This window comes from Alternaria conjuncta (assembly GCF_024043145.1).
Source record: "Alternaria conjuncta strain BMP 0040 chromosome Unknown scaffold_8, whole genome shotgun sequence".
NCBI classification, from domain to species: Eukaryota; Fungi; Ascomycota; class Dothideomycetes; order Pleosporales; family Pleosporaceae; genus Alternaria; species Alternaria conjuncta.
In genome coordinates, this window is record NW_026250097.1 from 112760 (window position 1) to 1184322 (window position 1071563).

Sequence of the window (1071563 nt, forward strand, 5' to 3'; positions counted from 1 at the left end):
AGCCTTCTTTACTACGCTCTTACTTATCTATTATATTATCTTACTAGTAGTTAGCTATAATATAATATTATCTTAACACCTTAATTTATAACTTTAAATAACTAGTAGTCTAGGTATTATTATAGCTATACTCTACTATTCTTAGTATCTATCTAAGCTAATAGTAGTATTACTCTTACTAATTAAGTTATTAGAAGAATTTAGATAACTAATAGATTAGGTAAAAGTCTTTATTAAGAAGCTTTTATAGATACACTTTAATCTATTATTATAATAAAAGCTATATACTAACACTAGGCGTTAGCTTCTTAAGAACCTACTTTTTAAAATAGAAGACTTATAGACTCTTATATAAGTATATACTTTACTTAAGAAAACTTATACTATAAGAGAAAGAGGTAGAAAGAAACGTATATAGAATAAGTTAGAAGAAAGTAAAGTTAATAATAGTAATAAAGAAGAGAAGAAATAGGTAATTACTTAAAGTAAAGGTTAATAGAAATATATTATTACTCTTTAGAATCTCTTAGCGCAAGCTATCTTAGTAACTAGTATTACTAGTAAGTTTAGTAATAATGCTGTAATGTTCTTTAATTTAAGAGGTTATACTTATTACTTTCTAGAGTTTTTCTATAAATAGATAGATAATATTCTTATAACTTAATATAACTAGATAGTATAGAAAGTTAATTAGCATAAAGCTAGCTATATATTTACTCTCTTTAGTTATTTCTTCTAGTTTAACTTTATCTAAATTCTTTACTCTAAGAGTAGTAGTTATATAGAGACTAAAATAGTAAAGAAAATTACTAATATTATTAATAGAATTACACTAGAATCTAATCTAGTACTATCTAAGGTTACTTATAGAGTAAAAGTATAAAGTATATAGAGAAGAAAAGTTAATTAGATATATAAGTGTTATAGAAATAGTATAGTCTTATTTTTCTACTAAGAGCTCTTAGATAACTTATAAGTTATTTATAACTATAACTATAATATAAATACTAACGTAGACCTCTTATAGCTTAGATAATAAATATACTATAAGTAGAAAGAGATATACTACTACTATAGTAAGGCTAGATAAACTTAGACTTAGAGAGACTATTAGAGTAAGTAGAACTAGTAAGCTAGTAGAGTAAGTATATATATATATAATAGAACCTTTTATTAGAGTATAAAGAGTTTAGCGTATAAAGTAGTTTAATTTTATAGAAAATTAGTAATAAATAATAATAGACTTATTTAAAGTTTATATAAACTCTAAACTAGCAAAACTTCTTATATAAGCCTTCTACCTATCTATTACTTAGATTACTACTTTTATTTTCTAGAAGTCTATAGATAATTTAAACTAACTATTTATATAAATAAGCTTATATATAAAGTAAAGAATAAGCTAGATAAAGATAAGTAGTAGTGTATAGATAGAGATATATACTAGAAAGAAGCGTATATTAGCTATATAACTATAGGCCTTAAGATTATAGATATAGAAGTAACTAATAAACTACTAAGAATAGAGAGTAGTAATAGCTAAAGCTAGAATAAGAATAAGCGTAGTCTTTATAGCTTAAACTACTAATTTAATAGCTATATAAGCGTAGACTAAAGCTCTAGTTAATAAGTAGCGTAGAGCTATCTAATAAAGGTATTACTAATATATTTTAGCTATTATAGATTAATTAATATCTAGAGTATAGATACTTACCTTAATGTATAGCACTAAGTCTAGAATATTCTTATATCTTACTATAGTCTATATAATAGTTACCTAATAGATATTTACGCTATACTAGGTATAAAAAGTAGAACTATAGCTAAAATCTATAGCTAATATATCTATAACTATATCTACTAGAAATAAGAAATTCTTATATATAGTCTAATAAGGTTACCTAAGTACTAGCTTAACCTTACTAGAATAAGTAGCTATTATAGCTACTAATATAGTTATAATTAATATAAGAATAATATAGGCCTTTTTTATTAGATTCTAGCTCTAAAAGATTTAGGCTAACTTAGCATTAGCTATAAATACCTTAGAATTACTATTATAGCTTAGTAGTAATTTATCTCTAGTCTTTTTAAAATAATATACTTAATTATAGTCTAATATTATATATTTAGTATTTAACTAACTCTATTATTTAATATTTAAATTACTCTACTTTATAATACTCTTATATATACTATTTAGATATAATAAGCTCTAATATAGATTTCTTTAGCGTAATATAATATAGTAGTAAGTAAGCTATACTATTATTACGCGTAATAGATAATAATTAGAGAGAATTAGCTTTTATATTTTTAAGAGTAGTAATACTATCTACTAAAAAACTTATAGACCTATTAGAAGCTTTCTTAGATATTACTAATCTAGCCTTAATTATTAGAGATAGTAACGCGCTATTAGAGCTTATTCTAGAGCTAACTAAGCTTTTATAGGCTACTACTACTAAAAATAAAAATAAATAGGCTATTTTAATCTATAAACTTAAGAAGTTACGTAAGTAAGAATAATTAGAGCGTACTTATTAAGATATAGTTTATCTTAGAGAATTAAAGCGTAAAATACTTATAAGTAACTACTTAGCTCTTAAAGTAGATATTACTTACTATACTTTAACTATAAGAAGTAAGCTCTAGTTAAATTTAGAAGCTCTACGCTTTAAGAACTTAGAAATATTTACTACATATAACTACTTATAGTATAACTACTAAGTACGTAATTATAAGGCTATTTTTAGAGAAGTACTCTCTACTTTTCTAATAAGTATCTAAAAGATAGACTTTACTATAAAGTTTCTTAATAAAACTACTTACTCTACTTAGAATATCTACTTCTAGAACTATATAAGGCTTAAGGCGTTTTAGATACTTATTTAAAAGAAACTTAAAGTAGTTATACTTAATATACTTAGTTCTAAGTTATTATAGCGTCTTATAGCTTATAATAAACTTAAGTAAACTAAATAGAGGCTAGATTAGAATTTTAACTTTTTTTTAGCCTACTTTAATATACTTTAGAGTAAACTAAGTAACTACTTAGAAGAGTAGCGCTATATAAACTTTATAAGTACTCTTTTTTCTAATATTTAGAAAGAACTTCTACTTTAAGACTAAGAGAACTATAATATAGTCTTTAAGCTTAATACCTTAGCTTACTACTATTAGAGTAAAATAAAGCGTACTACTACGCTTTCTAAGTATCTAGCTTATAAAGAGAAGTCTTATAGCTATTAGACCTAGAACTTTTTTTTAGAGTCTTTATAGACTTAGAAAAAAACTAAGAAGTTTAGTTTAATAAAATCTAACTTATAACTAGCTAAATTAGACTAAAATAGTCTAAAAAACTCTAGTATAGTCTATTAAAGGTATAATAAGACTAGATACTTTTAAAAAAACTATCTAAAGTCTAAAAAAAACTCTAAAAGCTTATTTAGTTAAAGATTAGAAAAAGATAGTAAATAGAGAAGCTAGAGTTCTTCTTAGCTATCTATATTACTTTAGATTTATTATTTTAGAACTTAGAACTTCTTTATAATACGCTTTACTCTAAGCTAGTAAAGCTACTAATAGTAAAAGTATTACTTAGCTAATTAGAGTCTATTAAGGCTTTAGTAGATAAAGATTTTTAGTTAAACCTTCTTTTAGCGTTACTTACTATAAAGTAAAGCTTACTAGTTTACTTTTTACCTAAGCTATTAGTAGATAAAGTAAATAGTAAAGAATTAAAAATTTATAGTACTACTATAGTAACTATAAAAGTAGTAGATTCTTATAGAAAATAAGAGACTTAGAATATTTTATATATTATTATAGAAGTTTATAAGTATTAGATATACTTAGGTCTACTCTAGATAAACGCGTATTATCTAAAGATTAGTTACTCTATATAAAGACTACTCTTTTAGAGTACTAAGTCTAAAAATAAAACTATTTATAAAAAGATTATACTAGAAAAAGCTAAGAAGTTTAAAAAGACTATACGTAATTCTATAGTAGATATATATAGCTATCTTATTACTTTAATACTTTAGTCTAGCCTAGAAGAGGCTAAAGAGAGTAGTTTACCTTTATAATATACTAAGTTTATATACCTTAGATTAGAAGATAACTTAAAAGTTCTTACTAACTATAGTTTATAAAACTTAGCTATTAACTTACTATTTAAAACTATAGCGCTCTATTAGCTATTATATAATTTCTTTAAGATAGAGTTAAAGCTCTTATATAAGTATTTAGATAAGTACTTAGTATAAAAGTAGATTAAGTATAGTAAGTCTCTAGTAAAGGCGCTTATACTCTTTACTAAGAAGAAAGATAGTAGTATATACTTATATATTAACTATAAAGGCCTTAATAAAGTTACTATTAAGAATTAGTACTTTTTACTACTTATTATAAAGTTTCTAGAAAGATTAGCTAGCGCTAAATTCTATACTAAACTTAATATAAAAGAGGCTTACTATAGAGTATATATTAAGAAAAGTAATAAGTAGAAAACTACTTTCTATATAAGATATAGTAGTTTTAAGTATACTATAATATCTTTTAGCTTTATAAACGCTTTTATATAGTTCTAGGCTTATATCTATTAAGTTCTTATAAAATTAATTAATATAACCTATATTATATACTTAGATAATATTCTTATTTTCTTTAATACTAAAGAAAAGTATAAAAGCTATATTAAGAAAGTCTTACGTAAATTATATAATATAAAGCTATTTTTAAAGCTTCTAAAGTGTAAGTAGTATATCTAGTATACTAAGTACTTTAGATACGTAGTTTTTTTTAAAAGAATATAAATTAATAAGAATAGAATTAAGATAATCTAAAAATAGCCTAAACTACGTATAGTGCGTAAGATTTAGGTATTTATTAGCTTTATAAACTACTATAGGTAGTTTATTACTAGATTCTTTTAGCTTACTTTACTATTAACTAAACTAATCTAAAAGAAGCTAAAAGTAGCTAAAAGTAGCTATACCTAGTAGAGAGAGAAAAGTTAGGCTCTTAACCTTAATAAGAAAGCTAAAAAAGCCTTTTAGAAGCTAAAAGACTCTTTTTTAAGTATTCTTATCTTAACTTACTTTAAGTAAGATAGAAAGACTAAGACTAAAGTAAACGCTTTAAGTAGTGTAATTATAGATATATTAAGCTAATATATACTAAATAGAGCTAGAGAGTACTAATAGTGTCTAGTTAACTTCTTTTTATATAAGCTTATTATAGTAGAGTATAATTATAATATATATAACTAAAAGCTACTTATAATAGTTAAGAGCCTAAAGTATTAGCGCTAATATCTAGAAAGTGTATACTTTAACCTTTAGACTAACTATTAGAATCTAAAATAGTTTATAGAGACTAAGACTCTTAACTATTAATAGATTAGATTTTATATTATACTATCTAGGTTTAATTTTAATATCTACTATAAGGTAGAGTCTACTAACTCTATAGATAGACCTTCTTACTACTTTAACTATATAGTAGAAGCTTAGAAATCTACTTAGAAGTATAATAAAGCTTTTATTTAGTTTATAAAAGATCTTATAACTAATAGTAATAAAACCTTTCTTTTAGTAGCTATAGTATAGATATACTCTACTAAGCGTACTAAAAAATAATAAGACTTTACTAAGAGTCTAAAGAGCTTTAATTAGGCTAGTAGATATACTATACTAGAGCTTTAGACTCTAAAGAAGTGTAATAAAATAAATTATACCTTTTTAGGTACTTTAGATAAGTCTAAGTTTAAAGCTAACTAGTCTAGTCTAAATAGAGCTAAAACGCGCTATTACGTAGTAAGAATACTAGTAACTACTAAAGAGAAGTTATAAGCTCTCTAAGAATATTATAATAACTCTTTAGTAAGCTATTTTAAAGTAAAATATACTCTAGAAAAGTTATAGAGGCGCTACTTTTAAAAAGATATATATAAGAATATAAAGTAATACTATAAGAATTACCTTATATATAGAAAGTCTACTTTTATAAAGTATAGGCTTTATAGCCTACTATAGCCTCTTCTAATACTTAACTACTTTTAGAAGAAAGTAATAATAGACTTTATTATAGAACTACTACCTAGTATAGTTTTTAGTATAAAGTATAATACTATATTAGTTATTATAGATAGATTAACTAAAATAGCTTATTATATACTAGTATAGGCTAACTAGAATAGTACTAACTTAGTATAGGCCTAGATACGTAAAGTTATTTAACTTTACAGCGTACTAAAGCGTATTATCTTAGATTAAAGCTCTTTAATAAACTCTAAGTATTAGAATACTTTTTTTTACTACTTTAATACTAGAAAAGTTTTTACTTTAGCTTTTTATTCTTAGACTAATAGCTAAACTAAAAAGTAAAACTAAACTTTAAAGTAGTACTTTTACTACTATTACTCTCTAGAATAAAATAATTAGGCGTACTAGATATTTATTAGAGAGTTTGCGTATAATAATAGTATATACTCTACTACTAGAATTACTCTCTTTTAGGTCTACTATAGAAAGTACTTTTATAAAGTAGATTAGTCTAATTTAGCTCTTAGTAAGAGAAAAAGCTTTATAAAAGCTAGCTTTACTAAATAAGTAATTAAACTATAGTAAGAGTACTATAGAAAGATTAAAGTAGTAAATACTTACTAGAAAAAGTATACTAATAAGTACTACGCGCTAATACTCTTTAAGGTAGAAAACTAAGTTTTAGTCTCTAACTAATATATTAGAAGTACTTACTTAAAGAAAAAGCTAGATTAGAAGTTTTTTAGACTTAAGAAGATTATAGACTAGATTAGCTTCTTAGTCTTTTAGGTTAACTTTCTAAAACTTAATAGTATTTATTTAGTATTTTATATATTACTTTTAAAGCTTTTTAACTTAAAAGATACTATTTTATACTCTAAAGTACTTAAGTAGAATACTTTAAGAGAATTTAGTAATAATATATATAAAGTAGAATGTATTATTAAAAGATAGCGTAATAAGAATAACTAATAAAAGTATCTAATTAAATAGGTTAAGTACCTAGAGAAAGAAAACTTATAGAAACTAAACTTAAATATCTTAGCTAATACGCTATAGAAGTTCTAGAATAAGAAAAGAATATAATAGTGTAGAAAATCTTTAAAAGTTTAGCCTAAGAAGTAATACTATAAATAGCTTTATAAAAAGAAAAGATAAGTTAAGTTAAGCTATAATAGGCTATTCTAGTGCAAACTAGAGTATATTTTTACCTTTTTTCTTTATATAGAGTTTTTTAGAGTATTTAATAGTATCTTAGACTAGAATAGCCTCTAATAGTCTAAAAGAGTCTAGTATAAACTATTTTACTCTAACTTTTCTTAGCGTAGAGTTATTAGTTTTTTAGGCCTTATAATTAGTTTTAAAGAATAAAATATTATACTTTAAGTAAATTTATATAGATAAATAACTTTAACTACTATAAAAAACTTTTATATTTATAGAGAAATTCTAATCTAAGTATTACTTAAGAGCTTCTAACTATACTATAATAGCTTATAATAGTCTAAAGTAGGCTAGTACTACTTAGTCTAAACTAATTCTATGTAAACTCTATTAAACTCTACTTAAATATACTAGAAAAGCTTATATTACTCTAAGATAGGCTAAAATAAGCTATAAGAAACTATTAGAGGTTATCTAAAAGTAACTTAGAGAATACTAGCTCTAAAGCGCTTAATCTTATTTTTTTTAGCTTTAATCTACTTCTTAAGCTAGCTCTTCTTAGTAGTAGCTTTATTACTTTTTAGCTAGAAAGTAAGCTTTATCTAAAGTTTTTAAATAGTATTTTATAAATTTTTAACTATAAAAATAATAGTTTACTTAGTAGACTTTAAGATAGAATACTATAAAAAAAGTTAGTATAGGCTAAAATAAACTATAAAAAGCTAAAAAAAAGTAAATAGAAGTAAAGTAGCTACTAGTAATCTATAAAGAGCTAATTAGAGCTATAAGAGTCTAAAAAAGAGTATTTTAGAACTTACTAATTACTTAAATAGTAATCTAGCGTTAAGCGCACTAGTAACTTTATTAGCTCTCTTTTTAGATATATAGAAAGTACTATTAGTAAAGCTAGTAACTATAGCTTTAGCTTTAGTTTTATTATTAAGGCGCGCACTAAACTTAGTAGTAGTATAGCTATAGAGTGCGCTAGAATAAAATTATAAGTACTTCTAATTAGAGAAGTAGTTACTACTAAAGTTAGTTAAAATAGTCTAAAATAAGCTATTATAAGCTAATCTAGCTCTTTTAGACTCTATAAAGACCTTACTAACTCTAAAGAAAATAGAAAAACTTATAAAATACTAGATTAGGCTAAAATAGGCTAATATAGATTAAAACTTACTTAATAATATTATTATAGATACTTTTATACTTTTCTACTAAGTCTATCTTTAGATAGCGTAAGTTACTACGCTTAAAGTTCTTTATAGCTAGTAGAGTAGGCGCTAAGATATTATTAGAGGCTTAAAGACGTAGAATAATAGGCTTCTTACTAGAGAGCTTCTAGTTAGTAGATAATTAGTAGATAATCTTATATATAGTTTCTAAGTTAATAAGATTTTCTAGAAGCTATATTAGTTAGTATTAGTGTAAAAAGGCCTAAAATAGGCTAAAATAAACTAAAACTACCTATTCTAGAGCTATTTACTATATATTAGCCTTATAGAAGCTAATAGAGAGTAATAGTAGCTAGAAGAGAGTAAAATAGATACTTATAGTAAAGCACTACTTATTTATAGTCTAATACTAGCTATATAAAATAGTTTAGATAATAGTATCTCTAGATAGTACGCTAGTAATCTTTTTAATTATACTAGTAAAGATAGTACACTCTTTCTTAGTCTTAAGAACTAAAAAAGTATAGCTATAGTAGTTAAATATATAAGACTTATTAAGCTTTTATAACTATAGATAACTAGTATATAGTGTATAACTAATCTTAAGAAGTCTAAGTATATAGAAGTAGCTTATAGTAATTTAATTATTACTAACTATAGTTAAGTTAAAGTAGAAAAAGCTATTAAAGCTTAAAATAAAGTAATATAAAGTATAAAAGATAGATATAAGTAGAAAAAGAGTAAATTAGTATAAAGTACGTGTTAATAGTCTTAGTTAGAGTACTAGAGACTAGTTAGTAGTAATTTAGTATAATTTGTGCTAGAAATCTCTAATTTAGACTAAACTACTTTATTATACTCTAAAATAGGCTATAATAGGTTACTTTAGACCTTTTTAGAATTCTAGAAATAATAAGTAAAAAGAGCTAATACTTACTATTATAGAGTAATTAAAGAGTAAGAAAAAAAAAAAAAATCTAACTAGCTAGAAATACCTAAAGCGCATAGGCCTACGCTAGCTCTACTAGTATAGGTAGTAGCTTTACGTACATATTTATACGTAATTTTCTAGAACTACTACTTTTTATAATAGATTTCTACCTTTCTATAGATATAATATATCTACGCTAGCTTAGAATAGGCTATTATAAACTAAAATAGCCTATTATAGGCTATAGTTACCTTATCTAGTCTATTAAATAACTTTAAAAGTAGATTAAGAGTAATCTACTCTAAAAGAGAGAATAATATTAGGTTTTAGCTCTAAAGAGTCTAGGCTAACTTAGTATTAGCTATAAATACCTTAGAATTACTATTATAGCTTAGTAGTAATTTATCTCTAGTCTTTTTAGAATAATATATCTAATTATAGTTTAATATTATATATCTAGTATTTAATTAACTCTATTATTTAATATTTTTACTTAGAGCTAATATAGCGTAAAAGGTAACTAAGAAAGTAAAGTATTAGATAAAATAAAAACACGTACTAATATATAGTCTAATTAAGAGAAAAGAAAGTAAGGCTAAGTAGTTATATATAGTTATTTTACTACTATATATAGATATTAGCCTACTTTCTACTCTCTATAGCACGCTTAGCCTTTTTATTTACTTCTTCTTAGCTTAGAGCTTTTAGTTATAGCTTACTTTTAAACCTTTCTTTCTAATAAGTAATAAATTCTATTAAATTAGTATTTAGCGTAGTAGAGCTCTATTACGTTAGCTTCTACACTTAGATAATATATTATTATATAGTGTTGCTTAAATAAAAAGCTAGCGCGTAAAGTCTTTATTTATCTATATTAGAATTCTTAAATATCTATCTTAACTAGTTATATTTTATAGAAGCTAGTTTGTATAGTTTCTATAGTAGTATAGTAGTAGTATAGTAATTAATCTAGGTAGTAAGGTATAAAAGAGAATACCTATTTACCTAAAAGAGAGTAGAGATAGTAGTAAGTAGAAAATAAGAGATATTAAAAAAACTATATAAAGTTAAAGATTTAAATAAGTTAGTGTATAAGCCTCTCTAGAAGCTACGCTAATTCTATACTATATTATAAGTACTTAGAAACTATCTACTACTAGGCTATAAGCTTATTAATAGTATTCTATATAAGAACTAATTTAGACTATAACTATCTAAAATTAGGTAATAATAACTATATCTCTAGTTATCTACGCTTTAGGTAGATTAACTAGCTGTAGCTACGTTACAAGAGCTACTAACCTCTCTATTCTCTACTAAGTAGATTACTATACTCTATAAACTACTATAACTATAGGTATTTATAACGCTATTTTATTATAGCTAGAAACTCTAGGTAGTGTTAATAGTATTTACTATAGTCTATAGACTTATCTTTTATTACTATAGTATACTATCTAGTCTAAGTACTCTAACTATTAGCTTTAGCTAACTAGAGACTATAATAGAGTATATACGCGCTACTAAATTCTATATTTAAAGCGTTTATAACGTACTTCTTACTATAGTTATATATACTTTTCTAGATAAAGCTATTATCTATATTATAGATATAAAGCTATATATAGCTATTCTTTTACAGAAATTAAGTAACCTTACACCTTAGCTTAACTAGTTAGCTAAAGGCTATAAAACTCTACTATACTTAATAATATATCTAATTTATTAATATCTATTCTAAGTATTAGATATATATATTACTATCTTGCGTATAATAGGCTATAGCCTTACTTCTACTAAAGTAGCTAGATTTAATCTCTATATAGTAGTAAAGGTCTATAATTAGCAAAGAAGTAACCTACTTATAGAAATATTATAGAGTATTATTATATAATAGCTACTAAGTTCTATAATAAAAGATAATTAAGGCTTAACTAAGGCTCTTACTACTATATAATAATTACTTATTACTATAGAAATATCTACTAATAATACTATAGGCTTTCTTAGGTCTAAGCTATAAAAGTAGAATAGAACCTATAAGAGACTTAATTTACTTTTAAGTAATATAGGTAAATAGTTAAATCTATTAGATATATATACCTAGGCTTATCTAGATACTCTAATACTTATAGCTATATAAGACTAAGTTACTAGTATTTAAATAAAAGTAATAAAAGATAAATAATTAAGTCTTATAAGAATTACGAAAGGCTATCTAGGTTTACTTTTACTAGATACTATAAATTAAACTCTACTACTATTATATTACCTCTTATTAAACTACCTCTTCTAGTTTATTATAGTTATAACAATTACTTACTACTATATTATTACTACTTCTTTACTTCTTTTTTTTAGAAATAATATTATTAATCTACTTATAGTAAGATATAGGTCTATAGATACTATTATCTACTTTATAGAGCTTTTAAACTAAGTAGATTACTATATTAGTATAGCTTTCTATATAGTTAAGTTAGTATTTATAGAAGAGTATAAAGCTACACTAATATATAATATTATTTTCTAGTTTAGACTTTCTATACGTATTCTAATAATTCTCTTTCTTCTAAGTATTACTAATATAATATAGTAACTTACATAATATACTAAGTAATCTATAGCCTCTTAGATTAGAGATTCTACTACTAGCAGCGTTACTTTATTCTTTAAGAATACTAAAGACTTTTTACATAAAGCTTATAGAGTTACTCTAGTACTTTACTATATTAGTAATTATCTATACTCTATCTTAGCTATTTCTCTTAGTTTTATATAATATAAAGCTAGTATATAAGTAATTCTTCTAAGTAAAGAAATCTATATACTTACTATAGTTATTATTATAACTAACTTTATTACTATTATTAGTTATTACCTAGCTTAGGTTTAGTACTTTATAGATAGATCTTTACGTTAGCTTATTTATAAAGCATTAGTAAGTCTATAGTATAGCTATATTATTAAGTATAAGCTAACTTTAGATATTATAGTCTTTTTTTATATAGTATATAGATATAATATAGAAAACAAAGCTAGAGAGATATATGCGTAGTGTTATTATAATAATATATTAATAGTACGTTCTTAAGCTAATTAAAAGTTCTAAACTAGCTTATAATATATTTTAGTATTTAGCTATATTACTCTAGTGCTTTATATTACGTACGTCTTTAGTATAAGTATAATTTAATACTAAGATATATAGTAATTATAAGAGACTATAAGATTCTATATTAGTACTTAACGTATCTTACTACTTCTAAGCTTTAACGTTACTTCTTTATTTTAGCTATAATATACTAAGTATTCTAAGAATTTTCTTCTTGTTTTTTTCTTTACTCTACTTACTTAATCTCTATTATTTCTATAGCTTAACCTTTTACTATATCTAATATAAATTCTATATATCTAAGAACTCTAGAAGTTATATAAGACCTATATTATATCTAACACCTTAGGTATCTACATTAGCTACCTATTCTATAGATATTAGCTCTACTTAGGTTATTAATTATAGCTAGAGTATAATAATACTAAGATAGTATATAATATAGTTACGCTTTATCTAGAAAGATAGATATTCTAACTATAAGAACGCTAGTATCTAACGCAATATACTATAATTTTAATATTTAGTTACCTTTATAGCCTCTTATAAGTAGTCTTCTAGATAAAGTTTCTTAAGTAAGTGCACGTAGCTAACATAGATTACTAGAATATACTAACTATTAACTAGATATTATACTAGCTATTCTTACTCTAATTGTTATACTACTACTACTTTACCTATTACTCTACTAATACCTATTATAACTTCTTAGTTAATGTTAAAAAGCTTATATATAAGCTAGAAAACTACTTTACTTAGAACTTTTCTATAGATTTAGCTCTACGTTATAGGTTATAGCTTTAAGTAATATTAGAATTTATTAACTCTAGTAGTAACTCTAAAACTAAGTACCTTATAAGTAAGATTACTATAGTTTTTACTTACTATATACTAGAGAAGTGTTACGCCTTACTTAATATACTTCTTAATATATTATATAATAATACGTATAAGACTAACTATATACTCTTTTATCTTTAAAATACTTAGTATAAGATTACTAAATAGTAGTAGTTAGTATCTACCTCTAATAATTAGCTATAGAAAGAGATATCTATACTAAGTCTAAAGCTTATTAGTATTACTATAATAAGAATAGTTATATAAGACCTACTTAATAACGTTAAGTTAAACACTTTTAGAGTCTATGTAGCTCTAAGTAGATAGCTACTATCTATAGATTAGGTTAAGTTAAATAGTATCTAGTAAAGAAAGTATAGAGAATTTAAAAGAATTATAGGTAATATATAATAGTAGACTAGAGTAATAACTAGAAGATTAGTTATAGGCGTAGAATAGAGATATAGGTAGTTTAAAGAAAGTAATAGCTAACCTTAGAAAAATCTTAGAACGTTTAGAGAGACTATTATATATAATAGTACACTACTAATCTAATATACTCTTTTTTATACTATTTTAATTACTACTTACCTAAGAGAGAAAAGTATAGTTTATAGTATCTAGGTACTAAATTAATAGCTTTACTTATATTTTATTATTATATAAATATATAGAGAGTCTTACACTTATTCTAAACTACTCTACTTTCTCTTTCTAGTTATCTTAACTTTAACTAGCTATTCTAATTCTATAACCTACGCTCTTAACTACTACACTTCTACTTTTAGGTAGTAAATTTTTACTATTAATAATTAAGTATTATTAATGCAATTACTATTATATTTAAATACCTATATCTCTCTAGCTTTACTTAAGATTCTTAGAACTTAAGCTTCTATTTTCTCTATATCTACTATGCTAGCATTAGAATATATAGTAAAGACTTAGAGGTATTAAGTAGTTATATTACTCTTATCTAACTCTTTCTGCGTATACTATTCTTTCTATATTAATACTATATATACGTAATAACTATTAGTATTATATATTAGAGATAATTAAGAATATACCTTAGAGCTATATCTAGTGTTAACTAATACTAAAGCGTAAACGTAGTTATTTATTAGATCTAGCTAGAGTCTAAATATATAGAACTAATTAGTTATCTTAATCTTTTTCTATATATACTCTTTTCTAGTGTCTATCTTATTTAGTGTAAAACTATAAGCTTTAGTTATATAGCTAGGTACTTATATAAGTAATATATAAGCTAATTATATTATAAAAATAAAAGTAAAGCGTATAAGATAAATCTAGTAGTTCTATAGATATATTTAAACTAGCTTGCTTATACTACTTACGTAATCTATCTACCTAAGAAATTATCTATAGTACCTAGGTATACTAGACTTTAACCTTAGCGTATAACTTTTTATTATTCTTAGTTTACTCTACTATCTATTCTAAAGTAATTTTTTAATTTATAAGAAACTTTACTATAGCTATATATATCTTCTTAGGTTATAGCTATATTAATTTAGTCTCTATCTTTATAGGTAGTATAAAGCCTAGATTTAAGAAGTACTTTATTAAAGAAGTAAAATAACTACCTAGATAGTATATTACGTTATATAAGGTATCTAGATTAGTAGTCTACTTATAGAGCTATTCTATATTATACTAACTTTTATATACTATAGCGTATAGCTATTTTCTAGAAGTTAGAAAGCTCTATCTAGTATACTACCTAACAGCTTCTTAAAGATAATATAAAAGCTTACTATACTTAGAATAGATATTTTTATAAGTATTTGTATTATAAGTATTACTTTTTCTTACGTAAGATACACCTAATATAGTCTTAAGTAGAAGGTATAATAATAGATACTAAGGTTTATAGAGGTAGCGCGTAGAATAAGTAGTTAGTATAAAAGTTCTAAGGTTAACTATCTAGATACCTTTACTATCTAGGTAGTATGCGTATAAATATATAGAGTTTATTCTTAGCTATATTAAAGTTACTTATATAAAAGAGAGTAATAGTTAACTATAGAGTAGTAAAAGCTATAAGATTATATTATCTATCTAGGTATATATAGATATAATCTTATAAACTAGAATCTTCTATATAAGATTATATAGTATAAGTACTAAGAATTCTTAACCTATATATATAGCTGCGTCTATTTAGTTCTTTAAAAAATACCTTAACTTTACTAATTTACTATAATAGCTAAAATATATTTACGTATATAAGAGATTCTCTAGATATTAGTATTTATAAGAGCACTATTAACACTACTATAATTTACCTAATATCTTTAGGTTTCTATTAATATTATTATAGCTATTCTATAGTAGTTATTACTATTAGTTATTACTTTAAAAATTACTAACTTTCTTACTATAGTATTCTATAGCTTATATAGTCTAGAATAGTATCTTACTTTTAATTACTTAAAGTAGACGTTATTTAGATATATAGAGATCTATAATATAGTATAGGTTTTATTTTATATTTTAGTAGTAAGGCCTATAATAGTTTATCTACTAACCTTAGAAGCTAGGCGTAATAAATCTATAATAACGTTATCTTCTATTTAGATTTTATATATTTAATTTTATAGATTTAGTGTTGTAAGTAATAGTATATATATATATATATATATAGAATAAGTACCTAGGTATAAGATATAAGGCTCTTACAGCCTACTTATAATTATCTAAGTAGATTATAAATAGTAAGAGGCTTAGAGCTAAGCTACTAAGCTTATATTTTCTATTCTTATTTTATATAATAAAATTTAGTAAGTATTTTATAAATGTCTAGTTTCTAGTGTAAGTAATAGTTATAGTTAAAGAGCCTATCTATAATAGGTCTTAGCTTACTCTATCTATTACACTACTATCTACTAATAGTAGCTTACTAATATCTAAGCTAGACTAGCGCTTCTATAACTCTGTATTTATCTCTTAGGTCTATCTTATTATTCTTTCTATTTATCTTACTTACTACACTTCTACTATTTAATGCTATATTATCTATCTTATTAATATCTATAGCTATATTAACACTACGCGCTTAACTAGCACTAACTCTTACTTTACCTAATATAAAAGCGTTACTATTTTCTAATTATAGCCTTATACTCTAATCTACCTTATTAATATTCTTTTTTCTATTACTATTATTCTCTTTTATATAACCTAAACTAGTTTCTCTACTACTTATTACGCTATTTAAATCTACCTTAATATATTTAGATCTTTTGTCTAGAGATAGCTTATTAATACACTTTTATTATATCTTAATCTTAAGGCTTTTAGCTAGTCTATAAGCGCTCTATAGTTATAAAATTACTTCTAAATACGTTAGGTTTTCTATATTATTCTTTACTATAACTAGAGGTACTTTAGTACTCTAGTAATAGACTATATCTAGGCTAAGAACTAAGAATAGAAGCTTATTACTTATTAGCTATAGATATTCTATTAGATTTATAAATACTATTAAAGCAGCGTTAATAATAGAGAGACTAAGTTTATTCTTAACTACTATATAGCTATTTTAGATAGATTAATATATTAGTTATAAGATAGTATACGTAACTCTATTACTTACTAGTTTATATATTATATCTATTAGTAAGTTATATACCTTACGCGAAAGTACCTATACTACCTAAAATATATTCTTTATAATAATAATTACGTAGATAGTGTCTATAAAATTACTAAGTATAAGAAGAATAGTTTAGTTATAAGAAATTATATTATAAGCGTATAGAATAAGTGCGTTTATTAGTAAGTTAGTTATAGAGTTAAAAGTATTATAATATAAAGTAATGCGTTAGAGTTAGAGTTAGTAGCTATCTAGGTATAGATACTTACTATATAATGTAATAAGCTATAGCGTGTTTTAGTAGTAACCTACTAATTATATATAAACGTTCTAGTTATAACTAGAACTACTTATTTAAGAAAAGTAAATCTATTAAGAAGCTTTCTAAGTATTATTTATAGATTACTTTAATCTACTTTTAGTAATAACTCTATAATTATAGAGGTCTATACACTATAATATATTTACTAGCTTAAACTAAGTAAAAGAGAAAATAGAGTATATATTATAAATAGTTTATTTTACTAAGCTAGAAACTTTAAAGCATTACTTATATAGTACCTAGGTAGAGAATAGACTTAGTATAGACTCTCTAGAGCTATAATAGAAATAACTAGTAGTTTCTTCTACTCTTTATATTAAATAGCCTATAGCTACACTCTTTCTATTAACTCTAATAAAGCTCTACTTATATATCTAACCTACCTATAGCTATAATAGATAATAACTCTACTTCTATACTCTAAAACTAAGGCGCTAAAGTTAAAAGCGCTCTATTTACAAAGCTTAAGTATATTCTCTAGATTATTTATTCTATAGAGTTTACGCGCGCTAATAGCGCACTATTAGTAGATAAGTTTCTATATACTTATAGGTATACTAATAGATTCTAGAAGTTAGAGAAGTAGGTAAGGTATAATATATCTAATAACTACCTATAGCTTATTCTTTTTAATATAAAGAGTAGAGATTTAAAAGAGGCTAATAAGTAGATCTATATAACTACATTAAAATAGAAAGTATAGGTTTCTTTGTTTATCTGCGTACGCGCTAGTAATATAAGTTTTATTAACTTAATCTCTAATCTATATATTAGATTACTATATAATAAAAAGAATAAAAACTATCTTATAGCTATAAATATCTTACGTAAGTTACTTATTTTAAGTTTAGTATATAGTAATCTAAGCCTATATAACACTCTCTATATAATATCTATTACTTACCTTCTAGATACGTTAACTTGTATTTAGCTATATACTTATAATAGAACTAATTATATTAATCTCTAGTTAGGTATTTACTTTAGTAGTTAGAGACTATAGATAATTTAGAATAACTATAATTTAAAGCTATTAGAAACTATATCTTACTTTATAGTATATAAATATACTATAGAGATATTCTAATATATGCGCAACACTAGAAGATAGAATTATTCTCTACTTATAAACTTTAACTTTATCTACTACTAACCTTAGCTAGCTAACTTTAAGCTTATTCTTAGAACTAAGTAAAAGAAGCTAAAGTGTTAAGTATTTATATAATATAAATATAATAGTTAGAATTACGCCTATAGAAGTAAGCTAACAAAAGTTAGTATTACTAGAACTAGAGATAATAGTAGAATTTAATCTCTTTAAGTAGTATATTATTTGTATATATAAAACTCTTCTATATTAATTACTTTTAAGTTTAACTTTCTCTTTTACTAGTTTACCTACTAGAATTATAGTACTAGAATTTCTTTGTCTAAGTTCTTTTTTATACTAGAAAAGAATATATCTATATACTTCTATACTATAATAAGTAAATATAATACTTTTAAAAATATTAATCTAAAATACTATTTTATAATAGATCTCTTTAGTTATTAGGTTAAAGAGGTCTTTAATATTATTACACAGAACTATTCTACTTAGAAGCTAGATTATTACTCTCTATAAGATAATTTATATTACTATAACTTACTAGTTATACTACCTAACTAAGTCTAGCTATTATACTAAAGGTAGACTTAGCTATAAGTATAAGAGTAGATATATAGCAAATTCTTTAGAGCTATCTTATTATAGTATACTTATACTATATCTAAACTTATTATTATACTATCTTAGAATTATTCTATAGGTAACTTTAGGTTCTATTAGTATTATTAGACTAAAGATAAATAAGATACGTTTTGTGCGTATAGATACGCGCTATACTTTCTATATAATCTACTATAAAATACACTATTAGTACTACTCTATTTTTTTATATAAAACTAAAAAGGTATATTCTATAGTCTAAGTCTTACTTTACCTAAATTCTAGCGCTTAAATACTTATTCTATTTAAAAGCTTTTTTTATTTAATATATTAGAAGATAAAGGCTATAACTTATATAGTTCTCTACTAGTAGTTCTATCTAATAATATTAGTCTAACGTATTATTAACGCAAATAGCACTAAAAGAACTTAGTAATTAATAAGAAAAAGGCGTATACTAGTAGAGTTAGCTTACTTACTAAATAACTCTATACTAGCTTTATTGCGCTAAATTATACTATTTTAAGTAGTAGTTCTTCTATCTATAAGATAGGTAGTAGCTAAAATATAATATAGAAACTTCTTACTAATTTTATAAGTATAGAAGAGTTTACGTATCTACTTAATTAAAAGTGTTAACTAGAGTATTATTAGACTATAGTATAAAAAGTATACTAAGTACTTACTAATAAGTACGTATATATAAACGCTAAAAAATAATATATAAATAATAATAAACCTTAATCTTTACTCTTCTATATTTTACGCTTATAAATAGACGTTACATAGATAAACTATAGTACTAAAGTAATTCTTAGCTAAATATTATTATAACTTTTATTAGTAGTTACCTAAGTACTCTTATAAATGTTGCGTAGTACTTACTATTAAAACTATACTACTATCTTAGTATTAATAGTAGAAAAGCACGTAAAATAGAATACATATCTTACACTATATGTGTTAAGATAAGAGGCACTTTATACTACTACCTTAATAACTAATTACAGAACGAGTGGAAGGTATAGAAGGATGCTACTTGAAGGCACCAGTGAATCGCAGACGCTCGACATCCAGCGCGCACATTGCGCAAATATTGTCAGCGAATGTATTCGCCGAGCGAACTTCGCCAGCTCTTTTCTCGCCAGATCCTCAAACAGCCTCTTCACACAACGATGCTACGCAGCCCTCGCTTCAATCTGAACGACGACACAGCACTGCTTCATCGTCAAGCATGCCTGTCGTCCCATCTGTGGGTCCACCACGCAAGTCAGCTCTGAAAACCCCATTCGCTGCCACTATGCCAATGAGCTGTTCCATCACCCGCAATGCGCCGTTCAGCACAGCTTGGCCAACATCTCGAACAGGTATCGGCGGAACTATGGCATCGACACCGATGACATCACCAGTCCCAGACATCGCTTCCACGTATTTGATCCCAGCTCGCACGCGTAGCCTCGCAGCTACGAGGCAGCAAGACCAGGCCACAAGTTCGCTCAGAACGCCTTCACACTCGCGCAACGTGAGTGGAAGCAGTATCCGTACCGTGATCCGTTCCTGAAAACCTGGCGAGGGGTAAGGGTAGATAGCTAGGTATGGATAACGTTTGGAGGGTGGGAGGTATTAGTATATGCAGAGCTAAAACATCGATATCTGGTCCTGGTGGTTACGCATGGTCTTGTTATGGCCCCTCAGTCTAGAGTTCATGGAGCCATCAGCTTCAAACTAGGTACTGCTGAAAAATTATGGTAATTACGTTAAGAACGTGGATCTCGTTGCACATCACACACTGTATCGTGTATTCTCCATTGCCGGCGTGATGGCTGCTTCATTCGCCGCGCCGAGTGGAGCCATGTCGAATGAGGAAATGATCCGCGTGTCTCACGCGTTGCGCCTCAACGCGCTTGCGCTGCACATCTGCGCAACTGCATTCTCGAGTAAAGTCCATTCATATCCTCTTGCTCTTATTGAAATCACACGTCCGATGACGTTTTGCAGATGGAGGTACTACCTTGCCCCATGAGGAACAGCAAGGCCGATGAGCTTCACATGGGGTCGAGAGCCATGTGGAGTGTCACTAGTCATTGTGCAGAGCACCCATGGTGAACTATACATTTCTACTCAGGATCGTTGAGCTAATATAGATCAGATGATATTCTTAGGTTCTTCTCGGCTATATCACTCGTCAACGCTACCAGAGGATGTGGCCACCGGTTTTCCCTTCAACCCGACTTCAGCGATCGACCGGACACATCCAGGACGATAGGGGATACGTTCATGTCATGAAAAGTAGCGCAGTCCGCGCAGCAAGATGTGGAAATTGTTCTTGCTAAGAGCCCAGTTTGAGGGTGCTTTCCCCGACCACCGCGTCGTGCATGTAACGGGCGCCACGTTCCCAACTCACCACGGACTCAACAAATATTTTAAAGACTGACCATATGCACTTCCCGTTTCCATTACTTGGGTAAATTCTCCGCATTGTCGCACCGTGCGTCACCCTCGTTTCCTTATCCCGAGTCTGCTCAATATGACTTTGGTACCAAACGGCTGCGCCAACTTCCACGTTCACTTTCACTTTGACTACAACGCTCAATCTAGGACGTCTTAGCTCAGCTAGCGTGACGTGAAATTAATTGTGTATCCGCTCGCTAGGCTGCTCTACCTTTCGTTCCCTTCTGTGCTCCTACTCCACTGTTGCGACAATACCCAGCAACGCACGTCAGCACATCAGCTTCCCACTTTACCTAAACATCTCGGCATCTTTCAACATGGCTCGTGTCAAAGTAGCACCAAAGAAGGCGTATGAAGAGCCTCGTATCGACTCAGGCGCAGCGCTCTCAGACCCTGCCGTACCCTCCGATGGACCCGCGCCGAATGGGTAAGCGTGTGTTCACAAGATACCAGACAGACCAAGCTAAGAATATCAATAGCACTCTCGTAATGCCCATCCTCCTAAAGACGGATTGGGACCTCGGTACTCCCAAGGCTCGCCTCCGTAGAAATGATCTCCAGCTGCGCCAACCGAAGGGCTTTCCCATTAAACCACTCAAGATCACACTCGACCGCGCTCGCAAAGAGGCAGCAATGAAGGCTCTAGCTAAGGATTGTGTCGATTCAGACTTTGAAGCCTACGAGGAGTTTGAAAAGGTTGGCGAGGTCAAGAAACAAATCGAGGTTGAAGGGAAAGATGATGATGAGGAAGCGGAAGATACAGCAGATGAAGAATTAGAGGGTTCCGTGTACGACAGTGCGGACGGCAGCGCGAATGACAGCGACGATTCCTACGAGCTTCCAGCTACCAGAGTTGTCACCGAGAAGTCTGCTGCGCTTGTCGACAGTCGCGGACGGACTCGAGCAGCTACAAATCGACGCAAGGCTCAAGAGGTATCTGATGCCACCTGTCAGACGAGCGTCTAAAATGAGATGGGGAGAACGCGACAGTGGACGAGAAGGAGCGCATACGAAATGATAAGCGGGCGATGAAGAAGTCAATTTGAGGCTCGAAGTCGCGTCTTGGGAAGTTCGCTGCATTGCGCGGCAGAACACGCATGTAGGCGATGTGGCTCGGATGTATCTCGGCATGTAAGCACTGGCGGACATCTTGGATGGGCTCGGCATCTTAGTAACCAATGATGTTACAGCAGGAGCAATTACCATGTCAATGTGTCTTTAGTATTGTGCGATCTGTCAAAGCATTCACTGGAATGCAATGATGAGTGTGCCTTGCAAACGCCCTGCTTGGCGCGAATAGGCCGAAATCCGGCATCAAACGCTAACCGAATGCGGATCTCAAGCTTCGCAACCACGTGTGAGCGCGTATGCGAAACCCTGGGAGAGTCCGCTGCAGCCCCTCCATTACCCACACAGCTGCCTCCCCCAACTACTTGACGAGTGCTTCGCACCCCTTCCCGCTGTTGTCTCTTACTCACTTTTAAGCCCAACCCCACCATTCCGCCAACAACCCGTGGACACTTCAAGACCATTGCGATAGGAGCGGACGGTAGCTGTATCAGCGCGCTATCTTCTGCTTCTGTCAAAATGACCGCCGAAGCCCAGAAACTGCTTCTAAAAGAATGGGCCAAGGACACCGATCATCTCGTTGATGACAACAATTCACCCAAAGCCGAGTTCGCGCGCCTGGCAAAGGCAAAGGGATGGACCGGCGGGGATACCGAATGGTGTTATCACTGGAAAGCGTGTTTTGATGAGACATACACATGGGGAGTTCGTCGTAAGTTCAGCTCGCTCCGCTTGATGCGTCTTTGATGATGCGAGGAAGTTGGAAAGGCGGTGTCGAGGAAACCATTACTAATGCATGGCATCAGATAAGTCAACAACAGCCGATACGACTGTTCACAAGAACGTGACTGCTCAAGCTGGTGGAATCGATCTCACGGACCGCATGCGAAGTCTCTCTATTGGTTCCGATACCTCGTCTTTCTCGGTCATCTCACGTACGTCGGCGAATTCTTTCGAAAGTGTGAGGTCGATCAACAGCGACCAGTCACACGAAGCTGAAGGATTTTCCACCAGTCCAAAACATCCACCGAACACAGAAGTCTCGGATAGCACCGACTTACAAAACAGTGTACTATCTCTTGATACGGTCAAGTCCCTGGAGGAGATCTCTGGGGGCGTTGAGATCCCGGACACGGCTTCAGAACACAGCGATGCTGAGTCAGAGGCTTCATCGCTAGAGTTGGACGAAAACCCAGCGTGGAGTGAATACACCAACTTCGTGCACCGCCCAGATGCGTCCTTTCAGTCAGAGTTCGAACGTCTAGCTCGCACCAAAGGTTGGGTGGGACGTATCAAACGCCAGCACCTAGTCGAGCTGCTCACTAGCGAGGTTGAGTTCTACTGGGGTGCGGACGACGTTGACAAGCTTGAATACTACCAGTTCCTATGTCAGGAGATGGGCGTCAAGCAGATCCCTTTGACTATTACCCAGGCGAAGAACGTAAGCACATCATCTATGAGCCCACACAAAAGTACGCCGCTGACAATATATAGGCGCTTCGGCCTCTCAAAGTCAACCTTTACAGCGTTATCGACCACATGCGCAATCCCGAGATCAAGGTCATCACATACAAGACTATCCGCGAGCTTCGCCAAAGCGTCCGCAAGAAGGGCACCTTTCCGAGGCAATGTGCTAAGGCTGGTGAAGGCTGCATGGCCGCTTTGCTGTCCAAGTTGTAGTTGCATTGATCTATCTGGATTTCCAAGGGTAATCAGACATGCGTGTGGCTTCTCACATCTAGGCATTTCATGGTACATCTGATTCTGGGAACAAGATGGTGCTCGCGATGGTATGCAGCCTCTCGTTGGAGTGACGACCAAACGTCATAAACTCTGCACATGGCTACCGTTCTCGTCCAATCAATCGGAATAATTTTGAAAATTCATCTCGTTCTGCAGTGACAAAACGTTGTGTGTAGAAGCTTCTCGCATTTCTATCATGCCAATCACGTGCCTTCACCGTTCACCGATCTTGAGGTGTCGCTCAATCTTCACCGCTCACGCACTCTGTTAGTACGCTTTTGGTAGATATCTTGCCCTTCTTTTTGGTCCACCTCTTTGACTTCCTCTAAGTCACGACACACCCCGCAGCCGCCAGCGCAAGTGACTACGACAGCAACTCACCATGGCTTCGAAAGTAATCGCTTCAGATGCCCAGAAGTCGCTGTTTCGCAACTGGGCGCAGGACAGCGTCTTCATACTCGATACCCACGATTCTACCAAGCGCCAATTCTGTCTTCTAGCCAAGATGATGGGTTGGGTCGGCGGAGAAGAGACGTGGAATGACCACTGGCATGAGTGCTTCGGCGAGGTCTACATCTGGCGCGCTTTCGGTGAGTAGACAGTGTTTGACTTTACAACAAAACTGACAGATCCCAGATTCTCTGTCAACTTCCCATGAGGCAGATGCCAATGCTGTCCCCGATGATGCTACTGGTACTTCGGTGTCAAATGCTACGCCCACTCCAAGCGACAGTGGCGGCGTTCGTGCGAGCGACATCTGGTATCAGTTTGAGGGCTTCTTCCCCGACCATACGGCAAGTTTCAACAATGAGTTCTGGAGATTGTGCAAACACATGCGCTGGAGTCGTGAAGAGCGCCGCGAGGCCAGGATTGAGATCTTCGATGCCGATTGGGAAGCCCACATGGGCAGCGACCTGGGTAGCCTGGCTCGTTGGCAAGACTTCTGTCGCCTTTGCAGCCTCGATATAATCCCAGATAGTATTCCTGGCTGCATGGAAGTATGTTACTCTCCTCTTTGTCATGACACTCAGTTACTGACACGTATTCAGGTACTTGCGGAGGTTTTGGTCAACATCTACGATCTCCTTGACTCGCAGCGAACAGGCTCTGACGTGTTTGTCTTCCAAGATTTCAAGGAGTTCAGGAAATACACCTTAAATGGTCGCAGATATCCCCTTGACGAAGCGAAGGGAGACACATTCTTGCCCATCTTTCTCAAGGAAGTACTCTGAAGGCACAGGCATCAAGATGATTCGCTGCGGCCAGGCGAGAGTACCTAGCTCGTCACGCTGAAGTCTTATCATGGTTTGATCTACCCTTGACTTCGTACAAGAGAGATCGGAGGCTTTGTTACTTCAAGCGGTATTCTGAAGGGTCTCATCTACCTATGGAAGATTGTGCTATGCCGGATAATGTTCAGGGATCTTTCTTCCTAGGTAGAATTCAGTAGCTCTTCACGTTAACCCAGGGCTTCTATTTACTCTCTCTCCCTGCTATGCATATGCATACATGCGGCACAGTTGCTCCACCGTGCAGCAGGCACTCAATGCGATCGAGGCTCATTCGATGTTCAAACCCCAAAGCCACCACCCACATCATTGGAGCCTATGCAACTATGCCTGTAGAGAATACTGGCAGAATGTTCCAGCTCGTTGCCGACGTGGCGCCAGGGATCTCGGGTCTTCCACGTCCTCAATGGTCCGATTGTCTGCTCATCTCGGTTTGCTGCAGCTTCCCATATGCACCCACGTATCGATTTAAGGAGTCCTGGGTTATTTCCACCACCCTAGAACCTCACTTACCTTCCTAGACTATCCGCCATGTCCGGTCATCATACCGGCCGCGCCCGTGAGTAAAGTTTGTCGAAATCTTATGCTACACACTCTAACTGACCTGTTTAGACACCGCAGCCTCTGCTGCGAACCCAAACAGTTCAACTGCCCAGGATACAAGTCAGGCTGCCGTGTGGTTCCTGAAGTTTGCACTCTTCGCATGCGACACAAGCGCCAGCACCAGGAGTAACTTCGATCGTCTCGCCTCAAAGCGCAACTGGGGTGATAAACTCCGAAGAAAGCAGTGGACCAGTTTGCAGGCAGTCTTAGCGGCGTCAAACCATGCTGACGCGGACGATAATGTTGATACCGACACCCCAAACCAGGGCGGCGCATGGTTCCAGCAGTTCGACAATTTCGTACGCGATCCAACGGTCGGAATCAGGAGCAATTTCGAGCGTCTAGCAGCACAACGCAGCTGGGGCAACAGACTGAAACAGAGGCGTTGGGCTGAATGCCAGGAGGAGGAATTCGGCTATGCATATGGAACGAATACAACAAAGCTAGAGATCTGGCAGAGGCTATGTCGTGAGGTGCACATCAGCGATCCACCAGACAGTATAACACAGTGTAGACAGGTAAGGAGAGTTGCAAGCGATGCAAAGTCTGCTGCTAACCGTGATGAGGTGCTTGGCAGCCGGAACGTCCTGGTGAATTTGATCAACCTTATTGACCATCGTAACATCGGTGTGGAGGTGATCCGATTCAAAAGCTACTCCAAGTTCCGAGCGTACACCACATTGCCGGGCAATATGTTTCCGCTGAAGAAGGCCAAGGAAGATGGCTTCATCAGGGCGTTGTTAAGGAAGTTGTGATCGAGGCCGGAGGAATCCGCGTGGGCCGTAATTGCACTTGCAAACAGAAGCAATATCAGGGGTTACAACACCAGATCCGTGCAACGGGAAAATAGGACTAAAAGATAGTTGCTTATTTGTATGAGTCAGCCGCCGCTTGGCGACACGTAAACATTGTATTTACACTTTCCAGCCGTTTCTTTTCTTGGTGTGCACAACAGTCCCAACGTCGCTCTTGGTTAGTGTAGCGCGTACTCCGGAAACCACCTGGGCACTATTGGCGACTGCCGCAGTTCCGCGCACTACTGACCCTGCAAGATGGTTCGCGGAAGTCGCGCTAGTGAGTAGCGTACATAAACAAGCAATAGCGATATGCTCACATTGAACAGAGGGAGGCGTCTCTATTGTATCTGAAGCTGTAGCAACTGCCTCTGCTTCCTCGAGCGACCGTAGCACTCCTCCTCCAAGCGACGACGGTTCCTCTGATGAAGTTCGTGACTACTTCTCGCAAGAGAAGTTTAATGGATTTGTCCCAGATCCCGAGGACGATCTCATAGCGAAACTCAGCAAGCTTTCGATCCACCAAGGTTGGTCCAAGAACGAAGCGAAGCGTCGTCGCGCGGAGGTTGTTGAGTTCGAGGTGTCTCGACACTACGGCCGTGACAAGTCGAAACTGGAAAACTGGCAGAAGCTGTGTCGTGATGTCAAGATCGAGCCTACGCCGCCTTCTATAACACAGTGCAAAAAGGTTACACTTTTTTTCCCGGTCGCATAGCTCTGCTGACGTATCCTCGTAGGCTCTTTCACGCGTCTATGTCAACATCTTCAACATCCTGGACCATCTAGACAACCCCGAGCGCTACGATGTCATTGTCTTCAAGAACTACAAGCTCTTCCGTGCATATACGCTGAAGAGCCGCATCTTCCCTCTGGATCTGGCTAAGGAGGACGGCTTTGTCAAGGCTCTGCTTCGCCCCCTCTACATGAAGAGGAAGTAGTAGCAGCATTGGCGCTTCAGGAAACTGGGATGCAATGGGTATTTGGATTGTTGGATGGAGTTCTTGGTGGCCTTGTAATGCTTCTTTCTTGACTCGTTTTCGTCTGGGTGGCGTGAGTGGGGATGTAAGCAAAGGCGCGGCTATCCGGCTGCGAGGGCGCAGGTGACCTGGACACCATCCTTGATGGGATTGCACGTCCACGCAGTAGTTAGAGTCGCTGATCTAAACGATGTTGGTGTAATATGTTTGGAGACGCATGTGAAGTCAGGACTAGTAGGCGAGATGTTCGGAGGCCTTGCCCGTCACAGCCGTAGTGCAGCTTAGCGAGGCCTAAACAAAGCTCACCCCGTGGTATCCCCCGCTCTGCACAACTCACCCGTATCGTCGATCTGCTGGTATATCCCTCAAGGCAAACAACCTTCACCATGCGCTGCCGGTCGCGCTTACCCCAGGCGGCGAAGGCAATGTGGCCTTGCGCGCCCCTCCATCCCCCGTAGAAGCTGCAACGAACAACTCAGCAACCCTCGCGACCAAACACGAATCCCAACGCATACGATGCAGCAGGAGAATGAGCGCATGAAGCTCAAAGATGGCCGCACCCTCTCCTACGCCATCTACGGCAGCCCGATGCCACAGAAGACGATAGTCTTCATGCATGGCTGCCAATCCTCGCGCTACGAAGGCAAGCTATGGCACTCGGCCTGCGCCCTACACAACGTCCGCATCATCGCGCCCGACCGTCCTGGCAGCGGCCAGTCGACCTTCCAGATCAATCGTCGCATCCTCGACTGGCCTACCGACGTGCTCGCCCTGGCAGATCACCTCAAGATCCACAACTTCTACGTACTGGGCGTATCGGGAGGCGCGCCCTATGCACTGGCTTGCGTCAAGGAGGTGTCGAGGGACCGTCTGCTGGGAGCCAGCATCGTCAGCGGTCTCTATCCAGTCAAGTTCGGCACAGCTGGCATGTTGCTGCCTTCGCGCATCGTCCTCTGGGCAGCGCCGTGGGTCAACGGGCTGACCACCACGCTGTTCGAGAGCACCATCGGTAAGCCAAGTCGCGATGACGACCCGAAAGTCCTCGAGGACATCATTGCCAAGGAGATCCGGAGCCGTCACCCCGCCGACCAAGAAGCTATCCACGACACCACCAACTGGCCCATCTACGTAGCCATGACTAGAGAATCGTTCCACCAGGGAAGCGAAGGCGCAAGCTGGGAAGCCAAATTGAGCGGCAGCGACTGGGGCTTTGAGCTTGGACATCTATACGTTGGAGAGAATGGAGTACCGCTTACCTTGTGGCATGGTCAGGACGACCAGAACTGTCCCGTCGCCATGGCTCACAAGGCCAGAGACCTGTTGTCCGGAAGCGTATTGCACTTGAAGGGTGGTGAAGGTCCCATGAGCTATATACACCGGAATGCTGACAACATCCTGGACGATCTCATGGACGAGGCGGAGAGCGAGGAGTACATGATGGTCGGTGCTGCCTAACTGCGCTGGTAGATACGATGCTGGCTCTGGACTTGGTTTCTTCTTAAGTTCGCCCAACCAGGCTTTGGTCCACATGTCGGAACCACCATCAAACCCATAGTCAACAGATCACCACTTCACATTTGATTTTCGATGACCAGCTCAAGTAATTGAGATTGCGTGATAATCGTGCGTTTGAAATTAAGGTACTATGCGCCACGCGTGCAGCGCGGTCTAGATGGTATCCAGCGAATGTAGTAAGAATGGTATCATGCAGTAAGAAAAAGATCCAAAACCCATCAGTCGTAAGAAATAGCCCGTCCATCTGCTGACGCCTTATAGTTTGCTGAAATTCCTCGTGATCATGACGACGACACCCGCGACAATCTTGAACGCTATCTTTAGTATGAACACCACGGCCTTGAATGCAAACGTCAACACCGTTATGACTGTGCGTGCGACGAGCGGTAGTTTGCTTTCGTCATCAGCACTGGCTTTCTTCGCCTTCTTCTCCGATTTTGTGGCTTTCGCTTTCGTGTGTTTGTCCTGTCCGTACCACTCGCCCAACTCAATGTCCTTGTCGAAACTTCCCATCGCACTATCGCTACGAGTTGTTGTACTCTTCAGGCTAGAAGCAAACTTCTTCAGTCCTTTACCCGAGAGTGGCGGGCGCGACTTCCCACCGATGCCCTGGAAGCCCTCGACAAAAGAGTCTTTGAAGGCTTTTGCTGTGTCTTCCTTCTGGTGGTTCAGGGTGAAGCTTGGTGGTGGTGGCTCGAAGTTTTCTTGGCTTCGATTGCGTGTTTTGCGGCCGCGTGTAGCTTCCGCTACTGCGACTGCCAGAAGCGTTGATGTAAGAACATCAACCAAGAAGGGATTGCCAAAACGTGTCAGGGCACCAAGGTTGAGAATGAGAGCGTCGTTTGCGAAGTCAAGACGTGCGAGCGTGGCATCATCGGCAGTAGCGTCGGTGGTCGTAGGAAGTTGGCCGACAGACATCTCAGAAGGTGTCATAGATACTGGTCTCGTGCCATCGAATCGCGGAGGTGGTGGTAGCGGAGAGAACGCATTTGTCCGAGGGGTCGTTGGAGAGAGAACGTATGGATTCAGCACAGTAATGCAGGCTGGCTTGCGTCCGGTGCTTTGTGGTGTCATGGGCATGTTATGCCCGTAAAACGCCGTGATGGGTCTCGTCGACGGTGCGTTGATGACGGAACAGTCACCTTCCAGGGATATGGGGAAGGTGCCCAATGTTGGATGATGGAGCTGATATGAACCCTCCGATGGCATATGTTGCGCCCAAGGATTTGCTTGTTGTTGAGGGTTGTCCCTCGTCCAGGCAAGAGCGCAGCACTCACGTTGCGCAGTACCAGCTAGAACATCTTCAGCCAGACGCTGTGCGGCGGGCGACTGAGCGCCCGGGTCTGAAAGCGCAATACGCGAGGCAGCAGGAGAGTTAGCAGCAGCATCAAGCGCCTGAAGAGCGGCCAGCTTTGGGTATATGCTAGTAAGAAGGGTGGTATCCTCTTGCTGTTGTGGGCTAAACGCTCCATTGTCTAGTGACGGAGGCGCGATAAGATCGAGATGAGCAATAGGTAAGACTCGCGGCTGGGTGGGGTGATGTCGTTGAATGAGCAGCTCGTTCATGATGCTGGGTACTTCGTGGTTACCTGCAAGGTTTGACTGTGCTACAGAGTAGAACGGCAAGGATGGCGTTGTACCAAAGGTGACCGTCGGGTTTGAGGCTGTTGCTCGATGCATTCGTAGGGTATACATCTGCACACTGGGCTGTTCTTGTCCATTAGTGGCTAGCCAGAGATTGTCAAGAAGGTTGGATGGTGTGAAGAAGGGCTTTGGTGGTGGAGGAGCTGTCGAGCCGCTCGAGCGAACGTTGTTGTGAGGAATATACGACTCGGAAGAGTAGGGTGAACGACTGATCTGGGTTCGAGGTATCTGTGTGGGCGACGCTTGGGTTGGCTGATATGGTTGACGTCCAAGAGGGACTGTGGGATCATAAACTGGGAACATTGACCGCATCGGAATCTCTTCTTGCGGTGACATGCATCTTGTAGCAGAGCTATTTGCTCGGACCAGAGTCTGAGCCTCGGAGAAAGCTGGTGAAATCGCGCGAGCAGGATCTGGGCTGGCGGTGCGTTGCTGGTCGTCGATTTGATCATGGCCATGACGTTCTTGTACACGGTAAAAGCTTTCTTGCCGTCCAAGTTGTGGGGACGCAGTTTGCTGAGGCGGTGGTTCAAAGTATGGCCGACTCGTTGTATTTGACATTGGCGTTGTCGTAGCCTGTGGACTGGGGATATGTGCTCTTGGCGGGGCCGCGATGGCCGGCGGGGGCGCCATTGGGTTGGAAGGTGATACTGGCACAGAGTTGACTTGGATGAGAAGTCCGTGGAGATCAACAGGTGTTTTGGCGCTTACGGCACTCTCTGTTGCTAATGGTTCTTGACTGGCTGGCTTTGGGTGAGGAGATGGTCGCGGACTGGGACTCGTCTGTCTTGGAGCACGAGGAGGAGGAAATAATTGGAATGCTGGTCCAGCCATAATGAGTGCTTGCTATCCTACTCTTTTGATAAATGGTACCCCGAAATAACTGGCGGGACCAAACAACAGATACCGGCTGTGTAGAGAAGAGAACAAAGACTGAGAACAGCAACACCGGGAGTACGACGTCTCGGGTAATCTGGGGATAACGACTATAAGACGAGCATTCTGCGAGGCACTCCGAGCCATCGGAAGAGCCGTGGCATGCAGCCAGGGCAATAGCGGTACAAAGACGACTTCCCATGCAGGAAAACCCTCTTCTCAGCCAGGTGGTGGTCAGATGGGCCCAATCAAGATGTGTGTAAGGCTCGGCGCTACTCAGAATTGATGAGCGGCGGTTATATTTTGGGTGGTTGGCTGCTGGTTGCTGTAAGCGCCAACGCTGTTCACTCGCTACACTCCCCGCCGCACTAGCTTGAGATGAGAGAATGCCTGCATCTGGCGATGATTGGTAGACGGTATGTGCCTGCCCTGCGTCGGGGTAGCATATGCATGTGACAAGTGGCCAGTCCGGCGGCCCGCTGCGAGTCGTCGATCTATTTCGAGCGCTCAAAACCTTTGCCAACATGCCACTTTCGGTGTGCATCATGAATGCTGTGGGAGGGATGTCTGTTGTCGTACCTGCCCTTTGACAGCACGAAAGTCAGGGCGTGATTCTTCATTATTCTTGTAGCCGGGATTGAACTCATGAATATATTTTCATAGTTTCGCGGGCTTTGATCATGCAGCGCTGGCGGATGAAGGTCTGTTCTGGCGTAACAGCGTTTGGTGGGGATGGGGCTTGAAGCCACCAAGCTTTCGGCGGTAAGAGGGCTCGCACGCTGCAGAGTCGCGGTGCACGCAGCCGCCCTAGCACCAAGACAACTCTGGCTCAGACATCGCACTGGCAGCTTATCGCACAATTTACCAGGACGCAAACTGTGCAAGATGGCCTGATTACAAGACTTGGTCGCTGGGTAATGTGCTGAGTTACCCGAACTAAGGCCGAGCTTCCAACGGAGCTGTGGCTGCCCAGCTGTGGTGGTAAGCGTCCAAGGGCTTGGTGGTGGAAAGACGATGACGGGGTCAGGTCATTCTTGTTAAGAATAGGCAGGGCAATATGCATTAGATGAAGCAATCAGCGGGTATCACGTCGCTGCAGTGGCCGGGCATGCAGCTCGCGACAACGCGCAGCGAAGATGCGGGATGCGCGCTAGGCTTATCGATAAGCGAGATGTGCAGCCGAGAAAAAGTTGGGCCTTCGTCATGGCGCACGACAGTCACGCGAAGCCAGCCATAGCCACGATGCCGTCAGAATTAGAAGAGGTAAGAAGCCAAGTACTCGAGACTTTGGGGTTCATCATCAGCTAATACTCCGCTTCCAGCTTGTGGAATTCCTGCACCACGGCAACACGCAGATCAGGCAGACTGGTCAGACGAACCCCTCCACCCCACCACCGAACACAGCTCACACTATGCAGCGGCCGACCACCTTGTCGGATACTCACAGGCGAACGTCTCCCTATGGAAGCGCAACCAACTAGAGCCTATTAGGGACCTGAAGCTACTCGTCAAGGACTATGCGCCCATAGCGAAGAACGCCCTGACCATCCTCATCAATGTCTCCGCCGACGCCGAGGTCCAGAAGGCGCTGGCAAAGGACGACGACTTCCTCGAAACGCTCTTATCGCGGATAACCGTATGTCAGTTCCCCCTGTATACATCCAAGGACTGTCAAGGGCTGACTTGCTGCAGAACTCAAAAGAGCCCAACGCCAACGAGATCGCAATGCTCCTCGCCAACATGGCAAAGGACGACTCGCTACAGCGCGTTTTAGAGTTGAAGCGCGACATACCAAAAGAACTGTCCAAGTCAACGTGGGCTATGGATCAGCTCATGGACTGCTTCGTCAAGGGCGCAGAGGGCGCGTATAACAAGAACGCAGATTTCGACTACCTTTCGTACTTTTTCGCCGATCTAGCCAAGTTTCCCAAGGGTCGCGAATACCTCACCACACCGCAAGAGCACGACGATAACGTAATCCCCATCACCAAGATCCAGGTCTTCACCGACCATGCCTCGCACATCCGCCGCCTTGGCGTAGCTTCGGCGATTAAGAACGTCGCTTTCCACGTCCCTTCGCATCCCGTGCTACTATCGAATCTATCGCCCGACCCGAATCTCCCACCTCCATCTATCGGTGCAAACCTACTTCCATACATCCTTCTACCCCTCATGGGCCCAGAAGAGTACGCAGATGACGACACAGAGGGCATGCTGGATGAGCTACAACTCCTTGAGCCGGACAAGGAGCGCGAGAAGGATCACGAGATCATCAAGACTCATCTTGAGACGCTACTTTTACTGAGTACAACGCAAGAAAGCAGAGAGGTGCTGAGGCGCGTCAAAGTCTACCCGATTGTCAGAGAGTGCCACATGCATGTCGATGACGAATCAGTCCAAGAAGCATGTGACCGTGTGGTCCAGGTCATCATGCGCAAAGAAGAAGGCGAAGAGGAGGATATACCAGACATGGCTAGTGCAGGTGGTAGCGGGAAGCTGATGGAATTGGAAAATGCCGAAGACGATGAAGACGAGAAGATTGTTGACATTGTCTAGACGGGAGATGCATATGCGACGCAATACCAACAATATTCTCAAGTCGCAAAACCGTAGTCATGCCCTACATCCAGATAGCGTGGTAGATCTGATTGGCGGTGATACCGGGGATAACAGCCTCGCTCAAAACTGTTCTCGGCTCCTCAATTATGGATCTTTGCCAAACTTGGTCGAAATAGGAAGGATCCCGTCATCGATTCTCAGTACCTCGATTCTTCTGCATCTCATCTGCTTTACTTCTACATTCTTATTTCTGTACCACGCTTCGCGCCGCTACTGTTTGTACCGTCATTCCTTGTTGGATAGCTTATTTGAAGTACATTATGTGTGTGACGTAAGTCGAATTATGTCAACGGTCGACTTAAAAGATGGCGGGGGCCGAGGTATGGTACCAGCCACCGACGAAAGTGCAGTGCAGACAACAGCCTCATCACCAACGGGTCGTCCACCAAGAAAAGGAATAGAGCGGAATACAGGCATAATAGAGCAGGAAGAAGAGAAGCAGTCAATATGGAGAAGAATTTACACAATCTTGACGTGGACGCCGCCGAACTGTCGCTGGGATCCGGATAAACCACCGCAATTCTCTATGAGCAGTACGTCTTTATGCGAAATTTCATGTCATAGTTCGGTTTGAACAAAGCCTACCTCACGATGCAGCTCCTCAGAGCTCTCCTCGATGAACACCATGCAGGATTCCAGCTGATTACCATCATCCCAGTGAACGTTCTCTTCGCCTTTGCCGCGGGCTTTACAGTCGCAAACCTTTACTACAACCACCCCATCCTCAATCTACTAGCTGCAGACTTCGGCGTGCGCTATGAGCAAGTCGCACAGATTCCTACTGTGATGCAAGCTGGCTATGCCGCTGGACTTCTCTTTCTGTGTCCGTTGGGAGACTTGTTGCCTCGACGACCTTTCGTATGTGGTTTAGTAGGATTCACTGCGACATTGTGGTATGTCACGTTGAAATCCGAGGCATGCTGAAAGAAGATTGCTGACAATGGAACAGGCTAGGACTATGTCTGACATCCGACCTCGGCACGTTCACGGCCATATCCTTCATCGTGGCGGTAACAACAGTGACGCCACAACTCATGCTCCCGCTCGTGGGCGACCTAGCTCCTCCATCACGCCGCGCAGCAGCCCTGTCCATCGTCGTCTCCGGCCTCATGCTCGGCGTGCTCGTTGCCCGCGTCCTCTCTGGAACAATCTCAAACTTTGTTACCTGGCGCGCAGTATACTGGATGGCGTTTGCCCTCCAGTACATCATTTTCGTCCTGCTCTGGCTCTTCATGCCAGATTACCCAGCGACCAACCCGGGCATGAATTACTTCAGAATCCTACTCGACATTGTCAAAATGCTGTTCCGCCACCCCGTTCTCGTCCAGGCATGTCTAGCAGGTCTCTTCTGCTCAGCTCCATTTACATCGTTTTGGACAACGCTGACATTCCTCCTCGCCGGCGACCCATACAACTACTCATCCCTGACAATCGGTCTGTTCGGTCTGATAGGTATAGCAGGCATGCTCATCTCCCCCATCTACGCGCGTACAGTTACCGACCGCTTCGTACCACATTTCTCCGTGCTTTTTGGCCTCACATGCTCTCTCATTGGTATATGTCTCGGCACCTATACTGGAACCTTTACGGTCGCAGGTCCCGTCCTTCAAGCCCTATTGATGGATTTCGGCAACCAGACTGCGCAGATCGCGAATCGTTCTAGCATCTACTCCGTCGAGCCTAAGCGGCGCAACGGAGTGAACACTGCTTTCATGGTTGCTACGTTTTGCGGTCAACTCATCGGTACGGCGGCCGGGAACCACATTTATGCTGCTGCGGGTTGGATTGGGAGCGGGAGTGCTAGCGTAGGTTTTATCTCCGCAGCGCTTCTTGTCATCATTGCTAGGGGTCCATGGGAAGAGAGGTGGGTTGGGTGGAGGGGTGGCTGGAGCATGATCAAGAAGGACAAGGATAGTGCTGATGGCAAGACGGCGGATAAAGAAATGCATGGGAGAAATGTGGCGAAAGACGAAGAAGTGGGCGTTGATGCTAATGAGAAGGTATTAGCGGAAGTTGCTGCAGAAGAGGGGCACGAGAGTCCGTTGAGAGACGGCGATGGCAGTGAGAAGTGTATTGAAGAAGGTGGGGTTAGAGAGTCAAAAGCATGAGTTTTGGTAGAGGGTTTGAGTTTATGCATAATGATAGTATAGCCTCAACGGCGTATCACAGAACGCTACATGCATAGAGTAATCCATGTTCTGCGATTCATGTATTATGTACTGATAAACCCGAGCAAGTAGTGCCCGAGTATCTCCTCATTACTGGCCTTTGCCCTCGTCCCCTACGCTGATGCAATTTACCAAGGGACCGGCTGGATATCGCATTCGCTCTCGTGTTGACCACATGCGGTCTCAGACTACGCAGGTTTCGGTGCGTTTGACGCATTCATGAATGCGTTAATGTGCTCCTCGGAGGGCATCTTCTCCAGAGGGGTAAGCCAGCTCTTGGCCTTGTCGAAGCTAGACACCGCCTTGACGAGCTTGATGAAGACCTGTGTGTTGGTCTTGTCAACACGACCCTTGAACTTGACAATGAGATTCTGAATGTTCATGCCTTGGGGTGGCAACGATTCGTAAATCTCCTTGGCAGATGGTAGGGAAGGCCGTGATGAGGCTGCAGAGGGACTACCTGCGCGGCTGCCACTGGCTGTAGGACTGCCTGCACGGCTAGCACCAGGAGTGCCGCTCGGAGAAGCGCCAATCATGATGCGGTTTTTGTCCTTCTTGTCCTTCTTCCGCTTCTTGCCGGCGTCAGTCATCTCGCTGTCGCTACCAGACCCTGCGCCCTTGAGATTAGCAAGGGACGACTTCCGGGATCCATCAGCCAGCTTGTCATGCTTCTTCTTGTGCTTCTTGCGCGAGGACTCGTTGCCGCTAGCTTCTGAGAGGTTGGGTGAGCCTGGCCTCTTCTTGCTCTTGCTCTCGCCAGACTTGTGGTTCCCCGAGGGGGTGTTGGTGCCCTTGGTAGATGCACCAGAGGGGACGTTACCAGCTTCCGGTGCCTTGCCATTCTGCTCGGCTGCCTTCTTCTCTGCCTCTTCCTTGGCCTGTTGACGCTCCGTCTCGGAGTCGGTGTCGGACTCACTTTCGGTGATGTACGGGTTCTCTGGATCGCTGTCGAGGTAGTCATATTGTTTTTCGCGTTTGACTAGGGCTTTTCGGGTGCCCTTTTCCTGGATCCTCCTCTCCTCAGCCTCCTTCCGCTCTTGTTCTTCCTTGATCGCAATGGCAAGTTCATCGGGGCGATCCCATAGAGCAGCCTGCAGTTGGTCTCGCTTGAGCTTTTCTGCGGCTTCTTTGACGTCCTGCTCTTCACCTTCAAAGAGACCATTCAGACCCTCTTCGTCGTCGGCAAAGTCTTCCTCAAGGTTAAAGTCGATATCGTCCGCGTCAGCTTCGCGCTTTACAAATCCGGTTGCGTCGTCGTCGGGGCGCTCGCGCTTGATCCTGCCTTCGTCGTCTGCGCCGCCGCCGACACGGGTACGGACTCCGCTCCACATCTTCGCATTGTTCTCTGCGTTGACACGCTGCTTCTGACGCTCTTCGAGTTCGGCGAAAAACTTGGGTCCGCCGCCTCTCTCAACCTTGGCCAGGATCTTATCGAGATCATCGCCGCCAGTCTTGACCTTGCCCTTGACGTTGAACCGATACCAGCGCTCCATAGGGGCCATCTGGATTGCTGTACTGGGGTCGCCGGGGCGGGTGGTCGACAGCATGACATGTGTTTCTGACAGCTCCGACTCGTAGGTGCCGACCCACGTCTGTTTGTTCTCGAAGTCCTCCAAGTGCCATGGCAGTGTCTCCTCGTAGCGCAGAAGTTGTCGCTTCTTTGCCTCTGGAGTATCATCGGGCCGGTACTTCTGCTCCGTCTTCTTGTGGAAGGCAGGTGGCTTCTTCATGCCAGTAGGGGCGATCTTGGCTTGGTTCTCCTCGCGAACCTTGCGACGCTCCTCCTTCTGCAGCTCGATGCGCTCCCGCTCCTTCATTTCTTCCATGTCCTCCTTCGTGTCTTCTTCTTCGTAGGTGGAGCCCATACCGCTTGGAGGCGCGCGGGGATCTCGGCGGTGGAGCTTGATGGGCGTCTTGAACTGGTTGTCGTCGGTGATGTCGACGTGCGTCTTGCTCTGCAGACGCATGACATGGTGTCGCAGCTCTTTCAAGTCCTTGCGGCTTACGATAAGTGGGAAGCTGCTGGCGCCTTGGGCAATGAACTCATGTCGCAACGCGTCTTTAGACTGCGTGCCATCGCTTGCGGGCCCGGCGACGGGCTTCTTGGCCTCGTTCATTTGCGACAACGAGACCATGGGCCTTGTGATGTTCTGTAGTGGGCGACGGGGCTTGCGCAGGACATCGGCCTGCGGACGTGGGCGACGGCGACGAACAGGCGGCTGCTGGCCATTGGCGGCGACGGGCGCAGCGGGCGCGCTGGCGGGCGGCGGGTTCCCGTTCGAGTTGCCGTTCATGTCGGAGGCAGCGGTGGAATGGGGGCACGAGCGAGAGGCGATGGGCAGAGGATAGTGAGGGTGGGGAGACGCAGTCACCTTTGTCCCAGGGAGTTCCTTCAACTTCGGCCTGTGTCGCGCGCGAACGTCACAGCTCCACGCTAGTGTCTTAGCGCGCCAAGCCCGTTTCCAGCGAAGGCCGTCTCCGCCTTCCCAAACAGTGCCACCACTCAGCGACTGCCCGATCCAGTTCGTCATCGCTTCCACGGTTGCTGCGCCAGGAATGAGCCACCATAGGAATTGCGCATTTCCAGCAACCCGTTGCGCAAGAGCCACCGTGGTCGTTTAATCCAAACCCTTCCGAGGCCTGATCGCTTTGGCTAGACGAGACATTCACCCATGGTTGCCTGGTGTGAATAGTCTGCCTAAAAGATCCACCAACTGGGACCCTCCAATCGCTTTACTCCCATAGTCGTCGCCAGAACTGCCACGCGCCACACCAACCAAAGTCATAGGAAACATCCACAACTGAAGACGCCAGAATCACTTCCTCTGAATACAAGTTTGGCCTCAATAAGATCTCTTCCATACTGCCCCTCTTTCACTGCCGGACTTCGTCAATTCGGATACACACCCCACTACTTGCTTACATCGCCAACGAGTTCAGACTAATCCGACATCATGGAACAGGAGAATGCATCACAGCCCACTGGGCTCGAGAATCAATTGCGCAACATGATTCTCGGCAACGTTAGCATAGCCGGTGGTCAGTCTGGCCAAGACGCCCCGTCACCACACCGTGGACGCGGACGAGGCCAAGGAAGAGGACGTGGCCGCGGTCGTGGAGGTTTCCACGATACCGTCAACGATTTCAACAGCAACGGTCAGAGCCACACAACTCCAGGTCCTACTCCAGATCAAGCTCAAGGATGGCGCGCCCACGCCTCCGCCAACACGGCGTCAGTCCGAGGGGGTGGAAGAGGGTTTGCTTCCAACCAGCGATATCAACAACCTCCGCGAAACTTCCCAGACCAGCAAGGCCCAAATGTCTCTCAAAACGGCCCACAGGTAGACAATCGACAGTATCACTCACGGGGGCGAGGGCGGCCCCATCAACAACAAAATCTGAACGCTGATGGTACACCACGCACACAGCCCCCTAGAATCATGCAACGGCCTCATGATCATTTCGCACTGTCAGGCCAAATCCCGGTAGGTCCAGCATCGACACAGCGTCCCCGTCCACAAGGTCAATATCCTCCTCGACCACCGATGAATCAACCACGAGAGAACTCCATGGCCCAAGTCAAACACTTGGACGCAATTGCAGCAGCCGAGGTTCCGAAGGCGGAGATGTCCAGATCCGAGTCGGAGGCCAAAGAAGACTTCCGAAAGCACCTGGAAACCATCATGCAAGAAGCTTTTGCCAGCGGCTACTCTGGTGATATCTCGACTATCTCCTTGGTAGGCTTTGGCAGCTTAGCTTCCGGCTTTGGTATGCCCGGCTCAGACATGGATCTGGCAGTAGTGCCAACGTGGAAAGATCCAGCGAGGGCTAGTGATATTGCCATTGATCGTGGCATCCCGCGTTTGCTGGAACGGGCAGTTCTCGACGCCAAGCTGGGTGGCCGTCTACTCACAAGGACAAGAGTACCAATTCTGAAGATATGCCAGACGCCAACCGAGACCTTGTATAATGCTCTCGCCGAGGAACGCCAGAAGTGGGAAGAGCTTCCGGAAGAGGAGATGTACCCTTCAGACAAGCCACAAGAGGCTACCCCACCGCCAAAGCCGCTGGTAGATGTTGATGGAGCAAAAGCTTCAGAGCTTACTGCGCAGTCAGACAGCCCTAACTTTGGTGACGACTTCCCTACACTAGGTGCTGCGGCAACTACCAAGAAACGGCAAAAAGCTCCTGCAAAAGTTGAGACCGCCCAGGAAACCTCCATTACGTCGGCCACCAAGTCAGAAGACAGTGTCAGCAACGGAACCGATGAAAAGGCTAAGAAAGATCAGCATCACCGCCCTGAGAAACAGTGGATGCGAGAGAAGGTAGTCGGTCCCCTCGACTTTCCAAAGACGGGCTGCGGTATTCAGTGTGACATCAACTTCGAAAACCCACTCGGTATCCATAACACTCATATGCTTCGATGCTACTCCCTAACTGACCCTCGTGTACGGCCAATGGTTCTCTTCGTTAAGTCATGGGCCAAGCGACGAAAAGTCAACAGCGCATACTCTGGCACTCTCTCTTCATACGGATGGGTACTTATGGTACTGCATTATCTGGTCAATGTCGCCCAACCACCGGTGTGTCCAAATCTCCAACTCGCCGTCCCGCTCCCGAGCGACACAGTAGCTCTAGAGCAGTTCTTCAAGAACACGACTATAGCAGGTTATCAGGTCCGCTTTTGGCGCAACGAGCCGGAGATCATCCAGGCCGCGCAAGCCGGTCGCCTTTCACAGAACACACAGTCTGTCGGTGAATTGCTACGCGGATTCTTCCAGTACTACGCTTCTCTATCCGGGTACGGCTATGGACCCAAGCCCCCGCAATTCTACTGGACCAACGAAGTCCTGTCCCTTCGGACGCCTGGCGGAATCTTGTCGAAGCAAAGCAAGGGCTGGGTGAGCGCGACAACCAAAATCACGGCGGAAAAAAAGGTTACGAATCGGTATCTGTTCGCAATCGAAGATCCGTTCGAGACCGATCACAATGTCGCAAGGACCGTCACTCACCGTGGTATCGTTGCTATCAGAGACGAGTTCAGGAGGGCATGGAGAATACTAAAGGCCATTGGCCAAGGCACAGAGCCCGAAGGTGGAATCTTTGACGAAGTTGTAGAGCAGCCGCCCGCCCAGTCTGAGCCAAAACCTGAAGACGCTCCAAAAGGCACAATGGAAAGTCTTGGCGTTGACGAAGAACCGAAGGACGGACAAGGCAGCCAAGCGATTGCAGTGTAAGATTAGGTGTACATCGATTCGACAGATATGATGTAGGGCTCTCGAAGAGCTGGGAAAGACTATACTACATTACCGAAGTTATGAGATAGACGATGACCGACTTTGTACTGTATCAACCTCATCTCAAACCTGAAGCCATCCGTCTAATTCTTGATCCATCACCAAGAATTCGTCAAAAGCTGTGCCAGAAAGTTCATCCGGTATGTTGTGAGAAAGCTGCGTTTGCGAGGCATCCTCAAATGCCAGCGGATTAGGGCCAGAAGTGATGTCTGCCGAGAATGAAGAGAAAGACTCTCCATGTTCTCCACCTGCCAGATTACCTTCTTGGCTGTCTGTTTTCGGATCCCTCCCCATTTTACCCAGAACAGCATTCACCGCTCTCACGGCCGTTTGCGCTTCTTTCGAGAACCCCTGTTGCTGCTCCCACACACTCCTCGAAGTCTTGAGTGCTTCCATGCTTTTCTGCGCGACTTCTTCCCCGATGAGCCCTCTTTTCATGTCGTCATTCAGATTGAGACACAAGACTGTTGTGGCGAGCAGGAACTCGGATTGGATCAAGGAAAGGATCTTCCATCGATCAGTATGAAGCATGCGGCTTGGCTGGCACTGCTCGAATAAGTCTGCTTGCAGCCGCAACATTGTCAATGCTGCGCTTATACATGTCGAATGGGACAGCTGGTATTTGCTATTTGTCTTTGCAAGGATGATGAACTTGCGGTGAAGGGTAATCTGCGCGTGATGGTACGACATCGCTATATATAGACGACGGGTGATGAGTTCTGCGCCGTCTAAAATCGATTGCTGCATGGGTTTCAACTGGAGTATGGGAGGCTTCTGGATGTACGCTGTGTTGAGTAGCGCATCTAAGCGCATTGCTTCGTCGTAATCTCGCTGCTTAGATGATGTCGTGAAGTCGCAGATCATTCCGTAGACGGAGATTATCCTGCTCTTGTATACTAGGAATTGGGACAACGTGTGGTCGCTCTGTGGCCTTGCAGGCGGTAAGACGGTTGACGTATCGTCAAAGTCATCATCCAGGAGGTTGCGCGGCTCAGCGGTGTCGCATTGAGTTTCTTTAATGATTCGCGGAAGACCGACCTCAGAAGCTGAAGCGATGTCAAATTGCGTGAGGATGTACCAGGTACGCCTGCGCATTTCGGCCTCGTAGACACTCATCTGTGGGAAATGCGAGCCATCGCGGTGGTAACCCATCTTGAGCGCTACGCGTATTATAACGCCCGTCAATTGCCAACAGCCCTGTTGTGTGTCTTCACCTTGAACGTATTCGGTCTGAAGGAAAGCCAGTAAGGCCTCGATGGTATGCGGTACGCCCTTCATGTAGTTACCCAGCCTAAGACATTGTATCATCTTCTCTCGTGAGATGATGATCAGGCTGTGATATTCGGCTGCTGTCGTCTCGTCCAATGAGGCCGCACCGCCGTTCATGAATAGCGTACAATAGGCTACTGTATACATCATGCCGTATAATATAGTCAGCCACATGGTTGACGTCGAAAGCGGATCTTCCCAAAACGCTTCGTATTGTTTGATAAAGACCTTGCGGTGAACGACAAGTGAGACGGGCATGTCCGCCCATTTGAAGTATTTCGAGATCATGCTATCGACAATTATGCGGGGCGGAATCGCAGCGACGATATCCATTTTTGTAACTGGGTATGTTTGGAGAAGAAACAGGTCGTTTCCAGGGAGTGTTGGCTCAGTATGTTGTGGTTCTTCAACTTGTTCCTGTACCATGTCTTTCAGGTCACTAATCTCATCCAGGATGGCTTTCCAGTGGTCACTCTCGACGTATGAAGACTGATGGTCGTTCAGGTTTATCCGTCCAGCTTCATATACGAGAGGATCCACCGCGGCGACGGTTTCTGTAGTCTCTTGGGTCGCCAGATTCCCCGGCATCCGAGCATCAGGGGGTTTTTCTTGTTTGTCAAGCAAAGACCGGACGAGCGACTCCAGCTGATCAATTCGTTCCTCGAACGCCTTTCGCGTGGCGCTCTCTATCGGTCTGTCTTTTTGTGGAGCTCGCGGAAGTTGGGGTAGAGGGAAGCTGCACCCTGCCACTTGCCCTAGTCGAATGCAGCTCCCGCAAGGCTTGTTTCGATCACATCGAAGTCTAGACATTTCCTGTTAGGTGTCTTGGTAATAAGGTAAATCACTTCCTTACTTTCTCTTCCTGCAGAAATCACAGGATAGCTGGGCCTTCTCCCGACCTCTCATTCTCTCTAGCAGTCGTTCCGAGGAAATAGGCGAGTTTGTCATCTCTCTGGTTTGCTTCAGGCGTACTTAGGAGATGTTGAAGTGTTTAGGACCTGCTGACCATAGGTAGTGATCTTGGTGGCAACATAAGCACGATACGCACGGAGGAACTTAGGTCGGCGGCTATATACATGGGCCGTATCTTACCAGAGCTTTTACACTAAATCGCACATTCTTCCTATTGGGGTCGTGTGCGTCAGAGTAATCGAAGTAAGCCTACGGACGGCAGGTGGCTTAAATGTGGGCCCAAACGGACGTCCGCTGGCCTCTGATTGGTGCAATGCTCCGCGTCCACGAGATTGCATTGCAAGCAGGCATCAAGTCCAGGAGCTGGTAGAAGTATAAGATGGAAAGGAATCTAGATGTTGAGAATGCTGCAAGGAAAGATACTTCAAACTTTATCATCATTCAATATCTTGAGAACGCACATCTAATCACTTCTCCGAGTCCTCATCTTCTACACGATGCCTACCAATCTCGCAGCATGGATGCCAGCACCGAAGCAACGCATGGAAGTCTCGGAAGCGCCATTTCCTACTCCTGGGCCCGATGAAGTTATCGTCAAGAATCGTGCAGTGGCGATCAATCCCGTGGATTGGGTTTTGCAAGACCAGGGCACCAGTATGGCGTTCGGTTGGATCAAATATCCTTTTGTTTTCGGCTTTGATGTCGCTGGCGAAGTGGTTCAGATCGGCAGCAAAGTGGTACGGTTCAAAGTAGGAGACCGTGTTCTAGGTCAGGCGCACAGTACAGACAAGAAGATCAACAGCGCGGCATACGGAGCATTCCAGCTGTTTCCCGTTCTCCTGGAAAGGAACACATCGTCTATTCCAGACAGCTTATCATTTGAATCTGCTGCAGTGATACCTCTGGCTTTCACTACCGCTGCAGCAGGGCTGTTCGAGAAGGATCAGCTCGGTCTGCAATATCCTCAACTTCACCCGAAACCGACCAGAAAGACGGTCCTTGTCTGGGGAGGCTCGACTAGCGTAGGCTGCAACGCTATCCAACTCGCTGTTTCCGCTGGATACGAAGTCATAACAACATCTTCGCCAAAGAACTTCGATCTCATGAGATCCCTCGGTGCTAGCAAAGTCTTCGACTACAACGACCCCTCTACAGTCGACAAGATCGTCGGGGCCATGGAAGGGAAAGAATGCGCGGGAGCCATGTCTATTGGAGAGAACGCAGTTTTCCATTGTCTAGACGTCATGGGTAAATGTAAAGGCAATAAGCGTATTGCGATGGCGACCTATCCAATCCCGGCTCAACCGAAGCGATTTGTCGCACTGCAGATTGTCTGGAGCTTCACCACTTCGATGATCTCTATCATCATCAAGTCACAGTTGCGAGGTATCAAGACAAGTTTCGTGTACGGATCGGTGGCGCATTCCCCTGTCGGCGAAGCCGTGTACGCTGACTTCCTGCCTGAGGCACTCGCGACTGGCCGATTCAGAGCAGCTCCCGAACCGAGCATTGCTGGAGAGGGTCTAGAAGCCATCCAAGGAGCTTTGGAGATACAGAAGAAGGGTGTTTCGGCAAGGAAGGTGGTTGTAAGCCTGAAGTGATCCTGAGATTTGGCACATGGTCTTGAAGGTTTGCTGTCCTGGTACTTTCTCAGTAGAGAAGCACGGAGTTTACTACAATTTTCGATCAATAAGAAGTTTCCAATGTGTGCACTTTCTCTCGACGGAAACAATTTTTCCACTTTTCCATCCACGTGGCTACCCTTTTCAATATACTGACCGGCCCGTCTTCACTCTGATCGGCAAATTTCTGGCTTCCAAGCCTTTCTGCACTAATCGGGCCAGGACGAGATCGGTTCCTTGCAGAGTCAGAGACCGGGCATGCGGACAATTTGGTGCTCTATCGATAGCTTACCTGGAGCTCCTATGATCGATGCCGCCACCGGCATAGGCTCTTCACGTTGAGTAACGGTCGAATGATACGTGATCTCGCCCACTGCAGTAGTATCAGTACATGTAACACACGTGCTCGGCGACGCATTACCTATTGCAGTGAGTTCCGGAGCGCGTAGCATAGGAGATATGTTCAACGACGAATACCCGCTGAGAATGGCGTAAGGTCTATTTGTACGTAAGTGAGTGGAGTCCTGGCAGCATATCTGTCTTACTTACGGCAGCACCGCGTCGCGATAGTTGGGTCTTCCCTCTTCGATCGGAAATACCATGATGGTGATGCAGTCTTTGTTATCTGTATCAAAGACCCTGTCTAGAAGCCACTTTCGGTAAAGCTCAGAGCGTCGCCAGTAGAAGTCTCGCTCTTCTACTGTAATCTTCTTCGACACATCCCTGTCAGTCGACGGTTAGTGTGAAGCAAAGCTATGTGTCGAATGAGATATCACCTACCATTGCCAATGCATCGCTCTGTGTACGAAAGGCGGCTTTCCGTGTTTTTCCTCGTATAGCTTACGGAAATCGTGTAGATTGTGATACGAATCATGGTAGTACGGGTAACTTCCGGTCTGCTAATGATTTAGTAAAGCTAGTTTTGGTGTTGAGGTACGAAGAGTACGTACAAGTCGAAGATATTCCGCTAGATCGGCATTATCGTTTCCATCTGGGCACTCTAGCCTCCACTGATCTGCTAAGGAGATGATGGTCCTTGTAGTTCCCAAAGCGTACTCTAAGCCCGTGACGAAATTGTCGATAAGCGAAGATTGCGCCATGTTGGAAGTGGGAAGGTAGTCTTGGGAATACAGAATCCTGAACCTCGTCTAGCCTTGCATCAGCAAAGTATGTTTGAGTAGAAGATATGTAACTAGGACTGACATTTGAAGGTTGTCGAAGCACGGGTGAACTCCCATACCATACTGATATGAAGTCTGCGAACTTTGATACATCTCGACCAAAGAATACGGGCATATCGAACTTGCTAAAAGACAAGGACGTCTGTCAGTCGGTGCAAGCAGTCATTAGTCTTGCTAACTTACTTGAACTGTCCGATGACTCCGTTGGTACTTAGAATGCCTGTGGAGGGTCGGATCGAGAAGCATCCATTGTATGACGCTGGCTTCCGTCCACTTCCGTTTGCTACATCAATGTCAGTTTACCGATAGGGTGATAGCAGCCATATATTATAGCGGCGCGAGAAGATGTAGCGACTGCGAACCACTTACTGTCCGAACCAAGCGAAAAGTCCAGCCAGTCATATGATGCTATGCCTGCAGCGCTCCCATGACTGCTTCCGGAAGGGACTTGGTAGCCGTCGCCCCGAGGATTAAACGGTGCTGCGAACTCCACACACTCTAGTGGCTCCTCCCGCATGATCATTGCTTGCAGCTTGGTTTTCCCAACGATGATAGCCCCAGCGTCCACCAGAGTCTGGACGCAATCTGCGTGTTTGGATCTGGGTGGGTATAAATCTTCCCAGGCACGATTGCATAGGGTGGTCTTGTGGCCAGCGATATCAATGTTGTCCTTGACGCTGATTCTTGCACCATCAAGAGGGCGGGCACTGCTCGGATTGAAGTAGCATCGTGATGGTACCAGGACTCTTCCATTGAGTCCAGCCTTTGGTTCGTCGACTTTGACTAGAGTAAGCGCAGTTAGTTTTTGATGATAGAAGATGTGAGAAGCGCTTATCTTCCAGTACTCTCAGACCCTGGCTTGAATGTACACATGAATGTACCGTTAAATTCGCTGTATACTCTCCAAGGCTGCCATGTTCGCCCATGAACGTATACGTACGGGCCGGTCCGCACAAGCCCATGGTTTGTTCCTGGAACGAAGCTCCACGTTTTGGTACCCCATGTAGCTAGTGCCTCCAAAGCATCTTCCTTAAACTCTACCTCATCCTGATTCGCGCCATAGAAGACAACAGTGTTGGTAAAAACCGGCTGAAAGACATCGTCTTTTTGGAGCCTTTCGGTTCGCAGCCTCTCGAGAGTGGATTTCGATATAACATGTCCTGGTTCGACGACACAAACGAGAACCAACGTTAGAGTGTTGTGATCGAAACTAAGGAAGTTCTGTGATGTTTAGCGCGCGATTGCGGCAAGGAAGAGAATGCTGTGATTACTTGACAATGCTCAATCAAGACGAAATCAACGTCATTGACACGAATCGCTATCTCTTCTTCGAGCCGAATGTCGGAGGTGTCGAAATGATCAAGCTCCAGCAAAGGCAGTGCTGACTGTATTGACATCGTCGTCTTGAGAGGGGCGGGGTCTCGCATAATGTAATTCCACAGAGAACGCACGTGGAGGACGGAGCAAGAAGACGGAGGAGAAAGGTTTCGAGTAAAGGAAGTCGCGAGGTCTGCCCAACGCGTTTGGTATTCGTGCCCCATGCAAACACCACCAACCACATTGCCGCTGGACCAACAAACGCACGGGCGAAACCACCGCGCCCGCAGCCTATCACGTACGTGACTTTGAATCTGACCCTGCGAGCGACCACTTCGAACGACCGAAAGAAACGCGGGGCGTTTTGACTCCGCAATTTGTGTGAAGGACGATCGCTGCATGGGGAGCGTGCAGAAGGTAGTCAAGATAGGTTACCTACGGAGAAACCGGGTTACTCCATGCATATTACGAGACCAGTTCCATGTAAAACACTGACCAGTGTAAATCTAACTGCCTGGGTATAATCTACATCTTGATATCAAAGCTCGTCCCGCACCCACAACTACTCGTCGCCCCTGGTATGCCAGTGATCTTGAACTGGCTCCCGATCAACTCCATGGTATAGTCCACCGTGCTTCCATTCAACAGCTCCAAACTCGATTCATCGATAACGATCTTCTCTCCCTTCTCTCCCTCGAATATGGTATCTTCCTCGGTCGCCGGGTTCTTGGACAGGTCGGTCAAGTCCATGAGGTACTGGAAGCCGTGGCATCCGCCGCTCTCGATGCTTACGCGCAATGCGAGGTTCGGATTGTTATCGCCCGAGGAGATCTTCTGAAGCCGGTTCGATGCACGGGGTGCTATCGAGATCAGCATGGGGTTGCCGGAATCGTCGGTGCGTGGGTTTTGGATCGCGCGGGCGGGCTTTGCGGTGGAGGCGTCGGATGATGTGGCGAGGGCTCGTCGTGGTATGTGTTGTGGTTGTGAGAATGCTAAACCTTGTACTGGGACAAGTCTTGAAGTCCCTCGTGGAGATGATGGCGCAAGAAAGTCGAGGAATAGCGATGGCGAAGTGGCGTGCGGTGCTGCTCTGCTGTACGCTCGCATTGATTGAGCTGCGGCGGCGATAGGTTGGGCCGGCCGCCGTGTCGTTGTTTGTCTTGCTATCCGCAGGCACGACGCGCACATGGTTGAAGGGGAGGCCATTATCGCGATATCGAGCATGTGGATGGCGCTGTCGCGATGAAGGACCGCGAGTCTGAGGTCATAGCTAGGAATGTCACGCCCGACGGGATCCAATCAGACGTGCCCTCACACTCGGGGTTCTAGACCCGCTGAGTCAGGCACAAACCCCACCTTGTGCCGCCGCCACCATCCATCGTACGAGCACCAGACTGTTCCAGCCTTACCCGCTCAAGCTATCTACTTATCGTCCCTGAAGCCTCAATGATAGTGCTACAGCATCTCTGCACAAGCTTTGTCTTGTCCGAATCCCGCTAACTCTTCTTTCATCACCAGCTGCCATGCCCAAACACCACAACCCTTATCTCGCTATTCCACAGGCGGAACTGTGCACCGACGACTTTGCGAAAAAGGAAGATAAGAAAGATGACCTGAGCAAGTTGAGGGACGAATTCGTGATTCCGACAAAGGGCGACCTAAGGAACAGGAAGTTCGGGTTTCAGCAGAACGGAAAACCTGCGAACACGCGCGAAGACGACGGTGAAGAGTCCATATACTTCTGCGGCAACTCCTTGGGACTGCAGCCTCGGAGGACCAAGGAATATGTGAATCGCTACCTTGATACTTGGGCATCTAAGGGCGTATTTGGTCACTTTACCGATTACGAAGGAGGCCTGCCGCCATGGCTACACATTGATGATGCGATAAAACAAGAAACCGCGAAAATAGTCGGTGCACTGCCTACCGAAGTCGTCGTAATGGAGACATTGACTGCAAACCTGCATTTGCTTATGGCAAGTTTCTATCGACCGACCAAGGACAGATACAAGATCATCATCGAGGGCAAGGCGTTTCCCAGCGATCATGTAGGTTGATGCATACATGCTATCAGCGCTTGGTAATTAATGACTTCTTGTAGTACGCAGCTCTTTCTCAGATCGCCCACCACAACCTCGATCCATCTGCGCTTGTTACCATCGACCCGCCCTCGGCCTCCTCACCCTACCTCTCCAACGAACACATCCTCTCCGTCATATCACACCACGCACCTACAACCGCACTAGTGTTGTTACCTGGTATTCAGTTCTACTCGGGCCAGTTCTTCGATATAGAACTCATAACGCGTCACTGCCGATCACTGGGTATTACAGTGGGCTGGGATCTAGCGCATGCAGCTGGAAACGTCCCGCTGAAGCTACACGACTGGAACGTAGACTTCGCAGCGTGGTGTAACTACAAATACATGAATGGTGGTCCAGGAGTCATCGGTGGACTCTTCGTACACGAGAGGCACGGAAGGGTGGAGCAAGTGTCTACATCTCGAACAGACGGCACAAACGGCGTAGTCAGTAACGATACCGAGCTCGCCTATCGACCACGGCTGAGCGGCTGGTGGGGAAGCGATAAGAGCAGTCGATTTCGAATGGAAAACAAATTTGTTCCCATTGCTGGTGCAAGCGGATTTCAACTCAGCAATCCCAGCGCACTGGATATGACTTCCGTCATGGCATCGACAGACGTCTTTGCGTTGACAAACATGGACGCGCTACGTCAACGTAGCCTAAAACTGACCGCATACCTCGAGGCGCGGCTCCTGAAGTACGATGGAGGAGAGCCACCATATAAGATAATCACACCCGCAAACCCGGCTGAGCGGGGCGCGCAGCTCAGTTTACTTCTAAACCCGGGGTTACTGGATAAAGTCCAGCACTACATTGAAGAGCGTGGTGTCGTCGTTGACGAAAGAAAGCCCGACGTTCTGCGCGTTGCGCCTGCGCCACTATACAACTCCTTCCACGACATCCATCGATTCATTACGGTCTTCCACGAAGCTTGTCGCGAGGCCCTGAAGGGCAATGTGCAGAAGGGCGCGCATAACGACAACGTACCCCAAGGAATTGCTACTGTATGATCACGGTCTTTCAGTGCGATGGTTCAAGCGACGTCTGATCGTGAGCGAAAAGCGATGTAATTTATAATACAAGTAATACATATACCCAAGCAATACAGCATTTTCCAGATATCATGGTCAAAAGCTACATTCAAGCACGTCAACACTATATGCAAAACACCGTCATGATCCAGAACCAGATGAACCCCACGGCGCGCCCGGACGATTATGTATCGCCTATGCTGCGCCTTTGTGAAACCAAACCACCTATGCCTTGAGCGCAAAAGAAAACAGGCTATCCATCTGCACCCACTGCCTTCCATTCCTCTCCAGCCACCGCTCCACCACACCTTTCAGCGTACCGAATCTCTCCCTGTTGACCTCCGCCAGTACCTTAATCTTTTCCTTCCTCTCCATGTCTTCCGCCTTGACACCGCCGTCCATCTTACTGACACGATCAACGTCGAACAGGGACTGGTAGTATAATAGCTGGTTCCAGACGTCGCGCTCCTTGATCTCGTAGGTCATTTTGCCCAAGCAATCTCGAGCGAGTCCCTTTGGACCAAGGCACCGGTGACCATAGACGGATATACTACGCGTTCGGTTTGAGCACTGGGGATCGTCGCATACAACGTGGCCTGCGTAGTATGAAGCGAGAATTTGGCGGATGGAGGATTCGAGCTGAGCCACTACACTGATGTTCTGTAGTATTTTGCCACAGCCTTCAGCAGGACATTGTATACCACTGTGCGAGATGGTCTGCAACGATGCCGATGTTGGTGATGTCGAAGAGAGGCCTTGGAATGGGAATACTGTCGTACATCCTCGACAGCGCAGCCAAAGCGGCGAACATGATTGGAAGCGCACAGAGTCGGGTATCTGCGACTCCAGAGGGTGGATTTCGGTGTCTTGTTGTGCGCCTCCTGAAACGGTACTCACACGGTATTTGGAGGTGTCAAGGCCAAGACACGCTGCGAGGAGAGTGATGTTTGTTCCGCTGATGGGCGCGCAGAGACGCTCCACTGGTGGCAGAATTTGCTTGTGGAGGTAGTAGTCAATGTCGGGCTTCAGCTCACTGTCGGCTTTCAAAACTTCGTCAACGGGATAGGCGTTCTTTGCTGCGTTCTCGGCCGAGCCAGATGATTCACCTGTGATGATGAAGCTCATGACATCTTTGGCCTTGACGTGTTTACCCTTGGCCTGAAGGCGAAGTGCGACCTGGACAGAGGGCATCGAGTTACCGTTGGGGTATTCCTTGGGATTCTTTCCGAGCTGTGTGTAGATAGTGTACTTGCGAGCTGGAACGGCATACTCGCGCATCTGTTTGCTCAGCTCGCGAAGGTGGTTGTGGATCTTCTCAACGACTACTTCAGGATCTTCACCACTAAGTAGGAAGTTGAGCAATTCCCTATAGCATTGTTAGTACGCCGTTGTATCTACCTCCGTAGGCTGGAGAACTTACGTTGATGTCTCCTTGGACAGAGCACAGTACTCCCTGCGCCTCATGTCGAGACCTTTGACTTCGAGTTTCTCGATGTACTTTCCATCGACAGGGACCATATTAATGGCAGCATACTTCTTCTTGGCATGCAGTAGGATACGGCGGAAGACGTTGTCGATGTCGATCTCCAAAAGCTTGTAGCTGTCGTTGACCTCTTTCTTGAACTCGTTACCCAACTTCAGCGCATCCTGAATGTTATCGACGTTTGTGTTAATCATGACGGAATCAGTGTCACCATAGATGACGCGCAATGCCTTCTCCTCGGCCATGTCCTTGGTTTTGCGGAGAATCTCACGACCCTTGTATGTCGTGAGCATAGCGAGTGGTCGAGCGTAGAATCGAGACTTGGTGTATCCCAAACATCCGTACATAGAGTTGGCAGTGAGCTTCAGAGCCATTTGCTTGATGTCCCAAGTTGCCAACTCATCCGGAGTGGCATCCTTGGCCTTCATAAGCTTCTTCACCTCGCGACGTCGTGAGACGAGTGTAGCAATAAGGCGCGGTAGGATACCTTGGTCTTGGTTTGTGGGGACTTCGGGCACCTTGTCGTCATCTTCCGAGAGATCGGATCGTTCGACGGTGGTGAAGCAAATGTTGAACTCCTGGATGATACTGGGGTAAAGGGAGTTGAAGTCCATGACCAGAATAAACTTGTCGTAGAGACCCTTCTCGGGCTCGAAGACAAGACCACCTTTAAACTTGTCCTTCTTTTTGGCATCCGCACCTTCTTCGCCCTCGGCTGCTTCTTCCTCGGCCTTTACTTTGCTCTTGCCCCACTGTTTATCCGGGCAAATGTACTTGTTCTTGTGGAACTCGTGGAGCAAAATGTACTCGTTACGTTCGGCACGAGTTCCACTCAGTGTTCGGGCCCAGGAGTTACCCGCCAAGTTGGTGAGAACCTTGGTGAGTGGAAGCATTTGCACCTTTATCGAGATCGCAGCGATGAAGTAGGCGTCGGCTTGGCAGTGCTTGATGTAGTTGAGGAGACCCTCCTTCGTCGTCGCCCAAGTCTTGAGCGCGGCCTCGTTGTCGAGCTCTTCACGTCGCTTGTTGAGCCCAAGCTGGACCATCTCCTCAAGACTCCACGATTGACACTTGGGCATCAGAGACTTTCCGAGATCATTAGCCAGGTCACACAGCAAGCGGCCAGAAGCTAGTTGCTTCTCAGCGAAGAAACTTCCGCCGCCCTTGCCCATGCTCTTGGGCCAGTCGCTTCTCTTGAGTCGCCCAATGCGGTGCCATCCCGGTGTCTTCTTTTCACGCAGACGGCTTAGCAAAACGCTGTAATCCACGTCGTCCAAGCGATGTCCGACGAGGACGTCCGGGTCGTGCCGCTGGAACATCGCCATCAGCAGGCTCAGAAGTTCCTGCTCAGTCTTCTTCATGTACATGTTGCCCTTAACCTTCTCCACTTCTTTGTCAAAGCCTACTGGGAAAGCTGCGCCGTTCGGCCGCATAATGGTGAAGCTCTTGCACTGCATCTGGTCCACGGGTGTCGTGTCGGTCAAGGAGAAGTTGTCGTAGATCATAGCACTGGCGACCAAGATCTCTTGCTTGTTGTCCTTCGCGTTGAAAGTAGTCCGTAGGGAGAGACTCATGAGTGTCATTGGGGGTGCGTCAAGATTGTCCGACGCACTGACGACTGTTATGTTGTTGGGCTTGCTGACTGCAACTTCAAGCTTACACCAAGAAGCGTTTGCAACAGAACCAAAGTCGGGAGCATCAATCTTGAGCCAGCACGGTCCCATGACGTTCTTCCAGAGCACGAACTGCTCGAAAAGGGATGTGTTGGTTCCGAAGACGTGAGAAAATGTTTCACCCTTTAGATCAGAGGATAGTGGCATTTTGTCGTATCCATAAAGGAGCTTCAGGTAGTCGGCTTCCTTGGGTATGTCGGGCAACTCGAAGGCGTACTTCCTAGTACACGGCTTAATCTTGTGTAGATTTACGCGGTGCTTGCTCATAATAGAGTCAACCTCGTCTGATACATCGCTCAGGCCAACCTCTTCGTCGGTGGTTACCCCTCTGATGTGACGGTATTCACGGGGTAGGAAATATAGCTTTCGGAGGATGTTATCGACCTTCACAAAGCAACTGACGTAGTTGCCCGACTTCTTGTCCTTGACCTTGCCGAATAGACACAAGCTACCGTTGATTTCGGTGTAGTCAATCCAGAACATGCGTAAGCTACCATCCTCTTCCACCGCGTCCTGTGGTTGTATCTTGCCCATGCCAGTGGTCGCTGGAGCGGGGCTGCTCATAACGTTGAGCTTGCTTGTAACGTCGTTCCAGGAAGAAGCATCGACAGGTGCTGAAGAAGGTGCAACGGGCGACGAGCTGACGGGTGTGGGATAGTCTTCTTTCTTGAGCTTTGCTATCGGTCGCCTACCCGCCATGTTGACACTGGTGATTGGCACACCAAGATGTGTCGTGGGTTGAGCAACCTCCATGAGGTCATCTTCGTCTTCTTCTTGTTTGATCGCAGGCTGTGCTCTTCGTTCTACGGCTTTGGCGACAGGTGACGATTGTAGTGGGAGGTCGCTCATAGGCTGATCATCGTCGAGTACGGGGAGGTCGTCATCGTCGACGTATGCATTCGTTGCCGGTGGTGTATCTGGCATGTGTGCGTCTGAATCATTGCTTCGCCTTGTAGTCGGAGCCGGTCGGTTCTCCGAGATAGGAGGTGAAAGTACGCGTGTTTTTCGGCGTGCCTCTGTTTTGACGGGTCGCATTCGGTTCGTGGATAAGCGGACGGGGTTTGTGTTCATCTCGCCTAACAGGTCCTCCATGAAGTCCTTGTCGGCGGCGGTGGCAACAGGCTGGGTGCATTAGCATTAGGATTGGGTGGAATGATGCATTCCAGTAGTATACCTTTGCTTTGGGTGCCTTTGCAGCGTTCTTCGCACTGAAGTACTTGCTGATGCCATTGTCGATCTTTTTTCGCTTCTCCTCGTCTTCTTCGCGTTTCCGCTTGGCTATCACGCGTTAGCTGTAAGTCGTGCGTACGCTTGATGATTGACACCATACCAGCCTTGCCCTTGGCGGGCCGCTCGTCGTCTTCTTCGCTATCCGTGGCAGCATAGTGGTATTGACCCTGTCCGTCATCCCACTCTTCTCTGCCGTCATCAACGTATCCCTCGCCCTCGTCGCCGACGACGAAGTCATCTTTATCCAGTCTTCCCCGCACAATCTTCTTGTACCCCTCTTCGTCGACCTCGTCGTACAATTGCTCCTCTTCGGCGACTTCGTATGTGGACAAACGCGTCTTGCCCGCCGCGCGGTTCGCTCGCAATTCGGCTAGTAGGGCAGCGCCAGTCTTCTTCCCTACACGCGACATGATGAATTATAACGTATAGGGTATGCGAGCAAAAGGCGAAGTGAAGAAATTGGGGTATCGGGTGCTCTCGTGGGCGTGTTTGGAGGGCTGGCGGGACGACAGGTTAAAGTGCAGGAGCGACGCGCTAGTACCGTGCACGCGACGCGACGGACAGTCAATTAAGCGCGCCAAGCCACTACCCGAATTCGTACAATCTATTACTTGCCCGCTACAATGCCCCTTCAACACCCCACCATCATCATGGCGACAGTCTCTAAAGCCCCTCTGGTCTGGATAGACTGTGAGGTAGGCTTGATCGAGATTTTTTGCAGTATTTCGTTGACCCTGTTAGATGACCGGCCTAAACACTGACAATGACACCATCATGTCTCTCGCCGCATTCGTCACTGATGCAGACCTCAACATCCTCGACGAAATTGGCTATGAGGCCATAATACACCACGAAAAAGAGCAGCTTGATCTTATGGGCGAATGGTGTACTAGCCATCATGGTCAGTCGGGTCTGACCCAAGCCTGCATCGATTCCACCACCACCGCCGAAGAAGCAGCAGAAGGGCTACTTGCCTACATCAAGAAATTCGTACCTGAACGCCGCACTGCTTTGCTTTCTGGGAGCTCTGTACACGCCGACAAGTCTTTCCTCGTCAAGCAGCCCTACAAGGTTGTCACCGACTACCTTCATTACCGGATCATGGACGTCAGCAGCATCAAGGAGGCTGCTCGTAGATGGGCACCCAAAGCTACTTTGAAGAAGATACCACGAAAGAAGATGTTGCATGAAGCACGTGCAGACATTCTGGAGAGCATTGAGGAGGCGAGGTACTATCGTGAAGCGTTCTTTCTGCCACCAGTGAGCACAAAAGAATCGCCACAAGAATGAAAGGGGTTCTAGTAATAGCTTCATAAGACATGTTATTAAAAACACTTCGTTGTAATAAACACTCCGTCATGGGTTTAAACGACTCGTAACCGTAGATCTTTGGCTTCATTACTGCACATCACCTTGAGAACCTTGAGTTGATGTACCCGTCTTCTCGCTTCAGCCAAAACAGGATCAGCTTCCGTGGTCAAGGACCAGATGTAAAGGTTGCGATTTTTCATCGCAGGGTATCATGTATTTATTGTTGTTCTATCGACACACCCTCAGTGCCATCATGTGCCTGCCAAAAGCACCCTGGATATCTGCCTCTCCACGATGATCAGCTCACTTCTTCCCAATGCTGAACCCCCTCGTCATATAATCCGCACTATTTCCTGCCGATGCCTTGTGCTCCTTCTTGTTGAACAGACTGTTCACGTTGTCATTCTGAGCCATCTTCCTCCTTTTGTTACGCTCTTCCTGCTCTTCAAGGACTTTTCGCGTCAATGAGGCTGTGGCAGAGTTCTTGATGCCGTCATTCGCCGCTGTTGTAGATTTTGCTGCAGCCTCCTTCTTTGCCTTTTTATCTTCGTCTGATAATGTTGGTTTCGCAGTGCCGTTCTCGGCGGCAGATGCATCGCCGTGTTTCCGCTTCTTCTTGCTGCCGGGTGCTTTCTTGAGCGCATGTGTCAGGCTTTTCTCCTTCAAGGTCTTCATACGCAGGTTCAATCGTGCGATATCGGTCGCCGCGGTAGGTAGGATAGGTATGATGTCGTTCTCTGCGTACGGTTCGTTACACTGGAAGTAGGTCAGTCATCGCGCCTCAGGTTCAAAAGTCCAATTGGTACGTACTGTCAAACACGCCCTCTCAGCAACTTCCTTGACGACACTTCCCGCAAATGCATGTCCGCAAGGAACAACATAGACGGCTTTGCTCCCCGGTCCTAGCCTCTCGCCTGTGATCGGGCACTTCCACTTCTCTCCTAAAGTCTTCTGCACCTCACCACCGTCTTTCTCCTCGATTTCAAACTTCACCTCCACGACATCTTTCAGCCCCTTAACTCTATCCCCGAACGTGCCCAGTTCTGAATCTTTCACACCCCCAACCTTCTTCATCTCCGCCTTCTCTGCATCCTCGTCGTCCTTCAGAAGGAACTCAATAATGGAGTCCTTGTTGTACAAAACGCCAGCTGCATCCGAGACCACAGGACGAGCGAGATGTTTGCGCGTAAGAGGATCGGTGGACCAGGCGTATTCTTGTTGTTCGGTTTGCGCCTCCTTGATTTGAGCGGTTGTGAGCGCTTTGGCGGCTTCTTTAACGAGTTCGCTGCGCTTGGGAATCGAGCCACCGTCGTTACCCATTTTGTAGGGCTTGGCTTCAAAAGTAGGTGATCGGGTGTGTGAGCGATGGTGATGAGAAGCCGAGGGCGTGCGGCGAAGCGCGGAGGTTCGAGTAGTTTTGGGACGTGCACGTGCCAGCTCGACCATACCTAGCCCTGGATGTAATGTACCTATGTAGGAGAGACCGAGACGAATTGGAGTAACTGCACATGTTTTGAAGCTTGTATCACTTCCAAAAGAATCCATTTCACGAGAAGAGAGACCGAGATCTTGAAGGAAATGATTGTCTAATGCAAGAGGGTTGCGCTGTAGTGGTTAAGAAGCAGCATCGTCTTAAAAGCTATGTGTTTCGACTAGAGGATACAATGGTACTATACAAAAAAACTGTAGAATGCTCTTGCTAAGAGGAAACACCTCATTACTGTCGGAGCCTAGAGATTGCGTAGCTCTCCCGTTTCATCAACCTTAAATGACCGGGGTCTCCTCTTTCGCTCGAATGGCTTTGCTGGCATGGCTGGCCGCGAAGGTCTCTCTAGTGGCCTTGTCCATTCCTTCTTCCACGACGGTCGTTCATCGCCTTGCTCGCTTTGCCCGTCTTCATTTTGCAGATATCCGTGTGGATCGGCCTCTTCAGGTGGCTCTCCACGCACTGCATTCGCCTGCCCACCCTTGAACATAACCCTCTGGATGAACGCGGAGAGCCTGGCTCTCTCTTTTTCAAACGGACTCTTTGACTCCTCAGCAATAAGTTTCGAAAACAGTAGCTTATCGTATACGCCCTGTATTTTCTTCAGCGCATCAATGGCGTCTTGTCTCGCTTCGCCCTTCAAGTATTGCGGGCCGCGACGCCCATAGTTCGTCTGTCCAGCACCAATGGTCAGTTGAAGACGGATGTTCTTCACGAGGGGGTCAAGTAGAGTGAGTGCATCGATAAAATCCGCGCCTGTAGCCAATGGAAATGAGACTGCAAGTCCAGCATACATGGTGACGGTCTTGGGATCTGCGTCTTCCAAGATCTTGGACATCATCTGCAAGATCTGACCTCCATTTTTGAGCGAGTTGTGGTTGTTCTTATCGCGAACGCATGTACTCATTGCGATTCTGAATGTACCAGGCGGGGGCGTGATACCCTTGTCCATCATGTCTTGTTGCAAGAGCTGCACTGCAGCACTAGAGGCACGATTCTGACGGAGATTGCGCAGACGCATGTTGAGGTTGTTCACATCAGCAGTGATCTTGTACGTTGTTGGGTCGGTCAAGAGGTCCCAGTATTCCTGCGCGGCCTTGTTCGCCACAATCTTTTGGCATGCTTCTTGGACCAAGGAAAGCGTGTTGTTGCCCGGTCGAACGTAGATGAGAGGATTTGATACTGCACTGCCGACGCCTTGAGGCGTCAGAGCAAGGAACTCGTCACCACGCGTTGGGGCGTTATCTGGAGAGAGATGGTCGTCATCGATACGGTATTGTTTCGGTACGTTTGGTGCTCGCACGCGTGGAAGGCCAGCAGTTTGTCGCTCGACTGAGCCTAATCGAGGAACAAGTCGAGGTATGTCCATTGTCTGCTCCACTAAGGAGAGCACGTCGTCCCAGTCTCGCGGTCGACTGCCGATCAATAGCAATCTTCCCATCGCACAGACGAGCTCTTCGTCAATAGCCAGATCTGCACGTCGCCATCTCCCAACGATATCTTCCCACATGCGCCGCCCCTCCATGATGCCGCGCTCTTTCCTTGCCGCCGTCTCCTCCTCGCTCTCTCCTTTGGGCGCATCTATCAGCAGATTTTGCCGTATAGCGTTGAGTATGGTGATGTATGTGATGGCATTGGCTGCTGCTGGCCCGTTCTCTGGTATCTTCCCAGCCACACCCCACAAGGCATCCATATCTCCTGCTCTTGCACACACTCTCAGCGCAGCATTCGTGTGCATGATCGATGGCTCGACTCGGGAATTCGGTGCGGAGAGCGAGTGGTAGATGGAGAGGGCTTTGCTAAGAACACCGGATGTATGCGCATTCCACGAGAGGCCTCTGAGAAGAATCGTGTACGTGTAGGAGTCTGGGAATTGCGCGCGCTTCTTCATCTGTGGCAAGTCAGCATTACCCCTCATGTCTTCGCGCAGGCTATGCGTACATCGTTGTAGACCTTGATCGCATCATTGACCCTCTCTTTGGCCAGGTAGTGGTCAATGATGTGGTTCCAGCTGACAATGCACTGCATGGAGTGGCTCGCCATGCGCACCAACTGCAGCATCTCTTCCACTCTGTCTTTCTTCAATTCGTTCCTCACAAACGTCGCCAGCTCCAGCGGATCCTGCAAGTGACGCAGCTCTCTTTTCCTCCTGTTCCAGTCGCTATCAGACATGGACGGGTCTCGCCGGCCGAGCCTCGCTAGATTGGGTGTCTCGTCGTCTGGCTGGCGTGCCGACGACTGTCGCAGCGCTGTAGTTTCCCTCCTCTTCCGGTTCGCCGCGAAGGCCGACTTCTTGAAGTGGTCCTCTCCATCCCGGTTGAATCCCCCTGTTTCGCGCGAAACGGTCAACCCCTCACTCTCCGCGTTGGTGGCACCGTGGGAGGATAGCAGCCGTTGCTGGTTCGGGTGGAGGAGTAAATTTCCGCTACGACGGAGGCGGTGCGCATTGGTGGTCGGGACATCGAGCGCCTGTATGCATCGCCAAAGACAGGCACGGCAGTTCAGCATCAGGTCGAGAGAGCGGTTCGTTATGGACAAATGGCGTGGGATGTTCTAGTCTGGAAAAGTTGCCCACTCGGTAGCGCACCATGTCCGGGCCGAACACGCCAGCACGTGATGACCCGAGACCGGATCGCCCGTACCGAAGAGGAGCCTCATCTGTGTACTCGCGTGCTACTCAAGACGGCGTTAGCACATTAGCACGTCTGGTATGCCGCTATGAACCGCGCCGCCTCCAGCACGTCCACTCCGCACGCGAAGAAGCAACCCAGCCTAGGTCAGACCTCCCGCGCCCCTCTAGCAGCAAACCATGCCTACCGCCAACAAGGCTGAACCTACACTACGCGCCTCCGAGCCTCTGGAGCCGAATCAACGCTATATCGCGGGAGCCAGAGCCAGCCAGGCGCACCACCATCATAGGGCTTACTTTGATCCTTCCCTTCTAACCCCAGCGACCTAGCAAGCAAGCAAACTAACACTGTCGCATAATGTCTGGCGTACGGCAGGGTCTGGTGCTAGCGCAATACCGCCCATTGAGTACACATGCGTCTCGGCCGATGTTTTCGCTTTGTTTACTAACACTGCTGAAATCTGGCAACATCAGACGTTCGTCGATATCATACACAAGTAATGCTCGTCCAGCATCATCATCATCGGTGAGACGAACATGCACACCGAGCACCAGATAATTTGCCCTTTCACAGCAGAGCCCGACGTGGCGGGATCAGGGTTCAAAAGGGCCATCATGTAGGTAAGCCTGGTAGTCGGCTGTTTAGGTGCTACAGGACCCGTACGTCTGGCATCTGTTGCAGGGAGGATTGCGTGATTAGTTTCGTGTGAGGCGACGCTGGCATTGTATGGACGGGAATCTGCGCCGCTGTTGCTTGTGTCCTGTACGAGGCGAGACTGCTGTGCCTGTGCTGCGTGTGAGGTGGTTGCTGTTGTTGTGGGTGCTTGGAAGCGGTGCACAAGACAGATCCGTCTGCGGCCACCGTTTATGACCTGAACGGTCTATCGTGTGCATCTGCAACCTCACGATTGGTAGACCGGCATGCTCATTTGCCTTGACGCGTTGTCTGACGAACAAAGATCCAACGGTGGCACAGCGCCAGTAGATGCACGCCCACATCCAGGACCCTCGTCCCCTCGTGGCATCGGGACCGAATCCTTCAGCCCAGGCTACTGCTGTGTAACATGTGCTACCCAGCCCTTGACACGTCCATGCCTTAACCAGCGATAGTAGCACAGCGAGCGCATGCACACCATCCTGCTAGTTTCCGCCGTCAGTCATGGACTGGCGGCGCCGTTTATGTCTGCCACGCCAGCCAGCGCCTGCCACTCCCCTGGCTAGCTTGCAAGCCCGCTACCCCAGTGCCCTTTGCAACGGCGCGCCCAGAAAGCAACCCAAGGGCCAGCGCTCGGAGCATCAGCGTAGTTTGATCGGACAACGGTCTGATGTGCCACTAGACGGCGATCGTGCAGATGTGCCTTTGCAAGATGCTAGCGTGTCGATGGTAATTCCTAGTCGGCTTCGCGTTCAATGTACGCATCTCGATGTGCATCGTCTGCGGAAGTCGCTGCGATAATCATCGACGTCGCCTATGCCCAGCTTCTTTGTTGAGTCGCTCATCCTGGCAATTTGCTGCAGAATTTTCTTTCCTTTGGCGCGGCGGTTTGCCGGTGAGGGACCCAGAAAGAGGCGTCATCACTCATGCGCATTCGGATGACATTGCCCAACACGATCACCATCGGAATCTTTGACCCAGCGTGCCGCGGCAGGAAACAGTCCATGCGCCACCGTTCTCCAAGATAGAGCTTGCTTTTTTCGTGAGTGGAGAAGAGTGTGTGGGAAACTTCGCCAGCCATTCATCGAATGCATCTCTCCTGCCCCCAGCGGACCGTTCGTCAGGGCGCGAACGCTCGCATGACCAAGCAAAAGTGATCCGAGGATTGCTTCGTGCAATCGTAATCGATGACACGGAGTAACAGGCCATACGCCCCTCCCCTCTTATTCTCGGTAATATTGAACAGCGAATATGCACTCTCGCCGTCCTATCAGCGCTCACGTCGGCTGTCTCTCGTTACACAAAATCACCCACAGGCACACTTACTGCACGCGAGACGACCACACGCATACACTTCCCATCGACACACCGAGCTTCCGCTTGTGTCGCTATTCTCGCATGCAAATGTCGAGTGCCATATCGGCATGCAATTAATATATTTTGACTATACAACCATCATGCAGCCATAATTCCTTGTGCCATTCCCACCCACATTCCGCTCCTTCCCTATTCGATACGAAGAGTGTGCCTCAGAACTCAGTCGAACCCAGGCGGTACTTTCCATTGACCCTGAATACGAGCCTGCCCTCCTCATTGTGGTATGTGTGCTATGCGTCATCACCGGCGTAATACAACCTGCCTCCAACTATGTTGCGACATGGCCATGTGCAATCGATTGGCTGCTCGCGTTCAGATTATTCTACATGACACCCCTGCCCCGGGCGAATCAGCACGCAGGTCGGAGCCAGCAGAATAAGTCGTGTACTCGAGTGAGGTGACACTTGAGAAATTCGCGGTCAGTTTTTGAGCATTTGTGGTCTGATGCCTCGATGCGATCTGAATCCGAGACGGGGGGATGCTCGGGCAGTTCAGTGGTCTTGCAGTGTGTGTGCGTACGTGGCGGCAGGCATGCGAGTGATAGAGTGAGGAGCTGATCACCGCTGCGAGGGCATGGACATGCATGTGGTGCTAGAGCCTTGGAGTGTAGAGAAGCGAGGCACGTCCTGTAAGTCCCATCTATCTATGCTGAGGCTTGAAACACGCACAGACGCTGAGATGTCTTGAATACGTCCAAAACAATCTGGTCTGGCCATGGAGCGCCTTCGCATCAATCATGAACTAAACGAGACATGCAGACAGTCGGGCAAGTACGGCGACAGTGCAGTACAAGGCACGACGTGATATAGACGTACACGGCAATGTCTTGGTTGGGGAACGGTACGCTTCAGTCACAGCGTCATCTTTCCGCACCCTTTGATTAGCTTCAAGCGGAACCGTCTGATCATGCGACTATACATCGTGTGAAGTACACGATACCGGAGTTGGAGGCAAAAGCCGACGGGTAGTATCATGGTGACCCAGAGTCAACTTCACATTGGTTTGTTCCACGTTGCCTGTGCGAGGACACAAAAGCGGAAACAGAGGCTCCAATGATGCCCAGCGATGTTCCCAAGAAGATCACACGATAAGCGAAACATGAGAGCAAATGAGCGATCAGATGAAGAGTAATAGGTAGATTGTTTCTTGTTTCAAACGCCTTTTTGCATGCAATGGTTCTAGCCCCCAATATGAACAGGTCTGTCTTCGGGATTTTGGAAAGCCTCTTGAAGTGATGGAAGATGAGAGGAAAACCGATAACGCAACCTGCATAACGTATGTTCGAACAGCTATCCTCGCCCTCACTTTCATGGTATCTCTCGAGACATTGTAGCAACTCCCCGACATCGATCGTTAGACCATTTTCAGACCGAGCATCGGTGCTGAAGTAACCTCCGTTGTGAACACAACCAATTAGAAACATACAGCCGCCACCAAATGGAAATGCAAGCACCGCCCCATAGGAAAGATGCTGAAACTGTTGCATAGGCTCGCAACATATAGGCAAAGAACCACCGTAAGGAGAGTCGTCAAGACTCGCTTGCTCTATGCGACGGAGCAAGCGAGTGCGCTTTTGGTATACCTGAATCTTGACCATCTTAATCGTCTTTAAACAGGTCATCGAAGGGGTCGGCTTCTGGACTGGCAGGACGTTCCTAGTGGTTCTGCTGGTACATTTGCGGGTTTTGTCCGTAGGGCGACTGGGGGTAACTGCTGTTGTTACTATTTGGACTGTTGTACGCATTGCTGTTGGGGGTGGCATACTGAGCCATGCCCTCGGGGAGACCTGGACTCTGCGTGCCGTACTGAGGAGCAGTGCTGTTGCCAGAGGCTGCAGGTTGGTACCCGATGGGAGGAAGTTGGGGATGTTGAGGAGGTTGACCAGGGACGCCGACCGCCTGTCGCATCTGTCCATAGACAGGCGCTTCAGGAGCGCCTCCTTCGTGAGCGCGCTGCTGCACGTCGGCGCGGTGTCGCTCTTCGTCGGCTTTGCGTGCAGCCTCTTCCTCCTTCTTCTTTGCTTTCCATTCTTTTCGGATTTCTTTGAACTCTGTAAGGTGAAGTTAGCATCGTATATCAGGAGTGTTAAGACGCCAAGAGAATTAGGCATGGGTCGACAGCTATTAGCTTCCGTCATGAGAAGCTACCCAGTGCAGCGGGGACACGACCATTATGGCGCTGCGCCAGCACGATCCCAAGGGCCAACCTAGCGCACTAGTTTTGCAAGGGCCACGACTACAACAGCAATTGATGTCCCATGAAATGGAAAGAACATACCTTCAGGAGTGCGCTTTGCGCCGTGCGATTGCATTGTGACGTGCGCATTCAAATGATTCAGAGTACCATATGCTTTCTCGCAACCATTCCAACCGCATTTGTACATGCGTTCAATTTCTTCATAGCGCCGACGTGGTCGCTTATGTTGTTGTGCGCCAGGAATGGGTACAAATGAGTATACTGTGGATAGCGGATGTCCGCCCTAATTGTGATGGTCAGTTTAAGGGTTCGACCACGTTGTGACAAACGAGTAGCGCGACAACACGCGCATGCAACGCGTGCCGGCTAGCTGGTTGAAATGCGAAGCTAGATTTACTTACAGTGGGTGGTCGCTGAACTGGAGAGACCATTGCAGGCGCAGGTGGCCCAGAAGTCGCAGGATGCCCGTAGTGCATACCTGGCTGAGGGTAGTGGCCTGCCCATTCAGGTCGCGAAGGGTACCCCATGGGAGTTTGGGGCTGCCCTGGGTAATGCTGCATGTCGTGGTGAGGTGTGTAAGGCGAGTACTGCTGCTGGTGGCTTGCATATGTTGGGCTCGTCTGCGCGGCGATTGATGGATCTATAGGAACATCCGAGTCAGACTTGAGTTGTTGTGGTGATTGATGGCCATTTGCTTGACCATCTGGGAGAGGCATTGACGGACTCTGTTGTTGCGCCATACCACCGGGTGCTTGCCCTTGAGCGCCGGGTTGATACGAACGTTGAATGTAATCCGGAAACGACCCTGATCGAGCCGACGAAGGATTCAGACTGTAGTCTGAATTGGGGGTGAGGTTGGAGGAGCGAGGATCTGGTCCCGGGGGAGGGTATTGCGCAGCAGATGCTTGATCTGCAGAGGTTCCCTCAGAAGCTGATTCAGGAAAGGTTGGGTAGGGCGAGCTCAAACCTGACTGCGGGTAGTCTGCTTGCCGTGCGTCCATAGACTGTGTAGATTGGCGAGGTGTCGAGGGTAGCTAGGCTCTAAGCTGAGGTTGGATGGTTGGATGCGTGCGCCCACGAGGAGGGATGGCTGCAGAGATATGTCCGTCGCAAACCGTCTTCGGATGATTTGCCGCGGTCTGTGGAAGACAGGCAGCTAGGGCGTATAAAGACGTAGCCTCAGTCGAGCCAAGAGAAGCACAGCCAGAAAACCGGAGAAGCAATGTGGTCAGGCCGTGGGTAGCGTGGAAGTTAAACGCGGATGATTTGCAGACGGTGTGGTTTCCACGACGCCCAGATGGAGGACAAGCAGTTCGGCAAATATGCACCGTCGAAAAGATAACGCACGGAAGGCGCAAGCTCGAGGACACCGGGGCAGGGGAGCAGGTTAGCGGGCAGAGATCTCTCGAATCGCGGAGCAGTTGGCGCGGTGCAGAGTGAAGTGCAACGCAAAGGTTACACAATCGGTGCTAGTGGTTGACGAGCTTGCGCTGCGGGTCTGCTGGGGCGAGAGTGAATTTGGAACACAGCTAGTGACAGCGCGACCTAAAGGCCTTTTAGACTGGGTGGCGCGCGACGTGGATTGGCCACCAATGGATCGGCCTGGAGGGACTGACGGCTTACCCAGCAGGCCTTAGCACACCAGATGAGGTAACGGACGGCCGTAGCGGCGAATACAGGGGGGCCAGTCTAGTCGGTAAAGCCGAGCCGTGACAATGGGAATGGTTACTGTTCTGGGTTGAGTGGCTAGGACAAGGTTGGGATGGCGCTCGCAGCAGAGTGTGGGACGCTGGGCGCTCGAGGGTGGGCAGGAGGGGCGTGCGGGTCCGTGTAGAAGTGGCGCTAGTGACGAAGAAACCGGGTTGGGGTGAGCTTGTTCGCCGAGGGTGAAAGGGTGCGTAGGCGGCCACAGAAAGGGCTGCGGTGGATGCGCGTCGCTGACTGGCTCCGCAGCCACTGATGGGGCAAGAAACACAGTCGGCCCGTTGGGAAATCGATGACTGAAGGTTTCGCTCAGACTCTGGTTCTCGCAGCACTCTCGATTCCCAGAAAGCTCAACTAGGCCGAGCGAGCCGAGCGATCACCTCCTGGCCGGACAGCGGGCTTCCGTGCAAGTCTACAGTCGAGGCAGCGCAGTCCCGGCACGAGAGCAGAGGATGTTGTCGGAAGCGCGCGCACCTGCTCCACGGAAGTGGACCGTCAAGGGTGGGCGATCTGGTGCCGTCTCTTACGGGCCCAAGTGACTCGCGGCGTGGCAGGACAGGCAGGACAGCTGGTGCGTATGGGCAGCGCTGTGGGGTGCCTTAGTGACGAACGCGCCGGGAGAGCGGCGATCGTCTTGCTGGTGGCAGTTGCACGTGTAGCAGCGCTGAGGCGTGCGACTTGGTGTGCCTGGGGTCGCGAGCTATCGCCGGTGACGGCAGCGTTAGAGCCAGGTACCGGTCGCGCTGGTGATGATGGATGAGCTGGGTGAGATTCGCGATGTAGGCTAGAGTGAGGGCTAACGCAGAAGCTGGTTAGACACCAGAGTGGCAGCCACTAGTGAGAAAAATAGTCCGACAGCATGGGCACGGGCCCTCCTCCGCTGACTAACCTGACGTACTGACCGCCCTTTGCACCTGTTTGCGCGCTGCAGGCCTCAGCAGCCCCGGCAGCCAGCCTCGGCTTCTGCCCATGTCGTCGCCGCCGCGCGCGTCCTCGTGGTGCTGTCGCGAGACGTGCAAAGAAGAGGCGGCCATGTCTTGAGGCTGAAAGCTAGCCCGCCGCGCTAATGGCGGCATGGTACAGTCGCGCAAGGCCTAGTACCCAAACCACGTTAGGGGAGCCTCGAGCTATACACGACACTTCACATAACACCTGCGCAGCTGCTCTCTCCAGCATCGCCGCCGCCGCCCAAAAGTTCTGCCCACGACACCCTCACCACACGGCCGGGCAATTGCGGGCCTCGGCAAGAGCGGCCTGCAAAACGTCTGTCTGCATGCGAATATTGGACACGGCACAGACCTCGAGGAGCGGCAATAATGCCCAATGCGTCAACGAGAGCGAACCCCCAACCGACGTCTCCAGTGCGGTGTGTGAGGGTGAAAAGCAACTTGCCACGATTACCCGCCGCCGACTCTTCGGTCCGTGGCCGTCATCGCTGTCTCTCGTATGGCCTGCTGCGAAAACGAGAGCTCTGCCATGCCTCTCGCAATCTTGACGAGCATCGCATCGCGGGTCCAGCAATACACGCAGCCAATCCCTGGCTTCCGTCCATCCCGCCTTTTCGCTGACGGCGAGCTGACTTGTCCGTCACGGATAGTCGTCATCAACTGACACGATTGCCCACACCAGCGGTATCAGCCCGAGAGTTTATCCTCGCGCCGCGGCTGCCATGATAGGCACGACGCTGCAGCTGTTTGAAATGCCCCCCCTCTGCTCTCGCTCTTATTTCCGCTTTCGCAGCATCAAATCTCAGCACATCAGTGCATCTGGGAGCGTGACTTTTTCCATGATGATGTTTGACCCTTGCACGTCCGTCAGCAGACCCAAGATTGCTGCGTCTACCCACGTTATCGGGCGTATATTCCGACCTTACTATTTTCTTGCGTCTGCTTGGCCTCGAGCGCACGAAAACGTCGGCTAGCACTGTATCTCGCTGCTGTCAGCTTGCGAAAAGTGGGCCCTGGCTCTTCGTGTATCTTTGCTTCTGCACGCTGCAGTGTGCGAGTCTCGGCAGCCGTGCAGCACTGTCGACTGCCGCCGTCCTCGTCATGTCCATCACATCGCATTGCATCAGCGACGTGGCCTACCGCATCTCCACTACTCATCAAAAACAGTCGTGCGCCCCGTGAACAACAATGAACATGTCCAAGACATGTCCTATTCAATCTTGAACGCTGTATGCCTGATCCGGTTGTCCGCATCCGATGGGCCCTGGCCCCAGCCACTTCTCGCATGCCCACGGCCCTCCCTGCAATCGCCCGCTCCGTGTGCTCGTCATCGATGTTTTCAACATGATTGTTGTGGAAATGGCGGTTACAATGCGGATTGTTTTGTGCCCCCAATAGAATATGCGCTGCTCGTCCACATTTGACGTGATTGGACATGCACAACCAAGAGTGATCGGACCCAGGATCATACGAGCAGAAGCCGCTAACTATCGCACACACGCCGTCGAACGGGAGCGGGAGGTAATCTCGATCACAGCGCGAACACCACGCCGCGAGTAGACTATGTCAACTTCAGACTCTTGGTGCTTCTACCTCCATACACAATGTTCTAGCGTGATAACTGCAGCATTAAGGCGTTTCTCGAGTCCATCCCAGCACCACCGTCAATGTGCCCCAGCCGATGCCCTTGAAACAGAACCAGGATTCGCCGTGTCAAAAGATGACGGTGAGGACACTACATGCCGCGCAGTACTCAGCCGCTTGCAAGTGTGATAGAGGACGTATTCTTAGCGACGGCTAATGTCTGGCACTCCTCGTATCCAGGAACGCTCTCATCTGCTGGTGGAAGTTGGGCGAGCGGGTGACACTACAAGGGCGCCCCTGCCCACAACACGAAGTGGGTCTGTGGCTGTTCCACGTCTTCGGTTGAATAGATCCGCCGCACTGCTCTCACGTGGCTGGAACAGTACGGAGATGTTCAAGCCAGGTGAGCGATATTTTTTCAGTCATGGCGGAGGAGGTTGGCGAAAGCACAGAGTCTACCCAAACCACAGGTCACAGTATGCGGGCGGGTACCATACTGGCCGACTTCAAGGCCGGCCAGGAATCTTGGTAACTGTCAAACCAATGTCACTGCTGCATCTTGATGCACACACATACACACATACACACACGCATCAGCTGCCCGTGTCCGAAAATCTTCGCATCTCTCGTTAACTGACACGCGGCATTGCGCGCAGCCCAGCGGGATACCTTCCGTCCATAAATTGAGGTAGCGGAGGCGACTTCCACATGCCACCTGCAGCGCTGTAGTCATGGGCCTGGATGCATGATACCCTTGTTACAGAAACCTTGGACCTCTGCAATTCTGCACAGTCTCTCCCCACTGCAACCCACCAGCAGTCTAGGGGTCGGCTTCCATGAGCTTGCACTAGCCTGATCATCAGGTGATCTCAGTCTGCCAGGTGCTAAGGTACTATGGCGAAGTAGACGTGCGTGGCCATGGTGGTGGTGGTGAAATGCACACATGCACGTCAATAGCTAGGCGTGTGTATGATGCTGTGTGCGACGTCGGTGCGAACTCCGGATCACGCTGCTCCCGGGGTCGCACAACGCCCTGTAGCGCCTTCCTTCTTCAGTAACCCGCGCTTTTGCAACTTCCTCTCATCACAACTGTAAACATGTCCCCTAATCTCCCCGATTCGCCTTGGCCTGCTCTGGACCACGTCCACTGTTCTTCGCGATGCTCCTCGTCTGCAACATCGAAACCTTGGTCATGACATAGTTCTGCATTTCCCAACCCACTTTTGTTTGGAAGGCCCATACTAAACCATTGGCCGTATTACCCGACACACCATCTACGGCATTGACAACGGCCATGCGCATGCCAGCACTCCGGTTTCTGCGGAATCATGGCCCACCCCGTTTGGTAATGTAGGTGCACCCGAATCACGATCTTCCTTGACAAATAATGCTTCTTCAACAACCCTACTTAGTTGCCCGCGGGAGCTGCACCCAGAGCCACCGAAGAATGGCCGACGTTGGAGCCCGCAGATCGTCTCTGCCTCCTTGTCTCGATGCGACATGGCGTGAGCTTGGCCTGCACGCTGTGCCTCATCCCAGTCGTCACCTGCATTTGCTCCAGGTCTCTCTTGCTCGTCTGTTCTTTCCCTACCTCCTCCGCCCATGACTACGATGCGTTAGCGGATCTGAGCGCTGCTTCGAACGGACATCTTCACTGTTCGACTGTTCCGACTTTCTCCACATTCCGCTCTCTGCAAATCTTCCCGACCCCGAGTCAAGAAAGGCATCCGACACACTTTGTGGGAGCACTGTATCCGATGGCCAGGCCACAGGGTCGGTCCTTTCCAACCCATGAAAACGCAGTCATGAGATGCATGTCTGTCGGCATCTACCCGCTACAAGTTGGCGCGAAGGTTTCTGACGACTGTCCCCAGCCCCCCGTACTTGGAACACGTCGAGTCCCCGTCGAAAATCGATAAAGCTTGTTGTGTGTTAGTTTACAAATGTGCACGATGAAACGGAGTCTAAAGCTGGGCCGCCAATTCGCCGGGCAATAGCGCGATCTAGTTCCAAGATGCGATTTTCTGGTTCAGCACAAGGCTCATGCGTTCCAGTACGTAGTTAGTGGCCGGCGACCTGTCACCCACTGCCCGAACTACAGTTCGTGCAAATGCCTTTTGCATGAAAGAACACGAAAGCGAGCTGCGTCATGGGTCTTTGGCTTTGTTGAGCCACATCTTCCCTGCTGTTGGTGTTGCCATCGTAGCAGCAGCCGTCTCTTGCGGCGCTTGAGTCTTGGTCTCGGTGGCAGGGATGCCCAACCTTTACTCCCTATGGCCTTGCTGATCTTCATGGGCCTCGATTGTGCGGAGTTCAAACGAAAAGATCAGCCATAAGACACATTCCAGATCTGGTGAACCTCGGGACAGTCCTACCTTGCGGTAATTATTGCAGGGCACATCCACAGCAATCTCGAACAATCCAACGAAACCCTCAATGGACATCGCCGTGCTCGCCTCGTGACGGTCATCTGCAGTCGGGCTACCTTCCGTGGGTAGCTGTTTCCGCGGAAAACCTGGAAGTCTTGTCACCAATACGACGACGATGATGATGTCCATACCCGGCTGCACCGGGAGACACCTGCTGGGCGAAGGCGTGTTAGTCAGATTGCTTTCTTGGCGTTGTAACATCTGGTGCGTGACGCCCCAGTGTCAGACAGCGAGTAATTTACTGCACTCTGACGTTGCAATCGATCCCGCTACTGCACGACACCGAACTTAGACCGCGACTCACAGTCAGATGTGGGGTATGGGCAACCGCTTCTCAAGATTTGCTTTCGCTTCCATGGATCATATCGATCACCTAGAAAGACGTCTACACTTGTAGTCCGTCCGTCGCGTTCCTCCCGCATGAGCGGATCATCCGCTCCTTGAAAATGATCGCGTCTTGCGCCATCGCAGCGATCACTGTCCGGTCAGCGGCTGCTCCCTGCCATCATCTTCATGCGCAATCTGCCTCGTCGCGATCTTGGCTTCTACTCTGTCTCGGCTCTATTCTTTACGACATCTCTCACTTGGGGTATCATCAGGTACGGTGCTATGGACCAGTCCATAGAGGTCGAAACCACTCAAGTGTCCTGATTATTCTTTCCTCACCTAGCCCAAGGTACAAGTTGAATTAGATGTATCGTCATATCATGTATCGACACGGTTGCCTAGATAGTGCGGATCCAGTCTTTAGGTAGTCGTCATTCGGGACGCCCCGGGAAGGCGTCTATCCTACAGCGAGGAAGCACCGAGCGTTCCGTCTTTCTTTCATCCACCTGAGCGTTTCCATATTAGCTCTATATTATCTCTCGATAGTACTACCGTGGTCTCTCTTACCAAGCGACTAGTTCGGTCGATATGATTGTTGGGCAGCTCGAACCGACAGTTATGTTATGTACGTACACGCGTACTCATCATTATCTGTCCCACCGTGTTCACTCTTCCCAGAAACTTTCGTCATGTATACGTTTCAAATCTCACAACTATACTTACTATACGATCGATTGTTTTTACTGGAAAATGCGTGCGGCTCGGATCAAAGATCGCATGCGTCGCTTGAAGGCCCAGGAATGTCTATCATCAACGCCTTCCTATGGGCAATTCAGGGGGTTAAGTCTGCCCACGGGCATCCAAAATGTTGTACTTCCAGGGATTTGGTGTGATCGTCAGCGTGAGTGAGTGAGCGGTTCTGCCTTAGACCCTGCATACATATGAGTTTATGATGCAGACAGTGGCACCTCCCAGCCTCCTCAAGCTTCGTTGTCTATCGTGGCTATTCTTTCCATTCGCAATATTCATTCCGGTCTTCACGAGCGCTCAAGCAAGAGATGTGGTTCTAGCCTTCACCCTCTGGCCACAAGGTGGTGTGTTGGGTGAACGATGTTCTGGTACGTCAGTCATGTTTTCTCGCTACCACTTTATTGTGTCTTGCTCATCAAACGACCAGAAGTCCTTACTTCTACATCCTGAAGCACGACACATCAGTCCAGAAACTTCTTTGTAGCTCCACAATAAAGTGATGCGTACCAGACACCGACGACTAATGAGTAGAGGTATCAGGCAGTCGCAGTGGGGCTATGGCCACGTTGAGGCTGTGCATCGCTGTTCACGACCCCGTATCCGAAGGCAACCCCGAGCCGAAGATAATGACCAGTGTCCCAAGGGAATAGTGAGGAGTGCGCATGGATTTCACCATGAACCTCATTCCCGCAGCCATTGCCGCGTCATGAACCGTAGACGCATTTCCAAATCTTTTCGAGCGCAGTCGAAGGGTTCACGGTGATGGCTTAAAGAGGGCAACGGGTCTGCTCATGTTCCGGGTAGACACTGCTCATCGGCATAAAGAGCCGGTGAGAATGCAGTCCCCAGGCGGAAGATCGCACCGTGGAAAAGGACATATATAACATGAAGAACGCCTTAAGAATACTGCGACCAAACATTGTTTTGATAGAATCTGAAGCAGTTGATGATGCGAACATTTGATTTCATACAATCAAGCCTCGATATCATGTCAAGGTGACAGACATATATCGACTCTCTAGGTGAAGAATGCATGTTCTTTCTTTATGAAGGATGATACATAATCAGATTTGGCTGCGTACATACCCGTCTTCTTGGGTGCTCTCAAGCATATGTATGCCTGTGAGGCACACGCTTATGTATACAAGCACAATAGCAACATCTATAAGTCCTTGTCTACAATAATAGGTCGACGATGTCTCCAGTGTATCTCTGATTCAATGTTCCGTCTCGATCTGTTTTATGTTATACGACAAAGTCATACAAACAAACAAGACATTGTGCTCCACCGTATCGTTATACCAGCTATCTGGATCTGCATATTTCGATAGCACCACATTGATATGTACCCCTACGATACCAGCCTGCAATGACATCGAATGGCAAAAACGAACACACAGGATGGCGCGAAGGCAGACACCCCCGAGTTGCGCTATCCACCCTTCTGTGTAGCTAACATATCTAGTCGGAATACATAGTCGTTCTCTATGTGCATGTTGCGCTCTTGACAATCGTGCCCCATCCATTTCCCTTTCTTCCGATGATATGTAGTCCTTCTCTTCCTCTACAAGAACTTGAATTCGGTGTTGCTATAGAACCATACCTTACCTCCTCTCTCACGAGATCGACATGAGACATCTGATGGATCGGCCTGTATTCACCTCTTCGCAGAGGTTCCACCAGACATTGGATGTGACCGACAGATCCTGCGTCCAGATCACATGAGGCCACTTTGACAGACAGGATGTTGCAGCCGCCATCATACTGATGAAGACGAAGAGCCTCGATTAGGTGGCGGACTTATTCAAAGGGTGTCGGTAATGTTCAGCGTTTGCGCGTCGATAGCGAGAGGTCTAAGCGACGTGTCGAGTCGTCTGGCCGTAACAGCTCATCAGTCAACTATAGGATTACATTATGGATCCAGCACAAGGCAAGGCAAGACAATCATATCAAGCGGAAGTCATAGTAAGAAACGCAGTACGTGTATTCTATATCGCTATTACAGTTACAGAAACTTTTTCTGGACATAAACGCCACCAGCGCCATCATGCAAGGGATTGCTGAATAGGCGCAACCTCGATAGAGGAAAACAAAACAATGCCAGTCTAATGTAGAGGAACCATGCTACCATACTGAAATCGTGTCCATGCATGAAGATCAAAGCTCTGTCCATGGGGTATCAGGGTACGACAGAACCTGAGCAGGTACACCGGCTTTCCGTCGCACGAGGAAATGGGATGAAAGATGAAGCAAGTCCGAAACGATTGCCTCCAACGCCGATAGCAGGTTGGAGAAAGGGTGCTCATCGTTCTGACAATGTGAATAAGCAAGTGTGATGGATAAAGTGATCACCAGCGGCTGTTGCGGATGGGATCGCTGTTACCTCCGGTCCAGCCTGAGATGGGCGTTAGATCTCGCTCGGTGTCGAAGGGACTTCTACCACCTACCACCACGGCCTCCGCCACGGCCTCCACCACGGCCGCGGCCACCTCCCCAGCGACCACCACCACCGCCGCCGCCACCGTAGCGGGCCATCTCGTGCAGACGAGGATCAATCTGCTGCTTGGACTCTGTGAGAATCTGGACGAGATCACGAGCTTGCTTGGAGTCTGATGAATCTGTTAGTGAATGGTTTGCAGAGTACGGTCGAAGATACATACTGTCTGTGGTGAAGAGGGTGATGGCAGTACCGTTAGCGCCAGCACGACCAGTACGACCAATGCGGTGGACATAGTCCTCCGAGTTGTTCGGGTAGTCATAGTTGAACACGTGAGTAATGTTGCGGACATCTTGAAGAGCAAAGGTTAGTGACTGATGAAAGGAACGAGCAAACGACGATCATGATTGGATCGCGTGAAGCTGCAGTATGTTGCATGCAACCGTCTCTGTGCGCTACAACGAATGTCACGGCATCAAGTCCAGTGGGAAGGCTGTGGATGTCTCCTGGTCCAGAAACCCTTGGAAGAGAGTGCGACTTGTGTAAGTCAGATATCTCAAGCAGCTTGCTTCAGTAGTACCTTGGTAATACCAGAAACAGAAGATAGCGAAGACTGAAAGCTTCGCCAGCGTAACCAAGGATCCCTGGGGATCAGATTCGAGAGAGGCAAGCCCTGGACGATGTCATGGGAGCGAGTGTAACGAGCGCACAAGACGACCTAAGCAGAGCACAATGGCAGTTCACGCATAATAATAGTTGGGGAGGTGAGGAGGGGGGAGTGTTGGGGTTTGCAATCATACCGATACCACGGGAAGCCACGTCGGTGGCAACCATGATGGGGCTCTTGCCCGTCTTGAATTCGTTCAAGACCCAATCACGCTCGTTCTGCTGCTTGTCGCCGTGAATAGCTGGAGATGAGTTAGCGGTGATCAGTTCATGACATGCGATTTAACTTACAAAGCGCCGGCCAGCCGTCCTGACGAAGGAATCGGGTGATCTCGTCAGCAACGCGCTTGGTACCTGTGAAGATGAGGATCTTGTTGTCCTTGTCGCTCATGATGGTCTCGAGGTGCTTGGCCATGCGGTCACGCTTCTCGAACTCTGTGCAGACCTCGACGATCTGTTGAATGCGGTGGTTGGCAGAGAGATCCATGGAACCAATGTTGACCTGGATCCAGTCCTTCTGGTAGTCGGCAGCAAGCTGGCGAACTTCCTTGGGCCATGTAGCGGACCACATGCAGGTTTGACGGTCAGGGCGAATCTGTCCGATGATCTTGCGGATTTGAGGCTCGAAACCCATGTCAAGCATGCGGTCGGCCTCGTCGAGAACCAGGTAGGTAACACGGCGAAGGTTGGTCTTTCCAGCCTCCAACATATCGATGAGACGTCCAGGGGTGGCAATGCACACCTCAACACCGCGCGCAAGGTCACGGATCTGGGGACCCTTTGGAACACCTCCGTAGACGCAGGTGTTTCGGATGCGCGAGGACTTTCCGAACTTGCTGATCTCTTGCTGAATCTGGACAGCAAGCTCACGAGTGGGCGCGAGAATGAGGACGATGGGGCCATCGCCGGGGGCGAGGAGAGGCTGAGCGTTGATGTGAACGATGGCAGGAAGACAGTAGGTCAACGTCTTTCCGGAACCGGTCTCGGCAACACCAACAACGTCGCGACCAGAGAGAGCCATGGGCCAACCCTGAGCCTGGATAGCGGTGGGCTTGGCGAAACCCTGGGCCTTGACCTCGTTCATCACGTATGATGGGAAGCCAGCCTCGTCGAAGGTTGTGACGGGCTTGGGAATGTTCTCGCCCTTGACGGTCATCTGGTGCTCCTTGCGGTATTCGGCAACCTCGGCTGCTGAGCGAGCAGTAACAGCGGGATCCTCCTTGTAGAAGGACTTCTCGAACTTGGGCATCGTGTCGAGATCTGGAAAGTGTTAGTGTTGCGCGGAGCCTATACGAGACAATGGAACATACCCCATGATTGCTGCTTCAGGCCCTGGCCGAGTTGCGACATGCGGTCGCCGCCGTCGCGACCGCCGCCAAAGCCGCCGCCGCCACCGCCATAACCACCACCTCCTCCACCGTAGCCACCACCGCCGCCGGAGTAGCCACCACCACCGCCGCCGTAGCCGCCGCCACTAGATAGATGTTAGCAGATGTCGCTGAGATGAGATGAGTGACAGAAGGGGGCTTCTACGTTGTCGCATCGAGTAAGCGACCGCCCGCTTCGACTGTGAGACAGCCTGACAGGACGATCGAACTCAGACTGCGCGCAGAATGGAGAGAAAGAATGGTAGCAGATGGAGGGCTGTCCAAGAACCACGACTGTGATGCCGTTCCCGTGTGAAGGGGGTGTATCGTCCTACCCGTACGATGCATAATGGCTTGTCGAGTTGTTGTAAGACCCATATCCAGCGTTGCTGTTTTCGTACCCGTTCGAGTAGCCACGGTCACCACCGCGACCGCCGCCGCCGTATCCACCGCCGCCGCCGCCGTAACCGCCTCCGTAGGAAGACATGATGTGAGAGTGTGTTGTAGAGACTGGCGTCAAGGGGGAACCGATCGAGTAAGGGAGCGTGTGTCGAAGTCTGGAGACTACGAGAAGATATTAGTTGCAGTAGAGCGACTGTAAAAGTGTCGCGTGTTGTGCGATAAAAGAAGCACAAATTGTAGAGTTGCGAGTTGGGGTGAGAGGAAGTCAGAGGGCAGAGCGCGACAGGAAAAGTTGCCTTGCCTCTGTTGCGCTTGCACATTTTTTGAGACGCTAGCGCCGCTAGCACCAGGGTCTCGCCCAGTTGGGTAAGGGCGGAGCTTGCCGTTATCAGCCCGGGGAAGCCACCAAGAAAACCGAAGACCATGTCGCCACTGTGGGCCTTGCATCTGAGTGATTGCGAAGCATTTTCCATTGCGACCCGCATATTGCACGCCTAGTGCCTACTTCTCGAAGCAATGCGACAATGTGAAAGTATACCGATGACGAGACAACCCGATGCTTTTCCATCAGATAGGATACAGTCCTGTGCCCTGGTTCTCACCTTAGCCCATCACCAGCTCTGAGGCCCATGTCCCAGAACCCCTTCTCCATCTACACAGCATTAGCATATTGACCGGATGTCATCTCCAGCCTAGCACTTACATTTGTAGCGTGTATGAAGATTTTGGCCAGCTCTTCCACCCGACTCGGACTCAGTCCCTCGGCGTGCTTCTCTACCAGCTCACTGCCCCTCATCATCGCTTCCCTGTACTCTTCTGCCACATACTGCTCAATCCACTTCCAGTACTTGCTTCCCACCCTCACGGTGCTGGGATCTTCGTAGAGACGTTTGGCAATAATGCCGTAACCGATGAGACACGGCAAAAGCGCAATCTGCAGAGCAAGATAGTCTTGCGACATGCCGATGTCGAGCACATAACGGGTGTATGCCGTGGTGGCTTGATCTTCTTCTTCTTCGATGATATCGGCTTCCGATAGTCCGTACTCTTTACAGAAGTCAATGTGCAGCTTGATCTCTTCCTGGAGGGTGACGACTTGTTGCACGGAGTACCCAATGTCTCTCAGATTGCTAGATTTGTATGCAGACAGCGCGTTCGCTCTTGCAAATTGGACCTTCTCACTAGTCAGTTACTTTCTTCTATACGGGAAGTGAACATGTTTCGGCATATACTTACTAAGAAGAGGTAGTCCTGCACAAGGTAGTACATGAACTTCTTCACTGGCAATGTCCCAGCGCCCATACTCTGCACGAACTCGTGTTGGGTATATTCCTTCCACGGCTTCTGCACGTCTTCTCGGTCGAGCAGATAGCTAATAAAGTTGCCTGGCGTGAAAGGCAGCATGTACATCGAGTGGAAATGGTTGATGGGGCCGCTGCCCCCTCCCATATCGACAGCTGTCTTGATGCCTGCTTCAACGTACAGATTGGCCTTCTTGACCGCCTTGGCCATCGACATTCCCTCCGCCAGATTACACGCAATAGCCGATGCTAATGAACACCCTGTCCCATGCGTGTTCCTCGACTGCAGATACGGGCTTTCTAACATTGTGACTCCAGTCTCACCCACGAGGATGTTCAAGACGACTTCCCTCTCGCTGTCGTGCGTGCTGACTACCCGTCCGTGGGTCAATGGTAAATGGCCCCCTTTCAGTAACACCCATTTGGGTCCTAGTGACCGGACATCCTGCGCCATCGAGACGATGTCATCAACATTCTTCGGATCAGGAATATCGTACCCGGCCGTTTGGAGAAGCAAGCGAGCCTCAGGAAGGTTTGGTGTGAGAAGCGTTGTGTGAGGCAGAAGGTGTTGGATCAGGGTTTCGATGGCTGATTCGGGAAGGAGCTGTGAGCCAGATGTTGACACCATTACCTGTTCAAGTAGTAAGCACAGCACGGAGCTCGTTTTGGTTCATATAAAGCGATCTAGAATGAAATCTTAGACGTACAGGATCAACGATACTGGTATTGATCTCATGTCTCTTCAAAGCATCCGCAGCGACCATAATGGTCTCGGCAGATGCAAGCATGCCTGTATCTTATCAGCGCGTTCACAAAAACATGGTGTCTCTCTGAATGTCATCATACCTGTCTTGACCACATCCACGCCCACATCTTCACAAACAGCATCTATCTGCTTCCGCACAAAGTCCGGCGGGGTATGGTGTATGTCCTGGACGCCTAGAGTATTCTGGGCTGTCAAAGCAGTCGTAGCCGTCATAGCATAGCAGCTATGCGCTGCAATGACCTTCTGATCTGCTTCTAGTCCGCTGTTGGCGCGGCAGCATGGTTAGTGGTGTGTGGCTGATGAAGGGCGGATGCATGCACGCGTACGTACGCCCCACCCGAACTGTCCGAGCCAGCGATTACTAGAATGCGTCTGGGTGCCATTGTCGATCGAGAAGAGTATGCAGGCGTTGTTTCACTATCGTCTGGATATAACATGTAGTAAGATCCCCTACATCGTTTTCTCTAGACAACCCTGGAGCCCCACCATCCGCGAATACGCGTACGCGAGATCCACGTCATCGACTCGCACCTTTGATGCTGTCGCAGGCCGTGGAAGCTGCGCAGCCGACGCTGTGGAAGGTTGCACAAATTCGTACACCTGTGCGCGTGCTGCCTTTGACATCCTGGATGATATCCAGTGTTCTATCAATTATACCTAGGTCAGCTTTGAAGGAATCCATTTCCTAATATTGACAATTCGGTAGATCAGCGTAAGCAGAAGAAGCCTTGCCAGGCATCTTCAGTAACGTAAAAGTCTGAGCACATTGAGTCGCTTCTGTAAACAAGCAAGCATCTCATGGACCGGCCACGCTGACCTGCAGGTATCAAGCCACCATCGCCATCACGAACCCCAAGAGTACCATGTGCCTCATCGCGCAACAGAGGAAACCATTTCGATGCATCTTTCTTCTTTGCCTCTTCTAAAGCGTACTACACATCTGTGTATGATGCAGTTGGATAGCTGTAGTTCATGCACGTGTTCTTCAGGATGTTCAGCGTCCCGTTCAATCGACCAGTCTAGTGAACTAGTACATTATACTTGCGACTTCTCTCATTTGTGACACTATGTGCGAAACAGCAATAATGCTGCGATGTGTGCGCGAAGGTTTAACAAACATTTCCTCCCTCGGAGTACCACACTTCCGGCAGTTTAATCTTAACGGCTCCATTGCAACCTTGCCACAAGTCTCAGAGTTGATAGCCTCCATGATCTTGCGGAAAGACAGGAGATACACTAGTTGAGACGGTGCATAAGATCTGATAAGCCGCTGGCATTGGAGATGCGAATGTATACCCATTGCGACAGCTGGAACTTGCTTTGGGCCTTGAACAGCCACTTCGTGCAATATGCGGTCGTCAGTGTCAGGCGACTACCACAGTCCTTTGATCTGCGATACACGTTGCGTAGGCTCAAACACTTCATTGCTGTCCGCCGTGTTCGGTTTCGACACACCAACACTGTCCGTGAATGTTGGAAAAGCTGCAGCATCGTTGTTGGCATTCGCGTCCCATCCCAGAGTCTCTTCCTTATCATAGTCTACCGGCGCCCAGGCTGCGTCCTCATCCTCCGGTACGAAGAGGCTTTCCGAATCGTCACGGACAGGTTGTGCTTGCAGTGCCGAGACTTGACGAGATCCTGGATTCCGCACTCGGCCAGAGGCATCGCGTCGCGATGCTGGTTGCACAGGCGGTGGCATATTAGATCGGAAGCTGCGACTATGTCCACGCTCCGCAGTTGTGGTTGAGGTCGTGCGAGAGGTTTGTCTGCTGCTCATTGCGTGCGTCGCAGGTGTTGGCGCAGATGGAGCGGCGGTGTGGTTGCCAGAAGTCATTAGCGTAAACTCGCAGAGCAGCCCATCGCTTCCATAGCTGAACTGGAGTGGTCGCGCTGGCTGGGAGTAAAAGGCCTTTAAGCTTGTCTTCATTGTGTCTGCATGGACGACTATTGCCTTGAAATCCTTGACGTTGATGATGATGTGCATACCCGCCTGCACAGTAAATTCCTCGAAGTCAGACGTATTGACCGCGACGGCCGTGACAAGTGGATGCTTCAGGATTTCCTTTCCGTTCGAGATCTTTTCTGTGTAGCTCTTAAATACGCAGCGTCCGTCTTCACTCGCAAAGATATCGAGCATTTCGGTCTTGGTACCGAAGTATTCAGCGTACTCCTTCACAGCCCCGGAGTGCATGCTCCACCTGTTTTTCGCCGCGTTGCGATCGAACAGTGCATGCATGACGTCCACGGCTTCATATGTGAGCTTGTAGGTCTTGATGACGCCCTGGTTGCAGATCATCTTGACGATGAATCGACATTGCGCCTCAGTTTCTCGCTCTTGCACGCTGACTTCACAGCGATCGATCGCACCATCACGCCCTAGCGGGTCGTACAAACGACTTTTGAAGACCGACAAGAGCGCTTTGGTGTACATACTGCACGTGAAGCGGCCGTCAGGACCGCCATAAGTCGGCACACATTCATAGCTGGCGAAAAATTGTCGACCGTCTAATGTTATGGCGGCGTATGCGGATTTGGAAGAGTTGAGAGCGGTAAACGTGAACTGACGCAGGAGGTATGAGATGCCGGACTGACTAGAAGGAAGAGCGGCAAACCTACCTTTTCGCGACGCGCTTCAATGGCTACAGTCTCGCTGAACTTTCCGAGGCAAACAAGCAGATCGTGAACCTTAGACGCTGCCTCGGGCGTCAGGGTGAAGTTGAGGACAACCATTTTGTCTTCGTGCGACTGCTCGCATTGTCGCAGGATGTTTGTGTGGAATCGCGACGAGCCCCGGCGACCGAAAGCGGGAAGAGCGCGTCAAACACGCGCTAGCGCATTGACATCATCGCGCCTACTCTCATGGGCGCCCATCTATTCACCTTTCTTAGGAGCACGATATCAGCCCTCGTTAGTGCAAACAAAATGACTCAGTCAGCGCTGCCTGATGATATTCTGCATCTCCTATGCGAAGAGCTTGCGAATCAAGAACAGTTCGACACACTCTTCAACTGTGCTTGCGCCAGCCGTGCTCTCGCCGTACCTGCATTAACTCATCTGTACAAGTATGTCGCAGTGGCCTCGCTACTTTATCGTCAACTAACTGACACAATCGTTAGATCTCATCATCTCGCTCCTGTTCGAGGTGGAGGAGAAGATCTCTATGGCTTACCAGCTGCCACCAAGCTTCTCACGATCCAAAAATGGTACGCAACCTTTATCGTGCGAACTGTATGAGGCAAACATTGACTCCGTACACCCATATTTAGGTCCATTCTTTGGCGATCAATTGTCGCATCTGCACTCGATGTCACACTGTTCCCATACTGCCGTTATATCAAATCGCTAGACTTTCGGGATCTGGGATATCTCCTCGATGACGACCAATTCCGTGCGAAAGTTTCCAAGTCAGTACAGCTTCGATGTCAGACACCACCAACTCTGATTGTAATATAGGCAGTTCTTCTCCGGACCGTTGAAGCAGTTCGAGAAGACTGAGACAGGGACGAACATCAAAGGCAGAAAGTATACTCGGATAAAGACAGCGGATATCATCGACGCGATTGGTGAAGGTTTGATAAATGCGCGAAGCTGTTCAGTACGATACTAACGTGGTGCAGTGGTCACACAGCATACCCCAACCCTGGAGATCATCAGCGGTGAACGTAAGTACATCCTTCCTCTCAACATTCGGATATGAGCTAACTATACTAGTCCAGCCTGGTGCTCTGGTACGATGGACGCCCCGGCTTCCTCGACTACAGAGCCTTGAGCTGTGGGACGGAAAGCCGCTAGAAGACGAACTGGTTCATGCATCTATCTACGACCACTGTCCGCAGTTCAAATCTCTTATGATCTATACCTGGGTCTCAGAAGACAATGATCACAAGTTCGCCAAATTCCTCTCCTCTATGCGACCGAACACGCTCCAAACACTCCAAACCATCAGCGACGTCAAGGCCGGTGCCGAGACACTACTAGCTCTCAATCACCATGGAAACTCATTAGAAGATCTGAGACTGTGCGTTTCGAACGAGTCAATACCGCACCTCTCGCTACTACAAGGATGTACGGCTTTAAGAACGCTACGCATTGAGGACATACATGGTACTGTAGACTTAGAAGCGACAGAACATGACGTCTTCCTCGAGACGACTGCCTGGTTACGCAAATGTTCAGATCTACAACGCCTCAGCTTCTCGAAAATGCAATCCGGAGCCGCACTCATCACGCCCGTACTGCTCGAAGAGAAGATACAACTCAGCAGTCTAGAGATAGACTCGTACACGCTAAAAGATCACAAGACGTTCCATCAGGCTCTCGTACACCAGCAGTCTTCTTTGAAGGTGCTCTTCCTGAGTGGCGATACCGATGGCATGTTTCGAGATGATCTGGATACTCTCGTGGACTCTTTGAAGCAATTGACAGAGCTGCGAGATCTGCACCTTATCCTTCCGGAGGTGTTGCGGGATGAACATCTCGTCACCATTCTCGCTGAGCTCACACTACTGGAGGATTTGTACGTAAGCGGCCTGGAGCTCAACGACATTGTGCTTCCTCACCTCGCCAGCTTGCCCAATCTACGTACCGTTACCATCTCCGGTATATCCAAATTCACCATGGATGGTCTCCTGGATTTTGTATCGAGACTCGGCCCGGGTAATCAGGCCATTCGTCTCTCGATAGATATGGCAGACACAGATACGCTGCTCTCGGAAGAGGAGTTGACGCTGGTGAGGGACAACCTTGCGGAGAAGGCTGGTGGTACGTTGGAGTACATGGCGCTTCGAGGTATGTATCTATCTGCGCGATGAGCAGACGACAAACAAGATGGCATACTGACCACATTCGCCTAGATCCGAATGTTCCGGAGTTCGAAAGCGACTCCGACTGAGGCTTGTTCTTTGCACTGTTCAAGATACTGCAATTGAAGCTGGGCAATCATTCGGCTTGTCTGTTGGATAAAGGATGTGAAAGAGGTATCTGGCGAGACATGCTCAGGACTGGAATAGCTTCGCCAAGTACAATGATGAAGACAATAAGGGACTTGTTCCTCGTCCTCTCTCAACCTAGAAGAAAAACATAACTGAACTTTTTGAAAGCAAAACAAGTGAACCAGAAGAACAACCCGATGAGCCATGACATACTCAGTCCATGTCAGTATCGCTATCTTCTTGACTCTGATCAATGCATTTCTTCAGCGCCAGAATCCTCCGCTCGTAAACGTCTCGCTGCAAGTCTGGGAAGTGTTGCAGCAGCTCAATGAAGCTCGACCTCAAGTGGTCATCCCTGAGGTATGGCCACCAGTTTTCCGCAATGTATACGGCCAAATGTTCCTTGAGATATTCATGGGAGATTGATGTTGTATCCTGTGCGAAAACATGTCGACAGAACACCAATATCTCCAATTTCCCCGGCTTTATACCCTTCAGCTTCTCAGCGACATGTTCCAGCATGTCCCACATACCCAGAATCTCCGCGGTGATCCACGCCGCAACACATTGTGCAAAGGCTTCGTTCGCTTCCTCACCCTCTTGCGGGTTCCGATGACCAAATCCATCACTTTCTAGGTATTCTGCGATAAATGTGAAGTCTTCGGGGTTAATGTCGACAAGAGCAGGGTGTTTGAGCTCCCACATCCCGGCGTCATTGTGGTCGATCAGGAGGAGGCCCTGCTTGGAGTCTCTGAAGTATGGACGGTCCCACAGACACGATATTTGCAGGTTATAGACTTCTTGGTCAGGCCCGACCAATACTTGTACGAATTCCTTGCTTTCTGAGCTAGATTCTGTTAGCTGAGAGGGTATGAGAGATTGATAGGAAACTCACAGCTCGCCCTCGATGGTATCGCTGATTGGTTCTTTCCGACCACGTCCCACGCCACCGAGCTGATGGTCGAGGAAGCCTACCTGTTGAAAGTGTCTCTGTCTCGATTCGGCCGTTCTTACCTCAGTCGAGTTATGGGCGCTGCTGTCGTCCGTTAGGTCTATTGGTGTGTCTCTGCGTATATTCAACCGATCTTGTGGGGATGGTACGGCTTGAAGTTGTCCATGGTCTCTTGAGGGCTGCGATGAGCTGGCGGCAGGTCTCGACGGTGCTTCCCATGCATTCAAGATCGTATCTGGAGCTCTGCTGGAGCCGGGGATGACAGAAACGCGACGATTGGCTGGGAACCGCGCAGGTTTTGATGGCGACTGTGATGAAGTCGGTGGATGTGAGAAGCTGTTCGCAATTCGCCCTTTCGACCGATTACCATAGAATTCTTTGCGGCTCTGCCGGAGAGCCTGTCTCATTTCTGGATCTGAGTCTGAATCATCGCCCGAGTCGTTCATGTTAGTGTCCGAGCCTGAAGCCTCGTTGGCTCGATTCATCAGTTGCTTTCGCCATTGATCAATGCCCATATGCTCATCAAGTGCTTTGCTCGCCATCTCATATGCATCACCAAGTCCTGGCGTGATTTCGATAACCTCTTCGTGCGTGTAGGGCGTGAAAGGGTCGTACTCCCTCATGTCTGTGGCATGCGCCCAGCGACTTGTCGAGTTAGCAGGGTCAAGACATTGTTCAAGCTTCAAGTTTCTTACAAGACCAGATCCTCGCCCATCAGTAAGACCAGAGTTGATTTCCCATGTGGACGAGTTCCCAACACGTCCCCCGGTGCCATATTGTCGTCGCAAATGACCGCCGGCCATAGCGGGAAGAATGAACCAGGAGTCCTATACTGCACCATATCGCCTGGCGATAGCCGCATCGTGATGGCCTTGATTATGTGATGTGGGGTCGTTTGTTTGGGGAGTGACAGATAGGAATGAGAGCTGGTGAGCGACAGTTGTGTGACAGCTGTAGATCGAATTTCAACCTATTGGGAGGAGGAAGAATTGAGCAGTGTTGTATGTGAGCGTCAAAACGAAGCCTGACATAACTAGACATCGTGTGGATACGTTCCCAGGGTAAAGGTGGGCTTCGGTGAGGGCCATCATGCCAGGTAAAAGACGAAAACAGACCCCCACGCGCGAAAAGTCACTTTCAACCGATTTCAGACCGACACATGATGAGGCTGAGACTTATGAGTCGTGTGCAACTATTTGGAAGTCGTGGATATTGTTTTGGTCAAGTAGTAGAAAGGGATGCGGAGTTCATAGCTCACACCTCGGAGGTTGACTAAGCTGCCCGCAACAGCGCCCGGGCGAAGCCAAGGACATCTGGCTTCAACATCTGGACCACGAATTCCCCGACGCGCAAGTCGCCGCGCCGCCCACCTCTACACATACCCCCCGAATACGTCTGCGGTGAATTCATACTCTCTGGACGCGAGTTTACGACCCGGTCGCGCGCCCCACGTCCCACTTTACAATCAACGAGCGCACCTCTACCTCCGACCTTCGCATCAGCATACCCAATCCGCAGCCATGTTGGGCCTTGCGAATATGCAGCCGCGGCAACTCGCCGCACAAGTCCTGAACTTCGCGCTCGTCCTGTCAACCGCCTTCATGATGTGGAAAGGACTGTCCGTGGTCTCCGACTCGCCCTCGCCCATTGTCGTCGTTCTGTCAGGATCCATGGAGCCTGCATTCCAACGAGGAGATCTGCTGTTCCTGTGGAACCGGGGGGCAGATACACAAGTGGGCGAGATTGTTGTGTACAACGTCAAGGGCAAAGACATCCCGATCGTGCATCGCGTTGTAAGGAGATATGGAGGAGGGTGAGTTGCGCTCCTTCCCTTTCGCTGTGACTGAGGCTCTCAATGAGGGTTGGAGGAGTCAAGATCAGCTCGCAGGTTTTCAGACGTTACTACAAAGCTCATGCTGACCCAACTACTAGCAAAACACCCCTCCGCCTCCTGACCAAGGGCGACAACAACCTCGCGGACGACACCGAACTCTACGCCGCCGGCCAATCTTTCCTGAATCGCAAAGAAGATGTCATCGGAAGCGTCGTCGGCTTCATACCATTCGTTGGATACGTTACCATCCTGTTGAGCGAGCATCCATGGCTGAAGCAGGTCATGTTAGGCATGATGGGTGTGATGGTGGTTTTACAAAGAGAGTAGTCCTTGCGCATTCGCATAGGGTGCTTTTCACGTCAATGGATATCTTTCCAAAAGGTGGGAGAAAGAGATGGGTGGTAACGATGTGGTTGGACTGCTCCGTACCTACCCCGATCTATGTGTTTCTGCTGTCAGGAGGCGGCAAAGCTAGGCGTTCAAATCATACCCAGACAATGTTCAATATTTACTAAAGTCGAAGAGTTATACCAGCCATCCAGCGTTCATCCAGCTACGTTCTCTAGACCGTAGACCAGCGCCTCACGCGCATCTTGCATTCATCAGTGAGCATACCTAAGCACACTCCAGGGCTTTATTTCCCAACAAGAGAGTAATCGCCTGCACCTTCCCAATGCCTGCCAAAATGACATCACCTACCTTCCTTCTACATCACTAAGACTTCACTCCCACGCGACACCCCCGGCAAAAAACACACCCCACCTTTCGTGGAAGAGCGGCAAAAAGGAAGCAATGCGCCGTACGGGGTTTGACTAATTGATTGTTAGCTCTACGATTCGAATTGAGGCATTGTTGGTATTTCATACACCCGTGATCCCCGCCTTGTTTGTCGTCCGATGTACGATGGGAAGGCGATAGCATACCACTAGCCCAACGGCGCTTTGATGCACTGATTGATTGATGAATTAGGAACGAATTAGAGACATTATATAGGCGGCTTGAGATAGAGTGAGTGGATTGAGGGGGTGGGGTTCGTGAAAGTGTGGTTGTGAAGCCAGGGAAACAACCCCTACCGTGAATGCGGGCACCCGGTTCGGCGGTGTGAGGAAACGTCAAAGACCTGTCGCTAGAGGGCCAACTTCCGGTTGCTACGAACGGAAGGGTCTATCACGCCGTCATGGCCTACTTTTGACAGCAGGCAAGACACAAACTTCAACGTCAGGGACTGAGCTGGGACCTGAGCTACCATCAGCATGCGTAGTGCTACGCCCAAGCCTGATCGCATCAACATCACGGTCACACAGCAGAGGAAACATTGTAGAAGCAGCAAAGACTTTCCATACCGCAATTGCTAGTGTACATAGACTTGGTCATGAGCTTCGTGATGTTCCTTTCACGACGTCGAGGGGAAGACGCCCAAACATCATGACCGCCCGCCATCAGCGTGGTTTGCACTGACCGCCAGCGTCCTTTTCGAAATGAACCACAGATTGGCTAGCCGAAGACCTTCCTCCGCGAGAGATAACGAACCCATTAAGAAGTAGGAAGATCACAAATGAAATCGAGACAGGCTTGGTAGCCTAGCCGCCCATGACAAGACATCTTCAACGCTGTTGATGGAAGCACGAATGAGGCGATAGCCTCTACTCGGACTCCTCTTCTTCTTCCTCGGCGTTCTGGTGGTGGTTAGTCAAGTCATCATCAATTTGAAGTGCATACATCAACATACCTGGTAGGCGGCCTTCTCCTCCTCATAGCGCTTCTTGTCGGCAGCAGCCTTAGCCTCGTAAGGAGTGCGCTGCTTTTCGTTCAGGGCCTTCCACTTCTCGCCAAGAACCTTGCCGACCTCGCCTGTTGAATGTTAGAGGGGAGTCAAAGATGGAGAAAGAGCGCAAACGTACCGAACTTGATACCGGGGTTGTCCTCACGGACCTTCTCGCGCTGCTCGTTGGCGAAGAACATGTATGCGGAAAGACCACGCTTGGGCGCGTTGGGGTCTGCTGGAGTCAGTACCCGAGTCTGCAGATGCACGTGAGCTGCTTACCCTTCTTCTTCTTGCCGCCGTCAGCCTTGGACTTAGGCGCGGCCTTGCGGGTGGTCTTCTCCTTGGGCATAGTGGTGGTTGAGTGGTGTATATGGCTGTGGTTCCTTGTTAGCTGCTGTTGGGGTTGCAAGCAGCGAGTAGGTAAGAGTAGCGTGACAGGAAGGCACAATGGCTGCTGGTGAGATTGAGAATGCGAGTATAGGCCACAGCTAGTGTCTTCGCCTGCAAACGGAGTAGTGTTGTGGTGAGTGGGTAATGGTGGTGCAGCGCTGCTATGCGCGTGAGGTGACGCGGTCGCAAAACACCACAACACAACGCGATGATGCGCGATTTTCGGGTAAGAGAAGGTGTGGGTACTTACAGAAGCAGCTAGATGGGAGTAAATTGGAAGTGTTGACTGAGGTCTGTTTTGCGGTCAGTATGCGCGTGGCAGTGGGTGCTGGCGACGGCGATGAAGAATCGACTGAAGGCAATGACGTTCAGAAGACGGAAGAAAGAAGGCTGGGAGAGTCCTGGTTGGGCCAATTGGACCGGGGAAACGCGTGGAAAAAGGGTGTGGTTGCGAAAAGTGGTGCTGGTGATGTTGCGACTTCGTCAAAATGCAGGCGGACTCACCAAACGTCTTTGCGGGCGAAAGTTGTATGGGCGGCGGATTTGTTAGGGGAGGAATTGGGTGAGGGCTCAGCAGCACATTTTGTGAGAGGGAAGGCGCGCCCTCCCCCAACAAACAAGGCCCGCTTACCTAAGGTGCGAACGAGGCAGGCACGCTTGTTTTGCTACTGCCATAGCACACGCACCCGGACCACGACCCCTCCTCCACCCAGCCGATGCTGCGCTCCCTCACCGCATGCGCCCGATGCAGATGCCAGCGATTGTGGACAGCTCCATTGTCGCTTTTTTGCTACTCGCACTGCCGTCCAGTCTCTAGCAGACGTGTCGGTGTCGCCCAGGTATGCTCCGAGGTGCTCGCACTGCTGCGGGCTACACGGCGCATCCCTGGGCGCGGAGGCGCTGCCCTTCGTTCTTTCCTGGCGAGTTTCAAGTTTGGTTAGATTGCACGCAGAAGCACACGGTCTACCATTCGTTGGACGCATCCATCAGAAGCGGCCCTTGACGTTATCATTCATAGCGCGGCTGGCTGATGTTCTTCCCCGAGCACCAGAGCACCCAGCATCCAGTCCCCGTCGCCCAACCTGCCCACCCCTCAGAGCATCCGCCTGCAGCCCGTTTGGTGTTCTGAGCAAGCCCAGTGCAGCAGAGTTACATGTCAGCCTACGTCTGGTCGCAGACTCTGCCGCACAAGCCGTGACTCTGGCCTTCTGTCATAGCTGGGCACGCTATGGTGATGGGCGGCGGCCTCTGCACCCGCTTCCGGCCACAGCGGTCTGGCTCTGCACTTTCGCCCGTCCGAGCACGGAAGCGGTCGCTAGGCTAATGCGAGACACTGCTCCAATACTGCTCGTCCACTTGCCTCAAGAAACACTCTTTGTTCCTCCTGGCTGCTTATCACGTTGGAATCGTGGCGGACGTGTTCGGCCATCGGCCTCTCAAGCCCCTAACAGCGGAGCAGACGCTCAGACTCGCCCTTTCAAAAGCCACCGAGGGCTACAGACTTTCGCGTACCCTCCCGACGTGACCCATAGCTGCCAGGCCCTCATCTTACTTGAGAAGTTACGTTTGCATCTATGTAGATAGGACGCACGACGTTGGGCATCACCGCTCTCGCATCAGCCATGACGTTTATCATCAACAAACATCACGAAGCGCAAGATCGTGCAGCAGCATGCGACCACCTCAACAAGTCATTAAATGTGTACATACGGCTGCTCTCAGATACACCTCGCATCCATCCATAGTCGCAGCAGCAGACGAAAAGGTGGATGGTACTCAATCGTCCTCATCCTCCATGACGAGCTCCGTCAGACCCTCGTCCGCAGCCCAGTTGATCCCGCTACCCACGATCATGGCTGATAATATACCTTTCAACGTCCTCACCCTCCGTCGCGAGTCTTTGAGCTCCTTATCGACCGCATCGACACGTTGACGTAATTGCGGATCTTCAATGTCCTGCACCGACTGCGCCTTCATTTCTTCGGCCAGAGCAAGCATGGTTTGCGCCAGCTCTCGGTTCTTTTGATTTGCAACAATGTTGTTCTGTTCGGCCACACTCAGAGATTTATTCGTAGAAGCAAGCTTCGACGTCAGTGAGCCATGGATCATGGAAACAGCATCGTTCTCGGTCACCAGCGGCAGTATGCGCCTACACAACATCAGACCATGATTCAGAGCGATCTGCCCAGGAACTCACTTCTCGGCGAATGGAGTCTGTTCGCCGCCATGAACGGCTTTCAGAACGGGATCCATTACTAGAACATTGTGTGTGATTTTGTTCCTTATCTCGTACTCTGCCCTCGCTTCCATAGCCTCGCGCTGCGCAATAGTCAGGCGCTCCTCCAGCAGGTCATCTGGAAGTGATGCAAAGTCATGCGCGTGTACTACAGAAGGCGATTAATATACGAAGATGCTGTGCCATACCATGTGCGAGACGTGCCTGATTGTTGTGCTTGTAGCAGGCTTTGCTGCAGCTCAAGTTCCTTGAGCTGATCGTAGAGCTGTAGGGCTAGCTCCTCGGTATCTGAAAACGCGAACGCGTCGCTATGGTTTGTTTGCAGCAAGTCCGCGTAGTCGTTTGGATCTTGTGTTTTGGCCGTCGCGTCTGCCATGTCAACATCGCCTTTGGCCGCCATAATGCTTGCAGACGGTGTTGACGTAGATTCAAGTTTGCGACCGAGACCGTGTTCACCTGACGGCACGCGATGGTTCCTCTAGGTGACTGCTATGATGCAGCCTCGCGGGGCCCATGCGCCGATCCCTGCATTAACCCTCCTTGGCGGTATCTGGTACGCATGTGCTCACGCCTCAACTTTCCAAGCCTCGAATCCGCTCTCGCACGGTTTCGACACAACTCCACCAAGCGGAGGGCAAGGCCGAATGTCGCTACAGATCGCTGTAGCTCATACGGGCCAGCGCCTCGACGCTGATCCCGTCGCCTTTACTACAGTCGATGCGCTCAAGCACTGGATCTCGAAGGCAACGGAGATAGCGCCCGAGCAACAGGTCTTACTCACAACACAGGGCAAACACGTCAAGCTCCAAGCGCTCTTAACTGAGGTACGCGTCTACTGTGGGATTTGTAGGACACACACTAATACCTGTGCCACAGAAAGAGATATTCGTCTTCAGTCGCGAACTCTCCAACAACCCGCAGGCTGCCATATCCTCCACACCACTGCCCGATGCCTTCCAACCCGACGATGCCCCGAACCACCTTGCGAAGAACACCGACCTCGGAGCATGGCAGGCCCTCTTCCAGGCCCGCCGCGACTGGGCCTTTGGCCTGCTCGAAAGGTCGCTCGCCATGTCCCAGATCGCCTCGAAGCACTTTGCCGAACAAGCCACCATCGAGAGAGCAACCCAGGTCGCCGTCGGGAATCACGATGCGCACATCAAGGGCTTGGACCAGAAGTACAAGGCAGCGAGGGAATGGTACGATGGGGTCGAGAAGGAAGCCGGGGACAACATCCGGCGGCTTGACGCCGACTTTGAGCAGCTGGGAACGGTGCCTGCTACCTTGAACTTCGCGCGCTTCTTGGCCAAGGAGATGAGATCTCCCCAGAGCATTCCCAGTAGTACTCTTGTCCGCAAGACCCTCCAAGAGTTCCTCGACGTCGAAGCGATCAAAAAGGCTACATCAACAAGCAAGCGCGTTCGGGAGGCTTTTGGCAAACACATGGACAAGATGCGCATGCAGCTAGAGAATATCGAGACAGATTACAACCAACTCCTGAGCGCCGTCGGCCAAAGCCAGAGCCGTTCCATGGCTGATGATTCCGAAGAGCCCACGCGCCTGTACAACGAGATCGATGCCGTCGTTAAGAAGGTCGAGTCGGACTTTGAACACGTCATGGGGCTAGAAGCAAACCCGAAGTCGGTCGCGCAGGTGTCCAAAATGGCCTTGCTTCATACGCGAAACTTTCTACCGGCCATACAAGAATACAGCGTGGAGATGAGCGATCTCGTGCGACGGGCGGTGGAGCAGAAGAACGCTGCCATCAGGAACTCGGTCGAGAGCATGCAGGGTATCGCAAATATCGAATCGGTCATTGCGAGCGTCGGTGCGCAACTTGAGCAGATCAGTATCCCAGACGATGGTGTCGCTGCCTTTGAGCTCATTTCCCTCGTCGGTCGGCTGCCTTATGTATACGGTACACTGCTAGTCGAAGCCGTCCGAAGACGGGAGTGGACAGAAAGGATGGAGAAGGATACATCCTCGCTTGCTGAGGAAATGGCAACTTTTCAGGAAGAGGAAGAGCGTCGGCGCAAGCGATGGCTGAAGCCAATATCAGATGTTGTAAACCTCGAAGCCTTGCAAGGTGGCTCATTAGGATTCGAGCTGAATGTGCAACCTGAAAAGACCGTCTGGCCGATGGTCACTCGAGAAGAGCTCCAAGATTACCTCCAGGACTTGCAGAGACTGGATGGACAGCAATCGGAAGCCGAATTATTTGCCCAAGCTATTAAGGATCTTGACCGACCTACAAAGCAGCAGATCAAACGCGCGAAGAACTTCAAGATGGGTAGTGTTCATGAGCCAGCTTTCGGCAGAGGCTCTCAGCTCATGATGCGAGGCGATGATGAGTTACGTGTACTCAAAGAGGGCAATGCAAAGCTCGAGGAGGAGCTGAAAGGCTACAGGAGCCGGGTGCGACGATTGGAGGATCTGGTACATCGCCAGAGTACGGCCAACAGACTCTCAATAGGTGGCGCGCCTCCCTCATTCGGTATACCTGACCCAACCGACCCCGCGACGCCAACAGCAGAAGTCGCTTCACCGAGGCCACAAGAAGAGCTATCCCGTCGCTCTTCGATCTCTTCCAGGCGCTACTCGGCGAATACAGGACAAGAAGACAAGCGTCGTATTCTTCGCCTTGAACAACAGCTCGCGGCGGAGAAAGAGGCTCGTGCCAAACTTGAGAGCGATGCGCAAGCACGGAGAGACGATGATGCAGATCAGCAACGCCAGTTTGAGGAGGCCATGTCAACCAAGAACAACATCATGGAAAACATGCGAGCGCAACAAAAAGAATTTGCCGACGAACGCAAATCGCTCGAAGACGAGATCCGCGCATGCAAGGCCAAGATCGAAGAAGCCGAAGATGAACTTGATCGCGTCCTAGGCAGTCGGGATAATGAGCGAACAGGTGTAGATGCTAGAGTCCAGGAGCTGGTTTCGCAACTCGAAACAACCCGCAAAGATGCTGCCGAACAGAGTAAACAAGCAGATAAGCGCATCGAAGCTCTTCAAGCGGAGCTCCGTGAGCGCTCAGCAGTCAAGACGCAGGAGTTTGACTCGCTGACAGCAACCTTCAACCACCTGTCGCCAGGTACCAACGTACCGGACGATCACGCTATGCTTGTCGCACAACTTGAAGATCTTGCAGCGCGATCACTCAACCACCAAAAAGAGCTAGAACAGGCTGTGGCGATGGCAAAGTCAGACAACGAAAATGCCCATGCTAGGATCGAAGAGCAAGAACAAGACTTCAACACCAAGCTTGCCGAACACGAGAAGGAAGTTGCAGCTGTCCGCGAAGAGCTTGACGTGGAGAAGGCCCGTGTCACTTCTATCACTGCAGAACTTGAGGAGGAACGAGAGCATCTACATAGCCTCCGCGCCAAGTTCGCTGAAGGCGAGACCGGCTCCGAAGCTCTCAGGAAGCGCGTTGAGGAGGAAGAGGCCAAGGTTGGTCGTCTTCAAACCGAGCTCGCAGAAAAGAGCTCGCACGCCAACAGCCTCGATGTCGAGCTTATGCGCGTAGAGAAGAAACTCCGCAAGCTTGAGGAAGCGGACTCGTCCCGTACCCACCAACGTATGCATCGGGCGAAGGACCTTAGTGAACGGCTATACACGCAGCATGAGCGTCTGATCCGTCTAGTCGAGACACTTGGATTCGTCATCACTCATGAGAACGGTGAAATGATCCTCCAGCGAGCGTCTAGACTTGGGAATAGCACCATTATGACAGACACTAGTGCAGGACTTAGTCGAAGTACAACAACGCCCTCGCCCACTCCACTCAAGCGTTTCTTGGAAGACGTCGGAGATCTTCACTTCCTTCAATGGACCGAATCTACAAGCCCAGATGAAGAAGATCAGCGGTATCAGGAACTTATTCAGAAGCTCGAGCTCTTCAACACCGAAACCTTTAGCGACGCTGTTGCGAAGCGGATGCGTGACATGGAGCACACAGCACGAAAGTGGCAGAAAGAAGCCCGAGCATATCGCGACAAGGCCCATCGCTTCCAGGCTGACTCGCACGACAAGATCGCCTATCGCTCCTTCAAGGAAGGCGACCTTGCACTCTTCTTGCCGACCCGCAACAATGCGCATCGCCCTTGGGCTGCCTTCAACGTTGGTGCACCACATTTCTTCCTTCGTGAGCAAGACACCCATAGATTGGGTGGGAAAGAGTGGCTTGTGGCGCGCATTTCAAAGGTGGAGGAGCGCGTCGTCGACCTTTCCAAGACGATGGATGGTGCAACTCGAGCATCATTAGATGGTCGATCTGTCGCCTCTAGCAATGCCATTTCATTCGAAGACGACAATCCTTTCGATCTATCTGATGGGCTAAGATGGTACTTACTGGAGGCGACTGAAGAGAAGGCGATGGCTCCGGGCACCCCAGGTATCAAAGGTGCAGTCACAGTGAAGAGCAGCCTAGAAACCGGATTGGGCGAGATGCAGAAAGCGAAGAAGAAGTCCTCCATGGACCCGGCAACTCAACTTGGGAAGTCACTCGACAGTCGCCGCAGCAGCGGAACAAGCAAGAAGAGTGCGCCCCTAGTCGGCCGTCATAATTCGGCTGAAGCGCTGTCGCCAGCTGAACGGCCTGACTCGAATCCAAATTCTGCGACAGCAACACGGGGCGCGAGTCCAGCTGGCACACATGGTCCTAGCCATCTCAGGGAGTCATCAACGAATGGCGTAGACAAGTCTGCGGACGATGGGAATGGAGGCAATGTGCGCGACCTACTATGGGGACCTTAGGTTTTCGCTTTCTGTAAATCTAAGCTCCCCGAACCATGACCTTTGCTTACATCGCTAACACTACGCAGTCATCCATCGCCCAGCTCCATTCCCTCCGCAAGACCTCCATATCAGGCCCATCGAATACACGATCGGATACATCTCCCGTCAAAAGCAGACTAGGAAGTCAAGGCGATCTGAGAAGTCCTCTTAGTGACTCTCGAAAGTCGCCGCTCGCAAGGAAGGGAAGCATATGGGATTCGTTCTTTCAGTACGACATCGAATATCAGGGCAAAGCATCGAAGAAATAGACTTTTTTTGGAAGCGGTCGGAGAAACGCTTGTCTATACCATCCTGAGTGCGAGTATAATCGCATTCGCTGAACATATCGGCTAGTTCATTGTACATTATATAGGATCGCATGCATGATTACAGAAGGAGCAGACTTGCTGAGGTATATGCTCTGATACCACACCATATGATAGATATATAACTACTATTCAGTTCGCACCTTGACACTCCATTAGGAAGGCTGAGGAATATTACACGCTATAGCACCTCCAGGTCTTTCCCCGTCTTTCGTGGTGGTTGTTGATCACACGCCCGGGTGCCGCATGTTTTCGGATCTCGGCTCAGGCGTTCTTTTGTAGTGTATTTTAAGCAGGAACACTAATGCAGTATCCTGCCTATATTGGCTTCGGAAGGAGGCATCGCATGCTCTGTATGGCTGACTCGTGTATTACATTTTACAAACGATGCCGAATTCGCGGATCAATGTGTATGTCTGGTGTTGTGGTTTCATTTGCCAAGGACTTTGTCGTCGGTATGTAGGATGCCTAACCGCCACCACGGCAAATCGGATGTGATGTCATGGTTCTATACTGTGAGTTGGCTGAATGTAGCAGGGTGATGATGACTGGAGCGGTATAAAGAAAGAGGCGGTCACCCCGACTGCTGTGGTTCTACAGTCCGAAGAAAAAAACACCAAAGAGTTCTCAACGACGTTCATCCAACATGCTTTCTCCTATTAAACACCTAGTCCTAGCTTCTGTGCTAGGCATGACAACGTACGCACAATCGTCTTCTGATTCTGACCCCGAGTCCTTGACATGCGATGATCTCTCCGATGGCCTCGCATACAATGCCTCCGTCACCCACAACACAACTGCTCTAAGCATGTCCTGGCTCGGAAGCGAATTAGTGCCGTTGTTCTCCGAAGACAACGGGATCAATTGGCAGATCTCATCTTATATCGGGCCTTACATCTGGCCTGGAGGTGGAATCAGCGAGAACGACACTCAATCCGTTCTATGGTTCGACGTTGGTGAATCGGATACAGAACGTTTGGGCAATCGGATGGGTTTCTGCCACAACGTTGTCCCGTTGCAGGACTTCACCAGCTCGAATCTGACGTTTAGCAGACAAGTTTTGGAGAGGGCGCAAGATGACAATGGGGATTGTAAGACGATGCTTGGAGAAGAATGTGTGCAAGCTCTCCAGGCTTGGTACTCAAGTACAGGGATGGTGTGGGGATCTCAGGATTGCAACACTATCACCCACAAAATACCTTCCGAATGTGAAGGCATGTTGGCCGAAGCTGTGACAGTTGGTAAGTCCTGAATTCGTGGCAACAAAGAGGGCAGAGATCTAACTAATGGCGCTTATAGACACTGCACCATTCAACGCCTCTGACCACGTCCGCATACGGGAATGGGCCAAGTATGACAACGAAACCTACACTGAGGATTTTATCGTACCTACCTGCGACGACCGCAATCTGAGCAGTGGTTGGGGTAATAGGTTCCCTATTCACACTGACTACGACGTGGCACTGAACTTTCCTATTGTGGACATCCTACACTTCTATCCCACCACTCCCGTCACCAACCGTATGACCGGTCGCAGCGTTCATGCAAAAGTCGTATGTTTGAAACCTGGGAAGGTGCAGGACGGAAGTCGGGCTCCGAGAAGTGCGAAAGCGGTGCTTGACGAGAAATTCGGTCCACAGGATGGAGAAGACTCTCAGGATGGGGATGATGCTCAGGATGACGAGTCTAGTGCCGAGAGAGCCATTGGATGGAGTGGCAGGGCTGTGTTCGCATCAATGGTTGGCACGATTGTTGGAGTCTGGCTCGGTCTGTAGAGTACCCAAACGCTTTAGTTGATGCAGCGTATGCTCGAGAAAGAAGCATGTCCAGTTTCGACCGTCATCGATCGGTGTGCAACAATACCGGAAGGATCGGGAATGATGATCATATAGAACTGTGGCCCACTGCGCAAGCAAAACTCCACTCTTGGACTAAGCCCCTCACTGCTTCTCCACAGACACCGGACGAAGCAACCACACCACAGCTGGAGAGTGGCGCTAAAGCACAGCCAAGCAATGAGCTTACTCTTTACGGATCTGAACCGGCATGTGATTGTGGCTTGACAGCCACGTTATTGCCGAATGCCCTTGTTTATAGTGAAAGAATAAACCGTAAGAATAGAGAGCACGGCTTCCCAGTTACGTGACGAGACTTCATCAATGTAGTGGCATCGTAGTCTGGTGTGCTAGCGCTCTCTATGTGCGTCATTGGAGATACGTCACACTGGAGGCCGCTAGGAAGTGTGAGTAGGTACTCAGTGTGAAAGGGTTCGCGAGACTTGCCGGAGCGAAAGTACCCTGTACTCACAATTGATGATTTTTCCAGGACACAGGGTTCAGTAAGGCGAGCAGAGCACGCAGGAGGGGTGTGCCTAGCATTAGTGGATCTGCCGCATTTTGTGGGTATGGGGAATATTCAGTCATTGAGCTTGTCATTGACCACTTCAAAGAATTGTGAATACATGCGGAAATAGACTTGAATCTCATGGTGTTCCTTTTGTTACTTACAATGATTGCTAACCTGACGCGCTTCCGGATCGCTCCGTAGAGCGGGTCAGAGGAGAAGGGAACACTGCCGGTCTCAGTCATGCTTAGAATGCATGGGACGTTGTCAACCCTAGGAATCGTCATTCAAAGTCAAACTGGCACTGCGACAGCGCCGAGCAGAGGCGCATCGGACTCCATCACGATCAGACTCAAGCCATACTATCTGTGTCGCGTGGCTTGTGTATCTGTGCTGGCACCAGTGCCATGCGCTGGAACCGCCAACAGGATCGCCGGCACCATGGAGTCGTGCTGAAAGCTTGGAAAGGTGTCATAACCACGGGGTTGGAACCATTGTTGTCTTGCTGGGCCTGTGAGAGTTACACGATAGCCTGGGCAGACGCTTGTCAAGCATTTGCGATAGGTCAAGAAATGCCTCGCAGTTGCGGAAGCACTATTTGGCTAAGCAGAACGTGTGGCGCAATTTTGGTAGCTTGTGTATGGGCCTGCGATTATACCAGACCGCGTGATACTAGGCGGATGTTGGAGTTGGTCATGAAGCGGGGTCGTGTGTGGACGAAGATCGAACCTGAGCCAAGCCGGGGCCAAGAGGACTAGTTGGTGCCAAGGAGCGTGAGAGACGCGTGAGAGGAGCGGAGCGAATCGCGAGGCGAGGTGATGCATAAAGGCGTTGAGGCTGTGCTGGTGGGCCGATTCGATTAGGGCGCTCCTGTCATGGGTTCTGACACACTGACAATTTAGCTCTGATCTGGCGTTCCTGTGAATTCCCACCCCCTTGGGCGGCATGTAATATGAGTGCCTGAATTGATTTGGGGTAGCAGAAGTTTTCGCAGGCCCGTGGGCGGGAGGATAGATGAAGGGATGAAGATCAACCGACAGGGCTGATGTGCTAGCGCGCTGCGCTGCGTAACGGGTATCCTGCTGCATACGGGACTTGTCTGATTGATGGCACTATCGGAGGCTTGCTACTATGCACCCACGGCCAGGGTACTGCTGTGCAGCCATGTCTTACCGGAGAGGTGCATGTGTAGCCGCCTTTCTAGTCAATCACGATGCACGCGAGCGGCATCCCAGCATGGGGCCACTGTTGACGTCTGTGTTACACACCGTGGTAAGAGTCCGAGATAAGTGCCGTGTACTTTTTGGTTGCTTCTTCGCATAAACAGCTGATTTCGGGCTGCAGGGCGGGAGAAAGCGGCACCTGCTCAAGCGAAGCGAGGGGACTTTTGCTTCGCAAAGCACCGTGTTGAGTTGACGATTTTGATTGCGATCTGGTGATGACGGGTGAAAAATGGCAGCGGAAAGTGGAGTACATGAGAGACCACGAGGCATGACTTCATCTGAAGCGCATTTCGGCCATGCCTGTACGGGCGATGCGCATGCTCACCCGCTGGCGCTGACCTGGGATTCAATATGTTCCGCTCGCTACCGGTCCGATAGCCTTGGAAGTCTCCATAGTGTAGCACAGTGCAGCGAAAGTTTGGGCATGGAGGGCAGGAGATGGCTTTTGGCAAAATAGCAACCCCCTTGTCGCGGCGCTGATTAGCAGAGCGTCTGAGCGCAGTCGTGTCAGGGCAGATTTCTATGATTGTCATTGTCGCACAGGGTGGCACAGGGGTCCAGCGCCAATGGGTTCCGACACGCTGCGTGGTGAAGGCACTGGAAGGGCTCTCATGGCGGACGGCGCACCTCGTTATCTGAGAGCGGTGAGAGTCGATAGCACACGGATCCAGCAGGCTGGCACGGATCTGCTTGCAAACTCTCTTGGTCCGCCGTTAGTGCCAGAGCCCGCGTTTGTGTCCCGGTGCCGCGACGGACATGAAGGAGTCGCCTTGTTTGGCATCACGGGCGTTGCTGGGCTTGGGCACACCTGGTCAATCCTCTGCGCGCTAGAAGCTGGAACCCTCGACCCCTGCCGCCTCCGCCGCCCAGCAGAGTGGTCCGTTGTGTTAAATACTATGGCGTCTCCCTAGCAGTCCACGTCGTCGTACCATTCCAAGATTTACTCAGAAACACCAGTGCCAGCTACCAGCTAGATCAGCCTGACCTGATCACCACCCTGCCGCAGCTGTCCTGACTCATCGCCCGGCTGCCTTGCTCGTCCGTCTCCTCGCTGCAGTAAGCAACCTTACCAAGCCGCCGGCACCGACCCCATCGTCATTCCACCAAGTTCCGGCCTGGGCTGAGTCTACATAACACCGTTGCTTTTCGCCGCACCTGTCGTCCCCCATCGCGCTTGCCCGCTCTAAACTCCGCCGCACTTGTCGTTCCCCGCCCGCCATTCCCTAAACAAGTAGGTAAGGGGTGATCGACCACGCGCGTCCCAATCAGCCATCAAACCTTGGCGCACGGCATCCTACACTGTCAATCTCCACTCCACGGCCCTCCTGCCCTTATAATCGGACCCGCCGCTTCTCTGGACATCACCGCAGACTCCATCTACGCCAGCACTCTACCACTACCGCTTCACTACCACCTATTCACTAGTGGCCACTAGCGTCTACCCCAGATTGCCACCCGTTTTGACCTCGTGACTGCATCCCGCCCGTCACCTCCAAGACCGACACCACGTCTCCCACCACGACGTCGCCATCACCCGCAACGTTTCCCGGAACCACACCCCGAAAACGAATCTATCTCGACATCACTTGAAAACACTACAATGTGCGTCGCCGAACTCTGCGTCACGGTCCTTCCGTGCCAGCACCGCTGGTACCACCTGGTGCGCCCATGCAGCCCCTCCAGCAACCTCTCCACATGCGGCAAGAAGTTGGGAATCTCCGGCTGGGAAGTCAAGTGCGACCACTGCCCCTACTGCCACGGCCACGTCTCCGAGTTTGAGTACAAGCTCATCGGCGACGGACCAGCACCACCTGTCGGATCCCTCTCAGGCCTCGCACGCGCACACTCGACGTCTCTGAACGCAGCCCGCCGGGACATCCGCCTCGACAACATCACCCGAACCGACAGTGCGACCAGCGTAGGCAGCAAGAGCAGCTTGGTCACAGCCGCCTCTGAGAAGAACCGCGCAATGAACTCCCGACTCGACGCCTACTTCTTCCCCTCGGCTGACCAGCCCTACCCCGCTGTACGAGAAGACGACGCCGAGAGCAGCAGCGCGACCAGCCCAAGCGACACATCAAGCAACGACCGCGCAAGCATGCGACACTCGTCCATCTCCATGTCGGCTGAGCCCTACAAAGCCAACATGCTCTCGCGTGTCCGGCAACGCACCAAGCGCATCTCCACCATCTTCAGATGAACGGACCGTCAATATTGCGCTTTCCTTAGCCACGTCAGTACCTACACAACCCACCTCAGCTCTTGGTAGTCCGCATCGCGTCCGAGTCTAGGCTGTGGCTGAAGTGAGGAGTCGCTTCCCCATTGATCCACTTAGCCACGTTTTCCTCGGCCCGAACGGCAATCACATGCCATGATCATGCACTCCGCGGACCGTGCAGGCCATCAGCCACACCTGTCTGGTCTCTGGAGCCGAACTTCTCAGCTCCTCACGACGACTGCCGAAACTCCACTCTTCACTTCATGTATCTGTTTTCTTCAACCTCGCCTAGCGCGCTTTGGCCTGTTTCTCTCATCTCTCTCTTACTTCGGATACCCACTCTGCTCTTGCATTCTGCGCACGCGAACGTGCCCCGGCGACGGGTACTCTTGCGCACTCATTTCGGCCGCGGCGTTCTCACGTAAAAACGACAGGGAGTACTTCAGGCGAACACGAAGAGGGCAAGGGCAACCTGCGTTTGCTTCCATTTTGGTTTGGAATTACCGGGGTTGTTTGGCGTTGGGCAGCAAAACGTTTGTGCGTCATAAGCGGCAGGCGCTTCGTCGCTTTCTTTCTCGCTTGCTGTTGCTATGACTTACGAATGACTCAAGAGTGTTCTAGAAGCTAGTTTGTTACAAAATTCACATATGTTTGCAAACAATTACGTGCATCGCGCATTTACCCATCTCTCGAGTGTTGCAAGTGTTTCAAGCACCTTTACTGACGGATGTTACCAGATTGCCTGCCACACCCATGCATGGTTACGAATCTGTGCCACACCTGCGTGCCACACTTCCGCTCCCATGCAGGTGCTTCGCAAAGCAATCTAGACCTTGCGCTCTGGCACGTACAGACGCGTCACCGCTGCTTGGAGCTACGCGATATCGATACCCACCAGCGCATGCAGGCATGTACACTAAGTGCACCATGACACCCTTTCCACCTCGCCAAGCCATGCAGGCATATACTATTACACCGTATATTCCGCTCTGTCCGCCAAGCTAGCCATATTCTCCCCACCAAGATGGAGAAAAAGTGAGCTTTTCGTTGTCGTGGCCAAAATCTCAGTTTGCCGTCGGTGAAGGATCCCTTTCTCGCCGAATGTCGTGTCCAAGCTCTAGTGACAAGTGCATGGACAATGTCACAAAGTTTGTTGCTTACTCGAAATCTGGTTTGCGCCATGAGTAACGTCTGCAGATCGTCAGCTGCCGGAGAAGTCCATGAACTCTATGAGTGTGAAAGGGAAATAAACCTGCCCCAAGAGGAACAAGCACACCAAGCCTGAGATCAGCGTGCTTGATCTTCTCGTGCTGCAGGGCATCGATGGTTTGCGTGATAAATATCATCATCGCGCTTGAAGATCTGCTGCTGCTCACAGCTGTACCTTACTTCACAGACCAAGTCATATGTCTCTTTCTGAGGGGTTGCGTCTCGACACTGTGGTACACTTGCGATCATCTGACTACAGTTCTAATCAAGGACTATAGTGAGTGGAGAGTATCAGGCGTGGAGATCAGCAGAGCCCCCATAACGACAAAGCCAAAGAAATGTCGCATCACACCTGATCAATTTCGACAGCTTTGCCTCACGCGCAAGAAGAGATAGCAGGACCTATAGTCGACGCACGACACGCAGGGACATCGTGCACAGCCAACGTCACACATTGACAAGCCTTCAATATCACCACATAAGCTTCGCACCAGTGTCGCGAAACAAGCAATTTGGCAGATCAAGCAATTGAAGCCCAGAGATCAACCTGCCAGCTGGAAGGTTCCATCACTGCACATCACTCTCGCCGAGTGAGGGGTTCGCATCAAGGGATTTTATCGGTTGGGTTTTGATCGGCAGAGAAATAAAGTTCGGCATCAACGGGGAGCGACGATCATGACGCTCGGTGCAACGCAAAAGCATATGAAACCAAAGACTGTGATTTTAACGTACAACCGGCAAGACGATTGCTAGTGTACGATGTTACTGTAGCCGCTCTGGATAGACAAGCTTTGTGGTAGTAACGGATCATTGTATTCGTTTTTTAGTTTATGTGAAGACTACTCAGTGTAGTAACCGAAGTACCTTGACCAGGTCCGCTGTTACACCCATGGCAGTGACCTCGCCGCCAGCACCGGCACCCTGGATGATGAGCGGGTTGTCGCCATATCGCTTTGTGTAGAATGCGATGATGTTGTCGCTTCCCTTGAGTGCCGCAATAGGGTGGCTTGTGTCGAACTTCTCCAATCCGACCTTGACCTTGTTGTTTGGTACGTCGACGCTTCCTACAAATCGGATGACCTTGCCTTCCTTCTCTGCCTCTGCCTTAAGCTTCTCCATTTGGTCGTCGTATTGTGGGAGTTTCTCGAGGAACTCGTCGCCGGATGAGCAGGACTCGAGCTCCTTGGGGATAAGAGACTGAACGGGGAATGATGTTGGCGATTCGACCTTTAGGCCAGCGAGACGGGCGAGGATGGTAAGCTTTCGAGCGACGTCTAGTCCGTTCAAATCGTCGCGAGCGTCGGGCTCAGTGTAACCCTTCTCTTTGGCGGATGTTACCTCAGCTGAGAACTTTCCACCTCCACCGCCGAGAGGCTGGAAAGAGTTGAAGAGGAAACTCATGGTTCCGCTGAAAACGCCCTCAATCTTTGTGACTTCGTCTCCGGTCTCGACCAGATCCTTCAGTGTGGAGATAACAGGCAGTCCCGCGCCGACGGACGACTCGTGGAAGACGTAGCCACCAGCACCATTTCCGTTGCTCGCGGCATCAAAGATCTGTGTCCACAGGCCATAGCTTCCTGAGAAAGCTTTCTTGTTTGGCGTAACAATGCTGATTCCCTTCTTCAAGAAAGCAGGGTAGCTATCTGCAACGTCCTGGTTGCTGGTGTTGTCGACCAAAACCACCTTGCCAGGCGCTTTCTGTAGATACTCGCAGAGTTGTGGGAGCGGCAATGTGGGGTTGGAAGTGTTTTGGAGCTCGGATTCCCAGTTGGAGAGGGATTTGTAGTCGGCGTGGTAGACAGCCTTCTTTGAGGTGCTGAGCCAGATGAGGGAGAGGTAGTACGGCGACGAGGGCGATTGAGAGAGACGTTTGGAGAGGGCAGATAGTTGGGAGAGGAAGGCTTTGCCGACGCCGCCAGCACCTGCAGTCGTTAGCATCAAGTATGTATTTGGGAAGATTATTGCGCGTACCGATAACGGCGATGAATACTTGACGAGGTAGAGGCATGTTTGTTTGTTGTAGTCAATTGATTGTGCGAATCTTGATGCTGAGGACGTGACGTTTGTGTCAGCTCTCAGGACACAATGGGAGGATATCCAGACTTGAACAGAGAAAGATTGCGGCTCGCGGAAAGCACGGTGCGGCTCTCAAAGGTACTGCGATGTGGGGTTGGTGAATCAAATGTTAGCCAGGTGGGGTAGCTCCTGAGGTTAGTGACGCAACAAGCCCAGAGCTCCGAACATCGCCGCCGCGCCTACGCGCTCAGCACGCGACTGCCACCACCCAAACCGACTTTCATCACCAACCCCACCATGTCCTCCAAAGACGCCCATCTCTACGGCGTGCGGCCCAAGGGACGCGCAAAGGCGAAAGAAATCTCCAGCTCGAGCAGCCTCGCCTTCTCCTCGACTCTCTCCAACCTCATCAAGAACTCTTCGACGGAACCGAACAAGCCCACCGCGGGCCGCGCACGACCACAGAAGGAAGACATCTTCAAGACACACAACAAGAACGTCAAGAAGCGCGCACTGAAGGACCTGGAAGACACCGACTTCACACAGAAGCACCGCGGGCGCACAACCGAGGAGAAGGGCGAAGATGAAGTCGCATGGAAGCGCACGAAGCGGCGCATGGAAGAGAAGGCGCGCCTGTATGATGCCCTGAAGCGCGGCGATGTGGAAGATCTCGACGACAAATACGGCGTCGACTTTGACCGCAAATGGGCTGAGCAACAGGAAAAGGGCGAGGCGGAACACGCCAGCTCATCCGAGTCGGAAGAGGACGAAGAGGAGGAACTTGTAGAATATACGGACGAGTTTGGGCGAACGCGAAAGGGCACACGTGCAGAAGCTGCCCGCGAAGAGCGTCGAAAGCGCACCCTCGCCGCCGACGAACCCGACCGCTTCACCGCGCGGCCCAGCATGCCCACCAACATCATCTTCGGCGACACCGTACAAACACACGCCTTCAACCCCGACGAGACCATCGCCCAGCAAATGGCTGACCTAGCCGCCAAGCGCGACAAAGAACTTACGCCGCCACCCGAGGTACACTTTGACGGCAGAGCCGAGGCCAGGCAGCGCGGCATGGGCTTCTTCAACTTTTCCAAGGACGAGGAGGAACGGCAAGAACAGATGAGACGGATTGAGAAGGACAGGGAAGATACTGAGCGCGTAAGGCAGGAGCGCAAAGAGGCCGTGGAGAAGAGAAAAGCCATGGTCAGAGAAAAGAAGAGGGCCATACAGGAGAAGAGGAGCAAAGGGCAGGCGGAGAAGTTTCTGGAAGAGCTGGGCCAGGAGCTGTTCAAGGACGGAGAGACTGAAGTGGAGGACAAGTCGACCGTCGCAGATGAGGGCAAAGAAGCTGCGTGAGCCGCAGTCTTCCCATTTCCCATTCTACTATGATACCCCAATACGAAGCACCTCTTCTCGTTCAAATGGGCGCTTGTGGTCCACGAAAACCCCACAACAAATAAGGGAAAAACGAAACACCTTGCAGTCTACATCAATTTGAAAATGAAAGTTGACAAAATATTGACTTGATGTAGGCTCCTAGGTTCACAAGTTTTGAGATTTCATATAGGTAGGTGGTCAATCTTTCCTTGCACGAACGGTCTGAATCAAACACGCCTTGGTGCCCCCCAGCTGGGGGTCCAAACTCGTTATCCAAAGCTTTCTTAGACTCTCTCGTTCATATTCACTCTTGTGCCTGCCTTGGATCCTCTCTACCTGCTTCAGACCCCGCCTTACTCTCATATCCTCTGTCTGTATTACAGACGCCTTGTAGGTTGCGACGTAGGGCCCATAGATGGCTTGGAGTTCTGGGCGGTCGAGCCAATCGAGTGCCTTATCGGCATCCATGGCGAGCACACTTATCCTCGCAATGGCGTCTTTGAACAATGGCATCTTAGTCGTCTTCATGGCGGTACGGAATGTGTCCAGCGGATCCTTAAGCGTTAGAGGTAGCTTGAGATATGAGGACAGAGCGCTCCCTCCTTTGGCGATGATGTCCTTCCGTACGAGCGCTCCTGAACGGAGGTTGAAGTGGTATGCGCATGTGGAGAGCAAGCCCTGGACGTTGGGCTGCCCGTATAGAATGATTAGGGCATAATCAATTAGGCGTTCGCGGATCGCCATGTCGTCGTCTCGGCTTGACTTTGTATTACTCTTTTCTCTTGCGAAGCGCTCGGGGTGGAACGTGATGATGGCGATACGACGAACTGTAGTTGGGCTGTTGTCGTAGTACTCTAGCATTGCTGCCGGGATTTCTGCTTTGTAGCGTTGGGTGCCGGACAAATATAGGACCTTTGCTGTCCTGCCTCGCTCTTTTAGATACTGGCAGTAGTCCCGGAACGCCGTCCCTCCTGCTAACAAGAGAACTGGAGCGGTGGACTTGTCGAGACAGATAAACGCGAAAGTCTGCCAATAAAGGCGAAGCTGGCTGGGTACGCTGTCTAGGACCTTTTCAGAGAGACCAATCATCCGCTTTCTGTCGAGGCGTCGGGAGAAGACGTCCACCATGAACACGCCGGTTGTGCGAACATTGGCGACGTTGTATCCGAGTTTGATCAATAGCACAGCGATGGACTTGTTAGACATGTCGTTCAGTGTCCCATACGACATGTGAAGTGAACTTGTCGGGTCGCTTGTCGGGTAAGAGCTCATGACCATCAGCGGATCTTCCGGCGACCCGAACGGCTTCACCAGGTAATCCGGGCGCACATCTAGTCCTACTGTAGGGGTCGACGGTAAGGTGATTCTGCATTCATCATGTGACGCCTCTGCCCACAGGGCGTCGACGATGGCATTCGTAGCCGGCCATGTTGATGGCGACTCCAATATCCCAGGGATGTAGAGAGGTGGCGCATTCCGCGTATGTGTCTTGATAGCCCTGGTGAGCGCTGCGATCTCTGGTGGCGATGGCAAATCGGCACTTACGGTTGATCGCCTGCCCTCTCCTGCGTCTATAAGCCAACCATCATATTCGCCTACTCATCTTATACAATGGAAAAGTTGAACAGGTACGCTGAAGTCTACATTACTACAACAACACAAGTTTGAGAGAGTTTAAAGACAATGTAGTCTTATCAGCTTTTTTTGCATGTATTTCGTGGAGGTGGCAGTCCACTTTCCCCGTAGATGAGGAGTCCTCAAATTCTTAGCAATTTCATCGCAGCCTCCAAGCTTCTGACCTCAGACTCTAGCATCGATCGCCGTTCCCTCGTACCCGCATCTTCCCCAGCTATCAACTCCAGCTGCTCGACTCCCAAACCAAACACCATCTCAGGAGAGAAGACCCTGAGGGGGCTCTCTTCACCCTCAAGAAGAAAGTGACCGATAGCTTGCCGACAAATCACGTCAACAAAGCGCTTTCGTGAGACCTTGTAGTAGCTAGTAAGGACGTCAAGAATGTCTTCGCGCACTTGCTGCACGTTGTCTTTGTCTATGACCAGATTTCGCAGGTTAGTGGTCGATACGAGCTGAGGTTCGGCGCCATCCTCGTGAGGGAACTTCTCTTCGATATCAGCGTCTAAACGAGCTAACCGCTTCTTTTGCACCTCTGAGCTAAAGTAATGGTTGTACGTTGATGGCTTCCCTTCTCGCTCGATTCGCAGCAGAAATTGAGCCTGCTTCATAGCTCGTACATATGCTTTGCGTACTGCATCCATGATGAGATGATCCCATAGCAGGTCACAGATCTCCTTGTCGGGACAGACGTGGGCAAGGAGCTTGGCTATGTAGTCGTGCACCAGAATGATGGATTTGCTGACATGAGCCTGGACGAGTTGCGGCCACTTCTCCGACTGTTCCTTGAAGATCATAGCCAGTATGGTACCTGAGAACGTGCCCAGCTCTGGTCCTCGGTTCTCTTGATAGACGCGCTCAATATGCTTGGCAATGGGGTCTTCGTCAGAAGCGATCGGCTCTGGGCACTCGTAATCCTCCATCTCAACTATGTCGCATAGCTCAGGATAGTCTTCAAGTGTAGCTTGCACTAGCGCGGCGTCTTCCTCTCTCTTTCCAAGCTCGTAAGCCTTCTCTTCCTCATTTACACCAGATGTGGAGGATGTCGTTCGTTTGTGACCCTTATGCCAGAATTCGTTGGAGAAGGCCTCATTCATCTTTGTCACGGCAGTTATGAGCTTCAGACTTGGCTGTGCTGTGAAGACATGGTTGCCGTCGTAGGAGCCATTCAGGGCATTTTGAGTGATGGTTTGGAATTTCGTCGAGAGATTTCCTAGGTACGTACGCTGAGATGTCTCGTCAGTACGTGCAGGCCCTAACCCATCCAGTTGCTCTCGGAAGGCTGCCAGTTGGCCGAGAACATCAGATCTGACGTTTGGTAGTTCTCGTTTTGTGATGTTTGTTAGTAGGTTGCTAAGACGGGTCTTGAGCGAGCCCACGCCACACCTTTCTGTAGTCAACAAAGACCTCCACTCCGGCTTGGAGAAGAAGCGCTTCTCTTGCTCCAGTCGATCTGTGAGGGTAGATGCGCGATCGTCGGCGCCGCGATTCTTGACCATGCAGTAGCCCAGACGCAGCCTGTTCCGCCCACCCAAAACAAGTTCTTTGATGGTATCGCGAGTTGCGGTCTCCAGCACTAGATCAAGCTTAGTGAGCACACCCATTGTTCGAACACCTTCTGGATCTGCAACTTCGGCCATCTTGAGGATCTCTTGGGTTGAGATGTCGACATTGCATGGCAAGACCGCTAGGATGATAGTCCGGCTATTTCGCATATACGACTCAACCATGTTGCGGACCAAGGTAACGTCACTGTCGGTGGTCAGTGGAGGATTGGGGACGCGGAAGATACCAGGCACATCAATCACAGTAAAGTGCTCTTGGTCCGGGCCGTTGATCTCGATCTTGAGAATGTCTTCGCTGAACGCTTGTAGTTGAGAGTCGCCGGCATCAGAAGACATCCTGATCCCCATATGTCGGTTAGCCTCTGAGAAGCATTCTTCGAGTACATCGGCGGTAACCGTATCTCCTTCAACGTGGAACTTCAGTAGTCGCTCGACGAGTTCCGGATCTGCGTTTGGTCGGGGGATGATTGATACCGAAACGCTCTGCTCAGGCCGACGGCGACAAGAGATCTGCGTCGCATATCGTGTGCAAAGTCCGGCACCTTGCGGGAATGCGAAACCTGTAAGACTCTCTAGAACTGAGCTTTTACCGGAAGATTGGTCTCCGACTACTACAAGCTGGGGTAACTCAAGATCTCGGACATTGAGTTCTCGGAGCTTGTCTATCTTGTCGAGAAGGGCTTGGTTTGTAAGATTAGGTCTACTAGTATTCGTCATGTTGAGATGCTGTTGTATGGTGGAAGCAAGTGCAGCAGCTTGAATGCCCGATGTGTCAATGATATATGAGCTGCTTCTGTGTTTGTTCAAGATACCAAACAAACATAGCAATCCTGATGTTTCAATCGGTGATAAACCAGATGCTTCCAGTAGTTCTCTTAGCTGAAGATCGTTTGAACAAGAGGGCTGGCGGGCCATGGAGATTGTCAGTGCACAAGGCCATCATCCATCAAGCCCATTGCTGGTATAGCCCAATTTTGCACCCAGTGAGACTCAAGAACCTGTTGCGCTGAAGGTCGTTCGTCTGGTCGAAATGCCAACATCAATCTCATGAGCTTGACAAATGACTGCTTCTCCTCCTCGTCCATCACGTCCACCTTATTTTTGTTTCTTGGTTCTTGTATTGACTTCTCCAGAAGATCTTCCAACGACTGATAATCCAATCCTCTAAGGCTTCGCAGTTGATCGTCAAAATACTGGCTGCGATTCGCCCATCTCAGCCACAAGTCTTGAGGTAACTGTCCCAAAGCAGCGACTTGATACTCTAAGACTTGGTCGTTACTCGGGAACCATTCATAAAACAAGAGACGTTGACCCATGATACTGAACACTGCGCATCCGAGACTCCATAATTCCGCAGGGAACGAGAATTGCGAGACTGGGTCCAACAGTATCTCTGGAGGCCTTAGCATCAAGGGCGTGTGGGAAGATTTTCGCACATGAGATCCTGGCTGGAAGGATTCGCCAAAGTCGTTTAAAAAGATCTGGGAGTCGGCGAGTGAGAGCTTGTCACCGCGGCCCCCAAGCCAGATTGGTACGACACCATTGTCGGGCACCCAATGATCCAGAGAGCGTCCATCTACCCTTTCTACCTCTTCGAGCGTGGGTTGTCCATACCTTTCGTATAGTTGGTCTGAGGGAAGATCATCGATGGTATTGGGAAGGCGCAGAAGGATATTTGCTTCATGTAGATCTAGATTCACTGTCAGCGAATTGATAATCTACCCACATTAACTATTCCATCACACACCTCCATGAACTATCCCACGAGAGTGCATGAATGCGACTGCCTGAATAATCTGAGCAGCTATCGCTCGAGCTACTGGGAGCTGAAAATAACGGTAAGGGGACGCGTCTCGCGCTTCGGCAATGCTCATCATTGCAGGTGTCGTGACGAGACAGCGGTGCTTTCTCTTCGTACCACGTATCTCTGGACCTTCCACTTCGAATTCATCCAAAAGTTCAGGAAACAGCGTAGTACCGATATGTTCTTCGCCACCGCGTCTTCCCTCGTCCCACAAAGCCTTCAAGATGGTACTTTCGGACGGACGGTCTAGCCCTGATACACAGAATTTGATAGCAACATACTTTGCTAGGATCTCGTCACGCGCTAGCCATATAGTTGAATAAGAACCATGACCCAGTTTATGTACAATGTGATAGCGAGCCGAGCAGAAGCGCTCGCCGATTCGTACCGGATAGTAGTCTCCAACAGTGTAACGCTCGAAGGGTTCGATATCTTCCATCGGCTTGTACATCGGGAAGGAAGACTCTGGGTTCTCAGGCTTGCAATCTGACATCGGTTTTGTATAACTGCCAGATGATGTGTACTCTCTTACTGGGTTGCGAGACGTGGTGTGTGAATTAGCAGATATGTTGCAGGCGAAGCGATGAGTCGAGCGGAACCGTCGATGAAGAGTTGATCGAGACAACAAATCCATCCGCATTGCGAAGTCTTTCATCACTAACCGCAACTGCAGAGAAAGTAACAAGAGTAGGCGCTTTCATAGGTGCAATGTTCTCGCAAACGCGATTGTCAGGAGCTAATGACTGGGTCTGTTGAGGCCTGCCTGCTGGAGGTGGCGGGGAAATCAACTAGCGTCAGGACCCACCGCCACCCGCAGACCCGCCGACAGCATTCCTATATCACCTCAAGTCAGTGCAAATTCGGTATGCTAGGTACTGATTGCATCGGGCATGAACAAGCAGGTGTTGTCGTGGAACGTTGAGGTCCTTTTTTGGCGGGAGAGCTAAATGCATCTGTGGTATCTTTTAAGCACGCGCGTGGTCTCATCACATTCTTTACATTACGTCTCTACCGATAAGAAAATATATACCAGCCTCCAACATTACTATCGCACCGCACCGCGACTCGATGCATCATCCTGCTTCTACCATCGGGCACGTAGGCATCAGTGGACCCTTCCTGGAAGCTCGGCAGGCTCCATGTTTACATGATGACCTCCAGACATCTCAACCGGTCCACGGCTGCTATCCCATTGATATGCCTTCCGCGTGTGTCGCATGTTTCCCATGCTCAATTCAGATTCCTGTGCGAATTCATCCCGGCGACCGTAGCTGTATCCAGATGGCTGTACTTTCTCTTTTGAAGCGCCACGCTTTCGTCGAATGAAGAAGACGCCAAGAATGGTCAAGCAGATCACTGTAAGCCCTCCTAAAACTCCTCCCACGATAGGCCCAATGTTATTTGGTTTGTGTTCGGAAGAATCGGGCGTCGGATTTGACGTTGACGGCGGCAACGAAGCCCCGGACAGGACATTGGCGCTTGAAGGTGCAGTAGTAGTAGAAGATGGAGGTATCGAAGTCTGTGTATCTGGGGTCGAACTGTCCAAAGGTCCGCTGCGTTCAGTGGATGTCGTTGTTGCGACCGCGTCGTTCGGTGTCACGAAGATGCTTTCGGTTTTCGGCTCCCTTCCGCAGGCAATGTATGACAATGACTGATCCGACTGAATTAAGAGCGCAGTGGAACAGAACTGGTCGGATGCACTGGAAACTTTAATTAGAAGAGCCCCTCAGTATGTCTGAAGCTATAGAGAGACCGACCATGAAATACGGCGAACCGTTTGATCAGACAGTTGGCCGCATCCAGACGCACAAGAGCCTTGATCAGCGCATATACCGACTAAAAGACAAAGTTCGGCTGAATCGCCAGGGTGACAAAAGCCCCATAAGCCGTTGGCGGAATCCGCCAGGCAGACGAAACCAGGGCCAGCCCCTCGAGGTTTACTGGGATTGCCATCGGTGTATCCACAGATAGAAGCAGATGCATCGTCTTGTCGTCTGAAAATCTGTTCCTGGGCGTGAGATGCTTGCTGTGTTGCACGTGGTCCTAGGGGTGCAAAACGGCCACGAACAGGTTCCACGGAGCTCAAGGCGACAAGATACACGAGGAACCTCAACATCTCCCAAAGGCAATGTTGATGGTGACGACGGCGCGTTGATTGGTACAGTACTAGAAGCGAAAGAACAGATGCGACGATGGGTGTGACACGTAGGGGGCATAGATGCGACTTAAAGGCTACTGCTGACCCTACCGCAGGTCTGCGGTCAGCAGGGGCAATAATACAGCCATTTCTTAGATTGCGCTTATGCAGTCAATGGGGCGAAGATGTCGTGTTAGCCTTGAGGGAAACGGCCCCCATCTGCCACAATGTCAGCACGTAGCGTCCATGTTGAGTTGTCTTAAGCCTGATTATCGCCATCGAACCACAATGCCCATTCGCCTTTGATCTCCTAGGTCGATACACTCGCACCTCTGGTATCGTCGCGGATTCAGTATCGCCATAGACCTCATCGTTTGACACCAACGACATGCTCTCGGCGACCAGGGCAAAACCGGCAAGGATGGCAACGAGCGACGCATCCCGAGCACAACAAGCATTTAGATGCACTGGAATATGCATTTTTCCCTTCGCGCGTGGATCTGTCCTGGAATCCCGAGGTCCTGGCAACGCCTGGGCAGAGATAGCAACAACCGCGCGCGCCACCAACACCCAACTTTCGCTGCTAGAATCCATATCCCGGAGCTCACTAAGTTAGCGAAAGCGCGCATACGTGAGCGGTTCTCTCGGTACTGGTAGACGCTGCGTGACGCTGTTGAACTTTTTCTTGTTGTGGGAGAAAGGCAGAAGGGATATGTTGACTGGTTTCACTGGTAACAGACGCTCCGGAGGCACGCACGGGCCACTTGTTCACCCAAACAGTGTTGCTAGTGGGATAACTGTCTGCGTCATTTGCCGCCGTGCCGCAACCCGTGGGCCTATTCTGAGCGCTTCCTCCACGCGAAACGGCGCGAATCCGACTTGCCACTCTCAGTCACGCAGCTACATTCTTTGAAAGAGACTTCATCGGCTTTATTGCTTCTCAGTTGCACCCTGTTCTTTCTTCTTCGTCGCTCCTTTCTAATGACAACGAGGGGCTTGCGATCGGTCTTCAAGGCGACCGCGTTGCTTGCTGTTGTCTTCCTCCTGATAGCCGGCTTTGGGTTTTTCGACTATGGCGATTCCCTTTCGCGAATAAAACCTATCGTCACTGGTATTGTCAAACCAACCCCGGCAGGTGTGTAGCCTCTGCTTCCCGATAATGTGAGTCGGATCTAACATTTGGGACTAGAAACGAAGCCGAGCAACCTAGATGACTCGCCAACAACATCACAAACCCCCGAGCCTCCCAATGCCAGCGGCGGTTCTGAACTTTCGGAAAGTAACAATGCCACCGTCATTGATATACCAGCATATCTGCACGCCATCATGAATCCTGCGTCTACGACTTTCCCACGACTTGAGTGCCCGCAGCCAAACCTTGAAAGGTATGCGTATCTCGGTGGATCATCTGGATCACTCCAACATGGGCAACTTCCTCGATACTTCTTTGCCCTCGATCTACATCAATGTGTTGACCTTCTTCCGCGATTGATTGGCTCCATAGTAGAAACTATGTACTTCCTTGGGCCACAAAACTGCGTGCTATCTATAGTCGAAGGAAGATCCGACGATGGCACCTTTGATATACTCAATCAACTTCACTCTAGCATGCAACTTTTAGGTACCCAAGGCAGCTTACATTCAGAGATAAAAAAGCTAAGCACTCCTAGGTATTCGATACTACTTCAAATCGAGCGATATCAACCCTCTAGCCAAAGGAGAAAATCGCATCGAGAACCTTGCAAAGCTCCGCAATCTAGCTCTGAGAGACCTTATCGCACATCCGGAGCATTACGACGAGGATACTACGGTCATCTTCTCCAACGACGTGGCTTTGTGTATGGAAGATATTCTAGAAATAATCCATCAGCGGAAGTTCCAGGGAGCAGATCAAACGTGTGCCATGGATTGGACATACGTTGGCGACAACCCGACTTACTATGATGTTTGGATCGGTCGCGGTGAGTTTTGACTGTGCGAAGCGCATGTGAGACATATACTGACTGAGTATACCTATTTCTTAGGAATGACTGGGGACCTATTCTTCAATATCCCGGAAGACGGATCATGGGATAACGCTTGGAATCTCTTCTATAATGACCCTAAATCACAAGCGCGCTGGTCGACCTCAAAACCATTCCAGGTGTTTTCATGCTGGAACGGCATAACGGCCTTCACCGCGAAACCGCTCATGGAGAAAAAGATCAAGTTTCGAACGCATAAGGAAGGCGAGTGTTTTCAAGGCGAGCCGAAGCTGTTCGCCAAGGACATGTGGTTTAACGGTTATGGCAAGATTGCTGTGGTACCGAGCGTTAACGTGGAATACTCGGACGAAGGAACAAAGAAGCTCAGGGCTTTGAAAGGATCCACATCCAAGGTAAGTTCTGACTGTGCGAAGTGCATGTGATACACATACTGACTTGTCTGCAGCATGTTGCGGACGAAGGAGATGATATCAAAATCGAGTGGGAGGTTTCTCCGCCGGAGAAAGTGAAGTGTATGCCAGACTATCGACACCAAACGTTTGTTGCTTGGGACGAGGGACTGAGGCGTTAATGTAATCGGAAATAAAATTCGAATGTTTGCAACGATTGCGATACTTGGTGAGAGCTGTATGCTACATGCATACTACGCTAACTATGTCGTATACTAAATCCGTCTTGTAATCACCACACGTATATCGTTGGTCGGCTTTCTCACTCCGGTTCCCGGAACCTTGCCCGGAAGCTTCCATGCCCCGTCCGCTGGGCCAACGTCCCACATTGTAATGATAGCAACAGCTAATGTCACAATTTCCTTCTCAGCAAATATCCTGCCTTTACACATTGCAGAGCCAGATCCCCATGGCTTCAGTCGTCCATATCGAGCAGTAAGCTTCCCAGATGACGGGTCCAGCTCCAGAAATCGTCCAGGGTCAAACTTATCGGGATCGCTGTAGATCGAAGCATCGCGGTTTACCAAAGAATAAGGTACCGACACGAATGTACCCGGCTTGAGTTCATGTCTCAAATCCCCGTCCGTAACGTGAACTGTGTTTGAACCAACAGATCTAATGGACCTAAGATGTGGGTGCACGAGGTCAGTAAATGTCCTACATAAAGTTCGAACGGGGATACAAACGTTGGTTCGTTTACAAGACGGTAGGTCTCGTAAATACACGCCTTCAGCAACGGACAATTCCTTGACAAGCCTTGCATATCCATCGATGTCAATTCTCTGGGGATGGACGTAGACATCGTAATATATTGGGTCAGTTCCTCGCGGAGTTGCTCCAAGATATCGGGTGTGGAATATAAGTAGGTTAACAGCCAGAAGAGGAGTGGTTGCGTGTTCGCATTCTGGCCCCAAAGGAGTCCAAGGTCTCCAGCACCACGCTCAGGGAAGGACCAACCTTCCCTCCTGTAGACGTTGTTCCTTCCCAATGCTGTTTCACCAACGTCGCGCATATCAGCGTCAAAATCGACAGGATCTCCCTGCTGGTACTGGTCGATTCGGCGATACAAAGCCTCGAGTTCAGTGATGAGACGGGTCCGCGCAGCGAGACCCTCTTTCATCACTTTCAAAGGAGCCCACAGAGGCAGGCCAATCATTAAAAGGGGGAAGAGATCGTTATCAAACTTCCACAGATCCTCTAGTGCCTGTGGATATCGATCGAGGAAATCGCGACCGTATAGCTGTGGGATAGCGATGCAGGCGCCAAAGTCTCGAATCAAGCTTTGGAAGTTTGCCTCCACTTTCTCAACACCACCGGATTCAGGGTTGATCACCCGAATTTGTGCCGAATGCTCCCACAACTCCATGTCGCGAGGATTAGACTGGAAGGTCACGAAGGACTTCACTTTTTCGGGTATGCAGGCTCTCTCCAAAGCAGCAGTGGCAGCGTTCTCGTTCATGAAGACTTTCTCGACAGGTGCTCGTAGATCCCTGTTTGAAGCGTCCATCTTTTCTTTGAATTGCAGTGAGTCTACGCCGCCGAATACACGGACGAGAAGGGTGTACTGAGACGGCAAAGGATCTAAGATGGATTTTGCCATCAACCGTGTGATGTGCGGCGAATCGATGAGTATTTGGTGTTTTGATGAGAGCCCAACAAGAGATCCACTGTTTCGCCGCAGCAACATCCTACAAAAGCGGACATGAGTATTATTTCTATATGGTTAAAGCTTCATGGTACTCACAGAATACGGCGACCCAGTCCATTCTCGGAGAGAAGATGCGAAGTTAACCCAATCTCAAGTGTTGCCCAGACGGGAAACAGCTGGTACGGTTTCGGTTTCGACGCCACTCGAACGATAAAGATGACGAGGAGGACGATGATGGCCACAGCAATGACACCAGTGTTCGCTGCCGCTTTCCAGCTCGCTAGCTGGGAGGCATCGGCATGCGATGAGTGCATTGTGTTTCCCATAGCCGCACGACTGACGAGCGTTTCCTATATGGTCGCCTTTATAGCGTTGGATGTGCGTGGCCTGGTGTTACGATCGTATGGTACTGAAGGAGAAGCTGTGACTAGATTTGGGGGCCGGGTGTGCAGGCTTGATAAACCGGCCTCGGAAAACGTTTCAGCCGTATCAGCCGTATCCGCCGTATTACCCCAGGGTTGTACCTATTGCTGATGGCCTTGGCGTCTCGTAAGGTTCAAATATTCACGGCGCGGCAACAGGAGGCTCCGAGTGCCGGCGGTTGTAGCGGCGCGTGGTGGTGCTGCTTTGCTCGATGTTGATGTTGTCTCCCGTTGGTTACGTCTGTGACTGTACAACTGGTTCCTGCATACGTGGAAAGCTAGCTCTACGTGCCTGTCGCGCCTTGAATACGCCCGAGACGGTATGATTTGATGAGACAAATGGCACGAGATCGAATAACCTGTCAGCAGCCACGGGGTCCGCGTCGCAAGCGGGCAACTTAGGGGAATTAGGCAACCACGGCAGAACGCGAAATTTCGCAGGGCGTAAGTATTCGCAACACGATGTATTGGGCGAATGCGGTCTTTCGCCCAAAGAGGTTAGACCGTCTATGCGCGCGAAGAGTGGACCCGCGGCAACAACCCCATGAATAGTTGGAAGGAACAAACGACTGCCACGCCCTCGTAGAAGCCAGGATGAGTGATCTGGGCATCTTCTTATGTCCAACCTCGCCTGAGCGTACCTGCACTCACAGCTACGCCGCGCCTGCCTGCGTTCATCGTGCATCGACACCGCCTCACGCCAAGGGTCTTTACCAACATCGTCGGAGCAGACCTGCGCTAGGAATTTAGAATCGTCCTTCGTTCCTTCCGCTACCATGACAGCACAGAGAGTACAATGTCCTATAAGTCTAAGGACTACAAGAATGAAGCAAGCTTGAGGACGCACATGTTTCTACACAACGATGAAGCGAAGAAAGCAAACTTTGCATCAAAGAAGCGATGCCGTGAGGCAGCGATATTGGCAGAGACATGGAAGTGCGCAAAATGCAGCAAAATATATACCACTAAGAACAACCTGGATCAACATCTGCGCACACACCACCGAGAACTATCCAACTCTTCATTCGACCGCTCTGTCTGCCCGGAGACCTTCAACAACAAAGTGACTCTGGAGGAACACCACCGAACCGTACACGCAATGGACACCGCCCGATAGACCACGGTAGATGAGAGTCTTGGGTCTACTCTCGGCTTCGAATGCATTTACTGCGGCAGGAAGTTTCGGCCCCAGAAGAAGATGAATACTCATATCGACTTCAGATGCCCTGCAAGAGAACGTGAACCCTACCCTGCGCGCAACGGTAACACTAAGATACTCCGAGAGATTGAACAGATTGAAGAAGCTATGCCAACCATCGATCGTATTGACAAGCCCGTCCACCAGAACATGTTGACGATGCTGTACCAGCGGCTGTCGGGATGGCAGCAGCAGGATGACGATGGGAATTCGTGCCACGTGTCTCTCCGCACAACAAGCCTTAGACTCCATCACCTCGGAAAAGGAAAGAAACTGAACAGTTCTGCAGACTACGCTATGACAAAACAAGCAAATCGGAAGATCTATCGTCATTGTAGGCTCCAGAGTGGTCTCTTGAAGGCCATCAAGGTACACATAAGAGCATGAAAACAACACTCACAGTCAACTGCCTAATCTGTGAACGGGTCTACCCTAGCGACAGCAAGATGTTGCAGCATTGTCAGAACGCCGATGTGCCAAACCCCGACCCAGCGGCCGAAACCGGATACAGAAGATCCAAGTAGAAGCATACTATCGCCTTCTCGAAACTCAATGCTTTTTATGCGGATTGGCACGTGCCTACTTGAATGGGGCATATCATCCTTGGATCTGCACTTCTGCGATCAGACATTTTAACTACGAGGAAATGTGAAGTCATCATCAGCGACCGTGTTATAGAGTACGGCAATGCACAGAACATAGATCAGAGATGGACATATCTCATTCGCAAATACTCTAGTATCTACAAAGCCATCTTCCCCTCATCTCTAGCAAAAGCAGCCCCGCTAAAATCGACACGATAGAAACAACGCCTGCCAAATGCAAAGTTTACTCCTCACCCTTCGTTACAGCATGCCGTTTTTTCGAAAACTGTCCTGAAAAAAAGTTTTCCCACGAAGGCCAGGCTGGCACCTGGGTCTAAAAAAGCCATTTGAACATGGACCGCGGCAAGCTCCGGGTCCTTCCTGAAAGGGGGTAATCGTTGAAGAAGCGAAAGAACATATCATAGCAAACGAGATCTTCGTGACGTAAAATAGTGCAATACACGTAAAGGAAATAGTGCCTCGTGATGCCGAAGGGCATGTAGACGTGAGGACTGGTATCAAATTCTGGCCATGAGCGAAGGGTATCTGGTGGTATTGGAAAGTCGTGAGCTTAATGTGATGTAAGCGTCTCGTCCTCCTAGTGGGAGTTGGTGGCAGGCTGAGGTGGAGGCGTAGACAGGATCGAGATGCCCATGGTAATTATAGCAATCAAGAGTCATAGGATACTGCATGCGCTGCCCGAAGACCTATCGATACGTTGTCAGCTACTGCACCGGATATATCTTTGCGTCGAAAGTATCCAAAGCCAATGGCATGGACGGGAATGTGTCACTGGACACTCGTACGGTATCTCTATCGTCATAGTGATCAGCGCACAAGCAATGATCCACGTCTCTCCGCGGAAGCCATGCTGCACGACGGCGGGACGATCACCGTTTGTGATTGTGTCACCCAAGACTTAATGCATGTGCCGGGTTCCTGGTGCCGAGAGCCGAGGGATTGGGGAGATGATTAGATAGGAAAAGGTAGATGCTTACCATCTTTGCCCGCGGATCCTGCCAATCCACGAGTAAACAATCTTCAGACGCTCGCGAACCCTTTCTGTTTGTAATAAAACATATTTCTCTTCTTCCACGATTGGGACGACAGAGGCAAACCAGTATGGAAATATCGCGGGGTCCTCAGGTGGTTCACCGTAGACTTGGATGATGCGCTCACGAAGCCAAGGCGCGCTAGCCTCTCTCATTTCCCGCACAAACGCTGTGCAGCTGTCGAGTAGTTGTTGCGTAGAAAGAGTCTCAATCGCCACTTCCGCAGGGAGCTGGTTCTGCGGGTGGTCGCGGAAAAATGCTTCCGCATAGTCCCGTGCCATAGTGGTTTCGCGCTGCTCTAATATGGCTTCTTCGGCAAGAGAGACATCTTCAACGCGCTCGATGCGGCTGACGTTGTACCCATCAAGCAAGCCATGAGCCCTCACCTTGAAACGACCGATACCACGTGTCTCGATAAAGCTACGCCCATCACGGAGTAGCTCGTAGTTGACGATCTCGAGTAGCGTTCCGTATTCCAGAAACGGGGTCGGACCAAGATCGCCTTGTGGGGCGTGAGTGCGATTGTACATGACCATGCCGAATTGTCTGCTGCCTTCAATGACACGTCGCATCATGAGCCGATAGCGGGGCTCAAACACATGAAGGAAAGTCGGCATTGCAGGTAATGACAGAGTGCAAATGAAGAGCGGAACGTTCAAGACGTTGTCCCCGGCCTGTTCTTCCGCTTTGAGAGCATCGGCACGAGCACTGACCATATCTGGACAAAGCCCATTCAACAAGGAGTTGAGTATGACGTTGCTAGATTGATTCTGCAAGGACGCAGGCACATGCAGTCCTCTGCGACAGAAGGGGCAAATGCTACTGTGGTCCATGACACGACCGAGGCAGCGGCGGCAGAATGTATGACCGCACGAAGTCGTGGTCGGGTCGAGCATCAAGTTGTAACAGACAAGACAGTCTAACTCCTTGTGGGTTACGTCGCGCAAGCGTTCCAGCAGCGTGATGTCAAGATGGTCGTAGTTGTCCCCGCTTGCCGATAACGACTGGTAGTGGACTTCGGAAGTGTACCGAAGTTTGCCGATCTCAGCCATGGTGAACGTAGACACGAGACGTCCGCCATGCAGTTCCTCCTGGTGCCCAGGGTGACTAGGCTTTTCCTTCTCTTTCTCGTCCATGGGTGAATCTTCATGCTGGGGTATCTCGATCAGAAGCATCGGAGTATTTTCCGCAGATGGTCTATGCGCGACTATCTCGGCTTTTATCAAGTCCATCAACTTGGTCAACGTCACGTCGACAGAGCACTCAGCAGAAGCGTGTTCGGCCCCGCAGCCCATTAGCGGACACGCGATGCCCATGAGGCGATCCGGCGTGTTCGGGTAGGATATGTTGGTGCGAGGTTGCGGGGCAGGCAGGCAGCCGCGACAGACGGTGTGGCCGCAGGGCAGTGTGACGGGGACACTCAGAGGTTTCGAGCATCGCGGGCACTGGACCAGGCGGACCATCTGTCGGGCGTCGCGGTGGGCGTCGAGGGCGACCGCCTCCGAAGCCTCTGCCGAGCGCTCATTGTCGCACATGAAGGCCTGTGCAGATAATTGAGGCTCAAAGGAATGCTCAACGCTTTCGACGATAGAGCACCCTTTTGTCCGTTGGTGATTCATGTAGATTCGCTATGTTGTGCAATGACTGCGGCAGCCATGTACAGTCGCAGGCCCGTCGGTGGGTCAGGTCGCGGTTTTGGTTGGTTCCGAGGTGGTCAAGCGGATGCGCACTGCAGGTGTGCAGGGAGGGAGGGCGGTTATGTAGTCGATAGCGAGGCTGCGTACTTCAAAGATAGTCAAACCTTCGAAATAGGCAAGAGAGGGTTGAAACGTCTTTCACGGAACGGTCGATGCTTTCGGACGCTGGGTCGAGGCGGATCAGCAACGCGCGTGCTGATGCAGGGACGGATGACGACAGAGGCTGCCGAGGGTGCTGATATTATCGGGGGCAGACAGCGTCGAGGTTTATAGGAGCACGCGGGGTGGCAACACGAGAGCTCGCGAGTGGGAGGAGGTGGTGCAGTCTAGCAGTAGAGCGCAGAGCGGACGAGGGCCATGTTCAAGAGAGAACAACTTGAAGTGGTCATCCATGCTGGACGGATAGTTAAAGATCGGCGATGTTGCTCTGCGCCCCGTATCAGTCATGGAAGGCTGCCACCCGATGTCTGTGTTCAACGCTGGGATGCTCGGATCGAGGCTAAGCCTATCCTGGCCCCATGAGAGAACGGCACGGTCCATGCGCAGACAAATGTCCACGCAGCCAGAGACAACGCAAAGCCTTGCTTGTTCCCACACCAGACGCGCCTCGAACCGGTATCCCGAGCACTGGGATGACTGCCGCGGCCCATTGATTGCGCCGCGTATCCGGAGTGGACACGGCAAAGGCGGTGATCATGTAATTCCAGCCATTTCAATGCCTTTCGAGCGGCATGTCTTCGCCAGGCCCATCTTCGTTACCGGCAGCGTAGCCGCGCGAGCCCAGCACAATTGCAGGTACGTCTATCTGCAAGAATTCGTGTCTTTCTATCCTTGCTCGGCGGTAATACATGTAAGAAGCGAAAGTCGTCGTCGTCATGGATCACGTCTACGCAGCCAATCAACGGCGGGTCCGCTCGCTGTCATTTTCCCATGTGTCTCGCTCGGAAAAGACTAGCCGCCACAGAAGACCCTGTAAATCTGGCAAAGGACACCATGAGGGTCCGATTGTGGTGACGACTTGCATTTCACCATTGAGGGCAAACAATGCTTGTGCCTCGTGTCTCACCCACACTGCAAGCTACAACGTCTGTTAGTCGCGGCTACACAGACCGTGGATATCCAGGCCACCCATCAAGTCTGGACCTTTTTGTTGTTCAATTCAATATCGCTCGACGCTCTTGTCCCTGGCTGCGGTTCCACCAGCTTCGCCAGACACCTGGGCATAACCGAATGAAGCGCTAGACTAGTGGACAATCTTCGGCAAGCCTCCCAAAACGTACCAGGGAAACTCCATATGCAAAAGAAACCTCTCCACGCACGCTTTGGCTCGGCTCCACCAACACAGAACATGACTATTGTACATTGACATCCCTGTACATAACGCTCCTCAACGCCCGTTTCCGAAATCTCGGATTCGTACTCGCGAACACCAGTTCACGGTGCCCTGGGCCCACCGTTTGTCCCTGGCTGTTCCGCCTCTGAGTTGATGTCTGATTCAATGCTCGACTCATCTTCCTCGTCGTCGTCTTCTTCCTCCAGCACAATTTGCTCGAGAACCCGTTTGTCGAACAAGTCTAGCATGAACCGGCACGCTGGGAGACGGAAGTGATGTGCTTCCAGAATCTGCATCACCTTGTGGAAGATCGCAGGCTTGCTGAAACCGGGTGCCTTTCTAGCTTTGATTCTAAGCCGCATACATTAGCTCGTAACTTTCAGCCCTCGAACAAGGGACTACTTACGCCTGCAAGTCGTTTGCTGCCTTTTTGGCAAGCACGGTATTGCCCAAGTCAGTCGCGAGCTTTAAGATGCGCGCGTTTATTGGATCCCTGTCGGTGACCGCAACCTTAATCTCTGCATTGGGGTTCCAGCTCATGTCTTCCGCCTGGGCAACCCAGGGTCTCATCTATAATGCATTAGATCATTGTCCGAAGCGAAAAAGAAATCAAGTACTGACCGCAAAGAGCTTGTTGAAGTTTAACGGCAGGCAAAACCCTAGTGCCTCGCCAGAGTCATTGACGACGCCGTCCCATCCATATTCCAGCAGGATTTCCTGGCCATGGAGACTTCGGGAGATCAGGCCCAGTACGTAGAAGGCTGTGCCTCTAAGTGACATGACTTCTGACTGCTCGGCAATCTGCACGACCCACTTGACCACATCTGAGCTCTCAAGGAATGGCGCCCCCAATTCCATCGAGCCCACGTTGCCAACCGCCCATAAGCAGCCCTTGACCTTGAGAATTATCTCAGGGTCGTCATTCTCCGACGCAAAGTCTCGAATGGTCGCAGCGAACTCGTCAAAATGACCTTTCTGCTTCAGTAGCTTGCATCCTTCCTTGGTTCTGGTCAGTTCCCGATAGAAGTGCGGTGGCACGAGGCCGTAGTCCGTTGGTTCAGGCGTGTCGTCGTACGTCAATTGAGTCGACGGCTTTTCGGGTATGTCCGCGAGTGCGCGAGCCATGGAGGCTTCGATCAAAGCCACGTAAGTATCGTTTCTTCCCAGGAACCAGTCGTCCATCTCTCTCGTGATGTAATCCAACCCATCCAGATAGTGGTAGCCTACCGAAGTTGAGAGGAACCGGAGCAAAAGTGGAGCACCAATCTCGCCCAGATGATCCAATGCCGGGCGGCATTTCACGACAAATTCCAACGACTCTTTCTGGTTGCAAGCCTCTTCCAATATCTTGATTGCCACTTCACAGACTTCCACATCCGGGTCGTACAGCTGCGTCACAAGGAGCCTGATAGCCCACTCCGCTACACTGGTAGAGCTGCTCACTCCCATAGGCTTTGTCGCATACTTGCGCAACAATCTGGTTGCAAAAATACGAATCTCTTTGGAGCATGATGTCATGGCTTTGGAGATGATGATGCGTAGATGACCGTCCAAAGTGTAGTCCATATTGCTCAACAGAGTTCGGATCAGGTCGTCGCGGTCATTGAGCTCGATGATGTGGTAGAACATATTGATCACTCTCCATCTTTCTAGAATGTGGATTCCTCGAGAGTCCTTAGTCAAAGCACCGAGAAGCGCAAAGTAGCCGCCAGTGAGCGTTTCGTTCATCCGATCCGTCTGAAAGATAGGCGACTCAGATGTTAGCCCGCTCATCCGGTCGAAATGCGACAGACACTCGGCAAGCTGTCGGATAAATTTGCTCTCTGCCAGATACTTGACGCCTTCTGGGTTTTGCAGGAGACTTTGCATCAGGGCGCATCCGGCTCGCACGTATCGCTGGTTCGGTTTGGTATTTTTGATCTCAGAGAAACGGTACTTGAATGGACGATAGAACCCCAAGACACGATGGATGAACTTGGTTACTTTGATAGCCTCGTCCAGGCGTTTGGGATTGAGTAGAGGGCCTTCGATGATGTTCAGAATCAAATCCCACTTCCATTTCGTGAACGTGACCGTGTTCAATACTTGGGTCTCGACCATGAGGTTGCGAAAGTGGGCCTCGTCCACCTGCATGGCGGCTTGTAGCTTGGCCGCATGGTCAGATTGTCTGTTTGTCGATGTGCTATCGGAGAGCGCAGTGCTCTTAGTGGTATACAGAGACGTAGGTCCGGACCGATAAAGAGTCCTGTTGATGCTGTCCACTTGATATATGGTACCAATAGCGACAAAGCGGTCTTCTGAGTCGAACCGCGCCGCTGAGTGCAAAAGTTGTGGGAGTACTTGGATCTGCGCGCTCCACGAGGGGGGTAGCAATTCATTGGCCATTTTCAAAACTTCCCCAATTAGAAGGGTTGTCTTGCGCTTCAACGGCAATGTCAGAGACTCCTCTTCAGCCTGTAGCAGTGCTGGCATCAAACCTGCATGTAGAAATGCAGCCAGAACTACAGAGACATAATGGTCTAGTAAGCTCCACTTGGTGGTGTCGTCCTCGGTGCTACTGGAGGTTGAAGTCTCTTTGATCTGCTGGTTTTTTAGATTCGTGACGCGGCCATAGGTAGTCAAACGCCGACCAGCAAGGAAAGAGGATGACCAGGAGGGAGGCTTGATCCTGAGAAGATCGAATAAAAGTTCCAAAATGATGTTCCGAACATGAGGAGTAGGAATCTGTAAGGACCAAAGTAAGGATCGAAGGGGCAGAAAATTGTTCATGGAAAGGGTAAGTAGTCCAGGCCAACTTCGGAGTAAGGATGCTATGACCTTGGCATTGACCTTCAGTTTCTCTTCGTGCAAATGTCCATGAGTGGTATTTGCGTCCGTGAACATGGCGAAGGGAGCTTCCAGCTCGCGCCCGGAGCGCAAAAAGCGGCGTCGCCTGGGAGTATCCAGTAGATAGAGGAACGAAGTGCCAACACTTTCGGCCGCGTGATAGCTTCCTTCCCCAAGAGCATCAGCCAAAGCGCCCATACCTCCGGCTGCAACCAGAAGAGATGGCTTCCGGACAAGAATCTCGGCCAAAGTCAGGGTCGCAATATTCCTCAGTCGGTCTTCTGCGTGCTCGGCCACTGCAACGATGATACGAACTACGGCGCGGGCGATTTCCTCAACGCCTCCCTTGACGTCGAGGAACGCTCGGACAAACTTTAGTGCTTGTTCACGTTCCACACTGGCTTTGGACTCTTTTACTAATGACAAGATGACAAGATGGTCTGTATGAAGAGCCCGTATGATCCGGAGAGATTTGCGATCAGTGAAGGAATAGCGCATGACTCGATATGCTGCTGCAACAACTTCGCGGCTGTCGCTCAGGAGCATGGTTTGCATTCGTAGTCCGAAAATGGACCAGGCTAGGTCGTACTTCAGCGTAGGGTGTCGCTTGAAGAGAAGGACCAGAGAGTTGGCTCTCTCTACATAGTATTCCGGTTGCAAGCCCTGAACTTCCAGGGCCTGCAATATCTCTGCCAGAACGAAGGTCGGCGATTCAGTTTCCTCCTCCTCTCCCACTTCTTTCTCAACGATATGCCGCGACGGTGAACGTGAGAGATTCCGTCGGAAGAGATATGAAAGCCTGCTCTGTGGGTCCGCTGGTGGTGACTTGACTTCCTTTGCTCTCTGTTTCTCTGCAGCCAGTCCCGACTGCAACTGGGCCAATTTCCTGTTCGAAATATTGAGCTGTTCCTCGACCTGTAGCCTCTGGTTCTTGCTGTCTTTTGCGTTCTTAGCGTTCAATGCCTCCAGCAGGTTCTCCGAGCCAATCTTGATTTTAGTTTCCTTCTCAATCTGATCCTGCAGCTCTGCCTGCCTCTGCTCAGTAGTTGTGTTGTCATTGTCCCCCACGGTAATTGCGTGCATGTCGAAATCGGGACGTATCCGACCGTCTTGCGCCGTCGAGGGCCGTACCAAAGCGGTGTTGAAGCTGCCAGGGCCTGTGTTGGCGGTTGCATACGAGGCATACGAGGCCTGGCCTCCCCGCGAGCTGGCCATGCCGACCGACGACGCAGAGCGCCCATCTCTACTCGTCGTAGGTGCAAGGAGAGACGTCTGGTCGGCGGCATCGGCCTGTGTGTTTACGGAGCGAGCTGATGGCGTCATGAGCGCGCCTTAACCGTGTTCCCGCCAACCGCATCGCATATCTGTCTTTCGGCGGTGCCCTCCTCTTGCCTCATGAGCATTCGCGGGCCCAGGTGAAGTCGCTGTCGCTGCGGTGCCTAGCCAAAAACGGAAATGTGGCGGAGGTTCGGGGAAGGAGCGGCTGGGGCAGAGGCTAGGGAGTGTGGAGCTGGTGTAATGACAGTGTGAGTGAATGGTGCATGGCGCGCAGCATCGCCATCTCGACGTGTTGCGGGCAGCAGCCGCTGAGCGTGGGGACGTGCACATTTCCCTACCCACCTACCCTTGCAACGCTGAGCTCGCGTCCATCAGATCCACCGCCCTGCACCTCACCATCATGGCCTGACATGCCGCAGAAATCCATGTGCCGACAATTCAGGCCCCGTAGTCCCATGGCGCCTGCTGCATCTCCGGGCGAGGAGCGGTTCTGACGCCGTCACGTGCGCGCCTTGCGCCGCTATCCAGGGCCTCTTCCCTCGATCGGAGCTCGCCGATGGCCATCTCAACGAATGGAAACGCGTTCTGGCCGCCTCTTTGCCGACGCTCCATAGCTTGCTCGTGCCTCAATCGCAAACCGCTCCTGTACAGTTCGGTATCCTCCGTGTGCCGTCCATCAGATAAGGTGCCGTTTCATAAGTATATCTAGCTTGATCGCCCTTCTTGATAACTCTATCCACTCACCTTCAGCTTCCAACTGACCCTCGCCTAATCACATACACCTCGCGCCCTTATCTGAAGCACTCCAGGCTATTATCCTAATCTGCACAGCTTCGCTCGCAATGTCTCAGCTTACTCACGCCCGCTACGGCAAGGACAACGTCCGTCTCTACAAGGTCGACAAGGACCCCAACACCGGTGTCCACACCGTCGTTGAACAAACAGTCTGTGTCCTACTTGAGGGAGACATTGAGACTTCGTACGCTTCTCCACCGAGACTCTAGCATACCCTGTATTAACGACCTCCAGCTACACCAAAGCAGACAACTCTGTCATAGTCGCGACCGACACGCAAAAGCAAACAACCTACATACTCGCAAAACAAAACCCTATCGACCCGCCCGAGCAATTCGCTGCCATCATTGGCGACCACTTCGTTAAGACCTACCCTCACATTCACGCCGCGCACGTTAAGATTATCCAGCACCGATGGACGCGCATGACTATCGACGGAAAAGCACACCCACACTCGTTCTTCCGCGACGGCGAAGAGACTCGCGTGGTCGAATCCGTGACACGCGAGAACGAGGGTGTCTCTATTCGCTCCAAGATTGAGAAGCTCCTTGTTCTGAAGAGCACAGGGTCAGCATTCCATGGCTTCCACCGTGACGAATACACGCGTCTGCCCGAAACATGGGACCGCATTCTGAGTACAGAGGTTGAAGCTGGCTGGCAATGGAAGCTGTTCAAGAACTTGGATGAGGCCAAGGCCGTAGACTTCAACAGTGCCTGGACCGCGGCAAGGGATATCACTATGAAGGTCTTCGCCGAGGATGATAGCGCCAGTGTACAAGCAACTATGTACAAGATGTGCGACCTGATCTTGGCCGCTGTTCCTCAGGTGGATGCTGTCGACTATGCGCTGCCCAACAAGCACTACTTTGAAGTCGGTACGTGGGACCAATTGTCTCCTCTTGCGTTCATTCGCTAACTTGGCACTAGACCTCTCGTGGCACAAGGGCATCAAGAACACAGGCAAAGACGCCACTGTCTTTGCTCCTCAATCTGACCCCAACGGTCTGATTTTCTGCACTGTTACTCGCAAGGGTACCAAGTCGAAGTTGTAGATGCAGTAGCATCATGCCGTCGCACATTGGTTTCTTGTACATTTCTTTGGGTCATCGAGCGAGTTTTGGAGAGATTGTCAAAGGAGAGTAGAATATTATACCACCATTTCTTTTTGTTCGTTGGGGACGAGTGAGAGTAGTATACCATCTTACGAGTAGAGCGAATGCAACCGTTTTACTCACTCTCGCGGCATATGATGTGACAAATCAGAGATCGCCTGAGATTATCGAATCGACGTCAAACCCAGTAACCAAGTCCATGTGGCCGTAGAATATGAAACCCGGCTCAAGGACAATTATGTAGATTTACATGTCTTATACACGCACCCTGATGCTATGGTATATCTTCTCTTGACCCCTTTGACCACCTCTCGTCATGATACTGGTGCCTCCGCATTCTGTGCCTTGACCTCTGCAAACGTCTTCTTGACCTCATCGTGCTCCACTATACTCTGTCCACCACCGTTTCCCACCTTTAGGATATTCTCCTTGTAAGGGTGTGCTCTCCCCTCGAACGTCTTTAACCTCGCCAGCCTGTCCTTCCGTAACCTGTTCTTGGGCAACATGCCGCTGACCGCCTTCCTCAAAACCTCTCCTCCTCCCCATTTGGCGATCATCCTGTCCATGGAGAGTTCTTTGAGGGAGCCCGGACGAGTCGTGTGTGTGCGGTAAAGTTTCTGGAAGCGCTTCTTGCCGGTGGTGTGCAATTGTGAGCAGTTTGTGGCTACAACGTAGTCGCCGCAATCAGTCGAAGGGTCGAAGATGGGCTTGTGTTTTCCCATGAGGGTCAGGGCTATAGCGGAGGCGACGCGGCCGAGCGCGCGTGGGTCAGAGCCGATGTCGAGATGGTGCCATGAGCGGGCGTAGGCCAGACGCGTCTAGATAACATATTAGCCCTAGAAATAGCACGTCTCGCGATGGTGACTTTGGCTGCGATCATGGAGTTCTGAGATGCGGAGGTCCGACAGAATACACACCTTTCCTATGACTTGCGACATGGCGGCTGCGAAGTCAATGACCTAATAGGCCAAGTATAGTCGGGCGTTGGTATTGACCTGGAGTCCGGGGTTCTCGCTCGGGAGATACTGGCGAAGCTACGAGCGGCGTTGGCTTGTCGGCGTGGATGGAAGTCGATGCCAAGCCTAGGATCCAACGTGGATTGGCGATAAAATATGGCCCGGGGACGCCCGCCCTGCGCCACACCATGGTTAGGTGGGGCCTCGATTTCAAAGCGTCCCAAAGGCGAAGTGGCATGCTCACAACTTGACCATTCTACCAATAGCACAGGGTTTCAAACAACATTACACTCGAATTCACAATTTTCAACATGACTGTTCCGTCGTTTGAAACCATCTTCGCGGTGCCTATGACCTGCCAGTCGTGCATCAACGACATCGAAGGCTCTCTCCAGCAATTGGGTGGTACGACTGATCCCGATGCACGTCATCCGGCTTCTAACAGCATGTAGGTGTCAACAAAATCACTGCCAACCTTGAAGATCAACTGGTATCTGTCGAGGGCACAGCAGCGCCGTCGACCATTGTTGAAGCTATTCAAGCAACTGGCCGCGATGCAATTCTAAGAGGATCTGGAAGATCAGACAGTATGCTCCATCTTGAAGAGTCGGCATGTGCGTCGATTCTAACGTCCGAACAGGCGCCGCAGTATGCATCTTAGAATCGCACGCACCTAATGTAGAGAACAAAGTTCGAGGATTAGTGCGCATGGTTGAAGTAGCTCCGAGTATGACTATCATCGATCTGAGCATAAGAGGATTGTCGCCTGGAACGTACCAGGCCACAGTTCGCGAATCTGGCGACATATCCGACGGACCAGAATCTACCGGCGCCATCTGGGAGTATCTCAAGGCCAAAAAGGAAGACAAGCCGTGTCGGGGCATCTTTGGAACCGTCCAGGTAGGAAAGGGTGGAGTCGGATCTGTGTTCCTGGACAAGCCCATCCACATCTGGGAGATGATCGGACGTAGCATCGTGGTTGCGCGAGAGCAAGACGGCAAGGTATGCGAAACCGCTAGTTGATCTGAGATCTACTCTGACCTTGCACAGTTTGACAAGAACGATCCGGATACGCTAGTGGGTGTCATCGCACGTAGCGCTGGTGTTTGGGACAGTGAGTGCTCTTGGTACCCCACGTGTTCTGCGCATGGCGTGTGGTACTCTTCGCGTGCGTATGTGCTAACGGTTGTGCAGACGACAAGACGGTATGTTCATGTTCGGGCAAGACGGTCTGGCAGGAGAGGGAAGAGCAGCGCGATCGCGGTATGCTATGAGTTCAAGAGACACCAAGATAGACCAAGTAATAAAGTGCCGTCGAAATGCCGTGTTGGTTTGGTGACGAGAGATAGGGCTTGCACCTTGAAATCTAGGCCGAAACTAAGACTGCGCGAACACGGACTTTGCGAGGCCTGGAATCGTCATGCGTTCATGCCTGAAAACGCCAGGCGACGGGATGAGTGGCTGCGGAGAGGCTGCGTCACGTGGCTGTCTCAGTCGGCGGATTTGCACGTTACAGACCTCAAACGCCATCACTCGATGATCGCAGGGGGCCAGCAGTCCGATGTGCGCCGCGGTGGGTTGCTGGCAGTGAGCCTCACGAAGCGAGGCTATGGGGACTGCAGAGGCGCTTGGGAGAATCGCTAGGCTCTCGGAGCATCGCAGGACGGTGGTGTCATGCTCGAGTCGGCCGGGTTGAGGCGTCTTGGACAGGCGCGTAGCGCTGTGGCTCTCGGGCTTCACGGTGCAGGGATCCAATCACGGTGCCGGGTACCGTGTCGGCCAAGGCTTGTCTCTCAAACGCGCTGGACCTCAGAATTGGTCTCCCCACCGGTAGCCCTCCTGCAACCGCCCGCCAAATTCCCACCGTGTCCCTGTCTCTTCCGAGCATTGCCCTCGAAACCTCCTCCTCTCTCTCCCGGTTTCCCAACTGTGCCTTAATTCCCACACCTGTACGATCGTTAACTCCCCCGCGCAACCCACCGCATCTTGGTGTACCTCGACGACTTAATAGCGACACACACCTACTGGACACTAATTCACCACGTCGCGCACACCCACAAGCCCCGGCGGCTACTCTGTAATCTGGTGGACTTGAGACGAACACATCCGGAAGTTTGCGCGTGAGAAGGAACACGACCCCTCGTCCAACGGTGGAGTGCTAGGAAAGGCACTACCTTGAGGCTTGACGACACCATACTGCCGGGTAACAAGTGAAGATCACTCGTCATGTCTCTGAAGCAGGTGCGCTCCTTCTTCCCGCGCGTCGCCGCTCCTGCCGAGTTCAATTACTGATAGGTGGGGTAGGAAATCGAAACCTGGGTGGCAGCCCTCGCCAGCTACGACAACAATGAGTTCGACGTCGCATTGAAGGTCTTTGACACAATCTCCGATACGTCCAAGATTCTGTTCAACTGCGGCGTAATCCATGCCACACTCGGCGAGCATGAGAAGGCGGTAAGTTGGGCAATGGCTCCAGTAGTAGGAGCACGTGCTGATGGCTACACAGGTCGACTGCTACCAGCGCGCTGTGCGTCTGGACCAGTACCTCGCCGTGGCATACTTCCAGCAGGGTGTGTCAAACTTCCTCATGGGCGACTTCGAGGAAGCCCTCGCCAACTTCAACGACACACTCCTCTACCTACGTGGAAACAACAACATCGATTACGAACAATTGGGTCTCAAGTTCAAGCTATACTCCTGCGAGGTGCTGTTCAACCGCGGTCTTTGCTACATCTACCTCCAGCAAAGAGACGCCGGTCTACAGGATCTGTCTTTCGCAGCCAAGGAGAAAGTGGTGCCCGACCATGATGTGATCGACGAGGCTATTCGGGAGGAAGCAGAAGGCTACACCGTCTTCTCCATTCCCGTCGGCATTGTCTACCGTCCCAACGAAGCCAAGGTCAAGAACCTGAAGACAAAGGACTATCTTGGAAAAGCCCGCCTGGTCGCTGCTTCAGACCGGGCCAATGCCTTCACTGGCTTCGCTGGCGCCGAAATCAAGAAGGGAGGCCAGGCCGCAAAAGATGACAGAACTGAGGATAAGATCTCGTACGCGGCGACCAACCTTGTCAAGCCAGAACTTCAGAGCAGAGCACGCCAGCAGTCAGAACCACCAATGAACCGTAACATGTTCCCACCCACACCGCCACCGGAGGCAGACAGGAGATCTGGTGACAGGAGATCTGGTGGAGAGCGGAGACCTGCCGCTGATGCTCCCATGAGCCGCGCGCAATCCGTACGAGGCGGTGGCCCCAAGCCTCAGCCTCTCAACCTTGGACGAGCTGCCTTTGATCAGCAAAGCAACAACGAGCCGCCTCGTCGCCAGCCAACACAGCGCTCCGCCTCTGAACGTCCACCACCAAGTCGTTCAGAGTCAATGCGAGACCGAGGGCAACGGGATCAGCGGGATCAGCGAGACCAGCGAGACCAGCGAGACCGTGACTATAGGCCACGTCGCCGTGGGTCTGACGATGATATCATTGACGACTACTACGACAATGACCCCTACCCGCCTTCCCGTGGAAGCCGCGGGGCATACGCTCGCTCAAAACAGAGCAGGCGACCGGCTTACATTGAAGAAGAAGACGAAGACGACTACGATGGTAGTGATCTTGATGACGCCGAATTCGAGATGATGTCTCGCACAAAATCCAGGAGACGATCCCCCGCCCGCTCCGCCAGATCTGGTGGTAGCACCCGCGGTGCAGGCAGCAAAGTCAGAGTGAAGGTTCACTCTAGCGACACACGTTACGTCTTTATCAGTTCGGATCAGTTAATCACTGAATTCTGGCAACAGATTCGGGAGAAGTTCGGTGTACGAAATAAGTTCAAGGTGGAGTTCAAAGACGATGGCGACATGATCACCATGGCCGACCAGGACGATCTTGACATGGCCATTCAGACGGCGAAGAGTGTTGCAAGGAAGGAAGGCAGCGATATGGCCAAGATGGAGGTAAGTTCTTCGTTCAATTTCACCTTGAAGACTACGTACTAACTACTTCATCAGGTTTGGGTTAGAGAAGTATAGACTAGAGATACCCCAGCATCACGCATTATTACGATCCACATTACATTTCCTTTCATCCTCGCGAACGCATATTGATTGCTTCGGCGTACTTGCTTTGACAGCGCTCCATCTTGCTGTATTTGTAGCGAGCATAATTGCTGGTTTTTGCTGGCATGCAGAAACACCTGTACACTCTTTTTTCACAGCCGGACTGTTGATCCGCTATTAGAGTCGGCTTTGCATGTATGAAAGGCGTAATCGAACCTTACGAATGAAGAACTACCACCAACAATTGTTTCCGCCGCAATGTGACATCGTGTAAACACGTGCATTGGTACGCGGAGTATCTGTAGTGGATAGCTACCACGCAGTAAGGCCTTCTGCATGCGCCACCAGCGCGTGGAAGTACCAACAACCAGGTTTTCAAACTACCATTCAAGTTACCTTCGCTGCGCCGCAGACCAACTAGTCCTTGACGCCACCGTGCCGTATGAAAGTAATCTACCGAGTACGAATCACCATCGTTGTTGCAACTTGCCAATAAACCCAAAGCCTGTCTCGGCGAAATGACTGGCGCGTGCAATGACAACAGACAGCTCATGAGCGCCAAGGCACACTTCACGATAGCCAAACGATACCGTCCACCAACTTGTTCACCACGACGTATGTGCGTACGCCACGCGTGTGCTTCCGATACGTCCGATTACGCGCCCCAAACAGCTCGTGACAAACCCGCGGGAAGTCCGGACGGCAAATGGCAAAGCCGCGTCTCCGATCTCGCCATCGTGCAAAAGAAAGGACGTCACACACCGTTATGTCAAACTCAACAGCCGACGCGCGTATTCTCGCCAATAACGTTAGTACTCGTAAAGGAAGTTGAGGAAAAGCTCAATAAGGCGAAGTGAAACTCGAGCCAAGCTGAGACTGCGTCTCGGGAGACGTGAAAAGGAAGAAAGAAGAAAAGACGAACACGATGCGGTTCAATCCGAAAAGTCTATTTTGCTAAGCATTTCTGTGACAGCAAGACAGTGCTTGGTATGTTCCAGTTGTGTGGGTTACAGAACCTTCATACGCGTCGGTGCGGGTGACGCGCATGGTGTTTCGGATCTTTGTGTGGAGAGAGCAGTGACGTACTGCGATGACTGATGGCGAAAGATATGAGGTGGTGAGACGAACTGTCAAAAGCCTAATTGAAGACACTGCAATGACAAACAGGAAGGACAGCGTTTGTGGGCGTGTTCTCGTCATTGTTATACATAATGTTACAAGATCGTTATAGGACCGTTTTTAGAGAAGACTTTGGGGATATTGGTTTCACACTACCAGTAGGTGTGCTTTCGTGTCTGACCGCCTTCCTTTTCAATGCTCTTCCTCAAAGCAGAGTTTGCTTCTTTGTACATGGCGTCGAGGATCGTTTGTTGCCCTGCGCTGGCTACTCGCATTTCCGCCTAACTCGTTCTCTGACGCGGGCGCATTATCTACTCGTATGAGACCGATTCGGGTTTACGCGGGAAGTAGGATCTCGGCCCAGCTGCTGTGCAAGAACGTTACGCCAATCTACACGCGGTCATTAGCATTTGCCCTTGCCTCTGTTTTCCTTCTGTATCGTGTTCTATCCTTCGTCTGATATTTTCGACAACCCAGGGTGGCTTACAGCGAACATTCCCGCGGCAGTAACAATACTCCTGTTATCCTTGCTCGTAAAAGCTGAGATGGTGCTGGACGCGAAGCTGGGCTCGTTGAGGGTACGGCCCTTGCCTGTCATCTGCTTGGGTGGCATCGTTGCTGAGGCGGGTGAGATGCTGCGCAATCCGTCAATCTCGAAGGGTTTGGGTATTTGTATGCAGAGGGCGTACGAAGAAGCTTGCGATCGTGGGAGTGGGCTGTTGCGGGGTTATTATCGATGCGCTTTGGACACTGGTGATGATGTTTTTTGGCTAAGAAGGGTCGAGCGTCATCGGTTGCTTATGTAAGGGTCTGTCTTTCACCGGTCTATCATGAGCCTTCCCTACGTCTTTCATCTCATGGCACAACATGTCTGCGCAAAGTTTCTGAGATACGAAAAATCACCGCGTGTATGTACAGGAAGTCATCTTTAAAGATAGCATGGCATCGTACTATTACAAGTTATTCACAAGCACGGCTGAGCCTCCCTCCCAATCTACGCCTTCTACTATAGCCATGTCGTTTTCCAAGGCCTAACCCTCAGCCGCGCAATGAATACGTTGGATAACCCCGTGTGCAGAATCAGATATTCGCCACACCAAAACGACCCGTGAAAGACTAGAACGCCGTGAATGCTGGTCTGAATGTCCCAAAGGTGAAACACAACAACTAAATGTGAAAAAATGGAGAGCATCCTGATGAAGAGTTGCCACCATCAATGTTCCCAGCGTCAAGCTGAGATGCAGGCTGGACAGCCTACTCCTTCTTGCTTGCCAGGATACTGTATTGACCACCGCAACCAGCCCATGTAAGCTTCGTCTCACGTACAGCGGTGTTATCGATCAAGGTAGGGACCTCAATGTCGTCGTCGGTACCCTGACCCGTTTGGAAGTTGACCGAGAAACCCCATGAGTAAGCCTTGCCGTCCTTGTCAACGACGATGGAGTGATCAGGACCGCATGCACCAGCGACAATGTTCTTGAGGTCGGGAAGTGGTGTCGGCTGCACGACGATCTTGGCCTTGCCGTTGTTCTTGAGAACCTTGCTCTCATCTGTCTCTGCATCAAGCTGGGACGGAGGAAGACCAGTCTGTGAGCCGTCGCAGCGACCCCAGACTAGCACCTGTCCGTCCTTGGTGATGGCCAAGTTGTGATGCGAGCCTCCTGCTAATGACTGGACGCCCTTGCCTTCCAAACTGTGTATGATCTTGGGTTGGAGAACGCTTGCGTCATCTGCACCAGCATTCTTGGTGTAGCCAGTCTCGCAGTAGTTGTTCGCACCCCAGCCCCAGACGTGCCCATCTTCTGCGATGGCAAGACCGTGGTAGTCGCCGGATGCGATGTGTGTTATGCGTTGGCTGTGCTTCTTGATGGAAGAGTCGTGGAAACCAATCTTGTTGGGCTGCAAACCTTGGATGAGATTGCGCTCAGTGACACGGCGTCCAAGCTGGTTTTGCTGGCCGTTACCCCAAGCATATACGTGGTGGTCCTTGTCCAGGGCGTAGACGTGGTTGGTACCACACACGAGCTGAATGACCTTCTTTATACTGTCGATGTAGACGGGTCGAGGCGCTGTATGATTGTCGCGTTCGAAACCCATGATACCTTCGTTCTTTCGGAATGTGCCCCATCCATAGACCGCGCCCTCAGTAGTGAGTGCGAAAGAGCAGCTATCGCCGGCAGCGACGTCGACAAAGGTGGTGTCTTCAGGGAAGAACTCCGATGGTACGGGCGTTGGTGTGGCCTCAGCGTCGTTCAAGCCGCCGGTCTCATCCTCAGAGTCGGAATCAGAATCGTCCGCGTCTAGATCACGCATCTTGACGGGTGCGTTCGACGTGTCGCGTCCAAGGGCATTGTTGTCGTTGACACCCCATGTCAGGATTTTGTTGTCTTTTGTGAGTGCGACAACGTGCATGCCGCCAGTAGCAATCTTGACAACGTTCAAGTTGGACAGGGGCTCATTGTAGCGCGGCCGCTTCACGTCGATGGCCTTGCTTGTGGCGCCGAAGCCGAGTTCGCCAGAAGAGCCTTCACCAAAGACAAATACCTTCAGAGGTTCCGTGTAGCGGATCTCGTTGATCTCAGTCTTCTTGCCCTTGTTGCGACGCGGGCCCTTGGGGTTCGGGATCAGAGCCGGATCGACCTTCGCGGCTTCGGGCTCTGGCGTTGCGGTCTTTGACGCGGCTTTCGGGGCGGCTTTCGCTGCTGCTTTCGGGGCAGCCTTGGGGGCAGCTTTCGCTACCTTGGGCTTCTTCACGGCGGGCGCAGGCGCGTCTTCGACCTCCGGTTCGCTTTCATCGTCCTTCTTGCGCTTGGTCGTCTTCTTAGGCGCGGCCGCGGGTTCAGGTGCAGGAGTCTCTGTCTTCTTTGCGCGACTGCGTCCAGCAGCTGCTGTCTTCTTAGCGGTTGACCTTGTTTCGGACGCGTTGAGCTTACGCTTTGGTGGAGCTGCCTCGACTTCGTTGGTGTCTTCGTCGGCCATCTCGACGTCCTCAGTTTCCTCGGCTTCCTCAGCTATGCCGTTGGCGACAGGCGCGTCTTCGGCTTTCTTCGCGCCTCTTCGTGGGACTGCGAGGTTTGTCAGCGATAGCATGGTTACTGTGGGTGGACGTGACGTACGGGTGCCGTTCACCTTGACATCTTTGGCGTCTTTCTTCTCAGCGGGCTTTGCGCTCGCAGAACGGGAAGCTCTAGCCATTGCGCGCGACACAAACGAGAGCTGGCGACACGAACGAAGGTTGATGCGCGTAAAAGTGTTTGGGCTGGAAGTTGTTGTGAGGTGGCTGGTGTTGTCGTGTACGTAGAAAAATGTTGAACTGCATTTAGCAAGGCTGGCGCTAGACTTCACATGGACCAGCTCGCTGCAGCCACGGCCCGTCAACCATTCACCGCGTACGTCACTGCCTGATTGGCTACCTAGGCAGCCTGGCTACCATCGACTGACTGACCGTCCGACACTCGTTCGTAACATTTGATATCACATGTCTCGTTACCACTGCAAGCCTTTTGCTGCTTTGTCTCCTGTTTTCGGCACGTCACTGTGTCGATCCTCGGTGTCGGCGACCTTCACTCGTGGCCGTCTTATGAACCACGGCTGACCAAGAAGCTGTACCGCTCACACGTACGTTGTTCTTATGTAATCTACACAGTGTGGATATTCAGAATGGGTCTGGTTCATGCTATACGGAAATGGTTGCTGAGCTTACACACTTCAAGACAAGGGGATGTCGGCCACCCCACAGCATGCAGCTAGAGCTCAAAGAAGATTCTGCGATATATAATGTCTATGTTGAAAATTTGTCATCGAATCAGTCAGCGTGGCCGAGGTAAGCATTTCTCCCAGCTCCTGACATCTTCCCATCTAACATCTGATAGTGGTTATGGCGTGTGACTCAAGCGAAAGCTTGTCTTCTCCGGAAGACGCACTCTCAAGAGGTTTCTCATAGGGCAACCTGCGTGGGTTCGAATCCCACCGCTGACATTATCTTTTTGCACTTTTTTGCAGCTTGATGGCGTCGTCGCGGGCGGCGGATGCATCATGCCTTACCTTTTGGTGCTACTACTAGGCTAAAAGCGGGCTCGGGTGGCTGGCTATCGACCTACTGACCGCAACATCCAACATCACCTGTTCATCACCGCTGCAACCACTTTGCTGCTTTCGCTTCCTGCTCCTGCGCGTTCCATCTCGACCTTTGTCTTTCCCAAGGTTGTCATCAGACTACGTTCCAGCATCGCCAGTACCTTGATGGTTGCTTGGGACAACCTCATTTGCGACGGGGACGGGTAGTACAGCGCCATGTCTTTCACCATGTTTCACAAATCCCTTGTTGTTTTTGCCCTTCTCAAAGTGGCATCCTGTGTGCAACCTGAAGCGCCGCGTCCTAAAGCGGCTCCTCTGCGCGACCTACCGTGGGCACAGCTCAACTTCCTGCATACTACCGATGTGCATGGGTGGTGGGGCGGCCATCTCCAAGAGGCGTCTTTCTCTTCTGATTGGGGCGACTATGTCTCTTTTGCAAAACACATGCGTGAGAAAGCAGATGCGGATGGCTCAGACTTGCTGCTCATCGATACTGGAGACCGTGTTGGTGAGTTGGGTGTAAAGATGCGTATGATATGTATACTAACTTCATGTTTCCCCCTGCAGAAGGAAACGCCATCTACGACTCCTCAAAGCCTCGTGGAAAGTTAGTACTCCCTTCAAAATGCAGGTGAGATGAGTACTGACTTCCCACACCAACATCTAGGTTTACCTACGAGATCGCCAAAGAACAGAACATCGATCTGATATGCTCAGGCAATCATGAGTTGTACAAAGCAAACACTGCCGAGGGCGAATACTTCCACACGGTTCCCGACTTCAAAGGAAACTACTTGGCCTCCAATCTAGACATCTACAACCCCGAGACTGGGAAGCGGGAGCCACTCGCACCCCGCTTCAAAAGATTCACTACTAAAAACCAAGGTATACGCATCTTGGCCTTCGGATTCCTATTCGATTTCACGGGCAACGCAAACAACACTGTCGTTCAGAGGGTTGAGGACACAGTGCACGAGGAGTGGTTCACAGAAGCCCTTAAAAGCCAGGACATCGACTTGATCATCGTCTTTGGCCATGTTGACATCCGTTCCGAAGAATATGCGCTTTTGTTCTCTACTATACGGTCGATGCATTGGGATACGCCCATCCAGTTCTTCGGAGGTCATAGCCACATCCGCGACTACAAGATCTTTGATAACAAAGCTGTCGCTCTTGAAAGTGGGCGATATATGGAGACGCTCGGCTTCATGTCTATTGACGGTCTCAGTACTGGCGGTACCAAAGACGCAACGCCTCTAGCTCAGAGTCCAAAGCTCACCTTCTCCCGTCGATACATTGACAACAATCTTTATTCGCTGCGTCACCACAGCGGAAAAGACGCCAAAGAGTTCGCGACCGATCACGGTAAGAAGGTCTCCAAGGCGATTGGTGATGCCAGAGCGTCTCTTGGGCTGGGCAAAGTATACGGCTGTGCTCCACAAGATCTTTGGATCAGCCGTCGCCCATACCCGCACAACGAGAGTATCTTTACCTGGATCGAGGAGCAACTGCTGCCGCAGACTATTGAAAAGTCTGATGGCATCCAGGGTGGAAAGAAGGCATTTGTGATTACCAACACTGGCGCTATCCGCTTTGACATCTTCAAGGGAGCTTTCACCAAGGACACAAAGTTCCTGGTCTCTCCGTTCACCAGTGGGATCCGATACATCAAGGATGTACCTTACAAGGCCGCTAGTCAGGTGCTCAAATTACTAAACAATGAGGGTCCCATTATGTTGGCCATGATGGAGAGCAATGCATTCCTGCAGCCACCAGAGGTTTCGGCAGCGCGGTCTCGACCACATCTGCTTACATCTGACTTCGCCTTCGCTAAACTCCCCGAAGGCCAGGCACCTCTCCATGGCATCGATGGGCCACAACCGTTCCCAGGTTACACCACCAAGGACGATGCTGGGGCAGACGGCGATGATACGATCCACGAGCCCATCGCTTTCTACAATGTTCCGAACTGTATTCAGTCAGCTGTCGGTTTCGACCAATCAGAGACAGACGTGGAGCCAGAGACCATTGATCTCATGTATAATCAGTTTATTGAGAAATGGATATTGCTGGCGCTCGAGTACCTGGGGGCAAAAAGAGGGCTGGAGGATACTGAGGCGTTTGACAACGAGAAGAGCTTTACAGATATTATGACCGAGTGGGTGGAGGAGCACTGGGGCAGTGAGGGTAAGAAGTGTGAGGAATGATCAGAAGTGAGGCTCTGTTATCGGTCCAAGTGGTAGATGTTGAGACTGCGCGTTTTGTACATATGCCCTACGCGTCGACCAAATTCCAAGACGGGCCCGCGGCTCTCACTATACTCAAGCACTGCCTGATCTCACAAACCTCCAGATTGTGGGTGAAATGAGATCTAGTGCAACCCAATATGCTTTCGCCCGAATAACGCCTTGCCATGATAAAGTATGCCTTCCCAAACTCCAGATTCTCTGTTCGTATCGTCCTTTGACTATCGTCCGCCGCGAGCGGCGCGGGCTTGTTCTCGTTCGCTGGCGTTGTACCTGTGATAAGTGTCAGCCCCTGTCCGGGACGTAATCACCGCAATCGCCTCTTCTCCTCTTCCTTCTGGCGACGCAACACCTTGTCGGCATCGGCAGCGGGCACGTACTTGAGGAGCTTTTCGATCAGATCGACGTGGGTGAGAATCATGCGGCGGCAGCAGTAGCGTTGAAGACCGATCTCGTCGAGGGCCTCACTAGATGGAAGACGTATTAGTGAGGGTCTTGCTGCTATATAAGACTTGGAGTAGCAAAAGGTGGTCGGCTTTGGTTAGAGGGCAGGCGCGCGCGCGAATACAATCCCGAAAAGGCTTCTTACGCTTCTTCCTTTCCTTCGCTAAGGATGGTCATGTACTTCTCCCATAGGTCGCCGGTGACCTGAGCATTGTGAGTGGGTGCGCGCATGAGCTGGAGAGTATGCCTATTACCTTTCCGCAAGAAAAGCAACGGATAGGAACAATCATCTTGGGGTTTCCGGAGTTTCGGTGTGATGTGAGAGATTATGCGACGACAGCCCAGTAGCTATGAGAGCGCGTAAAGTTAAGGTGAGGTTCTCGCGGTGTTGGACGTGGTGGACGCCAAAGAAAGTTGCGGGCGCGCTAGCGACGCGGGCGGTGAAAAGCTTGGGCCAAGGTCCATCAAAAAAGTTCGAAGCCTTCGACATGTCGGCTCCAGACACTCTACGACAGTCGCCCACATTCGTGGTTTCTCACGCCAACACCACCAAGAATCAGCCAGTATGGCGGATGCGACTCCACAACTGAAGAGGAAGGCCGAGGAAGCTGCGGCGCAGAAGAAGGCCAAGAAGCAGAGAAAGAGCGATGCCGCCGCGCAACTTGACGGTCGCAACGGCGAACCTGTAAACGGCGCGACCAATGCAGTACCCAAATCCACGAGCACGCCTACGCCAAAGAAGCAATCGGCTGCAACCCCGATAACGAACGGCGCGATCCAAGATGCGACGACCGACACCCCAACGAAGCCGGCTGAAGTCAATGGCAAGCTCGCCAAGTCAGGACTATCCAAGTCTGCGCTGAAAAAGAAGGACAAGAAGGAGCGAAAGGAAAAGAACAGACAAGACCGCGATGGAATTACGGAGGCTGAAGTGACAGGCACCGCGACAGAAGCCATAGTAAAGAAGAGAAAGAACAAGAAGACAGAGAGATGGATTTCCTCACGAGTTCAAGGTGGATGGTTCATACCAGCCGATCCTGTCTTCTCTCCCGACGAAAAGTATCTGATAATAGCCGACTCCAATTCGCTACGCGTATATGCCACCGAAACCTCGTTGCTTGTCAACACGCTCTCCCAAGACGACACAGGAAACCTCACAACGTATGCCCTATCACCCGCGAACCCTCACCTCGTGTACGCCGCGTACTCGAACGGGCATATAATACTGTGGAACTGGGTGGCTGGCAAGACGGCTGGCCGTTGGAACATTGGTGCTACAGTCCAGCACATGACGGTCATTTCCCCACCTGGGTCTGATTCCAAGGCCAAGGCCGACGATGACCTCGTATACTGTCATGATGTTGATGAAGGCCGCCATACCATCAGTGTGCGCGTCCTTCGTACTCGGCGCCAAGAATCCCGGGAACTGAAGGAAGTCAAGCAAGTGCTGGGTGCAAGCTCTGCGATCCGCGGTCTCCAGGTGCTTTTACAAGGCAAATATGTTGTAGCTGCTACAACTGACTCTATCGTCGTTGGAAAGCGCGCAAAGGCCAGCAAGACGGCTCTTGAGGACTTTGAGTATGTTTGGCGCGAGTTTAAGTTCTCGAAGCAGATCACCACGTTCAGCGTTTACCACCGCGAGCAACAAGACAACGGTAACCAAAGAGATGTACTGGACATTGCTGTTGGTGAGGAGACTGGCGTGATTCTTCTCTTTGAAGACATTCTGGCCTCATTTGCTGCGATTGAGAAGAGCAACAAGGAAGGAGCGGACAACGCCGCGAGCTTCAGGCCCAAGAGACTCCATTGGCACAGGGACGCGGTAGGGTCTGTCAAGTGGTCTTTGGACGGCAACTACATCATCTCAGGTGGCGACGAGACTGTCCTTACGATATGGCAGCTTGCCACAGGACAACCTCAACACCTACCTCATCTTTCTGCAGCTATTGAGAATGTTGTAGTATCTCCTACTGGTTCAGCCTATGCATTGACACTGGCCAACAACTCCGTCATCGTTCTTTCTACCACCGAGCTCGAGGCCCGCACGAACATCATCGGCATCCAATCGCGTCGAATCGACTTCGAACAACAGCCCAAGGACACCAAGTCTGGCAAGTATCATGGCCTCTTTGATGCGGTACCCATGGCTGTAAATCCAGCCAATCCAGCCGAAGTCTTCTTTTCCGTACCTTCATCACAACCTCGTCGGAAGGAAGGTCTTAAGCCTGAGCCATACTTACAGACTTATGATATCGCGAACGAACGTGCTATAGGGCGCCAGGCACTCACTCGCAACAACGCGACTGAACCAAATGTCGCGCCAGATGGAGGTCAGATCAAAGAACCCACAGTCATGCACATTCAAGTCAGCCACGATGGAGACTGGCTTGCCACAATCGATGAGGTAAGTTCTAACTGCACAAGACGCATTTGACACACACACTGACTTTTACTCCTTTCGCAGTGGGTTCCGCCACAATCAGATGCTCGCTATCTGAATGAAGGCATTCCAGAATTCAACGAGCAAGAACGTCTAAATCGTCGTGAAGTCTACCTCAAGATCTGGCGACGCGACAAGACCAGTGCGCAATGGAAGCTGGAAACTCGCATCGACGCTCCACACTTCTTCGAGGACGTATGCGGCAACGGACGAGTTTTCCATCTTGTCGCTGATCCTGCTGCTCCGGGCTTCGCGACTGTTGGTGAAGACCATGTCGTACGGATCTGGAGGCCCAAGACACGATCACGCGACGGAGTCATCGTTCGTGGGGCTCAACAGGAAGGTCTAGTCACCTGGTCACTCGATCGGGCAGTTGAGATCAATGACAAGCTCGACATTACCGAAGGCTCGCAACAATCTTTACCACCGCGCACTTCCCGACTAGCCTTCTCATCGGATGGCTCCGTCCTTGCTGTCTCAATCTCTTGGGATTTGGATGAAGATGCTGGTGTCACGCACCTGATCGACACTCACTCTGCAACCATTCGACGATCACTTACAGAGATCGATGTCACAGCTCTTTCTGGCCTTGGATTTGTTGGACAACATCTGGTAGTGGTTGCTGATGCGATCACTGTCTGGGACATGGTTTCGGACGCACTCGCGTACAGCGCCCCGATAGAAACCCCTGGCATCGGACGGCTGGAGCGCGTACCGCTCGTTCGACTAGCTTGCAACGAAGTCGATGGTACATTCGCCGTCTCACTTCCTCAATTCGAGAAGAGGACTTCGTCGAGGATCTCCATCCACAGTCCAGAGCACCAGAAGGCAATTTGGAAAGATACATGTTTCAGCATCACGCTCGGACTCGCGTCCCGAACAAGCGGGGGCTACGTTGTTCTTGACTCTAGATCGTACTTCAGGACAATCACTCCTAGCGCTGGATCGTTACAGCTGCCGACTCCCCCGCCAGAGGAACACGTCGGCAGGCGGTCCATCGCCTACCCAGTAGACGAAGAAGAAGAGGCCGGTAGACCTTTGGCGAACCTCTTGGTTTCTGGAGATCTTACTCAAGACATTGAGCGCGACGAGCATGTTTTCAATATGCAGGATCTGCAGAATGTGCTGCATGACGGCTCAGTCCCTCCGCCACCGCAGGGTCTGTTCGACAACATTTTGGCGCTGATTGGCGGGAAGCCGCAAAAGGCAGCAGCATAGGAGCTGTATTGCTGTACTATAGTCTTGATAAAATACCACGACATTGAGATGCGTTTGTTCATGCCGAGTGTACTGATGCGTTCGGTGCAGCTAGCACATAATCATGAGGACGAGGCCCGTCGGATAGGTGCACGAAGAGTCGTGACACTGCATGAGAAAGCAGAATGACTTTGGTAGCAAACTTTGACTACACATTTTCTCTTCTTTTCCCAAAAGCTGTACCTAAATACGCATGCCTCTTCCACCTTCGACTAGCCAGCGCCCCTGAGCGTGGCCGCAGCCGCGCTCGCCTCACCGCCACACCTCCATGCTTCCGACTGCCGCTTTCATCCTTTCCCTCTGCGTAGCACACCATTCTTGAGTCCAGTTGTTTCGACGGTATTGCCGAGCACCATGGAGCCTACGCGAACCTGTTTTGTCTAAAAAAAAAATCGATTGCTGACTACTCTAGGGGTACGCAAAAACAAATCGGAGGATGCATCACGATGTACCAGGCATTGCAAACCTCAAAAACAATGAGGGTTGCCCGTTCACGGAATCGAACCGTGGATCTTCGCATATCGAACATATGCTGCGTTACGAGTGCGACGCAGTACCACTGTGCTAAACGGGCGGATGTGGTTGACGAAATTGAAAATTACAAAAAATATAACCATACGTTTATGAGTTTAGAGGATGTGCCAGGTGGCTGAATGCATCAGCTGCGAACGATTTGATGGTGGGGCAATGCCGCAGCGGGGTTACGTATCTTTCAAGCAAGCTCGGTTGGGGGTTCCGCTGCTAATGCTGGTCTGGGTATGGCGTCTCGAGCATTGCAACACGACCTCGGAAATCAACCATTGAATCAATCGAAACCTTCATGCCACTAAACAAACTCGTATTATGCTCACATCCAAGCTCTTCGTTGGAAACGAAGTCGTGTTTACGCGTCTTTCTTCTCATATGTGTGCTCGATAAGGCAGACTTACGAAGATGGAGCAATGGAAGGTGGGGTGACCACGCCGCAAACCTGCAGTTTCCTCTTCTACGAGATATAGGCAACTACAGAAGCGCTACAAGCACCGTTTTCAGACCCCCAGTGAACTCGCAATGTTCTGTGAGCTCTGTAGAAAGTCGTTATCGCAGTATCGCATACTATGGTGGTTTTCAAAGAACGCCGAGTCAAAGCATGACCCAGAGGTCGAATATGATTTCAGCGTGGGCCTGAGAAGCTTCAGCGTAAGTCTGACAAGCAATATACATTATGAGTCTTGAAAAGAAGCAACACTAATGTCTTCGTTATCAGGAACTTCATCATCGTACACGAGACTCACTTTTCAGGTCGGTAGCCAATGGATGCTATATATGTGTGTTGGTCTGGAGTCGGTTATCGAAGGCTGAACAGGAATACTTTCATGCCACGCAACCACGAACTCATGATGGAGTCTTAGTGGACGATACCGGCGCCGAGTCTTCGTGGGTCACTAAGATAGTTATGACTCCGCAATACCGAACCAACGGAGTTAGCTTCTGTGTAAGGTACGACTTGCCAAACTTTCCAAGGTTGTATCCAAAACATAGCCCTTTTTCGCTACAAAGAAAGATCGGTACGTTGATTAGCCGTTTACAATCCGGCAGAAACTAAGTTACCACAGATTACATACGCAGCCCGGAATTACCACCACTGGGCCGTGTCACCACTGACAATACAGGCTCAGATGCGTCCTTCCAGGTGGCTGCCAAATGGCTGCAAGATTGTAGTCAAAACCACAGAGACTGCAACGCAAGTAACGACAGGAACTCCTGGTATCCGACGCGACTGTTAGATCTAGGACACTGCAACAGTGAGATCAGCTGTGTATGGCTCATACATACAGCAGAAACGCCGCCGTCGGGCCCCTACGCCACCCTCAGTCATTGCTGGGGAAGCGCAAAGCTGATACAGCTGACCACTGCAATGGCGAAAAGCCATTGTCCAGTATACCAAATCGATGATCTACCAAGAACATTCCGAGAAGCAGTAGAAGCAGCCAAAAGACTTGGAATTCGGTATCTATGGGTGGACAGCCTTTGCATTATCCAGGGTGAAACTGAACACCAGGACTGGTACCGTGAAGCTAGCCTGATGGACAAAGTCTATTTCAATTCCTATTGTAATCTGTCTGCAGCGGATGCCAGCGACAGCACTGAAGGCCTTTTTCGGTTCCGTCAGCCTCAGTTCTGCGGGACCGTCAGCTTTAAGGCTGAAACTAGCCGTGCGGACCCGGATACCCAACCCGCGGATTATGTCTTGCACGAAGATATTTTGTGGAAACGTCACGTACTGGATGCAAAGCTTAATAGCAGAGGATGGGTTTTCCAGGAGAGGCTTCTCGCGCCACGGGTCCTTCACTTTTGTCGCTATCAGCTATTCTGGGAGTGTCGGGAACTTGGCGCTTGTGAAACGTCCCCAGAGGGGATTTCATCACGTGTAAGCCAAGGTCATGACATGAAGAAGCTCTGGCAAATAAAGGCCTCAAACGCCGCGGACTTCTATCTAAGTTTCTGGTATCGGCAGGTCCTTGGTCACTATACAAATATGGATTTGTCAGTACCAAGCGATAAGCTAATAGCGCTTTCCGGTATCGCCAAACATATAATGCCTCACACTGGGGACACTTACGTCGCTGGCATGTGGCGCAAGAGTCTCGGAACGCATCTATTTTGGATAACCCTGACTGATCCACGTACCTCCCGACCTCAGGTATACAGAGCACCTACATGGAGCTGGGCTTCTCTTGATGGACGTATAGGGTTTAGGGATTGCTCAGAAGAAGAGTGTTTAGTGCAAGTCAAGGATGTTTCTCTCCAGTACGCGACGGAAGATATAACCGGTGCAGTGACGAGTGGATGGTTGGACTTGCGTGGCTCACTAAAGCCCATGAAACTGTGCCCAAAGGTCCATGTGTATAGGGCAGGTGAACAATTCGATTGTCCACCCGTAAATATGGCCGTGGTAGTCGACGGAGCATTGGTTTGTTCAAACGAGGTGAACGGTCAGGAGACTTGGCGAGATTTTCCTTCGCTACACTTTGACACTCCCCTGGTCACCGAGACTGCATTCAGCGATGACAGCGCGAGCGGCAATCTCTTCTTCATGCCATATCAATTACAGCGAGACGTGCCTGGTAAACCGAAAGAAAGGGATCCGGTCTCTTGCTTAATGGTAAGGCTTGTTAATGAGGAAAGAAAGTTGTTTGAGAGGATAGGGTTTGTCGAGGCTAGCTCGCATCAAGGCAGAGACCAGTTGCTGGTGGAGTTGGACGAAGAAACAAAAGCTCGTCTGCCTTGTCTCCGCTACGAGAACGGGCTCCATACGATCCGGATCATCTAGAACGCCGTCTAGCCCTAGCCAAGGCTATCAAATAATCCTTCCAGACATCCTCCTCTTTCCGCATAAAGAAATCCAGATCCCGAGGTCCCTTTCTAGATCTCGATAGCCCGCCTCTGACGAGCACTTGGCCCAAACCGTGCTGATGTTCAGGGTTCAGTCAGGGTCTGGAGCGCTAGAAGGCGGGATAAGTGGGGCGGCTGCGCCTCGGCCACTCCCAATCATCTGGGCACGCGACAGCCACGGCACGCACTGTCAGCCGGTGACGTAGCGCGAGCTTGTTGTATATCACGATGCCAGCCTCCCCGCGGATGCAAGTCCGATGCGCCAAAACATCACTCGAATTTCATAGTTTGTCGATCAAATTCTACCTAACCAATCACATCAACCATGGCTACTAGCAACCAGTCGGCACAATTCCAGGGTGTGTTTATCCAGTCTTGCGCTATTCTTCAACGGTCTCGTTGCTATTAGTTTGGCGATGAACAAGCGCGTATACCTATGTATGCTAACAACTTGTAGAGCCTCCTACGGATGGGCTTCCAGGGGCTACCAGCACCACCTCCCCTTCTGTCGACAGCACCGCACCCTCGCATGACAACATCGACCTTCAATTCCAAGGTTCGTGTCTCTCTACTCCATCATCCTGTTCGATTATATGGCCTACTAGGCCCACTCGTGTAGACACTCAACACACAAGCTAACACGTTCCTACAGAGCCAATTGCTCCAGAGACATCGACGTCCACCTCTACATCCACTGACGACAATGATAACTCGCTCCACAAGACCACGACCGACAAACTCAAAGACGCAGTGAAGAAGCCGTTTGGCAGTTCAGACGAATCCTCCGACCCGCACACGCTAGGCAAGAAGGAGATTACCAGTCCCGAGATGGCAGCTGCGAATGAGGTGCTTGCAGCCAAGGATCTCAAGTCGCCGTAAGGATGTAATGGCGGAGGCAAATGGAAAGAAACTAAGTCGGGCAAGTCAAATTGGCACCTGAAGATTATGAACGCCTTTGCAGAAGAAGTGATGGTGCTGCAGGGGCAGTAGACATCCTGTGTCCACGAGATGAATGCGCAACGGAGTTAAGGTATTTCATGACCTGGTTGGCAATAACCACTTAATAGCAAACTTCTATTACGTCAAATTTCCCCAGCACCCTTTAATGACATATATAAAGGTCTCATAGACCACATCTCGCATTTCATAACGCGAAGCAGTTGCACATGCGGACACGGGTACGTAGAATAACGACGTGTATTCGAAGTCAAAGTGGGTATGTACGAAGACGCAAACGTGTCTCGACCCTTCATCTTCCTCTTCACCAAAAACTTTCTACCCATCTTCTGAAATCCCTACCCATAGAACGAAGAACGAAAAATTGAACACCATCCTGATGCTAAAAAGAAGGACGCCCCACCTCTCAGACAGCGGGATTTTCGTGCAATACGGTCTGATCGAGATTCAGGTCACACTCATGTGGATGCTGAAGACAGTACTTGGGCATCAGCGGACTAGCCTGTACACCGGTCGCAACAAGATACTCCCTGAAGTTGAGAATACGCTGCGTCAGTTCTGTGGTCCTCTTGTTGCCATTGTCATCCCTGTTTCCACTCCAGACAAGTTCGGCAAGCGCAGCAGCGCGCGGCCACATCTTCTGAGAAATGACGACTGAGTCGACTTGCTCGGACCAGAGAGGCGCGATGGCGCCTTGTACAAGCGCCTTTTGGGTGTCTGTGAGGTTGAGAGTGAAGTCATAGTCGTAGATGCGCTGCCATGTCTTGTATGGTGCGCACCAGGAGCCACCGCCGCCGCCCCAGTTGAAGTTCGCTGAACCGTCTGTCGCATTGGGGTTGACCATGACATTGTACCTCTGGTCGTTGCCGACCCAGCCTCCGTATCCACAGTCCAGGTACATGAAATCGGAGCTGGAAACAATGACGCGGTAGCCCTGTCCGGTAAGATTGCTGATGTGGTCGAGACCGTTGTTCCAAGCTTGTAGGACGACGTCTTTGGGTACGACACCTGTAGCGGCCACGTCAGCGGAAAGCTTGACGTCTTCCCACATGACGAAAGTCTTGTTGGCTTGTGCACGAAAGTTGGGGATTGCGCGATCAACCCAGACTTGGTAGAGGTCGCCCATTGATTTGCCGCTGTTGAAGAATGCGAGGGCTGCAGTGGAGAAGTTGTTGCAGTTTGCAAAGAGCTCGTCACCACCAATGTGGAACCAGTTGTCTGGGAAGACCTGTGTCATTTCCTTGTACACTTTGGCTGTAACCTCGTAGGTCTTGTTGTTAAGAATATCAAGTTGACCTGGGTTGGGCTCTACGCCTGTGTGCAGTGCGTAGTTGTCGTTTGACCACCAGCTGTGTTGGCATGTAAGTAGGGACTCGTCGATTTGCGCCCAGCCGGAGCTGGCGTGTCCTGGCATATCAATTTCCGGAATGATGCGTACGCCGCGTGCGGAGGCGTAGGCGATGACTTCCTTCAGCATGTCTTGCGTGAAAATTTCGTTGGCTGAGTAGGCGTCCTCAGTCATCTCGGGATACGCATTGATTTCTACGGCCCAGGACTGCGAATCGATGAGATGCCAGTGTAGAACATTGAGCTTCGAAAGAGCCATTCCGTCGATTTGTTCAAAGATTTTGGCCTTGGTAATGAAGTTGCGGCCTGTATCGATCATGATACCGCGCACCGGATAGAGTGGCGCATCCTTGACAGCGACGGGTTGTTCGATGATCATCTTACCTGAGCCATCGTTGATCACAATCTGCTGGAGCGTGGTGAGAGCGTGGAGGGCGCCGTAGACAGTTCCAGCAGTGATATCGACAGTATCCGAGCCAGCTGCGACGTCGAGCGTGTAGGATTCATCTACACCATGTTGAAGCTCAGCGTGGGCATTCGAGACGTCAATTTTGACCTTGGTGATTGTGCTTGTGCAATTTCCGGGTGGTGCACTGTACTGCCTCTTGCGCTTTCTTGAAGCAGCGGTTGGGGTTGGAAAAGGCTGAAACAATGTGACCGAGGCTTCGGTGGCTTGCGGAATCCACTTCAGCTCCGCGATGGTCTTAGTAACGCGGTCGAACGCAGCGGAGAGCACCTCATGGTCCGGCGCATCGAGAGCGACAGATCCGAAAGAGAAGCAGCCAGAGTCGCCCCAGGTAATGTTTGTGGGTTTCGGGAGAGGGTTTGCGGCGACAGCTTCAGCTTGTCTGGCGAACAAGGCTGAGGCTGTGACCACGGAGGCCAAGATGAAATCGCGCATGGTTATTCAGCTGTCAGGATGCTACTTTGTAATGAGAGTGGGAGCAACGACTGCGGGAAGTGAGTGGGTTCTTATGTTGTTGTTATAAATGGCCAACAACCATGAGTGGTGACGACGAACAGCGTTGACGGTGTACTCCGAAGTAAATTCACAACGTGAGGGAGGGAAGGAGGATGTCTATCAATTTCGCATTGAGTAATTCAGCTTTGCCATCCTGGTTAGGCTATTCGCATCCCAAGCTCACAGATCAGCGACTGGGCGGTGCACTAACCGGGAAGTGCCCCTTAGCTGATATATCAGGGCCAGTTAGTTGCTCAGCCTTGCTGCATATGCGAGCTCTCGACAGCCTCTGCTGCAACCCATTCCCGCTCTCACCAGACCGCGCCGCCCCCGCGCTCGCATCCGTACCGCATTTCTCTTGTGGCTGCTGCCGTGTTGCAACGTACCCCACCTGCTTTGCTCATCCTTGGGAGCATATACGAAGTGTGCGCCCCCAGGTTCGATACTACGTTCTGTGTCCACGCCTTGGAATATAGCCATGGTAACCCTGCACGCTGACAACCTGCACCGAGTGCTGGGGTTGGCGTGACGGCCCCCGAGCAGGAGGCTAGAGTAAAAGTGGGTTCCCCACCACCCGACCGCGAATGGAGCTCTCGGAATCCGCGCTAAAACAAACGGCTGGTACCCCAACATGCTTGCCTCGTGTTACCATGACCTGCTCTTTCTGTTGCGACAAATTTGGCTTGACATTCCGGGGTGAGTGTGCATGTGGGAAGTCTGGTGTAACAGTCTCATATACGAGTGCAGTGGTGGTCATGGTTGTCGTGAGGAATGCAGCGACGACTTGGAAGGGTGGCGCTTCGGAGGTTTTGGTGGATCCGCGAACGCGTGGCGCCGTCCTTCTTCCTTCGGAGCTGCGAGCCTGTGCGGGCTGATGCATGAGGCACAGCAATCGGCTGTCGACATGTCTTATCACTCAATCTGCGTTGTTGGTGCGTGGAGACAATGTGGTCACTTGTCTAAGCCTGTAGTCATGGGCTGTTTCAGTGTACCAATCATGACGCTTTTATTTCTAGCAATCAAATAAGCTTCAGCTTGCGCCCTGATGCGACAGCCACGGCTGGCGGCACTGCTACCGTCTCCTCCAAGATGACGCTACCATACCTATCCGCCATACCATTGCATAACTGTGCACCGTTTGCTCACCAGTTTCAGATTTTCCTCGGCATAGGCTGGCGAACACTACAATCGGGCCGTACGCGAGAGCCAAATGTAAGACAACATGCAGGTACACGGGTTTGCTGATGTTGATGGCTGGCTATTTCTCATGTGAAGGTGCACCAGGAGCAGGAGTAGAACCAGAACCAGACGCAGGCGCAGACGCAGCCTCACCTACCGGCGCAACACTACCAGACCCAGTCACAACCTCGTGATGAAGCTCGCTTTTGATCTTAGTCCAGTCCGGTGCTGCCACACTGAGCAACTTGCAAACGTCCTTCCGCCTCTTTCTGAAATCCTCATATAAGCCCTTCCATATCCGTCTCTCAGCGCAGGTTCCCTCGGGGCTGCCCCCACAATCGGGCTGCATCTCCTCTAACGCCTGTTCTGACCACATGACTGATGGGGGAGGCAGCGGCAGGTCGCTGAACTGGATGATCTTCCCCTCCTTGTAGACCTTCTCAGCGTCCCATGGCTCATCAGCGCTGCCCAGATACTCGGAATGATTGTGGCGCCTGAACTCTGCCGTACGAAGGGCGTAAGGTCGATGTGGAAGTACTAGCGCGCTCTCCTCAAAGCGTTCGTTGAGGATCTCCATGTCATATCTGTGCATTTCGACCAACATGCTATCACCACCCCCTTCCATGCGGTTCTTGAACTTCGCAAGCTCGTCGAGGCTAGGCTTGACTACCATGAGCGTCGTCGACAATGGCCACGGTTTGCTATCCGTCCAGTATGCCCGTGCCATCGCTATCGGCGTCTGAGGGAGGAGGAAGAGCTCATCGAGAGCGTCGAGGAGCGTGATCTGCGACTCCAAAGCGATTACGCGGTCGTAGTACTCTAGGCCAAAGGCCATGAGCTTCGTGACGGTCTTGTCCCATACCCAGTCACCTGAGAACAGTCAGCCATGTGCTTGTAGAGTCTCGCTTCATGTGCCGGGCGAATGGGCACTTGCGCAACGCATACCTTCTGTACGGCCTGCTACCTCAAGCAGCCTGATAGGATGAAGCTTTGCCTTGTATACATCGCGCGCTAAGTTGAGTAGTTGACTGTCTCGGTCCTGAGCGCTGTCTACTTTTGTGTCCCAAAACTCCGGGTAGAAGAGGACGCGGTCTGCCTTGCTACCGAATCGAGCGAGCGCGTCCAGGACCATCACGGCGTGGCATAGTTGGGTGCTGTCGGTCGCGTACACGCTGTACGCATAATTCGACCAATTGACCCTGATAGTATCTCCAGTATGAGGTGTCGTCTTGCGCGATGGATAGAGGATCCAGCAGATAAGGAAGAAGCCGAGGAAGTAGTACGCGTGGCGGCGTCGCAGGCGGAACGAGGGAGATTTAGCTTCGTCTACGAACCGCGGCAGCTCATCTGATCGTCGCCGACGCATTGTACGGTTGGCGTTGACGTTCGACCGACATGTTCGAGCGATTGTGTTGGTTGTTCAGGTGTCAGGAAGCGACTGGTGACGCGGAATCGCGGAAGTGTAGTGCGGAACTCCGAACTTCCAGGCTGCGACGCATTACGGCCTTGCATTGACAACTTTATATACTAGAGTGCGCACTATGTCCCTCTAGGTGTAGAAATTAACGACGGGTATCTTTCAGAAAGGGAGGAACATGGCATATGTGTAAGATCTGTCAAAGGATTATCACAACACGCATGAGACCGTTTTGATTCGACAAGATGCATTGTATCATTGCCGTATGCCAGGGTCACTTTTTGTAGTATGGTATCAAACATCCCAAACGCCGCGGCTGTGCAAACTCCACCGGTCCCGGGACGGGTAACTCTGGGTGGGAGACGTTGTCCTCATTCAGCTATGTAGCACCCTCTATGGCATATATCGTTCCATCGTGATCGTGAACACTTCTTGGTGCAAACGCTTACTCCTCAGGAACTGCGCTCTGTTAGTGATTGATTTTCGCAAATTGCCAAGTATAACATACTCTCAATCTCGCCAGCCTTGATGTCATCAGAGACATCCTTGGGGCTGCGACCGTCAACCTTGCAGCCGGTGCTGAAGGCAGTTCCGAGGATCTCAAGAACGGTACCCTGGAGGGACTTGGCCATCGACTTGAAGCGCATGGTGCGGGCAATGCTGATGATCTCATCGAGGGGGACGCTCTTGGTGTGCTTGATGTTCTTCTCCTTCTTGCGGTCCCGGGGAGGCTCCTTGAGGGCCTTGATGACGAGGGAGGAAGCGGAGGGAACGACGGAAACGGCGGCTTGACGGTTTTGGATGGTCAACTTGACGGTGACACGGAGACCCTTCCAGTCACCTGTGGCCTTGGCGATATCTTCACCGACCTCTGCAGAACGAATTAGTATTTCCATCCATGTGCGCTGGTCGATGGGTTCGTGGCGTACTCTTAGGCGAGAGACCGAGGGGACCGATCTTGGGGGCGAGCGCGGATGAGGCACCGACTTCACCACCGGTCGCACGGAGGTGAATGACCTTCACCTCGGAGGGATCGAACTTGGGAGCTTTGAGGATGTAAGCGCATGGCGATTTCTAGGAAAGCCTGGCTGTTGAAGATGATTGAATTCTCTGAGTGTCAAGAAACACCCTCCATTGGGTGTCCTAGCCACTCAGAAACTTCGCGCATCTTCGTAAGAGCCGACCAGAAGGATGATACTCACGCATGGCTAGTGCTTGAGGTAGTCAATCGGTTCTGGTTGTAAAGAGAGACTGCCGTTAATTTTGTCGGTTCGAAAGTTCGTGAGAAACGGATTCTCGGTGGGGAGCAATATTGGTCGACCTGTGAGAGAAGCGAGCCTTGGCAGCACCTTCCCCAATGGGCGATAGCATCTTTGCGTGCATCTCGGGCATCTCGGGCAACGCCGCATTGCTTCACATCATATTCCACCACTACGTGAGTTGGTCTTCCAAATGCATGGAGAGAAAATCCCTATGTCAATATATGATCGCTCTCTTGCTTCAACATCACACGTCCAAAATAGTGACCAACACGCTTCACACAACGCCATCCACGATGCCAGAACAATGTGACAATGTGAAGATGCCCTCATCATGATTATATTCTGCAGTGACAAGACCTTCTTCTGATACAGGTCGTTCATGTTCCTCAACCCCTTCATATACCAAACGTCCACCAGCCAGCAGCACGAGCACAGCCGACAGCAGCACGACAGCACAAACACCATGTACTTCACCTGATTGGCAATCAGTATGCACGAATACAAGACCTGGTATCATATTTCCTTTCAAATAACAATAGTCTTCTTACTTCCTCGCAACTGTATCTATATCTAATTTCCACGGGAACGATAGCACAACACAGCAAACCATGGTCATACAACCTCCCTACAGAAACATACACAGACGCTGCGAGAAAGCAATTCGAATGACGGATCAGGTCGACTTCCTTGTATGTGTGATTCAAAATGACTTTATACCTCGTGGAAACATTCTAAACACCGTGGAATAGAATCGAGCCGAAAACGACAAGGGCACTTCGAAGAAGAAGGATGACGAAACACCAGCGCCTGAATGTATTCAGGGAGAGTCAAAACCCGACGCTACCAAGTCTTCGCCTGATGTCGATACCATAACCCTTAAATGGCCTCTACCCCCGTCCGCCATACACGACGGTCTCTTATTCAGGAAAGTTGGATAACACAATGGGACATGCTGAGTTGCCTTGATACACTGTTTTTATTTCGTTTCTCGCACGCGCAAGCATGCGACTTCTATAAGCCTATGAGGGTCCCGATTGAGGGAAATGTGTGCCATAAGAAAGGCTGGCGATATTGACTCTATGACCACCTGAAATGACAACTCGCTGGTAACGCCCATCAATATCACAGAGCCAATAGTTATGTCCGAAATACCTCGGTAGTGATTTTCTCCAGAGCGTAATTCTTTCTCCAACAAAACATCACGCACCTCGTCCTCTGGAGATGCCCAGTCCCTGAGCTGCGGGAGCATTCTTTTCCCTCTCACTCACGCTGCTCCTTCTCCCAGCGATAGCCGACACACTTTCGCTCCTTGAACTATCCATGCTCTGCCTCATGCTACTGGAGCTAGACCTGCGCCTAGCACGTCTCGCCTCGTCGGGATCATGGGGATTCAGCCCGCTTGCTCTTGCGAACAAATTCAGGATATCCGTGAGACTGATGACGCCACTTAGTCTGCCAGATAAGCTAGCCCCTGGCATAGCAGAGATTGCTGATGCAGAGATAGCTGGGGCAACCGCTCCGGTACTAGCGAGGTGGGTCGGCGCAGTGGAATTGACGGGTGTTGGGCCTGCCATCCCTGGTAGTGGTGTGATTGGCGAAGGAGGAACAACAATCGCAGGTGTTATCGCTGGAGTCGATGGCCCTGATGAGGCCGGAGACGGCGCATCCACGACCCACATGCGATGCGAGCGGGTTGCGACTAGCTTGGCCACAGTGTGTGCGAGGGTACTGAATGGGTTGACGTGGAACACGGGGAAGGAGTCCTTGCCGTCATTCACTCCCCGTTCGGACAAGATGACAGATATGAAGTGAATACAGGATGAGCGAAGCAGTGGGAGCGATGTGGATTTGGTCAAGAGCTATGAGCCAGCCGTTAGTCGCGTAATATGAAACTGACCAGAGGAGACTTACCCGAACATCCACATGGGATATGTTGCCGATAACGTTGTTTTGCGCGTCCAAGACTGGGAGTGACGACACGCCTTCGTTGTTCATGAGCTCCAGAGCCGCTGCAAGAGGCTTATCTCCACTAACATCCAGTCAGCTGTGTGATTTCTGCGAACCCGCGCTGTACTCACTTGATGGCTAGAACGGTCTTGGATCCAAGATTCAGGTCTTTGATCAGCTGTGGGTACAGCTGGTTTACGCCTGGGAAGCTCGATCGGTTCTCCCAGAAGAATTGCACCAGTCTTAGCTGGGTAAGTATGCCCTTGACGTTCGATGTGCCTTCTTCTGCGACCAACACTCTATGTACGCCGCTTCCGAAGACTTCTATGGCCTTGGACAGATCCGTTGTCTCGTCGAGAGTAATCAACGGCTCCTTCCTGCCACCAACCTCTTTTACGTCTTTGAGCGGTATGGGTTTTCCTTCTCTTCCTTTCTGCGCAAGCTCGTCGAACGAGGCGATGTCGCCTTCTTCGGGGTGCGCGAGGCCGACTACGAGGAGGAGGTACGCGTTCAGGTCGCTGTAATCGAAGGTCCCGGTCGCATGCCGTGTGTTGGCGTCTTCGCGCAGGAGGACGACATTAGGGGCGCCATGTTTGACTAGTATCTATGCAAATCAGCCCATGCGCATGAAGATAGCTGTATATAACCCACGCTCGTCGCATCCTCAACGCTGGTATCGTACTCGACGAACCTCACCAGGTCAGGATCGACAATCTCTCCCAGTCTGACAGTCTTCCAATCGCGTCCCTGGAACTTTGGATCACCACCCTTGGTTGGTGGGTTGTTGAGGAGGTCCTGTAGCGCTTGCTGTGTCAGTGAAGGCTGCCGTGACGCGCGTGGTGATGTGGGCGTTCCTCGCATGTGCTCCGCGAAGCTCGAACGGTGGGACGATGCCGGGCTGGGGCTGGAGCCCAATTTGAGCGCAGTCGGAGGTGTGCGGCCGATGGAAGATACCGAGCTATTGAGGGACGTGTCCTTGACGTCAATAGCCTCCGTGGTGTCGTGGTCTGCCATGGTGACGGCGGCTATGTTTTGGGGTATGCGGGGCTCCACACAAAGTGTTTATCGGAACGCGCGGGTGCGGAGGTACTTGTATGCGCTTGGTGGCTAGATGCTCTGAATGGTCCTGTCGCAAGGAGACGAGCAGTCGCGCGTCTTGCAGCTTCAAGTTGGGCTGAGTGGTGTTTGCGGCATGTGAAGTGCAACGAGGTGGGGAGGGCTTGCCTGCAGATGCAGAGCCCAGAAGATCGTCTCCTGCCTGGCCAGGGCACTTGGGCCGCAAGCTGCAGCCAAAATGCGGGGTGTGATTCGCTGCATACCATTACTATCAACCGTGTCGCCCAAGATTGCGCATCGACTGACACAGCCTTGCGGGGTTACAGACGCGTCCGCGAGTGACGGCGGCGGACGGGCGCTCCAAGCCATTCAATCGCGTGTGCGACGTCATACTGAAGTATAGAGAAACCGGGGAAGCACGCCAATCGCGCAAGGGGTCCAAGACTCTAAGCGTGGTCAATCATAATAGCATTGCATTCATAAAAAAAAACTCTTGTTCGCAGCCCTCGGGCTGGTTGATTTCCGCCCATACTAACATCCTGAACAATTGTCAAGGAATAGCCTTCCGTGATTTATCAGGTTTTGCCCAACGCCCGCCTCAAAGCATGACTCGAGTGAAACAAGAAACATTTCCCTAAGCGTCCTTCTGCTGCTCATGGTCCATGCCAGCATCTTTGTCAGCTTGACGCTGCGCCATGCGCTCGCGAATGGCGTCTCCAGACGTAGAGTCTCCATCACGACCACTGGCGGGGGGCGCATGGCTCGCTGTGTCGACGACGTTGTCATCGTAGGTCATGCCGTTCATCATGCGTGCTTCCTTCTTCTGTTGCTCCGTGCTGGACATGGTCTGCGTCGAACCAGAACTGACAGGCACGCTGACGCCGGACATTGGACTGGTCGGCGTCTGTTCTCGCAAGTAGCCCGGCAGAGCGCTTGCCTTTCCAACAGCAGGGCTGCCGAGTTGACTATGCTGCCGAGCTGGTGTGCGCGCACCCTCGCCGAAGCCAACAAGAGAGGCGGCTTCGTCACTGAAGCCTCCGATGCTTGATGTGTCCATGTCCTGGTCCTCGCTCATGCGGTCCGGCTCGTAGACATCGCTGCCACTTGCCCACGTCGTGCGACCGCCAACGGATCCGGTTGCGCTGGCACTGCCAACCGTGCTGCGCTCACGGAAGAGCTGCGGCTGGTTGTTTGCGTCAAAGTAGCCTGGCGGAGGATTGGCTGCGCTGCCTGGGTTGAGTCCTTGGGGAGTGCGGCCCGAGACTGCAACGCGCTCCAGACCGGCCAGGCGCGAGATGCGGTCGGCACGCTCAGCTTCAGCAGGGTTCCGGTGGTGGGGGAAGTGGCCGCGATGTCCGTCTTTGATGGCGACAGTCGAGAGCTCAGACATAGTCGTGGTGACCGAGTTCGGGGTACCTCTGTGTATACAGCGTCAGTCCGACTATTTCAATGAACCCCACCAAGCGCATGTGCCTTACGGAGCATCACCAGGCGTCTCGTCGCCAGACGGCGGAGGCGGCAGGTTGATCAAGGTGGGCGCGTTGGTTGCCATTGTAGATGTGTGGTCTGGATTGGTTCTTGCTATGTGCTGTGAGTGGTGGATGGCTCAGGAGAAGTACAGTAATGTTTTAGGAAGTCTGGTAACAAGGAGCCCGGACCCCGTGACGAATGACGTAGCCGACGGACTGGTAGCGCTTCGAGCAAAGCAAGGGCAAAGGGGCTGATCACGCCTTCTTGTAACAGATTGAATGTCTTTACGCGATCGACACTCAGCTTAGATATGTAGTTTAGACCGACTTGAGTCAACTTGAGAGATAGTCTCGCCGCCTCACTCTTGGGCCCCTTTGGCCGTTGGCTAGGCGTTTCTTGACGCAGGGTCTTCTTGCCCTAAAATTTACCGAGCCGCTGATTCGCTACCAGGGCAGCGGTTGCTTCACTATCGCCTCTTCACCTCGCTATCCAGCGAACTATCTAAGAAACGTGCTTCAATTCCGCTACCACGTTATGCATGCCCAGGTAATGAAACAGCTGCAATATCCTATATACACAGAGCCCCACCGCATTATGTCATACACTTTAACAACCCAACAATCTACATAACCGTACAATTGGTCGCGGGCTTGTCTGTATACTTGTACTTGTAATGGCTCTTGTGCCTCCTTCTCTTTCGCCTGCCATCGCAGTATCCATTGTAGTCGCTGGCATAGCCATCGTCGTAGGCACCAAATCCGTCGTCGTACATCATCGGTTCATGCATAACCATCCCTGAGCCGCCCATCATCGGTCCGTTCGTGATCATCGGAGCATGCGACATCATGCTTTGAGGGCCATAAGGGCCAGTGAGGCGGTGGTCATAGGTAAAGCCCTGATTCATGGGAATCATAGCACCAGACATGGGTCCAGAAGTGATCGCTGGGCCTCCCCACCCACCAGACATGAACGGCGCGCTGCCCCACTGACCCGGGATCGCGTAGTTGCCACCAACGTGGTTTCGAAGCATCTGGTTACAACCCCAAGGTCCTTGAACCATTTCAATCGTCTCTCGATCTGCAAATCCGCCGTTACAAATAGGACAGGTGTATGGCGGTGCAATTAGTGTCTGATAGGTTTGGCGGTTGGGGCAATTGAGGAGATCAGAAAGAAAGCCGCAAGGTTGGCTCATGGAGATCCAAGAATGACCGCATGTTGGCGAGTCGTATAGAGTGCAGCCGCACATGTCGGACGGACAGAGAAGTTGCACAAGGTGTAGGTCTCGGGTAGTCAGACGACACAGGTCGAGTGTCGATAGTCCACCACTCTCAGCAGGATACGATTAGGCCAAGAAGGGGTGTTGGTAGTTGCGATGGGCTGAAGAGGGCTTCAAATCGTGAAGCGAAGAGTCTTTGATGGAGTGCGATCATGGAGCGACAGACGTGGGCGTAGGGGATACTGGAGACTGATCTGATATTGCTGATATATATAGTACACCCTGGAGTGCGATGTGAAGTATGGAGGCTTTTCGTGTTTACGCATTCATCGTTGGGAGTGAAGTCTGCCACGTTTGCCCCTTGATCGTTGTTGGATTCCAGGTTGTGATTCACGCGTGGCGCGATCACTATTCTTTGGGATCCTTCTTGTCAAGCAAGTCAACCACACGCTTTTCTTCGGCATCGGCGTCCTCCTGAGCCTGGTTCTTGATTTGTTGCATGAGCTCGTACAGCTGACCAATTTGTTGATCTATGATCCAGTCAGTAGGCAACGTTTACACATGTTGGTAAACCTACCGCTCATCTTGTCAATCTTTGCTTTGTCCATCTTGGCTTCCTTCCATGAATCTCCTTCGAGCATTTGACAATATGTTTGCCATTCCGATAAAAATCCGATCTGTCCATGTCAGAAACTGTGATGCATAGCCACCACCCTGAATTGATCGCAACTCACTATTTGCACGGGGTTGTCGATGTCCCTGTGCGCTCTGAACTCGGCCTTGACGTACATGTCACCAAGTAGTCGCTCTTCCACGCCCAGCCTTTTCCTATGTGAGCGTAGCAGGCGACGGTAAAGCGGTATTGGCGGCAACAAGGCAGCAGGTGCTGGCCTAAAGGGTCTAGATGCTCCTGCATCTGTTGCTGTAGCTAGTAACCGCGTGTAGGCTCTCATACTGGCACAAAAATCCGATGAAGCTTCAAAATATTGCGACAGAGGAACTGTGGTGCATTCAAGAAGTGATGACCTCAGCCTCGGCTCTACTCTAGACTAGGGTGCTCCTTCCACTCCAATTGGCCCACACCGACACCTCCGATCTTGAACAAAATCGCAACCATGCTGCCAACACCATCAACAGCCCACGTCTGTTTTGATCGCGTGTACGAACCAGCCGAAGACTCATATCTGTTACTCGATACGCTCTCTTCTGCGTCGGAAACCGCATACCTGAAAGAGCGATTTGGCGATGCTTCAACGACCCCGCCATTGGTGCTTGAAGTGGGCGTAGGATCAGGCGTCGTATTAGCTTTCGTCGCTGCGAATGCAAGCACCATATTCAGTCGCCACGATGTGCTGACACTCGGGGTTGATATAAACAGCTTCGCCTGCAAAGCTGCTTCTCAAACAGTCCGCGATGCCATCAGAGAGCGGGAGAATGGACGCTCGGTCTTCATCGATGTCGTGAACGGCGACTTAGCAAGTGCTATCCGACCGCACTCTGTCGATGTCTTCATATTCAATCCACCATATGTCCCAGCTGAGTTGCCCGATCTGACGAGCCACGACAAGTACAACACTGTGCCGGAAGGAAAGACAGCGACGTCATTCGAACAGGATTCGTACCTTCTAGAGCTGTCGTACGCCGGAGGCGAGGATGGCATGGTGGTAACCGATAGAATGTTGGAGCAGCTACCGGAACTATTGAACTCGGATCGAGGTGTCGCATATGTGCTATTGTGCGCGCAGAACAAGCCGGAATCTGTCAAACAGCGGATAAGAGATTGGGGTCCGGGCTGGATGGCGGAGACGGTAGGATCGAGCGGAAAGAAGGCGGGTTGGGAAAAGTTGGTGATCGTAAGAATCTGGCGAGACACAGAGTGAGGAGGAAGCTGTGCCTGGCACCAAGAACGCGAGTGGACTTGGTTCAACTGAGGGTTGAAGCGTGGGCAGCGAACCTTGCGTCCCATCTTGACCAGAGTTGACCTTCGATCAGGATAGTGATTGTGGTGGGCCGACTTGACCACTCGATTTTGGTAGGGCAGGAGAGCGAGCGTCAGCCTTCGTTATTTTGGCGTCTTCTTGTCGTCCAGGTCAAGAGCCTTCGCGACGAGCAGCGATAGTTCGGTAGTGGTAACACGCTTAATCTCCCAGACGTTTGGCTTCCAGAAGAAGGCTTCGGTTTCGGTGCGTTCAACACAGTGATCAGCCTCAGCAGCTGTTGTTACTTTGCGCGTGGCCGTTGTTGTGATGGATGAGATACAGTGGAGATAATCCTGGCCAGCTGGAGGAAGAGTGGAGTAGGGTTGGGAGTTGACACAGGAGTGTATGGGTAGATAAAGAAACCGAGCTCCCGGAGGAGGTGTTGTTGCGCGATATGTTGTCAAGATCAACAAAGCCAAATAGTAGCACATACATCGTTTCATACGATTTCGTGTCACATCAGGACATATCATACATATTCTTATACACAACTATACGTGAGATTGCCCGTTCCCCAGCGCCCTGACTGCGAAACACTACCAGAACTTGACGTTCTTCTGGTACCAATAACTCCAGCTCTTTCTCCTCTCCTCTTCTGCCTTGCGCTCCATTTCCAGTCGATCTTGCTCTTCCCTCGCCCTCCGCCGAGCCTCCTTCTTTGCCTCAATACTCGCACGCTTCTTCTCCATGAGCTCTTGTGCTTGTTTTATGCCGGCCTTTTCCTTGGATCGGTAGTACTGGCATACTTGGTAGGACACGACGGAGACGCCACACCAGGTTGCTACGGCCCAGTTGGAGGATGTGATGACGGGCTCTATGGTGCTGTCAGTACATTGCCCTAGAGTGCAATCTAGGGGTTTCTTGTCACGTACTCCCTATTATAGCGGCCAAACTTCCTCCTGCAAAGCCAGCTGCTAGTCCTTGCAATTGACTGTCTCGTACGCAAGGGCGTTTGTGAAAGTTCAAGTAGTACTCTGGCCCAAGACTTCGTACTGCGTCGATATATGTAGGGCCGCCATCTGATGTCTTTTCTCCGCCTGCTGTATGCGCTGTGCCTCCGGGCATAGTGTTTGCCGGCGCGCGGGGCTTTGGCGGCAGCGCATTCAAATCGACGGTATTCCGCGTATCGTCGGCCATGATGGTGTGATGGGTGGGTTAGTGGAGGACGGCGGGGAGGCAAAATTCGCGCGCGTTGTCTCTACTGGAGATTCGAGGAGAGTTTTCGTAGTCGTGGTTGCTGGTTGCTGGTATTCCGACTGTGGTAGGGTGAGTCGCAGTTGGTTCACTTTCTCAGGATGCGGAATAGGCCCGAAAATATCCAGCATGTATGATCCCACGAGATCGGGGACAGGGTGTGGCTGTGCGCAGCCACACCAAGATCAATTTGCCCAGACGGGGAAAGCGCAAAACACGCTCGCGCGCGTCGCGTCCAGCATTTGCCGATCCACCCTTTAGGACTGCGAGACCCTCGACAAGACACTCCCACCGCCAATTGTCGATACCCCGTCTTTTCGCTCTTTCACTGTCCCAATGATACCCTGACCTGCATACTTAGCATTTAATACTCTTTTACCTTCTGCCACCACACACCATGGCGCCACGACGCGCAGGCCAGCCCTTCCGCCGGGTGGGCAAGCTGGGCAACACATCCTACGGCCCACGGAAACCCAAGACGGTCGATGCCTCGTCACTCCGCAGTGGCGAGGGCACCTCGCAAAACGAGAAACTCGAATCTACGCGCCTCGCCCACCGCATCGATGAGACTATGGGCTTCGCACGCTTCGACTCGGGCAAGAAGAAAGTGGGATGGCTCGTCAACATGCATTCGACAACAATAGAGGACGAGGATGTACCGGGTGGCAGAGCCGGCGTAGACTTTTACTTCATTGGCGACGAAGGCGACACATTCAAAGCGACACTCGAATACGACCCATACTTTCTGCTGGCGATCAAGAAGGGCAGGGAACAAGACGTGGAAGAGTACTGCAAGAAATCATACGAGGGCTTGATCAAGTCGATCAAGACGGTCGAGAAGGAGGATCTAAGCATGCCAAATCATCTGACAGGATACCGGAGAAAGTTCTTGCAACTCACATTCGCCAACGTGAACGACCTCTTGGCTGTCAGGAAAGCGGTCGCACCAGTGGTAGAGAAGAACAAGAAGAACGTCAATGCGATGGATACATATGCCGAGGTTGCAAAGTGAGTCCAGCTCGTCCCCTCTGCGTATACGATGGCTAACACGCACACAGTGGCAACGGCGCATTTGACTTTTTTGATAACGACGAGTACGAATACGAGAAACGATTTACGACCACCGTTGACGCGAGCGATTTCATTTTAGACATTCGGGAATACGATGTTCCCTACCACGTGCGAGTGGCTATCGACAAGGACGTTCGGATCGGAAACTGGTACACTGTCGAGGCCAAGCATGGCGTAATAAGCATCAAGTGCATAGAGGATCGCCTTACACCAGCGGATCCCGTCGTCATGGCCTACGATATCGAAACAACGAAGCTCCCGCTGAAATTTCCCGACGCAGCTATCGATCAGATCATGATGATATCGTACATGATCGACGGTCAGGGATTTCTCATCACCAACCGCGAAATCGTATCAGAAGACATTTCGGACTTTGAGTACACGCCAAAACCAGAATATCAGGGTCCATTCATGATCTTCAACGAGCCGGACGAGAAGGGGGTGCTGGAACGTTTCTTCGAACACATCAAGGAAGCTAAGCCAACAGTCATGGTCACCTACAACGGAGACTTCTTCGATTGGCCGTTCGTCGAAGCAAGAGCTAGCGTACAGGGTATCGACATGTATCAAGAGATTGGGTTCAGAAAGAATAACGAGGACATCTATCAGTCAGACTATTGTGCTCATATGGATGCCTTCTCTTGGGTCAGTCGAGACAGTTACCTACCTCAAGGAAGTCGTGGTCTGAAGGCTGTTACTATGGCTAAGCTTGGATACGACCCCGACGAGCTCGATCCGGAACTCATGACACCTTATGCAGCTGAACGACCGCAAACACTTGCAGAGTACTCTGTCTCCGACGCTGTCGCGACCTACTACTTATACATGAAGTATGTGCACCCGTTCATCTTCGCTTTGTGCAAGATCCTACCACTCGGACCAGACGACGCGCTGCGCAAGGGTACAGGTACCCTTTGCGAGATGCTTTTGATGGTGCAGGCATACCAGAAAGGCATCGTCCTACCGAACAAGCATCAGGCGCCGAAGGAAGCTTTCTGGGAAGGCCATCTTCTGGAGTCCGAGACCTATGTTGGTGGTCACGTCGAAGCGCTGGAAGCTGGCGTGTTCCGAAGCGACATCGCATATAATTTCGCTGTCGATCCTACGGCTATTGATGAGTTGCTCCACGATCTCGATGCAGCGCTGAAGTTCAGCATCGAGGTTGAAGAGAAGAAGAAGATGGAGGACGTCGTCAACTACGATGAGATCAAGGCCGAGATCGTTGAGAAGCTCATGCAGCTCAAAACTACACCGAATCGTAACGAGCGACCCCTCATCTACCATTTGGACGTTGCATCTATGTATCCGAACATCATGACTACTAATCGTTTACAACCCGATTCCATGATTGACGAGTCAAATTGCGCGGCTTGCGACTTCAACCGCCCAGGAAAAACGTGCGATCGCCGAATGCCATGGGCTTGGAGAGGTGAGTACCTCCCAGCTAAACGCGACGAATACAACATGGTCCGAAATGCTTTGGAAAACGAGCAATTCCCTGGAAGATTTCCCAATTCGCCAAAGAGAACATTCCAAGAACTGTCGGAAGACGAACAGGCTACTCTGATTAGGAAGCGTCTGACCGACTACTCCAAGAAGATCTACCACAAGGTCCACGATGCTACGACAATCGAGCGAGAGGCCATCATCTGTCAGCGTGAGAATCCATTCTACGTCGACACCGTCAGTGGCTTCCGTGACCGACGTTACGATTTCAAGGGCAAACAGAAGGTCTGGAAGGGCAAGACGGAGGCACTCAAGGCAGCCGGCGCTCCTGCTACCGAAGTTGAGGATGCAAAGAAGATGATTGTTCTGTTTGACTCTATGCAGTTGGCTCACAAGGTCATTCTCAACTCCTTTTACGGATACGTCATGCGAAAAGGATCCCGTTGGTACTCCCTCGAGATGGCCGGTGTCACTTGCTTGACTGGTGCCCGCATCATCCAATTGGCCCGCTCTCTAGTCGAGCGCATTGGACGACCCCTGGAGCTTGACACCGACGGTATCTGGGCTATTCTACCAGCGACCTTTCCGGAAAACTTTGCTTTCAAACTCAGCAACGGCAAGAAGCTGACGATCTCGTATCCTTGCACGATGTTGAACCACTTGGTCCACGCGCAGTACACCAACCACCAGTACGAGACACTGGTAGACCCAGAAACCTTCCGGTACGAGAAGCATAGCGACAACTCCATCTTCTTCGAAGTCGATGGGCCGTACAAGGCCATGATCTTGCCGACATCGAAGGAAGAGGATAAGAACTTAAAGAAGCGTTATGCTGTGTTCAACCACGACGGTAGCTTGGCGGAACTGAAGGGTTTTGAGGTGAAGCGTCGTGGTGAGCTAAAGCTCATCAAGAATTTCCAGGCTCAGATCTTCAAGTTCTTCTTGGAAGGTACAACACTGGAAGAAACGTATGGAGCCGTCGCGACGGTCGCCAACCGATGGCTCGATATTCTCGACACTCGTGGAGCGACACTGGCAGATGAAGAGCTCATCGATCTCATTGTGGAGAACAAGAGTATGACGAAGACGTTGGAGGAGTATGGAGCGCAAAAGTCTACTGCTATCACAACTGCCAAACGTCTCGCTGAGTTTTTGGGCGAACAGATGGTGAAAGACAAGGGTCTAAACTGCAAGTACATCATCTCCAAGACGCCCAGGAACGCTCCCGTCACTGAACGTGCCGTACCTTTGGCGATCTTTTCGGCAGAGGAAACTGTCAAAAGGTACTTCTTGAGGAAATGGTTGCGAGACGATCCTGGAGAGATGGACCTTCGTTCTATCCTTGACTGGGATTATTACCGCGAACGTCTGGCATCTGTCATCCAAAAGCTCATTACCATCCCTGCAGCATACCAGAAAGTCCGAAACCCCGTTCCCAGGGTGCCGCATCCTGACTGGCTTGACCGCAGGATCCGTCAGAAGGAGGACAAGCTCCAACAGACAAAGATGACGGATATGTTCAGCAAAAAGGTGTTAACCAACGGCGACGCCAACGTTGCGAACAACAAGCTGTCTGGGGATTTCGAAGACTTCGGCTCTGCAAAGCTAACGCAGAATCAATCCCAGATGAAGAAGGGCATAGTCACTAAGATGGTGGCGAAGCGCAAGGAGCCCGAGCCTGCAGTACCTATTGTCGACCCATACGCCGCACTTCCCAAAGTCATGCCACGCATCGATAAGGACTATTCCGGATGGTTGATGTACCAGAAACAGAAGTGGAAGATTCAGCGAGAAGCACGGAAGCGCAGACGACAACTGTTCGGAGAGAAGGCTGTTGATGCGTCCGATGCGATCGGTAGCTTTTTCAGGAACCAGGCTCAATCTTTGTACATCAGTACATGGCAGCTTGTTCAGCTGCGACCGACCGAGACGCCAGGCGAGGTCAGAGCTTTCGTTCTGATCGACAAGAAGATACACGCCCTCAAGATCATCGTGCCTCGACAATTGTATCTGAACCTGAGGAGTGAAGATCTTCCAGATGTCTCGATTAGTGGGTGCTCTGTGGAGAAGGTCGTCAACCATTCTCTGCCGAACGGGCATCCATCGATCCATCTGTTCAAGCTCCAGATGTCGGAAGAGACATACGTCCAGGAAGCAAACAGTATTTCAGCATTGTTCAACCATTCCAGTGTCGAAGGCGTATACGAGAAGCATGTGCCACTCAATATACGAGCCATACTTGAGCTGGGTAGTACCTGCACATTCGACGAGTCGCAGAAGGGTGTGCTCGGAAAGGGTCTTGAACAAGGTTTCGATCTGTCGGCACTGCGAAAGGTGCCGACAAAAGAGCCATACCTGGCTGAGGCACCGTTCAACTATCTATACCTCTATCACGTCAGCAGCGGAGACCGCAACATCTACGGTATCTTCTCAACATCAAAGAATGAGGCGCACATTGTCATCCAGAACAAGTCCAAGGATTCTCAGGGTATGCCTAACGTCGACCGCATCTACCGGGATGCACTGCAACGACGGATGGAAGACAGCAATGGCGAACCGTGGCAGACTATGATCGAGTACCAGGATGACATTCATTTCAAGACAATGATGGTGACTACAAAGCGGAAGGCCCTTCTTGAGGTCGGGGACATTGTCAAAAAGATGAAGGCAGACGAAAGCGGGCCCATGATTGTGGTCATGCAGTCGCCAAACCAGGCTCTTCTCTCCCACGACATTCCTATCCTTAAGGAACTACCCATCTTACCGCTTCACCCTGATGAGACTGATAAGCAACTACCACCACTCGGCTGGCAGGCGTTCATTGCCAGGCGACTAGTAGGCCACTATCTTGATCTTGGGTCCTGGGTTGCCCATCTGCTGGAGCTTGCTCGCTATGGAGACGTCCCGCTCTGCAACCTGGAGAGCAACGACCCACGCTTCCTGATCGATATCGCATATGCACGACGCTTGCAGAAGGAACGAGTGATACTCTGGTGGTCTGGTCAGGCGAAGCCAGATCACGCTGGGTACGAGAAGGATGACATTCTTGGGCCCCTGGAGACGGTGGACATGCCGTCGGTAAACAACCCAGGTACATACTCGTCAGTATGCATCGACATCAACCTTCGTAACCTCGCTATCAACACCATCCTGTCGTCGTCTCTGGTCAACGAGCTTGAGGGTGCAGACTCTGTTTCCTTCAACCCATCTTATGATTCTACGGGTGACGGCTCCCACGTCATCGTGTCAGACAACGCTTTTGCAGGCGCCGGTATCACCGTCCTCCGAGAGATGGTAAAAGCATGGTGGGTTGAAGCTGTTCAAGCCGGGCACGGCTTTAGTATGGCCGATGTCATGGTCCAACATCTCGTCCGCTGGGTCAGCAGTCCGGGATCGTTCCTCTACGACCGCGCACTACACTACTATGTCCAGATGATGTCGAAGAAGACGCTACAGCAACTCATGACGGATTTCAAGCGTGTCGGTTCGCACATCGTATTTGCTAGTCCGAACCGCCTGCTTCTCCAGACGACTAAAGCTGAAGTGGGTAACGCTTATGCGTACAGTCAGTACATCATCAAGACGATCAAGTCGAAACCGCTCTTCCAGTTCATGGAGCTTGAGATCAAAGAATACTGGGACTACCTGGTCTGGTATGACGAGTTCAACTACGGAGGCAAAGGATGCAATGAAGTCACCGAGGACGAGACACAGCCGGTTGAGAACATCATGTGTTGGCAGCTTGCACAGTTCCTGCCGCCGAAGTTCCAGCCGACCTTCAACGATTGGGTCGTGGAGTTCATGGAACTCATGCACGCACGAAAACGCCCTGGGATTATGGAAGACGGCTCGACACCCAGAGTCACCCAGATCCCGCTCCGACCACTTACTGTCGATCCGAACGAGCAAACGCAGATCCTGCCGAAGCAGTTCACTAGACCTCTGTCGAAGCAGATGAACGTTTTCGCCAAGAAGCAACACGCAGAGGTCTTAGATCCCCTCTTCGCTTCCGACTATGTCTTCCCCGAGCTTCCAGGCTCGCATCTCAAGCTCACGAATCCGGTCTTGCAACTCGTCAAGAGCATCATGCAAGTGCTAAGTCTGGATCGTGCCATCTCGCTCGAAGCGCGTGCGCTGCGAAAGGAGTTACTGAACCTCTTCGACATTCGCGAGTTCAGCGCAGAAGCTAGCTTTACCAACCCTAGTGCCGCCCTCGTCGTCCGGGGCGTCATCTGTGATGATTGCACATCTTCGCGCGACCTGGATCTCTGCCGCGACTCCTCTCTCCTTCCAGTCGTCCTTCCCGACAGCGACGCCGCCCCCGTCCTTCCCAAATGGAAGTGCGACAACTGCGAGTCAACCTACGACAAGCGACGCATCGAAGAGCAACTCGTCGGCGAAGTGCAGAAGATGGTACTCGAATGGTGTACGCAAGATCTGAAGTGCGGCAAGTGCAAGAGGCTACGCAGCAATGAGTTTATGGAACACTGTGCTTGCGCAGGCGAATGGGTAGCTACGAAGAACAAGCAGGAGATCAAGAGGAAGATGAATGTGTACGGCAATGTTGCAAGATTCTATACGCTGGGTATGTTGGAAGCTGTTGTTGAGGAATGTTTGGAGAGTTTCTGAGGGGCATGGAAATTTGTGGTATGATGGCGATCGATCGGTACGGCGTTCTTGTCTTGGGCATGTGTGCGGAATCGGGGCGCGCGGCGTCCTCGGTCTTACTCCGCATGGGTTTTGATATCGATTTCCCGGGCTTTTCTGCCCTGTAGCATTTAGAGGCGTTTGGAGCGACTAAGTGGGGTAAAGGTCCTCCATTCGTCCACTTCGCGTCTTGTTTATCCCGACGTACATATATCAACCAACCCTTGTAACAATCTTATCAGCTCATAAAATCACGACCCTTGCTCACTGCCGATTTCTGATCAACAGTGATGAGCAGCGATCCGAATGCAAAAAGCCAAGAAAGGATTACGTTTGAGACATGGGAGGTAGGAGCGGGGCTTGCGTCAACTTGGTCCTGGGATGCCGTGCGAGCACGCCATTTGGGGCTAAATGATCGCAAACAACAACATGGATTCAGATATGATGCGATAACATCAGAATGAGGGGATGAGGGGGAGACGAGGCTTAGGAAGGCAGGGATCGATGGAAGTAAAAGTATATATAGACAAATTAATCCTGCTTTTACGTGTTTTCAACGGCTTTTGTGTAACACTCTTGATCACATCCATTCGAGGAATTGAAGAGACACACATACCCAGCTCTTCATAATCCCACTTGTCCATTTCGAGACCGAGCTCCTGCCGTCCAATTGGCTCGAGAACCTTCACCAGAATGGCGCCAGCACTCACTTCTCCCTCGCCTAGTGCATCACACACACTCCCCGACCCAACCACTACAGCCACAAAGAAAGCACCCAAATCCATCTTCCCAGATGGAATACGCACATCAGGCCAACACGAGCCCATCTACTCCCTCTTACAACCCTACTCTGCCTTCCCCAAAGAAATAACCGGCCCAACAGCATGGAGCAAAACAGACTACGCATCCAACCCCGAACGCTGGACGCACATCTTCTCCGCCGACGAAGTGCGCGAGATGAGCGAAGCAGCAGATGCCTTCATCGCCTCTGGAACACCCTTGACAGGCATCACTAAAGATCTATTCCCACTTCCCAACTTCTCAAAGTTTCTTGAGCCGTTGCGGAAAGAATTGATCGATGGAAAGGGATTCATTCTCTTTAAAGGTATGCCTGTTGAGCAGTGGGAAAACCAGAAATCTGCTGTTGCGTACATGGGTCTCGGAACGTATCTGGGTTACTTTGTGAGTCAGAATAGTCGGGGTCATGTGCTTGGACATGTGAAGGATCTGGGTGAAGATGCCACGGCGATCGATAAAGTACGGATTTATCGGACAAATGCCCGGCAGTTCTTCCATGCCGATGATTCAGATCTGGTGGGGCTGTTGTGCGTGGCTAAGGCGTTGGAGGGTGGAGAGTCTGATCTTGTAAGTCATGTTGCGATTTCCCGAGTTCGCAAGACATCTCCAGAAGTATGCGGTTTTGCTAACTGGTTGCGTGTACAGGTCAGTAGCCATGAAGTGTGGAATGATCTTCAGAAATACCACCCTGATGTTGCCGAATTGCTCACCCAACCTATCTGGTACTTTGACCGCAAAGGCGAGACAAGCGTGGGACAGAAGGAATGGATCAAAACCGCCGTTTTCTACCTCGAGACGGGAGAGAATCCAAGGGTCTACAGCAAGTAAGCAAGCGCCCGAAGAACCACAAAGTCCTCAGAATTTCAGACTGACAGAACCGTCAACAGATTCGACCCCTACTTTGTCCGTTCCTTGACCCGTTTCTCGGACGCAGGTCTCATCCCCGCTCTTTCCGACGCCCAAGAGCGCGCCATTACCATTCTCGAGGAGACATGCCAAAAGCATTCGCTGCACATGATTCTGGACGTGGGCGATATCCAGTTCCTGTCCAACAACCATATATTCCACGCCAGAACAGCGTACAAAGACTATGCGCCACCGGCACCAAGGAGGCACTTGATGAGGTTGTGGTTGAGTACGCCGGAGGGAGAGGGTGGATGGAAATTGCCGTTCCATGACAGTAACGAGAAGAAGAGGGGTGGGATTCAGGTCAATGATACGGCACCTGTTGCACCGTATGATGCGGAGTAGTCGGTTATCGCGGGCGATTCGTATCTAGCTTTGTAAGTAGCCTGGGAACGTTTGTATAGCAAAGAAAATCGGAGATTCGCAAAAGACCGTAAAGTGTTGCGATTCAATGTGGTATCATTCTTCTCTCGAGGCGCGACCTTTGCACCAACCCTTGTGTTTGACCGCCACACATGTTGGACTGTTCCTGTACGTGCAGCTGATCCAACAATGATCCTACTGCGCGTCAAACTTTGGTGTCGTGTGCAGTAATCCATAATCTCAATCTTCCAAATTTCATAGCGCAATTCCCTGCCCTCTTGCGACGCCGTGATGCGCATCTGCGGGTGATCTTCTTGGCCTTCAATCTCTGTTGTCTTTTTCTGCACCTAGAAACCCCGTCCGCGTCCCCTGCCACCGCCGCCTCTTCCGCGACCACCTCCACCACGTCCACGGCCTCCTCCGCGGCCACCGCCCCTTGCACCACGGTCACCACCGCCGACCTCTTTCCTTGCCTTGTTCTTGGGCTTGGGCGCGTCGTCGATGAGAAGTGTGTCGAGCGGTAATGAATCGGGGAGGATGATGTAACGGATTGTGGAACCGCGGACGGTCATTGTGTCGAGGGCTACGGTGTCGCGAGACTTGGGCGTGTACTTGACGGCTCTGAGCGCGACATTCATGAGCGGTGAGACGGAGGTGATTGTGCCGTTTACGATAGTGCCTGCGCTCCTGTCAGATCATGTTTCCAGGAAGTAGCTGAAGGTTTCGATGTAAAAGCGTGCTTGCGCAACCATAAGAAGACGCGCTCGCAACAGAGCTGCTGTCGCCAGACAACAACGCGATGAGAGTAGAAAACAGAAGGAAGCATGGGCTTTACTGACCATTCTTGAGCTCGACTGTGACCGTCTCATTCTGGCACTTCATAAGAAACCTGCGCGAAGCCGTTAGTTGCAAGTCTCGCAGAAGTTGAGGGCTAGCCTACCTGACGAGCTTCATGACTGCTGCTTTTCGACCTGGGCAGTAGTATAACTCGGAGTAGTTGTATGGGTATTATGCTATCGGCGATTGGATATGGTATAGCTGCTGCGGCGCGAAGATACTCGCGGGGAAGCTCCGACTAGGAAATTGCGATCGAGCTTCAGGCTGCACGGACCAAGGTTAATCCGTGACCGAAGTCACGTGCTCTGAAATTCACGCCCTCAAGATCAACATCAACATCACGACCTTGTACTACACAAGCAATAGGATGAAATTCGGCCTGAAGCATATGAATTCCTCGTCTCCTCTGAATTATGTACGATAATTCTAGTATACATACCGAACATACAATGACACGTTACTCATTCCTTCCTTCGATAAAAGAGTAAGTGCCCCAACGTCCCTCAGCCGACCCTTGGCCACCCTTGCGCTGCTTGCCTTTACCTTCGTGCTTGGTACGAGGTTCTGAAGTAGGCCGTGTAATCTTCAACGACCGATCTGCTTTTATCTGCCGAACTTTTGGCGACCCGCCTGCCCTGCGAGAAGAGCTTATGCTGTCTGGTGTATAGAAGATCTGCTCAGATTGTGCCTCTTCTCGAGCAGTAACCGGAGCTGCGTTCAAAGCTTGTTGCATCTCATCACTCGAGGATTGATATGTAGGCGCTGCGGGTTCGTACTGTATCGGTCTGTGTGTGATGTCGAAGCTGTACGTCTCCTTCAAGTACTTGGCGATGGCATGGTTCTCTTCCTCAGTGCCACTGCCGTAGTAACTCTTCAGCTCCTTTGCTACGAGCGTGTCCAGAATAACGCCTCGGTTCAGCGGTTTCTCACCCGCCTGCTTAGAAGGATTGTTGCTCGGTAGCGCAACTGTGGCATCCCAGCGCAGGCCCATAGCGGCAAGTCTGTCTCTGCCTGACCATCCTGTAGCGCGCAGTGGGGTCTCCTGAACAAAGCTTCTGACGCGCTCCTCAAGGTCTTCCCAGCTAACTTGCTGAACAAACCAAGGTCGCAGCATCTCTTCAACGGCGCCAGAAAACCCACTGAACGATTTGTTCGAATAGTACAGATGTTGGATCTTGCCCATAAGAAAGCCCACATCCACTCCCGTGATGGTAGGATTTACGCCGACTCGGCGCAAAAGCTCATGCCAGTCTTGGAAGATGTGCTTTCGAAGGCCCACTTCAGAGTCGACCTGTAGGGCTTTAATAAAGCGGCATAGAACTACACGAGCTTCTACTTGTGTCACCTCGCCAGCGATGTCGATGACTGAAGTATCGAATAGTTGAGGATGGGTCTGGGTGAGTAAGCGCGCTCGTGCTTTTTTGAAATATACAGCCGCTAATTTGCGTTCACTGATGGCTTCCATGGCCGCGTCTAGGGGCATTTTCAACGCAGCCTCGTATTTCATGTTCCGAAGATAACCTCGTAGGTGGAACTCAAGCTGTTCCACTTTTATGATATCCTCGATACCGCCATTGACATGTCCTCGGCGGGGGTCGAAAGGTGGTGCTAAGTTTGCTGCTCGTAGAGGCTCCATGATGTCGCTTGGTAGGAGATCTCTGCTACTAGGGTTGACGCCCAAGCTGTATAGGAGAGTGCGGTAATGTTGAGACAGAAAGCGCGCATCCAACGCAACGAGCCTTTTCGCTCGATCGACAATCTGTGTCCTCATTGCCGGCGTCAATGGCCCGTAGAAGTCACTCAAGACTTGTCGTCCTTCCGCTTCGGCACGCAAGCGCGCAGGGAGACCCATTTCTTTTCGGCACTCCGCGACAAGAATCTCTAGATCAATTCCGAAATTCCCTGTAGCGTACGGTAAACTCGATTCGATGTTCCTAAAGGTCTCGGCAGATGGCTTTTCGTAAAAGGCAGGGGTGTCTTTGATGAGGGTCTTGATTTTCCCCATGTAGTCCTGTCTTTCTCTTTCTCCGGGAAACAAAGGATAATCCCATACCGAGAAAACGCCTTCACCGGCTGCGGATTGTGTGGATCTTGTAGGAGTGTAGAGCTTTTCGCCCGCAGGATTACGGTATCCACCATTGATATACATGATGCTTGGATCCTTGGAAGCCCTTTCCTCTATGCTGTTGATTCTGGCGACAAGGATAACATGATCTGCGATGGGGAATTCATGGGTGACCTTGCACTCCATCGCAGCCAACACTTGTTCCCCCAATACCTGCGGCGCAAGAGAAGGCATATTACTAAGATCATAATGATGCCTAGGCTTATCGAGCTTAGGCTGATAGAGTCTAAGCTCTTTTGATCGCAGATTGTAGGCATCCGGATGGTTCCCTCTACAAAATAGATCGACGACTTTCGCACCGCCTCTGTCAGCGGAGGGGTAATGAACGCGAAAAAGGCCATTGGCTGCCCGGATAGCGTCCAAGGTCTTGGACGGTTGTTTGATGTTGAAGGAAATTGTAGGCGGATCGAGTGTAACGGTGCTAAGTGAAGAAACGGCGACGCCCATGGGAACGTGTTTTTGAGTATCGGGGTCGATACTTTTGACCGTGAGGACTGCGACCGAGCTCGGAACGTTACGCATCACTCTGCGTACCGAGTTCTTGAGTCGCTCTTCCCCCAGCTCCGCCTCAGAGAGCTCAAAGGCAGCATCTTGCTCTTCCACGGGCTCCTGCGTGTTTGCTATATCCTCCGATACACTTTCTGCCGGTCGTAATATGTGTACCCCTCCTCTTCCTGTTATCTTTGAATTCTCCTCCCCAGCTCCTATCGCTTCTTCCTCATGCGATTGCGACGGGGAGTGACTTTGTTGTTGCAGCAGACGAGTCGTGTTATAGTAGCGTGGGGCGCAGATGCCGTTGCGGGGATTTGTATCGCGACGAGGGTATTGAGAGGCAATTGCACATGGTCTTGACCGTTCTAAGAGGATATTCAGTATATATGTACCAATGCGCACTGAGGTACTAACGAGTATGTTGATTCCATCTGTAGAAGGCTGCGAAAAAGCGCGAAGCCGGGCGCTGCGAGAGCGCCATGTTCAGAGTAAAATCTTCCGGCTTGACCTCATGCGCCGAGGGGCAGGAGCGCGCTATGTTTCGAGAAGATGCGACTGTTGGAGGGCAATTGGGTGCGAATGACGAAGTGCGCGGGTTGAAGATGGAAATGTTAGATCGGCCAAGGCTGACCTCCGCCTCTTCGCCGCAACTTTCCTCGCGAACTTCAACACTCGACCCCAGCACAAGTCACTATGGCGTCTCCAATACCCTCAATGGGCGCACTGCGCGTCCTCCGACAATCGATACAGCCTCAAGTACGCCAGACGAATCAAGTACGACACGCGACGCTTCTCCGCCGACCCAAGCGACCCTACACCTTCACCCAACTCGTAACCCTCTCTGACGGCAGCTCCTTCACCCTGCGAACCACAAACCCACAGCCCGTATACAAGAGCGCAAAGGACCAACGGAACTCGCCGCTATGGAACCCGAGTTCACACAAACTACTCAATGTCGAGGAGGATGAGGCCGGAAAATTGGCGGCTTTCAGAACAAAGTTCGGACGAGGATGGGATGCGGAGACTGATGCCGAGAAGGTATGTCAACGAGAAGGAGGCTGAGAGAGTATACTGCGAGTGTTTTGGCTAACTCCTGGACAGGGCAAGCAGACGGAAGACCATCTTCTAGATCTTATCAGCAGCCAGGGCAAGCCGCCAGGAAAGCCGACCGATGCCACCAAGACACCACCTGCGAAAGCGCCTGCATCGACGCCTACGAAACCAGCCGCGAAGAAATAAGGAGTTTGTACACAAGACAACGAATGTCACATTACCATGGCACCGTTGTGCAGTACGGTGCAAATGTGGATGGGGCTTCACTGCAGGGTTCGACAGACGCACGCTATTACAGTCATGCAGTCATTTCTGTTCCGCTAGTAAACAGTCAGAGTGCGTCGTGAGTTGTGTTGGTGTCACACTATGGAAAGACTCGTGCCCAGATGCGCCCATGTACCGCTCCACACTCCTCGCTCGACTCATACAGTCAACTATCTTCAAAACCCATCCACCAGCGAATAATGACTTACGCACAAAACCTTCTTTCTTAACTCTCTCAATTGAAGTTCATATCTCAGTGATCGATTCTATTGCATACCGCACATCATCATGGCAAAGTCCAGCCACAGCAAGATAGTCTGTGCTACGCCTCGCAATGACACCCAGCGCAAGGTCACGAAGCCTACAACAAAGGGTACGGCGGCCTCGAAACCAGAAAGCTATCGGCCCACCAAGGGCTGGGTACACTGTAATCATCCTCCTGACCAGTCTAAAAACATCAAGTGCGACCCCAAGGACCCCAAAAACATCATCCATGGCAAAAGAACACGGAATGGCTCTCGGGTGAATGAGTCACAGCTAGGCAAAGCTACGCACTCTATCATTCTGCCAGACGACGACAACATATCAATTCAGAGAGCAAATGCCGAAGCAGCGTCTCCCCCTGCGCCTCACAAACACACACAAAGAGCGTCTGAAAAATCCGTCGAAGAGCCAGCGCCCGACACGTACAGCGATGGCGAAACAAAAATACACACCGAAGAGGATAACACAGGAAATGAAATATCACCCAGAGCACTCCGCCGTGGGATTATCGCTCTCGTCAATCATTCTTTGCAGATCGCCGACGATGTGGCAGGATATATGCAATTTTTTGGAGGTAACGAGGAACAAGCAGAGGAGCTGGACTGCGGTGTGAACGAAGTATTGATTAGGCGGGTGAAGAAATGGAGGGCAGAAGAGAAGGCCCAGAAAGGGAAGGGCAGTAAGAATGTCAGGTTTGCGGCCTGAGCTGAGGCTGTGGCAGTTCTATTGGGTGTTCATGCTTGGTGGACGATGATGAAGCTGCATATTTTGATGAAGGTCTCTACATGTTATGGAGTTAATTGTTTTATCTTCTTATTGCTGTTTCACTAGTTAGTAATACAAATCTCGGGTCTTTGCGCCACCAGTCTTGTAATCCATGATGTATCATTTTTGAATCCCAAGAGCCCGATGACATTCCTAGTGCATCAAATGCGACTATATACACGTGCCGTTCCAAACCCCGCCCACAACATCCAAACAAGAGGTATAAAACACGCATAAAACCAAACGGCCATGACATCCAAAGCATCCAGGCAAGCTTGCCACTGGCGACATCCATTGAAGATCAAACTACACCGTCCCCAATGACCCTCCGCTCATGACCAACCCACTCATCTCCCTCACTCCTCACACTGCCCGTCCGCTCCCTCCCCTCCTCATCAATCTCCACCTCCCTCGTATGGATAGTCTGCACCCTGATATTGTTCAACTCGACCTCATCCCCGAACTCCTCTCGTGTGGGTGTGCGATACATGCCGCGACTTGGGGCGCGGAATTTGCTGGGCGGGGACGAGGATTTGCATTCCGTTGTGACGCTCGAAAGCACTAAACGTGGTGAAGTCTGCGGACGGTTGTTGTGATGTGGATTGTGTGTGTTGATTGAGCAAGGGAAAACGTTGAGGCTGGGTCTTCGGGAGTTTGCGCCGCTGTTGGTTCTGCTGCTGCTGATGCTGATGCTGTTGCCGCCGGTCGGCGACACGTCGGCCATGCCCTTGATGGTGATGATTTCACTGCGCAGCTTTTCTTCTGTGTTGTCTCCGTATATCAACTTGCTTTGCCGCCTTTGGTGTGATGTTGTGCCGTGTCTTGAACCAATGTTTTCGCCTCCCGTACCGCTCGTTGCGTCGGTAGTCATCATCGTCTTGTCTTTGGATGTGACCCAATGTAGGACCAGCGAACAGAATAGAATGTCGGCGTTGCAGCAGATGAAGCAGATCCAGGCTGGTTCACCTTGCAGTATCATGAGGACGGTCAAGTTGACGACGGAGGTGGTGAGGGTGGCGAGGGAGCCCATGAGCGAGCGCTTGGCTATCCGACGGAGTGTAGGGTTTGTGTTGTTTTGATACGAGTAGAGACTGCGGAGGGGGACGACGAAGAGAGCAGTCAGGCAAATCTGGAGTTCGGTCAGTTTCATTTGTGTCGGAAGGAACCAGAGTAGGAAAATGGGAGACGTACGTTCACAACGACCTCGAAAACGATCAAGGGTAGCATGGCGATCCTCTGCATGCCAATAATGCACACGCCCTCGTCATCGATGTAGCTTATCCGACTACGGTGCGTCAGTATTCGATCTTCTTTCTCGATGCAAAAGTGGGGTTTGCGGCTTACTAGACGAAATTCAAAACGACCAAGACGGTATACGGCACTTTAGCATCATCAGCGCGGGTTCTCTGGACCTGTTGGTCGCAACGTACGTAGCATGAATAGGCAGTTGAAAAGCCACAGCTTAGTCTTCAAGCGAGGCTTTTGACTCCCCCGAACGACATACTAAATCCGATCAGTGACTGCTCGAACAAGAGAAAAAGGAGGAGCCTTGTACTCACAGCTTTCTCAACAAGGAAATAGTATGTCAGGATCTTCGTCGTCATGTAACATAGCAAACCTGTGCAAGAATTAGTCTCCGGTTCACGCAATCCGGTATCGTAGACTTACACAAGAAGACCCCGCTTTCACAGGCCTGCTGTGAAGAATTGATGCCAACCCCGTGAAGCATAATTGCTGTGGCAAAAACGAACAACGCTGAGTCGCAATATATGATGATGATTACTGATTCATTCCGTTAGGACTATGCGCATCAAATGCCCCGAGAGCGTGCGTTGCGCTGCACATACATATCGTGGCCAAAGGCAGCGCCATCCATTTCGTGATGGACTGAGTTCGTCGCACTGTCATATCTTGTTAGCATTCTCACTCTTTTGAAGAAGTACTAGAAGTTGAAAACATACTTATACAAACAGTGAGTGCACCAAAAGTAATGATCTCCAGCATGACACTGATTATCTGTCCCACTCGCGGCACCAGCGCGTTGGCAAGAGCATGACCTGCCATGGTCTCGGTGTCGTGTCGTATCTTTGGCCTCGCCAGAAAAGGTTGTCGCACGTCCAAGTGACGAGGTATGAGGAAAGAGAGAAAGAAGGGAAGGTAGAATATTACAGATGATGAAATCAGAAAGAATGGCCACGATCAACCTCACGAATCCAGCTCTGGGTACTACAGCGAGAAGTAGGAAATCCCATGTGCAATTGACCCTTTACCGCAGAATCCGCACCCAAGTGCGTCGGGGCTGGAAAGTGCGCCATCGAACCTTGTACCCATAGTCATGGCTAGCCAGGCCTCTGATCCTGTTGGGGCCAAGAGACTGTCGTACTTCGTATGCACAACGGTCAGTGCTGGGTTCGGAAGTTTGATGACTGCGACGGAAGCACGTCCGGGGGATCGCCGTTCGCTTCCTAGGGGTAGAACAGAAGGCCTGACGCCAACGCCACTCGTAGGCCAGAAAGTCAGACTGCGGGTGAAGTCTTAGCTTCCTTGACTCATTTACATCCGAGCACAATATAAGTCTGATAGGATGGCTCGCTGTTAGCCTAGTGGGCTCATGAACATAATGAAGGGGAAGAGTGCATTAACGTGAATTGCATCTAATACTTCGCGAGATATTGATGTGATCAAGCAAGACGTGCATGTCAAGGGAGGAATTCTCGAAAACCATTTATCCAGGGCCAGTACTCCACGCCGGGCTAAACAAGACGGCGGGTCCTCGCTAATCTCACGTGGTTGACGTAGCTTCGAGATCTCGAATTCCTTAGCGTCCCAGATGTTCCACAACGGTATCCAAGCCGATTGGACTGGAATGATCGTGCCATCTCAAATCAGTGTCAAAGAATCCCCCGAAGGATGTCAAACGTGGCTAGACTGAAGAGTAGCTTCGCCAAATTCAGAGCAAGCGACTAATGTCGCTCTTCCGAATACCAACAAGCCTGAGGCGTAGCGTCTGTGCTGCTACCTCGCCGAAGTGACCGCTTAATCAGTAATGGGGGCAGACTCGCGTAGCAATGTTCATGCAAGTCTTTTAAAGTTCAAACAACGTGGCTTGCCATAGTGTTCGGAAGACGCAATCCTCATAGCTCCTGTTGATACAGCTCTTCGTCGGTGCCATCTTTCCGAGCGTTCGCATAACTGTCATCAACGCCCTGGGCAACCCATTCATCCCTGATCAGTCTAGCAACGTTTTTCCCACTCAATGCACTCGTCTCCATGGTGCTGATAAAGCTCTCGATTCCGCTGGTATACCACAGTCCGTCGTCTAGCTTGATCTCCTCAAATGTTATGCGTGGGTATTCCCGTGGGTATGAGTACCATAGTTTGTGGTGTATCCAGCTCACCGTGCCATTCACGTCCCCGTGTTCGGCTTCCTCGTTCGAGACATGTTGGCCAAGGACGCGCGAGAGGAAGGTGGCGTTCACACGGGCGGGTGAGAAGATCTTGTAGATGTATTCCAACCGAAGCGGGGAAGATCCCGGGTTAATACCAGCATCGGATATGGATATGCTGAAGAAATTGGGCGACCCGACACCATCCACCGGGACCTCAGACGGGGGTAGCGTGGTAAGAACGTATTGCGGTACGGGTGTCTCAGGCCCAAGGTTGAAAGCTTCTTGGTCCAATCGGAAAGGCGACGCGAATAGTGTAGTGTACAGTTTCGCATAGGGGATCTCATCGGGAATGTGCTGTGGCGCAGGTTGGATAACAAGATCCGAATACTGAAGAGGGGATGCGAGGATGACATCGTCGAAGACCGATGTGTGGCCGGTACTTGTGGTAACTTCATAGCTGCCATCGTGCTGCTTCGAGATCTGGGCGATAGAAGTGTTGAGGTGGACATTGGCGCGAGAGGTTTTCAGCATGTGCGCAAAGATCTGCCAGTTGCCTCCTTCAATCTGCATTGCTCCATTTGTTGCCATGCAAACCATTGTCTCCAATCCGTGAATATAAGGCAAGTTCGAGGCGTAGTTGACCCGAGTGCTGGCCTGGATAATCTCTCTGGAGAACGCTTCCCCGATTCCATTCGTCCTGAGGTACTGTTCCCCTGTCACTCCAGTGGCTTCCAATAAGCCCACATGCTCGACGGCGTCACTCAGGCTCTTCCACGGAAACACCGGTTCATCATACATCTCGAAGAATTTGCCCACGGCACTCTTCATCAGCCTGTTGGTCCAAAGCGGCGCAGCGCCATATCTCCACAGCAGCTTCGCCTTGTCCCACCAAGTATCACCTGCTTTCGTCACTACAACGAATTCTTGTCCATTCCAAATGCCCAGATCAGGCATTTCCATTTGCGCTGCGAGATCTCGTGCTCCAGCAGTAGATAAGTTGAATTCCTCCTTGGCTTTCACCATTATTCGATTGCTCTGCACAAAGATGCTGCCGCCCAGCTCTACGGATATCGCCGGATCGTTCCATGGGTTCACAGTCGTTGTGCGGCCGCCGACGTAGTCGTTGCGTTCGAAGACGGTGATGTTTGTGGGGATGCCTGCTTCGGCGGCATATTGCGCGAGATGGTACGCAGCGGATGAGCCACCTGCACCTGCACCTTCTTGGAGTCAGCATTTGTGATAGATCTTCTGGGGATATGGGCTCACCTATGATTGCTACCTGCTTTACGTGGTGAGCCGGATCATTGGGTGTGAGAGCAAGTGCAGAAGGTAGCGCCGAGGCAAGGCGCAACCACCGCGTCATCATGTTTACTCCTTCAAAAAGGCCGTGCCGCTTATATATATGTTCAGGATGAAATGTGAGGAATGAAGAAGCGTCGTCAGGTTCAAGTGATGTCGCAGGTCACAGTGGTGCGAAGGCAAAGGTTGGTATGGAAGGGCGCGGCAACGGTGATGATGGTGACGCGGCATGGATCAGCCAGCGGCAGCTACGAATAAGCATCTGAATGGAACATCGTACTTGTGCAACAGGACGATGTGGGTAAGGGAACGTTCACAAGTGATTATCCGTCGCGAATTCGTGTATTCAGTCTTATTCAGTAAATGCGACAGATGAGGACCGGACGACGCGCAGGGGTTCGCGTTGACACGTGCTTGAGCTCGATAGGCACACTCCCGAGGTCGATCTTTAAGGCCGCGCTGTGCCCGATAGTCATGTTGCGGCCAATTCACTCAGCAAAACGTTAAGAGGTAATCGAGAGTGGATTTCTTAACGCTATAGGTGAACAAAACGCCCGAAAAATGATGCTAAACGTATACTAAACCGAAAGGATTCCTTGTTACACCGTACTCCAAACGTGCCGCTAATCCAACGTGTACTTGCCCATGGCTCGTATCATAAGTATCGTGAGATGGTCATTATCCATGTTTGGGCTTACCCACCTTATTACACTTCTCCGGAATTACGATTACTTCCCCTCGACAGTTCATACAGCAAACTTGACCGTCCGCTTCGTGGTCTCGATCTTGTTGACAGGCATGACTTCCCGTTCAACTGTCACTTCCCGCGAAGGCGTGTCTCGCACACCCCTTCGCCGTCTCTCACTACGTTTCGCTCTCGCCTCGCGAGTCTCACGTAGTTTCCACTCGGTCAACTGTTGTCGCCGCTTCTGCGACCTCGCATATGCTAATGCTGGTGTAGGCTTGAAGCCAATCCCGTTGAGTCCAGTACCGTCATCATCTGGGTCAGTCGAAGGATCGACCAAGTGTCCCGTGATCTCGCTATCTCGCCACGTGAGAGCCGACATTGAGGGCGACGGCGATCTAGCCCGAGGGCGGGGTTGCGAAGAAGAGGGGTTTTGCGCGCGCGACCTCTGCTTTGCAGCTGCATGCGACTGCAGGGTCGTGGGTATAGGTGATGAGACGAAGCTGGTGTGTTGGGCAAAAGAAGCGATATCTGGCAACAAGCGGGGTTGCGACGCCTGAGGGGTCTCTGGTATCACCCGAGAGAGGTCCAGCTCAGTCGTCACAGCGACAGTATCCAAGTCTTCCCCGTCTGTATAGCGGCTGAATTTCTCGCGTATGGTATATGTATCTGATGCAGTTCCACTGTCTACCCTCATGGCATCGAGCTTCGGCTTCTTGCGTATCACATCGTCGGTTGGCGTGAGCGGGGACATGGGTATTGCCGCGAGTGCAGCGAGGTTCATACCTCGCAGCTGATCTGCGACTACATTTCGTGGGCTATCAGGACCTGATGAGGGCGCGGGGCTGCTTCGTGGCGGTGCTGATGCGGGACGCAGGGCGAGGGCCGTGTTGAGCAGAGGGACAGGCGGGTGTTGATCGCGCTTTCGCTTCGGGGATGGGTGCGCCAGTTGCGTAGGCATGTCGCCGATGATCAGGGTGCCAGAATTACATCGGGGACTGCAGGTAAAGGATGTTGGTGGAGTCTACAACGGTATTGTTGTTGTGTGGAAGAGCAACAGCAAGCAAATCGCACATGATCGCCGGTTACGCGAATGTGGGGCAGATGCACTGGCCCGCTGTAGGGCTGAAAGACAGCCTGGCCCGCACCACTGCACGCAGATGTGCGTTGCGGTCCGACTCCTGCTGTCATTGCCATGGTCGTATGCAGGTGCACCTCTATCGCGGTATTTGGTTTGTTCGTTTCGTGGTCGTCATCTCCCATGTTGATTTACACTCCCAAATAGGCCTAGCCAGTTTACGCTTCCCTTGCCTGCTGCTGCCTGATCCAGTTGCTTGCGCTGTCCGTTGTTAACATCCCTCTTACTCGGTCCAAGTTCTGGTGTATATCTAGCCCTTGCCTTCACGGTGCTAATGTGAGAGCCTCTAATCATTCAAAGCGTCAACTATCCGGTTCTCAGCATTCCACGCCAAAGGAGTAGTGGCGCAAACGACATTCACCTGGAAGTACATTGGGATAGCGGCAGCTTTCTGCTTAGACAACACTGGTGGTAGTGCTTGCCCTCATCTTTCACCTTCCAAAAATCATGGAACAAAGCTCCATCCTCGGCTTCCTCAAGAAGCCGGGGTCATCACGACCGGGTCCCTCTCGAACAGAAAACACTCGTCCCGGTGAACCTTACCAGCGTCACAACACCAATCGTCCAAAGCACAACATATCTAACCACAACCGCGCACCTAACCGCCGACGCAATATGGCTCTCAAACAAGTTGCCGACGAGACCAAGTCGGTTCTCCCAGGTATCCTATCGAAAGTCCCGTCCAAGTTCAAGGCCGAGTGGGCTACTCTCGAGACGATAAACCATCAAGATGGATCTACTCTCCCTAAAGAACGGTGCCCGGGCATCAAGAAACCATGCATCATCGAAGTACTCAACATGGACTCGTTTGATGCAGCAATACAGCTTGAGCCCAACCATACTGTCCGTCAGCATTGTAGCATGAAGAAAACGGACGTGGATGTGGAGGACGACAAGCCTGCGATCGCTCCCAAGTCCGACATCGATGCACCAATGCAGGACGCCACCACAGAGAACGCTCCTGGAAAACTTCAAGACCCCGAAGTCGAGAAGCAAGCCGGAGAAGTCACTGAGCCCATGCGAGCCCGTCCAGTTGCCGTCCTCAACCTCGCTTCTGAGCGATCACCCGGCGGTGGCTGGCAGAAAGGGGCTCTCGCCCAAGAAGAATGCCTCTGCTACCGCTCGTCGCTCTACCTCACGCTAGATAGAGAGCAATACTACCCAATCCCCGCTCTCGCCGCTATATACTCACCCAACGTTGTCATCATCCGTAACGCCATGTCCGACGGCCATGAACTGCTCGAGTCCACGCATCCCATGGATCTCCATGCGCTTTCCGTCATCAGCGTTGCAGCCCTCCGTCAACCACCTCTGTCAGAAGATGGTATGACATTCAAGCACCTCGGCGCGAGGGCTCATACCAAGAACAACGTCCGCCTCATATTGCGCGTTGCCGCTCGACATGGACACACAAAGCTTGTGCTGGGCGCGTTGGGCTGTGGCGTGTATTCCAACCCACCAGGGGAGGTTGCCCTCTGCTTCCTTGAGGTCCTACGCGAACCGGAGTTTCAGGGAGGATGGTTCGAGAAGATTGTGTTTGCCGTTCTGGACAATGTACGGGGACCGGATGGTGGCAAGGATGGAACCGGTAACTTCGGTGTTTTCTATCGGACTTTGCATGGACAGGTTGTGTGATCAGTGATGGAGGAGGATAGCTTTGGATCATCAGCAACTTAAGTGCGGTTTCGTTACAGGCGCATGAGTCGGAAGCAACACGCAAAGGTTATCGCTAGACCTGATGTGGACAGTTGACGGGAACGTATTCATAGAGGGCGCTACGTGGCAACAACACGGATAACGGCAGAGCATTCACAGCGATTACAGTGTCAACGTAGCATTATTCAAGTAGCAATGCATTGGCCCCATAGGGCAGATCTCTTTGAATTCTGATGACACCGGGAGAAATAGGTTGGTATCATGATGCAGGTATATGTACAAGAACGCAAAGATGCAAAGCACTCCATTACCCTTCGACTGTTCAAGCTTCCACGTCTATGACTTGAAGGTTTTGCTACGTCCTGCGACTTCTTTCTGCGCCCTCGGCAGTCCCTTTGGTGCATCCGTCATACCTGAGAAGGGTGCAAAGCTCGAGTTCTTCTTTTTCTTGTCCTTTTTCTTCTTCTTCCCATCTCCGTCTTCGGCATGCAGTACTGATTTCGCGTTCGCGTAGTCAAAGGCAGGCTCGTCGCTGTGGTTAAGACCTGCGGCATGGGCAGCAGCATCGTCCTTCTTCTTTTGTTTGCGTGCCGCTTTCCTAGCGGCTTTCTCACGTACGCGGATGGCTTCCGGTGTCTCTTCAGGTGCGTCTAGCATGATCTCGTCGTTGGTCATGGGATCAAGCGCCGGGGCAGTGGTCGACTGGTCTTCTACCGCGTCTCCTCGCTTTCGTTTGCGACCACCAAGATGCTTGACAACGAATGTGTCGGTTCGTTGGTCTTCGGCTGGTCTCTCTTCTTTCGGCACAAAGGTGTGCTGTGGCTTCTCTGCTTTTGATGTAGCTTGGGCTGTTCCATTTGAATCAGCAAATACTTGGGCGGTGAGAGGTGGTAATGGTAGAGCAAGGCCGATGTCGATGGCTGGTATTTCCGGCTGTTGTTGCGCCTGGTTTGCTTTCCAAAGTTCGCCCCAAAATTCTGAAGACGAAGCTCGGGTAGCTGGAACTGCTACAGTGCTTTGAGGCACAGAGGTCTCAACAGCTGGTGCTGCAGTCACATCCGCTACCTTGATCGCAGCGTCTGACTCGGCCCTTTCCGCCCTCTGCATGTCGGCAATCGTCTGGAGCACGTTGTGCAGCTCCGGTCCATTGACACCCTCCTCTTTAGCCTTGGCAATGACAGCTACAAGCTCATCTGCATGCGCTCGAATGATATGCGATACGTGTTGGATTGCGTTGAAGAGCGCAACCTTGTCCGCAGGTATCATACGAGCTATGGTGAATACGGCGTGGTTGGGCATAATGAAGAGCGGGCTTTCATCTTCTTTCCGGCTGAGGTCGTCTCTCCATCTATGAACGGCGCGGAAGACAGAGAACTGTTGGGGGGTAAACTGCACGGGCGTGCGTGAGACGAGCTTATACCAACCAGCAGTTCCAAGGCCCATCTCGGTATCGTATACAGGGTGTTCGTAGCGCTGCAAGGCCGTCTCTTTCGACTTTTGAAGTACATCTTGGACCTTGTTCTTCTCTGGGTTAGAGAAGTCAGACTTCTCGACCAGCTCGTTGCGCATGTTGTCGTATATGTATAGGAGGAAGTGGGTATCAGCGCGTGCGTATTCGAAGAGTTCCTTGCTGAGCGGTCTCACACGCCAATCTGCGAGCTGGTACTGTTTCTGGGCCGTGAACTGGACATGCCTTTCGAGTAGATATGCCAGACTGGCACCAGGGTAACCAAGGGCCCGAGCAGCATGGTACGTGTCAAAAAGACCAACGACATATAGTCCCAGGTCTCGCTGAAGCCAGACAATGTCCATGTATGCACCGTGCAGAACCTTCAGGATGCTGGGATCGGCCAACACCTCGTTCAGGCATTCGAGCTTCCGCCGCCAGGGCTTCAAAGTGTCGACTATCCAGTCCTTATCGCGTGTGCTTATCTGCATTAGTGAGACCATGCCGATGTATGAGCGGTTGTCGTGGTGTTCCAGATCGATGGCGATTTCCTTTGCAGTCTTTAGCTCGGAGAGCATCGTAGCTAACGCTTCAGGAGTATCGACCAAGGTTGCGGTGGTAGTTTCGAAGGGAGGGTATTGCTGCGGCTCGGAGTGCTCGTATACGGTCGAAGGATACTTGTAGGTTTCGATCTCGGTCTGGTATGGGTGGGGGTATTGTTCCCGTCCGCGCCTGTCCTTGAATGTCTGCAAGCATTCTTCTAGCGGGATCTTCGCATGCGGCTTGGACGTGACCAGCGGGCGGAAGCCGCCGGTTTCGCTGTTGCTAGGCGCATGCTCGAATTTGAGCTGCGGCTTCGCGATGATCTTCTTGTCGGCAATGTTGGGGCGTGGTTTCACAGGGGCCTGCGGACGCGTTAGATGATGCGCCTCACTTTCCGTATGCGCGCTCCTTACCTGCTCCGTCGCGGGACTCAAGCGCTTCACAACGCCCGTGTACTCATCGAGACTGGTGTCGGCCTTCTCAAGCAAGCTGTCGATGACATCAACAACTCCCCTCCAATTGGCGTCTATGGCTTCGACGTCGGGCAGCTTGGGACCTACAGCGTCCGAGCTCGCAGCAGCATTCTCGAGAAGCCGCTGCGCGAGATGAAGGAGGCGCGCATTCTGGGCGTCCAGCTGCGTGCCAGCGTCCGGGTTCAGCGATCGTTGAAAGGGAATGTCCGCGCCGCCTACGAGAGAGGCAGACTTGGTGGTCGACTTCAGGGCGGCCGCGATTTCTGTCTGGAGCGTCTTGAAGGAATCCATGGCGAGTTTAGTGTGCGCTCATCCTCCGAGGGGTGTTCGATGACGCGGTCTACGGTGGCGTCTCGCTTGGATGTCGTAGGTAGGGTTGGTGTGGAGAGGAAGCGCGTGTCGCAAGTGTTTAGAGAAAGAAACCTTCAATGATCTTCGCTAGCGCGCTTTCCCTATCGATAGCCGCGCGACCTTCACCAGACCCTCGGCCTCCGTCATGCGGATCAGCGCCATTGCTCAACCACAAACTGTATTTTCACCAACATGTCCGCCTCCTTAGCACCGGAATGCAACGAAGTCAAAGAGTGAGCGTGCGCGTTGTTGGTGTTGTTTCTGCAACCCGCTGACACAGACCAGACGCTACGATAACTGCTTCCTCAAGTGGTACAGTGAAAGTACGCAGAGCGTCAACTAGGCACCAAGTACCTACGGATTCTGACAACGTGCAGAATTTTTGCGAGGCACTGCTACAACCGATGAATGTAAACCGATATTCGAGCAGTATGAGAAGTGTCTTTCAGTCAGTCACGCAGCCGACTCGATGCTTGGCCTTGCACCTAGCTTACTTGTTACATAGCGAGCTTTGAACGAGCGAGGCATCGACAAAATGCTGAAGGAAGTGCGAGACGACAACAGGGAAAATGATGCTGAGCACATGAAGCCAGTACGGACGTTCTTCCCCGTGGCATAGACGTGAAGCTAACAACATCCAGAACCGATGATCCCTCAAACATGCTCTATCGTATTTCGTAGAACTATAGACATATTCAGGCGCATCCACCTCATCAAGTGAGGTTGGAATCTTCGATCCCAATGCAGTGGGTATTCTATATAAAATCGAGGAAGAAAAGCTCATGGGCATGCAGAATTTCGCATTAGCGTCTCCATACCATGCTGGAACAACCAATTGTCTTCACCTTTATGTACTTTCATCATGTATAAATATTCCCGAATGTTCTCGAGGTTTACCGCATCAACGATGCACCAACATTGCTGGTCGGCCCGCTTCGTACATGTGCGCTAGGTCCCCAAATGACGACATAGTGCGAGATCCATGTATCTCGAGAATGCATCTCATCCGCTCTCCCAGCTCCACTGAGTCCACCCCGTGGTCCCACAACTTTATAAAGTCCTCTCCTTCGCTGGCTCAATTCGATGGTCAACTACCTCTCTGTCCCTGAATCAAGCATGGCTACCAAAGTTGGTCTCGGCGTCCCAATGCCGCTCCTCGCTCCTGCGACTGCTACATGGGCTTTCCCATTCGCGGCTTACTACCTTTTCCTCCAAAATCGCATTGTCTACCACCGTATCACCTCGAAAACGTAGGATAAGCTGCTCATTCGTAACAAACCTTCACTAACGTTGACGACAGCTTCATGGGTGACAAATCGGACGAGTCGAAAGGCACCACTGATCCACTCTACGTTGCCTCGCGCGCGCAGCTAAACTTCACTGAGAACGTGCCCCTCGTCCTTGGTATCGCACTTCTCGCTGAGCTCAATGGAGCCAACAGGTAATCTCACCAGACCAGGACCACAGAACCCACCTAATTCGTTCATCAGGTCCTACATAAACTACGCACTTGGAGCTCTGTTCGCATTCCGTGTCAGTCACGCTGAGCTTGGCTTGATGATCAACGAAGCCAAGGGGCCCGGAAGAATTGTTGGTTTCTACGGCACCCAGGCTGTACTGGCAGGTATTGCTGGATACGCGACGTATCTGATCACGGATTACTGGATGATTTGAGCAAAAAGACGTGCATGTAGCGGAATAGTCGTCCTTCAGGGTTGGCAAAAACAGACGATGGAAATAGACACTACAAATGAAGTTTTGTTTCTAGTGAAAACCACTGACCATGCATGTGCGTACATAGGTCGACATAGAGACTCGAGGAAACATGTGAAATGAGGCGCATTACGTAGCAGCTGCGGTGGCGCCAAGGCATGCGAAGTAGGCGGACAGCTGCCGCGATCCCAATCCCCACCAATTCTTAAGAACATAGGTTACAGATACAACCAGCCTCGACGGACGCGTCCCTACCCTCTCGAACCTCGGAATCGTCCTCCTCTCCTAGCCTAGAGCCTCAGCAACCAAATCCTCCGGCGGCGCAATGGAGGCAGCGTCTGCGCGCATGGCCGCCCGGGATCGTTACGGCGCATTCGGAGAGGCACCCAGTTCACCACTGCAGCGCTACATACGTATGCACAACGTAGCCACGCCCGTGCAAGGCAGAACTGACCTGGCAAAAAATAGTACAAGCTTGCGATCCGCAAAACTTTGAGCCTAATCTGGCCCTGAACCTCGAGATCTCCGACCTGATCAACAGCAAGAAAGGCTCCGCGTAAGATCAGGCCACGCTACCACTACCAGCAGCAGGCTAACTACGTCCCAGGCCCCGGGAAGCAGCTGTTACCATCGTACACTATGTCAATCACCGCAACCAAAACGTGGCACTCCTCGCGCTCAATGTACGCCTACGCTGCCCCGCCTCAGACACCGTATAGCTCACCACAAGATAGCTCCTAGATATCTGCGTCAAGAACTGCGGCTACCCATTCCACCTTCAGATCAGCACAAAGGAATTCCTCAATGAGCTCGTCCGCCGATTCCCCGAACGTCCACCTGTGCACTCGACGCGTGTGCAGAACAAGATCCTCGAGCTGATAGAAGAATGGCGGCAGACGATATGTCAGACATCGCGGTACAAGGACGACCTAGGCTTCATAAGGGATATGCACAGACTGCTGAGTTACAAGGGCTACATCTTTCCCGAAGTGCGCAAGGAAGATGCCGCCGTCTTAAACCCTAGCGATGTACGTACCCGCAATCCTGCCGGTCGAAGCATATGGCTGACAAAGCGCAGAATCTCCGATCAGCAGAAGAAATGGCCGAAGAAGAGCGAGAGGCACAGTCCGCGAAGCTTCAGGAGTTAATTCGTCGTGGTGGACCCGCGGATCTGCAAGAAGCGAACAAGCTCATGAAAGTCATGGCCGGATACGATACCAGGAACAAAACGGATTGGCGCGCAAAGGCTGCCGAAGAAGTCGGAAGAATACAGCAAAAGGCAAAGATACTCGAGGAGATGTTACAGGGCTACAAGCCCGGCGATCAGATCAAAGAGGGCGATGTCTTTGAGGTATGCCAAGTGAGGTAGTGGGCAGGCGACATTGGCTGACTAGATGACAGGAACTTGCCAACGCTCTCCAAAACGCGCAGCCGAAGATCCAGAAGATGTGTGAAGAGGACTCCGAAGACCACGAAGCCGTAGCGAAGCTCTTCGAAATCAACGATAGCATACACCGGACAATAGAGAGATACAAGCTTTTCAAGAAAGGCGACATCGAGGCGGCGAATAACATTCCTCAAGGTACACTTGGTCGCAGTGGTGCTGGTGTATCACAGGGTCCCAACAACACGTTGAACCTGATTGATTTCGGCGACCCAGAGCCCGCGCCTCAGACAGCAGGATCGTCGCAGACTTCCCAACAGCCAGCTGCGGCAGGCAATGCTCTCGAGGACGATTTGCTGGGCTTGTCTCTAAGCGGAGATACATATGGACAATCAGGCAGCATATCTTTGGGAGGCTCAAACGGCTCAGGTCAGTTATATTATCACAATGAGTATCCGTCTACTAACGCTCACTAGTTTTGGGCATGTCTGGTATGGCTGTGCCACAATCGCAAAAGGCATCCAACCAAGCTATCACCGATCTCTTCACAGCAGCGCCAAAGCCTACGCAATCCCCAATCACGTCCCCTCCTCAATCTGCGTTCTCTCCTCCCCCAGTGCAACCAGCTAGGACACCTGATCCTTTTGCGGCCCTAACTTCTACACCACGGCAAGGATCGCCTTTCCAATACCAACAATCCATCAAACCACCACAACCTGCATCCGGTGCTGTCGACCTGTTAGGAGGCGGGGTGTCTGCACCGACGACTAATCTGGCACAAACCAGTGCTGCAAACGATGACGATGAGTGGGACTTTGCCTCATCTGTACCTGATACGTCCAAGGAGATCTCCGTTACCAACACGAGTATCAATGTCCTCTTCAACGTTTCGAGAGAATCGGACACCACGCTGCTGATTCAATCGCGGGTGTCGAATAATACACCACTTCCAATCTCCGGTTTGACCTTTCTGTTGGCGGCGTCTAAGGTAAGTTTCATAGCTACGAATGCAGGGTTATGGGTTAACAATCGCTAGGGCGCGCAACTACAGCTGGAGCCGCAATCTGGTGTCAACCTTGGACCGAACCAAAAGTTTGGAATTACTCAGAACATCCGAGTAACCAACGTGCAAAGAGGGTCAGGGACCAGTGTCAAGATGAGGTGGAAGGCTGCGTATTCTCTTGGTGGACAGCAGAAGAATGAGATGGGGGAGATTTCCAGTCTTGGTGTTTCATAGCGTTCGCGACACAGCAGCCAGAGCCACGAACTCGTAAAGCACAAATGGAGTACTTTCCGCGATCTGCACAATGAGTTCCATGCAGCGATACTTTATGGGCTAAGTGACGCGATCCACCTTTGGCGCGTAAATGATCAAACAACGTCATTGCACTAGCGCGCCTTATCGATTACGATGTTCAAATGTTATTCCACTCACTCTTGCCCCGCCACTCTGCAACTCACTCAGCCCCAAACCGCAAAACACCTTTATTTCAAGACCTACCAGCAAGTCACCATGGTCCGCCACAAGAAAGACTTCAAGGGCAACAACAAATTTCGAAACCCGGCGAAAGCACGCGCGCCTCCTCGCCCCCGCCGCGCATCAGATGCAGAAGAAGATGAGAACGACGGCGCCAACCCAAGACCTGCGAAGCCCGAGTTCAAAGCCGCATGCTGGGACCTCGGACACTGCGATGCGAAACGCTGCTCTGGCAAGAGGCTCATGCGCCTGGGCATGATGCGCGAGCTTCACGTAGGACAGAAGTTTGCTGGTGTAGTGGTCAGTCCGAAGGCAAAGAAGATACTGAGTCGCGAAGACAAGGATCTGATGGAGCAATACGGCGCTGCGGTCGTAGAAGCCAGTTGGAAGAGGATAGACGAAGTCCCATTTGGCAGGATAGGTGGCAAATGCGAACGCCTACTTCCGTACCTCGTCGCCGCGAATCCAACAAACTACGGTCGTCCTTGGCGATTGAACTGTGTCGAAGCTCTGGCGGCTTGTTACTATATCACTGGACACCCTGAATGGGCCGAGTCGATCCTCTCGACTTTCTCCTATGGTCAAGCGTTCTTGGACATCAATGCCGCACTGCTCAAGCGTTACATGGCGTGTGAAAACGAAGAACAAATCAAGAAGGCTGAGGAAGTCTGGCTAGAGAAAATAGAGCGCGAATACAACACGAGTCGCACAGAGAAAGAGGATGGCGTGGAAGAGGATGTCTGGGCGGGTGGAAACATGAATCGGCGGGTTATCGACGAATCAGATGAGGATGAGGATGAGGACGAAGATGATGATGGAGAGGAAGAAGACGAGGTTGACCCGCGAAACCCGTATAACATTCCAGAATCTTCAGACGATGAAGAGGAGATGGCTGAGCTAAGGCGCCGTGTCTTGGCATCGAAGCCCTTTACCAACCCTGCACCAAAGGATGATGAAGATGAAGGCGAGGGCGACAAGAAGGTACCCGAACGCATACCTCAAACGGAACCTGCACCGGAGAATGCCAAAGCCGAAGTGGAGGACGACAGCGAGCCCGCCGAAGGCGATGCAGATGATGATGAATTCGATAGCTTCATGGCAGCGCAACCTACCACGGACCGGACAGGCATAAGCAGCAAGCAGAGATCAAAGGCCATGGATGGCAAGTACAAGGCCACCTTCTCGAGTGGCAGTGTAAAGGCACCCAGTGGACGCGGCTACCAATAGTTCTCAGCCTGGTAGCTTCTACTATAGTAAGAAATGTGAACAATTCTGTCGGATTGGGAAACTGCTGCAAACGTTTACCTAACCGGTTATCGTTAGGTTATCGTTCTGGGACTAGTTCGAGCCTAGGCAGCCGAGGGCGATCGTTTCGTGCGACAAATTGCATTCGCGAAACACCACTCCAAACATCGTCGTTTGACGATGCGATGCGCGAGCGATAAACTTTGGACGTAATTACTCATAGTATTCTTCATGCCTCACGAACGGTCGTTTGCGACTAGCCCCCGCGGTTTGAAGCTGCATCGATAACACTATGGCGGCACTTGCACCGGCTGCTGCAGGCAGCGCATCGAAAGAGACGAAAACCAACAGTTCTCTCGACGCCAGTGATTTTACTCCGACTTGTGAGCATCGCATTGATTCTTCTCGTTATTGTCACATGAATACAAATGTCCATATTAGTCTCACTACCCGAGCACCGTATCGCCACTAGTCGAGTTATCTCGCAAGCCACTAGGGCTAAGCTTTCCGGCAAATCCGTCCCAGATGCGCAAACTAAACGTCCTGCCTGACGTTTGAAACCAGATTCGAAAAGAAGCATTGCCGTCAGTCGAGCAATCTCTTGGCCGACACCATACCTGTAAGGACACAGGTCTCGTCGAGTGACACGGGCGTATCAAGAAGCCATAGCAAGTTTTGTGTGGGCCTCCTCAGTCCGAAGGGGTTGAAAATGCCTGAAGGCTATGTAACTCCACACTCCGGAACATCTTGCCATCAATTCTTGGTGCACGACACGAAACCCCATTGACCGGATCGGGATACGCCGGACCAAAAGCCGAAGTCATGGTACGAGACGCGAAGTTCATAATAAGCTGCTGTGCCATAACTGACTGTTCGAGTACCTTTCTGCTGCAGCAAGTCTGGTCAGTTGCTCCGCCATTCTCTCGCTCTTCTTTTAGTAATCTTTCTTTCCCTCTTATTACTTAATACTTTCCAAGCCCAGGTGGCTTTTTTTTACTACCAACATGACGTCCGGTACTGTCTCTTCCCTCGTTCTCATCCTCTTGAGCTGTACACAGGTGTTCGCTCAAACAGGACAAACGCAACAAGTGTCTTACAACCAAGTTCTTAATCTCAATGGCGATGTAAGTAATTCATGTTTGCGAATAGCCGCAATGGCATCGGACTAATGGATGTAGATGAAACTCAACTCATTCCAATTCCCCGACCGCTCTAGGGTCGAGACATTCTCCCAGAAACAGCAGCAGATAATCGTTAATCAACAAACGCCTGCCATCCCCGCCAACCAGGTCACAGGAACGACTGGTCAGTCTTTCGTCGCTGTCTCGCCGCAATCCATGATCATCAGCACAAATGGCGCTACCGATCTAGTTGGTGGCCAGATCGAGATGGCCATGACCATGCAGAACTTGCAGGGCGCTGCGGTGCAGCCGGACAACACCTATGTGGCTATGCTGTCACCCGACCGTCAGTCCTGGATGATCCAGGAGACTATGAGGAGTGTCAACACCACTGATATGACGGTCCGCATGGTCAAGCGTACTCAGATGGACGGTGAATACATGGTTGTTGGCCGCCAGACTGTTGAAACCAACACTCTGGTCACTCCTTTCGGTAGTGATGGCAGCACCTCAGTGGCAATTCAGGGTACCGGTCTGCAAGAGAACGAGTTCCAGGATGGCTTCAGGATGTCTACCCGTGCTACTCAGCCCATGACCATGAACGTCGATGTCAAAGATGGTGTTGACTCTGGTATGCTTGCTGCTCTTCAGGGCCAGGCCCCGGTCAACGACTACCGTTACTCGGTCACAACCAACCTGGCTGCCGTCACTCCGGATCTGAACCAGCAAGTCACCGTCATTCAGATGCCCCGTAAGTCATTGTTCCTTTCATTCGCATCTGAGGCTAACAGAGATATAGTCAACCCTGTCCGTATCCAGAAGATGATGCAAGCCATGGGAGTCCCCCCTACTGGCCAGGTCGCTGTCGCAGTCGCCCAGCGCGGTGTTCTCCAGAACCCCGGAGGTGCAACAGGGAACCTCGGTGGAGCCGCTGGTGTAGCCGCTACCCAGCGCCGTAGTCTCAACCGCGACGAGTTCAGACAGGAGGTCGCCCGCCAGATCCAACAAGGCACACCGCAGACCGTACCGCAGGGCACACAACAGGGTACACCTACCAACGGCAACAACCCTGTCGCAGCTCAGCTTCTTCTTGCGCCTACCTTCACCCCAATCCAGGCCAATGCCGTTCTCGACCAGACCAACATGCGCATTGCCGTTCCCGTCCGCCAAGTTGATGGAGAGTATATCCTTACGATGCAGATGATGGGCGGTGCGCAAGCCGCTCAGCCCGCCCAAGCCCCTCAAGCTGCCGCGCCTCAGCCTGCCGCTGCAGAGGGACAGACGCCCACTGCTGCTGAGCCTGCTACATCTTCTAGTCTGACGCCTGCCGGTGAGGCCCCCGCAGCCGCTGCTAGCCCAACCGAGCTTAAGCCAACTCCTGAGGCCGAGAAGCCAACAGCCGAAGGCGCAAAGCCAGCTGCTGAAGGAGCAAAGCCGTCCACTGAGGGTGAGAAGAAGCCATCGACCGAAGGTGAGAAGCCAGCCCTTGAAGGCTCCGCCTCAAACAGCACCTTGGCCGCCAAACCGGAGCGCCGCGCGGAGACCAAAGCCTCCAGCACTGACAAATACGGTGATGTCAAGGCCCCCAAGGGTATGATCATTATGACCATGAAGGAGGTTGACAGCATGGTTGCCGCCGTTACTTGGGGTGGCCAGGTCGCCATTACCAAGATGATGAACGAGTACGTCAAGGAGCAGACTGGCAAAGGCATGGCACCTATGAATGCTACTGAGACTGCGGCGGGTGGTGTCAAGATTACCCTCTGAGCTGGATCGATGTATGGATACGCGGTAATGCATGGGTAATGGTGGCTGTGTTCCCATGTCGAAGAGGGAAGATGGTTGTTAATAGTATCGTTAGTTGGGGCTTGATGTCCTTTCTTCCGCATGGTCGGAAGGTTTATTAGTTGTACATAAAATTGACGAACAAAAAGCGTGCTTTCACGTTCTGCACGCATCTGGCTCGAAGCTGTTCATGAAGATTCTCATTGTCGCCATGGCCTTGTGTTACTGGCTTCTACATTTCGTCGCATGCGCCGCTCGGCTACATGAGCTCCCTTTCTGTGGAGTGAGAGAAGAGAGACTCTAACCCTCACTCTTTCGACGATGCACCCTTCTTCTCTTCTGTCGACTCGCCTCCCTCCCTCTCTTTCCTCCGTTGTGCAACATCCCAGTTGTAAACCCGCGCGAAGGCGACCTCGAGTGTCTGTAATTGTGTCAGCTGCATACTCTCCAGACCACTTGGAGAATACGTACTGTGATCTGTTCACGTAGAAAGTCCAAGTCCTCCTCACAAGTGCCCAGACTCTGTTTCGCGGTCGACAGTTTCGATTGCAACAGCTCTTCGGCTTCGGGTATGGAGTATGAGAGCATAACGTTGGCGCCGAGCCACAGGTAAACTTCGTCGGTAGGGGGAACTTCAGCTTTGGCGTAGAGTGTGTCGTTGAGTTCGAAGGTGGTCTCGAGAGGCTCTGCGTCGTCTTTCCGCGACTTCAGGAAGCGCACTGTCTCGAGTGTCTTTTGGATGTCGGGGATCTTGTCCTTGAGACCTGCGGCTCGCCGTTGGGTGTTTTGCTGCATAAATTGGTACTTTCTGGGGCGGCGTATTAGGTATCGCTATCTATAAGGAGGTGTCTGGTTGGGTTGGGCGTACGAGATCATCTCTTTGAAGTTGTTGATGGTCTTCTCCACATCTGCGCGGTCGGTGACATAGTCCTCAACCTGCTGATGTTAGATCCACGCATTCCAAAGGCGGAGGGACTTCAAACCCGGTCTATGAAGGGCGCAACGGGTATACCGCGAGGGTTCGCTGGGAGGCTGTCAGAGATGTGTGAGCGTATCGGCGAAGTTGGGAGGCATACTTTCGGGACCACTACCAGATGATTAGCTATAGTTTGAAGAGTTGCTGCAGTACTCACCTCCCACCTTTGGCTACATCAGCCATTGCGAATTGAAATTATCTGCGTCAGCGTCGTTCGCGTTGCTCGCGTTCAAGGTTTCGCGTCTCGGAGAAAATGCCCCGCTATGCCCGCGTTCCTTGGCGGGACAGCTGCCCCCTCCGCCCCTCCGCCCCTTGAGACCCCAAATCCCTCCGCCCCGCCCCAGCGTTCTTCACATCTCGCCCGTCGCCCGACCTGGCTAGCCGGCTTATGCAAGCATACCGGCCGATCTGGCTAATAATATATGATCTCACCACCTAGCATCGCTTGCATGCCACGCCCCTGCCGTACGCCTGGTACACTACTGAACGCTACACGGGTAGCACCTCGTTATCATCAGCATCAGGATTACGAAAAGACTCCATTCTCCTGGGATTCGATGGGAGAGCACGGATCCCCCTATCCGCAGCTAGCCGCCACGATAATGAGGTCGTTGTACATACAGCACGGCAGCTCGACGGCCTCGGGTTCGGTCATAATCAAGCCAACTGCCACATCTGTGGCTGGAGCTCATGCAGTACGTACCTCATCCACTGGTATCCCATGCCTCTATCGCATACACGGATAGCAAAAGGTCTAGCGCAACGGGCGGCCATACTTTCTGCCCTATGGAGACAGCAATCCGCAGCCCTGGTCGTCTCATCGAGGACTATCGAAAACTACTGCAAGGCTAACATCATGTAAGATGCGACCATCGATGCCTGTGAACTACTCAGCCAGGCAAAACCGAACCAATCGCTCCCCGTCCCGCCAACTCCTCGTCGCGCCATAAGGCTGTCGTATCGTTACAAGCCACAAACTTAATCATCGTAAAGAAAATATGGGCTGTATTACGCTCAAGGCTGCGACCAGCGGTTGCAGCCGCCACTGTTGAGTGCGCTTCAGGAATAGCTGCTTACGGCCTTGCAGATGCGCGTTCGGACCTCCTCACTATTCTCCGAGCATATCATTCTGGCGTATCCTCGCCGACCAAGCGTTTCTGCCAGCGCATTGGACCATTGCCCGTATCCTCGATGCATGCCTCCGAGTCGAATCCATTGGTCAGCGAATACTGCTACACTGTACACTGGCTAACCATTGCTTTCTTTCGTCCCGAGCTGAATACGGATTGAACAACGCAAATCCGTTCAGGACACACGGCCTAGTAGCGTTCGGGTCTTCGCAGCATGAGATCTAGTCCTGTCTCGTTAAGGCCAAGGATAGCACTTATGCTTCATGCATCAGGGTCACATCCTAGAAGTGATTATAGATCGGCAGATATGTTTCGATCGTCCGCTTCTGGAAAGCTACTCTGCATCAGAGAAGGAATTCGATATTGATCATCGTGGTGATCATCATCATTCAGCCCGCGGCGCATGCGGCGATGCAGCTGTCAGACCGGTTCTCGGGACTGCAGGTCGGATTGGCTCTGATCGACATTCCTGCTCTGGGCGTGTCTTGACTTCATGTACCCACGTCACTCTTGGTACCGTTGCAAAAGAACATCTGCAGTGAGATGGCTGAGTAGCTGGTCAGCGAGGCGCCCTGCACATTACTGTGATGGCATGACGTGGCGGGCGCTCGCTTGCCAGCTGAGGAACACGGGAGCGATGTGACAACCAACTTTCCACGTGAAGCTTGACTCAGTGGCAGGGCTCAGGTAGCCCCGTAATGAATAACGTACGGTGAGATGCGGAAATCCTGCTGCCCCGCGATAGCGAACTTGAGCGCTTCCGGGGTTTTACCCAGCCTGCTTGCGGAGTTTGGAGAGTGGCAGGCGCCCGGCAACTTCGCTCCAGATACCATGTTTCCGGAAATGCACCTTGGACGCTGTGCGACGCGTGAGATCAGGGTTTATGACTGCATACATTTACTTGTGATAACAGTGTTGCAGTCACGTGAACCGGAACAGCTGAGTAGATGCTTGGCTATTTGCGGGCAACGGGAATCGGAAGAAGGGACCACTGAAATGTTCCCAATCCGTCGCACAGCACGGTTCAGTATGCCGAGAATTAACCTGTTCTGCTCAGCTTGAAGTACATCCCCACCACAAACCTCCAAGCGAAGACGGAGGGGTGCGCCGCATCCATTGAGAACAATGCGTAGGTCACCATGTGCGAAGCACGCATTTATCGGACGTCATCCACTTTGCACCGCGGCGATGCACGAAGGGTTAGCAACTCGCTAGCTTCTCGATCCGAGATGTGTAATGCGGTACCCTATAGTGGTCAAAGTATGGAACTGCAGTTCGCGACTTTCCCGTTTCGGTACCGGGCCGAAAGAACGCTGAACAACAACATAGGCATCATCAAGCTCAGTATCTTTTGCGAACCCATATTGCATCTCAATTTATGCAGGGCGCCACGAACCAGGCCCCTGATGCAGAGTCGCCAACCAAACCACCGGCCAGTCATTCAAAGCCTCGCACGTCGGTCCCGAACTTCTTCATATCCAAAAACCATGTGCAGTAGTACTATAGGAACGCCCGCTATACGATGGCTGATCGTCCGGAGATGCAAAGATATGTTTGCAACCGCCCAACGGCGTTCCCGTCGGACCGCTGTTGCATTGCGCATGGGAAGAGACCCTTCACTGCGGACTGGGGCCATCTGGATCGTGCTAGACAAAGCTTAATCTATCTCGCATGATCGTTTGTGTGGTTGACGGGATAACGGGTAGGTTATCGACGTGTGCGATTTGAGGATCGAACATGCACGGGTTTATCCGCGAGTCGGGTGGTTCGTTGTACCTGCAGCCACCTGGGTAAATAGATCAGAACACCCTTGGTTCCGGCGGAGAGAACTGTCAAAGGCGTGGCAAGACATGGATGTGGGTTGTTGGTGGGACCTGGGGTGGTTTCACGTCTACGCGGGTCTACGATCATGTACAGGGTTGATTCGGAGATGGCGCTGTCATGCAAGCAAGTAACTGGAGGTATTACATGTCGATTACATATAGGGTCGTGGGGGTGATATTTGGAATCCCAACAAATGCAGAGATCATGAGCCTGGGCTTGAGGCTCTTCATGAGACCATGGTTGTCGGACTGTGGAGCCGGAGGCAGTTCTCAGGGGTCAATGTCTTGACTGGGTGGCCGAATCTTGGGGCTATAATCAAGTCACCTATGCGAGAGCAAAGAAGGCAGAGTGTGGAAGTAGCACTGAGGAAGTAGGACAAGGCGAGCAAAGCAGCACTGCCATGGGGGTGAGGCGAGGCTGAGGGTCATGAAGGGCAGACGAGGCAATATCACGATGCAATGAAGACCAGATGTTATGAACAAACCCTTGCCATTATGGGTAAACCAAGCATTAAGTACAGTGTAAAATCATAACGTGCGTGAACATGAGAAAAAGCGCAGCGTGTGCGTAAAGTAAAAGACAAATGAAGCCACAAGAAGGTAAAATCCCAACGCCATCAAGTCATGACAGCTTCGCCAGCGCCATGCCAAAGACAAGTAACCGAGAGCCCAACGCCAACATCTCGATATTCAACACTTGAACAAAGGAGATGCATGCAATTTGCGATATACACAAAGTCTATGAGGGAATGAATGCGAGTCAAAGCTTATAGCTTGAGACCTTGCTGGATGAGCTTGCCTAGTGTGACACCCTGATATGCTGTTAGTATGTCGTTGAGGAGATGGTAGGAGTGGAGTAACTTACGTGCTCACCCTTCATCATAGTGAAGTGGTTACCGCCCATGACGGCGTATTGGAAGTTCTCCTTGGGGAGGAGCTGTGCCCAACCGTTGTCGGAGAAATCGGTACGGTTGTTGAGCAGCCACTTCATGGGCGCTGGGTCCTCTCCCTCACCTGGGGGAGGGCGGGGGTCCTCAGGGTTGGGGCAGACACCGTCGGTGCACCAGATGGCGAGGACAGGAGGGGCGATTCTGGGGTTCATGGGCTTCGGGTCGTAGTCCTTGAGGTTCTGGATAGCGGACGCGAAGTGAGGAAGAAGCCAAGAGGGAGTACCGCCGGGCTTGCCAGTACCGAGAAGGCCTATCTGATCGAAGAAGATGTGGAGACGAGCGGGGAGAGGGTCAAGAGCGACAGGGCATGGGGCATCGATGAGAACGAGGTTCTCAACTTGCTCTCCGGAGTTGACGAGTTGCTGAGCAACCTCGTAGGCCATGACACCACCAGCGGACCATCCACCGACGATGTACGGGCCCTGAGGCTGACGACGCTTGATCTCAGAGAGATACAGGCGAGAGACACCTTCAACACCACAGCTCCACTTCTCGGGGCACTTCATGAACGGGCAGTTAAGTCCGTACACAGCCATGTCGGTAGAGATGTTGGGGATGGAGATGTAACTGGTTGCGCTGCCGGAGCCATCAGGGACCAAGAAGAACTTCTTGGTGGCGATCTTGGGGTTACCCTGAAGGAGGACAGAGGTGGCCGGGGGAAGGTGGGAGACATCAGGAAGGGAAGCGAGCTTCTTGTTCACCTCAGCGAGTTGAGGGGGTTGGGCCGAAACCTTAGCAGCGGGTTTGGCAACCTTCGCCTGCTGCTGCGGCTTGGGGCGCATATCAAGAGCAGTCTCGATGTCTTTGATGGTGACATTGACAGTGAGAAAGTCAGCAGGAAGATCACGACCGGTAGCCTCGCGCATGGAGCCGAGAATGGTGAGACTCATGAGGGAGTCCATGCCAATGTCAGTGAGGTCGAGGTCATCGGTGATCTCAGAGACATCAACACCCATCTCTTCGGCGACAAGCTTGCGCGCGAGACTGGCGCCAGCCTCGGTGGAGGTCTTGACTTCTTCCTCGCCATCCTCGCTACCTGCTGAGCTGGCGGGTGTGTCGTCATTCTCTTCGGCAGCCTCGAATGGGGTGGAGTCGGAAGGCTCATCGGAGGTATCGGAGGAGTCGTCCTCAACAACGACAGCGCCATCGTATTGAGAGAAGTGCTTCTTCAATTCTCCGACCGTGGAGCAGTCAGTGAAGAGAGTAGAAGGAATGTCCATGTCAAGGTCCTCGCGGAACCTGGCGGAGATGGTCAGAGACAGGAGGGAATCGACACCGAGGTTCTCGAATGCAGCCTCGTCGACCAGCTCAGACATGTCGACATCGATCTCTTCAGCCACGATCTTCATGACCTTGGAGGTGACACCAGCGGGGGCGGCAGTCTTGACAGCCTTCGCGGCCTTAGCAGGCTTAGCGGCGGCTTTAGCGACAGGCTTGGCTGCCTTGGTGGCCTTGACTGGTGCAGCAGCGGGAAGCGCCTTGGGGGCAGGCTTAGCGGCAGCCTTACCGGCGGGGGCAGCAGCGGCCTTGCCAGAAGGTGGCATCATGATGTTGAGAGCGCGACGGGGGATGTTCTGGAACTTGAGGCCCATGACCATACCGATGATCTCAGCGCCGTCCATGATGTAGACATCACCGACGGAGATGTTGCCAGGAGCAGGCTGCATGCGGACGTAGGAGCGGTACTTCTTCTGGGGCGAAAGCTTTCCTGCAATCTTGATCGAACCCCATCCGTGCGAGATGTAGACGGAGTTCTCAGAGTCAAGATGGTCGGAGGCATTGACAATGAATCCCGAAAGATGTGCCAGAGAGTCGATCCAGTATGGTGAGCACAAGAACTCTCCGTCGGCCGCAGTGGTCTGGAATTGGACCTGAGCGGTGGCTTCGGTCTCCTTACCGTCAAGGATGACTTCTTCCATGCCGCGGTAGTTGTCGGCGTAAGTTACAAGGGCCTTGAAGAGCTTGTAAGCCATGCCACGGAGAACCTTGTGGGCGGCACCAGTCTGGAGCTTCTGCTCGAGGCTGTTGATCTGAGCTTGCACCATGTACTGAATGCGACCCCACTCTTCCTTCCAGGCGTCGATGGACTCGTACTTGACGATACCGACAGCATGCTCAGCAAGGACCTTGGAGCCATCGGCAGAGACAGTGCGGAAGGTAATCTGGACTTGATCAGTCTCTAGATCTGCGTTACCCTCAATCTGCAAGTGCTGGCCACTGGCTGGAGGAGGGTACTGAGGAATAAGGGTCTTGGTGACCTCCATGGAGCAGACGTTGAGGCCAGGAGTGGCGGTGCCAGGACGAAGCTGCTGGTAGAGATAGTCCGCGACAGTCATGGCCTGGTCAGCGTAGAGAGAAGAAGGCGTAAGAGGTGTACCATTGACCTGATGACCAGTGATGGTGGCCTTCAGCTTGGGGTCAGAAAGATCTGACTGTACGACGACAGTACCAGAGTTGGCGTGGAGCTCTTCCCGAACGATCTTGTGGCAGGAGGTAGTGGACAACTTGGATGGAGCATCCATAGCTGGCGCAGCCTCAATGGCCTTGACGGCGGTGGGAGCTTCAAGGACCTCGCCCTTGGTAAGGGTCCAGTTGTTGTGGTAGTCGAGCCAGTACTTCTTGGAGTCGAAAGCGTATGTGGGAAGAGTGTACATCTCATGTGCATCATTGAACTTCCTGTGGTACTCGTTGAAGTCGACGTAGACACCAGCAAGGTAGAGGGTAGTGATGCTGTTGGAGAGAGTCTTCCACGGGTCCTCGTTGCGGCGGAGAGATCCAGCTGCGACAGGTGCTCCACCAAGGGAAGACTTCACCATGCCACTGCAGACAGGATGAGCACCGACTTCGAGCCAGGCAGTCTTAGCATCGAAGAGCTTGTCATTCTGACCAGTCGTGAGAGCGGTCCAGAAGTTGACAGTCTCACGGGCGTGGCGGGCCAGGTAATCCGGACCAATTATGCCAGCCTCGCGGATGATCTCGCCAGTGAGAGGCGACATGACCGGAACGACGGGGGCGTTGAAGGTGACAGATGCAGCTGCGGCCTTGAACTTCTCGAGGATGGGCTCGACCTGGGCTGAGTGGAACGCGAAAGGAACGTTCAGCTTCGTGGCCTTGAAGCCCTTGGATGCGAGCGCCTCGTTAGTGGAGTCTACCAGATCAACGGTGCCACAGAGAACAGTCTCTTCGGGACCGTTCATGCAGGCGATCTCAGTCATCTTATCTCCGAGAGCGGCGGTGATAGCTTCAACGCTGCCCTTGACGGCAAGCATGCCGTGAGTGTTGGCAGTGCACTCCTGTTCGAGGAGTTGAGCACGACGACCGACGAGGAGAACCATGTCGCTGGCAGAGATGACGCCGGCAACGTGAAGAGCAGCGTATTCACCGAGACTGTGACCAATGACAGCTACTGGCTTGACGCCCCAAGAGGCCCACATGCGAGCGAGGGCAACCTGAATGCAAGCCATACCAAGCTGGACGACGACCGGAGAAAGAGTCGCGACGTCCGTACCTGTCAAGAGAGGAAGGATGGATGGAAGGTCATGCATGCGGGCAACCTTGTCGAGCTGATCGATGTCGATCCTGAAGGTCTCGAGATCTTCGTAAAGCTTTTGACCGAGACCTGTGTACTGGGATCCTTGACCAGTGAAGGTGAAGGCAGTCTTGGTGGGAACCATGGGAAGGGGGCTGTAGGTGTCCTTAATCTGAGCCTGGAGACCGTCCTTGACCTTGGAAATGTCGGACACACAGAATGCGACGCGGTAGTTGTGCTGAATGCGGCGAGCAGTGGTGGTGTATGCCAGGCTGGGGAGAGTGACAGAGGGAGTCTCATCGAGGAATTGCATCAGGTTGTTGATGTTCTTCTTGAGCGAGGAGATGGACCTGGCGCTGACAGTCACCATGTGCATGGTGCGGGGGTCAACACCCTTGGGGGCCTCAGGAAGAGGCGCATCCTCAAGGATGACGGCAGTGTTACCACCGGCAGCGGAGAAGTTGTTCAAGAAGATCTTGCGCTTCTCAGCACCGTTGCGGGGCCATGGAACTTGGGTGGTCGAGATGTGGACATTGCGCTGGCCGAGATCCTTGGGGAAAGTCTTGTTCATGACACCCTTGATACCAACATTGGCAGGAATGGCGTTCTTCTTCATCATCATCAAGACCTTGACCAAGGAGTTGATACCAGAGGCAGCTTCTCCGTGACCAATGTTAGCCTTGATCGCACCCAAATGGAGGGTTTGTTCAGGGCGACGCTGGCGGTGGCGGGGTGCAAAGGCGTTGGTGACGGAAGTCATCTCGATACCGTCACCGGCCTGAGTACCAGTTCCGTGCATCTCAACGTAGCTGATGTCATGAGCATCGACACCGGCGTTGGAGAGGACCTTGTTGTAAAGGTACTCCTGCGCTCCGGCGTGGGGATGGGTGATGGACACAGCCTCAGCGCTGTGGTTGGTAGCGGCGCCAAGAATACATCCGAGGATGTTGTCCTTGTCGGCAATGGCGTCTTCGTAGCGCTTGAGCACCACTGAACCACAACCATCACCACGGCAGTAACCATCGGCGTCGTTGTCATAAGTCTTGCAGCTGCCAGTCTTCGACAAGAACTGGCCCTTGCTGAGACCGGAGAAAATGTCGGGGTTGGTAAGGACGTTCAGACCTCCAGCACAAGCGGTGTCGCAGTCACCAGCCCAAAGCGAAGTGCAGGCAAGCTGGATGGCAGCGAGCGAAGACGAACAGGCAGTGTCAACGCTGTAGGATGGGCCGGAGAACTTGAAGTAGTAGTTGATGCGACCGGGCGCGAAGGCGCGCACACCACCAGTGATGAAGTAGGTGTCAATGTTCTCAGCTGCGTTGATCTCACGCCAATCGTCGGAAGTCTGACCGTAGAAGGTACCGATGCGCTCGAGCTTCGTCGACGGGGTGCGGTTGGGAACGTATCCAGACATCTCGAGAGCCTCGTATGCGGTGGTAAGGGCAAGACGGCCCATAGGGTCAGTCTGGGCAGCCTCACGAGGAGACATGTTGAAGAAGCGGGGGTCGAATAGACCAGGCTCATCGATGAAGCAACCGAAGGGCGTGTGGCTCTTGTTCTTGCCCTTGCCAGTAGGATCGCAGTGAGCCTTTGCGTCGAAACGATCCGAAGGCACCTCGCGATGGACGTCGAGACCCTTCTCGAGGAGGTCCCAGAGTGCATCAGGGTTGGCAGCACCGGGGAAACGACCCGACATGCCGACGATGGCGATCTTGTCATTTTGGGTGCGACCGCGGCTGTCATGCTCAGCGGCCACCCAGGAAGTGTGATCGCGGGCTGTGACCGATGACTGTCCACCACTCTTCAGCGCGGAAACAAGGCTGTTCGTGATGGAAGTGACACCGATAGCGGATACGGAGCAGTCTTGGCTAGATGTAGCAGTGACCTGAGACACAACCTCAGAGAGCAAGTTGTCCCATCGAACTGACTCAACAAGGATCTCGCTGAGCGCAGTTCGGATGAGGTCCAATGTGCTGGTGGCAGTGTGGCACTCTCCGGTAGAAGCGGAGTGCACCAGAGAAAGCGGACGGAATTGCTGCAAATGCCTGGTAGCATCCTTGTCGAGAATCTGGTCGATATCGGCCTCAGTGTAAAGGTGGGCAGCATGGTAGGGAGCGTAAACCGGGATGGATACCCGAGTGCAGCCCTTGAAGGCGTCACTCTGGAGCAGGCGCTTGGTGGTGGAGGGCGGGCCGCTGATGGTCAGAGCCATGGTGCTAACGGCGCTAATGTAGGCTTGCGCCAAGGTCGGTATCCGCTGCTCCTGGTGGAACGCAGTAATTGCGTCTTTGGCGGCCTTCTCGGAAATGCTAGTCACGATGGTGGACCATGTCTCCTTGGGAACAGGAGTCTGCTCTAGCGCCTCCTTTGCGGCACCAACGACGGTGCCGGTGCGGAAAGCGATGCGGACGGCCTCAATGGCGAGGGGAAGAAGCTCGCTCAGGGATCGCGCGGAGGCAACAACAGATCCTGCGAGCAGACCAGTGCAAAGACCGACTACTCGTGTGTTTGCCGGGTTCTTCAGGTCTGAGGGATTCTCGGCATAGTATCTAGACAGTTAGCATAGTTGGCTATGATGCGCAGGTAGGTACTGACCCAATGTAGTGCGACAGCTGCGCAATGGTGACCATGCAGCTCTCTAGCTGAGGAACCTTCAGTCCCTTAGCATAGTATGCTTCGATAAGATCCCATGTTGTCAGAAAGTTGGGAATTTGGTCTCGCTGTGTTCGTGGCAGCTTCTGCACCTCTTCGCGGACTACTTGACTGATTCTGTCGAGAAAGCTCGTCAGGGTCGAGTTGTTCTTCCAGGTGCAGGCCTTCCGCAGGAGCGGGTACTGGTCGGCGGTTTGGTCTCCGAAGATGAGGACGTTCATGATGGCAAGGGTATAAAAGAATTAATAAAAAGTTGGAAAAATAGTAGAAGTTAGTGCCGTATAAGGCAAAAGATCCTCACTGAAGGAGGATGTGGTAGTCGATGGATGGACTTCAAGGTTGAAGTATGGCAAGGGTATTCGATGGAGAATGGAACTCTGATCCAGTAGAGAAGTATGGTACTTGGTGTCTGGGTAGTGGCCCAAGAAACTGGATGAGAATGGATGGGATTGAAAGTCTCTTGGGTCTCGAGGTGCTCCTATATGTATAGGACTAGGAGGGGATGATAGGCGTAAGATGTCAAGAAGGTGGTCAGGGCGTGAATCGCGCGATGACAAGCACAGTGGATGCCGGATCTGTAACATCCATGTATTGCGGAACGAAGTACTGCAGAAACATATTGACGTGAGAGCGAGAGTGGACCGCGGACCACTTCCTGTCTTGGATAGTCCAGCCATGCTCCGAGGGTTAATGGCGTGCAGGTGCCGGGTATGTCGCCGAGTGCCTCCATACCTATTGATAGATGGCGCATGCTAAGTGTGGAGACCAGCGGCTGAGGTATTGAGCCAATGCGTCGCGGATGATAGCAAACATGAGACGTGGGGACCTGGATAGTAGGGGCGCTGTCTCAAATTCGGGGTTAGTGTGTCGGATCCCCTCCCATAAGCCGGGGTCGATAGACATGGCGTCCGTGGGTTCTACTATCAATTACAGCATCTTCCAAGCGAGTTCAGGCTTAGGTGTATGCAGTCAGGATGAATTGATGATGGTAAAGTCGACATGTCGAAGCTGTTCGCAGCAAACCCTGTCGATGTCCATGCTTAGTACTACAGGCACCAAGCAACTGTTGGGTCTGTAAGTCTACCAGGTTCCTCGTGGTGTATCCGTGTCATGCCCTCGTGGCTAATTGTGTTGTTCGGGTCGTCGACACGTTGAACCGAAGTATACCAAGCGATGCTAGGCCAAACCATGGTGTTGATAAGCCAGGAGGCAATATGATACGGCTGCGGATACCAGAAGCTACCGAATCTCAGTCAGCGTCTCGTCAAGCATGCGCCAAATAGAGTGGTTCCACAGCGTTGCAGACGTCAATCAAGCTTCTGGAGTCCCCGCTCGGACTCGTACCTAGGTGGAGGTGCTTGCTGGTAAGGGCTAGCAGGAGGCAAGGCCCACGTCTCGGAAACTGGAAGTCGCATACTCGCACAGAGATCGTCGGAGCGCCAGCTCATCGGGCTGGCCTATTCGGGTTGGTCTGCGAATAAACACATAGGGCAAAACCATTCTTTGGGAGAAAAGTGGATGTTTGACCATGGTGGGGTCTAGGCGTCCAAGCCATCAGCCACACAGTGAGCGCCGTTGACGAACTGCTCGGTGTATCTGCATGGCGCTCTCCCAGTGCGGAATCAGATCGCTGTAGGCTGAGGGATCTTCTTCCTGCGTGTACTACAGTCAGCTCAACTCAGATTCCGGTGTCCCTGTTATCGGCGCCACAGGCGGTAGTCCGGGCGTATAAGGTAGAGCACCCAGTCTAGAGATTACTAGGGTATCTCTGAGCACATCACGGCAGATCCGGGCGGTCCTCGCTTGTTTCCGTGCGTCTCCTGGCGTTGGGTCGTGGTCGAAACGAACGGACTGCAAGCTCGGACGGACGTCGTGAGAACGCGGTCGCGAGGCGTGACGTCCCCTGTAGCATCAATGGGGACTGGCTGGAGGCTGTTGATGAGCTTCGTGGCGCGGCTGGGCCACCCGCGACAGCGTTATCGAGCGTGCTAGAGATGAGCGTGTTCGTGATTACGAGGTGACGTTCATCACGGAGAGCGGAGAACCGAATAAGCAAATCCGCCAACGATCGACGGTGCGTTTTCTGCCGCCCCTCACCGCCGCCCACACGTGTCGCCCGCTACCCAGCCACACCTGGCCAACCGTCTGCCACGCCTGTCCCTGACAGCAGCCAGATGCATACCGTCGTGCGAGACTTCATGTTTGACGCTGAGAATAGAACCTCACTTTGTGGATCTCGTTTTGCTACTCTGCGAAACGCGACGGTATGTGGAGTTCGTTCGCGTCGCGAATCGCGTAGCCAATCGCATGTATTGCGAGGCGCAAAGTTAAATCGCCCTGGGTGCTTCGAGAAGCCCTGAAATGGTTCCTCTCGACTCACGTTTCACACTCTCTTCGACGCCCCAAAAGGACCATCGACTCTGTTTGGCACCATGTCGCAGATTATATCGAGTGGTGCTAGGCGCTCAGGTCACTTTTCCTTTTCTACACGACGCTTTTTCCCCTTTCAGCACATACCCACCGCATCTCTTTCTCTTTTCTTCATTGGAGTTACTTTTCCCCCGCTGCATTGATAGCAGCACTCAGGAACGGCACGTACCCGCGTATAAACACCAACAGCATGAAAAAAGGGGTACAGTGCATGTGATGCAGTTCCACTTCCAATGGTACCTATACTATCATGTGTCAAACCCAGCTACATACTCTTGATGCGCGCTACTAGTCCGAGAACATTCCCTTCTGCTAGCGACCGAAGAGTCGCCAGGTGTATCCTGCAGAGCATGGACTTGGTCAACAGCTCTCTCAACAACTACAGGCGCGCATGTGATAGATGCCCGTGTGCTCGCAGGCTATCAGCCAGCTGTTCTACACATTAGCACAGTCGACAGATGCACCACGCACGCTGCAGCTGTAGCGCCGGCCCCACGTCGACCAAAGTTCTTGTCCGGATACATGCAGCGGTACATTGTTGAGAAGAAGGTCCCAACTTTACACGTATCTCTCCACCGTAGAACTAGTCTTGACTCTTAATTTCCCTACCGCCACTACTTCAAGATGCATGATGCTCACAGCAGCAGCCGGATGCTGCACCGATTATGCGTAGCGGGATCAGTATCCACCACAGCCCTTGTCGTGAAAGCAGACTACGGACTGCCATCAACCGATCCTGCAATGCAGCTTGTGGGTATATGCTTGACAGACTTTGCTTACAGCTGGCATCGACTCAATGCCGCAACAGTGATCAACGCGCTCGCCAAATCGTGGCCTCATACAATCATCATCTCGAAGATCGCGACCAGCTTAGACATCTCATATGGACAATTGGTGGGACAGTCCGGAACGTTTGTGTTAGCGTAACGGGAAACGTACAGGGCTCCGTCTGGCCTCATGTCAAGCTCAGCAAATCCCGAAGCAATATTGATGCACACGGGAAGTAAAGGCGGAAGTTAGGAAGAAGCTCGGAAAAGGGCAGTACATTGCGGTATTTGTCCATGTGCCAGTAAGCAAAACTCATCGCTTCGAGGTTAGAAAGTCTCGTGCTCAAAGATATCTTCATCTCGTGACCAGCCGTGCCGGAACCGACTCACTCTTCAAGCCCGTTCGACGACGACTCCAGATAGGCGTTAGATCCTTGCCGTAGCTGGCTAACCCCGCCACCACTGGGAGCATCATCGAAGACTTAGTGCTTCCTCGCTATCTCAACGCAACAAGTTCCCCAAGCGAGGCAATATTCGTCTAGTTCGACGACTAACGGGCCGTAGAGGTGACAAGGGCGGGCCGAAGGCAACGGCAAGATCGATGATGCGAGCATTTTGTGTGCAACCCATACAGTCGACACACGCATCTATCAGCCTGGCTGTTTTGGAGCCAGAAACCAGTCCAAATCAACGAAGCGTAAGCATCTGACGACAACAGGCATCATCAATGTCGAAGGATTCCATAATCCAGGTCTCGAAGGTCAGATCTGGCACAACGACACTCCGTAGTTTGTTCTAGCGCGCGGAGCTTTCTTCCGCGATCAGCGAACACCCCACGAGAAGACATGGGAACGAGCTGCAGCATCGTTAGCGCCCCTTTTATCCAAGTGCAGCAAGTGCCAGCAGCTAAAGCGATCGCTTAGGATCCGCTTGATCTTGGTTGGATCTTGAAACAATAGCGTGGCGGCGAATGACGACGAGGCTTAGCGCACCTTCGCGCCGGACCGTTGCTTCAATAGCAAGATCCAGAATCACCGATATCAGTAATTTTGCCTCAAACGCAGGGACGGTGTTAGGGCATGGTTTCCAAGGTTTGCTGTAGATTATTTTACTGCTGCGAGGCTGATCGTGTCTGCGACCATCGCTAACGACCTCGGGTAGCTCTGGATAACGTATCCCACAAGCACTTAATGCACTAAACGTCCAAAGGAGGGACTGCCTGCAATTGCATGGATAATGGGAATGAATGATGTTTTCGATGCCCACACAAAGTCATTCTGCAAGTCACTGAGACTTACTCGTTGACTGTCCAACAATTAAATCCACTTCGTCACGTCATGACAGCCTATAACCATAGTCTTGCACAGTGCCAAAGATCGCCAGGATATGAGTCGCATCCATGTGAAGAGACAATTGTTACGTGCTATCTTGCATTAGTTCAAAGCAAAACCTCTCGAAATCAGACACCGAATTTCCTCCACGGAGACCGAGAATCCCATGATGAAAGCTCTTCTCCATCCACAGCGGCTTTGATAGCCGTCTATCACATCCCGAACCGATCCCAGCATAGGGTGGGGCCGCTGTACAAGTAGGCATACGCCCGACCCCTTCCATTGAGTTACTATCGGTCATGATAATAACAAGATTGGGCAAAGTCACATGGGTAATGGTGGAGAGCTTTAATGGAGAAGCGTTGCGTTCGGAGTGGGTCATTATGTTCTGAAGGCTATGTGCTAGAATCCGAGGCTGCAAGTAGTTGTAATTGCATATTCAGTGACGATATAGACCATCAAGCCGGTGCACAGTGAAGTTGTGAGTTCCTTCCGGGTTTCATCGGCGACCGAAAGATTTCCCGCACCTAGATGCCAACAAAGGTGTAGAATTTCGGTGTTACAATGGGACGAAGAATCCAACTACAAACTTTTTGTAAGACCTTTTCCAGGGTTAGCAGTACTTTTGCTCTCCGTATGTCAATATTCGACGCCATAATGCGAAGGATGATTGCCAGTTCCACATGCTTGAATATTTTTAGGCGCTGCAACGTGGCTAGGTATCCAGGTGGCTATCTGGTTGTTCAAGAGCAACGGGAACAGCACGTTTAGATCACGGTGTAACATATACACGACGCCGTCATAGACCTACTGTAGTTCAGTCAGCAGCTCCTAGAGTATTGATGCGGACTGAATCGAGCCTTTCCAAGCATCACTACTTCCTTGTTGTGTCCAAAAGGAGGCTTGTCACGAAAAGCGCATGTACACAGCATTTTCGTCAGGCCGTACATCGTGAGAACGCATGAGCCATCTCACCGCTGTATCGTGAGGCAAATCGAATAGTGAGTGATCACCGTGCTTGTAGCACTGTAGGTATTATTCATTTCTGGTGTAAATCGTCTTCATGAGTCTTCAGACATTATCGTGCCGTAGCGACGCTGCATGCAACGCTTTCAAGGTCCGATGCTTGTACTACCCGATCTGGTATCACGGTACGGCATCCATCGACTGCATCATGACGCCTTCGACCCCTCGGGCGGACCTTCTGTGCCATGGACTTCTGAGACCCGTGGACAGTTCGTAGCACCGTGTGCTCAAGGGAAGCCACGCGCGTGAGCACTGAGCCACGTTGAAGCTATGCATCAAATCTCGTGGTGCATAATCTAGCTCGTTACACGACTTGAAGTCATGGTCGTGCGAGCGCAAGTAGCGGCGTTTGACAGCGGCTCGTCATCTCCGCCAGACTGCGGAACAAGCGATGGTTTTGATACCTATAGGTACGATGCAGGGTCTGCTCTGGCTTCACAAATCTGTGTAATGGTTTCAATACCGCGTAACTTTCGGTGCCTCGGTATGCTTGGAATGTGAACGCGGACACGATCATCCTACAATCAACCATCCGGAGCGCTGCTCCGTTGCATGCGAAGCCACATCAGATGTCGTGGTACTGCCTGTCGCCAGCAATATGACCCCGGGCTCTGGACTCGATGGACAATGGAGCATGCTACCGCAGCACTTCGCGTGTTCTTCTTGATTCTGGGATAGGCAAGTTTGGCTTCGGCATGATGTTCGTGTTACTATAGTGATGAGTACACTCCTGATATAGCAAACGGGGCAAGGATGTAGGCGACTCGGTAAACCCGTTCGCAGCCCTGATTTAGTACATTGCACATTCGCCTCGCAGGCCGCTTGCGAGATTGTGACTGCCTGGGGATCCGGATTTTTCATGCGCGCACATTACGGGATAAATGCAATGAAAGGGAGAACGCAAGTAAGACAATATACGTACTGGAGCCGCAGTCGGCAAAGTTGGCTCGTCGACAAATCATGGATAGAAATTGAGAATTTAGATTGCGCGACCATCAGAGACAAGTACCGACCCGGCGAGGCCCTCTCGGTCCGCTTTCCAGGAGCCGCGTTTGAGGGTAAAAGCGTGATACGAGGATTTCGCTTCCGCTGCACTGGTGCAGTCCCTGCTGATAAAGAAGTATAGCAGACAAGAACAGCCACAATCATGTAAACCGCTTACTGCACCTGAATACCATATCTTCAAGCGATTAAGATAGCGACTGCATGACAGCGTAAGAACCGCGAGTTGAGGATAATGCGTCGTCCGAGATAAGGCATGTACTTAATCTAGCATAAAACCGTGGCGTGATACCGTGAGGCTGTACTGTAATCTTGCTCCCTTGAGAATCACGGCCAGCTCACTTACCATCGTCTACGACCATGCGTTTAAGTAGGCATGATCTACCCACGATAGGCCGCAGCTTGTATACTAATCTTCCCTTTGAACACAGATCTAGACTCGCTCTTTCCAACGGATATGGCAAGAAGATTTTTCGTCTGCGCTAGAGAGCGCTCGCGACTAGAAGATCAACCTCAGTTGTGCCAGATCCAGCTCGCAGCTGACCTGCTTCGCTGAGATGGCAACCATATGGGTGGGATGGATTGTCGCGTTTGTTGTGTGCACGCCGAGTCTTCACATCCATCTTCCATTTAACATGTGAACATGAAGACTGAGATCATGTCGTCGTCTACACACACACTGGTGGGTTAGGGCAAGCCTAGAACACGCTCTGAACGCCACAAAGAACACAAGCATCCGCTGTCAAGAGCACTAGTGAGCGCCTAGCAGCGGGAGCTTCCTTGCGAAGTTTGGGTGTGCTAAGCAAGAAGCTGAGCCGTGGTGACATTATGAAATCGCAATCATGAGCCAGAAGCTGAGCGCAAAGCTGATGGCCATCGTATGTTGCCTTGCAATGCCATCGGAGAGATTGTGGAGACTAGTGAGATTTGGTGATGCTTAGAGCCCGATAGCGAAGGAACACATTACAACTAGATGTGCATCCGTATAGTAGTGCAAACTCGCGGAAGTAACGCAAGCGCGAGGCCATTTCCTAGACAGGCATAGCAGATCGTACTAACAGATTCGATAGGGCTTCCGCACAGTGTGCAAGGTTGTTTGGTTGGGAATAATGCCGAAGAGCGTTGCGGTATTCCGTGACCCACGGAGCTCCTCCAGCTGCAGGTAATCCTCTAGAAATTCCTTGCCAAACAAGACGTGGCGAGATGCGCGAGTCTCGTACGAAGGCGGACCTACCGGAGTCAATTTGAATGTCGCATTGCATACATCCAAAGCATTCCTCGATTACAGCTGACAGATGCGCAGCAAGTGGTGTGATTCCCGACAGCCTGTTGCTGTTGCCCCAATGGGAGCAGTCTGACCGAACGCGTCTTGTACCCGCAGGCTAAAGGTTTAAGCCACCTCGACTTCCTTGGTAAACGTTCTGGCGCTGCTTTCTTGGTATTCATTGTCGCCCTTCTGCGGCTTGCGGCTTGCCGTTTGAGATTGCTGGTGAGTAGATCCCCAGAATCTTGGAATGAGCCCGAGGGGAGTTTGCAGTCTGTTAGCGCAACCGCTGAGAACGCTAGCATCTATTGGGAGCTTCTGCTGGGCCACCAATATTTCTGTACATAAGCCCTGCATGATCGTCATCGATGATCAGTGCGAATGGTTTGCTGGAAATGCTGTCATCTTTTGTGTGAAACTGCCGCGGTGGTCGCGTTGCTCTTATCGTCAAGAGTCGCAAACGGTGAACGAGTGAGCAGTCTTCAGACGGGCTGTAGTAAGCACCGTGTGCCGGACGGGGAACCGGAACCTGAAAATACTACCCATCCACGTTGCTATAGTGTCTCAGTGTCTGACAGGCGCGCGATCTCTTCATAGCGGGATCTCTCGGCAGACAGCCCATCGCAGCTCCGCTCCCGCATTGCAGTTCCGTCCAATGGGCGATCACGGAGATTTCATGACGATCATGAGCTGTTCGTTCTCGTTCAAACTTCAGAGATGTCGCATGCGAGTGCGAAACTCAATTGAGAAAGCTGACACGACCTAACAATGCTTTGATGCTATCAATTTCCGACAGGCGTCCAGCATCACTGTGAAGAGCTTTGCGCGGCCTTATCCATAACCTTTTCGCGGACCGCATCGTATGCTACCCTATCGCAGTCGCCCATGACTCGAACGTGAATTGTCCCGCTGAGAATTCAAAGCCACGGTGGATCGAAAGCAGCGCTGTTAAAACGTTCTTGATATGACGTTGCCGCACTGCACGGTACGTCAGGTTCTGGCTGCTGGAGGACGAGCTGGCTGTCGGGGCGCCGCCCGCTCTCGGTGTTGCCGCTGGCGAACCTCCACACATCGTCAGAATACGGACAGACACTCAAGCCATCAAGCCACTCCAGCGTGCTTGACGTCTCAGCCTACGTCATTGTGGAGTTTCAGAGGCAGGTCTCACCTCAAGTGCCGCGATTCAACCGGCAACGAGCTCGAAGGTGACCGTGGGAGACTTTCGAATGAGTCTTTGGACGCGCTTGTATGGCGGGCTGCACGCAATTTGGTACAGTCCAGCCAGCCATAGACGCAGACTCCTCTTGGTACATCGTGCCAGGGAAACACGTTCGCCTCTGCATATGTTCACTGTTGCGGCCCAAAACAAGCCTCGTGTTCTTGATTGGGGTTGATTGAATCTTACCCACCGCGGTCCGCCATGCCCAGACTTCTGGTTGAGGGGATGGAGATAAGGCGGGTCGAACGCGTTCTAAGAAAGGAGTTTACAGTCTGCAATATGGCCAGGTGGATATTTCGCTTGCGTGCGTAGTAGTGAGGCAGCGGTTGACACGAAACAATAGTTTGGAAATGAGGTCGGCCGTGCGTAAAACATCAGTGGCGTTGGAGAACGCACGACGCGACTGCAAGAGCGTTAGAGGCCAAGCTTGTTTCAGTTATCGAGTGCCCTAGGTTTTGCGAATACCATTCTTAGCAATCGTTGTCACATTGGTCTGAGAGTCTGAGTCGTATCGCGAAATCGTCGGTCGTGGCTATTTTTGCTCGTGTCTTCACGAACCCGTCAGTGATGTGGCGTGGGACATGGCACCGAAGCGGAAGCGAATCGTAGGACCGACCTCGTTGGGCCGATCGTTTGGCTCGAGCACCCTGTTTCCGTCAAGATCGGCCTTAGGGCTGGCGTGGGGTTCCCGCATCTGGTAGGATGCTTTGAGAAGAAGCGATACCTGCTGGCTTCTAGTTGGAGGTCTCAGGCTGAGATGATGATCTTTGCCATTTGCAAAGTCGACTGCGGCTTTCAGGTAGCCTCTGTCGTGCTACGAGCGCATGTCTACATACATGGCGTGTCAGGCGTTGCGGAACGCTTCCAACACCGTCTGCATCATGGAAAAATGAGGTAACAGGCGTGTATATTACACCCTGAATGGATGGTGCAATCGCGACATTAGCCTCAGCGGCATACCGCAAGCTTCTGGGTACATACAGCCGGGTTCACCGACTGATTCGTGCGGTACACCGTGTACAGTGACCGCCCTCAAACTTTGGTAACCTCTGCGACCAAGGGAAAAAGCAGAAGTGAGAGCTGTCAGAGTAGACCGCAACTGATCGCCAAATAAAGCAATTCACTGTTGAATTGCAACAAACTTTTGACGGTGAGCAAGCAGCTTGTGGCTACAGGCGGGATACTGCATCCAGACGTGTCAAGCGCAACGCTTGGCCATCTAAAACCGCCCTGCGTTGACTAAACATGGAGCTGTAATAGAACCACTTTTGTGTTCCGGGGTCACGTGCAGTTTTGGTACGCGCGAGGCAACACGCTACTCGAACCTGCCATCCATGGATGGCGCCCGCGATAATCATAGCCCCGCCAGAGCCAGTGCCACATTCGGCTCACCGTTCGAAACAGTTGACGACCCACCGAAGTACGGGGACAGAGCAGGAGTATCCAAGTGAGCCGTGCAAGCGTCGAATCGAAGTGGGGTTCTCGGTTGGCGTAGTGAGCCACTGTCGCAGTGGCCTTGCAAAGCGCGAACCTTGCCGAAAATCGATATATTTTCGACGACATCAATCTGGGATGAGGGTACAGAGGACTTTTATCCTCCCTCGTTTAGTGGCCGCGGGACGAGAGAGAGCTTCGTGTTACGTTCCGAGACGGGTGGACAGACTCGAGAGATCTCCAGTGAGTCGGCACCTGTCAACCACGACTCAGCCGCGTGATGCTGACATACCTGAGTTGTTATCTCGTATGTCGCGCCCATCACTACCTGCGGGAGTAGGAAGACGCGAAAGGCTTCGTATAGCTCGCAACGAGAGCTGAGGTGGACTCACCGCTGCCAGCAATCTTAGTGGTTTCCTCGAAGGCGTCTATATAGAGACATTGGTGTATCTTACAGGCATGCCCAAGGCCCCCGCCGGTGCTGATTTGACGCATGTGCGGGTGCCGATCGTGGCAGTAATTTTGCCGTATTGCAGAATACATTACGGGTGTACGGGTGTCTTGCTGTTCTTTTCCCAGGGAGCCATGCGCCAGCTCGGTTCGCGGACTTGTGGCTGACGCGGGCTCGGCGCTCGTCCCCCGTCACTCTCAGCACGAACCTCCACCCTGCCCTCCACCAATCTAGTCCGCGGTGCAGATCTCCAAGATGCATCCCTGTTGTCGCTGAGTCTTATCATCAACGCCGTGCAGATGCCCCTGGTCGCTCGAACAAACATCGGGCTAACCGGGTCAGGCTCGACCCACCCAAGAGCCTGGCGCGCTGCATGTAACTGCGAGGCACTAGCTCATCCTCTCGTGCAGCAGGATCCCTCCTCAATTGATGAATTCATCGTCGCTCAGATGCATAATCAACACTCCCTGTTGGGAAAGCCCGCTAGTCAAACCCGCTCTTACATTTCCTACCTCTATACGCTTGAGAAATATCTCTCCCCACGCCAACGTTCTCCCCGTGATAATCTTCTATCTTTACCCATCTCTCGTCACCCACTCCAACGTGCTCAGCCTACTTGACAGCCGCTGTACCACGGGGCCTGATCTTGACCTCGTCCTTCTCAGACCACTGCTAGACGACTCGTTCTGCAGTCAGCGCCACAGCACTCTTAACACACGGCTTCCGTCTGACGTCCCAACGGAAAACGTCTAGCTGTCGACTTGACGTCTGCTATTTCTCTTAGCTCCAGACTGGTTTCCATGCCCGCCCCGTTTTAGAGCTCTCTCAGGACTACCGGACTTCGGACCCATTACTCCATCCTCGTCCCACTCGTTTGAGCCTCGCCAACCTCACTTTCGCCTCGATATCCCCGCCTTGGAGTTTATGGCATTGATCTCTTTCTGAACCTTGGTACACAATATCATCCTCAGACCCCTCCTACCACCCATCAGCCGGCCATCGCCGTGTCGACCAACATATCAAGTCTACTTCCACCAGGATCACACGCTTAATTCCTCCTTCAACATGGTCTTTTGCACATACTGTGGACAGTCGTTCACCAGAGACGAGCATCTCGAACGACATATCTTGACTCGTATGTTGACCCCGCGTCTTTCGCTCTTTCAATCTTCCTCACACCAGCTACCATCCAATCTTTCTTCTGGGATATCTGCTAATCACTGTGGATGAGCAGACACCAACGTCAAGCCTTTCAAATGCTTCACATGTCATATGAGCTTTGCTCGACGGTATGTGGCACCCTTCCTTGCTCTTTCTCATCCTGTGGCATCGACCGTTCGGAACAAAGTACTGACAGCCTCTTCAGAGATCTTTTGCAAAGACACTACACCGTACACGGCCGCAACCAGAACAACGAAGAGGGACTCCCCCCACAAGGCATAATACCAAAGTCCGCCGGCCGCACACCCATCGCCTGCAGTAATTGTGCCAAGACAAAGACCAAGTGTGACAAGAAGTTTCCGTGCACCAGGTGCGCTCAGAGGAATCTGAAATGCACATTGCGTCCTACAAGGCGGGCATCGAAAGGTGTCCAGCGGGTTGGCGGTCCTCCTGAGGCTGGGAGCGGGGACTCGAGCGAGAGTGGCAGCATTGCGGATAACCACAATACATCCGGCAATGTCTCTCCAAACCACGATAGCCAACCGAAACAAGCGATGTCGAAGTCCTCTCCTGCTCAGATCAACCAGACTGCCCATATTCCGGACAGCCAACCACCGTCGCAAAGACAATCGCAGTCGCCCTCGGCCCCTCATTCACGAAACCCTTCCATCTCACAACCGGTACAGCCACCGACACACATAAATCCCGAGGAGAAGTCGTTGCATCTTCATATGCCGATCTCCGATACGCCGCCCTTTTTCGACCAGTCCCCTTCCAACGGACTTGCTCAATCATCGTCGCTTCTTTCGCCACTCCCCACCCCGGTGAACGGCATGAATGGATTCGTCACCTCCACACCTATGTCAGGATATGACGACTTCGTCAGAACGGTACGGGACCAATCCGATAATGAGAGCCCTCAATTCATGATGGACCCTTGGAACGGCATGCCCATGGATACAACCTTTGATCCCATGCGGATAGACCCCGCGTTGATGATGAGCATGAGTATGGACATGAGCATGGGACCACCTCAGGATGGCATCCTTGGCATGATACCAGAAATGTCGCCTGCTCAAACATTTGGACAGCCTGTCCAGACACCTCGCATGGACGAGTCCTTTTCGGACCTGCAAATTGGTAGTTCGGCTTCGATGTTCTACCCCTCCAACAGGCACTCTTCGATAGCAGATGCCGGCATACCTGATCTTGGTGCCATCATCGCGGCTCAAGATGGCTGGACTGTTTTCCGTTGCACTCCTTCTATTGCTTCAAGCTCGTGTCCACGCACAGCGAGACTCAACCTCGAGCGGTTAGAGCTGAGCCTCAAGAATCACGAGGGCTGGGCTAACTGGTCCCCATCGTGGGATGAATCCGACTTTCAACAAGGCGGGCAAATCGCGGTATCGAAGTTGCAGGAAGCCACGCGAGACAAACTTCTCGCCATCACCCAAAGTTTCCTCCACAAGGCTTTGGACATCCACAAAGACGGAAGCAGCTCGTCCAGCAGTGGCGAGTCTCCAGGATCCACGGCCTCTCACTCCAACTTCGTTCTTCTTCCACCTGCTCGCGTCCTGGAGTACTTTCTCAAGTCATACGCCAACTCTTTCGAACGCTATTATCCCACCTCCGCCAGAGGTGTGCTCGATACGAATGAACTAATGCAAAACTACAACGACAAAGCGTCGAGCTTGCTCATTCTCATGATGATCGCGCAGGGCGCCATGACCATTCCATCCATAGAGGCCAGGTGGCTAACTGGTGGCTTCACCGAAGCCTGCCGGATATCGCTCTTCGACCTTATTGAGAAGAACATCATCATGGCTGGTGATCCTATCGTTCTGCGTGCAGCCCTCCTCTTCACTGTCCAGGCGGCGTGGAGTGGCGACAAATGGCAGATGGACATCGCTATGGGCCAGCGTGGCATGTATTTCTCCATGTTGCGACATTCCGGTATTCTCGATGTGCGACCGCCGGCAACGCCTCATATCAACGGAAATATTTCGACGGATGCGTTGTGGAAGGACTGGCTTCAGCAAGAAAGCCGCAGTCGGTAAGTGTTGAAAACTTCGGTACCGTCACGTGAACGCACTTACTAATATTGGCGCAGCCTCATCTACTCCTGGGTCATGGTAGACCAAGACTTATCGCTCTTCCACGATACCGCTCCACTGTTCTCAGTAACAGAGTTTGGCGCGCCGATGCCTGATTCGGATCGACTTTGGCAAGCGCAGACCGCCTCAGAGTGGTCTGAGATGTTCAACCAAGTCCATGAGTTCTCGAACGGGTACTCTTCAGTAGGCTCTGGGGCCAGACCACCCAGTCTCAGAGACCTGTTCCGTTACTTCCTAGATGACGAAATCGTCGTACAGGATGTACAGGAGATTCATCTGACACCTATGCACCTGCGTCTGCTCCTCCACCCCCTGCAGACTCTGGTCTGCCAGTACTGCCAGCTTCTCAGCTGCTTTTCCGATAGCGTCGCTTCACGATCGCGGAATCGCGCACTGACAGCAGCGTCGACCCGCGTGCGTCTCGAGGAGGTGCAGGCGTTGCTAGGGCGTTGGTTCGATTTGGCGCAACGGTACATGAAGTCCAACCCAGTGTGTCCGATGATGCAGGCGAACCTTGTCATGTTCCATCTTATCAGCTTGAATGCTGTGTCCAACTTTCCAGAGATAGAGCGCCTTGCGCGTCGAGAGGGTGTGGACGGCTCATACCAGCAGATGCTGTGGATGCACAAGAAGTGTCTGTCCGATGTGCAGGAGGCCATCACCCACGCCGGTCAGGTCCTTCGACTCATCCGTGAGATGCCAAGAGGTATCCGGCCGCCATGGTGGGCTGGCGCCGTCTACCGTGCGGGTTTGGTCTTCTGGACTGATTCGCTGGCACATGGCGAGTCCTTGAGTCCCAACCACCAAGGATCGTATCAGCCATCGAACTCCGCGTTCTCTGTGGATCGCCTTCCAGCTGACCACCCTACCATACTGAGGTACATGTCTCGTAGGGAGGGCATACCCACTCTGACCAAGCGCGACGGTGCACACGTCCCCTTGGATAACGGCTTCGCGATCCTGTCGCATTGTATCGACGTCCTTGATGAGGGTGTTGCCACCAGGTTCTCCGATGGCATTCGTAGTAAACTCGAGAAACTCGCACGAGGATAACCTCCCACCTCCATCTCTTCTCTTCTCTCTGTCTTCCACCGTACCACCACGAGCTCATGATGTATTAGCGGGTGTTTAGGTGTTTCCCGTCTTATCGTTTCTTATCTCGTTCCATCTCTTTCGGGTGTTTTCCATCAGCATCGACATCTTAGGATGCTTGGGAAGGATATGCGCGAGGTTCCAAGCGTTGATTGGCGTTCAAGGGCATAGACACAGCATCGGCGTCGAGTGATGTCCGTCTCGGTCGCCGAGGTGCTTCGTGCCTGGAATGAGGTCATCAGAACCGACTGCAAGGCAGTCCATAATGTATAGTACATAGACATGATGATCAAATAGCACCAACCGACTTTGGAATAGCAAACCTATACACTTCAGCGGACTGTTGTTGACGATGAGTGTGAAGCGCTTCGAGCTGATCCTCGGCCAGCTGGTCGCAAGCAACGGTGGGTGTCTCCTCGACCAGCCTGCCAGTGAAAGTATACTGACCATCTTCATTCGCAGGAGGCTCTCAGCTTCGGATGAAATCTCTTCATGTCGTGATGGTGGATGCGGGGCTCTTCCGTGGCACGATGGTCGAAGGTGTCATGAGTGTATGCGTAACGGCTGATGTGCAACACCTATGTCCCTTACCACCGTGTAGCCCCTCCGTCATCACTATCTGCGGGTTCTTGATTGCTTCGTTTTTCTCCTAACCCGCGCATGTGTTTCAAGCGTAAGCAGGGCATGGGTCGGATTGCGTAGATAATTGGTGTCTTCGAGATTGGAGGCTTGATGGCGGGGTCGGCTAAGAGTGCGAATGGTGTGTGTGTAAGGGCGGCACTACGGCGGCGGGGTTTCTTCGAACCGTGTGGGATGTAACAGAGTGTCCCTACGAGGATGTGGACTCGTCAGATGCGAACGATGCAAGGGTAGTAGAGGGTTTGAGTTCAAAGTGAACAATGGCCGAGGGAAGTGAAATGAGCCAGGATGGCATGTTTGGACTTCTGAAGTTGATTGGAGTAGTACTGTGTCTGCAATATGCTTCCAACAGTATTGGTAACACCGTGGAGAATGCAAGCATGTGTATTGAGGCACGTACCTCAACCTCTCCCACATAGTCCCCTCGCCTCTCCTCTTTCCGCGGACGTTATGCAAGGACTTCGTCGCACTATGATGGTGCCGCTTTATCCAGATCGTACTATGTCTCATTCACCCCCAGTAACCGTGCTGATGCATCGAAACCCGTCATCGCTTCCGAACAAACGGCAACGCAGTCTTACGATCGCCGCCTTATTTGGACTTCTCCAGCCCTCAATGTGGCCGGAGAATGGAGACCACTACCCGATGGAGTTACTAACCAGATTCCTTCTGGCCGTTAAGTCGAAGGATGGGTATATGCAGTATGCTTCCGTATCACAGTGACAGAAAGCCGGTACCAAGACGTCTTCCTGCAGGCTCATTGCTTGACAAGCTTACGCGTTCAGCGTGGCTACTTGCGTATGGAGGTAGCATATGCAGCCCTAATCAAGATGACTGGCTGTTCGAGCACACAGGAGCGGCTAGAATCCTTCGGTTCCAAGCGGCCATTGTTACACATCACAATAACCTACGACATGAAGGACCACTTTCCAACATTGAAGTACCCAGAGCAGTGGCTCTTGCTCTAATCCGCATGGCTGATACGAAGATCGTGCCAAGCCTACGGATGCCCGCACGACAGCCGTAGCTGTCAGGATGTAGCTGGCCCGTGCCATCGGGCTTTGATGTATATCACTCACCAGAGGGTGGTGAACATGCGAGTGACCCCTCGTGAGTTCCATCCAACGGTCGGTATGTCGGAGATTTTCGTCGCCGTTGCGGCTTTCACCCTATCAAGAGGTGGAGATGGATGTGGTGGTCTGGACGCGCTATCCTGACCAAAGACACGCCCAGTGCCGATCAATGCACTTCCGTATGCCAGCCGAGCTTGAGTTAAGCATCGGGGACTTACCGGGTAGTATCCGAACGGTTTGTGTCAGCGGAGGCTTCGTTGTGTCACTACTGCTGTACAAGTACCTCCATATATGTCTATCATCCATATTGTGCATCACTAGATGTTTTCGGTTAGTTGCAACATTGTTGTATTAGTAGGCACAAAAATGAGCATCGTTAGAAGACATATAAAAGCGAATGCGAGGTTCGATAATGGAAACCATGGCTGTCCCGTGAAAGAATGCATTAGCATAGGGCGATCTGGCAGAAGGTCGCGTGAAGCGCCCAACAACAGCCCCTTTCACCGCTATGTGTTTGACGGGAAACGGAATGAGGGGGAAATGAATCGATTCAGGTATAGCTCTGACAACTCCACAAAAGAGCTCCTTGAGACGACTACACCACCCCGTACTCAGACCGGGAAGGTATGTGATTCGTGCGGTATTGATAGTTTCAATATCTCTGAGCAATCAGGGTGCAAGTCTTCTAGTTGGTGAGTAGGTAGCTCCCACGATTGCATAGCCCTTGACGGATGATGCATTTCTGACATAGGGTTATCCGCTACGCTCTGCCACGCTGATGCCATGACGCGAAAGCATCCACCCTGGGCGTCTATACGCGTGGCCTTCCCAACAAGAGAACTCTTCTAAGCCCCTTGCATCCCCAGTCGTCTTCTAGAGAGTGACATTCCACCTCGTGTGGCTTTATCGGGTCACCCCTGCGGCTAGTACTGCGAGAACAGAAGCGCCACACGAAGAGCATCCGAAATATTCGTCAGCGCTGGATGTATAGGCACCGCGATCGGATACTATCGCTTGAAAGCAAGCCGTTCTGGGGACGAAAGGGCCGATGCGTGGTGGTGGAGACGCATATTAGTTTGCAACTTTGGGTCAACGGACGCCGTCGATAAGACACAGCATGGCCGGTGAAGACGACTCCCTGTTTCCAGAACAGGGGATTCAGAGGATTGAAAACCTCGCGCGCGGACGCGCAGTTATTTTGTGCTCTTGGTACAGGTATGTAATCTGGATAAAGACTGGCATGCATCGTCGGTGTACGTGCTCGGTTATGGTCGCTCGTATATGGACTCTTTATTAATCTGTGCGCAGGTCCCTTATCTTCAACAGCTCGTACTCGAGATGAGAACGCTCACAGCTCGTTGCCCACCGTTTGGAACACTCCATCCATCCCGACGGTACAGCAGTTGGAAGATGAAGTGAAGTGAAAAACGCACGGACGTTTTGTCGACGGATCCCCGCTGTGGAAGCCGGCAGCACCCATTTCTGATTGCGACACCTAGCCACGCTTGGCCGACTTGTAACACACTTCCATTTACCGGGTCGAGTCCGGACTCTACGGCACTCAGGGAGTCATGATGACCGTTGGTGTATGGGGAGCCATTGAGGTTCCAGTACACGGGTGTGCTGAGAAGCGTCGGAGTCCTGCCGAACCCTGAGCGAGTTCAGGCTAAACCGTTCCAAGGGGTCCGAAGTTTGTCCCAGAACGTCACATGACCGTGTCGGATCTTCAGAACCCTACGGCCCTGGGCTTACCCACGACGGACCGAGTCGTCGCAGCGACGTTCGAATCTGTTCGCGTCACATCACGAAGCAACGAGCTCCCAGCAAAGACTCTCGGCTGATGGTGGACATTGCGAGGATGCGAAAATAGATGTTTCGATGCCGCCGGTGTCGCATCAGCCTCGCGATTCGTTGTCACTGTCAAACGCGAGTCTTCGCAGCGTCATACCTGGTGCTTCACCAGCAGAACTCAATGAGATGCCAGCATTACTCGCGGTGGACAAAAAAAGATGTTTCGATCTCGTGAAACGGGTGCGTGCTGCACGAGAGGCGCTGGAAGTTTGGTGTTGCTCGGTCGGCCCTCGCAGCTCGTGGGAATTGTCCAATCGCAAGCGCTCCTGCCCCCTTCGGCCCCTCTGTCCGACGGTCTGTCCCTGAGGCTCAGGCTCTCCTACGGGGACAGGGACCACGCTACGGGACAGATGCGGCGCAGGTACACAGTTTCAGCCCTAGGACTCACGACTCCTGGGGGCGATGCTGAGTGCCGAACCGGACGCTTCGAGTTGGGGGAGTGGTATGGATGTTGGGATACCGGTGGTGGAGCAGATGGAAAAGAGCTACTCACTGAACGCGGTCTCCGCTGGCGTTCCGAATAGCGAAAGGGTATATATGTACTCGTCTTGACCGTGGAAGGGAATTATCATCATCACAACCACTCTCATCACTACTACAAACACCTTCACACTCCTCAACTCAAAATCTCAACACCTCAACACATCAAAATGGCATCAATTGAGCAGACATGGAGCCTTGCTGGCAAGGTCGCCGTTGTTACCGGCTCAGGTAAGCTTCATCATACCCAAGCTTCACCTCCCATACTAACAAACATGTAGGCCGTGGTATCGGAAAGGCGATGGCTATTGAGCTCGCCAAGCGTGGCGCAAAGGTCGCCGTCAACTACGCCAACGCCGTCGAGGGTGCTGAGGCAGTCGTCAAGGAGATCAAGGCACTCGGCAATGGCTCAGACGCCGCTGCCTTCAAGGCCAACGTTGGCAACGTCGAGGAGTCTGAGAAGCTGATGGACGACGTTGTTGCCCACTTCGGCAAGCTCGACATCTGCTGCTCCAACTCCGGTGTTGTCTCTTTCGGTCACTTCAAGGACGTCACACCCGAGGAGTTCGACCGTGTCTTCACCATCAACACCCGTGGCCAGTTCTTCGTCGCTAAGGCGGCTTACAAGAGGATGGAGATGGGTGGTCGCATCATCCTTATGGGATCCATCACCGGTCAGGCTAAGGGCGTACCCAAGCACGCTGTCTACTCCGGCTCAAAGGGAGCCATTGAGACATTCACCAGGTGCATGGCTATCGGTATGTCACATCATGCTCACTTCCACTTCATCTACTGACCCAACCCAGATGCCGGCGAGAAGAGGATCACCGTCAACTGTGTTGCACCCGGTGGTATCAAGACCGACATGTACCACGCCGTCTGCCGCGAGTACATTCCCGATGGTGACAAGCTCAGCGACGACCAAGTCGACGAGTACGCATGCACATGGTCCCCTCACAACCGTGTTGGTCAGCCAGTAGACATTGCCCGCGTTGTCTGCTTCCTTGCTTCCCAAGACGGTGACTGGGTCAACGGAAAGGTCATTGGCATTGACGGCGCTGCTTGCATGTAAGCGTGTTGTCTTCGATAGAGCATGTTTTCTTTGGATGTTTTCCGCAGTCACGAGCTAGCATGTATTGGCGTTCTTCTTGAAAGAAGAAAATAATGAAATTTTACACCACCTCCATTTTCGCTTGACACTTTCATTACCCCTGCAATGCAGGACCTGGCAAAGCAATTCTCTATGTGCACACCACTACAGTGTTGTGGTGGTGTGGAACCTCGCAGCGCGGCTTTTCTGCTTTTTCGGTCCAGGTCACCCCAAGGATGTATTAACAAGACTCTTGACCGCCAGATCTGCTACTTCACCGCTGTCTTCATATCCTTTTTCGCGCCCGAGGAAAAGATATACCACCATTCATCACCGTCTTGACGAAACATGCCCCGCCTTCACGAGTTCGACTAAGACTTCACCGTGTTTGTTAACGGCAGCTCGCTAGCGGCCTCCACAGATCGTCTATGGACGCACGATCAGCGCGTCTACTAGACAATCGCTCTAGGATCCTACAAGTGTCTTACGCGAGTTTGGACAAGACCGATGACTAAGAAACAAAAGATTGAAGCTATACAGATACATCAGTACTGATGGTGGTATTTACGAGCCTCGTGCACGGACGTTACCCAGGTAGGCAGAGCCAGATCGCTCCCAGAAGGTCCACTTTCGCGTGCGCGCCGCGTGGCCGATTCCACCACGACCCGGACTTCCGTCGTAACATCACCAGCCCCGAACCTTGGGGCATCGCGTAATACGCGCTGGAATTAATAACGCGCAAGCGACACTGTTTCAGGTCCTGGAATGAGGTCTTGAGCGGCGAAGAGGCGTCTCGGCATGTACCTACTTGGTTTTCGAAAGGGCAGCCCCTCCCAGATCTATAAGCGCTCACTTAGAACCGAAAATAGCCAACAATTACAAACAAGACCAAGACCATCTAGCGGACGGGAGGAATGTCATACTGTGGCACAGTACTCAGCTGTTGGACCTGTGTGGTGTTTCCATCGTCCATTCCTGCTAGGCGTCGACACGTGGGTCACCATCGCAAAGGCGCATGCGGAACATGTTCAATGAGCATCAACCAACACTACGAGCTGCAGCGAATGTTGTGATTACGCCCGGAATACCCTCTACAGTGGACTTAGTCGAGACCTAGTAGTAAAATGCTGACGATTGCGCTGTTCGTTGTTTCTCGTGGTGGGGCTAAGCCACGCCCTGGGTCAGCTATTTCAGCCGCAGTGGCAGGGTTGCTGGACGCTTATTGGAGCTGTGTTTAGCAAACGCTGGAACGTTTTCTATCCGAGATGGCCTTTCGAGTTGTGATCTGTCTATCTTAGGCATCCTGTCATACTATTCTCCGCATTCTGGTCGTGTGAAGGGCCTGATGCGACACTGCACTGACGAAGGATACAGCTTACCATCAAACGGCAACTTCACCAACCGAGGGCTATGTGTAGAACATCAGCAACCTCTGATTTGTGATCACTCTCGCCAGACGAGTATATATCTAGAGAATATCTTGTCTGTCAAGTTCATTTTCATCTTCAATACATCACCTTCTTCACAGCATCTTCATCACTACATCTGCATCACATCTTCCACACCAAACTACTCTCTTCACAGCATCCACAGTCCTATTATCGTCGATAGCACTTCATAGCTCGTCTCTGCTTCCTAGTCATCATCGCTTTAGTCGCTTCCTTGCCAGATCACCACTCCTACGACATCAACAGATAAACTCATCAGACAACATGGTTGCCTTCACATCTCTCGCCTTGACAGCCGCTGCCCTCGTTGGCCTCACCGTCGCCGTGCCAGCACAGCCAGTCCGGCCTACCGGAGTAGTCCACCGCGTCTTCGCTGGCTCCACCACCGCCAACGGCGGCCTACATTTCGAGCCCGAGAACGTAGTCGCAGAACCGGGAGATCTCATGGAGTTCCATTTCCTCCCCAAGGCGCACACTTTCGTGCAGTCCTCGTTCGACAAGCCATGCGAGCCTCTCGGCGGCGACAACTCCATCTTCTCTGGCTTCAACTTCAACACCACCGCGGGTGAAGCGCCCAACGTCTTCACTTTTACGGTGCAGGACACGAACCCCATCTGGTACTACTGCTCTCAGACAAACGGCAATCACTGCCAGAAAGGCATGAGCGGTGTTATCAACCAGAACTTCAACTCCGACAAGACGCTTGCAAAGTACAAAGAGAATGCAGTCAACACCGTCACCAAACAACCTTCTGTTGACCCGCTTGCTTCTCAGGGTGGCTCGATTGTGCCTTTGTGAGCACTTGGTGGAACCCGCTGCACGTGGCATGGGCGGCATGGCGATTGCATTTCATGCTAAAGACGGTCTCTTTCTGCACGGTTGATGTTTTCGCATTACATACTTGACTTACTTTTCTGCATGGCATTGGTGTTCTGGTTTCAGTCTTTTATACTTGCCCTACGCATTCCACACTACTACAGTAATGATATTTCTATCGCATTACAATTCATTACTCCTCCGTGTCGGATCAATGACCGTGCATTCTTACAGAACCTTTTACCTAGGCATGACGTCTGAGACCAAAAGTTTGCTGGGAATGAATGTTGCTTCAGATTGTCCCTGTCAATTCTTTAACGTTCTTTCTGTGTTGCACATCTGCAACATAGACAAACAATTGCTTTGCAGCTGATCTTCAGGACTCATTACCTCATTGAGTCGGTGTCATCTTTTCAGTTATGATACGATAACCAAAACAAGTGTCTACTTATCCGCAATCCCCCCCGGAGTCTTCTCGATACATCACTTGAAGTCCCATCATGGCACGAACCCGAGTCTGCAAAGCGCGTTCTAGACCTCCCTCTCGCAGCACCATCACCAGAGTGACTTCGGGACATGGATCTACAGTGGAGTCACTCCGTGCATCGACAGTATCCGTCGAAGATAACAAGGATAAGAGAAGTTACTTGCGCGGCATCGACGGAGAAGACAGCACCGTCAAGATCAAGCAAGAAGACAAAGACGAAGATGTGACAGCAGTAAACGAGACAAGAAAATCGCCAAAGAGACGAGCTCAAGAAACGAAGGCAAAAGCTCCGGTGGCGAAGAAACACAAATCCTCCCCGCCTGCTGTCGCCGCTCGTCTCACGCGCTCCAAGACTTTGCCGCACAGGAGAGAAGCGAGTAGTACCCGGTCTGATAGTGAGTCAGAGAGTGATATCGAGACCGACGCACGCACCAAGACGCGCTCCATCAACTCGCCTCTTCACCTACTACGCCCATACATGGCCTTCCAACTCTCCATCTCCGGTCTTTCGGGCAAAGCATACAACGCCGCACAAGCATCGATGAAGTCCGTCCTCGACGTCGCAGAGAACTTTGAGAAGCAGTGTGGTGGAACGCTTGCAAGGGCACACGACAGCCTCAGCAGTAGCAACAGTGAGGATTCCGAGAAGCGAGAGTCACCAAACAGACAAAAGCGGGGAGAAGAAAGACAAACATACAAAGTCGCGAAGCTAGGAGCAAAGAGAGACGACGACGTGTTACCGAGAAAACAGCAGGAACTGAATGAACAGACGATGAAGAGACTCGCGCAAGAGCGAAAGGGAAGAGGAAGGGCAAGACGAGATCCGAGCGAAGACGAAGACTCATCCGCCCATTCCTCTTCGAGTTCAACTCCCACCACGACCTCCGATATGGCAACAGAAATAGCCAGTGACACCGAGGACGAAGCCAAATACCCACCAATCAAGCTGCTCTCCGTATCGAGTACGACCTCGATCTACGACTCGCTCCGCGCATCGACGACGGATTCTGGCGAAACTAGCTCGGTAAGTTCTGACGTTTGGGGTTGAAGAAGGTGACGATGGTGGTGATAATGCTGATCAATTATAGTAGGAAGGCGAAGAAAGCGATGTGATTGAACGCCGCGAGAAGAACGCACTGCGCCGGCAGAAAGCGAGGCAGAAGAAGCGGAATGCGTGGAAGAGGGAAGAACTTGAATCAGAGAGTGAAGCTGAAACGGAGGTGGATATGAGGGAGGAAAGGAGGGAGAATACAACACCCGTGTTGACGGAAAGTGACTGTGGAAGGGAAGTCACGGTAGATTTCTGTCCGATAGCATGGTGATGGTGCTTCGACTATAGACCAGTATGATAAATATTTCCATATTTTATCCGGCTTACAGGGAGCTATCACATCTTGATCCTCAGACCCGTGTTTCCTGTCCTTTCTGTGCCTGATCTCCCACTGGTAGCACCCATGCTGTCTGCATCGCTATCGTCATCTTGATAATCCTCTTGTTCATCATCCATGCTGCCCAGTCCTAACGTGCCAACTTTGAACGTGTTGCCGCACCACTCACTAAACACGTCCGGATCCCAGACTCCATCTTCCCTTCCCTTACCCTTCGTGCTTCTGTTCGCCCCGTTTTGGTTGGTAAGAGATGGCGAATATGACGAGTCGTACCAGTCTTCGTATGCTTGAGTGACAGATTCCATGACGGCTGCTACAAGCATTTCGCGTGTACGAGCGTCGGTGATATACTCTTCCAGCTTCGATCTCAAGAACGGCGTCTCATGCTCGATGTTCTGCCGGATCTTGCTCGTGCGCGCAGGAGCTTCACTTAGAGGCACCTTTTTGTTGCCTTTCATATCGATCGGTGCCGTCATTCTAGCGACGAATTGACCAGTAAAGTCATTGATCGCTTGGCGCAGGCGTGCATCCACTTCAGCTTTGGCATCCAACATGTTTTCTACGACCTTGGGTATCAAAAGACCGACGAGATTCCGCGGGTTGAAGAGGCCGCCCCGAGCACGCAGCTCCCAGAAAGTATTCGTGAGGCTTGCGAAATTGTACTGGACTTCAGTCTCAGGCGTGACGAACTCAATGTCGAAAGCTACGATTTGTTGTTTGAGGAGAAGGAGGTGCGATACGAGGAAGAGGGCGGCATCGGTGGGTGAGGCGGATTTAGCAAGCAACGTGCTAGCTTGCGCGAGAGAAAGCGTGGTGCTGTGGACGATGTGATGAGCCAGATCATCGAATACAGAAGACTAGGAGCACGTTAGCATGATGAAGGGTATGCGAGCGTTCAAGGACTCACATGAACGAGCCTGTAGATCTTGCTGAGCAACCAAATCGCTTTGCGCAATGTAGGGTACCAGTCTTTGAAGGCCGCTTCGGTATTGAAGTTCCACCGGGCATCTTGGTCGTCGTCTTCGACTATTGTGGGCGTCTTTGGCATCAAAGGGGTGGGCGGGACCTCGGACTTGGGCTGCTTCTTGCCAGACAGAACGGGTTGGTTCGACTTTGTCCCAGAAGTGGCGTGCTTCTTGTTCTTTGCTGGATAATCGAGATCTTCTGGTTTAGGCTTGTATCTCTCAATGTCGTCTCGCAGGATCGCAAGCGATAGGAAAACCAATCGGTTTTGTGCATCTTGCAGTGCGGGATGTACAATGACAGAAAAGTCCAGCTTGTTCGCCTCAACCGGCGACTCCTCCTCTTCTTCCTCCATGTATCGTGTCTGTATCAGCGTGCAGAGTTCGCATAGCTTGAGTATCTGTGTCTCGTGGATGGTGCGCGGTCGCAAGTAGTCGTATAGAGGCTCGCATACAGCTTCGAGGAAGTCGTACAATCCGCCGTCGCCCTCAAACCACTCTCGCCACAAGTCGCACTCGTCGAAACATATGCCACGTATGTAGCTTATGCTGCTCCGCGCAAAGGCTACGAGATCCGTCGATGTGCTTGGAGCTTGTGCGATCTCGCCAATCTTCTTCGTAACGATGGGAAGTATGAGTCGGCCACGAGTGGCTGAGTAACTCTGGTACAGCTCGTTCATCAAGCTTTGGTATTCGGCTTCTCCGCCCGGCGCTGCTCCAGCCGGCAGTACTGCCCGCTTTTGTATCTCGATGCCTATACTCTTCAGCTCCGGCGCGCCGACACGGAATTTGGCATACAACAGCGCAGACATGGTGGTGTCGTTCAGTTGTCTATCCGCTATCCGCTTCGACACATCGGCTGCGATTTCTCGAAGCGCTTCGGTGAAGTGGACGCGGATGAGGGTGAGGGCACGGGTAAGGAGCAGTCGGTATCTGGATCGGTACGTTTCGGCTTCGCGATGCTTGGAATGCGCCTGCATGTATTCGAGGCAGCTGTCCAGGTTGGCCAGCATCTCGACGAATTCTTTACCCCGCACAATCTTGCCTGCTCCCGGAGCATTGAGCCGTTTGGTGGTAGGTTCGAGGTAGAGATAGTACCGTAGATTCTGCTCCATATCGTCTGCGAGCTTCGTAATGCGCTTCTGGTCGTCGATGAGGCCCTCGCATTGTGTGCGGAAGGCGTTCGTCTGGGCTTCTACGATCTTGAAGGATTCGGAGAGAGAGGAGAGAATGTCGAGGGTCGATGTTGTGTCGGAGATGATGTTCTCGAGGTGGTTTCGCGTTATGTGTAGTTGGTTCTGGTAGAGCCTGTACTCCTCGTGGCTGGCTTCGAGCAGCTCATCGCTGACACCGCCATACCAGTCGGCAAACTCCAGCTCGGTGCTGATGTCCTCACGTGACTTCTTCTTCTCGAGTGCCCTTTCCTTCTTCAGATGTGCCCGCACGACGGTGTAGAAGTCGCTGTACGACTTGGCGCGTCTGGCCACGGTGGCCGGTGGAGGGCCATTGAGCTTGCCGGGTCGATCGTCCTCAGCTGTTTCCGCGATGGCCTCTGCGCGCTCGAAGTCAGCCTGACTCTCCTGCAAGTACAATCATCAGAAGTGCTCAAACGTACCCAGGCAGCGGATGGTGGGCTTACGTTCTCCTGTTTAAGCAGGCTCTCTCTGCGGCGGTGCTTGCCCTTCTCCTGGGGCTTGGCGGTGCGCGGCACAAAGGCAGTGTACCACGAGTCTGCCTCGTACATTCTGGCGCAGTTCGGGGGTTGGTGGGTTTGTTGTGTGTAGACAGCAAACACGACGCAGCTTCCACATGTCGGAGCTCGGTGATGCTCGTGGGGGTCCAGCAGGTGGTGCTAGGCCCAATTAGCGCTAGCACCATCTGTCAGTGTGGAGCAAGTCTAGAGCGTCATTGATCACGCAGCTACGATCTAGAGAAACTATCCAAACTGTCCAATTACCAATGCTCCAACCGTAATCGGACCTTCGATCGTGCTGCAAATGTTGCTCTCTTGATCCATCCAGACGCCCACGGGACGACACCTGCTACTTCGAGCCCACCACCCCATCTACCACACTATGCTCAGCACAAAGTGTGTAGCACGCGCGACCCTCCGAACGCCGCATACCCCGCGAGTATGTAGGAACATAGCGACCAGACCCCCGCAATCACACGTCCGAACCGCATCCCATCCCTATGCACAACGACGACAGCAACACTTCGTCCGGTCCATAGCCACCGTCGGCGCGCTCTGGGCTACCGCCACGGCATATCAATGGTGCAACGGAGACTCGATCATACGAGATGCGCACGCTGAGGAACAAGAGGAACCGGAGCTGAAGTTTGAAGCGCCACGGCGGCAGGCAAAATCGGTCGACGACAACAGAAATATCATCAGCTCGCAGCATCTCCAAGTCATCAAGAGTTGGGAGAACCCTGGAGTCTACACATGGGGTTCCAACTCAGGCAAGGTCGTGGCACCCGACTCTGACGAAAAGTACATCAAGACACCAAGACGCTTGACCTTCTTCGATGGAAAGCTGTTGCGGGACATCAAGCTCGACAGAAACTTCGGCGCGGCTATTGACGAGAAGGGCGATCTTCTACAGTGGGGCACCGCCTTCGCAAACGACATCAAGGAGCCTACCAAGACTCTGACGGGCCATAACCTGACCTCCCTCGCCATCTCCCGCGATCGCATCATTGGCCTTTCCAAGAGCGGCTCCGTATACTCGATACCCGTTTCACAGGCGGAGCAGAAGGAAGGCCCAAAGCCGCCATCTACATCCTGGATCCCTTTTTGGGGTGGCTCCAACAACATCTCATATCGCAACCGTACACCTGAGAACCTCGGATGGAGCGAGCGCGTCACGGACATCTCATCCGGGCTAGAGCACGCGCTCATGCTCACCTCCTCTGGCCGCGTCTTCTCTTTCGCATCAGGCTCACAAGACTTCCCTAGCAAAGGTCAGCTAGGTATACCGGGTCTATCATTCGAGAGCCGTCCCACTGGCGCGTTCGACATTCCCCACGAGGTCACTACCCTCAAAGGATTCCCCGTCAAGAGGATCGCTACTGGTGACTACCATAGCTTAGTTTGCGATTCCGAAGGACGAGCTTTTACTTTTGGCGACAACACTTCCGGTCAGCTTGGTTTCCCGTACAACGCTGAAGCGCAAAGCGTAGATGCGCCATCTCTACTCCCAACACAAAAGCTATACTCTGGCTCGCTAGGCAAGGTGACAAATGTATTCGCTGGCGGCAACACCTCTTTCCTCGCCGTTGAAGCGACCAAAGGCAACAAGACTACTGCAGACACATGGGCCTTTGGATTCGGTCTTACTGGTCAACTCGGTGTTGGTCGGTGGGTGCACACGCAGGCCGACCCCGTCAAGGTCCCCGCGTTCTCTGGCCTCTTCGAGTGGGACGAAGCCAAGAACACAGCAATTCCAATACGTCTATTGAACATCTCAGTCGGATCAACCCATGCTGCCGCCATCCTCGACAACGTTGCCAGCGTCGCTGTGACCGGCCGATCGAAGAAGCTCACAGACAACGACACAAACTGGGGTCGCGACATCTTATTCTGGGGTAACAACGAATACTACCAGATTGGCAGTGGAAAGCGGAGCAATCTAGCCACACCAACATATATCCAACCACTTGACCAGGCTGCTGAGCAAGAACGAGCTGCGTCTGCAGGCGGCTTCGGAAAACAACTAAGAGAAAAAGAGATGCACCGTTTCCAAATCACACCAAGAAACAAGGTCAAGGTCAACGGCCGCACAGTCGAGTTTGAGCAAAAGGTGGAGTGTGGACGGGGATGCACTGCCGTTTACTCTGCTGTCTGATGTCCCAGGTACTATTTGTGTTTTTCTTGTACATATACCTCCGCCTTTTAGGGCGGGCACCGCTACGTTTGATGACATGTAAGAGTAGGTTGAAGGATAGGCTGTTTCTCTCCCAAATCAAATCAAGAGTGTTTGATCTTCAGAATCACACCATCACAATGATAACAAAATTTCCACATCTGTTAGCGTGTCTGTGTGACTAGTGTCGGGTATAAGCGTCGCCCGGACGGCTGCTGGCGTGCGCATGTCGTGGGTCCGTATACTCCACTATTCAATCAATTTGAGATTCGTAGGGAGATGCGATACGCGCTGATGCGATTGGTGGCATTATTCTCATACCGGAGAGTAAAGATGACGTCTGTGTTGTAAGAGGTAGAGAAAGGACTACAAGATGGTCCACGACACTTACCTACAGAATGTGGCCATGACAAGACGTGTTCGGAGCGATGGATTGAGGAGGGACACTAGGGATGTGGCAGTGGATTCGAAGAGGAGTTTTTATGGGGAGTAGCGGGAGAAAAGAGTAGTCATCGAGATGTTGAAATATGTGTGATTGCACCGACTACAAGCCTGTGTCGGCGACCTAACTAGCTGATGTGGGTATATGGTACAAGACGCGCGAAGCTACATGACTTTTGGTACAGATGATAACAATAATAAAAAAGAATAGCTCGCAAACTGGAGAAAAAACGTATAAACAAGAACGGCCTACGCTAGTACAAAAAGACAAGATTAGACAACCGAAGAACACGTACTCAGGCCGCCGAAGAAACTCCTCCGAGCTCGCCCGAGATTAAAGAAATTGGGGACGCAGAGTCGATCAAAGCCCCATTCGCTGGATCATTGCTCGTGATTCGGCTTCAGATAGTTCGTTGCCGTCGATATTGATGCGACCTTCTTCGACTTGCGCGAGATCTGGCTTGACGAGGCCTTCGTGGAGATATTTGAGAAAAGATAGTAGCTTCTCTTCGAACTCGGCGTACGGATATCGTTCCTGGGCTGCTTCTATCGCCTGTAGACTTGACTGCGCCCGACCATTTGGTATTAGTTCGTTGATGTATTGGCGCTTGATCCTGGTCCACTCGCAGTTCTCTTCGCGAAGATTGCCTTCAGCACAGAAGAGTCGCCTCATTGCTGCCACGTCCGCTGGTTCTTCGGCCCATCGTTCGACGCCCGGGCAGCCATAGGCGAAGATGGTGTTGAAAGCTTCGTCACCGTAGGCACCATTACGAAGATATTCGCCGATGATAGCCTGTAGCATGAATTGTGCTGCCAAGTCGAACCACTCAGCCGTTGGCAGCCAGTCGTCATCCAGATTGACACGTGCGGCGGTAAGCTCGATGAAGACAGGGAGTAAACAGTGGAGCGAGGGCGTGCCTGCTACATCGGTCACCCACCTCCGCTGATCGACAGGCATTCTCAGTGCGGAGGCAAGAGCAGAGCGGTTTTCGTAAAGAGCGCCATCGGACAGAGGAAAGTCTTTCTGCTGGTCGAAAGGTTCCTGGAGCGCGGAAGGATGCTGAGTTCGTTGCCGCCAGTACTCGCCACGGGATTTGTTCTGCTCGCGCAGACTGTTCAATGACTCTTCGGTTGTCCAGGTCTCGTCGTGATGCAGCCGATGTGTGAAGATCAGGGCAAACTGCAACAAACGCGATCGAAATGACGCCTTGGCATCTAGGCGTCGGCCATGGTGTCTGTGCCCGAGGAATGTCCTCCAATCTGATAGTCGTGAGCACGTGATGCATTGCCGTAACAGGCGCAAGTCATACCAGCAGTCATGTTGACGAGTGCATTGGGCAGATCTGAATGGTATGGATCACTGCTCGATTTCCACTCAAAGACCAAGTCAATGGCCTTGTAGACAAGGAAATCCAAGATGGTGAGATCGACGTCAAATTGGTCTTCCTCTTCAGTCTCCATGCGCCGGGTCAGGTTCAGGTAGCCTTCCCTGGGGTGTCCGTTGCTGTCGTGTGTGTTTGCCATGGCTTGATGCAGGGCGCTGTAAGTTGGGGGAAGGGGGCGGGAGGCGGTCAACATGGAAGGTAGGGCGATATATAGGCAAGTGAATGACGGAAAGGACTGTACTGTGCAAAGGCTGGAGGGAGCTGAGGGAGGAAGAGCACGAGAGGCGTGATAGCAAACGGGTTATAGCAGAAGGATGCCCCCTCTAGACCCCACAGTTAGCCCACCCTGGAGGACAAAGACATTGGGCGGCTGGCTGGATGCAGGGTCGACTTCATGCGTCGTGACCCGAGAGTTTGTGTCGCTGCAGGGGGAGGTTCGCACGGCATGCGCAAGCGAGGCGAAGGAGTTCACGTCAAACAGACAGGCTGAGTCGCGGCGCAAAGGGCTCCACCAGCATCGGGTCTGAGCAACTGGAGGGGAGCGGAAGAGACCGCACCTGCATGGTGGCTGCCTGGCTGAGACGCCGGCGCCGTCGCAGTCGCGTCGGGCACGACTGGAGGGCGCGCGAGGCCGTGGAAAAATTATCAACCACGGCCAACTCCTGTTCGCATCCAGAGTGTCGCATGCAGCACGCAAGCGGCCTAGCGTGAGGTACCGATGAGTGAGCGATGGCGCCGGCCGCGTCTATCTCGCCCGCGGGCTGCTGCGATCGCCCATGCGCCGACGCCACCAGCAGCCAGCACCCCACACGCAGCACGCCGTCTCCCACACTGACACCTGCCTGGAGCTGGGAGATGCGCGCCCGTCCACGCCTGCCAGTGCGCGACAATGCTGCCCAAGAAGTGCTCCATCCTCCTGCCCTCGTACACTAACCTCAGTCCCCTCTACTACTCCCACGCTGGGAGCTGCGCAGGTCCCCAGCCGGGCAAGTCATGCCGTCATAGATTCGCACGTCCTGAGGCCGCAACACAGCGCCGCTCCTACGCCCAACACCAGGACGCGCCCGCCTACCGCGATGACGCAGAGCTGCTCAGGTGGCCAGACGCCGTGAAGCCGCACAAGACACCCACGCCCTACCAGATCCTGAAGTGCCGCAAGGGCGACGCCTACACCAAGCACCGCTTCTACGCCCTCGTCAAGCTCTACCACCCCGACCGCTGCCATGCCGAGTCGGCCATCGCACAGCTGCCCCTCCACGTGCGTCTCGAGCGCTATCGAATGCTAGTCGCCGCCCACGATATCCTCTCCGATGTCCAGAAACGCAAAGCGTATGATGCCTGGGGCCACGGCTGGGCCGGTCACCACCAGATGCCCATGGGCCCCCGTCATAACGACTGGCACTATGATCCACATCGCTGGAATACGGATCCGCGTACCAATGCGACCTGGGAGGACTGGGAGCGCTGGCACTACGAGAACGGCGGCGGCGCCAAGGACTCGGACGCCCGCACGATTCAGATGTCCAACTTTACCTTCATGGCCCTCATCTTTGCCTTCGTCAGCATAGGCGGCGTCGTGCAGGGCACTAGATTCAACACCTTCAACAACTCGGTCATAGAGCGGCGCGACCAGATCCACCGCGAGGCGAGTATGGAGTACAGCCGGAGCAGGAATGCCACTCTGAGCTCAAGTGGAGATCGCGACGAGCGCATACGCACCTTCCTTAATCATAGGGAGTCGACTATAGTCGGCGAGCAATCCTACCAGCGCTTACTCCCGCCCGCCGACACCTGCTCGCCTGATGAGATCAGGAGGCAGTAAAATGAGCACATTGTGGTGCCTGATAGATTTGCTATACCCTCCAGCACATTTTGGTGCTATATCGTACGACTGTTATTACTTCGCGGCATGAATGGAGCTAGGGCGTTCGGTTCTGTATGTATCATTCGGCAGGCGGCACATATGCGCGCGGCGGGCATATCCTAGCCCTCATGCGCTCAGACACCACGCAAATTCAACGACAATCACCAACAGCACCCCCGCCGTGCCTGTGATCGTGTACTCGTTTTTCTTCTTCCAGCACCCTGGCCGTCGATCGTAGTATGACGGCGGCGTAGAATATCGACACTGGCAATATATCGAAGATGATCTACGCCAGAAGCAGCATGGCTTCCGCGCTACCGCCTACACCTAGGGTAGCAGAGCCTCAAACACTGCTGCAACTGTGTCACGCGGGTCCAGTCCCCTAGATGATGTTCCAGCTTGGCAATAAGCGAGATATCTCAAGGGTAGGGTATATGACAAGTTTTATTACTACATGTATGCGAACGCATGAATGCTCGCGCCACCAATGCTCCATCTCAACGTTTACCGATGGCGATCAGTAATAACTTACGCGATTCTAGGTTTGCACCACCACCTGACATGCTCGCCAACAGCTGCACCTGCATCCACGACTCACCCCCTGCGCAATCGCCCCGCGACCTATGGTGTCGTTGACGCGCCATTCCTCAAGTTGTCGAACTTGGAGTCGGGATACAGTAGCCAATTGGGCGATGACTCGATGCCTGCACCACTCCCGCCGCCCATCTTCTCGACAACCTTTATACGTTAGCAAACTCGTCTCCACTCTCAGACGCCCACGACTCACGTTTGTCACGATGCTCCCGCTGTCATCTGTCCTGTCACCGCTGATCTCCCACCACATTGCGCCACCCAACCCTTGTTCTGCAATGTAGTCGACCTTCTTCAGCGCCATGGCCACAGTATCATAGCTGACGAACTCGCCACTCGCTTCGTCGTAGCTGTACGTTGCGCCAGCCTCTTCATCGTAGTACTCCTGTGCACCTGCAAGGGGCAAGTCCTTGAAGTCGTAGACGCCTCGCTCGAATGATCCGGTGCCGATGCCACTAAACGACGTTCCTAGACCCTGAGTGTTGGTGAAGGAGCGACCGTAAAGCGGCATGCCAAGATTGAGCTTGGAGGAAGGAACGCCCGCGGCGCTGTAGGCGGCCAGAACGGAAGCTGTATTGAAGGGCGTGCTCAGGGGAGTCGAGGTCGAAGGGTAAAGGTTCGATTGATGGCCAGTCTGGTTATCCCAAGAGCCGGCGTAGTCGTATGCCTATTTTCGCGTTAGTTTATTTGTTACTGCATTTGGAGAGGCCAATACTTACCATCAGATTGATAAAGTCTGTGACTGCACTGATCTCTTTCAAGGGCAGATGCTTGTAGTTCTTCTCTCCTGCCGGTGAAGCAATAGTCAAGAGGAACTTGGGCTTCAGCTCGCGTCCAGACTCATCTTCGTACACAAGCGTATCAGCATACTCGTTCATCTGACTTCTGACCTCGTTCAACAGTGCGAGCAACTGCCCGCCTTGCTCCTTGTCTGTAGGATACTCCCAATCCACATCAATGCCATCGAAGCCATAGTCGCGAATCAACTCCACACACGAAGACGCAAAGCGTTGCCTACCCGCAGCCGTAGCCATGGGTCCATCCATGTGCTTGGCAACGTTTGTATACGTCCAACCACCTACACTGAGCAACACCTTCAAGTTCCTGTTCTTGGCCTTGAGGATCTGAAGTTGCTTCATCGACCCGTAAAGATTGTTGCCCACGTCGTTCCAGGAATCAGTCGGATAGTGCTTTTCCGCGTCGGCATATGTGTCGGTGAGGAAGACGGTGCCGTCGGGCTTGTTGTCGGCGAAGGAGTAGAGGAGGTGGGTGAGTCGCTCGGCGGGTATTTGCTGGGGTTGGAAGTTGCGTGCGTAGATGTCCCAGTTCCCGTAGTAGGCTACTGAGCGGTAGCCGGGGTGGGTGGGGATGTTGGTGTAGGTGGGTTGCGGTGGTGTGTCGCTTGATGTGGGCTCTGATGGGGGAACGGCGTATGATGGTGTGGCTGACACTGAAGGTTGCGTGGTCACATAGCTGGTGACCAGAGATGAGGAGGGAACGACAAAGGTAGAGGCTAAACTTTGGGGTGGAGTTGTTGCGTATGAAGGCGTAGCTGAGACTGAAGGTTGCGTGGTCACATAGCTGGTGACTATGGACGAGGAGGACACAACCCAGGTGGAGGCAGAGCTTTGAGGAAAGCCGGATGTGCTAAAGCTCGCATAGTATTCGCTTGATGAGCTCGGCACTGTGGTGGGGACGGCAGACGTTAGGATGGATGATGAGGAATCGATGAAGCTGTAGGCTGAACTTTGAGGCAGACCGGATGTGCCAAAGGTGGTGTAGTATTGGCTCAATGAACTCGGCGTTGCGGTGGAGACGATAGATGTTAAAGCGGATGTTGAGGAAACAACGAAGCTGTAGGGCAGACCAGATGTGCCAAAGGTGGTGTAGGATTTGCTTGATGAGCTTGGAGTTGCGGTGTAGGCAGCAGGTGTTGGAGAGTACGACTGAGCTGCATACGAAGAATAAGCGTCGCCACCGAGAAACTATTTCGTGGTCAGCATGATCGATACCGCAGAAGGAGATTGGCCTTGACTTACCAGAGCTTGCTCTATCTTCGCATACTCTCGTTCAAGCGTCTCAACCCTGAGAAGCAAGCATTCTCGATCACACTCGTCTTGCGTTTCCTGGGAAGAAGCGACAGCAGTAAGGAGAAAGATGGTGGCGCATAGCCAGGTTGGCAACGACCGAGTGCACTGGTCATTTCGTCAGTCTTTGGTGAATGTCTTCCCTACGCCTCTTCGGTTCTTCTCGAACATACCAGCATGTTTCGCATCACTGCACTTCAGTAACAGTCGTAGTAAACAAATGTATTATGTACTTTGTTTCTGGATACCAGTTACAGCGGCTTTCCATCCGCTCTTAAAACATGCCCTCTCGCGCGTCGTTGCCCCATGCCCCCATCCTCCTCCTTTCTTACCCAACCTTTCCTTGTGGGATCTGCGATACTTGCATGCATCTCAAGCGTTATTTACGACCTGTCTTAGTACCTTTTGGGCTCTTCATTCCTTGGGCGGTAACCGTTGCGCATGCATGTTGTTGTCCGTTCTTGGAAAAGGGTCCCGCTTGTTTTGGTAAGCAAGGACTTCAGGGAGTGGTTTGCGAGGTCGGTGCATGCAGGTACGCTATCTGAACGTGATAGAGACTAGCGCGGACTGTAGAAGATGTGGATAAGGTGGGTATGAATACACCATGAGTGCGCAGAACTTAGGAGACGGGTTTGGGGCCGAGGATGGCTGGGTGCGGTTGTTTGGGGCGACGGGATCACATCCTAGACTCTTCTAGGGGGTATCGAATGGTATGCAAGGCTGGTACCTGGCGATAGGCTGGTTGTTGTTATGTGTTCGCCTCCTGTGCGGCGGAGGTCCTTCCGATCAACATCTACTCGGCTCGAGGCCATGCATTTTCAGCCTCTGCTCCACCGCCTTCTTCGTCTTCCTCCTCCTGAAAACCAGCACAAAGATTACCACGGTCAGTAATGCAGCACACGCCTGCACAATACCAACATACCAGCTCGCACTCTGCATACTGCATTAGCAAGCCCTCTTTTCAAATCCCTCCAGATCATCCACTTACCTGCACATTACAATAACTGCCAAAGTCAATGTCACCAACAAACTCTTTTTGAATTGCCCTCGCACCAGAACTACACGTCCAGCCCCAAAGATCATCGCTCTTTCCATTTCTGTCCTTCTCGGTGCGATACACAGTAGCGGCTACACACCACACAATGAAATTCCCCAGCATATTGACCCAGCTAAAGGTACTCGTGACAACAGCGGCTACATTAGCCTGTTCGATACCACACTTGTACGAAAAGATCGTTGCGAAGTTGAGTAGTACGGAGACGGCCGCGACGCCAAAGTACATGTACGTTGGCCACGCCCGTGTATTCTTCGCCCAGGGCGTGCGTAGGATATTCTCGCCGTTGGGAAGTCGGACAATGCGGTGGATGCTGCGTGTGGTGAGAAACTTGTGCAGGGTAAGAGCCGTGAGGACGAGAACTGCGATAGAGATGAAGAGGGCGAGGGTTCGCGATACAACGCGTAACTTCCGGATACGTATTTTGAGGTCCTGGTGTATATGTTAGTACCACTGATGCTCGCTTATGGCACTTCTTTGTTGAGGGCGTACCCTGTCTTCGTTTGCCGCTTCTTTGAGCTCCTCGAAATCGCCATGAGGTAGCGGTTGACTGTACTGTGCGCTCTGATCGTCGGTAGCCAATTGGAGAGTGATCGCAGGTATTGGTCTGTTAGATGAGAACTTGGAAGTAGTCATGGTCGATGGTAGCAAGTGCTGTAGGTCTTGCTCCTGCGAGGGGCGTTGAGGCATAGTATGTACGCGGAGTCATTGGATATTGGTTGAACGCAACAAAGAATTTCGTGTGTCCCTTTTACAACATGTCGGAAGTCATGTAGATAGTTGGGGTGGCTTTCAAGTTGGACATGGGGGTTTCCCAATTTGTACCGAGATCTTCGTGGTGATCTCCGTGTTGTTACATCAGCAGCCTCAGCTCCTCCAGCTCCAAACATTAGTCGATTGATAGTTCCGCCGATCGCGCCGTAATGTATCAGCACAGCTGAACTGCAGTGCTGATGACGTGCCGCTTGTGGCTGCGGTTGACCGTAAGCGGTATCGTGGTCGTGGCTGAGCTGATCCTGATTCGCCGAGTTGCCCACATACTGTGCTTAATGATCATGTCGCTATTCTGGGAACTGATTGTCATCGGCATGTTTACGTTGCAGATAGCTGTTCATTTGAGGATTTCATGCTCGAGCTGGGCTGTCCATCGGTAAGGTGGCTTTACGCCCCCTCCGGCAGGTGCACAGCACAAGATCGGAAAGAGCATCAGCCCATCAGTCGCTGCATTCCCTCGGATCCGCTTTATTCTTATGTGAGGACTAGTGGGTCGCTGCACCTCGTACACGGAGGTGATTGAACAGGTGCGCTACAGTCTACATTAGCAGGGAAAATGAAGTTGGCAGAATTCTAAGATAATGTCGACCTGACGTGATTTCTGCTGTCCAGGGTGGGAGGTAATTATTGAGATTCTCTGTTTCAAACAGGATGGCTGTTCCAGTCGCTCCAGCGACCTGTTCATGAGCGCATGGTATAGCTATTCCCCAGCGTCATGATGAGATGATTGCTGATTGCAATACTGACTAGCACTGGTGTTCCCCCGCATAACCCCGTCAGAGTTGCAGCTATCGCTGGAGGACGGACTGCTGCGTGAGCCATTCCTCAAGTTTCTTCTGTGCGTCTTTGTCCACCAGACAAAACTTGATAGTACCCATCTCACTCATTCCCTCTTGCTCGACGGGTACACGGTCCAGGCCGGCAACCTCTTTCACTTTCTCTGCAGTGTTCAACAGTCCCCCCAATCTGAAAAGAAGCATCATTTCCCCATCAGCACCAGAGGTTGGTATGAAGGCGCTCTGGCTCTTGAAGACTTTGAGGAGGGAAAGATTATGCTCATAAGCCTCGCGATCGTAGCCTATAGCTTCTTTTTCGGTCCGGACAAGTTCCCAATGATCGTCGGCAATTCGCTCCCGGGTGACTGTAGAGATGCATCAGTACATGACAGTTCCACATTTGATAACCAGGACGAAGCGGTGTCACTAACCATCACCGCGTTGATCACTGATCAGACGGACAGCTTCGATTCGGGAATATCCAAAGAGTCGCATCCAGCGCTCGATAGTTTCCGGTGTCGGGTATTGGGAAGCAATCTGCGCGTCAGAGGCTGATGCTGCATGCGCCATGCGCTCCAACTCGTCCCAACCAGCGTCCATAGTCGTGTAGCTGAAGTAGATTCTTCAAAGGTTGACTTGCGTAGTGCGATGCGCAATGATGCCGGGCGCGTGCGCGAGGTGGTGCTGTGGCCACCAAAGTCGGCTATTTATGGGTTTCAAGCTGCTTTCACATCGCGCCTGATGATCTTGGTGTGACGCGCAGCTTCAGTCTCAACTGGTAGAGTGGTCGTTCTTTCCATGGTTTGAGTGAGGGAGTCACGACTGGAGCGACTCACCATCACGGAACTATTCCGGGCTCACTAGGCCGTGTTTGGGACTTTGCGCGAACGTACCAGACTGTAAGAAAGTATGACTCAGCTGCCCGCGACATTGTTGCGGTCTTCTACTTCGCTAACAGAACATGTTTTCGCGGCATGTGGGCGCGACCGAGAACAGTGGAGAGCCTGCACCGCCAATTTGGCGCTCATCAAAGCGGACGAGGCTATAGGGTACGAACAGATAAGGGGAGTCAACGACTGAACTGCTGAAACAAGGTCAAGTGGGTAAAGGCTGTATATCGAAGATTCCTGCGATGGCTGCCTAGGTGTTATCGGAAGCAAATATCTCCCCCATCGGGAACAAGCGACCACGCTCGTCGGGAGCGGCCTGTCTTCTTGGTGGCATCTCGCAAGTTTCACCAGCTTCGGACTCCTTGGCAGCCAGATGCGCGCAGTACTCGCACGTTTGCAGGCTGCAACCTCATCCTTCTGCACAATTGCACGCGCTGCTGCTGCGAGTTCCTACGAGACAGGCGTCTAGACACACGGCTTATCGAGTAATCAAGAAGCATTGCAAGTGGATCCATTCTATTGTAAAAGATGGCACTTGACTCCTAAGCGACCTTTCATGCGCCTGAGCTCTTTAGCCTCCGACGCAACGGTCGCACAACCATAATTACCGAGGCGTATTGCACGCGAGAAATGGACAGAATTCGTCCGAGTAGAAAGTACGACTTCGCCAGAGCCAAGATGTCCGATGCAAAATGCGGGGAACGCGTGGCATCTCCATGGACAGCAGACCCAGTGGACTGGAAGCAGAATACCCGTAGTCAAAAACGAACTCGGAGGTCATAACTATCCGCTCCCGTGTGCGAACAGGGCGCAATACGGCTCCGAGGAACTAACGCCTGTGAACATGTGTACGCCTCGTGGGTCTGGCTCCTCTTTATCCTTGCGGCAGTTTACGTGAATGGCTGTTGCAGCGGAAGCGCCACAGGGACCCTGGCGCGTTGGTAGTGCGATTGAGTTCTATAACTAGATACTTAAACGGGGTCAATTCTTCTCGAGAAGTTGCTTCTCTCCAACAGACGAAAGCTGCCACAGCTGCGTGTTCACTTCAAATTCTTCTGTTACTAACATGCACAACTCTATCCTCTTAGCCGCTTGGGCTGGCGTTTCTTTTGTCCTCTACAAGATCATCTCCTCAATCATCATCTCGCGCCGCCATGCTGCTAGAGCACGCCAATTGGGCTGTTTGCCTGCCCCTGAGACTCAGCAGTCTCCATTCGATCCCCTTGGACTGCAGAATGTTGCCAAAATAATGAAAGCGGACAAACAATCCCGTATACCGCAATATTTGAAAGGTCGCGTTGATGATGCGTGCGCGAGGGAAGGCAAGATCGTCAACACGTTCCATCAAAAGATCATGGGCGCAGAGGGATACTTCACAGTGGAACCAAGGAACATTCAGGCTATACTGGCCACGCAATTTAAGGACTACGGACTAGGAGAAAGGCGAAACGGGAACTTTGCTCCACTACTCGGTCATGGCATTGTAAGTACTGATGTCAGAAATGCGACAAGAACGTTAGACGCTGACATGAAGCAGTTTTCCAGCGACGGCGAGCAATGGGCGCATGCGAGGTCACTACTTCGGCCACAGTTCGCTCGCGACCAAGTCAGCGACTTGGACCTTGAGGAAGAACATATGAAGAACATGATGCGCGTACTGCCTACCAACTCAGACGGCTGGACAGATGTCACGGACCTGAAGCCGCTTTTCTTCCGCCTGACGCTCGATAGCGCCACTGAGTTCCTCTTTGGCGAGAGCGTTGACTCTCAGCTCGCATCCCTACCCGACTACAAGTCTAGTAAGCCCCCAATGGCTGTCAACGAACAAGACTTTGCCACGTCCTTCGACCAGGCGCAGAACACCATTGCCCAAGCTAGCCGTCTCGGAGAGGCCTACTGGCTCGTATACGACAAGGCGTTCAAAGACCACTGCAAACGCTGCCACGACTTCATTGATCACTACGTCCAACTGGCATTATCAAAGGAGAAGGGTACTACCCAGGAGAAGTCACATGGCAAGCAAAAATACGTCTTCCTTGATGGACTTGCAGAGTCGACCCGCAACCCCATCGAGCTTCGCGAACACCTGATATCGATTCTACTAGCCGGTCGCGACACCACGGCATCGCTACTGTCGTACGTCTTCATGCTCCTTTCAGAGCACCCGGAAGTCTACAACGCCCTACGCAGTGTCGTGTTGGAGACTTTCGGCACCTATTCGAACCCCAAGAACATAACATTTGAGTCGCTGAAGTCATGCAACTATTTGCAGTGGGTTTTGAACGAGACTCTGCGTCTGTACCCTGTCGTCCCTGTCGATGGTCGCCGTGCCCTCAAGGATTCTACCCTGCCCATGGGCGGCGGTCCAGATGGCACAGCACCTCTCTACGTCAAGAAGGGCATGCAAATAGACTACAGCGTATACATCATGCACCGTCGAGCTGATCTCTGGGGTCCCGACGCTGAGGAATTCCGACCCGAGCGCTGGAATGGAAGGAAGAGTGGATGGGAGTATCTTCCTTTCAACGGCGGCCCAAGAATCTGCATCGGGCAGCAGTTTGCTCTGACAGAGGCTGGGTATGTTGTTGTAAGGTTAATGCAGAGGTTTGAGGCGATTGAGGGTGTTGGTAATACTTGGGAGCCGAAGGAGAAGGGTGGCATGGGTTATGTCAGGAACGGGCTGAGCTTGACGACATGCCCCGCGGATGGTGTTAAGTTAAGGTTGAAGGAAGCCAAGGAGTAAGCTGGTTGTAGATAGATTGGTGGATTATGATTAGAAAATGTTACCCTTCCATACCTCCTCTATTGAATGATGCGACGAGATTGTACCAAGCATCTCGACAATACTGCAGTTGAACATGTGTATTGCTCGTTCGGCTGAACGCTGTGTCCACCCTCATCATTTTATCCTCCGATGTTAAAAGCAGCGCGTCCGTGATACTAATTCTAAGTCGAGGCGTGCAACTGAAGAGCGTGGCCAATCCCCCAGACTGTGGCGCGGCGCTAGGACCGACGGGCGAGGCAAGGATCCGTCGGCGGGACATTTCCAAACTTTTGATGCACTCCAACATCTTCGAACCCAACACGCACCACATCGCCCAATATGCGGAGAGCGCGTGGACTTCGGGTGAGGAAAAGCAAAGCCAATTATCAACAAACACATTCTGACTAACAATGGCAGGCTTCTTCAACCCGCGACGTTTGCATCTTCTGCGCCACTCGTCAATTGGCCATCTCGAATACGCTCGCTACATCATCATCGGACGCTACACAACGACGGCAACTCAACTCATCTAGTAGAGCCCCGCAATCGGCGGAGGCCATCCTATACAAAGATGCCAACGAGCGCAAGGAGCCAATGTCGCAGGCACAGCGCATGCGGCAGGCGCTGGCCGCCAGCGCCCCTCAGCCGCAATCACAAGGAGGCTTCATGTCGCCGGCAGAGAGGATGAGAGCATCATTAGCACAAGCACCTCCGCAGCATCAATCCCAAGCGTCACGGCAATTCCCACCAGAGCGACGCGCAATGAACAGAGGCGGTCCTTTCGATGGGCCGGGGCGGAACCAGAGCAGAGACCGATTTGCACCTGGTGTACGGAGGACGACCGGCAACGAGCGTGGCAATGACTATCGACCTCCGCCCCAGAATCGCTATACCGTCAATATGGACTCGAGACCACAGGTCAACACCCCGGCATTTGGCTCCGGTCACCTTAGACGACGAAACGACCCACAGCCCGAACGCTCCCCGTTCGGATTAGACGACCGAAGATCACCACAGGCTCCTAGACCTGCACCACAAAGAAAGATGCTGGATCAAGATGAGATATCAAAGTTGTTGGGGAATGCGGCGTCGAACTCAACCCCGAAACCCTACACACCACTTGCAAGGGACATAAATGCACAGAGGACATGTTTCCACTGTGGATCGAAGGAGCACGCGAGCAATATGTGCCCATCAAAGCCGGTGCTCCGCGAGCCTCAACGGCAGGAACAACCAGCACAGAAAACGGCCATGTATACACCACCACAACGTTACAAGGAATCGATATCGGATGCTGCAGAAGCCTGGGCGCAGAAATCGAAGGGCAATTTGGACATTGAACAGTCGGCAAGATGGCAGATAGAAGAGGATAACAGGCGACGCAACGACGTGGACAGCGAGAGAAGGCGAAGTCGCTTTGCCTTTGACGAGCCGGATGAGTCCAAGAACCGATACGAAGAGCCCGCGCGAAGGCAGGGCGGAAACAAGGGCAGGAGCCGACGCATACAACGGGACGAGGAGGACGATGAAGACCGGCCACACGTCAGCAAGCAAGAACGCAAGCGGTTACGGGCTGAGGCGAAGAAGGCAGCGCAGTCGGCAAAGGCCGGTCCTACACCGATCTCATTACCAGAGTACATCAGCGTGGCCAACCTTGCGGGTGCCCTTAGGTTGAGAGTAGAGGACTTTGTGCGAAAGTTGGAAGAGCTAGGGTTTGAGGATGTGCAGAATGATCACATTCTGAACTCGGAGCATGCTGGCCTTATTGCACAGGAGTATAACTTTGAACCGATCTTCCAGGCACAGGAAGATGATGGCGACCTCTATCCCGCAGCACCTCTTGAGCCTGAGGCCTACGCCGAGCTTCCTGCACGACCACCTGTTGTCACGATCATGGGTCACGTTGATCATGGCAAGACGACTATCCTCGACTATATGCGTTCGACTAGTGTGGCGGCTACCGAGTTTGGCGGCATCACACAGCACATTGGTGCGTTCAGTGTGCCACTGGCAAACGGAAAGAAGATCACGTTCCTTGACACGCCCGGTCATTCTGCATTCGAGACGATGCGCGCTCGTGGAGCCAACGTTACCGACATTGTCGTCTTGGTCGTTGCTGCGGATGACTCTGTCATGCCCCAAACTGTGGAGGCGATCAAGCACGCGCAAGCGGCGAATGTCCCTATGATTGTCGCCATCAACAAAATTGACAAGGCGCAAGCTGACCCTGATGCCGTCAAGCTTGATCTCGGCCGTCACGGTATTGAGATTGAGGACTTTGGAGGCGACATCCAGGCTGTTTGCGTCAGTGGAAAGACAGGACAGGGCATTCCCGACCTGGAAGAAGCCATTTCAACGTTGTCGGAGATGTTGGACCACCGCGCTGATCCTGCGACCTCCGTCGAAGGATGGGTTCTTGAGGGTACCACCAAGAAATCTGGACGCGTGGCTACCGTCCTGGTCCGCAGTGGTACCCTTCGTCAAGGAACAACGCTTGTCGCAGGAACTACCTGGACACGCGTGCGTACTCTGCGCAACGAGGCTGGCGCTGTGGTCAAGGAAGTCGGGCCTGGTATGGCTGTCGAGATCGACGGCTGGCGTGATCAACCCATCGCTGGCGACGAAGTGCTACAAGCAGAAGATGAACAGCATGCGAGCTCGGTGACCGATCTCCGCAGCGAGAAGGTCGACAGAGAGCAAATGGCGCGTGACATGGAAGCCATCAACGAGTCTCGCCGCCTAGAAGCCGAGCGTCGTGCGGCCGAAGAAGCAGCTGCCAAGGCTCTCGAGAATGGCGAGGAAGCTGAAGTCGCTGAGGAGAAAGAGGCTGGTCCGGAGGTCGTCTCCTTCATTATCAAGGGAGACGTATCTGGCTCTGTTGAAGCAGTCATTGACTCTGTCTCAGCACTCGGAAACGCAGAGGTATCTACGCGCATCCTCCGCCACGGTGTTGGCGCACCCTCCGAATTCGACATCTCGCACGCCGCCGACGCAAAGGGACATGTTATCAACTTCAACACCACAATTCCTGGACACGTTGCCAAACTAGCAGAAGAGAAGGGCGTCAGGATTCTTGACAGTAACATCATCTACCGCGTAGTCGAAAACGTCAAGGATTTGCTATCCGAGAAGCTTGCACCAAAAGTCATCCAGAAGGTCACGGGTGAGGTGGAAATCGCAGCCGTTTTTGAGATTGGCCTTGGTGGCAGGAAGAAGATGAAGGTCGCGGGAAGTAAAGTCAGGAACGGTGTTGTCGATAGGGGTTCCAAGGCTAGAGTACTCCGTGGCGACAAGATTGTCCATGATGGTAAGTCATTCCCCACGTTGTTGTGTAAATGAAGCATATGCTAACGAAGATTGTTAGGCGTGATCGAGTCGCTCAAAAACCAGAAGAAAGACGTCGAGCAAATGCGCAAGGATACCGAGTGCGGTATTTCGTTTGAAGGCTGGGAAGACTTCAAGGTGGGTGATCGCATCCAATGTTATGAAGAAAAGTTTGAGAAGAGGAACTTGTAAGATAGTGTATACTATGTACATAGAGTAGCGTGGGGCGGTTTGGGTTGAGGGTTTGATAACTACCCTTCTTCGTGTATATATGTAGATGTATGGATATGTAACTATCAATTATCCCAATCACGCAAGATATGATCATGGTGCAGGAATCGGTCTGCCGCCACCCGCGCTTGTGATTTGGATATCATCACTGAAACCGTATTCAAGGTACTCTAATGCGTTCGTCATTATCCTATGCCTTATTGTACTATGACACCCTGCCACTTCCTGTTGCAGACATGCAACCTTTTATATTCTGCCCTCTTAATGCTCGCCAACGTGTTTCCGTAGCTTGGCCCCCGTCCATAATACCGGCGCAAAGTGTGTCGACATATTAAAGCTGAACAGCGACACAAACCACAGTATGGCCATAACGGCGACTGGGACGAGGAGGAGCTCAGTGTGGTGGAGGAAGGGCAGTTCCTTGTAGCCCAAGAAGGTGATGATGAAGTAGTAGTTCAATGCGGCGAGGTAAAGTGTGTTCGAAAGGAGTAGCGAAAACCTAGACATGTCAGCGCATATTCTGATACTGTAAGTTAAGAACATACCAATGGTGTGTGCCTATGAGTGGCATGCACAGGAACTGCACAACGTAGAGGAACACCCAAACCGGCACAAAGGCCCGGATGGCAACATCCCAGCAGTACCCAAACTCGAGTTCTTCTTTACCCGAGTCTTCTCCTAGGTTGTACAGTCCCCTCCTTCGTCCTGGTAGCAGTGTGTTGTCCGGGCCTAATAATCGGCCGACCAGGAAGAAGAACAGCGTCGCTATCAATAGCGAAAGCAGCAAGAAGTGCCCGAAAATGAAGACCATGGTTATATGTAGGGTCTGTGTAAAGCCATCGGCGTATGCGAAGCCCCATGCAAGTGATGTGAGGGTCAGGAAGAAGGAAAGCAGGTATGTGAACGACGGATCGGGGCGGTGGTATGTCTTGGTAGTTTGTTTCTACACGCTGTTAATCACATATCTTCACACAGAGACCAGGAATACATACATGGTAGTATATCTGTCGAAACACCTTCTTGGGTGCTATTATCAGGCTCATGATCTCCCATATGGCCATTTCAAAGTCCATCTGGGGGAATTTGAACATGCGCTTGAAGAAGCGCGGCATCTTGATCTCATTCCGCCGTGTCGATGGGGTCGAGCCAAAGTTTGAAGGTCCGCCCGTCGGCCTTGGGAGTGATATGTGCGGGTTCATGTTGGGCGTGCTTTGTGAGCTGGTGGCCGTCTATAGGCAGCTGTCGAGTGAAGGCGCGACGCCGGGGACAGAGAGATTCGAATGCGCGTCAAGTATTGGTGTCACCGCGAGTCCCAGACTTCCATTGTTGGAGGGGCGCGTCAATCGTCCGGTGGTTCGGTGAATGGTGGCTATGTGTTCGGTACCTGAGCGATGACGCCGCCGCCTGAGCTAGCGCCAAGAACGAGGCTGACAGGCTCCGCCGAGAGCAAGCCCGCAACGCCGACTCGCAACCTTTGCTCCTCTCACGACAACGCGCCCACCCACCTCAACCACGGCGAACGGCGCATCATCTCCACCCCCGCGCGCATCTTGGAAGATATCCGCGCGACCTTTGCACCTGCCAGACGCACCGTGGAGACCTGCATCGCGCCTCCCGCTTTCGCGCGCACCTCTCGACGCTCCTTCTAGACACTAACCACGCGACAAAGACATCCATTGTCCACGACACTCCCGCGCCTGAGCATATCGTAATACAACGCCCAAAATTACTTCGTGATCAGTTCTGACAGCCCACCACAGCCCTCACGCACCCACAGCCATGGCGGACGACGCTGAGCTCGCCTTCCTCGAGGCGCAAAAGGACGAATACGACCCTTCAGCCGGTTACACGATGCCCGACGCTGCTGCTGGACAGGACGAGTACGACCCCGCCGCCACATACTCGCCGCAGTCCTACCAGTCGGCATCGATGCAGCCAGAATCTGGCGCAAACTCACCACCGGCCGCCGACGCCGAGGGCGAGAATGGGGTGCAGCCTCAGCCTACTCAGACCTCCACAGAAGGCTCCGCAGCGCCGCCGTCCAAGCGACCGCGCACTGTGGGTGGTTTTGTCGACGAGAGTGAGGACGAGGAAGAGGAGCCCGCTGTGCAGCCGCAAGAGGCGAATGCTACACTGAGTGCTACTGGAGCTTCAGAGACTCCCCAGCCATCTTTTACAAACTCTCCAAACAATACACTCCCAAACCCAGATGTACAGTTACATAGTGCACAAGATCAGGCTCCCGCTTCCATCTCTGCTTCTGTCGCTGTCAATGAGCCTGCTCCCTCTGTTGCTTCTCTTCCTAACGGCAGTACGCCTGTTGCAGACGCTACTAAGCCAGGTGCTCCCGACGTCATGACTGCTGCTTCGGCACGCCCGTCTGTAGCCCCAGCTACTCCAGCTCCTATGTCTGCTTCTCTACCAAAGGCTCGTCTTCCTCAGGACCGAGTGGGTATTCTCGAAGATCGCATTGCTGAAGATCCGCGTGGTGACATCGAAGCGTGGTTGAGTCTAATTGAGGAGCACCGTAGGCGACACAAGCATGACGACGCACGAGCTGTCTTTGAGCGCTTCTTCAAGATCTTCCCTTCATCAGTAAGCAGGACTGTCGATATCTCATGTGATGTACTAACATGTCTAGGGCGAGCAATGGGTCGAGTACATTGCCTTTGAGACGGAGCTTGACGAGCTGCCAAGGGTCGAACACCTCTTCGGTCGCTCTATTCCTTCAGCCCAATGGCTCGGCATCTACTCTGCTTACATCGACTTCATCCGTCGCCGCTTCAACCTTACCACTGACCAAAATGGACAGAACCGCCAGACCGTCACACAAGCTTACGAGTTCGTCCTTACTTCAGTCGGTCTGGATGTTCATGCTGGAAAGCTTTGGCTTGACTACATCGAGATGCTCAAATCTGGGCCTGGTGTTCTCGGTGGCAGCAGCTGGCAGGACATGCAGAAGATGGATACTCTGCGCAAGGTATACCAACGCGCTGTTTCAGTACCACACAACGCGACTCTAGAGATCTGGAGAGACTACGACAGGTTCGAGACAAGTCTGAACAAGGTCACGGTAAGCCTCATTGCATTCAGTCCCTTGTATTTACGAGGCTAACATCGATGACAGGGCCGCAAGCAACTGCAAGAAACCTCGCCTGCCTACATGACTGCACGCAGCGCCATCAACGTCCTCGACAACAACATCACAAGGGGCGTCAACCGAACCACACTACCCAAGCTGCCGCCCGCCGCCGGCTTCGATGGCTACGAGGAGTACATGAACCAAGTGAAGCTATGGAAGAACTGGATCCAGTGGGAGAAGAGCGATCCGCTCGAGTGCGCTACAGACAACCGGGAGTTGTACAATAAGCGTGTACTCCACCTGTACAAGAATGCGCTCATGGCCCTCCGCTTCTGGCCAGAACTGTGGTACGAAGCAGCTGAGTGGTGCTACGAGAACAATATCCAGGCTGAGGGCGACAAATTCCTCAACGACGGCATCGATGCGAACCCTGAGAGCTGTCTCCTCGCTTTTAAGAAGGCCAACCAGGTCGAGCAACGCACCGACTTTGAAGATGGTCAAGCGGGTATCGTTGCTAAGGGCAAGGCTGTACGAGAGCCATACCAAAGGCTTCTCGATACCATCTACGATCTCACAGCACAAGTCAAGAAGCGAGAGGAACACTCAATTTCCCGTGCGAAAGAGCAATTCGAGGCACAGAAGGCTGCCGACGAAGCTGCCCGCGCAATCGCACAACAGAACGAGGATGCTGACGACGAGGACGAAGTTGTTGCTGCGCGTCGCTTGAAGGAGAAGGAGGACGCTTTCGCCCTTCAACTCCAGGCCATGTCCGCCGGGTACAATGCGCAAACACAGAACCTTAAGAAGACACTCACGTACACATGGATAGCTCTCATGCGGGCTATGCGCCGTGTTCAGGGCAAAGGAGATCCCAGGGGCGAGATTGGTGGCTTCCGTGGCATTTTCACCGAGGCTCGCAAGAAGGGCAAGCTGTTGAGTGAAGCCTACGTCGCTAGTGCGCTCATTGAGCATCACTGCTACCAGGAACCAGCCGCACAGAAGATTTTTGAGCGCGGTATGAAGCTGTTCCCTGAGGATGAGCAGTTTGCGTTGGAATACATTAAACATCTCATCAAGCTCAATGACTCTACCAGTAAGTGACAAGGTCTTTGCATGAAGATTTTCAGCTAATTCTTCAGATGCTCGTGCCGTCTTCGAGACAGTCGTCGGAAAGCTCACGGCTAAGCCTGAGACCGTTCACAGGGCCAAATCGCTTTTCGCCTTCTTCCATGATTACGAAGCCCAGTTCGGCGAGCTGGCCCAGATCACAAAGCTTGAGCAGCGCATGGCAACTCTCTTCCCTGAAGATCCCCAGCTGCACCGCTTCTCGCAGCGCTTCGCGACCCAGACCTTTGACCCGATCTCCGTCCGTCACATCATCTCGCCTCGCACACAGATGAAGCCCGTCATGCCAGCGACCATGCCATCGGTTATGCCCTCCATCGAAGAGCAGCAGCAACAGCAGCAGCAACCGATGCCTGCGCTACCACCCCAAATCGTAGCCGAACAACAGCGCCTCGCGTCTCCCGGCATTGCGAACTCCCCACACCTCGGAAACCTCATGCCTGTCACGAACTCACCAAAGCGCCCTCTCGATGACGCGGACGACGGTGGACAGCCTCGCAAGCTTGTTAGGGGCGAGTCACCGCTCAAGGGTGCGGCAGGTCGCCGTCTCGATGCTGCACGCCGCAACCTAGCCACCACCGGTGCGACACCCGTTGGCCAGGCTCCCGGCCCGCCACCTCTGCCTCGTGGCGTTAACTTCCTCCTCGGCATCATTCCTCCTGCAAGCACATACAAGGAGACGCGCTTCAAGGCTGATGGGTTGGTGGCTCTGCTGCGAAGCGTTGATGCCATTCCAGTTCCACCAGGCCAGGGTCCTCCGCAGCCACAGCGCTGGGGCACCACCCCGACAACAGCGCAGCAGCTGCAGAGCATACAAGAGAAATACGGCAATGGTGGACACATGCCCATGCACCCAGCTATGGCGGGCGCAAACGCTTGGGGGCCTTAGGAAAGGTATCCAACGTTCATCTTACTGGAGCTTGTGCGCCGGCATTACCGCGTTTGAGCAAGAAAGAGTCGGATTATCTTCACTCGAAAAATGGTTGTCTAGACCAAGAACATTGCATGGATTGGCGTTTATTCTTCTCTACTCATTTGTACGGACTCGATCACCAAAACACCCGGATACTGAGAGCGTAGGGAAGGGGGACCGCCTGGGGTATCATTAATGGAATAATGGAGGTTTGGCTTGGCTTTTGCCAGCCTATATGTGTGAGCGAGGCGTTGGGTTCTTGATTGCGCCTTTGGGCGGCATTTTCATCGAAGTCTTGGTGGAAGGACTTGTAGTCTCTCTCTTAGATGTCCTTAATGGAAAAGATGGTTCATCTATCCTCCTTTGGTCGTGTCGTGATGCTATTCGAGTGACGACGGTTCATGAGCTAGCTCTTCCTGGATAGAAAGGAGGAAGATCATCTGAATTGATGTCTTGTTCATGCGTCACACATGTTATCTATCTACTAGTACATGAATCTCTTTCCCAGTTCTATGTTGCTGACCATGTCCCTTCGCAGCTCGCATACAATACACGGCACGGCATCGTGTATCCATCAATGTCATGACTCACTGCCCCACTCGGGGTCATTGGGCTAGCGATCGAACTAGCAACGTCGCGCCTTCCTGACCGACATGCTTCCTTCCTCCTATGCTACACACATCGCTATACGGAGACCACCACACTCAGTCGATCAGATCATCGCCTCCTAAACATGCACAGGGCACCTTGCTTTGTCGCCGTCACATGGCAGCACTTCGCCGAGCAGTCTTCGAAGTTTCCCCGACGTGATCTCCGACTTAGGGGTGTATAAGAGCACGGAAGGAACGCAGCATCTACGAGAACACAATGCCTTGGGGGTGTAGACTGGACTCCTCGATCTCGTCGCGCACAAAGCCTATTTGCTTCGTACTAGGGGCTGGAGAATCGCTTCTCCAGAATCGCTGACAGAGTTCCGACCATGTGAAATGTAAAATGGAACTCACGTTGAATAACGTGCTCGAGAAAGTGCACCCGACACGTCAATGTGACCAAGCAGATGCTTGCATCAGTCGGCGAGTGTTGGAAGCTCGTCGGTCTAGTCTGGGGTTATGACAGGGTTGATATCCATCAGTGTTCTCTGGTCAATCTGGAAATGCTTCACGGTTCTTCAAAGGGTCCACTATCCGAATGTAGTCATTGGATTCTCGTTGTCATTATTAAATTCAGGGGGCTCACTTTCCAAGCAAAGGTGGTCTTGGTCTCTGGCCGTAGCACTCCGGGACAGATTCTGCATGTGTCCTTCTTATACCAAGGTATCATCAAAGTCACACTTCGGCATTTCTTCAACAACTCCGGCCTTGGGGCTCTCGTTGCTCCCGTGATCTGCTCAGATTACGCCACCGTCTCGTTCCCGACGACGCTTGGTCAGTCTCTCACCAGGCCTCGAAGGCGGTTATCACGTATCCTGCGCCACCCGTCGGCAGTCACAACACCACAATATCTCACCTCGTCTACAAATCCCAGCCCCACTTAAACCTCATCTTTTACCTGTATACACCTCCGGTACGTGTCCGAGATCTCAGATGCCAGCAATTAGCGTATTCTGTCTGTCCATATAAGCTTGCCCACCCACGGCCTCAAACCCTCTTTCCTTCCTCACACTACAACGACAACTACTCTCCCCTCCCTTCCTGACTTGATAATTCTCACAAGGGACAAGTCTTCTATTCTCTACAAGCCGCAGCTACTTCACCAACATCAAGCCTACCTTCCTCAACCGCAACAAGAGCCGGTCTCACAATCGTCACTGCAGGCAGTTCAGTCAACACCACTGCAGGCAGTCTTCCGCGCTCAGCACCTTCCAGTAAGTTCCCAGTTAAGCATTCCTCTTTCAGTCACCATGACGACGATGATGGTGATCATCATCGCACTGCTGCCGCTGCGTACTCTGTGTCACGTCGAGGTCTTGGTACCTGCCGCGCAGTCACCGCCCTTATCGGCACGGTCACCACAGCAATCTCATCGTTCTTGCCCTCTTTGTTTTGACGCTACCACATGACCCCGACTTGGCATAGCTTTGGAGCTCATAACTTCAACGGTCTCACCTTTTGTTTCCCACCCCAACACATCATATCCAACAACACTCCTTTTGTATGCCGCTCCCCTCCCATGCTTTATCGCGCATAGCCTTTTGTTCTATCTCCCTGTCGCGAGCACATCAGTTCGCAGCTTCTACTTTTGAACTTTGCTGACTTGCCTCAGACCCGATCAGCGATCCGGTTCAAACGCTCACGTCCTCAACGCCAGTCCCGCACGCGACTCAGATCTGAGATCAAGGTACGTGTCCTCCGCTGTCGCCTCTAATCGCGCAAGCTCTATGCCGTCGTTGACACCGCCGGCAAACGCGTCCTCGCTCTCGATCACCGCTAATATGACTTCTAGAGTACGCAATGGCCGGTCCAGCAAAGAAGCGCGCGCAGGCCGAGAAGCAGTCCAACGGCTCGTCCAATGGCTCCTCATCTGAGTCTCGCGACCCTACTCAGCGCTCCGCTCCGAAGTCCATTCCCCGTGTCGACGGCAACCGCGATCCCAACGTTCGGGCTTGCGTTGACTACACCGACCCCCGAGACCTCAAGAACATCTCCGATTTCCTTGGTATTGCCGGTTGGTACCAGGCTCGTGGTGTAAGTACAAACACTCCTCTGTCTCAGGCCGCATGAACATCTTGCATGTATCCTTCGTGCAAACACACCTCCCCGCACTGCCCAAATGCAAACAGCTTCGGGCTCGCATCCTACCGAAATTGGTATGGCTACGCTTTCTAGGCTGTGAGCATAAGAGCTACATCTCCGTGTGGCTTCCCTTCTCTCATCTTTACCCTCATTCTTATTCAAAACACCATTTGGATTCTGTTATCTTCCACTCCCACAATCCATTCACATTATCTTCATACTCCCAATTTCCCTCATTTCCCATCTTCATCATGGTTGACCAGGACGTCGCTCCCCGTCGCTTCTACCAGGACACCAGCCTCTACACTCCGAGGCACAACAATATTCTCTTTGCTAACGACCATCAGCTCACCATTCCGGGCTCTCTTCCTCAACGTCCCAAGAACTTCAACCAGTTCGGCAAGGCCGCCAACATCGTGCTCAACACCTTCAACGTCGTCAAGGCCCCCGACACCGTCGTCCATCAGTATGATGTAAGTTTTCCTGTCCCCAAGTTTGACTTAATGCTAACTTCTACAAGCTCAACTACAGCGGCGACGCCCTCGACTACACCAAGCGTGTCCTACTGAAGAAGATCTGGAACTCCCCTACTATCAAGGCCGAGCTTGGTGAGCCCGCCAACCTCTGGGTCTGGGACACCAACAAGCTGGCTTGGTCCGGTAAGCGTCTGCCCCGTGACGATACCCGCATCACTGTCGACCTCGATGAGGAGGAGGGCCGTCCTACCAAGCCGGGAGCGCGTGGCAACAAGCACACCATCCACGTCCGCTGGACTCGTAAGGTCGACTTCATCAACTTGAACGCTTTCCTCGATGGCCAAGCTTCTTGGTCTAACGAGTGTATCGACACGATCAACTTCCTTGACCATGTCATGCGCGAGTGGCCTTCTCAGCAGTACACTCAAATCAAGAAGTCTTTCTTCCAGCGCGGAGAAATCCGCTTCGACCTTGGCGGTGGTGTTGAAGCCTTCAAGGGTGTCTTCGCGTCCCTTCGCCCCGTTTTGGACGACAAGTTCAAGAAGTCACTGTCGGTCAACGTCGATGTCGCCAACGGCACCTTCTGGCGTGCTCAAGAGCTCACCCGCGCCATTGGCCAAGTCTTCAACTGTAACCCGCCTCAGTTCGCCACCATGTACAAGAACGCCACTCGTGACTGGAAGGGCTCCATGCTCAAGAGGGACCTCCGCAAGTTCAAGAAAGTAGGTGTATCTACGACACATACTAAGGAGCCTACGCAATGGTAAGTTGTTCTTTTCGGTTTGCCGACTACATACGCGTGGTGTACTAACTTTTGATCTCAGGACGATCGATGAATTCGTCAACTTGGACGCTTCCCAGGCGACTTTCCCGGATCCCGATGACCGCTCCAAGAAGATCTCGGTTGCTCAGTACTTTAAGAAGAAGTATGGCGTCACTGTCATGGCTGGTCTGCCGGTAGTCAAGATGACCAAGAAGATCCGCAAGGAGCCTGTCTATATGCCTGTCGACGTCCTGAAGATCGACGGCAACCAGCGCTACACCACCAAGCTCAGCGATACCCAGACGTCACAAATGATCAAGTTCGCCGTCACCCTTCCCAAGGAGCGTTGGGCCGCTGTTCAGCAGGGAGTAAAGTTGCTCAACTGGCAGAATGACCCCTACCTCCGCCACTACGGCCTGAAGGTTAGCTCCGCGCCTGCCAAGGTGACAGCTCGTATTCTCCCTTCGCCCACCGTTCACTTCGGCGCCGGTTCCAAGGAAGCCACCATCAAGCCTGCGGACATGATCGCCGGTCGCTGGAGGCTGGACGGTCGCAAGTTCGCCATGAACAACAAGGAGCGTCCTATCAAGGCGTGGGGTGTCTGCTGTGTCCAAGGTCGTGGCAGCCCTCCCCCTCAAGCCATTGAAGCCTTCTTCCAGAAGTTCGTCCAGATCTACGAAGCCCACGGTGGACTTGTAGCCGCGCACCCTCAGCATGGCAAGAAGCCATGGATGGGTCCCGGTAACCTTGCTGATGGTGGTGAGATGATCCAGAAGGTCTGGAACCAGACTGGCAACAAGTACGCCATGCCACCTAATCTGCTCTTCTTCGTCGTCAACGACCGCAATGTCGACGTCTACCGTCGCATCAAGAAGTCTTGCGACATTCGATTCGGTGTGGCTTCGCAGGTTCTCCAGGCCAAGCATGTCATGTCTGCTTCGCCCCAGTATATCTCCAACGTCTGCATGAAGGTCAACGCTAAGCTTGGCGGAGCTACTTCGGTTGCGAAGTCTCAACTCATTCCCAAGGTTGCCCCGAAGTCAGCATCTATTCCCACCATGGTTGTTGGCGCCGACGTCTCTCACCCTGCTCCCGGAGCCGCTTCAGGTGAGGCTGCATCCTTCGCTGCCATTACGGTATCCGCCGACGTCCACTTCGCCAAGTACTGGGCTGAGGTTCAGACCAACGGTAACCGCGTGGAAATGGTCACAACCTCCAACATCAACGACCACTTCGGGTTCATGGCCAAGAACTGGATGCAGAAGATCGGCCAGGGCAAGCCTCCTCAGCGTGTACTCTATATTAGAGATGGCGTGAGCGAGGGACAGTACGCCGCTGTCCTTGAGGAAGAAGTCCATGACATGAAAGAATGCTTCAAGAAGCTGGGCTGCAAGGAGATCCCCAAATTCACCGTCGTCATTGCTGGTAAGCGCCACCATATCCGCTTCTTCCCTGAGGCTGGCAAAGGCGACCGCAACGGCAACCCTCTTCCCGGTACTTTGGTAGAGACTGGCTGCACCCATCCGTTCGAGTTCGACTTCTATCTCTGCGCCCACGTTGCCATCAAGGGTACAGCTCGCCCCATCCACTACCAGTGCATCCTCAACGAGGGTGAGTGGCTGTCGGCCGAGCTCCAGCAGTTTATCTTCGAGCACTCATACCACTATGTCCGCTCTACTACTCCGGTGTCCCTGCACCCTGCGGTCTACTACGCCCACTTGGCTGCCGACCGTTCCCGTGCTCATCTCAACGACAACCCGGTCTCGTCTGGCAAGAAGGAGTCCAAGGCCGACCAGCAGTCTTCCACTGGTTCATCCAAGCAGAACGTCGAGATCGCTCCGTTGATGCCGATGCAGAACGCACGCGGCCTCAGGGATGTTATGTGGTACATCTAAGGAACGAAGAGAGGTCAAGCCGGTTGGTAGTGCTGGATAGGATGGCTTCACTGGTTCGAAACACGATGGAGGACTCGGTTGCGACGATGGCGTGAATCTGTTCACGGCGCATCAAAAGTCGGTGATTCGGTGTTCTCTTCAGTCTTTCCTTGCGATATCCATATTTCATGGTCCTAGCGAGGACATCTCATGATCTCAGGTAGTATGCCTCGCCCGTCAGCGGCCTCGCAGAATCAATATGGTATGAAATAACTCCTGCTGCTTTGCGACGTTGTGATGTTGCGCATACGTGCTCAGCTTCTCGCATTTGTTAACATGCCCACGAACTATCGGCCAGATCAGTTTGATACAGTGTCCATCGCCGGAACCGAGTTGAGTGTCTAAGAGGAGACCGTCCATAGGCTCAGCCTAGATTTTACCTTGCTCTTCACGATCCGAAGGCTAAACTACCGCAGGCTCAGACTGCCGGGTGCTTAGCAGAAGTATAACCACGGCCTTGACGATCCAAAAACGGTGCCTGACCCTGAGGCGAGCTTCCAATCAGCCTAAATAGCTGTTGTATCGATCAAGTGGCCACGAGCCCCGGAGAGTCGATGCGCATGGAGATTTTCGTTTCCTCTCGTTGCGGTCGGGTACAAGCTGTTAATTTCACGAGGAAACGCGGCCACGAAGTCGAAGATCGCAGAGCTTGCAACTTTGCGCCGAAGAATGGAAGTCGTACTCGTCGGGCTAATGGAGAGGACTCGCGTATTGTATGGAATAGTAGAACAATGAGAGCCGGAGTAGGAGTACAAGGAAGCCTGTAGTATGAGTATCCGGGCTTCGAAACGATTGCAGATGCCTGGATGACACTGGGTAGATCGACACAGACAGATTGCTGCCTGTTCTTATTGCGAAATCGTGTGCGAAGGTTAAGAAGCACTTTGAAGGCAGGCAGGAAACGACAGAGGCACTTCTGGCTTGCTGGACGCGCCGCGCATCACAAAGCGCGATACCAGAGGACTTTGCGCTCGCGGCGACGACAGCAGCACTAAGAGCCTCCTATCACAGCTTCACCGAATGCGAAACGACGATGTCAGGGTATTTACATACTCGATCGAGTTCCGAGCGCAACATCACATACAGGCAGAGAGGTATGTACCGTCCAATATATTTACCTTCGCTCCACCAGCGCAAAGCGCAGAAGAGAAGGGGGTAAGCGAACGCATAATCATTCTAACCTCCATTTTCCCCTCCAAATCTTCATTGAGTGGAAGACACAGAGTGAATAATGGGGTGTTCAGTTTTAATGAACAGAAGAGGATCGCGCGACGCGTTGATTTTGATGGCTGCGAATATTTCGGATGACTAAGGGACGCTTGCATGGTTGGGGTTAGCAGCGAAGCAGGGGTCATGTGAGCGAATCAAGGCTGGCGCGTTGGGTGTGACGAGTATGGTGGGGCAGGGGATTTTGGGCGGCGGCGCGGGGTTTTGTTGTAGGCCTGTGGGAGTGACTCTTTCGCAATATTGAGGACCAAATCGAAGTTTCGGGCGCACTAGGTGAATAAAGACTCTGTGGGCGTCGAACAACGTGGGGTGGGAAGCTAACAACCTGTAGTTTGATAGACCTGCACTCTCACACCCGCCCTTGTGAACGGAGATCCTTACACAGACGCACCTTACCCACTCTCCACTAAAGCTTCCCACGGTTCGGACTACTGCGAGAAGAACTACAGACTCAACCGCAACCCCAAACCCCTCGATACCAACAAAGTCCCTCGATTAGCATACGGACTCGACCTGCAAGCAGTCACCGAACACTTTCCACCTCTCCACAAACAACTCAGACACACAACATGTCTTCAGCAGGACGTGGCCGCGGCGGCAAGTTCAACAAGGTCAAGCGCGGAGGCGGCAAGAAGTTCTCACGGGACCTACAACCGCTGAACGCAGATGGCGAGGTCGTTGGCATGTGGGGTGTAAGTACCTGATTAACTAAAGTCGCAGAGACTTTCTAACAAATAACCGCAGGAACAACCCGACAAGGTTGACGAAGAGTCCTCTGAAGAGGAAGAATCCTCCGAGGAAGAGTCTGGCGACGAGGACGGCAAGCCCGCACAAGAAGAACTGACGCGCGAGCAGCGTCGCGAACTCGCAAAGAAGCGCAAGGCGGCCGCGATCGCGAAGAAGTCACAGAAGACCCCTGAGGCAGGCGATATGCCCACCGACTCCTCCGAAGAGGAAGACGACGATATGCCCGCGAACCCAAACCACACTGCGAAAGCCCGTACACAAGCCGCAAAGGCACCTGTCGACCCAGACGCGGAGCCCGCTGCTGCCGCTGCTAAGGGCAAAGGCAAGCAGCAAGACCTGTCTCAGCTCTCCCGCCGCGAGCGTGAGGCTCTCCAGGCACAAGCCAGCAAGGACCGATACGATAAACTACACGCTGAGGGCAAGACCGAGCAGGCTCGTGCCGATCTGGAACGCTTAAAGCTGGTCCGCGAGCGTAGGGATGCCGAGGCAGCGCGGAAGAAGGCTGAGGCTGAGGAGCGTGCTGAGCTGGAGAAGGAGAAGAAGGAGCTCATGGACCGTGAGAACAGGCGGCGGGAGCAGGCCAAGGGCAAGGCGGACCGTCTTGCTAAGGGCGGCAAGAAGAAGGCCTAAGTCTGACAGTCATTGTTAGGCTTGGAGCTTTCGCGACGTTACCAGTTACCTCTGCGACGCCCGGATGCCAGTATACGTGTGCGAACGCACTCCGTTCCACGCTTACGGGTTGCGCGGTTCGCGCACGGCGTAGCCACTTCGAGCTACTGGTCGATGCTCATGATGCGATGATAGAATCAAGTACAGGACGGCTGCATGGTGTATACCATGTAGCCTGCTGGATCCAAAGAAGAAACAAATGTGATCAAAGTTCACGAGCCATGAACACCATTTTGCTTGCCGTGACCAATGTACCAAGACCGAGAAGATGCACGCCATGTGACCGATACACAATATATTCCACTCAGGTAGCCCTTATGCTGCACGGCCTCTCGAAGTTTCGACAGCGATACGAGTTCGTATGCTGAGCCGTGAGCCCTCAAGCCGCCCTTGTGCTTCCCCGCGAGTTAGTGTCTCGCCTCGCGAACGCGAAGGTTCACGACTTCGTCATCACTCCCTCGACTATATGAACGTCGCGATGGCGCCACTGATGCTTCCCATCATGCGCATACACGTACAGGTCCTCTCGTATCGTTGCGCATCGCGTTACGATTCTGTCGACCATGGCTGAACCGATACCTGCGGAGGAGCAATCCAACTTCGAAACCTTCCGCGACTGCTTGAGCGAACCCGTCCTCAAAGCTCTGGCTGCACCGATCGAGAAGCCGAAACCGAAGAAGAAGAGACATGCGAAGAAGGGGTCGAAGAGTGGGAAGAATGAGATCGTCAAACAGGAGGTCGTACCAACGGTGGTAGAAGCCCAAGAAACGGATGCGGAAGACCTGGGCGAATTCATAGAAGTATATCATCCCTACAAACATACACACACGCGTACTCTCGAGCCCCACTAACAGAAGAACCAGTACCTAAGCACCCTAATCTTCCCCTTCCTACCCGCCGAACTTCGCACGCTCACGCACTCCATCTTCAAAGACTCACCGACCCTCCAAGACCTCTACACAACGCCCCTCTCATCCTCAACGTCCACCGCCCTCCTGCACACCATCCCACCCACTGCAATCGACAGCCTAGAAAGCTACGGCCTCCTCCCACCCACCTCCGACACCATCGACCAGCACAACCTCCTCACACCGCTCCTCACAACGTACATCATCGCCGTCACCGCCCCGCCCCCAATCTGGAGCAGCACGCGCGCCACCGCCTGCGAGCTCTGCAGCAGAGACTGGGTGCCCTTGACATACCACCATCTCATCCCCAAAGCGGCGCATGCGCGCGTGCGGAAGCGGGGGTGGCATACAGAGGATAAGCTGAATAGCGTGGCGTGGCTGTGTAGGGCTTGCCATAGTTTTGTGCATCGGTTGGCGGGGAATGAGGAGTTGGCTAAGAATTTCTATACGGTCGAGTTGATACAGGAGGGTGGGGTGGAGGAGGATGTCGAGAAAAGGGAGAGTGTTGAGGGATGGGTTAAGTGGGTTGGGGGTGTTAGGTGGAGGAGTCGGTAGGAGGAAGTGGTATGATGGAAGGTTGTTGGATGCGATGTTCTGAGGTTGGTACTCGAATGCTTTGGATTACCTGTCGTATTGTCCCTGGATGGATGCGCGACACTTTTTGGGTTGCGAGTACCATGGGACGGAGGCCTCGCTTCTCTGTATTCTGCCACCACTTTCGTGCTCTGTCTCATATTCACGTCTCTGTCGCACACTTTCTGTCCTCTGTTTCCAGCGTATCGACAGCTTGTGATTCGCATTAAGCGACCATGCTGCCACCCTTCGCCTACTCCGTCTTCCGACTCTCGGTCTACCCCATCTTCATTGTCCTCATCACGACTGTAACGGCTATCGTCACCATGGACCCATTCAGGAACACAACACTTCAGTACTTCGCTATTGGAAATATCGGTGTAGCGTTATGGGGTGTACTCGCGGGTGCCCTGTAGACTGGGAGAAGGAGCGACGAAATCGAAAGAGAATTCACAAGAGCAAAGAAGCAAGCGGAGACATGATTGTGGTGTGGTAAAAATAGTATCGATTCATCCATCAGAGGTCAAGTCAACCAGACGACCTCTGGAAAGCACATATGCACGCTAAAATGAGGATATACAACGGGTATCCAGCCCTCAAAACGCCGGTGTCGATATGCGACAATGCCTAATCCAAACACTTGTAATCGTTGATACAAATCTTTCAAGTCCAGCTCGGAGATGATGATTATAATGGCGCGTCGTCAAGAAACCCCTTCTCGACTTCGTCCTCAAAGATCGAATACGAACGCCCGCGCTCGCTCATCTTGTTCTCTTTCTTCCTCGCATCGAGACTTGCGCGAACATGTTTGAGGAAGGCCTCGGTGCTTGGGTCGCTTGGTGTACGGTGGAGTTCGCAAGGCATGTTCGATGCATTCGCGACGGGTGCTGGTGCGATGATGTTGGAAGATGTGGTCGCTGAAGTCTTTGCCTTTCGGTCCACGGTGCATAGTCTCTTCGCAGACTCCCTAAACTTCTTGAAGGGGTCTTCGACTTTGGTCTCAAGCTTCTCAAGCTTCTCAAGCTTCTCAAGCTTCTCAAGCTTGTGTAGCATCTGGAATTCCTCGCGGACCCGTCGTGCTGCCCACTCGCCGGCAGGGAAGGATCTTCGTCGTTGAGTGGTGGCGAGGTAGTCGTGGTATGTGTCGCTGCTTAAGCGAAGCTCGAACTCACTTGCTGGGTTGCTATGTGTGGGAGCAGGAACAGGCGCAGGAGCAAGTATGGGTTCCGGTGCGGTGGGAACAGGTGTGGAGCTGAAGTCGACGAGTTGACCTGGATGCACTTCACCCGTGCTGTCACACCGTGTGGATGGCGCCAATACTGTCAACGTCTTCTCGGTACTGTTCTTCTCGGAGGCGAACAGTGCTTCAGCATCTGTTGCTCTTGAATCGACTCTCTGTCTCTTGCAGCTTTCCTCTATTCCCGACCTTGGGGAGCCCGAAGCCGATGATATGGATGTGCGTGGGCTGACGTCAGGGGAGCGATCTTGACTCTTACGCCGTGACCCAAAGCCAAAGCTGAAGTTCATGTTGAAGATCTGACTTGCCCGACGACGACGCTTCTTCTTGAGGTTCGGGAATGACCATGGAGCAGCGCTCTCTGGTTTCGGTGCCATAGGGCCGGAGTGAGGCAGCAATGATGGGAGTGGTCTGCTTGTGACTGCCATCTTGAAATGGTTTGGAGTTGAAGGTGTGAGTGGCGTAAGGGGTTGGAACGGGTTGGTGAAGTGCAAGTTGTTGTTGTGGTTGTTGTTTGGTCCTTGCTTGGTGACTCTCGGTAATGGGAGTGTACGATGTATGTTCTGTTGTGGAGGATAATAGAGTTGCAAGTTTCGTGCTACCTGGCTCGCGGCGGTTGTCTCACTGGATAAGTAGGCGTCTCGTGTGAATGCATAGAACAAGTCATCTTGCAGGGTGTGTTCACGAGGCGCTGGTCGTGGGAGACGTGGGTCCGCGAAAGGCGATGCCGGCGAAGTGTTGGTCGAGGTTTGCTGCACGGGGAAATTCGGAAAAGGGCTGGTTTGTACTGGCCATGGGGGCGTGGTGCAGTCATATGGTGTTGGCGCGAACATTTGACCTGTGATCGCGTGGGTGTGGCCTCGTGCCGAGCACGCGGATGTGACTCCGAAGTTTTCCCGATAGCGGATTGGAGTTGCGGTGTGGAGCTGGTAGTCGCCAGCCATGTGTTGGTGATTTGATGGTGTCTCGGCAAGCGAGGTCCGGTGAGGAAATGTGCTGGACTATCTGCTATGTTTAAAGATCGTCGCCTGGGAGGTAGCCGCGGTAGCCAGAGATAACGATTTTGTGTGCTCTTGACCGCTGAAGTCGACTCCACGTTATATACCGCCTGTTCTGCATCATGGCATCTGCACGAGCTCGCCGACGAAAAGACTCACCGCGCCGGTACACTTGCCCGTGCACCGCCCCTCAACCTGTGCATTTGCGTGCCTCGACACTGACAGACCCGGATATTCCAAAAAGATAGAAAAACAACCTCCCCACGGGTCCTGTCATCATACATCACTCTTACACCTCATGCCACCGTACCTGCGGGCCCACACGCCCTCTGCCAGCGGTACAACCAACAGCACACCGCACATCGTGACCAGGTCCCACGCAATTCTGCGACACTAGCTTGATGACGGCGCGCTGTTGGTGAAGTTGATCGCTGGTTGGTTGCGGGGGCGCGACGTGCCGTTTGGCACCCGTGGGCAAGATGTGCGTCGGATTGTGGGTGAACCGTGGGCGGCAGACCGAGATCGCCGACTAGTCAAGTTTGGCATTGAGATCCAGGGTCCATGACAGATCTCAACGCATCTAGATCTGAACGCTTTAGTGCGCAGCATGAACCATCGCGGAGAACAGCATCAAAAGCAACTTGCGAACTGAGAGTTGTTATAGAGACAGCGGAGATGCAGGAGACGCGTGCTGATCCTTTCATCTCAGGTACCAAGATCTGAGCTCGCTTCTCGCCGAGCCGTACCGGGTGGCCTCCCAGCCAGAACATAGCTGTGAGCTAGTATTCAGGAGGCTGTGTATGGAGCTGAGCGGACGAGCGCATCAGGGTGACTCCGTGAACACATCGTGCCTTCCTCAAAATTTCATGTGCCGAGGTCAACTTGTCGTACCTTGGGCGAACCAGCAAAAAGCATCGTGGATGTTGACGACCTTCTAGATCAGCAGTGCAGGTCTGGTGACGCACTCTATCCATAAAATTTGATATACATGTACTTGAAGAGGTTGAAGATGAACTACTACACTGCCTCAATGTGTTGACTGCGTAACAACCTCGGTAGATGAGCGCGGCACAGCTAGGCTCAAGCCAACCAAGAAGCAACGAGCACGGCAGTTATTCTGTCAACACCGTGTTGATCTATGACATGCGTACCTTCATCACAACCAAAATTCACTTCCTTAGTGAGTCTTCGTCTTCGCCCTTCTCTCTAACTCCATAGCCCCAATAATCGCGCAACCAACTCCACTCCCGTCTTCTGCGCTGGTAATCGTAATCGGGCCATCTCCTCCACAGTCCTTTTCCTTCCATCCCAGCACTTCACCCAGTGCCTTAGCCCATCTCCTCTTAAATTTTGGATGCTTGTTTGCCACACTCCCGTCGGCAGCTACATGACCCTTCTCGATACTTTCCATGGTGCAGATGGCAGCTACACCACAGGCACACAGTCGCGCACCACGCACAGCGATCATCTCAGCTAGTCTACGCGAGAGCTCGATCTCGACGTCTGTGGGCTGGATCGAGAGTGTAGAGTGGAAGAGTTCACGTGTTTTGGTGAACTTGGGCGACTCGTCGTCTTCTATCTGAGATAGGAAGCCTGTATCGATACTGTATGGCTCACGCAGCTTTTGTAGTCCCTGGTCTGAGGCTTGACTGAAAACGAGACTGCGATCGAGGAGATCTACCAGTATGAGACGAAAGATCTCGCCTAGGTACAGGCCAGCGGAGAGCTTCTCGAAAGTCTGCTCTCCAGGTCGCGGGCTCTCTGCGTCGATCTGCTCGTCGTACTTTGTGAGGGGAAGCACACGCTTGGCTTGATCGAAGGCGCCATATTCACAATTGATCGCCATCTTCTCTTCACCCTTCGTTGCGCCGTTGTGGGATGATGCGTCTGTAATTCTGTCGTCGTTGGAGTCGAGTTTTCCAATTCTTGAGAGGCTGGCCATGAAAGCTGCATTGCAACCAGTACCAAAGATAGCGCCAACGATCGTTTCGGGGTCGTTGTAGGCGGAGGCCACCATGGCACCGACGGTATCGTTGATGACGCAAATCAACTCCACCGGCAGCTTCCTTTCTTGCAGCTTCTCTCGAAGTTGCTTCGCGGCATCCTGGCCTTCTACGCCCTTGATGTCGAAACCCTTGGTCCATGTCTGCAGGACTGCGTGGTCGATACGTTTCTGTGTCGCTGGGTAACTGAATGTGAAACCCAATGGCATGGGCTTATCCGCGGTGTATTGTTGATCTAGTCGGTGGTCTTGGATAAATGCCGCAACCTTTTCTGTAACGAAACTCCAGAGACTATCGGCATCCCCAGTCTTCATCTCCTCCGGTAGCTTGTATTGCTCTTGCTCCATGCTGTGCTTCCCATCTCCTTCTTTCCCACCTTCATCTCCATGCAGATCTACTTTACAAACCCTCAGATTCGTACCACCAAGATCAATAGTCAGTATTGTACCCTTCTCTTTTCCCGAAGGCAAATTATGCACCCAGGTGATGTTCATAGGGATGCCCTCTTGCTTGTCTTTGGTGAGGCCTTCTTCTAACTCTTCTCTGAAGCGGCTAACGATTTCCTTCAGTTTAGGACCGGATATCCAAAATTGTTTGTCGAGCCGTGCAAGTTCATCGTCCAGACTCTGTGGTAGATCGGACATCTTCTCGAGTTCAGAGCGTTGGCGCCATGATGTATTCGCCTCCTCGTCTATGCGGCGGCCTGCGGAAGTAGACATAATGGAGATTCAGTATTTCAGAATATGGAAAAGGTGATGAGAATGGTCTCAGAGATATTTAGACGTGCTGTCTGGAAGCCAAGCGTATGTACAGATTGTTTTGAATCATTTTCATGTTCGTATTTACAGCGGTCGACATGATGACATCACACGACGCTTGCCACGGTCCTGACTCCCAATTCAGACATTTGTCGCAATTGTAGCGGATCTTATCGTTCCAAGGAGCCTTCTTTCGTGTAAATGACGTGCGTCTGGCATAGCAGAGTGGGAGCCGCGTGGGTGCCGCGTGGGTATTGCTAAGGCCTCGGGCCGAGAACCGCCGAACATCTTGTTGAGTGGGCCGTGGGTTAGGGGCTGAAGAAAGGCCAGAAAAGCAAGCGAGAGGTATGCGAAAATAGATAAAATTCTAATGGTATGACTGATGAGTTCGCGCTTTCTTTATGCAGCGCCCGTGGTATCGACCGATCCTTTACTCCGTCTAATGCGTAATGTACCGTCTTATGATTATTGTAATCAAACAAAGGAAATAGATGTAGCTGTGAGCTCAGCGAACGAATGTTTCGACACAAGTCGTATGGCGGGCCGCCTTGTGCAACGAGGTAACAAGACTTCCGAGTTGGTTCCGTAGTAGCTGTGGTTCACGCAGCGCACTTCTGCCCGAACATGCCATGCTCGACTCTAGCGTGGTTTGTTCGGACGGTTACGGGTGCCTCTTGTGTCGCTAGATGCTCCTTCCCCTCCTTTGCCGCGGCTCTTGTGTTGAGCAGACTAAGGTAAGTCTGCCACCCAATGGCAATGACACCACCAAATATGCTTCTGTATTCTATCGGGATGTACGTGAAGCTGAATGCCGTGACCATGGGCCAGACTTTGCAGCTGTTGATCCAGCTTGTTGGCACTGTGTTCTTGATGCGTTCGACGATTTCGGGTAACGTAGCGCCGGATAGAAGCGACTGCATGCCGAAGAAGTAGGAGTTGAATAATGGTGTGAAAAACGCCTGGTTTATGAAGACCTATTGGGTAATGAGCAAGCGTTCGTAGACTATTGAGGAAAGGTACATACCTTGGTCGAGAGCGACAGGATCTTGGAGCGGTAGTTGAAGTTGTTTGACAGCCACATGAACCACTTGAACGATGGGATAGAGCTGACTCCTCCAATTATCAGCGCTCGCCCTGTTCGGGCCCAATCACGGCCGTCGCTCCATTCTTGAACCCAGCCCTTGTCGTCCGCATCTTCTGCCACTTTGTGGGTTTCCTCGGGCGCAATGGTCTGCGCAACGAGGTCGCCGATAAAGTATATGACGAGCGAAGATATGAGTTGTGTCCGGTATGGCCTCCTTTGTTGTGCGCGACCGTATGCGCGGAAGGGTCCGACAATGGGCTGGAGCCAAAGCCAGCTTGGCCCAGGAATCGTCTGCGCATTCTCCGCGACCCTGCCTGCTGTGTTTGGCCCCGAGACATGTGGCCTGCGGACGACATTCGAGGGGTGGACGTTGATGCGTGCGCGTTCGAAGGTGCCGGGATTGCTGTTCCGAGGGGAAGGGGCGTTCGGAATGCGCCTCAAGCCGACACGGGTAAAGGCGCAGGAAGGAGCGATCATGATGGTGGTTTGTGAGCTCTCATGAGTCTGGAGAAGAACTTAAGGGGGCAGGTGAAAGTGAGGCATGTTGTGATGTTTTAAGACTTGTCAATCTCCGCAGAGGCCCAGACACGGTTGTCCGAGTGTCGGCGGCGAAATGATGAGATTCAGGGTCCTGTTGCGCAAATAGCCGGCTTAGTCAAGCATGGCATTTGACCTGGCCCGGGTGTCCCAACACAGCCAGGTACACGCCGTGACATGCGCACTGGGGTTACCGGGCCATCACACACGTGTCACAGCTGACGTCTCTGCGCCATACACCGTCACTACCACTGGCTCCGTCTCTTTGCGTCTGGAAGCCACTCCTGAAACACTCTCCTGAGGCCCTGCCAGTCACCCTCGATGGTCTCGCGCTTCTCGTCATCCACGAACTCCGCATTGTTCATCCCACCGAAATCAATGGCCCAAGCGTTCATCTCTCCGTCAATGAGAATATTCATCGGGTGGACATCGCCCCACACAAGGCCGTGAGCGTGGAGCTCCCGCACGATGGCTGTGAGTTGTTCTTCCCACTGTTTATGCGACTCTTGTCTGTCCTGAAGGCCAGCACTTCGCAAGTGGGTCCCCATGCTGGATGAAGTGATCAGTGTCATCAACATGCCGATGGTAGCCTCGCCCGACACCACCACACCCTGCAGTCTAGGCACTCTGAGCCGAGCTGCCAGACCGGCTTCGTCGATGCGTCTGAGTACACGGAGCTCACGCTCGAATTCTGCCTCACGCAGCTCCATTCGCGGTTTGAAGTAAAGCGGGACACCCTCTGCCGTTACTACTCTGCCCTGAATCGCATCGAGATTCTTCTCCCCATTTACTGTGCGCGCTATCCAAACGTTGCGCGCCTCGAAATGACGTAGTGCTTTGCATGGTCTAGGCAAGTCGGCGGTGGGCATAGGGGAGGTGAAGAAAGCTGGCGTGTACGCGCACTGGTCTTCTCCCACGATCCGTACATCCTCGTCACTGTCTCCTTCGATGAGCTCTAGATCATAAGTAGGCGAGTGGAGAAAGGCTTCAAGGCTAAGGTCCTGGAGTGACGTCCGCGGAGCCAAGCTCTCAAGAAGAGACTGGCAGTGTTGATGCATCAGGTCGAAAAGTGGCTTGTCTCTCGTCTTGCTCCCCAAACGCCCTTTCCGAAGCTCCATCTCTTGTAGCAGCTTTCTACCAAAAATTGTGTCCTTCACTTGCGCGACATCGGCTTTGACGACGAATCGTGCGTGGCCGCGCAGCACTGTAATTTGACATGTATCTTCAATAGCAAAACCTGAGGGACCCATGCTGATGTGATAATCTTGATCCATGGTGGACTATCTCAGCGCGTGCGAAAAGTCCGCGTGTAGAGTTAATGTCTAAAGTGTCAGTCGCGAAGTATTGCAATTCAGGCAGCCACCTAGCCAGGTACGCGAGGTTTCTCACATCACGTGTTTGGGCCACCTAGGCAGAACCAGATCCGTCACATATGAGCTGTTCACATTCTCTTCTGACAAACGTGGAGACACCGGAACAAGGAATAGAGTAACTGTAGGCAAAGAGAGCAGCGAGACCGGTAAAGCCGAAAAGGCATCAAATCCAATTCGTCGTGAGGATTATGTATGTACATAAGAATCGAATGCAGCGACGCTCAAGCCGCTTATTGCATGAGGCAAAGCCTACTAAACACTAACAAAAGTCTACCAAAAAGAAGTCCATCATAAACCACACACAAAGACACCAGCATCACGTTTTTGGTGTCCTGATAACGCCCGCAACTCAGACGAGCGCTTACAAGCACTGGGAGTACCAGTCATTCTGCTTGACGCACTTGCAGCCTGAAGCGCAGCTGGTAGCACCAGTGTAGCCCTGGCCACCGCACTGGCCGTACTTCTGAGCGGTAGCACCGCCGGCAGTAGGAGCAGGCTTAGCAACAGTGGCGAGAGTGGTCTTGGCTGTGGTAGTGGGGGCAGCGACCTTGGTAGTAGTAGGGGCAGCAGCCTTGGTGGTGGTAGCAGCGGGTGCGGCGACCTTGGTGGTGGTAGGCTTAGCAGGGGCAGCAGGAACAGCAGGGGCAGCAGCACCGGCACCGTTCCAGAGCTTCGGGCCCGGGATGGGGTAGCTGGAGTATGAGCCGTAGAGGTTGAAGTGGACACCAGCGTCCTGAGCGCTGAGGTGACCAGGGATAGCAACACCTGCGGGAAGAGCAGTGGTACCAGAGCCACCGACCTTTACGTGGATGCACTCCTGGTAGAATTGCGCACCACCAATGCGATCACCCTCGTGGAGAGCGATGATCTCGGGGCGGATGATGTACTCGCCCGGTGCAACCTTGGGCAGAGTGAACTTGTGCTGTCCTGGCTTGCCAGTGTATGAGCCCTTGATAAGCTTGTCGACAGCCCATGATTTGCCGTCGTAGCCGTCCTCAGCAATCTTTGTCCATGACATGGAAGAGCCAGCCTTGGACATGTAGACAGTGATGGGTCCCATGTGGGATGGGTCGATGATGTCGTCGCTAGCGTCAGCGTTGTTGTGGTGCCATTCAACCTGGAGAAATTCGTTAGTGCTTGTTATATTCAGAAGGTATCATAGAGATACTTACAGCAATCTCATCACCACCGTTGACGGCAACGGACTTGGAAGCCTTGATGCCGGCTACGTTGCACTCCATAGACTTGGAGGTGACATCAACGATGGGGTTGTTGTTGGGAGGAGAGTCAATGTATCCACCAGCAACATTTCCGAGACCCTGGGTCTTTCCGTTGACAGAGATGCTGTAAACAGTGGTGTGGGCGCTAGCAGCACCAGCAAGAGCGAGAGCGAAGATTGAGGCCTTCATTTTGGAGTAGGAACTTTGAAGTGTTGGTTGGGTGGGTAGTGGAGTAATTGTTCTTGTAAAGAGGGACTGTCTGAAGAGAACGACGAAGTAAAGATCGAAGAATTCAAAGACTGGAAAAGAACGTGTAGAGAACGAGTGTGTTGAGCGTCAAGCGTACCCCTTGAACAAAGGCAGACATTGTGGGCTTTATACTTGCTGAATCCTTCCATACACGGAATCACTGTCCCAAGACATCGCCATCTCGCTTGGTGATTACATGTCAGTTCAGTGCTCCGCCTAAAACAGCCACCAGGAACGTGGCGGCGGTTAGCCGTGCAGGCAAACATGCAATACCATCGTATTCTACGGGAGACCAGTGCTTAGAAGGGGCTAGAGCCGCCGTTAGAAGCAGCTGGGGCCGTTGGGCGGAAGCTGACGTGACAGGTGAACGTATAGCTATACCGTATGGGGCATGCAGGATCCAAGAGGCGGTGTTGCGACACTGTGCTTCCCCTGTGACGATCGGTTCTAGGTGCAGCATCTTGGGTTCTTGATTCAAGAAACATGAAACATGAGCGAGGACATCCCTTCGGATGATCTAGCGAAAATCCTTCTAGAGCGATCGAAGCCCGAGAGCCTCGGTATCGTCTTGCGAGAAGGCTCCTGACAACGAGAAAAGGCCGCTATACGGCGTTATGTACTTGACATGCAGTCGCTGTGACTTCACGTCTCGGGCCTGGAAACACGTGGAGCAAGCATGGAATATTTCCAGCGACCCTCATCTCGGTTCAGTGTCTAGAACGCCATATCCGGCCGCCCAGAACAGTACTGAAAAGCGGCGTCAAGATGTTCCGTCATGCCGCAGGCGCCCACGAAGAGTGGAAATGAGCGAGGGAGCACGCGTCGCGTTGTCGAGGGATGTCCAATTTTTCAAGGGACGAAAGCACCAGAACTTCGCCGGTGAATCCAATGTGTGCGCGTCAGTAGCCTTCGTGCAGAACGATCATAGTGACTGTTGTGACGATGCTGTACTGGAGTCGTTATGATCAGTTGGAGGGATTGTGCTGATCCTTGGTTGCCGCACGAGCCAACAGCACTTTCCGAGCCCGCGGCTCAGTGCCTTGGCGTTCACAAATCAACCCGAGGACGGGTCGATCGATCCCCCCAGAACATAAGTATCCAATACATACGGCAGGTTGTGTGTTTCATGACAACTACTTCATGCAAGCCTCAGGGTAAAATCAAGATGAGCGTTGGCTGATCAGGAATGCCCTCCCTCTTCCTGGACGTTCACCTCCGACGCGTCTCTTCATGCAGAAACTGTGCGAGAATTGGAGAAAGGGGACAGACTCGCTTCAATTCTTCTGAGTACTACATGGCGTCGTGATCGATACCATGGATGATACCTAGGTAGCCATGATTGTACTTGATCGCTGAGAGCTAGGTACGGAACTAGCCCAGCACCTGGCAAGCTCTTAATCACCGTCAAACCTCTCCTCAACCTACTAGCCCATACACTTGTGGATGGATCAGCTCTCTTTCTTCTCTCATCGAGCGAGCTTCTGATGGAGAATTCATTCAACAGTACCTAGGTATCAGGTCCAGTGCAAGAACGCTTGGGGATTCCAAGGGTTCTGACTTCACGGAGGCGTCGAGCGAAAAACGAAGACCGCTGAACACCAACGTGATAGAACAAGATGAGGCATGCGGTAGATCCAAAAACGAGAAGCAGCCCTTCACGCGTGGGCAAGGACGCAGCGCCGCGTTTTGACGATGGAATCGCGGTACGGCGGCTTCCGAAAAAGCCTCGGTAACTGACACAACGCTCTTTGACACATGGGGAAAAAAATACAAGGAAGCAAGCGCGAATGACACGAATGTTGTCTCTGAAAGAACTTCAGCAAGAAGCTGTGAGAGGTAGGTGACCTTAGGAGGTTGGGAGGGAGAGCGCGGCCAGATGCGGCTGCGCGCCTTGGCAAAAAGTGACACCTGAGAAAACAACGCCCATGCTACCCTGTAGCCAACGTGGTTCCCCCGACACCAGACGAACGGGACACTCCGACATCACGAGGGCATCGTCATCATGTCTAGAATTCAAGCACGGCTAGTACCGCAAGGTGTTGTCTTCGGCGAAAAGTCTACCCAATTACTCCTTTCCTCCAGCAAGACAGCAGCTCAGCCTGAGCAGCTTTACAGACCTGCTTTGCTTCTAAGAGTTTCCGGAACAGCGTAAGCCAGTCTCTTCTGGTTACATGCAGAAACGGATTTCCAGTTGCAGCAAGCGCACAAAGATACTTCCATGTACCATGCTCCCACAGCACGTTCAGCCAGGAACATCGGGCATCGTTTCCGTAGACCTGGCATCCATCTACGGAGCTTGTACACATGGGAACTAAGGCTTGTCAAGCTTAACCAATGGTGTTGCATCATTCCTACCTTGCCCATGGATCATCGAAATTCCGCCGAAAAGTAGGTGAGCCGATTGTTACAGTTTGAGGAAGTTGTAGTCGGAAGAGCTTACGGTCTAGGGCATTGTTCCGGGGTCTTGGACGACTTCGAGCAGGCCAGGTTCCCGGGAAATGATAACGGCAAATATTAAGATTGACCGAGTAAATTTTCCGAGGCTGAAATACGCGGGGAGACGAGAAATGCCAATGCACGCGACTAGAAGAGGTAAGCCTATGCTCTTCTCATTGGTGAGGTAATTTGATTTCTCCGTAGTGGTCCTACACATGTCAGGTGTTCGCGTTAGCACCACTTGCCACGAGAGGATTGCCACTACAATAGAAACATGTGGATGATCATTCGGAATCTAGGGACGGATCGCGCTTGACGAAGCTCATAATATATGAAGGTCCACTACAAATATCACCACCGTCTAAAGTCGAGTAACAATGCCATGGGGGATACCTGTTAGGAGGACGCAATTTGGCAAGTACAAAAGGTCAAACGGTCCGCACGAAGAGATGGATTCCAGAACAGCAGGGAACTTTCGAAACCAACGCCCAGCCGCCAAACATCCACCATGAAGGTCGTTTCTCTCATCCTTGGCGCCCTCGCCTCCGTTGGCTTCGCGCAACAAGCCACGCTCTGCAAGGACTACGAATACTTCTCCAGCAACGGCTACCAGCTTAACAACAACATCTGGGGCCGCAGCTTCGCCACCTCGGGCTCGCAGTGCACCTACGTCGACAGCGTGTCAGCCACTGGCGCCAAATGGCACACCAAATGGACATGGGCCGGCGGAAAGGACAACGTCAAGTCCTACGTCTACTCCGGACGTCAGATCACCAAGAAGAAGGTGAACCAATACACCAACCTGGCGACGGAGGCCTACTGGGTCTACGACACCACCAACCAGCGCAGCAACGTCGCATACGACCTGTTCACTGCTGCGGACATCAACCACGACACGTCCAGCGGTGACTACGAGCTCATGGTCTGGCTCGCCAGATACGACGTCTGGCCCATCGGTACCTCGCAGGGTATGGTCACTGTTGCTGGCCGATCCTGGGAACTCTTCTACGGGCCCAACGGCGCCATGAAGGTCTACAGCTTCGTGCCCCCTGTTGGACAGCCCATCTACAACTTCAAGGCCGACCTCAAGGAGTTCTTCACTTACCTCACCAACAACAAGGGCTACCCTGCTTCCAGCCAGAACCTCATTAGTAAGTTTCTCAGTGCTACTACCATGGCAATGCGTATGCTAACCTCCATCGTAGCTTACCAATTCGGTACCGAGGCCTTCACTGGTGGACCTGCTACGTTCACCGTGAACCAGTGGTCCGCTAACGCTTGGTGAATTGTCGTTCGCAACGATCATAGTAGTGGTGCGAGACACGCGCGATCGTCTGGAAGCCTGGAGCAGTTGCGTCTATTTGGGACTGGAATTGCAACCTTTCTGTACATACTTACACACTTTGGTTCTCAAAGCGTATATATGAATGAACATTTACATTTGCAACGAAATTTTAACATCGAAAAGCGAAGATCATGATATGGATCAGGTTAAGAGGCTGCTGACTTCTACAAGAACGAAGCCAGGCCTATGACACCAGCCATAACGGCCCAACCCAGACTTCCCATCGTAGTCTTGAGCGCATTGCCTGTGAACGGCTGCGGCGCACTGCCATTGCCGTTCATGCCTTGCCCTGCAACAGCGATCGTGCTTGCACTCTTCTCCGTTAACTGGCCATCGCCACCCCTCAATTGCCCTCCTCCACTGATACTCGATGGATCTCCTGAAGAGCCCTGCACACACCCCATCGTGCCGTTGCCACGAAACATGCGGTCAGCAACACCCTTCCACACCTCCGTTACATCGGAGATCATCTTGCCCGTAAACCACATCCTGCAATCTGCGGCTTCATACATAAACTCTAACGGCGTACCGCTCGCATCGTTCTGTCTCAGGTTGTCTTTGAGATTGACGCCGCCGGCGATCTGTCCGCCATTGTATGCAGATCGCTTGAAGAGTTGGGTTGCGAAAGCGGTTTTGCCAAGATCCGTTTCGTCCCAGGCTTTTCGTTGCTCGGGTGAGCCCAGAAAATAGACGGACTGCATACGGACTTGGATGTCGTCCCAGGCGAAAACTTGGGCGCCTTTTGTGCCACCTACACCCTGCATTGGACCCGGCTGAGGCCGTCCACCAACGGCGATCGTGCGTACTGCGCCTTGGTTCTTGAGTAGTTCGGAGATGATCGCGCAGGTTGAGGAGCACATGCCGTCGTGTAGCATGACCATGTCTTGGGCTTGGAAGGGCTGCGGTGTGCTGGTTTCGTTGGCATTGTCGTTGTAGCCAATTACTGAAAAGCCTCTGTATGTTGTGCTGACGCTGTCCGAAAAGTTGTACCGCAGCGTCGTGGTGAAAGAATCGTTATTGATCTGCTCGGGACCAAAGAGTTGGTCCCACCCACTCATGGCCTTGTTGTTGACATCGAGGATATGCTGATAGTTGAATCCGCTTGTGAGGGCAAAGATATCGGCTTGTGTGGTGGCCCGACCAAACACCTCCATGAAGGCGGTTTGGTTCGATTGGACAAAGGTTTTGTTGGCGAGGAAGTCTTGGGTTATCTTTCCAGCAGAGTTCAAAGCATCATTCGCGCGGAAGCGCGTGCCTCCGAATGGCTCCGCGACCGCCTGTGGGTATACTTGCTTGAAAGTATCGTAACCCAGAATCGCATTGCCTCCACCGTTGCCTCGTAAATCGAAGATCATCTTCGTTTTACCCGCTTTCTGCGACATCCTTATGAAATCTCGCATCGTGTTCTGAAAGCTTTGAGCATCAGGAGATTCGTAAGAGGGGATACTGAGAATGGCGACATTCTATATTGGTTAGATAAATAAAAGTGGAAGTGGGTGTGTGGCCTACCTCGTATCCTGAGCCATTGAGATAATATCCTCCAACAGCGAGATTGCGGTTTATCAGCTCAGCTTTAGGGTATCCAATATGTGAGGGAGTCGGTGTGGCAACGGGAGGTGCAGTTCTTGTGGAATTGCTTGTCGGAGAAGGAGCAGGAGCAGGAGCAGCCCGCTTCGGCCCAGTGCAAAACTTCTGGAAGAAAGCTTTGCCGCTATCAACACCAGTAAAGTTCCCAACTACAACAGCGACATTCATCTGGGACCAGGTAGTGCCATTTGCAAACTCAAGGGTTGTGTTGGGGCCTTGATATTGGCCACTTCTGAAGCTTCCAAGAAAGGTAGTGCCGGATGCGAGCAGAGCCTGCGAAGGAAAGAGGGCGTTCCATCGCGTGTCAGCGTCGTGAAAATCGGAACTAGCAGATACATTTGCGAGATAGTCCTGAGCGCCCATGCCGTTGATCACCTTGATAGACGATGGTTTGAAGGAAGAATCGGTGTTGGCTTTGATGACATCCCTGTAAGTGAATATCTCTGGGAGCGCTGTACCGTCTGAAGAGACAGAAACCAGTTCTGACCCAGGAGGTCTCTGAAACTGCATCGCTGAAGCAAGGATGTCAGGCTGATAGGCGAAGTGGTTGTCGTACGCCTTCGTGAACGTGTTGAGCATCTTCAACTGGAATTCGTACTCGTTTTTGAAGGTACCGTCCGCTACCTGCTTTTGCATAGTGTCCAGCTCGCCCATGATGTCGAGGGGCTCTTCGGTGTAGCCTTTTGGTGGGTTCTTAAGGTATGCAATGTTCGATTGCCACTTGACCATGAGCTTGAGGTCGTCGATCAATTTGACATTGCCTTCCATGTCGAGAGGTACGGACTGCAGACATTGTACTCCTAATTCCGCGGGCACGATGGGTCGGGCTCCCGAGGGTAATGCTGCGATGGCCATGCTGACAACCGCGCAAGGTTCCTGTCCAGAAGAAGCTGATGCTGAGCTAGAAGAACTCGAGGTTTCTGTAGAGCTTGCAGTAACGGTACTGTTTTCAGCTGCTGCCATCATCAAGTCCACGTCTGCCTGTGTCATGACCTCGTTCATGTCGAGATCTGGGTACTCCGGAACTCCATACATCCATGGGTGTGGATTCGCAGTAGACAGGCCGCAAAGAGCGCCTAGGAGCGCAATAGAGGAGCGCATCCTGATACGAGAAAGATCGTCGAGTGTGAATGGTGAATTGTAGGCGCCTGGTTCTACGCTTCACAGGAAACTCCGAAGCTTAGCCGTTGATAAAATTAGGTATTATAAAGAGCGATCCAGCGCTGGTAGTAAAGTCAAGCTGGGAACAAGAAACGAAAACAGGAAGAACGAGGCCTCCACGGCGGGACCGACGAAAGGAGGATGGAGCTCGCGTATCGCAGCCATGTCCAGATGCCCATATATGAGGCACATGGTGCATTTGATATCGTACGGCAATGCTAAGGAAATTTGGCCTAGGGCGTAGCAGCATTGCCGCGTTATCGAAACGTCTCGGTCTTACCAAGCAGTATGGTCGGGGAAGTCGAAACGCTGCCTTTTGCCATGCCTGACAAAATTACAGCACCAGCATACCAGAGCGGAGTTCTGGAACCACAGTGAACTTGAACTCTCAATGACAGAGCACTACGTTAATGTCTATGGCCATTGTTCTCGCATGGAAGATGCACGACTTGGTTATGCAGAGTATGCGGCGATGGTGGTTGAGGCGGACGGGGTACGCGAAACTAACACGAAACATCAACGTGCTGATGTGCTAAGCCTGACTCAGCCTAGCCTGAGCATACAATGTCTCGAATGTTGTAATGCGAACTCCGTTGCGAACACCCTGAATTAGTCACATATACCTCGGGCAGACATCCTTGTGGCCATTTAGATGGCAATGGCGGTCGAGCCATGTTTCCAGGTATTGCGTCTTGTGTGTGACTATGCTGCGCCACCAGATAGAATATAGATCTGAGGCCCTAGGCTGCCTCCGCATCGTCCTGATACTGGACTCCCCGATCCCATGCTTCAACTTTCGTGTACGGGCTTCTGAGCCAATCATTCAACTCATGGAGAAACAGTCTGCTGTTCTCTCGGCCTAAGTGTTCCGCCAACAGGTTCTCCGCGTGCCCATTACTGGCCTTTATGTCAACCATTTTCAAGATGGAAACGATGTACGATAACAGAAACTCAGCATTGCTGCTCGTCGTTGCCGCAACAGAGGACGAGCCCGCGGGATCAGCGTGTAGGAAGGTGAAGACGCGGAGTTCGCGACGAATCCAAGTACGTGCTTTTGACTGCATCTCAGAAGAGTTTGCGATCACTTGGGGAGATATGTCGCGATATCCCGAGTAGCGATTGCTGCCGATGTGTAGCGAGTATAGCTGCCTTCTGTACACCTCTCTGCGTCTGCGCAGCGCAGCATCCTCGATGGGTGGTGAATATGGGCGACGCGGACCACGGGGTCTACTAGGGAGCCCGTAGGGCGCGAAGAGGGAGCCCGGCCGGTCAGTTCGGCTATGGTGTGCGCTTGAGTCGGCAGGTGGTTGGCTGCGAGGAACAGCGTAGCTTTTGTAGTCGGTCGGAGAGCGCCAGTCGTATTGCACGGCGATGACTCGTGCTTTACCTGCATTTATCATTAGAGACGCTCTATAGTATGGAAGAGGACCACTTACATAGCGGGCAAGTCGACCGCTGCTTCAACCAGGACACGAGGCATACAAAGTCAAATGTGTAGTGGTTGCATGGGGACGTGATGGCCCTCTCTGTGACCGAAGAGAGACATATTACGCACGTATCGTGTGAGTCGCCTTGGTTCGAGCCGGCCGTGCTTTTTGGCATGCGCGTTCTGGTGTCGTGGGGGTTGAGGAATATCAAGTGGCTTGGGTGATGAGCTCATGGCGTCCGAAGTAAGCTTGGGCCAACCAAAAGTGTCGCGACTCGACGCAAACGCAGCCTGTCCGCTCAACATTCACCCTTCCACTTGCTGCACGTGTCCAAAGGTGTGCAATCCATCGCGGACCTCCTAGCGCCCACTGCTGCGTAGTTTTCGCGCTGGATGCTCCTCGCCGCTACCCGACGCATCACATCGCACTCTGTCCGACGCTCCGTACCAGACATGCTAGCAACCTCGACCAGGCCGGCCGTCGCAGGGCCAAACGGAAAGGCGACATACCACACCGTCACTGCGCTGAAACGGTGGTCATGCGACGACAAAGAGCTGCCTGCCGTATCCGAGGTCAAGGCAATTCACATCTACGACTTCGACAACACCTGTAAGTCCATCGCGACTTCCTCTACATCCGAGGCTGACTTTTCTAGTATTCGCAAGCCCTCTACCCAACAAGCAGCTATGGAACAGCGCGACGATCGGCCAGCTGGGCTCGCCTGACATATTTCTCAACGGCGGCTGGTGGCACGACTCGGGCATTCTAGCAGCAACAGGCGAAGGCATTGAGAAGGAGGAACCGCGCGCATGGCAAGGCTGGTGGAACGAACAAATCGTCGAGCTCGTCGAATCTTCCATGGCCCAGAAGGATGCGCTTAGTGTGCTTCTGACTGGCAGAGGAGAATCCGACTTTGGCGACCTCGTCAAGCGCATGGTTCGCAGCAAGCGATTAGACTTCGACATGGTCTGTCTGAAGCCCGCGATAGGTCCTGCAGGCCAGAAGTTCAGGAACACCATGGACTTCAAGCAAGAGCTGCTCAAGGACATTGTCTACACATACAAGGACGCGGAGAAGCTGAACATCTACGAGGACCGCGTAAAGCATACGAAGGCCTTCCGCGACTTCTTCTTCCAGTTCAACGAGGACTTGCTCAGGGCGCAAAACCAGGCGTCGCGCCGACCCATTACTACTGAAGTCATACAGGTCCCAGAGAATGCCACACAACTCGATCCTGTCGCCGAAATCGCCGAAATACAGAAGCTGATCAACGCGCACAACATACAAGTCAAGTCGGGCAGCGCCCCGCCTGGCACGCCGCCTTATCAGATCAAGAAGACCGTCTTCTACACCGGCTACATGATTCCCTCCGACGTAACCGAGAAGTTGACCTCCCTCGTCTCCTTACCTCAGGGCGCTCCGAGAGACGACATTCGATATCTCGCGAACAGCATACTCATCACACCGAAACCATGCCCGAAGAGCATACTGGACAAGGTCGGCGGTATAGGTGCCAGGGTCAGGTGGAAGGTGACAGCCATCTCCTGCTTTGAGAACAAGCTCTGGGCTGCCAGAGTGGAAGCCGTACCCAAGGGAACAAAGTTCTACAGTGAGAACCCTGTGCCGACGGTAGTCCTGGCTATTCGCAAGAATGGCCGACCAGCAGATGCTGCGCGTATCGTGAACTGGCATCCCGTACCTCAGGATCAGGCATTCGAGTTTGACAGTGTTGTAGGCGAGAAGCAGATGTTGCGTATCGAGGAAGAGACAGCGAACGAGAGCGAGTATGAGAGTTACTTCCCTAACAAATCTCATCGCAAGGAGGACCAGAATGGTCGCAACGACAATCACCGGCCAAACCACGGCCGAGGAGGCAGGGACAGAGATGACCGGCAAGGCGGTTACCGTGGTGGCAACCGAGATCGCGGTCGTGGTAACAACAGAAACAACAACTATGGATCAAGAGGAGGTGCTCGCGGCGGCTACCGTGGAGATCGTGGTGGAGGAGGTGGTGGTGGTGGCGGCGGCGGAGGTGGCGGTCGGGGACGTGGCCGTGGTGGAGGTGGACAGTATCGAAGTTTGGATGATGTCGACAACGGCTATGGGAACCGAAGCCATGACAACAACCCAGATGCTTTCTACTGAACCCAGGCTGTCGGACATCCGTCTCACGGGTCTGTTGAAGCTGTCAGGCTCACCAACCGAACAGAGCATCAAGAACCAACTCGACCGGTTTACATTTCGCGGGCGTTGCGGGTGGCGCCATCTGACTCTTTGTTGTTAAGCTGAACTTCACACCATTTTGATCCGCTACTGTAGTATGTTTTGTGAATAAGATACCCGATTTCTTCGCAAACAGATGTGGCCCGCACAATCTTCCTTCGCCATGGATGTTGCTTTTTTAGTAATGTCTCCTTCTCGCTCTTTTTCCATTTCTTCGAGAGTCTTCATACTCTCTTTTTGAGGTTTTGCAAATGAGGAGGTGTCCCGGGAAGCGGGTCCTGCGCAACCGGGATTGGGTCGAAGCATCGCATAAAAGGCCAACGCTCACACCGAGAGTGTTGTCTCGAATCAGGATATGCTCAACAATGCACAAGTATACTGTTTCTGTCTCCAAACTGATGCGCTCAACGATTTTATTTGGTATTCATCACTTACGGTGCAGAACATATCGACTGGAAGGGTTGTATATCGATTTCTATACGGTCTCTCGATTGGTCGGCACTCGGAACAATGATAAAGGCGATCAACTCGAGAAAGGATCATGTTTCTACAAACATCCTATATCGCCATGGCACGAGCTTCCGAAATGGCCGAGGGCAAGGCTGGCAATCGGCGATGACATTTCATCAACACCTACCCCCAGGAACATTGGGCCAGTCAGCCCACCGCCAACACAACACGCCAGACTTTTTTCAACTGCCTCCCAGCACACATCAAGCCTAGTCCTTCCTGTAACCACCTTCGGTCCGGTTTGAACGGTGACCTGGGTGGGACGCAACGCCCGAAGGAGGTGAATCGGCGATCGCATGCTGGGCTCCTAGGGTAAATCTTGATTGCGGGTTACTACAACATTCCTCAGCTGCACGAGCTTAGTAAGGCGGGGTGATTGCAGAGTTTGAGGTGTATAAGTGCGTGAAGGAACGATGTGCTCGGGGTCGTTTGGACCCTGATCTCCCCTGCATTGTTGTTGGTGTGGTGTCTATCGTGGACTTCCTGTTTGGGCAATACCGGTAACTTATTAGAGCTATCTGGCCAACAGAGACGAGGGCAGTAAGTAGTGTTCGCTCGTTCACTTTGAAAGGCCATGCCAGCCGATCGTTGATCTACTCATCAAACGTCACTGACGGTCAAGCATTCATAGCACCATCAGACGAGTCAGACACGAAGATTACCCATCAGTCCTATCGAGCGCATCAACACCGTCGAACGAAAGGGCACATGGTCTCATCTAGACAGCTCACAGTCTGACCCGTCATACATCCAAGTGCATCAGCACTTTTGGTCAGCTCGACGCTGCCACACAACTCTTTCATTCTACAAAATGCCAGTTCAGAACCACTACAACACCATTCAAGCCTACCAACCACGACATAATAGAGCCGATTGACGCCGGCTTCATCTGGCCCTCTCCAGACTTCGCCCCCTCCCCGCACCCACACGATGTGTACAAAAGTCATTCTCAAGCACAGTACATGCCAACACGAGTTCTGGGTCAAACGCAACTGCACACGTCATCCGGAGTGCACCTTCTTCACACAAGTCTATCGGGAAAGAGGTGGTGAGTGTTGGGAGTGCGATCCGGGGCAGGCACCACCTGAGGCGCTTTTCCCGCGCGAAGTGAGCTGGCGCAGAGTCAAGAGTAAGGTCAGAGAAGGGGGACCTGTGAGTGTTTGAAGTGTGGTGTTGCCACGCCCAGAATCTTACTGTGATCAATGTCAATCCAATGCAAGCCCTCATGCATGAAGTATGAACGTCCTGTCACATATATCATGATCACGCGTCCCAATATATTGAAGAAGAAAGTACCCTATATCTTCGACTACAAATTTACTCTCCCACAGATCTCCTCATACCTATCCACCACACAACCTACACACCAGCCCAAGCCCACAAGTACGTCGACCAAACCTACCACCGACACCCTCTCGAACCAATCAACATACGCACACATAACACCAGCCAGCAACATGTGCAAGTTCTTCATCACCACTTACGCATGTGGGCACCATAGCCTCATAGTCCATCCAGATGCGGCTTGTGATCCGAGCGAGAGGGGCGGGACCTGCATTAACGCAGAGTTTCACGACATACACAAGGAAGAGGGATGCAATACGCATCTTTGCCCAGGGTGGCAGCCGAGTGACGAGGATGAGGATGAGAACGAGGGAGGCGATACGCATCTTTGCAATGGGCAGCAGCCAAGCACTGAAGACGAGGTATAGATGCTTGGGGCATGATAGAGCGTATAAGAGTGCAGAGTGGATCGGGTCGGAGCATCCCAACGTCGGACATAGTGCGGACTGCTGTGGTGTCAATCGAACTTTATGTATTCGCTCATATATCGGAGGAAAACATCATGTCAAGGATGTGCAGAAAGTCGATGTAAAGTGCATCAAGGAAACATCACACACTATCACAAGCATCTGGTCTGACGAAGATTTTTTCCCCAATCCGCCCATATACCGTTTGTATTCATTGCGTTTCGTTTAATTCTAATCTATGATAGTCGTACAAAGCAAAACATGACGCCATACCAATGCCGCGCCGTAAAAATGCCAGACCGCTAAAAAGGAGCAAACGATAGACAGGAATAACAATGACGCAATAACGTGAGAGAACATTACGCGGATGCAAAAGCATAAGGAGCAAAAGCAATCAAGCAACGCGATGCGATGCAGGGGTACAGTACCCCAGAGAGAGGAATAAGAAAGACAAATTAGTCATCACTGTCCCTTGCACGACCAGCCTGACTACCCTCAAAGTTTCTCATCTTGGTGGCATGGTTGTGGTTGATCATGCTGCGAATAGGGTTCTTGCGTGCAGCACTGACCATGCTGGGTGTGGGGCCGCCTCTGGAGGCGTGTACAGCGCCAGTACCATACTGGACTTCGTCGAAGAGGTTGTCGTACTGGCCTTGGGTCAGGCTATCCTTTCTTGATGACTTGGAGGGCTTAACGGGGCGGACAGTAGATACCTCACTTGGCTCCGAGATGATGGAAGGCTTGGACTTGGAAGAGCGGGATGAACGGTGAGGGCGCGAGGAGTCCTCGTCGTCGGCGGAATCGGCAGACGTCTTGCGGGAACGGTGCGAACGGTGAGAGCGTTTTGATGACTTGCTCATGATAGACTCGTTGTCATCATCGTGCTTCTTACTGCGGGAAGACTCTTTGTCGTCATCGTGCTTCTTGCTTCGGGAAGACTCTTTCTCATCGTCATGCTTCTTGCTACGGGAAGACTCTTTCTCGTCGCTGTGCTTCTTCCTGCGGTGACTCACGGAGGTTTCAGCGTCATCATCCTTCTTAGACTTGTCGCTCCGGTGGGAACGGTGTTTGCGTCGTGGTGCGTCGCCGATCTGGGAGATGCTGTCGCTGGGAACAACAGTGTCAAGATCATCCTCACTTAGCTCTTCAATGTCGAGGTCATCGATGAAGTCGTCATCATCGTCGTGCTTCTTTTTGTCGCGGCTAAAGATGCTACTGACGATCGACGCCGCCTTGGATGCAGCCTTAGTGGGGGCTGCAGACGGAGCCTTGGATGCAGGGGCTGGTGGAGAAGGCGATGAGCCACGCTCCTTTCGGCTGCTGCCACTACTACCGTGTTCCTTGTGCGAGGAATGTTTTGAAGATGAGGTATGAGAGGACCTGGCCTTGGACCTACCCGAACTACTCTTCTCATCTTCGCGGTCTGCTACGAACGATGAGATGAAGGAGCTAGGCGCAGCACTGTGAGCTACACTTTGCGCCTTTGAGACGACACTTTGAGGCTTGGACGATGGTCGCGGTGGCTTTGCAGTCATTGCGACACTTTCGGGCTTGGCTGTCGAGACGGTGCTCCTAGCCCTCTCGATCATCAACAACTCAGGGCTAGTATTTGAGCGGTGAGCAGGTGTGAGCCTCGATGGAGTCTGCGACGGGGCAACAGAGTATGCAGGAGCATATTCGATGGCGAGAGGCTCCGCAGCCCTTGAGCGAGGACGCTCGAATTGAGACGGTGAGTAGTAGTCGGCTGGCGCAGCCTCGATTTGTCGCGGCACGGAATTCCTAGGGATCTGAGAAGCTCGCGAATAGGAAGATCGCGCGTCGTCTTCAATGCGGTGTACTGGCTCAGGTGTAGGCGGTGCAATGGCCTGGACAGGTGGCTGCGCGGGTTGTGGGGCTTGCTGGGGTGTCGGGGGTTGGGATGAGGCCTGAGCGAAGAAGCCAGCCGCAGTGTTGACCGCGTTTTTGGCGTCCATGAAGGCGCTGAAGTCCGCCTCTTTCTTCGCACTATCTCGCTCGCTCCGCATGAATGCATATGTGACGGCTGCACCTGCAGCAGCTCCAAGTAATGTTCCGAGAATGTGCGTGGCCGCCCCACTGCCGGCATCTGATTTTGTCGTCGCTTCGGGAACAGGAGCGACTGTGGGCGCAGAGGCGCTTCTGGGTACAGGGCTTGGTGCCTTCGGAGCAGCTGATTCGGCTGTCGGTGCGACTGGAATTGCGCCAGTTCTCGAAGCACACGTGTGAGCGCTGAAGATACTCGGGCTCTCACGGAAGCTCTGCGAAACGGTCCTCTGCCATGTAATGACCCTGCTGTGCGTGATGATGGTCCCGTCATGTCTCATATCAGGTCCATTTCGGTAGACAACCTCGATGCTGTTGCCGTCAAAGTCGATTACTGCGGCGTTGAAGTGGCCATCCTCTGCGCAACGAGCACCCGGGGCCCCGTTAGGACGACCACCGGCGGTCAATGCAGCGGTATAGAAATTCCGGACTGCGGTCGTGCTAGGTGCGGTGAATGCAATGTGTGCAGCGCCGGCTTTTACGCTACTCAGCTGTCAGTTGCGGTGTGCCTGGTGATCCCTTGTGGTACTGACCCAGGCGTTTCTTGGCAGAGAAAGAAATCGGAATCATTTATTCCAAGGCCGATTTGGTTGCCATATTGGCCGATGTAGCGGTAGCCCAGTGGCTGCAGAGCTGAAAGAAAGAACGATGTCGAAGTTGGAAGATGCGATACCGTGAGGCCGATGTGGGAGACGGGCATTGCTGAACAGCGGTGAAGAACAAGAACGACAGGACGCGGCTAGAACAATCGCCAAACGAAGAATTGAGAAGGGAACGAGGCGGATATATGCACACAGTGAGGTGTGATCGAGTTGGAGCGGTTGGAGATGTATGGTGTGAGTAAGGGGGGAAGTATCGGTACGACCTCGAGGTTTATATCATAACCCCGTCCAGGTGCAGCGTCTCGATGCATCGTGAACCGAGTAGCAGGGCGTTCCATACCGTTGCGGGACAGACCCTACTAGCACGCCCCACCGCTGCAGTTAGCTATCAAGGAGGTCGCTGTCAACATGTTGTGATGCTGCCACATGTCCTGCGTCTGCAGCTAACAAATTTGTTAATGTAAGCGAGGTGTCGGTGTGTGACATTGGTTGTGAGCGCCGGCCCGGAGCCGCGAGAGGTTTAAGTCGTCGCACGCCTCACATTGCCCACTACGCTACATTGGATACGGAATCGTAGCATTTCGGTCGCTTGTCGCGTGCAACAGAGTATTTGCGGTCTGGACGCGCCACTTGTCGTCGCAACGCTCGATTGGACATGGTGTGACGTCGATGATGGGGCATCGTTCTCACAAGAACCAAGGACCAAGATGACGCTGTAGTGAGGCTACGATTGCAGGCATCGTCGGAGATTCTTGGAGTTGTCCCAAATGTCGGTAGGACTTGCCATGCTGTTGCTTTTTCTATGTTTACGCGAGATCATCATGGGAGATCGGCGATGCGGCTCCATGGATAGATGTTCTACCCGTTTCCCTCCCGCCACACGCGCAAAATGCGATGAGCCCCCAGAATGCATTCTAACCTTGTAAGGTATAGAGCGAGAGAATTACAAGGTGTATGCCTGAAAGAGGGGTTCAAGGGATCGTACTGCGAAGATGACGTGAAGTATACTTTTTCATTCGCCGGACATGTCATTCCTGACACTGAAGATCCTCCTACTCGTGAATCCTAGAGTGGATGGAGAGCCGCGATATCCTACAAGCTAACTACTGACAACCACGTTTCAAGGTCGAATGACAGGCCATGACAAGACCCAGTGGTACGACACCAAACACAGCGCGCATACAGACTAGCGGCTGTGTCGATGGAACAAGGTGAAAGAAAAACAGGTGCGGGGTAGGTTGAGCTGCCCCGCTATCTTCAAAAGAAGATTGATTGTTGTGCGTTGAGCCAGAGTAGTTGTTTTGTTGTAAAAAAACCTCAAGCAGACGCCCAAAATCAGATGCAGTAACGCTCAGGCTGTTGATGTTGCGATCTAAGCCATGAGCGTGTCCTGCAGCCTAAAAGTTCCCGTTATCTTCCGTTTGTGCGGTCCGTGATCCGACTCGTCCGCGGTGAGTCAGTTGTTGCTTGTGGGCTAGTTGGCGTGTCCAATATAGATAGGTCCAGCGCTTGATCGTCGGCTGAACTAGAAGATGTTCCAAACGTCTTCGGCAGCATGGCAGAACTTACTGCATGCAACGCTGGCACTGAGGTTAAACTGGCTAATCGCGATGCTGTCGTCCTTGATGTGATCGGCAAAGTCGTCGTTGCCCTTGGCCATAGCACCTACGAAGACTGCGATACTCTCGCCCTTGTTGAGATCGCCAATGTAATCGCTGACACGTACGACCTCGGAGTCGAAGCTGAGCGTGACCTTGCGGCAGTTGGGAGGGAGGTGATCGGTGATGGGGTTCTTGATGACCTCGATGAGCTTTTCTTGCGACGACGTCGACCGGATCTGGTGTCGGTGCAGGAGTTGGACCATGAGTCCGGCGAAGCGCTTGAAGGTACGGGGAATGCGCACTGTAGGGCTGACCCTGATGAGCACGTTCTTGGAGGTGTGGATGTAGATTTGGAGCTTGCCCGCCTTGTTGATTGGCGAGTCGAGTAATGTGAGCAGACACTGTGGCGCCACGTTAGCTGAGGGACCTGGCTAACCTCCTCTTGTACGCACTTGGTGGGTGATGTCGGGCCTGGCTTCGCTTATGTCGCGCCCCATCTTGCGCATTACGCCAATGTGGTCGTCACTGTTGAGCAGGTTGTACTTGTCCTCGCGCGCACCGGGGCCGCGGCCAGTGCCATGCGACGCCTTGTACGTCTCCAGCGTCGCATTGCACAGAACGACGATCAGGCGCTGTGTGTCTTTGTCGTTGGTCGGGATGGGGGCATGCTGCTCGGCCACTAGCTTGGGCAGCTCTGGCGGAGGCATTGACTGTGTTCCTGTGCGCAGTAGCGTAGCGTCAGCGTTGTCCGTGGTTAATATCGAGGAAGCAGCAACCGGACATACTTGCGCGCTTCTTGCCCCGCTCGGCGGAGTCTCGGGAGACAGGTCGTTCGGTGGGCGAGTTGGAGTCTTCGGGTTTAAGGAGGGGAGCCATTGTGACGAGAGAATACGCAAACACTGCGGAATGAGCTTGTGTATGTCTGTGTGACCTTTGGCGCAACGAGATTGGTTCTGGGCGTGGAAAGTGAGAATGAGATGTCGCTTCTCCAGGTACCTAAGGTCAGCAGCGAATGCACTTACAAAACAACTTCAATGAGTATTTTGGTCAGGTGAAAAAGGGTGGATATGCAGTAAGCTCGAGGGATGGCTGGGAACCATGCGGCCTATTTGTGCGAACTGTCGGTGAAAAGAGCGTTTTTCCTGCGTCCAATCACAGCCGAGCGGGCGGCATGATTACGTGAGACCACCAGCAATCAGATGAGTTGGTCCTCACCACCAACGAGCCATCGCAGCACTGCGCGCAGTACAACAACAAGATATCATGGCGCGGTGTTGGTAGCACGCAGCAGTCAGCTTACTGAGTCGTCCGGCAGTTGCGACGTGGTCGGCCATTGTGGCCACCCTGCTTGACTCGCCGTCACTTCTGTCGTGGGTGGATACCTGGGTACCTATGCTTCGGGACATTCGGGGGAATGCGGTGTACAGCCAGTAGAGCGAGGACCGAGAACGCAGGAGTATCCGAGGATGCGCACCCAACCCGGCACCAGCTGCAACTTACATCAAAACGCCCTGCAGGGCTCCATGCCCGAGCGAGCTCCTAGGCCGGGCGCCGGAACCTCTGCAACGAAAGCGTCTCACCATGGTCTCTTGGCCCGCCTTGCATTTGAAACAATCACCATATCATACAGTCGCCTTACGTCCAACATGGCTCTACACGCCGTGTGTATGGCCTTTTCTGTAAACATCATGCGATCTGCCAAGGATACTAAGAGGTCAGGTCATGCGCGAAACGAGTCTGGTTTGGCCGTCGCGCTGCCGCTTGAGCGGCTCTGCGGTGGAGATACATGAACGCTAAGTGCCGCATTTTGCGCATTTCTGTAGCTGCCATTGAACATCGCGTTTCCTTTCCTTACTTCGATTCTTCATCATCGCTGGCGATATCTTTATACATTCGTTTTAGTGGCAGCCGGCTGTCTGAACCTTGATCGTCATAGCAAGCTCGTCCTCACCCCGACAGAACGAATACTATCCCAGGGACTTCCCAAAGTTCAACGGACGCAACCAACAAATACACCATGGCTTTCGAATGGCTTGCACCAATCCTCACCCCTGCGGCCCTGCGCTCGGTACAAAACGACGGCCGGCCAGTCATCACCCTCTTCCTCGTCATCTTCGGCCTATCAGTCTTCGGTACCCTGATATGGTACGTCCACTTCGTCACATCTAAGATGTACCCGAAAAAGAAGGATCCGAATGCAAAGAAGGGCCCGTTGCTTGGCTTCATCAAGCGGTGATCTTGGAAAGAGAGCGGAAGAAGGATGCTGGGCTCGACGTAAAACGGGCGGGAAATGGCCATGTAAAACTCTACAGCTGTTGGGATGATGACTACGCCCATACTGTATCGACAAGTCGAATCTCCGTCGAGCCTAAATCAACATCCTCGGCCTACACCAACCTCTCTTCGACAGGACACCTGGACCCGAATCTTGCTGGAGCATTGGAGCGCGTATCAAACTATACCCCTCGTTGCATAGGCTGGAGACAGATTACCTACAAGTACATGATGCTCTCGTCGCGGAGCTAACGACTTGCTGTACTTTCATATTCAATACATAATTCATACCCTTCACATGACCTCTTTCATCGTACGCCAAAGATCATTTTGCTTCCGCGATAACCATGTAACATCTGCTACAAAGTCTTCACAAATGCTTGCTACAGGCTGCACAGTCTCCTCCGAAGCTTATCGGCACTCGTGAGATTTATCGGTAGTAACGAACCGATGACGTATGGTCTTATCCACTCTGTTTACGATAACGTAGCAATTTAGAGTACAGTTCGCCACATCAAATTTATCGACTCATCATTTCTTATGTCACTAGATATGTGGGTGCATCGGTGTGCTATAAGATCTGATGGAAAGCTCACACTCCAGCTTCCTCTACAGACCACGTCTTGAGAAGTTGCCATCATGTCTGCTCCATCGAACCCAACAACGTTTCCTCTACAGGGTAAAGTCGCCATCGTCACAGGCGCTTCGCGAGGGATTGGGGCTGGCTTGGCGTTAGAGCTGGCGCGAAGGGGAGCAAAGGTCAGTCCAACGACTTCGAACCAAGTCAATCAAGACACTCATATGTGGAGTAGGTCACTCTCGTCTACACATCGCCAAAGAGTGGAGAGCTAGCGGAAGAGGTTGCATCGAAGATCGAATCACTTGGCAATGGTAGCGCATCGAGAATTGTTCAGGCGGACCTTAGACAACTCGATGCGCTTGAAAAGATTGTGTCAGCGACCAGGGAGGCGTTCGGTGACAAGATCGACATCTTGATCAACAACGCTGGTGTTTTGATGAACAGATCCATCACGGAGACAACAGCAGAAGACTACGCCGCCATATTCGACGTCAACGTTCGCGCGCCTCTTCTGCTGACCAAAGCAGTTGTTCCACATCTACGAGCACCAGGCCGCATCATAAACATGTCGTCCATAGGCGCCCGACTAGGTTTCGCGAACCTAACTCTCTACACCGCATCCAAGGCAGCGATAGAAGGCGTAACTCGGAGTCTGGCACAAGAGCTAGGCGCTGCAGGACACACCGTCAACGCGGTTGCACCTGGCCCCACCGAATCAGAGATGCTGGACGATGTGCCAAAGGACATCGTAGAGGCCCAGTTGAAGCAAACTGCTGTTGAGAACAGGGTAGGGACTGTGGACGACATCGCGAGAATCGTGGCCTGGCTTTGTGGCGACGACGCGAAATGGGTTTCGGGTCAGGCGATATCCGCATCTGGTGGTTTCCTGAAGCTGTAGTGGATTCTGTCATTGTTTTAGCACCAAAGCTTCTTGTTTGATATGGAAGCGTCAGGTGGAGCTCGGCCACGGTGTTTTGGTTCCAAGACCGGAGATGTTTGGACGGGAATAGATCGGATTTAGCAGCTACGCACCGTTCAAACATGCAGCTATGCAGAATACCACCGACCGAGTACGATTTCCGATCAGAAGTCGATGACGCCACAGCCTTTGGATCGTCGACATGTGAAGAACTGTGCGTGTATGCAGAGCGATCGTCATATGGGAGCAGTCGAATAAATTGCAATCATGAGACTGGACGTGACCGGTCGTGGAACCCATCCCAAGCTTCAGCCAAGGCGTGCGAACACCAAGCGCATCCGCCCCTTACAGCTGTCACTTTCAGCCATGCCGCGAGAGCATCGTGTACCATCGAAGCTTGTAACCAGGTCCACATGGCAAGGCGGTCGAAAGTCGGAGCATGGCGATGGAGTCAAGGCCACCATCGGCAGTTGAGGCTCAACCCACCGACTACCTAGGCAGGGGCGAGGTGCCCAGGGAGGCGCCCCATTCTAACGCACTAGGTTTTAGCCTCCCACGTCCCAAACACCTCTCAAACGCCTCGCTCTGCCATTTCGCATGCCGAAGACTAAAGCGCATGGCCATTCATGTTTCAGGACTTCATCTTGGCATGCGTCTAGCCCTAGCCACGCCATTTCGCGTCCCTAATTGGTCATGATCCCGTTGCGATACGCGCTGGTAGACGGCGGAGCTTGCTGTGTCGCAGCTCGCAGTGCAAAGCCATGGAAGATGGTTCGACTTCTGCTACCGTTTCGCTCTTTGGGCCCTGGATTGCTCATCTTCCAAGCCATCCGACGAACTGATACCCTTGATCCACTTCGCTAATGGCAGAGCGGACCTGACTTGTCCTGCCCCCCGTCGTAGCCGCTTTTCTCTCTGTTCGCCGCCTTGCAACGTTGCTTATAGGCTTTTGTTTCCCCTACTCACCCCAAGACTCGACCGATTTCATGCCGGTGCCTCTTTAGCCGGGTGACTGAACGCCTCTTCCTGTACCTTTTCTCTTCTTTTGTGCGGGCACTTTTAGTAAGTCAATCCATTCTTTCACGTGGCTTCCTGTACCATGGAGTCGTCGTCCCTGGTGGCTTTGATCTAACCTTTGTACAGATTACTTAGACACTCTTTGAACTCATTGCTACTTCGGCCACATTCAGCAGGTCTGAAGATCATCGGCATCCACAACACGCACTCAATCGCTGCTACGTTCGCTTCTTCTGTCAACTATGTCGTACACCACCAGTCTCACAGGTCGTGAGCGGTCACGATGGCCGCCGCTGACGCGCATGCTCATGTCCGGAGAGATGTCGGACCAAAAGGCGCGAGAGTTGACCCGGAAAGAGAAATTCGATGTGTGGATGGTCAATGAGGGTTACCGAAGATTGTACGTTACACTACACCGCATGTGAAGAGCCTCAACTAACGTATATAGTTTTGTTTTTACATTTGCAATATTGCACGTCATGGTCTTCGTCTTTGGTATGATGAACTACGGGCTAAAGGTATGATTGGATAGCTCAGATCACGACGAATACCGCTCACACGTCCTAGGACAACTCCATTGGTTCAAGACAAACCTTTGGTCTGACCTTCCCCATTGCTCGTTCAGCCGCTCTCGTATTGCACGTCGACGTTGCCTTCATCCTTTTCCCGGTATGCAGGAACTTAATCTCCATGGCTCGTCGTACGCCGTTGAACGACGTTATTCCTTTCGACAAGAACATCACCTTCCACAAGCTGGTCGCCTGGTCTATCGTCTTCTTCTCGTGGGTCCACACTATCGCCCATTGGAACAACCTTGCCAAGTTTTCGGCTTCCAATAACCTGGGATTCATGGGCTTTATCCTTGCCAACCTTGCAACTGGACCTGGATGGAGTGGTTACGTTATGCTGACTGCGCTCATGGCGATCGCTGTCACGGCTGCGGAGAAGGCTCGTCGCGCCAACTTCGAACGTTTCTGGTACATGCACCATCTGTTCATCGTCTTCTTCATCTTCTGGTCCATTCACGGAGCCTTCTGCATGATTCAGCCCGACTTTGCGCCCTTCTGCGACGGTATCGGTGTCTTCTGGGAGTACTGGATGTATGGTGGATTTGCGTACCTGGCCGAGCGAATCGCCCGTGAAGTACGAGGACGACACAAGACGTATATCTCCAAGGTCATCCAGCACCCCAGCAACGTTTGCGAAGTTCAGATCAAGAAGGAGCACACCAAGACCCGTGCTGGACAGTACATCTTCTTGTGCTGCCCTGAGATCTCCATCTGGCAATACCATCCCTTCACGCTTACCAGCGCACCCGAGGAAGACTACATCTCGGTGCACATTCGTATGGTCGGTAACTTCACCAAGGCTTTCGGACAGGCGCTTGGCTGCAACACAGACAAGAAGCCAGCCGGCGAGAAGGGTGAGAAGGGTGGGTCCAGCGAAGAGATCGCCTTGCGTCAAATTCTTCCCCGAGTCTACATTGATGGTCCTTTCGGTTCGGCCTCTGAGGATGTATTCAAGTTCGAAGTCGCCGTTCTCTGTGGTGCCGGTATCGGTGTCACACCTTTCGCGTCCATTCTTAAGAGTATCTGGTACCGCATGAACTACCCTCAAGGATCCCGTACGAGACTGAGGAAGGTCTACTTCTTCTGGATCTGCAGAGACTTCGGATCTTTCGAATGGTTCAGATCGTTGCTGCTGGCTATCGAGGCGCAAGATATCGATGATCACATCGAGATCCACACCGTAAGTTTTATGTCTATAACTGGCTCTTGACGATCTACTAACCTTCTTCACAGTACCTCACAGCAAAGATCAAGGCAGACGACGCGACAAACATCATGATCAACGACGCAAATGCAGAGCAAGACGCCATCACCGGTCTCCGCGCGCCCACAAACTTCGGTCGCCCTAACTGGGACATGATCTTCAAGTCCATCCGCAAGATTCACTCACCCGCCGAAGCCGGTGTCTTCTTCTGTGGACCCAAGGGTCTTGGTTCAACGCTCCACGTCAAGTGCAACATGTATTCTGAGCCCGGCTTCAGTTATGTGTGGGGCAAAGAGAACTTCTAGACGCAGTCGTGGAGTTATGATAAGGAACGCGGAGAAAAAGATGAGAAGTATACCATTTGCTATATTGAGCGAATTGTCACTTATTACATGGTTGTATATAATTCGCTCCTCTTTTTGGTTGTTGTTGTTGGTTAATCTTGAAAGCTGCAAGCGGCTAAAGACACATGTTCAACGTCTACGATATCCCATAGAATTCTTAATGATGCAATTCGAATACCAAATGTCAGCATCCGCAACATCCCATGTCGATCTACCTGTCCAGACTTGCCAATTCCAAGATCAGCCTAATTAGCCTGGTTCCCTCAGATTTCAGGCAGCCGTTGATCCCAAGTACCAGTATCACGCCACTGTCGTTCATGCATCCAAGCCACTCAAACACTCCGAAACCCTGCGTGCCGCATCGCAAGATGAACCGCTCCTCGCCACGGGTAACGGCAATGCTCGGACTCCGCGGGATCTACGCTTGTTACCGAGCGATGGGGTTGGGTGGTCCTTGTCAGGACGCGGTGGCCATGGGTGGGCCGCGGACAGTGTGACGCAAATTCGGGAGAGGAGACGGTGGTCAAGCTTTTGGTGTCTCGGGAGCCAAGAGCTTGGTGTCGGAGCATGTGAATGATTGCAAATACGACGATCGATGGAGGGTGAACCCTATAGTTTGCTTACGATGAATTGGTCATCGTGATACTTCGGTGTGTTCTACATTCCTTTTTTCCATCCCTTCGCTGACCAATCGTTGATCTCTACCAACCCTTCTATCTCCCTCACTCCGGGCTTGATACCCTCGCCAACACTGGTGTCATGGGCTCCAATGACCCACACGTTGTCTTTTCGCGCGAAACTTCTTGTGCGCAGCATTGTATTCACTGCCTGTTCTGGGTCGGCGTGCATGCCTGACTTCGCATATGGTGGTCTCGCAGTGCGTTTGGGCTCTTTGAGAACGTCGAGATGGTGGTAGCAGTCACCAGCCAGCAGTACAAACGTGTTCTCGTTCTCGGTCGAGCCCGATGTCGTTCGCACTAGCATCATTTGATGGCCCGGAGAGTGTCCTGGCGCATCCACGATGTATGCTGAGCCGTCACCGAAGACGTCGTAGGCGCGATCAAATGCACCGAGACCCATCCATTCGGGCTTCTTTAGATCAACAGCGGCATACTTTCCCTTGACCATGCCTTCCATGACCTGACCTGCCCTCTTATCTCCTGCTTCTCTCAAGATATCATCTGGCACATAGCTCTCTACAATCTTTCTGCTACCATCAACCGGCAAAGTCTCGCTAAGCGTAGGAGCCTTCTCATCAACCGGATAACCCGGTCTCGCGTAGGTACAGCAGGTCGGCCCAACCCACAACTCCGCCTCTTCAAATCCAGCTTTGGCTCCATCGCCAACATGATCAAAGTGCATGTGCGAGAAGATAACGGCCTTGACTTTCTCGGGCTGTTGATCAGGTGATCCGTGCTCTTGCAGTATCTCTGCGGGAGACTTCGGTTCGCACTTGAAGTTTGGTAGAGCGCCTTCGACGAGAAGTGGCGGAAGGTTCTCCAGATCTTTTCGCATGCCTAGGTCGAAAATGTACTTATTCCCGGTGGCTGTGTGCTCGATGAGGAACACGTAGTCTGGAGCATAGAACGACTTGCGTTTTCCGTTCTCGTCTTTAGAGTCGTTCGGGTCTTGCGGCTTGTCCGGACCGGGAAGCAAGACCATGTCTGTAGGGATGTGGATGCCGCCGGCCTGAATGAGGTGAACTTTGCATGTTGCGGTGGATGACGGTATGGAATGCCATGGTAATTGATTTGATGACTCGGACATGATTGTGCTAGATACGGATTGCTATCGGGATGGGAGCGTGCTGTTGAAATGGGTACGTTCAAAGAGTCTGTTTAGTTACTGACCTTAGCATGACATGCCCTTGTATCGATGACGTCAATCAAATCCATTTCCACTATTGTACCGTGTATTGCGTACAAGCCCGCTCAGATTCCAGCTGAAGCTTGAGAGTGGCAAGCTATAACCTATATCTCGTAAGCATACATGCGAAAGTATCCTGCTTGATTGCTGCATCTCGAGATCATGTCGGCGCCCGCGCACACATCCATCTTGTGGTGGGGTTCGAATCAAACTCGCGTGAGCGCCGACTTGTCTTGCTCTTCGGAAGATTGTATCGTCTTATATGCCGAAACTTTTACACCTAGGCATTCCCCTCACAGAGTAACAGAAGTGCGACCTTGGGAGGATGCGGAAGGGCCTCTTGCCGAATGCGGATTAAAATGACGCGCTAGCGACGCGAGCAATCAGGCGCGTCTACCAGCTCCTTCTCATCTTCCCTTAGCACTTTTCCTCTCACCTCATCTCGCAACGCAACGCAAGCGATCACGGCAGCAGGTCATGCGAGGTTATTCTAGGCATACGAACCCACTCAGTGGAACTTGATCACTCACACTAATCATGACTAACTCATCTACGTTACCTGACCCAGATCCGCAAAGGTATCAGCGAGTGCTGAAACATCTCGCCAAATTCGACCCTCACGGTTCTCTAAAGGCACCTGTGCTTACCCCAGCGCTGCAATTTTCAGAGTGGGGGGCCTCACAATGGATACCATCTCACGCGCCAACTCAACCGCAATCGAAGGCGGCACCTGAGCAAGGAACCCATTATCCTCAGGCAACTCCATTTCAACTATTGACTCTCGAGGGTCTAAATAATGATGTCCTTGCCATCGTCATTGACTTCATGTGGGAGTCGCAAACATCTGATGTCAAGTACTGGAGTGAAGGATATGGGTTGCAAAAGACGAGATTCGACTATCGCATGGAAGGGAGTTCCCTATTCTGCTTGTCACTCGTAAGCAAAAGGATGCGGGCAATCGCGATCCCCAAACTGTTCACACACGTTTCCCGCGATGCTTCTTCTATGGGAGACCTCAATCGTCGGTTGAGAGATATAGAAGGCAATCCGCTGATTCCATCACTTCCCGTGGTTCTCTCGGCCATCAAGTACGTGCGCATTGGGGTCCTACGGATATCATTCATCTTCCGGTGAGTATACTAATACCATGCACACAGGACCTGTGACATCGTCGCGACATCGCCAGGCAACAAGACATTCTGCAGGACTCGCCTTGCCAAAACTCTTCCCAAGATGGAGTCCCTCGCTGAGCTCTCTGTCACTCATCGAAAGGACGTCGACACATCCGGTCTTAGAGCCACGTTCCAACGCCATCAAATCACTCTCTCTAGCATTGTACGTCTGCGCATACTGTCACGTGGCAGTTGGTCATTCCTCGTGGAGGCTTGTCCAAATGTCGAAATACTAGCTCTGGAGTACAACCTCGACCAAGATAATATAATGCATGCCGCAGGGGCGTTGAAGCACCTTACGGACTTCGAGATCTGCCGCGACACGTGGCGCAAGAAAGATATAAAACGCTTGCTGCAGTTTTTGCCAGAGATTCAGAGTCTAGCCTTGCGAGGCACTCTTGGCCAGGAAAAACTGAGTGTAAGTACGACCGCGAGAGGTGCTGTCTCTCTTAGAGCGCTTTCAATATTGACTCGAACACAGACCTTCGCTGAAGTGTTTGGCTTGTTCCCAGAGCTGACCAAAATCGCGATTACTGCCATACAAGAGGTCACCGACGAAGATCTCGAGGGCGAATATTCTGATGACGGGTCAGGGTACGGTAGTATCTATGGGGAAATGATGTGGGAACATGAACTTGATGAAGATCAAAGCTCCGTCGCTATGAAGTTCTTCGAACATTGCCCTGTGCTCGAAACATTGTGTTTAGTACGCACTGGCTGTGTCAGGTCATGGTACCCAACGCGTGGAAGCAAAGGAAGTCTTGAGTCGGTCTACTCTCCACGGGATGGCTACAAATCCTGGCATCAATCCGACGAGCTGGAAATACGAGAACACGATAAAGAAGGGTTCCCCAAGCTGTTTAAGTTTCCTCGACCAACCAACTTTTGCAGCGAAGCCTGGGATCACCAGAGTAATTGGAGCGAGAGTAGTGAGTCCATGGAGTACTGGGTGAGTGAAGTCCTTCTGTACAGTCGAAAGAAGTCTAACATAGATTAGCGTAAAGAGCGAGATAGGTATTACACTATCAAGGATGAGGCTCTTCAACTGGGTCTGTGGGAAGGAGGCTCTAGGATGTATGATTTATACTAGCTCACGTACCATCGCTTTCATCGGCATACTGTACGTGCATTTTTCATTACTTAGTAGTCGATCGGAAGATACTTGTCAACTCGCACAAGGATATTTATAGATTATATGACACTGCAATGCTCGTGGCTACCCTACTCTCCTATCAAGGTGATTGTTAGCTTTTTTGCGTACCCACAGTCGTCTCACTCCATCTCCCCCTACAATACTGTGCACTTTTTCTTCGCCTTACACTCATCACACTCGCCGCCCTCTTCGTCTTGATATACCACCTCCAGGTTCTCTAAAAGGTCCGGGCATCGCGCACCTCTACGATTAGAATCCTGGCACCCATTCAACGTAGTGTCCTCATGTGTTGGCCACTATTTCGAAGTCAGTGTATGTCTTGTATGCATTTCGTATACCTCAGATCTTACCTCAGCGTATGGGTCTGATTGATTAGCATCCTCTTTGGCAGTTGGGCGTTGGCGGCCTGGTTTGTGGATAGGAGAAATATGGCCGCATGCGTACTTTGTAGGTCGGAGATAGCACATCTGTATTCACGGATGCTGTGGATTTGCAAGAGGTGGTAGGAGTAAAGTATTGGAGCTACAGCGATATCAATGAGTTGTGAGTCAAATGTGCGTGATCACCTGGGCAGTGTTCCTAATTGTTGATGGACCTGAGAAGTAAGAAGCGCTAAAACGAAGACCGGTGTGATATAGTGGCACAGTAGCGGAGAATTAGCGTGGCGTTCTAGTTAAGGTTTTCTTTGCGTGAATGGACATTGTTGCTCGGATCTCTTCACAGCCTCCGCACGGCGCCTCCGCTAGCGTGGCCGCAACGATGGTCATGACACATCACCAGCACAGTGTACACAATGGTAGAAATTCAAGAATGCTTACAAGACAGACTATGTGTATAACCGCGGTAACAATCAATGCCAAACGCCATATTGAAATCAACACAACGCTCGGCCAATCCGCCTCCGTAACCAAGTATAAAGTCGAATATATACACTTGAGATGAAGGTAAGGATATGCCAGCAAGCCAAGGCCTACTTGGCCAGTATCGGTGCTGCCTTACCGGCCTTTTCTGCCGCAATATTCGCCAGCTTCTGGAGCTTCTCGGCGCGTACTTGGCGGAAGTATCGGAATAGCAAGATGAAGGAAAGCTCGATGCGCTCCTTGGTCATCATGAGGAAACCCTGGACGAGCAGGCCCTTGAGGATCTGGGGCCCGATGCCCTTAAATAGCGCCGCCGGGCCTTCGTGTTGTATGATGTATTGCATGACTTCGGTGAAGGACTTGAAAGGCTTTCCGTTCCTGGCTGGTGGAGGTTTCGATTGAAGACCGACTTTCGCGACGATGAGCGGCTGGGTTGCGATTGTGGCAAGCGTCTTGGACATGGCTCCGATGACTGACAGATGTTAGTAGCTTTCCTTGAGTTATGGTAATGGCCATGGCTTACGGAACGCCTCGAGGGGCTTCAGCGTCTTCTTTCCTGGGTACATGACTTCCCGTAATCGCTGGTACGCTCCGTATGTGATTGATGGGTTGATGACGAGCACCAGACTCGCCCTGAGTCCTCGCCAAAGCCCTGTCCAGCCGTCATCACCGTTGACCACGTCCATAGCCGTAGCGATCATGCCCTTGCGCTCCGCCTTGCTCATGGTCTGTTGCCTCGTCGTTACGACTGCGACCGGGATTGTGAAAAGCTGGGCGAGCGCTCCCGCGAGCGCTCCAAGGGAGAGTTCGACCGGCGTGCTCGGTGACGTTTGAAGCGTGCGGTTCGCCATGTAGAGGCTGCGTACAACGGTATACCAGTAGAAATAAGCGAAGTTGGTCGATGCTACGCCGAGCAGAGAGCCTCCTATGCCGGCGTATAGTCCAGAAAGACCCTCCTGCGCAAAGACCTTCTGCAACGCGTCGATGGCGCCATCGTAGTGTTCGTGGTCGGCGGGATTGGGGTCGTTGGACGTAGGCGAGCGCTTAACCTGGACCTGTAGTCGCGTCTTGATCCTGAGGTTGTGTTAGTATCTTTGCGTTCTGCCCAGAAAGGCTCGGGGAATTTGCGACGTACAAATCTAGGGGGTAGACAAGGGTGTTTGCGATGACGGCACCAGCGGCGCCTGCGACAGCATTACCCCATGGTGGAAGAGTTTCTACCTTTGACTGGCCGGCCATAGTGGTAGTCGAGCACAGTTGCTAAGGCTTGGCGAAGTGTTGCGACTGCGGAGTGTGTGACGGGCGGAGGATATGGTGTGGAATCAGCGACTAATTCGGACTATCTCATCATGACAGTAATAATCTGAAGACTGGAGATAGCAGCATCGGAAGTTAGAAAAAGCGGGCAGGGGACGTTCATGGTGCCCGCAACGCGATAGCGCTGTCGCATGCATGGCTGACCTCTCCCGAGGTCCTAGAGGCCGAGGTTCAGGTTCGGATGACGACACACCCTGCTCCCTTGGACCTTCCTTCACCGCAGCCGCTGTCGATCACTTCGGTGAAAGTGAGCAAGCCGTGCCTGGCCGGATATGCCTCACACGTGGAAGGAGACGTCTAGATTCGTCACTTATGCGCTGGAACTGGCTGTTCCTGCTGGAACTGGCAGTCGCGACGGCCGTTTGGCAGGAACGTGCGTCGCGCTAGAGACTCCGCCCCAGATCACAACATCACAACACCAAAGCACCATCACAGCTTCTTAGTGCGCCTTGACTCCACTCACCCATAGTCAGTCGCATCGCTATGGCACAACGCAAGTAGCTTCGTCGTCGCTGCTAGTATTGGTCAAATTTCTCTTACCGTGTCCTGTCTCAAGTCATTCACGATGGCTGACCGGGCTACTGAGATTGAGGCTTACAAGGCGGCCGCAAGCGTATGTGATACAGACAACTAACTTCTCGCTGCAACATCAAGTCCCGCGTTGTAGCTCCAACTAATCAAGCTGCCAGGACTATCGCTCGCGGGTTGACAAAGCCGCTACCAAGGATGAAGCATTCAGTCTCGCAATTAGCGTGGCCGAGAACCTCATGGAAGCGATCCAACTATCGTCAAACCCAGACGAAAGGAAGGAGCTCAAGGCGCAATGCAGCGAGATGTTGACTCGTGCCGATCGCATCAAGGCCGATGAAACATGGACACCTCTAGTCAAACCCCAGTCCTCCAGCTCCAGAGATGAGCGAGTAGGTCAATGGGCCAAAGAGGTCGCCGGGACTGCAACTCCAGGTACAACCTTTGAAGACTCGACCACGCGTTCAAACACGTCCCGTTGGGCTCTTTCTTCGACTACAGGACCTATCGACGGTCCAGCAGCTTCAGGTAAATCATCAGCTTCTTCGTTCTCAGCATTCGTTCATCAGTCAGATCTCTCTTCAGCCGTGCCTTCTTTCCAGCAAGATGCGCGCCGAGATTTAATGCCGCTTATTGATCTTTCGGATGACGCCTTTCCAATCGATGTACCAAGTGCAGTCACTGATGCGTCACACGAAGATAGCTCAAACGCCAACATTGACCGTGACAACCATCCGAAGAACGGACACGAATCCGTGTTGAATTCATCTGCCGTGCCACAGCCCTCTAGCGCAGAGTCCCAGCCTGGAGTACCCGAGTCGCAAACAGCAGCTCTAACGCCCTCAACCGCACCTCATTCTCAGATACACAGGCTACGAGAGCCGATTTCGAGCAGGAAACTACCCACAAAAGAAAGCATCATTTTGTTGAAGGCTTCGACAGTCAATGGCTTCAAGTTCCCACCTTGGGACAAGACTCCATCTGCGGATGAATTCGTATCCGAGGGCGAGGCAGCCTACACGTACGTTACCTGATGGTCATACTGGGGTTGTTCAGACATACTGACAGTGACAGGGATACGCGAGATCTGAGTCTGTCTTCATACCAACAGCAGTTCTTTCTCGGTTGGCTGCGTGCCAAAGAAGCTGTGCCGCCACCCTCGCAGTTCCCTAACGGTAGGGCTGGTATCGGGCCCTTGATGTCTAGCACGAGGCCTCTCGATCTTGTACAGGATGCAGCTTCAGATTGCTCGGTGGTCACAAGCTTATGCGCTGGTATTGCTCGCTCAGAACGCGGTCACGATCAGGTTTGCCATCCCCAGAAATTCTGCAGTCTCGGTACTAAATGTGGCAGATGCTCACGAACAAGATATATCCATATGACAAGCACCTTGGAAAGCCGTTAACCTCATCTAATGGCAAGTACATCGTACGACTCAACTTCAACGGCTGTTGGAGAAAGGTGGTTATCGATGATCGACTACCAGTCTCAAAGACACATCGTCTGCTTCATGTCTTCGACCGCCGTAATCCAGCCCTCTTATGGCCAGCACTACTTGAGAAAGCATACCTGAAAGTTCGCGGCGGTTACGATTTCCCTGGGAGCAACTCGTGCAGTGATCTCTGGACCTTGACGGGCTGGATACCAGAACAGGTCTTCTTGCAAGAGTAAGTTGTTTGTTCTCTAATCCCATAGCTGACCATACTAACTTTTATAGGGCCGATACGGTTCCAGATCAGATATGGAAGCGCATACACAACGCCTTCCTGTACGGCGATGTTCTGGTCACAGCAGGTACTGGCAAGATGTCGACCAGGCAGGAGCGTGAACTTGGTCTCGAGGGCCAACACAGTTACGTCGTGCTGGACATGAGGGAGACGGAGCATGATCGTCTGTTGCTTATCAAGAATCCATGGGTCGAAGGCAAAGGCTGGCGCGGTCCTCGCCCTTCGGTTGTGACGGCCATGGATCCGCCTGCGTCTACCTCCAGTCGTGGTTCTAATTACAGCCTTGAGAGTTATCACAGGGATAGTGTCCCCACTCAGGATCGGCCGCATCCGACGACATTCTGGATTGGATTGGAGCAGGTCATACAACACTTCGAGAGCCTGTATCTGAATTGGAACCCTGGTCTTTTCCGCTATCGACAAGACATTCATTTCGAGTGGAACATAGAGTCATCGTCGCCAGGCGGTTGCATTGTCAAGCATCCACAATTCGCCTTTACGTCCAAAGGTGCTGGACCTGTATGGTTTCTTCTTAGTCGCCATTTCCGGGACGTACCAGCAGTCACCAAAGAGGAGTCAGATGCGTTCAACGACGGAAGCATTCGTCCCGACACTCAAGTCAACACCCAAGGGGATGCACCGAAGGGATACATGAGCATATACATTTGCAACGGCCAGGGAGAACGCCTATACATGAAGGACACATACCTGGAATCGAGCGACTACGTTACTACACCGCAATGTCTTCTTCGCAGTGACGCGGATGCCAACTCGACATACACAGTGGTGATCGATCAAGATGACTTGCCTCCATCACTGTACACTTTCTCCTTGTCTGCGTTTGCCAACTTCCCAATCACACTGGAACAGGCGGCGCAGCGGTACCCGTCGCAGAAGACTGAGGAAGGTGCATGGACAAGGCAGACGGCCGGCGGTGGCACAGACTCATCAAAATATTTCGACAATCCTCAGTATTCGCTCACTGTCCGCGAGCGTAGCTCGCTGGCCATCTTACTCACCAGCACGAACCATGAGCATCCCCTACACGTCAAACTTGCTCTGGGATACGGAAAGAGGTTATATCGATTGCAGAGTCGCGATGTGCTAGCAGACTCGGGTGACCACCGCAGTGGATGTGTTCTCGCAGAGATCAAAGACCTTCAACCAGGCTCCTACACGATCATTTGCTCCTTGTTTGAAGCTGGTCTGACTGGTGACTACCAACTCCGAGTTGACAGCACAAGCGAGGTACTGTTGAAGCAAGTGCCGCGCGACGGGGCGGGATTGCTCTCGATGAAGCTCGCTCCGGCGTGCTTTGGTGCCAGCATACACAAAGTTGCTGCCCCATTGTGGCCTAGGCGCTTGGCGTCATACACTATCATCGCCAGATTCTCGAAAGCAACGAGCCCTCGCGCCGTCGATTTGGGCAAGCTAGCGCGCAGTCCGTTCCGGTTGAGTGTTGAGATGGGTCGAGGCCCGGAGCGCAAGTTCATCATCGCCAGTGAGCAAGGAGAGTACTCTGACACTGCTACGGTTCGGTCCGAGAGCGTCAACATCGACCCGAAGCTCGGGATGCAAGGCGAACTATGGCTCGTTCTTGATAGGCTGTCAGGCTCTGGGGGACCGGTAGAGGAATGGTACGATGTGGAAATCTACACCGACACGCCCAAGGCCTGCGAGATTGGCGTATGGCGGGAATGGGATGATTGATGACTTTACGATAGCGCAGGGTACGATGGACGGCGTTTAGGGGTGGCCGACGGTCATTTGCACTGTCGATCAAATCGATCACGCATTAGCCTGCACGACTGGAGCTTTGGCGTCGTTGTGTGCATTTATTGGAAGCGAGAACGTCAGGCTGCACCATCACGCTTGAGTTGATAAATTTGCGTCTCAGCAAAATAGATCATGAGTTCTCTTACACATCTCATGCGGTTCCACGTGTGTGAAGTAGGCTATTTGTAGTTGTGAAACCTGGTAGGGGGGAGAGTCGGGTGGCGAGACTGCACCCAATCAAGCGATGCACGATCTGTTATGCATGTCCCTATTGCGCGTTTCGACCTTGCAGCAGACGCATGTTGGGATTAGAGGTACGATAACGGCACGCTAAGCAGAAGAATAGCAGCCCCTGCAACTTGAGATAACCACCCAACTTGCATGTGCATGCTGTTTTCCACCTGCTACTGTTCCCCTTCTCTCTCCACTACCCCGCTGCGACCAGGTTGAAGGCTATCGGCTGCGCTACGTCAGAGCTCCGGCGCGTGCCAAGGGAACCCGAAAAGCGCACCGCCTCAACACCTGACGACATCATCGATCGTTACCTAGATATAGATTCGCGCCTCTATCTCCACTTGCTATTACTCTCTTGAGTAAAACCTATATCCCAGCAACCATGGCGGACCTTGCGCCAGAGAAGGCCCAACCGGGCTCTGCAACCACGTCCGCCCTCAACTCGCGGGACAATTCGCGGGCTGCCACACCGTCAAGCGCTGCCGTCGAGAAGGCTCCGGATGACAGCTCCAAGTTCAAGACCTTCCTGGGCATTTTGAGGAGGTAACGTAGCACCATCCGGTCACAGCAGACGCGCGAAAGCTAACTCCGTCCTTCTCCAGGTTTATTGGCGTCTCCGACCTCGCTGCTGTCCGCTTCTCCCTCCCCGCACAACTCCTCGAACCAAGGCCAAACTTGGGTACGTTATATGAATATAGAACTGCGATGGCTAGCCTCGCAAGTCGCTGTAGCCGGACTATCGTCTGACAGAGAGCAGAGTACTGGCACTACTTGGACAGGCCCGACACATTCATCAGGTTAGTTTAAGCCGATTCACACTGCAGAAGTTGGCACTGACCTCCACAGTATCGGAGATTCGGATGATGATCTGGGGCGCATGCTGGGGTGCTTGCGCTTCTGGTTTACCAAGGACCTGGTATGAGGCACGCTCCGGTGAGGAAGCCATAGCTAATGCTGGAACAGAAATACGTCAAGGGCAAGCCTTGCAAGCCCTACAACTCTACTTTGGGCGAGTTCTTCAGGGTACGCTTCCGTCGGAAATTACACGAGCTGGTTACTGACTCTCGCAGTGCAACTGGAAGATCGAAGACACCCACCCCACCCTCAAGACCCCCAACTCGGCTCCCTCGAGCGCCTCCAACAGCGTCAAAGGCGATGGCAAGACCGTCACCGTCTCCTACCTCACCGAGCAAACCTCCCACCACCCTCCCGTCTCCGCCTTCTATGTCGACTGTCCCGAGAAGGGCATCAGTGCGCGCGGTTATGATCAACTGAGCGCCAAGTTCACAGGTACAAGTGTACGAGTGGTGGCTGGAGCGCACAACCTGGGTATCTTCATCACCCTGAAGAACCGAGGCAATGAGGAGTACCAACTCACTCACCCAGCCGCCTACCTTGGGGGCATTCTGCGAGGTAAGCTATGAGAGCATATAAGTACCGTAAAGGTGCTGACTTTTTCTACAGGCTCCCTCAACGTCTCTGTCGCGGACAGCTGCTTCGTTACCTGCCCAAAGACCGGACTGAAGGTCATCCTAGAATACCAGGAGGAAGGCTGGCTCGGTCGATCACAAAACAAGGTCTTGGGTGTCATCTTCAAGTACGACCCCAACAACGATTCGATTACCAAGATCAAGGATGTCGCGGAGAAGGACGTCCTCGCGCGGATAGAGGGCAACTGGCAGGACAAGGTCTACTACACCCTTGGCAGCAAGCCATTTGCTAAGGTTGCTGTAAGTACACTGAGCGGCGGTCTGGATCACAGCCTAACATCAAGCAGGAGAAGAACCTCATCATCGACCTCAACCCGCTTGACCCCGTAGCCAAGATCGTCCCACCGCTCGAGCAGCAGCTTCCCAACGAGTCCCTTAAGTTCTGGGACGGCGTCACGAATGCCATAGTAGGCAAGCAATATGGACTGGCGACGAACCTCAAGACCGAGATAGAAGAGAAGCAACGGCAGAAGGCTGCAGAGCGAAAGGCGGCGGAGAAAGAGTGGAAGCCACGATTTTTCACCGGCGCAGTCACACCAGTCGGTAGGCCAGACCTCACCAAGGACGGCGAGGAAGCGCTCAAGGGCCTGCACGCAGAGAACTATCAACTGCCACCAAACGAGGAATACGCCGCGTTTTGATCGAATCCGCTCGTTTCGCATACTTACCTTGGGAAGAGATTGCAGAACCCGGACGAACCAGTACAATAGGACCTTCACTACGATATCCATTACATCTTGACACTTTGGGGAACATGACACCCTCATTTGGCATCATTTACAACTTCGGCACGCGTTTTGTTGGTTAAGAAGGGGAGCATGGCTAGTTCGGCGTTCCGTACATAACATTTGGGGACTTACACATATGGTGTCTGTGTCTTTTCTGTCACGATTATCTTACGAATAGATCTCTCAGACTGCTTGCCTTGTTAGAGGCTTTCTGTCGGTTGACGCCCTTCAGTGGGAACTTTGACTCATCGAACGATTATCCAAATGCGCCTACTTTATTCCCACGCAACAGTTTGAGCAAGCTATCGCGACCAGTTTCAGGAGAATGTAGGAGACTAGGTGGCAGGTGGAGTATGACCCACGTGCGAGGCTGTGCATGTAGTCTCCGAGGTGCATTAAACCCTTGTTGTTTGGATAGTCAGGTCTGGATGTAGACTCCAGAATGGTGTTTTAGCTTGAGTTAATAAGAAACGAGTTGACAATCGGCCTCTACCTTGCTGCATAGAAAGAATCGGACAATGGCTTATTCCACCTTTCAGCTTCATTGTATCGATGGGGTTCCATTGCAAGGTAGTCAAGTTCATCGAGCTGGCTAGATGGTTACCTCGTATGCATACCACGCGTATAAACATATGTGCGCGCGTTTTTTTCTGCGATTTTTCACGTCCCAACGAGGAATGATGTCGAAAAGAGACTGTGACGCGTTATGGAAAGGCAAAAAGTACGCGTTGTGCTGTGTTATGATTTTTTGATCGGTTTGGTGACATGCTTTATCGTGAAGAAATTGAACACCAAGAACCCGAGGTTTTTGTCAGTACTTACATCGGCCATATACATCACCAAAGCAACCTACGTAACAGTCACTGGGTTCGTCACATTACGTGGCTCAGCTCATAAGTTCTAGTATTTTATTGGATTTTTTTGTACGATTTTGATGTGTTTTTGATGCCTACCCAAGCGATGTCGCGACAGGATCATGAGTCGAAGAGACATACTTGAGCGGCCTTGAAAAAAAAGTATCGCGAGCTCCAAATGACAGCTGCATGAAAAGCCGCCGCGGTGGATCTGGAGGTGACGATGGAAGACATGGACAATGCCGCCTTCTCCGCCACGCTATGCAATGCCATCGCTATCGCCCTTCGTAACCGTGCTGTTCTCGGCAACCCATCGTAGGCCACAGAATTCGCCAGTACTAATACAAACAAGTATTCACACAAGGTACTACATGCCATATCAAACGCAACCAGTGCTGCGCATGTGAGTGTGGTTGAGCAGGAATGTCGTAAAACACCACTTCGTAAACGTCCGGGAACAGCAACGTCATTAAGCGATGTCGTGATACGAACAGCGCGATCACTGCAAACCAGCCTTATTGGTCTTGACAGTGTGGGGAATAGGCTTTAGGATGCCCTTGTTGTCGCCAGCACCCAGAGCTTCGCCGTTGGACCATCCCATTTTCATCATCAAGGCATGGCCCTTGCTCTCAGGACCGAGCTCTGGCGCATTCGCACCAACAGTCTCGCCATCTTTGTAGCCCAGTTGAGGACGTGTGCGCGCACCACCTTGCTTGTGCTTGACGGTGGAAAACTTGCCAGGACGGCCGCCGCCACCACCCTCAGAGTAAAGAGGACCTTTAAGGCGTTTCTGGAAACCCTTCTTCGCAATCGCGATATCGAATTCGTCGTCCGTATAGGTGCGGGTACGGTTGGTCTTCGACAGAATGGTGAACCTGTCCATACCACTTCCCCGAGAACGGGAGTTCAGATTGAAGAATGAAGCAGCCTGGTGGACGGTGGCGCGGCGATAAGCCTCCATGGGTGGAAGAGACAATGTCTGCATGTCGCCTAGCAAGAACTCACGAAGCTCTTCGACAATGTCTTCCATATCGATGCCACCCTGGTACTTGACCTTGAGGTTGGGGCCCTTGCCCTTGCGACCTAACAAGCCTTGTTGACGCAACTCTTCGCGCTCGGCCTTCTTCAGACGCTTCTTGGCTCTGTCATTCGCCCACGCGCTTTGCAACTGCTCGTTAAGATCTGAATCATCCAACTCTGGCGGTGGCTGACCACGTCGACCCTTCTTTTTGGGTTTAAGCGATGGGCGCTCAGTGTCCATGATGTCAAAGCCGCCATATGGATCCATATCGAGGGCCGCAGCCATAGCAGAAGCGGAGGGGAAAGTAGGCTCTCTTTTGCCCCGGCCACGTCCCTTTCCCTTTTTGTTGGACCTGCCGTTACCGCCATATGAGTAGTTCTTAGATGGGCCCGATCCACCAAAATATTCATCGCCACCATAGAGCATCACTTCGTCGCCACCTAGACCAAGCTCTTCTTGCTTCTGCAAGACCTTTGCGATGGTCTCATCATCCCAGTCTTCATCTTCTTCATCTTCATCGTCCTCATCCTCGGAGTCGTCCTCGGAGTCGCTGCTGGAGAGCATTTGCTGCTCACGCTCGTGAGCTTCTGCCTCAAAAGCTCTGATCAGCAGCTTCTCGTCGCCAGATTTGAGGTGTGTAGGTGAGATCCAGCGAGCTTCGTCTATTATCGAGTCTTCGTATACGCAGAGATACTGGAGGCCACTCTTGCGCATGCGTTTTGATAGAATCCGAACGACTTTGTCCGCGACGTCTGATGCCGTGTCCATGTCGTCGAAATCCTGCAGCATATCTGAGTCCCACTCCTCAGTGCCATCGCCTGCATCTTCATTGCCACCGTCTTCGCTTCCAGATGCTGACTCCCAATCATTATGACTGCCCGCATCCAGATCCATCTCACGACGTGCGAAGCCAGACGAAGCCATCATATCTTCGGTAAGACCAAACTCCTCCATGTTCTGCATGTAGTCATCTATCGCGGCGTCGCGAGGGTTCACCTCGCCGCGCAGATAGGCGTCCATGTCAGGGCGGGCATTGCCAGGCAACCATCCGACATTTGGTTTGCTCCGGTGTTGCCACTCTGTAGTTGTGCCTTCCCATGCGGGTCTGCCTCCTCTTCGCTTTGAAAATTGGGTTTGATCAACGTCATCGGCATCCGAGTCCACCTCTACCTCCAGCTGAGATGTAGCGTTGCCTCGAATGCTGAGCTCAACCGATACTGGAAGCTTGGCTGTCGTTGCCACGGATGTATTGTCGGTAGTAGAGGCAGCGGTGAGCTCGGGTGTCTGAACAGATGGGGTCTCTGTTGAAGGAGTCGGCTGTGATGGTCGCGCGATCGCGTGTGCGGATGATGTGGGTGGCGGCTTCGCAGTAGAGGTGGCTTTGGGTGCCTGTTGAGAGGACGAGGTGGCGGCAGGCGCAGCTGGTGGCTGATTTCCACGGCCTCTGAATAGCACTTCGTCGGCACTCGAAGATGAAGCCTCAGAAGGCGCGGGCGAGGGACTGCGAATGGCCATGTGTGCCATTGCTGACGTGTTGTCGGGCGTGGACGAGGGCGAGGATGGTGTAACGGACTCAGCGCTGGATTCAGATGAGACGTGGGCCGTCTCTGCGTCGGGCGTGAGTTTCTTCAGCGTGCCTTCGAGGTGGCCGGCGCTTATGAACTCGATGGGCATGTGTCGCAATTTCTTGCCAGCTTCAAACGCAGCGGTGCGGTGACTTGACATCCATTTGGCCTCGTCTTTGAGGGAGAACTTGGAGGCGATCGCGGCTGTGACGGTCAATACAGCCCAATCTCAACGTGGCGATTGGGGAAAGAGCGCAAACGTACTCTCCTCATGTACTGGCCATGATTGGTATGAGTGGCGTTTGGACTGCGCGCGCTGCGGTGTGCCCTTGGCCGAGCCGCCTTTGGCCTTGCTCTTGCCCTTTTTGCCCTTCGACATAGCGACAGCGGTGCGACAAGCTTTTTGCGGTGGAAACGAAGGAAATGAGAAAAGAACGGTGTTGGGGAGGGTTTGGAGATGATGCGCTCTTCGATGTCTCCAAGGGTCGCGAGTGGCGCGGGGCTAGTAATGATGCGCAGGGTTAGCTTAGCGGAGCTTATGACGATGGAGCCGCTGGTTATCGCTCCCCGGTCAGCTCTGGAGATGCGTGGACAGTGCACCAGCAGCTTCTGAGCATGGAAGTCATGGTAGAGTGAATGAATAGATTGCGCTTGAATCGCGGTGATGTATACATGGGTTGCGCATACTCCGGCCAACGCATCCCAGGAACGTGATTGCCACGCAGTGACACAGCCAGGTGATAGCACCGCAGGCCCCTCCCCCGCGGAACCTGGGTTCGTAGAGCCGCATCTGACCCTCTGCAGCTGGCCGCACCAACCTACGAAGCTCCACATCGTGTTGCTCCTTTACATCAATCCACCGTCTGGCATCGTGGGTATGTGCAAATAGTTGTGGCAAGTACGAACGCGTGCAGTCAGCTCTAGGCAACCTCATCTCGGCACCTCCGCATCACCTCCGCATCCATCGTCGCCCTGGCCACAACACCTTCTGTTGCAGCCATCATGCATGACTTCGAGCGCGTCAGCCGCAACATCGTTCGCACTTTCTACGACCCTCCGCCGACCAACGACTCCAACGACCCCATATGGCTGCTAGGCGGGCGTTACGACCCCCGGCCGCCGCCGTCCAAGCCTACGCCCACTGATTCCCCAGCTGCCGGGACGCCTGCACCCACGCCCTTGTCCGAACGCAACGAAGACGAAAGCTGGATAAGAACCAGCATCGAAGAGTCCGAACGCAAGGAAGCTCCAAATGGCGAGGATCCAGCACAATACGGCAACTGGCCCTCTGCCTTCCTCGACGACTTCGAGTCGCGCATCTGGATGACCTATCGGTCTGGCTTTGCACCGATCCAGAAGAGTCAGGACCCAAAGGCAACGAGCGCTATGAGTTTCCGCGTGCGCATGCAGAATCTCGCCTCGCCTGGGTTCACGTCGGATACGGGCTTTGGCTGCATGATCAGGAGCGGGCAGTGCATACTCGCCAACGCGCTGCAGATGCTACGTCTTGGACGGGACTGGAGATACCAAGAGAAGCCTGATGTGCCTGAGCACCATGAAATACTCTCGCTCTTTGCCGACGATCCGAAAGCGCCCTTCTCTATCCACCGCTTCGTCGAGCACGGCGCTGCTGTATGTGGAAAGTACCCTGGCGAGTGGTTCGGTCCCTCAGCCGCAGCACGGTGCATACAGGATCTAGTGCACAAGTACAAGGAAGCTGGACTGAGAGTATACGTATCCGGTGACGGCGCCGACGTGTATGAAGATAAGCTGAAGCAAATCGCCGTGGACGACGACGGAGAATGGCGACCTACGCTAATCCTCGTCGGCACAAGGTTGGGCATCGACAAGATCACTCCAGTGTACTGGGAGGCGCTGAAGGCGAGCCTGCAGATGAAGCAGAGCATTGGCATTGCAGGGTGAGGCGCAACAAGTGTCTGTCATACTTCGAGACGAGTTATACTAACTGTTCGCAGGGGCCGCCCTTCAGCATCACATTACTTCGTAGCTACGCAGGCGAATAACTTCTTCTACCTTGATCCCCACAGCACGCGCCCACTCTTACCCTACCGCTCTCCTTCGTCATCCACTGAAGACCAGGAAACAGCCGCTCCTTCCACACTAGAAGCTTCAGCAACGTCCACCTCGTCATCCACAACCATCGTCCCTTCATCAAATTCATCATCTTACTCCGCAGAAGAACTCGCCTCTTGCCATACGCGCCGCATCCGCCGTCTCCAGATTCGCGAGATGGACCCCTCCATGCTTCTCGCCTTCCTCATAACGTCACAAGAGGACTACGATAACTGGAAAGAAGGTGTTCGCAGCGTGCAAGGCAAGAGTGTGGTGCACGTGCAGGACAAAGAGCCGGCGCCGCGGGGACAAGAAAGAGAGGGTGCTATTGACGAGGTCGAGAGTTGGGACGAAGATGGCTTGCAATAGGCAACTGCCGTCTCGATTGCTATGGCGTTTTCTGTTGGGTTTCGCAATGATATCAATACGGGTACATGCATGTCTGGAGTCATGGGATTCGAGGGTTTGGTACGTGTATATCCGTGAATGACGCGTTTTGGTGCGCAATCCATAAATCCATAAATCTTGGTAATGTTTGCTAAGGTGCCGACGCTTGCCATGTGGAAACTCGTGCTTGTCGCTTCAGTTCTGGATTTCACTCGTTCCTGTCGCTGGGCGCCTACGTCATCTAGACCGAATTCGTCAAACGCGCGGTTCCTCCGGTTTCGTCAAGATATCATGAAAGACGCGTTCGGCGCGTGTTCGTAGATCACGGCGCGTGACCCCCAGCCACGCGTCGATATCGCGTATCGTCTCTAGAAAGGCGCGCTTCCGGATCTACGCGGCATGGCTGAATGACGAATGCGCTCTGTGTGGAACGGGAATCTGTGAGTCAAAGAAGAGGATACGATGTGCAGAAAGTGGGGGTCAAAGGAAATGAAGTCATTTGTGAAGTTCGAAATAATTGATTCGTTCCCGTCTGCTGTGGTATAATGTACAGACCCTGATGGACCTCGTAGTCGAATACGACTAGATGATTCGATGACAGACAAACCGACCCATGATCACATTAGCAAAGGACCCGTGAACACCGCACCCCATAACCACTTGTCAAATAGACAAGAAAGACCCAAAGAAAACATCCGGCGAAAAGAAAGCACTCTATTTGGTGGAGGAAGAGTACTTGGTGACAGCCTTGGTACCCTCAGAGACGGCGTGCTTGGCAAGCTCACCAGGCAGGATCAGACGGACTCTGTGAATGAAGTCAGTATGTGAGACTGGATGCGGAAGAAGCGCGGAAAACGTACGATGTCTGGATCTCGCGCGATGAGATGGTGGACTTCTTGTTGTAGGCAGCGAGCTTGCTGGCCTCGGTGGCGACGCGCTCGAAGATGTCGTTGACGAAAGAGTTGAGGATGCTCATGGCACGGTTGGAGATACCGGTGTCGGGGTGGACCTGCTTGAGGACTAAAGACGCGTCAGCAAATTCTGCTCAATGGATGCCGATGAAGCGCAAGGCCTCAGAGGCTGGATGGCGCGCTCAGGACGCGCAAAGTGCAAACTCACCCTTGTAGATGTAGGAGGAGTAGGTCTCCTTCCTGGTCTTGGTGCGCTTCTTCTTGTCACCGGAGGGCGCGGCGGTCTTCTTGCCAGCCTCCTTCTTCTCAGCGGGAGCCTTGCCAGCCGGGGCCTTGCCGCCGGTGGTGGGAGTCTTCTGGGCCTTGGGGGGCATTTTGGTGGATTTGAGAGGTGGTGGTAAAAAAGGTGGGTTTGGGTTAAAAGCAGAAGCTTGGAGTGAGATGGAGTTGGTCGAGCGTCGTGGTGGGAGTTTGCGATGGATGAAGGGAAAGGTCGTCGACGGCGGGGAGTGCGCTACTTATGGGGAGCGCGCTCTCATGTTGTGATCCAGCAGCGGCTGGGAGGCCCGTGCAGCAGCTCTTGCCGGTTTGGTGGCTAAGCGAGGCCCGCCATTGATCTTGCGCAGTCTGGCGGCAGGCGCTAGGCGGCGTCGCTGCCTTTTCGCGCGCTAGCGTGGGCAGGTTGATCTCGCGCACTCACAACAGTCCAGCGCCGTCCTTATAAGACCGCCCCGCCCCCCGACAGCAGCAAGCAATCCATCGTCTCGACACTCCACGCCCACAACCAGCTCATCCCGCTCAATCTACTCAACTCTCCAACCTCTCCCACTTCCAAACCAACCCCCAAACCAACTCTCTCAAAATGACTGGAGGCAAGTCCGGAGGCAAGGCCAGCGGCTCCAAGTCCAGCGCCCAATCGTGAGTACTCCATCTCCCGCATCGCGCCTTGAGCTCCAGTTTGCCTTGCGCATTCTTTAGCATCACTTTGCATCCTTTTGACGCGTCTTTTGCTTGATTGACGCGTCTTTTCGCATTGCATTGCGCACTCCATCTCCAACATTGCATCATTGCTAACTCTTCCTTAGCCGCTCATCCAAGGCCGGTCTCGCTTTCCCCGTCGGTCGTGTCCACCGTCTTCTCCGCAAGGGCAACTACGCCCAGCGTGTCGGTGCCGGTGCCCCCGTCTACCTCGCTGCCGTCCTTGAGTACCTCGCTGCTGAGATCCTCGAGTTGGCCGGTAACGCTGCCCGCGACAACAAGAAGACCCGTATCATTCCCCGCCATCTCCAGCTCGCCATCAGGAACGACGAGGAGCTGAACAAGCTTCTCGGACACGTCACCATCGCCCAGGGTGGTGTCCTCCCCAACATTCACCAGAGTACGTTGCTCCACAGTCCACTCGCATCGCATCAGCTGCTAACATACTTTCAGACCTTCTGCCCAAGAAGACAGCCAAGCCTGGCAAGGGTCCTTCGCAGGAGCTCTAAACGCGTCCTGCATTTGAGTTTCTTCTTCACGGCGTGGTTACTTCATGGGTCTTTTTCATCTGCAATGATAATGGGAGTCGGTCTGGGTTTGGGTTCTCGGCTTTTTACGGGATTTATACCAGAGCTGTATATTAGCTGGTTGTATTGACGACCGCGAGCTCATGAGCTGAATCGAGAGCATATCACTTCATCTACCATCTTCTGCCGTGAATTCCATCTTGCTAACGTCCAGCTTTGCATACGCGCTATTTGGACTTTGCCATGCGCGCCGTGTAACCTTATCCACCAGCTAGCTACACCGCCACTTGTCGCGCTTGTTCATCTGAGTAACGCGCAGACTCCACTTCCCCTACACGTGCGATAACGTTGCGTCGCCCGTATTCCACCATCGCGCAGTCTCGACCATGCTGTCTTAACAAGCATTTCGCGTTCGAACCGGCACAATTTGGATCTTGGAGATTCAGCGACGAGAACAAGCGAATTGGGCAATAGATGGCATCTATGTGCATGGAAGAGATGGTGATGTTTGCTGCGTTGGGCGGATCCCATATGGTAGTCGACGGAGCTGTGTGACGTAACCCGGGGTACGATGTACTACCTACCGTGGACTACACTGCGCTTGGATAACAGTTAATTAGCACTTCTGGGTAGTTGAACTGTGTCTTTGGAAGATTATGGTGCACACATTGCGTACTACGCGTAGGTGACTGCAGTGTTCTTAGTGTACACCATATATGCGTATGTCTACAGGTGCAGTCTCAGATAACTTGACTTGATATATTCTCCTTCTTCGACTTAACCCTCCTTTCATCTGTATCATCTGCTATGCTTAATTCTTTAGGTCTAACGAGTTCTTGTCGCATGTTGTGTGTTGGTGGATATCTTTCTAGGGTCATGTACGCATCTGCATTGTTGACGGCGTGCCGAACATGAACGGCATGCTACGTATCTTATGCAATGGAATATATGTGATAAATCATGCGCAGCTAATAGCATAGACGATTTGTGCAGGTAGCCCGAATTATTTCTTTTCCTTGTATGCTGTTTGTTCGAGATATGTCGAAGAGTTGGTGCTCAATTTTTGCAATTTAAATACGAACAGCAACTTGTTCAAAAAATTATCACGTTCCACCACCATACTCAAATGTTTCCAAATTGAATGTATCGACTACAGGGGCACTATATTTCATCACTAAACTAAGAACCGGTTCGATTTCCAGCGTGGTGGTGTACACTTCATATAACAGCCTCCACGGTGTGCGAACCACAGACGCGACCACCGCGCTCCCACATGCTAGACGCGTCTACGCGCGTTTTTGTACATGCAACTATTTTCAGAAATACTACCAGAGGCTATACAGACGATTCTATATATTATATTCGTCATAAAGACATGGACGTCGACGCGTCAAGTACCGTCTAGCCTGCGCAAAGACGCGACATTGACACGGGAATACATCCACACACGATATCACTCAAGCAACGCCCAACCTGCACCAAATCACTCATGCACACAGCTGAAGCCTAATCAAACACATGTATGCAATACAAATGATTCAATGCATGCAAAAATATCTCGTTGATCCATTCAACCACACCTTTCTCTGCCCCGCTACTGGTTCCCGCGCTTTCGCGCAAAAACCTCCCATCCTACATATACACAAAGACACGATTACAGCATCAACGCTTACAAGAGCATCTTCCTGGGGTCCTCAATGTACTCCTTGACCTTGACGAGGAAAGTGACAGCTTCCCTTCCGTCGAGCAGTCGGTGGTCGTATGTGAGCGCAAGGTACATCATCGGCCTGATCTCGACCTTTCCGTTGATAGCGACCGGCTTCTCCTTGATGGCGTGCAGACCGAGAACGGCGGTCTGGGGGAGGTTGATGATGGGAGTACCCATCAGACTGCCAAAGACACCGCCGTTGGAGATGGTGAAGGTACCGCCAGCCATGTCCTCAATGGTGAGCTTGTTGTCGCGCGCCTTCTTGCCAAGGTCGGCAATGGCCTTCTCGATGCCGACCATGTCCAAGCTCTCAGCGTTTCGGACGACCGGGGTGACGAGACCCTTCTCGGTAGCGACGGCAACGGAGATGTCGACGTAGTCGCGGTAGACGATGGTGTCGCCGCCGTCAGGGCCCTCAATGGAGGCGTTGACAGCGGGTACGTCGCGTGCGGCGAGGATGCAGGCGCGCGAGAAGGCGGACATGAAACCGAGCTTGACGCCCTTGTTCTTGAGAATCTCGTCCTTGTAGAGCTTGCGGAACTCCATGATAGAGGACATGTCGACCTCGTTGAAGGTGGTCAGGGAGGCGGCGGTGTTTTGCGACTGCTTCAAGCGCTCGGCGATGCGAAGGCGCATGCGGTTCATCTTGACCTGCAAGGCTGTTAGTACACAATATTTGAGCACACAGAGAGGTTACATACGCGGCGCTCCTCACGGCTGCCAGGTGTAGCCGGCTTGGTCTCCTCGGGCTTGGAATCCTTCTTGGGAGGTGCAGGCTTGGATTCTTGCTTGGGTGGCTGGGGCTTCTCTTCCTGCTTGGGAGGCTCGGGTTTCGACTCCTCCTTTGGCGCTTCTGGCTGAGACTGCTCTTGCTGGCCCTCGGGTTGCGACGAAGTCTCCTGATCCTTGGACGCAGGCTCCTTGGGCTGCTCACTGGCCTCCTCCTTCTTTCCGCCAGCGGGGGCACCACCAGCCTCAAGCTTTACGATGTCCTGTCCGACGGTGACGGTGTCCTCCTCGTTGACGAGGAATTCCTTGATAGTACCAGCCTCGGGCGCATTGACGGCGACGTCGATCTTGTCGGTCTCGATAGTCGCGATTTCTTCATCCTGCTCAACGTAGTCGCCAACCTCTGCATATTGTTAGCTACTGGCATAACCAATTGGACATGGTGAACGCACGTTTTGACCACTGCTTCAGGGTTCCCTCTGTGATCGACTCAGCCATCTCGGGCACCTTGACGATGGTGTCGGCATAGCTTCTTGTCTGCTCGAGGGTCCATAGGCGTTGTGAAGAGAGCTGTCCAGGCCGTCTATAAACAGTTAGTGTTGGGCATTTTTATTAGATGCAGACATTGGCAGTACCTTGAAGCTTGGGCGAGGAGACCAGAGGAGTTCGCCTTGGAGATGGCGGAATAGCTGCGCGCGGCTGGGATGGCTCGTGGGCTTGCGCGCAAAGCTCGCACAGAGCGCATAGCCGCTGGTAGACGGCGGAGACACTGCTGGCTGGACATGATGGGCGGCCAGGCGAAGAGTGGGAAAAAGGAAATTAAGATGCGAGTGAGAGCGATGGGCGACTTCGAGCGAACGAAGGTTTGTGTATGAGTCCCCTTGCGGCAGTTGTATGGTACTGAAGCAGACACGGCACCACACTTCTGACGTCTCGGAAGCCACCCTCCGTCACAGGCACAAATGCCAAGCCCGCAACCTCACGCAGCCCTCACCAAGCCATCTGCGACAACACCGAGGCATTGCGGCCACGACCCACGTTTCTCCCTTCCGCAACAACTCCCACTGGAAGGGCCATCGCCGTCATGAGCTCTAAGATACACGTCCTGTACGCCAACCCCCCGCAGACGCCGCCCTTTACGCGCAGAAACTAACCCAGCCGCAGACGCCTCTACAGGCGGTCCCTCAAGCTCGCCCTCGACTGGAGCGTCCACCGATACCTCTGGCGCGGACAGGCCCTGTACATCCGCGAACTCTTCGAGGCCAAGCGCAATGTTACCGAGCCGCGACAGATGAGGGTGCGTCTCCCTGTTCCACCACCGCGATTACATCGAACTCCACATATATTACGGCTGCACAGAGGACTCTGCTGATGAGTCGCATAGGAACTGATCAAGGAGACGGAAAACCTGCTCGAGAAGTGGAAGCACCCAGACCCTTACCGCCCACCTACGGCTCCCGGAGGTTCGTTGCTAATGCCCGGATACATTTCCGCAGCGGCCGCGGATATGAATGTACTGACGGGTGTTGTAGGATCAAAGTACGAGCGCAACCTGCCTTGCCCAATCATCGATCGTGAGTTTACCATCAAACATTTTCACTTCATCTGCTGACGGCACACAGCTCCACCGAAGATGATTTTGTAGTCGGGGACATTGGAACAAGCATGGTATCACGTGTACATATTACAGCTATAGTGCGACTCAACAGTAGTTCGCAACAAGAAGCCAAAACCTCCATTTTCTCCGTTCATTGAGAGGCTGCTGTGAAGGTCTCGAAGCACCAACCCCGTGACTGTATTTCGTCTTGGGGCGCTAATGAACAATGTCTCCAACGTGGGGTCACGTCTGGAACTTCCTCACCCTCCGTACAGTGCTGAGGTATCCCATACCATCTACAAGGTCATCCTTCTCGACCCAAACGGGTAGATTACCAACACCTGTCGTCGCTTTCCTCGCTTCTTCCTGCGCATATGCGTCCTCCAAGTAGGCCCATTCCGGCACGTCGCAGCATCCGCCTACGAAGATAGTCCTCTCGGGTGACAAGTTGTATAGCAGCGACTCGTGCGTCTTTGGTACCAGCACTTCTACAATCTTCTTCTCCGGATTGAAGCCCCGAATCATCGCCGTGCAGACCAGTCTTGTCGTTCGAGGATCCAACGGCTCTACCATCCCCGTGCGCGCAGACTCGGGGAGATATGGGATACCAAATTTCTGGGTCCGTGGAAGCGAGCCTGGGACTGCAGCAGATGTGGATTGGATAATGTGCACGATAGATCCGTTCAGTGCATGTAGCATTGAAGACGGCTCGACTGGCTCAGAGTACATTGCGAAAGCCACTAGATCCTGTGCTCGCTCGGGCGTTTCTTCGTAGCAGAATTCCCATGGTACTAGACTTGAAAGCGTCTCTGGCGTCCAGCTGAGTACTTGGGCCTGGCCTGAGCTGGTACTGCTCGATTTGAGATGGAAGTAGGATTGCATCTGCATAGCTCTTAACTCATTATCCGATCTTACAGGTATCGTCTGGGCCTGTTGCGCGGTGATCTCATGGAATGTGCCGTGAAATTGCGACGTTGATGTCTGAAGCAAATGCAGCTTTGCCGCTGTTTCGGTGTCGATGGCCCGCGTATCCCCGAGATGTATGACATTGTGTGGTTTAATTCTCGCCAGTAGCTTTGTTAGGAGGTCGAAATGTGAAGAGTAGAGGAAGTCGGGTATGTCGACGACTAGCGGGAGAGAGGAATCTCGCGAGGAAAGGTTTCTGTATGCCAGGAAGAGATCCTCAATGCAAGACTGATAGTAGTCTGCGTAGTTGGCGAAATTCGCCGGAATTGGATGTGCGCGGATAAGCTCATTCCTCATCGCTTCTTTTGGTCCTGGTACAACAGAGGGGTGTGTGAAACTTGGGCCCAGGCTCAGATCTCTCACTATGGCAAGAGAGACTTGACCTGCGGGGACATGCTCTTGTTTTTGCGGGTCGAGATCCATCCAGCATACAGCTGGTACAGAGGGAGCGGTCTTGCCTAGACCTGTAAGGGAGCGATTTACGAGCCGCCGAGCGAATGTTGATTTGCCTGAGCTAGGTGATCCAGTCACTACGGTGATAGATGGGTTGCTAGCACAGTCCTCGATTGCGCGGAGCCAGTCTTCGGGTGTCACTTCAGGACGTAATGGCCGAGAAAGTGTATCCGCGTCTGAGTTGGTTACCTAACAGAGAAGTTAGATGGCCGTTATGTGTCGAGATCTCAACCTTTCTCACGCATGCACCGTCGCGATCAATGCTTGATAGGTGTATAAGGATGTGGCACTTACAACTCGGAACGAACGATCGGTTGAATCGCTCCAGATACCGTCAAAGAGTGGACTGACGTTTGCGAGCGGGGCAGAAATCTTGCAAGTCTTGAACCTGATGTGATTCGTACCATCTAGTCCGCGAATCTTAGACATGGGGTGGGTGGCCGGCACGCACGTTCGATGAACCTGGTTTTTCTGCCCATCACGACTGACTGTTCCAATGTTGGCACCATTGATGTTGACGGCGCCTCGTAGGACTGTCAAATCAAAAGTGCCTATCAGTGTTATAGTCGCGTGTTTGTTCAGGTTGATGGTAAGTTCGGTGTCGGTATCTGAGAGGATGTTTTGGGGTTCGTTGCGCCAGTTGCAGAGCTTGACATTCCGATGTACGAGCGCATGGGTCTCTTCTTCATCTGAACCTTCGTGCTCGGATTTTGCAGCATCAAGCAACGGGCTCGTTGGCACAGGAATCTGCTCCAGCGCAACTTGAGGTGTATTCACAACTTGGGCGGCAGCTTCCGCCTTTAGTCGAGCAGCCGCAATCGCAGTGAGTGGCTTTCCGCTGGGAGTACCAACAGCAGCCGTATCTTCCCCTCTCTTCCGTTTCCCTGACATATTGACTTTGGATGTTGACATTGGTGTTCTGCATGCGCCCATCATTTCAAAGATCAAACCAATGATTTTTGGCGCGCCAAGTCCTAATCGGGACTAGTCGCGATGCGGCTCTTCTCCGCCCAGTGCCCGAGCGCGACAGTTCGCGGCGCAAAAAAGTTCCTTACGAACCTCGACTTTCTGGTCGCAAAGAGCATGGCTCCACCCACACCATGAGTGCCATACAGAAAACCAAGGTGCCGCTCCCGGGCTCCAAGCCCAAGTCAAAACCTCAGAACACGCCGTCGAAAGCGCAATTAAGCCAGGAATTTGTCGACAGCGACGATGATTCTCCCAGTGAGACCGCCGCGCAGTCCAAGAAGCCCGAGAAGCCGAAAGCCACCATTGGCATTCACGTGAACGGCGTACCCAAAGCGAAGTCCAAGCCTAGCAAGAAAGACGTACCTGCCCCCAAATCAGCCTCGAAGTCGAAGGTTACGCCCAAGAAGCCTGCGCCCAAGCAAATCGCGACACAGGAGGACGCCGAAGAATTGTCAAGCTCAGAGATAAGCGGCGACGACGCGCCGACTAGGGACATACAGACGAAGCTCCCAGGTAACACGCAGAGCAAGAAAGCTTCGAGCGACAGCGACGACACCAGCAGCGGAGACAGCTCTAGCGACGACTCGGACACAGGCAACGCCCCGCAACCGACCCGCAAGTCGACCCAAACACAGCCGGTACCGCCAGTGCAACCACAATCGCATGCCGTTGATTTCCGACCGACCCAGGCTTACGCACCCCCCAAAGGATTTGCTCCAGTCCCAGTCAACGACAGGACTATCTCCAAGTCGACAGGCTTGTTCGATAATCTAGAAGGAAAGCAGATATGGCACATCACTGCTCCCGCAGGTGTCTCGCTGAAGGACTTGAGCGAGCTCGCCATGGATAAAGCTATGAAAGGGGATGCCGTACTGAGCTACAAGGGTACAGACTACGGTTTCACTCAGACGGAGAGTGATGAGGGCACCCGGGAGGTTCTATTACCACGGAACAATGGCATGAAACCAGGTTCGTTCATCAACTACTGCCTCTACCGACTATACTGACCTGCCTAGCCCCTACGCAGATATCTCAGACTTTACGCCTACGATCGGTTGTACGACTTCCCCACCTTACCACAAAGCAAGCAGACCAAAACACGGGCTCAGAAGCGGCCGCCTCCATAACGCGATCGACCATTCGTGCACCACGACCACAAGTCACAGGACTGAAGATGCGCTTCCTTCCCACCGGCTTCAGTGGTAACGACGCTGGGACTATCGGTGATTCCGACGACGAGACTGAAGTACCACAGGCGATTGCTGGGCTTGCGATGCCGAACGGACTTAATTTACCCTCCAAAAAGCCGAAGAGGAAACACGCTGATGTCAATGGTGTTGATGCACCTGAAGTGCCGGCGAAGAAGACCAAAAAGCAACGGGATCCTGAGGAGATCAAGAGGAAAGAGGAAAAGAAAGCAAGGAAAGAGAAGAAGCGTGCAAAGGAAGCGGCTGCGGCCTGAGAAAGGCTCACAACTGCTTCAATTAGCACGGCATTTGCTCACACAGCGTTCTTATACCAAAAAGCATACTCGGTCAGAGCGATCGATATCTTCGCTACCTCCACAAATCGGTCTGCATACTACTGAGCGTACATATGAAGCGAATTGGATTTGACGGGGTTTGACGAGAAGCCGTCACAACGAGGATTGTTATTAGCGTTTAGCACGAGTTCATCATAGCATCAGTACTGTCCGGCATGGGAAGGATAGTACTCAATCAGTCAATAAGAGCACGGGTCCATGCCCCAATCAACACTGTCGCTGTCGTTGTCTCGAACTATTTGGCTTGTGGAATTGTTGCTACGTCTGATATCTAGGCAACAGCCTCAACAAACTTAGCAAAATCCAGTGTGCCCAGCCCAGTCGCCGCATCCCATCCCACAGCCGTCTCCCACCCGGGCTCCGCAGTACGGTTAACAATACAACTACCCGACTGACCTTCGGTCACATCCACAAACACATGCCGCAGCTCATCCGAGTAAAGTAAGGGGTTCAAGAAGCCCAGCGCCGGCTTCCCAGCCCGCATCCTCTTATCGTTTGCAAGCGCAATCAGAGCCGCAATCACAGGGGTACTCGCACTCGTCCCTTTCTGCTTGATACCACTCTCATCCATCACGAATCGCGTTCCAATAGCCGAGAGATCGGGTATACCACGTCCACCAGGCGCATACCATCCATCATGCGACCCGTTTAGTTGCGCGATATACTTCTTCGCGTCCGCGTCCTGCCACGCAGGGCGGTCAAAGTAATCGCTGAACCCGCCTGCGCTGAACCACTCTGCGCTAAGCGGGGAGTAGGCAGCCGTTGCGCCGACACTCGTGACGTACGGACAGTCGACGGGGAACGTAGGGCGGAACCTGTTGTTCTTACACTCTGAAGATCCGGTGCCGGCGGAGCCGCCGTCGCCGCTGGCTACGAGGACGGATGTACCCCGTGCTCCGAGCTGCATGAAGAGGTTGCATGCGCGCTTGGCGTAGGCGCGTGGAATCCATGCCTCGTCGTCGGTGTATGATATCGAGAGCACAGTAGGTAGTTCATCGCGTTCGAGCAGTGCTTCCAGGAACTCGATCCATGGCTCATTGAGGCTGGAGGCGAGGGGCACTTCGGTGCCGTTCTCGTCGAGATACGGGCCTCTGCCGCCCGTGGAGAAGTAGGTTACGTTCATGGGCTGTACGAAGGGCATGCTGTATTGGATGTCGAGTTGGGCTTCCCCGCCAAAGCCGAGCTTAGTGTCGTTGCCGTCCTGGATCGAGGCGACGGTGAAGTTGTAGAGAGGGTTGTAGCCGGTGGTGTTGCGGTAGGGACTGAAGTTTTCCAGGAAGGAGTGTAGAAGGGGCTCGTTAGGGTATTCTTCCAGGAAGCCGGCGATGCCCAAAGTCACGGGGGAGTCGGAGTCGGGGATCTGGTAGTTGATGTTGTACATGGACATGATGCAGTCGGGCGTTGTGTCTCCACCGGGGCAGGTTTGCGATGCTAGGAGGAATGGTCAGTTGGGGTTGCCCGGTTTGTTGGGTGAGGGTAGCGCAGTTGTTACGTACATGAATCCTGTCTCTTCTCGGAATGTGATTCTAATGATGGCAGTGCTTTCTTCGAAGGCTTGCGGATGAATTGGGTGACGGGGTAGACAAAGTCAACGTAGTCTGCTACCGCACTGGGGAGGCTGTACTTTGTCGCGCGTAGAACAGGACTTTCATCGTTGTATTGGTAGCGACCGAAATCAGCGTCGATGAGTTGGCTCGCTGTGTCAACGGTAGTGTTGATTCGTAGCCACGACCCTTCAACTGAGAATTGTACTCCGTTGGCATCGAGCCATGAACGCACAGCGACAAGACCGTCTTGACCTGGCTGCTGAAAGTTGCTTATTTCGTCCTGAGATAAATGTGCCCCATACTTTGCATGTGATGGGTCGCTCAATTTCTGAAGATGTGCTTCCAGCTCCGACATGCGAGGCTGCTTTAGAGCGACTGACAGCGTTAGCGGTAGAGAACCATCGGCTTCACCGACAGACTTCCAGCCGTCTGGAAGCTCTACAACAATCTCATGTGCAGCATTGTCCTTTGCTGCCGACCGAGCAAGGGCGCCCAGAAAGGTCGCACTCGAGACAAGAGTCGAGCCCAATCTCATGATGTAACCGACGATGAATTGAGATGAAAGAGAAAGAGTTGATATTTCGGGTTTATACGAGAGTAATTCAGCAGAGCATTGCAGACTTATGAGCGCGTGAGACGAGATGAAAATTGCAACGAAAGCATAATGTAATGAATCATGGCGAGCGTCGACCCTCGACCGTCAACACCTCCATTACGGTGCTATCTGAGGACCTTCCTAGTGTGACGTATCGCAATTTTCTACGACCCCAGCAGGGATAACGTTAAGCATTGACAACAAGCATCGCGAATGACCAAGAGCGGGCGATATTGCTGCGACATGGGTGCGGATAATACTCGTATTTCGAGGTTGCGAGCACCCGGTCAGTCTCGCTGGTATTGCGGGTGCCAGATGGGATGTAGAGGTATTTGCCTAGCTCTGGTCGTATTTTTAGACAGCTAGATCTGCAAACACGATAGAATGTATACCGACGAGGTCCAAGGAGCGAAGAAAACAATGTAGAAGGTTAGAGAAAGGTTGGCTGTGTACCTGCCCAGGTGTAGCGTACTTCGTACCTAGGTAGAGCGAACGCGAATGTGGGTCGCTGTTTGACACTAGCAAATTCCCGTACCTGCACGCCGGGGTAGCTGCCGCGACTCCACTGGACGAGTAAACTACCTAGGTAACATCGCGCATGTTCCAATATTAGCACTCTTGCACCAGCTTTACTGTCGTTCACGACCTTCTTTGTGCTTCCGCGCTTGGACAAGAGGGCAGGATGGCCCTTGTAGCATCGTATCCAAGTCATGCGAATCGCTGACAGCAAGCAGCGCGGACCGAAAACTGTCGGTGCGCCCCTTTCCTGGATCTCACCGCAAGGCAATCCACTCCGCTCCCTGTATGGGACATTCGAAGGCATGAAGCGATAAGATTTTTTTGCGGCTAGCCGTCGTATTTGGCGGGATCAGTCGGCATGAAGCGACGGATACGGCCAAATTAGTCTGGCATCAAGCTTGACTTAAGACCTCTTCGCTATCTCTAAAGTCAGATCAATCGTCACCGACCTCACCGACGCTCTTCTTCTCTCTGCTCGTCAAAATGGTTCGATACGCCCTCACAGTCTCCGCGCTCGCCAGCAGTGTCCTGGGTGCTGTGCCTACGGTCAACATACCACTGAACTTCGCGCACGGCGGCGCCCAGAAGATCTCAACGGAGCTCGTCGATCCCTCGACCAACCACACCATCGAAATCGTCGTCGACCAAGGTTCCGAGAACTTCTGGGTTTTTGGCCCCGACAGCATCAGGAACTGGGGATGCACTCGTCTCGGTTGTGCAGGCCCTTGCAACGAGACGGTGCAGCCTTTTTACGACTACCCAAACAGCCCGTCGGCATCTAAACCAGTGCCCTTCCGATCCTCCTACTCGTATGGAGGAAACAGCAAGTTCATCACTGGAGATGTGGCGGTGAACGATACCTTCCAATTCGTTTCCGATGCGGGGCTTTCGTCGACCGTGGACACGGAAGTCGCGATTTCAAGCTACATGACATCGCGCCTCGGCGACAGCAGCGGAAAGTGTACTCCGACGTCTTCGTTTGACGACGGCATCTTGGGTATCTCCCCATACTACCGCAAACCGACCTGGAACACGACGGGCCCGCACGTGCGCCAAAACCTACTCGAGGCTGGCGCCATCTCCGCGCCCGTACAGAGTCTGTGGTTCGACGAGGCGCCTGAAGGAATCGAAGATACGTTCACCGGCCACGTCGTCTTCGGCGGCGTCGACCACTCCAAATACACGGGCGACCTCGTCAAAGTCCCTATGGTTGAGGCTCCGTTCGGTGGTGTGACACTTGGCTACTACGTCAACCCGCCTGTCGTCTCAGTCAATGGAACAGCGTTCAATAACTCGGACGTCATCTCTCCCACCTGCCTCGTCGACTCCGGCACCACACTCGATTACCTACCCGTCAGCTACAGTCAAAATGACCAGTTCGCTGCTGCCGCTGGTCTCGTTGTGGACGAGTATGGTGTCATTGGCTGGAACGGTACATGCGAATCTATCCCCAAGGACACTACTATTGATCTAGAGTTCACTGGTGTCGAGGGCAAGAAGGTCACCGTCAAGATTCCGCTGCGCACTTATGCTCGCTCGGGTGTCAACCCATCTACAGGTATCTGCTCGCTTGCGTTCTCCACTGGTGATTGCCTGTTTGGTGCGCCGTTTGCTACTGCCGCCTTCTTTGCTGCTGATGATGCGGCGGAGATGGTGGCGTTTGCGCAGGGTGGTGTGTCGAAGAAGGGAAGTAAGCCCGATCCCAACTCTATCACTTTGGATCTTGCTTAGCGGGAGTGTCGTATATGAAGTTCGATTCTAGTATATATGAAATTAGCAATGTTAATTTAGGCCTGAATGATCATGGATGATAATTGTCCTTCGCGGTGTCGTGTGTTCTTGAGCCTCTTTATCCCTTAGCCTCGGATGAGACAGCACTCTGAGTTTTCTCCTACACTGTGTTAGTAGTGTCACTCGAGTTTTGATGCTTTATGTGTCTATCACATGCATTCGACGTGTGAAGTTGTAAAGGTATCGTCACTTCAGCCCGGCAGGGGATCCGGTTGGCCCTAAGAACCTGGGCAGGGACCGGCCGCACGGTAGCCCAAGCTGACGAAATCGTACTAGCGCAAACAACGCGCGCTCTGTTGTCACTCAGGCGAGGGCAGGGAATCACCGCAATTGTCGTCAACTTTCACGACACTGCAGCCTCGGCCGTCGCACTATGCTGGTGAGCAGGCCTCGGAAAAACACCATTGCACGCGACTTCCACGCTTATTGCGCGCGCACCCACCCCCATGGCTACCGCAGACAACGCTCCTGCCCGGAGTGCTGAGGCCTCGCAAACAGACGAAGCCGACTCCACACCCTCCACCCCCACGCTGGCACCCGCACACGAAAACCACATGGCGCACGATATATCAGACGCCGACGACGTCAGGGCTTTCGACCAGCCCGACTCGGACCTGCCGCCGCTACCGACCGAAGAAGACGACAGCATCATACACCATGTCATCGAGGAAGAAGACGCGCACCATGGCGAAAGCGTCTTCGAGGATCGCGAAATGCAGCGCCAATTGATGGACATTGAATCGAGCTTTATTCCCGAGGCGCCTGTCCACGTCGAAGCACCCCAAGGGCAGTCCGGCGTAGACGATACCTACCTGTTCGGGGGCTCGCCAGGAAATTCCCAGCAATCGGCTCGACCCATGGACGACGATGCGGATATGCAAAGAGTCATGGACAATCTGGAGGAGCTGACAAAGCCAAAGAAGAAGCCAAAGAAGCTCGAAGTGCGTAGTGGGAACACACCAACCAAGTCGCAAGCCAGGAACAGCCACCACAGCAACTCCTCCTCCTTTTCCGAGGCTCCGACGCCTGCCGACGCTTACAAGACGCCTGCCGCCAGACGTCTGGACTTCGGAGAAGATGACTCAATGGATGCGAGCACCGCAACATCAGAGGTCGCACCTTCCTCACCCGCTGCAGAAGCCGCGCATCGAAGCCAATCACGCGCCTCGGCAGGCAGGTCTACAGAACAAGCAGCTGGAGGAGAAGGCGCGCATCAAGCGAACCAACCTGCAGCAGCTGCCCAGCTAAAAGAGGTGGACGTGCGACGGCCGACATCCAGTGCCTCGACAGTGAAAGCTCCCGATTTCTCACAGATTGAAGAAGGTTCTTCTCTTACGAACGAGAACGACTCTAGCGTGGATAGTTCAGCCATGCCTCCACCACTGGTTCCCGCGAGCGCGCAGAAGATCAGCAAGCGGCCCAGCTACCTACAGCACCGCGGTTCGAGCCAGCGGTCATCCGTATCGTCCTTCACCAACCGTTCCGACGCGTCTGGAGATGGCGGAAGCAGTGCAAGTCTCGGCGCAGACTATGCTTTGCAGACTGGTGGTGCTATTCCTCGTTCGAGCGGACCACGGGGGATGAGCCTAGGGCTGTCAAGACTGCCAAGCTTGGGTAGCATCGCCTCGTCTATGTCAGGATACAGCGATACCAACCCCTGGGAGAAGGGACGGAGTATTAGCACGAACTCACTGTCCGCTTTTCTTCAGCCGGACAATAGTCTAGGTCGTCTGGACGAGGAGGTGCCTAACAGTGCGACTCCACCAGAAACACCACGCGCTCCCAGTGTGCAGCCCGCCCCTACCGACACCGTTATTGCGAGACATATCCAGGACATACAAGTACCAGACTCTATTGCGCGCGACTTCCGGGCTAAGCACTCGCGATCGCCAGACAAACGACACATGGCTACTCCCTTCACTCGCAGTAAACACAATCTCACACTAAAGGAGCAGAACAGCAAAATCGACAAGCTCAGCAAAGAGAACTTTGATCTTAAGCTCAAGATCCATTTCCTCGACCAAGCGCTGCAGAACCGGTCTGATGAGGGAGTCAAGGAGATGATCTCGAAGAACGTCCAACTGCAAACTGATCTCGCGACGGAGAAGAAGGAAAGCCAGTCGATGCGCAAGAAGATTCGTGATCTGGAGCGAAGGCTCAAGGCTCAGGAAGAGGGACACGCTACCGCTAGAGATGTTGGCAGTGGCTCAGAAGACGGACGAAGTGTCCAGTCATCCAGGCAAGCCGAACTGGAGGAAGAGATCGAGTTCTTGCGGGAGCGCCTAGAGTCTACGGAGATTACAGTGGACCAGTGGCAACAGGAGGCTCTTCAGAAGGAAGCTGATAATCGACGCATGGCTGATTACATCAAGACCATGCGAGAGAAGAGCTCTGGTGAAGACTCTGCTGGTGTTGACGAGGCTATCAACATGTGGAAAGAAGACTTCGAAGAGGAGCGTGCGAGGCGCGAGCAGGTGGAAACCCGCTGTCAGCAAGCAGAGACCGAGACCGAGAGGCTTCGAGAGGAGCTTGAGCGTCTGAAAGATCAAAACCAGCAGATGCAACAGATGCAGCACTCGACAACGAACCATCACATGAACAAGGTCTTTAACAACTCACGGCGCATGCACCAATCCTTTGCGGCCCGGTCGAACTCTGGATCTGATGGGAATGAGAATACTGCGCCAGTCTCGCTCGGCGGCACAAGTAGTACTTTAGTGGAACATCTGCAAAGCGACAACGAGAAGCTGCAACGAGATCTCCACGCACAAGCTTCCATGCTCACTTCAAGGAATCGAGAGAATCTTCGACTGAGGGAAGAGAACGAAGGCTTGAAACTTACAATTCGCAGAGGAGATGCTGGATCGACAGCCGGTGATAGCATTCTGGAACGATCCATCTCCCGCAACCACATGAGATCTGTTTCGAGAGCAAGCGGCGGAACACGTTTGACCCAGCAAAGCGATCCCGATCGAGAAGACTTCGAAAGCAAGAATGCTGCATTGCGAGACGAGCTATCGCAGCTGAAGCTTTCATACAAGGAGCTTGATGACCAGCTTAATGGTCATCTCGATATGCTTGAGACCACCGAGAACAAGGTCAAGGAGCTGGAGAGGGAGATAGAAGCACAGACAGAAGACCTACAGGCACTAGCAAGCGAGCGCGACGAGGCTCTGGAGCTGCTACAAGACAAAGAGCAAGAAACTGAAGAGCTCAGACAAGAAGCCCTGGATACGGTGCAAAGGTTGGAGATTGACCTCGAGCAAAAGCAAGCGGAACGTGACCGTCTTTACAACGATCTGGAAAACACCACTGAAGACTTCCATGCTCTACAACAAGAAATGAAGAATGTCAGTGAGAGTCTTTTGCAGCTCGAAGACGATCGGGATGCAAGCCTTCGCAAGATCCAGAACCTTGAATCAGAGCTTGGCGACGCCAACGAAGAACTGAACAGGCAAGACAAGCTCCTTAGTGAGGAGAGGTCGAAGAACGAACGACTTGATGTCCAGCTTGAGTCTTGTCAGGGTGAGATCGATTTCCTGAGAGAAGAGCAAGAGGGCGACAAGATCAAGATTGGCGAGCTGGAATCGGCGCTGAACCATACTCAAGTCACATTACAAGAGGCTAGAGAGCGATCTCGGGATCTTGAGGAGCGCATGGCCGAGGAGAGGCAGCAACGCGATGCCTTGGAAACCCAAGAGAAACAAGAGGTGGAGAAGATCATCACCGAACTCAATGGTCAGTTGTCGAAGCTTAAGGAAGAGAGCAGGAAGCTACGAAAGAATCTCTCAAGCAAGGAAGTTGAGGCATCCACTTGGAAGCAACGGCATGACGAGTTGGAGCAAATGCTTCGTGAGTCACTGGGCAACCTCAACGGCACGAGGTCGAGCCTCTTCAAGGTAAGTGAGGGTACTCCTGATCGTCTCAAGACATACTAACTGATCGTTCAGGATATCGCAAAGCTTCAACGAGATCTCCAAGCGACTATGCAAGAGCTTGACGTCGTCAAAACCGATCTTGCGGAGAAAGACCGTTTGCTGCGAAACCGCGATGCTCTCTTGGAGAGCACTGGCATGGAGAGCCGCCGTCTTTCAGAGCTGCTCGAGCGCGAACGTCAAGGCCGTCGACAAGACCAAACAGCATTCGAGAACGCCAAGCGTGGTCATCAATCCACTACCAGGGCGATCCAGCAACACGAATCGAGGGTTCTGGAACTTGAAACCCTTCGTAGTCAGGATCGGCAGAGACTCCACAGCCTGGAGAAACAGTACAAGGAGCAGCTGCTAGAACGAAACAACTTGCTCTACGCTCTGTGGAATCGACTGTCCACTCTTTGCGGCGCAGAATGGTCCCGCAATAACGCTCTCATCAACGGAGAACTGACTTCCATGGAGCTCATTTCTAGGAACGTCCCGGGCTTCCACAAGAACATCATTCTTGCGGTGAGGACCGTGGAGGGTGTCATTGGTGCCTTCAAGCAAAGAATTCGCAACATAGAAAACAATCTGATCCGCGACTACCAAACTCTCGAGCATAGCCTAGACTCTCGCGCCAAGCGACTTGACCAGCTCGAGAAGCTTGTAATGGCCCAACGGCAATCGATCGGAAGACCTAGCACTGTCCGTGGCGGTATCGTCGACCTCAACACCGCGGAAGTCAATAAACTGCGTACTGAGAACAAGACCTTACGATCCGAGGTCCAGACCCTCCGCGCCATTACCGCCACGACGCAATCCGGTAACGATGTTATTGTCAGCCGCTCACCATCACGTGCTGCCTCGCCGACCTCCTCCAAACGTGCCAGTATGGCGCAAACACTATTGCGTGCTCACTCCGCTTCTGTCGTGGAGCATTTTTCGACTTCGAATTCGTCGACGCCGACGCCAGGCCATCCCTATCCCGCCGCTGGACCGCTTCAGCCAAGTGAACAGAAGTGGATACATCGACTTAAGGAACTCGAACGGCGTTTGAAAGCCGAGCGTGAAGCCCGACTCCTTGACCGAAGTGGTGCCCGTAAGAGATTAGAGCAGAAGGTAGAAGAGAATGCGGACCTCAGGGCTGCGCTTGAGAAGGAGAGGGACCGTCGAGACGAAGATGGCCCAGATGATGTCCAAAGGACTGCGTCTGCGAGTGGCAGCCGCATCGGTGGAAGTGGACGTGCCAGTGTGGTTGGCAGCGTGAGACACACTAATGGCAGTGGCAAAGAGAGAGAAGAGGAGATGTATTAGTGCATTTCCTATGCGGCGACTTTTCCCTTCTTGTACCAACCTTTTCTTCCCTTCTTGATAGATGCTTTAGCGATTTGCGTTCGACTTTCCGCTTATCTTTTCTTACGATATAACGAGTGACGAGGTTGCTTGGTCGGCGCATGTAGGCATTATGGGTACACTTCACGGAGTAGTCGTTGCATACCATATATTAGAGGAGTGGGCGTATAGCATGTTTGTAATTGAAGGTGTTTCCTTACAACCCGTAGTACATGGTGTTTCTCCACGTATTTGAGTGTGTCAATCACGACTAACATTTTATGGACAGCACCTCAATGGCAAAGGGATGCCCATGTAAAGCAGCCATTCAATGTCATGTGTGGGAGCAGATCAATCTGGGCTTAGGTGAGTTAAATTGATCGAACACCTTATTCAACGCGGCTTGCCGGAAGGTCACCTTTACCCGCTACCCGATACCTTGTAAGGAAACTGTCAACCCTCTCGGGTCTTTAAAAGACAGCTTTCGTCCCTCTCCAGTTCAAGTTCCTCCAATCTCCTCTGACGTCGCGAAGCATCGCTGGGACATGTGACAGACGCCGGCAAACAGCATATCCACCTCCGACAACTCTCTCACCCCTCTGCCACCTATTTGTTGAGGCATAGTGCAAGGCAGCATCCATCGAAGTTTGCATTAGCAACACTTCAACTACTCCACGTACGTTCTCTACTGCTCAAGCTGCTCTCTCACCTATACCGTTGTTGCGTACGATACATGAGATACGATACGGATAAACATTTTCTCAATATTGAAATATGGAATCCAACACTAATCTTACTTGCGATTCCCAGACCGCTCGCGAGCGCTTATCTATAAGCCAAAGCCGAAGTAGTCGCAAGTCCGCAGCTTCACCTAATCCTTCCGTTGGGGCTCCAACATCAAAAGCAACGACGCCAACACCCTCACAAGCCCTGCCTGTATCTGGTCTGTTTGCTAGTTTACTATTCGATCGCCAAAAGGTATACCAGCATAAACCGCCTAACTCCACGATACCTCGGACAGCACAGACAGTCGACACAGAAAAGACCAGATCAACTGCGCGACAGAGTGAAGCTCGTTCTCATTACAACTCACCGATACCCTCCAGGACTCATGTGCATCATCTCAAAGAAGCACATCCTGGCCACTTGAAGCCCACCATGGTACCGAAGAAACCTACAGTGAGTGGAAAACGAGCACAGCCGACTAAGCAAACACAAACTAAGAACACTGGGAAGGCTACCCTAGAGAAGTCAAAGAAGCGCAATACACCCGCGCGTGTGACTCCGCGAGCAGCGAAACGTCAGAAGACCGAGGCAAACAGCAAGAGAAAGCTGGACGACAAGGGCAGCATGGGCAACAACATGTCAACTATGTGGTCGACAACGGCTAACAAGGAAGTCGACCTCATCACTCTATCTGACAGTGAAGACGACGGATACCAGCATGTGCGACAACGAAAAATTACCCATAAAGAGGAAGTGACCGCGGAATTGCATGGATCGAAAGTCGACATTGACGAGGACGCCAAGCCCAGTATCTCTGATTCCGTGGTGACTCCAGAAGCCATTCACCTCGAATCAAGGCCAAGACTTTCCATTTTCGACCAGCTTCCTAGATGGGACTTCGGCGGCATCTCTCCTCCTACAAGCCCAGCCAACCTCTACAGTGCACCTCCACGTCTACGGCACGATCCTCAAGACGACATGGCGGAATCGGAGGAAAAGCATGCTAACGAGCAAGAACAGTCGCGTCCTGAAGTCGACGCCGTCAAGGCCGAACTCGCCAGACAGAAGATACTCCACGAGAAGGCACAGAGCGATCGTGGTTTGGCCCAATTCCACTCCAACAGTGCGACTGATCAACAACTCCAAGCCCTTCACCGCGATCTCGAGACCGAACGAGAGAACCTGCGAAAGGCGAACCTGGTCATGGACAGGCTGGGCGTCAAAATCGACAACGTCACCGCAAGGAAGGACCAGCTAATCGGAGAGCTTCAGAGCGAGAAACAACTGAGAAAAGATGAGAAGGCCGAGCATGAGCGCATACTCGAAGACGTCATGAACACCCAGTCAAACTTAGGTTCCGCTAACAACTACCTGGTCGAAGAAAACGAACGCCTTCAAGCAGAGAACGAGAGCCTCCGAGCCTCCGCCGCGCGCAAGTTCACGTTCACGTCTTCGCAGGTACCCCAGGCGCCGGCATACCCCTCGATCTTCACCCCGGAGTCCTCCCAAGCCTCTCAAGCCGTCTATCTCCCTTCTCCAGCCCCGTCCTCAGTCAACACGCCCGGAGAACTCACCGACCAGCAGAAAGCGGAGAACCTCAGGAAGAATTACCTCAACCTCAACGAGCGCAACAGCCGTCTCAAGTCTGCCGCTGAGAAACTCACCAACACTACCAAGGGCATGGATCTGACTAGCTTTGGAGAGTTCGGCGTGTATCTCAGGCAGATGAAGATCGTGATGGACAACGATGCCAAGAAGGGCAAAGAGAAGAAGGAAGTTGCCAAGAAGGATGAGGATGATACCAAATAAGACGGCTCACCAGCCTATGGATAGCATGGCCGCCGAAGCTGGAGCGTGTGCGATGAAGGAGCGTTTCTTCTTCGATATATCGTTCTGACGACGGGTCGGAAGCTAGGGTCTGGGTATTACGGACATTGAGTTTGTGCTGCGCAGCGATGAGCGCCTTTTCTGGGATAGGAAAAGTCAACTGCTTAGATGCACATGGGTCGGCTGGTTTGCGTAGAGTTATTCTCATCGGATCGTGTCTTTGGGAGTAGTTCTGCGCGGGCAGCGAGGCGGCGTGGATGAAACCAGAGACTCACATGAATGCGATCATTATCCTGAAATAGAGCCGGTCCTACAACTTAAGCATGAAACAGCTATAACGTGAACAAAACGACCATTGGCTAACTCCTCGTACAAGTAGAATGACGTAAACCCAGATTAGGTAGAGGAGGTTCCTAACAGTCTGAGCCTTAGAAGCCGTAGTGAACATTAACGCTGACACCGTCAACAATGCATTGCCACCCTGGATACTGTCAAAATATGTTAGCATGGCAACGAAGCCTCCGAATCTCGCATCTCAAACATACCTTGGCCCTCGCCCAAACCAACACACGATCACCCGGCTCCAACGCATCCAAGAAGCCTTCTCCACTCCCCGCACCCTCGTTACCCTCATCAACCTCACACAAACCACCTTCGTCCCAGGAAACATGATAGTCCTGAGTACCAGCCATAACACGATTACCCTGTAGGTACCAAGCAGAATGCCCCTCACCACCCTGCGGGCCTTGCAGCGCACTCTCGGGCCTCTTGACAAGCGACCAACCGCGCCCCACCATATTAGTATGATAATCCATCGGACTGCTAATCCAAGTATTCACCAACCGCGGAGTAGGAAGCAGACTATTGATGTTCGATGCATCGCGCAAGATGGACACCTCAAGCCATGAAGAGGTGGAAAAAGTACCCTGCGTATTTTCGCTCGTCCAGCCTTGGTCTCTACTCGTGATGTCAAAATCGATGCGCTTGATCTTTGCTGTTTCGCCGCCTAGGCTGGCTTCTTTCACAATGGGCGTGGAGTAGGGGTTGGCTTCGAGACAGAGAGTTGCTGCCGACGGGTTATTCATTCCGGCGCGGGCGAGGACGGTTCCGCCTGACCGGGAAATCCGTTCGACGGGCCAGTATTGCGCGTGCTCTAGTATGCTGAGGACCAGCTCGGTGGGTAGTTTGAGGGTCTTGAGCACGGCGCGGGCGCGACACACGTCGGCGTAGGTTGGTGTGAAAGGGCGAGTTGGTTCGGGTGGGCCTAGCAGCCAATGTATGCTTGGGAGCCATTGCCGGATGCCACTGCAAAAACTCATTGTTGTGAAGAAGGTTTGCTTTCTCGTTTCGATGTGATTATAGGAAGTGGTGGTGTGTCAATGTGCAGCAGGGTAGCGCACGGTTGAGGAAGTTGCCTTGCGCTAGCCGGGGCCGCTGACGAAGGGCAGGAACTGGCGAGATGGATACCGGTTTTGGATGCAACGGACGTGGTCATTTAAGATTCATGGTATCACAATCAAATCTTGCATTACAAGCACTAGAAGTAGGCCGCGACTTCTCCCTGCAGTTAACATGAAAAGTCTAGGAGTCCGGAATCGCTCCATAGAACGCCCAGCTCGTATTCGAAATCTTCATTGTAGCTATATAGCCTTGTACCATCCTGTATCATGTTTCCATGGGATGTTTCCGACTCAAAATCCGAATTTGCTCTTCATAGCACCCATGACTAGCCCTCTCTTCTGCTTTCCGACAAACTTGTTGACGTCATTTGCCCAACCTGCACTGTTTTGCGAAAGATTGTCCATACTATCCCCAACAATGTTGAGCTTCTCCGTACGCTCGTTGAGCTGGCGACTCGCCCAAGCACCCCATCCTTCTTGAGTCGGGGATACTTGGGTAGGATAGGACTGATATCCAGCGGCAGAAGAGCTGGCTGCGGTCGGATTGGCGCGGCGTCGTTCCTGCTCTGCCTCTGCTCGCTGCTGCGCCATTTGACGATTTGATAAGGGCCTATCAGGACCACCAACTAAGAGAAGTCAGTGATTGGTTGGGAATAGAAGTAAGAATAGCTTACTGAGAAGATCCATGTCGGCTGGTGTTACATATTGGGTGCCAGAGATCCATTGAATATTGCTGATAGTGGGTCGGGGCGGAATCAAAAGTTCTGGGTTAAGCAAGACATCCTTCGCACGTTCACTAGATTTGGTCAGTACATATGTCATGGCTGGGGAGATGAGTCGACTTACTATTGCAGTCCCGTTCCAAAGACGTTGACAAGAGCCATTTCCGCAGGCCCTTTCCAGCCAAAGATGTCGCCAGTACTTGTAATGACTGCCTCAGAGAAGCGCCTGATGTCTAAGAAATCACTGAGGTTGACAGACCCGATCTCCTTCAATGCAGGTAGCGAATGCGCTCTCGCATATCCATCTCCATACAACCCAAGCATTGCGTAGCCCTTGTCTTCGTACCTCACTACAGTCGCAGCATCGCACAAGAACTGATCAAAGGTTTTGTGCGCTCCTTTACTCGTGGCGGGACGGAATAACCTCGCGCCTGAGGCTGTTGTGGCTAAAAGGACGCCGCTAATCTTCGAGCCAGTCCGAAGTCCAGCAACGGCAGACTGCGAAGCATATGCTGGGCGACCAGTTTCGGCGTGCATGGGGCTGATGCTGATAACCTTGTCGTCAAGCGAGCACACACCCGCAGGTTTTACTGAGTACTGGCCACTTGATTCTGGCAGTAGCTTGAAGGTTGCCAGGTGGCCAAGATTAGTACCGACGTGAAGTAGAATGCTGGAATAGTCGTCATCTTCGAGTGTCATAACACTGAACTCGAGGCAAGTGGGCCACTCCGCTTTGGGTGCTGCCTGCGTTGAACTCCGTCGGAAGCTGGCGCGTTTGTCCGGCTTGACAAATTCCTGTATCGACGCTCTGTAGATAACAGCGGGCCCTCGCAAATCAATGATGGCCAGACTGCCACCCTCAAAGCCCGCAGCAACAAAGCCAACATCAGAATGTTTCAAGGCGGTGACTGGTCCATTGCCCTCGTCAAGCAAAGTGAAAGGCAGCAGTCCCTCTTTGAGAGCCGCTTCACTTCTTTCCGAGATATTGGTAAGCGCTTGCGGTTTGTTGTCACCGGGTGGGTACTCCTGTCCAGCATGCCTGTTTACACCCCATCTGAACACTACTACTTCACCACTCTTCAGCCCTACGGATAGTTCAGATGCTGCGCCTGCGAACGAAGTTTGTGTGACGTGTATATGCTCTGGGCGGCCGACTGCTCGAGCTACGTCTACCTGTAGCAATGCAGGGTTCTCAATCTCATCGGCATGTCCTGCGTCCCATAGTCTGATCGTGCCATCTGCATGAGCAGTCTGCACGATGTTTCGGTTCTCAAACCGCTTGAGGGGATGAACAGCCTCGGCACCACCGATGAGGAATTGCGGACCGTGTTGGCGCTTCTCGGTCATGCCAAGCCACCGTGTACGCTCTACAGGCGCGAGATTTGCATAATTGATATACGGATGAACAAGCGTCATGGAGAGGTGCAGTTGATTAGTTGGCGTGATGGGCATTCCGCTTGGAAAAGAGAGAGTGATCAACTCCCCAGATGCAAGTAAGGCGAGAATGGCAATGGGGTCGTGGCAGCCAGCGTAATGAGGGGACGTCCTTGGAATGAGGAACAAGTCCACCACCTCGGTCCCAGGCGGGCATGGAAGTATCCTTTGCCTCTTGGGATTCTCGAAGTGATCGGATAGTACTTGCCAGGATGCGGTCGCGTAAACCGGTGTTCTACCCAGCTCGAAAAGCGTCAGACTTTTGGCGGAGATGTTGGATGGCTGTCCACCAGCGATGAGGATAGCGGTATCGTCAGGGTCCTGATTCGCACACCACGCAATCTTGAAGATGGGGGACTTGAGTGCAAACGATCCTTCAACGGCACCTGGGCTGAAGCTGCCTGGACCGGGCTTGTCTACGTTTGTATCGGTCAAGGTTCTCGCTTGTACGATGCGGCCATCCTTGGAATCCCATATAACGATACTGCTGTCTTCGTGTCCAGTCAGAACAAAAGTGCCGGTTGGGTGCCAGACAGCCTGGGTAAGCGGAGGTTCGCGATCCTTGGAGACGGAGACTGGATCCGAGTCACCTCCAGGGGCTCCCTTGGGGACCACATAGTTGAAGAAATGCAGGGCTTTGTTTTGCTTGAACGAGTAGATGACTGCGCCGGAGTTGTACCCAATCAGGAGGGAGCCGATATCTCGAGGGTGGAGTGAGAGCGTAACAACGGAGGTCAGGCGCGAGCGAGGGAATTTCTCCCTCCACAAGTTGGGAATCTTGAAGGGCGTAAGTGCCTCCCTAGCCAGATCATAGGCGTACACCTCACCGTGCTGTGTACCGAGCAGCGCGTAATCGATGGTAGGGTCGCAGTGCAGCGCCGTAATGCGGGCGGGAGGGGAGTGGGCGTTGAGCAGCTTCTTCGTCTCGAGCGAAAAGACGGACAAGTCGTTCTTTGAGTCTACGCACAGCAGCTTCTCGGCGCAAAACTGCAGGATCTTGATCGAGGCGTTGCGCGTGGGCAGCGACAGCACCACTTCGACCCTCTTCTGTCCGAATATGTAGATCTGGCCGGGACCATACTTGCTGTCGCTCGTGCCGACGGCGAGGAGGGATTGGACGGGGTCGTATGCGACCTGGGTGACTTTGGAGTTGATGCCGTAGTTGCGGATCTTCACGTGCTGTTAGCTTGCGCGTAGAGGGCTGGGGGAACGGCGGGGCGAGAAGACAGCGGGCGCGTACATGGTCGAGCACGAATGAATCAGGGCCCAGGCCCAGGGAGAGGTCGTTGCTGACACCGGCCTGCTTTCCACGCAAGAGGTGAGCCATGGTGGTGTGTGGGTCTCATGGTTTTGTCCGCAGAGGCAGCGATGAGGACTGCCATCAGCGACCGTCTGCCCAGCTGCCTCGCCGGAAGGAACGCGTTGCGCGACGTCATTTCGGCAACTCTAAGCGCAATGCAGGGTCCACGCCACGTCACAGCCACAGCTAGCAGTCATGGATAATGCTCGACAGGTCTCCTTTTTAATGAATCTGTTACTTGCTCGAAAAGAGAGCCCGCTCAACTATGACACGCTGGCCCTATTAACTACGTGACATGTGTCGTCTACAAAGACAACAGTGCTTCTGCTAAACAAGAACATGTCCAGAAATGATAATCCTCCCGCTCGTTGCTACTGCCCGAAACGCCAGAAGCTGATCTATGGTATCCAGAACACCATGCAAATCCATGTCCGCTCATCAAAACACTCTAGGTCGACATGGAGGCCCCATTAGCGCCATACATGGAGCCGTTGGGAGGTTGCGGCGTCCCTGATCCCTGCCTACTACTACTGAAACTATTTTGTGCCGCAAGCCGGGCTTGTGCTTGCTGCGCTTGCTGTCTTTCAAGCATCATCTGCTGAGGATTGCTGCCTGCGCCATTGTAGGGAGCAGCGGCACCAGGCGCCTGAGGAGTTGCGTATTGGGAAGGACCGTAGTATGTGCTGCGCATCTGCCCTCCAGACACGGGCGTACCATATGCTGGTCGTGTACCATAAGCCGATGGTGTGGGCGCGCCCTTGATGGGTGACACATTCCGTGGCGGCGGTGCTTGTGCGCCGTTGTACATAGGTGCCGCATTTTGTGAGCGAGGGTAGAAGCTGCTTTGGTTCTGCTGTGATGCATAACGGTTCTGGCCCTGTGCGGGTGTAGAATTATAGTACTGTGAGCCAGGAGCACCCGTGTAGCTGCTTGGCTGTGCCGAGCGTTGCGGGAAGTATTGACCAGAAGGAGTGGTTCCATAGCTTGGTCGCGGCGTTTGTTGGTTGTAGGACGGGGTTGCAGAGTACCCCGGCCGAGAGTTGGTGGCATAAGACGCGCCACCTGGTTGGAATGTCTGCGCAGCACCCGAAGGCGAGCGTTGGAGGTGCATCGACGATGATCGGTGGAGGGATTGTGGTTGCGAGTACACTGGACGAGCGCCGGACTGAGGCACTGACGGCGCTGGACGGCTGTACTGGTGCCCAGCTGCGGGATAGTGCGCGTTGGTTCCAGAACTCGTTCGCGCCAGGGTAGCCGGCGTTGCAGCAGCCATTCCGGGTGTCTTTGCAAGTTTCGAGAGCTGATCCTCCTCCAAGACGCCCTTGTACTCTTTGGTGTCGAATAGGATAGTTCGACTGATGTTCAATTCGTCCATTTGGTCCCCATTGAGTTTGGCGACTGCATACGGCGGAAGCTGCGAGATCAACAATGTGAGCTGTGACTTTAGTATCTGATAGACGTCGAACTCTTCCGACGAGGGTGTAGACGGGCTGCCGGCTAGGGTTGCGAGTGAAGCATTTTGTACAACAGGAGTGCGTGGGTTAGTTGTAAGGGAGAGATTCCGTATCCTTTGGTACGAGGCCAATGTCTCGAGAAGTTCTGATATCTCCTTGAGCACCTCATCTGTATCCTTCTCCTCCTCGGTCTTTTCCTCCATCCCAGGTAACACGTCTCCTTGAACCGGGGTGAAGTTCTCTACCGCCTCTTTGAATAGTTCATCCTCATCGGTGGTCCCATTGGTGAGTGCTTGCTTAGCCTGCTCAGGGTCGAGTAGAGCCGGATCGATCGGGAACATTTCGTTGAAGCGCTTCTCACCAACCTTCTGCCACCAGACCATGTTCTTAGTCTCCTCTGGAATAATAGCGGAGCTGTCATCCCGAGTTGGCGCAAAGCTAGAGTAAGCACTGCGAAACAAGGCATCTTCCTTGGCTTGTTGGACTGCAACAAGAATTGCCTCGGACGGTGGTTGCTGCGCTTCGCCCATGCTCAACGCCCGCTGTCTGCTCTTTTGCTTCGCTGTTGGCGAGGTCTGATCTTTCGGCATATCTACGCCAGCATACCCAAGCCAAAAGCCAGAAGACAAGCTCTGATGCGCGTGCGACTGGGAGCCCTTGCGACGAGGCTTGGGCGCTTCCTGGTGCGCAAAGGTGATGGTGCTGTTGCCTTTGCTCGTTGTCGGTCGGGCAGACTTGGGGGGACTGATCTGTGGCAAGTGGGCAGGTGCACGGAAGACCTCCCCAATAGTCGCAACCTTCTTTTTGCTATCTGATTCTGGGATGGGGTATACCTCTGTCGTCGAGATGAGGTTGGGGAGGTTCGTCTCGCGCAAGGGTAGAGTCACCTTGACGGCGGTGTCGAGCGTGGATATTCCATGGGCGGGGGGGATTTTCTGGGGCTGCTGCAGACTGGAGAATAGCTGTTTCGGCGGCGCGCTCCCGTACAGCGTGAGAACAGTCCGGCTCTGGGGTATCTCTGCGTCTTGATCTTCCTCCTTGATCGGCACCGGAGTGCCCTCCTCTCCTGAGGCTGGAGCGTCGGCATCGCCGTTGACTTGCTTTGCTGAACCAGGCGCTTTGCGCGCCCCTTCTCTGGCCACAAGGTTTTTCAGGACGGTCTGGAAGGCGAGCACTTTGCCCTGCAGCGCTGTGTCTTGGGGCGACGCCTGGGCTGCCGACGAATCACTTGGGCCGCTAGACGCCAGAATCTCAGTGGTAGCGCTCTCGACATCCTTCTCTAGTGCGTGCAGAGAGTCGTACGAGCCGTCTTGTATCAGGTTACTGATGGTCGCAGGGCCGTCGGGTGGGGTCAGCTTGGTGCGTTTCGAGTCGGCTTCTCCAGAGGCGGATCGCGTTATCGACGAGGTGATGGGATGCGACAAGATGGAGGGTTTGGTGTCGTAGCTATTCAGTGTCAACATGCGACTCAGAGGTGTGGACGAGCCCAGCCAGCGCACTCCGTGCATGGGCTGCTGGCATGACGGCGATAACGCGCGGGGCGGGGGATTCTTCGCAGGCGGCATACCTCTTAAGAACTGCCAGTATGTCTCCCAATACTGCCTGCAGAGAGCGCGCGCTGGCACTGGCGCTCTCTCCCGGTGCAGGCGTGGATGCGCCATTGACGGCAATGGCAGGACGCTCGGCGAGTTTCCGTTTGGCGGCAGCGGGCGAGTTGGGCGCCTGGGGGAGCGACGGCGGGGAGAGGGTGCCGTTGGCGGCGGCCATGGTGACTTTGGGGTGCTGTTGGCGATGCGCGAGTGATGGCGTGGGATGGAACGCGCTCAGGGCGGCCGGAGTCGTGCTTCGGCGGCTTCCTTCACAGCATGCCCTGTCCGCGATACCGGCAGGCGCGATGCTGAAATTTGGAGAGGCGCGTGACGGGGTCCAAGACGGCTTCCGGTGACGCGCAAATGGTGCCTAGGGGTTGGGCGTGCGGTTGGCGGCTGTCCAAAGTTGACTTGGCTTGGTGGAAGTAAGTGCAGCGATGAATGGAACGCGCAAAGGGCAGCGCCAAGACCACGCCGCAGAGTGCCGCAGCAATTACTGCCTGGCAACTGCTGACGACGATGGTGATTCTTTTCCTTTTGAATGACCCCTGAGTTCCTGTTTGCTAATTCAAGCGTGTTCGCTCTCCACACGCCTATCGCTCCTTTGGGTGACGATGTCCAAGTCGTCCACGGGTGGTTTGCGACTGTAGCATGCTGCGCTAGCGACGATGGGGCATGAGCTACCCACGATTTTCTCACTGCACTCGACAACTCTCCGCAATTGGTTTTCGCACGCGTCGCTCCACGTCTATTGCGTCTGATGAATGCCCTTAGTACTCTCCCTGGTAGCTCCAGGTAGCCCGTACCGCTTCGGCCGTCGTGTGACGCGCCTCCTACCGCACTGGGTAGGCCCGCACGCCATGTTCAAGGCTTACTTTGTGCTGACATGTTTTGCAAGTATTCTTGTAACCCCATAACCCATCTTCCATGGCGAGACATATCACTCCTTTCGACATGTCATCTCGAGATTCCTTCAGCGTCCCTGCTCTCCCATCGCCCCGCGACGCGCAAACCCCTCCGCGGTATAGCCTCTCCTCACCATGAGGTGCCTCATCGACTTTCGAGGCACTACTCCGCACCGACCCCTAATGATAACGCCTTCTTTGAGAGTTCTATAGATGCCTTTTCCAGCGATCTAGGTACAGATGCTCCATCGGACGCCTCTTCGCCGTTCCTAGACACGCTCGAGGATGCAGAGGAGGATGGTAGATTTCGACCGCAATGGTCCCGCGCCACGAGGAAGGCCAAGCGTCCCAGCAGACCTGCGACAGTCCTGGAATCAATGGATCGCTCGGCTAGAAACCTCTACTTCGTTTCGCCGCCCACTGCGACTGATTTATCCTACACTGCGCCCCGCTCTGCGTTGCGAGGACGCAAGCCGAAGCCTGTACCCTCAGTTAGCACCGAGCTGCTTCCTGAACCTGTCTCCCTTTACTCGATTCTTGCCCGATATCTCCAACATCTTACAGAAATGGCAACGGATGAGTCGACGTTCCAATATACACCGCGGGAGCTGGAGATACTACAAAATCGAGGCTACACGGTAGAAAGTGTTCAACGATGGGCGTCTTGTCTCACAGAACCGCGATCGACTGCAGCAGTCAAATGCTTCGAACAAGGGGTCGAGATACCACCTCTTTTCCTGCTTCTACTGTTCCTACGTCGCAAGCACATCAGAGTACCTGCTCTTGGTATCGTCATGAGGCACGTTGGTCGTATTGCGCAATCAGAATCGATAAGCTGGTCGGAGCTCAAGATCATTACGACCCGTTTACTTCGCCATGGGCGCGAGCTCTGGCCCGAGTCAATGCCATGGACTGCGTCCTTTTTCGTTGCCGAAGCAAGCCGACTCTGCGATGATTTTTCTGGATCCAATCCTCTATCCCTTGATATGCTTTCCGACTTGACGCAGTTTTGCAACACATTCCTGTTGCTACTATCGCTACCCACGTCTGCCCGCCCTGTAGTCTTCGCTGCCCAACAAGAAAAGGCTCAATTCCAGATCCTTCAATATATGGCGAGTAGGTCGCCTGCAATAACGGTGACACGCCTCGGTTTTCGGTCCGTTGCGCGCAATCAGCTGGCACATGCGAAAACGCTTCAAGAGAGAGAATGGGCTGAGCTCAAAGGGCCTACCTGGCCACCGTGGAAGGAGAATCGCACAGCAATGGATGAGGATAAAGGCTACGAGTTTGGTGCCTCGCGAGCTTCCCAGCTCTTGCACCGTATGTATGAAGCTGGGTACAGTGGTCGCCTCTGGGAAGATGTGGCGCAAGTGTACGCTGGCTGGGACACCGATTCTAGTCCTACGATACAGACTCGAACCTCTTTACCGCGCATCTCCTCCCAGTATCGAGATGCTAAACACCTTCGCCCTCTGCTTTGGGCTGGGCGTATACGAACGACACGCACGCGTAGGGAGGCCTGGGCATGCTTCCTCTCACATGAGCTGTCTGGAGAACCTGCTCATCCAGATATCTATCTTGCAATGTTCGAAAAGTTGTATCATGCTGAAGCAGAGCGATCGACCCGCACAGAGTTCTCGTCTGATGCAGAAAACACCCATGAAGAGGACACCACTCATATGTTACCTGGAGACATGAAGGAAGCAGTCCCCGACCCGCTATCTACGTTGCACTATGTATATCTTAGCGAACCCGTTCCTGGCTACCGAGGGCTACTTGGACGAATGCAGATGGCACACGTCAAACCTAAACGCCGCCTCCTTGCGTTCCTCTTAGAGACATGCCCAGAGTTCGACACGGGTCTAGGTTTACTAGACATGGCTAGGGACATTCAACACGGCAGGGTAGGCCGAATGCTCGACGGCATTCACGACCAGTACACTTCAGGCAAATCGATCCCGGGTTTCCTTTTCAAGGCGATCATTGACTTCTTGTGTCGCTTTGGAAGCATCGATCAGTCATCTTTTCACAAAGTTGATTTCCTACCTCCAGAACAGCACGTTCGTCAGCTCAGGTCGAACCGGCAATACTGTGTCGAATACGCATACATGCTTCTCAAATACTATCGACCGATCTACCGACCAGCCTGGGCTTGCATGATAAAGGTGCTGGCGTCTCAGAAAGGGCATAAGCATGTTTTAAGTCTTGCTCGGTATAAGCTCATTTGTTCCATTGTTGAAGATATGGAAGAGATTGATCTTGACGTCGACGATGAGATATTCCGTCTGGTCTGTATTGCGACTATGTACGCCGCTCAAGCCGTCGAACGAGGCTCCGCTTCTTTTGACGATACACGACATGTTCTTTCCACTGCCTCCTCTCGCCTTCGTACGCTCTTCAACGGCCTAGTCGGTGCTAGTGCAGATGTGCAGTCGCCTACAGGTGATCAGACAGCCAACGTCATTTCGCCACACATTCCGGGGCCCGCGGAGCTACATGCCTATGTACGAGGGCTAGGTATTCTCCGGGATTATGAGGGTCTTTACTCATTCACCACCTGGTTCACCAAGCATCATGCTGAGGTGACGGCGCGTGCAGAAGCTCAGCGCTCAGGCAGGCACCTTCTGTTCAAGACACTCGTGGCGTTGCGCCTAGCTGTCGATGGAGGAGGATTCGAACCAGGCAACGATCACACATCCGGTGCACCAGAAGACATAGCACTTCTCATCAAGACACAGATCGAGAGTGTTGAACACTGGGGCGGTTGGCCTGCAAAGGAATATGTGGACATGTATGCCAAGGGCCATTTAAAGTCCGCACCACCCGTTGTTGGAGGACGCTAGAAGACGGTGGAATACGAGCACTTTCTATTCCATGTTTTCACTGCTCTTGATATACTGTAAAAGTAGACCACTCGCGCATATCCGAGGACAGCAATCTAAAATCCAAAGTCAACCAATGTTTTCGAGACCGTGGCGAGAACTTCCCTCCAACCATGCCGTCGCCTCTGCGAAATCTTCTAGCCAATCCAACTCCGCGTCGCCGCGCGGAAGGACGGGCAAGCCTGCTGATTGAAACCGTGAGGCACGTATACAGAGTTTCGGAGTGAGCCTACGCTCGCTTATGTGCTGATTCTCCAATACCGTGCATAGGTCCGCAACCCCATCCACCTCTCCTTCTGCATCCTCCCGCGCCCAATCTGGTGCGTTCACCACAACAGCTTCGCCCTTTTTCAAAATCTCCATCGGTTCGAGTTGGTGTTTGTCTACCCCGTGGTTTCTTGCAACATCTTCAAGACAATCATGAAATGACTGTACCTGGCTCTCATACGGCACAAGTGGAGGATACTTGAAGCGGAAGGGTTTCACATCCTTGCTGTTCCAGCGAGCGGTCTTCGCCCGTTTAACCATCCTTTGTGCCTCGCGCCGCATTTGAGTGGGAATATGCTCCGCATTGAACTCGTCGGGAGCCTGGGTTCGGGGATCAAACGGCTGCTTTAGACGGGTGGGATGGGCCTCGTAAATATCCGCCAGTCGGTAGAGCTCCGCTGCTAGCGTTTCTGCTCTGACTAGACGGACTTGTTGATACATGTCGACAAAAGCTGCTAGTTTATCGGCGGAGAATACAGCGCCGTCTGCATGGTGCTGGTATTTGTAATCCCTCTCACCTAATTCGGGAATCCTAGAGAAGATTGCTGAAGCTTGCACCGGCAATTTTGGGAGAATCGGTACGACGATTCGGGAGTAGTCTTCGTGGAACGTGGTCCAAGTCTCAGTAAGGATGATCGCGTTTAACTCCGAGAGCCACCTTGTTCCCAGCTCCCCTCGTTCCTGTCTGAAACGAGTCCAGTTCTTATCCAATTCATGCTTCCAGTCTGAATTGCGATAGGTCAGAAAGTAAAGGCGGCCTTTCTCTTTGAAGACGTCTGGTAGATCTTCCTTGGATTCCGGTTTCTTGAAACATGCGAACTTTACGCGGTCTGTAATGGAGAGTAGTGTCTGCCATTTACTCATGTCTTCGCCGCGGAAGTATTTACCCCAGAGCGATCGGCTATTTTTGAGGGACCAAGTAAGACGTGGCCCGGCGCAAGAAGAAAGGCGAATTAGTTGCGAGTATTCCAGTTCGTCTAGTATATCGCCGTGAAGCTCGCATGGAAGCTTCTCAAGGTCCTGTGCGATACGCTGGTATCTCTTAGGCGCCAGCTTGATTTCCATCTTCTTGTCGGATGCAGTTAGAACTGTCGGTCGAAGGCGGGTGGAAGTGGTGCTGCAATGCGATCAAATTCAAATCGAAACTCAGTGTATTTGTCTGGTGTTTTTCATGAGGACGTTTATTCACGGAAGTTCTTCTCTTCATTGAGAAGCAATCTTGGAAGCTTTCGCTGTTTTCCTTGAGTCACGAAAAGGGCGTTGGTAGTGCTACCACAAATGGCCTTTATGTTGCCCGCGTTTCCTCTCATGCACAGAATCAGCAGGCACCGCCATGCCAACTCGATGCAACTTCATCGGACACCAACTTTCCTGTTACTACGAGAGCGTTATTTCTTTATTTTCTTTCACGTTGATCTAGTCATACATATACCTCCAGAGAGGCGCCATTCTGACTCATTACAGACACCATATTACGCAGCCACAGACACCCCTGAAACGATGTCCCGACGCTTGCGGGAGACACTCGTCATCGGCCCAAGGCCATGTAGCTGGGTAGCATACCATCTACCTGGTTATTGTACGATTAGAGCATGTCAAATTGCTGCGTGCCTTGCACTATCTCTTGATTTGGGCCACGACATCAAGGTACTCATATACGAGAAGTGTATCAGTAGAATCTGACGATATCTGAACAAAGAGGCGTCGAATAGGATTCCAGATGAAACTGGCTGAGTATGCGTGACTTCCTTCGGAAGTCTCGACTACCGTGACAGCTACTACACATCTGCAGAAGGCTGCTATGATCCAGCGCGGCACCACAGCTGACAATCTCATCGCACGGTTGGGGGAGCGCGTTCATTGCAGTCGATACCCCAGCCTCAAGAGCCTCACCGCCGATCCCAAGCACCTCGGCGAAGCTTCTTCAAAGAAGATAGGCGGGTAGTTCTGTACAAAGGAGGATAACTCGGCTGTTAGAGTGGGGCGCGGGTACGCTAGTAACGGCTTAGTTCCCGAGGTCTTGCGGGGGTGCACCCTGCTTCTTTAATATATCTCATCACAATATGCACGTTCGACAGCAACTCTTGCGAGCACGATAATTGGTGGGCCGGTTTAATATTGTGATTGTCGCCTGTTTACATATCGCACGTCTTGCTTAACCCATTACAACAAATAGCTCTCACCACGTGTCCACCACAGTCCCGTATTAGCCATCCACCCATCAAAAGCCCCTGCCGACTCCCGAGATCGAGCTAACGACCATCTACTGCTTGTAGCAAGAGGTACGGAACTGAGCGTTCCAGCCACTGACAGTGCTGTACTTTCCACCAGCAGCGCAGGCGGTGCCGACTTCAAGAGGGTTGTTGGGGTTGGTGGCACCATCGGCGCGGTGGGCGTTGGTGCACCAGCGCTGGCAGTCGAGGTCACCAATCTTGGGGTCCTAAAGAGTATCTCAAATTAGCATCCAAGATGCATTTCATCTTGTGTCGCTCATGAAGGATTGCTCACAGAGTAGACGCAGCAGTGCGAGCCATCACCGAAGAGGCACTGGCAGAACTGGGCGGCCTGAGCGCTGATGGCGCTGGCGATGATGATAGTGGCGAGGGAGAGAATGCGGACCATTTTGGCGGTTGTGAGAAGTCTCGAAGAGGTAGTAGAAGAGTGTGGAGTAGAGTGGATTTAGATTGAGTGTCTTGGTGCTGTCCAGAGAGGGTGGTGCTCTGATATTTAAGCTTGCTTAAGCTCTTGCTTATATCTACAGACAAATGAGTCGGCACTGATATTTGGCCGAGTGATGCTCTCATATCGCTCAAGATAGTGCATTCAAGTTAGCCCAGCCTCGTACGGTCGTTTTCGACCACCGGATATTCACGAGTGTCGGTGTGTTCTAGGGGTATCTCCGTGTCAGCAATCGTGACATGCTGCGGCTACCGGCAAAAGGATTATGTGCAGGAAACTATTGCGTGTGAATTGCAAGGGAGAGGAACAAGCCAACGTAGACCAACGCAGGGGTCATGACTAATACGAGAGACCACTCAGGTCCACGCTTCCTTCTCGGCGGATATTTCCAAGATCACGAACTCACTAACCCAACTTCCAAGACTTGAATGGATCGATGGGGTCGATTTTGGAGCGGTATCTACGGTACAATCTCACCTACATGTTTGAGGGATCACGTACTAACGCAGGGGCGACAACAAATGGAGAAACCACGCTTCATTTTCGGTCGTTAATTCCAACATCACGAGCTCACTAGCCATGTGCTCCATCTACACGCTGCTGGAGTCCTCAACGAAGACACCACCGCAGATCTGGCCCTCATCAAGGTTGCTCTCCTGGAGACCAGCGGTGGCGACGTCGGAAGTACCCGTGAACCGGTGGGTTTCCTGGGGATGCACATCTGGAACTGAGGATATCATTCCGACTTGGCCAAAGTAGACTTTCCAAAGTTACTAGACATTGGGTTATATCTCGTGGCTGCAAGCGCTTTACTCGCAACTGTCTGATGGCAGTTTTGGTGTACTTCCTCTCATCCTCCCCTCGTGCTACTCATTATCTTGCTTCCATCTTCTAGAGTGCGGCATGGCTGCAGACTTCATGGTAGTACATACCACAGTGAGCATACCGGCCCGGTCTGCACAGATAGCGACTGGCTTCGGGACATTCAGCGCGCATCTTTGGCCGTGTATTTCCCCCGTGCCGGTTTTGGTGATAGTCCACTAGTTGGCTGCTGACACAGTCCCCTTCGTACTATCGAATGTACATAGTTTGGCCGTAGAGTGGAAATTTGGGTCCGAGGCGCTCATGGTCAACGGGTTCCACAACAGGCGGTTCGAGTGAGGCTCTGCCACAACTCCAGAAACGTCTGGTAGTACTGACTCGTGACGGTCCGAATTCGGCAGTCGGCACTTTCCTGTAAGCACAGTAGACCACGTTTGGCAGGTTCTTCCAAATTCGGTCAACTGTTCGGTCATATTATATGCGCTGTTTAGAGCTGATCGGTGTACGTTGAAGGGTGACGTAGGGAGACAGGCGTGGGAACGTGTTATGTAAGATCGTTGCGGCTGTTCAAGCCCGTGTAGATCTTTTGCGCGTCATCGTGATAGTGTGGTGGTGAGACTGTAGTTTTTTCTATTTGTACAGGTGCTTGATGCGATTAATTGCATTGCTGTGTATGTAAGGAGTGTGTGTCGTAGATGTCGTTCTATCTAGGTATCTAAACATCGTTTAGATCCCGTCTGCAGGTGCTCTCCGACTTCCGCACTGACCTCCGAACCTAAGGACCATTCGGCCCTACCTAGGTATCTAGGTATCGTTCCACTGACCTCAACATCACAATGGAATCGGCGCGACGACTTTTTTTCTACTCAGCTGACCACAATGTTTCATTGTGATAGACGAGGCCCTTGGAGTTGAGATACTTCCCATTCGAGACCATCCCCTTGCGCATGGGTCTTATGAAATGCAGGCCTTGGCGGGAAGGTACCCAGGTGTGGTTGGTGGGTCGTCTCCGGGTCGTCTCTGTTGTGATAGACGAACATGATCTTGCCGTCTATATAAAGCAACAGTGATCTTCTCGATACCTAGCATACCGACACAGCATCTTCATTACCCACAAGTTTTACACACCTCTTCATCACACTCAACTACTCATTCACCTCGATCCACGACAAAATGGTCCGACTCTCCATCGCCGCGGTTATCTTCGCCGCCATCACTTCCGTCGCCGCTGATGGATGGTGCCAATGCCTCTACGCGGATGGCTCCCACTGCTGCGTTACTGTAAGCCAATGATAGCCCGAGTCGAATCAAACAGGAAATTCAAGCGACCGAATCTAACGATGTACTAGCAATACGGCATCAGGAAGGACTGCGTGGCCCGATGCATCGACAACGGAAACTCGGACAACAAGTGCAACGCTGGTGGCAAGTACTCGGACGTTAGCTCATGGAACGCTTCGTGGCGCCGCTCCTGCACGGATTGGACCATTGGAAACGCGAAGTAGAGGAGGAGCTCGTCAGGATGCCCTTGCGCAGTTCTTAAGCAATCGTCTCTTTGTGTTATGGCAATCAATGTACCTTCTCTTGAGTTTCCTCAGTTCTCGAGATCCTAGGACCTCGATCGCTGGGAAGCTCCCATTCAATCTAAACCCTTTTCTGTGAATACGGTAATCGCCGCGTGTAATAATTGATATGACGGTGTGCCTCCTCACCGTGTATTATTGATACGATCATGAACCTTTCCAAACGAAAACAAGCGTACTTGGTAGTCTCCGTGAGATTACTTCAACGGATCCAATGTGACCTATGCACGTCCCCCCGTGGGGTGCTTCGTAAATCCGCCGAAATGTGATTATGACTCGTGTTATGTGGTCTTTTAGTCTGCTGGACTCTATAAAGATCGTGGTTTCTCTTCCACTCCTCCGCACCATCACATCACTCATCACTTCAACTCAACCCAACTGCATCCTCGTCATCAACGCCCAACATGCGTCTTACTATCGTTACCGTGCTCCTTGCCAGCGTAAGCAGCGTTGTGGCTTCGTACTGCCAGTGCCTTTACCCAGACGGCAGCCATTGCTGCGTTATCGTAAGTCGTCATGTATCACTTCACACTCAAGATTGACTTGCTCACCATCGTGATGTTTTTCAGGACAACCTTGTCGATGATTGCCCGAGAATGTGCTTGAGGGCGTCCAAGGACAGCACGACTGCTGGACAGTGCAACGCCGACGGGAAATTCTCCAATGTCAGCTCATGGAACGCCCAGAGACGCAAGCAGTGTGGCAAGCCCTACATTTACTAGATTCGGAAATTCACTCGCGCTATCGCCAAAGCTCCTGCGAAGTCGTTCTGGAGGACGGGACTGAGAGCGTTTTGTGGTGGAAACTGGTAGGAAGATCGCTCGGGGACGGTTCTTGAAACATGATGGGGCTGTGGATAGGGAGGCGGGTCGATCGTGGGTACCATTGCGGATGTAGCGAGTAACAGCGAAATAACACCTTGTCTATCTACCCACCCTTCCGTACCGTTCGGAAATCATACCAGAAGCTTGTCATGCGTATGTGAAAATCAGTTGACCGGAACTTTTCAGTGTCGTTAAGCTCGGGTTGTACAGGCGGCTTCATGGATTGCGGCTTACGGGTACCTGCGCTACTTGCTCAGCTGTTCAGTTGCGACACCCTCTCATATTTCCGTCCCTCTTCCGTGTATTACAAGTACCATACTCGTTTCGAAACTGCTGAAGATGTTGCTGTTTTGTGACAGACAGGCCGATGCCAGCCATGTGGACCCCGTCGTAGTTACATTCGTGCGAGAAAGCCTGAAAAGACAATTTTTGTTCAAGAAGCCGGAAGCCTCAACATCTCCCATCTTCAAGTCAACAACTTCATCGTTTCCAACATACTCAACCCCTCCAACACGCCAACCACATCCTACCATGTCCCCATCCATCGAGCTTACCACTACTCCTCGCCCCACTCCTTCTGTCACATCAAAATCCACACCGAAACCCCATCTCATCCTCATTGTAACCTCCCTCTATCTCGGCACCTTCCTCGTAGCCCTCGACACCATAATCCTCAACCCCATCCTGCTGACCATAACCAAAACCTTCCACGTCCTCGACCATCTCGCATGGTATGGAAGTGCGTATCTTCTCGCGCTCACAGCGCTGCAGCCCACATTGGGGAAACTGTATAAAGTGGGGGATGTCAAGATGTTGTATCTTGTCTCTGTGGGGGTTTTCGAAGGTACGTCGGATGCTTTCTTGGTCTAATATGAGTGTAGGGTGTACAAAACGATAAGCTGATGTAACCGTTAGTCGGTAGTGTACTCTGCGCGGTCGCACCTTCCTCTGCAGTCTTCATTTTAGGGAGAGCGGTGGCGGGATGTGGAGCAGCGGGATTGATGCAAGGTTCTTTTGCCGTGGTGACGAAGACTGTTCCTTTATCCCAGCGACCCTTCTTCTTCGGGCTGTTTGTCAGTGCGTTTGGGGTTAGTATTGGGGTCGGGCCAGTGGTGGGAGGTTTGTTGGCCGATCGAGGACTATGGCGGTGGTGTTTCTGGATGTGAGTTTGCTCCGGATCGCTGATTTTGTGCTTACGAGTTACAAGCAATTTGCCCTTGGGTGCCGTGGTTTTAGGACTTGTTGCGATGTTTTTGAGGCTTGATAGAGAAAACCGAGCTGAGAAAGTGAAGACCTCCAGCAGCGGGCATGATGTTGGACGCTTTTTCTTCAAACTTGATCTGGGAGGGAGTCTCTTGCTGATCGCGTCCATGTGTTGTCTCTTCTTGACAATGCAATGGGGCGGCCACGGTCTTCCTTGGAGCTCTCCCATCATCATCGGCCTTTTCGCTGTCTCCGGCATCTTGCTTGTGCTGTTCCTCTTGGTGGAGTGGAAGATGGGGGCAGATGCATCTGTACCTTTTGGAGTCCTCAAACAACGGTCCATCACTTTCGGAGTCGTGTATCTATTCTTCTTCGCGATGCCAAATTTCTCGGTATGTAATTGCTCCCGCACTCATCTTCCCGATAAGACTGACATGAAAATAGTACGGAGTATACATACCCATGTTCTTTCAAACAGTAAAGGGATTCAGCGCGCAAAGGAGTGGTGTAGAGATTCTGTTCTTGACGTTGACGCAGATTTTGACTGTAGTAGTGGCTGGGGCCCTAGTTTCGAGATCAGGTTATTACGTGAGTTCTTGCAGAACGATCTCGCTGTTCTGGACTGAGTTTCGATAGACGCCATTCATCATCCTTGGGACTGGCCTGAGCGTAGTAAGTTCCATTTGGAAACTTTATCGCCAGGATCAACTGACCATTCGAATGAAGGTCGGATCCGGGCTCATTACGTTACTCAACGTCAGCACTTACCATGGTGTGTGGGCGGCATACTTCATCATATGTGGTGTTGGTACTGGTTGCGCGATCAATCTGCCGTACACAGCTGAATCGGCTGTCTTGAAGGAGGAAGACATGGTTACCGGGAATGGTAAGGCTATTTTGCCTCCTGTTATCTGGAATCTGACTTTCTCTTCAGCATTATTACAATTTGCCTTCCAACTCGGCGGTGCAGTAAGCCTCTGTATATCGCAAACCATATTCTTGGGTCGCTTGACAGTAGACATCAAGTCCAGCCTTCCGAATTCGCCGGTGGAAGGACTAAACGGCAACGGAGCGAACAAGTTGGCGTATCAAAATGCCATTCGGGACGTTTTCCTCTTCTTGCTGGTGACGAGTGGGCTTGCCTTGGTTGCGTCCTTTGGGTTCGAGCACAAGAACGTCAAGAAAGTTGAAGAAGCACAGAAGATTGGTAGTGCACAACGCGCGGAGGTCGAGTGACTGCCTTGTTAAGCTTCTACTGCAAAAGCGCATGTATGGGGAGCCGGACAAGGGGATGTTGAGCTATCCGTACAATGACGATAAGTAAGGCAATTGCCTATTGAAGCATAGTGATGAGGCTGGCGAAGCCGTATGGACGCAGATCGTGGTGAGAAGACTCGATGATGCTTGGACGGTAGCAGGTATGATGCATGTGATTCTGATCACGAGGCACGTTTGCCGCGTCTAAAGGCTTATGGAGCGGCGGAGTAATATAGTGGTCACGACGCGTGACGCGGTAGGGTAATGACCGGGGGTTAGCTTGGACAGCTCTGCCGAAGCCAGCCCCGCGACACACCTGGGCATCAAACAGCACTCGAGCATCTCTCCCGACTTCAGCACGCCGCTCCGTCAGTCCACTCTGGCGTTGGTACACGGCCAAATCGCTTTCGCACATCAATTCACTACACAGCTTGCAAGTCGCATCGCCCAACGCCGCACCTGTCCACTCGGCTAGGCAGCCGTATCGTGGGGCCGTACAAGTACTTCGAATACGAACGACGATATCTGCAAGCACCGACGAACGCACGCCTAACACCTAATCGACGAGCGGAAAAACAACTGCACAGTATGGCAGCCTTCTTCGAACAGCTATGGGAGTCCATCTTCATCGCGGGGCCGACGCCGACGCTCCTTATCGCAACAAACGCCTCGTTCGCTGCGCTCCAGGTTCTTCTGTTCGTCATGCTCATCGCGACGTACAGCATACACTTCGTCATCCTCTCACTTCTGTGTGGAGGTCTCTGGTGGTCGATAAACTGGTTTGCGACGGAGCTCAAGGCTGCGCAAGCCAAGGAGGAGGAAGCAAAGCGTATCCGAGAAGCTAGAAGGGGCGGAAAAGAGAAGGGAGGTGCAGGCGACGACGGAGACGGCATGGACACAGGCGACGATACGGAGGTGGATACCGAGGTCGAGCAAACGCAAACTATCAAGCCCAAGTCGAGCCAGCCTCGTGCGCCCCGCCCCGAGACACAGAGCACCGTGTTTGTGGAGAGACCGGGTGGAGGTGAGACAGAGAACCCAACACAGGCTGCTGCTTCTGTCAGTAGTGGAGGTCCTACTACTGCGAGTACTACGGGGGCGGCGACGAGTCTTGCAGCACCGGTAGACGAAGCGCTGAAGAGAAGGAAGGGCATGGGTGAATCAACAGGTGATCTATCTACCGACAGCGAATGGGACAAGCTATCGGAGGACTCAGAGGACAAGTGAAGATAAGGGCATCTTGCTAGATACTATTCGTATGTTTGGATACTAGACGCGATTAGATTCTGTGGACCTGTACACCGATGTCATTACACGTGAACACGCGCGGCCGCCTCTGTTGCCCTGCATATCCGACATGGCTGCTATTCAAGTGCCGTCGCTAGTCCACCATAATCTCTCTTGCATCACCATCTGCCTTTGTGCCCGTCTTGTTCGCGATGCATGTGTCCTGATGCCCAATCTCGTCACGTCGAGCTGATCGTGCTTGCCACGCGCCGCAGCAGGGCCCTGACTGCCCCGCCATGTATCCAGCATCACCCATCCCCCATCACAGTGCCCCAGATTTGATTCTCTTCAGGCAGCGCCGCACACCGTTTCCCCATGTCACTGATGAGAACGCGTCACCTCCACCCGCACCGGTAGCGGTCCTGTTTGTCGCAAAGTTGTTGCCTTGAGGCCGTCATTCGCGAATACCTGGGCATACCTCGTACGCCCCGCCGCTCCGCAACACGCATCCTCCGCAATGGCGACCATCAACACCCCCGTGAGCCTGCCCGAGGTGACGGAACAGGCCGGAAACTACACGTACAATGCGCACATTCCCTTGGCGAATTGGCTGCGCACAGCCAGTACCATGCAGAAAGAGGTGTGTTCACTTGCCATGGCTGAGATGCGCATGCTCACTCCCACCAGGCCCAAGTTTATGAAGCAGAGGGCAACGACGCGCAGACATACCTCCTCCTATACCGACACGCCGACCTCGTCCTCCAGAAACTACAGGGCCACCCTGACAGGAACAAGCCCGAGAACCGAAAAGCGCTCAATGCTGCAACAGCAGCCGTCAGTCGCGACCTGAAGAAGCTCGAGGAAATCGCGCCGCGCATCAAGAAGAGGCACGAAGAATACGAAGAGAGGAGACGGAGACAGAAGGAAAGCCTGCGGTCGTTGGAAGGGCAGGGCTTGGGTGCTCTTCCGCAGGAGCTGGACGGGTTGGCGATTCAAGATCGGGGGCCCAAGAGAAGGTCGTTCGATTCGCGGCCCACGATCGATGCGCGCTCTCTGGAAAACCAGTCGCTTGCCGCGAGACTGGCGCAGAGAGAAGTGCGGAGGAGAGATACTGTCAGAAGAGGCGTGCGACAGCATGGCATCTCAGAGGAGGAAGAGCATGCGCGCCGCAGTGGAGGCACCTGGGACAGCTGGCAGCAAGGGCCCGACGGAGACGACATCTCAAACCAACTGCAAGAAGTTGCGAGGCTTCAGCAAAATGGCCATAGAACATCTTACTCTTCGGTAAGCTTCATGCGACAACCGTGTGGCTTCTTTACTGACAAGTCCAGCGGCCCACGTCTCAATCCGCGTCCCCATACCACTACCCTACCGTACCCTACAAGACTGCCCAAGAAAGATGGTCAGACTCCCAGTCACGCGACACGGCGCCTGCGCGACCTCCGAAAGAGCAGATATACAGGGCCTCTGGCACACCGACAGCGCCACCGCCGTTGCCGCCCAAGTCTCCAGCTTCTACGTACGATGCGCGATACGATCATTCACGACCTCCTCCGGTCCCCGGCAAGATCTCAGAAAGCGCGCCACCTTTGCCAAGCAAGATACCGGACCAGAGACCGTTGACACCCTCCACCGAGCTTGACGAATTCACATTCAAGCCTTCTGCCTTCCTGGAAAATGGCGATCCCCTCCGTCCCGTATTCCTCCCCTCCCAACTACGCAATCAATTCCTTGCCGTTGCTTCCTCCAACACACGTCTCAATCTTGAAACATGCGGTATGCTGGGTGGAATACTAAAATCCAATGCCCTCTTCATCACACGACTCATCATCCCCGAACAAACTAGCACGAGCGACACCTGCGAGACGTTGAATGAAGAAGAGCTATTCGATTACTGCGACAAGGAAGAGTTGATGGTTCTCGGTTGGATTCACACTCATCCGACGCAGACTTGCTTTATGAGCAGCAGAGACTTGCACACCCATGTCGGATATCAGGTCATGATGCCAGAAAGCATCGCCATCGTTTGCGCTCCGACAAAACAACCTAGGTATGTCATCCAACTTCCCCTTAGTTTCGTTCAAGACACTGACAGTGATATAGCTGGGGTTGTTTCCGCCTTACTGATCCCCCTGGCAAACAAGCCATTCTGAACTGCAGTCGACCTGGTATATTCCATCCTCACGACGTCGATAACATCTACACCGAAGCGCTCAAGCCGGGTCATGTGGTCGAGCTGACCGACGCGCCCCTGGAAATCGTGGACATGAGGCCCAAGAGGAACCTCTAAATCCGCCATCCTAATATCATAACTACGATACGGTTGCACGAGAAATACCCATTATATGCAGGTCATCGACATGAAGGAACATGTTCATTGCATAGCGAGGAGTTTGGAGCATTTCAAGAGTATATATTGCTCACTGTGTTCTACGGAGTAGCCTACGGGGTATACAGTCGTGTATCTTTGTCGATCGATAAGTAGACCACATATAGAGGTAGTTCAGGTGTGTCCTGTAGATATCACGCATGTAACAGTGCCACCTCCTCTTTCGGTCTGATGAGTCGCTGTCTACGTCCTCCACTCCCTCCATACGCTAATGGCCTACGCTGTATTCTTAGTATCGCGTGCAAGTCAGGTCATCGTCGATTGTACAAGAACGATTCGATGTCATTCTACATCGATCGCTGGTACTTTCGATGGCAAGTACGTCGTCGTTACACATATATTGTGCTGATCCTCCCAGTGTTCATAACTTATACAAAGAAGCAACATCAAGCATTGCACCGGCAAGTCCCGCTCGTTCTCCGATCAACACGAGAAAATGCAACGTAAAATTTCCCCAACCCACGTGGGAAAAGGAAAACCTGTTCACGCCTTACCAGCACTTCGGGAATGACCCCAATCTAAACCCACGCAAGACCGAGCCCAACCCAACCACCTTTCTCCACTAACGCAATACCCCCATCGCGAACAACAAACATTTCCACGATCGTCGACGTCATCGTATACACATCAAACACACTCACCACACTTGCCCCTTACAGCGGCTATACATCGGATAAGGAACCGTGCCGATACCCGAAGTTCCCCCCAACCGATAACACAGCAGCCCGAAACATTTCGGGAGATCGACAAATCGACAATTGGCATGTATGTCTAGTCTACTTTTTCGCAACTCGCGACCGTCGTTGTGCATATATGCATATGCCATAGTGCCGAATGCGGACCTGAGAGTGCAGGTGGTGCTTCGAAACCTGTTTCGCTACTGTGATCATGGTCAAAGTCAGGCAAGACACTCGATGCGAATGCCGTATCAGTGGCCCGTACGAGGCTAGTTAATTGTCACCACGACTATGGTGGTTTGGTAGCGTGGCCATTGTATTAGAAGCACTACGTGTGCGGATGGTCGGGTCTTAAGGCGTTCCATTGGTTTGGGGGATTCGGGTCGAGTGTAGGCCAGCCAAGGCAGGTTTCTCGTCCTTGTGTCGTTCTAGATGGGGGAACATTGGGTCCGAAGTCGTGATTTCGGCTTGAGCCGAAGGGTTTGCGGCTAAGGGGTTGTGGGTGGGACTTCGCAAGAGTGACTGCGAGCCATGTCGTGCCTGCAAGCGGGTACTGTGGGTATTTGATAAGCATATCCTTCCAGAATGTCACTCAGGCACTCAAATATACCTGGTTGGGGTTGGGATTGAAGCTCGTAGTCTACCACGAAGATCTGCGAAGATACGAACAGCCAGCCACTGTGATTTCAGTAATCACAGTAAAACACCAAGAGCAGTTCCTCGTGCCCGGCATTGAGATCGGCAAACCCCAGAGAGGGCGGAATATGCTTTCGGTATGTCTAAGCTAGCCGCATGGCTTTGCTTCTTCTACGTTGTACTGGGCTAGTCACCGGAGCTTAGATGTTTTAGCACATGTTGGGCGTGTATCGAAAAGGGAGAAAAGAAAAACTTCGCACCTTTGCCGTGATCGAGCAGAGAAAGTCTGTCGAGCCCGACATTAGGTGCCGCTGTCTGCTATCTGCTATCGTCGGCGGGATGATGACAATCGCTGGTAGCTATCGACGCGTACGTCTTTACGATACCCACGCGGGTCTAGTCGGCGATGGAGTGCAAAAGTCAGCTGCATGCATCGAATCCAGTCGCCGTATCAGCAATGTGCCGACCACCGCAGTATCGTAAGAGGACAGCTCGTAATTGCCGAGGGATGTTTCGAGACATGTGGAAGTGAGGTGAGAGATCGACTGGATATGTTCGCGCAACCTCGTGTCATCGTACGACTGGGGTGATGATTACCAGATTCGCGGTACCGAAAAAGGCTCGCGCGGCGGGGAAAGGGAGGCTGCACGGCTACACCACTTTGAGCGGTTCGGCCAAGCCCTTCTCCACATTTCTGATTGGTGGCTCATTGCGCATACTGGCCCAGATTCTGTCAAGAGGCTCTCTTTGACCATGGAATTGATTGATGATCACCAGCAACGCTTTCGCCGTTGCCTACGTACGGTGTAGCAAGGCGATCGAATCGGTTTTACGCTACTCTAACGACTATCCCCCAATACTATACCCCGCAACTGCTGTGGTCCTCATCCGGGTGTGTAAGCGCGCGCCGCATGCGCGTACAGATGAACACATGCTTACAACGTGGTTGAGACACGATGCGGGAACGGTGGGGACCTGGTGGGATGCGGAGAACGCTCCAGAATATTCAACGGGATCGGCGACTGCAGTTTGACGTCAAAAGTCGCATACTTCAGATAACCGTCGTCCCGAATTCTGATGTGGAGACGCAGTGGTATTTGCGATCGTGGTATGTTCAGTGACCGCCGTTGTGCTTTGGAGAGTTTAAGTCGCATCGAGGTATTACCTGCAGCCACAGACAGTGCACTATCCGATAAAGTTTGCTTCCCATGCTTTGCTTCAATACGTTCTAGCGATACGGGAGAGCACCAAGTGCCATGTTACTTGGGCGTGTTCCATTGCACCATCTGCTCCACACTTTGTGGCGTACGTATAGCCCTAGTATGCTTCGAGAATATGAGGTTTGGATAACCTTTCTCGCTGGGGTAAAGGAACACGGATAAGCGGCAGAAGAGCCTTTATCTCTCACCGGACCTGGAGCTAGATGTTAGGCGGCCGCGCAAGCAACGTTGTGTGACGTCGTGTTGTGGAGCAGTGGCTGGAGGTCTGGACAACTCGATCTTCGGACGTTCCCGTCCGAGTCATGGTTACCAGAGGTGATTGATGAAAACAGTGGAGTGTTGAAGACTGATTGCTAAGTTAGAATTGACACAGACGTACAGATGATGCTTGGGTTGACGTTGAGACTTTGGTGACTTTACGAATAGGTGCAGTGACGGACTGGAGGAGCGAGTGTCAAATGACTTCAGCGTGCATGCCTAATGTGGACTTCGTGAGACACGTTGATGTATTTAATTTGTAGGAGCAGACTGCTGAGTCAACATCTCCAACTTGGTGCTAGTTCTTATCCAATATTGGAGACGGATTCCATCGAGATAATGCAATGAAGATCTACGCGTGCCAACCACGGTATACGATCTTAGTGCCGTACTTCTCACCCTTCTTGAGAACCATCATAGACTTGTATTCTGGAACGTTGACGGCGTTGACGTAGCGGCTGGGTTCGACGCAGAAGCCAGCGCGGGCGCCTCTGGCGGGAAGATCACCAACGGCAGGTACATCGATGTATTTACCAGTGTAGAACTGGAAGGCCGGTTCTGTCGAGTGGATTTCGAGGTGGATCTTGGTCTCTGGGTGGTAGAAAGACGCAAGCTTCTGCAGGGGCGAAGAACGAGTGTCGATGGGAATGCTGCTGGGGTCTGTGTTGGCCATAAAGCAATCGTCAATATCGGGCTCTTTCTCGCCCAGAGTGAAGGTCTTCTTGGCGCTGACACCGGGGTATTCCTCGATGGGTCCAGTGGGAATACCTCCATCGTCCACGACTTGATACTTGTTTGTGATGAGGTTGACTTCAGTTCCAGTGATGGTAGGTCCTCCAGACAAGTTGAAGTAGCTACATATACTATCAGTAAGACGTCCATGAAAAGGATGATGGGAAACTAACCTGTGGTTGGTCATGTTGATTGCAGTCTCTTCGACTTCATCACCGATCAGTTCAGCCTCGTATTCGATGTATAGGACCTCCTGTTGAGCGCCATCTACTTCCTCCTTCGCTTGGACATACCACACGCGCACCTCTACAGTACCGGGGTAGCCTTCCTCACCATCCTTGCTGACATATTTGAACAATGTGGCTTCCTTTCCATTACGGTCGACAGTAGTTGGTCCTTCGAATTCTCGCTTTCCCCAGCCAAGGTCGCCGCCATGGAGGGAGTTGGGGCCGTTGTTAACCGCTAGCTGGTATGACTTCCCATTGAGGTCGTTGATCTTCGCTTTGGATACGCGGTTGGCGATGCGGCCGATAGTCTCACCAAAGAATGGGGCGTTATGCTGCTTGTACAGCTCTGCAGTCGGAAAGCCCTGGACAATGTTCTTTCCGTTTACAACGAACTTTTGGATGATAGCGCCCAGTGGCAGAAAGGTGAAAGCCTTGGTCGAAGACATGATACGATCGTCAACGTGACTGCTCTATTTTGTGATAGGCTCGCAGATTCGATATTTGGTACGTCTGACCTGCGTCGATCTCATTAGTTGTGTTGTTCAAACGCTATAACGGGTGCCACTATTGCTGCACTTTGGTGAGGTCTGATGTGGTGTGATGAGGGGTAATGCGTGAGAGCGGGGCAGCTACAGGAGCGCACTCACCTCAGCGAGTGGTAGCTTGCGTTCAGTGTTTTGTTTGATTGGAAACAGGTGACCGATTTTCCTCGATGGCCGCTTGGATGTTTGAGCTTTTGACTGCGAGAGATGAGTGCGCGCGATTGACCTTACATAGAGTACGTATGCGGTGATTGATTAGCCTAATGAGGATGTGGAGCACTCTTGGACATCCTTTCTGCCGTCGTCACCACGTGAAGTACGGCTGAAGTGTTCGCTCGCGAGTACCAAACGACCCGTCGGACGGCATGCCGTATGCGGTCATGGTTCGCCTGTGCCCATGGAGCTGTGGCAGTGCGGATGAATGTGATGGGGGCGTGCGGCGAAGGCTGCGATTAGTAATCGAGGGGCAGGGCGCGCACACTGGATTCCGCGAGCATTGAGAACAACATCTTCGACTATGATACAGTTGAGATTTACAGTAACGCCACCACTCGATCGCCTTGCCGGTCGGTACTTCCGACCTGAGGCCCTATTCGAATTTGCCGATCCGCGGAGCGTTGTCGCAACTATGCTTTGCGCGATATTTCACGTCATCGTGAACCGTCGAACTTTCGACGCAGAAGATAAGGAAAAGTCGCCAGAAAATCACCAAATGCCGGCCGACTAACGCCGATTGCCATGACCGAAACGAACGCCGTATAGGATTGGAAAGTATCCCAGAACGCTTGAACGCTAAACGAAGAGACGGAGAAGAACGGAGTTAAGTCCGGACCGATCATGCGCCAACAGGATTTTGTATGAAACTGCTGAAATCCAGGTCGCTGTGGATGTTCCAGTCTGGCATCATCGGATCGCTTTGGCTCATTGATAGGGGGTCTACCATCATGTTCTGGTCATATGCGCTGAAGTTGTCGAATCCGTACATGGGCTTGCTGAAGTCTACGGGATCGTCCATCATAATGGAGTCGTTCATCCATGGTGCCCGTGATAGACTGGAAGGATCCATGGCGCTGTTCATGTATGTTGCTGGTGCTGGTGCCATCTGGGCTTCTTGCTTGATTGGCGGCGACACTACCTGGGACTGTCGAGGGAATGGGCTGTTCATCGGCGGTGTTGGTGGCGCGTTGTGTCGCGCAAAAGGACTGTCGAAAGCGAAAGATTTAGTGGTCGGGGTACCATTATACGATGAGTTTGGTGAAACGTGGCCATGGTCAGAGTCTGAGCTAACGGATGCCCGTCGTCGGGTGTATGGAGCGCCTCCTTCAACCAGTCTTTGTTGCATGCGGCTGCAATCTTCTTCGAAACCCTCATAGTGGCTCTTGTCGTCTCCAGGTGATTGCAAAAGATCAAGACGTTCCAGGATGTCGTGTGTCAAAGGATGGCCGCCCGAGGATTCTTGCAACGGCTGTCCTGGCCAACTCTCGCCTCGTTGCAGGCGACTGTACAGTTCTCTAAGACCGGCTACCAATTGGGTTTGTTGCTGTTCGAGCATCTCAACATATCTGCAACAGTCAGATTAAAACTCATTGCGAGGGTGAATGGTAACATACCCTTTCGGGTATACTTTGTCTTGAGACTTCTTCCTCTCGCCAAACACACAGATAGCGTTGTCGGCTTTGCATCGAGTGCAAGGGCTTGATCCGTCGCACTGCCATGGTTAGGAAAACATACAGGCACAAATGAGGTCGTACATACTTTTGACTTCTTCAATCGGCATCGATCGCAAGCCTTGCATACTCGCTTCCTGATGTTGTCTTGGGCTTCCATCGAGTCTGACCTATGAGGCGACATGTCGATTGGTATGGTACAAAGTGGAGCAAAGGTGTGTTGGTGAGAATGGTGTGGCTGAGTTGGGTTACAAGTCAATGTGGTGGTCGATGAGATATCTGGTTGACAGAGTAGGGTATCTAAGGGCACTTTTATCGAGAGGTGGAAGTGGAAATTAAGGCCTAAATAAGGTCGTAGCCCTCTGTGGGTAGCAAAGCATTATATCTTTTCACGTCAGCGAACAGTCAAGGCGGACGTTCGGCGTTAACCTTGTGCCCTGGGTGCAAAAGCCCTGTAATGGAACTGTAATTATGAAATACGCCGGCGCTGGGCAGCTAAGCACCCCTGTCTCCTTACACATCATCAATCGGCGCACGTACGTTGGATTACATTAGTCGATGTGCAGGGATTCTTGGCCTGTTGCAGGGCGCCAACCTTACAAGGACTGGGCTCAGTTGGCGGACGACACGAGAAAGCGAGGGCGCGGAGTCGGCCAACCAGCGGACCGTGACCGTGGCCCACGAAACTTGCTATGGAAGAAAATCCGCACCTGTGGCAGCAGAACAGGTGACGTGAATTCGGCGAATACGCGGGCGTAAAGTACGCTCGAAAATCTCTCCAGATCGCTGTTCGCTGTCCTCGGCTACCGGCAACACGACATCCACGACCAAAAACATGCGGACAAACACGCTGCCCGAGTTGCCCTGAAGGCGCGACTCCCACTCATTGGATGCTGTCCAGAAGTCGTCATCAAGGTCGACCATGTGGCTCACCATGTGCGCGGTCTCCCATCAGTCCACCGGTCATCATTATGCTTTATCACTAATGGTGTTATTTCGACCGCTCGTCTATGAAGTATCATGTACAGGCTCAGGCCTCGGCCGAAGAAAAGCACGACGGGCTGACTGAGCGATCTTCCTCGTGCTTGCTGAAAATTCGCTCTTTCGGACGTTAGAAATTCGCTCGCGGAACCTCGCAAGTGACCCGTCCGAGCTGAAAGAGGACTGGAGCGCGAGATAAGCTGTACGAGGGTGCGGGTTTCGCGTACGGGCTCACGTGAAGTACCGTCGTTGCCTGACCAGCAGCAGTTGATTAATCGGTGGACAAGGAAAGCACTGCTGGGACCGCATTCCTTCTTCAGGAGCTGCATGCTGTTAATGGATACCGTCGCTTGTCAATGTAAGCGCAGCTACTCTCAGCGGTTTGCATCGTTTAGAGTTGCTGACCGCGTCTTGTTCCAGTCACGAACATGAGAATGCCCAATGCAGAATTTCTTTTGTTGATCCTGGCTAGCCACTCCGTTCCTGAGTCTTGGGTAGGCACGATCATCCATGCCTCAGCCACCGCGTACATCGGCCCTGGTTGTTCACTCATCCATACTCATCTTCACTCATCTGCGACTTTGGTAGCCCTTTGCACTCGAGCAACGCTGCATGTGCCACTGGCAAGGCATACAACCACCTTGGGATGGGAGATTTGATGTTCGAAGACCCACACAAAGCGTCGTCAGGTCGGGGGCTGAGGTCATTTTCGTACATTGTTGCGAATGCCGTATTCATCACAAGTTCGATGCGCCTATACGACGCCTACGCTGACAAGGCCTGCCATGTCTTGGCGGACGTGGTTCTGGGGCGCTCATACAATTCACGTGCTGCGACTGTCAGCGCCCGCAAACGTCTAAGCGCCTTCATCGCATGCGTGGAACTATGCGCAAGAGACTGAAGCTATAATTGCGTTCAACGGTTCTCACGAGGTTCGCCCCTTGAATTCAGGGAAACCGCTGACGCTTGAACGTGTATATACGCCTCAGCACCCACTCTGTCCTCCCGGAGCCCATAGCTCGTTAGCGGTAACGGCACGTCTACTGTCCATCTCAATAGTGAGCGGCTTCGGCGAGTTATCTCGCCTTGCTGAATGGCTTACGAACTGACCAGTGCGGAGTTGGCAAGAGCGATCATGTAAGCCCATGATCTTGTTTGTAAATTCGGCGGTTCTCGAACACCTCAGGGTTCTTGTCGATCAACCCCGCTGTCATTAGGCCTTTGCTGGAATGGAAGCTTCCTAGCTTTTTCCAAGTCGCAGAGAACGTCACTCACGGAGGAGCGTGTGTCAAAGCTGTATCATTACAGGAATGAAAGTAATCAGGTCCAAAGTTCAGCAGCTGTACGGCCTTCTTTCTGAGGTCGATAACAGCGGTCTTCCTTGTCGCGTTGGGCGAAGAGCACCTATTCTGCCCAACCCTATCTTGGTAAAGTTTCATGGTTGTTGTGGGAATCGCGATGCACATCTCCCCATTATCGCTACCTAGGTACCTACGAGATGATGCTCCGTTATCTTCACATCGTCAGGAGTCTGCGTGCGCTTACATGGGCCACGCATGAATTCCAGTGAGACCATCCGCACTCCGTCCACGATGATTGGCAAGATCGACAGGCTCTGGCTTACATAACTTGATGAGATGGCCCTGTTCATATTGGTCACGACAGGGATGTAGCATCAAGACCTCGTCGACCCAGCCTGCGTCCTATAAGCGGCCTTACTCAAGGCCAAGCCCGACAGTAGCACCTGCACTGCCAGCCAGCAAGGCATTGTCAATCGCAGGTCTTCAACTGCGCCGCTGATCTATGCAGAACCCAGATAATGCGAGCCGTGTCGAGTTTATTCATTGCATGTTTCAACACCAGGTCGATCACACGATCGTGCCAAAAGGAGCCAAGAGGCAGGTGCGTCTTGGATGGGTTGAGCGCACGTGTCGAGGCACTAGCCACATGTGCCAGCCACAACGCGCGACCGCAGGCCTCGCTTGACGGATCGCACACGAGCCGGGTGCCGAGCGGCCAACGGTCTCACGAAGGAACAGTACTCTGATGGACGCACAACGATCCGTTTTTACCGAGCGACGACTGCAAATTGTAAACTCGTGGTAACCCTCACTAATTCACGGAGACAGATTACTGGTCGGGTGATTCTGGGTCGGGAGACCAAGACTTCCGCCCAGGTGTCGGTTGGGTCAGTCTGAACTCCGCCTCATGATCTCCACAAATCGCTTCCTAAACAACGAGGACTAATGATCACGGGAACCCTACCTGGTCCCGGCGGCATATAGGGGCCTCATTTCGATTCGAGATCTAAGTGTAGAATACTTGCTCATCGAGCCACACGCCGCGCATCCTGGGCATCCCAGGCTTCCAAGCCTCGAAGCAACGTGTACCTCGCAATGAGGAGTCTTCTGGCGCCAAGGATTAGCTGGCGGTGTCCCTTCTCCGCTACTTAGGTAGGGGACGAAAATACTCGGCACCCATCATGCTCGGCAATGCAGTGGCTTCCGGCTTGGAACATCCGAAGCCGAGTCAAACGGTCGTTGTGAACACCGCGCGACCGAGCCTGGCCCTGAAAGCTCTTCGCGGCTAGGGTCCCAAGTCCTTCGTCTTCGCGCTCGCTGTCCAGCGCGAAATGATGTCAACGAACCTGAAAACACAACTTCGTTCACACGGCTAGCTCGCTGCAGCTTCTCAGCCAGCGATAAGCCGATCTTCGCGATAAATTGTGGCTGACGAAAAATGGGCCGGTCTGCCTGTGCGGACAAGCAGCACGTCGAAGCCGAGTTGAGCCTCATAGACGGGAATAGCAATGAGGCGAATCACCAAAGCCGTTCCGTTCCCACTTGGTCCCACTGGAAAATTCAAGGCTGAAAGCTTCGACGCTTGTGTACTACTACGGTCTGCCCACCCACGTCACATCGCAGACAGCCACGTTGTTGAGGTCTCGAACAACGGGTGCTCACTAGGAAACAGTGCTTTGTGGATCTCTAAAGAGCCTGAGGAGGAAGGTTGACGCGAAAGCCGTACACCACCAAAGACCAAGCTGAAGCACTATCGACTAAACCTTCGGCTGGTGGTCGGGCTTTGAGAAACTAATCATGTTCAGACGGTGCTCAGACCCTTCTCATGGCACAATGCATCTCAACGCACTTGGCGGCATCAACATACCGACATTGTAGCATGCATCACCCATGAGACAGCATTGCGAATTACTGCAGCTATCACGTCTCGGCAATATCCGCAACGCGAAGGACCTGGTGATCAATGATCGACCCGTTAACAGCATATCCACTGCTGGATGGGGAACCCCAGCTCCAAGCGCCAGCACACTGGTTTCGCCGAGAGCAAAATGCATCTCCACTTGGACCATGACAGCGATGGTCGAGACTTGTTTCATGAGTGCGCGTCTTCATGTCAGCCACCGGCGATAAGTTTTGAGCATCAATTATGACGTTCTTGTGCAACCTTTTCGTCTAGAGTACCGCCATTTCTCCCTTATTAGATTGACTATCACGTAAGTTGTTCTCGCAAAGGTTGTCGGTAGACCTGCCGTGGTAGGCCACGAAGTAGTCACGAAGTAGTCACGATCTGAGAGACCAGCGGGTCCAAAGATGGATATTTCTTTCGATACCAGAATTTGCGATCGTACGAACGTTGTTCGAAATAACTTGCTTTCGGCTTTTCGTACAGGAGCAATCGGCCCTTCCGACGCATTGATATCACTGACCACGATGACCGTCCGCGATCGACGTCCGGGACGGGACAACTGATGTCCTTACGTCCGCAATGTTTCCTTCGAAATACCTTTGGATGCCCGCGGTTTCGCATCGAAGTTGCGATCACTCAATCAACTTTGCCTTGTTTCGAAGACACTACTTTCCTGTACAGGTCGCGAGTAGTAGTGCACGGTGTTGCTGATGCGGTTACGCTCACGCGATCGCCAAAACCTGTAGGTCCTCCAGCCTGCCTGGTCAGAAAGAGCTATCGATTGGGAATGGTATGTGGGGGCAAGATACTTCATCTGGGACACGTGCGTCCTCACATGAGGAAGGGACGTGACTCGACTATCTTGATGCTGGTAACGATATGCCCGCTGGATGTTGTAACTCCTCCATCCGGCCCTCTAGGTCCAGCATATCGATACGATCATTGTTGCCAGCACACAGCAGATTGTAAAGCGACAAGTTAGCTGCAATGTATCGCCCGGGAAAGCCAAGAGACTGCCTAACGAACAATCCCTATACGACCACCGTACGACGGCTATACAGTCGGCTGATCGGCACCCATGTGCTACCCCAGTCCCAACACAAGATATGCGCGAAAGAGGCGAACAAGAACGGCTGAACAACCTCGCTTAGAGAATTTCGCAACAGTATACAGCTTTCGAGTGCATCACATCGCCTCGTATGCAATTTGTTACAGTAGGCGGCAAATGGAATTTCTGCACAAGCAGGATTTTCGACGACGTCACCGTGTTCTCAAGACAGACCGAAAACGGGCTCGGTTACAGCCGCACTTGGTGTTTTTGGGCAATGACAGCAGGGCTACATTACCCCATTTGTACCCATGTTCGTCCTCCTCAGTGTTGCGAAGCCAAGCAAGAGATGCCCCGCATTGCTCTAAACTCTGAATCGGACACCTTGGCCACGGCGAATCAACGGTCAGTAGTATGGTAAAACGGGTATCGTGGAACATCGGCGTGTAGATGCGGCTGAGTCTTCAAGTTTGCGTCCGTGGAGTCAAATTCCTTGATACCGCGCAATTACAGGGATGAATGGTGATGGGACGACTCGTTAAGCCGTCGATCATTGGCACAGTCCGATACGTATCGGCCTTGTACCTGACAATTCGGCACGTCATCTCGTCAATCTTCACAGACAGCATGGAAAATCATTACAATGATCGATCTGTAGCTGTTTTGACGCACCACACGCCCAGACATCACCTTTTCGCAGGGGTCGATCATCATTTGCGGTTACCAACACCGCACTCGAGTAATGCGCAATATTACCATCTCCTGCTGATCTGTAGCGAACCTTGGGATCTTCGCATCAACAGTACTCGTCAGTCGGCGACGTGCACCGGCGAGGTAATTACAACTGTTTATGCGTCGCATCGTTCTTTCAAGAAAACGTCACAGATAAACAAATGAGCTCACCGCTACGGAGACCCCTCTCCCAACCAACAAGGAGGCAGAACGGTACGTTCGACCGCGCAGAGGAAAACGCATGATCTCGGGCGAAATGTCCGCGCAACTAGTGTACCTCCAGTTCATTCCAACAGCCTGGGTCCAACCAAACGCAGTGAGAAGTTTGTTTCTCTGCTGAAGTAAGATGCAAGTCAGGTATGCGGCGTGAATGGCGAATATCCGTCGCGTTATCGCGGCGTTTACGCCGATCGGGGCATTGCAGACGTTGAGCAACGGGGATGAACTTCGCTCGGGTTGTGATGCGAGTGCAACTACGCAGTAGGTTGTAATCAGATTTTCATTGCACCGCCCAACCAATAGCCAAAAGACAGCGAGCAGCAGGATGAATTCGTAATATTTCGAGTGCTGTTGTACCTTGACCGTTATCACGAATTCGTCATCTGCTCGCAAGATGCAATTCTACAGTCCGACAACCGACAATGACTACCATCGCAATATTGTGTCGCAACCAAGTCTCTAAGCTTCTAGCTTCTCAGACAATCATATCAAGCTCCACTCTGTTAATTATCACCTCTACCCCGAAAAAGGTAAACGAAAGGCCAAGAAACGCTCAAGTAAGCTTACACCGATGATATACCTTCCACCCGCAGAATAACAAACCAATCGTCCAACCTAGACTCACGATAAGCGAAGACCGATGAAAACTCTCGGGTCCAGGTCCCCTCACTCTTGCAAAAAGTCTCCGGTAGTGTGGCTTGATGATACGTCCCAAGGTGCGACATTTTGTTTCAAGTCGAAGCAGCTGTGTCGAATTGATACATGACGGGGCTGGAGTTGCGAAACAGGACTATTGTGGCTGCTTAGTAGTATGCAGGTAAGTACATGAGTTGAGTGAGTTAGCTGGCTAGGCAGCTGTAGCTACCTTGGTCAGCTTAAACGACGCGGTGGTGCTTGAGGTTAGGCAATGTGAGGTACTCGCGAGGGTTTGGTCACGTTTCATGACGGCGTGTAAGTCAATGTACAAGGCATACAGATACAACTTCTTTCGACCAGAAAGCCGAGAAGCCAAGATATCACCTGGGCAGGCAGATCCCCCTTCCCTCACACAGCCTCATCTATCTGTACATCGTGAAGCTGGGGCAAGTACCCAGTCAGAACGCGGAGGGATGACGCCGTCTTCGCTAGAGAAAACAGAGTAAAGACTGCGAAAATCCGGGGTCCTTCGGTGGTCTTGGTACACGGACTGAGTTCGGGGGGCAAACATGTCGTGTTTAGTAAACCCGTTGCCAAAGCTTATATTAAAGTCTAGAACTGCACGGGAAGCGGAGCAACGTCCACGGACTGAGCGCAAATAAGCCCTAAAGGTACGGCCGTAGTGTGTTTCGCGATAAGACGAGCAACAGCAGAAAGATTAGCATGATACCACTAAAGACGCAAGACGGGATCGAGATGAACAGCGAAGAAGGATAGTCTAAATTACCAATAAAGCGCACGCACGATCGCAGACGATGCTGCTTTCGCTGTGCTTTGCTTACCGCCGCCGTGACCGAAAACCAAACCGACCCAATCCGAGGGGTATTCGCAACGCTATGCTTTCTGAACTAAAAACAGGACACACAATTAAACTCTATCTACGGCATCCCAGTACACAAACATAAAGCCAACAACCAAGGCCGAAGTAATACCCATCATGATCAAAACAACGTGATAACGGCCACAAACTTCCCCCAACGGAGGGCGCGAACCCGGCAACGTGTCGTCGGAAGAATTGCGACGAGGAGAGGGTGGTGGTGGTGGCGGAGCAGGTTGCGCTTCGAGGTCATCAGCGCCGTCTTGCTGCTCAACCTCCCCATCTGCACCCACGTTCTCGAGCACACCGCCGGTAATCACCATTGCAGGTTCAGCACCAGGACCTGTAGGAGGTGGGATAGTGTCCGCGAATGTATGATAAGACTGCACGGGTGGACGAAGCGGAGTCCATGGTGTCGCCTTCCTGCGTGGTCGGCGTGAAGGCTTCAGTAAGTGCAGAAACGACTATGTCTTGCCCTTCTCATACTCCATGTCCGCATCCTGAAGCTCGGCTTCCAGCTGTGCGCGTGCCTCCGCATCTGGCGCTGGCGAGCTGGAGGCACCTCGCGAACTCGCCGGTCGGGATGGCAGCAGCGTGAGGCTTTCGTTGGCGGCTTCGCTGTTGTGTAACGACTTTTGGCGCTTGAGGGCGGGTTGCTCGCTATCGGACGTGGGCGCAGCGCTTGCGAGGCCGAGCTGGTTTGCTTCGTCGGGATGTTCAGAGATCCATCGTTCGCGCCATCGCTCGCGCATCACATCGTATATGAACTGGAATTGTATCTTTGACTGAACCATGCCAGCTCGCTGGTCTCGGAGCATCTCCACAACTCTCAGTACAGGATCCTCGTCCTCTGGTACATCGTCCAAGGCACCCTCGTCAAGCTCCTGCATAAGCCAGTCGAGCGCAATGAAGGTGCCGCTGCGACCGATGCCTGCGCTGCAATGAACGATGCGTGGGTTGATCGAGTTGTCTGTGTTCTTGGATCGCGATATGTCCACCAGCTTCAGCATGCCAGCGCGATCGTCGCCCTCTGGTACCGAGAAGTCTGGCCAGCCAGCGAAGAGCAGATGCCAGATCTTCCTTGACTCGCTACCGTCATCCGTTGTCATATCGATTTCCCTCACTTGCGTCCTCGCCTCTTCATCTATTGTGTACGACGCGAGGTGAAGGTTGTGTACAAAGCCGTCTTCGAATTCGTCGTGCTCGTTGATGCGCATGTCCGGACTCGAGGGCGATTGCGGGTAGTAAGGGTAGCATTTCTCTCGGTTCGCTTCATGGGTCTGGGTCAGCATGACTATGACCGCGGGCGACTGGTTCTCCTTCCATATCATGCGCCAGATATGCGACCAACTGTCGGATTTGGGGCCTTGGGTCGCAATGTACTTGAGCGCCGTCCCAGACTTGGTGGTCTCGAGCAGTATTGGGGAGGCATTGATGTAATCGAAATGGCCCTCTGGTACGTCAAGATGCACTCTGTTGGACTGGTATGGGTCGACGTTGATGTATCGGTTGCGGATGGCGTAGTCTTCCCCAAAGCACCTTGCCCACTTGCCGGGTTCGTCGGGTCCAGTCCCCTGGGCCGTATCCCTTAGGCGCTCCATTTGCGCCATCTCCAAGCGATTCCATTTGGTATTTATGTCCTTGCTCTGCTTCAGGAAAGCGGGATAGGGAACTGCATCTTCGCCGTTTGCTTCGCTTGGGACCGGCGCAGTAGAGATGACGAGACTATTCGTGCTCACAGAGGGAGTGTTGGCGGCCGGGGTGTTGAGGGACGAGGTGGTAATTGATCGCGTGCTGTCCTTGCTACGGGAGCGCTTGGACGAGGTAGGCGAGATGGCATCGCCGGCTTGAGCCATGGCTGGGTCGGTCCTGATGAGGACGCCCTTGAGCTTCGCCTTGCGCCGGAGGGCGCGGAGTTTATGCAGCTTGAAGGAGGTGTTATGGGATTCCGGGAGCGATTCGGGTCCTGGCAGTGGAGGAGCAAGAAAGTTTGACGAGGGGATGGTGACGGGAGGCGGTTAGGTGCAGGCGTGGCGCGTCCAAGAAAGGAATAACGGGCTTGATAGTGGAGTGCCGCAGATGATATGCCTCCACTGACACGTGTGCGACTCGTGGGGGTCCGGGGCCTTGCCAGATTGATATCTAGCGATGGAGCAGCGTATAGCAATACGCTGGGTGACGATGCGCACTTGTGCAGTGGCTGGCCGAGGGACGTGGACAAGCTGATGTCCAAGGCGATTCCGAGGCTGTTGTCGCGCGAGGAAGGCGAGTGTATGATTATCCAGCCAACGGCGTGCAGCGCCCAAGAACCAGGTTCCAGCGAGGCGTGTTCTAGATGAGGGGCTGTACGCGAGCGTGTAGTGGAGCAGCTGGCGGGGGTGCGCAGGCAGGTCAAGGCGTTGTCGAGCAGGCTGACAAGGCGGCCGACGTTATCCCAGCGATGGTAAGAAGAAAGATGCAACCACAGAAAAGAAGATGGGAGACTTGAGATGTTCAGGATCCAAACATTTGTACGTCACCAGAAGAAACAATCAATGAAGCAAGGGTCCACATCAAACGTCAGGCGCGGTCGCGTCACAGGTGCAGGCAGGCAGGGCCCCCAGTCCCCGTTGTGTCTAGTTGCTTCCGCTCGCCATTCCGAGGCTGCTCCATTGATGATCCATCACTCCCACACCGTTGCCACCACCACCCCTCCCCCAACGCAACGCCTGCACGCATCTGCTATCTCGCCGTAGCAGCTACCCGCGCTTGTGAATGCTTGATTGAACAAACCATGGGTGCTCCCTGGTTCGCCCTCTTCGAGGTTTGTGCCATCCCCCGCCCAAACAGAGACATCAAGCTGACAGCTGGGCAAGGCTTGGGCCGTCGCAAAGGCACGTCGAAAATCCTCCATATTCCCATGTCGCTACAGCTACTGACTCTTCGAAGCTCATCCGCTCCCCGGCATTCAACCGAGCCATCCAGAAGGCCTATCGCAAGATCAACAGGCTGCCCGACTTTGAACAGAAGAATGGCGGAGGCAGTATGTCTTGATCAACACCGGCTAGATAATAAGTACTGACTTCTCCAGGAACCGGCCCATCTTCCATCGACCACTTCAAAGATGAAGTGAAGAACCAGTTCCGCGAACTTACATGGCAAAAGCGCCCTCCTAAATGAAAACGCCTTCAATTCGAGACCGCTCTTCTCCTCTCACTCTATACGAAACGCATTACGAATACATCGGACACCCCGCGACACGACACGCGACACCTGGCATTTGATTCGGCATGAGACGGGAGTACAATGGTCGAAGAGCGTACGACAGGCACTACACGAGTCACGCGAACGAAGATGCGTCTTCTGGGGCTAGAGGACAAAATGACAAGACATGATTCCCTTGGACGTTCGGCTTCGCCAAGCATCCTCACATGCCGAGCATGTTCTTCACCACACATCCCACCAGACCATTCTGGATTCACTTTGTCCTAGCTCGGTGAAGGAGACTACAAGCTTTCTCAGTAGATAGGAAGAGACACAGGTCCCTTTCATATGGTGGCCGAGGCACGAACATGCGAGTTTCAACTCTCGATTCGGTGCCAATCTTGGATCCATCTGCTCTATGCCTGCTACTACCATATATTCTTTGGAAGCCATAGAAGCCAGGATTGTTCGTAGCACTCTCTCTACAATGCCACGCATTCTCACTCGACTCAAAAGTGCAACACATACACGAAAACACAGCTCCCACACTGGGTGCTGCGATCGTGGCAGACATCTGTGATTGATGCATTACCGCATCGATACAATTCGCCGGATGCCATAGCCGTGAGCGCATCGCCACCTCAGATGTACTATCTCGCCAAGTGGATGTTGATCCATGAGGTCTATTAGTGACATACCTCTTCATGAATGCATTGTTACGTCATGCATGGATCACAACCATTTGCTTCTTATACCGTCACTTCATCCAACGTCAACTTACACAGCAATCGATTTACACGACTCACACACTACAAAATGCCTTCTGCAATAGTCACTGGAGCAACTGGTACGTATCAAAGTCACTCCATTGGGTCCTATCCTCACCTGGCCTAGGCATCCTTGGCCGTGAGATTGTCTCCGAACTCAGCCAACACCGCCAACAATGGCCCACAATCCATGCCCTCTCGCGCAGCAAGAAGGAAGACTATGCGGACAATGTCATCCACAACCACATCGACTTACAGTCTTCTCCCGATGAAATGGCCAACGATCTCAAGAACGTGCGCGGCGAATACATCTTCTTCGCCGCCTACCTAGCCCAAGACAAAGAACAAGACGCCTGGGAAGTCAACGGCCGCATGCTCTCCAACTTCCTTTCCGCCCTCGAGAAAACCGGCGCAGTCTCAGATGTCAAGAGAATCATCCTAGTATGCGGTTGCAAGCAATACGGCGTCCATCTAGGCATGCCCAAACAACCCATGACCGAAGACCTTCCCTGGCTAACCGACACGTCGAAATGGCCCCCAAACTTCTACTATAACCAGCAAAACATCCTGCACGATTTCTGCAACAAACACAAGAAAGAGTGGGTAGCCACTTACCCCAACGACGTCATCGGCTTCGCCGTGGGAAACTTCATGAACCTCTCTTCCGCCATCGCTCTCTACACTCTCGTATCTAAAGAGCTCTCCGGAAACGAAGGTCTGACCTTCCCTGGCTCACCCGCCTTCTACACCAAATTCGACTCCTTCACTTCTTCCAAGCTGCACGCCGAGTTCTGTGCCTGGGCTGCTCTGGAGCCGCGCGCTGCGAATCAAGCTTTTAACGTCGTCAACGGCGATGTGGAAAGTTGGCAGAACCTCTGGCCCAAGGTCGTTGAGTACTTTGGCGGGAGGATTAAGCCTGATCAGTTCAAAGATGCGTATACAAGCGGTGGTGTGGGATCCAGCCTAATCAAGAAAGTCGTGGGCAAAGAGGACATGTCGAGTGCCATGGAAATGGCGCCTCAGCCTCCCATTAGCGTCGTTGCAGATGAGATTGGCATTCAGGGCACGCCGGCGCTGGAGAAGAATGTCGTGGAGCAGCATGTGGATTTGGTCAAGTGGTCGCAGCGGGTCGACGTCAAGGCTGCGTGGGAACGTCTTGCTGAGCGCGAGGGTTTGGATAAGAGTACTTTTGACAAGGCGACGTGGGTTTTCACCGGGTTCGCACTGGGGCGCAACTTCGATCTGGTGATTAGCATGAGCAAGGCAAGGGAGTTTGGCTGGACTGGTTACAAAGATACTTGGGCAAGTTTAAGAGACGTGTTTGAGCAGATGAGGGGGGCTGGCTTTTTGCCAAAGGCTTAGTTGGAGATGCACTGCATAGTGTCTTTGATGATAGTCCCAATAAAGATGTTTGTGGTGTACTTTTATTTTCCCCTTGCCTTGCTTTAATGGGTATATAAGCTCTACCGATTGTAACACCTTGCGTGGTTGAAATTCTAGAATACAGCACCTCCAATGATGAACACTCTCTCCTCTTCTCGTCGCACCCACTGAATGACCTTGTTCGCACTCTGTGCGAGCGCTGCCCTCGACGTATTTGCCGGCGCAACAGCATAAAGCTCAAACAGCGGTGTACTCCACGCTAACGCTATACACGTCGTGTTGGTTTCATGATGCACCTTAAGCGTCGACGGCTTGTTGTGCAGATTACTGTGAAGTTTATTGTACAGGTCGATCAATCTAGGGGAGACGATAGTGTCAGCAAGCCTTCTTGGTATGCATGTGGGGCAGTTGATTGCGAAATCACGTGCCAAGGGTGGGGATACGGACCGTCTCTTCTCCAGATCACCCTCAAAGTAAGGTGTGTAGCTCGGCATAGTGAACTGCACGTTACCCCTCGACTTGTACAGAAAGTGCCTCAGCGGACTGCCGGGCACAATGTCTGTACAAGTGGGACGGCCTTGCTGCACAGCTGTGCGTATAGCCTCAATGGATCCATTGCGTTGCAAGCTCTGCGGAAACACCCGTTAGCCCACGAAACATCTACCGAAAGCAATGCTGTTTTGTTAAATAACCCTGGCCATGTTGGAACCAAACGAACGGGACCATCGAAGGACCGAAAGGACGCGGTGACCGGGGCAAAGGGAAGGGAATGCGGAATCCGACCGGGAGGATGGGCTAGGACCATCGGAGATGCTGACGTCCGAAGCCGAATCGCAAAGTTGCCCCGTGGGCCTCGTACGGGTATACAATTCGCGCTTACCGGCAATAAACCCATGAGAACCCATGGGAGAACACCGAGAATGAGTCAATTTCGCCTCCGAGCCCGTTCGAGCCCACATCGTTCGACGCATCAATCTTAAGGCACGGGACAACGTCCTGGGGCGGGAAACAGAGGCCATTTGACTAGCATTCCACGCGTCCTCACGTATCATCCCGGTCCCCCGTGTATTAAGGAGACTTTGCAGTGGAATGTAAAGAAACTGTGAGCTTACCTCGACTAAATCATCCCTCATACGTCTAAGCTCGAAGAAGCTTTCCTTCTCCGCACTGATCAGGAGGACCGCGACTTCGTCGTCGGCTCCATCGCTCGTGCGAGGCCGCTCTTGCATCTGCTCCGTTGGATGTTCGAGATTCAGGAAGCTTACGTACATGTACAAGTAGCCCGTGTTGTTGAACCCTGGCAAGCATAGTGGGATCCAGTTTTCTCCACCCCCAGCCTTGACGCTACCGGCTTCGAAGAGCATGTTGAAGATCAGGTGCAGGTCACCAGGGTGCAGACTATGCTTCTTGGGCCGGACGACGGACACGAGCTTCCCGGATGCGACGAGCAGACCGTAGAGGAGGTTCTCGGAGCGGGTCTTCAAGAGTGTGGTGTTGATGGTGGTGCGATGGGACTTGCGGAGCTTGAGGCACTCGAGAGCGGAGAGCAGTGTCGATGGTGAGCCTCTCGTGAAGCCATCTGCAAGCGCTGATAGTAGTGTCTCTGTTCCTTGCAGCGGTCTGCGAAGATCGTAGTTCGCACGCGCAGCAAACATGCGCTCCATACTAGGAAGCGTGAGAGTGGATAGGATCTGCATGTAGAGTGCCTCGAGCTGTGACCGGAGCTGCGAGTCGCTCTCTGGTAAGCGCGTGATGGCTACCAGATTCAGCGGGCCCTTGGACATGACGACAAAACGTACGTCTCCTGCTGTGAATCCTCTCAATATATCGTTGGTGGACTGGTAAAAGGATATGATGGTCTGCACGACACCAATGTAGTTCGTGATGAGCTGGTCGTCGCCATGTCGGCTGTAGATGGGCTTGCCGGCACTCGAGAGGATGAGGAAATGCTTCAGTTTTGCGCGCCACTGGTGCATAACGGCTTCTATTGACTACATCAGCGAGGGCTACCTCTAGGTACATGCCGTGTTTCTGACCTTCATTCGACCCATCCATGGCCATCTCGTCGACCTCATCGAACTCGCGACGAAAAACCTCTTCAAAGTATGGGTCCGGCGGGAACATGCTTTGCGCTTCGGCATCGACGAACCTGTGGCCCAGCGTCCTGAGCAGCGACTTCTCTTGCTCGGACTTCTCTGCCTGGCCCATGACTTCGCCCAGGAGACTCTCCTGATAGCCTGCCGCGTCTATTGTCGGCGCATAGCTGCGTATACTCGCGCCGTCGTCGGCATCGCTGAGGTTGTGAGCGCCTAGGCTTGCGCCTAAGACGTCGCGTGTCTTGGGTCCCGAGGACGTGGGCGACTCATCTTTCGCGTCGGTCGCGAACGCCTGTGTCCGCGCTACAGACAGCTGTGTGGTGGCTTTGGAGAGGAGTTGGGGTCTCCCAGCGGCCGTAGAGTGCGACGTCGAGGGTCGTGAGAGTAGACCGAGGGCGGGTCGGGGTGGCAGCGGCGGAGGGGTTTCTTCTTTGGTCGCCACCGAGCTTGCAGACGTGCTGCGCGAGAAGTTCCGTATTATGCTGAGGGTCGGGTTGGCGAAGTCCTGCTGCTCAATCGGCTCCCCGGTAATCGACTTGGCCGACGCATTGCTGCTCTTCTGCGTGGGTGTGGTGGGCGAGCTGGGTCCCTCAGAGATCGGCGTCTGGGGCTCAGCATTCCCAGTCTCGGCCATCAAGACAGCGGGCGAGGGTCATCTAGACAGCGGCGTCGTGTTTACTATGGCATGGCGCGTCAACAGAGGCGTGCATGTCGCGAAGCTCCGTGATCGTGACGCTTATCCATGTAATCCAACACGCTTGGGCCAATGACGTGGCTGCCCTATCATCGACACTGCACCACTGCATGATCGACTCGCGCTGACCCCGTCTCGCTTCTGCAAAGACATGGGCGTGACATGCGCGCAGGAATCCTATTCCTAGCATACCGACACCTCACGCTGGTGCGCGTTGCTCACCGGACCCCACAAATAGCTCCCATCTGCCCGTCTCACCTACCTACCCTCCGCTACACTCACAGTTACTTCACCGACAACATCAAGACTTCACAACTTCCATCCTGTTTCTTGCCACGCGCAATCGTGCGCTGACGCATTTTCGCCTCGTCTCGTACTCAGCTGTGCCAGCATAGCTTACTATTCTTAGCTTGACTAGGCGTACAGCATTTCCTCATCCGGTATCTCATAGGGCTCGTACAAAGTGTGGTTGGCATCTCAGGCGTAGTGAGAGTAGCGGTATGCATGATGACCTATTATCAGCCTCGTGTTTGGGCGACTTGACGAAAAAGTAAACCAAGTGAGCCAGATCAGAGAGCATCACGCGCCTTCCGCAGTACGGTCTGGGCAGCACGGTGTATTAGCAAAGGAGTTCTCAATTTGGTCAAAACCATCGGACCTCACTCTCGCAAGCAGATTCCCCCCCATAGTCCACACCGGCGCCGATGCTATGTATCGAAGTCCGAATCAACCGATGCCACACCTCTCAACGACAGACAACGTAACGACCGTCAACTATACTCTAGAGTGGCCTCATTTCGAAAACCCCAGCAACACCACCTTTGCCGGACAAACACAAATCGACATTTGTCGATGTCCAAGATCCGATCTTCCCTCGCAAGACAGCAGAGAGCCGGGCCACATCTACACTCGAAGCAAATGCGTCGGCCCCGAAGTCCGCTTCAAAACGAGAAAAGAAGAGCTATGGGTGCTCCAATCCGCCCATGGTCCAGTCAACATGTTGCGACCGGCAACAAAAGAAGAAAAGGAGCGCCGCAACCAAGTCCATGAAGATGCCGAGCCGACAGTATACGAACGCCGCAACTTCCTTCTCCTAACTGGCCCGTGCCCGCGCGGACGGTATCAAGCGTTTGCGACTCAAAAGTGGTTAGAAAGCATCGGTCCATCTGCTCGCCAACACATTACAAGTCTATCTCTTCTCGTGCAACCCTACGAAGAAGACTGTTCAGCACAGGCCACCCAAAGAGCATTTGCTGAGCTGGCCAATTACATTCTGGAGTATTTGACCGGGTTCAAAACGTTGTGTCTCAACATATGGGATGATGAGATGAGCCTCTGGGGTGCGGCGAGCGAGTTCAGCATCCTTCTACACAGAGATGATGTAAAGATCATAGTCGGGTGTATTTTGTGGAGTGGTGAGACAAGAGAGTACAGCAATGCTAGAGCATTCTTTGAGGCCATGACTACACCGCCACACACGAAAACCACGCGGCCATTCAGCAATCAAATAATGGGCGATGATAATGGGGAGGATAGCCCGGACGAGCAAGACCAGGCTCAGGAAGATTTATCCGATGGACTCGCCACGACAAAGGGTGAGATAAGGAATGACGGAGAGCCCAAAGAGACGTCAGCATCTTCACCAGTTCTCAACCCCGACACCGAAGACGAGATTGGATCTGAGGATGATTGGACCGACGCAGCTATGAGTCCGATGGAAACAGAGAAAGATTGGCAGATATTATAAACACTCTTTGGGTATCACATTAGTTGCTATGACGCAGCAGGTAGAAACATGCCGGGTGAAATTCTATCGTGACCTTTGGTGCTTGGACAGCACTGACGCAGGGAAGGCATGTATCATGCACATTGAGAATGCACGATGAAGAACCCACAATACAGACGAGGTATGCATCATCTGAATACAGTACCAAACGTCTATTTTGAACTGCTACCAGAGCTTTCCATTTGACTTTGCACTTTCGTCTCACAAGACATTCGGCATCCCTGCCTCAAGACGTAAGCCTGAACATGGGATGATCGTCACCCAGATTGTCAGCATCCACCTCTTGCAGTCTTCCATCCCTCTCGCCCCTCTCCCTCTTCGCGTTCTCCCATTTGACCAAGAACAAAAGTCCGGTGCAAGCTGCAGCACAGATCCACAACAAACCCAGACTAGTCCCATATCCCGTCCGAAAACCTGGTAGTTCGCTCTCCAGAAAGATGTTACTTGCCACGACACCTCCCAGGTTACCGAATCCAACTTGCATAGCGGAGCTGACCGAACGCTTGTAGTGTCCAGACACAAGATTGGACATCCAGGCGAGTACGATCGGCTGAGTGATGAAACCGCCAGGTGTGACGAGAAAAAGGGCAAAGTACTTGACGCCAGCTGGAAGGTTCTCTTGGGCGAGAAGTATGATGTAGCCAATTGATGCGACGACGAGTCCGAACATGCAAAACCAATAGCGATGGCGCATGCGATCGCTCAGCCAGGCTGCTGCCACGGCTGCAATGGTTGCCACGATGAATATAGGTATCGAGCGTACTTGGGCGGCGGAAGACGTGTAACCGAGTCCTTTGACGATAGTTGGAGTGAAGATGGAACCAGCAGTGCCGGTATTGACGACTCCTAATAGGTGGAAGCGCATGGTCAGCACGTATCCTACTGTAAATGCTCGGAAGTGAGATAGCACTGAGAATACTCACCAAAGTAGGCAAGAGTCCCCAGATAGATCTTGGGATCTGAAAAGATTCGCTTCGCAGCCTTCTTGTCCAATCTGTCCATGACAGCATCACCCGTGTCGGCGTTGAGGCGAGCTAGGAGGAGGGTTTTCTCTTCCATGTTCAAGAATCCTGCTTTCTCGGGCCACCCAGGTATCCAGAAATACATGATGACGCCGAATGCAACGGTGACGGCACCCTCGATGATGAAGATCCAGCGCCTGAATGGTCGACCAAGTCAGTGTTTGTTTCATACACAATCATGATGAGGTGTACTTACCATCCTCCGTAGCCTGCGATGCCGTCCATCTTGGCAATAGCGAATGCAAGGAGCTACGAGAGGTTAGTACGAATTACCCATTGACATGTGTATACTTACGCCACCGAATGCTCCAGCGATGATGCTCGCGCTGAAGAAGAGGGTGATGCGCCACTGAAGCTCGTAACGCTTGTAATACATCGAGATCAGGTACAAGCATCCAGGAAACAAACCTGAATGTTGGTTTGTGAAGTCAGTAAATGTTGCACCTGCGATTCGTACATGGACAATACTGACCAGCTTCGAAAAGACCTAGTAGAAGGCGCATCGCTAATAAACCGCCGAAGTTGGTGATAAGGCCCATTCCGACTGTCGAAAGGCCTGAGGCTCGTTAGCATGGCACTCACACGCCATTTTCCTCGACTGACCCCAGCATATCATGATCAGGCTAAGCCATGTCGAAGGCTTCATCTTTTTCAAGATGAGATTTGACGGTACCTCAAAGAGTACATAGGGGACGAAGAATATCGACAAAGCGAGGTTGTAACGATAGGCCAACGGGCCTGTCATGTTCAAGTCCTCGGTCAAACCTTGGATCTTCGCATTGCCTATATTCTATTAGCTCATAAACATGCGACTAGAGTAGCAGTAACGTACCAATGTTGACACGGTCCAAAAAGGCTAGGAGAAATAGAACAAAGAGAGGCGGAAGAACGCGAAGGTCGCATTTCCGAAGGAGCTTCTTCTCAGCGTACGGGTCGATATGAGTTCCGTATGTATCGTTAAGCACCACGGTCTTATCGTCTGGCACACTCGATGGTTTCATTGTCGGATTCTCCATGGTCGGTGTAAGAGTGGCGACGACGCTTGATCGGAGTCTGGGCTACAGGATATATAGAGCACAGCGATTTCTGGGATGTAGTCGCCCCGACGCTGCAGCATATTACTACCTCAATAAGGGTTGACGAGGCGTGATCAACAGTAGCCAATTAAACGATATCGTCATTCATCGGCGTGCACAACCGGTGGACGGGCACGGTTCCGCGTTCTGGGGAAGCCTGCGAGATAGTGGAATAATGCCGCACGTCTTCCGCTGATCGACAAAGAAGATGGGGCGGCTTGGGACAGTAGTGACTAGCCTTACATGGCTTGAGACGTTGGTAGCCAGGTGAGGCTGGGTAAAAAGCAAGGCAGCGACAAAGTGTAGACATCAGGTACGAGGGTGCGATACGGCAACGCCGCCTTCTACACTCAATAACCATGCACTGCTCTTTCCTGAAATTCTGAGACGTACTAAATTGCGTGTTGAAACTAAATATGCGTATACCAGATCTGCCACGAAGAGAGTAGTTTCGCAAACGACGCCTATCTCAAGGGAGTATATCGCTTTAGATGACATGCCATCCTTCCCAAATGAAAAGTGCCGACGTCGAAGGGTACTTGCAATGACCGATTTTAAAGAAGCAGTCAGGAATGAGGGCGGCGCCAAGTGACAGTGACGCCATCCGGTGAGGATTAAGTTGACATTGAAACTTAAAAACGCAACCACGACCGGAACTCCAGAAAGTGTATGTGCGAGCTCGGGAGATATCGACATCATCCCACCGAATTTAGGAAAGAGATGAAACACGTGTTCGAAGTAAGCACGTTCGAAGTCTACATTGCCTTAAGATGTTGTAGACTTTTGGTCTTATATTAACGTAGGCTGAAGCCCAACTGTTCGGCATCCCCTTGTGTAAGGGGATGCCAGAATGCTAGTCATGCACTCCGTTGTGCGCGCGAAAGTCGTGTCGGCAAACCATGCGAGGATGATGCAGCAATGGAGCAAACAGCGATATTGCGAGCCACTCTCTAGAATCCTGTGGTTGATTTTCGAATGTTACCTGCGAGGACTGAAGGCATGGTGATGTTGTGATGCCCGCCTGCCCGGCCCTGCCGGTGCACAAGCCTCGTCACGCTACCACTAGCGCGAAATCCCGCTCGCTTACGAGCTGCACCACACCTGGGCACAGCAAATTCGTTCCCCGACATCAGCTCTTCGACAATACCACACAGCCAAATCGACATCCACAACCGTCGCCATGGCCAGTACGTTGACGGTAGATCACGACTTACATGGCTAGAATACTAACGGAGCTGCGCAGAATCCAAGAACTCGTCCCAGCACAACCAGTCCAAGAAGAACCACCGTAACGGGTACGCATCACCCTCCTCCATCGCACGCGCCATCGTCCCGCAGATGAACCATCTACAACGCGAAGGATCATGGATGCCTAGATGAGAACAAAAGCTGATGCAATGGCAATACAGTATCAAGAAGCCCAAGACCCACCGTTACCCCTCGCTCAAGGGAACCGACCCCAAGTTCAGGAGGAACCACAGGCATGCTCTTCACGGCACCATGCGCGCTCTGGTGCGTACCAACACCTCACCGTCCCACAGGAACACGGCCCGCTAACAAACACACAGAAGGAGGTCAAGGAGGGCAAGCGCGACTCGGCATAAAGGACGATACGATCACGAGCGAGCGACGGCGGTTTTCGATTCCTTTATGAGACATCTGGTCGGCGTCAATGGCATTCGGACTTTCTATGACAGCTTCGAGCTCGAGGGATTGGAGCACGCGGCTTCACGCCTACTGCAGGCATGAAATGCGGCAATGAAACAAGTCGAAAAGTCAGGTCGGTTCCACCAGCGCGCGACTGTCCAAGTGATGTGTTAGGCTGTTCGATCGTTCGCAACGAGTCCAGGTAAGTCAGAGAGACCAACGAGGTGCAAACCTCAACCCAGCCATTAGTGTGTACAGCAACAGAGCTCTTCCATGCTCGACCTGCTGAAGGAAAATCTATCGTGGCAAGAACAAGCACCCCCATCATTACCAAACACACGACCTTCTACCCCGTAAGGTACGTGTGCATGAAGATGGGGTTACATACCAACTGTTGAATCAGTACTTTGGACTTTCGGTGCATCCTCTAGAGAGTTGTGCAGTCAGTACATCGTGAGATAGCATACATCTATATGTATTTCAACCAATGACATTATCCTATCCAGATTGTGCGAAACCTGTTACTCTATGACGCTTCCTAGGCATACCACTTGAAGGACCGACGGGGTTGTTACTAGAACCTTGACACTTCCCTCCATAGTCTGCGACCGCGCCGCTCAATTTTCTCACAATGCCAACCCTCCTGAGTTGGGACGAAGGCGTCTGTAGTCGCCAGACATCGATAAGACGCTCCTTGACACTGTCACACGTCTCTCCGCGGAGGTAAGTCAGCCGAGGCGTTCCCGTTCCTGACGTTGCTGCACAGCCCTGTCATTGCCCGATTAGCTAGCAGCCCTACACCCCGGATTCATCCGTCATATCTACCCGTCTTCTATTGCAAGACTCTTGTGTTCCCAACCTTTCCTTCTCCGCCATTCAGTTCTTCCCGCCTTGTAGTCCTCTCCAACCCAGCCCACGCCTCTCGGCTTCCACCCACTCGCTCCGGTCGAACGTCACCGCCCCCACCATCCCACCATGGCTACCCAAGCGCACTGCGCGTTCTGCTTCGAAACGCTCGTCGCAAGCCTCGAGAAGCGCCCTGCCCTCACGCTCGCCCAAGTCGAACATCTCTGGGCCAAATACAACACTGAGCCTACCACAACCTCTGAGCTCGAAGACGAGACCGAAGCGGAAGAAGCAGACCAGGCCGCCGCACAGGTAGATGGCTCCCACAAAACACCCGCGATATCGCGTATCCTCGCCTCCCCACCCTCGTCCGCAAGTTCGTCAAGCCGGCAAAGTGCGAATTCGACGCCCAGTGGTCTAAGCAGCGAGACACCAAGTAGCATCACAAGCCAGAGCAGCAGCACTACAAACCTGGTCGATAAGGAGGAAGAGGCAGAAGAGCATCCCTTGTTCGTAACATGGAACACGGTTTCGGGCTCCGGCGAGAAGCGACTTCGAGGCTGCATCGGAACCTTTTCAGCCCAGCCCCTCACCACGGGTCTCTCGTCCTACGCGCTAACAGCCGCCTTCGACGACACGCGTTTTTCGCCCATCAGCACACGCGAACTACCGACGCTCTCCTGCGCCGTCACGCTCCTCACAGACTTTGAGCCCGTGGACGATGTTATGGATTGGGAGATTGGCACACATGGCTTACGGATTAGCTTCCAGGAAAAGGGCAGGCGATACGGGAGTACGTATCTGCCTGACGTGGCGAGCGAACAAGGGTGGACGAAGGAAGAGGCGCTGGTTAGTTTGATGCGGAAGGCGGGGTGGAGTGGCAAGAAGGCGGATTGGAATAAGGTTGCGTTGAAGGTCACGAGGTATCAGGGTAAGAAGGTAGCGTTGAGCTGGGGCGAGTGGAGGAGTTGGAGGGATTGGGTTGATGAGGAGATTGCGGATGTCTAGGTGTGGGAGGTGAACTGCTTTAGCTCTTCGTGATTATATTACAGAAAGCTACGGATGGAAGGATTCATCATGATTAACGATGATTATGGATAGCAGTGGTGCTACAGCAGGGATATACATCGACGGACGCGATAGACAACAAAGTTCGATACCCCTTGATAATGAATAACGACTTCTTTTACTCCAGTCGGACTCTCCATTAGCTACAGCAAGTGCTGGTTGACACACTACCGTCGTGTCGGGTGCCCCAAGTATATACAGAGGAACTCGTATACACAATTGTCAGTCATCCGTTTTGGTAGCAACCACGCTTTCCTTATCCAAGGATGTATGTGTCATGGTATCATCCATTCGTTCAGTTCAAGGGCCCCTGTATGCAAATACCGGACCCTAGCCCATATCATCTTACAACAATTCGTCTTCGTTCCACAATCATACGTTTACATAACGTACAACAGGTCCGTATCTACTCCAATTAGCTTGTCGTTCGTGCTGACAGCAAGGTAGAGAAAAGGCTTACTCAACGGATGGCTGCAGCTCAGCTGAGGCTTCTGTTGATATTTGCCCTCCAGCTCATCACGAATACTGTTGAGCAGTTGTACATAGCTCTGATTCGGGTTCTTGCGCAGCGAAGAGATGAAAGCCCACGACATGGCTCCGGTAGCTTCACCACCGATACTTGCGTCGGCCCTGTTGTTCCCCCATATCAGTATTGTCCATGTCAAGTCCAGAATCAGTCGGTAGAAAACTTACGAGGTCTGTGTGTCCTTGGATCCACTCCACATGATCACATCCGCAGGGCTAGTCTTTGTTCGCAGGTTCTTCTTGTACACTTCGTCGCCATTGATCGCCTTCTTAAACAGACTTGTGGCACCACCAATCATGCTGCCGATATCGCCGCGTGCGTAGCTCGACACGATACCCAGTAGACCCTGGCCAGCCTCCTTCGCCAGGTTGGGTTCCTTGAGCACACCTTGGGTGGAATAGATGTAGGGCAGATCGAGGGCGGAACCGGAGTGGCAGGAGTCGAAAATGGCGGTTAATCGCACACCGGGCTGGAGGGGTGCGACCATGATACGGTGCATCTCGTCGTCGACAATGTGGCCGGCGGTGCGGAAGTCAACTGGGTAAACTACTTCGTCGTAGCCATCGTCTTCGTCTCCGTCGAGGTCTTTGGTCTGGCCACCGTGCCCTGGTTCAAGTTAGTTGCCTGACAGTATGCTTGTGTATGAGGGAAGACGCACCCGAGTAGTGGAAGAACAACGAGTCGTTTGGTCTTGCGTCCTTGACCAGCCAGTGCATCGCCCGTAGAATATTCGCCTTTGTCGGCTGGCTCATGGGGTTCTGCTGGTCGTCGGTCAAGGTGACCATGTCCTCCCTCTTATAGCCAAAGAACTCGTTCAAGTAGGTGCTCATATTCTTCACATCGTTGATGCAACCACGAAGCTGACCTCGTTGGCCGAAGTAGTTGATTCCAATAAGCAGCGCTTTCCGCCGACCGTTACACGCTGAGTATTGGAACGAGTAGCCGTTGGGTGCGCCGTGACCGAAGTTCTGTGCGCCGGATGGTGGGGGTGGGGGAGCGTTGTGGTTTCCGTGTGTCCATTGGTTGCTGCCAGCTGTGGGCATCATGCCTGGACGAGGAGGCTGTTGTGGTTGTTGCGGAGGTGGCGGTCCATAGTTGCCGTACTGCTGTGGTGGTGGCGGGCCCTAAGCATGTCAGCCATCAATTCCTCGAGAGGTTGCCTCTCAGCATGCTATGTGCATACCTGATTATATCCATACTGTTGAGGCGGCGGCGTAGGTTGGCCGTAGTTGTTGTTGAAGGGTGGTTGCGGGCTCTGGTATCCGTATTGTTGTGGAGGCCTGGGTTCGTCAGCACCCATCGAGCTTTGCACGTCATTGTCTACTCACGGAGCGCCGTATTGTTGCTGTGGAGGAGGGTATCCTTGGGGAGGTGGAGCACCATAGTTGTTCTGAGGCGGCGGCGGCGCGCCGTAGCCCCCGCCACCGTGGTATTGCTGGCCAGGATAGTAGGACATGTCGAGTTGCGATGTGCGATTGCTGTCGAGGTTTCCTCAAGTGTCCGCGCGTACTGGCAGAGATGCCGGATAGCCGTGGATGATGATGCCCAGATCGCGGTCTGCGAGCGCGCTCTTCAATGCTTCAAATAGGAATCGTGGCGCAAGTGTCGAGGTGAAGGAATAAAATGTCGTAGGGTGCACGAAGAAAGCTGTAGTCGGTCCCGTTATAGAGTGCGGCTGACGGTGCGTCGGTAACGTCGAGAGATGTGGTAGTAGCGCGGGGTCTGGCAAGGATGGCTAGGGCTGAGCTTTGACGAAGCTATGGGTGCTAAGCTCCGAAACTCGTGGGCCAACTTTCTAACCTCACAGTCCAGACGTCTGAATCTAGAAGAGCAAACCACGAGAATAGGCAAGATGAGTGACGATCCCCTAGAGAGATAGGAAATCGAGTCAATTCAGGGGGCTGCCGGATGGGAATGGGCCGTTGCGGAGATAAAAGAAAAACGGAAACGCCTGTCAAGAGAGTCTGGATGGCGGGTCGAAGGCGCATGGCGCATGGTTTGTGCCCATGTTTTCTCGTGGTCTACGATGCGACTTGCATGCCGCTATGCAAACCTACTGTAGCAGCCTACTGTGTAGATGCATCGTCCTTCGGCATTGCGTCCGCAGTCGAGCTACTCATGCGCTAGAAACACTGTACAACGGCGACTACAACGCAGACGCTTGTCCGTCATGGTCCATCCTACGTTTGCTACATCAATTGGGTAATACACGCTACATGCCTCCTCCAAGACATTTCGTCCACCTCATTTCCACAATTACCTACGTGTCTCCTCCTATGCAAGACGAGACCCCAGTGCCGAGTCTCCCGTCGCTTCTGCCCTCTCATTCGTCTAACCGCCCGGCACGCTCAATCTGTCCGTCTTCTTCCCGTCTGCTTTCCGCAATTTGTGACATGGGGGCGTGTGGGATGCCACGATGCCGGCGAGGTACAAGGCTAGTTAGCTCGTCCGGTCTCGTACGCGAGACGGCAACACCGACGATCCCCAGGACCGGGGTCCAACTAGGTGCAGATCTGTTTCCTGAGAGCTGGACTGATCTAACGCTGTTCTACAGCGTGTGCTTTGGAGAGAGAGTTTGCGATGCTTTCGGCGGTTTACGTGCTGTTGCTTTTGCTTTTTTCAGTTCCGGTTAACGTTCGCAACTATGTTTACACAAAGCTTTCGTATCAAATGTAGACCCCCATCCATCGAGACCAGAACCCCAATCCGCTCCGAGATCAAGCGGCCCTTTCCCATTCCCTATTCATCCAAGTCTTTCTTTCAGCCTTGTATCGTCCCCAGCCAGATCAAAAAGACGGCACCATGCACCCTACCGAATGGGGCGTGCAACGCGAAGGGTGTACGAGATCACTTGGCTACATACCTAACACCCCGTCTTCAGCGCTTCCCAATCCGACCCATACCCCTCTACGCGATCCCACCTTGATGCACTGTACGCATCTGCAAGAAACCTTTCTGGCATCCTTCTGTCCAATTCGGTCCTTACATCAGAGCGGCGCTGCTTGTAAAGGCTGGCGCTAAGAGAGTCTAGCCCTTCCTGTGGCTTGCGCAGGACACTGCACGCCGACAGTGAGGGCCGATGGTAATTGGTCCACGATCCACGATGATTGGAAAGGGAGGAGGGCCGGTGTATGCGTTAGGCGCAACGCTGCTCGAGTTTCACAGCGCGCTGGAGTTTCTAGCTGCAGTGGTGGTGAGCAGTGGGCGCAATGGGCTTCTTTGAATGGCATCATAGAGGTCGTGGTGGTGGCTATGGGGTTACATTGACTGGCAGGCTGTGGTAAATCGAGCTATCGTAGGCTTATGAGTAGTTTAAGGCTGAGGTGTGCAGGGTAGCTGAAGGTGATGTAACGACATGCTCATGCAAGCTGTGCGATGAACGAAGTGTGCGTCTTCTCCCAGCTATCATGCACGTAACGGCGATGCACCAGGAATAGATGCGCGCGGTGATGTCAAGAGTGTCATGGGAAGATAGTGTTCAAAGTATGCTATTCGAGAACATGGGGTATAATATTCGAACAATTGCTTCTTCATCGTGCACTCCCGCCCAGTCTAAGGATGAAAAATTAGAGCGAGCTCCGTCCCAAAGTAACCATATAGATCATCAATCTTCCCGAGCTTGATAATGACTAGATGCGAATATAATCGTACAGAGTGAAGTCCGATGCAAAAGACTCTTGGGGTGGTCGTACGTGTTCGTTCGAAAGAAGAAGGGACGAGAAAGAAAAAGCCGAGGAAATTGCTGGAGACGCCAAACGTGAGAACTTCGTACAGATTACAATAGGTATAACAGTGCGTCAAGCCACCGAGTGCGGACGCTGTCTTAGACTCGGTTTCGACGAATGAAGCAGACGCAAACGCCGTATCGTGCGCTTTAAGGGGGTAACTATTCGTAACAAAGAAATCAATCGTCAGTGTACGCCGAAATAAAAATTTGGCGATCATGGATGTAAAAGGAAAGCTGCTGGTAGAGCAGGGTTCGGGAGGGTCTTGGATGGAGCAGGCTCGGAAGCTTGGATCGCACCATCATCTTCAGTGTTCTTCGCACTGGCTTCTGCTTCCTTCTCTGCCTCCTCGAGCTCTTGCTGTTCACGAGCTTCGCGCTCGGCGTAGATCTTTTGCTTCTGCGCTTGCGCAGTTGCCAGAGTGTCGATATAGGTGCGGAACTTGACAATCTCACGAAGGAGGTACTGCGACTTGCGCTCCCAGTTTGCCATGGCCTTCTGTGCATTAGGGTGGCGAGGAGAGAACTAAGAATATGTTAGTGACGTTCATGTATAGTCGAGAGGTGATTCTTACGGCAATGAGTAACGGCGCTCTCAGTTCGTTGTGGTGCGAGAGCTCGTTCTCAATGTTCTTAACATAGTCGGTAAGAGCCCTAAGCTGGTCCACTTCCATCAGGGTACTAGCCATCATGCTGGACGCCGGTGGGCTCCAGTCAGATAGGGTCACCTTGTCACCGGGAAGTCTGGCCTTGGGCGTGCCGGTGGCATGGTCCATCGAACTACGAAGGGAGCTTGTGACACTGGGACGGGGCATGTGGCCTTGTACAGATGGTGCGCTGTCCTGTCGGATCAGAGCTGGGTTGATGACGTTCTCGCCCCAACCATATTCCATGCTGCTGACTCCACCCATTAGAGGCTCTTTCGAGAGACGAGCGGACCAGTAGTTGACGGTGCACACGAACTCTCGGCAAATGTCTGGTGTACCGACCTGGAAGAGATGGACAGCACCTGTAGGCAGCGACAGCGCGAAAACGTGGGGCCTTGTCTTCGAGTATCCTGGGGGAGGGAGAGCGCTGGCGATTGTCTGTCGAAGTGGGAAGCTGTCAAGGGCTTCCGCATTGTCCATCCAGTTGCCGCCTCCTACAACACCGCCCACAGACGGCCGCAGTTTGCTCTTCTGTCGAACTGACTTGGAGTTCATACTGAAAGAGAACAGACGCATGCAGCCCTTCTCAACAACAGCGAAGCACTCATTCCAGGCTCGATCCTTTGCTTTCCTATCCACGGAATCAAGGTGTCGCTTGTGCTTGAGAATACCTTCCTTGGCCCAGGGTGCTCCAACAAGCTCGAGCGTCTCGTCTTCCAACAGGGGGGCGACGCGGGAGAACTCTTCGTCGCTAGCAATAGTCATACCTTCCTCGCGAATGATAGCTTGACTGAGAGCATTGGCAAAGCCGATAGCCTGTTGATAGTCGCCAGTTGCAAAGTGCGAGCCAAGAGAGTCGACCGACATTGATGTGCCCGTCTTGCCGTAAGAGTAGCGACTCCAAGAGCTGGATCCAGCAGGGCTCCACACTGATCCGTCGTCCAGGCTAGTACGACTTGATGCTACAGTAGACGAAGGGTACAATCTTTGCTTTGAGCGGTTCTTAGAGGCCCAACGACTGCCCACGTTTCGGAAGTCGTTCTGTGACCGACCACGGTAGCTGGTATTGTCGGAAGGTGCTTTGCTTAGCACACTGGGAGTGCGTCGTAGCATGTTGCTAACAGAGAGATTGTTAGATGAAGGCTGGTGATGGACAACAGGCTCAGAAGATCCGTGGAGAGGCAAGCGTTGCTTGCGGATAGAATCGTAGAACTCTTTGAGCACAGTTTCGATCTGGAACTCCCATCCCCGCATGGGGCCATTGTATGGAGAGTTGACGAGGGTGTTGGACTCTGACACTGCAGAGTCAAAAGAAAGCAAACCCTCTGAGCCACTCCTAGCAGGAGGGCGAATCGAGAGACGACTGCGGGTCTTCCTAGCCTCCACAGGCTCTTCCTCGTCCGCTGGAAATGTGGTGGCTTCGGCGCCTGGAGAGTTGGGTTCTGATTTGTCGTTCCACGGGAGAGAAGGTCTTCGGAAGTGGGCGTGTTGCGGCTTCAGTGTCTCCTCTCCTGCAGCCTTGACCGAATCTTGACATACGCGGGTGACGGTCGGGAGCGTGTTGCGGACGAACTGACTGCGTGTCATTCTCGACTCGATGTCGGCCAAGTGAAGGTCTGTGTTGAGAAGCAGGATGGAATAGCAAATCGTATGCACAACATCTGCAGTGGATTAGCTTACTATATTGTCTCGTCGAAGTGAACACTTACCGACTGCCTTGAAGCCATGGCTGCTGTTACATTCACACCAACGCTCCGAAAGACTCATGAGGATGCGATCAACCTGCTGCGTCTCGGCCTTGAGAATGATCTTGCCACAAAGGTCACGCATGGCGGCAAGGATATTCATGCCTGTCCAGTCAAAGAGGTCCATGAAGGCCTTGCGCATGCGAGTGCTGGACAGGGTGACATCGCCCAGCAGGGCAGCTGCTTGAGCCTTCAGACTGGAGGAATCATCACCGCTGTAGATCTGGAATGCGCGTTCACGCTCAGCATCAGTGGGCTCGCTGTGCATCGATCGGTCCTCGACAATGGCAGGCATGGTGTCGGATTCGCGGCTTTCAACTTGCACGATAGGCAGGCTTGTAGCAGAGTGGAAAACGTCATTAGGTGAGGTTGGAGTATTGGCGTCTGGCGAAACCTTGTCGAGTGACTGCTGGGACGATCGCGCACCTTCCAAGGGTAGCTTGAGATCGTCAGAAGTGTCGCCAAGCGTGTCTGGCAGAGTGGTGTCGAGCCACACGCGCTTCGCCGCCGGGCTCTTGCCGTTGGTAAGATGTACCTTGTCGGTTGATTCGGTGATGACCCAACCTTCGTCTTCGACCTCTGAAGCAGATTGTGACACTGACCCGCTCCTAGAGTTTGAGTTGTTGAGAGGTGACAGAAGCTCAGCCCGGTGATCGCCAGATGGCTTGCGGTTGCTTTTTCCATCAGATTGTCTGAGTGATGAGGGAGTGGGTCCTGTGCTTGGCCTCCGTGCTTCTTCGGTACCACTGTATTCTCCCGTTGGTGTTGCACGACCACTGCGGTCCTCATTGCCGCTGCTATCCGCAAGGAAAGTGTCTTCTTGCTGATTTTGGGCAACAGATTTTGCGTGCTTCAATTTCAACTTCAACTTCGGACTGCCTGTGTTGTTCGTCTCAGAAACCTTCAGTTTCCCTCCTCGTGAAGCAGGCGGTGTCTGGTCATCCCCACGCGAAGTCGGCTTGATCGTGCGGACTGTTGCATCTTTGTGTGGTTTATAGTTTGGTGAGAATCCATTCGTGGAAGCGTCGCCCGACTGCTCATCTCGCGCGTCGACGGGTCTCTCAACGGCGCGCCCTGCATCGTTCAAATAGGGGTTCATCACTTGGCGCAGACTACTAACTCCGGGGCTGGGTTGTGGCGGAAGGACCGGTCTGTTTGGTTGAGGGATCTCGAGAGCGGCAACTGGAGGTTTTGTGTTTTCGGATATCGACTTCTTCCGACGGCGGAAGAATGATGATGGCTTCTTGCCCAATGTGGGGGGCTGCAATGCCTGGCCATCTCCATGCGAAGAATTGGCGGTTTGAGGGGCTTTTGGTAACGATTTTATTTGCGTAGCAATGTGACTGCTGTTATTGGGGGTAGTGCGGGGTCGTGCGGCAGAGTACATGGAGTTGACGTCGGCCGTCTGTGGCTTGGTGGAGACGGGTGTTGAAGCTTCTTGCGACAATGTCGGTAGGCCTGTGGGGGTTGGGAGTGGTGATGAAGCTTTGGAGGAGCCTCCGCCAAAGACACGTCGGAAGAAGCCAGGCTTGGGCGCGGCTGGGGTTTGCACAGGGAACAGGGGACTTCTCGCGGCCACAGACGGTGAGGGAGCGGACGGGTCATGCCATGATGGCACAGGAGGCAACTCCCGCAAGGTACTGGCGTTGACAAACTCCTGCGCCTGGGCTCTCATGCTTGGTCCAGGCTGGCTCTTGTTCTTGCGCAGCGTCCTGTAGCTTGTGTTGGAACGCACGCTGCCTCTCCGGCCAGGTCTCGGTCCTTGTGGCGCGGCGAAGGCTGGTTGGGGAGGTAGAGCGAGGGGAGATTGCGGTGGTTCCTGGACCCTTCGAGGGCCAGCCGGGATGGTGGGCTCGGGAGCGGCATCGTATTCATCGGGATAGTTTTGATAGGCAACCCTGCCACGGTCCAAAACAGATTCAACTCTGAGAGGTGAGACTCTACCCCGGTCGCTTGCATTGCTATGGTCGAAACTCGCTGAGCGCTTCCCAAAACCAAGACGCTGGTTGCCCAAAATGCCAGACTGGCCAAAGTCCATGCTCGAGGAGCCGCTGCCCATGCTGCCCTTCTTGTTGCCGCCTCTCAGATGGCCCGCCTGTGGGAGCTGGCCATACTGGCCGGTGCCTTGGCGGCCCGTGTACATGTCCCGCGTGCTTCCCTTCCTGTGAATCGGCGAGCCGATGTTGTTGCTGCTGTTGCTTCGTCGTGCGCGCGAGTGGTGGACTGTGTATCGCGAGTGCTCGTCGGGGTTGAGGTCATAGTCGGAGGAGCGTGACGAGGCGTAGGTGTGGCCGCGATGGCGGGCGCCGGGCGGTCGGTACGAGTTGTCCCTGAGGAAGAAGTCGTCTTCGGCGTAGTTGTTGTATTGGGGCCCTGAGCTGCCGCCAAACAGGTTACCCGTGGAGAATTGGTCGAGCGAGAGCAGCATGTTGTCGACGACAGAGTCTCTCACGTTACCCCCCTCGGCGAAGGAGAGGTCGTGCGAGTCCCGGAGCGGATCGTGCTTGGAGGAGTCGTTGTAGCGGTCTACGGGGGTGGCATCGTCGAAGAAGGTCTCCTGCTTGGGCGGGTTGGTGTTGAGGGCTCGCATAGACCCGTTCGGTCGGAAGGTCCTCGAGGAGCCGGTGGGCGTGGAGGGACGGCCCTCGTGCTGTGAGTAATCCGCCATGGTGATGGGCGCTGTGTGAGGGTGAGCGTCGAGTACCTTCCCACACTGGGGCGCAGGAGCATTCTCCGGAAAGCCCAGACAGGTCGCTGAGGGCTATGCAGGAGCAATTGAGCAGCGTGCCGTGACTGCAGACGGCACGGACAGGTGACGGAGGTGGTCAATGGCGCGATGCTGCTTGGGCGCGCCGTTCCTCAGCCTGGGAAGCCAGCGGCTTGCGGCAGAACGATGCTAGGGGTGAGGTAAGGCGTCTCGCAGTCGCTCTCGCATGACACGCGCAGGCGGCGGAGGCTCTAAACTCAGTTTACGAGAGGGTTGCGGGGCTTCAGGGGTTCCAAACGACGATGGTGGTCGTGTTGCAGGACGAGGCCAAGAGGAGCCACGCGCGAGCACTAGGTGCGGATCTCCACCAGATATGGGGGCAGGCCTCAGTCCCCAGGCAATGATCTGAGGACAGGAGGGCAGGAGGGAGAGCAGCAGACGCCGTCGCGGTCGCACGACGCGTTCGGGGCAGAGAAGCGTTGCTGGCTGCGAGCCCCAATGCAGGAGAAGGGCAGCTAGCAACTTTTGAGATGCCGGTGCAGGACATCCCAAACTTTGTCGTGGCACCCCTGCACGCCCACGACCGAAGCATCCAACACGGTCGCGCCTGCGAGTCAACACGTCTTGGTCCCCGCGCCCGGACCAGCCCTGTGTGCGCCTGCCTCCTGGTCGCGCCCATGAAACGCTGCCGTGTACCACCAGCCATTGGCATCCTGCAGCCACACGGCAAATCAGGAACCCCAAGCACTGTTCACTTGTTCACTAACGCGGTTCCGTCAATAGGGTGACCCCCGGCCTGTTCCTGTTCCCATTGCCTCTTAAAACGTTCGGTATACCCATAGCGAGCTGACACAAAGTCGCTCCAGCGCGCGTTGATAGGCCCGCACGCGGCTGGAGTAATTATCAGTGACTATCCAACAGCAATTGTGCAGACGGACGCTCGGCTCGTCAATTAAAAAGGTACAAGTCCCGGGGGCTGCTGCACGGCGTAAGACCACGGGTCGCGCCTCCTGCGGGCAATCCACAACTCCGCTTTCCTGCATATCTTGCTCTTCGTCCACCACCCCTCCGGTGGAGAAATGCATTGCTGGACTTGCTTTTGCCCAACGGCACCATTCACCACCCCCTGAATCCGCGAGCGCCAACTCATCCCGACCTTATTCCTGCCCACGCTGGTATTAACACGTCGCTGCCAGACCCGCCATCGCAACTGCCTCATGGACACGTTGTACTGCAATTCTCGCTTAGTGCTCATATCTCCGAGCCCGCAGATGCGTCACCAGAAATCTTCCGTACACAGGGAACACCCCTCCACAACCCTCCACCGCCTGAGATCCTGACATCGCGACCTTCTGATCTTGGGCACCCGCTCCGATAACATGTCATGTCATTCATACTTTGAGTAATCCAGAAATCAGCAACCGCAGTTTGAGTCGAAGGCGCACTCTATACACGTAGCGTGACCAACCCCGGGATGCGCACTTTCCTTTGTCGCTCCGGCTATACACGCTGCAGTGTTCCAATATACCAAGACCGGACCTGCATACGGAGCCACCCCTCAGTCGCCTATCGCGCTTGCCCAGCCATGCATCATCACTCACTTTCAATAGCCCCTGCTACCAGATCTCTTGTTTTTCGCAGCCTAACCTTGCCGCGCCGTGTTCAAACACTCGAGGAAGGCCCGACGATAAGCCATTGTCCTAGATAGCCGAAACTCTATACTCTCCACGATCGCCCGTTGGTATTCGCGCCACCACCAACAAATCTGGCACAAAATACCCACGGCTTTCACATGTCAAGTTGCGAGTGCTTCTTCGTCTAGCGGCACACCTGCGCCGCCGCAGCGCGAACCCTATACTTGGCAGTTTATAGTGCGAACAGCAAGGGGGATTGACAGTGCCGCTCACTTCCAAATACTTGTATCAGAAATAACCACAATCATCCATCTTAGCCTCTTGTCCTACGCGCCATCACTATGCGCTATCTTGAGGTCAATCTCGAAACTCTTTTACCCGCGTTATCTTCCCCACAGTGGCGATAAGAGCAACATCAAACGTACCTCTTCCGTGCTGCGAGACAAGAATACCCAGCAGGGGTTTGTCTGACGCGGATCTAGATCTGACTTCTTGTGCGATTGCCGCACTTGAACCTTCCACTACCGCCGGGACTCGTTCCGTACCGCCAATCCATAAGCCCTAGAAAGGAGCTGAACCTTACGCAAGTACCGAGCAGGCTGCAAAGAAAGCATAACTTCTCTATATGCTTCCAGTGCTTCGAAGCCTAGACTATGGCATACTACAGCCTTTGTGCGGTGTTTCGAGAAACTTTACGATATGTCACGCCAAGCCACCGCGTCAATATGGCTCCCGTCATTTACATGTGACTCTAACGCTCACACATGAAGTCAAAACCGCTCCGTCATCCCTGTGCCACTCATGATCCAATCGCATCTCGGCAATGCTCCCGATCATCAGTCACATGTAGGATTATGCATTCTTTCCATGGAGGGTCTTGACCAAATACATCATTTTGTCAAGATAAGCTACAAGTGAAACAAGACGCTGTCCAAGCCCCTAGTACCACTGTGCAGCCTGCTCTTCTAGTTCGCGTTGATATTGCTCAGAAGCAGTAGTCCATTCATCCGTTTCGCGTCTCCGAGGCGGAACAGCTTCGCCCCGATTACCCTCACGATAATGAGCGTCGTCCACCCATTCGGCGCGAGGTTGCCGTATCCCATGCGGCGGGTGCCCCAATGGCATCTCTTGTCCTCTTAGCGGTCTTGCAGGCCCCCTCCGCCTATACCATCTTCTTGACGCGTCCATATGTCCATTCCCAATACCCGAACCAATGAGTATATCGCCTGTTACCGTATCTTGATGTTCTCGTCTTTGAGCCTCTTGCAGCAAATGTAGCATTTGCCGCAACCCTGTCAGCTCACATCGGCTATCGTTCACATGGACTAGTAATCTTGCTTCGTACGGTTCGTCCGACGTGACTACTATAGCGCGCACGTCCCAAGTGTCATCGATGTTAGGGTATGTCACTAAGCTCAGTCTACCTGCCGGCCAAGGGTTCAGAAGCGTAAGGTGACCCAGTATTGAGTTGCGAAGGTAGAGATATTCTGCGGGTGTGTTTCGGAACATCTCTGCTGGTGTTTGTTAATAAGGTAAGGCGATGGGGGTTGTGCTGGGGTGAATACATAGTAGGGTGCTGTGGTCAGTTTTATACATATAAACTTATACGAGTTTGCTGTAACAAGGCATGTGATATCTAGTAAGAATGATGCAGAAGTTACTCTGTAGTTTTTGATAGTAATGGTGATAGATTTCCTTTGTTCCGTCTTTGCCGTGTGAGTAGGTGGAATATCGGAGAGTGAGTGGGTGGTGGCGTAAATATCGTACCCAGTCCACCACTGCAACACCACACCACCATTCTGCACACTCATTCCCCTGTATCTAGTAAGCCTCTGTTCTGTAAACGGCATTGAGAACAGAAGCAACATCATATCCAGCGATATGGGGTAGTCGTTGGAAACATTCTTCATGTTCGAGACATGTTTTCCACCGGGCGCCCTGGAAACAAAGGAGTGCGTATCCTAGACCCTATGCGAGGTTGTCGTTGTGTACACTGCCCTGCTTCTCACATATAATACTTACATCGTCTTACTTCTCGCTTTTGTCTCCTTCCTCGCTTTCTTTGGCTTCTTTTACTTCTTTCGGCTTCAAGGTCTCCTCTTTACTTGTCGCATCGTCTTCGTCATCTTCTTCGTCTTCGGGCAGTGGGCCGCTAGGCGCGGGAAGGTCGCGCAGCTCCTTCCAATTTGGTAGCGGCGGGGTAACAATTGCGTCTACGATAGTAGTTGACTTAGGGTTCGCCTCAACGCTTGATTGGGTTGCCATTGTGTGGTATTGGTTGTTCTGTAAAGTTTGGTAGACGATGGTCGGAGAAATGGCGGGCGGCTGCCTGATCTTATACTCCAAGGTCTATTCTCAGCTTACTAAGCCCGGTGTGCATCGCCCCTGTGGCTTGCGTGCAAGGTGACGTTTGTTGCAAGTGACCAAAAGATATTCCTGGAGTCGGGGCGCAAGATGTACGCACTTGTTTTAGCTTTTACGCTGCTCGTGCCCCTGCAAAGTGGGAACCATGGAAGGTGCGCGAAAAAACTGAACAGGCCTGCAGCCTACATCAAGATGGCAATATGAAAAGTAGGCGACCAAACGTAAACGTAGGCTGCGGCATGTTTGATATTTCCCTCGAATGGCGTGAGTGTAAGGTTATTTGAGGTTTAGAACTTGGAATTGTCATTACTGGGAACACAACTCTCTATTGGGACAAGATTGTGAACACCTTCTGTCGCTGCGTGGACAAGTACACACCCCGTTTAAGTACTATCCACCAAACCATTCTATGAAAGGGAAGTTAATTAACACCATGCTAGAGGTTCTAGAAGTTTCTTCCGACCCTAACACCGTTCTCAACTACAACTCATTTGGCGGACGTTCAGCTTTCTTCGTGAGGACTGCTGCGCCATTCGTCCATTTATATAGATTCAAGTACCAGGCTGCATTGGAAATTAGCATTTTCTCTTGGAAAATGAGTTGAAGGAGTGATGCATACCAGATGCTAGGAAAGCAAAGGAATCGGCATTGTGTTGGCGGTTGTTTACTGAAGGAGGACTGCCACCTGTGGCGCCGGGTGCATGACCAGCGATCTTCTCGTATCCATACACTTCTCCAATGTTGCCGTCTGGCAGCGCTGCTGGACCTATTGGACTTGTTAGTTCTCTATATTGAGATGTAATTGGATGCGAAGTCTTACATTGCTGCAGATTTGCGACGTGCATCAACTCGTGTATGATCATATAGCTCAGATATTGTCCCACTGTTTCGATGCCCTGAGAATATCTCCTCAAGTCTCCACCTTTTCGCCAATCGCCGATCTCGCCTTTGACATCTTTGGTTGATGTAATTGCGCCTCCATCCCAATTCGAGCATAGAACCACAGCAGTGCCACCAGGCTGTGATCCATCCTTAAACCCGAAAGGGTAAACAAAGGCACGAAGATTGCCCTTGCAAGGTCCAGTAGCACCAGGGACGGGAGGTTTGGCACGAACCTGCGCTTGCCTGTTATCGCCGTTGTCGAAATACACACCCCGAAAGCCATCTTCCGGGTATGTGAGATGATCGTCCGAGCAAAATATCAGGACACCTCGATCGGGCGGTTGCCTTTGTCCTGTAGCATCTATAGCGCCCTGGAACTGTGCTACATAGCGAAGTCAGAAATTGTATCAGATCACCTTGCACACCTGGACAAGGCTGGAGAATTAGAGAACTTACTATGTGCGAGATTCAGAGTGGCTTGGTCGTGCTCATCTGGCGCTCCAAGAAGGTCTTGTAGAAGTGTCGCATCGGTTTGTATGTATTGTGTGTTTTGTGCCCGCTTTGAAGCGTAATCCAGGACTTCGAACACAACTTTCATGGTGTTCTCCACTCGAGTTGCTGTGTCACCAGTGCAACTGGAATGCAGGGCCCATGCCGAAACGTGGACTGCCTGGATGCTCATAAAGAGAAAACAAAATAGTTCAGACCGCATGATGACCTCGGGAGAGACGATTGAGGATAGATGAACGCCCAAGAACTAAAGGATATGCTGAATGAGGAGTTGTAGAGCAACTGCCACAAAATGTGATCTCGAATTTAGAGGGTGAGAGGAATGCTATGATATATGGTGGCTATTGCATGCTAAATTTGTTCGCAGGCATCTGCCCAGGTGGAGATGTTGGGTAAGAAGAGCCCCAAAACTAGTCCGCACGGCTGAGAAACCGGGAAACAATCTTAATCCAGCCCTGTAGATCTTGTCCTGGAATACTTGAGACTCGGAGGTAAGACTATGGGGGCAGGAAGTTTGAGATTCCCCCAATGAGGTATCATCTCTCCCGTGAGTGGCATTCCTGAGTTACGCCCCCCGTGGCTGCGCTCAGCTCACGTTACCTTACAGCCCCTAACTCCATTAAAATCGCATAGTCAAATTATCCAGGACCCATTTGTACCTAGGTATCAGCAGCTCCGGGGCCAAAATCAAACCCCCCGGGGCCGCACTCAGCTTACGTTGACTTACAGCCCCCAAACCTGTTTCAATCGCAAAGTCAAATTAGTCAAGGCCCCACTGTGCTTCTAATCAGCCTTGGAAGTTTGGAAACTGGAATACCTAGGTATAAACATTCCCGATGCTCCTCGCTTTGTTGAGCTGCTATAAGCAACCACTGAGATACATTCGGTGAGGATCACACAAAACCAATAAAGAAGAGAAGCTATTTGGATTGCATCAAGGTATGTCCTGGCGTTTAAAAGCAGAAGAAGCTTGAAGACCGCAACGAAACTCATTGATGCCCAGAGACCTACCGAACTGTCGTTGCACGGAAACTGCATCGCCAACGCTGTCTCCATCATGTGGACATTCCGAACCATATTGATATTTGCTTTCCTTGTTTCAAACATCTCCCTCGTCAACGGAGCAGATTGCGACTCGAACCAGCCCCGCAAAGAAGGGGACCCCTCAGGCGCAGACATCGCCAGCTTTCTTTCTGGTGCCCTGAACGACCCCAATGGCATCATCTGTGCTGGTGGATTCCCACCGCTAAACAATACACTGAACAGCACACTGAACAGCAAAATCACTACCTACAATGCACGCTCGATGCTTTTCAATGTTACACGAGAAGACGCCACCAAGCCCATTGAGAATTGCGACGAAGCTTTCTCGAACATCATCGAACAATGCATCCAGAACGACAACTATTGGGGCGGGGTTTGGTCGCTCAATGGCTTCATCTACACCATCGCCGACACAGTCTTTCCAGATAATGGCATTCAAGGCCCAGAAGACCCTGGGTCTCCTACCCCATCACCATCTTCAACGCCAACACCATCTTCAACTCCAACACCATCTTCAACCCTGTCGCCATCTTCAATCCCGTCGCCATCTTCGATCCCGTCACCGTCTTCGACCCCATCACCGTCTTCAACCCTGTCGCCATCTTCAACCCCGTCACCATCTTCGACCCCGTCACCGTCTTCAGCCCCGTCACCATCTTCAACTCCGACACCATCTTCAATCCCATCACCTCCTTCAACGTCGACTGTGCTCACAGAGACGGACTCGGCTGGAAGTCTAATGACTTTAACTGTGAGTCAACTGCAGACAGCAGCAGTTTGATCCGTCTTCTGACTAAACAACACAGTTCGTTCCCTCCACTGTTCCCGAATATGCGACCTTAACAAAAGTAACGACGGCCTCGACAACCACAACGGATTCTAGTGGCGCAATCATTGTCATTCCTCTAATCATCGGGGCTAGTGGAATTATATGGGGTAAGCATGGCTGAAACACTTGCTTCGAGCGAAGCTGACAATGAACGCAGTGCCTAACGGGGGTGTTCCTCTGCCACCGGGAGCGACACCTCCTTCAACACCACCTGGAAGCGATAGTGAACCTGAACAGCCAAGTGGAAACCCTGATGTCACTACAACTGATGGGCCGACTACAACTGATGGCCCGACTACGACTGATGGTCCGACTACGACTGATGGTCCGACTACGACTGATGGTCCGACTCCAACGTCGTCATCTCCGTCTTCGTCTTCGTCAGAAGCTCATGTGCCTACAGTGACCCTCGTTGGAGACCCTCCACTACCTAACTACCAGCAGATCATGGATATCGAACCTTCCGGCCCACTCCCAGATGACCCTCCCGATACCAAATCGGAATCCTCTCCCGATACCACCTCAGCCTCTTCCGATGCCCCTACCGCGCCCCCGCCCACTGCTCCTGCATCATCTTCCCCCTCCCCCACACCAGTACCGTCGAAAGTCGCTCAAACCCCTATCGACCCTCACGTCGGAACGCCAGAGTGCTTCCCAAGCCACGGGACTACCGATGCGGATCGAATCATCTCCATAGTAATGACTGATGAGCGAATCAGCACATTCTGTGCCGGCACTGAACCAGATTGGACGCAAGTCGGGGCCGACTCGGGGGGAAATGGCGATCCCAAAAACAACAATCGTTACGACGCAACGTTCACCATGGACGCAAACGCCCCAGAGCTTTGTAACCTGTTGTATACGGAGAAAGGGAAGTCTCAGCCAGATGTTCAGAATGCTTGTACCGACCCATTCAAAGCAATCAGGGAGGCATGTCCGTTCAATGGCGGACAGGTGAAAGCAGATTGTGGAGTGTGGACGCTACAAAGTTGTCCGTCCGGTGGGAGCTGTAAGGTTGGAGAGCCGGGCCAGCACTGTCAGATGAATCCAGGGAGCGCGGTGTGCTTGTGATCGATGTAACATTCGCACACGAGGTCTTTGTAAAGAATTATTTCTGCTGGAGAAGCTGGTTAGAAGTAGTGGATCGTCAGTCGTCCTCATTTAGATAGTTCAATAAGTAGTCAACGCCCATCCACGTGTGATGGAACAACCGCCGTAATAAAACAACTCACGAGCACCTTATCTTCAATGGAATAGAATCATTTTCTCTTACTGAAAGATGTCATCCTGCAGGATGACACACCAAGCTTTCCGACATTGTGGAGTCACTCCGCGTTCCAGAGCGCTTTGCCCACCCTGTGCTAATTTAAGGTTAGTCTATATAGCAATCGTACGGAACACATTTCCCAGACCGTTTTAGCTAGTCACTTCAAAGAGAGCGACTTTCGTTCTAATCTTCACCGATTGACCAGTAGAAGAGCCAACCTTCCAAACGCCTTCAAGCCTCCAGTCATCACCCTACAATATTCAATCCAGACTCTTCTTCAATCACTATTTTCACAATGAAGACCTCTATACCCCTCGTTATCTTGACTTCGGCCACCGTCACTATGGCTCGCTGCTTTCCCGACAGCGGCCAGAAATGGGCCACCGAAGCCTGCAAAGAGGCGGCTAGAGGTGCTATCAGGGACCTTTGTAACAGCGGTAGGCTCGCAGGCTATTTCAAGCAGGGCGACACCAAGTACGCTTGCGCCAATTGCCCGTCCGCGGGCATCAAGTTTGATTTCGCTGTGGGTTGGCAAGGCCGAGGCGGCTTGACCCTCAACAAAGAAGACTGCATTAAGCGACTGACCGACGAGGTTAATGGCTGCCAAGCCGGCGGCGAGAAAGTTACTGCTGACTGGCTTTTCCGGTAAGTTTTTGTATACACACAGTTAGCTTTGTACGGACAAAAACAGCTAACAACGTCTAATTGTAGGTCTGACCCTAACACGGGCCGGTGCTGAGTATATCAGCTCGTGGGATCAAAAGCGACTGAGAAGTTACAATTGGTATGGAACAGGATGGAGGAATGCTTGTGGTCGTATGTGAAAGGATATGTAGTTGGTGCTGAATAAAACGTACCAAACCCTTCGTGCAACAGCAAACCACCACTGAACACTGAAACGGGTATGACGAACTGTCACCAACATTTTATGGGATAAACGCGTGATACGACAAAGGAGTTGATACTGGTGCTTATAGTACCATATGAGGTTACTGCATTCGACCCGAAGCCGGCCACTGCAGATTCGAAGCTGAGAAGGACGGAAATGCGAAAGGCGGGATAAGCATATTGCCCGCCCCCATCTCAGCATCACCGAACATCTCCTCGATATCATTCTACATCATGGTTAGCAATGCCAGTGTGTGGTGGGGCGAGAGTGTTACTTACCCAATCGATGTCGTTGATAGCGTCCATCGCAGTGTTACCGTTAGAACCAGCTGCTATTCCACCCTCGTACATGGTAGAGTTCGGACTACTATTACTACTTTCACCTTGCTGGGCGGTGGTTGGCATCAGATTGCCTGGACTATTCCCAGGAATGACGTCGTAGGTTGAAACAGATACTGTCGCTGGCATGTCGATGGTACCCCAGTCTACAGTTGGCATAGCGCCAGGAAACGTGTTGAGCCTGGGTACTAACGTGGACTGAACCTGAGAAGTCTGTGGTGGTGACGGCGAAGGCGGTACGAGATTTTGCAGGTTTGCATTGCCGTTCAGTAAATGCGAAAGTGGACCAGAAGTACTCGGCTCAAACTGCGTGCTTCCATCACGTCCACCCTCCTTCCTCTGTACGCGTTGTCGAGGCTCCAGACCTGCTTGCGGCATGTCGGCAGGAACACGAACTCTTTTCAAGGCAGAGTAGGCTTTCGTGTTGCCGACGAGCTCTTCCAAAACCATCCTCGTTTTCTCAACGTTGGATAGTCCAGTGGGTAAATTGAACGAGTAGTCCAGACATTTCCATATTCGTTGTTCCATCGCTGGTTCCGGGTTTGCTACGTAAATCTCGCTCACGAGAAGAAGCGCGCAGTGGTGTTGATGGAGAGCACCGACGATCCATGCCCAGGAGGATAGCACTGGATGCTGCTCAATTGCCATGCCATGTTCCAGAATCATGGTCGCTGCGCTTAGTGTCAATTGTCGTAATCGCTCCGGCATTCGGCTGCGAGCAGAAGTAATGTACTTCTGTAAGATGGAAATGTACAAGCGGTTCGAGACGATGCCGTATAGCTCCGACGCTAGGACGTGTAATAGCTCTGTCTTGGACAGCATGGGAAGGTACTTCTTTTCCATAGCCGCTTGGAATGACTGAACACGCGACAGAAGCGAAGTGATTGTGACTTCGCTCTTCCCGTCAGCGCGTTTCCGATCCAATTTTGGACGCTCGGTCCAAAGGAAGCGATGCATCTCGTATCCTTCAAATCGCATGAGGCTGATAGTCATGTCGGTAAAGTGATTGCGATCTTTACTGACGTCTATTCCGCCCTCGCCACGCTCAGCACGGTCGAGATCAACATCGTCAATGTTCAGCGGAAAGCGCGTGTCATAGTCGTCGAGCCGGATTTGAGGACGTGGGCCAACAGCTTCGCAAGTACGTAGATCCAGAAAACATATTTGGTACCATATGAGGCGCCGTACTTGGATCTCAACCGGCGAGGAGCTGTAGGTCGTCGGGTCCCGGTGCAAACCCATACATTCAGCCAAACGAATAAGTGACCCAGTTAGTGCAGAGTGGGCGCGAGATACTTCGTTGCGACATAGCGGAATCTATAGGAGGTTATTAGCAAAGTTTGGTGAAGTCAACGGTCACGGGTAAATTGTCGTGTACCCGCTTTAGGACGGTAGACTCACGAGGTACATCACGAAAGCCTGGATTGTCTCCAATTTTGTAGTGCGTAGGAAGTTGGCTCGCGCAAGCGCTGCCTCCGTCCCTTCCCTGAAGCTGTCTATCATGTTTTGCTTTTCAACACCAAACTCGACTTGCACCATGTCGTCGGTCATTGAAACGACTGAGTTCAGCAAAGCCGCAAAGAGCACTGCTTGGAAAGATGCGCGAGGCTCCATGCCCATGTTGACTCTGATCCAGAAGTTCTGATACTGTCGCTCGAATGAAGGGCGGTGTACGGTCCGGGCTATGGTATGCACCGCAACCCAATACTGAGAGAGTAGTTTATCAACCACGACCCGAGCAGGCAGATGTGACTCAAGAGCGGTTTGGTCGATTCCGGACGCCAACACAAAGTTTGAAGATGGAGCGACATAGTCTTGTGTGGGTGCTAACCAATTTACGGCGTCTTCTTCGATGGCAGATAGAGACGGAGTTTCGCGATCTGGTAACTCTTTGAGTGTTGTAGCAAGCTACGAGGATGGTGTCAGTGTGATCCGACATGCTAAACACGTGGAGACTCACTTCATCTGAGAGTCTTGGACGAACAAGTCCCCCAATGCGTTCTGTGATGCGAACTCTACCCATTCGAAAGCCCAGATCGACCATGTCGTCGTTGACATCGTCGTCAGGCTCATAGTAAGCTGCATCTTCAGTAACGAGATGTGTCGGCCGGAGATCCTTAGTGTCCTCGTCGTCTTCTTGGTCGCTTGACTGTTCCTGACCAGGGAGTGTACCAACCCTAGAAAAGCTTGCAGTATTTCTCAAGTTTATTTCTGTCTTGCGCGCAACATCTTCTTCAAGGCTCCTCTCCAAACGACCCATCTGCTCTTTAACCTCGGCTAGCTTTGCCTGAGCATTTGCATCAAGTCCGGAGGCAATGAAAACGCATTGTCGCGTGTTTTTGGTGCAATGTGTACATGGGTGGCCTTTGTCGCACTTCAACTTCCGCCGGCGACATTCGAGACAAGAAGTAATGAGTCGATTCCTGCGGCGAACGCGCGGTGCAGGCTGCTGTGTCCTCTTATCGGCTTCAACTGGTGGGGAAGCTTGAGACCCGTTCTGGTTCGACAATGATGGGCTCGACATGACTGAGATGCTGTTGAAGCTTGGTAGTGGAAAGCCTGAACCCTTACGGACGTAAGATCCGATGCAGTGTCTCTGCGCAGCGATTAGCGACACGGTACATGAAGGATCGAACAAGGCATGCAATGCCTTACTCACTTCCCCAGTCTCCACTTTATTGTGAACTTAGGGATGCTGAATTCCGGAATGGTACCTACCTACGTAGGTATGCTTCGGAAGTTTAGGATGATTCAGGCGTAAGACCCCAGCCACGTAGATACCAAGCTACGTTTTGTGCCAAGCTTCGTCAGAGGACGTGCACATGAAGTTGATGCCCTATGAACTCAAGACGTCTCCACGACTTTTGGAAGGAAACGTGGTGGCTGCTTGCTTACGACCTAGCAGGACTGCCCAGGTGCCCGCCCCGCTTTAGCGCTTCCGTGATGCATCGACTACGGCGGATCAGTCTTTGTCAGCGTCATTACCCCAGTCATTGTCTGGCCAAACCGATCTTACATGACTGTAGAGAAGAAGCAGAGGCTTTTGCGCGACAATTCGTTCCTTGGAGTCTAGCAAGTACTAATATCGGCACATTGCGACACTTTCAAATGCCTCTGGCCTGAACACAACGCCTGATTGTGACATGTGGCCTGGTAGCATGGCTTCATACTTGGCGAGAAACCGCTCACTAAATCAGGGGGAGAGTGACCCTTTTCCAAATGCTGAAGATAGCCTCGACCGTAGCTGCGACGTTCCTGGATGCAGCCCTGGGGTGAAGCTAATGCAGTCGACTGGATCCGTCTCGCTACCTATGTACGTATCAAGACTACTCAGACGCGAGAATCATCGCAGCATCAGTACATGATAGGCCTGGAACAAAGCACGGAGCGATGCGATGCCTGGTGGGTTATTCCGGGTTCTCTTCAGGCGTGGAAGATATGTAGGACACGGCTCTGACGCGAACGCGTAACGCCTGGTCACGCTTTTAGTTGGACGCGACCCGCGACAGCCTAGGACAAAGATCCACTGATCGTTGCCGCCGCGATCTATCTAACGCACGTCCTCACCGCTTCCATAACAAACACCTTTTCCTGCCGCCTTTTGCAGAGTCCCCACCACGCACGCCTCTCGATTCTCAATCCCACCACATTGTCCATACCGACCGTCTCACCTGCCTTTATTCTCGCTTCATCACTTCCGCTTTCAAAATGTCTGTCGTGTCGCTTCTCGGTGTGGAGGTCAAGAACAACCCCGCGCGCTTCGACGAGCCGTACGAGTTTGAGATCACCTTTGAGTGTCTCGAGCAACTACAGAAGGGTAGGTGCGCTCAACATCAAGAAAAATCACGATGACTAACGACAATTCAGATCTCGAGTGGAAATTGACCTACGTTGGCTCTGCGACCTCGTAAGTCCACTGCCACTCCTGCTCGTGAACACGTCTGATCAATTCCCCGCAGAAACGAGTATGATCAGGAACTCGACTCTGTCCTCGTCGGCCCCCTCCCCATTGGCGTCAACAAGTTCCAGTTCAAGGCCGATGCTCCCAACCTCACGCGCATCCCCAACAGCGAGATCATCGGTGTCACAGTCATCCTGCTCAGCTGCAGCTACGATGAGCGCGAGTTTGTGCGTGTCGGATACTATGTGAACAACGAGTACACAGACGAGGCGCTGGCGTTGGACCCGCCTACCAAGCCCGTCATTGAGAAGGTGCAGAGGCAGATCCTGGCAGAGAAGCCGCGAGTCACGCGCTTCGCCATCAAGTGGTACGCAGCTACAGACACTGGTGCTATTTGGCAGTGCTAACCCATTCAGGGACTCCGATGAGTCTGCACCCCCCGAGTTTCCCCCTGAGCAGCCAGAGGCCGACCTCACCGCCGACGGCGACCAATACGGTATCGAGGAGGAGGAAGAGGAGGAGGCTGAAGAGGCTGAGGGTGAAGGTGTCGCCGCCGAGGGTGAGGATGCCGCCATGGCAGGTGCCGAGGACACTGCAGGCCCCGCCGCTGACGACGACGCTGAGTCCGAGGCCGGCAGCGAGGAGATCGACATCGAGGACTCAGAAGACGATGAGGAGGAAGAGGGCGAGGAGGGCGGAGATGACGACATGGAGATGGACGAGGGTGAGGCGGGCGCTGCCAGCGGTGACAAGCCAGCCCAACAACAGCCAGGAGGTGCCCCGCAGCAGCAACAGACTGGTGCGGATGTCATGGTTCACTAGATGTCGCGCCGGGTTCCTTGCTTGCATACTTCACCATCGCGGGTGCTTCGAGCAGGAAGCGATATTTACCGCCTTGTGGTTTTCTTCTAGTCATGTAGACAGCAGTCGCCTCGCCACTGTGTCCACGCGATCTAGTCTTCACCTTGTCACGAAGAAGTTGAATTACGAAAGACCCAGCAAGAAAGCACTTCATACTACGTGACAAACCGCGTGCCGTGATAGTAGATATGTGGTTGAAGCTCAGATAGTCCACAAGAATGCACGCAGCCGCGCAAGCCATTCTGGGGCCCGAGTACGTGGCCTCTTGATATTCATCTCCGCAACGGTCTACTTGACCCTGCCGTTAGATCCGGGATGTGGCCTGCGCGGATCCGTCTACACAGGCTGAAAGTGGTGGTTCGAGTAACGCCAACGTCACTGCACAGCCTCTGAGTGAATGGCGCAGTGGTGGGAACTCGGAGGCTGATTTCCGAGACGTGTGTCGAAACATATATAGTAACTGTGAAGGACAGGAAGGGGGGCGACATCGTTGATGATGCCGGTCACCACCTTCGGGATCCTTCGCTCCTGTTCCTGTGACCCTTAGAGTGCACATGTGTGCAAGCCTGAGGAACTCACTCGGCCATTGACGTCAAACAACGCACCTTTCACACACGGCAGAACCCTAGGACTACACGACTCTCCAGCGCCTGTTTCAGCAAACGGACTCGTCGGTCGTTTCGAATCTCTCCCTGGACTTATTCTTTCCCCCCTCAAACCTGCACCGCCGCCACTCCTGACTGTCTGTACAACCGCGCCCGGCGAGATAGTTGCACCATATACGACTACGAGGATCGCCCGCTCTCTCGTATACGATATCCGACAGATCGCAAGGGTTGCCGGCGAGTCTGCACTTAGCGACGGCGACTCAGGGCCATACCCCACCAAGTTAAGGTACGTTCATTTCCTGCTCCACGCGTCATTCGGCATGCATGGCGGCCTCGATGAGGGCTGCGCGGAACGGTCCCTGGGGCCAGGCGGCAACGTGCATCGAAGACGGCTTCCCTTGGACAACGGCTGACGCTTATATCTGAGCACCGCAGCGCATACCCCATCGCACCACGACAATGAGCTACCACCAAGGCCAGCCCAAGCTGGGGGCTACTTTTGTGCCAGGAGGCTTCGATGACTACTATATGCCGGCTCCTTCGCCTGAAGTCATCTCGCCTGCGCCTCAGCGGTTCGTTCTAGCCCATCGCCATGTGCATGCCCTGAAATTGCGGCTGACGTAGGTTTGGCGGTAGGATCATGCCCGAAGTGCCCGAGAACATGCAGGAAAACATCGCGCATCTGGAGTTGGAAGCCAACGGCCCTCGTGGTACCAACGGCGCCATGTCCCCCATGCAGAGCTACAATCAGTCACAGCACCCCAACTTCCCGCCGCGGCAGGCGAGCTACCAGAACGAGCTGCCCGTCCACAACGACCAATGGCCCGCCCGGCAAGCGAGCATCTCCTCTGCCTTCCGCCAGCCCCCCAACGTGCAGCCCCAGTCGGTCCAGCAGCAGCCGTCGCACGACTACAACCAGTTCGCCCAGAGCCACGACTCGCCCAACTTCTCGCCCTTCCCCAAGCTCCCCAACAAGCCCCCGAACGTGCCGCCGTCCGACGATGAGAAAGAGGCCGTCTTGGAGAATGCGCGCCTGCCCGTGCTCAACTCCAACGACCCGGAGATGCAGCTGGCATGGGCCCAAGACGCGCTGCAGTACGTAGACGCCGCGCAGCTGCACGAGCAGCGCATCTCAGAGATTCAGGGCGCGAGGCCGGCAACACCGCAGGTCGAGCACCAGCTGCGGCTCGATGCCATGAACGTAGTCACCTTCCTGGCCGACCAGGGCCATCCGAAAGCGACCTTCATGCGGGGCATGTGGCTGGAGTTTGGCAAGTTTGGCATGCGTGCAGACAAGAAGGAGGCCTTCAGGTGCTACTCCCGCGCGGCTGCAAAGGGATATGCGCGGGCAGAATACCGGATGGGCATGCAGTTCGAGCAGTCGAACGACCCGATCAAGGCCCTGCAGAACTACAAAGCCGGTGCGGAACAAGGCGACTCGGCCTCCAACTACCGCCTTGGTATGATGACGCTACTCGGCCAGCACGGACAACCACAAGACTTTGCGAGGGGAGTGCATCTCATCAAGCAAGCTGCGGCTACTGCGGATGAGAATGCGCCGCAGGGTGCCTACGTGCTGGGCATGCTGCAGGCGCGAGAGCTGCCTCAGATCAACGTACCGGAAATGTTTCTGCCCTACGACGAAAAGGGTGCAAGACAGAATATCGAGAAAGCTGCCTACCTCGGATTTGCAAAGGCTCAGCTGAAGATGGGTTCTGCGTACGAGCTTTGCAGTCTAGGCTGTGAGTTCAACCCGACCCTTTCACTGCACTACAACGCGCTCGCATCTAGGCAGGGTGAGCCTGAGGCAGATATGGCTATCAGCAAGTGGTTCCTCTGTGGACACGAGGGAGAGTTCAACAAGAACGAAGAGTTGGCATACCAATACGCACAACGTGCCGCCGCAGCCGGCCTTGCGACTGCCGAGTTCGCCATGGGGTACTTCCATGAGATCGGCATGAACACACCTGTCAACCTGGACAAAGCGCTCGAATGGTACGACAAGGCCGAGAAGAACGGCAACAAAGACGCGTCTGCGCGTATAGAGAGCATCTCCAAGTTGTCGCGGACACTATCGAAGAAGGACCATGAGAACGTTGCCATCAACATGATCAAGTCAAAGCACGGCTCCATGCGAGGTCAGCGACCGGCGAGACTGCAGAAGTCACACGCTCCCATGCCGTCGATCAACGACATCAGCCCTTCCGATTACGGTGACAGCTCCCCAGGTGGCCGACTGCCAGCCAGGGGCGATAGTACAACGCCATACCCCATGTCTGACCAGCCTCCAATGATCTCAAACGCGCCCATGGCGGCACCCTATGATCGTCCTTCCACAGCAGCGCCATATCCTATGGACAATGGGCCTCCTCGGCTGAGCCCCCAACGGCCAGGTATCGCGGGCGGATTTGCGCCAGAGGTGAGAGCTTCTAGTACTCGACCTGTGTCCTCAGCGTTCAACATCAATCCCAACGTCTACCCTCCAAACGATCCCTACGGCCGCGGCAGCCCGCGCCCAAACCCCGGGCCAGGTTATGATATGGGGCCGATGCCAATGCGCCCTCACACGAGCGTAGATAATATGGGCCCAGGGCGTGGCGGCCGTCCTTCAAGTGGTGGCCGTGGCGCGCCGCTGCCACAAGGAGGACCTGCAAGCTACAGACAACCTGGAGGGCCGAGTGCTCAGCGCCCGGAAGCGCAACCCCGTCCATCAACCACGCAGCCTCCAGATATCGGATACAGTGCACCAGATGGACGTAACAAGCTGCAGAAACAACAGGGGGCGCCACTTAAGAAAGCGCCCACTCTGCCCGATATCGGGTACGTTGCACCTCTCGAGCCTCGCCAGCATACCCGTCCATCTACCGTTCAACCGGGCCAAGAGAGTAGAACCTCTTCGAGAATGGACAGGCCCTCGACTACTACGCCAGGGCAAGGCTCTCGGCCCTCCTCACGGCCGGGCTCATCAGGACGTCCCAGCGGATACGACAACATGCCCAAGCCTAACAGGGTGCAGACGTTGCAACAGCAGCAGCCACCTCCGAAGCCTGCGCCAGTACAAGCGAACAAGCCGGCCACACCTACACCGCCTAAGCCAGCCTCATCGGCTTCCTCGGCGGCAGGCAAGGGTCCCAAGACATTTGATGAAATGGGCATAGGGCAGGCACCCAAGGAGGGCGATTGTGTAAGTTGCACGTCCGGCATGCACCAAGAATTGTTTGCTAACCTCCAACAGGTCGTCATGTAGATTTTGGAGCGCTGGAACAGCGCGATTTGGATGACGTTTTGCATAGCGGAGTTTTGATCTTGCATAGTAGTGAGCGGTCGCAGTACTAACACTCGATATACCCATCTTCGGAACACGTGAAGCGGCATTGGCGACTTTTAAGTATAGACGAAATACAATCAGACAAGACAGAACTGTGATCAATGGCATGCAGGGAAATCAAATCGTGGTGTGCGGGGATGCTAGCCAACGTGCACCGTAGTCGTATTTTCACTGCTGCCAACAGGCCGTGGTAGTGCAATCCGACTGCACAAATTCTTCTTGAGTCTTACATGCGAATAATATGGACTGTCGCAAGACCATGGCGATGCGAAATCGCCTGGAATTGGTCGGGACGAGAGTAGCTACCCGTGGACACTGAGGCAGTTCCTAGATCGCGCGCGTCGACGCGGTGTCACGTGTCAGCACAAATCCGCAGTGAAGTCAAAGGTCTTCTCAGGCTATGATCAAACAACGATCCAAAAGCGTCGCCTGTGTCTTCTCTCACGCTTTTCGGTTTTCAATTCGATGATTCCTTCCCCTCAAAATCAATGAGAGCTGTTGGCCGTGATGGTACCGTGGGGGTGAATCCGCTGGCCACCTGGGCATGCACGGACGCTAGCGCGGTTCCTGAACGGCTCAGCGGGGAAGGAGCGCGTTCACAATTACCTCACTCGCAAACTCCACCTGCAACCGTACCTCCAGCCTACCCGCGCCTGTCGATCCTCTGGCTTGTGGTCGCAGTCATGTCTGGAAAGCGCTCTCGCGCTCTCACAGATGGGCTTGATCCCAACGGCTCAGGCAGTAACAGTCGCGTATGTCAAACGCCCCGAAGCCAACAGCACGCATGCTAACATCGCCCAGAACAAGCGACCCCGTCAATCTGAATCCGAGGGCAGCGATCAGTCTTCGGACGACGAGCGTTCCAATGCAGCCAGCGGCAGCGATTCCTCCGATGACGAAGGCGAACACATGCGCGAACGAGAAATACGGGCGACACAACAGGTGCAGAAAGAGCATCGGGCAACTGCAGACAGGGAAAACGTCGCGACGGATTCTGGGATTATCGAAGAAATCCAGTGCATCAACTTCATGTGCCATGAACATTTGACAGTAACCCTGGGGCCTCTGATCAACTTCATCATCGGACATAACGGCAGCGGAAAGAGCGCCGTGCTCACTGCCCTCACAATCTGTCTGGGCGGAAAGGCTACCGCCACAAATCGTGCCCAAAATCTCAAAAGCCTTATCAAGGAGGGCAAAGATCATGCCTCCGTGACTGTCAAGATCAAGAACCAAGGGCCACTCGCTTACAAGCCCGCGCAGTACGGCGACTCGATCATCGTGGAACGACACTTCAGCAGATCCGGAACTTCAGGCTTCAAGCTCAAGAACGTGAACAACAAACTCGTCACCAACAAGAAAGCGGAGCTCGAAGACATCCTAGACGCCTTCTCCATGCAAATTGACAACCCGATGAACGTCCTGACACAGGACATGGCAAGACAGTTTCTGAACCACTCCACGCCAAAAGACAAGTACAAGTTCTTTCTCCAGGGCACGCAGCTGGAGAACTTGAACAGAGACTATCAGCAGATCGAACAATCTTTGGAAGTCATGAACACGAAAGCCGAGGTCAAAGAAGCCGACCTCGCGACTCTAAGGCGCGAGATGGAAGCACTGGAGAAGAAAGCCAGAAAAGCGGCAAGCTTACAGACGATGCGAGATAAGGAAACGGAATTTGCTCGACAAGCAGCATGGGCCACGGTTTGTGAACACGAAGATGATGTTGCGCACAATGAGAACGGACTCGCAGACACCGAGAGAATCATACAAACCTTACAACAACGTGTAGAAGATGCAGGAAAGGCCTACGAGCTGGCGGATCAGGCCCACGAAGCCGCCAAACAAAACGTCACCGATCTCACGACTGAGATGGAGCCAGCAGAGCAAAAGGCACTTGATGCTAAAGCAAAGTTCCAGGAAGTCAAGGGAAGACTCGTGGTGCTACTAGCTGATGAACGGATTGCACAAGGTGAAGTGAAGGAAAGGGAAAAGAATGTGCACAAGTTGGAAGCAGAGATTGCGCAGTACCGACAACGACAGGCTGAAGCAGACAACGGCCGCCACGCAGAAAAGATTCGAGATCGTGATGACGCCAAGGTCAAGTACGAGACTGCCAGGTTAGCATTCGAGGGCCATGATACTGGGCTTGCAGCGCTACAAGACCAACTGGCGACAGCTCAAAAGGAGCAGAACGAAGCAGATCGAAAAGTAGAGGACGCTCAAAAAGAAGTTTCACGTATACGGGAATCCATCGCAAGAATGCAAAGAGGTCAGAGTAATTGGGACGATGGGTATCAAAATCGCCAAAGGCTGAGCGAGCTACTCCGCGCGATCGAGTCCGAGCACAGATTCCGGGAGAAACCAGTTGGACCCATGGGCCGTCATGTGAAGCTGCGCTTGCAGGATTGGGGTGGAATTCTTGAAAAGCAATTTGGTCAAACGCTGAACGCCTTCGTCGTCACTAGCAAGCCAGACCAGAATATACTATCAGCCCTTATGAAAAGGGTTGGCTGGTGCGCGCCATCTTTCTGCTTAATCAACAACGCTAACGATGTCAGGTCTGCCCCGATATACATTGGCAAGAGGACGCCTATAAACACCGATGGCAATGAGCCCGCAGAAAATCTTACCACATGGATGAAGGCACTTACGGTAGACATGCCTTTTACATCCACGACATAGAAGTATTTCACTAACTAGCACGTAGTTTGACGATGATCTTGTTCGAAATCAGCTCATCATCAACCAGTCAATCGAGCAAACCGTGCTCATTGAGAACATGGACGAAGGCGCTCAGTTTATGTTCAACCGCGGGCCGCCTACTACGAACGTCAAGATGTGTTTTACCTTTGCGGATGGCGACACAACCAAAGGTCGTGTCTTCGTCTACAACAGTGGCGGAGGTATCAACAACAGTCCGATCGCACCGTATACCGGAGCTCTGCGTATGCAGGTGGACAAAGATACTCGAATCCAGTGCGTATGGCGTTTCAATATCAGATCATTCGCTAATAGCATACACAGACTAGAAGAGAAGAATCTGGCCCAGGCCAAGGGACAACTTGAGACCTTGCAGCAGCAGTCCAGGGAGCGGCATGATGAGGTCAACAAATGCAAGGCTCAGTTACAGGACCACGAACGCCAGAAGAAACATCTGAGACTTGCTTCCCAAACTGCTTCCAAGGAATTGGAAAGACTTGAGTTCGAACTGGAGAAAGCAACTCCCGACGAAGCAGCTATCCAAGTGCGGGAGTCAGAGCTTGCGGAAGCTCAAGAAGAGTTGAAGAACGTCATGAATGTCTACGAAGATGCGGTGACGCAAAGGATCGGACTCAACGACGAGAATAGGGCGAACAAGCAGGAGATGGAAGCTGCACAGAAGCTTGTTGCTGATCTCCGGTCCCGGCTCGACAAGGCGCACGTGACAGTTCGAACTCTTCAGGGCACACGACAAGAAGAGCTCCAGAAAAAGAACGAAGCCATCGAGCAGGTTGCCGAAGCTGAAAAAGTAAAGAAGAACTGGCAAGAAGAGCTCTTGGAGTCGCAACAAAGCCTCGCCGAAGTAACTGAGGGTGCGACGAGCATATGTGAGCGTGTGTTCGTCCCCCCTAATTCAACTTCCGATGACCTACAGCGGAGAATGGTTCAAATGGCGAAAACCAGGGAAGAGGCTGAACGGGAGCTCGGTGGATCACAGCTGGACCTTACGCGGGCGGCAACTGAAGCGAAGCAGAAGCACCACGATGCAATGAAGGAGTTTGAAGACATCAGAAGTCTACGCAACGTAAGTTTGGTTACACGTATCATAATGATTCTTACTGATCCGGCGCAGCAACTCATCACTACGCTTGACAACCGACGCAACCGGTGGAAGCAATTCAGATCTGGCATCTCTGTTCGGGCGCGAGTCACGTTCAACTATCTGTTGAGCGAGCGCAAGTTCAGAGGTACACTGAGCATCGACCACAAGAAGGCTCTTCTTGACATTCATGTAAGTCTGGACATCAGTTTGACTCGCACAAGGCGCTAATTCCATCAGGTTCAACCGGATATCATGGAGCGAAGCGGAGACGGCAGACAGACAAAGACCCTCTCGGGAGGTGAGAAGTCGTACTCTACCGTGTGTCTTCTCCTCTCCCTGTGGGATGCAATGGGCTCGCCTATCCGCTGTCTCGACGAATTCGACGTCTTCATGGACAGCGTCAACCGCGAAAGGAGTATGCATATGATCATCCAGGCTGCTCGACGTTCGATTGGACGACAGTTCATCTTCATCACTCCACAGTCGATGAGTAACGTCACGCAAACGTCCGATGTCAAGATCATCAAAATGACGGACCCAGAGCGCGGACAGACAGCATTGAATGTGCAGCGGACTTGAAATACCCCTGGAATATGGCGTTAATGTGTTGGCATTTGTCGGTGTTGTTGTCGTCGTGTGGGCCGATGGTCACGGAGTTTGAGTATGGATATACCCGCTGGCAAAAGAAATGTGTCTCGTAGCCATATGCATATAGTACCATGGTCACTCTTCTAGCGTTCCTGCATACTGGCTGGATGCTAGTCTGTCAAAATGATCAAAAATCTAACTCGCGTTGTGTTCAAGAAGAGCTCACGTAATGTGGCCGTGACATTTGCCGCGCAAAGCGTAGTCGCGAGTTGCGGCGTAAGCGGCCGCAGCGGGTTGTACGGGGAACGGAGTGGGTATGCAAAAGGTAAGGCGGATGCGCACCGGGATCCAGGGTCTCTTGGCCAACCACGTCGATGGACGGGTCTGATACAACTCTCCCACCTCTCGACGTGCTGGCAAACCTTGGGCCCATGTGAGAAGCAGATTTCCGTGCTGTCTCTGCACCTGGCTTCCTACCCTCCTCCGGGAGCCTATATGCCCCCCACCGACTCGCCGTCGACGCACCACCATGGCCGACTCCCCACTCTCAACACCCGGCACTCCAACCACTGCGTCGCCGCAACCTTCCGACAGAAACGCCGCCCGCTCCTTCTCGCCCGCGCAGGACGACGCGCAGACGGGCGACATGCAGGGACACGCCGAGGGTGCGCGGACGAGTGCCCCGGCGCCGAGTGTGGTGAATGCGACGGGATCAGCTGAGCAGGCCATGGAACCCAAAGGGAAAGAGAAGGCGACCAAGGGGCCGCTGAAGCTGCTGGATCTGCCCATGGACATCCTCAAGGAAATCATACACCAGGTGAGTAGGGGCGCCTTATGCGCTGCACCCTGTCATGCGGCACGGCACTGGCTCGATGCTGACGTGCACCTCAACAGCTCCCACACACCAACGACCTCACCTCGCTGTGCCTCTGTCACTCGGCCCTCCATCGACTCACGATCCCATGCATATACTCGCGCTTCGACATTGTGTGGCCTGACGAGAGCACCCACAACGAGCCTCGCGCTGGCGTCGATGCTCTCACCTATGGCCTCGCGACGCTGGTCATGGGCGACGACTGCTTCCCCCACCAGAACCGGCTGAGGCTGCAGGGACAGACGCCGACCGCACTGCTGAGGACTGCCACCAACCCATACCCTGTTCCGCAGCGGCGGTTTGGCAACTACTACGGACAGTTTACCAAGAAGTTCTCTCTCGGCAATGGACCGCAGGCATGGGTTCAGGAATACATGATCACCAAGGAAGGCGGTAAAATGCTGGGGACCTTGGTGGCGCTTGCGATTGCTCGTATGATCAATCTCGAGACGTTCGTGTGGGACATGCCTACGGGTGTGCTTCGCGATGTCTGGCTTGCGCTGTCAAGCCTCGCCCACCGGAGTGACGGTGAGGAATGCCGTCTGGACCGCCTCTGGATACGATGGCACGACAACACAATCGACGCGCCGATCCCGCCGCCCGCGCCACCCATGATACTCAACAATCAAAACCTCCCTCCACCCCCGAACGCTACACATCCGAGTGGACTTGGCACCGTCCAAGCCCCCGTTGTTGTGGTACCCCCGTACGCACCGAGTAGCATGTCTGCGCTAGATCGAGTCGAACACCCTACCTTTTCTGCCATACCTGCGCTCAAGAGTTTGAGTGTCTTGGACATCGACGAGTTGCCTTACCTCGACGAGATGAGCATTTTGATCGCAAGATCCCAGAAGAAACTACGCGAACTACGGATCGGTATCGCAGCCCATGCACAACAGCGGGACTGGGTGACCGTCTGGGAGGGTGAAGGTCTTCAGCAAGTCGACTACAACGCTACATCGACCGCCGCGTGTTCAATAGGAGAGAAAAGGCTAGGAGGCGTTCTCGGCATTCTCGTCGGCCGCATACACAACATGCGCCATTCGGAAGAACCTCCAACCCAGAAGTCTGGCGCTACCGGCGTCACAGAGCGATCAGTAGAAGCAACGCCCGCCAAATCGGCAGCCTCCTTGCCCCTGCCCTCCATAGCCTCGCTCTCACTACAGGAACGCGACCCGGACCAGGATGTGGATCATTTCGGTAATCCGATGGAAGATAACTCCATAACAGAGGGCGTTAGTCTCTTCAATGACAATCAGCCGTTTAGTGCTGGACAGACTGCGCAGGCTCCTGGTACTGAGAGTGTCGCTGCAAAGACACCTCCATCTCGTGACGAGACTTCTGGCTCAGAAGATGAGCCGCGGCTGACTGGAAAACTGAAACTAGAAGTACTGGAGCTCGAACGCGTTCCTCTCTCCGTCCCAGTGCTTCGCAGAGCCTTCGATTGGTCGATTCTATCGACATTGACTCTTCTTCACTGCAGCAATCACGAACAACTGTGGAAAATACTACGGAGAACATACACCCCTCGTCCCCCATATCCTGGCTCACCGTCTTCATCCAAGGCGTACAAGGCCTCCTACACCCTTCGATCAGAATATCAGCTCAACCTCAAGCGAATACACACTAATACAGTGTCTCCTTCGCTGATCACGTTTCTCAAAGAGACACTGGCGCCGAATAGTCTTGAAGTGCTCTTTCTCCAAGAAGGCCGCTCTTACTCGTCTACGGTAACAGTAGATGCGATCTACAAGGGACCATTGCGGAGACATCGAGGAAGTTTGAAGAAACTGATGATAGACAGTGGAGAGAAGAGCCCAGACGGACACACGACCAATAGTTCAAGGTGGAGACGGTGGATGCTGAACCGCGAGATCCTGACATACATAACAAGCGGCCGTATGAACAGCTTGCGGGAACTCGCAGTATCCATCGACTACAAAGACTGGGTATGTTGCGCCTCATTACCATTTTATAAAATGCGACTGACGTCTGTACAGCACCACTTCCTCCAACGTCTTCCGTACATCCCTCATATCCGCTCCCTGTATATCCCTTATATTGCCGATCACGCCCATGGCAGTAATATCGATCCACGCGAACTCGCATACCAGATACTCGATATTGTGCACTTGCGACCGGAGATAGAGCTCTGCTACATGGGTCTATCTACCAAGTGCTTTGAGATTCTGGAAAATCGACCATCAAATTATGACCTACGACACGATGGCATGCATGCCGATGGCAGTGGATCTGCATACGCTACACATGATCCGATGTTATCCGACGACGAGAGCGAAGCTACGGAAGACGAAGACGACGATGACATGGACGATGGCGCTATGCCGCCCGGTGGTGATGAGACCGAGAGCGAAGCAAGTGACGATGTCGACGTTGAGAGCGACGATGAATCGTTTGTGCAGGACTCGCAAAAAGGTCCAAAGTTACGTGTTCGAGAGATACTCTTCTACGAGGAACGAGTTGAGGCGTTTAGGAGGCGGCACGGCGTGCTGAGGCCTTGATGTAATGTGACTGATACGACGGGCATGGTGTTCTATAGTATTACTGCAGCATTTTCTGTACGCATGGAATGGAGCTTGGAATGGGACGGTGCAGGAGGCGTATATGGTAGATATCCTTGATACTTTTCCCATCAGGTATGTAGTCTCGAGACCTAAGCTCTCGTATTGCACAATGTCGAATCATGACTCGATGTATTTGCAGGCAATATAGTACTAGACATTGAGAAACATCATCATTTGACCAAGATGTGCGCACAACGGTGAAGGTCAAATGCTTTTCGTCATACTTTGACATGGCGGCTACCCCACGTGAATACGCGTTGGAGCTGGCCCGAGCTTGATGGGCGGTGGTCGCGACCGCTGCTGCGCGAACAAACAGACAACAATCCCCAAGACCCGACGATGAGCAGACTTGTAGCAGCAGCATACCCGTCGTTAGATGGTACATCGATTGCACGTCCATGAAGTCTCTCATATCAACACGAACACGAACACGAGCCCAAACAATCGCATAGCGGGGCCGCCGTCGCACCTCCGTCCGCCATGGACCATTCCACCCTGGTCTTCGCGTCCGTTTTTCCAGTTCTCTCCTTCTCGCACAGCACACCGACGCCGATTGCGACACCAGATTTAGGGCACACAGCGCCTGGGACCTCGTTCGGCAGCCCGTACGCTCTGAGGAACGCCGAAAGCCGAACACCAGCGCAAGCACATGGGCAGGGACAGCACAGGGCAGTCAAGCGCAACATAGCATGGAGTTGCGCGACGCGATTCCTGAGTTTGCCAAAAGATGTCAACTTTGCGCCTAGAACACAGAAGAACAGGGAGGTCGAGGAAGCCCTAGGCTTTCTCTTGAACGGAGAAGGCAAGGGCGACGATGAGAAGGAGGAGACTCTGGTCGAGTGGTACACAAACGAGTGCAGGCTACACTTTGCAAACCATGTCCGACCCGGTCTAGAAGAGTTGTGGGGAGATGAAGTTGAGCTCAAGCGAGCCTGGGAGATCCTCGACGAAACGCAGCGTATCCTCGAGCAGGTGCAGAACGTATACCTCCAGCCCTTCACCGACCACCTACTGCCTCTCTTACAGCAGAACGCCAGTAACGCGACCCTTCGACCGAGCAGACCTACACAGATCGCCGACTCAGATACTGCGAGTGCAGCAGATTGGAAGTTTCGCCGGAATATACAGGCTGTCTTTGCGCATTGTCTGCCGCTGCAGCGATATGGGAAGACGTTGAGCTATGTCTTGTACGACGCTGGATGTCGCTTGTTCCGCATTTATACCCGACACGATGGCATGCAGCCGAGTGCTTCGCCCGAGAAGACGCAGGAGTGCAGAAAGCGAATGATCACCTTGCTACAAAGCCTAGAGCGCGTTGGACTCGGTGGTGGCAGTGCGCAGGAGGCCTTCGCACACGCCATGAACAAGCTGCTCGACTCTTTCATCACAAGCCACTACTTGAAGGTAGACTGGTATTCCAAGAAGTCAGTTGTGCCGCAGTTGAGACTGTGGATTCAGGATGGCTTCTGTCCACTCGTCGAATTGGTACTAGAATGTCTGCGGTGCGAGCAGAGTAGCATTCTGCCGACCGAATTGGCTTCATGGCAAGAGATGGCTCTAGCTAGGCTTGGTCGGGCGAGAGTTGACAACTTGTTCGATTTTGTCATACACTGGGATAAAAGTATGGGCGCCATCCTGGACATCAAAGAGTATCTGCGGGTTTCAAACGCGAAGCAACATCTCACCTCGAGCTTTTCTCAGCAAATAGCGAGACGCCTGTTACATCCTGGAGCTACCACGACTTATATACTGAACGTCTACATCTCCATCATTCGCTCCTTCCACGAGCTTGAGCCTAAGGGAGTGCTGCTTGAGCGTGTAGCTAGACCAATCAGACGGTACCTGAAGGAGCGAGAAGACACAGCGCGCATCATAATATCAAGTCTGCTCACTGACCTGACCGACGAAACTGGTAGTAAATTCTCATCTAACAGCGAGCTCTCGTACGAGATTGCCAGCGAGATGGTGAAGCCGTTTGCAAACTACGGGCAAGATACTGATGAGGAACTCAACTGGAACGACATGAATTGGCAGCCTCTACCACAAGACGCCTCACCAGACTACAAAAAGTCAAAAGTTGAAGACGTGATATGGTTCCTCTTAACACTCTGGGAGCGAGAGGACTTTATCAACGAGCTGAAGAACATATATGGTGATCACTTGCTTAGATGTCAAGATCCAGAATATGAGAAAGAGATTCGACTGTTGGAGCTCATCAAAGTCCGCTTGGGTGACGACAAGCTACAAGCTTGCGAGGTCATGTTACGAGATGTCTTGGAATCGAAGCGTATCAACGGCACCATCCGCACAACAATCAGCGTACCAGCAGCGACATCACTTGTTACGCCAGACCACCGTAGCAGAGAGCCTCAGACACCAGACGGCCGACAGCCACGCACACCACAACCTCGGAGACCTGGACGTTCGACTCGAAATATCACTCCTTCTGCATCCAACGCTGCAACACCTCCTGGCCCTACGCTTAACGCACAGATCCTATCATCGTTCTTCTGGCCACAACTTCGCGACGACACTTTCCGCGTACCCGCACAGATGGATGCGTTGCAAAAAGAGTACGAGTCGCGTTTCGAGCGTATCAAAGGCATGCGTAAATTGCGATGGATGAATGCCTTGGGCGACGGCTCTATAACCCTCACCTTCGATGACCGCACAGAGGACTTCGACCACCTCACACCCTGGCAAGTCAGTGTAATCTACGCCTTCCAATCTCAACCCGATGAGGAAGCAAAACACTCAGACAAGGGCGGCGAAGGCATCACACGCACTGTATCTCAGCTAGAAGAGATGCTAGAAATGGACGAGAGCCTCGTCACCCAAGCCCTCGCTTTCTGGGTTGGAAAGTCTGTGCTCCGCTTCCATGCCCCATCTACCTACTCTATCATCGAGTCTCTCCCCAAACCGACTTCTACAACTGGTGCTCACGATGCCGATGCAGCGGCTGCAGCAGAAGAACTAGCTACCATCCAAGCCAACGCCACCAACAACACTGTCAAATCTCAGAGTGAGATGCTCTATGAGAAGAAGGACGTCTACACAGCTTTCATACTGGGCATGATGGCAAATCAGGGTAACATGAATGCGGGCCGCATCACCATGATGATGCGTATGATGGTTCAAGGAGGATTCCCATTCGGAGCCGAAGAAGTGAAGCAGCTATTAGGCGATTTGGAAGCAGATGGCAAGGTCGTGGCAATGGGCGGAGATGTCTGGGGTATCAGGAAATAGACTATCTCCGGTACGCTTGTGACAACCTCACAGAGATCTACATAGAATCCTACCCATGCCGTCTCGTTCAGCGTCAACTTCCGGTCGTTCATCCATTGCACAATGTCCGCCTCACCGCCTCAACTACTCCCCCCATCTCACATCACACACAATCTTGACGTTGCCCACAAGTAGCACAACCCATCCTTCGTCGCCCCACCCGCCTATCTCCGTTTCCCAGCAGATCTCCCCGTACAACGTACAACCAGCAGACCGCCTAAGAAAACCCCTCTAGTATCACAGAGATCTACGGGTAAAATCGTAGATGAGACTGTACGACTGCTACACAGACTTCCGATCCTCACTACCCACCACAAATTACACATTACATATTACACACACACACACCGCCCATGACACAAACAGATGCCAGCGGTGTCTGTCTTGTCTGCCAACATGCCATGATGCGTCGTCGTGTAACCAAACCAGTAGCAAAGCCTCTTCAACGCCCGTGGCGTCGCAGGAATACGCAGAAATCGTACGGTACGACGTGCAGCCACTCCGAAACAAATCGGGCCATGACGATGCCCAGGTGATAATGAGGTGTTGTGATTACTCAACAGCAAACGCACGATTGTGACATGATCGGATGATTCTGGCAGCCCTGGCAATTCCACGTGTCGTGTGCCACAAAATGGGGAAGGTGCTGCTGAGGTCCCCTGTCTACCTGCCTGGGGTGTGTCCGGCTAAAACGCCTTTGGGCTTGCCGCGTGCCTTCCGCCGTAGAGAATGGCATGAGATGACATGGTGTGAGGGACGACGCGGATGCGGGTACGAGGCGCAGTATATGTATGCAGGTTGCGGTGGAAGTTTGCAGTTTGGACGGTGCATTAGCTTGTATACACGGCCTGCGGCTTCGGGTCGATAAGCGATGCAGGCGCTTCTTTCTGGGTGTTCTTTTCTCGTGTCGTTGTTTTTACGCGTTTTGGCCGCCCTTGCAGAATCGAACATGCATGTTGGATCACATTCTTCGGCCCTGTTTGATGCACGGTCGGTGGAGGGAGGAAATGGTAGTCGGAATGTGGAGGAGGCATTGATGATAACTATCATGTGGGGAGACATCATGATGATCTGCGTTTGAATTCAGATTTTGGGTATTTGTAAAAGCAACTTGAATCATTGGCATTTGCATGAAGGACGTTTTAGGGCCACCGTTGAGGCCCGCACGGACGCTTCCGTTTACTCAATGACGAGCAACCTTTCCGTAACATCCAGAGCACCTTCGAAGTTACCGGTGATAGCATAGATACTCTGCATAGCAAAGGCGGCATCCGTGCCGAAGTCCTCATACCCCCAGTTCCCATCCTGGCACTGATCTTCTGCCTCCTGTCTGACCTTGTCACTAAGCGCGCAACACCTTTCATACGCCGGAAGCGCCTGCGCGACAAGACCCAGCCCATGCCACATCCTCCCGACGTTGAACTCCGCCTCTTGCAGATGGATAGCATGAGGGCTTTTGGAGCGCATGTCATAGTATCTGTAGACGAACGACAGACCCTGTTGGATCTGGTACTGTCGGTTCTCAGACAGTCGTTTCATCGCATGTTGAATGTACGCCACGCCAATACTCAGATTCAATACTGGATCTTCAGGTGTGATGGCAAAGGCGCGGAAGTAGTAGTTGAGTGCAGCCATGTAGCTTCCACCGCACATCAAGACATGTCCGTATAATGCAAACAGCGCGGGATCGTGATCTTTGACCTTATCGACGTCTTCGACGTTGATGTTGTTTCTGAATCCTCCTTTGCTGTCCTTTGTGTCGCGGAAGTTATATGCAACGCGCTGTGCTGGGGTCAGAAGCGCGTAGTCCATAGTCTTGATGTAGCGCATGAGCACTTTGTACGCCGGGCCTGTTGCAAACCCTTCCGGGAAGGAACAGAGACGGTTGACAGCGCCATAGAGGCGAAAGAGGTCGGTACCGAATGGGTATTCTTTGAGGAGCCAGCGTGTTGCTACAGACGCTTGGCGCGAGTTGTCCGCTGCGAGGGCGCATGTGAGGCGACATAGCTGTAATTGTTGGTGGTATTTTTGGTTGCGATGGAAGACATTGGCCTGAGTGGCGATGTCGAGCGTAGCGAAACATTGCTCTTCATCTCCTTCGCTGGCAAGCAGAATAGCATAGCGACCAAATGCATCACACCATTTGTCAAAATGAATGCCCCAGAAATCAGATGGAGCCGAATCTGGTCGCTCGCGTAGCTCAGGATCTGTCTCTCCGTCTTCAACGTTGTTTGCTACCACGGCAAGTACCATCAGCGAAGACTCTTTCCAGAGATCGCCACCTGTGACGCGACGGAAGTAAGTCATGAGATCTTCCTTCCGGTTTGAGTAGAACAGATCGAATGTGGAGAACTCTTCGATGAGCTCCCGGGTAATGGACAGAACTTCATGTATAGCATCCTCGTCCCCGTCCTCTGCCATTTCCCATATCTCCTCCAGTCGCTTGAAACTGGAAACGATCTCCCGGTGCTGAGCTCGGGCGGCTTTGAGGTCTTCGGCGTGATCTGTCGCCAGTTTCTGGAGCTTATGGCGAAACAGTCTGTTATTGATCGCTCGATACGGCACGTCGGTACCTTCAAGTGTAGTTCGTTTCGGTTCAGTATCGGGAACTGTATCGGCGTCTTCATCACGTACATCAAGGAACGCCTGAACCTTGGGCGCCTTGGCTCTCTTCGTTCGGAAGAAACCCTTCTTGGGGCGTTCGGTCGGGGCAATGAGTGCGGGAAGCTCCACATTGCCGTTCTCGTTTGCAGAATCCTCCTCTTCACCTGTCTGACCTGTTGCTTTCTGCATCCTTTTCCTATTCCTTCTGACCGTGCTTTTCCGAACTCCATATCGACCACGAGCTTGCCTTCGCTGGTTGTAGTAGTACACTCTGAGCTCATCATATGCCTCAAACCCGAGCGCTTTGAGCTTGTGGCCGTACTTGTCGCGATAGATGGTCTCAGCGCGCTGCCCAGCTTCTTGCCACATGCCTTGATCTTCAAAAAACTTCGCAAGGACAGCGAGATCGTCATAGTTCTCAGCCGGCCATTTCTTCAGGATTGGAATCACCTCTGCCGCCCTCTCGGTCCTCTCTAGGTTCTTGAAGCATGTGTGCAGGCCAATGTAACTTTGGAGGTTGAACTCATTCGAATTTTTGTCGAATAAGGGCTCGTAAAATCGCAGCGCGTGTTCGTCATGGCCGGTGGCATGAAGAGCGTCGCCAATGATACGAAATAGGTCTTCGTAGTCCCAAATCAGAGCATCAGCGTCATGGTTATCTGGCTCCAACATCTCAAGGTGACGCTATATCGTAGTTAGTAATGCGTAGCTTTCGACGCAGTCATTCGACTTACCATCGCTTCTTCAAAGTCATCCTTGCTCCTGCGTAAGCGAAACAGGCCTAGCTTCACCCTGATCTCCAACGGCAGGGTTGAGCCATAGGCTGCATCCTGCGATGCTCGGACGAATTGAGGCACAGTAACGCGTCTTGGCTCATCTTCGACATCGAACTCGCGATCGTCTTTCAGCTCGTCCCAGAATGTCTCGGAACGCCTACCCTGCTTCCACCGGGCAAGCTCTTTGAGTCGCGTGACACCAACACCATAGCTACCAGCTCGATCTAAGAGATCGAGATAAATATTGATCAGCTCCCAATCGAGTTCATTCTCGACTGGATCCCGGTCAGGCTGTGTAAAAACGTCAATGGCCTCCTCAAAGCTGTTCAGCAGCTTGTTAAGGTGTATCCTAGTCTGTTTTGATGAGGCAGTACCCATCATTGCCATGATCTTCAATACACTGACATCCGGATCTTCTCCCTGTTCCTTGAGTGTTTTGAGCATCTTGAGGCCGAGTGCGACGCACTTGGATGAACGACCCAATTGCGCTTCAATTTCAAGCTTGCGACTTCGGGCTTCATAGTCGTTGTTGAGCAAGATAATCTCATTCAAACATGGAAGGATGGCAGCCGATTTGTTCTCGTCTGTAAACTGGGGATGTTTATCTGGATCCAATCGTTCTATGCGCTCGATGATATACTGCCAAAGACCAGGATCACGTTTAGTTGGCGCACCAGCCAGGAGTACAGCTAATGAGTCCTCCTCTCGACCCATCTCGGTATAGATCTCGGATGCAATGTTGTAAGCATCGAAGATCTCGGGATTGAGTTGAATGGCTTGCTGGGCAAATGCAAGGGCAGCTTCGTAGTCCTTTTCGATGAACTTGGCGTTGGCCTGCTTTTGCAGTGCTTTCCATTCTGCACCCGGGTCGGCAACGGCTCGGGGACCTCTGGGTCCCTTTTCTCTTCCGGGCTTGCCTCGCTTCTTTTTCCGAGGGGTCGGTCTGGCACCATTATTTCCCCCTCTGCCGCCACGACCCCTAGTCGAAGGACGTCCTCGTTTTCCACTACCTCGCCCTCTGGTGCTAGACGCTGGCATGATACTGGCGGTGATTGGAGTCTTGAGTGTGCCTCTGCCTCTACCCTTTCCTCTCTTGTACTTTGTCCGCTCTTCAGTATCCTCAAACTCGACGCCTAGCTCCATTTCGTCTGGATCGCCTTCATCTTCCTGTGCATCTTCCGATTCGTAGTCTGCGTCTACTTCTGAATCATCTTTGTTCTCGATCCGTTGTAGTTCCTCCTCTTCCTCCATCGTCAGCCGAAAGTCATCTTGATCGGAATCCGAACTATCAAAGTCGCGGTCATATCGCGAATCACGAAATCTGGTCGCGTTGGTATACTCATCATCATCCTCTTGCCCCGGGTTGGCTGGGATGAATCCTTCAAAGACTGCAGGTCCACTGGTAGCATAGGCTCTATTGAACGGATCCTGGAACCCTCCACTAGTGAAAGGCGGAGGCTCCTCTTCCTCCAAATCCTCTACAGCGCTGAGTGGGATGAGAGGTATGAAAGGACTCCGGGCTGGCGGCTGATGGTGAAGTGAAGGCTGGAATGGAGGCGGATGTGGGTATATCTCTTGAGGAGGAAATACGGCGTTTGGTGGGAAATGTACGGGGTATTGTTGTCTGCCATGCTGCGCAGGTGGTTGCATCAAGCTTGGCGCAGCCTCTCCAAAAGTACCTGCAACGGGTAAGAAGCGTCTATTATCCGGTGGCTGTCCTGGCGGCCACTGCCCGTAGTATCCATTATTGGGGTTCATTGTGTGCTTGATCGTATCGTACCTGCGTTAGCCCATACGTGTTAGTGAGTGATCATTGTGGTGTATGCACCGAGAAAATGGTGGTGATGTCGAAAGCCTCGAGACAGGGATTGTGACTGTTGCAGAGGCTGGTGCACGTGCTTCGCGCTAGAGCTTCACGCGTCTCGCCCACTCCAATTCGAGGCTCACTAGGAACTGATGTCTCTCCCCGAACCATTTGTCAAGCTCTCATGCGAACCTCCCGATGGTACTTGTCTTATCGCGCAAGTCCAGCTATAAGGGATTCGTGTGGTGACGGAGAACGTCAACGATCTAGGCCCAGCGCAAGGAAATTACTAGGCGGTGTCAACGCTGCTAGCCTGCTGCTTGGGCAGCCCGAGCCGCTCTCCCGGCAGCTAGCTTAGTAGGTGGCAGTTCTTTATAAACGTTTCAGCCAATATGCTCCCGTATTTATATAGAACAGGATCCAATTCTTGTCAATCTAGGAAGGGTCTGCCGGTGCACTTTCAGAACTCGCTACCGTAATTACCCTTTTGGACGGGTTCAGCACCTGCGCCAACTCATATTGAAGCATTTACTCCAAAACACCATACACCTTACCGCATCTTCTTCCTCCTTCGCAGGAACCATGTTACTAAGACACTTCTTTTACAATCTGTCGCTGTGCCTGACCGTTCCCGCTCTCAGCATACCAAAGCATGACACTCAGCTACCTCTCCTCCAAGAACACGAACTTAACCAATCGCAAAGTGCCGACGTCGTCTTAGCATTCAAGGAAAGTGGAAGCAATGAGGTGCATCAGGTTAAAATACCATTACGAACGAGGGTCTACCCAGGTATGTCACATGTACCAGGCTTCAATCCGACCGTTGCTGACAGCCTGACTAGGTAAAGTCTTACCGGATCGACCAAGCGTTGTACAAGTGATGGAAGCCACCGAACAAGGCCGGTCAGTATCACGCGCAAGACTGGAAAGAATTATATGCAGAGTCACGCCGAATATCAGCACCGAGGAAAGAGAAGCATTAGATGTCAGTATGGAACCAAAGGCATTACCATGGTTTGCAGTAAGAGATGGAGTTGTCGAGTTCGAAAGCAGTGGCTCCAGATGGTTTCTCGCAGGTAGAGAAATAGAAAGTTACGAGTGTCGATGACACTATGGTGCGTCCGAGATTAAAGACATGGGAAAGTAGAAGACGAATCTTAATGTAATATGCTCCATGCTTTCTAAGGGTATAATGTGATGGCTCTCAACAGCCTCCTTCCACTCACATGCATGTATCCAAGTGAACCCAACCCAAACGCCAATTATGCAGGTCTGAAATCTGATCAAACGTTATTATCCCCCTCATTCATGCCCACCATCTCGTATTCACCAGCACCGTCTCTCCCTCTGCCCCTCCCTCGCCCTCTAGATTCTCCACCTTCGTCCTCTGTAGCTGGTTGTGATCGCGCAGGCGGCTTGCTACCGAAATTGATTGGCTTCAGTTCGCGCCACTGGCATGCCCACACGCCCAGCGAAGTCATGATGGTCGCGCTGCATATCTGGAGGGCCCACCAGAACATGTGGGTGGGTATCGCGTGCGTATATAGGGAGGTGACGATCAGGTGGATAAAGTGGACAGTCAGGGCGAAGTCGAGAACGAGTTTTGAGCGCGCGATAAGGAGAAGTATGAAGATGGCACTGCCGCGTGTTAGACCATGGTATGACTGATTATCCAGCGCGATCGAGTGCTTACCAAGTGAGACTATTCAGCACCCAGACCAGACCCAGCGTCCATCCGATTGTGGTATCGCCGCGTAGACTTTGCCAACTGAATAGGAGATCGGTGCTGACCTCCTTGCCCGCTACCAGCGCGGTGAAGAGGATGAGGACGCCGGCGCATGCATAGTAGGCAGCCTGTAGGAGTACAATCTGCGTGAGGATGCGGGTTGGGGACAGATCCGCAAGTGCGCCGGGTCGTGGAGGGCGGCGTCGGCGTGGCATCAATACGCGGGCGATGCGCTATAACCCGAGCATAAGGGGAGTTGTCGATTTGGCTGTTGTAGTTGCAAGGTTGCCTGTTGATTCATGGGTTCCCTAACGGTTCGGCGAAACGTGGACAGCCAGCGCCGATGTCATAGCTTAGGGTCTGCCAAGCACGAATTCGACATCGCTGCGCTCTCCAACGTCTATCGACAACAACCCTATCAACTCTACAAATCCGACCTCCAGACTTACACTACCGACGTACGTTATCACCCCGATTCGGTCTACCTGCGAATACCCCACCTTGCGACTGACACCCGCGCCAGTTTCGACCGTCGCCTCCACCTCCGCATCTCCTCCGCAAGCTCGAAAATCGCCGCCATGGGTTGGTTCGGCTCAAGCTCCAAGGACGACTCGGGCGTCAAGAAGACAGAAGGCGGTGCATTCGAGTCGCCATCGCGATCCAACCGGAAACAATGTTACGCTGCACGCGACGCTTTCTTCGAATGTCTCGACAAGAACAACGTCCTGGATAGCATAAATACAAAGTCTGGTAGGGACAAGGCGGCCAGCTTCTGCTCGTCATTCGATCAGGAGTTTGAGAAGAACTGTGCACACAGCTGGGTACGTCAAATCTCGCAATCGCCAGCAGCATACTTCCATGCCCGTGACAGAAACGGCGACTATGGCACTACAGGCTTCTTGGACTACAGATTGGACAAGGAACACACCCGAATACTAGGCTAACATTCTCTAGGTCGAATACTTCAAGAAGCAACGAGTCGTAAACTACCAAAGAGAACAGACGATCAAGAAGATCGAGATGCAAGGTGGAGAAATCACTGCCCCGCAACTACCACTGCCGGGCCAGAACAGATAGATGGAGGATGGCTGAACAGCCCTAATAATGCCGCTCATGACCAATGTACAATATGTATACTACTCTCAAAGCGCTCCCAAAAAGCGTTTGCAGCTATCACGCAGCTCGGCTTCCCTGCCGTTCTAGACTTCTCACACGATGGGGCATAGCACCCACACACTCTCTTTGCACTCAAATGCAAGGCATCGCGTTTACCTTAGACCCTCAGATCAAATGGAAGTGCATGAACCTCCCACCCTCAGCGCGCGGTCCTGTAGCCCGGCCCAAATATCCAACACACTACCTTACTCGAACTGTGACTAGACTCGCATAATGTCGTCACCGGAGCTTGGGAACGCTCACCGATGTAGCCTAGCCATAGAGTGTCGAGCCGCGCCTGTCAAGTGTACTCCTTGCATGATGGGTTCGTCGCATAGACGCAAGGACGAATCGGGGATCAGCGGTGTTTAGCTTGTCAATGCAGGCCTAGGAGTAGGCGCGGGAGTTGTTTCCATGCAGCATCGTAGCGTGAGTTCTGTAGGTCAGGCCGCGTCTTGGCCCTGATGCCAAGGGCGGTGACCTTTTGTTGGTCACCATACCTCCAGGGGCATGTGGCATGTGGCTGCCTGTCGGCAGTTTCCTTTTGCCCGAGTCTTTGTTGCTGACAGCCTGACAGCGGTAACTCTACTGTTGAGGGGGAACATGGAAGTCTTCAACTCTGTTTGGCAACCCCTCATCAGCACGAAAGCCTAATCAGAGTAATCATCGGATTCAACATGCGCATCGGAATCAACTTTCCAGGGCCCGGAATCCTACACGCACCAAAACAGCAAAGTGCAAGGAGCATGACAAATGTCTTGCCGCAAGACAGCATGTTACCCAATATTGTTGATTAATACTGATTGGCTACTAAGACGTGCAGGTTTTAGCCGCAGAATCGAGCGGCAGTAGCAGCAGCGCGCCACCTGGTTCGACTCGTCGGGTCGGCGAGATCTGAGCTTTTTCTCGGTTATCTATGCATACAGAAGACCCCCACCCCACCATTTCCATGACTTCATCCGGGTCAAGTGGCTTATTCTACCCCTCCATCGGGTTGGTGCGTCGCCGAAGGATCCTGCCTCCGTGTGTACGTGTGCGTGTGTGTGTGCGTTTCGGTTCGTGTGCTTTTGTTCGTAGGCTTCGTGATCATGTCCCATGCTACCCAAAAGCTACCCAATGCTGATCCGAAGATTTTGTTACTGAAGTTCGTGTGCTTACATCCTCGATGTCGTCCTAGTGGCACTTGGTCACCACTTTGTCGGCCAAATAGTCGCAGGGTCGAACTCGCGCCTAAAAATCTCCACATCGGACGCGCACCCTTTGCTCGGCGACCCAACCATACTACTGTCGATGGCAAACACGACATCCTGGAATGCGCCATGGAACTCCTCCTCTTCGAAGAGTAGTTTCCTCCACATTCGGGCTACCTCCTGTGCCGGGTTTCGGAATATAGGCCCTAGTCCAAAAGCGCCCAATACCAAGTTCCTGTGCCCGCAGTAGGAAGCGATTCGCAGTACTGCCCGCATTTTCTCCTTCATGAGCTCCTTCTCTTGTGCAAACGAATACTTGCAGCCGCTCTCGTCAAGCTTGGGACGCCGCACGGGTGCAACGGATATTACAGGTAAGGACGCTATGTCTGTGAAAGTTGCATAGTCTTGATCTGGGCCTGCCCGGAAAACAACTGCGGCCCGTTAGTGACTTGTGCCTCGTGACGATCGTTACTAGCATGCCAACGTACAGACTTCAGGGGAGTAGATGCCGCCTGTCTGTGGTATTGGGTAATAGTTTTCTTCTCGGCCCAATTGCGCGTTCCAGGGCATTGTCAGGGCATGCACGAGGTTGCTTCTCCGCGCGAAGCATTCCTCTGGTGCCATGAGCCCAGATTCCCAGTCACCTCCAGCGCGCTTCTCGTTTGCTACGTTGATCACTGGTATCCGCTTGCACTCTGGGTCTGCGTTGACAGCACTTTGGTACCAGCCCAAAGCGTAGTTCACGGGGTCGCCTTCCATGACTGCTACTCTCGTGCGTTGTGATGATCGCTTGTCCACGTTGATCCTTATTTGCGAGGAGTCTGGGTACAGGTATGAGGTTTTGGAGTCTCGGATGTAATGCTTCCAGATATGCGGCATCCATACGCGTTTTGCTTCGGCTGCTATTTCTGACGGCTTTGGTCTTGATGGCGGCATGGTAGTAAAGTACTGTGAGGGGGTTCCTGTGGACTGCTTGTGTGAATGGACGTATGATGAAGGTGTAGTTGACTGCAGTGTGGAACAGCGTGAGAGGAACGAGGGTTGACAGTAACGAAAGCGAGTCTGTGACCCAACGGGCGAGAGGGTAGTATATCACTTGAGCAGCTACTCAAGGGCGTGTGATAACGCAGCTAAATAATGGTTCCAGATGGACCCCGGAGACTAAGCTGGCGTATTTCCACTGCGCCAGCTACCAAAACGGTAGTCCACTGCGGGAATCAAGCCTTCCCCTGTGCATGCAGTCATCGCGGGTAGCATCTACACCAGCCGTAGCGCAGACCTGCAGGAAAGATGGAGCCATGAGTCGTGTGCCCGAGCAGTCTAGGGAAGACACAGATGTCGAATGGCCGGTAGCAGCCGCGCCTTGTGATTGCAAAAGTTCATCCTGGTCCTGGGGGCCATGCCGTGCACCCACATAGCTGCCAGGCACCTTAAGCCACCAAGTGCCGTGTCGGGTTCCTAGTGTGTTGGAGCAGGGATGTGTGGCTGGATCGATCGTCCAGGCCTTGAAGCGATCTGCAAATAGTTAAAAGCGGTTTAGAAAGATCTGGCGGCGTTGAGCAAGCCGATGATGACAGCTGCTAACCAAGATCCTGCACGATATAGCGTCGCAGTAATAGCGTCGGCACTAAGATCCGGATGCAGGGTAATGGTACTCTGCTGGAATGCATGGCGTTCTACGAGGCGTCTTCCTCACCGCCAGCGGAGGTGGCACGAAAACGTCCATCTAGCGAGCATTTCCGCCACTTTGATGACGGGTCCTTGCCTGGAAGTATCCTGGCAGACGGTAAAGGTTGTACAAACGGCCATCGAGCTTGGTGGGGCGTGGCGTTTGTGTCTTGGTGTGCTTACTGGCGGTGGAGGGGAGGAGGAAGCTGACCCACCCAATGATGGTCAAGGGAACGACCAAGAAGGTCACCAAGACCACAGGCTCCTAAGGCCATCGGCGCTATGCTCATGGGCCTCAAATCTCGTGAAAGGACATGGTCGGTCCTTGCAGCACATGATGTTTCAGCCATGGCTGAAGTGTTACAGTCGAGATCAACGAGCCACAGGAACGGCACGGGCGAGGCCTTCGCGATCCTAGCGTGGGGTCCAAGCGTTCTTCGTTTTTTTCCCAAGGTTTCGCAGACATCAACCCGCACGTGTGATAGAGAGTGCTGTTTCTACGCTACACTGCGCAGCTCCTGGCCGATCGAAATTTGCCGACGCGTAAATGAATTGGCTCCTGCCTGTTCGGAGGAGCGTTGTCCGTCCCCAGCACCTATTCCGAAACCGGGGAACCGCTCTACCTTGCGCACATGCACTATCACTATGCCGTCCCCGCTGCAGTTCCACCTTCTGTCCAAACACTATTGCTGAGCTGCTAAGGCCAACTCAATCGGCCAGTTCGTCTCAGCAGAGTGCACAGGACAACGAGGCACTAACGATAAACGGCTATGTACGGACGGTGCGCAAGCAAAAACGCATCGCATTCGCTGCTATAGGCGACGGCTCGACTTTGCAAACAGTCCAGGCCGTCCTGCCTCCTCAACTAGCAGAAGGGTCAGTAGCTCCCTTTAGAACACTCTGTAAGTACTGACATGCTGTACTATCAGACTCTCCACGGGCACTGCAGTGACAGTCACGGGAAAGTGGACACCCTCACCAGGCCAAGGCCAATCCCATGAACTTCAAGTCAACCACGTGCGAATATTGGGAGAGAATGATGCCACAGTAAGTCAACATGAGTGAGCCTCGGAGTCCTGCCCGATGTCTGATCTGAATCTTAATTCCAGACCTACCCAATCCAGAAGAAATACCAAACACCCGAATTTTTGCGCACACTCCCACATCTCCGAAGTCGACTACCAATTAACTCGCTTCTCTTGCGGCTGAGATCGCTAGTCACTGCACAAGTGACCAACTACTTTGCGGAACATGACTTCATTCAGTGCCATCCACCAATCATCACCTCCTCCGATTGCGAGGGCGCAGGAGAGGTGTTCACTGTGGCGCCTGGAGCACCTTCTTCAGCAGACAAAAGCTCTTCGAATCAGGTCAAAAAGCAAGAAGACATGTTTTTCGGTTCCCCCAAGTATCTGACGGTCTCCAGTCAGCTTCACCTAGAGGCTTTAGCTCAGTCAGTAAACAAGGTCTGGGCCTTGTCTCCAACATTCCGAGCCGAGAAGAGTGATACAGCCCGTCATCTTAGCGAGTTCTACATGCTGGAAGCAGAATTAGCTTTCACAGAGGATGTGAATGTCGTCATGGATGTTGTGGAAAATATGCTGCGTTCCGTTGCGTTGAAATTACAAGAGTCGGTTGTAGGTCAAGAACTTCTCGAGGCACGAGCACGAGACCAGGACCAAGAGAGCACATCCGTGTCGCACACTGTCCTCGCACAACGGTGGCAAGGGCTGGTAGCGGGGCCATGGCCTCGAACCACCTATGCGGCCGCAATACAGCACCTTAAAGACGCAGTGGCTCAGGGCAAGGCGGATTTTGAGTATGCACCTGGTCATGAAGATGGTCTCCAGACCGAGCACGAACGATTCTTGGCTGAGAGCTTGGGACGCGGTGGACCCGTATTCATCACTGATTATCCACGTAACATCAAGCCTTTTTACATGGCGCCGTCAAATGACCCGACAGCTGACAACCCGGCCACCTCGACCGTCGCATGCTTCGATCTCCTTGTACCTGAGATCTGTGAACTGGTCGGGGGCTCTATGCGTGAACATCGACTAGCAGAACTCTTGCAATCCATGGACGAACATGGTCTTCAACAAGCGCCGGATAGCACTACCGACGCATCAGACGGCTCCCTGCAGTGGTATGTGGATCTCCGCCGATACGGCAGTGTACCGCATGGAGGCTTTGGTCTAGGGTTCGATCGACTCCTGTGCTACCTCGCTGGTGTATCTAACATCAGGGACGTAGTCAGCTTTCCCCGGTGGTACAAGCGGTGCGAGTGTTGATGCGCAAACAAGATATAAGGACCTCCGGTATCCCGGATCACGGCATCGCCAGCTGGTCACGGACGTGGCATCTCGTAACGTGGCATGGCAGAGGGGCTGGATAGCATTGCTTGTTGCAGCACATGAAGACCGCGCGTTCATTGTACTTGTACGATCAGCTGCCGGCTGTACGATAGCTGCTCATTCTGCTCGAATCTGCATGGGATAGCCTCGGACCAAGGCACCGTGAGCTATCTACGAGAAATAGCTCCGGGTGTCCAAACTTCCGTGTGTAGACTTGCCCTATTATTCAGCTTGCGAGGCGGAGTGGAGACGAAAGTTCGCTGGTTGTCCATTTGTTATCAAACACTGTGCTCAGTGCACCTAGCGAGCTTTGCAGGTGAAGCTCGGGCATGCACTGTGCAAACCATCCCAAGATCGGACATTATTCAGCATGCGAGTCTGGATGCGCTAATCGAGACTTGCCGACTTTGCGGGGTATCGTGAGCAAATTCAAGCTTTGCGAACAACGTGTAGACGAGTGGCAGCGGACCAGACGTGTGTGGCGGGCTCGAGGTGCGGGCGGAGATGATCAGATAAGATATACCAAGCACCTTCCCCCTCCCACATCCGAGGCACCTTGGCCGAGTCTAGCTATCGCGTTGATGATGTACTTGATCTCCGCGGGCACCTGTCACCGATTTACGGGGCATTTGGGTAGGGCGTCGCGAAAATGCGCCGTCCGCCATGGCAAACAGCCTCAGGATGAAAACTTCGCTGGCAGACGAAGTGGCATGCGCATGCGCAGGTTTGCCATGGAAGCTCCGGCATCGCTGGTGGAGGCATGGGTACGTAAAGGGCAGATAGCAGCGACTCAGCGAGAGTACCTAGTCGCGGGCGGAATTTAGGTCTGACGTCTCGGCGTTCGGCTGAAGTCATCTCGCGCTTCCGTTAGTTGCAAACAAAAGTAACAACTTCAATTTCAGACCATTGCCCACTCACCACAGTCGCCCCTCTGCATCGACGCGCGGAGGCTCTACGTCCACCCCAAAAACAAAAACCCTCTCAAGTCGCAAAGCTGGAATCCGCGGCGCCAGTAGCCGGCCGACTTATGGCCCCCAATGATCGGCCATCAGTTCCTATCGAAGAAGAACACGAGTACAGCTCCATTGCACCGCCGCACATGAGAGACACCCGTCGCTGACTTGCGCGCCAGTTATGAAGCGCTCCCGCCCAACTTCTCCCTCACCGCCAACATGCTTGCGGGCGCATTCGCAGGTGTTGCGGTACGTCTCCGAGGTCGCCGCCGTGTATATATCCCGACTGACCCGACGATAGGAACACTCGGTGATGTACCCCGTCGACTTGCTCAAGGTACGCAGCTTCCCGCCAAGCTCTCCATGCACTGCCGACAGCGCGCTGACTCCGGACAGACCCGCATGCAGATCGTCAACCCGTCGCCGAGCGCCATGTACAGCGGTATCTCGAACGCCATGGTCACTATATCTAGGGCGGAGGGCTTCTGGTCACTGTGGAGGGGACTGTCGAGCGTGGTAATGGGCGCAGGTGGGTAGTGTCAGACAAGCAAGACCGGCAAGGAGAACTGACACAATGCAGGTCCCGCGCATGCCGTCTATTTTGCATCCTACGAAGCTACAAAGCACGCCCTCGGTGGCAATGAGGGAGAGAGCCACGAACACCATCCCCTCGCGGCAGGTGCGCAATACCACGACTACAAATGCGGGAGCAGCTACTGACCATCAACAGCTGCTAGCGGTGCCGCGGCCACCATCTCCAGTGATGCGCTGATGAATCCCTTTGACGGTAAGACGCGCACCACGACCTCGCTCCGCGCCTACTGAATCTCGCAGTCATAAAACAACGCATGCAAATGCACGGTTCCGTCTACAAGTCCGTCCCTCAATGCGCCCGAGAGGTTCTCCGCACTGAGGGCGTGGGCGCATTCTACGTCTCATACCCCACTACACTGTGTATGACGGTGCCGTTCACCGCACTCCAATTCATGGCCTACGAATCGATGTCCAAGGTCATGAACCCGACCGGCCGCTACGACCCCTATACGCACTGCTTCGCCGGAGGTATCGCCGGAGGATTTGCAGCGGGGCTCACAACTCCCCTCGATGTCATCAAGACGCTATTACAAACACGCGGCAATGCTCGAGACGCAGAATTGAAGAATGTCTCCGGCCTAATCCAGGCAGCTAAGATCATCCATCAAAGGGAAGGATACAGGGGATACTTCCGTGGTCTGAAACCTCGAATCATCACCACCATGCCAAGCACGGCAATTTGCTGGTAAGTTTTGAGCTTGGACACCGCAACCAGTATTGATCTGACATTGCATAGGTCCGCATACGAGATGGCCAAGGCTTTCTTCATTCGGAGGAGCACCAACTCATCCACGGCCATATAACAGAGAGACGACTATTTGACTGATCTTTTTTTGAACCATTACGAGAGCCCTCTGATTCCGCGATATGCGCATTACCCACGGAACGATATACACGCAGTGTCGCGGAGAGTAGCGACCATGGCAGTATTGGGCATCCAAGGCAAGGTCTAGCATTGTATGGCGCGCTGGAGGAGCATAGGGCTGCGTCGCGACGCTTCTTCACTGCCATTGTATAGTCATAGAGGCTTTTGTGGAAGCCGATCTGGCGGCGTACTGGATGCTTGGTTATGCGAGCACACGACGGCATGCGCATTCTTGTATCATATAGCAAATTCAGTGTCGGCGTCACTCAGGACCCAAGAACATTTTCGCTCCTCAGCCCAAACAAGGTGCGTAATCGATAACAGCCCGGCGCGAATGGCAGCCCCACTTGCACATGCGCCTTCCTCGTGGCTGTGTGAGCACGCGTATCCTGGGTTGACAGTATTACCTTGTGATCTGATGTAATAGCGCGCGAGAGAGCGTGCCCAGTTGCGTAGAGGATGTATGGATGCGTGAGGACAAAGTCGTCTTCCATGGTTGTCGCTGCTCAGCCTTCGCGGTTGCGAAACGCAGCTACCTACGTCACACACCCGCGCGAACTAAGACCGGCGACGAATCTACAAACACGAGCCCGAGACTGGACGCGAGACACCTATTCCGTCCTCCACGCCACCCCCCGCGTGAATTGGGCGCATCATATACATGTTTTCCGCTATGCGCGCCAACACGACGCAGAAAGCCTACGACGAGGCTTTCCTAGCCTGCTCGACTGCAGTCTACTTTGAGGGCCAGGTCAGTGCCCAGCCACCCACCAAGTGTCGCATGTGCCCAGCATCACTGACAGAGAGACATATAGAACAACGAGAAAGAAGCGCTGCGATCATGGAAAACCGCTCTTGACCACATCTACTATCACAACGCCCGTCGCAACCCCTCGACCTACCGCCCCGCGTCCGAAACAGAGAGGGCACTGATCGAATCGCTACGCCAGTTGGAGCTGCAATGTAAAGAGCGCGTGGATCTGTTGGAGGCGCTGAAAAAGAGTCGCAAGGAGTCGAAAGAGAGCCTTGCCTCGCTCTCGTCAGACAACGATGCACCCACACCACCACCCCACGGCGTGCCCCTATCGCAAAACGATCCAAGCGCATCTACATCATGGCTCGGAGCCGGATCTATACCACCCATAGAGTACACAGATCTCTCAAGACCGCCAGCATTGCCATACCGTCCGGCGATGGCGCCACGGAAGAGCTCCGGTACTGGCTCCATACGGGACAACACCTTGACCCAGACTCGGAGCGCATCGACGCTATCCCCAGGACCAGTGGGAGATAAAAAGACACGGACACCATCCCCAGAGAAGGGTGGCAGAATGCTGCGGACACTGAGACCTGGGAGAGAGAGCAAGCCATCTTCGGCGAAGTTGCCCAACACGTTGAGAAGTCGCCCGGATGCTTCAAAAGCGGCTACCCAAGCGTGGAGTGTCAAAGCCACGGCATCCTCAACTCGACCAACATTGGGGGCTCCGAACCCATCGACCAGTTCTCTTACACCCTCCGCCCGCTCGTCCCTCGACAAGCCGGCTGCTGAGAGACCGAGTGCTTATTTTCCGAAACCCGAAGCACAACCGCCGCCTGCACAAGCACCGTTCTACTTTAGAGCTGGCGAGGGGTCAGCATCAACCGCATATGCGGTTCCACCACCTGGTGGTGAGACTGATTCGGGGCCGGTCAAACCTGCTACACAGGAGCGAACAGCGCCAGCAATACCCCGAAAGTCTGTGGGTTTGAGTCGAATGAACAACGCGCAAGGACCTAGTACAGCATTACCATCGTACCGAAAGGAGTATCCCAAGCCCACGCCTGACCCTCGATCTCTTGCCGCGTCTGCTGCAGCCCATTCCTACGGCGACACTGGGGGCGAGCGAGGTGGAGTGATGTGGGATCCGACGACAAGGAGACTTGTACCGAAGCCCAAGAGCAACGACACACAAGCGCGAAGCAGTTCAGAGCAGGAGGACTCACCTGAGTCTATATCACTGGAAGAGGACGGAGATTTGCTCAAGCAGAGGCCACCTCCAGTGCGCAAGGGCAGGGCTAGAGGCAATTCGATGCGTGCAGAACTACCAGATACCCCAGGCGCGGATAGTTCTGAGGCGGAACTGGAGCCAGAAGAGACGGATGAATGGAAGCGCAAAACGGATGAGATCATGAAGAACTTGCCGCGGGGCGTCGATAAGCAAGCAGCACAGCAGATATTAAACGAGATCGTGATACAGGGCGATGAGGTACACTGGAGCGACGTATCAGGGCTTGAAGTTGCGAAATCCGCCCTGAAAGAGACGGTAGTGTACCCGTTCTTGAGGCCTGACTTGTTTATGGGTCTGCGAGAACCTGCACGCGGCATGCTCTTGTTCGGACCCCCTGGAACTGGAAAGACGATGTTGGCCAGGGCAGTTGCTACAGAGTCAAAGTCTACTTTCTTCGCTATTTCAGCTAGTAGTCTGACGTCGAAGTTTCTGGGCGAGTCAGAAAAGCTTGTTCGCGCCCTTTTCCAGCTTGCAAAGATGCTGGCGCCATCAATCATCTTCGTCGACGAGATCGACTCACTCCTCTCGTCGCGTTCGGGATCCGGCGAGCACGAAGCATCGCGACGCATCAAAACTGAGTTCCTTATTCAGTGGTCCGATCTGCAAAAGGCAGCTGCCGGGAGCGCGGTCACGGACAAGGACAAAGAGAGGGGTGATGCAACCAGGGTTCTCGTTCTCGCAGCAACGAATCTGCCGTGGGCGATCGATGAAGCAGCAAGAAGGAGATTTGTAAGAAGGCAATATATTCCACTGCCTGAAGATTGGGTCCGGAAGCAACAGGTTCAAACGCTACTGAGCCACCAGAAACATGAGTTGAGTGACCGCGATCTGGATCGTTTGGTCAAGCTCACTGAGGGTATATTATGATCATCGAAGACCCGAATCGCAATGCTAATCTCTTTCTAGGTTTCTCTGGTTCCGATATAACGGCGCTCGCGAAAGACGCTGCAATGGGCCCTTTGCGCTCGCTGGGTGAGAAGCTACTTTCCATGACGATGGATCAGATACGACCGATACAATATCAGGACTTTGTAGCTAGTCTGCAGACTATCAGACCGTCTGTAAGCAAGCAAGGACTGAAGGAATTTGAGGATTGGGCTACACAGTTTGGTGAACGTGGAGGCTGAAGTACTAATTAACGGGCTGGCACTGCGCCTGCAGTAACGAATCAAGTATTTACATGAGTATGTGTATGGTCACAGTCTCAATTCCATTTGCTTCAGTTCCCCTTAGCATGCTCACCCCACCTGCCTGGGTCGAGGATGGCTCCTTCCGTCTGGAGTGTGCCCGTGACTTAGCGCCATCCCAACACAGGCGCATCTCACATCCAGCGACGCGTTTTTCTTCCTTCAATCTATCTTACCATCGCTACCGGAGCAGAAAATGGCACCTCGCAAGAAAACAGAAGAGAAGGCCACAGCCAACGAGGCCGCAGATCTGGTGTTGGAGTATCTACGTGAGTCACTCACCTCACCTCACATCTGAGAGCTCAACGGTCGCACCGCACCCTGTACTCAAAGACTAATCGGTCGCAGGCAAGCAAAACCGCCCATACTCGGCTATCGATGTTTCGGCGAATCTACACAACAAGGTCACAAAAGGTTCGTTGACCTTCCACTCTTGTCCGACAACGACTGATTCAGGGCAGCGTCTGCGGCAAAGATTCTGAAAGATCTCCACGAACAGAAAGCAATTGAGGGGCGTGCCGCTGGTGAGCTTGGTCTCGCCTATCTGCAATCCATATCAATTGACAATCTCAGGCAAGCAAATCGTCTATCACGCTTTACAGGTATGACTCAATCCTTTCTATTACCCAGCATCTGCTCAGATCTGACCCACTTGTAGAACGCAGCCGAAGCATGCACCACTGAACAACTCGCCGCTCTCGACAAAACCATTCTCGATCTCCGCACGCAAACCACTACTCTTATCGCAGCCGCAAAGAATCTCCGTGGCTCCTTGTCCAGTCTCAACTCCACGCTCAGCACGGCAGATCTTGTCGCCAATGTCAACACTCTCGAGACGGAAAAAGATCAGATCGAGTCTAGACTTGATGGACTGAAGAAGGGAAAAGCGAAGAAGGTAGGTTCAATGTACTCAGAGTGATTTATGCGTGTTTGTGCTAACTCTGCAAGGTCACGACATCCGAGCGAGAAGCGATTGAGAAGGAATGGAAGAAGAGCATTCGTGTGGCAAAGAAGAGGCAGAAGATTGTGACGGAGATGTGGAAAGAGATCAAGGAGAATTTTCCTGATCCGCAAGAGAGAGAGGACCAGAGGGAGATGTTCGACCTCGATGGATGAGGGTCTGCTGCGCTGTCAGAGTGGCGTGAATGATGCTTAGGTACCATGTGCTGGCGATGTTGTACGATATTAGATGTGAGCATACCAGGACGATGTAGTGAAGTCAGATAGTTCAGGCTCAAGACACGAACTGCTTGAAGACATACAAAAGTGTATAAAACTTGCGTATATATCATTCACATCGTGCTTTGAATGTAGCTAAAAAGCCTCCAACGCCACTCTGGCAAACCCGCAATGATGCGAACCAAACAACGAACAAGAGATGAGAGGTTAGATCCCAACGGCAGACAAGCGCCTTTACAATGCAGTGCAGACACCAATACACGAAGCACGAAACATAGCCTGCCAGGCCAGCTGGCGAGCCAACAGAGCTACCAAGACTGCGCAAACAACATCCCAATGCAACGTGACAGAACGCAAACAGCATTAAGGTGCAGGTAATTCAATGACTCAAGAGCGCTGGTAAGAGAACGAGCTACGGAGGTCATCTCTGATCTCCTGCGATAAATTATCATCGGCGTCGATGTGGCTGGGATCCTGAGCACGCGCCAATTCTTCGAGGGTTTTGGCGAGGGCGGCGCCTTCGGTGCGGCCGCGGTCCACGTCGACGAGCATCATGATGGGGAAGGGGAGGCCGACTAAGATGGCTAGGAACCAGAAAGCCTTTAGTTGAAATTAGTATGAGGGATGAAACTCAGAAGTGTTGAGCCGACTTACCGGTCTAATCTCGCCATAAGCATCGGTGATGGCGCCTACGATAGCGGGACCGAAGACACTGCTGCCTTTGTCCGTAATGGCGTATAAAGCGTAGAAGGCGGCTTCGTAGCCAGGAGGGATGAGCTCACCGAATAGCGCACGGCAGTAACTGCTGAGACCACCAAGGACGAAGCCGTAGACTGCACCTAGAGGGTACATCTCCCACTGCTGCTGCAAACCCAGGTATCCTAACCGCTGGACCGCGGGTATATATCCTAGAAGACCATAGATCGGAATTACTTCAAAGAGCATGATGCAGAGTAGGATTGTTTGTGTTGGCGACAGGCGGAAGAAAGCAGACAGCCGTGACCACAGAAAGGCGCCCAGAACGCCGAAGACTGTTGCGATGACGTTTATTAGGGCAAGCATGGCGTACGACATGCCTAGCGTTGTCTTTGCGAAGAGCACTGCTGTACCGGATACAGTGGCAATGCTGTCCGAAAGTAGGAACCACGCTGCGAGGAAGAGTAGTACATCCTTGAGATGTCGCGCGTGGGTCGCTGTACGGCCAAGGGATTTCCACGAGTATGCAAAGTACGCGAGGGCAGTGCCAACATTGGAGGTTTGCGCACCGATATGCAGAGGCGGTCCTGGACGGGGACGCAGCCAGCGCGCTGTCGGTAGTGTGAAGACAAACCACCACGCGCCGATGACGAAGAGGACCAGGCGGAGACCAAAGTTGGAGGATTGGAACGCGATGACGATGAGAATACCGATAGTCTGCACAAGCAAAGCAGCAATGTAACCGATCGCGATACCGTAGGATGAGATCTTGGTTGCAAGAGCGAGTTCCACTGAAGGAGCGGACCTGCTTCTTGCCCTCGGGATGGTCAGATCGGCGGCTGAAAGGTTACTCGGCAACAGTGCGGTTGTCGCATCAGCGACTTCGTCAAGGAGGCCTTCTCTTTGTCCAAGCTGGTTTGCGTATTGCGCTCCTCGTATAATATTCTCCTGCGTTGGAGTTTCACCTCCTCTCTCGTCGTCTTCTTCTGTCTCCGCCTCGTCTTCCTCGTCTGCGTACGATTCGTCGGCGATGGAGTCGGCGTACTTGACTGTAGGGTGGAAGCGCACCATGAGCGGTAGGAAGCTGTTCAATAGTACGAAACTGGCACCAAAGCATGTGTTTGAAATGATTGCCAGCACTGCGCCCAGCAGGTACACCTTGGGTACCACTGGTAGGAAAAGCATGGTCGCGATGCTTCCAATAAATGCGAACCACAAGAGGAAGGTCTTCCTGAACCTCCCATGATCCGCTGCGCCGCTCATACTAATGATCAGCAGAGCTTGTATGAGGACGGATATGCTGAAAGTGTACATGGCGAAGCTCGCAGTATTGATCTCGATACCGAGGATATGAACGACGCATTGTCCCTTTTCAGGATTCGGTTTGAACAGAGCTTCTACGGCGTTGGTGGAGAATGATGGGCCTGGATGGACGGTAGGCTTCGTGGCTTTGCACGGTGTGGACGGATCGGATAATAGGACGCCATTCTCGCGCGCGAGTTGCTCGAGTGTTACAGGTATGAAAGACCCAATACCGCAAACCACAAAGACCTGGGGTGGTTAGTGTTGGTGCTCGCGTAGTTTGTAAGCTTGACGAGGCGCGTCAGAAGCAGCATCACGAGAGAGACACGCGCACAGCTTTGCGATGTTGAAGCAAGCTTGCAAAGGCCTGAAGCAGATTGGACGGTAGTAGGAAGGAAGGATGAAGTACCTCGGCAGCCCATCCATACATGTAAAAGCCGCGGAGCTCCTTGTCGCTGGTCAACCGGGTGTCTTCGCCCTCGTAGTGGGGCTGCGAGTCGTGGGACTCCATGTCGAGGCTCTGATCGGAAGAGAGGCTCTGCTCATCGTCTGCCTCGTTGGACTGCGATATGGACGGCACCGAGACTTTGGACTGTGAGGATGCATTGCGCGCAATGGTCGGGCGCTCATAGGGCGGGAGCTCGGGCGCGCGAGGTGACATCGAGCGATTGGAAGCAGTCGTCCGCAAAACAGGGTCCTGCGCTAATCAACGGAAATGCGTCACCGCAACTGAGACATGATGAAGGATCGAGGGATAAATGCGACAGCTGACCGGGCTGCTATTCAGGTCGGAGGGCAACTTCTAGTGGGCACGCTGAGGTCAGGCCCAAGCTGGGGAGAGATGTGGAGTTGTTGGGGTGGCAGCGGATGATCCCATGGGCATGACCTGTGAACATCTGATAAAGCGTCTACTTGCAGTAGAGGCTTATCCGAGAAAGACATTGGACAAGGCGCTTGCGCTCAAGCTCGCATCTAGATAGACTACTGGCCGCCGCAGCCGCAAGCTCGCCGAGCCGCGGACAGCAATGCGGTGAATGACTGAACGTACTAGCGATTAAAGTGGCTAGCTATATCGCATCCGCGCGACGAGACATGCAGTGTCGTTGACGCACATTATAGACAAGCTGGGCCCTCAAGCTTGACTCGGTTGCTGATGCGACTTCAGAGTGTCTGGCTGGAGATGCAGGGCTCCATCATCAGCGTGCATGGGTGGAGCGAACGCCAAGGCGCTAAACCCAATCCACGCCCTCCCTCCCGTCGTCGGTACGAGAGGCTGCTGATGTTTCAACGACCTCATCGCTGCAACCACTCCACCCGCCCACGTCGCGCGCACCCCATCCACGGCCACTCCGGACTAATTCCCACCGCTCTACGACCGCGACTGTCATCACGACGTTTTGTAGCATTCACAGTCGACGATGCGCTAGTCGGCAGCGCCCCGACCTCGCTTTCTTTCACCTGCTGCATTCGACCAGCGCCCTTTCAACACTCACTGCGCCTCGTGCTATCTCGGCGCTTCCATTCTTACGCCAAAGCATCTGCTTTAATGAGCGCGCCTCACTCCTAACCTGCGCATTTCACCGCCGACTCCACCGCCAGCCCTCTGCACGCAGCCTCGATCACGATTCAAACACCGCGCGGTTGACATTCTCGCGAAAACATCAAGGAAAAAGCGCGACCACACACTTCAAGAAAGTTATAGACGCGCGCAAAACGGGTGCGCAGACGGCGCCCCAGGCCGCGGGACGGAGGACGGCGTAGTATGCCAGGCATTCTCACCATGAACCACACCGGGTCCGACTCAGCGACGGCTTCACGAGATGCAGAAAACAGGAAGCGCAGCCACAACGGGGATCTGACCAATGGCGGACTCAATGGCGGGCGAAGTGACACGCCGGCAGGGGGTCCTGCTGTTAATGGGGGTCCTTCGCGCGAAACCAGCACCAACGGCGCATCCATGGCAGTCGCAGCAACGGCGGGTCCCACGCTGGAACAATACTCGGATCTGCCCCCGGAGATCGCTCATATTGGCCCCGAGCAGTACATGTCCTTGTCGACACTCTTGTTGCGAATATCCCAGGAATCTTACAATGAGTTGGAGGAAGTCTTGAAGAACATGGCCGCCATTCAGATAGCGCCAGTGTCCAATGGCGCTCTTCCCAACGGCCTTGGCGCGGCGAATGCACAAGTGAATGCAGAGGCGAACAAGCGTAAAAAGCTGGTTGTGCTTCAATTCGCGCAGGAGCAACGGGCTAAATTCATCAAGCTGCTAGTCCTCACCGAGTGGGGAAAGAAAGCTTCCGTTGACATATCAAAGCTCATTGATTTGCTGGCCCACGCGAGTACACAGGCAGCCCATATGGATGCTGCTGACTACAAATTGGAAAAGATTAAGATTCTGTCCAACAATGCCAGAGAAAACAACCCGGACGTTGCGACCGCCCTGGAAGTGCTATCGACAGGGAAAGCGTCATGGATGCCGAGCCTGGGCTACATACCGCCTGAGCCTATCTCTGCCGAGCAGGCCCTCAAACTCCTTCGGTACATGAACACCTCTCTCTCCATACGCCTCAACGTACACGAAAGCCTCCCACGACACCTCCAAGACTGGCGTGTGCATTCAGGACGCGCAACTTTTGTTGTTGCTAATGAGCTGGAATTCGACGTCATGTCTTTTGTAGAGGATGCTTCAGAACAGTGGTTTCTCATCGATCTCCGGTTGTTGTTCACTCCTGCACCTACCATTACCGTCGGTAGCCGTTTCTTCATGCAACTCAAGCTGCAGGCCGACGTAGTTCTAAAGGAGAAGGGTCTGACCGGCCTTTTCGACTTCCTGAACAACTTCGTCCTAACGCACAAGATCTCAGTGCTTCGATCGCAGGCCGTAAATCTCGTTCGCAGCGGCTGGGCAGGATCTCTCAAGGTTGAGCCTGTGCATCGCTTGCTCGTCGTGTCTTATTGGACTGATAAGCCTGGAAAAAAGAATTGGATTGAGATTGGCGTATCGAACAACAAACCAAAGAACGGCAAGGTTTCGTGGAGAGGGCCTCCCATACCGTCGCTGACTACGCGCTGGTTCCGCCAAGGCAAAGAAGTGAAAGATGTCAAGTTCCATTTTGACTGGAAGGATCTCTCCATGGAACGCGTTATCAAGCAAGTCATCGCACGCCACACGAGTGATATCTTGCGATCCACAAAGGAGAGTTTCAAGTCTGGAGTGACGGCGAACGCACATCTTTCCGAGACCGAACCTGCCGACTCTACACTCAACGCATCGCTGGGTACGAAATCTACATCAATTGCCCTATCACTAGAGTCGGTCACTGGTAACTACATTCTGCGACCAGCTAGCGCACTATCAGCGCGAGCCGAGAATGCTTTCAACCAAGGCAGAGAGCCATCACAGATTGCTCATGTAATGACGCAAGTGCTAGCCGGCACATTGCTCAGTCTGATCCAGAAGAACGCACAACAACTCGGGTGGCAATCGGTCGCAAGACAGGCTTTGAAGCAGCAGGTAGTGTCGGCTGCTGTCAAATTGGATGTCATCTCTTCCACGCTATATTGCCCTCGCGGTTGGACACCAAACTGGGCATTGGCAGCGGTAATCGACTCTTCAGGCGAATCGTGGTGGATCTTTGAAATCGGATCTGGTGGAAATAGCCTCGAATACGCCGAGCAGATCAAGTTGGACAGACCTGATGGAAGCTCCTTGCCCATCAACCGCAACACCTTGGCAAGTCTGGAGAGGGTCGCTGTGCAGCTTCTGTCGTTCCGCGTCACAGCTCGCCAACTAGAGAAGGAGAAGAAGAATTTCAGTTTGCGACCTGAGTTAGGGCAAGCAGGCTCATTCGTGGAAGCTGGCTGTGTTCCCCGTCGATGGGTGCTGCATGTGCAAACTCCGGATCTTCTTGTGCCCCAAGCAGACGAAGACTCATGGCTTGAATCAGACATCAAGATTACATGTGAAGGCTTGAAAGTTGGGGTTCAGGACGTCTGGCATATGGCTGTCGGTAAAATGGTCAAGTCTGTTGCTGCAGACATGCATAAGCTCATGGCAGCTTCACCACAGACCGCCTTCAAGTTCTCAGAAGACGGCAACTTCAGGATTCTCCTTGCCACGCCCTTTGGGCAAGATATCCTAGGAGAGCTGCGAGCACGACTGCGAGATGTTAACCGTCTTCGTACCTTTGCCAGTACCCTTCAGAAGCGTCAAATGCGGCTTTCGTCTTCCTCCTTACAGCGCGTACAGTTCCAGTATGGTCCATCGCCATACTCTGCGACTGTTAACTTTGGCACTGAAAAGGAGCTTACCATCGAGCTGTCACATGACAATCCGCACCATCGGATTCTCCATCTGCTTACTGAGATCGCCAACGATCGGCTGCCTTCCTTCCCAACCACGGAGGTCAGCGATGTCGATGGCCTGGATCGCTTCTGTACGACTCTCGTCGCGACCCGGCCCCTCTTCAAGGCCCTGCGCGAAGTCGAGGAACGATCGCCAGGCAACTACAGTAACCCCGCAATTCATGTTCACTCCGTCCTCAAATACCGACTCACCTATGACAATCCGGTCTGCACTTTCGACGTGCGCCTTCAGCCCAAAGATGACCAGGTGTACTGGTTCGTCGAAGACAACTTGCGTCCAAAGGATCCTCCAAATCAAGCCACAAATCTACCAACTCCCGAGCGTGCGTCTGGTCATAGGCGTCTCGACAGCCTACAGGCCAAGCTGAAGGAACTCTTCAGTGGGAAGGGCCCAGGATGGTTTGGTACCCGAACCGGCATGGTGGCGGCCTTGGACGCGGTCCCTGAAGCACTACTCAAGCTGGACGAGTGTGTTTTGAGTTGTAAAATGGCAGGAGGTTATGTTGCACCGCCACCACTTGAAAAGCCCCCGCAACAAGCGCAGAACCAGGGATCTGGTCCAGGACAGGCGCCTGCACAGGCGAACGGAAACCAGCAGGGAAACCAGCAGCAGCAGGCTAGGATGCAACAACAGCAGCAGCAAGCGCGCCAGCAGCAGCAAAGACAGGCTCAGGCCCAGGCTGGGAAGCAGCACCCGAACATGCAGCAACATCCGAGAAGCCAACCTCCGAACGGCAGACCCTCACAGCAGCAGATGCCAAACGGCCGCCAGCAACAACAGCAAGGTAGAGGCGGTCCAGGAGGTCGTCCGGGGCAGTCCAAAAACGACGTCATCACCATTGATTAGAAGACCTTGGGATGAGACCAGCATACCAGCTGTAATTGCGTTCATTCCATTCACGATTTGTGTACAATGTTTTCTTTGCACGTTCTTCACGTTTTTCTAGCATTGGGTTAGCGGGACTACGGTATAATTTGCGCTTTCAACAGGTTCTGCTGTCTTGCGGTTCACGGTGGGGTTTCCCACCGGATTGTGTATTCTATCTGACATGGACGCGAGGTCGGCTTTATCGGCGGTCGATTTGGGCCCGCGCTTTTCTTCTTTTGCTTCGTAGCTTGTATGATCCTTCTTTTTATACCATGGTGGGAACTTGCGACGAGGGTAGACATGAACACTATCACGCCATGGCTAGATGTGAGGCTGGCGATCTACCGATATAGATATCAAATGCATAGATGCTACCACAGATGTATCATATTCAAGCTGGAAAACTCGGATGCACCGCAAAAACATGACCATGACGTGCTTGTTGACCCAGGCCGCGAACTCTATATCAAGAACCTGTTGGCTCGACCGGGTACTGCTGCACAACACCCTGACACCTCGCGAAAACTTCACCCTTCATTAAGTCTTCGCCCTGCATATTTCCATACCTCTTTAGTTCCGGGCTCACGATCAATTTGAGTGGCCTTTCATCGGGATGTGGCGACGACAGCAGGTCGCCGCTTCCTGGTGGTAGGATCATCATTACTCTGTATGGTTGCGAGCAGAGTTCCATCCATGTCTTCGCGCAGAGGCGTATAAGAGTCTCTAACGCCTCGGCGTCCTTCGTTTCGAGAACAGCTATCTTAGATAGTACCTGGTGTATTGCACTCAAAAGCGAGGTGACGGTAGCTTCATAGCTGGCTTTCAACTTTTTCTCATCAGGCGTGGTTTCACTTGATGGGTTCATTAGATCGAAAACCGCCCTGGCCACCTCGCAGCGACGGGCTTCAGTTGCCGCAGGTATACTAGGCCACTGTGCAATATCTAGGCTTATGCATTAGTCAAGTATTTTAATTCGGACGAACGAGTGCCCACCTTTGGTATAAATTGGTAACCATACATCATCACAACTCTTTCCTTCCAACCCCAAGATAGCGAACGGAGTACAAAACACGTGCGTGTATAGTAGATTCCACATAGTGTTCTGCAGGATAGCCTTCTTTAACACCCTTGTATTGACTTTGTGGATGCGTAACAGTTGGTCGTTGGAGAATGGCCATTCCACTTCACGGCGCACGTCCCATTCTAGATTCGTGAAGTCTTGTACCTGACTCACTACTGAAAAGAATTGAGTAGAGATGTCACGGTATCGCATCACCTTAACACTTCGAGCTTTCGTGCGCTGTGGGTAGGCCTTGTCGATGAATGCCTGCTTTAACTCCTCGTTTGCTAGACGAAGCTGCACAATCTCGAGGGCATGTTTCTCTACCAGCTCAGCGTTTTGTTTCTTGAGCAATTCTCGAAGTCGTTGTCGTTCCTCGCTGAACTGAGTGGTTTTCGCCCGTACTTCATCGCGCATGCGCAGTCTTTCTTCGTCAGCGTTGGCCTTGACATGTCTGAGATGAGAAAGTTCTTGTCTCTGCTCCACCAGGGTGGTCTGAAGCTGCAAGATCTCTTGCGTGTGCTTCTTGGTCAGTCCGGCTTCCTGTCGTTTGAGGTTCTTCTCATGTCGCTTTTGTTCTTCTCGAAGTTTCTCTCGCTGAGTTTGTAAATCTTCGTGCAACAGCCGTCCTTCTTGTTCCGCATTGAGCTTCAATCGAGCGACATTTGACTGATACTCATTCACTGTCACTTGATGTTTCCCCATCTCTTGCCGCGTTTGTTCGCAATGTTGCTCGTATTCGTTCTTCATCCGCTCGGCAAAGCTAACCTCTAGATCTTTTATGCGAGTTTCGTAGGTGTCTTTCACTTCTCGCAAGTGCGCGTCCCACTTCCAGTGTTCTTCGCTCATCTGGTCTTTAAGAGTGCTAATCTTTTGCTCATACCGCTTTTGCTCCTCCTCTTGACGAGCCGCACCTAATTGTCCTTCGGAAGATGCCTTGGTTGACTTGTTCTCTTTATCCTGTTGCTGTGAACCATCGTGTATTCGGGCCTCGAGATAGCGCTTTTCTTGTTCGTGGATTACAACTTGCTCGCCCAGCATGTCTTGAGCTTTCAACATCTGTTGGTGCTTGCTGTTAACCTCCGTCCTCAGGCTCTCCACCTCGGTCCGACTAGCTCGCAGTGTACTTTTCAACGTGTGAACCTCGATCTTCAAACTATCTAAGAGCCCCGCGTCTGCTCGATAATTGTCCAATGACCGGTGAGCCGCATCAAGTGAATGACAAAGCTCACGATATCGATGCAAAGCCTTGGCAGCCTCTTCTTCTGTTGGTCCATCCAACAGTGACTGTAGCATTGGGAATTCCTCTCCAGCTCTAAGCAAGAGTTCCTCAAATCGAGGTACATCCTGCGGGTTGGATGAGAACTGTCAGTACTTTGTCAGTCTCAATTCTCATGATGTACCATTAGATGAACTCACAACCTCGTCGTGCGGCTCCAACGGACCTTTGTCGCGCTGCAAGACGGCTTTTGTTGGTTTTTTGGGATCAACTTCCTTGGATGTTCCGCCGGATGATACGCGGTTCTTTCGTGAAGTAGCAACTGTTTCGACTTTGGCCGAGGCAGGGGTGGCAAGGCTAATGCTACGGCCCAACTGTCTTGGCTCACCCGACTGATGTGTAGGTGACACTCGTAAGTCGTTTTTGTCTTTCAATCGAGCCTGCCGAAGTACATTCATGACTGATTGCTTGGCTGATGATACACCTGTCTTCGTGCCAGGTGGAAGTGCGTCGGTAAAGCCTCCTTTACTTTAAGCTTGGCGCAAGTGCTTGAGGTTCCACGAAAGTTTGACTCGATGTTTACTCTGCTTAGCTTGATAATTCGCTTCTAGGAGCCTGTCGTACGCCCCCAGGATCGTTGGTACCCTGGTCACGTATACCGTTTGAGCAGATTTCCAAACGTCTGCGACAAATTCCGATTTATTGGAGGCGGAACTTCACAAGACTGAGTGCGATACAGTGGGTCTGCGGAGTAAAAGAATATACCCAGGTAAGCTGGAGCCTTGTGCGTCACGTAACCTTATGGTGGCTTACCGCACTCCTAATTCGGCCTACCCCACGCGAGCCTTCGTAATCGGTCTGTCTCCTATATTCGCAACGTCATGATAGCTTTCCGGAAGCCCCGTTACCTGGTGCGAGTGGCGACTTCGCACCGTGATGCCTCGTAAACGCGTTCCCTACTTAGGCACTTTTGTAAGCTCTCATAACATGGTAATCCTAGAATGAAGCAGATCTCGGAAAGGCTCGCCATACAAATTGGGAGCATCGTCGCCGTTGGCTCCTAACCTCGCGACATCCTCAAAGCCTTACTCTTAGACAAAAGAAAGCATGACTTCCAAGGTTGTCGTGGTCACATCTGATTGGTCGACCATCGTGTGCTGGCCTGCGAGTAAGCCTTGGAGGACGCCTCCGTCCTTCCGGTGGTGCGGAAAGCGGCCCTGGAACACACGTTCCATGCACTAGGGGGCCAGGAAACGCCAAAGCTCGACTTATAGAAAACACCCTGCAAAACACGGCAAACAGTGCATACCTACCTGCGCCTGATATAGGCGCATGTTGTATTGGTATAATTTCCAACTGGTCTTACAAAGCGCAGGCAAGCATAACTCAGAAACCTCCAGTCTAGACACAACAATGTAGAACGGCAAGGTGACATATAGTATAGGTCTAAGGGGTCGTAACGAACTTCAAACAATAGCACCGATATCGTACGCATCAACCTTCTTGTTATCCATGAAGAACATTTGTTACCCCCAAGGACTGCGACGCCGCTGGGGCAGTCTGTTCTGTTTCAGACTGGCTGAAGTTTGCTTCATCAGCCTGTGGAGGTAGTCTACCACCTTTGCGCGTGTGCACTTTCCGATATATAAGATAACCGAGAGCCACTGCTACAATAGCAGCCGCCACACAAACGCCCGCTATGCCACCGGTCGAGAGCCTACGAGTGCCAGAAGGGTCGCCGCTGTTATCATCTGTAGGTACGGCAGTACTTGAGGGCTCGCCAGTCAAACTCGGGGTCTCGGAAGATGCAGGCGATGTTGGAGGAGCGCTTTGCGTCGAAGCAAGGGAGGCTGCTGTTACGGATGTTGACTGCAAGCCATATGTACTCGAAGTCCAGCGCGATCCCTCGGAGTTCTCCGTTGATAATATAGGCCGCTGGGTCTCGTTTTCGATGCTGATGTATACGCCGGACGGGGTGAACATGTTGCTTATTCTGAGGCTGCCGTCTTCTTGTGAATCCAGCCGCCAAAACTGCCCAGTTGTTTCTTGGGTTGCGAAAAATTGTAGGTCGATGATCTGATAATTGGTGACGCCTAGCGCGAAGTCGTCCCCCTTCCCCACTGTATGCAGCCAATAGTATCCTTGAGAGCTGGTCTTTGTTGCAAACCACTGCTGACTGTCATGCCCGGTGACAGGCTCCAATATCACCGAAGCATTTTCCGGGGTAGAAGCAAGTGCACTAGACCAGCCGAGCGACTCAGTCTGCAGTATGAACGTAGTAGACACATCGATGTCAACCATTGTGGCAACCTTGGAAGGCTTAGTATCGAGAGGGACAGTTTCAATCGCGGTGTATAGAAGGCTACACATCAATATATATGAAGATTAAAACCCGAGGTTGTTTCCTGATAATCCCATTACAGCTGCGGCTGGTTCTTTTTTAGCGCCAACGCATGGTGTGCATCGGGAAGCATTCGGGAGCCGCCACAATATTGCCTTGTTGCCTATTTTGACTCAGCCTCGTCCGCAGCATGCTGCGGTCTCTTTCTCGCTTCTGATTACCGGTACAGGATACCATTGTATGGCGCATTCACCTAGTGGATAATACTTGGCTGATCTTCCGCTGCGATAAGTCAGGCTGTGGGTACCTAGGTAGCCGAAGAACAAAGCGCAAAACAGTCACATGAATTCATTCAAACAGCATGATCATGGTTTATCATGCATCCAGTTATGGATAGACTACCGCGCCACGCGATAGTTTGTGGTGCTTCCACCAAATAGAAGCCTCCAAAGAGCCGCCGATTAACTCCAAGACCAACTTCAGCGTAGCATTATAACGTACGGGCTGTTGCTGCCATTCTTCCACTGTGAAGCCGACTTTATCATAGCGGATATCCAACACACATGCGATGTCCAAATCTGAGAAGAAGTTAGTGACCAATGACATGGAGGTCTAAGCGGATCGACCGACCTTCCTTGGCATTCTGGTAACGTCGAGGCCGCTGATCTTCATCATCGGAGTTTCTGAAGATCTCCAATTGCGTCTTGCCAGCACTCAGATCCCTTAGTGTAAGCTGAAATGACACCTCCTCTTTACGCGGCTGATCCGACAGGACTAGGTCACCCTTATTGAGTAGCCATGTGAGTTGAGATTGCGCGTACGTGGCTCCATGGATCTGGGTCATATCCTTTTCTACGTGGAACGTATTTGAGTAGAGTTGGTCGAAGCAAACCGCGTAGTTGTGTCGGCAAACATCGGTCTTTCTCAAGTTCGGTATCGCATCTTTCTCGATACCACACACCACTGCTCCTCGAACCACTGCTGTCCAGGACTCCTTCGGCTGTCGGTAGCTCATCTGCATCTCTTCCTCGGTGATCGTCTCCTTGAGGCGATGTTTTAGGTACTCAGACGCCCCAAAACCACCCACAAGAAACAAGTGCTACACGAAGAGTCAGTATTGAGGATCAGTCGCTGGTGGATCGCTAGGCAGATACCTTTGGACGACTGCCTCTTTCTTCGATGCGATCAACATGTTCCCAGATGAGCTCAACTATCTGTTTGATGCAGGAGTCGAAAAAGCCTCGCATTGTCGATCTACAAATCATAATAAGCAGTGATGATATCAGGAGGCACTAAACATACTGTGGAATGGTAATTAGGCCCTTGTTTACTTTACCAAAAATGTCAAGGTTCTCCAACTCCCCTCGTAGGCTGAATCGAACATCAGGTGTTGAGAATGCAAACTGCTTCTTGACATCGTCAAACGCTTGCATGAGTTCTCTCATGGCGGGAGTTTCGGAGGCGTGATTTGCGTTTTTGTCGATGTCCAGATTTGGGTCGAGCTTTAGATATTCCTCCTCTCCAAGCAGCATTCTCAGCCACTTTTTGAACTCAAGGTTGATGAAAATGGATCCGCAGCGACTGCCTGGTATAGTAATTAGGCTCTGCATGGCCTCAGACTCAGTCTTACAAACCTGTGGGCTTGCCAATCTGCTCCAATTCGAGAGTTGGCGATCGTTGCGTAACTCGATATGAAACAACATCCTACATCCAAGATTAACCGACCATTGAAACAGCGCCAGGTACAAAAGTGTCATAGAAGGCTTACAACAGTACCGCCACCTGCGTCGCAGAGAATGAAGTAGTCCTTAGACTTTTGACGCCGTTAGTTACGGATACCTCCAATCGGAATTGACGCTTACTTGGAGGAATTCTTCTTCTTTTTCGTCACGATACCACCGCGCAGTGTAAAGCGCAGCTGCCTCGGGCTCTGTCACAAACATGATTGGCCTCAGCTTTGGAAAGTTGTCCTTATTAAACCCAGCTTTCGTGAGAGCTCTGTATGTGGAGTTCATAGCCATATAAGACCACTTCTAAAGCTTCGTCAATAGATTTTCACGCCGAGAGATCTGTGGACATACTGTGGGTATTGTGACAACAATATCCGTCGTTGTGTGTTTGGCGAACACGTTATTCTCGTCTACTCGCACTTCCATTTGCACGTAAGCAAACAATTTCTCGAGGTAGTCTGTCACAATCTCCTCCGGGCTCTTGTGAGAATACGGCGGTAGGTCGTTCTGGCCTTTGCTCAACATCATCTCGTCAAAGTTCAGATTCTTCATGCCGTCCAGAACCTGTAAAGTCATGTCAAGTTCCCCTAATAGATCTTCCACGCCAAGCTCCAACTTAGTGTGAATCATTGTCACTGCATCTGCGCTCAGACTCTTACCCCATTGCTGCTCCCCGGCCTGACTTGAACGCGAGTAAGAGATCACGCTTGGAACCTTCTCCTCGTTGTCCATCTGCGGACCCCATTGCTCAATTACATCGATTTCCTCGAGAGAGCATTCTGCACCTGAAGGTGTAGCCCACGCAATGCCTATATGCATCCCTTATTTTAGGACTAGCACGTCGTACGAGACGAAACAATGTTCACTCACCACTGAATGTCGTGCCATAGTCTATTCCCAAAACCAGTCGTAGTTCCTGAGGTTCCTGTAAAATCTTTTCCTCGCCTGCTGGAACAGTGGCATCAATCGGCCCATGACCTTTCCCAGACCCTGTACTGATAGGTGCTTCCAGTTCTGCCTCCTCGGTCTGCTCTAGTGCAGATACATTCTCGAAGTGGTAAATTTTGTTCATTGGGAAAGGTTATGCAATGGTATTCTCAGGCGGTCGTGGCTTCGTTGAGACTTCGAAGATCTGGATCTGATCCTCACTTTCCCATTGGATAGTGGTTCCTGTCTTGGATGGTGAAGTAGAACTCTAGACATACTAGAGCATAGAGTAAACGGTAGGGCGAAGACGACGTCAGCCGAAAGCACGCATCATAACTGGGTAGTCAACGGTTGGCACGTCGTTCAGAATTTGCCACACCCATAGCACACAGCCGTGTGCGTCCGTGCTCATGTGGTGTGACAGCGATTTCAAGTATGCGCCGGATTTGGAAGTAATTGACGAGTGAGCTGAAGAGGTCTCGTGTTCGTATGCATGAAGCTCATAAGCGAGGCAAGGCGTGGGACCAACAGCTTCGCACGCTTACCGCCACCTTACTGCGCCTGCGAGAATAGAGTGCGGTTTTGGACTCAGACTAGGGTCTGATCTTTCGAGATTGGTTGGGGCTGGTCTGTTAGATGCGGTATGACAAAACGCTTTCCTAGGCAGAAGCGATATGCGTGGCATTAGGAGTCTCTATAGGCATGCGCAGAATGCGAATGACGGCTGAGACACCTTTTCCCACACTTGATGCGGGGGTCGCAACGTCTCAACCCGAGGGTCAACAACTCTGCTCATAATTACTTGCAAATCGCATGTACCGGTGATACCAACCACCACTAGTGAGCGCTAGCTTTCGAAACCTTCAACACTGCATCTGCGAGTTCATCACGGGTTGTATGCATGGGTCGTCAGGTTGATTTCGACAAATTAGTTATACCTCGGCATCGTACCGGATTCAGAAGAAGCTGATACTTCCTTGAGATTGGTAAGCACTGAGACAATTAGTTGAAAATGACAAAACAGTAATTTGGGTACTATGTAGTTGCCCAACGAGCTCATGAAGAGATGTCGGTCATGTCCTCGACCAAAGGCGGCAAGATGTTAGTATCACGGAGGAAGCCCGTGCAAAAGTCTGAGAACGTCCAAACGTCGCCAAAATCTGTTCTCAGCAACCTTGCATCCGTCAATGAGCCGATACGGCGTGGATCGTTCAGCTCTCATCTGGAAAAACCTAACGGTGGAAAGCGCGAAGCTATCAAGGCATCATGGAAAGAGAGTAAATTTCACAAACTCAAAACTAAGATGACCTCCGAAAGGAAGACAAAGACTGAGAAAATCGAGTCTCTAGAAAAGCAAAATGAGAGCACCGAATTGACGACTGCTCTTGACACTCCGAGTACGCCGCAGCCGGAGTCTTCATTAGCGGAGGCGTTACCCACTAGCAATAGCAATGAACCCACTGCTGACTTGGAAGCTCCCGAGCTAAGTACCACTGTTTCACCAACACATTTGCCCGATACCTCATCCGAAGTGTCAATCATCTCGCTCGTTGCCGGTCTCGATCAGTCAACGAGGTTTTTGGATGATGGGGGCGATAGCCAGGAAACGGATTTTGCCATTTCCTCACACAACCCACCCCTGCTGATACATCGTCAGCCTGTCGAGCCGACAACAAGACCTATATTCAGCATTTCCGACACATCAGAGCAGTTGCAACAAATCAGAGCGTTGATCTTGATGCAGGCATATGACTTCCTGACAGAAATGCCTGCTGATACGACCACCATGGACTATGTGGACCAGATACTCCGGGCGTATCGCGTATTGCTGCAGAGGTACAGTTCGAACTCGGACAATCTACAGCAAGCGAAAGATCAACTGAAAGTATACCATAATGTCGAAAAGGAACTCAGGGATACACAGATGGAGTTAAGAGAGACAAAAGGAAGATTACAAGATGCGGAAAAGCAAAAAGGTAGATATGACAGAGAGTCTACTCAGCAGAAGGGACGATCAGCACAATTGGAACGACAGTTGAGGACGCAGCTGTCTAAAGACAAAGCACAGTGGCTATCTGAACGTAAAACCCTCTTGGACGATCATGAGGGGCTAATGATGTCGTATAGCCAACAGATACAGAACCTGCAGAAAGAGAAACAAGATCTCTATCAACATACAACACTAACGCAGCGAGAACACGACCAACGCTATCTCCGTTTACGAAACGAGAAGAATGCCACGATTACGGACTTGAAACAACAGATCGATCTTCTGACAGATGGAATTACACGCGCAAAGAAATCTGCGGAAGAGCAACTGAGCGTGCAGAAGGCCACGCTCAAAGCAGAGCATGAGCATGATCTACTCATGCATGACGAGGATGTCAAAAAACTCCGGAGGGAATTGCATATGCAAAAGAGCAGTCTCACCAAGGCGCATACACAAGAATTACAGCAACTGCAGGAAAGATCTCAGAGTGAGAAGGTGGAGCTTGATAAGAAGCACGATGAGGAAATGGCACGATTGCGATCTCAGCGCGAAGAGCTGAAAGTGGCGCTTGTTGTGAGAGACCATTTCAAGGGCTTGAAAGATCGTGAGCTTACTGCGCGATACAAACGAATCTCCACTGAGATCGAAAACTTTGCAAGCATGGAGTGGAACACTCGATGCGAAGCCAACTGGCCCCTCTCAGAGGCACAGCTTATGCGGCTTCATCCGAAAAATACAAGAAGACTGAAGCAGCAGATAGTTCAGCACTCCATGTGGGTACTTCTGTATGAGCATATTTTCAGTCTACCATTCAAGGTATTTGGGAAGGAAGGCGTGAGGATGAACAATGACTGGACCAGTATCTACGATTTGGGTAAGTCTGGTATAGTCGCTCAGATGATGTGAGACTAATTATTGCAGATGTGTCCTCACTAGAGTGGCCCACGATATCTTCAGAAATTGAAAAACAGCGGTACGAGACTGCTCGTTCACTGCTTACGGCCATTGAAGCACCTGGTCAAGGATCGACGGAACACCAAGAGCTACGTACTGCATACAGCGAAACAATCTCAACATTGGTTACGATCATCTCACAGGCTATCGAAAGGGTTGCATCGCTGAACGAGAGAGACCTGAAGTTACTTGATGCTCTTGTGAACCTCAGTGGGAGGACTTGGCTGGAATGCTGTTCTCAGAGATACAGACTCATCATGCAGCTGCCTATAGCTGAGGGCAATATTCTCAATCTGCCCCGCAAAGAAGCCCAGGCACTGACACTGGTTGTCAGTCCGGAACTAAAGCGGTACGGCAGCTCTCAAGGCGAGCAGCTTCACGGCGGCGAGCCGATCACCGGCTGGAAAGGACTTACCGTATCGTATCCAGCATGATAACAGGTGCGTTGGCAGAAGCCACGAAGCGGGGTCGATAGGACGAGAATATTGAAACTCAGCCTTGCATATGCGCTAGTGTATACGTTGCTTCTCCGGTGAGCGCATGCATCAACCAGTGCATATAAGCCTACATGCAGGCTGCCACCTAGTCAGAGGCTCAGGTGGCGCTCATGAGATTTTGCACATGCGATTCCAAATGAGTGGTGGCTAATTCTGGTGAACAAGGCTGAGATCATGCCCAGGTGAGCATGATGTGGGGCTCCTGTGGGCACTCTCACCCTTACCCTTTACTGGTCCTCGTCACTTCACACCGTAGCTTTTCAAGCTTGAAGCATTGATTTTGACTAGAGCCACTTGTTGGACGTGATCAGATCAGAGATCAGGAAGGCGCTTGGGCTGTTTCAACGGAAGTGGTACGTATTGGCTATGCCTCTTGATTGGCCGAAAGATTTTTTGACAAGTACAGCAAAGGCTTCGGAGATGGGGTTACGAGATAGCTTCAGAGCCGTCGTGAAACCGAAACGGGAGCCAGTCAATGCACCCAGACCACGAGTCAATGTACCAGCACCTCCGACCATTGAAAAGGGTGCATCTTCCCCGTTGCCACTAGCAAAACCCGTGTTACAGCGTCCGACCACAATAAGGCCCTCGAAACCCGCACCGCCAAAGCCACGCGTCACTCCTGAAGAAATCCGAGCCCTTAGAGACCTTATCAGGCAACGATATGCGCTTGACATTCAAATATGGGAAAAGAGAAACAACACAGTGTTTCAACGGAGGCTATTGAATGAGAAGATGAAAAAGGCTGATGCAGCTCTGATAGACATCAATAGGTGCCTAGTAGATTGGAATTACCCGGAACGCTTCGAAAGTCGCGAGCAGTACGAGAAATTTCAAGAAATCAAGCACCGGATAGAGACAGGATACAAGAGGAAATGGCAAGACGAACCTCCGTGGGTGCATATGGACACTGGAGGGGATCCAAGCCTGGGGCCCTTTGAGACTGATAGTCGATCGTTGTCTTCAAGACCGCGATGATGGTGAAAGGAAATGGCAACGTAGGCCGGAAACAATTGTAATGATAGTGTTGGTACGACTTGACTTGAAGCGCACAAGGTGCGACTTACCAAAAGACCACCTTATTTCATCTGCAGTTCAGATACATGAAACCTGCGCCGCAGAGCGAAGTAGCTCCAAGTACCCCACCACTGACTGGATATGCCCAATACACTCCGCCGGGTGCCTTACAGGACACAGTCACATATGCAAAGGACAAAGTCCGCAGCTTCACCTGGCACATTTTCCAGCTCACATTAGCATGTGATTGTACTGGTATTGCCTACCCAGATTCGCAGGTTGTGTTACCTCGAGAGGAGTACGGTCGGATTGTTTGTGCTCCAATACCACAGGTCAACTCAACCGCACCTACGCCGCCGGTACGCCGAAACCCCTAATCGGATGCATCGTATACTGAGAACACCGAGGGTCCACTGGTACACATGCATAACTCTGTTCCGAAGAGACAAGTCGAAGGGCCTCCATCATTTCAACACAGTGCCCCCGGATATTGAGGCGACAGAGAACGTGGCCATGCGCATTCTTGTCCGATTCATCTTCTTTCGCAGAGTGTTTTAATAGCGGCTATCGGTGCGACTCCAGTCCGAAGGGCGCCTCTGTTCGTCATTGCTCGTGCAAAGCGCGTCGCGGGGGTTATGCGGGTTGGGGACGATTCGACGGTTCGGCGCGTCGTGTCTTGTGGATAGGGCGTGGTGATCGTGTAGATGGTATATAGAAGCTGGGAGGGCTACACAGCATTGCAGGCAGTGTATATGGCCCGAACTTGCTGGCTGACGGTATGTGAGCAAGTCTGCATGCTCATTGCGCCGGCTGCGAGATTGTGTCTGTGCGCAGGCAACGTCATTCATTTTCTAATCGCATCTGCACAACCTCTTGGCTTTCCACCTCGCATTGCAACATCTATCTCTTCGAATCTTTGCTCCTCGTAAATGCCCATCAGAGCTTCATTCGATTGACCTTACAGCAAGCCGCAAGTCAGATCCACATCGAGCCTGACAAGCATGCAATGCAAATGGATCATGTATCCATGGATGTTTTGAACGAGCGTAGTGTCTTGCTTCGCCTACAGGTGCTATTTTCTCCTCGTAATTCATACACTGCCCTGAAAATAAGAGTTCCTGTTTACCAAGAAGCTATGCTGTTCAATCCCCTACTGTTCACCGCTGTGTGGAGAGCATTGGCCACGATCCAACAAATGGTAGCCATCCACTCTCGATAGTGGAAAGAGGAAGCTATGCATGAAGAGTCTTAACACGTGGATTATTGCACAGTTGGTAATTCTTTCTTTTCAAAGCCGTTCTTGGGCGTTCATAAGAATGTTACTGCCAAATGCTCGCACGCGCCTATTCGACTTTGCAAGACTACGCAGGTGTCTGTACAGTCACTTCCATCAAGGACCAGATCGCGCGCTAGTGCGAAGGTACGGCTCCTCACAGAAAACACACATCTGTCAACATCGCATGTCATTACCGCTATCCAGCGTACATCCGTTCGTCAGTATCGTCAACATCGTTAATCAGTACGCCTTCATCGACGCATGTGGCCAATATACTTACAGGACTAGCACCCAAATAACAAAGCTGTACATACGGCTACGATGGCTCGTAATGGCACACCTTCGATCAAAGTTGTCCTCAAAGGCCTGTTCAGCAAAAGCAAAGCCACGAGTTCTCCACTGCGTCCAGGTGAGCAAGCCCTCCGGATCAAATACTTGTGCTACGAACACGATCGATGGATCGTTGAGAGGGGTCCCTAAACCGAGTGCGCGCTCTATCTAGGAATCGCCGATCTATAATCTTCAGATTAGGAGTCTGCGTAGTGAAGGTTGCTGACTGTCGCTGATAAGATCCAGGTAACCCTATCAACGCTGGCCCTAATAACGACGCCAGGGGTACATTCGCTCAGCCTGCAACCACGCAACCATCAAGGCTTTCGCAGCCAGTTCAGCCTGACACAAGTTCCGCGCAGAGTACCTCTTCTTCTCTCATGCCGACACCGGGCTCTCAGCTTGGTCCCAGCGCAGTCATGCCGTTGTACGAGCAGATCAAAGAACGTGGCCACTACCTCTGGGGCGATGCCTATTACTCTGTTCTTACGAATATCGTTCCTGGACGAAAAGACCGACGGCTCCACAAATTCCAGTACCACACACGTACCGGGATAGACTGCGTGCGTCGCGATCATACTTTCGCGGAAGCTCGTCTTGTACGCTATGAAGTCCAACTAGACGGCCGTCGGGACAAGGGGGACGTCTTGAGAGCATGTCTGGGACAGAACGTCGAGGATGCAGTTGAGAAACTGGCGACTCTTCTAGGAGTATTGGTATCGTGTTCAACCAGTAAGATGCCGGATAAGTAGTAACGAAGGTTCTCAGCGAAACTAACGGTAAGGCAGGGAAAAGAGCGGCAGTAGGCTACGGATGGTCATTTGAAGGAAAACAGATCGGGACATTCGCTGAGTTCAGAGAACTTGAGGAAGAAGAGTTCGCTTTGAAGACGTGAATTTGAAGGGCTTGATGAACGAGCCTGGGTTCACGAGCAGGAATGTAGGAACGGCGTCGCCCTCTATCGCACAAGCCAATTACATCAAGTATAAAATCGTCGTCAGCTCGTTTGCCTTGCAATTACGTCGATGTACAAATGCGTGCCATCGACTACTCATGTCACCACAAATGACTCTCCGAGTGACGCAGGGGAAAGATCCAACAATGAGCAAAGAGATTGTACGACTTCTCGCTGATTGGCGGCACCTTGTTGCGGCGTTACATCAGGTCGTGTTAGCGATGGGCCTTCGACACCTCTGCAAACGCCATCTATCCTGGCAAGACGCTTTTGGAAGCGCTTCAACACCGTTCCCCATAGATGCCGTCATTCTACCGTATGGACACCCAAGTCTGTGGTAAGCATCTACCACCGCGTGCCCAAGGTCGAGCTCGTGGACTCACCGTGGTCAGGTGTCTTGCCGTTGGATCTCTTGCCGCTCTCTTACCCTGAGATTCCGCGGAGAGTAGCGCCTTTACCTGTTTGACAGTGTGTACTGGGCCCGAACTGCTGATCCTGGCCGGCCATATAGACCTTCAACTAGACTTCTTCCTCTCGCTCTTGACTACCTCACCTTCACCAACTCCCTATTAACACCCCACGCAGCATTTGACCTTCGGTCTTCAACCTTCGACCTGGACCAACTATCGACGCTCCTTTACGACGGTTTTTGGCTTCAACCTATCGAAATCTTGCCAAAACTAGCTCCATCTTTTCAGCGCCAACATCCAAGTGATCATCATGCCCGTCCTCATGAATTCACACCATGACCTAGAAGATGGTGAGCTAGTACGTCAGACGTCAGCGATGAACATTACCGAACCGCCATGGCTGGAGAGCACCGAAAAGGTATATAAGTTAATTGCTACAGCGTGCAAGTGGACTAACATTGTCAGCTCGATAAGGTACAGACCCTGAAAGAGATTTGCCTGGGCAACTGTCGTCTTCTTTACGGCAGCGAACGATTCAAATTCTACGGTAAGAATAGACCCTCATCTCGCTTCTCGACACGGAACCTGATACAACACCAGATATTGTCATTTGCGAGGACGAAGAGACCAAGAAATTCGCCGCCATCTTGACCTGCAACCAAGAAGGCCAAACGAAGCTTTTGCGCACAGAACTCAGCCTTTGTCCAGTCGTGGCGGTTCGTACTCTCGTGGACGGTCTCCAGAAAGATACGGCCAAGCTCTTCTGTACGTCCTCTTCTACCTCAACATCCTCATTCTCATCCTCATCGCTGTCGACAACCTCAACACCCCCGATGCGTTACTAACTTGGACGTGTAGTGAAGTACGCTGTGGGTTCTCAGATACGAGGCCAACAGGGATATACCGATGTGGTAACTGGAAAATTTGCGTTGTGGGACATGGCACACGACAACCGCATCCGCGGTCCCAACGATGATACCCAGGGACTTCTGCGAAGCTGGAGCGACGCACCGGGCGCAGAAGGTCGACCTCCATCCGGTCCTCGCGGCGATGGCTACTACAGCCGGAATAACAAGCGTATGCGACCGGTCGAGCGTCCAGTCGAGCGTCCGGAGAAGCTCATGCCTGAGACGGAAATTGTCGACCTTGATTACTATGACTAGGACAGTATGGAACCTTGGAGGGGATGGCTGGTTATTGGGAGATCGAGAGGAGAAGAGCACAGCTTGGGATCTAGTTCGACCTCGTCGTCAGGGCCATGGTGTGACAGGGTTCCGAGGCCGACCCATCTTCACCTGGGATGAGCTTGAGTTCCGGTGCGGTCCTGTTCCTAGCGTAGATGATTGGCGGTTTTTGAGACCACATCAGAATTTTCTTTACGCTGGATGGTATGCCTTTCAGAGCCTTGTGGTACGATGTGAACGTGGAGGAAAAAATGAGATGAATCTGAGGATGTTTGAGTCGATCGACGCGTGTGCACGTGAGATGGAGTTTGGCTGGGTCAAAGCGCCCGCGTCATGACGTACCACACTCCCCTATGCCACCTGCTTTGCTAATGGCTATGTCGCTTGAACCAGCCTCCACGCCATGAACAGCCCTTCCAAACGACGGAAGAAGAACGATGGCTCCGGAAAGCCGGTACGAAGTTTAGACTACTTTTTCGCGAAGCAGACGGCTAAAGCAACAGCCAAAGATGCGCCGACGAACGCAGGCCCGAGCGAGCCGCCTGTGGAAGAAGACAGCACAGGGCTGACCGACGAGGAGCTCGCGCGCAAACTCCAGGAGCAATGGGACAAGGAAGACCAACAACAGGCGCAAAACCAGGAACCGGTGAGCTCGAATGAGCTGTACGAAGAGCCCCAGAAGGCCAACACGAAAGATGCAGCGCAAGATGCAGATGGGCAGGTTGGAGTGTCAGCATTGCCAACGCGCGAACCGGCTCTAGCAAACACGCCATCGGAAGAACCTACCCTGAAGAAGAACACCCTGTCTCTTCAGTCGACCGCGTCCGAAGAAGATGTGATCACAGCGAACATACCCTTCGACCAGAGCCCTCTCGAATTCGACCCTTCGGAATACATACCAGAGTTACAAAAGCATTGGGTGATCGACGGAGGGCACGCGACATACGCGCTGTTGACAAGATGTTTCATCCTAGTTAACAGTACGACGAGTCGCATTAAGATTGTCGACACTCTGGGCAACCTCATTCGGACGATCATCGAAAGCGACCCTAGCAGCTTACTCCCGGCGGTATGGCTCGCGACGAACGCAATATCGCCCCCATACATCGATCTGGAGCTTGGGTTGGGAGGCTCAGCCATCTCGAAAGCGCTTAAGAAAGTTTGCGGACTGGATAATGCGGGCTTGAAAGTCTTGAACGCTAAATATGGCGACGCCGGAGATGTGGCGTTCGAGGCAAAGAAGAAGCAAAGCTTCACCCTGCGCAAACCGAAGCCTCTGACAATCCGGAGTGTCTTTGACTCGCTGGTCAAGATTGCCAACAGCAAAGGCCATGGCAGTGTAGAGAATAAGCAGAGGATTGTTGAGAGACTGGTACAAGATGCGCGAGGTGCTGAGGAGAGCCGATACATCGTACGCACGCTTGTGCAACACCTGCGGATTGGAGCTGTCAAAACAACAATGCTCATCGCGCTATCACGAGCCTTTATGCTGTCGAAACCGTCAGGTGCCGAATTCGAGATCCGCGATCGGAAGGACCTGGCGAAACTGAAGAAGGAGGAGCTCGCGGAGATCTACAGCAGGAATGAGGAGATCGTGAAGGCATGTTTCGCTCGACGACCGAACTACAACGACCTTATACCCGTACTTCTCGAGATTGGTGTTTGCGACGAACTACTTGTGCGCTGTGGGCTGTCGCTACACATCCCTCTCAGGCCCATGTTAGGCAGCATCACGCGAGATATGGGCGAGATGCTCACCAAATTACAAGGACGAGACTTCGCCTGCGAGTACAAATATGACGGACAAAGAGCTCAGGTACATTGCGACGACAAGGGCAAAGTTACGATCTTCTCGCGCCATCTGGAAGTGATGACCGACAAGTATCCGGATCTGGTAGCACTGGTGCCCAAGATACGTGGCGAGGGTGTCTCGAGTTTCATCCTCGAAGGCGAGGTGGTTGCTGTTGATCGCGAGAGTGGAGATCTCAAGACCTTCCAAACACTTGCGAATCGTGCGAGAAAAGATGTTGTTATCGGCGCGGTGACGATCGATGTCTGCCTGTTTGCATTCGACCTAATGTACCTGAACGGCGAGGAACTGCTCAACAGGCCTTTCAGAGAGCGGCGATCGCTATTGAAAAGTTTGTTTGTTGAGATACCACACCATTTCACCTGGGTCAAGAGTCTAGATGCTACGTCCGCCGACGTAGAAGCAGTTCAATCCTTCTTCCAAAGCGCCCTGGACATCAAATGCGAAGGCATAATGGTCAAGATCTTAGACAACCTACCCAACCCCGACCTCCTCGCGGAAACCGACGAAGCCATCGAAAAGACGCCTTCCCTCCCACCAACGCCAAAGAAGAAAAAGCCCGCTAAATCAAAAACGAAGACGAAAGCTACGGACACTGAAAAAGACGAACCAAAGACATCCGGCCGCCGCAAAGCCCTCCTCTCGACCTACGAGCCGGACAAACGCCTAGACAGCTGGCTCAAAGTAAAGAAGGACTACAGCACCACCTCCGAAACTCTCGACCTGATCCCCATCGCCGCATTCCACGGCTCTGGCCGAAAAGCAGCATGGTGGTCACCTATACTTCTCGCCATCCGCAACGCAGAAACCGGCCAACTGGAAGCCGTTACAAAATGCATGTCCGGCTTCACGGACGCGTTCTACAAAGCGAACCGCGCAAAGTACGATCCAGACGATCCAGATTCCACAACCGTACTAGCTGGGAAACCGCATTACGTGGAGTACAATGGTGGGGCGGGAACGCCCGCTGTTTGGTTTGAGCCGCAAGAGGTGTGGGAGGTAGCTTTTGCAGATCTGACGTTGAGCCCGACGTATACGGCTGCGATTGGGTTGGTCAATGAGGACAGGGGGTTGAGTACTAGGTTTCCTAGGTTCCTGAAAGTAAGAGAAGACAAGAGCATCGACGAAGCTACTGAGGCAGAGGAACTGGCCAGTTTGTATCGGAAACAAGAGGCCAAGGCACCTAAGAAAGATGAGACTGTCAGAGAGGTTGAGGATGAAGACGTGGAGTAAGGGATGGCATGGCACAGTAATGGTTAGATACCCTGGAGACAACGTCATCACTTGAAATAATCGTAGTAAAGAAGTCTTTGATTGAATGTATCCTCCGAAACTACCATTTTGGTCTCTCCTTCAGTATCCTGCAGCGCTGATACTTCAGCCTGCGAAACCCCAAACATCATATCCGATTCCTTCAAAGAGATGGAGATAGGAAAATCGTTATCCTCCTCGAACGTGGGGCATCTGCTCGTGCGCACCGCATCTCAGCACTGTCGCGTGTGAGCGACACACGTGCGACATGCCGGCTTGCTCTTCCTCCGCCGTATTGTTGGCACGACCTTGGAGCGGTCGCTCGGGTTCGGCGCGAAGAGCGGCGGTGCGCGTCGCATCCACGTCCTTGTGGGTTTAGAAACCGTGGACCTTGATGGTCTTGCCATCAAGGCCCAGGCCCTCCTTCTTGTCGGTCAAGAAGTCTTGAACATCCTTGCGCTGGTCTCCTTGCAACTGGATCACCTCTCCCATCTCGGTGTCTGCGACGACGGTGCCATTGCAGGCGAACTTCTTCTTGATGACTTTGAGAATCTTCTTCTGGTCGAACTTCTTGGGCAGTCCTTGGACGGTGGTCAGAGTCTTACGACCATTACGCTCTGTTGGGGGTTGACGTCAGCCTTGCGCGATTTCTTGAAACATGGGGAAAGAGGGGAAGGGACAGCGCGCCGATGTCGCACACAAGCGCATTTCGGGGAGAAAGAAGACAGAGGGTATACGTACGCTGAATACGAATATGGATGTAGTTCTGCTGAGTGGACTTTACTTCTCCTCCAGCATCATCAGCCTCCGCGAACGGATCGAAGGACTTGAGATTCTGGATGTCCGTGGTCATGAAATCGACTGGTGGCGCTCTGCGGGTGCTGAAAGGGTGCGGTAGGGCAGGCGGTTGTCGTGTCGCGGGAAGTGGAGAGTGCGCGTGTGTGAGGAAGGTCGCAAGTAGTTGGGTGGAGCGTGGAGGGTATTAATCGGCCAAGAGGGAAGGGTGGCGAGGGGACCATCTGGGGGAGCCCGCAGGCGGTCTAAGCCCCGCTGCCAAGGCACAAGGCCCGAAACAGTCATCAGCGCTGCTGAGTGTCCTAGGGACATCCTTCATTCACCACTCCTCGCATTCGCTTGTCCACGTGTGAAATGCTCAGCTGCGTTGCCGCAAATCCCGCGTTCTGGTTACTGGTCAAAGACATGACTATCTTCGCGACATGACGTTTCCCTTATCTTGTGTCACTATCTCATCACGCACGCGCACGCGCACTGTGACTCGCCTCAACAAAAGCGCATAGTCCATCAAGAGGCTTTGGGCATCATTACTAGTCAAAGTGCAGAAGTCTCATCCACGACTCATGAGCATGTTGGGAGTGGCTCGCTGACTTTCGCGAAGCTTCCACTGGCGTGTGGATGAACCATCGGTTTCAGATCGAGATCGATGTCATCTGGATCAGTACTACGATATCATCCGCTGGCAGTACTGGAAGCATGAAGTCCCGAAGCAAGTCATAAGTGACGATAAGCAAGATGTTCAGTGGTGTTTTCAAAGCCTCATTCGCCGTCAGCCGGCCTGAGAGCCACACACATACTGTTACTCGTCCACCTGTTTCGTATGCTCTTCGATACCGTTCGCAACTCCAAACTATCCATCCAACATGCAACAACGCGAGTGTATCTGTTTGCCTATCTAATATCCCTTCTCACTGTCCGTGGTATTCATTTGCGTCCATGCCAGCCATCCGTCGATCTGGCAGGCTCCTCTTGTCCACCAAGCTAATTGCCAGCTCACTCCAAAACTCTGGCGGAAAACCTCGTCCATGTGCGTCCTCGCCTTGTGCTCTCATCCACTCTCCGGTAGCCTTGTAAGTATAGAAGTCGACCATCATCTTCCGAGCTTTGCAGGGCCCTTCAGTGCCGGCGTAGACGATCCATACATGCTCGCTTGATGGGATCTCAGCGCTTTCTGTTGCCTTAACGAGAATAGCATCCAGGGCAGAGTCTTTGGCCTTCGCGTCTTTGACAAGGTGGGCAATGGTGTAGAGCTTGCACAGAAGGGCGTACTCGTCGTGTTCAGCATCGGATGCATCATTACGTTTACTTGGAATGCGACCGGTATAGATGAGCTGGAAGTATAGAGCAAACGCGCGAGGGTTGATTTCAGGCAGATCAAATGACTTTTGGTCAGCGTCGTTAGAAAAGAAGTCCTTGAAGTAGGTTGACCGGGCAGTGAGGAGATCAGAGTGGATACTGAAGGTTCGCGCACGCTCGTCCTGGCCGACGTGGATGGTGAGGAGATCACATCCGAAGCTACTGTTGTTAGTTCTATACATGAGGAATTGAGGGGGGAGTACCTACTTGATTGCCTGGTCTTCGACGACGCGAATATCCGGTACTCTCAACATCTGCTGATCGGCACGAGCAGATTCACTATCCACGGTCGCTCCATGTCCGAACAGACTTCCCTTGCGCGAGGTGCTAGCCTGACCTAGATTGCCAAAGAGTCCACCTCCGGTATCAGGCTTGGAATGAGATGAGCTGCCGAACCCAAAGAGTGGACGAGCATTTGTGCTACTCGGCGGTGGCGGCTCGGTATATCCGCCGAATAGGTTCCGGTTGGATAGAGCACCAAACAGCCCGCCAGGAATCGGCTGCCCAGTTGCTTGAGCAGCAGCGACTTGAGAAGCAGCCCTACCGCCAGTCCAGTCACAAGTACTGGAACCGCCGAATAAGCCACCAGGAACCTGCTGCCCGGCGGGCGCGGTGAGCCCAGAGCAAAACTCAGAACCCATCACCCTAGATTCTCCTGGAATCGGTGTGTCGCTAGGAACGCTTCCGGGCTGACTGAACAAGGTAGTGGGGTTTGTCTCCGAGCGCTTCTGTATATTCTCTGATGTATTATCCATAGTGCAAAAGGGTGTGTTGGTCTCGTTGCTTTGGTTAGCTGTTGTGAAAAAATCTGCGTGGTTGCAAATCTGTGACCGGTGCGAAGGGCGGATCGTTACGGAAGGATTTGTAAGTGAAGCATACAAACTCAATACAATATCGCCAGGACTTTAGGCAGACAGTTTGATCGCGGCTATGACGTAGTCTTTGTTTCCTTTCACGACGCAAACGCAGCTACTGGCCCACTAGGTCTAAGTTAGCGACAACGTAGAGATATCTCGCTCCTGATCGCATGAACTCTGAGGGAAGAAGTTACTGATATATGCAAACAAGCCGGTATGATCTCATCTCACATGAAGGTGGGACAGGTTCAACAGCAGCGGAAAGCGTGACAGAGCTCAGGCGGTAGATCGTGTGTGACATGAGGTAGCCTGGTGGTATACAACGTCGTTCTCTACAAACGTGAACACCCAAATAGACACCGAGTGTCCTCTGGCTGTATGATAACACCTTCTCTTACTCCGATAACAGCCATATTGTTTCTGGCTTGTACCTTGATCAACCAAAACTACCCAGCAGCGAACCCATATCGACCTTTTTGTCGTTACGTACCCTCCTTTTGCCGCCATCTGGTGGAGGTTCGTATTCACCAGCACGCTTGTTTGGTCGCTTGGCTTGTTGCTTCCGTATGAACCACGCGACGTCGTCATCTCGTAAACTCTTGCTCCCTTGAGCATACTGAAAGGAGAGGGATCGGTATGCCTTGCAGCCATCAGTAGTAGCGTCTCGTGATGTTTCGGAAGAGGATACAAAAGATGCTTCGTACAGTTGCTGCACGATGGTATTTCTCCTTAGACCGGAACTACTCCATTCGCTAAGAAGGGCCGAAGCTGAATGTATGCCCCAGCCTTCCCCACACTCTGCGGGATCGGGTAACTGTGGACTGTGGATTCCAACTAGCTTTAGACCCGGAAAGGACGAGATGAACTCCAAGAGCGGTTTTTTCGGAAGCCTGATGTAGTTGTTGATGACAAGTACCCGCAGACTCCTCATTGCACCACTTTCGCCAACACTTCGTCCCCAGTCGCGCATCATTTGAAGTGACAGTACTGCGTTCTGCCGGCTTCTTCCAACCTCTAATGTGAGAACTGCGAGCGTCTCGATCTTGTTAAGGGCAACAAGTTGGTCAATTGTTATATCGGACACCCGGATACACAGAAAAGTCAGCGTGCGGGCATCGAGCTTGGCCAATCGGTCGACGACAGAGGGTAGGAGACCCCCAGGATTGTCCTGGACTCTGAACCTAGAGTGACGATCGATGTCTTCCGGGAAAGCTTTCTGGAAGAGACTCCATGTACGGAAGGACAGTGTGTCGTTGTACTTGATGTGTTCGTATAAGCGGCTAGCATATGACCATCCGAGCCATTGCAGAGCTTCAACTTCCATATTGTCAACATTCCAGACGCAAGCACGGAGTGCCATTGCTTGCAGAGTATCGCATCCTCCAGCTTGCCGGCGGTATTTCGATGGGTCCACCCTTCTACCACGAGAATGGCTTGTCCATGTGGGTACCATTGAACGGACAGAAGCCGTCGTACTTTCCCTAAAGACCAGTCCCGATGACGGGTCAAAGCTCTCCATGATTGCTTGACTGGTGAAGCGAGCGGGTACGGCTAGACTGTTGGCCGAGACTCGGAGTATGCTGACACCTCATATGAGGAAGAAATTCGAACAGGTCTGTAGACAATGCCGGGATAAACTTAGCAAATGAGAAAATCTGGCGTCAATGTAGGCTCCAGGGTGATCAATTCTTTCCTTGATTGGGGCGGTGAGTTGGGTCAATAACACCTAATGAGCGATACGTTGTAGGCGTGTTCAACAATTGCCTGCAGACCGACAGATGCGAGCTGGAGGCGCCTACTGTCTTTACTGCGGTAGCTGTGTTGCGCATGTCGCGTGTGGAAGGAATGTACGCGACGCGACGGCAGGGGCACCTCGGAACCCACATTTAGGGTTAGCGCTAATCTCTGATTCGTTCCTTCCCCCAACCCTCCTCTTCCACTCACTCAACGACCAAGTCAGGCAGCGGCATATTATCTTTGATTGCTCCATGTTGGCTGATATTGTTTGGCTGGGATCATAATGCAAAAGAAGTAGAGCCATTCACCCTCCAAGTAGAACGGTCTTCTGATGTCGAATGCCCACTGAGCATCGGCGCTCGAAACTCCGCACATCGGATTATGACTAAATCTCAGCACACAGCTTCAACACTACTAACCAATAACTTCCCATTTTAAGATTGACTTCATCTTCTCATCTCTTGGATACACACAAAGGATTCCGCGACAATCATCATGGCATCGTCACCGGCACCAAACCCATTATCTGCCCACATCGCTAAAGGCTCCCCCATAATCCTGGACGGCGCGCTAGCAACATACCTGGAGACCTTGGGAGCAGACATAAGCGGCGCATTGTGGTCCGCATCCATACTGCTTGATCAGCCAGCCCTCATAAAACAAACACATCTCGACTACTATCGCGCAGGCGCAAATGTTGCAATCACAGCATCCTACCAAGCCTCCATTCCGGGACTAGTCAAGCACCTGGGCTTGAGTGAAGAAGAAGCCAGAAAAGTCGTAAGCAAAAGCGTGGGACTAGCCCAGCAAGCAAGAGATGAATACGTTGCCGAGACAAATGAGGATGTTCGAAGTAAACTGTTCATAGCGGGGAGCGTAGGCCCGTATGGCGCATTCCTTTCAGATGGCTCGGAATACCGAGGCGACTATTCCATTCCTCAGGAAGAAATGAAGGACTTTCACCGCGGCCGCATCCAAGCCCTCGTGTCTGCCGGTGCCGACATCCTAGGCATTGAGACGATACCATCCAAAGGCGAAACCGAAGCTCTCCTGGACCTGCTCACCACAGAATTTCCCAGCACGGAAGCTTGGTTTGGCTTCACATTACGGGATGGCTCTCACATCAGCGACGGCACACCCATCTCTGAGATCGCAGCACTTTTCGATGATGTAGACCAGGTAGTTGCGCTGGGCTTCAACTGTGTGCCAGATGATTTGGGGTTGGCTGCTCTGAAGACTTTGAAGCCATTGGTGAAGAGGGGGACCTTGATGGTGTATCCCAACTCTGGTGAGCAGTGGAATGCGAAGGCGCGGGAGTGGGAAGGCAAGAGAACGGAAGGTTCGACGTTGGCTGAGAAGACGCGGGAGTGGAACGAAGCTGGGGCCGGTCTTATTGGAGGGTGCTGTCGAACTACACCCGAGGACATTGGTATCATGAAAAAGGCACTAGAGTAGGGGCACTGGATTTTGGAAGGAGACGTGTAGCGGGAGTATTGTAGCGAAGCCTGAGGCCCTGGTGTTGGGCCGGCATTATTTATGTGTAAAAGTATCGAATATCACTTGTTTTGTTCATCTGTCCGCTTGTAGACGTGAGCAGTTTTGCGCGTCTACATTGACTTTCCTCGCTCTGCTACATTTCAGGAGTGTTGGCAGGGCGACATGGAGTTTGTCCAGGTTCAGTTGCCCTCCATTCCGGCTTTGCTGCCCCTTGCGACTGCTGTTCAGTTTCCAGGTATATCCCGAGAGTCCCCGTTCCGTACGCTGCGCGCCATATAGGGTCGGGTATATCGTCTGGGTTTGCCTGGGCCGCGCTGCATCGTGTGCTTGGTGCTTGGTTGTTTGGTTCGATGGTCGTACATCCCTACGCCACGATTCCTCACCCATCAATGACCATGTCCTCTTCATCGCCCACCGCACCTCCAGTCCGCTTCTGTAGTTCCTCCAGAATCGCTTTCGCACGGTCCAGCACATCTTCTGTCCCAACCTGTCCCGAGCTTGCCCTCGCATTCAATACCCCAACGTCAAACTCGCCGTAACCTCCGTTCTTGACTTCCTTCTCCGGATCCACGACCTCACTCTCGTTTTCCTTGCCTTTCTGGGCTTGCCCCTGCCCCTGTCTCTGATTGACGGTAAACTTGGGATGGCTCTTCGGTATGACCTTGTAGCGTTCGAGAGCGTTTATTTGCTTGACCAACTCTGATCTTATTACTTCGCAGGATGCTCCGCAGAAGAGGGCATTGATGCGAAAGGCTTCTTTGCGCGCTTCGAGGGTACCCGGTGTACACTGCATGGCGTCATGTTGGAAGGGGATCGGATCGTTGGTGAGCTGGCTCAGGGCAGTTGCGAAGTACTTGAGCAGTTTGGGTATTTGGTGGTTGATCTCGTTGAGGGTATCGATGTGTTCGGCGGCGACTTCCCGGTACGTTTTCGGCTCTTCAGATGCTTTCGCGTCTCCGGCTTGCTGCTGGTCCGTCTCGTTTGCGATTTGTTGGTTAGCTTCGGTAGACATGGCGGGGTGTTTGGCGAGTGTGGACAGGAGGGATAATTAGTGAGGTAGAGCAATCGGTAGACGTGCGGATTTGCAGTCGAAGTGTATGCGACAGCAGCACGTTTGTCAGGAAGTAATGCGACAGTTGCGTGCTGTGTGCCTGGTGTCTTGGAGTCGAAGCTGGGGAAGCTCAGGGCCCGCAATGCAGGCGCGCACCGGCGCATGCTTGGCAGGCCGCGCGCAGCGAACCTCACCTCCGACTTTCACTCCGCATCACGGCAAGCCTCGGTGACGTCCTGGCAAGCTTCAGACGCGATACCCCCATCAACTCAAAGTCGCCACGCGTCAAAACAGCTCCAATACCACTTGCGACCCAGGAGCGACCACCGGGAGACGTTTCCGGCCCTCCATGCACATTGCGACCCGTCTCCACCCAGCCTCGAGGTGAAGGAGCTGCTCCCTGCCGACGTAGAAGAGAAGGAACAACACCACAACCATGTCAGGGCCCCCTCAAGGGCCCGGGCCTGTGAGGCAAATGAGCGTGGGAAATGGACCGCCCAGCGCAGGTTTACCACCACACAACGCCATGCCTCCACAAGGGGGACCTCCGCCGCCAGGTGCCTCGGGGCCGCAATCGCAGCAAAACTTAAATCAGATTGTAGGTACAACATTTTCTCTCTCACTGCAGTCGTGTTTGCTATTGTCAGGGTTTGCACAATTGCGGCGGGTGAAGGCGCATTGTCCGCGCGGTCTCTGGCCGTCGCGTTTCGTGAAAGAAAGCTGTCCTTGGCCGTATTCTCGACTTACACTCCCGTCTGCCTTGCGCGATCCCGTTTTCAAGTCGCGCGCACTTTTTCGCTACGTCTACCACGACAGAACTCTCATACTGCGACTGTTGCATTCCTCGCGCGCTCTGCCTCCTACCCTCCCATCTTCGTAAAGTCAGCCAAATATGAACGCATCGGCGTACGGAAAGAGTTATGCGACCAACAACGGTGGCCACACCTCGGTACTGCGCACTTGAAGCATTGATTGCTGCTTGACATCATGTAGATGATCGTGATTTAAAAGGCTGTTGCTGACATTCATGCAGGTACTGGAGTACCTCTCTAAAAAGGGATATGTCCGCACCGAGGCGATGCTTCGAAAAGAGTCTGAACCGCAGACTAACGGCCAATCCCTCGTAGCGCAAAGCACCGAAGCGGGCGGCGCGAGATACACAAAAGCATTCGAGCTCCTTCGCAAATACACCGAAGACAACCTGGATTTGTACAGACCAGAGTTGCGGAAGCTGCTGTGGCCTGTTTTCGTCTACTCGTACCTCGACATGGTGCGCGACTTCTACACCAAGGATGCGGAAACCTTCTTCGCGACGTATCAGGGTCTTTTCGAGCGCGACCACGACGAAGATATCAAAACACTTCGCCAGGTCCGGTTACAAGCACATTTGCAGGAGAGCCGCATCGCAAAGCTATACATCGACAACAAATACCGCATCACGCTGACGACAATGCCCTTCTTCAATCTCATTCAGTTCCTCGAGTCGAAGCATTTTGACGGCGGTTCGACAATCATAGACGTGATCCGGGAACACCTGAACATCGTGACCGTCGACCGAACGGCCACGGCCGAGAAGAGTATAGCAGCAATCCTTGCAAGTGGACATGGCGAAGACGAGCTTCCAGCAGAAGACGAAGGTATCCCAGGACACGCCCCAGGCCATCCCCTCACTGCGCGCCATGATCCGGAAGCTGAGGCTGCCCGTATAAGGCTGCAGCTAGGCGCATACCCACAAGAGGCAGATCTGCAGGAAGATGTCCGCGCAGCTTTACAGGACGAGGATGCTAAAAGCGCGCCAAGACCGGGACAAGCAAGCTTAGTAGAGGAGTTCGAGCAACGCATAAAACAGGAGCCAACAGAAGACGGACCCTCGCGGGAGTTTGTTCCTCTGCCGCCTTCACTTGCGCGCGACGTCTCCATGGAGGTTCAGAAGATCATCGAGCACCGAGATCGCTACAAGATGGAAGGCAGAACAGGCGGCGTTGGCCCAGCTGTCAGCGTCACCATGTACACCTTCCATAACACCTACGACAGGTAAGTTCACTCGTCATTCTGTCTCAGAAAATGTAGCTGACCCAATGATAGCATCAACTGTATTGACTTCTCTGGTGACAATCAGCTTGTCGCGGCCGGCATGAACGAGTCTTACATACGGGTCTGGTCCATGGACGGCAGTCCACTCACCTCTCCAAACGATGCGCCAGACGCACAACCGTCGTCTTCAAGACGGCTCGTCGGCCACTCCGGTCCAGTCACTGCAGTGGCCTTCTCACCTTCCACAGCAAACCCGTACCCATCCGGACCACCAACAAATTCAGAATGCCTTCTTTCATGTTCAGAGGACAAAACAGTCCGACTTTGGTCGCTAGACACATATACATGTCTTGTAGCCTATCGCGGACACGACAATCCAGTCTGGGATCTGCAATGGGGACCTTATGGACACTACTTCCTTACTGGTTCAAATGATCGCACCGCACGCTTGTGGTCAACAGATCACATTGAACCTCTACGCATCTATGTTGGTCACGACAATGACGTTGACTGCGTTACTTTTCATCCCAATAACCTTTACATCTTCACTGGTTCTTGCGACCGCACAGTACGCATGTGGCACATCGCTGGTGGTAACTGTCTACGCCTCTTCACGGGCCACACGGGCAACGTGACCGCCATAGCATGTTCTCCCGACGGCAGGACGCTTGCCTCCGCCGACGATGCAGGTAACATCATTCTCTGGACTCTTGAGACTGGACGAAGGCGGAAGCGCATGCGAGGACACGGCAAGGGTGGTATTTGGTCGCTTTCCTGGAGTGTGGAATCGAGCGTTCTCGTCTCAGCCGGAGCGGACAAGACAGTCCGTGTCTGGGATGTGCTCCAAGAGACCAGTGACAAGGCTGCTGATGGCGTGGCTGCGAAGGCGGACGGTGCTATGACGACCAAGGGCGCGAGTGGAACCACAGTGACAGGAAAGAAAGCCAGCAAGGAGACCGGTGTCTCGGCAGACCAGATCAGTGTATTTCCGACCAAGGAAAGTCCCGTGTACAAGGTGCAGTTCACTAGAATGAACCTGGTACTTGCTGGTGGTGCGTATTTGCCGACACGTCAGTAGCGTCTGGCACCGAGCTAGGTTTTTGGGTGACCATACACGGATTGGCACATCCGGGCGTTTTGGGTCAAAAGCATCAAGATGACAAGCTACAGTATACCCGCATGTATGTAGAATCTCATTCTTCTAATTACATCTTCCATCTGATCCTTCTGGTCTTTGCATATGAGTTTGAACAGCACTTGGTCGTTTGGCAACAGTCCTACCCATCATCGGGGTGAAGGTCCGCTCATATGCAACAGTGCAGCTTCCCTATCCGCAATCGCGCTTGTAGTACGGGTTGCGATAGACCTGTCATGACGTAGCTGTAGTCTCATCCGCTTCGGTGGCTTCCGGTGTTGTTGCCCTTGCTGTCCGAATCAATTTGTCATGACCTGGGAGCACCTTCCCAATCTCACCCCCGAAGCTTCTCACGGCGGTCACCCATCCCTTGGCACTCGTGCCTCCCCGATAAAGCCCATCGCCCAGTGTTTATCATCTCTCTTCTGCACCCAGCTTCCTACACTCGTTTACCACACTCCTTTTCGCCCCTCCGTCAGCAACTGGCCTGCTCCTTTGGTCATCTTGCTCACCTCTGCCCATCTGGTGCACTCTTCAATCTCATCTCACCACAGCCGCCAGCTCGACGCTTGACATGAAGGTCACTCAGCTTGCCGCCCTCTTCGGGGGTACTGCTCTTGCAGTCCAGCCTCTTGCAGCTCCTCGTAAGTTAACTTCACGCATTTCCTTCAGTATCATTGTTACCTCAATCGCTATCTGGCTGTTCAAACAACTCTGACACGTCAACAGGTGTCGAGCGTGCCCTCACCGATACCCACTCCACGGTCATTATGGTTACGTCAACCCACCTGATCCAGGAGATCTGCACCGACATTGCGAGCTGCCCTCCCTATACCACCACTGCTGAGACATCTGTTGTCTATGTCACTGCAACAACCACGATCTGTCTACTTTCTTCGACGCCTCCTGGGTATGGGCCACCTCCAACTACGGCTGCTCCTTCATCAGTTGCTAGCTCCGCCTACCCCACCAGTTCCGCGGGCATCTCTGTCAGCCTCATCTCAGGGTCTCAAATCTTCCCAGGTGGCTCTGAATATCCCAGTGGCTCTGCTCCCCAGACGAGTGCTCTGCCAACAGGTATTTCCCCATCCAGCGCATATGCTACGCCTCCTAGCGTGAGTGTGGTGCTCCCATCAGGATCTCCAAGCACTGGAGTCACGATCGTCACAGATGTATTGCCTTCAACCGGAGCAAGCAGTGTCGTCGTGGTTCCTTCATCTACCAACACCAACGCCATTAGCAATTCATATCCCGCTTCATCAGCTGGGCCTAGTTCCATTGGCTCTTCAAATGGATATGTCGCACCTCCGGGCAGCTCCCTGGTCTCATCACCCACTAACCCAGGTCCCGTGAACCCTGGTAGCTCAGCGGTCTCCAGCATGTCATACACAGGCTCTACTTTCCCAGCTAGCTCAGCAGCTCCACCTGTCAGCAACACGGATGCAGTTCCTACGTCCATAGGTACCCCCTCGTCAGGGCCAAGCTCTGGTAACCCAGCCACTCCTTCAACACCAGGCTACGTACCGTCCGGCTCATCCGTGCCACCGAGCAGCAATACGGATTATGTGCCCACGTCTCCGGGAGCCGCCTCCACCGGCTCAATGTCGAGTGGCTATGTCGTGCCGCCAGCTAGCTCAGCTGGGTTAGCAAGCTCTATCACAGATGCCGTACCGACTTCCATCACAGTCTCATCGCCCGCAAGTCCATACCCAAGTGGACCAACAGTGTCATCGAGCTACTCGGCTGCCCCATCTCGCCCTGCTGGACCGTCTTCCAGTGGATACCTCGTGCCATCAGGTAGTTCAACTGCACTGACAAAGTCCAACACGGATGCTGTACCTACTTCTCTTACAGCTTCTTACCCAAGTGCCAGCTCTGCTATACCCTCTGGAAGCCCTTCAGCCGGACCTTCATCGAGCAACTACTTTGCCCCACCTGGAAGCTCTATCGAAGCTGCTCCGACATACACAGGCGGAGATTCTACATCTTCTACCGCCACAGGATCCTCGGGTACCGCCTCTGGCACGAACTCAGCGTCATTGTCTACTACTCCTGGTTACCCAAGCCCCTCGCCCACAACAGGTCCTGTATCCACGGTCATCGATAGCACTATTAGGATTACGAGCTATCAGACACAGACTCTCATTTCGTACATCACGGCAGGGCCTTCAGACGTGCCTGGCAATGACACCAACACCAACACCAATACGCAAGCTATCCCGACCAGCGTCCCTTCAGGTGTCTCTGGTGGTCCCTCTGGATCTGGGTACGTCTTAATGATTCTTGATACTTTCTATATTCACTGACCGGTCTTTGCAGTTATCCCTACCCATCTGGCGGCATCAACGGCACGATTGTTGCCCCCTACCCCAGCTACATCGAAGTGCCCATCAACACCGGCCATGTCGTCGGTGCCGGAAAGAGTTCCCTCGCGGCTATTGTCGTTGCTCTCGTCTTCGCTCACTTTGCATAAGCCAAAGCGTGGCTCTCTCATCGGTCTCTTTCTGTCGTGAAGGAGATGCGCTGTTGTTGAAGGAGGTCGACATGGTGAGACATTCTTGCATCGCGTATAGCGTTTAGCATGGAGCGTTCCAACTCTGTCCACATACCTACAATGTGGGCCTGACGAGGTCAAGGGAAGTGGTATGATCTTTTTAGGGAGTGTTCTTTAAGCCAGACAGGGTTTTCCTCACATGTACTACCAGTTACACGGCCGCAACAGATCAGCATGCATGTAATATACAATACTTTTTACTTCGGCCATTAACAAAGATCTTCGTTGCACTGTGATGTCTTCTCAGAATTTGTCATGATTGAAACAAGCCAGAAAGCCGCAGTGGCTAGAGTGTACGCCAAGGTTGAGAGACCTGTTACATGGCTATGTTGATGGTCGGTTTCCGTCACCGTACACCGAAGGCCTTCAGGGTATCATCCGGGCTCTCATTCTCGTCCCCGGGTATGCTCTCATTCCACGCGTCTTCAGATATGCGCCCGGCTTCAGGTAGCAGACTGAAGTGCGGACTTGGCTCGGCCTTCAACCACTTGAAGTCGTCGATTTGATCCCACTGATTTGGCGATTGTTCGATCTCCGGTGTCGTCTATACGGTCGTTAGCGAAGTTTACACAGCAAAGACTGCAAGTACCAGGAGAAGACTAACATATACACTAGGCAACGGCGCAAACCTCAGGCCCTCACAGTCCTCAAAGATCGGCCGACTCGTACTATGTAGATATACATCCACGTTCTTGCTCCCATGCATGCGAAACTGCCGACACGCCGTCACTATGATGCTGTTGGAGACATCGGTGATGTGTATTGCGCCTGCGACTTGGCCGGTCACTATGAGCGACGAACTTATGGAGCGGAGGTAGAGGGCAGCGAAGGGCGCGTTGGCTTTCGTTGGGGCGCTGAGATCGACGATGCAGCGGGTGAGGTGCGACACTGTCGGTGAACTTGTTTCGTAAGGAGATGAAGGGAGGGTTATACGGGCGTGGGATTTCCAGGAGAGCGCTGACGGGGAAGAGTCGTGTTGCGTTGTGTCGTGCTGTTGTTGTTGCTGTGATGGTGGTGTTTGTCCCGATGCGGAGGATGGTTTCGCGTTCCATGTATCAGGCGCAGCGTCTGGTTTCGCAATATCCTTCCTCCTGTTCTTGAAACTGAACTTCTTGGGTGGATCGAAGCTATTCCTCATTTCTGACAACTTCTCGCTCAGACGCTTGATTGTCTATACACTTTCTTGTCAGCCTCCAGCTCTTCTTATGGCTTCGCTATCCTCGGTATGTGACATACCTCGCTGTACGTCCGTTGATCGTACGCCGGAAGATAGCTCGAGGCGTCCTGGACATCGAGGGCTACTCGGTTTATGCCGGCCAGGCAGTTGTCTATTGCTTCATTGCGCTCGCCGCCGGATGTGGACACGGAGGAGAGGTTTTCGATTTGCGCGCGAAGTGCTGAGTGTGTTAGTCAAGGCGCATGCTGTGGTGGGTATGTGGGAGACGGACTTGCGACATCTTGGTTGAATTGGCGGTAAAAGGTTTCCTTGAGGTTGGATTCGGCCATTGCGCGTCGGGTGTTGTCGCGACGTTGAGGCTCTTGGAGTGTGAGGTGCAATATTCGCGAGTCGTCTTTTCGTCTTTTGGCATGCGCTGAGCCTCGAAGGTCTTGGGAAGATGTTCACGCGTCGGTTGGCTGGTTAGTGGGGTTGAAAGAGACGCGCATGGAGCGCGCGAAAAACCGCAACATGGTAAAGACCAATAAAGTACAGGAACTACGATTCTAGGTAACCGTCTGGCAATGCATCAGGCCAATAATGTTGAAGCTTTCGTGTTATCGATCCCAATTACGGATGGATATAAATTGACGGTCGAAAGACGCGACATCATCGAACTGGTGGGATGCACGCTACCCCGCATTACACCAATAGCGTCTCGTGTATTGTCAGATGTATGGATCTCTGAGGCATGGCTGTTCCTGCGATAGATGTCTGGAATTGAAAGAATCTAACCCGCGCATCACGTACGACCTCTTCGCTTGATCTCAATGTCATTCGGCCTGTAGCAAAGCGATGAGATGGATTTTGAACTTATGCGCAACTGTTGCGAAGTCCTTCCATTATCCGGCAATTCAGACTCCCGTGCTCTCATGATAGAAATGCAAAGATGGCTGTCATCGGGTGCACACTAATGTGGGAAGGTTCACCTCTGCATCGAAGTCGAAGTCTTGATAAAGTCTTCGATTGTTTGGGGTAGTATATACACAAGCCGGAGGCGGCCTAGGTCTTTGTAGTGTTTGCTGTTGTAACTGCAAGGAAACGTGTGATCGTGTAATGCTTCTAAGCGGCTTCTTGCGCTGCCTTGACGTCGACGCCGTACTTCTCCAACAGTCGTTGCCGCCTCCTCTCTTCGTATCCGGGTCCGTAAATTCCTGGTGAAGTCAGCTTCAGCAAGAGTGTGTTGGCCCTTATTGGACATACCTCGTCCCTCGCCCAATTGCTGCAGAGTCTCGGACATTGGCCGCCTGCGCACCTTCTTCAGCTCTTCCCTGCGCTCAACCTCGCCATCATCATCGACCTGGTCGCGAATGTCTCCAATACCGCGCATTCCAGCAGTGTAACGGTAGGCAGTGAGGACCGTGGAGAAGCATACTCCGGCACCGAGCATGAATGGAAGGCTTCGCCCTGTGAACTGTTAGTACCGGCGTATGTATCGGTCCTGAGCATGCGTACTGGCAACACCGACACCGCATCCAGCCACGAAACCGGCAACTGCCTCGCTGTAGCAGTCATCCTTTTGTCGCAGGTTGCTGGTCGCGTCCAGTGTGAATTGGTAGGCGGCTCCCACACCGGCTACACGTCAATTAGCTTCGTTCCGATGCATTTTCCTGCAATTGACCTGGTACGGACCGTATAGCGCGATTATGCCTCCCGACCGGGTGAGGATGCCCATGGCTCCGACATTCTGCTTCCGGAGAGTGTTCTGGACACCGGCGATGATGGCGCCGGCGGCCGTGGTCTGCAGGGTCGTGTTCGCAGTATTCGAGAGAGCGTCCCGCGGGTGGTAGGTGACGTATTGGTCGGCCATGGCGGGCGAATTGGGCGTGGGTGTCGTCTTGGGAGCTCTATGGACGTTGTTGAAGTCGGCAGCGGGAAGATGCGCCAGACCATAAGCGTCTTGGCGCTCAGGGCTCAAGCGGCGGCGGGCGGGCACTGGCTGCATCATCGCGCGCCGCGTCGTCGAGCTGTCGCAGTGAATGCCGCGAGCCCGTGTGCCTCGCCGCTTGTACCGTTGCGGTCTTGTGTTTTCTTGTGCGTAGTTGCATGCGTCAGGGCTATTCACGTGGGCTAGCTGTCTTGTGCTTCCTGAATCTAGCACTGTAGTGCTTCTACTAGGCGGTCGCCGCCCACGATGCTCTGTCTGTAAACGCTTCAATCACACGGTAGCAACTTCTCCCGTCTTCGCCCTTCTCCACCCATCTCTCCGTGCATGTTGTGCTGCCAGTAAACCCACCATTCTGTCATCCATAGTATAAGCCACACTATTGCTCCCCACCGCGCACAGCAGCTATGGCGCCTGGTACTTTGTCCACCCTCGTCCCACCAGCGTGTGCTAACCACGACTCGCAGGCAAGACGGCGCCGCGGCTACTCCAGGACCTCTTCACATACGATCCGCGACACGAAGAACGGGCCGGCCGGAACTTGTTGACGAGTGCCCCGCCGCAACACGACAGCAAAGCCCCAGCAGTCGCCGCCGTACCCTTCAGGAACTGCCGCCACACCTTCTTCACCAAGCCTGAGCAGTCGCAGTTGCCGGTTGCAGGCGAAGACGCAACCCCGAATACCACATACAAGGTCGCCTCATACTGCAACAAGTGTCGCTGGCATGTCGATGTGCGTGTCGACCACCGCACCGATGCCACCAAGATCAAGTCGTGTGGGAAGGGAAATGAGGACTATGCCTTGCACCACTTCCTCTACGAAGGAGAAGACAGCTCGAGTGGCACCGGTGGGATCGAGGCTCAGCTGCGCCCGCGCACCTACACTTTCCGCTGCACTGCGCCCGAGTGCTCAGTCAGGGTACGGATTAGCATGAAGCCTCCATGCTTCTCGGAGCAGGACATTGTCACTTTGACCGACCAGGCTCAACTCAGGAGACGATGGGAAGCAGCGAAACAGATCGCCGGCGACCGGGCAGACGCAAACATGGCGCGGAAGGTCGATGCTCCCGATTACCTGAATACATACCTACAGGATTCGTTGAAGCCCGCGAAGGGCAAGGCGCGCATCCCATTGTTGAACAAGAAGTTTCTCAAGACCTTCGGTAGGGACTGCGACTCGATATTACGGCGCCTGGGCTTCGAGAACCGCCAGGAAGAGGAAGAGGATGCCATCGTAGAAGTCTGGTATCTCCCTAGGCCCGATGAAGCGGCATCTCCTCTCGAATCGACGCTGCGCAACAAGATCGAGGACGCTCGCTACGAGCTGAACACATTAATACTTAGCATGCCGGAGAATGAACGAGTGGGCTGCAGACACCAGCCCATGTATCCCACACCGTCCCGAGTCGATATGGAGAGAGCGTTAGCATGCGCGGATTGTATGTCCATATACGCCCCGCTTGTTACACAATGTGGACACTGACAAGCTGCACAGACGCTAAGGCTAAGGGACGGGAGACACGCAGTACAAACCACGAAGAAGATCACCCGTATGTGCCCCGCTTTCACCTTCACCGGCGTTCCTGCTTACTGACGACATGTAGTTACTACGCTAGTCTAGGCGCCGTCGGTGACTTTGACGACGCTTTAATCCTGTTCGCCTTCTCTCGACAAGGCGCTGTCGATATCGAGAACAAGGCTTACTACTTCGAATGCTTGCAGGATCTCGCTGCCGGTCGCCAAAGTGAGATGCTTCAGATGCAGGTTGCTTTGTTGGCCTCACAGGGTCTCACTAGCAAACGCGATACCGAGCGTGCCTACCAGTACTTTGGGATTGATCCAACCCACGCAAACGTGATAGGCGACGATCATATCATAGGATGCTTCCGGTCGCGGCTAGCCGATGTCAGCGTTATACAGGCTGAGGAGGCACGAAAGCAGCTGCGAGTTCTCGGAGACGTGCGTGACAGCGACAGAATACGGTCAGAGGCTTCTGGTTCTATCGAGACGTACGAGCAGGCAATGGCGTTCTTCGATCTTGAGCTTGGTGTAGCCGACGATTTCATCCCGACCATGTATTCGCTAAAGGTACCGTGCACGTCGGGTCCCGACATGACTTGTTTGTTGTTCTGACGATTGCTAACACTCAAATAGACTCAGGACAGCCCCGCAAGCATAGAAACCGCAAGGAAAGCCCTGGATATCATAGCAGATGCGCGCAACAGCGAACGACTGCGACAGTTCGCCAAGTTCGGGGCAATGAGCGAGCCTGAAATGGACCTCGGTGAAGCCTACGCCCTTTTCCAACAACCAGACAGAACCGTCAAGCTCGAACTTGCAGTTTTGGGCTCTCTAGTCAGCACCTACGATATTGGCTCCAGCGAACGAGCGCGCATGGAGACAGCGTATAAACTTATCGAGAATGACCAGTCACAGAGGTTTGGCGACAACCACGTCAACCCCTCCCCAGCCAGAGGGAACAAATACCCCCTCGATTCATGGCCGGTTGGGCTCCGCAATATCGGTAATACCTGCTATCTCAACAGCGTTCTCCAATTCCTGTTCACCATCAAGCCCTTGAGAGATCTCATTCTTAATTGCGAGAAATACCTACAAGATCTCTCTCCAGAAAGCTTGAAAAACAAGAAAGTTGGGCGCATGTGGGTCACAGCCGAAAGGGTTTTGACGGCACAGAAGTGTCAGTATGTCTTTCGTTACTTCAGATCGATGCTAACCTCGCGTAGTCGTCAGGGAGTTGCGGACTTTGTTTGAGCGCATGATCACCGCATCCACAGACACGGTACAGCCTGCCATAGACCTCGCTTCACTCGCACTATGCAAATCAGACAATCCCGCGGATCCAGTGGAGTCACCACCAGTAAACACTACCGACGGCGCAGGCTTGGGCACGATTGATGGAGCTGCGGTTAGTGGACCGATGCTTCCACCTGCTGTGATGCAGTCCGCTCCTGCAGAAGCTCCAGCCGGCTCAGCCGTGACTGGCGACAACACAAATCCTACAGACTCGGTCATGGAGAATGCTGATGCGGCGCCGATTACACCTGCTGATTCTGTCATGAACGACGACGTTGCAGCAAGCAAGAGCGAGGGCGATGTGCCTGCCCCACCAACACGGCCTCCGCCAATCCCACCACGGGCAGACCCTAAACCGGCCATCAAGCCTGCTGTCCAATCGATTTCGAGAATTGGTAGGATTGAGGAGAGCGCTCGACAACAGGATGCAGCAGAAGTCATGTCGAACATATTTGATCTCATTTCCTGTGCCATAACAGGTGACAGCATTCTGCGCGAAGGTGAGCAAGGAGACGCCATCAAGAACCTGTTCTTCGGCGACGTCACCACAGTAATGGAAAAGTCAGACGGCGTACAGAAAGTTCAAGAGCTTCGAGACCATTTTCTTGTCGCCACTGGACAACGAGACCGCTCACTCTATGCTACCCTGGACGAAGACTTCGGTTTGGGTGAAATAGCGGATGGTGGCGGTATGCGATACGATTACGTTGAAAAGGCTGCGCCCATCCAGATCATAAACGTGAAGCGGCTACAGTTCAAGGAGGGCAAGCCTGTGTACGACCACTCGCACATTGGCCTGGAGAAAACGATGTATATGGATCGTTACTTGGCGAGAACACCGACACTAAGCGAAGCGCAGCTGCTAGATCTTCGCAAAGCGCAATGGGCAAAACAGAAAGAGTTGCGAGAGCTAGATGCTAAGAGGACAAAGCTACAGACAACAGGTATTGAGGGCTTGAACCTCCCTGAATGTCTAGAGGCAACGAGCGACTTTGTCAACAGTCTGGCCACGGAGAAGTCAGAGCATGAACAACCGAGTTCGTCCCAGGACTTCCTCCCGACTCCGCCTCCTGAACTCTCTGATACGCTCCACACCCGTGCCGCCGATCTCGCTGCCGATCTTTCAGGCATCGACGACCAGATAACATTGCTGGAATCCAAAATCGACACAGTCTTCGAGGACTGCCACTCCGTGCCCTACCGTCTCCATGCTGTCTTTACCCACCGCGGTGACGTCAGAAGTGGTCATTACTGGATCTACATCTACGACTTCCACAAGGATGAGTGGAGAGTCTACAACGACGAGAATGTAGATCAAGTTGAGCAGGAGAGCGTAGTGCTCGACAAGGAGGAAGCACACCGCCCGAAGGTCAGCACAGGTGTCGTGTACATAAGAGCCGATCTTGTGGACGACTATACCGAGGCCGTGTGCCGCCAGCCTGAGAAGACCGAGGAGGATACCCAGAAGGATATTGAGATGAAGGATGTTACTTTCGACGACGATTCTAACGATGAGATGCCCGCGTTGGAGCCAGTAGACTTGAAGGATGTGCCTGTCATCGACGGAGTGGAGAAGGAGTAAGCTCTCTTCTATTCTGAGCCCCTGCTCCTATCTTCCTCTTTCCAAGTTACCGGTTGCTGATTAGACTCTTCTATTAGCATTACTCCTCCGGCAAAGAGAAAGGGGGTTCGATTGGAGTCTCCGCCCAAGAGGGGCAAAAACTATGACGGCTTTGGACAGACCGATCAACCGGATGTGGGCCCGCGATGTGCGAGCCGACTTGAGCTACGTTGAGCGTATGCTGTGATACCGATGAGTCGTGCTGACAAGCATCTTGGTATCGGTAATGGGGCATGAATAGAATACGGGTAATGCATAACGATGAGTTCGAACTCATATGGGGAATTCTCGTGATATCATACATCTATGTGATACATCCGTCGTCTTACTTGACTTGTGAAGCTCACACAGCCTGTCTCTTCCTCCCACCGCCCCTACGCCAATTCCACAGCGCCTCCTGAGCAAACGTGCGTGCAGTCAGATGACCCCTCTCCTTATTCGCCTCTTCCGTCAACGTCTCAATCACCCGCCCTTCTTCAACGCACTGCCACAGTCCGCCTGCAATGGCACTGCCAACATCCTCTTCCACCCACTCCTCTCCATCCTCGTCTTCCTCCACCTCTGGGTTCTTGGCTACCTTAGCCGGCCCATCAGTCGTTTGCCCCGTGCTCTCAACCCCGAATTCTCCTCTCCCTAATCTGTATAGGATACGACCCAGGGTTTGGTATGCGATGCACCGTTGACTCGCGACTTTACTCCGCGCCGTAACTGCAAGTTCGGGAATTGTGTAGCCTGCTGCCTCAGGGGCTTCGGCATGGTGGTGGAGACCCCGGTCGGTCGGCATCGATCGTGCGACGCTGGGTGCTAGCAAGTTGCCCGAGAAGTCGAAGCGGAGTTCGGCGGGGTTGAGAGCGGTTTGCGAGGGGTGGTAGGGCGACTTTGTGTCTGATGGGTCGATGGGCGACATCCATGATAGTGAGGAGGGATCGTAGGGTAGCGTGGGAAAGTATTTCTCGTGGAGGTTCTTTAGGAATGAGGGGTCGTTTGGGTCGAGGTCGGGCGGTTGTGGGGGTTGTGGGAAGTGTATTGAGTCGTTCGTATCTGGCATGGCTGTCGATGTGGTGTTGTCGTCTGACGGGGGTTGCGCGGTGGGTATTGAGGTTGAGGCGGGCTGTGACGGCGCTTCGTTTTCGGGTTCTGGTGCCGCGAAGGAGACTTTCTTGGTGCTTGGTGTCTTTGGCTGAGGTTCTGACTTGGGTTCGTCAGTCGCCGGGGTCGTTGTGGCAGCTGCTGGTGGCGGCTCTGTATCAAAGTCCTGTTCATTGCTCCCCTGGTCAATATTGGACCGCATGAGCAGCTTCTGCAGCAATGCTGGATTGAGACTTGACATGAGCTCTTGTCGCTCTTGCTCGATCTCCGCATCTGACATGGCTGCCAGCGTCTGCCTATTCTCCTCATCTATTGCCCTTCTCTCCTCGTCCCTGTCCACACCGAATGCGCTCCGCGGCTTAGGCGCATCCTGCGTCGTTGCCGGCGCTTTCGGTGGCGCGGTAGCTTGTTGTTCCTTTGCGGCGCGTTGTTGTTTGAATGCCGATACTCTGGGTACGCGTTTCTTGTGCGCCGGGAACCCATTCACATTCGATTTGAACGAGGGCGCGACTGGAGGATTAGCTGGTGATGATTCGCGCTCTTGGATGTCGCCCACGAAAGTGGGGAACGACGGCATGGGGAGCTCATGCTGTTCTTCCTGATCCAGCTTCTCGACTGCGCCGGTATCGAAGTTCAAGTTTACGCGCTCTCCTCTTTGGAACTCCATGTTGACGGTAATGTGGTGGTGTTGAGGCGGCGCAAATGTTCCTTCTCGAAACTTTGGACTGCCGCTGGACCCTTGTACGCGGGGCGGCTGCTAGCGCGTTCTGATGGCCTTGCCTCGGGGCTTCTTCGATGTTCACGCGCGGGACTGAGCCTCCTACCCCACCACACTTCGCGCAGCAATGCCACGCATACATGCAGCAGATAGCATGAGAATAGCTATGGGCTTTTGACATAAGAAGGGCACGTCTCCCTATTCTAGACGTCATAGATATTGCGCCGCCTCTGCCGAAACACTAACATCATGAACGCCATTGCCTCTGCACGAAATACCGATCTTCCAAGGGAATCGAGAGTTCCGACTCTCTGTATGCAATGCAAAAACTTGGCACCTCGTCTTACTGTTCCAGTTGGTGTCTGCAACGAGAGGCTAGTGGTCAGGAACGGTTCCAAGTGCCCGCTGTGTCTATTCTTTGCTGCTATAATACACGGAAAGTGTTCGTCATCTACCGTTAGGACATCAGCCCGTTTTCGGCTCTTGGACTATCAAGGACCTTCAACAGTTGGAGGACCTCGCGATTTCTCATTCCGGAACTACTACGTCCAGTCAGAGGATTGCACTATCTCCCGCTTCATCCTCCCAGAGTCCGGATATGAGAACCTGCGATTCCGCACACTACCGAAGAACCTCATTGACTATCCCCTGCTACGAAAGTGGATTACGCACTGCAAGACCTACCATGGAGACGTATGTTCCCACCAAGGCCAGACTTCTCAGCTGTGGACTCCAGGAAGAACTGCACTCAAAGTCATCGACTGCAGGTCATGCAAGATAATCGTGGCATCTCCAGGTGCGGAGTATGTTGCACTTAGCTACGTTTGGGGTGAACCGTCAGCTTCCAATAAACACGACAGTGTCCTTAGCTGGGGAACTGCTACGGAGAGCTTGTTGAACCTGCCAGAAACGATCAAGGATGCAATGAAGGTCACCCTTAAGCTTGGTTACCGATATCTATGGTGCGATAAGTGCGTAGGATTCACGTCAGAAAAACATGTTGGACATATGCTGACTATGACCGCCAAGATACTGTTTCGACCAGCAATCGGATCCGCATCAACTACAAAGCCAGCTATCTATGATGGCTATGATCTATTCTGCGGCAGCAGTGACTATCGTTGCTGCAGCTGGTGATCACTCTGATCATGGACTACCCGGTGTTGGTGGTCGAAGTCGGACTACGCCTCCTGCCATTCAATTGAATGGCACGACATGGGTAGCAGGGCTAGACGACTTCAAAACACCCATTCGCGAATCACCTTGGTCCCAAAGAGCTTGGTGAGTTACTTCATCTACATGTGTTCATCAGTACTGACCACGAACTCTTATCGTGCAGGACGTATCAAGAGGAGTTTTACTCACGCCTGCAGCTCATCTTCACTGAGGAGCAGGTTGTCTTTGAGTGCAACACAATGAGCTGTTTCGAATCAGTCACCACGGAAAACTCATCTGGCTCAACAGATTTGTTTAGCGGGCGGAGCAGTGCCTATATACGAAGCACTTGGGACGATCCTTTCCGCGAGCATATCGTGCGCTATACGAAACGAGCATTGAGCTATCAATCGGACGTTCTGAACGCAATGCGTGGCCTCTTCCAGTCGTTCTCCACGCAAGACAACCCATGTTATCAGTATTGGGGTATACCGTATACCATGACTGCCTGTACCGAGATCCAATCCAGGTCTAGGATGTGGTCTCATCTTTGGGCTCATGGTGTTCAGTTGGATGATGTGAAACATCAGCTAAATGCTTCGTTTTGCCGGGAACTATGCTGGGTCGTCAATCCGGAATCACCCACGAGAACAATCCGGCGAAAAGGCTTTCCTAGCTGGTCCTGGGCGGGCTGGATTGCTCCTGTTCTGTGGCCATGCACATCTCCGTTGACCTGGGACAATATTCTGCCAGTGGAACTCCACGTGGTGAAGTTTGATGGAACAGATGAGCCTCTGACAGAAGAATTGGTAAAGATGATTTTCGAGAATGACGGTGATCTTGCGCTCGATTACACTTATCAGTTGCGCATAGTGGCTGAGGTTCTCTACCTTCGGTTCGTCTACATCCCAACGAAACGGCGTCGACATTCACACATCTTTGATCGTCCAACCAGCACATATAAAGACGCAATATACGCAGCACGCGGTACTATTGAGATGATCTCCGGCTCTGGCGAGCGCAGTTTTGAGGATCATCAATGGCTACTGGATGTCACAAGTGATGCCAACTATGAGTTACATTACTCGCTCTGCAATCACCTATTCGCGGGCATAGTCATATGCAAAGACTATGTTCTGGTTACGCGTACTAGAGACGGAATGACAGAGCGCATAGGGGTCATGTCTGCCCGCAGCGTAGATTCCGGAGAAAGAACTGAGCTACATCCTCGCCTATGCTTTCCCGGTAGTCGCCGAGATATCATTCTGGGATGATGAGCTTATCGAGAAGAATTCTCAGCTGAAAGTATTCCCAATCACATCTGTGTGTTCTTCCTTTTCATGAACGCCACTATCTAGAGTGACACGTACTTTGGGTGTAGCTGAAAGCGCCACCCTTTTCCCAAGAAAGAAAATCTACATCTTCTCTACGCGCGCTACATGGAGAGTGTGCAACATCCAGAGAAGAAGCACAGTATCCAATAAGCACCTGTTCTTAGGGTTTCAAGGCCGCCAACTTACCCCACATGCCCCACATGTGGCTACTGAGACTAGTGAACTACAAAGACATACAAGTACTTATAGATGCTGAAGAGGTTGCTCAAGAAACGTAAGCTCTGGACGAGGGTATCTGTAACAACACAGTCATGGCGTCTTCTAATGAAAACTATCCACGGGGACCATACGAGGTCGGCAAGCACATCGTTCCTCCTCCACGGCCGAGCTCACCATCAACTGCCGAGTACCGCCTCAATCATCTCATGACGCGCATCAAAGACCCAGAGAAGAGTTTGAAGTTCTACTGTGACTGCTTGGGCATGCATGTTGTGTTCATTTTCAATGCTGGTCCATTTACCATCTACTACCTTGGACCACGAGACAGTGGTAGGTACACACATTTGCCCATAACTCCGACAGAATACTAAAATGTTTACAGGTATGTCCACCCTCGGTACCTCAAAGGGGTTACTAGAGCTGTACCACATCCCCGCAGACGCGTCTACGCCGTATACTTCTGGCAATGACTACTCTAATTCGGCGGGCATCGGCTTCGGTCACATTGGATTCACAGTACCAGATGTCCCTGAAGCACTGGAAAGGATCAAAAGCTTTGGCTACGAGGTCATCAAGCCGCTGGATGAGGCGAAAGAAGAGCAGATGGGTTTGCCTGCAGAGGCTGTAGAAGGGAAACACGGGACAGTACAAGACGGCTACAAGCATGTCTTCAAACAGCTCGCGTTCGTGAAGGATCCTGATGTAAGTGGGCGCCAATCAATGAACAGAAATGTATGAGAGAAATGGCATGCTCACAGCTACTAGGGTTACTGGGTTGAGATCGTACCTCAGGTGGTCGAGCCGCCGAGTGGTTAGTGAGAGGATCGAAGAGTTTGTCAAGCTAGATCTCGCAAACAAAACGCTATCCAACTCCAACTTTCATGAGTGTTCTCATCTTCCTCTTTTTCTTACGAAAGAGCTCTCCACTTGACTGCACGTCCTTGCTGCCTTTCTACGAATACCATGTCAACGCACTCACGGAGAACTTCTGACGCATCCGTCAAAGTAGTAAGACTAGGTGTCGACGGGTGATTAGTCCTAACAGCCCATCAATTTAGACCACTGCTGATAACATCCAGGTTCATCTCCTCGCCGCTCATCAAAGTTCTCGTTGGGCCAGAATCTCAGCGTTCAGAACTGTTTGTTCACCAGTCCATCATCACGTCGCGATCCAAGTTCTTCGCCAGCGCGCTTAGTGGCAGATGGAACAACTCTGACGCTAAGACTGTCAGTCTCTACGATGTTGACCCTGAGCTGAGATTAGAAGATGTTGACCACTATTTGGAAGCCGTCTATACGAATCGCATCACGCTCAAGGATGACTCAAGCGTTCTTGAACGTATATGTCACGTATACGTGATAGCTGAATTGCTGCTCGATCTACAGACCCGTAATCTGGCGACTCGGGCACTGTATGAGCAGATCTGCCGCCCTATATCTTATCCGTTCGTTGCGCACACATACCCTAGCTCAGAGTGTATAAAGATTATCTACAAAGGTACAGTAGATGGGGATCTAATGAGGGACCTACTTGTTCATAGTTCGTGCGGTTTCGGGGGCCATAGTTTACTCCAGTGCGATGATTTGCCGGAACAGTTCTTGAGTGAGCTAGCGACGGTGGCTGCGCCGAAGGGGTATCGTAAACCTGGACCAGTCGAACCGTTGTTGTATCATTTGGAGGCATATCTTGAAGACGATTCATAAGCGCTTAGGGCTGTGATCGACCTCTCTCGGTCTTTGAGGTCCATGGAGGGATGAATGTCGTCATAGATGTTAGAAGGAATGTGAAAAAGCAACACCTCAACCAAAGTTCTCGACTTTTCAAGGGCAGATAGAGTATGATCTTCACAATCATGCTGCAGGCGTGTTCAAGGCTCTGAGCAGAATGTCAGTATACCAGCCATAGCGACTTGAGATGAGACGACAAGCGTCAAACCAGCGGTACTGGCGGAACGTGAAGATACGCTAAGTCAGGTACCCGCCGCCACTAGCTACCAGTGCTACTAAAAGGACCCTGCATCATCCCGCAACCTCTTAGATCAATACAGTTGAGCACGAGAACGGTATCAATGCTCGAAAACAATTGATATTTTGTAGTTGCTACGGCCAGAACACGTACACGACTCGCGAGACATAGCGTCAGTGTGCATGTGACACCCAGGATCCGGTTTTCGGTAAGCGAAAACGATCATTGCAAGGGTGCCAACCGGAGTTTCAGATCTGAGGAGTCGAGGTCGCTCCCTGGAGCATGTCTCCCTAACGGCCTCGCCCTACATGCTGTACGTTTCGTGAGATCCTTACGATCGCTCGTTAACCTCTGTAGTCCAAACACTGACTGGCGTTAGTGGACCGTCCCCACGAACGTTACTCGCGCGTGCGATGCGAGTGAGTCGTCTTGGGGGAAAGGGGGTGGTAGTGGTTGCGGCGCAATATGACGTCCCCCAAGACAAAATTCCAGGCTTGTAAAAGCCAATCCTCAGCCGCCAGACTGCATTGGGCCACGGCCGTTTCCAAGTCATAAAGACATGTTTATCGGGAATTGCCCTGGGGTTTGCGTTCCCCATCCTCAATTCCGTGGTCGCTATGGATTTACAGAGGTTGAAGACGCGTATCGCGCGCGCCAGAGGTGCCGGCGCGACATCCTCAGGCTCCGGCACGGGCGAGCTGCATGCTCCACAACAGTCTCAGGCACCCCACGATAACTCCAGCACGCATGCCGTCAACGAAGGAATTCAGAGCGCCGAGCCTGGGACGAATGCGCAGGACTTTGGAGCAGCCGCGGACCAACCAACACAACAACCTGTCATCGAACCGCCTACCTCGTTAGAGTCATCCATCGATGCTGGCCAGCATGTCCCCAAGCCCACCAGGGCAACCGATCCCTCGTCGCATGTCACGTACAGGTATGCTCTAAGCACGCGAACGAGGAGAGTGCAATGCTGACCTTTGTCAAGTACTCTTGCCGCGCAACGAGCAAGAAGCAGCTCCGCGCCGACCAAACCCCAGCAATACCCACGACGACCGCAAGTCGGCCGTCAAGCCAGTATCGGCATACGGCGTATGCCTTCATCCAACGCCCTAAGACAATCCGCACAGCAACCACAGGGTTCTATAATAAGAGCGAGCACGCCCTTGCCTGCGCTGGACGAGGAGGCAGAGCTGGGACAATTCTCCTCCGCCAACGGGAGCCAGAGTACCCTCAACAATCCAGAGCCGGACAGAAGTCGACTACGGAAGGTCAAGAGCGCGATACAGACCAGGATACCCTTTTGGGGCACGAAGGAAGAGGAGAAGTCGCCGACGACAAGCGCTCATGCTCCTGCTCCTGCAGCGGAAGACGGCATGTCGTCCAACTACACCTCAGGCATGGTCGATGTGCTTGACACCATCGACCCCGAAGTCGCGACGCTTACTTCCTTGACAAACATGCAAAATTCGCTCTTTATTCCGAACCTGCCATGGTTAAACCGCCGGCCCACTTATAACCTCAAGCGACGGAAGAGCGAGACCGACAGTCTGGAGGAGATCAACCGCATACTGGAACCCGCTCGTGCTGCTCAGGCGGAGGCGGAAGCAGAGGCTCAGGCGGCCCAGGCGGCTCCCAGATTCCAGCGCTCGGCGACTGAGACCACGACGGCGACCATGATGACGATAGATTCGCAGCTTACTGAGTCGCGCTTCGCTGTTCTTCCTGAGGATACTGACTTGTCTGGGTGGAGCGTCGAAGACAAGAAAGAGGTGAACGACCACGTACGGCACATGCTCCACTCAAGACGCTCGAAGATGAAGCGCTCGCTCAAGGGATTCGGCATGTATGTCAGGAGACGTAAGTATCTGTACCACTATACTCTCAACCATTACTGACAATCTACAGCACTTGGCTTCCTAGTCACCCTCTACGCCTTCCTCATCACCGCATTCGGCTTGGCCTGGGTGCTCTTCCTCATCGGCTGGGCTAATGTCGGTGGACAGCAGATCTACGTCGTCCACGTCATTGACAGTGTTCTCGTTGCTCTCTTCGCTGTTGTAGGAGACGGCCTAGCACCTTTCCGTTGTGTCGACACATACCACATGATCTACATTGCTCACTACCACCATTTCACATGGTCCCGCCGTAAGAAGGACATGCTTCCTGACCTCACCGACCACAACGACCTTCCTGCCGAACACGCTCCCGTATCTGGACCACGCGCTATAGACCCAGCCGACCCCGAGAAACAGTGGGAATTCACCGTGTTGACGCCAAAGCAGCAAGAGAAGCTCGAACACCACCAAGCCAAATTCTGCAAATCGCACTCCTTTTACAAGCCCCACGAGACGGAGACCCATTATGCCTTCCCTCTCCGTTTCCTTGTCGCCATCGTCGTACTTCTAGACTGCCACTCTCTACTCCAGATCTCCCTCGGCGCGTGCACATGGGGTATCTACTACAAGGTTCGTCCCTTTGCTATCACCACTGTTATCCTCTGCTGCTCTATCGCCTGCAATGCAACGGCCGGTCTATTGATCTGGTTGGGTGACAAGAGGACGAGGAAGAAGGACGTAGTAGAACGTATGAACAGGCAAGAATTGACTGGAGAAGCCATCAAAGAAGTGGAAAAGAAGAAGCAGAAGGAAAAGGAGAAGGAAAGCGAGGCCGAATCTAGCGGTGCAGATGAGGGTAGGGACAGGGAAAGAAGGAGGATCAGTCTGGATGCTTTCAGACCGGGGAAGAATGCGGAGAAGGAGAAGGAGAAGAAGCAGCAGAGCGAGAGTGCATACCCCTAGGAGGAAGTAATGGTGTTGCACAGTGTCTGATCGACATGTTGCTGGCATTTTCATCTTGCATTTTTTCTTGGAAGCGTTCAAGCGTTTATATACCTATGTAGCGATGTGGTTATGTTGGACCTACCTAATTACGCATTTTTCATCTTCTTCATAGTCTGTACTTTTGGAGTGAGGGGTAATGTTCGAGTTTCTTGCTGTTGTGGCGTTTATTGTTGTGGCATTTACTGTCAACGCTGCTCAGGCAGACACGTTGTATGCAAGGCTCATGCGAGGCTACCGGAACTAGTGGTTTCAGACCAATGGGTTTGTATCATTGCCACATGTTGTATGGAATCATAATGCCACAAGGCACTCGCAAATGTGGAACCTGAAGCATGATTCAAGCCCATCACACCGTGATGCATTGTCAATTGTCTTGTATTATCTGAACGCAACCAGAACGGACGCTTCTATATCGTGTCGGCACCGCCGTTCTGCGATGACCGTTGTATCCTCCAATTCCTTCTCCCCCAGTCACAACTCGTGGTAATCTTGCTCCTCCGTCTTCTACATCCTCTCATGGGTATAAACTTTCTAGCAGCCCTCGATCTGCTCAACACCGGCGGTGGTGCCCTTGACACACATGCCATGGTTCTGACGGGCGGCAACTTCTGTTTCTTGTTAGTCATTGCTCCTGAAAATCGCTTTGAGTTTGAGAAGAGAACATACCCTCGTTGGCGACAGGTGCGGCCATGGCGAAAGCGGCCATGGAGACGATGGTAGCGATGACAGCGGAGAACTTCATTTTGAAATAGTGTTTAGGTGATTATTGAACTCGGAGAGTAGGTGTAGAAGAAGCGTAGATGGTAGTTGTAAACGTGGTAAAGTCGCCCGGCGACAAAGAGTGAATGTATAGAAAGGGTGGAAAACAAGAAGATTGACTTGAAGAAGTTGACTTGATGGTGAGCTTGAAGTAAGGAAAGCGTCTACTAGCCTGAGGATACTTCCAACTTATAGCCTGCCAGCCACGGCGCATCTGACATACAGGCACACCGCCGTCGTCGTCATCAGGCGCCGTTGTCAATCACAAAGTCATCCTGGTACCTTACTTTGTGCCTCGCGCTGAGAAGGCTGAAACCGGAGTCTAGACTTTCCTGCCTGTTTCTTGGCACTGTATTAGCGAAAGGAGTACGATCTGCTCCATAGCAACGGCGGGGAGTGGAGCGGTCTGGTTCTGCGGGAAGGGCACGGCCGGGGATGAGGTGTGTTGAAGTGTGTCAAAAATGTCGGAGAGATGTCGATGCCTTCCCAAAGAACGGGAGACGCGCGGCTTCCGTACCCAGATCCTTATGGGGTATGACGACGATGCAATGGAATATGTAGTATCGGCTTGGTTTCGATTATGTAGAATTGCCCTCCGTGCTAGTCAGTGTGAGCAGACTTCGGTATCTTCCAAGAAGGCATTCAGCCTGCTCTCACATCCATCCTTCTCCTTTGGTGAGTAGACTTGTTAAGATACTGTAGTACCGTATAAGCACCGTGATGCAGAGCGGTTGGAATGAGATGAAACGGTACTCAAACTCAGCCGAAACTCGGAAGAGCACTTCCCTTGGCAACGATCTCAGAGATCACAATGCGATGCGACAAGTCGCCAAGTACCATCTGTTGACCTGCGCTCTTTCCAAAACGTCGATACGCGTAAGCCTGGGGCAGAACTTGTCGTTGTTGGTGCAATGATGGTCGTTCGCCCGTAACTGTCCCGAGGTCGCGAGTGTTGAACGGGTCAGCTGCCGCTAGCCGTTTGTGGACACTTCGCTTCGCCGCGGACTTCAGACATATCTTGAGGATTGCCCTCTGACAATAACATGGCGTTTCTGCGACTTTTAACTATGAACTTCACGTAGTTCGAGAGACGAGGCTACATTGTTGGTATGTAGGACCGCTCATTTTGACTACCGGCGCTTTGTGAACGGCATATTTGATCCCAGGTATTCTGCGCAGTTTCCTCGTCTCGTCTCTGGATTCTATCAAGTTCCGAGTGCGACAATATCTATATTGTACAGCTGTACACATTTTTTAACTATAGTGGAAGCTTTCGCTGGTCCAGTACAAGACATGCTCCTTCCGTCCCCAGAAAACGCGACTTCCCAGCGCTATCGTGATTCGATTCTACCTAGGTATTTAGCATCATCGATGCGTAACTGCCTCTGATCGAAATTCCAGTGACCTAATTGAGAGGTCCAGACGCTGCAGGTGACAAGAGGGTGAGGAAAGAGCGAAGAGCTCACATCTTCGAGGTAGTGAAAGCGGGCGAGGTCACGCTTGCCTTCTGTTAAGACGGCACTGGAGCTCAGCGAGAAGCCGTCCATAGCCGTCATAAGTGGTGAGAGCGCGTCATGCTGAGATTCGGAAGCGGAGGTGAAGGTGAGAGCTGATTGTAGACGACCGCGCCTTCCCAGTCAACAACTCCTACCCTTCTGTTCGACAGTCGCGCCGCACAATCTCACCTAACTGGCAATCACGACCCACAGAAACTATGGATATTTTCGTATCTCAGCTCCCGGGGCTCTCTGTCGCTACGCATCTATCGAGAGAGCTAGCGAAGGACGACGACGAGAATATGCCCGACAACAAAAGCTGGCGCTTGGGACACAGCAAGCAGCCAAAGAAGCCTCCGAGAACATCTACCCCGCTCAAGATTGACGTCGACACTCCTGTAGGCACCGATGATTCGAGCGATCGTCGGCTTCAACTTACCTGGCGGAAGACACGGCAGAGCAGCAGACCACAGACTCCTGTAGGCGGTGCGCACACCACGCCTGTCGCCGAAGACGCAGATGACGCACCAAGCGAACGTTCAGATACCCCAGCCCTACGTCGAGACTCGAAGCCCAAGCTCGCTCGCTACACGTCGCTCTTCGCCAACTTCAAAGAGACAGCCAAGGAGCCCGAGTTCGCGTTTTCTGCGCCATGGGGTGAAGATGCACCAGCGCCCTTCCAGACCTACATAGATCCGCTCGACGTCGTAACATCTGTCCGATCGCATATGATAACAGCTTCCTGGCCGATACCGATGGAGCATAATAGCGGCCTCTTCCGTGTGTTTGAGGACTATCGCAAGGTACGAGAGCAGAAGGAGTGTCTCAGTACAATGCTGGAGGAGACACTCAAAGATTGGAGAAAGGCCGAGGAGCACTGGACTCGCTCAAGAGATCGTTACGGTGCGGAGATACGGCGCTTAGAGCTACTCATAGCTCGTGGGGCCAGTGGCATGACTGGGTGAGTACCTAGGTAGTGTCCAATCTTTTGCTCTTCCTTTACTAACAGAAAGAAGACTCATACAGGCTCGTCAAGACAGTATTGTGCGGCGTCATAGGAAGACCATTTCGCACGACAGTTTCCCGCCGAAATACGACTTCTTCTCACACGCGCAACTTGACCAGGAGATCAAGTTAATGAGTCAGAGAGGTGAGTCTTTAGGTGTACTGTGTACTTCTCGTTGCCGCATACATAAGTCTCTCGCGTGACCACTCTACCGCCGATAGTACCGCGAAGATATTCTCGGTATGCTATCGTGGTGGCGGCGAAATACGTTTGCTTACTGTCCTCTCCCGAACCAAACCAACTCACACACCTTGCGTACGTTAGCTGACCTTGTGCAGCGCTTCTGAACCGGCCGTCGTCCCCCTCTGGAAAGATGGCCGTCCTGTCAACGCAGTTTACGAACGACATGGAAGAGTTGCCTGTAGGCAATCCACCGCAGACTAGCAAGAATCTTACATTGTCGCGCAAAGTCCAGAGCGAGCTCAATCTCGTTGCCATTCAGAAGACGAGGCCCTCTCGATCTTTCACTAGTTCGGTCGCTTCTGGCTTCTCGGGAGGATCTGGCGACCCTTTGCCTGACGAGATGACGATTCTGGAGCACACCGGCATGGAGCCAGCCACCGAATGCGAAGCTCTTGTCGCTCTTCGGGCACTAGGCACACTTGTCGCAAGACGCCGAGGTCTAGAGGTGAACAGTTTCAATCATGGTCTCATGATGTTGTTCTCGCAGACCAGATCGGCAGAGAAGTTGACGGCACATGTCGAAGAGAATGATACGCAGACCCCACGTCAAAAAACCAGCTCTGACAATGGAACATGCGAGTATTTCGACCAAAGCCTTGCACCGCGGAACACCCTCCGAAAATTTCAGTCGCAGCCCCAACTCAACACAAACCAAAAGCATCGCCGACAGTTTTCTTTCGAGCCTGGGGCTGACCAGCTTGAAGCACTCACGGAGGAATTGAAAGCGCTTGATGGAGAAGCCAATGAGAGTGGTTCTGATGATTCAGACACCCCCCTTCTCATGCGTACTGGACGCCCGGCGCTTGATACGCGATCAATCAGATCGACTTCATCGTCCCAAACTCTGGGTGCGGACTTGGGCAAGCAGTCAAAGATTCCCAGCCCTGTCCAATCCTTGGGTCGTAGCCGTCGAGCAGATTCCGCTTCGAGCATCCAGTCGGTCTATGCCAGGCCTCAGGACAGTCGCCGTGGGTCCAGCTCAAGTGTTATTACGGCATTCCGCGAAAATTCGATCGGAAGCATGCGACCGGAGCTTCAGAGCAGGAACAGTTCTATCAACAGCCTGCGTATGCCAGACTCTCCTTCGGCATTGAGGAACCAACATAGTGGAACAGGACTGCGTAACACGATCACGGCTATTGCAGCAGCGAGGGCTGCAAGTGATGCGAGTCAATCATCGTCACTGGTCAGCTCGAGGTAGTCCGAGGCTTTCGCTTCCGCGAGTGAACAATTCACAAGGTTCGGTAAGGCCGGGCGATGATGTTCTGAAGAAAACGTCATCGGTTTGATGAATGGAGGTCTGATATACTCGTGATCGAGATCTTAGAGTTATGTTGGGCAAATCGGGCAGCGATTGGTGTTTCATGCCGGTTACTCAGCGCGTCGGTTTGAGTTTGATTCGACTGTCAGACATGGTGCGGTACCACGCATTCTAATCGCCAACGTCAGAAAGGATAATTGATTCACTATGAAATGTCCCGACCGGAGCGTTCACACCGTTACAACAGATGGTGGGGTTATGCTAAATCCCGTATGCTTGAAAGAGAATAATTCGACAGTTATTATCAAGTGCGTCCGTCACAGCTTTGTGATGATGGAGTTTGTGTCAGTCTAAGATTGCAGTGCTTTTCACGTAATAACCAAAATTAGTCGCGTCAATTAGCGAGATGACAGCCTATGGCTAAACTGGCAGCTCACATCAGACGACGCAACTGCTGCTGCTCCCGCAAAGCGCTGTCACAATGACAAGGCGGCGTCGAGAGGTGAACCTATCCGGACGCGGTTGTACGGAGGTGACCTCACTCTAGAATGTTTATGGCCAATGCATCGCTCAGGAGGTACGGCTATTGACACTACGCCAGAGCACTGCGCTACTCGGCTGGACTCTGAACATGTTCGAATCTAATCGCAACATCTAGTCATGAACAAGGCCTTTCCAGCTCCTTCCATTCTGCAAGCCTACGCGTCGTTCGCTATCTACTCTGTTCTGAGGCGTGATCAGCAAGGTGTGGCGTTGAGTGTGGCGAGTGCGAAGATGTGCCACAGTCGGGCGATCATTGCCGAGTTGACTGAAAGGTTTCTGCCACCTGATAATGCGCGAGGCGTGTTATTCGTCGAGAGTTCCCGTTGTCGATCACCGTCTGTAACTGTTGCCACACTTATTTTTACACAAGGATCGCTGCGTCAGTGGAATCCTCCGTTGGACCTACCGGACGAGGCTTCCCCAGCAGTGCGATTGGCCGTGTCGGACTAGCATTCCATGCAACAGCCAGCAGTGCGGTTGGTGTAACTGCATAAGGCAGTGACGTTCGCTCTTGTGGCTGCAATGCGTTTACGGCTCCAGATGCAAAGCCCAAGCGCCTGGCGATGACGAAAGCCGTTGATGGTTCAGTCGGTGGATAGAAACGCGTTCGGGATAACGCCCGCTAACCACTCCTTAATCTCGGCCTGACAGGTAGTGAAATAACGTTAAGAATTAAGTCTTCCGAGTAAGCGCAAGCGACACAGGGCCAACGGGCGTCAGTGGGATTGGCCTGGGCGATAGACTTTGACGAATTGGCGGGGTGGCATCCTCGTCTCTGATCCGGCGCTCGAACGCAGGGGAAGGCGGCCGGCAGTAGACTGGAATGGTAGGGCGAGCAGCGGCAGAGACGTCTGCCGCGTGGAATACAGGAGCGCGACCAGGGCTTTGCAGTCTCGGGACACAAGTGGAAACGGGAGCTGGCCGGCATATGTCATTTCGCATTGAGGCGCCAACGCACACCGTAGGCGCCGCAACAGTCTCTGGTGACAAAGGGGGCATAGTGTGCGAGCAGCGTCTGTCGCGACGAGCAAATTGCGGGCAGGGCACGGAATACTCATCAAGCCACTGGAGCCGCGCACGAGCGCCTCGCACTGGTGTAGCAACTGGAGTGGATTCGAGAAACATCGGGCTGGGTCCGCGCGATCCAGCATCCATGGGCGGATGTGCGCTTGGAGTGCGGGATGGCGACAGATGCAGCGACTATCAGCTCCCCATGCGGCCGTGAGGGCTTCTGGCCGGCTCGCGTCTGCCGTAGGGTTGTGGCTGTGCAGGCCGGGCGGTGGGTGATCAGTCTGGCAGCACGTCGCGCACAGAGTAGGGCGGCGGACCAAAGCCGCCTAGGGCCATGCAAAACCGTAGCGTTAGAGCAGCAGGGACCGTGTGCCTAGACCCGACGCTCCACCCATGCCCACGCGCGGCCCTCTTGCAATTCCGTCAGGCCCTGTGGATGCTCTGAGAGCTAGCTGCTAGCTAAAAGACGTCTGACCACCGGCCCTGGACATGTGTGGCTTGACCCCAAAGGCTCGTCTTTCTCGTGGCAGCTGCTCTCCGTATCTCATAACCCAGGGCCGCCGCACGCCTTGCTGCTCAGTCTCCGACCATTTCCCACCGACCCGCCAGATGCAATCGCAAGTGCTCATCACCTAACTCCGCGAGTGCGTCCGATGCCATGTTTCGAAATAGGTACGTCGTCCCGCCCGCGCCCAAGCCCGCATGTGATTTGCGCGCGTCGCGTTGCATGTCATCAAGTACATACTGACTTGCGCAGACTCAACAGCCAAAAACCCGACGGAAAGCTCCTCGAGGACTTCAAGGCCACGTTCCCCCATCTGCAGCAGCGTTCGCACTCGATTGCTGGGCCGCCCGGCCACACGCTCGCAGATGCGCTTGATGTCGCGCACCCCTCCCGGTACGTCTTTCCGAGATCCCCCCATCCCATGTCACTCGGCACCATCACCAACGTCAACAACGCCGACGCCCAATTTGCACCTGCACCCAACATTTTGCTAACTCCATGTTTTCCAGCCACCTCGACCATGAGGACATCAAGGACCAGGACCCGACTCCGCGCGGGAACAATGAGCCGTGGAGGTTCACGCCTTCACTGCTCGACCCCAACAGCTTCGCATTCACCTCTTTCGCAAACCAACCGCCGGGCTACTACACCCCGACGCCCGGCGGCACCAACACGCTCTACCACAGCCAGGCCGGCGACCTCCACACGCCCGGCTTCAGCTTTGGCCTAGGAACTCCCCTCTCGCTTCCCACTTCGGAAGGTGCGCTGCACGCTGGCCAGGTCGCACCTGCCAACCATCTCCATGGTTTCAATCCCCATGCCCTGGGGTCGCATCACTTCCAGAACGTCAATCCCTTTGGCATGCAGCCGCAGCATTCCCAATCATTTGCACCGCACCAGTTCACGCACCAGCCTTCTGCATTCGACCAGGGCAACATGACGCAAACCCACCAGGACTCGTCCATGGACAACATGGTTCCCGAAGTCGAGATGCAAGAGCAGTCGCCTCTGATCGGTTATGCACCCCATTCATACGACGGCATGGCGGCTGCAGTCGCACCAGCACCCCCTCCACCCAATCAAAAGTTGGTCACCCCATCTGCATCACGCCATCATCATACTGACTCTTCCAGTTTCCGCTACCATGTTACTCTGAATGCTCCAACGGCCATGATCAAGCAATCAGACGAAGTCCCTGTGACCTACCTGAACAAGGGACAGGCCTATTCCATCTCCCTGGTAGACACGGCGCCTACGCAAGCACCGTCTCCATCGACCAAGTACAGGACTTTCATCCGTATTTCGTTCGAAGACGAACAGCAGCGCCAGCGACCGGCATCCTGCTGGCAACTGTGGAAGGAGGGGCGCGGAACCAACGAGGCTCACCAGCGTGGTGGGCGACTCCAAGCAGTTGAGTTTGTGGACCCCAGCCAAGTCAGCGGCGGTGAGATCCAAGGACGACCCAGGGTTGAACTCGAGTCTTCCTCGTTCGATGGCTTCGTGGTCACCTGGACACCAACCCACAACTCCTCACCCGAGTGCTCCTTGGCCGTGCGTTTCAACTTTCTCTCCACCGATTTCAGCCATTCCAAGGGCGTCAAAGGCATTCCCGTCCGGCTATGCGCGAAGACCGAAATGGTCACGGAAGCCACTGGATCGTCGCCCCAAAAGCCAGATGGTGAGCTCTGCTACTGCAAAGTCAAGCTCTTCCGCGACCACGGTGCCGAGAGGAAGCTCTCCAACGATGTTGCCCACGTCAAAAAGACCATCGACAAGCTAAAGCAGCAGATCGCACAGGTTGAGTCTGGCATGAAGGACTTTGGCAAGCGGAAACGCAGTGGATCAATCTCCAAGGGCAGTATGAGCCAACGACCCGGGAAGGTGCCGAAACACAAGAGGACCTGGTCCATGTCTTCGACAAGCGACAACCAAGGAGGCCGCGCACCCGCCGAAGAAGACCTTCACATCAAGCTCGCCTCGCTCCAAGACATGTTCAGCTCTACCAGGCCTGTCAGTGTCCTATACCTCAAGGGCGAGGACCAGGACGATCCAGACCTCCACCCAGTGATCCTCGGTGCTACTCCTCAAGAACTCTCCAAGCTCGACACCAACGTAGACGCGCCTATGTGGGAGGCTCCCGAGTCGCAGACAGCAGCATCGTCTGTTGTGTCGCCAACCCCCAGCTCTCAGTCTCTCCATTCCGAGAAGCGCCGGACTACCTCTTTCCAGCGCCCGGCGCCCTACCAGCCACCATCGCGTATGTCCTCCAATGAATGGCGCAGCATGCCACAGACGGCCACAGGTGATCTCAAAGGGATGCATGGCGTCCAAGGCGGCGCAGACGTTCCAACCAAGGTTCAACGGCCATATTCTGATGACCACGCACTGTCTGGTTGGATTGAAGCCCTTGGGGTTGATCAAACCTACCAACCGCCTCCAGAGCCGATGCTGAAGCCCGTCGCCTGCTTCTTCGTTCAACCGCGGCTCGCTGGTCGGCAACCCGACGACAACTACTTCCGCGCAGTCTACCTGATGGAGCGTACTGTAAAGGAGCTCGTGGCAAGCATCGCAATGAAGATCAAGATCGAGCCAACGAAGGTTACACGGACTATCCGCGTTAACCAGAAGGGTCTGCAAATTTTGATGGACGACGATGCCGTCAACAGAATACCCGAGCAACAGGATATGACTGCCGAGTTCCACGAGATTGGTACGCCGCCGGTGCATGCCATGAAGCGCGAATGGGACGCGGGTCCTACCGACATTCAAGTTGATGGCGACATCAGCGTCACGGAAAATGTTCATTCGACCGGTTACGAACTTCGCCTTCTCTTCTAGGCTTTTATGCCTATTGCTCGCCTGCGAGACGCCGTTCCTTCAACATTGATACCCTGTTTCGGTACTTCACCGATTGTCACGACCCTTTACTATTCGTACCCTGGAGCTTTGCATTGGTCTCCATGGGCTGCCGATGCTTCTGAACTGGCATCACTTGATTCGATTTCACCGCCTGGCGTTCAACGCCTTTCGATACCACGCGTCCATTGGGAGCGTTTGCTGCATTTCCTTTGTTGATACCTTCTACTCTTCTTCTTTCCGGTGCGACGACGATACCCATTATACTACTACCATTTCACCTTTCAAGCGGCTAAGATTGCAAAGCAACGATCTATCATGAAGACATAGCGAGATACACGCGCGACACGAGGGAGTGTTCGGACTGTAATTTCTTTACTACATACATCGAGGATGGCAACTCTGTCCACTACAGTGCGCATGCCCAATATCCTCTGCGAGCCTAATCAAACCTTTTCGCTCTGAAGTTTTCGCTCGCGATCTTTCGACATCTCTTCCCTGTACAATTTTCGTCAGGTCCACGCTCTCACCCTGGCCGACCGAAGCAGGGCCGCTCGCCGCGGCCCATCTCCACTGACGTTGTGACATAGCGATGATCGTTACATTCCCCCCGTCCGCCTCCCAAGTTAGAAACCTTGTTCCGACCGTCACCATCACGGCAGATTTCTCCATGTCAGACCCATCGAGTGATATTTCAGTCTCTTGGCGTATAACAAGCATCCGACACGCTATTGTCTCCGGAGATTACGCACGCTGCTATCCAAACAGGGGCTCTGGAAAATGGGTGGCTTGCGCGAGTAACAACTGACACATTTACGAAAGGGCTATTGCGATGATTGCCATCGGTTTCACTTTGCAAAACATAGAGTTCGACAATGTTGACACAGTGTTTGGTACACCTGTCAGCGATTGGGCGGGGGCCCCTGCCACGCGAGTAATTGAGGGGGCTGGCGGGAAGTGTGGGTATGGTAGCCGATACCGATAGCACAGGGACCCGACCCAAAGGATTGTGCGGCCGAGCCTTGATGTCATACTGCAGGAAAGGACTCGCGAATCACGACCATGGTACACCCAAAGAAAACGATAAGTCAGACCGAATGAACAGGGTCCAAAAGATGCGTTGGCATTTACAGAGGACGCGTCAAATGAGAACGGACCGAACGGATCTACTCGCAGGTCTATTGCTGAGTAGCTGCCTCACTCAATCGCAATTATGAAACGCCAATCCATCGTACCGATTGCAGCTCCAACAAATAGTCTAGGGCATTTGCAGTATCCGAGCAAGCGCCATGCAGGTGTGGCGTGATGATACAAGGAAAAGATACATATTTGCGTATTTTCGGAAGCAACTGGGCTTGCCGTCCGGACGATTGCAAAGGAGAGTGTTCCGGTACTGCCGTTGCTTCTCCCGTAGCTGTACTCAAACGGGAGAAACAGCTCGCTGGCACAACGGAAAGCTAGCCGACGTGCTCCAACAAGTTCGCCACCGTTCGCAACGCTGCAGAGCCTATCGCGGACCCCGAAGACCCTCCCTTCCAAGCGCGTCACGGAGCGAAGGTGCAACATGAACCGGAACCGACTACATAAGCATCCGAGCGATCGACCACTTTACTACGTTGGAATGAGGCGTTCTAATCATAGCGGCTGTGTAAGCTATCTGAGAAAACCGTTATGTGACAGCCAATGAGCATGCTGGATCTGCACGGAGATCGACATATTGTCTACTCAAGCGAGACGGGAAGTGGCGAGTGCTTGTGGCTGGACCCTTCTTCGCCACAGCTTCGGGAACGCTGGTATGTGCCACATGGTGGAACACGTCCGACCAGCTGACGCAGGTGTCATGCGCACATGGATGAACTGTGACTCACGGCCGACAGATGTATGGAGCATTTTTCTTTCCCCGTCTTATGAGGCATCAAAAAGGTTAGTCAATGCCCCAGTGGTGCATCTTGACGCAAGTGTACCGAGACGCAATCCGAAGGAGTTTGCACCGCCACAGACAGGTGTTACGTACCCCTCGCAACGACGTTGATCAATTCACATGCCAACATGCTTCATCTGCAGCAAGCGCAATTCCAATTCCAGGAGACTCGGCGACATATCAATCTTCTCTGCAATCTAGATTGTTGGTACCCCGCTTCTGCCGTAGGGTAAGCATATCAGCCGTAGTTTGCAGATCCTAGCGTATGCTGGCTACTGTGTACTTTTGCTTAATCTGACTCTGCAGCCCAATTGCCAGACGGAACGCCTCCGATGACACAGAAGCAATGGTGAGCTCGCACAGCCACTGTGCTGAAACAGCGATGAAATGCCGCTCTGGATGGGCCTATGAGAGTCGCTAGTAGTTCGCACTCTGCGCATTACGGTAAGTCCCATCTGGGCATCAAGTAGACTAGGAAGATTGTCAATGCTGTTACGTGGAGGTTAGGTATTGCGATTTGTGCTAGATCGAGGGGTTGTGCGAAGCAGTCTAGCTTCACAACATGGGTACACTTATGCATTCCTGGAAGGTAGGATCGGGTCTCGTGAGCGCCAAAAACGAGATGGTGCATGTTTGGTACGCATCCACACGCTAGAGCATCGGGAGGACTACCGATCCCAGATCCAAATCCCGCGCAACAAGAACTACTAAGATGGTACCATGTCTTCACAAAAGTCGGCTTTACTATCGGACCGTCAACAATGCAAATCTGAAGGAGAAGCCCCGTATTGCGATCATAGGTGAATCGATCATGCATAATGAAGTCACCGGATTTCGGATGAGATTCTGCGTGGGTGAAAAAAAAAGCGGGATCAGCAATTTCCCTAGCCCCTGTTCGCTTCTCGTTCACGAGGGTGCGCACGAGTGGCTCGAGCATGGGTGGCGCCCACCTGCCACCCAAATTACCGCGGAAAACATAGGCCGAAGAAACGTCTTCATGCCCGCTGTCACAGAGACGTTTGCACTTTGCTCCACGATGACTTCATACATGCGGTCAGAAAAAGCTCCTGATCACCCACAAGTGTTTCAGGATAGACAGGCCAGGCTTGCACTTGATGGAGATCTGGCCAGCACAATTCGGCGCCGTCTCCACAGCTCGCTTCCCACAGCCCGGTACCTGTAAAGCAGCAGTCAGCCAGCGCGAGATCTCCCACCCGCCGCTCTGCATTGGCAAGGCTACGCGCGCAATCGCGATCGCATCCTCCGGCTGAAATGGTAGCAGCAAAGCACCTAATATCCCTCGAATCAAAACAACGCGTTTGGGATCGTGGTTATCTCGTTTGCGACTCGCAACGAATCAAGGGCCTGGACAAAGCTGTCATGCGCATCAGCCACTGACGCAGGCCTGGAAGACTGCCGAGTGGGCGCATTGGAGAAAAGCGACAATGTAAGGAGTGAGACTGTTCCTACAGGAGCCACGTTGATGCATCTCTGCATTAGCCCCGTGTGCAGCTGTTCATGTTTCGATCCCACGGTGTGCGTTGCTGCAAGGTTATCCTCAAGGTAGTCACCTGCACGGTACTTGGTTTTGACAGCGCCAGGACGCGTGCTCCATCCGGCAGTCCCTTTCGGAACTTTGGCATACATACGGCGATTCTTCCATGCACCTGCTTTTTGCTTCTTCCAAGGTTCTATCTTTGATCTCCGAAGAGGACCATGGGGGGCTAGTTGTTGAATACGGGTGTTGTGCTTTTTCGGTGACCTTCAGCTGATGCGGCCTCGCGGCCATGAATCTCGTACAGACATGCTCACCCATGTGCTGATACTGCTATGATCGCTTTGCTGTCAGATTCTCTCGGCGGAAGCGCCAGGACGGGAAGATCCCCATTGTCATATTGAGCCATATTATTGTACATGGTAACGTTGCCCTGGAATCCTTCGTTCAAGCGCACGTGCACGAACCCCCAGCCTTTCAATACCACTGCTCCGATAAGACCTTCTTTGTACTTTTCCGATGTCCAATATCCCACATTTACTCCCTTCGGAACAGTGTCTCCGAGAGTCGGGTCAAGATTCCATTTGGGACGCTGCACTGACGAAAGGAGATCGGACGCGTCTTGCGATAGCCGGGTTATCCTGACCCAAAACCTGGCTTGTGGATGATGTGTTGCGCGGGATGCATGTGTGGGCCGCATGAGGCGTGCGTGCATGTGTGGAGCGGAGCTGTGCGGAACCAAGGTATTGACATATCCTAAAAGTAACGTATGATGTCGGCCTGTATACCGGACACAGGTGCACCGCCACAGGTGAGAGGGACTCTTTGCAGACATGGGCCGAAGGATTGAATAAACACGAGAGACCGACAAGGCTTTGGATAATGTATGGCTAAGGGGGCATGCGTCTCGTAACGAGGCAACACCTGACCGGTATGCGTAGAGGCCGGTTCATGCTCAGCATGTGCACCTCTCTCAGGACATCAGGTTGATGACTGCGATAGCAGTTTGCAACGCCCTCAGTCATCCAGCTCTCGTCCAAAGTCAATTAACCTCAACCTCCTCGCATCTTTCGGATGGAACTGCGCAATCTTCGCCCTGATCAAGAAACGTGAAGCAGCAGAGTCTCGCTCCAGTTGAAAGTATGCCTTTCCACCTCCTGGTCCCATCAGAGTAGCAAACAGATTCTCAATCAACTGTCGCATCTCTGCATCCGCAGCTTCAGCCTCAGTAGGCGGCTCTTCCTCCTCCTCTTCAGCATCGAGAGAAGCCTTTTTGCCCCAAATCTCATCGATCCTGCGCTGTCGCGTCTTGTCTGAGACTGGTTTCTTCGATGACTTTGCGCGTCCTTTCTTTGTGAAACCGGCAGCAAGAGTATCGTCCTCTATGTCAAGCATGTCGCCTACGACAGGGCCGCCGAGCTCTTCTGCTGCAAGCATGCTAGAGAGGTAGTCATTGATGAAGTTGTTCATAGCTTCTCCCAGACGCTGCATCTCCGCGTCGTAGTTCTCCTTCTTTGCGCGCTTTGCTGCGATGAGTTCTCGCGCAAGTTGAGCAGGAGTCTTCTGAGAGCGATCTTCATGCTGAGAGCGTAGCCGTCTGATGCGATTCTGCATTGCCTGAGTGAGAAGGTGGGCATCGTGTAAGTTGGCTTCTTCGCGACGAAGCGTGGCCTCTTTTGTGCCGAGTTGGCTCTGAGTGCTTGCAATGGCTTCCTTCGTTCCTTGGACATTCTGTTGAAGTGTGCGTGCTGCTAATAATGCAGGCAGAACTGATCCTTGGGCGGGGAGGTACGTTGCTGTTGGCTTCAACTGTTTGTACGCGTCTTTGACGGCTGCGAGCTGCTGAAGCTTCTGACGCGGATCTTCCGATGCATAGGCGGCCGTCTCTATATCAACATGTGACTGAGATCGCAACTTTTACTTTGTCAGTATCATCCTTTCTAGACGCGTCTTTATCGCGTTACCTTGTCAAGCGCTGCTTGTTGTTCTTTCACGCGTGCCTGCAGCTCTTTCACTGTCTGCTCCAGACGCGCCTCGGTGCTGGACGCGTCAAAGTCGACGACATCGTCCTGCAGGCCCCGAGCTCCTTCGACATACTCGCGTATCTTCCTGAGACTCTCACTCTGTAGTTGCGCCATTTCTCCGAGCGGCTGGCTGTGAGTTCAAGTGCGGTCCACCGATGTCGCTAACGGGCCAGTGGTGCCTGGCGAGCGAGGAGGGCTTCACCCCTTTCAACTGTGTACTCACTAAGGCTCCCGCTGCACCGCAAGGAACTCAACAGTCTCTCAGTCGCCGTGCTACCGGTATTTACAGACAAAGTCGTAGTACCACACGTGACGCGCCAAGACTTAGCGCCGATCTCCCCGCGATAGCTCCATTTTGCATCGTTTGCGCCTCCTCCCTCGCGACAAACGACCTGCTGTTATCAACCATCGCCCACAGTTCCTTCTCCATCGCGGCCCACCCCTTCTTCTAACATTGCTTTCTCGTTTGAGAAGGAAAGCGCGCAACCTCGAGCTCTCCGCACCTGAGACGCCGGACCGTTGCCGAGAAGGTTTGACGAGCGAGCTTTCTTTACTTGGGCCAGTTTCTTCCTCTGTCGACCTCACCTCGTCCCAAGAAACACACACCCTTTCCGACTCTCCCGCTCCATCACAAGCACCATCATACCCGATTCCTCGCTTCCCGAGGCCTCTCTCCTCCGACCACTGCACCCTCTGCACGCTCCAAACTCCTTCAAGCTCCCGGCGACCTTACCTCCTCGCACCTTCACCGTACTGTCGCGACTCCCTCCAGCCCGCCCTCACAGCACGCTTTCTTTCACGGCCCCCGCTGTACATAAAGTCGCAAATAATCGAGATCAATTGAACAAATCTCACCTTCCCGTTTGAACGCTCCTCGACTGTGAAGAGCGTGCATACCCGTTCCCAATTCAAGATCCACAACTCATAACAGAAAACATGTCCGCGTCACCCACCATCGCGGCTTCCTCGGCCAAGCGACCGCTCGAGGAACCCTCATCGCCTGCCGGACCCAATGACCAACCCGATGCCAAGCGTCCTGCTCTCGACAAGATGGTCAAGGAGGATGCGCCCAACCCAGACAACATCGACATCGCGCAACCAGTCCAGGCCGACGACATCGCCACGGAAGGCATCACACAAGAGGACGTAAAGGTGGTACCCGAAGTGGCTGAAGCTGCTGTCGAGAACGGTGCCCAGCCCATCCATACCGACACTGTTGTCCCAGACGCACCCTCTATCCTTGAGACTCAGCCTATCCAATCCACATCAGGTGCTAATGGTCGGCCTGTAAATCACAACCAGCAGGTGGACGAGACCAACTGGCTGCATGTGCGCGCTTGCATTGGCACCAGCGAGGCCGCTACCATCATTGGCAAGGGCGGAGAGAATGTGACTCAGATTCGTCGCTTGTCCGGCGCCAAGTGCACCGTTAGCGACTACTCTCGGGGCGCTGTTGAACGCATCCTTACTGTAAGCGGCCAAGTTGATGCTGTGTCCAAGGCATTCGGCCTCATTGTGCGCACCCTCAACCAGGAGGACCTCGAGACACCTTCTACATCCACCTCCAAGGCCTACCCTATGCGTCTTCTGATTCCTCACATCCTTATCGGTTCCATCATCGGAAAGGCTGGCGTTCGCATCCGCGAGATCCAAGAGGCTTCTAACGCTAAGTTGAACGCATCTGACACTCTCCTCCCCAACTCTGGCGAACGTTCGTTGATCGTACTGGGTGTTGCTGACGCTGTGCACATTGCTGTGTACTATGTTGCTCAGACCTTGGTCGAGCAGCTGACCGAGCGATTCGGTGGACCGGCTGCATCCCAATATGCAACCCGTAGTGGTATGGCTGCCAACGTCGTCCCAGGCGGCATGTCTGTTCAACCATACGTTCCCCAGCCCGCCGGAGGTCAGTACTCTCACCCACAGAACTTCCGTCGCCAAGAACCACCCCAGCGAACTCCTGCTCACGGAGGCTATGGTGCTCCGCACATGCAGCATGGACAGCCTCCACAGCAGTCGCCGTACGGTCACCCCAACATGCCTTACGGCGCTGGCTCGCCTAGCCGTGGTCCCTATGGTGGTCCTGCAGCGCCCACTCCTTACGGCGGTCACCCTGCTGCAGCGCCTGTTGCGCATGGCGGCGCCGCTCCACACGCAGCTGTTGGTGGCATGCCTGGCCAACCTCTTACCCAGCAGATTTTCATTCCCAACGACATGGTCGGTGCCATCATTGGCAAGGGCGGTGCGAAGATCAATGAAATCCGCCAGCTCAGTGGCAGTGTCATCAAGATCAACGAGCCCACCGACAACAGCAACGAGCGTCTTGTTACCATCACGGGTACACAAGAATGCAACCAAATGGCACTATACATGCTGTACTCGCGACTCGGTTAGTAGTGCATTCCATCACATAACACTCACAATGCTGACTATCTATGCAGAATCGGAGAAGCACCGTATCTAGTCGTAGGGTGCTATCGATCCAAAATCGCGACGACATGGTTTGTTGGCGGTCTGAGTCAAAGAACACAACACTGTAAGTCGGTCTACTGTCTTTGTGGGATGCATGTTATATTGGAGCACGGCGTAGCGGTATATTTAGTTGTCTCATGGTTTATTGGGTGTGTACTTTACGTGCTTTCTCCCCGACTGCTCTCGGCGAGAAAGAGCATCGCTTTGAGGGAACATGGCGATTACAGGGTTGAGGTGGCATGTGTCACTCCACGGGTCTTTCGCTGCCGATCTATATGATAGTAACATACCTGGTAATCTATCAAAAGCTTTCTGACTTCATCACTTTGTATGTGTGTTGAGTTGAGCATCTTTTTCGGCGATGAGCACAGACTCCTAAGTGGTGAGCGAGATGCAGAACCGGGTGTCAGAGTTATTCTCGTCTTATTGACTGGACTAAACACATCCAGCCTCCTGCCGTTGTTGTTTTCCCAAGAATCCGTAGTCGTGTCCTACGAATGAATAGCATCAATGTTTCTCCCACTACAGCGTCTATTCCTCAATCGACTCGTTCAATTTCATGTGGTTTCGAACCAACTCCTACCGTCATCGGTCATTATCTGCGGCTTAAGAGGACGACCACCTTGGAGGTTGCTAATGTTTGTCTGCCATTCGGCTGTGCGCTCAGCCCTGTAGAAGTCAGTAAAATGTCCGCTTGCGTTGTCTACGGTCAAGAGCTTACCTGATGTATGCGGTGTCGTGTTGGGAACCAAGAGCGACCTTCGTCTTTGTGTTTCCTGAATGTGCATCGGCTACCGCAGAGTACTGATCAAGAAAGGCGAGGCTATCACGGCCGCCGACACGCAACTTGAGCCTCTTCTTCACCTTTGGAGGCGATTCTAGCGAGTCAAGATAGAGGGCTAACTCGTCGTCACTTTCTTCGGCTGCACGCTTCTTAGCATTCTTGCCCTCATCGTGACCCCTATTATCGTCATCGGGAAGGGGACGCTGGGCGATGAGATTGACCGACAGATCGAGGAGGAAGTCTTTCGGCAGGTTCTCCGTCGTCCAGTGTTCAATGCGCTCTTTACTTGCACGTTGGGAGAAGATGTCAACCATTAAACGACGCGCGGGACTCGACTCGGGTGTACCGTCGTAGATGGTACGTACTGCAGATGGCTCCGGGAGAGAGTGGCCGAATTGAGGGCTCTCGCATCGTTTCCGAATGGCTGCCAGGATAGATTTCTTAGTGGAGTCGTCCATGAGCATCTCGGCGAGGACGTAGAGCTCGCTCATGGGCTGGAATGACCACGGCTGGCCTTGGAAGGATAGCTTGGTGCCATTCTATGAACTCTTCGTTAGCCAAGATATGGATACGCTGATCGTGTGAGCATGCGTACATAGAGTGTGTCCAGATACCAAGCAAATATCCTAGGGTTCTCTTCTTTCAGAGTGACCTCGAGAGTCTGTGCTGAATTCCATCCCCCTCTTAAAGCATTCCGGAAGAACTTGCTACAATAACAGATGCGGTACGGGTCCACGAAGAACTTTTTTAGATTTGGTTCTTGGCCGACAACGACACAGACAGTATCGTCATCCGAAAACTGTGAAAGAGCGTCATTATCCGACTCTGAGGACTTTTGGAGAAGAGCATCGTCAGGCTCAGGGTCGACGTCGCATTCGTCGGACGCAGAGTCGTAGTAGGTTCTTTCCTTAACATACCTAGCGCGCAGACGCATTGTAGGGTTGAAGCACAGAAGATTGCTTTGTAATTTGTGTTCGGAGACGAGCGGTTTGAGGTGCAACGTTTGGGGAGTGTGGAACTGGGAGAGAGAAGAAAAGGGCAATTTGTACGGACGTTCCCCCTCGCACAGTCGCTACACTAGACCCGATAGTACGGAAGTAGGGAAAAGGGAAGTTCTGGCTCCTTGCGGTTTTCACTGAGTCGCCCTGCATCGCCAGCGGGGCTAGGCACCTTTGACAACCTTTTTGACTACTGCATTGAAGTATGTCTCCATCATATGGCAGCAAAGACAACCATTTAGTGCTTCCGACATCTCAGCGCCAGCGCTGTCCTCTTCTGTAGTATAGTCAGCGTAACTTCCCTCTACACATTGTACACAATCGTGCTTTAGACTTATTCAGTAAACCATCATACACCTAGCCAAGCGCAAGTCATATCCCAGTGACATGTCTAAGAGAGGCACATATTGCCTACAACCCCAGGCTCTTGAGTCGAAGATGACCAACATTCGTGACCAGATCTAGCTGCTTCTACATCAGTAGTCACACATGAGTCTCATGCAGAAAGGTGTGCGCGTTGTAAGCTAGTTGCTCTTGAAACCTGTATGATGACATTTTACACTTGCTATGCCGCAGCGTGAACACCTACCACGCTTATCTATGCTGCAATCAGCGCACCCCCTTTCGAATATCACGCCCCTACGCCATACCGTTGACATTCTAAACACCCCTTCCTGCTTCGAAGACACACTCCGCCTAGGTAGTGGCAGGCGCAGGTGCGGTGGCAGGGTCGGTGCCGACAGGCGCAGCTGGTGCAGTACCCGCAACGCCCTCGGTAGGTGCAGGAAGAGCCGTGTTGTCAATCGCATCGTCGCTCTTCTTGGCCCACTTGGGTTCCTTTGCCCACTGTGCATCCCACCATGGGCCTGCATCGCTCAATTGGCAGCCCTTCTCGCACTCGCATGATCCACCGAATGCCTTGGGCAGGTTCTCGGCTGGGACCTGCGCCAGCAACTCCTTCTGGTATCCGCTGCCGAGAACGTGGATCTTGGCGCTTGTGACGGGGTCGAGGAACTTCTTGACCACGCTGAAGACACCCGAGAAACCCCAGGGGGCGTTGATGATGTACATCTTGCCCAGACGCTCGGGGTAGTAGTTTTGACTGATCTGCGAGACGGCGCCGAGGTAGCCGTACACGGAGGTAGCCTTGCCAATACCAACGCCCTTCAGGTCCATGATTGTGCAAGATGTCTCGAGGAGGTAGCCCGACTTGCGGGAGCAGGCAGGAAGACGGGGGTCGGCCATCTTTTCGTATTCGCAGACAAGGTTCTGGATCATGCGCTCCTGGGAGGTGATCTTTCCGAGCGCGGTGAGGTCGACGTTGCCGAGCTGCTCGATGTAGAGTGGGCGGCCATCCTAGTGTTGCGTCAGAGGTTTTGTTGGTCAGATCTGGGCTGAGCTCTCAGCCCAAGTAGAAGCCACGTACCTTGTCCGTCTTGTGGTAGTACTGGGGGTAGAATTTGAAGACCTCGGGTCGCTCCTTGTAGTCAAAGGTGCGGACGAGCTCCTCAACGCCGACGCCAGCATACTCGGCCCTCCACTTCTCGCAGTCAACGAACCTGGTGACTGTCAGCATACATTCCAGCCATTCTTCTACAGTGCCCCCATGCGGCATGTACGTACATCTGTTTCGCAAGCTCGACATTGAACTTTCGCGCGCGGAGGAACCGCAGCTGTAGATTGTTTAGCTTGAGGCCTTTGCACTCGCAAGAGAAGCGGTGAGCATACCAGAGTCAGGGTGTCGAGGTTCTTGGTGTGGCCGGACTGCTCCAGCTGGGTTCTCAGCTGGAAGACCTGGGCATCTTGCTCTGGAGTTGTGTGGCCTGGGTGTCCTGGTTGGGCGGTGGGAGCGACGGTGGGAAAGTCGTAGTGGTCGTACTTGGGGTCGAGCTTTAGCTCGCTCGTCGCAGCAGCAGCCATTGTGTCTAGAGTGTACGAGAAGAGAGGTGGCTCGAGATGTACAGGGAGGAGGAAGGTAATTGCGAGTTGCGCGGCCTGGACGAAGTTGTCGAGGAGCGCACGTCGATGTCAACTAAGTGGGTCCCTGCCGCGGCGGTCAAGCGAGACCCCTTCCCCTCATCCTCCTCGACGGCTCATTCCAGCGAATTGTGGCCGTTGACGCTGCCCCATGACGCATCTATGGTCCGAATGCCATGTTCACGCAGCGTTCCTCACGCAACCACGTTACACCACAAGTGCATCGAGGACATGTTGAACGGTAAAACCGTAGTCAGACCTGCTGGAGTGCAGGCGACGAGGCTTTTTTGAAGGAGCTACCTAGTTGATACATTGCAGAAAAGATGAACGCAAGACGAACCCAGAAAATAGATCAAACATCCCATGCCGACAAACACCAGCCACAGAAAGCCAAACGCTTCGCATGTTGAAAAAGAGAGTAGTGGTCCTTCCATCGTCAGGCTACCAAGGAAAACATGTTCCAGACACTAACAACAAACATGATGCGAGATTCTGCACTAACCGCTGGCATTGCTCATACCTCCCAAGTGATCAGACCGCGCACCGTCTATCGAGCGATTCACCCCGTTATCAAACCTAAATCTCCATCGTGAAGCCCGCAAAGGACGCGAGCGAACCGTAGCAACCGAACACCGAGCAAATGACGCCTGAAAACGACGGAGATTGCTGCACCAGAAAGCGTATTGACATGCCCGGAGGCCAAACGACGTCAAGCCGATCAATTCCTTCGATCGCGGCTTGGTCCAAAGTCGACTTCGGACACCTTCTTCGCCTCTTTGCGATTCTTCACAATGTATTGCGCGTACAGGGCCACGTGGTCACTGGGGAAGTGGTAGTTGGGGAAACCCGGTACCCGCTGGAGATAGTTCTTGTCAATCTCGCCAAGCAGACCTACCACCTGCAGTGTGTTTGTCGAGTACCAGATGTAGTCCAGGACTCCTTGGAAGTGAGGTACGTAGTTCGTGAACGCCAACTCGCCGATAGATGCGTAGCTGGACTTGAGACTGAATGGATGGGATATACCGTCTCGTGTGAAGTTACCATACTTGCGGCTTCCCAGATCCACGTGAGCATTCGAAACGTTGCCATGTGTGATGAGATCGTAGACACCAGAGGATGGCAGCGAGTTGAAGTCACCGCATAGCAACACGGGGATATCGGAAGGATCAGAGTATTCCTTGGAAGGTCCGGGCTCCTGTGTCGGGTCGGGTTCGGCTCCTTCTTCGCTATCGCCATTCGTGAACTGGTACACCACCTTGTTCTTGCAGGCCGGGTGCTTAGTCCATTGAGTTGCAAGCTTGGTGATACCCTCCATCAGGATGGCGACTTGCACAAGCTTGACATCCTGGAACGCAGGGTTCCAGAAGACGTGTACGTTTCCGACGATGAACCTGGAACCTGTAGCACGGTTTTCGAGGAAAGCAACAACGCCAATATCGTCTCTGGGCATGACTCGATTGAATATATCGTGTTCGCCCTTCATATCTGGACGGTTGATGGCTGTATTGGCAAAGTCGATGAGCTGCTTGTCCAGCAAGATGTACCTGGGCTGATTAGTGGGGTTCCGCAAGACGAAACGGATAACAACTTACTTGCTGTTCTTGTAGAAGATGGCACACCCATCGACCAGCTTTGCTTCCCTTTCTGCCATGGTACGCGCTCGTGATTTCGGCCAGAATACTCCCTTGTAGTCGTTGTGCGCCAGCTCTGCTCGGAAGAACTCGTTGAAACTATCTTGATCGATTTCTTGCAGACACACTATGTCTGCGTCGCGCTCCCGCAGTTCAGCAAGAATGAGCTCCCTGCGACTCTCCCAGGCCAATGCTGAACTCGGTGTGTATCCGTACTGTGATTGCGTACAGTATTTGTCGCACAAGATGTTGTAGCTGAGCGCGCTCACAGTCTCTTGTGCCGTGTCTTGAACCTCATCGAGGACAATCCAGTCTCGCTCTGGTGGCGCCTCTGGACCGGGTGCGTTCTCGCGGAAGTGCTTGATAAGTTCCGTGGTGCCTTGTTCCATTATGATCTGTTTCAGGTCGTCCGGAATAGGGTTGCCCTCGATACCTAGCATTTCCAGTTGATACAAGGATCCTAGTTCGTATGGAAGATTCTCGATGTGGTTGTCGAACAGGAGCAGCTGCTTCAGGTTCACTAGCATGCCAATCTCCGGGGGTAGGTATTGCAGATTGTTCAGGGAGAGATCGAGATGAGTGAGGTTCCGCAGCTGTCCAATCTTCTGGTGCACGTAGGTGAGCTTGTTGGAGTTGAGGTAAAGCTTGGTCAGGAAAGTGTAGGCAAACAAGGCTGGCGTGATGACTTTGAGATTCTGGCCGCCGAAATCGAGAATTGTCCAAATGTGTTGATCCTTGGCATCCTCCACCCGCTGAGCAGCAGGCCTATTGCGCTCTTCTTTGTCCGTCTCTTTTTGCATCCCGTTTGATGTTCCCGCTACGATGCTCTTACTAACGCTCGGGTGGATTCGAGCGTGTGAGTGGGCCTGCGTCATTTCACGCGCGGTCTGGTGCAGCTTCAATTGCTCTTGCCAGTGCTCGGTTGGTGGTTTGCTGAGTCCACTGTGAACGCTGTTTGGTGTGCCGTTCTGGAGATGGCCCGGCGTAAAGTGGGGCTGCACGTTGGACATACCCCCACTCGAGATGTTGTGCTGGTGGTTGAATTGGCCGACATGATTGTTTCCGGAGATGTCCTGGTGCTGCTGGTGATGTTGATGCTGGTTCTGGTGGTGCTGGTTGTGTTGGAAGGGCTTCCCCAGGTTCATATGCTGCATGAAGTTCTGCTGCCCTGCTCGCCCGTTCATCATAACGTTGTGGCCCTGGTGCCCATGGGCCTGGTTGAACATGCCGAACTGCTGGGGAGACGACTGGCGCCCAGGAGACCGTGACGGCGAGGGGGTGTCGGGGTTGGGGAAGGGTATGCGGGCGGTAGACGTGGGTGAGCGCACTCGGCTGGGGAGGTTGCGTATGTTTTGTGTGTGTTGCGGATAGAAGGTATTGCCGGTTCCCCTGGGGTAGACCGAGTACTCGGCCATCTAAGGGAATCGCGGCGGAAGATATCTGGGGTCGCGCAGGCGGCCTTTGTGTTGGGGGTGAAAGGCGCGGAATGCTCTGGCGAGTCGGGGCGTCAGGTAGGAGGAAGGGTTCGGGCACGCGATCTTCTTCGTTTTAACATGGGCGCCCGGGCGACTCCTCGACATGAGCACGCGTTCAGCAAACGCGGCACCAGTATACCATGTGTTGATATCCCGGCGGTTCGCGAGTGAAGGTGGTGGTAGAGCGGGGACTCGGTAGCGAGCGAGGGCGGAGGGGTTGCGGGCGTCGAGGCGTGCTGGAGATAAAGGGCTGGGGCGCGGGCTCGTATTGATATCCTGGCGGGCTACTGGTATGGAGCAGTCAGTTGGTGCGGCGGGGAATCGAAGAGGTTGGACGGGGAGCTCGAGCGGGCAGCAGAAGCGTGTGGAAGCGGCGCACGTACGGCAGCTGAGGATGTCAAAGGGCGCGCAGGAGGGCAATCGGGCTCAATCGTGCCAGACGGACTGTCAGCGGGTCCAACTGCAGCGCTGTGAAGAATAGAGAGCGTAGTGATGCGATGATACGTGAAGCCCAGTCGAACCTTGCCCGATGCATTGGGGTCCGCCGCTTAGCGGGCCACGTGACATGGAAGCGTCGATCCAAGCTGAACGCCATGAAACTGCCCATCTGTTCTCTCGCGACGGGGCCTGTGCCCGCGTTGGCTGGGTGTTCATCAGAGTAGTCCTTGTGTTCTTCCTTTTGACGTGCATGGCAACTATCCAACAAGTGTATAGGATTGGCCATGGTACCTAGGTACACACCCTCTCCGCGGGCATTCGACGTGCATTTATCCCTCCTCTGCTTGTGCTCTTGTTCACGTATGTGTTTCATCCATGGAACGGCTACAGATTACGCAGTACCCTCGCCCTTGATCCTCGTTTCCGCCGTGCACTGCATATCCTCGTGAGCTTGTCGCTGCTAGACTCGGGCTTTCCCCACGCTGGAATATCACCTGCAGCACGTCTTCGGCTCATGCCGCGCTCCTGCAGACGGGCGCCACATCGCCAGAAGCTGCTCGTTCGCGGCGCTCGCACTGCCCAGCGATGTATCGCCATAGAGAACCTGGGGATTCACACAGCCGCAGCCGTTGATTGGAGATGTGTCCTCGGCTGGCCTCGCAGCTCCTCACCTGAGCTGCCTCCCACACCCGGAGCTGTGCCGAAACTTGCATTCACATACAAGGCGTGCTGGCACCATCCTCTGATCTGATCTCTCTCCAGTCGAGCTCTGCTTCCTTGTCGCATCCGCTCCGCCGTCCCGCTCATTAATTGCTGACTCGCCTACACGTGCTTATCAGACGACTAAAGACCGGCCCAATATCGCCTTCCCGCTAAAACAGTGGGGCTAGGGTAGGAGTAGACTGGACAACCTCGAGCACGTTTCCAGGTCGTCTCCATGGGCGATTGGCAGTTGGCAAGAACACTGTGCTTGCTCTACGTGTGAACCTCTCTGGCTAATCCCCTCCTCAGTACCGCTACTACGGCGCCAACGCCACCGCCAGCCCTCCCATACGCCCCAAGACCGTCGAAGCAAAGCAATGGGATCTGACCACCACGGACGCTCTCGGTAGAACCATCTCTGCGTCTTCGACTTCTGCCTCAACAGGCGCGCGCACCCTCTCAGGCCACAACATGGACATAACGCGCGGCTCCATGTCCAGCAGCTCCACCCAGAGTACCAGAGACGACACGGGCGTCCCTTCTACCGAACCTTTCATTCTGCGCCATGGCCGCCGATACATTCGAAGCGCGCAGAGCTACCCCCTCCCGTGCGACCTGCCCGAGCTCCACCGCCAGAACCTACATACCCTCCTTGCGACAGCTGTCTTCGGCAAAGCCATGGGCTCCACCCCCTCATACCCACCGAAGAAAGTGCTGGAGGTTGCGTGTGGCTCCGGATACTGGTCGGCTGTGTGCCATGAATGGCTGAGTGGTAGGTATACCCCGCACCTTCTGTACGGTTCAGGGCTGACCGTAAACAGAACAGGGTTACGATGATGTTTCCTTTACCGGTCTAGACATTGTCAATCTGGCTGGAGATTTGCAGCGCCAGGGCATCGACTGGAAGTTCGTGCAGCATGATCTGCGCAAGTTGCCGCTGCCGTTCGATGATGAGGAGTTCGATGTCGTCGTGATGAAGGACCTGAGTATGGTGATACCTGATGGGCAGCCCTCGCAGAGGACACTCGATGAATGCACTCGGATCCTAAAGTCTGGGGGCACGTTGGAAATATGGGACACAGACCACATTATCCGATCGATCCTCCCGCATCCACCACCACCACCAGGCAAGAATCCTCAAGAGTACGCGTGCGCTGTCTCAACTGGGACGTTCCTCATTTCGCACACCACACCCTTTACCGATGTGCAGAACAAATATCTCCAAGACTCCAACTCGTGGATCCAAGAAGCGCTGGACCGACGCAAGCTCACGGCAACTCCTTGCTCTCGTATATCGCAAATCCTGCTTCAAGAGCCGGACACTCTATGCGAGGTGGAAAACCGGCGGGTAGCGATTCTTCTCGGTGAACCACGGTGGGAGCGCGAAGCTGCGGGCGAGACGATAAAGCGGCGTGGAAGCGAGGCGGGGAAGCTCAAGAAGGGAAGCGCAACCCTGGAGAGCTCCATTCTGACCAAGGAGCAGGCAGCGCTGAGACACACGGCATTGCTTGTCGTCATACAGTTGATTGAAAGTCTCGAGCCTCTACTCAAAGAAGTCAGCGGAAAGAACCAAGAGGAATGGCAGCGTTATTGGAACTCCATGATCAACGACCTGCTTGAGCAGAAAGGTGCCTCGAGCGGTGAGTGTCTCGAGCTCGGCATATGGTGGGCCAAGAAGGCGTAAAGTTCAAGTGGCGTACCTTGTTATTTGTGATATCCCGGTCTACGCAAGGCCATGGTCGGCGAAATGTCAGTTATCGTATTATACCAGCTAGGCGAGTTTGTCGTAGCGCTGGCGCAAGGTGCGATAGCGCTTTAGATAGTATCTGGATGTAGTTAGGAATGATTTCAATCTTGCTTTTGCAGCTGCTGCAAACGGACAGTGCTTCAATCTCTATAAGATGTTAGCATGATACATTTGATGCCTGGTATGGCGTGACTTGCCTTTCTTCACGTACTCCGCCCTCTCGATGCCCTGCTTGATCTTGGCCTCGTCCGTCAAATTCTTTTGGCTCGCAAATGCCTTGTGTAGGCGTGTCCTGAAGTAATCATAGCCCTGGGGATATTCCCGTCCCATGAAAAGCAAATCTATTCATCTCGTTAGTCCATGGAGTTTGCTACGAGCCGAGGGAAAAGACCATGCTACGCACCCTTGTAGATCCGGATGACCTGGTGGCGAAGCGCGGGATTCGGGGGTGTCATTTTCAATAAGGAAGAAAACGTTGTATAGGTCCGAAGAAGTCGATGCTAGAAAGCTGTCAAACGTCAATCGCGTGTGTACGAGCAGGGTGCGGAGTAGTTGTAGCAAACGCTCGGGCCCGCGTCCTGACGTAGCGGCTGGCGGACTTGTGGATGGAAATGGATGTGGAGGTAGCGGATCCTCGGCTTGTCTTCCGTATCCTCGGAAGGAACGCCCTAGCTCTTGCTGCAATCGTTCGTGAACACCACCGCGCTGTCTTCCCATTGGACTCCGTATTTCACGATAATGAATACTATGCGACCCTTGGTGCGCTCAGCGCTTTTTCGTTCTAGACCTGCATGGCCAGCTCTTCCGGTAGTGCAGAGAATCTCTCGCACGCGGTATCAGTCTACTTCAAGCGGTACGTAAATTGGGTGTCGATTCTTTAATGTTGTTAGTGTGCGCAGCACGCATCTATGTGATCGGTTGTTAGGTATGTTGTCACTAGTAAGGTATCTCAAGCCAGTCATTACACAATTGTTCAAACATCTACCGTTACACTTTTGACGATGAAGAGCTGGAGCATCACGGAATATCAATAGCTAACTCACATCTGACAGCACCTGCAACTGCAGCGCTCAGTCCAAGATGGCTCTCGGACGTTCGAACACGCATCGGCAAGTGTATTAGTTTCGGAATGAACCCTGCACAGATTGAGGAAGCTGGTTTGATATTACAGGAGACTGCAGTAGACTGTGAGTTATGACAAAAGTGGTTCGTCATGATGCAGAACCAACTCCTTATGTGTCTTACAGGGCGAGAACTTGTAGCTGGTAGCGAGGGGTTTCTCACAGGCAGGCAATGGCGAGGTCTCTACCGGCAAGAGGTGGTATGGGGTGAAATGGTTAGCATCCTGTCTAACGAACTTGTGTATAATCGCTGATATGAGCCCGATCGTGTGCAGGACAGCATGGTAGGATGGCTCCAATACGTGTATATTGATAACTGCTGACTGATGTGAAGGGTACTTACTTCTCTACTCGAGCCTTGGAGATCCAAACCTAACATCTCGCAGGTCATGTCAATAATGTCATGTACAATCGCTATGCTGAGTCGGCGAGAGTCAACTGGACGTTGAACTTTGCGGCGAGCGACCCACAACACAAAGCCGAGTGGATGGAGCTCATGACACCGAAGAGCGTTGGCTTGATATTGCGAAGCATCAAAACAGACTACAAGTTTGTAAGTTGCGCGCGCTACCGGTCCAGCTGAAGGCTGGCCGAACTCTTGAAACATCACTGATGGAGAACTAGCCCATGAAATGGCCTGATAGGTGCGACCACGAACGCAAACTACAAGATGCAGGGCTCAATGTTTTAACACATACATCATCAGGGTGACCGTACTGCACAAGCTTCGAGACAAACCGACACAAGACACCGATCACTTCATCTTGGACGTACTAGTCCTCTCAGAGGCCCAGCGTCGACCAGCAGCGCGATGCACCGAAGACATTGTCGTGTACGACTATCGAACAGCGAAGAAGTCTCCATTGCCGTCTTTTATGATCCAGAAGTTCCAAGAGACATTCAATCTACAAGAACAAGCGAAAGAGAAGAACAGCATTAGGGTCAGAGGGCTATTGGATCGAGTTAGGGAATTAGAGAAGGGTAGTTGGGATAGACCGGATGCTAAAGAAGACTTTGGTAGCGCGGCTCAGTAGAACATGGTGATACTTGCAAGAAAACGCCTCATCAGACCCTGGATCTCTGCGGTTCGCATTCGCAAACGGTGCCTTGATTTCTCGTTCATCCTGCTCCGTGAAAGCTTCGCTAGTGCGACGTCTTTGAACAAGACTAGCAAATAGTCACGTCTGTAGCGGCGGTAGAGTAGGATTTACTAGCGGTGTTACATAGGTATCGTCATATCCGTCATCATATACCCCTGCAGCGGCATGGACAGACAACACGCGGGGTTGATCGCGTGTCCGAGGTCGGCGCATGGCAGTCAAACCAGTTGTATAGATGCAAGCGATGGGAAAATGGCAAACTGCCGCATGAACCCACTGCATGGCGTGATTCTCATCACAATGATGTACATGAAGTGGGATGTTCTGATGCCTATTGCAGCGATCTGCACGCCCGTTGCGCGCGTGATGTTCCGGCTTGCCTTATTTGCAAGTCGAACGGGCTGCTATTGGCGTGGTTGGGTTAAGCTTCACGCCGGCACACTGCAGAGGGCGGAAGAGGGTCATGGATGTGCAGGCGGAAGGCTTGCGCGCTATGCTCGCCTCGAGGGAACACAGATAGATAAAAATGCTCCGAACAATTTGGGATGCTGACAGTGCACCGCTTGACCCGGTATAGCAATGCTCAGTAAGGTGTGGCGTAACACGTCGCATGAGCATTGCTGTGCAGCCGCTGTAAAGATTCATGCATCGAAGGGGCAGGCACGCTCTATCCGCGTACCTAGGAAGCAGACAATGGGTGACGGCGGCGTGAGTAATAGCGTCGGCGGGGTTTGCCCGCTGCAGAGACTTCAGGCATGCGGTGAACAGACAAAGCGCGGGTTCATTCGCCCTGGAGCTTGCTATGGCTCAGGGGGGTCCTGGTGCACGCAAATGAGCAGGTAAGCTAAAGAAGCCGGCGCAGGCTAATTGGCTGCCTTGGAAGACGTGTTTGTCTGGCGATGCAGCTGTGCGATATGGCAGAGGCAGCAGACGGCGGGACTATGTAGAGGAGGGCGAGACGAGGTGCCAGACAGGCAAGATCACTGCCGGAGAGGGACAGGCGATACTTGGCTTCCCCGGTAGAGTGAAATGACGGCTCTGTTGTCGTGGTCAAGATCGGCATCATGAACTGGAATCGGACACAGCTCGGCTGATCTGCGTGGCAGCAGCATCAAGATATGCTGCCCGCGTGGTTGTGATGATGGCGGTACAAGCCGGACACATGGAATTTTGCCGCGGATAGGCAGCGTGTCGAGGGAGTCGTGATTGCATGTGCAGGGCGGTCGTGGTGAACCACGGGTCGGCAGCGCTGAGACGTGGAACCTCGGAGTCGACAGGCAAATCAGCCGTCAGGTGCATCGTGGCTTGTCAGTGCTCTGGTCACAGCGTGGCCCACTCGCGCAGAGGCTTGGGCGGTCGGGTTTTCTTGGTTGACTTTGCATTTGACGTTTAGCACTTGCAAGTCTTGGCACGAGCCCATCCGGCGGAAGGCACGACTGAGCAGGCGCAGGGCACCTTCCTCGCTCCCTACACGTCCTGCCCAGCACACGACACCCCCCCAGACTCCCCCACCGAGCAGCGGCTCAACATCTTCCAGTCCTGGCTCGTCCTGTGCAGCAGTCGAGTCGCGCCAGGGAGAGGTTTGCCCGCTCGCACCCGCACCGCCGTCTATGGTAGCGAAGTCGAAGAGGAACGCGGCGCACGACAAGCGACACGAGAATGGCCTTGCGGCCCCCGGCAAGAAAATCACAAAGCAGAAGAGCATCCCGCAGCTCAATGGCCACGCCAACGGGAAGCCCAGCGAGCCCTCGCCGCCGCTGCCCAGCCATGTAGACACGACCGAGATGACGCAGCACGCCAGCGCCCACGATCCAGCTCCGGGGTCGAGCGCCCACGCCAACACCATGGCCGCTGCTGCGTCGGCGGGATCAGGGCACCGCACGCGCGCTGGCTCGGATGCCTCGCTCGACAACACCCCCGAGGCCTGCCGCTCGTACGACAATGGCAGCGCCGGCGGGCCCTTTGATCCCATGCCCTCGACTCTCCGCCGCGCCGACACCAATGCCTCCAAGTCGGCGTCTATCTCCATGGCCAGCATGCTCGCCGTGCCCGCCACCATTCTCACGTCCTGTCCGCTGCGGGACGTCCTCGCCATCCTCATCATCCTGCTCCAGCTGCCCCCCACCGTCCTCACCGTCGTCCAGTTCCTGTTCGCAACGCTTACTTTTGTCCCGCCCCAGGCCGGCACGCCCCTCTCCGCCCTCTCCGCCTTCCCCTCCTTCACCGACATCTTCCAGGGCTCCGGCGGCACGCCCTCGCTCTTCACCACAATCATCGCCGACACCGTCATCCTGCTCGTATGGCTGCTGCTGTGGGTGCCTGCCCAGAATTTCTTCCTCGACCTCGCACAGGCCGTCATAGCCATAGCGCTCGGCGGTGCCGCAGCCGGCAAGAAGGGCACGACCAACAGCATTGTCATATGCTTCGTCATCATTCTTTCGAGCCACGTCTTCAGATTCAGGCCTCTCCGGCAACACATCGTCCACTTCCTGTGGACGGGGCTCGCCCGGGGAGGCCTTGAATTCTTGACGAGCCCCCCGAGTACGCCGACCTATTTGGAAAGCTTCTCGACCCCCCATGGATGGCCTCGTAGCCTCCTGGGCATTCATATTTTGGCCCAAGGTGTCGTTCGTATCATCCGACGCTCTCTCTCTCGACGAGAACAATCAACCTTACCCACCGGCAAGAAGACAGATCCAGAGTCTGGCACGCTGCAACGCTCCAACTCCACGAACCTCGATCCCACTGCCGACGTGCCCAACTCCTCGAGCACCGATGGCCGCCCCCCGGGGCCGTCGCCTGCAGCACACGCAATCAAGGATAAAGCGAGTAGTGGGAGGAGGAAGAGGAAGCAAGCTACTCATGTTCGTAGTCAGCAGCCATTCTGGGCTGCACTTGCCAGTACAAAAGTTACAGTTTTAAAAGAGATGGAGAGTAGCCGGGCGGCCAACGATGCCGACGAGGCTAACGCAAAAGACGCAAATCACATTGGAAACGCTGTTTGGAGATCGGAGGACGATCGTGTTTGGATTTCAGAAGTCGGCTTTTCCGACATTTCATTTCGTGTTAGTTTATCTGGTGGAGCTGGCCTTCAAGAGCAGGACGACGAAGATTCCAGCGTCGGGTCTGGGATAGACAAGTCGAAGCCCTTCTACATCCGCGTCAACGGCGCGGACTGGAGCTCAACCCGCATCCGACAGAGCGAGCCGATCGGATTCCAGGGACAAGAGGGAACGGGCTACTGGGTAGGAGAAATATTTGGTCTAACGGCTCTCTCGAACTATTATTGCGAGTTTGTTCGGACCAACGACAACCAAGTCTTCTACTCAGCGAGTCTTATTACCTCGGCCAGCCCGGTAACCGAACTTGGTAAGCAGAACATCTTGTGTAGCCTTACCTTGCTAATGCGTGACAGCTTCAGCTTCTATTGCCTCCCCGCCAGCCCATCAGACCCTACGACCTTCTTCGCCAACAACCACGTTGAAGAACTCTATTGCCGCAGCCGACCAGCAACTACAGGAACAGCGCAATCGATTGAAGCGAAACAAGAAAGACCACAAGACAGCCATTACCAACATCAAGAAAGAGGTAGACACGCTCGGCAACCGCCTTGCCAACGCCGGAGGTAGTGATGAGCGCCAACGCCAGCGCGTCCTTCAATTCACGCAGAACATCCGCCAAGCTGACGATGCTGCCGCCGAGTTTTCCCTTCAAGCAGAAAATCTGGGAAGCATTCCCGAAGATGAGGCGAAGGAGGCTGCAGCCAAGAAGGCAGAGTGGAAGAAGGAGCGTGACAACAAGAATGCTGTTGCTTGTGAATTCGACAAGACCAAGGAGGAGATCGAGCGACAAGTGCAAAGTGTGGAGTCCGATATTTCTACTGCCTTCCAGAAGAGGGAGCGCCTTCAGCAGCGTCAAACCAGGCTCAACGAGCAGCACGATCGTCTCGTTACTGCCAACGCTGAAGGTTTCACCGCCAAGCAACGAAGGGAGCAAGAACGCGCAGCATTACGAGCACAGCGCGCTGAAGTCGAGCACCAGTATCGGAGCAACATCAATGGTTACGAAAGACGCACTGAGGAGCAGAACATGTCAACCAGCCAAATCCTGCAGACTGTTCAGCAGTACGAAGAGCTCCTCCTCCAGCAAGCGCACCAGCACATGTCTGTTCCCACCACACCAGAAGGCAATCTCCCAGGCACGAACATGTCGCCTCACGGCAATGGTTTCTCCAGCTTCACGTTCCCGTCAATGCACTCGCACATGAACGGCACTCCCGGTTCCATGCGTGGAGGTCGCGGTCGTTCCTCGTCGATGCTCTCTAACGTATCCGGATTCACCGACGCTTTCGACGAGCCCGCGTCTTCAGGCACTTATGTCCTCGGTAACCCCTTCAGCACTCCAGGTCCGATCAATGGCCGCAATCGCAGTCACGGTAGTGGCAGCCTCAGCTCAGGAACCTCCAGTCAGAGTTCGAGCCAACGAGACCCATTGAGCCCAGTCCAGAGTATTAAGCCGATGATGGTGCGGAGTCCTACTAGTGGTAGTGGTAGTGGTAACAGTCTGATGAGTCCGATTGGCACTGGCAGATGAAACCGTACACGATTTGATCTTTACGTATCTTTAGGTAGTGTTCCAATGTGATATTCGCGTCCTTTTCGTGTTCTCAATATAGTTCTCGCTTTGCTCCAATTGAAGTGATTTGCGTGTGAATGAACAACTTCATGACATGATGCTCACGGATCGTAAGGAATCATAAACTACCTTTGATACCTACGTAGAGACACAGGTGTATGTACTAAGACGTGAAAAGGTAAGTAACGACTACACCGCAGGATACGGTCTTTATTTGCTCAGTGGAAGGTACACGAAGACTATCCCGCTGCCTTATGCTGACATACAAAACGCCCCCAAACATGCTGTAGTCCCCAAACCTCCCCAACTCACCCCTCAAGTGCGTTGACGCGTTGAATGTCTACATCTCCTCGATGATGGTCGACAACCTTGGACTCCGGCCGGTCTGCTCCAGGTCTTCGCTGGCATCGTCCAGTCTGCCGCCGCCTCCTTCAGCGCCACGCCTGACGTCCATATTGTCCCCTCCTTCGCCCCCATGCTCATGCTCGACTTCCTCTTCACCCTCCTGCCCTCCTTCGCTCACACCCGCAACGTTGGGAATCCTCCCATGTTTCATCCCCCAATTACCTGTTTGCATGCAGACATCTATTCCCGACCATGCGATCAGTCAACCATACCTTCATTTCCCTTGCTCCAATGATACAATCCAAAAATGAAGATAGGAAAATAAAATAGCAGAAAAGCAAGAAGTGACGTGAACTTACTAATAACTCCACCCATACCTTTCCTCAAGTCTTCCAACAGACAATTCGCTCCAGTGATGATGTCGGGCTGATCTTCCACATGGCTGATGAGTGTCCACGATGTGAATGGCGAACTTGGAGGGCCAGTGTAGAGGATCAATGCCACTCCATGTGTTGGCATCGCTTTCTCTTCACCATCGTTGCTGCTGCTGGTACTAGCAGTATTGAAGGTGCTTCTGCTATCGTTGCTACTGCCGCCATTGTTGGTGGTCATGCTGTAGGTGACTACATCGTAGACTTTTGACGCGTCTTCTGATCTTGTGCCGTAAAGAGGCGTTGCGAGACTGATGATTTGTGTCTTGATGGCAGTGAAGAGTTGCTGCTCGAGCAGTTGTGCGGCGTGTGTGGACATTGCCTTGTCTGTTGAAGTTTGTGTTGGATTGAGTAGAGGAGATTGAGGTTGTGTCTGTTGGCTTGGTCTTGGAGTTGAAATCGTAGTAGTGAGCGTTGGAAAAGGCGAGTGACCAAAGTGGAGGTGAATGTCGGAGATAGACATGGTATCGTAAGTCACCTTGAGAAACAACAGAATTCTATACCAGAGCCCTTATCTTCACTTTCGTTTGCTCATTCATCTACAGCCAAACAAGTACGATGCATCTACAAACCATCGTTTGACCAAGTCCCCAGCCTTCCACCGTCAGTCAGTCTCAAATCTCTCACTTATCCACACAGATTGCTCCGCTGCCCAGCATTCCAGCGCCGCGTCGCCTCTTTCATCTGCCCATCAGTCCAGGGCCCGTACCTCTTGTGGTCCCCATGTGGCTGATATCCCGCCTGATGACTCTCATCCACCCTACTTGCTGCACCCTCCAAAGCCATGGTCCACCAAAAGCCCCCTTCTGCCATTCTACTACCATACAGCTTCCATAGTCCAGGCATATGCACCACATCTTGCACACAGTAATCCTTGATTGCTTGGCTCAACGGTCTCTCTTCAAAGACCGCATATCTGCCACCTCGCTCGGGAGCGAAGAGCCTGACACCAGCCTCTTTAATGGCGCTACAGACTTGCCTCTGCATCGGCGTTATATTCAGGCGTGAGGCATTGTAGTCGATGGCTTTGCCCAAGCCCAGGAGGTGTTCACGGGAGCCGCGGGTAGTAGTTGCTAGCTCCATGAGTTGGATGTCGTGGATGCAGGAGAGGGAGATGGCGTAGTGGGAGAAGAGGGCGTCGGAGTCGTTGCGTACATCGAAGAAGACTTTGGGGATTGCTGTCGATTCCAAGATAGACTTCAGAGTTATGGTAGACTTTCCGGTGTCTTCACTGAGGTTTGTTGTGCTCGGCACAGTATTAAGCGCCGCAGTCACGCTTGATGTTGCTGCAGTGGCAGGCGTTGAGAATGCGCGAGCGCCCAGGGTATGGATGTCGATGAGATACACAGTCTCCTTGGGTAGTACATACAAGGTTAATAGAGCGATCGAACCATTCCTGCTGAGCTTCGCGCCTTCCAGATCGATGTACAGACTTGGTGGGGATACTGGCAGGTCGTCGAACGTTGCTAGTATGAGAGAGAGCTCTTCTGGAGTTGATATGAATACGACTGGAGGCATGATTGTGATGCGTTGGTACCGTATGTGGTTGTTATAATATTCAAGGAATGCTGTACATTTATATCAGACAGAGAGTGATTGTTTGATGATTCTGGACACGGCGATACCGAAGAAGAAGAGACGAGTAGGTGCGGGCCATGAAAGACTTATGAAGAAGGCAGCACGCCGTACTTTCCGATTCGCAGACTGCACCTAGTATTGCCTGAACATGCCTTCTGTAATGTGGTTCGACAAGATATACCGTCGTGTAAGCGGTGCTAGCCTTTTCAGAAACCGGTGAAGTTCCTGCATATCTCAACGAAACAAGGTGCCACGAAACCCAATAACTACTGACGCGGAAGTCCCATGTTTATCGATTCAGCCTTGGTCCACTTTCCATTGGATCATGGCAGTCGATATGCAAGTGACAGGAGCCCAATATGGAAAAGATGCTCTGACTCGTTCTCACCAGGCAAGATCAACTCATGTTGGGTTAGAACCTATATTGTCATTTGAATGCATTACATGTCCTGAAGTGGTGGCGCTTGGGCAATCCGGAGGAGGGGAAGCGAGGAATGCAGACAAGCCAATGAGATCCAGACCAATGGTGTAACACAGTCGCAAATGGATGTAGAACACCAGGCGAACGGATAATGCACTCGCTACTGGCTCTAGATATATGCGGGAAATTTATATGTAACGTCCCTGGGGATCAAACTTGTCCATGAGCTCCATGGACTTTTCGTACATGGTGAAGACGATACCACCACTGAGGATCAGCCGACCCAACCTTGGAAGTGCTCCTGACCAGAAGGTGAAGAGCCCCTCATCTCTGAAGATCTTGGCCACGCAGTCAAAGCTGTTCTTGTAGGAGCTCCGTGCTTCTATTGACTGCATGCGTGTCTTGACTGTGTCGATGGGCATCGTAGTGTAGACGGTTATTATGCCTGCGAGTCCTCCGAGTCCGAATGTGCTGAAGGCACCGAGCTTCTCTCCTGGGGTGACGTATGACTGCGCTAGCTGCTTGAGCGATGTGTAACTGGAGAAGCGAACGGCCGAGTTGGCTGCTTGACGTGCAGTCGTGGGTAGGAAGCCCTGGAAGAAGCCGCGAATGCCTTTTTCTTGTGCGATTATTCTTGATCCGTGCAGGAAGCCTCGCATGCGTGGGTTTGCCGACTTGCGGTCGTCAATACTAGGCGGATGAGTCAGTGAAGGTACATGAATGCGACCAAGGCTGCTTACAGTTGGGTTTTGATACTCTCGAACGGAGTCACAGCTAATAGCGACTCTGTAGCTCCTGCACCGAAACCAGCTATGACTGTCGCTGGGCCGGAGACTTTGCCTTCAGCGTCTGCCAGCATATTCCTGTACATGTCGAATGCGACAAACCCTGCGTGAAGCGTCAGACAGTCGCCTTCCCATTATTTCCACGACGTACTTATGCCCGCCTTCAGAGAGTTGCCGATGATCAAGGTTGTGCATCCAGCGTACCACTGCTTGCCGAACGGCGGCCATGGCAGCTTCTTTCCATCAGGTAATCTCCGGTTGAGTTGGGATCGTGTCTTTGCGACTATGTTGGGGTCAGGTTCGACTTGGTCATGTAAGCGGATACGATGCGGTGCGTACACTCAGCGGGGTATGTGATTGCTGGTCCAGGGTCAGTCATGAATCAGATTACGATCCGGGCGCATGCTTTACAAATCTCTACGGCACCTGCAGTTGCACCTGCCAGGATTGAGCGCATTGCGCTTGGCTTCTTCTTCTCGGTCGTTGCGGTCGCCATGACGTTTCAAGTCGAGCAGCCTCCGGTGGTGATAGGAGTAGGTTTGTACGCGCAGCAATTGCGCGGGAAAGTTTTGGCGTGTCTACGTCGCGTGCGGTAATAGGAATTCGGGGCAGTGACGTAGTATTGGTCTTGCACTCGAAACCAATCTAGATTCTTTGAAAAACAACAGGAACCACAGTTTGAGGAATCTCGACGCGCCAATGTGAACTAGATTTCCCCAGGTTCACAAAATACTGAATCAACAAGACGGCCGAGGACGGAGGTGAGCAGCGGGCCCGCATTTCGGCGCCAAGCATCCCGCTTGACATCAGCCCGCCTGCGCTTGGGCCATCGAAAAGTTACGCTTTCGAGAGCCATCTATCGCATCGCCATCTTGAAGTTCCATTCCAGTCACACGTTTAGTCCACCATGATGTCCCTACGCAACATCGCCCGCAGCGTCCCGCGGTCTGCTGCTCGTTTCTCCACCAAAGCTGTCCGCCCGCAGTCGTCGCTGCGACAGACGTCAGCTTTCCAGCCAGCATGGGCTGCCCCAATTCCCCGCCTCACAGCTTCTTTCCACATGTCAGCGGCGCGGAGGCAAGACAGCGGTAGTACGCATAGGATACATTGCAGTGAGAGAACGCGGCTAACGCGATTTAGTCAATGAAGAGCTCGTCGCGAAGATCCAGAGCGAGATCTCCATGGAGGAGGGCATGAAGGAAGACGAGGACCTCTCTGCCAACATCAAGGAGTACCTTGAGAACAGCCCTTTCGAGGTAAGACCCTGCATAACCATTGCTACTGGCCGAATGCTTACAGCCATTAGATTGAGGACAAGGCAGGCAACCAGGAAGTCGTCCTTACCCGCACATACAACGACGAGAAGATCCGAATCACCTTCACCACCGCCGACCTCAACAACAACCAGCCCAGCGATGAGCTTACTGAGGACAATGCCATGTACGACGATGCCGACATGGATGTGCAGTCTGGCGGCGCCAACACCAAGGGCGCCATCAACCAAGGCACCACACAAGACGGAAACATTCGCGTAGCTCCCGAGGACCGTGTTTCTCCCGCTGATCGCGAGGAACTTGAGGACGACTACGAGGATGATGGCCAACAGCAGGGCTTCCCCGCTCACGCTAGCATTCGCATCGAGCGTCCCGGCAAGGGTGCTCTCGCTATCGAGGCCACCGCCCAGGACGGCGACTTCCTCATCGAGGACCTCTACTACTTCCCTACCGCCGATCTGGCTGACCCCGCCACTGCCGAGAAGGACTGGTCAAGACGCGCTCTCTACACTGTATGTGCAAAGGCTGCATGTAAATCGTAACAAATCTAACTTCTAACAGGGCCCTCCTTTCAACAACCTAGACGAGGACCTCCAGATCCTCCTTGAGAAGTACCTTGAGGAGCGTGGCATCAACACCCGTCTTGCCCTGTTCATCCCCGACTACATTGACCACAAGGAGCAGAAGGAGTACATTCAGTGGCTCAACAGTAAGTTGCGCTTACATTTCTCAGTTTCAGTGTCAGGAGCTAACAGACCACCAGACATCAAGAACTTCGTTGCCTAAGCTCAAACCGAATCGAACGGGATCGTCAACGTCTGAAACCCGACTCGGACAATCCAAAATGACGCTTTGCCGGTGCTTTTACGAAGTAATAAAAGTCTCTCATGTATAAACATATAACGCATCTCAATAGTTGAGCTACCCGGGGCGTTAGCGGAAGTGTAAAATAGTTGGTGAGATTGTCCCTCATACATCGTTCTCTGACATGTGCAACACTATCTTGCAAGCAATCATCAGATCGCGAAAGGGACGATCGGAGTACCAGGCAGCTCGAGGCACCAACCTCATATGGGTTGTCTGGGTCCTTAATCTACGAGAACCACGACTTAGGTATCATCGAATGCCAAACAAACGCATATAGCGCTTTTCCACTCATCACTGTTCGAGTTATTCTCTCTGTCCGATGGCTTATCGTGTCGTTTGATCGTTCTGTTTCATTCCAAAGGTCCGTGTCGAGACAAAGACCCGGTTACGGCGCGGCGTTTGCTGGGCCAACAACAAAGCCACCGTTCGTCATCCGCGCATGCACACAAGGTGATTGTTCACTCAATGAAGTTCCGCAAAGAAGTTTGTTCGTTGTCACTGCCGTGGGTGCGGTCAAGGATACATTTCGAAACAACGTTTCGTGACTCTGAATGACGGTCTGCTTGTGATGACTGTATCCCCCTCTTCAAAGCTCGAGGATACTGCTAACCCATACCAAATCTCCGCCAAATTTCTCCAACTTTAAACAGAGAGTCGATCGATACTAGCTTGCGCGTTTGACGGACCACGATCGATAATCCTGCAAGGGAGTAGGGTCTTGCACGACGGACTCACAAGCCATGACGCGCAATACCAGCCCACGCAGTGTTGGTAACGACCCCAGTCGCATTCCATTTCCAAACCTCCCACCGCCATACACATTCAAAGGCAGTCGACCTACACAACGAGGCAACTCAAGTTCGTACCTGACCAGAGCGAACGTTTCCGACTTCACCACTACCAGCACAATCCTCGTCGGCCCTCAACTCACACCATTTCAGATCCAAACCAGCCTCCTCACATCGAAATCTTCCTATTTCCGCGCCGCGCTCACAGGACGCTTTGCAGAATCCCAAAACAACAGCATAACACTCGACGATGTCGCAGTCGACGACTTCCAACTCCTCGTCACCTGGCTCTACGAGCAAGCAGTACCGATCCCCTACAAAGACCGAAAACCAGCATACTATACCCTCCTACACGTCTACGCCCTAGCCGACCGACTAGGACTCGAAGGCGCGAGAAACGCCATCATAGACACAATAAGCGACCTTGCCGACGAAACGAACAGCGTGCTAACACCCTCCGATACACGTATCCTATACGAAGACATCCGCGAATCGGCGCCTATCCGTACGCTCGTGCTAGATCTCTTTGCTTTCAAGAAGACAGATCGATTGCTGGAATTGCATGCGGGACAGTGGCATGCAGAGTTCCTCCGCGATCTGACTGTGCATCTGAAAAGGCCTTGTGCGCAGGCTATGCAGCGGCATAGATTGCGCATGTGGTGTCCCATGTCCTGGCACACGACTCGCGGATGTGACTACTGTGGAGTTGTACTACTGCCTAGGTGCGGAGCGGTGGCTTGTGACGATTGCTGTGTGGCGTTTTGTACGGCTTGTGTTCAGGGAGGTGTTGCGATGGCGCGGTGGGAAGTTGGGAGGTTTGAGGTTGTGGAAGAGGAGGGGACGGATGGAGAAGAGAAGAGTGGGAAGAAGGTGAAGAAGTGGGAGGCTTGTAAGCCTTGGAGGGGCGCGAGGTGTGCCCTCTATCATGAACATGCTGAGACAGAGAGGTGTGGGGATATCTTCTTGGGACGGTGACGGGTTTGGTGGACATAGATGGGACTGTTGTTATTTGGGTATCATATCGCAATCTCGCACTTCCTTGACCGAGCTCGCTCTTTTCCAACGCCAATTAAGATGCTCCCCAATAGCGCTTGAACACATTCTCTTTCTCCGGGCCTGATATCGTCTCAGAGGACATTACGAAAGACTAAAACCTCCTCATGACCGAAAATATCGCCAAACGCCTCAAGTCATGACAGATGTCTACTTGCCACCTTGAGAGCTACTAAGTCTCGTGGACCGACGCCTTGATGCCTCCCCAGTTCCCCTTATATAGCTGCCAGTTTGTAGTGACTCAATCGTAGGCGACGCCTTGATTGGCCTGGCCGCCGACTTCTGTCTCTTGACTTTCTGTGCGACGCCGCGAGTTGTAGGCTTCTGTGGTGATTCCTCATCGGTGCCTTGTTCGAGCTTTTCGTCGATAACTAGGTTCGCAAAAGTTCTCGCCTTTAACACCTGTAGCTTATGTCAGTCCCGGTTCCAGTGACATGTAATGATAGAGGGTCTCGGCCCAGAAAGCCTCTTGTCTACTTACGGGTTTGCCGACATCCCACTCTGATATGTCCGAAGGACAGTCCGACAACTCCGAAGGCGAGAAGAACGTGCGTGGGTCCGGTTTGGTTGCTTTCAAAGGCGTGACGAATTTGATCTTCAGTTTTGTTGGCGACCTTTCAACGGGATTGAGGTGTTCGGGTATACCGCACACGCCGCAGCACTCTTCCAGAGTCAAGTGTACCTTCTTTGATCTGTTGTTCAAGTTAGCTTATCTGCGCTGGCTGTGAGCCTAGGATGGTGTCAAAAGGCGCGACAGTGGAGTTTTGTCCCTCATGTAGGCTCCTAGCTGCGTGGATTCAATGTTTGACGTGCTTTAGTATGGTACATACCTGCTTTCGATCAACGCACTCTCCATTTTGCCAATGAGATGATCTCTATCAGCATGATCACGAAATAGCTCATCACGTCGTAAAGTGATAACGCCACCCGCGCTCTTGACATTTGATGCGAACGTGAAGATTTCGGGGTCCTCTTCCATTCTCTCGGTTTCGTATTCTCCATCGTGGGTCTTCTCTTCCACAACACTGGCCTCTTCATCGTCGTCGCTCAAGCACAGCGGTGGCAAGGGCGTGGGAGCACGAGCATCAGGGTCGTAGCAGTCGAATTTGCGATAGACTGGATTGGTCAGTCGTGGAAGTATTCGCGAGGCGGTACACCGCACTTACCTCCGGCGTCATCGGTGAAGCCTTCTGAATCCCATTTGTACGTCCCATCGTAGAACTTGCGTGAGTGCTCGCTGAGGGCTACGTCGACGGGTAGAGGAGTGTAGTAAGCTGCCAGGCCGACCATGATACTTTACTGATCACCTGTTGTATTGAGCGGAATGCCTTCTGTGTATAGACTGAGTAACAGTTGTGCAATAAAGATGAGATACCGGAGCTGGCTGGGACCACGAACGGGGAGGTAGTGATTTTTGTGAGCGTGGTGTGCAAGATGGTATACACGAGCGTGACCTAGAAGTGCTTGAGGTAAGAGCAGCTGGACAGAAGGCAGGAGCCGCACTCACCGCTGAAGGTCAAACAAACGCAGCGAGCCCTCACTGAGAGAGTGCGGCGCCCAAGATGCGGTTAGAGCTTTAGATTTCTGTCCGCGCATGTCTTATGCCCGAATCACTCTTGACAACGATCCCACAGAGAGAACCTAACAAACAGCAATAGAAAGTAATCCAGATTTTGGAGTAATAGTTCTATGGTCTTGAAAACGACTATGAACCGTCGTGAGAATAACGCCGGCTAAAGTAATGCCTACACGAACGCCCTCCGACTTGATGACCTGCTGGCTGGGTGGCTATTGCTGTGTCGACTGAGCCATCTGCCTAGCCAACGGTATCTTACAGATAACTAAACAATACAGGAAATCGAACACGAAATGGAAGCCCATGCTGGGGTTCCTGATGCGAATGAGAGCCAAAGTGACACACCCGACCGTACTCAGGGTTGACCGTTGGGCGAAGGCCGGTGTGCTACATGGCGCTAGCTTGGCCGGCGTGAGTAGACATGTTGGTCAGGGTTTTGGCCATAGACTCTCGAGCTGCCTTCTCCTGTTCCATTTGTGCACGATCAGCCTTAGTAACGCGGGGCTTGCGGACAGTAGAACCACCACGAGAACCTGGACCACCTCCACGCCCTCTACCACGACCTGACGCGTCGCCTCGTACGGTGCCGCCACGCCCACGTCCTCGTCCACGTCGAACGGTGCCATCGGCCCTACTCAGTGTTAGCTTAGTCCGGTCTGAAGTTGTGGTGGTTACGTACCTCTCCACAGTTGGCTTCTCCTCGGTGACGAGTGGGCCACTGTAGACAAAGAAACCGTCTTTCGCCATGAGCGCTTGCTGTTCCCAAGCCAGCTCAGTATCATCGATGAAGTCGTCCTCCTTATCGTAGTCTTCTTGCTTGCGCTTGCGTCGCTTCTTGCCTCCGTTCTCCTTGGCCGATGTCTCATCGTCCATGCCGCCCATCTCGACGTTGCTTTCGTTTTCCGATAAGTCGACAGACTGGTCGTCATTTGAGCCCCCACCTGCTGCCCGCTCAAGTGCTGCACCTGCTGCCGTAATCTGACGCTGGCGCTCTTTCCGTGCGGCAATGCGAGGATGTAGAGCAGCGAAGCCGTACTTCCTCTCGACTTCTTGCGCGAAGTTAATGGTGACGTTTTCGCGTCCCTTCAAGTCGAAAGTGAGGTAGATGTTAGTGCCTTGGGTCTCAGAACTGCCGTTGGCGTTGGCAACAGGACCGAATGGCGTTCCTGACAAGAGGCCGCTACCGGAAGGCAGCGGTGGTGGGGCCTCTTTCTGGCGGACGGTTTTGGCGGGTGGAGTGGGAGCATTGGATTGTGAGAGGGTACCGGAGTTTGTGGAATTTTCTTTTGCCATTGGGACGGATGCTGGCTTACTGGGCTCGGTGTCAATATCCATGGGAGTTGGGCCTGATGATGCAGTGGGATAAGGCTGAGGCTGGTTCGGAAGAGATGTTTGCGGTTGCTGTTGTTGGAGTTGAGGTGAGTAGTCTTGAGAAGGAAGGACCGACGCTGGTCGCGTGGAGAAGGCGGCAGGTGACACGGGTGCGGATGTGATTGATGCCTGTTGCTGAAGCTTGGCAGGATGTGAATAGAAGGAGTTGCTGGCAGACGGCGGGTCAATGAGACTTGTGATGGAAGGTGACGCACTCGCACGGTGGTTGATCGGGGGTGAAACAGGCGGCGGAGGCGCGCTTGCTGGAGGCTGCGGCTTTGACTCAAATGTGTCGCCCCGGATAGGATCATATCTTTGGCCTGAACTAGATGGCCGTGGTGTGGATGGCGCAACGCTGATATGGGAGAGATTTGGGTTACTGTGGAGAGTCGGCTCGGGATTGCTCAACACACGGGTTGGCTGCGCGACTGCAGGCGGCTGCTCGGCTTGCAAAACAGGGACGGATTCACTGGGCCCAGTCTGTGGTATGGGTGATAGCTGCACAGGCGGTTTCTCGTCGACGACCTGTGCGGCTGGTTGTGCCTGTGCCTCGAGCGATGCCTTTGTCCTCCTCTTCCGTGGCGCAGGCGCGGCATTTGGGTCCTTGGGCTCCGACTTACGGGGCTTTCTCGTCTTCTTTTCTGGCTCTGGTGCACTTGGGTCTTTGGCCTTTGGTTTCGGACCTGGCTTCTTGCGTGGCTGGCCGTTCGCAGTAAGGCCGCGTGGAGCTGGCGATGCATTTGCAGGGGTTGGCGTGCTAGTTCCAACACCAACACCACCTGCAGCTGCGCGGACAGTTGCTGTCGGAGTGCCCTCAGGCGAGTGCGGGGGCGAGCTTAGACTGCCCGGCGAAGATGCATCGTCGGCCATGGCGCCGAACACTAGGTCGATACAATCCCCAGAAGGGCACCGGGGCGTTTCTAGTGCAGACGACAGCAGAAAAGGTCGAGATAATTCCCCGATGTGAGCAGCGGAGGCGCGCAGGCAGATTCAGGGCGCTGGTGCTGGCTGAGCGCGTGTGTAGACTCAACACCAGAAAAAGCGTGGATAGCAGACTACTGCAATGGCTTGCGAGAACACCAAAGTCGAGGTGCAGCCGAGAGCCGGCGCGGGAGATGTCTAAAGAGCGTCTGATGCACGGCAAGGAACACCAAGTTTCGATCCCTAACGAGAGTTTGATGGCAGCCGCCGCCGCAAGAGCTGTATCGATGGAAAGGTAGTTGCAGCGTTAGAAAATTGTACAGGAAAGAGAGAGAACAATAGAGGAAGAGAAAGTGCGAAAGACGGCCTCCGTCGTGCTCGGGGGGTTCAGGGCTTCAAGTAGGCATTCGAGCGATTTGGGACAGCAGCGGGCCAAAGCTTGGGTTACGACGAGCCCTAGAACAGAAAAACAGTTTACGCCAGAGCAGCGACGAGTCCGGGGCTGCCCACTGTGAATGAACCCTGGGTCTATGCCGGCTGCTGTGTCGGGTCTGAGGCGTATCAAACATGACATATTGACACTTCCATGGCCGCCGCCACGGCCTGTACGTGCAGCAACAACCCCTTTGCCGCACCGTCCTGCGTCGACGCTGCTGCGATGCCTAGTTGCCTCTCTTCGTCTCGTAACAAGCAAACAAATCGTGGTCCATCTCTTCCATTGCACCGTGAACATGCGACGTACAAAGAGGCGCATTAGCCGCTGCCTGACGTTGATTGCCCTGCGTATCGGCGGATCGCCACAAAGAGCACCTGCGTCTATTGGGGACGACTTCTGCTCTCTGACAGTGATGCGCAAACATTTGCAGCTTATGCCGTCGTTCACCACGTAGTATTCTATAGATGGTCGTTCTACACGGCTGTCCTGCAGTTCGGTTGCATGTGGCTGATGTGCCGATCTCTTGCAGGGGTCCCTCATAGGTCGGCCTCTCAGGAACGCCTCACCCTGGTCGGCTCTAGATACGCGAACGCTGCCGGCATCACGTTAGGCTCAAAATATAGAAGAATCATGCTTTTGTAACTTTCATGACAGCTCGAGATATACAGAGCCGTCCACCATTCGTGAACGGCGTGTGGAGACTCATAGCCCAGATCCAATCCTCTCCACTAGTACAGAAATCAACTCCAGAAACACCGACACATCATAAAACGCCGATACAGAATGCGCGAAGGGTATGAGTACAGCTGCGCAAGGGCAGATCATCACGCCTTGCTCTTCTTCTTCTTCTTCTTTTCGCCATCCTCCTCATCCCCGGCCTTTCGCTTCTTCTCCTTCTTGGACTTCTTCTCAGAAACCTCGTCGTCGCCCGACTTCTTGGACTTCTTCTTGTCCTTCTTCTCCTTGCGCACAGCCTGCTCAGTGGCAGCTGCGGTGACACCATCAGCCATCTCAACATCCTCGGTAGCAGTTGCGGTGGGGTCTTCAATGCCAATGTCAGCCAGAACCGAGTTCATGGCAGCTTGCATGACCGCCGCGTTCTTAGCAGGAGGGGCACCGGATGCGTAAAATTCAATGCGCTCATCGACCTGGCGCTTGAGAGCTTCACCGAACTTGGATGTTGGGGTTTCAGAGAAGTTGTCGATTCTGGAGGCGATAGAGCACTTGTTGGCAAGGAAACGCGAGATCCTTCCCTTTGATTTCTGACCAGTGCGGCCGATGAACGAACTGTGGTAGATCAGACCGTACTTGGGGGTGTTTCCCTTGGTCTTGAGAGCTCTGAAAAGAGCCTTCTCGGCACCGAGAATCTGAACGGTACTGGCAGGGTATTTCGAAAGGTTGGTCAAAGAACCAGCCTTGGAGATAAGACGCGCACCGACGGTGTCACCGATCAGGGCAGCCAGGTTAGGAGCAACCTGGTTCATGCGGCTTCCAAGGTAGTTGCTCAGCTGCTTGCGGTAGGCAGCTAGAGAAGCAGTTCTCTTTGCGAAAGCCATAACAATCTCCATGTCAGCTGCAGACAGATCGCGACCCATGGAGGTTCTCGCAGCGTTGATGATTGCTTGCGCAACACTCTCGTCGTCATCGACGACAGCAGCGAGCTCGTGGAGGTCCTCATCGCTCAAGCGCGACTTGTCGCCAATCTGCAAGACGACCTTGGCATATTGTTCGTTGCTGTTGACAATCTTGGCGAGCTCGGGGAAGTGCCAGCCTGAAGAAGTACCAGATTAGCAGCTGTTCCAAGTCTTCAGACATGGAGGAAAATACCATAGTTCTCCCTCAGCCTCATGCAGAAGGTGTTGAGATCCTTGTCGATCTGGTCGAGCGTTGCGATCGCCTGGATGATGTGGTTGTCCTGCTTCTGAACGCTGCACTGCGAGTCAGTATACACGTCGCGCGCATTTCAACTTGAGACATACCTGAACTTGACCTTTCCTCGGGAGTAGGCGTGTCCCAGACCAAGGATGGAACGGTCAATGTCACCCGGCTGAAGCTTCTTGATCAGCTTTCCGCTGTGCTGGCGCAGGCCACGGAGCAGATCAGAGACGACTTCAGAGGTGTCGCTGGTTTCGCAGGCGAGGTGGGGGAAGGCAGACTTGATGCTACCCGCCAAGTTCCTCTCGCTCACTCCGAGAGTGATGGTCTTCTTCTTTCCAGCCTTGGGGAGGTTCGTCTCGAGTGTGGCCCGCAGGAAGTCGGACATGATGCCTTCTGAGACATCGTTGATCTCAGAGAGCGCATCCTGGGTTCCCTGGAATGGCGCAAGGCCGACGAGCTCTACCGTCTTTCCGAATTTATCAAGGTCTTGCACGGCCTTCTGCACTTCGGCGAGGCGGCTGCCAATGGTGTCGGGCTGGAGGATGACCTTGAAGACGGCATAGCCGACGGGGCTTTCGTGTAGCAGATAATCTACACTCATCGTGGCGTTAGCTGGTGGCGCGCGGATATTGCGATTTTCGTGCGCGACGGGCTGGGAGGTTCGGCTGTGGGAGGTGGTCGGTCGCGATGGAAGGTCGCAGCTTCCAATTGAACTTTTTTGCGTTCGGGGTCCGAGCTCCAACGACGCTAGCAGGCCGCCCGCTCAGAATTCAATGTTCAGAGAAGAGGGACGCGACAGGCACGCGGAAACTGCATCTTGCCCCGCCACACACTTTGCTTGATTACTGCACTGTTCGATACCCGCATAGATTCTGTTCACCATGTCGGCCGCACAACTTCTCAACCCCAAGGCCGAGTCGAGGGTACGCCGCTTCTTCGCAGCGCAGAGACACCGCTAACAAGACACAGAGGCGCGGGGAAGCTCTCCGTGTAAACATCTCGGCTGGTGAGGGCCTGCAGCAGGTATGGAATGTCCAGAGTAAAGATATGAGCCCGTCTGACTCTGGTATTAGGTGCTTGCATCCAACCTGGGACCCCGCGGCACACTGAAGATGTGAGCATCAACAATCAATCTTTCAGGCAGGAGACTAATAAGTACAGGCTTGTAGATGGCGCCGGAGGAGTAGGACCACCCGAACGATACATATGGCACGTCTGACCATCTCTCTAGATCAAGCTCACAAAAGATGGAAGCGTTCTGCTCAAAGAAATGGTATGAGACCGCCCTGCAACAGTATCTGCAAAAGCTAACCGCATTCCAGCAAATCCAAAATCCCACTGCCGTACGTTCTACCCCATAACTTATCGGATCGCGACTCAAACAAGCCAGGTTATGATTGCACGAGCCGCAACAGCGCAGGACGAGATCACAGGCGATGGAACAACATCGGTGGTACTGTTGGTTGGAGAGCTGCTGAAGCAGGCTGATCGCTACATCGCCGAGGGTCTCCACCCACGAGTGATAGCAGATGGTTACGACATCGCGAAGACGGAGTCACTGAAGGTACAGACATTGGAAAGCTGGCTCAGTGACGATTAGCTGACCATGTACAGTTCCTTGATGAGTTCAAGCTCACCAAAGAAGTCGACCGCGAACTTCTCCTCTCTGTCGCGAGAACGTCGCTATCCACCAAGATCAACAGCTCGCTCGCTGAACAATTGACTCCCGACATCGTCGACGCCGTCCTTGCCATCTACCAAGCGCCCGCGAAGCCCGATCTGCACATGGTTGAGATCATGACCATGCAACATCGCACCGCCGCAGACACACAGCTCATCCGAGGTCTTGCTCTGGATCACGGCGCAAGGCATCCGGATATGGCCAAGAGGGTGGAGAACGCATACATCCTGACTCTCAACGTCAGCTTAGAGTATGAAAAGTCTGAAATCAACTCTGGCTTCTACTACTCGAGCGCAGAACAGCGGGAGAAGCTCGTCGAGAGTGAGCGACGCTTCGTGGACGAGAAGCTGAGGAAGATTGTTGAGCTCAAGAAGGAAGTCTGCGGAGACGACCCTAAGAAGGGCTTCGTGATAATAAACCAGAAGGGTATTGACCCGCTCAGCTTGGACGTCCTTGTCAAGAACGGAATCTTCGCACTGAGGAGGGCGAAGAGGAGGAACATGGAGCGTCTCCAGTTGGTTTGCGGCGGTACGTCACAAAACAGCGTAGACGACATGACACCCGACGTCCTCGGATGGGCAGGTCTGGTTTACGAACACCAGCTGGGTGAGGAGAAGTACACATTCATCGTAAGTGGACCTGGTAGTTTCAGACGAGGCATCTACTTACAGCAAACAGGAAGATGTCAAGGAGCCAAAGTCCGTCACTTTACTCATCAAGGGCCCAAATACGCACACTATCGCTCAGATCAAGGACGCCGTTCGCGACGGTTTGAGGAGTGTGTACAACATGATCGTCGACGGAAGCGTCGTACCAGGCGGAGGTGCTTTCCAAGTTGCATGCGCGGCTCATCTTGAGAGCGAGCAATTCAAGAAGACGGTCAAGGGTAAAGCAAAGTGGGGTGTCTCAGCTTTTGCGGACGCTCTGCTTGTCATTCCCAAGACCCTGGCAGCCAACTCAGGTCACGATATTCAAGACTCACGTAAGTAACGTGTTGCCTCCCTTCGTCGAACTGTACTTACTAGGTGACAGTGGCTGCACTACAAGACGAGCATGCTGAAGGCAATGTTGTTGGTCTGAACCTCGCAACCGGAGAAGCCATGGACCCTACCCAAGAAGGTGTCTACGATTCGTTCCGAGTTCTGCGTAACGCCATAGCGTCTGCCACCGGTATCGCATCAAACTTGCTGCTATGCGACGAGATGCTGAAGGCACGACAAATGGTGAGTAGAAGCACGTGCTATGCGATGGCTGAAGCTAATTGATGAACAGGGACGACAACCTGGACCTGGCGGCGAGGATCAATAATCACGTTGCATTATCTCTGGACGATCAGATACGCCACCGCAGCATTCTTGCCGGCGCACCGTTCTAGCCACATAGAAGCTCAGAAAAAGCGGACAGCTGGAGGAAAGGCTACATCGTGGGTCACAACTTGATCCGCGCGGGTGTTGCATGCCGACTGTCTAAATAGATTAAAATAATACGACCACGTCACATGGCCAAACTAGCTCTGTGGAGAGTGACTGTGTTTTATTTTCTGCTTTCTTCTTCAGAGTCAAGACTTGCTACTTGTCAAGTCTTCGCGTAAAGAGACTTCGTTCACGAGGGAGGGATGGGTTCTGCACGCTGAAACACGTGTAAAGATTCCCACCTGGGCAATACTGGACCCCTATCCGGCCATGCCGACCAGGGTGATTTAAGCTTAAATTTAGCGTTCGGCTAGGACGGATGCTGCTCTGGTGCGGGGGCATGGCCTCGGTAGCGCAGGGCATCGTGAAGCTGGGAGAGTGCCGAATGGGCAGCGACAGCAATGGATACGTGTCTTGTGAGAAGACATGTCCCAAGACTCCTTGTACTGTACTTGCATGTCTACATATTCTGAATCAGCGATGCACTTGGCATGCGAAAGATCTACAACAGACCCATCAATAGATCTCCAGGGCGTGCATGCCAAGCCTGTTGGAAACAAGACGGCCAAAACAGCCACTGTCGTTCACTCGCTGGCTGGTAGCTCGAACTCTTGCTTCCTTCCCCCTCGTTCGCGCTCCGATGGCAGTGACAACGTAGTCATACCATACGCTCCTTCCACACTCATTCCCTATCCGGCGACGCAGCGCAACCGATACCCGCATTTCGATTCCACACACTCCCTCGGGCCATGTTTCGATATCGACGTTACCGCGCCTTTTTAGTCTTCGCTGTCATTGCTGTACTAGCGCTATACAAATTTGGGGGCTCGACCGCAGCATGGAGAGAAGCCGCATCGAATGCGGTTGGGGCAGCCGGCCTGAAGGGCGACGCTGAGGAGGCTCCGCAGGCGGACACGAAGCCGCGCCCTGCTGTGGCGCACGAGACGAGGAGTCTGAAGCTGGATGTGCCCGCTGCCAGCACGTCGCATTCGCTTCAGACGCCACCTCCCGTGAAGACTCCGGCTGCATCGTCGACATTGAGCCCTGCTGTCACAGAGCAGCAGCAGAAGCCCTCTATCCCTACACCCATCCGACCGCAGCCTCACGGCCAGCCCGCTATCGCGAACCCTGCATTAGAACCATCATCGATCATCGATGCGATCCACTGGACGAAGCTTCCGGAGCATTTCCCCGTAGCCCCCGAATCGCTCATCAAGCTGCCATCGGGCACGCCCAAAACCATACCAAAGATACAAGCCAAATTCAAGGAGGAAGATGACATAACCAAGGTTGACAGGATTGCAAAGCTGGATAAGATCAGAAGTGTGGCAAAGAAGTCATGGGAAGGATACAAGGCGAACGCCTGGCTCCACGATGAGCTACGGCCACAGTCGGGCACTTTCAGAGATCCTTTCGCACACTGGGGCGCAACGCTGGTCGACGCCTTGGATACTTTGTGGATCATGGGACTGAAAGACGAGTTCGAAGAGGCAGTCAAAGCGGTGGACAAGATCGATTTCACTACCACCCCACGCGCAGATATTCCCTTGTTCGAGACGACAATTCGCTATCTCGGTGGGCTGCTGGCTGCCTACGACTTGAGCGAAAAGAAGTACAAGAACCTGCTAAGCAAGGCAGTGGAGCTTGCCGAAATTCTCATCAGCGCCTTTGACACACCGAACCGCATGCCAGAGACATACTATTATTGGAGACCCGATTTTGCATCTCAACAGCACCGTGCCAGTTCACACGTTGTTCTTGCCGAGATAGGCTCCCTCTCTATGGAATTCACCCGACTTGCGCAGCTTACGGGTGAGCACAAATACTACGATGCTATTGCGCGCATCACGGATCATCTCGAAGAATTCCAAGGCAAAACTCAACTCCCCGGGATGTGGCCTACATACCTGGACGCTTCCGGGTGTGGGAGACAATACATCGATTTGCCCCCTCAAGAGCCTCTCAAAGCTCCAGCAGATTACCTACATGATCAGCTATCGACCCAGGCCGATCCGGCTACGCCTTCTCCCACGGAGGAACTATCTCCGGACGGCAAGAAGTACGTGCCTTTGGATTTGCCAGAGCCAGTCATGCTTGCGTCAGACGATTCCCCAGTCGACTCGGGCGCAAAGGAAGAGTCTATAGTCCCTGGAACGGCCGGGAAGGCGCAAATCAAGAACTGGGACAGTAGTCCGGTGGAAAGGCGACAGCTTGATGTCGATGGATCTGAGCCACCAGAGGGGGCGCTCAATGCCCAGGGGCCCACTTCGACCTCATCTGCCTCCAGCACCAGGCCGACACCCCCAGAGTGCATACCCCAAGGATTCACATCGAGCTCCAGCTATGGCCGCGAAGAGTTCACGCTTGGCGGCATGTCAGACTCTACATACGAATATCTACCAAAACAGTACTTGCTCCTCGGTGGTCAGATCGAGAAGTACCGGTCCATGTACGAACAGTCGATGGACGTTGTCAAGAAGCACTTGCTTTTCCGACCGATGCTTCCGAAAGGGGAAGACGTTCTCTTCTCCGGCAAATTGAATGTCCCGTCTCATATTGACGATGCTAAAATGGGTGACCTTACCGCTGAAAACGCGCATCTCACCTGTTTTGCTGGCGGTATGTTTGGCATGGGCGCAAAGCTATTTGATCGCCCCGATGATCTCGAGATCGCGAAGAAGTTGACAGAGGGCTGCGTCTGGAGTTATAGCATGACACCAACCGGCATCATGCCGGAGTCGTTCGAGGTCGCCCCTTGTGAGGACAGGAAGGACTGTGCATGGAATGAGACTGCTTATTGGGAGTACATCGACCCACGGTATGAGTCTCGAATGGAGAGTTACAAAGAACAGCGCAAAGTATACGAGTCGCAGATCCACTCTGCTTCATCGTGGTACGAAGCACAACTGGCTGCTATGACCGCACTACCTACACCTACCTTAGCTGCTGCAGTTGAAGCCAAGGCCACGTCTACCATGGTATTCGCTGATACGCTAGATAAGCGTCAACTCGCCGGGCTAGTGGATGATGTGGAAATTGCACACATGCCGTCTGCTTCTGCGAGCGCCCTACAAGATCACGAATCGGTTATGGGTGGGGAGTCTGAGGAAGGCGAGGGTCCGCCAACCAAAGTTCAACCTGCACTGAACATTGCGGAACTTGCGCCGCAGCCTGATCTGACTTTGCCAAACTTCCCATACGTCTACTCGCCGCAGCCAGTCCTGGACCACAAAGACTTCGTCCAAAACAGGATTCAAGAGGGTCGTTTACCGCCCGGCGTTACAACGATCGGGTCAAAGAGTTACATTCTCCGGTAAGTCTCTGACTCCCAAAATGTATCTGAGCTTGATATCTAACATCTTTCTAGCCCCGAAGCGATAGAGTCCGTCTGGTACATGTACCGCATAACCGGCGATCGTCACTGGCGCGACGCAGGTTGGCGCATGTTCCTTGCCATTGAGCAACACACGACCACTGAGTACGGTAACTCGGCCATTGACGACGTTACCAAGCTAGTGCCCGAACTCAGCGACGAGATGGAGAGTTTCTGGTTAGCGGAGACACTGAAGTACTTCTACCTGCTGTTTGCAGAGGAAGATGTGATTAGCTTGGATGATTGGGTATTGAATACCGAGGCACATCCTTTCAAACGACCTACATAGATGGTATGAGTAGCTTTGGATAACTGTCCAATGTTTCTGTATGGAGTTTGAGGAGTTGGTATCATCGTGACTGCAATGGACAGTCTTCATCAAGATACGTTATCTTCAAGTTTCGCAACATAACCTGTGAGCCGAGTGCAGTAACGTTGCTACTATACAGCAGCCTAAAATAAGGACCGAGGGCAACTCAAATGACATCGTAAATTCTTGGACGACATACTGACACGCATTGTATCTTACACTTGGGAGTAGCAGGCAATAGAGGAGTGTAAACTAAAAGGCGAGGTTCCGAAATCGTATCTGGACAGTACATAGGGCCAGCCCCAGCGTGATGAGAGTAGACAAACGGCTACCAAATTCTTCCTACCTGCGCTTCCTCTCCCGACTCATACTACCGGCTCTTGCAAAGTTATCTCCCGATATCTCAGCGCTTCTCACTGGCAGTAAGCTGAGAGTCGATTATATGCTGGGAATGTCGAGTAGCATCGTCGCCTGGAAGCTCGACCGGTGGGAGATCCACACTCTTCTTGTCACCGAGCTCCTGTGGTGCTATGTTCTTCGAGTCCATCTCATGTTTTGGGCCTTGGTGTGGCATTTCGGCCATTGCGCTCCTTCCATCAACCTCTCGTCGCTCGTCCGCGGGAGCTTCTTCCGGTGGTTGATCACGCTTTTTGTTCCGTCGTAGAAGTAGAAAGACGGCGGCAGCGATGAGAGCGAGTCCGCATACGCCGCCGACTACACCACCAGCTATAGCACCAGTGTTGCTCTTGCGAGGCTTGCTTGCTACACTAGGCGACGGCGTCGAAGACGGAGACGTCGATGGTGTCGCAGATGGCGTTGCAGAGCTCGACGACGACGATATTTCGCTAGGTGGTGTACACGAGTCGATGCTGTAATAGACGAAGGACGAATTGTGGCAATCCCCTATGCTCGTGAACTGGAGGACTGTCGACGAGCACGGTACGAATTCTTCGCTGTCGGCCCCGTAAATCGTAGCTAGTATGGTCAATGACTGAAACTCCTCGCAAAGTTCAGGACTTCGCTCTTACCACTGCAGCCTGGGTCTAGTCCGACGACTTGGAAGCTTCCGTATTTGCCTTGGTCCGCAAGCCTCGTGCAAGTACCATTGGGCTTGTTGCAAACGTTCAGTATGTCTCATGCAGCTCGTATAGTAAAACTTACATAGCCATTCTCCGCGTCGAGGCTCTGGAAGGCGTTTTTGCACTCGCTATCTGTGAACGTCGCAATTCTCGAGCTAGAGCCAACTTGAAGAAGAAAAGCGATAGGCACAAGGCTGAAGGTCATCAAAGACTTGAAGCTCGAATACGCCATGATGGTGCGAAGTGAAAAGGGCTTGCTTGATACGAGTGCCGCTGATGGCTTGCTTGAGTCCGGAAGCGTTGCAGCAGGAGAATCGAGAGGTGGGCGGAAGCATATTGCTCGTAAATGCGGCTCACTTGTCTGAATCCAGAAAGTTGCTCCATCTTCACAGGTCCAGTATGCGATAAGAAATGATCGCTGCAAAGAAATAAGCCAGCCTGATCACCCCTGTTGCTGACAGCCTATCGTAGTCCGGGGAAGCACACATACGTAGGCGAACAGCTAACCCGAGAGCTGAACTCGAGCCGTACAAGGCAGTTCTGTAGAGAGCATCCTGCATTCGGCGCTCAATCAGGATGCCGTGATACCGAACTAATGCGCCACCAACCCCATGAGAGGCTTGTTCATTGGCTCCCGCAGCGGTTGGCCCCGACACGGCACGCTCCCGGCTTTAGTCGACGTAGCCTTTCCCCCGCGGAGACGGTTCGCAGTAATTAATGTCATGTCATCTGTTCAGCTTCGTCAGCCTTATGCATGATGTGAGCAAACACATCGTGACGAAGCAGGCAACTTACGTGCAAGGCCGTGGAATACGAGCGGAAGAGCGATCTTGGACCCCCGACCCGCCATTCGTGTCTGGCATCGGATCGTCATTTTCTAATTGTAGGAAATGCGCCCTCATTTTATTCAGAGCCTCGTCCAAAAATGGATTTTGGTTGTCAGAACTAATGTCGAGGAGAGTAATGGCTATACAGCCTCTTCGTCAGGTCTCCACCGACATGTGGTGTGGGGAGGAGTATAAAGTCTGTCCGATCAGCTCGAGAGAGTCCTCACATCAATCCAAGGCTCACAGAGAGAATCATATCCAGACTAGCCATCATCATGCGCGCTTCAGTACTCGTTGCACTATCGTCCTTTAGTCTCGTGGCTTTCGGCTGCACCACAGTGACCAAGGTCACCCACACTTACTATGGGCATGTTAATAGGTGAAAACCCTGGCTACGTATTCCCAACTAACAGTGCTCAGGTACCCCGATAATGACCCTCCAGGTCCGGCGACTGCCTACGACTGCGGCCGTGGTTTCAAGGCTGGCGGTACGGGCACCTATGCCGACCCCCTGACCTTTGCCTCTGCCCCTGGCGAGTTCAACCAGTGTGAGATCATATACGATCCGTACACGAAAAAGTACTTGCGCTTCGAGGACTTCTGCGCTCAGTGCGACACCGACTGGAAAGCTAGCCCGCGCATCAACCACATCGATCTCTGGACTGGCAGTACCACTGTGAATGGTGGCCAGGAACAAATCCAGTGTGAGAACGATCTTACACCAGCAGAGAGGAGCCAGACTATCGTGAGACAGCCGAGGCAGGGTCTCCCAGTGGACAGTAAGTCGCGAACCATAGCGAGGCTCTGGGAAGAGGCTGACATGAAATATCAGCGACCAAACTGTACGTCAAAGGTGCCAGCCCGGCCTGCCGAACCAGCCACGTCTTCCCCAGTTACAACATTGGCGACTATTGCTAGGCCCCATAGAGTATTTTCCAGGGTCCAAGAGTTTCAGTGCGATTCGTCCGATGGACTCGGTAACTTCACAGTCGTTTCCGTATCATAGTGAATAGAAGAATGTCAATGAGCTTTCTGAAGTGGTGATCCGGATCTCTTGGCTGCAAAGCTTAATACATTGGCATGTCATCTTCGTGTTTGACCCTATGGACGTACCATGCTGCATTTCCTCTCGCTTGCGAAGTTCGTCAGCTTCAATCCGTTGGCAGGATAAAGAGAGGGACAGTACACGTCGCGACGCGTGTCTGTTTATCATTATCCGGACAGAGGGTGCACTTTTCTCTTGCACATGTATTTCGCAGACGTGTTTAAAGCAACGGTGTTGGTTGTAGTGGTAGTGATGCATGCCGAGGAACTGTGACGCCGCAATGGCGCGTTCCTGACCTCGGGAGGCAGCGCGATTACGTGGGCCTAGCCCCTCAGATGACGCGCTGGACACCGCGCTGCATCGTCGACTCAACCACAACGCACGAGCTCCAGTCTGGGAGCGTACGCGTCAACCCTTGTGAACCAGTCTTCTGATGGTTTCATCTGGTATGTACATGAAAAGATGAAGCTCCCGAGGTCGTCTAATCCCGGGAGAATCGCGTGTCCGCCTATGCAAACGCGACTCACTTCGCGGAGAACTGCGCAACCAATATCTTGTCCATGCTGAATTTTCTGATCATAAAGCTGACGATGAGCGCAGTAGCTGAGAGACCTGTGACCATGACGAAGACCGAATCGAACCCTCTCATGTACGAAGACAGAATGGCACTTTTCTGCGGAGAGTCCGCCATTTTGCGCAAGACAAAGATGTACTGCTCAGAGTCATGAGCGATCGACGTGGGCAGGCCTAGCTCTGAAAGCTTATCGGACATGGAGTTTGAAAAGACCGAGCCTGCGAGCTTGAAGGAGTCAGCATTGGGGAAGGAGATCGGATGAAGGCTCAACTTACGGCGACACCGATCGGCATACCCAGACTTCGGAGAAAGCCATACATGCTCGCGGCCATTGCTGCGTCTTCTGGCTTGGAAATAGCCTGAATGCCGACATTGAGACTTGTCAGTACCATACCCATGCCAATTCCTAAGACTGCAAGAAGCGCTGACGTGACAACAGTTGTTGAATCTACGTCGAGCATGACCTGCAACCCGCACGCAAGTGTCGTAACCATCCAGCCACCCCAAATTGCCCATCGGAATCGTCCAAGACGCGTCGTCAATATCGAAACAATGACGGAACTGGGAACCGTGAGGAGGACTACCGGTAGCATGTCGATACCCGCTTGGGTAGGATATCTCCCGCGAACACTCATATCGTAGAATGGCCAGTAGTACAAGGTCGTGAAGAGCTTGATATGTGAGCTTGTATCTGGGTCATCACTGGAAAGGAACTTACTAGTAGGCCATTGATCAGCGCGTTGTAAAAGGCGGCGATCGCGCTCCAGCTTCCGAACACTGCCAAAGGCAATAGGGTGTGCTCTTTTCTGTACCATTGCCACAGGAAGAACGCAACGATTCCTGTCATCCCCGCGATAATAGGTGCAAGAGTCGCAACTGAGTCCCAGGGATGCTGGATGCCGCCCCAAGAGATTCCAATCAACAAGCTCGTCATGCTGCCAATGAAGAGTACTGCGCCCAGCCAATCCACCCGCTTGAGCTTCTCCTGGAATGTGAGTTTCGCCACCGCGTCAAGGCGCACGAACAAGATCGCAACAGCGAAGCCGATAGCGCAGAATGGATAGTTGATGTGGAATGCCCATCGCCAGGATGCGCTTTCCACAAGCTTACCACCAACTACGGGTCCGATGATGGACCCTATGCTCCAGCATCCGAGAACCATCGCGAAGTATTTCGGGCGTTGTCTCAGCGGCACGATGTCGCAAAAGATGACTTGTGTTAACGTTATAATCCCACCACCACCAATTCCTTGGATGCATCTTCCTCCGAGCAGCTCAGTGAAATTGTCTGCGACCGAGCATAGTATCGTACCTGGATTGAAGAGGCATGATTAGCGACCATCCACGACACAAAATGGCATTCAGACTTACCGACTGTGAAGAAGAGGAGCGAGGTGATGAGGAGCTGTTGCCGGCCGAAGACAGCGGATATCGATGCGATGACCGGCTGGAAGATGGCAGAGGTGAGGAGGTACGATGTCCCCGTCCAGAACGCTTCAGCCGAAGTGCCATCAAGCTTTTGTGCTATTACCTGTGGAGTATGTCAGAACTTCCTTACGGCACGGAGTAAGAGGATGACTGACCGGTAGTACCGTGACTAGGATCGTGGCATCCAGCGCCACCATCAATGATATGAAGCTTAGACTGATCATGATTACCAGCTCCTTCTTTTGTGGCTTCCATACATCGGGCATCTGAGTCTCGCCTCTCCCTCCAAAGTTATCCAAGGACATATTGTCGGTCATCCACAGCGAGTGAGGAGATACTGGATCTTTGGCAGACGAGGCTGTAATGTCTCTCGAGAATTCTTGCCAATCTTTTAGTTCTAAAACAGTCAGTGGAAAGTCCTCGGAAGCTTGAGCTTTTGCTGAGGTGTGCCAAAGTCCCCCAGCATTGGACACTAGCGAACTTTATGGGCTGTGGACTCAGCCATCGACACCATAGCACTACGAAGCGCCATGCACACTACTGTACGGTGATATAAGAGGTCGGATGTACAGCCCTGCTGTGCGATATGCTTACCTGTGTTAAGCCTGATGTGGTCGTGTTTCCACGCACCACCAGGCTCGCTGTATTCATCGGTGGGCGTACTGCAGGAAGAGTCCCACTTGTCAAAGGTCGTCTCGTTCGGATGACTGCCGGCCGTCATTGGGGGCGAAATAGGAGGAACGAGGATTGGGCAAAAGACCACTTCTCTTGGGGACAGAGTAAGTGATAGGGTGGCCTCGGAGTCGATTGGGCAGTAAAGACCGGTGTCGATCTAGCTTCAGAAGTCGAACTCTGGTTGGGAGATTGGTTTACAGCGAGCGCCCGCTTCTATGGTCGAGGCTCACCTAAACACATATGCAGCTCCCGGATTGTAGTTGCGTAGTAGGCATTGAACATTGTGGCACTAATTCACGATGTCGTTGTTTTGCCTTCGCGCCCAGGCCGACCGCATGTCTGAACGAGCTCTCCCAAACCTACGGGAAAAAAACAACTTGGTCCCCTTAGGGTAACAACCGTGGCGTATCTTGACACGGGTGGTTGTTTTGATGATCGCTGCAAACGGCCAGCGCGATCCGGCTTCTACGTTGACACGTGCTCTGAGCCAGTCGAGGCCCGACTTCGTAGAATCGCACACTAAGGCAACTTGAAGGACCCAAGGCGCAGCTGATGTGTCTGGGGCTATCTGGCACCCACTCTATGCTGTCAGATAGTAGCCTCAGCCAAGCCTTATACCAGCTCGACGAATCATATCGCTCATTGTCAGCACGGCAACTAGTGTTGGCCTTGACTTTGCGCAGCGGGGAAGCGCATCTACCACTGCACTCCCGCTGTGCTGCACAGTCCAACATGTGGCTGGCCTGCCAAAAGAATGTGGGGGGGCCGTACTCGAAGGGGCGCATAAGCCTCACGGACACCAAGCGTTTCCGAGATCCTCGCCTAGGGGCTTTTTGCTATTGAGAACCGTCCCAACTGAATAACGGTACCGGCACAAGACCCGTGTGCGCTTCAGTATGTTTTGCAGGATAGAACGTGCACAGCCTTTCTCCTTTCAGATCATGGTCGGTCGCCGTACCCTCTCGCTGACTAGCAACCGAATAGGAAACATGAAGCGAGCTAAAGAAAGTCCACTGCAAGGCCGATCAATCCTATGGAAATTTCCGTCCGACTTCCAACGCCCTACGCGTACGCAATTGACATCAACAAGTCTCTGATGGCGTATCGGTTGGCTTCCGGTATCCCGATGTGTTCATGCTGGATCCTGCAAGTTCTCATCTCGTTGCTTTGTTCAGAATTCTTGCCACAGTGACAATACACAGAGTCTTTCAATCTCTTTACATTGGACATATCAACAACCAAAGAAGGTGGCATTGTATTCAGAACCGCCACACTATCGTCACCAGCCTCTTCGGACTTCTTTATCTCCGCATCGGGAACCACCTATTCGACGAGTATCATGCCAAACCATAAGACTACCAACGACACAATCCCCGACTTTGAGCTCATCGCTCCCTCCATATGGGTTTATGATCCGCGGCTACCATTCCGTGCTACACCTTTCTCGTCGCAAAATAGTGTGGCACCGTCACTTATTCTGCTATGCACATGGACAGGAGCCCAGAACCGTTATATCGCCAAGTACACAGCAGAATACAGAAATCTTTTCCCTTCATCACGTATCATGGTTATCACGACTTCCGCGAAAGATCTCTGCTTCAGAAACTCCGCACGCAAACAGTGGCGCATGAGACCCGCCATCGAACGCATATCCAGCTACCGGTACCTGGCTGCTCAAGAGTTCAATAGTGGGATACTGCTACACGTTTTCTCTGAAGGAGGAAGCAACAAAGCCTGCGAGCTAGCAGAGGCGCACTACAGGTTCACCGAGAGACGGCTTCCGGTCTCAGCCTTGTGTTTAGACAGCACACCAGGCCACCCACGCTATCTACGCTTATGCGAGGCCCTCAACAAATCACTACCTCAGATACCAGTTGTGCGTCACATTGCTATACTATTCGTCAGTGTAGTGCTGGGCTGCATATGGATTTTGTACACCGGTATCAAAGGATACGAGAACAACGTCATCAGTCGGACTCGAAAGCGTATCAATGATCCTATCTATTTCGACCCCACAGCACCACGTTGCTATCTTTACTCAAAAAGCGATACGCTTATCGCTTGGCAAGATGTCTACGAGCATCTGGAAGAGTCAGCATGCGCTGGTATGCCTGTCACTGAAGTGCTGTTCGAGAAAAGTGGGCATGTCGGACATGCGAAAGAAGAGCCGAGACGGTACTGGGATGCTGTTTTCGCGACATGGCAAGACGCACAAATCATGGAGAAGGAAAACGTGTATGCCAAGTTCCCCGAATCAGAATTTCTGGTGCTAGATCTGCCGAAATTTCCGGACTTCTCCAAACAGAGGTGGAGCAACGGCGGATTTCAACGCATTTCCTGTTGAGCTGTATTGTGGTGGATGGGGAACAAATTCGCTGATCGCTCCTACCTGGTTCCGATCCTATTCCACAAATCTAATTTCTTTGTTCTATAAAACGAGTTCGTTGTTGCAATGACACGCCTCTCTGGCGTTGTGGCACTACTTCTGCTATCCCTTTTAAAGCCACACTAAACACCGCATATGGCAGACTGGCAATTAGAGAAACGTTTTCTTTGTCATACTTTCGTGTCGATCATCAACTCAGCGCGACTTCCAGTGTTCAGCTAGTCCTCAGATTTGCACACACCTGAGCATCCAGGACTTCTAAGGTTACCGTTGAAGGGATTGGTTCAAATGCAGATCGATAAGACATTGAGGTGGTACACCACCAACCGGGTCACTGGGCCATTACCGCTAGTGACTATCGCGGCCGGACTTGCCTAGCGCAAGATCTAGCGTGGAAGTGGCTTTCAGCCTGACGCTGCGTGGCTGCACCTCACAGCAACAACAACAACTTGTTCCTTGGCGTGTCTTTCAGATTCAATAATCATGCTGCAGGCATAACATCGGTACGCCGATGGCTTCGCTGCTCACTGATACCCAAAGGCCTCCTTGCGAGCCATCGTCAGCCCGGAGGCTCCAAAGAACTCGTTGTAGGTTGCCGTGTTCGTGGCCCCCTGGTCGGATGATACAGCTATATGAGACTGTCTGCAGTCAGCTGTCGTCATAGTGTCCGCACAGCCTGAGATCGTTTTGTCAAGGCCAACCCAAAGCTTATGTTCGGCCGTCAAATCTCGATCGGCTCAGCCACCACCTGCATGACCCAGCGAACAACACATCAAGAGTGCCACACCTCGTACCAGGCTGCCAAGTGGCAAAACAGAAGGGATAAGGTCTACAGGATAGTTGTTGCTGCATGTAAGATCTATTCAGGCCCCACATCAAATTAGGTACAGCACTACCAAACTCGCATGTGAAGGGAAGCCTACTTAACCTTGTGGGGTCTGAATAAACCCCAGGGCATCCACGATGCACATGTGATATCATCGCCGGAAACAGAAATTGGCGTACGAGCGGCATCGAAGTGCATACGTATGCAAGTGTGAAGATTTAAATGACAAGTACAAATCTGCGTCCACGGTGGAATGGATGCAAGGTGAGCACACGTATATATATACATATAGTTGTCCGTTCAAGTAACACGGGCGTATGCTACTACCTTCCCCGGATATGAGTAGCCATCAACATGATTTGTATCATTTGCTGCCTCTGTGCTTCTTGAACCTTGCTCAATGTCAACGTCGAATAACCTACCGCAGGTCTGCAAGCTAACTGCGATAATCCATCGAACCACCGTAGAGCCTCCCACGCCTCCTTTCTCCATTCGATGTTGCTATCCCCCAGAGCAATCTGATCAGTAGCTATCTTCCCAAGAACAGCCAGCAACGAGGGCAGCGGCGGTAGTCCAATACCACCTTTGTATTGTCGAGACCGCACAATCTCCCGAGTAACGAGTACGATAGACTTGTATGCGTCGATATGAGACACCCGTCCAGCTACATATAGTCGTCGCGCAATATTATCGCACTTAACCATCATAGAAGCGTCGATCCACTCCGTCTTGTGGTCACAGTCCACCCAACGCCAACGACCATGCAATAGCTCGAGACAGCCGGCATCTTGCTCTTTAAAACCCGAACGGCTTATATTCAGTTCTTGCATCCACAAAGGCTTAGTATTGCTGGTACTCCCCTGAAGCTGGCTTGCGGAGAGATGGTGATTGTCGATAAGCGAACGAAGAAGCGGGAACATGGAAGCGTGCGGGAAAGACGTTATACCAGTATTGAGTACCTGGAGTACATGGTATACGTCAGGAATAGCTCCGAACTCGAGCAAGATCTTTACCACTTCTTGATGATTGCGTTGGATTGCAATGTCTAAAGGATCAAATCGAGGCAGCCAGACATCGGTGCCCATAGGAGCTCCTGCGACACTCACGATACCCTGTTCCAGGAGAAAGCGTATGACTTCGACGTTGCCGCTGTGGAGAATCTCGTGATATGCGGCGATAACTTCCGGGTCCATTTTGAGCATGTGCTTCGGTCGCTGGTCTTCCTTGAGGAAGTACTTGATACAGTTCAAGTTATGGCTCTCCATAGCAAGACGGAGGAAATCAGGTCGATCTCGTTGCGCGAGACGAACGAAGCGTGTTCGTAAGAAGTCGATCAACTTGTTTGCTGCTCGCAGATGACACCCTCTCATGGCTGCCTTGATGGCTTCTATGATGACATAGAATTTGTCTTCACACTTACACTCGGTTGTGGTCTTAGAGTAATCGTGGACAGGGGCGTAATGCTTGCAGCTTTCGTTGTCCGTCTCCAAACCCACCTTCACTTTGGCAAGCAGATACTCAATCATTACACTCTTGCCTGTGCTAGCTGCGGCTTCAAGTACGCTAGGGAGATGATCAACGTGATAGCCGAAGTGCTGTTCGAGGAAGTCCGTGGTGTGGTTCAAGAAGTGTGCGACAGCTTTGAAGTTGCCGACTGCTGCTGCCCCAGCTAGAGCGTCCGAAAGGGGAATTTCTGGGTCGACAATCCGGGGATAAGCCGCTACCAGATATTTCTTGATCCAAATGGCAAGACCTTGTCTGAGTCGGTCACGCGGGGTAGTGGCTACGACGGCTCGGACGAGATCCAAGATGTACTGTTCCCGGAGCTCAATGACGTTGTCATCAGGTAGATTGAAGCGCATAATAACATCAACAAGCTTGTTGATGAATGCTGGGAAAATGTCCAAGTAGCCATCTTGACTCCGAATGCGGTTCAATAGGTAGGTCTCCGCATGATCGACCACGACCTGAAACGGAGACTTCGCTTGATGAAGCTGCAAGCCGGCCGATTCCATAAAAGCTAGGTACTTCTTGATTGGAGTCTTGGCGAGCAACTGGTGGTTCAGGACCGCGGCAAAAGACCCTAGTGTTATTAGTGGTGATGGACGATACTGGCACCTTGGAGACTTACTGCAGACCAGACGTGTACGAAAAACTTCGTCTAAAAGAGCAGCTTCAGAATAATGTTCCAAAATACTGTTGAACAATTCAGAGGGTAGCCCGAGGAGAAGCATGACTGAGAGCGTTCGTGATCTTGCGTCTTTGCAACAGCGAATTGAACTACGTGGATCTAGGCCGTCTAATGTAAATCGGAGTTCATACGATAGAAGAAAGAATTGAGGATCTGATGACCGCTGAATGCGAAAGCCTGCAATGGTAAAAGATTGGGCCAGCAGAGGGGATTTAAGGCCAGGATTTAGTAACGTGGTGTAAAGTCAAGGTCCGACACTAATGGCAGTGGGTACCTAGGTAGCCTAGAATCGTAAGACATCGAGTGAATATTTACCTCTGTCAAATGACCAGGCAGTGTGATCTTACAGTAGCGGTAAAGAATAGTCTTTGGCAAGTACGACCATTTCCTAGGTCATCGTCATCGCCGCAACATCTTTGCTTCGATTACTTAGATACTCCTCGAGAGAAGTACTAGCAGCGTCGAAACAAATATTCACTATCCATCGAGAGTTCTTAGCTCTGACTACATGTGGCCGTGCGAATGCTGCCTAGGTACCAAGGGTTCAATTGGTAGTGGCTCGCTACTGTACTGTAGCTGCGAGGGCCTGAAAAGTGTTGCTTCAGACTTTTGCTGATCGCCATTGTTTCAACGCAACGGGCGATATACATATGCTCGTGACCGAAAGGTATGTCATTGGGGTAGTGTACTGATGCTGGAGGTTCAGGGCGAGCGCGAGCATCCTTATCGATAAGCACTAAGAGCAACCACCAATCATGAGCCAGTTTCGCAAGATCATGTGGGTCTCGTTCTTGGCGATCTTCCGCTTCGCAATCGCCGCTTCCTCCCTCGCTCAGCTTACCACTTGCATCTATCCAGGGTATCGTCTCACGGATGCGTTACAGCACTTGAGCATATCAGGAAATGCTTCATATATCAACTATGAACCGAAAACTTCGTTAAAGACCGATAGGAACGCGCCCACTCAACACCTCCAGTTTCGCCTTACGATTTTCTCAGTTCGCATCAATCTTGCCGATCAAGAACCTTGGCGCAGGTCCAGCAGCCTCATCCGAGTAAGAGAAGTGAGCGGCAGTGATAGTAAGCGTACCAACGCATACAAGATCACCGGTAGCACAGTATACCTCCAGGTCTTCGCTAGGGTAGTCAGAGATGCCACCACGGTTCTGGAGATTTCGCGTGTAGCCGAAGAGCACCACACCCTTGACCTGATCGCGAATAGTAGTAGAGAGCTTGGGAACGGCACCTGCGATCACGGCGGTACCCTGACTGTTGAGGTGTTAGATGTGTGCTCAAGTTGGGAAGGCGTAATGAACAAGTACGTACCTGTAGCCGCCAGCAACGATGGGTGTGCCAGGACACTTCTGGTTTGCTTGTTCAAACAGGCCCACAGCTTCATTAATCGCAGCCTGGGAAGTGCCGCCGGGCAGTGCGTTCGAGCCTAAATCAGCCGAGTATGGACCGCCAACACCTTGGACCCACACATTGCTGGCACCATAGTTGCGCTCAAGAGCACTGGCTACTGCAGGGCCGGTAGAAGCGCCCTGTCAACGTGTAAGTCTCACGCACACAGTTACATGCGGTATGTGACATACCATGTTACCACTCTCAGTGGAAGCCCTGGCAAAAATGAAGATCGCCTCTGGGCATGCCCCAGCTCGGCCATCCTCGAGTTCATTCCGAGTTGTTGTGCCGAAACCGAACTGACGCGCCTGTATCTCGTTCTCTGAGAATTGAGCTGCCGAGGAAATGGGCGAAGCCGCCGCTAAGGCAGTCATCATTGATAGCGTGAAGTACTTCATGTTGAGGTTCTGTCGAGACTGAGACACTTGGGAAAGAGGAAGGAGTCAATTGGTTATGGTACTGAGATGCGAGCGTGCTGTTCAGAAGAGCGGACATCTTCCACATATTTATCTCCTTCCTGGAATAGGGCGCGGATATTCGGCCATCGATCAGCCTTCACTAAGCTATGGTATCCTCGGAAGTAACAACGCAGCATTGATGGCTATTGGATCAGAGAGCTCGCGCTCCAGCGTTCCCATATCTCCACATGCATCCCCCCACGTATGACCTTTCCCGAAGGCACGCATTTGGCAGTGGCTGCAGAGTGTTAGGCTATAGTTGCGGGTCCATCTACGAGTCAGTGCCTTACAGCCACAGGTACTATTTCTCTTTTCACAAGAAGGAACGCTCCGCTGCCATGTCATCCGAATGACGTGCGAATACCAAGAGCGATCTCAGAACTGAGAGTGTAGAAAGCGAAGGGATCAGAGGCTCCATGGGCGGTCACCCTAAAGCTGTGGTGTAGGTGCAAAGACAAGCACAAGGAACAGTCGTCTAGCGGATCACGGTAGGTGCCCAAGGAAGTCAGCCTAGGTTGGACGGCTCGGGCATGTGGAAGGCTGGTCGAGATCACGATCCCATCGTTAGAGGAGCTGTGATTCTTTTCGTTTGGAAGATCTGGAAAGGATCTGGGCCTCGGCTCGAGGGACAAGAATGTTGGAAGCCCTTCAGGGATGGCAAGCCATTTACTAGCGTCCGCACAAACACAGCGGTCTCCACTTGCCACCCATGTCCCGTGCAGATCATCATTGGCTCTTGGATCTCTCCAATCGCTACCGATAACCCCTCGCGACATGATGTACATATCGAGATGGCGTGCTTGGCAGTCAGTGAGGTTGCCGGTCCAAGCTGCGCGTTTCCTGTAGCTTCGGGTCTTTAACCTGGAACGGTCTTGTACTTCAGTCGGTGCGGGAGGAACCGGCGAACTCCTTTACACGCTGCTGTTTTCGCGCACATCAACGACTCTGCGATTAATTCAGTAGCAAAGCATATTTATTTCTTGACAGGCAGCAATAATCAATCTCGATGCTGTCAATGCAAGAACTCTTAATCAACGTACGGGCGACTTATCGCTTGGTGACCAGTCCGGATTGGAAAACGCGTGGATATGGATGCTGGTAAGCAATGGCAAGAATGCCAAGAGTGTACTATATTGTGGCGCGATATGGCGGGTGGTAGGACGGGTGGTGGTAGATGAGTAACAGTCAGACATCGTAAGATATCTCGCAGCCACAAACGTCCAAGAAAGTGGCATCTTCACGTTGGAGGCGACGATAAGGACATCAACCGGCAAATTAACCAAACAAAAAGCAAGCACCTCATCCGTCGGTCTGTTTAGCCGTAGACGTGAGTTGGATAACGAGCATGGCACCGTTGCTGATGATATCCAAACGAGGGACGGTTTCTACAATAGCAGGTGGCTTTGAGGTGTTGTTACCCAGGACGAATCAGTGTGGGGGTTGTCCATGTCCGCGGACTCTGCAGCTGAGTTGTACACCTAAGATCAAGAAGAACGAGACAGATATCTGAACGTGGGATACATTAGGCAAGTATTATGAATTGCATTAAGGATAGCGGTGATGGGTAAAAGTCTCTGCCACTAAGTATACGCAAACCTCAACATCAATACCTCAACTTCCTTGTTCCTCTAGTCTTCTTGATCCACTTGGCATCTCTTTTGCTCAGTTCCACTGCACTCCTCTTCCTCTTCGCATCACCGCCACCAATATTAGCAGCAGTGATATTTCCACACTCGGGTGTTGTCAAGCTTTGGCCAAACTGATCCGCGGCCCAGATGAGAACACCGTTCGACCACCCGAAACCTTCAACGACCTCATACTCTCCGCCTCCACCGGCAGCGTTGGTGCTCTCGTCGGCATACTTCTCGAAGATCGTTCCATTGCCTTGCGAGTCAGGAAGTTGCGGTACTTCGTCAGTCGCGCCACCAGTGACACGCCATGTGCAGTACAACGAGTCAAGATAGCGTTGTGCGAGGCGGAGTGATAGGTCTTGCGTCCAAATGTAGTCTTCTGTTGATTGCTCATCATCTTCTTCGCTGACCTCGAGAGGGGTGTTGAGCAAGCCTTGCATAAGGATGTATTGGAGCGGTGGCCAAACGTTCGGCTCATCCCACTGCTGACCAGTCTGAAGGTTCGTCGCCGCAATTGCGCCGTCTCGAGACTCGAGAAGCTCTTCAACGCGTCCGTATACGCGCCTCATTGCCTTGGGGTCATTCTTGATGCTTTCAGGAGCAGCGCCGGTCCAGAAAGGATAGAACTGGGAGATCTGGAACCATATTTGTTTTCCGGCCGGCGCACCTTGAAGTGACAGGGGCGTGCTCGTATTATCGGCCAAGGTATAAATATTCTGACTGCTAGATGTCAAATTGTAGTCGAAGTAGCTGTAGTGCTCGGGTGACCAAAGGAAAGTAGCCATCGCCTCGCTACGGTCTGCTGCCCGACCGGCCCACTCGCGTGCAGCGGTGTAGTTGCCTTGATGGCGATGGAACTCAGCAATGGTAATCTCGTTGTAGTAAAGGATCGAGTTAAGCTCCACTGGAATAATCTCAATAGTGTTGAGCGAGCGAAGAGGGAAGAACGTATCCGTGACGGCGTCAGATGGGTTGGCTATCCAGCGTGCCGAATAATCCCATCCACTCTCTGCGCCCGAGGCTAGGTTAGAGTATAGTGTCGCCATCTCAGTCTCATTGAGCGACTTTGTTACGTTGAACTCTTCGCCCTCTTCGTTGAAATAGGTCGCATTGTTCGCAGTCACGTAATCCTCGTAGTAAGACTCAGGTCGTGGCTGGGTGTTCGACACGGCATAGTGGTTCAGCGAGTAGTTCATACCAGCGCGCTCGAGCGTTACAGTACGGTTATTCACCCAGAAGTCATACTCTTTCTCCAGAATCGGTAGCGCTCGTTCAAGAAGAGTATAGTTCTGGGTGTATTCAACGTAGACCCGAACCATCTGGGTAAGTAATGGTGGCTGTGATCGATTCTCGTAGTAGCGCCGAGCGCCATTGGGTACGAAACCAATATCTTCGACAAGATCCAGGAAGTTTTCGATGATGTTCTCCGCAATCTGAGTAAAGGATCCCTGAGTACGGAGTAGACCTTCGATGATCCAGAATGAGTCCCAGTAGTATGGTTCTCTAAACCGACCACCAGCTACTACAAAGGTACGGTTGACAGGAAGGAAAGAGTTGACGCATTCGGAGCAGTTTCCAGCCCCAACATAACGGCGCGTCAAGTCCGGCCATATGTCGATGACCTGACGTGTGAAGTCTCGAACGACAGAGCTGTTTACATTCTCGAGGAAGTCTGGCTGAGTTTCCAGCTCATCGGTGGGTACTTCTTCGAGCTCCGAGCCGGCTTCGCCAAAGTACTCGGAGAGAAAGTCGTTGAGCGCGGTGTTGTTCTCGATTGGCCTTGAGAGTTCGGCGAATGCTGCGAGTACTTCGTCTAGTGGTCGCGTTGTTGGTCTGCCATCAATGAGCCGTGATCCAATTCGACATCGCATATACAGTACTTACAGATCGACGAACGTCTTCGAATCCGCAAACGGCCTCGCAAGTTCAATCTCGCGAAGCAGGTCGCCGTAGCAGTAGATAGGAGAGTCGCAGGGTGCGATTACGCTGCCATTGATGAACAGCGCGTTCGCCAATGGCGCGCTTGTAATGAGGGCAGCAGCCAACGAGCGCATTGACACCATGGTTGAGGATCAGCTCTTGTCAGCAAAGAAAGTGATGAAGCTGAACCGATGCATGGGTAAACGGTACTGCCTACTTAAGTACTCGGCCCTACGAGCCTAGTACGCAAGGAAACCTGCCATTCACCGAGTAGCTCGGGTACTTTGACCGGTTCGCACACGTACGTGGCTGGCCAGAGCACGACGAACGCGCATCGTCATCCTTGGCAATGTTCCCAAAAGTACCCAAGTCGTTCTTCGGCATCAGAAAACGGCGTATCAGAAGCGTGCAGCTGCTGATAAAATGTGGGGAAGTCAAGCATTCCCCGCGAGTGCGGCTGTCGAAAATGTCTTAGCGTGATGTCATCGCCGTCAGCCCCGGTCCGAACCACGGAACACAACACATGGGACGGCATGGCAGATTCTGCTCACCGCGATTCTGACACTACCTCACAGCTGTCACTCGTTTCCAATCCGATGAAACAACGAGAGAAAGATGCCGTCAAGCAAGACTATATACGGTGAGAACGATGAAGGCACAACAAGTACTATTCTCTGGGTCAAAGCGCGTAGCTCCTGCCTGCAATCATGTACGTCGATTCTTCGTCACATGTCGCGTCAATGTTTATCCTGTGATACCCGATCAACTACTACAATTAGAGTTATCCACATGGGCGCGACTCGTACCCCGACACCGGTGTTGGCTTTGTCGGAACGGCAGAGAAAGCAGCTATGGGCGCGTACAGTAGCGGCACTACCGTTACCCCATTAATTTATACACACCGCCGTATAGCGAAGAAAGATCAATCCGAATGTTTAGCTATGCAACATCTACCACTGTTTCTATAGACTATCGTAAGCTATCATTCATTATTTATTATCTATTCCCACAGAAGATTCTTAATCCACGGCAAGGCAACAGGAGATGACTTAATGACTTGCAACACCGCGCCTTAAGCGCTTGTCCGCACTAGAGTCTTTTGTTCAGGAACCTCATGAGTGACTTCGACCAAAGCTCCTCCTCCAGCTTCCAGTACGTATGTGGAGCTGGCTGTTCCTATCGTCGCGCACACCTGTACATTAACTACACTTAGCCCTTGTCTGGCTTCTCCAATTTCCAGATCGCACAACAATAAGCCCGAAAGGACTTTGCAATGTCCAACGACCTGCTCCTTCTCACTAATAGTCAAAATGCCTGCTTCGTTCTTGAGCACGATCTTCCACTCGCCATCGTATAACGCTGGCCAATCCACGGGCATCATATCTACGTGTCGGTCCTCGGCCGAACGAACAAAGTAAAGTGCCTCATATGAATCCAGCCGAAGTTTATCCAGAAACCCAAGTTTGTGAAGAATTCGGAGGTAATCAAGAAAATCGCATATACAGCTCACGGCTGACAGATGATGCGAAGGATGTTCGAAAGCCCAAGTAGTTTTCGGGATACGCTTTATGGCACGTAGTAAGGGCAGCAAGTTCCATTCCTGTATATCCCAGTCTTCTTCTTTCAGATGCACCGTAACGTGAGCTAGTGGTGGGAAGAAAGTGTTGTTTGGTGCGAATGTATCGAGAAAGCGAAGAAGATTGGAGAAGTCGATGAAGGCATCCCAAGCCTTATAGAACAGCGGCCGAAACTCCGTACGCAACTGCTGGCATGTTGAGATCAGACCAATGGAAGATTCGCGGGCTGTGTCACCCTGCTCGTCAGGCGGAAGACTTGGTACGTGCACCATATGTGTACGGAACATGTTTTCGAATATGTCATGCTTATCTTCGATGGCGAAATCATACACTTTGTTCCGTACTTCTCCTGGTAGACGAAGAAAAGGAAACGGACCCGAGTCGGCTGTGGACACGTCTGGCTGATCGATGAGGTAGGGTGAGTGATGGAAGTCGGACATCGTGAATTCGCGCTCTATGGGTTGAGGGAGCCAGTTGATTATAAGCGATCGAAAATACTTGGGGTCGCTCAGAAGGGCAGCCACAACTTCAGTGAACGTACGTGCGCCTTCATGGCGTCTGGTACCTTCTCTTGGGAATCTTCGCACTGTATGCCAGTGAAATTTCCTTCGGTCTCATGTCATGCGATTGAATGAACCTCCGGCTGTGGCGAATAAACTGAAGAGGCTGCACTCAGCGTATGCCTCGTGATAAATTGGCCATAGTGTTGCGAAAACCGTAGTTGCCCAGCGGCAAGTGAAGGATAGTACTGCCGTTTTGTCGCTGAGAGAGCAAACAACGCTGTTCCCGTAACACCAATGTCGCATCTCTTTTGCATTCCTCAGCTCTTGAATAAAGGTGACGCGAACGTCTTGATCAAATTCTCATCCCAACATTCTCGCCAGGCCGCCCAAGCTCACATTTAGACTAAAGCTCAACTTTACGCCCTTGGCTTGGGCAGTGAACTCCTGACTGTGGTGACTCCATTCTCTCCGGATTTGCGCACGTTGCTGCAGGGCGCCGAGTTTCCTTGGTAAGGTCGTCGCTCTCTTTTCGCTCTCTACGCGTGCGAGAATTCTTCGTTGCATGTTCATTGTGTCTTGCAAGATTGGTCCCATCATGGCTTGGACGCCCACAACCTGATGTGGTGGTATATTTTCGGAAACAAGTCTGCCGCTCCGAGTCTGGGCGAGGAAACTTTGATACCGGTAGGAATGTAAGACGAAGTTCTGGATGTCTGTTATGGCGTTCTTCTGGAGGAATGTAACAGCAGACTTGTAATGTCGCAGATCCCAAACAGTGGCGTTCTTCTCGGTTATCAGTAGAAAGTTATCTCCGGCGCCTAGTGCTACGAGGCGGGGTCTATCAGTCCAACTCCCATCCTGGATGTTGTTCTGCAGGGCAACGAGGAGAGGTCCTGGAAGGTTTTTCCAAAGATAAGAAGTATTGTCGTGGACGAAGAAAGATGAGTTGTACGGCCCTAGCGTACACCGGATATTGGAGATGTTGCGATTTCGAGTATGCACAAACTCAGCTAACTCGGCCGGGAGTCCTGAGCTTTCGACGCGATCTGTTCCATCGGTATCACGCCAGGTAAGGAGAAACGCATCCTCAAAACCTAGGGTCACATGATGAATCTTCTTCAATTGCGAAGAGGTGAGAAATCTCGCCAACTTTCTCGGTAGACGTGCGCTACATCATTGTCAGCATAATATGATCAGATTTTTCTGTGCAATCATACATTTCTCGTCTCGACGGACATTGGAAGAAGTGGCTGCCGCGTTGGCCAAACGTGAACGTGGAATCGCACATGTGCCGCCGAAATCTCGGACTCGCTAAAAGGGAACCGCTCGGTCTAGATCGGTGGAAGCGGTGTGGGACGCAGAAACCAGAGTGTCGCTATAAAGCCGCAATGTTGTGAAGAAGCAGACAATCGCACGACTGATAGTGTTGACAGCACTCGCCTTGCCAAGGCTCGATCGCTTCAAGGGTGCAAACCGGATAGCAACGATCTGAAACCGTTGTCTGGCAGTGCGCGCGAAAGTTTGGGAAGACGTCACAGTGGCTGGCAATTATCCCGCGGCTGTAAATTACGCGTTCGCGTGTATATTATAAGTCGACTCAAAAGTTCGATCGCGTCGCTGACATCAGTTGAGCGCGATTCTCCAGCCTCCCGATACGTGACGTCATAAGTGGCTTTCACCCCAGCCCAATCACGCGCAGCTAGGCATGAGCGGTACCAACACCTCGTTCTTCTCGTTCGGGCTTGACGACAGCTTCATCTCCAAGAGCTTTGCGGGTCTCAACTAGTATGCTCCCCATCATTTTCCCTACGCGCAATTACTGACTAAACAAAGCCGCAATCTCCCTGCCAGCCTCCAAGATCTCCTTCTCGGCAGGACAGTATCCGAGGTTCATTGGGCAGCTCTAGGGCCAGCGCCCGACTCTTGGATTCTCAGTTCCAAAGACTCGTCAGGAAAGGACAGTCTACGTTGGGGCCCTGCTATACCCGCAAGGCTTCAGAGCATCTTAAACAAGACATGGCACTCTCCGCACTTGCGTGCCTTCCTGGGACCAGACGATTCCTTCATCATATGGCATCCTGAGCTCATTCGTTGGGCAAATTTACCGACACCCCTGGAGGATGCATTGCAGTCATGGTTGACACCTTCGGGATGGCGGTGCGGGCCACCGCGCATTGTGACCTGGGGTCCTGAAGGCGCGTTCTTCGCCATGAGCGAGTACGGCGACGTCGTGTACCGCCTAGGAGATGCGAACGCCTGGGAAATCTACAAAGAGACGGTGGAGGAATGGAAGGCAGAAAAGGGCTTCGTTTGGACCGATCTCGCTTTCATTACTCTAGATCCTACAAGTGTTGATCAATTCATCGCCATCCGAAACGACGGGACATGGGCCGGCTCTATCGACGATATCAACGAAGAAGCTTTAGAGACCTTCGCACTCAATTTCTTTGCTCGGGCAAAGAAGAAGACGAAACCCAGCACATCCCAATCTAATGGGCAAATGCCGAATGGTGCAACCAACTCCACGGAAGCGAAACCGGACGCCGCGACGCAAGTACTCTACGAAAAATGGTCTACAGAGGCGGCAGTAATGTTCGCGGCCGCCTCAGCAGCAGCCGGAGGCGCAAAGCCGAAAGCCCCACGGAAACTACAAGTCCGCTCCCAATCAAGCAGTTCAGACGTTGCTCGGCCACCGCTACAGCGCATGCCATCCGCATCACCCAAGTTGCTTTCAATGTTTCCCTATCTGCCCAATACAGTCACAACTTGCAACCTTACGGCGTGTTCGATACTCAAGTCTGAGCCAGAGAGTATACACGCCTGCCAGCATGACGTGGAAAAGCTACTCCGGGCAAGCGGCCTGTATAGCTACGAATGGTTGAGGCAAGAGCGTTTACGATGGCATCCCGACAGATTCGCACGACTATGTGAGGAGGAATGGAGGGAGACGGGGAAGAAGCTTGCGGGCGAAATGTTCAAACTTATGAGCGTGTTGATAGAAGATCTGAAATCGCGTACAGGCGAAGGCAGTTGAAGTAGACTGTATGAAATCTAAATTCTACGATAGATCCACTGAATGCTATCAAGCTTGTCTAGCAACCAGCCTCAAACTGCCGTTTTCTTTACCCAAACTCACACTACTACTTGCAGCCACCTCTTCCAGTCGTTGTCTGCCCATTGGCTGAGCTTCTTCCGTAACCACCTCGTCCATCTCGCAAAACAACATTGCCAGTATCGAACTCTTCCACAACCTTCCACTCTCCACGCCCCTACTCTCGATATGCACTAGTAGCAGGAAGATGGCCGACAAAGCGATCATTACAGCCGGAAACGCGATCCAGGCCCAGTTGATCTCAATACAGGTTGTCGTGTACCACATTGTCCCTTCAGCGGGTTTGCTATGTTCTTCCATACCGTGGGTACGAAGAACGGTGTTCATCGCATTAGTCAAATTTGTCATGATGCTGCTGACATGCTCTAGCGGCGCATCAGGCAACTGTCCGCTATCCCACAAGACACGCATATAGGCGTTGCCATAGCGAGCAGACATGATATCCATGAGAAATTGCTGGCCATAGACAGCTTGGAGATGAGTCTGTATACCCGTCATGGACCCAGTGAACAGGGACCAGACGCAGTCTTCGGGGTACCACACAAGCTCTGCACCTGGGCCTTCTGAGTCCAGGCTAGTTGTGTTGATGGGAGCAGCGTCGATGTTGCCTCTGGCCACAGCTAGGTAGCCAGGTGTTTCTGAAGTCTTCACGTCGCACGTGGTTTCTGTGCCGTTGCGAATGGTTTGCTTGGTAGCTAGACGGAAGGCAGTGGTGCCACCAAAGGCTAAGTCCTCGCCGATTCTTACGCTTTTCACTATCTCTTCTTTGAGGACGCCGTTGTGGTAGGTTGCTTTGATGGTGTTGACGGTAGGGTATATGCCGCAGGTCATTGCCTGATACTCTATCGAATCATACGGGATGTATATCATGCCGATCGTAGCTATGGTACCGTTGTACTTTGGGTCCGAGACGTCGGTCACGAGCTTTCCCGGCCAGCCTGCGAGTGGGAACTTTACGATGGGATCAAAAACGTTGTCGGAAAGGCTCAGAGAGAGTCCAATGTTCCTCGCCTTGGTACCATTCTTCAGGGTGAGTCCGAAGTCGTATCCGAGCGGAACTGTCGTGTTGGTGCTGTTGGAGTTGGCAATCGTCTCGGGAGGAGTCTCGGATCCGGTTGTCTCTCCATTTAAGTAGGCGGATGGGAGATAATCATCGAGCTCACTGTCATAGTCGAGCTTCGTTTCTACCACTTGGGAAGTGGCATTCTGACACCAGTAGCCCACACCCAGAGTTGAGAAGGCCGCACCATTCGCATTCGGGAACGTGCAATTGCCGGTCTTGCATCCGTAAGAAAGAAGTGTAGTTGTGTCCTCGAGCGGTTGCAAAATTCCGACATCCATAGCCACCGTCAAAGGAAGGTACTCGTCCGCTGTTGTTGGAGATTTCCTTTCCCCACTTTTGTTGAAAGCATTGGATCTGAGTATTCCGACTGCGGCACTTTCATCAGGACGGAGACAGTCGTTGAAGACAATGAGTTGCTGAGCGGCGAATCCGGTGAATGCCGACATTACTGTAACGAAGGCACCCATGGCAGCGATAAAGTATGGCTTCTTGATACGAAGACCGAAGATGAACAGGACAGAGCCCCATGCACCACGACTTGCGGAATCGAATCTTGCCATATCTTCTAGCTTGCGTGCTTTACGGAACCATTGCCATTTCGATTGACTGATTCCTGTGTCTGTTAGCGGCCGTTCCAAAACGTTCTGCGAACATATAGAAGCATCAAGACGTACCTTCCGCAAGTACCATGGAAACTCCCGCTCTGATCATCATTGAGAAAAGAGAAACGATGGAGTTGATGCTAACGATCTGCGGCCAATCCGGTAGAGGTCGATTTTGATGCGTCATAAGAGTAACGATGAGTCCGATCAGTGACAGTAAGGCAAATATGCAACTGCATGTCTCCGCTGTCCAACCCTTTCGCCATATTCGCAGTATAGCATTAGTGAACGCCGTCCAGCCTCGAGCAATACCACGTGGGATCACCAGTAGAGCACCCACAAAACCCGCGAAGCATCCTCGGGAACTGGCAGTACTTCTTTTCTCCGACTGGCTCTGGTCGGAATCCTCGACTGTATTGGTTGCCGGCGCTTTGCGCTGTTGGAGTAGCGGGCTTGATGGTGGTGGCCCTGTGGGATCCATGCTGGAAGAAATAGCGATGATGAGCACCGTCTACGTTTGCAGTGTCCCCATACTATATGGCTTCTTTGCGTCAAAGTACCAAGCCGCATGGCAGGGCGTAAATAAGGCGTCCTGCGCTGTAACGGCCCTGCAGCGCGTACTAGCGAGCTGCACCCATAATAACCAGGGTCGAATGGTCCGCCGGCGATGCCAGTAGATAGGACTACTGCGATGAGCAGCAACCTGTGTTCTGAATATATCTCTTGTAGTTTCAGAGACTGTTACGATCAGTGCATCTCAGTATCTTGTCTTCTGATACCTATGTTATACGCTCCTCCATGTTGTGTGAAAAAGACGCCAGCAGATCCCTGGCCCCGACAGGGTACGTCCCAAACCCAAGCGCTTCGCCCCATCTCCAACTCTTCACCCCACCTATCATTGGGTATAGGGACTAGCTCGGCGGCACTGTGTGACCAAGATGCAGGAAGCATTGCGGGCGGGGGCGGCACGAAGTTGACTATTGTACGAGGGAAGCCACAGAGACCCTGGCGTTAACGTGGTTTCGCCCCAGGTACCCACAAGATTCAGGCACCACTCTACCAAGGAAGGAACGATCGCTGTTCTCACTGCACATACAGTAGGTAAGGGCTATCGCTAAAATACATGTTAACTGTCCAAGACGGGGCCCCTTCGTGTTAAGACTTCTCTAGTAGCTGTCGGAAACCGATCAAGTCAAATCGTTGCACGCGCGTGCCGGGGTTGCTCGGTGTGGCCATGATTCGTCGATCCTGTCATCTTCTGGCGCATGAGCGCATGAGCGCAGGATCCAAGTGGCGCATGTAAGTTGACTGCAGAATGGTGTTGATTTATTTACACGAACCAAACGTGGAAGTATTATTCTAAAAGCCGTCATATTGTGTTGACCAGTGGATGTCGAAAAACAGGACTCATATGGAGCCGCCGCAGATACCAACAAATGGTGATCAGGTATACGCCTATTCTATCTGTGAACGCCGAATATTCCAAGAGGCCGTTATAGAGACAAGACAAATGACGACGAAGCGCCGAATCGCACGCTGAAATTGCAGTGACAGTATATGTTCATGAAAACCAGGCCGGCTGCTGCTCGTGCCCCCGGCTGTCGCCAATATTATCGTCGTCGTACTCTTCCACCTTAAAGTTGGAGCCTAGAGCCTCGTTCGCTTCTCTGAGCATAGCACTCATCTGCATGCTCATCCTGCGCATCCGCTCGTCTTCCTCCATCTCCTCCCTTCGCACTTTGTCAATCAGACGCTGGCTTTCCTGCGGCAGAGGGCTGGCAACTTTGCTTGCATTATCCTCAAGCATGGCCGGTGAGCCGAAGCTTTGTCGATGATAGGAGCGCGGGCGTTCGTGTGAGCCAGGGGTGGCTTGTGGACTACCGTAGAAGGATCGCCTGTCCATTGTCGAACGTCGGGATACTGGGATCAGGGAGGGCCGCTTGTGGGATGGTGTTCCTGTGTTCGCTCGTGATACAGGCCGTGGGATGAGTGAGGGCGATCGGTCGGGCAATCTTCGTTCGGACAATCGCGGTGTTGAGGGTCTCGACTCTGTCTCCAGATTTGTTCCAACCACCACCCAGTTATCTGCCGTCCGAAGTCGCTTGGCCATCCTAGGTCGCTCGGGAGTGATCGACTCGATTGACTCAACTCCATAGTTGTCGCTTGGGTATTCAGCAGGTAACCGTTGTACTGGACCTGCCTCAAAGGGGTCGTCCTGAAGACCAAGTTTCTCCGCGACCTTCTCCTGCGCGTCGATATTGTACCTCGCTCCTCCTCCTGCCTGGAAGCCTCTGAAAGGCACAGTACAGAACTGGAAGAGCTTGCCGGCTACGCCTCCGACTAAGCCCATTAACGACCAAGGTTTGCTCTCGCTGGGTGTTGTATGCATTTCGCCAACTGCGACCTGTGTCGCAACGCCAACCTGTGGTGTGGGCGGAACTGACCAGTTGCCGCGCGACTTCTGGAGGTTGAAGTAGTCGTCGTAGTCGCCGTCTCGTCTTGTGTAGTTGTTCGTGCCATCCATACCCCCTGCGAGTTGGTAGCGGTCGTTCGCAAGCGGAGGTGGACTTTTGTTGTCGCCAAAGCGGTCGTTGTTCAGGGCATGTTGACCCCAAGGGCTTGTCGCGGATTCATGCGCCGTAGAGCCATACCGGGAGCGCTTGCGGGTCGCGTGGACATCTGGATCGGTCACCTGATGGTCGGAGGTCTCAGGCGTGTACGTCGCATCGAAGTAGGTCCTCTGTGACTTTGCGCGCGCATTCGAGGGCGAGGGAGTAAATAGCCCGGGCATTTCGTGGGAGTAGCGCGAGGTTGCCATGCAGGGAGGTGGATACGGAGGCGGCTGCCTCTGGGATTCAAGGCTGGCCAGGCACCGCTAGCGAGCGAATGATGTCAGGCTTGCTGCACGAATTATCGCTACCCGTCAAAAGCTTCCTTGGCCCGCTGGCCTGGATGATCAAAAAGTAAAGTGCATGTTGCGTGCAGCGTATCGTGGTCGGGTTGAGTGGGGAAGTGTGGAGGTGAGCCATTGTTTATGTTCAGCTGTCGCTGTGGTAGCGCCATGGACGGACCACCGCGGTAAGGAGTATGCGCAACATCGTTTGATTTCAGGAGCAAGGCTGATATATGGGATTCAACAGAGAGCAGTGAGCCTATCTATACATACGACAACGCCTACCATGAGGGTATATCTGCCTGAACGCCGTCGCAATGAGTAATGTGTCCCTACCAAACGCCAATGCCATGGCTCAAGTGCCTTCATGCCCTCGCTATCCATCCGCTGTGTACAAAGTATTCAAACAGTTGCGACGACTTGTTCGTGTCAATCTTACAAATCTCACGGGCCGTCTTCTTCTTAAGCGCGCCGCCGTTGTTTAGAGCCGCTCGAATAATGGTTTCCTTGAGCGCTAGATAGGGCTTGGGCATGATGCGTAATGTGCTGCATATTTCCACCTCCTCGGGATTGAGCAGCTGAAGATCCGCCTTTGACTCCTTGCCGAACTTCAAGGGTACAGTGTTCGGTAGCGACTTAGGCACGAACTTTGTCTTGGAGTGCTGAGGTGTCAGAACGCCGTTTGCACCATTGACACCATTCTGTGCGCGATCAGGAGGTGGCGTTGTGAGACCGCTGTTCTGCTTGACGTGTAAAGGCAGCTCCTGTGCAAGCAATGCTGTGGCTGCGGAGGGCTGTTCAAAGGGTGGTTGCGGCTTGGTCATCCTACTGGACGCAAGACGATCGAACTGCCCAATGGGAGGCGGCCTGGTTTGCCGTTGCTGCTTCTCCTGTTCATACTTCTCGCCGGCCTTGAGGCTGGTGATTTGCATGTTCCTCCACTCTTGAAGTTGCGAGATGGCCTGTCTAAGGTTGTGCTCGTATTCGAGGTCCTTGCAGAACTGCTCAAAGTCGGCGTGCTGCATCATCCTGGCAAAGGGCTTGGCCTTGTTCATCAGGTCTTTCTCTTCCTTCGTCCGCTTCTTGTCGGCCAACTGGTTCTTGCGGTACTCTAGCAGCTGATGCTCAAATATTATTTTCTTGCGCTCGACTCGGGCATCTAGGCGGTGGTTATAGATCTCCATGATAGTCATCTTGAGGTCCATCTCTGGCTCGAGCTCGCCCGTCCTTGGGTTCAGGCCATCACCGGGGTCGAACTGCATGTGCTGCACAGCCTCTTCGGCCTCGTTGAAGTATTCCGTCTCAAACTCCAGACGGCCTGGCATATATCCTTGGACCTCGTGGCAGGCGGGTACACTCGCCGTGGGCTTCTGCTTCGGCGCATCGGGCTCGCGGCCTGCAGCTTCCTCCTTCTTCTTCTCTATCCTCCGCTTCTTCCTCGCCTGGAACTCATGACGTGGTATGCGGGTGCTGAGCTCGGTGTCATCCTTACTGCAGTGCTCAGGCAGAGGGAAGCTTGGGCTGTCTAGGTATGTGTTGATGTAGTGGTCACGGACCTCGTCCTTCTCGCGGTAGCCGCCTATGTGGTCCGCAATGTCTGCCCATGATCCCAGACCGTATGTTTCAGCGCCTTCCAGCAGGGCCAGTTCCTCGTCGGCTCCCCAGTCTTCGGTGTATATAGGTATTGAGTGTTGTTCTATAACTTTGAATTTGTGCTTGGCCGGCTGGTGGTCCCGTGAAGCCTTGCCGTCGGAGAAGCAGGGCACGCAGAGGTCGTACTCGTTGCAGACGTCCTCGGCGCAGCGTATGCGGACGGTCGACGTGATATCGGATGAACAAACATCGCAAACATACTTGGTCCCGCCCTCCGTGCCCCGCGTGCCTGTCTTCTTCTTGATGACACCCATGGTGCCCCGCTATTGCGCGCGCAGGTGAAGGCGGGTTTGGTGATTGGGGGTGACGGGGTGACGCAGTGACGGTATCTGTGGCTGTGCACGGCAGGGGCGCGTGTCGGGGTCGGCGGGGGCGCTGACTAATGGCCTAATGAAATGCAGGATAATGCCGCAGGTCGCAATGCTGGACGGGGACGGGCGCCTGGGAGTGAATAGCGCGTCGAGGGAGAGTCGTGTTGGGCTCCAAGGTCGCGGTGTTGACGTACGCGGGCGGGAGAGGGTCAACGTTCGCGGCCACGGCAGCTGCAGCCGAGGCAGGACTGACAGGCCAGATGTCGCAGAGAATCGCGATGGCGCCGCAGCAGCCAGGCAGATAATAATAGAAAGCAAGACTCACTCGCCCGTCCTGCAACACGCGAAACACGCAAAGGAATGAGGGAGGATTGGCGTGTCAGTGCGTGGTGCCTCCGAAATGAAGGCTAGTTTCAGACCCAATGACCCAACTTCAAACGAGGACCCTATCCTGAGCATCGCAGCATTGACGAAGGCCTGGGGCACTCGGACGTTAGCAGCATCGCCACCAGCCGCGCCCTATACCTGCCTCCTGCCGCTGCTTCTGCTCTGTAGACATCCTCCTCTGCCTCCTGCGCGCCCTCTCCGCCCTTGGTGTGCCCCTCGTCGCCTTCCCGCCTGTCTCCACTCCCAGCTGTCCGTCTGTTCTTCCTGCATCTGCCCACCCGCTGCGCTGCCGCAACCATGTCTTGGAAGCTCACCAAGAGTGCGTATCCCGCTCTCTTACTACCACAGACGCCCCCTAACACGTGCTGCAGAGCTCAAGGAGACGCATCTGGCGCCCCTCGCCAACACATTCAGTCGCTCGTCGTCGACGTCGACCATAGTCGATGACCAGCCGACGCCCAAAGCCTCAAGTTCCGCCGCCAGCGCGACGACGCTCGGCAACTCCAAGGACAATGGCATTGGTACTTGGGTCCCTTTGCCCACACTCACCGCCTGCTGACCGACCCCAACAGCCGCCTCAGAAGCCAACGCCTCCGCGCCGGCACAGCCCCTGCGCCCCGGTATCCTCATAGTCACGCTCCATGAGGGCCAGAAGTTCTCCCTGCCCGCCGGCGCCGAGCAGCAGTTCAGCGGCGGCAGCCACCACCAGGGCTCCATGTCCCAGGGCGGCGGCCTCTCCGTCGCTGGCTCAATGCGCCCCGGCTCGTCCTCGCACCGGCCGCAGTCTGCTGCTGGCAGCATCAATGCCGCGCCCACGATCCACGGTCGCTACTCCTCAAAACACCTGCCCTATGCCCTCGTCGATTTCGACAAGCAGCAGGTCTTCATCAACGCAGTTTCCGGTACCCCCGAGAACCCACTCTGGGCGGGCAGCAACACCCAGTACAAGTTCGATGTGTCCCGTGTCACCGACCTCACCGTCTCGCTTTACATCCGAAACCCCTCCGCCTCGCCCAACGCTGGTCGCAACGAAGACATCTTCATTGGAACACTCAAGGTCCACCCCCGATTCGAGGAGTCGCGGCAGGACAGCAAGGCCGGAAATGGAGAGGGTGGCGCTGGCCAGGCCGGTGCTGACTGGATACCAGTGCAGTTCGGTAGCGGCCAGATGAAGGTCGGCGTCAACTTTGTCGAGAACAGGCAAGACCGTCTCGCGATTGACGACTTTGAACTCCTCAAAGTAGTCGGCAAGGGTAGTTTCGGAAAGGTCATGCAGGTGCAGTACGTGCTTCTACGTTCTATTACATTTACAACTACTCACACCGCACAGGAAGAAGGACACGCACCGAATCTACGCCCTCAAGACCATTCGCAAAGCACACATCATTTCCCGATCCGAAGTCGCGCATACTCTCGCCGAACGGTCTGTTCTGGCCCAAATCAACAACCCCTTCATCGTTCCGTTGAAGTTCTCTTTCCAATCGCCAGAGAAGCTGTATCTTGTTTTGGCGTTTGTCAACGGTGGAGAACTCTTCCACCATCTGCAGAAGGAACAACGGTTCGACATCAACCGAGCTCGGTTCTATGCCGCTGAACTGCTGTGCGCTCTGGAGTGTTTGCACGGTTTCAACGTCATTTACCGTGATTTGAAGCCCGAGAACATTCTTCTCGATTACACTGGCCACATTGCCCTGTGCGATTTCGGTCTGTGCAAGCTGGACATGAAGGATGAGGACCGGACAAACAGTAAGTCGAATCCGAATGAATTCGTGTCAGCCTACTAACCCCTCCTAGCGTTCTGTGGAACACCAGAATACCTCGCTCCGGAACTTCTTACGGGCGCCGGCTACACCAAGTCTGTCGATTGGTGGACACTTGGTGTTCTCTTATACGAGATGTTGACTGGATTGCCCCCATTCTATGATGAGAACACCAACGACATGTACCGCAAGATTCTCACCGAGCCTCTACACTTCCCTGGCCCTGAGATCGTGCCACCGGCCGCACGCGATCTCTTGACCCGCCTGCTAGACCGCAACGCTGAGAAGCGACTGGGTGCTAAGGGCGCAGCCGAGATCAAGGCGCACTACTTCTTCCACAGCATCGACTGGCGAAAGCTTCTTGAGAGGAAGTATGAGCCCAGCTTCAAGCCTAATGTGGTACGTAATGTCATCATTGTTCGAGGAGTCAAATCTAACATGCCCTCAGGTTGACGCAAAGGACACTGCCAACTTCGACCGCGAGTTCACTTCCGAGGCTCCAACAGATTCATATGTCGATGGTCCCATGCTTTCGCAGACCATGCAGCAGCAATTCGCGGGATGGTCATACAACCGCCCTGTCGCTGGCCTTGGCGACGCTGGTGGCTCGGTGAAGGATCCATCATTCGAGGGTGTGACAGAAAGATAGTGCATTCCTGGGCGTAACAAATTAGGATTCGGGAAATCTCCGTTGAGTATGCGTGTGGCTTGTCACGGCGATGGAGCCGACACCAGGCACAACACCCACCGGCTTTGGATCCACAGATAGAAGCCGTGGTGATTGGTGGGATCTCAGCGCTCTTTGATGCTTTTTTGGGTTCAGGTGCAATGGCATGGCGCTTGAGGCAGCATTTGTGTGAGAGAAGCCTAAATTCAGGCAAGCAAATCAAGACGATATCCCCTTTGAGTTTGCCATGCACGAATCTTAGTGATCGGCTTTGTGGTGCTTGCAAATGCTGTAGGGCTGTCGGGGTGGGACCAACGGGATGTCGTGACAGCAAGCGCGTGGGAAAAGTGGTGCCCCTCCTTCCCTCAACGAAGCTCTGACGCAAGCGGGGCCAGGTCTCGGCCGCGACATTTCTAATGACATCGGCCAAAACAACAACCTTCACCTTACTCACACCTTCTCCATCATCTCGCACTTGCAATTGATTCTACCCCTCTCCAATTGTCCAAGTTCAAACCTTTATACCCCAACACCTAATCCCGTAACACAACATGCCCGGCTTCGCACAGGCCTCTGACCTCAACGCCTGGTCGGCGCTCCAGGACCACCACCAGAAGCTTGGCAAGGACATCGTCCTGAAAGAGTACTTCAAGAAGGATCCTCAGGTAAGTCCAGAAGAAGCTATCCTAGTAAGTTTGCTAAAACGTCATAGCGATTCGAGAAGTTCAGCCGTACCTTCAAGAACGATGCCGAGAACTCCGAGATCCTGTTCGACTTTTCCAAGAACTTCGTCACCGAGGAGACACTTAAGCTTCTCATCGAGCTCGCAAAAGAGGCTGGCCTCGAGAAGCTCCGCGATGACATGTTCGCTGGCGAGAAGATCAACTTCACTGAGAACCGCGCCGTCTACCATGTCGCCCTTCGCAACACCTCCAACCAGGAGATGAAGGTCGATGGCCAGAGCGTCGTTGAGGACGTCAACTCTGTTCTCGACCACATGAAGGAGTTCAGCGAGCAAGTCCGCAGTGGCGAGTGGAAGGGATACACTGGCAAGAAGATCGACACCATCATCAACATCGGTATTGGTGGTTCTGACCTGTATGCAATTCCACGCAACTTGGATACGCTTCAAAAACATGCTAACTCTTTTTAGTGGCCCCGTCATGGTCTCAGAAGCTCTCAAGGCTTACTCCCAGCGCGATCTCAAGATCCACTTCGTCTCCAACATCGACGGTACCCACATCGCAGAGGCCCTCAAGGACTCCAACCCAGAGACCTCTCTCTTCCTCATCGCCTCCAAGACCTTCACCACCGCCGAGACCGTCACAAACGCCAACACCGCAAAGTCATGGTTCTTGAAGAGCGCAAAGCAGGAGGACATTGCCAAGCACTTCGTCGCCCTCTCCACCAACGAGGAGGAGGTTACCAAGTTCGGCATTGACAAGAAGAACATGTTCGGCTTCTCTGACTGGGTTGGTGGACGTTACAGTGTCTGGAGTGCCATTGGTCTGAGTGTTGCTCTCTACATTGGCTTTGACAACTTCCACCAGCTCCTCGCTGGTGCCCATGCCATGGACAAGCACTTCAAGGAGACTCCTCTCGAGCAGAACATTCCCGTCATCGGAGGTCTTCTGAGTGTCTGGTACTCCGACTTCTTCGGTGCCCAGACCCACCTTGTCTCTCCGTAAGTTTCAAAGTTGCTATCTTGCGAAAAGGCTTAGTCTAACTCTTTCCAGCTTCGACCAGTACATGCACAGGTTCCCTGCCTACCTCCAGCAATTGTCTATGGAGTCGAACGGCAAGGCCATCACCCGCAGCGGTGACTACGTCAAGTACACCACCGGTCCCATCCTGTTCGGTGAGCCGGCTACCAACGCCCAGCACTCCTTCTACCAGCTCCTCCACCAGGGCACCAAGCTCATCCCCACCGACTTCATCCTGGCCGCCCAGAGCCACAACCCTGTCGAAGGCAACAAGCACCAGAAGATGCTTGCATCCAACTTCTTTGCCCAAGCTGAGGCTCTCATGGTCGGCAAGACCCCCGATGAGGTCAAGGCTGAGGGTGCGCCCGAGGACCTCGTCGCTCACAAGACCTTCCTGGGTAACCGACCCACCACATCCATCTTGGCCGACAAGATCACACCTGCCACTCTGGGTGCTTTGATTGTCTACTACGAGCACCTCACCTTCACCGAGGGCGCCATCTGGAACATCAACAGCTTTGACCAGTGGGGTGTCGAGCTCGGCAAGTCGTTGGCCAAGAAGATCCTGTCTGAGCTTGACGAGTCCAAGGAGTCTTCTTCTCACGATGCTAGCACAAGTGGTCTCATCAACGCCTTCAAGAAGAAGTCTACTTTGTAAAAGGATGATGTGTGACGAGGCTGTAATGGCTGAACGACTTGATGACTGGAGGATAAATTATATAGCAAGCATCTCAAGTATCTGTAGATGATACTGAGATCATGGAATACGAATGGACACATTGAAGTATATTGTCGCGCCTATATATACACGTGCCACATGTCAAGCTCAATCAACTCGCTTGCCTCCGCCTCCGTAGCCATATCCTCCCAACCCATAGCCACTGCCCATGCCGCCTCCTCGTCCGTTAGCGACAGGAAGCCCGTATCCACTGCCTCCGTTTCCAAATCCTCTTCCACCTCCACCATTCATCCTATCCGTAGCATACCTCTTCAGCCGTCTGGGCAACTCAACACCCCGGAAGTAAACAACGCAGACAGCCGCACTCGCCACGGCACTCAAGAAACAGTACACCAAGGTACTAGTATAAATGTGCCCTCCATATCCACTCCAACCTGGAGGCAGCGTGGTGCTGGGATACCACCGCACACTGAACGCCAGGCTCAACGGATCTCCAATCGTAATCTTGGTATTGCGCGTATGACTCGACACGGAATACGCAGTCGCCGCATCCACCGTCCCGGGCGCCACACTCTTAGGACTAGCATGAACCAGCAGATTCAAATAATTCCCCACATGCAAATGGCTCAACTGCAGTGTACCCGCCAGCGCAATAATAAGGGGCGTGTACATTGTACTCTGCGTCCCCAGCGCACCCTCCTGTGTGGTTTCATCGCTGACCCGGTATTCGGTTTCTAGGACGCTGGGTGGGAGGGGTTTGGACGGGATGCGGCAGGAAAGGGGCGCGTCGTTGTGGATGTAGAATTCGAGCAGGTGGAAGAATTCGTCCGTGACAAAGTCTATGGTGCAGTTTACGTCTTTTTCTACGCCGAAGTTTAGGTGGAGGGGTTGGCCGGTTTCGTTGCAGGTGGGGAAGGGTATGTATTGGAGGTGGCCGGCGGCGTCGGTGATCTGGGAGGGTATGTGTTAGTAGGGCTGAGGTATGGGTTTTGGGGTATTTGCGCGGGTGGCTTGGGTAGGAGATCGTAGACGTACGTGTTCACCGGTTTCTCTGGTTGGGGTTAGCAATTGCACTCGCATCTTTTCGTGGAGGTGCTGTAACTTACATGGTCCTGTTCAAACAACTGACTGGTATCATTTCCCCCGGGTTATATCCCCGTGCCTCTTCTGCGCTCTTCATGGGCTCCTGTCCGCTCAATGCTGCTGCGAAGGACGAGAACAACGCGACGAGAGGGAGCCATGATGGTGACTTTCGTTGCGATATCATGGCGATTATGATAGAGGAGGCTCAAGGAATCGCTAAGCGCATATGTAGTTGGTGCTGCGCGTAAGGCAGCTGCGACGGTCGAGGTGCATGTGTCAACTTGGACATTGTTGAGTACGGATCGAGGTCCCTGGCCTGTGCCCGCCCGCGGCAAAGACACTCCCGGTGCAACTCCGCAATCCAAGCTTCACCTGCGCGACATGGTTGTCAAGACGAAAAAGATGCAGATTTGCTCTACTTACCGCGGAGTGTGTTCTGTTCGTGCTTCAGAAGGGCCAATTGAAGTCAAGCTGTATAAAGCCACGTCCTGGACTTGACCATATGATGGGTGGATGCATGTGTATTCAGGGTGACCCTCACAGTATCGTGCAGTGGTAAAGTATTGCTACACCTTTAGCTTACGGAGACAATCGTGATCTCTTTGTATCTATCAAATCGAGAAGCAGTCATTGCTTCCTATGCAAATGCTGTTATAGTACAATATGTACACATCCGATTTACACATGCCCCTCCAAACCATCCCAAAGTCCCAGAAGAAGAGCATACAGATCTACCATCCCTTCCTTGTTAATTCCGTCACTCGGTTTGTGACGTCCTGGAACCCCTTTCGGAACCTCGCCCTCCACCGCTCAGATGCCAACCGCTTCCGCTTCAGTCCGCCTCTTTCGTGGAACTTTTGCTTGTTGAAGTCGCTCTTAACCTTGTTCCTTGCCATTAAACTTCCCAACATGCCGATGCCCCTCACAATATCACGTCCGCGGTTGACATCCAACTCTACAGTGCGTCCATATGCGGGGTTCAAGCGCGGGAACTGGGCAAATGTCTCTTCTTGTTGTACAGCGAGTGGTGACGCCTCGGAGGGTTTGTTGGCGAGGGTGGGATTTAGCATTCCATCGGTCGTCGCCATTTGGCTGAAATCCAGACCTGGCCTCCTACCAGGTCGTCTGCTGCCGGAGCCCGCAAACTCCTCGCCGAAGACGCGGTTGGTTGGTGGGTTAGACCCTGCGTTCCGGGGCATGCTGCCGAGGAGAGCGTCCATCGTCTGTGTAGTATTTCTTTGCGTGGTGGGCTGTGGCCGAGGTTGTGGTGCTGCGGCCTCCCGCTCAGGCATGTAGCGGGCTTGCGGCCGTTGAGCTTCCCGTTCGGGTACGTAGTGCTCGTCGTCGTTCTTCGGCAGTGGTTGTTGCGCAAGGCATCTCGGTGTGTGCGAAATGGCTCGTTGACATGTCCATGACGGTGTTGTCCGGCTCGAGGTGTGCGGTATCCGTGTGAAGTTGGAAGGGCGGAGCAGGAGCTCGCCCAACGATCGTGAGGCCATTCTGAATCTCTGCTACTACAGTATTGACATGGGCGGGGTGATTAGACGTGCTGGCGGCGGGCAATTGCGGGATGGCTCCGGTGAATGATGGAGGCCATGCACGTCGCGGTTCCCAAATTTGTCTGCGATATAGTGGTCCGAGCGTTCCTTCGAGCTCCAAATCTCAACTGTGACTTCTTCTCTCGCTGCAACACGCGACAGCGACCTCGATACCCTATCCAACCTCTCTCTTTCAACAATCCCACCAAGTTCGGCGACTGTATATCTGCGCAAGATGTACGGCTATCCTGGTATGTCAAGCGATCCTTTGCGACGCGAACTCAGCTAACATGCGCAGGTGCTCCGGGCTACAACCGCCCTCCGGGCTTCGCAGGCACTCCGCCAGGCATGGCAGGCATGGCGCCGCCTGGAATGGGTATGTGATAGCAGTAACTGACAATAGCAACGCTGACATTGCGCAGGTCCCCCAGGCGCAGCAGCTCCCCCCGGCGTCGCAGTTCCCCCCGGTGTCGCGAACGCCCAAGGCCCGCCAGCCATGAATGCACCACGCGCTCTGCCATCCGGATGGGCACCGCCCACCAACATGCCCACCTTCAACTTCAATGCGCCCGTCATCCGTCTGGGAACACAGGGCGGACGACCCGGCGCTGTCGACAGCCCAGTAGGCGGCCGAAGAGACAACGCCGCACCACCCGGTCGTCGTGGCCTTGGCATGGACAGAGATGGCGATCGCAGGGACGCCGTCCAGCCCGTCAATCCGCCGTCGCGCGAAGATATCGCGCGAACCATCTTCGTCGGCAACATTCCCGATGGCGTTGGAGGCGATGAGGGCATGGAGCGCATCCTCGAGACGGCAGGAAAACTTGTACGCTGGACGCGAGCTACCGACGCCAACAACAAGCCCCAGACGTTTGGGTTCGCCGAATTTGGAGACGCCCAGAGCTTGGAGACAGCCGCCGAGATATTCAAAGACGTGCGTGTGCCTACAAAGCGTCAAAAGGCCGGCAAGCCCAAAACCGACGACGGCGAACAAGACGAGGTGGAGACGACCAAGTTGCACGTCATGGTGGATGATGCTTCGATCAAGTACGCAGAGGAATGGAGCAAGACCCGAAACGAGGACGAGGCCACGGTTCAATTTAGGCTCGACAGTGCCAAAGAAGCGCTTTCCTCGGTCCTCGCGAGCTTTTTCAACCCGCCGAACGCTCCCAACGTCGACTACGCAGGAGACACAATGATGCAAGATGCACAGGCACAAGACGGTGAAGACGTGGAAGTTGCATTCGTCAACCTTGCAAATGGCGAGGATGAGCTTGCGGACATCCCTGCAGAGATGCGCGAAATTGTCGCCGCAGAAATTGCTGCCTTCCGCGACCGTTCCAACCAACGCGATCGCGAACGACTCCTGAAAGAAGAGGAGCTTGAAGCCGAGGAGCGCAGGCGTAGTGGTAGACGTGCATCCCCACCACCATCCGCCCCTACTGGACCCGGAGGTGCCAATGGTGTACCGCTGGGCCCCAGAGCAGAACGGGGTGTTCAAGGTGCGCCCAGTGGGCCGAAGGGCTCACAATTTCCCCGAGACTACCAAGGTGGTGTCAACTTTGTCAATGGCGGTGCCGTACATAACGGTGCATACATCAACCGCGAGGACGACGATGACTCCGCCAGCGACTCGGAACTTGAGCGTCGTCGCAAGAAGAAGCGAGCAGAAGAAGCTGATGATGCATACAAGAAGCAACTCTCCCGCTGGCTTCAGACCGAGCGTCGTACTTTCGCTTCCGTCGAGCGTACAAACGACTACTTCAAGAACATGGACGCGGAGCGCGAGAAAGCTCGTGCAGCACAAGCGAAGCAACTTCGAGAATTTGACGATGATCAAGAGGCAGCTTCGAGACGCGATCTCTACTACCGCGATCACAGCGACTGGATCCGCGACCGCGAGTCAGTCCGTGGTCAGGAGGCAAAGGAAGACGCGATCGATCGCGAACAAGAACGGCGCGAGTTGGCCTCGCAGAGGAAGCAGAAGGACCATGCCCGCGGCCAGGCCGATGCCTTCTTGGAGGAGCAAGGCGAAGAGCTTATGCGCAGGGAGGAACAGCGCGAGCCAGCTCATTTCAAGATCTCGCTCGGGGCCGCCGCCAAGAAGCTCGAAAAGACTGCCGCTCCCCGTCGAACCGCCGCCGATGTCGAGAACCTGCTCGAGGACGAGGACCTCACAGATCAATCCGGTGCCAAGAAGCGAACTCTCGTGCCCATCAACTTCGATGCGGCTGTACGTGCCAACCTTACGCAAGAAGAAATCGAAGAAGCCCAGCGACAGTTGGCGCGCGACATTCCCAACGACAAGGAAGGCCTGTGGAAATGGCCCGTCGCTTGGGAGCATTTGCCTCAGAAAAACATCGACAAGGATATCAAGCAGTGGGCTGCCAACAAGGTTCTTGAGCTCACTGGTGTACAAGAAGAGATGCTTGTCGACGCTATTGTGGACCATTTGAAGAGCAAGGGCGCACCGCAGCCCCTGGTGGAGAACTTGGAAGTGGCTCTCGATGACGAAGCTGAGTCCCTCGTGAAGAAGCTCTGGCGTATGGTCATCTACTACAGTGAGACCGAGAAGAGGGGTATCAAGTGAGGACGTTGCTTTTTGCTCATGTGGAACAGCAATCCATCTTCGACAGTGCCTTTCGGATTCATCACCGATACGGCTCTTGCATTCCTCACGAACCGGGCGAGTGAGTATTTGGGAGGTCTTGGTCTTGTTTGGGTAGTATTGACGCGCTGTAGGGTCCTCGGATCTTGCATCACGAAACGACGTGTAGATAATGGGTGTACGGTTGGAATGGAGAGTCATACCAGGTCCGTCCTTTTACTTTCGATTGTCACACCACTAATACACAGCCGTTCTTCCTTTACCGTTGTTCAAATTTGGATGATGCTTCGCTGTAGTCTTATGCGGCGTAAGTATTATGCGTGCTCTTTCTACTTTGCTGATGTTCAGCATTGAGAGTCTACCTTGATGGTACTCATGATCCTCGGGTTGGACTACTCCTTAAACCCACTCATGCCACCCCGCGGCCGGTAAGCCTTGTTTGCCGCGGTATTTGATCACACTTCACGATCGTAAAGAAGTCGTTGGGGTAGGTCAGGAACAAGCTTCACATTGACCTACTTGCCCGTGTCATCACGGCGGCTTTCTACGTAGTTTCTCCTCGCACGCTGCTAAGCGTTGTCACGCGTCGTCAAGCCCAAGCTTCTCGCCTAGCCGCGAAGCACCTGGAGCCGCGTCCTGGGCAAGGGACCCCTATAGTTCGTGGGGTGTAGCACTGTACAGCTCACGTGTGAGGTAAATAAAATGCCGGCAACGTTGCCAAATGCCCCGATTTTTCCAGCCCCAGAAAGTGGCGCGCCGAGATCTTCCACGAATGATGAGGGGCAAGTGGGGTGGATTTCACGATGGCGCGGGCGGTTGGCACTATTTGGCGTGGAGATGCGTGGAGTGTTGTGCCGGATGCCTTGCCAGTTAAATAGACCGTCTAGATCCTGCCTCCAGACGGAATAAGTATCTCGCTCAACCATTTCACCTTGACCTCTTCATTCATCTTCATCTTTCCTGGTGTTCAAGTCTTGCTTAAAAAGAACCTCAACTTTTGGTAGCTTTGCGGGGTATTCCGATCATTCCGAACATCGGTAGCAACACAACGAAAACACCACAATGGCCATCACAATCACAGGTGCTGAGACGAGGGATGTGCGGTTTCCGGTATGCTCCCTAGTCATTCAAGCTATATGATAGAGAAAGAGGAATCTAACGCGTCTGCAATAGACATCCCTTGACAAGACTGGTTCCGATGCTATGAACGCAGCGGGAGACTACTCTTCAGCTTACTGTATCCTACACACAGACTCTGAGTTCAAGGGTCATGGTATGGTAAGTCTAATCTCATTCGATGTTGGCTATGAGTAGAAGAGATGAGCTACTATGGCGACTCCGCCCTGGTCATCTCATCTCTTCCCCCAACTCATGGGTACCCCTGAACCGGCCAACTTGTGACCACTTAACACTGAATCCATTCGTTTCTTGATTGCTTACAATTTCCAGACCTTCACAATTGGCCGCGGTAACGAGATTGTATGCACCGCCATCGCCTACCTTGCCGACCGCATCAAGGGCCACACACTCGACTCACTCGTCGCGAACTGGGGAAAGACATGGCGTCACCTGGTAAACGACTCTCAACTTCGATGGATTGGACCAGAGAAGGGAGTTATTCATCTCGCTCTCGGTGCCGTCGTAAACGCCATCTGGGATCTCTGGGCCAAATCACTCGGCCAACCTGTATGGCGCATCGTTGCAGACATGACACCCCAGCAAATAGTCGACTTGATCGATTTCCGCTACATCACCGATGCCATCACCCCCGAGGAGGCGCTGGAGATCTTGACCAAAGCCGAAGCCGGTAAGAAGGAGCGACTCCAAGAAGCCCTTGATAGCCGCGCTGTTCCCGCATACACTACTTCTGCGGGATGGCTCGGTTACGGTGAAGACAAGATGCGTGGTCTTCTGAAGGAGACACTGTCAAAGGGATACAAGCACTTCAAGCTCAAGGTCGGAAGCGATATCGCGCAAGATAAGCAGCGTCTAAGCATCGCACGAGAGATCATTGGTTTCGACAAGGGTAATGTGCTTATGGTCGATGCGAACCAGGTCTGGAGTGTACCGGAGGCGATTGAGTACATGAAGGCGTTGAAGGAGTTCAAGCCATGGTTCATCGAGGAGCCCACCAGCCCTGATGACGGTACGTACCCCTTTCCTTGCTTCTATATTATAGAGAAACGCATACTGACCTCAACAGTCCTCGGCCACAAAGCAATTCGCGAAGCCCTAAAGCCATACAACATTGGTGTCGCAACAGGAGAAATGTGCCAAAACCGCGTCATGTTCAAGCAATTCCTCGCCTCAGGCGCCATCGACATTTGCCAAATCGACGCCTGCCGCCTCGGCGGTGTCAACGAAGTCATTGCCGTGCTCCTCATGGCCGCCAAGTTCAACATCCCCATCGTACCGCACTCGGGTGGTGTGGGCCTTCCAGAGTACACACAGCATCTTTCGACCATCGACTACGTTGTTGTGTCGGGGAAGAAGTCCGTGTTGGAGTACGTTGACCATCTGCATGAGCACTTTTTCCACCCGTCCAGGATTGAGAACGGTTACTATGTTACTCCTATGGATCCTGGTTACTCGGTTGAGATGAAGCCTGAGAGTATGGATCGGTTTAGCTTCCCTGGTGGTAAGGATGGGTGGTGGCAGAGTGAGGAGGCGAAGCCGATTTTGGAGGGTATTAAGATCTAAGGATGTAGTTTGGTATTCGTCGAATGAAGGAATCATATTTGAGCGAGCAGATGCCTTGTGCTAAGCGCAGATGTCCTTGTTTTACTAATGCATCGCGTTCGCCCTCTCCGAGACTACCTGTAATCACACCCCCTCAAGAAAGATACTCCTCCTACCCTCGATGCATTCCTGCAATCCCCCATCACGTAGCGGTAAGATGTGTTTGCGAAAGAACTTATGTTCTACCATACACTTCCTAAGTCTTTGCTCATCAAACGCTTCCTCTTTGGTAAGGAACAACCGAAAATTGCGACATTGGCTCAGCCGAACAGCTAGAGTCTTGCAATGGTCGTTGACAACACGCAGATGGTTGCCAAAAGGTACGCAGGTCCCATTTCCATAGAAGACTGAGGGAAGTCGACGTTGAAAAAGCGCTGCCTCATGATACATAAGACACAATGGTCCATATGCCAATAAACGGAATCGGACATGCACCCTGGGATTTTCGATGCAGTAGTCGGCCAGGAGATTTAGCTTATGGCAGGGGTCGGCTAACGTAATGCGCAACTCATCGAAGTGCCCCTTCACGATGAGGCCTCCGACATCCACTCGTTCATCTTTGGAGCGAACTAATGGTCGAATTTCCACAGTTTTGACTTTAGAAGTCCAAGACTTGTCGCATTGGCGCACGAAGCGGATGAACTGATGGGTAGCGTTTTGAGCGCATACGTTGTCTTGGGCGAATACGATATCGTTGTATAACAGTGACAAGTGCTTGGTCTCTTTGTAGAGTTGCTTGCACACGTACTTCAGCTGGTTGAACTCGGATGTAGATTCTGCGGTAGAACACAGCTTTACGCCCTGCGCGGACTCATGTTCGTAATACGCATCCACACATTCTTGGGGTGTTGCGTGCCAGATATCGTCTATACTGTTGACCTCTTCGGTCACTGCCTGGGGTATGGTGTCGAAGTCGATCGAATCGCGATAGAAGAGCTCGTGATGGTTGGCGGTGAGTGCGTATTCGTAGATCGTGTTGCGTATCTCGCCTGGCAATTGGAGGAGGCGATTGGTGCCGTCCTGGGTAGGAGCTGACTTGCTGTACCCACTGGTCATCGAGTCGGAGTCTCCTCGCGCGATTCTGCTAACCGCGCGACCTATCTCGATATATTCCCTAGTTTCAGAGTTTAGGCGGGCAGGAGGGGCAGTGGTAGGTGATGGTGTTTTGGCGGCAAAGAATACAATTATACCCATGCGAAAGGGCAGCCTTGGAACCCATACGTTTAGACTTGGTCAGATGGCAACGAGAAAACTCTTTAATCCACATGTCGAAGGAGCCCAGACCAGTTTCGTACTTGTTGTGGGGATATCATTAGGCGACCCAAGGTAAGTCAATTTGTTTGTAATTATTACGGAATATGCGTCGCTTCCCATGAACTAAATTCTCAGAAATATCCTAGCGATTAGGAGTTATCAGCCACAGGTTCGCATCTCCAACGTTGCTTGCCAGTAGTATGCAGCTCTGTGTGGCGTCTCTAATGATCACTTAAAGTAGCTTCTCGACTCTTCCTTACGATATCTTTCAACTGTGCCATCATTGCCATATCTGTGGAGTTTTGCTGGCTCTCCGTCCTTGGGTCCTTCCAAAGCAGATCAAACTTAATCTCTTTCTGTTCGTTGATACGTCTTACAAAGACTACAACAGGTTCATGTATAAGAGCCGCGGTATCCCACTTGTGAGTCTGAATCTTGAATATAACGTGCTGCACGTTCAATGTGACCCCTGGAGTCTCTTCCAATCCCCTGAAGGTAAAGATGCATGCGTCTAGCAGGCGATGTCGAAGTTCGGGATCGGCTATACTGGCGTCTTTGGCGATTGCGGCAGGGACATTGACGGTAACGTAAGGTAGATGTAGGCTCAGTAATTCGCGGAACGAGGCGAAGACGTCGTCGAAGTATATGCGTGGTTCATTTGCGTCGGCAGGTAGCGAGCGTGTATCGCGCATTCCGAGACGGACTTTCACGTTATGAAGGTGGGAGTGCGTCTGGATCTGGGGCGTGCCGATGACCGAATCTATCTCAGTAGTGGAAAAAGCTACTTGAACCATATCGATGCTCTTCTGTACTGCGCCGTTCATGACTAACTGGCTCTCGGCGACTATCATGCTGGAAAACTCTTGACGGATCTGCTTGCAAGCGCTAAGAAGACCGGTAACGTCTCGCAGGCTGGTAACATCCGGCAGGAGATACCGATAGACTTCGTTTCGAATCTCTGCAGGCATCAATAAGAACGATGAACTCTGCCCTTGTGTAGGTACGAGAACAGGGGTAGGAACATCCATAGTGCGTGACATGTCGATGCTTCGGGCGTTGCGAACGTCCTGATGAAGCCTTTGTGCGAGTTCGTTGTGTAATCGTCCTCTGTACTTCTTCGATACAGCCATGAGTATTTTCTGGAGCCTGTTTCTGGGTTTGGTAATCGTGACTGTCGTTGCATTCGCCAAGTCAGGAGCTTGTTGGTCGTGTCGCGTGAGTCCTTTTTTGCTGATATGGGTTTCGCGGGGGCGGGGGACATGAATGACTTTTCGGAGACGACATCTTGCCCGCTTGAGAAGAGGTTCTCTCATTGGAATAGACACATACAATCAGCCTGGACACTAGGATCTGCCTATGCTAGGGTTGAGTCAAGTTTAGCAAGAGGATCGATCGTAATGCTGCCCTGGATAGTCGAATATGCCGACAGAAAACTCTTCTCATTCTTATCTAGAATGGCTGTATTCATGACGATGATCGAGCCGAGAAACATGCTGTTGTTTCATAGGTCTACGATTGGCAGCAGCGGTCCAGTCTACCACCGAAAGCAGTGGGGCCAACCTACGAAGGGCAGGTGAGGGGTGGACCGGCCACTCCCAAGGCATTCTTATAGTGATACATCTCCAAATACATTCGGTGGATTTCACGAGAAAGGTCGCTATCTGGAAGGCCGTTATTGGAAGAGTGGAGATTGGCACAAGATGAGGCTCAACAAATGCGAGCATCGGGACAGTCGGAACCCGTGGACGTTCCGCGCAGCGGCTATTGAAGGCCCACGGCATGACTCCGATGGTGCATGGCCACCTTTCATCCTCCCAACTCAGATCTCATATATTACTACCTATGTGCTGCTGAACATTGAAATAAGTATTGATTACAGAAACGCTCGCAGGTTTCCATTGTCGGATTTACTACCCCACCTGCACCCCGCCTCCCCGCTTTGATCACTAAGGTCGACCCAGAAAGCATACCCTCCCTGGAAGCTATTATCAACAATTACAGTCGCTATGGCTCCTCCTCCAGCTCCGGGCGTATGGTGCCCCGCAGTAACCTTCTACACTCCCGAAAGCGACACGGCAACCTTGGATCTCGCCGCACAGAAACAGTATTTCCAATACCTCTCCAAATCGGGTCTTACTGGTTTAGTCGTTCTTGGCTCTAACGCTGAGGCATTTCTCCTCACTCGCGATGAGAAGAGAGCGTTGATGAAATGTGCTCGTGAGGCCGTCGGCCCCGACTACCCTCTGATGGTCGGCATCTCAGGCTTCTCTGTACCTCAAGTCATGGAGAACATTAGCGACGCAATTGAGGCTGGAGCCAATCATGGACTTTTGCTACCAGCGGCGTACTATGGGCCAGCAGCTTCTAAAGAAGTTGTCATGGCTTTCTACGATGAGGTTGCGCAGAAATCCGAGTTGCCTATCGTCATCTACAACTTCCCGGGTATCTGCAATGGGGTGGACCTTGATTCTGTCACGATCGCCGCGCTCGCAAAACGGAACCCTGGCAAGATTGTCGGCGTAAAGTTGACGTGTGGCAGCGTCGCGAAGATAACCAGGCTATGTGCTGAGCTGCCAAGCGATACCTTCTCTACGTATGCAGGCCAAGCGGATTGGTTGGTTGCTGGCCTCGCAGTTGGAAGTGCAGGATGTGTGTCAGCATTCAGTAACGTCTTCCCGAAGGTCTGCTCAAAGGTATACGAGTGGTATACTACTGGGAAGACTCAAGAAGCCTTGGAGCTTCACCGCAAGGCGGCGCTCGCGGAGAGCCCGATCAAGGCTGGAATCGCTCCCACGAAGCATGCTGTTAGTCAATACAGTGCGAAAGCTGCTGGCATCGAGGGCGCCGAGGGGAAGCTCAACCCAAGGCGACCGTACTTGCCAGTTGGCGACGCAATCAAGACGAGCGTAAAGAGTGCCATGGAAGAGCTTGCTACGATAGAGAGCATCTTGTAGAAGAGGCTGAAGGATGATAGGGTTCCCGGGTTAGTTCAGATAGAGGTAATCGCATCTCGCGGCATGGCAAGCGTAGCATCGACATCATCAGTCTTTGAAAATCAGATACACGATGGACGGGCCTCTGTCTTCGACGTATTCTGGTTCCTGCCGTGATGCTATGATCCGAGAGAGATGAGGACTAGTAAGCGTGCAGACCCTTGACTTAGCGGCGCACGTGCCTTATCGATAACCAACATTCACGTCTCGAACTTTTTCCTACTCTACCAAACACGACGAAATGGCGCCACAAAGAGGAGCAAGCGGTATCGAAAAGAAGAAGCGGTCGAAGAAGAGGAGGACGAGAACTGAGGGTACAAGGAGCGCTGTTGAACAGTTCGCGAGGTATACGCTAACAACTGGACAGTCTCATCATCGAGCGAAAGTGACAGCGATGTCTCAAGTGTAAAGAGTCAAAAGGTGGCCGCGGTAGAAGAAGAAACAAAGGTATGGGTGTCGCGTTGAACAGGTCTGATCTGATCTGACTCGAAAAAGGATGTTTCGCCAGCGCCAGCACCAGCACCAGCACCCGCTAAGAAAGAGAAGAAGAAGAAAAAGTCCAAGACAGGCAGTGCTCCAGAGGCTCAGCCAGATGAAGATGTCGCTATGACGGATGTACCAGCTTCTCCGCCACCAAAGCAGGCAGCGTCAAAGGCTAGTCAACAGGCGCAAGACGATTTCGGCGCCCTCTATCTGCGCAAAATCGCGGCTGAGTTCGCTGACGATCTCGACAAAGTGCGTGAAGCACCAGACTTCAAGGCGAGCAGTGTGCCGATGCTCATTCATGCGCTCAAGCAGGGCGAAAGTCTTTACAGTGTAGAGGAGAGAAAGAGGGTCGTAGGCGCGGCGAACGCGTAGAGAACAAGGGTAGCATGGGAGGCGTTTGGCGTCTGGAAGTATTTTTGCGCAAAGATTATCATAATGCAAACGTTCGTATATTTCAGAAGGGGGTCCGAACTCGGTCCCATTCATGTGCCAAATTCCCCCCAAAACGGTCATCGAACAGCCAAACGCCTTGCTATGCAGAATCTCGGGAAATCGTCTAGTATGCCTCGACCTCCATACCGCTCCGCCACTCCAACTCGATTGTCCAAGCCAGGAGGTTCGAGTGCTTGATCACAACCATGTCATGGGCCAGCTTCATGACTTTCTCCCTCTTCTCCGCCTTCTCTCCTGATGGCAGCACCATCAAGGTATCGTACGCTCTAGCCAGCAGCTTCTCCTCGTATTCCCGTCTCAGCTCGTCATCGCCCGTCCAGTTGATGATCTCCTCGTATATCCCTTCTAGCGGGCTAGTAGCGTATATCTCGTTCTTAACAGAGGCTGTGGTACCCTCCAGTGTCGCGCCGATGCGAAGTCGTCTCTCTTCTATGAGCCGCTTGATTGTGGAAGCCTCCTGTGTCTCGTGGATCTCGGCTATGCGCGTGTACGTTTTTGACGGGTCTGGCAGACGACCTTCGAGGTAAGAGTATACGGGAGAGGACGGCAGCTGGGTACTGAGTGCGCGTGCATATTGAGTCTTGGTGCCATGGGCGCGGGCGTGATCTACGAGCTTATCGATGGCGGATTGGGACTTGTGCGCGTCGTCCCTGTTCTTGTTAGCATTGTAGTCTCCCTAGCTTTATATACGAGACATACAAGTTCATGTATATCTGTGCTAGTTCCAGTCCGACGTCAATGTTCTCGTCAACCTTCGCGCCCTTGAGACCTTCGTACATGCCCCTTAGCCCGAGCCATGCCTGTGGGTCTTCAGGCTTGAGCTTGGTCGCGTCATAGTAGGCTTTCTCCGCTTCGTCGAATCTGCTCAGGCCGTCGTTGGCACGTCCAAGGAACAGGTAGGCGAAGTAGTTTTGGGGCTCCTTCTCCAGCACTGCTGTCGCTTGGTTCTTCGCTTCCTCCCAATCCTTTGCGCCAATCGCCGCCTTCGCAGCCTTCAGCGCAGTTTTCGTAGACATGTCGTTGATGTGGGTAGCGATAGTTTGGGGAGTTGCCGTCCGTACGGCGCTATTTGTGTTATGAAGGTGCCATGAGGAGTGAATTGGAGCTTTGGTGTGGGGCTCGCAGCGTCGAAAGAGCAGGCAATGACGCACGGCATGCTAGCGTCGATCCTGGGCTTCAGCCTTACCAAAACACGAACGTCAACGTCAACCACTCTGCAACTCACTTGCCGCTACTCTTCACGATAAATCCCCTCAGACGACCCGGGTGATTTGACTGCCTTTCTTTATAGCATCTATCGGCGTTCTGCATTGCATTGGCTGGGTTCCAAAATTCGGATTGCTGTCATGGCGTCACACGGGGACAGTGCGCACGACCTGCTGGATCTCGACATATCGACGTTGCGGCAGTTCGTTGAGCTATTTCCCAACGAGGGCCTATCGAAAGTCATCACAGGCTGGTTGAGTAGCGGTATATCAAGATACCCGCTTGTGGAAGAAGGCGACTCAAGAGAAGGACCTGACCTGAGCGAGGGTGGGGTAGCTCTTACTCAAGATGTTCCAGTCTCACAGGAGGACTGTCTGGTGTTGATGACTGAAGGAATTACCGAGGCTGGAAGATCGCCGCTTGCACATTGCTTACTCGGAGACTACTACCTGTCCTTGGAGGAGTACGAAAGCGCGGTCGAGAGCACAAGGAAAGGCTTGAAATATGCTGCTGCGGAGGCAAAGAAGACCGACTTATCACTTCAGAGAACTCGCGACGCTTTGAGTAGTACGCTTGCTACTGCTTTAGTATACTATCAAGCCCCGAGGAATCATCTGGAAGCCAAGGGCATCTTCGAATCCATCTTGAAACGCAAGCCACAGTTCACCTCTGCTCTCATCGGCATCGGACTGGTCCTAGAAGAAGAAGAGGAATATGAGCAAGCCTTCCAATTCCTTGAGAAGGCACTAAAGCAAGATCCCTCAAATGGTCGCATAGGTGCAGAATCAGCCTGGTGTCAAGCACTTGCCGGTGACTACAAGACCGGTTTTGAAAGGCTCCAAGAGTACCTCGATTACCCGCAGCTCGATGCCTCCAAGCAACGTGGCCGCGAGCTCCGCGCACAGACACTTTATAGAATAGGTGTATGTATATGGGAGCTCGATCCGTCAAAGCAAGCGAGGAAGGACCGCCAAGGAACGTATGCGAAGCTGCTCGCAGCGATCAAAGCAAACCCGAACTATGCGCCTGCATATACTCTGCTTGGCATCTTCTACGAAGATTACAATAAGGACCGCAGACGAGCACGGCAGTGCTTCCAAAAAGCCTTCGAGCTATCACCTTCTGAAGTCGTCGCAGCCGAGCGCCTTGCTCGCCTTTTCGCCAATCAAGGCGAGTGGGACATTGTCGAGGTCGTGTCCCAGCGAGTGGTAGACTCCGGGAAAGCCCGACAGACACCAGGATCGAAACGGAAAGGCGTCAGCTGGCCGTTCTCTGCACTTGGTGTCGTCCAAATGAACAAGCAAGAGTATCAAAAGAGTATCGTGTCCTTCTTATCCGCACTACGCATTAGTCCGGATGACTACTACTCCTACGTTGGTCTCGGAGAGAGCTACCACAACTCTGGTCGATATAACTCAGCATCACGCGCGTTCAATTACGCGGAAAATCCGACAGATGGTGTTGTTTTGAAGAGGTCTGACCAAGAGGGGTGGTTCACCAAGTACATGCTCGCCAACGTCAACCGCGAGTTGAGTGAGTTCAATGAAGCTCTTGCAGGCTACGAAGCTGTACTAGCGTCTCGGCCGAAAGAGTTTGGTGTCTCGATAGCACTCCTGCAGACTCTCGTAGAGAAGGGGTGGCACTGCGTTGAGACCGGTTTCTTCGGCGAGGCTGCCGATAGCGCGACCCGCGGTATCGAAGTTGCAATGTCGATTACCGAGTACAAGCCGGATGCTTTCAACCTATGGAAAGCTGTTGGCGATGCATGCAGTTTGTTCACTTGGGTCCAAGATAAACTCAAGCAGTTTCCCGTGGAGCTGATCGAGAAGGTGCTGCGCAGCGAGTCGGATATGAACATCGATTTTGATGAACACAAGGATATCGATGGGCTTGGACAGGATACGCTGGCTGCACTTTCCGCAGACAAGGACGATACCCTTACCAAGGTGCTTAAAGCCTCAATACTTGCACAAAAACGAGCAGTTTCCAGTTGTGCGCATGACATACACGCACAGGCTGTAGCGTGGTACAACCTAGGCTGGACAGAGTACAGAGCACACGTCTGCTTAGAGCAGGAAGGCATTGAGGGGTCGAAACTCACCACATACCTTCGAGCAGCCATGAAGTGTTTCAAGCGTGCTATCGAACTAGAAGCCGGTAACTCGGAGTTCTGGAACTCGCTTGGTGTCATCACGACTACACTAAGTCCTAAGGTCGCTCAGCATGCCTTTGTTCGCTCCCTACATCTCAACGAACGAAGTGTGCACACCTGGACAAACCTAGGAGCGCTTTACTTGTTGCAAAACGATCACGAACTTGCGCACACCGCCTTCTCAAGGGCACAATCGCAAGACCCCGACTACTCATTAGCATGGGTCGGCGAAGGCATCATCGCATTGCTCACCGGAGATTCCAACGAGGCGCTCTCTCACTTCACTCACGCATTCGAGCTTTCAGAGTCGTCATTGCTTTTGACTAAACGTCAGTACGCCGTCTCGGCTTTCGACTTCCTTGTGTCTTCGCCTTCGTCATCCAGCAACATCACGAACCTCATACAACCTCTGTTCGCGCTCCAACAGCTCAACATACAAGCACCCTACGACATTCCGCACAAGCATCTAGCGGCGTTGTTCTTAGAGCGTATTGGCAACTACGACGCTGCCGTAGTAGCTCTGCAAGCTGTGAACGAGACAGTTGAGCAAGAGTATGAGAAATCAGAATCGCTGGCGTCCCTGGCTCGGGTTGCACGAGCCAAGACAGACCTGGCCCGCAACCTTCTCGCTATCGAGTCCTTCAAATCGGCTGTTGAAGAAGCCGAGACAGCACTTGATCTGCTCTCTGAACTGGACAGCGATACCAAACAGTCCGCATTGTCCGGGGACCAGATCTCGAAGACTAAGCTATCAGCTCGTCTCACAGCTGGTCTAGCACACTACTTTAGTGGCTCATTCGACGCCGCGATACCCTACTTCCGAACATCGCTCGAGGCAACTGGGGCCAACCCAGACATCATCTGCATCCTTGCAGAAGTTCTTTGGGCCAAGGGCGGGGAGAACGAGAAGCAAGTGGCTCGCGACCAGCTCTTTACCGCCATTGAGAAGCACGAAGGCCATGTTGGCTTGCTGACCCTCATTGGCGCCATGACAGTACTCGACAATGACTTGGAAACCATGGAAGCCATCAAAGACGATCTAGACCGACTGCGCACGAACAAGGAGCTCAGCGACGAGCAGTTGGCACGCGTGGAAAAGGTTGTCGAAGCCATCTCAGTCAGTCTAGGCGGTGAGGAGCAAGAGTTAGATGAAGCTCGTCGCAGTGTCATGCTTGCCCCCTGGAAACATGTTGGCTGGACAGAGCTCGCCGACGCTGCTGGAGGTGATGCGTTCGCCAGTACGCTGGCAAAGGAAACTGCGATGCGCAACGCACCGCCGAATGGTACGCTTGGTGCTGTTGGGTTGGCAGGCGCGATGGGTGGTACCGGCGACGTGGGAGATGCTCAGAGGGCAGTTGTACTTGCGCCTTGGGTCGCTGACAGTTGGAGTGGCTTGGCTGAGTGTGTTCAAAGCGCTTGAACGAGAATAAGGCTACCTTACAGATGCATGATATGCTTATCTCTACGCCACCATGTCGTTGAAAAAGGTTATTAGAATTAGCGACAATACTTCCAAATACACTGTAACATATCTGCGTGGCATTTATTTTCATGAATCGTGATTGACTGAGCAACTACACAGGCCGTACAAACCGGCTTAAAAATACACTTCTTCAAAGGACGTTAGATCTTGCGTTATTGCTTCCGTAGAACGAAACCCCTTCTCCCATCTGCGGAGCTCTCATCCCACTTTTAGTGGGCCTCCAAACACGGGCTTAGCCGTAGAGGCCGCAATATTCTGGCAGGATGGGTTTGTTGCAACTTGATCAGCTGCAACATCAGAGCTTCCACGCTTCATTTCTTCCTTGATATCTTTGGGCTCACACACGTCTTCATCAGGCTCCTTTTTCGTGACCGTAAGGGCTTGCGTCGCATCGCTCCGCTCGTCTGCCAAGACTGGCTCAACTTCTCCTGTTCCAGTTGGGGTCACTTCCGGGGGAGATGCGCGGACGTCATGATATTTGTACGATGGACAGCTATTTCGGAAATCAGAGAACACAGGACCGCGCTTTTCAATCAAGCGAATAGCGATTTCATGGATGAACTCCTCGGGCAAAGCGGTTGATGAATAGCTTTGAAGCCAGATTTCCGAGCCGAAGTCTGTGTATAGGTCCACAAGGAGTCTTCGGGCCCCGCTTCCATGTGTGGTACCGTCATACAGCTCCGCTGTTGCTTCAGCCGGAAGCCCACAATGGATCCTTCCTTCCACGGCGGGTCGGCAGGTAATAGCGTTGAAGAAGCCGCACATCCCGTCGATGATCTGGTTCTTGGATGTGATGTCTTGTAGTTTCTCCGCTAGTACGTAGAGACGGCATAGTTTCAGCCATTGCATAATCCCTTTGGTGACTATCAGCTGGCGTGCGTATACCAGGTTGAGGTATCGACGAAACGTGTCGGGATTTTCTTCTGGTAGTGCAACTGTAGTTTCTTCGTTTTCTTTCGAGTCCTGACTAGTGGCATGCTTGAAGAAGTCGGATCTGGATGTGAGGAGTGTCGAATGCACGAAGAATGATGCCGCGTTGAGGCCTGACCCAACGCGCACTTTCAGCATAGGGCTGTCAAATCTACGGGACATTAGCAGTAGCAATAGTCAGATACAACATACTTACGCCAGCATTTGACTATCGTCAGTTCTTCTATCTATGGGCACACGGCTTGCACCCACAGCTGGCTTACTTGCTGACGCTGGTGACGGCGATCGGAGCGATGAGGTGTTGAAGGTAAACACAGGTGCTGACATTGTAAGTAGTAAAGATGTTTGTATGTTTCTCTCTGACTGATATTCAGAATGCATCTTCTCCTGGAGTTTAAGAGTTGTCGCTGTGTCGCCTAAGCAGGATCATGAGGAACGAACAGCGCTTCGGCAGGATCAGGACCGTCTCAGTTACGTATCGAGAAAGCGCGCGCTTATCAACACAACGAGAGCTCATGTCGAATACAGATTTGCGTTGCAGAAACAAAACAGGGTTGTATGGAAAGGTTGAAAACGTGACCGGAATGTACCTGGTAGCGGTTAGGCAGGGGTGAGGCGTAGCAATTTGAACCACTTGAAGGCACTGCAGCACATGTACATGCCATTGTAACGAAACTTCGAGTGCAGCATCTGCAAACGTATTTGACGATTGTGTGATAGAGCTGTTCCGGTTCTGGTGATCTATAATAAGCAAAAGTGGTATGTAGAAGACACACAAACCTTGGCCCCAAAGATGGCATGAAGCTACTACACGGGCGCAGTATTGATAGCAGACACACTCCGATGATAAGTGGTCATGGTCTTACTTGTACTATTCGGTAGTTGGCGTTCCTATTTCTTCTCCTCTTCCTTAGCCGGCGCCTCTCTCTTTTCTAGTATCTTGTCCACGATACCAAAGTCTACCGCCTCTTGCGCGTCCATGAAGTAGTCGCGCTCCATGTACTTCTCAATCTCCTCCAACGTCCTCTTCTTCGTAACATGCGACTGGTATATCTTGTTTAGCTTGTCCCGTATCCTAAGGATCTCTTTGGCATGGTCCGCGATATCGCTTGCCTTGCCACGGTATCCGCCACTCGGCTGGTGTATCATGACTCGCGCATGTGGTAATATGTATCGCTGCCCCTCGGCGCCACCTGCAAGCAGCAATGATCCCATGGAGGCTGCGATGCCCATGCATATTGTGCTGACCGGGCAGCGGATGTAGTTCATGGTATCGTAAATCGCAAGACCGGCGCTCACGCTGCCACCAGGCGAGTTGATGTACATGGATATGGGTTTCTCGGGGTTGTCGGCTTCGAGGAAGAGGAGCTGGGCGACAGCGTTGGCGGACATGTAGTCGTCAACTTCGCCGTTCAGGCAGATGATGCGCTCTTGCAGGAGACGCGAGAAGATGTCGGAAGTTTTCCAGCCTCCACCCTATAAAGTCAGCTAGCTCTTGAATAGTAGCGCTGCTGAGCTCACAGTAGTCTCCGTCACGTAGGGTATCGGCAGTGAGATGGCGCGCGGTGTCTGTTGGTCCTGCTGCTGTGGACTCCATTGCGGCTGGAAGCCGAATTGGCTTGATATCCACCGCGTGCCATATCTAGTAAAGCTTTGTAGTGTTGATGGCCTTGTAGCCCGCCGTAATAGAGAAGCCATGATGGTGATGTTGGGGAGCTCCTGCCTCCCCGCGTGAACGCAGCTCCGGCGCGCCAAGCCGGGGGTCCGAAGCGATCGTTTGGCTCTTCCTGCGCAACACTTCCAACCCACACGAACCACGCAGTCGCTCCCTGTCCCGCCTGATGCCAGGCAGATGGATCTGTCGCCCGACGTCATGCTTGAGCCCCACTAGACTCCCGGCGCGGGCTCAATGCCGCCAATCCTCCGCCCATATTCCCGGTCGTCTCTTGAAAGGCAATGACCTTGGTCCTACGCGCGAAGATGCCCACCAAACGTTCCGCCTCCGCAAAGACGAGACAGCCAAAGAACTTCCACTTTCGCCATTGCTCGACCCGGTAGCCTTAGAAGAAAGGTCTCGCTATGAACAGACGAAAGAGCGACCGAACTTTGCTGAATTCACGCCTTTCCAGAAGAAACTATGGGAGAATCCATTCGGTATGCATAATGCTGTCCCTCGATGGCAATGTAAAACTAATTTTTCAGCCCACGCGTTGGCATCGCCAGTCCGTCAATGCCGCGCAACAATGATCTCCCTCCCCAGCGCTTTCCTAACCTCTCTCCACGCACGCGCGCACCCTACGACTAAAGACCCTTGGCTCCTGCCTGTCTCTCTCACGACGGACAAGAAGCACCTCGGACCCCCACACCGCTTCCTTGGGACTCGTCGGATTACTGTACAACTGGGCAAGAAGAAAGCCTGGGAAAAAGCCCTGAACTCACGCATGGCCGAAAAGTTTGGCGGGCTGGGCTTGAAGAAGATGGTTTGGAGGGAGGACATGCCAGACTTCATACTGGACGTGATGCGCAAGACAGTAGGGAGTAAGCTCAGCTGGAACTTTGGTTTCAGAGGTCGATTGATTCCAGTCGCGAGCCCCCGGACTGAAGACATTGAGGGCGTCGAAGACGTGTCTTCTGTCCTCATATTCCGATCGCTTCATAACCGTGGGGATGATATGCAAAAGACGGCAGATCTGAACATGGCTGAGCTGGAAAAGTGGTCAGCCTACTTTACCAAGAGCTTTGAGGCGAAGCTGGATCCACATGCTACCCCAGAAGTCACTCACTCTTCACCACACTGGTATACTGGTCCTGTCATCGCATGTCTGCAACCCCGGCTGATGTTCCCGGAGCTCGAGTTTCATACAACCACTTGGCGAGGCAGAAAGGTTGCGGTCTACAGTTTGACGGATCTACTTGGAGAAGACAAAGCGCAAGAACTGATAAAAGGCAGCAAGTATGCTGATGAGAAATGTGTCGTGATGAAGAGAGCAAGGCACAATGTGCCGGTTGAGATACTGCTCATGCAACTCCAAGCATACATAGCCCAACCAGGTCCTTGAGTTACCTCAAGCGCACTTTAGCTTTTTGAATCAAAAACTAGACTTCCTCTTTGAGCCTTCTCAACCTGTCTTGGCCACTACTGTGATCACCTTTCCAAAGACTACCAAATCTGAGATCCCTCTGATCCACCTCAGGTGCTACCAGCCTCACTCCACTATTTGCTGACACCCTCACACAATCTCTTCTCCCAGTCTGCCTTTCTCATACCGAACATGTGCTCATCCTTTATCTCACCATTCTTGTAAACATTGTCCCTCAGCACACCTTCGAGGATGTACCCATTCTTTTCAAAGCACCGCATGCTCGCCCTGTTGCCAGAGAACACCCCAGCGTAGAGTTTGGACAATCGTTGGCCATTGTTCTCGTAACTCTCAAAACTCCAGGTTGTGAAGGCTTCCAGTGCCTCAGTGATATAACCTTTTCCCCAATATGTCTTTCCAACCCAGAAACCAACTTCGGCTACATGTGCGTACACATCCGAGCCTAGTTTCAAACCGATGCCTCCTATTGCGAGTTCTGGCGCTGATCTCTCACAGATAACGAAATGGTGTTGATATGGGAGTGCGAGGTTTGTGTTGATCCATGTCTCGGCGCTGGACTGTGTATATGGACTGGGAAACGTTCCTCGCATATACTTGGCGATGAGGGGGTCGTTGGCGTGCAGGGAAGTCGAAGGGGCATCTTCGAGGCACATTGGACGGATTATTAGACGCTTGGTAGTCACTATGGATGATGGAACTGATGTGCCCGTCTGTGCTGGTGTTGTTTGTTCCGCCATTCTGGAGATGGATACACCGACGAGATGTGCGAATACGTGAGGAAGGAATAAGATAGGTCAGTAGAGGAAGTCCAGTATTTGTGCACTTTTAGTACTTGATTGCTTCACGGCCGTTGACTCATAGATGCCCTTTGAGTGACCATGATAAGGCCAGTCAGCACGAAGCAAACGCACCTTCCCTGCTGGGATATCGACCGGTTGCCTGAACTAGCGGTGCTCGCCCTTTTGATTAGTCAAGAACGATGCAAGCATATCGCCGTATCGAAAAAACGCGCAAAGACTTGATGACTGTGAAGTATATCCTTGAACACGATGTTTGGGACTGACCAGGTGACATGTGAGAGGACGAGGCGTGACGTCGTGCAGGCGGGCGGGCACTAGCGCAGCGCGCTAAAACGCGTCTGTCGCGTGGGCGGTCCAGCACTCCCTGCTCCTACGATGCTTGCCAACAGCGCCGTAATGTCGTCCTTCGGAGCAAAGTAAGCCGATTCAATTGAATATATGTCGCATGTCTAACATAGTCCAGAAGGGTTGTCAGAACCTATTCGCGACACACGAAGCGCCAACTCTACGATGAAGAACCGCCTACCAAACGAAGACGCGTCGAGACGACAATCGAAAGTACCGAAACGACGACCTTGACCCCGTTGGATAATGCTCCTACGATTGTCATTTCATCTCTCGAATGCGAGCGTGAAAGCTCCACCGCCCCTCCATCCAGCCCCAAAGACTCGCCCGCAGTCTTCTCAGACGAACCGCCTCGGTCTAGTCCACCATCGTCGCCCGCACCGCGCAGCTCCCCTCCACCCATTCAAAAACGGCGACCAGTCTTTTCGATATTCAAGAAGCAACTCAAGCCGAGCACGCCCGCCAAAGAACCCCTTACAGAACGGAGTCACAATGCGCAAAGTCCACCGAAGCCAGCACCAAAAAAGAAGCAGATGGTACAGATGCAGTTAGACCTGGCTTCAGAGACGCGCAAAACATGCAAGACATGTGGAATGCAGTACATACCGTCGAATGCTGAGGACGCAGCGCTACACAAGAAATTTCATGCGATGAACCTTGGGGGTGTCGACTTCACCAAGCCAGTCGTGGAGCGCTTTAGGAAGAACCAGATATGGAGTGGTGATGGGAGCTTCATCGCCGTGGTTGGACGCAAGGATGCACAGGCGCTGCGCAACCGGGCGAGTGATGTGTTGAAGGTTGTGAATACAGAGCTTGCTGCTGTTCCCATATCAGACGAGGAGCTTTGGGGACAGACGAGTCGGACAGTCCAGGCAGACGAAACAGAACGGACTACGCCGGTACCGAAACCACGGCCCTCGGCGAAGAACCCAGCCAACGTGGCACTCGTCGATCGATTCAAGATATATTTATACATTCGAGGGAACAAGTGTGTAGGAGCATGTTTGGCAGAGCGAATCTGGGAAGCCTATAAGGTGTTGGACCCCACCAGTTCGCCCGACCAGGAGCACGGAGATGCTGTCGCGCCCCATAGCTCTTCTATTTCTATCAGCACCGATTCAGATCCGGTGGCCTTGGGCATATCGCGTATATGGACGTCAAATCAACATAGAAAGAAAGGCGTTGCGACTAGGCTGTTGGATATTGCACGATCCGACTTCATCTATGGGCTGCACATTGAGAAAGCTCGAGTTGCTTTCAGCCAACCGACAGAGAGTGGAGGGAACTTGGCGCGCAAGTGGTTTGACTGCCAGGCAGGGTGGCATGTGTATGTCGATTAGCGTACCGTGGAGATAGACCCTTACATAGATAGCCGCGGTAGGCCGCTGCAAGATGCCCACGCGTTTACTAAACAGTGTAAGGAAGTGTTCAAATCCTGTAGCAGACAGCGAATATTGAAACGGGAGCTTTAGAACACACAGGGCCACAGAATTTGTTGGCGAAATTGTGCCAGATGGATAGCAGAGGTTCATTGGGCCGTCATGGTGTACGAGGTACGATGGTGGGGGCTGTTCGCTGTCCCGCGCCGGATCGCCAGCACCTGCATATCGGCGATGATCACGTCGCAGAGCCGACTATCAGCAGCAGCATTTCTTGCGCGGCACCATCTCACCGCTTCTCTCGCGCCCCTTCCATGTACATAGAATAATGCATTGTTTTTAGCACCCACCATGTCGTCCGGAAACCCCTTCCGCCTTTCTCAAGCTCCCCGTCAGCCCGCGCCCGTCCCGCAGACTTCCTTCATCAACACGGATAGCAGTGTGCTTGAAGCGCGCAGGGAGGACAGCGACCATGGTATTCCCTCGCCTTGCCTTTCTGCGTCTGCTGGCATTCAAGGAGTAATTGTCTTACAGTGCTCGAAGATGCCGCCCCGCCCTCGACTGGCAAGACCAAGAAGTCTGTCCGCATTCTCTCGCCCACTACTACGATTCCACCGCCCATCTTTGACGACTCAGATGCGACCTTGAACGAGCTTATGGCCCGGCGATCGAGCCAAGGTCGGCCTGCAAGCCCACCGCCTCCCGTAACACCCGCCGGCTTTGTCAACAACTCTGTCACAGCGGGCGAAGCCAATGCCCAAGTTGTCGGGAAAGACGCCATGGCAATAGCGGACGCGTCCCCAAACCCGAGATCAACCTTTGGCGAGCCGCTGGCGATGCAATCGCCGGGTAACGTACCAGCGAATCCATTCTCGAGAACACTGGCCTCGTTAGAACCCCAAGACAAAGAGAGCGAGGAGGAGCGGACGAACACGGGAAGACCGATGCTAGGCAACAGCAGAGCTTCCTTGGATGTGGAGAGCTTCAAGAACCTACTCCTGACCGGAAAGGCTACTCCGCGACCATCCGGTCCGCCTCAGCAGTCTACGAGCGCATCACAACCCGTCGCAGGCGCGCAATTCGAGACCAGTAGTAGCACGGATACCTCCTCAGTCTCCCGGCAATCGCTATTCGAGCCCATACAAGAATCCCACGCTGACTCGCCACGTACATCGGTCGATATGGCTGACTCGGAAGAGGACGAGAGCATGGGGCTAGTCTCCGAGGTGAAGAAGGGCAAAAAGAAGCCCCCACCTGCCCCCAAGCATCGACACGGAAAGCTCGTTACGCAGAGACAGCCACAGACAGTGTCCTTCGAGAGCTTTGCAGCCACAGAGCCAACACCACCGCCGGCTATCAGACGGACAGACAGTTCGGATACAAACAAGCCGCTCCCCCCAACTCCCGTTGCTGCGCCGCAGTCATCCCATATCAGCACGCAAGATACCACCCCGCTACAATCCCAACCAACCCCACCAGCACAAGACCTGCCTTCACCGCCTTCGGAAGGCACAAATAGACAAAAGAAGGCACCTCCGCCCGTGCCATTGGCCCGTAGGCAGAGTCAGCTCAAGACGACGACGACAACAGGCAATAGATCGCGGAGCAGTTCAAACCTTACGATATCATCTCAGCACTCGGTTGACCCCATACAAAGCCCAGTTCCAAGTAACGTCGACCCGTTTGGAGCAAAGTCACCACCACGTCCTCCACCTTCACGACACGGCGCACGACTCGCAAACATAGGCAACTCAAGCGCGAACTCTTCTAGCACCGAACTGCCACAGCGTTCAAGTTCGGGTCGAACGCCGAGATCTGTTCCAGAACCCCCTTCATCCCGCCGGAGCACTCTAGAATCCCAACCTTCGTCACCCGCGCCGAGTGTGCACCGCGCCTCATCCATATCGTCCAATCGCAATACCCAGCGAAATGTATCTGGAGAAAGCACTGGAAGCAACATGCCGCCACCTCCGCCTCCACCAAGACGCCGATCAAATCGCTCAAGCCTTGATCAGCAAAGACCTCAGATACCCTCTTCGTCCCCCACAGAAAGCCGACGGACGAGCACGGAGTACCGCCGTACAAGCACAGAGCACAGACGGACGAGCGTAGCCAGCGAAAGCTCATTGAGGAGGGAATACGCGCCTGCAGACGAGAAAGGTGGGAACGAATATGCTTTATACTCGCCAATGGAAGAGAGCGAGAAGAAGCTAGGTCTCGATGAAAATATGGCTGGTGGGAAGGAGGGCGAGGGAAGGAGCGATTCGAGTAACATCCTCGACGATATGGAAAAGTTCCAACGCGAGATCGATGAGTTGAGGACGAAGTATAAACAAACGGGATAGTACTTCGTTTGAGTGGTCATCCAGTGGGAGGAACGAGCGATATATATTAGCATGATGCGTTCTCTAATTGAGGGATTCTTACTATCATTAGAAGATATCTCAGAGTATATTTATGCTTGTTCCCTGTTTTCGCTTTCCCCGCCCTTGATATGTCTTTCTGTTGATATTCATGTGCACTCCATCAGAACCGTACTCAGTCTCATCATGCCTTCATTCTAGCCAGTATTAACGATCCACATGAACGTACTGTCCGTCCTCGGTAGGATATTCATCACTGCCCTTCTCAGTGCCCGAAATCAACAACGAGGGGCACTCTGATAGGCAAGCACTGGAGGGCTTCATTGACTCTCGAGCAACAAGGTATCAACTCAGTCATCCGTGGTAGCTCGAGGAGTGGAAGCCAAGCGCGGTGTGAGAGCCACTTCACACGGCATGGTCATCAAAGCAAGCATGGTACGGAAGCAAGAGTAATGACGATGTCAGTATTTTTATTAGACTCGTGGAAGGCTATGAACATGCAATACCATGGGGCAGCTTTTCGACGAGTGATGACACCCCATGCCGATGATAAGCCGCCAATACATTAATACCAAATCATGAATGGGGGTATCTGGGTCTTGAGAGAATGATCAAGACAATAAGAGAGAGCCCCATGGATACTAGGCCTTGCACTAACGACTTCGACTGAGAACGCGACGTGTAGCGCGACACCCCTGCTCAATATAGCACGTGGACCTTGTGTGAACGGGCCTAGGCCATGATAGCCAGGGCTGCAGCACCCATGGCGACGAGCGAGCCCATACCGACGACAGGCGTTGCGAGAGCGGCGCCAGCAGTTTCGACGGCAGTGGTTGTGGGCTCACCAGGGCGACCTGAGGATGAGGGACCCCCGTCAGTCGTAGTAGTAGCACTGGAAGGCTCGTCATCGGGGACGTTGGTGGTGGGAACTGGTCGTCCTGGGGGAGGCAGGACAACGCTAGTAGTGGTAGGTACAGGCGCTCCGCCGTCTTGAGTAGAGGATACAGCCGACAAAGCGGGAGTCGAGGAGACAGCCGACATAGCGGGGGTAGAGGAGACATCTGACAGAGCGGGGACTGGCTCAGACGACGGCTTGCCGGGCTCGGGGACGCACTGGGTGACAGTAACAGTCACGGTGGCAGCGGGAGCGCAGACAGCTGCAAGAGATGTTAGATCGTGTGCCCGATGCCATGTAGAGGTATCCAAGCAGCTTTGCAGCTAAGCCTGAAGCATGTACTCACGGTCAGTGGCGACGACAGCCAGCGCAAGCGCAGCGACAGCGAAGATCTTGTAGCCGAACATGTTGATAGCGGTAATCTGATTGGTGGTGGGGATGAAGTGAAGTATGTTCGTGTTGGATTGATGCAGCTGCAGAGATGATGAGGCTTTGGGGTGAGTGTCGTGAGAGAAGCAGAAGACACGGAGGTGGACACAGAAAAGTTGTTTATATGACGTGCGAGCAGCGTTTGCAGGCACGGCGGAAATTAGCTCCGGCGGCAGGCGACAAGCAGAGGACGGATTGGCAGGAGCAAAAGTGAAGGTGAAGGCGCGATTGTGGGGCGAGAGCGTGCGTCGTTGTTGTGCTCTGCGCGTGCCCAGGAAGGCACCTTCGTGGCACCACCTCGCCCATACAGACCATGGGTGCCGTGGCGCAAATGCGACTAGCCTTCTCAGCGATTTTGATCATGTACGACGGACAGATGCTAGAAATGTGACTATGGACAAGCACAGGATGGTGACGTAGGCAGGTGGCCGACAGTGAGGTCCCAGGCTGGAGTTTGTTTGCTCTTTCCTCTTTGAGACGGCAGCGACGGCCCAGCAGAGGTTGCGATTGGTAACCCGGACGACGTTTGTTGCGGTTCGCATCGCAAAGAGAGGAACAGTTCGCGCACATTGGGACTTGAAAGTATGCGCGAGGTCAAGAACGATACTTAGGTGTAAGGTACTAACGAAATCTCTTCGAAGATATATTGAAGGGAAACATACAGGAAACAGATAACAAGTAGAGGTTTGCAGACGTAAACTTGGATCCAATTAGTTACACATATCATCCGCATGCTGGTGGATGTGAACTCGAGAATCTGGAAAGTACCTCCCCGTCAACTTCCCAACTTCAGTCTGGATGCGTATTGGCAGCGACCCCGGATATCACATTTACTGCTGACTTCCGACGCGACATGAACGCTGCTGATGGTGTGCGCTGCGCTTGGGTATGATACTCGATCAATGATCGAATGCCTTCACCTACGATGTTGTCTGATGCCATAGGTAACGCACGTGACTTTCTGACCACAGAGTAATTGGAAAGAGGAAACAAATGATGATTGGAAGACCAAATGGGTGACAATGGAAACAAGCTGCGACTTTGGAAAGCAATGCAAGCATCAAGAATAAAAGGTGGCATGCGCGATGTAAGCTCCTACTCTTCCGATCTTACCTTGCGCGCGAGAGTTTGTGACTGTGGTAACGAATTCAAGCTTCGTTCGAACTTGACTGTCTTGTAACATGGGACGCGATTGTTGCGGAATGGAATGGACTAGGTTTCATTACGATCAACCTAGTTTCCATCCTTCCATCCACATCCGGGCATCACGACATTTGGTCGAGTGCTCTTTGGAAGATGGATTTGCTGTAAACAGGAGAAGAATCCAGCTAGCTGGCCACGTTGGACAAAGACGCGTGGGGATCCGTACTCCGTCGCCACTCGTCGCGCAAGAGTGACCTCCGAGTGGCAGTTATTGTCGCGAGGCTGCTGCAACTTTATCGCTGTGCCGCATGCTGGATTACATTCCCATGAGCGGAGAAATGGCCGATGTTTTCTGCCTATTGGATGTTCCTGGAAACTCAATGCAGTCGCAAACGTACAGAGCCGTGGTTCGACTGGATCTCTACGGAAGACGGCCGATGCTAGCAGTGCCTACACAGTAAGTTTCCTCCGCTTCGATATGATGGGCCAACGCTAAACGTGGCTGCACCTCGTGTAGCCCTGTTCGGGCATTACCCAGCTTCTTGTGAAATCCAGATGCGTGCCGTCTTTTCCATCCTGCATCCTATCCTGCGGGCGTAGGAGTAGAACGCCAGAGAGCAAACTGTCGCCACGTTGTTGCTGTTACGTCGGACGTCGGAATCCGAGCTTACTGCGCGGCCTGATACGAGGTGCATACGATGCTGCTTACTTGCTTATGCTGTGCTTTGAGAATATTCGCAATGGTCATTGGCTTCGTAGGAAGCGAGGTTAGTAGCTTGGACGGGCGGTGTCGTAGCGTGTAGTGAGCTGTAAGGCCCAGATGTTTACACTCGCCTATGTATGCGGTGCTGCTCAGAGTAGGTAAGAAGCAATGTTCCGCTGGACCCTTTTAAGCCTGACGCTATTTACCCAAATTATCCGCACGCCTGGAGCAGTCTGCTCACCTGCATATGGTGCCCTTGCATTGCTGCCAGAAGGGATGGCACTGCAGACAGCGGCAATGTGCGGGACGAGAGTATTGCGACAGAAAACAACATTGGAACGGTTTGAAATGGTCTATTAAAGAATACCGCAATCCGAGCCACACAAAACATGGATCGAGATAAAGTGGGTGTGCAACGTTGAACACTCCTCACCGCATCTGCCTTTAGCTAGCCACTGCTCACATAACGCACAGCGCAGTGCAGACCGCTCGTGCAAGCGAACGCATTCCTAGAAGGCCCAGAGGCAGCTGCTGATGAAATGGAGATGCAGCATGCTTAACCCCGAAATTGGGGCTGTGCTGCCGATCTTAACATGAAATTGACCGCGAGCTCCACGCCAGAGAATATCTCGCGACGTTGCGAACCCGCGCTTGAACGACGGTTCAGGCGCTCGCAGGACAGCGGTCGTTGGTATCGGTATGAAATGCGGGTGTGATGGGCCTGGATGGATCTATTGCGCATTTTCTGATTTTGAACCGAAGATCTCGAGAGGGTTCTCTCCGATGTGCTATCAGCCAGTTGTTTCGAAGAGGCTTGCTACACGCCAGCCCACCGTATACATGGCAAGCTAATGCAGCAGATCGAGCGCACCCGCGTCAACTTGACCTCAAGTAGAACCCCAGCACCGTGTAGGATACGGACAAGAAGGAACGAGCGCTTTGAGGAGGGGGTTTGGGAACGAGGACATCTGATTGGTCTGGCGGAGTATCGCCGAGACATGCATGCAAGCGAGTTCAACCGGCGACCGTGCATTAGGGCCCGCGGGGCGTCATACAGAAGCTCCATACCCAGGTGTTGTGTAATTTGGTAGTCATATTTGTACTCCTGGGGTTGAATCGCTCAGACCTTCCAAATTGAGGATAGAAAGATTGCCTGGTTCATGACACCAGGCAGCATTGTGAGCCGGGGCAGATTGGCGTGCGCGCCACGGCTACAGCGCGCATGCGAAACACCCGAATTGCTTCTCTGTGGAATGAAGTTGAACGTTCTGGAACTAGAAGTACTCAGTCTTAGGGCCACCTTGGTACATGCGGTGGCGTCTGCGTTTCATGTAGACTTGGTAAATGACGATAGAGCTGCCAAACGGCAAACAGGCAAGGAGATTGAAGGGCAATCTGACATGGGGCTGTCGGACGACGTATGCGCTCCACTTGCCGCATTGGAGTGGGGTGGGACATCGAACACCATGTTCGGTTCAACTCGCCTTGCCCAATGATGTCAATGGAAGGCATGCAGGATAGTTGAAGAGGCTGCGGAAGTTTGAGTAGTCAGTAAGCTACTGACTTGCGGGAACATAGCGCCGCTGTGAGACGAAGCGTGTTCAGGATACTGCAAAGGATACCGTAGCCGGCTCGGATGCAAGATCATGCAGCTAGGTACGCGCTGATCTCAAGCCGTGTGCACCCACTCAGGATTCCTATCCATGTAGTTATGGGTAGGCATAGAGCGGAATGTACGCAACGTCACTGTGACCTGAGTTTGACGCGCAGCGTTGTACTACGGGTAGGTTTAGCAATGTGGAGCCCGACACACTTCACAGCGATCTCAAAGTATTGGGTTGCTCCTCAAAGGATAAGGTGCACCTGGACTGGTCAGAAAAGGAGTTGGTCAACCGTGTGATGTGAGCACACGTAGCGGGGTACCATTACCATGGTCAACCCACAGCCCTGCAGTACACGTCGTGAATTCCAATGATGTCAAACACCATTGGGCTCAGAGCGCGCGGAGCTCAGCTGGAAGGGAAGCAGACCTCATGCACCTGAATGTGGCCGCTGTACGCTTTTCGGCCTGCCTGTTGGCTCCCTTGTTGCACGGAAAGCCGTGTGGATGCACGGCAGACGGAGATATTTCATCTCAGATCTGAATCTGAAGCCTAGCAAGGACGCAGGGATCATCGGGCTTTGACTGGCTGATACTTTGACAGGCCGGCACTAGAGGCCCCGGCGATCTGGCAGTGGGCACTTGCGGCGGGGCAGGAGCGATAGAAGGAAGAACCAATGCCGTGTGACGTCGGCGGACGGCCGGAGCTTAGGACAATGCCATAGTGACAAATACTCGAAACACAAACAATAAGGGTCAATTTCCCATGTTGCCAATAGTGGCATCGACCTCTGGACAACGATGGAGCTGCACTGGCCGTGGTATTGACAGAGCACCGTCCCTTCCTCTGGCGCATGGCTTCCCGCTGGTACAAAAGCCGTAGTAAGGAGATGTCAGCAGAGGGATAAGTCGTGGCCCAGCGAGTCGGCGACATGTTTGTATCGAGAGATCGGCGCGCACGTCCTGGACGCGGCCAGCGAAGCCCTCAGGGCGCTTCAGGGCTCCGAGTTTGCGTGGGAGATGCGATCAGATCGGAGCTATTCCCGATATGGCCTTCGCGTATCTCAGGTTTTCTTTGCTTGAACAGGGCTTCCTTGTTCCTGAGCTCAAGCGATCGGCTGCCATGAGATGTGTGCAGCACTGTGAAACCAGCGGTTTTGACCTTGTCGCATGGCGGGAGATAGGGCTGTGTGAAGCTCAGTCTTGTTGTTTGGGGGGGTAGCCATGGCGTTGGGTAGTTGACGGTTATTCGTCGCGAAGTTTTCCGTTCGAGTGTAAGCGCAGGATTAGGCTCGCTCCAGCACCGTCTGGGCAGGAGACGGGAACAAGCCAACGGTAGCCCGACGGCTGCGTCTCCATAGCGCCGACCACCTAACGAGAGCATGTGCGTTCGCGTTTGGTTGAGCAGTATGCGGAAGCCGCTGCGCTGCCGCGATCGCGATTGATTTACGCACAATAGCCGGCGCACGTCTGGCTGAGCGTCCCCGGTTCAGCCAAAATAGCAGGCTGTTAGTAATTGGGAATTGGCAGCAGTAGTCAGGTACGCTGTAAACGTCGCCAACGTAAGAGCCATTGAGCCAGAACAACCACGTTAGTCGGCCCAGCGACAACGAGGCCTAATCCGGGGCAGCTAGAAACTGGCACAGCTGTGGTATGATGTTGATGCGATGCAGGTGGGCTCTTCCCCGTCGTCGACCACACACACGCGTCTCGTTTATCGGCGGGAAGTGCCACAGAGATGCTAGCGCCCTCGATCGCCAGTTGGCCAAGCCGCGGGCGTGGTGTTGTCCTGATGCTGGGCTGGCTTGCGGGTGCCGAGGGTAATATGCAGCTATTGAGCCTGGCACAGAGCTAAGCCGAACCTTCTCCCCTACTCCACACACGTCGCCGACTGGCCGTCAGAGCACGCCGGACATGCTGCCGCTGCGGCCCAGTGGTGCCATTGGCTGCATGTCGCTCGCAGGCGCTGCGGGGACTGCTGGGAACTGCTGGCTTCTGGCGTGCTACCCTGCCGCTGCCTGTGGTTAATTGTGTGGTCAAATTCCAGAAGACCGCAATTGCTTCTTCCCTTGTGGCTATAACATATGCTAGGCAAGCCCTCGACGTAACGCACCCGTCCTGCTCCCAATCCGCTGCCTGCTGCTTCACCCCCCCAAGCCACGTCGCGACGATCGATCTCGTGTGCAAGCGTCGATGCACAAACGGTTTACCAGCATCGAAATACCCAGTCTTCGTCCGCTAGGCTCCGCCACTTGAGCATCCTGGCCTGCCCTCCCCCGGCCCGCAACAGAGATTTGTGCGCATTGCAGCCACTCACACGCCCCTCAGCCCTCGATCGCTGCCACCCCCAGCGCCAGTTCCCACTTGCACTCCCATCTTCTGCCGCTTTGGGACACGCGGCCAACTTTGGCCGTTGCTTCTGTGCCTCACGTCACTTGTCGCGTATCTGAATCTAGCTGGGTGCTGTCCGAACCCTGTCGTCGCGGTACGTGAGCGTCTTTCTAGCTCCGTTGTTTTTCGGCCCATCTTTAGGCCTGCTCCGCCCAGCACATCCGCACCCGCGTGGACAGTCGCCACTTTTCCCCTCTCCGTTTACATACTTTGCCCGCCCGCTCCTCGCACTTTCTCCTTCTTCCATTATTCTTCACAGTCGAAGTCGTTGCTAGACGTACCCCTCGAACTGTACCAATCAGCCTTCAGTTGTTGTGCTGACATCGCTATCTGTCAGCTACCCCACCCTCGCCCACACACACATTTCGCCACACCGCACGTTGACTCCCATCTGCTGCTTGGACCTCGTCATGCCTGCCGAACGTCGAACCTTCACCTCGGCCAGACCGGTCAAGACCGAGCGCACTCATGAAGAGAACCAGGAGCGGTTAGTCGTCTCTACTTACTCCGCACGCAACCAATTCTGATGCCCAACAGTGCCTACATTGCTGCCTCGCGCCGCAGTGACCGCAGCCTGGAGGCTCGCATTGAGTCTGCTCGTAGAGCTTCTGAGATTCACAAGAAGCGCACGGGCCGAGCTCTTCGCGTGACCGAGCAGGATGTTATCAATGAGGAGATGTATGAAGAGGAGGATGATGATCTGCCTACCCAGTACCAGCGCCTCAACGCTCATCTTCAAACCACTTCGGTCATGTTCAACAAGAAGCTCCATGACTACATTGCGACCCAGCACGGCGTCAGAAACATGTTCATGTCCCAGTACCAGAACCAAGGCGCGGCGTTCCAGCAGTATGGTCCGCAGTATCCGGCCAATGGCGCTCAATTTGCACAGCCGAACAACTGGCTGAACCCGTCAATGCTCCCGCCTCAGCAGTTCTCCCCCGCGTCCCCACAGGGTTTCCAGCAAGCGCAATCCTTCAGCCCGACCACCGCTCAGCCGCAACAGGGATACAGACAGTCACCGTACCAGATTCCTCAACGCACTCACTCTCACCAGCGCGCTCTTTCTATTCAACTGCCCCAGGGCGCATCGCACTTTGACCCATCAGCTCAGCCGGCGAGTGCAGGTCTCACGACGCCACAGACTGAGCTCAACCGAAGACTGTCTTTACCGCCGCAAGCTTTTCAACAAGAAAACCAGACAGTAGAGCGACAAACGCGTCCTTCTTTATCGCGTTCGCCTACTACCCATTCGCTCCAGCACCGTCAGTCATCTTCGCCACAGAGCGCTTCGCCCAACGCAGCTTCCGTGCATGAGGCCGCACCTGTGCAGAGTGATCCTAATTCGCCTTCCTCCTATTCTTACAGCCCTACGAACTACCCATACAGCTCGCAGGCGCTCAACACCAATCCTTTGACTCTGTCTATGCCACCCGAGTCTCAGCAGTTCCTTGGATCTGTCCTGGATCAGAACGACCCACGCACTGCAGTCTTCATGGCAGGCAGCGATAACCTTCCTCAGCCTTTTGCTCCGACCTACACCTACAACCCCAACAAGGTTGGTCGGACAGCTAACGCCAGTAGCATGTCTGAGCATGCTAGTGGCTCGGCTCAAACATTGTCATCTGGTCTAAACTTGAAGACTGAGCCTGTTTCTGGTACCACGTCGCCGTCGGTACCCAGTGCTATTTCTGATGGCTTTTATTCCAACGATTCGTTTTTGACGCCTGGTACTGGTGAATACAGTGCCTTTTTCGATTTCCCTGGCGGCGATTTCCAACAGTCGTTTGACGACCAATCCGCCAATGACCACGACAATGGTAACAGCCTCGTCAACTGGGATTAGGTATCATTTTCGCCATTTTTATCTTGTTTTTTTGTCTTTGTGGACCAAGGTCCTTTGTACGATCCTTCTAGGATCCTGTCCGTCTAAGCTCTTCGATACTTTGCTACGTCTTTGGGTAACGGTTCTGGTTTCACACGCACATGATACCTTTTGTACAGTGTCGTTTACGAGGTTACGACTGAAGGCGTTGCAAGGAGTCTTCCTGTCGGTGAAGAGAAGACCCACACATAGGATGCAACAACCATCCTTCTTCAGGCGCTTGAGGGTGTTGTTGCCCACATAGCGATCTCCTCTCCCAGTAATCCTTCGATTTGAAGTGTTCCTGTATAATATATAATTGTAACGGTCATTTTCCGTATGCAATAGTCCTTCCGATCTCCGGTAACCTCATGTGCAAGTGATGCTTATCACAACATCTATGCTGCCACTCGCGGCCCAAACTGCTATTACGAGAGCCCAATGGTGTCCTGGCTCGCGGACCGTTGCTTGATCAGGTCTTCAGGGTTCAGTACCCCGAACTGGGGATGATACACAACCAGGGAGGGTTAGGCCTTCCAACTTGTACTTCCTACTCGGTAGTAAGCGGCTGGGCCCGTCGTAGGGAGCGTAGCATGCACTAGTTCCGGAGTGCGGTTGCGCGCACCTCTTCTGCTACGTAACAAATCACCTTCTTGTGAGCGATGAGTTCACATGGGTGCGTCTAGACTTATCAAACTCATCCGTGGATGATGGAGGTGGCCCTGCTGGGCTGGCTCACGTGATGCTACTGCAGCCGCGCTAGCGTCGTGAACAGTACCAATGGACACTGCCGTCCTCCGATCTTCCAACAGATCCATACCGCTTCCACGGCATACCCAGCCTAGCTGGTCTGCACCGCTGTCTATGTTCGGTTCCTGTTTCCTCTGCATCGAGATCCCTGTGCCGTCGGGACGTTCTAACGGCTTTCTGCATCAGTCGCGTCGTCCTACTGCGGTTGCTTGTGAAACGCAGCACCCTGAGCGTGAGTCTGGTTCCTGCATCTGTGCATCTAGCTAGTGATAGAACCCTCCATCTGCCGGCCATACGAATAACATAGTCCGATCCCTGATGTCGAGTCATCCATGGTCCATTTGTCGCGTTCCCCGAGCAGGCTCTTGTATTGTACCCTGGTACATGCGGCTGGCTGGACCCAAAAACGTCAGGGACTGTGCCCAGAATCGAGGCCGGTATCGCAGTCCGATCGCGTCCGACATTTTGGAGAGACAGTAGGATTCGCATATGGCTCATGCATCGAGCCAGATGAAGATGGCTAAAGACCGATTGTTCAGACATGTTGCCGACCGCACATAGCCCCGGAGGTCATGCATCCCTCCAAAAGTGCACGCAACCTTATGATTGGCAAACGACATCATAAGGAATTACTAAGGCGGTGTGGCACTGCAAACCTTTGTATTACCTATTGGATGCCTGGGAATACGAGGTCGGTCGAGCGTTGCGACACTGGGTACGCTTCTTCAGTGTCGAGTTACTCGAGTCCATTGGCTCGCAACAACACCATGCCTAGAGAAGTGACTGTATCAATTCATTCAGTCTCAACAACAGTGCGCTGGGTCACTTCGTCATTCGCGAATTTCTTCCTTCGCCTTCTGTACTACCAGCGGTGATCGCTGCGCTGCAGTGTCATGTTGCTATCCGTCCGTCGTTTACCCTCCCGTGATTCCTTTCTTGGGTTAGACTCAAGATATTAGCGGATTGTTGCACTGGCAATTTAAATGCATACACCAGCTACCTCGTATGCGGGCTGCTATGCATCGACTGAAGCCATTATGGCCTATCGAAGCGGTGCATGCCTTTCTCAGAGGCAGCCGCTACTCCAAACTCTCGCAGTCAAGAGACGGAGCCCAACACGTTCAGCATCAAGCGCATAGATGTCATGATTTTCAAACTAGCCGTCTTCATCGTAGACGTTGTCATCATTCAAAGAATCGGATACCATCGATACAAGCATGATGCCGTGCTGCATGCCCATAGTGGAGCTAACCGAGTATTTCACTGCGGCCGTACGGCTGTAGCAGTATCGTGTCATGATATTGTCGCGGTGGAACGTAGATCATCACATATAAGGTCATTGTCTCCAGTCAATCGAGGCTCAAGCCGTCCAGCTGTAGTTGTCTGTTCGACACATCCTCTCATTACTTCCCCTCAACACTCGTTTCTTTCTTCATCTCTTGGAACAGGTGTGTCTTGCGACTCACATAACAACCATGAAGCTCAGTACCTTCACTCCGTTCGCGGCTTTCCTAACGCTCACTGCAGCTGAGCGGATGCCATGTAAGTCTCCCCATCGTATCTGCTGTTGGATGTACACACTTCTTCCGTCAACGTACCAATCGTCACGCTCTCTGAAATCTAAGCACGTGAGTTAATATTCTGAATTAGTGAACTTCCCACAGCATGTACGGCCTCGGCAGTATGCACCACCACCACCATACTCTCCTCCTTACCCAAGTTTAAGCAGCACCGGCGGAAGTGCGTCGTCCACCTTCTCCAGCGGCACCGGCGTCTCGCTGTCTACTTGGACGCCTCCAGTTCCAACCTCTTCGTCAACTGCAAACTCTACATCGCCAGGTCCCTCTACAGTCGTCTACACTAGTGTCGTTGTTATCACATCGGTTATTGTTCCCTCGACATCGTGAGTTGTTATCAATCCTGAATATAATTGCTCGCTTAACTAATCCATTGCTCAGTGAAACTTTCTCTGGAGATACGTCGACCGAAGCTACAGCGAGCAGCTGGGGCAGCAGCTCTTCTTCCATGAGCATCCCTCTTTCGACTGGACCTCAGTCATCCGGAACAGGGTACTACCCAACTTTGCCGCCACATGAGTCTTCCGCACCTTATGGCAACAGTACTGGTACAGCTTCATCTACTTGGGGTACGGGTACCGCGCCAGGATCTTCAATGCCATCTTTGACCTCCACTGCCAGTAGCAACTCCACTGGACCCAGAAGCTCATACATTCCACGCCCGTCGACAACTACAGAAAGCCCGAGCACCAATGTAACTGTCATTACGTCCGTCATCACCTCCACCATTGCCATTACCACATCCGTTCCATACCCTTCCAATGGTACTATCACGGAGACGAACACTGGGCCCACGGCAACATCCAGTGGGAACGGAACTATTTCTCAGACTCCGTCGTCGTCGGGCTACTACGTTCCACCTGGCAACGCCACCAGCAGCGGTAGTCCCTCTGAAACCGATACTGTGTCTTCATCCTCGATCGACATCTCCACAATCTCCTGGATCACATATACTTCCGAAGTTTCTTATAGTCAGTCGGAGACTCCGACGCCAACCACTGATTACTACACGTCATCTTCAACCTCGACTTCAACGTGGTCTAGGAAATCCAGAGTTTCCCGGAGTCGTTCTTCCACACGTACCTGGTCTAGAACACTCACCATGTCCAGGTCTTCGACAACAGACGGCTCTTCGTATACGCCCACTAGTTCCGAAGAGTCGTCATCAGCTACTGAAACTGGAACCTCTTCAGATTCTTCTTCGTTGGCCTCATACACACCTTCGAACACGGCATCTTCTACATATGACACCAGCAGTGTGCCTAGTGCTTCAGAGACTGATTCTGCAACATCCTCGTTGCCGTACTCGTTCAGCATCTCTTTCAGCTCGATTGAGACGACTTCAGACTCTTCCACACCCACGTCGTCTGCAGTCATAACTTTGCCTACGCCCTCGCCAACCACGGAGAGCTATTCGTACTGGTCATCCTCATTCAGCGAATCATCTACGGACTCTGAGCTTGTTTCGTACACTGAGTCGGTAACTTCAGGCACGAGCAGCTTCGTCTTGCCTTCCGAGACGCCATCGGAGTCGTTGACTAGTGATTCTGGTACTACCGAGACGCCCGTCCCGACAGTAACACCCTCTGACACATCCTCTTCCGACTCTCCTATCACGTCTGTCAGCTCGACCAGCTCTGAGACCCCCGAAGTACCTAGCTCATCCATGTACAGCGAAACGGAGTACACCACCTTCCCCTCTTCCTCCACCGCCTCAGCATCTTCCAGTAGCGAGTCCAGCTCTGAGGTCGAGACTTCCTCTATCCTTACAGCCTCTGAGAGCTCTCTAAGCTCAACCTATACCGACGCCACCGCTACTTCCTTCCCGGTCGAGTCCTCGACCGCTTACCCCAGCAGCTCCACGTCGGGTTATTCCTACTGGACCCCTCCGGTCAGCTCGGTAACCAACACGGATGCTACCGCCTCCTCCTGGCCTGTAGATTCTAGCACCTACCTCACCAGCGCGACGAGCAGCCTCACACTCACGACCTTTGAGACGAGTGCCAGCTCCACCAAGAGTGGGTACGCGATGCCACCTGAGGTGACATACGAGGCGCAGAATGACAAAGTGAAGCGAGGCATGGTGAGTTTTCCATTGCTGCCTGATGTCCAAAAGGATGAGTACTAACTGTCTTGGTAGATGGGCATGTGGTTCATGTAATCTATACTGCACGACACTCACGCGGTTGGGCGGTGTAAGCCCGTTGTGAGGCCGATTGGTGAAGCTACGACATGTCATTGCGTCTTTACCAAACAAACCACATTCACATTCTCTACTGTCCTTTACTGGTGTAGACATACCTTTTCCTCTTTGTTAATTCTCTTCACTTCTCTCCCTCCCCACCCTCCCGCTGTGTCAATGATGTCTGGGCTGGGTATTTAATCATCATGGCTGCAAGATCTTGGGCCATAGTTCAATACAACATGTGTTTCTTTAGACGTACTTCGCCTCCAATTGACGTGATGAATATCTGACATCGGCGATCATGATGTATTGTGATACAAATCGAATGAGCCTCCAGAATACTGCGCAATGATTTCGATATCTCCCGTGTCTCCAAGAGCTCAACGGGCGAGCTTTGCCTCCAATGCACCACATTGCTAACCTCGTGCCGAAGATGAGCACCCAGTGTTGTATAACGTCTTGCTAGGAGTTGTATCTTGGATATGCGCTGAGGTTGTCAAGGCGGTGGTACATGGGCCGTGGCATGTTGTGTGTAGACGAGAGTCGTTATCGAAAAGCAATCGAGCCGAAAGATGAGGAAGGCAGCGGAATAGTGAAGCGCGGTACAGGTATCGAGACCAACGTTGGCGAGGACAGTCCTTCACCCAGCAGCGTCAGCAACGTAACCTCAACTGAACAAACATACGTATCACCATCCATGAGAGCCACATTGTCCTCATTGAAACATTATTTCATTCATTCTGCCGTGACGATTAGGCGTCTTCTTACTCGGTGCAGCTATAGCAACGAAGCATGCCTCCTCGAAGTCATTATGTGTCGTCCCTGATGTCCGTCGACGTCTTTACATCTTGCTCTTAGCCTCGCCCTTGAGCTCTTGGGTCTTGCCCTTGGCCTCGCCCTTAAGCTCTTGAGCCTTGCCCTTAGCCTCGCCGGCCATCTCCTTTGCCTGGCCCTTGGCCTCGCCGGTGGTGTCGGGGGTGGCTTCCTTAACGGCGCCAGCGACTTCCTCTGTTCAAAAGGTATTAGCGTTTGTTTTCTCATGGTGCTAGCGTAGCTGGTGTGCGCACTGTACGATGTCGTCATATTCTCGGCTGTTGAGAACAGAGAGCATCAGGCAGTGTAATGCAGGTAGGGTGTGTAGGGGATGGGTAATGTACGTACCTCCCTTCTCAATGCCCTTTACAGCGGCACCGGAGATTGTCCTGTCGACAGCCTTGGCAGCGTCCTTGATAGCTTCTACGGGGCTCTTGCGCGCGACGGGTGTGGTGCTGAAGAGGCGGGCCTGGCGGGCGATCTGTTGGCGGAACATGTTGATGGTGTTGTGTGTTGTGTTGGTGTTTCGAGGTGAAGTTGTTGGTAGAGGGGAGAGAGGTGGCAATTGAGTTGTTCGATGGGTTGTTAGATGAGGTTCCTTTGAGTGTGTGCGGAAGACAGCTTTAAAGGATGTGTGGACGTGGACTGAGCTGCTGTGCTATGACGTAGTTATGATCAGCCCATCGCGGATGTGGGTCCGCGTGTTGCCATGCATGCGCGAGGAACGTCGCGTTTACGGAATTCGCATGCCGGGGCATCACAAATTTTTACATGTGCATTATGCTATTGTGCGCGATCTTGATTCATTACGATTACTGTTGTCGTACTAATTGGTATTGTACTGCATGAGCTCAGGCTTAGTACAGCGCCTTCTGCCACCATGCACACCTAGCGTTCGCGTTGCTGTCGCGTACATCCTCGATGCCGGTAACGTTAAGCTCCAATACGGTCGCATCCGGACCGTACATGTTGAACTGCTTCACGCCTGTAGCATCCGGCACACCATTCTCAGCGAAGCTGGTGATGAACTCCTGCAGAGCGATGGCAATGGTGGTGTTGGCAACACCTTGGAGCCCGGTGGAACCTGCACCGCCCTCAAAGTACGTGTACGGGATATCCTGACCATGAATAGCCGGGGGAACTGCGAAGAGATAGGAGTATGTCTTGTTTCCGTAAGCCCTGGAGAGGTAGTTGGTGTTGCACGTGAAGACTCCCTCGCTGACAATGAGGCTACCGCGCTCGAAGTTGTTGGTGTATGGTAGAGACCCGTCGAACACCGGGGGGTAGAGAGTCTTGGTAACATAATTGAGGGAAGACTTTGGGGCGTTGGCGAATGCGGACGAGATTTGGTCTTCCAATGCAGCCTCGTTTGGAATGAAGAAGGGCGTGAAGAGGGCTCCTTCATTCGCATTGTGGCCGACCATTACGCGCACGTCCTTGTCAAATCGACCTTGTGCCAAAAGCTGAGCTGGCTGAAGAGGAGCGAAAAGACCATCCACGACCGGCCCGTAAGTGAATGTACCGTATGGGGAATCATAGGTGATCTGCTGAGCATTCGCAAGCATTACCTCTTCAGATGAAAGAGCCCGCAACTCTGCGAGGGAAGTGGTATTGGTAAGAGTGAGGAACCTCTGGTAGACATCTTCCTGAGTGACAACAGAAGTTGTAGGTTGCCATCCAGGGCTCTGGGGTACGGCTTGCTGAAAAGGAGCAGATCCATTAGCACCACCGTATGCAGTAATCTGATGCATGATCGAGCCACCTCCAGCGCTCTCACCAAATACAGTGACCTGTAGACACAAATCAGCACAAATCATACATGCATGGACCAGTTCTGACTTACTCGGTTCTTATCACCTCCAAAGAGATGAATATTCTCCTGGACCCACTCAAGCGCAAATCGCTGATCGTACAAGCCTAGGTTGGATACACCTCCTTCTGCTTGGTATGAAGGGCCACCCGTCCAGCCCAAAGCACCAAGGCGATAATTCATCGCAACGTAGATAACATCGCCATTGGACGAGTTGCCGGAGGCCGCGAGCAGACCCGCAGGGTTGTTGTTTTTCTCGCCTCCTGTGTAGCCACCTCCGTAGATCCATACGAGAACAGGAGCCCCGTAGCCTTGCCCAGCTTTGCTAAGCACATCCTCGGGAACAAAAACATCCAAAAATAAGCAATCTTCAGACTCGCGGGGATCCGGTTGTGGGACCGGACTGGTAGCATTTGCTGGCATCACTGAATAAGTTGTGTTCGAAGCAGGAAGACCGAGCGCATATCTGGCCAACGACTGTGCTGCGGCTGCAGACCAAGCGGGATTTGCCTGAGGGCATATTCTGTAGATGTTAGTATGATTGTTTGAACTTCGGTTTCCTGTGGCGCTTACCTCGAAGTCTCGCCGGTGTTGATAGATGACCTGTTTTCTGCTGGAGCCTGAGGTGGAGCAAACCTCAAGTCACCGACAGGCGGTGCAGCATACCGTATGTTGGAAAAGTTGTAGAAGTTGCCGGTGTCCTAATTGGGTCAATCAACAAAGTGACATCGAGGATTTGATGATGGTATACAAACATTGAACCCTGAAGCCTGGTAAATCTCGTAGCCCAGGTCGACTGTAGGTAATGAGGAGTTCTGTGCATATGCAGCACCTATTAAGGCTGCTGCAGCAGCAAGTTGCAACATGTCGGCGGACGGGATGAAAGTATGAATAGAGAAGTAACGACGAGGGCTACCCAGGTGTATATTCCAATTGCTCGGGACTCACGACGGTAGAGGAGATACAGCCGCGTACAAACGTGCAAGGAAGGCCCATCCATCGGGCACGGGTAGAGCATCCATATATACTCCTGTCATTTGCCCTAGTCCAGCCCGGCCAGCATCTCGTAATGCTGTCGCGATCACGCATAAGCCGCAGACACGTCCCGCCTCAGCCTAACGCAAACGTCTCCACGTACACCGCGTAGTAATCGTCAACGGAGTCAAGCTCGCCTGCCGTGCCGGTGGCTTCGCCAGGCAATACATAAGTGCGTCATCGCGGTGGAACATTCGGCGACTAGCGGTGTCACTGATTCGCTCGCTGAGGCCTGGCGCGAGATACGGTCGATACGTGGCTAGCTGTGGCACAGCTGCTAGAACTCATCCACGTGCCTGAGACTCTGGGAATCTCGCGGATTTTGTATGTACACAGATGTAGACATTTTTGACGTCTGACAGGTAGAATTAAACTTTTTGAAACGTCGTTCGGTGTCCCGGTGAGATGGGAGCGGGAATGTCATCTCGGCTGTAACTGGCAAGACGGTCCGACGAGGATATTCCCCGCAAAAAGGAAGCAATGATGGCAGGGTATCTTGCCGAGGCATCTCGACTGGCTATGCGATGCCTTCCGATGGCCTGGTTGGTAAGGCTGATATGAAAGAATGCGCGCAGTCCGCGGGGTACGTACCATAATGGCGTACGGACGAATTTCTAGCCGTCGTAGGTTCTCTAACCGCAATAGCGATCCATCAAGTATCCACCGTATCGCTTCGTCGCTAGGGGTACCATTGTTTTGTTCACGATTCAACGTGATCGCATGCAGAGGTAGTCGCGATCCGTACGTGTACCCTCAATGTAGGGGTTCAGCCTTCCTCGAGTTCACCTAGCGCCACGGGATACCCATGCAGCCATGGGTGCATCGAATAGGTGAGCTGTTGTTCGATATAGCATGCCAATAAGCGTCGCACCGAGACGACAACAATTTTCGTCACGGCCATTCGTAGATACTAGTGCATAAAATTAGGAACGTGAGCTGAGATGACGCCCAGCGCTCGAGATGTGAGCAGGTGGTGGTCAGTGCACCGGCGGCCCCAGGGCTCCCGAGGTCTGGCTTGCGCTCAGCTAGCACCCAGGCTATCTTCAGTTCCTTATTACTCACACGACAGCCTACCTAGGTATATAGCCGTTGGCCTTGAGCTGCTGATGGTGTCTCGAAAGTGGACGTTATCGCTGATGAGGTCCTGGTCGACTGACGTCCGTTTCATGCAACGACCACGCGGTCGAAGAGCCCAGCATTGCATCTCACATACTGCTACACTGTCAGATTCTGGGTAGCCAAGCCTTTCGAATGTACCTGAAGATCTTAGTTGGAAAAGCTAACTGAATGACTGAGATTATGTTGTCGTTCATGCTGTTGCCGTGAAGATGCTTTCCAGTTCCTGCTCAAAGTATGTCACCGATTAGTCATTCTTTCACTCTCGGACTGCTTTTACGAGCCCAAGGGGTGTGTATCGCCATGTTATACATGGCAAACAATGAAGCATATTGCAATCTCGACACCTGAGAACCTTGGAAGGTTTCCGACCCGCATTGGTCGCCTATAAAACATCCGATTCAACCACCACGGCGAGCATTCATGCAACGTTTCTAACATCACCTTCTACCAGCCACCTTCAGTCGCTCCCCGAGCTACTTCACCATCCACCGTGGCTACTCGAACAGATAATCGGTGACGTAATCGTATGCGGAGAACCACTCACAGGCTGGGGGCGTAATCTGGTTCACAGTGCGAGTAAACATCCAAAAGATCTCGATGCAACAACATGGAAGAGGCGTTGTCAACAGATTGGGAGCGGGATCATATGTGGGCGGCGTTGCGATATTCGCTCAATCTCGGGTAGGTACCATATAAGCCGCGCAAAGGAATGCCACTCCTCTCTTATCCTCACTCTAGTATACAAGTATCTTGGTGAAAGTGAAAGAAAGGTTCTCGCCATATTTGGGTTTTCCACGTAACTCGCGATGCGCGTGATGGATCAAACACCCGGATGCACCTGCCTTTTCCTGAACCTTCCGCGCTCCGACGTACACGCAAACCTCTGCTGCAATTGGCCCTTATCAGCTCTCCCTACTCCGTTGGCTAACGACGTTCTTGATTACTCACAGTCAGCTACACGTTCCAAAAAAATGAGCTCCGAACCTCACCCTCATCAAGACGTGAAGGTGAGTAAGTTTCTACGGCTTCAGGAACCATCAAATAACAGAAACGAGCGTCGTATGAGTAGGCACGACATCCCTGAAATGCCCAGGGGCTATAATGCCCAATACACCTTCGACTTCAACGATATCAAAAAGCGCATTCTCTCCAACGCACGTGCATATTACGCGCATCGCTTCCCTGAAGCGCAACGCTACGACTTCATCACCTCATCCATCCCGCCGACCGACAGCCGAGATAGCAAAGAATACAGGGGCGGGCTGATTGTATACCCTGATCCGAAGTCAAACGACTGGGTGATGCTGTATAAGAGCCACTCCTGGCCAGCCGTAGAAGATACGGCGTTTGAGATCAAGTCCTGGCTTGAAGAGAAAATGAGGGCTGTGTTTGACAAGACGAACGAAGGCGAGAAGTGGGCCGGAACAAAGAACAAGTCTAAGGACGAACTGTCAGGCAGTGAGAGAAAGTCTACTGCGGGCGAGGACCAGATGGAGGATGTGGAAACTGCGGAGGACAGCTCCAAGTCGACAGATACTACTGCTGGCGATAGAGGTGACGGTACTGGCACCGGCGACAAAGGCGAAGATAAGGAGGTTCCAAAACAGCCAGAAGACTCCACTGCTGGTGAGCAGGCCGAGGCTACAAGCGACACCACCATGCCAATTCGGAAACGTAAGTCAGCCGCGGATGAAGAGGAGCACCGTAAGAAAAGCATGAAGAACGAAGAGGAGCAGCGTGTCTTTGTTGGCGAGAAAGATGACCCGCCTACCAAAGAAGAGAAGAAGGGCCCTGTCGAACCCGTCGTGATTACGACCGAGTTGAAGCTTCCGCCGACCACTGAGAAGTAGTCTCGGTTCCTTCGCCACCCTTGGGTGACGCGCAGAGTGGATAAACCAGTGGTTGTTTAACGGGCGATATAGCGCTGGCTTATTGCGCAGTCTGCGGAAGTGCATGTGTCCAGATAGAATGATGACCATCCTCCGGTCTTGCATAGCCACTGTGTTCGTCTCTTTACAGCTTCGCCTTCAAAACCTTACCACCTTTCCCACTTCCACCCTGCTCACTGAATCGATAAACAATATCCTCAAACCCATCCGCGGCGAATACATACAACCAGACCAAGTCCTCTTTCCCCGCATTGAAGATACCATGCTCCGCATCCCCCGGTATGAATACCACCGACCCCTTCTCAACCTCATACTTCTGCCCCTCAATACAAACCATCCCAGTACCAGAAACAACGTGGTAAATCTCTGCGTGCGTATGGCGATGCAACTTCAGAAACCCCACATCGCCCAAAGACTCCGGACTCTGCAGAGATGGACTTGGGATCCCAGAATCGCTCGTGGAAGAAGACGCGGGGCAAGCCACAACCCTTCCAGGCGGACATGTCGCAACACCCACCGTGAACGTATCCGTCTCAGTCTTCTCATTCGAAACCAGCGTTTTCCACGTCACATTGCCTCCTGTGCTGGGATCGGGGAAGCCTTCGGGTGCCATTTTGGCTATTTGTGCGGCATGCAGGACTAGAGGTTTGACAGGTCGCTTCGAGGCTGTGGAACGCATGGTGGTTTATGTTGTGTGACTGTTGATGAAGTGCGACTTTTGCTTTGGCAGGGGAGGTGCTATCCGGGGAGAGCGGTAGACTGCACGTGCGGCGCGGATGCATGCAAGGTACGTTTGGACGATGGGAGTCGGAGTTGGGCGTACGACATTGCGGATGTGCGGGATGAAGGGGGTATACATATGCATATGCATGTACTGTCGCCTTGCTACTTCTTGCGTCTTGCATCATCGGAGGAAGGCATTTCTTGCTGCTACGTCTTCTTGACATAGGTCATGTGGGGTTAGAGGGGTAGCTTGGGAGCCACACTCGGGATTGAAGTTCTAAGTCTTGCCTAGTTCGCGTCGTCAAGGGCGTATGAGAAGTTCGATCGTTTCGTGCCCGCTTCGGGCTGTCGTGATAGTTTGGCGACGGCCCGGCGGCTGCTGTTGTGCTACCGCATTTTCTGCTGTCAGGCCACATGGCATCTGTCGTAGCGACTGCCGTTGAGCCTGACTCCCCTTAGACGCATGCAGAGCATTTCGGGATATGCTGGGGTTTGATAGACTTTATTGAAAGAACATCGGGTTGCGGTTTGTCGACATGAATACCTACCTAGAAAAGTATTGATCAACGCAAACAAGGGACGCAGAGAGTCACCGCTGGAGCAAAATTAGAGTCTGGATCAGGTCTTTTGCGTCAGTACTACCCGAGCTGGCATGTCTGTATATTGATATACTGCTGTTGAGGGTAGGTCACATCGTTGATGATGTGACAGGCATGAGAGTGACATCCTAACGTACCCAGGTACTATCGTATTCCGCCTACCACATCTCCAGGTCAGATCGCTGACACCAAGGTATACCCATTGTATAGACTCCTAGCTTTTATGAGGATGGTCATGGTTATCGTGAGATAAGAGGCCGCCGTGGTCTCGCTGCTTACGGCCGTTATTACGATTTGCTTACATCGGCTGCCATGTAGGGTTCAGGCAGAGACGCAGCTAGTCGTTGATGCCCGAGGCAGCCAAAGTCATCCGACTATGCGACATGGTTCGCATAGCTGTCAGTGTGTCAACTCGTCGATGTCGCAGGGTTCGCCTGGTGTTTTGATGGGCGCTGTGCACGGTTGCTGTCCACGTTGATGCGGTCTGTCGCGAATGCACACTGACGGCATGGCGCAGACTATATCGTAGACTACTTATTCATAGCGGCAACACAAGCGCTACGACATTGAATATCGCGCAGTGGTTGCACGATCGAATCTTGAGTATACACCCATAAACCATGATGGTGGTTGCGAGTCAAGCAACTGTCATCATGGCTAGCCTGCGAGTCGCCCTTCTAGAATCAGCCCTTTCTGACTGGCTTCTTTATCAGCGGTCCGGCAAATCCGCCGCGTTTCAGAGTTTATCCCTCGTGGCCATGTGGCTTGGACCGGGCCTCGTACCATGCCTGTCGTGTTTACCGATGCCCGAACGCTGGGAAAGCTAAGGCCAATCTGTTCTGCATCTCATCATGCGCATGGCCGTCCAGTTTCGCTCCTGACAACTCCACCTCCCTACCCAACGTCTCTCGCCTACACTTTTTGTGCTACCAAAGGATGCTGCAGTCTTTATTGCGATAATGAGGTTTCAGACGTTGACGTAACGCAACGAAAACGCGCGCTGAGCGCTGCCGCTTCCACGAGGCTGTGTTTAGCCTGGATTGGCCGATCGCGATATGGCCATGGAGAAGTTTCAGAGAGGCCACCCAGCGCCCGAGCGGGTGAGGAACCGATCGGGATCTGGGACTGTGACGGGGGACAAGGCGATCGCGAAGAAGAGATCGAGTTTGGGCAGGGCGGCAGGTGGCTTTCAGAGTAGATTTCTTGCGTCGCTACGGAGTAAGAGGAAGAGTGGTGCAGACGAGGAGCTAGAGCCCAGCCCCTCGAGGTACGTACCGTGTCCACTTCACACACTGGGGAACACCACTGATCATCGCAACACAGCCCGTTTCTAGATGCATTGTTTCGGTTGCCAGATGAACTCCACATTTACATGCTGCGCGAGCTGTGCGTCTCGGATCTGCTTGCTTTGAGGAGAACGTCCCGCGTGCTCAACATGCTTGTGACAGAGAACGCACCTGCGATTGTGCGCTACTGGGTGAAGAACCGGCTCGGCAATCTTCATCTACAACTTTATCCGGCTCCAAGACCGGACGCGATCGACTTCCCGTTCTTACTCACTATGAGACGGCGACACATAGCGTCCATCAGGTTGACACGTCAGCTTGCCAATCACCTTGTAGGGGAGCCAACCGAACAGAGGCAGCTGTGGACATCAGTGTATGAGAGGATGCTGCCCCTGGTCTTTGGGGTAGGCTACTTTCTAGATGAACATCGACGACTACTTCTGGAAAGAGATCTCGGCCACATTCGACCACGCTCCCGTATTGGCTATCACGTCCGTACGACGGGTGGTATCAGTAGCCAAGAAAGGAAGATCTTGAAGAACCTGGACGCACCACTTCGACTTCAGTACTTCTACATGTACTGTTTCATTGTGCAGGTGCTGCTTCGAAAGCTGAGACCTTGCAGTCGTGCTGGAGCAGTGGAAAAGTTCCTGCGGGGATTTTCAAACCAGCCAGCCTGTTCAGAGGATGTGGCCTTCTTCCTCATACTTGGTGGCATTGGGCAAGTTGCGAAGCTCCTCGCTTGCCCGGTATATAGCGAGCGGCGAAGATATCTCCTAACGTATAGAGCTCACATGTCGCCGCATACGAGTAAATGCTGGAGAAAGCACTGGAAGGATGCTGGTGTGGTTTCACCTGCGTTACTAGACGATATTCCTTGTACACAGATTGGCATAACACAGCTTGATCAGGTCTGGGCTCCACTGATAGCCCAGATGATGGAGACGGGGGCGAGAGACTTTACAGAACAGGAAAGGATACGCTACGAGGAGCTGAAGATGTCGAAGAAGTTCATCAACGAAGTAATGGGGTATGACATCCTGCGAGGTCGGGCAGCTGACGGAGGAGAGTTGGATGATGAGCACGAGCCATGATAGCGAGTTAGCATGTACAGTACCAAGAGAAGACATTGTAGCGGCCAAACTCTGCACCTTCCTCTGTAAGAATTGACATATGTCGGTTGCCGTGCAATTTCCGCTTTGCAGCGGTTGTTGAGGCTTGTACCTGCTGGCTTGGCTTAGTTTCTGCTTCACGATGCCACCAACGGCGACGAGCCCGCAAATATTACGTACTGGTCCGGTCGCGTAGCGCGCTATGATTTCTAGCTGATCATGAAGGCCGACGGCAACTATGGACCCTGCAGCTGTCACCTAGCCGAGCGAGCAGGTGTTGCATGCGGCCAGCTTCTGTATGTTCTAACTAAAAGCTTGACATGGCGGTATATTGTGCTTGACCTTAACAGGAGGGTGTTAAGCATACCCACTCTGCTCTGGACTCTGTACAGCTCAGCACTCGGTCGAAGTGCATTCTGCCATATAGGATGCCTATTTGGGTCGGCAGAGGGCCGTCATCGGCAGACGTGTATATTGCAGTCCCCGGATTTTTTCCATTGCAATTTTCCAGCGTCCGGGTAAGTGGCGGTTAAGAGGGCCAGAATCAGACGACAGAGGCTCGAGACCCTGTAGTGGTTGGCGCAAAGGCCGAGCAGGCAGGTCGTCGTTGGAGAGGCCCACTTGGCAGCTTCCATGGCTTCCATAGGCGCCCGTGCGTGTCTTCTGGAAAGCGACGAGCGCTCGTCTGGTCTGGCGTCGGCCGATTGAGAGGCGAGGCCAGGGCCAATGGGGTACTCGACGGACTTTGCCGCCCGCGTCAATAGAGAGGCGGACAATTATTCTGCAAGTATCGCTCCACCTCATCCCACCATTGACGGGGCCAGGAGGGCGCAGAGTCTGAGGCGGGCATGACAGAGGTACCGTACGTGTTTCAGGCGATGTGTGATTGGCGGGCGTCACTGGGAGCGCTGCGTCCGTGGCAGATTGGGAATGACGTGCAACGGGCAGCGACAAAAGCAACGCGACGCGCACAAGGTGAACGTTGGGGGCGCTGATCGGTAGTGGAAGAGGCAGTCGCATCCCCTCTGGATCGGGAAGTGGCGCATCGTTCAGCGTGCAGGCGCGACCGGAGGGCGATGCACGGGGCGCGGGCTGCGTCATTGGTGGCCGATGCAACTCGAGCGACGCTCTGCATGCATGGGCCGTCCGCTCGTGTGCCTGTAACACGGCGGCATCCTTCCATCACACACGGCGCACTCGTCCAGGCACGCCCGCTGGAAGCAGTGCTGGGTGCGCGCTGCCGTCGGCTGCCCCCAGGCCGTGTCACACAGGCGTGCAGGCCGTCTAACTGTCAAGTGTGTGCTGTGTCGAGCCTGTGGCTGGGCGGCCAATGGCGCGCTGCTGATACTGACCGCAACAACAGGCCGCATTCACCCCGGCCGCAGTAGCGTCGGCTCTTGCAAAGATGCTCCGCTGCCCCCGTAATTGCTCCCAGGAATCCTCGCCATGATGTGAGCTAGATCCGCCAGGTCCTCGGCGCCGTGCGTGTCTCCAGGGCCTAAGTATGCCCCTTCGATGCCGTGCAGAGTGCCAGTCGAGTCCTAGCGCTGTGCTGTAAGCCCGTTCCATATAATCCTACGAGCCCGGCCCAACGTTTGCGACCAACACCACGATCCCCATCCGAGTGCCACTCCACCCGCGCCGTCTTCACACGCGACCTCGCCACCCTTTGTCTTCTGAAACCTGTGCACCGGTGCCTGGCGATAGCTGTCTCCTGCCACTCACAGCCCATCCACCACCACACCAGAGCAGCCCGGTCCCGACGAGCGCGGCAACTACTCCCCTCTGGGCTATCGATTGTCAGCTGAGCCACAACCCCGACCCACCACCACCCAGAGCGACCACCATGAGACGGTAGAGATAAGACAGAGAGCAGGAACCATGGACTTTACGGTAAGTTCCCGCGCGCTTACACTCGTCGGCCATGTCACGAGCCCGGCTAACGCGACCTCAGATCTCCCTCGCACACTTCTGCGAGACCCACGGTCCGACATCCATCATCTGCACCCAGGCCTCGACCTCGCCCTGCGGCTCCTGCAACCCATGTGTGACGCCGCCTTCCGAAGAGCCGCATTCGGCCTACTCCTACAACGGCCTGTACGATCAGCCCACCACCCTCAAGCTTAACGCGCGCCTGCCACAGCTCACCTCGCCCTTCGAGTCGCCGCCCAACAGCCCGCGCTCCCCCACGCACAACCCATACTTTCCGAGCTTTCCCTCCTCTTCCGGCAGTAGTTTTGGCGGACGGAGAACCAGCAGCACCATCGACTCCGACTCGGACGCCTGCGAGAACTGCCAGATGGTAGTGCCCCAGAAGTACAGCGACAAGATCCCCAACGGCGCTCCTGGTAGTCCCACGAAAGACGGGCGAGGAAGAAACGGCAGCCCGGTACTGCGTAGCTCCCAGAACTACCCCGTGCGACGACCAGTGTCCCGGGACGACCTCAGTAGCACGGATTCGTCCGATGTCTCAGACACAGAGCAGTCGACTTCCTACCAGAGCGGCGCCTCGGGCTCGTTCCCAGACTCAATACCTCCCTCACCAATGCTCGTGTCGAGAGGCATACACACCCACACATTGAACTACATCTCCACCAGTCAGCCGCAGTCGCCCAGCACCTACTCGCTCTTGCGACGCACCTGCATCCGTACATTGTCCACCGAGGTCCTTCCCCTTAGCAAGCCGTCTGGGCCCATCATGTTCGGAGACTCAGTCGCTGGCTACACCATCGCGTACGTGTTTCGTCTGCAGGATCCGCGGTCGCGAGGAGCTAAGCGCACCTACGCCTTCATCGCCATGGCCGGTCGCGATTACCGGAGAGCCACAAAGGCCATGGTGAAGATCATCGAAGCCTTTGAGGGCATCGCCAACCGGATCATCTCCCTGGCTGATAGAGTCCTTGAACGTGAGAGTGCAGCTTCCCAGGTCCTGTCACGTCCCACCACCGCCATATCTGGAAACACACCTCCTCTTGGAACCTCCGCCTCTTCCATGCCACCCAACTTCTCTGCACCGCACAAAGAACGGACCTTCTCCACGACGAGCACCCCCAACTTCCGCAACATCACACCTGTGTCCTCTTTCCTGTCCGCCAAGAAGGTTGACCCAGATGGCTTTCCCCGTGTGTCTCGCGACGTGATGAAGGCAAAGAGCCTCGTCGAGATCGTCGGTCAGGAGAACTTCTTTGTCGACCTCCATGGACTCTTCTGCCATCTTCTGCACTCTCTCATCAAGCAGTTCGGTTGATGCATCCCTTCCACGTCGCTTTGCTTCGTTCATACGTCTTTTCCTTCCTTGTATGTCTTTCTATTGTTTTATGTCGTGCGTTACAGCGTCTTCGTCCATTATACAGTGCGGTTAAGCACAGGCGTTGGGGCAGGTGTGATTGCTTTAAAAGACCTTCGAGTCGTCAGAGCTCAAGTAGCTTTATACCCTTTTGAGATACCCCAGGCTTCTCTTTCTGTCGTTGGGATCGAGTAGTACACATTAGACGTGGACTCATCTTTACAATGGCGTTTCGGGGTGAGTAATCGGGGACGAGAGGAGGTGTTCACGATGGTACGGTCGTTGCTAGGATATGACCATGATGTTGATGGCGTGATTGCCGCGATGGATTAGGTGATGGTAGTCTAGCCTGTTTGTAGAACGAAACTGCACAATACCGTTTACCTATTGTTCTTTGACGTGTTTTGTTGTTTGCTAGTGTGGTACTGCTTCAAGTCCAAGAGGGAGTATGTGAATATGCGTGACACCATCACGGTGCTATCAAGTAAAGGTCAAAGGTAAAGGTGAGTTGCAAGCACGCGAACTGAACGCCTGACGTTTGGGAGAGAGTCACTACCTAGGTATCAGCTCATCACAAGAGATGCCCTCAAGGCAGACGCGTCCCAAAGCAGACGAGGCAGACGAGCAAACGTGGTGTGCGCTTTTCTGGTTAGCGCAGGCACGCATGAGGCTGAACACGTGGAAGCCGCGAGCGACAACATTGAATGCTCTTTACCATATCCACCCAGTCGCAGTAACTATATCCATGGGGTATGCTCTAATGACAGATGCAAAATTTCATCACTCTCACACGAGCATCGCGGCTTACTTGCCACGAAAAGAATTCCACGATAAATCGCTTATGCCTGCTCGCTCCACCACCGTCTCCGCATTATGCACGACACGCAAAACTGGTCCACATTTCGCGTTCCGCTTTCCGGTCCCAAGCTTGGAAAAAGATTATCCAGAAGCATCGAGATTCGCAGATCAAACTACCTAGTGATGCGTCATACCGGGTAAAATCCCCTTGGAAGTCAACGATGTGTGATGTCATAGGTGTGGTGGATCGTCAAACAGCGCTTGAACAACGCGCTTCCACGGCCAGTGATTAAATGGTAGCAGAAGCAACGTCTCCGCATCGTTTGATAGGACGCATTATTATTCTTGATCAATTAAGGCTTTTATTTCCGCAGCCCACGCGGCAGCAGGGCCAAAGCCAAGTTTAAGTGCCCGAAAGCCAAGTTTTTGGAAGTTTGGCAACCCGTTTGGGATGCAGCATCGTTTGATAATGCTCGTTCAAGATGCTCAGTTGCTGATAGGGCAGATATGCAGATATGATGTGGCTTGTGGTTCTCCATGACGACTCCCATAATCATGCCCCGCGGCTTCCTCTGCGGATTCCGAGAACCTACTTAAGACTTGCCTACCTTCCAAGGTCGTGGCGTCGTCACCTTTACAAGCCTCAATACGCTACAATAATCATTACAGTTCTTAAACCACTAAGTCTACGCCACGATCCGTACAAGCCGCACCTGTAAGACTACCAATCTAGATCGCACCAGTCTCCCGCTTATACTCGTCATCCAGACATCTAGCCTTCCCGCACTTCACAAGGTTAAAACAAGATGAACTCCATCCCAGGAAATGCTTCCCAAGGACCCACCAGCCAGGACACATCGACGACGGGTGTTCAGCAGAACCAAGCGCAGCGCGAAGACTACCTCGACAAGGGTCTCGACGCCGCAGAGAAGAAGTTCGGGGGCGCCGCGGGTCAGGATACTCAGAAGAATCGGGGTGTTAATGAGAAGATTGTAAGTTTGGGCCTTGCTAGCTTTCAAGATGCATGAACTCAATATACTAACGTTCACACAGACCGATGGCGCTCGTAACATGTTCGAAAAAGCAACCGGCAAGGACGTCCCCGACAAAGTCTCCAACTAAACGCACCTCGACACTCAAAGAGACGATGCACAAGTTGGATGACAAGTGGAACAAGTGTCGGCCGTACATTGAGAGGATCAATGGAACGATTGTCCCGTTGAGGTCGCGCAGTTTGGACGAACAGGCACAGGACCACGAACTTGATCATCAGAGGACATTTGAGCAGCAGAGAGTGCAGCAACAGCCTGTCGCAACCGCGCACTGAACATGCTTTGTACATATATTTACGACCCTGAATGAAGCTTTACGATTAGAATTACAACTTGGACATGCCTTCACATGCGCAGCATAGTTTGGTTGACATGCATGACGTCATGTCACACCGCTCCCACGCTGCCCCTCGCGCCTTCTGCATGCCATCACATACATGCTCTCAACCGTCTGTCAACCAGGTCAATCTCACCAGTTCGCCCCTCCACAAACTCTACTCTCCGTAAAAGAACGCTCTACGTAGCCAAGCTTCAGCGGCCCGAAAAGCCAAGTTTTTTGCACGATCGAGCTAAGAATGCACGCGATGCACCACGATGCATACTCTCCTGCAACCTACTCCGGTACAATATTGAATGGCCGCAACACCGCCTATTGAGCCAGCCCATCACGACACCTGCAAACCGCAATGTGAGCTGACATAGCGAAAAGCAAACGTCACTAGAGGCGCAGCAGACCACGCGGTCATGAAGCCGGAGGTCTAGATGCTCTTTCCTCAGCTTGCAAATCGTGGCGGTGCGATATGAGTGATTAGCCTGCGCCTTCCATTGGCCACCCACCTGAGAAGAGCGTGATAACGAGTTAAGGTTTCACAGAACAAGGGTCCAGGTGAGGGAAGCGTGGACAAGCGCATAAAAAGAGCATTGACTCACGGCCCTTTTCCTTGCGATCGACTCGACTGTTTACTCACCTCACCGTTCTGCTTCATCCTCCACTACACCATCAACTGTCCATCGCGCAACACGACTCCATCTCACAACCGTCATCGCACATATACCCAACAAAGTCTACCACACCCTTCTCAACCCGCAGACATGAACAACCCCAACCATGGCGGTGGTGCCGGTGCCGGAGGTCAGGATTACCTCGACAAGGCCTTCAACGCCGGAGCCAAGAAGTTCGGCGGCGCGCAGGGTCAGAAGATTGCTGCGAACCGTGGTATGAGCGAGAAGATTGTAAGTTCAGACACTCCACTGTATTTGCTTCGTGATTAGCAGTAGTGCGCGAGGTGTTGGTTGCAGTTTGTTGAGGGTGAGAGCTAACGAGGTGAAAACTAGACCGACGGCATGCGCAAGGCGTACGAGAAGGTCACTGGCAAGAAGGTTAATCCCAAGTACTCCAACTAGGCGGGATTACTTTTGCGATGGTGCTGCGACTGCTCGGGTCCGCTTGAGCAGTGCGGGGAGATGACGGTTTTCCGGGTCAGCACGGCGGGCTGAGTAATGATTGCGGGCAGGCATGGATGTGGGAAAATTGATCAGAGCAGATATGATGGATATGATACCCAGGAATGAAATTCAAGGCTTATTGCAAGATGAGCATGCGTTGTCAAGTGAGACAGGTCTGCGCTGTCGGGTAAATGTGAAGTGTGAAGTGTCTTAGATTCCTACATCGGACACATGCATCGCCATGCTCAACACCACAAATGCCATCGTGACAGACCGGGATTCAACTATTGAATGCCCGCACAGCATGCGCAACCCTCCCGATAGTCCCGTCGCCTCAAACTTTCAATCGCAAACCCACATACCTATCCAGCCAGCTCAACCCTCCGTCTCAACAACGCCCGCGCCTCCGTCTCACTCAGGAGCTCCAATCCCAAGTCCTCCAGCACATCCCTCGCAGATTGATTATCCGCAAAAAGCCGCCTCTCCACCTCCCACAGCCCAAGTTCCCCTCCTCCCTCAACCCCAGACGCTGTGTCACGGGTGGAATTTGCTTTTTGCGGAGCATCATGCAGCTCATCACCGTCTTCTGCGGCCCAAGCTCCCGTGTCCCAGTCCTCGTCCTCTTCGCCACCGTCGTCATCCCGACCCGTTGCAGTATCAACATGCGAGGCTGAAGTGCCTTTTACGGGTAATCCGACGATTTTGACGCCTTCGAGACATTTGGCTAAGCCCGCTTCGGCAACCCCTGGACCAACGTGCTTGTCCACGACTCGGCAAACGGCCGCGAGGTCAGCGTGTAGCTGGGCAGCTCCCTGAGTAGAGAATCGATACCGGCTGAGCACATTCTCCCACAGCGTCGTCGAGATGGTGGTCAAGACGACCCGAGTGATGCGGCGCAATGGCGCAGATGCTAGAGCTCGCGAAAGGAATGCTAGCGTGCTACGTAGGTAGGTAAGTAATGGGTCGATTTCTGCAGTTGGTGACAGTTCTGTGGCGGTCGAGGCTGAAGCGGAGGGTCCGCTAAGAGTTGCCCACGGGTTGCTAAAAGCAAATATTAGTAAGTGGGATTAGGAAGTATAGGGTTTTGGATCTGGATCCACAGGGCAGGGGTCCAGATCTGGATACGTACATGTGCCGATATGGACGCAGCGCCTCACGCACATTGCTGTTGAGTGTGTCGATGATAATCTTCTCACTGCGTTCACGGAGGCGCGCGTACCACGATGCCGTCTCGTCAAAGAGGGAACCGCCATCGACGTCGTCACTTTCAACGTTCTTGGATGTGCGTTCCGCGACGTCGGCCACGCTCATGGTACCAATATTGCTAGTCTGGCCACGAGCACGATCTTGTAGACCTTCCCAGATATCGAGGAAGAACTACAGAACAAAGGGGTTAGCTGAAGTTCGGGTCACACATAATTCATGCAAGTGAGAGCCTACCACGTCGTCGCTCCAGTCACGCATGGCCCGTTCGAGATAGTCAGCACTGCCATACGTCTTGCAAAGGCGCTCCAGTCCCTCGACGCCAAGCAGCTTCTCCTGTTCCTCCTTGGTCACACCGCCCATAGCGCGACCCAGTGACGTGGTCATGGACAGATACGCTTCCAGATTGCTCTGCAGCCTTTCGTGGAGTTTGTCGAAAATGGCAATCTGTATGTCTATCAGGAAGGTGAGCTTCTGGCTGAAGGATGTCAAGGGTCTGTATCGATCTGCAATGCATTGCTGATTAGCGACGCATCTGGAAAGGAGGGGTAGGCGAGGACATGCCGGTTATGGTTTCGAGCAGGTCGTTCACGCGGATCGCTCCCTTGGTAGGCTTGGTGGCTTTGGGATCGACGCTCTCGTAGTCGAGATCACCAAAGTCTGGAGCCTCGACGATGTTCTGATAGCGAGACAGAGCGACTGCGGATGTTAGCGACCCGACATATCTCCGTTGGGTAACGGGCCAACGTACAGTCTTTTTCGACCTGCAGCCATCGGCCAAACCAGTCGCCCTGAACAAGGAATTCCCATGATAAGCCCTTCCACCCGTCGACGCCATAGCCGCCGTCATATCCCCAGGTGTCTCTGATGGTCGTGTCAAAGCTCATTATCTCGTGCATGAGGTGGCTGAGCAGCTGGGGCTGGCCCGCGACCTGGGGCAGTAGCGAGCCAATCTTGGAGCGCAGCATGGGCAGTAGGGCGGTTATGAAGGCGGACATGGCATCGATGTAGACGGGGTTAAGCGCAAGATCGGTGCCGCGGAAGTGACGCAGCAGGACAGGTTGCACATGGTCACTGACGAATGCGCTGTAGTCGTTCAAAAGCGTGGTAATGTGCGAGAGAAAGTACTCGGGCCTATCAATGCGGTTCGTGGGCTTGTCGCCGTCGAAGTGGTAGCGGAAGCGCATCTCGAGCGGCTGCACGAGCACCTCGATGGGGAAGAGGACGGGCGGGAGCTTGACCTTGTCGCCCGGCCCGCTGGCATAGCTCATGCCCTGCAGCTCGGGCAGCTGCAGATCGAGCAGCTTCACGATGGCCGTCTCCCATTCCTCCTGCAGCGGGCTGGGTATGGCGGCCCTGGGCGTGGGCCAGTGTATCTTCTTGAGGATGCGGTCGAGGTCAGCGGCGAAGGCGTCGAGGATCTTGGTGCGCAGGGCTTGGGCGATGGTGTTGACGTGGTGGAGCAGCTGGGGCGCGGCGCCCTCGGCGTCGTCTTGCAGGTTGACGAGGCGGGTGTGCAGTGCGCGCAGCTGCTTGTAGGGCGCGAGGGCGGCTTCATTGGACGTCTGGAGCTGCGCCTGGGCTTGCTTGCTGCGCGGAATCAGCTGACTGAGGCCGTATCGGACACGGGGGCGGTCCTACCTCAGAACGTCGACGTCCGCCAGCAGTTGCACGTATCCGTTGGCGACGTCCAGGCGGTGCAGCGTGTCGAGGACCTGCTCGAAGCGGGGCACGGCCTCGTCGCTCGTCTCGGAGGCGGTGATGACCAGCAGGCGGCGGTCAATGTCGGCCTGCTCGTGGGTGAAGCGGTCGGCGGCGCGCGTGAGGTCGCCATGGTGCGAATGCGAGGCTTCCTTGGCCGTGTGCAGGTCGCGCTGTGCGTCGTCGAGCTGCTGGCGGAGGAGCCCATGCTGCGAGTTCAGCGTGGCCAATAGGGCGTCGAGGCCGTCGAGGTCAGCGGCATTCTGGAGCTTGTCGTCGAGGTAGTCGGCGACGCGAGTCTGGTTGTCGTCCATCTCGTACGATCAACGGGCGGTGGTGGGCGTTGGAGTGCGCCTAGGCACTTCGCGTCGGTACGGGCTGCCTAGGTGTGGCGACCGCCGCCCGCCCTGGCAGCTGGAGCCTCGGTGGCCGGCCTGTGCGCCCTCCCACGATTCTCGTCCTGCGCCACCGATCGATCATCCCAGCCGATTCTCAGATCCAGCAAGATCCAACCGTGCGTCAGGCCACTATTGGAGAACGTCCTTAATCCACCTACTGCCGTGACCCACGCCCTGCAAACCTCTGTACCGCTGCAAAGAAGGCCCAGGCGGTTCTGTTCCGCCGCTGTCTATTTACTGCCTGTCCTGCCCTGCACTGCTGCGTGCGCACTGCAGACCTCTCCCCGCCCAATAGCCGAAGTTGCGAAACTTTTTGTGTTGCGCCGCTGCCGTCATCGCCAGCCGCCATGCCCAAGGAACACAAGAAGCGCGGCCGCCGCGACGACCAGAAGAAGCGCAAGCGGGACCAGGACGACGATGCGAGTGCAAAGCGCTTCAAGAAAGAGGACCTCGACCAGCTCGAAGCCGAAAACCCTGCGCAGCATGTCCCCGAGCATGACGTCGCCCGCCCGGATGCGACGCCCTTCTACGGAATGCTCGACGAGCAGGAGCAGGAGTACTTCAAGAAAGCCGACGAGATGCTCGAGCTGAACCAGTTCGAGAGCTCCGAGGACCGCGACATCTTCCTCGCCAGCGTCTGGAAGGAGGCCGACGGGAAGGAACTGAAAATCGCCAACAGCCAGACGTCGCGCCTGCTCGAACGCCTGATCCTTCTTTCCTCTCCCGACCAGCTCAAGGGCCTGTTCCAGAAGTTCAGCGGAAAGTACGTACTGAATCGCTCCTTCCCCACTCAACTTGCTAACCCGTCGCAGCTTCCTCAACCTGGTCCAGAACCGATTTGCGTCCCACTGCTGCGAAGCCCTCTTCATACAAGCTGCGCCTGTCGTCACCCAAGAGACTGCCACCAAACCTGAGAAGCTTGCAACACCCCCGTCGTCAGACCCCGACCAAGTCCTCGTCTCCATGGAGAATTTGTTCCTGTACACGCTGGGCGAGCTGGAGGGCTACATGGGTTTCCTAATGACCGACAAGTATGCATCGCACGTACTGAGAGTACTCCTCGTCATTCTATCGGGCGCCCCGCTGGAAAAACAGAACAAGTCGGCTATGCAGAGCAAGAAGAAGGAAAAGGTCACCGTCTCAGGTGCAGAGAAGGAGCAGGAACGTCTACTCGAAGAAAGGGCCGTCCCCGAAAGCTTTTCCGAGGCCCTGGAGAAGGTCATCAGCGAGAGTGTTTCGGGCATTGAGTCGCACTACCTCCGTACCCTAACCACACACCCACTCGGCAGCCCCACTCTACAACTGCTGCTCAAGCTGGAGCTCTCCCACTTCGGCAAGTCGCGCGCCAAGGACGAAAAGTCCATCATCCACCGACTTCTCCCAGATAATCCTATCGCGGAAGGAACAGAAAGCGCCATCCTGATCAACGGGCTTGTGTACGACACCATTGGCTCCCGGCTACTGGAAGTCATCATCGAGAATGCGCCCGGAAAGGTATTCAAGTCCATTTACGGAGAGTTCTTCAAGGAACGTATGGGTACGCTAGCTCGCAATGAGATCGCGGCCTATGTGGTTGGAAAGATCATGGAAAGACTCGGCAAGGACGATCTAGAAGAAGCCATGCGTCAAATAGTGGACCAGATCCCCAGCTTGGTAGAACGTGGCCGGACGGGAGTTATCAAGACACTCATCGAGCGATGCGTCGCGCGTGACATCGACTGCTCGCCTATCAAGGCTCAGCTGGAGACTGCATATGCCGGCTCCAACGGCTTCGAAGTCACACGCATTCTCAAGCTCAGTGAGGAAGACGGCAAGCCTCGTGCTAAGCACGAACACTCACCCGAGAAGGTTCACGGGTCACTCCTGGCACAAACCATGATGACCGTGGATGGGCCCCTCGGCCAACTTGTCTTCGACTCTTTGGCCAACCTGTCCCCTGAACTCGCCGTTCAGCTCGCTCGCGACTCTACAGCTTCACGGACGCTTCAAGCGGCCCTAATGTCCAAGAACGCTTCTGTCATCTTTCGCCGAAAAATGATACAACAGTTCTATGGCAAGATTGGTGAACTTGCACTCGATCCTGCTGCATCCCACGTCATCGATGCCATCTGGCACGGTACAGCCGGCCTCGCTTTCATCCGCGAGCGCATCGCGGAAGAGTTGGCCGAGAACGAGAACTCGCTTCGCGAATCCTTCGTCGGGCGTGCGGTCTGGCGAAATTGGCGCATGGATCTCTACAAACGCAAACGCGGCGACTGGGTCACACAATCCCGCTACACCGCCGGCAATGACGGATTCCAAAGCTTCCCCGAGTCCAACGGCGACGCAACACCCCCGCAAAACCATCGGGCGGGAAGACATCTGACAGCTATCGAGTTGGCAAGGCAGAAGCATGCCGCTGCGAAAGCCTCACAAGCCAAGGACGGTAAAAAGCCGAAGAAGGGGAGTCACACGACAAACAGCAGTGTCAGCAGCGGAAGCAGCAGCAAGGCCAAGAGCCTTGTTGCGCAATAATAGTCACATTATACATCATGTACAGGAATTTCTTTTGTCAGCACGGTTCGCTGAGAATGAGGCATCGTTTAACGGCGTTTTCCGAGCTGGGCTTAGGGCTTAGGTGGGCCTGTCACGCATTTTTCTGATTCGACGACTCTAGATACCTTTTAGTGGCATACTTGCATGAGAACAGTTTTGCTTTAGGAATGTGGCTTGTACCCCGAGCAGAAAGAATCGATGACTCCATGTTCGTCATTGCTAATTGTTCGGCGCTAACGCCGACTACTCGGCCACCTTTGTTTGTGTTTGTGACTTCTTCTACACTCATCACTCCTTGAAGTACGAGCACACAAAAAGTCCACAACTCTTCCTATATTACCATAATACAATCCGTGCATACGCATCTCGCAATGTCATCCCCAGAACAGGGAGAAACCCTCCGTCGTGCTGAGGAAGTCAAAGACGTAAGTGGCTCGGAAGGGCATTCCGATTGTTCCGACATGTCCCTGAACTCCCATCGCGCCTCTCATTCATCAGATCCAGACAGGGATCTACATAAGCAGTAAAGACATCCGCTAACGGCAGAATCAGCTTCTCGACTCTATTCAAGAGCTGATAATACCATTCATCCGCTCAGCCGACGAAGATGCAGCTACAAAACACACAGGCCATGGACTGAAAATTGAAGGTGGCGGGCCGAGAACCGCGTTAGTAGAGCACCACCCGCCCAAGAAGCTAGAATCCATTCTGAAGGAAGAGTTGGAGATCAATGATGGTAAGACCGGTAAAGATGGCCTTATCAAGCTCGTGGAGAGTATCTTGAAGTACTCTGTCAACACATGGGATCAAGGATTTCTAGACAAGTTGTATGCGAGCACGAATGCTGTGGGAGTGGTCAGCGAATTGGTATTGGCCGTACTGAACACCAACGTACGTCTATCTCTCATAATGTACTCTCATGGTATTGCTAACACGTATTAGTCACACGTCTACCAAGTCTCTCCCGTCCTGACCCTTGTCGAAAAGCGAACGACAAAGTATCTAGCAACACTATTCGGCCTCCCTACTTCCACTTCAGGAGGCATCTCCCAGCCCGGTGGCAGCGCCTCGAACAGCTCCGCCATAGTAATCGCGCGAAACACACTCTACCCCGAGACCAAAACCGACGGCAACGGCTCCCACAAATTCACCATCTTCACCTCAGCCCACGGCCACTACTCCGTCGAAAAAGCCGCCAACCTCTTCGGCCTCGGCTCCAAGAACGTCATCGCCGTCCCCGTCGACGACCGCGGCTGCATGATCCCCGCCGAATTCGAACGCTGCGTAAAAGAAAGTAAAGACCGCGGCGAAACACCCTTTTTCCTCAACGCAACAGCCGGAACAACCGTCCAAGGTTCTTTCGACCCGTTCCCTGCTCTCAGCAAGATCTGTAAGGAACAGAACCTCTGGTTTCACATCGACGGCTCATGGGGCGGCAGCGTGGTCTTCAACGAGAAGTACCGGGAATCGAGGCTCAAGGGCGCTGAACTCGCGGACAGTATCGCTATCAACCCGCACAAGATGCTCGGCGTACCGATGACTTGTTCCTTCCTCCTTGCTCGCGATATGAACACGTTCTACCGCGCACTCACACTGCCAGCGGGCTACCTCTTCCACAACGCGCCTGGCACCGACGCAGCGGATATCTACGACCTCGCTGATCTGACACCTCAATGCGGTCGCCGAGCTGATAGCTTGAAGATGTTCCTTGCGCTGCAATACTATGGTCCGCAGCACTTTAGCGATTTGGTCGCTCGTGGATACGAGAACGGAGAGTACCTTCTGAGCAAACTGAAGGAGAGTGGCAATTTCAAGACGATTAGCCCGGAGCCCCTGCCGTGTCTGCAGGTGTGCTTTTATTATGCAAAGGGCGGGCAATTGAAGGAGGACGCGGACGCGAATAGTAAGGCGACAATGGAGATTGCTAATAGGCTTATTAGCAGGGGCTTCATGATTGACTTTGCGCCGGGCGAGAAGGGCAAGTTCTTCAGGGTCGTGGTGAACGGAGGATTGATCAAAGGCACGTTGGATGGGCTTGTCAAGGCGTTGGAAGAGACGGCTGCGGACTTGAGATACTGAACATGTCACGATGAGGAAGAGGAGATGGCAAAAGTCACACAAGCGATTAGGGCCAAGTCATCGTATTGAAAAGCATTCATTCATTTGAGAATTGGATATCTATGTTACATTATGCTCGTATCTCGTATTCATACCCATAGCATGTAAACACCAGAAATGATCTTCCACACACACTTACGCAGCACTGGGCCGCGAGTGCGTCGGCAAGAAAAATGGCAGAAGTGATGGGCGTATGCAGTTGCTTGTTGAGAGATGCAAGAAGAAAGATGCATGTCGCAAGACGCAGTCTGCGATATCATTCCAACGATGTGGTAGCTTCCTTCAGGATAGCTAGTCGAGTACACCCCAGTAACGCTCAGCGTTGAAGGTTGACGCAGAGTCGGCTTTCCACTCCGAGTCGTAGGCACTGAAGAAGAACAGATCGCCATTGAAACTCGCGCGGAGGGAGTCGAGGGCGATACGTTGGTTCTCGGGCGAGGGGACGGCTGCACCATTCGCATTACCCTGGCGAGGCCAGCCGGACTCAGTGACGATGAGGCGCTTGTTACTGCAGGCGGCTTTTACACGCTCGACTTGACTCTTGACAAATGTACCAGCATCCTGAGCTTGGGTGTTCCGGTCAAAGAAGGCGTGGATATTGACCATGACCACATCTGAGGCGCCGCAGATGGCAGGGTTATCGAGCGTAGCAGGAGCGGTCTCGACTGCGCCCACAGGTCCGTTGTAACCGGCGCTTCGTAGCTGGGTGCGTGCTTGGCCGATTGCGTCGACGACTTGGGAAGATGTCATTCTGCGTTCGTTGACGCGCTCATTTTCGACAGCGAAGAGTTGGATAACATCCCAATTGCCGCCGGCATACTGATCAATGGCGCTCTTGTAGGCTTTGATGACCTGGCTGAGATCTTCGCCGCCGCCACTGGGGTCTAGATACGCGCCACCCATGAGCTTTTGGCCGTTCTTCTGGGCGTTCTGAATTGCAAGTGGGATCTGATTGCAGTCCATGCCATAGATGCGGATGACTTTGTAGTCCTTCATGCTACTGAATTCGCTAGCAACTTCATCCGGGGTCTTGCAGTTGGCGGAGCTGCTGTACGCATCCCAAGTTATACCCAGAGGTAGAGTTCCAGCAGCGGCCTTGTTGACAGGGATGTCCTCGGGCGGGGACGCTAGTTGCGGGGGCTGAGGCTCTTGAGTAGGAGCTGGCGGCGCAGGTGAGGGTGAGGGTGACGGTGTCGTGGTCGCATCCTGAATGTCGACAGCCGTAGGCTCTGCTAGCAGAGAAGCAGATGTGGAAGACGTTGGTAAGGGAGCCGGCTCTGGCACGGCTGATGAAGTCTGCGGAGGCTCGACAGTTGACGATGTCGTCTCGGCTGTGATTGAGGGCACAGTGACAGGTGAAGTGAGGATTGTCGAAGTCGCAGTTGAATAGGGTGCGCCTGCGTCATTGACGAAGACAGCAACTTCAGCCATGACTTCGGTAACGTAGATTACCTCGGTGACAATCTTGCGCTTATGATCTGTACCTTGTTAGTGAACGATGTAACATAGACAGGCAACGATGTGACTGCAGACTCAGTGCAGCAGGCGAGACTATCGTCACAGTATGCCGCAAGTGGAGAGAATTCCGGTAACTCACTGAGTGGACGTCCGCTCGCAGAGCTTACTAGAAGGCCGGCGGCGGTAAGAGCGCTCGCGAAAACGATGGACTTCATGGTGATGATGAAGCGAGTGTTATGGGATGTTTAAGCTGGGTATACAACGTAAAGGTGCTGTGTGTGGGAATGTTGTGGGTTGTTTGGGTGAAGCCGTGCAGCGCAGTGGATGTATAGGTGCGAGAAATGAGTGAATGACTGCCTGCAGCTGAAAAGAAGGAAAGACCGACTGGGTCAGTTTAGGGAAGCTGGGAACCAACAGAGACTGTAGGGACTGTAATCGGCGTTGAAGAGGAAGCGCGGTCGGCGTTGACGACTTGGTATTGTTGCGCTGTTGTGGTACCTTTACCTGCGCTAGCGCCTTCTGGGCCTTAGGCGACGCCGTTTGGGCAATCGCGACGAACGGCGAAGGTATTCATGGATCGTCCTGCAGGGTCCAAATTTCGTGGTCGCAACTGCCTTAAGACACACGATGAGGGATGAAACGCCAACCCCAGGTTATGATAAGGAGCATGAACTGAAACCTCAACCTGCCCCAGGCGCTGGGCCACAAACATTTGGACGACTAGAACGAAGTGGAGAAGGAAACAATGTAGGTAGGAGCAGACAACACAACTAGGAGTTCGTTGGCTAGGCACATAGCTTCTCAAGACCAAGAGTACTGAGGACTGTAAACGCGGAGAAGCCAAGTGATCTGTAGACCTGCACAAGCTCATGACTGTATGAGTGGATTGGAAAGCTCTTGCCAGAAACCCACCGCTGGTTCTTGAGAAAGATAGGTCAATCCAAGTCACCATATTGGCCGATCGTTTGCAGGCCGGTGTACGGATGCAATTACAATAGCTTTAGTCTCAATGCAACAAGTGCAATATGTTTGATCGAAGGCAGCATCTATTGACATATAGCGTGTGATAAATGTTGTCCATATTTTGCGAGGCAACTCAGTTGACACCAGCCCCAGCGCTGCAAAGTTTTGTAGAAGATCAAGGAGCGCAAATTTGGAATGATAGCAGTTTGAAAGTGAAGAAAGGAAACCGAAGCGAAAGAAAGGGACACGACGAAATGCATGATGACTCGAACGATAACACTGAGAGGGGAAACATACCTGGGTACGCATAATGTTCGTGTGTGAGTAGAAACACAGAGTGAGACGAACGCATGGCAGTTCAGATCAAGCGTCCACAAGGCGCGCCCGACGTGCTAAGTATGCCGGGACTTTCAAAAGAGAGATGCGACTCCAAGAAGAAACGAAGGGTCAACAGGTCTTTAGCCTAGAGGATGCTACTCACTTGAAACCAGCTGGAGACGACGGCCTTCGACGACGTCTCTCACGAATTGAGCGAAGATTGCGAAATGCGCGCATAGTAAGCCACGCATGCAGCTTCAGAGAAGCGTCGCAAATGTCGTAGGACTTTACAGGTAATAGTATTGTAGACGAAGTGAGCTTGGCTGGAGACGAAAAGGAGGCCCGCAGCCTGCAGGCCGCCGCCCTGATGCGGGGCACGTGTGCCACAAGCCTCCAGGCTGACCCCTTTGAACTCAGGCGCGGGGCTTTCGCTCACTCACCTACTACACTCTTCTTCAATACCTCCCACAGAAGCGAGACGTGCAAATCCAGGACCGTTTATCGCGACAAGAGCGCGAAAGAAAGCACGAGTCGAGCAGAAGCCGCACAGGCAACAGCGCACGGCCAGCGCTCCCCTCTCTGTCGCCGACCGCGGGTTTCGCCTCCCGCACTGGCCCTCGCTTCGTATAGCACTTGCGCTTGCTCCACCAGCATCACCAGCAACCTTTGCTCAGTATATATAACTAATATTTTAGGAGTCTCAATGTGCAGTGCGAGGATTTGTACGAACTCATTTCTTGCCTTTTACCAGAAGTGACCGCGAGTCCCGCACAACACTGCACTTACTCAATCTTTGGAAACACCTCACCCTTCGTGGGTTCGAAACTCTGTTTTTGCACTTTTCTTTTTGCCTTTTTGCCCAACCCACACAAGTACTCACTCACTCTACCCCGACAACGTCACAACTATTTTGTGGGCACCTTATTCCTGTCTTCATTTTTTGGCACTTCTCGAGCATCTCAATTTGGCCGGGATGCTGTAGCAGTCTTGCAATTCGCTGTAGACATCAAATGTAGGTATCATGAACCCACCCAGAAATCTGGTACTCCCAGTCTCTATACACATAATATCAACATCATGACCCCTCCTACATGACACGTGAACTTGTCTGGGTTCGGTACGCTTAACGGGACATCGCACAATAAACCATGCATCGTATTTTGCGTGAAGCACACATCCGCATCCTCACCAACCACAGTCATGGACGCAGCGCAGAGCATAAACGGTAAGTTACTCGTGCCCACATCGCTGTGCAGTTGGCTAACAGAGCTCTACCAACAGAGAACGCTTCTTTCCTCTACGGCCATGAGCATCAGTACAAGATTATCATCCTTCCAACATGCACATGCGAAAAGGGATATAGGGCCCTTCTCATCACTAAATACCGTGAGGCTGGCCAAGCAGTTATTGCAGTCAATGATGGCGCTGTGTTCCACGGCGATACCGTCGTTGGAGGTTTGCGACGTGCAAGTAAGCGAGCAGCGGTAGACGCACTGAGCCACCGACTTATGTCGCTCGTTGGATATCTTAGCCGTAAGTCTTTCAGGTACACGTGTCAGGGCGTAGCGAACTTGCGAATGCTAACATTATGTAGATAGGGCTGGCCTCAAAGACGGCGATACCTTCGTCACCAGGTACAAGAACGGTCGCACTACCATTCGTGTCAAGCATCCCGACGGAACAAGGTCGAAGGCGACGATCAAGACCGGGGATATCAAGAGAACAGTTCCGGCCTGTGATGCGACTCCTTCGAACGGAAGCGATGCTACGTGCTGTGAGAAAGAGCGTGAGAGGCTAGAGTACGAGAGCCAGAAAAGGGAGGTCGAAAGACATAACAAGAAGATCGATAAGCAGTTGGAAGATGCTGCGAAGCAGTGCGATGCTCCTGAGAAGGAGTGGGATGCTTCTGAGAAGGAGTGGAATGATGCGAAGAAGTTTGGAGATGAAGATAAGAGAAGGTGTTGTGTCGTCATGTAAGCAGGAAGAGTCGATGGAAGAGGACGATCATGGTACATGTCTCCAAGGTCACTCTGAAGTGATATATACTCGGCGATAGTCGCGGACTAAGAGTAGTAATACAAAGGTGATGCGAATAGCATCTACCCACACGACCAATCAAGTAGACCCTCCAAGTCTAACACTTCATCTTAATTCCCCTCCTCTTCTCGTTCTCCCTCCATTCAAACATAAACTGCACACCAGTGAATAGCGCACCACAAGCCGTAGCAAGGAACATCCAACCGGACCAACTCCCTACAATACCACGCACCAAGTCCTTAAGACCATCGACTCCGAGGGCGAAACCAACGAGATTAGCTGTCATGAGCATGAGGATTTCGAAAACGGCGCCGACTCCACATAGCCAGCGATACGCATCCGGACTGTCCTTCCACTTCCTCGCCGGGAAGATGTACGAAGCAATAATCTCGGGGAGAACGAAGAGAGTGACCAGCCAACCCCACATCAGCAACCGAAGCTGAATATCATGCCAGATCGCGATAAAGGTAAACACGGCGAGGTAGTTTCCAACCGATCTTGCCTTGCCCCAGAGACCATCTCCTCTGTTGCCACCCAGCGGGATGTAGAGGTATCGCAAACTCCACTTGTTGAAGCTACGATGCCATCCGCGCCAGAAGTGCATAACGGAGTAATTGTCTGACATACATCTGACCATGTTCTCGGGAGGATCGATGCCATCCAAGAGCGACCAGAGACGGAAGAAACGCCATGGGATAAGCAGCTTTAGCCAGATGTGCTTCAGATTGAAGAAACCTAGCATGCTGAGTTGGGCTGGCGTGTACTGCGACCAGTCGGGTCTCTCATGGAAGATGGCGACCATGTACATGTAGTGGATCATGATCTCCATGGTCAACAAGACGACGATGAAGCGGACGAGGTAGAGTGTTGTTCGCTTGGTCGTGATGCTGTGGGGTCGGTACCGGCATTGAGCGATGTAATCGTTGAACGTGATGATGGGCCCAGCGAGGTAGAGGGGCGAGTACATGGCATAGGCGAAGTAATTGCGGAAAGTGTAGTCAATAGGCTTGGCAGGTATCGTGACGCGGTCCCGCTCTGAGAGGTTGGAGGCGTCGAGTTGTTTCTTCTTGATGTTATTAGCTATATCGAACTAAGGGTGGGTGGGTAAAGTACTTCAATGGAACTACCCGTCCGAGAGTTGAGACTCCAATAGTAATCGAGATTGAAGCTGATCAACCGAAGTATGGTGAAGTTGAAAAGAACCTCCCACCGAGGTATCAGACCACCATAGCTGTCTAGAGTGTGACCGAAGTTGGATGCTGGTTGACCTTTCTCCGACACTGTGGATGGAAGGAAAGTGCCAAGTATGTTGGCATACGAGTAGCCGTCTGAGAACTCGTTTGCAAAAAGAGTCCCGACGTTGAAGATCCATGTAGCAGCCGGTACATATTGTCGGGGAAGCTTCGTGCCGATGCAGTAGTTGGCATAAAGAATGGCGACAATCTTGAATGCTGAGAAGCCATGAAGGGCGGCAAGGAATATAGCGGCAAATAAAAGGTCGAATGAGATGCGCTGGTTCATACGGGCATCCGCTGCAGCACCTGGGGTTAAGCCCATAGTAAGGCCATTGCCGGCAGAGGGCCGAACTTGAGTATACGTTCCCGCCCTCCAGAACGAATCATAGGCCTTACGCAGAATAGGATGAAGCAGAACAACAATGAAGAGGTAGGGAATGTTCTGGCGGAACCCGCTGTACTGAGCATCGGTATTATCCTGAGGAGTTAGACAATGGCATGTGACAGTCGATGTTGCAACGTACTACTTTGCGACCAGGTATCCAGCCATCTGACAGAAGATGTTCAAACTTCGGATAGTTTGGATGGGATTCTGCACAACGATCAGCTTCCCTCATCGTCTGCGGGCCCATTTGGACGAACCTTGGGAAACATCTAGTACCAACTTGAACATAAAGAACACGCTGGCTGCAATGGACACGTAGTAGAAGTAGAACTCCGGCGTTGACCATAGTGGCGCATGACTTCTATTTTCTAGACTCTTGTCTCCATTTCGTCCGTCCTTTACTGGCACTGGTCCAGCGGGATCAAGTTTGGCCTCCTCGAGCGCCTCTTTCGGGGGTGCTGTGGCCGGTACAACGAAGCGTGTATCGAGGGTATCCAGCGAGTAGAGCTGGCGAATGAATTTGAGGGCCATTGTATTGCCTAGACTATCTCTTCATCTTCCAGTGTTCAAGGGACCCTGTGTATGTGCCCCGGAAGTATGCGGAGGGGAGGCGCGGGGGATAAGTGCGGTGATGGAGGCCAGGTCCGCAACCTCAACTTTTGGAGTTCGCGTCTGGCAACAGCTTCGCTCCAACACCAACGCCCATCCTGCAAGGACAGCGCCCAAAGCACCTCGAATACCCATTATCACGCGTCAATCGGGTCTTACATATATTAACGAACCTTTATTAGGCTTTGCGCATTGCGATAGTCGCGCGCGATGAACATTCCCAACGCATCGACCGCACCAGCTGCGGGAGAGTATGCCGGAGGTACGCGAAGCTCGACGGAGCTCTACATGCAGCGCATGCTAATTGAGAACCACAGATGAGGTCTCTGCGATCGTTCTCGACCCCGGCTACTCGACTGTTCGCGCTGGCTTCGCTGGCGAGGACGTGCCCAAGTCCGTCTGCCCTTCCTTTTACGGCCAAACATCCTCAGGCGAACACCTCTTTGGCGAGAATGCGATACATGCGCCGGTCGGCGGTCTCGATATTAAGAACTATTGGGGCTCAGACGGCATTGTAGAGGACTGGGATACAGCGACCAAGCTGTGGGAGTATGCGATCACGAGCCGACTCACGGGCGCAAAACCAACCGACCCTACCAAGAACGGGCTGAACGATGGCAACGGCGAGAACGAGAATGGGGAGGCTATGGATGTGGATATGGACGCGTTAGAAAACAATGAGAAGCCGCTGGAAGACAGCCCGCTGCTGGTCACAGAACCAGGCTGGAACAGCGCAAAGGCGCGGGAAAAGTACATCGAGATTGCCATGGAGGACTGGGGCACGCCAGCTTTCTTCTTGCAAAAGACTGGTGTATTGGCTGCCTTTGCATCAGGAAAGGCGTCAGGCATCATCATTGACGTCGGTGCGTCGCATACATCTGTCACGCCTGTGCTCGACGGCATGGTGCTGCGGAAGGGTGTCCAGAAGTCGCCTCTAGCAGGAAACTTTGTCTCCGACCAGATACGGACGTCGTTCAAGCAAGCCCAGCCTGAAGTACCATTGACACCGCACTACATGGTCAAGAGCAAGACGCCGGTCGACGCTGGCGCGCCCGCCCAAGCAACCTACAAGACATTCGAGACACCACCGACCGACTCGTTCCGCCTAAACGAAGAGGAGCGCATTCTCACGTCCTTCAAGGAATCCGTCGTAGAGGTCTGGCCCGGCCCCGGCCGCTTCAGCACCAACGAAGAGCTGGCAAAGAGCATGCCAGGCCGACCCTTCGAAATGCCCGACGGCTGGAACCAAGTCTTCGGCATTGAGAGGTTCCGCGCCGCAGAGGGCCTCTTCGACCACAACGCCGCGCTCGCCAGCGAAACCATGCCCGCGCCGAAGCCTGAACAGACAATCCCCCGACTCGTACAAGCAGCAGTCCAACAAGTCGACGCCGACCAACGTCCTCTCCTCCTCTCCAACATTGTCGTAACAGGTGGCTCGACGCTGCTCTACAAGTTCAACGAGCGCCTCAACTACGAAATCAACGCCATCTACCCCAGCACTAGGAACAAGCTCATCGCACCCGGTAGCGTGGTGGAGAGGAAATACGCAGCCTGGATTGGCGGCAGTATACTAGCTAGTTTGGGCAGTTTCCACCAGCTGTGGATCTCGAGGAAGGAGTACGAGGAGCATGGTGCTGGTATCGTCGAGAAGAGATGTCGTTAGGCACGGCGTGATGGATGCGATGCGGAGTCCATGTTTTACTGAGGGTCACTAGACTTCTATTGTTCTGTTAGGTAGTGTAATGCACAAAATATTCCATGACTAAATGCCGTTCACATCGAATGCTTGATTTGAATGTCTGGTGAGGTGGTTCATTGATCGTCATCATATTGCCTTCTAGCTATTCGGCTGTGGTTCGTCTGGAACCCCGTTTCGGTGTATAATACACGTTCATATTCGTAACGCCATCTTGCATCGCCCCGGAGCTAGAGCAAACCCTATGAGTCTATATCCATTGTCTCTGCTGTGCCGGCCACATCACCATCCTTGAGCTCGTGTACGGTCACGTACTTGCTGATCTCCTCCTTGGTGATGATCTTCTCGTTCAGCACTGCAGTAGTTCCCCGCTGGAACCTGTAGTTCCTCTGCTTGGGCTGCCTGGTGTTTGGTGTCTTGTAGTTCCTCATCAGAGTGGTCTTGTCCTCTGTGATGACCGCTACGTCCACGTTGCTACCGGAACCCAGATCGTTCCAGATACCGGCCTCGATGGCGTTTGCGCATAGTGTGACAGCATCCTCCCGCGACAGGTCGGACTTCCACTGTGTCTCGAAAACGGACATGGCGGCCAATGAACCGGAGCCCATGGTGACGTACGGCAGCTTGTCGGTGGAACCGTGGGCGTGGACGGTGAAGAGATGCGCGCCGGTGGGGTCGACACCCGCAATGACGAGGTAGGCGCCAATGTGACCCTGGTGGCGGAACAGGTGCTGCTTCAACATGGTCATGCAGGTAACGACGCGGGGCTTGCGGCCGGTGGAGAGGGCGTGCAGTTCGAGGTTCGAGGAGATGATGGCGGTGGTGAACTCGGTGTCGGCGGCGGTACCGGCACCCGCGCACCAAATATGAGGGGAGATGTAGTGGAGTTTCTCGCAGTTCTGCGGTGCATGTCAGACCAGTGTCCATGGTGGTTGCTGTGTCTATGGCGGGGACGAGCCTACCTTGTCTGCTACAATGGGACCGCTGGTAGCTCGTGTGTCTGCTGCGATGACTACGCCGCCGTTGAAGAGACAGCCCACAATGGTTGTTCCTGTGCTGGTCGCCTTGGGCAGCGGGATGCCCTGGGCGTGGAGAGCCGCATTGCGGTTGTGGTTGGAGAAGTCGAAGCCGCCCATGGTGCTGGTGTGAGGTGTCGGTGGAGTCGTGGGGTGCTTGCTGCGGAGACGGCGTGTATAGTGGTAAAGGTGGTGATGTCGCGCGTCTACTCGGGTTGTCTAGGCGGTCGGCGGCGAGGGCGAGTTGCGTAGCTGTCGTGCCTGGAGCTTGGATGGAGCCTTGGCGCAGCGATGAGCTCCACTAGCTCGGGAACTTTCTCAGAACAACAAAGCGCGTCGCTTCAGAGCGTCGAGCTAATGGTCGCATGCTTGTCGCTCGACTATCCAGAGCGCCAGGCACCATCTCCTTGCATCTCCGCCGTTTCAATCACCTTCACCTCCGTCTGTCTAGCCTAGAACGGCCTGTTTGCTCTTTCCCAAAACACACCAAGGCTAGCACGCGCTCCCGCGCTCGTCCTCCGATGCATATATGAATAAGCTGAGAACTCCGACGCGCGACACCAAGCCGAGCCTCCTACGCGCCAGAACCTGTTCGGCCTGCAAGTCCTGCAGAATGTCTAAGATTCCCGCGCCGGCTGTCGAGGCTGGGCCTGAGGTGCCCGAAGTCGAAACTGAGGTAGCTACAGTTCGCACCAGACCGCCATGCGACGATACTAACGACGACACAGCATCTCGGCTTCAAGGTCCTCAACCAGGGCAAACAGGGCCCCAAGAAGGTCAAGATCCTGCCCCGGCCATGGCCCGCCGATAATCTGCCACCTGCGTGCGCAAACCTCCTCTCCGTCGCCTCCAAGCCCGCCCTTCTCGCTGCTGCCGGCCCCAACATCCTCGTCATCGCGTCCACAGACTCCGTGCGCAGCGCCTTCCAGAACAAGACCATAGCCGATGACATCGCAAACGCCGATGACCCGCGTCTCGAAGAGCGCGACATTGACGTCGTAGCAGACTTCACGCCCGATATCACCATCTCTACTCCCAACCTCCGCCATGTCGCTTTCTCCGCCGATGGAGATTTCTTGGTTACATCTGATGAGGCCGACGGCGGCGTCGCTGCGTACAATGTTGCGAGTGTCGTTAGCCAAGGCAAGAAAGACGCGGACACGAAACTGGCGACCGACGCACCCGTTCGCGCTCTCCTCCCAAACCCCTCCCCCGAATTCGAACAATACTTCGCCATAGTCCTCGATAACGGCAAGCTCGAGATATGCGATGTGGAGAAGGGCGTCAAGAAGACGATTCGAGAGGCACACGTCAACTGCGCCGCTTGGAGTGCGCGTGGAAAGGCTGTAGTCTCTGGCTCTATTGATGGCACCTGCGCTATACACATGACCGCTGGAGATCTAAGAGGTATCGTTCCTCGACCTCCAGACGTCGATGAAAACTACGAGGTGACCGGCGTGTCGTGGCTGAAAACTGAAGAATTCCTTGCTGTCTACTCTCTGAAGGACCAAGACCAGGACAACCCGGAGCAAAAGAAGTACAGCGTCATCAAATCGGCCAAGGGCTGGGGATCCTTCACGTACCATTCCTTTGTCTGGGATCCTCTTCCCGAGGCATTCGAAGCTCCACGTCGCCAACTACCTGCACGGATTTCGTCCACACGCCTACAAAACTGGAAGCCCGATCTCGACGACATGCTTATTATCACTTCCTCCCATGCAGACTCCATCGCGATACTTGCCTCCACAAGCAACAAGATCTCCCCGGATCAAGAAACCTGCAACGAGCTCATGATGGTCAACGTGGACGATACGAAGAAGGCTCAGGTGCCGCGAACCGCTTACGGAGACGAGGAAATGGATAGTGTCTTCATTGGTGAGGCGCTCGATCTTTCGAGCAAGGAGAAGATACTGCGCCCCATTCCCGCTCTGGAAGAGATCAATGAGGCGCCGTGGCCGCTCCCTGCATACATGGCTCTGACCCACGAAGGTCTTCTTGCGGCCTGGTGGGTGATGTGGAACAAGTCTATCGAGGCTGGAGAACGCTACCCCGGTCTCATCTTCAAGAGCGAAGCCACACAGCATGCGTCGTCTTCTACTCCGAGGGCATCTACGCCTGCATCCAAACTTCCTGTTGCTACATCTACCCCTTTCAGCAAGTCCATGGGAACACCCGGCACCCCAGGAACAGCTGGCATCCCCCACTTTGGCAACGCTGGAAACGGATTCGGTACACCAACTCCCGCTCTGATGAAGCCTCAACCACCCGGCTTTGGAACGCCCGGATTCGGTACTGCTGCTACCAATTTGCCTGCTCCAACTTTCGGTAAACCTGCACAGCCTTCATTTGGTGCTCCATCTTCAATCGGTAAGCCTCCTCAGCCAGCTTTTGGTGCTCCCTCTGCAATCGGCACTCCCGCCAAACCTGCCTTTGGCGCTCCTTCTGCAGTAGGTGCCGGCTCCGGATTCGGCGCAGTAGGTGGAATGGGCGGCAAAGCATCGCCATGGGGAGCGACATCTCAAACTTCAGAGTCAAAATCCAACCCATTCTCGGCCGCTGCTGGTGGTTCGTCGGGATTCGCCCAATTCAAAACTGCTGGAGGGTCAAACTCGTTTTCGAGCTTTGGAAGCAACAACTCTGCACAAGCTGGCTCCGGGTTCGGAGCACTTGGGCAAGGGCAACAGAAATCCGGCTTTGGAGGTCTGAAGACAGAGCCAAGCTTTGGTTCTACTGTCACCGTTGGCTCTGGGACTGGATCTTCGCTACCCTCCTGGGCGAGCACGCCCGCTCAGCAAAGCAGCTCGATCTTTGGACAGCCAGACAAGTCATCGTTCAACACGGCCTCGTTCGAGTCGAAGGACTCCGATGCGAGCGAGGCAAACGACCGAAAGAGGGACGAAGCTACACCTACACCACAAGCTCAGCCGTCCCAAGGCTTGTTCGGCCTTGCAGGTGGCTTCAAGCTCGGCACTACTTTTGCAAGTGACGGTACAGCTAAGGACGATCCAGCGAAGCCTGCGGCTCCTGCCAACGGTTCCTTCTTCGGCAGTGACTTCTCCAACATGCTAGGAAAGACAGGGATGAAGCCGCCCGCAACCCCAGCGAGCGAAAATCCCCCAAATTGGGTCTCCACGACACCAGCATCCCCGCCAAAGCAGAAGTCGTTATTCCCCAGTGACACTCCTGCAAAGGAGAGCGCAACCCCCAAGGCTGCACCACCTGTGCAAGAGCCCGCTACTCCGGTGGACGACGCACCTTTGCCACCAGACTTCACCAAGGCTAAGCCGGCGAAAACTGAGGACGCACCTCTACCTCCAGATTTCATCAACACAAAGTTGCCGAATTCGACTAGCGACGATTTGCCTCCGCTCGCTGGTAGTCCTGGCGTCGAGGTGGAAGCACCTAGTTCGTCTGGAGATGTATCTCCCATTGACAACGAAGACGAGGAAGAACATGATCACGACCATGACGACGAGAGCGAAGAGGATGATGATGAGGAAGGTTTCTCTGATGAGGAGGACGATGAGGAGGTTGAAGAAGTCGACGACACATACCCGCCAAACAAGACAACAAAGCCGCAAGCCGCGAAGGCGGGTACCTGGAGCTTCCAGGACAGTGTGAATCAGTCGCGGCAGTTCTTCCCCCCTGCACCGACTCCTCCCACAATGAAGTCCGGCGCCACATCACAATCCGGAAGCAGCGCTTCACCAGCCCAGCCTTCTTTGTTCGCTCAGGCCTCGAAACCTGCCGCCAACCAACCATCGTTCTCAGGCTCATCGCTGTTCGGACAGCAACCGAACAAAGGCCCCTTCTCTGGTAAACCCGATCAGTCATCGATGCCTGCGAAACCGAACTTCCCGCCTCCGACGAACCGCGCCCAAGACCTTCGCTCGCCTAGTCCAGCTCGTTCGAGCTCAGCTTCTCGTCTCCGACGAGAACCTTTGGTCGCACCGGGTGCTTCATTGAGCTCATCCATGCAGGGGTCCAAGCCGCCCACGCCACAGCCACAGGTCTCCGATCTTGAAGATGAGGAGGACGAGCGGATACGCGCACAGCTTGCGCAGCCGATCGAGCCGAGCCGGAACCTGGAGGAGTTTGTCGCATACCAGAACTACACTGGTGGCAAATCACCTAGCAAGACGGGTCACGCCGCTCAGATCGAGTTGATTTACAAAGACATCAACGGTATGGTGGATGCACTTGGCTGGAACGCTCGATCTATCAAGTCATTCACACAGTACCACCTACAGCCCCAGTCTGGTCATCAAATTGATCGACGTATGCTGGATGATGTCCAAGACGAGGGACCTCACGGCTCATGGTTCGACAACTTCACTTTGTGCGAGATTCAAGCCTTGCGATCTCTTGAAGATCAGCTTGAACAAGAGCTGGATGCAGGGCGGGTACAGGATGTGCTCCTCAAGCTCACACAGCTCGCTCGTCTTCTTCACGACAAGGCCAAGCTCATGACTCGTCTTAATGATATCCGCCGCCAAATCATCAATCGCAAGGACCCCGAAAAGGCAGAAGCTCTCCGAAAGGCACCATTGCCAAAGGAGCTTGCCGATGGACAGAAGGCTCTGCGCAACGACTATGCTCAGCTTTTGACGTCGCTACGCAAGGCTGAAGATGCAGTCGCAGTCCTACGCTCGCGTCTGGTGTCCCACAACGCACAGAACGGCAGCACAAAGTCAGTGCCTTCCATGGAGGCTGTCAAGAAGACAGTCCTCAGGTTGGCCAATCTTGCTGAGCAGAAGAACAACGACATCCTAGTCTTAGAGGCCCAATTGCGCAAGATCGGCCTCGCAGACTCCAGTCGTCCTTCCTCATCTTCATCACGCAACCCCGGTACGCCCCGACGGTCACGCGGTACGGATCTCCGCCGCAGCATTGCCGATACGCCTTACGCCACCCCGCCTACCAACCGCAACAAGATGACCCTGACCGATCTAAGCCGTCGTGCTCTAACTCCCGAAGTTGAGAGTACGCCTACGCCCAGTAAGGGCTATGGCCTGTTCTACACACCCGAAGGCAGTCCGACATCAGGCAAGGAGATCGCGCGTTTGAGCGACCTGGTTGACGACAATATTGATAGCTTGCGACAGACCGCCAGGACAAGGAAGCAGGTCGCTAAGGGTCTTAAGAATGCCCTTCTCGACCGTGGGATCAAGGTCACAAAGGTCAATTGAGTAGTACGTTCTGTCGACATCGGTGTTGGATTATGATTGTGTATGATTAAGCGTACTTGTTATTTGGGACGTTTGGATAGCGATTGCATGCATGGGGGATCGAAAAGGAAAATGTAATACATCTTGCATAGATAGAGCATGGAAAGCGTGAATATTGATTGGTCTTGATTAGCTCACTGACTGACGGTGACTACTTCTCACTCTCACTTTCACTCTTGCTCTCACTTTCCTTGGCGGTCTGCAAACGCGTCGCGAACCCACCGCGCGTCCAAAATTGGAACTGACAGTTTTGTTGCTGCAACTGCTGTCCTCTCAAACTGTTGAAATTGTGACAACACAAACTCCTGCATCTTGCTAATAGCGCTTGTACATTCGAACTTTCCTCCGTTCGAATGCAGCAAAAATAGGTCACGCAACGTCCCTAGCAGCACCTGCCTAGGTCGTCCGCGCGAAGATGGCTCCCGCACTTCCTACGCAAGACTACTACGTCACCTTGGGAGTGCGACCTTCTGCGCTGTACGGCGAGATCAAAGCGGCGTACCGCCGCCTCGCACTATTGCATCACCCAGACAAGAACAACGGGTCTCAACACGCGACCGCAACGACTCAGCTTGTGTGGAGAAGCCACCGTGCTTGGACGAGCGTGCCGTACTAACGTTGGGCACAGATCAACGCAGCATGGGAAGTGCTCAAAGATGCGTCCACGAGGAGCGAATACGATCGAAGCCGTCAACAACGAACTGCTTCATTCTCGGGAAGCCAACCTTACGCTCCATCTCCAGCCGCGTCACAGCCAAACCCTCAGCCGCACCCGCAAAACGAGACACCAGCGCAAAGGGAAGCGCGTGCACAAGCAGAGAGCAACCGGATACGACAAGAGTGGCTCAACTATGAGAGATCTCAGAAAGAGCAGATTCGTCAATGTCGTAACACTATCAAGTCTCTTGAAGCCGAACTCGAGTGCCTGAACAGGAACGTCTTTGAGAATCGAGCAAAGCTGACAAACGACAATCGGTCTGAAGCGGACACGTTTGCCTTCTTGAGTAATCGACTGAGTGAACAAGAGAAGAGCGACATCACGTTAGCCACAATCAATGCGGAGAATGCCATTCGGATCAAGCAGACACATCTAGACAAAGCGACGGTTCGGCTCAAACAGCTGAACGATGACCTCACGAAACGAAAGAATCAAGAAGGCGAAAGGCTTGTGGCTGAGTTGGCTGAGAAGGCGAGGAAAGAACGACTTGCGAAAGAAAAGGCTGAACAGGCCCGACAGTGGGAGCAGACAAGACGAGCATGGGAGGCCGAACAACGTGCTGAAAAGGAGTCCCGAAAAGCAAGAAAGAAAGCGAAGCGAGAAGCAGAACAAAAAGCAAGACAGGCAGCAGAACAAAAAGCAGGATGGGAGGCAGCAAAGAAAGCAGCAAGAGAAGCGGAGGAGTATGCGAGAGAGGAAGCAGAGTATTGGGCGACACAGAAAGAAGAGCGTCGTGTGAGACAGGAAGCAGAGTATTGGGCGAGAAAAGAAGCAGAGGAGTATGCGAGACAAGAAGAAGAGCATCGTGCGAGAGAGGAAGCAGAACGTCGTGCGAGAGAGCAAGCGGAGCTTCGTGCAAGACGGAAAGCAGAGCATCGTGCGAGGCAAGAAGCAGCTCATCGTGCAAGACAAGAGGAAACGAGGAGGCGCGCGGCGAAGGAACATGCAGCAAAGCAATATGAGGCCACAGCAGCAGAACGAGCGAGAGCGAGGAGATCCAACTGTGACCACGATACATTGTGGATTAGGGTTGAAGGTCAGCATACTTGCGCATTCTGTATTCGAACACTCGACGAGTTCTCAAGGCAGTGTTTCGGTTGCGGTACCAAAGCATGTGTCACCTGTGCGCAAAAACTGAAAGGCGGAGGCGACACATGTGTACGAAGATGACGGGACTGCGCAGGGTTGAGAGGAGCTCTTCTTCTGGTGTGATGGTAGTGTTGATACCTTGGGGAGCTGTTATAACAAGCATGGCTGGAACTGAGAAGCAATCTGGGTGTGGGATGGAAAGTACTTGGGCGTGGATAAGGTTGGAGGTCAAGTTGCGATACCTATACGCTCACCAAATGCTGCTGCAAGCTTTCGGGTTACTACGATGTCAGTTGTATATAAATCTCAGGACGCGGAAGGATTGGTATGGATATTGGAAGGGCCTCGATCGTGTCTGGTTCCACTTCGGCACCCCACTTTCGGCCCTTCCCTACGTCAAGCTTGGTGTGGGGCAAACAGCTCATCGTATGCATGTAGCAAGATGCGACAGAACAACACCATAGCTCTACTTCTTCATTGCCTCATTGTCTGACTTCTTACTATTGTCCCACCTCCTCCACTTCATTTCCACCCCCTAAACTACTGACCACAACATCCATACAAATTACATACCCAAAATGTCGGAAAACGCTACCGAGATTGTTTACATACCCATGAAACCCGGCCTCGATCTCTCAACGGGCGAAGCGAAAGAAACATGGGAGTCAACCCTCAGCACTATTGCCAAACAACCCGGTTCCAAAGCATTGTACTGGGGCCGACAGATCGAGAACCCAGATACCGTGCAAATGGCCGTGGGTACGTAACCCTTCATGTCTTATCCGATAGATCGCTGCGCAATCGGTTTCACTTTGCACGTTTGCTGACCAAATGTAGAATGGGAATCCATCGAGGACCATAGAACATTCGAAAAGACCCCAGGCTACCAACCTTTCCTGGCAACAATCATGGAAAAACTTGCATCTGGCGACGACCCAACAATCTTCCACGTCAACTTTCCCGCTGCGCACACTGGAAGCGATAACCCATTCACCATGCCCGTAACGGAATGCGTAAACGCATTCTTCGCCCCCGACTACTCAAAAGCGGAATACACCTTCCAGTTCTCTACTTTCCGCACCTTGGCAACCGAGATACCTAATGCTGAGACCAAAGGAGTGATAGGTGGATGGAGTTTTGAGCCACACCAACACGAGAGTTTGGGTGTGGGTGTTGATGGAAAGCTGTTTGCGGCGTTTTTCGGATGGCCGAGTGTAGAGGCGCATATGGAGTTCCGCAAGACTGAGGAATTTGGGAAACTTATTCCTTATCTGAGGAGCGGGCCAAAGGGGCTGAAGGTTTGGCATGTTGCGTTTCAACAGTATAAGTAGATAACCACGCTCCCTTTCCTGATACTTCAAATTCGATCCTGAAACAAGTGGCTAAAAGGATGTTGCGTATGTTGTAAGCCTTCGTGTGGTAAAATAAACTTTTCTGGGTATATCTACGACGTAGCGCTAAGTCCACGTCGATTGTTGTCATTTGCTCCCAAACGCCCGAATCCTTCAATTACTCCGATCCATGCATTTCTCATTCGCTCATGACATGCCCTTGGGCGGGAAGCTAGACTCCTTCTTGAAACCCTCCTTTGAGATTCTGGAAAACTTGAGAGTGGCCAGCTGAGCCCACTCGCCGTTCCACTCTTTCAGCTTCTTCAAGTTGAGCTCGTCCTCAAGGTCCGGTACCCAGAAGCCAGCGGCATACTCGTCTCGCTCGGTGTTCTGGTGGATCTCCAACAAATTTTGACGCGTGCTTGCTGGTCGTCCCGGACGACGAGCTGCCTTCAGTTGGGCCAGCTCTTCGTCATCGCGACCCAAGTAATCCTCAATCATGGCCTGGATCTCCGGTACGCTGAGTGATGCAACATGCTCTGCGGTATATGATTGGAATGATTTGACTCTATTAACTATCACTAGTTAGCGATAATACGTTCAATCAATTGCCAACATAACGCATACCGTATGTTCGATTTTGATCTTTTCGTTGTCTGAAAACGCGATTGAGCTTTTCGTCTCTCTGCGCTGCGCTCTGTAGCCGCTTGGTATCTCGGCTGCCCTCGTGCAGGTTGGGATTCTTTCCCTTCTTCTTCGTAATCTTCTTGTGCACCTTGTCGAGACGATTGCTGACCATTTTGAAAGTTTGACGTTTTGTTTGGTGTTGGTGTTCGCGCAAGAAATTTTGGATATCCATCGGCGCTCGGCGATGGCGACCACGCTAGCCGTCGGACGCGGACTAGTGCATATGTTAGCGGGGCGCGTTCCTGTCATCTCGTGTACCCGCGATCAATGACTGCTCCACACTATCGATGTGAACGCGCTCCCTTTTCTTTTTCGCTTGATCCTCAGTGCATAAGGGCGTTTCTCCTCTCGTCACCAGACTACGAAATCACCATGTTGCGGTAGCTGTTGCTTCTCTGCCCGTTGTATAGGACGGACGCGTGAGCGGCAAAGGGTACAAGATGGGCATCTCAGGTTGGTACACCCAATCATCCCGTCTACAATACTGACAGCCGAGCAGGCCTCCTTCCGCTACTCAAGTCGGTTCAGCAACCATGTACTCTCAAGAAATACGCCGGCAAGACGATAGGCGTCGACACGTATGGCTGGCTCCACCGCGCTACCGCGACCTGTGCGATTGACCTGGCCCTCGAGAAGCCGACGACCAAGTATGCGTTGATGCGTTCATGGATGACGAGCATTTGCTGACCTTAATCCCTAGATATGTCGACTTTGTCATGCACCGCGTTCGCATGCTCATCCACTTCGGCGTCACCCCCTACCTAGTATTCGACGGAGACAACCTACCGAGCAAAGCTGGCACAGAGAAAGATCGAAGGGAACGCAGAAAGGAGGGCAAGAGGCTCGGGCTGGAACTCCTCAAGGTCGGAAAGACAGCACAGGCGCAACAGGAATTGCAGAAGAGCGTGGATGTGACACCGGAAATGGCGCGCATGGTCATCGAAGAACTGAAGCAGCACAACATCGAGTACGTCGTCGCGCCTTACGAAGCTGATTCGCAGCTCGCATACCTGGAGCGGAAGGGTATAATCCACGGGGTCTTGTCCGAGGACTCCGATCTACTCGTCTTTGGCGTCAAGTGCCTGATAACAAAGCTGGACAAATACGGAGAATGCATCGAGGTCAACCGGAATCACTTCACTGCCTGCAGGGAAGTCAGCTTCGTGGGATGGTCCGACGCCGACTTTCGAAGAATGTGCATCCTGAGCGGTTGCGATTATCTCTCAGGCATTGGTGGGCTTGGCCTGAAGACTGCCCATCGAATGTTGCGGAAACATAAGACTGTCGACCGTCTCGTCAAAGCTGCGCAATACGACGGCAAGCTCAAGGTACCCGCTGGTTTCTTGGAATTGTTTGATCAGGCTGAGAAAACCTTCCTTTACCAATGGGTCTACTGTCCGGTCGCCAAGCAGCTCGTCAATCTTACGCCACTGGATGAAGGGGTCGATCTCGCTGATATGCCTTACATCGGAGAGGAGGTACCTGCACACCTCGCCATGGGTGTTGCAAGTGGTGACCTATACCCACGCACAAAACTCCCGATGAGCATCACGAGCAACAGTAGGCCTGGCAGAAATTCGTTTGGTCCCTCTCGGAGAGCCTCGACAATCATTCAGACACCCGACGCGAAAGGCTCAAAGCCGATTGATTCGTTCTTCAAGCCTAAGCGTACGCCGTTGGCCGAATTGTCGCCAAATGTTTTCACACCATCACCCAGTCAGCAAGTATTGCTGGAACAACAGAGAGAGTCAAATGGATGGGCCGCAGTACCGGCTCCAATCTCCCGTTTACGACCGAATCCTCCGACGCCTAGTACGGCGCCTCAACCACCACGACGCACCATGACTGATCCAACTGCGGGTAGACGTTCGGTTCCGCACCCTTCTAAGAGACAACGACTGTGCTCCGATTCTGTCTCCGAGACACTCGCCGCTGGCGACGAGGGTGTTGTGCGGAGCCAATTCTTCGCACCTTCTATACCAGAACCAAGCCCAACCTTACACCGAGAGAAGAGTAGGAGGAGGAAGACCGACCAGGACTTCGAGCTCTATTCGGATGACTCAATACAGGAGGTTATGGCCGAAGTGGCTGATTTGGAGCAAGCGGCGTCTGCCCCTAAGAAGAAGCTACGGGTCTTCAGTGATACACAGTCCAGCTTTAGGAGCGAATCACAGTCGACCGTCTTCTCCAGGGGCAGCACTGCGCAGTCACAAGATACTATCGGCACTCTCACGCCGGCATCTTCCCCCGAGCCCGAGACGGCCTTCAGCGCTGCAATCGCATCCACAATGAGTGAGCTGCGATCAAAGTTCACATACAAGTCTCCCTCACCAGCACCGGGTATACCAAGAGCTAGTAAGAGTCGTCTTAACCGTCGGCCCACTGAGGCATGGCAACCTACACCACCATCTCAAGCTTCCGCTCTTACAGTCTTTTCGGCGCCCGATGAGGAACCCATCATCCCCGGAACACCGTCCAAGAAAGATATAGACGTGAAACTTGCAGTCTCTGCTTGGGCGGCTGTAGAGGCCGAGGTCGTCATAGCCGCGAGCTCACCGCCTTCTATGACGCCTGCGAAGAGGAGGAGATCATCACTGAAGGGGAGCGAAGACCTCCTTGTTCCGGACAGCGAAGCCGAGAGCGAGTGCTCACCCCGAAAACCGTTGTTTAACCTTAAGCGATTTGCATTTGCTGGTTAGTCTCGCTTTGCATTGCGAGTATTTAGCATATCATTACATGAGCGTACGACTTGCGGTATTGATGGCGTTTTTGCGGCTAAGCGCGTTTTTGGTGTTTGCAAGGTTGTTACGATCACGATCATGGCAGGCGAAGGCACACGAAGTGTCATAACATGTATCTTCATTTGGTAGTATACCCCAATACCTATCTGTTTTAATGGCATCTGGCTCGACTATGAGCGTCTATGTGGGCCAGTTGGATGTGCCCAAGACCCTCTAACTCACAGACAAAGGCAACGCAGTCGGCCCTCACGGTACTTCACTTCTAATTCGCAACAGTGTCCTCGATCTTTGACGTCTCGGAACAAAGCATCTTCGCCATAATCACTTAGTGGATCTACTTCAACCTCTGTGGTTCTTTGGTATGGCTTTGTTCGCGACCATATCGGCCGCATGCGGCGGTCGACACAAGACAGGGCTATTTAGTTCGCGCCTAGTATCCCGTCTACAGTTCAAAATCACAAAGTCATTCGCCAATCTTCGGAACACAATTACTTTGTGACACCCAATCGAACTCAGGACCAAGCCGCTACCTCGATCCCGGTCTCAGTCATTAAAGAATCCACGCTATGCCTCCAAAAATTATTGCCACCGCGGCTTCTACCCGAGAGAGACGAGCAGGAGTTCGCGAAAGTCTTAACGAGGATGCTCTGCGGAAAGCCCAAGAGGCTGCGGCTAGAAAGAGGGCCGCCGAGGAGGCAGCGCTGCGACAGTCAAAGTCACCTTCACCTAAACCAAGGTCTAACTCTGGACCTAAGGGGAGGATACGCGCTAGGGCTCTATGTGTTCTTGTGAAGAAGCCTAGAACTCCTGGTGGGAGAAAGACGGGGGCCAAGCAACAGCAAAAGAACAACACAAAGAAGACAAAGGGTGGCAGAGTAGCAAAGACTAGCGGAACCAAAGGTAGAAAGGTCAAGAAGGAGGAGGATGTGGCTGCTCACGATTCGGACGAGAGTGAGTTGGAAAGCGCCGAGAGTATCACGACAGCAGAACCTGCTGTGTCGGCTACGAAGAGAAAGCAGGCTACTAAGGCTAAGGGAAACCGGACTACCAAGGCGAAAGCTACTACGACGAAAGGGAAGAAGAAGTGTCTATCGCCCAAAAGAGAATGTGTCGTCAAATCCCGTACCATCAAAAAGTCTCAGTCCATTGAATCGTCTGGGGAGGAGGGCCGTGTTGAGAGTGATGATGAAGAGGATAAAGAGGATGATGATGAGGATGATGACATGTCAGGCGCGAATTGGGTGTAGTAGATTGCTTGCTAAAAACTAATGATCTATACCTAGGTAGATAGAAAACGATAGATAAGAATTTCCTAGCCACGATGCTGAGTTTTAATATGCAGTCGTGTTGAGGAATCGGATAAGTGACGATAGTCCGATGCAGTACCAAGCTTCAATGAAAGTCAGTGTTTCGGGAAACACGGAGAAAGCTGCGAGGCTGAGCAGTGGGAAAGTGCCAAAGCGGCTTTAGTTAAGCCTAGTAGCAACGAAATCCTCGACAAAGTCCCAGGCAATGTGCTCCTCGTCCTCGTCGTTTTCCTCAACCCATGCTTTCATAGTCATGTTGCGAGGAGTGGGGTGAACCCAGGTGCTGTTGAGTACAGTGTCGATTGCTAGAGGAATGTTAGCACTAGTGAACCAAGGGGAATAAGAACAAGACTTACGCAACAACACTTCCATACCACTAGCCATTCGGAATAGCGCGGCCTGTGCGATAGGCTCAAGCTCAGAGCGCTTCTTCGTTGCTGGTCGCACATCTGGGGCGCCGTTCTTGTAGATTTGCGCAGTCTGGTTATTGATACACTGACCATGAGGATCGTTGTGAGCTTGACAGTATTGCACTCCATTTGCGGCCGGATTGCCGAAGCCCACGATGAACTGGCAAGGCTGGCTGTTGCATGTGCCGGTGGTGTATTGTTGGATGATACGACCCTGACGATCGTTGTGCCTGTTGATGACACACTTGGTGACTTGACCACCCGCATCGGCATCAGAGGTACTGGCGAATGGATATTCGTCGCAGTTCTCGCCAGCACGTGGATTACCACCGCGCGTCTATAAGTGGGTCAGCAAATCCTTTGGAAAGTTGATGCACTCATTCAAGGAAAATACTGAACACCCTGGAGTCTACATCAAGATGAAAAAAATGCAAAGTAGGTGATCCAACATCAACGTAGACGTCAGGGTGTTCAGTCCTTCTTTTGAATGAAGTGGAGCGAGACTTACGCTGCAACGGTTGGGCCTAGGAAGGCAGCCAGCTGATCTTTGACGGGCTCTTCCGATGGCACTGTCACGATTTCCAGTACCACCATAGCGGTCATAGTTCAGTGTTACTCCGAATGATGGTCGAGTGCAGTAAGCGCCCCAGCACATGTTGTTGCAGATATCTGAGCCAAGTTGAGTATAAAGCACTTTCAGGGATGCAGGGACGTTTACCTTGGAGGTTGTCCCCACAGTTAAAGATCATGCCGGGTGCGGCAAGCCCGGAGGCTATCAGACCAGAAACCAGGAGAGTCTTGAACATGATGGCTTGTGTAGTAAGGTATTCAAGTGTTTGAAAACGGCTGTTGTGTGGAATACACGATATCGAGGCTGCCTTCTATATACTCGTCGTGGCCCCCATTTACATGCCCATGTCAACCCTGCCCAAGTATTGGGAGGCCTCTTCTGTACTCACAGCTGAACATAGTCAATGCAATCGTATGATCGAATTCTTGAACTAGTTTCAAAACCTTGCCAATGATATGCAGAACCGCAGTTGGAGCCGCTTCGGGTAGAGATCACAAGGATGGGGCGGAAATTGATCTGCTTGTAGTTGTCGTATACGACGGCCTGAGATGGCGGGCTTGATCTCACCGGTATAGCAACTTGGACGCCGATTACCCGAAGGTTTGCTGCGAATAAGCCGTAACTCGGCATATATCTGCCTTGTCATCGAGATCATGGTCGAAACTGGCCAATGCCCTTGATTCCATGGTATTTAGTACAGCTGATAAACTTAACAGGTCAGCAGTAGTTGACTTAACCATGTCTACAAATGGTACAACCTTCGATTATAGGACTAAGTCGTCAGCATACTGAGACATTTTCATCGGACAGGCCGAGAGAAAGCGAACTTGTCGTACATTACTGTCAAGACGTGCGGGAAGTAAGAGGCTGTAGATGAACGGGAAGGCTCGGCCCGCCAGTGAGATCTCCAATGACAGCCAATCTCTGACATCATACCTAGGTAGTGTGCAGCACCACACATAAGCTTGGTGCGACCCTGCCCCACTTGTGGCTTCTCATCGTACCTCGCATCATCGCCTTACGCCCGGCTGCGACGCTAAAATTTGAGCAACAATAGTGTACGCAGGGCCATCTCTGGTCACAAGGCTCGCCCCATTATAGCGCTCCTCGTCACGCAATCGCAGTTGCCTGAACTGACCCAGCTGGAAACTACGGCTGAGACGTGGTTTCTATCTACCCGTCCACCTCATCCAAACCAACTCTTTGCCCTCAATCAGACCACTCAACACAATATGTCTTCCACAAAGGACCTCGCGAAAACACTCCCTAAGAAAGCGCCGAATACAGAATACCACCGCGCCACACTGAATGGTCTAAATCGTTTCAAGTTTGCCATCTTCTACACAGCTGCTCTAGACACAGCAGACAGCCAACGGCTTGAAGAAAGCATCAACACGGGCGAGCTCAGTACGGGGAGGTCTAAGTTCGCTCCGCAGCCAGACTTCAGCGGTCGCTCGTTGCGAGACGTTTACGACTACTTCATCGAGCTACGCGACCAAGACGATACCATTCATCCGCTCTACTTCATAGTAGCCGACCAAAAGGACTTCGACAACAACGGGGTCTTAGTCGTTCTGCTCAACTCGAGCCAAGACGAGGAAAACGTTCCAGGCGTTGGACGTTGCAGCAATGTCGAGGCGGATTCATGGGGTTCCAATATCGACATCGGTAACCAAGATTGGTTCGATCTGAAGGAACGGGAGGCTGAGGAGTGGGGTGGGGATGACCCGTATGCGGATGATGACGACAAAGATGACAAACCAACGCAGGGGCCAACGCAGGGGCTTGCCACTTCGGATGCGTCGCCCAACAAAGTGTACGGGTGGTATAGCTTGGTGAAAAAAGGTACCTAACGATTGTGCTCATGCACGAGGATTTGCACGTTAGCTGACTCCGCATAGCCGTACCCATCAGCTCCATGCTCGAGCCATCATGGGCAAAGATGAAGAAGACAGATGAGTCTCGCTTCCAGATGCTCGGGAACTGGCATTCTTCAAGCGATCCTTGGGCCGATATTCGCAGATCACATCCACGACAATGTGCTTTCAGACCTACCGTCCATCGAAACATCATCCTGGTCGCAGAGAAAGAGGATGCTAACGATCCCGAGGGCATGGCTCTTGTCCGTTTGAAGTGGGATGGAAACACCGATGGCGTCGAAAATGCGAGCCCAGCGCTCATGCCGGAAGTTGAGATATTAGGCAAGATGAGCGCGGGCAAGGCTTTGGAAGAGGCCGATCGAGCGGCGCAATAACTCAACACATTGTCCGTGGCATCAACATGTGTGCTGGGATCACACGTTCCTGATCGAGCGTTGCAATCGATGAATGATAGCTTATCCTATATCAGTAGCCATGTTTCTACATAGCTACATACGATGGCTGATAGTGTTTCGAAAGGTGCCTGAGACTCCTTAGCCGAGTCGAACTATAATGTGTACTGTGATATTAACATTAACGCTGCCGTCACATAGCAGCTTCCAAACGGTAAAATTCGATTACGCGATAAGATAACGCGTGCGCCTACTATAACCAACGCATAGGTCACGAAATGGAGGAAGTGCCAAAGACGGTCGTCCCCCTCTAAAGATTGGACGATATAGCCACCACGGTCTGACTGACAGCTTCAAGATAGCGGTGTGGATCAGTGAGCCACGGCTTCTCGTCTGCCGAACGGGATAGTGGCGACGTGAAGAATGCCCATAGTAGGTCGTTCACGAAGTCTCCGTGCATTTCGGCTGCCGGGTCGCGTAAATTGTCCAACAGAGTTGGCCGTGCTATAACACATATGTCAACCAGGAGATTCCTTATCGAAGCCCCCTTAGATGTGCCAACGTAGACCTCCTTCACCATGCTGAGACTTGGATATCTCCCGGCACACGCGCGCTGCGTCATGCTTGCTATGACTGCATTACGAAACGTGGTATCGAGCAACGTGATCCCTATGAGGAAGGCCCTCACTAAGGTTTGCCACACATGCTTTATGTCCGTTACATGTTTCATCTGCTTCGTGTACAGCCAAGTGAGGTATGTTTCGAAGGTGGCCGCGGTATGACCGTCGATGCGGATCGGTTTCTGTTCGACGTCGATGGCGACGATACCGGCATCGTTTTTGAAGAAATCTGAGCTCGCACACGCCAGCTTCTGGTGAACCTGAAAAATCTCGTCCTCGACTCGGACTGCGATCGTTGTGCCCGTGAAGCTAAGTTCCTGTAAGCTAACGTCATTGCCAGAGTCTTATATACTCACTCAGGACCACTATGAACCTTAGCTCTTTTTGGGCGTTTTGCAGGGGAAGCCATCCTACCTGGGAACGAGTACGGTAAGTTCTTGCCTGGGGTGTTCACAACACGGTTTCCAGGTGACAGAAGTGTGGACATAATGTTGCGCAAGCGTACCATGGTCGCTGCGAGTCAGTATCCGTCTCATATTACAACACCACTTCAGCAACTCCGCCGTAGGCTAGAAATACTGCACATCCCTTGTCTAACTTCGCGAGCCAGTATTGCTAGGCTTGAGGCAGTAGATTGGTAGGACGCCGACATGTCCGAACGATCCTGCGGCATCCTGCCATCCGAAAGATAGAAGGAGTGGCCGGCGCATGTATCGTGAGTTCGGCAGGGTCCTCGAGTGGGAATAGCGATGCTGGTTGTTGTGATTGCGCCAGGTGAGCACTAAGGTCATAGCGGATTAGAGATTTCACATCGCAGCATTTGCGGAAGCATCAAGTGCTGCAAATATGACTCTTCATGCGCGGAACCATATGCGTTGAAGTGGGTGAATGGAAGCCCGTGATGGGTAATCGCGGGATGACGCGTCTTCACGCGTTTGCCAAGCCGCTGCTGCACGTCATAGTGCTATCCAGCCGAAGCAAACTCCTGCCAAGGATAGGATGTAAGCTGCTGCATCTTTATTCTCGTGCTGGTCTGGTAAGAAATTGCCCCAAGTTGCAGCCTATTCTAACAAAATGCCTTCTCACCATCATTCGTCTTGAGTTGCTCCAACTAGATACCGATCAGCCTGGGAGCTCGCCCATGGCTCCACCAACTCCTCTGGTGATGTATTGCGATGAGCAATTAACGCTGGAATCAGATCCATCGCGAACTGTATGTAATCTGTCTCGAGAAAGTCTAGGCTCTGCCATTCAGGTCGGCATTTCCACGTCCAGATATCTACCATCAAATCTCGACCAAGGATGTCCGGCGTATGCGCAAGACCCTCTGTCACGTCATATAACCTTGCGACGAACGATATATTTGGGAAGCTTTCGATCCTTCGCGCGCACTCGATCATTCGACTGATCAGAAGGTCTTGGTAACGTGGATCACCAACTTTACGCGCGAGACCATATGAAGTCGGCAGCCAGTTCAGGTTCGACTCGGTATCCAGCATTGGGTCCGCAATATGCTCTGGCAGTCGGCGGGTGTACAGCCATGTCATGTAGGTCTTGAAGTCTTCGGGGTTCGCTCTGAGATGTACTGTCCTATCGTTATTGATCCAACACCCGCCGCGGAACTGATCATCGTTGTAAAGGACGGATTTCTGAACAGTAAAGATGTCCTTTCCATCGTTGAAATTCGGCATCCCCACTTTCACAGTAATGGTATCGCTGGTGGGGCTATTGATGGTCAGTAAACGATACGAGCTAGTTCTGCTCAACTCACTCTGGGTTGTATGGCTGGTTACCCTCCCTGGAAGGTGTAAACATGAGGTATGAGCTATCTCCGGCCATTGAACTGGCAAGCGGAAAATGGTAATAAGCAGGTGGTGGCGTTTTAAGAATCTCGCAAGTGATACGGGTCGTCGTGCATGCAAATTGACAAGAATACGCTCATATTAGTAGGTTGAGCCTATAAGCAGCTGACGTGCTGTCGGTGTTTGTCATGATATCACACGATGTCGAGGAGACTACAAATCATCGTCAGGACATGATCATGCGAGCAGCACAATTTGTACCTAGACGTCTCTCTAGGTTTGCTAATCCTGTAGAACAGAGTGGGTGGATTCGGATACCACGCCGACGGGAAAGCTACCTTCACCTACGTATTCACCTGCCGCATTAGTACTATCGTTGCGATTGCTGGCTGAATCATCAAGTAAGAGTCAAGACCCGAAGGTGAAGGCGGATTGACCCACTGCTCTGGCGTTTCACATCTAACTAAAGCTATTGTTTTCTTTGACACCTCAGCAAGTATCTTTCACAAAATAAACACCGAGCAATTCTTTGCATATCCCTCTACAACTGATACTCATCAGACAACAGCCCCGCATGCCGTTGTTAGATCTGCCCTTGGAGATCTTCGAGGAAGTCCTGGCGGCTGTTGCAGAGGACGTCGAGCAGCGGAGTCTTCTACGATATCGACTCATCTGCAGTAAGTCCAATGAATGAGCCAAATGCTTGAAGATATTGACAGCGAGCAGAAACGTTCGCAAACATCATCAAGAAACGTGTCGTTGCAGCCGCTGTCCCAAAGGATCTCGCCAAGTTCCTGGATGACCGACTATCCACTCGCCTATTCGAACAACATGGTAGCGATGTTCTTGTTAGAATTTAAATATTTAGGTGGCTAGTTCCTAGCCACCTTAGTAGCTAGCATATAGGAGCAGCTTTACTACCTACTTTTAGTATTTAATTAATCTTTATCTTATTCTATTTTAATAGGTTATAAGCCTAGATTTTACGCAGCAAAATAAAGATACCTATTTTTTCTCTCTCTTTCTTTTTTAAACTCTCTTACTAGGCGCGTAAGCGTTCTCTTTAATAAAGCCTATAACCTTTTATAATATAGTAATCTAAATACTTCTCTTAGGCGTAGAGCTCTTAAGAACTAGAGAGAACTAAAGCTTATCTTAAATAAGCTCTTATCTAATATTAATTAAAGAGTATTTCTAAAAGAGATAAAGAAGCTTTCTAAATAGTAGGTTTAGGCTAAGTTATAGAGATAAAGTCTTCTACTCTCTAGAACTAATCTTTAGCTATTAACCTATAGCTTTTAGCATTTTTTATATAAGCTTATTATACTTAAAGAGATAGAGGTAAAAGTAACTAGAATTTGTATAGCTACTACAGCAGCCTCTATTTACTAGGTATTACCTTTTATATTATATGCTCTAGTTAAAACTTAAACTAGAAAAGCTTTAAAAGGTTATTTATAAGTAGTAATTCTACTTCTTTAATAATTCTAGAATATTCTTAGTTATTAAAGATAAGGCTACCTACTATAAATCTTTAGATTCTGTCTTATAGAATACTCTACGCTAAAGACACCTATTACGTAAAATACACTTCTAGAACTCTTATTTTAGCTAACTATACTTTACTAAAGCTACTATATAGTACCTAGAGAACTACGCGCGTCTAATAACTATAGTTTACTAAAGCTACTACTTAGTTACTAGAAAATTACAGTCTTTATATAGTATGTAGAAATATTATTTAGCTTAAATTTTATAGCGTAGAGTTTAGGTAGTAGTAACTATCTTAGAGGTACTGTTTTTTATATAGAAAATAGTGTAGATATACTTATAGTTATATAAACTATAAAGAAGATCTTAAAATTCTAATAAATTTTAGAGTAGAACTAGAAATAGGCTAGCTTAAATTGTTAGTAGCTATTAGAGCTAATAACGTAGGCACTAAATAAGTAAATTTAGTAGTAACTAGTCTAAAGCTAGTAGCTATTAGTAACGCTATAGAGAGAGAGGCTATCTAAATTACTAGGTCTTATAGATAGCAGAGCTGCTAGAGATAAGCTAAGAAGAACTACTAAATTTAGGCTATAGTAATAGAGCTATAAATAATAAATAGCTAAGCTTTTAATACTAATAAATAGCTAAGGCACTAATAGCGCTTTTAAAAGCGCTAAATTATTCTATCTCTTTAGTAGCCTACTAGACTAGCTCTAGCTTCTCTAGAATAAGACTTAGTTCTAGATTATAGAGAGAGACCTAGTCTTAGATTAAGAATAGTAGTAGCGTCTACTATCGCTAAAAAGAAAAGGCGCCTAGTAGTAGTAGAAAAGAGAAGTGTAAAGCTAGGTAGGTAGCTAAGCAAAATTTTTTAAGTAAATATAGCTAGTAGGTATCTTTAGTAGCTAGCTTAACTAGTAGGCTAATAAGCGTAGCACTTTGTTTTAAATATAGCCTATACTTTCTAGCTCTCTTATTTTAAGTTCTACTACTAAAAAGAAAGACAATATACGCTAGCTACTACTACTAATACTACTAGTATAAGTAAAACCTTATAGGTAATATAAACCTATTATTACTATAATATTTACTTTAACCTTATCTACTATAGTCTTTAACGCGCTAAAGGTACCTTAATATACACTATTTTTAATACCTTATAGCTAATATTAAATTAACTTTTTTTAATACTAATAACTTCTTATACACTTTCTTAAGCCTTAAAACTAATTTAAGCTACTCTAGCTCTCTTACTACTAAAAGTTAGCTTAGTTAAGCTAGCTCTTATAATCTTTTTAGCCTTAAAGCTATTACTTCTTTAATCTATATACCTAGCTCTTTAATTCTTAAAGGTAAATAAGTCTACTATAACTTTCTTAACTCTAAGATCTTTATATACTAATAGTAAGTAGAGAATAAGATTAAATATTAGATAAGAGAAGCTATTATTTACTAGGTAAAGACTAAACGTATAGTACTATTAGATTTAGAATTACTCTCTCTACTACAAAAACAACACTATAGAAATAATAAGCTTTACTAAGATTTAGTAGATTAAGCTACTAGAAGAACTTAATAATTAGCTATAATAGAAGCGCTAAATAACTAAGTTCTTAGACTTCTCTAGCTTTACTAGATACTTTATAGGTTAGCTTAATACTATTAAGCTATAAGAAGTTAAAGGTAAGAGCGTAAAGAAGAAGGCTACTTACTATAAAACTTAGAAGCAAAACTAAAATAAGGCTATCTAGATAATTCTTTCTTACTATAGTGCTAACGCTAAGGTAGTTCTAGAAGAAAGAAAAAAGAAATAGATAGTAATAAGAGTAGTAGTAGCTTTTAAACTTCTTAGAGTACGCTTTTAATCTATAGGTAGCGCTATATTCTAAAATCTATACTAGAAATATAAGAGTATTACTCTTAATACCTATAAGAGAACTATCTTAGACTTTGCTAAGCGCTTATATAAGGTAAAATCTAAACTTAAAGCTCTTAATATAAGTATTAAGATTACTAAGCTCTTCTTTATAAACTACTTTCTTAGTAGTTTTAATAATAACTACGCTACTTTTCTTACAACCTTTTACTAAACCTACAGCCTAATTACTAAGTAAAAAACTAATAATTTAGTTAAAATAGCTACTATTTTATTTAAAGAAGTAGTCTAAGTAGTAGAGTAATTTAAATAGAGGCTAAAAAGCTATTTATAACCTAAGAATTTTGCTCTAATAGTCTAAATTCTAGGCTAATATAAGAGAAAAGGCCTATACTTCTTCTATAAACACTAAGAGTATAAGGTAAATAACTACTATAAGAAGTTCTTTTACCTACATAAAATCTAGAAGCGTAGTAACGTAGATAAAGCCTAGTTAGCTAGAAAGGTAAAAACTTAGGCTACCTAAGCGCTAATAGTAAGTAGCCTAGCTTACTAGCAGCTACTCTCTAATTTTAAAGAAAGTAGATTTAGCTTTATAGTAAGCTAAGAGCCTTACGCCTTACTAAATAATTAGGCTCTAGATACTAGTTATAGTAGGTACATTTTCTCTAAACGCTCTACTTTTCTACCTAAAAGCCTTTAGCTATACACTAGACTACTAATAGTAGATTTTAGAAAAGCTAGCTAATAATCTATAATAGTTAGTATAATTTAACTTATTATCTACGTTAATAGAGAGCTAAAGAGGCTACATCTCTCTAATACTCTTTACTTCTCTACTACTAGCTATAACTTAGTCTTAGTTTTCTAGTTATAGAAGCGTAGCGCTATTATAAATTTTACGCTAAATAGTATTAGTATATTAATACTAAAGAGCCTTATAGCGTACTATAACTAAGTGTATAGGCTATATTTCTTCTACTTTTAGATATAGCCTATAGTAATAGCTACCTATTTACTAAATTAAGATTAACTAAAGCTATAGCATAGAAGACTAGCTTATTTTAGATAGAATAGTTTAGAAAAGGTTTAGAAGATAGTTACTAGAATAAAGCTACTTCTACTAGCCTATATCTATAATATCTATGTAAAAGTAAAATTTATCTAAATACTATATAATAAGCTCTTAAAGCGTAGTAAGTACCTACTAGACTTTATTTATATAGACGCTATTAGCCTATTACTACCTAGGCGCTATAGTAAGCATTATTAGCTTACTATTATAGATAATACTACTAGATTTACTATAGTAACACTAATAGTTATCTATAGTAAGGCCTTAATAGCTATTAAGCGCTACCTAAAGCGCTAGAAGACCTTTAAGAAGCGCTACTACTAAATTTACTTTAATAAGGCTAGTAAATTTACTAGTAATAAAATACTAGCCTTCTTATAAGATAAGAGAATTATAGCTAAATTTATAGTAACTAATTAGTACTAGTCTAATAGTATAGCTAAGATTATAAATTAAATTCTAAAAGAACGCTTTTATACTATACTAGTTAATAGTAGCCTAAATATAAAATTCTAGTCTAATCTAATTAGATTAGTAGTGTACTTAAGAATACTAACCTCTTATATTTGCCTAAATATAACGCTCTACTAGGCTTAGTTTAGCATAGTCTCTAATATTACCTACCTTTGCTTTCTAGGTAGCTAGTGCCTAAGCTATAAAACTAGCCTAAGAAATAAGATTAGTAAGAATAAGAGTGTTTTATACTACTTACTTAGCTATAAAAAGGCCTTAGTATACTATATTCTTAGAGAAGATAGAGTAGTAATAACTATATATAACCTAGTCTATCTAGAAGATAGACTATATACTGCAAACTTCTAGGCTAGCTAGAAGAGAAAGAGAGAGAATGCCTCTTAGTAATTATAGAAGTAATTTTAGGTACCTTAAAGAGAGAAGCGTAATAGTAGAGATCTATTCTTTAAACTATCTAAAATTAATACTAATTTATAAAAGAAATCTACTATACTACTTAGTAGCCTAGCTTTAGAAGCTAGAGAAGTTTCTACTATACTATCTATTAGTCTAGCTTTAGAAGCTAGAGAAGTTACTATACTACTTAGTAATCTATAGAATCTTAAATTTATAACACCTAAGAAGCTCTAGAATTTAGTATAGTTAACGCTACTATTAATACTCTTAGCTAGTAATAGTAGTAAACTAGATTATATTATCTCTACTAATACTCTAGAACGTTACTCTAAACTATAGCTTCTAGAGCTAGCTAAAACTTACTTAGGCTAATAATATAGTATTACTCTTATAGCTATTAAGAATAGTAAGCTCTAAATCTATAAGAAAGCCTACTAGAGCCTATACTAGCTCTTCTAGTTAGCAGCTATTAATAATAAAATTATATTACTAGAAGCTAATAAGACTTAGAATATAGTACCTAAAGTAACCTAGTATGCCTTAGGTAGTAAGTAGGTATTTAAAATTAAGAGAGGCCTCTAAGGCAAAGTCTTGCGCTATAAGGCCTACTAAGTAGTAAGAGGCTTTAAGTAGTAAAAGAGTATTAACTACTATAAAATATTTATATTAGTAGTAAAGCCTATAAGCTATAAGGCACTGTTTACTATTACTACTACTATAGATCTAGAGATTTACTAAATAGACGTTAAGATAGTCTTTCTCTATAAAGATATTAATACTAAGATATTTATTAAACCTCTTTATAAGCTTAAAGATAGTAAAGAGAAGCTTTATTACTTACGTAAAGCTTTATATAGACTAAAATAAAGTCTAAGAATCTAGTATAATACTCTTACTAATTTTATAAAAGAGTAAGGCTTCTTTTCTACTACTTTAGACCTAGAAATCTTTACTAAAGGCTTTCTATTTATAGCTATCTATATTAATAACCTTCTTATTACTAGAGTAAGCTTAGATAAAATCTTAGTACTTAAGACTACTTTTTTAGCTAGATTTAAAATAAGTAACCTAGGCAAATGCTACTTCTACCTAAGTATAGAGATTATCTATAACTACTCTAATAGAACTCTTAGGCTATTATAGGCTAGCTATTTAGCTAAGATTCTAAATAACTTTAGTATAGCTAAGTATAGCTCTAATAGTACCTTTATAGAAGGCTACCTTAGGCCTAGACTAAAAGGCTTTTAGGCTCTAAAGCCTAATATTAAACACTACTAGAAGGCTATAGAATCTCTTATATACTTAATACTAGGTATAAGGCTTAATATTATCTTTACTATAGGCTATCTTAGCTACTATATAGCTAATCTAGTAGAAAATTACTACGCTACTATAAAGTACCTTTAGTAGTATCTTAAAGATACTAATAAGCTAGTTCTAGTCTATAAAAGTAAATTATAGGCTCTCTAAGGCTATATAAACGCTAATTAGAGAAGTAATCTAAAAAAGCAGTACTCTACCTCTAGCTATATATTTAATTTAGAAAGCGTAGCTATTAGCTAGAGCTTAAAACGCTAGTATACTATTACTCTTTTATTATATAAAGCTAAGTATATAAGCTAGACCTAAGCTACTAAGAAAGCTATCTAGCTAAGAGAACTACTAGCTAAATTTTAAGTTATAAAGCTAAATTTACTAGCAACCTTTATTAAGGTAGATAACTAGAGCGTAATTGCGCTAGCTAGTAACTCTAATAACTACGCTAGATCTAAGTATATTAATATTTAATAGTACTATACTAGAGAAGTTTAAGAGGCTAGTATAATTACGCTAGAGTATATTCTAATAGCTAATTAAGTAGCTAATAGGCTTATAAAGCTCTTATAGTAAGCTACCTTTAAGCGCTTTAAAGTAGCTCTTAGGCTAGAGAAATAAAGAAGTTCTAGCTAAACTTAGAGTAATAAGTAGTACTCTTCTCTCTTTTTTCTATAAGGTTTAGAGAGTTTAATAAAGCTGCCTAGTCTTAATAGTAGCATAGAATTATTAAATTCTAAAAGAAAGTATTAGAATTTAAATATTTAGGTAGCTAGTTCTTAGCTACCTTAGTAGCTAGTATATAGGGGCGGCTTTGCCGCCTACTTTTAGTATTTAATTAATCTTTATCTTATCCTATTTTAATAGTTCTCTACGAGACTGCTATGCGTCCCGAGACTCTGAAGAACCAAGTCATACATTTCATTCGCGATATAGTCAAGGCTTCCGAACCTGATTCTACACTTCGATCTAGACAGACCATGATCATATGCGTTAGCATCATGGCAGTCGAGCCAAAATACCTACGTGCCTATATCCAGGGTACTGATATTTTCAACAAAGAAAAATGGCCAGTTCCGCTCGCAGATATGTTGCCCGCTATTGCTGCCGCTTCAGGAGATATTGAGCTTTTCAAAAACCCGACTCTTACACCAGCCCTGCTTCTCAAGCAAAGCCATGATCTTCTGCCGAGTGCACTCAAAGCCGCAATTGCAGCAGATCAGTTCAATATGCTTGAGCGCATCCTCAAGTACCTCGTGGACAACGTCAAGCGCAAGCGCGACTCCGGCTCATGGAAGGACATGCGGAATGCCGCCAAGAAGATCGGCAGAGCGTTGTGTACGGCGATACGTCTGCATAAAAACGTCGCCGGAAATATGTTGTTCGATTTCCGTGAAGAGAACAAGTTCTTCTCCACGTTTGCGCCTGACGAAATGGGCGACTGGCTCGTCAACGAAGTTTCTAAGTGCGACAACACGGCTTTATTGTACCGCGTTTTGGAGGTCAATAACCCTGGGATTATGGCGCACGTTAAGAAAGGGACCAAGAAATATTACAGCCTTGATTCTCAATCCTTTGAGAGCCTATACCGAAGAGGTGGGATCAAGATCTGGAGTATGCTACTGGAAGATGGTGTCGTGGAACTCAACAAAGTCTGCTCGGACAAGACTCCACTTCAGCAAGCCCTCAAGAGACGGCGATACGATATTGCCGGCCTTTTCATCAACAAAGGTGCATCGATTAACAGTATTACGAAGGACGGCAACAACATTCTGTGGGAGGCCGCAAATGATGGGTACGAAAAAGATGTCAAGTTTCTACTCAGCCACGGCGCGGACCCCAGAGTTGTTGGGAAGAACAGAACCTCGGCAATCTCAGTTGCGACAACGTACGGGTATGGCAAATGTCGTTTCTTGCTTGAGAAGGCAAGAGATCACGGAAAAGAGTATCTCGAGCGCACCGATCTATGGGCGGTATACGAAACTGAGGTCTTTGATGACCGCTGGGGATTTTAGTCTAGATGACTCTCGGGCTGTTGCAGCAGCGACGTCGGGCATGAGGTGGAGATGAATTTGGACTTGGAAGAACCAGCATGTATTGAGAGATATGATGCGCCATGGATAAGCAAGGTATCCAGACTCAAGTAGGTAGAATACCGGCTTCGTTGGTGTATCCGTTTTGAGTGCAACAATGGTGAGCACTCGGAATAAATTCAGGCCCTGTGTTATTACGGAAGTGAGTGAAGAATTCACACGGACGGGAGCTGTGTAAGAGAGTGTCAACGCAGAACTGAAGGTTACGCTGGTCCCAGACAGAAAGAAGTTCCAATTGAGTCTAGCAAAGCATACCCAGAATATACTCGTGTGGAGCCGAAACCACTATCAAGCATCAAAACGCCGTGGTCTCTTTGTAACCTTACACTGGATATCACAAATACATTGGATCGTACACAGTACCTTAGTACTTCTCCTCCAATCTCGCCGTCATACCGGTGACTGCTGTCATCCTGCTTTCCTCGCGCTCCTTGATGTGTATCTCACGCTCCAATTCACGCTGCACAGCCATCTTCTGCGCGGTGGTGAGCTGATCCAGAACCGCGGAGATGCCTTCTTCAGTCTGGCCGTTAAAAAGACCCTCCAAGTCCGTCTTCGTAGCGATGGCGAGCTGGTCCTCCAATGCCTTTAGTGCTTTCGTACCGAGTTCCGAGACAGCTTTCTTGAACTTTGCCTCCTCATCAGCCTTGGCTTTTTTCGCTGCCTGGTCACGCTCATCGACATTAGCCTCGCCAGCTTTACGCTTTGAGGCCTTCAGAGCTTCCTTCTTTGCCTTAGCAGCGAGATAACGAGCCGAGTGTCCCAATGCGCGCCCATCCTTAGTCAGCGGCTGTTCCACGTTGAGCGGCGGCGCGGTGAAGAACAAGATGCGGCCCTTTTCGTCACGCTGGAACTGCTCGCGGATCTCAAGCGGTATACTGGCGTTTGCATGGTCGGCCATGACGTAGACCTCCACAGGCTGCGGGGCCTTGTAGTTAAGCGGCAGTTGCTGTGGATACGGTTGTTGGTAGCCTGGCGCGGCCCGCGGTGTCTGGAAACCCTGCATGGGCGCAGCTGGCTGGGGTGTAAAGGGCACATGTGGTGTGATAGGTTGATAGGCAGGTGCTTGCGGTGCTTGCGGGTGCATATGAGGGGCGGGCGACTGAGAATGCGTATGGTAATGTGTCGCATGGGTCGGTGTGTACGCTGGCGCGACATGGTGCTGTTGCGGTGTAGGGGCAGGCATTGGCGTCAGAGTCGGCGCTTGCGCAATCGGATAGTTCCTCGAGGAGTCGTAGCCATGTGACGAAGCCGTGGGTAAGCTTGGAGTAGGCATAGCGGGTGCTGGTGGAGGTGTCGGAGGCGGCGGTGGGGTGGGCTCGGGAGGTGGTGAATCCTACAAGAACTGTTAGCTTTGGGTCTCATGGTGGCCTAGAGCAGTTTTCACTTACCTTGGGGTCACGCGGACGACGATGCACGGCGCCAATCTTTGGGGGAGCATTCTCAGCTCCCCACTCTGGCTTTGGAAGATCGTCGTCCTCCTTTTGCTCGTCCTTGAGCAGGTACGCGATCGGACTGGGCACCTTCTTCAACTTCCGAGGCGCATCGAAGAGATCCATTACGTAGTCCTTGTCTCGCACTTCGTCGGGTAAGCAACTGGCCCATGTCTTGATCTTGTTGAGCTTGTGGTTCTCTTCGTTGTATCGAGCCTCGCAGACATAGATCTCTTTATCAGAAGGAAAGTCGCGAGGACGGCCCTTGTTGTAACGGGTGATGAACATAACGAAACATCGGTCCACGACCTCGTCGATGCGGTGATCTCGATATTGGCCAGTCTTGACAACTTCGTTCTCGAAAAAGTGTCGGTCAAAACGGTGCACGGTCTGCTCCGGGCGGTAGTACCAGCAGGCATTCACCCATTGTCCACCGTTCGCGTCTTGCCAAGTGCGGTAGATCTGGGCAACAATCGGCTTTGTAAGGTCGTTCGCGTTCTGAATGTGCACCCAATCGCCGACCTTCCACAGCTCTCCGTTGTGAACGATGCCGCTGGGCATAGGGATGCGACCTTCTTCCATGACGTATTCAGTATCTGGCTTTTCCTTCTCGGCCTTTGCAACCTTGCGCGATTCCTTTTGGAGATGCACGGCGTCCTTGTAGATCTGGCTCTCCTCTTCGTTGTACTGCTTCGCGTTTTCGAACATGAGCTCTACATCGACCATGAAGTGATCAACAGAGTTGTACTTCTTTCGCTTGAGCTTCCGCTTGAGGATGTCCATGGCCATTGGATTCTTGATCTCAGAGTGATACTCGGGCATGACTGTCTTGTCCGGGACGCGCTCGAATGCGCTCACCATGAGCTTGTTGAGTTGGTTCCGCGGTTTCCTGATTGCTTTCATAATGGTCTTGATTCGCGCTTCCATAGGAGTGTCGACCCGCGGCGGTCGTCCGCGCTTCTTCCGCGATTCTGGATCGTCGGCCTTGGCGTCTTCCTTTGCTGCTCTTGAACCGCCTTCACGCTTGGTGATAGCTGCTGTGGAACGCGGTCCGCGGCGCCTCTTGCGCTTGCCCTCGTCTTCTTCGTCCTCATCCTCTTCCTCGTCCACTTCGAGTTCTTCCTCATCGTCATCTTCCTCTTCCTCTTCTTCCTCCTCTGGTAACAGCGGGTCTTGTTCGGGAATCTCTCCCAAGAACGGCAGGGTGGCGACTGTCTCAGGAACGATCTTGTCGTCGACTAGCCTCTTCAGCTCGCGTTCGATGACCTTCTTTACTTCGAGCGCATCGACATATGCCTGCGAGTCCTGCCTGTTGTACACCTGCGCATTGTGGGGAATGAGCGCCAGGTCGCGTACGAACTCGGAAAAGTTCTTGTATTCTCGCTGCGCAATCTTGGCCTTTATCGTACTCAGGGCCATGGGCTCCTTGATGATATCGTAGTAGTCGGGCACGGCGCGCTTGTTCACTTTGCGCTGGAAGAGCTTGGTAGGATCGTATGTTCCACTGCACTTTAATCAGCTGGGAGCAGCATGGCGCATATAAAGTCGAAACTTACTCGTCGATCCTGTAGTCGTATACATTCTTGAGGAGGTTGGCCATGGCCTCCCATTCTGGCGCCGTGACGGTAGACGTTGCGCCGGCGGACTCAGCCGTCTCGGTCGTGGGCACCGGTGTCGAGCTTGGGGCGCGTCCGGTCGCCATGTCTGCGATAGTCGACTCGATGCTGTCGTGTTCCGGTATCCTTCTTGCGCTAGGTGTTGGCGTGTCGCGTCCTGGATGCTGGAAGTCGCGACGCCGGACGGAGGTAAGATTCGCCGATCCCCGGGGACGGCCGGCCTCCTCCATGATTCGGGAACCTTCACGTACGCCAGCTATGTCACCCGATCCGTGCAAACTGTCGTCTTTGTAGCCTTCTCCCGTAGCTGACAAACGATCCTTTCTTCCTAACAAAGCTCTCCTCATATTTGCGCATTCGTGAAGATTCACCTCTCTTCATACCAACTCACTCATCGCAGCTTCCCTAATACCAGCGCAGCTCTCCACCGCTAAGTCGCCCCACCAGTCAACTGTCATCACGCGCCACGCCTTCGAAGCTCCCTCACCTGTATCCCTCCGTACACGTATATCACTCCATCTCTCCAGCCGACCCATCAAACCATGCCGATTCGCATCCGGTTACGCGCGCCGAATGGCACCCACACACTATCACTCGACGACAACGCCGCCGTCTCGGACCTTCTGTCCTCTATCAGCGAGAAGACAGAACTACCACTCTTCGAGCTGAAATGGAACCACCCGCCTCAACCGCTCGACCCTTCCCTATACGGCATGTCGACGTTGCTGAAGGATATCGATCTCAAGCTGAACGGCGCATCCATCATAGTCATTGCACAAGCCACTGGCGACCCGAGCGAACGGAAGCAGGAGCAAGAACTACAGGCAAACACATCACAGGCGGCGCCACTATCCCTTCAACGGAAGCAGAACTCGGCGCTCAAGGAAACACCCGAGGTTCCCGTGCCTGACCGCGGTGGCACTATGGTCCTTCGGGTCATGCCTGACGACAACTCCTGCATGTTTCGAGCTGTTGGTAGCGCAGTCCTGACAGATTCTCTCGATTCCATGACCGAGCTTCGATCGATGGTTGCGCAAGCTATTCAAAGAGACCCGGAACAGTACAACGAGGCGATTCTGCAACGCTCTCCAGATGAGTACTGCAAATGGATATCGTATGCCGACTCGTGGGGTGGTGGCATCGAACTCAGCATCCTTTCCCAAGAGTTTGACATCGAGATCGCCAGTGTCAATGTTCAGGACAACCGGGTGGACCGATTCAACGAGGGCAGACCGAGGCGCTGTATCGTGGTGTATTCTGGTATCCATTACGACACGATCGCCTTCGTGCCCCAGGGTGCGTCCACGCAAGATCCTTCGCAAGATGTTAAGATATTCGATGCGGCAGACGACGTGATTCTTGAAGCTGCGAGGGAACTCTGCGGGCAGCTGAAGAAAGCCCACTATTACACCGATACACAGAAATTTGATCTCAAGTGCAACACATGCGGTTGGAAAGGGGCAGGAGAACGGGGCGCGATGCAGCACGCAGCCGAAACGGGACATAGCGACTTCGGAGAGGCAGACTGATTGATTTCTTGATACCCGTGGACGCCTTTGGTATGTTGTGTACCATTAGCCATGTCAACATTGTATTTACCTTCTCTGTGCTAGTAAGAACTACACTGATTGCAGTCTCTTTCGGCTCGCTGTTGATCACTATGAGTAACAGCGAAACCCCAAAATCTCGTTTGTAATTCACACCGAAAAGTGAAGACGATCTGTGGAAGCACATGTACCCAAACAGGGGGAGTTTCGTAGTTTTTAATGGTATTGAGACCAAGACATTCGGGGAATTGATTTTTCATTTCACGCGGTATTCTCTTTGGGCAAGCGCCGCGCTCAGGTTCTCACTTTGTCAGCAAATGCTACCCTGAGATTCACTCTCTGCGTGGAAACTCCTTATAAACGACCCGGAAGACCCACTCCACACTCTCAACCCCACTATCATCACCATCGACCCGACCTTGTCAAGCTATTCAACCATACTTCGCCTGTGTACATTATGTCACTACGCGCGAAAATCCGGAGCCATGTTAACGACGACACAACTGCGCCATCTCCAGAGTGAGCAACTATTACTTATGATGAATTGGGCCCTACTGACTTCTCCTAGTGTCTCCGGCGTGCCAATGCCTATCAAAGTGGGCAGAAAGAAGTTCCACGTCCACATCGGTACACTGACGGCGACATCTGATTTCTTCAAAAACGCCATGAAGCGAAGATGGCGCGCCAACGCAAAGAAACAAATTGACCTGGCGGACGAAGAACCAGAAGATTTTGAATCTTACGTCAATTGGCTCTACAGCAGAAAGGTCGCTGTCACTCGGCCTCTTCTGGGCAGACACATCCAACTTGCTCGTTTGTACGTTTTAGGCGGAAGACTCGTTGACGAGACCTTCCAGAACGCTGTTCTTTCCGCTATGATCGACCATGCAATAGAAAGGGACTCCTTTCCTCCAGAAGACGCTATCAACATCATCTATTCGGGTACCAGTAGTGCAAGCTCTCCAGCACGCCGACTTATGGTTGACATGTTTGTATACGGTTGCGATGAAGACTGGAATATTACGGGAAGTCTTGTAGAGGAAACCAGCGTGGAGTTCGTGGACGACTTGGTGAGAGGCTTCATTCGTTCTTGTACGAAACATCCTATCAATCGGAAACTTAGTCCGTGGGTGGTGGCTCCTGAACAGTACCGTTTGAGGGCGGAACAGAACAACGGGAAAGAGACTGAGAATGCGAAGGATGAATTGATGGACACTTCCGACTAAGAGCTATTACAATCACACCGGAGATGTTTATAGATACTCTATAGTCGGGAAGGTACCTCGAGATCAGGGCCAGGGCTTCCATGAGCGGTTTCAATAGGTCTTGGAGCAGGCCGCTGTCAATAACTCAAAGATTACAATCATACACTGTTGTCACAGTTTGACCCTAGCAATCGCCACTTGCCTTTCATATACATAGGTCCTCGAAGGCGCCGAGTGGAGTGCAGCCGTCGAGCCCAACTCAGACGGGTATGACAAGCAGCTACAAGAAGTTTGAATCCGTAAAGAGTGGTGAGATATCCAGTACTCTTACGACGCGGAGTGCGATTAGTTTCGCGGACCTTGGGGTCCAAGTAAGCTCACCACCCGACATACGGCCTGTTCACATGATGATAGTCCTCCGGCATCGTAGTCGTGACGAAAAACTTATCAGCTCCCCATTTCTCCTCCATCTTTTTCGTCGCCCACCTCCACAACGGATTGCACAAGCGATGCCTATACTCTTGGTTGCCGCCAAAAGCATCCTCTTCACCTTGATTCGTTGCGAATTGGAACTGCATGCTGTCGAGCTTGGGCATATCGATGATGCGATCGAGACCATACTTTGCGACAAACGTCTCCACGTCTTGCGCAAGACTCGCCTTCTCTTCCTCGAGGCTGCGTCCTTCGGGGAGATCGTAGTGCAAGCCAGTTTCTAAATAACACTCTTGCTCGTTGGTGTAATCGAACCTCTCCATGCGCACGCCATCTTCAATACTGGGGAAACTGAAAATGATATTGATGGATTCGAGCTGAATGAACTTAAAGATCAGTTCCAGGTGCGTAGCAGTGCCTTGCTCGGTCCAGTTGCAGATTGAGATATGCTTGACGTGCTTGGATGCTGCATCTTCAGGAAGATGAGAATACAGGTCCAAGAGCTGCTGTGACTCTCGAGTGTTCCATGAAAACAGGTTCCGAGCAAGAAAAATCGGCGTGGCTTCGTTGAATAGTTGGCGGTTGGCTTGACACAAGGCTGGGAGGTCGTGGAAGAGCGCAATTTTGCTTGATGTCGTGATTGCAGCTCGATTTTTCAAAAAGGGCTCCGATTCTTCGAAGGTGTAAGTATATATTTGATCGCGCAGTTCGCGAGGAAGGCGCAGAAGTGGAGACGGTGGCGAGACTGCAAAGGACATCCTAAAGGGTCGAGATATTGAGAGGGCTGAAGAAGCGTATCGACCTTGGGATGGAAGAGGGCGGGATACTGGACTTCCAAGGTTATATGGTGCCGAGGGCGGAAGAATTCATGGGTAATATGAGAGAAAGGCGCGCTTTCCTCTTTCAGACAAATTCACACTCACTTTCACTACGCACCGTTGAGGATCGGCTTAGGCTGCAGCGTCCTTGCTCTATGCCTGTTCTGTCGCAATTTGGGTTCACTTTCCAATCGATACCTTGCAAACCACTGTCCTGCTTGACTAACCACTTCATTGCTGTTGCCTACTAACAAGGAGCGGGAAGCCTACAGCAAGATGGCTTCCCCAGACTCATGTGAAACAGCTGCATTTACCGTCAAGCTACCGAAGTGAATCGAAGCCTATGTCTTCTCACAATACAGACATCTAACGTCTTTAGTGTTTCGGGCGAGACTATCGCAGTCAAAGTCGGCCTCCAAATCGTCGACGTACACAAGGATCTCATCAGCAGCAGCTCCGAATACTTCAGAAAAGCCATTAGTCACGAGTCGATTTTATCTCACAGGTAAGATCTCGCTTTACGAAATACATACATATGAGACATTTACTGACTCCGTACGTGTACCTCTGCAGGTTCATCGATCTGTCCGACGAAAAGCCTCATGATTTCGACATATACTGTCAATGGCTATATACTCGAGTCCTTGACGCGAAACTAGACAATCACAATGGATTCAGTTACCTTGCTCGGATGTACGTCTTGGGAGAAAAGTTGATCGACCGCACATTCCAGAACGATGTCGTCGACGCCATAATCTACCGCCATATCACTGCGCGACTGAGTCAAAAGCCCCTACGCTACAAAGTACCTGATCTGCAAGCTATCGGAATCATCTACGAGGGCGCTCCGAGGAAAGCCCCGGTGATACGTCTCCTGGTGGATCTGTGGGCTTTCAACATGGACTCCTCTTGGGTCACGAAGACGAGACTTCGAGCGCCAGAGAACAAGCATTTTCTGGATGACCTCTTACCGACACTGTTAGACAGGCGAGGACTACCGGATGCTTCCCAAGCTAGACCATGGATCTCGCAACGAAGTTTGTATTACAACAAGGGTGTCGTGAACAAGAGTGAAGTGGAGGAAGACAGGGGCGACGAGGCGATCTTTGAGCCTTCCATCAAGGATGAGCCTTCCGATGAGGAGGAACCCTTCGTTAAGAACGAGCCTTACGTTGAGGATGAAACTCACATCAAGGAAGAGCCTTCAATGATAGATGAGCCCTTCATCAAGGTCGAGCCTTCCAGCGAGGAAGAGCTTTCCAGCGAGGAAGAATCTTCCAGCGAAGATGAGTCTTCCAGCGAGGATGAGCCTTCAAACAAGACTGACCCTTCCGTCCAGGAGGAGGTGGACGTGCTTGATGCATTCTGGGGTATGTAGGAGACTACATCCCTTGTATCCAGAACTCGCTACAAGTGATGATGTACTATGAAGTATACATAGTCCTCTGGCCAAGTAGAAATCAACCAAAAAGTAGGTTGAATACCTCCAGGGTGAATTTTGGTGTTAAGTCGTGAACGGTGCGAACTGCTGCGCGAAGAGCTAAAGTGCAATCTCCTGACCTGGAAAGTTAGAACAAGTGCGGTATGTGCGTGTATGTTCCCCTGACACGAAAAGCGGGTGGTTGCACCTTGGTGAATGAGAGAACGCTAGCCTGACACCTGAGCTATATTCTCTCACTCTGTGTCAGCATTGCGCGCGCCATCAACGACCGCTCGTTCACCCGTTCATTCTTCTCTCCCACATCGGCTCAAGTCGTGGCTGTAAGTGAGTTCGAGGCGAATCATATGTTTCATAACTGACATCATGGCGTACAGATTGAGAATGCCTATAGTTAATGATCCTGTGCCTACTTCAGACACCGCCCTGATTGTCCTGATCGAAGCGGGAAATGAGTTCGAGACACCCAGTTTGGAAGGCGACATCGTGCCTATCCATGTCGGCAGCGACCCGGAGACGCTATTACATGTCCACGCCGCCGCCTTGAGGAAGAGCTCTGAGTTCTTCAAGAAAGCATTGAAACAAGAATGGCGCACAGATTCTTCAAAACCCATCGACATGTCTGACGTCGATCCTTTCATTTTCGAAGGATACTGCGGATGGTTGTATACAGGAAGAGTCGTGCATCGCGATCGATATGAGTGCTACAAGTACCTCGCAAGCCTCTACGTACTGGGAGAACGGGTAATGGACGTTACGCTCCAGAATAGTGTCGTCGCCGCTATAATCCGACGCAGCCAAACTTGGAGGAAATTCCCTGGAAATCCAGCGATACAGATCGTTTACGCTGGCACTCCTGCCGGCTCGCCCGTCCGACGCTTACTGGTAGACTTTTGGGTCTTCAATGCGAAACCAACATGGAACGGACTCAATGACTTGATTAAGCTTACTTGCCCCGACTTCGTGGACGATCTAGTCCGCAAGCTCATTGAACAACGAGGCGTACCCGACAGCTCCGTCCCAAGGCCATGGGTTGCGAATCCGAAGTCATACGAGAGCAAGTAAAGTAGCCTTACACCACAGCCTGGAGGTGTTCGCTGAGATCTGCGTTGACTTCTGCAAAGGTACAGCGCAGCGAATACCTCCACGGTACAGTCTGCTCGAGGACAACTCAAAGGAAATGGGCCTGTTCGTAGTGGCCACGATATGGAGATTGAACAGAAACGGCAGTAAAAGAGAGAAGACTGCTCGAAATGATCAAGGACATGAAGGATAATGAACTAGCGGGAAAGAGGTATCTTCTTACTTACTAGCTACCATAATTCATTTCTCAATACAGCCGAAGCAACGATATCATACAGTGGAAAACGCCAGAATCTTCTACCCATGTGAATGACTGACCCACTGTGTATGCTCCCAAACTCCAAGTCATATAAGTAAGCAATAGCAATAGTCTAGAAGCCAAATCCACCGGGGAAACCACCTGGGAAACCGCCGCCGCCCTGCTGGAACTTGAAGCTACCGCCGCCACCCGGGAAGCCGCCTCCTCCACCTTGTCTGAACATGAACTGCTGACCGCCGAAGGGTGAGCCTTGGAAGGGATTGCCTTGTTGCTGCTCGTTGCTGTTGGGGTCGTCACCGCGGTCGAAACGTTCCTTGAGCTCGGGGTCGGAGAGGACTTCGTAGGCTTCGTTGACTTGGGACATCTTCTTCTGCGCATCCTCGGGTGTCATGTTGTTGGCCGAGGCCTTGTCGGGGTGGTACATCTTGGTCAGCTTGCGGTATGCCTTCTTGATCTCGCGCTCGTCTGCATCGCGCGTTACGCCGAGCACCTTGTAGTAATCCTTTGTCTTCGAGCGCTTGAGCAGTGTCTGCGCTTTGTGGTGTAACTCGTCGAGCTTCTGGTTCTGGTGGTGCTCTTTCGCGTGCTCTAGGGTCCGGACGCAGTCTTCGAATTCGTCGGCATCAAGCTGGAATTGAGCCTTGTGAAGGAGGGCGTGTAACGAGTCGGGGTTGAGCTGTAGGGCTTCGGTACAGTACGGTGTGCCCTTCTTTAGATTGTTCATCTCGACGTAGGCTTCGCAGGTCATCTCTACGAGGGTCTGATAAAGACCTTGGGGTGAGTTGGCGTAGATGTAGCCCTGTTCGGTGTAGTCCTTGAAGTCTTGCTTGACCTCTTTCAACAGACCCGGGTCCTCCTCACCGCGGTCGATGAGGAGTTTCGAGGCGGTGGCGAACTGGCGCTTCTCGAAGAACTTGCGCAACTTTTGGATGTCCTTGTCGAGGGTCTTCTCTCTTCTTCGCAGTTTCATGCAGACCTTCGAGTCTGGGTCTGACTGAAGACATTGTGCGATGTGCTTGAGCCCCTTGTCGGTTTCGCCCAGGGAGTAGAAGGCCATGGCGGAGCTCTGGAGATGGGGTTGGATATCGCCTTTGTTGATCTGGAGGAGATGCTGCAGGTCGCTGATGCCCTCGGCGACCTCGCCCTTCTCGAAGCGACACCTCGCTCTTGTCTTGCGGATGTCGTATGCGCCTCCCGCAACTAAGATGGCAGTTCCAGCATTCGAGATACACGCGTCCCAGTCGCGCTTCTCTGCCGCCTCCTGTGCCATGATGGCAGCGCCCTGCGCTTCTTCCAGCTCCGCGATGGCATCGGTCTTGCCGGCAGCCTCGTAGTCTTTGCGCGCTGCCGCCCAGTCGGCCTTTCTGGCTCTGATCTTGGCCCTCTGCACTAATGCGCCCTCGAAGCCAGGCTTCAGTTCCAGCACCTTGTCGAAGTCATGTTGGGCCTGCGCCGTTCGGCCGATTTGCAGGTAAGCGGCGCCGCGCCTGAAGTAGGTGAGGTAGTTGCGCGGGTCGCGGGTGATGGCGATGTCGAAGTAGAGAAGGGCGTCTTGGGTGTTGCCGGTCGCGAGTTGGACGCTGGCGTCCTTGATAAGCTGCGACACGGGAGTATCCGTGGGTATGTCCGAGGCGGAGAGTGCGCTGGCGAGCGGGAGGAGCCCGAGGGCAAGAGAGGATAGTCGGAGTATCATGGCGGGATGCGGTTGAGCGTGCTATGAATGAGTGACGGTAGGTTGGATGTTGAGCAAGCAGGAGTATAGTCCGCGCAGAGAAGCAACGGCAGGTGCGACGGTCAGTTCATGGAAAGAGCGGGTCGTGTCTTTATCTGGCCTTTCACTGTCGAACAATTGCAACTTGTCCTCAGCGACCAGCCGCATGATAGCCGGGACGCACTGACCCCCGCGACCCCCAGAACGCTAATGCGGGCAGGCATGGATTACGACATGCCCAGATGCATGCCCGTGAACGCCGCCGCTACGCCATCAGGACTAGACAGGCGCATACCTCATAGCTCCTCTTCGCACCCGCCTTGCGCACCTTTTCCTGTTCCTCTCATTCACTCTCCTCGTCACCGTCCACACGCCTGCCCCCAGTAATGTCTCCCATTCGGCTGCGTATCGACGGACGTATATTTCGAGACCCCCAGAACCGCGAAGTCACCCTGCACGGTATCAACTGTGCAGCCGACGCCAAGTTTCCTGCGAAGCCAGATCAGCCGTCACACATTCCAGACAACTTCTTCGACGGCGACAATGTCTCCTTTGTCAACCGACCCTTTTCGCTAGAAGACTCCGCGACACACTTCTCGCGATTACGTAGTTGGGGTTACAACACCATCCGCTATGTCTTCACGTGGGAAGCCATAGAGCACGCGGGCCCGGGCAAGTACGACGAGGAGTGGATAGACCACACCATCGCTCTCCTACGAAAGGCGAAAGAATATGGGTTCTACATCTTCATGGATCCTCACCAGGATGTCGTAGGTAGCATTCCAATAGATTCATTTACTCCTTCTCTAATGCATCACATAGTGGTCACGATTCTCTGGAGGTTCTGGCGCGCCCATGTGGACTCTCTATGCTTGCGGGCTGGACCCCGAGAACTTCGCCGTCACCGAAGCCGCCCTCGTGCACAACACATACCCCGACCCTGCCACTTTCCCTAAGATGATCTGGACCACCAACTACACACGATTAGTATGTCAGGTCATGTGGACACTGTTCTTTGGTGGTAGGGACTTCGCGCCCAAGGCCATCATAGACGGAAAGAATATCCAGGACTATCTTCAAGATCACTACATCGGGGCATGCGAGCATCTAGCGAAGCGGATACACCAAGCAGGCGACCTGTGGCACGACCCGATCGTTGGGTGGGAAAGCATGAATGAGCCCAACAGAGGCCTCATCAGCTACCAAGATATTACCCAGATCCCGAGCGAACAAAAACTCCAGAAGGGCACCTCGCCGACGGCTTGGCAGGCGATACTTACCGGATCGGGTAGAGCTTGCGAGATATCGACTTGGGAATTTGGCGGGCTGGGACCATACAAGAGTGGCTCGGCATTAGTGGATCCCGAGGGCACTATGGCATGGCTATCGAAAGATTACGACGACACCAAATACGGCTGGAAACGCGACCCAGGGTGGAAGTTGGGCGAATGCTTGTGGGCGCAACACGGTGTCTGGGACCCAGCGACTGACACGGTCTTGAAGAAGGACTACTTCGGAATTGATCCCAAAAATGGGGCCAAGATTGACTACGAGTACTTCACAAACCACTACTGGCTGCCGCACTACCGGGCGTACAGCAAGATGGTCAAGTCCATATTCCCGGATTCTTTGATGTTCTTCCAGCCGCCAGTGTTGGAGATACCGCCAAAGGTCAAGGGCACAGAAGACGATGATCCCAACATGATCTTCTCGCCCCATTTCTACGATGGCATCACTCTGATCACAAAGAAGTGGTATGTTCCAGAATACTGATTCTTATCTCATCTCGTCTAATGTCACATAGGAACCGCGTATGGAATGTCGACGTATTCGGTGTGTTGCGAGGAAAGTATCTCACGCCAGCGTTCGCCATAAAGATTGGCGAGAATGCCATCAGAAACTGCTTCTCCCACCAGCTCAAGGCGATCCGAGACGAAGGTACAGAGTACACGGGTGTTCACCCCTGTATCTTCACCGAGATCGGTATCCCATACGATATGGACGACAAGTATGCGTACAAGACAGGTAACTACAGCAGCCAGATAGCTGCCTTGGATGCCAATCACTTCGCGCTTGAAGACAGTAAAGCTAACGGCTTCGCCCTGTGGACCTATGTAGCAAATGTATGTTTCCATTCTGTCTAGAATTGGACACGGCTGACAAAGACCAGAACTGCCATTACTGGGGCGACCTTTGGAACGGAGAGGATCTCTCCATCTACTCAGTAGACGACAAGGCGGTTCCTGCAGGCCCCTTCTCGCCAGCCGACTCCCGTGCGTCGCTAGACAAAAATTCGCCCACGTTCTCGAGAGCACAGTCGACCGACACCCTTAGCATTAACCCTTCCAACCTGCAGAAGACCATCACCGCAGAACGAATGAGCTCAAAGAAAGATGACGACGACGTTCGGGGTCTGCGAGCAGCAGAGGCCTTCATCCGCCCCACCCCCGTTGCCGTCCATGGAGACATTTCGTCGTACGGGTTCGACCTCAAGAACTGCACATTCAAGCTTGCCCTTTCTGCGCCAAGCTCGACATCGGAAGACTTCCCTACTGTCTGCTACCTGCCCGAGTTCCACTTTCCGTCAGGACAAACCAATGTCGAGGTTAGCGGTGGCAAGTGGACCATCACATCCGAGGAGACCGATGGCGCGCTGCAGCAGACGCTGCGGTGGTGGCACGCGGAAGGTGACCAGGTCATGACTGTCAAAGGCGTCGTGCGAAAGGCGGGAAGCGCGTTAGGCACGGAAGAAGACGAGGGATATCTCCAGCAGTGCCAAAAGCAGACTTGCGCTGTCATGTAATGTCGCAAAGTTGATGATGTCGGGGTTTGGTGTGGTGGGGTTTGACCAATCGATGCACGGTGATGCAATATCATGCGATGCTCAGGTCACGCAGTCAGCAGTTCTTGTGCATATGATCCATTTGGGGAAACATGAGCGTTGGACGGTTTTTTTATACTTGTCAAGGTGTTCGGGGAGCATTTATGATAGACTTATGATTTTGTACATAGCGATATTGGATATAGACTAGTTCGGAAGCGACGAGCCTAGTTCTGGCGGCAAAGCAGCTGACATCGCGTCGACGTGACGTGCCTTTGGGACTGCAGCCTGCAAAACGCGTCTGTGGAACGTGCGACGTGAATAGAGGCCTCGACTGCCTTGCTGGACCCTCGAAATAAAGCGTACCACGTCCCGGCCTGTGAGTCAATGAATCTGGGCTTACTCGCTACACCGCCATCTTCTCTGGTCTGTCCCAGACACCGGGCGCCAAAGCTTCCTTACCCACGATCCTTGCCCTCTACGTCTTCCGCTTTCAGCAACTTCCGCCCGAATCTTCGAAATCCAGAACACCACGCACACGACATTGCTACAATATCCCCGTGCAGTTCGCGCTAGACTCACCTGACCTCACGTCTTTATATACCGAGGCTAGAGACGCCCTCTGCACGATGAACGTTGGGGCAGACCAGGCCCCGCAAACGAATGGCGGCGGTGGAGCGCAACACCGACAGTCCAACGGCAGCGGAGACTCAGACCTCTCACAGATATTAGAAGCGCTGCAGGCCATATACGCAACCTCGTCCACGAATGATACCCGCCGACAGGCAACCGAATACCTCGAGCAAGCGAAACGGCACCCGGAAGCGCCCTCACATGGTCACACGCTCGCACTCGACCGCTCGCAACCCGCGCCCCTCCGCTACTATGGCCTCACTATGCTGGAGCACTCGATAAAATACAGCTGGGAAGACTTCACCGAGGACCAAGGCACAGCGTTACGAGGCTATGCGATCGAGCTCGCCCAAAACGTGTCCGAAGACGATGCGGCATTCCTCAGGAACAAGGTCGCGCAGCTATGGACGGAAATTGCGAAGCGCAGTTGGGGCGCCGAGTGGCTGAATATGGACGAACTGTTGGTCTCGCTCTGGACAAGTTCTTTGCACCACCAGGCTGTCGTGCTATACGTCCTGGAAACGCTTTCTGAGGAAGTCTTCAATCGCGAAGACCCTACGGCAGGCCTTCGAGGTAGCGACCTGGGTCGCGCCTGCGTCGAGATTTTCACACCGCTTGCCGTCATACAAGACCAGCTTCCTACACGCGAGAAGAGTCTGGATGTGCGGTGTGGAGACGAAGGATGGCTGAAGAGACTATGCGACAACTTGGGATGGTGCTTGGGGCAGGACTACCAGAACCAGGAAGCTGTTAAGACAAGCGCTATCAAGTCTATGCAGGCCCTCAAGGCGGCCATGCCGTGGATCATGCCCAAGGCTATCGCTGCAACACAGGTCATCGAGGCCGTCTGCAAGGCGCTGGCTACCCCTGCCGTAGAGATGCAGATTGTAGGTCGACTCTTTACATCCACTCACATGGACAGCTGCTAACACGAACAGGCCGCCGTCGAGACCCTCCAAGCGATCTACAACCGAACCCACCTGCACGACGACGAGTTTGTGGAGCTTGTATGCCCCATGTTCACACCTGGCAGTGTTTCACTCCTGCGAGAAGTATACAACTGGACGCTCACGGATATGGATGTGAATGACATAGATGATCAGAAATACATGCTCTGCAAGAGACTCTCAGAAGTAAGGCCCTTTCTTATCCTTCAGGCTTGTCACACCGTGCTAATGATGACAGTTGGCCAACAGCCTCGGACTATTCATCGAGCAAAAGCCCCAATCGATACCAGATGGCAGCGACCTAACCGGCATATTCGGTTTCCTATACGATATCATGCGCAACCCGAGTCTCGTCGTCTCCATACCTGTTCTCCATTGTTGGACCAAGCTGTTACGATCTAGCATCGTGCGAGACTCTGATGTCGTCAACTCCATGGTTGGCGGGCTACTTGAGACGTGCTGCGCCCGACTCATTCGATACGAATCGTTACCCGAAGATACCGAAGACGTTACGTTACAATTTCTCAACGAAGACATTGATACAGTACCAGAACGTCATGCTTTTCTAGGCAACTATCGGCGCTTCTGCGCAGACGTGATCGAAGTCCTGGTTCGCAAGACACCAGTAGAAGCAATGGCGCATATCCTTGCTCAGGCGACGAACATGCTCCAGAACCTGTACCATGATCAGCCTGCTTTCCAGCGCCAAAACTTCACAAAGAACTCTCCACAAGTCCTTCAGGTCGATGCGCAGGTCACTGTCATCGAAGCTGCACTCAAGGGGTACATGAAGTGGCAGCAAGGGCAAGGCGAGAACGCGCAAGATGATGAGCGGACGCGGAATACCCTGGAAGACTCGCTCGAGCAGTGGGGCAGGCAAATCCTGCAAGCGCATTTCGAAGATCCTGAAGTTGCAAGAAAGATAATATCTTTGATGGCAACTCTCTCAACAAAAGCCCTTGGCGACCGCCCAGGATTCGCTCTTACCTTCTTGGAGTATATGCTTACAGTACGGCTAGCCGATGACACGAACTATCCACAGTACTCCGATGCTGTGAAAGACCTCGAGCGCATATGCAGTCTTGAGATGCAGAAACTAGCGATGAAATTCGCTGACGACTTTATGAACGTCTACGAGCAACTAGAGGCCAAGGTCAATGAGATGATTAATGATCCAACGACTGACGAACGCCAACGTATGGCGTACTCCGCTTTCCTTTTCATCATCATACATAGATGTACAACATTAGAGCGCGCCACGCAAGAGGAGCGCATGAGACAGATGCTCAACCGTGTCAAGGATGCTTGGCGCAACGATGAGTTCACCCAAGCCATCTCTTCATTCCAGTCCTTCTGTGGCGTATTGGGAATGGGCCAATTACCCGAGTTTCTGTCTGCGAACAACTTCCGCGGCATTCAGGACTGGTCTGACCAACAGTTGCCTAGTGATGGCCAGGCGTTGCAGGCCTCAATTCTTGACCGTTCTCAACAACTGCCACTACGACTTACTAAGACATTACTGGCAGCATCGACGGAAAAGCTTCGCGATGGCACTGCTGCGTACGAGACTGCTGCGCTACTCTGGGCAGAGGCCATACCAGTGCTGCTCCCAAACCTTCTCCAGCTCGTGAGCCATGCACAAGCATTCAACGATATCGACGCCAACTGGTCACACTTGCCAGTAGAGCTACAGCAGGTTATTCGGAGAGTACTGACTGATCGGTTCTGGCAAGCGGGCATATCGACAGAGAGCCGAGACGACTTCTTTGCAAGAGTTAGTGGCTCCAAGTCGACGTTTGAGGGTTTTGCATCGACGGTACGAGGCACTGTAAGGCAGATTAGGGAGAGCTCGTACTACATCCTATACTCGTTAACGCGATTTCGAGACTTCTTCTATGGGATAGAAGATCTGCCAGGCCCGTTGAGTCAAGCCCTGTTTGGCCACGCAGGCGCTCTGACTGCGCATCATCTATCTGTCTTACTAACCGTATCCACCCATCTCATTGAAGGTTGCCCAGCGCGTCTACGACCACATTTCCTGCCACCCATGATACAGGGGCTATTCAGAGAGCTGGATCGAAAAATCTCCGGAGAATGGAACGAGGTTGCCCGACAGGTGGCGGATTCGGGGCAGAACGACAACTTGACGGACGAGATGAAGACTGAGAGCATACTACGACAGCTCACATATGCTGCGGTTTCGCTTGTCGCTGTCCTGCTCGATTCGAGACAGGGTAAGTCGTCTATTACTTATCGTGCTTGGTGGTCTTCCTTTCGCGACTTCTATCTGCGTTGGGGTATCGGTTCTAGTACCGAGTCTCCTAATCGTGTTTGATGACTAAAAGCTGACCTGGTCACAGAATTTGCCCGTCACGATGAACACAGTCGAAAAGAAGCCAACGCACCGCCCATGTGCGACTTCATTCTCTCAACGCCTGCCGTCCTCGAGCCTATCCTCCTCTTCTGCAACTCAACAATACGTTATCGCGATACGAGGTCCGTTGTCACCATGGTCCGCGTATTGCGCACCCTGCTCCCACGGTTCAAGGAGAAGTCGCCCATTCGGGACTACTTCTGCAATGACATCCTCAAATCGGCCATTACGTCCCTCCATGAGCCATACTTTGTGGACTGCCAGAAAGAGCTCGCCTCACTCATCGCCGGCATCATTCACCTGGACGAGGAGATACCGCGCTCGATCATCTTGTCTCTACCCGGCATGGGTGACCAGTATCGCGTCGACCGCCGTCTTGCAAAGCTCCGTGGAGCGAACAGGTCGGACGAACGTATGCAGCGCAGCATCGTACTAGATCTCATGAGTAGCATCAAGGGTGTCAGTATTCACGAGCAAGGCAAAATACAGAGATCGACGAAGACCAAGACCAGGACTGTCATGATGGAGCAGTACATGAGTGTGGATCAACAGCCGACTATAGTCCGAGGTACCAGCCCCGGATTGGCAGGTGTGGCAGACATGTTCGGAGAGTCGTAAACTTCCATGGGAAGCGGGCGTGTATGATTCTTGATGACGAAAGGACTTGCGGTGGTACCAATGGGCATCGGGTATGGTAGCATGGTTATGAGGCGGGTGGATCACCAAAGCATTCTAGGACGAAGGGTAGGGCATGGGAAAAGTGGTATGCATAGCATTTTAAGGTTGGTGTTGGCCTGTTCTTGATGATGGCTTCGAGGAAGCATCACGTGCTTGGCAACAGTCTTCGCCGCAGTGTCACTCTATGCATCCTATAGCAGAAGCATGTATCGAGAAACGCCTCACAATTAAGACGCATTGCGCTGATGCACGCTGATTCGTTCATTGCATCTCGCGACAACTGAACGTACCCCGCAGTGCCGATGACCTGACCCCGCCGCTGTACTACTGCGTGCTTGCCGTTCCTACCTATCTACCCAAAATAGAAGCAACCCGCGAGTCAGCACCTGCCTCTTTCTCTGTTCATTTCTCCGTCACAACCACTTCTCACTTTCTAATCCTTGCCATCGACGAGATGAGCGGCATACCTATCGTCGACTTCGGCGCGTACCTGCACGGTAAAGCAGAGGATCAGGAGAAGATCGCCAAGGAGATCGACGATGCATTCCATAGTATGGGCTTTGTCTACCTAAAGAACCATGGCGTGAGGAAGGAGCTGGTGGAGGAGTGCTTTGCTTGGTCAAAGAAGTTCTTCGATCTACCGCTTGAGACCAAGATGCTGGCTCCGCATCCGCCGGGTGGCAGTCATCATCGTGGATACTCGGCGCCTGGAGTGGAGAAGGTTAGTCAAGGGGTTTATGATATTAATGAGCTGAACAAGCTGAGGGAGGTTAGTTGCATTCATCTTCGCTCTCCATGGTCTAAGCTAATGAGAGGCAGACGCCTGATTATAAAGAGTCCTTCGAGTCTGGCAACGTGAAAGATGAGGCTCAGCCAAATATCTGGCTTCCAGAAGATAAGCTTCCGGGCTTTCGCGCATTCATGGAGAAGTACTTTGTCGAGTGCGCCAGTCTAATCCACAGCATCCTCGACGCTCTCTCCATTGCTCTCAACGTTCCAGCACCAGGCCTCTCTCCAACCCATTCGCAGTCGCTCTTCCAACTCCGGCTTCTTCACTACCCCTCCATCGACGCCGAACAGCTACGCAACAATGAGCGCAGCAGGATCAACGCGCATTCCGACTTTGGCACGCTCACTTTGCTATTCCAGGACAACGTTGGAGGACTTGAAGTACAGGAACCTGCGAACCCAGGTACTTTCCGTGCTGCAGAGCCCATCGAGGACACTGTGTTGGTCAATATCGGAGATCTCATGGCGAGATGGAGCAACGATCGTTGGACAAGCAGTGTGCATCGTGTTGGCCTACCTCCGGTCCTTCAAAAGGTCACTGAAGACGGCAAACGGAACGACAGGGAGATAGTAGTACCAGATCGCTACTCAATCCCTGTGTTCGCGACACCAAATATGGATACAGTTATCGATGCGTTGCCAGGTTGTTGGGATGAAGAGAAGCCGAAGAAGTACGAGCCTGTAACCGCGTGGGGATACGTACAGATGCGGATGGCTGCGTTGTATGAGTCGTGAATAGCGTGGGATGATCGTTGCCTTTTGTGGGAGAGATGTGTCTTGGTAAACCCTCCTCCAGAGCGACCTGTCGCATGGTGACACGCCGCATGCGGGCCTTTTTACGCGACTGTCGTACAGGACTAGGCAGCAGAGCCGAATTCTCTCACATCCACAATGGTTGCAGTTTTGACTAAGCAGCACAGTACAATTACGTGCCTGTTATCAGCGGTCTGCTGTGGTTCAGATTCAAAGGTGAAAGGTAACCCCGCAACGCGCACGTGAGAACGCGTCTTGCCCAATCCCCTTAGCGCCATCCCCACTTCCCCAGTCAGCGAGCTCGCAGCGACCTGTAGCTTCCTGCCTCACATTGTCTACTCTTTTGCCTCAATTCGCGCGACTTCGGAGTGCCAATAAAGCTTATCACTCACACGTCTGGTGAGCCAGCCTTTCGAGGTAACACCGTCGTTCAAGATGGACATCTATATTCCGAAAGTAAGCTCACAGCAATACCTGAGCTAGTAACCGCTGGGCGCGAATAGGAAAGCAGTCGCTAACCAGATGCCGTAACATTAGGTTCCCAAAGACGCCAATCACGTCCTCTTACGTTACACCCTTCAGGACGCTCTCCACAGCGTCGACGTGTTCGCATTCGACGTTCGAAAGTTTTCCAGTCAACACAATGATTTCGCCATTCTCACTGTACCGAGCGTTAGCAGTGGGAATCGATTTCTGGATATACGCGGTAGTCAGGGCCGACGCCAGGCGCTGCAACCTCTTTATTTTGGAAATCAGCCGCTCGACTTTCGCCAAAGTAACAAGCGTCGGGAAGATCCGCTCCAACTCAAGTCACTCAGAGAGAAGCAAGAGATAGAAGAGGCCAAAAGATTCAAAAGTCCGACGCCTATCGCGAAACTTCAGCGTCCGGGAGGGTCGACGTTGTCTTTCCGTACCCTGATGACAGGCGTCTGGGATTACGATCACCTTGGCAAGCTCGTCTTTGACCAGAAGCTCAAGGACAAAAGGCAAGGTTACATTACGTTCGGCAAGAATGCTCTAGTGGTAGGTATATCCTTCTACATCGAACACGTCAATGTTAGTACGGATGCTTACCCACACAGATTTACCTCCGGGCAGAAACCGCCGAAGCCTTCAACTGGCATTGCAGGATTGATATTGATTATGCTACTATAGAGCACATCGTTCCGTCTCGCGGCAATGGCCAACATGGAACGATAACATTCACCCTCAAGTCTCCACCGAAGTTCTACGACATTCAATCGACTAATGATCTACACTTGTATGCCGGTGAGCAAGCACCGAACGACATCTCTGCCGCATTGTCGAGACTCGGCATCAAGCCGCCAAAACCAGTTCTTCGGCTACAAAGACTATGCAAATTGAGTAAATCTCACGACATGAACTCCGCTTTGTGTATGGTCTACAAGATCGCCTTCTCCGACACCCGAAGCGTTGATCTTGCTTGGACCTTTGTTAAGCCCTTCTTCGCGGGACCTAACACAAAATGGATGAAGACCATGGAGCCCACCGCTTTGACGGGCAGTATTGAACACGAGTATGCAGTCGTCAACAAGATGCTTAGCGACTATGGACCATCCTTTCCGCAGACCTTCACGTTCAATATCCGTTACCAACTGACAGCGCTCATGCTAGAGGGTACAATCGCCCCGTGGAAGATGAAGGAACTGATACCGGTAGTACAAAATGCTGCTGAGAAGCATGGTGCAGAACTCACCGCGAACGCAGTTCGTCTCCTTGGGAAACGGATACCAACGCCTACACCGGGTGTTAAGGCGGCAGATCTTACTTCAAACGCAGTCAGTCGCAGAGGAAAGCGAATACCAACGCCTGCACCAGCTGTTGAAGCGAAAAGCTTCATGATCAAGACCATTAAGCGCATTCTTGATGAAAGCATCGAATGTTGTCAACGTCTTGAAGAGCTTTCCCGGATCTGGGACGTCAAACAGAAGAAGCAAAATCACCTCGCCTTAACATACAAGGCTACGGTCACACCTACCGGTATGTAGACTTCCAATACTGCAAATTGCAACACTAAAGTCATATTTTAGGTATCCTGCTACGCGGCCCTGACTGGGTCGTCTCCAATCGTATATTGAGGAAGTACAAAACCCACGCCCAGTTCTTCATGCGCGTGTTCTTCGCAGATGAAGACGAGCTGCCGGTATTCCATGACCCACGGGCATCGCAAGAGAGAGTCTACGAACGCTTTCGAGGCGTACTTCGAATGGGTATCACGGTCGCCGGACATACATTCCAATTTCTCGGCTTTTCCCATGCGTCACTCCGTACTCATGAAGCTTGGTTTATGGCTCCTTTCAAGGAAGATGATATTGTCGTCCGCGCAAGAGATGTGTAAGTACGTATGATTTGCGTGTGGGACTTGTACTGACTTCATTGAGCATTCGCGATTTGGGTGACTTTTCCCAGATTCGTTGCGCCGCAAAATGCGCGGCGAGGATAGGGCAGGCGTTCTCCGGTAGGGTTCAACTCGGTACGAAACGTATGTGAGATGTGTGCTGACATTGTACCTCGACATCTAGATACAACATTCTCGGTGCCAATCTCGAAAACCGCCTATGTAAACGAAATGAAGGACGACGTCACGAGAAACAACCGCACATTCAGTGACGGCTGCGGAACCTTGTCATTGAGCCTCTTCCAAAAAGTTTGGAACGCCTTCCAGCCGGACCGTAGAGCACTCAGGCCGACGGTGCTACAGATCCGGTTCAGAGGTGCGAAGGGGGTACTATCACTAGATACGACATTGCAAGGTGATCAACTGCACGCCCGAAAGAGTATGACCAAATACGTCGCCAAAGAAGAGTGGAGGGATTTGGAAATCTGTGGAGCTGCCTACAAGCCTCTCAGAGTATATCTGAACCACCAGTTCATCAAGATCCTTGAGGATTTACGTATACCTGCGGAAAACTTCATGGCGGTCCAGGATGAAGCTGTCACAGAACTGAAACTCATGACGGAGTATCCTCTGAATGCAGCCAGCCTTCTCGGTAAGTCCCGGTTTTCTAGCACATGCTGTGCGGCCTGAAAGGATGTTTGGTTCCTCATACTCGGCGGCATCGCCATGAACTGCTTCCCGAACGTATGGTCATATGTGCTAACAAGCCTGCTAGAATACTCCCACTCGGGTGATCTCGCGAGAGTCCCGTCACTGTTTCGGCGAATGAATGAATTGGGTCTATCATTCCACGCGGACAGCTTCCTCACCGACATCGTGGAAGTGGCAGCTATGTCAAGCCTGAGAGATATCAAATATCGCGCGCGTATTCCAATCAAGAACGGCTACCTCCTTTATGGCATCATGGACGAATGGAACATTCTGAAAGAGGGCGAGGTCTACATTCCGCTACAAGATTACGATACGAACGACAAACTGAAGAGAACCATACTCGTTGGCGAGCGAATAGTCATCACGAGAGCCCCTGCGCTACACCCAGGCGATATTCAGGTCGTCAAAGCAGTCGATGTTCCAGAAGGTTCGCCCCTCAGAGCACTGCACAACTGCGTCGTATTCTCACAGCAAGGTCCGCGGGATCTACCATCGAAGCTAAGTGGCGGTGATCTTGATGGAGACTTGTTCCACATCATTCACGACACTCGACTGATTCCGAGAATCGTTTATCAACCCGCCGACTACCCATCCACGCCGGCAAAGGATTTGGGGCGGCCGGTAACTGCCGACGATATCGTTGACTTCTTTATCGAATACATGAACATGGATCGATTGGGACAGATTTCGAACAAACACAAGATTCGCGCTGATAAGGCTCCTTTTGGCACTCTAGATGCAGAGTGCCTGCTTCTTGCCAAGCTCGCATCCGATGCCGTCGACTTTGGAAAATCTGGGATTCCTGCCAAAATGGCTCAGATACCGCCAGGTTCTGATCACATCCGCCCTGACTTCATGGCGCCAGGATCGAACCTCATCGTCAACGACTTGGGCGCTGCTGAACTCGAGGAGCTTGAGGGTGACGAGCTCGACGAAGTGAGTGTGCTAAATGCTGAGAAACCAAGGAGTTCATACTACACAAGCACAAAGGTCCTAGGAGTTCTGTATCGGCGGATCGACGAAAAAACGTTCTTCGATAAGATGAAGAACGCCTACCGAACATCTCACCATCGCCGGGGTGATGAAACGCTGGTACAGAAGCTCAAGCGATATGTGATCCGAGAGACCCGTGGAGTACAATGGGAACACCATTGGGATTTCGCAGAACAACTCCGTGAAGCGTACGAAGAGAACATGTTCGAAATTATGGACACACATCGTCCGTCTCGAGGCTCACGTCTTACCGAGCTTGAGGTGTTTAGTGGTAACATCCTTGGCAAGAAAGATCGTGCACCCTCCCGCTACGTCCGCGAAGCCAACCTCGAGGTTCAAGAACGCTTCAACCGCGATGTCAGCGACATGATCAAGAATATAGTAATGGGTGATGGAGACTGGGACGGCGATGCGGATTCGGAGGCGTTGCCGCGCTCCATTGCGTGCTTCATGGTCGCGCTGGAGACGGATGGCTGGGAGAACTACCGCACGTTGAGGAGCTGGAAGTACGTTGCTGCTGCGGTGTGCTTGGAGCAGTTGTGGAAGTACAACAACGGGTATTTGCGCCGACTTTGAGTAGTGGTGTAGTGCTACGTCTTGTACCGGGCTCACAGTGGAGAGGTGCTCGGTTATCACGACTTCATGAAGATACCGCGCAAAAGATGCGCTGAATATATGGTGGTACCATTAATTTGATGAGTCCAACGTGTGATGCGATGTAATGCGATGCATGGGTGAAGAGTTATGAGGACACCTTCAGGGAGTACTGCGCAGGCCCCTTGGGCGTAAACTACGCCCAAAGACATAAGCGAATCAGCGTTTTGGCACGCACAGAAGCGGCTAGAGGGGCAAATGTTTGCCTCTCGCGTTACAAAAAAAAAGAGAACACGCTTGAGCGCTCTACGATGCTTTCTACGGTTTCCGAACGTGTGTATGTCGTCGCGTCGCATTCCAGCATGCCGCGCAGTCGCGCACGCGTTTTTGAAGTTTCCCACATCAGCCAACTAAAATTCCCAGCCGCAAAACCCAGCCATGCCAGTCCCATCCACGACCCTGCGTCCCCGGACTGGCTGGCTGACTGATATCCGGTAAGCCCGGCTGCCATCACCACATGGCACCACGAGCCTACCCCGCATCCTGGCCCTTGGTGTTGGCCGCGTGATACTTGCTACCCAAGCCAAAACCCCCTCAAAACCATGATTTCAGAAAATATAGACGCATAATTTGAGCTTTCTCTCATCAAACCCACATATCCATCTGCTTACGTCATGTGACGGTAACAGCAACATCTTCGATGGTCTAGTGGTCATGATTTCCGCTTGTCAAATGTTCACGAAGTGTTTACAAGCGCGGGAGACCGGGGTGTATGTGCTACCTACTCAGGAGTGTCTTCAGCTTTGACCTAATCATGCAAACAGTCGATTCCCCGTCGGAGAGCTTATTAGCTACGCGCCTTTTTTTTTGTGAGAGGGGATGGAATGATAGGGGATAGGGTTGCGTGGCTTGGGTGACTTTTTGGGTAAAGATGCGGGGTTGGGCGATAGGTTGGATGGTCCCGATATCGTTAGGTTATGGTGATGCTACTGCGCTTTTTGCATTGAGAGTACAGCCACAGCTTTATCTAAGACTTGTAGACGTGCGACCTGAATGCAAATGCAGTGAAGACGACAAGAATAGAGTATTGCATCCTAATCGGAGTGAACAGGATGTCCGCTCAGCTTGCTGGGAAACCTGCTCGGGCCATCTTCTTTCCTCGTTGAGCCTTCCGATTATGGTTCGCACTTGAACCCTTGTTGGCTTCCTTGCGCTGCCGTGATATTTGCGTACCTTTGTCGTCAGCAGGACCTGCGACGCTGGCACCACCTCTTCCACCACCTGGGCCACCACGTCCGCGCCCTCTACCTCTTCCTCTACCACCGCCGCCGCCTCTTCCACCGCGACCTCCTTGCCCATCACCGCTCGCTTCGTCGCCAGATCCCGCAGGGCTGTCCCGCCATGCTGTTGATTGAAGCTCTCGCTGCTGACCCTGGAAATTGGAAAACTTCGCTTCGAGCCGCCGCAGTGCGCGAGGATTGCGCCCCATCATGATGGCCCAGCCTTCGATCGCTTCGTCGGTCATACCAGTCTCGCTCTTGAGGGCTGTTCGAGCTTTACCCCGCCTTGTCTCCGACTCACGACTGAACAGCTCAGGTGTCATGGTGTAAGCGCGGAACAGGGCTTCTTCGTTCTTATCACCCAAGTCGGCATCCTCGCCAGGTCCGTGCGCGGCAGTGTCGACAGAGGCGCCAACATCCTCTGCATCGTATGTGTCATCCCGCTCGTCGTCATCTGAATCGAAGGCTGCCAGCGCTGCCATGATCGCTGATTTGGCGGGTGCTTTGCTGCGGTCGGACAAGATCTTATCGGCGGTCGAATCCTGACCTCTGCGACCAATGTGGAACCGCGATGTGTCAACTGCAAGCCTGTCGAATTCGTCGTCGTCAAAGACGTTGCGGCGTTCTGGAAGGTGCTGGCTTGATCTAGGTGGTGGCATTGGCTGTGACGATGTTGCTGGTGTAGGTCTAACATATGTTAGCATGTCTGATTGAAGCTATGATGGCAGAAGCTCAAGTGGAAGTGCTTACAGTTTCTCGCTCCGATCAGCCTCGATTAGGTGTGGCGGTAAAGAATCTTCCAAAAGATGTGCGGTAACCTGCTCGATGTCGTCGTTGTACTCATCCAAGCACTTGACAATGAAGCCTGCACCCAGGTCTGGAAAGAGATCCTGGATCTGGCTAATCATACTCATCCGATGAACGTGTATCTCGCCGGTGAATGCTCCGTGGTCATAGCTATCTTGATCCGCTGCTGCTTTGCCTTTGTCTACCTTTCGTCGAATCAATCTTTTTGGTCGAGCTAGACTAGATTGCCGAAATGCGCTCAATGATGCTGCAGTATTCTTCACCCTAGACGCTTCCGGAGTAGTAGCCTTTTCTCTTATCTTTTCCAGTAGCGGTGTGTTGGTGACAAGATCAGCAACCAACGTCTTCTTACCAGGCTCCTTCTTCTGATCTTGCTCCTCATTAGACTTCAGGCTGTACAGATGATCAGAGAGCAGCGAATAATTCGGTTTTGGACCTTCGAGCGCGGCTGTTAGACCAAGGTATGCAGTCGTGACTAGCTTCTTCTGCATCGATTGTGGAACTTGTGGGTATGCGGAAAGGAGAGAGTCGAGAAAGTCGGATCCTGTCAGCATGAAAATGCTGGCATCTGACGAGGCTCTGAGAAGAGGTGCGATCCGATCAAGTGTCTTTTCGGCCTCTTCCGGTCGCTTTGATTCCAAGTTCCGGATTAGGGACGTTTTCGCTGTCTGCAACGACTTCTCGATTGCCGCACCCTTTCGCTTCCATGACCCTTGCAAGAGCGTACGGAACTGCTCGCTCTTGGGATACGCGTGGCAGATGTCAGATAGGGTGGACCAGCTGAGCAAGGGATTGGGTATGTCTTCTTTGGAAAGGATTCTGTGTAATAAAAAGAAAGTCTTCTTCCGTAATGACGCAACTTTAGATGCTAGCTCATCGTCCAGGGCCAGTTCACGAAAGAAAGACAGGAGAAATTGCGTGAGAGAGCTCTCCTCTTTGGTCGCCTCCGAGAACTTTTGGTCCTCTAATCTTAGGTAGAGCTCAGACAGCGAAGCCCACGAATCCAGGTACAACTGCCATTCGTCGGGCAGTATGCTCTTTCTGACTTTTGCGTCTGGGAATGGCGCGAAGTGGGGTACCGACATCTCTGTTGGCGATATTGTAAGACGAGATCCAGGGCCGAGCTCAGAGGTACGATGCACTGTGTAAGGAACGCGAGAAGTTTTTAAAAGACTCAATTTCTGTTGTTTGTCTGCAGTCATGCAGTCATGATGGCTCATGGGCCCGCCTGCCGAGCGATCAAAAGGGAGCGATACCAGTTACGGCACTAGCGTCCGCAATCTTGGCGCGCATCGCCCACAGATCGAAAATGCGCATCGCAAAGAACTTAACGACTCCGAACGCCGTCGCAAATTCTAACGCCACCCCAGTCATCACATTACCGCGATCAAGGATCCAGGTCGTGACTGGAATCTAACTCAGAACCTACAACAACACCACACTCCAATCCGACAAGATGTCTTACAACAAGGGCGAGAAGGACTTCGGCGAGGGCCCCAAGATCCACAAGGTACGTTGCTGTGTATCCTATGCGCATGAGGCTGTGTACTGACGGCGCTTCCAGATCCGCATCACCCTCACCTCCCGCAACGTCAAGAGCCTCGAGAAGGTCTGCCAGGAGCTCATCGACCGTGCCAAGAACAAGGAGCTCCGCGTCAAGGGCCCCGTCCGTCTGCCCACCAAGCACTTGAAGATCACCACCCGTAAGACTCCTTGCGGTGAGGGTTCCAAGACCTGGGACACCTACGAGATGCGCATCCACAAGCGTAAGTGCATACCACCCCAGACAGTCGGCTGGACTGCAGCTAACTGCGGACTTAGGCCTCATCGACCTCCACGCTCCCACCGAGGTTGTCAAGCAGATCATCATCAACATCGAGGCCGGTGTCGAGGTTGAGGTTACCATCGCCGCATAAGGGCTTGGTCCGCACAAGGATTATAAAGGAGTGTCAACGGTCTGAACAGACGTGTGGCTATGAAACAGCTCTCGAAGCTGGACATACACGAAATGAAATGATTCAGACATGATTGCGCATTGCATTGGGATGTGATTTCAACCGTGAGAGGCTACCCTGGGCTATGAACAACAGCTGTCACTGTTTGCAGTCCACGGAACAAAGAAAGCATAAGCTAGAGAGCCAGAAGGCGCCCGTACGGTCGATCAATACGTGCCAACTGACAAGAACCCACCGACAAGAGTTGCAGTCTTCTCGGACGGGAGTCTTATCGTCTGCATGTTCCACAAAACATTTACGTATAAAACGTGTACACGCCACTCTCTAGCTCAACCACAATATCCCAACCTTCATCTGTGCCTTTCACAAGCCAGCACTCTCAGGAGGGCCGAGTAGAATTAGACCATCAAGAAGAATAACGCCGAGTGGTAAGTCGTCCCATCCCATCCTATCGCCCGCTTCAAAGTCTGCCACTATGGATAACAAAAGATTAGAGCTCTGCTTGGGTCATTCGCGCTCAAATTGCACATATTGAACTCACATCTGCAAAACCAAAACGCGATTTGGTGCCGTGGATGTCTTAAACAACCTACTAAACCATGCTCTCTTGCCAGGTCATCCAAAGCGTCCTTCAGCTTCGGACTTCTCATGTTTACATGTACTCCGTCGCCTTGAGGAAAGGCGTCTGGCTTATACATGGCCAGCAAGGCGACTTTACGATCTTCCGAGGATGCGAGATAGGTGGGCCTGGCTTCTACAAAAGCTGGATCGCAACTTTCGTAAAACCATATGTCCCAGTCGCGCATAAGACTTTGACACGATTCTTTTAGGTTATGGTCGGTCACGGACATTTTGAACTTGAGTAGACACATAAGAAGTGGGACACAACAAGTGCGAGATATATAGTTGTCTATAAGTTCACGATAGCAGCACAGCGTGAGATGGACTCATGACTAGGTAGACAAACACTCTTCTCAGTTCCTGTAGTCTGTGCAGTTCTCCCCCATTCCAGGGAAGCGCCAGCCGTGATAACGCTTTTTCCAGGTGTATTCGTGTCGCACCTGCATGTGTCACCGGCCCACATGCACCTGCCATCTTCCGGACAGCAGCTTCTCGCTCTGCCAAACGATCCGATGCCAGTGTTCAGTGTTCAGCGATCATGAATCAGTCATCGTGAATGACTAAACGAGGTGATGAATCTTCCAGAAGGCGTTCATGTACCCGGGTATCACATCTTTCCAGGAAGGTACTCAAGACTTCTTTCCTGTATATCTCTGAATGCATTTTAAGTGTACTATCTACAAAAGAGTGTGTCTCCAACCGCTGTCTCAAAGTCCCAAGAGCATTCCTGACCAACAACCTCGTCAGTGACATGCTCGTCTCGCAACAAGACCCTAACCTGATTGTACCAGGGACGAAGGCTCATACTTCTTATCAGCCTTATCCCACGCCCAGATAACCGATAGAGGAATCATCGTATCCTCGTTGGTGACATCAGCTTTGCCACTTGTCACTATTGTCGCAAAGTCAGAAACGCGAGTTCAAAACTGCAGGAAGTGCTAGGGGGATACTTGCGTATTGCGAACCACATAACCACTCTTGCACCGTTGTCGTGCACACAGTCCTCGACTCCCTGAAAGACACCCTTGTTGCTGGCCAATGTCCTCAGCGCATCGAGGTTGTTATGGGCGCGCAGATCATACCATATCCCGGTGCGGCCTTCTTTGTCTGGGTCGTCTGGGTGGGGATAGTGAGCCGCCATGAGACACACGTTGCGTTTGTTGTCTGAGTGTGGAGTGGCAAGCTGCAGTATATTATTTGGGCTCTTAGGGGTCCATACTTCCGACGAATCGCCAATCGGAAAGAAGCCGTTGAAGTTGTTATCTGCCATTATTTCGACGCATTGTGCTTTGAGACGTTCATTCATAGCTGTGATGTTGGTTGGAAGTTGATTTGGTAGTAGTGGGCTTTGGTAAGGGATTGGGAAGAGATTGACTTATCGCTTTTGTCTTTCCGAGTGTGGTAAAGGAAGAAGCTGAAGAGAACAGCGAAACGACTTCTTTTATACTCTTTTCTGATGACTCTTATGCCCGTAATGATGCGTTGAAGGACTATGACATGACGGTGGGTGGCACATAAGTCCTCATTATCCACGGACCTGTCGTCATCCCGCTGCGCACGTCTGTCCTCATCTTCTTACGGCAACTTCACCTTGCAGACCACAGCGCACTCTCGAAGTTCAGGAAAAATTTCAAATGGTAGCCTGTCAAACTTCAACGCCTTGAGTGTTGGCTTATCACGGTGGCATGAGAGACCCTAAGGCCCACATCACCTTGCGTACCTGCATATCATAAGTGTCATAGTAGAGCCAGGAAGATGTCGCATCGTTATGCAGCAGTAAGTCTCAACGATTAAAAACAGGTTTGCAGACTTCAGCGTCATCACCATATACTAACATCAAGACGTTGAGGTGTCCAGGTGACTACCAAGACCTCACAAACATCACATATCATAAGTACCTAGTAATTATCAAACCAGTTTTACTATCGTGTGCTACTTAGCTAGCTATGAACTTTGATGACCACTTGTCATATCTCCGTGAATCCTTCCCATATTATAGTACATGCATCATGAAAAGAGTGAAAAGTGAAGAGAAACCATGAAGAACTACCAAATTCTCTTAACCGGTGCCGTTGCCGTTGCCGTTGATGTTGATGTTGCCATTGATGTTGCCATTGCCGTTGCTGTTGACAGGCGTGTTGGTTGGGGCAGGGGGTGAGGTAGGGGGGTTTGCTGGAGGAACCCTCGGGAACACGCGACGCTCGATGTAGCGGATAGTGTTGTTCGGTCCGAGGGCGAAGAGGGGTTGAGGAGGGGTGTCAGACATGATGGCTAGACAGTCGAGAGACTTGTGCTAGTTTAGTGTTTTCGGTTTGAAAGTTGACGGATCAGGTGCGAGCCCTTGTGCCACCAGGTCTTGAGGCGGTCGATGATGCGGTGTTTGCGGTAGTCAACTGCTCTCATGCCCTCCGCGTCACGGAAGGTATGGCGGTTGGCGGTGGTAGATGACGTGAAAGCTTGAGCTTCACCGGCACGATCTTGGAGGAGTGAGGTGGTTGACTGCTTGGTCGACTCGGGCGAGGCGAGGTCTTGTGCGTTAGTCTTGCTTCGACCAGCTCGAGTGTTTGATTGGCTGTCAAGCGTAGCTTTGCGAGTTGACGAAAAGCGCTTGCGGAGCGAGAGCCTAGTCTTGCGTGTGGTGTCGTAGTGCTCGTCGTCAGAAGTGTCAGAGGCTGACAGGTGGTCGCGGAAGATAGCTGTAGGAGGTGACAGGGCAGAGGTGGGGTAGCGTTCACCGACTGCGTGTGGCTGGTCGCTGTTGCGGCCAAAGGTGCTGAAGCGGTGATGACGCGCGTGTGCGGTGCTATCGGCCGGTGATCCGAACGGGGAAGCTGTGGCTGTCTGCGCTGTCGAGAAGGAGCTTGTGGTAGACGCGTCAGAGAGTCTGTCGCGGAGGTGGGAAGGGCCTGGGTGAGGAGAGTGTCTCGCAGCAGCTGGACGAGGAAGGGAGATGTCAATAGCGGGGTTTGTTGACGTCGCCCAGGGATAATTCTTGTCTGAATTCCAGGGGCGCGTCTCGGTTACTGTGGGCGTAGAAACAAACGACCTCAGAGACCTTCTGACGGAAAGAGCGGACTCCCCTGAGATGCGAAGCTCTTGAGGGCCGACGGTGTGAGAGCGCGGACGGAGAACAGCTGGTGATGGGACTCGCAGCTCTGGGAGCGGAGTAGTCTTGTCGTGTGTTGGTGTGCTCGGTGCGTCGTCGTCCTTGGGGGAGCTGCCTGTATTTGAGTCTGCCTCGCTAGCGCCGTTTACACCAACTCCATCGTCAGGACGGCCTGGACTGCCACACCCCCTCTCTTTGCTTGTGATCTCATCATACAGATCGTCCTCGATAACAACCATGTGCGAGACGCCACGCATGGGGCGAAGTCGAGCAGACGAGCGTTTCTGCGTCGGATGGATCTCATGGATCTCCTCCAATGCGTGCTTCTCCATCTCCTCCTCAATCGGAAACTCGGCTGGCTCACCGCACTTGTAGTATTCTCTCAACGACGGGAAGATCTCCGAGAGGCGCTGGGTAAGCCCCCCGACAGAAGGTATAGTCAGCCGCTCAATCTCTGCCATGAGCTCCGGTGAACGAGCACGGTGCATCGCGAACAAGTTCAACACGGCGGTAGGCTGCATTGACAACCCTGAGCGCTCTGCTTCATTCAATTCGGCGAGAGAAAGGCGCAGGTCCGTGACATCACCGGCTGATGCAGGCCGCGGACTACCTCTGCTCACCCTCTGCGACGCATTGGGCACCTCTTCCATTGACCTTGAGTAGCGAAGGCCAAGGTCCTCGGTCAGACCATCGAACAGATTCATCCGACTAAACCGCATCGAAGGCAAACCGTGTGCCTGTCCGAGCGCGCTACCCACGTTGCTGCCAACAGCACTCCGACGATGCGACGCTATAGACGACCTTCCCGAGAAGTTGATCGGTTCCTCTCCCGAAGCCCTGACCCCCGACGGCGCGCCGAACGGAAAGCGGTAACTCGAGCTCTTCAGGTTGCTGGCACTCGTGTTGAGGCTCGAGTCTTCATGCGACTCCTCCTTCAGGTCAGGCAGATAACGCGTAGGGCCAGGATACCTATATCCGGATAATCTGAGGTCGGTCGTAGTATTCTCTTGGATGTTGGACAAAGGACCCGATCCCAAAGAATTCAAAAGATTTCCAACACCGCTCAGAGGGCGTAGCGACACCTGCTGGAGGCCACCACCGTGTGAGGAAGGCCTATATCCATTCCAATCGAGGTGTGTCGTAGTCTGGCTGTCACGATGGCCAGGCTCTTGGGCTACCGGAAGTCCATCCGCGGAGTCTACACATGAGCCTGAGGAGGTGTCATGGATCGAGTACACAGAGGAGGGCTCCAAAATCGCAGGAACCGGGCTGTCGATTGGTTGCGCAACAGGAGCCGGGCTACTACCGGGCATCTTGGATGGGTTGCAAGCTTTCGGAGTGTCGAAGCTGATAGCTCGCGTCTTCGCAACAGGTACACCTTTTGGCCTGGTCGACGGTGCTTGCGGCGTCTTCTTTACCTCCATGGCGGGCGGCGGTGAGCTGGTCATCTCATTGAGACTGATGACGCCGTCCGTGTCTTGACTCGAACTGGAAGCAGATGGGACCGTCTCGTCTGACTTCGGTAGCTCCTCTTGGTCAGTATACTTCCGAGACCTGGCAAAGCGCAACGGTAGTGGACGCATCAAAAACGAGACTGCGGCGTGCACACGTTGGGCCTCCTTGGAAGTGCTTGACTCTCGGGGCGGTACCGCTGGCCCCTGGTGCGTAGTGCCCAGCGTGGATGACGAACCAGATACCGATATCGAGCCTTGCTTCATGCTCTGCTTGGAGCTAGTCCTCAATTTGCTCGCTACGATAGAAAAGCTGGATTCTCGACGCGGTATAGGAGGCTGTTTGCGAAGCATAGCAGAAGAGGGCTTGGACAAGGGTGCCTCCACAACCGTCCTGCCCTGATTCAAGACCACCGTTCCTAGGTTGGACGTTTGGAGTCGAGGCGGAGCTGCGAAACTAGCACGGATAGGGTGCACACCAGTCGCAAAAGAGTGAGTGTCTGCTTCATTCGATACCGTATCTCGCTGCGGCGCAAAGTCAATGGCGGATGTGGAAGACGCTTTGATGTCTTCTTTCCCTGGCTCGGATGGTATCAAGCCTGAAGAGACATCTGGCAAATCGGTACAAGACTTGAAAGACAGCTCATCGGACGACCCTTGTGCGTGGCTACTTCTGGATCGAAGGGCAAGAGGCAGCGGCTTCATGTCATTTTCTGTTGAAGCATCTGTGTGCTCCTCATACCTGCTCTCGTTGGCCGTCTCGATTCGTACCAAAGCGTCGGTCTCGTTCTTATAATCAGATCCCTGATATCCTGCAAGAACATCCGACATGCCATCGCCGGTACTATTACCAGGACTGAGAGACATGTTCGTGGTAGCATGAATTTTGACACCGGGCTCGTTCTGGAAGCCACCGCTATTGGCCGTTGGTATGGAATGCTGGACCGCGAATTCAAGAGTGGACGAGTCGAGGATGCTGGATCCAGTCTGCGATAAGATACTGTGGCGGTTTTCTCCGCGGTCTGCCGAATGCAATACGGCCCCACGAGGTATATCAGATACAAAGTACTTCTTAACAGGTATATCACACGAATGGGTGACCTCATTGGTCTTCGATAGCGGCAGAGGCCCCGGAGTCAGCGATCTTGGTGTCAGCGACCGTGTTGTCAGCGACTTTGTCGGCGACTGCGGTGTCGGAGACGTCGTCAGTGATTGCGGTGTCGGGGACTTTGGCCTTGATAGTGGTATCGGAGACTTTGGCCTTGATTGTAGTGTTGGAGACTTTGGCCTTGAGGGTTGTGTCGGAGACCTTGGAACGGGGGGCTTTCTTGACGGAGATGGAGGCTTGCTCGGGAGCGAGGGAGATGGCCCCGAAGAGGTTACTAACTCCATCGAAGACTGGATATCGCCCGTCGTTGAAGCCTCCAGACCTCTTAGGATCAAATTCCTTGTGATACGGTGAGCTACGGGGGACGCTGGGAGTTCCGCAATGTCGCTTTCGCGAATGCTTCCGGGCTTTGCGCTCGGCTTCGCGTTCGCGTTCGAGATCGGAATCGAGGTCTTCTCGCAATTTCTCACGGTATTGGATGCGATGTTGTCTAGGTGGGGAGACACGACCTCCATCGACATTGGTCGTGCCTCTTGTCCTAAAAAAGGATCACTCTTCAATGCCGCCCCAGCCGGACGAAACTGTTCGACAATGATTATCTTTCGGTCTATGAAGCCGTCGGGATCAGCATCCGTCCCTGGGTCCGCAGACGCTACAGGTCCGAGCTGGTCACTCGTGTTGTAGTATGGTACTGGAGGATACTCTTCCTGAATAACAAGGCGGTTCGGGTTGGCGGCTTTGAAGACCTTGTTTCTATCGAGGTTTCGGTGCACTTCCATGGAGCTACCATCTTTCGGAGTTGATGGCATAGCCATGTCGGACGACGGCGGGTCTGATTCGGTACGCAAGTTTGTGTTAAAACTGGACATGGAAGCAGGCGCAGACCTCTTGAGACGAGCTTGTTCAGCAGCGATCCGTTGGCGGTGATCGGCTGGTAAAGGTGGCTGATGTTCATCCTGACGCCTGCGCTCTTTTCGATCTTCTGAACGAGGCTCGCGGGCGGAGTTGCCTGTCATCCTGCGAGACACGAGTTGTCCGAAAGCCGCGTGGTAGGGAGGAAAGTCGTCGTCTTCCACGGGAGGATCTTCAAGGCTCATCGTAGACCGAGAGGATGGATTCTTGGTCCTCATCTGCCCGGGGCCCTGTCCGTTGTGGAAGCCTCGTTGGTCTTGTCCTTGTCCAGCATACTGCTGCCGATACGTATGATTTGTGTATCCTGGGTTGCCGTAGCCTTGTGCCTGGCCAGCATAGGGCAGTCGCTGACCGTCGTGGGTCCGCGGCCCTTGGAAGTGTACTCCGCTGTCGTCGCTCAGGGCGGGCTGGGCCGATCGCGAGTATGGAACAGGCTGCCTGAAACCACCCCCGGCGGGATGTGCATAGTATGGGCTTGGGTTCGAAGATCGGGACGCTGGCCGAGGGCGCAAGCTGGGAATGGACCTGTTGCTAGAGAGACCGTACGCTGGGGGTTGTATGGTATTCGTCATCGAGTGCGAGCGATGCGCGTCCCTGTCGCGGTTGTCTCTTCGGTTGTTGAAAGGCGATGATCCGGTGGCGTTCATCATCGTTGGAGACAGCGTGTCGGCAGTATACACGGGCCCATGGTGTTGCATTGGCTGGCGCGGTGCAGAAGACGAGGAGGGGTAAGAACGGAAGTGCTGCTTGCTACCCCGACTGGAAGTGTTGGACGTGGAAGAAACTTGCGACATCCTGCTGGTCGCGCGCGAACGTAGCGGACGTGATGCGTTGCTCATGGCAGACAAGTCGTCGAACTTAGGACGGCCGATGCTAACGTCGCCTATCTCGGTCTCGGTGCGGAGCATGGACGTGACGCCGCGGTTAAGAGGTTGAAGGTCTGCACTGGGTGCCCGCGATACGGGTTTACCTGATGCTCGGCTCATGGCAGAGACGTTGGAGGCTCGCGAGTTGCGGCCGCCGCCGTTGGGATCCTGATCGAAAAGCGGCATACTGCCGTCGGCTGCGAAAGTCGCTGCGAGGAGAGCAAGCAAAGGTTGCACGCAGGGCGTGAGCGAAGCTGCTGCAGTGGTGGCTCTCCTGATTGCGGCGCTGCCAAAAGATGTGGTAGTTATTGGTATAACCAAAAAGAAGAAGCGATACTGCACAAGGCGGCGAGTATCCAAGAAAGACAAAAGCGGGTGACCTTTACACAACCCTCGCCAACATCTCCGCCAAAAGGAGAAAGCTGTCGAGTGTGGTGCTGTTGTGGGTGGGGGCAAGGTAGAGGAGACGGAGGGAGCTCGGCGGAGACGTTGTTTTGATAGCGAGACTCGCGCCTCCTTCACGTCCATTACGGCAAAGGCTACCCCTACCCCGCCAGCATCTCGCAGAGGAAGGCAGAGACATCAGACACAGAAGGAATACAGAGACGATACAGAAAGGGTCAGTAGCAGAGATGCATATGAGAATGGTCCCTACCTACTTGTGCGTACAGCTTTCCCATACCTACCCCTACGGCGGGCCTACCACCCGTGGCGCCAAACCGGCAGCCAGCAGCCAGCAGCCAGCAGCTCTTCGCTTCTCCTTCTCGCACCCCAGCTGCCCACCATGCGCAGGATAGCGCAGCATCCAACAGCAACCCGTTCCGAAACTGCCCCCAGCAAGCACACCAGACCACCGCATCACCGACGTCCTCCGCACGACGCCGCCTTCTGCCGCGATGACGTCCGCACACGAAGTTAAAGACATTACACGTTGCTCGTTACCGCGTTACATCTACCGGGGCGAAAATATATACATGCGAAAGCCCCACGAAGCCATCGAGAACGCTGGGCAGAACCACGGCAAAGACTATGAGATTTGGATTGCGTAATACACAGAAACGCAAAGTCAAAGGGGTATATAGCCTTGCAACGCCAGACAAGAGGACCAAGGACGGGACAAGGGATAACAAAGATCAAACTAGAGGGTATCACTCGGCGATAGGACCTATATCGCCAGATTTCTTCTTGGTGAATAGCCGTTTGAGAGATGAGAAGCTACTTCGCTTGGAAAGTCGCTTGTTCGAAGCATCTGAGAACGTGGACAGAGAGGTTGGTGGTCGGCTTGGCATGTCCGCAGCCTTGGGGGTTTGCTCAGGACGATTGAACGTAGGAGAGCTGGCACCTAGTCGACTCGACATGGAACCTTTCGGCGTACTCAAGTTTCGACTAGGGAAAAGACCAAATTGGGCAGTTTGTCGCGAGGACATGGAGGACACGGAGCGTGGCGATGCGTAGCCCGGTGACACGGCGGAGGCGCCCGACACAGAACAATATGCCGAATCTTTGCCGGTCAAAGGCGGACTGTATTCTCCGTTTTGGGGTTTAGCCGACATGCGTTTCGTTGCTGATGCGCTTTCCTCTGCAGATAGGTTAGATGGCGAAGACACTTTATGCTGGTGCCCCGGAACGTGTGTTGCACGACTAGACTCTGCATGCGGTGTCGCTCCGTCACGTTGCTCGTCGTTGCGCCAGGCATCACGGTAGTACCCGGACTGATTTGCCTGACGTCGTACATCGACGTCTGTGTTGGAACCGGCAGACGCAGAGGACGAGTCTTCGCTCCGTTTGGGCGTCTCTGTGGTGGAATCGGATGCGTTTGTGATCTCGGGCTGCTGCTGCTGTTGTTGGTACTGTTGCTGCTGCGGCCTCGCTCGTAAAGTCGAATGTCGCTGGGGTGTGCCAAAGCTGGCAGGCGTCTCCCTACCGGATGATGATGCGCTCATGAATGGCGGACGTTCGGGTGGGGGGGTTGGAAGAGGTTTGTTGTTGGCAAAGTTTCGAAATGGGCGTGCCTCGCGCGAATTGGACGAATTTCGTGAAGATGTACGTGTCGCAATCTAGGGCTGTTAGCGAAGCTCCAGCTGAGAACATAGCCCACGAAGCGGGTTCGAAGCAGATTCCGGCAGCGAACATACCAAACTTCTGCGACTTGCAGCGCCACACCGCTTCTCGATCTCATTGCAATAACTGCTGACCTGTACGAGCACAACGCCCAGCCTTTCAGCCTTTGCTACGAGGCTTTGCAAGAATTGCGACCAGCCTCCGGTGTTGCCACACATGGCTGAGTATATGCGCCCGATATCCTCATTGCGGCATGTCCATTCGTCTCCCACATCGCCTAGGTATAGATCGAGCTCCTGGTTGGCTTCGCGAAACACGTTGATGTCGATCAGGTAGTCGTTGAGCAGTTGCGACATGCGCCCAATGGTGCGTTCGATTACGATGTTGCCGTCGAGGAGTTGGGCGCGGTATGAGCGGTCTTCGAGGAGGCGATCGAATTCGTTTACGTGTTCCATGGGCACCTTTAGACATTTATGCCGGAACAGCATGTCCTTCATGCTGCTTTCGAGGTCTTCATTCGCCCGCTGCAGGAAACTGTCGAGCTCATTGACATGCTTGAGCAATATGTCGGCGACATCGGCGACGGACTTTTCCAGATGCTGATGCAGCAGGTGGACACCAAAGATGATCTGCGCGACCGTCTTTGTTAGGGGATGAAATTTGCCCTTTGCGTTGCTCCTCCAGTGGCAGTTGTATGTGAAGTTCCACGAGGGCTCAGAGGCATTCTCCTCTCTGCACAGCATTTGCTGTCGCGTCTTAACGCTCTTCTTGGGAATGGCGAAGGGAACGTGCCCCGTTTCGCCAGTGGCGTCGAGCATCGACTCCTCAAAGGGCGCCTGCATGGAGGAGAGGGGGTGTATGGGGAAGGTGGCCGTCATGATGCGTTTGTCTCGCTCGTCTTGCCATTCGTAGGAGTCGCGGTTGTCGAAGCTGCGACGGCCCCTCTGCGATAAGCGTCGAAAAGGAACCATGGCGAGTAGCGAGTGGATGCTACTCCAGCTCGGATTATGGTGCTACAGAAGCCAAAGCCAATGCAAGCCCAAACTCGCAGTTCAAGGATATGGGCTGTGCATAAGCACGAAACACTGGGTTGTCGAGGCCGGGGCGCTGGAGGGTGTATCGTCGTCGGGCCTTCTTAAAGACGCATGGTGCAGGATGGCATTGTGTGTGCAGAGTCTACGCCGCAGGGGATGGAAATGCTGAAGGTGCCGGAGATGGCGGAAGGAAGACTGGACACGGTCCTAAGGTTCAAGGACCCCTTCGGTTCGTCAGTCATCAGGTCACAGGTCACAGATCAGCCTGGGATCTGGCACAGAGACGGGGGGTTTCTGGTCGCCAGGAGGTCTGCAGGTAGTGCAGGAGGCTTGCCCGCAAGCAGGCTGGCGGATGCCTTAGTGCCCGAGACGGTTGGTATCCAGAGGCAGGGCGGGGAAGCCATGGCTACTCTCCACCATACAGCCTTCACGACTAGGAGCAGACGGGCAAGCCTCAAACAAGAATAAACTTTGGCAGTGCCTATCCCCAGCGGCGCCCTTTACTACAGATATCCGTTTTCTAGACCGCCCGCGGCCTTTAGCTGGCTGCAACGTGTCGAGCAGGTGATTTGGCGGTTTGGCATTTTGGCCGTGGCATCCTCACTGTGTGCGCTAGAAGACGCATTGCAGCCGCCAGCAACACACCCAGGAACGCCCCCAAGCTTTCCTATGGCTGCCCTGAGCGACGATCCCGCCATGTCGCCGTTTTCCAACTCGGTCAGGTCAAGTGCCGAGGCTTATCATATCCCGATTGATGTTTTAGCTGCCAAATGGCGCAACCCATAGCAGACGTCATGAATGGGCTCCAACGTGAGTTTACCAAGCGCCACGGTTCCTGGCCGATCTCCGCGGGAAGCTATGGATCCCAAGCTTTGGGATGCACGCGCATAACTACAAACTTGTGCTTGTGCCTGGCAAGCATATTACGGGTCACGAGCATCCAATCACAGTGCACGCGATCGGCAAGCTTCACCCAGCGACCATCACTTCTTCCATCTATCAACCCGTGCAACATGCTTCTGGCGCTGGGCTAGAGAGTGGCTGGTAGCCACCAACAATAGAAAGTTTGATCAAGATGCAGACCAACGTTACAAGAAACAACGGCGCGAACTACACTCTTGCAACGCTACAGTAGCAAACCACGAAACTCGTGTCCTCCCATCCCGCCGCCGCAACCCGAACCCGACGAACGAGATGTAGCTGTGCCGGACATTATACGCCGCGAAATGCGACTCATCCCGGATCGGATCAGATGGGTTTGAAGACTGCAGAACGATCCGCGCACACATACGCGATGGGCAGGACAATACTGGCGGAAGTCGTCAGCGGCTTTTCTTGCCGACAGCGCCAGGACCAGATGCTGCGCGAGTCGTACAAGCCTGCAGGAATGTCAACTCGGAGTGTGAGCAAAGTCAAAGTCATCAAACTACACGCGCAGATTGGGCAATTGGAGACGCCAGACTCGTTACTTTTTGAGTTGTTGCCATCCACGCGCGATACTGGCTGCGCAGAGTCGAGACGACGCCGGTTGAGGTCAGACAATACGAGGGCATACAAGTCCCATCACCCAGCATCGCTTTGGATGTATGAATGGGGTTCTCTTACAACTATATTGACATGGGTTATAGCATCGGAAGCCGAGTAATATCGAGCGATCATAACGCCTCCACCCACGCCTATGTCCGATTACCAGCCCCTCCATCGGGCCCAGACATCCACGACCGTATCTCCACCCGCGTCCGAGTCGACCACAAGATACCACCCGAACCCAGCGCCAGCCACACAAGCATGGTTTGGCCAAACCATAACCTTATCCCCGATCGTCAACTCGTTACATTCGCTCCTATCGCCCTCCCAGGTCAAGATACCATGCTCTTGGCTGATGCGTCCAACGATCCATCCCGTCTTTCCCTCTCGCTCGTCATATATGTGCTTAGCGGAAGCATTGCCTAGTGCAGGCGTGACAATACCCCATCCCGGGTAGGACTTGCAAGGTTCGCGACCCATCGCTAGAGAGCCAGCGGATACTAGAGCTTCAGGCTTCGATCGCTCATTGTATACACTTGTTACTTCGAGCAACATCCGAATACCAATGTTAGATCTTGAGAGAGGCTGGAAGGACGACGTGGCTCCACTAGATGAAGTCGATGGCCTAGCATGTGTCGCGACTTGTTGGCAGTCTAGCAACGGGTATACCCCTGCATGCAGCTCGACGACGTGGTCTTTCTGCAGACGTCGAAGCACATCTTGGAACTCTTGGACTTTGGGGCTAGAGCTGGACAGCATGTTCTGTGCTGCTGTCGCGGTAGGTGTTGCGCCCACACTCAGCACCAACTTTCCATCAAAGCTCTTGGGAACAGCCTTGATTGCTGTTTCTAAACCCACCAGTTCCTCGATGAGACCGTTTGCGGCATCGTCTTCTGAGGATCCACCATACGAGTGTCCGAAATGCGAGTAGAACCCTTGCAGAAAGCATCCAGATGTTGGCTCCTGGCTCTTCTCTACTACTGTCTTGACAAGCGATGGGAAAGCCGGAGAGGAAGTCTTGATGCCAGCGCGTTCATAGCCCGTGTCGATTTTGATGAATACTCCTATCTCCAGCTCCGTTCCAGAGGCAGCGAGTCGTTCGTGGAACTTGAGAAAAGCCGCCTCGTTATCGATGATGACACTGACGGATCTCGGCTGCAATTTTGAGGCCAGAGAAACGAGACGCGGGATACCAGATTGAGGGACTGGTACACCGTAAAGTACCTTGAGAGCAGACGTCAGTGGTGCCTTTGTGATTGTGATATATGGGACATACACTAGCCTCCCTCTCCACCCCCTGCGCATAGCACAAGTACGGCAACAAGTTCTCCGCCTCCGCAATCGTGCTAACGATGAAATTCGCTGGTTGGCTCTGCTCTGCTCCCACTTGCATCTGAGAAAGCTCAAGCGTCTTGTGGCTCTTGACGTGGGCGCGGAACCCTACCTTGAGCTCCGCACAGATGTTGAGCATCGCATCGCAGTTCCGCCGTATGATGGCGCGATCGAGCACAATGGCTGGTGTGGGCAGGTCTTCGAGCTGCTTGCCCAGGAACTGTGATAGTAGCGAGGCGCGCGTAGGGAGCGGATAGAAGGGGAGCGGGTTGATGTCCGCCATCTTGAAACTTGAGGTGGTGTTCCGCGTTTCAATTGAGAGATCGAGGTGGCCGGTGTTGATGCTACTCTTTTGATTAAGCTGTCGGAGCGCTTTATATATCCTCAATCAACACTGTCGCATAGATTTTCTAGATCAGGCACCCAGTCGTGAGTCACTCTCTTCCTTCTCGGCGCAAGACCAGATAGAATCTTTACCAGAGTTTGTTGTGGTGATGCTTATCGGCCGTAGGCGTTAGCCGCCGGAGAAAGAATGTGCGGTGCGGATCGGCCGCGCAGCTTTGTCGAACAAGAGCACAGTTTTGCAAGGCCGCGGATGGTCAGAGGTGAGCTGGATAATATTCTGGGGATAATGAGGTCTACTATCGTCGCGATGCTATCTCGAACGGGTTCGATGCGCAATAAGCTGGGGGTAATAGCTTGACGTTGGGTGCGGATCTCGGCGTTAGTACGGAGTGGGGTGCTGCATCGCGACGGGCCCAATAGACAAGCGACTGATAGGCGACAATACACATGTTCATTGAGGATAAACGGGTTGAATTGATGGGGTAAGACGAGGTACCGAAAGTCGTTATAGTTCGGGAAAAACAGCTGCGAACCTCCAAGGCATGACCTAGCGTGTAGACCGCCGAAATCCTTCCTAAGCGCCCGGTCCTGGCCACACACTACTCAATCTCCTCCTTCTTCCCGTCATTGCACTTCCTGGACTCACACTACGAGTACCCATGGCATTCGCTGCGAAACTGTTTTCGAGGATAGCGTCTTCAAGGTCATCCTCCTCTTCGATTCTATGCACTACGTCCTCTGGTGGCTCCTCTTCGAACACAGCCTGCAAATCAGCGTGCGGACTCAATTGCTTCCAGCTCCTCCAGAAACCGATGTCTTGCAGCCAGGTTGTGCGTTTGGAGGGCCCAGGGCCGTTGATGCTGAGGTGGCGACGGGGCTTCCACAGATACCTACGCTCATAGTAGTTGATGGCGAGGAGAATAGGGAAGTTCGAGATACGTATCGCTGAGACGTTGATCTTGTGGAACCAGCGGGGCGAGAGTATGAATTTGAGAGGGAGTAGAATGATGAACGCCAATAGGTTGAGGGGTGGGCGGTAGGCGAATAGCGAATCGGACTTGACACCTTCGAAAGTGAGCACGGCGCGGCGGAATTGGATTTCGGCTGTCGCATCTGCTGCGATCTTGCTGAACGTGTTGGACAGAATCGAGACAAGGACTGTCAAGAATAGTGTGTTACCCAGGAAAGCATAGATCACCATCAGGGTAGGACCGAGAATCTCATGGAACCCAGGAGCTTCATCGATGCCTTGGCCATCCAGACCGAACCAGATCCAGAGCATCCATTTGGAGATAGTGATGGAGTTTGGTGAGTCTTCGTAGCCAACTTCGGGGTTGCTGATGCTCAGCCATTTGAGCGCCAACAGGAAGCCACCAAAGCACCATACAGCGATCAGACTCAGTGCTGTGAACTCCTTGACCATCGCCCTCAGAGCAATGAACAGCATGTTCTCGGGCATAAGGTTGAATGCGATACGTGGGAACAATATTGGGGATGCGACAGCAAGAACGTCAAGGGCTTGTCTACCCGTTTCGTCTTGATTTGTTATCCATCCATGGCACCGCATGCCGAGATAGATGAGAAATATGCCGGCGAATGTGACGTCCAGGAAAGCCCAAAGTTCTTGTGTATGTACCTCCCAACCGTGCTCAAGGCATGATATGAGTTCGTCTAGTACCCAGCCGCTGCCGTAGAGTAAGAACGTGATCTCGGCAATAGTCAGATAGTGATCTTGTCGCATGGTCATACACCAGCAATAGAGTGCGAGCAGTATAAAGAACTGTACAACTTCGATGATGTTGCGCGTTCTCGGTACCATGAGGCGATACTGGTTGAGTGTCGGTGCCTTGCGTGGATCGTAAAGCGATATGGGCTTATACTTGTAGTGATCCGGTATGATATCCATATAGACGGTCGGGGTGTATACGATTCGTCCCCGATAGATAGCGTCAATGACCTTTTGGCTCGCGGAGCCAGCTAGTAGTACCTTACTTTCGGAGACGATAGCCACTTCCAGCGCCGTCAATTTACCCTCATTGTCACCCTGGCCCTGGTACTCTGATATGTGTCGCGGTGGACAACGCTCTTCGGGCGCGCCTTGAAACGGCTGGAAAGGAGCGACCATGATCTGTGCTAAGAGTAGTAGACCAGCTTTACCCGTAGACTCTTCGTCGTGCCGTCGCAGCACCTTCATGGCGACCAGCTCGCAAAGGTTGGCACGCGTCAAATCGACAGTTTGATGATGTTGCTGAAATTGCTGCTCTCGAAGAAACTGCATGCGATTGACGAGTAAACAGTACACGATGGATATGTCGTCTTCATCGTAAAGACGGTCGACCAGTGGTTTTACAATGAGAACGTTCATACGAGGCTCTCGCAGCTGATCCACTGTGTACGGATCTTCGATGACAGCCAAGACGAGACGTCGTATCCTAGAACATGGTCAACATCCGCGGTGCAACTCACATCAACTGCGTTGACCTACCTGTGGATATTGAAATATGTCCTGGTGTTGTTGTTCAAACCAGGCGTACTGGCTGTCCTAGGGATCATAGGCTCACCCTGTCCATTGAAGCACCCATCAGATCCAGCGTAGTCTTCCTCGGGGAGTAAAGTCTCCTGCTCCTCCCTGTTCTTTGCCGATCGTAATGCATCGCTTAGCGTCCTCTGCGTCTCCATCATATGAGGGCGCTTCAGGTACTTTCTGAATTCGATGTGTTTTGATGGCTTCCGCTGAGGCGAAGGTCGACGCTTCGGTGAGACCTCCTCACCACCATTGCTGGAGGGTGCAATAGCACTGTCATTACTGTCGTGGCTTTTGGTGGGATTCGGATTGAACGGTGGCCGAGTGAACGTGCCGTAGGCAGGACTGCCGCTTCTGTTCCAGTCTGGGTTTGATGTTGGGCCTGACATATGAGACTTAAGTAATAGCGGTAGTGAGGTTTCCTCAGGCTGCACAAAAAAGAGCGGGTCCTTCCGGGGGTTGCGGCAGCGCGACAGAAGTAGATAAGCCTCACGTCTGGAGCGTGACTGGCGGAGGGTGCTGCCGTCGATCGAACTTCAATGCGCTTCGCGCGTCGCGACAAATAGATTTAAAGTCGCTCGACGTTTTCGGGCAGGTAGTCTCGTCACGATTGAGGGTTTCGCGTGGCTGCCGATAAGGTGAGAAAAGAAAGCATGGCGCTGCGCCGGTTGAAGGGTCCGCAAGTGAAGTTTCACGCTAACGTGATCGGGCGAGATCTCCCTGATCAGCCGCGACGTCACCCAGTGACAACATCGCGAGGCTGTCGGTTATCGCAGCAGCGCGTGTACAGCCATCATCTCCATCTTCAACTATCATTACAGGGTCCTTGCCTCACTTTCACGAAAGGCGTGACCTCGCCCAAGTGGGAAATGAAGAGCTGCTACCTCGCCTTCGCGCACGTGAGCTGCGCTGTGCACGAGAAGCTTCCATATCGACACGGCGAGCTGCATTCCAGAAATTCAGCAATACGACCAATGGGTACGAGAACGACAGAAATGAGGCGATTCTGATGCTTGATGTAGAGAAACTGGAGCTCGTAGCTTGCTACCCAGGTATCCTGGGAAAGAGACACGGACGCTGGTCAATTGCACATTGGAGCAGTGTTTTTGAGTATGCATATCTGACTACATGATGTACCTCTGTTGACCGCTACATCTATTTCCCGACCCAAGCTGTCAGTCTCAAGACCCCATGATACCCACCTCTCGTCTGCTGAGGTTTCTCAATCGGACCGACATGCTTCTGCGGCAATTACATCGACGTCCTGCGCCGTCCAAGACCCTTCCTACCGTGCCTAGTCGTCTTGTTAGCGCTCTATTCATTCTGTGAGCCTCACAAGTACTTACTGGGTAGACTTCCTGACGGAGTTGGTTGCGGTCTGAGCGAGCTGCTGGGGGAAGATGTAGTTCCGCGGGTTGGCAGTTCTGGAAGGGCCATGTGCAAGGTTACAATGCCTCGAATGGCCCAACGAGACGTTGGTCATGAAGTCCTTGTGGAACTTCCGGTGGGGGATATACCACTTGATGTTGGCGAAGTCGACGTAGCAGTCTGCTAGGAAATAGCGCAAGGGGTCCCAAGCCAGAGTGTAGTAATAGACATGGTTGATCACGTCAGGTCCAGGGTGGTATCGGAAGCCATTCGGCCAGATAAAGTGGAAGTTGTCTACAATAGCGCGAAAGACGATTTGAGCGGAGGTAGAGTCTTCCATTTCCACGGAGAAGAGGTAAAGACTGCTCAAAGTGATGTAGCGAAGCCTAGCGACGGCGTCCATGGTTTGCCCGCCAGCAGTCGGAAACTGTCGTCGGGGAGGCTTGTTGTCGCGAAGGAGCGCGATGTAGTCACTGATGAGACCTGGCGGCCGGCTTCTCATGTCCACCTTGTCCTCGCGGATCTTCTTGCACTGCTTGGCAATCTTTGCTGAGCGTTCGAAAACGAGATCTCGACATAGTTTTGCTTGTGCGACATTTCCACTGTTTGGCAAGAGGTGGAGGAGAGTGACCATAGCAGGTGGCCTGTTGGATATGTGTTAGATGAAGACGAAGAATCTGATAGTGGGGCTTTTACTCTCTCAACGCATCCTGCGCCTTGAGGAATTCTAAGAGGAGTCGCTTGTCGGCCATGGCGAAGGAGATACTTGTTTGGTCCTGTTTGATCAAAAGGGTTCTGTGTGCGATCAAGGAGGACGGGCGGAATATCTTGGGAATAACTTCAAAATCGTTTGCCCGGTTTAGTCACGTTGTGGCGCACGGAACCTTTTCTTTCCCTTTCTTCCAGTACGTCATTCGCTACAATTACGCTCTTTCAGTAATCACCGCGCTCTAGGTGCTGTGAGCTACAGGGTCGATGTGCTATAATTCGTCGTCTCTATTAGCGGCGAGCGGCTTGAGTATATGTTCACTTGCCAGTTTCCAAGTCACGACGGTACCTAGGATACATGCGCAAAACGAAACGAGGACGAAAATCATAGACTGCAACGTATGAGTCTGAGTCTAGTACCCGTGTGCGGGAACCTCACCAGATGAAATTTTCGCTTTACTGATAGAGTACTGCTATATCCTTCCTTTCCGTATCCAGCGAAATTCTAGATCGCAATCGTCGTCTCCGGATTGATCTTCGTCTCAGACCCCTGAGTACAAGATTACCAGCGAGTGTGATATTCCCATAACAGCACCTTCGGTCACAATTCATCCACCGGGCCCTCAACGTAGTATACCGCTATGAAGTTATCAAAGTTCCTTAGCTGAGCGTGATTCCATATCCAGTATTGCCTTCCATCTGGGGAGACGTCATTGACCCAGCCCGCATTTTGACTTGCGACGCAATTTGCTGCCCTTCGATTTGCTTCGTTTATCGCTGTGCCAAGATCATTACAGACACATTCTGTAAACGTACTTTGATGTATCAAGGCATGCTGATCGATGCATCGTATGCCGGTGAAACCCAGAGTAAAGTGATACGGGGGTATGCGGTGACACACAACCCATTTTTGTACCGCCGGCTCGGGCAATGGTTGCACTGCGAGAGGCATGGACTGACCATTCGTCAATAAAGTAGGTGCGGACATGGAGCGACCATTTGTCAATGAAGTAGGTGAAGACATGGAGAAGACCACTTAGCGGAAATCAGATGAGAAAGTCGAGCGATGGGTACACATTGTGCAGGAGGATTAGGAGCGCCACTGATAAAGCCCAATAAGTTTGATGAGAGTCACGAGAGACAATAGTGTGACGTTAATCACCTGTTCGTAGACCGACAAACATACCTACTTACGCGCCGCATCACTCTCACGTAAAGACTGACCTACTCAACGTATATCTAGAATCTTCTACGAGCACCTTCATTGCCGCAAAAGAAGGCTTGTGCCCCTAAGGAATCTTCTTACTGTACGCCGAGTGATCAAATCCAAAGTATACATCGTCTTGTGTGATCGTCGCTGCTTATCGCGGTATGAAATACGTCGGCCCATAAGAATGTCTCGAGATCTTATCTCCGCTGCCCAGGCCAAAGACGCAATCACCCATAGCCACACTTCTCATGCTATTCGTGAATGCGAGATACCAAGTCGACCACGAGCAAGACGTCAGATTGAGCAAAGCAGATGTGGCTCACACAGGACGCCAATGCAAGCCTACCCACCTATTGCCGCGCTAATGTTATTATCTATTGCGACTTCGGCGTAAGGAATGGACAGGACTACCCTATGTTCGAGGACTGTGCCTAATTCTTCGATCGGTCCGGGGAGATTATGGGGGCTTTGCAGAGCGTGGAGTCCTCTGGTCTAAAAATGAAGAAAGACCATGATATTGTGCAGCCCTGACCTGATCGCGTCCAGCCTACAACAGCCAAACACGAGTCCGACATCCTTTGTGCTAGTAGTTCGAACGACAGGGAGCAGTGCATGAAGCTGAAGGACGCAAAGTAATGTGAGCCGAGCAAACGCGAGTACAAATGTTCAATGCGCAGATGGAAGGGTCGTCTGGCGTGTGATGCTGAATGCGGAGTTTGAGCAGCGCAGTCCGAGATAACCTGGCTATCTAGATAGCTTGGGAGCTGATAGAGACTTCACACTGAAGGCCTTGGGATGGTGCGTCGACTGCGAGCGATCCGGTACCTACCTACGTAGTCTGATCAGAAGTAGAAAGGGGTAGCGACAGCGCGACGTCCACGTTGGAGTAGATGAGCTCCATATGTTGAGGTATGCCAGTATGACATGAACCCTTCGGGTAGTGCCTCGGCATCACCTGATTACGCGATGCCTCGCGAACACGGCCGTTTGTACACCGACAATGCCATTATCCCACTTGAGTCAATAGCGCCTACACGGAGCTTCTCTCCGGTTCAAAATCGCGCCATTCTGCTCAAATCTCGTCGTCTGTACAACCATCGTAGCCTGTATTTCCGGTCGCGCAGCCAATGAGAGCCCCAGATTCTCCTTCATGGTACTCTCAGTCACCTGGAGATGGCGCACCTGCCGGAAATAGAGACGTGACTGTTTGTAATCGTAGGTGCCTGACAGGCACCTATCCGTATTGAGGCAAGCGGACCAAAAGGACCATCGCAGCGGGAGATAGACCAGATATCCGGGTCACTCTCGATCGATCCTCAGCCTCGTCTCTCCACTTTGACCAAGCTCTTGATACCTCACTGCTTTGCAGAGCCTCATCATTTTGCTGAACCTCTTCGCTGAACCTCTTTTCTTTGCTAATACCTTTCGCGATGGCCACTAACACTTTCAAAGACTACTACGCGGACCTCGGTCTCCAGCTTGGCGCTTCCACTGATGCCATCAAGAAGGCATTCCGTGAACTCGCTAAGACGCATCACCCCGACAAGTCCGGTGTAGCAGATGCCGATGTCTTCCGCCGCGTTCGCGAAGCTTTCGAGCAGCTCACCAACACCGAGTACCGCACCGAATACGACCGCACCTACATGCGTAACAAGTACCAGACTAGCGCTCCCACTGAGCAGACGAACCATGATACCGGTAACGAGAACTCCGGTGGCAAAGGCCCCGCCAACTACGAGGCTGGTAGAGCAAGCCCGCCGCCTCAGAAGCCGTTCCGCAAGCCATACGAGGCAAGCTGGCAGTACTACCTGGGCAAGGAGTATACCGCATGGCAGGAGAAGGACGCAGCCTACCGCATGAGGCACCCTGAGGCCTATGAGAGGTATGTAGGATCCATCATGTCCAAACCTGATCTTTGCTAATATTCTTTTCAGTCCGTTCGAAGGCGGGCCTCCAACTCCCAAGCCTGGTGCGAAGGCACATGGCATGGTTGTGCAGATGTCGCACCCCTGCAGCCAACAGACGTGCGTCTACAAGAGCACAGCATGGCGCGTTCAGGTTGGTGGGGAGGACCATTGTGTGTTTTGCATGGCCGCTCACACCGGCGGCATGAGATGTCCTGGTTGTGAGGCCCTGGCCTGCAAGGCATGTGTGGAGAAGATTCGCGCGCTGGAGCGGAGCCCTTTCGAGGGTATGAGATCCAAGGCCCAGTACTGCTCCTCCGGTGGTTGAGCAAGGAGTAGAATTGTGAGAGACATGAGTGATGGTGGAAGATGTTCAAGGATGGTTGAATAGGCTCCAAATTACCAAGGAATAGATATTCATGTACCAATGTGCACTCCCAAGCTTCTCTTCATCGTGAATACCGCCCTCAGTTTACACCCACAGATACCCAGAGCACGTTCGCGAGAACATCTCACACAAAAGAAAACTGAACAGGTTTGCCGCCTACATCAATGTAGAAACGTGCAAAGTGGGTGACCTAACGTCAATGTAGGCTCCAGGGTGTTTGATGTTTTCTTTGAAAGGGGTGCGAAGATGGATGTATCCACGATGGGGTGCCGTCATATCTGAAACCAGCCCCCTTGGTTTCACGCGGCAGCTGCTCGCGAAGCCGCGGTCGGTTGTTCCTGCCGCCCCTGACGGCGCATTGACCCCGCACAAACCAAGACCTTGCATCATTGACGCGCCCAGCCGTCCCACATTTTAGAAACGCCGTGGTGTGTCACTCCACTTATTGACGCGCAAGCCCCCCAAGCCTATCGTCAGCCCGTACCGGGAGGGGACCTCCATGTATGACGCCCGGCGCTGTGCTGCTCCGCGGTCCATGATTGGGATCAGCTTGGCCGAGTGCACAAAGCGGCTATTCTATTCGGGACACCATCAAGTTAGCATACCGTGTTCGTATCTCCTTGTCCTAACAACGTGAGCAGTGGCACGGGACAAGGACACTAATTCATTCTATACTAATCCCTTCGATTCACTGGGCCATTTCAGAGCTAGTGCTGTTTACAACATCTTGACGAATCGAGACCTTGACCTTCTACATTCCTTTGTGTTTTGCTGGACATACACTCATCCACCACCGACCGTCGCCCTTCGCTCATTTCAACAATACAAGTCCACATTCAACATGGACCTTTATCGAGCTACATTCGCTGGATCGCTAGTGCTCAATGCACTTGCTTTCTACCAGTCGCACCGCTCACGCAAGGCGGCCGTCGTAGAGACTGCGACTACGGAAAAGAAAGACGAGCATCAACATGTAGAGCCGGATCTAGAGGGCTTGAGCAAGCTGAAGAAGCGCTTCTTCCCTATTTATTTGCTCGTCAATGCCGCGGACTGGCTCCAAGGGCCGTACATATATCCTATTTACAAGGGTATGTTGGACGAACTACTGTTCTACAGACTGACCGCTAACGGATATGTAGATGAGAAAGGACTCTCGGAAGAAACAGTCGCATTCCTATTCCTTACTGGGTTCATCGCCGCCGGCATCTCCGCATCTTTCGTAGGCGCACTCGCAGACCGATATGGGCGCAAGACAGCATGCTTGGGTTACTGCGCCCTTTACTCTCTGTCCTGCGCCACTCTCCTTACCAACAACATCTACGTTCTCTTCTTCGGTCGCATCCTCGGCGGTGTTTGCGGTACCGTCCTTTGGAGCGTCTTCGAAAGCTGGCTAGTTGCTGAGTTCAACCATCTCATGCTGCCCGATGGTGAACCGCACCTCAGCGCGATATTCAGCACGATGACCACGTCCAACACATGTGTAGCCATTGGTGCGGGTATCTTCGCTGAGTGGGCAGTCAGGATGGCAGGCACCGCAAAGGCGCCGTTCATGGCCTCCATTGCGTGCTTGAGCCTGTCCTTCCTTGCCATCTCGAACTTCTGGGGAGAGAACTACGGTTCAAGCAGTCGGAGAGCATCAGAGACTGAGGGGCTGCTCCAGCAGGAAGAGGCCACCCCAGCTCCTCCAGCTACTTCTGCTCTCCGGACTATTCTACGTGGTACGTTGAAGCCTCGTTACCTGAGATTGCTTTATTAATTGACATTTAGATCGCAACATCATGATGCTTGCGTTGGTCTCAGGATTCTTCGAAGGATCTCTGTTCCTATTTATCTTCTTCAAGTTTCCGGCGCTGAAGCTCAGTCACAAGTTGGCGGGCTCAACAGATGGTGAGCAGCCTTCTATCCACTCTATGCAAGCACAACCAGGCTAACACCAACCAGAACTGCCATTTGGTCTCATCTTCGCCATCTTGATGTGTTCGATGATGTTTGGTTCGCTCCTTTACAAACATCTCTCCACATCTGCCTCACCTGTGCCAGCACAAAAGATTCTGACAGGCATCCTCGCAGTCTCATCCGCCTGCTTCTTTGTTCCTGGGCATTTCCGGGACGAGCGCGTCACGCTATGGTGCTTCTGCATATTTGAGCTGTGCTGCGGAGTTTACTACCCCGCAATGGGCTCTTTGAAGAGCAAGCTCGTCGAGGACGGCTCAAGGGCCAGCATTTACGGCATTCTTCGCATTCCGCTCAACGTTTTCGTTGTGCTTGCTTTGAGCACTACGAAAGAAGGTAAGCATCGCCGCTTTGTGTGGGACAAGAGGCCTAAAACTAACAATGAGTCCAGGCGAAGCGCATCGCGACACCGTATTTACCACGTGCAGCGTGCTCTTGGTGGCGGCTGCCATCGTCGTTCACAAGACCCTCACATGATCTCATTACAGTTTCCACTTTCCTTTTCTGTCCCCCTGCATGGCACTAAAACTAAACATAACCTCGGGAGTACGCATCCATCATCAGAAAGCCTCGCGCGAACCGGAGCAACATCCAAGATAGTCGCATCGCGAAATAGCGATTTACATGTATTATACCCACAATTCCATTGATAGATACCATTGATCCTATGACATCATGCTTGCGACGCGTCTGGAGTGTGCGTCTTGAAACGCGTGCGCCGTGCCTCAGCTGCAGGAGCAGCAAGACAAAGACACGGACGAAACAACCGCCCATGTTGATCAATCGACCCACATCTGCCCCGCCGCCTCATCGTCCGCCGTGCGGCTAGTCATCCTCCCCGTCGTCCACTAGTCGCAGTGGTATCCTGACTGGTGCGAAGATAGCGGCGTGCGGCTTGAGCGGGGTTTCGTAACATCTAGCCCGTACGGGTCTTGGATGTTCTTGTTCGATCAATGCTAAATCTGTAACGGGGGTCTACCTGATGTTTGGTTGTGATAAGCGCTCGGCAGATGTACACGTAACACTGTTGGCCTTTCCGCTGTTCTTGTTTCGCGTATCCTTGGCATATCTAAAGGACCGATGTCCACCATGCCGCCAGACTAGGAGTCAAGTTGTCTGGGGCCTACTTGTCGTGTATCTTCAAACCCTTGGCTTCACTATTGTCTCCTCCTTCTTTCACTCTTCTTTCTCTCTTTGTGTACGCTTGACGCGATTGTTACCTCCACCGATTCAACTCGGAGGTCACACATCACGGTCGTTCCTTCGACTCAACTCTGCCCACCAATCCCACGTCACTCTTTTCCACCTGCAAAGATGTTCAGGTCTTTCGGTGGTAGGTTCAACTTCTTCGTTGTCCTTTGAACACGTGCTAACACAACGTACAGCCCGCATATTCGCTGGAATATTCGTCGTCGTTTTCCTAATCGTCATTTTCCATAATGAAGAATCCGCTGGCACGGCACTACTTCCTTACCTCCCCGTCCTCCCATCAACAGGGTCCTCGCAACCCTCCTCCATCCTGCAAGCATGGATAAAAGACCGATCAGCGCTCTCGGAAAAGTCGTGGAAGAAGAGCGTTGAGCTCCGAGACCAGATGGCCAAGTCGCATCCGGACAACCCGAAGATTCCATTCTTCCCAATGGACTTCCTCAAATACCCCTTCACAATCTGGGACTTCTTCCCACCAACATGGACATGCCCCCACGACATCCAGCGCGTCGGCAGACTCGGTGACGGAGGAAAATGGGTATGCGGAATGAACATCTACGAGAGTCTCCCCGCACCCAAGTCCGCTTCCGCTACCATCGGATCGCAAGAACCCCTCGTGGACGCGCAAGATGGCCTGGTCATGTACAGTTTCGGTATCAACGGCGAGTCCTCCTTCGAAGCTGAGATGCTCGAGCGCGTCCCCAGCGCCCGCATCTGGGGCTACGACTTCTCAGTCGACTCATGGGGCCCCCAAATCGCCGAGAAGCATCGCCACCGCACCTTCTTCAAGAAGGTCGGCCTAGGCAAAGAGGACAAGCATGAATCCGACCCGCCATTCTGGACCCTACCCGCCTTGATGAAGCAGAACAACCACACCTACATCGATATCCTGAAAATTGATATCGAAGGCAGCGAGTACGACGCGCTAGACACGATGATGAATGCTTTCGACAACATGAAGACCGCATCTGGAAAATCTGTCCTGCCCATCGGCCAGGTCATGATCGAACTGCATCTCGGCGACGGCATCAATCTCGATAACGCGGGCGGCGGTGGCAGCATAGACTTTGGCCGCTTCAGGTCATGGTGGGAAAGGCTCGAGCGCATGGGTATGCGACCCGTGTGGATGGAGATCAACCTATTTGCTGTTACCCTGGGTAAGAGCAAGGCGAACCCGAGATGTACGGAGTACGTCTGGGTCAATGCCAAAGATCAGCGAAGTGTTCTTTGGAATGTATAAATAGCATCTGCTTCGGCAGCAGGATGAGCGGCGTTTGGAGCTTGACTCCGGCATCATAGATATCACGTTCAGCCAATTCATCCTCATTATTTTCTTTGACGATACGTGTTCTTAATTGCGGCGTAGGTTGCTTGTGATGTGGTTGTACATTCCTTGAAAACGCCGAGCTGTCGAACTGCCGTGCCCGCGGGCGACGCTGATGTCAGATGGAGACTTGTCTGAATGCGATCTAGCGTTTGGCTCTCCCAGCCGCGCCGCTCTCCCAGTGCCACTTCAACATCTTTCCATTGCGAACAATCCCCAAGACAAACAAAGACACATGTCATTATGCGAACACGAGTCCGCTCCGCCCCATGCAAGACTCCCAAGCCCTAGCAAGCATTGTCGCAAGCCTCCCACCAGCGCCTCACATCCTGCGCCCACCATGACCGGGCAGCTAACGTTTCGGCGCCGAACTCCGTGCGCGTTACAAGATCCAGCCTCGCAATCAACCCGAGATTCTAAGCATTTGACCCGAATAATGCTATGCAGCCGGTGTTGTTAATATTGTGGTTCTGCGGATCCGCTGACGATGTGGTTGAATGCTACCCTCCTGCGGAATTTAGAAGATCGCAATCAAGAGAGGGGTGTTGATACCGCGGTTGGAACTAAGCCGCGATTAGACTTCCCCATGGGGCCGCATCTTGAGCCGTCGCCGCCTTGTCGAGATCAAGATCTAATATCCGAGGAGAGACCGGTGGTAAGCCCTAGACATGGAGGTTGGGAAGTGTCGAACTCCTTGCGCATTTCACCACATGAGCTCCGCTGAGTTGAGGGTTCATTAATCACATAGTGCTAATTGTGCGATCTGGGCTCGCACGACTCGTCTGAAACCACGCCTATCCGCGCTTCGTGTGTCTGAAGCGGCGCCAAGCGCCGAGACATTAACAGCCTGCCGCTTCTAGAAGTCTGACTGCCCGGGGAGAAGAAGGAGGTTCGCATCGCTAAAGTGCAAAGGTTGTGCTAGGACGGCGTTCCAACCGATCTTCAAACATGAGGATACACTTCACTTCGAAGAGATATTTATCGAGGCTTTCGCGAAGGCAACACCAGAGTAGACCGCTTTTGTTCGAAGCGGGCCGGGCCGAACGCCGTTGGGAAGGGAACATGCGTGCTACGGAGACAGGGCACAAAGATGCCTATAACCTGAGGTGAACCAGATGTGTCATCTTCCTCATGTTTAAGTCACGAATGCAAAGGCCGCCCACAAGTACGCCGCGTCCCCATGAAGCGCAAGAGGAAGTGCAAGCACATTCTGTGTGTATAGGTATATTGAGACCTCGTCTCCATTCTCGGGATCATGACCCGTACCTACTCACCACTACCTAGTCCACTCCCGAAAATCTTGTCTATCCTGGTCGCTCTCTCCCATACCACCTCTCCCCTTCCGTCATCTCCACCCTTCTTCTTGAAATACAGTATACGATGCTGAGGTATGAACTCCTCATCCGTCTGCTCAGTCTTCCATTTCTCAAGACCAGTCTCCTTCGCGCCCAAAAAGCGGTCTTCATATCCGATGATGTAATCGCTCGGATCAAGACTCGGGTCCCAGCGTAGACGGTTGAGAACATCGGAGGCAGGACGTAGTTTTGTTCTCGATAGAGGTGTTGAGGTGGGCTTCGGACGCTGAGGTATCGTACGCTGAGGCTTGCTCTCATCGGCGTCTTCAAGGTCTTCATCAATCTCTTCTTCATCGTCGGAGTCTGAATCCATGTCCATGGCGTAGATACCCCATTCTCGATCGTCCAGTCGCAAGCCTTTGACATCGCTAGACCTTACTAGCGAAGCATCGATCCATGAAGTGCTTGTATCGAAGTTCTTCTCGTCGGTCCGCAGCTGCGTCAAGAAACGATCCAGTACCTTTTCCAGAGCTTGCTTGGCGAGTTGCTTGTCGTCCGCGCTGTGTGCTGAGACGGCTTTCTCGGATTTCGAGATGCCGATCAGGTAACAGCCTTGGTACTCTTTGCCCTCTCCCACGTCGAACGAATTGCTATCGACGAAGCGAGCTGGCCAGATTTGTACTTCCGATTTGGGTATGGCTTTGTGGATGTCTATCATGGTTAGTGAAATGATTGCGCAATAGGTATTTGGAATAAGCGGCTTACCTATGACGAGCGAGATGCAGCGAGACTCGACCCAACCGACTAGGCTCTTACCCTTCGCCAATGTACGGCCCCAAAACTGGATGTCAACCTTGACGAAGTTGTTGTGGTTGCGGAGGAACTCTGCAGCTCCATGAGGAAGTTGCGACCCTGATTCTGGAGCAGATGGCGCACCGAAGAACGTCTCCCACGTCATTCCTGGCTCGCAAAGCTGCTTTTCGGCGGTCTTGAATGCCTTAACGAGCAGCTGTAAGCCGGGAACCGTAGCCGTATGAGCGATATTCGAGTTGGGTGCGTGGTAACCCAACACCACCATCGGCTCTCTTGCGCTGCGATAATAACGTGGCATCTTCTTGTGGAAGATGGCATCGTAGACCATGTCGTTCGTCCAATCGAACTGAGCATAGTGATGGAAGAAACTCGCAATAATGTCTGCAGCCGTGACTGGGCCAGCATCATGCCCAAGACTTTTGCAAACCCATGAGAGCATGAGCGTGATGTGTACGCCTCCAAGGAATCCGAATTTCGCACTATACATGCCGCGCTGGACAGCCCATAGCTTGATGGAACGATAAGCTAGGCGGAATGCAGAAAGTGACGGCAGTGTACGTTGAATGTATAGCAAATCGCGGTAAGGCTTGAGCTTGCGGAGTGAGAGAATAGAAAGGTTGAAAATGGGATCGGATGTCGGGATGTTCCGGAATTCATGCCACCTAGTTGCTTAATGTCAGCGTTGCTATATCGCAATCGTTCCATGAGACTCACCTCTCGACGACCTGGGGCGCAGGACAATATTGCAGATCCATGAATATGCCGTTGACGGACAGTTCGAGCATGGTGCCGGTGCTGGCCTCAACCTTCCGCAAGATCCTGACACCTTTGACTTCTGCTTTGGCAAGTCGTTGTCGAGCGAGCCGGAAGAAGGTCTTAGAGCTAATGGTGCCGATACAAAGGCAGTCGACGTCCGAGTCTGCAGTCCATACACCCAAGGCGTACGAGCCAACTGGCACTATAACCAATGGTATATCAGGTTGCGCTGGATCTCCATCGTCTGATGTACCCAGTAGTATGTGCTGGAGGCTTGCAAGTGCGTCGCACCGATTGCTCGCTTGATCTTCGTTCGGGAACATGCCGTGGGTCTCGAGCACTGAAACGAGGCTCGTGGTCTCTGCCAAAGTTCCATCCACTCGCTTGTGTTCCACGGCAGGCCGATTTGAGAAGGCTGCTTCATTTCCGGTGCTCGCGACCGCTTCGTTCACTTTAATCTTCGCTCTCACTCCATAATGGTCACTGGCTGCGACCTGTGCACCGTCGATCATCTCCGGAACGCCGAAATGGTTGAAGCGGTCTATGCGAAGTGAATCCTGCGACCGAAATAGTATCCTATCGTAACGCTGTGGCCGATCGTGAGAAGTCGTAGTCGTTCCTGCGGCCAGTCGGTTGTTCTGGGGATCGAATGTCGCGCCCTCTTCGCCCTCGAACACATCTCCAGATGCAGTTGTACTCGCTTCGTCCACTCCTTCAACACGGGCAACAGACCAAGCATCAGATAACCCCGCTTCCCGAATCTCGGCCTCAACTGTTGCTAACAGGGATACAGTCTCGCTGGATATGGACTGGTCTTTGACGGAGGTCTCAATGGTGTAAGTCGACGTGACCAGGTTGAAATCCCCTGCGATGACCCATGGCTCGCTTCCATAGTGCTGTTCTAGATGGCGTATCAAAGTCCCCATCTGAGCTTTCTTAGTAGCGACTGAGCCATCAGTAAGACCGGCAGTCAAATGAACTCCAGCGACAACTAAGCTCCCCAAGCCCTTAGTGCCAGATGCCGTGACGCCTCTCAATCGCGCAACGACAGCGCTCTTGTGCTTGCGATGGAAGGGTACTGAATGCCAGCTAAAAGGATAGCGGCTCAGAATGACGACGTTCCGTAGACTGGGGAGAGGACCTAGATCGTTTTGGCATGGCGGACCATGCGAAACAAATGGGTATATGTGTGCAATGTCCTGACGAGTGAAAAGTAGATAGTCAAGAAAGTCGTCGGAGACCTCTTGCAGTACTAATATGTCGGCCGTCGCTTCTTCTGATAGGACGGTGTCCACAATCAACGGGTCGCGGTCATGGTCCGGCGGATACTCAGTGTCTACCAGGACATTGTAACTCGCAACAGTGATTTCTTCTGATTCAACCTCGATCCTATTCTCGCATGTGTGCGGTGACCATCTGGATTCGTTGGGATCGAAGCAGAGGGCTGGCACGTCGCGCACCTCGAAATCCTCAAGTAAGGAATCATGCTGAGTTTCATCGACATCCGGTCGGGGTGCAGCCGGATTCGATTTGGGCATCTTTACCCAGTAGTCTGGAATGTGAGGTCTCCAAACATCGCCTGGACCGCCAATATCGATAGTTCCATACAACCGCATGTAGTCAGTTGACAGCGCGCCAGTCGTTTTTTCACGAATAAGGATAGCAAGCGTGCCGACGCGGAAGTGTATGTTTGGTAATCTTTGAGCCTTGCGTAGGAGGTATGACTGTGAGAGCAGAGGATTACCCTGTGTCTGACCGATAGTGAGGTGGGGAGTAAATCGAGAAGGACCTTGGCCTAGTGCTTGCAGTACAGTCCTACGCAGCGAAACGAAAGGCGAGTCTTCCTCACCACGGTCATCGGTACCAAGAAATACGGTGAAGTTGTTCTTTTGCACGAAACCACCGGCTTGAACCAGTTCTACATCGATGGGTGTCGCTTGGGTGGAATGCTGTGCCAGGTACCCTTGAATCTGCTCTTGTGCTTTGGGAAGCTGCTCTGGTGCAACGAAAGGGTATACGAGGTTGATGTGAGGTGGCCACTAAAAAGATTAGACCCCTAGTCAATGTGTGCTTTCTCTGAATCCAGAGCGGGTCTCGCTCACCTTCCCATAGGCCTTGTCGTAAAGTTCCCGCAGCTGATCTACGTGACCGCATTGAGAAGCGGGTGGGATGATGCACAACGCTGTATCGTAAGAAGTCGTTGACATCCGCGCTGGAGGAGAAGTATGGTCGGTAGCCGCCATGTCTAAAAGCAGAACGAGATGCAGAGAAGACGATTGAAAGGGGTATGTCGAGTGCGTCAGAAAGGACTCTGGCGTCTAATGATTCTGATCTCTTGTAAGTGTGCAGCGATCTTTATGTCTTGTACAAGAGACACGCTCAAACACTTTACTCCACTCCGTTACTCACTCCGTGAATCAGCATGCTTCCCAATGAGGCGATACATATGACTCCGGGGGCTGTTGAGCCTCATGCAGGAGGCGCAGGCAGAGTGAGCAAAAGTGAGTCATTCGCGCTAACCAAAACGAAGCGGTCTCTGGCTTCAGGGCTGGGTGAGGTGCTGCGAGAACGCGTGCAGTCGAACCTGTAATGCGATGGTATGTGTAACAGCATTGAGCGCACTGCAATGTGACTCAAACAAAGTCGGGCCTGTTCTCATGCAATGGCGAGTTGATGGCTGTGTGCTCCCATCGGCCCGAGGCTCAAGTGGGGTCAACCGCGCCTGCGCCTCAGGGCTGCGGTACCTGCCTGCGCAGGCATCGCGAACAACCCATGCAACCTTCCCCCGGGGCCTCACCCAACCTTGTCGCGGCCTCTACCAGCAAGCAGCTATGGTCGGCTTTCTAGATCTACCGAGCGAACTGGTCTTCAACATCATCGACCTTGTGCTCTCGTCACCTACTGTTTTACCGAAGAATGGCACGCGTCATCGACCCAGCTATCCAACTGGCATACGCAATCTTTGCTGTGTACCGAGCCTGGATTATTTGAAGGATTCAGGGGTTTCAAGCCTTCTACTAACCAGTCAACGAATGTATCGCGAGACCAAAGAATATCTCTCAAAAGCGCCGCGGAACTTCGAGGTCGATGTCGCAGTTATTGATGACCACTGGTTCTGGCCGACACGGCGCGTTATTCCCGTGCGCGAGCTTGAAGGAACCATCGAGAGATTATACATCAACATAATCCCGTGCTGTACCACAGATAGACGGCATCTGCAGACGGACTGGGATCTCGAAGGCCGGAATCCAGCAGACTTGTCCACTTTGTGGCTGCTTCTTGCCGGAGGACTGTCGTTCCCGTTGGCTCGCTTCTTACTCGATGATAGTCCGAAAAGACATCGATCACAAGTTTTCCGGGGTTTGGAAACATGGGTCGACCCACTGTTGGACGAGGACTTAGATGATGGCCGGAACATACCTGTTACTCGGATTGACACTGTGACTATCAATATTGATACGTGGAGGTATGGAAACGGCAACAAAGAGATCAGTCTTGCAGAAATACCTTTCCGTAAGATTGAAGGTCTGGCACATCTGGACTTTAAGGAGCTGTACCCAGTGGACTTCGCAAAGTCAGAAACCTACCTTCGCGAATTGTACAAATACATCGATGAGCGACTGTATGGTACGGGGAAAGTAGCGAAAAAGATCGGAAAGATACAATTTTACCTTGATGGAAAGTTGTCAAGAGAATTGAACACAGTGGTATGACACAACGGCCAAGCTGTACCGCAGGGCGACGCTATGTGGAACTCACAATCCCTCCTGAACGCAGACACCAGCAATGCCTAGCCTATCAGATCAACCCAACTTGCTTATCGTCGACATCGCGGTCACGGCCTGTTCACCCGACACATCACTATTTATCGGCATACAAAGCCGCACCCAGACGGTGATGAATATCATGGGGAACAGCCATTCTTACTTCGGTTCAAACATCATCCAGGACCGGAGCAATTGAGGAGTGATTGTTGAAGAACTGGCAGCGACTGGTCTGAAGTCGCCAACGACGAACATGACAGGAAGATGGAGCTAGGATGCATGCCGAATGTTTGACGGTATCAGGCGCAAGGCTTGACTCCCCATCAGGGCAGCACCAAGCGATGCTGTGTTGGCATTTGGATCCGAATGCGAGTAGCGCTCAACAAGTCTGGCAGGGCGAGCATGCAGCAGTTCGTCGCACAACCGCTTCTGGACGCATTGCGTATGGATTAAGGAGCGTATTCTGTTCACCCTATGCTCTCGCAATCTGGTTTTCGTGAGACAATCGGTTGACGGAACCTTAGCTTGCCTATAGCTTGAAGCCACAGAAACAAGCTTCACCACGATCGCCTCTAAAAAGCAAGCGCCCGCGAATGTGGCTCGTCATTCTCCGATGATCAGCTCAGGAATCGAGCGATTCGGCAGCCACGACGAATATGCCATTGGAGATCTACGAGGCTGTGACGCGCATGGAACTGGTTTCCCATGTATGGGATTTCCAAATCACGTTCAGGAAAAAGCATGGGGATTTTCAGTGACGTACTTGCCTGCAACAGATTAGCACCGCGTTAGCGATGTCACGTGCGTTGTTTCTCAGCCACCAATCACGCCTGTATCGTGGCTTGTCGTTCCAAGCCATCCAATCTCATGACGCGCCGAGAAAGCGCAAAGGCAACATGCCACTGCCGTGCATCAAGCCTAAGCAAAATCTCCGCGGTTCCAGGTTTAATTTGGATGCGGGGGGCTGGTACCGAAGCTGACGGTGACGGTGAGTGACGACCGTGTCAAACGGGCAAGAGGGGCCTGGTCTTTGTGTCACATCGCTGTCACCCCATCCTCAGAGAGCTATAAGATAGTGGATCTTCGCGCTGCCCTCATCTTCAGCATTCAGCAGAACTCACCAATCCATCAATACCATCCACGCCGACACCCAGCATATCAACATGGTGCACGCCCAGGAGCCCATTGACGGTCCGGTCGACTACCCAGTCACCGACAAGCGCGAGCAAACAGGTCTTCTTACGCGTCAGTAACTACCCATGAACTGGATGTGAGACATATACTGACTGCGTACACCCATCTTTAGGCTTTGTGCCGGACAAGCTCAAGAACACTTCCTTCTACCGTTGGTTCCTACGTTTCACACGCCTCCTACAATTCATCAGCTCTGTGGTCTCACTCGGCATCTTTTCTCAACGCTTATATAAGGTGTATCGCCTTGTCAACAGCGTCAAGACCTATCGCGGCATCAACGGCAGCTATGGTGCAGTCGAGGGCATTCTTGCCGCCGCCGTGCTGTATACTTTGATCACGATCCTACTTTCTTGCATCAAGAAGTCAGCGAACCCTGGCGGTCGAGTACTCCGATGGATCTGGGTACTTCTCGACCTTGCATTTGTTGGAGCATTCATCGCAGTGGCTGTGCTTACGCGACCGAACGGAGGTCTCGCTGGTGCTCGTCACTGCTACAGCCCGGAGCGTATTGCTAACGGCAATACTGGTGTTGTTACTGGCGCGACTGCGAGCCGTGATGACAGCTGTAACCTGCCGTGGGGCACCTTCATCCTGGCAATTATCAGCACGTATGTTCTCCGCTGCCCAAATCCCTGAATCATCTGCTAACTGGCTGCCAGACTCCTCCATGCCATCACCGCCTCCTTCCACGAGATTAGGGACCACCGCCGAAAGGCTAGGCTCGAACACGAGAAGGCCGTTCAGCCACAACACACCGAGGCCGCCGCTGATGGCGTCCGCTACTAGATTCTCAAACCGCTCGATGTTCCGTTAGAAAAAAGGCATGGAGGTTGTGAAGCACGAAGGTGTGCCCACACATTTCTACCAAGCCTCACGAACAACACACATGTATACCCATAGTGCATCAGCCCAGCCCTTGATGCATTATATTCTCACGATTTTTCACTTTAGCGAATGGCGCAACTGGGCCGGAGTTTCTGTAGTCATTGAGCGAAATAATTCTGCGTCCAACTAATGCAACACCTACCGTATATTCTACTCGAAGATTTCTATCAGATGGTAATGCCAATTCCGAAGTAACAAAGCTGGTGACGCTATCCATCTCGGTGACCCGCCCACCGGCCTAGAAATCGCTTAACACAGTCTTCTCAAACTCCTCCGCAAACTCTTTTGCTGGGGTGATTGCTCCAAGCCAATACCCACCCCTAGCATCCTTACCAACACACATACCAATGCCCCCTGAGCTTTTACCCCAACCGTCCACCCGTCTATCGTGACCGTTAACACTGATATACACAGGCTTTCCTCTGGTCGGCCTACTAGTCAACCCACCCTCATCGCCGTCATCAGAAACGACAGCAGCGCTGAAATCTGTATCAAACAACGTTGCCTTTGCCCAATTTGAGAACACGTAGGCTGCCGGCCCCATCTGCGGATCCGACGGAGGCGTAAGGTTTTGCTGTCCGTTGCGGCTGGCACGCTGCGAAGCTTCCACCGCCTCTCTATTCGCCTGCTCAACAAGATCTTTGCGAATACGAGCCGCAACGTGACCCAGCGGCATACCGACAAACTGCTGTACACTGAACGCCGAAACGATTCCACCTGTACAGTTTGCAACATATGCTTTTCCTTTTGGAATCAAGACCTCGTATTTGGATGACGAGGTAGATAGTACGTCTCGCATGCCCAAGACATTGAGGATTATTATGGGTCGAGCAGGTGGTGAGTTGAGCAGAGAGGTGTCGGAGGAAACGAGATGGCGGATTAACCATGCTGAGAAGATGTCGCCGTCCGAGAGGAAGGGCTTTGGTGCAGAAGATGTTGAGGTATTGTAGGTTATTTGTGAGGCGTCGAGAGATTCAAGATCGTGCATTGCTTCAGTTCGCAAGCGAGCCATGTAGGCCGCGGGCATGTAGAGCATACGGCCGTTCTGCGTTGTCGTTGGTGTAAAGAACCGAGAATAGAGGTATGCGAACATCGCTCTGGGGCCTAGCAAGCTTGGAAGCCAGGTCTTGAAGTTTGACATCACCATCCAGATCCGAGATTGCGCTTTCTCTTGCACCTGCGTAGTGCCGGCACTCATACCCTCTGCATCCTGGTTGTCCTCATCGAGAGAAGCTCCAAGCCGCTTCAATGGGTCGAAATCGTAACCCCAGAACTCCGGTACATCTTCGTCTCTTCCTTCCAAAACTGCCGTCCAGGCTCTTAGTAGAGTTTGTCGTCCCATCGCATCAAGAAGCGTATGTAGCCAAGTAAGGGTGACGAGCGTCGCATCCTTGAAGCTCGTTACATGTAAGCCTAACTGCGCCTCATCTGAAAAGAGCCAGTCATCAAGGACTGAAGTATTTCCCCTCGCACTTATAACCCCACGTTGCGACTCTAGAACGCCGAAGACCTGGACACTGTCGTCACGCTCGTTCGCAGTAGGAATCTGGCAACCAAGAGGATGGTCCTTCAATTTGCTGTCGAAAGTCTCATGGGTGAAGTTGACTGGCGGGCGCTCTTTGGTATACTGTGCTGGTATGTGGTATTCAAGTTTATCGTTGCTGGTGTTGAGGCGCAGTCTCGCTCCCAACTTCCTCCAACCAGGTTTCTCCAGCAACCTCCATAATGCTTCGACAAGCTTCCGCTCATCAAGAACATCGTCAAAACACATGGTGTATTCGACTGAAACGTTTCTGTTTTGGTGCGTGTCGTCGCGGCTGTGGAGGGGTATGATGGTATCCGTGGGTATGCGAGGAGGAGCGACTCGCTGCCCAGTGAAGTAGTTCGATAGGAAGGACATGTTTAAGAAAGCGAAAGCTATCACTGGGTGCCTCACAGAAGAAAGAGAAGGTGATTTACCGATGTCGTATCAATTTTGGTGCGGGCAGATACTTCAAATATATGTCTTGCGTCTAAGCGACGCGAAACCAAATGCATGTGCCACAAGCGATACTTGGATACGCCCGGGCGATATCTCACGTGAGAGGTATCGGATAGTCGATTGCCCAGCGCGTGTAGTCCTTACATCCGCACTAAATGGCGTTCAGATGTGTGCCTACTAGCAGTAGGGGTGCCAATCATATATGCCTTGGTGTAGTAAAGGGCTTGGATTAAGAAGCCTACTGGGTAGCTTCGCATTAAGGCTGACTATACGCCAAGCCTCGCATACCGGTCAGCGGGATCTCGGGAGAGTCCAATCCCCGAATTGCCGGCAAGTGGAAATATACGAAGATACGAAGGTCGTGGCGGATTAAAAAAGTCCGAGAGTTTCCACAGACCGCCTCACGGGGCGACAGTCGCCGTCGCCTGCAGCCTTGTTGTAGCTTGAAAACGAGAAGCACCGGCAATACGAAATATCAAGGGGTCATCATGATCATCATAATTTCGTAAGTATCGTTGATAGAGCGGCGTCAATTGCCAGGCCCTGTGAAATTACCAATGAAAACCACCAAGATCGCACAATAGGCTGCCGATGCCGCAAACAGTTCGTGTCTCGCCGCCTTTGTCAAAAGACTCATTGCAGCGCTGAAGAGCAACGTGAATACGATCAGCACGCCGACAGCGTTGAAAGTGTCTCTACTGTCAATATCCACTTGGCTGGTTGTGGACGTGTTGCCAGAAGCATCCGTCACCACATGTGCAGCAGTGTTGGTTAACTGGTACATGGTGATGACGGGAACGACAAGGAGACAGAATATGACGAATGTGATGAGCATGTTGACAACTTTGTCGATGCGGGAGCTGCTGTAGAGGGAAACGTAAGGATCTGTTGTCTTTTCCTGAGCTTCTGGGGTACGGAAGTACTTCTAATGGCTTGTTAGTATGACTGTCCATAGCATCACTCTCTCTTCTGCTCACCTGTAGTGGAAGTTTCTTGGTGCCAAAGACCTTTTGCAGGAGTATGTCGGTTTGGCCGATAAGACTCTCGACACCGCCGTCGAAGGTCGCCCACTCACGACCGTTGTGCAAGGATACAATGTCTTCTTTGCTGCGAATAGCTTCCATCTCAGCATCCATGAGCGGCTTTCTGTTGTAACAGTAGCGTCGCACACTACGGTAATTTCGATCTGATGGCTTCTGGAAGGAACCCACTGTCCTTGCCTTGATGAGGACATCATCTATGCAGCAGTTAGTCGTTGACTGATGGGCTCATATCTACGATGAGCTACTATAGGAATGCATACCATATTCCATTAGCTTGGCTTTGATTTCTCGCAGTACAACTCGTCGGCTGCGAGGCGCCCCCTCGCCATCAGGCTGGGCTTTGTCGAAATCCCTCGACATCAAACGAGTACGGTCTTCGTCGTGGTCATCCCAGTCAATCTCGTCCAGCTCCTGTTCTAATGATGTGATCTCATCCTGCAAATCAAGGAGGATACGTGAGTGCAGATATGAGAAGGCGCGATAAAGTGAGAAGTTTTGTTCACTCGATTGGAATGCTGCGAGTTTTGGGAAGCCATTGGGAGTTTTTTCCACTGACTTTCATGAGTGTTTAGTCAGACTCAGTTGTAATAATAACTCACAAGTTCGCGTAACGTTCTCAGTCACATATTCGGCCTCAGGCTCGGAGCGAAAAGGGACTGTGATTCGTCGCAAGAAATTCGGTCGCTTCTTTCCGTTCTCTGGAGATTTGTTAGTCTTTGGTGATTCACAGTAAGTTTCTAGCTGCCGATGCAATCGATTTGGTATGGCATCTCGTGGCCACCATATCGGGCACGCGTAAGCTGACGGTGGCAAGCTCCTTCAGGCAGGAGCTTTGCGTCGCTGACCTCACCTTTCTGGCCCCATACATAGCGGGGTCAGTTTGTTTTGGGGGCCAAAAAGGATCTTGTGGGATCGCTTACCAGGCTGTGCGCTCTCAACGTCAACTGAGTCTCTCCGCGTTGGGGGCTGAATGGTAGAATGGCTATCTTCAGCACCCTCAATGAAGTCCCCCGTTAAGGTCGCGTCGGTATTCGTGGGAGACACTGGCGATACTGGCGATTGAGGTGTCTTCTCATCGGTGAAAGTATCGCCGGTCATGGTACGAAGAGGGGCCATGGTGATGCAAGAAGAAAGGCGCGGCCCGCACACAAGCGAAGAAGCGAGAAGAAGAAGACGAGAACCTTCGAACACCAGCAATAATCGATCAGTTGAACATTAAAAGTGAGCTGTCTGTGGCTCAACAAACTGTGGCAAGAACGCAGTGTATGTAGTATTGAAGACATGAAATTGAGGGGTGCGATCGCCGTATCCGTAAGACTCAGCCCCAACGCCTTAGACTCCCCTTGCACAATTGGCTGTGCGCATCTGAATCACAGCTGCCTGGTGACTTCCGGTGAGCTCAGCCTCAGGCAATGTTGCACAGCTCAGCTGCGAGGCTTCAGATCCTTCTCGCGGGTCCAGCCACTTGCCATCTCCAGGGAATAGACATCCCGGAGCTGATACTCATGGTATCCCCTGGCACGATTGAATTTGCGGTCGTAAACGGTAAAGACGCCTGTCGTTCGTTCACCATTCGCAAACACTGGTTTGCGCACAACTTCGCCCTTGCTGAAGCGCGCGACTGGCTGAGACAGAGTTAGAATGTACCGCCTGGACCTTTGGAGAAAGACTTACTTCAGCAGCGTTCGGATCAGGGTTTACACTCGCTTTGGTCTGGGGAGCTGCATCTTCTGGTGCGGCGTCCATGTATTCGTTCTGTGGCTAACAGTCAGCCGTGGAGCGGGAACCACTCAGCGTAGGATCTAACCTCGACTGCCTGAAGTGGCTGTTCATCGAATGTGGTAGCCATAGTGATCGAGTAGTTGGGAAGTGAGGCAGGGAGCCTTATGGATGATGCCCTGAAGTATGGTAGCAGCGTCTGCTATTATAGAAGTCCTTGTTGATGGCCTCTCGACAGTTTGCCTACTGCAGCCCCAGGCAACAGAGGGTCGTGACCGGTGCAGATTATGGTTGGGGGCCCATATTGCCTGCACAGCCGCGGCTTAGCCATGTTGCATGCAGATGATTGCATACCCATTGCATGACAGTGCATTCTGCGGGTACAGTAGTAGTGAGCTCATGTCATCGCATCAAACCTCTGGCCATAAGTGGTAAATGCAGGCAGTCAATCCTGGCAGGCTGGTTCTTTGTAATTGGGGGTGGTGGAGGCTCAGCTTTGGACCCCAACGCTCGGTGATGAAGTTGGCGGAGCGCTGATTGGCGGGGCGAGGCTGCATCTGCCATCTCCGCACTCGTCGTGCCGTGGTGCATGTCCCACCAATATGGGGGCTGAAAGCTGCAGCGAACTATGGCACTCATTATGGCCCGTCGCCGTGAACGTCGAGCCCCGCAGGTTCACAGCTCTTCTACCCAATGGCTCTTTCCTCAAGCGCAACGGCGCATGCCCTGGACGCGATGGCGACTGAGGTGACCTCGCACGTTGCGAATCCCTACCCACACAAAGTCATCCATGCCGACATACGGATACAATCGATTGACGACGAGTCGGGACAGAGCGGCCCGCCTGCGCAGAGTGAGGAGCATCTTGCGGAGAGCAAACCGAGCGTAGCAGATGTCGTGTACCAGGTAAAGGGCGCTGAGATGCGGGAATGCTGGTCCAAAGCTATCGCCAAGAACATGGACCTGCCTGAGGGCTACTCCAGCGCTGCAGTCTTGATCATCAAGTGGGCGGATGCGCTGGACGACCTGAAGACCGGAGCAGAGGTATGTTGTACTCCAAAAACGCGTCAGGCGCGCATCGTCTGACCAGGACTACTGTAGGCCCGAGAACTCCATGCCCTCTTCCGCGACCGCTATCACTACAAGTCCGAAATCGTCGAGCTCGACGTCCGTCCGAAACCTCAACATCAGCTCGAAAGCTCCGTCATCAACTTCATACGCGACAACGACGGACCGGAAAATCTGCTCATCGTATACTACACGGGGCACGGCGATTACAGCGAGGAGAGGAAGTGCTTGGAGCTCTCTGGCAGTCTCCCGAGTGACAACTCTGTACTACATGACAGAGGATTCCGGAAGAACGCGCGCGCAAACTGGACCCAAGCTGAGGACCGGCTACGCAGCGACGATGTAGAGAGCGATGTCTTGACCATTCTAGACACCTGCTATGCGAGCAACTTTGCCAAGTCGGGCAAAGAAGGCCACAAGAAGTTTGAGCTCCTCAGCGCGTGTGCGGTTGATCAATTGGCCGAACCTCCTGGTGAGAGGTCATATACCCGTGCGCTCATTGACGCCTTGAAAGCACTCCATGAGACAAACCCAGAGGGAGCAATATCGACCTTCCTTCTGCACCAGCGCATCAACATAGACAAACGACGCGTAGATACGCCCTCGCATATCTGGTCTCGAGGCAATAGCACACAGCACAGCGATCAGCATATAGTCTTGGCTCCTCTCAAGCTACAAAAAGACAATGCATCTCACTGGCGGCCCAAGCCAAAAGGCTTCTTGACACTGCGGTTTGGTCTACGGGACTCGTCGCTGAGCCCAGAACAGATTGACTTCATGACCAAGAACCTGGCCAAAGCCTTCGGCAATAAGGCGTTGGTAGGTCTGAGAAGAGTCGATTGGGTCGACATCGAGCTTGCTCCACCCACGACGGACTTTGAGCGTGTAGATTTGAGCTCTCGCGCCATAGCACAGTGGAGGAAAATCGTTGAGAAAAACAAGAAGATGAGAGGCTCCCCGCTGATTCGGAAGACTGGTTCGGTGGGTGTGTCACAGAAGCGCACAAATGAAGATGCACATGATCTTCCGGAAGCGAAGCGCAGGTTCCTAGACACCTCGCACCCCCCTCCTTCACCACCGGTCTCGGAATCTTCGCGCATTGACTAAACCAAATGTAGGGAGGCTTTCTTTCCTTGGACCGACGATGACTGTCAGCGACGCATTTGCTTGTTTCTAGAATACCCATCCATTGGCTCAATCGGCACGCTTTTCTTCCTATATCCTTAACTAAACCATACTCTATTTGTTTCTAGCTCCCTTCGAAGCTCTATGTATCTAATGTATTCGCAACTCAGATTGCACTTGGTCCGTTGCGGCCAAGCATTTCCATCGGCTTCTACTCGGAGGTTGCCCAAACAGTTGGCGCCACTTTTTAGTCTCACCACCATCATCATCACGTTAAGCTTCGACAGTACAGCATGATAGCGCTAGACACGTAGCACAATACAGAGAACTACATCGAAGCTTCTCATCTACCCTGGTTGCTGCGTGATACCCTGATCAACACGTTCCGCTGATCATTTGCAGTGTAGTATAAAGTCGAAGCTTCCCTACGAGGATATGCGCACATCAACACCATCATCCAAACCACCATTTCAATCTACAAGTCACCATCGCAGCTTAAGCCTCTTCGGCGTTAGCCAGCAACCAATCCCGTCATCAACATACTACCATCCAATGGCTGCATCCAGCACAACCGCCGCTACCATGCTGACACCGGACCGACACAACCTCACCATCGGTCATTGTCGCGCGCAACGACAGGCACTCTATTCCCACACCGATCTTGGCACACCCACGCTGCTAAAGAAGCACCCGAAACCCATCATCTTTACCCCACGGGCAAGTGAGGATGAGTGGACGGAAAGTCAAGAAGAACTTGAGCGCTGGGGTATGGGAGCCACCAAGACGACCAAGCCAGGGTCTAGTCAAGTCACCACACCAAGCCGTTCGCAAGGGCGGGGTTTGGAGTACGGGGAAGTAATGGGATTCTGTTAGCGAAGAGGAAGAAGAAGAAAGAACTAAATGAGGAATGTTGTTAAGATTTCGTCATGGCAATCGACTGTTTCTACTATCTCTCTATATCGGCCTCTCTCCTACTATTCTTGCTAACTAGTACTTCGCTTCTGCTTCGCGCACTGCACCTGTTACACTTCCCTCCAGCGCGCATACCCCTAGCACGCTCACTTTTTAACATCGCAGTCTATTGTCTTAACTATCTCGCGATGTTGGCCTCTCTTCTACTACTCTTACCAACTAGCATGTCGCTCCTGCTTCGCGCACTACAATGGCTACAACCAACTCCAGCGCGCTTGCCTCCAGCGCGCTCGCTCTTCCCCAGAAAGACGTCTTACACCCGCCGCCTAGCTACGTCAAGCTCGCTCCTGCTATGCTTACTAGGCGGTGAAGCCATCTCTCGTCAACATTATTCGTCCCTCCTTGCCTCTGTCGAACGCCCTCGCGCCACTGAAATTTACCCTGTGATACCCCCTCACTTGCAGCATCGCCTCGGTGTGGGTACATACTATCAATCTTCAGGCTGCCAAAGGTCTACGCGCCGCCACACCCCCCTTAGAAGTGTCTACTACGGCCAAAAGAAAGATCCAACATGACCCATACAAGCAAAGTAGTATGGACGGCTACATCTCGCGCACCGCCCGGCCCAGTCTTAGCAAGACTACACCAAAGAGCAAGGAAGTCGCCCCCGCCCAACCACCTAAGCCCACCAAGACTCAGCGGAAACGTCGACGAGAAGACGACGACGACACGGATGCGGCGCGGCCCCCCGCACAGGACATCAGGCTTACGAGAAGTGCCAAAAAGCGACTAGATGCAGGGTCAACCAGTCGACACGCAGATGAAGATGATGCACACAGCCTGCACGAGTCCTATATAGCAGGAGCAACAGACGATGATACAGGCAGTGTTTTTGAGTCAGAGAACTGCAGCAATCCCGAGGGCGACGAAGAGGACATGTTTCTGAGTTCAGACGACAACGAGGATGAGGCCAGCCAACCTGAGGACGAGGCCGACCAGCCCGACGAAGACAACGAGGACGATGCCGAACAGTCTGACGAGGCCAGCCAGTCTGACGATGCCGATATCCACCATGCGGACGATGATGACATGAAGGAGACACAGTACTCCCTCGAGATACCGCTACGCGACCAAGATCTCTTTAATGTTGATGTTACCGCCGCCGAGGTTACATCCATGGTGGAAAAAGTCTTACCTGCGCTGTCATCAAGAAATATGAAGCAATTCTACAGAACTATCGCAGGCCATCTTGAGAAGTCCCCTTCATTTAGCATCCCGGCGCGCTCTCGACACCCCACTACCTGGTCGTTAGTCAACCCTGACTTTGATTTACTATGGAAACACTCAGTCGACGGCGAGCGGGCTCTAGACCTCGGCGGCCCAAGTCTGTTACCAAGATGGCTTAACATGTCAGAAGACGGTCTTGTAAAGCCAATTGGCTCGTTCACCAACACCCTACTACTGATATCCAGCTACCCGACAGCATTAGAGGAAGGCAGCGTACACAACCGCTATAGTACCGTAGATGATATGAGTAATGTTTGTATGTGGATGCTGTACACCAAGTTTGGGTACCACGTGGCGGACCTACGATCACACGGTGTAATGCACATAGACATTATGGCTCGACGCCTCGACGCCTCGACCGGAATCTGATCCCAGGATCTGATGGAGACAAGCTCTTTCGAATTACACCATTAAACCAGTCTGGCACAGTGTCGTATGCTGGTATTGATGAAGTACAATGAATTATTCAAGATTGTTTACGTGGAGCGGGATATGTGTAGCTACTTTCCAACTAGATTAGATCCAAGGATGTTCACAACAAGCAGGGCTAGTGCGTGATCATCTAGACGATCGGATAAATTTCAGATTTGAAATTCTGTAGTCTCCGCTTCATGCAACGAAATAAGAGGACCCTGAGGAAGATAGCTAACCTCTAATGCGCTGGATAAAGGTTCTGTTGCAATTGCCCTGTGCCACTTATTGAGAAGATACCAGAGAAGATAGCTAACCTCAAATGCGCTGGATAAGAGTTCTGTCGCAACTACCTCATGCCACTCACCGAGAAGGCGTGGGGAAGATGGTTGGCCATCGATGATGCGCTGGATGTGGGTCCTCTTGCGACTGCCTCATGCCACTCACCCAGGAGACGCGGGGAAGATGGTTGGCCATGATGCGCTGGATGTGGGTCCTCTAGCAACTGCCTCATGCCTCTCGCGACTGCCTCATTCCACTCGCTTCTGGCACACAGCATTCGGGGTATCTAATATTCAAATCTCTTTGAGCGTTTTCTATCTGTCCTTTACGTGTGCCAGTAAACGCATTGCATCCTCAAGACCTCGATTACCTTGCCGCCACCGCGTTCATCCAACAAGGAAAACTCCCCACCTGCGAAGAGACCCAAGAAGACAGTACTGTCGGCAGCAGCCTCAAGAGCTCGCAACGCGCCTTTGACTGGAGCACTGTCGGAATTACCGTCCCAACTACCTGAACCGCCACCAGGACACCAGACAGCGCGGACTCGATCATCAACAACGAAAGCAAAACGACCCCCTGCGTTTACGGTATTCACCAACAACACCGGAGCGACAGAGCAGATACTTGACGGCGCGGATCCCACAACTAGCATCATTGACGAATGCACGATACCTGACATCGTTGACCGATGCTCCCTAACAGATGACGACCTGTTCAGTGAGCTAACCGCCGACGAAATCCGCAAATTGGTAGAACGATTGTTGCCAGACCTCCAAGAAGATGGTAAGCTCTACTCTACAGCACGTAAGGCGCATGTGTACTAACTTTACCAGGAGTTCAAGAGTTCCTTGCGACAGTCTATGACCACGCATGCACATCGCCGCCTTTCGTTATACCCCGCCGAGAGCGAGATCCGTCCACCTGGCCGCTTACGTATCCGGACATGGACTTCGCATGGGGACAGGCAGTGGAAGGCGAACATGCTGTTGAGCTCCCGGACACAATGGACAATTGGATTGACATGAGCGAGAGCAATTTGGGTAAGTTGTCAACGTGAAGTACGTTGGATAGCCTCCAAGCTAATTACGCTCACGCAGTTAAACCTACTGGAAGCCTCCGCGATACCCTTCTCATTGTCAGCTCATACCCCACTGCTAAGGAGGATAGCACAGTTCATCGATCGTATGGTACCACCCTAGACATTTCAAACGAGTCCATGTTTATGCTCTACGCCAAGTTTGGCCACAACGTATCCTCGATCAGAAACCACGGCGCCCTCCACTTGGACGTGTTCCCCAGACGAGTTGACCGCAACATTGCACTCGGTCACGGGAATATCGTCGACCAGGTTCCGACCAATCTCGGCATGTATTGGAGACTCGTGGTTCGTCAGCTCATTGAGTCATCGCATTCCAAACTGGCTCTCCTCGTCGGGTCCGCAGGTGTTGCCACGTACGTCGACTATCTCAAACAAAACAACATCCGCTATCAAATATTTGGCTATCGAACAAAAGCGTGCAAGGCTACTAGAAAGAGAATCATCATGGAGTAAAACAGGTTGCAGATGGAGAGAGAAGCGCAAAAGAAGAGTGAAGGTGAGGCTCCAAAACGGCGAAAGCATGGCAGAATGCCGAAGAGCCTACAGTAAGCTACATACGTTGTACCTAGGACTGCGACGAGTATCTATTCCCAAGTGCCTCTACTATCAACTAAGGTTGTTTGATCCATAAGGTGTGTCACGCGGCAGCATTTAGAGAGAGGTAAAGAGGTAGCAGAAAATCCGGCTGCGGTCTGTTGATACAGCTGTCTGGCGCCTACGTATTCTTGTAGCATAGCACATTGGCTGTATTTTGGCACGTGTATTCTGCAAACTACAATTTCGGCGCCCTCACTTGAAGCACTTCATCAGAACAATCGCCATTTCGTGTTGCTGCACTTTGTGATTCGGTGTTCTCATATGTCGCGGAAAACGTAGAGCAGGGTCTAGAGAGACGCGTCGAAGTGTTCAGACGGCAGCTTGTTAGTAAGAGTTTCTCCCACGTGTTGCAGTTACCAGTCACACTTCTCTTCATATAACAGTGCAGTCGTGTTATGCGCATACAACCTTGAGCGGAATCTTCTTTCTTTTCCATAGAGCTCAATACAACTTCGCATACCTGGGCAACAGTTCCTTGACCGCGCTCTGTTGCTCTGCTCTGCATCAACATCTCACCGTAATACGTAGGTACCTTTGAGATAAAGTAATTATCAGCCAGTTCGTGTCATTTTGGATCGCAATAGGTAGGTATAGTGAAACTCATTTGCGTGTAGAATCGAAATGTGTCTGACCTGCGCGAGCAGCCGCATCCCTCTGAAGCTCCCTAAGTTCGCCAATGAGAATATAGACAACGTTCCTTCCCCGCCCAAGTTTGTCGCTCCCGTGCGCCCTCTTACACCCCCACTCCCGCTATGGCGACCCTCTCTGCCCTTCACACCTCTTTCGTCTTCGCCTCCACCTTCGCTGTCATCGACCTTGACTAAGCTTTTTCTTGTTCTACAAGTTGAAGATGCAGACCCCAAAGAGCAAGGGAAAGGCGCTGAAGCGGAGGGAATAACGAAAAAGGGAGGAGTGAGTAAGTTTTGAAATCGCGAGATATACTGTAGAGGGTAGGCCTGTAATCACAATCGAAGGATACACGGGTTGAATACAACAAGTGGGACTTGGGAGGATTACATCAAAGTTGCAGTGTGATGGTGATGTCTTCTCATCGTGCTCGGCACGATGCGTGGGCGGGAGATCCGCTAGCGGCGCACTGCTGATTGGTTTCATGCAGGTCCGCTTCAACCCCAGAAATAACTCCCCAAGCCGCGCATCGTGAGCGCCGCTGCCACCAGAGTGTTGCGCCCGTGCTGCTGGCGAGCGCTTCCGATAATCTTCTAATCCTGCACTATGTAGAGCGCGAGCACGTCTATCATACCAAGGCTCGAAACCTCCGGCACCATGGACACGATCGCAGTGGCCCCCAAGGCGTCGGCGCTGGCGTCGCCCAAGATTGTTAAGAATGCAAAGGGCAACATTGTGCCGAGCAGCCAGATGGCGCATATCGCGTATGGATGCGGTAAGCGCTCTGCCATCCAGACTGTCAGAGGAGGCTGCTAACACATGGCAGAGCACATGGGCGAGATGTTTGAGAAGGCGCGCAAGCAGACGCTCCAGCACTACCGGGCCATCCTCCAGAATATCCACGAGAAACCGAGTATAATAGCACAGACATACACTGCGCCGGCGGATGCGCGCAACGTTGTGTCGCTGAGGCCGCTGTACCTGTGCCTGCAGTGCCCGAGCATCATGACCGAGGTGGATCGCGATTTGCACTTCGAGACCAAGTCGCACTGTTTCTGTGGGTTCAAGACGATGCCGTATACTTGCGAAGGCTAACAGGAAGCAGCTGTCGAGTCACGAGACGGCAACATATACTGTGGCAATTGCCAGGACTTCATCTACGACGAGACGTTGGACGTGCTGAGAGTACAGAAGGGTGTGTGGCGGCATGCTCATGCTTGAAAGAATCAGATTGGCTGACTACAATACAGGCAAGAAGCGAAAGTACGAAGACAACACCACGACCGAAGACCACAAGCTCGTAATCAGCAACTCGACCTTCCTCCCCTGCCGCGCGATAGGCCTGCGTGGGCTCTATAATATGGGCCAGACATGCTTCATGAGCGTCATCCTACAAACCCTCGTCCACAACCCGTTCATACGAAACTTCTATCTTTCCGAAGGTCATAAGCAGACAGAGTGCGAGAGGGACTCATGCGTGAGCTGTGCGCTGGACGAGATGTTTGTCGAATTCCACTCAGCTGAGAAGACGGAGGGCTTTGGCGCTGTCAGCATGCTCATGGGCAGTTGGCTGGCGGGGGAAGCTCTCGCAGGATACCAACAACAAGATGCGCACGAGTACATGCAGTTCATACTCAACACGCTGCACCAGGCGAACGGCGGATCGACAGACGACTCGGAGGATTGCAAGTGCGTGGTACATCAGGCCTTCTGCGGGAAGCTCTCAAGTACGGTGACATGTGACAATTGCCGCAATGTGACCACGGCGCAAGATCCGTACATGGACCTTAGTTTGGATGTACGGATACAAGGCAAGAAACGGAAGATCAAGGAAGAAAAGGGTGAGGAGACACCTCTGGATCTGAGGGACTGTCTTGAACGCTTCACGGTGAAGGAGAAGCTGGGCTCAGCAGAGTACACATGTCGAAATTGCGACAGTCCGCAGAATGCGACCAAGCAGCTGAGCATCAAGAGGTTACCACCGGTCCTCTCCATTCACCTCAAGGTAAGTACCAAGAGCCATCCGCAGCGTCTCTATACTGACAATTACCCAGCGCTTCGAGCACACAAAATCCACGTCCTCCAAGATCGAAACCCCCGTTCGCTTCCCAGTCAAACTAGACATATATCCCTACACGACCGCCCACAAAGCCGCCATGCGCGCCGTGAAGACATCCGGCGCACCGCTCTCGAACCACAACGTCAACAGCCCGGCGAACGCCCTCGTATACGAACTGAGCAGTGTCATCGTACACAAGGGCAAAATCGACTCTGGACACTACGTCAGTTATAGCAGGGAGGGCAACGACTGGTTCATGTTTGATGACAGCAAGGTAGTGCTGGTCAGCGAGGCAGAGGTCCTTGCTGCAGAGGCCTATCTGCTATTCTACATGGTTGGCGGACTAGAGGTATAAGAGCCTCCTTGGAAGAAGGTGGAGTTCCGGCAGTTTGGTGTACAGTATCTCTGCTCGGGCATGTTACAGGCCCATGAGCTGCATGATTGGCGTTTAGAGGCACCCGGCGTTTGTGAGGGCAGTTGAGAAGCCCTCTTTATCTTAGGATTATCTGGCATACGGGCTTCAACATTATCACTTTCTCAATACATTACAAGTTTTCTTCCACAAACTTCCACCAGCCTCACTACGCAGTGGACCATCCTGACTTTCTTCGAACGCATTGGTGTTCATCATCCCCATTCCCAATCAGGCCGACTGCCCGATTCATGCTATCACGACCTCTCCACTCGGGAAACTTTGCCGCGCCCAATACCGCCGCACACACACAAACGCGCCGTTTCAACGCACACTTCGTAGGGCAAAAAGCGATCTGAGCAGCACCTATTTTCACCGCAAACAGGCACATCCGGTGGCTTTACACCGCTCATCACATCCTCTTGCAGCAGCACCCCACTCATGCAATATATCTGCTATCGTTCAATGATTCAGTACTTCGTTGGCTACATATATTAAGGTATCGCTGCCTCGCAGAATGACCATTCGACTTTATTCTTTTTTTACTTCATGTACTAATTGAACGGCGATTTCGCCTTTGTCGAACTCGAAGAGATATTGCTCCTTGAACTCGAATCCTCAAACATGGTTTCGATCTGGGTATTAACCGTAATCCCCTTCCCGCTCACAAACTGCTCGACGCCGCCTATTTGATCCGACGGCGGATCTGTGAAGAGCGAGTCCTCTGATCCGTTCGCTCGATTCCGGGTATCGTGTGTGGAGTGCAGACCGCCGGAGATCTGATTCGAAGCCGTCAGACGGTTTCCGCTTGCTTTTCGCCGCGCAGACGAGAGTTCGTAGTGGCGGCCGTAGCTGTTGGCGGAGTCTTTGGTAGTGTTGTTTGTGCCGAGGATCATGGAGCGGAGGGCGGGGAGACAGGTGGCGATTATGGCGATGGCCGTTTCGATCATGGAGACGGTGCATGTTAGCATCGTTTCGTTCCTGTGGGAGTAGTACGCTCGGACAACTGGTGGAATGTTAGTCTGATTCCAGTTCATCTCGAATCTGATGGGAACGTACTGCTGGCAATAACGACGAAGAAACCCAAGGCGAAGATTCCGGCTACGCCGATCTTCTGCTTCAGCTTCATCTGCAGCCGGGAGACCATGGTGATGGGCAGGCAGATGATGAACACGTCGGTTGCGATGTTGAAGCAAATGGTGATCCAGTAGTTGATCTCGGCGGCTTTGGGACTGCATTGATCTGCGCATGGTCAGTCTCCACCGTTCGCATGCATGTGGGTCAGGGTTTGCTTTTGCTCACAGGCTGGGTTATTCGACCATCGCTTGTCGTGGGGGAAGCACTGAAAGATGATGTCGAAAAAGATGACGAGGTACGTGACAGCTAATCCGGCAAGCGTGAAGTTATACACAAGGACCAGACGCGAGCCGGGAGCAGCCAGGCTCTTGTAAAAGAAGACCAGGGCAAACTTGATCGCCCATAGTGAGGAAACGTAGAGCGTTGATCCGGGGATGATCATCTGCATTATGCCCTTGAAGTTTTCCGGGGTTATTGACGCCATGTCGCCCAGCCCCAGGTTCCACATGTGCTGCTGGATAATGAGGTCCCCGATCAGACATGTCAGAGAGAGTAGGATCAGATAGTCGTCAATTCCGAGGTTGCCCAGTCTCGACCATCGCGCATACATGCGTAGCGCAACAAAAGGCACCGTGGCTACGGTACAGATATACCATGACACCTGTCAACTGAATCAGCACTGCACATAGTATACGATGCATGCAGGAAGGGGAGGACTTACCACCTGCCCGAGCTCACTGTCGACCATGCTGCTTTGCTTGTATGGCCGTCACCGAGAAAAAGGCCGTGAGGAGTTCGAGCCTGCTCGCTCCACTCTAGTTGGAGATCCAAGAACAGTGTGTGGAGAGTGTGACGAGGGTGAGTAGAACGTCGATTGACAGCGGGGCTGCCGCAACAAGTACCATTTTTCTCTACTCCACGGGCAAACGACCCCCTAAAGTAACTTTACAGGATGTTGCGGGTTGTGCAACTAGTATGCCGTCCCGTAGCGTTGTGGCATGATAGCATCAGGGGACCTCCCAAAGCCCAACCAACCGTAAGCTGGCAAGCATCTGAGAGGTCTCGGCCGCTAGAGTCGGTAGCCAAAATTGAGCTGCGAAACCCTTCTACGGCCGCTACTGAGTGGCAACGTTTTCATGCGTTAGAGCAGGTTCAGCTACGCTGGTTGGAAGAATCTGACTCGAGACGACAAAACTACATGTATAGCATCGTGTCCGCCGAACGGGGCAGTGGGAAACCAAACGCCACTGCTCGCATGTGAAGAGACTACCGAGTAATGGATGGCAAAAAATCGTCGTTGGCCTCGGGGTCATGGGTGCGAGGGTGAGAAGGGTTGTGCTCAGATCCGTATCGAGGTTCCATGGTTCGGTCCGATGAGGATGCAAGCATCCTAGCTCGCATGGCGATGAACGACAGGGAGCACCGGTCTGGAAGGCGAGAACTAGACACATGGCGTACGAGGCCGACAGGTTCTACCTTGGTACCGTCACCTTCTAGCGCTTTTGGTGTCTCAGCCGGGCTTCTAGCATGGATGCCGCACGGTAGCTGCGATTGGTTCGACTCGCTTAGCTTTCCAATTTTGCGGTCCCTGAATCTGATCGGACCTCGGATCCTGCGGAATCTGCAGAGACGGAGATGAAAATGCCCTATTTTCCCTCGCGGCTCCTTCAGGCTCCACGCCGGGCAATCTTCGGCAGTTGGACGTTACATGGTGTTGCTGTGCTGTTGGCGGCGAGAACTCGTTCCAGCTGGTGGCAGCCCGCCAAAGTGGTGCCCTATATAGCCATGTGTAAGCCCAAACACGATCTACAGCCTCCCGCCAAACTCTATCTCTTACCCAACATCGTGTTTCCCTGTCCTGCGTCATGAAGGTTCCCTCGGCTCTGATTGGCTTGCAAAGCCTCTCACTAGGCGTTTTCCTCGGACAGGTCGCCGCCACGCCGCTACCTCCGAAACCTTCAAGAGCAACCGTCGCGGATGGAACGGCGGCTCTCGATCAGGGAACTGTGAAGGGTTTCACTGATGACTATGGAAACTCTGTTTTCCTCGGCATTCCATTTGCGCAGACAACTGGGGGACAAAACCGGTATGTGATGGCGGTCCTGCATCGCCTCCGGTTTACTGATCATTGCGTAGATGGAAGGCTCCTAAGGACGTCAAGAAGCTGAAGAAGGGCGAAGTGCTCGATGCCACAAAGTACGGTGCAACATGTCCCCAGGCCATTACCGGTACAACCTACTCCCAGCAAGATGAAGATTGCTTGAACCTCAACATCTGGGCGCCGTCTTCGAACAGTAAGCTGCCACGGGCGCCGCCGATGCCTCATAAACCGAATGGACCTCACCATCCACCAGGCCCTCCGTCAGGCCCACCAGGTCCACCGGGTTCTCCACCAGGCTTAGACGCACCCGGTGGTCTTCCGGTATTCGTCTACATGTACGTGATTTCCCTGTACGAACTGTATGTGGAGCCAATGCTGACGAGAATTTCTTAGGTATGGCGGCGCGATGGTGAGTAATTGCCAATGTACGAACTGCATGTGAGACAAAAACTGACTTCGTACACCCATCTTTAGGTAACGGGCTCAAGCAGCAATCCAGCCTACGTCGGAGAGAATTTCGCTCGCAAGGGAGTTGTCTTCGTTAGCTTCAACACTCGTGAGAGTCTTTGGGCATACCCCAACTCTGCCGAACTTGTCGATGGCGAGGAGTCGCAGAACTTTGGCATTCTCGATGTCGACAAGGCTTTGAAATGGGTCTTCGACAACATCGCCCAGTTTGGCGGTGACCCCAACCGTGTCGTGTTCGGAGGTCATTCTTCTGGCTCTGTTCAGGTCGACCACTACCTCTGGAACCACCCCAACACACCACTCGTCGGGGCCGTTCAGATGGCTGCCAACGCAAAGTCTGGCCCTGCCGTCGGTCCCACCAACGAAGCGCTCGACCTCGTTGCCAAAGAGGTTGGCTGCGCAACTGGTGCAGGACAGCTCGAGTGCCTGCGCAAGGTGGACATGTACGCCTTCCAAACCGAGGCCTTCAACGCCACCTTGAACACGTACTTCACGCCTGTCGTCGACGAGAAGACACGCTACCAGGACTATGCTGCGCGGTTCGCTGCCGGTAACTACGCTTCCCACGTACCCCTCCTGACGGGTAACTCCGACAAAGAGGGCGCCCTTTTCGGTTTGGTGTACGGCAGCGAGAACACAGACTTTTCGGCGTGGCTCAAGACCTTCGATGCTGACGTCGCCGAGATCCCAAACAACATCATCGAGGCCGCGTACGACATCGCCGACTATTCCAGTGTCTCGGAAATGAGCGGCGCCCAGTACGGTGATGCACGCTTCTTCTGCCCTGTCGACCACTTCATCGACTTGCGCAGCGAGACCCAAGACACTTGGTCATACCGCTTCCTCGGCAACTACTCCAACCTCTTGCCTCTGCCTGTCGACTACCCAACGCACGGCGCTGAGATTCCCTTCTTCTTCGGAGGCAACGGTGCCTTTGCTGGTGTTGAGGGAGTGACTGCCGAGGAACAGGCGCTTGCTGACTTCCAGAACGACTGGTTCGTCGAGTTCATCAAGAACCCCGCCGCTGGTCCTGGATGGGAAAAGGCCACTCCTCGCAGCGGCCCGATTGCGAAGCTTGGTGTGCCTGGAGACGAGCTTACTGTTGAAATTGGCAACACAGCCGATTACAATGGCAGATGTCAAAAGGTATACAACCCGTATCTTCCAAAGTATCCTGTCATTCAGAGCGTACTCTCTGGTGTCATGGACATGGTAGAGGGCATTATCGGAAACTAGAATAACGAACATACAATCAATCGGAAGGCCATCATGATACCTTGGTAGCTTCCGTAGTTAATCCTAATGTAAACACATTAAACGTCCCACTTCAGGAAGTTCTCTCCACTATGGTGATGAACCAATCGCATTTCCAGAGGTCGCGCCTTGGGTCGAAAAGAAAACACGTGATCCCGAGGACTGATCCTGAAACTGGGCTCAGAATCTGTAGGGTTCTCTGGCGATGAAACTGGTGTTGTCGCTGATGCGGAAAGAGTCATGCGAAGGGTTGGCAGCCTTGGAGTCGGGTCGTGCTGATGAGATCGTGAATGCATAGCAAGTAGCGGAAGTAGTCGACTTGTGGTCGGCGACGTTGCTCTCGGCGACACTGCGGTGCGGTGATTGCGCATGACACGCTTCTGGGGAAATCCGCATCCTTGCAGGGCATGCCATCTCCATGAAATCGCATCTCGAAGTTGAAGATGTCGAATTGCGGCTGCTGGGGAGGGCTTTCTAGACCCCGATACCTCGGAAAGCACCCGTCTTGGCGAGACCCAGCAGGCCCCTCTCCCTGCTCCGCTAAAGGAAGGAGGATACGACAGAAGGATTGCAGGCGAGGCTCGCAACACGGCTTTGCAGCTCGAAGTGTTTAACAAAGTAAAATTCGCATGTGGGAGGGCTCAACACAAAGTGCGAGGCTGAGTCTGGGTTGCTGGTGGTCACCTAGGTACCAATTCGTCGCGTGGCAGGTGCGACGACACGCCTTGTGGAACTTGAGCAACGTCTTGTCTTTCCCCACGATAGACCCTGGAAACCTCTCGTCTTCCTCTCACAAGTCCACGCCGTCGCACGCGTTTCCACCAAGCTCAAGCCCCAATGTTCCATACTAGGCGGACCCGAGTTTCGCAATTAGCCATGCTGAGGCTGATTGGACCAAGGCTGACGTTTTCTCGCTCGCCCCATCCCGGCTTGGCTCCAAGCGGGTCTCATCCACAGCGCCCCTTTTCTCAGGGCTCTTGAGGTGCGATTGACACGACATGAACGGAAGCAATATATTGAGATCAAGAGTCAAATAGAGCGGAATCTGAGAAATGTGCGGCGTACGTCAGAGTCAACAGCTGTCGACTTCCTACAAGAAATTTACCATGGAGTTTACAGGGGATGAGACGATCTACATAAGGCCTCCCCTTGGCACACGGGGGCCTAAAGCTGTCACGCACCCGTCGACAAGGGCGGTATGCCTCATGGCGCGCGATGCGTGTACTGTACAGGCTGCGCCTCTCCATCCCCCCACTGTGACTAGATGCGCATTCTGAAATTGATGCGTCGGTGAGCCCATGTGGCTGAAATACATACAAGCGTTCCAACCGCTGCTCGGGTCTGGACCTGGGCCTGTTGTCGATGCCAATTCTGACATGAAAAGGATCCTTTTGTCTCTGAAAGACTTTTAACGTTGATCTTGTCAGGCCATGACCGCAGACTAACCTTACTGTCCCTGCCTGTCGGTACTCCACAGCCTTCTACCTTTTACTCAGGTCCACCAGGCCCGTTTAAGCTGGCCCACACCCCCGTTATCACACGTCTTGCCCGCAGCATACAACTCTTTATAGACTCGCTTCCACCCATGGCCTGCACGTCGATCAGGCGTCCGAGCAAGGTTTTGGTGCAAATCACGATCGAACTCGGTCTCCCTCTGCACTTCCTTCACACCACACCCGGTTTCGAATCAACGCCACTATGACCGCGCGTGGCCGTCTCGAACGCATCGATGAAGACCAGGAGTCTCCCTTCCAACGCCGGACCGTATGCGACCGACTCCAGGACTATCGCCAGCTTGGCTGGCTGGCATGCGCTACGACCTCGCTGCTCACCACACGGCATCTGTTGATTGAAAGAAATCTGCACTATCCCTTGCAACTGTACATTACCCAGATCGCGGCTACGGCCCTAGTCGCTTTCCTTTTCCATCCATGGAGACCGAGCGCTCAACATGCCAGCGAGCAAGACCAACGTAGGAAACGACCTGTTCAAGGTGGACTGTTATTGGCCGCTTCGAATCTCCTGCAAGCGGTATCTGCATTCTGCATAGTGCAAGCAGTCCTGCATACTTCGAATCTACCGCTGCTATGTATGATCACGGTATGTTCTCTAGAGCAAGCTTGACATGCGCTCCGCTGACCATATCAGACCATAGCCTTCTTCGCTGAAGGTGTAGTTCTCTATGTGTTCAACTACACACCTCGCTCAAACGCAGAAACCCTGTCTTTGAGCTTGCTTGCCACAGCTTGTGCTGGTGTTCTGTTCATGGAATACCGACTAATGGTACCAAGCTTGATCGCATCGATCTTGGCAATGCTCCTCGTTGGTGCAGCAAGTGCGTTGAAGAAGCTTGCTGCTAGACACTATCCAGGAGAATATGCTACCCGAAGCATGAACGCAATGTTGCTCGTTGTTATGGGCGGTCTGCTTGCATTGTTCTGTCTTGTCAGCAACTTCCCGGGCGAGCACTGGGACTCATTCGACACAAGCAGCCTGCCTCTCCGCGGTCTGAATGCCTTCTCAACAGCAGCGGCATTGCTGAGTGGGGGCTCGATACTCTTCCCAATGGACATGCAGTCAGGAGGCCAACTACCCGGAAGCAGCTTTGCCGCAACACAACGCGTCCGCAGCGCCACGACAATTCTAGCCATGGCAGCTATCACCGGCTCGTTCACCGTTCTATCAACGCGCCGATCCTACACCAGCTTTTACCAACTATCATGCTTTTTCCTCGCCATCATGTGCGCCTGCGGAAAAGACATCTACGACACAGTTTGGAAACAGTCCGGTCGTCACGATGGCTCCCGCGGAAGTTACGATCTCGTCTCACGCTCCCCGAATGCACCGATCGATGACGAGGAGGATTTTGGTACCAAAGCACAACGAGCATCACGGCCAAAATCGCAGGGCAGCAGTGCTCGCTCTTCCTTGGTCAGCTTGGTCTTGATCGTGCTGTGGACAGCATTCGTGAGCTTGAACTTTGGACAACGACAATACCCTCGGGAGGAGCCGCGCCTGGATCTACAATACGAACCCATTGGGCCTTTGGAAATTGTGATCAGCATGTACAAAGAGCGCACTGAGGATGTTGCTGCGCTCATCAAGAAGTTGGAGAGCATGCCACAAATGACCGAGGCTCTTGTTACGATTTACTTGAAGGACGGCGAAGCAGACGAAAGAAAGATCAAAGCGGAAACGAACGCGCACGAAGTCATCAAGCTACCAAACATAGGACGCGAAGCCGAGACTTACCTGAACCACATCGTCAACCGCTGGGACAGCCTTGCGGAACGAACGATTTTCCTCCAAGCCGACGTTCACAACCCACGAGAATTCTACCCATTCTTCGAGCGATATTTCCGGGCGAACCAGACAGGCTTCCTTAACCTGGGTTGGGCGGGGATATTATGCAATGGCGACGACTGTGGGGACAAGCGCGGCTGGCGTGATGAGACATCGCTGTTCGCGGACGTACAATCCCGCATCGACGGATCCACTCGTGAGAACGTGCTGCTCAGCTACAAAGGCCAGTTCGTTGTCACTGCTGCGCGCATTCGCGGTATCAACAAGTCCATCTACGACGACTTGTGGCAGCTCTTTGTCGACGAGCACAGCTGGGCACACCAAGAACCCTACCTTCAAGAACGACCCGATTCGATGAGCCAACCCTGGTTCGGATACACAATGGAGAGGATATGGAATGTGCTGTTTCAGTGCTCAGACATGGATGTTGCATGGCGATGCCCGACTCTGTTGAGCGGGTGGAGACCTGGTGGTAGCATTGCCGACTGCCAGTGCTTTGATTCAGAATCGGCTGAGTAGGTGGAGAAGCATGCGTAGCGTCTGAGCATTTTTTGTTTGTTTGTTGTGATACCCCTAGACGTCGAAAGGCGCAACGCGATGACGCGAATTTCGGTCGCTTGTTGTTAAATATAGATGACGCGCAATAAGGCGGAATAATAATAGTTTCCTCGGATTCAGTGCGCACAACCTGGGAACGATCATGATTCCCGTCAGAATGCCATACACGCGAGCATGCTTTTTCCTGCCGAGCGGAACAGCATGGCCGTGGAGCCCGCGGACGACCATGGCACGCAGAAAATGTCATCCCAAAGCGTTTGAGGTCTTCATGCATCCAAGGGCTGCGAATGCAGGAGGTTCGAAGCGCCAAGCTGAAACACTCTGTGCCGGCCAGATCTCGCGTTCCCGTTTGACACGTGATACAGACACCCCACTTTCAATGCTCGCACGGGTGCCGCAATCGATCCTTGCGCACAGGCGAGCCACCACTCACACATGACTCGGCCGCATTGCACAGCCATGGCGTCGCAGATACTCTCCTTTCTCTCGAAACGTTCCATAAGATCACTCGCGGCGACGTTTTGTACCTAGCCGACCAACTTCCCATGCACACACAGGGACATTGCCCGTCTTCGAGCTCTGGAAAGCCTGCGGCGAACCCCGTATATTGAACCTTCTAATACTCCGGGATACCAACCTGCAACCACTATCACATCTTCGGGAACTAAACGACAGCGTTCCTTCCATTTGGAACTAAGGGACCCTGCATACGCCATGGCGACCATACAGCAGCGATCGAGCAATAAGCTCTCAGTCGCTTCGAACAGAAGCTCCGATGGTCTCTACAAGCATCGTCAAAGCATGCTCTTCCGAGAACTGGAAATTCTGCTCGAACTCACACCGAGCACCTTCAGCTCACCACTTCTGGCCCTTCCAAGGGAGATCCGCGACCAAATATTCAACTATGTGTTACCTGACCCCACAAGGATTCGTCCGGAACTTCACACTTGCCTCTGGGGTGCTGAGATGTCCAACGGAGAACCCTGGAGACACGACATCTTTGGTTATGGATCCTCCGTAGCCAAAGCATCACGACTACGGCCTGAGCTTCTCTTGATCAACAAGCAAATCCGGGACGAGCTGCTGCACAACTACTTTCGCCGCAGCAAGATCACTCTACATGCTGAACTACGGAATACGCGGACGAACAACGACTACTTCGAGTTCTCGCAGCACATCCTGCAACTGCCCATGTTGAAGCATGTAACACATATACGCTTCTACGTTGAATGGAACTACACGACGCTGAAAAACGGAGGGAGGGATCGGATGATGAAAGACCAGACACGTATGACGAAGAATCTCCTTGCCTCCATGGACAAGATCGCCCTGTCACTCCAATGCATCGAGACGATCGAGCTATCGGTACTCTTCTTCTGGAAATTCCGGAGCGGGAAAATGTACAGTCTTTCCATGCAGGACCTCTTTGACCTCGAAGACGTGTTCAAGCGCTGCGCAGAGCTGCCCTGGCTTGGTTTACTCGGCGAAAATGACGTGCCTGGAAAGAAGAAGACGACTACTTCTACCTACCTCAGCCCGACTTCGGCAACGACCAACTCTTCGGCGGGTGTGGGCTACAAGATGTCGACGGAGAAGAAGGGTACGGAACAGAGTGGAGGCATGGAAATTTGCATCAGCCGTGATCTGGAAGATGCGATGGAGGAGAGGAGAAAGAGTAGCGTTGACTTTTTCGGCAACTACGAAGTCACAGAGCCTTTGCCTCAGCCTTGTTATCGGCATGGTGCCATGATATGAGGTGAAGGGCTGGAATGAGTACCTGACGTCAAGGATGGAACATTGTAGTCCTTCGGTCGAAGAATGCCAAACATTGCCAAACGACGGCACTTCTGGCACACGAGTCCTGGTCTTACAGCACCTGCTTCGCATGCAGTACCACGATCTGATTATCAACGCTACCACAACGCGAAAAACAACGTCACCTACAATACCCGGCTGAGTGTAATAACCATTGGTATGCGCAGCGCTTGTACGACGTTCTCAGCACACAAGCTGGTCGGGATGGTTTAGTTTTCACGAATGCGAGAGCATGATGGGCTCGGTTCCACAAGCTCTCCACCGTATGGTGAGCAGTGAGCAGGGACTGAGGTCACGAACCCGCCAGTAAGGGCAGTAGTATGACCTTGGCCATGCTAGACCCACCAGAGGGGTATCACATCCCGAGTTGTGGCGCACAATCTACACTAGGCCATGGGGCTCGGCCGAGGCCACTCAATTTGTTGCTAAGCAAACGCGGGGAAGATGGAGAGGGACGGAATCTGGCAAAGATATCGATTTGAGACTGCTGAATTTGAGCTGGAGTAATAATCGCATGATTGTTGTGACAACATCGTGTTCTGATGCCTCTGTTGTTCTTCTCAGTGATACCCTCCAAGAAGCAAGGTGCAAAGTTGTGAGTGGAGATGACGCACTATCTCGGTTAGGCCTCACGGTAGTCTTCCGCGTCTTGGTGCCCCAATACTTTGCTCATGAACGACACTGTCCATAGTCATACTGCAGTGATGTAAGCGGACAATATCCAATAAAATCATGTTTTCCTCGGTATGACATAGAGTTTATTCGAAGCGCTGCACCTGTGTTGGACCCTTGCTGCGCTGCACCCAACGGAATTAACGCTCAAAGATCTTCACCGAGCAAGCCACAGAACATGCGGCAAGCAGGTAGCCGCAACCGATGACACCTCTCACTAGGGCTAGCTGCATCTCACTTGTTCTTACTTAACGTTGGCCTCCGTAGCTGCCATCCATGGCGCTGTTATATTCTACCCTTCCCTGGATTCAAGCCATTCGAGGCAGCCCGTTATCCCCGGACACCCATGTGGACGAGATCTCCACATGCCAACATTATTAGCTTGATAGCATTCGCTTCGCTGTTTCCGACAAATACGTTATAATTGCTTTGTGCAACCGAGTGACGCACGACTCAGCGGTGACGCATAACATATAGCGAATTCGGTACCCTCTGAGCTCATACAGTCTCTACGAACCATCAACATGACGCAGCCAGAACCACCAGGATTGTATCGCCATCCCACAAGAAGCGAGATCATCGACCTCGCCGCAGCAGAAGGCCACGATGCAGATATCCCAAGCAACCTCGGCTCGATACACCAAGTGCCTAGTCATACATCGGAACGACGGCACTCATTAGACGAGAAGAAGGGCGAATATACAACTGGCGAAAGAGACGTTGAAAAGGGAAACGGCTCAGGCTCAATCTCCAGTGCAGAGCAGCCCGATGCAGAAGAGGAACCTGAACGCGATCCGAATGTTGTCGACTTTGACGGTCCTAACGACCCAGAGAACCCAATGAACTGGAAAGCTTCGAAGAAATGGGGCATGGTCGCGCTTATATCGGCGATTACGTTCCTAACGCCTCTTGCGAGTTCGCAGTTTGCACCTGGCGTGCCGGAGGTTATGCGCGACTTCAACTCGACGAGCGATCTGCTGGAAGGCTTCATGGTGTCCGTTTACGTTTTGGGCTTCGCTTTCGGGCCATTGATCATCGCACCGCTTTCGGAGATGTATGGTCGACTGCCGCTGTATCATAGCTGCAATTTGCTGTTCATTGTGTTCACGATTGCGGCTGCAGTGGCGAACAATATGGCGCAGTTTGTTGTGTTCCGATTCCTCATGGGCTGCTTTGGAGGAGCGCCCATGGTACTTGGTGGAGGAACTATCGCGGATCTGATACCACGAGAACAGCGTGGCACTGCCATGGCAGTCTGGATGATGGGACCAACGGTAGGACCTTGTGTCGGTCCAATCATCGGTGGCTTTTTGACAGTAGCAAAAGGCTGGCGATGGAACTTTTGGTTCGTCGCGATAGTGGGTGGTGCATTCTTCATCATGTCACTCATTCTGATGAGCGAGACATCTGGCATCATCATTCTACAGCGGAAAGTCAATCGTCTTAAAGCCGAGACAGGGAACACGAAACTACGATCTAAGTTGGATAGCGGCCTCACCCCACGTCAGCTCTTCAAATTTTCGATCATTCGACCAGCCAAGATGTTGTTCCGCTCAACTATCTGCTTCGCCATCTCGCTCTACATTGCGATTACATACGCCTATCTCTACATTCTGTTCACCACATTCACTGCGGTGTTTAAAGGACAATATGGCTGGCATGGCGGCATAACTGGTCTCTCATTTCTGGGACTCGGCATTGGCTCCCTCATCGGACAATTCACCTACATCCACTACGGCAACAAAGTGGTACACAAGCACATGGCGCGCGGCGACTTCCGCCCTGAACACCGGCTGAAAATGATGTGCATTGGTGGCTTCTTCATCCCTTGCGGTCTCTTCATCTATGGCTGGAGTGTACAATACCAGACGCACTTCATGGTGCCAATCGTAGCAACGGGTATCATCGGGTTTGGTCTGCTGATGACGTTCATGCCTGCGACTACGTACTTGGTCGACGTGTTTACTGTGCATGCGGCGAGTGCCATGGCGGCGAGTACAGTGTTGCGTAGTGTTGCAGCAGCCTTTATCCCACTGAGTAGTCAGACTATGTATGCGCAGATGGGTTACGGTTGGGGTAACACTATGCTGGGGTTCATTGCTACCTTACTGATCCCCATCCCGTTCTTGTTCATCAGGTACGGAGAGAACATCCGCGCTAGAAGTACAGTCAAACTATGAACACATGCTATAAACTGTAGACTTAGATAGACTCATACACAATAGCAAACCAAATTCTATGCCTTGGTCTTGACAAAGGGCTGCGATTCGGTCATCATCCACGACTCCCGCTTCCTGACTCGTATAGGCTATATGCAGCCTCGGTGTGTACTCCGAAGCCCCACCCAAGGTCTTGCTGAGCAACATTGGAAATACGACGTCAACAGAACCTTGGCCGCGTCTTGCCATAAGTAGAAACCCGGAAGTAAACATTGGTTCCGCAAGTGTTCTATCAATCGCTCTGATTGAACCTTGGTCTCCTACATCAACACGCGACTCGCGCCGCCGCTTACGGAAAGTAAGAGCTACTTCATCATGGCATCCTCACTACCAGAGTCCAACACATCTCTCACATATACGCAACCTTCTTCCCAACCACATCTTACACATACACCCATACCAAAACCAGGCCCCGAAGAAGTCCTAGTGAAAATCAAAGCCGCAGCAATCAACCCCGTCGACATCCAACTATGGGGAAACCCCGTGATCGGCTGGCTAGCAGGCAAGAAAGAGAAGGGAATAGGACGCGACTACTCTGGCGAGATTGTAGCCCTGGGCGAAGATGCAAGTAAGAGTGGGAAATGGGAGGTTGGTGACGAAGTCTTTGGATTGTGTAATCGACCTGTAAGTCAAGCTTTCGCCTGGCACGGCTTTCGATTCGAGGAGAAATATACGATGAAACTAACGTGAATTAGATGGCAGAAGGAACATTCACACAATACCTCTCCATCAACCCAACCTCAGAGCCCATCGCAAAGAAACCTACCACCCTTTCCCACCACGAAGCCGCCGCCATCCCTCTCGTCGTCCTAACAGCATTCGCCTGCCTCGACTGGCTCCCCTCTCCATCCAGCTCCCCGTCCCCCTCCCAACGCCGCGTCATCGTCTCAGGCGCAAGCGGCGGCGTAGGAATGTGGTGCGTGCAACTCGCCAAAAAGCTGTATTCCTGCCACGTAACCGGCATCTGCTCCGGCTCCAACGTCGATTTCGTGAAGAGCCTAGGCGCAGACGAAGTCATCGATTACCGCACACAAGACGTACCCAACTCGCTTCTTTCCAAACGGCCCGGCGGCACGAAATACGATTTGTACATTGATTGTGTGGGCGGCACGGAGATGTTTGCGCATTGGAATGAGTTGCTTCATCCGGCGGGCGCGTATATTACTATTGTTGGAGATAAGACTTCGAGGACGGCGATGGGCGGGCCGTTGACGTATTTTACGTATCCGTCGCAGGTGATGAGGCATGTTTGGGGGTACTTCTTTGGGCCGAGGTATGCAAATGTTATCTTGTATCAGAAGAGTGAGTTGCTGGAGCAGGTCAGGGAGTTGGCTGAGAAGGGCGAGGTAAAGGTTGTAGTACAAGATGTCGTTAAGGGGATCTTGACAGAGGAAGGATGTAAAGAGGGGTGGGAGCAGGTCAAGGGGTATATGGTCGAAGGAAGAGTTAGGGGGAAGATCGTTGTTGATGTTGCGTAGGTTCTATGATCAGTGAACCAGACTAGCAAACAAAGTGTAACGATCAATTAAAGCAAATTACCATCTATGTACTATTGGGTGTATCACGCCGGGTATCAAGGGGGGTAATGAGACGCTTGAGCACGTATGCTCAGACGTTATAACGAGGGAAAGAACTGTAAAGGAAAAAATGTTGGCAGATCCATCAAGGAGATCCTCACAGAAAGGCGACGCAGATGTAAACCTTGCTCCTTGCCAGAAAAGTCCAGCCCGCAGCTAGCCCCTACCAGGCTGTTTGTCGTGAATCCATAATCCAGTCGTCCGAGTCGTCATCGTAGAGCTCCCATAACCCAGGTCGTTCAGTCGTTGCCGTAAGACGATCAGTTGTACTTCAAGAAAGTCGTAGGCTCATGCGATGTGGCAGCTGCAGCAGGTATCCTAGCGTCACCGACGGTTGTCTTAGGATATTCACCCGGGACATGCAGGTCGCTAACGCTGATGTCGGTGTTCATCCGCTTGCCCATGCCAGGGTGCGCCATCTCCTCTGCAGTATCCACGAGGCCCACTGGAACGGGCCCGCCGTTGACAGTCTCGCCGAAGGCAGGTGCCCCTACCTCAGACTCGCCTAAAAAAGACGAAGTAGCTCCTGGTGTATCCAACCCGCTTACATGCTGGGATTGAGTGTGGCCATCAAAGACAGGCGCAACGATCGGAGCAGGGGTTGGCTGCACAGCAGGAGCTACGTAGCCTGTGTCGTCGATTTGGTCGGGGAGGATATGGTCAGGATGCCGCTCGGGGACTTGCGTAGGAGTGGCATCTGGGAAGTCTACCGCGCGAGATTGTTCGACTGGATATTGCTGCTCTTGGTTGAGCTGCTGGGCCTCGTAGTGTTGTTGCGCCAATTGTTTTTTCCGCAATGCTTCGTTTGCAAGGGCTCCGGTGGCTGCACCCCCAACAGCAGGCGCCAACCAGTTGCCGTAATGAGTACTATCTTTGCGTTGGATAGGCTCAGCATGTTCCAGGGATGGCTGGTTGTACTGGTCGACCGAAGTTGGCTGGACAGGGTAAGCCTGAGAAACGGGCGCATATGAAGGGATGTCGGCAGTCTGGGGCGCGTATGCCTGCTGGACGGGTGGGTATGGGTTTGCGAAACTGGTCTGCGGTTGATGTTGAGCGGGCTGGGTATACTGGACTGGCTGGACTGGCTGAGCAGGTTCGGGCTGGTAGGCTGAGGTTTGGGCAAGATACATCGGGTGCACATCCTGTGTCGGACCTCCAGACATGGTGTTTAGATCATTGCCGACCTCTGAACTTCCGCTAGAAGGCGATAAAGGCGCTTGTAAGTTACGGTTGACCATCAAATCAGACGGGAATCGCCCACCTGGAGAAGGTCGGGAAGGTCGCTCAGACTGATCCCGGTAGGACTGTTCCTTCATGGACTGGTTGGCTGAGAAAGGAACCGCGTCTGCCTCGTCTTCCTCTAGTCCGCCATCCGAGCTGGCTGAACGGGCGCTGCCGGCGCTGGTACTCCTGACGCTTGCATGGCGACGGACAAAGGCGTTGCGCTCTTCTCCACTCTTCTCAGTCAAGGCCTTAATATCTTCAAACCATGCGACCATGGTATCGTACGTCTCCGCCCGGAACACCCAAGTATGGCCACGATGCATGGATCCAGCCTGACGGCCTTTGATAACGAACTTGTGGGAGGAACTTCCGGGCTGGGAGCGAGAACCAAGCTTCTGGTCTGGCAGATATAGGGACATGACTGGAGGCTGAGTGTAGATGCGGTCGGCGGATTTGAACTCGTGGAGATGCGTTGGCGACAAGACGTACCTAGAAAGTGTTAGACTGGGAAGGTTGTCGAGACTAAGTTGCTTACCATCCTGGTGTGTACGACTTGAGATACTTGCTCTTCCGCTCGAGCATGCCCGCTCTGACCTCGGTGGTAGCAGGGTGGTGCTTGCCGGGGTACTGGATGTCTTCCAGTCTGCGCAATGGCATATCTGGGTTGACGAAGTGAGGGTCGCTTCGCACAAACCGGCTCCATTCGAGATCGCGCGGCATGGCAATCGGGCCATTGCGCAACCGCTCTACCGTGTTGTACTGCTCATCAGCATCGCGCTTCAAGATGGTAGCAAGAGCGTTGTAGGCTTTCTGGACTTCGCCAACGACGATCGACTCGAGTTCGCGGCCGGAGTTTTCGAGGTTGAGGTAAGCCTATATACGTTAGTTGAGTCGCTTCTACGCGTGCAACAACTGACCCTGTGGAGGTAGTTCTCCTCATCGATCTGCCTCTCCACCTGGCGCTCGACACCCAGACGCACGACATAGGGATCTCCCTTGCCTGCGACTGCCGTGGGGTCGGAGTCGGCCAAAGCCAGCGCCTCCTCAAGTGCTGTTACACACTTCCTTGTGGTCTCCTTTTCCTTCTCGACGTTGTTCTTGAAGTCGCCAGACAGCGACTTGATCTCCTTGATCTTCTGCGCAAGATCAGCCCGGAGGCCGCTGAGCTGGTTGATGACGTCGGCCTCAACGTCCCGCGCCTTGTTGGCCTCGAGGATGGCTTGCTTGTGGAAATCGCGGAGGATGCGGTTGGCGTCGTTGAGACCTCCTTCTATGAGGAGGGCGGCGGGGGCATTGGTGTTGTTGATGACGTTCGAGACCTTCAACAGCGACTTGGCGCGGTGTTCGTATGAAGATGCAACCTCACGGAAGTAGGTAATGAGGTCCTTGAGAAACTTTCGCCAAGCTGTCAGATGTTAGTAGGTTTCGCGGATCTGTCACGTGCCTGACATACTCTGGAAGCGTTCTGCTAGTATCTCGGTGGGGGTGCCTTTGGTAGGTACAGGAGTGTAGAAGACACTGTCTTCGCGGTCATAGCCATGCTCCTGGTCGTCAATGGTCACGCCGCGTATCGAGCCCGCGTGCATGGATCTCCTGCTCCCACTACGCTTCATGCTGCTTGCCCTCTTGACAGAGTTCTTCTTCTTGAGCGTGCCACTTCGCGAAGGGGTTGCGCCCTGGTTCAAGGTGGACGAGCGCGAGGACGAGCGCTGGTGCATATCACCCTCGATGACGGATGAGCCTCGTGTGCGCGCATCGAAGTCCTCCTCGAACCGCCCCAGGCGCGAACGCTCATTTGGCGCGCTTAGTGGTGAGTTTCCAAAGTCATTCACGGCGGAGGTGCCGTAGCCGCGACTGAGATGGGCTGGGTCGTCGATGTGCGGTACGGGGTCGTAGGAGGCCGACGGGGTGACTGGGCGCTGGGTCGCCATGGTGGGAGCTGCCTGGTCGTGGATATTGGCTGCGGCGACGGTAAGGTAGACCCTGACGAATATATGTAAGAAGACGTTCGCAAACAACTGCAACCCTGAGCCGCGTTCGCTGTGGCTGGCGATGACGTGTGGAGTCGCGCTAAGGGGTGAGATGCCTCGGAGGGGTCGAGGCGCAGATTGCGAGAGCCCGAACCGACATGGCGCCGCAGATCAATCAATACTTACTGCTCGGAGTGCAATTGTGTCGCAAACTGCTCAATTTGATGGATTTATTGTGTGCCTAAGGGTGCTTGTAATGTCGAGAGACAGATGCCGGATGTGAAGAATAAAACCATGGCCATCCACGGCGGCTTCGCGGCACTGAAGAGGCTCACAAAGATGCTTAGGTGATGTCATGTTCCCTTCAATGCTACGCCCTCAACACCATCCGGACATGATCGTCATCGTGCAGCAGTGCCCGACCCTTGAATCGTCTTAGCCTGTGGCGCGGCTGTTACACTTCGGCCTATCATGACTTGCTTGCATTTCCATCCATTGCGCCGTTACTTGCGCCCGTCACATCGAATGTCCTAGCAGCTGTCACATGCAGGCTCGCGGAACACGTAGGCGACACAAGAGGGGCTTCGTGGCCTGCCAACTTCTTCACTTTGACAATCTTGGTCTCGATAAAGCTTCTCGGTGACTTTGCAGCCGCATCGTCCGTCGCCACTTCCATCGCCGCTGGCCAAACACGTGGAGATTCAATGTGGGGAGAGCACAGCCGAACGTGCCGACCCAAGTCTGCCCAGCGATTTGCATTCATCCTTCCGCAGATCAATGCAGCACGGCGGCAATGCCGAAATTCTTTCTCCGTCCATCTTGCTGCGAGCTGCGCGTCTCTCGTGGGTGGGACCTATCCCATTTTTTCCAGGGGTCCTCTCGTATCCGACCCTCTAACACTAGTTGGACCCCGTAGCATCACTAGCCTACCACGAAGTAACCCAGCGGGAAGCATTGTCGGCTGTACTGCCCCTTTGCCATCATTGGTTATCTCCGTATTCTCTGAAGGGCGAGTAAGATGCAGTATGTCTGTGTTGATGTATCACAGTTGTCCCGCGTACTCATGTACAACTTCGATGGCCACCTAGGCAGCCCAATCAAGACCAGGACAATGCGATACCGACAGAAACATATCCAGCCGGGGGCCGCACCATTCATTAACGACAGTTGTTGGGCTCGCAACTCTGATATCTCGTCTGTGTTGACCGAACGCTACAAGAAGAGACGGATGCCAGACATTAAGCATGCTTTCGAAGAGAAATGGAACACCGATCTTATTACATAGCCCAGAAGTCTATATTGCTTCAAGATGTTCTCAACTTTCGTTTTTCTTACTCATGTAGTCGGCAGTGCAACTGTTTAGTTTCTTACTTGCAAAGGGCGGAAGCACCTAGTCTTGCAAAGAGAAGAGTTGGAGAGGTAAGACTCGGGCGTGGTCAATACGCTGCATTGAGTAGGCATGAAATAAATGAAGTGAAAGCAGTAGCGAGGTGTCACAAGATCGTTTGCATGCCACGACGGGGCGTCAGGCACAGCAACAGTGCGGTGCGCTATGGAATCAATGATAGCCAGAGCTCTGATTTGAGGATTTTGAGAAAGGCTATCGATGTTCTCGGTAGTTTCGTCTACCCTGCTTCTGTATGAGTACTAGACTGGAGGTTTCAGTTCATGATCTGATTTTAATTTCACCACAGGAAAGCTCTACACGCAACTACGCTCTACTACACTTACAACGCAGAGCTCGATACGATCACCGCTAGCGGATATCTCGCTTCCAGGAACCGGTCATGTGTCTTTTTACTCACGGGCCTCAATCGCGAAGAGTATATTAACCGGCCACACACAAACACCTACTGCCAAGCACTGATTTCGGGTACGTGGTTGCACAAAACCATCTATTGCGAAACAGCATATATGACCGGTAGAGTAAATGGAAAACTCTCTGGTCTCATTGGTCTCATTGCATGACTACCGACAGCAGCCACCTCTGCCGTGCTGGAAAACAAGTCTGGGGCGCACGGAGAAATCTTGGAGGCTCTTTAGCGAAGGCTCGCGTGTGGCGTTGTTATATTGCAGCCCAGCGACTGAGATGGACGATAGACAGGTAGAAGCGTCATGCTACTGATACTCCAGGGTCGCGCGGGAATGGGCGTAGGAGTAGGATGGGATATATAAGGAGAGGCACGACACCCAGTGACAGCACCTCATCCGCATCTACAGCTTGATACTCGACCAGTACATCTACACTACTCATTTCCCGCTCAAGATGAGGTTCCTCGCTGTCGCCGTCGCCCTGCTACCCGCTCTTGGGTCAGCGCATACTATCGCTCAGCGCGTCCGTATCAACGGCCAGGACTTGGGCCAAGGCAACGGTATCCGCGTCGCCCCTTCCAACAACCCCATCACCAATGTCAACGACGGCAATATTGCTTGTAACTCTGGTGCTTCCTCTACCGGCAAAGTCATTGATGTCAAGCCTGGAGACAAAGTCGGCGTGAACTGGGGCCACATTGTCGGCGGAGCGCAGTACGTTCTCTCCTTCTCAGTCCTTTTACCAGCACTTTGCTAACTCTTCCAAGAGGCTCAAACGACCCCGACCATCCGATTGCGAAGTCCCACAAGGGACCTGCCATCTTCTACATGGCGAAGGTTTCCGATGCCGTCAAGGCGTCTCCTTCTGGTCTCCAGTGGTTCAAAGTCTCCGAAGACGGTCTCGATAGCTCTGGCAACTGGGGCGTCGACCGCATGATCAACAACGGCGGTTGGACGGAGATGACTATGCCATCTTGTGTCGCTCCAGGCCAATACCTCCTCAGGGCTGAACTCATCGCCCTGCACAGCGCGAGCTCGACCGGCGGCGCGCAATTCTACATGGGCTGCGCGCAAATTAATGTCTCGGGATCTGGATCGAAGATTGGCAGTACCGTCAGCTTCCCTGGTGCCTACAGGGCGGACGATGCGGGTATCAAGCTCAGCATCTACAACGCCCAAGGTCAGCCCAAGGGCAACGGAACGCCTTACAAGATTCCTGGTCCGGCGAAGCTCCAATGCTAGAGCAATAGCATGTCAAACCAGGTAGAAACTGAACACCATGGAGCCTACGTTGCCACAAAGTTATCTGTTTTGCTTCCTTTGTCCCAATGTAGTCCGCAGACCTGTTCGGATTTTTTCTTGTACAAGGTGATAGGAGACGCTGAGTGACTTGGATGGGCGTGCGCAGTCGGAGGTAATTCCGGGGCTTTGGGGCTTTTCGCGAGCATCTTTACGACCTTCTATGTACATACTGTAAGCGTAAAATTGGGAGATAAAATGCTGGTGGCCGAGTAGCGATATCCAATCAATGCGTCACCGAGAACAAAAGTGGTATGTGATGGTGATGTGATGTGTCGTTACAGTCATGCGCTCGTGCCTGGGCTGTGCAAGTGTACGGGCTGGTCGCACAACGGTAAACGGTGAGTGAGCCTTGCAGGTACCCCGCTTCAGGCGCGTCCACGGAGGAAAATGCAAAAGCACAAAGAGATAGAGTTAATACCTAAGTAGGAGTTTGAAACAGTTGTAACTATGTCTGAGCTACATGCATCTAAAAATCTTGCGCTTTTCGCAGCATTCTAAACAGCGTTGCGTTCGCCGTAGTCTATGAATGTAAGACAATGTAAGATGGTGATGGTGGTTTCTTGTGCCGCATTCCACCGGTAGATGGGCGGTTAGCGGACATGGTCGTGGTGGGCGCCGGCCCCACCACCCAACAAAATTCTGCGTTTGAAGAACCACTTAGCCAATGAATGAAGTCGTTCATTCGGACGTGTCTGGTGGTCTAGACAAGTCCAGGTGAGGTTGTCTTTGCCCCGCTGTGGTCCCATTTGCCCAAGTAAGTCCCCAGTGACCAACTTTCGAACAAGGATATAGATCTTGCTGCTGAGCTATCTTCCATCAATCATCACAACCACAGGAGTCGTGCCAGAGTGGTTAATGGGTATGACTCGAATAAGCTGTTCGTTTAGAGCAGCTTGAATAGATATCATATGCCTTCGGGCGCGCAGGGTAAGAAATCACTTCTCCACAACTACACATCCACAAGACAAGCAACTAACAGCGTTTTCAGTTCGAATCCTGCCGGCTTCGCATTCTTTTTGCCCTTTTTAAGGTCCTGTAAAGTCTACTGAAGCGTAGTAATAGTTGTGGTGGAGAAAAAGGAGTGAATTGGTATTTTTTGCGCACAAAACCACCATTTCTTGACCGATTTTGAATCCGAGACATGCAAACAGTTCTACAATACAAAAACATTCATTCCAGCACAAACAAATGCTCATACCTAGGTGTGGGGGTAAAACACAATTTTTGGTCATGTGAGACTTGGAGGGCTCACAGACCCCACTTCGGCCGACGCACGCAGTGCGCAACTTCAATCCTTCCACAGCGTTCAAACACAACCATCCATCTCTTCACACCGCTAATGCTCTAGGATTTTGATGCGCATCGTCTTCTCTTTGCCTCGGGTCATCGCATGCTGATTTCCAGACTCCGGGGGTGTAAGCCTGGTCCCTTGCGAGGGCGATCGGCATTCACATGCTACTCACGAGCTCCTCGCCGGGTGCGTCAACACAACAACGCATGCTTTGATCTTTATCGAAAGGGAGGACGACGCGACGCACGAGTGGTACAGTAGGCCTGCTTGGATCGCTCGCTGACGAAGTCATTGCAACACGCTTGAGGAGACATACGCGCGTGTTGAGCGAGGCATGTGATCTTAGCACAGGCTTGCGACCTACGGGGAGAGTGCAACTGTCGCAAACTTTGCCAACGGCGAAGCCTCTTACCTACAGTAAGCTGCTCATAGCGGGGGCCTGAGACATAGAACACCCTGTACCCGACAGACTTTCCAAGAATCTCGTTTTGGGTGATGTACCGCCATTGATAATTACAGTCAGTGCATCAACAAACATCTCGGTGCTTTTGTATGAAGGGAAAAGGACTTCATTATGCTAACAGCGCCAAGGGAATGAACAAGCAGACGACACCCACAGGAACCATCCCGAGGTGAGCTTCGTACAATTGTCTTGTGTGGGCAGAGGCTACTTTGCTAGCATACATCATTTCCGTACCTTGGCCGCGGCAACACTTGAGTGACGTATTCAGCCCTCTGTCTTCTCGCAACAATAATCGATGTATAAGTACTGAAGTGGTCCAGCAGAACAATCGATATGTTGCTTTTTGCAATTCCCCCAAATCGCTCGATTGTATGCAACAGACGTGACGGTCATGTCATCGTCTTCGCAGAAAACCTTGGCGCCATCAACGAAAGTTCTAGGCTGACAATATCCGTCCTCCTGGAACATGTTCTCGATATCCGCTGTGTTGCAGTTGCCTTCTCCAAAGACGACACCCTGCGTCGCGGAGCACTGAGTCTGGAAGCGGCTAGAGATATAGGTCAGCGCGTGGTCTCGTCTGGGTACCCTGGTGATTCGGATGGATAAGGACGAACTTGACGATCAAACAGCTCTGTACGGTACCAACACCAATTTGGCCGTCTGGACAGCCTGCGCCCATGATCGAACGAATAAGGAGCACAAGGGCTCCGGTAGCGGCGAGCTTCATGCTGTTTGCGTCGCGTCTAATTGTCGACTATTTCCCAAAGTACAATGTGCTCGTACGGGATTGAAAGTCTCGAAAGCGAACTCAGGTGTATGGATAGTATGAAGATGAAGGTCGTCGAGGAGCGAGGAGGTAGTTTTCAAGACCTACCGCGTCAACTGGCGCCTGATATATGATCCTCTGGAATCACATACGGCCGTATGGCTTCATGGCAGTGATCTTGTTGGGCCAGTCGGTGAACGAGGTCGTGCAGGAGAGACACGCCATAGTGTCGACATGGGCGTCATCCAGTCGGATGATCCAGTCTTCAGGCGATCTTCGCCCATCGCTCGAAGCGTATATTGCTCCACGAGTGGCGCCCAAGCATCATTCAATTGCGAGCTGACGAGAGAAGGTATAGACAAGCTGGTTCGCCAACATGCTTAGCCGCCTAGCGAGATGCTTGAACAATACGCCCTGTCAGATCGGCTGACTCTAAGATGTGAATATGACCAAGTAAATAAATCCTCAGTCGGATTACTATCCAATCACCTCTCTCGCATCACAGCACCTCCGCCTATCGCCTTGACTGATCAGAATCTTAATCAAAACTGCCCGGCCGTAATCTCATTGCTTATTGAGAACAGGTCCGAAAACGAACAATGGAGCACAGCTGATACCGGCAGGCCTGTATACTTACCAAAAACTTCGGAATGCTTGTAAGAGGTCCGATCAGACTTCCTGATGCTTTCAGATCTGGATGCCGTTACCCTCGCCTAATACCTCTCACCGATGGCTCTGGAGTAGACAAAGGAGGCCCGATCAGAGGGCCTGACATCGCTGGATCGGATTACCATCCCTTCTGTCTCATGTCTCTCGTCAGTTGCTCCGGAGTGAATATAAGAGAAGTCTAAGCAGACATCCCGATGACACCGGAGTTGAGCACTGGGAGTAGCTACAAGTCGTGTCGCATTACGACAAAAAGCCCAAAGTACTATTGAGAATACTTTTAGGTGGACGTATACATCAACTTTAGAACTACCTAGTTGTTAACTTTCACGAGTCTGTATGCAGCAAACGCGAGACAAATCCTAGCCACTCATGGTGGGTGCCATCGCTCCTGCCTCCTGCCTCTTACCGAAACCACAGATTGGATACCATCAACAAGCGCACTCCAACCACACCTCACCAACGTCACATCCTCCTTCTACGGTCTTCAGTGTCTCACCTCCGCACTTCTCGCTTTTAGTGGATAGCCTCCGCAGCCTTCGTCTGTCTGGCAGGCCTGCAGCCGCTCACTACCACAGTCTCTTATTGCTGCAGCGTTCGTCTCCCCTTCCTTGTATTACTACATTTGTGGCAGCCGTGCTGCGCGCATTTGCAATTTGTGATATCTTATAGAGACAAGCTCTTTCGAGTCACACCCATTCAACCACTCTGGCACAGTGTCTTGTCTTTTATTGATGGACAGAGGTACATTTTTTGGAAATAGAATATAACAAATTTGAAGCGCGGCTACTGCTAGCCTCAAACTTACTAATACAAGTGGCGAGGCTAGCGGGAACATTTACAAAGTCTCGAATTGTACTACTAGAGTAAATAGTCGGGCTACGATAACACCGCTCCTTCCTCGTGCATTATACTACTTACTAACTAGATGCTGGGGTAAATAGTTAGGCTACGATAACAGCGCTTCTTCCTTGTGCCTCACGGTTCTAACTAACTAGATGCTAAGGTAAATAGTTAGGCTACGATAACAGCGCTCCTTCCTCATGCACAGCACTCCAGCGAACAACATCAAAGCTATCGCAATCATACCGTATACCAAAGTACTATCTTGATGACCAGCACGAACCAGGACCAGACCGCAGTCTGAGTCAAAGGCGCACTCTATTCGTTCTCATGCCTCACGGTTCTGGCTAACCGGACCTTGGGATGCTGAGGTAAATGGTTGGGCTCGATGACAGCGCACCTTCCACGTGCCTCGTGGGTCTAACCAACTAGATCTCAGGATGCTGAGATAAACCTCGGGATGCTGAGGTAAATGGTTGGGCTCGATGACGGCGCTCCTTCCTCGTGCTTCATAGGTCTGACCAACCAGATGCTGAGGTAAATGGTTGGGCTCGATGACAGCGCTCCTTCCTCATGCCTCATGGGTCTGACCAACCAAGCCTCACCAAGCTCCCACTTATCAAAGAGAGCGTCTCACTTCCCATCAACGCCCCCGCTCCATCGCTCCCTCAATCACACGTCCAACAATGCCACCAAACAAAGGACAAGACAACAAGAAGCCTGCTCAAACACCTGTTCAAACACCTGCTCGGACACCTGCTCGGACCCTGCTCGAATACCTGCTCGAACACCGCGCCAGCAGAGCAACACATTGACGCCTACCGAAGTTTACGACGAGGGAGAGAACGACTTCAGCATTAATGTCTATGCCAGTCTCATGGAAGACGACATCACCACAGGCATAGAAGAAAAGCATGTACCCAGTATACTCAAGGGGTGTGCCATTAGCGACAACGATCTACTTGATGACCTGAGCCCCACCGACATCGAGGCGCTTGTCCAGCGGCTTCTCCCTGGCATTTGCCAGCAAGGTAAGCTACACGTACTCGTACAAGATGTGATGTACTCTGGTATACTGACTTTATGCTTGCAGATGTCCAAGACTTTTTAGCCCAGATTACTACACACAATTCGCCGCCCTTTACTATACCACGCCACGAGCGCGAACCTAAGAGCTGGCCCTCAACGTACGAAGAGTCGGACCTGTTGTGGGAAGAGGGAGCCAAGGCTGAGCGAGCAATCAAGCTGCCTGTCGGGACCAATATGCCGAAGTGGTTGGACATGGCAGAGGATCAGCTAGGTAATTTTCCTTTGGTACTTGGGATCTAAAAGGCGGCTGAACTAACTGTGCCCTTGCAGTCAAGTACACGGGGAGCATCCAAGACAGCCTGGTCGTAGTGTCATCATACCCAACAGCGAAAGATGGCAGTACGGTGCACGCCTCCTACGGCACGACGATGGACCTATCTAATCAGTGTATGAATATGCTCTATTCAAAGTTGGGGCTGCACCTGAAGTCCGTCCGACCGACCGGCGCCCTCCACGTCGACGTATTCCCCCGTCGCATCAACCGAGACAACATCGACGGGCTAGGCAACGTTGTCGACGAGATCCCCACCAACCTGAGATTGTTCTGGCAGTGTGTCGCCTAGGAATGGCTGGCAAGATCGCAGGCAAAGATCGCCCTACTTGTCGGAGCAGCTGCAGTCACTATCTATCTGTCCTACCTAGACGCGAACCATGTTCAGCACCAACAAATATGGTTGGCTGGTGGCAACAATGTAAGCTATAACTGTATGAACTGCACATGAGACACATACTGACTTCGTACTTCTATAGGAGTACCAATCAAGCAAGACGCCACCGTGTTGGATCGAGTACGACAAGGACAACAATATCAAGCGCATCGCGTTCTCAGTCCCGCACCCGGAGTATTTTAACCGCTACCACGGCACTGTAGTCACTCATACGATGAGAGCCAATGCGCTTAAAGAGCGTTGGATTGACTACGCGATGGTGAAGGTCTGGGGCACGGCACATCTGCAAGGCTTCCTCAGCTCAACAAAGTACCGCTTTCAGACCACAACGGGTATTATTCTGCGCATGTCTGACTTCGAGAACTACGGCGCAGATAGCACCACTCTTCGCACGATTCTCAGTATCCCCAACTTAAGCAACGCCACTCTTAACGTCCTCCTTACCGGCTACAAGAAGATAAGCAAAGAGGAGGTTGAAGGGATCAAGGCGATGCGGAAGACCATGGAGGTCGAACTCACGGAGAAGCCATCATACTGGGATAGAGCCGAAGTCATCGACCGATACGGCAATCATGCGTTGACTTTCAGATTGATCGCAGAGCGGCGGGAGGGGCCGAGGCAATCTACCAAGCCCAAACCGCAACCCCTTGCGTTATCGCTATATGAGATTGAAGGAAACCCCTTCCTCACACGATATAACACCACGGTCGCGGACCCTCTCGCGAAGGAAGAGACCAAGAAGCAGAAAGCGTGCGAGCGGAGGAGGAAGAGGAGAGCAGTTGAGATGGAGGGCGAGGACAAAGAGAACGTCGAGGACGAGTGGTGCGAAGGTGATAATTCATAGGGCGCTATCCTGGACGTCTTTCTCTGCTTGCGCGTTATTCGAGCAAGCGGCTTGTCTTCTTGTGACTTCTTTGGTGGCATTGTAGCGCTAGCCTCGAGTGAGCGGGCCACTTACGGCAGAGGACAGAAGGCAAATGAAGCACCGACCTCACAAACACGGTCTCAACAGAGCAGCGATGCGCCTTTAGCTAACAGTCGCGCTTTCCGACCCAGTGCCAGCCGCAAGCGCACGCCGCAAAGCGACGATGATTCATCCGACTACGCGAACACTGAGTCCCACGAAAGGCGAGAAGAGGACAAGCAAGATATGGAAGAGCAAGAGCTAGAGGAGGCATCGCTGGAAGAAGACAAAAGTATACCCGCAGATAACGAGAACGATGATAATCACGAAACCTAGGATATCATCCGTCGCTGCTCTATCACCGATGCGGCGCTCTTTGGTGAGATAACTGTCCAACATGTCAAGAATTTCATCAAGCGTACGGTGCCTCAGCTGTCAAACACCGAACTTGACGCCTTTGAGAAAGAGATTCGCAAGCGTTTAAACTCATCTCCATCATACTTGGTACCGGCCAAAGTACGCGACTCGACAGATTAGCCATCAACGTATGATGACATGGATATGGTCTGGCGACATGCGCATAGTGGGGAAAAGGCAGTTACGCTAAAGAAGATCCCAGTTTGGCTCACCATGGGAGAAGAGAATCTGGAAGAGCCTTTACGCTCTCTACGCGACAGTCTCATGATCATATCGTCATAACCCACTACCGATGGAAACAGTACTATTCATCGTCGATAAGGAATTGGCCTGGACTGATCCAATCTCTACATAATACTACTCTTCGCTAAAATCAGTCTGTATCTACCATCTCTCCGACAATCCAGAGCCTTGCACGTACATGTAATGCCTCGTCGCATCGACCGGAAGCGGGTAACCAGCGGTACGACTCCGAGTCCCCAGTGGGATGGCTTGAACACGATAAGCAAAAACCGACTGTGAGGCGGCTCAGTCTAGCGGTATACCAAGCCGAGTCCTTTGACAGAGATCGAAGTGTTCCTGTCACCAATAAGAAGCATCAGTTCGCCATTCAGGAGAGGCTTATCGACTACACTATCGTACTGCTATGGAATCAAAAGCATCTTCAGACGTCTATGAGCTCAGACGTCTACGTGCTCAGATGCGTAACATGCCGTTCTGACCAGCCTGTTGCTGTCTTCCTTATCCGATCGCATATGCTATCCTCACACAGGCTGCCGTTGGCTTCATTGATACACATGTAGACTCTCGCAACCAATCCTCTCAGTCCACCGCGACTGACAACCCAAGCTTCAACGCAGCATGAAGCTATCGCCTCATGCAAGGAAGAAACCGAACTCACACCCTGGAGCCTAAATCAGCGTCAGGCTACCTACTTTGCACCTTTTTATCTTAATGTAGGCTGCAGACCTGTTTGGGTTCTCGTTGTATAAGGTGCGATGGTCAAGATAGCAGGCACGATCAGAGCGAGAGCCGAAGCAAAGGAAAGGTCAAGCGATCGATGGAGCGATATATCGAGGTAGTGAACCAGGCGCTTCTTGATAGCGGTGCCACGCATCTCGTTACCTAGGTAGTGATGACTGATCCTCTGATTCAGTCAAAGTATTGGGGATGCGTGAGAGCGAGAGAGACGCGCGTCATATGGTCTCTCTGCTCTATTGTTGTACATGCAATCCACCTCGTGGGCACCTCCGCTTCATAGTACTCGGAGGTGTGCGGTCATATAGCCCGGTAGGGTAGGTGGTGCTTCTCTTCCTAGGTAGGTGCTTTATATAGACATCAACCCCTGCGTGTCCGATAGTAAGACCGATCTTAAGCCCTCGTCAGCTATTACCAGGTTACGATCAAGTCGTCTTAGTATGACGTCAGAATGTAGTGACCTATGTTACGGAGAGTGAGCATGGTGCTATACTCGTGACGAACAGTGTTGATCGAGGGAGCAGTGGGGTGTGAGGAAACGATCAGTAGGTTGTCCTTGTCGCTTCCTGCAAACTCGACGAGCGTTTTCATGGGCATTTCGATACCAGCGAGGAGCTCAACAACCTGTTTCCCTTGCACAGCCATATCCCAGAGTCTGTCTATTTCATCATCGAAAGAAAGCTAGGTCGTTGGCTGTCTGTCCTGGGATGAGATGAGGAAGAGCAGACAAAGCTCTGCGTATGAACGAATCTCGACTTGGAAGCTTTCCTGACTGGACAACACTGGCTGTATTCACTCTCATCGAATGATAGCTCATCAAACAAGACTTTATCTGCAATAGACCATCAATAGATGGTGCCGTCATCGGGGACCTTCATCGCTGGGTTAGCTATCGTCACTGCCGCCGGTGACTACAACGAGGCTTTCCTTCTCCAACTCTTAGCCACACCAAGCCTTGGAGCATAACGTACAGTCTGCCGTACTAGTCCGTCACCGTAAACCCCAGCGAACACCTCCAGGGTACAACTTCAAGCCTAGCTTCGACCCAGCGAACTCTCTGGTAGCGAACAATACCAAACATCTAGAAAGCTCGGATTCGCGTTTCCAATTCCCAAAATGCCTACCACATAACGCCGCGCCTTCAGTTTTGTTTCAGACCCCAGGACACATCAAAGCAGCGAAGGAAAAAGAAAACCCACCGAATCCTCACCTCGGCTTTACAAGAGAGCCACAATATGCACGAGAGAGTCAGTATCAACCGCAACGGCATCAACGGCATAACGAACCCTCCCTCTCAGCCCACAAACGCCCAGATGCCATGACCTTCGCACATGCTCTCCAAATGCCGAAGCCCTTCATTTCCCAGAACATGTAACAAACGCACCGACGCACATAATCCCCGTTGCAAGGCCAAAGCAAGTGCGAGAACAAAAAAGCACGCATGTCAAAACATCAAGACAAGCCGACCCTTCTTTCCCTTCTTTGGTCGGGAAATTTGTCGATACCCTCGGGGAGATCACGGGTCCGCACTCTTCAGCCTCACGGCGACAGCGAAAGGGAAACGAGCAAGGACGGAGGAGGGGTGGTGAAACAAGAAGGGAGGCCGAAATCGCCGAAGTCTTTCCCCACCTTTTGCCGTACCCAGCCACTTGGACTACGGGCACCTCGGAGTCGGCTCTTTCACGAGGCAATTTCACGCATCAAAGTGCGGAGAAAAAAGGCGGTCAAGTTCGTCTGGGTCACTTTGGTTTCAATCTTGCCTTGGGTAACATTGCGCTGCGTTGTAGGTGCGTTTCAATCCCAATTCGCGTGACCTCGAGCCTTTCTCGAAAAGGGTGGTGATTAACTGGGTGATCGACGCAAAAGTATGGGGAGGGGGAGGGAGATGTATGTTCATTGGTGGTAGCTGTACAGCGCTTTAATGGTGATGTGCAAGGCTGAGGCTGAAAATGTTGGGCTAGTGTGGCTAGGGGAGGCTGGGGCATCGCGAGGGCTCGCGTGACACACAACCATGTGCAATAACTGGTGCACAGAGCTTGAATAGCATGGTATGTTGATGACGTTGGTTGTGTGGCTGTGAGGATAATGCTCGTAATTGCGGTGAGTCACCAAGTCTGTAGGAGTAATTGCAAGTCTGCTTCGAGTGTCACAGTAGATACATCATGTAATGTGACTGATTTTGATTGGCGGAGGTGGTAGATAGAGTAGCTAGAAAATGGGGGGTGCTTGTTGGCAGGGTGGCTACATGGCGACAGGCAAGAGGAGCACACATGGGGATAGGGAGCGGCAGGACAGGAACTAATGCCCTCAGGTAAAGGAATGGCTTGGACGAAATTACCGTCCGTAAACAAAGAACAAAGACAAGAGAGCGACCGTGGTGCTCTTGTGCGCCGGATGGAGTTATAAGTGACCCATTCAATTGCCCGGTATCTAACACCCCACAAACGCCCAGTTGAGGAAACAAGAAAAGGTTGGATATAACACAAGAGAGGTGAAAAGATTCTTCGGTGCAGCCGCCACAAATCTTTCTTTATCCTCGTCAAATGCTGGTCTGCACAACGGTATGGTGGTTCCGTCGTGTACTGAATAGTAACGGGCTAAATCGCAAGATGATTCTTACTCTCGTCGTCAAAGCGTGATTGCGCGCACCGTGGTGCGAGACATGGTAGTGAAGGAGATTAGGTAGTTGCGTAGTCAGGGTATGGAGGTGTTCGTCAGCGACGCCAGTCGTGAGAGAGGGTCGACGTGAAGAGCGCACGTGTTGCGCCAATTGCCCTGTTTGAGGCACTTATACGTTGGTAACCTAGTGGAGTGTCAGTGAGTGGCGTTTCGTCAGGCGGCATCGTGGATCGCATACCTTCAATATCCGCCTCGAGTAGTCCTCGTTGTCTGCAATACTGCCGTTGCTCTGCCTCCGGTCGACGAAGCTCGGGTCCAGACGCGAGTCGTTCATGGACGAGTTGCTGGTGTGTAGCTTGCCGCCGTTGACGAAAGCATTCACGTTGGCGGCATTGCGACGGTAGTCTTCTTCTGCTTGGTGCTGACGTCTCCGGCGGAGCAAGAACCATACACCGAACATGATCGAGGCAAGGGCTAGTATGCCGACGACTACGCCCACTGCGATGGCGATTGTGTTTGGTTTGCTGTCTTCTTCGGGCGCCGCAGATGGAGTGGCCGAAGCCTGGGCGGCACCGGTTGATGTCGGAGCAGCGGACGACGGCTTTGGTGCTACTGAGCTGCTGCTCTCTACTTCGGGCTCGTAAAAGTCGACTGGGTTCCTAGTTGTTCCGGTGAGAACGACCCATAATTTGTCCTTTCCACCACCTAAGCGCTGTCAGTCGGGAGCGAAATAAGGGAAGGTTGTCAGCTTACAGGTCCATGTCTTGTCGCCGCTACACGTGGTGCCACATGTCTCGTTCTTGATCTGCCACTCTTTGGCGGGAATCTCGTCACCACACCAGCATTCCTCGCCGTTCGACAGACCCATAACGGGCTTGTTTTGCTCAATGCAAACGAGTTGACAGTTACCAGGCGACTGGAAGTTGAAAGAGCCGTGGTTCTCGAGTGGAATTCCGGTCTCGAAGCAACCGATGCTCACCATGGCACTTGCTCCTAAGGTCTTTGTTGGTGTGGTGATAGGGTCCGTGACGGTCGCCCATGTTGGCGTCGGCTTCTCTTCCGCGGCGGCCATCATGACCATCGAGGCCGCGGCCAGGGCGGAGGCGAGTCTGATGTAGACCATTGTGGTGATGTGCTTGGTTAGTTAGTGGTGCGCGTCGGTCGGCGGTGACAGCGTGTCGCACGGAGGGCTATATGCAGAGGCGTCGACACATGCAAGGCCCTGTGGGCGTGGATAGGTCGGGCGGTCCGAGTCGGCGGCGGTGGTGATGGTGGTGAGAGAGCGAGCTGTTGGGGTTCGGCGTGGATGTAAGGCTGAGTGGATATGGGGATGGCGGCGGAGATGGAGTCGTCGACAGGCGCGATGGACTGGGACTGGAGGCTCGATCAACGATGCCCAGGGCCGTCTGGTGGTGTTGAAACGGGGGGCGTCGTGGCAGAAGTCGAGGCGATGAAACTTGTCGGCTGCCCCTTGGAGAGAACCCCCGTAGAGTGACGCAAAAGGAATGAATCGACGGGAGATGGGTTCTGGGTAAAGAGAGTGTAGTGATGCGATAAAACGATTGTGGGTGTCGACGATTGACAACGTGAAGCAGACAAACGAGAGGAGGCTCGGGCCCTGAGAGTGGATCGCAGTGAAGAGAGGACAGGAGAGTGCGCCCCAGTTAGGACAGGCAGGCATGCAGCCAGGAGCAGGAGCCAGCCTTGGCAATTAGCCTGTGCCTGCGTCTGACTGCCGCCATCTTTAGCCCACCCGCCCTGTAACTTTGGACAGCGCATGCCTCTAAATTGCAGCGCGTCCTCGAGCTCCCCTCGCATCTCCTGCGCCAAAGTCTATCCTCGCGGTATTCTCACCTGCCTTCACGGCATGCATCCAAGGCCTCGTGTGCGCGACAGCCTGTCACGACGTCGGCCCAGCTGGGCAAGGCGCCGGCCCACTAGTGCCAGGAACAGCGCCGCCATTGGCCGCACGGCGTTTCATGCTTGCCGGGGGGGCGGCAGGGGTGGTCGCAGGCTAACCCAGGACCGCGCGGTCAGGCACTAAAGCGACTCAAGCGCTCGGCCAGAGGGTGTCGCTGACGTTGCGATACTCAGGACGCGCACGATGCTTTTTTGCGATGGATGCCAGGTCGAGAACGTTCTCGCGCTCCACTACTGCGCTGTTGGGACTGCCTACCATCGTGGAAGGCGGGAGTGGGACGCGGCCACGGTCGAGTCGCGTCTCCCATGTGGAATCTCATTTAACTAACATCCGGAATCTGGAGCATGGAAGCCGTTGTCCGCTCTATCCGAAATGCGAACACCACAGTCTAGACATGCGCGGCCCGACACAATCGCGATGAAAGTTTAAAAATGTGAGGTGAGCATAGCGGAGGTTGCACGCACTCTGGCCCGAGAAAAAGCAACATGCACGACATCTGCATCGTGATTAAGCGGCCAGTATCTCAACAGTGACCGTTGTGCCTCTCCATACAGCGCCACATACACAGAACCTCCAACGGCTGAGTTAGACACATGTCAAAATGCTTGGGTGACCTGAGACACGAGCGGGACGCAGCCGCATCGTGCAAGCTCGTCCTAAGATTCATGCTCGTGTCAAGATTCCCCAGGTTTGTAGCAAGTCGCGCCAAGTCGCCGCCGGACTGCAGTGCTACCGGATTCCAAGGCCCCTCCGATTTCGTGATAATGCGCTTAGTCACCCGTGTCACGTGCATTTCCCACTTCCCGATCGGGACGCGTGCTCAGCATCGAACCAAGCTTCACCAGGGCCTCCGATGACCAGCCACGCTTAATGCGCCGTCCGCCCGTTGCCTGTCGCCGAGCAGTGCAATCGCTCCAGTCTTCCTCCTCCCAGCACATATGGATCTCTGACGACCTCCTCACCGGCGCCCTCAATCGATTTTTCCCCAGTTCGTGCCCGCAACAGAAGCGCCATGGCAGCCACGTCCCGGGGCCATTGGAGGCCAGGAGGAGGGCAGCAAAGCGCCGCATGACTGTCTCAGCGGGCTTCTACCCTCAGGGAAACTTTGCGCCACTGTTCAATCTCGGTGCGCTTTTTGGCTTCCGCAAAGATGATCCGCCCACTTGGAGATACGAAGCACCATCTTTACAACCCCATGCAGAGCCATTGACTTCGCGTACGTTGCGCAGCGCATTCTCCACATACACTCAGCTAATATCGACAGCAGCTCAGCATGTTCCAAGTTTGCCAATAACGCAACCCGACCGTACATCCACGGAGCACGCAGCTTCGACGACTACCGCTTCTGCATTCGGTGCCCCATACCCTTTCTCGCAGAACACTTCGCAAGATAAACCGCAGAAACATCTGAGCAGACCAGGGGAATGCACAGTCGATGCGCTGGATCCTGAGGCGCATTTTGACGACTTCAAGACAAAGATCGCAAACGCTGGAACTATGTCCAGTACCGAACGCGGCCGATTACTACATCAGAGCTGGATATCATGTCGCCCAGCCACCAATATCGATTGGGTCTACAACGTCATGGTAGTCAAGCATCTGACCGAAAACCGCTGGGATCACACGCGCATTCTTTCCGGCCTTAAGTTTTTCAATCTACCTCCCACGTACACACCCGAGAGTCTCGACCTCCTCAAGTGTCTGGAAACGTCTGGCGCGTATCTACCGCATGCCTCCCGTGTCCACCGCCGCGTATATTCCAAGATGATAGAAGCCGCTACATCAGCTGCAGATTCAACAAGCTCATTACAGGATACCCAACTACTCACACTGATCCGGTCAGCCCTTCGCAGCTGTTCCTACGTTACTGAAGCCGGCCAAAGTGCTGTAGGCGATCTTTGCTTACTTGCGGACAAGATCGAGGCTTCGAACTTGCGAAAGGCGATACGTTCTCTGCTGGCCGATCTCGACAACGCAGAACAAGTCATTGTGTCGATGATTGCACGCGCTTCTCACAATTATCTCCACGCTGTCGAGGAAATACTTTTCTTCCTGCCTGAAGAACGACTCCAGTCGCTAGTTTCATCGGTGACTCTGTCCCTCATACAAGTCGTCAGGAAGACACGATTGTCGGCTGAGACGTACTGGCACCGTGCGCGTGCGTGGATGACAGTCCTTGGAAACCTTGACGCCCGATTCGATGCAACCCGTTCCAATAGCACCTACACACAAATCGCCTTCACCGAGGTGGCTGCGGATGTATTCAAGAGCGAACGTACGGGTACTAAGCGGCCACTTCTGTTACTCTATGCTCTCGCGTTCCGTACGGCACAGCAGCCAGGCTATGATGTGTACAAGGACAGTTGGTTACAGTGCGTACACGCCTACGCGGCCTCTGCACTGGAGCAGCAAGGCATACTGAGAATGGAAGACGAAGTGATCAAGGTCTTTAAGCGCATGCGGAAGGCTTCCATTCAATATGGGCCGATGATGAGTATGGCTGTCCATACGTTCACATCCCACGCCAGCCTTCGGTCTCTGCGCCGATTTCAATACCTTGTACAAAAGTATCGATTTCCACTACATAACATAGAGGCCATACAAACCCGTCTCGCCGCTGAGTTGCCCACTCTCCGACAGCAACCAAACCTGCAGACAGTCCAGGAGCGCGAACAGCACGCCTCCACATTACGTGCATGCCAATACATCTCCGATTCTCTTAACAAATTCGCCGGACCAGCGATCTCGACTACGCTTGTCAGCGATCAAGAAGAGATGGAAACTCTACAGGCCCGTCGGGAATTTGTCGCAATTCTGGACCGCGCCTCGGAGTACCATGCGCTGCCGCCAGCCTACGCCAACCTCACTGCTGACATACCGTTCTCTCAGCGCACAGCGCTTGTCCATCAATTAGCTCATCATTACTCTATCGCTACTACCCGTTCACATAACGCAACCTGGCGCTCCATCTACCAACTATACAACTATCTTGAGTCGCATTCTCTGCCAATCGGTCCTCTGTTTACCAAAGCTGTAGTCCGAGCTGCTATTATCCGGCCCATGATGGAGCACAGGTTCGTCAGTGCAAGGAGAATGATTTGGGTGTGCCAACTCGTTGCCAGGGTTGAAGGTGAAACAGTAGCAAGGCAGATTGAAGGTGCTTTCCATCGCTGGAGAGGGGACCTGATCAAGCATGCCAAGGAGGTTCAAGATGCTGCTGGTGGTGATCGGGGTGCGAAGGCCATGGTGGGAAGGTTGAAACAGTTGAATCTATTGGGACCCAAGGGTGATTAGATGCTGTTGTGGAATAAAAGACTAGTTGATTACATATACCCCGTAGAAAGCACATTGTTACAGACGACGGAGATGCGCTTGGTGCTCCTGGCGGCATCCAACGCGAAACTACACAGTTATGTCCTGTGCACTTGGATTTGACGAAGATCAGACTTCGGCTTAGATAATGAAAGTAGCCATTTAGTCAGTGTAGGAAGCACATCGTTGGAGGTCGGCTGCTGATGCTCACGAGATCAAAACCTTGGAAATATGCCCCACTTCGTCATGACTTTCATTGGGCCACTATTCTCCCCTCCTCCCATCCTTCATTGTCGCGCTGATCAACGCCGAGTACGACAACATCCTATGCAGATATCATGCGATGCGCTGAGTACTAATCTTTGAAGTCAGAGGTTTCGTATTTCCGCTTGCACCGACGTCATCTGACTGGCCTTGGAACACATCCTCACGAACAACGCATTCGACTTGGATCATGCCTGTAATGCGCAAAAGCACGAAGACATCAACTTTCGGGACTTCTTTCTGGTGATATTATATTGATCGTCATCGGATTGTCGTCATCGCTCGATACATAGCAGTCTTTCCCCCACGCAAACGCGACATCAACTGCATCAGAGTGCCCAATTTACAGCATTTAGACAGCGACTCTCACATTTGAAGCGATCGGCTAGCGCCTTGTGTCGATATGGACCGAACTATATCCCCACCTAGGCCTACTATTGAACAACTACGACATGTCGTCAACAACTACCCCATCATCGACAATCACGCCCACAACCTCATCTTACCTCACCAAGCCGATACAATTCCCTTTGAAACCATAACAACGGAAGCTCAAGGAAGAGCTCTGCGAGACACCTTCAAATCACTGCCCCATTTACGAGCCGCCAAACAGCTACGCCGACTTTACGAATGTGGTGAGGACGCGGACTGGGAGGACATTCTGGAACAGAGGGTTGAGTGGATCCGGAGCAACTCCGAACGATTGCATCAACGATGCTTCGAAAATGTGCACGCACTCCTCATCGATGATGGACTCGCTGGGCCGGAGAAAGTCTTCCCTTACGACGACCATGATCGTTGGACCCAGGCACCCAGTAAGCGCATTGTGCGCATCGAGACGGTCGCTGAGCGCTTGATGGAGAATCTTGTACGAGATGCATCAGAAGACGATCTGGGAAAGACCAAGTTTCTACCGCAGGTCTGGACGAATTTTACTGAAGACTTCGAGCGCGAGATTCAAGACGCGGTTGAAGATGACAACGTTGCTGGATTCAAATCTGTCATCTGTTACCGAACAGGTCTTGATATCGAACCAGAGTACGAAGAAGCTGCGAAGACAGTTGGACACCCTTTCGAGCGCTACGTCAAGAGTTGCATTCGCAAACGCAACTACCGTATCGAAAAGAAGCACCTGAACGACTATCTTGTGTTGCGCACACTGGAGATCCTGTCCGAGCAATTGCCACATGGTGATTCTCTTGCGAAGCCATTTCAGCTACATACTGGCCTGGGAGACAATGATATTAGCCTCCTTGAGTCAAACCCTGCCTTCCTGCAGCCATTGATCGAGAACTACCCCCAGGTGCCGTTCGTACTCCTTCATTCAGCGTATCCATATACGCGCGAAGCGGGCTACCTCGCAACCGTATATCGACATGTGTACTTGGACATCGGCGAGGTCTTTCCAATGGTCAGTAGAGATGGTCAGACCGCAATCTTGCGTCAAGCCATGGAGCTTGTCCCTGGCAGCAAGCTGTTATATTCATCTGATGGCCATTGGTTCCCTGAGACATTTTGGCTTGCCAATCTACAGTTTCGCGAAGTTTGGTTCCAGGTGAGTTCGCTGGGATGACGAAACGCCTATTCCTATAGGCTAACAATTGCAGCTACTCAGCGAGTATATCCAAAAAGGCGACATAACCCCACACCAAGCTATTGGCATGACGAAAGATATCATGTTCAACAACTCCAACGTACTGTATGATCTGCGCTACGAGGCTATATTCGATGAGACAGTACAAGCGGATCCAAAACAACTTACCTACAACCCAAAGCCTGCTGCGGCTTCACCTTATCAGTCTCCAGCAGTGACACCAGCCCCTGCTATGAGTATCCCCAACCGATTCTCAGCTTCAAACACGCCAGGCAGTCGGTCAGTGTCTCCGTACACGCAGCCGGCGTTTCCCCCGCCGCCAAAGGTGCCGCATGTATACGACGTTCAGTTGTTCGAAGACTTTAGAGAAAGGAACCCTACAGTGAAGTTCATATACGTGCAATGGCTTGATTACATGGCCACTATCCGTAGTCGCATTGTTCCCATCAAGGAGTTTACCCGCATGATAATCGAAGGAGAACGCATTGGCATATCACAGGGAAACACGGGCACTCTTCAGAACGATCGCCTTACCCCAGTTGTAAACACCACGGGCCAAGTCTACGTCGAACCCGATCTACGTTCCCTCCGTGTAACCCACAACAAAGATCCCCTTCCCGCTGCAACAGTACTCAGCTACTGGCGCACAGAAGACGGATCTGCCCTTCCAGAAGACCCACGAAACAACCTGGAAACGTTAATCAACGACCTCCAATACAACTACGCGACATCCCTTCTCATCGGCTTCGAAATAGAAGTCACATTCCTCTCGCGAAACCCCCCTTCCACTTCCACCAACCCTTTCCAAACTGAGCCCTACTCACCCTTGACCAAGACCCATGCGTGGGGAACCCTTACACCGGAACAATGGCTGCAACTCCCCTTCCTCAGCGAAATCGTCCTCGCACTTGAGGAAATGGGCATCGAAGTGCAACAATTCCACGCTGAATCAGGACCAGGGCAGTACGAATTCGTGCTTCCGCCTCATCCTCCTCTACTCGCTATCGACACGCTGATTCAGGCCAGACAGGTCATTGCTCAGATAGCTAGTCTGCATGGACTGCGCGCCACGTTGCACCCTAAGCCTTTCGAGGGTATGGGCACGGCTGCCCACGCGCATGTTAGTTTGCACCCGCCAGAGAGGGACATGCAGTTCTTCGTCGGGGGCGTGTTGAAGCATCTCCCTGCTATTTGCGCGTTCACCATGCCAGAGGAGGTTAGCTACGGACGTGTAGCGGACAACTCTTGGACAGGCGGATCATGGGTAAATTACCTTCTCTTAACCCCCAAAATTAACAACTACATACTGACATACGTACACAGGTAGCATGGGGCACCCAAAACCGCGAAACACCACTCCGGCGCATCTCCCCCGGCCGCTGGGAACTCCGCTGCGTCGACGGTCTCGCAAACATGTACTTCGCCCTCTCTGCCGTTCTCGCTGCCGGCCTCCTCGGCCTCGCTGCAAACGACCTCATCTTCCCGGAACAGGACATTCAGGCCAATCCTGCGACTCTGAATGAGCAGATGCGCGCTGCGGTTGGTATGACGAAGAAGATGCCTAGGAGCATGAAGGAAGCTGTGGAGGCGCTGAGAGAGGATGGACCGCTTAACGAGGCGTTGGATCAAAAGTTTGTGAGGGCGTATCTGGAGATGAAGCGAGAGGAGGCGAAGATGTTGGGGGAGATGGGGGAGATTGAGCGGAGGGCGTTTCTGGTGGAGAGATATTGATGGCTATTTCGTAGATGACTACGTGTATTTGATATGCAATTAATGTTCTTTGCTTTATATGTTGTGGCGTCCTAGACCAGTTCAAAACGTTAGCCTCGGGCTTGAACGGTGCGAGTGAATGGTTCATCTTAGAAGGAGTCCTACCGCGATGTGAATTCTTGTCAAACACATTGTTGCTTCACTTTATCTTGCTTGGGCAATTTATCAATGTAGTCGCCATGACAGGCTAACAAGCTAGCCAAGTGAGTTTCGAAGACTGATTAAGGATCTCTTGGAATGGGTTAAGTTTCATTGATGAGACAGAGTGAGATGACTCTATGCTGCATTGCGTGTCGATGCTCAAGTATGCACGTTGGCTTTTCGGAGATGCAGATTCATCGAACCTTGTGGAGGACTACTTCTCTGCTACCATGTAGTTTACACAAGGTCGTCCTTAGTGCACCACAATACATGCATTCACAATTGAAGAACGAGCATACTTAGACAATTCAAGGTCTCATTTCATTGCGCACCATACATACAACAGTATAGCAAAACTATTAGAATTTCACCTAAGCCAAAGAAAACCACACTACTCTTCCAGGCCACGCGTCCAAGACCGTGCCGGTAAACCCAAGGGGAATAAGCGCAAACCCACGCAAACTATGCAGGATAAATACAAAGTTGACCGATATCTTACAACAGGATCATGGCCATGCCGGAGGCAACGGCAGCAACAACGTACAGACCCATGCCGAAAGCACCGTTGGTGAACTGGGGAGCGGACAGACCGGCGGCAGCGCTGCCGGAGCCAGATGCGTCACCAGAGCTGGAAGCACCGGTAGCCTTGGCAGCAGCGCCCTTGACGGAGCCAGTGCCATCGACACCAGCGTCCTTGAGAAGGGAAGAGCATCCGGAAGCGGTGGGGCTGGCAACAGCCTTCTTGGAAGTAGCCTGACCCTTGAAGTCGCAGCCATCGCTGACCTTCTTAGCGTAGGCGTTGAGAGCGAAAGAGAGCTGCTCGCGGCTGGAGCACATGCCGTAGACACCGTAGGGGCCGGCAGTGGCGTTCTTGTTGATACCCTGGCAGTACTCGCCGTCCTTCTCACCGCAGATGAAGCCGAACATCTTGCCGAAGTCGTCCTCCTCGGTGTCATCGGCGACTTGGCAGCTGAGAGTCTCCATCATGCACGAGCAGAGGTTGGCGTTGGCGACCGGTGGGAGGGGGTCAGACTCGGCCTCCCACTTGCCAGAAGTGACCTTGGGGCACGAGGCAGCGGCGGTGTTGCTGGGCTTGTACTCGGACATCTTGACACCGACGGGGGTGGCCTTGGCGATCTGCTTGGACAGGTTGTCAAAGTCGTCGTTGGTCTCGACCTTGCCGCCCTTGATGGAAGCGAGACCTGGGAAATGTTAGAGGCGATTCCAAGGATCGAAATATGGGAAACTTACCGAACTTGTTCTCCTCCTCGAAGTACATGTAGACGATACCTCCAGACCAGACACCAGTCATTTGCTTGCCGTAGAGAGCACCGACCTCAGTGAACTTGCGGGGGCGAGGAGTGTTGCAACCGTACTCGGCGAAGAAGACGGGAACGTTGTACTTCTCAAAGTTCTTGGTCTGGACATCGAAACCGGACTCGGTGAAGGAGGAGTCACCGCACCACGAGTAGATGTTGTAACCCCAGAAGTCAATAGCACTGTCGGCGTCGCCGCAGTCGAAGTAGTTGGCCATGTTCTCACGGATGTCGGCATCGTCGTTGGTGGCGTATCCGACACCAATCTCACGGTAGTTCTTGCTCTTGATGTAGGCCTTGGTGTCACGGACAGCTGCCTTGACGAACGCGCTTGCAACGGTGTTGTTGGGCTGGTTGCTGACCTCGTTTCCGGCGAAGAAACCGAGAGTGTTGTCGTACTTCATCATCTCGTCAACGACGCTGGTGTAGCGCTCGTATAGCTCGACAGTCCAGCCGGGGTCGTCACGGTTGATCGACAGTCCTGGCTCAGACAGATCGGCTACAACGTAGATGCCCGCATCGGCAAGCTGGGTCATGCAGTCCTCATGGTCCTTCTTGGGATCAATGGCGTACACACGGATAGTGTTGGTCTGGAGCTTCTTGAGCTGCTCAATGTCACGCTTGCATGCTGACGAGTCGGCAAGAGGGTCGGTGATGTCAAGGTCGTCGGTCGAGGCAGCTGTGGAGTTGGAGTTGATTTCTTGCTGGTATGCGACACCCTTCATGAAACTGAGCGATTGTTAGCTTGGCTTTGCTTGACTTTTCTTGAGTTCTTGGGTCTCTTACAATTGTTCACCACTGTTCTTTTGGAAAAACTTCTGGCCCTAGGCATTGTTAGACACGCCAGTCGCACCTGTCGCACGACATCATACCTTGATGACAATGGGGTCAACGGCGGCTTGAACGCCCGCGAGTAGGGCCGCAGTAGCGAAGACTCCGCGCATCTTGGTAGTAATAGTATAAGACGAGTTCCAAGAGTAGTGGTGGTGTTGGCGAGAGCTTGGGTTGAATCGCCGAGAGTTGTGTTTAAAGGGTGTAGAGAATGTGTTTAGGAAGGAACAATGAGATGAAGGAGTGTGGCGCAACAGCGAATGAGGCTGTATGCGAAAAATGAATTATTCAAGGACGTAAAGACGGACTGGTAAAACAGAAAAGTGAGTGTAGAAACGACTCTGAGGCACAACGAGTGAAGAAATGTAGGGTCAATCAAGCATTCCAAGAGGGATCAGCGAGGGTTCACCTGTGCCCCTGATACTAGGCTTGTTTCGCATTCATGGCCCGAGCGCCTTCGAGACCATCATCTATTCTTCTATTGCACCAACACCGCAGGTAATGTGAATGTTGGATGTTGGAGACTACACGTCCAGCTTCGCGGTATGGTAGTCAGCTTCTTTCAGCAAAATGTTACCGATGTTATTGTCGCATTTTGAGACTGTCAGCGCGGCTCGTAGTCAAGAGTCGCGATCTCGACGCGTACGTACACCCAATTTCGCACCCCACTGAGAGCCGCCTGAGCCCCACTGCGGATCATGTTGCTAAATTGAATGGCGTCTCTGCAGATGTCACGGTATGTGTCCCGAGCAGTCCCGGTGCGCCGTGTTGGATTATACGAGAGAAGGCGGGAAGTCGAGACTGTGGATCTTGGGGATGGATGTCGGCGATTGCGATGGTCGTCGACGCTGGAGTGCACAGCCTCGTGCAGCCTCGTGAAGCCCCGGCGTGACCGCGGCACTTTAGGTTCGGAGGCACACGACACGCAGTTTGTGCAGCTGAAACCTAGTCGTTGGTGTGGCGAAGTCGCTCGCGCCGTGAGGCGGCCAATGGATCATGATGCGTTCACAGGCAGATGCCGCTGACGCTGGTGTTCGCACGTCTGCGACTCGGCTCCAGACAACCATTGGTCATCACAAGGGAGGGGCATGGCGAGGCTTCAGGCCGGGAGCTGGCATGCCCGAGAGCGTTTGAGAGTAATGCGTGCATACAAAGATAGCTGGTCAAGGAGTGTGCGCAATTATGAACTGATGAAGCGGTTACGGGCTAAGAGAAGTGCATGTAGAGAGTTTGCATACAGACGTAATCATGATCAGACTTGCTACACTGGTGTTGGAACGACTTAGACGCTGTGTAGCCGGCTCATTTGCCATAGTGTCGACGTTGGGAACCGGGCGGCCTAATATAGCTCACCAGCTGGGGCCCTGGTCGGTTGAATTGGGGTGCGGTGAGGGATTCCGTCATCATGCGATCGCTTTTGATTCATGCACGACTCAGGAGACTCAGGCGCAACGAGACAGCGGCTTTTGGGAGGGAAGTAAACATGCAGGCGGCAAAAGGACTGGGGCATGTTGAGGTGCGGTGTGTTCGGGTGTGATCAGGCTCAACAGAAGCACTAGCAGCGACTGGCGGCCGTCAGCCCCCTTTGGATTGCGACACCAAGCACCGTTGGCCTTTGATGAGCTAGGGCTAGGGCGTTGCGGAAGCGCGCCACGTCGCGATTGGCCGTCAGATAAGAAACTTATCGTCGCTATCGCGGCCGGTCGAGCAGCGGGCGAAGCAGGCGGGACTGCCTTGGTCTGCCGGGTCGCTAGTCGTGGTTTGATCAGCGCGGGCCTCGCAACCGTGCAGCGCAGTCTTTGTTGGCCCATGGCTGCGAGCAGTCGTGACGTGAGGGAGACAACCAGCAGCAGCGGGGGAGCAGAGGCAAAAAGCGGTACTGCAGTCTCGAGCTGTCAGCCGAGTCACCCAGAGCGCGCTGCGTCGGCGCCGGGTGACGGCAAGCAGGGCGGTGGTGTCGTCTTTGTTGTTGGTGTATTCGGGAACCGGTAGTATCGATATGCAAGCAGATCGGAGATTCCATGGTAGCTGGTTTCCTGGCCAGCGCCGTGCGGCCTCGGCCAGAGCAGCGCGCAGAGGGCGCGCAGCAGATCGCAGCTCCTCTTGCTCGAGTGAGCGCAGCGGAGCAGCTTTGTAGTGTGCATACGTCCATGATCTCCGGTGCCTTTTTTAGAGGGGCGACTCAATATCGGGACGTGAATGCTAGCGAAGGGGACCCATGCGCAGCGTCTCTGACGGCGTTAGGCTAGCTTGGCGGTCGTGCCTTTCATTTTCAGGGGAAGCTGCTAAAAAGCTCTTTGCCTGCCCTTCCGCATTCCACACTGTCGCTCACTCACCACCTTCTTCTTCACGTGTCCGTTTTCTTCTACATTGCCTCTCGTTTCATTGCGTTGAGGTTGTGTAGCTTGGACGACCCGCCCCGACTGCTCCCTCACCCGTCTTGAGGAGGAGAGCCGCTACCCGCCACTTCCCTCCAGCCTAATTCCCACTTTCGCCCCAGCAGCAGACAAGCGCCGATTCGCCGCGCGTCTCTCCTGGCAACCACGACCGGCTGCATACTCAGCTTTCCACTCGCTACGCCCGACCACAACACCAGACTCTCTTGCACTGCAGCAGGCACGAGCAGCCCGCTGTGCTACTGAGACATTGCCGCCCCCGCGATAAACAGCGAGCCACTTCCACAACAACACACTCGTTCAACCACCCCATCTGCACCTAGTGCACCGACGTCAACCGTATTTCGCGGCAGCACGACTACGAGCAATTCGACTCTGCCGCTCCTAATGCCCATTGTTTGAGGTACGACCGCCCCTCCGACGCCCGCCGTTTCATCATTGGCGGCCCCTTGCGCGACAGTTATTGACAGCTCGCCTCGCAGATTTACATCCCACTCTAATAGCTTCCCACGATGTCCGGACATCCGCAGGGAGGCCACTACGACGACGGCTACGGCCAGACTCAAGGCCACGCCCAGGGCCAGCCTCAGGGCCAGGACGCCTACTACCACGACGACCAGTACGGCCAGTATCACGACGACGCCCACGGCGCCCAGTACCCGCAGCAGGGCCAGCACACCGATTCCTACTATGACGAGCAGTGCGTATAGACCTTTAGCGATGTGCTCGCTCGATTGCTAACAGCCATGCAGAGGTTACTACGACGGCCAGCAGGGCGGTCAATACCAACAAAACGGCTACTACGACGAGCGCGGCCAGCAAGGCTACCAAGACGAGTACTACAACGACCAGTACTACGACCAGGGTGGTGCCCAAGACGGCTACGCAGCCAACGGCCAGCAGCCCCGTCGCCGTCAGCACGACTCTGAGGAAGACTCTGAAACTTTCAGCGACTTCACCATGCGTTCCGACATGGCTCGTGCCACCGACATGGACTACTACGGTCGCGGGGACGAGAGGTACAACAGCTACGCCGAGGGCAACCGCGGCTACCGTCCCCCTTCGTCTCAAGTTTCATATGGTGGCAACCGCTCGTCAGGTGCTTCAACGCCAATCTACGGCATGGACTACTCCAACGCCCTTCCCGCTGGACAGCGCTCTCGCGAGCCTTACCCGGCGTGGACTGCCGAAGCCCAGATTCCCTGCACCAAGGAGGAGATTGAGGACATCTTTCTCGACTTGACCGCTAAGTTCGGTTTCCAGCGTGACAGCATGCGCAACATGTACGACCACTTCATGACCCTGCTCGATTCGCGTGCGTCCCGCATGTCGCCCAACCAAGCGCTTCTGTCGCTGCACGCCGATTACATCGGTGGAGAGAATGCCAACTACCGTCGATGGTACTTCGCGGCTCATCTCGATCTGGATGATGCTGTCGGCTTCGCCAACATGAACCTCGGAAAGGCCAACCGCCGCACCCGCAAGGCTCGCAAGGCCGCCAAGAAGAAGGCCAGCGAGAACCCAGGCAACGAGCAAGAGACTCTCGACGCTTACGAGGGCGACAACAGTCTGGAGGCGGCTGAATACCGCTGGAAGACCCGCATGAACCGCATGTCGCAACACGACCGTGTTCGTCAAGTCGCCCTATACCTTCTCTGTTGGGGAGAGGCCAACCAGGTCCGTTTCATGCCTGAGTTGATGTGCTTCATCTTCAAGTGCGCCGACGACTGGCTAAACTCGCCTGCTGGACAAGCTCAGACAGAGCCAATCGAGGAGTTCACCTACCTCAACAATGTCATCACGCCGTTGTACCAGTACTGCCGTGATCAAGGTTACGAGATCCAAGATGGCAAATACGTCCGTCGCGAACGCGATCACGCTGCCATCATTGGATACGATGACATGAACCAACTCTTCTGGTACCCAGAGGGTCTCGAGCGCATCGTATTTGAGGACAAGTCTCGTCTTGTCGACATCCCACCGGCTGAGCGCTACGCAAAGTTGAAGGATGTCCTCTGGAAGAAGGTCTTCTTCAAGACATACTACGAGCGCCGTTCGTGGTTCCACATGGTTATCAACTTCAACCGTATCTGGGTCATTCATCTGACTTCCTTCTGGTTCTACACGGCTTTCAACTCGCAACCTCTCTACACCAAGGGTTACGAACAACAACGAGACCAGAAGCCCGAGAAGGCCGCTACCTTGTCCGTAGTTGCTCTCGGTGGTACCATTGCCTGCTTCATCCAGATCTTCGCTACTATCTGCGAGTGGTGCTACGTTCCTCGACGATGGGCTGGTGCTCAGCATCTTACGAAGCGTCTCTTGTTCCTTATCCTGTGCTTCGTCGTCAACATTGCCCCTAGTGTCTACATTCTTGGTATGGACAAGCGCACCGGTACTATCGCCAACGTTCTCGGTGGTGTTCAGTTCGCTATCGCTTTGGCCACCTTCGTGTTCTTCTCGCTCATGCCTATCGGAGGTTTGTTCGGCAGCTACCTGACACGCAACTCTCGCAAGTATGTTGCAAGTCAAACGTTCACTGCCAGCTACCCTCGCCTCGCCGGCAACGACATGTGGATGTCTTATGGCCTCTGGGTCTTGGTCTTCGCTGCCAAGCTTGCTGAGTCGTACTTCTTCCTGACTCTGTCGATCAAGGACCCTATTCGCATCCTGTCACACATGAAGAAGCCCTCTTGCCTTGGAGACGCCATCATTGGTAACATCCTCTGCAAGTACCAGCCTCGAATCTTGCTCGGTCTCATGTACTTCATGGACTTGATCTTGTTCTTCTTGGACTCTTACCTGTGGTACATCATTGCGAACATGTTGTTTTCCGTCTCTCGGTCTTTCTACTTGGGTGTCTCGATCTGGACACCATGGAGGAACATCTTCTCTCGTCTGCCCAAGCGTATCTACTCAAAGGTTCTCGCCACCACCGACATGGAGATCAAGTACAAGCCCAAGGTCCTCATTTCTCAGATTTGGAACGCTGTGGTCATCTCCATGTACCGCGAGCATCTCCTTGCGATCGACCACGTCCAGAAGTTGCTTTACCACCAGGTTCCTTCCGAGCAAGAGGGCAAGCGCACTCTGCGTGCTCCTACCTTCTTCGTGTCCCAGGAAGATCACTCCTTCAAGACTGAGTTTTTCCCCGCTCAGAGCGAAGCCGAACGCCGTATCTCTTTCTTCGCTCAGTCGCTGTCGACTCCCATTCCCGAGCCTCTACCAGTCGACAACATGCCCACATTCACAGTCTTGATTCCCCACTACGGTGAAAAGATTCTATTGTCTCTCCGTGAGATCATTCGCGAGGACGAGCCTTACTCTCGTGTCACTCTTCTCGAGTACCTCAAGCAGCTTCACCCTCACGAGTGGGACTGCTTTGTCAAGGATACCAAGATTCTTGCCGATGAGACCTCTCAATTCAATGGTGACGACGAAAAGGGCGAGAAGGACACCGCTAAGAGCAAGATTGACGATCTTCCTTTCTACTGCATTGGTTTCAAGTCCGCCGCGCCTGAATACACCCTCCGCACTCGTATCTGGGCTTCTCTTCGTTCGCAGACTCTTTACCGTACCATCTCTGGTTTCATGAACTACAGCCGCGCTATCAAGCTTCTCTACCGCGTAGAGAACCCTGAAGTCGTCCAAATGTTCGGTGGCAACTCTGACAAGCTTGAGCGTGAACTCGAGCGTATGGCTAGGCGCAAGTACAAGATCTGTGTATCTATGCAACGTTACGCCAAGTTCAGCAAGGAAGAACGCGAGAACACCGAGTTCCTCCTCCGTGCATACCCCGACCTTCAAATTGCCTATCTGGATGAGGAGCCTCCCATGAACGAGGGCGAGGAACCGCGTATCTACTCTGCTCTTATCGATGGTCACTCTGAGCTCATGGACAACGGCATGCGTCGTCCCAAGTTCCGCATTCAACTCTCCGGCAACCCAATTCTTGGTGATGGCAAGTCCGACAACCAGAACCACTCCATCATCTTCTACCGAGGAGAGTACATCCAGCTCATCGACGCCAACCAAGACAACTACCTTGAAGAGTGCCTGAAGATTCGCAGCGTCCTCGCTGAGTTCGAAGAGATGACAACTGACAATGTCTCACCTTACACTCCTGGCCTTCCCAGCTCTAACTTCAACCCTGTCGCCATTCTCGGAGCCCGTGAATACATTTTCTCCGAGAACATTGGTATCCTTGGTGACATCGCTGCCGGAAAGGAGCAGACGTTCGGTACTATGTTTGCTCGTACTTTGGCCCAGATCGGTGGTAAGCTCCATTACGGTCATCCTGATTTCCTCAACGGTATCTTCATGACAACACGTGGTGGTGTCTCCAAGGCGCAGAAGGGTCTCCATCTCAACGAGGATATTTACGCTGGTATGAACGCTCTTCTCCGCGGTGGTCGCATAAAGCACTGCGAGTACTACCAGTGTGGTAAGGGTCGTGATCTTGGTTTTGGTTCCGTCCTCAACTTCACCACCAAGATTGGTACAGGTATGGGAGAGCAGATGTTGTCTCGCGAGTACTACTACATGGGTACTCAACTTCCTCTCGACCGATTCCTGTCCTTCTACTACGCCCATCCCGGTTTCCACATCAACAACATGTTCATTATGTTGTCGGTTCAGTGCTTCATGTTCGTACTCATCCACCTCGGCGCGCTCAACCACGAGACGATTCTCTGCCACTTCAACAAGGACCTTCCCATCACCGATCCTCAGTGGCCCAACGGTTGCGCCAACTTGGTACCCGTATTCGACTGGGTCTCGCGTTGTATCGTTTCCATCTTCATCGTGTTCTTCATCTCTTTCGTTCCCCTTGTGGTCCAAGAGTTGACTGAGCGTGGTTTCTGGCGTGCCGCGACTCGTCTCGCAAAGCACTTCTCCTCCGGATCGCCCTTCTTCGAGGTTTTCGTCACTCAGATCTATGCCAACGCTCTCCACACCAACTTGTCCTATGGTGGTGCTCGTTACATTGGTACCGGACGTGGTTTCGCGACAGCTCGTATCCCCTTCGGTATCTTGTTCTCACGATTCGCCGGTCCTTCCATCTACATTGGAGCCCGTTCGTTGATGATGCTGCTGTTTGCCACCATCACAGTTTGGGGTCCATGGCTCATCTACTTCTGGGCATCCCTGTTGTCCCTGTGCTTGGCACCGTTCCTCTTCAACCCCCATCAATTCTCATGGGACGACTTCTTCATCGACTACAGGGAGTACCTTCGCTGGCTGTCTCGCGGAAACACCCGCTCGCACAGTGCCTCCTGGATCGGATACTGCCGTCTCTCGCGTACGCGTATCACTGGTTTCAAGCGCAAGGCTCTCGGTGACCCGTCCGCCAAACTTTCCGGTGATGTCCCTCGTGCTCACTTCACGAACATCTTCATGAGCGAGGTATTCGGACCCCTTGTCTTGGTCGCCATTACCATCATCCCCTACTTGTTCATCAACGCTCAGACTGGTGTCAATGACAACCGCCACAAGGAAGATGAAAAGACAGACCTGAAAGATCCCGAGGCGTCCGGTGCTCTGGTCCGTATCGGACTCATTGCATTCGGTCCCATCGCCATCAACGCTGGTGCTCTTCTGGGCTTCTTCGCTTTGGCTTGTTGCGCGGGTCCTCTGCTCAGCATGTGCTGCAAGAAATTCGGTGCCGTTCTGGCTGCTATTGCGCACGCCATTGCTGTTCTCGTCCTCCTCATCTTCTTTGTTGTTCTCATGTTCCTTGAGGGCTTCAGCTTCCCCAGAGCTTTGTCTGGTATGATCGCCGTCGTCGCTATCCAGCGCTTCTTCTTCAAGCTGATCATCACGCTTGCTCTCACTCGTGAGTTCAAGGCCGACACCGCCAACATTGCCTGGTGGACCGGAAAGTGGTACACTATGGGATGGCACACAATTTCTCAGCCTGGTCGTGAATTCCTCTGCAAGATCACAGAGTTGGGCATGTTCGCCGCCGACTTCATTCTCGGCCACGTGCTCCTCTTCTTCATGCTTCCGATCTTGTTGATCCCATACGCCGACAAGGGTCACTCTGTCATGCTGTTCTGGCTGCGACCTAGGTATGTTCCCTCATAACTCGTTCAATTGACATCCGCTAACACGTAACAGTCGTCAAATTCGTCCTCCGATCTACTCGCTCAAGCAGACCAAGCTTCGCAAGCGTCGTGTCATCCGCTACGCTATCCTGTACTTTGTCCTCCTAGTCGTCTTCTTGTGCTTGATCGTTGGCCCAATCGTCGCCGGCAAGTACATCAAGCTGGACGTCGGCCTGCCTCTGTCAATCTTGCAGCCTACTGGATACAGCAACAACGACACCACAAACACCCCTACCGGATCATGTGTCAACGGCATGAAGTGTCCATTATGGAACGATGGTGCTGCCACAGGTGGAGGTGATGCCGGTGGTGCCGCTGCGACCGACGATGCCGCTCGCCGATTCCGTCGGTACATGGCATACTAAAAGCACATAGCGCGAATCGTTGTTTACTGCTTTCGCAGCCTGCATTGTACAATATTGGCAAATCATGAGCGTGGCGACATGGCTTGGTCCCATAATGATTGTAATATCCACTACAGCATTTCCTTCGTTTTAGGCGTTCTACGGCGGGCTACATCCACCTGCTTTCTCTCTTTCTGAACACATTGGTGTCCGCCTATGGCGCGGACTTGACTGCACATACACACGAAGGGGCTGTTTTGGTTCATCATGGAAGGCGAATATGTTAGAAAGTGAATTCATTACATAGATATATTGATGTCTTAACAACTACGACCTTCTTTCCTGTGACTTTATGCTCTCGTGCATCCTCTAATGTCGTTTTTGTGGGTTTGCAGGCCCAATTCATTGCTCCAGGTGGCTGCCTTGGTTACTGTTTTTTACTCACGCTACTCCGTAGGCCAAGTGAAGTAAAGGGCCTCTTTCACTTTGTACAGCTTCAACTCCGGCCCTTGGATGAACCTTACAGCTCATCGTGATATCTACGTGAGAAGTCGCTTTTCTCTGGTAGCGTGTATTCACTTTCGCTACTTGAAATTCGCTGATGTCATACCTTGAGCTATTCCCCCATATATCCTCGCATACTGAGACCTTTGGGTGGGCCGCTGGAGCACGAGCAGAGAACCAAGCTTTTGACGTTTTGCAGCCCATTCATCCAGATTGCCATCAGTGTGGTGTATTCATAAGTATCAACCCAGGCAGGTAATTTGCATGGTAAAGACAGGAACGCAAAGAGACAAGCGAAGCGATCCTAGTGGCGTTTGACGACATGCCCTGAGATATTTTGCCTTGTTCTCTCTAGGCACAACGATGTCTCGAGGTTATTGATTTGCTACACAGTCATCTTTGGTTGTACAAAAGATTGATCCGAGGTATCACTGGGTTCAGTCATTAGTGGGGATCGTCGAAACAGCCCATGAGACATGGCTCTGGGGACACCTTGTTTGCTGGCGATTATTCATGCAGGGCATGGTAGACTGCGATGCACTCATACAAGGTAGGCTTAGTTTGGGCTCATTGACTAACTCGAATCCATTAACCTGTGGATGACTCTGTTTGTTATCCAGCTCAGTGAAGAAAGATGACTGGCTAAGTTGCCTGTAATCGTGGGTTCAATCGTATATCTACTATTTTGTATATAAGACGCTGCCCAAGCGTCATGCCAGGTGAAGGGTCGGTCCCTGTTGCCTGCTGAAGCTATAGAGGCCAATAGGGTAATGACAACAATAGTCAACTGCATGATACAAGGAGAACAGGCTCACAAGTGAGAGCCTTGGAGGTAGTGGAAGATAATTGGACAGGGAAGTGACGATGAGAGGAGATACTTTATTTTGCGAGGCAACGGTCAAGTCTTTATACATCATTCCTTCTGCACAGTCGGAGTGGCTCTAAATTACATTGAAAGCATCATACGAGAGACTACTCGAGACGAAGTCTCCTGCCCGTTGTGTAACCATTTCTCTTACCGAGCATTACGCCCCGCCTAGGTAGGATCCGGACCCTTGGGCAGGTAGGATGAGTATGCATCGTGGCCTCGGCCGGTGCAAGAAAAGGCTCAACTGGTTGCCTGACGCCCTGCAAGGGTCTAGAGTACTAGAGGGACGGAGGATTAATGAAGTCTAGAGTAGTGTCGATGGACGGGAAAGTATGCGAGACTGGTGATTGGTTGGTGGAGCATCTTTCTAACTGCTTCTGAACTCGACATGCCCCAATCGCGTACAAAAAGTTACTATTAGGAGGCTATAGAGAGATCTCGAGGGCTTCCTGGAAGTTTGGTCAACAGACAGACGCGCTGTACACACGGAGCTAACCGCTTTGGGACGGCATTCCCGGCGTCGCCGCAACATTGCCCAGGTGAACCCCCAAACATCATTGAGGTACCATAGCCGCCACCTACAAAACTAACAGCAATATGGATCTGCACGAGATACAGAATGTCACTGCGCGCTTCATAGCCGACGCCAATACTCAGTTCAATCGCATACCCGGCTCCGCCATCGCTGTTCGTTACATCAAGTCGAGTTACCAGAACGACCCCGTTCGCAGCGCGGTAGAGCTGTTCCTGTTCCTCTTCGCCGTGCGCTACCTACTTGCACCCAAGTATAGCACGAAGAAGAAGGTTCAACTTACGGATGAGGTGTGTTTTGCGCCTTGCAGACAGGCTGACCGACATGGTGGGCTGACAAGGAAATAGGAGATCGACGAATTGGTCGAAGACTGGACGCCAGAACCGCTTGTCGCGCCCACTACTGCCCTCGAGGAATTGGACAACGAGAAGCGACCCATCATTGTTGGGTATGGAAAACGCCCTTCCCAGTGTTCCGAGCCAATGCTAATGAGCGCCGCGCAGACCGACCGGCCCCAAGTCGAAGCTCTCCAATGGCCGCACCGTCACGAACCTTGCCTCGTACAACTTCTACAACTTCCTCTCCAACGATGTTCTCAAAGACAAAGCCATTCAGACCCTGCGCACATACGGTGTCGGCCCCTGCGGACCCCCTGGTTTCTACGGCACACAGGATGTTCACATGAAGACCGAAGCCGACGTCGCTGCACACCTCGGTGTCCCCGCCTGCATCATCTACGCGCAATCCTTCTCGACCATAAGCAGTGTGATTCCCAGTTTCAGCAAGAGAGGAGATATCATCGTCGCGGACAAGGCGCTCAACTTCGCTGCGCGCAAGGGCATTCAAATCAGTCGCAGTACTGTCAGGTGGTTCGAACACAATGATATGGAGGATCTGGAGAACGTACTCAAGAAGGTTGTCAAGGAGCAGGCCAAGAAGCCGCTCACCAGACGTTTCATCATCACCGAGGGCCTGTTTGAGAACATTGGGGATGTGGTTAACCTGCCAAAGATCGTACGTCCATCGCGTGTCCATGCTGATTATCAAGGTGACAGATTGGCTAACCGTTTTTCTAGGTCGAACTCAAACTGAAGTATAAGTTCCGTCTCATCCTCGACGAAACCTGGTCCTACGGCGTCCTCGGTCGCACCGGCGGCGGCGTCACCGAAGCGCAAAACGTCGATGCCGCAGAAGTAGACATGATCATCGGCTCGCTTTCTGGCCCTCTCTGCGCGGCAGGAGGATTCTGCGCCGGTAACGAAGAAGTGGTTGAGCATCAGCGCATCTCGTCCGCGTCATACACTTATTCCGCTGCCCTTCCTGCTTTATTGAGTACAACAGCGAGTGAAACAATCAGCCTGTTGCAACAACAACCGGATATCCTCGCGGGACTCAGGGACAATGTCAAGGCGATGCGGGGACAGCTGGACCCCAGGAGTGATTGGGTTAAGTGCAGTAGCTCAGGAGATAACCCCATCATGCTCCTTGTTCTCAAAGACGAGGTCATTGAGAACAAGAAACTGAGCATCGACGATCAGAACCAGATCTTCAGGGAAGTTGTTGACGAGGTACGTTCTCTCCGTTGCATTCCCGATTTCATCTCTAGGCAAGTCGCTAACAATCACAGTGCCTCGCAAACGGCGTCCTCATCACACGACTCAAGTCTTTCCCACTCGGCCTTGGACTGAACCCCCGCGACGCGGGCTGGCAACCTACACCCGCACTGAAAGTGTGCGTGACAAGCGGTCTGACAAAGAAGGAGACAGAGAAGGCTGGTACAATCATAAGGCATGCCGTCACCAAGATTGTAAGCCGACGGAAGTAGATCATGAAGCTGATGGGCATTGGGTTTTGGGCATTGCCAGCATGAAGGCGGCGTTTGGGCTTCGAGCATTTGCTGATGGCCTGTGTATATGTATGATATACTTCTTGTATAATTTCCTTGCCATGTATATCTCGTAATAGATAATATCTTGTTTAGAGCGACTGCAATAGTAGAAGGGCTTTTGTGCTAACTGTGCAACGCGCTGAGGCAAGACATCTCTCAATTTCGGCGCACAGTGCTGAGTAGGCAGATCCTAACCCCTGTGTTCAGGACACAGCCACATACTTGGATATGCTGAACGAAGAACTGCCGATGTAGAGGAACAATTGCCGCAGGCACGTGCGAATCACATGGCTGAGCCGGGCAGTGCAGCAGCAGCACGGAAGTTTGCGTAGGACGAAAATGACGTTGGTCCCCAGCCGCCTTGATCTAGGCCCAAATTGCCCAGGGCACGTCACTGCCTACCTGCGCACACCAACAACAAGCTTTCTCCACGCAACAACCCTACCCAGACCCTTAACTTTCCCGCTCCCCCCCTCTAGTTTCTGCTTTTGCGCAACACAAGACACCTCAATATCTCTGTCTTGAATCTCGATTTGAAGCAAGCGGAAGCGGCCTACTGCACAGTACACACACCCGCAACAACATCAAAACCATGTCGCAACGACGGAACGGCGGAGAGCCGCAGCCCAAAGACGAGATGCCCCCAGCGAAGGGTGAGGGTATGTTAGCAAAATAATTCAACGCGACATATGGACAAGAAGGGACTAACGGGGAGAACAGTGCAGGACAAGCAAAAAAGGCTCCTCTCGCAGGATGCTGGACATTTCTCTCTCGTGAGAGCTCTGCACGCCGCTGACTACATCACCGAGCTCAATGGTACGTTTCTCAATGTCCATTCCGACACACATTTCCGCCAATTACGACGCGAAAGAACGAGAACCTGTACTAACAAGATATCCAGGCTTCTGCGGCGTAATGTCCATCATGTCCTCCCTCCGCTACTGCACGCAGTCAGACCCCTTCAACTACACGAACCTGTACTGGGCCCTCGGCTTCATCCCCCTCGGCCTCTTCTTCGACTTCATGGACGGCAAAGTCGCCCGCTGGCGCAAGAAGGCGTCGCTCATGGGCCAGGAACTCGATTCCTTGGCCGACCTCGTCTCCTTCGGTGTTAGCCCCGCCGCCGCCGCCTTCTGTCTCGGTCTGCGCACTCCCGTCGACCACCTGCTCCTGAGCTTCTTCGTGCTCTGCGGTCTTACGCGTCTCGCGAGGTTCAACGTTACGGTTGCTATGGTGCCGAAGGATGCGACGGGCAAGAGCAAGTACTTCGAGGGCACGCCGATTCCCATGTCGCTGGGTATCGTGCAGATCATGGCATACTGGGTTTACAAGGGATGGACGTTGGAGCAGATTCCCATGGGTCTTTGGCTTGAGGGCACGGCGTTTGAGTTCCACCCTGTTGTTGCCATGTTCATTCTTCACGGATGTTTGATGGTTAGCAAGAGCGTCCATATTCCCAAGCCCTAGATTGCTGGAGCAGAGGTGAGAAGCTCAGCATTTTGTATGTGAGCCGCTGCGATTGGGACGATGGAAGTAATGGATCTTTGGCCTATAGAGAGGATAATCGGCTGCTTTTGTCCTGTTAGTGAGACGCATGACGATGCTATGATCGATTAGCGGGCGTACAAAATACAATGATACCCTATTATCAAAATCATCTAACAGAGACTCGACCGAAACTGCACCATCTCTAGAGGAAGCAGCATTGAAAGGCAATTACCATGTCACTGCAAGTCCCTGTGAATTAAGAAGTCTATTCGAATTGTTACTATTACAGAGAAAGTCAAGTTCAATGACTGTGGTATCATGGTTCTAAATCTGCGATTCAAGCCTTCCTGAACCAACAACAGGAAGAGGAAAGTTCCATCAAACAGGACCGAAACAGCTTCTGACCCGATACACCTCATGCCGACCTAAATGCTGCAAGGAGCCAAGCTCTCCAGAGATGGAGTATGCAAACATGCCGGAAAGGTACAAGATAGCTTGTCTGGAACCTCCACCAGGGCGATGGTAACGCAGGATGATCGTGTCTTGTGGCAACTGCTCGACGATCATGACGTCTATTTTGGTGTAGGCGACGACATTGTCGCAAACGGGAACAAGGAAAGTATGTCAAGTTGTGCAGTGATACAATCACCGCGTGATGATCAAAGAGAAACCGTCGAGCCATTGTGCGCAGGAGCCTGATATGCCGCCGATGGTGTAGCCACGAGGAGGGATGAGCGTGTGTCTACACATTCGGGTTAGCTAGTATTCGTCAAGCCATGGATCTGATACATACCCGCTACCACCATTTGGGTTTCCATACCACTCGCTCTTCCTCCCCAGGCTTGTTAGTATTTGTAGACCATCGATCCAAAGGCCAGCGCGCAGAGAAAAGCCCAGCAGCAGCTCTCCTTTCCGGGTATCCAAGGCAAACTCAGTCATGCTACCTCCTCGCTTGCCGAAAAGTTGGGTGTGTGTGTCTTCATACACAAATTCCAATCCATCCACCGCGGAACCATGGTACACTTTGATGCTAAGCAAAAGCTTGGTTTGAATGTGGACGTAATCGAAGATGACTTCATGAGGCTGTGAGCCCTGCATCTGTGAGTAGCCAAGCTTGCCACCGCGGTAGCCCCATCGCCCGTCCGGTATCTTGACTCGGGAGTTCTTCTGGTTGGAAAGCTGGCTGAAATCCTCCACCACGTGCTTGCCTCCACCGGCAGAGTAGACTTCGAGCTTCAAGCGCAACTTTTGCTTCTCCTTGGGTAACAAAGAACGAAGCGAGTTTTCTTCCAGTGCAACCTGTCGTGGATACTGGTTGTCCTGTTCAGGAAACTCTTTCCAGTAGTGACAAACCTCCTCTCCTTCGGTGTACAGCTCCACCCATGCGATGCCTGATTTCGAGGTTGCGATGACACCGCCTTGGCTCACATCGACTGTCCACACTTGGACACTGCCATCCCCATTGATGTTCGGGCTATCGATAGGTATGCGGAAACAGGGGTGAAATCGGAAACGGAGGACATCGAGCTTGTGCCATCTGCACTCGTCGTTTGGCAGGACTAGACGCTGACCGGTTGACTTGGTGCGGGTTGAGTAGGGTTCTCGGCAAGTGAAGGTTCGGTTCAATGTAACGTAGTCGCGTAACATTACACCCGACTCCTGATGAGGACAACCAAAGAGATGACCCGTCTCATGCAGATGGGCACCGATGCCTATGTTGGCAGCTTCCCAGTTGCTTCCAGATTCGTTGCAATCATTGGCGACGAAGGCAGTGTTAGTTTGTGTACAGTCTTGGAAAGCCTGGAAAACCTCTTCGATGCTCGACGGATAGCTGTGGAGCGCATGCGAGCCAAAGATGGCTAGCTGTAGATCTCCAGTACCCCCGCCTAGAGCCGCATGTCCTCGAACTGTGTTCTCTTGCGTGTCCCAATGTGTGTCGAGGAACAGACAAGAGACGTAGTGTTTCTGGCCTGGTACCATGGGGAAGTAGTCTCTACATGCTTCTATCGCAATGTCGAAAAGTTCGTTCTTCTTGGTTCCTGGTCCGTACTGCTGTGCGCGTTCTAGGTCGCGTATTTCAGCGACAGACCTTCTTGAGCGTATAACGTGGATTTTGGCTTGCGTCCGGTATTGGTTGTGCTCCCAATCCTGGTAGCTTAGCGTTCCAGGTTCCCAGGCATCTTCAAATCGGAAGCAGCGTCGACCGAATCCGTAACGCTTCATTTGCTCGCCAGTAAAGGCTTGCCAAAGATACGCAGCCATACGAAATTTCTTGGTCGCAAGTTCGAGGCCGTTACCTTCTCGCTCGATGCGCTCTGGTGGGGCGTCGTACGTGCCAGGGGAATCATGCCCTAGTATGATCGCAAGCTGGAGAGGTGGCGAGTGCGACAATGGGAGGTAATTAATATTGATGAAGGAGGCATGTGAAGGGACGGAGGTGTTCGGTGAGGAAACCTTGGGCGAGGCAAAGTCAAGTCGGATCCTGTTCCAGCCAGGCTCCAGGTGCACCAAGGCCTTGAAGTAGGAGTCATGTACTGGCCAGCAAGTAGATGGGAAACGGCCCTGATGGTGATTAACCGTAAGTGTGCCGTCCAGCGGTTTGCTTTGTGCTTCACCGATCTGCCCGAATATGAGCAGCACTTGCTGGTGTACCCAGGAATTATCCGAGACCGATAGGATGCGCGGCGCGAGTAGCGAAGATCTATTAAACGAGCTGTTGGAGCCGGTCGAGGTAGGCGATGCTAAACCCTGGAGGTGCTGTTAGAGCAACGTCTTGTGAAGATGGCTACGATTTCTTACATTCATGCTATAACGCTTCACGGGGTCGACAGTCGGTCGCTGAGGTCGCGCAGGCGCAGGTGTAGGGCCATTGGTGAGGTCTTTGGTTTGAGTGTTGACTTCGTCGGTGGTAGAGGTGGCTGGCGTAGTAGAGGGCGTCGACGAGCCAACTTGAGAGGAGTTCAAGGTAGAGGCGGACACGCGATGGGCTAAGCCTTTGCCGTTCTGGGCGTCGGCACCATTTGCTTGCTTGTCGCCATTCTTGGACATGCGGCTGCTCTTCCTACCAAGGCTTCTGAGGAAAGACGGCATGGTGACAACTACGGCGCTGGTATACGGGTCGAATTATGAAATCATAGGCGTAGGTATCGTCCAAGGTCCAAAGTGGATATGTTCAGTGTCGTCTCAGTGAGGTACAGCGCAGGTAGGTAACGAGCGACAAGGAGGGCGCGGTTGTGGAGCTGTGAGGACGCGTAATACGGCGAGCGTGATAATCACTGATAGGGTGGGAACAAGCGAGCGGGAGAGTGTACTGGCAATAGCTATGTACTATGCGGGAAGCGAGTGAAAGCAGGATATGCAGTATGACGGGAGAGGGCAAAGAAAGCTGGTGGTGAAGAAAGTGGCAGCGCTGTCGAGGTGGAGAGGCAGCCGACGTGAAGTGCTGCAGCTCCGTCGATCCAAGCTAGCAGGACCGAACAGGTAGTTGTTCAATTGGGAAGGCTCTAGCGCCAAAGCAGGCCAGTTGGCAGGAATTGGCCTTGTTGCGCAACTGCGGGAGGACAACTAGTAAGAGTTGCGACTGTGGAGTCGAGCGCGAGCGCATGGTGAGCAGGCGTTCGCGACTTCCTAGCGACTCAACGAATGACGTTGGTGCGCAACGTCCTCTAGCCGCTTTGGGACGGCAGGTCGTGATCTGACATGTGTATGCCATCCAGTGTCATGTCCATCAGCGCCGTGAGCGACAATGGCATGGCAGGCTGTCCGCCATTGACACACGCATGTGATGCGCATGCGGCGTCGAGGCATATGTGGTGGCCGGCCCCGTCACCGATTCTGCGCGTCGTCATCCGCGCATCCATGTGGTGTAGCTCGAGAAGCAACGGACCTCGCCCGTTCCCCGAGCATGGCCTGCAGCGATAAGGCAAGGCGTGTCTGAAACATTCCCACGGTCCAGCGTTACCGATACCGTACGGTACCTCTCCTGTCTTACTCAGCACGTTACCGCAGCCACCAGATGCGCGACCCCTGCCGCTCGCCAAACCCTCAGCAGCATAGGTTTTCTTTGTTGCAGGCGCACTCGGACAAGGCTCCAGCGCCGGATAGGAGCCCGCTATGGGGTCACTAAGGCTTTCGTGCCGCTTGCGACTCCTAGCACCTTGACTTCATCATCACTCCTACAACGCCCTGGCAAGTACGAGGCCTGTGCTGCCGCAGACTTTGAGGCTAGTCCGCTTGCATCGCCAGCTCCTCACATTCCTTGCCGGACCGTCACCTCAGCTCCGCCCACGTTTCGTCTGTAGCAGCCCTATCGAGACGTTCAGCGGGCCATATCACTGCTGGATCTCCCTACCCCGTCGTCCAACCCAATTGCTCTGCCATGGCTGAACAGGATGAAGTCGCGAGCAAGGTCCTGCGAAGGGCCCAAGTCTCAAAGGTCCATCTCTCCGTCTGCAGCCCCTCGCCCTTTGTTTGCTAACCAGGTGCACTACAGATGACCCGAACGCTGCAGAACCGCCTCGCCCTGGCCAACGTCAAGATGAAGAACGGCTGGGAGAGCCTCAGCCTGGATGCCATTGAACCCGTCCTCGACGGCGCTGAGCGCAAACGTAAGCGCCCCGGCTCCAGCAACGAAGCCATGTCGGATGTTTCGAGCGTCTCCGAGCGCTTCTATCAACCCAGCGTCCTCGACTCCTCCCCACTCCAAGCCCCCATATTCTCCGACGATGTCCGACGATCCGTCAGCCGGTCCGTCAGCACAGGCAGTTACCTTCAAAACAAGCGGCCCCGTCAAGACCGGACAATGTACCCAGCATCGAGCAACCACGCCCGTGTCAAGGTGAGGACAGCCACCAGCGCTGCTACCTCATGGAAGAACAGCTTCCAATTGCCCGAGTCTTCGCCCGTATACCATCGCCGGCACGCACGTTTTGGTCGTCAACATGTCCCTAGTCTTTCTTTCGTCTCCGAAACCTCGACCGTTCCCGATCCACATTCGCCCCTACTCTCCGAAGACGATGACGAAGACCTACCCATCACATCCTTCTCTATCAACAGATCGCACTTCTCCCTCGACCGATCGCACTTCCAGTCATCGCCGCCGCCGCAGAGGGCCCCACGCACGCCGCCCCCTGATGTCGCTCGCTCAGCACGTCTTCGACAACGTGGATTCAATGCTGCCGGCGCAGCTCGGGAAGGAAAGCAAGGAGATGACGATGCAAACCTCTTGATGTACCTGGCTACATCACCGACACCAGTCCGTCCAGGTCACCAGAAGCCGCAGATGCTCGCGCCATCGACTCCTCCACCCAAAGCGACACCTCTTCCCTCGTCGATGATGTCCACGCCCGGCGGTGGCGGCTCTCACTACATGGGTTTCGGACTTGCGACACCGTCAACAAACCTCAATTTTGCCGAGTTCCTCAACATGTCGCCGAGTCCTGCGCAGGCCAATGCATCGTCATGGAACCGCACCCCTGTGGCAACACGAACACCTGCTGCCGTCCGAGAAGCACGACGTCACCTCAACTTCGATAACATTGGTCCTCCTGGTGACGCTTCCCACATGAACGCTCATGTTGGAAGAATGGACGGCCCAATGGACCTTGGTGGAGAGCTCATCTCGTGATCCTCGCATTATCTTCCACACACAGCCCAACACTCATGTGGGCACGACGCAACGACACCAGGGCGACATTAAGCATGCGCAGTGCATCGCCCCGCCACCAATCCACCCAATGCCGCTATCGAATAGCGTCTCCTTTCTTCACTTACTGTTGGTTCCTTGATAAGCATGGCGTTTACAGAGGCAAGACCTCTTTGGTTATGGAAGGCATCGTCGACACACCCCATGCATAACTGCATACGTTTCCTACGTTATCTTTCACCAGTACCGCCCAACCGCCCCTTGGCGGCAAAATCGAGCTAGCAACAACGCAAGCGCTTTGTATCACCCTTCACGCATATCCCCGTTTGAACACTTTTTTTCCAGCGACTGTATTCTAAGCAATTTTCTGTTCATTTGTTTGCTATCAGCTCAGCACAGCATAGTATAGCAGTATCACATAACGCGAGCGGTAGAATGGGACCGACGGCCTAGCCAGGCACCTCCGAAATGCAACTGTATTTTGGGGTTTGGTCATGTAGGCGAATAATAAGATGCATTGAATGATAAAGTGCCGTACATACTTGTTTCCTGGTCTCGCTAATGCACTGTGGGAAGGCTGTGTACGATAGCGAATCATCGCTACGCCACACGTCTGCATTTCCAACCACTACCACCACTTGTCTGAAAGCTATGCGGCAAATGCGAACATGATCAACGGTTTGCAGCAGAATGAAGTACACTAAAGATCCTATGCACCCTTCACGAGCGGTAACACCCAGGTGTTACAACGACCACGCCGCCCTTCCCATCACACCATCACGTATTACCTGCATGTACCCTACATACACAGAACAACACATCAATTCGGAAGATCTCGAACCACTGCACCCCAGGTAAGAGTCATAAAGCCCTACAAGGAGCAGCCAGCCACACACCCCTCCTCCTAACCTCCGCATATTCTCACAGCCAATGAAATCTTCCAAAATCGACGCGCTCCAGAAGTCGCCGACGCGTTTCGTGCCAACTTCGTGTCCGAGTCGCAGCGTCTTGATTGGCCACGGCGCTGGTAAAAGGCGAGGCCAGCCCTTGTCGCCAAGGGTAACCATTAAGCCCCAATCTGGAAGCGTGGCTGGTATTGAAACGTGATGATGTAAGAATGCGCGGCTGGTAAATCTGTCTGTACGGTGTGGATTCGTGACGGGATGATCGCCGATTTAGTGGGTGTTAGGCCCGTGGCTGGTGGTGCATGGTCGCGGGCGGCTTGGGTAACGAACGGGATTAATACACCTCACTTCTGATAAATGCGTCGGCTGGGTGACGGGACGGGTCACGCATGCATTGTCAAGGTGACCACTTAATGTTGATCTTAAAGAAGCAAAGGCATGAATCACTGCTATCGCACCTCCAGGGCTAAAAATTGAAGTTACTTTTCTCGCCCTTTGTACTTCTTTTGCCCAGTGCCCAGGTCCACGTATTAGCCTCGAACCCAGAGGACCCGCGGCTCCATCTCCGGGTAAGACCAAGACCCGGGAATCTTTTGTCAGTGCGAAATGGGGGTTCTACCAAACCTGCTTTCGGTGGTGCATTGTCTGTGTTCGTATTTCATCCTGGCTATGAGGGAATTAGGATTGGTGCTTATGATGGCGTTCCTAGCTTCCGCGGAGAGAGAGGGTCAGATTGGGAATCAGATGCAGGGCGAAATGTGAAATGCAGGTCGAGTCGCGGTACCAGTCGTAATCACACCGCGAGTTCCATGGTGGATGAGGCTCTTCGTGCCTGAAAGATTACGATTCCCATGGGAAGAAATGGGTGTATGCCCTGCAGATGGCTAGCAGCCTGCAATCGTCCCATGGTAGCCTGACAGCATGTTGGCAGTTATCAGGGCATGAGTAACTTCTTCTGTTTCAATCGATTATTGTGGAAAATGCATCTTGCTATTATTTATTATACAGATCTAAAGCCTAATATTACACTATAGAAGATATTATAGTATATACTTATAAGCTTATTAATTACTAGTCTACTAATCTAATTCTCTTTATTATTTCTAAACTTTAACTAAAATATATCTTACTTAATTTTTAAACTTTTTCTAACTTTAGCTTTTAATATTAATAAGAAAGTTATTATTACTAGTAGTAGTAGTTTAAGTAAGAACTCTCTTATAAAGTTATTTAAAAGTATTATATTTACTTTAATTAAAAAATTTAGTATTAGTACTAAAACTTATATTACTATAAATAAAATTAGCTACTACTATAAAGTAAAAAGTTACTTATAAATTTACTTTTTTAAAGTAATTATAAGTAGCTTTAAAAAGTATAGTAAAGTTAGTAAACTTTTACTTAATATAAAAGTTATTAATAAAATAAGTAGTATATATTAAGTAACTAAAGTATACTTATAGCTTTAAGCTTACTTATTAAGTAGTAAAAGTAGTTACTATTTTATATATAAATAAAGATAAGTATAAAAGAATTAATATATTATTAAGTAGAAATCTAAATCTTAAGTAGTAATACTTATAGCTTAAAGAGCTACTAATTCTAAAAAGATAAGAACTATTACTAGTACTTTAAAAAATATATAACTAAATCTTTTACTTACTTTTAAAAGTATAGTATTAAGTAAGCTAAAGCTTAGAGCTTTAGTACTACTATCTTTAAAGTAGTTAAAGCTTCTAAATCTTTTAAGCCTATAAAGTAGCTATTCTAATACTAAATACTTTATAAAAGAATTATAATACTAAATACTTTATAAAAAAACTTTATAAGAAAATTATAATCTAATTATATATACTTATTAGCTTATAACTAATAAAGTAATATATTTTAAAGCTTTATAGTTAGAACGCGTATACTAATAGTTTAGTAAAAGCGCACTTTTTTTATTTTTTATATTTTTATAACTTTTAGAACTCTAAATATATATTAAAAAGCTAATAGTAATTTAAATTTAACGCTAAAAGCTATACTATAAAAAAGTAGTAAGCGTAATTATAGTAGCTATAAATAAAATAGAAAGTATAATTATAGTAAGTATAAGTTAAGTAGCTAGAACGTAATAGGTATTCTAAATTAATTTAAGTTATATTTTAAAGCGTAGTAGCTAAAGAGCTAAAGTAGAAGAAAAAGCTTAAAAAGTAAGAGCTAAGAAAGTAGTCTAGTTATAAAAGAGTAGTAGTAAAAAAGTATATATTATTTATAAGAACTTTAAAGTAAAAAAAGTATTCTTAAATATTTATAAAAACTTTAAATATTTAAAAGTATTAAATAAGCTATAAGCGTAATAAACTATAAGTGTAATAAAATAATACTTTTTCTTATTATTAGCCTAGTTATAACTAGTAAGTATTTTTATAGTATATATGTATATATATATATATATATAGCTAATAATAGGTAGTATTAAAAGTATACCTAAATAAAATTATAAATAAAATAGACTTTAAGTCTTCTAATAAGAAGATAGTAGTATATAAAAAGGCTACTAGAGTTAGTAAAAAGAATAAGACTATAACTAGCGTGTTAAAGCTAGAGTTAAAAGTAGCGCTTAAGCTATTTAAGTAGCTTTTTAAGAATATAAAAAGATAAGTAAGTATATAGTGTATATATATATATATAGCTACGTAGCGTAGACTAATAAAAGATAAATAATATAAATAATATAAAGAATACCTTTATAGTAGAATAAAAAAAACTACTAAAATTATTATCTAAAAGAGTAAGTAAAAGTAGTAAGAAGCTAAAGAGCGCTAAAGCTAAGTTTATAGAAGAGCTAGAAGTATAGAATAGTCTAAAGATATACTTTTATATTACTTAAGTAATACCTATAAAACGCGTATAATATATTAGTTAAGTATTATATTAGTATAAGTATTTATATATAAGTAGTAGAGTAATTATATATAATAGTAAAAGTAATAGTATTATAATATTACTAGTAATAGTATTTCTATAAAAGTAGCTAAATATAAAGCTATATTTAGTATATTAGTATATATATATAATATAATATAATATATATAGTATAGAGTAATTAGGTATTATATAGTGCGTAAGGTAGCGCGTATAAGTAGATATATAAGTGTAGATAGGCGTATAAGTATAAATAGATATATAGATATAGGTAGATATATAAGTATAAGTATATTATAAAGGTACTAGCTAGGTAGCTATCTAAGATAGTAGGCGTCTAAGGCGCTATATAGCTTTAGTAAGCTTAAGAGCTATATTAAGTAGGTATATATAGATAGATTATCTTAACTTAGACTAGAGAGTCTAGGTTAAGAGCCTAAAGCTATACTAACTAAATTACTATTTTATAAGTTTTATAAGTAATTATAAGTTAATATTAAACTAATTTTATTACTAGTTATATTATTTTACTTACTAAAGCTTATAAGCTACTTTATTATTAATTAATTACTTTTATTACTATATTACTATTACTAAAGTCTTTATAAGTTACTCTAATTATATTAAAAAGAAAGCTATTATAGTAGCTATTTTAAAAGCTATTTTAGTAGCTATTATATAAAATATTATCTATAATATAATTATAAGAGACGTTAATAGATAAGATAATTATATTAAGTTAAGTACTAAGTAAGATATTACGTACAGATTAAAGAGAGCTATATAAGCTAAACTTTAATATTTAGCGTATAGGCTCTCTACTAGCAGCTTAGTAAGTAAAGGTTATAAGTTTAATCTATAATACTACTTCTTCTTAAAAAGAGAGTAAGTTCTAATACTTAAACTATTTTACCTAAAGAATAAAGAAAATAAAAAGATTATTATACAAAGATATGCCTATTTCGCAAAAGCTATAATAGGCTAAATATATTACATACCTTTTCTGTCTATTTTATTCTATTACTACATTCTATTTATATATATATATACTAATTATAGCCTTAATTGCGTATATTATATATACTATTATTATACGCATACGCTTATATTATTTAAGTTACACTAGAAATAGTTAGTTATAAGAGTAAGTTATTTATAGTAGTAAGTTAATATTATATACGTAAGCGCGCGCGCGTAAAAAAGAGTTTAGCTATATATAGTAAGTATAAACTATTATAGTATAGCGACTTTAGCGTCTTATTATAATAGTAGTAACTTAATAGAGTAAGATTCTTACTATAAGTACAGCGTTAGTAAGTCTCTTGTAAAGACATAACCTAGTTAACGCTCTTAATATTAGTAAGCATAACTAATACTAAGTTCTAGTCTTACTATTACTATTATTAGCTATTATTACTACAGAGCTTCTAGTAATTGTTTACACCTTACTCTATAATAGAGTTACTAAGTTAACTAAGAGTATTATAGGTAGAATAACTCTAATAATATTATCGCAACTACTAGTTATTAGGTAACTATTATCTAAGCGTAGTTAAGGTTATAAAGTTGTATAACTAGCATATTCTGCTTACTAACAAGAGAATTAAACTTCTAGTGTATAGTAGGTTTGTTAGAGTAATTACAATAATAGCAAATTACAGTATTAGCAGCGTTAATAAGGTTTACATAGAGTTTCTAAGAAGAGTTATTAAGTTCTTTAGAATAGTTAGTCTACTATATAAGGTACTAAAAGAGCTCTTAGCCTTTCTTATCTTTACCTTTTTATACTCGCAATGTAGAGTTCTTAAGGCTAGCGTTAATATAATAGTCTTTAATAGCTTCTATAGTGTACTTAGTAGCGTCTTTAATATTTAGGTTAAATTTAGCAGAAACCTCTAGATTAAAGACCTATCTAGAGAGTAGTGTCTTATTAATAAGGTAGAGAAGCTATAGGTAGAAGATGTTATAAATACGCTTTATATTTATAGAAAGGTTTAGCTTATAGATAGTATTATTAATTATACAAACTACTATAAAGAGACTACAGTTCTTTAAGTCTAAGAAAGCTAATAGTTAATATGTCTAGAGGTTATGCGTGTCTAATATAACATAGTTACTAACTTAGAATAATAGTATAGGTAAGCAGCCTTTATTAGCATACTTAGCTTACTTAGCTTAGGCCTACTATATTAACTTACGTAGTTTATTCTACAAAGCTTTAATATAGTCTATAAAGGCGTTTATATTTAAGCTTTTATTACGCGTAAGTGTAGTAAGTAGAGTTATAACTAGCGTAGGTAGTTTAATACTGCTTCTTAGGTTGTAGCTCTTAGTAGTAAAGAACAGTAACTTACTAGTTATTAAGCTAGTGCTAGAGTTAGCTTTAAATTTAGCTATTAGTAAGAACAGCGCCTAGTTGTTCTAGTTATAGTTTATATATAACTAGAGGTATTACTTAAGGTATAAATTAGTATTTTCTATTTATCTATTAGTTTAGAGATAATAAGTAGTAGAGAACTTAGGTTATACACTAAGGCGTTAACAAAGGCGCTTCTAGAAGTAGAATACAAACTAAGACCTATAATTAGAAATAATTTTCTTTAAGAAGCTTTCTTCTTACTAAATATATTTAATAAATATAACTACTAGTGCGTTAGTAGTTATACTAGCTATAGAAATAAACTTCTTCTTCTTAGTAAGTTAGTTAATAATAATAAGAATATTAGTAAACGTTTAACTATTATACTTATAAGAAGATAGATAAGTAATAAAGTCTATAGAAATACTAAACTAATACTAGTTAGAAACTAAAAGTAGATAAAGCAGACTATACTTACCTTTTTTATAGGCCTTACTTTTTTTATAAGTTAAGTAAGCGCAGACGTACTTAGTAACGTCTATAGTTATACGCAGCTAGTAATACTAACATAAAAGCTTAGCGTATAACTTATACTTACTACTATAGCTACTATATATGCTCTTATAGGTGTACTTAATAACTTAAGTGTACATAACTCTAGCAGGTACGTAGACCTTACTTTGTATATATAGTAGGTTATTAGTAATCTTATAATTACTAAGCTCTAACCTAAGATATTCTTTGCTATAAATAAGCTTAAATAGTAGTCTACGTAGTCTGTTCTTCTTAGCCTTAATAATTACCTATAGTACTACGTTATTCTTATATGCCTTTTTAATATTATTAAGTAAGGTCTTAATTAATATTTTAGCAGGCGTAGGCGTAGGCGTAGGTGTAAGCGTAGTAAGCAGCTACTTATTAATTAGAGTGTTAGTTAGTAGTAAGGTAGGTAATATAATAGAAGATATAACTAGTAGTGTAACTATAGACGTAGTAATAGACGTTACAATTAGTAGTATTGTAGTTAATAGTGTTATAGAGTTAGTTAGCGCTACAGGTTTATGTAGAGTTATAATAGATAAGACTATAACGTTATTAGCTATAACGTTAGCGGAAAAGCTAGCTAGAACGCTACTTTCTTCTCTTTTAGGCTTAACTTTAGGTAGTATAGTAAGTAAAGTATAGCGCTTAGAGATATTATCTTCTTTACTAAGTTAATATAATATTTACGTAATAGCGGGAATACTCTTAGAGAGAGTATAATAGTCTTATTCTAGGCTAGTAAGGTAGACTATATAGCGCAAGCCTCTATCTTTAGTAACATAAATTAAACAAACGCGAGCTTCTAGGTTAACCTAGTCTAGCTTAATAATAACCTAAAGCTAGTGTTATTAGCGCGTATTATTAAGTATCTTAGGTAAGTTACTAGAGCGTCTTATTAAAGTATCTAGCTTAGTCTCTTACTTTCTAGAGTAGTACTTAACAAGAAAGTTAAACTCTATAAGAAACTTAGCCTAGCGTGCCTATTATTAGTTTAGACACTTTATAGTTATAAATATTTAAAGAGCTTAATAATTAGATAACACCTTAATAGAATCTTTAGTACTAGAAAGCTTAAAGCGCTATTCTTTAAAGGCGTTAACTATTACTAAGAGTTCTTTATTATAAATTTTATAATTATACTTAGCTAGTATTATCTTATATAATAGAAAAGTAACTAGACGCAGAACGCTAAGCGTATTCTTCTAGAAGAGAATAGTAGCTATAACAAAGTTAGATATATTAGTTTCTAACTATATTTCTAGATCTAGGTTAAAGTGTATAAAGACTTCTACAGTCTTAAAGGCGTTCTTAAGCTAATAAAACGTAATAACTACCTTACTATTAGAAGCTAAAGAGAACTAATAATATTAGTTCTTTCTATTACTATTCTTACGCGTTAGCTCTATTAGTACTTTTACAATATAGAAGAACTCTTTAATAAAGTAATAGTAGAAGTTAGCAAAGCCTAAGAATAATTAGACGTTCTTAACTAAATAAGGCACCTACTATTTAAGCACTATAGAGACTTTCTTAGAGTCTATTTTAATGCTGTCTATAGTAAGAATAAGACTAAGGTACTTAACCTTCTTAACTTTAAACTTACACTTAGTAGAATCTAAGTAGAGACTAGTATCGCAGATCTTAGTAAGAACTTTAAGAACGTTAGCTTTATAAGCAGCTTTATTATTATTATAGGTATAGATAAGTACGTTATTAAGATAGGTAGTATAAATATTATTAAGATATTTGCGTAAGGTCTTGTTAATAAAAGTCTAAAACGTACTAGGTGCGTTATATAATCTAAAGAGCATAACTACGTATTTATACAACCTATAACAAGTAAGAAAAGTAGTCTTTTTTTTATTACCTTTCTTAATATAAATAGTATTAAATACAGTAATAATATTAATAATTATTATTTACTTTACCTTTACTATGTAAGTAAGAGTCTTCTTAATAGATAGTAGAGTATTATAGTTCTTCTTTATAATAGTGTTAAGTTAACAGTAATTAACACAAATACAAAGACTACTACCTAGCTTCTTAATAATAAGAATAGGTAAAGCGTATAGCAAAGTAGATAGTTAGATAAAGCTCTGTAAGAGCATGTTATTAATATATACCTTAATAGCGCAGGTTTCTATTTATATTAGACTATACATCTTAGGCTTATAAATACGTCTATTAGTGTTAATCTTATAGTTAACTTCTAGACAGCGAGGCGCTAGTTTACTAGTATTAACTAGATTAAACAAGTCTAGCATCTTCTTATATAGCTAGTTAGAAACTAACTTATAGATCTTAGCTTTACTAATATAGAGGCTATTTATTTTCTTTATATAGTAGTTGTAATTCTTCTAACTAATAGTAGTAAGCTCTACAATCTTACGCTTAAAGGTGTCTAAGTTATAGTTATTATTATTATTTAGTAGGTTAGCGAGCTTCTTCTAATTCTTTAGTTAGACCTAAATAGCTTTATTAGAGTTACGCGCAGCTATTAAGTAAGCAGCTTTAGTAGTAATAATATAAATCTTACTTAGCAGACTTGCGCGTTACAATTCTAATTTAGAAGAAGTACTATTACTATAAACTATTTCTAGTAGGCTATAGTTAAGATAGAATAACGTATAGTAATATAAGTTAAATGTTATACTCTATAGCAAAAAGGTAAGCGTTAGGTTATAATCTTTAAGCTATATTATTTCTAAGATAAGATTATATTTACTAATATCTACTATAAAGTATATTACTATAGAAGTATAGCTGCTATGTTTAACTAAAAGCTCTATAGCTTTGTTTAGAGTATTAACAACTTTACTATTAGTAAGAGAAAGTCTAATAAGCGTAGACGTTACTATAGTTAGTAGACTATTATTCTTAACCTATTATTAGTTTATAAAGTAGGCACTAGCTCTAGTGTTAATAAGAGTGTTAGTCTTCTACTACTACTCTAGGTACACTATAGTGTATAAGTTATAGCGCAGCTAGTTAGTAGACTTAGAGCTACCTATAGTAGTTACTATAGAGATATAGTAATTAGAGACGTTGTAGGTATAGATGTTAGAAGCTAAGTCTAATAATAGAAGTCTAGCGGCAGCAACCTTAAGGTAATTATAATACTTACGTATCTTACAGTTCTACTAGATATCTTTACGCTAGTTTAGCTTCTAAATATAACTAGTGTTAGAAGCATTTAGTTTTCTAATACTAGGTTACCTATCTTATCTAACTTCTTCTTATTATTAGTAGTTACGTCTAATTAGGTATTAGCGTTAGCGTTATTATTAGAGTTAACTATATATTTAGCGTTAAGAGCGTTAAGACAGACACTACTAATCTTTACCTTAATCTTATTCTAGTCTAATACTAAGCAGCTCTTCTTATTACAGGCTTAATAACTCTTATTACTATATTAGAAGTAAACCTAAGCCTTTATTATAGCATTCTTTTATACTTAGGTACGCTAGAAGGTAGCTTCTTACTACTAATCTTATATAGACTTATTCTTCTAATTAGCGTTATAGTTATTAGGCAAATAGATACAAGCCTTAAGTATATAGAACTTATTCTTACTATTAGTAGTTACAAGAGCTAACAAGGTCTTGCCTTAGTTAATCTACTACTATATTAAGTCTACTTTGCAAATAGAGTTAAGAAACTTAATAAAAGTATTCTCTTATTTATTATTAAAGCTAATAGACGCAGCCTAGGCAAGTTAGAGATAAAGCTACTATTAACAGTATAAGATTATAATAGTGTTAGCTATCTTAGTTAGTTAGTGCACTACTATAAGATAGCCTTACTAGTTAGCAAACTTCTCTATTTAACCTATAAGAAGAGACCTATTACTAATCTTAGTTTAGGCCTTCTAGACTTACTTAAAAGTAGAGCAACTAAAGTAGGTATTAAGAGTCTCTAGAATGTCTATGTATAAACAGAAGTTATCTATAGAGTCTTTAATATAGACCTAGACATTACTATTAATCTTAGCCTCTAGATACTAGATCTATTAGTTTACAGAAAGAGTCTTGCACTTCTAAACTATAAGGTAATACTACTTTAAGTAGTCTTTACTAGTATTACTACTTTTCTATACTTTAATATCTAGAAGCTTAAAGGTAGTTATACGCTTACTACTAATAGTAAAAGTAACTTTCTATATAGTCTAGGTACTATTATATAAAGGCGCAACATACTAGTAAGAGTTTATATTTAGTAGGTTTACAGAGTAGTAGTTACGCAAGTAGAAGCATAATTATAATAGTAAGAAGCAAAAGTAACGCTATTAGTTACGCAGTATATTATATTAGAAGAAATAAAACTCTAGTTTATAAGGTGTATTACGCTAGCTTAGGTAAGAATTTAGAGAAGTAGTATAATAGTTAACACGCTAGGTATAGTGCTTAGGTTCTACTAAAGAGTGTTATTATAAGGTAAAGAGTTAAAAGGCAGAGTTAAATACCTAAAGACGTTAGAGTACGTTGTTATACTAACGCAACTACTAGGTAGTAGATTTATTTAGCTTTATATTTATATTAGAAACTAGAATAAGCTACTATTCTAGAGCCTTATTCTACTATACAATATCTTTATAGTTTTTATTCTTCTTAGCGCGCTACTTATAGTAACGCTTAGAGCGCGCCTTCTCTTTAACTAGTTATTTCTTAATAGCGCTATACTTCTTATAGTACTCTATATATAATGTATAGAACTTATACGCGTCTTACTTTTTAAAGTTATAGTCTTCTTATAAATTAGTGTGCGCTAGATTATTATAAACGTTATTAGAGAAGAATAATAGCGTCTAAAGTATATTAATATTATCTTTAAGGTTCTAGTTCTAAGCTTTAGCAGCGCTAAGAGAAGTACAAAGTTTCTTAGTCTTAGCCTCTAAGTACTAGACTCTAATAAGAAGCTTCTTGTTTTGCGCTTCTAATCTAGGTATAGCTCTAATATACTTATTAAAGTCTTTCTTAGAGACAGCGCCTTTACTTATATATAGCGTAGAAGCTACTTTCTTAAGTCTACGTATAATCTTAGTAAAAAGAGTACGTAGTAGACTAGGCTAGTTAGTAGCAAGCGCTTATAAGTTATTATTAGAGGTAATAGTAAAGCAAGTGTCTTCTATAATAAATTCTTAGCCTAGATTTAAGTTATACTATTTAGTCTTATTATTATTCTTATTATTAGTGTTAAAGATCTCTAAGTATACTTAGCTATTACTATAGCTTAGCTTTATATATACTTATAACTTATCTTAGACTAACTATAGTTAATAGCTACTAAGAAAGACGTTATACAGTTTATTAGTAGTAATAGAAACTATTATAGGCTCTACCTAGGCAGTGTCTTTACCTAGCTAACCTAATTCTATAATATTAGAAAGTGTAGAGTAGCTAAAGGTGCTCTACTAGCTAGGCTTAGTACAGCAAATAGTAGAGAGAGAGATAATCTTAGTGCCTTAGCTAAGAGTGTTTTAGGTATTAGTTAGAGAATTAGAAGTAACAGTAAGTAAATTACTATTATTTCTACTAGTTCTACGTTGCTTATAACTAGAATCTTAACTACGCAGAGTAGTAGATACCTTACTAAACTTAGTATTGCGCTTAGTGCGCTAGACTAGGCTAGTAGAAAGAACGCGCAAGAGCTTAGCTAGCAGTAGACCTATATTTAATTAGTAGTAGCTAAGAGTAACGTTAGTGTAGAAAGTATTACTATTAAATATTATAATAATAGTTAATAGTTAAGTGTAATAGTAGTAGTGTATATAAAAAGAGAGAGAGAGTAAAAAGTAAGAGAGTAGTGCGTTAAAATAGGCAGGAGTAGAGTAAGTTTATTTACTACTACACAGTTCTACTTACTTATTATAAAGTAGTAAGCTAGACCTTCTACTATTTACTAAAGCATAGTGTAATAATATTATTAGTTAGTAATAAGATTAACTATAATTATTTCTACGTAGCAACGCAACACTTTCTTAAAGTTATAATACGCTTAGTAATATTCTTTAATAATAGGCTTTTAGCGTAATACATCTTCTGTAATTAGTAATAGCGCGCGCGCTACTTACTTAGTAAGTTCTACTCTATAGTTATGTAACAAAGCCTTATAGTAGTAGTAGCTATTCTAATCTAGAAGTATAACTAAAGGTAGAAAATATATTATAAGAGTATAATAATTATTAGCGCCTTAGCTACAGAGTTATAATTAGATATTTGTAAGCGCGCGCTAATTCTTTTAGTACAGTTACTACTACGCGTATTCTAAGTACTATAAGGTAGACGTAATATAGTGTAAGAGACGTTAATAGATAAGATAATTATATTAAGTTAAGTACTAAGTAAGATATTGCGTATAGGTTAAAGAGAGCTATATAAGCTAAACTTTAATGTTTAGCGCATAGGCTCTCTACTAGCAGCTTAGTAAGCAAAGGTTGCGAGTTTAATCTACAATAATAATATCTAATATTTTAAGTACTCTAAAAGGTATCTTTAAATATCTAAAGAGCTACTTTACTTATACTATTAAAAATTCTATTCTAGCTTTTATTAAAGCTTTTATTAAAGCTTTAGTTATTACTATTTTATAAATATATTTACTTAAGTTAAAACTTTCTATTATTTTTTCTTTTAGTCTTACTTTTAAAAAGCTTATTAGTAAAATATATAAGCTTTTTTATAAATATTTTCTTATTAAAAATATAAATTAAGTTAAAAATTACTTTATTACTAGTATAAAGAAGTTAGACTTACTAATTACTTATACTATTAATATTTATAACTTTATATACGCTCTAAAGTTTAAGATAAAGCTATTTTTAAGTATAAAAGCTACTATTTAGTAGTAGTATAGTACTTTAGCTAAAATTTATTATATAAATATTAAGAATTAGAATACTAAGAATATAGTATTTTTAGCTTATACTATACTCTCTAATACTATTACTTAGATAGATACTATAGAGTTATACTATAGTTACCTTTAAAGTTAGTAGTCTTTACGTTATTCTTATTAGCTATAGAATTAAGATAAAATTATTATTAATAAAAAATAAATATAGTAAGTCTAGTTAGTAGTATACTTATTACTATATATTATATTAATTATTTCTAGTTATTTCTAGTTATAATATAAACTAAAAAGTTATATAAGTAAGTATAAAATAAGTCTATACTAAAATAACTATATTACTATAGTAATATATACTAAATTAATATTAAAATTATTTAGTAGTTCTAAAAAAGACTAGCTTAAAGTCTTTTAATATCTTTTAATATCTTTTAATATTATTTTACTATAAAAATAATACTAAATTAGGCTTAAGGCACTAAAGAATTAATATATATAAGTGTAAAGATTTTATAATTTTATTTTTTTTTAGGTATTAGTAGTATATAACTATAATAGTATACTTTAGTTATTAAGTTAAAATTTTTTTAAATTCCTATAGTTAAGATACTAAAGCTAAGGCTTACTTAGACACGTGATACAGATCTGATAGCCGGAAGATCTGTTATTCCTGCTACGTTTCCTTACATTCACCCATCTTTCCATACTATGCGTCCCATCGGTATCTCGTAATGAAGAAAAAGAACATTGCCCTAACGCCGCCGCTCTTGCTAGAAATCACGCAATACGCGCTTCTTTCATATACACATGGCCGTTGTCAGAAAGCAGAGAATAAGACACAAAGAAGATGGACAAGAGTCCTAAGAAGAGCAGGAAGTTGGTGGGTCTGAGCCATTAGATTACCTGGCATATGTGTTTGAGTTGACTTGGCTCGCCATGACCATCATCCACACGAGGAATATGCTTCCGATGATCCAGAAAGCGAACTCGGCTTGCCAGCATTGGCCTGTCTACTGTTAGCCATATGTCTCTTCACTTGTCCGAGTGGTTTCAAACACCAAGAATACTTACAGATATTCCTCTGCTGCAGGAATGCCAATGTATCCATGTTCGGCCCATCCACGTCGTTGTTGAAGACGTATGTATTGCACTGGTTGTTGATGTTGGGTCCGGCGAAAAGTTGTATCGCGGTTCCGATGATTCCGGCGATGAAAAGGACGAGGAGGATGAAGGAGAGGAGCATCATAGTGCCTGGGAGGAGTTTCCGTTGCGCGATGAAGACGATCTCGATAATGATGAAGATTATGGCCAGAGTGCCAACTGTGACGCCGTAGGGCATTATCCTGTTAAAGGAATTAGCAAAGCATTCATATGTATACCTCGCTCACTATGCTGGCCGCATAGGAGGTTGTAGAGTGTACATACCATGGCGTCCCCAGTCCCATCCGATCTTGTATCGCCATAAACTGCGCATTCACTCCCAATATTGTTCCGGCTGTTGCAAGCATGACAATCGTCCAGATGTTCAGCTGTAGGTCGGGCCAGTAGTACTTCTCCCGTACTACTACCGCTGAGCCCACAACTGTGCCTGAATGTCCTGCGCGAGCCATTGTATCTTTCTGTCGCGCCTCGGCGGCTAAGTCGGGAGGGTTCTGGTGAATGCGATTGCGGGCAGGCTTGCGCTAGAGTGTTCTTGCTGTGGCGTTCGATATGCGCAACGGTGGTAGTTCGCCGGTGCAACGGTTCTTCGAGTCCAGAGTTCTTGCGCTTTGAGCTACAGAGCCTCGTGTCGTTGATTTGCTATGCCGCCTATCCGCAGATTAGGCTTGGGACTTGGCGCTGTCGCAACGTTTCCCTTCTCCTATACCGCGAAAATCGGGGTGCTTTTTCGCTCCCGTTCTCAATTGCTTTTGTCGCGAAAGTATCACGAGTCTTTGCGCTCGCGGTCGTGTAGTGCGTGCGATGATGGATGACGTTACAGGTAACCTCAGCAACGTGCGAGGGTGTTGCGGGGCGGATGCGGAGGTCTCGGAGGTGCCTCAACAGTGAACACTTCCTTCAGCGTGATGTTATCGTGGACGGGAGAATCAGGAAAGATGTTTGCGGAGACGCGGGGAATAGAATGATGGAAATTGCGAATGCACGATGCTGAAATTGCCAAAGCCCCTGTTGTTGTGGTCCGAGGAACCTTCATGGCAGCCCAGCCTCCCAAGCTGGGATGGGGCTGGGAACGAGACTATTGGACCGGCGCAAACATCCCTTTGCTACAAACCTGGCATGTTGACATGGCTCCAGTGTTTGACAGTTGTGACGTCTGATTTATTGTCTACTGTTAGTTTCTTCGAAATTAGCATTGACTGGTCTGCGGATGTTTTTCATGTTGATAATAAGCCATGCGGCTCACTGCAGCAGCGCGTAAACTATACTACAGAGCCACCCAATGCAAACAGGCATCTAGGTACGGATCACTCATGGTATACATCCATACAGCTGTATATAGCAAGTTCGCGTTTGGCAGACCTTCCAGATGTGCAACACTTTTGGAAGCGCTCTTTCATGGCTGCAGTGAACAACTACCAGTCTGACGAACAGACCGTAGTCTAGCGATTTCCAAAACAACAGCTCATACTAGCGTAGCGCACCGAGTGCATTCCTGTGATCTTTGCCGTGTAATCGATAAGCCTGGCTTGCGGCGTCTTGCGAGCGTTTCCCGCACGGTCGCTGGCGTCGAACTCTGCTCTAGGAAATGTTTCAGTCGCCCAAATGCATCGGGCAGGTTGGACTTCAGAGTAATTTGACTAGAAAATATAACGCGCACATCCTTTACAAGATGTCCATAGCATGGCGCCATGTCTAGACATGATACATTGGCCCCATCAACTCCAAAACGCCTCAAATGATCATGGTATCGGTAGGTAATCGTAGGATCGAGCCGAAACGGCAGCGCAAACGGTTGCGCATTGCCAGCGTGTTCCGAATGAAGTGGTGACCGTCCCGGATCGAGGCACTTAGTATCCTCCTCGGCCACGTCCACCAAAACCACCACCGCCGCGTCCACCTCTTGAGAAACCACCACCACCGCCGCCGCGACCGCCGAATCCACTTCCTCCACGGCCACCGAAACCGCCGCCACGTCCAGGAGGTCCACCACGTCCCCGGGGTGCTCCACGACCACGACCTCCGAAGCCACGAGCTGCGCCACGAGGAGCTCCACGACCGGCACCGGCGGCCCTCTTGGGTTTCGTAACACCACCGACGGGCTTAGGCTTGGGAAGGAATCTAAGGGAATTAGCGCAAAAATCCCAAATGCATCTGAACCGGCTCACCTGTCAAGAGGGAGCAGCTTGTCGCCTCCAATGTAGAATTTGTCGCCAGCCTTGAAAGACTTGGCTTGTATGCCCTCTTGAGGCTTGATGGTGAAGTAGACCTGGTTCAACGGGCCGAGGATTTCGTCGACTTTGCCGATGGGTGTCTGTAGCTGGGTCAGCCGGTCATCCTTGTCTTTTCCCGTCGCGGTATATGTACCTTGTTCTCCAGGTAGATGGGCGCGTTGAAGTAGGGGATCTTTGTGTTTATGGATTCGCAGAACATCTCGTTTTCGCAGTCGTGAACGAATTTGCCCATTTCTAGCATGGTCATTAGCGCTTTGCTTGACCGTGTGATCGCGCCACGTACCGATGACAGTGTCTGGGGGTCCGAAAGAGCCTCCTCCAAAACCACCGCCGCGTCCTGTCGCGCATTAGCTAAAAGTCGTGTAGAGCTCCAGACATGCTACACACCTCCACGAGGAGTAAATCCACCACGTCCGCCGAAGCCGCCGCCGCGACCGCCACGAGGAGTTCCGCGAAATGCCATGTTGTTGGTGATGTTGAATGTGGATCGGTGCGCGAAAGGTGAGCTTGGTCTAGAGCTTCGCGAAAAGTTCGACTGAAAATGAAGTTGCAGATAGCGCGGCCAATCGGTACCACGTTTCGCCGGTGGCTCCTTCCGCCGCATGCAACCCCACCAAATGCGCCTCCTAAAGGGCTAAGTGGGCTGTCGTGCGCGCGCATCTTTTTGGCATTGTGACTGAGTCTGACGTTGCTTTGCTTTCGGACCGGACTCTGCACACCGAGCAGGAGTCATCATAGCGCCCGTATCTATTATAGATCTACTGCACTCCCAGCACACCCCCGAGTTGCAGCACCTCGCATACGCCTGAGTCACAGCTCATACAACCCCGCCCAACGCGCCCGAGACTCGACAACACCAACAACATGGCGGACGCAGTCAAGGATGCAGTCAACTCGGCTGTCGAGGGCGTCAAGAACTTGGCCGTAGATGCCGAGAAGAAGGTCGAGCAGAAGGAAAACAAGGCCCCAAAGCCCAAGAAAGAGAAGAAGGCCAAGGGCGATGCTGGTGATGGTCGTCCATTGATGCTCGACCCTGCGCCGGCCTTCATCGACCACCGCATCCAGATCTTCGAGAAGCTCAAGGCGAAATACGACGAAGAGATAGCCCAAAAGCCCCGCGGTACGCTCCTCCCATAATGCCGCCGATTCCCAGTACTGACACATCACGCCTTGCAGAGAAGATCACCATTACCCTCGAAGACGGCAAGAACATCGAAGGAGAGTCATGGGTTACCAGTCCCGCCGACATTGCGCGAAACATCGCGAAGAGCTTATTCGAGCGCACCGTCGTTGCGCGTCTGGACAAGGGCACACCGGATGAGACCTTGTGGGATCTCGAGCGACCTTTGGAGAAGAGCTGCAAGCTTGAACTCCTACCATTCGACGACCCCGAGGGCAAGAAGGTCTTCTGGCACTCGAGCGCACATATCCTAGGAGAAGCATCGGAACGTAGATTTGGCTGCGACCTCTGCATCGGTCCTCCAATTGAGGACGGCTTCTACTACGAGATGGCTCTTCCAGACAACGCTGCAGTGGATCCTGCCGACCACAAGCCTCTCGAGACCATCGTCAACACTATTGTCAAGGAGAAGCAGCCATTCCAGCGCTTGACCCTCTCCAAGGACGACCTGTAAGATTGTCATCCCACGCATAAGAAGAATGCTAAAAGTTTCCAGACTCGAGATGTTCAAGTCGAACAAGTACAAGCAGCACATCATCAAGGACAAGATCGCCGACGGCACCTTCACCACCGTGTACCGAAACGGACCGCTGATCGATCTGTGCCGAGGACCACACGTACCACACACAGGGCGGATAAAGCAGTTCAAGGTCATGAAGAACTCCGCGTCATACTTCTTGGGTGACGCCAAGAACGACAGCTTACAACGTATCTATGGTGTCTCATTCCCCGATAAAGACGCAATGCAGGCCCATCTCAAGTTCCTCGAAGAGGCCGCAAAGCGAGATCATCGCAAGATTGGAAAGGAACAGGAACTCTTCTTCTTCCACGAATACAGCCCGGGTTCATGCTTCTTCCTCCCGCACGGTCAAATTATCTACAACACACTACAGGCCTTCCTGCGTGAGGAGTACTGGAACCGTGGGTACCAAGAGGTGGCATCACCAAACATGTACAACTCAGCGCTGTGGAAGATCTCTGGTCACTGGCAGCATTATGCGGAAGACATGTTCACCTTTGATGTTGAGAAAGAGAAATGGGCGCTGAAGCCCATGAACTGCCCTGGACATTGCCTGATATTCAAGCACCGCGAGCGAAGTTACAGGGAACTGCCCATTCGCATGGCCGACTTTGGTATCTTACATCGAAACGAGGCTAGCGGTGCGCTCACAGGTCTCACGCGAGTCCGTCGTTTCCAGCAGGACGACACTCACGTATTCTGTACCCAAGACCAAATCACAGAGGAAATCTTTGCACTTTTCGACTTCCTCAAGGCGGTATACGGAAAGTTCGGCTTCACATTCAAGCTGAAGCTAAGTACACGCCCGGAGGGTTTCCTTGGTGACATCGATACCTGGAACAAGGCAGAGGCCAAGCTGACGGACGCCTTGAACGAGTTCACAGCTGCCGGTGGTGGCGCTTGGGAGCTGAACCCTGGAGATGGTGCCTTCTACGGTCCCAAGATCGACATCACCATCTCTGATGCTTTGAAGCGAGAGTTCCAGTGTGCTACCATTCAGCTCGACTTCCAACTGCCCAACCAGTTTGAGCTCGAATACATGACGTCCGAAGTCATTCCCACAAAGTCCAAGGACCAGCCTCAGGCTCAGGAAGGCGGACACATTGAGCAGAAGAAGGAGAAGCTGGAAGGCGCCGACGTCACAATCCCCAAGAAGATCAAGGAGCCGCAACCAGGTTACGCTCGCCCTGTTATGATTCACCGTGCTATCTACGGATCCTTCGAGCGATTCATCGCGTAAGCTTCAGTCCCTACGAATTGCTCGAACATGTTCACTGACAAGAGTAGTATCCTCACAGAGCACTTTGCCGGACGATGGCCTTTCTGGCTCTCACCTCGTCAGGTCATGGTCATTCCCGTCATGCCTGGCGCGAACGACTACGTCAAGGAAGTACAGACAGCGCTCCGCAAACACCACCTCCACGCCGACATTGACATCAGCGGCAACACCATGCAAAAGAAGATTCGCACAGCGCAACTCGCACTTTACAACTTCATCATGGTCGTTGGTGCCGAGGAACAACAAGCGAGGGCTGTGAACTGGAGGAACCGTGACGACCAAGAGACACAGCAGCGTGGTGTCATCGTGCCTCTCGATGAGGCGATAGAGAAGCTGGTCAAGTTGAGGGATGAGCGCAACATCGAGAACAAGGTCTAAATTCTAGGTGATAAGATATATCAGCAAGATGCATGGGAAGGCGTACGAGGTATGAAGACACGATTTGATGAAGGTGGAAAAAGGTAGTGGAGTGCTTATGGACCTTCAGTGTCGGTTACAACATAGACCAGAAGTTGACCACAGCTATATCATCGCATGAACGATTTCAAATGAAGTACGTTTGAGCGATGACTATTGCCTGCTATGCTCAGTACCCAAAAAGAACCAGATGTCGTGGTTTGTCACATCGAATATTGTGGATAACTGAGAAGATAACATCTCATTTAGCAACGACGCAGAACCTGGCACATGTAGCTAAATTCACTGTGACATGTGCAAATGAACATCAAAGATAGAGTGCTAAAGCGGCATAAATATCGACATTCAAACGAAACAGACAATCTGTAAGTGGTATCTAGCGAGCGCGATGAATGATGGAAAGCATGCTTGCAACGCCGTGCATAGGTATAATGAGAACGCCTCGCGCAAAACAATACAGTAACACATCAACTCCGTCGTAATCAGGTTCGTTACCAACTTTGCCATCTCCTCTTCTCACCCCTTTGAGAGCATGTGAAACATCAGTATACAGCATCCTGCAGATCACCATCCACCCCTAACCCTCCTAACCTTCTCCTTTCCACCAACGCGACCGGCGGTGATGCGGCGTACCCATCGCCTGATAGCCCAGCCTCTGGCCAAGGCCTGGAAAGCCAGGACATCGCTTTCCAGTTGTTGACGTCGGGCATCTTGGATTGCCTTCCAACGTCGCTGAATGATTGTGGCGGCATCGACCATCTTTTGTCGAGCCTGTGCTACTACAGCGCAGTCATGCGCTATCTTCATGGCTTGGATGCGAGTACTTATCTGGCGACGGAGGAGGAAACGACGGACAGCTGACTGGATAGTCGATGCGGCGCGGTGTGTACGAGCAAGTGGCAATAAGCGACTAGCCAGAAAGGACAGTGTGAGGAGGGTGAAGTCTCGACTTGGGATGGAGCGAGCGGTGTTGTGCTGCGGCGTGAAGAGCGCAATGAATGAGGTTGAGCAGCCGACGGCCTTGAGCTTTGCTGCCAGACCCAGACGTCCGTTTCCTTCAGTGGAGATGGTCAGGTTTGAGGGCAAGTAAGTATCGACAATGACCTCTAAGACCTTTGGATCCGCGAAGCTCGTTGTCAAGTTTGCGACGCGCAAGCCATGGAGACGAGCAATGGAGCGGGACCAAGAAAGAAGAAGACGCTTGTGGTATGCCATACCGTCCAGCTCAGATGTCTCTTCCTCTTCGTTCTCAGAATCGAGGACTCGTCCCTCGTAGCTGTCTCGGGCTCTGTACCACTGGTTGCGGAAGCGCTCCGTCTCTTTGACCAGCTGCGGCCAGTCGACAAGACTTCCAAGGCCACACTTGCCGACAAGGGACCACAGAAGCGAAAGCGTCTTCTCGCGATGTCCGTCAACGATGTCTTCGGCTCGGATGCCGCTGACCGCTGCGCTAGGCATGCCTGGCACATTGCTCAATGCAGCCAGGGCGATCTGAACGTTGTAGACCTTCTGGGGACGGCCAATGGCCGGGTATTTGAGGTGTTGGGAAAGGATCCAGGTGTCCTTCTGCGAAGGGTCGAGGGAGCTGTTGAGAAGCTCACCGCTTGGCAGGCTAAGAGTGACGGTGTCGTCCTGCTGTGTTCCAAGGGTAGTAGACGGGTAGAGTAGTAGCTCCACAAGACGAGTGAGTACGATGCCATCACGGAGGTCGATGGCGATGTTGTCGATCTGATAGGTGTACTCCTGTAGTGGATACTGGACATGTTCAACCTTGTAGTTGAGGTGGTGTAGGGGCCGAGTAATGTCGCCGTGCGAAGGTAGCAGCATCTTCGATAGCTGATGGAGGACCTCCACAGACGTCTTGTATGAAGACGTTGTTTGGAAAAGGCAGCCTGGCAAAGCGTCCGTTGTCTTCGCTTGGTCGAGGATGAGAACCAGCATCAGACTTCGCAGTGCAGTACGCCGCCACGACCAGCCTTGGGAGCCAAAGTCATCATCACCACGTGTAAGGCTTGCAATGCTGCCGCCCCCAGATTTGACCCTGACGGCGTCCTCGTTCTTGATGAGAAAAGCGGACAGAAAGCTTTCGATCGCCCGGCGCTCTGCGCGATACTGACGAGACCCGTCATCTGAGCACGTTGAGCCTGTGGACAGCCGGCAGGGTGTCGTAATTTGGCGACCAACGATAGTTTCAGCTGCAGCACGTAGCGCGTTCAAATCGTATGACTTCGTCCATAGGTTGAGGAACTTCTTGCGCAGTCCGACGTCGTCCTTAAGTCTGAGTGTCTGAGCGAGGAGGTCCTTCGGTATACTCAGTGCGCCGAACTGAAGCGAAGCCTGTAGTCGCTTGTGGAGTGATGGCATTGCGGGATCGTGGTAAATGGCAAGCATCTTCTTGCGCATCTCCTCCGGACTCTGTTCCGCGTTCGGGTCCCTGGCCGCCGAGTCAAACACGGAGTTGAGAAGCTGGGTGATGGCGACTTCCTGGTAGGTGAGCCAGTTGTCCTCGTACAATTCCGGCTGAGCCAGATCCTCTTGCAGTACTGGGTACTTCTCTCTTGACTGCGGTCGCTGGCCCACTTCGTGCAGCATGGTGATACTGCTCGCGACACTTCCAGTCTTCTGACGACGCAGAGCTGTGGGTGGCGACTTGTCGGTGTGGAAGGGCGAGGAAGATAGTGGTGCGCGCTTCGCTTTGGCCAGTTTCGCTCGTTCCGTCTTGATAGTCGTCCTCAAAGATGCCCTGCTTGTTGCGGCAGAGGCAGTGCCGTCTGCTCTTGCCTTGAGCGCCTTTGCTGGTGCATCGTCTTGAGCCACGTGCGACCGTGGTCGTTTCTGGGATCCCTCGGGCCTCTTCTTGGTGTGTAATATCCGTTCGGGCTCTTTCGGGGCGTTGAAATGTACTTTGGGTGCTTTTGCGTCGGGCTTCTTTGCATCGGCCTTGGTGAAGTTGATCTCGATGTGTACTCCGTTCTTCTTCTTCTCGACAGCCTCCATTCCCGGTGGAAGGTTCTCTTTTCCTCCTCCTGAGCCCACGACGTCACTCGAGAAGGACGAACCCTGTGACGAGCGCGATGCGGTACTCAGAGGACCTCGCTTCGGTGGTGCAGCCAGAGACTTGCGCGGTAGCTTCTTCTCCCTCTTCAACGCTGGCATGAGGTTGTTTCCTTCCTCCTCGGAAAGTGTGACCAAATCCAGTCCGATATCTGGTGACGGCTCCCGAACGTTGCGCGACGCGTGTGTAGGCTGTCCCGGATGGATGGTGAAGACTGACGTGTCATCAGACGGTATGTAGATGGTCCTCCGTCGCAGGTCTTTCTTAGGGGCCTGCTTCTTGAGCTCCTTCCTCTCCAAAACGTCTTCTTGTAGCCGTACAGTCGCATTGACATCCGTCGCATGCCTGTCGCTAGGTGCGTGCGAGACACGTCTCCGATGCGGCTTCTCCACTTGTGGTTCCTGGGCAGGCGCGACTGCCTTGGGTATTCTCTGCGCGGGGTGCGCAAGTATGGTGCTCTTCTTTGTCCTCGCAGCTGCGGGAACAACGCTGGCGCGGCTCCTCCTCTTGACCGCAAACTCGGCATGCTGCTGCTCTTCCTCCTGCGCGACATCCTCGAAGATGTCCAGCGAGGGGTTGAAGGCAGGCTTGTGTGTGGCACGCATCGGTCGTCGCGGCTTGGCCTGGCGGGGCTTCAGTTCGGTTGTGTATTCGAGGTTTGCCGTCGTGTTGTTGTCGTCGAAGTAGGAAGGCGCGTAGTGGCTGCCATAGCCGCTGTAATAGCTGCCCGTGGAGGAATAGGGCGCCGGGCAGGGAGTGCCTGCCGTGTATCCGTACATGGTGGCGGGTAGTTGAGTCGGTCTGCTGGCAATGTGTTGTCGCGCCGGCACATGTAAGTTGTGAGGGATCCTCGTCCAAGAGCGTTCAGGATCAGTTGCGTGGGCGCACGCTTAGCCCGTTGTGGCGCGGCAAGCGGGTCCCGTTTATCAACACTATCAACAGTGTCGACCGGGCAACAGCAGCCCTGCCAAACATCCGAACGACCATCACCAACTTGACGTCACTAGGCATGACGCGCTACCATAGCATACCATTCAATGCTGTACGTCTAAGGAATGCCCCGACCCGCTCTGATGGCCTTGGCCGCTTCCGACTGTGCTCTGTCCTCTGCATACCGCTGATAGATCGGCAAGTAATGCTCCCTCTCGCTCAGCGTTTCTTTGACACTCTTCCTGCTCTCGACAGCAGATAGCCATTTCCTGAAGCGCTTCCAGACCTCTTCGTCCTCCCCGCCTTTTCCTTCATCGGGAATGCCCGACCCGCCCTTGAAGTGGTCGAACACCCACAGCCTATTTCCCCATGGGGCCAGGACAATGTCAATAAGTCCAAAGTCCTTGCCTAAGAAGTATGGCCCCTCAGCATCCATCTCACGTGTGAATTCCTTGAGATGGTTCAAGAATTCCTTCTGCTTCTCCTCCAAGCCATCGCCCTGATGTTGCAGAAAACGGTGGTAGGCAGGGATGATGCGACTGCCTACATAGTCTGTCCAGATCCTCCTTCTAGCTCTCTGATAGGGATCCGTCGGCATCAGGTGCGGTGTGTGCTGAGGGAATGCCTCTTCCAGGAACTCGCAGAGAACAGTACTCTCATAAAGTGGCTTGTTCTGGTATTGCAGCGTTGGGACTAGACCACGGGGGTTGAGATCCAACAGAGACTGTGGCTTATGGTACGGGTTGACCTCAATATACTGGTACTGTATACCCTTCTCTTCCAGCGCTATCCATACGCGCTGCACAAAGGGACAGAACCATCCCGAGTACAGTTTCAGGGGGCACTCGGCTGAGTGAGCCTTCGAATATTAGCAACGAAGAAGATACTGTAGGTGTGCGTTTGCTTACTTTGACTGTCGCTGCTGCAAGTCCTGTCGCTTCAGGATGAAGGTCTGCGTCAGGATGATCTTTGCCCATGGTAGTAGTGATGGTAGTTATCAGAGTTGTACAAGTATAATGTAGCTGTTGACAGAATGTGTGCTCCCACGCATATGGCGACCCCTCAAAAGCTATATAGCAGCGATCGCCATCTTTGCGGACTTCGACGCCATATACATGGATTGATCACATCATCATCAAACGTCGTGGCCATGACGAAAGTGGGGTAGCCTCCAATCACAGCTATCCACCTTCGGAAGCTCGTTGACACATCCGTCACGCGCACATGCATGTATGGACGGTGATTGCTTCCAGGCTTTTCAATGTCTGTTCTGCTTTGCACATCACGCTTTTTACACATACATTTTCGAAGTACATTGCATCGCGCATGTGTCATTGAATATGGTTATTATTGTAAATCTGCAAGCCTTCATAGCTTCGATGGAGATCTACCAAGATCTCAACATATTCCCATTACATTAACAGTGCTTATGTGCACTTACATCGACCTGGCCTTCTCCAAATCCGCCTCCTTGAGTTCCCTCAGCTTGCCGGTGTTGGCAACGCCACCTGTGACGTTCGCGCTAATGATCTCCTTTGCGTAACCCAAGAGGCCGACATCTGTGACGTAGTACGAGACGTACTTGCTCTTGATCTCAATCAGAGTCATGCGGGGGTCTTCGGGGCCACCAGTGTGCTTGCCATCACCGAGATCACCGAACCATGCTGCAGCGCCACGGCTCCATACCTCCTTAATGCGGGGGTCGCTGTTGTCTGTTGTTGTGGCAGTTCCTGTGATGGAGGCCCACTCTTGTGTCTTCAGGTCCTGGAACGAGATCTGGACTTCTTTGTTTTGGTTCAAGTCGTTGAACTTTTGCGAGTGGTTGTTGGCGAGGAAGAGGAAGTCGGGACCGTCGCGGCGGGCGAGGGCCATGGAGCGACCAACGGGGCCTGACAATGGTTAGTCTAGAGCTACGTGGGATGGAACGGAGGGGATGGAGCTTGAAAGTGGAGGAATGTAGGGGTAAACATACCAACACCATTGCGGTATGTGTTGAGCATGCAAATCTTCTTGCCGTCTACCATCTCAAAGAACTGCTTTATCTGCTGGTCCTTGGGGGTCTCATCGTCGTACTGCTTCGCGACAGAGGGGTCGGTCTTGGAGTTGACCTCGCTAGCCTTGAGTTGGTCCGGCATTCTGGAGATGTGTGTAGTGGAGAAGTATCGAGGAGTAGTTGTTTTAATGGGTGTTGAAATGCGAGTTGCAAGTTGAATTCTGGGTAGAGCTGTTCGTGCGGAGCGTACAAGTAGTCGAGGACCAGCAGACATCTTGGTATAGGCTGCTCGTGATATGTACGTGGACGTAACGGTGAGATCAGAGGGTCAAGTAACAGCGGATATTCCACGCCGACGCGAGCCCATGTGGCTGGTCGAGGGGCGCCTCATAAGCAGCATGACGTCGTGATGGATCGCGTTCGGTGGGCTGGTGGCACACTGGGTGGAGGTGGAGGCATTCTAGACATATGCATGACGATGTTGTTAATTCGCGTTAGGTGCGCGGCACGCTAAGACGCGCCCGATCGATCTCTCCCGGTAGCTGCCTTCGGGGCCGGTGTGCACAGAGTCCGAGAGGCACTCGCATACACGCATTCCATGTGAGAAGATGCCGTCTTGCCGATGGTGTTTGTTCCGTGCCAGGTACGAAAGGGTGGGTGGGTCTCAGCGTCGGTAGCGGTCCTGTTCCGTACTGCAGCCACTACGCATGTCCGGAACAAAGGCACTCTATACAAGAAAAAGACTGAACAGATCTAGAGCCTACATCGACGTTGGGCTACTTACTTTGCACGTTTTCATGTTGATGTAGGCTGCAGGCCTGTTTAGTTTTTTTCATAGGTTGATGTGAAGGCTCACACATCGAAGATGTCGCTTCATCTTGATGAGTAGGATATGTAAAGTACATTCATTCATCTAAACATCTAGTCGTAGAAAGAGGATCTGGCTAACACATCAGACCGCCCTCCCGAAGTTGTCGCTCGCGACATCACTGCGGTCCCAACGCTCATCGTCGAGTCTTCTCTCTGTATTCAGTTCAACGGTCTTCGGTGCGGTCATTTCGATCCTTCCCTCGTCAATCCCACCAGTACTACTGCTCGCATTATCGTCGCTCAATCGGTGAAACTTGCCAAACTCTGAGACGTTCCCGAGCTCGAAGACTTCAGGCTGCGTGTGGGTCGATGTGAATGTTCTTTTGACATGACTTCTGGTCACACCGACAGTAGACTTTGTATGTGTAACAAAGCCCTGAAGATGGAGGGCCTTGGCAAACATCCGAAGAAGAGGTTTGAACGAAAGGGCACAAGCGCTGAGGAGATACATGCCGGGCTCTATCATTGTCCAGTTTATGAGCGCAACATGATTCCATGTTACATCTGTAAGAGGACCGGCTTCCGCGAGGGTTTGGGCGAACACGACGGTGCGAATTATGGATGCGACGATACCACTATATATCGGTCAGCTACGAATAAGGCCTGAGAAGTACAACTAGCAACTTACACGCTTCCGGTCAGGAAAATGAGTAACAGCCCAATTCTTCTTCCAACACTGATCTTCAGACACCACACTGTTCTTAGAGGTAGTATCAAGACGGCCAAATCGGTTGCGATGTTAGGTACGCTAGAGCTGTTCGCGAAGACTTGAACGTTGAAGCATCTTCCATTCGGAATGTTCTTGTCCCAATTGAACCTGAAAGGCATGCACTGGAACCCGACAGCTACTGTGAAAGAGATCCACGTAGAAAGAATGAGAACGACTAGCGTCTTAGCAGCCAGGCGCTCGTACTTGTTGGTAAGGATATGCAAATAGAGCAGTACAACCGTGAGTTTTGGGAACGCGACAGCTGCTGGATGCAGGACCTCTTGTATCATGATGCCTTTGAAGTGCTCGGATATCTTTGCCGGATCTGTAGAAGCAATGTAGGCCATATGTCGTCCAGTGCTGGCTTTTTCGACCATGACTGATTGATGTGTTAGCTGGCGCAAGCAGTCTTCAAGGCGTTGCATGCTTACCGATACCAACAATGCAAAGGCCCACCTCAGCTAGCCATGCGAAAGGAACGAGAACATCTTCGATGTTCAACGCGGTACTCGTGAGATAGCGTGAGTAGTAACGTAAGGCAACAAAAGATGTGCAGAAAAAGATCAGCAGGCAGGCTGTCGCTTTGATAGTTGGGCCTCGATCTTCGGCCAGAAACTCTGGCGAGGTATATTGCGATAGACTCATAACAAAACTAGAGAGCCGTCAGCTGCCAAAATGACTACCAGAGTCACGTATTCGGCAATCTGAAAGTAGAAAGAACGGCCACGAGCCGACCGAGCGGATATCCTGTGGGTGGGGCAAGCATCAAATACTATCGCCGCAAGTCATCTTTGCGGCGCGGTATGTGTTCATGGAATCTGGCTGGCCAGTGTATCAGAGATGCAGAAGCACCTAGCGTGTCTGTGCTAACCTCGAGGCATGTACCTTGGTCGAGGAGATCTGAACCATTGAGGTAGCTCTGGGGAACGCGCCAAAATGGATAATGGGGATATCAGACGTGTTTGGGAAGACCACATAGGCTGATGCATTGTGACAGGTCGCATGTTGGTACCTGCAATCCCAAGTTGGCAGATGGGTTTTCTTCCGAGATTCTGGGGTATATGTAAATAAGCTTATGTGCCTGTCGTTGGTATGACGTTGGACGAACGCATAGCTTTGCGCTCACTAACTCGATAGAACCGATTACGACAAGGCAGAACTGTTCTTGATTCGTCGTCAGCAGTCCTGATTACCTTTTGTTGTTGGTGTTGGATGGACCATCACTTCGTAGCAGCCGGTTGACCTTTCGAAGCATTGAGGGGATATCCGAGGCATGTGTGTGAGTGGAGGATACATTGGCCGTTGCCATGGATGAAACGCGCATATTCGCCCTGAATGCAGGCTGCAAGCGAGATCTAGTTTTCAACTCTGCCGCAGGGGATGTTCGTGTCGGGTCAACACAATACAGACCTGAAGAGGCTTGGGAGATCTGAAACGCAGTTTCCTGCGGCTTTTCCACGCGCATGAACGGGTACATGAGGGTACCTTGCAGCCATCGGATCGCGAATATGGGCGACAAAGATCGCATGCGCTCTGAAATGAAGTGCTTAATCATGTATCCGGCCTTGATGTTCGTCGCGAGAAAGTTCGCAATCTCGTACAGAACGCACCAGCCGGAACTAAGGGCGTAGGGCGCTGGTATCAGTTGACGCGACACCAACACATTGTTGCACAGTACCTGCTTGTGGAAAGTCCCAAGAGGTCGCAAGAGGTTGGTGGTATGTTCAGAGCCAGTGACGTGAGTGCTCGGTTGGATAAAGTGATGAGTTGCAGTGAGGTTGTTGCCGCGAGACTGTGAGACACCCCGAGTCAGAGCCCCGCACGAGCCACAAGGCACGCACTCAGATGACGAAGGAACCTTCACCATGGAAAGAACCGCGGCACAACTCCATCTGCAGATGTGCGAATTCTTCTGATGGAAGGACATGCAACGACCGCGCTCAGGCCATAGGTTCCGCTACGTAATCTACCGAATTCCTTCACTAACCATTCCCGCAATGGAACGCCCTGAAGGATGCAGAATTCGACATGTTCGCGCCCTTTTGCGATGAAGGGCGACAAACTGTTTATTTATGTAACCTTGATATATGACTTCCTCTCATGGGTTCATCTTCGGATACGATATCTCACTTTGCTTCCTTCCATCACGTACCTCTTCGTCATCAGTCAGCATGCCGAACGAAGATGCCGAAGTATATGCCCTTATACTTGAGGAGAACCGGAAGTGGATGGAGCAATATCCACTTCACGATAGCGATTGCGAAATCCACACGGCGGCTTACAAAGGCGATGTTGCTCTGGTCACATCTATACTAGAGAACAACACAACCGCCACCACGAGCATCAACGCTCGTAACGGGAACGATTGTACCCCTTTACACCTCGCTATACGCGCCGATCACGGATCGGTTGTACAGCTTCTCTTGGAAGCTGGTGCAGATCCTACACTCAAAGACGACATCGAGCCAGCCTACCAAGTTTCGCTGTCTGCACTTGACCTTGCAGCTTGGCTGGGACAATCAAATGCATTAGCCGCGCTCCTCGACCACGATATCAGTATATCGCCATCCGCGCTATTTTTCGCCGCATCCAAGAATCACGTGGACTGCCTTGCCTTGATTCTAGAGAAGCAGGGAACTCGCGACTTCTCTGATATGTCCAGGCTAGAGGCTGTACGGCTAGCCATAGAAAGAGCGGCCTTGTGTTGGCATGTGGAGGCTTTTGAGCTACTTCTCCACTACTACCAGGCAAGGTTTTCAGATCCCGTACGCCTCAATGGAAATGGGACAGCCCTAGGAAAAGCCCTCATTTGCGCCCTTTACGACTACGACTGTGACGACCGATGCCGACCACCAGTCTTATGCTGCCCTCTGGACAAAAGCGTTTCTAGCATCATGGATAGTCTTGTCAAAGCTGGTGCTGATGTCAATACGCGTGACGATCAAGGTCGACACTCTACAGCTTTTTGGGCTTGCCTGCATATGTCGCACGTGCCGCGAGATGTTGTACGATTTCTTCTGGCCAACGGCCTGCGCGTCGATCACGTTGCGCCTGATGAGACTTCGCCGCTTTGCGGCATCATTCGAGACGCGGACGATGACCCGAGTCTTGTTGAGGATCTCATCAAGGCGGGAGCAAGCGTATCCGGTACGGACGAGGACGGCTACACCCCATTGCATTTGGTAGCAAATGCCTCATTCGCAAAAGTTCTCATCGCGAACGGCGCGGATGTTTCTGCTCGGGCGCTTCAAGGAGAGACACCACTTCACACAGCATGCGAGTATGGCAACATATCAATAGTAAAGTTGCTACTTGATAACGGCGCGAATGTTCATGATGTCACTTCGGGAAAGACTGATCGTACCGAGATTGGGTGGACACCGCTTCGCTTCGCAGTCGAATTCTTCTCTCACTATTCCAACAGTAATGAAGAGCGCTTACAGCTAGTACAACTGCTTCATAACCATGGTGAATATCTGCACACCACTGCTGCAGATGGCTCGACAGCGCTGCATGGCGCCGCTCAATTCGGCAACGAGAAGCTTGTCCGCTATCTGATCGACTCTGGCGCCGATGCGTGCGCCAAAACAACGTCTGGCATGAACACCTTACACTGCGCAAGTAAATCCATCGAACCAGGAGATGAAGTCAGGATTACATCAATCATCGATGTACTCCTTGAACACGGTGTTGAACTGAACGCACTGAATCAGGAGGGGGAAACCCCATTGCTCATGTCCGTTTCAGAAATTAACCGCCCAGTGGGATTTAGTCCTGCAGTATGCAATCTGCTGTTAGAGAAAGGTGCGGAGAGAACCGCAAGGAATACTGAGGGTAAGACCATGGTAGACATCGTGAACGACTCACATAGCTGGATTTTCGGAGAGGACGGACTCGTGCGGAAAAAACCTCCGCCAGTACACGTAGCGTCTAGTAGGGGCAGGGGCAGAGGCAGGGGTAGAGGAGGGTGGCGATATAGTGAATGAAACCACATACGCCCTCTTGAAGATCGAACTTTACTTCAACATCACCATCAGAAGTCGTACATCATAGTCAATCCAAACAAAATTCAATTGTAGAAGCCGAAAACCATATCCAAATTAATCATACTACCAAGTAATCCAAAGAGCATCTGCTATATGCAGACATCGCTAACAAAAACAAGATATGGGTATATAGATGCCGCCGTTAACAACCAAATAAAGAAAAGGGTATAACCAATAAAGAAAGGGGTATATCCTCGTCAAAGTCGTTAAAGCGTAAAGAATCGTAATCGTAGCCGTGATTACCGGGCCCCCAGGGCCGGATACCAAGAGTGGAGAGAGAAAGAGGAAAAGAGATACCGACCAACGCCATGAAAACAATAGAGTAGAGAGAAAAGTCAACCAGCGTGAACGCCAACATCCGTAAGCAAGAGCGAATAGCAGACCCGCAAGAAACAAAACGTGAAAAGAGAGGAACAACAGTTGTACAAACATAAAACAAACACCGACGAGATGATTCTCTAATCACCTCGTCGCATGAAGCCAAAACGCTTCTTTTTCTTCGCGTCCTTGGCATCTGCCGTGGGCGCATTGGGGTATCCATTCAAAGCAGCCTCAGTGTTGAGGCGTTCGGCTTCCTGGTAATCAAAGGGCATGTTCCAGCGTCTCTCGGGTATCTCTCCCAGTCTCGTGCTGCCGGAAGCAAACGTATAGCTCGATGGTGTGGCTTTGTCCAGGCGGCGGCGGAAGTGGAGGGTTGCTGGAGCCTGGTCGAGGAGTGGTGGAGGGGATAGGTAGGAGGGTTTCTCCGGGACTGGGGGAGGCTTGGAGGAGACTGCAGGTTTGGAGTGAGCAGGAGATGGTGAGCGGCGGGATGTAGGGGTAAAGGTGGGGAGCTTGGGGGTGGGCTCGTTATGGTGCTTTGGGGAGGGCGATTTGGTAGTTGTGTGGGCGTTCTCTTGAGGCCATGGTTCGCGCGGGTCGTCGAAGGAATCAACGCGCTTTTTGACACCACCACTACTGGCCTTTGGTGCTGCGCCACCTAGAGTGCCTCTGATGACACCAGATGTCTCAAGCTCGAATGGGTCGACAGGTACGTACAAGGGTAGCTGTGGAGCCATCTGGATCTTCTTTGGCTGAGGGGATGCCAGCGGTGAAGAGCTGCGAGATGAACTTGACGGCGATTTCACTGAAGAAGATTCCTTACTCGACGAGCTGCCCTTGCGGGTGGTCTTAGGTCGCATGACGACGAGCCGGGGTTCATTCGAGCTTCGGTTCTTCATGGGCATGCGTGTGACTACATGACCCGAGGAACGTTGACGAGTGGAGCTCGACTTCTTCTTCTCCTTCTCAGGGCTAGTGCTGCGAGAGGAGCAGTCGTGGTGTTTGCTTGTGCCACATCGCGGGCACGGTGGAGCGCCAATGTTATGCAGCTGGAGTTGAGATTGGCTTAGTCGCTGATATAACTGGGTAAGGCTTTGTATTGCTTCACGCCGCGATGCGTCGGACAGGTGGGTCAACGACTTGTAGTCTATGTCTAGGTGACCCTTTCCGCTTTTTTGCGCGTCATGGTTCAGGAACGCTGCGATGATGGCAACGAGGCCCGTGTTTAATTTGATCAATGTCTCTGCGAGTGACTGGTGCGCGATAGCTGCATTACGTTAGTACGGCTTATGTGTTAGGTGGACTTTATACTTACCATCGCCCTTTGCGAATCGCGGCCCGATGCCGCTGTAGTAGCATTCAGTATACTTCCCGGCTACCTCCTCTGGCCCTCTGCGCAAGCTTTTAGAGAGTTGGTGCTCGGCAGTACTTGTTGAATCAGGTGTGTCGGTATCTCTCTTTGATCTGCGCTTTCTTCTTCTTTCGCGCAAGCTTTTGAAAATATCCAGTCCATTTTGAAAAGCTTCTATGATGCCTGAGACGCATGTAGATACCTCGGCCTCTTCAGGCCTACGCGCAACATGCGCATGGTCTAACTTGACCGCCATCGCTAAAACGCAAGACAACGAACAAGGAAAAGATGCAAAGCAAAATGGAACTGAAGAGAAGGGAAGAGAAAAGGACGATAGGTATACAAAATTGCAATAAACAAAGTGCGGTCTAAGCATCCATTAGCGAGAGTGAATGAAGAGTCATCCAAAAAGCCAAATCACAACGTTAACCTCAAGTCGTGTTAAGTCGAGTCAAGTCGCCGTTAACACGCTCGCCCAAGACGGGGGCCCTTACACTTATTCCGTTGGCAGCCCGACCCTGGTCTGCACACGCCCTCGAAGGCTTGCAAGTGTGTCGCAGGGCTTGCGTTCCTGCAGCTGTTACTGGGTGCTACCCACCGTCCTCGCACCGCCTAGGCCGCCGTTTCAACCTGGTGCTGTTCACGACCTGCACGTAGCCGCCTCGATATGGTGTCTTGGGAGGCAGTCGAGGTTTGACTGGACACGTGTTTCGCGCTAGCGGCAAGCGAAGACGGGATGGGGCAGGCTAGGCCGGCATCGATAAGCTTTGTGGGTCTGGTAGTGGAGGGCCGAGTGCGTGCATGTACATGTGCATTCGAATGTGCATCAAACCATCGTCCAGTGTCGTCTCGGGGGCTGGATTCCTGCGAGTTGAAGAGCATGTGCGTGCGGGGTGCATACAAGATGAATGGTTAACACGGCATGCTTCATTATTTTGTTCAATGATGGTGATACAATCAAATACACACTCGAGAAACGCGGTGGAGCACCGACCGGTGTGATGAATTGGCATTCGCAGGGATTCCCTGTCGTGCTCCATTGACACATGCGACTCCCTGTCGCTCAAGAATAATCAACAAACCCGAACGCCTCGCTATGCAATACAGAACCGTAACAGTGTCATCGCCCATCGTCCAGCTACTGCTCACCGTCTTCGACATCTTCAACAGTAACAGTCCGCCTTGTTGCAGTCTGGCCCTCAGAGCTGCTTCCAGCGACCGCAGAGCTTGAGCCTTCGGCCTCAGTCCTCTCTCCTACGTTACCAAAGCTCCAGCTTGACTCGAGAGAGCTAGGCTCTGCAGGCTTCGGCGAACGATTGGAGGGCTCATCGGATGTAGTCGGGTTTGGAGTCGACGAAGCTGGCTGGTTTTGTGAGGCCGCGGGAGCGGACGTCGAAGGCCCTGCGTCAGGTTCCGCTACTGGCGGTGTTGTCTGAAGTTGAGGCGGTATCGAGCCACTCTCTGGCGCCGGATGTCCAGGTTGCGAGGATGGACGTGTCGCGCTTTCTTGGCTATTCCGTGGCGCTAGGGCCATCGGCCTCAATGTCCACCCTGCCGGTAGCGTCAAGCCCTCAGGTACACCGGGATCGCCCTGTCGCAGAACGGACCCTCTGGCGAAGTAGGCTTGCGGTACGAACGAGTTCATGTTAGGTGGGTTCAATGGGGCAATAGGTGGTGGCTCTTGGCCTGTCGCGGCAGCCACGCCTGAAGCCTGCTGAAGTCTGTTGAGCTCAGCAAGAAGTCTATGGACAACCTCAAGTTGCTCGTGTTGTGCGTTGAGATGCCGCATCGACTCAATGATGTTCTGTTGTATGCGCAATATGTCGGACTGAATATCTGACGGATGCAGCGCGACCGCTCCGGGGATGGGGCCGGTGGGAAGGTTGGGAGTAGCCCATGGCGTGAAGCCCGTGTGGCCCTGTGCTTGGTTTTGATGATCTTGATTCTGCGCCGCGTTGTTTCCGTTGGCTTGCTCGCGCAGTCGCTGAATCGCGTTCTGCACAGCGACATTGTCCTGTTGTCCTGGTGGTACGCGAATGTTCCCGAGAGCGATCCGAAATGGCCCGAAGTTGAACACGCGCATGTTACCTGCTGGAGGATTTGCTTGTCCACCTTGCGGTGCAGCCTGCTGACCCTGGCCCTGGCCTTGTCCTTGTTGCACTCCGACAGCACCTTGCTGCGCATTCCCTCCAAACATTGCTCGCAGTGCCTCTCGGTTCTGGAGGTTTTGCTCGCCCGGGTTGGCTTGGTTGTTGCGTTGCGTAGTTTGTGTCGTCGCCGATGAGAGTACTGGCCTTCGGCACGTGGGACAGACCTGCTGTCGCTCAAGCCAACTACGGAGACATCCGAAATGTAGGATGTGGCCGCAGGGGAGCTTCTTCGGCCGTTGTCGCTCGTCCATTCTTCGACCTGGCTGTGCACCATCTGCGCCTGGTTGTGTCCACGGCCGCATCTCTTCGCGACAGACGATACATGTGTTCTCCCGTTCGAGTTCTTCTGCCGTCGCATCTGGATAGCGTGTGTTCATGTCGCGGGTCGCGTTTCGGTACTGGATGAAGTCGTGGATACGCTTGAGGAGAGATCGGATGGTCATGAACAAGTCTCTCATGATGTGGATTGGTATGCCGTAGAAAGTCATCAAAATGACGAAGAAGCCCAGGTAGACGAAGGACTTGACAAAGTCGGTCGCGAGATCCAAATAGAAAACCCAGCGACCCTTCTCTTCCCATCCGGGCACGTCGCCTTCGTCTTCATCGTCGTCTGCCTCAGCAGGCGCTTCGGTCCCTTCTGCTGTAGCCTGCAGGCGTGCTTGTTCCCTTGCGATACGACGAGCCTCCTCTCGTGCTATCTCTTGGCGGTGTGTAATGTATAGTTCGACGAGCGAGAGTGCGTATCGTAGTAGGGTCGATATCGATGCGGTGGCTAGGAGGACGTATTCGAAGCCAAACATGACCATGACACCCGGCCGTGCCTCCGACAGGATCGAATCGATGCAGTACTGCATCATGAAGATATCGAAGGCAACGGATAATAGCAGGGAGCTCATGAGGCGCGTGTGGAAGAGCTTTGGGTTTGCGGGAGGCTGTTGCTCGAGGAATTCGACTCTCCCCTCTCCGATCCACTGCCAGACCTTGCCTGCCAGCAAGCAGAGGAACATTGCGAAGAACCACATGCCGAGGTCATCCCTAAAGATGGTCATGGCCAGCAGAGTCTCGCTCACAGCAAACCAGGCCTTGTCGTACAGCTGCTCGGTCTCGATGGGGCGGAGGGGGCCGTAGAAGAGGCGTTGGAGTCCATAGCCGAAGCTCGCGGCGACGATGAGCATCAGGTTGACGAGGAACATGAGCGAGCCGGTGCTCTGGGAGATGTAGACGGCGGCCGAGTAGAAGTTGGGGCGCTCGTAGTATGCGCGCATCAGCACAATGTTGGCCATGGCGGCCGAGCCCGCGACGTAGAGCTTGAGTCGACTCATGGTGCGGTGGTGAGGGTGCAAGGCGACTAGAAAGGAATGCGTGTCCCCATCTGAGGTTGATGAGAGCGAACACAACCGGGGAAGAGTCGCGTTCGCGTGATGCGGCGGTGCTGGGAGAAAGGAAACGTGGAGGCTCCGAGGGGAGCTTCCTGATTCGCCCGCCAGCAATGACGTCTCGCGGGCCCGCCACGGTCTCCCGAGATCGCGACTTCCACCTCATTCACCCATACACTCGCGTATAATGCCCTTGACATGCATCGCTCATCATTATATCTCAGATGATACTACTCTGCACTACTACATCCAGAAGATACAAAATACTGGGGAGTGCATGCACCATGCCCACGTATCGTGGCACGCAATAGCGCGTATGCGTTCGACATCTATGGTACCCCATTCCATGCCGCCTTCCCATGGGACTGCTCGTTCCTCCGCACGAGCGTTCCTGCGCAAGGGCCGCACGCTCCGAAGCTACTCCAAAGAGTCCGATGTCGTCCGGATTCTCCATAGTCAAGCCCTTGGGTATCCCCGCAGTAAGACTTGGATCTCGGGAGAATACTCGGTAGCACAACAACCCATCTACTTACTAAGGACCGTTGTCGGTAATTTCCAGCCAAGCCACGTCGTGTATACAAGAAAAGTCTTCCTCGACTTGGACCAGGCGCAGGTATCACGAGCTTCATCGGAGAGTCTCCCGGACTTCGAGACTCGCTGCTATGTCACATCACGTTAGCAAACGTGCAAGAGATGACTGAGTGGCGCATACCAGCCTCTCCATGCATGTTCGAGAACGACACTTTCTTCTTTCCAGTACCGATTGTGGGGAACATGGAGAGCTGGTGCCGAATTTGCGGGGATCGTCAACAAGCTACTGCACCCAGCTTCGGGATTGCGCCAGCCCAGACCATAGGCTCGGGGCGCAAGCTCTTGGACTCAAATATCTTGATCACAAATGATCTTGGTGAACCCTGCTTGTTTACTGCGGAAAAGTACATAAACCTCCCATGGCTGCTGTTAGGTTTGAGTATCGATCTGCAAGCTCATCATGTTTCGATCTCTTCCTCTCCTGAGCATTGCGCTTGGCAGCCTCTCCGCCGTCGGCGCACAGGAGGTACCAGCTGTACTGACTGCCGATATCCTCGAGGGCTTGGGCAACAACACTCTCTTCACAAGATGGCGCCCTACGTACCACTTCTCCGCACCGGCAGGATGGCTCAACGATCGTAAGTTTTGGCTCTACGAAGTGCATGTGAGACAAATACTGACTTCGTACCTCTAATTCTGTAGCATGTGGAATGATGTACGATCCTGCCACGGAGAGATATCACCTCCATTACCAGTGGCATCCCAACCATGTCAACTGGGGTAACATCTCTTGGGGTCATGCAACCTCCAAAGACATGATTACTTGGACAGATGTTGGAGGCTGGGAAGATGATCAGGCTCAGTCTGTTGGCACCGGTCCTTTCCCTGATTCCGACAACAGCAGTTACTATGGTCTTGGCATCTTCTCAGGCTCGGCACAGCCCTACAATCTCCAAGGGCAGCAGGACGGTACTCTCATCGCCTTCTACACCTCCGTCCAGTATCTCCCCACAAACTGGGCCTTACCTTATATCAAGGGAACTGAGAGCCAGAGCATCGTCATCTCTAACGATGGCGGCGAAACCTGGGAGCAGTATGCTGGCAACCCTATTATGACTGAGCCACCCAGCGGATGGAATATTACCGGATGGCGCGATCCTTTCGTCGAGCCTTGGCCGGAGATGGATGCTCTTCTAGGACAAGAGGAGCCCCACTGGTATATGGTTCTTGGTTCTGGCATCAAGGGCGAGGGTGGCGGTGGCCGTATCCCTTTCTACAGTGCTCCCGCCAGCAACTTGACAGACTGGACTTTTCTGGGTGCCCTGTGGGAGCCCGAGAGGAACGAGACTCTTGGCTCTTTGATCGAGACCGGAACCTATGGCTTCAATTTCGAAGTGTAAGCCAGTATCCGTTCGCTGCAATCGCTCGTGTACTGATTTTACAGATCGAACTTTTTCTCTTTGACCGATGAAGATGACGACGTTCATTACTACGTTCTAATGGTAAGTTCCGGCCGTGGCGGCTACATGTGACGGATGTACTGACTTCGTGCTTCCTACAGGGTACTGAAGGCGGCAACCTTACCTGGCATCCACGTGCACAATGGGGCCTGTGGAATGAAGGCCAGGTCAACAGAAGGGACAACGGCTCTGTTGAGTTCACCCCTCTGTCGGGCGGCGCCATCGACTCCGGTCTTCTCTACGCGGTTACCAGCTTCTGGGATTCAAAGAACGACCGTCGCGTCCAGTGGGGTTGGGCCAACGAGGAGAGCAACAACTTTGCGATCAACCAGATGGGTTACCAAGGTGCCATGGCCATCCCTCGAGAGATGTACGTCATCAAGACCAAGGACCTGGTCAACACCAATGGCGGTCTGACTACAAAGGGCAACACTCGTGTTGAAGAACACAGCGATGGTACCTTCACTGGATACACTCTAGGAGCCCGTCCTCTACCTGAGGTTGTGGAAGGCTTCCACGCTGGAGCTGAGCCCCATGTCATCGAGACTGGCGACAATGCCTGTGTCTCCGGCGCGATCTCCGGCAATGGAACCAGTCACATGCATCTCCAGGTTTCGCTTTCTGACTTCACTGGACCTGCCGGTGTTGTCATTGCCCAATCACCCGGACACGAGGAAAAGACCATCGTCTGGTACAGTCCAGAGAACTACACCATCAACGTTGACCGCTCGCACTCATCTTCCATCGTTGAGTTTGCCAACTACACTATGCTGGGATATTTCTACCCCTACACGTTCTCCAACGGTACCACCGAGCCTCTTCATATGGACATCTTCGTTGACGGATCTCTCGTAGAAGTCCTTGTCAACGACCGCTTCTGGCTTACGACTCGTATCTACCCTGCTCGTACCGACAGCACTGGATTCAGCATCTGGACTGGCAGCAACTCTACTGTCAAGGCTTCCGCCATGAAGGTCTGGAACATTGAGACCAACGCATTCCCTGATCGGCCCACCGACTCGAGCAGTGAGCTTGTCTTCGATACGCCAGAGGAGACCAACAACTACATCTGGTGGCCTGGAAACTAGGGGGACTGCGACCTGAATGCGCGCGACGCGGTAATGACATGAATAACGGCGCTCTATTCCGCGACGGACGATGCTGATGTAAGGGTAAATATTGTATGTAGAATGTAATAATATGCATACCAACCATCGCAATCATCTTCCAAGTCCCATGCATTAGTCATCTGCCATCGAAAGAGAATATCCGTCGTGCCGTAGTGCAGCGCGTTACCCGTTCTCAAAATCCTGCCGCGATCTTTGTAGCCAATAAACCAAGAAGTGCGCGTCCGCGGGGGAGAGCAACGGGGCCGTTGCTGGTGCCTCTCGGATAGTTCAAATACCCGGAAATAACCTAGTCTTCGCAGCGGCCTAACTTTTTCTCCTACTCGGTCTAGGTCGTGGTAACAGCGGGCCTTAGGATTTCCGATGTTCTCGTTAGTACGAGAGGATTCCCCGCCGGCTTCCCCAAACAGCTTGCCCCGCAGGATATCTCCAGGGCTTGCACTTCTGGGGACGGCACGTGTAGCACCCTGAACGGGCACATGGCTAATCGTCCACCGGATAAATTGGCATTACTGCCGTTAGCAGCATTACGCCTACCGTCGGTGGCGTTAAGAATCGCATGAGGGCGGTAATAGGATATCCATTCCCAGGTGCATAAATACGTTCTTGAATGTTCACTTACGACATATAAGCTTGACTTTGTCTCCCGTATCGACCAAACGAAAACAACATCGCAGTACATACGATACTCGAATAAACTATTATACAACACAATGGCCGACGCAGAGGAGCAATACAAGCTCTCGCAAGAGCAAATCGACTTCTTTCTGGAGAACGGATGGTTGAAGTTGAGCAACTGCTTCACAAGAGAGCAAGCAGAAGGACTGCAGGAAACGCTCTGGACACGATTGGGTATGGATCCCAAAGACAAGTCGACATGGTACGCTTTTCTTCTTCAATTATAAGTCTCTTACGTACAGCCATCAACAGACATTGACATGACGGATACAGGCACACCGAGCGAACAAACATGCCCTTCTTCAACGAATTCTCTGTCGAAGAGTTTGCACCAAAAGCCTGGGCTGGAATTTGCAACCTTGTGGGTGGCAGCGACCGCGTTGATTCTAACGCATCGACTTGGAAAGATGGCTTCATCGTAAACCTCGGAACGCCAGAGGGTCACAACAAAGTGGTACGCCCTCAAGAGCTACGTGGCTGGCACGTCGACGGAGACTTCTTTGTTCACTACCTCGATTCACCTGAGCAAGCGCTTCTGGTCATCCCGCTATGGTCAGACATCGCTCCAGGCGGTGGTGGAACCTACATTTGTCCTGCCGCCATTCCCACTGTGGCGAAACATCTATACGAGAATCCTGACGGAGTCAGCCCAAGGATGACGCCAAGAGCGCAAAACCCGGAGTTTGTACAAGAGCAAGGACTGAAGTGGTTCAACGACCTAGCTGCCAGTATGCCCGATGAGGCTTTCGTGGAAGCCACCGGTGTAGTTGGCGACGTCTACCTTTTGCATCCGCTGATGCTGCACTCAGCGTCCAACAACCAACTTCGTCAAGTCCGCGTCATTACCAACCCACCGGTGTCCGTCAAGGAGCCTTTTGTGTTTGATCGTGTCGATGGAAACTACAGCGCGGTGGAGCGCAAGACCATGAAGGCGTTGGGCAAGGACCGGATTGAGGGGTTCAAGATTACTGGAAAGAGGCAACCAGTTATCCCCGAGCGATTGCGAATTCAAGAAGAGATGAAGAGGAAAGAGGAGGAGAGGATGCGCAAGTTGAAGGAAGGAGCGGGGATAGATGAAGCGAAGGATGCAAGTCAAACGGTCGCTACTGCTGCGTAGGTTTGTAAGCATCAATTGACTTTGGTATCGTTGTTGATCACGGTTCTAAGAACACATCTCGCGTTGAGTGATGGGGAGGTGCTTTTTTAGATAAGATAAGAACGGAAGTGTTCCGCGGTAAGATCTCACACAACCACGTTTCCTCTCGACACACATTGCGAGTACCCCATATACCAGAATTGATAAAAAGCGCGCCATTCAGACCTTGAACATTTGGTGAGTACCCAGCGAACCCATTTTAGAACTTTTGCCAAGTAGGGAAGCGATTGCCCACGGGTCGGTCGGCATTACCAGGACTACCTGGGTACACCACTAGTTGAGGGCCGATTGAGATAATACGAGCCACACCGAGTGATTCAGTTTGGAATGACCCGAGTGAAGGAACACCTGTCCTCAGAAGCTGACACTCGCCGCGGTTGGGAATGGCAAGTAGAAAGTGAACACAGATTAATAATATGCACTGGGATCGGCAGGAACTGCAAGCTAACTGCAAGCGGTCGGGAGACCAAGCGATGTGAGTGAGATGTAGAGGGGCGGCGGCGAAAGTGCTAGGGAAATGCTGGACAAAGGTGGGTACAGGCATGCGGCGGGTAAGTGCAGTGGGTGGTAAGTTCAACGTGGTCTCTCAATGCGGTGAAAATAGGTGGAGGCGCAGGGACCATGCCGCTCTAGCGCTAAGCTGGTGTGAACACAGTTGCTCGAAAGTCACAGCCATCCACTTGGAATATAAAGCGCCCCTCTACCGCTGTCCTCTCTTACTTCTACCCCAATTCGTCGTGCCTACCCAACTTCAACCACATACAAGCACAGCAAAATGAAGTACACGACTGTCTGCGCTGCGTTCTTTGCGGCCGTCGCCGCCGCATCTGATGTCAAGCAACTGAAGACCGACAACTTCAAGAGCTTCATCGAGGAGAACGACCTCGTCCTTGCAGAGTGTAAGCTTTCCTGAATTACGCAAGCGCTCAATCAAACAATCGCAGAGCTAACAATTCCTACAGTCTTCGCGCCATGGTGCGGCCACTGCAAAGCACTTGCTCCCGAGTACGAGACGGCGGCTACCACACTTAAGGAGAAGGACATCGCCCTCGTCAAGGTCGACTGCACAGAGGAGCAGGATCTGTGCCAGGAGTACGGCGTTGAGGGCTACCCCACCCTCAAGGTCTTCCGCGGCCCCGAGAATGTCTCGCCCTACGGTGGACAGCGCAAGGCCGACAGCTTGATCTCGTACATGACCAAGCAGGCTCTCCCCGCCGTCTCCGACGTCACAAAGGACACTCTCGAGGAGTTCAAGACCGCCGACAAGGTCGTCCTTGTCGCCTACTTCGCCGCCGACGACAAGGCCTCCAACGAGACCTTCACCTCGGTCGCCAACGGTCTCCGCGACAACTTCCTCTTCGGAGCCACCAACGACGCCGCCCTTGCCAAGGCTGAGGGTGTCAAGCAGCCCGGCCTCGTCCTCTACAAGTCTTTCGACGACGGCAAGGACGTCTTCACCGAGACCTTCGACGCCGACGCTATCCGCGACTTCGCCAAGGTCGCCTCTACCCCTCTCATTGGTGAGGTCGGCCCCGAGACCTACGCCGGATACATGGCCGCTGGCCTTCCCCTCGCATACATCTTCGCTGAGACTCCCGAGGAGCGCGAGGAGTTCGCCAAGGAGCTGAAGCCCCTCGCTCTCAAGCACAAGGGCGAGATCAACTTCGCCACCATCGACGCCAAGTCCTTTGGCCAGCACGCTGGTAACCTCAACCTGAAGGTCGGCACCTGGCCCGCTTTCGCTATCCAGCGCACCGAGAAGAACGAGAAGTTCCCCTACGACCAGGAGGCCAAGATCACCGAGAAGGAGATTGGCAAGTTCGTCGACGACTTCCTCGCTGGCAAGGTCGAGCCCAGCATCAAGTCTGAGCCCATTCCCGAGTCCAACGACGGCCCCGTCACCACCATCGTCGCCCACAACTACAAGGATGTCGTCCTCAACAACGACAAGGACGTCCTCGTTGAGTTCTACGCTCCCTGGTGCGGTCACTGCAAGGCTCTTGCACCCAAGTACGAGGAGCTCGGCCAGCTCTACGCTTCCGATGAGCTCTCCAAGCTTGTGACCATCGCCAAGGTTGACGCCACCGCCAACGACGTTCCCGATGAGATCCAGGGTTTCCCCACCATCAAGCTCTTCCCCGCTGGCAAGAAGGACTCCCCAGTTGACTACTCCGGTTCCCGCACCGTCGAGGACCTCGTCCAGTTCATCCAGGAGAACGGATCACACAAGGCCGAGGCCAGCATTGGCGAGGCCGTCGAAGGTACGACTGAAAAGCTCGCTGAACAGGCCATGGCCGCCTCCGAAGTTGCCGCTAAGTCCGCCGCAGATGCTACCGAATCCGCCAAGGCCAGTGCCTCTTCCGCTACCGACTCTGCTGCCTCCGCTGCTTCAGAGGGTACCGAGACCGTCAAGTCTGGCGCCTCTGTCGCTTCCGACTCAGCCTCCTCAGCCGCCTCTGAGGCTACCAAGTCTGTCAAGTCTGCTGCCTCTGAGGTCACCGACTCTGTCTCATCGGCGGCATCTGAGGCTTCGGCCTCTGCCTCGAGCGTCAAGGACGAGTTGTAAATGACTCACTTCTTGAGTTTCTTTGGTTATGTCGGCGCTTTCACGTGTACCAGTACCCCTTTCAGCATTTGATCACTTTTCATACATGCTGAGGTATATGCGTACAAAATGGTTATGATTACATGGGGGAATGACACGGTTCTCGTTTTCTTTCTTGGGACCATGGGTAGCGTTAGCTAATGGAGTTCCGGTTTTATCTTCATCATTATTGTTGAGTCTACTTTCGATCGTGTGTGATGTGAAACTGATTACAACAATATGTGATGTTAATGATATGATCATGTCGTGAGTCCCATGCGTCAATGCGTCCAGATACTACGCACAGGGAGTTTCTCATAGCATTCATGTGTCTATTCATTTAATCGGCCCCGTCACACTCCTAACCATTACAGCAGCCTCTCTCTCCCAAGTCACAGCGACACCCTTGTTCGATAACGCCCCGGGTAACTGACTACCACGACTCACGCATTCCTTCACCGAATCCCCAACAGCAGTCTTGTTACTCCTCAGCGTCCTTGCAGACACACCGCCCTTGTTCATGAGCTCCTGCACTCTCGGCGCCATGTTGGAGGCGAGCGTCCTCCAGAAGTAGCTGGGTAATGACGAAGTGTCGAGGGCTTGGAGGAGGGGTTGCAGGAAGTTGGAAAAGTTCGGGGTACGCGAGGCGACGAGAAGGGGGTGTACGGGTGTCTTGATGCTTTCGAGGAGAGATTGTAGTGCGACGATGTTTTGGCACCGCGCGGATATCTCGAGGAGGGTGCGGTCTAACGTAGGGAGCTGGCCCAAGGCGCGCGCGAGCGATGCGAGGGATGACTTTAGCTGGGTCTGGAGGTAGTCTTGTAACGCATTGAGCATGAGGGTCGGTTCGAAGGTCTCGGTCGTGGTTTTGGTCGATACCGGCGAGAGGAGGTAGAGGGTGAGCAGCGCGGACGTGGTTCTCGACTTGGTGTCTTCGGTTTGCGAAAAGGTGGATGCCGATGTTTGACCTGATGAGGATAGTAGCGAGGACATGGAGAACTCCTTGACTACCTGCTGAGCGCGCGACGATATGCTGCGCTCGCCTGGGTTGACGAGCTCGCTCTTGAGCGTGTTCACCACGTTGACCCTGTCCAGGCCCTCACCCTCCTCGCCTGGCTTGGAAGCTGCAAGGAGCTGGCGCAATGACAGTATGGTATCTGCCGAGCGCACCATGGCTCTGTGATCCTCCCTCTTTGCGCTGCCGACGCCGCCCAGCTCCGACATGCGCACTTCGAGCTGTCTACCTAGCATGAGACATCGCGCGACGGCCCTGCCAAGCTTGACAGTCTCGCAGAGCCTCTCTGCTGTCAGTCGCACCTGCTCAGCGACCTCGTAGCGCTCAATGACCTCCTTCTCTAGTGTCTTGTACGACTCGGTCAAGCTGGCAACCTGTCCTTCCACCTCGTGCAGTATGCGTCCGCTCGATTCGGCATGGTCTCGCGTGTGTTCCAGCAGCGGCAGTGCCAACTTGGTGGTCAGGGTATCGATATGTGTGTCGACTTCCTGGACATCGAAGAGGACGCGCGACAGCGGTGTTGACAGATCTAGCGGGGTGTCGGAGGGGTTGTTGGTCGAGAGGACGAGCGTGTTGGCGAATGACGTCGCCGAGAAGTCTGGATCGAGGAAGGCCTCATAGTCGATGTATGAAGGCTCATCTTCTTTGGACATGGTGGGAGGTTGCTCGAATCATGGCCTGGCGCACTTGCGCAATGCTCGCTGTCCTAGCGCGTCCTTGCACCTCCGCATCTTCTCCGCGCCAAGCATCCCATCCGCTGCAGGTATGACTTGAGGACTGCACTGCCTGAGTCACCTATGACTCCATCTGATACAAGCCTCGCGACTTCACCGGATATCAGCACTTTGCCACACCTAGGCATCGCTGCTGGGGTCCAGCCATTGTACGCCTTGCGCCACCTCCCTCATGGTTACCTAGTATCGCTATCATGGCCACTCAGAATTGTCCATGGTCCATTGGGTTGCACAGTCAAGGCTGTAACCGCTGCTGTATTCACGTTGAATTGGAACGCCTGAAAAGGGTGAATAGCATGATTCTTGCAGGTAAAGCTGGTGCCTGCAGGCCGGTTTGGTGTATAAAGTAAAGGTACTTCTCACCATGTCTGTTGGTATGTCGAGTACAGAAGCAATATTTTCAGTCTCGTAACTCATACTTCTTGTCACTTCATCTACGCGCTTTATCTTGTCTTCATTGAAGACCGCCATTATGCCCGGCGAGACTCCCACCAACGGTGTCAAGGACACGAATGGCACTACGGAATTCGCGCCAGAAGGTTCTCTTGCATCCTTCAAGAACTTCTATCAAGGCCCGCGGGACAAGAACAAACAGTGGAGTTGGACTGAGCAGGAACCTGAGGATGTCGCAGACCCTGCTGAGAATGAAGAGACGGCCCAACACGCTCTCATCACTCGTCTGCTCAAGTCAGACGACTCCCGCAGGAAATACAAGATCCACTCAATCATCATCCAGTCGCATTGGCTCAAGACTGCTCTTGCTGAAGTTCTGAAGGATTACCCAGCCATCCACTGTGAATTGAAACGCCTGGAGTTTGAGGCGCCATTCACTCCTTTCGTTCATCGATGGGCTCAACTACTTGAGTACAAAAGCAGAAAAGATCTCGATGCCACAACTGCTGAACACGTTGAGCTCCTCTACGAAGTTCTTTCCTCTGAGCTCAAGGACGTCATCAAGACATTCGAGGACTACATCAGCCATGGCATCGTCACATTCGATCATATCTGGATCATGTATCAGCCCGGCGCCCTCATCTACTCCAACTCTCACAATGGAGCGTATGGGGTCTACAAATTGAAGTCAGGCTCCTACGCCAATACCCAGTGCGGTAGGATTTACCAGATCAACCTTGAGGCCATCGACTGGAACGGCAGCACTTTCGGTCGTACTGCCCAGACTATTCGAATTCGAGAGTTTCATGGCACTGCTCCCATACTGGGCTTGACAGCCTTCCCATTGTCATTTCATCCTCATGAAGTCAAAGTCAGAGAAGCGCTGATCAGCCGTGGTAAGAAGTTTGAAGCACTTGCTGGCAGTCACTACAAGGCATACGATGGCTTCGCGATTGGATGGGACAGGGAGGGCAATGAGGCACCGTATATGTGCACCGGCCGTATCATTATTGACTCGGACAGCTTCCAACGCTTCTCTCCCCGCTCTATCAACCGAGTCGATCCTCTCAGCGCAAAAGAATGCGCCTCTGGTCCTGAAGCCGTCGCTGAGAAGCTCGAAATCCAAGACCCGACGGAGATGACGTACGTGTTTGGCAAGCAAGACAAGGAAGAACGTCTACGCCTCACCGAGGACCATCACCTTCTATGCTTGCCTAGAGTCCGGGGCTACTCGCTCAAGAAGAAGCAGTGGCTGTTTTTCTACCTTGATCTCATCGAAGACATCAAGTTCAATGACAACGCATTTGCTTCGCTCGTTCTCCCTCAGGACCAGAAGGAGCTCATTCTTGCGTTTGCCGAATCGCAGGCCATGAGCCAGTGCAAGTTCGACGACATCATCAGCGGAAAAGGCCGTGGCCATATCACTCTACTCAGCGGCCCTCCCGGAGTTGGCAAGGTAAGTCGCCCCACAAAGCTCCCCGCTTTTTGAACGAAACACAATGGGTCCAAGTTACTAACACCTTCTAGACTCTCACAGCAGAGTCTGTAGCCGAGCACATGCGCGCTCCCTTGTTCATGATGTCAGCAGGCGACTTGGGCATCGACCCGGACCAAGTCGAAAGCAAGCTTACCAATATCCTCGAGATGATCTCTAAGTGGAACGCCGTTCTTCTACTCGATGAATGTGACGTCTTTCTCGAGGCGCGCAGCACGCACGACCTAGAGCGGAACAAGCTCGTGTCCATCTTCCTGCGTGTGTTGGAGTACTACGAAGGCATGTTGTTCTTGACCACCAACCGTGTTGATAACATCGATGCTGCCTTCCAGTCCCGTATTCACATCAGCATGGCATACCCTGATCTCACGTCTGCTTCGCGAAAGAGCATCTGGCAAAACTTCTTGAAGAGCTTGGGTGGCTTGGAGGGCTGGAATGATCAGGATTTGGAGGAACTGGCAAGTGTGGAGCTCAACGGTCGTCAAATCAAGAACGTACTGAAGAGTGCATCACTGCTTTCTGCGCGGAAGAAGGAAGCTCTGAACAGGAAGTATGTGGATATGGTTCTGGGGATCGAGAAGAGGAGGCCTGGTGTGGCTGTGGGTTTCTAGAGGATTGGTAGTATCATGAGTAACGAGCTATCCCAGATTGTTCTCTTGGTATCGGACTAAAGTTGGAGACAATATCTACAAGCCGTTCATTTGATGATTTCCTGATCATATCCCACTTCCGAATCATGCCCATGCCCAATTATCGTTCTCCAGCACTTGGGGGCTTCTTGAGTTGGGGCTCATAGAGCTCAACCTTGAACGTCCTTCCCTCGGGATAGCGCTCTAAGAGAAATGGCGTTAGCTTCCTGTTCCGACTGTTCAAAATTTCGTCGACTTACCAGTCAGCACAGAGACTTGTGTCATCAACTGCACGTGCAAATTCACCAGTGCTTGTTCCATATCTCTATTCGCAGCATTCCCGACACGTAGCACTTGTCCACCAATTCCGTTGACGTTATATCCAAACAGCTTTGCCTGAGCAGTGTTAGTGCTGTCGCGGGAGGTAGTAATGTAGTAAGTATATCCAGGGCCGTAGAGTAGGCGTGGATTGTCTTTGATGAGGGAAAGTAGGTGGTAGCGTTCAAAGTGGCTGACCATCGTGGAGTCTATCGAGAACAGTTCTAGGTTGGTCTAAGAACCAGCCATATATGCGTTCTGCCGACAAGCAGAAGACGGCGTTTGATGTTCAGCAAACTATTCGTGGATCGTAAAATACATGACATGGGCATATATGGGGTAGGTAAGTCCGAAGAAACAAGTCAATGGATGTTTTCCCCCCTCCTCGAGATACCTTTTGTACGCTCAAGTACATGCAGTCTCACCTTGGCGATGCTGATGTTTCCCTTGATGATAGGTCGAGACGCAAAGAGACAGCTGCGATGGGAAGATACCACACCCTTTGGAAGTCGCGTTGGACAAAACATGAACCAGAAGGGTAGTCAACTGTACATCGTATAGTGGTATGGGATCGGATCACGCAAAGCATACGGACACCACGGAGTCAGGAACGAGAGCAGAATAGTTTGAGCACCAGAAACAATGTATCAATTAGCGAGTTCCCGTCGGCAAATCTTCAAGTGACCGAATCAGGCCGTCTATAGACAAGCGATGGTCTTCTAGCTGGGAGGCTTTATTATCATCCCAGTGAATGTCACTCCCTTCTTCAGACGTTGATCGTAGCGCGCAACTTCGTGCCTCAGCTCTTTTGCCAACGCATTGACGGCCTTAGGAACGGTGATGGGAGTGTCCTTCTGGCCTACGGTGTGCGTCATGAGTACGAAGCCGTCTCTCTCTGCGGGCAGATCATAGGCGACAAGTAATGCTGTTGTAGCCCCGACCTGGTCTGCTTCGCCTGATTTATCCTTCGGATCTTTATGATGATCCGCAGCTTGGTAAGTGACCACTTCGTAGGTGCTGTCACGACCATAGAGCAGACGGGCATTTGCTATTGATGTTAGCCATAGGGGAGACATGTGACAGATGTATAGAGTGTTGGTTACCTTTGATAAGATCAATCGTGTCAATCTTCTCGCGATCCATGTTGAGTCAGGAATGGGTGGTCAGCGGAAGTTATGATTGAGCTCGTATCACGGAGACCCCAGATCTTCATCTAGTCCAGCCATCGGATTTGCTTGCTGTCAAGCCGATATGCCTAGCCAATGTATGTCACATAGCTCGAATTCATTTTACAACAAACAAGCTTGCTACCTGGAAGGAGACAAGCTACAACACATCAGGGAATTCAGGCTTGAGGAGAGTCAATTTGCATTGAGAGGATCTGGGGCTATCTTAACGCAACTTCAACACGATGCCAGAACAGTATCGCGTAATCAGTAACGGTAGTCGCGGCAACGAGAGAGCAACAAATCCTCTACTCATCGCGAACCGCGACCGTAATCCATGAGTCCTTCAATTATGTCCTCAAAGGCTTTTTCTTCTTTTCTTGTTTTGATAACGTGTCTTGTTATCTCTTCTTATTGGGAATACTTCCACCACACGAGACCCGCAGAGTCGACAGCAAATCTTGGCAAACATGGACGAGAAGTTGCATGTCCTAAGGTATTCGTGTGACTGCATCGGAAGTATAGATCCAGTCTGATCTGGCCTTGGGCTTGCTGTACAAAGCACAAGATGACTAGGCTTGAAGGGAGCTAAATCGTAGCGCCGAGTAGGTGCGGTACCCTAGGGGAGGGAGGAGGGCCGCTAGAGCCCATAGCGTAATGACATGCGACAAGGTGTAGCATCGCATCGAGTAGGGTGAGAATGTAGTTGTATGGCCATAGACAGTAATTGCTGTCAAGAACCAGACATGGAAGTGATAACGTGCCGTCAATGGAGACGTAGAATAGCTCGATGGAGCTACACATATCCAGTAGCGTCGTGAACAGGGTATAGTCGTACCGAAGAAGATCGTACCCAATCGCAATCCTCTATACAAGGAGGACTGGGCTTTTGAAAAGACTATACCTAACCGCCAAATGCTGTTGAAAAGAGGATGGAAGTGAGAACTGAAGACTAAGAGCGCGCAGAACTGGAGACAGTGCACTCTGCTGCAGAGGCAAAAGGCTCCAGCAACGCAAGTCGGCGAAACCAGCCAACCGACGCAAAGCAAAAACTAGACGCGACCCTGGTAGACCTTGATATATAGTACATGTAGAAAGGTCGAGATCGTTAGAACCGTATTGCGCCGATGATTCGATTCGTTAAACCTGATAGCAGAAGTCCAGATATTCCGTACCGCGTCGTCGGCGCGACTGATCGCATAGTCATGAAAAAAGAAAGAAATGTAATGAACACATATGGATGCAAGGCAACCAAATGATATCGCAGCCTCTTGACAGAGAATTGTCGTGACATCAAGATTTAATCTAGATGTCAGGTTCAAGACACTGCAGAGATCGGGACCACCAGACTTTTCTACGAGGCAGGAGGTGGACCTGTAGGCTGTGGCCTAGGATTTCGCTGAGGGTTCTGACCGTTTGGCTGACGGTTCTGTTGGTTTTGTGGAGGACCTCGGCGCTGTCCCTGGAACTGGCCGCCGCCACCACGACCGCCACGGAAGCCGCCTCGCGCGTTGGGGTTACCGCGCGCAGCACCATCTTGTTCTTGTTGCTGACCTTGACCTTGACCAGGAACACGTTGGGCGCTGGACATAGGGCGAGGGATTGATTCGGGGGATTCGTAAACGTATAGGTTCTTCTCGATGACTTGCGGGATGGGCTGGATTTCGGTACCAAGCTCCTGTTCGATCCTGTAAAGGTTGAAGCGATCTTCCCAGTTGATTAGGTTGATAGCTAGACCCAGATGTCCGAAACGACCAGATCGACCGATCCTATGCAGATATGTCTCGGCGTTCTTCGGGAAATCAAAGTTGATGACGACGTTGACAGCCTGAATATCGATACCGCGGGTGAGCAAATCTGAACAGACAAGGTTTCGGCATACACCATTGCGGAAGTCGTGGAAGACGCGGTTACGGTTGTGCTGGAGCATGCGCGCATGCGAGTAGAAGCAGGAGTATCCGAGTTCGGTGATCTTCTTCGCAAGAAGCTCTACACGGTTTGTGGAGTTGCAGAAGATGATGGACTGATTAATCTGCAGCTTGTTGAAGAGGGTGTTCAAACAGTGGACCTTCTGCTTCTCCTCAACGAAGGCGTAGTATTGTGTGATACCGCGAAGGGTCAGCTCGTCCATCAGGTTGATTTCGTACGGAGAGTTCATGTGTTTGTCCTGTACCGTATTAGCAAGCTTGTCGTCGTAGAGACGCTGGTCAAACGTACCTTGAAGCTCTTGACTACGATAGGAAAGGTAGCGCTGAACAGCATGACTTGCCTGTCCTTGGGATGGAAGCCAAGAAGCTGCTCTACAACGGGGGTAAACTCAGGTGACAAGAGCTTGTCAGCCTCGTCCATGACAAATGTTTGGCAGGCGGACAGATCTGCTACGCCCTTTCCAGCCAGATCCAGGATCCTACCAGGTGTTCCAACGATGATGTGAACGGGGTCGCTCAACCGTATAATATCATCCTTCAATCCTGTGCCACCAGTCGAGACCATGACGTTTACACCGAGGTGCTGTCCCAATTGCTTGCACACCTGGGATGTTTGTAGTGCGAGTTCTCGGGTGGGAACGAGGATCAGAGCTTGCGTCTTGGGGCTCTTCGGGTTTATGCGCTCGAGGGTAGGGATAACAAAGGCGGCTGTCTTTCCGGTACCGTTCTTCGCTCGCGCGAGGATGTCTCGGCCGGTGAGGGCTACTGGGATCGTCTCTTCTTGAATTGGTGACGGCTTCTCGAATCCAGCCTCGAAAATGCCCATCATGAGCTCGCGCTTGATGAAGAAGTCTTCAAACTCGAGGCCCTTGGTCGCTGTAACATCCTACCCTAGCATTAGCTCACGTCCAATATATATGATGCCCAAGTCCATAGCCTACCTCTGTCTGCGGTCGCGCATCCTTCGCTGGCGCATTCAAACCGGCTTTCCAGTTTGCCTCTCCTGATGGTGTAGCATCGCTGGGAATATGTCAGCGCGTAGTTCTTGCTTCGTTGGACATGGACTCACCTTAGCTGCGTTGCCGCTAGTTGGTTGGTGATTTCTGAAGTCATTGTGTATGTGGGTCCACCGAAGGTGGGGTTGTTGGTCGGAACGTCAAGGTCTGGTAGTGTGGATAGAGGCGCGATTGGTGTGTGTGCAACGCTTGCGGCAGAGCAGAGCAGATGCAAGTGAGGGGTTTGGGTGTGGAGGCTCGTGTAGTGTATGCCGAAGAAAGTGGGGTCAGGTAAGCGCGGGATGGGAGTGCTGACTGTTTAGCAGCAACTCGGGTGTCGGCTTCTCGTGGTGGTGTGCGTTGTGAAGAGGCTGATTGAGGCTCGGAAGAGTCGTAATGTAGTGGTTTCGCCTTGTGGAGTCGTCTGCGAGTGGAGGTTCGCGCGGGGGTTACTGAGGACAGTAGGAGTTAGTAGATGCCTCGAGAGGGTAAGCGCAGAGAAGATGGTGTAATTTTGTGCAGTGAGGTCGGTCTGTGTGGTGTTGTGGTAGCTGGGCGGGCCGCTTTATGCAGAAGGAACTTGAAGCTGGTGGAGGGCAAGGGTCCGTGCGTGCTTGTCATTGGCCCTTCTGACGTCGGTGCCAGGGCGACTATCTCAGTCCCCGTCTGCGACATCCAATCCTTGACTATCCAACTTGAGGATTTCTGTGCAATGATAGCGGCGTATTCTCATTGCACCTTCTCTGTTTGCCGCTTTCGGACTTGATACCACGCGCCAGGTCCGCTCTATAGCTGTACGTTTCATGTGTAATGCTGCATGACAACATGAGTATTGACGACGAATGTAGCATATTCCAGCCAGAAACATATCGGCCACACTATTGATTCGATAACTGAATCTCTCCACATCAGTCATACGTGTCGGTTTTGTCTTTCGACAGTTGCATAAACAGCCGCCGAAAAGCGTACTCAAAGCCCATAACTCACCATGTCGTCTTTGCTCGGCCTCTCAAGGGCCCTTCGTACGCTCAGGACACCCCAGACTACCAGAAAAATGACCTCCCACTTCTTCTCTCCTTCCCATACGCCCCGACACCTCAATCTACCACGATCACGCCTCTTCTCCTCCCGCGCATACGACGCCTACAGCGCTCAAGTAAAGTCCAACAAGCTTGTCCTGTATGGACTCATGGGTACCAATATTGCCATCTTCGGGTACGCGGCTTTTCTTAAGAGCCAAGCTATACAGGGCTTCCAGATGCCATACCAAAAGTTCATGGACACGATGACATTGAACCTCGACAAATTTCGAAACGGAAACTACACGTCGCTGCTCACTGCGGCGTTCACGCACGTGGATCTCTTCCACATATTGTCGAACATGGTCAGCGTTTATTTCTTGGGCTCTTTCTTAGCGGCAGCGCCTGTGATAACGCCAATGCGATACCTGACTATCGCTCTGGGCTCTGGGATTGCGGGAGGAGTGGGCGCTTTGTTCAATCGGTATTACAAGTTGCGTTCTGAAGGCCCTAACGCCAGAGACTATTCAAGGACTCTTGGATTCTCCGGAGCCGTCATGGGCATCGGCGCTGTGGCAGCGTGCATGAACCCGCACGCGAGAGTGCTGATCTATGGCATCGTACCGATGCCACTTTGGGCTATGACTGCCGCTTATGCCGTCTACGATGGATTTTATCTCAACGACTCGAACTCGCGAATAAGTCATGCCGGGCATCTAGGAGGGTTGGCGTTTGGGCTCGTGTACTACTTCACCAGGTTGCATCGTCTTAGGTTCTGAGGGGAATAGTACAGCCGGGGTGTTCTCAACATGTTCTGTAAACGTAAAGGACTTCCTGATCAGGTTCTGTGTGCTGCTAAGCTATTGTAATGTCTGTTGGTTGGCAAGTGGATAGTGCAGAGTACGCTTCCGGATCTTGTGATACGATTATCAGACTACATAATATGTATGTAACCTGTGAATACCACGATCTATTACCCGCTTTAGGCGGGTATTACACAGGCTCAGCTATCATCCCTCTCTCCCTATCACATATGCAATTCTGATAGTCCCATAGCTCTACCCAAACACCGTGATACACCCCATCTTAATATGCTACACAGGGAAGAGACAAATGGAATGTGGGAACCAAGTCGACTCTCAATCGTAAAGCCTGTCTGCTATCAACGCATTAGCTTGCTTCTGAGAACCCGCTGATCAGGATGTTGTAGCTTACTGAACTCCTCAAATCTACCTCAAGCGGTTTTCTTGGAAGGACTGGCGACTTCCGGCTCGTCATCAGTGCCGAGCTCTGCGTCGCCGTTGGTGCCAATGTCGTCCTTGGACATGAACTTCGGCAAGCCCTGTGGGGTGTAGGACTTGTTTGGAGTGTACTTGGGTGTTGTAGACTCCTCAACCTCCATCTCTTTCACTTCCTCGCCTTCGGAGCTTTCGATGATGACTTCCTCAGACAGCGCGCTCTTGCGCGGTGGTGGACGCTTCCGCTTGACCGCTTCTTTGTCCTCTTCCTCCTCGTCAATGAGCTCTTCAGACCGACCACTCTTCCTGGGTCTACCCCGCTTCTTGGGGATTTGCCCTTTGGCCTTCAACTTCGCTGCTTTAGCAGCCTTCTTCTTGGCAGCCAAAGAGAACTCCTCGTCCTCATCAGAACCTTCTTTCTTCCACGCCCGACCTTTGCCCTTGAAGTGCTTGGGCTTTGCAGGCTCCGGCTCCGTTTCTTCTTGAAGCAAAGCCATGGCTTCTTCATCTAGCGAAGCCAGAAGGGCGTCATCTATATTCCTACTGATCGACGCCACCGACGCTCTCCTGCCCTCTGCAGTCGGTGATGTGTTATTCGATTCCTGGGCGTCCCCGTTTGTGGGCTCTACATCCTCAAACAGCTGCGAGTCGTGGTAGTATGGCCTCTGCTGTGCTGGCTTTCGTGTCCGTAGTCCGCGTCGAGTGGAGCCTGCTGACGCGGTGGTCGGATCTGGAGAAGCCGCAGCAGAGTCAACATCTTGAGCCATCTTACTACTAGCGCTGGGTGTGACGGTTCTGTTGAATGTGGCATTCAACTCGATTGCCTCTGCGACATTGGTGGGCGTGACTTCGGTGTGAGCACCTGCCTCGGCGGCTCCGCCTTCAATAGCAGAATCTTCAGACTTGAACAGGTTAGCAAATTAACCGTGAACCTAAAGACGAATACTTACGGCAGTCTTCGTCTTCGGTGTCTTTCTGGTGCTCAATTTGAGGATGTGGCTCTTCTTCGGTGTCTCTGACGCTGTTGCTGCGGTCGACGATTTCGGAGCTGTGACATGTTTTAGCAAGAACACAACAGACTAGCAAGCAATGTTTCGCGTGAAATGTCAAAGCACAAAGAGGTTCGGCACGGCCAGTATTTGGTGAACATGAAAAAACTACACAGGTGGGGTAATTAACATTCAAAATGGGTCCAAAATTCACATACCAGATCGAACAGGAAGAGGAGACACGATTGCAGATGCGGCAACCTCATCGATCGTAGTCTCCATCGGGTCCTCTAGCTCATCTTCGGGCGAGATGGTTTCTTCTGACTATGGGCAGGTTAGTGCATGCTGGGTAGCGAATAAACGATGAAACTCACAATAGGCTTCTTCCTGGCCTTTCGAGCAGAAGACTTGCGCTGGCCATTAACGGCGATGGCTGGTACTGTTGGCGTCGCGGTCTCTGCCCCCAAATCCTTACTGGCTTCACCTTCGTCGCTCGCCGAGGCGATGACCTCATCAGACTATGCTTGTCAGTAACTAGACGAAGGTATGCGAAGAGTACTCACGAGTGGCTTCTTCCGCGCTTTGCGCTTCTTCTTGCCGGAGGGACTCTGGTCTTCGGAGTTGGCCACGGCCGACGGTGTCGCAGACTCAGCCGCCCGTGACGCTCCATTACCGTTGGCAGTCGCATTCTTCTTTGGCCGACCAACCTGGCCACGAGCCTTGGTGGCTTGAGGTTTGGCCTTGACAGGTGGGGCCTCTTCGTCCTGGAACTTTTAGCATACGGTATAATTAGCTCATTATGACAATGACCTACAGTTGAATCAGACTCCTCAAACATGCTCAGCGCTGTGTAGTATAGCGAGAGACCACCAGTCATTTTTTGAGACTCGACCCATTCCTCGTATGATGGGGAAGGACCGTTCTGATTTGCTTCTTTCCAATCCATGAACTCCCGGTGACCATGCTTGTCTTCCCAGAAAACGGGAGAGCTGTCGCTAGACTTGTGGGTACTCTTCCTTCCAGATGCCGCGTGGCCGTTGGGAGCCATGGTGAACCGAGAAAAAGACACAATGGCAGCCAAGGTTGAGCGGCGGCCGTGACAAGCGCAAGAACAGGTTGCAGAAATTGACGCGGGTTGAAGATGCGGACGCAAAAATGCGCAATAAAAGATTGGGTTGACTAGAAGTATGGAATGAAGTGGCGCGGGAAGATGCGCGCGAGGTTGATGGTTGTTGTGAGGAAGTTAAGTTACAGAAGAGATCCAAGTCCGAGATGATCCACGTCTGGTCAACTGGTGCCACCTTAGCTTAGAATTCTCAAAGTCGCCAGGCGATAAAGCGGCCCGCGGCAACTACTTACCGAAGATAAGCAACTGACTGTTATTGAAGTCTGGCTCGAATTATGATGCTGATGTCGCTCAAAGTGGAGGGAGGTGTGGACAGTGGGATGGGCTTGTTATTAGCGCGCGGACCTCAAATTTGAGCTCGACCACTGATGGAATCGAGGCGTATCACCAACACCAGTTTCCCTTCTCAGCATTCATCGTGAAAATTGGAGGCTTGGCTGCGCATCATTGGCGCATACGACCTTTCACGTTCACCTACACCATTTTTAGCACTTGCGTGCTCCTTGGGAGTGCTCTAACGAGATTACTGATGTTGTGACCTGTCTTGCTACTTGTTTTAAGAAGGTAAGCGTCGCTACCGGAACTTTTATCATAATCTGAGTACCTGCTATGAAATCTCGGAGGAACTATGTACTTACTGCTGTAAGCTTGGGGGTCACACTGCGGCCGAGTTCCGCGATAGGTACAGCAGTGGTAAAAGGAAGTCATGTTCAAGCGCATGCTTCGAGACCCGCTGGCTCGCTCCCCGTATGCATTTGATTTTTCTCATTTATGATGTGACAGCCGCCTATATTGTCTGCGCAGTCCCATTCTGTAGTACGATATCAGCATGTGGGCAATCACACACTACAGCGGGTACGATAGCGATTGAATGCGATTCGAGCTGCGTCGTTGCATATCATATTAGTTATTGCATTTATACTCTACGTCTACTGCATCACCTCGTCAGCGACAAGTCATCCAAGTCACACACCAAACAGATAAGGTGATCATGCCACAAGAGTAGCATTGAGATATCTTAAGCCTCATGAATGCCGTGGTGCCATCCCCAATCTCGTCGGCCTGGTATATACAAAGAGCAAAAAAACGAAGCCCAAAGCTAGTCCATCATGAGACCAAACTGGCGTCGCAAACGCGCGAGCAGGAAAAATGCATAAAAGGCCACTGCGCATAATGCAGGATGGGTATACAAGGACGAGCCCTACCGCCTTCCCCGTGTAATAAGACAAATTTGCGCCCACCGGGATATGATGAGCAAGGTAAAGGAAAAATTACAAACGCCATAAGGACTTGTCCGATCTGCGGAAATGAATACCAATGGCGCAGAGTTGGCCGAAAGCAGTCGTCGAAAAAGCGGACAGGATAGAGATATGTCGATAAATGAAACAATGAATGCGAACGACTGCTTCTCAAAACCCAGAATGAGTGCCGCAAAGTCGAAATTACTGGAGATCATAGCGGCAGAGGATCCGCCGGTTCAACCCTCCAAAGCAATGCTCCTAGAAAGATTCGGGTGGGCTCGGCATGCCATGCGCGCTACCATCCTCTTTCTCTGGCTCTTGAACGCTATGATTCTCTCTTTGCACCGGTTCAAGCTTCAGCTTACCGATGGGTTTACCAATGCCCTTCATGAAGCCACCCTGATCGTTGCCATTGTCATCCTTCTCCTCGTCCAGCTTACGCTTTTTACGAGCCATTTGTTGCTGCTCTCTGAGAGGGCGTTTCCGAGGACTGGAGATCTTGCCTGTAGGTGGCAAGCGTGGCTTAGGGAATCGCTGCTTCGGAGGAAGATCATCATCCTCGACAAGCGGCTGGCTGTTGTTGTCATGGAGTTTACCCAAGAGCCAACTTTGGAGAAGACCAATCTGGTTCTCAGCGGTCTGGACGGTGACAGGCTCGAACTTCGGTGGCTCAGGCATAATGACACCAGTAGTAGTAATATTGCTGTGAATATTAGTAAGAACCTCATCAAAGCATATCGCGAAACACACCTATTGTCCTGCCTGGCATATGCATTGTGCACCCTGTTCTGTAGTAGATGCAACGGGACGCTGGAAGTAAGTCCGAACTCGATGTCAAGACCGAGCTCTTTGAAACCGAAGAAGTCTTCGCCAATGTCTTCTGCGAAGTCTCCACCCACGAATTGCTCGCTACCGTCGTTGAAGGCACCGGCCCCGTCAGCACCGGCGTTGTCCATAGCTGGTCGCAGGAGTTCAGCGTAGTATGACCGCATCCTATCATGCATGCCACCGAGCTTGGTACCAAGCCTCTCAACATCGTCCTTGACATAAGTCTCGAGAGACTCAAGATCGACACCATTCGCGTGCAAAGAGTGAAGGACAGCTTCTTCTTGAGTAAAGCGTGGTGTCCAGCTTGTAGCCTGTCCGTTAGGAAGAGTGATGGGGACATCTGACTTCATCTTCGGTGTTTCGCGATATACCCCGAGACTTGCAACAAGATTCTGGAAGAATTTCGCCGCAATGTCAGTAACGGCATCAAGAGCTGATGGCTGGAACTCTTCGAAACCAGCATGATAAAAGACTTTGCCAACGCTGCGTTGTAAGGCGGCGCGACAGACATAGGGGGCCATGATCGGCCCATCCTCGGATGTGACTGTTGGCTCGATGTCTGCCTCGTGGAAAGGTTGCGGTTCATATCGTTGAAACTGGTTTTGGTATAGCTATATGAATTAGCGGTCGGTATATTCCTTCGAATTTCGGATAAAAACTTACCTGCGATTGGATCTGCATCTGTTTGACGATGCCGATCTTTGCGCATATCTTCCTGGTTTCTTGCAGTATGTGGTTGTTGTCATCGAACTTGTGAACCAAAGCACTGTCTGGCGATACGAACTGCCCCTTTGGCAGAATACGCATGTACTCCTCAGCCTGAGGAATGACATAGCCCTCGGCGTCTTCAACCCATTGCAGGCGTTCAGAAAGGTCAGGAATGGCGCACACAGGGTCGTAGTAATCCGGAATCTGGCGCTCCTCTTCCCCTTCGATGCCCTCGGCGAGTGACTCACCAGCAGTGGCCTGAACGCCGTCTTTTCCGTCCGGAGCGGAGACGGCCCCGCTTGCAGTTTCTTCCTCGATAGCTTGCTTTCGGTGTCGTAGCCATCTTCTCATGCCAGCTTTTGTGCGTAGAATAGCAGGTTCATCTGGCTGTAGGTGGTCGTCACGGAACAGTCTATGCCTTTCTGACGCGATGATTGCTCGATCTCTTTTCGTCACTTGTTTCCATGTTTTGTATTCCAGATCATCCAGATCAGCATCCTCTTCCAGAACATCACTGACCGAGATACCAGTGCCGTCAGCCTCCGAAACGTCGGCTTGGCTACCATTCACGCCGTTTCGCGAAATGCTGTTCGGTCCCAACGGTGTCAATGTACCGGGTGGGGGAGGTGTCGAAAAGCCGTTGACGCTGCCTTCCATTTCGGAGTCTGCTCGAAGAAACTCGTTCTTAAGATTGGACACGGCGTTATTGAGAGATGGAGCTGATGGTTTTGTTTCCGGTCCCGGTGTGTCCTCCAGACCTGCTGGAGGGGCCTTTCTTGCTGTACTTGAGCCTTTGCCTCCCTTGCTTGGTGCCTTTCGTCCTCGTGAAGCCATGATAGGTTCCTCGTCTTCACTGTCGTCGGCGCCGTCGGCATCTGCATCGCCATGACGCATTCTCCGTTCTTCTGCCTCGACTTCTGCACGATCGCGAACAGTGATGTCCGGGATAAGGGGTACGAGCTTCTCGGTTTCCTTCTTCATGTGTAGTGCCTTTTTCCGGAGAAAGTGACTTGGGTCCGCGTTGTACTTTAAGCAGTTCGACCATATGAGCATAAGGTCGTCGACGAATTCCTTCTTGGACTTGTATTGGAGCTGCTTGAGCTTCTTCATCATCGTACCAATATCCATGGGCTGCTTAATCACGTTGTAGTAGTCCGGTGCCTCTCGTTTGTTGACGCGTTGAAGGAAGGGGTGGGCATGCTCGTTAGCCTTGAGTTCCATGAGGACCTTCTCTGTACTCTCGTATAGTTCCTCCTGTCCAACACGTTCTTCGTTTGCCCATTTACTCCTGTTCTTACGGACTTCGCTAATAAGGCTTCGGAGCTGCGCATCGGTCGCATGGACTTTGTCTCTTTGTGCGTCGATACGGGAGATGAGGTGCTTGAGTGTGAGACTGGACGCGCCAAGGTTAGTGGTGCTGAGAGTGCCTTGCTGGGGGGCGACGACGACGCTGTTGGGAGGTGCATTCGCAGGCGTTCCAGACGTTTCTATCTCTACTTGACGGTCGAGTTCGTCAAGCTTCTGCTGCTCTAGCATGGCGTCACGATCACTTTCCAACGAGTAGAACATTGTCTGGAAGCTCCGCCTGGCCGCATCCTCGGTCGCAATCTTATCCTGTTGTAGCTTCTTGCGCACATCGTCTGATGTCTTTGTGTGGTCCGACGAAGGTGTCCCGGTCCGGTCGTGACCTGACTTGTTCGATATGGAAGGAACGCGGAGGAGGCTTGGCGTGCTGGGAGCGGCAGCAGCAGCGCCATTGGCAGCGCCTTTTGAGTGTAGCGGCGAGGTGCGGGTATCGTCTTCGTCTTCGTCGTCTTCATCGTCGCCATAGTCGTCTTCGTCGATTGTGCGGGTTAACTTCTTCGGGGTGACGGCCGGTCGCGCGTCATGCGCCGCCGCATCCCCGGATGACGGGCGCGGCTCGTTGTCCAGGGCATCAACAGCATCACCCTCGTACGTGCCACCGATCACTGCAGAGAGACGCGCTTCTGTGCGTAGAAACTGTTCGCGCCATCGCGCCGCGCGGGGGTCTTCCTCTCCCACCATGTCTCCGTCCCCCATGTTGATCGCGTTGGAGGCGTTTGACATGGCCGCCTCATCATTCAGCGTCGCATTGGGGGTGCGTAATCGAGTCGCGTTGGGCGGTTGGTGCAGGTAGCGGGCATGGCTTGGGCGTTCTCGCGATGATGGAGGATATGGGGAAGCGCTGAAGGACATCGTCGTCGTCGGCTGTGGGGGGTCTTGGCGGTTCGCGACCTACGGGGAAGGCGCAACCAGAGGGCGACGTCCCAACTGGTCCAGGTGTCGCAACGCGATAAAATCAAGCATGGAAGGAGCTACCGGTCGAGCGAAAGGTTTGCCGATGACTGCGAGATGGAAGAGGGTATTGGGGCTCGCGTCTTGATGGCCACAGATACGGCCTTTGATGAACGAACGTGGTGTTAGGGTTGTAGGTGGATGGGGGCTATTCCTCGTCCAGCCGCCTTAGCGTTCTGCGCAGTCCAGGGCCCGCGTCACCTACCTACTTCCCAATATCAAAATGCTGTGACTGCTGTATGTACGCGTCGCAGTGTTTCTATCATCAGAATCAATTACAATCACGTCAATGTCTTCGGTTTATCCTCGATCGTCTTGCGCGCACTGACTTGGCTCCGACCGTGTCCCTAGGGGGTACCTAGGTTATGTTTACTTGCCAACTTTGAAGTATCGCACGCCTTGTGGGCCAGCACAGGGAACTACTTCGATGACTTTTGTTGTTCTTGTCCTTGCAAGTCCTTAAAGAGTGGCCCGAAGGTATTCGCTAGACATGATGCTACATAGGTATGCTTGCCGTCGGTACGACACCCGAGTACCTCTGGGGTACATCATATATGCAGCTCAGAAAACCTACAGCCCTACCTATGCTACATGATAGTCGCACACCGTGTATCATCGAGTTATCATTCAGAGCGATTAGGTTTCCAGATATACACCTACCGTACCAGTAATGCAGCACCATCGAGGAAGGCTTCTCACGCATCTGCCCTGGCAGCCGAGACTCTCCATCCCAAACCTAACCTCAAAAGCAGAAATAGCGCCAGGTACACAGATCACAGACCTGGGGTCAATCAAACTACTTTACCCGCCCCTACCCGCAGCTTCCTAGGTTGTCGATTTTCACAGGTTCCACACGTGATCGACAGCGGGAATGCCAAAAGCCGTTAGTCGCTTTCTGCAAGCCAGTTCCGCCAGAATGCCAGCTTGTGGCCGCATAACGACGCTTGGTAGCTCTTGCCGCCCGCTGACTGCAACTCTCCGATCTTTAGGGCTGGAAATGCTCCTCGAGTGCTTATAGCCGCTGCTGTACAAAGTCACCATGCGCATCCGGAAGCCATTTGCTGGTAGGTCGCACTTGCTGTTTCATACGTCAGAGAGCTCGAGGCACAGCGCTCAAGCAATCAACCTGGGAATGGACGTGTTCCTCGAACTTGCGCTCTGCTTCCGTATCATACCAAGCTAATGTCTATACAGGTGCCTTCGTAGCCCTCATCTTCATCAGCGCCGGCGCCGGCTTCTCCCCACCCGATTACAAGATCCCCTCATACAAGCAATCGGATAAAGCACTACACTTCATCGCCTTCTTCCTACTCACACTATGCTTTTACTGGATACTAGAAACGAGTAGGAGGAAGGTCTTGCAGCTCACCTTTACCGTGTGCACGATTGGTCTGGGAGTCGCAAGTGAGGTCGTACAGGGGCTGTTGCCTGTGAGTCAATACATGGGAGGAACAATTGTACAAGAAGCTGACACATATCAAGATACATCGCGACTTCGATTACTACGACATCGTAGCCAACGTTCTCGGTTCGCTCCTCGCTCTCGGCCTATGCAATTGGTACCACAAGCGCATGCTCGAGCGCAAACGGGCTGCGCGCGGATATACAGCCGTCGCGGGTGACGAGGAGCGGGATATTGAGTTGGGCGAGAACCCCGAAGGTCAGGAACCTGGTGTTGTCAGGACTACAGTGGACGAGGAGCTTGAAAGATGGGACGAGAACGCGGAAGACTGGGAAACAACCGAACCCGAGCCGTCGAATGGAAAGAGTCTCGAAGATGGGGGTGATTTGGGCGAGGGCAAGAAGCGGAACGACTAAAATGACGGCATTCTACGATGTTTGGGACAACGAATTGGCTAGAATTGGCGAAATGGAGCATGGGATATTGCAGTTCCTCATCATGTTTGGAATGCCATCTAGGTTGCATACCCACTGTGAACGCAGAGTGAGCTCGATCATCAGGACCTTATGCGTAGTCAGTTCCCAACGTAACATCACCGCAGCAAACGTAGGGTTGGTGCAAGTCGACTTGGATATTCGTTTACAAGTTCATAGCTAGCTCTCGGTGCTGCTTAGGCAGGCAATCCGAGCGAGCATTAACCATGATTCGTCATTTAGTCTGCCCTTCCTTCTGGAATCATGCATTTTCCAGTATGACATTCCGAAAGAACCCTAAGACCCCACACCAAGCGCCATGATCATTCCGTTTTCGAACCACACTCCACTTAAGCAGTGGTAGTCTTAGCAGCGGCCTGGTTGGGGTTGATCTTCTTTCCGTCCTTGTTGTACCTGACCCTTGGGGGAGGAGCCCTGTTGCGGCGGCCTTCGCGCGAGCGGACACTGCGAGTGTGTTAGACATGGGCTCAACCGAATCCTCGTGCGGGCTCAACGTACCGGACGATCTTGCCGTGGATAGCGCAGGAGACGCAGTACTGGAGCTTGAGGTACATCTTGGGGACGGTGTACTCGGGGAATACGGAGGCATCGGAGATATCACCTGCGTGGCGTTAGTCTTCAATTCCCCAATGCCGCCCCTTCTGTTGTGTAGTGTGACGCGGTGCGAGCGTGTCCGGGAGACGTACGGATGGCAGCGGACTCAACCATGTTGCGGATGGTGAATCTCTTGATTGCCTTGTCCTTGGGTGTGCATCGCGAGCAGTTGGAGCAACGGATGGGCTTGACGTGGCCGCGACCCTTCTTGTTTCGGCCGTTGGACGCTCGCTTCTTAACCATGGCTGCTGATTCTATCGAGTTGTGTGAGCGGAGTTGTGGGTTGAGGGAACACGGGGAGCGTACTGAAGATGTATCTAGAAGTCAGCGGTGGGGGTGTTGTCGTGAGAGTCGTTCCTTCCTGACGTCGCGCACTGTGTCGACGAAATTCGCTTAAGCGGATCTAATCTTATCTCTTGGCGTACCGCGCTAGCCGCAACGACCCAAGCACCCTTTGCGCAGCTTCACTGTAAAAGTGAAAACAGAATCTGAAGGGATTCTAAATTTCACTATTGTCTCTATTGTTGTCCTCGGAAAGTAGGAATACGATTTCACTCATGAAAAGGCGCTTTGGCAGTCATGCAAGGACCAGTATGTTACGCTACCAACTATACTGATTACCCGAAGTTCTTTCCCCGCCGTCATAAAAGCTTCGAGGACATCATGAGAATGATGTGACTGTTCTTTCTCTCTTCGACGACTTGAATAGTGTTCCCGAAAGAAAGCATAACGACAGCGTATTTCTGCGGGACGTTTGACTACTTATATTTGAACTTGGCACACCCTAGAGCCTACGTTCTCGTCAGGTTGCCTACTTTGCATATATCCATCTTAATGTAGGCTGCAGACCCGTGAATTTTCCTTGTAGGAGGTGGAAGTAAAATGTATTCAATCTTGACTGCCAAACTGCTAGGAAACACCCAGGGATCTATGGGATATCAGGTTATAACAAAGGAAACAATGCATTCTCGCTCATACTCCAACACAAATTACCCAACGTCCACCCAAATCTTACCGACTGGCGCGGCCAAGCACAAAGACACCGACGATGACAACAGCTAGTACACCGATAGCTCCAGGAAGGAGAAGGTCGTTTGGTACACCAGCAATGATCTCTGGCTGTTGCGATATAGGTACTGGCTGATTACGGCCTCGTGATCTTGGCTTCTCTTCCTCTTCGTCAAAGTACTGTCTACGTTCGCGAAGAGACGACTCAGGCGGTGTGACAGGCTTGGGCAGCGCAGGTTGTGGGTTGACCTCGGCAGACATTGGTGCCTTTTCAGGATGGTGCACGAAGAGATCTACCTTCTCGCGATGTGCCATGCGGGATAGACTGACAGCCTCAACGAGATCGTCGTTGGTGGTGATGGAGATTGTGTCTCCCTCGTTGTCGAGATAGCTCAAAGCGAAGCCACCTCGGGAAACCTTGCCGTCATCAAAGCTCGGTACGCCTCCTATGGCCTCGACCTCTGCACCAAGCTTGTTCGCTACATTGTGGATGAGCTCTTCAATACCAGCAGATACAACGACCTGCAGACGGTGAACGCGACCACTTGGAGCTTTGAACTTGAAAGGGAATGGCATATCCTCCATATGAGAGGGAGGAATGCTGGCGACAGCAGATGCGTCTGGTGAGTCCCCGTGATGAGAGGCAGACTCGTTGGGTAGTACGCTATCGCCACGATCCATTAGGCCAGGGCGATCGTGGTGGGAGACGTAGGAGCGATGGTCGTGGACGCGACTCCCACCCTCGCCCGACATCATCGACTCGGTCTCATTGTCCAGAGACAGCCAGAACTTGTTCCACGCGGGACCTTCGCTGTCGGTCGTGCTGATATTGTTGATCTTCAAGGAGTTAGCAATGATACTTTGAGAAGCAGAAGTGGGCGTACCTGATCAAGAGTGGCATAAGTCAGCTTGAGAACATCGACCATTCCAACAATCTCCCCTGCGTCGCTCATGACAGGCAAGTTGAGGTAGTGACCATCTGCAATAGTCAGCAATTTTTCGAAGAGCCTTCGATTTGGACCACTTACCATGCATCTTGCGCAGAGCGGACTGGATACTCATGTCCATAGGCGCAAAGTCGGGATGCGGAGTCATCACTCGTACGACACTGCAAGTCATCGGGTCGAGCCCCGCGGCAATCACACGCAAGACGACGTCCTTGCTGGTGAAGATACCGGTGATGGAGCCATTGTCCTGCACCAGAACAGCGGTTGTGTGGTTCTCCTTCATGAGTGACGCAGCTTCCTTGACGGAAGTGCGCACGGATACGGTTGTTGGGGGCAGGCCAGTCAAGACAGACTCGAGAGTAGGACCAGACATCTTCTGACGAATAGCCTCGACGTACTGAATGATCTGTTGCGGCTGACTGGAGCCCATCTCGGCCTGCACACCCTCCAGAGCATCGTACAGCTTGCGCGAGGAAGCGTAGGCGCGCTCCAACTTCTCCATAGCGTCGTAGAAACATTTGGTGATGTCCAAGATACCGGAAATGTCGTGGTTTTCGTCCTATCCCACGTCAGTTCACCCGCGACACATTTATAGCCCAACATACCATGACGGGAAGGTGGCGGAAGCCCTTCCTGACCATGAGATCCAGAGCATCGGTCGCGCTTGTGTCGGTCTTTGCGCAGAGGGGGTTCTTGGTCATGATCTCTTCGATGGTGACATCGCGAGCCTTGATACCGGCGCCAACGACGCGGAAGGCCAGATCCTTGGCCGTGAAGATACCCGCAATACGGTCATCGTCGTCGGTAACTAGGACACAATCCTCGCGCTTAGCTGCCATCAACTGCGCAGCCTCGGCGACTGAGGTGGAGGGCTTGATCTGGAGTGCGGGGGAGGGCTTCAAGGCGAGGACAGTGCCAGGCGGGGCTTTCTTGGAGGGTCGCACGCGGCCGCTGGGGTTCTTCTTTTTGTTCAGGTCGGTTTCGATCTTGCGGCGGATGGCCTAGGCATCATGAGTATGTGGCAGTCCATGGCAAGCAGGGCAGCTTACGTCGTCGCGCTTCGACATTTTCGCACGACTGGCGCTGAGCGAAGAGCCGCCCGCATCGCTCTGGGCAACATGAGAAGCATGCGTCTCGAGAGCTGCTGGTCGCGGGATCCCCGAGGGGCTGTGGGGGAATTGCTGGGGCGGGTGCTGGTTCTTGGGCTTGGGCGTACCGCGCATAGTCCCCGTATGCGACATGTTGCTTTTGACCGAGACGTGGAAGTCGGGTTGTTGGTGAGGGGTCAATAGAAGCAAAGTCGTGGTTGCCAGGGTAGACGCAGAAGGCGCAAGCGACGAGGCTAGCTAGACCGCTCTTCCCCTGGCCTGCTGCCATTGCACATGCGCCTGCTCGGCCTACGGGCGACTGCCTGCAAAAGACCAGAATTTTAGCTCGGGCGCGGGCTCCATCTGGTCTGTCCTACTGCATGGCCTTTGTATCTAACCTCGGAGGAGCTTACTCTGAAGACGGCTGTACCTAGACAGCGCCTATACAGCCTACTACAACAAGGTAACCAGATTCAAGGATCTAGCATTGCTGTAGGTTTCGGGGTTCCGTACTTGAAGCTAGATCAAGGTTTTCCTACTCCTATCGTGACAGGTCACGCGCGTGGTATCTCCCATGAACAGGATGGCTGGCCATGTACCCAGCCGCTGACTGATTCATCTTTCCTTTCACTAACAGTACACACGGTACTACACCAAATTTGCAGTGCCGATTGTGTTTTAACATATATGAGCCAGCTGGGTGGTTTCAACAGGGTCCATGCAGTGAATGCTTCGTGAGTCGGTGTACCCCAGGGCTCCGTAGCCTTCAAGGATACGCTAGCTGGCCAATGAGTGGAGTGACACACTTTTTTGGGCCAACACTCTCCCCCACCAAAACATCGATCAATGACTTGAGGCGAAACCACACAAAGCACCAGTCTCTGCCGCCGAAAGATCGTGTCTGCACCGAGATATACGCTGCCTCGTCCTGCATAGTTCCACTGCAGCAGAGGCGCTCCAACACGTCACACGCGCTCCGCAAGCAGCACCACCAGGGACCAAGCGACCGTATTCCCTTGTTGCCTGTGAACAACACCACGCTTCCTGGGCCGCTGCCCTCCACTACCAATCTACGTATACGATATGTCTGTCCTCCCCGCCGAGGTTCACACGGCGCTGGCGACCCTACTGCAGGGCCTCCAGTCGCCGGATAACATTCAGCGCACTGCTGCCGAGCAGCAGTTGAATGACGAGTGGGTTGCTCAGAGGCCCGAGGTGCTCTTGATGGGCCTCTCGGAGCAGATCGAGCTGGCGCAGGATACCTCAGTAAGGGTCCCGCTCGGTAGAAACCCTGGGTTCTAGCTTACAGGCTGTGTTAGACACGGACGTTCGCCGCCGTCATCTTCAGGCGACAGTCGTCGAAACCGCGAAAGGCGCCCTCAGGCCAGACCGCCGACCTCTTCTTGACCCTCAACGCCCCCGAGCGCGAGGCCATACGCGCGAAGCTGCTCCATTGCCTCGCCAACGAGACCGACAATTCAGTGCGCACCAAGGTTGGAGATGCTGTTGCCGAACTCGCACGCCAGCACACAGATGAAGGTACGAGGAAACGGGACACGCTACAGAAACATGTCTAAATTCATCTAGGCGTTGCATGGCCGGAGCTTCTGGGCGCGTTGTTCCAGGCAAGCCAGTCCGCAGACCCCGCGCAGCGCGAGAACGCCTTCAGGATATTCTCGACAACCCCGCAGATCATCGAGAAGCAGCATGAGGACGTAGTCTTGACTGCCTTCAAGGGCGGTTTTGCCGACAGCGAGACATCGGTTCGTCTTTCGCATGCACCTGGAAGCCCTCGACTTACATCTCACAGGTCAAAATCGCATCCGTCGAAGCCTTCGCGTCCTTCTTCCGCTCAATCACCAAGAAGGCCCAGTCCAAATACTATTCTCTCGTCGGCGAGATCCTCAGTATTCTACCCCCGATCAAGGAGTCTGGCGATGCAGAGCTCCTCACAAAGGCCCTCATCTCGCTCATCGACCTTGCCGAAGTTGCGCCCAAGATGTTCAAGCCTCCGTTCAACGACCTCGTTCAGTTCAGCATTTCCGTTATCCAGGACAAGGATCTAGGAGAGACGGCTCGGCAGAACGCGTTGGAACTCATGGCGACCTTCGCGGATAACGCACCTCTGATGTGCAAGAAGGATGCCAACTTCACCAATGATATGGTTACTCAATGTCTGTCTTTGATGACCGACGTTGGAGCTGACGATGACGATGCCGAGGAGTGGAACGTGTCAGAAGACTTGGATGAAGAAAGCGACTCGAACCATGTGGCTGGTGAGCAGTGTATGGATCGCCTGGCAAACAAGCTCGGTGGACAAGCCATTCTGCCCCCAACGTTCAACTGGCTTCCGCGCATGATGACTTCTTCGGCGTGGCGCGACAGGCACGCTGCTCTCATGGCGATATCAGCCATCTCCGAGGGTTGTCGCGAGCTGATGGTTGGCGAGCTTGACAAAGTCCTGGACCTCGTCTTGCCTGCGCTCCGAGACCCCCATCCACGAGTGCGATGGGCCGCTTGCAATGCTGTCGGACAGATGTCGACTGACTTTGCCGGTACCATGCAAGAGACGTACCACCAGGTCGTTCTCCCCAACATCATCCCCGTCTTGGAGTCTTCGGAGCCTCGCGTGCAGGCGCACGCTGCTGCTGCTCTAGTCAACTTCTGCGAGGAGGCTGAGAAGAACATCCTGGAGCCATACCTGGACCAGCTGCTTAACCACTTGCTCATGCTTCTGCAGAGCCCCAAGCGTTTCGTACAGGAACAGGCCCTGTCTACTATTGCCACCGTTGCGGACTCCGCAGAGGCTGCCTTCTCCAAGTATTACGACACGCTTATGCCTCTTCTCTTCAATGTCCTACAAGAGGAGCAATCCAAAGAATACCGACTTCTCCGTGCCAAGGCCATGGAGTGCGCGACGCTTATCGCTCTCGCTGTCGGCAAGGACCGGATGGGCCAAGACGCACTCAACCTTGTACAGCTGCTCGGACGGATCCAGAACAGCGTTTCCGAGGCCGATGACCCGCAAGCATCCTATCTCCTCCACTGCTGGGGCCGCATGTGCCGTGTTCTAGGACGGGAGTTTGTTCCTTTCCTTGCTGGTGTCATCCCACCACTGACCGAGCTTGCTGGAGCCAAGGCTGATATCCAACTTCTTGACGACGAGGAACAAGTTGCCCAGATCCAAGATGAAGAAGGCTGGGAGTTGGTCCCGCTCAAGGGCAAGGTTATTGGAATCAAGACCAGCATCCTTGACGACAAACACATGGCTATTGAGCTCATTGTCATCTACGCGCAAGTTCTAGAGGACGCTTTCGAGCCCTACGTCAACGACATCATGGAGAAGATTGCGCTCCCAGGCCTAGCTTTCTTCTTCCACGACCCCGTGCGAGTGGCATCAGCCAAGTGTGTTCCAGCGCTGCTCAATGCGTACAAGAAGGCCCACGGTCCGGAATCTACACAACTGAGCGAGCTGTGGGGCCGCACCGTCGAGCGTGTCCTCGAAGTGCTCAGCACTGAGCCCGCCATTGATACCCTCGCCGAGATGTACCAATGCTTCTACGAGTGTCTAGAGTGCATTGGCCGCAACTGCCTCACCAACGCACACATGACGACCTTCATTGAGTCCGCTAGAAGCGTGCTTCAAGACTACCACGTACGCGTAAAGGAACGTCTAGAGGAGCAGGCCGAGAATGATGATGGCGAGGAAGCTTCGGAAGATCTGTTGTTTGCCATAGAAGACGACCAGACGCTCCTCTCAGACATGAACAAGGCGTTCCACAGCATTTTCAAGACCATGGGCACAGCGTTCTTGCCTTACTGGGCTGAACTAACCCAATTCTATAGCTTGTCCGCTGCTAACCCAGACCCCACTCAACGCCAGTGGGCGATTTGCATCTACGACGATGTGCTCGAGTTCTGTGGTCCAGAGTCGTGGCAATACAAGGACCAGATTATCCAACCTCTCATCGATGGTATGCAAGATGACGTCCCTGCCAATCGCCAGGCAGCAGTATACGGAATTGGTGTTGCAGCTCACAAGGGTGGAGAGAACTGGTCCGAATTTGTTGCGGCGTCCCTGGAGACGCTCTTCCAGGTTACACAGAGACCAAACGCTCGCGCGGACGACGACATTTTCGCGACAGAGAATGCTTCGGCTGCAATTGCCAAGATCCTACACTACAATGCGAGCAAGGTCGCAAACTGGGACAGTGTCGCCGCTGCCTGGATGGATACGCTTCCCATCACCAACGACGAGGAGGCTACACCATACGCCTATGCCTTCCTAGCTCAGCTGATTGAACAGTAAGTTAATTTAGCGCCACATCGCGAATGCATGAGATCCACACTAACATCTTTCAGACAAAACCAAGCTGTGTTCTCTCAACCCGCAAAGGTCTTCAACTACGTTGTGCAAGCCCTGGAGGCCGAAACTTTGCAAGGACAGACCGCGAACCGCGTTGTCGCATCCGTGAAGGCTCTGATCCAGGCGACCAGCACCGATCTTGGCCAGGCTGCCGCGACTTTGACACCAGAGCAGCAGCGTACTGCGCAAGCCTACTTCAGCTAGAGGCTGACTAGGCCGTTCGTAAATGGTCAACTTTATGGACTTGTGGAAGGAAATCCACATGGGACACGATGCATGAGCGGCGTTCGATTCGGAATTGTGACATGACATCAGCACGAAGACACGATGAAAGAGCATGACGTGAGGGTCTCTGGGCCTCGTCATTGGTAACAAGGCTGGCGAAGTATAGAGAAGCATCTTTATCACGCCGGAGTGCTTGTTTTGGTTAGGACAGGTTAGGTTAGGCGGTTAGGTCAGGTCCGGTCCGGTTTTACACATATTCCCCCCAAGTTTCCCCTTCGTCCCCTCACCCACTTCGATCGTGCCATGGAATGGACTACGCTGGACCAGTTTAGTGTAGAGAAATGAGCCACCATTATTCAAGAACCTTCACTCTGCAAGCGCCACGAGTCGCAATGACATCTTTACCTCAATCCTGAGAATCTCAAAGCGAGATATGAATGTATATGCAGTATCGCCTTTGTAGCATCATGGAACGAAAAAGCCTCAAATTGCTTATGTATTCGAAGCATCAACGCCGGCCGGTCCATGTACGGCCTGGATTCGCTATGCTAGAAGGGGATATAAACACCAAAAGCGCCTCGAAGATATACAGCACCGCCTCAAACGACAACAAACGGTTCGTCTATGCGCCCTCACTACCAAACTCCTTTGTCCACTCGGCGCTGCGGTCCAAATCCTCTCTACTCACAGTCGGTCTTGAAGCCTTGATCGCCTTGACGAAGTCCTTGACCTTTAGAGGTGGCTCGAGCAGCTGATCGCCGTCTAGGTCTGTCCATGACTTCTCCTCTGCTTGTGGATCACCAGGTGAGCACGGCGTCCACTTTGTTTGGCCGTCTACCTCCACGGGCTTGTAGTGTGTTGCTGTCTGAATAAGTCGCACGGGCTGCATGAGCGCGTCTTGTACCGCAATCGAAATATCAGACCCAGAGTATCCCTCACTAAGCTCGGCTAGCTTCTTGTAGTCGGCCTGGCTCAGCTCGCAAGGTGTGTTGCCAACCGCAAGCTCGAACATCCTCATCCTGGAGGGCTGATCTGGCAGACTAATGTGGACTCTCCGCTGGAATCGTCGTCGGATGGCAGAGTCGAGTTGCCATGGGATGTTCGTCGCACCAAGAATGAGTACGCCCTTCGAATCTTTACCGACACCGTCCATCTGCACTAGCAGTTCTGTCTTGATACGTCGTGATGCTTCCGACTCGCCCTCACCTCGAGGTCCGCAGAGCGCGTCGATCTCGTCGATGAAGATAATCGAGGGTTTGTTTTCGCGAGCCATGCCGAAGAGCTGTTTTACGAGTCTAACATCATGTCAGTTACCGCGTCGCGCCGAAGGGGACTGTTTCACCTACCGTTCTGATTCACCCATCCACTTGCTGACCAAATCGGAACTGGAGACACTGAAGAATGTGCTGTTCGCCTCGGTAGCGACCGCCTTTGCCAGGTAACTCTTACCGGTACCAGGTGGCCCGTAGAGAAGAATACCCTTCCATGGTTGTCGCTTTCCGGTAAACAAGTGAGGAAACTTGATGGGTAATATAACGGCCTCCTTGAGTGCTTCTTTTGCCATCTCCAGCCCTGCTACGTCTTCCCATCGAATGTTGGGCTTCTCGGATAGAATGGCGCCAGCGAGCGCACCGCGGAGCTTTTTCGAGTCGGCGTCTTGTTCGCCTTCGTCCTCGTCACTGTTAGAGGTCAGTTGCGAACTCTCGGCCGGCGCAGACTTGATATGTACCCTCCGCCCTTTCCACTTCCACCTGCTGCTTTGCCGTTTGAGCCCATGGCTGCTGGCTTCTTGCGATTCGAGGCGTCATTTTGGTTCAGATGTTGTTTGAGCTTCTCGGCGCGCTCCATGTACTCGGCTACCTTGCCGCGGATCATATCCTTGGACTTCTGGTTCTTCTCCCCTATTGAGCGTAAGCATGTTTGCCAATCTACAAAATCCGGCCAACGTACATTTGAGAGCGAGCATGAACAGTTCGACTGCGCATGAAGTTAGCATCCAAATTTACATGGTCTATATCTTGTGGCACTGACGAGCACTGTAGTACAGCTGATACGCCTTCTCATATTCGCCCGCCGTGTCCGTCTCAATTGCCTTTTTGACCGTCTCGATGGCCCGGCCGAGGAAGTCGGCGTTGCTCATTGTGAAGGCCGGAGGTCGGTGGAGGCTTCAGCGAGCGTGATTCTCGGAGCGCGCGTCGGCTGGTGTGTTGATTGATCGATATATGGGCGGCGGAGGGCGATCTGAGTGGGGCAATCGCGTGCAGGCTGCCTGTGGGTTCGCGGGGCCAGGGCGAGTATGTGAGGCAAGGGAAGGATTCGCAGCTTGGATCGACGATGTTTAGGCGAGGGTGCGCTCGAGATTGTTCCGCGTGAATGGGCTTTGCGGTCGTACACGAGAGGTGCCCGTCGCTCCAGGTACGGCCAAGGCACCTAGCCCCGCGTTGCTTCTAACCGGATTGAGGGAGTTCAGCATCCCACTCGCGACTTCCGAACGAGACTGCACCAAACTTTGCAGAACGCGTCACTCAGCATCACCAAAGCCATGGCAGACGTGCAAAAGAAGCTGCAGGCGCTGTCTGACAGCTATCAAGGCCTCCAGGCTGGTAAGCCGCGCCCAAAGATGGCCAATCCCTAGCTAATCTCGGAACAGAGCTCGGAACTGCAGTAGAGGCTCGCCAGAAGCTCGAATCGCAACAACAGGAGAACAGTACCGTCAAAAAGGTATGCGGATATTGCGATTGGTCTCGGATCATATACTGAAAGTGGTCATTCCAGGAGTTTGACATCCTCGACGACGATGCAAACATCTATAAACAGATTGGCCCAGTACTGCTGAAGCAGGACAAGACGGAGGCAGTCATGTCGGTCAACGGTCGCCTCGAGTTCATCGACAAACAGATGTGAGTGGGCCAGTTGGCGTGATGGGTCTCGTCTGACTGAATGCAGCAAGGATATCGAGAAACAGATACAGGGTATACAGGACAAGAGTGAGAAGATCAAGGGCGAGGTATGTTTTTCGAACGTGTCTCGTTACGCGGATTGCTAATTCCCAATCAGATTATCCAAATCCAGTCGGCAGCACAGCAATCACAGCAAGCAGCGGCATCATCATGAAACTTTGAGCACGGCAGATGTAAAACAACAAGATACCCATTTCCACCGAGAAACACTTTCATCTTCGTACACAATTCTTCTACAGTGAGGCTCTCTTCTGCTCCATGGTGACTGGCGTGCGGCACTATTGTCGGCCACGCTGCCGCCGCCTCTTACACTCGGTATCTCAAGGAGGATGGCATCCAACACCAGAGCGTCTGGGCATTTGGGACTCAAAGGTATGTGAAGGAAATTCCCTGTGCGTGACTAGAACTTGCTCCTAATGGTAAGAGCGAGAGCATCCAGCCGCAGCCTAGCCCAGCATTCCAGCACTCCAATACTCTAACCTTACAACACTCAAAGACTATCTTCATCCACCTCATCACTACTTTCCGACATATCAATCACCCCATTCAAGAGAAAATCAGGCAGGTGCCCCGAAGTCGACATTGCCTGAAGATGTCCAGTTTATAGGTTGTTCAGGCACTGTAGCCTTCTTAGCTTTTTCAGATACTGGTAATTCGCGGAAACAAAAGCTGCTTATCATTATTGATAGCGACATACCTGTAGCCTATAGGGGGATGGGGGAACTGGACTCTGTGTATCACTCAATATTTCAAAGGACCTTTTGTTGGCGAGGATTTGCTAGAGCCGTGTGAACTGCAGGTTGAACAGATCGATGTCGACCATGTTGCCTATAGTTAGTCGCGCCTCCTCTTCACACGAACAATCGCTACTAAGTTATCTTTATCAATCACCCTCATCCACTTCAGGCTGCATCGTACCTTCATTCACCCCAGGCCTGTTCGCGGAGCGTTGGAGCGCTTTCAATGCACGTTTGATGGCACGTATCTAACCATTTGAGGTTAGCGCATGCACCTGCGGGCATCAGATGTCGGATCAGGCAACAGTGGGTCGTCTCAGACGCTCCTGCAATGATAGAACACGACCTGGAGAGGCACAACTTCTGTATCCGTGGACCCGAACGACTAGTGTTAGCAGCGGGCAGTGCATGAACACGTCTCGGGAAGAATTCCTTTTGTTTCTCGGAGCGTTTGACGGCGCGGCTCGCCAATAAGAAGCACGGCACCGCAGAAGCTGTTACAAACGGTGCGCTTCTGGCCGTCTATGCTATCGTGTGGCTAGCACGCTGTCGACGCGTTTGCTCGACTCGAAACGGCCACAGTGCCACAGTCGGTCAACTGGTGGGTGGGCGTGTGGAGGTGTACCATGGGGAGAGGCGAGGGATTCACAGACAGCTGCAGCCGTGACCGCCCTTGACACAATCGGAGATAGCCATGGACGCCATCCAAACAGAAGGCTTGTAGTCACGTATGCCGCGACTATCTGTAACAGCTGAGGACCAGGCTAGATCTGGCGAGCCGTTGCTTCAGCCTTGCGCAGGGTTCCGTGATTGGGCGCGCTAACCCAACGCCGCGGGCTTTTCGACGGACTCCTGGCAGCGAACACTCCTCTGGCCGTCTTCACACTCGACCTCCTGTCGCTGAGCTTCCCTTCTTTGTACCTTGATATATTACGCTGTCTCTTCTTATTGCCCGGCCTGCCTGTGCATCGCAGCAGACCGCATCCCTGCACAAGTGTCAGCCTCCCGCGAAACTCATCGAGCTCTCCTTTGAGGCACAGGCAAGTTCGCGCTCCTACGAGCGTCCGACGTTATACTGACTTGAGGCAGCTGGGACTGCAGGAGAAGACTCGTGTGCAAGCATCAATACCTTCCTTCGTGCTCCCGCCCAGTCTACACTGTACGTGTGCCAGCATCCGGTCTGCGAGCACTTGGGCCGGCCGTACTGACAAGTTGCCAGAATTTCACCCTCTACACTTCAACCCGCCGTCGACCACTTTCACCGCCGCCATGTCTGCCAGCCACATCGCCGCCAACAGGAACAGCACCCCCGAGGGTTCCAGCTCGCTCCGTCCCCCGCAAGCCCGAACCTCCCTCGGCGCCAACCACCACCTCCGTGCCTCAGCTGATCTAGGTGGCTTCCCCTCCCCGCTTGCCAACCGTGGCATTCGTCCCGCGTCTGAAATCTACTTCGGGCGCAACAACACGCAGTCGGGCAACCCGGATGAGATGGAGCGCGCTGCTCAGCAGTGGCTCGCCGACATCGATCAATATGAGAACACACTCGAAGAGATGGCGACAGCCACTCTTGACCAGGACTTCAAAGACGAGCTGAGCGCTATTGAGCAGTGGTTCCGCGTCCTTAGTGAGGCCGAGAGAACTGCAGCCCTCTACGCTCTCCTCCAGCAGACGACACAGGTGCAGATTCGCTTCTTCATCCAAGTCTTGCAGCAGATGTCCAAGAACGTGCCCATGTCGGGCGTTCTGTCCCCTGCCAACTTTGGAGAGAAAGGTGAGCTTGACAACACTCACAGGCTACTTTTCATGCTGACGAGCGCTAGATCCCATGACGCAGAAACTGAGCGATGCCATGAGCAAGCTCGGCACTGGCGAAAACCGTCATTCCATGGGCCTCGGCCGTCCGCCGCCATCCCCGGGTGCTGGAAAACGCAACTCGGGCTTGGAGACATCCCAGATCAACCGCATGTTCCCGGACGCCGCGGCTGCCATCGCCAAGCAGAAGGCTGAGTTCACCGATGTTGTCGGTGTTGCGCCGGCGTCCAACCGCAATAGCACCGTTGGAGATCGTACTTCTCTAGCGGCTCCCACCATCTCCGCCCCTGAGGACAGCAAGAGAGAGAACAATGCTCCGCCAGCATCACCCTGGAACGAGGGCGCGAACCGTCCCAAGTCTTCGGGCCAGCAGCAGCACCAGCAGCCACCGATGGGCCAATTCACTCAGCCACCTCCATCCGCCGGTCTTCGATCTCCACGTCTTCCTCTCCAGAACGATAGCAACAATGTCCAGACCACCACTTTGAACGCTCTCGAGGCCAACTCCTCCAACATGCCGCTCCTTTCGCCTTCTTACAACCCAGGTGGAAGCTGGGCTTCCCAGTTGAGCACTCCCATGGTCGCCAATTTCCAACAGTCGAACAACCAGGCCGATATGGTCGCGAACGCTACTGCTATGAAACTGGCCGCGTTGTCTACAGTCAACAACCGCATCCAGCTGGACGATGTACGCAAATTCCGCCGCGCCCGATCTTCTGACAACGGACCCATGTCCCCCGGCATGCCTCAGATGGGCAACGGAAACATCCTGATGACAAACGAGCTTGGCCAAGTATTGACACCACAGCAAGCGGCTGCTCTTCAGGCCCAGCAATTGGCTGCTATGCAAGGCCGCCGATCTCGCCCCAGCTCCCCCGGCTTCGCAATGCAGGGTCAGGGCATGGGTGCCATGGGCAACTTCACATCGCCTCAAGCTAACGGGTTCTTGGCTGCTGACTACGGCGGCGGCATGATGAACAACGGTATGGGCGCTCTCAACCTTGCTCAGTTTGGTCTTGCCGGCGGCAGTAATGAAGGTCATGGCTTCCTCGGCGACAACATTGATCGCGGTCGATCTCCCCGAGGCCGTCGCGGCAGCTCCAAGCCCCCGGAGGATCCTACCGACCCTGGTCTGCTTTCGGACATTCCCAACTGGCTTCGGAGTCTCCGTCTGCACAAGTACACAGACAACCTGAAGGATCTCAAGTGGCAGGAGCTTATCGAGCTCGATGACGAAGGCTTGGAGAAGCGTGGAGTCAATGCTCTTGGTGCACGTAGGAAGATGCTCAAGGTATGCAACGCCATTCTTCTAATGTACGGAACCCGATAACTAACATTGTATTGCAGGTCTTTGAACAGGTCAAAGAGGCTCAAGATCACGGCAAGCTGCGTTAAGCTCGCGGCTTCTTCATTCTGCTTCATCGCCTTCGATTATAGATATACGACCGAAAAGCGACAACCCCAGCTGGTACGGTTTATTGGCCGTCAGGTCTGGAACGCATATGATTACATGTTTTGTGCATTGAGACCAGAGACTTGGATGTTGCTACGTTGGCCTGTCGTATCACGAAGGCTGATTGTGGGTTTATAGTGCGATTATTTCTAGTTTATTGTAGTAGGGTAGAAAGGCTTGCGAATGTACGGGATTAATAGTGACACTATGTGTGTCAGTTGAACTCTTGAATGTGTCGCACCCGAGTGCTTTCTGTTCATGCCTAAACCGTGTTGAGAATTTGTGGTTTTCAACGTAACATCTTAATGAAGAGGGAGCGGCCCCCAATGCTGATGCTCATCCGACTCTTGCCGACTCGGCAGGCGCCCAACTTGACACGCTGTGTAACCAGTCAGATCAGCCCTACGCGTCGTGCTCGTCTTCCACTCACCGGAATGTATGATTATTTTTGGATAATCTTGACTTTGACCTTCCATGGTTGGCGCGCAAGATCTCCTTTGGCGGTGTCCCCAATTACGGCCGTGATCCCATCGCAACCTACGCTCTTCCTCTTGTTTTCCTTCAACCATGGAGCTATCGTCGGATCCGAAACGAATTGAACGAGTAGTGCTGGCCTGTATCCAGTGCCGCAATAGACACGTAAAGTGTGACTCCACACAACCCGCCTGCAACCGATGCAGGCGCGACGGGAAAGAATGCATCTATCAAAAATCTAGAAGAGGAGGTCTCAGCAAAGCTGCACTCGCGGAGCGACGTCTACGACTGCAACAAGAACCCAAAAACTTGACCAGCGGAAAAGTTCAGTTACCAGCGCCATCCCCATCCGACCAGTCTAGCCTGGGATCCTTTGAGAGCGGTTCATCAGGTTCTTCCATACCTTTTCGTGAACGGAACGTTACCCAGCAAAGTCGAATGATTTTCCAAGTCGACAATGAACGACTCATCGATTTGTACTTCGAATATTTCTGGTCTTCATGGCCAGTTGTACTGCCTCTCCACTATCTGCAAGCCAGGCGCCTGCACGGGAACCATGGAATGACCACACTAATATCCGTCTTGGAATGGATCGGATCAATCTACGCCCCTTGGACTCCATCGAAACCCTACCACATGACAGCATTAGAAGCTGTCACGTCGCCCGACCTGGCGCATACACCATTCAATGTTCAAGCGCTGCTGCTATTTGCTCTCGCTGAGTTCCACAGCATTTCCAGAGCCGAGGCTCGTAAGCATCTGGATAAAGCTATCACAATTGCATTGGAATTGCGTATGAACGAAAGAGACTTTGCTCGAGCGTATGGGGAAGGTAGCGGTGTACTGGAAGAGTGTTGGAGGCGAACGTTTTACGTACTCTATATTGTGGATCAAAACTTCGCCCTTGTCACCAACACGCCCTTCTACACACTACTTCTCACATCGAACAACGTTGATTTGCCATGCGATGATGAATACTTTGAGTCAGGGGTATGTCGAGATGCTGCCCAGATAGAGGTGAGAGCTGACATGAGCAGAACATCCCGCCTGTGATGACGTGGGCGGAGTACCAGACCCGTGAGTTCGCAGAAATTGAGATTGTTTATTCCTCAATCGTATATCTTTACGACATCGGAATGGTCATCGCTGGCAGTAAGTACAGACCACAGGTGGACGTACCCAATGAAAGCCGTTATCTACTTCGTATGATGCCTAACAGTTCCAGCCATGAAGTCTTTTATCGACACTGCTATATTTAGCGAAACGATGACCGAGAACTGCGACATGAAATTGGCGATTTGGTCGGCGATGCTGCCGGCTTGTAAGAAAGACCCGCTTCGACCAGATGGTCAAGTAGATGAGGTGATGTATGCCACACCGTCAGCCGGACGAAAACATGATCGCTAACGATACGTACAACAGGTACATGGCACATATGTGTGCTGCAATGTAATTCGTTCCTTCATGCACTGCTACTGTTACGCTAACAAAGACAGAGTCATCTCAACACTGCATAGGCCCTTCTCGTCACTACCTCACCTTCCTGAAGAGATGACCACGCAGTCTTTTCTGCCTCCTTCTCCCTTTACGCTGACACCAAAAACTGGGCGAAACACACATACCGCACGTGTGCTCAAGGCGACCGAAATGCATACCAAACTCCTCGCAATACCATGCGCTCTCGAAAAGCACAATGTTTTTATTATGTGCCTAACCGCGCAACTCGCGGCAGCACAAGTGTCTGTATGTACCTATCTATTGGATGGGCACGCGCTGTCGATAGCGCGGGATCGTGTGCGTCTCAGCATCGGCTTTCTGAACACAATGGGAACTATATGGCCACTTGGAATGAAAATGGCGAAGGAGGTTCGTGCGATCGCACGGTCAAATCTTGCCGGTACCTGCGTCCAGCATACCGTGAGCGTGGATATGGAACCTGCAGTGGCTGAGATCGACTTTCCGCGCGACGACTTGGGGTGGCCTGTTGATCCCTCAGCGCAGATCGACATATACTCTGGCATCGTACTGCCTATCGATTGGGATACGACGCCCTTTAGTTATCCGTCGCTGACATCGTCTGAGTTGGTATGAGGGCGTCTGTCTGCTTGAGAATGGCAATCCCCACTCAAATGGTATCAATTAGTGATTAGCTCGTGTTGTGGAACGCGTTCAGGATCAGCGCTGATCTGCACAACAAAGTGTGATGTGATGCAATCGCGTCTCCAAGTCCTGTTGGAGCAATTGTTTGGTCAGACAGGACTAATCGCATTGCCTAAGCGATGCATGACAGCGGACTAACGCGACGAACATGTCAAACCACACCGGATGCCTGTCCCCACCACTTTCCTCAAAAAGGCACGCGAGCACCCCCATCCTTTGTCTGATATCTCCCCCAACCTTGGAACATTGGCAGGCAATAGGCCACAGCGACGCGTGTGGTTCGTTATCAGTTGCCCAGCAGTCGTATCTGTGTTACCGGCAGGGTAGCCGTCAACGTCATACCACAAACCGTTAGCTCCGTGCTCCATTGGCTCCAGCCCCCCGCCATGGATCTGCCCGCGGGCGACATGTTCAGAGTGGGCCCCCTTGCAGACTCGTCCGATGTCGAAGCCGTAGGCCGTCGACGAATTTAAAGCATGAGCATTTCCCTTCCGTGGCAAAGTCGTGGAGATTCTACGTGATGACGGATCAGAATTTCGGCCGGATGCATTAAGAACGCGACGCTCGCTGCTTTTTTCTTCACCATCCCTTCCTCACGCAATTGCCGCCATCTTGCGTTTTTGACGCGATAACCGTTTTTCCTGACGTGGAGTCATCGATCATCATCGTTGCTTAATTCTCCGAGCCACTATTAGGCGAGGACGCCTGACGACACCATGAGCGACATCGAGAAACAGTACGACCCGGCTGTGCCTGATGCTGCGAAAGAGAGCGATGAGATTGGCAGGCAGCTAGAGGGCATCGATCCCGTTTTGGAAGCGAAAATCGTGCGCAAGCTGGATCTTTTCGTCATTCCGGTGGTTATGCTGCTGTACTTGCTCAGTTTTCTGGACAGGTGAGTTTGGATCTTTCTGATTAGTGCGTCGTCTATCCAGACTGGATGCGATTGGGAGTCTGCAGCAGCTTGTACGAGAAATTTGCTTACGCGATTGCAGAGTCAACATCGGTAACGCCCGTCTATATGGTCTACAAGAAGATCTAAATATGGGAGATTCTCAATTCCAGACAGCCGTCTCCATTCTGTTCGTCACGTATATCCTGTCCGAGGTACCATCGAATCTGGTGCTGAAGAAACTTACGCCCTCGCGATGGATAGCCTTTATCACTGTCGCATGGGGTATCATCGCGACCTTGACCGGTATCGTGCAGAGCTACGGCGGTTTAATTGCATGTCGTCTTCTTCTTGGCGCCGTGGAAGGAGGGTTGTTCCCCGGAATGGCCATTTACTTGACATTCTTCTACACCAAGCGCGAACTTGCTCTACGCATCGGATACCTCTTCGTCTCTGCTGCCCTAGCTGGAGCCTGCGGCGGACTACTTGCGTACGCTATTGGACATATGGATGGTACGGCTGGCCTGCGCGGATGGCGCTGGATCATGATCATCGAAGGTATTCCTACCTTCATCCTGGGTATCGCGACCTGGTTCATCCTGCCAGACACCCCGGAAACTGCCTACTTCTTTACCGCTGAAGAGAAGGCTTTCGCAGCCGCTCGCCTCAAGCGTCAGACAGGTTACACCAAGAAAGCAGCGGAGTTCCACTGGGAGGATGTAAGGAAGTGCGTCAAGGACTGGAAAGTCTGGGTATTCTGCTTTGCGCAATTCGGAAGCGATACCATGCTTTACGGCTACTCTACCTTCCTGCCGACGATCATCAGGTCAATCAACACTACCGCCAGCAGCGCGATGGTGCAGGTCCTTACGATTCCGTGCTATGCACTGGGTGCCATTACCTACCTGGTTGTTGCGCGTTTCTCCGATAAACAGCAGAAGCGTGGATTTTACAGCATATTGCTCGGCGTGGTGAGCATCGTCGGATACGCCATGTTGATCAGCGATGCCAGTTCAGGCGTTCATTACGCTGGCTGCTTCCTTGTCGCAATGGGCTTGTATGTATGTGTTGGTCTGCCATTAGCTTGGCTACCTACAAACCTGCCACGATATGGAAAGAGGACCACTGCGACAGGGCTGCAGTTAAGCATCGGTAACTGTGCGGGTATTATGAGTGCTTTTGTAAGTCTATTCGTAATTACTTGGCTCCATGTAGAAACGCTGCTAACGGATCGCTAGATCTATCCCACGGCTGATCGCCCCCGCTTCGTCAAGGGTCATGGTATCACTATGGCTATGGTGGCTTTTGCTTGTATATGCTACGCTGTCATGTGGTTCCATCTTGGGCGCATCAACTCGAGACGTGAGAAGGGTGAGGAAGAGCATCTGGTTGAAGGGATGAGCGATGAGGATATTGCAGAGATGGGCGATGACAGCCCACGATTCAGATACACGATTTAGGGGAACATAGTACTGAATTTACGGGCACATGCTAGCCTTCATTGTTAATACTCGTCTTTGGTTGTCATTACCAAGCTCTTGGCCTAGCTGCGACTTGCACGCAGGTATCCAGTAAAAGCTTCGAGTTGCAGGACTCTACAAGATTCCTCCTTTCCTGTGTTGTAATCTACCATCTCAGTGTATCGTGAAGGGCCTCGTACAACACTTCCTCTCACAAATCTCAGCAACATTTGCAGACACACTCCACGCTACTCGTTCGCGACATCTCAGCTGTTGCTGGTGTCTTTGGCGGTCTTCTTGTTATCCTTTATGCTGTAGATCTCCGGATGTGTCAGCCAAGGAGGCTGGACCTTCGCTTTATTCGTGTCCGGACTAGGACGCGCTTCAAGCATGGCCTTAAGTAAGTCGTTCGTGAAGTCGGTCCCCAGGCTCGCATTCATGTCATCAGCCGCCCCCTCAGAATCGCCGTGCCACACCCAGAAGTCGACCAGCAATTTACGAAGAGGCGAGTGCTTTATCGTGCGCTTATAGGCCGTCCTGATAGTCCGGTCACCGGGAAAACAGTCTGCTTGCTCCACGCACTCGATCAAACATTGCAGTACTGCGTTATGAAATGTGGTATCCATGAGCTTCTCTCCAAGTATGTACGACTGAATCAGTGAATGATAATCCACGTTCTCGTGTTTGCGAACGTCCGTATCCGAGTCACTGGAGGGCGTGATCTCGACGGCGATCTTCCCACTGTACAACCATTGCACATACAAATGGAAGATTTCTGGAAGCTCGTCAGAAAGATCTGTAGGTCGCGGTGTTGGACCAGTCCATTCTGGCTTCGTTGCATTTTGGAAGAAGGCGGATGTCTTGCAGAGAACGCTTTTGTGGACATGGAAGATGCGTTGGTCGGAGATTCCTGAGTCGATATCGCTGTCGTCATCGCTGTCGTCACTTTCGTTGCTGTTCTCGTCGCTCTCTTTGTCAATTGCGCCGTCCTTGTCGGAGTCTGTGCCAGCACCCTTGTCGTCACCCTGGACAAGAACTACGTTTTGCTTCTCGAGTTCTCCTGCACCTTGTCCATCTTCTTGGTTCATATTATCAGCAAGATCTCCCGCACGTTGCTGCTCGCCTTCCTTCTTGCCGCAATTTTCGCATGCTGCACTCGGTTGGACTGGATCGTCGCCACTCCCGACCTTGACCATGAGTATTTCGCTGCTTACACTATGCCGTGTTAGGATCGTTCCAAGAATCATGTGCATGTAGAACCTACTCAAGTAAATCGCGAGAATCAGCGACACCCCGAGGGAGAAGCTTTCTTCGCTTCGCTGGTCGATCGGTTTTGGGCGCCATTGTGGATCGATCAAGTCTTTGGAAGTCGATTGACGGCGTGAGAAGTGCGAAAGGATGTTTGATTGCACCGCGGACCACAGTTTGAGGTGAGAGCGCATCGTCGCTAGTCCGGTTTTTGGTTAGCGCTGCGCGTTTGTCCGCAGTGAAGGAACCGTCCACGGGTGTTGTGATTGCTCCCGGGGCGGGCAATTTCGACCCCATCAAGACTGGGATATTCTTGGCGCAACGCCAGCGTATTGAGATTAGCTTACATCGAGTACACTTGAGCATTCTTATCCTTTTGCTGCAACAAGTTATGCGGAATCAAAACGTAAACAATGGTACGTAAGAGGCTGACGTGTAGTAGTCCTTCCTTGTCTTTGTTCGATAACGTTTACATAGTTTATGCAGGAGCTCCCCCTCTTTTCTTATCATCGGGAATCTCGCAGAAGTATCTCGTCTGGGTTTGTGGGCAAGCCCATTGATTCATGTGTTTGCATTTGCAGCTCGATCCAGGCTTTTGTCGTTTCACCGCCAACGTAGCTACTAGATCATTGGTAAACTCTTCACCAGCCTCCTCTACGATATTATCAAAGCTCCAAGTCTTGTCTGCTAGGGATGCCAAAATATCCAAGAGGAGCTTCCGGATCGGAGAGTTCTCCATAGTGCCTTTGTACACATCCCTAATCTTGTTCCAAGTCGGAAAAGTATGCGCGTTACTTATGCAGTCCATAAAAGCTCTGATGACAGCGTTCTGGAAGGTTGGATCCAGCATCCTGCCTCCAAAGAGATACTGTTCCAACAAGTCGTGGGTCGCCTTGTACGAACTGTTTGGAATATTTTTGTCAGGCTCTGGGCACCAATGTATTGCGATCCTGCCACTGTATAGCCACTGTAGGTACTGTTGGAAGATACCATAGTTTTCTGTGGTAAGATCGATAGGCTTTCGAGTTTGGCCCCGCCATATCTGCTTCGTAGCAGTCTGGAAGAAAGCGGACGTTTGGCATAAAACACTCGTATGTACAAATGACACACGCTCATTGTTCCGGTTCCCTGTGCCGCTTTGAATGTTGATTTGGCCCGGCATGCTGTTCAATTTATCAAGTTTGGGGGTAGGATTGAAGTAGTCCTCGATTCTTTTCTGTCGCGGATCGACCTTTGCCTCGGTCGGCCCCAGCTCGCCTGGCTCATCGTAGTTGAAATTCTTGATGCCGAGCCTGACCTTGATGATGTTGCTACTCAAGCTACGGTTGATTTGTCAGAATTCCATGAGCTCAAGGTTAATGGGCCTCGTACTCGGGTAGCTTGCTTAAAGTGTGCGCACTCTTCGGGATCATAGGGCGCTTTTCCGGAGGTGCCATCTCACTGAATGGATATAGATCGGGCTTATCGAAAACGTGGTTTTAAACGAGGGTCGTACACTACACTTATGATCGAGGGTAGTGCGGATGTCGCTGTGTTGCGCTCAAACCGTTTCCCAGGGGCTAAAAGGGTCGGGAGCTTGGATGGAATGTTGCAGGAGGCGTTTCAAGCGCTAACCCAACCTGGCTAACTGTCTGACGCGTCCGCGACGCGCCCGCGCACATCCTGAACGTAAACTCTCAGCCTCTTTTCCTTCCTTTGGCTGCTCTACGAAACTCTGATCATTGTGCGCACATATCTACTGAGGAAATCGGCTCCAGACATCTTCGGCTTGGAAGTGGGCAACCGACCAAATGACATAGGTACCTTCGAACATCGTAGCCACAATCATAACCAGAAAATCACTTCAAAGTGAACGATTCCACAATTCCACATCGAACAAGAGATAGTCTGCATATTCTCATATCGGCCTCGGGAGGGCAGCTTGGGCTTGAATAGACGCGATTGAACCAGGAAGCATCGAATTTGACATCCGCGAAGCTAAGCTTGAAGACATTGGAAAGCGAAACAGTTCCGTAGCCCAGACGCAGCTTACACGACAAATACGGATGTGATAGTCACCAAGCATACCATCTACCCTTTGTCTTGGCATTTTTCACGGGGAAATGGGCAACTTCCTCGCGTTTCGGCAGAACTGCAACGGTATTCCGCCTCTACGCAGCACCCTTTTGGAACCACTTCAATCCCGCGACTTCCCAATACGCCTCCACGAAGGCCTGGGGATTATCGCGTACATACTCATTGCAAGTAACAACACCGGTCTTTTTGGCACAAGACTTATCCCACTCGGCGCCTGCCCATTCGCCGCAGAAGGCAGTGTTAAAGATGATCTGAAGATCTTTGAAGCGCTCAGAAAAGTCGCAGCCAGCACCGCCGAAGTGCGCTATAGGTGTGCCCCAGGTTGATGGGTCGGGTGTCGTGGTGTTCGAAGAGAAATTATCCGTGAAGCCCGGGGAGTCGCGGGGGAAGAACCAAACTGAGATGCTGGTGGCGGCCCATTCAATGGCATAGACACCACCCTGCGCTTTGTTGAATTCGGTACCATAAGATGGGAGAGGCGCGGCATCAGTATTGTCGGAACTACCGCTACTGCCGCCACTTTGGATCCCAGGCATGGTGTCAGGAGCGTGGATAGAGCATCCGACGTTCTTCTCTTGGCCAGGTGCGGCGACGTCGCAGTCGTCGGTACTCATAAGACCAGTAAATGGCGCATTGTTATCACCACCTACAGCACCAAATCCTCCTCCAGCCGCAGTCGAGTTATCAACAACACAGCCTTTGGTTGTGTGTAAAGTAATAGAGTTGCTTTCGTAGTCGTTGACACCCTCGAGGATATCGACTTCCCCGCCATTCGGCCATTGCACTGAAGACGATAAAAGCCAAAAGGCTGGCCAAGTGCCGCATTCCGACGAAGGCATATGACGAATGTCTGCGATGAGTAGTCCATGATTCCAGCTTTTCTTGCTCTCAAGGCGAACAGAAGCGCGGCCAGTAGGGTCTTTAGTGGTATAGTCTACACCCATGAACACGGACCTTGTGTCCTCAAGGTAGCCTATTAGGCCCTGCTTGGTCGCATCTTCCTGATTCTGATAATTGACAAAGCCTTTCGTTGGGTCGGTTTCGTTGAAGAAGTCAAAGGCGGAGAAGAAGTTCTTGTAGCTAAGATCGTCTGTTAGCGTGTACTGCCTGCTGTCATTAGCATGGTCTCCGTGCGCATCTCCTAGGATGGCCAGAGCCGCCAGGGTCGTAGTAAACGATAGTTTCGTGCGCATATTTGTACCTGTGTATGTTGTTCGGCAAAGGTTTGTGGTAATGATGAGAAGTGTGTGAGAGAGAAAATGACTTTGTTCTATAGGTTAATTGTATTGACCATAATACAGTGATGCGACATTGTGGGAAGGTTGGCGTAATCCGGAAAGGACTGGTCATACCAAGTCGGAAGGCGGAAGGTGCGCCAGCACAATGCCACGCTGTTGCTATTGAGTTCACGGCTGCACAATAACCTAGCGCTTATCCAAACTCTTGATGCTTCTTTATTGCGCTGTAAGCCAACAATAGCACGGTGTTGCGAAAGTGAATGTGCCACGAGAACGACGGTTGGCGTGGTGTTGGGAGAGCATTCCATAGCATAAGGTAAGAGAATTGCATTTCGTTGGGTTTGCCATCTTCACTCTGATACGACTCAAATACAGAGAGAATGATTAGCAACACCATCGTCATCCTCAAAGTGTCACAAAAGATAAGAGATGGAGGTCACAGAAGTAGTGGAAACGGAGTAGGCCGGCCATCGATTTAGTTCATTTTGTGTGTGATATCCCAACAGTATATAGCGAGACTAGTCTCTCCCGGATTTCATCATTTGCTCGCTTTCTCGTTTCGGGATGTGATGTGAGCTTTAGAAGTCGTGAATGCGTCTGCTCTGCGCTGTCGCAGTAGCAATGGAGGAAGTGGATGGAATGTATTGAGCCACAGCATCGCAGTAAAGATCACCAACAACCAATCTTGATGGCACACTCAGCGACGCTCTTGTGTAATGTACTCGTCGAATAGGCTTGGCATGTTCTCGGCAATCGTGGTGTTATCACCATATGCGAGTCTATGAGAAGGTGAATTAGTACATCGTATCCAGGGCCTTGTCTGGTGCTTAGGGTTGCTCTTACATGATCTTCGCGGTTTCGTCCTCAACATCTGTAAGCTTGTATGTTGTGCCGTCTCCCAGAGTCATAAGGTCTGGCTTCCAGATGCAGTCTTCACTGTTGAAAACAGTGTCTTCCGACCTCTTCTTGCTGGCAAAGCTGTATCCAGCACCTGTGTACAACAAGTTGTTGACGGCTGCGCCATGGCAGACCGTGCGTGCACCATTCGAGTTCCAGGCGTGAACTAGCGTTTTGCAGTTTCCGTCTTTGTGAGATCGAGTCTGCAGGTTCCAGTTTGTGGGAATAGCGTTGAACGACCAAGCGTAGGATATACCGCCACCGGCATAGCACTGGTTGGTTTTGGCGTTCACATATACCCTCTCGGTACCTTTGCAGTGTGACTCCCCGTGCGACTTGATGTCGACAGCTGCCACTGCAGCAGCGAAAGCGAGGACGGTGTTGAGGTATTGCATATTGAAAAAGCGAGGAGAGCAATGATGTTATAGGGCTTGATGAACCTGAAGTTTGTGGACGAGAGAATGGTGATGCGAAGAGGATGCCTAGAGCTCACCCTTTTATATCTGTCTTTTCTACGCCTCGACATCCATGGGTGTGCGAGATGGGGCGCATGCGTGCTCTGTCACTCGGTGTACCCGATGTAGGATGCGAAGCTCTACATGGCGGTAAAAAGAAAGCGGTTTGGCTCCATGCGATACAAGCAAAACAATTTACAACACGAGCTTGAGGCGAGAGGACGTCGTTCCTTCGTGTCTAGGCTACGGCGCACACGGAAGGTGAGCGAAGCAAACGTAATTCGCTTAGGCCCGGGAGCTTTGATGCTTGAACTCTCGCGGAAGCCTTCTGCAAAAGCAGAAGGCGCTCATTGGGCACGGCCTTGTCAGGTCCGCAACCAGACCCACCGTTATGGGGTCTAGTTGAAGACCGCGTCGGGCGTAACTTTATACTTGTCGCCAGCGCTTGCCAACGCAACCCAAGAGAGTAACGATGTTTTACTCGGCTTTGCATACCCACTGCTGGATAAAATTAGGGACTTGATTGATCCTAACGTATGACCTTGGCTTGTTGAATATCCGGGCGCAAAGGGCATTGCCAGCCAGCGTGGTCGGCCTTTCCATGGTGTACACCAGCCCGGCACGATCCAGGAGTAGCTTTCGAACGCGCAACAGACAGATAAAAGCACTTGAAGGCGCAGCAAGGCGTATGTGGACACCATCGCTTAGATTCGGCGGACGCGCGAGTTGTTCTAGCAGACATGACCGGGACGACGGCCATATAACCTTGGAATGCAGGGAAGCGGACCTAGACCCTCTTACCGGTGATCAGGCCAGCCGGCTGCCGAAGATAAAAGGACTTGTATGCGAGAGCCACGAGAAGGATTGGTTGGAAAGGCTTGACGCAGACCGCGGAGGCGATGCAAAGCGGCTAGATGACGCCCGAGCAGCAGGAATAGAGGGCCACGTATTGCAGTCGATGTTGGCATTGTGGGACGGTTTTTTAGAAGACAGTGACTACAAGAACGCTTTGATTAGTGATGTTGCCGTGTCGTAGATCAGCGCGGATAGCGGTTGCTTGAGCCCCTTGCCATGCTTGCTAGAAGAGTAAGAGTCTGAGGTGTCTGAGGTCATGAAACGAACGCTTGACAGTTTTGGGAATTGGTATCATAGTGAAAGTCATGCCACCGAAAGGTGACAAATATCGTAAATAAATATACTGAATTAGTTAGCTATGTCTGTCGATACGTAAGGGATACCCACAAGTCCCCTTCGCCCACCGTCAGGTTATACCGCTAAACTCTCCCCTCCATCCTTTTTACTCTTCGGTACGATTTTCAGACTGAAGTCCACGTGTGGTACTCCTTGGTGTATGCTACTCGTGCTCACGATATCAATATCGCCGCAGACGTACTTCTCCACGTTGTACTCTGTAAGCCCACCGCTCACTTCAACGAGGAATTGCTTCCTGTCTCCAGTACCCCGTCCCCACTTATCCTTCAGATCTTTAGCAGCAACTTGGACACCTTCTGGGGTGAAGTTGTCTAACATGACGATGTCAGCACCAGCGGCAATCGCCTCGTCTGCCTCATCAAACGATTGGCATTCAACTTCGACTTTGATTGCAAAGCCGCCTGCTGCTTTGGCGGCTCTCACTGCATTGGTGATGCTTCCTGCGGCCACGATGTGGTTGTCTTTTAGCATCGTCATTGCACTAAGATCAACTCGATGCGCGTCCACGCCTCCAACCAGCATGCCGTACTTCTCTACAAGTCGAAAACCTGGTGTAGTCTTCCTGGTACCAGCAAGAATGTTTGGGTAACCAGCTCCTCGTAAAAGAGTAAGTAGGCGATTTGACTTGGTCGCGATGCCGGAGCAGCGGGCGAGGGTGTTGAGAGCCACGCGCTCGCCGAGAAGGAGGTGACGGACTGGGCCGCGCACAGTAGCGCAGTGGGTGATGGGTTGGAATGAAGCACCTTCTTTGACGTGCCACTCCACGCTAGTAGTTGTCAATATTGAGCTTGATCATGTAATCTGGTGAGATGAACGCACGTGCAACCTAGTTGTCGGAACACTTCATCGAAGAACGGGACGCCTGCTACTATGCCCTGTCAATGTTAGTCGGCACTTACAGTAGTCGAAAACACTCACTTCACTCTTTCCGAGCAGCTTCGCTTCCGAAAGCTCCTCGCCCACTACGAAACCACCATAATCGAAACTTGGTGTGTCCTCTTCAAGCCATTCCGAGACTAATCGCTTGTATGTTTGTGGTAGGAGGTGGGCTACAGCGCCATGAGCAGGGGCACCTTCGACTTTGGCCATGTTGGTTATCAAGTAAGACGCGTCGTGATTTGAGTGGAATGTGATCTGGGGTGTGAAGTCTCGAAGTCAAGCGTTTGTGGAGGTGGCGTGGTGAGTTGATCGGAATCTCCGTCGGAACTTATCGATTATAGCCGGCAACACCCGCGCATCGGAACGCGGCTGGGAAACCAACCTTTGGAGCTTGCGAGGCTTCCTACACAACCCGCAGGTCGTCTACGCTTATGTAGCTTACGACACGTCTGAAGACATGGAGCAGATATGCCATATGTTCACATGCTCCCCCGACCGTGTTCATTCAACCGCGTCTTCGGGTCAGCTGTTCTGAACGCGTCCAACAGCTTCCTCTCCGCCCCGTTCTCTTCGCATCGACACCACTCATCAGACTTCGCCGAAGACTATGTCACGCATAGCGCCCTCGTCGCACATATCTCGCATACAGGAATCGCTCCAGCACCTCGCGCAGAGGCCGATCTCAAGTCCACGCCTCGGGTGCCGACAACCCATCGCCAGTTAGTGGCCGCGATCTCGTCGAGCCCTCGAACAACGGATAGTCACAAGTCGAAATATTGGTCGCAGCACTTATGATGATAAGGTGCGTTATTGCGCGAGCTCTATGTCCATCGTCGACAAGGCTAGCACCAGAAGAGGGGTGCTGTCTATGGAGCCTTCGCCGGGCACGAGTAATGCCGCGTGCAATCTATCAGGCGATAGGTCTAGACATTCTTCTCACAGCCTGGTGTTGGGATTCTCCAGATATCTTCCAAGGGAGCGGTAGGTGGCGTAAATTTGACTGGCAGGTACAGTGATGTCTGCCATATAGGGTGCTGTGATGCTTGGAATGAGCTGAAGAGACCATGGAGAACTGCACGCTGGGCTTGTGTGACTACGATTTGGACAATAGGCTACTCCCATGAACGTAAAAGCGCTTCACCAGGTCATTACGTTTGCATGCATCGGACGCAACGCGAGATTTGAGTACGTCGTATTTCAGCGATGCTACGACTTCCATAATGGACCTGTGAGCCTAGACCACCGCATAGAGGGCTACCTCATCGTATGCGTATCTAGTCTGATTCCAATCCAGAACCCGACATATGTGTTTTCTTGCTCCCTGGGTTGTTCATGACGGTTCGATGATAGTGAAGTTAACTATTGAAAACACCCAGTCTTCTTCACCTCCCATCATCGCTCGCTGTCGCCACTATGGGCGCCACTCTCCTCGCCTTTTACTATCGACGGTACTTCTGCACCGTTCATGATATCGCCGAGTCGGACGTTCTTTCGAGATGTTCGTTGGACGCAGCGCTTGCACTTTTCGTCGATTGTGATACTCTTCGCCTTGTTGATTGTGCACTCGATGCCAGAGTGCTCGTGAGTGGTCGTGGACTTTAGGTGTCCGCAGTAGAAGTAAACGCGATATGTTGTGCACATCCTGGGCTAGCGTGATAAATGAGAGCAGACAAGTAGATTGGGTGTTTGGCGATGACAGGATGCAGGTAGTGGACGGCGTTTTCTGTGGAAAACAGAAACCGTGTGCCGAATGTAATGGTTTTGTAATTAGTTGCATTTGTGAAGCATGTACCAATGTGACGATTTGGTTCACATGGCAAGGTTGAAGCTGTTGAAGACTCTCTGAGTGATACGTTGTTGATCATTCCAAGGTTATAGCGTAGATGCTCAGAATCTATACGAGAGTCGTGTCTATCACCCATATCTTAATCGCAGACTGAGATCGCCGGATACCGCTACCCAAAAATCATATTTTCCGTCATGTGTACCAATCTCGTAATTACGTACGACTGTGGCCACGAGAGCAAGATCAACCTCCCCTGTGGGGAGAGGAGTTGTAAAAAGACTGCAGACCATACTAGGACAAGGCAGTACGAATGCAGACCCTGTGTAACGGAACTCATAAATCGCCTCCGTCGCGAACGTAACGAAGAGAAACAGAAGGCACGAGATGCCGGGACCGTGTCTGCTAAGATGCTTCAGCAACGGAAAGCTGAGCGTGAACAGGACTTAAAGGTAGCAACAGCAGATATCTGTGTTCACGTCGATCTCGAGACAACATTCGCCTGCGGGCATCTAGATCTAACGACATGGTCTTGTGCCACTGCCAAAACCGCAGAAGCTGCCAATCACCGATCTGTTTGGAGAAAGCTCGAGAAAGACAGGGACGAAAACTGCGGAGAATGTCTAGAGCAAGAAGAAGCTAATCGCGATGAAGCGTTCGCGCGATTAACTAGATCTCACGCTGCTGAAACAGACACAGTGCATGAGTTGAGGGAACGGTTGGACGCGCTTGAAGAAGAGAGAGATGAGCTTGCAGATAGCCTGGATTTGGTTGAAGATGAGGTTAAAGCAACTCTGGAAAAGCTACTGTCAGATGGTCAGCGCCATGCTGAAGAAGTAGATACTCAGCTTGACATCTTGGCGGTAGAGCAAGCTGAGTTCGTCCGACAAATGGATGACCAGAATATGGCATTGGAAATCGCAATCTTGGAGCTTCGAGAAGAGTTGCAAACAGCTCTCTCTAATAACGGTGCGCAAGACTCTCGACCTGTATTCGATCACCACGAAGCTGATCTTCTTGGAGTCTAAGTTGCTGGAGGCGATGTCCAAGAGTGGTCACATGATCGAATAGCCGAAACCGAGGATGATCGCGGGAACAAACCCGCCCTTAAAACGACTGCCGCGTTCGATCAGCTACCGAAGGGAAAGCCGGAGAAGCCACCCAAGCCGCCAAAGCCCACGCATCTATAGCATCATCAGCTTCCAATGTGGATCTGGATGACGCGCCGGTAAGACCTAATAAGATTAGAGACGTGATGAAGGAGTTGGTGGAGACGAAGGCGAGACGCCAAAGGTAGCGTTGCCGAGAAGGGACATCCGTTCCCGTGTGCGACTGTGGAGGTTCATGTATTTGTGAGGGGAAGTGGCCCTTAACACGATGATTTGTGGAGTCGTGGGTCGTTGACACGGCGCCTCGAGAAGTTGAAGCTCCCAGGACGAGGCTCTGGAGATGATCGGCGCTTTGAATACTGCAATTGTGAATCCTTGTCGAATTGAAATTATTTGATCTTCCGTAGGTCAGTAGGTATTTATGGAACTCGCAATGTTGTGAAGCTCAGTATCTCAGCCACGTGGCGCGACAGCTTGGCAAGAGCGTCCTGTTCCCCGACGCCGGCGCCCGTCCTACTTCGCAGCACTGACAGCCATCTTCGGCCACCGAGTCGCGTCTTTCGACTTCCCGAAGCTTTTGCATTCTGCGTTTGTGCGAGCCATAAACCTGCAGCCACTATACGGCTAGACCGAGCGGAACAGTCCAGCTACGAGACCCGCCCACTTTGATGGACCCTATCACACACTCTACTCGCTGAGAAGCTTAGGGGCTCTACTTGCGAGTATGCGAGTACGCGTCGGTGGATTTCTTGCATTTTGTTGCTCGGAAAGGCACAAAGAAACCAAGAAAACCCACCGGACGACGAAGGATTCCGGCTAAATTGCGGGGATGTTATTGTTTGCATGAGCAGCAAAGGTACATCATGATCTGTGAAGGCTGCCAGTTGCATCACTTTAGACCTCGGCGGCAAGGATACCCAGTTGTCTGGAATACTGTAGACCGTATGCAATCCTGCCGCGCTGATATGCAGCAGTCAATCACCCACATTGTTGGTGCGGCAGCAAAACTCGTCCACGGTGGATAAATCTTCTGTCACATTACGCCCGTAATCTGACCGCAATCATCCGCCCTACCCCAGTTCAATCTATGAGGAGAAGAACTCCATAACTACAGTTTGTTAACACCATCAGGAAGCACTGAGAAGATGAACAGAACTGCCGAAACGCATCGCGAGCTGCTAGCAACACGAAAGTTCTCGTCCCGCTTCGCCAAGCGTGGCGTTTCAAAATGACCACAATGAAAGCATCTGCCCGTCACCCTCGCGGGCTCCACGAGTCAACCCATGTCAGCCAAGAGAACGGCCCCGCAACACGCCAACCAAGGAGGAGGCCGTTGATAATTATGCGGCGTTATGTAGGGTTCTGTGTCGACTCGGTAAAATTTCCGCACCGACTTCGCTCCCTGTTCAATCAAGCCGCCAGCTGGAACGGGACAAGAGCGCGCGGTGGAGCGGACATCAAGCTAAACATGGTGCCGTATTGCCATCCTCTGAAGGCTGCGAAGTAACTGCCGATTCCCTCTTCCTGGCTTTCGACTTGCGACCCAAGACACAGACGTGCGACGAGTAAGCTTGTTCGGATACCGGGACGCATCGTACGTTCTTATATGGGCTGTGCTCTTCCCCAGATTCCTTTCCCCAGACTTTCGGAACTTGTGGGGCCACGACACAACGAAGAGATTTCGCTTCGCATCCTTTAGATCTCGAATTCGGCATCCTATTTGGACAAGATGGCACAAATCGGGATGGTATCGACGGGGACACACCCAAACCACCCAACCCCTGCTGAGCTGGAGAAGGGAGACAATGTGCTTTGTACGTTGTTTACTAATCTTGTCGCGAACATGTGCTAACAGATTTGCTAGTTGAGGAGGCCAATGGAAGCGACCGATCTACAGACGGCGAGTTTACCTGGACAGCTGAGGAAGAGAAGAAGGTTCGACGTAAACTGGACCGCGTGATTGTGCCACTTACGACCTTTCTTTACCTGCTCTGTTTCCTCGATCGGTACGTATCATTTCACTCTGCGCAAAACTGTTCGCTAACCACCTTGAAAGTGTTAATGTTGGAAACGCGCGTATCCAGGGTATGGGAGAGGAATTGGGTCTCAACACAGGTGTCCGTTTCAACTGGGTTACCTCGATCTTCTACATTGTCTACATGTTCGTCGAAGTACCGAGCAACATCCTTCTCAAGAGACTTGGCCCGAAATACTACTTGCCACTTCTCGTCTGTGGCTTTGGTTTCGTCTCACTATGCAGCGCCTTTGTGAGCAGCTTCGCAGGGCTGTTGGTTGCAAGGGCCTTCTTAGGTGTGTTTGAAGGTGGTGTGATGCCGTAAGTACCTTCTATCGTTGTTTGGAGTGCATACTAACCATCAGTATGTAGGGGATTGGCATTCTTCATCACATGTTTCTACAAGCGCAACGAACTTTTGTTCCGCATTGGTATCTACGTATCCGCGGCCTCAATGGCTGGAGCTTTTGGTGGACTGCTCGCTACTGCGTAGGTCCTGTCACATTCTTGAGATTACATGAAAGACTGACTACAGTACAGTCTCGCTCGTATTCCACCATGGGGAGCTTCGACTATGATTCTCCATACCTGGCGTAACATTTTCTTCTTCGAGGGACTTTTTACCGTCATTGTTGGCCTTGCTGCTCCCTTTCTAATGCCTCGTAGCCCAGAAGAATGCTGGTTCTTGAACGAGCGCGAACGAATGATTGCCACACAGAGACTGGTGCTGAAAGGAGGAGCTGATGAGAACGAAAAGACTGAAGTACACCACGTCAAGCGGGCCGTGATGAACATCACAAACTACTTCTGTGCCTTTGGTTTCTTCTTCATCAACATCACTGTACAGGGTATCTCACTGTTCATGGTAAGCTGATATCCTCCCCATAACTTATGGTTTACTAACATACATTACTAGCCCACTATCCTCAGGGATCTCGGATGGACGGCCACCAAGGCACAACTCTACTCAGTACCACCCTATGTATGTGCTTGCTTGATCGCTATCGCAATAGCTTTCGCATCAGACAAGACGAACCGCCGTGGTGTCTACCTCGCTGTCTTTACGCTCCCCGCTATTGCGGGCTTCTCGATCATGCGATGGGCGACCGACCCTAACGTCCGATACGGCGGTATCTTCTTGATCACCATTGGTGCATTTCCCGGAGGTCCTGGTTTCCTTGCGTGGGCGGCGAACAATGCGGCCGGCCCTGCTATCCGCTCCGTCTCGACTGCTTACGTTGTCACACTGGGTACCGCTGGAGGTATCCTCGCGACTTGGTACGTCAGATTATGTGAAGAATCGAATCAGATCCTAGGTTAATACGTTACAGGACCTACACAAGTGCTGACGCGCCACGATACCCAATCGGCCACACCATCAACTTGGTTGGTCAGTGTTGCGTCTGTATTCTCGCCATATTCGGTATCTGCTACTGCAAGTGGGAGAACAAGCAGCGTGATATGGGCAAGCGAGACCACCGCTTGGTCGGCAAGACCGCTGCTCAGATCAAGGATCTCGGATACAGACACCCTGAGTTCCGCTACATGCACTAGACGTGTGTGTTTACGATTCGATACGACCTCAACACTTCGTTCGTTTTTACTTTGCTCGATGTTAGCGTAGGGCATTTGGGAATTCAACTTTTCCCTTTCAACTTGCCCAGTAATGCATGGGCCTCCAAATTCTTCATATGCTTGTTGTGATGGTGAACTATGCTACTGATCTGGTGAGCTATTGGCAACATGCGGTCTGGGCATTGGCCTGCTTTGTTTCGGCAGATGCTGGACCGTTGCACATGATTCATAAACATATTGATGCCTATTGGTTCTTTTGTCGATGATGGTATATTGTGATGTGTGTATGGTCTGCAGTAGACTACTTCGGTGTATGCCAAACCGCCAAGCTAATTTACCGATAGTTCGCAACTCAGCTCACATGTCTGTTCTGGAACCGGGGTCATGAAGCATACATAAGACGTCAAGCGAGAGGTGAATACTTCTCAGGCGCAAGAATCTGACCCCTCATCATGCAGATGCTTATCACACTTCTGGTAGCCGCTACGGTGGTCAAGGCACATTGTGAGTTAGCAACAAATGATTTCCAGTGATATGAGTCTCATGCCAACAGACACATTCCCACGTCTTGTCGTAGATGGAAAGTCAGAAGATAAAGACTGGGCCTCGACCCGCGAGACCAAGAATGCGAACACCAAGCAAGGCATCGAGGTAAGATACTCTTCGAATTACCACTGGCCCATGATGTGTCTATGATACTTACTTTGGCCAGAACCCCACTGTCGCGGACATTCGCTGCTACACCTCCAAAACCGCGCCAAACGTCGCAAGCGTACCGGCCGGATCAACTATTCACTACATATCCACGCAACAAGTCAATCACCCGGGACCAACGCAATACTACCTCGCCAAAGTTCCCGATGGCAAGGATGTGAAGAGCTGGGATGGAAGTGGTGCAGTGTGGTTCAAGATTAGTACCACGATGCCGACCGTAAACGCGCAGAAACAGATGAGCTGGCCAGGACAGAGTGAGCTGTTCCTTCTCTTCACTTCGCGTGTACTAATGACGTTTCGCAGACGAGTATCTCACACCCAACACAACAATCCCTGCTGCCACGCCATCGGGTGATTACTTGCTCCGCGTTGAGCACATCGCACTGCACATGGCTATGCAAGCGAACAAAGCGCAGTTCTACCTGGCTTGCTCGCAGATCAAGATAACAGGGGGAGGAGCTGGGCTGCCGAGCCCGCTAGTTGCGTTCCCGGGTGCTTACAAGTAAGTCAAACTGATGAGCACCAAGAACATGCTAACATGAGGCCGCAGAAGTAATGATCCGGGAATTCTTGTCGACCTGAACAAGTACACATCGGCGCCAGAGACATATCAGCCGCCGGGTCCGGGTGTTTGGCGCGGTTAGGAGGATAGGTCTGGATGTGACTAAATTTCCACTGGGAGTGTTTGTAGATATTAGAAATGAGATTTCTTAATTTCTTGACGCGTTTACCACGATAACGACGTAGCTGTACAGCAATGTAGAGGCTGTGATTGCGAAGATTGCAGATCAGCCCAGACACATGGTTGCGGCTCATTCACATGCGTCACTGGTGGCTCGTGCGGAAAATTGCGGCATCGCGGGGTGATGGGTGGGGCACGAATTTGTTAGATCGAGTCAACGCGGAATTGAAAACCCACCTGCCGCCCCTCCGCTCTTTCCTTCTTGTCTCCCGCCTTCACGATGTCGACTACTGTGGTGCTCGGAGCACAGTGGGGAGATGAAGGAAAAGGAAAATTGGCCGATATCCTGGCCCATGAGTCGCAAATCTGCGCCCGCGCCCAGGGTGGTAACAACGCCGGACACACCATTGTCGCGAACGGCGTCACGTACGACTTCCATATCCTCCCGAGCGGTCTCGTGAATCCCGGCTGCATCAATGTCATCGGAAGTGGCTGCGTTGTTCACGTACCCAGTTTCTTCAAGGAGCTGGAAGCGCTGGAGAAACACGGATTGAAGACGGACGGAAGAATATTCATCTCGGACCGCGCCCATGTCGTGTTTGATGTGCACCAGATGGTGGATGGCCTGGAGGAGGTGGAATTGGGTGGTGGCATGATTGGTGAGGAGCACACGCGCCTGCTGCGGGACTGACGTGCTGATGGCGGGATGCAGGCACGACCAAGAAGGGTATCGGCCCAACCTACAGCACCAAGATGACCAGGAGCGGCCTCCGCATGTGCGACCTCTTCGACGAGCAGATCTTCGAGACGAAGCTCAGGAGGTTAGCCAACTCGTTCCAGAAGCGATACGGTGATCTACTCAAGTACGATGTGGAAGAGGAGATTACGAAGTACAAGGTGAGTCACAATGGGGTTGGAATATACGGAACAAAGACTGACAATGCCAAAGACTCTGCGCGAGAAGCTTGCTCCCTACGTCGTCGACCAGATCCCGCTCCTCGCATCGGCAAAGGAGAAGAACGCCAAAATCCTCGTCGAGGGTGCGAACGCGCTGATGCTGGACATCGACTACGGCACATACCCCTTCGTCACATCGTCAAACACTGGTCTTGGAGGTGTCATCACAGGTCTCAACTTGGGATGGCGGTCACTGAAGGAGGTCATTGGCGTGGTCAAGGCATACACTACCCGTGTCGGATCGTGAGTTGCATCGCACCGAAAGATAAATTCAGAGGCTAACAAGTAGTAGCGGACCCTTCCCTACCGAGCAGCTCAACGAGGTGGGCGAGAAGCTTCAATCAGTGGGCCATGAAGTCGGCGTTACAACCGGTCGCAAGCGCCGCTGCGGCTGGCTCGACCTGGTCGTTGTCAAGCACTCACACGCGTGCAACGACTACACCGCCATCAACCTCACCAAGCTCGACGTTCTGGATGACTTTGACGAGCTCAAGGTTGCGACATCCTACTCGTACAAGGGCGAGGTGCTTGAAGGCTTCCCCGCGAACCCCGAGATCCTTGCCCAAGTCGAAGTACAATACGATACACTGCCAGGTTGGAAGAAGCCGACGACTGGCGTGACAAGCTACTACGACCTGCCCAGCCAAGCGAGGAGTTACATTGAGTACATTGAGAAGTTCGTCGGAGTTAAGGTCAAATGGATCGGTGTCGGCCCTGCGCGAGACCACATGATCACCTTATAATAGCCCTGGAGGATGGTGATGAGGCGCGGCTTCTGATACCATTGCGCTTGTGCGGACACAACGTCTGCATCCCGAGCGAGAGGTGATAGGGCTGTCGCCGATAAGTCCATATGAGGATGCAAGGTCTCGAAACCATAGAGCATAGACAAATCTCAGGCATACTTGATTCATGCGTGGCTTAATTGCAGGCATCGTGCGATGAGGGCGGCCTGAATAGCTGGATGTTCAGCCGGCTCCCGTCTCCTGGGCCCCAACTAGGCGAGCATGCGTCGCAACCGCAACCAAATAACGACGCGTGCTTACATACACTCGCGGACAACATGGTAAATACGATTGACGATGTTCCTGAGGCCGAGGCGACCAGCGCAATGCTTGGAATAATTCTGGCTGCGGCATGAACAAGGCCCCTCAGGCGGCCAGCCCCAGCCTTTTCTTGAGCTGTGCCGGGATGCCGTCCGCTGGCCGTGCGATACCCCGAGCAAGGGACCGAGTCTTGGTAAACGTCATGAACCTCTGCTGTCACGCCGGCTACACGGAAATAGGCCTTTAGCTGCGCATCAAGCCCTACGCTCCCGCAGCCGACGCAGGTTCAGCCAAAATACTAAAGAAGCTGCTTGCGCCCGTTGCTTTTCGACCATCAAGCACCAACTGCATCACAACAGTACGACCCGCTCCACAACAACGCCGACTACAACACCAGCCAAGACACCGACCATGTTCACCAAGACCGTCCTCAGCGCGACTGCGCTACTCGCACGTGTTGCGACAGCGGGATCAGCGCCTGGCTTTCCCATCGACGTCACTCAGAACTTGACCGTGACGTACGGCAACAATACCGTGTCGCCCGGCGGAGAGCGCATTCCTCGTCCCGGTACGTTCCATCCGCTGTCGTCGCGGCGCAGTCGAGCCGAGTACTGCTAAGCACCAACTAACACTGATCACCACCAGAAACTGCTGCAGCCCCAACCGTCTCGTCGCCAGTATGGTTTTCCGACGAGCGAGGCCCCGGCCAATGCGTCCTCCTCATGGTCGACCTCGACGTGCCCCGTAACAACTCGCGCGTCCAATTAGTCCACTGGATCGCTACCAACGTCACACGCTCTGTTCCCATCTCCGCGAACACAACTGGCTCAGCCCTCGACATTCCGTCGGACAACCCCGTCCCATACCTCCAGCCCTCACCTCCAGTGGGTGACAGCCCCCACAGCTACACATTCATCCTCATGCAACAACCGCGCAACTTCAGCATACCCTCCATGTACGCGGACTTGGCGGACAACAGGGTCGGCTTCAATGTCAGCCAGTTTGCGGCTGACGCGAACCTGACGACTGCTCTGGCGGCGACCTGGATTACCGTGCAGAACCTTACCGACGTGCCGTCCAACACAAGCTTCCCACCCCCGAGGCCGAGCCCAACGGGAGATGGCGAGGGCTCGAGCGGCCCTGCTTCGGGTGACGCGAGTGGCGCCATGATTGGTGGCAGGACATTGTGGACGGCGATTAGCACTGCGGTTGTAGCCGTGGGTTTTGCTATCGCTTTGTAGGGAAAGAGTTTAGGAACAGAAGATGAGTATAGTAAGAAGATGTTGAGAAAAGGACAAAAAGAGGTGGCTGGTACATGAACATAATACGAGGGAACGATAGATGAATACATATGGATTGCATTCGCATGCAAGAATACAACGCACATGAGAAAGAAGTGGATAGATCAGACTTACTTACCCACAGAATCCGAGAGTCGATCTAAGGCCCTTGTCTGTGTCCATCCGACCTCGACCTGTTAGTTCTACAAAATCCAGATGGCGAAATGAGAGTGCGCACACGGCACAGCAAACGCGAGCTGAGCTGACGTATCGTTTCCCTGCGCTAACTCAAAGCACGAGCCTGCTGACTTTTTCTACGCACTGTGAGCTACACTTGCAGTCTCGTGCTTTATCTTGCACTCCTTTCGCACTGCTTGCTTGAGCAAATATGCTTGCTCTCCTTGACGCGATTGCTCTTTCCTACATTAAGCATCAGCTCGGGCTCTCATCCCGCATTCCAACTCGGATCAGTCACGCTCTTTGACACACAAGCACAAATCCACGCGGAATCACAACAAAAGGACTATGAACAGCTCAAAGTGGGCTCCAGGCGGCGCGAATAGCGAGAATGAACCAGATCCCCCCGCCCCACCAGCAAACGCGCCTACGGGCCCTCGCGATACACAGTCGCGTGGCCGTCGCAATGAGTCCGGAAGGGGAAAACAGGGAAGAGACAGAGGCTCGAACAGAACTGAGCGCACCAACAACCGCGGTGGGCACGACAGTGGCGCTGTAGGACCCGCGCCAGATCGCAGCCCTTCCGTCAATGACGGCTTATCTCAGTTTGGAAGGATGGGACTCAATAGTGCAATTGGCAGAGGGCCATCTGGCGAGGACTTCAACGGCAGGCTGACAATTGGTGTACATGGAAACACAATCAATCAAACTCGACCAAGCGCCGTATTTCCACCAAGCCTTAACGTACCCCAAAATGAAGGCTCTCAGCATGACGGCGACCAAGCAATGGACGAGCTCTCTGGTCTGCGGACCGGACAACAAGCTAGTCGCGCGGTGGACGAGGCTTCAAGGATGTCTCTGCCCACTCGCTCTTCCCCATCAATCTCTTCCTCTGGAGATCTGTTCCGTTACGCGGCTCAGAACCAGGCTGGTCAATCGAACCGCAGGACAGCTACTTCGCAGCCCAAACGCTCTTCACGCGCTATCCAAATCCAGACTACAGACGGCGAGACAGTCAACTTCGTTCCCTATGTAGCTAAGGAGAAGAAAGAAGAGCAGAAGGAACCTCACGTGGAACCCTCTCGTTCCACTTCAACAGATCATGATACAGGTGTTGGACCTCTTACTACCGGTACTGCAGCGAATAACGATATGGAAGCCCGTATCAAAGCGCTAGAAGACCAACAGAACGACACCCGCGACATGGTCGACGCCATGAACCAACTCTACATCCGTCTTAGAGAGTCCGTCAACCATCTGGAGTATCAGAACACACTGCAGCGAGTTCGCCCACTGACAACCGATGCGCCATCTGCAGATTCGCACATCCCTGCAGTTGATGGGTCCTCCTATGTGCCTCCTCAGGGTAGTCTTTCTGACGAGGAGTTCTCATACATGCTCAAGATGTTTGCTGGTAAGACGATTACTGCAGACCACTGGGATAATGTGGTATGGAGCTTCTACGGCCAGAACGCGGCGAATGCCCATGACCAGGACCAAGGTCGGAACCAGAACCCATTTACAGATGAGTATAAGAACGAGGCTACGGATAAAGGTCAGGATGGGGACAAGGATGTGGATAATGACGACCCCTAAGACGTAGAGGCGACGCCAGCGTCATGAGTATGGAAGTTTAGCTCGATAGCTGCTGTCTGGTTCTGTGGCCATAAAGGCTCATGTTATTACGGTGAAGTGTTGATGTAGAGCAGGGCAACAAAACGCAGTCGGTAACTCTATATAGTGATCTCAATGCAGGTGTATTTCCAACACCTTGTATTCGCTGTATACAACTGTAGGAATCAATAAAACTCCCTCTCTGACGTTTGCCGTGGATGTGGACGGCGACGACGTGCTCGTAGGGGGCAACAGCAATAAAAGGCTGATATTATGAAGACGACATGCAAGTATCAATGGGAATTTTGTACATGAAGAGAGTCATGTTGTCATCATTCGTATAAGAGAAGAGAATCCTACGCAATGCCATACCCTATTGTCTTCGCCTTGCTAATACATCGTCAACTACCTGTCGTTCCCTCGATCCATTGTCTACTCCGCACTAGCATTCGTCTTAGCCGCCGCAGCAGCAACTGCCTTCAAAGCCGCCGGGGCATCGTCCCACGGCATGACCAACTCAACAAACCGCATCTTCTGCGTCTCGCCACTGCTGAACTCTTCGTCTTGGAACAACTTCTCAACCTCCTCCTTCGTCTCCACTCTATATGTGAGTACACTGCCTTCTTCAGCGCCGAAGACGCGGGGAATGTCCTTGTACTTCCATTCCTGGACGTCATTGTAGGAATCTTCCCATCCGTGGATGAGTCGCTCGATTGTGTAGCCCTTGTTGCAGATGACGAAGATGATGGGAGCCAGCTTGTTTCGAATCATAGTAGAGACTTCTTGAGCGGTAAGTTGGAAGGAACCGTCACCTGTAAATAGGATGGTGCGCTTGATGTTTGACTCTTTTGCGGCGAGGGCAGCGCCTTGACAAGAACCGGTTGCGTAACCGATGGAGCCCCAGAGGACTTGCGAGATGGCGTTGACGCCTGCTGGGAAGCGAGTCTCCCAGATGCCGAAGTTGGAGGTGCCAGTCTCGGTGATGAGGACATCATCCTTCTTCAACCACTGACCAAGCTTTGGCCAGAACCAGGCGTGTTTGATGGTTGGTTCTGTCGATGAAGTCTCCTTGTCCGGGACGTTGTTGTTCGGGTTGGGTCCAGATTCGATGTTCAGCTTTCCAAGCTTGGCTGTGACTTTGGAAAGAACACCGTTCATTCTAACACCAGGATATTCCGAGTATCGTACTTTGCATCCGTAGCTGTGTAGGTCGATAGTCGTAAGCTGTGACATGCGGATGGTGAAGCCTGCAGTGTTGAAATCGGATTTGATAGCACCAATGCTGAGCACGAGGTCGGACGACTCGACGCGTTCACGCACACCAGCGTTTGAACCATCTCCGGCGTAAACACCACCATAGTTCGGCAGAGTCTCGTCTACCGCACCCTTTCCCATTGGGGCGACGAATGTGGGTATTCCAGATTTCTTGATGAGCTCGTGAGTCTCCTTCAATGCTCGGTGGCGGATAGCGCATGCATCTACAAGAATGACGGGGTTCTTTGCCGCGTGCAGATACTTCAGTACCACGTCAACGACGTAGTCTTCGGCTTCTTGGTCGTTTTGCGGGTAATCCAGATCAAGCGGAGTATTGAGGCGATCGCCGTCGACCTTCTTCGTTACCATGTCGCTAGGCAAGGAGATGTAGACAGGCCTTGACTTCAGGTAGCATTCCCGAATGGCGTTGTCGATCAGCATGGCCGCTTCATGCTGGCTGTTGAGCATCGAGACAGCACACGAGATCTCCTTGGACATGCGCGAGAAGACCGTAAAGTCGCCATTTCCAAGAGTGTGATGTAGCAGCGCTCCGTTCCTCTGAGATACCGTCGATGGGTAGCCGACGATGTGGACGATTGGGACATATTCCGAGTAGGCTCCGGCGATGGCATTGACAGCAGACAATTCACCCACGCCGAAGGTGGTTACCAATGCAGAAATGCCCTTGACTCGTGCGTAGCCGTCTGCGGCGTAACCTGTAATGATCGTCAGCATCTATCGCATGAGACAGACGGATCGACTTCGGTCGCTCCCGCAAGCGAGCCGCTGATAGCCAGAACGCAAGAACAGGCTCTACGTACCAGCATTCAGCTCATTGCAGTTGCCCACCCATTTCAGGCCGACTTTGGGGATGTAGTCGAGTGCGACGAGGTTGTAGTCTCCTGGAACGCCATGGACGGACTCAACGCCGACTTGCTGAAGTCGACGGAACAGGTACTGGGGTTCTTGTGAGCTAGCGCACTTTCACACGCGTGTACAACCCATGACTTACCTCTGCGACGTCGATTGGGTTTTTGATATCCTGCGATCGTAGATCTTGCGCCATGTTGCCAAGCTGTCAGAGAGATGAAGCTTTGGATGCTAAGAAAGTAGTTTGTTTGATGTGGTGATGGCAGGCTGTTGGGCGCAGCTACCTTTAAGGGTCCGCGAAGTTTACAGCAATGAGGTCATGTCCGGTCTTTACCGGCCAGCGCCATTGTTGGGCCTGTCTCGTGCGAGTGCATCGGGTGCATGTGGGATGCTGCACCATAGTAACGCGACGCGCAGCATACCACGCCGTTTGTCAGCCCAGGTGGCGTGAGCTACCAAGTCTGCGGCATAGTATTGCTACCGGATGCGTGCACTCGCAGCTCGAAGTGTCCTTGACGACGACATTCTTCGCAACAAGACTAATCCACAATGGAACTGTGTCGCATCAAACACGCAATCGATATGGGTGAAGAAGTCGAGACATCTGGAAGTGGGGCGCATCCTTAGCTTCGTGGGAATTCCATGGTAGCGGAACCACTTTGCCAGCATGTTCTTAGTAACTATGCATCATCACCTGCGTGGCAGCAAACGCGAAAACTGGTCAATGTCAAAGCTTTTCTAAGCATGCAATCGAATGTTCATATCACGACTTTGTCTCTTGCAGTCTGTCTTTCGTCATCGCCTGTACCTTCTCTACCAACTCGTCGTTTAGCGGCGTTCTCACACCCACTTCTCGTCCTCGCCTTGCCCAGTATCCATTGATGTATCTGATTTCAGTCTCTCTTCTATGCCTCATATCCCATACCATGCTAACGGTCGTCGCTCTGTTCTTCTCGATTATATCCATAACAGTAGCATGCAAGGCTTTCGCTGAAAACCTTTCCTTTACTCCCTCTACGCCCTGTAGTTCTGGTAAAGCGAGGATGACAGACGAGATCTCTTGCATGAGCCTCGTATTGGTTTCTGGGATGCTTAATATGTATGCGGTTACGGCATCTTCGAGCGCGCAGATAGGGTTGCTGAGAGCGTTACAGGCAAGCTTTTCTAGTTGTATCTGGAGTATGGTGGGCCATGGGTAAGACCGACAGTTCAGGCGAGGTGCAAGAGGTAGGAGTTCCAGGAGAGGCGAAGGTGCTTGTGATACATCGCCATCTTCTCGCGGGACGGGGCCTACCGATGTTGCTGCTGGCCCTGTGTGGGTGACATCAAAGGGCCCGTTCAGAGTGATACCATGGGAGATGACACCCGTAATATAATTTGGTCGCGTGTGTGGATCAGGCCACAAGAACATATTTGCGTCTTCTATCATGCCTGCTCCGTTCTGCAGGAATGTGACATTTGACGTGCGCGAGAGTCGGGGTAGAAGAGGTCGGAGGGCTGCCACAGTCTGCGTAGACTTGACGCATACGACAAGATCGTTGATAGTTTCGTCAGTTGGGGGTCCTGGTAGCTGTAGTACCTCAGCATTCCCAGCTATGCACAGCTCTTGCACCGTGTGCCATTCTTTTCCGTACAATATTTCCACGTCATAACCCGTTCGGGCAATCTGTTGGCCCTCGCAAGTCTGCAGTAGAAGTCTCTTCCCGTTTCTTAGGTACTCGTTCATGAGAGAAGGACGATGTAGCAGCAGGTTTACTACTGGCCTTGCGGGTATCTCGGCAAGCGAGTGAGCTGTGAAAGTGCCTACACTTCCCAGGCCCAGGACATGGATGCGCGGGGAGGCTCTAGTGCTTGAAATGCTGCGATGGTGTGCGGGCTCCTCGGACGCCGACCCCCAGCTTCTGAAGGTGCCTGCGAGGGAATGGCAAGCTTCACGATGCCGGGAATGAAGAACACGCCCCGCTCGAGGCACTCCTATGGCAGAGTTGAGACGCTGACAGATTGCCATCTTGACCCACGTCAAGAATTGGAGATGTTCAGGAGAACAGTTCCTGCTCTTGATGATGGTGCTCCTGGTGGGTGTACATGTCGCGCTTTACGGCCTACGTGAGGAGGCTGACCCTGCCCAGGTGCTTGCTACCTACCTAGGCAGGTAGCCGCTGCCCCACCACGGATTAGTAGAAGGACACATGGAGACCAGAGAAATGTGTCTACACCGTTGAAGCGGTGTACTCGACGGGTAGGTTTGGCGGAGATCGCAGAAGGAGCTGAGTCTGAAATTGTTGATACGAGGAAAGGTGGCTACCTAGGTATTAGAATGGCTACGTGGATGGTCGTACGGATGCGCCGATGCAGGTGGCATGTTCCGCTCAGTTCCTGACTAACGGTAGACGATAGCTTCAGCCCTGACGCACCGCACCGCAACCCCGGCCTCGGCTGGTGCTCACTCGGGCACTGCGAGACGGTAGCCGTGGTTCGCTCTGTTGGTGTGGCTGTCACGAGTGCACCGCCACGTGCTCGTGTGACATGAAACACGGTCGACGGTGTCTCTCCGGAACGCTACGTAATGATCCATGCGCATTGAAAGTTACTGCAGCGTGGAAGGCGGGTCGAGAGCGCGCAACGGCTGACAGCGTCAGAGTGCTGGGCGCCTCCAACAAATCACCTTGCAAGCTTCACCTGTGGCCCGTGCCTCTCACGACGGCCAGCCCTCAGGCAGCTGGCGACGGCGGCGCGTTCGGTCGCTCAGTTGCTGCGTGCCCCTCGTCGCCGCTGTTGTCGTGCCGCCGTGTCTTCTGACGCTGCAATCTCCCGCCAGGACCTGCATCTGCCGGCGCTGGAGTGCCCATCTTTGTTGCGACGCCGGCCAAGCGCATCCGCCATCCTCGAAGCGCCCACGTCGACGCAAGCGCAGGCGCCGCGTTTCTGCCCTCGATTCACTGCTCCAGCGTTCACCCCCCGTTCGTGCCAACGGCTCCGCGATTCGTAGCTCGTATTGCACTGTCCGCTAGGCTCTGGGACCCACAGGTTCCTCAAAGGAGCCCAAGGAGCCTCTGGACGACGTTTCCGCGGCAGCGTCATGTCGTGATGGGACGGCCGCTCTGCTGATTTGATACGAGGACATGACCCACGAGTCCCGCCAGCGCTCCGCGTCCAACATATCGACGCCCTCCGACCGCTCAGCCCGTCGCGCACCGCGCCCGAATCGCAACCCGCCCACCAGCCTCCCGCTGCCCGAGATCCCCAGCGTCACCTCGTCGCCCTCGTCGTCGCTGCAGCCGCTGGGCCTGAGCAACCTCGGCTCGCCATATCCCTCCTTCTCCCCCGGCGGACCCAGCGCGCCTGCCTCGAGCCCACGCGGACGGGCGCATACCGTCCAGGGTCCAGCGATGCATCAATACATCCCCCCTCCGCCGCCCCAGCCCTCGAGCACGCCCGCCGGCCACATCGCCCTGCCCCCGCCGCCTCCACGACCGACGGGCTACGGCAACCTGGGCGGCATCTCCATCCCGCCGCCGCCCCATGCCAACAATTGGGGTCCCCCGCGGCCCCAGTACCAGCAGCAGGGCTACGACCCGAGCCAGTATCGCAGCTACCCTCACAGCATCCCCCCTCCGCCAGGGCCCCCGCCGCAGCAGATCCAGCACGAGCGCGAACCTCCACTGACGTCAGCCACCTACATCCCCGGCGGCGAGTCATTCGGGCCTGGTGTAGGCATCCCTCCGCTGCACACCTCGAGAGGCTACCCCGAGCCCTACTACCGCGACGACAACTACTCCGCCAACGCCGACACGTCCGCCCAGGGCTTCTCCAGCAGCCTCCTTGAAAGCGTCCAGAGCGTGCAATATGGCTCCAACAATGGCTTCAACGCGCCCCCGACGCCCAGCAGTCGCAACCACCTCAACATACCGACCGAGAGAGCCCAGGTCTACGACTCGTCTGGACCGCCAACCGCCACGCTGCAGAACCCCATGGTCCAGAATCACGGCAGCGTCTATCACCGGTCCGAAAGCAATGGCACGACCCCCATATCCCCACATGACTCTTCGATGCACTGGCCAGCCGAACGCGTCCAACACTGGCTAGCGAGCAACAACTTCTCACGAGACTGGCAAGAGACGTTCAGGACACTGGGTCTGGAAGGCTCAAAGTTTCTGGACATTGGCCGCGGCCATGGCAGCAAAGGCAATGTAGCCATGATGCACCAGGTCATCTTTCCCCAATTGGCCAAGCAATGCACCGCAAGCGGGACCGGATGGGATCAGAACAGAGAGCGAGACGAGGGTCGCAAGCTGCGCAGACTTGTGCGCTCCATCGTAGAGACGGGCCATATCGCCAACCCCCGCGCAGCACCGCAACGATCCGACACTGGCATGACGAGCGCCGGGACAGAGGGTACTGTGGAGAATTCACCGTACATAGGCACCAGAGGCATGGACTTTGGATCAACGCCAACCACTGCTGGCAATGGCGAAGAGAGTCCGGGCCGTCAGCTGCTCTTGCACTCGCCTGGTGGTAGTACGAACCCACCCAGGCGCATCTCTACACAGCAACGCAATTTCACTGTACCCGGTCTCGGCCCTACTCCAGATTTCTCAGAAGGACCTGCACGCAGTCCCTATTCGAGGGAGGTTCTGCAAGGCCTAGATCCAAAGCCTGTACGCCATAGCCCGAATGCGTCCTCAGAGTTTGCGCCATCTTCATTGGGTACGTCGAACTATCGCCAAGCAAGTCCGCAGCAAAGCCCAGCGCTCCCTTCAGCCCGTCTTGCGACCAATGGCGGTCAGCTCAGTGCGGGTCTGAGCAACAACGGATCGCGGTACTATTCCCCGCATAACCGCGTTAACAGTACCGAGTCCATCAACTCCACCTTTGCAAACACTGGCTCGGGTCCCCCGTCAAGCAGATCATTCGATAATCGTTCCGATAGTCGCAACGAGAACCGGAAGAACGGTTACGAAGGCTCACGACCGGGTACTGGACTAGCTAGATATGACTTGGAAGCGCCCACCAGCGCTAAAGATCATGAGAAAGGTTTCTTCAAGAAAATCATGGGCGGGCGGAAGAAGGAAAACCACCCATCTCCCGATGACACGAGCCTGGATTCACCCACTAGTCCGGCAAGTCATCGTACGCATCCAAGCGGGTCCCTGTTTGGAAAATCTGGCATGAACTCAAGCGAGACTTCCTTGAACGAGCGACCCCCTTCGAGACGATCAGCTCAGACAGACTCCGACAATCGAGCAACAGGTCGTACTCGCACATCCGGAAGAGAAGATCGCAAATACGCTTTTGTCACACCAGATGGCTGGAACTACCGGCTCATCGACATCACCAACGTAGATTCACCAGCAGCTCTACGAGCTGTGTGTTGTGAGGAGCTGAGTCAGGGTCTGAGCCAGATATCTGGTGTAGAGTTGCATCTCACGAATCCTGGGCAACAAGACCACGATCACCCGCTGTCCGACTCAAAGTTGTTGAAGGCGCGGTCGCAATATGGGAATCGAGTTGGCGAGCTCAAGATTTTTGTCAAGATACCGCAAGAGGGAACCGTACCTCCATCTGCCGGGCTAGGAGTGTCGCTACCCCATACAGCTACTAGGTCTATCGATGAGGACGCATACTCTCGGCTGAACGCCGACTCTCAACTAGATTCTCCAGGAGGAAAGTCAGGAGAGTCCACGCTAGTCGCAGATAAGAGTGCAGCTCTTCGCAAGATGGCAGAGAAAGCCGAACCCATGCCGAACAATGCAGGTGACAGGCCTGCAGAATCGGCTTGGGAACCGCGTGATGACTTGGCCGAGGAGGAACGAAGAAAGCTGCTCGAAGCCGCTGCTGAAGAGCACCGCAAAGAAACAAAGCGGAAGCAGGAAGAATATCTGAGGAGTCGATTCCAGAGGGCCAATGGACACAGTCCTGACCTGAACCCCACTTCAGGCGACAACCTCAGCTACCGCAGTCAGCGTATTGTTGACTTTGATGAACCCCGCGCTTCTCCCTATGAGGACGTAAAGAAACCATTCGATGCTAAACCCAAGCAGCTTGTCCCACTGCGAGAGCCGCCACCAGTGCCAGCCGATACGAGCACACTGTTGAAAGCCAATTCGCTGTCGAGGGCCAAAAACCGCGGCTCATGGCCCGAGAGTGATGATGGCAAAGACAAGCGGAGATCAACAGAGTCGCAGTCAGAAAAGCGCAAAGCCATTCCTCAGGCTGCAAGCGGGCTGGGAGGCATCGCTGCTGCTATCATCGGCGCTGGTAATCTTGGGGCAGGCATAGGAGCAGCGAACAGGGCGCCGCCAAAGGGTCCTCAACCAGCAAACAGCGAAGGCTCGCCTGAAAGCATTCGACCTTCACAACAGGTATTGCAGGATAATGGATTCGCAGCTAGATCTGGCTCCGGAAGAAATAGTCCAGGTGGGTCACCTCGCAGCCCCGGCGAGCTCACAATGAGCAAGGGAAATATACCTTTCAGAATACCTGACTATGAGGAAGCTTTCGGAGACGACACGTCCAACGAGAGGCCAGACCTCAGCCTTGAAATGCCCGATCCGACAGCACCGCGATCGAGAGACGAGCGGTCTCGTTCGCCAACTCGAAGTCCCCATACAGCGCACGCTCCAGAGTCTACCTTGAGCAGAGAACCGTCACGGGTGTCAGTGTACGGTCCCACTCACGACTTCGAAGAAGCGCGAGTGTCGTTCATTACGAAATCTCCAAATCTGGAGCCTATGGATTCTGACGACGATGATTCTGACGATGGCTTATTCGCTGCGCCGCTCGCAGGACGAGCTGGTCCACCCACACCTGCCCAGAGCACTCCCATCACTCGGACCAACTCCCGCAGCCAACGGCCAAACCTTACACTCAAGACACAACGGTCAAAGAACTCGCTAGCGCAGGTCACGGAAAAATCTGAGCAAAGCGCAGCTGGTGACCGCGACTCGCAGCCAAGCGACTTCCACCCCGAGTCGGCTGCGTCTGCAACATGGACCGACTCGCCAAATGATACGAACAAGTTTTCCCGTCGCGAATCATTCGCCAGCGATGTCTGGGCAAATCGTCCACCAGCTGAAGCCCTCGTGGAACATCTTGACGAGCTCTTCCCGAACGTCAATCTCGATCAGCCGATGCTTGAGGAAGATGAAGCGGATGGTGCTGCAGAGTCAGCCAACGATCCCCCGCCTATACCCGCCGAGCCCACTCCTCAGCCTCTCACCCGTGGTGGTGCAGGACTGCAGAGTATCGCGCAACGCAACATGAGGAAATCAGGCGCTGGTTTGGGCCGCACAAAGTCTATCCGTGAAGTAGTGAAGTCGCAATACCAGCCACTCGATAAGAGGCCACTCCCAGGCCAGGCACATGCTGGTGCCGGTCCATCGCGTGTTGCTACGTTACGCAATGGTGGTGACATTGTCAGGCGAAAGTCGACGAAGATGTTCAACGCCAGGACTGAGCAAGTGCGACCTCAGCGAGGCTCGCGCCTCGTTATGGAGACAATACCTCAAGATCATCTACCAAGTGTTCCATCGCGACAGCCAACATTCAAGTGGATGAAGGGTCAGCTCATCGGCAAAGGTACATTTGGTCGCGTCTACCTCGGTATGAACATCACCACCGGAGAGCTTATCGCAGTCAAGCAAGTCGAAGTCAACGCCAAAGCAGCTGGTTCAGACAAAGACAAGATCAAGGAACTCGTCAAGAGTCTAGATCAGGAAATCGACACCATGCAGCATCTCGACCACCCCAACATTGTGCAGTACCTCGGATGCGAGCGCAAAGAGTACAGCATTTCCATCTTCCTTGAATATATTTCCGGTGGCAGTGTAGGATCCTGCATCCGCAAGCACGGGAAGTTTGAAGAGTCTGTCGTCTCTTCGCTCACAAGACAGACGCTGCTCGGTCTCTCTTATCTCCACCGCGAAGGCATCCTCCATCGCGATCTCAAAGCCGACAACATCCTGCTCGACCTCGACGGCACGTGCAAGATCTCCGACTTTGGTATCTCAAAGAAGAGCGACAACATCTATGGCAACGATGTAACAAACAGCATGCAAGGTTCCGTCTTCTGGATGGCGCCCGAAGTCATCCGCTCCCAAGGCCAGGGCTACTCAGCTAAAGTCGACATCTGGTCTCTGGGTTGCGTAGTCCTTGAGATGTTTGCGGGTAAACGTCCTTGGTCCAAGGAAGAGGCCATCGGTGCCATTTACAAGCTTGGTAGCTTAAACCAGGCCCCTCCCATCCCCGAAGACGTCTCCAGGGTGATTGGCGTAGAGGGCCTGAGCTTCATGTACGACTGCTTCACCATTGACCCCATGGAACGACCTACAGCCGAGACATTGCTACGAGCGCCATTTTGCTTTAGCGATCCAAATTACAATTTCCTGGACACGGAGCTCTATGCTAAGATCCGGGGAGCTTTTCAGTAGTTGTTGACATATTTGCGACAAATTCAATTTAGGTGGGCGATGACGACGACGAATGTATTGGAATGGTCACAGTGTATATTGGTTTTATATACCCACTTTTCGTTTGTTTTCTGAGGACGATGACGTCTTTGTAGCGAACTGCGCGGATTGAAATACGATACCTGGTGTACTCAGTACTCTTTTTCGAACATACTCGTGACGCGTCTCGCTGTTACAATACCTTCTTGGAAACTGGTGGCAATTGAGTGTCTCCGAAGCTTCAGGTTTGGGTATACGAAGATAATGGTGTTGCGGACAATGACTGCAGGGAAGCCCACGTAAGAGAAGCATTGATCGTACTGCATTACCTATCCAGCTACGGTTCAATCTATGACACGCTCTAGATAGATCGCACAATATGTCTTCTTTATCCATCTTCGATCGCGCACAAGGCGACTGGATCAGCGTGGGATGATATATACAGGGTTCGCCATTATCTGCCGTCAGCGATTGCGTGTTCAACGGGCAGGAATCCCATCCCCTTCGTCAGCTTATGATGGCGATCAACCTTTTGAGCTACTTCGGATTGGGGCGGCGGTATGTCCCGACTGCCGAAACTTAGATGCTGTACGTCCTTTCGGCGCTTTCTTGGTACTCAATAGGGTAGCTTCAGCCGAGCACATACTGGTGTCTCGTCGGTTCAATAGTTTATTGGGGTCGTCACCTCTTCTTCTGCTGTTGTACCACCGTGAAGACAGGGTCTCATCAAGTTTCTGGTAAGGTCAGAGACATTGCTGCACTGCTGAGCCGTTCGCTCTGGTTGCGCATTCATCACTGACGAGACACTGCCCCATTTCGCAACGCGAGCCGCGCCGTACTTCTACTTCGTCCCTCGCAACGTAAGTCACGGTCCGAGACATTGGGAAACATACGGACATCATGCTTGTATACGGCGAGGAAAGATGACAGCCCCAAAGTCAGATGATGTGAGGTATCAGTCCAAGGCGAGTGAAACGTTTCGCGATAGTACTGCAATCAATCGAAGGCGGCAGTTGTTTCTTAGTGTGCGAGTATACGGACGGGAACTGAAAATAGAAGGCGATTTTGTGAACTGAACAAGGGAAACGATGTCATAAAGACAAAGTGGACTGAGTTGCGCGTTACCTTCAGCCGCTTACTCTCGGCGACCCTCGTGGCGGATCTGACACTCGCCTGTGGAGAGGACCCATCCTCGCATCTTACTCGGAGTGCCGTGGGTCTGAACACAGGCGTTATTGCCGCGCCGCCGCAGGTGCTGGGCATGCAGCGCACCGACCGAACCGAACAACGACGCCAGCTAACGATACTTCTAGATTTTGGAAGATCCGCCGTCTGGGTTCGCGGACGTCACTCCACGGCAAAAGCACTCGTTGAGCGGCGATATCGATAAAACATCTCCACAGAGCAAAAGCTTGATCCGATTCAAGCACTGCAATATGCGGAAAATAGGAGGGTTGAAACAGCGATGTGGACGGCCTTGACATGTGGACGGTGATCGGCCAACAAGCGAGCTGCCGAGGAAGGCAGTCAGCAACATGCCTGAGGATGCGCTTTTGCCGGGCCAGGTGCGCATAACGTGCATAGTAGAGGCCATCCCCATGCGGACGGGGAGCAGTGCTGCAAGATGAGGATGTGCATTGATAAGGCCGTGGTGAGTTCTGCTACACCGTCCGGGTGCGTGAGCTTGCATGGGGGCGTGGGCGTAACGGTAAGCAGCATGCGCAGGACACGCCGCAATCAAAAGATGCGAGAAGTGGATGCAGAAGGCGAAAGTACCGGTCCTCTTGTGGACCGCGAATGGTTCTGCAGCCGGAGCGTGCCTGAGGCGTCTGCGTGGCTGTGCTGGGCCCGCATGCTGCATGGAGGGTTTGCAGCCGAAGTGCGTCTTTTTCCTTTTGCCATGGATGAACGACTCGCTGCTCGGGCCCACGTTCAGGCGGACAGGTCGCACGATGATAGGGAGCGCAGTCCGTCGTGCCATCTCCCACGGTAGCGATACATCACGTCGCGACGACAGCGTGGGCAGGCAGCGAGGCGCACGCCGGCGGCAATGGGCTCCCAAATCACCAGCCTGCAACGGCCCCGGCGTGCGACGTCTTGCCCGCATCGAGCCAAGTCAGGGGAAGGCGGCGCGGATCACTCGTCTTTAGACGTTTCGGGACCACCAGGGGACCAATCGTCGCCCGTCACTACCGATGCCGCCACGAATACGACTACACCCCCGGTCCAGGCTCAACCGCCTCGTGTCCAAAATGGCGACCAACCGCACCGCCGTAGGCCGAGTTGAGCATGGACTGGGAATAGCATGCCTCGATATATGACCCTGCTGCTGACCCGCCCCTGCTCCGTTTACGCCGCAACTCTGATTCCTCGTTCTTTGACGTCGAGGTCTCTACCGCACACCTTTTCTTTCCAGACCTTCAGGCTTGCTCCAAAGGTCGTTACGCTCTTTAGCATCGGTTTTAATAGTCCTTCCTTCTTTAGGTTCTCGAGTCACCTTCACTTTCGACTCTTGGCCGTCCCGGTCCTTCAACCAAACACAAAAAGCACCCACTTACCTTCTTCACCATGGCCAACTTCAGCAAGCCCGCCAGCATGATGACCATGGTCTTCGGCCTGTTGTCGCTTCTCCAGTTCACCGTTGCTTTCCAGCATGGCTCCCACCACCACGCACACCCTGCTCGCGCCGCCAGCGACGCTTCCATTGCGGCCCACATCAACGAGATCGAGGGCGAGCTCACCAAGCGCCAGTCGCGCGGACCCATCGCCATCACCGGTGTTTGCAGCTCTGGCACTGCCTCCAACGGCCAGTGCAATGGCGGCAGGACTTCTGCTCCCCGTCTTGAGATCCGTACCTTGGCGCGCAACGCCGACCAGTGGAACCTGTACCTCCTCGGTATGGAGAGGTTCATGGGCAAGGACAAGGACGACATGCTTTCGTACTACCAGGTCTCTGGTGTCCACGGTCGTCCTTTCCAGACCTGGAACAACTTCCCCGCGCCTCTGCTTAACCAGCAAGGTTTCTGCCCTCACGGAGGCTCGCTCTTCGGTTCCTGGCACAGGCCTTACCTTGCCATTTATGAGGTGTGTATCTTGATAATGCGTTTGATCGTACGCTAACAGTTCGCAGCAAGCATGGTACCAGAGCGTCATGGAGGTGATTGCTCAGTTCCCCTCCAACCAGCAGCAGCGATGGAGGAACGCCGCGTCCACTCTCCGTATGCCATACTGGGACTGGGCTATGGACACCAACGGCGGCCCAACTGTTCCCACTCAGATGCGCGACTCGACCGTTACTGTCACCAAGCCCCAGGGAACCGTCACTATCCCCAATCCGCTGTACAAGTACAGCTTCGGCAGCTCGCTTCCCTCTGAGATGGGTGGAGGCCCATGGAACAGCTTCCCTGAGACTCTCCGTCGCCCGGTCGCCAACCCTACCCGCAGCAACAACAACGAGATGAACGCCCGCTTCAACTCCATCCGCGTTTCTCTCCGTGACCGTGTCTTTGCCCTGTTCTCCAGCAAGGCTAACTGGGGCGCTGCCAGCACTTCCGCCATTGGTGTCCGCACTGACCTGAGCGGCGGTGGCGTTGACAGCTTCGAGTCCGTCCACGATGCCATCCACAACACTGCTGGTGGTGAGTCTGGTGGCCACATGTACTACCTCGATGTCTCGGCTTTCGACCCCCTCTTCTGGCTCCACCACACCAACGTCGACCGTCTCCTCGCCATGTACCAGCTCATTACCCCCAACACCTACATCTCCAACGGTAACATCCCCCGCCCTATGGCTCAGTGGAACCAGGGTGAGCCCAAGAACCAGTACTCTCCCCTCAAGCCCTTCACCAAGGATACCGCTGGCAACTACTTCACCTCTGTTGATGTCAAGGAGACCCGCACTCTCGGATACTACTACCCTGAGACCAGCGACCGTTCTTACCAGCAGGTCGCTCGCGCTGTTACTCAGCTTTACGGTGCCGGCCAGAGGACTCTTACCAAGCGTGACGGCGACGAATCCGCAACTGGCCAGTACCTCGGACGTCCCATCAAGGAGGGTGACTACCACACTGTTCTTTCCGTCATTGCCAACAAGTACGCGCTTGAGGGATCCTACACTGTTCACTGCTTCGTTGGAAAGCCTAGCAGCAACTCCACCAAGAACTCCACTGCGCCCGCGCCCGCAACCGAGTCGACTTACCCGCTTCTGAACATCACCACTCCTCTTCTTTCCATCACCATTGGTGGTGGCTCCGCTCCCAGCACCGAGGTTCCCAGCAACGAGACCGATGCCGCCTACGACCCATCCACCGACTACACCCAGGACCCCAACTACGTCGGTTCCTACGGTATCCTTGGTGCTATGATGCAAGGTGGTGCCAACGCTTCCCAGGCTCTCATGACTGAGGGTGCTCTTCCCTTGACCACCTGCCTCCAGGGTAAGGAAGCCGCTGGCGAGCTTGAGTCGCTCCGTCCTGAACACGTTGAGCCCTACCTCAAGGAGAACCTCTACTACAAGGTTGTTGGTGTCAAGGGCGAGATCGACGCTGACACCATCCCCGACTTCCACATCAGCGTCAAGTGCAACAAGGCCAAGCCCGCTGCCTCTGACGACGAGCTTCCCGACTTGAGCGCTCCTTACGAGGTCCTTGAGAGCGTCACTGCCCACCTCCCCGCCGGAAAGCCCTTCAAGTACATTCCCACTGCTATCGACATTCCTCTGCCCGATGGCCCAGAATACCTCGAGCCCAGCAGCGATGGCTCTAAGCCCCAGAGCCCCAGCAACGGTGTCTTCCCTTACCCATCCATGCCCTGGGAGGAGGAGGGTTACTGCATCACCAAGCAGACCATTGAGTACGTTGACGAGCAAGGTAACTTCTTGTACTCGGAGATGTAAGCTGGTAGATTTCGGTTATAGAGGAAGAGCGATGTGGTGGAGAAGCATGTGTATGCTTGCGTATGAAGGAACCTTTACATAATACCTTTCGATGTACATTGGACATGAGAGCTTTTTTTTCCTTACAAAATGTCAATTGATATCCAGCAGTGGTTCTCGTATAGTTTTTCCTAACGTCATCGTCTCCTTGATGTCCCTGTCCATAGCGTAGGCGTCCATAGCGCTTTGCAATATGACCATAAACATACTTCGGTTCCGATGCCGTGCATGTGCTGCTTTATGACATGAAATTATGAATGCTGGGGTGGTTTCATGAAGCGAGACCTGCCAAATATCGAATGCCTGCTGTGTCTCTTATGAAGCCGACATGCGCAACTGTGCACACATGTCGGACATCACATAGGAATCGCTCAGCCAAGGCAAGCTGCAGGCATGACGAGCTCCGGCTCGCGTGGACGACGGCGCTGTGCCCCGCTGGTACCAAAAGGCGCTAGTGACTCTTTGGCCGATGTCTCTGGGCGCGCACCGCGAGCACCACATCACGGCAGTATCTCTCATCCTGCTTGACCATTCCTAGGGTCCCTCAGGCATTCCTGCGTAAGTCCTACACCATCATCGTCATCGCATACCGCGTCTACACATTGTATCTCTTCAGCATGGCGTCTGAGGCGCGCAGTCGCGACAGCTTCCCGGTCCCAATGCGGGTGCTAACATTTTATGATTGCCATGCTAATATCTTATAGACCAGTCCGCCCGCCATGCCCGCCATGCTAGATGACCCCACCGCGCCGGTGATATACAGAACCTCTGGCGATGTACCGTACCCTCCTCCCGGTGGCCCGCTACCTGTAGGCATTGCACCATGTCAAGTCATCCTGCGCGATCGCGTGACTACCGCAACGATCATACCCTTCTCTGCGCCGAATCAAGTACCCCTCACACTACTGGCATACCTATGCGACCAACTGGGTCGCGAGATAGAAAAGGGAGATACGTACCCCATGGTTGATCCGCTCGCTCTGGAGGCATTCGGTCCGTACTGGTTCGGTGTTTTTGGTGCGATCATGTTGCTGGGTGAGATCCAGGACGGTCGCGAACTACACGAGATGGCGCGGAGGGGTTGTGACTGGGAGAGGGAATGTCTGGGTAGCTTCTACATCAAGCCCAACTACCCAGGACGGTCGAGTCATGTCTGTAACGGCGGGTTCCTAGTCACGGATGCGTCGCGCAATCGGGGTGTCGGTCGCTTGATGGGTGAGACCTATCTGGACTGGGCTCCGAAGCTTGTGAGACCGCCGCGAGAGTTACATCGCATGCGCTAACACGCTCAGGGCTATACCTACTCCGTCTTCAACCTCGTGTACGAAACCAATGTCGCTTCCTGCCGCATATGGGACGCCCTCGGCTTCAAGCGGATCGGTCGCGTGAAGGGTTGCGGTAACCTGAAGTCATATCCCGGCGAGCTTGTCGACGCCATCATATACGGAAGGGACCTGGGTCAGGATGACGAGTTTGTGTCTGAGGAGCGCTTCGACAAGATCCGCTTCTATCTCAAGAACGGAAAATACCCCAACGGTGCTGATCGAGCAGAAAAGAGCCGTCTTCGTAGCGCGGCGACGCACTACAAGCTCACACCCGGAGAGGGCGATGGACCTGAGAAGCTGTGGCTCAAGGGCAAAGAGGTTATTGCGGATCCCAAGCAGCAGTATGAGATCGCTCGCGAGATACATCATAAGTCACATGGGGGCATCAACAAGACTACGGCAGCAATTGCGGAGCTCTACCATTGGGTCCGCATAAAGGAGACTGTCAGCCAGGTCATACGCAACTGTCCAGAATGTAGCGAGATGAACAAGGGACTGTCGGCTATGCGCCAGGGTCAGAATCAAGCACGGGCAGAGGCGAGATCAGGATCCAGTTTCCTGTCATCAACCACTACCCAGCCAACTCTGACACCAACACCGCCGAGTTTGTTCTCACCAACACAACCACCGCCTCGTTCAGACTCACCTGGTGGCCAGCTACAGCTCGAAGCTGCACAGCACCAGAGCGCAATCTATCCACAGTACACCCAAGATAACGGCTACGACCTGCCAGTCGATCCCGCACTCATGCATGGGCTACAGCCTAATACCAACCTTGCCGATCTTCCGCCATCGCCGTTCCTTGCAGCTCAGGCGAATGGTGTACCTCATCCGGGGGAGCTTGATCATCAGCGCATGAGTCTTGATCCAAGCTTAGATGAGCGGGCACCCACTGCAGGGGAGGAGATGCGTAGGAGGTTGAACCGTGTGAGTCAGTATGAGTGAGCGGACATAGTGTTGGTGAGTGAAGTGTCAAGCTTAACAGCGTATGGCGAAGGTGAGTATGCCAGTGATACCAGACATGTAGGTGATGGGAAACGTGTATGGAGAAGCCGCAGGAGAATACGTGAAGGATCATACCCAGGATATAGCGGAGTCTCCGATGATGCAAGTAGCACAACGATGAAATCATTGCAAAACTCTGGTTGATTTGAATCATACTTGTGATGGTGGCTGCTTAAGTTGATCTTTATTGCTGTTTGACAGTATCTAAACTAATGACTACATGTTTGTGGCTCTCCCGTCAAGATCGCCGGCTCACATCTTGCCCCTCTCACTTTATTTTGTTTCGCAAGTTCCCCTCTTACATGTCTCGACCTAATCCTTTCCTTCCACTCCATTTCTTTCACTCCCAGTCATACATCTCCAAATAAGCTCTTCCTCCTCTTCTTCCCATTTAACCCTCAAACAGCCCCCACTCCTTCACCTGAAAGCTCTCCAAAACCTGCTCCTTGACCGCCTTGCTATCCTTCATCAACGGCGTTTCTCCACCCTGGTGTTCTGCTGGCGTGTATTCGCCTGGATAGTGTGGGATGTTGACTGATACCATGACCTGCGAGAAGTGTTAGCCAACAATGGGATAAACTGTATATGTCTGGAAAGAAGAGGTATACATACATCAGTGCCTTGCTCCTTGAGACGGAGAAGGAGGAGGTGAATATACGTGAATTCGGGAGTCTTGCGGTTGGGATGGGGATTGGGTGTTGGTGGTGTTTGGATGAAGGATAGTGCTAGGACTGGCTTGTCTCTGTCATTGTGGTCAGCCATTCATCCACGCTTCTGTATACAAAACTTGATCCTCTCTTTCCTCGGTCCTGCTTCGCTTTTCCAGAATGATGGGGTGGAATACTTACGGCAAACTCTTCATCACAGCACGTTCTTGCGAGATAATCGTACTCTGATCCCCCGTTCCCTCAACTAGATCCCCAAAATGATACTGCAGCGCTTCTTCATCGCTATTCTTCTCGACATACTCTAGGATCTCAACGACGATGCTGGAGTAGCCGTTGTTGTCGAGGTAGACTTCCTGGTGGTCGGGGATTTGGCGGATTTGACTGTTTGTTTACTTTTTCAGTATGCTGCATGTTGGGTTGGGAAAGGTAAGTGCCTGCCGATTTAGGCGTTTTGGACGCAGGTGTTGATGGAAACGCATGCAAAGGGAAGGCGCGGGATGTGGGGGGGCGCGCAGGATGAGAACTTACGATGCGTCGGCGAAGTTTGAAGGCAGGTCGAGGGTTATTGCGCCGCCGTACAGAGGGGTGTTTGTGAAGGCCATCTTGTAGCTTCGTGTTCGACGGTAGGTTTGTTGCTGCTTGTTGCACTCTCTGCAGTGCTAGATGCGGTTCTTATGTTGTGAATTCGATGTTGGTGATGGCGCGAAGGGACGTAGGTAGCCACCAGGCAACATCAGGCAGCATGGAAAACGGCAACCTACCAACGTTCTGTTGACAACGCAGCAAGCGCACAGCATTCTACTTAGGTAGCTGTGAAGTAATTGTGTGAGCGAAATTGAATTTACATCCTGTTGGTACTGATCTGGTTCATTCTTTCTACAGCATGAGCTCAACGCAGCAGCCAGATAATGTTGTTGACTTGGACAACAAGACACAACAGTCACTACGACAAGGTCATGACATTCTGGAAACTTGTGTTTCGGTTTGAAATGTAGGGTATCGTCTGAACTTTTGTCCTTCTATATGTCCCAAATGCCAGTTTTGAACGCCGTGCAATGCATGTTCTTCTACGAGCCCGACGGTATCCTAACCGCAGCTATCGTGTTGCCACCAGAGTGATGTCTGATCCCCCGAAAGCATTTGAGTGGTCGTCCTGCACTCCTAAGCCTGCCGTCCATCTGCCGTGGACTGTACATCAGATAGTCTTGGCCGTTGCCGTGACCTCAACCTGATGCTGCAACCTGGTCAACCTCCATCGGGGCTGTCGCGGTGGTTGTGCGCGTTCCGTTGTTGGTCGTAAGGCCTATCGCTGCCTCTGCTTCTTTCTGCGAGTAGGGCTCTTCGCGAAGTTGCTTGACTCTGCAGATTGATTAGAAATAATAATCATGATCGTAAACACTGCGATTCCTACCTGCGCTTGTGGACCTTGCCCTTCTGGTGTGCGACAAAGTTGGCATCGCTCTCAAAAAACTTTGCGCATTCCTTGCAGTAGAATTCGCCCAGGCCGGGCAAATCTTCTATGGGCTTCGCATCCTTGAATTCCGCAAGATGCTTCTCGTCGCGCAGGTCGGCGTGGATCTGGTCGAGGTCGCGCGTGTGTCGACGTGTCTTCTTCTTGGAGTCTTGTCCGCGTATGGCTGGCATGGTGGGCAGTATCCGCGGCCGTCGGTTATCCGTGTGGAATCGTGATGGTCGGCTATAGAGAAAGTTGCAGTGTGGGGACACCTGCCGACGGGGGCCCGTGCCCGGTCTGCAGGTCAGAAAGACTTGTGGAGCTAGGTCGAATCAGGTGCTGGTAGATGCTACTGTCGCTCCAGACCCGAAATTTGCCATGTCTGCAGGCCTGCACGCTGACTCGGCACACAATTGTTGAGTCGGAAAAGGACGCGCAGGCCGCCGGCAGCAGTGGGCGCGTGAATGTGCTATCGCAGAACGCCAATCACCTGCAAAAGGAACGAGCGCGGGGTGGGTGAACCGCTGCCGGGTATGACGTCTGGGTGAACACCTATAGCTTCCCGACACATGGCTACGCGGCCTCCAAGACGTGAAATAGCAGCGGGCAGCCAGTCGCACACAGCGCAATTACTCTCTCCATAATTGCGTCTCCATTACATCGCCCTTGCACGTGAAGCGGGCCAACGGGACTGCGCTGCCGACCTGTTTCTGGTTCTGGCGCCGAGGTATTCCGCACGCAGCTGGGGCTAGACGAACCAATCACGCCCCTCGTGATCCTCATTAGTTATCGCCCAACTTGAGGCAGCTTCTGACGTTCTTTTCCTCCGCTTCCTCCATCACTCTTCTCTCCACACCACTCCCCTCCTCAAACTTCACCATGCAGAAGTTCTCGAGGCTCGGCCGCCTGGGCCAGAGCCTTGCTTCGCGCAGGCAATTGGCCACCGTCAGCGATGCTCCCCTCTCTCGCAAGGTCGAGATGACCAACTGGGAGAAGGGCCACTACATCAACTACCAGAAGATGAACGAGAACCTCGAGATTGTTCGTGCCCGCTTGAACCGCCCGCTCACCTTCGCCGAGAAGATTCTCTACTCCCACTTGGACGACCCCCACGGTCAAGAGATTGAGCGCGGCTCCAGCTACCTCAAGCTCCGCCCCGACCGTGTAGCTTGCCAGGATGCCACCGCCCAGATGGCCATTCTTCAGTTCATGTCAGCTGGTCTGCCCTCCGTTGCTACACCTACTACTGTCCACTGCGACCATCTTATCGAGGCCCAGGTTGGTGGTGAGAAGGATTTGGAGCGCGCCAACGAGATCAACAAGGAGGTCTACAACTTCTTGTCCACCTCTTGCGCAAAGTACAACATTGGTTTCTGGAAGCCTGGCTCTGGTATCATTCACCAGATCGTGCTTGAGAACTACGCTTTCCCCGGTGCTCTCCTCATTGGTACCGACTCGCACACTCCCAACGCCGGTGGTCTCGGTATGGCCGCCATTGGTGTCGGTGGTGCCGACGCTGTCGATGTCATGGCTGGTCTCCCCTGGGAACTGAAGGCCCCCAAGGTCATTGGTGTTAAGCTTACTGGCAAGCTCTCCGGCTGGACTGCTCCCAAGGGTACGTATTCTTAATATTGGTTTTCGAAGCGGGGCAACCACGCTAACGAAGTCTACAGACATTATCCTCAAGGTTGCTGGTATCCTCACCGTCAAGGGTGGAACCGGTGCTATCGTCGAATACCACGGTCCCGGTACCGAGAGTCTAAGCTGCACCGGCATGGCGACTATTTGCAACATGGGTGCTGAAATTGGTGCCACCACCTCGCTCTTCCCCTTCAACGACCGCATGTACGACTACCTCTCCGCCACCAAGCGCCGCGACATTGGTGACTTCTCCCGCGAGTACGCTGCCCAGCTCCGTGAGGACGAGGGTGCCGAATACGACGAACTCATTGAGATCAACCTTGACGAGCTCGAGCCCCACATCAACGGTCCCTTCACCCCCGATCTAGCTACACCCATCAGCAAGTTCAAGGAGGCTGTCAGGGCCAACAAGTGGCCTGAGGACCTCAAGGTCGGTCTTATCGGTTCTTGCACCAACTCCTCGTACGAGGACATGAGCCGTGCTGCCTCCATCGCTGAGGACGCCATGTCCCACGGCGTCAAGGCCAAGTCTCTCTTCACTGTTACCCCTGGCTCAGAGCAGATTCGCGCCACTATCGAGCGCGACGGTCAGCTCAAGACCTTCGAGGAGTTCGGCGGCATGGTTCTCGCGAATGCTTGCGGGCAAGTTTTCCCTCCTCTTCAATGTCCAGACACTGTGCTAACTTCCTTCTAGTCCTTGTATCGGTCAGTACTATATTCCTTCTTTTCCACGGTAGAGCCTGGAGGTATACGATACGTTTTGTTCTGTCTCTTGACAGAATAAACACCCTCGTATGCTTCAGAGCTACCGTATTTCCTTCCATGACGAGGTAGCCTGGAGGTATACGATACGTTTGGGTTTGTCTCTTGAAGAAACAAATGTCCTCGTATGCTCCAGGGCTGCTGAGTCCCCCCTCCATTTCATGGCACCCTGGAGGTACTCGATACGTTTGGGTTTGTCTCTTGACAAAGTAAACACCCTCGTATGCTCCAGAGCTGCTTAGTTCCCCCTTCATTTCATGGTAGCCTGGAGGTATCCGATACGTTTTGTCTTGTCTCTTGACAAAATAAAAGCCCTCGTATGCTTCAGGGCTGCTATTTTTCAACTCGTATCTGAGCATCTGCTAACGAATTTCCAGGCCAATGGGATCGCCGCGATGTCAAGAAGGGCGAGGCTAACTCCATCATCTCGTCTTACAACCGCAACTTCACTGGCCGTAACGACGCCAACCCCGCCACCCACTCTTTCGTTACCTCCCCCGACCTTGTTGTTGCCATGACCATTGCTGGAACCTTGAACTTCAATCCTTTAGTAGATGAGCTCGAGGGAGCGGATGGCAAGAAGTTCAAGCTCAAGGAGCCTTCCGGCATGGGTCTTCCCGCCAACGGCTACGACCCAGGTCAGGATACTTACCAAGCGCCACCAGAGGACCGCTCATCTGTCTCTGTCGCTGTTTCGCCCACCTCAGACCGTCTCCAACTTCTTGAGCCTTTCTGTAAGCAATACTCTTGTGCGAAATACACGGTGCATACTAACTTTTACAGCCGCCTGGAACGGTGAAGATGCGAAGAACCTCCCTATCCTTATTAAGTGCCAAGGAAAGACTACGACCGATCACATCTCCATGGCCGGTCCCTGGTTGAAGTACCGTGGACACTTGGACAACATCTCCAACAACATGTTGATTGGTGCCATCAACGCTGAGAACGGCGAGGCCAACAAGGTCAAGAACCTTCTCGACGGATCTTACGGTGCCGTCCCTGATGTCGCCCGAAACTACAAGAAGAACGGCGTCCCATGGGTTGTCATGTAAGTATTTTCCTATACACGCTTACCAGCCTCTTGCTAACTTCGAACGCAGTGGTGACTGGAACTACGGAGAAGGCTCTTCCCGTGAGCATGCTGCGCTTGAGCCCAGGCACTTGGGTGGCGCTGCCATCATCACCCGCTCCTTCGCTCGTATCCACGAGACCAACTTGAAGAAGCAGGGTATGCTTCCCCTTACCTTCTCCGACCCTGCCGACTACGACAAGATCGGTCCCAACGACCGTGTGACCTTGGCCTCCACTGAGCTCGCCCCCGGCAAGCCCCTGACCATGACTGTCCACCCCGCCGATGGATCCAAGGACTTCCAGGTCAAGCTTTCGCACACCTTCAACGAGGGTCAGATCGAGTGGTTCAAGAACGGCAGCGCTCTTAACACCATGGCCAAGAACGCTAAGCAGTAGATGCACAGAAGAGAGAACGAACGAAAACAATCACCGCCCGGGATGTAAATACAGGAGGACGGAATACCCCGCAAATGCTTCACGATTGGGGATGAAAGTCAAATCAGGGGTGAAGCAGAATATGATGAGAGAGCTAGGCGTCCGCAGACGGGTGCAGCAGTAACAGCTCCTGGATCGGTCTTTCGGGCTCAATGTAGTTGGGTTTGCTTGTATTTGTGATGATTAGCATGCAATGTATGACTGATTTTTTCTTGTTACAAGCTGTATCTGCTGTGATGTGAGTGACGCTCTGAAACGTAACTGGCGAAGACGTGTAGCGCTTTGGCTTGCGTACGCAAAAACACGAGGTATAGTTAAGTATACATTGCGATTTTCGCCCGTGTGCTGTAGTAGACAACTGCTGCGAATACCTCCAGGATACGTCTCATCGTTTTGTACAGCTAACAAAACTTACATGTATTTGCCCTGGCTACTCCCAGAACTCGAATATAGGTACGAGCTATGACATTCCACACGTTGCGCGACCGAGGATGACGCGCGCAGGCTAAGGCACGGTGCACGATACCGCCGCAAACGTGCGAGTGGATCCTGGACCCGTTCCCGCTAGTCACCGGGACAACGGCCGACAACAAACACGCTCGGCAGTTTTCCAACGTCTAGACATCCTTGCGCGAACAACCTTCTTGGAACCAATCGCGCGCACAACAGCTTGAATATCCTTACACATTACAAGATTTGCTTGCATATCCTCAACATGGCGCGTCTACGCAAACCGAGTCCGAACGAACCCAGTATCTTCATGCCACCGTCCGAGACGAGAGCAAGCCGATCCAGTCCCCGAAAAGCCACCCTACGATACGCATCTTCGCAAGAAGATGACAGCTCGATACTTGTGCCAAAGAGGTCGAGGCGCACCGCGCAAGACATTAGCATATCGCAAGACGAAGAGCAGTCCTTCCGCATACCTTCGATAGCAACGCCAAAGGATACTATCAGCCCCCGCAAGCAACGTGTATTGCGACCGGTCGAGAGCAATAGCCGACTCCTTCGAAAATTGAGTGACGAAAGTCTGGCAAGCCCAGAGAAGAAGCAAAGAGAGAGGAGAGTGCGCAGTGGAACAACAGATACGGATGTGGGGAATAGAAATGGGCTTATGTATGCCAAAAGCCTGGCTAGAAGCGTGGTGAACAAGCGGAACAAGAAAGGCAAGATCAATGTCGTAGGGGAAGTCGAGGCACAAGAGGCCGCCCAACGGTCACGAAGTAGGGAACATGAGAGCACAGAGGAGGCAGTCGCGCAAGACGACGAGGATGCCGAGGCCGAAACAAGTCTGTGGTGTGGCGACGAGGAAGCAGAGACACAAGAAGAGGTTGCTGAACCAGTCATCGAGATCAGCGAGGATGATGAAGAGGACGAGCCTGTCGTAAAGTCGCGAACAAACCAGCGACAACCGCGCGCACGGCGCGTCGTATCTGACAGCGAGGAGGACGAGAGTGAGCTAAGCGCACCACAACCTACCAAGCAGCCTCAGCAACCAATCTTCAAGATTCCTGAACTCAAACCGCCGACTGATCTGACTTCCATGAGACCACCACATCGAAAGGGTCATAGTACGATATCGAATTGGGCACAGGAGGTCGTCGACCTCACCGACTCGCCGGAGGCCCCGGAATCTTTCGTGCTTCCTGAACGCACCCACGCCCGATCAAGCTCTTTCGCAGCATCTTCTCGGCCTGCTAGCTCAGCATCGAACGGTCCGCTTGCAATTCTTACGTATTCGCCCACACCTACCAAGCAACGCTCCCCCCGCAAAGCTCCGCCCATCTCGCGACCAGCCACTCCTCCCCTGGCACCTCCCAGTCCCACCAAGCTCGTCTCGCCCTCGAAAAAGAAGCCCGTGATCCCCAAGGCGGTCGATCTAGACGGAAGACCAAGCCTCGACGCGTTCTGGAATCCTGCAGCTGTCAACGACTGGACCGACCGCCACTCGCCAGCTAAGCAGCTCGTATCGCCCAAGAAGCAGAAATGGAGGGACGACATAGCCAAGATGATGGAAGGTGTTGCTTTAGAAGACAGCAGTGACGAGGGTTACGAAAGCCCCATCGAGAGCCCCAAGAAGAAGAAGCCCACAATTCGGAAACCAGCTAAGGAGAAGACACCAGAGAGTGAGCCGGTCCCGAGTGTCAAGCAGATCCGTGAGCAACGCAAAGCCTTCGCCGAACGCAAGCACGCCATAGCCGAAGCCTTCCTCATCGAGCTCGACACCACAATCTCATCAGGTCGCATCCACGAGCTCTCGAAACCCACAGGTGGTATCAAGCTCGTCTGGTCTAAGACCCTCAAGACAACAGCCGGTCGCGCGAATTGGCGTAGAGAGCAGATTCGCATACGAACCGGTCCCCTTCCCACCGACACGCGCGTCGAGATCCGACACCACTGCTCCATCGAACTCGCCGAGAAGGTCATTGACGACGAGGAGAGGCTTTACAACGTACTTGCGCACGAGTTCTGCCACCTGACCACGTTCATGATAAGCGAAGTGCGCAACAACCCCCACGGAGCAGAGTTCAAGTCCTGGGGTCGCAAAGCTACCGTCGCGTTCGCCAGCAAAGGCGTCGAGGTCACCACGAAACACTCCTACCAGATCGAATATAAGTACGTTTGGGAATGCATCTCCTGCGGCTACGAGTTCAAGCGTCACTCCAAGTCCGTCGATCCGGCGCGCCACTCATGTGGCAAGTGCAAGGGCAAGCTCGCGCAGACCAAGCCCACCCCTAGGGGCGTTGGCGCTAGTGCTGCTGTAGGCAAGGATGGCAAGAGGGAGAAGAGCGAGTACCAGGTCTTTGTCAAAGCCAACTTTGCGCGTGTGAAAAAGGAACTTGAGGCGGAGGGCAAGGACGCGCAGATGGGCAAGGTGATGGAGGCTGTGGCCAAGCAGTATAGAGAGAGGAAGGGTGCGGGTAGTAGTAAGGCGAAGGAGATCATTGATCTAGAGGCTGCTCTGGATGATATGAAGATCTAGATCTAACAGTTAACGAATGAAGTGCATGAACATCTCTAAGCTTGTGGGTCGTGCGTCTTTGTGTTCTTTCGTGTTGGGCTGCCTAGCAAAAACGCAAGTCGCTTAAGAGTGTTGTGGAAAAGTGAAAAGAGGGATGCAAAAAGATGATGTTTTTTGCTAAGGCAAAAAAAGATGTAGGTTGTATACGGGCTCTCTAAGGCTCCTACGCTCAAGCTCCACAGGGTCGTAATACGGCCACGAAGGGCTCCCTGCAGATGTCTGCTACCGAGATTCGAACTCGGGGCAATGGCCTTTACACTCGCTCACAGCGAGTAGGATGGTTACGCTGTGAACAACCATAGCAGACTGCTTGATGGAGAATTTGAGAATTAAACATTACATATAGTTGATTCAGATCAAAATACAAAGTTGGATATGGGGATGCTGCAGCGCTGATCAAATAGTGAATGCGAGGCGATGTTCATCAGTTTGTATGGGGTGGAGAAGTGAAGGTGAAGCCGGCGATGGGAAGTGCGTGCGGAGTGAACAAATCTTAGATCAGGCGTACAGCTCTACTTGACTGCATCTGAAGCTGAAGTTAATAAGTGTTGGATAAGTTTAAGATTTACATTAGACTAGATGTGGTACATTAGTAACAAGTAGAGGTGCGTTGTATGTATACATTATTCTAGTAACTTAACTTTAAAACATCGAATAAGAACTGACATCCTCCAGCCCACCACAGCAACCTCCACTCCAACAGACCAAAGTGAGGCCAACAGGTCCTCACCACACTCTACCTAGACTTATAGCGCCTCGACTTAGGCCTCCAATACCCCTGATGGGTAGCGAGAAACCGACCCTTCTTCTGAGCCTCTGTCGGCTCATATCCTTCCTTCTCAGGAGCATCTGGCAACTCGCCATCAACCCCATCTACCGCTGTATACACCCAGGTCTCATCTATATGCCCAGGACACTTTCCACAGAACTTCATATACGGCCGGTTCCATCGCCCACACGCACAGCACCAGTCCCCGTCGTACTTGGCCCGACACGGCCACGGTTCCTCTATACCCGGGCCGGGTTCTTGCACGCGGACACTGTCCTTTCGGACACCATCACACGGAACACCACCTACTCCTCCCACGTTGCCTCGGCAGACATCCGTATACTTGCCGTTCCAAAAGCTGCAACGGCAGAGCCAGTCTTCTGCTCGAGGTATGTATGGGCCGGGAAGGCGACCTGCTTTCTTGGCGGCGCGCTTTTCCTCCCGTGCTGCATTAGCAGCGAGCTTTTCCTCCGCTACAGCGGCAGGACAGGGCTTTCTGGGATGGTAGTCGCTACTCGCGCACGATACGTGGCACCCCGGATCGGGATTCGGGTTGAGGTAGGCTGTGACGGGGCCAGGCAAGGTGGGTGCAGTCGGAGCTGCAGTTGGTACGACTCGGGGTACCTTACGGCTGGTGGCGGATTGGTCTATAGATATATTAGTTCACCATGTCTATCAATAAGACCATTGATCAGAGAAACGTACCAAGCTGGGAGGTGTCTTCCTCCGCTTTCCTCTTCCGCTCACTCCTCGCCTTCTCCTCCTCTTCCTCTTTCTTCTTCCTCTCCTCTTCCTCTTGTTGTTGCTGCTGCTGCTGCCTCTCCCAATCTTTCAAACTGGCAGTCAGTCTCACCGAACCCGCTCCAGTGCCCAAAAATTTGCGGCAAAGGTAGTCAAGGTAGGCCGCCACTTCTGGATCAGCCGCCGCCCTTTCGCGCATCTCACGCTCCTCTCTATCGGCCTCCTTCGCTTTGCCCGGAGGCAGCTTCTTCGCCTTTTCCAGCATCGTCTCAAAGTATGACGGCTTTGCGGCAGGTGCCGACGGCGCAGGGGTTTCGTTTGCGGCAGGCATTGTGGTTTGTGTGTGATGGGAAACGGAATTAAAAGCGTGTGATGAGAGGAGAGATTGGAGAAAAGTATGGAGGATGCGACACTGAAGATTTTTTGAGGTGAGCGTTTGTTGTGTGTTGACACTATTTCACTGTCACTCGCGGTGAGGAGGCGCTCCTCACCGCAACGCGTCACCGTGCAATTTCCCTTTCACCTTGAGAAAGACACGGGCAATTCCAGAGCCCTTACTTCAAACCCCCGTTCTCCTTGATACCCACAGCAACCCTCTCTCGACCTGTCCTACAAACCATGGATCCTCGTACGCTTCATCAAAATGACCCAAAGACGTAAAGAATATCCTTCCACCCTCGAACTCTTGACACCATACCAACGGATGATCATCTCCGTGTTTACCTCCTTGGAACGTCTTCGGATCACCTTTAAGCAAGATCTGGAGGTTCTTATTCTCTCTTGGATGAGTGTGGAAGTTATACCATTCGTCCTTCCAGCCCTCACGCCCACCACAGCAGTTCATGATCTGGTGTTTTTGGCCAGACTCTTCAGGAACGACGGTACCAGGCTCAGGATCGGGATGCATGTCGAAACTGGCTCCGACCAAGTTTGTGTAGTATTCGTTGCCTTGCATAGCTGCAGCTGCGCCGTGGATAGCTACGATACCGCCGCCATTCTTCACCCAGGTCCTCAAAGCTCCTAGTTCGGATGGAGTGAAGATGTCGTCGCCGATGTTTTGCAGGAGGACGATGACTTGATATTGCGCGAGAGAAGACGAGGTGAACAGCGAGGCGTCTTCACTAGCTGTGACTTTAAAGAGATTCGTATCGCTGGCTAACTTGTGGAACATGCGGATACCAGCTGGGATAGAGTCATGACGGTAGCCTGTGGTCTTGCTGAAAACGAGGACGTTGAATGCTGTGGCTTTGGCCATGTTTGCGCACTGTCTGGGCGGTTGTCTATGAGGCTTCGGCGCTTCTACCTAACCTGGGAAGTTATACTGTTGTGTAGCGCTACCGAGGATATATGGTTCATGGAATATCAACTAAATTAGGCTGATTTACCATCTACCGGCGGCATATGACGTCATGCATACCAGCACGGGTTGAAGACTAGGTACAATGAGTAGCTGGACCCAGCTGTCTGGCGGTGGCCCTGCGTGCAGTGCTGGAGTGAAACACGGCGCAGTAGCCAAGGTGTCGTATAATGTTGAATTCTTTGTCCACTCATGGCCTCGACGATCTGAAGACTACGACACACAGAAAGCACGAACTTACAGTCTTGCTGGAAAAGGCACCTCCCAGCTGGCGGCGATGTTGGAAGACGCGACACGATCTAGCGCACTTACCCTTGTCGACGCGCCATCCCGGTTCCGCTTCCCCCACTTTTCCATCACATAGACCCTTCGGCATCACCACCGTTGTCACCATTCTCGTCTGCCACTCCCCGCAGGACTCGCAGGCAATATATTCCAAGCACCGATGGCTACCCTGCATGTCACTTAGACTGTAGCCTTAGAGGAAAGCGTTAGGTTTATCTGACCAGGCAAACACCGCATCCTAGAGTCGAAACCTGGACTACTTTCAGCACCTTTCACATCAGGCTGAGTCAAACACTTCCTCAAGAATCCGATTTCTATATTATCTCGGATCATGGACACCGGAGCAACGGGACCAACTCACCCCGGCGATGTAGTCCCATATCCCCCTCCACCCGAAGCATGCGAGGGCGAAGCACCTTCAATACTCCAACTGCCGCCCGGGGATTACTACATTCGGGAGTTTCTAAGCCTGCTAGAACCCGCACATGCTCTGCGAAAACATGGCTACAACTTTGCACAGTTGACAGACGAGGAGATTCATCTGAAACGGAGATGCAGTAAATGCAATCAAAGTAAGTGCAATCTCAGTGCTTTGAATGTGCATATTGATTTCAAGAATATTGCTAAACTTCTGGTAGCTATCCAACAGCTTAGCAAGGGTCTACAACAGGCCATAACGCGCCGTAGCCAACAACTTCTCTCACATCCACCGGACACGCCCTACAAAACATTGCCAAGTATGATCGTACCATACGAGAACGGTACCTCTGGATTTCAGTATTGCACAACAGAGTGTCACTACCACTCGGCACCAGTTGACCGTGCTACAAAGGTGAGCGCAGTCTGGCCCTACTTTGCCTAACCCAACTAATCTTGTTAGTGCTGGTTGTGCTGCGGAAAGCACGTCTCGGAGGCCCAGCCATGTAGAACTTCCGACAAGCACAGGATACGTGAATACCGACCAGGTGAGCTCGAACGCCTACATCAATTCCAACCGACTCCACCTTTCCGTCATTGGGATGCGGACCGCAGGATAAACGCCAAACTCGCCGTAGCGATCGATTGCGAGGTATTTCCAGATCTACAAAAAGTGTGTGAAACATACTGACTTCTCACTCCCATTCTGAAGATGGGAACAGCCAGGAGTGGAGACTCTGAGCTCATCCGCCTGAGCGCCATCGACTACTTAACCGGAGAAGTGCTCATTAACAACCTTGTCAAGCCTGATCAACCTATGCAACATCTCAACACAAAGTGGTCGGGCGTTACTTGGGATCAAATGAATGAGGCTGTAAGAGAGAAGACCACGCTGAAGGGGAAGGCAAGTCACTCCGTATGCAAGCTGAAGGAAGACATGTACTGACTTTGTACACTAATTTCAGATTGGGGCGAGAAAATTGTTGTGGAAGTTTGTCGGTCCAGACACTATTCTCGTCGGACACAGCGTTCATAATGACCTCAAAGCATTGAAGTGGATACACACGAAGGTTGTAGACTCCTACGTCGTAGAGCACAAGATTATTCAGGAGAAGAAGGCAATCGAAGCCAGAGAAAAAGAGCTTAGTGAAGAGGCGGCAAGAAGGGTGGAGGAGTGCCTTCTGGAGGTCACAGGACTAGCGACGAGTAGCATGCTCACCCCATTGACCAATGCGCAGACAATGGGCGATTCGACCAACCCCACTGAGGGTGAGCCCAAGAAGAAGAAGAAAAAGGGCACGGGTGATCTGGCGTTGAAGACACTGCTAAAGAAATACCTGGACACGGACATTCAGACCAAGGGCAACAAAGGTCATGATAGCTTGGAAGATGCAACTGCGGCGCGCGATCTAGTTCACTGGATGGTTATGCGGAGACTCCAGGAGAAGTATGGCGTCCCGATGTAGCAGGGGCTAGAAGACGTTAGTTCTTTTTCAATGTTTTTACGTCTAATTACTAGAATAATGTATACATAGAACGCACCTCTACTTGTTACTAATGTACTACATTTAGCGCAATGCATACCTCAAACCCACCCACGGTCAGCACCTAGTAACTTCAGCTTCTCATTGTAGCCTTCGGCACTCTGGAAGGCTAGACTGGAACAATATACGACTACAACTCAGTCTTTTCAGCATCAACATTCAAGTCCCAATCAATGCCACCATCTTTGCCATAACGCTGCTCCAGCCATTCGTTGCACTTCCTAAAGTGACCGTTGTCAAACTACACATCGTTAGCACTTGAATCATGACATGCCGGAAGGCGATACTTACGAAGCCTCTCGCCGCACTCAGCGGGCTGGGATGTACGCTCTTCAGCACAAGATGCTTGTCCACCGGAATGCCCTTGGTCCTCTGCTGCGCCGGACTGCCCCAGGCCAGGAAGACAACACCATTCGTCCGCACCTTAGCCACAGTATCAATGACCTTCTGCATAAGCAGCTCCCAGCCCTTGCCCGAGTGTGAGTTTGCTTCGCCACGACGCACGGTCAAGCAGGTATTGATGAGTAGAACACCACGATCAGCCCATGGAGTCAGAAGACCACCCTTGTTCGGGGGTCGCTTGTAGTCTGGGTACTCCTTCTCGAGGGCCTTGTAGATGTTCATGAGCGAAGGCGGCGCAGGGTTCGGTGGACGGATGGAGAAGCAGAGTCCGTGGGCTTGGTTGGGGCCGTGGTATGGATCTTGGCCTGTGATGACGACCTTGACGGTGTTGAGGGGTGTGTGTCGCGACCTGATCAGTGTTAGTCTTCGTTACTCAAGCTGGCACCCGGAAGATGTGGGAGATCGTACCAGGAGTACACGTCCTTCATCGGCGGGTATACAGTCTTCCCACTGTCCAACTCCTTCTTCAGGAACCTCTTCAATTCGAGGAATTGGGGTGTCAGCAGCACATCCTTGACATGCGGCAGCCAGCTCTCGTGTAGCGTGTCGAGCTCAAGTTGTAGCAGCTCTTTCTGCTCGTCTGTGAGTTTGGCGACCCATGCATCTCTATCGAACTTTGCGGCTGCAGCAGACTGCTTGGGTGGTGCATTGGGATTGGGTTTCGGGGCGCCAAAGAAGGCGGTAATGCTGCCGTTCTGCTTGGGCTTTTTGGACGCGTCCGTGGCCGCTGCCGCTGCTTTACGCTTTAGACTCATGGTGGCACTGTCAATCGACGTAGAATATGGGGAAAGCGGAGATGCGTGGAGCAACGAAGATAATAGTAAGGAAACTATGACGAGTCGTAAGAGTATCGCGACGATTGCAAGCATCTCCCAGCCCCAGAGATTCGCGTCGGGGACGTGACGTCGGACACGACCTGTCATTTCCGCCCGAGCACGTTGATTGGCCGCCGCGTGGCACAGCAACACGTGAGTACGCGCGACGCGTTCAAATCACGTGACATGACATCACACCCTGCCCTGACACAGTCCGCAACATGGCACAAGGATGCAAGCAGGCTGCAGTGGCTTCCCCCTCAAGATGACCGTTTTTCCGGCAAATCAGACGTGAGCGGACGTTTGATCGACACTAACATGCCTCGAGGTGGAGACTGAAGCCTGATGCAGGCTCGCATGCAGGCGTGCTGCCCGCATTTGTGACGTGTTGCCTAGGGGAAGCAAACAGGAGCGCGTACAGGTGAGGGGATATAAACAGACCTACTTTGTCTTTGCTTCTTCTCTCATCTTACAACCAATTTGACCCATATTCTCAAACTACAACACTCAATCAGACCTCTATCAAACACAATCATCAATCATGGCTTCTTCCAACCCTTCCAACTTCGCCAACCTCCCCAAGGACAAGCTCAGTGAGATTGCCGCCAAGGGTGGTCATGCCTCTCACGGCTCTGGCAACAGCCAAGTAAGTTGTGCCGAATACCCTCAGTCTACTGTGCAGTGACTGACCTTTTGTCAAGTCCACATCCACCGACAGCAGCGGCAATGCTGACCGTAACCCTGACGGTACCTTCACCAAGGGCTCAGACCTCGCAAAGGAGCTAGGCGCTCAAGGTGGTCATGCTTCCCACGGTGCTACAGACTCCACGTCCAACAGCAGCGAGCCAGGCCGTAACCCAGATGGCACCTTCACCAAGGGCTCAGAGGTCGCCAGTAAGCTTGGTGCTGAGGGCGGCCACGCATCCCACGGTTCTTCCAACGACTCTAGTGCTCAGACTTCCAGCAACGAGAGCGGCGTAAGTAGTCCTGAAATACGGTTGATGAGTTCGTGGCTAACATATGCCACGTAGCGCAACCCTGACGGCACTTTCAAAAAGGGCAGTGAGCTCGCTTCCGAGCTAGGCACACAGGGTGGACATGCCTCCCACTAGAAGCAACACATATGATGTGCCTACCGATCCTTCAGTCCGAACTTCATCATATGTCCATGAATGACGGCCCAGCATGGAGGAAGATACCTGGACATTAGGGTACTATCATGCAGGTTCATAGCCTAATCACGAGATCATGAATGAATGCAGAGAACAATACATGACTCAGTTGTTCATCTTGTAACGTACTACATGTTGTGATGCTTAGGCCTCGAGAGACTCACATACATCTACAGTGTTTTCTAACCGCTATAGCCCAAGGCGTCTAGTTCCTTCTTGATCTGCTTCTCGGTGCTGATCTTCTTGACCTGGGTGTCCTCTAGTTTCTCTCCGCCGGCTTGACGCATCTTCAGCTCATCGATGGCGCGCATCTTCTTCAGCAAACCCCTGATCTTCTTGTCCTGAGGGTTGCCGCCGTCACCAGGGCTGGTGACGGTGAGGTCAGGGGGAGGACCCTGGCTCTCGGTCTGGATCGGAGGAGGGGCCTGAGCCTGAGCTGGAGCTTGCTGACGCTGCTGCGCAGGGTTCTGGCGCTGGTTACCGTCCGGACGAGCTTGACGGTTTGGGCTGTTGCCAAAGTTGCGGTGCTGGCTGGCGCTTCGTCCTTGCTGCTCATATCCGCTCTTGCTGCGACTGCGCTGGCGACGTTCTGGGCTACGCCCAGCTCCGTTGGGTACATTGGCACCGTCAGCGCCTAGTCCAGCAGCCTTGTCAGCGGCCTCGCGAGCCTTCTTGGCCTCTCGCTTCTTCTTGTTCTTCAAAGCCGCCTTCGAGAGCTCTCCATCGCCATCTTGAGCGCCGGTAAGACTAACACCGCCGCCGGGAGCAGCGCCCGGTGGAAGGGTCTCAGCAGCTTCTGCTCCTGGTACCTCACGGCGACGCGGCTTGCCAAATCCATTGGCGAAGCCGACGTTCGTGGAAGAGATACCGGTGTTGGCATAAGCTGCGCCTCCTTCATCTTCACGCTTAAAGTGTAGGGGTGTAGCGGTTCCGCGCGCTCCGGGGGGACGGTAGGCACCCGCAGGCTTGGACGGTGTCTTCTGGGTGCTGAGGTAGGCGAGCGCAGACGGATGCGGTGCCGGTACGTTGGTCAAGGGGTCGGTCAGAGGGTACATCGAGATTGGCTGAGGGCGCCAAACGACGTGGTAGAGTTCGGCCATGTCCTCATTGTACATGAGGCCCCCGCTGACGTGGTAGATGCGAACACCGTTGTCAACACGAAGACGCGGGCTAGTAGTAGCCGTAAGAATATGCTGCCCATCCGGACTCCATGCGCAATAGGTCGAGTTGGAGGTCTTGACGTGGCAGACCTTGGCGAAGTTCTTCTCAAGATCGTAGATGTCCATATCTCCAGCTAGATTACCAAAACCGGCGACGATGACGAAGCGACCGTGTGGACTGAAAAGGATAGTGTTGCGTGGGCCTAGGTCGAAACTGTGTTGTGCGACCGCGCGCTGGTTGAAGATGGTAGTCTTTGCGGGCATGTAGCCATAGGTGACACCGAACTCCTTCGAGTTCGGCGACCAGGAGACGTCGTGAATAGGACCCTCCTTGTCTAGCTGGATGCGCGAGTCGAAGGTGCCGTTGGCGCTAAGAATGTACATGTTGGTCTCGCCGTAGTAGCTCTTGTTCGTCTTGTCGACCTCAGTTTGGGCTAGGACAATCAAGCTGGTACCGAGATCGTTCCACTTCAGCTGGACCTTGTCGCCCTTGAAGAAAGTCTTCTGGGATACCGGCTGGCTGAATTGAGGGACCTGGAAGACCTTGACAGCAGCGGGCATACCCTTGCGCTCCGGAACAAAAACGGCAACTGAATGATTCTTGCCTGGGGCGAGCGCCATGTCGGTCACTCCCTCCACGCGGAGTTTGTTCCAAGGGTTGCGCAAGTCGCTCGACTGGAAGAACTGCACCTCGTTTGTTACAACGCGCGCACAGTACTTCTCGTCGGACGAGTACTGCAAGTTCCAGCCACTCTGGTTCTTCTGAACGTATTCGCCGATGACTGCCCGTGATCCGTCATCTTCAGCTTCGTCGGAGAGCGTCTTCCAGACCCGGAGGTTCTTCGCCGCGTTCCCGTCTTCGTCCTTGGATGGGCGCTGCCATGTGATGAGGTATGTGCCGAGCGGGGAGAAGCCGAGCTCGTAAACGTTCGGTGTGGGGAGTGTGGTAATGACGTTGCCGACTGAGGCGTCGATCACCGAAACCTGTTCAGGTGTTGCCCATGCGAAGTACTTGCTATCGGGCGAGTAGCAGCAGCAGCGAAGGTTGCCTTCGGGTCTGTTGTGCAAGTCAGCGTCAGAACTGGACGCGGATGTGCGCGAGAAGTTGTTGTATAGTCCAAACACCTACCGTACGAATCCTGGAAGAGCCTCATACACTGGAGCAGCGTTGAAGATCCCGATGCCCTTGGCGGAGCGGTCTGCGAGTGTTGTTAGCGTGTCTCACTCCGACTGTGCGGAGGGTGCGTACAAGCCAACTGTGTGGGAACAGCCATGATAACTAGTAAAAGTCACAGGAAGTTGTACAAGTGGGCGTGGGGCAAGGTGCTGGTGGTCGCGAAGTCTGGCTCACTGCTGAGCTCGGTTTTGTGGGTTGGCGATGAGTAAGGCTAAGACAGGAACACGTCGGGGGTGTGGGTATGGATTCGAGTGTGACGTAGTTCCGGGACTTTATAGGCCAAGGGCAGACTTTGGGCGCACGCAGCGGCAACGGGTGGATCGTGGAGGGAAGGAGGAACACGCGTCAGGGAATTGAAGGGTGACCGTGTGACAGCGTAGTGAAGGCGATGGCGGCCGTCGAGAAAGAAATCCGTGGGCACACGCGCTAGTGCTCGGGGAAAATGCGGGCCGCTGGCGTTGGGACTGTGACATCAGCCTCGCCAGCACATGCTGGAGACGGAAGAGTGAATGGGAGCGGCTGTGCACGCATTGGCGCTCGAAACTCGTCTTCTGAATACATTTTCTGACTGCATCGACGTCACCGAGTCTAGACCGATCTTGTGCCGTCTGCACAGAAGGATTCGAGATTCAATGATCTGCGGGCCAGCTTTCCCTAGCAAGAGCCGCGAATCGAGCATGCTTCGTCGGCTTCGTCTCGAGTGTCAGCGACTGATACACCATTTCATACTCCCTCCATCTGCTTAGATACGTAGGAGATCGCGCAATTTATACAAGCATTGCGTACAGTTGACCATTCGCGATATACCAACGGCGAACTCCATGTCTATCGTTATCGCCTCGGTAGCGCCATAAGCTCCCGAGCTCCCCCCAACTCCACAGACCCATCGTAGCTTCCGTCCACGTCCCTTTGGACGCCGTGCCGCGAAGATGCCGACCTCGATGCCCGCCCCTTCGATTCGCATCCCGATGGAGCTTCTGACTCCGACTGCTTTCGCGCAGTTCGGTGCTGTCATCGAGAACCCGACCACATCACCGTCCGCGAAGCTGCCCATCCCGCAACGCGTACCACCGCCGGACGCCGTCGCCGCCAATCAGGGCTCGGCCACCAAGTACCTCGATGTCACACACATGTCGAACTTGTACAGCCTTGCGCCGAGCAAGAAACCTGCCAAGGCAGTAATGAACATGTTTGTTTGCTCGCCGCGCAACCTCCGGCCGCACGAGCCGAGCATGAGCATGCCCAGCTCGTGGGGAGACCTGGACCTAGATGAGGACGAGGAAGGATGCGGGGACTTCCAGAGGCAGCTATTGGACGTTGGCATCCTCGAAAGACATCCGTTCACCACGCAGACCTTCATACCCATGGGCCTGTCGCAGCAGGAAAGGCACACCCAGTATCTTGTCATAGTGGCTCCAACACTGCCGGCAAGCGCGTCGAGAAGGCACACAGGCAGAGCGCCGCCATATCCCACACCCCACATCGAACGGAAAAGGAGTGTCATGGACATCTTCGCGCGCGCGAGGCCGAGCCCGTACTCCAACGAGACTGTGCCTACCCAGAGCCAGTTCTCACGGCTGCACTCCTCAGCGCGACCCAAGGGACCTGGTCTGCCAGACCTCAAGAACCTCCGCGCCTTCGTTGCGAACGGCAGCCAAGCAGTGACATATGGGGCTGGGACATGGCATGCGCCGATGATCGTGATTGGGGACCGACCGATCGACTTTGTAGTCGTACAGTTTGCGAATGAAGTAGGCAACGAAGATTGTCAGGAAATCGCGCTGAAGCCAGACCAGACTGCTTCCGAGGGGGTTGTGGTAATGGTGGATACCGATTCGGCTGGAGCTGTGCAAGTCAAGGCTGGAGTTGGCTCTGTAAAGGCTAAACTATGATGCTCCTGCCCAATTTGCTCGCTTCTGATGGCTACCCCCCTGATTTGACCCGATACTATGTTATAATGCAAGCTTTGATGAGGATGCAGCGGTTCGGAAAAGACCACGACTGTAGCATGAACACAACTCTAACATGTGAATGGCCAGTGTTGGGGCTTCCAACAAGATCTATGTCCGACAAGCTTTCCAGTCATCGCAATCGTACCTCTAGTAGATGCTACTGCAGGAATGACATGGATGATACAGATCTCGCTTGTTTTACCGCATCGAAATCATAGGGCCTCCCGTTGCTCCATCTCACGCTGCCGGAACCAATAGGATGGATGGTGTCCACTGTACCTGCCGCAGTTCTTCTACTCTCGACACGTATAGCTCCGTTCATACATCTACACATAACCCTGCGCGAGTTCCTCCAACCCCCGAGCGGCTCCTCACGTCCGTCCGTACAATGGAAGAAGCGGATCTCGTGATCATAGGTGCAGGCATCTACGGTCTCACAACTGCTCACACATACCACCGCCTGCATCCTTCAGCCAAAATACTCATTCTCGACTCTGCGCCATCCATCGGTGGACCATGGGCACCGAATCGCGTGTTTCCCGGTCTTCGGACCAACAATCTGTGGGGCATGTACGAACATCCTGATTTCCCCATGGATGAAGAAAGGTTCATGGTGAAGAAGGGAGAACACATTCCTGCCGCGAAGATGTTCGACTACCTTTGTGCTTTCATGAAATGGGCCAATGTAGAACAATTTGTTAGGGGTCGAACAACTGTTGAGGTCATCGAAAGGGGTGAAGATGGGGAGGGATGGGTTTTGCACTGCGCGGCATCTCCGTTGAACAGGAAGGGCACCCAGATCAAAGCGAAGAAACTGGTCATTGCAGTTGGTACCACGAACAAGCCACTATTACCGGATTATCAAACGTCGACAAACTTCAGATCATTGGTCATCCATGCTGCAGACTTCCCGGAACATCACCAAGTCATTGCGAAACCAAGCAAGCATACCGTCGTTGTTGGATCTGGAAAGTCGGCGTGGGATGTAGCGTACGCATGTGCTAGTCAGCCATCTGCTACAGCGACTTTACTCATTCGTCCTGACGGCAACGGACCTGTGTGGATGACGCCTAGTCACGTCACACCATTGGGATTGTGGCTGGAGAAACTGGTACATACACGTTTCTTTGGCTTCATGTCTCCTTGTCCTTGGGCACCCACGACAGGCATTGAAGGCTGGCTGCGCTCCTTTTTCCATCGCACGTGGCTCGGCAGGAAAATAGTGGGTGCTTTCTGGAACATACTTGGAGAAGATGCGATCGCGCTAAATGGATTGGACAAACACCCTGAGACGAAGAAGCTGCGGCCTTGGAGAGGTGCTTTCGAAGTCGGCAATGCGCTATCGATTCACAATTACCCGGATAGCTTTTTCGAGTTGGTCAAAGACGGAAAAGTCAAAGTGATCGTTGACGACATTGAAAGCCTGTACGGAGAGCGACAGGTTGTATTCAAGTCAGGGAAGGTGTTAGAGGCTGATGCAGTTGTTTGTGCAACAGGCTGGCAAAAGGGATACACCTTCCGCTTCGAACCTCAAGAGCTGGAGAAGGAATTGGGCTTACCTAGTACACTTGCACTCACGCCGGAAGAGACAGAGCTTATACGAAAGTCAGAGGAAACTCTGTACACCGAGTACCCTTACCTGAAAGAGAGGGATACGAGCCGTATACATCATCCCGATCCCTCTCTTCGTTACGCTGAACAGCCTTCTTCAAACGCCCAACCGTACCGCTTATACCGCTTCATGGTCCCGCCAAAAGCCATGGAAGAGCGCAACATCGCATTCGCAGGTGCAGCCCATTGTCTTTTTACCTTCCCGTGCGCATACATCCAAAGCCTCTGGATCACTGCCTATTTCGACGGTACCCTGTCTCTGCCCTCTTCACCAACCAAGGCACTTGAGGAGACATATCGAAACACGCAGTACTGTGTTCTCCGCGGCGCAATGAGTTATGGGCATACGCTACCCGATCTTGTCTTTGATACGATGCCTTACCTTGACACGCTGCTAAGAGATCTGGGAATGCAGGAGCGGAGGAAGGGTGGCGGTGCGAGGGAGTGCCTGAGTAGCTATGGCCCAGAGGACTATCGCGGACTGTTGGAAGATGCCGAAGTAAGGATAAAGACTAGGAAGGGCTCTCTGAAACAGTAGATTGTATCGATGTATGGGTTGGAAGACGGCAATGAGTGGCTGGGGATGAGTAGTGGTAAACGAAGTACAATTTGATGTGTACATTAGTCGGGATGTAATTAACGAACGGATTCAATGCGAAGCCAGGAGGTCTTGAGAGATGCCTCAGCTGTGCTATACATGTGCCTGAATTAACTCGTGGCATCTCCACCTATCGCGCGGCGAAGCACTAGCATGCAGCACACCATCCGTTTTTCACGTAGGCAGACATCATTGCATGCATGTACAGTGTTGCGAGAAGCGTAGGCTTTGCGAGTTTGCAAGGTATCGTTTCAAGGAGGCGCGAGAGGTGCGGTGGTTGCTCCAGCCTTCGCTAACCTGCACTTCTCGCAAACCATGGCGGACACACCTCGCTCATACCTGTCCATGATAAATGACGCAGTGGGGGCAAAGTTCTTGCCACCTACTGTTAAGAGGTCTTTTCCGTCTGATTAGGTCGCGAAGTCCGCGTCCATACGAGATGATTCAGGTGTTGTGGCGATCGCAGCAGGTAGGGCGGAGTGTTTCGGAGGGAATGAGCAGGGGCCGGGCCGCATGCCAAGCCCCACCCTCACCAGTAACTGCCTCTTCGAGACAAACCTCACAGGGAGACGATGCTCCCACACCAACCATCTGCTATCTCGCATATCGCGCCCACGACTGCAATATAAACGGAAGCTTGGTAAGGCTTGGCAGCGAGTCCATGGGGGAGACCGCCGGACGCTGCAGGCCACTCGTCATTTGTGGTCGCAAATGCTCATCAGCTAGATCTTATCGCAATCATCGATCTCCCACCTAATGAGCCAATTATAGTTGCTATGTAGCTCTTCACCTAGGATCTTCATCCATGTAACGCCATCAGGAAGATCACCCGGCACCGGCACCGGCGTAGTCTCAGCCTAGAGGCTGGAGATTTGTACTGCCACAGCAGCAGCTGACTGGCCTTCAGCCTATGTTTCCCAGATTTCTTTTCCCTCTATCTCGATGGCACATGGCGTTCACCGACGTTGGCACGTGAAACCAGCCACTACCGGCCGGACTCACCACAATATCCCCTAGGGCCGGAGACACTACTATGCAGAACCAGTTGTACGATAGTGTGCCAAAACAGCTTCCCGTTTGGCGATGAGCACGGGATCTCCGGGGTATCGATAGTCATGCAGGAGATAAGCACCATCTCGACGGATGGCTGCATGAAAGATGCTAGGCTGTAGAAGGAACTTATAACTGCAACAGTACCAATCACCGCTGTACACTGCTTTTCTCCTTCTACATGCAGAAGGAGCATCGAATATCCCCTGTTCTAGCGGTCTTGGGACCTTTGGCATACCTGGACCACACGACAACAATGTGGCAAGGTTGGTGTATACCACCACATCGAAGTCGCAAGACTAGAGAGTGACCAGTCGAGTACAAATAGGAGGCTGTCTTCCTCTCATTCTCAGGCCAGTCCTCATCAGAGAACCAGCAGTCTTTCGCTTCCAGCTTCAGTCCCACTCCAGCTTTCCGGCCAACCTCCTTCAAGATGCAGATCAAAGATCTCCTCACCGTCCTCGCTATCCCAGCGGTGGTGCTCTCCGCAGCCATCCCTCAGGATCCCACTGAGATCCCCGACTGGGACAACGGCAGCCAGGAGGATATTGTCGGTGGAACAACCGCTAGCGCGGGTGAATTCCCCTTCATCGTCTCCCTCCAGCGCTCCGGCTCCCACTTCTGTGGTGGCACCCTTCTGAACGCCAACACCATCCTCACAGCTGCTCACTGTGCTGTTGGCCAGACTGCCTCCAGCCTCACAGTTCGCGCTGGTTCCAACGTAAGTTTCCACCTTGGCCATGAGATTTGTTTAGGCTAACACGTTGAATCCAGAGCCGTACCTCCGGCGGTGTTGTTGCCCGTGTTTCCTCCATCAAGGTCAACCCTGGCTACGTAGCGAGCACTTACAACGGTGATGTCGCCATCATGAAGCTGGCCACCTCCATCCCTACCAGCTCCACCGTCTCGTACGCTACGCTCCCCGCGTCCGGATCCGACCCTGCTGCTGGAACCACCCTCACCGTTGCTGGCTGGTAAGTTTTGTCATTCTTATCTGTTCAGAATCTGTCCGAAACACATAGCTAACTTTCAAATTAGGGGTACTACCTCTTCCGGCGGCCAGTCGCTCCCCGTCAACCTCCTCAAGGTTGATGTTCCTGTCGTCTCCCGCAGCTCCTGCCAGTCTTCTTACGGCACCTCGGCTGTTACCGCCCAGATGTTCTGCGCCGGTCTCTCCCAGGGTGGAAAGGACTCTTGCCAGGGTGACTCCGGCGGTCCTATCGTCAACAAGTCTACCAAGGTCCTCCTCGGTGCCGTTTCTTGGGGTGATGGCTGCGCTGCCCCCAACGCCCCTGGTGTGTACGCCAACATTGGCCAGGCTACTCTCCGTAGCTTCATTGCTGCCAACTTGTAAAGTGTTTAACACTTGGTGGAGACCAGGAAGCAAACGAGTATCGCAAGGCTGGGAATGGTGGTGACAGAGTGGAGGGAAAACTGAAGTGACGATCGATAAGATTCTTGTATATACAGCTTATAGCCAATTTGACTGTCACATCCTTAGCTATGTCTTCACCTCTTAACCTGTTCTTCTGTGAACATGAACCCAGTCTATATTCGTCATCTGGTATTGATAGAAGAGCACTAGAGCTGACAGAGAATGAGCTTCGTGCAAAGGAAGATTCCAACACGCATCCCTCTGAAGTCTACACTGCCTTCAGGTCTTGTTTATTTCAGCTGTTACCTTACTACAGACGCCAGTGCACCTGTTCAATTTCTTTCTTGTGTAAGGTGGTCGTATGGCGCGAGAGGAGAGGAGCGGGGGATAGTCCGACCTCGGCCCCTGTTCAGGTGCGCGGTCAATTGGCCTAGCCGTTCTCGGAACGAACGGCGTCATCACATCTCCCCTAATCGACTTGACACGCCTTTATCCTCAACGGCTGCGCAGTGAACCCCTGATCTGTGCCACCATGTCTTCGCGACTCCTTAAACTTCCGCGGGAGCTTCGAGATCTTATTTATGGATACGTCCTCGTATGCGATGTGATTCCCGTTCAAAGCGCAGCCGTCCTATTGGAAGCCCCGGCTTGCCGCAGTACCCGTGGGCTCGAGAAAGCTTACCCGTTGAGACGTCTACGCGCCCACCGACGGATCTGGCTGACACCTCGCTTCGACATTGGTCTGACCTCCGCGGAGTACGACTCAAGGGATGGGCCTACGAACATCCGAATGACATATCAACTTGCAATTCCATCAGACACGTCGTCCAACCACATCGAAATTCGATTGTTGCAAACATGCCGGCAGATCTATCACGAAGCTAGAAAGGTCTTTTATGGACAGAATATTTTCAGCTTTACGGAAAGCCTCAGCATACCGACCGCTTTCGCATTCTTGTGCGACAGGCCTGCCGAATCCCTCAAGCTTATCTCCTCCATGAAGCTTGCGTTAGTGGAAGCGAGCAATATGAGAGGCACCATTGGAGCTCATTATCCCGTTCTCCGCAGGTCAACAGACTCGCTTGTGCTGCAATTCGCTTATAACCACTTCACGGACCTCTGTACTCTCTTGTCCACCACGCGCATGGGGTTACGGAGGCTTCACCTAATGATCAGCAGTTCCCATCAGCGCTATGACACTGCGCCTTCTTCAGCGGAAGAGTGTTTGTTGTGGGAAGCACAGATGACCGTTGGGCCAAGACCATGGGTCGCTTCCTGGATCGAACCGTTGTTGAAAGTGGAAACGCTCAAACACCTCAACGTACATTGGAACTTTGATCGTCCGCGGCTGCGAAGAGTGGCAGATACAATATCTCACATGCGGTGCCACATGCTTGCACAACCACGAAGCAAGCTAGCGGATGGATCAGGCTCATGCATCGATTCCAGGCTTGACTTCCAGGTGCATTACCGAGTCGCCGTGCAGAATGGCATTCCCATCAGCCGTGAATTCTCCAGGAAAGAGATGTTCAACAGCGATTGCGAGTCAGAAGATGACAGGGTTCAATCGAGCGAGGAAGACTCAACGACCGCTTGGCAACGACAGGTCCGAGACACATTCAAGGCTTCGGGATGTCTTTAGCCTAGGGCTTATCAGCAAGGTTCTGTTAGGAGAATAGTTTCACGTTGTGGTGGCTTTATAAGCGCGTCGTGACACCATTCGATGTACCTAGGGGCTGAGACCTCGGCATGTAATTGGGGATTGGTAGAGTTCCGAAAAGAAAGATTGTGCAGCGACGCGATTGTCAAGCAAGGAGCTCTTGCCAAGTAGCCTCCATCAGGTTAGTGCCCCGCTTTGGTAGCACGTAATCCCTGCAAGCTAACGGTCCGCAGGCGCATTCCAAAATATCCACCTCAGACCTGGGCATAGGAGGCACAGCATGACAGAGGCAATGTTTGCTGCTGCATCAACTACGCCGCAGCACAATGGCGATTGTTAAAATCCTGTGCTCCCTCAGCTCTGGTCAAAATTTACCTGCAGCTCTCAGCCGCGCGTGCTAACACGAAATTCCAAGATCGTGCGTTTCACTCGTACGGTCCGTCCAAATGTTCGGCTTTTCAGGGTCCAACCTTCCATTCAGCTCCTCATGGTCTCAGCAACCCCTTCATCATTCCAACATCTCTCGAGCTCTTTCATCTCCTTCTCCATCAGCTATCATGCCGTACGGAATCATGGAGCTTGCGCACAGCAAAACATTAATTGCGTCACTAGCATTGGCAACTCACTATGCTCTTCACCGAAGCGACTGGGATAACACCTTCCACACAGTCATTGGAGTCTGGACTGTCGCCTTTGGAGGCATTGCGACTCTCGAATATGTTGCTGATACGTCCACTAAATCTCTTGGTGTCGCAATCCAGCTTGCGGCAAGGACGGCAACATTCTATTTCGCCATCTTGATTGCCAGCATATTACTGCATAGGGGATTCTTCCATCGCTTGCGAAAGGCAAGCGCTTCGTTGACGTTGATCAAGTAGGATTTGCTGACATTGCAAAGTTCCCTGGCCCCTTCCTCGCCCGATTCTCAAAGTCATACGGCATCTCGGTCGGAGTACTTTCGACCAACTTCCAGTATTTCTCATGGCTCGACTCTTTACCCCAGCAGTACGGAGAAGACGTCATTCGTACTGGTCCTAGAGGTAAGCCCAAGACAATGAAGGTGTGTGTGACACAGACACTGACTTTGCCTGTCCAAATGTAGAAGTCACGGTCTACTGCGCTGACGCCGTTCCTCTGATCCATGGAGCGACTTCGAAGTGCAAGAAGAACACTATATACGACAGTATTTCCGAAGTGGCAGGGCGTTCTCTTCATTTCACAACTAACAAAGATGAACATCGACAAAGGCGCAAGATGTGGGATCGTGCATTCAACGCAAATGCTCTCCGCGAATATGAGCCTCGCTTGAACCGCCATGCTCTTACTCTCATGTCCAAGCTCAAAGAGCGAGCTACACGATCTTCAGTTCGAATTACAGACTGGGTCAACTTCTACAGCTTTGATGTTATGGGAGATGTCGGCTTCAACCGCAGCTTTGACATGATGGAGAAGGGTAAAGAAGATCCTGTCATCAAGCTATTGCATGAGAGCCACGCACCCATAAGTGTTTTTGCGCACATCTCTTGGGCGATGCGGCTTATCGCACTAACACCTGTCGGTTCTGGACCCCTCTTTGAGCATATAGCCTGGAGTGCAAAGGTTCTCGAAGAGCGGAAAAAGGTACGCATGCCATGGCGATAACCTCCATCTCAATGAAGATTTCTCACGAATACCAGGATACACCCAAAGAGAAGGACGTTTTCTCTTCTCTGCTGGACCCAAATGACGACCGGATAACGCCCGAGATGAATTCTGATTCGCGGCTTCTGGTCATAGCGGGCAGGTAAGCAACCCCATGAAGTACTTGGTGCCAGGCGTTACGAGGTTTTGCCTAGATACGGCATTGCACTTGATCCTGTTGCAACCTCCATCTAAAGTCCCGAATACTGACATGATCATCAGCGATACCGTGGCTGCAACGTTATCATTTCTTTTGTACGAGCTGTGCAAGAATCTGGAGACCCAAGCCAAGCTGCGCACCGCAATTGATGAAATCGAAACGAAGAAAGCGCATCTTAATGTTGAAGACGTCACCGAGTGTGCTTATCTGGACGGGGTAATCAACGAGACTTTGCGCCTTCATCCTGCTGTAAGTATTCACCCAAGGAGGCCATCATTGACATCATTAACACATTCAGACACCCTCCGGAGCGCAGCGCGAGACACCACCTGAAGGAATAACTCTACCCAACGGCACATATATACCCGGAAGAGTTAATGTATGGATGCCGTTCTACAGCCTGCAACGCGACCCACGATACTTTGAAGAGCCGCTGTCTTTCATGCCAGAGCGATGGACCGGCGAACGGCTTGGTGCTATCATCGACAAACGTGCCTATCTACCTTTCTCCATTGGACCGTACAACTGTATCGGACAGAAGCTAGCCATGATGGAGCTGCGCAGTGTCACTGCCAATCTTGTTAGATCATTCGAGATCTCTTTTGCTGAGGGTGAGGATGGCAGTACAATCGAGAACAAGACCCGAGACTGCTTTACCATCATAGTGGGGAAGCTAGATGTCAAACTCACGCCACGGTACTGAGGTTGCGCGAAGAAAGAGCGACGTGCATTTGGTTCAACTTCATCTATGGTGCTATTGCCTTTTCGTTGACCCAGGTAAAGTAGGCTTTCTTAATGCAACGGCTATGTATTTTCTCCGTGAAGCTCCAAAACACGTGTCCGAAATGTCCGCTTTTGTCTTATCTCAACGTCCTTCACACATGCTTGCTACACACGTTCACTCCCTGACAGAGGAGGCATACTTTCACATGCTCCACGACGTCATCCACACTATCGCATTTCCCACACTTCCCCTCCACGTGCGACCGCTGCCTTGCCTTCGCGAGTTTCCTGAGAAAGTCCTCCCGACACCGAAAACACTGCCAGTCTTGATCGCATGCACAACCTCGGTGTCCCTCTCCCAGATCCAGGACCGACCTCCTCGCGCAGAACTCGCACACTGGCACGCGCGCTCCTTCCGTCATCAGGCGATTTCGCTCGAAGTCTCGCTCTACCTGCGCATGATGCGCGACACGACAGCCGTTACAGACCAGGAAGGCACCCCGCTCGCGAGCGTGTGTTGCGCAGGGTCGCAACTCACCAAAATGGCGCTTCATCCCCGGGAGCAACTTTTGATCGCATGCCACTCCCGCATCGCGTCTTGCCAATACGCCAGCGCGCTGCCTACCCCGGAAAAAGACCGCGTAGTCGGTAATCCTCTGCTTCATGTGTAGCGCTTCTTCCCAGTCATCTTTTCTCTTCCTGTTCCAAGCTTGGACGAGGTCTGGATAGTTGGCGGCGACGAAGTCTTTCCTTGCAGAGAGCGGCGGGGTCGTGGTGATACCGGCATTGTCGGGCTCGAAGCAGATCATGTCTAAATGTTGGGGTGTGACGTCAGTTTGTGTCTAATATGTAGGTCGTGCGGATTACATTACAGTAGGCGCCTTGATCGGCGATAATCGCAGTAGGTATGGGCAGCGGGGCGGAGGAGGGCGTGATCAGTCCGACGCTTCTGTGGACCGCCTCGATGTCTGTTGGAGAATTCGGGTTGGACATTGTAGTTGAAGTGGAAAGAAGGCGGGGTGGATACGTGTGGGTGTCGGGCCTGACAGTGAGGTGGATGTTCAGCGAAGGTCACGAAATCTCGGAGGTCACGTACGCTATGTCCGCAACAGATTTACTCACTTACCCTCACTTGTGCTGACGTTGGCATAGTTTTCACTTTGCGCTTGGCCTCCGACACTACGCTTCTGTTGCCGGGCTGGTAGTGCGTGGAGCCATACTTGGGCGGGCATCCACTCCCATGGAACAGCGCTAGAGTAATTTCGACGAGCATGGAACAATTACTGTAAAGCGAAGAAAAAGCGAAAAGACGTTGAAAAGCCGAATTGAAGTTGCGAGATGCTCTGCGGACTCTACGTCACCTAACATTGTTCGTTCCCTCCTGCGAGGATCTATTGTCGTCACAAACGCGACTTCAACCTTTGCGATTCTGCCTTCCGTTCCAAGTTCTTTTACCTTCTACCACCTCTGGCGGACAGCATATTACCCACAAAATGGCGGAACGCGAATACGGCGCTTCGCTAACTACAGCAACGGAAGCGTCCAATATTATCTCGGTACTCAAAATTAACGTCGACGCATATCCATACCGTTCCATCAGATGGCGTCCTCGTCACAACGCATCTGACGCGGTCAAATCTACTCCAGACGCCTCGAAAATCAAAGCACGATCAGACAGCCTGGTGACCGGCACTGAAACGCGCCAGACTGCGAAAAAGGTCAGCGATTCTACCGTCACTCTACCGGCGTCCGGTAGTGACCAGCCCGCTCCCGCTTATGGCCCTTCTTTCTACTTCCGAGACACATTCTTTACATTCAACCCCAACACCGTAGACCTGAACAGAATCGGCATTGCGTACGAGTACGGCGACTACTATTACATCTGTCTCGAACTACCACATCCCTCCTCCGGCGTATTTATGGAGCAAAGCGGCTTCATTCCCCGCAGCGTTGTTGGACCTTACCTCGCGGCCGAGTGGGCATCGCTTACGAAGGAGCATATTGGAGAATATGGGATCGCTGCCTGCGGTGACGACAGAAGGTGGAAGGTTCACGGTCAAGTCCTGCGGGCTGTGCAAAATAGCTGCCGCAAGACGGCAACGGCCCTGTACCACACGCCTGGGTGGCTCAGTCAATGTCATGAAGAGGAAGTGAGGTATAAACTTGGTCGGTGGTTCAAGCAGGCAGTCCATTCGGTCTATCATCACGAGAAAGAGAGGACGAATCCAAATGACGAGGAGGCAGACAAGTTCATGGAGGAGTTCATGGTGTTTGATTAGCGAGCATGGGCAGTACATGAGCAGGGTGGCTACAACCAAGATCTTTGGATTGTATAGGGAGATGTGAATGACTTTTGGAGGATACGGAGCCAGTGATATTGGTATTGGACTTTTCACAGGTCATATGAGCATCCAGTACTTCTGGCGGGTGGGCGCACCATTCTTCCTGGGTCTCATTAGATCCCATGGTCAACAGTGCGATAAGACCAATTCAACTCATCTATTTCCGAACTCATTAGGAACTTTTTGCTTTGCGTTTATTGTGAAAAAGCCAATCGCACTACTAGAATGAGCTATTTCGTATCGGGAATATTCGCATTCACTCGGTGTCATGACTTTGATCGCTACCTAGCAGGGGTCTACGCTAGACTAGGACTGCCTCTCCGAGCTACACAATACTTGCTCGTGTACTCTTGCCAGGGCACGAGATCGCATTCGATACAAAGTGAATTCATGTTCAAGCTGTGATCCCCTTCTGGTGCCTAACACATGTCACAGCTGACGCTTCCCGCCACTCTCCTCTCTAGATATATACTCGGCTACTATGCCCACATAATGTTACTAACACTCACAAAACCGGCTTACTCAACTCTTTAACACTCAAAGGAGGACCTTCAATTTTGCTTCATCATGGACGCTCTATACCCCAGCGAATCCTGTCCCCGGAAAGCCCCGGCCGAGAAGCGTCGATGGAACTACGATGAGGAAAGCCAACTCATCCGTCTCATTGAGATAGAGACAATGACTTATGAACAAGCAGCGCAGGTTCTCAATCGTACCGCACATGCTACTCAGCATCGTTACGCCATGATCCGACAAAGAGACGTGAGCGCCACCATAAACTGGACTCCCGAACTCGATGCCGCTGTGATCGACGGCCACCGCCGTATGCAGAAGCCCAAGGCTATCTCGCGCGAGATGAACGTCCCGATTGAAGCGATACAATCTAGATGGCAAGCCCTCAAGGCCATGAAAAGAGTACCGCAAGATGTGATCGATCTACAGCGGCGCAAAAAGTTTTGTGATTTCACTCCGGAAGATGACGAAGCGATTCTACGTTTGTATGTAGAGGGTAAAGAGGACAAAGAGCTTGCGCAGATGCTGAATATACAAGGGAAAAGTCAGACGGAGGTAATAAACAGAAGAAGGAAGTTGGTCGCTGAGAGTTCGCCGATATACAGGCGATTAGTAAGTATGCGAAACAGTACGTTGGAGGAGAATGGGGTCAAAGTGGAAACGGAGGCACTGGAGGTGGCAGTGGGCAGAGATAAGTACGAGTGGATGGAGGAAGGAACATAAATTACTCATACGGAAGTTGTTGTAAATAAACGTACGTGCTAGACATCTTACGCGCCTTTACCCTTACTACTGCTTCCTTTGATCTCATCATCAGCGTCCTGTGGAAACTGCACGCCCATCGCCCTCATCATGTTGCCTGCAGGACCCGCCATGCCAGCCTGTCCCTTGAACGCCTTCAGCATGTTATCAGCGAGGTTGTAGTCTTCGTCCAGAAGGTCATCGTCATCATCCTCCTCGTCTTCTTCAGCGACCTCTTGAAGCTTCCCCTTGCCCTTTCCTTTGCTGTCGGACAGGAGACCTGTTCCGGGCTTGTGCTCCGATTTGGGGTTGACGTTCAGCGCACCATGGCTGAAGAGCTCAGCTTCCATCATCTCACTGAGTTTCTGGATCTCTTCGTCTTCTTCCTTCTCAGCGTCTTGTTCGAGCGCTAGTGCGCGAGCTTCCTCTGTGAGAATGGCTTTCTCCGCCGCGGGTAGCATCATGTACTTTTCGAAGGCTTGTTCGTATTCGGCATACTCCGCGTCGGCTTCTGCGTCGTCGTCTCCATCCGTGTCATCCTCATCCTCGCTATTCCTGGCCTTCGCCTTGCTCTTGCCCCTGCTCTTAGTTTCGTTCTCGGCTGGCGAATCACTATCTTCTGGGTCTTCCCATCCTCTGCCGCCAGCGTCAGAATCATTGTCAACATCCATAGGGTCTAGAACGCCATCAACACCCTCAGCGCCTGCTTCGTTGTCGGCCAGGAAGTCGTTGAAGCGTGCGACCATTTTCTTCAAATTCTCCTCCGCATTCTTGTCACCAAACGCGTCTTTCGCGCCGCTTCCTTTACCTTCCAGCTCCTTCTCAAACTCAGAGAAGTCAATGTTGAGCCACCCTTCATCGTCTTCACGCTTGGGCCAACCGGCGATTTCGGCGTCGGTAGGAAGTGTGTCGTCGCCACTTTCCAAATCTTCTAGTAGAAGGGCGATCTCACGCGTCGGTTTGCGGGATGTGTATAAAGAGTGCGACAGAAGCATCTGCATCCCTGCTGTGATCTTGATTCCGATCTCTGCCTTCTCGGTTGGTCTACCAGACTTGACGAGCTGCTCCAGTGCTGCGTCCCATGGCGCGGGCGGTTCCCAATGCTGACCGAGAAGCTGAGCGTAAAGAACTTTAGTGAAACGAACGCTAACGTCAACAAAGTCTTCCGGTGGGAACGTGAGCGGGGTTTTGGACTTTTCGGGTTGGATAAGCCGGATGGAGATGGGGTCTCGAAGATAGAAGGCTTCGACTACTGGTGCAATATACGACGGGTTACTATGCAGAATGTGTGCAACCTTTCTTGGCAGGGGAAGAGTCGCATGATGTTGATTCTCCGAGATGGCAGCCGGATAACCAGCCAGGCGATGAAATGCCTCCTTTTCAACCTTCATGTACTGCTGTGGTCGTGCTGGTGTAGCGTCGATGATCTGAATAGCTTGGGCTTGAGTCAAAGGGCCGGGCTCCTCTTCTTTCCCAAGTGGTATGATTAGTAGGCGATGGCTGTTGATCCAGACTCTGTTCTCGGCAACCTCAGGGTTCAGCCATTTCGGTAGCGCATTGGCAGCTTCAATCAAGAGGAATTCTCCATCGCTGTCATATATGCGTATCCATGCGTCCTTGAACTCTTTGCTTAGTTCACGTAGAAAGTAGACAATGAGCCATTCGTCTGCCACACTGTCGCCGTAGTTAGAGCGTCCTTTGAGCAGCCACTGGTGTTCTTCGCGAACTAGATCGAGCTTGAGAGAGTCACGCTGCCATATGTACTCTTTGAGAAACTTCTTCTCTAATGCATTTAGAGCGCGTTGGAAAGCTTGTAACCGTTCTCTTGTCTGAATGTCCGAGAGCCTAGAATCGATGATGAAGACCATGTATTCCACGACATCATCGGGCAGCTTTTTGGGAAAGCCATCGAATCCTTCACCAAACCACTTAAGGTCGTCTTGTGGCCCGTCCATGGTCCAGGATATATATTCCAGATGGTGCTATCTTTGGTCTTCGGAGCCAGTCAGATGGATCTTGGCTTCGTTGTTGTTCGTTTCGAGACTGAGCCCAACGCTTGTGCGGGTATAGTCGGTTCGGTACTTTTAGGTTGCGTTTTCGTATTGCCACTGTTCTCGAGGGGCGGAAATGGATGTACTTAGTAGCAGAGGAGCATTTATTCCTGGATTGAAGTCTCTGCCCAGGTGGTGTAGGCGGCAAAGAGGTAACGTGACTTCCAGACGCGCTTTTCGGGTCCTTGCCTGCATGGGCTAGCGGCGGGCAGTATCCCTGTCGTGGTCCAAGCGTCCCTAAACAAACAACATCTGGAGTATGATGAAGTGGAACATGTAGCATCCGCACTGTTGAGGTGCGCCCCAAAGGACTTTTCTATTTCTCTCACTCATGCGCTGCTAGAGTACATTCTATACCATGGCGCACCTACCAGACACGCCTCGCACCGAGGTTGGCGATATGACGCGCTTTACAGTCAACGAGCCCTCGTTCAGCATGGAGGAGACATTTCATGCGCCGACAGACCGCGACAACCTCTTCAAACAGATGGGCGGCGCCCGAACCCCCCGACAGCCGCTTGCATCCCGACGCCAACAAACCGCGAAGAACGAATTCACGCCCATGCTGAAGAGCGCAACCGCGAATCGCACGCGCCAGGTCAACGGACTGCTCGACGGCAAGATCACGACGCCCGCCGCGATGAAGCCAGGCTTCCAAGTGAGCAACACGCCGCTGCCCGAGGCGAGCATGTACGACATTCAATCCAGTTCCTTCGCCGATTCGGTCGATGGCCGGACACAGCTGCCAGACCCCAGCTCGAGTGCTATGAGCACGCCCACCGCGCTACCAAGAAAGGCAGAGGGCGAAATGGACAACGGAAACGGCAATGTGCTCACTCTGAGAGAGCAGGAAGCGGTATGTATATCCGGGCTCGCCCGCTCACGACTACTCACAGGTCCTAACACAACTGCAGCGTCTGGAGCAGATCGACAAGGAAAACTTCGGACTAAAGCTCAAGATCCACTTCCTCGAAGAGAACCTGAAGAAGATGGGCCCCGAGTTCAACCGACAAGCCATGGAGGAGAACATCAACCTTAAGTCAGAGAAGGTCACGATGGCGCGCGATATCAAGAACTACTCGAAAGACCTCAAAGCGGCCGAGAGGGAACTAGACACATACAAACAGCAGCTACGGGAATACGCCGAGAAGGTCAAGCGACGGCACGTCGACGAAGGCATGCGGGAAGAGATGGACGAGCTCCGACGGCTAGCCGACGAACGCGCGGCCGAGGTGGAGCGTCTTGAAAGGAAGCTGGAAGAAGAGAGTGGCGACAGCGAGGAGCTGGACAAGGTCAGAGCAGAGCTGGACGAGGCACAAGCAGAGCTCAACAGACGAGACGAGATGCTAGACGACCAGGACGAACAGATCAAGGACTTGGAGGAGAAGCTGAAGAATGCGCAAAACTCTCAGTCTGCCGGTGACGAGGAGAAGGACCGCCAACTTCGGGACCAAGCCGAACGCATCGCCGAGTTGGAAGAACAGCTGCAATCGGCCAAGCAGGCGCAAGAAGATGACATCGCAGAAAAAGAGCGGCAGGTGGCTGAACAGGGCGAGAAGATCGAAGACCTCCAGGAACAAGTTCGTGCTGTCGAGCGCGAGAAGGACGCTGAAATCAACGCCTTGAAGTCCAAGCTCGATAGCGCTGACGACAGCAAAGACCAGGAAATTCGGGAGTTAAACGAGAGCCTGGATGAAGCCGAACATGATCTCGAGGTCGCAGAGCAGCAAAAACGCCAGGAACTCTCTGTTCTCGAGGAGCGCCTACGTTCACTGGAGCGCGAAAAGGATGCCGAACTTCGAGAGCTGCAGCGGCGCCTCCAGACCATTCAGAACGAGAAGGAGGCTGAGATGGATGCACTGCGCGAACGTTTGGAGCTTGCAGAGTCTCAGGGAGACAATCAGGTCCAATTGGCGCAGCAATCCGCCAACGATGCCAGACAGAAGGTGGTCGAGATTACCCGTGAAAAGGGCGTCGAGATTGAACTTCTCCAGTCAAGGGTTGACGCTGCTGAATCCAGAGCCGATGAGCTGGACGACTTCCGGAAGCAACACCAAGACGCCATGCAGCAAATTTCACGCCTACAACGGGAAGCATCAGCATACGAACAGCAGTTGCAACAGCTTAGACGCGAATTGAATCAGAAAGACCGCGATCTGGATGGTTTGGAAAGAGTACGACGTGAGCGCGATGATGCGACGCAGGAGCTTACCGGCCTTCGCTCAAACCTCAACAGCAAAGATGCTCAGGTGCAGTCACTCAACAACGCCATACGAGAACGTGACAATCTTCGCCGTGAGCGCGACAACTTGGTTTCCAAGATGTCGAGCAAGGATGAGCAAGTGGAGGTTTTGCGCAGAGGCAACAACGACCGCGACACATTAGTGGCTACTCTACGGCAGGAGCGTAAAGATATCGAGAGCGAATTGCGCAACTTACGGTCCGCTGTATCCGGCAAGGACACCCAGATCGAGGCGCTTCAGAAGATCACGCGCGAACGGGATGCACTATCTCGAGATCTTTCGAACTCGCAATCAACGTTGCAAGCTCGTGAGCGCGATATCGCCAGCCTGCAGAGGAAGATTGAAGCACAAGAAACAACACTCCAGGAGCTCAAACAACTCAGGAATGACCTGAGTGACAGGACCCGGGAGCTGGATACGGCGCGGCGAACGATAACCGAGCGCGAGGCCGAGCTTGACGCGTTACGGAGCCATGCCGACGAGCCCGATACCCAAATCGATGTTATGCAGGACCTAGTACGCAAACGCGACGACGAGCTAGAGAATTTGCGCGACGAGCTGAACGAGCAGAGGAGCCAAGTTGATGCCCTACAACGACTTGCAGAGGAGCGCTTGGAAGCTCTTGAGGAGCTCAAGGAGAACGCTCGCCGGGAGAAGGACGACTTCGAAGCTGAAATAGAAGTTCTGCAAGAGGATGCCGACGAAGTCGCCGATGAGAAGGCCTCGCTCGAGGAGAAGATCACCGTTCTGGAATCTATGATACGCGAAAAGGAGAACGAAAACGGGGCCCTGCAATCTCAGACCCGTACGGCACAGCGCGAACAAGAGGCCGCTCTTAAGAACCAGATTCATGATCTCGAAGGACGAATCCGCGACAAGGATGCTCAACACCGCAAATCTCTATCTGAAGTCAAGTCGACAGCACGGGAACAGCAATCCGCCCTTGAGCGTCAACTACGAGACCTACAGTCTCATCTCCGTGAGAAAGAATCGCAGCTTCGTCTCATCCAAGCTTCCTCGAAGTCTATCCAACAAAAGGCCAACCAGGATGCGATTGATCTGGACGAACAGGCGGAAGCCCTTACTAAGCGCCATATCAAAGAGATCAACGGTCTCGCCAAGCAGATCCAGTTCCTCCGCGCACGATGCTCGCGAGCAGAGGCATTCCGGGAAGCCCTTGGGTACCAAAAGAAGTTCTTCTTGATGCAGATTCAGACTTACAATGAATGGTATGTCTCCACCCCTTTACCAGAGACTCTATGCAGGACAATCACTAACACCTCCCAGTAATCAAGAAGACCTCAATCTCATCTCTCAGATGGGCATCACCCCCGACATCACCGTCCACGACCGTCGACCCAAGCTCAAGTCTGCAGCTCTCGCTGTCATCGCCGCTATTCGAATGCAAAAGCTGGCCGATGGCTGGGCACAGAACAGGAAGATACATGAACAGCTCAAAGCAAAGTTGGAGAGTATGAGGCAGAATAGTGGAAGGGGCACCGGCATGCCGACTAGCGCTAGGAAGAATTTGGGAGCTTCGCATCTGAGGATTGCGCGGTAGGACTTGCAATACCCGTAGATGGTGGGAGGCGTAAGGCGTTCTTTGATCATTACTATGCATGGCTTGGTGTTGATCATCATGGGATGGGTGTTGTGGTTTGCCACTGTCGACTTTAGCGTAGCGTTATTGCATGGAATGAAGTCATGACATCTGGATCTAATCTGCTCGCAATGCAGTGCATTGTAACGGTGTTGTTATTTCTCGAAGAAATTGGGTATCATAATCATTCCATCATCACTGCGGCCACCAGCCTCTTCTCCATGCGGCTTCACTGCACCGTGTCTATCTCATTTTTTCCTGGTCATTCCACAGACGCCACAAGCACCTGCGTCCCCGGCGTTGATGTACTGGCTTCCCTCGCAAGTAGCACTCTTGCATTGCCAGTGGTCGGGTACAAAGTCCTTCTTCAGTACGTTTGCGCAAGCGCCGCAAGTCAATGCTCCGGCCTCATTCTCGAGTGAGCATATGGGACAGGCAGAGCTCGGCGGTGGCGGGGGTCGTGAGGCAGAAGTGCCTGATTTGGGGCGAGGTTTAAAGATCTCGGGGAGGGAGTTGCCAGGCCCTGATGATGGTTTCGGGTTGCCAGTGGATCGCGAGGAGGTCTTTGACGCGGTCTGAGTCTTCGTTGGTTTCGGTGCTGCCGGCCTGCTCGAGGCTTTGGCCGATGTTGTCTTCGATAATTTGGGCTGCGGCGCGAAACCTTGTATCTCGTCCATCTCCCTCCTTGCATCGCCATCTTTGTCGTCTTCGTCCTCGCAGATCTTGACTAGGGCGCGGCCTTTGTCGTCGAACATGCTCTTGCCATCTACGTCTACCGCTGCGCCGTCTTGATCGCCTTCGACAAACTCGTCCTCTGTTTCGCTGTCCGATGACGGCTCCTCCTTCTTTATCACGACGTCATCCTCCTTCTTGACTGGCTCGAAGCGTGCCAATGCCGCCGCAGCTCGGAGATCCCGTCCTCGTGCACTACCAGCGACCCTGGGCTTGCCTTTCTTTGGGACGCCCTTCTCGAGCTTGACTTTTGTGTCATCGTCGGCGCCCAATGCCTGGCCTCCAGCTCCGAACTTCTTCATTATCCTTCGTTGCTTCCTCTCCGCATAGCTCAGCACGGGCTTCTCCTTTCCACCCCTCTTCCTCTTGTTTCCCTTCCGTCCATATGTGCCACCACATAGATGCTCAGGTACATCCACAGCCTCGCCGTCGCTCGCTTGTAAGGCTCCCGTATCCAGATCTCTACCCCTTCCCCACAGTCCTTCGCCAGTGTACCCTTTTGCCCAGAGCGCCCTCAACTCCACCGCGTAGCCATCTCGAACCTTCCAGAAAGCCTTCGAGTGATTCATCTGCTTGCAGTGCGCGAGCTCATGTACCATGACCATCTCCACCATCCTCTGTGGTAGCCATCTTCCATTTCGGTCTCTGAGCACCAGTTGTATGACTTCGCCGGCATTGAAATTGCGACCGACAAACTCGGTGTTGTAGGGGAATTCTTCAAGCGCCTGGACGAGGATCATGTGCGACTTCATGAAGGGGTAGCATATCGCTGCGACGCGGTTCAGGATGTTCTCCGCTGTTGACGATGTCGGGCCGGGCAGTGTGCGTATGAAGTTTATGTGCGCGTTCGGGCGTTGGGTGCGCTCGTTGATGCGCTCGAAGCCGAGGACCATTGAAGGGTTTTGCGCATGCGATAACCGGCTTTCGAACGGAGAGGGGCCCAGGAACGGGTGTTGAGTCTGGGATTGCAGTAGTGGTCGTAGAAGGTGCTGCTGGGTGGGTGGCGGCTGCTGAGACGGAGATAAGCGTGAAGCGGTGTTAATCCGACGCGACGCGACTATGACACGCTGCGTCATCACCCATTGCCCGAGATCTCACTTTGGTAGGAGCACCATCATCCTTCATGCAACCACATTGCGTGTGAAGCGATACATCGGAATGGCACACATTGCAATATAATTCATCAAAAGTAAGTCTACAAGAACGTGCCCAAGTTAACATGGACAGCTTTCACTTGCGTGTACGCAGACAGCGCATACGCGCCCAGCTCCCTCCCAATACCGCTCTGCTTGTAGCCACCGAAGGGGATCCCGAAATGCGAGTCCTGACTGCTGTTGATCCAAACCATACCCGCCTCGATCGCACCTGCCACGCGGTGACCCCTCATAATGTCCCGAGTGAACACAGCCGCTCCCAATCCGAACTCCGTATCGTTCGCCTTCTCGACCGCTTCGTCTTCCGTTTTGAAGCTCTGAATAACAACAAAAGGGCCGAAAATCTCTTCGCGCACGATCCTCATATCATTGCTGCAGTTGGCAAACACAGTCGGCTCGACGAAATATCCCTTCTCTGGTATGCCGCTCTGCTTGCCGCCGAAGATGAGCTCAGCTCCGTCTGATTTCGCTGTGTCGAGGTATGCGAGGATCTTCTCTTGGGCAGCTTTGCTGACTTGAGGTCCATGATTGGTGTCGGCATCGAACTGCGAACCAATTTTGGTACTCTCTTTGGTCTGCTTCTTGAATGCTTCGAGAAACTTGTCGTAGATGGTGTCCTGGACATAAAGACGCGAGGTCGCTGTACAGACTTGTCCCATGTTCCCTTGACGATTCGTTAGTCACAATTACAGGAAGTGGATACTGCAAAGAGGAGGGAGCTTACCCATGATACCCATGTGCGACCACTTCACAGCCTGTTCGAGATCGCAGTCATCGAAGACAAGGAGTGGGCTCTTGCCGCCAGTCTCCAAAGTGATATTCTTCAAATTCGTTGCTGCAGCCTTCATGATGGCCCGGCCGGTAATGGTGCTTCCTGTGAAAGCAATCTTGTCGACATTTGGATGTTCGGAAAGTCGCGAGCCCGCGCTCTTTCCGTAGCCGTTGACGATGTTGACTACACCTGGAGGGAAACCAGCCTCCCTGATCAAGGTGGCCAAGAATAGTGCCCCCAGTGGTGTCTGCTCTGCTGGCTTGAGCACAATGGTGTTTCCGCAAGCTAATGCTGGACCGAGTTTCCAAGCAGCCATCTATGAAGCTTGTTAGCTTTGAATTACACCAGCCAGAGTCGATGGATACATACCATGACAGGGAAGTTCCAGGGAATGATCTGTCCACAGACGCCAAGGGGTTCGTGTTTGGTATATGCCAGCTTCGCATTGCTCGTCTCAATCGTTTGCCCATACACTTTGTCCGCCCATCCAGCGTAGTATCTGAAGACCGAGATAGTCTCAGCGACGTCTTCGTCCATGGCTTGCTGGTAAGGCTTGCCGTTGTCCCACGCATCGACGGTAGCAAGAATATGGCTGTTCTTCTCGCAAAGGTCACCGAGCTTCCACAGCAGTTGGCCTCGTTCGGCAGCGGAAATGTCGCGCCATGCTGATGACTTGAAGGCAGCTCGTGCTGCGGCGACTGCAGCATCTACGTCATCCTCGTTACCGGCGGAGACCTTTGCGATGACGGACTCGTCGTACGGATTTATCGAATCCAGTGTTGAGCCGGATTTGGAGGGGACAAATTCGTTGTTGATGAAGAGGCCTAACCAATGTTAGTTGTTCACGCCTAGAATATTGGAAGTTGTTGATGCTTACCAGTGGGCTGCGTCCACTTCGTGCCATTAGGTGCTGTAAGGTCGATCGACTGGGCCATCGTGGAAAATGTGTATGCGGTAAAAGAAGGGGTAAGATGCAGGAAGTGTTATACAAGGATGATAGAAAGATGCACCTCGTGGACAGAGCTGGACAATTGGTCTTTTCATATCCTGCGCCCTCGATCAACGCGTCTTCATCACATCCACCCCGCACCGAGGTTGCAAGGACGTCGGTTCCACATGATCATAATCAGACTCGCGATGACTATCATCCTACTCCAAGAAGCTATGCCCATCGATTTTCCCAAAACAGACAAGAACTTGACCAAGGCGCGCTGCCGAAGGCATGTGGTGGTTTTCTGAATGTGGGTCCATCAACAAGGCGTCCACATGGCAGACCCGGAACTTCGAAGGAACACTTAGGCGTCGACTTGATCAAAATGTCCACATTTTGCGCTGGCCAGTGACTTCCTCAAGTGATAAGGTAGCCTGCGTTTCTCAAGGCCATCTTTGCCCGTCAACTTGCCACCTTCGGCTTAGTACCACACTAATGCAGAGGCTCCACTATCAGGGCCCAAATGTCCGATCGGCATCTCGAGCACGCAAGCACACGCTTTGACATTGCCCTCCAAACTGCTCTCCCGGGCATAGTCGTTATCCAGACTTTCGAGACGTTTCTTGTATGTTTCCAGCGGCACGGATCTGACGGCGCATCGAAGGCTTGAGCGAAAGATAAGCTTTCCTTCCACCAAAGTCATGTGCGAGCGCTCTACACGCGAAATCTGGGGCCCCGGAAACGACTACCAGAGGCCTATCATCCTTCCAAAACAGGGCATCGCTGCACCATGCACAAGGGAAAACCGAACACTCTGGAGCCTACATTGACGCGAGAACTTCCGGTTTGGTTATTTTATCATGCTCCAGTCTGCAGAACTATTCAAGCCACCGCTTATCTCGAAGCGATGTTCTGACGAGTCAGTAGCGATGCAGTCAATACAGGCTTGACCTCGAATCAAGACACTTCAGTCCGGGGTAGAGAGCCAGTATGGACGATGCCCGCTATCTGTGGACAATGAACCATCGTCATATCTTATCATGTTGGACGCCACATTGTCGAGCATAGCGTATGTACGGCATGAGATTGAACTGCCTGTAACAGCTATATTCATTCACCTCGTGCAGACACTTGCTGTCGCATCATTCCTACCATCCTGATTCCAAGAATCCTCCTTTTCCCACTATGTTGGCGACCAACAGCGAGAAGAAGCTCGGCATTCCAATGGGTCCAGTGACTACCCGCGAGGAGGGTGTCGTTGAGCACGTCCATTTGGGATACGATGCGCAGCTCACGAAGAACCGATCGCTCATCAGTGTTCTGGGTATGTGCCTTGCCATCGTAGCAGTGCCCTATGGTATTGGCGGTCCCTTGATGAGCGCCATCTATGGTGGTGGCCAACTTTCGATATTCGTCGGCGTACTGGTTGTCCTGTTCTTCAATGGCTGTGTCGCGATCTCGCTTGCCGAGCTGGCATCACGGTATCCAACATCTTCTGGTGTGTACTACTGGTCGTACCGGCTCTGTGGTGAACGCAAGAGGACACGCAAGATCGTCTCATTCCTGACCGGCTGGTTCTGGCTCATCGGAAACTGGACCATTGCACTGTCCGTCAACTTCGGCTTCGCTTCCCTTATCGCGGCGACGGTATCAATTTACAACCCAGAGTGGATAGCATCAGACTGGGAACTGCTTCTCATCTTCTACGCGCTGTGTGTGCTGGTCTTCCTTGTTTGCTCACTCGGAGACAAGCTGCTACCGTATGTGGACTCCGTGGCCGCAGTATGGAACTTCGTCACCATCATCGCACTTCTGGTCGCTCTATCAGTCCGCGCCCAGCAAGGACGACATCCGGCCTCCTACGCGCTCGGCAACTACGACAGCAGCTTCTCAGGCTGGGGTACGGGTTTTACGTTCTTCATCGGCCTCCTTCCACCAGCATACGCCTTCTCCGCCATCGGCATGGTAACCTCGATGACGGAAGAATGCGCCCAGCCCGAGATTGAAGTTTCTCGCGCCATCGCCCTCTGCATACCATTCGGTGGTCTTGCATCGCTACTCTTCGTCCTACCACTATGCTTTACGCTACCACCGCTCGAAGACATTCTCAACGCACCCTACGGCCAAGCGCTGCCATACGTCATATACTCTATCATGGGCTCAAAGACGGGAGCGCTGATATTGATGATCATGATTCTCTTCGTTACTCTCTTCTGCGCCATTGCGATCACGACTGCTGCTTCACACTGCACATGGGCGTTTAGTCGCGACAACGCGCTTCCACTCGCTGGCCTGTGGACACGCACCATCGCCGACCGGCCCATCTACTCGCTCACGCTCGTCACAGTCATCGAGATGCTACTCGGTCTCATCAATCTTGGTTCCAGCAGCGCGTTCACCGCTTTCGCATCAGTCGGCGTCATCGCACTCGCCATCGGCTACCTCGTTCCTATTGCTATCTCTCTCTTCACGGGCCGGAAAGAAGTCGCACATGCGAAATGGAATGTCGGTGGCCTGGTGGGCACCGCAGCAAACATCGGTGCTGTGGCATGGATTCTCTTTGAACTAGTGCTCTTCAGCATGCCGACTGCGCTTCCTGTTACTGAGGTCTCGATGAACTACGCTAGTGTCGTATTGGTCGGCTTTGCGTGTTTGAGCGGGCTGTGGTATGCCCTCTCTGGCAGAAACAGTAAGTTCAAATGTTTATCTGCATGGTCATGCAGGGCTGGAGTCTCTACTGACATCGCCTAGAGTTCAAGGGTCCGCCCAATGAGGTGGATGACGTTTACTAAGGTGTAGCATTCCTTTGCCCTGGTTGTCGGATGATCACGCTTTCTTGTGGCCCTCGTACCCCTTGTACCATGGCCTCCTCCGATGCAGGATGTTGCACATTTATCTAGATTGCAGCCTTTTGTGGAAGAAGTCCACTAAGTTGCGTCCTATCTGGTAGCGTTCTTGCCCAAGAATATACATTGCCTTTATAACTTCTTCCCATATATCAACATTTGAGAGTACGTATGCAGCAAACTCAACATAGCTCCCCTGGTAATGTGTACCGTATGTTACGCAAAAGCTGCAGCGTGGCATTGGAGCGCTTCTGCTATAGTAAAGGTGTGAGATGTATGGACTACCTGGCTCAAGGTCATATGCTTGAAGCTTAAGCCTCATCAGCTGAGTAACAGGCATAGAAGCACTGTTTCATGTTGTAGACCGCCCAAACATGATGAGGCGTGTGTGTATGCAACAAAGTATATTTCTACTGACTCTGACAGGGAAGTCTACACTCAAAACGGAAATTCACCCTCCGGCTTCTCCAACACTCCACTATCAAACTGCTTCCTATGTTCCTCATCCAGATACGGAAGCAACAAACCCTCCCAATGCTCTCGTCCCTTGTAGTAACTAACCGTCTCATCCCAGCTCCTTATCGCCTCGGCCAGTCTTCCTGGTACATGCGGCTCCTTCGCAATGGTCGTCACCGGCTCGAAGTACGTCCTGATGGTGAAGAGAAGAGCTTTGGACTTTGGCAGACGTCTCAGTGATTGTCTTTCCGAGCGAAAGTGGATGTCTTCGACACGGAGACCTTTAGAGTTGGCAGTGGCCCATGAGGCGACGGTGTTGGAGTTCTGATCGCCCATGCGGTGTGACCATGCGAGCCCGTCGTCCAGTTGGATGAAGAACTACAGATCTATCAGCACTGGTACCTCAATATTTGGAGTGATTTTGGTGCTACTTACGTTGTTTCGAATGACAGGCTTCTCACACGTCATGTTGGCGAAAAAGCGATTCATGGCCTTTTGCAACTTCTCCTGGTAGTGCGGTACACCGGCTTCGATATGTAGTTCATCGAGCGACATGCGGTATTTCTCAGTCAGGCGCCAGAACCCAGGTAGGCAGACTGCGCCCGCATCAATGTGGTATTGGCCATCGTCATTCAATACCATGACAACCAGATCGTCCTGAACAAGCTTTGCTGCGGTAACCATAGCTTCCGTCGGGCTCGGTGCTGGGTATTGGAATTCTTCACCAGTGACTGTGTTATGAAGGACGTTGCCGCGCAATTGGAAGACTTCCGGATAGCGATGCGTGAGATATTGTGTCAACTCTTCCAGGACCTCAAAGCACGCGAGGCGCGTGACTTGGTTATCGACATATTGTACCCGGGATTTGACGTCCTTCTCGAGCTCCCGAACCTTGGCATCGTGGTAAGGGATAAAATTCGAATCCATTTCAATCCACTGGTTCCAATCCATTTTCCGGATCCCCATTGTTACAAAGTTCGGGCCATGGCGGAAGGGTCGATAGAGCTTGGGATCTGTAAGCTCAAGTTTGTAGTCCTCCGCCGGTTTCGGTAACGGTGTCTTGAATGGTATGGAAGGGACTTAGAGAGGTCAGTGCTGCCCAAATTGATGATATTCTGATCAACTGCACCTTTTTGCTTCATGTCGTAAGATGGAGAGAGTTTGTTACTCGAAGTCTTCTGCATCCGCCATACCAGGCCAACCGCAAGTGCAACCAAGAACGCCGCAAAGCCCAGAGGCGTCAAGACTGGGTTGATCGATAACATGTACATTAGGTAGTAGTTTTTCCCCGTGCGCTGCTTCCAACGACGCTTCAAGCAGACGACATGAGCAGTTAAATGCTAGATCATCGTGAGATGGACGTTGACAATGGCGAATGACACCATTGGCGGCTATCTACACCTTAGCGTAGGGTCGCGTGTATAGGTTTGCAGGGAAATGTGGGTCAAGAAATGGCCGCTGTACTTGCCATGCTGGGTATAGCTCGAACTGCAAGGCATCGCCACGCTAAACCCCGGTTTCATATCTCGTGGCGAAAACGAGGCCTGGTCACCTTCCATGTTGAGATGTTCCGTGGTTCCAGCGGCATCATTCATATCGGAGATAGGAGCTTGTTTGCTTGTGTCAGATATGGATTGCGGGGACGCTCCACTTCCGTTCGTCAAGGAGAGCAATTCAACGATAGCGAGCTTGTCTATACCAGAGCGAGGCAAATACCGGGCAACTTTGAGTTGTTGGACTCTAGATTGAACATTCTTGTCGTAGTCTGGGGCTTGACTCCAGTGCGATGACGCGGAGCTGTGTTGCGAACATTCATTACGGGACCCAACAGCGGAAACACGCCCCATACGATGCATGGGTCTATAAGTCGCGATCATCTCCAAGACCGTGTTATAAGCTTCTTCGCCCGACTCCTTCTCGACTAGAACACTTGTCACCAACTTCTTCTTCATTTCGCCCCAAACGCATTTCACTATCGACATCGAGAACTTCATTATGGCAACGTTCGGAAACTATGCTGGAACCGAATCCAAATCGAAAGCTTTCCATTACTCGCAAGCTGTCAAAGTAGGAAACGTCGTCCGTATTTCAGGCCAGGGTGGTTGGGATGCGGAAGGAAACGTAGCACCAAACGCGGCAAAGCAAGTGGAGCTAGCGCTTGAGAACATTGAGAAGGCTCTACAATCTGTCGAAAAGGGCGTGTCCTGGAAGAACGTATACGCTATTCGATCGTACCACACAAACATCGACGAGTCTGCGGACCTATGTATCGAAGGCTGGCGACGCGTCATGCCTGATCACCGACCGGTATGGACATGTGTCGAGATTACCAAACTTGGTATCGAAGGCATGCAAGTCGAAATCGAGGTGGAGGCTCTCGTTGAATTGGAGTGAGGGAGGCGGTACTCAGACATTGGTAATATGCTGGGATACGGGCACCAAGAGTGGCTACCATTCCTGTCGCATTTGCTGCATATACACTCTTCAATCTTAACAACTAGATAGTCCTTAGAGTCATGTATACATCTGGCTTGGAATCTCTGTAAAATGCGACATGAATTATGGCCGTCCCTGGTGCAAACACTAGACAGTTGAGCAAGTGGCTGGTAGTCGTAGGGCTCGGAGGCATTTTGCCGGAACTATCGCAATCTTCTGCTATAGCAAGAACCGATGAATTCTTTCATATGACCAATGTACACATGGCGGTGTTCTTGAAACTTCCGCTCCACGTAGTAGGATTACGAGACGGTTGCCAGAGCGCCTCCAAAGTTGCCCGAATAGACAGCACGGACTCGAATCGCAGATTGTTGTGTATGTTCCCCAAAATCTTCATCACACATTCCCGATGGGCCTCCAAGAGTGCATGTGCGCCAGCAACATAGAGTGGGAAAAGAGCACAGTTCTGTGCTTTAGATCTCGTATCCATGCCTTGTATACACTCCAGACACGCATGGACATGCTGTTGGAGAAGAAAGTGCTTCGTGGGAATGTCGTGAATAGCACTGTAAAGGTATATGAGGCCTGCGTGCTGGAAACAACGGACAAGTGAGAGCGATGCCGTTGTAACAGGGCTTAGCAGGTCTTGTCCTGCGTCTCCATCTGGACACTCTAGCTTGGAGTACGTGGGCTGAAGCGCATGCTCAAAGGCCTGCGCCTTCTCGACGCAAACTTCGGCTCCAGTTTGTAGCTCGTGGCGGTAGAAGCTCATCTCAGCCAATGTGGATAGAACAGACCCGAGTGATGTAGTGCCAGGGACGACTTCCCACCATACTGATCCTGACTCCATTGTCTCCCAAATGGAGGCTGGGAACGAAGGTTTTCTGTCTTGGAGCAGGGCGTCTGTCAGATCGGTGGATGCTAGTTCCGAGAGTAGCATTCTAGTCATTCTGTCTGACGATGACCATGCTGCTCGAAAGCCACCCATTGCGTTGATGATTGCGATCGCTCCTGCAAGGTGACAACCGGTCGAAGCGTCATCTGACATGCAGTTGACATAGCCTTCCAGGAAGTACAAAAGCAGCACCGCGACTAAAAGTGCGGAGAGCGCAGCACCATCGGATTGCTCGCTGCTCAGTTGGCCGCGGATAACTGACAAGCAATGCAAGCGTCTCCTCTCAAGAGTCTGTTTGGACGATCCGCGCTCTTGCAGCGCCCGATGCTCCTCGGCAAATACGCATAGGGCCTGGAGGACAGGTTGAGAGCGCAGGGCAAGTGCGACTGGTGGCGGGACTGGCTCATGAAGAGTGGAGAAAAGTGGCCATAACCGCGCTTTGAAGTATTCCAGTGCTCTTCGCTCATTGACTGCCAGGTGAATGTTATTGAGCGAACGCTCGATGGATAGCTGTGGGATGCATTCGGGCACCGTTTTAGCAGGTCGCTTCTTCCATCTGAGTAGTAACTTGTCGTAGCTGCAGTCTTCCGCGTTTGTGGAAAGGAGGCATCGTCGGCATGTGGGCTTCTGGAGGTCGCATTTGACTCGTCTTTGCTTGCAAGGCCAGCACGACCCTTCAACCGTCCGTCGACGTTTTGGCGGACTGTTGCCAGAGGATTCCGGACGCGACATCTGTCTGCATGACGTGATAAGGGTCGCGATTTCAGAGTGAGAGTGACGAGGTTGCGAAAGGGGAGTACCAGTCGATATCAGATGGATGATACGAATGTCCGACTGATGCGAATCTGCCCTCAGTATTGATGCATGAAGGAACAAAGATCGAAAAGGGCGAGACGCGTCGAGGCCTCCGCTGATCGGGGCCCCCGATTGGCGCACGCCAAGACCATTATTCCCGCTAGAGCCGTGGCCTCGCCGCTCCACCAAGATATCTCTCTCTTCATCAATGCGATAACGACGTCTGATGGGATATTTGTCACTGTTGAGTATTATGGCGGTAAGGGGTCAGGGACGTTTATGCTAACGCTTGGAGCGAACAAACAATCAAGCACCGTGTCAAGGCTCATGCTTTTGCGGGCCGAAGAAGCCCTGGAGGCGATAGGAACGGTACATGAAGCTCAACAACCCTTGAACCCTAGACTCTAACTTCTTCAACCCTTTGCTGGGCTGTTCTGCCATCGAATCTCATGGGCGTCCAACCTCCGAGCGTCGGATCATCCAACACTTTGGTTCCGGACGGTGTCAGGCTGCATCTACGTCGATAGCTTTGCTTGTTACCGTGCAACACGTTGGTACGGTAATGGTACCTGCATTAAAGCGGAACCGCGCAAGGTAAGCAGAAGTACCTGCAAGACCCTCGCTCCTCACACCTTCTATGTGCGCGTCGATGCGCGTTCTGAACGCTACTCTCAACATTGACGTCCTGAAAAGCAATGGACACCGGCAAAGGGTGGCAGATGCTGGGCTTACTGCCATGAACAAGCCCTTTGTTGGGTTAGCAGATTGCGAGGGTAATCCATTTGGATGGAAAAGTGTTCAGTTACTGCCAAACACCTACAGGGCTGAGCATTTCAAAGGTCATGTGCTCGTGGTGGCTCCGGCTCTCCACAGCAGCGGCTGCACGATCACACTAGTGTCGTCGATCACTTGGCTCAGCTCTTCTACAAGCGGTCGATGGACTGGAGGCTTACCGGATCACCTCAATTACTAACATCACCGTTCGCTAGCGGAAAGCGTCAGTGGCTCTTGTATCGCTATCTTGGGGCAATACCCGAAAGCAGCTCGAAATCGCATGGCGCGCCATGCCACGACACCTGGGCATACAAGCGAATCCCAGCTGATGGTACTAGCTTGTGTAGCTGAAGAACAAATACACCGCTTAGTCGTTGCACGAGTTCACGTATGTGGGACCGCAAGGCAAGTGGCGTATTCTTCCTCGCGGATGATGGGCTCAGGTCCCGGATCACCATGCGGAGAGTATTGAGTTTTGACATGCCAAGTGAACACGCGAGATCTGGACAAGCCACCATGCATCTTCACGAGAAAACACGAGGCTATCGTGGCTTCGTAGAATTCTGGACAACGGATACCGACGCTAGCGGCACCGGAGAATCGCAAAGCGGTATGCTGCTTTTCGGCAGGGTGCTCTTCCGCACTCAAGTATTGGTGGCATTCACGCAGGATGCTGTGACTGTACTGTCGATATTTCGCTCTGGGCTGTACTTGCTTGTCGAATGGCGAGTGTTTCGACTCACACTCTTTGAATCAGGCACATGTCTGCAACAGCTAGACCGTTCGCAAATGCGCCTCTTCGCAAGCTTGGCACCTTTTTTCTAGGCGGCGACTGCTAGACTGCCCTGACTTCCTACATTGACGGGATCTACCTGTCTCAAAAGGTCATTAGTCTAGGCTCGGCCCTGCATATCGCTGTCATGACCATCACTTGGTAGCTGTTTGGCTGGCTTTCCTCAACCGTATCGCCTTAAAGCGGCTGGCTTGGCCTAGGGCTACAGGGATAGATTACTATTTCGGGGACCGAGCTGTATCCCTCTACTCAATGTGGCTTGCTGTGGCCTCAACTAAACGGCGTCTTGGTTCCATGCGGGACTGTGATCGGCGAGAATGGAAGGCCCGGGACTTGGTACACCGTTGCTGTTAGGAGACAGTCGGGGAATATAAGGATGTTCCAAACATCTTGTCTTTTTGTTCCTCATCAGCTCACAGTTGCTCCTCTTACACTGTCTTATAATTTATTGTTCATAATCTTCTCGGTCGTTACTTACCTCAGCTGCCATGATGGTCCCTACTAAGTCCCTGGCGTTGCCACTCATCGCTCTATGTTCGATAGCATCATCAACTCCGTTGGAACCCCGTCATGCCGCACCCGGCCTTATCGATGGCATTCTCAATGGTGTTCTCACAGGCATTGAGCAACTCATTGCGGACGTTCTGTCTGGTAAAAAGTCACCTATCGACAACACCAAGACGAACAAGCCGTTGACCTGCTCATTGTTGAGTATTGACAAATGTTGCGTTTGTGAGTTACAACAATCCTCCTTAATCGTCTATGGCCTAACAGATATAGGGTATGATGTCTCTGCCGAGCTTACCAAGCTGTTTGTCGACCCCAAGGACAAACAATGCAACGACAACGCTCGTGCCGCAGTCCGTATGGGCTTCCACGATGCTGGGTCTTGGGATAAGAATGCTCTCAATGGTGGTGCCGATGGATCGCTACTCATGGACTTTGGCGAGCATGAAAGACCCGAGAACAACGGCCTTCAGAGCATTCGCACAAAACTTCGAGATGTACAATCCAAGTACAAGGTCGGATACGCTGATCTCGTCCAATATGCGCACAATCACGCAACAATCTCGTGTCCGAAGGGGCCCCGCGTACTTACATTCGTTGGCCGCAAGGATGCGACCAAGGCCGCACCCAAAGGACTTCTACCTGACGTTCATCAAGACGCCGACAAATTGATCGCCATCTTCAAGGACAAGGGTTTCTCGCCCCACGATCTCGCAGCACTCGTAGGCGCCCACGCAACAGCCAAGCAACGATTCGTGGACGTCCGCCCAGAGGTCGTCGACAAGCCACTCGATACGACCCCCGGTGTCTGGGACGTCGAATTCTACAACGATACTCTTAACAATCCCTCCGGTGGCAGTGCTGATCAGAAGGTCTTCGTCCTCCCAAGCGACAAGGTGCTATCGACACATCCCAAGATCGCCGATGAGTGGAAGTCGTTTGTTGGTAACCAGGTCCATTGGAACCTGGACTATGCGAAGGCTTACATCAGGATGAGTCTTCTGGGTGTAGAGAAGAGAGATCTGATGAAGTTGGTGGACTGCACGAGGACACTGCCCGTTAGCAGGCCCTCATTTCCTTAGTGTACATAATTTACAATACCCTTACGCGCATCGCGATTTAATTCAATAATTATTATGACAAGATGTCTCCGTGTCATATGCATGTTTGGCACGTGCGCGTGTATTTGACGTATCGACCAGGTAAGAGCTCGGAAGCCCTGGATGGCCCCTTCAGGGACCGCATCTGGAGAGGGTCGCTGAAGACGGAGTTGGATAGCGGCAATAATCGTGACTCAGAACCATCGAAAGGGGAGAACTTAGACGAAGCAACTGGTGCAACCCTTTTCAGTTATCACACTTGGCAAAAACTTTGTTGTGTCGAGATGCGATGAATGAATCGCGGTGCATGGTTGGTCTACCAGATAAAGCCAGGCGGGGTGGCTGACATAAGCGTGAGGCAGGCAAGGGTCCAGGTCAGGCGAGTCGAGCTTGCTTGTTTGTAGTGCGGAGAGCAGGTAGCTCACAAACGTCACGGCCGGCACACGAGCGTCACCACCACCACGCTTCACCCACACGCTCACAGACTGAGGCCTCAGATCGAATCACGATACAAGCGACTTAAAAGATAGCAAAGGACACAATGGCAACTCAATTCTTGAGGGCGGCGGCTCGCGCCGGCGTTCGAGCGCCTATGGCTGCTTCCCGCGGATTCCAGACAAGCGCTGTACTGAGGCAGGATACTGTTGTTGCGCCAGTGAAGAAGCCCGTTGGTGCTTTTAGGGGAGGGTGAGTACCCATCTCGCAATTGCATTCGGCAATGTCCGACTGGGTTCCGATGGCTACACAGCCATGGGAGACTGTCACATGCCATGAGGCAGGCGCGACAACGAACGACGTCTACTAGAACGGCAAACATGGCTGAATCAGTATGGCTAACACACGACAGATTATTCGGCTTCCTTCTCGGTGCTACCGCGTCCGGCGCAGGCATGTACTACTATGTCATTGACGAATACCGCGTATCGAACCAGCTCCTGACCGAGGACATCTACGTACGTCATTCCTACATACATCCTTTACGCACAAGCTCGATCGCAATAACAATACATCGGGGCTATACATTTGAAGCAGGCCATGGCTAACGAAAGCAGGCTCTCCAATCCGCCGTCCAACGGATAGAAGGCTACGTTCGAACCCTCGAGGACAAAGTCGATGCGAAGAAGCGATAAATCACCCACCGCATACCTATCAAGCGACGATTACGCGGCCGAACCTGCGCAGCGCGCCGAATGGGGACTTGTACGGGCGGAGCGGGCAGTACAATACGATGGGCCAGTGGGATGGAACACGCATGTACACTACGAGATTGGACTCTTCTCCGTCATTACGAAAGCTGATACTCATCGAGTAACTATCTTATACCAAATATATTTTAGGCTGTTCATGGTGGTGTTTTGGGACCTGATGATGATCTTGTGACAGGCGCCCTTCACCTGAACCTGACATGCGGACTTGAATAGTGGCCTCTCTGAAACTCTGTCCAACTACGAGATGATTGCTTCATCGTTTAGGAAGGTCGTATTTGCAATTGGATGAATGCGTAACTACACGCGCTTTCGTGTGCATTTGAGTCTATTATTTAACACATCATTATGTGAGATCTATTCACGAAACCAAAACTAACGCCGTACATGCCATTTACCATCAGATGCCCCCACTTATCCTATCCGACTCAAATCATCGCTTCACAACAGCGTAAGTGGCGCGATCCACTCGCACTTCGGTGGTGTGACGGGTATGTCTTCATCATCGTTGAATCGCCCGAGCTGAGCAACACGCTTGTAGATCTCCTCTAGAATCCTACCCTGCTCGCCTTCATACTCTTCTGGTTTGCCTTCCTTGTAACGGTCCTTGGGATCGATGGGCTTGCCATCTGGTGTAACACCTTCAACATGGGGGCGCGGTGCGGAGCTAGGCTGCGCTATTGAAGCCGGCTGAGAGGTAGCCTGGACAGGGGCGGGAGGGTTCCCAGGCTGGCTCTGTGTCTGGGTGGTGAAGGGAGAAGGTGAAGGCGTGGAGGCTGCTGGCGCGGCAGATGTTTGGGGCTTGAGGAAGGGGTTGGCAGCTGCCGGCTGCGTTGCGTTGTTCTGAGGCTGTTGAGTACCGAAAGGTGACGGTTTGCTTGGTTGACCGAAGGCCGGAGCTTGAGACGCTGCGGCGCCGCCGAAGGGGTTTGCCTGTGCAGGTGCAGGTACAGGTGCTTGTGTAGACGGCTGCTGAGGCTGACCGAACGGATTTGGCTTCTGAACCTGTTGGGCTTGCTGTCCAAACGGTGAATTTTGAGCTGGTTGCTGGCCTGCTTGACCGAATGGTGCAGATTGAGCTGGTTGTTGGGCTGCTTGACCGAATGGTGAAGACTGGCTTGATTGCTGTGCTTTGTGGCCGAATGGAGATGGACCTGACGAGGCTTGCTGACCAAAGGGTGACGCACCAGACGAAGCTTGCTGGCTAAAAGGAGAGGCATTAGCACCTGGTTGAGCCATCTGCCCGAATCCGCTCTGGCCAAAACCTGGTTTGCTGAATGGGCTTGGCTTTTGTCCAAGAGCGTTTACTTGGCCGAAACCCGATGCCGCACCTGGTGCTGATGGCTGGCCGAAAGCAGATCCAGAACCTTGACCCATACTGCTGGCCTGACCGAATGCGCTACCTGCGCCCGGCATGGACGGTTGGCCGAATCCGGAGGCACCAAAAGCAGGCTTCCCAAACGCACTACCACTACCACCACCCAAAGCTGAAGGTTGAGTAAAGGGTGATGGCTTCTGGCCTACCGCAGAGGCAGCGCCGAAGGCCGATGTTGAACTTGTCTGAGCTGGTTGACCGAAGGCCGGTTTGCCAAATCCTGGATTACCCAACGCAGAAGCTGCACCGAAGGACGATGTTGAAGTTGTCTGTGCTGGTTGGCCGAAGGCCGGTTTGCCGAATCCTGGTGTAGAAGCTTGCCCGAACGCAGATGGTTGAGATGATGCTGCAGCAGTCTGGAACGGATTCGCTTGTGCTTTCATGAAGGGATTCGCAGCAGTGTTAGACGATCCAGTAGGATTGCTCGCTGATCCGCTTGCTGCAGTGCCCTTGGCGATGTCGATACGGTTAGGATGAACGTTGGCACCCTCTGCGACGTAGTTGATAGCACCTGTGATATCATCCAAAATCGCCTTTACTTGCTGCTGCATCTTCTCGCTCAGTGCTCCCTCTTCTTGTTGCTACAGACCGTTAGTTATGAAGAACCCAGCGCTGAACTTCAGACTTACCGCTGTAGGCTCATTGCCTGCCGCTCGTAATGTGTAGTACCGGGATCGAAGCTCCTCTGGACTGATCTCGACAGGCCCCTCGATGAGCTGCCGTGGAGCATCTTTTCCTGGACCGTAGCATGAAAGCGGATAGATCGGGCGCTCTTTGGCGAGATCGATCTGAATAGCGTCCTTGTCTAAGCTGAATGTCGATGATTTTTGATCACGGTTTCCACCAAATGAATTAGTCCCGCTGTTATCACTTGGGCGATAGCGGTCGCCGTTGAAAGCACCGAAGCGGTTGGAGCTTCCGCCGAAGCCGCCTCCACCTCCGCCTCCGCCTCGACCTGCATCTCGCGAACTTCCAGGGTGCTCGAATTTGCAGGAATCTACTTCGCGTGAGACAGTTGTCTGTAAAGGATAGCGGATGAGCTTACCACCGAATTTACATGCATTCCGCTGGTAGAAGCCACAGACAGTCATGTCGCCTTGTTTGTCGTGATAGTCTCTTTGTCTAGGGTCAAAGTTTGAGTTTCGTAGTTGACTGTGTAATGTTAGCAACGGTGAGATTTTACTTGTGTTGTCAACTTGTGGAGGTCAATGAAAGAGGCAGTGGCGGCTGGAGTGAACGGAAACTGCGAAGGTTCCAAGGTTCAGGCGGACGGACGCGACGCGCTAGTAATCAACGCGAACAAAGCACGTCAACTAAGAAAAAGACCAAACAGGCCTGCAGCCTACATCGACGTGAAAACCTACAAGATAGGTAACCTAGCGTCGATGTAGGCTCTAGACCTGTTTAGTTTCTTTCTTGCATAAGGTGAACGCGCCAAATTTTGCCCAGGTTGTTGCGATTCACACAGCAGTGAAACGCCGTTGAAATCCATTACTTGTAGTTACCTCTGCCCATCGCGGCGCATTCTCGATGTTCCCGGCCCTCTGCCCGTCTCTGCCCATATCGACCGATGCATATGGCACTGGGAATGCTCGTCGCCAAATCGCGCCAAGCAATCAACGTAGACAGTATGGAAGTAGAGTAGAAAGAGTTGACGAGACGAAATTAAGCACCTACCGTAGCACGGCAGCTGGTGTGTTATAGCTGCTTGTCGAAAAGGGTGAATCTCCTTGTGCGTCTGGGTGTTGATGCTTGCCTCTGTGACGGTGTTCACCGTTGTCGAGGACGGCCCCGAGGAGCGATGAACGCTAGGCCATTTCAGCTTTAGCGTTACATTCCGATAAGTCGGACCTTCCACGTACGCGATTATTGTCTTTTCTCTGTCTTTTGCGCTTAAGCCCTAAGAAGTCTTTTTATAAGAGTACTTTAGTTATATATATTAGAAAAAAAGATATTTAGTAATAGTAGTTTACTAAACTATTTATTTAAAGTAGTTATCTTTATATATACTTATAGTAGTAAAAAATAACTTTATAATAAATATATAATAAGTTATTATAATAAGTTTTATAATAGCTTATAAAGTAAAAATAGCTTATTTAAAACTAAATATAAAGCCTAACTAGCTTATATATAAGAGCTTTTTTACTATTACTTTTTTTACTTCTTTATTATAATTATAAGTATAATAATTTTTTTTAACTACTTTAACTACTATTTTCTTATTATTACTAATACTTAAATAGCTTATTTTACTTTTTTAGTTTTTTCTTTACTTTTTAAATATAAAATTATTTATTATATAGCTTTATTTTTTAAGAAATTTTATAATTTATACTATAAAAAAAAGAAGTAAATAAAATATATACTTAAAATAAAAGTAGCTATTTTTTTATTTAAAAAGCTTAATAATAGTATATAATTTACTTAAGTAATAATATAAAGTTACTAATATTTTTTTTAGTTTTTAGTTTTTTTAAGTTTTATACTAATAAGCTTATAAAGCTTAAAGTGCTACTTTAGAAGCTATTCTTAGTATAGCTATAGCTAATATATACTAAGTAGCGCTTTTTTAAAATAGTAAAAAAAATTAAGTAGTAGCTAGTATTAGTAAATATAGTAATTAATTACTATAGTAAGTAATTTTAGTAAAAGTAAAAGTAAAAAAAAAGCTAGTATTATAAGTTAATTTTATAGCTTTATAATATTTACTATTTATATAAGTAGTATTATAGAAAAAAAAAATTTACTTCTAAACTAGCGCCTTAGTAAATAAAACTAGGATTATATTAATATATTAAGGGACGTAATTATTGTCTGTCTACGCTTTGCGCATTAATGCATCCAGCGCCATGTACTCCCAAGCGCACTACTCCATACCAGTGTCAGTTCACAGAGTGAAAGTCAGGACGCATCGCAGACACTTGCGCCTTCCTGAATGCTAATCTAGTGTTCGCGCAGTCCCCCTTCGACCTTTCCGAACACAACTTGGCATGACGGCGTAGATGCACGCTTTCTCCATTCTTACTATCGGAATCTTCGTCGCAGGGTACTCGACCGCCCGTTGGGATCTTGTGACGCGCGTCTACGAACTAGGTATCTTTGCCTGGGATCACGGCGTTGTGACACGGACTGCTAAGGGTTTCTGCCTGCTGTCCCTGCTGTTCTTCCTCTTCATACTACCCGTTGTGCGCATCGCGACACAAGAGACAGACTTGGTCAGTATGAGCCTTGATCGCACTCCCGGGTCCCTACTAACAGCATCAAACAGCATCCCCGACTCGCAGGCACCGGCATCTCTGCGCGCGAGCAGCTCAAACGTCGCGGTTCCTTCTAGCTAGCGGGGTAGCAGGATGATGACATGGTCACACACAATGGGTTGATGCGCGTATTCTGGCCGTCAGACGCTCCAAAGGACTCTGTGCCGGGTGTTCTGGTGGGGTTCAGAAACTCGAAGTCAGATGTCTTTGTGGTAGCTGTGCTTCAAGAAGTCGAGTTGCGTCAAGTCGAGAACGCGCTGCTTGTCGGGACCTTGCTGCGACACAGCCCACACGATGTCCAGGAACTACTTCAACGATGCGGACACTCTTCCTTGCGCGCCTTGGGCTACGTCAACCCCAGGAGCTCAGTTGAGCAGCCTGATAACGACCTCATCGTAGTCCATACCGACCCCTCGTTCCGATTTCCGCGCCTTCATCATCCTCACGAACCGCTCGCGACAATGCAAGTCATTGTATACGACCGACCGCACCCAACGCGTATGCAATACCTCTCGCTCAAACCAATCACGCTAGCACTGGGAGACAAAAGAAGGGTCGCAGAATGGGATGTAGCTTTCGAAGAGCTGGAGAAAGCAGAAGAGAAGGAGCGCAGAAGGAAGGCACATCTCGTTGAGAAGCTCAAGCTGCACACGGTGATTGCACACCCGCGCACTCAAAAGGAGCTGGCGTTGCCGATGCTCATCGAGCAGGTGAACTGTTCGCACGAATTGAACGCCCTATTACAGAAGAACATCGGCATGATAGGCAGGCGTATGAAGCGAGCCTTAAGTGTCAGTGAGCGGGTTGTCGAGTCTGCGAACGATCTCTGGGACTATATATGGCTTGTCCTCCATTATGCGTTCAGAGTCTGGATATGGCCGGTAGCCGCACAACTCTTTATTTTTGGGCTCATCACCCATCGCATAATGGGAGAAGCCGTTCTTCAGCTTCTCCATTGGCGACCAGGTTCTTCCGACTCGCCAGCTCTGAAAGACATCTCCGCAACAGCGCAACAGATTGACATACGATTACAACAGTCTTGTTACTGGCCCATTCAGTATCTCACCTTACGCAGGAGGAAAGTCAACTGGGAATCTATCACTAACAGTCATCCGGAGTATATCCGGTTCTACAATAGTCTGTGGCTGGTTGCCAACGATGTCATAATGGGCATCGCTGTTGGAACATTCATCATCGAGAACGCTTCGTTCGTGGCTGCTCAGGTCGATACCATATTCAGTACCTGGTCAGTCGACGGTCTACGGCGCATGATATCATGGCTTATGGGATGGCCTGGAGGCTTGAAGTTGAACACTGAACTGGCTGCGTTCCTGGGCGACCTTTTTCTTTGGGTCATTGATTACTGGGCGGGATGCATATCACTCCTGCGGCCACACCTACCTGCGCTGATCCAGATCATTGGCTTTTCCGCTTTCGCTGGCGCCACTATGCCCATCTCAATCTTCTCGGACCTCGTTTCACTGCTGACGCTGCACATCTACTCATTCTATGTCGCGTCTGCTCGCATCTTTCATTGGCAGCTTACGATAATCATATCCCTCTTCCACCTTTTCCGTGGAAAGAAGCGCAACATCCTCCGCAACCGAATCGACTCATGCGACTACGACTTGGACCAGCTATTGCTCGGCACTATTCTTTTCACACTGCAGTTCTTCTTACTGCCAACTGTGTTCGTCTTCTACTTGACGTTTGCGAGCGCACGCATTGCTGTCATCGGATTGAAAGCTGCGCTGGAGATGGGGCTTGCCTGTCTCAATCACTTCCCGCTCTTCGCAGTCATGCTACGACTGAAGGATCCTGGAAGACTACCTGGAGGAATCTGTTTCGAACTACAAGACACGACCGATCTTTCCTCTAGCACGACAAGCGAGACAGGCTCACCGCCGACGGCCTATGTGTTGCTGAAGGTAAGTCAAATTGCTGGATCCTGTGATATGCGAGAACTCACACTACGCAGTCGATCCCGCTGTCACTACGTGCGAAGTTCCAACCCTATTTCGACCTTGGCGATCGCATACGCAAGCACTACTTCTCGCCTAGCGTCTTGTTGTATCTCGTGTCAGGGCAATTTGTCCCACCGATTCACCGCCGCAACTTATACAGCTTGCAGTATAGCATGCTCCCCGCCAACAGAGCAAGTATAGGCGAGCTGTGGAAGAAGCTGACAGAAAGGAGTGCCGCGCCATCGCACGGGTCTAACGGGTACGCTGCAATGCCATTCAGGAAGGACATACTTAACGGTAAAAGTAGAAAAGTCACATGAAACTTTAAGTCATCTGTATCTGTCTTATGTCTCTGTTTCCTCATGCCTCTGCGTGTCTTCTGCATTCCTCTGTTATGTATTAGCTGCGGCCGCGTGTTGTTGCTCTACGAGAGACATATGTTACCCGCTCTCACATGCTATTTTCCACCTTCACCTCCAAACCCAAATCGAAAAAAAAAGAGGGCAAAAAAGAATCAACTCAACCCCCACCAAGCATCTGCTGACCGACGCCCACTCCGAATCGAACGGCGCGCCCTCCTGAGTTCAGCCCTTTGTGTGACAAATCCTTCTCTTATGTGTTTTTTCCCATTACCAGTGTCACTTTTGGTTTTGATGGACATGTTGTCTGTTCTTTCTCTAGGTTTTTCTAATCCGTGCAACGCACTCTATGTACCCGTCAGGAGCCCACCCGAGTCCGCCAAGTGGAGGAGAGTTGATGGTGGATGGGGTAATGTTGGGGTTTATATCTTCAGGTAAAGGTGGGTCTTGTAGGTGCTGATAATGGGTGGGCTCAGGTGAGAGGGCTTGCATGCAGGGTGGCGGGGCTAGGCAGACGGCGGGCTGGGTAGAGGGCGAGGTGAAGGTGAGTCTCAGAGCCAGTATGACGTGCGCGAAAAGGTCGCGCCTGTATCTGAACTGTTTGGGGTTTTGCTAACATCAAGATGTTGGTGAGGAGTGTAGTTGGGTCTCACATGGTGATGACGACATGGCCAAGGTACACGCAAGCGAATGTGAGCGGTCAGGAAGAGGTACAACATGGTGAGGCTGATCAGGTAAAGTTGCAAACTGCCAAATTACATCCAGGTGGGTGGCCGCATCGTCTGAGGCAGGTACGATGATGGCAAGATGTGTCTGCATGTTCAGGAAGTCGCGACTAGACTCGCGGCACGTGGTTGTCCTTCGCCCGGTATCCGCATCCTAATATCGTACTACCTGTGCTAACGCCTTTTACTTCCGCCCTGCCTTACGATCTAGCGGCAGCAGAAGACATTTGTTTGCTTAACCGTTTCCGTCGCCATTCTTGCGGGTTCTCTCACTCCATCCCCAAAAGCCGCTACGCCAATCGGAGCATTAGTCTTGTAACTCGCCCTCCACCTATAGACGCGGATCTGCCCACAGTCAAGTTCCAGTTCAACAGTCAGTATAGCTGCACCTTTTCGACAATCTCTTCCACCTCTTCCCGTAACACCCTCCGCAATTCAAGGCCACCAGGACGATATTACTCACGATGGAGTCACATACCGCTGCACAAGCTGCGAAAGTCAGCCCCATGAGGTAAGTCACCCTTCGCGACTGCCGCCCGCGGGATCTGACTTGTACAATCTAGCTTCGACCCGTCTTCCTTCTTGACTGTGCGCGTCGGTCCTGAAGGTTCCCAACAGGAGTTCTTGCTCCACGAAGGCATTATATGCAAACGGTCCGAGTTCTTTCGCCGCGCGATGAACGGCAACTGGTCTGAGAAGAAGGCTCGACTTGTTAAGCTACCTGAAGATGACCCCAATATTTTCGCTCTCTACGTCAATCTCGTGTATATGGGCGAACTGTCCAGGCCATCAGACCTTACCAAGACGACTTCGAACGAGTTCCAAGCGCACATCCTGGCCACCGTCAAATTCTACGTCCTCGCTGAGAAGCTGCAAGACAAGCAAGCTAAGAATACTGCTCTAACAACTACTCACGCCGATATGACACGGAGATCGTCTGCCGACAAGCTACCCAATGCTGAGATCGTCGAGTTCATGTACAAGAACACGTTGAAAGGTAGCCCTGGACGACGCCTCATGGTCGACATTTGGAACGATGACAACACTAAGTGCATTCTCGAGCAATCGGAAGTCGTATGCAAGGAATTCTTCATCGATCTCGCCTATTCACTTCATGCTTATCGCCCTGCACGTATGCGGAACGTTGCATCTGTCTCGTCTTTCACCTCGTATCATGAACAACTTTGAGCCTTACTCTTGGGGTTGCCATTATGGACTTGCACCGGATGATCGTGGAGTTCGTGGTCGGCGGAATGAATGGAAATCGGATGACTGATCTTTGATGATAGCCTGGAAACAGTCGTATGAAGGCAAAGAGACACGTAGCACAGGTAGCCAGTCAAAATAGCGCGGCAAATCTACAGCGCTTGCAGGAATCAACATTCGCTTGCCAATTGATGCAATGCGTCATAATCTTTAACATCCTACGAGACCCAAATCCCACGGAGATATGCTCGTCTTCTGATTTCGAGCCTTCACCCTCCTACATGACACTGTACTTGAAACTTTCGTTTTGTTTCCACCTGTCAGTGTACCACTATCGTGCGGCAGCAGCGTCCATCTAGGGAGCATCTGTAAACATAGTAGCCGTATGTCTCTATGGGTTTACATTACGAATGCTGCGTTGATTCTTCGGTCATCCTCCAGTTTGAACATCAGGTGCTTCGCTAGCTGCACCTCCTCATACAAGGGAAAAGCTGAACAAGTCTGCAGACTACATAGACATAAGTGAATGCAAAGTGGGTATATTAACATCGATGTAGGCCCCAGAGTGTTCACCTTTTCCCTAGGTTGACATGGCACCATCATCTAAGGCTAGCTGTAGGCGGTCGCTCACCGCGCGCAGACACCGATGATGTCACTCGAATTCACCAGTCACCGCACCAGATTTGGACAAACGAACTTACCGCTTCGGGGTCTGTTTTTCGCTTGCACCTACTTCAAACCTTTCGCTTTCCACATGCCCTTCGCCATCTCGCACTTCCCCGACACCAATCAGGTAACTCTGCCATCATCGTAGCGGCCATGGCGACTCCAAAGGCCACTCGAGGAGACGTGAAGAAAGCGATGAGGTCAGTAAGCATGGGCAAGAACATCAGTATCAGAGACTAACCATTGCAGCTTTGACCCATCCAAGCTCGTCACAGTCATCGTGGGCAAAGGGCTACACCAAGAGCGCTTCTCTATCCATGAAGAGATCGTTTGCGCCCGTTCAGAGTTCTTCAAACGCGCACTAAACGGGAAATGGACGGAGAGCAAAGAACGCATCGTCAGATTGCCAGAGGACGACCCAAAAACCTTCGGCATCTACACGAACCTTGTGTACACCGGTCTTGTCCTCACCGACACCCTTGAGGAGCCAAAGACTTCAACTCTCATCTGTGACGAGTATGATAAGCTCATCAAGCTATATGTGCTCGGCGAGAAGCTTCAAGACAAGGCTGCAAAGAATTCGGCCATCCAGAGTCTACTAGAGGTGACCTTCGAGACGGATGCAGAAGGCATGGGATATATCCCGCGGGGCGATACCGTCTGCTACCTATACCAGGGCACATATACTGGCAGCCTCGGTCGTCAGCTTATAACAGACTCGTGGATGCAAGTAAGCACTGATTATTTGAGCAGAGTCAAGGATGGACTGCCAAAGGATTTCCTCGTTGACCTTGCCATCGCACTACTAGGCGAACTTCCAAAGAAGAAGCCAAGGCTGGTCACGATGGCCAACAAAAGCAAATACTTGGAGAATATGGATTGACTGCCCACCGAGGCACCAAAACTTACAGTCAGCTTGGAAGAGATACAGCGTTTCAGCATGTGACAGAAGCTGAGGTAATCAACCAGGATATCGTTGAAGATATCGCGGCTAGCTATGTCAGCGAAACGCAAGACGGGAAGACGAAGTTCATTGGACAGAGTTGCAGCAACTGCATGTACACGAATCTGGTTCAGCCGCACATAGTCCGAATGACTTCCATCACCTATGACAACGAAGACCAACTCTCTACACACATCATAGTGACTCGTCCTTGTATTCACAGACCTGAGATAGCAACGAACCGAATGACATTAACAACTAATCCCCTCACCCAAACACCATAGAAAGTCCAAGTCTCATACATCGTAAATCGCAGACCCTCAAGCAACAGGATCCCAACCACCGCTCAAGGCTTTTTCAATCGACACAAGCCGCCGAGAAAATATGCAAAGAACAACAACAGCAACAAATTACCTCCTTGCAATCCATGTAAAAGGAAAGAAGGCACGATCCCCAGAACCCCGATGAATGACCAACGCCAAGAGCTAAATCATATGCATATGTGCCAGCTAATACTGGCTGTTCCAAACGTGTATTATAATATTCCCGATGAAAAGGTGGATTCGTCGTCGTCAGAGGGAGGCTGCGGCCAGTGGTCGGGTTTGGGTATTGTGCTGCCGGCTTCGCCGTCGTTAGGTTTGCGCCCCCATACTACGTAGCTGGTAGATGTTAGTGTGCGTCTCTCAATCTCGTCACATGTTCAACAAGCGACTTACAAGTTGTAGTAGGCGTGCACGCTCTCGTCTGCGAGCGAGTTCCTCACATGCGCGAGGTAGACTTCGACCTCTGCTGGCGTCCAGCCCAGGCCGGTGACGAAATATTCGATCGTCCATCCGTGCAAACCGACGAGCATATTCCACATGCAAAACTTGCCGTACATGTTCGACTTGTTTTCTTTCGGCCATGGATTCACGGGCAGAGCGAAGACCTCCTCGTGCACATCCACGAAGCCGGCTTCTCGGTACCACCTCTTTAATTTGTCCGCGATGCGCAACGGCCGGCCCAGGATGTGCGCGGCCTCGTCCTGCAGATTTGACCATTCAAGTAGCGGGTAACTTTCCGGCATGCCTTCGGCACACTGGAGCTTGGAAAATATCTCCTGCGACTCCATCCATCCACCAGGTTTCAGATTGTTGAAGCCCTTTTGTATGATTTCTCGGAAATCTGTGAAGATGCCGTGCATGAAGCGTGTGTGGACGTAGTCGTAGGTATAGGGTTGTTTCTCGGGGAACCACCATGATGTTTTGAGGATGTTGTCCAGCCAGAAGTCGACGTTGTTGGGCAGTCTGTCTTTCTTGGGTTGGATCGCGGACAAGTCGATGCCTTCAACCTGATGTCTGGTTAGCGTGGCCATGAAGAGAGCATTGCATCGCGTACCCGCCAATGTTTTGGAGCCTTCTTTGCTGTTGCTTGTCAGTCGTGTTTCCACAAGGAGCGACAGACACAGCACATACCCATGGCGATGCACCATTGTCCGGTGCCACAGCCAATGTCCAGCATCCTCGACGATCTCTTTGTGTTCAGCGGCGCGAAGTAGTGTTTGCCTTGCAGCAGTCCTGTTATGATGTGATGCTCCCATTCCAGGCGATATATCTCGAGCTGTGGGTATGCGAGTCAGCGAAAGGGCGATGGGCGAATATGGGTTCTAGCAGCGCGTACCTCGTCGTTGGGGAATGGGTAGGCTGGAATCAATTAGCTAAAGTCAGGCGAAAAGTCATTCGGTAGGTATGCGTACCTCCAGCATGAAAGCCATGGTAAGTTCGGCCGTACTTCTTCTCGACGCCATACATGCTTGGCGTGAGGCTTTGCACCTCGCTGCAATGTGTAAGCGCATGGAGTATCTGAGGGGAGAGGAGGAGAGGTACAAGTCGTTGAGTTCTCCATCTGACGGTGCATCCGACTACATATCGCGATTAGTTTGGGGTCCATGGTACGTATGTAGTGGGGAGAGCAGGCGGCATACATCAGCTGGGTCGGCCGTCGAGTGTGTGAAGTCGGTGAGATTGGTGGCACTGGACAGCGGGCGCAGCTTGGTCTTGCGCACACGGTCAGTCGCAGAGGTGGCCATGATGTCTTGGGGATGCGCTACGGTGCGCTACAGGACTCGCCCCGAGTCGTGTCGAGGAAGAGGCGAAACCCAGCGGAATGGATAATGTCGTTCCCAAGGCCCTGGCCTTGGAGGGCGCGCCGACAGCGAAAGCGCCGACGGGAGCGCTAGGGGGCCAGTCAACCCCGCAGTCCTCGCAACCTCGACCGCCCTGTCTGCTGCCAGCTGTTGCAAAGACCCACAGCCACGCCCAACGTGTCGAATGACACCGACAGCTTTACGCCTCATCCTGCCAGTACCGAGTGCGTGGCTTTGGACATGCGTCACTCCTTCCGAGAGATTGGGCGACCAGCTCACCGACCATCCCCCGGGTGCACACCATCAACACGCCCGTCAATGTCTCAATGCCACCATTGTTGTCTTCTTCCTTTGCCTCCCGGGCGCTAACACGACCTAAACCTCGGCTCCTGACCCAGTTCTGGGAATGAGACCTGATCTGCCTTGCTCTGCTGTGTGTTTGGGGCACAGTTCTCTAGCGTACACAAAGGACTTTCCCAAACGGCTTCCAACCTGCGGCTATCGGAATTCCAAATGATTCCCTGCCATTGTCTCTATCATGGTTTTCGTCTTCGTCTGGTTCAGCCACTCGTAGCTCGGCGTTTCCGGCGCCTTGGCCGCGTGAGCTGCATTGGAAGGAATGCGTCGGGCGCATCAACCAATGTATCGGATCCGGGGAAGGCCGTGTCAAATCATGCCATTCTGACCAAACTGGCGGTTTACCTGCCACTGCGGCCTGGACCGTTGGACCGTTGGGGAGAAACGTTCGCAAAGCTGACAGAATCCGTGCCGACCCTCACTAGTATCCCAGCGATGTATATGCAAGGTCTGGCTGTTGAGAAGTGCATCATGTCGGGATACTTGCTGCAAGGAGAAATCGCCGAGGTATTGGAATTCTGCCACTTTCACAAGAGAGGCCTGGTCAGCATGCAATGCAATCACCAAGTCTGTTGGAGTCGCAGATAGGCGTGGTGGTGGATACAAGAATCAGCAAGGAGACGACCGCTTTCGTACGAACCACTCAAACCGTAATGCGCATGTTGTGGGGGTGCGTAGTATGTGGCAGTCGTTGCGGGCTTTGAAAGCGTTCTGCCTAGCATCATCCAACGGCGTCCCCTGCTATGCCATACACCGTTCGGCGACCATGCATCAAAGCGATGAGCTGTCATGCATGTGCATCTTGAACAAGTCGGCCATGCATGGTAGTCTGTGGTGTAGGGTCGTAAGTAGCGCGCTTGGCGGAGATGCTAAGAGCTTTCTATCAGATGTGGGCAATGTTGACTTGTTTGTATCGTAAGAGTGACGAACTTTTAGTGCTTAACGTCACTGGTAAGCCGCCCATAGATGGCTCTCGCGATTTTCGTGAGCGCCTTTAAGAAAGGGGACTCGTTCGCAGTGAAGAGGAGGTAGACGTGTGTCGTAACGGATAGGCAAGTGTGACTGCTGTCTGGAGAGCGTTGTTGCGCTGTCGCTCTTACCCTGCAAGTGCAAGGCGAGATTGGCTCTTTCCACTTTCAAAATGGGAAGTCGCCTGAGCTGAGACGTGACTACCCCAGTATGATCTCTCCAAACGTCGTTGTCTCTCAGGCGGATCCAAAGACAATCAGATTGCCACGACGGTATATCGCATACTGGCCAAAATCGTAGCCACGACAATTCTTTGTTAGGTCTCTCACCTAAGTCACCTTCACCTATCACCATTTCATTCTTCGTGCAATGGCCTCACTACAAGTAAAGTGGCGCCAGGAGTATCGCGCTACCTAGATAGTATATATTATCCATGCTAACCAGCCAACAAGCTTACCACCCACATCACTCTCGGGAGTGTAAGGACATCAACTAATAGATCAGCAAGTTCAGCAACCAGGGCATCGCGATGACGGTGTCAAAGACTCGGGGCGCCGCACGCAAAGGTGCACACAAACGCGTACAGTAAGTTCTGCAGCGTGCACGACTCAAGACATCAGATCTGACAGTATCCGTAGTTTCGGGCGCCATATGGTCGATATCTTTGTCGGACCTGACGAACATCCTTTCAGTGTGCACCAAGACCTGCTTTGTTCAAGCTCAAGCTACTTCAAGGAAGAAGTGCAAAGCTCTCGCAAAGTTATCGAAGGCGAATGTTCGATCTGCACAGAAGGAATGTCGGGACATTTGCCGATTACTTATTGCGGACCTTGTGGTCAGAACTTCCACACTGGATGCATCCAAGAGTGGCTTGACAGAGAAGAGATCTGTCCTCTTTGCCGCACAGAATGGAATTACTTCGAGGACGAGGTTGGAATCTGCGAAACGAGTTTGGAAGAGTGCGATCCTCTGAGCTTCGACATGTACATGCAGTGGCTATATACTGGAACCATTCCAGTTTACCCTCATGGCGACCTTGAGAATGCTGTCCAAAACCGCTTCATCGAACTCATGAAAGCCCACATAGTTGGCGACAAGCTTCAAGATCCTGGATTTCTAAAAGCCATTTACGAGGAAATCATCGACTACAGTCTGACTGTCGAGAAGCTCCCTAGCCGGAAATCCGTCGTATTCGCATATACCAACGGAAGCGAAGTCTCTCTACTTCGCAAGTTCTTAGCGGCTCTGTATGCTGTACGGGCAAGCTCACACTTCAAAGACTTAGAGAGATTTCCAAAGCAGTTCATATAAGACTTGTTGCTTGCTTCGCTGTCGCGACGCGTTTACCAAAAGGACACCAGAAAAGTTTTGGCTGAGTGGCTTCCTGGAAGGGAGGGAGAAGAAGATGAAGGGGTCGAAGGGCCAAAGGCTGCCGTAGGTTAGTGGGATAGGATGAGAGTATAACATAAATGGACATAGAGGGCGGGCAGAGCTGCTGAATGGATTTGGCACTGGCTGTGCTTAGGAGAGTATGTGAGAAAAACATCATTCTTAAAATGTCAATGAATAGCACGAGATGGCAGCTGTAAAACAAAAGAAAATGCAAATCACATTGCGTGAAGATGGTCTTCCCACCCATGCCCCGCTACTAATAATGTACAGGTACTCGTGCCATGGAAGCTTTTGATAAGGTATTATTTACCGACCCTTCTTGACCCAGCCTTCAAGATTCTCGCGTGTATCAGCCAGCTTGCCCTCTACCATACCAACAGTTCCCTGCGCATGTGCCTTTCCAGTCTCGATGAATTGCGAGATCCTGTTCTTCATCCGCAGGTGGGTATCCGCAAGTACCGGGTATTTCTCTTCGTAGGTCCAGATGAGGTCTCCGACGTTCTTGGTGGTGATGGGCAGCACGAACTTCGCAGCGGTGATGCCGACAGCGACGGGGACGGATGTTCGAAGGAGGATGTTGCGGTTGCGCGTGACGATGGAACCGGCCATGGAGGAGACGAGGACGTAGAGTGCGCCTGGGAGGACCTTCTCGCCGGATTCCCTCGGTGGAGCCAATGAGCGGATGGTGCTTGTGAAAGAGTGCTCGAGACGGAGCGTCTCGGTGAGCGCGTTATCGACGGCCTTCTCGCCGCGGACAGCCTGCTCGTATAGAGCCATGCGCGCACGGCCGATCTGGACTGCGAGGCGGTCGGTCGGTGTCGGTCGGTAGCTAGACTCTGGAGATAAAGTGTTGGACGGCTCTGTCAGGGCGGGAGCGGTAGGCGCTGTGGTATCGACGGGCATATCATCGTAGATAGGTTTGCGATCCTACTTTGACGTTAGTACTACGGTTAAGAGGGGAATAAAGGGCCCAAAAAAGCTTCGTCGGGCGTTCGAGGGCATTCCAACGTACAAAGTGGTCGGCAGGTCGCTCCTCTGCGTATACGGTCCGTGGTGCGAAGATTGCTGCGGCGGAGAGGGCGGCCATGGCGGGGACAGCGGCGCGCTATGCGATGTCAATACACAGTCTGTCATCTCTTGCGGGCTACTCACCTGCCGTAACAGCGGTCTGAAAGCCATGTCGAGCGTGGGGCAGGCGCAATGGGTTGAGTCTGGTAATGTCCAACTGGTGATGTTGAGCTCAGAAGACGCGGAAACGGCCGTGCGAGCGCCGCAAGATTCCCGCCCGTCCTCGGCTTAGCTATGACATCGTTTGTCTCGTCCGACTTCTGCCAGCCCACCCTTCACCCGTGCAACCCAATATGTTCAAGCGCCTCGCTCGCCCAAAGCAGTCGCCATGGGTCTGCCAACAATGCCTGCGCTCCTCCCAACGCCAACGACGTTTCAACTCCACATTCGCCGCCGCCGCCAAAGCACGCGACACTGCGCCGCCCAACGCTCTCTACGGCCTGTCTGCCAGCGGCAAGACAGATGACGACGCCCTGCGCAAAGTGTTCGACAACGCATCTTTCTGGAATGACTTCAAGCGCGCATCGCAAAAGGGAAAACCCACGGGAATAATAGGGAACCAATACCTCACCCACCCACAGGGCTTCGTCGACTTCGTTACCGTAACAATACAACGCTGCAATGCCGTGGTGCAAAAGGTGGCGGCCGCGCAGTCGACGGAAGACTTCAAGCACATGGTCAAAGACCTGGACAAGCTCAGCGATCTACTATGTCGGGTGATAGACTTGGCCGACTTTGTAAGAGGCACGCATCCGGATCGCAAGTTCCAGATGATGGCGATGAAGGCCTACCAGACGGTGTTCCAGTACATGAACCAGCTGAACACCACGCCGGTACTGCACGACCAGCTGAAGAAGGCGTCGGAGATATCCGAGGTGTACGACACATGGAGCGAGGAGGAGCGCATCGTTGCGCGGATATTGATGGAGGATTTCTCAAGATTTGGCATCGGACTAGACGATAAGACAAGGGAGCGGCTGGTAGATCTGAGCGGCGAGATTGCAGACGTGGGGAACGAATTTGTGGAAGGCATGGCGCCAGAGAAACGGGACTTGAGGTTCAAGTCGTCGAAGCTGAGAGGGCTGGATCCAAACCTCGCGAAGGCGCTGACGAAATGGGGTGAGACCAAGATCTCTACCATGCATTCCGAATCGCAAGCGGTTTTACGATTCGTAGACGACGCAGATGTACGGCAAGAGACGTACCAAGCTGTCCGGACAGCCAACAAACCAAGCATCGCGAGATTAGAAAAGCTATTGAAACTGCGAGTGGAATTGGCGCAGACCTCAGGCTACGAGACATTCGCACATATGACGCTAGAGAACAAGATGGCGCGAACACCAGAAGCTGTCAATACATTCTTAAAGGCCCTCTATGAGGACAGCCGGCCGGCTGTTCTCGCTGATCTAGAAGAGCTGATGGAGTTGAAGAGAGGCGATGCCCACCAGGATAACTTCCCTGATCGCATCAACGCCTGGGATAAATTCTATTATACACAGAAGATGCTAGCCTCTATGGAGAGCCACTACAGGCAGCGAACGCCCGACTCTTTATCTGCATACTTTTCCGTTGGTACTGTACTACAGGGTATATCGCGACTCTTCGACCGTCTTTATGGCGTCCGATTCGTTCCCAAAGAGACGCAACCAGGGGAGGTATGGGACGATGGTGTTCGCCGACTAGACGTCATCTCAGACACCGAAGGTCACATTGCAGTGCTCTACTGCGACCTATACTCACGACCCGGCAAGACCCCCAACCCAGCGCACTTCACTCTCCGCTGCAGCCGTGAAATCCTCTCTTCTGAGATGGAAGAGATGGCCCACATGCCGCATCGCTTCTCCTCTCCCATCGAAGCCGCCACAGACGGCATGCCAGTATCTTACAACGCCGAACGAAACAGTTACTTCCAACTCCCCACAATAGCACTAATCTGCGACTTCAGCAAAGCATCGCACTCCCGCCCCACCCTACTCAACATCCACGACGTGCGCACCCTCTTCCACGAAATGGGCCACGCACTCCACTCCATCCTCGGTCGCACCGCCTTGCAAAACGTCTCCGGCACCCGCTGCGCAACCGACATTGCCGAGCTACCCTCGGTCCTAATGGAGCACTTCGCTTTCTGCCCCCACGTTCTAGGTCTCTACGCCCGCCACTGGGAAACCGATGCGCCAGTCCCCATGGCCGCGGTCGAAGCCCGACTCGCCATCGATAACAGAAACCAGTACTCCGAACTCGAAAGCCAGATCTTACTCTGCATGCTCGACCAAGTCTACCACTCGCCCATCGCCGCAGACCCCAACTTCAACTCTACGAAAGTGTACCACGACGTCTATAATAAATACGCTTCTGTCCCTGAGCCTGCTGGTACTGCTTGGCAAGGCTTCTTCGGCCACTTGTTTGGATACGGGGCTACGTACTATTCTTACCTCTTTGACCGGGCGCTAGCGGCGAAGATATGGAAAGATGTGTTCCAGCATAATGGCCAGGAAGGTAGTTTGGATAGGGAGAATGGGGAGCTTTATAAGAATGAGGTGCTTAAGTGGGGTGGAGGTAGAGATGGATGGCAGTGCTTGGCTGGTGTGCTCAAGGATGAGAGGTTAGCTAAGGGAGGTGAGGAGGCTATGGCCGAGGTGGGGAAATGGGGGATTAGGGAGGCGAGGGGGAAATAGAGTGGTGATTGAGGTCATGTTTATATACGTTTAATGTTGCGACGCATGTATATATGATAGTTAGATGGTTAGACGGTAGACGATACGTTGAAACGCGCATGCATTTATATCATAGACATGGAGCTCTCAGATCAAGTAGAATACCTGCAATGTTATCTATCACTTTTGAACAATGTGAATTTGAAATGCTACTTCCTACACCTTCTAGATACACCTCTCCCCAAAACTTCATGCGGCAAATGCCCTCATCTCACACATCCCCTCCTACCCGCCCATCCCCCTCCCCCGGTCCATAACCCCCGCCTTAATCCTCTCCACAACCTCTCTACCCAACCACCTCAGCTTCCCATTTTGCCGACACGCCGCATCCGCCCACTCAAACACGCCCTTCAACTCCCTCAGCTCCTCGACCTTCCAGCTCTTCGCCAGCCTACCCAGCACCAACCTCGACTCCACGACCGTGGCTCCAGGATCCAACCAGCTCTTACTATGTTGATCGAGCGGCAGTATGAGTCCTGCGTCGCTGGCAGATATAAACTGCGATAGCGCGGGGAGGGTGAAGATCCAGTGGAAGAGGAGATTGGCCGTCTTGGATGATTGCGCGTCGTTGAGGGCGACAAGGGTAGAACTAAACGCCGTGGCGTACGTATCGTGGGCAGAGCGACGGCAAACGTTTAGTGTTTGGTTGCGCTCGAAGGATTTGAGATGGAGTGGGTTATGTACGAAATCTAGGGTCGTGGGCCAGTATGTCTGATCTGCTGTTTCGAGGCGGCTGATGAGATGGATTTCCGGGAGGAGACAGGGCGCTACTAGTGTTTTTGATTGGGGTACCTCGTTTCCTTCTTGGTTGTTCTTGAAGACGACGTTGATGGGCATGGATATGGCGCGTCCTGTGTCTACGTCTCGCACAACAAGACATCTGGGCTCGGCGGCTAGTACCCAGAAGTGACGGAACGCCTGGAGATGGGCCCGCGAGTCTTGTACGTCGGAGGGAAACAGGGGGTAGAATGCACAGATCAGACTGGCAATGGCTTTGTTGCTGCGACTGAAGGTCTGTGTACCACCCGCGATGAACAGAGTGCCGAAGGCCATATGAGCTGCGAGATGAGAGCCGTACGGAATATCCGGACCAATGCGGCCGTGGAGACCGCGCAAGCGACGGAAGACTTCGAGATCGCCAGTTCCTGCCATGACAGTTGCGGCTGCTAAAGCGATGAGATCTTGGCAGTTCCGGACTGTGTTCTTGGAAAGCTTGGAATCATAGCGTACGGCGGGAAGTTTGTTGATGCGTATCAGTTGATCCAAATACTTGATCAGAAAGTCGCGGACCTGGATATCCCCCGTACCAGCATGCTTGAGACTCACAGCCCAGAGCAGACCTGCAATGATGTTGTAAAAAGGCATTTGTTCGCTACGGAGTCGTGTAATGCCTTTGAGATCCCAGGCTTCGCGATAATCGTACGGCAGATTCTTGATGATCCAGGAGTCCGAAGCTTCGATGGTATCCCACATGATGACATGTTTTGCGAGGGTGCGGAGGAGGAAAATGTCTGGGCGAACGTAGTCGAACTGGGGCAGCGTGTCCGGGATGTCTATCTTGCGCGCGACGGTCTGGTCGTGGGTCTTCATGAAAATGAGTGCAACGGCGATGACTGCTCCAGCTGTGGCTTGATCGAGGATGTGAACAACGTTGACGGGCTTAGGCGCTACAGCGACTGTCATGAGACGCTCAACTATACGCATATCGTGGAGACCTCTAAGATCTTTACCCTTGCCCAGGTTGATGAAGCCAAGCGCGAAGCCCGCAGCCAGCCTGTAAGCTTCATCCCGCAAACTATCTGGTGGTTCTGATGGATCTGGAATCTCAACAAACTCGATCTCTGAAAGCATCACCTCGCTCATGCGACGGTGCTGTGTGTTGTAGTAGAGTAAACCAATGCCCATCAGGCCCGTGGTCTGGGTGTAGGGAGAGAGATTTAGCTCGGCTGCTCCTTGTGGAAGCATTCTTGTGACATGCACCGACAGTAGTCTTGTAACCAACGTATCCATGGTACCCATGAATGAGGCGGCTAAGCCCAGCAATAAGCCGACCGAAGTCATGGTGTGTTTGGGAGTAAGGTACTTGAAAGACAGCCACTTCGCAATCGTTCTTAGATGGCCATTCAGGCCAAGGCCAAGCAACAGTCCAGCATGCTTGTTCGTCAACTCTGAAGGTTTGTTGTACATGATCCATGACGTGTCGATGCCCTGGGCGTCGCGCGATATGCTGAGACCAGCTGCAGCACCAGCGTTGAAGAATGCCCAAAAGTACTTTTCCTCGGAATAATTTTGCCGTTCTGCAGTGACAACGTTACCCATTGGCTTCATGAGACATGATGTGGAGAAGCCGTATAGCGGGTATTTCTCTGTCAGCAGAGGTTTCTTACTGCTGAACTTGATCATGGAACTGCCTAACGGCAAAGAGAACGTGCGCACCATGACCCACTGCATAAGTGCTTTCTGTCCCTCGAGCATTGCTGCATCGTCTTGCCGGTTGTCAGCCTTGTACTCTGCGACAGTCTGCCGCAGAGGCTCTAGCAGCGTGTATGCCTCCATGAACCGCCTATCTTCGCGGAAGATGAGTCGCGTGATGTAGTGCCGATCGACTTCAGATGTTGATTGGATTGCTTCCATTCGATCAGCGCCTTGACATATAGTGTGAACGTCTCGTGTTGTGCCAGCTGCATGCAGACCCCCGCCTGTTGTGGCCAAGTGGCTATCGTGGGTAAAGTCTGCAACTGGCGTGTGGCTAAGATCCAAGTCTTCGCGCTGAACAAGTCTGAGTAGTGAGCTCGACCATGTAGTAGGTGGATTCGCCTGGCATCTCGTGATAGCTTCCATGAGTGGTGCTTTGGCGGCTTCCGGCAATGTGGCTAACAGCTCAGGGCTGATATTGCATGTCCTGATCAGCTCTACAACCTTCTTAGGGCTTGATGCAGGATCAATATCGCGGAAGAACCTGTGCAATGCTACAGTCCTGGGCGTTACGCCAGCTATAATCTCGTCGATGTTGATGGACGAGTGTGGAGAGGCTTTGGACTTCCGTATGAGCATCGCCAGTGTGGGGAATGGGGCATAATGCTGGGATCTCGTGACAGTGCTAAGCCACTCCATAATTGAAGGAGGTGCATCCCATGGCTGTGCATGCAGCCGAACTTTGCTGATCAATGTGGTTTCGTCATATGCCCAATCCTGACTCGAACCCCCATCAAGGTCGAAGAATCCACCTTGTCTCCAATCCCATGCTTCCCAACGAAGCCAGTGCCCAATCTGTGCTAACACGGGTGCGAGATTCCCATGTTGCATATCAGAGAAATCTTGGCACAGGGTGTCAAGCTTGCGCTCTTCACGGAAGAGATGGAGCGACACCACAATTTCAGACAAAGACGATATGCGAAGATCCTGCTTCTCCGAGGGAGACATTCGTCTCCAATGGTCATTGGTGGCTTTGCCGATCGGTGACTGGACATATTGACGAGCAAGTTCGAGGCAAGTTGGTATCATGCCGTTTTTGATGCTGATCTGTTGAGCGATTGTTGGCAACTGGCGCTGCAGTGAGTCACGCTTGGCCGGTGGACTCATCGCCGTCGATGTCGGACTAGAGTGCAACGCCCAGGCCCAGGGAGAGGACCCCCAACTCTTGGCCTGCGGTGTCGACGTCTGGCGATTGCACATAAGACGCCATGCTGAGTCCTCGTCATCAATAAACTCGTCTGGCTTGGCTTGGCTTGCAGGACGTCCAGAACTTCTTCGCTGAGTTGACTTTGCACGAGTGACCGTCCTCCCCTTCTTCTCATCGATGAAGGGTACCGCGAGAGTGAGCAAAGTCGCTACGAAAGCTGTCCAATCAGCACTAACATGCTCCGCTCCCTCATCCGATAGCGATTTGCGAATGTTCCACCAAATCTCCAGTAGAAATTCGCCTGCATAGTTTGGTAGAACCGTTGACAGCACTCGGAAGAGTTCAGCAACATAGCCATTCGAGGGTGACAGACGCAATACCATCCGATGGCGACGCAGCTCACCGTCATGTAGCTCTAATTTGCCGCTTTTCCCTAATGACGATAGCCCTCGTAACGGCTGACTCGGTTTTATGATTCGTCTTGACCCTACCGTTGCTCTGGTTTGATCGCGTTGTATGATGGCATACGGATCAAACATCTTCATGGAGTCCAAGGTGAGCTTCACCGGTAGGTGGCTACCCCAACCTGCAGTCAACGAGATACAAGATTCCTGGGGATTTCTTGAATTGAGTTGCGCAATTCGCTCGACATGGCCGTCACGGACTTTCACAAGATCCAGTGCGTTATCGAGCTGTCGCGAGCTGACAAATTTCGGTACGCAAGCATATCGAGGAGCCGCACTGGCCGACCCCGACTGGGTGGCCGATGCGGATGGTGATAGTCTTCTTCGTGAGACTGCGAGCTCACATTCGAGTGGAAGTTGCAGTGACGGATGGGATATGTACAGGTACAGCTTTCTCTCATGAAGGGTTGCTGAATTGAAGGGTGCATTCAGCGTAAGTACCTTTGGCTCATGCCATTCCTAATCAAGCGTTAGTAACGTCATGTTTCTGGGAACGATGCTGACTTACCTCAGAGTTTGAAGTGTTCCGAAGGGCAAAGAGGCCACTTTTGAGGTATTGTGTAACTGGGAGCTCTGCGATGACACTGATGATGAGCTCTTTGTGGAGTCCATCCCCAGGTTGCGGTCCTCCTTTACCATCAGGCGGTGCAAACAGATCATCAAGCTCGTCGTAGTCCTCTATAGTGTCGAATGTATCCTCGTCCATGACATCGTCCAGGGTGTCATCAATCGATACAGCACCTAAGCTCATTCGGGATGTAACGCTACCAGGGGTGGAAGCTCGATTCCGAGATTGTGAGAAGCCACCAAAACTTGTACGATCGTGACCCAGTGAGTGCCTACTTCGCTGACTTGCATTGAAGCTGCCACCAATACTGGTGCGGGACGTTGCCATGTCCTGAAACGCGCTTCTGTCGAAACTCGTTGAGAGTTCAGCCCGTGACAACAGCGAGCTCACTCGCCTAGACTCCTTTGGCTGGCGGGTGATGTCGGAATCGGGATTGAGCTGTGAGGCAAGAGCGTCGTCGACTGCTTGGTCAGAGAGACGTTCCTTGGTGATCTTGAAGGATGGGGGCTGAGTCTTGCTGCGTGGAGCACCACCAAAGCTTTCCCTCAATCTGTCAGCTCCACGAATTGCTGGCGTAGTTGCGCCTGTTCCTGGTGCAGTGCCGCCATATGAGCTACGGCGTCGAGACTTGGCTACTGGCAGAGGAATGTGCTGTTTGCGAGAACTTGATATTGATTTTGGCTCAAGATAGGCCGCAGACCAGATGGTAAATACATTAGTCTCGTGGTTTGCTGTGACTACTAGTAGAAGAGGCTTGTCATTACCACTGCGATCGAACAGAATCTCGTTCCGCGGAGACACGTAAATGATCTCCTCAGCTTTGTCAATCGCCTCGAGTCGCCGATGACCAGAGCCTTGGGAGGTCAAGAAGCTGCTGCGATCACCACCTGTAACAACGCTGACCACCAGTCCCAGCTCCGACAGCGGGTCTGTGAAGGAATATAACCTGGGTATCGACTCTGGATTTAGAGGCGCAATAGGATTGAACAAATCATCAAGAAACGTGTTTGCACCCGACAGGCGAGATTTACCATGTCGCGATGCGCCCATTGAAGAGCCATGCCGCCGGTGGGGTTTATGAAAGCTCTGTGAAAAGGAGAACTGTTGTGAGAGGAAAGACTGGTTGTTCGTGAGGAAGGAATTCTGTGGAGCCGACGGCAGCTGCGGACTGGTGGGCACAGGGTGCAAAGGAGCAAGCTTCCTCTGTAGCACAACACCGCGTGCTGCAGGAAAGGCCTTGTCCACCTCGAAGGGGAGGTTTACGATGTGTGTGGTGCCTGAGAGGAAGAAGACGTGTGCTTGCGACTTCAGGAAGACGACGAGAGCACGCGATAGCTTCTCCAACGTGGGCGTTGTGGGACTGGCTGGCGCAGTGGGATCGGTAGCAGGCTGGGTCCCTTGTGTGAGGAAGCTCTTTGCAGGGTCGACAGATTTGTGTTCTGACGAGTTGTCGGAAGGCTCGTGGGTGCCTTGGGAGGGCTCGTCTACCAAGAACCATGTCAAGAGCGCCTGCTTGACCTTCTCTTTCTCAATTTCAAAGTTGAACACCTTGCGTACAATACCGCCTCGCGACCAGATCACGTGGTACTCGGTGGTGACGAGCTCGTCGGTGTAGCCATCGGGGCTGTCGTCGGTGTAGGTGTCCCAGACATAGTCGCGGTCGGTGCTATCGTCGGTCAGGATGGACTCTTGGACCAGATACTGCAGGGCGGAGGGCTTGTGGACCCCGATTGAGCGAAGGGAGGCCATGCGAAAGACTGGCCCGCAACATGAGGGAGGTTCGGGTGGCGGGTGTGCGTCGGGGTGAGAAGGGCGGTTTGTTTGCGCGGGGCGCGCGATCTGAGGTGACGCGCTGCGGTCGAGCGCGACTTCCCCAGGGAAATGTTGACAAACTCCGCAGCACCTCCGAGCTTCCTTCACCCTCACACATCACGTCGCGCCACTCGTGCACCTCTCGTACTGCCAATATAACAATCAGACACCTTTCAGTCGTTCTGATTATAGTTGCGCTTCAGGCAGAAGTCGCATCCTTCGCCCTTTCCTCGTTACCTAGGCGGTAGCTTCGTTCACAACCCTCGAGCTGCAAGCATGGAGCCCATTGTCACCACGCAAGGGAAGCTGACTCAGCTGAGGTATGTTCTCCCCGCGCTGCGCGTCACACGACTACTGACATAGCGTCTTATAGGTACGAGCTTCCGCATCGCGTACACGACTCCACCGTATACCCCGTCAAAGCCCCCAATGGCTCGACCATCGTACTATACGGCCACGAGAATGGCGTCGGCATCCTATGGAGAGGCGGACGGCCCTTGAAGAAGACTGCGCCACCTCCAAAGCAGCCAGCGAAGCCAGCGAAAGTCAATGGAACAAGCAAGGATGCCATCATGATCATCGACTCGGACGATGACGAGCCTGCCAAAGCTGCCGCGGAGCCGCTGCCTAAGGCAGAGTTTGAGGATGAAGAAGAAGAGCTCGACCCAGACCAGCCGTATGCCTCGATCGTTCAGCAGCTGTCTCTGTCGCTCAGCACCCAAGTCCTCCACATCGCCGTACCCCAAATACCGAGCGCGTCGACCCTCCGACCCGCGGATACCATACCTCCCATATTCAGTCAAAACATCGTCTTCACTGTCGCATGCGCCGACTCGACCATCCGTATCATCACGCTGCCTTTGAGTCCTCCTCCACATGTCGCAAAAGACAAGCTACACGGCGTGAAGCCCCAGTTTGGCGAGAACGTTGTCAAGGTCCACGGTCACCAGAGCATTCCGATGGGTGTTACCATGACTTGGACTGCAAGAGGAGAACCAAGCTCTGCAGAAGATGGGGACGACGATGTGGATATGGACGAAGAGGAAGAAGACACAGCGAACTCTAGGCGCAAACCCCAATCGCGCACCGACGGAGGCTTCGACATACTTGTGGCATCCCACTCCGCCGAGCTGGGAGGTCTGCTCAAGCTGTTCCGATTTGAGCTGTCGGAGACGGCACTACAGGTGTCCCATCCTGTCGCGCCTTACAAGACGCTTGCCCTCAGCAAGCCTGCCTCTCGTATTGCCTTCAACACCGCTCAATACCCAAAACCTCGCCATTCGCAACTACTGATTGCGGACTCCGCAGGCACTACGCGCATCTACGATCCTTTTACACTACCAATTCGTAAGCGACGAGGAAGCGGTAGTCGCGCGGAGCCTGGCGCATTTGTGGGAACCTTTAGGTCATCCTTCGAGAGCGTCAAGAACGTTGCGCTCACTCCTGCTGTTCTCCCATCGCGCAAAGCTATCATCGACGCAGCGTGGGCTTCCGATGGTCGTCATATAATAGCTCTCCTGGCAGATGGCGAGTGGGGCGTCTGGGATGTCGACCGGTCTGGTCCAAGTCCTCCAGCAGATCCATCGGCATTTTCTCTTCGGGGGTATGTTGGTACAGCCGAGAAAGAAGGAACCTCTGGCGGCGCATCGAGTCCGAAGCGCGGAAGTCGCAATTCACTCGCTCCAATGACGCCGAATACACGTAAGCGGAAAGAGGAAACACTGTTCCAGGGCAGCGCGTCAAGTTCGACAGTAGCAACCAGAGGTGGCGTTTCTGTCGCGAGCATCAGGTCGAACAACGGAGTATCGGCAGAGGACTCGGTCCTCATTTGGTACGGGTTCGAGATCCACAGGATAGCAGATCTGATGAAGTTCTGGACTCGCACTGCTTCCGCCAGCAGCGGAGGTTCCTTACCTGGCCCTGGTCTCCAACAACAAGATGTTGTACTTTGCGGCGAATCCATCACCTCGGTCTCACAGTTCGACACCACAGCCCAAGCCTCGCGCATGGCCGTTCCAAGAGACATTCTCATCTCAGCAGAGCACCGCCTCATCATCACCGCCAGCACCAGCCAGCCTCTTGGACGTGATCTAAACGCCATGTTCGCGCGCGAAAAGGTGGAAGACGAAACATCGACCCGAACAGACCAGGCTCTCCTCACTCGTGGCGAGCTTGATCTCGGTGGCATGGACAGGATGCTCGAAAGCATGGAAGGCAGCGGAACTAGTGCAGCCGTTTCCAAGAACCTGACCATGGGTGGGCCTCGGAAGGTTCTCTTCGCCTCGTCAGCGGCTTGATCACAAACGAAAGCGCAACGACCGATTTACCTTTGAATAAAAGAAAGTGCTCCGAATGCACGGGAAGCCGGTACTTGAATACGATATCCCCAAATCATCATTTCGATCATCATAGCCGCCATACAAGCGGTAAGCGGTTCCCAGTGCTCCCTAACATGTCCCTTTCCTCTCCTTCGTGTTCTCAAAAAGAAAGCCCAGATCCAAAACATGCTTTCGCGGCCCAAGGTGGAGCTCAGCGACCAGACCCATTCCTGCTGCTCAGTATAGCCTAGCGATACATCAACTACCGTACTGAACCCACAGTCGCCGACAATCGCCCCTTTTACCCCTAGTACCCCTCACAGGCGAACGGTTCCCGTAATGTAAAAGGTGTCTTTTGTCTGGATAGCTGTGGGCGGTGCGTGCATAAATCCTTCCCAATCTTTCACTCTGAGCTGCCTGTATATCTAGCCGGTCCTTATGGATGTCGGGTGAGGACGGTATGCGATTCTGTGGTGACGAGGCGCGTGGGTGCATGACGTGCGTGTCTGTCATGGACGCGTGTGGTGTAGTGCTTGCGTGTGGGGAAGGGCGTGCAACATCTCTTGACCTTTGTGATTATCGTGATGTCTGCAATGATGTTTGATTGGACATGTCATTCATCTTTCGCTTTCTTCGCGCGCGAAACTTTTTCATGCAAGATAAAACGTAATATTATCATTACCCAGACCGTGGCCTCCAACGCCATTGCTAAATAAAATTGATACAACGATGCATACCTACTCATTCTCGCGCGATAGCTGGCTTTCATGACCACGACCCTACGAAGCATCGTCCACTACTCTGCCAACAAACCCTTCCAGCCCAGCCATACCCTTTGCACCCCTCTCATTACCCCCGAAAAGCCCCGGCCCACCGCCAGGCATGACTAACACCTTGGCACCCATCTCCACGAATTCGCGCGAAGCGATGAATTGGAAGGTCACGATGACCGCTGCCGGCGCAGCTTCAGCTGCCGGCTTCTCCATCTCAACGTCAAAGCCGAACCCGAAAGCATCATCCTCGTCTCCGTGAGTCTTGAGCGTAGGGTCTTCCATACGTTCGGCAGCAACGGAAAGCACTTTCGATGAAGCTCTCACGCTCGCAATGTAAACGACAACTGCGCTGCCGACACTGAGGTTCCTAACGCTTTCTGCTTGCTTATCCTCAAATCGCACTGTGATGACTTTGTGCGCTTTGGGCTCGCGAGCCGCCAATACCATGCCTTTGCGTATCCTGTTTATCGATGGACTGACAATCGGTGTATCGACGGGTGCGAGGCCCATGGTCCCGACCTGCCCCGCATGAAGCTTTCGCACGGGTAGACGCAAATTGCGCATAGAGGTAATGCGGACGCGTCGCCATTGACTATGCCGATCGCGCAATGAGGCGTTCTTCGATTTCGTGTTCAGTGCGCCAGGAAAGGACCTCGACTGCGGAATAGATGGCTTGCGATTTGGTATTGCGCTACCGCTGTCGCTGTCGTCAGAGCTTACATCGACAGGGTAGGGTCCTAAGAGCAGCTCGTCGCCAACGGCCAGAGACCCGTAACGGAGGTAGCCCCCGATGATCGCTGATCGATCACTTGATGTATCCGTGCGGACGCTGTAGACATCTTCGATATAAAAGAGTGGCGAAACTGCTGCAGGTGCAGGTTGAGTGACTTCCTTGGGCATGGGCAGTTCTCGAAGGAATGCATGAAGCTTCCGGATTCCTGTGCCTTTGACGGCGCTAGTCAAAACAATCGGCACTGCCGCAAGTGGTGAGTCTGCAAGGAGACTTAGTGCATTGTCGATCTTAAGATCTCCTCCATCAACTGTGTGTAGATCGGCCTCTAGCACAGATGTAGCTGCATCACCGATGAGACAAGGCGTCCTCTTGTGCTCTTTCAATACCGAAAACAACTTGTTACAGGTGTTTCCCAAGCCGGTTCTGGTAGCCAAATCGAACTTCGTGATGACAATCACAAGCGGCAGTTCCAGAGCGAGGCATAACTGAAGGTGTGCATGAGACAGATCCAGATCTGCTGCTGCTGGGCCGAGTATTTCTTCAGCTGAAGGCGAAGCTCCGAGCTTGCCAGAGGACTCATCGGTGTTGTCAGCTGGAATGCACAGAAGTGTCCAATGTGGTTGCCTGGTGGGTAGGTTAGCAAAGTCCACCACATGATGAAAATAAGGCATCCCAAAAGAGTACATGTGGAAGAAGGAAGCGCTATGATATAGAGTGATCACTTACCAGCCGACGATTCCACGGACGGTGGTGCGTCTAAATCGCGGATGACCAGCTGAGTCAGAGAGGAACACAAGTCGGCCGGTTTTTGCTGACTCAACAGCCGCGTGAATGTCGATCCATGAGTCGATGTTCTCAGAGCCATAGCTAGTCACTCGTGATGAGCCTCCTACATCACGGTACCCTATCAACTCCTGGGTGACAGAGCTGGTCATCCCTGATGCGATCTCGTGTCTGTGTTTCAGAAGACTCAGGCGACTCTTTCCTCTGCCATTATCCAGCGTTGCGGTAGAGAGTGTGCCAAGTAGGCTAGATTTACCGGACATGGTGGCACCGGTCACTGATACACGCATCTGCTCGGTGACTCCCTCAGACTCGTTAGTCAGTGCCACAACGTTGCTAGCACCGGTGTCAGACGGCACGTCGGCTGCTTGCTGCCCGTTCCTCTTCGTGTGATCGACCAAGTGCTGTTCTGGGCGGACCAGAGCTTCGGCAACTAGCAATTGCGATTTTACAACCCTCTGTTTTGCGGTGCCGGAATCCTCTGTCCACTCGCAATCGCCTACAGGAACCCTGCGCATGACCTTGACTCCACAGCCCAAGCTTGCAGCCATGGCGCGCAAATTGTTCAGGCTCTCTTCCATCTCGTCTTCTGCCAAGCCAACAATAGTTCCGTCGTCCGCGACTCCAATCTCATAGAGCGCACCACTACTCTCCTCCAACCCCGGCAGCAGACGTTGAGGCATCTCGGGCCCTGACAGACGTGCATCGTCGGGAAAATGAGGTATGACAGGTGCCATGGATGATGACATGTGGTTTGGACATGACTGCTGTAGGCGCCACAGCAACTGAGTAGTCAGCTGCTCCAGACGATGCTGCTTTGACTGTGTAGATGCCAGTGGTGGAGGGGTATTAGCCAGGACGCCGGACTCTGATACGCTGCGACCCGCTGGTATAGGTATTTCAGGTCGACGCATGGACCCAGATATATGGCGTGCGGTACTGGAACGGGTGAACGACCGCCGTCGCCTGAGCAGAAGATGTAGCTTATACTCCGTAGGCCCATCTTGGGGCTCCGCCTCCAACCGTGTGATATGCGTATAATCTATATCGGTGGGGAGGGATGTTGCATTTGCGCTCGTCTCGTCATTAAGACCGCCGAGAGTCGAAGGGATTCGTCGGGGGTTCGTGGCTGGCACGGGGGAGTGCGCAACGCCGCCGATAGGCGTGATAGCCCACGGCGACGAAACGCGCGGAGGATCGGGGTCGAAGGTGAATATGGAGGCCATATTGCGTAGTAGAAGTTATGTGTCTTCGTGGTTCTATTCCTCGCGGGAAGGCGCGGTCGGGGTAAGACTGGTCAAGTTGCGTATTGCCGCGTTGCGCTGGTGAGTAAGCGTGGTATTGATCGTGAGTTGGTGTGTAAGAAGTGCGTCCGAAATAATTGCGATAATAAAGGAAGCATCGTGACGGGTGTGTAAGGCAAACGATGAGTAGAACTTCGTCAAGCAATGACTGGAGGCAACTCGTCGACGAGTTGCGTGAGGGTGCCGAGCTGGCGTTCAGAAATTAGAGAGAGACATGAGTGTTGGTAGCTATAGTGATGGTGATGCTCTGAGTGACGGGGAAGCTGCGGTGGCATGAGATGGTCGTCGACTGTTGGAAGTATGGAGGTCGCGACTGCCGTGTTAGTCATTGGTCGTCATTGGTCCTAGCTCTGCGGGGAGTCACCGGTCTGCGGAGCGGCCCTCATCCATCGCTCTCAGCCTCAACACGGATCGCCGCAACAGCAGACGCCCTTTTTCCTGGTGCGATTTACATATCGTATCCGTACTGACCTTGCATTAATCCAAAATCACTGTCGGCTCAAGGCACAGTACTCACTGGTAGGTATCAACACATTCGTTAGCCAACAGCATTAGAAACATCGTGTGGACTGCAGAATGCAAAACCATCTTGCCATACGATCATCTGTTGCGTGAATATCCATGCCTGCATTCAGCAGAGCAAAGTACGAATGTGCTGGTCACGTCTCCAGTCTCGTGGAGACTTTACAAGACTTGGTCCATATCTGCATTCCGCGTTGGTTCTGGAGGGCTTCTTCTATGTATGCTGTTCTGCCAGTTGCATATCAAGAACGATGTCTGGGATCATGTCACATCATAACATACACTGGTCTTATTGCTGACTGATTCCGGCACGGCACGCGTATTCGTATCTGAACGCCAGGCATCGACGGGCTTAGGGCGACGATCGGGTTCAGACACGAGAAGGGCGTAATGTTGGCGCAGGCTGGGTACCCAATAACCTTACCTACATGTGAGTAGGCCGGTAGCAATGACCAGCTCAGCGCATTGCCTACCAGACTAAGAAGGCGTTACGAGATTAAAGATGATGCTGCAGTCGCCAGACAATGTGACACTCTAGCGACTTCGAATCGAAGCACAAAAGACACATGCCGACCAAACCCCAGTGCACGACGGCATCAGAACATCTCGGCGCAGGATTCCGCTAAAGCTCAGCCGGCGGTTGAGGCTGAAATGCTACGAAACAGACACCTAAACGTATATGGGACAATGATATGACCGTATGACAGGCTCGCGTCCACCATCATGAAAGGACTGCTGAAGACCCCTGTTACGGCTGTTGGCCGCCATGTGCGGTTAATCTATTCCCACGCACATGCCGCCGCCTCATTGAAACAGTCCTCCCATCTGGTGGACGGCTCTGACTTTAGCCGGCTTTCTCGAAGGTGACACTGCACGTTTCCCGCAGTAGTGGACACGCGAGCGCTACGAGCCAAACCATTGCCCTGGAGCCCCATGTGTAACCTTGACCATGCACGTCAGCCTTGCACATGCGAGGACCACATGGTTCGAAACTCCGGCTGTTCTCTCTGCGACGGCTCACCACGCGAAGGGGATGCGCGTCAGATGTTGGTGGTTGAGTGCTGCTGGGGATGGCATTCTGATGCTTTCTGTTCGTGTACAAGTTGCGAATGCCTCACTTCTGACAAGCGATGACATATCGCCGACTGCACTGTGGGTAGCCCGCCTAATGGTCATCAGTTGCGGCGCGGTGATCTAGAGGCGCGAGCGCGAGACCAGGTCGGATTCGGGTACGTTGCCGGGTCACTTGCGCGTCTCGATCACATCGTGGAGACGCTCACAGTGCGTGAAATTCCCACGGAAGATCTCTGGATGCACACATGGGCCACAATTTCGTCAAGATCGAACGATACGTACGCAGGTGAGATGTCTATCATTTCTTGGCCACACTGTGCTGCGTTCATCGACTCATGCAGGTGATCTAGAAGGTAGTTTTGCTGTGGGGTGGGGCGGTGTTATGGTCGCCTGAGGAAACATACGATTAGACGCTTTCAGATAGGCAAAGTGGACAAGGGAGGGCTGACGCCCGTCACTGTGCCGCCGGCACTGATGTCCTAGGTTGGTAAACACTCCGGTCATCAACCTCCTAGAGGCAGTTCTGCATCGTTGAGACTCCGTTTAACAAATTGGCGAGCGGTCCGATAGCTCGATCGTTCCAGCCGCGGGCAACACAGACGGCGGAGTGAAGTGATTGAAGCCGCGGCGTTACTTCAAGTCAGCCCGTTCGCCCTAGCGGGTCCTGCATGCCGGATCGTCCATTGCATTACCTTGTAGCTAGCCGCCTGTAGGGTGCTGAGATCTGAGCCAAACACAACGGTTTTCACGTGATGCCGAATGAATGTACTTCGTGCTCCCCTTGTCTCATCCTTGCTAAGTACACTGAGGGATCAAGTGACTGTCATCCTTCCCGCGCAGCCGCGCCCCGCCGGATCATCCTGGCGATTCTCCAAGCTCCATCCACACGTCAGCAAAAGACGTGTCGGGCACGCGCTTGGCTGTGGGGGCGAAGCATGATGGACCGCCGAGGACCCTTTCACGTCATTGTTCCCGGTGCTTGAATTGGACCGAAATCCCGCGTGGTTAGGTACAATCCCTCTCCAAAGCGGTAAGGGGCCAATGAGCAAGGGGTGGTTCCAGCGACTCGGTTCCGACTATACGCTAAGTCTGCCGGGTTTGCAAGGCCAAGCGACAGAGACATGACCTTGCAAATCGGATTTGGGCCACGAGTCTGTCCTAGAGTCGGATGCGTATCATTGTGTTGTGTGTCAGTGCGGGTCCCGCGCCGCAGAGGCAGGGCGAAACATGAATAATGATCTCTATACTCATTTTCCTGATCAGTAATACAGCGTTAGACGCGTTTCTGAGCTGCAGTGGCTGTCTTGGCAGCATGCACGTCGAAGCTTCAATCACACACACTTTGTGCGAGCGACCAGTAAGCCACCGAACGTGTGTTTGATTGCATATTGTACGTTAAAGCCGGAAATATCCACGTCACCGGTGTATCCCAGAGTGGCATATATGCATATGTACGTCTGTAACCCGGTGCTGAAAGCCCATTTACGCGGTTGTCGGTTTCCGAAACAAGGGACCATTCGCATGGCGGATTATTGTTCCGCTGCCCAGTGATGTCAACATGGAGATGAGGAGCGAATGGCCACCAGTATCGTAGCCGCTGTTGTACCGATGGCACGGTTCCTATGAGATACAATTGCCCGGACCACAGTCGTCCACTTGACAACCATTGTCGAATAGTGCGCTGCGCGTTAGTGGCGCCTCTCGGTAGCTTCGGTTCGTTGTTACATGGTTGGTCCTTCTCCACAGCGGTGGGTGCTTTTTACAAGGCTTTTCCCGCACTAAGTCGTGGCGACAACGGCCCGCTAGACTGATCGTTACTCAAAGTTGAGAAAAGCCGTGCGAGGTCAGTCGGCAGCCTGGCTCGCGTGTTTGTGGCTAATGCATGTGAAACCGGCTCGTGATAATTGGTGTGCATCGAGAAGGCATCGAATCGAATTCGGGTAGAGCATCAGTCATGGACATACGGCTCTGTTGTGAAATCAGTCGCAAGTCATGTTTAAGATTACAGTGCTGCAAACCTACTGGAACTACCATACGATCTGATGCTGAATGCTGAATCGTAGAGGTGCTCGGGAAAATTCCCTTCCCAGTCTAAGGTACGAGTTTTCGCACGATTTCGCGCGGCATTGCCGAAGCATGCCGTGCGGGACAGCGTCGGCCATGGTGCTCTGTTCGCTCTTGGACCCTGATAGGGAAGAGGTGCTGACCGATGATTTTGCGTGACCCGTGTGGTCGGATACATCGCAGGGAAAAGCTACAGGGGCACCCTCAACCAGCAGGAACTCCATGTTCCTGCTTTCCTCATTCCTCCAAATCCTCCCGCGATCCCTCGAACGGGTCGGTCAACGCCTTCTTTCGTAATCCAGTCTCATTGGTACGAAGGAGAAGGAGTCCGACGTTGGGTGTGAGGAAATGACATACGCGCTCTTTCAAATAGTTGAGATTGGGATGAGACCGTGTACAGAAGGCCATGTTGTAGCGATTTGGCCAAGTATACGAAGAGATGGTGGTCTTTGCGACCTTGAAGCTGTATATTCGTGGCTTCATTAAGAACAGGCGCTTGCTTGCAAACATTATATACATAGGAACTGATGACTGTTGAGCGATTCGCTGGAAGCCTGGTGCTCAAACACTAATGTCACGAAATGTGACGGAGCCGGGACTGTGTACAAGTCTAAAGCGTACGAGACAAGTCGTAGCTACGATTCCTGCGGCGTAAAAGTGTGCCCTTTGGAAGCTTCGGGTGTCCTGCGGGCCAAATTCCGATTTGGGAAGCGGCACACAATGGTATGGTCGCCAGCTGGCATGCTTCCACCTGTGCGTGTCGATGCTGCACGATATCGAGGCGAAGCCTAATGTCTTTAGCCAGACCGTGACACTTGGTGCTCGGGTATTACACTTAGTTCAACCAGCACCTTCTTTGGTTGTCCTTGAACTGGATAGTTCTAGATCGATCGAGCGATGAGATACAGGATTCATCTACCCACTCGTTTCAGACGCTCTTCTTGGCTTGCACTTATCGTGCGCCATGTGCCCGTTTCTTGCAGTAGTCCGCGTGAATTCGGCTCCACACCTAGGGCATGAGCTTTTCGAGGCGGTCCCTGACTTCTCTCGTTGATGTCGTAAAAGGTTACTGAACGTAGAGAACTGCCGTCCGTTACACCCATGCTCCCAGCATTGGGGCTTCGGTCTAGAGTTCACAACACGTGGCTGCATTGCACTGCCCTGCGTACTTGGAGATGAAGATAGCGCAGGTACTGGACCACCAGCCGGCGGGCCACTCTGCGAAGACTCGTACGATGGATACGCGGCAGGTGTCGTAGAACTTGGAGGGTACATAGTCGGCAGTGGGTGGTGATAATCGCTAGTACCATAAGTAGTTGGAGGGTACGGCTGTGGACTTTCTTCAATCAGTGGAAAGCTTTGCTAGGCGCTTAATTTGACTTACGGCGAGTAAGAGTTGCTTCCCATCGACTGGCTCGGAACACTATTGTGCGGGGCCGAATAGGAGTAGGAATGGGCCGTAGAAGACATCGGAGATGCATGTCCTCGCATCGAATCAACGGGCTGGTGCTGTTGGTAGGGGCTACGTGGAAGAGATGGATTCTGAGGCTGATAAGGCGGTAGAATGTTATGTTGATCGGATCGTCTTTGCTGGCTGTCATTGGGCAGCGGACTCGAAGCATAGGATGAGCTGTATGGATTTGACGCTGATGATCTTGGTTCTGCGTAAGACTGAAGAGGTGGGTAGCCCGACGAGTAAGACGTCTGTGGAGAGCCGTAGTGGCCCATTCCGTACTGCGAAGATGGCATCATGAAGCCCAAGGTGCTGTCGATATTAGAACAGGCTCAATTCTTGAGGGCTGATAGAGTGATATACCTCATATCTTGCAGTTCCAAGAACGAATCGTCCGACTGTCCGACGTCAACCGGCAGTTGTAGCTCGAGGTTGTGGTTACCAGAAACAGACGTTAATGGCGATGGGAAGAAGGTCAGCGCTCGGCTGGGCTGGCTGTGCGGAGTGCGCAGCGACTGTGGGCTAACGCTATGCGCAAGTCCTGGGTTGGAGTCTTGGAGTGGCTCGTGGTGTGCAGAATATGTTGTTTGCGCAAGAGACGAGTCGGGAGACGTATCTCGATGAGAGGTCAATAAATGGAAGGAGCTGTCAGGTGGAATGTCTTCGAGAACGTGTGAAGTATTCCAGGCTAGCGAAAGTGGGTGCGACCCGGGCGTCTGATAATCAATGGGATTGTGGCGGGGCGTTTGCAAGTTTGCGGCACGGTGGGAGCGAGCTCCTCTTATTTGTGGAATTTCTGGTGGCTGAACAGATAGGTTCTGGTCGGCACGGTCCCTAAGTCTTCGTGAGATGGTCGTCGTCTTGGGTTGATGTGGTTTGGGAGACCGATCGGTCATGTTCAATAATGGAAAGGCAACATTTGATGCGGAAGGTAACAGTGGGGTTGACGTACGTTTGCGTTCCTGAGTACGGCCCGTCGGGAGGAATTATACCAGCCTTATGGCGACTTGACTGCGAGGCAGAATCACGTATCAAACCTTGACATTTGATGGTCTGCGCCCTACATGGGGGAAACTGGACGCACAGGAACAGAGCATCTGAGCTTCATGATCCAACAGCAACAGAGCCGGCTTTGCGGCTGCGGACTGGTTGGAGCCTCGAAGGATCCGTATCCTGGTATCGAACCCAAGCCCTCCGACCGTTGACTAGCCACAGGACGTGCACCCGCGATGGGTGCCTGGCAGGTCTGGGCCGGGGTACCCACGCACCAGCGAGAATTGCGCGACTCTGTCTAGGATGGATGAAAGCAGGTATGCCTGTTAGTCTGCCGACGATGTCTTCGCCATAACCCCCACTACTTGTCCGGAAGCCAGCCCCTGTCAATTAGCGAGTGATGCCATCGCCGCAAGTAGTGTTGGCGAAGCCACGAATACTGGCGTGGATGGATGCCTCATTCACCAAGCAGAGGGTTGGTGGCGCTCACGATCCCGCGCCTGTGACGAGGAGCCATGCCGCGTTGAGTCTGGTATAAGGAATGACCTGTCAGATCCCTCTACGTTAGCCGCGGGTGGGTCGCAATAACGCACGATAGACAGAATGTGGGTGTTGTCGGGTAACATGCAGTCGAAAGAGGAGTGGCGTAAGCCCAGCTTCATCTCGAATATTACTGGCACTGCCACGAGAGCCACGAGAGTATGCTGTTCATGAACCCAAATCGCGTGTCATGCTCTGCCGGTGCACAGCTCATCGAGCGGTTCTAATTTTGGCTCGCTGCAGTGTTGCCCGAGCACGTGCTGGGCACTGCCTAAGCGGCCCGTTGTCTTTCGGAAGCGCTGCCGTTAATGTGAACGACGAGAATAAGGCGGCCTACGCTGTCGGAACTTCTGGAATCCATCTCGAAGCTCGAGAAGAAGTTGTGTGGCTTTCTGTACGCGAGTTCGAAGGAGTGTGACTGAAGCCAAGGTGGGATGCTGAGGTGTCCGCGCGTTTCGGAGGGGCACGCGGTGCCGCCGTTCACGGTAGACATCGCGGGCCCACATTACGAACAGCTCGACTCTTGATGTAGTTGTGGAGACTGGAGTTCGGCTCCTCAGAACTGCGGCCAAAGCAATGAATGCGAGCACAACTACTGTCTGAAGGAAGTCGTAGCCGCTACTACGAGTGCCAAGGTTTCATTGATTGGTCGCAGCCATGCGTCGCTTCTCCAATTGCGACTCTACGCTTCCCTCCTGAACAGCCTCTCATTAAAAACACAAATCAGATCCCGTCCGTTCTCGACTTCGAAGCGGGTCAATTGTGCGTGGATCCACTGCGTCGGGGTCGACTTAAGCCGACTTCGTCCATCCGCGACCGCGCAAAAGATGCCTGCCGGCGCCGGCAGCGACCTTGGAACTGTTCGGCTTCATCCTAGCTCTGGCATCCATGCAGGCCCATCACCTCATTTGAGCGCTCGTACCACTGAACATTGGCCTCAATACACGAGATAGCCGCTTATGGAACGAAGACATTGCTGAGCCGCACCCTACTCGCCGACATCTTCGTTGTTGTTCGGCGTTAACACAACGGCGACCACATGACGGCGACCTGAGTCCTAACGCCCCGCCACCTGAGGCTCAGCCCTGGATGCAACTATATCAACGTATAACTTCTAGCCGCTGGCACGCCTAATGATCAGATGGTACGATGCACCTGCCATGGCACGGAGCGAATCTTGGATGTTCATGCGAAACCAGGATGATCTAGGATCGCCCTGGCCGGGCGCAGGGGCTGTAGTCTCCGCACTACCGTTATCGCACTACAATCACAGTTGTCACATTCCTCATACGATGCCTCCTACACCTAATGGGTCACACTATGTTCAACTTTGGAGATCATAGCTTCCCTACCATGGAGCCTATAGCGACCCATGGGGCGTCTTTAAGCGATGTGGATTCCTCGCAGGTTCGCAGCGCCAGTGACAAGTAACTTATTCACCCATACTTCTACAAGCGGGGGGGACCCGCCTGCACTCTTGAGTTGCTGGGATAGAACAGTCTACGCGTTTGCAACAACTAGTAGTAGCAACACCTGGCGGATGTGTTGATGAACCGTTAACACAACAGTTGTATAGGTACCCACACAGACGTGTGACATGTCACTTTCATCATACTTCAACATGATCTTAGCAACGAACAGCTATCCTTCAGAAATTTCATTCAATTCCCAAAATTAGTCTATATCAGATCTCGCTTTCGCAAATGAGTACGTCAAATCACAGCCCTCTTAGGCCCACCGCACTGCGCTTCACTTCGGGCTGTCGGAAGCGTCCATCCGCCCCAGACCCCCAGAGCCTCAGGATAGGTACACGGTTTGCCCTACCGTCGAGCAAAAGCTCAGGCAGGTTTTGCGAACCAATGAATGCACGTGGACTACAACGACCAGTGTTTGCGACATGAGCGCCGGGCCCACAGGTACCCATACGGGAGGAAGTCAAGGGTGACGATACTTCGGTTACACCAGGGCCCTAAGGATGAAAAAGTGTGTGCCGCAGAACACGCCTAAGCAGGCGTGAGTGTTATGGGTAATCTTTGTGGCGATCACTATTGCAACGTCACAGATGGGGTGGGAGGGGCTACACCCAAACTGGTTTCCATCAAGAATACACGGATTTACTGCTGACTCGTTGCAACTGCGCTCTCCATCAACGGCAGAGATGACCGCGATATCGTACATCCAATCCTTTGTCATCAGCCCATCATGACGTGTTTCTGCCTTGGTGACACACCATCGAACATTCTTGTCGGACACTTTGTATTCATCTTGAATGAACAAGATCAGATTCCCTCGACTAGTGGCATTATGACGATACTTCGACGACTGATCGCTCACGCGAAAAACGTACACTGAAATTGGAACCCACGACACTCAATGCCTCAGCCGATATCTCTCATCGGATTTCACTGTGGAGCAGCGCAGTATGACGCTCGCAACAAGATAGAATCTGCATACCCACACTGCAATTGTCGATCGATGCTTGGATAATGTCATGCAAACCGTCAATCAGTCTAGATCTGAAGTGCACGGAATCGTCCGCGCAGATCGAACACATCAATGCGAGAGTCAACCCCGGTAGCAGATGCGTTGATCTTACCACCAGCTATGTCATGTCAACGCGTAGCCCACACTGGTGATGACACATAATATCCACTGGCTGATCAAGAAGTGAATGATGCTCTCAATGTACACCACCATCCCTCGTGAGCAGCGAATGCTGCTGCTTCGTCGCTCGCGGATCTGTAAAGGAGGTGGAAGTCGGAAGGAACGACCTTGCGTTTCATGTTCGTCGCTGCCAGAAGAAGCGAAATAAGGAGAGAACTACACGTTACTGCCCAGACTGGAAGGAACCGCCGAGGTAAGCAGATTAAGACCACGAATGCAGCCAATGCCTCGAAATGCAGAGTATGCCATGTCGTATCAATTTGCATTGTTACTCGCACAATGATAACGGCTTCCAAACGCAAATACTACTCTGCAGCAGGAATCGCATCCAACGCCCTCTTAAACGTCTCGACCAACTTGCTTGTCTCCTCCAACCCAACACTAAAACGAATCAAATCCGCTTCCACGCCCCATTTCGCACACCAATCCAACTCGCCATAATGCGCCAAAATGACATACGGCGAGCTGAGTGTAAAGTTTGTACCCAGACTAGGTCCTTTCACTGTATCGAGGTTGTCAAAGAAGGCGATGGCGTCGGCTTTTGTGTAGAAGGTGGCGGAGAGGAGGCCGCCGTAGCCACCGGACGGGTTGCGGCATTTCTCATAGAAGGGGCGCGTTGGTGAGGTTTTGGGGTAGTTTACTTGTTTGACTGGAGGTTGTGTTAGATGGGTGCTGGTTGAAAGAGATCAGGCGTGGAAAAGGTACGTACCGCGAGGGTGTGCGCTGAGTACGTCGCAGATGGCTTCGGCGTTGGTACCGATACGATCGATTCTTGAGACGAAGTCACGGCTGTTGCGCTCGAGGAAAATGCTGTCTTCGGCCCAGTGGTTGTCTTCGTAGTCTTCTTCCCATGTGCGCTTGAGGAGGGCGTAATTCTTTGCTTTGGGGTTGAGCACCAGTCTGTACATTCCATGTTAGTGCGTGTCTTTCGTCAGTGGCCAGGATTGATGCTCACCCTCCACCCATGACATTGCTGTCTCCGCTGAACACCTTGGTCAGACTGCTGACGACAACGTCCGCATACTGCAAAACATTGACATTGATGAAGTTGCCAATCGTCTCATCTACGACTACGCAGAAGTCGTACTTGTCGGCTAGTTTGCGTATGCGCTCTAGGTCCGGGGATCTGAGTAACGGGTTTCCAGGGAACTCGGTGAAGAGGGCGACGAATCTCTCGCCACCTTCTAATCGTTGCTCGAGGTCGTCCAGCTCTTCTGATGAGCCGAAGCCGTAGAACTGTGAGCCGGGACCAAACTTCTCGGTGATTTTCAAGGTGTCGATGTATGGGAAGCTGAAGCTATTAGAGTGGTACAGACGCGGAGACTGAAAAGCTTACCCATAGACGATGGCCCTCTTTGAGCCCTTTGCTCTGAGTAGATTCCTGTGAGCGTTGAAGATGGAGCTCATTCCCGTGGGGTACAGATAGACGTCATCTTCGGAGAAGCCTGCTACTGGCCTCTTCCTTGCCGCGTCATGATCCAGGGTCATTGCTTCCGTCAAGCTGACGTCCGCTGTTAATGAACCTGCAATGCGCCTTCGAATGGCCAACTTTGCATTCTTGGTTTTTGAGAGATCCAAGTTGCGTCCGAATCTTTCTTCGACGAACTGCGAAGGATCTTGCACTTCTCCGTTGCCGTTGGTGGATGTGTCCGAAGCGCCCAGGTCAATCGACGTCTGCTTCTGATACCGTCTGGGTCCTTTGCACACTCTTGCTGGCTGGTTGACAGTGGAAGCCTCTACCAAAATGCCCTCCTTGAAGAGCTGAGAGCAATACTCTGCTCTACGACTTGAGACACCATCTCCGGAGTGCTGCCAAAATGTCTTTGCGATGCTGAAGCGATCTTTTGGGAAGAGGACGGCTGATACTCTCGGTGAGATAATTTGCAATTCGTCAGAGCGAGCTCTTTCAGCTGCCGGTACGAAATCCAGAATCCGAACTTGTGACGCATCCAGGTCTGGTGCTTGTCGCAAGAAGAAGTCTTGACACCTTGATGCCGTGGTGTTTGTGGGGAATAGCATTGCACTTTCTCCCTCTTTCCCATGCTTCTCGACGATTGCAGCCGCAAAGGCTTGTATGATCTTATGTATGAAGAATCTTGTCGTGGTTAGTATACGTTCGCCATCTGTCTCGCCACACAGTACCTAGGGTAGCCAGTCTTCATTTTGCTGATGACCCATTCTTCACCCTCTTCATATCCAACGTTTGCCCGCCATGTCGGCAGTGACACACTAACGGCCTGCCTCTTATCAGCCTATGGTGTGGTAGTCAAGAGTGAAGTTGGACGCACGTGCTCAGTTGCCGGCGGCAGACTCTCTCCGACTTCTACATCGTTTTCCAGGGCCATGGGCGACATGTTGCAAGCACGACCGAGAAAAAATGTGGTAAGGCAGGACTAGAGAATAGCGAAGACACCAGTAACGGGGCAGGTAAATGAGATGTAATGGCGCAATGACTCCCCAATTGCACCATGGCTTATTCCAAAAGCCGATTAGCTCCGACTTCGGCACTTGGGTAGGAAATTTAAGGTTATCGATAATGCAGCGTCACTTCCTCCGCGTCGCAGTGGCAGTCCGGAACGTCAGCGCATCCACATATGCACCCTCGACTCGCACTGGCCCCACTTTGGCGTTGCTTTCTTCTGTAAGGGTTCAGCCTAGCTCTCGATAGCCAGACACCTGAGCACCGCGAGCACGACCATGGACAACCTCACCCCTTCCGACCTCTTCTCGCCCTCCAAAGCGCGTCAGCAGCGCGCACAAGCCCAGGACTGGGCGCACATCGACTCATGGCTGTCGTACAAGTATGCCGGGCGCACGGTGCCGACGTTCGAGCGCAACGAGGAGACGCTCAAGGTCCTCCGCGAGCTGTCCATGGCAAATGAGCGCGCCGACGAGGAGAGGACCGTCATGGAGCGCCTGGAGAGGGA

The 1071563-nt window shown here is 52.0% G+C and overlaps 378 protein-coding genes and 2 non-coding genes across 380 annotated transcripts in view; 204 read left to right on the forward strand and 176 right to left on the reverse strand.

Annotated features, from left to right (window-relative positions):
- Positions 1–21695: 21695 nt before the first annotated feature.
- Positions 21696–22344, forward strand: J4E85_005830 (uncharacterized protein; the record flags this gene model as incomplete). Its single annotated transcript, XM_051470072.1, has 2 exons — positions 21696–21805; positions 21858–22344. The coding sequence occupies 2 exons, from the start codon at positions 21696–21698 to the stop codon at positions 22342–22344; spliced, it is 597 nt and encodes a 198-aa protein (XP_051325560.1).
- Positions 22345–22965: 621 nt separating this feature from the next.
- Positions 22966–24126, forward strand: J4E85_005831 (uncharacterized protein; the record flags this gene model as incomplete). Its single annotated transcript, XM_051470073.1, has 3 exons — positions 22966–23158; positions 23268–23887; positions 23941–24126. The coding sequence occupies 3 exons, from the start codon at positions 22966–22968 to the stop codon at positions 24124–24126; spliced, it is 999 nt and encodes a 332-aa protein (XP_051325561.1).
- A 445-nt stretch (positions 24127–24571) lies between these two features.
- J4E85_005832 (uncharacterized protein) lies at positions 24572–25421 on the forward strand (the record flags this gene model as incomplete). The annotated part of the gene is made up of 3 exons (XM_051470074.1): positions 24572–24779; positions 24826–25187; positions 25239–25421. The coding sequence occupies 3 exons, from the start codon at positions 24572–24574 to the stop codon at positions 25419–25421; spliced, it is 753 nt and encodes a 250-aa protein (XP_051325562.1).
- A 588-nt stretch (positions 25422–26009) lies between these two features.
- On the forward strand, positions 26010–26836 carry J4E85_005833 (uncharacterized protein; the record flags this gene model as incomplete). The annotated part of the gene is made up of 2 exons (XM_051470075.1): positions 26010–26037; positions 26091–26836. The coding sequence occupies 2 exons, from the start codon at positions 26010–26012 to the stop codon at positions 26834–26836; spliced, it is 774 nt and encodes a 257-aa protein (XP_051325563.1).
- A 297-nt stretch (positions 26837–27133) lies between these two features.
- On the forward strand, positions 27134–27813 carry J4E85_005834 (uncharacterized protein; the record flags this gene model as incomplete). Its single annotated transcript, XM_051470076.1, has 3 exons — positions 27134–27155; positions 27205–27563; positions 27613–27813. 3 exons carry the CDS (start codon positions 27134–27136, stop codon positions 27811–27813), a joined length of 582 nt encoding a protein of 193 aa, XP_051325564.1.
- Positions 27814–28368: 555 nt separating this feature from the next.
- On the forward strand, positions 28369–29307 carry J4E85_005835 (uncharacterized protein; the record flags this gene model as incomplete). Its single annotated transcript, XM_051470077.1, has 1 exon — positions 28369–29307. The coding sequence occupies one exon, from the start codon at positions 28369–28371 to the stop codon at positions 29305–29307; it is 939 nt and encodes a 312-aa protein (XP_051325565.1).
- A 315-nt stretch (positions 29308–29622) lies between these two features.
- Positions 29623–31845, reverse strand: J4E85_005836 (uncharacterized protein; the record flags this gene model as incomplete). The annotated part of the gene is made up of 1 exon (XM_051470078.1): positions 29623–31845. The coding sequence occupies one exon, from the start codon at positions 31843–31845 to the stop codon at positions 29623–29625; it is 2223 nt and encodes a 740-aa protein (XP_051325566.1).
- Positions 31846–33129: 1284 nt separating this feature from the next.
- Positions 33130–34443, forward strand: J4E85_005837 (uncharacterized protein; the record flags this gene model as incomplete). The annotated part of the gene is made up of 4 exons (XM_051470079.1): positions 33130–33150; positions 33210–33255; positions 33306–33523; positions 33580–34443. 4 exons carry the CDS (start codon positions 33130–33132, stop codon positions 34441–34443), a joined length of 1149 nt encoding a protein of 382 aa, XP_051325567.1.
- Positions 34444–35097: 654 nt separating this feature from the next.
- Positions 35098–36614, forward strand: J4E85_005838 (uncharacterized protein; the record flags this gene model as incomplete). Its single annotated transcript, XM_051470080.1, has 2 exons — positions 35098–35399; positions 35456–36614. The coding sequence occupies 2 exons, from the start codon at positions 35098–35100 to the stop codon at positions 36612–36614; spliced, it is 1461 nt and encodes a 486-aa protein (XP_051325568.1).
- Positions 36615–36862: 248 nt separating this feature from the next.
- On the reverse strand, positions 36863–38968 carry J4E85_005839 (uncharacterized protein; the record flags this gene model as incomplete). Its single annotated transcript, XM_051470081.1, has 1 exon — positions 36863–38968. The coding sequence occupies one exon, from the start codon at positions 38966–38968 to the stop codon at positions 36863–36865; it is 2106 nt and encodes a 701-aa protein (XP_051325569.1).
- A 660-nt stretch (positions 38969–39628) lies between these two features.
- J4E85_005840 (uncharacterized protein) lies at positions 39629–41911 on the forward strand (the record flags this gene model as incomplete). The annotated part of the gene is made up of 1 exon (XM_051470082.1): positions 39629–41911. One exon carries the CDS (start codon positions 39629–39631, stop codon positions 41909–41911), a length of 2283 nt encoding a protein of 760 aa, XP_051325570.1.
- Positions 41912–42034: 123 nt separating this feature from the next.
- Positions 42035–43828, reverse strand: J4E85_005841 (uncharacterized protein; the record flags this gene model as incomplete). Its single annotated transcript, XM_051470083.1, has 1 exon — positions 42035–43828. The coding sequence occupies one exon, from the start codon at positions 43826–43828 to the stop codon at positions 42035–42037; it is 1794 nt and encodes a 597-aa protein (XP_051325571.1).
- Positions 43829–44649: 821 nt separating this feature from the next.
- J4E85_005842 (uncharacterized protein) lies at positions 44650–45753 on the forward strand (the record flags this gene model as incomplete). The annotated part of the gene is made up of 1 exon (XM_051470084.1): positions 44650–45753. One exon carries the CDS (start codon positions 44650–44652, stop codon positions 45751–45753), a length of 1104 nt encoding a protein of 367 aa, XP_051325572.1.
- Positions 45754–46319: 566 nt separating this feature from the next.
- On the reverse strand, positions 46320–46874 carry J4E85_005843 (uncharacterized protein; the record flags this gene model as incomplete). Its single annotated transcript, XM_051470085.1, has 3 exons — positions 46320–46497; positions 46555–46673; positions 46725–46874. 3 exons carry the CDS (start codon positions 46872–46874, stop codon positions 46320–46322), a joined length of 447 nt encoding a protein of 148 aa, XP_051325573.1.
- A 260-nt stretch (positions 46875–47134) lies between these two features.
- Positions 47135–47478, reverse strand: J4E85_005844 (uncharacterized protein; the record flags this gene model as incomplete). The annotated part of the gene is made up of 2 exons (XM_051470086.1): positions 47135–47238; positions 47325–47478. 2 exons carry the CDS (start codon positions 47476–47478, stop codon positions 47135–47137), a joined length of 258 nt encoding a protein of 85 aa, XP_051325574.1.
- Positions 47479–48797: 1319 nt separating this feature from the next.
- Positions 48798–49496, reverse strand: J4E85_005845 (uncharacterized protein; the record flags this gene model as incomplete). The annotated part of the gene is made up of 1 exon (XM_051470087.1): positions 48798–49496. The coding sequence occupies one exon, from the start codon at positions 49494–49496 to the stop codon at positions 48798–48800; it is 699 nt and encodes a 232-aa protein (XP_051325575.1).
- A 299-nt stretch (positions 49497–49795) lies between these two features.
- BNA51 (Kynureninase 1) lies at positions 49796–51366 on the forward strand (the record flags this gene model as incomplete). Its single annotated transcript, XM_051470088.1, has 2 exons — positions 49796–50320; positions 50374–51366. The coding sequence occupies 2 exons, from the start codon at positions 49796–49798 to the stop codon at positions 51364–51366; spliced, it is 1518 nt and encodes a 505-aa protein (XP_051325576.1).
- A 246-nt stretch (positions 51367–51612) lies between these two features.
- Positions 51613–56183, reverse strand: J4E85_005847 (uncharacterized protein; the record flags this gene model as incomplete). Its single annotated transcript, XM_051470089.1, has 4 exons — positions 51613–52753; positions 52808–55665; positions 55718–55821; positions 55874–56183. The coding sequence occupies 4 exons, from the start codon at positions 56181–56183 to the stop codon at positions 51613–51615; spliced, it is 4413 nt and encodes a 1470-aa protein (XP_051325577.1).
- Positions 56184–56423: 240 nt separating this feature from the next.
- On the forward strand, positions 56424–57063 carry J4E85_005848 (uncharacterized protein; the record flags this gene model as incomplete). Its single annotated transcript, XM_051470090.1, has 2 exons — positions 56424–56468; positions 56515–57063. 2 exons carry the CDS (start codon positions 56424–56426, stop codon positions 57061–57063), a joined length of 594 nt encoding a protein of 197 aa, XP_051325578.1.
- Positions 57064–57387: 324 nt separating this feature from the next.
- On the reverse strand, positions 57388–58404 carry J4E85_005849 (uncharacterized protein; the record flags this gene model as incomplete). Its single annotated transcript, XM_051470091.1, has 2 exons — positions 57388–57840; positions 57895–58404. The coding sequence occupies 2 exons, from the start codon at positions 58402–58404 to the stop codon at positions 57388–57390; spliced, it is 963 nt and encodes a 320-aa protein (XP_051325579.1).
- A 410-nt stretch (positions 58405–58814) lies between these two features.
- On the reverse strand, positions 58815–61078 carry J4E85_005850 (uncharacterized protein; the record flags this gene model as incomplete). Its single annotated transcript, XM_051470092.1, has 2 exons — positions 58815–60461; positions 60512–61078. The coding sequence occupies 2 exons, from the start codon at positions 61076–61078 to the stop codon at positions 58815–58817; spliced, it is 2214 nt and encodes a 737-aa protein (XP_051325580.1).
- Positions 61079–64886: 3808 nt separating this feature from the next.
- On the reverse strand, positions 64887–66428 carry J4E85_005851 (uncharacterized protein; the record flags this gene model as incomplete). Its single annotated transcript, XM_051470093.1, has 3 exons — positions 64887–65281; positions 65509–65710; positions 65829–66428. 3 exons carry the CDS (start codon positions 66426–66428, stop codon positions 64887–64889), a joined length of 1197 nt encoding a protein of 398 aa, XP_051325581.1.
- A 9088-nt stretch (positions 66429–75516) lies between these two features.
- DBP2 (ATP-dependent RNA helicase dbp2) lies at positions 75517–78125 on the reverse strand (the record flags this gene model as incomplete). Its single annotated transcript, XM_051470094.1, has 7 exons — positions 75517–75563; positions 75616–75777; positions 75829–75957; positions 76406–76513; positions 76563–77531; positions 77582–77745; positions 78040–78125. 7 exons carry the CDS (start codon positions 78123–78125, stop codon positions 75517–75519), a joined length of 1665 nt encoding a protein of 554 aa, XP_051325582.1.
- A 513-nt stretch (positions 78126–78638) lies between these two features.
- Positions 78639–80490, reverse strand: J4E85_005853 (uncharacterized protein; the record flags this gene model as incomplete). Its single annotated transcript, XM_051470095.1, has 6 exons — positions 78639–78692; positions 78744–79214; positions 79277–79972; positions 80049–80131; positions 80188–80369; positions 80438–80490. 6 exons carry the CDS (start codon positions 80488–80490, stop codon positions 78639–78641), a joined length of 1539 nt encoding a protein of 512 aa, XP_051325583.1.
- Positions 80491–81479: 989 nt separating this feature from the next.
- Positions 81480–82837, reverse strand: J4E85_005854 (uncharacterized protein; the record flags this gene model as incomplete). The annotated part of the gene is made up of 2 exons (XM_051470096.1): positions 81480–82667; positions 82724–82837. The coding sequence occupies 2 exons, from the start codon at positions 82835–82837 to the stop codon at positions 81480–81482; spliced, it is 1302 nt and encodes a 433-aa protein (XP_051325584.1).
- Positions 82838–83029: 192 nt separating this feature from the next.
- Positions 83030–84998, forward strand: J4E85_005855 (uncharacterized protein; the record flags this gene model as incomplete). Its single annotated transcript, XM_051470097.1, has 7 exons — positions 83030–83117; positions 83224–83310; positions 83454–83511; positions 83561–83676; positions 83725–83769; positions 83819–84895; positions 84961–84998. 7 exons carry the CDS (start codon positions 83030–83032, stop codon positions 84996–84998), a joined length of 1509 nt encoding a protein of 502 aa, XP_051325585.1.
- A 253-nt stretch (positions 84999–85251) lies between these two features.
- Positions 85252–86793, reverse strand: J4E85_005856 (uncharacterized protein; the record flags this gene model as incomplete). The annotated part of the gene is made up of 2 exons (XM_051470098.1): positions 85252–85885; positions 85934–86793. 2 exons carry the CDS (start codon positions 86791–86793, stop codon positions 85252–85254), a joined length of 1494 nt encoding a protein of 497 aa, XP_051325586.1.
- Positions 86794–87510: 717 nt separating this feature from the next.
- On the forward strand, positions 87511–88151 carry SEC11 (Signal peptidase complex catalytic subunit; the record flags this gene model as incomplete). The annotated part of the gene is made up of 2 exons (XM_051470099.1): positions 87511–87803; positions 87923–88151. 2 exons carry the CDS (start codon positions 87511–87513, stop codon positions 88149–88151), a joined length of 522 nt encoding a protein of 173 aa, XP_051325587.1.
- A 1316-nt stretch (positions 88152–89467) lies between these two features.
- Positions 89468–89938, reverse strand: NHP6 (Non-histone chromosomal protein 6; the record flags this gene model as incomplete). The annotated part of the gene is made up of 4 exons (XM_051470100.1): positions 89468–89500; positions 89554–89675; positions 89726–89821; positions 89869–89938. The coding sequence occupies 4 exons, from the start codon at positions 89936–89938 to the stop codon at positions 89468–89470; spliced, it is 321 nt and encodes a 106-aa protein (XP_051325588.1).
- A 1817-nt stretch (positions 89939–91755) lies between these two features.
- J4E85_005859 (uncharacterized protein) lies at positions 91756–92615 on the reverse strand (the record flags this gene model as incomplete). The annotated part of the gene is made up of 2 exons (XM_051470101.1): positions 91756–92128; positions 92404–92615. The coding sequence occupies 2 exons, from the start codon at positions 92613–92615 to the stop codon at positions 91756–91758; spliced, it is 585 nt and encodes a 194-aa protein (XP_051325589.1).
- Positions 92616–92859: 244 nt separating this feature from the next.
- J4E85_005860 (uncharacterized protein) lies at positions 92860–97266 on the forward strand (the record flags this gene model as incomplete). Its single annotated transcript, XM_051470102.1, has 3 exons — positions 92860–93039; positions 93092–96949; positions 97045–97266. The coding sequence occupies 3 exons, from the start codon at positions 92860–92862 to the stop codon at positions 97264–97266; spliced, it is 4260 nt and encodes a 1419-aa protein (XP_051325590.1).
- A 1273-nt stretch (positions 97267–98539) lies between these two features.
- J4E85_005861 (uncharacterized protein) lies at positions 98540–99098 on the forward strand (the record flags this gene model as incomplete). Its single annotated transcript, XM_051470103.1, has 2 exons — positions 98540–98564; positions 98623–99098. The coding sequence occupies 2 exons, from the start codon at positions 98540–98542 to the stop codon at positions 99096–99098; spliced, it is 501 nt and encodes a 166-aa protein (XP_051325591.1).
- A 3391-nt stretch (positions 99099–102489) lies between these two features.
- Positions 102490–103089, forward strand: J4E85_005862 (uncharacterized protein; the record flags this gene model as incomplete). Its single annotated transcript, XM_051470104.1, has 1 exon — positions 102490–103089. The coding sequence occupies one exon, from the start codon at positions 102490–102492 to the stop codon at positions 103087–103089; it is 600 nt and encodes a 199-aa protein (XP_051325592.1).
- A 2070-nt stretch (positions 103090–105159) lies between these two features.
- On the reverse strand, positions 105160–106324 carry J4E85_005863 (uncharacterized protein; the record flags this gene model as incomplete). Its single annotated transcript, XM_051470105.1, has 2 exons — positions 105160–106238; positions 106288–106324. The coding sequence occupies 2 exons, from the start codon at positions 106322–106324 to the stop codon at positions 105160–105162; spliced, it is 1116 nt and encodes a 371-aa protein (XP_051325593.1).
- A 305-nt stretch (positions 106325–106629) lies between these two features.
- J4E85_005864 (uncharacterized protein) lies at positions 106630–107688 on the forward strand (the record flags this gene model as incomplete). Its single annotated transcript, XM_051470106.1, has 1 exon — positions 106630–107688. The coding sequence occupies one exon, from the start codon at positions 106630–106632 to the stop codon at positions 107686–107688; it is 1059 nt and encodes a 352-aa protein (XP_051325594.1).
- A 219-nt stretch (positions 107689–107907) lies between these two features.
- Positions 107908–111623, reverse strand: J4E85_005865 (uncharacterized protein; the record flags this gene model as incomplete). The annotated part of the gene is made up of 2 exons (XM_051470107.1): positions 107908–109280; positions 109544–111623. The coding sequence occupies 2 exons, from the start codon at positions 111621–111623 to the stop codon at positions 107908–107910; spliced, it is 3453 nt and encodes a 1150-aa protein (XP_051325595.1).
- A 4832-nt stretch (positions 111624–116455) lies between these two features.
- On the forward strand, positions 116456–117403 carry J4E85_005866 (uncharacterized protein; the record flags this gene model as incomplete). The annotated part of the gene is made up of 4 exons (XM_051470108.1): positions 116456–116468; positions 116518–116808; positions 116872–117224; positions 117278–117403. 4 exons carry the CDS (start codon positions 116456–116458, stop codon positions 117401–117403), a joined length of 783 nt encoding a protein of 260 aa, XP_051325596.1.
- A 493-nt stretch (positions 117404–117896) lies between these two features.
- On the reverse strand, positions 117897–119243 carry J4E85_005867 (uncharacterized protein; the record flags this gene model as incomplete). The annotated part of the gene is made up of 3 exons (XM_051470109.1): positions 117897–117905; positions 117943–118969; positions 119026–119243. 3 exons carry the CDS (start codon positions 119241–119243, stop codon positions 117897–117899), a joined length of 1254 nt encoding a protein of 417 aa, XP_051325597.1.
- A 2566-nt stretch (positions 119244–121809) lies between these two features.
- On the reverse strand, positions 121810–123804 carry J4E85_005868 (uncharacterized protein; the record flags this gene model as incomplete). Its single annotated transcript, XM_051470110.1, has 2 exons — positions 121810–121840; positions 122132–123804. The coding sequence occupies 2 exons, from the start codon at positions 123802–123804 to the stop codon at positions 121810–121812; spliced, it is 1704 nt and encodes a 567-aa protein (XP_051325598.1).
- A 1512-nt stretch (positions 123805–125316) lies between these two features.
- On the reverse strand, positions 125317–129364 carry J4E85_005869 (uncharacterized protein; the record flags this gene model as incomplete). The annotated part of the gene is made up of 3 exons (XM_051470111.1): positions 125317–125566; positions 125622–125785; positions 125837–129364. 3 exons carry the CDS (start codon positions 129362–129364, stop codon positions 125317–125319), a joined length of 3942 nt encoding a protein of 1313 aa, XP_051325599.1.
- A 797-nt stretch (positions 129365–130161) lies between these two features.
- On the forward strand, positions 130162–131166 carry J4E85_005870 (uncharacterized protein; the record flags this gene model as incomplete). The annotated part of the gene is made up of 3 exons (XM_051470112.1): positions 130162–130298; positions 130349–130989; positions 131042–131166. The coding sequence occupies 3 exons, from the start codon at positions 130162–130164 to the stop codon at positions 131164–131166; spliced, it is 903 nt and encodes a 300-aa protein (XP_051325600.1).
- Positions 131167–131540: 374 nt separating this feature from the next.
- J4E85_005871 (uncharacterized protein) lies at positions 131541–132164 on the reverse strand (the record flags this gene model as incomplete). Its single annotated transcript, XM_051470113.1, has 2 exons — positions 131541–132044; positions 132144–132164. 2 exons carry the CDS (start codon positions 132162–132164, stop codon positions 131541–131543), a joined length of 525 nt encoding a protein of 174 aa, XP_051325601.1.
- A 329-nt stretch (positions 132165–132493) lies between these two features.
- J4E85_005872 (uncharacterized protein) lies at positions 132494–133456 on the forward strand (the record flags this gene model as incomplete). The annotated part of the gene is made up of 5 exons (XM_051470114.1): positions 132494–132587; positions 132635–132769; positions 132823–133184; positions 133233–133296; positions 133377–133456. The coding sequence occupies 5 exons, from the start codon at positions 132494–132496 to the stop codon at positions 133454–133456; spliced, it is 735 nt and encodes a 244-aa protein (XP_051325602.1).
- A 952-nt stretch (positions 133457–134408) lies between these two features.
- On the forward strand, positions 134409–136209 carry J4E85_005873 (uncharacterized protein; the record flags this gene model as incomplete). The annotated part of the gene is made up of 4 exons (XM_051470115.1): positions 134409–134423; positions 134487–134636; positions 134689–136134; positions 136189–136209. 4 exons carry the CDS (start codon positions 134409–134411, stop codon positions 136207–136209), a joined length of 1632 nt encoding a protein of 543 aa, XP_051325603.1.
- Positions 136210–138609: 2400 nt separating this feature from the next.
- Positions 138610–140550, reverse strand: J4E85_005874 (uncharacterized protein; the record flags this gene model as incomplete). Its single annotated transcript, XM_051470116.1, has 3 exons — positions 138610–140240; positions 140289–140420; positions 140472–140550. 3 exons carry the CDS (start codon positions 140548–140550, stop codon positions 138610–138612), a joined length of 1842 nt encoding a protein of 613 aa, XP_051325604.1.
- A 1326-nt stretch (positions 140551–141876) lies between these two features.
- Positions 141877–143639, forward strand: J4E85_005875 (uncharacterized protein; the record flags this gene model as incomplete). Its single annotated transcript, XM_051470117.1, has 3 exons — positions 141877–141940; positions 142000–142039; positions 142100–143639. The coding sequence occupies 3 exons, from the start codon at positions 141877–141879 to the stop codon at positions 143637–143639; spliced, it is 1644 nt and encodes a 547-aa protein (XP_051325605.1).
- Positions 143640–143899: 260 nt separating this feature from the next.
- Positions 143900–144412, reverse strand: RPB10 (DNA-directed RNA polymerase II subunit L; the record flags this gene model as incomplete). The annotated part of the gene is made up of 4 exons (XM_051470118.1): positions 143900–143951; positions 144059–144145; positions 144268–144326; positions 144377–144412. The coding sequence occupies 4 exons, from the start codon at positions 144410–144412 to the stop codon at positions 143900–143902; spliced, it is 234 nt and encodes a 77-aa protein (XP_051325606.1).
- Positions 144413–144687: 275 nt separating this feature from the next.
- On the forward strand, positions 144688–147780 carry J4E85_005877 (uncharacterized protein; the record flags this gene model as incomplete). Its single annotated transcript, XM_051470119.1, has 2 exons — positions 144688–146526; positions 146587–147780. The coding sequence occupies 2 exons, from the start codon at positions 144688–144690 to the stop codon at positions 147778–147780; spliced, it is 3033 nt and encodes a 1010-aa protein (XP_051325607.1).
- A 523-nt stretch (positions 147781–148303) lies between these two features.
- Positions 148304–148393, reverse strand: J4E85_005878. The gene has a single exon. It is a non-coding gene; the product is annotated as a tRNA-Thr (tRNA).
- A 3126-nt stretch (positions 148394–151519) lies between these two features.
- On the forward strand, positions 151520–152073 carry J4E85_005879 (uncharacterized protein; the record flags this gene model as incomplete). Its single annotated transcript, XM_051470120.1, has 3 exons — positions 151520–151553; positions 151652–151750; positions 151847–152073. 3 exons carry the CDS (start codon positions 151520–151522, stop codon positions 152071–152073), a joined length of 360 nt encoding a protein of 119 aa, XP_051325608.1.
- A 3644-nt stretch (positions 152074–155717) lies between these two features.
- Positions 155718–158261, reverse strand: J4E85_005880 (uncharacterized protein; the record flags this gene model as incomplete). Its single annotated transcript, XM_051470121.1, has 6 exons — positions 155718–156508; positions 156584–156837; positions 157505–157514; positions 157564–157926; positions 157985–158101; positions 158258–158261. 6 exons carry the CDS (start codon positions 158259–158261, stop codon positions 155718–155720), a joined length of 1539 nt encoding a protein of 512 aa, XP_051325609.1.
- A 1255-nt stretch (positions 158262–159516) lies between these two features.
- On the reverse strand, positions 159517–161278 carry SDS23 (cell separation during budding; the record flags this gene model as incomplete). Its single annotated transcript, XM_051470122.1, has 4 exons — positions 159517–160176; positions 160229–160346; positions 160396–160868; positions 160916–161278. 4 exons carry the CDS (start codon positions 161276–161278, stop codon positions 159517–159519), a joined length of 1614 nt encoding a protein of 537 aa, XP_051325610.1.
- Positions 161279–161954: 676 nt separating this feature from the next.
- Positions 161955–162872, reverse strand: J4E85_005882 (uncharacterized protein; the record flags this gene model as incomplete). Its single annotated transcript, XM_051470123.1, has 2 exons — positions 161955–162738; positions 162799–162872. 2 exons carry the CDS (start codon positions 162870–162872, stop codon positions 161955–161957), a joined length of 858 nt encoding a protein of 285 aa, XP_051325611.1.
- Positions 162873–164414: 1542 nt separating this feature from the next.
- On the reverse strand, positions 164415–164959 carry J4E85_005883 (uncharacterized protein; the record flags this gene model as incomplete). Its single annotated transcript, XM_051470124.1, has 3 exons — positions 164415–164536; positions 164584–164683; positions 164741–164959. 3 exons carry the CDS (start codon positions 164957–164959, stop codon positions 164415–164417), a joined length of 441 nt encoding a protein of 146 aa, XP_051325612.1.
- Positions 164960–165121: 162 nt separating this feature from the next.
- On the forward strand, positions 165122–165886 carry J4E85_005884 (uncharacterized protein; the record flags this gene model as incomplete). The annotated part of the gene is made up of 1 exon (XM_051470125.1): positions 165122–165886. One exon carries the CDS (start codon positions 165122–165124, stop codon positions 165884–165886), a length of 765 nt encoding a protein of 254 aa, XP_051325613.1.
- A 635-nt stretch (positions 165887–166521) lies between these two features.
- J4E85_005885 (uncharacterized protein) lies at positions 166522–167122 on the reverse strand (the record flags this gene model as incomplete). The annotated part of the gene is made up of 2 exons (XM_051470126.1): positions 166522–166799; positions 166858–167122. The coding sequence occupies 2 exons, from the start codon at positions 167120–167122 to the stop codon at positions 166522–166524; spliced, it is 543 nt and encodes a 180-aa protein (XP_051325614.1).
- A 454-nt stretch (positions 167123–167576) lies between these two features.
- On the forward strand, positions 167577–174325 carry POL2 (DNA polymerase epsilon catalytic subunit; the record flags this gene model as incomplete). The annotated part of the gene is made up of 2 exons (XM_051470127.1): positions 167577–168187; positions 168238–174325. 2 exons carry the CDS (start codon positions 167577–167579, stop codon positions 174323–174325), a joined length of 6699 nt encoding a protein of 2232 aa, XP_051325615.1.
- A 711-nt stretch (positions 174326–175036) lies between these two features.
- On the forward strand, positions 175037–176392 carry J4E85_005887 (uncharacterized protein; the record flags this gene model as incomplete). Its single annotated transcript, XM_051470128.1, has 3 exons — positions 175037–175708; positions 175787–175965; positions 176029–176392. The coding sequence occupies 3 exons, from the start codon at positions 175037–175039 to the stop codon at positions 176390–176392; spliced, it is 1215 nt and encodes a 404-aa protein (XP_051325616.1).
- Positions 176393–176757: 365 nt separating this feature from the next.
- Positions 176758–177364, reverse strand: SMD1 (mRNA splicing protein smd1; the record flags this gene model as incomplete). Its single annotated transcript, XM_051470129.1, has 3 exons — positions 176758–177089; positions 177250–177299; positions 177351–177364. 3 exons carry the CDS (start codon positions 177362–177364, stop codon positions 176758–176760), a joined length of 396 nt encoding a protein of 131 aa, XP_051325617.1.
- A 340-nt stretch (positions 177365–177704) lies between these two features.
- On the reverse strand, positions 177705–179396 carry J4E85_005889 (uncharacterized protein; the record flags this gene model as incomplete). Its single annotated transcript, XM_051470130.1, has 1 exon — positions 177705–179396. One exon carries the CDS (start codon positions 179394–179396, stop codon positions 177705–177707), a length of 1692 nt encoding a protein of 563 aa, XP_051325618.1.
- Positions 179397–180557: 1161 nt separating this feature from the next.
- On the forward strand, positions 180558–181103 carry J4E85_005890 (uncharacterized protein; the record flags this gene model as incomplete). The annotated part of the gene is made up of 2 exons (XM_051470131.1): positions 180558–180902; positions 180966–181103. 2 exons carry the CDS (start codon positions 180558–180560, stop codon positions 181101–181103), a joined length of 483 nt encoding a protein of 160 aa, XP_051325619.1.
- A 366-nt stretch (positions 181104–181469) lies between these two features.
- Positions 181470–182150, forward strand: J4E85_005891 (uncharacterized protein; the record flags this gene model as incomplete). The annotated part of the gene is made up of 2 exons (XM_051470132.1): positions 181470–181601; positions 181629–182150. The coding sequence occupies 2 exons, from the start codon at positions 181470–181472 to the stop codon at positions 182148–182150; spliced, it is 654 nt and encodes a 217-aa protein (XP_051325620.1).
- A 361-nt stretch (positions 182151–182511) lies between these two features.
- J4E85_005892 (uncharacterized protein) lies at positions 182512–184274 on the reverse strand (the record flags this gene model as incomplete). Its single annotated transcript, XM_051470133.1, has 4 exons — positions 182512–183339; positions 183402–183495; positions 184058–184097; positions 184172–184274. The coding sequence occupies 4 exons, from the start codon at positions 184272–184274 to the stop codon at positions 182512–182514; spliced, it is 1065 nt and encodes a 354-aa protein (XP_051325621.1).
- A 1070-nt stretch (positions 184275–185344) lies between these two features.
- J4E85_005893 (uncharacterized protein) lies at positions 185345–186965 on the reverse strand (the record flags this gene model as incomplete). Its single annotated transcript, XM_051470134.1, has 2 exons — positions 185345–186816; positions 186866–186965. 2 exons carry the CDS (start codon positions 186963–186965, stop codon positions 185345–185347), a joined length of 1572 nt encoding a protein of 523 aa, XP_051325622.1.
- Positions 186966–187644: 679 nt separating this feature from the next.
- On the reverse strand, positions 187645–188544 carry J4E85_005894 (uncharacterized protein; the record flags this gene model as incomplete). The annotated part of the gene is made up of 1 exon (XM_051470135.1): positions 187645–188544. The coding sequence occupies one exon, from the start codon at positions 188542–188544 to the stop codon at positions 187645–187647; it is 900 nt and encodes a 299-aa protein (XP_051325623.1).
- Positions 188545–189336: 792 nt separating this feature from the next.
- Positions 189337–190356, forward strand: J4E85_005895 (uncharacterized protein; the record flags this gene model as incomplete). The annotated part of the gene is made up of 1 exon (XM_051470136.1): positions 189337–190356. One exon carries the CDS (start codon positions 189337–189339, stop codon positions 190354–190356), a length of 1020 nt encoding a protein of 339 aa, XP_051325624.1.
- A 357-nt stretch (positions 190357–190713) lies between these two features.
- On the reverse strand, positions 190714–193131 carry J4E85_005896 (uncharacterized protein; the record flags this gene model as incomplete). Its single annotated transcript, XM_051470137.1, has 2 exons — positions 190714–192729; positions 192781–193131. The coding sequence occupies 2 exons, from the start codon at positions 193129–193131 to the stop codon at positions 190714–190716; spliced, it is 2367 nt and encodes a 788-aa protein (XP_051325625.1).
- A 1176-nt stretch (positions 193132–194307) lies between these two features.
- J4E85_005897 (uncharacterized protein) lies at positions 194308–194865 on the forward strand (the record flags this gene model as incomplete). Its single annotated transcript, XM_051470138.1, has 3 exons — positions 194308–194441; positions 194492–194632; positions 194682–194865. 3 exons carry the CDS (start codon positions 194308–194310, stop codon positions 194863–194865), a joined length of 459 nt encoding a protein of 152 aa, XP_051325626.1.
- Positions 194866–195229: 364 nt separating this feature from the next.
- J4E85_005898 (uncharacterized protein) lies at positions 195230–197525 on the forward strand (the record flags this gene model as incomplete). The annotated part of the gene is made up of 8 exons (XM_051470139.1): positions 195230–195317; positions 195373–195460; positions 195512–195587; positions 195639–195932; positions 195983–196255; positions 196306–196717; positions 196765–197276; positions 197325–197525. The coding sequence occupies 8 exons, from the start codon at positions 195230–195232 to the stop codon at positions 197523–197525; spliced, it is 1944 nt and encodes a 647-aa protein (XP_051325627.1).
- Positions 197526–197801: 276 nt separating this feature from the next.
- J4E85_005899 (uncharacterized protein) lies at positions 197802–198992 on the forward strand (the record flags this gene model as incomplete). The annotated part of the gene is made up of 1 exon (XM_051470140.1): positions 197802–198992. One exon carries the CDS (start codon positions 197802–197804, stop codon positions 198990–198992), a length of 1191 nt encoding a protein of 396 aa, XP_051325628.1.
- Positions 198993–200014: 1022 nt separating this feature from the next.
- J4E85_005900 (uncharacterized protein) lies at positions 200015–201898 on the forward strand (the record flags this gene model as incomplete). The annotated part of the gene is made up of 3 exons (XM_051470141.1): positions 200015–200134; positions 200189–200882; positions 200931–201898. The coding sequence occupies 3 exons, from the start codon at positions 200015–200017 to the stop codon at positions 201896–201898; spliced, it is 1782 nt and encodes a 593-aa protein (XP_051325629.1).
- Positions 201899–202223: 325 nt separating this feature from the next.
- On the reverse strand, positions 202224–203075 carry PRF1 (peptide chain release factor 1; the record flags this gene model as incomplete). Its single annotated transcript, XM_051470142.1, has 5 exons — positions 202224–202337; positions 202388–202724; positions 202785–202852; positions 202900–202948; positions 203050–203075. The coding sequence occupies 5 exons, from the start codon at positions 203073–203075 to the stop codon at positions 202224–202226; spliced, it is 594 nt and encodes a 197-aa protein (XP_051325630.1).
- Positions 203076–206612: 3537 nt separating this feature from the next.
- PKS1 (Type I Iterative PKS) lies at positions 206613–213194 on the reverse strand (the record flags this gene model as incomplete). The annotated part of the gene is made up of 3 exons (XM_051470143.1): positions 206613–206657; positions 206711–212870; positions 212917–213194. The coding sequence occupies 3 exons, from the start codon at positions 213192–213194 to the stop codon at positions 206613–206615; spliced, it is 6483 nt and encodes a 2160-aa protein (XP_051325631.1).
- Positions 213195–225612: 12418 nt separating this feature from the next.
- Positions 225613–228225, forward strand: J4E85_005903 (uncharacterized protein; the record flags this gene model as incomplete). The annotated part of the gene is made up of 2 exons (XM_051470144.1): positions 225613–227111; positions 227169–228225. The coding sequence occupies 2 exons, from the start codon at positions 225613–225615 to the stop codon at positions 228223–228225; spliced, it is 2556 nt and encodes an 851-aa protein (XP_051325632.1).
- A 4252-nt stretch (positions 228226–232477) lies between these two features.
- On the forward strand, positions 232478–233379 carry J4E85_005904 (uncharacterized protein; the record flags this gene model as incomplete). Its single annotated transcript, XM_051470145.1, has 3 exons — positions 232478–232538; positions 232589–233065; positions 233114–233379. 3 exons carry the CDS (start codon positions 232478–232480, stop codon positions 233377–233379), a joined length of 804 nt encoding a protein of 267 aa, XP_051325633.1.
- A 1730-nt stretch (positions 233380–235109) lies between these two features.
- Positions 235110–235643, forward strand: J4E85_005905 (uncharacterized protein; the record flags this gene model as incomplete). Its single annotated transcript, XM_051470146.1, has 1 exon — positions 235110–235643. One exon carries the CDS (start codon positions 235110–235112, stop codon positions 235641–235643), a length of 534 nt encoding a protein of 177 aa, XP_051325634.1.
- Positions 235644–236161: 518 nt separating this feature from the next.
- Positions 236162–237470, forward strand: J4E85_005906 (uncharacterized protein; the record flags this gene model as incomplete). The annotated part of the gene is made up of 2 exons (XM_051470147.1): positions 236162–237172; positions 237240–237470. 2 exons carry the CDS (start codon positions 236162–236164, stop codon positions 237468–237470), a joined length of 1242 nt encoding a protein of 413 aa, XP_051325635.1.
- A 65-nt stretch (positions 237471–237535) lies between these two features.
- J4E85_005907 (uncharacterized protein) lies at positions 237536–240242 on the reverse strand (the record flags this gene model as incomplete). Its single annotated transcript, XM_051470148.1, has 3 exons — positions 237536–238393; positions 238444–240078; positions 240138–240242. 3 exons carry the CDS (start codon positions 240240–240242, stop codon positions 237536–237538), a joined length of 2598 nt encoding a protein of 865 aa, XP_051325636.1.
- A 331-nt stretch (positions 240243–240573) lies between these two features.
- On the forward strand, positions 240574–242346 carry J4E85_005908 (uncharacterized protein; the record flags this gene model as incomplete). Its single annotated transcript, XM_051470149.1, has 1 exon — positions 240574–242346. The coding sequence occupies one exon, from the start codon at positions 240574–240576 to the stop codon at positions 242344–242346; it is 1773 nt and encodes a 590-aa protein (XP_051325637.1).
- An 820-nt stretch (positions 242347–243166) lies between these two features.
- Positions 243167–244329, reverse strand: J4E85_005909 (uncharacterized protein; the record flags this gene model as incomplete). The annotated part of the gene is made up of 2 exons (XM_051470150.1): positions 243167–244065; positions 244116–244329. 2 exons carry the CDS (start codon positions 244327–244329, stop codon positions 243167–243169), a joined length of 1113 nt encoding a protein of 370 aa, XP_051325638.1.
- Positions 244330–245079: 750 nt separating this feature from the next.
- Positions 245080–246012, forward strand: J4E85_005910 (uncharacterized protein; the record flags this gene model as incomplete). The annotated part of the gene is made up of 1 exon (XM_051470151.1): positions 245080–246012. One exon carries the CDS (start codon positions 245080–245082, stop codon positions 246010–246012), a length of 933 nt encoding a protein of 310 aa, XP_051325639.1.
- Positions 246013–246675: 663 nt separating this feature from the next.
- On the reverse strand, positions 246676–250422 carry J4E85_005911 (uncharacterized protein; the record flags this gene model as incomplete). The annotated part of the gene is made up of 8 exons (XM_051470152.1): positions 246676–246792; positions 246842–247312; positions 247365–248630; positions 248685–248746; positions 248906–248922; positions 249655–249665; positions 249721–250218; positions 250279–250422. The coding sequence occupies 8 exons, from the start codon at positions 250420–250422 to the stop codon at positions 246676–246678; spliced, it is 2586 nt and encodes an 861-aa protein (XP_051325640.1).
- A 926-nt stretch (positions 250423–251348) lies between these two features.
- J4E85_005912 (uncharacterized protein) lies at positions 251349–251936 on the reverse strand (the record flags this gene model as incomplete). The annotated part of the gene is made up of 2 exons (XM_051470153.1): positions 251349–251701; positions 251768–251936. The coding sequence occupies 2 exons, from the start codon at positions 251934–251936 to the stop codon at positions 251349–251351; spliced, it is 522 nt and encodes a 173-aa protein (XP_051325641.1).
- Positions 251937–253292: 1356 nt separating this feature from the next.
- Positions 253293–254969, forward strand: J4E85_005913 (uncharacterized protein; the record flags this gene model as incomplete). The annotated part of the gene is made up of 2 exons (XM_051470154.1): positions 253293–253709; positions 253764–254969. The coding sequence occupies 2 exons, from the start codon at positions 253293–253295 to the stop codon at positions 254967–254969; spliced, it is 1623 nt and encodes a 540-aa protein (XP_051325642.1).
- Positions 254970–255329: 360 nt separating this feature from the next.
- J4E85_005914 (uncharacterized protein) lies at positions 255330–258506 on the forward strand (the record flags this gene model as incomplete). Its single annotated transcript, XM_051470155.1, has 3 exons — positions 255330–255353; positions 255408–258297; positions 258355–258506. 3 exons carry the CDS (start codon positions 255330–255332, stop codon positions 258504–258506), a joined length of 3066 nt encoding a protein of 1021 aa, XP_051325643.1.
- A 300-nt stretch (positions 258507–258806) lies between these two features.
- Positions 258807–259744, reverse strand: J4E85_005915 (uncharacterized protein; the record flags this gene model as incomplete). The annotated part of the gene is made up of 3 exons (XM_051470156.1): positions 258807–259044; positions 259091–259488; positions 259538–259744. 3 exons carry the CDS (start codon positions 259742–259744, stop codon positions 258807–258809), a joined length of 843 nt encoding a protein of 280 aa, XP_051325644.1.
- A 580-nt stretch (positions 259745–260324) lies between these two features.
- On the forward strand, positions 260325–263641 carry J4E85_005916 (uncharacterized protein; the record flags this gene model as incomplete). Its single annotated transcript, XM_051470157.1, has 4 exons — positions 260325–261140; positions 261187–261618; positions 261673–262720; positions 262767–263641. 4 exons carry the CDS (start codon positions 260325–260327, stop codon positions 263639–263641), a joined length of 3171 nt encoding a protein of 1056 aa, XP_051325645.1.
- Positions 263642–266115: 2474 nt separating this feature from the next.
- J4E85_005917 (uncharacterized protein) lies at positions 266116–269531 on the forward strand (the record flags this gene model as incomplete). Its single annotated transcript, XM_051470158.1, has 4 exons — positions 266116–266349; positions 266745–266870; positions 266918–267636; positions 267698–269531. The coding sequence occupies 4 exons, from the start codon at positions 266116–266118 to the stop codon at positions 269529–269531; spliced, it is 2913 nt and encodes a 970-aa protein (XP_051325646.1).
- Positions 269532–271366: 1835 nt separating this feature from the next.
- On the forward strand, positions 271367–272174 carry J4E85_005918 (uncharacterized protein; the record flags this gene model as incomplete). Its single annotated transcript, XM_051470159.1, has 2 exons — positions 271367–271489; positions 271542–272174. The coding sequence occupies 2 exons, from the start codon at positions 271367–271369 to the stop codon at positions 272172–272174; spliced, it is 756 nt and encodes a 251-aa protein (XP_051325647.1).
- Positions 272175–272776: 602 nt separating this feature from the next.
- J4E85_005919 (uncharacterized protein) lies at positions 272777–273676 on the forward strand (the record flags this gene model as incomplete). The annotated part of the gene is made up of 2 exons (XM_051470160.1): positions 272777–273013; positions 273068–273676. The coding sequence occupies 2 exons, from the start codon at positions 272777–272779 to the stop codon at positions 273674–273676; spliced, it is 846 nt and encodes a 281-aa protein (XP_051325648.1).
- A 705-nt stretch (positions 273677–274381) lies between these two features.
- Positions 274382–275308, reverse strand: J4E85_005920 (uncharacterized protein; the record flags this gene model as incomplete). Its single annotated transcript, XM_051470161.1, has 1 exon — positions 274382–275308. The coding sequence occupies one exon, from the start codon at positions 275306–275308 to the stop codon at positions 274382–274384; it is 927 nt and encodes a 308-aa protein (XP_051325649.1).
- A 1798-nt stretch (positions 275309–277106) lies between these two features.
- Positions 277107–278651, reverse strand: J4E85_005921 (uncharacterized protein; the record flags this gene model as incomplete). Its single annotated transcript, XM_051470162.1, has 1 exon — positions 277107–278651. One exon carries the CDS (start codon positions 278649–278651, stop codon positions 277107–277109), a length of 1545 nt encoding a protein of 514 aa, XP_051325650.1.
- A 638-nt stretch (positions 278652–279289) lies between these two features.
- J4E85_005922 (uncharacterized protein) lies at positions 279290–280251 on the reverse strand (the record flags this gene model as incomplete). The annotated part of the gene is made up of 2 exons (XM_051470163.1): positions 279290–279664; positions 279715–280251. The coding sequence occupies 2 exons, from the start codon at positions 280249–280251 to the stop codon at positions 279290–279292; spliced, it is 912 nt and encodes a 303-aa protein (XP_051325651.1).
- Positions 280252–280556: 305 nt separating this feature from the next.
- J4E85_005923 (uncharacterized protein) lies at positions 280557–281585 on the reverse strand (the record flags this gene model as incomplete). The annotated part of the gene is made up of 1 exon (XM_051470164.1): positions 280557–281585. One exon carries the CDS (start codon positions 281583–281585, stop codon positions 280557–280559), a length of 1029 nt encoding a protein of 342 aa, XP_051325652.1.
- A 460-nt stretch (positions 281586–282045) lies between these two features.
- On the reverse strand, positions 282046–283093 carry J4E85_005924 (uncharacterized protein; the record flags this gene model as incomplete). The annotated part of the gene is made up of 2 exons (XM_051470165.1): positions 282046–282801; positions 282857–283093. 2 exons carry the CDS (start codon positions 283091–283093, stop codon positions 282046–282048), a joined length of 993 nt encoding a protein of 330 aa, XP_051325653.1.
- Positions 283094–286097: 3004 nt separating this feature from the next.
- J4E85_005925 (uncharacterized protein) lies at positions 286098–286874 on the forward strand (the record flags this gene model as incomplete). Its single annotated transcript, XM_051470166.1, has 2 exons — positions 286098–286740; positions 286795–286874. The coding sequence occupies 2 exons, from the start codon at positions 286098–286100 to the stop codon at positions 286872–286874; spliced, it is 723 nt and encodes a 240-aa protein (XP_051325654.1).
- A 4244-nt stretch (positions 286875–291118) lies between these two features.
- On the reverse strand, positions 291119–291284 carry J4E85_005926 (uncharacterized protein; the record flags this gene model as incomplete). The annotated part of the gene is made up of 1 exon (XM_051470167.1): positions 291119–291284. A coding segment is annotated over one exon (166 nt), but the record flags the coding sequence as incomplete, so codon positions are not given.
- A 277-nt stretch (positions 291285–291561) lies between these two features.
- On the forward strand, positions 291562–293254 carry J4E85_005927 (uncharacterized protein; the record flags this gene model as incomplete). The annotated part of the gene is made up of 2 exons (XM_051470168.1): positions 291562–291718; positions 291765–293254. 2 exons carry the CDS (start codon positions 291562–291564, stop codon positions 293252–293254), a joined length of 1647 nt encoding a protein of 548 aa, XP_051325656.1.
- A 2794-nt stretch (positions 293255–296048) lies between these two features.
- On the reverse strand, positions 296049–298354 carry J4E85_005928 (uncharacterized protein; the record flags this gene model as incomplete). The annotated part of the gene is made up of 2 exons (XM_051470169.1): positions 296049–298137; positions 298188–298354. The coding sequence occupies 2 exons, from the start codon at positions 298352–298354 to the stop codon at positions 296049–296051; spliced, it is 2256 nt and encodes a 751-aa protein (XP_051325657.1).
- A 1427-nt stretch (positions 298355–299781) lies between these two features.
- EMG1 (18S rRNA pseudouridine methyltransferase) lies at positions 299782–300733 on the reverse strand (the record flags this gene model as incomplete). The annotated part of the gene is made up of 3 exons (XM_051470170.1): positions 299782–300258; positions 300310–300575; positions 300643–300733. The coding sequence occupies 3 exons, from the start codon at positions 300731–300733 to the stop codon at positions 299782–299784; spliced, it is 834 nt and encodes a 277-aa protein (XP_051325658.1).
- A 1141-nt stretch (positions 300734–301874) lies between these two features.
- J4E85_005930 (uncharacterized protein) lies at positions 301875–302093 on the forward strand (the record flags this gene model as incomplete). Its single annotated transcript, XM_051470171.1, has 1 exon — positions 301875–302093. One exon carries the CDS (start codon positions 301875–301877, stop codon positions 302091–302093), a length of 219 nt encoding a protein of 72 aa, XP_051325659.1.
- A 677-nt stretch (positions 302094–302770) lies between these two features.
- J4E85_005931 (uncharacterized protein) lies at positions 302771–303609 on the forward strand (the record flags this gene model as incomplete). The annotated part of the gene is made up of 2 exons (XM_051470172.1): positions 302771–302890; positions 302944–303609. The coding sequence occupies 2 exons, from the start codon at positions 302771–302773 to the stop codon at positions 303607–303609; spliced, it is 786 nt and encodes a 261-aa protein (XP_051325660.1).
- Positions 303610–304889: 1280 nt separating this feature from the next.
- On the forward strand, positions 304890–306725 carry J4E85_005932 (uncharacterized protein; the record flags this gene model as incomplete). Its single annotated transcript, XM_051470173.1, has 4 exons — positions 304890–305047; positions 305096–305165; positions 305215–306396; positions 306450–306725. The coding sequence occupies 4 exons, from the start codon at positions 304890–304892 to the stop codon at positions 306723–306725; spliced, it is 1686 nt and encodes a 561-aa protein (XP_051325661.1).
- A 696-nt stretch (positions 306726–307421) lies between these two features.
- Positions 307422–308531, reverse strand: J4E85_005933 (uncharacterized protein; the record flags this gene model as incomplete). Its single annotated transcript, XM_051470174.1, has 1 exon — positions 307422–308531. The coding sequence occupies one exon, from the start codon at positions 308529–308531 to the stop codon at positions 307422–307424; it is 1110 nt and encodes a 369-aa protein (XP_051325662.1).
- A 1332-nt stretch (positions 308532–309863) lies between these two features.
- J4E85_005934 (uncharacterized protein) lies at positions 309864–310799 on the forward strand (the record flags this gene model as incomplete). The annotated part of the gene is made up of 1 exon (XM_051470175.1): positions 309864–310799. One exon carries the CDS (start codon positions 309864–309866, stop codon positions 310797–310799), a length of 936 nt encoding a protein of 311 aa, XP_051325663.1.
- Positions 310800–311925: 1126 nt separating this feature from the next.
- J4E85_005935 (uncharacterized protein) lies at positions 311926–313054 on the reverse strand (the record flags this gene model as incomplete). The annotated part of the gene is made up of 3 exons (XM_051470176.1): positions 311926–312287; positions 312339–312889; positions 312951–313054. 3 exons carry the CDS (start codon positions 313052–313054, stop codon positions 311926–311928), a joined length of 1017 nt encoding a protein of 338 aa, XP_051325664.1.
- Positions 313055–313697: 643 nt separating this feature from the next.
- On the forward strand, positions 313698–317097 carry J4E85_005936 (uncharacterized protein; the record flags this gene model as incomplete). Its single annotated transcript, XM_051470177.1, has 5 exons — positions 313698–313745; positions 313822–314681; positions 314735–314966; positions 315014–315327; positions 315378–317097. The coding sequence occupies 5 exons, from the start codon at positions 313698–313700 to the stop codon at positions 317095–317097; spliced, it is 3174 nt and encodes a 1057-aa protein (XP_051325665.1).
- Positions 317098–317779: 682 nt separating this feature from the next.
- J4E85_005937 (uncharacterized protein) lies at positions 317780–319528 on the forward strand (the record flags this gene model as incomplete). Its single annotated transcript, XM_051470178.1, has 8 exons — positions 317780–317940; positions 318000–318076; positions 318152–318194; positions 318244–318313; positions 318361–318420; positions 318468–318810; positions 318862–319127; positions 319175–319528. 8 exons carry the CDS (start codon positions 317780–317782, stop codon positions 319526–319528), a joined length of 1374 nt encoding a protein of 457 aa, XP_051325666.1.
- Positions 319529–320968: 1440 nt separating this feature from the next.
- Positions 320969–323434, reverse strand: J4E85_005938 (uncharacterized protein; the record flags this gene model as incomplete). Its single annotated transcript, XM_051470179.1, has 2 exons — positions 320969–323259; positions 323320–323434. The coding sequence occupies 2 exons, from the start codon at positions 323432–323434 to the stop codon at positions 320969–320971; spliced, it is 2406 nt and encodes an 801-aa protein (XP_051325667.1).
- Positions 323435–324057: 623 nt separating this feature from the next.
- On the forward strand, positions 324058–325497 carry ATG4 (Cysteine protease atg4; the record flags this gene model as incomplete). Its single annotated transcript, XM_051470180.1, has 2 exons — positions 324058–324974; positions 325032–325497. 2 exons carry the CDS (start codon positions 324058–324060, stop codon positions 325495–325497), a joined length of 1383 nt encoding a protein of 460 aa, XP_051325668.1.
- Positions 325498–326229: 732 nt separating this feature from the next.
- Positions 326230–326800, reverse strand: HTB1 (histone H2B; the record flags this gene model as incomplete). The annotated part of the gene is made up of 3 exons (XM_051470181.1): positions 326230–326320; positions 326376–326535; positions 326635–326800. The coding sequence occupies 3 exons, from the start codon at positions 326798–326800 to the stop codon at positions 326230–326232; spliced, it is 417 nt and encodes a 138-aa protein (XP_051325669.1).
- A 488-nt stretch (positions 326801–327288) lies between these two features.
- HTA1 (histone H2A) lies at positions 327289–327913 on the forward strand (the record flags this gene model as incomplete). Its single annotated transcript, XM_051470182.1, has 3 exons — positions 327289–327344; positions 327512–327804; positions 327858–327913. The coding sequence occupies 3 exons, from the start codon at positions 327289–327291 to the stop codon at positions 327911–327913; spliced, it is 405 nt and encodes a 134-aa protein (XP_051325670.1).
- Positions 327914–329600: 1687 nt separating this feature from the next.
- On the reverse strand, positions 329601–331152 carry KGD2 (2-oxoglutarate dehydrogenase complex E2 component; the record flags this gene model as incomplete). The annotated part of the gene is made up of 4 exons (XM_051470183.1): positions 329601–330290; positions 330341–330771; positions 330821–330951; positions 331004–331152. 4 exons carry the CDS (start codon positions 331150–331152, stop codon positions 329601–329603), a joined length of 1401 nt encoding a protein of 466 aa, XP_051325671.1.
- Positions 331153–331452: 300 nt separating this feature from the next.
- On the forward strand, positions 331453–332013 carry J4E85_005943 (uncharacterized protein; the record flags this gene model as incomplete). The annotated part of the gene is made up of 5 exons (XM_051470184.1): positions 331453–331475; positions 331533–331665; positions 331753–331831; positions 331901–331942; positions 331991–332013. The coding sequence occupies 5 exons, from the start codon at positions 331453–331455 to the stop codon at positions 332011–332013; spliced, it is 300 nt and encodes a 99-aa protein (XP_051325672.1).
- Positions 332014–332208: 195 nt separating this feature from the next.
- On the reverse strand, positions 332209–334275 carry J4E85_005944 (uncharacterized protein; the record flags this gene model as incomplete). Its single annotated transcript, XM_051470185.1, has 2 exons — positions 332209–333573; positions 333679–334275. The coding sequence occupies 2 exons, from the start codon at positions 334273–334275 to the stop codon at positions 332209–332211; spliced, it is 1962 nt and encodes a 653-aa protein (XP_051325673.1).
- Positions 334276–334484: 209 nt separating this feature from the next.
- Positions 334485–335815, forward strand: J4E85_005945 (uncharacterized protein; the record flags this gene model as incomplete). Its single annotated transcript, XM_051470186.1, has 2 exons — positions 334485–335322; positions 335370–335815. 2 exons carry the CDS (start codon positions 334485–334487, stop codon positions 335813–335815), a joined length of 1284 nt encoding a protein of 427 aa, XP_051325674.1.
- Positions 335816–336167: 352 nt separating this feature from the next.
- Positions 336168–337978, reverse strand: J4E85_005946 (uncharacterized protein; the record flags this gene model as incomplete). Its single annotated transcript, XM_051470187.1, has 2 exons — positions 336168–337327; positions 337393–337978. The coding sequence occupies 2 exons, from the start codon at positions 337976–337978 to the stop codon at positions 336168–336170; spliced, it is 1746 nt and encodes a 581-aa protein (XP_051325675.1).
- A 1062-nt stretch (positions 337979–339040) lies between these two features.
- On the forward strand, positions 339041–340288 carry J4E85_005947 (uncharacterized protein; the record flags this gene model as incomplete). Its single annotated transcript, XM_051470188.1, has 1 exon — positions 339041–340288. The coding sequence occupies one exon, from the start codon at positions 339041–339043 to the stop codon at positions 340286–340288; it is 1248 nt and encodes a 415-aa protein (XP_051325676.1).
- A 506-nt stretch (positions 340289–340794) lies between these two features.
- J4E85_005948 (uncharacterized protein) lies at positions 340795–345576 on the forward strand (the record flags this gene model as incomplete). The annotated part of the gene is made up of 2 exons (XM_051470189.1): positions 340795–344247; positions 344299–345576. 2 exons carry the CDS (start codon positions 340795–340797, stop codon positions 345574–345576), a joined length of 4731 nt encoding a protein of 1576 aa, XP_051325677.1.
- A 1176-nt stretch (positions 345577–346752) lies between these two features.
- J4E85_005949 (uncharacterized protein) lies at positions 346753–348129 on the forward strand (the record flags this gene model as incomplete). The annotated part of the gene is made up of 1 exon (XM_051470190.1): positions 346753–348129. The coding sequence occupies one exon, from the start codon at positions 346753–346755 to the stop codon at positions 348127–348129; it is 1377 nt and encodes a 458-aa protein (XP_051325678.1).
- Positions 348130–349838: 1709 nt separating this feature from the next.
- On the reverse strand, positions 349839–353030 carry J4E85_005950 (uncharacterized protein; the record flags this gene model as incomplete). The annotated part of the gene is made up of 4 exons (XM_051470191.1): positions 349839–350173; positions 350222–350343; positions 350394–352873; positions 352944–353030. The coding sequence occupies 4 exons, from the start codon at positions 353028–353030 to the stop codon at positions 349839–349841; spliced, it is 3024 nt and encodes a 1007-aa protein (XP_051325679.1).
- A 421-nt stretch (positions 353031–353451) lies between these two features.
- On the reverse strand, positions 353452–356224 carry J4E85_005951 (uncharacterized protein; the record flags this gene model as incomplete). Its single annotated transcript, XM_051470192.1, has 2 exons — positions 353452–355903; positions 356025–356224. The coding sequence occupies 2 exons, from the start codon at positions 356222–356224 to the stop codon at positions 353452–353454; spliced, it is 2652 nt and encodes an 883-aa protein (XP_051325680.1).
- A 1989-nt stretch (positions 356225–358213) lies between these two features.
- Positions 358214–359794, forward strand: J4E85_005952 (uncharacterized protein; the record flags this gene model as incomplete). Its single annotated transcript, XM_051470193.1, has 2 exons — positions 358214–358271; positions 358521–359794. 2 exons carry the CDS (start codon positions 358214–358216, stop codon positions 359792–359794), a joined length of 1332 nt encoding a protein of 443 aa, XP_051325681.1.
- A 108-nt stretch (positions 359795–359902) lies between these two features.
- On the reverse strand, positions 359903–361165 carry J4E85_005953 (uncharacterized protein; the record flags this gene model as incomplete). Its single annotated transcript, XM_051470194.1, has 1 exon — positions 359903–361165. One exon carries the CDS (start codon positions 361163–361165, stop codon positions 359903–359905), a length of 1263 nt encoding a protein of 420 aa, XP_051325682.1.
- A 1198-nt stretch (positions 361166–362363) lies between these two features.
- J4E85_005954 (uncharacterized protein) lies at positions 362364–362722 on the reverse strand (the record flags this gene model as incomplete). Its single annotated transcript, XM_051470195.1, has 2 exons — positions 362364–362540; positions 362609–362722. The coding sequence occupies 2 exons, from the start codon at positions 362720–362722 to the stop codon at positions 362364–362366; spliced, it is 291 nt and encodes a 96-aa protein (XP_051325683.1).
- Positions 362723–364774: 2052 nt separating this feature from the next.
- J4E85_005955 (uncharacterized protein) lies at positions 364775–365106 on the forward strand (the record flags this gene model as incomplete). Its single annotated transcript, XM_051470196.1, has 2 exons — positions 364775–364882; positions 364951–365106. 2 exons carry the CDS (start codon positions 364775–364777, stop codon positions 365104–365106), a joined length of 264 nt encoding a protein of 87 aa, XP_051325684.1.
- A 1433-nt stretch (positions 365107–366539) lies between these two features.
- J4E85_005956 (uncharacterized protein) lies at positions 366540–366906 on the forward strand (the record flags this gene model as incomplete). The annotated part of the gene is made up of 2 exons (XM_051470197.1): positions 366540–366852; positions 366890–366906. 2 exons carry the CDS (start codon positions 366540–366542, stop codon positions 366904–366906), a joined length of 330 nt encoding a protein of 109 aa, XP_051325685.1.
- Positions 366907–367931: 1025 nt separating this feature from the next.
- Positions 367932–368447, forward strand: J4E85_005957 (uncharacterized protein; the record flags this gene model as incomplete). Its single annotated transcript, XM_051470198.1, has 1 exon — positions 367932–368447. One exon carries the CDS (start codon positions 367932–367934, stop codon positions 368445–368447), a length of 516 nt encoding a protein of 171 aa, XP_051325686.1.
- A 609-nt stretch (positions 368448–369056) lies between these two features.
- J4E85_005958 (uncharacterized protein) lies at positions 369057–369695 on the forward strand (the record flags this gene model as incomplete). Its single annotated transcript, XM_051470199.1, has 1 exon — positions 369057–369695. The coding sequence occupies one exon, from the start codon at positions 369057–369059 to the stop codon at positions 369693–369695; it is 639 nt and encodes a 212-aa protein (XP_051325687.1).
- Positions 369696–370212: 517 nt separating this feature from the next.
- Positions 370213–371985, forward strand: J4E85_005959 (uncharacterized protein; the record flags this gene model as incomplete). Its single annotated transcript, XM_051470200.1, has 4 exons — positions 370213–370335; positions 370383–370979; positions 371027–371745; positions 371799–371985. 4 exons carry the CDS (start codon positions 370213–370215, stop codon positions 371983–371985), a joined length of 1626 nt encoding a protein of 541 aa, XP_051325688.1.
- Positions 371986–375227: 3242 nt separating this feature from the next.
- Positions 375228–376280, reverse strand: J4E85_005960 (uncharacterized protein; the record flags this gene model as incomplete). Its single annotated transcript, XM_051470201.1, has 2 exons — positions 375228–375729; positions 375781–376280. The coding sequence occupies 2 exons, from the start codon at positions 376278–376280 to the stop codon at positions 375228–375230; spliced, it is 1002 nt and encodes a 333-aa protein (XP_051325689.1).
- A 9927-nt stretch (positions 376281–386207) lies between these two features.
- J4E85_005961 (uncharacterized protein) lies at positions 386208–387599 on the reverse strand (the record flags this gene model as incomplete). Its single annotated transcript, XM_051470202.1, has 1 exon — positions 386208–387599. One exon carries the CDS (start codon positions 387597–387599, stop codon positions 386208–386210), a length of 1392 nt encoding a protein of 463 aa, XP_051325690.1.
- Positions 387600–388516: 917 nt separating this feature from the next.
- On the forward strand, positions 388517–388902 carry J4E85_005962 (uncharacterized protein; the record flags this gene model as incomplete). The annotated part of the gene is made up of 3 exons (XM_051470203.1): positions 388517–388546; positions 388672–388765; positions 388814–388902. 3 exons carry the CDS (start codon positions 388517–388519, stop codon positions 388900–388902), a joined length of 213 nt encoding a protein of 70 aa, XP_051325691.1.
- Positions 388903–389742: 840 nt separating this feature from the next.
- On the forward strand, positions 389743–391055 carry J4E85_005963 (uncharacterized protein; the record flags this gene model as incomplete). The annotated part of the gene is made up of 2 exons (XM_051470204.1): positions 389743–389773; positions 389821–391055. The coding sequence occupies 2 exons, from the start codon at positions 389743–389745 to the stop codon at positions 391053–391055; spliced, it is 1266 nt and encodes a 421-aa protein (XP_051325692.1).
- Positions 391056–391189: 134 nt separating this feature from the next.
- Positions 391190–393806, reverse strand: MON1 (Vacuolar fusion protein mon1; the record flags this gene model as incomplete). Its single annotated transcript, XM_051470205.1, has 4 exons — positions 391190–391433; positions 391524–391705; positions 392189–393060; positions 393113–393806. 4 exons carry the CDS (start codon positions 393804–393806, stop codon positions 391190–391192), a joined length of 1992 nt encoding a protein of 663 aa, XP_051325693.1.
- Positions 393807–394599: 793 nt separating this feature from the next.
- J4E85_005965 (uncharacterized protein) lies at positions 394600–395613 on the forward strand (the record flags this gene model as incomplete). The annotated part of the gene is made up of 1 exon (XM_051470206.1): positions 394600–395613. One exon carries the CDS (start codon positions 394600–394602, stop codon positions 395611–395613), a length of 1014 nt encoding a protein of 337 aa, XP_051325694.1.
- A 265-nt stretch (positions 395614–395878) lies between these two features.
- J4E85_005966 (uncharacterized protein) lies at positions 395879–397690 on the reverse strand (the record flags this gene model as incomplete). The annotated part of the gene is made up of 7 exons (XM_051470207.1): positions 395879–396498; positions 396576–396811; positions 396871–396923; positions 396970–397082; positions 397147–397230; positions 397278–397457; positions 397507–397690. The coding sequence occupies 7 exons, from the start codon at positions 397688–397690 to the stop codon at positions 395879–395881; spliced, it is 1470 nt and encodes a 489-aa protein (XP_051325695.1).
- A 1240-nt stretch (positions 397691–398930) lies between these two features.
- On the forward strand, positions 398931–399354 carry RPL29 (60S ribosomal protein L29; the record flags this gene model as incomplete). Its single annotated transcript, XM_051470208.1, has 4 exons — positions 398931–398937; positions 398994–399045; positions 399160–399262; positions 399319–399354. The coding sequence occupies 4 exons, from the start codon at positions 398931–398933 to the stop codon at positions 399352–399354; spliced, it is 198 nt and encodes a 65-aa protein (XP_051325696.1).
- A 1018-nt stretch (positions 399355–400372) lies between these two features.
- Positions 400373–401251, forward strand: J4E85_005968 (uncharacterized protein; the record flags this gene model as incomplete). The annotated part of the gene is made up of 1 exon (XM_051470209.1): positions 400373–401251. One exon carries the CDS (start codon positions 400373–400375, stop codon positions 401249–401251), a length of 879 nt encoding a protein of 292 aa, XP_051325697.1.
- Positions 401252–401691: 440 nt separating this feature from the next.
- MCA1 (Ca(2+)-dependent cysteine protease) lies at positions 401692–403293 on the reverse strand (the record flags this gene model as incomplete). Its single annotated transcript, XM_051470210.1, has 6 exons — positions 401692–401717; positions 401772–401941; positions 402005–402443; positions 402496–402961; positions 403021–403117; positions 403166–403293. The coding sequence occupies 6 exons, from the start codon at positions 403291–403293 to the stop codon at positions 401692–401694; spliced, it is 1326 nt and encodes a 441-aa protein (XP_051325698.1).
- A 2485-nt stretch (positions 403294–405778) lies between these two features.
- J4E85_005970 (uncharacterized protein) lies at positions 405779–410621 on the reverse strand (the record flags this gene model as incomplete). Its single annotated transcript, XM_051470211.1, has 3 exons — positions 405779–406087; positions 406137–407869; positions 407918–410621. 3 exons carry the CDS (start codon positions 410619–410621, stop codon positions 405779–405781), a joined length of 4746 nt encoding a protein of 1581 aa, XP_051325699.1.
- Positions 410622–414255: 3634 nt separating this feature from the next.
- J4E85_005971 (uncharacterized protein) lies at positions 414256–414559 on the reverse strand (the record flags this gene model as incomplete). The annotated part of the gene is made up of 2 exons (XM_051470212.1): positions 414256–414262; positions 414327–414559. 2 exons carry the CDS (start codon positions 414557–414559, stop codon positions 414256–414258), a joined length of 240 nt encoding a protein of 79 aa, XP_051325700.1.
- A 579-nt stretch (positions 414560–415138) lies between these two features.
- J4E85_005972 (uncharacterized protein) lies at positions 415139–416138 on the reverse strand (the record flags this gene model as incomplete). The annotated part of the gene is made up of 4 exons (XM_051470213.1): positions 415139–415221; positions 415278–415424; positions 415479–415922; positions 415997–416138. 4 exons carry the CDS (start codon positions 416136–416138, stop codon positions 415139–415141), a joined length of 816 nt encoding a protein of 271 aa, XP_051325701.1.
- Positions 416139–417107: 969 nt separating this feature from the next.
- J4E85_005973 (uncharacterized protein) lies at positions 417108–417977 on the forward strand (the record flags this gene model as incomplete). Its single annotated transcript, XM_051470214.1, has 3 exons — positions 417108–417472; positions 417535–417845; positions 417901–417977. 3 exons carry the CDS (start codon positions 417108–417110, stop codon positions 417975–417977), a joined length of 753 nt encoding a protein of 250 aa, XP_051325702.1.
- A 1556-nt stretch (positions 417978–419533) lies between these two features.
- On the forward strand, positions 419534–419929 carry J4E85_005974 (uncharacterized protein; the record flags this gene model as incomplete). The annotated part of the gene is made up of 2 exons (XM_051470215.1): positions 419534–419835; positions 419902–419929. 2 exons carry the CDS (start codon positions 419534–419536, stop codon positions 419927–419929), a joined length of 330 nt encoding a protein of 109 aa, XP_051325703.1.
- A 250-nt stretch (positions 419930–420179) lies between these two features.
- On the reverse strand, positions 420180–422941 carry J4E85_005975 (uncharacterized protein; the record flags this gene model as incomplete). The annotated part of the gene is made up of 4 exons (XM_051470216.1): positions 420180–420305; positions 420358–421734; positions 421819–422325; positions 422378–422941. The coding sequence occupies 4 exons, from the start codon at positions 422939–422941 to the stop codon at positions 420180–420182; spliced, it is 2574 nt and encodes an 857-aa protein (XP_051325704.1).
- A 1184-nt stretch (positions 422942–424125) lies between these two features.
- Positions 424126–425140, forward strand: ASF1 (Histone chaperone asf1; the record flags this gene model as incomplete). Its single annotated transcript, XM_051470217.1, has 4 exons — positions 424126–424234; positions 424285–424324; positions 424377–424685; positions 424735–425140. 4 exons carry the CDS (start codon positions 424126–424128, stop codon positions 425138–425140), a joined length of 864 nt encoding a protein of 287 aa, XP_051325705.1.
- Positions 425141–426246: 1106 nt separating this feature from the next.
- Positions 426247–429034, forward strand: J4E85_005977 (uncharacterized protein; the record flags this gene model as incomplete). The annotated part of the gene is made up of 3 exons (XM_051470218.1): positions 426247–426359; positions 426424–428971; positions 429023–429034. The coding sequence occupies 3 exons, from the start codon at positions 426247–426249 to the stop codon at positions 429032–429034; spliced, it is 2673 nt and encodes an 890-aa protein (XP_051325706.1).
- A 764-nt stretch (positions 429035–429798) lies between these two features.
- On the forward strand, positions 429799–433499 carry J4E85_005978 (uncharacterized protein; the record flags this gene model as incomplete). The annotated part of the gene is made up of 6 exons (XM_051470219.1): positions 429799–429867; positions 429917–431770; positions 431826–432094; positions 432143–432902; positions 432951–433109; positions 433158–433499. The coding sequence occupies 6 exons, from the start codon at positions 429799–429801 to the stop codon at positions 433497–433499; spliced, it is 3453 nt and encodes a 1150-aa protein (XP_051325707.1).
- A 538-nt stretch (positions 433500–434037) lies between these two features.
- J4E85_005979 (uncharacterized protein) lies at positions 434038–436904 on the forward strand (the record flags this gene model as incomplete). The annotated part of the gene is made up of 3 exons (XM_051470220.1): positions 434038–434325; positions 434403–436331; positions 436383–436904. The coding sequence occupies 3 exons, from the start codon at positions 434038–434040 to the stop codon at positions 436902–436904; spliced, it is 2739 nt and encodes a 912-aa protein (XP_051325708.1).
- Positions 436905–437447: 543 nt separating this feature from the next.
- On the forward strand, positions 437448–440213 carry J4E85_005980 (uncharacterized protein; the record flags this gene model as incomplete). The annotated part of the gene is made up of 1 exon (XM_051470221.1): positions 437448–440213. One exon carries the CDS (start codon positions 437448–437450, stop codon positions 440211–440213), a length of 2766 nt encoding a protein of 921 aa, XP_051325709.1.
- Positions 440214–441431: 1218 nt separating this feature from the next.
- J4E85_005981 (uncharacterized protein) lies at positions 441432–445390 on the reverse strand (the record flags this gene model as incomplete). The annotated part of the gene is made up of 2 exons (XM_051470222.1): positions 441432–443540; positions 443591–445390. 2 exons carry the CDS (start codon positions 445388–445390, stop codon positions 441432–441434), a joined length of 3909 nt encoding a protein of 1302 aa, XP_051325710.1.
- Positions 445391–446719: 1329 nt separating this feature from the next.
- Positions 446720–447377, reverse strand: J4E85_005982 (uncharacterized protein; the record flags this gene model as incomplete). The annotated part of the gene is made up of 2 exons (XM_051470223.1): positions 446720–447074; positions 447130–447377. 2 exons carry the CDS (start codon positions 447375–447377, stop codon positions 446720–446722), a joined length of 603 nt encoding a protein of 200 aa, XP_051325711.1.
- Positions 447378–447740: 363 nt separating this feature from the next.
- J4E85_005983 (uncharacterized protein) lies at positions 447741–448239 on the forward strand (the record flags this gene model as incomplete). The annotated part of the gene is made up of 2 exons (XM_051470224.1): positions 447741–447983; positions 448117–448239. The coding sequence occupies 2 exons, from the start codon at positions 447741–447743 to the stop codon at positions 448237–448239; spliced, it is 366 nt and encodes a 121-aa protein (XP_051325712.1).
- A 1265-nt stretch (positions 448240–449504) lies between these two features.
- On the reverse strand, positions 449505–450443 carry J4E85_005984 (uncharacterized protein; the record flags this gene model as incomplete). The annotated part of the gene is made up of 2 exons (XM_051470225.1): positions 449505–449938; positions 449996–450443. The coding sequence occupies 2 exons, from the start codon at positions 450441–450443 to the stop codon at positions 449505–449507; spliced, it is 882 nt and encodes a 293-aa protein (XP_051325713.1).
- Positions 450444–451820: 1377 nt separating this feature from the next.
- Positions 451821–453466, forward strand: J4E85_005985 (uncharacterized protein; the record flags this gene model as incomplete). The annotated part of the gene is given in 4 exon segments (XM_051470226.1): positions 451821–451825; positions 451839–452077; positions 452158–452222; positions 452285–453466. The coding sequence occupies 4 exon segments, from the start codon at positions 451821–451823 to the stop codon at positions 453464–453466; spliced, it is 1491 nt and encodes a 496-aa protein (XP_051325714.1).
- A 1235-nt stretch (positions 453467–454701) lies between these two features.
- On the forward strand, positions 454702–455879 carry J4E85_005986 (uncharacterized protein; the record flags this gene model as incomplete). The annotated part of the gene is made up of 7 exons (XM_051470227.1): positions 454702–454731; positions 454784–454819; positions 454879–455011; positions 455063–455161; positions 455213–455269; positions 455317–455761; positions 455813–455879. The coding sequence occupies 7 exons, from the start codon at positions 454702–454704 to the stop codon at positions 455877–455879; spliced, it is 867 nt and encodes a 288-aa protein (XP_051325715.1).
- A 735-nt stretch (positions 455880–456614) lies between these two features.
- Positions 456615–459116, forward strand: J4E85_005987 (uncharacterized protein; the record flags this gene model as incomplete). Its single annotated transcript, XM_051470228.1, has 3 exons — positions 456615–456692; positions 456757–458845; positions 458896–459116. The coding sequence occupies 3 exons, from the start codon at positions 456615–456617 to the stop codon at positions 459114–459116; spliced, it is 2388 nt and encodes a 795-aa protein (XP_051325716.1).
- Positions 459117–459372: 256 nt separating this feature from the next.
- Positions 459373–460292, forward strand: J4E85_005988 (uncharacterized protein; the record flags this gene model as incomplete). Its single annotated transcript, XM_051470229.1, has 6 exons — positions 459373–459445; positions 459525–459590; positions 459638–459700; positions 459750–459778; positions 459835–460071; positions 460125–460292. 6 exons carry the CDS (start codon positions 459373–459375, stop codon positions 460290–460292), a joined length of 636 nt encoding a protein of 211 aa, XP_051325717.1.
- A 450-nt stretch (positions 460293–460742) lies between these two features.
- J4E85_005989 (uncharacterized protein) lies at positions 460743–463014 on the reverse strand (the record flags this gene model as incomplete). The annotated part of the gene is made up of 3 exons (XM_051470230.1): positions 460743–460955; positions 461010–462602; positions 462763–463014. The coding sequence occupies 3 exons, from the start codon at positions 463012–463014 to the stop codon at positions 460743–460745; spliced, it is 2058 nt and encodes a 685-aa protein (XP_051325718.1).
- A 1119-nt stretch (positions 463015–464133) lies between these two features.
- On the forward strand, positions 464134–467568 carry J4E85_005990 (uncharacterized protein; the record flags this gene model as incomplete). Its single annotated transcript, XM_051470231.1, has 1 exon — positions 464134–467568. The coding sequence occupies one exon, from the start codon at positions 464134–464136 to the stop codon at positions 467566–467568; it is 3435 nt and encodes a 1144-aa protein (XP_051325719.1).
- Positions 467569–468708: 1140 nt separating this feature from the next.
- On the reverse strand, positions 468709–470326 carry J4E85_005991 (uncharacterized protein; the record flags this gene model as incomplete). The annotated part of the gene is made up of 3 exons (XM_051470232.1): positions 468709–468792; positions 468824–470014; positions 470069–470326. The coding sequence occupies 3 exons, from the start codon at positions 470324–470326 to the stop codon at positions 468709–468711; spliced, it is 1533 nt and encodes a 510-aa protein (XP_051325720.1).
- A 2472-nt stretch (positions 470327–472798) lies between these two features.
- J4E85_005992 (uncharacterized protein) lies at positions 472799–475011 on the reverse strand (the record flags this gene model as incomplete). Its single annotated transcript, XM_051470233.1, has 6 exons — positions 472799–473308; positions 473364–473463; positions 473512–473843; positions 474072–474242; positions 474291–474760; positions 474810–475011. The coding sequence occupies 6 exons, from the start codon at positions 475009–475011 to the stop codon at positions 472799–472801; spliced, it is 1785 nt and encodes a 594-aa protein (XP_051325721.1).
- Positions 475012–475941: 930 nt separating this feature from the next.
- On the forward strand, positions 475942–478244 carry J4E85_005993 (uncharacterized protein; the record flags this gene model as incomplete). The annotated part of the gene is made up of 2 exons (XM_051470234.1): positions 475942–477730; positions 477778–478244. The coding sequence occupies 2 exons, from the start codon at positions 475942–475944 to the stop codon at positions 478242–478244; spliced, it is 2256 nt and encodes a 751-aa protein (XP_051325722.1).
- A 4427-nt stretch (positions 478245–482671) lies between these two features.
- Positions 482672–483458, forward strand: J4E85_005994 (uncharacterized protein; the record flags this gene model as incomplete). Its single annotated transcript, XM_051470235.1, has 4 exons — positions 482672–482713; positions 482776–482842; positions 482896–483060; positions 483154–483458. 4 exons carry the CDS (start codon positions 482672–482674, stop codon positions 483456–483458), a joined length of 579 nt encoding a protein of 192 aa, XP_051325723.1.
- Positions 483459–486915: 3457 nt separating this feature from the next.
- SUI1_2 (Eukaryotic translation initiation factor eIF-1) lies at positions 486916–487393 on the reverse strand (the record flags this gene model as incomplete). The annotated part of the gene is made up of 2 exons (XM_051470236.1): positions 486916–487157; positions 487282–487393. 2 exons carry the CDS (start codon positions 487391–487393, stop codon positions 486916–486918), a joined length of 354 nt encoding a protein of 117 aa, XP_051325724.1.
- An 850-nt stretch (positions 487394–488243) lies between these two features.
- Positions 488244–489446, reverse strand: J4E85_005996 (uncharacterized protein; the record flags this gene model as incomplete). Its single annotated transcript, XM_051470237.1, has 2 exons — positions 488244–488850; positions 488899–489446. The coding sequence occupies 2 exons, from the start codon at positions 489444–489446 to the stop codon at positions 488244–488246; spliced, it is 1155 nt and encodes a 384-aa protein (XP_051325725.1).
- Positions 489447–489984: 538 nt separating this feature from the next.
- On the reverse strand, positions 489985–490908 carry J4E85_005997 (uncharacterized protein; the record flags this gene model as incomplete). Its single annotated transcript, XM_051470238.1, is given in 2 exon segments — positions 489985–490020; positions 490039–490908. 2 exon segments carry the CDS (start codon positions 490906–490908, stop codon positions 489985–489987), a joined length of 906 nt encoding a protein of 301 aa, XP_051325726.1.
- Positions 490909–491780: 872 nt separating this feature from the next.
- On the forward strand, positions 491781–492740 carry J4E85_005998 (uncharacterized protein; the record flags this gene model as incomplete). Its single annotated transcript, XM_051470239.1, has 1 exon — positions 491781–492740. One exon carries the CDS (start codon positions 491781–491783, stop codon positions 492738–492740), a length of 960 nt encoding a protein of 319 aa, XP_051325727.1.
- A 421-nt stretch (positions 492741–493161) lies between these two features.
- On the reverse strand, positions 493162–493794 carry J4E85_005999 (uncharacterized protein; the record flags this gene model as incomplete). The annotated part of the gene is made up of 1 exon (XM_051470240.1): positions 493162–493794. One exon carries the CDS (start codon positions 493792–493794, stop codon positions 493162–493164), a length of 633 nt encoding a protein of 210 aa, XP_051325728.1.
- Positions 493795–494359: 565 nt separating this feature from the next.
- Positions 494360–496945, forward strand: J4E85_006000 (uncharacterized protein; the record flags this gene model as incomplete). The annotated part of the gene is made up of 3 exons (XM_051470241.1): positions 494360–494431; positions 494867–495867; positions 495919–496945. The coding sequence occupies 3 exons, from the start codon at positions 494360–494362 to the stop codon at positions 496943–496945; spliced, it is 2100 nt and encodes a 699-aa protein (XP_051325729.1).
- A 1436-nt stretch (positions 496946–498381) lies between these two features.
- Positions 498382–499475, forward strand: J4E85_006001 (uncharacterized protein; the record flags this gene model as incomplete). The annotated part of the gene is made up of 2 exons (XM_051470242.1): positions 498382–499268; positions 499322–499475. 2 exons carry the CDS (start codon positions 498382–498384, stop codon positions 499473–499475), a joined length of 1041 nt encoding a protein of 346 aa, XP_051325730.1.
- Positions 499476–499902: 427 nt separating this feature from the next.
- On the reverse strand, positions 499903–501062 carry J4E85_006002 (uncharacterized protein; the record flags this gene model as incomplete). The annotated part of the gene is made up of 4 exons (XM_051470243.1): positions 499903–500100; positions 500161–500727; positions 500793–500953; positions 501005–501062. The coding sequence occupies 4 exons, from the start codon at positions 501060–501062 to the stop codon at positions 499903–499905; spliced, it is 984 nt and encodes a 327-aa protein (XP_051325731.1).
- Positions 501063–501834: 772 nt separating this feature from the next.
- Positions 501835–502582, reverse strand: J4E85_006003 (uncharacterized protein; the record flags this gene model as incomplete). The annotated part of the gene is made up of 4 exons (XM_051470244.1): positions 501835–501926; positions 501976–502179; positions 502228–502347; positions 502405–502582. The coding sequence occupies 4 exons, from the start codon at positions 502580–502582 to the stop codon at positions 501835–501837; spliced, it is 594 nt and encodes a 197-aa protein (XP_051325732.1).
- Positions 502583–503064: 482 nt separating this feature from the next.
- J4E85_006004 (uncharacterized protein) lies at positions 503065–507053 on the forward strand (the record flags this gene model as incomplete). The annotated part of the gene is made up of 6 exons (XM_051470245.1): positions 503065–503074; positions 503125–504096; positions 504153–504207; positions 504262–504745; positions 504812–505355; positions 505402–507053. The coding sequence occupies 6 exons, from the start codon at positions 503065–503067 to the stop codon at positions 507051–507053; spliced, it is 3717 nt and encodes a 1238-aa protein (XP_051325733.1).
- A 382-nt stretch (positions 507054–507435) lies between these two features.
- Positions 507436–508848, reverse strand: J4E85_006005 (uncharacterized protein; the record flags this gene model as incomplete). The annotated part of the gene is made up of 1 exon (XM_051470246.1): positions 507436–508848. One exon carries the CDS (start codon positions 508846–508848, stop codon positions 507436–507438), a length of 1413 nt encoding a protein of 470 aa, XP_051325734.1.
- Positions 508849–511699: 2851 nt separating this feature from the next.
- On the forward strand, positions 511700–513311 carry J4E85_006006 (uncharacterized protein; the record flags this gene model as incomplete). Its single annotated transcript, XM_051470247.1, has 3 exons — positions 511700–511937; positions 511990–512290; positions 512687–513311. 3 exons carry the CDS (start codon positions 511700–511702, stop codon positions 513309–513311), a joined length of 1164 nt encoding a protein of 387 aa, XP_051325735.1.
- Positions 513312–514190: 879 nt separating this feature from the next.
- J4E85_006007 (uncharacterized protein) lies at positions 514191–516374 on the forward strand (the record flags this gene model as incomplete). The annotated part of the gene is made up of 3 exons (XM_051470248.1): positions 514191–514510; positions 514562–515433; positions 515482–516374. 3 exons carry the CDS (start codon positions 514191–514193, stop codon positions 516372–516374), a joined length of 2085 nt encoding a protein of 694 aa, XP_051325736.1.
- Positions 516375–518889: 2515 nt separating this feature from the next.
- J4E85_006008 (uncharacterized protein) lies at positions 518890–521121 on the forward strand (the record flags this gene model as incomplete). The annotated part of the gene is made up of 3 exons (XM_051470249.1): positions 518890–519632; positions 519730–519821; positions 520016–521121. The coding sequence occupies 3 exons, from the start codon at positions 518890–518892 to the stop codon at positions 521119–521121; spliced, it is 1941 nt and encodes a 646-aa protein (XP_051325737.1).
- A 2272-nt stretch (positions 521122–523393) lies between these two features.
- On the forward strand, positions 523394–526078 carry J4E85_006009 (uncharacterized protein; the record flags this gene model as incomplete). The annotated part of the gene is made up of 4 exons (XM_051470250.1): positions 523394–523407; positions 523493–523633; positions 523750–524325; positions 524374–526078. The coding sequence occupies 4 exons, from the start codon at positions 523394–523396 to the stop codon at positions 526076–526078; spliced, it is 2436 nt and encodes an 811-aa protein (XP_051325738.1).
- A 4451-nt stretch (positions 526079–530529) lies between these two features.
- On the reverse strand, positions 530530–531650 carry J4E85_006010 (uncharacterized protein; the record flags this gene model as incomplete). Its single annotated transcript, XM_051470251.1, has 2 exons — positions 530530–531426; positions 531477–531650. The coding sequence occupies 2 exons, from the start codon at positions 531648–531650 to the stop codon at positions 530530–530532; spliced, it is 1071 nt and encodes a 356-aa protein (XP_051325739.1).
- A 2915-nt stretch (positions 531651–534565) lies between these two features.
- On the reverse strand, positions 534566–535726 carry J4E85_006011 (uncharacterized protein; the record flags this gene model as incomplete). The annotated part of the gene is made up of 3 exons (XM_051470252.1): positions 534566–534677; positions 534730–535331; positions 535388–535726. The coding sequence occupies 3 exons, from the start codon at positions 535724–535726 to the stop codon at positions 534566–534568; spliced, it is 1053 nt and encodes a 350-aa protein (XP_051325740.1).
- A 760-nt stretch (positions 535727–536486) lies between these two features.
- Positions 536487–537710, reverse strand: J4E85_006012 (uncharacterized protein; the record flags this gene model as incomplete). The annotated part of the gene is made up of 4 exons (XM_051470253.1): positions 536487–537146; positions 537217–537349; positions 537414–537463; positions 537519–537710. 4 exons carry the CDS (start codon positions 537708–537710, stop codon positions 536487–536489), a joined length of 1035 nt encoding a protein of 344 aa, XP_051325741.1.
- A 775-nt stretch (positions 537711–538485) lies between these two features.
- CCR4 (Glucose-repressible alcohol dehydrogenase transcriptional effector) lies at positions 538486–540813 on the reverse strand (the record flags this gene model as incomplete). Its single annotated transcript, XM_051470254.1, has 2 exons — positions 538486–539311; positions 539360–540813. The coding sequence occupies 2 exons, from the start codon at positions 540811–540813 to the stop codon at positions 538486–538488; spliced, it is 2280 nt and encodes a 759-aa protein (XP_051325742.1).
- A 1435-nt stretch (positions 540814–542248) lies between these two features.
- On the forward strand, positions 542249–543697 carry J4E85_006014 (uncharacterized protein; the record flags this gene model as incomplete). The annotated part of the gene is made up of 3 exons (XM_051470255.1): positions 542249–542290; positions 542323–542785; positions 542835–543697. 3 exons carry the CDS (start codon positions 542249–542251, stop codon positions 543695–543697), a joined length of 1368 nt encoding a protein of 455 aa, XP_051325743.1.
- Positions 543698–544551: 854 nt separating this feature from the next.
- Positions 544552–545915, forward strand: J4E85_006015 (uncharacterized protein; the record flags this gene model as incomplete). The annotated part of the gene is made up of 5 exons (XM_051470256.1): positions 544552–544613; positions 544835–544947; positions 545268–545434; positions 545506–545525; positions 545588–545915. 5 exons carry the CDS (start codon positions 544552–544554, stop codon positions 545913–545915), a joined length of 690 nt encoding a protein of 229 aa, XP_051325744.1.
- Positions 545916–547591: 1676 nt separating this feature from the next.
- J4E85_006016 (uncharacterized protein) lies at positions 547592–550574 on the forward strand (the record flags this gene model as incomplete). Its single annotated transcript, XM_051470257.1, has 2 exons — positions 547592–549350; positions 549397–550574. 2 exons carry the CDS (start codon positions 547592–547594, stop codon positions 550572–550574), a joined length of 2937 nt encoding a protein of 978 aa, XP_051325745.1.
- A 382-nt stretch (positions 550575–550956) lies between these two features.
- J4E85_006017 (uncharacterized protein) lies at positions 550957–551711 on the reverse strand (the record flags this gene model as incomplete). Its single annotated transcript, XM_051470258.1, has 2 exons — positions 550957–551183; positions 551321–551711. The coding sequence occupies 2 exons, from the start codon at positions 551709–551711 to the stop codon at positions 550957–550959; spliced, it is 618 nt and encodes a 205-aa protein (XP_051325746.1).
- A 308-nt stretch (positions 551712–552019) lies between these two features.
- Positions 552020–552910, reverse strand: J4E85_006018 (uncharacterized protein; the record flags this gene model as incomplete). The annotated part of the gene is made up of 1 exon (XM_051470259.1): positions 552020–552910. The coding sequence occupies one exon, from the start codon at positions 552908–552910 to the stop codon at positions 552020–552022; it is 891 nt and encodes a 296-aa protein (XP_051325747.1).
- A 669-nt stretch (positions 552911–553579) lies between these two features.
- J4E85_006019 (uncharacterized protein) lies at positions 553580–554672 on the reverse strand (the record flags this gene model as incomplete). Its single annotated transcript, XM_051470260.1, has 5 exons — positions 553580–554081; positions 554132–554279; positions 554328–554459; positions 554516–554536; positions 554588–554672. The coding sequence occupies 5 exons, from the start codon at positions 554670–554672 to the stop codon at positions 553580–553582; spliced, it is 888 nt and encodes a 295-aa protein (XP_051325748.1).
- A 411-nt stretch (positions 554673–555083) lies between these two features.
- On the forward strand, positions 555084–556236 carry J4E85_006020 (uncharacterized protein; the record flags this gene model as incomplete). The annotated part of the gene is made up of 5 exons (XM_051470261.1): positions 555084–555267; positions 555317–555432; positions 555483–555962; positions 556012–556159; positions 556214–556236. 5 exons carry the CDS (start codon positions 555084–555086, stop codon positions 556234–556236), a joined length of 951 nt encoding a protein of 316 aa, XP_051325749.1.
- An 821-nt stretch (positions 556237–557057) lies between these two features.
- Positions 557058–557752, forward strand: J4E85_006021 (uncharacterized protein; the record flags this gene model as incomplete). The annotated part of the gene is given in 2 exon segments (XM_051470262.1): positions 557058–557708; positions 557723–557752. The coding sequence occupies 2 exon segments, from the start codon at positions 557058–557060 to the stop codon at positions 557750–557752; spliced, it is 681 nt and encodes a 226-aa protein (XP_051325750.1).
- A 556-nt stretch (positions 557753–558308) lies between these two features.
- On the reverse strand, positions 558309–559448 carry J4E85_006022 (uncharacterized protein; the record flags this gene model as incomplete). The annotated part of the gene is made up of 4 exons (XM_051470263.1): positions 558309–558560; positions 558640–558850; positions 558989–559274; positions 559325–559448. The coding sequence occupies 4 exons, from the start codon at positions 559446–559448 to the stop codon at positions 558309–558311; spliced, it is 873 nt and encodes a 290-aa protein (XP_051325751.1).
- Positions 559449–560121: 673 nt separating this feature from the next.
- Positions 560122–561975, reverse strand: J4E85_006023 (uncharacterized protein; the record flags this gene model as incomplete). The annotated part of the gene is made up of 2 exons (XM_051470264.1): positions 560122–560365; positions 560414–561975. 2 exons carry the CDS (start codon positions 561973–561975, stop codon positions 560122–560124), a joined length of 1806 nt encoding a protein of 601 aa, XP_051325752.1.
- A 1311-nt stretch (positions 561976–563286) lies between these two features.
- NOP56 (snoRNP complex protein nop56) lies at positions 563287–564941 on the reverse strand (the record flags this gene model as incomplete). The annotated part of the gene is made up of 3 exons (XM_051470265.1): positions 563287–564233; positions 564290–564390; positions 564442–564941. The coding sequence occupies 3 exons, from the start codon at positions 564939–564941 to the stop codon at positions 563287–563289; spliced, it is 1548 nt and encodes a 515-aa protein (XP_051325753.1).
- A 280-nt stretch (positions 564942–565221) lies between these two features.
- Positions 565222–567329, forward strand: CCT6 (T-complex protein 1 subunit zeta; the record flags this gene model as incomplete). The annotated part of the gene is made up of 11 exons (XM_051470266.1): positions 565222–565263; positions 565310–565363; positions 565414–565454; positions 565502–565523; positions 565572–565613; positions 565663–565683; positions 565731–565904; positions 565955–566650; positions 566700–567003; positions 567054–567244; positions 567294–567329. The coding sequence occupies 11 exons, from the start codon at positions 565222–565224 to the stop codon at positions 567327–567329; spliced, it is 1623 nt and encodes a 540-aa protein (XP_051325754.1).
- Positions 567330–568182: 853 nt separating this feature from the next.
- On the forward strand, positions 568183–571095 carry J4E85_006026 (uncharacterized protein; the record flags this gene model as incomplete). Its single annotated transcript, XM_051470267.1, has 2 exons — positions 568183–570746; positions 570801–571095. 2 exons carry the CDS (start codon positions 568183–568185, stop codon positions 571093–571095), a joined length of 2859 nt encoding a protein of 952 aa, XP_051325755.1.
- Positions 571096–571519: 424 nt separating this feature from the next.
- J4E85_006027 (uncharacterized protein) lies at positions 571520–572222 on the reverse strand (the record flags this gene model as incomplete). The annotated part of the gene is made up of 2 exons (XM_051470268.1): positions 571520–571961; positions 572170–572222. 2 exons carry the CDS (start codon positions 572220–572222, stop codon positions 571520–571522), a joined length of 495 nt encoding a protein of 164 aa, XP_051325756.1.
- Positions 572223–573385: 1163 nt separating this feature from the next.
- J4E85_006028 (uncharacterized protein) lies at positions 573386–573940 on the forward strand (the record flags this gene model as incomplete). Its single annotated transcript, XM_051470269.1, has 3 exons — positions 573386–573393; positions 573443–573801; positions 573855–573940. The coding sequence occupies 3 exons, from the start codon at positions 573386–573388 to the stop codon at positions 573938–573940; spliced, it is 453 nt and encodes a 150-aa protein (XP_051325757.1).
- A 650-nt stretch (positions 573941–574590) lies between these two features.
- Positions 574591–576373, reverse strand: J4E85_006029 (uncharacterized protein; the record flags this gene model as incomplete). The annotated part of the gene is made up of 5 exons (XM_051470270.1): positions 574591–574866; positions 574917–575312; positions 575360–575952; positions 576012–576171; positions 576224–576373. 5 exons carry the CDS (start codon positions 576371–576373, stop codon positions 574591–574593), a joined length of 1575 nt encoding a protein of 524 aa, XP_051325758.1.
- Positions 576374–578307: 1934 nt separating this feature from the next.
- J4E85_006030 (uncharacterized protein) lies at positions 578308–579087 on the forward strand (the record flags this gene model as incomplete). Its single annotated transcript, XM_051470271.1, has 1 exon — positions 578308–579087. One exon carries the CDS (start codon positions 578308–578310, stop codon positions 579085–579087), a length of 780 nt encoding a protein of 259 aa, XP_051325759.1.
- A 1877-nt stretch (positions 579088–580964) lies between these two features.
- Positions 580965–582189, reverse strand: J4E85_006031 (uncharacterized protein; the record flags this gene model as incomplete). Its single annotated transcript, XM_051470272.1, has 3 exons — positions 580965–581000; positions 581062–582038; positions 582153–582189. 3 exons carry the CDS (start codon positions 582187–582189, stop codon positions 580965–580967), a joined length of 1050 nt encoding a protein of 349 aa, XP_051325760.1.
- A 952-nt stretch (positions 582190–583141) lies between these two features.
- On the reverse strand, positions 583142–583948 carry J4E85_006032 (uncharacterized protein; the record flags this gene model as incomplete). The annotated part of the gene is made up of 3 exons (XM_051470273.1): positions 583142–583415; positions 583473–583690; positions 583742–583948. 3 exons carry the CDS (start codon positions 583946–583948, stop codon positions 583142–583144), a joined length of 699 nt encoding a protein of 232 aa, XP_051325761.1.
- Positions 583949–585611: 1663 nt separating this feature from the next.
- Positions 585612–587702, reverse strand: J4E85_006033 (uncharacterized protein; the record flags this gene model as incomplete). The annotated part of the gene is made up of 2 exons (XM_051470274.1): positions 585612–587472; positions 587524–587702. The coding sequence occupies 2 exons, from the start codon at positions 587700–587702 to the stop codon at positions 585612–585614; spliced, it is 2040 nt and encodes a 679-aa protein (XP_051325762.1).
- Positions 587703–591344: 3642 nt separating this feature from the next.
- On the forward strand, positions 591345–592673 carry J4E85_006034 (uncharacterized protein; the record flags this gene model as incomplete). The annotated part of the gene is made up of 2 exons (XM_051470275.1): positions 591345–591424; positions 591473–592673. 2 exons carry the CDS (start codon positions 591345–591347, stop codon positions 592671–592673), a joined length of 1281 nt encoding a protein of 426 aa, XP_051325763.1.
- Positions 592674–592721: 48 nt separating this feature from the next.
- On the reverse strand, positions 592722–594525 carry J4E85_006035 (uncharacterized protein; the record flags this gene model as incomplete). Its single annotated transcript, XM_051470276.1, has 2 exons — positions 592722–594427; positions 594489–594525. The coding sequence occupies 2 exons, from the start codon at positions 594523–594525 to the stop codon at positions 592722–592724; spliced, it is 1743 nt and encodes a 580-aa protein (XP_051325764.1).
- Positions 594526–595977: 1452 nt separating this feature from the next.
- J4E85_006036 (uncharacterized protein) lies at positions 595978–597207 on the reverse strand (the record flags this gene model as incomplete). The annotated part of the gene is made up of 1 exon (XM_051470277.1): positions 595978–597207. One exon carries the CDS (start codon positions 597205–597207, stop codon positions 595978–595980), a length of 1230 nt encoding a protein of 409 aa, XP_051325765.1.
- Positions 597208–597674: 467 nt separating this feature from the next.
- On the reverse strand, positions 597675–599216 carry J4E85_006037 (uncharacterized protein; the record flags this gene model as incomplete). The annotated part of the gene is made up of 1 exon (XM_051470278.1): positions 597675–599216. The coding sequence occupies one exon, from the start codon at positions 599214–599216 to the stop codon at positions 597675–597677; it is 1542 nt and encodes a 513-aa protein (XP_051325766.1).
- A 741-nt stretch (positions 599217–599957) lies between these two features.
- J4E85_006038 (uncharacterized protein) lies at positions 599958–602069 on the forward strand (the record flags this gene model as incomplete). Its single annotated transcript, XM_051470279.1, has 6 exons — positions 599958–599979; positions 600032–600181; positions 600233–600941; positions 600991–601406; positions 601455–601819; positions 601869–602069. 6 exons carry the CDS (start codon positions 599958–599960, stop codon positions 602067–602069), a joined length of 1863 nt encoding a protein of 620 aa, XP_051325767.1.
- A 569-nt stretch (positions 602070–602638) lies between these two features.
- Positions 602639–604448, forward strand: J4E85_006039 (uncharacterized protein; the record flags this gene model as incomplete). Its single annotated transcript, XM_051470280.1, has 4 exons — positions 602639–602752; positions 602800–603185; positions 603241–603771; positions 603824–604448. 4 exons carry the CDS (start codon positions 602639–602641, stop codon positions 604446–604448), a joined length of 1656 nt encoding a protein of 551 aa, XP_051325768.1.
- Positions 604449–604616: 168 nt separating this feature from the next.
- J4E85_006040 (uncharacterized protein) lies at positions 604617–605736 on the reverse strand (the record flags this gene model as incomplete). The annotated part of the gene is made up of 3 exons (XM_051470281.1): positions 604617–605420; positions 605505–605520; positions 605576–605736. 3 exons carry the CDS (start codon positions 605734–605736, stop codon positions 604617–604619), a joined length of 981 nt encoding a protein of 326 aa, XP_051325769.1.
- A 547-nt stretch (positions 605737–606283) lies between these two features.
- J4E85_006041 (uncharacterized protein) lies at positions 606284–607051 on the reverse strand (the record flags this gene model as incomplete). Its single annotated transcript, XM_051470282.1, has 1 exon — positions 606284–607051. The coding sequence occupies one exon, from the start codon at positions 607049–607051 to the stop codon at positions 606284–606286; it is 768 nt and encodes a 255-aa protein (XP_051325770.1).
- Positions 607052–607325: 274 nt separating this feature from the next.
- Positions 607326–609680, forward strand: J4E85_006042 (uncharacterized protein; the record flags this gene model as incomplete). The annotated part of the gene is made up of 3 exons (XM_051470283.1): positions 607326–607341; positions 607389–607466; positions 607513–609680. The coding sequence occupies 3 exons, from the start codon at positions 607326–607328 to the stop codon at positions 609678–609680; spliced, it is 2262 nt and encodes a 753-aa protein (XP_051325771.1).
- Positions 609681–610760: 1080 nt separating this feature from the next.
- Positions 610761–612398, forward strand: LGD1 (L-galactonate dehydratase; the record flags this gene model as incomplete). Its single annotated transcript, XM_051470284.1, has 4 exons — positions 610761–610808; positions 610872–610976; positions 611148–611844; positions 611902–612398. 4 exons carry the CDS (start codon positions 610761–610763, stop codon positions 612396–612398), a joined length of 1347 nt encoding a protein of 448 aa, XP_051325772.1.
- Positions 612399–612961: 563 nt separating this feature from the next.
- On the reverse strand, positions 612962–613493 carry J4E85_006044 (uncharacterized protein; the record flags this gene model as incomplete). The annotated part of the gene is made up of 2 exons (XM_051470285.1): positions 612962–613006; positions 613107–613493. The coding sequence occupies 2 exons, from the start codon at positions 613491–613493 to the stop codon at positions 612962–612964; spliced, it is 432 nt and encodes a 143-aa protein (XP_051325773.1).
- A 340-nt stretch (positions 613494–613833) lies between these two features.
- Positions 613834–614821, reverse strand: J4E85_006045 (uncharacterized protein; the record flags this gene model as incomplete). Its single annotated transcript, XM_051470286.1, has 2 exons — positions 613834–613899; positions 613952–614821. 2 exons carry the CDS (start codon positions 614819–614821, stop codon positions 613834–613836), a joined length of 936 nt encoding a protein of 311 aa, XP_051325774.1.
- An 876-nt stretch (positions 614822–615697) lies between these two features.
- J4E85_006046 (uncharacterized protein) lies at positions 615698–616645 on the forward strand (the record flags this gene model as incomplete). Its single annotated transcript, XM_051470287.1, has 1 exon — positions 615698–616645. One exon carries the CDS (start codon positions 615698–615700, stop codon positions 616643–616645), a length of 948 nt encoding a protein of 315 aa, XP_051325775.1.
- A 280-nt stretch (positions 616646–616925) lies between these two features.
- J4E85_006047 (uncharacterized protein) lies at positions 616926–617542 on the forward strand (the record flags this gene model as incomplete). Its single annotated transcript, XM_051470288.1, has 3 exons — positions 616926–616998; positions 617052–617131; positions 617180–617542. 3 exons carry the CDS (start codon positions 616926–616928, stop codon positions 617540–617542), a joined length of 516 nt encoding a protein of 171 aa, XP_051325776.1.
- A 184-nt stretch (positions 617543–617726) lies between these two features.
- On the reverse strand, positions 617727–618639 carry J4E85_006048 (uncharacterized protein; the record flags this gene model as incomplete). Its single annotated transcript, XM_051470289.1, has 2 exons — positions 617727–618273; positions 618323–618639. 2 exons carry the CDS (start codon positions 618637–618639, stop codon positions 617727–617729), a joined length of 864 nt encoding a protein of 287 aa, XP_051325777.1.
- A 330-nt stretch (positions 618640–618969) lies between these two features.
- On the forward strand, positions 618970–622401 carry J4E85_006049 (uncharacterized protein; the record flags this gene model as incomplete). The annotated part of the gene is made up of 1 exon (XM_051470290.1): positions 618970–622401. One exon carries the CDS (start codon positions 618970–618972, stop codon positions 622399–622401), a length of 3432 nt encoding a protein of 1143 aa, XP_051325778.1.
- A 261-nt stretch (positions 622402–622662) lies between these two features.
- On the reverse strand, positions 622663–623721 carry J4E85_006050 (uncharacterized protein; the record flags this gene model as incomplete). Its single annotated transcript, XM_051470291.1, has 2 exons — positions 622663–623545; positions 623591–623721. 2 exons carry the CDS (start codon positions 623719–623721, stop codon positions 622663–622665), a joined length of 1014 nt encoding a protein of 337 aa, XP_051325779.1.
- Positions 623722–624285: 564 nt separating this feature from the next.
- Positions 624286–625092, reverse strand: J4E85_006051 (uncharacterized protein; the record flags this gene model as incomplete). Its single annotated transcript, XM_051470292.1, has 2 exons — positions 624286–624870; positions 624916–625092. The coding sequence occupies 2 exons, from the start codon at positions 625090–625092 to the stop codon at positions 624286–624288; spliced, it is 762 nt and encodes a 253-aa protein (XP_051325780.1).
- Positions 625093–625637: 545 nt separating this feature from the next.
- J4E85_006052 (uncharacterized protein) lies at positions 625638–626453 on the forward strand (the record flags this gene model as incomplete). The annotated part of the gene is made up of 1 exon (XM_051470293.1): positions 625638–626453. One exon carries the CDS (start codon positions 625638–625640, stop codon positions 626451–626453), a length of 816 nt encoding a protein of 271 aa, XP_051325781.1.
- Positions 626454–626608: 155 nt separating this feature from the next.
- J4E85_006053 (uncharacterized protein) lies at positions 626609–627232 on the reverse strand (the record flags this gene model as incomplete). Its single annotated transcript, XM_051470294.1, has 1 exon — positions 626609–627232. One exon carries the CDS (start codon positions 627230–627232, stop codon positions 626609–626611), a length of 624 nt encoding a protein of 207 aa, XP_051325782.1.
- A 459-nt stretch (positions 627233–627691) lies between these two features.
- J4E85_006054 (uncharacterized protein) lies at positions 627692–628980 on the forward strand (the record flags this gene model as incomplete). Its single annotated transcript, XM_051470295.1, has 2 exons — positions 627692–627711; positions 627759–628980. The coding sequence occupies 2 exons, from the start codon at positions 627692–627694 to the stop codon at positions 628978–628980; spliced, it is 1242 nt and encodes a 413-aa protein (XP_051325783.1).
- Positions 628981–629370: 390 nt separating this feature from the next.
- J4E85_006055 (uncharacterized protein) lies at positions 629371–631364 on the forward strand (the record flags this gene model as incomplete). The annotated part of the gene is made up of 3 exons (XM_051470296.1): positions 629371–629494; positions 629554–630573; positions 631069–631364. 3 exons carry the CDS (start codon positions 629371–629373, stop codon positions 631362–631364), a joined length of 1440 nt encoding a protein of 479 aa, XP_051325784.1.
- Positions 631365–632114: 750 nt separating this feature from the next.
- J4E85_006056 (uncharacterized protein) lies at positions 632115–632684 on the reverse strand (the record flags this gene model as incomplete). Its single annotated transcript, XM_051470297.1, has 2 exons — positions 632115–632539; positions 632624–632684. The coding sequence occupies 2 exons, from the start codon at positions 632682–632684 to the stop codon at positions 632115–632117; spliced, it is 486 nt and encodes a 161-aa protein (XP_051325785.1).
- Positions 632685–638953: 6269 nt separating this feature from the next.
- Positions 638954–640389, forward strand: J4E85_006057 (uncharacterized protein; the record flags this gene model as incomplete). The annotated part of the gene is made up of 2 exons (XM_051470298.1): positions 638954–639030; positions 639081–640389. 2 exons carry the CDS (start codon positions 638954–638956, stop codon positions 640387–640389), a joined length of 1386 nt encoding a protein of 461 aa, XP_051325786.1.
- Positions 640390–643739: 3350 nt separating this feature from the next.
- J4E85_006058 (uncharacterized protein) lies at positions 643740–644816 on the reverse strand (the record flags this gene model as incomplete). Its single annotated transcript, XM_051470299.1, has 4 exons — positions 643740–644144; positions 644184–644531; positions 644584–644668; positions 644689–644816. 4 exons carry the CDS (start codon positions 644814–644816, stop codon positions 643740–643742), a joined length of 966 nt encoding a protein of 321 aa, XP_051325787.1.
- A 944-nt stretch (positions 644817–645760) lies between these two features.
- On the reverse strand, positions 645761–646228 carry J4E85_006059 (uncharacterized protein; the record flags this gene model as incomplete). The annotated part of the gene is made up of 2 exons (XM_051470300.1): positions 645761–645927; positions 646081–646228. The coding sequence occupies 2 exons, from the start codon at positions 646226–646228 to the stop codon at positions 645761–645763; spliced, it is 315 nt and encodes a 104-aa protein (XP_051325788.1).
- Positions 646229–646589: 361 nt separating this feature from the next.
- On the reverse strand, positions 646590–648408 carry J4E85_006060 (uncharacterized protein; the record flags this gene model as incomplete). The annotated part of the gene is made up of 4 exons (XM_051470301.1): positions 646590–647522; positions 647576–648065; positions 648116–648243; positions 648298–648408. 4 exons carry the CDS (start codon positions 648406–648408, stop codon positions 646590–646592), a joined length of 1662 nt encoding a protein of 553 aa, XP_051325789.1.
- A 2373-nt stretch (positions 648409–650781) lies between these two features.
- On the forward strand, positions 650782–651546 carry J4E85_006061 (uncharacterized protein; the record flags this gene model as incomplete). Its single annotated transcript, XM_051470302.1, has 1 exon — positions 650782–651546. The coding sequence occupies one exon, from the start codon at positions 650782–650784 to the stop codon at positions 651544–651546; it is 765 nt and encodes a 254-aa protein (XP_051325790.1).
- A 2733-nt stretch (positions 651547–654279) lies between these two features.
- J4E85_006062 (uncharacterized protein) lies at positions 654280–655287 on the forward strand (the record flags this gene model as incomplete). Its single annotated transcript, XM_051470303.1, has 1 exon — positions 654280–655287. One exon carries the CDS (start codon positions 654280–654282, stop codon positions 655285–655287), a length of 1008 nt encoding a protein of 335 aa, XP_051325791.1.
- Positions 655288–657186: 1899 nt separating this feature from the next.
- Positions 657187–658552, forward strand: J4E85_006063 (uncharacterized protein; the record flags this gene model as incomplete). The annotated part of the gene is made up of 2 exons (XM_051470304.1): positions 657187–657198; positions 657260–658552. 2 exons carry the CDS (start codon positions 657187–657189, stop codon positions 658550–658552), a joined length of 1305 nt encoding a protein of 434 aa, XP_051325792.1.
- Positions 658553–660195: 1643 nt separating this feature from the next.
- Positions 660196–660511, forward strand: J4E85_006064 (uncharacterized protein; the record flags this gene model as incomplete). Its single annotated transcript, XM_051470305.1, has 2 exons — positions 660196–660381; positions 660443–660511. The coding sequence occupies 2 exons, from the start codon at positions 660196–660198 to the stop codon at positions 660509–660511; spliced, it is 255 nt and encodes an 84-aa protein (XP_051325793.1).
- Positions 660512–661533: 1022 nt separating this feature from the next.
- Positions 661534–661845, forward strand: J4E85_006065 (uncharacterized protein; the record flags this gene model as incomplete). Its single annotated transcript, XM_051470306.1, has 2 exons — positions 661534–661674; positions 661777–661845. 2 exons carry the CDS (start codon positions 661534–661536, stop codon positions 661843–661845), a joined length of 210 nt encoding a protein of 69 aa, XP_051325794.1.
- A 404-nt stretch (positions 661846–662249) lies between these two features.
- J4E85_006066 (uncharacterized protein) lies at positions 662250–665105 on the reverse strand (the record flags this gene model as incomplete). Its single annotated transcript, XM_051470307.1, has 6 exons — positions 662250–662928; positions 663017–663264; positions 663328–663596; positions 663655–663789; positions 663842–664680; positions 664732–665105. 6 exons carry the CDS (start codon positions 665103–665105, stop codon positions 662250–662252), a joined length of 2544 nt encoding a protein of 847 aa, XP_051325795.1.
- A 431-nt stretch (positions 665106–665536) lies between these two features.
- Positions 665537–667703, forward strand: NOP9 (Nucleolar protein 9; the record flags this gene model as incomplete). Its single annotated transcript, XM_051470308.1, has 2 exons — positions 665537–665952; positions 666002–667703. The coding sequence occupies 2 exons, from the start codon at positions 665537–665539 to the stop codon at positions 667701–667703; spliced, it is 2118 nt and encodes a 705-aa protein (XP_051325796.1).
- Positions 667704–668095: 392 nt separating this feature from the next.
- Positions 668096–669803, forward strand: J4E85_006068 (uncharacterized protein; the record flags this gene model as incomplete). Its single annotated transcript, XM_051470309.1, has 3 exons — positions 668096–668149; positions 668277–668615; positions 668667–669803. 3 exons carry the CDS (start codon positions 668096–668098, stop codon positions 669801–669803), a joined length of 1530 nt encoding a protein of 509 aa, XP_051325797.1.
- A 330-nt stretch (positions 669804–670133) lies between these two features.
- Positions 670134–671515, reverse strand: J4E85_006069 (uncharacterized protein; the record flags this gene model as incomplete). Its single annotated transcript, XM_051470310.1, has 2 exons — positions 670134–671320; positions 671440–671515. 2 exons carry the CDS (start codon positions 671513–671515, stop codon positions 670134–670136), a joined length of 1263 nt encoding a protein of 420 aa, XP_051325798.1.
- Positions 671516–673781: 2266 nt separating this feature from the next.
- On the forward strand, positions 673782–674558 carry J4E85_006070 (uncharacterized protein; the record flags this gene model as incomplete). The annotated part of the gene is made up of 3 exons (XM_051470311.1): positions 673782–673806; positions 673863–674114; positions 674176–674558. The coding sequence occupies 3 exons, from the start codon at positions 673782–673784 to the stop codon at positions 674556–674558; spliced, it is 660 nt and encodes a 219-aa protein (XP_051325799.1).
- Positions 674559–674715: 157 nt separating this feature from the next.
- J4E85_006071 (uncharacterized protein) lies at positions 674716–676769 on the reverse strand (the record flags this gene model as incomplete). The annotated part of the gene is made up of 4 exons (XM_051470312.1): positions 674716–675698; positions 675746–676331; positions 676378–676445; positions 676496–676769. The coding sequence occupies 4 exons, from the start codon at positions 676767–676769 to the stop codon at positions 674716–674718; spliced, it is 1911 nt and encodes a 636-aa protein (XP_051325800.1).
- A 288-nt stretch (positions 676770–677057) lies between these two features.
- Positions 677058–678510, forward strand: J4E85_006072 (uncharacterized protein; the record flags this gene model as incomplete). Its single annotated transcript, XM_051470313.1, has 2 exons — positions 677058–677109; positions 677165–678510. 2 exons carry the CDS (start codon positions 677058–677060, stop codon positions 678508–678510), a joined length of 1398 nt encoding a protein of 465 aa, XP_051325801.1.
- Positions 678511–678785: 275 nt separating this feature from the next.
- Positions 678786–679679, reverse strand: PUP1 (proteasome core particle subunit beta 2; the record flags this gene model as incomplete). The annotated part of the gene is made up of 2 exons (XM_051470314.1): positions 678786–679442; positions 679506–679679. The coding sequence occupies 2 exons, from the start codon at positions 679677–679679 to the stop codon at positions 678786–678788; spliced, it is 831 nt and encodes a 276-aa protein (XP_051325802.1).
- A 493-nt stretch (positions 679680–680172) lies between these two features.
- J4E85_006074 (uncharacterized protein) lies at positions 680173–684748 on the forward strand (the record flags this gene model as incomplete). Its single annotated transcript, XM_051470315.1, has 2 exons — positions 680173–680235; positions 680288–684748. The coding sequence occupies 2 exons, from the start codon at positions 680173–680175 to the stop codon at positions 684746–684748; spliced, it is 4524 nt and encodes a 1507-aa protein (XP_051325803.1).
- A 454-nt stretch (positions 684749–685202) lies between these two features.
- On the forward strand, positions 685203–686643 carry J4E85_006075 (uncharacterized protein; the record flags this gene model as incomplete). Its single annotated transcript, XM_051470316.1, is given in 3 exon segments — positions 685203–685361; positions 685416–686240; positions 686257–686643. 3 exon segments carry the CDS (start codon positions 685203–685205, stop codon positions 686641–686643), a joined length of 1371 nt encoding a protein of 456 aa, XP_051325804.1.
- A 529-nt stretch (positions 686644–687172) lies between these two features.
- On the forward strand, positions 687173–687925 carry J4E85_006076 (uncharacterized protein; the record flags this gene model as incomplete). Its single annotated transcript, XM_051470317.1, has 2 exons — positions 687173–687353; positions 687432–687925. The coding sequence occupies 2 exons, from the start codon at positions 687173–687175 to the stop codon at positions 687923–687925; spliced, it is 675 nt and encodes a 224-aa protein (XP_051325805.1).
- Positions 687926–688132: 207 nt separating this feature from the next.
- On the reverse strand, positions 688133–688724 carry J4E85_006077 (uncharacterized protein; the record flags this gene model as incomplete). Its single annotated transcript, XM_051470318.1, has 2 exons — positions 688133–688500; positions 688553–688724. The coding sequence occupies 2 exons, from the start codon at positions 688722–688724 to the stop codon at positions 688133–688135; spliced, it is 540 nt and encodes a 179-aa protein (XP_051325806.1).
- Positions 688725–689052: 328 nt separating this feature from the next.
- Positions 689053–691311, forward strand: J4E85_006078 (uncharacterized protein; the record flags this gene model as incomplete). Its single annotated transcript, XM_051470319.1, has 3 exons — positions 689053–689065; positions 689112–689259; positions 689313–691311. The coding sequence occupies 3 exons, from the start codon at positions 689053–689055 to the stop codon at positions 691309–691311; spliced, it is 2160 nt and encodes a 719-aa protein (XP_051325807.1).
- A 608-nt stretch (positions 691312–691919) lies between these two features.
- Positions 691920–692600, forward strand: J4E85_006079 (uncharacterized protein; the record flags this gene model as incomplete). Its single annotated transcript, XM_051470320.1, has 1 exon — positions 691920–692600. One exon carries the CDS (start codon positions 691920–691922, stop codon positions 692598–692600), a length of 681 nt encoding a protein of 226 aa, XP_051325808.1.
- Positions 692601–692819: 219 nt separating this feature from the next.
- Positions 692820–693876, reverse strand: J4E85_006080 (uncharacterized protein; the record flags this gene model as incomplete). The annotated part of the gene is made up of 4 exons (XM_051470321.1): positions 692820–692965; positions 693017–693407; positions 693579–693739; positions 693789–693876. 4 exons carry the CDS (start codon positions 693874–693876, stop codon positions 692820–692822), a joined length of 786 nt encoding a protein of 261 aa, XP_051325809.1.
- A 997-nt stretch (positions 693877–694873) lies between these two features.
- Positions 694874–695895, forward strand: J4E85_006081 (uncharacterized protein; the record flags this gene model as incomplete). Its single annotated transcript, XM_051470322.1, has 2 exons — positions 694874–695486; positions 695543–695895. The coding sequence occupies 2 exons, from the start codon at positions 694874–694876 to the stop codon at positions 695893–695895; spliced, it is 966 nt and encodes a 321-aa protein (XP_051325810.1).
- Positions 695896–698909: 3014 nt separating this feature from the next.
- Positions 698910–699195, forward strand: J4E85_006082 (uncharacterized protein; the record flags this gene model as incomplete). The annotated part of the gene is made up of 2 exons (XM_051470323.1): positions 698910–699012; positions 699062–699195. The coding sequence occupies 2 exons, from the start codon at positions 698910–698912 to the stop codon at positions 699193–699195; spliced, it is 237 nt and encodes a 78-aa protein (XP_051325811.1).
- Positions 699196–705965: 6770 nt separating this feature from the next.
- J4E85_006083 (uncharacterized protein) lies at positions 705966–706979 on the forward strand (the record flags this gene model as incomplete). The annotated part of the gene is made up of 1 exon (XM_051470324.1): positions 705966–706979. The coding sequence occupies one exon, from the start codon at positions 705966–705968 to the stop codon at positions 706977–706979; it is 1014 nt and encodes a 337-aa protein (XP_051325812.1).
- A 442-nt stretch (positions 706980–707421) lies between these two features.
- Positions 707422–710192, reverse strand: J4E85_006084 (uncharacterized protein; the record flags this gene model as incomplete). The annotated part of the gene is made up of 3 exons (XM_051470325.1): positions 707422–708393; positions 708449–709994; positions 710047–710192. The coding sequence occupies 3 exons, from the start codon at positions 710190–710192 to the stop codon at positions 707422–707424; spliced, it is 2664 nt and encodes an 887-aa protein (XP_051325813.1).
- Positions 710193–710648: 456 nt separating this feature from the next.
- Positions 710649–711635, forward strand: J4E85_006085 (uncharacterized protein; the record flags this gene model as incomplete). The annotated part of the gene is made up of 1 exon (XM_051470326.1): positions 710649–711635. The coding sequence occupies one exon, from the start codon at positions 710649–710651 to the stop codon at positions 711633–711635; it is 987 nt and encodes a 328-aa protein (XP_051325814.1).
- A 1600-nt stretch (positions 711636–713235) lies between these two features.
- J4E85_006086 (uncharacterized protein) lies at positions 713236–714048 on the reverse strand (the record flags this gene model as incomplete). Its single annotated transcript, XM_051470327.1, has 1 exon — positions 713236–714048. The coding sequence occupies one exon, from the start codon at positions 714046–714048 to the stop codon at positions 713236–713238; it is 813 nt and encodes a 270-aa protein (XP_051325815.1).
- Positions 714049–714384: 336 nt separating this feature from the next.
- On the forward strand, positions 714385–716611 carry J4E85_006087 (uncharacterized protein; the record flags this gene model as incomplete). Its single annotated transcript, XM_051470328.1, has 5 exons — positions 714385–714437; positions 714488–714613; positions 714682–715478; positions 715797–715869; positions 715924–716611. 5 exons carry the CDS (start codon positions 714385–714387, stop codon positions 716609–716611), a joined length of 1737 nt encoding a protein of 578 aa, XP_051325816.1.
- Positions 716612–717000: 389 nt separating this feature from the next.
- Positions 717001–718581, reverse strand: J4E85_006088 (uncharacterized protein; the record flags this gene model as incomplete). The annotated part of the gene is made up of 1 exon (XM_051470329.1): positions 717001–718581. The coding sequence occupies one exon, from the start codon at positions 718579–718581 to the stop codon at positions 717001–717003; it is 1581 nt and encodes a 526-aa protein (XP_051325817.1).
- A 404-nt stretch (positions 718582–718985) lies between these two features.
- EGC1 (endo-1,4-beta-glucanase) lies at positions 718986–721402 on the forward strand (the record flags this gene model as incomplete). The annotated part of the gene is made up of 4 exons (XM_051470330.1): positions 718986–719369; positions 719422–720353; positions 720404–720722; positions 720770–721402. The coding sequence occupies 4 exons, from the start codon at positions 718986–718988 to the stop codon at positions 721400–721402; spliced, it is 2268 nt and encodes a 755-aa protein (XP_051325818.1).
- Positions 721403–722049: 647 nt separating this feature from the next.
- J4E85_006090 (uncharacterized protein) lies at positions 722050–725992 on the forward strand (the record flags this gene model as incomplete). The annotated part of the gene is made up of 4 exons (XM_051470331.1): positions 722050–722940; positions 722992–723186; positions 723239–725234; positions 725361–725992. 4 exons carry the CDS (start codon positions 722050–722052, stop codon positions 725990–725992), a joined length of 3714 nt encoding a protein of 1237 aa, XP_051325819.1.
- Positions 725993–726506: 514 nt separating this feature from the next.
- On the forward strand, positions 726507–729953 carry J4E85_006091 (uncharacterized protein; the record flags this gene model as incomplete). The annotated part of the gene is made up of 5 exons (XM_051470332.1): positions 726507–726821; positions 726872–727563; positions 728371–728617; positions 728677–729595; positions 729646–729953. The coding sequence occupies 5 exons, from the start codon at positions 726507–726509 to the stop codon at positions 729951–729953; spliced, it is 2481 nt and encodes an 826-aa protein (XP_051325820.1).
- A 231-nt stretch (positions 729954–730184) lies between these two features.
- On the forward strand, positions 730185–732233 carry J4E85_006092 (uncharacterized protein; the record flags this gene model as incomplete). Its single annotated transcript, XM_051470333.1, has 2 exons — positions 730185–730605; positions 730729–732233. 2 exons carry the CDS (start codon positions 730185–730187, stop codon positions 732231–732233), a joined length of 1926 nt encoding a protein of 641 aa, XP_051325821.1.
- A 712-nt stretch (positions 732234–732945) lies between these two features.
- J4E85_006093 lies at positions 732946–733094 on the forward strand. Its single transcript has one exon. It is a non-coding gene; the product is annotated as a tRNA-Asp (tRNA).
- A 277-nt stretch (positions 733095–733371) lies between these two features.
- On the reverse strand, positions 733372–735423 carry J4E85_006094 (uncharacterized protein; the record flags this gene model as incomplete). The annotated part of the gene is made up of 2 exons (XM_051470334.1): positions 733372–734218; positions 734282–735423. The coding sequence occupies 2 exons, from the start codon at positions 735421–735423 to the stop codon at positions 733372–733374; spliced, it is 1989 nt and encodes a 662-aa protein (XP_051325822.1).
- Positions 735424–735794: 371 nt separating this feature from the next.
- Positions 735795–736254, forward strand: RPS20 (40S ribosomal protein S20; the record flags this gene model as incomplete). The annotated part of the gene is made up of 3 exons (XM_051470335.1): positions 735795–735848; positions 735903–736104; positions 736160–736254. 3 exons carry the CDS (start codon positions 735795–735797, stop codon positions 736252–736254), a joined length of 351 nt encoding a protein of 116 aa, XP_051325823.1.
- Positions 736255–738973: 2719 nt separating this feature from the next.
- J4E85_006096 (uncharacterized protein) lies at positions 738974–742338 on the reverse strand (the record flags this gene model as incomplete). The annotated part of the gene is made up of 2 exons (XM_051470336.1): positions 738974–739185; positions 739239–742338. 2 exons carry the CDS (start codon positions 742336–742338, stop codon positions 738974–738976), a joined length of 3312 nt encoding a protein of 1103 aa, XP_051325824.1.
- A 235-nt stretch (positions 742339–742573) lies between these two features.
- J4E85_006097 (uncharacterized protein) lies at positions 742574–744543 on the reverse strand (the record flags this gene model as incomplete). The annotated part of the gene is made up of 2 exons (XM_051470337.1): positions 742574–743088; positions 743133–744543. The coding sequence occupies 2 exons, from the start codon at positions 744541–744543 to the stop codon at positions 742574–742576; spliced, it is 1926 nt and encodes a 641-aa protein (XP_051325825.1).
- A 962-nt stretch (positions 744544–745505) lies between these two features.
- Positions 745506–747389, reverse strand: J4E85_006098 (uncharacterized protein; the record flags this gene model as incomplete). The annotated part of the gene is made up of 2 exons (XM_051470338.1): positions 745506–746414; positions 746493–747389. 2 exons carry the CDS (start codon positions 747387–747389, stop codon positions 745506–745508), a joined length of 1806 nt encoding a protein of 601 aa, XP_051325826.1.
- Positions 747390–749138: 1749 nt separating this feature from the next.
- Positions 749139–750594, reverse strand: J4E85_006099 (uncharacterized protein; the record flags this gene model as incomplete). Its single annotated transcript, XM_051470339.1, has 2 exons — positions 749139–750203; positions 750256–750594. The coding sequence occupies 2 exons, from the start codon at positions 750592–750594 to the stop codon at positions 749139–749141; spliced, it is 1404 nt and encodes a 467-aa protein (XP_051325827.1).
- A 636-nt stretch (positions 750595–751230) lies between these two features.
- Positions 751231–753569, reverse strand: J4E85_006100 (uncharacterized protein; the record flags this gene model as incomplete). The annotated part of the gene is made up of 2 exons (XM_051470340.1): positions 751231–753088; positions 753142–753569. 2 exons carry the CDS (start codon positions 753567–753569, stop codon positions 751231–751233), a joined length of 2286 nt encoding a protein of 761 aa, XP_051325828.1.
- A 953-nt stretch (positions 753570–754522) lies between these two features.
- On the reverse strand, positions 754523–755300 carry J4E85_006101 (uncharacterized protein; the record flags this gene model as incomplete). Its single annotated transcript, XM_051470341.1, has 2 exons — positions 754523–755192; positions 755245–755300. The coding sequence occupies 2 exons, from the start codon at positions 755298–755300 to the stop codon at positions 754523–754525; spliced, it is 726 nt and encodes a 241-aa protein (XP_051325829.1).
- A 2596-nt stretch (positions 755301–757896) lies between these two features.
- Positions 757897–758698, forward strand: J4E85_006102 (uncharacterized protein; the record flags this gene model as incomplete). Its single annotated transcript, XM_051470342.1, has 2 exons — positions 757897–758348; positions 758401–758698. 2 exons carry the CDS (start codon positions 757897–757899, stop codon positions 758696–758698), a joined length of 750 nt encoding a protein of 249 aa, XP_051325830.1.
- Positions 758699–759599: 901 nt separating this feature from the next.
- J4E85_006103 (uncharacterized protein) lies at positions 759600–761188 on the forward strand (the record flags this gene model as incomplete). Its single annotated transcript, XM_051470343.1, has 5 exons — positions 759600–759846; positions 759898–760476; positions 760526–760645; positions 760700–761047; positions 761103–761188. 5 exons carry the CDS (start codon positions 759600–759602, stop codon positions 761186–761188), a joined length of 1380 nt encoding a protein of 459 aa, XP_051325831.1.
- An 837-nt stretch (positions 761189–762025) lies between these two features.
- J4E85_006104 (uncharacterized protein) lies at positions 762026–763160 on the forward strand (the record flags this gene model as incomplete). The annotated part of the gene is made up of 2 exons (XM_051470344.1): positions 762026–762044; positions 762097–763160. The coding sequence occupies 2 exons, from the start codon at positions 762026–762028 to the stop codon at positions 763158–763160; spliced, it is 1083 nt and encodes a 360-aa protein (XP_051325832.1).
- Positions 763161–764510: 1350 nt separating this feature from the next.
- Positions 764511–768315, reverse strand: J4E85_006105 (uncharacterized protein; the record flags this gene model as incomplete). The annotated part of the gene is made up of 4 exons (XM_051470345.1): positions 764511–765250; positions 765305–766014; positions 766067–768147; positions 768211–768315. 4 exons carry the CDS (start codon positions 768313–768315, stop codon positions 764511–764513), a joined length of 3636 nt encoding a protein of 1211 aa, XP_051325833.1.
- Positions 768316–771035: 2720 nt separating this feature from the next.
- Positions 771036–771852, forward strand: J4E85_006106 (uncharacterized protein; the record flags this gene model as incomplete). Its single annotated transcript, XM_051470346.1, has 3 exons — positions 771036–771117; positions 771179–771674; positions 771726–771852. The coding sequence occupies 3 exons, from the start codon at positions 771036–771038 to the stop codon at positions 771850–771852; spliced, it is 705 nt and encodes a 234-aa protein (XP_051325834.1).
- Positions 771853–772189: 337 nt separating this feature from the next.
- J4E85_006107 (uncharacterized protein) lies at positions 772190–776091 on the reverse strand (the record flags this gene model as incomplete). The annotated part of the gene is made up of 6 exons (XM_051470347.1): positions 772190–773868; positions 774512–774857; positions 774910–775169; positions 775236–775526; positions 775575–775673; positions 775896–776091. The coding sequence occupies 6 exons, from the start codon at positions 776089–776091 to the stop codon at positions 772190–772192; spliced, it is 2871 nt and encodes a 956-aa protein (XP_051325835.1).
- A 308-nt stretch (positions 776092–776399) lies between these two features.
- J4E85_006108 (uncharacterized protein) lies at positions 776400–776824 on the reverse strand (the record flags this gene model as incomplete). The annotated part of the gene is made up of 3 exons (XM_051470348.1): positions 776400–776600; positions 776650–776730; positions 776783–776824. The coding sequence occupies 3 exons, from the start codon at positions 776822–776824 to the stop codon at positions 776400–776402; spliced, it is 324 nt and encodes a 107-aa protein (XP_051325836.1).
- A 605-nt stretch (positions 776825–777429) lies between these two features.
- J4E85_006109 (uncharacterized protein) lies at positions 777430–778869 on the forward strand (the record flags this gene model as incomplete). The annotated part of the gene is made up of 2 exons (XM_051470349.1): positions 777430–777738; positions 777796–778869. The coding sequence occupies 2 exons, from the start codon at positions 777430–777432 to the stop codon at positions 778867–778869; spliced, it is 1383 nt and encodes a 460-aa protein (XP_051325837.1).
- A 1524-nt stretch (positions 778870–780393) lies between these two features.
- J4E85_006110 (uncharacterized protein) lies at positions 780394–781455 on the forward strand (the record flags this gene model as incomplete). Its single annotated transcript, XM_051470350.1, has 1 exon — positions 780394–781455. One exon carries the CDS (start codon positions 780394–780396, stop codon positions 781453–781455), a length of 1062 nt encoding a protein of 353 aa, XP_051325838.1.
- A 1327-nt stretch (positions 781456–782782) lies between these two features.
- On the forward strand, positions 782783–783331 carry J4E85_006111 (uncharacterized protein; the record flags this gene model as incomplete). Its single annotated transcript, XM_051470351.1, has 2 exons — positions 782783–782819; positions 782877–783331. The coding sequence occupies 2 exons, from the start codon at positions 782783–782785 to the stop codon at positions 783329–783331; spliced, it is 492 nt and encodes a 163-aa protein (XP_051325839.1).
- A 1428-nt stretch (positions 783332–784759) lies between these two features.
- J4E85_006112 (uncharacterized protein) lies at positions 784760–786516 on the forward strand (the record flags this gene model as incomplete). The annotated part of the gene is made up of 5 exons (XM_051470352.1): positions 784760–784877; positions 784929–785159; positions 785208–785297; positions 785353–786107; positions 786157–786516. 5 exons carry the CDS (start codon positions 784760–784762, stop codon positions 786514–786516), a joined length of 1554 nt encoding a protein of 517 aa, XP_051325840.1.
- Positions 786517–787127: 611 nt separating this feature from the next.
- Positions 787128–788398, reverse strand: J4E85_006113 (uncharacterized protein; the record flags this gene model as incomplete). The annotated part of the gene is made up of 4 exons (XM_051470353.1): positions 787128–787579; positions 787633–787815; positions 787876–788311; positions 788372–788398. 4 exons carry the CDS (start codon positions 788396–788398, stop codon positions 787128–787130), a joined length of 1098 nt encoding a protein of 365 aa, XP_051325841.1.
- A 1117-nt stretch (positions 788399–789515) lies between these two features.
- On the forward strand, positions 789516–791455 carry J4E85_006114 (uncharacterized protein; the record flags this gene model as incomplete). The annotated part of the gene is made up of 5 exons (XM_051470354.1): positions 789516–789736; positions 789787–789944; positions 790005–790086; positions 790145–790160; positions 790226–791455. 5 exons carry the CDS (start codon positions 789516–789518, stop codon positions 791453–791455), a joined length of 1707 nt encoding a protein of 568 aa, XP_051325842.1.
- A 2109-nt stretch (positions 791456–793564) lies between these two features.
- On the forward strand, positions 793565–795295 carry J4E85_006115 (uncharacterized protein; the record flags this gene model as incomplete). Its single annotated transcript, XM_051470355.1, has 2 exons — positions 793565–793573; positions 793622–795295. The coding sequence occupies 2 exons, from the start codon at positions 793565–793567 to the stop codon at positions 795293–795295; spliced, it is 1683 nt and encodes a 560-aa protein (XP_051325843.1).
- A 753-nt stretch (positions 795296–796048) lies between these two features.
- On the forward strand, positions 796049–797089 carry J4E85_006116 (uncharacterized protein; the record flags this gene model as incomplete). The annotated part of the gene is made up of 1 exon (XM_051470356.1): positions 796049–797089. The coding sequence occupies one exon, from the start codon at positions 796049–796051 to the stop codon at positions 797087–797089; it is 1041 nt and encodes a 346-aa protein (XP_051325844.1).
- Positions 797090–798345: 1256 nt separating this feature from the next.
- J4E85_006117 (uncharacterized protein) lies at positions 798346–800001 on the forward strand (the record flags this gene model as incomplete). The annotated part of the gene is made up of 1 exon (XM_051470357.1): positions 798346–800001. The coding sequence occupies one exon, from the start codon at positions 798346–798348 to the stop codon at positions 799999–800001; it is 1656 nt and encodes a 551-aa protein (XP_051325845.1).
- A 354-nt stretch (positions 800002–800355) lies between these two features.
- On the forward strand, positions 800356–801518 carry J4E85_006118 (uncharacterized protein; the record flags this gene model as incomplete). Its single annotated transcript, XM_051470358.1, has 2 exons — positions 800356–800664; positions 800736–801518. 2 exons carry the CDS (start codon positions 800356–800358, stop codon positions 801516–801518), a joined length of 1092 nt encoding a protein of 363 aa, XP_051325846.1.
- A 359-nt stretch (positions 801519–801877) lies between these two features.
- Positions 801878–804772, reverse strand: J4E85_006119 (uncharacterized protein; the record flags this gene model as incomplete). Its single annotated transcript, XM_051470359.1, has 4 exons — positions 801878–803330; positions 803377–803714; positions 803759–804246; positions 804295–804772. The coding sequence occupies 4 exons, from the start codon at positions 804770–804772 to the stop codon at positions 801878–801880; spliced, it is 2757 nt and encodes a 918-aa protein (XP_051325847.1).
- Positions 804773–807077: 2305 nt separating this feature from the next.
- J4E85_006120 (uncharacterized protein) lies at positions 807078–807865 on the forward strand (the record flags this gene model as incomplete). Its single annotated transcript, XM_051470360.1, has 2 exons — positions 807078–807337; positions 807391–807865. The coding sequence occupies 2 exons, from the start codon at positions 807078–807080 to the stop codon at positions 807863–807865; spliced, it is 735 nt and encodes a 244-aa protein (XP_051325848.1).
- Positions 807866–812640: 4775 nt separating this feature from the next.
- On the forward strand, positions 812641–814555 carry J4E85_006121 (uncharacterized protein; the record flags this gene model as incomplete). The annotated part of the gene is made up of 6 exons (XM_051470361.1): positions 812641–812688; positions 812754–812985; positions 813048–813254; positions 813314–813593; positions 813621–813735; positions 813794–814555. The coding sequence occupies 6 exons, from the start codon at positions 812641–812643 to the stop codon at positions 814553–814555; spliced, it is 1644 nt and encodes a 547-aa protein (XP_051325849.1).
- A 4243-nt stretch (positions 814556–818798) lies between these two features.
- J4E85_006122 (uncharacterized protein) lies at positions 818799–819752 on the reverse strand (the record flags this gene model as incomplete). Its single annotated transcript, XM_051470362.1, has 3 exons — positions 818799–818813; positions 818868–819334; positions 819383–819752. The coding sequence occupies 3 exons, from the start codon at positions 819750–819752 to the stop codon at positions 818799–818801; spliced, it is 852 nt and encodes a 283-aa protein (XP_051325850.1).
- A 1668-nt stretch (positions 819753–821420) lies between these two features.
- Positions 821421–823844, forward strand: J4E85_006123 (uncharacterized protein; the record flags this gene model as incomplete). Its single annotated transcript, XM_051470363.1, has 1 exon — positions 821421–823844. One exon carries the CDS (start codon positions 821421–821423, stop codon positions 823842–823844), a length of 2424 nt encoding a protein of 807 aa, XP_051325851.1.
- Positions 823845–824529: 685 nt separating this feature from the next.
- On the forward strand, positions 824530–827451 carry J4E85_006124 (uncharacterized protein; the record flags this gene model as incomplete). The annotated part of the gene is made up of 3 exons (XM_051470364.1): positions 824530–825681; positions 825734–826984; positions 827044–827451. The coding sequence occupies 3 exons, from the start codon at positions 824530–824532 to the stop codon at positions 827449–827451; spliced, it is 2811 nt and encodes a 936-aa protein (XP_051325852.1).
- A 675-nt stretch (positions 827452–828126) lies between these two features.
- On the reverse strand, positions 828127–829891 carry J4E85_006125 (uncharacterized protein; the record flags this gene model as incomplete). Its single annotated transcript, XM_051470365.1, has 4 exons — positions 828127–828833; positions 828883–829676; positions 829734–829771; positions 829820–829891. The coding sequence occupies 4 exons, from the start codon at positions 829889–829891 to the stop codon at positions 828127–828129; spliced, it is 1611 nt and encodes a 536-aa protein (XP_051325853.1).
- A 2795-nt stretch (positions 829892–832686) lies between these two features.
- On the forward strand, positions 832687–838643 carry J4E85_006126 (uncharacterized protein; the record flags this gene model as incomplete). The annotated part of the gene is made up of 3 exons (XM_051470366.1): positions 832687–832874; positions 832927–838242; positions 838292–838643. 3 exons carry the CDS (start codon positions 832687–832689, stop codon positions 838641–838643), a joined length of 5856 nt encoding a protein of 1951 aa, XP_051325854.1.
- Positions 838644–840591: 1948 nt separating this feature from the next.
- On the forward strand, positions 840592–842351 carry J4E85_006127 (uncharacterized protein; the record flags this gene model as incomplete). Its single annotated transcript, XM_051470367.1, has 5 exons — positions 840592–840816; positions 840874–840974; positions 841030–841540; positions 841603–842094; positions 842154–842351. 5 exons carry the CDS (start codon positions 840592–840594, stop codon positions 842349–842351), a joined length of 1527 nt encoding a protein of 508 aa, XP_051325855.1.
- A 655-nt stretch (positions 842352–843006) lies between these two features.
- Positions 843007–843881, forward strand: J4E85_006128 (uncharacterized protein; the record flags this gene model as incomplete). The annotated part of the gene is made up of 3 exons (XM_051470368.1): positions 843007–843073; positions 843135–843230; positions 843316–843881. 3 exons carry the CDS (start codon positions 843007–843009, stop codon positions 843879–843881), a joined length of 729 nt encoding a protein of 242 aa, XP_051325856.1.
- Positions 843882–844547: 666 nt separating this feature from the next.
- J4E85_006129 (uncharacterized protein) lies at positions 844548–846992 on the reverse strand (the record flags this gene model as incomplete). The annotated part of the gene is made up of 3 exons (XM_051470369.1): positions 844548–844644; positions 844696–846650; positions 846702–846992. The coding sequence occupies 3 exons, from the start codon at positions 846990–846992 to the stop codon at positions 844548–844550; spliced, it is 2343 nt and encodes a 780-aa protein (XP_051325857.1).
- A 1288-nt stretch (positions 846993–848280) lies between these two features.
- On the forward strand, positions 848281–849528 carry J4E85_006130 (uncharacterized protein; the record flags this gene model as incomplete). Its single annotated transcript, XM_051470370.1, has 2 exons — positions 848281–848337; positions 848395–849528. The coding sequence occupies 2 exons, from the start codon at positions 848281–848283 to the stop codon at positions 849526–849528; spliced, it is 1191 nt and encodes a 396-aa protein (XP_051325858.1).
- Positions 849529–864014: 14486 nt separating this feature from the next.
- Positions 864015–864725, reverse strand: J4E85_006131 (uncharacterized protein; the record flags this gene model as incomplete). Its single annotated transcript, XM_051470371.1, has 3 exons — positions 864015–864121; positions 864187–864458; positions 864541–864725. 3 exons carry the CDS (start codon positions 864723–864725, stop codon positions 864015–864017), a joined length of 564 nt encoding a protein of 187 aa, XP_051325859.1.
- A 1398-nt stretch (positions 864726–866123) lies between these two features.
- On the reverse strand, positions 866124–866970 carry GAR1 (H/ACA snoRNP pseudouridylase subunit; the record flags this gene model as incomplete). Its single annotated transcript, XM_051470372.1, has 5 exons — positions 866124–866394; positions 866442–866587; positions 866641–866741; positions 866791–866844; positions 866895–866970. The coding sequence occupies 5 exons, from the start codon at positions 866968–866970 to the stop codon at positions 866124–866126; spliced, it is 648 nt and encodes a 215-aa protein (XP_051325860.1).
- A 401-nt stretch (positions 866971–867371) lies between these two features.
- J4E85_006133 (uncharacterized protein) lies at positions 867372–869864 on the forward strand (the record flags this gene model as incomplete). The annotated part of the gene is made up of 4 exons (XM_051470373.1): positions 867372–867627; positions 867684–868137; positions 868184–869443; positions 869495–869864. 4 exons carry the CDS (start codon positions 867372–867374, stop codon positions 869862–869864), a joined length of 2340 nt encoding a protein of 779 aa, XP_051325861.1.
- Positions 869865–874006: 4142 nt separating this feature from the next.
- On the reverse strand, positions 874007–874865 carry J4E85_006134 (uncharacterized protein; the record flags this gene model as incomplete). The annotated part of the gene is made up of 2 exons (XM_051470374.1): positions 874007–874747; positions 874797–874865. 2 exons carry the CDS (start codon positions 874863–874865, stop codon positions 874007–874009), a joined length of 810 nt encoding a protein of 269 aa, XP_051325862.1.
- A 460-nt stretch (positions 874866–875325) lies between these two features.
- On the reverse strand, positions 875326–876023 carry J4E85_006135 (uncharacterized protein; the record flags this gene model as incomplete). Its single annotated transcript, XM_051470375.1, has 2 exons — positions 875326–875777; positions 875861–876023. The coding sequence occupies 2 exons, from the start codon at positions 876021–876023 to the stop codon at positions 875326–875328; spliced, it is 615 nt and encodes a 204-aa protein (XP_051325863.1).
- Positions 876024–876833: 810 nt separating this feature from the next.
- Positions 876834–877837, reverse strand: J4E85_006136 (uncharacterized protein; the record flags this gene model as incomplete). Its single annotated transcript, XM_051470376.1, has 2 exons — positions 876834–877326; positions 877380–877837. The coding sequence occupies 2 exons, from the start codon at positions 877835–877837 to the stop codon at positions 876834–876836; spliced, it is 951 nt and encodes a 316-aa protein (XP_051325864.1).
- A 1794-nt stretch (positions 877838–879631) lies between these two features.
- J4E85_006137 (uncharacterized protein) lies at positions 879632–881446 on the forward strand (the record flags this gene model as incomplete). Its single annotated transcript, XM_051470377.1, has 1 exon — positions 879632–881446. The coding sequence occupies one exon, from the start codon at positions 879632–879634 to the stop codon at positions 881444–881446; it is 1815 nt and encodes a 604-aa protein (XP_051325865.1).
- A 518-nt stretch (positions 881447–881964) lies between these two features.
- On the reverse strand, positions 881965–883434 carry J4E85_006138 (uncharacterized protein; the record flags this gene model as incomplete). Its single annotated transcript, XM_051470378.1, has 2 exons — positions 881965–883094; positions 883143–883434. 2 exons carry the CDS (start codon positions 883432–883434, stop codon positions 881965–881967), a joined length of 1422 nt encoding a protein of 473 aa, XP_051325866.1.
- An 882-nt stretch (positions 883435–884316) lies between these two features.
- Positions 884317–886650, reverse strand: J4E85_006139 (uncharacterized protein; the record flags this gene model as incomplete). The annotated part of the gene is made up of 1 exon (XM_051470379.1): positions 884317–886650. The coding sequence occupies one exon, from the start codon at positions 886648–886650 to the stop codon at positions 884317–884319; it is 2334 nt and encodes a 777-aa protein (XP_051325867.1).
- Positions 886651–887695: 1045 nt separating this feature from the next.
- On the forward strand, positions 887696–889783 carry J4E85_006140 (uncharacterized protein; the record flags this gene model as incomplete). The annotated part of the gene is made up of 4 exons (XM_051470380.1): positions 887696–887873; positions 887938–888631; positions 888680–888737; positions 888797–889783. 4 exons carry the CDS (start codon positions 887696–887698, stop codon positions 889781–889783), a joined length of 1917 nt encoding a protein of 638 aa, XP_051325868.1.
- Positions 889784–890535: 752 nt separating this feature from the next.
- On the forward strand, positions 890536–891617 carry J4E85_006141 (uncharacterized protein; the record flags this gene model as incomplete). Its single annotated transcript, XM_051470381.1, has 2 exons — positions 890536–890702; positions 890774–891617. The coding sequence occupies 2 exons, from the start codon at positions 890536–890538 to the stop codon at positions 891615–891617; spliced, it is 1011 nt and encodes a 336-aa protein (XP_051325869.1).
- An 814-nt stretch (positions 891618–892431) lies between these two features.
- J4E85_006142 (uncharacterized protein) lies at positions 892432–894222 on the forward strand (the record flags this gene model as incomplete). The annotated part of the gene is made up of 2 exons (XM_051470382.1): positions 892432–892555; positions 892619–894222. 2 exons carry the CDS (start codon positions 892432–892434, stop codon positions 894220–894222), a joined length of 1728 nt encoding a protein of 575 aa, XP_051325870.1.
- Positions 894223–894576: 354 nt separating this feature from the next.
- Positions 894577–895908, reverse strand: J4E85_006143 (uncharacterized protein; the record flags this gene model as incomplete). The annotated part of the gene is made up of 1 exon (XM_051470383.1): positions 894577–895908. The coding sequence occupies one exon, from the start codon at positions 895906–895908 to the stop codon at positions 894577–894579; it is 1332 nt and encodes a 443-aa protein (XP_051325871.1).
- A 553-nt stretch (positions 895909–896461) lies between these two features.
- On the forward strand, positions 896462–898488 carry J4E85_006144 (uncharacterized protein; the record flags this gene model as incomplete). Its single annotated transcript, XM_051470384.1, has 2 exons — positions 896462–897838; positions 897910–898488. The coding sequence occupies 2 exons, from the start codon at positions 896462–896464 to the stop codon at positions 898486–898488; spliced, it is 1956 nt and encodes a 651-aa protein (XP_051325872.1).
- A 1055-nt stretch (positions 898489–899543) lies between these two features.
- J4E85_006145 (uncharacterized protein) lies at positions 899544–899967 on the reverse strand (the record flags this gene model as incomplete). The annotated part of the gene is made up of 2 exons (XM_051470385.1): positions 899544–899872; positions 899928–899967. The coding sequence occupies 2 exons, from the start codon at positions 899965–899967 to the stop codon at positions 899544–899546; spliced, it is 369 nt and encodes a 122-aa protein (XP_051325873.1).
- Positions 899968–901344: 1377 nt separating this feature from the next.
- Positions 901345–903031, reverse strand: DHH1 (DExD/H-box ATP-dependent RNA helicase dhh1; the record flags this gene model as incomplete). The annotated part of the gene is made up of 4 exons (XM_051470386.1): positions 901345–902157; positions 902208–902804; positions 902860–902938; positions 902988–903031. The coding sequence occupies 4 exons, from the start codon at positions 903029–903031 to the stop codon at positions 901345–901347; spliced, it is 1533 nt and encodes a 510-aa protein (XP_051325874.1).
- Positions 903032–905166: 2135 nt separating this feature from the next.
- On the reverse strand, positions 905167–907207 carry J4E85_006147 (uncharacterized protein; the record flags this gene model as incomplete). The annotated part of the gene is made up of 6 exons (XM_051470387.1): positions 905167–906072; positions 906121–906218; positions 906378–906483; positions 906534–906677; positions 906723–906923; positions 906974–907207. The coding sequence occupies 6 exons, from the start codon at positions 907205–907207 to the stop codon at positions 905167–905169; spliced, it is 1689 nt and encodes a 562-aa protein (XP_051325875.1).
- A 1577-nt stretch (positions 907208–908784) lies between these two features.
- Positions 908785–912279, reverse strand: J4E85_006148 (uncharacterized protein; the record flags this gene model as incomplete). Its single annotated transcript, XM_051470388.1, has 3 exons — positions 908785–909229; positions 909277–909965; positions 910018–912279. The coding sequence occupies 3 exons, from the start codon at positions 912277–912279 to the stop codon at positions 908785–908787; spliced, it is 3396 nt and encodes a 1131-aa protein (XP_051325876.1).
- A 1138-nt stretch (positions 912280–913417) lies between these two features.
- Positions 913418–914196, forward strand: J4E85_006149 (uncharacterized protein; the record flags this gene model as incomplete). The annotated part of the gene is made up of 3 exons (XM_051470389.1): positions 913418–913442; positions 913573–913808; positions 913861–914196. The coding sequence occupies 3 exons, from the start codon at positions 913418–913420 to the stop codon at positions 914194–914196; spliced, it is 597 nt and encodes a 198-aa protein (XP_051325877.1).
- Positions 914197–914603: 407 nt separating this feature from the next.
- RPS26 (40S ribosomal protein S26) lies at positions 914604–915111 on the reverse strand (the record flags this gene model as incomplete). Its single annotated transcript, XM_051470390.1, has 3 exons — positions 914604–914718; positions 914773–914875; positions 914961–915111. The coding sequence occupies 3 exons, from the start codon at positions 915109–915111 to the stop codon at positions 914604–914606; spliced, it is 369 nt and encodes a 122-aa protein (XP_051325878.1).
- A 768-nt stretch (positions 915112–915879) lies between these two features.
- On the reverse strand, positions 915880–918064 carry J4E85_006151 (uncharacterized protein; the record flags this gene model as incomplete). The annotated part of the gene is made up of 5 exons (XM_051470391.1): positions 915880–916713; positions 916761–916855; positions 916905–917382; positions 917429–917824; positions 917873–918064. The coding sequence occupies 5 exons, from the start codon at positions 918062–918064 to the stop codon at positions 915880–915882; spliced, it is 1995 nt and encodes a 664-aa protein (XP_051325879.1).
- Positions 918065–918994: 930 nt separating this feature from the next.
- Positions 918995–922481, forward strand: J4E85_006152 (uncharacterized protein; the record flags this gene model as incomplete). Its single annotated transcript, XM_051470392.1, has 5 exons — positions 918995–919177; positions 919231–919450; positions 919499–919674; positions 919722–922216; positions 922274–922481. 5 exons carry the CDS (start codon positions 918995–918997, stop codon positions 922479–922481), a joined length of 3282 nt encoding a protein of 1093 aa, XP_051325880.1.
- A 643-nt stretch (positions 922482–923124) lies between these two features.
- On the reverse strand, positions 923125–924642 carry VPS4 (Vacuolar protein sorting-associated protein 4; the record flags this gene model as incomplete). The annotated part of the gene is made up of 5 exons (XM_051470393.1): positions 923125–923797; positions 923849–924181; positions 924232–924403; positions 924453–924479; positions 924534–924642. 5 exons carry the CDS (start codon positions 924640–924642, stop codon positions 923125–923127), a joined length of 1314 nt encoding a protein of 437 aa, XP_051325881.1.
- A 402-nt stretch (positions 924643–925044) lies between these two features.
- On the forward strand, positions 925045–925616 carry J4E85_006154 (uncharacterized protein; the record flags this gene model as incomplete). Its single annotated transcript, XM_051470394.1, has 5 exons — positions 925045–925105; positions 925153–925223; positions 925278–925402; positions 925449–925509; positions 925560–925616. 5 exons carry the CDS (start codon positions 925045–925047, stop codon positions 925614–925616), a joined length of 375 nt encoding a protein of 124 aa, XP_051325882.1.
- A 1852-nt stretch (positions 925617–927468) lies between these two features.
- On the forward strand, positions 927469–929406 carry VTS1 (Flap-structured DNA-binding and RNA-binding protein; the record flags this gene model as incomplete). Its single annotated transcript, XM_051470395.1, has 3 exons — positions 927469–927970; positions 928020–929302; positions 929359–929406. The coding sequence occupies 3 exons, from the start codon at positions 927469–927471 to the stop codon at positions 929404–929406; spliced, it is 1833 nt and encodes a 610-aa protein (XP_051325883.1).
- Positions 929407–932814: 3408 nt separating this feature from the next.
- On the forward strand, positions 932815–934450 carry J4E85_006156 (uncharacterized protein; the record flags this gene model as incomplete). Its single annotated transcript, XM_051470396.1, has 4 exons — positions 932815–932993; positions 933094–934051; positions 934133–934171; positions 934229–934450. The coding sequence occupies 4 exons, from the start codon at positions 932815–932817 to the stop codon at positions 934448–934450; spliced, it is 1398 nt and encodes a 465-aa protein (XP_051325884.1).
- Positions 934451–934716: 266 nt separating this feature from the next.
- Positions 934717–935892, reverse strand: J4E85_006157 (uncharacterized protein; the record flags this gene model as incomplete). The annotated part of the gene is made up of 1 exon (XM_051470397.1): positions 934717–935892. One exon carries the CDS (start codon positions 935890–935892, stop codon positions 934717–934719), a length of 1176 nt encoding a protein of 391 aa, XP_051325885.1.
- Positions 935893–936176: 284 nt separating this feature from the next.
- Positions 936177–937134, reverse strand: J4E85_006158 (uncharacterized protein; the record flags this gene model as incomplete). The annotated part of the gene is made up of 2 exons (XM_051470398.1): positions 936177–937017; positions 937070–937134. The coding sequence occupies 2 exons, from the start codon at positions 937132–937134 to the stop codon at positions 936177–936179; spliced, it is 906 nt and encodes a 301-aa protein (XP_051325886.1).
- A 714-nt stretch (positions 937135–937848) lies between these two features.
- J4E85_006159 (uncharacterized protein) lies at positions 937849–938967 on the reverse strand (the record flags this gene model as incomplete). The annotated part of the gene is made up of 1 exon (XM_051470399.1): positions 937849–938967. The coding sequence occupies one exon, from the start codon at positions 938965–938967 to the stop codon at positions 937849–937851; it is 1119 nt and encodes a 372-aa protein (XP_051325887.1).
- A 742-nt stretch (positions 938968–939709) lies between these two features.
- Positions 939710–940304, reverse strand: J4E85_006160 (uncharacterized protein; the record flags this gene model as incomplete). Its single annotated transcript, XM_051470400.1, has 2 exons — positions 939710–939791; positions 939856–940304. The coding sequence occupies 2 exons, from the start codon at positions 940302–940304 to the stop codon at positions 939710–939712; spliced, it is 531 nt and encodes a 176-aa protein (XP_051325888.1).
- A 1326-nt stretch (positions 940305–941630) lies between these two features.
- On the reverse strand, positions 941631–942665 carry J4E85_006161 (uncharacterized protein; the record flags this gene model as incomplete). Its single annotated transcript, XM_051470401.1, has 3 exons — positions 941631–942342; positions 942396–942451; positions 942495–942665. The coding sequence occupies 3 exons, from the start codon at positions 942663–942665 to the stop codon at positions 941631–941633; spliced, it is 939 nt and encodes a 312-aa protein (XP_051325889.1).
- Positions 942666–947076: 4411 nt separating this feature from the next.
- On the forward strand, positions 947077–948915 carry J4E85_006162 (uncharacterized protein; the record flags this gene model as incomplete). The annotated part of the gene is made up of 7 exons (XM_051470402.1): positions 947077–947161; positions 947212–947353; positions 947404–947682; positions 947734–947850; positions 948028–948226; positions 948278–948639; positions 948693–948915. The coding sequence occupies 7 exons, from the start codon at positions 947077–947079 to the stop codon at positions 948913–948915; spliced, it is 1407 nt and encodes a 468-aa protein (XP_051325890.1).
- Positions 948916–949479: 564 nt separating this feature from the next.
- Positions 949480–950294, forward strand: J4E85_006163 (uncharacterized protein; the record flags this gene model as incomplete). The annotated part of the gene is made up of 4 exons (XM_051470403.1): positions 949480–949587; positions 949649–949904; positions 949954–950152; positions 950201–950294. The coding sequence occupies 4 exons, from the start codon at positions 949480–949482 to the stop codon at positions 950292–950294; spliced, it is 657 nt and encodes a 218-aa protein (XP_051325891.1).
- A 318-nt stretch (positions 950295–950612) lies between these two features.
- Positions 950613–952032, forward strand: J4E85_006164 (uncharacterized protein; the record flags this gene model as incomplete). Its single annotated transcript, XM_051470404.1, has 4 exons — positions 950613–950991; positions 951045–951229; positions 951282–951532; positions 951582–952032. 4 exons carry the CDS (start codon positions 950613–950615, stop codon positions 952030–952032), a joined length of 1266 nt encoding a protein of 421 aa, XP_051325892.1.
- Positions 952033–952746: 714 nt separating this feature from the next.
- J4E85_006165 (uncharacterized protein) lies at positions 952747–953576 on the forward strand (the record flags this gene model as incomplete). Its single annotated transcript, XM_051470405.1, has 2 exons — positions 952747–952903; positions 952981–953576. The coding sequence occupies 2 exons, from the start codon at positions 952747–952749 to the stop codon at positions 953574–953576; spliced, it is 753 nt and encodes a 250-aa protein (XP_051325893.1).
- A 1002-nt stretch (positions 953577–954578) lies between these two features.
- Positions 954579–955388, forward strand: J4E85_006166 (uncharacterized protein; the record flags this gene model as incomplete). Its single annotated transcript, XM_051470406.1, has 1 exon — positions 954579–955388. The coding sequence occupies one exon, from the start codon at positions 954579–954581 to the stop codon at positions 955386–955388; it is 810 nt and encodes a 269-aa protein (XP_051325894.1).
- A 450-nt stretch (positions 955389–955838) lies between these two features.
- On the reverse strand, positions 955839–957726 carry J4E85_006167 (uncharacterized protein; the record flags this gene model as incomplete). Its single annotated transcript, XM_051470407.1, has 3 exons — positions 955839–957376; positions 957482–957617; positions 957673–957726. The coding sequence occupies 3 exons, from the start codon at positions 957724–957726 to the stop codon at positions 955839–955841; spliced, it is 1728 nt and encodes a 575-aa protein (XP_051325895.1).
- A 2926-nt stretch (positions 957727–960652) lies between these two features.
- On the forward strand, positions 960653–965959 carry J4E85_006168 (uncharacterized protein; the record flags this gene model as incomplete). Its single annotated transcript, XM_051470408.1, has 1 exon — positions 960653–965959. One exon carries the CDS (start codon positions 960653–960655, stop codon positions 965957–965959), a length of 5307 nt encoding a protein of 1768 aa, XP_051325896.1.
- A 2586-nt stretch (positions 965960–968545) lies between these two features.
- On the forward strand, positions 968546–970871 carry J4E85_006169 (uncharacterized protein; the record flags this gene model as incomplete). Its single annotated transcript, XM_051470409.1, has 2 exons — positions 968546–969061; positions 969108–970871. 2 exons carry the CDS (start codon positions 968546–968548, stop codon positions 970869–970871), a joined length of 2280 nt encoding a protein of 759 aa, XP_051325897.1.
- Positions 970872–971629: 758 nt separating this feature from the next.
- On the forward strand, positions 971630–973180 carry J4E85_006170 (uncharacterized protein; the record flags this gene model as incomplete). The annotated part of the gene is made up of 2 exons (XM_051470410.1): positions 971630–972157; positions 972203–973180. 2 exons carry the CDS (start codon positions 971630–971632, stop codon positions 973178–973180), a joined length of 1506 nt encoding a protein of 501 aa, XP_051325898.1.
- A 451-nt stretch (positions 973181–973631) lies between these two features.
- J4E85_006171 (uncharacterized protein) lies at positions 973632–974510 on the reverse strand (the record flags this gene model as incomplete). The annotated part of the gene is made up of 4 exons (XM_051470411.1): positions 973632–973787; positions 973853–973982; positions 974089–974289; positions 974437–974510. 4 exons carry the CDS (start codon positions 974508–974510, stop codon positions 973632–973634), a joined length of 561 nt encoding a protein of 186 aa, XP_051325899.1.
- A 621-nt stretch (positions 974511–975131) lies between these two features.
- Positions 975132–975552, reverse strand: J4E85_006172 (uncharacterized protein; the record flags this gene model as incomplete). Its single annotated transcript, XM_051470412.1, has 2 exons — positions 975132–975267; positions 975320–975552. 2 exons carry the CDS (start codon positions 975550–975552, stop codon positions 975132–975134), a joined length of 369 nt encoding a protein of 122 aa, XP_051325900.1.
- Positions 975553–976240: 688 nt separating this feature from the next.
- Positions 976241–979231, forward strand: J4E85_006173 (uncharacterized protein; the record flags this gene model as incomplete). The annotated part of the gene is made up of 5 exons (XM_051470413.1): positions 976241–976976; positions 977035–977667; positions 978142–978498; positions 978548–978812; positions 978865–979231. 5 exons carry the CDS (start codon positions 976241–976243, stop codon positions 979229–979231), a joined length of 2358 nt encoding a protein of 785 aa, XP_051325901.1.
- A 754-nt stretch (positions 979232–979985) lies between these two features.
- On the forward strand, positions 979986–982253 carry J4E85_006174 (uncharacterized protein; the record flags this gene model as incomplete). The annotated part of the gene is made up of 1 exon (XM_051470414.1): positions 979986–982253. The coding sequence occupies one exon, from the start codon at positions 979986–979988 to the stop codon at positions 982251–982253; it is 2268 nt and encodes a 755-aa protein (XP_051325902.1).
- A 1113-nt stretch (positions 982254–983366) lies between these two features.
- On the reverse strand, positions 983367–984133 carry J4E85_006175 (uncharacterized protein; the record flags this gene model as incomplete). Its single annotated transcript, XM_051470415.1, has 3 exons — positions 983367–983507; positions 983686–983708; positions 983767–984133. The coding sequence occupies 3 exons, from the start codon at positions 984131–984133 to the stop codon at positions 983367–983369; spliced, it is 531 nt and encodes a 176-aa protein (XP_051325903.1).
- Positions 984134–984361: 228 nt separating this feature from the next.
- Positions 984362–985057, reverse strand: J4E85_006176 (uncharacterized protein; the record flags this gene model as incomplete). The annotated part of the gene is made up of 1 exon (XM_051470416.1): positions 984362–985057. One exon carries the CDS (start codon positions 985055–985057, stop codon positions 984362–984364), a length of 696 nt encoding a protein of 231 aa, XP_051325904.1.
- Positions 985058–986573: 1516 nt separating this feature from the next.
- Positions 986574–987327, forward strand: J4E85_006177 (uncharacterized protein; the record flags this gene model as incomplete). Its single annotated transcript, XM_051470417.1, has 2 exons — positions 986574–986777; positions 986827–987327. 2 exons carry the CDS (start codon positions 986574–986576, stop codon positions 987325–987327), a joined length of 705 nt encoding a protein of 234 aa, XP_051325905.1.
- A 208-nt stretch (positions 987328–987535) lies between these two features.
- On the reverse strand, positions 987536–988562 carry J4E85_006178 (uncharacterized protein; the record flags this gene model as incomplete). Its single annotated transcript, XM_051470418.1, has 3 exons — positions 987536–987646; positions 987697–988156; positions 988216–988562. The coding sequence occupies 3 exons, from the start codon at positions 988560–988562 to the stop codon at positions 987536–987538; spliced, it is 918 nt and encodes a 305-aa protein (XP_051325906.1).
- Positions 988563–989163: 601 nt separating this feature from the next.
- On the forward strand, positions 989164–989734 carry J4E85_006179 (uncharacterized protein; the record flags this gene model as incomplete). Its single annotated transcript, XM_051470419.1, has 3 exons — positions 989164–989268; positions 989324–989599; positions 989654–989734. The coding sequence occupies 3 exons, from the start codon at positions 989164–989166 to the stop codon at positions 989732–989734; spliced, it is 462 nt and encodes a 153-aa protein (XP_051325907.1).
- Positions 989735–989976: 242 nt separating this feature from the next.
- Positions 989977–992228, reverse strand: J4E85_006180 (uncharacterized protein; the record flags this gene model as incomplete). Its single annotated transcript, XM_051470420.1, has 3 exons — positions 989977–992011; positions 992084–992153; positions 992204–992228. 3 exons carry the CDS (start codon positions 992226–992228, stop codon positions 989977–989979), a joined length of 2130 nt encoding a protein of 709 aa, XP_051325908.1.
- An 871-nt stretch (positions 992229–993099) lies between these two features.
- On the forward strand, positions 993100–994023 carry J4E85_006181 (uncharacterized protein; the record flags this gene model as incomplete). Its single annotated transcript, XM_051470421.1, has 1 exon — positions 993100–994023. The coding sequence occupies one exon, from the start codon at positions 993100–993102 to the stop codon at positions 994021–994023; it is 924 nt and encodes a 307-aa protein (XP_051325909.1).
- A 448-nt stretch (positions 994024–994471) lies between these two features.
- On the forward strand, positions 994472–996232 carry J4E85_006182 (uncharacterized protein; the record flags this gene model as incomplete). The annotated part of the gene is made up of 1 exon (XM_051470422.1): positions 994472–996232. One exon carries the CDS (start codon positions 994472–994474, stop codon positions 996230–996232), a length of 1761 nt encoding a protein of 586 aa, XP_051325910.1.
- A 1366-nt stretch (positions 996233–997598) lies between these two features.
- On the forward strand, positions 997599–998696 carry J4E85_006183 (uncharacterized protein; the record flags this gene model as incomplete). Its single annotated transcript, XM_051470423.1, has 4 exons — positions 997599–997608; positions 997696–998063; positions 998117–998316; positions 998381–998696. 4 exons carry the CDS (start codon positions 997599–997601, stop codon positions 998694–998696), a joined length of 894 nt encoding a protein of 297 aa, XP_051325911.1.
- Positions 998697–1001631: 2935 nt separating this feature from the next.
- J4E85_006184 (uncharacterized protein) lies at positions 1001632–1002920 on the forward strand (the record flags this gene model as incomplete). Its single annotated transcript, XM_051470424.1, has 4 exons — positions 1001632–1001997; positions 1002054–1002160; positions 1002280–1002466; positions 1002516–1002920. The coding sequence occupies 4 exons, from the start codon at positions 1001632–1001634 to the stop codon at positions 1002918–1002920; spliced, it is 1065 nt and encodes a 354-aa protein (XP_051325912.1).
- A 1513-nt stretch (positions 1002921–1004433) lies between these two features.
- J4E85_006185 (uncharacterized protein) lies at positions 1004434–1005219 on the forward strand (the record flags this gene model as incomplete). Its single annotated transcript, XM_051470425.1, has 2 exons — positions 1004434–1004496; positions 1004647–1005219. 2 exons carry the CDS (start codon positions 1004434–1004436, stop codon positions 1005217–1005219), a joined length of 636 nt encoding a protein of 211 aa, XP_051325913.1.
- A 630-nt stretch (positions 1005220–1005849) lies between these two features.
- Positions 1005850–1006382, forward strand: J4E85_006186 (uncharacterized protein; the record flags this gene model as incomplete). Its single annotated transcript, XM_051470426.1, has 2 exons — positions 1005850–1006280; positions 1006334–1006382. The coding sequence occupies 2 exons, from the start codon at positions 1005850–1005852 to the stop codon at positions 1006380–1006382; spliced, it is 480 nt and encodes a 159-aa protein (XP_051325914.1).
- A 183-nt stretch (positions 1006383–1006565) lies between these two features.
- Positions 1006566–1008491, reverse strand: J4E85_006187 (uncharacterized protein; the record flags this gene model as incomplete). The annotated part of the gene is made up of 1 exon (XM_051470427.1): positions 1006566–1008491. The coding sequence occupies one exon, from the start codon at positions 1008489–1008491 to the stop codon at positions 1006566–1006568; it is 1926 nt and encodes a 641-aa protein (XP_051325915.1).
- A 454-nt stretch (positions 1008492–1008945) lies between these two features.
- Positions 1008946–1012391, forward strand: J4E85_006188 (uncharacterized protein; the record flags this gene model as incomplete). The annotated part of the gene is made up of 3 exons (XM_051470428.1): positions 1008946–1009443; positions 1009502–1012059; positions 1012118–1012391. The coding sequence occupies 3 exons, from the start codon at positions 1008946–1008948 to the stop codon at positions 1012389–1012391; spliced, it is 3330 nt and encodes a 1109-aa protein (XP_051325916.1).
- A 287-nt stretch (positions 1012392–1012678) lies between these two features.
- Positions 1012679–1014055, reverse strand: J4E85_006189 (uncharacterized protein; the record flags this gene model as incomplete). Its single annotated transcript, XM_051470429.1, has 1 exon — positions 1012679–1014055. One exon carries the CDS (start codon positions 1014053–1014055, stop codon positions 1012679–1012681), a length of 1377 nt encoding a protein of 458 aa, XP_051325917.1.
- Positions 1014056–1014357: 302 nt separating this feature from the next.
- J4E85_006190 (uncharacterized protein) lies at positions 1014358–1016023 on the reverse strand (the record flags this gene model as incomplete). Its single annotated transcript, XM_051470430.1, has 4 exons — positions 1014358–1014980; positions 1015041–1015404; positions 1015458–1015912; positions 1015966–1016023. 4 exons carry the CDS (start codon positions 1016021–1016023, stop codon positions 1014358–1014360), a joined length of 1500 nt encoding a protein of 499 aa, XP_051325918.1.
- A 1181-nt stretch (positions 1016024–1017204) lies between these two features.
- Positions 1017205–1018811, forward strand: J4E85_006191 (uncharacterized protein; the record flags this gene model as incomplete). Its single annotated transcript, XM_051470431.1, has 2 exons — positions 1017205–1018708; positions 1018771–1018811. 2 exons carry the CDS (start codon positions 1017205–1017207, stop codon positions 1018809–1018811), a joined length of 1545 nt encoding a protein of 514 aa, XP_051325919.1.
- A 492-nt stretch (positions 1018812–1019303) lies between these two features.
- J4E85_006192 (uncharacterized protein) lies at positions 1019304–1020592 on the reverse strand (the record flags this gene model as incomplete). Its single annotated transcript, XM_051470432.1, has 3 exons — positions 1019304–1019699; positions 1019757–1020400; positions 1020451–1020592. The coding sequence occupies 3 exons, from the start codon at positions 1020590–1020592 to the stop codon at positions 1019304–1019306; spliced, it is 1182 nt and encodes a 393-aa protein (XP_051325920.1).
- A 180-nt stretch (positions 1020593–1020772) lies between these two features.
- J4E85_006193 (uncharacterized protein) lies at positions 1020773–1021715 on the forward strand (the record flags this gene model as incomplete). Its single annotated transcript, XM_051470433.1, has 2 exons — positions 1020773–1020797; positions 1021219–1021715. The coding sequence occupies 2 exons, from the start codon at positions 1020773–1020775 to the stop codon at positions 1021713–1021715; spliced, it is 522 nt and encodes a 173-aa protein (XP_051325921.1).
- A 286-nt stretch (positions 1021716–1022001) lies between these two features.
- Positions 1022002–1023384, reverse strand: J4E85_006194 (uncharacterized protein; the record flags this gene model as incomplete). Its single annotated transcript, XM_051470434.1, has 1 exon — positions 1022002–1023384. The coding sequence occupies one exon, from the start codon at positions 1023382–1023384 to the stop codon at positions 1022002–1022004; it is 1383 nt and encodes a 460-aa protein (XP_051325922.1).
- A 2121-nt stretch (positions 1023385–1025505) lies between these two features.
- J4E85_006195 (uncharacterized protein) lies at positions 1025506–1026603 on the forward strand (the record flags this gene model as incomplete). Its single annotated transcript, XM_051470435.1, has 2 exons — positions 1025506–1025746; positions 1025795–1026603. The coding sequence occupies 2 exons, from the start codon at positions 1025506–1025508 to the stop codon at positions 1026601–1026603; spliced, it is 1050 nt and encodes a 349-aa protein (XP_051325923.1).
- A 559-nt stretch (positions 1026604–1027162) lies between these two features.
- On the forward strand, positions 1027163–1027751 carry J4E85_006196 (uncharacterized protein; the record flags this gene model as incomplete). The annotated part of the gene is made up of 3 exons (XM_051470436.1): positions 1027163–1027308; positions 1027469–1027574; positions 1027674–1027751. 3 exons carry the CDS (start codon positions 1027163–1027165, stop codon positions 1027749–1027751), a joined length of 330 nt encoding a protein of 109 aa, XP_051325924.1.
- Positions 1027752–1028267: 516 nt separating this feature from the next.
- J4E85_006197 (uncharacterized protein) lies at positions 1028268–1030292 on the reverse strand (the record flags this gene model as incomplete). Its single annotated transcript, XM_051470437.1, has 2 exons — positions 1028268–1029782; positions 1029831–1030292. 2 exons carry the CDS (start codon positions 1030290–1030292, stop codon positions 1028268–1028270), a joined length of 1977 nt encoding a protein of 658 aa, XP_051325925.1.
- A 2630-nt stretch (positions 1030293–1032922) lies between these two features.
- On the forward strand, positions 1032923–1034745 carry J4E85_006198 (uncharacterized protein; the record flags this gene model as incomplete). Its single annotated transcript, XM_051470438.1, has 2 exons — positions 1032923–1034389; positions 1034440–1034745. The coding sequence occupies 2 exons, from the start codon at positions 1032923–1032925 to the stop codon at positions 1034743–1034745; spliced, it is 1773 nt and encodes a 590-aa protein (XP_051325926.1).
- A 1228-nt stretch (positions 1034746–1035973) lies between these two features.
- On the forward strand, positions 1035974–1036697 carry J4E85_006199 (uncharacterized protein; the record flags this gene model as incomplete). Its single annotated transcript, XM_051470439.1, has 2 exons — positions 1035974–1036020; positions 1036073–1036697. 2 exons carry the CDS (start codon positions 1035974–1035976, stop codon positions 1036695–1036697), a joined length of 672 nt encoding a protein of 223 aa, XP_051325927.1.
- Positions 1036698–1037534: 837 nt separating this feature from the next.
- On the forward strand, positions 1037535–1038264 carry J4E85_006200 (uncharacterized protein; the record flags this gene model as incomplete). The annotated part of the gene is made up of 2 exons (XM_051470440.1): positions 1037535–1037581; positions 1037631–1038264. 2 exons carry the CDS (start codon positions 1037535–1037537, stop codon positions 1038262–1038264), a joined length of 681 nt encoding a protein of 226 aa, XP_051325928.1.
- Positions 1038265–1038859: 595 nt separating this feature from the next.
- On the reverse strand, positions 1038860–1040392 carry J4E85_006201 (uncharacterized protein; the record flags this gene model as incomplete). Its single annotated transcript, XM_051470441.1, has 8 exons — positions 1038860–1038983; positions 1039041–1039654; positions 1039702–1039727; positions 1039779–1039923; positions 1039984–1040006; positions 1040060–1040139; positions 1040190–1040224; positions 1040288–1040392. The coding sequence occupies 8 exons, from the start codon at positions 1040390–1040392 to the stop codon at positions 1038860–1038862; spliced, it is 1152 nt and encodes a 383-aa protein (XP_051325929.1).
- Positions 1040393–1042304: 1912 nt separating this feature from the next.
- J4E85_006202 (uncharacterized protein) lies at positions 1042305–1043086 on the forward strand (the record flags this gene model as incomplete). Its single annotated transcript, XM_051470442.1, has 2 exons — positions 1042305–1042360; positions 1042414–1043086. 2 exons carry the CDS (start codon positions 1042305–1042307, stop codon positions 1043084–1043086), a joined length of 729 nt encoding a protein of 242 aa, XP_051325930.1.
- A 387-nt stretch (positions 1043087–1043473) lies between these two features.
- Positions 1043474–1044346, reverse strand: J4E85_006203 (uncharacterized protein; the record flags this gene model as incomplete). Its single annotated transcript, XM_051470443.1, has 3 exons — positions 1043474–1044094; positions 1044180–1044272; positions 1044320–1044346. 3 exons carry the CDS (start codon positions 1044344–1044346, stop codon positions 1043474–1043476), a joined length of 741 nt encoding a protein of 246 aa, XP_051325931.1.
- Positions 1044347–1044528: 182 nt separating this feature from the next.
- OCT1 (Mitochondrial intermediate peptidase) lies at positions 1044529–1046910 on the forward strand (the record flags this gene model as incomplete). The annotated part of the gene is made up of 1 exon (XM_051470444.1): positions 1044529–1046910. One exon carries the CDS (start codon positions 1044529–1044531, stop codon positions 1046908–1046910), a length of 2382 nt encoding a protein of 793 aa, XP_051325932.1.
- A 264-nt stretch (positions 1046911–1047174) lies between these two features.
- J4E85_006205 (uncharacterized protein) lies at positions 1047175–1053352 on the reverse strand (the record flags this gene model as incomplete). Its single annotated transcript, XM_051470445.1, has 2 exons — positions 1047175–1051494; positions 1051544–1053352. 2 exons carry the CDS (start codon positions 1053350–1053352, stop codon positions 1047175–1047177), a joined length of 6129 nt encoding a protein of 2042 aa, XP_051325933.1.
- Positions 1053353–1053691: 339 nt separating this feature from the next.
- Positions 1053692–1055712, forward strand: J4E85_006206 (uncharacterized protein; the record flags this gene model as incomplete). The annotated part of the gene is made up of 2 exons (XM_051470446.1): positions 1053692–1053735; positions 1053789–1055712. 2 exons carry the CDS (start codon positions 1053692–1053694, stop codon positions 1055710–1055712), a joined length of 1968 nt encoding a protein of 655 aa, XP_051325934.1.
- An 800-nt stretch (positions 1055713–1056512) lies between these two features.
- On the reverse strand, positions 1056513–1059248 carry J4E85_006207 (uncharacterized protein; the record flags this gene model as incomplete). Its single annotated transcript, XM_051470447.1, has 2 exons — positions 1056513–1057863; positions 1057966–1059248. The coding sequence occupies 2 exons, from the start codon at positions 1059246–1059248 to the stop codon at positions 1056513–1056515; spliced, it is 2634 nt and encodes an 877-aa protein (XP_051325935.1).
- A 9693-nt stretch (positions 1059249–1068941) lies between these two features.
- J4E85_006208 (uncharacterized protein) lies at positions 1068942–1070990 on the reverse strand (the record flags this gene model as incomplete). Its single annotated transcript, XM_051470448.1, has 6 exons — positions 1068942–1069285; positions 1069346–1069536; positions 1069592–1069927; positions 1069973–1070731; positions 1070779–1070873; positions 1070925–1070990. The coding sequence occupies 6 exons, from the start codon at positions 1070988–1070990 to the stop codon at positions 1068942–1068944; spliced, it is 1791 nt and encodes a 596-aa protein (XP_051325936.1).
- Positions 1070991–1071333: 343 nt separating this feature from the next.
- The window catches only part of J4E85_006209 (uncharacterized protein), a gene marked incomplete at both ends in the record, with an annotated part of 958 nt that continues 728 nt past the window's right edge, over positions 1071334–1071563 (forward strand). Inside the window, one exon of the mRNA XM_051470449.1 lies at positions 1071334–1071563. This exon is cut by the window's right edge and continues 22 nt beyond it. Within this exon, the coding sequence (XP_051325937.1) occupies positions 1071334–1071563 (230 nt within the window).